Raw genomic sequence first — 1,089,608 nt, 5'->3', positions numbered from 1 at the left:
GAAGCGGGACAAGGATCCCGTGCAGTGTGGGTCTTACAGACCGATTTTGTTGCTAAATGTAGATGCCAAAGTGCTGGCGAAGATCTTAGCCACGAGGATTGTGTGGGTACGAGTCTGGGGGCGCTGGCAACGGCACCGCTGCCGCTCCCTCCAAGGAGGTATACCACGAGCCCGGTGGTGGTGGCTGCCCTCAACATTTGGGGGCAGTGGAGGCGGCATAGGGGGTAAGTTGGGGCCTCGGCGTGGACCCCATTACGGGGGAACCACCGGTTCGCCCCAGGGAGAACAGGTGGAGTGTTTTCGGGGTGGCACAGGGCAGGGATACGAAAGTTGGGGGACCTGTTTGTGGATGGGAAGTTCGCGAGCCTGGGTGAGCTGGAGGAGAAGTACGGGCTCCCCCCGGGGAACACCTTCAGGTACTTACAGGTAAGGGCATTTGCCAGACGGCAGGTGGTGGAATTCCCGCGGCTACTGCCACACACAGTACAGGACAGGGTGCTCTCGGGGGGGGGGGGGGGGGGGGGGGGGGGGGGGGGAAGAGTAGGGGAGATCTCGGAAACTTACCAGGTGATGCAGGAGGAGGAGGAGGCCTCGGTGGTGGAGGTGAAAGGTAAGTGGGAGGAGGAGTTGGGAGAGGAGATTGAGGAAGGAACGTGGCAGATGCCCTAGGGATGGTGAACTCTTCCTGATCGTGCGCGAGGCTCAGCCTCATACAGTTTAAGGTGCTGCACAGGGCACACATGACCGGGACAAGGATGTGCCGGTTTTTTGGGGGTGAGGACAGGTGTGTTAGGTGCTCAGGGAGCCCAGAAAATCACACCCATATGCTCTGGGCATGCCCAGTGCTGGAGGAATTTTGGAAAGGCGTAGCGAGGACGGTGTCGAGGGTGATAGGATCCAGGGTCAAACCGGGCTGGGGGCTCGCAATATTTGGGGTGGCAGAGGAGCTGGGAGTGCAGGAGGCGAAAGAGGCCGGTATTCTGGCCTTTGCATCTCTGATAGCCCGGCGAAGGATTCTTCTTCAGTGGAAAGATACGAGGCCCCCAAGCGTGGAATCCTGGATCAGCGATATGGCGGGGTTCATTAAATTGGAGAGGGTGAAATTCGCCTTGAGAGGGTCGGTACAAGGGTTCTTTAGGCGGGTGGCAACCGTTCTTAGACTTTCTGGCAGAACGGTAGACATTGGTCAATGGCAGCAGCAACTCGCGGGGGGGGGGGGTTTACTTTATTTTTGTTTCTGTTATTTACACTGGAGAGTCCAGGGGGGTAGGGCGGTGTATATACCAGTTGTGTTAAGTCGGGGTGTTAATGTTAGTTTATTATTTATGTACAGGGGGGAGGGGGTAGGGAGGGTTGCTTTTCTAGACCTTGTTTTGTACTTAACCCTGTTGGGTTCCTTTTTCATTTTGTTATTGATATTTTATGAAAACCTTAATAAAATTTATTTATTTTTTCAAAAACAACTTCACCTTCATAAAACTGTTTTGACTCTGCTTAATCATATTGTAACTTTCCAAAAGCTCTGTCACCATGTCCTCAATAATAGATGCCAGTATTTCCCCTACTACTGATGTCAAACTTATTGTTTTCTCTTTTTCACAGCTGGGTTATATTTGCTACCTTCCAATGCACAGTAAATGTTGTCGAAGTGCATCCAGTCTGCAGACTTCTCTCTTAAAAGCCTAGGTTGTTTGCTATCAGACCCAGGGGGTTTAATAGCTTTTAGTCCTGTTACTTGCTCCAGCATTTTATTTCACTGATATTAATGACTTTCAGTTCCTCACTCGTATTGGACAGTTGGTTCCCCACAATTTCAAGTATGTTTTTTATGTTTTCTATTGTAAAAAGAGGCACAAAATATTTGGTTAATGACTCTGCCATTTACTGATTCCACCCCACCTCCAATTTCAATCTTTCCTGTATGATTGAAGGAAAAACAATTCTCCCATCGGGAGACTAAGTCCCAACGCCAGAGTGAAAACCGGAGTGTTTCACTCTGGCATCGGAGGCCGTTCCCAGCCCCCTATTCTCCCACCCCCCAGGGGGCCAGGTGCGGCGCCTCGTCATTTACGCCGCCGGGCCTTGGTGCCGCATAAAAGCGGCGCCGCGTAAATGACGCCACTGGCGCCGCGTAAATGACGTCACCCGCACATGCGCGGGCTGGCCGGCGCCAGGTTGCCGTCCTCCCCGCAGCCGCCCCACAAGAAGATGGCGGATCGATCTTGCAGGACAGCGGAGGACCTCCTTCAGAGAGGCCGGCCCACTGATCGGTGGGCACTAATCACAGGCCAGACCCCTTTTGAGCCCCACCCCGGTGCAGGAACCCCCCTCGCCCCCCCACAGGCAGCCCCCCCCCAGCGTTCCCGCGCTGTTCCCGCCGGCAGTGACCAGGTGTGGATGGCACCGGCGGGAACCAGTCGTGTTGGGCAGGCCGCTCGGCCCATCCGAGCCGGAGAATCGCCGCTCGCCCATTACCAACGGCAAGCGGCAATTCTCCCAGCGGCCAGCCGTGATTCACGCCGCGCCGGTTTCGGGGGGTGGGAGAATCGCGTGCGGGTGTCGGGACGGCGTGGCGGGACTCGCGCGGCGCCCGGGCGATTCTCCCACCCGTTGTGGGGGGGGGGGGGAGAATTCCGCCCAGGGTTCAGGAGAACACCAAATGCAGTCTGGGACATGTGACTGATATGTATTCAGCCAATTGGAAAGCACCAGGGAACTGCTGTTGACCTCTGTGTCTTTTAATAAAAAATCAAATCATGGCACCTGTGACTTCAGTGAGCACAGCACTCACACAAGTACCAATATTAAATATTAACAAATAATTCTTCCAGGCATTCCAGGCTATATTACTGATCTGGCAAGATTTAAACCGTAAAATTTTATCTTCAATACTGGACAGATTTTTTTCACCTCTTAGGAAGAGATGTTGCCGACCAACTGAATCTTCAAACCTGCATTTTACGTAACACTCCACACTACAATGTTGGCTAGATACAGTTGCCATGGTTACAAAAGATCACCATGATGAAGCTCCCTTTTCCACATATTAATTCCAGAGATTTTAACAGGGAGGTAAAATAATATGCCAGGAAGCAAAGATGATTTATTTAATACAGTACACTTAAAATGGAGAAAACATATTTTAAAACTTCATGTGTGTGCCATTTAATTTCTTTGGACACCACATTAGCTAATTTTTTTTGCAGTACTATTTTATTTATTTCAGTTTGCCTAAATGTCGTATGATTTTCAAAGAAACCAAAAAAATCTATTATGGAAAAACATTTATGCATTAGTTAGCTAAGCTGATGTCATCTAAAGCAAAACCACAGAAAACAAAGCTGAATGTATAACTGTCAGCTACTAGTCCTTCATAATTAATGCTATTCAGAAAATGCAAAGATTGAAAAGACTACTGAACCATTTCTGAAAAGTTACTGTAATTGTAAAGCTTTTAAGCATGAAAAGATTGACATTTTCCATCCTCCTACTCAATTGAGCCACTGACATATAACATTTTAAATTCTTAGTCATCTTTGCATGGCTTAAATTAGTGCCTCCTCCCTGAAGGTTTTGCTTCCTCAATTTTGCTGGGCCTATGAGTATTGTTGTAAACAATGTTTTCTCCCACATCCATTTTTAATTATTTTTCCTGCCCATAGGCTAGAAATGCAGCGCTGGTATTTTGCTAAACCACTCAAATTTATTTTATTTTGTTTCTGGGTTTACTTCCAATATAAACGCTTAGGTACCAGGCAAGTAGCTGCATGTCAGGATGTACAGTAAAACTAAAATAAAGTACATTCTGTTCATTTCCTTCCAATATAAATTATGTTTGATTTGTGGCAGCTCTGACAATGTATGCCTTTCATTTAACTATGAATGGCGCATACCTACCTGCTATCAATGATATCAGAGGTTGCTGCAACAAAAACCTACACTTTTATAACACTTGTAAGGTACAGGAAGCCCCCAAAGCACTTTACAGGCCGATAATAGGAGGGATGAATTACTGAAGCATGATGAAAAATGTAGAGGGAGTGACAGAAGGCGAGGGTGGAAAAATATTCTGACAAAGTCATTAGGAGACTTGTGTAAAATGGTGATGTGAAAGGTTTGGGGAGGCAGTTTCAAAGTACAGCGCCTCGTTGGCTGAAAACTCTGCCACTAATTTTCAGATGAAAGGACAGCCCAGACAGAATGTGGTGGGGAAGAATTGGGCCAAGTTAGAGCGAAATGGAGTTAACCAGTCTTGGTGATAGAGTGGATGTGGGTTTGATGATCAGGATAAGGTTATGAATAATGTGAACACTTTTCCATCTAAAATACACTTTCCATACCATTTTCTGCTGTGTAATCTGGTTAGCTTGACTGACATGAAAAAGCATTACCAGCTCCTCATGCTCACCAAGGGTGGAATGATTTTGACTTACTGCAATCAGTGGTGTGGGAACAAGAGAACACACTACCCAAGTACCTCACTGCCCTGTGTGCCCATAAGACCAGTGCATATTTGGTTAAGCTCCAGAGAGGAATTGAAACAGCTTTTTGCTGTACATGGGGTTTATAAATAATGCACTGTACAAGAGAGTGCAAGAATCAAACATCACTGGAGGTAAACAGGATGAGGAATGTCTAAAGTAGGTGCTAACCAACCCAACCAATTACTGCCCTATCATGTCTACACTCAATCATCAGTAAAGTTATTGAAGTGGTCATCAACAGTGCTATTACTTAGCAATAACCTGCTCACTGACGCTCAGTTTGGGTTCTGCCAGAGTCACTCAGCTCCTGACCTCATTATAGCCTTGGTTCAAACATGGACAAAAGAGCTGAACTCCAGAGGTGAGGTGAGAGTAACTGCCCTTGACATCAAGAGAGCATTTGTTCGTGTATGGCATCAAGGAGCCCTGATAATACTTGAGTCAATAGGAATCAGGGGGAAAACACTCCACTGATTGGAGTCATACCTAGCACAAAGGAAGATGGTTGTGATTACTGGAGGTCAGTCATCCTCAGTCCCGGGACATCACTGCAGGTGTTCCTCAGGATGATGTCCTAGGCCTAACCATCTTCAGCTGCTTCATCAATGACCTTCCTTCCAACAGAAGGTCAGATATGGCAATGATGATTGCACGATGTTCAGCACCATTTGGGACTCCTCAGACACTGAAGCAGTCCACTTGCAAATACAGCAAGACCTGGGCAGCATCCAGGCTTGGGCTGACAAGTGGCAAGTAACATTCGCGCCACACAAGTACCATCTCCAATAAGAGAGAATCAAACCATCGCCCCTTGACATTCAATGGCATTACCATCACTGAATGCCCACTATCAACATCCTAGGGGTTACCATTGACCAGAAACGGAACTGGACACGCCATATTAATACTAGCTACAAGAGCAGGTCAGAGGCTAGGAATCCTGTTGTGAGTAGCTCAACTCCTGATTCCCCGAAGCCTCTCCACCATCTGCAAGGCACAAGTCAGGAGTGTGATGGAATAGTCCCCACTTGCCTGAATGAGTGCAGCTCCAACAACACTCAAGAAACTCAACACCATCCAGGCAGCCCACATGATTTGCACCCCTTCCACAAACATTCACTCCCTCCACCACTGACGCATAGTAGCAGAAGTGTGTACCGTCTACAAGATGCACTGCAGGAATTCACCAAGGCTCCTCAGGCAGCATCTTCCAAACCCATGACCACTAAATCTAGAAGGAGAAGGGCAGCATTTCACAGAAACACCAGCACCTGGACCTTCCCCTCCAAGTCACTCATCATACTGACTTGGAAATATATTGCCATTCTTTCACTGTCGCTAGGTCAAAATCCCAGAACATCCTCTCTAACAGCACTGTGGGTGTACCTACACCACATGGACTGCAACGGTTCAGGAAGGCAGCTCACCACCACCTTCTCAAGAGCAATTAGCAATGGGCAACAAACACTGGCCTGGCCAGCGAAGTCCATATCCCGCAAAAGAATGAATTTAAAGAAAAGGTGAGGAGAGGCAGTTAGAATGACATGTAACCAACTATGATCATGCTGTGGAAAGATCCTATTGATTTAACTTATGAGAGAAGAAAGAAGTTTTAAGCTGAGCATGAAAGTCAAAATGACTACAAGTTATGATTCATGTTGCTCTTGACTAAACTTTCAGATATGGTGCCAGGAATATCAATACCTATTTTGGAGTCTATTACTATTAATATTCTTCCATATAAATTATGCTTTTCACGAGAGAACAATCTTTCATCACCTTTTGCTCCATCAGCTAATCCTTTGGCTCACATGACAAACCACCCGCAGCACATAATGCTCACATTAGTTAATGCCTCACCCGACAAGTCTTCTTTTTCACTGGCTACTTCCTCCTGTGAGGGTATCTCTGTGCCAGTGGTTGCACAAGTAATATGACATGGTGTAGTTGGTGAGGAAGTGGCAGCAGCTGTGGCTTCCTATATGGCAGTACATTTTCCAGTAGTAGAATCAAGATGTTTGACGTCATGGTCAGATTCTTCCAATAATGTGAAATACACAAGAGTTTATTCAGCTGTGCACATAATATTCCCTTGAAGGAAGAGTGGCTAAGTGTAAGAGCATTTCACTACTTCAAGAAAGCACAGAAGGCAGAGACGACAGGCAGCATTTTTCAGCTTTTACTAAGCTTCTGTTGCCACTGTGAGCAAACTCGCCATTCTCCATATGTTTTCCTGCCTGCCTGCATACAATTTTCAATGCCTCCTCTTCACGTGCAATCTGGGTTTTCATTGATGTTGCTCCTACCTTGCTTCTTTTTCTGTAGTTTAGATCGTAGGCCACCTATCGGTAGCATAGTGGCTAGCACTGTTGCTTCACAGTGCCAGGGACCCGGGTTTGATTCCCGGCTTGGGTCACTGTTGGTGCGGAGTCTGCGCATTCTCCCCGTGTCTGCGTGGGTTTCCTCCGGGTGCTCTGTTAGGTGAATTGGACATTCTAAATTCTCCCTCAGTGTACCCGAACAGGTGCCGGAATGTGGCGACTAGGGGATTTCACAGTAACTTCATTGCAGTGTTAATGTAAGCCTACTGTGACAATAACAAAGATTATTATTATTATTTTCTGGGAAAAAGAGAAGGCAATATTCATATAGACTCTATAAGGAGCATTAATCCCCTTATGACTCCATGCATCCCATGAAGATGAAATACGGAGGTGACTTCAACAATGAGCCTTTGAATGCAGGGAGTGGCCATGGTAGTAAGCTATATGAGTTGCAGAGTAGTTTTGAGGAAGGAAGATGCTCGACAGGTTGCAGAAGTTTCCCTTTGCCGAACTGAATTTCTCTGGTGCCCAGATAGGGAGGTGGTGGCATGAAGATAATACCACCGGACTAGTTCAATCTCTGCCACATTAGCTGGTGGAATTTAAACTCAATTACAAAAATCTGGAATTGAAATCTCGGATAGTATTTTCTGGTCCCGCCATTCCCGTCCTGACGACCGTAGGATTGGAAAATCCAACCCCATGTCTCCGTAATGGTGACTTGAAACCACCAATTGTTGTCAAAACCCATCTGGTTCAATAATGTATTTTAGGGAAGGAAATCTGCCAGCCTTACCTGGTCTGGCCTACATGTGACCCCAGATCCACAGCAATGTCAAAATCTGGTTTAGCACAGGGCTAAATAGCTGGCTTTTAAAGCAGACAAGGCAGGCCAGCAGCGCGAGTTCAATTCCTGTACCAGCCTCCCCGAACAGGTGCCGGAATGTGGCGACTAGGGGCTTTTCACAGTAACTTAATTTGAAGCCTACTTGTGACAATAAGCGATTTTCATTTTCATTTCACGTCATTGACTTTTAACTGTCATCTGATATGACCTAGCAAGCCACTCAGTTCAAGGGGAATTGGAGATGGACAAACATGTTGGCTTTGCTAGTCAAACCCATAGCCAATGAAAGGATAAGGAAAACAAGATGCTGAGAATAAAACTGTATACGTATGTGAGCGAAATCTGCATGTTTACTGGTGTTGGTGCCTTGGCTTACCTTGGCCAAACCTCTTCCAGTGTGGCAGCTCTCAGGGTGGTGCAGATTCATTGGTTGAAGAGGGGCAGAAGAAACAGATAGCCAGTATTGCCATCTTATGGGCCTTCCTATTTCCAGTGTCCAGCAACTTGTCTCTTCTGGCAGATATCTTAGCCAGCAACATCACCCGAGAAACACCTAAAAATCTGGTGGCTTTTGCAGCTGCAGCCCTTCCAACATCTCCCCCTTCCCCACTCTGGATATCCCTGCATATGCTTCAGATAATGCTGATGTTCCTCTTCCTGATGATCAGAAAGTGCCAATTGGTTGAAGCCTTTTAAAGGCTGCATAAGTACTCAACTTCCTTTTTTTGTAGAACTGGTAAACCTATCAAAAATGATTCCCAGTGAAAGATCTTGCTTGTGTACCAGCTGGAGGATCAGTCAGCATGCAACTTCCTTGTAAATTATTCTTGCTGTCATTCTTGCTTCTATTATATGTGGCATTGTTAAACCAACAATTCTGGGATCCCTCAGGAATTACACATGTGAATAGGAACACAGGAATAGAATTAAGCCATGAAGGCCCTCTGGCCTGTTCCCACATTCAGTGATCATGGCTGATCTGCAACCTAATTCCGTAAATCCACAATTACCCCAATTCTCTTTTATAGAAATGCTGCAGTGCAGAAGGAAGCCATTTGGCCCATCGGATCTGCACCAGCCCTCTGAAAGAACAGTCTACTTAGGCCCACTCCCCCACCCTATCAACGTAACCCCACCTAACCTGCACATCTTTTGACTGTGGGAGGAAACCTGAGCACCCATAGAAAATCCACGCAGACATGGGGAGAATGTGCAGATGCCACACCGTCACCCAAGGCCGGAATTAAACCCAGGTCCTGGCGCTGTGAAGCAGCAGTGCTAACCACTGTGCCACCGAGTCGTCCTTAAAATCTTAATTTCATTGCCAAAAATCTATCAATCTCCGATTTAAAATGAATAACTGATTTAGCATCAAAGGCCAAATGCGGAATTGAGTTCCAAACTTCGACCACACTTTGCCTCAAGAGGTTTTCTATTTTCATGCCTGAAATGTTGAGCTCTAATTTTTAGGCTATGCCCCCTAGTTCCAGGCTTACCAACAGGTAGATGTAGTTTCTTTGTATCTTTCGTCTTATTTTGGTTCAAAAAAGTATCTTGAAAGCTTTGATCAAATCATTCTCAATAATCTAAATTCCAGAGAGGACAACCCTAATTTGCATAATCTCTCCTCATAGTTTAACACTTGGCATCCACAGTACAGCTTTTGCGATTCTAGTTGCTGATTTCTTCCAAAGTTCATGCACTGGCATTTAAGTTTTTGTGAACAAAATAAATTGTACTCTTCAATTGATTGAGACCTGGAAGCTACGAATAGCATAGAAGCTAAGGTTTATTATTACTTTATATGCAACTGGAAGAGCAGGACTAACTTAAATCTGTGTCGGCAATTCCCTGTCCAGGAAGTGACATCATTCAATAGGCGTCCCCAGAAATATTTTGGGTTTTATGTGCGCTGTTGATGTTTTGGTGACAGCTAAGTGTTCCTTCTCCTATTCACATTCACTGGAAGTTTTGGGTGGTCTGAGCTTTCTGAATCCTGTGCTTTGTTCGCTTACCTCTTGCGGCGGGCAGCACAGAACATTACATTTTGGAACTGTAATGTTCACTACAGAATGGTTACTTTTCCTGGAAATACAAGGGTAAATTCAGCAATCCTCTGCTCCAAGTAGTAATTTGCCATTGAAAATGAAGTGGGTCAGAGATAACACTGCAGGGGGCGCAGTGGTTAGCACTGCTGCCTCATGGCACCGAGGATCTGGGTTCGACCCCGGCCACGGGTCACTGTCCATGTGGAGTTTGCACATTCTTCCCATATCTGCGTGGGTCTCACCCACACAACCAAAAAAGATGAGCAGGATAGGTGAATTGGCCACGCTAAATTGCCCCTTAAGTGGGGAAAAAAAGAATTGGGTACTCTAAATTTATTTTCTAAGAAAGAGATAACACTGCAGTGATGATTCTTTGGCTTCCTTACTTGAGTCTGTGATACTTATGGAACAATTGCCAATAGTGAGAAATTTATTACATCCAAAAGAAACCTTAATTGCATTATTAAGTTGTGGATATTAAAACAAAGGGAGAATATTGTGCTAACAATTGATGTTTTCACAAGGGAGGAAACCTTAAATAACACAAAAGCTGCCAGCTGATACAGCTAATACTTTTTCTCTGAGCTTTTCACCCCTTTGTATGACTAACTTCACAGGCACAAGCAGCGACAAACTGTTGTACCAATGCTTAATTTGCATTATGACCACACACATATATCAAAACCTTACTGTTTGACAAACCTACAATGTGACAGCATAATTTTATATATTTATCTCCAAGAACCATTAGTCTTTTAAAGTGACACTGTCTTCATGAAAATGCACGTGGAGAACCTTTTATTTAATGAACTACATAATGATTTAAATCACAACAAAATGAATGCAAAAGGTCTTTTATCTCTTTGCGTTTGCCAACTAAAGAATGCTTGCCAAACAGCACCTCTATAAATAAGCTTACTTACACACACCCAGAGTCAGTTAGACCTTTCTGCTAATGAAATAGGGTTCATGCAAACCCAGATAGCTTTTGCTATGATTAATGACTGCTCTGCAAATAGATTTGCTGAAATGACTAATGGAAGAAAATGGAATTGGAAGGCAACAGATTTTTCTTCAGTAATAAACTCACTGCTTTGTAGCGGTACAGAACCCAGTGTGATGAATGTAGGAATTGTTAATATAGATTGTATTATATATACCTGTTGCAGTAATGTAATTAAAAGCTTGGGCTAAGGTATATATAATCTGTTGCAGTAATATAAACAAATCCTGGTTTAACATATAGTCAAGCGGTGTGACTGCAGAAGGTGCAATTAAGATGTCATAAAAGTGCCAGCCTGGCAGTGCCACCCAGGTACCCTGGCACTGCAAGGGTGGCACTGTCTAGGTGCCCAGGTGGAAGTGCCAAGGTGCAAGGCTGTCAGTGCCATGGTGTCCAACCTATTGTCAATTTATTTTCAAACAACAAATATTGTCCCCTTGTAATACAATACTGCAAATTCAGAAGTATGACTGAAATATGGTCTCACTATAGAAACATAAAAAATAGGAGCAGGAGAAGGCCATTCCACCCTTCGAGCCTGCTCTGCCATTCATTATGATCATGGCTGATCATCCAACTCACTGGCCTAATCCCGGTTGCCCCCATATCATTTGATCCCCTTCGCCCCGAGTGCTATATCTAACTGATTCTTGAAAACATGAAATGTTTTGGACTCAACTACTTCCCATGGTAACAAATACCATAGGCCGACCACTCGATAGGTGAAGAAATTTCTCCTGATCTCTTTCCTAAATGGTCGACCTGTATCCGCAGAATGTGACCCCTGGTTCTGGACATACGCATCATCGGGAACATCCTTCCGGCATCTACCCTGTCTAGCCCTGTTAGAATTTTATAACGTTCTATGAGATCCCTCCTCATTCTTCTGAACTCCAGCAAATACAGTCCTAACCGATTCAATCTCTCCTCATACGTCAGTCCTGCCATCCCAGGAATCAATTTTATAAGTCTTCACTGCACTTCCTCTAGAGCAAGAACATCCTTCCTCAGATAAGGGCAGCATGGTAGCACATCGGTTAGCACAGTTGCTTCACAGCTCCAGGGTCCCAGGTTCGATTCCCGGCTTGGGTCACTGCCTGTGCGGAGTCAGCACGTTCTCCCCATGTCTGCATGGGTTTCCTCCGGGTGCTCCGGTTTCCTCCCACAGTCAAAAGATGTGCAGGAGTGGCCATGCTAAATTGCCCTTCGTGTCCAAAAAGGTTAGGCAGGGTTACTGGGTTACAGCGATAGGGTGGAGGTGTGGGCTTAGGTAGGGTGCTCTTTCCAAGGGCCGGTGCAGATTCGATGGGCCTCATGGCCTCATTCTGCACTGCAAATTCTACGATATAAAGAGTTAAAACTGCGCACAATATTCCAGGTGTGGTCTCATCAAGGCCCTGTATAATTGCAGCAAGACATCCCTGCTCCTATACTTGAATCCTCTCGCTATGAAGGCCAACATAAAATTTACCTTCTTTAGTGCCTCCTGTGCCTGCATGTCTACCCTCAGTGACTGGTGTACGAATACACCCACTCCTAATTTATAGCCTGCCTTCTTGTTTTTGCTACCTTGCATTTATCCAAATTGTACTTCATCTGCCATTCACTTTCCCATTCACTCAACTTGTCTGAATCACACTAAAGAATCTCTGCATTTTCCTCACAGCTCACCCTCCCATCCAATTTGGTGTCATCTGCAAAGTTGGAGATATTACATTTTGCTCGCTCATCTATATCATTAATATATATTGGTTTTTTAAAAATAATATTTTATTAAGGTATTTGAACTTTTTTATAACAGTAACAAAAACAATGACATCAACATGGTAAAATAAACATTTCCCCCCCCTCCCCAGCCCAATCTTCACATATCTCAACCATACAACAACAATCCACCCGCACCCCCCTCCCCCCTTGGAATACTGCATCTGCTGACATTTTTCATTTTCCCCGGGAAAGTTGACGAACGGCGAACCCTAACATTGACCCTCTTAAGGCAAACTTTATTTTCTCAAGACTGAGAAACCCAGCCATGTCACTAACCCAGGTCTCTACACTCGGGGGCTTCGAGTCCCTCCACATTAATAAGACCCGTCTCCGGGCTACCAGGGAGGCAAAGGTCAGGACATCGGCCTCTTTTGTCCCCTGAACTCCCGGATCTTCCGAACTCCAAAAATCGCTACCTCCGGACTCGGCACCACCCGTGCTTTTAGCACCGTGGACATTGCCTTTCCAAAACCCTGCCAAAACCCTTCAAGCTTCGGGCATGCCCAAAACATGTGGACATGATTTGCTGGGCTTCCCACGCACCTCGCACACCTATCCTCTACCCCGAAAAACCTGCTCATCCTAGCCACTGTCATGTGTGCCCGGTGGACTACCTTAAATTGTATCAGGCTAAGCCTGGCGCACGATGAGGAGGTATTAACCCTGCTTAGGGCATCCGCCCATTGACCCGCCTCTATTTCTCCTCCTAGCTCGTCCTCCCACTTGCCCTTAAGCTCCTCCACCGGAGTTTCCCTCGCCTCCGAAAGCTCCTGGTAAATATCCAATACCCTCCCCTCCCCCACCCAGGTACTGGAAACTACTCTATCCTGTATCCCCTGTGGCAGCAGCAGAAAGGCCGGCACCTGTTTTCTCAGGAAGTCGCGCACCTGCAAATACCTAAAACCATTCCCTGGTGGCAATTCAAATTTATCCTCCAAAGCTTTCAAGCTGGGGAAGCTCCCGTCTATAAATAGATTCCCCATCCTTCCAATTCCTGCCCTCTGCCATCTCCAGAACACGCCATCTAGCCTACTCGGTACAAACCTGTGGTTGTTATAAATCGGGGTCCAAATCGATGCTCCCTCCACTCTCTTATATCTCCTCCACTGCCCCCAGATCCTTAGAGCCGCCACTCCCACCGGACTTGTGGAGTATCGGGCCGGCACGAACGGCAGAGGTGCCGTTACCAATGCTCCCAGATTGGTGTCTGTACATGACGCCGCCTCCATCCGCTCCCATGTCGATTTCCCCCCCCCCCCCAACTACCCACATCCTGATCATGGCTATATTAGCCGCCCACCAGTAATTGCAGAAGTTCGGCAGCTCCCTCCCTCCCCCTGACTGTGCTTCAGCAACACTTCACTCGTGGGGTTTTACTCGCCCACACAAAGCCCAAAATAATCTTATTCAGCCGCTTGAAAAAGGCCTTGGGGATGAAGATGGGGAGGCACGGAAAGACAAACAGAAATCTGGAGATGACCGTCATTTTCACGGTCTGTGCCCTCCCCGCCAGTGATAGTGGGAGCATGTCCCATCTCTTAAAGTCCCCTTCCATTTGTTAGGTTTAACGTGTGCAGTCCCTCCCATTTCCGGGCCACCTGGATTCCCAGAGATCGAAAGCTCTTCCCTACCATTCTAAGCGGCAGCTCTCCCAGTCTCTTCTCCTGCCCTCTTGCCTGAGATCGCAAACATCTCGCTTTTCCCCATGTTCAATTTATACCCTGAAAAATTGCCAAATTCCCCCAAGACTCGCATTACTTCCCCCATCCCCTCCAACGGGTCCGAAATGTATAAGAGCAGGTCATCTGCGTAGAGCGAGACCCGGTACCCCCCCCCCCCCCCCCCCCAAACCAGCCCTTTCCAGTTACTAGAGGCTCTTAACGCCATGGCCAATGGCTCTATGGCCAGAGCAAACAGTAACGCGGAGAGGGGGCACCCTTGCCTCGTCCCTCGGTGTAGTTCAAAATACCCCGACCTCAGCCGGTTCGTACGCACACTCGCTACTGGTGCCTGATAGAGCAACCGCACCCAGTCAATAAAGCCCTCACCAAACCCAAACCTTCCCAGCGCCTCCCACAGGTAATTCCATTCCACCCGATCAAAAGCCTTCTCCGCATCCATCGCTACCACCACCTCCGCCTCCTCTCCTTCTGAGGGCATCATAATAACATTTAACAGCCTTCGAACATTGGCCTTGAGTTGCCTGCCCTTAACAAATCCCATCTGGTCTTCCCCTATCACCCCCGGGACACAGTCCTCTGTCCTTGTGGCCAGTATCTTAGCCAGCAGTTTGGCGTCCACATTCAGTTGAGAAATCGACCTGTATGACCCGCATTGCTCCGGATCCTTCTCCCGTTCCAAGATCAATGAAATCGAGGCCTGCGACATTGTTGGGGGGAGGATTCCCTTCTCTCTTGCTTTGTTAAATGTCCTCACCAGCAGTGGGCTCAATATCTCTGAAAAATTCTTATAGAATTCCACCGGGTAGCCGTCAGGTCCCGAGGCCTTGCCCGACTGCAAGCCCTCCAGTCCCTTAATTATTTCCTCAATCTCAATTGGAGCTCCCAGCCCCTCCACCAGGTCCACCTCCACCCTCGGGAACCTCAACTGATCCAGCAATTGCCTCATCCCCTCCACCCCAGCCGGGGGTTTCGACTCATAATTTACTAGAAAAGTCCTTAAACACCTCGTTCACCCCCGCTGGGTCCAGGACAGTATTACCATCTCTACTCTTTACTTTACCTATCTCCCTGGCCACCTCTCTTTTCCTGAGCTGGTGCGCCAACATTCTGCTTGCCTTTTCCCCGTACTCATAGATCACCCCCCTTGCCTTCCTCAACTGTTCCACTGCTTTCCCTGCGGTCAATAGACCAAACTCCACCTGTAACCTCCGCCGCTCCCTCAGTAGCCCCGCGTCCGGGGCCTCCGAGTATCTCCTATGTCCTCCACTAATCTATCCCTCTCAGCCCATTCCACCTTTTCTCTGTGGGCCTGTATCGAGATTAATTCCCCTCTGACCACTGCCTTCAAAGCTTCCCAGACCGTCGCTGCAGAGACCTCCCCAGTATCATTTGTTTCCAGGTAGTTCTGGATGGACTTGTTAACCTGCCCACAGACCGCCTCGTCCGCTAGCAACCCCACATCCAGTCTCCACAGCGGGTGTTGCCCTCTCTCCACACTAACCCGTAGATCCACCCAGTGCGGGGAATGATCCGGCACTGTGATTGCCGAGTACTCAGTATCCACCACCTTCGGTATTAGCGCCCTGCTCAGAACAAAAAGGTCGATACGAGAGTATACCTTGTGGACATATGAAAAAAAGGAAAACTCCTTCATCCTCGGCCGTGCAAACCTCCATGGGTCTACTCCCCCCATCTGTTCCATAAAACCCTTCAATTCCTTTGCCGCAGCCGGCCTCCTCCCTGTCGTGGATTTTGACCGGTCCAATTCCGGATCAATGACTGTGTTGAAGTACCCTCCCATGATCAGGTTATGTGACTCTAAGTCTGGGATCTTACCTAACACCCGCCTCAAAAATTCCACGTCGTCCCAATTTGGGGCATATATGTTCACAAGTATCACCCGCACCCCCTCCAGCTTCCTACTCACCATTATGTACCTACCCCCCTTGTCTGACACGATTCTCCCTGCCTCGAATGCCACTCATTTGCTGATCAAGATCGCTACCCCCCTGGTCTTTGAGTCCAGCCCTGAGTGGAACACTTGGCTTCCTCAATCTCGTCCGGTCTGTAACCTTTAGGTGTCTCTCTTATAGCATTGCCACGTCCGCCTTCAGTTCCCTCAAATGTGTGAACACGCAAGCCCTCTTGACCGGCCCATTCAGTCCTCTCACGTTCCATGTGATCAGCCTGGACGGGGGGCGTCCAACCCCCCCCCCCCTTGCCGGCTAGCCATCACCCTTTTTTGGCCAGCCTCGAGCTTGCGCCTTCCGCTTCCTTGAGTCCTCAATGGGGCTGTCGCCGTTCCCGACTTCCCATTTGTCCCCTAGTGCAGTTCCTCCCCTGTCAGCAAAGCAGCTCCCCCCCCCCTCCTTTCCCCCCGAGTAACAACACTAAAAACCCAATGCCCCAAGTCAAGCTCCAGCTTAAAACCTGTCCACCCCCCACTGCGCTTCCTAGAGTCAGCTGACCCATGCTGTCTTGATAGCTCCCGCCCCTGGCACCAAGCAGTCTGTCTCCCTATTGTTCTCTCCTCTCTCCCCCACAAATGAATAAACATTTTAAAAGCATAACATTCCCCAGTAAACAAACAACAGGAAAAATAAACAGTGAAGAAACAATCACTTTAGAAAAATAGTCACCCAAAAAGCAGAACTAAATTCAAAGCCCATGCCCCCCTCTAACCAGGTCCCTGCAAGACAGATCAACCTTTAACCATCCACACAGCCCATTATTTCACATAGAGCTACTTAAATTTTTACAATCCAGCACCACAAATCGCTGCCACAGTACTTCTCCAAGGCTTAAGTGTCTTTTAATTCGCCTCCAACTTCTTTCCTTTAATAAAGGTTCATACTTCATCTGGCGTTTGAAAGTAGAAGTCCCGTTCCTCATGTGTGACCCACAGACGGGCTGGGTACAGCATCCCGAACTTCACCCCCTTCTTAAAGAGGGTCGTTTTTGCCCGATTGAACCCAGCCTCTTGGCCAAATCCGCTCCCAGGTCCTGATCAATGCGCAACTCACAGTTCTCCCACTTGCTGCTCCGTTCTTTCTTGGCCCACCGCAAAACGTGTTCCTTGTCCATGAAACGGTGAAAACGTACCAGCATGGCCCTCAGCGGCTCATTCGCTCAGGGCTTCCTCGTGAGGGCTCTGTGCGCTCTGTCCAATTCCAGGGGCCGAGGGAACGCCCCAGCCCCCATCAACGTCTCCAACATGTCCGTCACATAAGCCCTCGCATCCGAGCCCTCACTGCCATTCAGGGAGGCCAACAATTCTGAGATTCTGCCTCCTGGTCCTATTCTCCAGGTCCTCCAGCTTCTCCTGCATTCTTTTCTGGCGGTCATTCATCATCCCCACCTTGCTTTCCAGCACGGTTATATACTCCTCGTGCTCGGAAAACTTTTGTTCGACCTCCTGGATTGCTCTCCCGTGGGTTTTCATATTCTGAACCACTTGATCAATCGAAGCCTTAATCGGGTCCGGCGTGTCCTTCTTCAGCTTGGCAAAGCAATCCTCGAAAAACTTCACCAGCTGCTCCGTCGACCATTGTGCCATCTCCCCGCGGCCCTTGCCCTCCGCCATGCTGTCCCGTGTTACCAGCTCTGCTTGCGTCTCCCTTATGGGACTTTGTCGTCTCACATGGCCACTTCTGGTCCAATTCTCCATACACCGGAGGGGGATTTCTCCTTACTGTCTCACTCTTCACTGCTTTATCCCATGAAATCCAGAAACAAAACGGGGGAAAAAGGTCCAAAAGCCCGTTACAGACGGGAGCTATCAAATTTGCGACCTACCCCACCATGGCCGCCACCGGAAGTCCCCATTAACATACATTGTGAATAGCTGGGGTCCGAGCACCAATTCCTATGGTACCCCACTAGTTACTGCCTGCCAATTTGAAAAAGGCCCCTTAATTCCTACTCTTTGTTTCCTGTCTGCCAACCAGTTGTCTACCCATCTCAATACACTACCCCAAATCCCATGGGCTTTCATTTTACACACTAATCTCTTATGCGGGACTTTGTCAAAAGCCTTCTGAAAGTCCAAATAAACCACATCCACTGGCTCCCCCTCATCAACACTACTAGTTACATCCTCAAAGAATTTTAGCAGATTCGTCAAGCATGATTTCCCCTTCATAAATCCATGCTGAGTCTGTCTGATCCTGCCAGAATTTTCTTATTGCTCTGCTATAAAATCTTTGATAATGGATTCTAGAATTTTCCTCACTACTGACATCAGACAGACTGGAGCTGGATTCTCCCAAAATGGAACTATGTCCCCACGCCAGCGTAAAAACTCTGGCGTTTCACTCTCAAGATTCCTTGGAAAAAGATGAGCTGATTCACTGACCTGCAGGGGGCTAGTGTTAAGTAATCATAGATTCATAGAATTTACAGTGCAGGAGGCCATTCGGCCCATCGAGTCTGCACCGGCTCTTGGAAAGAGCAACCTACCCAAGGTCCACACCTCCACCCTAACCCAGCAACCCCACCCAACACTATGGGCAATTTTGGACACTAAGGGCAATTTAGCATGGTCAATCCACCTAACCTGCACATCTTTGGACTGTGGGAGGAAGCCGGAGCACCAGGAGGAAACCCACGCAGACACGGGGAGGATGTGCAGACTCCGCACAGACAGTGACCCAAGCCGGAATCGAACCTGGGACCCTGGAGATGTGAAGCAATTGTGCTATCCACAATGCTACCGTGCTGCCCAATTAGTTGTCTCATTTTTGTTATGTATCCAGTAGTTGACACTGATATGTAAAGAGTCTTCAGGTGGCCTTTGTGTCAGGTGATGTGAAGATAGAGGTTTGTTCAGAGTCTGTTAAAGTGAAATAAAGGTGTTTGGAAAAAGGAGCAGTACCTTTGACTCTTTATACAACAGCAGCTAAACGTCTAACAGCTAGCAGGGACCCAGAGTAGTTCACGCAGCTTTAGCTGCGGATCCGGGCCCCGCGCCTCCGGTTTTGAGTCGGCGCATGCGCAGGGCGGCGGCCTCCAGCGGCCGCGCTGAGCGCCATGGCAGACTCGGACCGCGGAGGCAGATGAAGAATGTAGACCCCCCGATCAGACAGGTGCCCGAAGATCCGACCGCCCAATCTGTCCCCCAGCCGCCCATAAGGTCCCCCACCCCCCCAGTGTCCGATCACCCCGCCCCCCCCACCAGAGTGGCCGCGGACTGAATCCGCAGCCGCCATGCGAGCTTCCTGAATGGCGATAGGTGGTAGAACCACGGCGTCGGGAACTCGGCCGGTCGGCAGCGGAGGATCGCTCGGCGATCCTCTGGCAATGGTCGCCCAGCCGCGCGGAGTCCTTGCGAACACGCTGATTCTCGGGTCCCGGAGAATCGCTGGACCGGCGCCGGGCCCAATTTCGGCGTGAAATTGGGTTCTCCACCCCTGCGCCGAATTCTGCGGAGAATCCGCCCACTGGTCTATAATTCCCTGTTTTCTCTCTACCTCCCTTTTTAAATCAAGGAGTTACATTAGCTACCCTCCAATATGCAGGAACTGTTCCAGCGTCTATAGAATGCTGGAAGATGGCCACCAATGCATCCACTATTTCTAGAGCCACTTCCTTAAGTACTCTGGAATGGAGTATGGATGTATTAGCCTTCAATCCCATCAACTTCCCCAACACCAGTTCTCTACTGATTTTGATCTCCTTCTGTTCCTCCCTCTCACTAAACCCTGCATTCCCCAACATTTCTGCTATCTGATTGGTGTCCTCAGCTGTGAAGGCAGAACCAAAGTATGTGTTTAGTTGCTCAGCCATTTCTTTGTCCCGCATTATACATTGCCCTGTTTGTGATTGTAATGGACCTACCTATATTTGGCTTCACCAATCTTTTTCTCTTCCCGTACCTATACAAACTTTTACAATCAGTTTTTGTGTTCCCTGTATGCTTACTCTATTTTCCCCTTCTTAATCAATCCCTTGGTCCTTTTTTGCTGAATTCTAAATTGCTCCCAATCCTCAGACCTGTGTTTGTCTTCATCAATTTGTATGCTCCTTCATTGGATCTAATACTATCTCTAATTTCCCTTGTAAGCCATGAATTGGCCACCTTTCCCGTTTTGTGCCTGATAGGAATAAACAATTGTTGCAGTTCCCCCATGCGCTCCTTGAATGTTTTCCATTGCCTATTGTCATGTGAGAGTACCTTTAAGAAATGGGTGTTTATTACTGCAGTGATGTCAGAGAGTGGGTGGAGCTGGGCTGTCTGTCAGCTTTTTACTTTTGTTTTAGGCTGTTTGCTGCAGGGTGTGTTTAGTTTAGTTTTCAGAGCTGGATAGCCACAGCCAGAAGGTGTACGAATCTCTCTCTGTAATCTAAAGACTGTAAATCGATCCTGGTGATTTAAAACTAATAACAGTAGTGACTTTAACCTGATGCGCTTCTGGTAAAAGATCTTTTTTTTCCATAGATTGTCATAGAATTTACAGTGCAGAAGGAGGCCATTCGGCCCATCGAGTCTGCACCGGCTCTTAGAAAGAGCACCCTACCCAAGGTCAACACCTCCACCCTATGCCCATAACCCAGTAACCCCACCAAACACTAAGGGCAATTTTGGACACTAAGGGCAATTTCTCATGGCCAATCCACCTAACCTGCACATCTTCGGACTGTGGGAGGAAACCGGAGCACCCGGAGGAAACCCACGCAGACACAGGGAGGATGTGCCGACTCCGCACAGACAGTGACCCAAGCCGGAATCGAACCTGGGACCCTGGAGCTGTGAAGCAATTGTGCGATCCACAATGCTACCGTGCTATGGATGTTAAAAGGACAGCTTAATGATTACTTAGTGTTGTATTCTTTGGGGGTTGTATTTGAATTGATGTTTGCTAAGATGTTCACTGTATGTTTTAAAAAGGTTAACTTGAGTTCATAGAATAATCATTGTTTTGTTTAAAAAAATACTTTTCCACTTCTGCTGATCCACACCTGTAGAGTGGGCCGTGTGCTCCCCATACCACAATCTATTAAAAGTTGTGGGTCAGGTGAACTCCATGATACACTTTGGGGTTCTCTAAACCTTGGCCCATAACACTATCCAATGTCATCCCTTTAAGTAAATTTTCCCAATCTATCATAGCCAACTTGTGCCTCATATCATCATAATTTCCTTTAAGATTCAGGACCCGAGTCTCAGAATCAACTGTTTCACTTTCCATCTTTATATTATAGTCACTCATCCCCAAGGCTAATTTGATTTGCAAAATCTGTACACAGATTAAAATCGCTCATAATTACAGATGTTCCTTTATAATATGCGTCTTTAATTTACTGTTTAATGCTATTCCCAACATCACCACTGCAGTTTGGTTTTTTTTATATGATACCCCTTGGTGTTTCTCAGCTCCACCCATACAGATTCCCATTGTCAGAGCTAATATGCTTCCTCACTATTGTGTTAATTTCCTCTTTAACCAGCACTGCCACTCCGCAGCCTTTTCCTTTTTGTCGGTCCTTCCTAAATACTGAATACACCTGGTCAGTCAGTTCCGATCTCTGGTCACCATGCAGCTATGTATCCGTAATTCCAATTATATCTTACCCGTTTACGACTATTTGCACTATTAGTTCATCCGCTTTATTGCGAATGTTCCGCATGTTATGACACAAAGCCTTTAAGCTTGTCTTTTTAACATTACTTGTTCGTCTCCCAATAATTTTCACTGTGGGCCTATTTGAATCTGGCCCTTTTTTCTCTGCCTATCACTTTTCTTATTCCTCTTACTGTCTTTTGTTTTTGTCCTTTCTTCCTCCTCCTCTGCCTTCAAGCATAGGTTCCCATCCCCCTACCATTTTAGTTTAAACACTACCCAACCACTCTAGTACTTTTGATAACGAGATACGAATTTCCTGGTGACCTACTACAGAATCCCACAACAGAGGCCCAGATCTTTTGATCTGTTGATCATCTGAATTTGGACATACGATCCAAAATATGTGTTGGGACCCTGTGGAAATCCCAATGCACTAACCTCTTTGGGAATTGACTATGATGGTTGAACTTCGGATGGGCAATTCCCCTGCTCCCAGGGGCCCTCCATGGAAGTCTCTGACTTTGGGGACAGTTCCGACTTACGTGAATAGTTACCCAGGAAATGTTCGACAAAATCATCCTGGTCTAATACCTGGGTAATTACAGAACTAATCCCCTAATTAATCACACTTATTCTCTCATCTTTCCTTGCACCTGCACCCACCCAATCCACTGACTACCCTCCGACCCATCGACCACACCCCCTTCGACCACTCCCATGAATGAACTAAAAAACATATTTGTTCTTTTAGCCTGTATTGCAAGCAAGTTATAGAAAGAATTCACAATGTTTTCTAGACAAAAGTTTGGAATTTGAAAGCTTATGGTATTGTCATACTGAAGCTTGCTTGCCTGTTGATGCAAATAATATCACGTGAAACCAACAACCCTGTTCATGTGACATCTGGAAGATCTAAGTTGTTTTGAGTTTCCATCTGTTTTGAACTGTACCAGGATTCAAGAAAATTACTTTGACATTTTTCTTAACATTTAATTGGAAGAAATATCTGCACATCCATCACTGAACATCAGACAAGGGGTCTGATAATTTAGTAAGAGTGGAGGAGTGGACAGTGGTGGTGGTGACGTAGTGCTGGATGTCATCACTGTTTATGTAAAAGTTAATGCTATGTTTTGGTTGATGTTGCTGAGGGACAGTACATGGATGATAATTAGATCCTTGGAAGTAACAGTTTGGCAATGGAAAGGGAAGCCATTGCATGTGATTATTTTGTTACATTTAGATAGATAAGAATGTAACCAGGTGTGTACAATCCCATCCAATTCCAATTGATGACGGTGGAGAATTGTTGGAGAAGAGTAATATAAACATGTCAAATGTGCAGACAGGTCAAGAAAGATGAAGAGGGATATTTTACTGCTTCCACAGCCACATAAAATGTCATTTATGAATTTGAAAATAACTATTTTGCCACTGTGGCAGGAGCAGAAACTTGTTGGAGGGATTCAAACTTGGACTTCCGGGAGAGATTGGCACAGATTTGGGAGATGTTCAATGACGGAGTTGACATGTCTTCAGTAAGAGTAACTGAAGTCATATCTGCATGTTCATGAAAGGAAAAAAGTGCCATGGCATTATTCTCCCAGGGTTCTGATCCTTTAGCCAACACCACTGAGCGCAGATTCACTGGCGCTTCGCTTTACCAGTGTTTGTAGGACCTTGCTGTCCATAAATTATTTGACACATTTAGAAACATGAGAACAGATTGCACAGCAAAGGTTAATTATTGTCTGTGTAGTAGCTTGTGACATCATGAGCGATGTGTTGGGTGTTCTGGATCCGTGCAACACATACAGGCCACCAACACTTAAAATAGTGTTTTATTTTATTAAGTTAGAAACTGTTGAACATACTTTCACTGTGGGTTAACACAATGTTAGATCAAACTAAAGACCTATGCCTGTCCGAACCAGTCTATGCACTCAGCACATGGTGAGGATCTGTGCTGTAAGCTGTAAGCTCTGTCCTTGTCGGAGGCTACATCCTGAATGAGCGGGAATTCTGATGCCCCAGAGTCTTTATAGTGAGTGTGCTCTAACTGGTGATTGGCTGTGGTGTTGTGTGTGTTGATTGGTCTTGCTGTGAGTCCATCAGTGTGTGTGTGTCTGCACCATGATATACTGGTGTATATTATGACATCCCCCCTTTTATAAAAGAATGTATGTGTGTGGCAATAAATAATGTATGGTGAGAATGTTCCTAACTACGTGTGGGGTGTGAAGACATATTTACAGGACTATGTACATGAGAACTAAACTATTTACATGGGAATGTGCCAGGTGCTGAGAAGCAGTATGCAACAAGAATAACGAGATCAACACTATATACAAACCAAGGAAACGATCAAACAAAGCAACAAAACAATTCAGAGAGTCTATAAGTCCGCAAAGTTCATAAATCAAGTCTCTGAGATGGGCAACAAATTCTGGTTGACCGCCTCAAGGGTGGGTCGAGAGCCGGCGGTTCAGGAGCGGGCTGGACTGCGTCAGAGTCAGGGGGAGGCAGAGTGACAGGGAGCTCTGCATAGTCCGTGGCAGGGTCAGCGGGACAGTGAAGGATCACGTGGAGAGCGTGGAACGAGATGAAGGGCACGTCGATTGCGGCGCAGAATAGAGCCATCCGGTAGACGAACCAGGAACGAGAGGGGGGCCACCTGCCGAAGGACAACAGCGGATGCAGACCAGCCACCATCCGGAAGATGGATGCGGACGTTGTCATCTGGAGCCAGAGCAGGGAGATCAGCTGCATGGGAGTCATGAGCCGCCTTGTGCTGTGCACGAGACAGCTGCATCCGGCGAAGTACTGGAACGTGGTCGAGGTCTGGGACATGGATGGACGGCACCGTCGTCCTCAGGGTCCGACCCATGAGTAACTGGGCTGGCAACAGGCCAGTGGATAGCGGGGCGGAGCGATAGGCCAGCAAGGCAAGGTATAAATCAGACCCAGCATCGGCAGCCTTGCATAGGAGCCGTTTGACTATATGTACTCACTTCTCCGCTTTGCCGTTGGATTGGGAGTACAGGGAACTGGATGTCACATGGGCAAAATTGTACCACCTGGCAAAGTTGGACCATTCCTGGCTGGTGAAGCAGGGGCCATTGTCCGACATAACCGTGAGCGGGATGCCGTGTCGAGCAAATGTTTCTTTACATGCACGAATGACGGCAGACGAGGTGATGTCGTGCAACCGTTATCACCTCCAGGTAATTCGAAAAGTAGTCCACGATCAGGACATAGTCTCTACCCAGCACGTGGAACAGGTCGATGCCCACCTTGGTCCATGGTGACGTGACCAACTCATGGGGTTGCAGGGTCTCACGTGGTTGGGCCAGCTGGAAGCGCTGACAAGTGGGGCAGTTGAGTACTGTGTTGGCTATGTCCTCATTAATGCCAGGCCAGTACACTGCCACTCAGGCCAGTCGGCGGCACTTTTCCACACCAAGGTGGCCCTCGTGTAGTTGTTCCAGGACAAGTTGGCGCATGCTATGAGGGATGACAATGCGGTCCAGTTTTAGAAGAACCCCGTCTACTACCGCCAGATCATCTCTGACATTATAGAATTGAGGGCATTGGCCCTTGAGCCACCCGTCCGTTAGGTGGCGCATGACACGCTGTAGCAAGGGGTCAGCTGCCGTCTCGCGGCGAATTTGGACGAGGCGTTCATCCGAGGCAGGTAGATTGGAGGCCGCGAATGCCACATGGGCGTCAACCTGGCAGACAAATCCCGCTGGGTCACATGGAGTGTTGACTGCCCTGGAGAGAGCATCAGCAATGATAAGGTCCTTGCCTGGGGTGTATACCAGCTGGAAGTCGTATCGCCGGAGCTTGAGAAGAATACGCTGGAGGCGAGGCGTCATATCGTTCAAGTCTTTCTGTATTATATTGACCAGCGGGCGATCGTCGGTCTCGACGGTGAATTGAGGAAGTCCATAGACATGATCATGAAACTTAACCACACCGGTCAGAAGGCCCAGGCACTCCTTTTCTATCTGCGCGTAGCGCTGCTCCGTGGGGGTCACCGCATGTGACGCATATGCAACAGGGGCCCATGATGAGACCTCATCACATTGAAGGAGCACTGCCCCAATGCCAGATTGACTGGCATCGGTCGAAATTTTGGTCTCCTTTGCTGGATCAAAGAAAGCTAAGATCGGGGCCATGGTCATTTTTGCCTTGAGTTCTCTCCATTCGCGCTCGTGGGCAGGGACCCATTGGAAGTCTGTCGTCTTCCTGACCAGGTTCCTGAGAGCCGTGGTATGAGAGGCGAGGTTAGGGATAAATTTCCCTAAAAAATTGTCCATGCCCAGAAATCGGAGGACCGCCTTCTTGTCCTCTGGTGTTTTCATAGCTGTGATGGCAGCTACCTTGTCCGCATCCAGCTGCACACCCAATTGGGAGATGTGGTTGTGGTAGTATGCATTAGGGGTCATGTGGGACTGTGAAGCCGTGATGTCATTGGCTGACAGATCCCGGGTCCTGATTGGCCGTTGACCTCTAGCTCCGCCCTGAAGGCGGAGGAGAAGAACCAGGAGTCCTCCCCCGCAGGCCAGTCTACAACTGAACTGCGGGGGAACAGTCACGCTTAATAAAGCCTCATCGACTTCACTCTATTCGTCTCTCGGAGTCTTTGTGCGCTACAATTTATTAAGCGTGACTAAAGGACTATGGAGCTCAGGATCATCCCGGAATGCCTGAGGATCAGCCCCCACGCAGTGAACGCAGCAGCAGCTTTCAAGCACTGGCAGACTTGTTTCGAGGCCTACCTCAGAACGGCCCCCGGCCGGGTCACCGAAGACCAAAAACTACAGGTCCTGCACTCGAGGTTAAGCACGGAGATTTTCTCTCTCATCGAAGACGCAGAGGATTTCCAGACGGCGTTCGCAGCACTAAAAAGTCGCTATGTTTGCCCAGTAAACCAGATCTACGCTCGCTATCAACTCGCAACGAGACGGCAAAGTCCCGGAGAATCGATAGATGAATTCTACGCCGCGCTACTAATTTTGGGACGGGCCTGCAGCTGCCTGCCGGTGAACGCAAATGAACACACGGACATGTTAATGCGCGATGCTTTTGTGGCAGGTATGAACTCCTCCCAAATCCGCCAAAGACTTTTAGAAAAAGAGTCGCTAGGACTCTCAGAGGCACGGGCCCTAGCAGCCTCCCTGGACGTGGCCGCGCGAAACGCCCGCGCCTACGGCCCCGACCGCGCGGCAGCCCATTGGGCTCCGTACGCACCCGTCGTGACAAACCCACCCCCCCCCCGGACACCCCACAGGCTTGCGCGGTTCAAACGCCAAGTCGCACCGGGGGAGCCCGCTGCTATTTCTGCGGCCAGGCGAAACACCCCCGGCAGCGCTGCCCGGCCCGCGCAGCGATCTGTAAGAGCTGCGGGGAAAAGGGCCATTTCGCGGCTGTGTGCCGGTCCCGGGAGGTCGCCGCTGTCCCAGGAGAACAGGGAACCCTGCACGCCTTTTACGCTCCCCAACCCCACCAGTGCCCCATGTACGACCCGCAGGCGCAACCACTTTGGGTCCCGACCACCGCTCTCCCCGGAGAAGAGGGTGTTCTGCGCGTCTCTAAAGCTCCCCAAACCCCCCCCCCCCCCCCCCGCCCCCCATGTATGAACCGCCGGCGCTACCACTTTGGGTCCCGGACACCGCTGTCCCCAGAGAAGAGGGAGTCCTGCGTGTTCCTAACGCTCCCCAACCCACCCAGCGCCCCATGTGCGACCCGCAGGCGCCGCCATTTTGGGTCCCGGCCACCACGAGGGGAGGAGGGGCGCCGCCATCTTGGACCACCCCAGACCTGTGCGACGCATGGGGGCGGCCATTTTGTCCACCCCCGCCGCCATCTTGTGACCCCCCAGCCATGTGCGATGCATGGGGGCAGCCATCTTGTTCAACCCGACGCCATCTTGGACGGCAACAACGGACCCCAGTGTCGACGGCTCCACGGGGTTCGAAGAAGACGCTCAACCATTACGACCACGTCTGGCTTCAATGACGCTGGACCTAGCACGGCCCCGGACGCTCCAGACGACGACGACAACGGTGCTGATAAACAGGCACGAGACACCATGCCTGGTCGACTCTGGGAGCACGGAGAGCTTTATCCACCCCGACACGGTAAGACGCTGTTCTTTGACCATCCGTCCCAGCGCACAAAAGATTTCCCTAGCTGCAGGATCCCACTCCGTACAGATCAAAGGCTTCTGCATAGTTACCCTAACGGTGCAAGGGAGGGAGTTCAAAAACTACAGGCTCTACGTCCTTCCCCAACTCTGCGCCCCCACATTACTGGGATTAGACTTCCAGTGCAATCTACAGAGCCTAACCTTCAAATTCGGCGGCCCAATACCCCCACTCACTATCTGCGGCCTCGCAACCCTCAAGGTTCAACCCCCATCCTTGTTTGCAAACCTCACCCCGGATTGCAAACCCGTCGCCACTAGGAGCAGACGGTACAGCGCCCAGGACCGGACCTTCATTCGGTCCGAAGTCCAGCGGCTACTGAAGGAAGGCATAATCCAGGCCAGCAATAGTCCCTGGAGAGCACAGGTGGTAGTAGTAAAGACAGGGGAGAAGCAAAGGATGGTCATAGACTATAGCCAGACCATCAACAGGTACACACAACGAGACGCGTACCCTCTCCCCCGCATATCCGACATGGTCAATCGGATTGCCCAATATAAGGTCTTCTCCACCGTGGACCTCAAGTCCGCCTACCATCAGCTCCCCATCCGCCCAAGTGACCGCAAGTACACAGCCTTCGAGGCAGACGGGCGATTATACCACTTACTAAGGGTCCCATTTGGCGTCACAAACGGGGTCTCGGTCTTCCAACGAGAGATGGACCGAATGGTTGATCAACACGGGTTGCGGGCCACGTTCCCGTATCTCGACAATGTAACCATCTGCGGCCACGATCAGCAGGACCACGACGCCAACCTCCAAAAATTCCTCCAGACCGCTAAAGCCTTGAACCTCACGTACAACGAGGACAAGTGCGTTTTTAGCACCAACCGGCTAGCCATCCTGGGCTACGTAGTGCGCAATGGGATAATAGGCCCCGACCCCGAACGTATGAGCCCCCTCATGGAATTTCCCCTCCCGCACTGCTCAAAAGCCCTAAAACGCTGCCTGGGGTTCTTTTCATACTACGCCCAGTGGGTCCCCCAGTATGCAGACAAGGCCCGCCCCCTAATACAGACCACGACCTTCCCTCTGTCGACAGAGGCTTGCCAGGCCTTCAGCCGCATCAAAGCGGATATCGCAAAGGCCACGATGCGCGCCATCGACGAGTCCCTCCCCTTCCAGGTCGAGAGCGACGCCTCCGACGTAGCTCTAGCGGCCACCCTTAACCAAGCGGGCAGACCCGTGGCCTTTTTCTCCCGAACCCTCCACGCCTCAGAAATCCGCCACTCCTCAGTGGAAAAGGAAGCCCAAGCCATAGTGGAAGCGGTGCGACATTGGAGGCATTACCTGGCTGGCAGGAGATTCACTCTCCTCACGGACCAACGGTCGGTAGCCTTCATGTTCGATAATGCACAGCGGGGCAAAATCAAAAACGACAAGATCTTAAGGTGGAGGATCGAGCTCTTCACCTTCAACTACGAGATCTTGTATCGTCCCGGAAAGCTGAACGAGCCGTCCGATGCTCTATCCCGCGGCACATGTGCCAACGCACAAATTAATCGCCTCCAAACCCTCCACGAGGACCTCTGCCACCCGGGGGTCACTCGGTTCTACCACTTTATTAAGTCCCGCAACCTCCCATACTCTTTGGAGGAGGTCCGTACAGTCACAAGGAACTGCCACATCTGCGCAGAGTGCAAACCGCATTTTTTCAGGCCGGATGGTGCGCACCTGATTAAGGCTTCCCGCCCCTTTGAACGCCTTAGTCTGGATTTCAAAGGACCCCTCCCCTCCACCGACCGCAACACATACTTCCTTAATGTGGTGGACGAGTACTCCCGCTTCCCATTCGCCATCCCCTGCCCTGACATGACCGCGGCCACAGTCATTAAAGCCCTGAACACCATATTCACACTGTTCGGTTGCCCCGCATACGTCCACAGCGACAGGGGGTCCTCCTTCATGAGTGACGAGCTGCACCAGTTCCTGCTCAGCAACGGTATAGCCTCGAGCAGGACGACCAGCTACAACCCCCGGGGGAACGGGCAAGTAGAGAGGGAGAACGGCACGGTCTGGAAGACCGTCCTACTGGCCCTACGGCCCAGGGACCTCCCAGTTTCACGGTGGCAGGAGGTCCTCCCGGACGCCCTCCACTCCATCCGGTCACTACTGTGTACTAGCACTAACCAAACGCCTCATGAGCGCCTCCTTGTCTTCCCCAGGAAGTCCTCCTCTGGAACGTCGCTGCCGACCTGGCTGGCAGCCCCAGGACCCATCTTGCTCAGAAAACATGTGCGGGCGCACAAGTCGGACCCGTTGGTCGAAAGGGTTCACCTCCTTCACGCGAACCCGCAGTACGCTTACGTGGAGTACCCCGACGGCCGACAGGACACGGTCTCCCTGCGAGATCTGGCGCCCGCCGGCAACACACACACTCCCCCGACACCAATCACCCCCTCCCTGCCACCGCCGCACCCCGCGACCGCCCCCTTCCCAGGAGGATCGGTCCTCCTCCCAGGCCCGACCAGGAGTGAAGCCCAAGCTGAAACCGTAAGGCTCCCGGAGACGACAACACCGGAACAAGCACCACCACCACCACCGGGGCCGAGGCGATCGACACGGACGACCAGACCGCCCGACCGACTCGTGGCGTCGATCTAACACTACAATATGTGGACTTTTAACGAGAACATTTTGTCTTTTTCTCCTGACGATTACTGTAAATAGTTCGAAACAAAAAACCTTGTACATACTATAATAACATGCGAAAGTTTTCCTCCCAGGACCAGCCTTGTAAACCCTTACCACCATGCGAAGCATCACCCCGCCGGGTTCATTTTTAACAAGGGGTGAATGTGGTAGTATGCATTAGGGGTCATGTGGGACTGTGAAGCCGTGATGTCATTGGCTGACAGATCCTGGGTCCTGGTTGGCCGTTGACCTCTAGCTCCGCTCTGAAGGCGGAGTATAAGAACCAGGAGTCCTCCCCCGCAGGCCAGTCTACTACTGAACTGCGGGGGAACAGTCACGCTTAATAAAGCCTCATCGACTTCACTCTATTCGTCTCTCGGAGTCTTTGTGCGCTACAGTGGTCCCCGAGGAACTTGAGTTCCGTCTGACCAAAAGAGCATTTGGCCCTGTTGAGGCGGAGGCCATGCTCATGTATACATCTGAATACGCGCTGGAGACGACTAACATGCTCCTGCGGGGTGGTGGACCAAATGATTATGTCATCGACATAGACGCGAACACCTTCAATGCCTTCCATCATTTGTTCCATAATCCTATGGAACACTTCTGATGCAGATATGATCCCGAATGGCATTCTGTTGTAACAATATCTGCCAAAGGGGGTATTAAATATGCAAAGTTTCCTGCTGGATTTGTCGAGCTGGATTTCCCAGAATCCTTTTGAGGCATCAAGTTTGGTGAAGAGCTTGGCGCGAGCCATCTCACATGTGAGCTCTTCGCACTTGGGAATTGGATAATGCTCCCTCATGATATTGCGATTTAGATCCTTGGGATCAATGCAAATTCTCAATTTGCCAGAAGGCTTTTTTACACATACCATGGAACTGACCCAGTTGGCTGGTTCCGTGACTTTGGAAATCACTCCTTGATTCTGGAGGTCCTGCCGCTGCTGCTTGAGGCGGTCCTTAAGGGGTGCTGGGACCCTGTGAGGTGCGTGCACCACAGGTGTGGCATTCGGTTTTAATAAAATCTTGTAGGTGTACGGGAGGGTGCCCATGCCCTCGAAGACTTTGCGGTCCTGGTTGATAATGGTGTTGAGCTGCGCCCTGAAGTCGGTGTCCTGAAAGGCAGATGCGTCAGCAGGAGAGAGAGAGTGAACTCTCTGAACTAGGTTCAACAGCTTGCAAGCCTGCGAGCCAAGCAGGGAAGCTTTCGAGGAGCCCACGATTTCAAAGGGAAGGATGGCTTTGTGTGACTTGTGCGTCCCTTCGAGCTGACACGAGCCGCTAGCAGCAATGGCATTGCCATTATAACCTAGTAGCTGGCAGGCTGATGGGAGGATGGCTGGTTTGACACAAAGGCTTTGGAGGTCAGACCGCGCAATGAGATTGGCGGAGGCACCAGTGTCCAGGCGGAATCGTATTGGGGACCGGTTGACCGTAAGGGTGGCACACCACTCATCGTCTGGATCAATGCTGTATACCGATAGAGGCTGGATTCTTTGCTTTGGGGACACCCTGTTTTTTGTCACGATAACGATTCGAAAGGGCGCCTTCGGGTCCTCGGTGTCAATATCGGGTAGTAGGTCCGCATCGGACTCGGTGACCGTGGGTTGAATGGCCCAGACATCCCTGCGATGCTGGCCGGAGCGATACGAATTGGCAGGCCAGGCTGATCTGCATAATGCAGCATAGTGGCCAAGTTTGCCACATCTCAGGCATTGTCGGGATTTGGCAGGACATTGTCGCTTTAAGTAGGCGGAGCCACAGCTGCCGCACGTTGTAGCGTCAGTACGTTCGCTGCGCCACCGCGCATGTGCGGTGCGGCCGTACGTGGTGCACCCCTGCGCAGTACGTTCGTCGACGTCGCTGTCCCCTCGTTCGGTGCCCACAAGCACGGGATTCCGTGAAAAGCACGCGAAATGGCCACCCTCATCCAGGCTGAGGCCCTGGAGTTGCTCGATTGCTTGGACCCGTTCTGCCTCGTGGGGACCTTGCCGCGCAGTTTCAGCCGCTTGGATGTGGGAATACCGACTAGTGGCGTGTTCATGTAGTACACAGATCTCGATTCGCCATCGCTAGGGTGAGGTGCTTTACCTTGAGGAGCTGCTGGCGTAGGAGGTCCGACTGAACACCGCAAACGATCTGGTCGCATATCATGGAGTCGGAGGTGGGCCCGTAATTACAGGACTGCGCAAGGATACGGAGGTGGGTGAGAAAGGACTGGAAAGGTTCATTCTTACCCTGCAAACGCTGTTGGAATACAGAGCACTCGAAACTTTCATTCACCTCTGTGTTGCAGTGAGTGTCAAACTTGAGGAGGACCGTCTTGAATTTTGATTTATCTTCATCAGCAAAGGTGAGAGAATTGAAAATGTGGATGGCATGTCCCCTGGCCGTGGATAGGAAGAGACCGATCTTCTTGGTGTCCGAGGCAGCTTCCCGGTCTGTGGCTTCCAGGTAGAGCTGGAAGCGTTGTTTGAATATCTTCCAGTTGGCCTCCAGGTTACCGGTGATGCGGAGCGGCAGCGGCGGGCGGACGCTGTCCATTTTGCAGGATGACGGAATGCTGGTGGAAGGCAGATCACTTGCAGGTAGGTCTAAGAAGTTCTAATATCCCTCAACTCCTGGTATCATGATGTGTTGGGTGCTCTGGATCCGTGGAACACATACAGGCCACCAACACTTAAAATAGTGCAACACTATTTTATTAAGTTAGAAACTGTTGAACATACTTTCACTGTGGGTTAACACAAAGTTAAATTAAACTAAAGACCTATGCCTGTCCGAACCAGTCTATGCACTCAGCACATGGTGAGGATCTGTGCTGTAAGCTGTAAGCTCTGTCCTTGTAGGAGGCTGCATCCCGAATGAGCGGGAACTCTGATGCCCCCTGTCTTTATAGTGAGTGTGCTCTAACTGGTGATTGGCTGCGGTGTTGTGTGTGTTGATTGGTCTTGCTGTGAGTCCATCAGTGTGTGTGTATCTGTACCATGATATACTGGTATATATTATGACAATTAGGATATGAAAGGTAATGTAAATTTGTTGAATCAGATGATTAAATTACATTTAAATCACAAAGGAATAAATTCATGGAGCAGCCAAGTGCAAGAAATGAATTAGATCTTGATGAACGAGTTATCTGGGTGGTACCTCCTAAATAGCCCATGGAATTGAGACAGTAGAAATACATTTGAACACCACTTAAGCATTTGCACTCATTATGTTCATGTGCCCAATTCATTTGAGGACACCAGGGATTATTGCAGGAGACCATCACTGAGGATGGTGGTAGACAATTTAATTGGCCAATTTACAGATGTGGCGAGCTCATTGGTATTTCAAGACATTGGCTTCCTGCATAACTAAGAAAGAAACGAACAACGAACACACAAACACACAATCTGCGTCGGTAGGGAAGAACCAGTATGGCTGAGACACAATGGTGGGCAACAGTGTTTCCCTGAATGTAGTATCAATCCGGTTGAAGGGAGTTACTGCTCAGAGAAGTTAGTCTTAGTCCACTAACAGGGAATGTAACATGTTTGATAATCTTCAATGCTACAACAATCATTGTAAAATATGTTGTGATTCACTGTGAACCACTACTTTGTTCTTTCATTTACTGTTGATAAAATAAATCCACCTGTTGACTAACATTTGTGAAGTCGTCCACTTTCTGACTCATTGTACATTGGGAATTACAGTATCCAATTAAAACTTTGTTTCACACTATTTTTTAGAGGAATAGCATTGGGCAGTAAAACAGTAAACACCTGATCATAAGAGGGATGGCGTCCACTGACAGGAGAGGCTAATGATGTTGAATCAAATTCAATTTAGATAAGTCTAAAACTTTGCCCCTTGTGAATAAATACCATCGATAGAATCAGGACTTAATTCAAACACATTTAAACCTTGAACAACAACTGCAGTATTGTAGCTTTTATTTAGGATTGGCATGTTAAAGTGAGAATACTTACATGTGTGGTCCAAGGGTTGCAACTCTGATCACAACTATCACCAACATGGCAATGGTTAAAACAAGAGAGGTAAATGACACCTAGAAAGAAAACAAAGTACAGAGGAAGTGGGTTTCCATTTGTTCAAATCTTCCGTCAAACTATTAAACGATTAAACATTTCATTAGCCAATCACCCAGAGGGGTGAAACAGGTCTAAAGCCTGAAATTTGTGAGCATGGTGTGGAGAAAAATAATGGCCGGGATTCTCCGTGTCTCCGCGCCACAATCGCGCTTGGCGCGGGGGCAGAGAATGGGGCAAAACTGACAGCATTGGATTGGATTTGTTTATTGTCACGTGTACCAAGGTACAGTGAAAAGTATTTTTCTGCGAGCAGCTCAACAGGTCATTAAGTACATGAGAAGAAAAGGGAATAAAAGAAAATACATAATAGGGCAACACAACATATACAATGTAACTACATAAGCACTGGCATTGGATGAAGCATACAGGGTGTAGGGTTAATGAGGTCAGTGCATAGGAGGGTCATTTAGGAGTCTGGTGACAGTGGGGAAGAAGCTGTTTTTGAGTCTGTTCGTGCATGATCTCAGACTTCTGTATCTCCTGCCCGATGGAAGAAGTTGGAAGAGTGAGGAAGCCGGGTGGGAGGGATCTTTGATTATACTGCCCGCTTTCCCCAGGCAGCGGGAGGTGTAGATGGAGTCAATGGATGGGAGGCAGGTTCGTGTGATGGACTGGGCGGTGTTCACGACTCTCTGAAGTTTCTTGCGGTCCTGGGCCGAGCAGTTGCCATACCAGGCTGTGATGCAGCCCGATAGGATGCTTTCTATGGTGCATCTGTAAAAGTTGGTAAGGGTTAATGTAGACATGCCGAATTTCCTTAGTTTCCTGAGGAAGTATAGGTGCTGTTGTGCTTTCTTGGTGGTAGCGTCGACGTGGGTGGACCAGGACAGATTTTTGGAGATGTGCACTGTGTCTTACAATCTGTCTTTGGAGACTGATTCATTTCAGTACACTAAGGTCAGAATTTCATGTTGCTCAGACGGGCGAGCACCTGGAAGTGCTTGAAGTCACGTGCACATTTTGACTTCAATGTTTTGGTTGGGGGGGCATGCACAAGAGTTGGAAGCACTCCCATCGACAATCAAGCAGGCCAACTGATGCACGATCAATTGCACAAAGACTAACGTTGGGTACAACTGTGGCTTTATTACAGTCAGATGTGTGGCCTCCTGCTGCAGCTGGCGAAATGGCAGGGCAATGGAGGTCATGCATATTTATACAGTTCTCCGTGGGCGGAGCCAGCTGGCAGGAGCTACCTGCGAACCTGTAGTGCAGGTCCTACCTTACATCTCCTATTACAGTGGATCATCACATTCACCCCCTGTTAAAACTGAGTCCGGCGGGGGTGACGTGAAACTATATACAATTAGTGCAATTATGTACAGTGGTAGGGAAAGAAAAGTCCATGTTGACGGTCTGGAGTCCGTCAAAGGTTCAGCCGGTCCGGTGCTTTCGTTGGGAGCGGCGTAACGGTGGCGGTGAAGTCGGTGCTGGCGGTGGTGGAGGTGGCACCGATGGCGGTGGTGGCGGTGCTGATGCTGGCCAGTCATTGGGGAACTCCGGGAGCGTGCTGAAGTCCTCTTCGTCCTCTTGTGTGGAAAAGGGGAGGGGGGGGTGGTCCGGTGGGGTCAATATTGGCGGCGTGGTGGGAGGTGGGGGGGGGGGCATTGGTGGGGAGGTGTGTTGGGGTGGAACCTGACGGTGTCAGGTCCCTGAGTGAGACAGTATCTTGGCGGCCGTCGGGGAACTCAACGTAGGCATATTGAGGGTTGGCGTGGAGCAGGTGAACCCTGTCCACCAAGGGGTCCGCCTTGTGGAGTTGGATGTGCCTACGGAGAAGGGCCGGTCCTGGAGCAGCGAGCCAAGTCAGGAGCGACACCCCGGATGTGGACTTCCTAGGGAAGGTAAATACATGTTCATGGGGTGTGTTATTAGTGACGGTGCGCAATAGTGACCGGATGGAGTGCAGAGCGTCAGGGAGGACCTCCTGCCAGCGAGAGGCTGGGAGGTTCCTGGACCGTAGGGCCAGCAGGACGGCCCTCCAAACCGTCCCATTCTCCCGTTCTACTTGCCCGTTTCCCCAGGGGTTGTAGCTGGTCGTCCTGCTGGAGGCTATACTCCTGCTGAGCAGGAACTGACGCAGCTCATCGCTCATGAATGAGGATCCCCTGTCACTGTGGAGGTAGGCGGGGAAACCGAACAGAGCGAAGATGGTGCTGAGGGCCTTGATGATGGTGGCATACGTCATATTGGGGCATGGGATGGCGAAGGGGAATCTGGAGTACTCATCGACTACACAGAGAATGTACCTGTTACGGTCGGTGGAGGGGAGGGGCCCTTTGAAATCCACGCTGAGGCGTTCAAAGGGGTGGGAAGCCTTCACCAGGCGCGCACAGTCCGGCCGGTAGAAGTGCGGCTTGCACTCCGCACAGATCTGGCAGTCCCTGGTGACTGTCCTTACCTCCTCGACGGAGTAGGGCAGATTGCGAGCTTTGACCAGATGGTACAATCGAGTGACCCCCGGGTGACAAAGGCTGTCGTGTAGGGCCCGGAGTTGGTCCACTTGTGCGCTGGCACATGTACCTCGGGAGAGGGCGTCCGGGGGCTCGTTGAGTTTGCCGGGGCGATACAGGATCTCGTAATTATAGGTGGAGAGCTCGATTCTCCACCGCAGGATTTTATAATTTTTGATCTTGCCCCGCTGTGTGTTAGAGGCGGAAGTTACTAAATTCTACGCCTTGAACCATGAGGGTGACTGTACAAAAGCCTCGGATCGGGACAGAGTGGGATCCGGAGGCTAGGGAGATCCTTTGATTGGCAGGGTGGACCGCGAGGGAGCAGCGCCTTACCGTATCTGGGTGAACGAAGCTTTTGGTGCTCCCGGAGTCCAGCAGGCACGAGGTCGCGTGGCCGTTGATTTTAACCGTCGTCGACACGGTGGCCAGGTTGTGCGGGCGAGATTGATCCAGCGTCATCGAAGCGAGCTGCGGGTAGCCATCGGATGCTTCGGGTGGCGAGCGTGTGCGGTTCCGATGTCAGGAGACCCTGTGGGGGACAAGATGGCGGCACCCATGGTGCGTACATTGCGGGGTCGGGACAAGATGGCGGCACCCATGGTGCGCACATTGCGGGGTCAGGACAAGATGGCGGCGCCCATGAGGTGCACGTGGCTGAAGGGGAACAAGATGGCGGCACCCATTGGTCGCACATGGACCCGGGAGGAGAAGATGGCGGCTCCCATTGTGCATCTGGCATGGGGGAGGGGGCGATAGCAGGCGTGATCGCAGCGACTGCACGGGCCTGGCACACAGCCGCGAAGTGGCCCTTCTTACTGCAGGCTTTACAAACTGCAGTGTGGGCCAGGCAGTGTTGGCGGGGGTGCTTCTGCTGACCGCAGACGTAGCAACGGGGACCCCCGGAGTGCGCGGATCAGCGTGTGGCGCAGGCGTATTGCAAAGGCAGGGCCCCGGCTGAGGAGGTCGTCGGCAGGGTCCAGGAGGGGTAGGAAGGAGTAGAAGGGTGGGAAGCGCGGCGGGAGAGGTACGATTGTACGTTACGGGATGCGACCGTCATGGAGAGATCCAAGGTTTTCGTCTCCGCCAGTTCGAGCGTGGCCCCTTCCAGCAATCGTTCTCGGATGCGGTCCGCCGCAATCCCCGTCACGAAGGCATCGCGCATGAGGAGATTTGCGTGTTCGGCGGCCCTAACGGCCTGACAGTCACAGTCCCGGACGAGTGGAATTAGGGCCCGCCAGAAGTCTTCGATGGACTCACCTGGTAGTTGCGAGCGGGTGGCAAGTACATGCCTGGCGAAGAGCGTGTTCGTCTTCTGCGCGTAGTGTTCTTTGAGGAATTCCATTGCTTTTGTGTAATTCGTGGTGTCTTGGATCAACGTGAACACGCTGGAGCTCAGTCTGGAGTACAGGACATTTATCTTCTGAGCCTCCGTTGGCGCGGGGTCCGCCGCATTGATGTAGGCCTCAAAACATGCCAGCCAGTGAGTAAAGTCTTTCCTGGTGTCGGGCGAGTGTGGATCCAGCTGCTGGCGATCGGGCTTAATTTGGATATCCATTCTGTGGAAAATCTGACTGTAATAAATTGATGCACGATCAATTGCACAAAGACTAACGTTGGGTACAACTGTGGCTTTATTACAGTCAGATGTGTGGCCTCCTGCTGCAGCTGGCGAAATGGCAGGGCACTGGAGGTCATGCATATTTATACAGTTCTCCGTGGGCGAAGCCAGCCGGCAGGAGCTACCGGCGAACCTGTAGTGCAGGTCCTACCTTACATCTCCAATTACAGTGGTTCACCACACTAACGTAGCCCATTAAGGGGTCAATTGAATTGCAATTTTATCTGGCCCATCTGCTTTCATGGTTATCGGGTGGGCCAATTGGCCAGGCAGCCTTTATGTTTCAGCTTCAACCTCAATCCCGGCGGGAAATATCCGGGCTGAAATGAAATTTAAAACGGTTTCTGGGGATGGAGGTTTGTGTTTAAATGTGCTGCCTAGACACTATTTGCATAGTTTTTTTTCATCACAATGTATTTTTCACAGGTCTGCAGCTCCCTGAGACAGCTCCGCAGTGGCTGTCACCCTGAGGGAGCACGTTAGAAGCACCGACTCTCTTCCTGCCCTGCGGGCAGCACTGAGTGTTTCCCAACGCACGTTTCACACTGGTTTCCCGTTTAGTGACCAGACAGCGTGAAATCACGTCCTGGGCCCAACTGCGCTTCCAGGCCTGCTGAGAGCATGAGCCCAATGGATGGAAAATTCAGACACATTGGGGCTGGATTCTTTGGTCCGCCAGCCACATTTTCCTGGGCAGCGCGCCCTCACTGGCAGCGGGAATGTTTCGGGAAATCTGCAGGCGTGGGTGTGCTGCTGACGCAACGGAGAATCCCGCCAGCGGAGAATCCAGCCCATGGTTTTTTCTGTGAGTTAATTGCAAGGTGAATCTAATTCAGGATCCTTGACTTGCCTGAAATAAATTATTTTATTTGAATAGTGGGTGGAATCTTCCCCTCAGTGTGCAGAGTGCTGGTTGAGACATGAAAACTGGCGTGCAGCTCTCCAGCTACACAGCAGTAGTTTCTCTTCATAACATCAACAGTGATCAGGTGAAATAGTCATTACAAGATGGCTGCACCCACATGGGAACGGAGCTCTCAATTCATCAAAAGGTCATAACATATAATACTGCATTGGTATCAGAAATTGAGGCTCCGGGTTTTCTTTTGATTAAATTACAGATTACTGTGATGAACAGATTGTTTACATCAAAATCCTTTGAACTTTAGCATTCAATAATTAATTAAGATTAAAAATATAGGCTTCCGGTTGCGGCTATGCTGAGCTAAGTCGCACGTTCGGCAGCTCCTGCCAGAAACGGACTTTTGGGCTCTTTTTAGGGGCCCCAGCGGCATTTGTTCGACGGTTCCCAGTGTGGGAAGGTGACGGTACGATTTCCCCGGCACTGTATGGATTGGACCAGGAGTGGAGCGGTGAAGAAAGTAATTCTGGTGCAGCGAAAAGTGCGAGGGAGGAAAGTCAAGATGGCGGCGGGTGGAGGCCAGGCAGTGTGGGCGCAGTGGTCGCAAGAGCAGCAGGAGTTTCTCAAGCGCTGCTTCACGGAATTGAAAGCAGAGCTGCTGGAGCCGACGAAGGTGTCGATCGACAAGCTGGTCGAGACCCAGAAGGCCCAAGGGGCGGCGATCCGAGAGGTGTGGCAGAAGGCCTCGGAGAATGAGGGCGAGATATTGGGCCTGGCGGTGAAGGTGGAGGCGCACGAGGCGCTGCATAAGAAATGGCAGGAGAAGTTCGAGGACATGGAGAATCGGTCGAGGCGGAAGAACTGGCGGATTCTGGGTCTCTCGGAGGGAGTGGAGGGGTTGGATGCTGGAGCATATGTGGTCACGATGCTGAACACATTGATGGGCGCGGGGGCCTTCCCGAGGCCCCTGGAGCTGGATGGGATCCACCGAGTACTGGCGAGGAGGCCCAAGTCTAACGAGCCGCCGCAGGCGGTATTGGTGCGGTTCCACCGCTTGGTGGACAGGGAGTGTGTCCTAAGATGGGCAAAAAAGGAGTGGAGCAGCAGGTGGGAGAATGCAGAGGTCCGTATATACCAGGACTGGAGCGCGGAGGTGGCCAAGAAGAGGGCTCGGTACAATCGGGCTAAGGCGGTTCTGCATCAGAAGGGGGTGAAATTCGGGATGTTGCAGCCGGCGCAACTGTGGGTCACGTTTAAGGACCGGCATCATTACTTTGAGATGCCAGAGGAGGTGTAGACCTTTATTCAGGCCGAAAAGATGGACACGGACTGAGGGTCGGTTGTGAAGGGAGGTCGCGGGGGGCTACTGTGGTTACTGTGCTTTGGGGGATGTTCTGTTCTGTATTGTTTCCTTGGGTGCTGGGTGGGGTAGGGTGAAATGGTTCGAAGTGGGGGTTTTGTGAGAGGGTGGGCGTCGGTGGTTGGAAGGACGGGGCGGAGAGGGCGGGGCCGGTCTGATGGAAGGCGCGGGCTTTTTCCCGCGCTAGGGAAGGAAGGGGGCAGGGCCAGGGGGGGAAGGGCGGTGTTGGAGAGGAGTGCCCGCTGATGGACAGGAGGGGGGTGGGGGGAGACTACCACATTGGGGGGTCTTTGGAGTGGCGGGAGTGGCCGGGGTCAGCAGGAGTCAGCTGACTTACGGAAGTGCTATGGGGGGAGCAACGCAGCTCCCTAGCTGGGAGGGGGGGTGGGGAGGGGGGGGGGGGGGGGGGGGGGGCGTTGGTGCTGCATTGGCCAAAGGTGAGCTGGAGCTCGGAGAGAGAGTCGAGGCGGGGGTCTGCCGCTGGGGGGAATGGAGAGTGCGGGAGGCACGGACACGTGGCTGGCCTAGAAAAGGGGATGACTAATCGGCAGGGGTGGGGGGGGGAGGAGGCAGGAAGCCCCCTGATCCGGCTGATAACTTGGAATGTGAGAGGCCTGAAAGGGCCGGTCAAGAGGGCCCGTGTGTTGGCCTGAATGGACTGAAGGCAGATGTGGTTATGCCCCTGGAGATGCATTTGAGGGTGGCAGACCAGGTTAGGCTGAGAAAGGGGTGGGTAGGGCAGGTTTTCCACTCGGGGTTGGACGCAAAGAATCGAGGGGTGGCGATTTTGGTGGGGAAGCGGGTGTTGTTTGAGGCGCTGAACATCGTGGCAGACAATGGAGGCCGGTACGTGATGGTGAGTGGTAAGCTGCAGGGGGTGCGGGTGGTATTAGTGAATGTATATGCCCCGAATTGGGACGATGCCGGATTTATGTGGCGCATGTTGGGCCGGATTCCGGACCTGGCGGCAGGGAGCTTGATAATGGGGGGGCACATTATCACGGTACTGGATCCAGCATTGGACCGCTCCAGGTCCAGGACGGGTAAGAGGCCGGCGGCGGCCAAGGTGCTGAGGGGGTTTATGGACCAGATGGGAGGAGTGGACCCATGGAGGTTTGTCAGGCCGGGGGCCAGGGAATTTTCTTTTTTTCCCCACATCCATAAAGCCTACTCCCGGATAGACTTCTTAGTTATGAGCAGGGCACTAATCCCGAGGATGGAGGACACGGAGTATTCGGCCATAGCCATCTCAGACCATGCCCCGCATTGGGTGGAGCTGGAGCTAGGGGAGGAGAGGGACCAGCGCCCTCTGTGGCGCCTGGATGTGGGCTTGCTGGTGGATGAGGTGAGCGGGCAGATCCGGGGGTGCATTGAAAGCTATCTAGAGGCTAACGATAATGGGGAGGTGCAGGTGGGGGTGGTCTGGGAGGCGCTGAAGGCGGTGATTAGGGGTGAGCTAATCTGCACGAGGGCCCACAAGGAGAAGAAGGAGAGGAGAGAAAGGGAGAGATTGGTGGGGGAGATTTTAAGGGTGGATAGGATGTATGCCGAGGTCCCCGAGGAGGGACTACTCAAGGAGCAACGAAGCCTCCAGGACGAGTTCGACCTGTTGACCACCAAGAAGGCAGAGGTGCAGTGGAGGAAAGCGAAAGGGGCGGTGTATGAGTACGGGAAGAAGGCTAGCTGGATGTTGACACACCAGCTTCGGAAGCAGGAGGCAGCGAGGGAGATTGGGGGAGTTAGGGGTAAAGTGGGGAACACGGTGCGGAGTGCAGTGGGAATAAATGGGGTATTTAGAGACTTTTATGAGGGGCTGTATAGGTCTGAGGCCCCGATGGAGGAAGGGGGGGATGCGTCGATTTTTGGATCGACTGAGGTTCCTGAGGGTGGAGGAGGAGCAGGTGGCTGGGCTTGGGGCACCGGTAGGACTGGAGGAGCTGACTAAGGGGCTGGGGAGTATGCAGGCAGGGAAGGCACCGGGGCCAGATGGGTTCCCGGTGGAATTTTACAGGAAGTATATGGACCTGCTGGGCCCTCTATTAGTGAGGACTTTCATTGAGGCGAGGGAGGGGGGGAGGGGGGGGGGGGAGGGGGGCGAGGGGGGGAGGGGGAGGGGGGGGCTACTCCCGACGATGTCCGGGGCGCTGATCTCGCTGATCTTGAAGCGGGACAAGGACCCATTACATTGACGGTCATATAGGCCAATCTCTCTCCTCAACGTGGACGCGAAGCTGTTAGCGAAGGTGTTGGCTACCAGAATTGAGGACTGTGTCCCGGGGGTGATTCACGAGGACCAGACGGGTTTTGTGAAGGGAAGGCAGCTGAATACCAATGTGCGGAGGCTCCTTAACGTAATCATGATGCCTGCAGTGGAGGGGGAAGCGGAGATAGTGGCGGCGATGGACGTGGAAAAGGCCTTCGATAGGGTGGAGTGCGGGTACCTTTAGGAAGTGTTGAGGAGGTTTGGATTCGGGGAGGGGTTCATTACTTGGGTTAAGCTACTTTACGATGCCCCGGTGGCGAGTGTGGCCACATTCGGAGGAGGACGGAATACTTTTGGCTGTACCGGGGGACGAGGCAGGGGTGCCCCCTATCCCCCTTGCTATTTGCATTGGCAATTGAGCCTTTGGCTATGGCTCTAAGGGAGTTCAGGAACTGGAGGGGGCTGGTCCGGGGGGGGGGGGGGGGGGGGGGGGGAGAGGAACACCGGGTATCGTTGTATGCCGATGACTTGTTACTGTATGTGGCGGACCCAGTGGGGGGGATGCCGGAGGTGATGCGGATCCTCAGGGAGTTTGGGGACTTTTCCGGGTAGAAGCTCAACATGGGGAAGCGTGAGCTCTTCGTGGCACAACCAGGGGACCAGGGAAGGGGGATAGACGAGCTTCCATTGAAGTGGGCGGTTAGGAGTTTTCGGTACCTGGGGATCCAGGTGGCCAGGAGCTGGGGGGCCCTACACCAGCTCAACTTGACGAGGCTGGTGGAGCAGATGGAGGAGGAGTTTAAAAGGTGGGGTATGCTGCCACTCTCCTTGGCAGGTAGGGTACAGACGGTGAAGGTGACGGTGCTCCCGAGGTTCCTTTTTATATTCCAGTGCCTCCCCATCCTGATCCCTAAGGCCTTTTTTAAGCGGGTCAGTAGGAGCATCATGGGATTCGTGTGGGCGAAAAAGACCCCGAGGGTGAGAAGGGTGTTTCTGGAGCGGAGTAGGGACAGAGGAGGGTTAACGTTACCTAATCTGTGTGGGTATTACTGGGCTGCCAATGTGGCGATGATATGCAAGTGGGTAATGGAGGGGGAGGGGGCGGCGTGGAAGAGGCTGGAGATGGCGTCCTGTGTGGGCACGAGTCTGGGGGTGCTGGTGACAGCACCGCTGCCGCTCCCGCCGACTAGGTACACCACGAGTCCGGTGGTGGCGGCAACTTTGAAAATTTGGGGCAGTGGAGGCGCCACAGGGGTGAGGTAGAGGCTTCGGTTTGGTCCCCGATCCGGGAGAACCATCGGTTCGTCCCGGGGAGAATGGATGGAGGGTTCCTGAGCTGGTGCAGGGCAGGAATTAGAAGGAATGGGGACCTGTTTTTAGATGGGACGTTTGCGAGCCTTGGGGCGCTGGAGGAAAAATTTGGGCTTCCCCGGAAATGCCTTCAGGTACATGCAGGTAAGGGCGTTTGTAAGACGGCAGGTGAGGGAGTTCCCGCTGCTTCCAGCACTCAGGATCCAGGATAGGGTGCTCTCGGGGGGGGTGGGTTGGAGAGGGCAGGGTCTCGGCGATCTACCAGGAGATGCAGGAGGAGGAGGAGACCTCGGTGGAGGAGCTAAAGGGTAAATGGGAGGAGGAGCTTGGGGAGGAGATAGACAAGGGTTCATGGGCGGACGCCCTGGGTAGGGTTAATTCTTCCTCCTCTTACGACAGGCTTAGCCTGATACAATTTAAGGTTCTTCACAGAGCGCATATGACAGGGGCGAGGCTGAGCAGGTTCTTTGGGGTGGAAGACAGGTGTGGGAGGTGCTCGGGGAGCCCAGAAAATCACACCCACATGTTCTGGGCTTGCCCGGCGCTGGATGGGTTCTGGAGCAGTATTGCGAGAATGGTGTCTAAGGTGGTGAACACCCGGGTTAAGCCGAGCTGTGGGTTAGCACTATTTGGGGTATCGGACGAGCCGGGATTGCAGGAGGCGAAAGAGGCCGGTATTCTGGCCTTTGCGTTGCTGGTAGCCCAGCGGAGGATTCTGCTACAGTGGAAGAATGCGAGGCCCCTGAGCGTGGAAGCCTGGATCAGCGACATGGCAGGGTTCATTAAATTGGAGAGGGTAAAATTTGCCTTGAGAGGGTCTGTGCAAGGGTTCTTCAGGCGGTGGCAACCGTTCCTAGACTTTCTAGCGGAGCGTTAGGGGGTGGTCAGCAGCAGCAGCAACACAGAGGGGGAGGGAAGGGGGGGTGGGAGGAGGGGGGGTTGCACTTTGTGTTTTCTACTGTGTTTATTATTGCTTAATGGGGGGGGTTTGTGTATTGGGGGAATTCGTGATGTAGTTGTAAGATGTTTATTTATGTGCTCTTTGTTTTTCTTTTTTCTGTAAGGGGGGGGTTTGTTGAAAATATGTAAAAATTTGAATAAAAATATTTCTTTAAAAAAAAGATTAAAAATATAATCACCTTTCCGAAGTTAACAATGTTGCGGCACAGGGACAATGGAAGTACAAGTAGAAAGGTTGTTAGCATAATTACAAAATGCCTCTCGGCTAATATGCTTTCAGGACCGACTGAAAAAGAAAAGATGAAATGTTAGAATTAAATTTTACAAGGGAGGTTCCAATATTAAGAACCAAAATATTGCACTAATTTACATATCCACATCCAATTGCCTCAGGTTTTGAACTGTGTGGAATATTGGTTTGGGGCGGCACGGTGGCACAGTGGTTAGCACTGCTGCCTCACAGCTCCAGGGGACCCAGGTTCGATTCCGACCTCGGGTGACTGTCTGTGTGGAGTTTGCACATTCTCCCCATGTCTGCGTGGGTTTCTTCCGGGTACTCCAGTTTCCTCCCACAGTCCAAAGGTGTTCAGTGGATTGGCCATGCTAAAATTGCTTCCTAGTGTCTAAGAGGCAAGTTACGGGGGATTAGGCTTAGGGTGCTCTTTTGCAGTGTCGATACAGACTCGATGGGCCAAATGGCCTCCTTTTGCACTGTAGCGGTTCTATGCTTCTATGATTCTTTAAAAAAAAAAATTTAGTGTACCCAATTCATTTTTTCCAATAAAGGGGCAATTTAGCATGACCAATCCACCTATCCTACTCACCTTTGGGTTGTGGGGGCAAAACCCACGCAAACATGTGGAGAATGTGCAAACTCCACACGAACAGTGACCCAGAGCCGGGATCGAACCTGGGACCTCAAGGCCGTGAGGCAGCAATGCTAACCACTGTGCCACCGTGCTGCCCTGATTCTATGATTCTAACACCAACTAACTGTTCCAACACCTGACTAGCTCACATTCCCAATATCTCCCGACAACCCCCGACCAACCAAAAGCCCCCTCAACACTCCCATAACCCTCAACTCTCTGACTATCTCCCCACCCCTCGACTATCCTCTCAACTCCAAATTACCTACCGACCACCACCCCACCGCCTACCCTCACCTGTCTGACCAACTCTATCCCTTCACCCACCCACCTGCCACCTTACCCTCTCACCCACTTACCGTACATATTTACCTTCTTTCATAGCTTGTCAAAGTAGCCTGGGGACATTTAAATTTACTGGAATATGATGATTAATGCTGTAAAAAGGGGGGTTGGATTGGTTCCCCCCAACCTTCCTACATTATGAAGAAGGACTCTGCACTCCATTTTTCTGAGAGTGGCCAGTTCAGAAATCTGAGCGACAAATGTGGTACTCCAGTGCAAGGTTAGGTAAACAAAAGTGGAGAGGCAATCCGACATTGATTGCCACTCCCAGAAGATGTGGCCCAATATTGTGGAGAAACGCAACTTTAACATACCATTCTTCAATACATGGACAGGCACAATGATTAACCTTTCTCCTAACCTGGAATCTTCAACTGTTTTGTAATGTTAAAGTCAAAGTGGTTAAAGAAACAATTTTCTAATCACTGTGACTAGTAATGCCACTCCCTTTGTCATGTGCAATCCTCCGGTCGAATTATTTGGGCTGGCCTAAAATGTCTTCTTAACCCCACTGTAAAGGTTTGGCAATTCTACTAATTTTGTGAATATGTAACTTTTGTGGAATTTATTCCTTCACCATTTTTAAGAAGTTCTTTTTGAATTTCTGTTGAACAATTAAAAGTCAAAGTAATTGGTGAACAGGAGTCATTTGTGAAGAAGCAACATTATTTTATTGTTTTATGACAAAGTTCCTTGAGCTGAAACAGCTGTATGTGTCTTCACGGCCCACAATATTTTGCTTAAAATCAGTTTAAAGGAATGGCTAAAGCAGTCTGAACGAAGAATGATACCTGTGTTTAAACAAACCATGTATTGCATTAATTCATCTGTGCCAGAGGGGAACCTTTATTTTCTGATATCTGGAAGGCTTAGATTTAAATATGTTGACAAGAGAATGTTGCTCTATTTATGGTTTCTCTGTATCTGGAAGGACATGTATATTTGTTTGTAATGGAATGTAAACCTTTAAGGAAATAGGTAATAGAGCCACATCTCAGTTTACAACCCATGAAATGGGAAAAAGGATGACTTGCTATTAGTCTACATGGTCCTAGTTACAAAGTGAGGTGACCCAAATGATTTGTATCCTATAGCCAATAGGAGAGATGAATTTGGAGCTTCTCCAAAAAAGAAGGAAGAAAGAAAGACTGAGGGCCACAGTTGAAGAAATAGTGACTTTGTTGGCACAGTGATACCATGGTTTCTGGGGTATCATAGAATATACAGTGCAGAAGGAGGCCATGCGGCCCATCGAGTCTGCACCGGCCCTTGGAAAGTGCACCCTACCTAAGCCCACATCTCTACCCTACCCCGTAACCCCACCAAACATTTTCAGGACACTAAGGGCAATTTAGCATGGCCAATCCACCTAACCTGCACATCTTTGGACTGTGGGAGGAAACCCGAGCACCCAGAGGAAACCCAAGCAGAAACGGGGAGAACGTGCAGACTCTGCACAGACAGAGCACCAAGCCGGGAATCGAATCTGCGACCCTGGATCTGTGAAGTAACTGCGCTAACCACTGTGCTACCGTGCCGCCCTAATTATTTTTTGCAAGAAGACAGAACAAGACTCTTCTGGACACAATTCAACATCACTTCCAAGACGGGGACAAAGAAGAGGGACGTCACATGTGCTGACAACACCAAGGGTTCCTAGGGATCTTGAGAGATGAGAAAATTCTATTGTCTTCTCTGCTTCTTGTTGAGTATGTGTAAAACCTTGTTGAATAAATTATACTTGATTCATAACTACCAGCTAGTTGTACCGTGTAGGTCAAATACAATTTATAATAATTTATAATCTTTATTAGTGCCACTTTATTAGGCTCAACACTGTAATGATGTTACTGTGAAAATTGGTGACATTAGTGTGAGAAATTATGAATTCGGAACTTTTTTAATTTTAAGGGTTTTATACCTCAAAACCCTGAACCTTACACCATCCCTAAGCTGTATTACTCTTGCAGCGCTTTTTAAAAAATGTTCATGAACCTAACTGCAATGTTTATAAACATCTAACTATGATTGACAGCTCCTGACCACATGAAAACCAGGGGCGAAATTCTCCGGAAACGGCGCAATGTCCGCCGACTGGCGCCCAAAATGGCGCAAATCAGACGGGCATCGTGCCGCCCCAAAGGTGCGGAATGCTCCACATCTTTGGGGGCCGAGCCCCAACCTTGAGGGGCTAGGTTGGCGCCGGACGAATTTCCGCCCCGCCAGCTGGCGGAAAAGGTCTTTGGTGCCCCGCCAGCTGGCGCGGAAATGACATCTCCGGGCGGCGCATGCGCGGGAGCATTAGCGGCCGCTGATGGCATTCCCGCGCATGCGCAGTGGAGGGAGTCTCTTCTGCCTCCGCCATGGTGGAGACCGTGGCGGAGGCGGAAGGGAAAGAGTGCCCCCACGGCACAGGCCCGCCCGCGGATCGGTGGGCCCCGATCGCGGGCCAGGCCACTGTGGGGGCACCCCCCGGGGCCAGATCGCCCCGCGGCCCCCCCAGGACCCCGGAGCCCGCCCGCGCCGCCTTGTCCCGCCGGTAAGGTAGGTGGTTTAATTTACGCCGGCGGGACAGGCATTTTAGCGGCGGGACTTTGGCCCATCCGGGCCGGAGAATCGCGCGGGGGGGCCCACCAACCGGCACGGCGCGATTCCCGCCCCCGCCGAATCTCCGGTGCCGGAGACTTCGGCAACCGGCGGGGGCGGGATTCACGCCAGCCCCCGGCGATTCTCCGACCCGGCGGGGGGGGTCAGAGAATCTCGCCCCAGTTAAGTGCTTCCTACTCAGAAAAAGAGGAAGTTCAAGCACTTAACTCCTGGATGTTTATAAATATTGTGATTAAGTTCAAAGGAGGCTACTTGGGATGCATCCAAACATGAAGGGAAATGAAAATAAACATTCAGGCATCTGGCTGCCTGGAAACTGTCAATTACAGTCTACTAAAAGCTATTTCTCTTTGAAGTGCATTAAGAAGTCTTACAACAACAGGTTAAAGTCCAAATTCTTTGAAGTGAATAGAGGCTTTGCAGACTTTAAAGGCGTGTGATGTGGTTTTGTCTTTCCATGAAGTAACAGTTGCTGCTTTCAACACTTATGTCTGAGGTAACAGGTGTAAGGGGCAGGTAAGTGAAAAGGCAGTGATTTTTTCAGTTTCTGCCTGGACTGCTCTTTGGCTACCAGGAAGTGGGGAATGATATGGTGGGCAGTCCCTTTTTAAATGGGGTTCTCAGATAAGGAGGGGTCTCTGATGGGGTGTCTGATGGGGGTCTCTTTGAGGGACCTGGTGGGGGTCTCTGATTGGGCTCTCTGTTGGGTGGGTTTGGTAAGGGGGCCTGATGGGGCGGCTGGGGCTACAGTGGGCAGGCTTTGCATTGTGAATGGGAGAGCGCCCTCTGATGGACTTTGCAGGGACCTACCTTAAATACGTACCCCCTTAGCCCACAGCGAATTCCATCGCAACAGTGTTTAGCACTGTTGTTTCACAGTGCCAGGGTCCCAGGTTTGATCCCCGGCTTGGGCCACTGTGCGGAGTCTGCACGTTCTCCCTGTGTTTGCATGGGTTCCCTCTGGATGCTCCGGTTTCCTCACACAAGTCCCGAAAGACATGCTGTTAGGTAATTTGGACATTGTGAATTCTCCCTCAATGGATTCCGTACAGGCGCCGAAATGTGGTGACCAGGGGATTTTCACAGTAACTTCATTGCAGTGTTAATGTAAGCTTACTTGTGACAATAAAGATTATTATAATATTATTATTAAGGCTTGCATCAATGCAAACCCGTGTGAATCCCAGCCGAGGGACCCGGGATCAATTCCAGCTTTGGGTGACTGTGTGGCGAATCCGTTGCCCAGCCTGTTAATAAGATGCAAATGGATCATTTTGAACCACTTGCATCCTCTCACTGGTGCACGGCACGAACCTCAACGCCGCTGCCAGCGGGGGAGCGGCGCAGCGCAAAAGGATAGGCTCCCGTGTTTTTTCCCAAAACGGGACTTTCCACCACATCGGGAACTCCACTACCAGTGCCACCCCATAGACTCTATTTATTTACTGCGTGTCCGAGCAAAAGCCTCCTGATATGTGCTGAACCTAAAAACTGTGTGTAAGAAAGCGTCCTCCAGGTTGTGTTGCAATAATTCTAGATTAAAATCTTTGAAGAGGTGGGTAGTTTGCATCTTTCAATTATAAATTGTAGCTAGATTTAGTAAGCAATTTAAGAGCTTTAAAGTTGTGGAAAGGGCAGTGTTATATTACAGGGGTGTGATATATACGCTACTCATTTGTCTTGCCGAGTTATACTTAACCTGATGATAAACAGTCAAAGTCTTCCAGTTGATGACAAAGCATTTATTGAGTAACAAAATAATATACTTGTGAGTTCTTTACTTTAACATTTTGACAAGTAGTAGAATTAAGTAAGATTGAATTAGATTAACAATGAATATAATACACTACACTCTGACCTGGTCACACTTCTATCTTCTAGCTACAACATACACGAAGAGAAGGAGAGAAGTGGAGAGAGCGGTGTTATAACCTGCCTGATTACTACTGGCTGGGGACTAATGGCAACTCTACAGTATGAGCTTCCCCAATAAGGGGGGGTGCGGGGGGGGGGGGGCGGGGGGGGGGGTGCGGAGAAATCATTAGCAGAATCACCTGCATAAATAGAGCTGGCCAGTATGGAACCAGCCAGAGAGGAGTGAGCAGTAGTGGAGTACTGCTGCTGCTGTATATATGTAATTGTAAATAAAGTTATTTCTTTCTATTCTACAAACGCGTGCTGGATTCTTCATGGCCCTCACAAAACTGGCGACGAGGGTTAAAGTGGATAGCTGTCTATGCTGCTGAAGCCACCTTCCTGGATTTTTGTTGGATACAGGTTGGAAGTTTCTTTTCTGTTGCACCATGCCTCTCTATGGACGTTTGGATGTCTTTGAAGCTGCGCTGGAAAGTTGGATCCAGTACGCACAACGGATGCATTACTATTTCCGAGCGAATAACATCAATGAAAACGAGTGCCAGGTGGTCATTTTGCTCACCACCTGTGGCCCACATACGTTTGGGTGATTAGGAGCATTACGTAGCCATCTGCGCTGGACACCAAGACGTTTGATGAACTTGTGACCTTGGTGGGGCAACATTTAACCCAACCACGCCAATGGTAGTCCAGCATTACAGGTTTAATATTGCAGAGAGGACCCCAGGAGAATCCCTTGCTGAGTTTCTATCCAGGCTGCGATGATGTGGGGATGCCGGCGTTGGACTGGGGTGAGCACAGTAAGAAGTCTTACAACACCAGGTTAAAGTCCAACAGGTTTGTTTCAAATCACGAGCTTTCAGAGCGCTGCTCCTTCCTCAGGTGAATGAAGAGGTAGTTTCCAGAAACATATATACAGACAAAGTCAAAGATGCAAGACAATGCTTTGAATGCAAGCATTTGCAGGTAATTAAGTCTTTACAGATCCAGCGATAGGGGTAATCCCAGGTTGAAGAGGTGTGAATTGTCTCAAGCCAGGACAGTTGGTAGGATTTCGCAAGCCCAGGCCAGATGGTGGGGGATGAATGTAATGGGACATGAATCCAAGGTCCCAGTTGAAACCGTAGTCATGTGTGCGGAACTTGGCTAGAAGTTTCTGCTCAGCGATTTTGCGTTGTCGCACGTCCTGAAGGCCGCCTTGGAGAACGCTTACCTGGAGATCAGAGGCTGAATGCCCTTGACTGCTGAAGTGTTCCCCGACTGGAAGGGAACATTCCTGCCTGGCGATTGTCGTGCGATGTCCGTTCATCCGTTGTCGCAGCATCTGCATGGTCTCGCCAATGTACCACGCATTGGGACATCCTTTCCTGCAGCTTATGAGGTAGACAACGTTGGCCGAGTCGCATGAGTATGTACCGCGTACCTGGTGGGTGGTGTTTTCACGTGTAATGGTGGTACCCATGTCGATGGTCTGACACGACTTGCAGAGATTGCCATGGCAGGGTTGTGTGGTGTCATGGTCGCTGTTCTGAAGGCTGGGTAGTTTGCTGCAAACAATGGTTTGTTTGAGGTTGCGCGGTTGTTTGAAGGCAAGTAGTGGGGGTGTGGGGATGACCTTGGCAAGATGGTCATCTTCATCGATGACGTTGCAGGCTACGATGGATTGCGGAGTACTGTGACTATGGTGAGACTTTGTTAGAAATATTACGCGACCGTTTGGTTTGCGGTATTAACAATGCAGTCACCCAGAGAAAGTTGTTAGCTGAGCCGACATTGACTTTTCAACAGGCCATTCAGATAGTATTGTACCGAGAGAGCGCAGAACGGGGAGTGCAGGAGCTACAGGGAATGGAGGTGCACGCCTTGGGGCGCAACCCCTTCCGTCGAATAGTGTTTCCCCGCACCCCTGCCATACCTTGGGTGGGGCGGTGTCTGGATCAACACCAGTGGCTGCCGAAGGATGAGGAGCCATGTCAGTGTTGGACTTGTGGGCGCCAACCCAGTTGTGGACGCCAGTCCTAGGGGAGCCAGAGGTGCCGTCGTTCCGACAGAAACTGGGGCCAGCCCAGGGGCCATACCTTCCATTTGGATGAACCTGTGGTGACTACTCCCGAGCAGTAGTCGGAGGACGATTGCCTGCAGCTGAATTGTGTGGCAGCTCCCCGTGTGGCCCCCATTAAGGTGACAGCACGGGTCAATGGTCACTCGCATGAGGTGGAGTTGGACACTGGTGCAGCGGTCTCCATGATTGCCCAGAAGACATTTGGCCACAGCAAGCAGGGTATGCGGACCCTTACATTAACTGATACACAGGCCAGGTTGGCCACCTATACGGGGGAACCATTGGACATTGCTGGAACTACGATGACCCCTGTTGTTTATGGACACTAGGAGGGGCGTTTCCCGCTTATCGTGGTGCGCGGCCACAGGCCCAGCACGTTGGGTCGGGACTGGTTGCACCATTTGCGGCTGCAGTGGCAGCACATCCGTCAATCGGGTTCTGGAGGGTTGACGGAGGTACTAGGCCAGTACCTAGATGTATTCCAGCCCGGTTTGGGGAAGATAAAAGAGGCTATAACCCGTATCCAGGTTGAACCAGGAGCCAGGCAACGTTATTTCCGAGCGGGCCCGGTGCCTTACACCTTGCTCGAAAAGGTAGAAGCAGAGCTCACTCATTTAGAGGCCTTGGATATTATCAGGCCTGTCCAATTCGCTGACTGGGCAGCGCCAATTGTATCTGTAATGAAGCCAAATGCCACGGTTCGCTTGTGCAGCGATTATAAACTTACAGTGAATACGGCTTCCCGGTTCGCCCGAAATCCAATGCCCCGCATAGAAGATCTCTACGCGAAGCTTGCAGGCGGACTCCGGCCATATGTAACTATTAAGACACACCGGGGCCTGTATGAGTATACACGGTTGCCCTTTGGAGTATCTTCTGCCTGCGCTATCTTTCAACGCGTCATGGAGGGCATCTTGAGAGGTTTACCACATGTCGCTGTTTACTTAGATGTCGTTTTGATTATGGGGACGTATGAGCAGGAAGATTTGGAAAATTTGGAGGCTGTCCTTAGATGCTTCTCAGAGGCTGGAGTCCGTTTACGTCATACAAAGTGCATCTTTCAATCGAAGGAAGTGGTCTACCGGGGTTAGCGGGTGGACCGCGATGGTTTGCACCCCATCGCAGAGAAAGAGCACGCAAGTCAACAGGCCCCCGCCTCGACTTACACTTCGCATCTTCGTTCTTTTCTCGGCCTCGTAAACTATTACGGAAAGTTCCTTCCCAATCTGGCAACTTCGCTGGCCCCGTAGCACCTTCTGTTGAAGAAGAATCACAGCTGGATTTGGGGTCAGCCGTAAGAAACCGCTTTCCGGCGGGTGAAACAGCAATTGTTGTTGGCTGGGTTACTAATCCACGATGATCCTGAAAAGCCTTTGCACATCACCTGTGATGCATCCCCATTTGGTATTGGGGCCGAGCTGTCCCACAAGATGGAGAACGAAGCCGAGCGGCTGATAGCTTTCGCCTCCCGCACATTGACTGCAGCGGAAAAGAAGTACGCGCAGATTGAGAAGGAGGGCCTGGCAGTGGTCTTTGCGGTGAATCGCTTCCACCAGTATGTTTATGTCCGCCACTTCACTATCGTGACTGGTCATAAGCCTCTGCTTGGACTTTTCCGAGAGGATAAGCCTACGGGTATTCTCTACAGCATAAACCAGGGACCCAGATAGCGAATGCCGATGCACTAAGCCGATTGCTTTTGTCGACCGGCCCCATGTTGATCCCCACGACCGGTGAGGTGGTTGCAACCCTAAATATTATGGACTCAGACGGATTGGATTGGATTTGTTTATTGTCACGTGTACCGAGTGATGCACAATCAATGACCACTAAAGCGAGGTTGTAGTCCAACTGAAGGCTTTAATAAGCTAGATGTTTCCCCCAGCAGCTCAGGTACAGAATGAAGGCTGCTAGGGCGACACGGGTTCTTATACCCCACCTAGCAGGGCGGAGCTATCATACATTCTAACCAATAGAAAGCATGCTGTTTCCACCAATGGTGCTTTAGCCTATCAGGTACCGTAATACCTATAATACCACATTCACCCCCTGTTAAAAAAGAATCCGGCGGGGGTGGTGGCCTGAAACTACAAAACATGGCAACGTGGTATAATTTGTTATGGAGGTACCGGAATACCTCAGTACAGTGTTTTGTAACTATTTACAATTCTGATAGCTATGTACATTTGATGGTTTACATTTACAGTTTACAATTAAAATGAAGCAATCAGTCGATCAGGGGCCCTGGTCATCCTCTATGATCGTCGGAGCTTTTGGTGGTGACTCCGGTGGAGGCTCGGGCGTCTGTGACTCCGGGAGCGTGGCTTTGATCTCCATGGCAGCTTCGGCACCCTTAGACGGCGCTGGTGGGGAAAACGGTTGACCTGGGAAGGGAGCGCCTGCGGGGGGCATCGGTGGGTGGGGGTGCCAAAACGGGGCCGGCGAAAGGACCGATCCTCCTGTAAGGTGCTGCGGTGGAGGGTAGGGTGGGACTGGTGGCTGGGATATGCGTGGGGTTCCGGCGGGCACCAGGTCCCGTAGGGAGACTGTATCTTGTCGGCCGTTGGGGTACGCCACGTAGGCGTACTGGGGGTTAGCATGGAACAGATGGGCCTACTCGACCAACGGGTCCGACTTGTGCACCTGCACGTGTTTTCGGAGCAGGATGGGTCCGGGTGCTGCCAGCCAGGTCAGGAGAGAGGTCCCAGAGGAGGACTTCCTAGAGAAGACAAAGGAGACGTTCATGGGGTGACTGATTGGTGGTTGTACAAAGCAGTGACCGGATGGAGTGGAGGGCATCCGGGAGGAATCCTTGCCAGCAGGAGACTGGGAGGTTCCTAGACCGTAGGGCCAGTAGGACGGTCTTCCAGACCGTTCCGTTCTCCCTCTCTACCTGTCCGTTACCCCGGGGGTTGTAACTGGTCGTCCTGCTCAAGGCGATGCCCTTGCTGAGCAGGAATTGACGCAGTTCATCGCTCATAAAGGAGGACCCCCTATCACTGTGTATGTAAGCGGGGAACCCGAACAGTGCAAAGATGCTATGGAGGGCCTTGATGACGGTGGTTGCGGTCATGTCCGGGCAGGGGATGGCGAATGGGAACCGTGAGTACTCGTCAATCACGTTCAGGAAGTACGTGTTGCGGTCGGTGGAGGGGAGGGGGCCTTTGAAGTCCATGCTGAGGCGTTCAAAGGGACGGGAAGCCTTTATCAGGTGCTCTTTCTGTGGTCGGTAGAAGTTCGGTTTGCACTCCGCGCAGATTTGGCAGTCCCTGGTGACTGTCCTGACCTCCTCGATGGAGTAGGGCAGGTTGCGGGTCTTGACAAAATGGAAAAAACGAGAGACCCCCGGGGAGCAGAGGTCCTCATGGAAGGCTCGGAGGCGGTCCACTTGTGCGGTGGCACATGTGCTGCGGGACAGGGCGTCAGGAGGCTCGTTTAGCTTCCTGGGACGATACAAGATCTCGTAGTTGTAGGTGGAGAGTTCGATCCTCCACCGCAAGATCTTGTCATTTTTTATCTTGCCCCGCTGTGCATTATCAAACATGAAAGCAACCGACCGTTGGTCCGTGAGGAGAGCGAATCTCCTGCCGGCCAGGTAATGCCTCCAATGTCGCACAGCTTCTACTATGGCCTGGGTCTCCTTTTCGACTGAGGAATGGCGAATTTCGGAAGCATGGAGGGTACGAGAGAAGAAGGCCACGGGTCTGCCCGTTTGGTTGAGGGCGGCTGCCAGAGCTACGTCGGACGCAGCGTTCTCGACCTGGAAGGCGAGGGACTCATCGATGGCGTGCATAGTGGCCTTTGTAATGTCTGCTTTAATGCGGCTGAAGGCCTGGCGGGCCCCTATCGACAGGGGAAAAGCTGAGGATTGGATAGGGGACGGGCCTTGTCCGCATAGTTGGGGACCCACTGGGCTTAGTAGCTAAAAAACCCGAGGCAATGTTTCAGGGCCTTGGACCAGTAAGGGAGGGGGAATTCCATAAGGGGGCGCATGCGTTCAGGGTCGGGGCCTATAACTCCATTTCGCACTACGTAGCCGAGGGTGGCTCGGCGGTCGGTGCTAAACACGCATTTATCCTTGTTGTATGTAAGGTTAAGGATTTTAGCGGTCTGGAGAAATTTTCGGAGGTTGGTGTCGTGGTCCTGCTGGTCATGGCCGCAGATGGTGACATTATCGAGGTACGGGAATGTTGCCCGTAAACCGTACCGGTCAACCATTCGGTCCATCTCGTGCTGGAAGACCCAGACCCCGTTGGTGACACCGAAGGGAACCCTTAAGAAGTGATGGAGCCGCCCATCTGCCTCGAAGGCAGTGTATTTGCGGTCACTAGTACGGATGGGGAGCTGGTGGTAGGCGTACTTGAGATTCGCCGTGGAGAAGACCTTATAATGCGCGATCCTGTTTACCAGGTTGGATATGCGGGGGAGAGGGTACGCGTCCAGCTGCGTAAACCTGTTGATGGTCTGACTGTAGTCGATGACCATCCTATGCTTCTCCCCGGTCTTTACCACCACTACTTGAGCTCTCCAGGGGCTGTTACTGGCTTTAATGACCCCTTCCCTCAGTAGCCTTTGGACCTCTGACCTAATAAAGATCTGGTCCTGGGCACTGTAGCGTCTGCTCCTGGTGGCGATGGGTTTCAATCCGGGGTGAGGTTCACAAACAGGGAAGGCGGGTCGACCTTAAGGGTCGCAAGGCCGCAGACAGTAAGGGGGGGTATAGGGCCGCCGAATTTGAAGGTCAGACTTTGAAGGTTACACTGGAAGTCTAAACCCAGGAGTGTAGCCACGCAGAGGTGGGGAAGGACGTAGAGATGGAAATTTTTGAACTCCCTTCCCTGGACTGTGAGGTTTGATACACAAAACCCCTTTATCTCCACTGAGTGGGAACCGGAAGCCAGGGAGATTTTTTTGATTAATGGGGTGAGCTCTCTCTTTTCTTTTTCTTTTATCCGCAAGTTATAGCTTCAGATTTTCGGCGGGAGCAGTGGCCAGGGGTCTGTCGGGAAGGTAAGTAGCTAGGAGAAATTTAACTCTTCGTGGGTTGGTAAGTATTGTGATTGGTAAGTAAAATCCTTATTCCTTTCACTTATTCATTATTTGATATGATATTTGTAATCAGTTAAGGTAAAGTGTAAAAATGGCAGGAGATCCCAGACCCGTGTTATGCTGCTCGTGCTCAATGTGGGAGTTCAGGGACGCGGCCGATGCCCCTGATTCCTTCATGTGCGGGAAGTGTGTCCAGCTGCAGCACCTGTTAGACTGCATGATGGCTCTGGAGCTGCGGATGGACTCACTTTGGAGCATCCACAATGCTGAGGAGGTTGTGGATAGCATGTTCAGTGAGTTGGTCACACCGCAGATTAGGATTGGTGAGGGAGACAGGGAATGGGTGACCAAAGGCAGAGAAAGAGCAGGATGACAGTGCAGGTGTCCCCTGCGGTATCTCCCTCCAAAACAGGTATACCGTTTTGAATACTGTTGGGGGAGATGACTCATCAGGGGAAGGCAGTAGTAGCCAGGCTCATGGCACAGTGGCTGGCTCTGCTGAAAAGAAGGGCGGGAAAAAGACTGGCAGGGCTATAGTCATAGGGATTCAATCGTAAGGGGAGTAGACAGGCATTTCTGTGGTCGAAAGCAAGGCTCCCGAATGGTATGTTGCCTCCCGGGTGCACGGGTCAGGGATGTCTCAGATCGGCTGCAGGACATACTGAAGGGGGAGGGTGAACAGCCAGTTGTCGTGGTGCATATAGGCACCAACGATATAGGTAAAAAACGGGATGAGGTCCGACAATCAGAATTTAGGGAGTTAGGAGATAAGTTAAAAAGTATGACCTCAAAGGTAGTAATGAAATGAAATGAAATGAAATGAAAATCACTTATTGTCACAAGTAGGCTTCAAATGAAGTTGCTGTGAAAAGCCCCTAGTCGCCACATTCCAGCGCCTGTTCGGGGAGGCTGTTACGGGAATTGAACCGTGCTGCTGGCTTGCCTTGATCTGCTTTCAAAGCCAGCTATTTAGCCCTGTGCTAAACAGCCCCAATCTCAGGATTGTTACCAGTGCCACGAGACAGTCAGAGTAGAAATTCAAGAATATTCAGAATGAATACGTGGCTTGAGAGATGGTGCAGGAGGGAGGGGTTCAGAATTTTGGGACATTGGAACCGGTTCTGGGGGCAGTGGGACCATTACAAATCGGATGGTCTACACCTGGGTAGGACTGGAACAAATGTCCTAGGGGGTGCTTTTGCTAACCAGATTAGGAAGTTAGAGGTCAGTAAAGAGGCAGCAACTAAAGCCAGTAAGGTACTAGATAATAAACTCAATGTGACTAAGGGGAAGAGTAGACAGGGAAGAGATGATGAACGCAAAGGGACAGGTGGTCTGAGGTGCATTTGTTTCAATGCGGGAAATGCAGCAGGTAAGGGCTTGAATTAGTACCTGGGAATATGATGTTATTGGTATTACGGAGACTTGATTGAGGGGAGGGCAAGACTGGCAATTAAATATCCCAGGGTATAGATGCTTCAGGAGGGTAGAGAGGGAGGTAAAAGGGGTGGAGGAGTTGCATTACTGGTCAGAGATGATATCACAGCTGTGATGAAGGAGGGCACGATGGAGGATTCGAGCACTGAGGCAATATGAGTAGAGCTAAGAAACAGGAAGGGTGCAGTAACATTGTTGGGACTTTACTACAGGCCTCCCAAAAGTGAGCATGAAGTAGAGGTACAAATATGTAGACAGATTATAGAAAAATGTAGGAGCAATAGGGTGGTCGTGATGGGAGATTTTAACTTCCCCAACATTGAATGGGATTCATGTAGTGTTGGAGGCGTAGATGGAGCAGAATTTGTAAGGAGCATCCAGGAGAGTTTTTTAGAGCAGTATGTAAATAGTCCAACTCGGGAAGGGACCATACTGGACCTGGTATTGGGGAATGATCCCGGCCAGGTGGTTGAAGTTTCAGTTGGTGATTACTTTGGGAATAGCGATCACAATTCCATAAGTTTTAGAATACTCATGGACAAAGACGAGAGTGGTCCGAAAGGAAGAGTGCTAAATTGGGGAAAGGCCAACTGTAACAAAATTCGGCAGGAGCTAGGGAATGTGGATTGGGAGCAGCTCTTTAAGGGTAAATCCACATTTGAAATGTGGGAGTATTTTAAGGAAAGGTTGATTCGAGTGCAGGACAGACATGTCCCTGTGAAAATGAGGGATAGAAATGGCAAGATTAGGGAACCATGGATGACGGGTGGAATTTTGAGACTAGCTAAGGTGAAAAAGGAAGCACACATAAGATCTAGGCAACTTAAATCTGATGATGTTTTGGAGGAATATCTGGAAAGTGGGACAAATCTCAAATGCCCAATAAAGAGGGCTAAAAGGGGTCATGAAATATCTTTGGCTAACAGGGCTAAGGAAAATCCCAAAGCCTTTTATTCGTATATCAGGAGCAAGAGGGTAACTAGAGAAAGGGTTGGCCCATTCAAAGACAAAAGAGGGAATTTATGCGTAGAGTCAGAGGAAATGGGTGAGATTCTTAATGAGTACTTTGGGTAGCACGGTAGCATTGTGGATAGCACAATTGCTTCACAGCTCCAGTTTCCCAGGTTCGGTTCCGGCTTGGGTCACTGTCTGTGCGGAGTCTGCACATTCTCCCCGTGTGTGCATGTGTTTCCTCCGGGTGCTCCGGTTTCGTCCCACAGTCCAAAGATGTGCAGGTTAGGTGGATTGGCCATGATAAATTGCCCTTAGTGTCCAAAATTGCCCTTAGTGTTGGGTGGGGTTACTGGGTTATGGGGATAGGGTGGAGGTGTTGACCTTGGGTGGGGTGCTCTTTCCAAGAGCCGGTGCAGACTCGATGGGCTGAATGGCCTCCTTCTGCACTGTAGATTCTATGATAATCTATGACTTTGCATCGGTATTCACCAAGGAGAGGGACATGACGGATTTTGAGGCTAAGGATGGATGTTTAAATACTCTAGGTCAAGTCGGCATAAGGAAGGCGGAAGTTTGGGTATTCTAAAAGGCATTAAGGTGGACAAGTCCCCAGGTCCGGATGGGATCTATTCCAGGTTTCTGAGGTAAGCGAGGGACGAAATAGCTGGGGCCTTAACAGATATCTTTGCAGCATCCTTGAGCACGGGTGAGGTCCCAGAGTTCTGGAGAATTGCTAAAGTTGTCCCTTTGTTTAAGAAGGGTAGCAGGGATAATCCAGGGAATTATAGACTTGTGAGCTTGACGTCAGTGGTAGGCAAACTGTTGGAGAAGATACTGAGGGATAGGATCTATTCACATTTGGAAGAAAATAGACTTATCAGTGATAGGCAGCATGGTTTTGTACAGGGAAGGTCTTGTCTTGCAAGCCTAATAGAATTCTTTGAGGAAGTGACAAAGTTAATTGATGAGGGAAGGGCTGTAGATGTCATATACATGGACTTCAGTAAGGCGTTTGATAAAGTTTCCCATGGCAGGTTGATGGAAAAAGTGAAGTCTTATGGAGTTCAGGGTGTACTAGATAGATCGATAAAGAACTGGTTGGGCAACAGGAGACAGAGAGTAGTGGTGGAAGGGAGTGTCTCAAAATGGAGTAAGGTGACTAGTGGTGTTCCACAGGGATCCATGCTCGGACCACTGTTGTTTGTGATATACATAAATGATCTGGATGAAGGTATAGATCGTCTGATGAGCAAGTTTGCAGATGATACTAAGATTGGTGGAGTTGCAGATAGTGAGGAGGACTGTCAGAGAATACAGCAAAATATAGATAGATTGGAGAGTTGGGCAGAGAAATGGCAGATGGAGTTCAATCCAGGCAAATGCGAGGTGATGCATTTTGGAAGATCTAATTCAAGAGCGGACTATACGGTCAATAGAAGAGTCCTGAGGAAAATTGATGTACAGAGAGATCTGGGAGTTCAGGTCCATTGTACCCTGAAGGTGGCAACGCAGGTCGATAGAGTGGTCAAGAAGGTATACAGCATGCTTGCCTTCATCGGACTGGGTATTGATTACAAGAGTCGGCAGGTCATGTTACAGTTGTATAGGACTTTGGTTAGGCCACATTTGGAATACTGCGTGCAGTTCTGGTCGCCACATTACCAGAAGGATGTGGATGCTTTAGAGAGGGTGCAGAGGAGGTTCACCAGGATGTTGCCTGGTATGGAGGGTGCTAGCTATGAAGAAAGGTTGAGTAGATTAGGATTGTTTTCGTTGGAAAGACGGACGTTGAGGGGGGACCTGATTGAGGTCTATAAAATTATGAGAGGTATGGACAGGGTGGAGAGCAACAAGCTTTTTCCAAGAGTGGGGGTGTCAATTACAAGGGGTCACGATTTCAAGGTGAGAGGGGGAAAGTTTAGGGAGATGTGCGTGGAAAGTGTTTTACGCAGAGGGTGGTGGGTGCCTGGAAAGCTTTGCCAGCGGAGGTGGTAGAGGCACGCACAATAGCATCATTTAAGATGCATCTAGACAGATATATGAACGGGCGGGGAACAGAGGGAAGTAGATCCTTGGAAAATAGGTGACAGGTTTAGATAAAGGATCTGGATCGGCGCAGGCTGGGAGGGCCGAATGGCCCATTCCTGTGCACTTGTTCATGAAGTGTGCCTTGGAGTTACAAACAAAGTTACACTTCTCACAAGCAGCTCGTACAGTTGCATCTCTACTTTGCCAGCATGGAAGGTTTCACATGCAATGCCACTCCATCACTCACCGCAATCTCAGTTTTGTGCCTCATCATTTCTTTGGCACCCCTGTTTAGACAAGGCTGAAAATTGTATTTGTTGTATTTCTGTTCGCAACCTTTGGAAATATTGAAACAATTTTTGTTTCCAACCCCGACCATTCCTCTTTAAGTGGTTATATTGTTTAAATATTGACTGCAGCCCAATGTTGATCATTCTTAAAAATTCTCACCCTCTTTCCTGGAAAGTTATGAGATTCAATCTGGGGAATCTCGCAAGGTTCCAAAATTGCCTCATTATTTCGAACCTTATTCTGCAAACCAATTATCTGGGAAGTGCATCCTAGCTGTGGCCATTTTTAATGGGAATCTCTTCACAATGAAGTCAGCATGCAATTGTTGAAGTTGTGAAATGGCGCCCCCTACACGATGGAAAAGACAGCACTACCAATTTGTTACTTTCACATGGCTCAGAATACAAGGTACACATATTGCTTTTGGCTTGGGGAGAAAACTATTCCAAACAGTCAAAACAAATTGAACCTTAAATTATGTTGAGATTCCACTGATTTCCCACTGTAACTCTGGTGAAACATTTGCAGGGTCCCTTTGCAAATCATTGGCTGCTTATGCCATTTTCATACGGATTTTAATGCAAGTCTTAGCAGGGGTTTTTTAATACAAGTTCATGGCATTTGTATGCAATTTTGGCAATAAACATAAGCAGATCTTTACCAAGTGAAAATTTATGTCTGACTCAGTCTGCAATATGCAAATCTGATTCAAAACTATTTTCATATCCTAGATGTATTACTGTAAAGGGAGTAACAAGTCTAGTACTGACTGGGAAGGTTGGACCTATACTCAGTGGAATTCAAAAGAGTGAGAGGTGATCTTATTGAATAGAAGATTCTGAGAAAAATTGACAAGTTAGATGTTGAGAGGATATTTCCCATTGTGTGGGAATTGAGAACGAATTGGCACAGCTTCAAAATAAGGGGTTTTCCATTTGGGAAAATGATCAGGAGGAATCACTACTCTCCTCAAGGTTGTTCGTCCCTTACTGGAGGGAGCATTTGAGGCTGGTTCACTGAATTCAGTTAGATAGACAATTGATCGACAAGGGAGTCAAGTGTTTATGAGGGTGGGGGTTGTGGGGAGCCGTGATCTTACTGAACACTGCAGCAGACTCAAGAAGGCAAATAACCTACTTCTGCGCTCATTTTTTATGTTCTCATTGAGCTAACAAGTCCCACGTTTAATGTCCAGTACGGCTGAGCAGCAGAAATGCTACAATGAGTTAAGGAGGGTATAAGAAAAAAAAATGCCTGCTGAAAATTGTACAAGAAACAGGATTAGACTCAGTTGCAGTAAAAGTTGCAAACATTTACCATCTTGACTGTGAAACCATTCCCCACTATTTCAGTTGTCTTTGAAAATTATTTAGTTCAATACAGTCTGTCTTCACTTACTTAACCTCCTTGAAGTCAGCCTGAACATTTCCCACAACTGGCCCATTGTTGGGATAAAAAGGTTCTTTATATATATAATTTATGTTTTCACAGGAGCATAAGAAATAGGAGCAGGAATGGGTCATTCAGCGCCTTGAGCCAGCTCTGCCATTCAACTAAGACCATAAGATCACAAGGTATAGGAACAGTAGGTCATTCGGCCCCTCCAGCCTGCTCTGCCATTCAATAAGATCATGGCTGATCCAACATTCTTCACATCCACTTTTCCCATAACCCTTGATTCCCTTACTGAGCACGATGGACCTATCTCAGCCTTAAATATACACAAGAACTCTTCCCCTACAGCTCTCTATGGCAAGGAGATCCAAAGGCTTACAACCCTCTGATAGAAGAAATTCTTCCTCATCTCAGTCGTAAATTGGCACCCCTTTATTCTGAGACGATGCCCTCTGGTCCTAGGCTCTCCCGTGAGGGGAAACATCCTCTCAGCATTTACACTGACAAGCCCCTTAATAATCCTCCATCTTTCAGTGAGATCACCTCTCATTCTTTGAAATTCCAATGCGTAGAGTCCCAAGCTGTTTAACCTTTGCTCATAACACAATCCATACTGGGGATCTTCCCAGAGAACCTTCTCTGAATCGCCTCCAATGAAAGAATGGCCGGACTTCTTCGGCCGTTCGCTGGCAGCGGGGTTCTTTGGTCCCACCAGCAGCGTACCCACTGCCCATGGGTTTCCTAACGACATGGGGTAACTTCAATGGGAATTCCCATTGACAGCGGCGGGAACACAGGAATCTGCCGCCAGCGAACGGCACGTCGACTCCCGCAACCGAGGAACACAAGACTGGGAGGCCGGAGATTCCCACCCAATATCATTCCTTAAATAAGGGGGCCCAAACTGTTCAGAGTACTCCAGTTGTAGTCTCACCAGTATCTTGTACCGTTGCAGCAAGGCTTCCTTACTCTTATACTCCAATCCCCTTAAAATAATGGCCAGAATTCCATTAGCCTCCCGATTACCTGCTGCACCAGTGTACTAGCTTTCGGGATTTTGTTTAGATTTAAGGAGCTGGATTCTCCACCGGTGTTTTACCGGCAGCCCGGGGGTTTCCCGACGGCGTGGGGCTGCCCCACAATGGGATGCCCCAATGACCAGCCAGCGTAACGGAGCAGCCCGCCGGTGAGGTGAAACAGAAATGTGGTGCGGCGGGGCAGAGAGTCCAGCCCAAGACCTTTGTTTCAGATTTAACTATATCACTTTCAAACTAAATATAAAATTGCATCATATTATGATCACTCTTTCTCAGAGGTTCTACCATCGAATTTACAGTGCAAAAGGAGGCCATTCGGCCCATCGAGTCTGTACAGGCTCTTTGAAAGAGCACCATACCCAAGCTCACACCTCCACCCTATCCCCATAACCCAGTAACCCGACCCAACACGAAGGGCAATTTTGGACACTAAGGGCAATTTAGCATGACCAATCCACCTAACCTGCACATCTTTGGGCTGACATCTTTGGGCTGTGGGAGGAAACCGGAGCACCCAGAGGAAACCCACGCACACACAGGGAGAACGTGCAGACTCTGCACAGACAGTGAACCAAGCCGGGAATCGAACCTGGGATCCTGGAGCTGTGAAGCAATTGTGCTAACCACCATGGTACCATGCTGCCCTTCATGACATGATCATGAAGATTCCTTCATGACATGATCATGAAGATTCCTTCATGACATGATCATTAATTAGCCCATGATTATTAATTAGCTCATTGCACACTACTAGGTCTAAAATTCTCAAGTTGATTCCTAAATTTACTGTACTAAGACTCCGACTTGCATGCATTCCAGGAATTCATCTTCCACATAGAACATACAGTGCAGAAGGAGGCCATTCGGCCCATCGGGTCTCACCGACCCACTTAAGCCCTCACTTCCACCCTATCCCCGTAACCCAATAACCCCATCTAACCTTTTTCTGGTCACTAAGGGCAACTTATCATGGCCACTCCACTTAACCTGCACTTCTTTGGACTGTGGGAGGAAACCGGAGCACCCAGAGGAAACCCACGCAGACACGGGGAGAACGTGCAGACTCCGTACAGACAGTGACCCAGCGGGGAATCGAACCTGGGACCCTGGTGCTGTGAAGCCATGCTGCCCTATCGTGGTTATTTTTCAGGGTTACCGAACCTATATATATTGAAGTCCCCCATGATTATCCTTTATATATACACTTCTAATTCCCTTATTTATACTGTTCCCGACATTACCACTACTGTTTTATGCCCTAGAAACAACTCCTACCAATGTTTGCTGCCCCTTGCTGTTTCTTAGCTCCACCCAAACTGATTCTACATCTTGATTATGCAATCTGTGACAGTGTCTTTTACTGATCTCATCCTTTATTAACAGTGCCAAATCCTACTTGTTTTTTGCCTATCCTTCTTTAACGTCGAAAACCTTTGCATATTCAGTTCCAGCCCTGGTCATCCTGCAGCCACTTGTCTGTAATGGCAATTAGATCATGGATGTTTATTTCTATTTGTGCTATTGATTCATCTCCCTTTTCCCTCATTTTTTGCGCATTCAGATAGAATGCCTTTAATTCTGTCTTTTTATTATTTATGCCACCCTCACCATATATGCTGGTCCACTCTTAGATTTGTACCCTCTGTCCCTTCCAGCCACACTCAGATAATCAAGCTTCTTTAATTTAGCACATCTTCCCTCACTTGATCCCTCCCTCCTCCCTGCACCACTATCAAACCTTCTTTACACCAGGATTGCCAACTCAAGCTGGACAAGTTCTAGGACGTGTTGCTTGCATTACATCGTGGAAAGCTGGCAGTGTGGCACAAGTGGGTTCTAAGGAGGTGCGAGAGGTAAACCCACTGAAGCCTCTAGCAAACTTACCAGACAAATTCTCACCAACTCTCATAATAGTTTTATTTTTTTAAAACAATCAGCGAGACTAAATTCACCTCTACAATTCATTTTGTTTACTTCTTTGAGTAACTCGGTGGAAGTAGACTGCAGCACTCGCTTATTTAAGTGCAGACTGCAGTGAACGCTCCTTTTACCTTTTCAAGATTTAGAATCAGCAGAAAAACAGGCAACAACATTCATGAGCACAGGATGTGCACACAGCATTACGCCTTGCAAGTTACAGCACTTCAGGTGCAGATCCAGATATGCCCAATACAGTATTGTGACCACAGGTGTCTACTTCCTGCTCTCATCACTACTTCTTGTAGAGTTGCATCTTGTTTGGTAGTTTGCTTGATATGAGCAAGGCGTTTGTCTGTCAGATTCAATGTCCCGACTGGGTGGACGGCTTCCAGATCATGTCTAGCTGCTGCCTCATGTTGAATCTAGAAGATGTCGCATTCTGCTCTAATGTCCTCAACTTTCTTCACAGGAAGTGCTCCTTGTGACAACACATCTACAATGAACATCTGTTTCCCTTGCTTGTATAACCAGATAATATCTTTGTAACCAACGTACCATTCTTTACAACCACTTTGGAGAAGATAGTAGGGGTTCGCAAAAAATGTTTTGAAAGGGCTGGTGGTCGTAACCTTGTCCCTCCCAAGAAGGTACTGAAGAGAATGTTCACAGGCAAAACATTAGCCAGGCACACATTCACAATCTGTGTTTAGTGTTGTTCAATTTGCATTAATTCCCTGGATGTAAATACGACTGGTTGTCAGAGTTACTCCCAGATCCATCTCGCTGATATTACATGACAAGGTGACTTCATCATTGACAGCTTATGATTCAGCACTGGTATTGTCTTCACTTGTTGTTTGATTTTAGTGAACGCTGTTTCTTGTCTGTTCCCTAATACCACAGCACCTCCTTGGCAGTGAGCTTGCAGAATAGTTCACACTCTGCTGACAAATTAGTCAAAAACTTAGCTAAATAGTTAATAATTCATTGTACTGTTTTTCTGTCTGTTGGTTGCTACATCACTGCTACAACTCTCATTTCATCAGGATTTGGGTGAATGGTTCATCGACTTTTGATTTTTAACTTTTGGTGAATGATTTAATTGCCAAAATACTTTTTCTATTGAATCATTCCTGTGAATGCATGACCTATGTATTTGACATCAGACAACTTCAGCAGCATTTTTTTCTTGTTCAGCTTCAGGTTCATCTGGGGAGCCCCCTCCTGTAGGCAAATTAGATTCAGATCATGGTACGCTATGGTTTCTTCCATTGTATCTCCACATCCATAGATTAGTAGATCATCCACTATGGCTTCCACTCCAGGAAGATCACTGACTATCTCATGTTGTCTGTGTTGATACTCTTCTAATGTCAAAAGGCATGCATAACATCTGTATCTCCCGAATGGTGTCCAGAATGTTATTAGAAAACTATTGCTTTCATCCAGATTCACTTACCATCCTGCTCAACTAGGGTAGTGAATATCTTTGCCTTGCAAGTTGCAGCAAAATTCCTTCAATGGTTGGCATGGGGCAACGAGATCGCTTCAGCCCTTTATTTAGTTCCTTTGGGCCCAAGCATACTCTCAGATTTCTAGGTTGTCTGACTGTGATGATATTGCTGAGCCAGTCTGTGGGAGTTGTCACTTTTTTGATTGCTCCCCTTTTTTCCAGCTCCTCTATCTTGTCTTATAAACTTGACTTCAGGGCAGCTGGAACTCATCTCGACAGATGCTGATTTGGTCTTACATTCTCACCTATTTCAAGGTGATATTCTGCTGTCCGACATCCCAACACTGTGAACACACCTTTGTACTCCTCTCGAGTCTGCTTTGGCGTCAATGGGTTTGTGTGCTGTGCTACATTGTGAATCGCTATTGGCATGTTCAGTGTTACCAGTCCAAGCTTTAGACTTAATTCAACTTAAATTCATGGCCATTCCATGATCTGAAACTCCAAATATTCCTTATTGCCATTCCCCAGTATGCGTATCCTGTCATCATTTAACTTCAACCTTAATTTCAAGGACTTTATTTTCAGATCGCCATTTTGAGCTATTTTACACAGGCATGATGCACCAATGTCTGATATTTCTTATTCACTTGATGTGCTCCTTTTAGGTTTATCATTGTAGCAGTTACAAACTATTTTACTCCTGTAGACTGGGTGCAACTAACCTGTTGTGTTGTGTATTGTTATTCATCAGTCAGGTTTGCCGATATCTCTCTACTGGCCATCGATATCAGCATGTTTTGCTTCTTTCTCGTCAAATCCTTTTATCCTTGCAGTTAAAACACTGCTTTCCGCATTTTGGACAATTATTTTCCTGTGCGCGATGTCCTCTGCAGTGTTTGTATCCTGCTCTTTGACTGTGATTGCTCAGCTCTTTTGCCTGGGTATCTCTCAGTATACATGCTCGAGCTGATGTTTCACAACATATGCATTTCAACACGTCGATTGCCTTCTTTCCTTTCACTTCAGTTTCTCATCTTTCACTAGATTTGCTCACGCCAAGCGGTCTCACATGCCTAAAACCAATCTACCTTTAATCAGATCATCTTTTAGCTTTCCAAATTCACATGCTTCTGCTAGCTGCATTACTGCTATCACACATCATTCAATGCTTTAATTTTCACTCTGAATTCTAGTGTTGAGTACATAATGTGTATATGTAATATTCACTCAGGGATCAAAATGGCATTCAACGCTTTCAAAATCTCTGTTGTCTTTTTTTTTGCTCATCTGTTAAATTTAGTGACATACACATTGTAGTTGTCCTTCTTCAGCAGTGTTAACAGTGTGGCTACTCTCATTAGTTCAGGGTTTTTTTGTCAACTCTGTTGCAATCTCAGTTTTGTTAAGTGGAAAAACTGGCAGCTTTGCCACACATCACTTTTCAATTGAAGTGGAAATATGATAGAAACTTTTACTGTAGCCATTTTGACCCACTCAGTAATTTACTTACAAGCTTTGTCTGTGTTTTCGCTGCCCTTTTTTATGTAGCCAGCAATTTCCCAGCAGCATGGACAAAAGAACTGAGGTAAAGTGAAAGTGACTGCCCTTGACATCAAGGCAGTATTTGACCGAATATGGCATTGGATTGGATTGGATTGGTTGATTGAACCCTCGGAAGGTGACGGGCCCGGAAGGGATCCCTGGTCGTGCACTCAGAGCCTGCGCGGACCAGCTGGCAGAGGTATTCGCGGACATCTTTAACCTGTCCCTACTCTGCTCCGAAGTCCCCACCTGCTTCAAGAAGACCACCATCATTCCGGTACCAAAGAAGAAGAGGCAACGTGCCTCAATGACTACCGTCCAGTGGCCCTGACTTCAGTCGTAATGAAGTGCTTCGAGAGGTTGATCATGAAGCGTAGCACCTCCATACTCCCAGAACGCCTTGATCCACTGCAATTCGCACACCGCTGCAACCGGTCCACATCAGACGCCATTTCCCTGGCTCTACACTCAACCCTAGAGCATCTCGAAAACAAGGATTCCTACATCAGACTCCTATTTATTGACTACAACTCCGCCTTCAACACCATAATCCCAGCCAAGCTCATATCAAAGCTCTAAAACCTAGGACTTGGCTCCCCATTCTGCAACTGGATCCTCGATTTTCTGACCAACAGACCACAATCAGTAAGAATGAACAATATCACCTCCTCCACAATAGTCCTCAACACCGGGGCCCCGCAAGGCTGCGTACTTAGCCCCTACTCTACTCCCTGTACACACACGACTGTGTGGCAAAACTTGGTCCCAACTCCATCTACAAGTTTGCTGACGATACGACCATAGTGGGCCGGATCTCGAATAACGACGAGTCAGAATACAGGCGGGAGATAGAGAACCTAGTGAAGTGGTGTAGCGACAACAATCTCTCCCTCAATGCCAGCAAAACTAAGGAGCTGGTCATTGACTTCAGGAAGCAAAGTACTGTGCACACCCCTGTCAGCATCAACGGGGCCGAGGTGAGGATGGTTAGCAATTCCTAGGGGTGCACATCTCCAAAAATTTGTCCTGGTCCACCCACATCGACGCTACCACCAAGAAAGCACAACAGCGCCTATACTTCCTCAGGAAACTAAGGAAATTTGGCATGTCCACATTAACCCTTACCAACTTTTACAGATGCACCATAGCAAGCATCTTATCGGGCTGCATCACAGCCTGGTATGGCAACTGCTCGGCCCAGGACCGCAAGAAAATTCAGAGAGTTGTGACACGAACTTGCCTCCCATCCATTGACTCCATCTACACCTCCCGCTGCCTGGGAAAGCAGGCAGCATAATCAAAGATCCCTCCCACCCGGCTTACTCACTCTTCCAACTTCTTCCATCGGCAGGAGATACAGAAGTCTGAGAACACGCACGAACAGACTTAAAAACAGCTTCTTCCCCACTGTCACCAGACTCCTAAATGACCCTCTTATGGACTGACCTCATTAACACTACACCCTGTATGCTTCATCCGATGCCAGTGCTTTTGTAGTTACAGTGTATATGTTGTGTTGCCCTATTATGTATTTTCTTTTATTCCCTTTTCTTCCCATGTACTTAATGATCTGTTTGAGCTGCTCGCAGAAAAATACTTTTCACTGTACCTCGGTACACGTGACAATAAACAAATCCAATATTGTCACCTGTACCGAGGTAAAAGAAAAGTATTTTTCTGTGAGCAGCTCAACAGATCATTAAGTACATGAAACGAAAAGAAAATAAAAAGAAAATACATAATAGGGCAACACAAGATACACAATGTAATTACATAAACACCAGCATTGAAATGAAATGAAAATCGCTTATTGTCACAAGTAGGCTTCAAATGAAGTTACTGTGAAAAGCCCCTCGGGGAGGCTGGTACGGGAATCGAACCGTGCTGCTGGCCTGCTATAAAAGCCAGCGATTTAGCCCAGTGCTAAATCAGCCCCTGAAGCATACAGGGGTGCAGTGTCAATCAGGTCAGTCAATCAGAAGGTCGTTTAGGAATCTGTTAACAGCAGGGAAGAAGCTGTTTTTGAGTGTGTTCAAGGAGTCCTAGCTAAACCGCAATCAATGGGAATCAGGGGGGAAACTCTCCACTGTTTGGTGTCATACCTGGCACAAAGGAAGATGGTTGTGGTGGTTGGAGGTCAATCATCTCAGCTCCAGGACATCACTGCAGGAGTTCCTCAAGGTAGTGTCCTCGGCCCAACCATCTTCAGCTGCTTCATCAATGCCCTCCCTTCCACCATAAGGTCAGAAGGGAGGATGTTTGCGGATGACTGCACAATATTCAGCACCATTCACGTCTTCTCAGATAATGAAGCAGTCCATGTCCAAATGCAGCAAGACCTGGACAATATCCAGGCTTGGACTGGCAAGTTACATTCGCGCCACATAAGTGCCAGGCAATGACCATCTCCTGCAAGAGAGGATCTAACCATTGCCCTTTACATTTAAAGGCATTACCATCGCCGAATCCCCCACAATCAATATCCTGGGGGTTGCCATTGATCAAAAACTGAACTGGACTAGCCACATTCATACTGTGGCTACCAGGGCAGGTCAAAGGCAAGGAATCCTACGGCGATTAACTCACCTGTTGACACCCAAAGTTTGTCCACCATCTACAAAGCATAAATTAGGAATACTCTCCATTTGCCTGGATGAGAGCAGTTCCAACAACACTCAAGAAGCTCAACACCATCCAAGACAAAGCAGCCTGCTTGATTGCTCCCCTTTCCACAAATACTCAAACTCTCCACCACTGACGAACAGTGGCAGCCGTGTGCACCACCTACAAGATTCACTACAGTAACTCACCAAGGTTCCTTAGACAGCATCTTCCAAACACATGACCACTACCATCTAGAAGGACGAGAGCAGCAGATATCTGGAAACCCCACCACCTGGAGGTTCCCCTCCAAGGCACTCACCATCCTGACTTGGAAATATTTTGCCATTCCTTCACTGTCGCTGGGGCAAAATCCTGGAACTTGCTCCCTAACAGCACAGTGGGTGTACCTACACTTCAAGGACAGCAGTGGTTCAAGAAGGCAACTCACCACCACCTTCTGAAGGGCAACTAGGGATGGGTAATAATTGCTGGCCTAACCAGCAACACCCATATCCCGTAAATGAATAAAAATAAGCCTGTGATTGTTTTTATTTTGTCATTTTTTCAGCAGCTGTCTTTTTTCACAGATTCATACTTTCATGTGTGTTTTTCTGTGCTGTGTCTCACTTGCAACGTTTGCCTGTTTTGCTCTGTTCTTTTTGGCAGCTTTTTCACAGATTTGAACCACCTGTATTCTCAGTCGCTTTTCTGTTCCTTTTCCAGGATTCAAAAGTATTTTTTTCTTCACTCTCTGACAACATTGTTTCATGTATTAGGACAGCAATCTTCTTTAGTGTGTACTAAGTGGAACAGGTAATATTGAGGAAGCAGGAGGGCTGCAGAAGGACTTGCACCGGCTAGATGAGTGGGCAAAGAATTGGCAGATGGAAGACAATGTCGAAAAGTGTGAGGTTATGCACTTTGGAAGGAGGAATATAGGCATAGACTATTTTCTAAATGGGAAAAAGCTTAGGAAATCAGAAGCACAAAGTGACTTAGGAGTCCTAGTTCAAGATTCTCAAGATTAAGGTGCAGGTTCATTCGGCAGTAAGAAAAGCAAATGCAATGTTAGCATTCATGTCGAGAGAGTTTGTTAAAAAAATATTTTTATTCTCCTCCTTTTTCACATTTTCTCCCAAATTTACACCCACCAACAATAAACAATAATCAGCAATAAATATGTCAATCCCCATATCAATAACAACGATCCCATCCTCCCACCAAACCCCAAACATTAGCCCGCATGTTTACATAAACCAATGACAAAAAGGAATCAGGAATCACCCATAGTCACCCTTAATCCACACAGCACCCCTCCCCCCAACCCTCCCACCCATCTCCCCCCAACTAATGTTCGATGTTATCCAGTTCTTGAAAGTACATAATGATTAACGCCCATGAATTGTAGAACCCCTCCGTCCTTCCCCTCAGTTCAAACTTAACCTTCTCAAGAGTCAAGAATTCCAACAGGTCCCCCCGCCACGCTAGGGCACAGGGTGGAGAGGCTGCTCTCCATCCCAACAGCATCCGCCTTCGGGCGATCAACGAGGCGAAGGCTACAACATCTGCCTCCGCACCCCTTTCCAACCCTGGCTGGTCCGACACCCCGAATATGGCCTCCCGGGGACCCAGGTACAGTTTCACGTGCACCACCTTGGAAATTACCCTAAAAACCTCTTTCCAGTAATCCTCTAGCTTTGGACAGGACCAAAACATATGAACCTGATTAACGATCCCCCCCCCCCCCCGCAACGCTCACACACATCTTCTACTCCTTCAAAGAATTGGCTCATCCTCGCCGTCGTGAGGTGTGCTCTGTGTACCACCTTCAGCTGTATCAGCCCCAACCTCGCGCACGAGGTTGAGGCATTTACTCTCCAGAGCACCTCACACCAGAACCCCTCCTCTATATCCTCTCCCAACTCTTCCTCCCACTTTGCTTTGATCCCTTCCAGTGGTGCCTTCTCCTCTTCCAAAATAGCCCCGTAAACTGCTGACACTACCCCCTTCTCCAGTCCCCCTGTCGTCAGCACTTCCTCCAGCAATGTGGAGGCCGGCTCCACCGGGACTCTCTGTATTTCCTTTCTGGCAAATTCTCGAACCTGCATGATTCTAAACACTTCCCCCGCTCCAGCCCATACTTCGCTTCCAGCTCCTTCAGTCCTGCAAACCGACCCCTAAGAAACAAATCTTTTAGCGTCTTAATCCCCTTCTCCTCCCATTTCCAAAAGTTTCCATGCCACCTCCCTGGCTCAAATCTGTGGTTCCCCCGAATTGGCATTTCCCTTGACCCTGCCCCCAACCCGAAGTGTTGGCGAAACTGCCTCCAAATTCTCAATGAAGCTATTATTACCGGACCCTGAGTATTTCCCCGGGGCTATCGGGAGCGGTGCTGTTGCTAGTGCTTTCAGTCCCGACCTCCTGCACAAACTCTCCTCCATTCTGACCCACTGGGAATCAGCCCCTCTGACCCAGCTCCGCACCTTCTTCACATTCGCCGCCCAGTAGTAGTACATCAGGTTCCGAAGTCCCAAACCCCCTGCCTGCCTTCCCCTCTGTAGCAGCACCTTTCTCACTCTGGCCACCTTCCCTCCCCATATGAACAAGGTAATCCTTCCCTCAATCTCTCTGAAATAAGCCTTCGGCAGGAGAATTGTTAGGCATTGAAAAATAAACATAAATCGCAGCAACACATTCATTTTAACCGCCTGTACCCGACCCGCCAGTGACAGAGGAAGTCCATCCCACCTTGCCAGATCAGCTTTCACTCTCCTCACCAAACTAGAGATGTTGTACCTGCGAAGCCCCCCCCCCACTCCCGGGCAACCTGCACCCCCAGGTACCTAAAGTGAGTCCCTGCCCTACGGAATGGCAGCCCCCCCCCCCGGCCGAGACCCCACAAAATACTCACTCTTGTCTAGATTCAGCTTGTACCCTGAGAAAGACCCAAATACTCGAAGCATCTCCAATATTCCCCCTATCGACACACTCGGTTCCGACACGTATAACAGCAAGTCATCGGCATATAAGGACACCCTATGCTCTATCCCCCTCGCACTATTCCTTTCCATGCTCCCGGACTTCTTAATGCGATGGCCAACGGCTCAATCGCAAGCGCAAATAGCAGGGGGGGGACATAGGACATCCCTGCTTCGTCCCACGGTGGAGAGAAAAGTATATCGAGCTGATGTTGTTTGTGCGGACACTCGCCCTCGGCTCCTTATATAGTAGCTTTACCCAGTTCACAAATCTTGGTCCAATCCCAAACCGCTCCAGCAATCAATTAGCACAGGGCTAAATCGCTGGCTTTGAAAGCAGACCAAGGCAGGCCAGCAGCACGGTTCAATTCCCGTAACAGCCTCCCCGAACAGGCGCCGGAATGTGGCGACTAGGGACTTTTCACAGTAACTTCATTGAAGCCTACTTGTGACAATAAGCGATTTTCATTCATTCATTTCCTTTCCACTGCCATCAAGTACCCCCATTCTACCCGGTCAAACGCCTTCTCAGCGTCCAATGCTACAACCACCTCTGTTTCCTTCCCCTCTGCCGGTGCCATAACGACGTTCAATACCCGTCTAATTTTCAAAAAGAGCTGCCTCCCTCTCACGAACCCCGTCTGATCTTCACCTTTCACCTTCGGGAGGCACTCCTCCAGCCTACCCGCCAGCACCTTCGCCAATACCTTTGCGTCCACATTCGGAAGTGATATGGGCCTATCGGACCCACACTCCGTCGGATCCTTATCTTTTTTTAGCAACAGTGAAATCGATGCCTGCCCCAAGGTTTGTGGCAACACCCCCTTCCCTATCGCCTCCTCAAACATCCCCACCATCAGGGGCGCCAACCTATCCTTAAATTTTTTATAATATTCCACCGGAAACCCATCCGGCCCCGCCACCTTCCCCGACTGCATCCTCCCAATTCCGTTATCTCCTGTTCCGCTATTCCATGTTGAGAGAGTTAGAATACAAGAGCAGGGATGTACTTCTGAGGCTGTATAAGGCTCCGGTCAGACCCCATTTGGAAAATTTTGACCAGTTTTGGGCCCCGTATCTAAGGAAGGATGTGCTGGCCTTGGATAGGGTCCAGAGGAGGTTCACAAGAAAGATCCCTGGAATGAAGAGCTTGTCATATTAGGAACGGTTGAAGACTCTGGGTCTGCACTCATTGGAGTGTAGAAGGTTGAGAGGGGATCTTAGTGAAACTTGCAGGATACTGAGAGGCCTGGGGCGAAATTCTCCGCAATCGGCGCGATGTCCGCCGACCGGCGCCAAAAACGGCGCAAATCAGTCCGGCATCGCGCCGCCCCAAGGAAAAAGGCCTTTGGTGCCCCGCCAGCTGGCGCGGCAATGACATTGCCGGGCGGCGCATGCGCGGGAGCGTCAGCGGCCGCTCACGGCATCCCCGCACATGCGCAGTGGAGGGAGTCTCTTCTGCCTCCGCCATGGTGGAGACCGTGGCAAAGGCGGAAGGAAAAGAGTGCCCCCACGGCACAGGCTCGCCCACGGATCAGTGGGCCCTGATCGCGGGCCAGGCCACTGTGGGGGCACCCCACGGGGCCAGATCGCCCTGCGCCCCGGACCCCGGAGCCCGCCCACGTCGCCTTGTCCCGCCGGTAAGAGAGGTGGTGTAATCCATGCCGGCGGGACAGGCATTCCAACAGCGGGACTTCGGCCCATCCGGGCCGGAGAATCGCCGGGGGGGGGGGGGGGGGGGGGGGCGCCAACCCCGGCAGGGGGTCGGAGAATCCCGCCCCAAATTACTGAGTGTCTTTAAGACAGAGATAGATAGGTTCTTGATTACTAAGGGGATCAGGGGTTATAGGCGAAGGCAGGAGAATGGGGATGAGAAACGTTTCAGCCATGATTGAATGGCAGAGCAGACTCGATGGGCTGAATGGCCTAATTCTGCTCGTTTGCTGCTGGATTCTCCATTGGTGGGATCCGCCGCTTTGCCAGCAGTGGACTCAGGCCCGCTGATTTTCCGATGGCATGGGTGTGCCAACAATGGGAAACCCCATTGGCCGGTGTCGAGCCAAAGGATCCCGCTGCCACCGGGGGCGTGCCTTACCAGAAAACACGTGCAGCGATACGGAGAATCCTGCCCACCGTGTTATGGAACATTTATTAAACTGGTCTTCAGACATATGTTTCCAGAGGCAGCCTCATGGCATAGTCATGTGACTACAGAATGCCAGAAATGTCAATCAAACGTGTTACATTTCAAAACCCAAACATACATTGTTGCTCTTCCACTATCTGGGGGCCCAAGGTACAGAATTAATACTGTGGCGGTCCCTTTTTTATTTCTGATCTCAATCCATGTGGCCTCATTTGATGTTTCATTTGGTATGTTATCCCTCCTCACAGCTGTAATTGATTATTTAATATATCCCCTTCTAACCTGCCTGAAAACGCTATATCCGGGGATGTTGGACAGCCATTTTTCCCCTCTTTAGGCCAAATTTCTGTTATTGTGAAGCTATCAGGTTGCCACGTGTCAACCTCGGCACTCAGCTCATCGGCTTCATTTGCTATGCTCCTTGCATTTACAAATATACTTTTTAACATTGCCAAATTCATGTGCTGTACACCTGTTAACCTGTGCTGGTTCTGTCTTTCAGGGTCACTCATGAATCTTCCACCTCCTGTTCCCTGCTCTGAAACCTAAATCCTCCTTACGTTTCCACCTCCCTGTGCATCTAATACACCCCCCCACCCCACCCCCCCTCTCCCCGCAACTGCACTAACAAATCTCCCTGCAAAGGTGTGCATCCCAGTCCTGTTCAGAACATGGAATCATAAAATCCCTACAGTGCAGAAGGAGGCCATTTGGCTCATCGGGTCTGCAGCGATTTACTTTGCCCTATAGCCGTAACTCCATAACCTAACCTGCACATCTCTGGACATGAAGGTGAAATTTATCATGGCCAATCCACCTAACCGGCAGATCTTTGGGCTGTGGGAGGAAACCGGAGCACCCGGAGGAAATACATGCAGACACAGGGAGAATGTTCAAATGCCACGCAGTCACCCGAGGCTGGAATTGAACCTGGGCCCTGGTGCTGTGAGGCAGCAGGGCTAACCACTATGCCACTGTGCCGCCCTGATGCAGACTGCCTGGCTTATACATGCCCCACCTTCTCCAGAACCAGTCGCAATGCGTCCGAAATCTGATGTCCTCCCACCTATGCCATATTTTCCACCCATATGTTCGATCGTTCAATTTTCCTATTTCTAGGTTCACTAGCACATGGGATTCTTGACATGACTGCTGTACAGGCTCTGCTTTTCAATCTCCTTCCTACTCCCTGTTCAACCTGCCCCTGAAGAATGTCCTGCAGCTGCTTCATGACACTATTGATCCTGACACCACGTAAGCAACATACTATCCTGCTGTCATGTCTACGGCCACAGAAACGCCTTTCTGTTTGCTCTAATGAATCCCCTACCATGACTCTTCTTCCTTCCTTCTTTCTCCCCTCCTGGACAGCAGAGCTGTCTGTGGTGCCACAAACTGGGCTCTGACTGCACTCCTTCACGGAACCAACATCCTCACCAGCATCCAAAATGGAAAACCGATTGGGGAGTGGCACCCTAGGGGACTCCTGTGCTATCTATCTTGTTCTCTAGGTGATTATCCATTCACGTTCTGCCTCGAGGTTCCGTTTCTATTAGGTACTGCAGTCTGTCTCTGGGTCCTTCTCTCTCTCTCTCTTTTTGATGCTGTTGCCTCTCTCTGGGTCCCCCACTCTCCCGCTCTTTTAGATGTGATGTGGAGATGCCGGCGTTGGACTTGGGTGGGCACAGTAAGAAGTCTTACAACACCAGGTTAAAGCCCAACCGGTTTATTTGGAATCACTAGCTTTCGGAGCACTGCTCCTTCCTCAGGTGAGTGTCAGATGCTATTATTCATTATTTTTGAATTAAGCTTTGTGTTGCACACACTGACAAGATCAGCATTCAAGAATCATTTGCACACTTTCTGTTCATTTCTAAACAGTAAACAAATAGCTTTCAGAATTGAACTATGGCTGTCAGTAATATTTACACTTGTCTCACTCTAAAATGTATTGATGGCGAAGCACATTAAAATTTTTTTTTAGAGTACCCAATTCATTTTTTCCGATTAAGGGGCAATTTAGCGTGACCAATCCACCTCCCCTGCACATCTTTGGGCTGTGGGGGTGAAACCCACACAAACACAGGGAGAATGTGCAAACTCCACACGGACAGTGACCCAGGGCCGGGATTGAACCTGGGACCTCGGCGCTGTGAAGCAGCAGTGCTAACCCCTGTGCCACCGTGCTGCCCAACAAAGCACATTTTACTTATACATACACAAACACACATTCTGAGTGCATTTACTTAAAATACAGCCGCACATTTTAAAACAGAAAATTATTTTTGGGTTTACATTTAACATAATCTTGAATTTATGATGAAATTAATCATTTGTTACCGTCCCAAAAAAGGATGTGCCGTGGTGGTAGATGGGCAGGTAAAAGAAAAGGGGTCTAAGCAGAGACTACTTATTTACCTACAGGAAGTAAGCACCCTGCATGCTGTCATGTACCTACCAATAGCTGGTTTCTAAGCAACACTGGTAACAGAGCTCAGTTTAGATTGTCTGTCTCTGTTTTTCTGACAGTACACATGATGAGAATGAGAAAAACAAGGTGAAAAATATCCAATATATTTAACATTATTCAAAGTCTGTTTTGTTCATGAGAAAGCAGTTATGAACTTATTTCTTGTTTGGGAAGAATGAAGGTGCCACCATTTTCATCACAATGACTTCATCACAACACTTGAAGTGCAAGTGTTCAATTAAGTTCATCCCTTAAGACGTCACTTCAGAATGAATCTGGTTCTTATGCTCAACGTTACTGTACCCCATGAAGCAACCAAGAAACAATCACTTACCTCCAGGAATTCTTTGGAACACTTTTGTTAATGTATCTCCCGATATTATGTTGCAGCTTACCATGGCTGAAAATTAAATGTGGCATTTTACAAAATGAATTAGTATTCATACAAGAACCGCAGCCAAGAACAAGACCTGTGTTGGCACATTTGAAAACTTAATTAATAAAAACCAACTCCCTTTTGAATTCTCAGTTAAACATCTTTATACATTATCCATATTATCCACTACTTTTCTCTATTTTGTACCTGTACACAACGTCAAATGCTTGTTTAGGAGTGGGTCAAGTCCAAATGTAATGCCAAACTAAATTAAAGCTTCCCCAAAAATTGAGCTTGGAAGCAATTTGAGAGGCTGAGAGTAAAAGAGACTGATTCAACAGAGTTGGCTAAATTCCCCACCACCAATATCCTGGAGAGCACCATTAACCAGGAAGTAAACTAGTCCCATTACACAAATACTGTGACTGGGTGTTCTACAATGAGTGACTCATCTTGTGACCTTCCCAAGCCTTTTCACCACCTGCATGGCACAAGTCACAAGTGTGGTAGAATATTTTCCACTTGTATGGATGATTGAAGCTCTAACAATGCTCAAGAAGCTCAACATCATCCAAGTCAAACCAGTTTACTTGATCAGCACCCCATCTATTACCTTAAACATTCACTTCATCCACCACCAGCACATGGTGGCTGCAAGTGTGTACCATCTGCAAGATGGAGTGCAACAACTCACCAAGAATTCTTCAATGGCACCTTTACCACCGAGAGGAACAAGGGCAGCAGGGACACAGAAGCATTCACTATCCCAGAGTGCGATGGATACAGGGACAGTGAGTAAATTTAAGGAGGAGTTAGACAGATTTTTAATTGGATATGGGTTGAAGGGTTATGGAGAACAGGCAGGACAGTGCAGTTGAGGCGAGGATTGGATCAGCCATGATCACATTGAAGGTGTTTAGGCCCGGGAGGCTGAATTGCCTACTCCTGCTCCTAGGTCATGTGTTCTAGGGAGGAGTTGCTCTGGCTGACTTTGCCATCCAGCTCTTGGTCTGTAGCATTTTAGGTAACAGATGAGGAACATTTCAGCCATGACAGAAGGGCGGAGCAGACGCGATAAGCCAAATGGCCTAATTCTGCTCCTACATCTTAAGAACTTATCATCTCTTCCAAGTTCCCTTCCAAGTCACTAATCCCAAATTGATTTGGGACCATATAGTCATTCCTTTGACATCGTTGGAACTCCCTACTTAAGCACTGGGAGAATATCTTCAGTAGGTGGGCTGCAGTGGTTTCTGAAGACAGCACCACCACCTACTAAAGGACAATTAGGGATGGATACTAAATGCTGGCCTTGCCCACATAATAACAGAAATGATATTAATAAAGGTTTTGTAGGTGACAATCATAACCAGCATCTGTTTGATATTATATTGCTTCTGAAGTAGTCGGGTTGGGATGTAGAAGACAGAAGGTAAGAATAAAGTGAATGTTCTAAAGTCTTCAGGATGAGAAAAGTGGCCTTCCCCAGGGATTAATGTGGGGGCTTTGTTCTTTACATTAATGATTGAGATGAAGTAATGGAGAGGGGCATATTTAAGTTTGTTGATAAGACAAAGCTAAAAACCTCAGTACACCAGGTGCGATCCTCCGGCCACGCGGCGCCGGAAAAGCAGCTCGCCGCAGCGCAGCGCAGCGTGGAAAACAAGGATACTCTGCTCCAGGAACCCGGATCGCAACACCTTACGAGATTCAACGCAATCTCGCGAAACATTGCAAGGGAAATCCCGGCCACAATGGTCAGGATCAGTTTTTGGCAAATTTGCATATTAGAGTGAGGCAGTAATACTTACTCTACTGTGCAGATTCCCAAGGTACCTGAGGCTTTGGGATTCAATCCCTTTGCCTCGGGTTCCTCAGGCGATCGCCGCCTGCGGGGTTGGTTGCTGAACGACAGGGGTGTGACCCTTTGCAGTCGTGGGGGTGAGGGGGGTGCGGGTTGGGGGGGTGTAGGGGTTGATACAGGAGGGAGGGGGAGTGAGGGAGGTGTGTGGGGGGGGGGTGTCCACACATGTGTCATGGGAATCTGCAACTAAGCAGGGTCTCACATGCTCGTCCGCCGCTGACCATCACCTCGGTGACCTCACTTTCCTCTGGGCTGCCAACCACGTCCAGTGCCCTCGTGTAGCGCACAATGACTTACGAGAGAGACGAGTAGAGATGAAGTCGATGAGGCTTTATTGAGCGAGACTTGTCCCCAGCAGTTCAGCAACAGAATGGAGCGGCGGGGAGAAGCCCGGGTTCTTATACTCCGCCTTCAGGGCGGAGCCAGGAGTCAACAGCCAACCGGGACCCGGGATCTGTCAGCCAATAGCATCACGGCTTCACAATCCCACATGACCCCTAATACATACTACCACATTCACCCCTTGTTAAAAATGAACCCGGCAGGGTGGTGGTTCGCATGGTGGTAGGGGTTTACAAGGCTGGTCCTGGGAGGAAAGATTTTGGGCATGTCATTACAGTTTTCGCCCTACACTGGGCTATGTACAAGGTTTGTGAAACGATTTACAATATTAGTAAGAGAAAATGTTTTTGTTACAGTCCAACAACATTCTTGGTGTCACGCCAATGCCACGAGTCGAGCGGGCGGTCTGGTCTTCCTCGTCGATCGCCTCAGCCCCGGTGGTGGTGCAGGTGCTTGTTCCGGCGTTGTCGTCTCCGGGAGCGTTTCGGTGTTTGTTCCTGTTTCACTCCTGGGCGGACACGGGAGGAGGACCGATCCTCCCGGGAAGAGGTGGTCGCGGGGTGCGCCGGTGGCAGGGAGGGGATGATCGGTGTCGGGGGGGTGCGTGTGTTGCCGGCGGGCGCCAGGTCTCGCAGGGAGACCGTGTCCTGTCGGCCGTCGGGGTACACCACTTAGCGTACTGCGGGTTCGCGTGGAGGAGGTGAACCCTCTCGACCAACGGGTCCGACTTGTGCGCCCACACATGTTTCCGGAGCAAGATGGGTCCTGGGGCCGCCAGCCAGGTCGGCAGTGACGTTCCGGAGGAGGACTTCCTGGGGAAGACAAGGAGGCGCTCATGAGGCGTTTGGTTAGTGGTGGTACACAGCAGCGACCGGATGGAGTGGAGAGCGTCAGGGAGGACCTCCTGCCACCGGGAAACTGGGAGATCCCTGGACCGTAGGGCCAGTAGGACGGTCTTCCAGACCGTGCCGTTCTCCCTCTCTACTTGCCCGTTCCCCCGGGGGTTGTAGCTGGTCGTCCTGCTCGAGGCTATCCCCTTGCTGAGCAGGAACTGGCGCAGCTCGTCACTCATGAAGGAGGACCCCCTGTCGCTATGGATATATGCGGGGCAACCGAACAGTGTGAATATGGTGCCAAGGGCTTTAATGACTGTGGCCGCTGTCATGTCGGGGCAGGGGATGGCGAAGGGGAAACGGGAGTACTCGTCCACCACGTTCAGGAAGTATGTGTTGCGGTCGGTGGAGGTGAGGGGCCCTTTGAAATCCAGACTGAGGCGTTCAAAGGGGCGGGAAGCCTTGATCAGGTGCGCTCTATCCGGGCTGAAAAAGTGCGGTTTGCACTCCGCGCAGATGTGGCAGTTCCTGGTGACTGTACGGACCTCCTCCACAGAGTAGGGGAGGTTGCGGGACTTTATAAAATGGTAGAACCGAGTGACCCCCGGGTGGCAGAGGTCCTCGTGGAGGGTTTGGAGAAGGTCTATTTGTGCGTTGGCACATGTGCCGCGGGATAGGGCATCGGACGGCTCGTTCAGCTTTCCGGGACGGTACAAGATCTCGTAGTTGAAGGTGGAGAGCTCGATCCTCCACCTTAAGATCTTGTCATTTTTACTTTTGCCCCGCTGTGCATTATCGAACATGAAGGCTACCGACCGTTGGTCGGTGAGGAGAGTGAATCTCCTGCCGGCCAGGTAATGCCTCCAATGTCGCACAGCTTCCACTATGGCTTGGGCTTCCTTTTCCACTGAGGAGTGGCGGATTTCTGAGGCGTGGAGGGTTCGGGAGAAAAAGGCCACGGGTCTGCCCGCTTGGTTAAGGGTGGCCGCCAGAGCTACGTCGGATGCGTCACTCTCGACCTGGAAGGGGAGGGACTCGATGGCACGCATCGTGGCCTGTGCGATATCCGCTTTGATGCGGCTGAAGGCCTGGCGAGCCTCTGTCGACAGGGGGAAGGTAGTGGTCTGTATTAGCGGGCGGGCCTTGTCTGCATACTGGGGGACCCACTGGGCGTAATATGAAAAGAACCCCAGGCAACGTTTCAGGGCTTTGGAGCAGTGGGGGAGGAGAAATTCCATGAGGGGGCGCATGCGTTCGGGGTCGGGGCCTATTATCCCATTGCGCACTACGTATCCCAGGATGGCCAACCGGTTTGTGCTAAAGACGCACTTTTCCTCATTGTATGTGAGTTCAAGGTGTTAGCGGTCTGGAGGAATTTTTGCAGGTTGGCGTCGTGGTCCTGCTGATCGTGGCCGCAGATGGTTACAGTATCGAGATACGGGAACGTGGCCTGCAACCCGTGCTGGTCAACCATTCGGTCCATCTCCCGTTGGAAGACGGAGACCCCGTTCGTGACACCAAATGGGACCCTTAGGAAGTGGTCTAGACGCCCGTCTGCCTCGAAGGCTGTGTACTTGCGGTCACCTAGGCGGATGGGGAGCTGGTGGTAGATGGACTTGAGGTCCACGGTGGAGAAAACCTTATACTGGGCAATCCGATTTACCATGTCGGATATGCGGGGGAGAGGGTACGCATCTAGCTGTGTGTACCTGTTGATGGTCTGGCTATAGTCTATGACCATCCTTTGCTTCTCCCCGGTCTTTACTACTACCACCTGGGCTCTCCAGGGACTATTGCTGGCCTGGATTATGCCTTCCTTCAGCAGCCGCTGGACTTCAGACCGAATAAATATCCGGTCCTGGGCGCTGTACCGTCTGCTACTAGTGGCGACGGGTTTGCAATCCGGGGTGAGGTTTGCAAACAAGGACGGCGGTTCAACCTTGAGAGTTGCGAGGCCGCAGATAGTGAGTGGGGGTATTGGGCCGCCGAATTGAAATGTTAGGCTCTGCAGGTTACACTGGAAATCTAATCCCAGTAATGTGGGCGCGCAGAGTTGGGGAAGGACGTAGAGCCTGTAGTTTTTAAACTCCCTCCCTTGCACCGTTAGGTTTGCGATGCAGAACCCTTTGATCTCTACGGAGTGGGATCCTGCAGCTAGGGAAATCTTTTGCGTGCTTGGATGGATGGTCAGAAAACAGCATCTTACCGTGTCGGGGTGGATGAAACTTTCGGTGCTCCCGGAGTCGATCAGGCATGGTGTCTCGTGTCCGTTGATCAGCACCGTTGTTGTCGTTGTCTGGAGCGTCCGGGGCCGCGATTGATCCAGCGTCACCGAAGCCAGTCGTGGTCGTAGTGTCTCGGCATCTTCTTCGGACCCCGTGGAGCCGTCGATGCTGGGGTCCTTTGTTGTCATCCGAGATGGCGGCGTCCATGAATCGCACGCGGCCGGGGGTGGACAAAATGGCCACCCCCATGAATCGCACGTGGCTGGTGAGTCACAAGATGGCGGCGCCCATCCCGCCCTCGTGGTGGCCGGGACCCAAAATGGCGGCGCCCGCGGGTCGCACATGTGGCGCTGGGGGGGTTGGGGAGCTTGTGGGATGCGCAGGGCTCGTTCTTCTCCGGGGATTGCGGCGACCCCCCAGGACCGGCACACAGCCGCGTAATGGCCCTTCTTGCCGCAGCTTTTGCAAATAGCTGCGCGGGCCGGGCAGCGCTGCCGGGGGTGTTTCGCTTGCCCGCAGAAATAGCAGCGGGCCCCCCCGGGATGATCTGGCGCTTTAACCGCGCAAGCCTGTGAGGGAAGGGGGGGGGTTGTCGCGACGGGGGTCCACGGAGCCCAAGGGGCTGCCGCGCGGTTGGGCCCGTAGGCGCGGGCGTTTTGCGAGGCCACATCTAGGGAAGCTGCAATGGCCCGTGCCTCTGAGAGTCCTAGCGACTCTTTTTCTGAAAGTCTTTGGCGGATTTGGGGAGAGTTCATACCTGCCACAAACGCATCGCGAATTAGCATGTCCGTGTGTTCAATCGCGTTCACCGGCGGGCAGCTGCAGCCCCGTCCCAAAATTAGCAGCGCGGCGTAGAATTCCTCTAACGATTCTCCGGGACTTTGCCGTCTCGTTGCGAGTTGGTATCGTGCGTAGACCTGGTACACGGGGCGAACGTAAATGCTCTTCAGTGCTGCGAGCGCTGTCGGGAAATCCTCTGTGTCTTCTATGAGAGGGTAAATTTCCAGGCTTGCCCTCGAATGCAGGACCTGCATTTTCTGGTCTTCTGTGATCCGGCCGGGGGCCGTTCGGAGGTAGCCTTCGAAACAAGCTTGCCAGTGTTTAAAAACTGCTGCTGAGTTCGCTGCGTGGGGGCTGATCCGCAGGCATTCCGGGGCGATCCGGAGCTCCATAGTCCTTTAAGCTCGCTCAATAAATTGTAGCGCACAATGACTTACGAGAGAGATGAGTAGAGATGAAGTCGATGAGGCTTTATTGAGCGAGACTTGTCCCCAGCAGTTCAGCAACAGAATGGAGCGGCGGGGAGAAGCCCGGGTTCTTATACTCCGCCTTCAGGGCGGAGCCAGGAGTCAACAGCCAACCAGGACCCGGGATCTGTCAACCAATAGCATCACGGCTTCACAGTCCCACATGACCCCTAATACATACTACCACACCTCGGCTCGGGCACAGTGAGGGGCTGCAGGTCTGGTGGTCCCCCTTCCTTCTTCTCCCGCTCCCAGCGGTTGTGTGCGGCCTTTGCCTGGGGGGCGGGGGAGGGAGGGAATACAGACAACGACACTGTTAGACGATCCGACGCATGCAGCCCTTGGGGTTGGGTAGATGATGGCCTCAGTGGCCAGGGCACCCGCCCATGGTGACTGGCATGGGTGCTGGCATGTGGGGCAGGAAGGGGATTCAGCTATCCTTGGGGAGGGAGGTGCCGGGTTACGGGCAGCATGGTAGCACAATGGTTAGCACAGTTGCTTCACAGCTTCAGGCTCCCAGGTTCGATTCCCGTCTTGGATCACTGTCTGTGCGGAGTCTACACGTTCTCCCCATGTCTGCGTGGGTTTCCTCCGGGTGCTCCGGTTTCCTCCCACAGTCCAACGATGTGCAAGTTAGGTGGATTATCTATGCTAAATTGCCCCTAGTGTCCAATAAACGGTAGGTGGGGTTATGGGGATAGGGTGGAGGTGTGGGCTTGGGGAGGGTGTTCTTTCCAAGGGCCGGTGCAAACTCGACTGGCAGAATGGCCTCCTTCTGCACTGTAAATGCTATGATAAAAAAAGGTTCTATGATGTGGGGTGGGGTTAGTGCTCGGGGCACAGCGCTGCCTACTCATCCCGGCCACCCTGAGGAGGTCGTGGAGTTTGTTCCTGCACTGGACGCCAGTCCGGACGACATTACCCACGGCGCTGACTGGCTCTGCCACCTACGCCCCAGCATGGCGAACGGCGGTGCCTGGCGGCCTTCCCCCCGGGCTGGGGTACAGGGTCATCCGCCACTCCTCCACGGCGCCCAGGAGGGTGTCCAGCTCAGCGTCCCTGAAGTGTTGCACTGCTCTCCTTCCATCCATCTTGTTGTCAGGGACGGTGTGTATGGGGGGAGAGGACCGCTTAAGTGCGGCTGCGGCGGGTGAACCTCATGTGTGGCAATCACAGACCCGGCAAATCCGACACCGTTTTTTAAAACATGTATTTTAGAACAAACATGTATCAAAACAGGTTACAGTGAATAAACGCCCCAGGAAACATATTTCCCAGCAATCAACTACACAGTCTGTACAGATTTTGCCCCTTTTTCTTCCTCCCTCCTCCCCACCCCACGACGAACAACACCTCAAACAAGGTCAGAAACATCCCCCAACTTTCCTCAAACCCCCATGAAGAGCCCCTTAACTCATCATTTATCTTCTCTAACCGTAGGAAGTCATACAGGTCACCCAACCATACCACTACCCCGGTGGCAATGCCAACCGGCATTCCAGCACAATTCGCCGCCATGCAATCAGAGAGCCGAAGGCCACGACATCGGTCGTCCTCCTCTCCGTGAGCTCTGTCTTCTCTGAAACCCCAAATATCACCACCAAAGGATACGGGTCCATCTCCTCCTCCACTATCCTGGCTAAGACTGCGAACACTCACACCCAGAATCTTCCCAATCTTTCGCAACCCCAAAACATGTGCACGTGATTCGCTGGCCCCCCGACCACACCTCTTACACTCGTCTGCTACACTCCGAAAGAACCCACTCACTCTCGCCTGAGTCATAAGCACCCTGTGCACCATTTTAAACTGTATCAGGCTCATCCTTGCACAAGAGGACGTCCCATTTACCTACGCAGTGCCTCACTCCTTACTCCCCAATTGATCTCCTCTCCCAACTCCGCTTCCCATTTCTGCTTGATCTTCACCACCCGCTCGCCTTCCTGCTCCCCCAGCCACTTGTATATATCTCCCATTCTTCCCTCCCTTTCCACATCCGGAAGCAGCAGTCGCTCCAGCAGCGTATATCCCGGCAACCTAGGGAACTCCCTCCAGACCTTTTGCGCTAAGTCGCTAACCTGCAGATACCTGAACTCACTAGCCCTCGGCAGCTCTACCCTCTCCCTTAGCTCCTCCAGACTGGGGAACCCTTCCTCCAAATACAAATCCCTCACCTTGACCAGCCCCACTTCCCTCCACCTCCTGTATACACTATCCATCCCACCCAGCTCAAACCCATGATTCCCGCACAGCGGCGTTAGCACCGACATCCCTTCCACCCTAAAATGACTCCTCAGCTGATTCCATATCTTCACCGTGGACTGCACCACTGGGCTCCCTGAATACCTACTCGGAGCCATTGGCAATGCTGCCGTCACCATAGCCCTCAAACTAGACCCCTTACAAGATTCCTCCTCCATCCTAACCCACTCTACCCCTTCTCCTTCCCACCACTGCCGCACCTTGTCCATATTCGCCGCCCAATAATAATGAAGCAAGTTCGGCAACGCCAATTCCCCCCTGCTGCCTCTGCCTTTGTAGCAGGGTCCTCCCCACCCTTGGCACCTTCCCTGCCCATACAAAGTCAGAAATGATCGTGCCCACTGTCATGATATCCACATCAGCATATCATGGTGCAATCACACACACACACTGATGGACAGGTAGTTGGACCAACCAACACACACACAACATCGCAGCCAATCACCAGTGAGAGCACACGCACTATAAAACAGGGAACACCACAGTTCCCGCTCATTCTACCAGGAGATAGCTCAGAGCACAGAGCTCACAGCGTGCCACTCAGACATAGACCATGTGCTGAGTGCCTCACTAAGATAGTGATAGGGCTGGGTCCACAGGTTAGCTGGTGAAGCATGTATCCAAGCCAGCAGTTAGTAATTGTCGTTGTTAAGACAATAAAACAGAGTTGTACCATCTACAGCCGTGTTGGATCATTTGTGCATCGGAACACCCAACACGACACCCACTTTCTGAAAAAAGGCCTTTAGTATAAAGATCGGGAGAGCTTGAAAGATAAACAAGTACCTAGGCAGAATATTCATTTTCACCACTTGGACCCTCCCTGCCAACGTTAAGTGCACTGTATCACACCTCTTAAGATCCTCCCTGGCCTCCTCCACCAGCTTCGTTCAGTTCCACTTATGGAGCCCTGTCCATTCCCTCGCTACCTGAATCCCCAATTACCTTAACCTATCCCTTGTTACCGTAAATGGCATCGTCCCTAAATTAGGCCGCTGTCCCAGTTCATTTACCAGGAAATCCTTGCTTTTCCCTACATTCAGCTTGTACCCTGAGAACCCTCCAAAGCTCCCCAGAAGGCCCATAATCCTTCCCATACTCTCCAACGGATCCGAAACATACAGCAAGAGGTCATCGGCATAGAGCGACACCCTGTGCTCCCTCTGTCCCCTCATAATCGCCCGCCGCTCTACCGACTCCCTGAGAGCCATTGCCAATGGCTCTATGGCCAGCACAAACAGCAGCGGTGACAGTGGGCACCCCTGCCTCGTACCCCTATGTAAGTCAAAGCTTCATAAGCTCATATTATTCGTCCTTACCCTCACCCTTGGTGCCACATACAGCAACTGCACCCATGCCATAAATCTCGGCCCAAACCCAAACCTTCCCAAAACCTCAAACAAGTACCGCCACTCCACCCGATCAAATGCCTTCGCCGCATCCATAGACACCACCACCCCCGGTATCAGAGCCCCTGGTGGATTCATCACCACTTTCAACAGCCGTCTTATACTATTCGCGAGCTACCGGTGCCGTTTTACGTGGAACCGGTTGCGTTCCATGTGACGATGATGCTGGCCCATTTAGAGTTGCTGAATCAGTGCAGCTTTTGTGCCATTTTTCCTGTCGTTACACACCACTGTTCTCACACCGGCGTCAGCACTTAGTGTCAAAATCAGAGAATCCACACCCATACCTATGCTATATTTCTGAAAGAATCATCCACATAGTCCCTCTACTCCTAAACTTTTCAAATATATCTTTAATGTTGCCCTTTTTTGAATATTTATCCACTCCCCTTTTAAAAGGGTCTGGCACATTGGGCTAAGCCAGCTGGCGTGTAATGCAGAACAATGCCAGCAGCGCGGGTTCAATTCCAGTTCCAGCCTCCCCAAACAGGTGCCGGAATGTGGCGACTAGGGGCTTTTCACAGTAACTTCATTGACGCCTACCTGTGACAATAAGCGATTATTATTATTAAAAGCTTCCAGGATTGCTTCAGGTACAGCACTGCACAGTCTAAATTTTGTTACTAATCAAAGTATTTTTTCCTCAGTTACTTTCTCAAAAGCTCTCCGAATTTTGAACACCTCTGTTTCAACTCTTAACTTTCTTTGCTGTAATGACTCAATATTTTATAATTAATGCAATGCAATTAATACTTTGATTTTTCGCCATTTTTGTTGAGAAAATTATTTATTTAATATTCCACAATCGACAGTCTTAGGAAATATATACAATGATTATCTTTACTGCCTTTGAAAGGAATTTAGTGGTTAAATGGTGTAGAAATTAAATTCTTACCAATGAAAGGATACAGAAACTGCAGGAATGAAAGGATCATATAACCTGCCATACCAAAAGCTTTGTTCATCAGAGATTGATAAGTGTTTGTTCCAGACAGGTTCCCTCCTTTGATCAACAGTATAACAGAATAATCTATGAACAGAATGGAACATTCATCACCTATTTAAAATATTTGTCACATTCAACTTTAATAGTTATCATTTATACATGGAATTTTTTAAAATATTAATACAGTGGCTAAGAATATAATATGTAGATTACCTGTTATATACGCAACCAGAAAAAGGAGCAACATTCCTAAAGGGAAACCAGCTTGTCTCATTGAGTAAGGTAGTCCTGACAACATATGCAAAATGTAGTGAGTTAATTTTGCATCAGGAAATGAATGCGTGTAAAAACTGTTCTTGAAAATAAAAATTATGTTTTAGTCTACATTTAAAAATAGCAAATTAAGTACTGACCATAATTCGTCTCACTGTGAACAATCCTTTCTTCTATTCTAAAATCCATTTTCCCTTAGCTGCTAATCACCCACTGTAACTGGTCTAAACATGTAAAATCGCCTTTCTCAGGAGTGTCATGGAATCACTACAGTGTAGAAGGATGCCATTCGGCCCATCGAGTCTGCACCGACTCTCTGACCTAGGGTCAGGCCCCCAGCCTATCCCCTTAACCCAGTAAGCCCACCTAACCTCTAGCCTTTTGGACACTAAGGGTCAATTGATCATGGCCAATCCACATAACCTGCACATCTTTGGACTCATCAATCTGTATTACTCCTAATATAATTTACATTCATGTTATTCGATGGAAAAATATTATTGTACAAACCAGTGAGTAATTGAGAAAGTTTAAGGTTTTGACCCACGTTGTCTCCCATACCAAATACCCCAATCTTTGCTGAGTTGCTTCTCAACTGGATCAGAGGTTGGGACAATCATCCTCAGTACCCTCAGATAGGAACACCACTACCTGCGAGTTGGACGCACCATCCCAACTTGGAACTATATCACCTTTCCTTCACTGTCGCTAGGTCAAAATCCTGGAACTCCCATCCTAACAGCACTGTGAGTTTTCCTACACCACATGGACTGCAGCGGCTCAAGAAGTCAGCTCACCACCACCTTCTCAAGAGCAATTAGGGATGGGCAATAAATGCTGGCCTGGCCAACAACGCCTGGACCCCATGAACATATTTTTAAAATAAAGGTTAGAAAGGGTAGAATTGGTTCCTGATTTATATTTAGCATTACATGCTGGAAAGCTGAGGAGTGCAGTTTCACTTTCATGGTCTGATTTCAAGCTGAATGAAAATAAGGCGGATTTTGTTAAGTGTGTCTGATTCACCCTGCCAGATCACCAACCAAATGGTGAACATACAAATCTACCCCATGTATCTGGATGTCGAGAGAGAGAATATTGTGTGCAGTTTTCTTATCTGAGGAAAGATGTTCTTGCTATGGAGGGAGTGCAGCGAAGGATTACCAGACTGATCCCTCGGAGGGCAAGATTGGCGTATGAGGAGAGGTTGAGTCAAAGAACAAAGAAAAGTACAGCACAGGAACAGGGCTTTTGGCCCTCCAAGCCTGCGCCGACCATGCTGTCCATCTAACCTAAAACCTTCGACACTTCCGAGGTCCGTATCCCTCTAATCTCATCCTATTTGTGTATTTGGCAAGACGCCCCTTAAATATCACTAACATACCTGCTTCCATATCTCCTCCAGCAGCGAGTTCCAGCCACCCACTACCCTCTGTGTAAAAGGCTTCTCTCACACATCTCCTCGAAACTTTGCCCCTCGCACCTTAAACCTGTGCCCCCTAGTAATTGACCTCTCCACCCTTGGTAAAAGCTTCTGACTATCCATTCTGCCCGTGCCCCTCATAATTTTGTTGACATCTATCAGGTCGTCCTTCAACCTCTGTCGTTTCAGTGAGAACAGCCCAAGCTTGTCCAACCTCTCCTCATAGCTAATGCCCTCTATACCAGGCAAACTCCTGGTAAATATCTTCTAAGTACCCTCTCCACATCTGTCTGGCAACCAGAATTGAACACTATATTCCAAGTGCGGCCTAACTGAGGTTCCAGAAAGCTGCAGCATGACTTGCCAATTTTTATACTCAGTGCCCAGACGATGAAGGCAAGCATGCCGTATATCTTCTTGACTACCTTCTCCACCTGCGTTGCCTCTTTCAGTGACCTGTGGACCTGTAGGCCCAGATCCCTCTGCCTGTCAATACTCTTCAGGGTTCTGCTATTTACTGTATATTTCTCACCTATATTAGACCTTCAAAATGCATTCCCTCACGTTTGTCTGGATAAAACTACATCTGCCATCTCTCAGCCCGAGTCTCCAACCGATCTATACCCTGCTGTATCCTCTGACAGTCCTCATCCACATTAATTCCACCAACCTTTGTCGCCCACAAACTTACGAATCAGACCAGGGACGGGATTCTCCCCTACCCAGCGGGATGGAGTGGCGTGAACCACTCCGGCGTCGGGCCGCCCCAAAGGTGCGGATTTCTCCGCATCTTTAGGGGCCAAGCCCTCACCTTGAGGGGTTAGCCCCGCACCGGAGTGGTTTCCTCTCCACCGGCTGGCGAGGAAGGCCTTTGGCGCCACGCCAGCCGGGGCCGAAAGGACTTTGCCGGGCAGCGGAGGTCCGCGCTTGCGCGGGAGCATCAGCGGCCGCTGACGTCATCCCCGCGCATGCGCAGGGGGGGTGTCTCTTACGCATCGGCCATCGCGGAGGCTGTGGCCGAGGCAGAGGGAAAAGAGTGCCCCCACGGCACAGGCCCGCCCGCGGATCGGTGGGCCCCGATCGCGGGCCAGGCCACCATGGGGGCACCCCCCGGGGCCCGATTGCCCCGCGTCCCCCCCAGGACCCGGAGCCCACGAGCGCCGTCAGTCCCGCCAATAAGGTAGGTGGTTTGATTCACGCCGGCGGGACTGGCATGACAGCAGCGGGACTTCGGCCCATCGCGGGCCGGAGAATCGCCGGGGGGGGGCCCGCCGACTGGCGCGGCGCGATTCCTGCCCCCGCCGAATTTTCGGTGCTGGAGAACTCGGCGGCTGGCAGGGGCGGGATTCACGCCGGCGGGGGGTCGTAGAATCCCGCCCCAGTTATATTTTCCTCCCAAACTGGAGGGGGACCGCCAGACCCGCGTCCCTGCACCGTGGCAGAGCAGAGGGCCCTGGATGTGGTCGATGCCCAGCTGGGTGGAGGTCAGCTGCAGGAAAGGAAGTGAGATCCCACTGAGTTGCAGTTCCCTGTGACATGTGTGTCAACCCCCTTCAACACCACCCTCGCCCTCACACTCATCCCCACACTATCCTCTTCCCCCCCCCCCCCCCCACCATCCTCTCCACCCCCCTCCCCACAGCACTCTCATCCTCCCCCCACACCACCCTCACCAACCCCCCACACCGCCCTCACCACCCCCGTCTAATCATGCATCTTGTCTTGTGTCTTTCAGGACCTGCTAGAGATAGGGCGGCTCGATCTGGTGTCGCCCGTCCCAGCAAGTGCCACAGCCAGAGCTTTGCAATGATGAGGAGAGCAGCTCGGATGGAAGCCCTTGACCTGAGACTCAGTACGCCCCGGAGCTCAATCCGATGTGGACACAGATTACCCATCACAGCTATCTCCAACACCCTCCACCGTTCCAGAGACACACATCTCGCTTGGGCACTTTAGTGAAGAGGCCCCTGGGACACTCTTGGGTGCTCACCACACAGTTGGTCTAGTACATCAGGTGGAGATAGGAACTCCCAAGGGAGCGGATGGGCGGTGTGCGTTCAGACCCCAAGAACTAGCAGCCGTCCAGATGGGTTTTGGGCTTCTGGAAAGGACAGTCCCATCAATTGTGGAGATGCAGTTGCAGAGCCAGGGACTACATGAGGGCTTGTCGGCGAGCATCCAGTACCTGTAGGTGCAGTTGGAGGAGTCCAACCATGTGCAGGAGCAGGGGGTGGTGCTGGCCATGCGTGCCACCCAGGCCAACACTTCATGGGTGGCGTCCACAGTGGAGGCATTGGGGGCGAGCGTTTAGGCTATGGATCAGCATGTCCAAGGCCTGGGGTATTTTGTGCAGACGTTGGCCGAATCACAGGACAGAGTTGCCTCCTCACAGACAGCCATGTGGTAAAGCCACCTGGTAATTGCAGCGGCACTTCTGAACATCACCCAGTCACATAAGACCATGGCTGGGAACATCGGCCCAGTTGTTAGCCGACAGGGGGCAGACACAGAGGGAGGTGGCCAAGTCGCAGAGGGAGATGGCATCGTCACTGGCTGATGTGACACAGACCCAGATGGTGGTGACATAAAAGAATGCAGATATGCTTCAGAAATGCTTCACCTCTTCTTACAAATGTGGCTGATGGAAGGGCTTGCATAAGCACCAGGATAAAGAGATAATAAGCACACATGCATGCATACACACACTGTTTAGTATTAATATAGTTAACGGGCCTTAACATTGACAACTTCAGGGCTGTGGGAGGTTATTGTCTAAATAATCGTAAGTTGTTAATCAAAGGGCAAGGACGAACAAAGGAAAATATAGATAACTGGCTGGTCTATAAATTAGCTCTATGTCAATAGAAAAACTGTGAAAATGTAATAAAGGGTAACATTGTGAATCATATATTTGTGTGGGTAAATCAGCAATGATTTACAAAGGAAATGCAGAACAGGTCTTCCAAGTTTCTATGAAGGGATGGGAAGGTTAATATTTTGGCTGAGATCCTTCGATTCTAATATTTCCAACATCTTATTGTAATTTGAGATATTTAAAATTTTGTGAAAACACATAATGCTTGACTAATTTAGTGAAAGTAACTGAAGAATTTACCGAGAGATCCTTAAATTCCAGCGGTTTGGGAAAGACTTTCACTGGGATGAGGGAGGGGGAAGGGGGTTTCCAATCTGTGCAAGGAGCACCAAGAATTCTCGGGATGGGAGGACAAAGCCAGATTTCATAGAATTTACAGTGCAGAAGGAGGCCATTCGGCCCATCGAGTCTGCACCGGCTCTTGGAAAGAGCACCCTACCCAAGCCCATACCACCCTATTCCCATAACCCAGTAACCCCACTCAACCAACACTAAGGGCAATTTTGGACACTAAGGGCAATTTAGCATGGCCAATCCACCTAACCTGCACATCTTTGGACTGTGGGAGGAAACCAGAGCACCCGGAGGAAACCCATGCACACACAGGGAGAACGTGCAGACTCCGCACAGACAGTGACCCAGCCGGGAATCGAACCTGCGACCCTGGAGCAGTGAAGCAATCGTGCTAACCACTATGCTACCGTGCTGCCCCACACCGCCCTGTAAAAGTCTCCCCTCCTCTATGTCAAGGAGATGATAGATCTGAGGTAGTTTCCAAACTAACTGGGTAAATGATGATGTTCTTTGTTCACATCAACCCAATCAAAGAACCTTTGGAGTGGATGTCAAAAAAGAACAGTTAGGGAAAGTTAGATAAGTCAACCAGACACAAGAGAACAAGCGGAGACTCAAAAAGAAATCATCTGTTAAACGAAATACTACCAGGATCATCGAAGCGAGATGGAAGCATTGAAGACTCCCAGCCAACTGCTCACAACTGGTAATGTAGATGCGAACCGGCGTGCTTTCAAGCAACAGTTCACTTTTTCTGTGCATCTCTTGGTCTCCAAGAAGCTTCGAACGAGAGAAAAATAGTGCTCCTAATGACAGTAGCCGGTCCCCAAGCATTTGATCTGTATACTACTTTTCAGTTTGCTTCGGAGGAAGATAAGAAGAGCTACTCAAACATAATCGAGCAATTCGATGCCTACTACCATCCGAAAAAAACGAAACTTTCGAGTGCTAGATGTTCAGGATGCGACTGCAGAAATCGGGCGAAACCTTTGACTGTTTTGTCATGGATATACATCTCAAATGCAATCCTGCAATTTTGCAGACCTCCATGATTCATTCATAAAAGACCAAATTGTATATGGTCTGCAATGTGATAAATTACGTGAGCAATTGCTGAGGGAAAATGATTTAAAACTAGCAGAGTCCATAAACAGTTGCAAGGCCAGTGCGATAGCACAAAAGCAGATCACTGAGATCCAGACCCTAAAAAGTCGCAGCAAAATCAGAAACAAAAGCAGATCACTGAGATCCAGACCCTAAAAAGTCGCAGCAAAATGGGGTGGCCACCTTAAAAAAACTTTGGAGCACGCCATTTTGTGCCGGAGGTGCAGCGGAATGCATGGTCCAAATAAAGTCTGCATTCGGCAAAACCTGTGCCAGAGGTGCAAGAAAAAAACATTTTGCCCAGCAATGCCTGTCGTTTGCAAGAACGCAGCAACCTAAGAGTATTAATGAGATAAGCAAGGCTAAAAAAAATGAGTGATTCATCAATTATGCAAAGCGCAGCCCTGAACAGGCAAGCTGAGTTTAATGATGAACCAATTGGCCCTGAAGATTCTGTCTTTGTGAGCATAATTAATGAAATTGCTGGATGACAAAAGCACTAAAAATTCAGAGTGTGAAAACAGCGGATGAGTGGACCAGACCGCTCAAAATAAACGAAACCATTGTAAATGTTTAGCTAAACTGCGGGGCTCGCGCAAACATACTCATAATTCAATCATCACGAACATCATTATTGGCTGCAGATACCTGCAAGCAGTTGCAACTGGTGATGCGTGTCTACAACGTGGTGTAACAACCATACTGTGTCACCATTGAGCAAATAAGAGAGATTTCCCCAAGCATTCCAGGGAATTGGAATGTTGCCATTCCAATACTAAATCCAGCTCAAGGATGATGCACGCCCAGTAATTCACCCACCTAGAAGAGTGCCTGCGCGACTGCAAGAGCACCTCAAGATCGAGCTTGACAAGATGCAGAGCCTAGGCATCATAGAGAAAGCGGAAGAGCCAACCAACTGGGTTAGCTCGATGGTCTGCGTGAAGAAGCGGAACGGAGAGTTGTGCATTTGCATAGATCCAAAGGATCTAAACCAAAACATTAGACAGGAACACTACCAGATCCCCAAAAGAGAGGATATTATCTGTGGGATGAAAAATGCCACAATCTTCAGCAAACCTTATGCTTCCAGGGGATTCTGGCAGCTGAGATTGGACAAGACAACACACGTTTGTATACCTTTAATACACGGTTCGGGTGGTACTGTTTTTTCAGAATACATCAATGGCTTTGTGCTCAGAAAAAACAGAATAGTTATTCCACAATCACTGCGGCACATGATCCTCATGCAGATGCATGAAGGGCACGCGGGGATCAAGAAATGCAAGAGGCAGGCCAGAGAATCAGTTTATTGGTCAGGGATCAATCAGTACATTCAACAAACAGTGGAACACTGTGAAATATGCCTAAGATATCAGAACCATCAACGCACGCAACCCATGACTGAAAGTGAGATAGTCAACAAACCATGGATGAAGATCAGGGTTGATCTCTTTTACCTAGATGGCATTGAATACATGCTGCTAGTTGATTACCACTCCAACTACCCAGAGGCAATTAAAGTACGCTGGCAGTTCCAGCGTGATCCGAGCTGCAAAAGAAGTCTTTTGCACGTCATGGCATACCGCATTGTTCTGAGCGACAAAGGTCCCTGCTTTGGGAGGGACAGTTGGGAGTGGCAAGATTGCGCCAGGAAATATGGGGCAGGATTCTCCGCCGGCGGGATGCTCCATTCTGCCGGCGCCCGGGGTTTCCCGACGGCATGGGGCTTCCCCACAATGGGAAATCCCATAGACCGGCCGGCGTAACGGAGCATCCCGCCGGCGTGGTGAGGCAGAAATGTGGCGGGGCGGAGCATACCACCCCCCGATTTCAAGCACATTACCTCCAGTCCGCCCTACCCTCAATCCAATGAGCAAACAGAAAAAGGGGTCCACATCACAAGGACTCTGCTCTAGAAGGCCATTGCTTCACACAGATGATCCACCAGGATTCGAAGACAGCCTGATAGACTCAATTTATGAACATTAACTGATGAACAGTCACATTTAGATGCATCCAGTTTTACATGGCCAAAATCAATGTATATGTATATAGTTTGAATGTACATGCCTGCGATTCAAAATCATTTTGAAAGGAAGGAGGATGTGATGATAGGTAGACTATCATCTGTACATAATATGAATAGTTCATCATCACTGTAAATTCTATGATCTGCATGTGCATTATAAGTTATATGTTTTATTATTTTAGTTCTACCATCCGACCAGCAGGTGGGGCGAGTATGGAGTCCCAGGACCCAGGGGGCACCATGAGCTCCTTCAGAAGGTGTTTGTCAGGAGTTGTTTGCAGTCGCAGATAGAAGTAGCTCTGCTGTATCTTAGTGTAAGTTAGGTAAGTTAGTGTAAGTTAGTGATAGACGTTATTCCCAACTGTATTCATCTTAGACATTTTAGTTATTCGTTAATGTGGTGTTAGTAATAAATATCTTTGTTTATAAAACAAAGTCTAATGTTCATTGTTCACATCAGCCCAATCAAAGAACATTACTAGCCCGACTGAACTTATTTCTTCTTAGCTTAACTCTATTTTTTCTGACTTTGTCCAATCTCTTCTCAACTAAATTTATGATTCTTCTGACGCCTTACATCATTTCAACAATTTCCAGTTTCCTGGTCCTAATCACGTCCTTTTCACTATGGGGCGTCCATTCCTTTACATATCCATTACCCAGCAGGACAACAGATGAACGGACATCGTGTGACAATCGCCAGGCAGGAATGTTCCCTTCCAGTCGGGGAACAATTCAGCAGTCAAGGTCATTCAGCCTCTGATCTCCAGGTAAGCATTCTCCAAGGCGGCCTTCAGGACGCGCGACAGCGCAGAATCGCCGATCAGAAACCTATAGCCAAGTTCCGCACACATGAGTATGGCCTCAACCGGGACCTTGGATTCATGTCGCATTACATTCACCCCCCACCATCTGGCCTGGGCTTGCTAAACTCTATCAACTGTCCTGGCTTGAGACAATTCACACCTCTTTAACCTGGGGTTACCCCTATCTCTGGATCTGTAAAGACTTAATTGCCTGCAAATGCTCGCATTCAAAGCATTGTCTTGCATCTTTGACTTTGTCTATAGACATGTTTCTGGAACCTACCTCTTCATTCACCTGAGGAAGGAGCAGTGCTCCGAAAGCTAGTGATTTGAAACAAACCTGTTGGAATTTAACCTGGTGTTGTAAGACTTCTTACCCAGCAGGATAGGCTGAGGAATCTTCACTTCTTCCTTAAATGGAGGTGCGAACAGTTCCCATTCACCAGCACTCTGCTCTGCCTGGCTGAACTGGTTCTGTATTATACCTTTGAGTTTACCGCAAAGAGAAAAGTATGGAGGTGCCTACACTCTGGATTCTACCATTTTTCTTTGTAAAATCTTTCAGAATTGGTGGCTTGCTTCGCCTGACATGTGTGCGTGAGAGTCTAGTGCAGAGAATCTTCTTTGCTCTCGACGCCATCGCCACCGATTTAGTCGACAATTATTTTTTTGTTCAGCATTTCCATTTTCTTGCCTCAATCCTCATCGGCAGTTTTCTCTTTCGTTATATCTTTGAGTTGGCCACAAAGAGAATAGGTATGGAGATGCCCACACTCTGGATTCTTACAAACACCATGAGAGGTTTGATTAGAGATGTTGTTCATACCATCTAAGATGGAGAACTGAAACCTGCGCAACACTCACAGCTGACATCACTACAGATCACGTGACACTTCACCAGCGGGTGTGCATTCTCTGATGCATAGCAGGTTCTCTCATTGAATAATTTCTTCTATAACTTGTCTCACTTCCTTCAAACAAAAGGGGTGGCTGTGGGTACCTGCATAGGCCCAAGCTATGCTTTTGTGAAGTACATGGACCATTCCCCCTTCCACAACTCTTTTTACAGAACATCGACGACTGTATCAGTACCACTTTCTTGTTCCTACATTTTCTGTTATTTCTCTTCCAATAGTCCCTCGAAGTAATGGGGATTCTTGTCACGAGCCTGCGCCAAAGCCTGCATGTGGAGTCTTTTAACATGTGTAGGTTGTTGCATTGCAGCTACCACATGGTTGACCAGGAAACTCACCCGCTCTTACCACTGGCCACAGGCATATAGAAAGGATTTATAGGTTGATTCAGAGGGGCAGAAGCTCTCTCGTGGAAGAAGGTGCAGGGTTGGGCTGAGTGGGGGCAGGGGTGGAGGGGGAAGGGCCCTGGTGTTATTTTTGTAGCTTGCAACATTGTAGAGGGAGGAATGTTGGTGTCTTCTCTGAAGTACAACAACAAAGAACAAAGAAATGTACAGCACAGGAACAGGCCCTTCGGCCCTCCAAGCCCGTGCCGACCATGCTGCCCGACTAAACTACAATCTTCTACACTTCCTGGGTCCGTATCCTTCTATTCCCATCCTATTCATATATTTGTCAAGATGCCCCTTAAATGTCCCTATCGTCCCTGCTTCCACTACCTCCTCCGGTAGCGAGTTCCAGGCACCCACTACCCTCTGCGTAAAAAACTTGCCTCGTACATCTACTCTAAACCTTGTCCCTCTCACCTTAAACCTGTGCCCCCTAGTAATTGACCCCTCTACCCTGGGGAAAAGCCTCTGACTATCCACTCTGTCTATGCCCCTCATAATTTTGTATACCTCTATCAGGTCTCCCCTCAACCTCCTTCGTTCCAGTGAGAACAAACCGAGTTTATTCAACCGCTCCTCATAGCTAATGCCCTCCATACCAGGCAACATTCTGGTAAATCTCTTCTGCACCCTCTCTAAAGCCTCCACATCCTTCTGGTAGTGTGGCGACCAGAATTGAACACTATACTCCAAGTGTGGCCTAACTAAGGTTCTATACAGCTGCAACATGACTTGCCAATTCTTATACTCAATGCCCCGGCCAATGAAGGCAAGCATGCCGTATGCCTTCTTGACTACCTTCTCCACCTGTGTTGCCCCTTTCAATGACCTGTGGACCTGTACTCCTAGAACTCTTTGACTTTCAATACTCTTGAGGGTTCTACCATTCACTGTATATTCCCTACCTGCATTAGACCTTCCAAAATGCATTACCTCACATTTGTCCGGATTAAACTCCATCTGCCATCTCTCCGCCCAAGTCTCCAGACAATCTAAATCCTGCTGTATCCTCCGACAGTCCTCATCGCTATCCGCAATTCCACCAACCTTTGTGTCGTCTGCAAACTTACTAATCAGACCAGTTACATTTTCCTCCAAATCATTTATATATACTACAAAGAGCAAAGGTCCCAGCACTGATCCCTGTGGAACACCACTGGTCACAGCCCTCCAATTAGAAAAGCATCCCTCCATTGCTACTCTCTGCCTTCTATGGCCTAGCCAGTTCTGTATCCACCTTGCCAGCTCATCCTTGATCCCGTGTGACTTCACCTTTTGTAATAGTCTACCATGAGGGACCTTGTCAAAGGCCTTACTGAAGTCCATATAGACAACATCTACTGCCCTACCTGCATCAATCATCTTAGTGACCTCCTCGAAAAACTCTATCAAGTTAGTGAGACACGACCTCCCCTTCACAAAACCGTGCTGCCTCTCACTAATACGTCCATTTGCTTCCAAATGGGAGTAGATCCTGTCTCGAAGAATTCTCTCCAGTAATTTCCCTACCACTGAAGTAAGGCTCACCGGCCTATAGTTCCCGGGATTATCCTTGCTACCCTTCTTAAACAGAGGAACAACATTGGCTATTCTCCAGTCCTCCGGGACATCCCCTGAAGACAGCGAGGATCCAAAGATTTCTGTCAAGGCCTCAGCAATTTCCTCTCCAGCCTCCTTCAGTATTCTGGGGTAGATCCCATCAGGCCCTGGGGACTTATCTACCTTAATATTTTTTAAGACACCCAACACCTCGTCTTTTTGGCTCACAATGTGACCCAGGCTATCTACACCCCCTTCTCCAGACTCAACATCTACCAATTCCTTCTCTTTGGTGAATACTGAGGCAAAGTATTCATTTAGTACCTCGCCCATTTCCTCTGGCTCCACACATAGATTCCCTTGCCTATCCTTCAGTGGGCCAACCCTTTCCCTGGCTACCCTCTTGCTTTTTATGTACGTGTAAAAAGCCTTGGGATTTTCCTTAACCCTATTTGCCAATGACTTTTCGTGACCCCTTCTAGCCCTCCTGACTCCTTGCTTAAGTTCCTTCCTACTTTCCTTATATTCCACGCAGGCTTCGTCTGTTCCCAGCCTTTTAGCCCTGACAAATGCCTCCTTTTTCTTTTTGACGAGGCCTACAATATCACTCGTCATCCAAGGTTCCCGAAAATTGCCGTATTTATCTTTCTTCCTCACAGGAACATGCCGGTCCTGTATTCCTTTCAACTGCCACTTGAAAGCCTCCCACATGTCAGATGTTGATTTGCCCTCAAACATCCGCCCCCAATCTATGTTCTTCAGTTCCTGCCTAATATTGTTATAATTAGCCTTCCCCCAATTTAGCACATTCATCCTCGGACCACTCTTATCCTTGTCCACCAGTACTTTAAAACTTACTGAATTGTGGTCACTGTTACCGAAATGCTCCCCTACTGAAACATCTACCACCTGGCCGAGCTCATTCCCCAATACCAGGTCCAGTACCGCCCCTTCCCTAGTTGGACTGTCTACATATTGTTTTATGAAGCCCTCCTGGATGCTCCTTACAAACTCCGCCCCGTCTAAGCCCCTGGCACTAAGTGAGTCCCAGTCAATATTGGGGAAGTTGAAGTCTCCCATCACCACAACCCTGTTGTTTTTACTCTTTTCCAAAATCTGTCTACCTATCTGCTCCTCTATCTCCCGCTGGCTGTTGGGAGGCCTGTAGTATACCCCCAACATTGTGACTGCACCCTTCTTATTCCTGATCTCTACCCATATAGCCTCACTGCCCTCTGAGGTGTCCTCTCGCAGTACCGCTGTGATATTCTCCCGAACAAGTAGCGCAACTCCGCCTCCCCTTTTACATCCCCCTCTATCCCGCCTGAAACATCTAAATCCTGGAACGTTTAGCTGCCAATCCTGCCCTTCCCTCAACCAGGTCTCTGTAATGGCAACAACATCATAGTTCCAAGTACTAATCCAAGCTCTAAGTTCATCTGCCTTACCCGTAATGCTCCTTGCATTAAAACATATGCACTTCAGGCCACCAGACCCGCTGTGTTCAGCAACTTCTCCCTGTCTGCTCTGCCTCAGAGCCACACTGTCCCTATTCCCTAGTTCTCCCTCAATGCTCTCACCTTCTGACCTATTGCTCCCGTGCCCACCCCCCTGCCATACTAGTTTAAACCCTCCCGTATGACACTAGCAAACCTCGCGGCCAGGATATTTATGCCTCTCCGGTTTAGATGCAACCCGTCCTTCTTATACAGGTCACACCTGCCCCGGAAGAGCTCCCAGTGGTCCAGATAATGGAAACCCTCCCTCCTACACCAGCTGTTTAGCCACGTGTTTAGCTGCTCTATCTTCCTATTTCTAGCCTCACTGGCACGTGGCACAGGGAGTAATCCCGAGATTACAACCCTCGAGGTCCTGTCTTTTAACTTTCTGCCTAGCTCCCTGAACTCCTGCTGCAGGACCTCATGCCCCTTCCTGCCTATGTCGTTAGTACCAATATGTACAACGACCTCTGCCTGTTTGTCCTCCCCCTTCAGGATGCCCTCTACCCGTTCGGAGACATCCTGGACCCTGGCACCAGGGAGGCAACATACCATCCTGGAGTCTCTTTCACGTCCACAGAAGCGCCTATCTGTGCCCCTGACTATAGAGTCCCCTATTACTATTACTCTTCTGCGCTTTGACCCTCCCTTCTGAACATCAGAGCCAGCCGTGGTGCCACTGCTCTGGCTGCTGCTGTTTTCCCCTGATAGGCTATCCCCCCCGACAGTATCCAAAGGGGTATATCTGTTTGAGAGGGGGATAACCACAGGGGATTCCTGCACTGACTGCCTGCCCTTTCTGGTGGTCACCCATTTCTCTGCCTGCACCTTGGGTGTGACCACATTTACATAACTGCGATCTATGACGCTTTCCGCCACCTGCATGCTCCTAAGTGCATCCAATTGCTGCTCCAACCGAACCATGCGGTCTGTGAGGAGCTCCAGTTGGGTGCACTTTCTGCAGATGAAGCCATCCGGGACGCTGGAAGCCTCCCGGACCTGCCACATCTCACAGTCAGAGCACAGCACCCCTCTAACTGACATTGCGTCAATTAATTAAAATTAAAATTAAAATTTGTCTTTTTTTAAAAAAAATATTTTAAAAAAAATTTCAAAGTTACTGTCACTATCTGTTTCCTAGCACTAGATTTCTAATAGAAATGCGATAGCTAACTAACTAAGTAGGGGAGGGTGTGATCCTTTTTAATGGATTCCATGGCAAGGGTTTGCATCTGAGAAGCAACATTTTCTTAAGTAACTACATAGAAAGATGTAGTTGTTGCTAATCTTTATTTTTTCTCCAACAGGTCAACCGATGGCACCTATAGCCTCTAGCCCTGAGGGACTGGCACTGACCCTGTGGAATCTCAGAGGGTACAACATCCTTGCATAGCACAAAGATAGGGGCATCTTAGTGGGTTAGCATGCGTCTTCTGAGAGGGAAGCACAAACTGATGCAAACATTTCACAATCTCTCGACCAGCTCACAGAGACTGAGAGATTCCAGATTCCTAACAATCAGAGGAGTATTGGAGGGCAGCTAGATGACAGGCCCCTGGTGTCAACCGAGCTGGAGGGACTGCCAACCCTAGAAATTATGTCTATGTGTCCCAGTGACCCTCCTCAGTGTGACAAAGGCCCTGGTAGTGGTAATGACATAGCAGAGGTCGGTTAGATGATAATCATGTTGACAGCAGTCTTCCACATTCTCAGGTGAAGCATTGGGGAATGGGAGACTCCAGCTGGGGGTATTTTGAACCCCCAGTGCCTGTTGCCCGACAGCTTCTGCTACAGGCTGGTCTGGCTCCTCTGGATCATCCACAGAATACCCCCCTGACCCATCATCAGAGGATGTGGCTTGATCAAGTAAATGCTCCTGGGCCAGCCAAATGCTCCTCTCTGGCACGGCATATTACATAGGGAGCAGCATAGCACGGTAATTAGTGAGACCTGAGCTGGGAAATATTGTAGAGTTATACCTGCAAGGTCCAGGCACCAGGACTGATACTGAGTAGACCATTGAATTCAAACTTACAGATATTTCAAATTAAGAATAAAGAAAAGACTTGAATTTACACAGCGCTTTTCATGTACTGGACATTTCAACACACCAATGAGGTGGGAGGCAGTGGCACACTGGTATTTTCACCAGTAATCCAGTGACCCAGGGAAATGCTCTGGGGATCTGGGTTCAAATCCCACCATGGCAGATATTGAAATTGGAACTTGATAGAAATCTTGAATTACAAATCCAATGATGAACATGAAACAATTGGTTTTTTTAAAATCTATTCACTAATGTGCCCTTTAGGCACATTAATAAGAAAATCTGCCATCCTTACCTGATTGACATGTTACTCCAGATTTACAGCAATGTGGTTAGCTCTTAAAAATTGGCTTAGCAAGCCACTTAGTTCAATGGCAATCAGGCATGGGCAGCTCGTGATACCCACATCCAATGAATTTAAAAATGTGTTCTAAAATTTTTTTTAAATAGCCAATTCTTTTGTTCCCCAATTTAAATAAGGGGCAATTTTAGCGTGGCTAATCCACCTACCCTGCGCATCTTTGGGTTGTGGAGGTGAGACCCACGCAGACAAGGGGAGAATGTGCAAACTCCACAAACAGTGACCCGGGGATGAACCCGGGTCCTCGGCATGGTGAGGCAGCAGTGCCAACCATTGTGCCACCATGTCGCCCTTTTAAAAAACCTTTCACGTCTGCTGTAGTGCATGGAAGTGGCAGCTGACATATGTTCAGTAAACTCTGACAAGCAGCCATGATTTTTTTGTCACGCTGTGGGATAAAGTTTGGCCCGGATACCAGGGATTATTCCCTGTTCTTCAAATAGTGCCACAGGACCCTGAATACCCACCTTAGCAGGCAGATTCGGCTTTGGGTTAGCATCTCATCTGTAAAAAAAAGAGCACCTTCAATGGTGCAGTGCTCCCTCAGGAGCAGGAATGTCAGCCTGAGAGTGGAAGTCCAGAGCCTTATGGTAGAGGTGAGAGCGTAACTCACTAAGCTGTGGCTGACACACCCAGCAACTTCAAATTTAAAAAAATGGATCGATAAAATTCCTTTAATTTGACTTATGAATTGGATTGTGGACAGCAGTCAATTTAGGTAACCTACTTAACAAAATTGCCTGCATTGCAAATTGGGAGAGCATTTTTGCCTGGCAAAAGAATGCTGAAGTGGGCACAAAGGACTGCTTGCAAATAAAGACTGAGAAAGCCTTTGATTACGCCAGAGAATTATGGCTGCATGCCAAGATTCGTTGATTCAGTTATTGTAGCTTTCCATTTTAGAGAGGAAACATTAGAAGGACGTTGTTGTTTCTTCAGAACAAATGTTAAATACTGCAGGTGCTGGAAGTCTGGAATAAAACCAAAAAAAAGGTGCAATCACTCTGCAGGTCAGGCAACATCCATTGCCCTACAACAGAACTCAAAATATTATGGCCTGTAACTTCTTAGCTCCAGGCAAAGTAACTGGGGGTGCCCCAAAGATGCACGGGCCACCTCTCCTGCTGACTACCTGACCATAAATTTACAGTGCAGAAGGAGGTCATTCGGCCCATCGAGTCTGCACCGGCTCTTGGAAAGAGCACCCTACCCAAGGTAGAAAGACTTTGGAAAGACCACCCTCTCACAAACTGACACCCACACTGACCACTTCACCCCTCCCACTGAGCATCTAATGCTCCCATTGACAACCTGATTCCCCACTCACCACCCAACCACCCCAAAGATACATTGACCACCCCTCTCCACAGACCACACAACCCTCCCACACCACAGACCACCCGTAACCACCTGACACGTTTAGACAGGCATCATGGTCGGAGAGCTGAAGGCCTGTTCCTATGCTATACTGTTCTTTGACACCCCTCCACTGACCACTTGACACTCCACCGGTCACCCGACACCCCCACTGACCACCGTCCCTGACCACCCAACACCCCCACTGACCACCGTCCCTGACCACCTGACACCCCCACTGACCACCCACCCTGACAACCTGACACCCCTACTGATCACCCACACCGACAACCTGGCACCCCCACTGACCACTGTCCCTGACCACCTGACACCCCCACTGACCACTGTCCCTGACCACCTGACACCCCCACTGACCACCGTCCGTGACAACGTGGCACCTCCACTGACCACCCACCCCGACAACCTGGCTCCCCACTAACCACTGTCCCTGACCACCTGACACCCCCACTAACCACTGTCCCTGACCACCTGACACCCGCACTGACGACCCACCCTGACAACCTGACACCCCTACTGATCACCCACACTGACAACCTGGCACCCCCACTGACTACCCACCCCGACAACCTGGCACCCCCATTGACCACCCACCCTGACAACCTGGCACCCTCACTGACCACCGTCCGTGACAACGTGGCACCTCCACTGACCACCCACCCTGACAACCTGGCACCCCCACTGACCACCCACCCTGACAACCTGGCACCCCCACTGACCACCAACCCTGACAACCTGGCACCCCCATTGACCACTGTCCCTGACCACCTGACACCCCCACTGACCACCGTCCCTGACCACCTGGCACCCTCACTGACCACCGTCCGTGACAACATGGCACCTCCACTGACCACCCACACTGACAACCTGGCACCCCCACTGACCACCAGCCCTGACAACCTGGCACCCCCACTGACCACCCACCCTGACAACCTGGCACCCCCACTAACCACTGTCCCTGACCACCTGACACCCCCACTGACCACCCACCCTGACAACCTGGCAACCCCACTGACCACCCACCCTGATATCCTGGCACCTCCACTGACCATTGTTCCTGACAACGTGACACCCCCACTGACCACCAGCCCTGACAACCTGACACCCCCACTGACCACCCACCCTGACAACCTGGCAACCCCACTGACCACCAGCCCTGACAACCTGGCACCCCCACTGACCACCCACCCTGACAACCTGGCATACCCACTGACCACTCACCCTGACAACCTGGGACCCCCATTGACCACCGTCCCTGACCACCTGGCACCCCCACTGACCACACACCCTGACAACCTGGCATACCCACTGACCACTCACCCTGACAACGTGACACCCCCACTGACCACCAGCCCTGACAACCTGGCACCCCCACTGACCACCAGCCCTGACAACCTGGCACCCCCACTGACCACCCACCCTGACAACCTGGCACCCCCACTGACCACTGTCCCTTACCACCTGACACCCCCACTGACCACCGTCCCTGACCACCTGACACCCCCACTGACCACCCAGCACCCCCACTAACCACTGTCCCTGACCACCTGACACCCCCACTGACCACCCAGCACCCCCACTAACCACTGTCCCTGACCACCTGACACCCGCACTGACGACCCACCCTGACAACGTGACACCCCCACTGACCACCGTCCCTGACCACCTGACACCCCCACTGACCACCCAGCACCCCCACTAACCACTGTCCCTGACCACCTGACACCCCCACTGACCACCCAGCACCCCCACTAACCACCGTCCCTGACCACCTGACACCCCCACTGACCACCCAGCACCCCCACTAACCACTGTCCCTGACCACCTGACACCCGCACTGACGACCCACCCTGACAACGTGACACCCCCACTGACCACCCACCCTGACAGCCTGACACCCCCACTGACCACCCACCCTGACAACCTGGCACCCCCACTGACCACCCACCCTGACAACCTGGCACCCCCACTGACCACCCACCCTGACACCCCACTGACCACCCACCCTGACAACCTGGCACCCCCACTGACCACCCACCCTGACAACCTGGCACCCCCACTGACCACCCACCCTGACAACCTGGCACCCCCACTGACCACCCACCCTGACACCCCACTGACCACCCACCCTGACAACCTGGCACCCCCACTGACCACCCACCCTGACAACTGGCACCCCCACTGACCACCGTCCCTGACAACCTGGCACCCCCACTGACCACCCACCCTGACAACCTGACACCCCCACTGACCACCGTCCCTGACCACCTGACACCCGCACTGACCACCCACCCTGACAAGCTGGCACCCCCACTGACCACCATCCCTGACCACCTGACACCCCCACTGACCACCGTTCCTGACAATGTGACACCCCCACTGACCACTGTCCCTGACCACCTGACACCCCCACTATCCACCCACCCTGACATCCTGGCAACCCCACTGACCACCCACCCTGACAACCTGGCACCCCCACTGACCACCGTCCCTGACACCCGCACTGACGACCCACCCTTACAACCTGGCACACCCACCCACCACCCACCCTGACAACCTGGCACCCCCACTGACCACCCACCCTGACAACCTGACACCCCCACTGACCACCCACCCTGACAACCTGGCACCCCCACTGACCACCCACCCTGACAACCTGACACCCCCACTGACCACCCACCCTGACAACCTGGCACCCCCACTGACCACCCACCCTGACAACCTGACACCCCCACTGACCACCCACCCTGACAACCTGGCACCCCCACTGACCACCCACCCTGACAACCTGACACCCCCACTAACCACCATCCCTGACCACCTGACACCCCCACTGACCACCCACCCTGACAACCTGGCACCCCCACTGACCATTGTTCCTGACAACGTGACACCCCCACTGACCACCCACCCTGACAACCTGGCACCCCCACTGACCACCGTCCCTGATCACCTGGCACCCCCACTGACCACCGTCCCTGACCACCTGACACCCCCACTGACCACCCTCCCTTATTAGATGGATAGATTTCTCGAGGAATTAAGGGCTATGGAGAGAGAGCGGGTAAATGGAGTTGAAATCAGCCATGATTGAATGGTGGAGTGGACTCGATGGGCCGAATGGCCTTACTTCCACTCCTATGTCTTATGGTCTTATGGTCTTATAGACATTGTATAAAGAGTCAAAGGTTCTGCTCCTTTTCACAAACACCTTTGTTTTGCTTTAACAGACTCTGCACAAAACTCTATCTTCACATCACCTGACACAAAGGCCACCTGAAGCCCCTTTACATATCAGTGTCAGTGTCATTATTGGATACTTAACATAAGTGAGACAACTAATTGGAATGTCTTTTAACCCATTACTGAACATCCCTGACCACCTGACACCCCACTGACCACCCTACCTCCACTCCCTACTGACCTGACTCCTGATTACCTAACACCTGCACTGACCACCCAACCCTCCTACTGACCACCTGACATCCCCACTGGCCATATGACCACCCTTGCACTTTCTCCCTGTGTCTACGTGGGTTTCCTCCGGTGCTCCGCTTTCCTTCCACAGTCCAAAGATGTGCAGGTTAGGTGGATTGGCCATGTAAAAATTGCCCCCGAGTGTCTAAAAGGGTAGGTGGGGTTACGGGGATAGGATGGAGGCATGGGCTTAAGTAGGGTAGTCTTTCCAAGGGCTGATGCAGAATCGATTGGCCAAATGGCTTTGTTCTGCACTGTAAATTATTCTCACTGACCATCTGACCCCATTGACATAATCCTCATTAGCTGACCCTTTCCAATCCCCCCTTCCCGAGTCCCCCCATTGACCAACTGTCCCTTCTCTACTGACCACCAGCTCCACCACCCCCCACCCCAAACTGATCGGCCCCAGCCACCCACCTGTGAAGTGATGTATCACTATTTTATTGGCAGGATTCCATAACAAGAACAAAGAACAAAGAAATGTACAGCACAGGAACAGGCTCTTCAGCCCTCCAAGCCCGTGCCGACCATGCTGCCCGACTAAACTACAATCTTCTACACTTCCTGGGTCCGTATCCCTCTATTCCCATCCTATTCATGTATTTGTCAAGATGCCCCTTAAATGTCACTATTGTCCCTGCTTCCACCACCTCCTCCAGTAGCGAGTTCCAGGCACCCACTACCCTCTGCGTAAAAAACTTGCCTCGTACATCTACTCTAAACCTTACCCCTCTCACCTTAAACCTATGCCCCCTAGTAATTGACCCCTCTACCCCGGGGAAAAGCCTCTGACTATCCACTCTGTCTATGCCCCTCATAATTTTGTAGACCTCTATCAGGTCACCCCTCAACCTCCTTCGTTCCAGTGAGAACAAACCGAGTTTATTCAACCGCTCCTCATAGCTAATGCCCTCCATACCAGGCAACATTCTGGTAAATCTCTTCTGCACCCTCTCTAAAGCCTCCACATCCTTCTGGTAGTGTGGCGACCAGAATTGAACACTATATTCCAAGTGTGGCCTAACTAAGGTTCTATACAGCTGCAACATGACTTGCCAATTCTTATACTCAATGCCCCGGCCAATGAAGGCAAGCATGCCGTATGCCTTCTTGACTACCTTCTCCACATGTGTTGCCCCTTTCAGTGACCTGTGGACCTGTACTCCTAGATCTCTTTGACTTTCAATACTCTTGAGGGTTCTACCATTCACTGTATATTCCCTACCTGCATTAGACCTTCCAAAATGCATTACCTCACATTTGTCCGGATTAAACTCCATCTGCCATCTCTCCGCCCAAGTCTCCAAACAATCTAAATCCTGCTGTATCCTCTGACAGTCCTCATCGCTATTCGCAATTCCACCAACCTTTGTGTCAGCTGCAAACTTACTAATCAGACTTACAAAAACAATAAACAGATCACTTCATGACATCAATCACATACTTTGTTTTTATTCCAATAGAACTCCTTGGAATTGCATTCGCCCTTGCATCAACCTGTACCAGGTGTTTTGTGAATATTTCATTGTATAAATTAGCCATCCAAATTAACACATTTCTTTACCAGGATTCTTTCCCACGATTTTAATTGTGAAATGCTGGCTTCCACAGCATAGAGTAACTGGGTCTCAGTTCCAAAATGTTCAAATGAACAGAAGTTCAATTCAGAGACAATTTTAGAAATTATGCAACATAGCATACATCAGTGAATGCCATTTTAAGACAGGTGGCTACTGGTCCTTCAGCCAGCACTGATTGGGTGCCAGTAAAAATGCCTGTGCAGATCCTGAAATGTGTTACTCATCCTCTTTCAAGGTTCTCGATCCTGGAATGTGCCAATGTCTTGCATCAATAGCTCTTCGATAATCATGAGGCAATTATCTAGACATGATTGATTTGTGGTTGTACAATTTTTTGGTTGCCAAATAAAACAAGAGAATTATTTCTTTGCATAGTTTCAGCTCTACACCGCGGTGTACAAAGGAACATCCCATCCTTGTGTATTCTATATTATCCAATAACCATTCCACCCAAGCAACGGTATAAAGCTCTAGATAAAGTGGTTACTTCTTGAGGATTGAAGGCCTGCATGTCACCTTTGGTAGCACGGCCCCTTTAAGGGTCAAACCCTTGCGGTCCACATGACCAGCTTGGGCCTATCATGCAAGAGCGGCAAACCCCCACCAATCAAAAATGTTCAGGGTCCTGGAAGCTGGGCCCCGGGCAGAATGGGCTCTGGAGCCAGAGAGCGAAGACCTGTTAAGTGACTCTGTGCCTGTATTTAGTTTACTGTTACTTGTTACCAAGTTCAGAATTTGAGGGGAAGGATGAAGCCTTCAAAACAAACAGAAAAATCAAATACGTCAACAGTATTATAAAAGAGTGAGTGAAAAATGTCCTTAATTGGGAAGCTTGACCCATTCAACCGGGGGCCGAAGACTGGAGCCAGTATATTAAGCGGTTCTGTTACTTCTCTACAGCGAACAAAATAATGGGAAGAGGTTAAACAGAAGGTTATTCTATTAACGGTTTGTGGGCCCCAGACCTACAACCTAATAAGGAATTTGATGTTCCCGGAGGCTCCTGACACAAGATCATTTGATCAGTTAGTGACGCTGGTTAGAGAGCATTTCAACCCCAGACCCTCAATCATACTACAGCAATACAACTTTAATTTGCCTCTCAGGGATCCAAGAGAGACAGTCTCCACCTTCATTGCCAGACTCCGCCAAATGGCCGAGCATTGAGAGTCCGGCACGGCACTCGGCGACATGCTGTGCAATTGTTTAGTATATGCCATTCCCAACATAAGTATGCAAAATAAGCTTCTGGCTGAAACTAACATTACCCTAAACAGGGCAATCGAAATTGCTCAGGTAACAGGAGTTACCGGTTACCAATAAGCCCTTGTTCCATTTTACTGGAAGTCTCCCCAGTATTGCCTTGAGCCACCACATCACCTTTGCCAAAATGGTCAACCTTCTTAAGGGCTTCATGGGCACTCTCCTCTCCCTTCTTTGGGCTTAGTGTTGCACAACAGAATCTTCTAATTAATGGTGAGCTTGCAAACACACCGATTCAGAATTTTTACCCTGAATGCATGTGGTATTATCAGGTATTACAGTACCCGAGAGGCTGAAGACCATTGGTTAAACCTAGGAGTTTACCATTGGCTGTTTGGTATGTAGCTCCGCCCTGACAGGCGGGTTATAAGAACCGGTGCCGTACCAGCAGCCCGCATTCTGTACCGAAGCTGCTGGGGAACAGTTCTAGTCTATTAAAGCCTTCAGTTATGTTACTACCTCGTCTTTAATCGTAATTGATCGTGCATCAATTTAATAGACTACACTTAAGCTGAAAGGATGGATCTCCGAATCAAGCCGGAGTGTCTACAACTCAGCCCCCACGTGGAGAACCCGGCGGCAATATTTAAGCACTGGCTGGCGTGCTTTAAAGGCTACATCGAGACGGCCGGAGGCACCCCTTCAGGAGAACAGAAACTGCATCTCCTGCTCTCAAGGGTAAGCCCTGGGATCTACACCCTCATCGAGGAGGCGGAGGACTTCGATGCTGCGATCGAACTGTTAAAAGGACATTATATCCGCCCTGTAAATCAGGTCTACGCACGTCACCTGCTTGTAACTAGACGGTAAAGCCCTGGGGAATCATTGGAGGAGTTCTACCGTGCGCTACTAGGGCTGGGCAGAAACTGTGGCTGCCCACAAGTTTCGGGGAGCGAGCACACGGAACTCCTGATCTGGGATGCCTACGTAGCAGGTATGAGCTCCTCAGAGATCCGCCAAAAACTCTTAGAAAAAGACACCCTGGGACTTAGAGAGGCACGGGCCCTGGCAGGGTCCATGGATGTTGCCTCCAGAAACGTGCAGTCCTATGCGCCCGACCGTGCGGCGGCCCCCTGGGCTGCGTGGCATCCCGCAGCGGCAGCCCCACAGACATTCCCCGGGTCCCCGCAGGACTGCGCTGTAAGACGGCCCGCTAACTCCGTCGGGCCCCGCTGTTTCTTCTGCGGGCAGGCGAAGCACCCCGCCAGCGCTGCCCGGCCCGCACCTCCACCTGCAAAGGGTGCGGCAAGAAGGGTCATTTTGTTGGGGTCTACAAGGCTCGAGTCCTGGAGTCTCCAGCGACTCCGGATCGCCGCGGCAACCTTCCCTTCGGGTCCCAGGCGGCCAGCACTCACCGCCACCCCCCTACCCGAGGGCCACGCGCGAACGACGGGCGTGGCCATCTTGCCTCTCGGACACCACGCTGGACGGATGGGCGCCGCCATTTTGTCCATCCCCGTCGCCATTTTGTCCATCCCCGACCACCATGTGCGACCCATGGGAGATGCCATCTTGGATGGGACCTCAGGCCCCCAGTGCGGCCGACTACACGCTGCCCGATCAAGACCCGCAACTACTTCATCTGGCCTTGGTGACTCTGGACCAAAAACGACCTTGGACACTCGCAACAGCAACGACGACGGTCTTCATCAACAGCCACGAGACGTCCTGCCTGATCGACTGTGGGAGCACGGAAAGCTTTCTACACCCCGACACGGTAAGGCGCTGTTCACTTGTTACCCACCCTGTAAACCAAAGAATCTCCCTGTCCTCCGGGTCACACTCGGTGGAGATAAAGGGGTTCTGCCTAGCAGACCTCACTGTCCAAGGCAGGAAATTCAACAAGTTCCGCCTTTATGTCCTGCCGCACCTCTGCGCGGCTACACTCCTGGGGTTGGACTTCCAATTTAACTTGCAAAGCCAGACCTTCAAATTCGGCGGCCCTATACCCCCCCTTACTGTCTGCGGCCTCGCGACCCTTAAGGTCGACCCGCCTTCCATGTTTGCGAACCTCACCCCGGATTGCAAACCCGTCGCCACCAGGAGCAGACGGTACAGTGCCCAGGACCGGACCTTCATCAGGTCAGAGGTCCAAAGGCTACTGAGGGAAGGGGTCATTGAAGCTAGCAAAAGTCCCTGGAGAGCTCAAGTTGTGGTGGTAAAGACTGGGGAGAAACATAGGATGGTCATTGACTACAGTCAGACCATCAACAGGTTAACGCAGCTGGATGCGTAACCTCTCCCCCGCCTATCCGACCTGGTAAACAGGATCGCGCAATACAAGGTCTTCTCCACGGTGGATCTCAAGTCCGCCTACCATCAGCTACTCCTCCGTACTAGTGACCGCAAATACACTGCCTTCGAAGCAGATGGGTGGCTCTATCAATTTTTAAGGTTCTCTTTGGTGTCACTAACGGGGTCTCGGTCTTCCAACGCGAGATGGAACGAGATGACTGGTACGGTTTACGCACAACGTTCCCGTATCTTGATAACGTCACCATCTGCGGCCATGACCAGCAGGACCACGACACCAACCTCCGAAAATTCCTCCAGACTGCGAAAATCCTTAACGTATAATAAGGATAAATGCGTGTTTAGCACCGACCGCCTAGCCATCCTCGGCTACGTAGTGCGAAATGGAGTTATAGGCCCCGACCCTGAACACATGCGCCCCCTTATGGAGTTCCCCCTCCCTCACTACCCCAAGGCCCTGAAGCGCTGCCTTGGGTTTTTCAGTTATTACGCCCAGTGGGTCCCTTACTACACAGACAAAGCCCGACCCCTAACCCAGTCCACAACCTTCCCCCTGTCGACGGAGGCCCGCCAGGCCTTCAGCCGCATCAAAGCAGACATTGCAAAGGCCACGATGTGCGCCATCGACGAGTCCCTCCCCTTCCAGGTCGAGAGCGATGCGTCCGACGTAGCTCTGGCCGCCACCCTCAACCAAGCGGGCAGACCCATGGCCTTCTTCTCCCGTACCCTCCATGCTTCCGAAATTCGCCATCCTCGGTCGAAAAGAGGCACAAGCCATAGTAGAAGCTATGCGACATTGGACACATTACCTGGCCGGCAGGAGATTCACTCTCCTCACGGACCAACGGTCGGTGGAGTTCACGTTCGATAATGCACAGCGGGGCAAGATAAAAAACGACAAGATCTTGCGGTGGAGGATAGAACTCTCCACCTACAACTACGAGATCTTGTATCGTCCCGGGAAGCTAAACGAGCCTCCTGACGCCCTGTCCGGCGGCACATGTGCCTCCGCACAAGTGGACCGCCTCCGAGCCCTCCACGAGGACCTCTGCCACCCGGGGGTCACTCGTTTCTTCCACTTCATTAAGACCCGCAACCTGCCCTACTCCATCGAGGAGGTCAGGACAGTCACCAGGGACTGCCAAATCTGTGCGGAGTGCAAACCACACTTCTACCGGCCAGAGAGGGTGCACCTGATAAAGGCTTCCCATCCCTTTGAACGCCTCAGCATGGACTTCAAAGGCCCCCTCCTCTCCACCGACCGCAACACATACTTCCTGAACGTGATTGACGAGTACTCCCGGTTCCCATTCGCCATCCCCTGCCCAGACATGACCACGACCACCGTCATCAAGGCCCTCCAGGGTATCTTTACATTGTTCGGTTTCCCCGCGTACATACACAGTGATAGGGGGTACTCCTTTATGAGCGACGAACTGCGTCAATTCCTGCTCAACGGGGGCACTGCCTCAAGTAGGACGACCAGTTGCAACCCCCGGGGAAATGGGCAGATAGAGAGGGAGAACGGAACGGTCTGGAAGACCGTTCTACTGGCCCTACGATCCAGGAATCTCCCAGTCTCCCGCTGGCAAGTAGTCCTCCCGGACCGGGCCCTCCACGCCATCCGGTCTCTGCTCTGTACAACTACCAACCAGACACCTCATGAACGTATCTTTGTCTTCCCCAGGTAGTCCTCCTCCGGGACCTCGCTCCCAACCTGGCTAACAACACCCAGAGCCATCCTGCTTCGGAAGCACGTGCGGGCGCACAAGTCGGACCCGTTGGTCGAGAGGGTCCACCTGCTGCACGCTAACCCCCAGTATGCCTACGTGGCATTCCCTGACGGCAGGCAAGATACGGTCTCCCTTCGGGACCTGGCGCGCACCGGAACCCCACGCGCACCCGAACCATTACTACCCCCCCCCCCCCCCCTCCACAGCACCTCACAGGGTCAGTCCTCCCGCCGCTCCTGCCTAGACCCTCCCACCCACCGACGCCCCCTACAGGCGCCCCCCTCTCGTGTCAACCGTTTGCCACACCAGCGCCGTCTAGGGGTGACGAAGCTGCCATGGAGGCCGAAGCCACGCTCCCGGAGTTGTAGCGCCCGGACCCCCACCAGAATCACCACCGAAGCCCAGACGATCCAGCAGGACGACCAGGCCACCCGACCGACTGATTGCTTCACTGTAACTGTAACTGTAAATGAACACCAAATGTATTTATCTTCCAAGCTTGTAAATATTCTCGACAGCCCTGTAAGGGGGTATCACAGTACCTCCATATCTGATCACACCATGTTAGAGGCAATTGTAACTACTGGCCACCACCCACACCGGACTTTTTTTTAACAGGCGGTGAATGTGGTATTATCAGGTATTACAGTATCAGAGAGGCTGAAGACCATTGGTTAAACCTAGGAGTTTACCATTGGCTGTTTGGTATGTAGCTCCGCCCTGACAGATGGGGTATAAGAACCAGTGCCGTCCCAGCAGCCCTCATTCTGTACCGAAGCTGCTGGGGAACAGTTCTAGTCTATTAAAGCCTTCAGTTATGTTACTACCTCGTCTTTAATCGTAATTGATCGTGCATCAATGCATCGATGCATCACACTGCCTTGCCTCATCTGGAGAAACTGGTTTTTGCAACAGGAGGAAAGAGACCTGCAACAGCACCATTAGGTGACTTAAAGAAATATCTGACAGTGTCCCACTTAAACACGACAAACTGTAGGACAATAGCCACATGTACAATTCAGAGACCTTCCAGTATTATCTTTCAGTTAATAGTCTCAGGGACCTTGCAACAAAACTTGGCAGCCTATTGGAATGTACAATCTCACTCAGCACCATTATACTTTGGGGAGACCCAATATAAAATTGCTTGTTTGCTGGAGAGGAGCTCCACCATTCAGTTAACTGTTGGACAACTCCCAGCAGCAGGCAGTGCCTGATGTCTGGGGGGAAATGCCCAAGATAATGAAACATGTGACAAGCTCGTAAAAGCTTTAACTCCCTGAACACCTTGTTAACGGTCTTTGCCATTTCCTGTGCCCTTGGCATGTCATAACGTATTTCATTGCCTATCCTAGCTGCACGGTAGCACAGTGGTAGTGACCTGAGTTCGATTCCTGGCTTGGGTGACTGTCTGTGCGGAGTCTGCACATTCACCCAATGTCTGCGTGGGTTTCCTCCGGGTGCTCTGGTTTCCTCCCACAAGTCCTGAAAGACATACCATTAGGTGAATTGGACATTCTGAATTCTCCCTCAGTGTATCCGAACAGGCGCCGGAGTGTGGCAACTAGGAGATTTTCACAGTAACTTCAATGCAGTGTTAATGTAAGCCGACTTGTGACAATAACAAAGATTATTATTATTACTGAAACCTTCATCCCGAGTTGTTTTGTCTGGGGTCAATTCTGAATTTCTATTTTGTATGGTTGTTATTTTTCACGTTAAAATTTGCACGAACGTTTCCTCTGAATATCTTGTCTGAACTTGCAAATCTGCATAATCACATTTACTAATCTTGACTTCCTGCATCCACACAAATACACATTGGAAGGGGACCGCGTATTCCCTATTAATGACATCAGGTTTTTTTTAAATATATTTTTTATTCTCCTTTTTCATATTTTCTCCCAAATTTACACCCACCAACAATAAACAATAATCAGTAACAAATATGTCAATCCCCATATCAATAACAACGATCCCATCCTCCCACCAAACCCCAAACATTAGCCCGCATGTTCACATAAACAAATGACAAAAAGGAATCAGGAATCACCCATAGTCACCATTAACACACACCGCGCCCCCCCCCCCCCCACCCCCGCCACCAATGTTCGATGTTATCCAGTTCTTGAAAGTGCATAATGAATAATGCCCATGAATTGTAGAACCCCTCCATCCTTCCACTCAGTTCAAACTTAGCCTTCTCAAGAGTCAAGAATTCCAACAGGTCCCCCCGCCACACCAGGGCACAGGGTGGAGAGGCTGCCCTCCATCCCATCAGGATCCGCCTTTGGGCGTTAAACGAGGCAAAGGCTACAACATCTGCCTCCGCACCCGTTACCAACCCCGGCTGGTCCGACACCCCGAATATGGCCACCCGGGGGCTCGGGTCCAGTTTCATGTGCACCACTTTAGAAATTACCCTAAAAACCTCCTTCCAGTAATCCTCCAGCTTTGGACAGGACCAAAACATATGAACGTGATTAGCAGCCTCCCCCCCCCCCCCCCCGCCCCCCCCCGCAACGTTGTTATTGACATCAGTTGACGCTCACTTGAGCCTGCACCAGCAATAAATGTAATGACCACATCAGCAATACATGTAATTGCAGCAGCAATAAAGACCACTGGGTAAACTGGAAAAATAACTAATTCAGAACTCTACTCATAATATCACGAGTATTACGGGCATGAGAACGAGTATTGTCGGCAACACACCCAGTATTACTGGCACACCAGTTTGGGTTAGCACCGTGGGCTAAACAGCTGGCTTGTAAAGCAGAGCAATGCCAGCAGCGCGGGTTCAATTCCCGTACCGGCCTCCCCGAACTGGCGTCGGAATGTGGCAACTAAGGGCTTTTCACAGTGACTTCATTGAAGCCTACTTGTGACAATAAGTGATTATTATTGTTATTATTCAACTGTTTTCCATTTCCCCATACAGAACTGGATCTAACTGATGCCAGTATTACTGGAACGTCCTTCGCCAAAGTAATGGAAGAGGTTTTTAACAATCTTAATTAGCACCAACAAATAACGTAGTCCTTGGAGCTCAGCTTAGTTTCCACCAAGTTCATGCAGCACCAGGTTTCATTAAGGTTTTGGTTCAAATGTTAACACAAGAGCCAAAATCTAGAGGTGAGGTTTGAAGGGCTGCAATTAACATCAAGGCACAATTCAACTCATGGTGACATGAAAGACCCCTAGCTGCTATCAGACTCCTAAACGACCCTCTTATGGACTGACCTGATTAATATTACACGCCTGTATGCTTCACCCGATGCCGGTGTCTATGTATTTACATTGTGGACCTTATGTTGCCCTATTATGTATTCTGTTTTTTATTTTCATGTACTAAATGATCTGTTTGAGATGCTTGCATAAATATACTTTTCACTGTAGCTCGGTACACGTGACAATAAACAAATACAATCCAAAAGAAGGCATTCAGCATGCTTGGTTTCATTGGCCAGAACATTGAATACAGGAGTACAATATGATATATTAGATGATACAAAGATCGGTAGAGGGACAGGTAGTATTGAGGAAGCAAGGGGGCTGCAGAAGGATTTGGACAAGCTAGGAGAGTGGGCAATGAAGTGGCAAATTAAATACAATGTGGAAAGATGTGAGATTATGCACTTTGGAAGGAGGAAATTAGGCAGAGACTATTTTCTAAATGGGAAATGCTTAGGAAATCAGAAGCACAAAGGGATTTGGGAGTCCTTGTTCATTATTCTCTTAAGGTTAACATGCAGGCTCAGTCGGCAGTTAAGAAGGCAAAAGCAATGTTAGCATTCATGTCAAGAGGGCTAGAATACAAGACCAGGGAGGTACTTCTGAGGCTGTATAAGGCTCTGGTCAGACCCCATTTGGAGTATTGTGAGCTGTTTTGGGCCCCGTATCTAAGGAAAGATATGTTGGCCTTGGAAAGGGTCCAGAGTAGGTTCACAAGAATGATCCCTGGAATGACGAACTTGTCGTATGAGGAACGGTTGAGGACTCTGGGTCTGTACTCGTTGGAGTTTAGAATGATGAGGGGGGATCTTATTGAAACTTACAGGATACTGTGAGGCCTGGATAGAGTGGATGTGGAGAGGATGTTTCCACTTGTACGAAAAACTAGAACCAGAGAACACCATCTCAGACTAAAGGGACAATCGTTTAAAACTCAGATGAGGAGGAATTTCTTCAGTCAGAGGGTGGTGAATCTGTGGAACTCTTTGCCGCAGAAGGCTGTAGAGGCCAAATCACTGATATCTTAAGACAGAGATAGATAGGTTTGATTAATAAGGGGATCAGGGGTTATGGGGAGAAGGCAGGAGAATGGGGATGAGAAACATATCAGCCATGATTGAATGGCGGAGCAGACTCAATGGGCTGAGTGGCTTAAATCTGTTCCTATGTCTTATGGTCTTATGGCGTAACACCAGGTTAAAGTCCATCAGGTTTGTTTCGAATCACTAGCTTTCAGAGCACTGCTCCTGCCTCAGGTGAATCCATATTCTAGAAAGAACATTATTAGACTAGAAAGAGTGCAGAAAAGATTTACTAGGATGCTACCGGGGCTTGATGGTTTGAATTATAAGTAGAGGCTGGATAGACTGGGACTTTTTTCCTTAGGATGTAGGAGGCTTTGGGATGATCTTATAGACGTCTATAAAAGAATGAGGAGCATAGATAAGGTAGATAGTCAACATCTTTTCCCAAAGGTAGGGGAATCTAAAACTAGAGGGCATAGGTTTAAGGTGAGAGGGGAGAGATACAAAAGGATCCAGAGGGGCAATTGTTTCACACAGAGAGTGGTCAGTGTCTGGAAAGAGCTGCCAGATGCAGTAGTAGAGGCAGGTACAATTTTGTCTTTTAAAAAGCATCAGACAGTTATATGGGTAAGGTGGGTATAGAGGGATATAGGCCAAATGTGGGCAATTGGGACAGCTTACTAGTAAGAGCTGGGCGCTGTGGACAAATTGGGCCGAAGGGCCTGTTTCCATGCTGTAAACATCTATGACTCTATGAAAGCAGTTGAGGATCAAGGAAAAACTTTCCACTGACTGGGCTCATACCTGATGCAAACTAAAATGGATGTTGTTGCTGGATACCAAACATCTTACCCTAAGTCATCACTGCAGGATTTCCTAATGACAGAATGTGAAACCCAACAATCTTCCGCTTCTTCAATGGTCTCCACTCCCGCATAAAGACAGTGGTGAAGCTGTTCACTGATGATTTCCACTCATAATTCATCAGGCACTGAAGCAGTCCATGCCCATCTGCAGCAAGACCTGGTGATTATCCAGACTTGTGCTGAAAGGTGAGAAGTAACACACATGCCACAGAACTGCTCTCCGAAAAGAGAACGCCTAACTACCCTTTGACATTTAATGGTATTACCACTATTGAATCCTCACCATAAGCAGCCTGGGTGTCACCATTGATTAGAAAATCAACTGGAAATGCTTGAGTTCACTTGGAATGCCCTTAAATGATTAAAATACACATTTCACTCTTTGATGTGGTTGATGTTTGTAAACATTGGGATGTCATCACTATCCATGAAGGGAGGCGAATGAATCAACACTACAGATGGTTTGTGAAAGCTGTCAATCACAGCTCACAGCTCATCACTAGAAAGTAATGAATGGCTTGCAGCTAATGGATTTGAGGGGTCTAGATCCAGCTCACAGCTTTTCACCTTCCAGCAATGGACAGGCGTTTTTTTTTACCTGGCCCTGTCTGGACAGCTCAAAGCTTCCAGGCAGGGGTCTCTTTTCTTGGGGGGTGGGGGGCGGGGGGAGTCTGTGGAGGGGTACCCTTTAGTCAGGGGGTCCCTTTTGTCATAGAGTCCATGTGGGGGTCCCTTTAGTCAGGATGTCCCTGTGGGGGCTTCTGGGAAGAGCGGTCTCCCTATTACAGAGATCCTGAGGGGGTCCCCATATTACAGGGGTCCGGGGGGGGGGGTGCATGGGAGGGCGTCTGGTAGTGGAGGGGTGGGCACGTCGCGCATTGTGGGCGGGGAAGGTGACCCTTGGATGGACTTTGGGGCATCTCCATTATGGAGTTCCCCCTTGGACCACCGTGAGATCCACCACAACAGGCTCACGAACGCTGGGAGCATTTGTGATTCCCAGTCCTGGGAAACCGAGATTCACTGAGGGTGGGAGAATACGACGCCGGGCCCGCTAAATGGGTCATTAAGACCCTTTTTCTTATTCATTTACGGTATGTTAGGCCAGCATTTATTGCCCATCGCTATTTGCCCTTCAGAACGTGGTGGTGAGTTGCCTCTTGAACTGCTGCAGTCCCTGAGTGTAGGTACACCCGCGGTGCTGTTAGGGAAGGTGTTCCAGGATGTTGCTCCAGTGACAATGAAGGAACAGCGACAGCCAGGGACCCGGGTTTGATTTCTGGCTTGGGTCACTGTCTGTGCGGAGTCTGCACATTCTCCCCATGTTTCCTCCGGACGCTCCGGTGTCCTCCCACAAGTCCTGAAAGACATGCTTGTTCGGTGAATTGGACATTCTGAATTCTCCCACAGTGTACCCAAACAGGCACCGCAGTGTGGCGACCTGGGGATTTTCACAGTGACTTCATTGAAGTATTAATGTAAGTCTACTTTTGACACTAATGAAGATTATTATTATTATATTTCCAAGTCAGGGTGGTGAGTGACTTGGAGGGGAACCTCCAGGTGGTGAGGTTCCCGGGTATTTGCTGCTCTTGTTCTTCTAGATGGCAGTGGTCGTGTGTTTGGAAGGTGTTGTCTAAGGAACCTTGGTGAGTTATTGCAGTGCATCTTGTAGATATTCCAGATGGCTGCCACTGTTAAACAGTGGTGGATTGTTTGAATGTTTGTGAAAGGGGGAGCAATTAAGCAGGCTGTTTTGTCCTGGATGGTGTTGAACGTCTTGAGTGTTGATGGAGCTCCACGCATCCTGACAAGTGGAGAGTATTCCATTACACTCTTGACTTGTGCCTTGTAGATGGTGGACAGGCTTTGGGGGGGTCAGGAGGGGAGTTACTCGCTGTAGGATTCCTAGCCTTTGACCTGTCCTGGTAGCCATGGTATTAATATGGCTAGTCCAGTTCAGTTTCTGATCAATGGTAACCCCCTAGGATATCAATTGTGGGGGATTCAGTGATGGTAATCCCATTGAATGTCAAGGGGCAGTGGTTAGAGTCTCTCTTGTAGAGATGGTCATTGCCTGGCACTTGTGTGGTGCAAACGTAACTTGCCACTTGTCAGCCCAAACCCTAATATTGACCAGGTCTTGCTGCATTTGGACATGGATCACAATTTTGTGATTCTCCTTACCCCAGCTGCTATTGGCCGACGGAGAATCCAGCCCCAAAGTTCCGCAGTCCTGCCACATCCAGTCGTGAATGGTGGTGGACAATTAAACAACTCACTGGATGAGGAGGTTCCACAAATATCCCCATCCTCAATTATGAAGGAGCCTAGCACATAAGTGCCAAAGACAAGGCCAAATAATTTGTCACAACGTCCAGCCAGAAGTGCCAAGTAGATGATCCGTCTCGGTCTCCGCCAGAGGTCCCCAGCATCACAGATGTCAATTTTCAGTCAATACGATTCACTCCACGTGATAGCAAGAAACAGCTGATGGCACTGGATACTACAAAGGCTATGGGTCCTGACAATATCCTGGCAATAGTACTGAAGACTTGTGCTCTAGAACTTGCCACGCCCTTGACCAAGGTGTTCCAGTACAGCTGCAGCACTGGCATTTCCCCAGCAATGTGGAAAACCGCCCAGGTGAGTACTGCACACAAGAAACAGGACAATCCAACCCAGCAAATTCCCATCCATTCCATCTACTCTCGATCATCAGTAAAGTGATGGAAAGGGCCATAAACAGCCCAATCAAGTGGCACTAAATAAGCAGTAACCTGCTCACTGATGCTCAGTTTGAGTTCAGCCTGGGTCACTGAGCTCCTGACCACATTACAGCACTGATTCAAACATGGAAAAAACAGCTGAACTTAAGGCGTGAGGTGAGAGTGACTTCCCTTGACATCAAGGTAGCATTTAAACAAATGTGGTTTCAAGGAGCCTTTGCAAACCTGGAGTCAGTGGGAATAAAAGGCAAAACCGTCACTGGCTGGAGTAAAACCTAGCATAGAGAAAATGGCTTTTGTTGCTGGAGTCCTAGGACATTACTGCAGTAGCTACTCAGATTAGTGTCCTAGGCCCAACCATCTTCAGTTGCTTCATCAATGATCTTCCTTCCATCATAAGGTCAGAAATAGGGATGTTCGCTGATGATTGCATAATGTTCAACTCCTCAGATACTGAAGCAGTCTGTGCCTATAGAGAACAAGACCTGGACACATTCAGGCTTGACACTTCCGGTGACAGTCATTGAGTGAGTCGCACATTTGGTGGCTCCCGCTCGAAGTGGATTTTTTTGGTCCTTCCCCACCCGATTTGAGTGGTGTTTGATGTCAACAGTTGCATGAGTACTGAAGGAATGTAATACTCCTCTGGTGGGACTGGTTTATAGCTTATCGGACGAGGTGTGCAGCAAGCAAGAGGCAGCAGTTTGACCGAGAGATTAATAGAGGTGTGACACAGGAGAAGATGGCAGAGAGTAGAGGGGCGGTGCTGCCTGTCAGTGGTCTACAGAGCAGCTGGTGGAATTTCTCAACAGCAAGTTTCAGCAGCAGAAGAAGGAGGCCTCAGGGGACCTGACTAAGGTGGTGAAGCCGCTTAGGGTGGCGATAGAGTGCATGGAGCAGAAGTACGAGACCCAAGGCCTGGCAATCCAAACGGTGGGGAAGCACAGGGATCGGTTGACCTCGCTGGAGGCAGAAATGGCGATGGTGACGAGCAGCCAAAAAAAGCTGAGTATAAGTTGGAGGATCTTGAAAACCGCTTGAGGTTTCCAAAGTCTCCAGATCATGGGGATGCCTGAGGGTGTTGAAGGAGCGCAGGCCGGCAATATATGACAAACATGTTGGAGAAGCTGATGGGGGAGGAGGCCTTTGACTGTCCTCTCGAGGTGGACCGAGTACACAGGGCACTGAGGAGGAGGCCGCAAGTGGGGGAACCGCCGAGGGTGATGGTGGTGGGACTGCATCATTTTCTCAATAAAGAGAAGATTATGACGTGGGCGAGGCAGACAACGAAGTGCACCTGGGAAGAGAACGAGCTGTGTATTTATCAGCACCTGTGAGCGGAGCTGGCCAGGCGGAGGGCCGGTTACAATCCGACCAAGGCTGCCCTCTACGAGAAGGGGGTGAGATTTGGAGTTCTGTACCCCACTCGTCTGTGGGTTATGCACCAAGAGTTGTATTTTGACTCATCGTAGGAGGCGAAGGACTTTATGAGAGACAATGAACTGGGAGGAGTACGAGGACATTGAACTTTGGAGTGGAGTTATGAATAGAATGTGGTCACACAGGGTGGGTGGATTGGCAAAGGTTACGGCAAGGGCAGTGGAGAGGGTGAATGTGTCTTTGGGTTTTTCGCATATGTTTGGGGTTTGGAGGCATGGGGGTTGAAGGGCAGATTGGTGGTGGGGGAGGGGACGAGGGGTAGTCAGAGGCCCCATGCGGGGGCCATCATGCAAGCTGGTAGAGCTAGTTAACGAGGGTGAAATGAGGGGTTGTCAGGAGGAAGGTGTGGGGGAGGAGGGAATGGGTTGGTTCTTTGTTTGGTTATGGGAAGGGGGGGGGGTGGGATGCTGATGTGGGTGTGGTTGGTGTTGTGTTTGGTCTTTTATACTTCATGAAGGAACTCACCAAACACTTCAACTTGTCCAAACCATAATCTTTTATCCAGTCTCGTGTGGTAAGATAGCAATCTGATACAGAGCATGTTATCAGGGGCTGTTTAGCACAGGGCTAAACGCTGGCTTTGAAAGCAGACCAAGGCAGGCCAGCAGCACGGGTCGATTCCCGTAACAACCTCCCCGAACAGGCGCCGGAATGTGGCGACTAGGGGCTTGTGGTGGTATGTATTAGGGGTAATAAGGTACACCATGAATGCCGAGGAGCTATTGGAGGACAGATGCTGGGTCACGATTGGATCTGCCGCCTACTGGGCTCCACCCAGATAGACGGGGTATAAGAACCCAGTTTACTCCCCGCAGCTGCATTCTGTGACTGAGCTGCTGGGGAACAAGTCTGAACAAGTCTGCTCAATAAAGCCTCGATTGAAGTTCTTTACGTCTCGCCTCGTGTGTGATCGATGGTGCTACAATTGATTGAGCAGACTTAAAAAGGAATATGGAGCTCCGGATCGCCCCGGAGTGCCTGCGAATCGGCCCCAAGCAGCTAACGCAACATCGGCGTTTAAACACTGGCTGGCGTGCTTTGAGGGATACCTCCGAACGGCCCCCGGCAGACCAACGGAAGACCAGAAGATGCAGGTCCTGCATTCCAGGGTGAGTCCCAAAATCTACGCACTCATCGAGGACGCGGAAGAATTCCCAGCGTAGATCAACTTGCTGAAGGAGATCTACATTAGGCCCAACAACCAGGTCTACGCACGCTACCAGCTCACGACAAGATGACAAATCCCCGGGGAATCGCTGGATGAATTCTTCAATGCGCTGACGATCCTGGGAAGAAACTGCGACTGCCCAGCTGTAACGCCGAATGAACACACTGAGCTCCTGATCAGAGACGCTTACGTAGCAGGTTTGGCATCATTGCAAATTCGCCAGAGACGTTTAGAGAAAGACTCTCTCGGACTCACAGAGGCACGGGCCCTTGCAGCCTCCCTCGACGTGGCCTCCCAAAACGCCCGCGCCTATGCCCCCAACCGCATTACAGCCCCTTGGGCTCCGAGGACCCCTGCCGCGACCGACCCCCCGGCAGCCCCCACCCCTCCGCAAGCGTGCGCGGCCAGAATCCCAGACCACCCAGGGGGGCTCCGCTGCTACTTTTGCGGGCAGCCGAAACACCCCCGCCAGCGCTGACCGGCCCGCTCGGCCACCTGTAAAAGCTGCGGCAAAAAGGGGCACTACACAGCGGTGTGCCAGTCCCGTGGGGTCGCCGCTATCTCCGGGGAAGAAAAGGGACCACGGGCTCAACCCCCCCAGCGACCCACGGGCGGCCAACGGGTGCCACCATTTTGGACCCCGGACACCACGAGGGGGAGACGGGCGCCGCCATCTTCCTACCCACGGGCCACGTGCGATCCATGGGAGCGGCCATTTTGTCCACCCCCGGCTGTGTGCGACCCATGGGAGCGGCCATTTTGTCCACCCCCGGCAGCGTGCGATCCATGGACACCGCCATATTGGCTGACAGGCAAGGACCCCAGCGTGGACGGCTCCACACTGCCTGAAGACAACGATCTGATGCACCAACCACGTTTGGCATCGGTGACACTCGACCAGTCACGGCCCCGGACGCTCCAGACGACAACGACAAAGGTGCTGGTGAATGGGCACGAGACGCCGTGTTTGATCGATTCGGGGTGCACGGAGAGTTTTATTCATCCGGACACGGTAAGACGCTGTTCCCTTGTAATTCGGCCAAGCACCCAAAAACATTTTCCTGGTGGCGGGGTCCCACTCCGTTGCAATCAAAGCGTTCTGCATCGCAAACCTAACGGTGCAGGGGAGTGAGTTCAAAAATTACCGGCTGTACGTCCTTCCCCACCTCTGCGCTCCCACCCTCCTGGGGTTGGACTTCCAATGCAACCTCCAGAGCTTAACATTTAAATTTGGCAGCCCTATACCTCCACTGACTATCTGCGGCCTCGCGACACTCAAGGTCGAACCGCCCTCCTTGTTTGCGAACCTCATCCCGGATTGCAAACCCGTCGCCACTAGGTACAGCACCCAGGATCGGACGTTTATCAGGTCCGAAGTCCAGCGGCTGCTGAAGGAAGGCATAATCCAGGCCAGCAAAAGTCCCTGGAGAGCTCAGGTGGTAGTTGTGAAGACAGGGGAGAAGCAGAGGATGGTCGTAGACTACAGTCAGACCATCAACAGGTACACGCAGCTAGATGTGTACCCTCTTCCCCGCATATCCAACATGGTCAATCGGATTGCACAGTACAAGGTCTTCTCCACCATGGACCTTAAGTCCGCCTACCACCAGCTCCCCATTCGCCCCGGTGACCGCAAGTACACTGCCTTTGAGGCAGACGGGCGGCTATACCACTTCTTAAGGGTTCCATTCAGCGTCACGAACGGAGTCTCGGTCTTCCAACGGGAGATGGACCGAATGGTTGACCAGCACGGTTTACGGGCCACGTTCCCGTACCTCGACAACGTTACCATCTGCGGCCATGACCAGCAGGACCACGACGCCAACCTCCGCAAATTCCTCCAGACCGCTAACGCCCTCAACCTCACTTACAACGAGGAAAAATGCGTGTTTAGCACTGACCGTCTAGCCATCTTGGGCTACGTAATGCGTAATGGAGTGATAGGCCCCGACCCCGAACGCATGCGCCCCCTCATGGAGTTCCCTCTCCCCCACTGTGCCAAAGCCCTGAAACGCTGCATGGGCTTCTTTTCTTATTACGCCCAGCGGGTTCCCCAGTACGCAGACAAGGCCCGCCCACTAATCCAGTCCACTACTTTTCCCCTGTCGACAGAGGCCCGCCAGGCCTTCAGCCGCATCAAAGCGGATATCGCATAGGCCATGATGCGCACCATCGCCGAGTCCCTCCCCTTCCAAGTCGAGAGCGACGCATCCGACGTAGCTCTGGCGACCTCTCTCAACCAAGCGGGCAGCACGGTAGCCTTGTGGATAGCACAATTGCTTCACAGCTCCAGGGTCCCAGGTTCGATTCTGGCTTGGGTCATTGTCTGTGCGGAGTCTGCACATCCTCCCCGTGTGTGCGTGGGTTTCCTCCGGGTGCTCCGGTTTCCTCCCACAGTCCAAAGATGTGCGGGTTAAGTGGATTGGCCATGATAAATTGCCCTCAGTGTCCAAAATTGCCCTTAGTGTTGGGTGGGGTTACTGGGTTATGGGGATAGGGTGGCGGTGTTGACCTTGGGTAGGGTGCTCTTTCCAAGAGCCGGTGCAGACTCGATGGGCTGAATGGCCTCCTTCTGCACTGTAAATTCTATGATTCTGACCCGTGGCCTTTTTCTCCCGGACCCTCCACGCTTCAGAAATTCGCCACTCCTCAGTAGAAAAGGAGGCCCAAGCCATAGTGGAAGCTGTGCGACATTGGAGGCATTACCTGGCCAGTAGGAGATTCACTCTCCTCACTGACCAACGGTCAGTAGCCTTCATGTTCGATAATGCACAGCGGGGCAAGATAAAGAACGACAAGATCTTGCGGTGGAGGATCGAACTTTCCACCTTCAATTATGAGATCTTGTACCGTCCCGGAAAGCTGAACGAGCCGTCCGATGCCCTATCTCGAGGCACATGTGCCAACGCACAAGTGGACCTTCTCCAAGCCCTCCACGAGGACCTCTGCCACCCAGGGGTCACTCGCTTCTACCACTTCATAAAGGCCCGCAACCTCCCGTACTCCGTTGAGGACGTCCGAACAGTCACCAGGAACTGCCAAATCTGCGCAGAATGCAAACTGCATTTTTTCAGGCCAGATAGAGCGCACCTGATAAAGGCTTCCCGTCCCTTTGAACGCCTCAGTCTGGATTTCAAAGGCCCCCTCCCCTCCACCGATCGCAACACGTACTTTCTTAACGTCGTTGACGAATATTCCCGTTTCCCCTTCGCCATCCCCTGCCCCGACATGACCGTGGCCATGGTCATTCAAGCCCTCTGCACCATCTTTACCCTGTTCGGTTTCCCTGCCTACATCCATAGCGATAGGGGGTCCTCCTTCATGAGTGACGAGCTGCGTCAATTCCTGCTCAGCAAGGGCATAGCCTCGAGCAGGACGAGGGACAGCTACAACCCCCGGGGGAACGGGGGAGGGAGAACGGAACGGTCTGGAAGACCTTCCTACTGGCCCTACGGTCTAGGAGTCTCCCAACTTCCCACTGGCAGGAAATCCTCCCGGATGCCCTTCATTCTATCCGGTCCCAGCTGTGCACCACCACGAACCAAACGCCTCACAAGCGCCTCCTGGTCTTCCCTAGGAAGTCCGCTTCTGGAACGTCACTTCCGACCTGGCTGACAGCCCCGGGACCCATCCTGCTCCGGAAACATGTGCGGGCGCACAAATCAGACCCACTGGTGGAAAAGGTACATCTACTCCACGCCAACCCGCAGTACGCCCACGTGGCATTCCCAGACGGCCGACAGGACACGGTCTCTCTGCGGGACCTGGCGCCCGCCGGAGCTCCCCACACCCCCCCCAACACCAATCACCACCCCCTCACTCCCGCCGGTGCACCCCACAGCCACCCCCTTCCCGGGGGGATCGGTTCTCCTCCCAGGCCCGCCCAGGAGTAAGGAAACAGAGAGGGACAGCGCGATGCTCCCAGAGTCGACCGGACCCGAGCCAGCACCACCACCACCACCACCCGGGCTGAGACAATTGGAGAGGGCGACCAGAGCACCATCTCGACTCATCAAGTCGACTTAAGATGTATATAATTCAGTGGCCCAGTAAAGCGGCATTGTTGTAAATAGTTAACGCTGCTAATCGGGTAAAATGTGAATAATTCAGTGGCCCAGTAAAAGCGGCATGATTGTATATAGTTCAATGGTTAAGGTACCGACCCTGTAAACCCCGACCACCATACCACCCACCACCCCGCCGGGTTCTTTTTTAACAAGGGGAGAATGTGGTGGTATGTATTAGGGGTAATACGGTACACCATGAATGCCGAGGAGCTATTGGAGGACAAATGCTGGGTCCCGATTGGATCTGCCACCTACTGGGCTCCACCCAGATAGGCGGGGTATAAGAACCCGGTTTACTCCCCGCAGCTGCATTCTGTGACTGAGCTGCTGGGGAACAAGTCTGCTCAATAAAGCCTCGATTGAAGTTCTCTACGTCTCGCCTCGTGTGTGATCGATGGTGCTACAGGGCTTTTCACAGTAACTTCATTTGAAGCCTACTTGTGACAATAAGCAATTTTCATTTTCATTTCATTTCATGGAGTCTGCTAACTTCTCCTCGGGATCTTGCACCTGGCACTGACCACTCTCATGTAAGTCTTATTACCCTCTCAATCCTCTTCTGAAGATGGCTGGCCGATGTGTCTCCTTTTATATCCGAGTTACAGGTCACATAACTTGTTTTCGAGACCGCATGATGTGTCTGTACCGCCACCTGCTGGTTGGAGGTCGGACACCATCCAACTATGATATAGCCCAGAGACATATCACCACAGTTAGGGAGGGATCACGGCAGATATCTTGGGGTGAGCCCGAAAGAGTGCGAGATGCGGGCCAGGGGGGGCTGGCTAAAGAAGGGTTATGGCTGATCAGCAGGGAAGGGGGGCAATGTGCCCCCCACCCCCCCGACCCAGTTGATTACATGAAACATGCAGGGGTTGACTGGGCCGGCTAAACAGTTGTGTGTTTTCGCTCACTGGAGGAGTTTGAAGGCGGATGTTGTGTTTCACCAGGAGAAACACCTGAAGCTGGGGGATCAGATGAGGCTGAGGAAGAGATGGGTGGAGCAGGTGTTCCATGTTACATTACGTGATTGCAATGCATCGTTACTCTATGCTTACTTCCAGAATGGTTTGGTGGTTGTAGTTTAATGAAACTATTAGTCTTCAATGTAAAGCAAATAACATTTAATGAATAACAAATATAAATACTAATGAGTTAATTCACTCTTCACAATCAGAGATAATGATAAAGTAAATCAGAAGAAGTATTAATTAAATTTAACTACACTTGCCAACTAAGCTACATCTAACACTCTGCTGCCTAGTCACTCCTGGTTCGAAGAGTTTATATATATGGATCTAGTGCTGCCATCCAGTGGTTTTCTAACACTATGATAACAGTTGTTAACCCTTTACATACCAACAGATATACAAATCACTACATTCCACTCGGGATTGGACATGAAGATCGGGGGGGGAGCTGCCGGTGCTGGTCAACAACAAGGTGGCCTTCGAGGTTGTAGCGGACCTGGGGGCAGATATGTGATGGTTAGTGGGGAGCTGGAGGGGACGTTTGTTGGCCTGCTGAATGTTTATGCCCCAAATTGGGATGACGTGGGCTTTTTTGAGGCCAGTGTTAGGGAAGATTCCAGACCTGGACACACACTGGCTGATTTTAACACATCCGGGATCCGAGGCTGGACCGGACGTGTCCCAGGTCGCTGAAAGTTTCGGCTGTGGCGAGGGAGTTGAGAGGGCTCATGGACTGTATAGAGAGGCTATTTGGAAGGCCGAGGGTGAAGACGGTTTCTTATTTTTCGCATGTGCAACGGGTGTAATCCTGGATTGACTTTTTGTTGTGGATAAGGCGCTGTTAGCGAGTGTGGCCGATTCGGAGTATTTGGCGATCGTGGTCTCTGGCCACTCTCCACACTGGGTGGGTTTTCAGGTGGCACAGGGGAGGCCCAGCGGCCGCAGTGGAGGTTGGATGTGGGATTGTTGGCGGATGAGGGGTGAGGAATGAGAGAGGCAAGGTTGTGGCAGACCCAGAATGGGGTATTTGAGGCCTTTTACAAAAAGTTGTTTGAGTCAGAGCCTTTGCCTGGGAGGAGGGTATGAGGCGATCCTTGGATGGGCTAGAGTTCCCGAAAGTGGAGGAGGAGAAGCTGCAGGGGTTGGGTGCCCTAATTGGGCTTAAGGAGGTGATGGACTGTGTAGGTTTGATGCAGGCGGGGAAAGCCCGGGGCCTGATAGGCTCCCAGCCAAATTCTATGAGATGTTTGGTGTGGAGCTGGGGCGCCTGCTTGTGGGGATGTACAATGAGTGAAGGGCAAGGGAGGTGCTTCTCCCCCATATTGTAGCAGGCGTTCATTTAGTTGATTTTAAAGATGGATAAGGAGCTGGAGCAGTGTGGGTCGTACCACCCATCGTGCTGTTAAATATGGATGCGAAGTTGCTCGAGAAGGTGTTAGTATCGCAGATAGAGGACTGTGTGCTGGGGATGATAGGAGAGGACCAGACGAGGTTTGTGAAGGGACAGCAGCTGTCGACAAATGTGTGTAGGCTTCTCAATAGTATCATGATACCCTCGGAGGGGCAGGAGGTAGAAGTGGTGGTGGCAATGGATGCAGAGAAGGCTTTCGATTGGGTGAGTGGGCATATATGTTGGAGATGCCGGGCCATTTTTGGTTGGGTCAGGGTTTCATGGATTGGGTTCGGCTGCTGTATAGGGCGTTGATGGCTCATTCTGGACAAACAGGACGTACTTCAGGTTGAAGCAGGGGATGAGATGGGGTACCCTCTCTCCCCGCTGCTTTTTGCTCTGGTGATAGAGCTATTGGTCATGGCACCCAGGACATTGAGTGGTTGGAGAGGGGAGGGGTTGAGCACAGAGTTTTGTATGCAGATGAACTTCTGCTATGTATCTCGGACCCGGTGGGGAGCTTTGATAGGGTTATGGAGATCCTGAAGGAATTTGGCCGTTTCTCGGGGTATAAATTGAACATGGGGAAAAGAGAGGTGTTCCCACTTAATGCCAGAGGGCTGGAGAGGGGCGACAGGAGTTGCCGTTCTGGATGGTGGGCATAAGCTTTCAGTATCTCGGGATACAGGTGGCATGGAGCTGGGCCCATCTACATAAATTGAATTTGGCACGACTGTGGAGGGTATGAAATCAGACTTTAAGAGGTGGGATGTGGGGCCATTGTTGTTGGCTCGGCAGGTGCAGACGGTTAAAATGACGGTGCTGCCCACGTTCCTGTTCGTGTTCCAGAACCTCCCCACCTTTGTTCCCAAGTCCCTTTTTAGGAAGGTGAATGAGATAACTTTCAAGGTTCGTGTGGGCGGGGAAAACTCCGCCGGGTGAGGAGAGAGCCTTTGGAGTGTGTGTGTGTGTGTGTGTGTGTGTGTGGTGGTGGGGGGGGGGGGGGGGGGGGGGGGAGCTGGCACTGCCGCGTTTTGCTGAATTATTAGGCTGTGAACATCGCAATGGCCAGGAAATGGGCAGTGGAAGAGGGGTCGGTTTGGGAGCGGATGGAAACAGTGTTGTGTAGCAGGACGAGTCTGAGGGCACTGTTGTTGGCGCCCTTCCCATTCTCGCCGGCCCAGTATTCCGTGAACCCGGCGGTGGTCTCAGCGTTGTGAGTCTGCAACCAATGCAGGCAACATTTCGGGTTGGAAGGTATGTCTCCCAGGGCACCGATATGCGATAATCGTAGGTTTGTGCCAGCGGGGCTGGATGAGAGGTTCTGGAGGTGGTGGCAGGTAGGGATAGAGTGCTTCAGGGACTTGTTTGTAGGGGATACGTTTACAGGTTGGAAAAGCTGTAGGAAATGTATGAGTTGTCTAAGGGAAATGGGTTCAGCTACCTGCAGGTGAGAGACTTTTGAGGAGAGAGGTGCCGTCCAGTGTTACTAGATAGGTTGTTGAAAATGATATTGGGGAGGGGAGAGTGGCAGACATTAGTGGAGAGCTGATGGAGAGGGAGGGTGCGGTGGAGGCGATCAGATGCAAAAGGGGGGAGGCATTGGGTGGGGAGGTGAGGGCCGGACTGTGGAAGGAAGCCCTGCGGATGGTGAACACATCCTCGCCATGTGCAAGGTTAAGCCTCATCCAATTTAAGGTGCTGCACAGGGCCCACATGACAGTTGCGAGGATGAACCGGTTCTTTGCAGGGGTGGAGGATAGGTGTGGAGGGTAGGATAGGAAGAAACTTTTCTCCTTGGTGGAGGGATCAATGACCAGGGGCCATAGATTTAAGGTAAGGGACAGGAGGTTCAGAGGGAATGTGAGGAAAAACTTTTTCACCCAGAGGATGGTGGGAGTCTGGAACTCACTGCCTGAAAGAGTGGCGGAGGCAGAGACCCTCATAACATTTAATAAGTATTTAGGTGTGCACTTGTGATGCCAAGGCACACAAGGCTATGGGCCAAGTGCTGAAAAATGGGTGGTTGTTTTTGACTCGCGTAGATGCAATGGGCCAAAGGCCTTTTCTGTGCTGTAAATCTCTTTGACTCTGACTCTATCACAAGACTTGCCGTGTAAAAACTAAAGCTTCCTCCTCATGCCTTTGGTTAATTTTTCCTCAGCTGTGGTGTCCAAAATTAAACACACACTGCTCCAACTGAGGCCTAGCTAGTTAAAAGCAAATTACTGCGGATGCTGGAATCTGAAACCAAAGAGAAAATGCTGGAAAGTCTCAGCAGGCCTGACAGCATCTGTAGGGAGAGAAAAGAACTAACGTTTCGAGTCCAGATGACCCTTTGTTAAAGCTAGAGGCCTAGCTAGTGTTTTATATAGGTTTACCATAACCTTCTTGCTTTTTTAATCTCTGCCTCTGTTGAGAAAGCCAAAGATCCCATCTGTTTAGTAAACAGCATTCTCAACTTGATCATCTACCTTCAAAGATCTGTGTACATACACCACCGGTTTCTAAGCTCCCTTTTTAAATTGCATAATTTAGTTAATATATTCTTCATTATTCTATATATATTCCTCATTATTAAAGAACAAAGAACAATACAGCACAGGAACAGGCCCTTCGGCCCTCCAAGCCTGTATGGATCATGATACCAACCTTGGCCAAAACCCTCTATACCCATCCTATCCATGTGTTTGTCAAGATAACCTTTTGAACGCCATTAATGTATCTGCTACCACAACCTCCCCTGGTAATGCGTTCCAGGCACTCACCACTCTCTGCGTAAAACTTTGCCCCATGGACCTTAAACGTATGCCCTCTGGTGAATGACCCCTGGCGAATGCCTAGCATCCAAATCACACCTTGATGTCTGGATCCTGTCCTTGAAAACTGCGGGAGGCAACATCACACACGTAGCAGCCAACATCTGGACACCGAACGGATGGGACACAGCTCCGGGGATATGTCCATGGCCACAGGGTGAGTGAGTGCCACAGGGAGGGGGAGATGCCTGGAGAGATGGGCCAAGGCTTCGGAGCTGGCCCACATTGCAGAAGAAAGTGACAGAGGCATTATATTAGTTGTATACAAAAGGTGTTTATTGTGTGTAAACAATTCCCCACACTCCCGATGGTGCTGATCCCCCTCCCCCACCTCTCACCCTCTACCTACCCATTCCCCCAGTGTCCCCAGTGATCCTTGAAGTGCCTGGCCCTCCTAGCTCTACCACTATGTTTCGGTGTGTCCCCAGGATGCACATCAGAGGTGGAGGCAGTCAGCTGTTTACCACGTCCCGTGGCATTTGATGCCCCTGTCGGGTGTCCTCTGGGGCCGGATAGCTGTGCCGTCCTGTCCAGTGTGCTGACTTTCAGATGCGACCTCGTCAGTGGGGGGAACTCGGGAGAGTTGGTGACCACCCTCGCCACTCATGGGGCGGGTTTGGGTCGGCACCCAGCACCCCCTTTTCCCGCTCGGTGCCCATGGGGCAGCAGGTTCGAGCCCCAGTTGCCCCTGCATCATCTGACTCTTCCAGCCCTGGCGGTTCCCCATGATCTGCACCATCTTGTCGGTGCCCTCGGCGATGCTCCTCAGCGCCTCAGCAATGCCCACCTGCGACTGGGACAAGCTCCACAGTGCCTTGGCCATTCCTATCTGAGACCGGGACATGCCCCGCAGAACCTCATCAAGTTGGGTGACAACCGCCAGCGAGGCAGACATTCTGTAGAGATCCTCAGCCATGACCGTCACCAACTGCGTGACGCTTAGGACACCTTCACTAATGGTGCCAATGTGGTGCACCGGGCTCGCCACTACCGTCGCCACCCTACCAGTGTTGGCCTCGGTGCCATGCATTGGTGGTGACATCTCCTGCGCCAGTAGCCTCTGGGACTCCTCCAAACAGCTATGGACCCGCTAGAGTGTCACTGACACTTCCCTCTGAGTGTTCCAGCTGCTCTCTAACGTCTCCATCAGTTCCAGGATGACCTCTTCCTCAGGCTCAGCGTCAAGCTGGGACCTCGCTGGGGGATCCTGCCTCCACCTGATGTACATCAGCAGCAGTGTTGTGCTCCCAGATTGTGCCCCAGAAGCCTGTCCACTAACATTTCCCACCGAGGTGCGTGTATCTGCACTGGTGCAGGGTGAGAATGACAGCTGTGACGGGTCGATCGTGCCTACCTCGGAGATCTCCTCTCAGGTGTTCTTCTGGGAGGCTGGAGAGGGAGTCACCTGAGATGGGCTGGCGCTATCTTCTGGAGGACCTGCGGGAGAATGGACATGTGGTCAGTGGGAGGGATGGGTCAGTCAGTGAGGCAATAACAACTCACATTTGACAGGTCCTTTTGCTGGGTCACACTGGTTCCTCACCTCTGCAGCATCCCCAGCCTCCACGTTGGTGACCACTCTATCCTCGGTCACCTGAGCCACCTCCAGGGCACGCTCCTCGAAGGTGGTGAGGATTCTTATATCCAGCACACCTCCGCCAGTCTGGGTCCTCTCCTGGCGATTGTGGGAGAGCTTTTCCAGAGGAGACGCAGAGAGGGCATCATTAGCCACACACCTAGTTCACAGTCGTGGGAACGGGGGGGAGCGGTGTGAAGGAAGTGTTGGGGGGTGGGGTTGAAGGGAGAGGGGGTTGCAAGTCGCATGGAACGTTTGGGGGTGGATGCTCGCATGGGGGCAGAAAGGTCTTGGTGGGGAGGGAGGGAGGGAGGCAGGGGTGGGGGGCTTGATTTCCACTCACTCGTGCTGCCCGGTGTAGGTCATTGACCTTTATCTGGCACTAGATGCCAGTCCTCCTGCTCACACTCCCAGCACTCACAGCCGCCACCTGGTCCCAGGCAGCACTGGCTGCACTATGGCTGACCCTCCAGGAAACAGGACATCCTTCATGGCCTCCACTGTGTCTAGCAGCCTCCCCAGATCTGCACCCCCGAATCTTGGGGCCGGTCTCCTGGGCGCCATTGTTGCGAGCTGGCTGGAGTTGGCTGAGCAAATGCTGCTTAAGTGCTGCTCAACCTTGTTAGCGGGGGGTTGGCGAGCGCGGTGCCGGCGAATTAGCTGGCGAGCCTTCATTTGCAGTGAGAAGCCCGTGAGGCCTCATCAAGTGGACCAATTGACGTTGAATAGCATTGCCGGCCTCGATGGGCTGAGTGCCAGGAAGCTCACAGCAATTCCCGGTCGCTACTACAGATAGAAATCATACTGGAGAATCACGCCCTTAGACACATCTTTGGGCCATGGGAAGTTTCTCACCAGTTTAGCCCATACTTAGAGTTTTTTTCAGCACCTGGAACCTGAACTCAGAGATCGGCCCACTATTCTGAAAGGGTGCCCTGATCTCTAAGTGAGCTTATGGGTCCCCTCCACTCCCACCCATGGGCAATGTCAACCCCCCCGCACGTGGGCATTACCATCCCCCCCCCCCCCCCCCCCCCCCAGTGAGGACACCTGATATGGGGTGCCTGGGAATCCCCCTTTTCAGGCACCCCCATGCCCCCTTACAGGCCCCACCCCTCACACCACCAACCTCCAAGAGGCCCCTCCTTACCTGGCATGCACTCCCCACCTTTCAAACCCCCCCCTCCACCCTCCATTCATGGGCCTTGCCCCCCTCTGGCCTGACCTCTGGCAATGCCACCCAGGCACCCTTGTACTGCCACCCTGGCACCCAAAAAGTGCTCCTACTGGCTTTGCAGTGCCAGTGTGGCAGTGCCAAGGCGTCCGCATTCCAAAGGGAGGGCCAGGGAGGTATCCTGCACTATCCCTGACGACCCAGGGGCCTCAGATAGCCCGGAAGACTCCCGGGTGTTATTCCGCCTGATCCACGTTTGTGTGAACCAGTACTGAACGGTGGCTAGCTGCAGCCTCCCTGGGGGGGCCGGTAGATATTGCATAAATGCGCCAAAGTAGGTTTAAACCCTACTTAGGCGCATGCCGTTTGGTCACGTACCTTTGGGGCATGCTTCAGATTGCGATGCCTCGCGGGACTTGGGTAGATCCAGTGAGGCGTGAAGGCTGCCAGGAAACCCGCGAGAGGCCTCTCCCGGGATCGACCGGCCGTGTTGTGCTCTTGCTCGAGGGTAATGTGGCTACAATATCATACCTACAATGTTTTAGCCTCAACTACTTTGTATAACGAATTCCACAGGCCAACCACTCTGTGGGTGAAGAAATTTCTCCTCATCTTAGTCATAAATGGTTTGCCCCATATCCTTAGACTGTGACCCCCTGGTTCTGGACTTCCCCACCATCGGCAATATCCTTCCTGCATTTAGTCCCTGACTAGTCCCGTTAGATTTTTCTAGGTTTCTATGAGATGTCCCTCATTCTTCGAAACTCCGGCAAATATAATCCTAACTGACTCAAACTCTCCTCATATGTCATTGTGTCATCTGCAAATTTGGAACTATGTATTTAGTTCCCTCATTTAAATGATTAATATTTATTGTGAATAGTTGGGGTCCTAGCACCATACCTGTGCTACCCACTAATCACTGCCTGCCACTTGAAAAAATATTTGTTAATTCCTACTCTTTGTTTCCTGTCTGCCAACCAGTTTCTATCCATCACAATACACTACCTTGAATCTCATGTGCTTTAATTTACACACTAATGTCTTAGGGGCTGGTTTAGCACAGTGGGCTAAAAAGCTGGCTTGTAATGTAGAATAAGGCAGCAGAGCAGGTTCAATTCCCGTACCGGCCTTCCCGAACAGGCGCCGGAATGTGGCGACTAGGGGCTTTTCACAGTAACTTAATTGAAGCCTACTTGTGATAATAAGTGATTATTATTATGTGGGACTTTGTTGAAAGCCTTCTGAAAGTCCAAATATACCACATCCACTGGCTCTTCCTTGTCAACTCTGCTGGTTACATCCCAGTTATATACAGCAGATTTGACAAGCTTGAAAATAAAAATGAAAATCGCTATTTTTATACTCTATTTTCCCCTTCTTAATCAATCACTTTGTCCTCCTTTGCTGAATTCTAAACTGTTCCCAAAAATCAGGTCTGCTGTTTCCTATTGGCCAATTTGCATGTCTCTTCCTTGGATCTAATACTACCTCTAGTTTCCCATGTAAGCCAAGGTTTTGCTACTTTTCATGTTTTATTTTTGTGCCAGACAGGAATGACCAATTGCTGCAGTTCACCCATGCACTTTTTGAATGTTTGCCATTGCGTATTCACTGTCACCCCTCAAGTAATGTTCGCCAATCCAACATAGCCAACTAGTGCCACATACCATTGTAGTTTCCTTTATTTAGATCCAGGATCCTCATCTCAGAATCAACTATGATAAAAAATTTATATCATATTATGGTCACTCATCCCCAAGGGGCCTTGCACAGTAGATTGCCAATTATCCCCTTCTCATTACATAATGCACAGTCTAGGATGGCCTGTTCTGTACTTGGTTCCTCAATTGGTCCAGAAATCCATCCCGTATACACTGCAGGAATTCCTCCTCTATGATATTGTTACTAATTTTAATTGCCCAATCTATATGCAAATTAAAGTCATCCATAATTACAGATTTTTCTTTATTGCATGTGTCTTTAATTTCCTGTTTAATTCCATTCCCAACATCACCACTACAGTTTGGGGGTCTGTATACAACACCCATGAATGATTTTGCCCTTGGTGTTTCTCAGCTCTACCCATACAGATTAACATCTTCAGAGCTAATATCCTTCCTCACTAATGCATTAATTTTCTCTTTAACCAGTAATGCCACCCCACCACCTTTCCCTTTTTGTCTGTCCCCCCTAAATATTGAATACTCCTGGATGTTCAATCCCCATCCCTGGTCACCCCGCAACCATGTCTCCGTAATCCTAACTATATCATATCTATTTACAGGGTTCATTCATGCACTCTATTGTGAATGCACGATGTGTTAAGACACAAAGCTGTAAGACTTGTCTTTTTTCACATTTCTTCTCCTGTTCCTGTTAATTTTCAATGTTGCCCAGATTGATTCTGACCCTTGATTTCTCTGCCTTTCACTTTTCTTATTCCCCTTTTCTTTGTGTCCATGTTTCCTCCTCCCCTGACTCTTTACATATGTTCCCATCCCCTTGCCATTTTAGTTTAAACCCTTCCCAACCACTCGAGCAAATATATATCAAATGTAACAATGGTCTTAATACTAACCCCGGGGGAACATCACTGCATGTTTCTTCACAGATGACGACTGGAAGGTGCCTGTGTGTGATTGTTTTTAATATGGGATATGAGGCGGTCGTTGGGCACGCTGACTACCACAGCGTCTCCGCTTGGGGGGACCTTGGTCCAATGGCAAAGTGGTAAGCAAGACAATTGGATCGGTTTTGAGACCTTAGAATGGTTTGGTGCATGATGACACAGTGTATTCTTAGCACCTGTCTGAAAAGCAATCCTTCGGCACAACTTTCTCTTTTCTGTCCTTTCATCGATTTTGTACCCATTCTAGTCACTGCTCCCTTATTCCCATGGGTTTTAATTTTGCTAACGAGTCTCTGACAAGCCTCTGCTGTCTACTGTTATTTCCACGCCTGCCTTCATTAGGGAACTTCTGGCAAAATTGCTGTCTCACTGAATAATAATTTGTCCTCGGATTTTAGATCTCTTCAAAGAATCACATAGCTTATCATTCTGCATCATCGCACCAATCACCTGAAACCTTTTCAACACTCACTTCAAAGCAGTTGGATCCTTCATAAAAACAAGGTATACATTATTGATTCTGGAATTTCCGAGACATTGTTTGCTGAACATCAAACTCTTGGTGGTCAATGACTGACCGTTTGGATGAATGGCTTTTAATGAATGTAGGACTAAAATAAATAGCAAGCGTGTTTACCAATGATCCCCGAGCCTATGATAGAGTTTATGAAATTGCAGCTGGCTGATGAAAGATTGCCTTTCTGCCCTTCTGTCGCCTTCTCGTTGAAAACCAACGATTTTTTATCGTCCGCATCGACCACCTACAAAAAAAAACCGACGCGCAAAATTCAATAACAACAAAAAAACTCTATTTAGTTCAATTTCCGCACACACCTTCTCACGTGTAATCAAACAGGCACACCACCAGAATTAACACTTACCACAACACTGGCATTTCAGGCGCTGTTCAATGCACTTTATATCTTATCCATTGCTTCACATTTCACTTGTTTCTGATCTGTGGTTTTACAGTTGCGAAAACATTCAATTCCTCCCGCACAGATTAAGTTTTTCCCCGTAAACTTTTATTTCAATGCAACACCACCGGTCCATCTCGCAGTACAACTTGGTGTCGGTTTATATCAGATGCAAATGTTGGGACTGTGTTGAAAATGACAATTTCCCCCTTACCTCGCTGTAGTTTTCCCGCATCTCTTGGTTTTCATCTCCCATGCTGTGTCCCTTCCTGAAGCACGGAAAAGGAATATCTTGTGGCGTTTTTTGTTTAGTTTTTAAGTGCTGTGTAACTGAAGAGACCAGACTGATGATCTGTGTTCCAGGCGTTTCACAGCCACCGGGAGGAAAGCCTTTTAAGGAAATCTAGCTCCTCCCCTATCCGCCCCCTCGACACGGACCCTGCCATCCGGGCTCAAGTGAGGGATACAATGTAATGTTTGCAATTTCATTTCTCCAAGAGAGGGAGCAGCAGCATTTTCCTCCTTCACAAATTAGCAACCGAAAATGATACTGCGGTTAAAAAAAAGTTTCTTCTAAACACAGAAGTTAACTCCACTGCGACGGCGGAACATTGACAAATACGTTAATCCCAACTCCCCTTCCCCCGCTAGGGAATTCTGATGGGAACATTGCCAGATTTTTCTATCCAAATCTACTTTCCAGTTGGTAGTGCTTGATGTGTCTATTTTGTTTTGAGTTAGACAGTTCCCAGCATCGGGATCCGTGTCGAAATTGTCAGTGCAGAAACGGAGTTCTATTTCTGGTCACGCCGTTGTTATTTCTTGTCGATTTCGGTGAGACGTGCAATCGACCTGTGGATTACGATGTGCTGGACAGCATTCAGTAATTGCATGCACAGCTCCGCGATTTAAAAACAGCGAAATATCGGCGATCTGTCAGTGAAATCCCCTTTTCACCGAGAGATCAGTTAGATTGAGTGAGAATTAGCCAGCGCCAGGTCCCTGAACCAAAGTGAACTCCCAACAGCCAGCATTCACATTCGATAGCAGATGCAATTACTTCCACTGTCTTTGATTAGAAATGTGCGCCAAGTGCTTATTTACTATTATTGGTCACAAAATAACAGGCACCCAGGATAAGACTGTGATGAACAATATTTTGCATTAAGCCTAGGGCAAAATGGTGTGCTCATCACATCTTGGCAAATGTGACCGGTTGTGGCAATGTTGGAAAGATGTCCAGAATTAATATAAAATGAAAAACAAAATGCTGGGACAAACCAGCAGGTCTGAAAGCATCTGCGAAGCGAGAAAGTTAACGTTTCGCGCGTCTCATATGACTCTTCACCAGAATCATCTGGTGCACTTTGCTTTTTTGCATTGCTGTTCCTGATGCTAACCCTTCACCGCTGATTCATCGCCCCATCTGCGCGCTGAGGCCCTTTTTTCGTGTGAAGTCTGGATCATGCAACCAGATGACGGTGAATTTGGGGATTGCTGTATAGGATTGTTTCCCAATTGATTTATATCTGAGATGCTGCGTCAAAAGCTAAATGGCATCATCTTTCATTCATTATGGACAAGGGACAGCTTTTTTGGTGAGCGTTTGCTTCGTTTTTACTTATGGTGCATGCATAATTCACGCCCTGAAACTTGTTTCACTCTCCACAGATGCTGCCAGGCCTGCTATATATTTCCAGCATTTTCTGAGTGCATGCATGATTGCTGTGGCTCCACGGATTAGCATTGGTTCCCCTGATGTCATGCCCCTTTGTTCCCCCAGGTATGCTGCAGATAATCGCCTTAAAATGAAACCTACATTTGAACTTGCAAGGAAATCGGTACTGATTTGATTATCCTATTGCCAGGGTTGTGCCTATTGAGACATTGGATTGGATTGGATTTGTTTATTGTCACGTGTACCGAGGTACAGTGAAAAGTATTTTTCTGGGAGCAGCTCAACAGATCATTAAGTACATGAGAAGAAAAGAGAATAAAAGAAAATACATAATAGGGCAACACAACATATACACTGTAACTACAAAAGCACTGGCATCGGATGAAGCATACAGGGTGTAGTGTTAATGAAATCAGTCCATAAGAGGGCCATTTAGGAGTCTGGTGACAGTGGGGAAGAGGCTGTTTTTGAGTCTGTTCGTGTGTGTCCTCAGACGTCTGTATCTCCTGCCCGATGGAAGAAGTTGGAAGAGTGAGTAAGCCGGGTGGGAGGGATCTTTGATTATACTGCCCGCTTTCCCCAGGCAGCGGGAGGTGTAGATGGAGTCAATGGATGGGAGGCAGGTTTGTGTGATGGACTGGGCGGTGTTCACGACTCTCTGAAGTTTCTTGCGGTCCTGGGCCGAGCAAATGCCATACCAGGCTGTGATGCAGCCCGATAGGATGCTTTCTATGGTGCATCTGTAAAAGTTGGTAATGCCAAATTTCCTTAGTTTCCTGAGGAAGTATAGGCGCTGTTGTGCTTTCTTGGTGATAGCGTCGACGTGGGTGGACCAGGACAGATTTTTGGAGATGTGCACCCCTAGGAATTTGAAACTGCTAACTGCATTGAGATTGTTTTCAGCTTGGGATCGGGATGGTAATATGGGTGCAGTCAGTGATCACTACAGCATCGAGGGAAATCTGTGGTTTTGTAGAATGGTGCCTTATCACATTTCTCACGGTGGCGCAGTGGTTAGCACTGCTGCCTTTCAGCTTCCAGGGACCCAGGTTCAATTCCAGCCTTCTCTGTGTGGAATTTGTACATTCTCCCTGTTTCTGAGTAGGTTTCCTCCGGGTGCGCTGGTTTCCTTCCACAGTCCAAAGATGTGCAGGTTAGGTGGGTTGGCCATGCCAAATTTCCCCTTAGTGTCAAAAGATGTGCAGGTTAGGTAGGGTTACGAGGACAGGACGGAGTAGCGGGTCTAGGTTGGTGCTGTTTCAGAGGGTCGGTGCAGACTTGAAGGCTGAATGGCCTCCTTCTGCACTGTAGGGATTCTCTGGATTGGTCACTGGCTAAAGAGCTGAACTTAATATCCCAGAGGAAGAACGTTTCCTCAATGCCTCTTAACAGAAATCTGTCTGACAGTGCAAATATCCCCACTTCTGTCCGAGAAAAAGCAAAATATATATTTTTTAAATGAAGACTACATGGGCTTTGATGGTTCTCTAAAGTGCCATGTGGAGGCATCATTTAGATTTAGATTTAGATTTATTGTCATGTGTGCCGAGTTACTGTGAGAAGTATTGTTCCGCATACAGTCCAGGCAGATCGTTCCATACATGAAAACCATGGGTAATACAATAAATACACAATAATAATAATAATCACTTATTGTCACAAGTAGGCTTCAATGAAGCTACTGTGAAAAGCCCCTAGTCGCCACATTCCAGCACCTGTTCGGGGAGGCCAGTACGCGAATTGAACCCGCGCTGCTGGCCTTGTTCTGCATTACAAACCAGCTGTTTAGCCCACTGTGCATTCTTGTCACATGTATTAGTATACAGTGAAAAGTATTGTTTCTTGCATGCTACATAGAGAACGCATACCATACATAGGGAAGGAAAGAGAGACTGCAGAATGTAATGTCACAGTCATAACTAGAGTGTAGAGAAAAGATCAACTTAATATGAGGTAGGCCCATTCAAACGTTTGATGGCAGAAGGGAAGAAGCTGTTCTTGAGTTGGTTGGTACGTGACCTCAAATTTTTGTACCTTTTTCCTGACGGAAGAAGGTGGAAGAGAGTATGTCCGGGGTGCGTGGGGTCCTTAATTATGCTGGTTGCCTTGCCGAGGCAGCGGGAATTATAGATAGACTCAATGGATGGGAGGCTGGTTTGCATGATGGACTGGGCTACATTCACGACCTTTTGTAGTTTCCTGCGGTCTTGGGCAGAGTAGGATCCATACCAAGCTGTGATACAACCAGAAAGAATGCTTTCAATGCTGCATCTGTAAAATCTGAGAGTTGTAGCTGACATGCCAAATTTCCTGAGTCTTCTGAGAAAGTAGAGTCGTTGGTGGGCTTTCTTAACTATAGTGTCGGCAAGGGGAGACCAGGACAGGTTGTTGGTGATCTGGATACCTAAAGACTTGAAGCTCTCGACCCTTTCTACTTCGTTCCCATTGATGTGAACAGGGGCATGTTCTCCTACGCTTCCTGAAGTTGATGACAATCTCCTTTGTTTTGTTGACATTGAGGGAGAGATTATTGTCGTCGCACCAGTTCGCCAGATTCTCTATCTCATTCTTGTACTCTGTCTCATCATTGTTTGAAATCCGACCCACTACGGTGGTGTCATCAGCAAATCTGAAAATCGAGTTGGAGGGGAATTTAGCCACACAGTCATCGGTGTATAAGGAGTATAGTAGGGGGCTGAGGACACAGCCTTATGGGATGTATTTAATGTGCTTGTAGATGCTGCGAGGCTGTTTCCTCCCAGGTGGAACATCTAGAAATGCAAAACATAGTCACCCAATAAGCGTTAAGCCACTTAGGATTGTGGATTGTGAATCTTTGGAATTCTCTGATAGAATCCCTACAGTGCAGAAGGAGGCCATTTGGCCCATTAAGACTACACCAGCCCTTGGAAAGAGAAGCCTACTTAAGCATAAGCCAACACCTGCATCTTAGGCCCGTAACCCAGCAACTCCACCTAACCTTTTTGGACATTAAGGGGCAATTTATCATGGCCAATCCACTTAATCTGCACATCTTTGGACTGTGGGAGGACACCGGAGCGCCCAGAGGATCCTAAAACCCTCGCACAGGACAGTGCCATTCTGCAGCATGTCTCTTCAAGGAACATTTTCACTCCCCTTGAAGTTCCAATGGGCTCTGTGGTTTCACTGTTGCGGTATGCCTGCTTTTAACCCATTGTACTTGCTTGTTTGCATTCAATTTCATGCCCCATTGACTTTCATGAGCCTCTGCGGTTCAGCCAGACCTGCTTCATAGGACCTATAGAGATTGTTTGTTCATATTGAATTTCACACCCCATTAACTCTGAAGAGCTTCCTCAATTGCACACCTGGGGTCTGGCTGAACTCTTGTTTTTTTTCCCATCTTTTTTTTCTCTCTCCATTATGACAGAGCTCTGTGGCGTGCTTGAAAGCTTCCTCAAATGTACACCTCGTACCCGCTGGGGCAGGGGGGTGCTCGAAGGCCACAGTAACCCTCGAGTGGTTGGGTGCATGCAGGGCAGTTCTCGGGCACTGCCCTCTGGCACCCTGTTAGTGCCAACCTGACAGTTCCAAGCGGCAGTGCCTGAAGGGGGCAGGTCCTTAAGGGGGCAGGGCCAATGGTGGGGCCTATAAGGAGAGCCATAAGGAGGGCCGGGCCGAAGAATTCCCGCGACCGGGCCACGCCGCCCCGACGCCGGCGCGCAATTCTCCACAGAGTGGAGAATCGGCGCCATTGGCGCCGGCGTGGTTGGCGCGGCGCCGGTTGCGGGCCGCTCTACGCGGCCCCCCCCCTCCGATTCTCCAGCCAGATGGGCCGGCCGTAAGAAAAAAATCAAGTGCCGCTAGCGCCGTTCTAACCTGCTCTGAGCCGGCGGGACCTCGGCGTGTAAGGGTCGGGTGGCGGCCTGTGGGGGAGGGAGGATGCTCAGACCCTGGGGGAGGCATCCGATGTGGCCTGACCCGCGATCAGCGGGCCGGCCTCTCTGGCTGGGGGCCTCCTTTCCTACGCGCCGGCCCCTGTTGCCCTGCGCCATGTTGCATCGGGGCCGGCGCGTTGAAGGAGACCACTGCACTCCAGCGCCGTGCTGGCCCCCTGAAGGGGCCAGAATTACTCCTGGCAGTGGCCCGTTCACGGCGTCGTAAAACGCGACAGCGGGATGGGAGAATCCCGCCCCTGGTGCCTGCAATACTTGGGGGGAGGAGTGGGAAGTGAGTGATTTATGCCAGGGATCCTTGGGGAAGGGGTGGGGAATGGGGTTGATACCAGCAATCATTGATGTGGGTCCAGATATCCATGGTGGAGGAGAGGGGGTCTTTTACCTTATTTTGAGATCGCGGGGTGCTGCCCCTCAGGATGTCGGCGCTAAACACCCCCATTCAAAAAAATGGCAAAGTATGGGAAGGTCTTGTCAGGCAACCTGCCTGTTTCTCTGGGAGAAATACGTCCGTTTTATGACGGAGCCTGACAATTTGTTTTTCTTTGGGAGAAATCCACCCAATGTGTTAGTTTAGATATTTAATCAATTTTACTCTTTTTAAAGACCAGGATCTGAAGGAAGCTGGTAAGGAAGATATTCCCCATTGCAGATAGGAGAGAGATGTTGTGGGAAGGGAGGAGGGGTATGGTTTAACCAAACCGGGAGAGTGGTCCAGTAATGTGACAGCAATCGGAGGACATGAGGTTTGGGAAACAGGAGCAGTGAAGTAGGATTATGTAGCAATATTGGGGAGGATCTGTCTTGGTTTCCAAAGTCTTGGAGGTAGGTTGCAGACTTTGGGAACAACACATTGGGAGAGTGAAAGTTGTGGCGGGTACTTGGAGTGGGGCTGTACTGATTCTAAGACATCGATGCAAATGTTGCTTGTGGTGTGAGAGAGTATTGAAGAGTTCCTGGGCAACATTTGGAGGCAGGTTGTGTGTTCCTGTTAGCCCAACGAGGCATATTTCCATTATCATTACTAGGCGGCAATGCCCACTGTATTGTGCACCAGTGGAACTGAATGGTACGTCTTGCATACAACCAAAGCTATACTGTATGCTTCCCCAATACAAAAAACCTGGCATTTGAAAATAAAATAAAAAGTAGCCCATTTTAAATTAAATTTCTGACGTTCAGTCAGCTGACCCTACAGATGTATTGATGTATTAAATGAATGAAGTGTGAAACTCATTCCTACCTAATTTGTTAGTTTGCTGAAATTAATGGGCTGGTAAATGTCTCGAGTATGTTAGTAGTTGCACAAAAAACCCCTCAAGATAGCTTCTTTGTAATGGGTATACTTTACTGCGGACATTAGTGCCCATTTACAGAATATTTGTTATCAGTTTAACCTTAACAGTGACACAATTTCTGGGCTTCTGCACAATGTTTTAAAAGCACAGGTTATGAAGAAACTCCGGTTACATAAAACTTTAATTGCATAAGATTCCTACCTTGCAGCAATTGGTGTCTTCACAACTTTATTTTGTTTTACTTTACATGTTATGAGAAAGCATTATGGAAAATTTCGCCATACTTTGGGATTCAAATAATGAAATTTTGGCATGAATACCGAGCTTGCTTCACAATACTTTAAATCATTGGATTCGAAGAATACACAGATTACAGAAATCTTGAAATGTGTAACACTCTTGCTTCACTGCAATTAGCGTGAAGAAAATGTTTTGAACTTTATCTTGTTCACCAAGTCCTGTATGGCCTGATGGAGGACAGGGTTTTATGCTGTGTGATACACAAGACTGAGAATTAGATAGTCATGGAATATTTCCTTTACATTTCATATCACAATGTTGCGTGTGTGGTAGCATTACTTTGGAATTCAAATATTTCAATTATGCTCACGTTTTTGAACATAGTGGGATATTAATTTTTAAGGAGAAGGAATCAGTGCCGGAAGAGAAGGGACTATGTTCAAATGTCAACCAAAATGGGGGTTAAAGGAGGAATGTTGGATGACCATGACTTTAGTGGGACTAGGATTGAAGAGGAAGAAGTCAGTCTTGTGGCTAAGATTAACTTCACGGGGTCATGGAGGAGTTGAGGGAGCAAGTGGAGATGTGAAAAGCATTAGACTTCAATCATTTTGCAAGCAAAAATTACAATATGTGCAATATTTCTTTTTCTCTCAAAGTTTCTTCAAAAGTCGTTTCTCTTTGCGATTAGAACATCAGGTTTTACCGTGAAAAGAATGTGACTCATCAATTGGATTTGCACAACTTTGCATGGTGACGTTAATCAGTCAGGTATTAGGGAAGTGTCGCTTACATGTCATTTTCCAAAGTATAAATTTCTACAAATCAGGCTTGAAATCAACATCTGACATGTGGGAGGCTTTCAAGTGTCAGTTGAAAGGAATTCAGGACCGGCATGTTCCTGTGTGGAAGAAGGATAAATACGGCAAATTTCGGGAACCTTAGATAACGAGAGATATTGTAGGCCTCGTCAAAAAGAAAAAGGAGGCATTTGTCAGGGCTAGAAGGCTGGGAACAGACGAAGCCTGTGTGGAATATAAGGAAAGTAGGAAGGAACTTAAGCAAGGAGTCAGGAGGGCGAGAAGGGGTCACGAAAAGTCATTGGCAAATAGGGTTAAGGAAAAGCCCAAGGCTTTTTACACATATATAAAAAGCAAGAGGGGAGCCAGGGAAAGAGTTGGCCCACTGAAGGATAGGCAAGGGAATCTATGTGTGGAGCCAGAGGAAATGGGTGAGGTACTAAATGAATACTTTGCATCAGTATTCACCAAAGAGAAGGAATTGGTGGGTGTTGAATCTGGAGAAGGGTGTGTAGGTAGCCTGGGTCACATTGAGATCCAAAAAGACGAGGTGTTGGGCGTCTTGAAAAATATTAAGGTAGATAAGTCCCCAGGGCCTGATGGGATCTACCCCAGAATACTGAAGGAGGCTAGAGAGAAAATTGCTGAGGCCTTGACAGAAATCTTTGGATCCTCACTGTCTTCAGGTGATGTCCTGGAGGACTGGAGAATAGCCAACGTTGTTCCTTTGTTTAAGAAGGGTAGCAAGGATAATCCAGGGAGCTAAAGGCCAGTGAGCCTTACATCAGTGGTAGGGAAATTACTGGAGAGAATTCTTCGAGACAGGATCTACTCCCATTTGGAAGCAAATGGACGTATTAGTGAGAGGCAGCATGGTTTTGTGAAGGGGAGGTCGTGTCTCACTAATGTGATAGAGTTTTTCGAAGAGGTCACAAAGATGATTGATGCAGGTAGGGCAGTGGATGTTGTCTATATGGACTTCAGTAAGGCCTTTGACAAGGACCTTCATGGTAGACTGGTACAAAAGGTGAAGTCACATGGGATCAGGGGTGAGTTGGCAAGGTGGGTACAGAAATGGCTAGGTCATAGAAGGCAGAGAGTAGCAATGGAAGGCTGCTTTTCTAATTGGAGGGCTGTGACTAGTGGTGTTCCGCAGGGATCAGTGCTGGGACCTTTGCTGTTCGTAGTATATATAAATGATTTGGAGGAAAATGTAACTGGTCTGATTAGTAAGTTTGCAGACGACACAAAGATTGGTGGAATTGCGGATAGCAATGAGGACTGTCAGAGGATACAGCAGGATTTAGATCATTTGGAGACTTGGGCGGAGAGATGGCAGATGGAGTTTAATCCGGACAAATGTGAGGTAATGTGAGGTAGGGAATATACAGTGAATGGTAGAACCCTCAAGTGTATTGAAAGTCAGAGAGATCTAGGTGTACAGGTCCACAGGTCACTGAAAGGGGCAACACAGGTGGAGAAGGTAGTCAAGAAGGCATACGGCATGCTTGCCTTCATTGGCCGGGGCATTGAGTATAAGAATTGGCAAGTCATGTTGCAGCTGTATAGAATCTTAGTTAGGCCACACTTGGAGTATAGTGTTCAATTCTGGTCGCCACACCACCAGAAGGATGTGGAGGCTTTAGAGAGGGTGCAGAAGAGATTTACCAGGATGTTGCCTGGTATGGAGGGCATTAGCTATGAGGAGCGGTTGAATAAACTCGGTTTGTTCTCACTGGAACGATGGAGGTTGAGGGGCGACCTGATAGAGGTCTACAAAATTATGAGGGGCATAAACAGAGTGGATAGTCAGAGGCTTTTCCCCAGGGTAGAGGGGTCAATTACTTGGGGGCATAGGTTTAAGGTGCGAGGGGCAAGATTTAGAGGAGATGTACGAGGCAAGTTTTTTTACACAGAGGGTAGTGGGTGCCTGGAACTCGCTACTGGAGGAGGTGGTGGAAGCAGGGACGATAGTGACATTTAAGGGGCATCTTGACAAATACATGAATAGGATGGGAATAGAGGGATACGGACCCAGGAAGTGTAGAAGATTGTAGTTTAGTCGGGCAGCATGGTCGGCACGGGCTTGGAGGGCCCAAGGGCCTGTTCCTGTGTTGTACTTTTTAAATCTTTGTTCTTTGTATGAAACTAATTGCACTTTTGCATTTTATTCTAAATTAATATAAAAGCACAGATTAAATGGAACAATAGTGTTGAATTCTCCACATTGAGCTAGATAGTGTGGCCCTTTGCTGCAGCAATGAGGACATGGATTTGCATTGGTCAACTTCAGCACATTTGATGTTAACTTCCCTACACCATAGTAAAAATACCGTGTAAAGCTTTTGAGCCAGCACGGCATGTGCTAACTGGTCTCGTTAATTCCTCAATTAAATTAAATGAATGGAACCAAGTCCCACAACATAATCTCCATGGTCTCTTAGTTCACCAAGTGTCTTATTAAAATGGCTGCTGGGAAGATTTTGGAATAGTTGATCATAAACTGCGCCACTTAGAATAGTGTTTCAGGATTTCCAAACCGAACTTTGTGCTGTTGCTGTTCTGGCTATTAAAGTACAATTCAGCACCACACTCCACCAAGTTTATTCCCGATTTGCTCGTTCACCTTGCTGATGTTCTTTCATTCAATACTCCTTTCGCGATAGCTCCGAAACTTGCCAGTGTCACTTTAAATCCTCCAGAATTGTATTGGAGTTGAATGGAATTAACGATAAATATTGCAACCTGGGAAGGAAATGATTGGTGCATTAAATAATCATATTTATTTTTGCTATTGAATATAGAACCCTAAAACGCAGAAGGAGATCATTCAGCCTAGAGTCTGCACTGACCCTCTGAAAGAGCACCCTGCCTAGGCCCACTCCTCCGGAAACTCGTAACCCCACTAAGCTTTGAGCACTAAGGGACAATTTTACCATGGCCAATCCACCTAACCTGCACATCTTTGGACTGTGGGAGGAAACCGGAGCACCCGGAGGAAACCCACGCAGACACAGAGAGAAAGTGGAAACTCCACACAGAATGTTACCCAAGGCCGGAATTGAACCAGGGTACCTGGTGCTGTGAGGCAAGCAGTGCTAACCACTGTGCCACCATGCCACCCACTGAACACTTTAATGTATTGGTTGTAAAAAAGTATCAGAGAAGGGACAACAGGCCATTAAAAAAAGGGTGTGAAGTGGGAGTTCAGGGCCATGTGATAAAACATCAAGGAAAATATCAAATCTGAGTTGGCAAGCTGACATGCTTGGCCTACATGGGTACCCTACTCATGGGTAGCTCAGGAAATATGTAATTCAACCAAACATGATTATTGGTCATGTCTGAAGAGGCCTTTTGACACTTCAGCAGGGAAGTCTTTATGGTGCTGTGTCATACACTGCGAGAGACCGAGTGAAGTGTATGTGTGCGCGCGCGTGCGCGTGAGAAACTGAGCGAGTGTGTGGGGGTGAGTGTGAGGTCCCAGGTTCGATCCCGACTCTGGGACACTGTGGAGTTTGCAAACACATTCTCCCTGTGTTTGCGTGGGTTTCGCCCCTAGAACCCCAAAGATGTGCAGGGTAGATGGATTGGCCACGCTAAATTGCCCCTTAATTGGACAAAAATAATTGGGTACGCTAAATTTATTTTTAATAAAAAGTGGGCTATGTGAGGCTGTGAGTGAGGGTGAGAGATTGTGCGAGAAACTGAGTGAGTGAGGGGGTGTATGTGAGACTAAGCAAATGTGTGGGGTGAATGCGACAGACTGAGTGTGTGGGCATGTGAGTGCGAGAGACACTGAGTGAATGTGCGGGGGAGGGGGGCGAAGTGTGTGACACTGAGTGAGTGTGTGGGGATGAGTGTGTAGGGATGGGAGTGCGAGAGACTGAGTGAGTGTGTGGGGGTGAGTGTGTAATAAATTCACGAAGGCAGAAGTCCCTTCACCAGAATTCCTTTTATTTACAAAACCAACAGCTGAACAACCAGGTGCATTCAGCTTGCTGTCTACAGTGGGAGTGCAGAATCTGACACTCCGTTATATACAGAGAAAGGGATTCCCTGATTGGGTCATTAATCAGGGAACTCTTATTCCAATTGGCCAATCTCAAAGGCCAAGCCTAGGTCATTACACCCCTCCCCCACAAAGTCCAAGGAGCCCCCGTGGTCCTAGCGACTCCTGCTTCATTCTGCACCAGGTCCGGATCCCCCACTTCGGCCTCCGACGTGGGGGAGGGGGGCTTTAATGGCTCGGCGCCCATCTTTTCCAATGAGAGTGACCGAAGGGCAGTTCACCCCCTTCCTCCGGGTGCCCAGGGGGACAACCACGGCGTCATCCATGGTGTCCATATCAGAGTCTGATATCCTAATCAGTGGTGCTGGAGGGGCGTGAATAGTTTGCCGATCCGGATCCTCCACTTCGGCCTCAGACGTAGGGCGGTTATAACGGTTAGGCACCCGTATTTTTCGATGAGGACGACCGAAGGGCAGTTTGCCCCCTTCCTCCGGCGGCAGGGGCAGTGGTGCTGGAGGGACATGAACAGTTTGCCGGGGAAGACTCTCCATGGTCCTCGGTATGCTGGTCTGAGTCAGCTCCAGGGGAGGAAACAAATCTGAGGCCTGCACCTGGTCCAGGTGCTTACGACATGTTCTCCCACACATATCTGATATGACACAGGTCCTGTCCTGGCCTTGACTGTTCCTGCTACCCATGTGGGGCCATTCGCATAATTTCTGACCCATACATTTTCACCCATGTTGAACTGCCTTTCTCGGCGAGTGTTGTCGTGGCCCCTGCATTGGGCCTCTTGGTGTTTTTCTACTCTTCCACCTAAATTTGGGAATAATAGGCTCAGCTGGTTCGGAGCCATCTGCCCATGGGTAGCTCCGCCAGTGCTATTCCCGTTGTGGCGTTGTCCTATAGTCAAATAGCCAGCGCGACAGTTTAATGTCTACTGATGCTGCTGACTGATTTTCAACCCGACCTTTAGGGTCTGGAAGGCTCTCTAGGCCAATCCATTTGATGCCGGATGGTATGGAGCTGACATTGTGCCGAATACCATTTGACTTCATGAATTTTGTGAACTCCTGGCTGGTGAAAACCGATCCATTGTCTGAAAGTAAAACCGACCCATTGTCTGAAACTAACACCTCCAGGATATCATGTGTTGCAAACGAGGTTTGAAGTTTTTTGATGGTTGCGGTTGCCGTTGTATTTGCAGAGTTCATTTTGGAGACATCCAGCAATTTGGAATGGCCGTCTATCACAAAAAACATTATCCCATGAACTCATAAACGGGCCTGCAAAATCGACATGAAGTCGCGACCATGGTTTACCCGGCCACTGCCATGGCTATAGCAGGGCGGCAGGTGGCACCTTCTGTCTTTGTTGGCATTCTTGACACCAACCTACCAATGCCACTATATTTGTGTCCAGGCCTGGCCACCAGTCATAGATCCTGGCCAGCATCTTCATTTGAGAGACTCCAGAGAGCCCATGATGTAGTTCAGCCAGTTTGGCTCGACTTGACTTGGAACAATTACTCAAGCTCCCCAGAGCAGCCTCCCGCCTTCCAGCGATTTGCTCTCTTCTGCTCCAGTAAGGGTGGCATTCCAGCTGGACCGGTCTTTCCATCTCCCCGGTTAGCACCATGAGTTTTATTTTTTATTAAAACCAGGTCCCGTTGTGTCCACAAACAAATGTTTTGTGCGGCCACTGGAAGATGTCCAGGAAATGTAGTGTCATCACTGTTTCTTCTATTCTGGGTATCAAATGCGGGGCGTCCGGTAATGGCAGCCTGCTTAGTGCTTTGCCACCCGGGTTCCCGGCCGATGCTCCAGTTGATATTGGTACGCTGTCAGTAGGGCCCAGCGTTGGATCCGGGCGGCACCGTTTTCTTCTTTCAGCAAGCCCAGCAATGGCTTGTGGTCTGTGATTATCGTGAATTTCTGCCCACACAAGTACTGGTGAAATTTCTTAACCGCGATGATCACAGCCAGTCCTTCTTTTTCAATTTGGGCCTACTTGTTGATAATGTCCTGGAAGCAAATGCTATTGGCTGTTCCTGTCCGTTTATCCCTGTGGGCCAGAACTGCACCAACGCCTTGTGGAGACACATCGCAAGCCAGCACCAACTCTATCCTGGGGTTGTAGTGTGTCAAGACGTTTTCTGAGGAGAGCTGTTGTTTGATCTTCTTGGAAGCCCTGTCTTGACAAGCGGACCAGTCCCAGGCTTGCCCCTTTTTTAGTAATTGGTGCAGGGGGTCCAGGATGGAAGCGCTGTTTTGTATGAACTTTCCGTAGTACGTCACCAGTCCTAAAAAAGATCTAAACTCCTGGATTGTGGTGGGGGCCGGAGCATCTTTGAAATGAAATGAATGAAATGAAAATCGCTTATTGCCACAAGTAGGCTTCAAATGAAGTTACTGTGAAAAGCCCCTAGTCGTCACATTCCAGCGCCTGTTCGGGGAGGCTGGTACGGGAGTTCAACCGTGCTGCTGGCCTGCCTTGGTCTGCTTTCAAAGCCAGCGATGTAGCCCTGTGCTAAACATCCCCTATACTCATCTTCACCCGATCTTCCAAAGGGTGTAGCCCTGACTTGTTAATCTTGTACCCCAGATGAGTTACTTGAGATGCTAGAAAAACACGGGAGGGATTCTCCGCCCCCCCCCCCCCCCCCCCCCCGTGCCGGGTCGGAGATTCGGCGGGGGCGGGAATCGCGCTGCGCCGGTCGGCGGGCCCCTCCTGCCGATTCTCCGGCCTGCGAAGGGCCGAAGTCCCGCTGCTTCTATGCCAGTCCCACCAGCGTAAATTGAACCAGGTGCCTTACCGGCGGGACCTGGTGGTGCGGGCGGGCTCCGGGGTCCCCGGGGGGGGGCGCTGGGCGATCTGGCCCCGGGGGGTGCCCACACGGTGGCCTGGCCTGCAATCGGGGCCCACCGATCTGCGGGCGGGCCTGTGCTGTGGGGGCACTCTTTTCCTACGCGCAGACCATCAGCCTCCGCCATAGCCGACGCGTAGGTAAACCCCCCTCCCTGCGAATGCGCGGGGATGACGTCAGCAGCCGCTGACGCTCCCGCACATGCATGGACACGCGCCGGCTGGCGGTGTCCCTTCGGTCCTGGCTGGGGTGGCGCCAATGGCCTTCCACGCCAGCCAGCGGGCGGCAACCACTCCGGGGTGGGCCTAGCCCCTAACGGTGCGGAGGATTCCGCATCTTTGGGGCGGCACGACGCCGGAGTGGTTCACGCCACTCCATCCTGCTGCGACACCCCGCCCCGCCGGGTAGGGAAGAATCCCGCCCCACATTTCTCCCTCTTTAGGCTCACGCCTGCTGCCGAAAACCTCCTTATGGTTTCTCCAGGTTTTGCAGGTTTGGCCTTTGTATTTCCCATAATGAGGACGTTGTGCAGGTAAATGGCAACCTGTGGTAACCCTTGTAATATATTCTCCATTGTCCTCTGGAATATCACACAGGCCGACGATACCCTGAAGGGTAATCAATCAATCTTGTATACTGAAAAAAGCCCTTCGGGGTGTTTATCGTTGAGACTTTTTGGGACTCTTCGTCCAGCTTCAGCTGTCGATATGCGTGGCTCATATCCAGCTTTGAGAAGAGGAGTCCTCCAGCCAGCTTTACATCCAAATCCTCAATCCGGGGAATTGGGTATTTCTCCAGTTGTGAGTAGCGATTAATTGTTTTGTTTGAAATCTCCACAAAGGTGGACCGAGCTGTCCGGCTTAAGGATAGACACTATGGATGCCGCCCATTCTGCAGACTGGACCGGTTTTATTATTCCTTCATGCTCCCATCTTTTGATTTCCGTATCGACTTTCTACCTTCACGCAAAGGGTATCGGTCGGGCCTTGTGGAATTTTGGGACTGCCTCCGGATCTATATGCAATGTCGCCTTTGCTCCCTATATTGTTCGAGCCCTTCTCAGGAAACCTCTGGGTATCTGCACAGGAGTTCGCTCAGGCGACCATTTTCCAGCTTGAAAATGTTTACCCAATCCAGCTGGATCTCTTTCAGCCAGTTTTGTCCCAATAAGCTTGGTCCCACACCTTTCACTGCCATTAAAGATAGATTAACCAGTAACTTTCTGTGATGATTGATTACTGCACCTTTAATGTAATGATCTCTTTAAGACCGGGTTTGAAATCCTAGGGGACTCCGCCTCCGGCTCCACACCCCAGGGAGCCCTATATAAGGTAATGTTCAGTGGGCAGTGAGCACACTTCTCGGTAGCTGCCTGGTTCTCTGCTAATTAAAGCCTTTGTATTACCAATCACCTCTCTCGAGTTGTAATTGAGGGTATCTCAATTTAATCAGCAGATTACTTCAAGATGGACAGCGGTCTAAAGCCGGAGAAACTCAATGTGGACGCTCGGTCACCGGAGGCCGCTGAAATTTTTAAATACTGGCTTCGGTGTTTTGAGGCCTACCTGAACTCCCCAGACTCTCCAGTCGACGGACCTCAAGCTGAGCTTACTACATGCCCGGGTGGGCCACAGACTCTCCTCCGCGATCGAAAAGGCCACCACATACGAGGCAGCGGTTGAAATCCTGGAGAAGCGCTTTGTTAATACAATAAACGAGGTACACGCCCGGCATTTGATCTCGACCTGCCGGCAGCGTTCCGGGGAAATGCTGCACAAGCAAGTGGAAAGACTCATCGCGCTCGCTAGCAACTGCGACGTTCGGCAGCTCCTGCCAGAAACGGACTTTTGGGCTCTTTTGAGGGGCCCCAGCGGCATTTGTTCGACGGTTCCCAGTGTGGGAAGGTGACAGTACGATTTCCCTGGCACTGTATGGATTGGACCAGGAGTGGAGCGGTGAAAAAATAAATTCTGGTGCAGCGAAAAGTGCGAGGGAGGAAAGCCAAGATGGCGGCGGATGGAGACCAGGCAGCATGGGCGCAAGAGCAGCAGGAGTTTCTTTTTAAAAAAAAATATATTTTATTCAACTTTTTCGGCCACACAAAACAGTACAAAGGTTTTTCCCCTTTTTACAACAGCAAAACAATATAAATAACCGTGACCGTATTTTTAACAAATAAATAAATAATATATAAACTAAATGGCAACTGCCATAACAAAAATAATAGCTCTCCCAAATAATAAAATCAGCAATTCAATATACATAACCAAGTACCAATATCTTTACAAAAACACCCCTGAGGACCCACCTGAGCCATGTCGTTTATCCAGGTCTCCACGCCCGGAGGCTTGGCTTCCTTCCACATAAGCAGTATCCTTCGCCGGGCTACTACGGACGCAAAGGCCAAAACATCAGCCTCTCTCGCCTCCTGCACTCCCGGCTCTTCTGCAACCCCGAATATAGCCAGCCCCCCAGCCTGGCTCGACCCGGACCCCCACCACCTTTGAAAGCACCTTCGCCACCCCCACCCAGAATCCCTGCAGTGCCGGGCATGACCAAAACATGGTGTGGTTTGCTGGGCTTCTCGAGCATCTCCCACACCTATCCTCTACCCCGAAAAATTTACTGAGCCTTGCTCCGGTCATATGTGCCCTGTGCAAAACCTTAAATTGTATCAGGCTAAGCCTGGCGCACGAGGACGAAGAGTTTACCCTACATAGGGCATCTGCCCACAGCCCCTCTTCAATCTCTTCCCCCAGCTCTTCCTCCCATTTTCCCTTCAGCTCATCCACAATGTTCTCCCCCTCGTCTCTCATTTCCCTGTATATATCTGACACCCTACCATCCCCCACCCATGTCCCTGAGATCACTCTATCCTGAATCTCCTGCATCGGGAGCTGCGGGAATTCCCTCACCTGTTGCCTCGCAAAAGCCCTCAGTTGCATGTATCGAAATTCATTCCCTTGGGGCAACCCATATTTTTCCGTCAGCGCTCCCAGACTCGCAAACGTCCCGTCCAAGAACAGATCCCTCAGTTGCATAATCCCAGCTCTCTGCCATGCTCCAAATCCCCCATCTATTCTCCCCGGGACAAACCTATGATTGTTTCTTATTGGGGACCGCACAGAGGCTCTCGTCATTCCCCTATGCCGTCTCCACTGCCCCCAAATTTTCAGTGTTGCCACCACCACTGGACTTGTGGTGTATTTCTTCGGGGAGAACGGCAGCGGTGCCGTCACCAGTGCTTGTAGGCTGGTTCCTTTGCAGGACGCCATCTCCAATCTCTTCCACGCCACTCACTCCCCTTCTCCCATCCACTTACACACCATTGAAACATTGGCGGCCCAATAGTACTCACTTAAGCTCGGTAGTGCCAGTCCCCCCCTCTCCCTGCTGTGCTGCAAGAACCCCTCCTCACTCTCGGGGTCTTCCCAGCCTACACAAAACTCATAACGCTTTTCTCGATCTTCTTGAAAAAAGCCTTCGTGACCATCACCGGGAGGCACTGAAACACAAAAAGGAATCTCGGGAGGACTACCATTTTGACCGCCTGCACCCTCCCCACCAGTGACAGGGGCACCATGTCCCATCTCTTAAAATCCTCCTCCATCTGTTCCATCAATCGTGTTAAATTAAGCCTCTGTAAGGTTCCCCAACTCCTGGCTATCTGGATCCCCAAGTACCGCAACTTCCCCCTTTCCCTGGCCTCATTAAAGGTTCTCGTCAAAAGCGGGGCCAATAGGTCGATATATTTCCTATAAAATTCCACCGGGAACCCATCCGGTCCCGGGGCCTTCCCCGCCTGCATGCTCCCAATCCCCTTTACCACCTCCTCCACATCAATCTGTGCTCCCAGTCCCGCCCTCTCCTGCTCCTCCACCTTCAGGAATTCCAGCTGATCCAGGAAATGCATCATTCCCTCCTTCCCTTCCGGGGCTGAGCCTTATGCAACCGCTCATAGAATGTCTTAAACACCCCATTCACTCTCTCCGCTCCCCGTTCCATCTCTCCCTCCTCATCCCTCACCCCACCTATCTCCCTCTTCCTCAATTGTTGGGTCAGTAACCGACTCACCTTCTCTCCATACTCATACTGCACTCCCTGTGCCCTCCTCCACTGTGCCTCTGCCTTACCCGTGGTCAGCAGGTCAAATTCCACATGTAACCTTTGTCTTTCCCTGTACAGTCCCTCCTCCGGTGCCTCTGCATATTGCCTGTCCACCCTCAGAAGTTCTCTCAGCAATCGCTCCCTTTCTTTACTCTCTTGCTTCCCTTTATGTGCCCTTATGGATATCAGTTCCCCTCTGACCACCGCCTTCAACGCCTCCCAGACCACTCCCACCTGAACCTCTCCATTGTCATTAAACTCCAAGTACCTTTCGATACACCCCCTCACCCTGAGACATATCCCCTCATCCGCCAACAGGCCCATATCCATTCTCCAGAGTGGGTGCTGTTCCTTTTCCTCTCCTACCTCCAGATCTACCCAGTGTGGAGCGTGGTCCGAGATGGCTATGGCCGTGTACTCCGTCCCTGTCACCTTCGGAATCAGTGCCCTTCCCAGGACAAAAAAGTCTATCCGTGAATATACCTTGTGAACATGGGAGAAGAATGAGAACTCCTTACTCCTAGGTCTGATAAATCTCCAAGGGTCTACTCCTCCCATCTGCTCCATGAAGTCCTTAAGCACCTTGGCCGCTGCCGGCCTCCTCCCGGTCCTGGACTTCAACCGGTCCAGCCCTGGATCAAGCACTGTATTGAAATCTCCCCCCATTACGAACTTTCCCGCCTCCAGGTCCGGGATACGCCCCAACATACGCCTCATGAAGTTTGCATCATCCCAGTTCGGGGCGTACACGTTCACCAGAACCACCGCCTCTCCTTGCAGTCTGCCACTCACCATCACGTATCTACCCCCACTGTCCGCCACTATGGTCTTTGCCTCAAACAGTACCCGTTTTCCCAATAAAATAGCCAACCCCCTATTCTTCGCATCCAAACCCGAATGAAACACCTGTCCCACCCATCCTTTACGTAGTCTGACCTGATCTGTCAATTTCAGGTGCGTCTCCTGCAACATAACCACATCTGCCTTTAATTTCTTGAGGTGTGCGAGTTCCCTTTTAATCGGCCCATTCAGCCCTCTCACGTTCCACGTGATCAACCGGGTTGGGGGGCTCTTTACCCCGCCCCCCTTGTCGACTAGCCATCCCCTTTTTTACCCCAGCTCCTCACCCGGTTCCCACGTACCTGTATATCCCACCGACGGTGCCCTCCCGCCTCGACCACCCCGCCCCATAACAGCTCCCCCTTCCCCTTAGCAGCAGCAACCCAGTTATCTCCCTTCCCCCCACCCCCCCCCCCCCTCCGCTAGATCCCCCTCTAGTGTAATTACACTCCCCATGCTGCTCCCAGAAGTCAGCGAACTCTGGCTGACCTCGGCTTCCCCGTTTGCCCTCGGCCTCTCACTGTGCGAGGCCCCCACCTTCCTGCGTCCCTGTTCCCGCCATAATTACCATAGCGCGGGAACGAGGCCCGCGTTTCCCACTCAGTCCCGCTTTCCTACCCACCGGCGCCCACAGTCCTCATACTCCGCCCCTCCCCTCCCCCAAACAAGGGGAAGAGAGAAAATTTACAGGATTAAAGAGTTAACAATTGAAAAATCATCCCCCCCCCCTCTTCCTCGTCCCACATAGTCACCCCACCACTTTGTCCCAGAAGCTCTTTCTCTCGCCAGACTATTCCAGCTTCTCGTCCACTATGAATGTCCACGCCTCTTCTGCCGTCTCAAAGTAGTGGTGCTTCCCTTGGTGTGTGACCCACAGTCTCGCCGGTTGCAGCATTCCAAATTTCACCTTCTTTTTGTGAAGCACCGCCTTAGCCCGATTGAAACTTGCCCTCCTTCTCGCCACCTCCGCACTCCAATCCTGGTATACGCGGATCACCACGTTCTCCCACCTGCAGCTCCGAGTTTTCTTCGCCCATCTTAGGACCATCTCTCTGTCATTATAGCGGTGAAACCTCACCACTATAGCTCGAGGTATTTCTCCTGCCCTTGGTCTTCGCGCCATAACTCGATAAGCTCCCTCCACCTCCAAAGGGCCCGTCGGGGCCTCCGATCCCATTAGCGAGTGAAGCATCGTGCTCACATATGCCCTGACGTCCGCTCCCTCTGCGCCCTCGGGAAGACCTAAGACTCTTAGATTCTTCCTCCTCGAATTATTCTCCAGGGCTTCCAACCTCTCCACACACCTCTTGTGCTGCGCCTCGTGCGTCTCTGTCTTCACCACCAGGCCCTGAATTTCATCTTCATTTTCAGCAGCCTTTGCCTTCACGACCCGAAGCTCCAGCTCCTGGGTCCTCTGCACCTCCTTTAGCCCTTCAATCGCCTGTAGCATCGGGGCCAACACCTCCTTCTTCAGCTCTTCCACACAGCGCCGCAGGAACTCTTGTTGCTCCGGGCCCCATATCGAACGGCCACCTTCCGACGCCATCTTGCTTCGAGCTTCCCTTCCTTGCCGCTGCTCCGAAGGATCCACTGCAATCCTGCTGCTATCCTCTCCTTTTTCCATCAGTATCCGGGGGGATTCCCTTCTATTTCACTGCACAGTGATTTTGGCCGTTTAAAATTGCCGTTGGGGCTCTTATCAAGACCCCAAAAGTCTCTTCCAGCGGGAGCTGCCAAAACGTGCGACTTAGCTGGTCATCACCACACCCGGAAGTGCAGTAGGAGTTTCTTAAGCGCTGCTTCATGGAATTGAAAGCAGAGCTGCTGGAGCCGATGAAGGCTTCGATTGACAAGCTGGTCGAGACCCAGAAGGCCCAAGGGACGGCAATCTGGGAGGTGCGGCAGAAGGCCTCGGAGAATGAGGATCAGATATTGGGCCTGGCGGTGAAGGTGGAGGCGCACGAGGCCCTGCATAAGAAATGGCAGGACATTGGAGAATCGGTCGAGGAGGAAGAATCTGCGGATTCTGGGTCTCCCGGAGGGAGTGGAGGGGTCGGATGCTGGAGCATATGTGGTCACGATGCTGAACACGTTGATGGGCGCGGGTGCCTTCCCGAGGCCCCTGGAGCTGGATGGGGCCCACTGAGTCCTGGCGAGGAGGACCAAGTCTTAACGAGCACCCGCGGGTGGTATTGGTGCGGTTCCACCGCTTGATGGACAGGGAGTGTGTCCTAAGATGGGCAAAAATGGAGTGGAGCAGCAGGTGGGAGAATGCAGAGGTCCGTATATACCAGGACTGGAGCGAAGAGGTGGTCAAGAAGAGGGCCGGGTACAATCGGGCTAAGGCGGTTCTGTATCGGAAGGGGCCGAAATTTGGGATGCTGCAGCCGGCGCGACTGTGGGTCACGTTTAAGGACCGGCACCATTACTTTGAGATGCCGGAGGAGGAGTGGACCTTTATTCAGGCTGAAAAGGTGGACACGGACTGAGGGTCGGTTGTGAGGGGAGGTCGCGGGGGGCTACTGTGGTTACTGTGCTTTGGGGAATGTTCTATTCTGTTCTGTATTGCTTCCTTGGGTGCAGAGTGGGGTAGGGTGAAATGGTTCGAAGTGGGGGTTTTGTGAGAGTGTGGGCGTCGGTGGTTGGAAGGACGGGGCCCCATTGGGGGGAGGGGAGATGGGAGGCCCGAGGTGGGGGAGCTGGGATTAGGCCGCAAAAAGGAGCTGCGCCAGAGAAAGCGGGGCCGGCCTGATGGAAAGCGCGGGCTGTTTCAAGCGCGAGGGAAGGAAGGGGGCAGGGCCGGGGGGGAAGGGCGGTGTTGGAGAGGAGCGCCCGCTGATGGACGGGGGGGTGTGGGGGGGGGGGGGGAAGACTACCACACTGGGGGGGTCGCTGGAGTGGCGGGAGTGGCCGGGCTCAGCAGGAGTCAGCTGACTTACGGGAGTGCTATGGGGGGAGCAACGCAGCTAGGGGGGGACCTAGCCTGGGGGGGGGGGGAACTGGGTTGCTGCTGCATTGACCAAAGGTGAGCTGGAGCTCAGAGAGAGAGTCCGGGCGGGGGTCTCCCGCTGGGGGGAATTGAGAGTGCGGGAGGGGCGGGCATGTGGCTGGTCTAGAAAAGGGGATGTCTGATCGGCAGGGGGCGGGAGCGGGAAGCCCCCTGATCCGGCTGATAACTTGGAATGTGAGAGGCCTAAATGGGCCGGTCAAGAGGGCCCGTGTTCGCGCACCTGAAGGGACTGAAGGCAGATGTGGTTATGCTCCAGGAAACGCATTTGAGGGTGGCAGATCAGGTTAGGCTGAGAAAGGGGTGGGTAGGGCAGGTTTCCCACTAGGGATTGGACGCAAAGAATCGAGGGGTGGCGATTTTGGTGGGGAAGCGGGTGTCGTTTGAGGCGCTGAACATCGTGGCAGATAATGGTGGTAGGTATGTGATGGTGAGCGGTAAGCTGCAGGGGGTGCGGGTGGTATCAGTGAATGTATATGCCCCGAATTGGGACGATGCCGGATTTATGCGCCGCATGCTGGGCCGGATTCCGGACCTGGAGGCAGGGAGCTTGATAATGGGGCGGGGGGGGACGACGACATTAACACGGTACTGGATCCAGCATTGGACCGCTCCAGATCCAGGACGGGTAGGATGCCGGCAGCGGCCAAGGTGCTGAGGGGGTTTATGGACCAGATGGGAGGGGTGGACCCATGGAGGTTTGTCAGGCCGGGGAATTTTCTTTTTTTTCCCACGTCCATAAAGCCTCCTCCCGGATAGACTTCTTCGTTTTGAGCAGGGCGCTAATTCCGAGGGTGGAGGGCACGGAGTATTCGGCCATAGCCATCTCAGACCATGCCCCGCATTGGGTGGAGCTAGAGCTAGGGGAGGAGAGGGACCAGCGCCCGCTGTGGTGCCTGGATGTGGTCTTGCTGGCGGATGAGGAGGTGAGCGGGCGGATCCAGGGGTGCATTGAAAGCTATCTAGAGGCTAACGATAATGGGGAGGTGCAGGTGGGGGTGGCCTGGGAGGCGCTGAAGGCGGTGATTAAGGGAGAGCTCATCTCCACTAGGGCCCACAAGGAGAAGAAGGAGAGGAGAGAAAGGGAGAGATTGGTGGGGGAGATTTTAAGGGTGGATAGGAGGTATGCAGAGGTCCCCGAAGAGGGACTACTCAAGGAGCGACGAAGCCTCCAGGCCGAGTTCGACCTGTTGACAACCAAGAAGGCAGAGGTGCAGTGGTGGAAAGCGCAAGTGGCGGTGTATGAGTACGGGGAGAAGGCTAGCCGGATGTTGGCACACCAGCTTCGGAAGCGGGAGGCAGCGAGGGAGGTTGGGGGAGTTAGGGATAAAGGTGGGAACACGGTGCGGAGTGCGGTGGGAATACATGGGGTATTTAGAGACTTCTATGAGGGGCTGTGTAGGTCTGAGCCCCCGACGGAGAAGGGGGGGGTGCGTCGATTTTTGGATCGATTGAGATTCCCGAGGGTGGAGGAAGAGCAGGTGGCTGGGCTTGGGGCACTGGTAGGGCTGGAGGAGCTGACTAAGGAGCTGGGGAGTATGCAGGTGGGGAAGGCACCGGGGCCAGATGGGTTCCCGGTGGAATTTTACCGGAAGTACATGGACCTGCTGGGCCCTCTATTAGTGAGGCCTTTCAATGAGGCGAGGGAGGGGGTGCCCTACCCCCGACGATGTCCAGGGCACTGATCTTGAAGCGGGACAAGGATCCATTACAGTGTGGGTCATATAGGCCAATCTCTCTCCTCAATGTGGACGCGAAGCTGTTAGCGAAGGTGTTGGCTACCAGAATTGAGGACTGTGTCCCGGGGGTGATTCACGAGGACCAGACGGGTTTTGTTAAGGGAAGGCAGCTGAATACCAATGTGCGGAGGCTCCTTAACGTAATCATGATGCCTACAGTGGAGGGGGAGGCGGAGATAGTGGCGCCGATGGACGCGGAGAAGGCCTTCGATGGGGTGTAGTGGCGGTACCTCTGAGAAGTGTTGAGGAGGTTTGGGTTCGGGGAGGGGTTCATTAGTTGGGTTAGGCTACTTTATGAAGCCCCGGTGGCAAGTGCGGCCACGAATCGGAGGAGGTCGGAATACTTTCGGCTGTACCGGGGGACGAGGCAGGGGTGCCCCCTATCCTCCTTGCTATTTGCATTGGCAATTGAGCCTTTGGCTATGGCACTAAGGGAATCCAGGAACTGGAGGGGGCTGGTCCCGGGGGGGGGGGGGGGGATGCCGGAGGTGATGCGAATCCTCAGGGAGTTTGGGGACTTTTCCGGGTATGAGCTCAACGTGGGGAAGAGTGAGCTCTTCGTGGTACACCCAGGTGACCAGGGAAGGGGGATAGACGAGCTTCCACTGAAGAGGGCGGAAAGGAGTTTTTGGTACCTGGGGATCCAGGTGACCAGGAGCTGGCGGGCCCTACACAAGCTCAACTTGACGAGGCTGGTGGAGCAGATGGAGGAGGAGTTCAAAAGGTGGGATATGCTGCCACTCTCCTTGGCGGGTAGGGTACAGTCGGTGAAGATGGCGGTGCTCCCGAGGTTCCTTTTTATATTCCAGTGCCTCCCCATCCTGATCCCTAAGGCCTTTTTTAAACTGGTCAGTAGGAGCATCATGGGATTCGTGTGGGCGAAAAAGACCCCGAGGGTGAGAAGGGTGTTTCTGGAGCGGAGTAGGGACAGAGGAGGGTTAGCATTACCTAATCTGTGTGGGTATTACTGGGCTGCCAATGTGGCGATGATATGCAAGTGGGTAATGGAGGGGGAGGGGGCGGCGTGGAAGAGGCTGGAGATGGCGTCCTGTGTATGCATGAGTCTGGGAGCGCTGGTGACAGCACAGCTGCCGCCTATTAGGTACATCACGAGTCTGGTGGTGACGGCGACTTTGAAAATTTGGGGGCAGTGGAGGCGCCACAGGGGTGAGGTAGAGGCTTCGGTTTGGTCCCCGATCCGGGAGAACCATCGGTTCGTCCCGGGGAGAATGGATGGAGGGTTCCTGAGCTGGTGCAGGGCAGGAATTAGAAGGATGGGGGACCTGTTTTTAGATGGGACGTTAGCGAGCCTTGGGGCGCTGGAGGAAAAATTCGGGCTTCCCCGGAAATGCCTTCAGGTACATGCAGGTAAGGGCGTTTGTAAGACGGCAGATGAGGGAGTACCCACTGCTTCCAGCACTCAGGATCCAGGATAGGGTGCTCTCGGGGGTGTGGGTTGGAGAGGGCAGAGTCTCGGCGATCTACCAGGAGGAGGAGGAGACCTCGGTGGAGGAGCTAAAGGGTAAATGGGAGGAGGAGCTTGGGGAGGAGATAGACGAGGGTACATGGGCGGACGCCCTGGTTAGGGTTAATTCTTCCTCCTCTTACGACAGGCTTAGCCTGATACAATTTAAGGTTCTTCACAGAGCGCGTATGAGAGGGGCGAGGCTGAGCAGGTTCTTTGAGGTGGAAGACAGGTGTGGGAGGTGCCCCGATGCTATTTTTGCGGCCAACAAAGACACCCCCGCCAACGCTGCCGGCCCGTGCTGCCCTTTGTAAGGCCTGCAGGAAGAAGGGCCACTACGCAGCGATGTGCCAGGCCCGCTCAGCGGCAGTGGTGTCCCCCCCCCCCCCCCCTGGTCACGGACAATGGGCGCCGCTATCCTCCCCTCCTCCCCAGGCCATGTGTGTTTCATGGGCACCGCCATCTTGCTCCACGCCCGCAACATGCGTTCCATGGGCGCCGCCATTTTGTGACCCCCAGGACCTCCGGGCGCCGCCACCTTGTCCACCCCGCAGCACATGGAGACCAACGGCGTTTCAGGACCCCGACTCAGCGGCCGCCTCACTACCCGACGATCAACCATGACTCGCATCCATGGTAATCGACCAGTCCAGACCTCACACTCTGACCAACGCATCCACCAGGTGAAAGCCAACGGGCACGTGACCTCCTGCCTACTGGACTCCGGGAGCACCGAGAGCTTTGTACATCCAAATACGGTATGGTGCTGCTCCCTTAAGGTACACCCTACCAATCAAAGTATCTCCCTGGACTCCGGATCCCATTGCGTAGCGATCCGGGGGTACTGCACGGTCACGCTCACAGTCCAAGGCGTAGAGTTCCACAGTTTTCTCCTCTATGTCCTCCATAACCTCTGCGCTGCACTTATCCTTGGCCTGGATTTTCAGTGCAACCTTCAGAGCCTGGCCCTTAAATTCGGCAGACCCTTACCACCCCTCACTATGTGCGGCCTCGCGACCCTAAAGGTTGATCCTCCTTCCCTCTGCCAATCTAACTCCAGATTGCAAACCCGTCGCCACCAGGAGCAGACGGTACAGCACCCAGGATAAGGCCTTCATCAGGTCCGAGGTCCAGCGGTTGCTTCAGGAGGGAGTCATCGAGGCCAGCAACAGCTCCCGGAGAGCTCAAGTGGTAGTGGTTAAGTCTGGGGAGAAAAACCGAATGATCTTGGACTACAGCCAGACCATCAACAGGTACACGCAGCTCGACGCGTACCCCTTCCCACGCATATCTGACATGGTTAACCAGATTGCCCAGTACCGGGTCTTCTCAACGGTGGACCTGAAATCCGCTTACCACCAGCTCCCCATCCGTAAATCGGACCAGCCATACATCGCCTTCGAGGCAGACGGCCAGCTATATCACTTCCTTAGGGTCCCCTTTGGCGTCACCAATGGAGTTTCGGTCTTCCAAAGGGAGATGGACCGAATGGTCGACCGGTACGGCTTGCGGGCCACGTTTCCGTACCTAGATAATGTGACCATCTGCGGCCATGATCAGCAGTACCACGACACCAACCTCGCTAAATTTCTCCGTACCGCCTCTCTCCTCAGCCTCATGTACAACAAGGAGAAGTGTGTGTTCCGTACAAACCGCTTAGCCATCCTCGGCTACGTGGTCCAGAATGGAGTTCTGGGGCCCAATCCCGACCGCATGTGCCCCCTCATGGAGCTTCCCCTCCCCCCCTACCCCAAGGCCCTCAAACGCTGCCTGGGGTTCTTCTCGTATTACGTTCAGTTGGTCCCAAACTATGCGGACAAGGCCCGCCCACTCATACAGTCCACTCATTTCCCCCTGACGGCAGAGGCCCAACAGGCCTTCGCCCGGATCAGAGCTGATATTGCCAAGGCCACAATGCACGCTGTAGATGAAACACTTCCTTTCCAAGTAGAAAGCGACGCATCGGACGTAGCCCTCGCCGCCACCCTCAACCAGGCAGGCAGGCCCGTGGCATTCTTTTCCCGCACCCTCCATGCCTCCGAAATTCGGCACTCATCCGTCAAAAAGGAGGCCCAGGCTATCGTTGAGGCTGTGCGACATTGGAGGCATTACCTGGCCGGCAGGAGATTCACTCTCCTCACTGACCAATGGTCGGTAGCCTTCATGTTCAACAACACACAGCGGGGCAAGATCAAAAATGACAAAATCTTGCGGTGGAGAATCGAGCTCTCCACCTATAACTACGAGATTAAGTATCGCCCTGGCAAACTCAACGAGCCCCCAGACGCCCTACCCCGAGGTACATGTGCCAGCGCACAGGTAGACAGACTCCGGACCCTGCACGACAGCCTTTGTCACCCAGGGGTCACTCGGTTGTACCACTTCCTTAAGGCACAAAATTTGCCCTACTCCGTCGAGGAAGTAAGGACGATCACCAAGGACTGCCAGGTCCGTGCGGAGTGCAAACTGCAATTCTACCGGCCAGACTGCGCGCACCTGGTGAAGGCCTCCCGCCCCTTTGAACGCCTCAGCGTGGATTTCAAAGGCCCCCTCCCCTCCTCCGACCGACACACGTATTTCCTCAGTGTGATCGATGAATACTCCAGTTTTCCCTTCGCCATCCCATGCCCCGACATGACGTCTGCCACCGTCATTAAAGCCCTTAATTCTATTTTCACTCAGGTCGGCTTCCCCGCCTACATCCACAGTGACAGGGGATCCTCATTCATGAGTGATGAACTACGCCAGTTCCTGCTCAGCAGGGGTATCGCCTCCAGCAGAACGACGAGCTACAACCCCCGGGGAAACGGACAGGTAGAAAGGGAGAATGGGACAGTATGGGGGGCCGTCAAGCTGGCCCTACGGTCCAGAAATCTCCCGGCCTCCCGCTGGCAAGAGGTCCTCCCTGATGCACTACATTCCATTCGCTCATTACTTTGCACTGCTACTAACAGTACACCGCATGAACGCCTTTTTGCCTTTCCCAGGAAGTCCACATCCGGGGTATCACTCCCAACTTGGCTCACAGCTCCGGGAACCGTGCTTCTCCGTAAACATGTGCGGCTCCACAAGGCGGACCCATTGGTGGAAAGGGTGCACCTGCTCCACGCAAACCCGCAGTACGCCTACGTGGCGTTCCCTGACGACCGCCAGGATACCGTCTCCCTCAGGGACCTGGCACCAACAGGTTCCACCCGCACACCACCCTCCCCTCCCCCACCGCCCCCATCACCCCCCCAGGACCGTCCGTCCTCCCCCTGCCCACCCGCGTTGATGAAGAGGATTTTGGCACGCTCCCGGAGTCAACTTCGACCACGACAGCACCTACATCGCCGGCTCCACTTCGTTGCTCCCAGAGGACGATCAAGGCGCCCGACCGGCTGTATCTCTGACCGGCCCACGGGATGACCAGAGACATTTTTTTTTCTCTGTTCTGTAAATATTAAAGATTGCGAATTGTATATAGTTATCCACCACCCCCGCCAGACTCAATTTTAACAGGGGGTGAATGTGGTAAACCACTGTGTTCCTATATTAAGGGTTGTAAGGTAGAACCTGCACTACAAGATCACCTGGGCCCCTGCATGCTAGCTCCACCCAGGAGCCGGGTTATAAATATGCGTGGCCTTCATCTAGCAGCCATTTTGTCAGCTGCTGTAGGAGGCCACACTTCAAATACTAATAAAGCCTCAGTTTGAATTCAACTTCGTCTCCAGCCAAATTGATCGTGCCTCAGCGGCCATCTTCAAAATCCGACACGTGCAACCAACGGCGATGGCCATTTTGTGACTCTGGGTGGCCATTTTGTGAGTCCAACTCAACTGAGGACTCAGACTACCCGCAACTGGGAGCGATCACACTCGATCAATCACGACCAAAGCACCTACGGAACTCCATGATGCAGGTCCAAATCAACGGCCACGACGCCCCCTGCCTTTTTGACTCCGGGTGCACGGAGAGCTTTATTCACCCAGAAACGGTAAGGCGCTGCTCCTTGCACACCTATCCCGCCTCCTAAACTATCGCCCTCACGTCCGGGTCCCACTCGGTCCAAATCACAGGATTTGCCCCGAACCTCGCGATCCAGGGTGGCGAATACACCCGTTCCAAACTTTATACCCTCCCTCACCTCTGCACCCCCCTGCTGTTCGGTCTGGACTTTCAGTGTCGCCACCGAAGCCTGACACTGAAGTTCGGCAGACCCCTGCCCCCACTCACAGTATGCAGCCTGGCAACACTCAAAGTTGCACCACCCCCCCTCTTCGCAAACCTCACCTCCGACTGTAAGCCCGTCGCCACCAGGAGTCGGCGGTACAGTGCCCAAGACATGACTTTCATTAAGTCAGAGGTTCAGCGGTTACTGAAAGAAGGGGTCATAGAGGCTAGCAACAGCCCCTGGAGAGCACAAGTATTGGTAGTCCAGTCTGGGGAAAAGAAACGAATGGTGGTGGACCATAGTCAGACTATAAACTGTTTCACGCAACTCGATGCATACCCCCTTCCCCGCATAGCAGAAATGGTTAACCAGATCGTCCAGTACCGGGTATTCTCCACGGTTGACCTAAAATCCACCTATCATCTGCTCCCTATCCACTCGGAGGACCGCCCCTACACGGCCTTCGAAGCAGCCGACCGGCTTTTTCACTTTCTCAGGGTCCCTTTTGACATCACAAATGGGGTCTCCGTTTTTCAAAGGGCGATGGACCAAATGGTGGACCAGTACTAGTTATGGGCTACATACCTGTACTTGGACAATGTCACCATCTGCGGCCATGACCAGCAGGACCACGACGCAAACCTGAAAAAGTTCCTCCAGACCGCCCGGGCCCTCAATCTGACCTGCAACAAAGGGAAGTGCGTTTTCCACACAACCTGACTAGCCATCCTCGGCTACATCGTGGAAAGCGGGGTCCTAGGCCCAGATCCCGACCGCATGCGCCCTTCCCCTTCCCCGTAGCCTCAAGGCACTCAAACGGTGCTTGGGGCTCTTTTCCTATTACGCCCAGTGGGTCCCCAGATATGTGGACAAAGCCCGACCACTCATTAAGACTACGGTTTTTCCCCTTACGACTGAGGCCGATATCATCAAGGCCGCCATGCACGCGGTGGACGAAACCATCCCCTTTGTTATTGGAAATATGGAAAGATGTGTCATTTGAAACATGGAAGTCTGGCAATATCTGGTCTGAGAGAAACATGATAGGATACAGGGAAAGATCCCACAAAGGGTTAACAGCAGCTGTCAGGCAAGGATTGTAAAATGCAGATATCCTTGGTCAAGCAGGCTTAGCAAACAAGACAAACAGGATTTTGAATGAAGCCAAAAACAATGGCTCACACCTTCATTGAAAGTAACTAACTTAGTAAGGAGCTGGAAAAGAATGGGTGAATTCAGTTGAATTTTGTGATAATTCGAAGTGTGAAAATTTGCTAATACCAGGTAAATTAAAGAAAACTGGAGGCTCTCAGTCTACGAGAAACATAATTCAAAGTCAAAATCAAAGTCAAAATTGAGCTGAGGACACAATTGGAAAATAAAACTATAGAAATGACAGGAATTAAAAGTAACATCTATTGAAACCAAAGCATTTTGAACACCACAAAGGACACAATGTAATCAGATCTATGAGATGAAGTCATGTCAAAATGAATACTTCGTTGGATTAGACTGTTTTAGATCAAAGTTCCTTTTTACAATCAAAGAAAATAAGAGTTACTTTACAATAACATCAAAAAACTTAATTATTAGAAATCAAATATAAACCGAGACCAGAGCAGGAAAGATTCAGAACCAGAATGAGAACCTGAGCTCAGAGGGAGAGAGAGAGAGAAGCAGAGAAGGAACAAGCAGCTAGACTCAGATTACAATCAGCTCGGCCATGGGAAATGGACAGGGCAGAGCAGCCGAGCTAAAATAGCTGATACATCTAAAGAAGACCAGACTTTAAAGAAGATTGATTGTCAAGTTGGGCCTGAAGGTCCCTTCAATCAACCAGAAGGATCCAGAAGCAAGATCTTTTTACTTTTCTGTAAAGACAGAGATTGCATCTTTTAAAAAGAGAGAAAAAAATATATAACAATAAAATAACTCAAAAGTTTTAACCTGAAACAGTGGTTATTAGTCTACTTTACTTACTTAGCAATGCGGGACCCAGGATCGATGCTACTAAGTGGTAAGTAGATGAAATCTTCGGTGAAGGTATGGGTTATACCGGGGGATAACTTGAAAATATAGTTTGACCTGAATAGCACCCACTGAAGCTTGCATCGGAGTCGGGGAGTGAGAATCCCTGATCACCATTTAGAATGTCGGCCCTTTTTGGTATAGGGGGACTTCTCAGAATAGTGGTGAGTTTTCAAAAACACCTTCCAGGTAGAAAGCAATGCATCAGATGTCGCCCTGGCTGTTGCCCTCAACCAGGCAGGCAGGCCAGTAGCCTTTTTCTCTCGAACCCTCACCGCCTCAGAAATTCGGCACTCTGCAGTCGAGAAGGAGGCACAAGCCATTGTGGAGGCCGTGCGGCACTGGAGGCAGTACCTAGCCGGTAGGAGGTTCGCCCTCATCACCGACCAGCGGTCGGTAGCCTTTTTGTTCGATAACGCACAACGGGGCAAAATAAAAAATGATACGAGGCGGAGGATCGAACTCTCCACCTACACGCACGATATTACATATCGTCCGGGGAAGCTGAACGAGTCCCCAGATGCCCTGTCCCGCGGCACGTGCGCCAACGTGCAGAAAGACCGTCTGCGGGCCATCCACGATGACCTCTGTCACCCGGGGGTCACCCGGCTTGCTCATTTCATCAAGTCTCGCAACCTACCTTACTACACCGAGGAGGTCAAGGCCATGACCAAGGCTTGCCAGATCGGTGCGGAGTGCAAACCGCGCTTCTACCGACCAGACAAGACTCGCCTGGTGAAAGCCTCTGGGCCCTTTGAGCGACTAAGTGTGAACTTCAAAGGGCCCCTCCCATCCACCAACCTCAACATCTATTTCCTCACTGTCATCGACGAATTCTCCCGCTTCCCATTCGTTGTCCCCTGCCCCGATATGACCGCGGCCACTGTAATCAAGCACTGCACAGCACCTTCACCTTGTTCGGTTTCCCTGCCTATACCCACAGCGACCGGGGTACATTGTTCATGAGCAATGAGCTGCGTCAGTATCTGCTCAACAAGGGCATCGCCTCGAGCAGAACAACCAGCCATAACCCGTGGGGAAACGGGCAGGTGGAGAGGGAGAACGCAACAGTTTGGTAGGCTGTCCTTCTAGCCCTATGGTCAAGAAGTCTCCCAAGCACCCGCTGGCAGGAGGTCCTACCCAATGCGCTACATTCCATTAGCTCGTTCCTCTGCACGGCCACAATCGAGACTCCTCACAATCGCTTGTTTGTCTCCCCCAGGAAGTCCACCTCAGGGGTCTCGCTTCCACGTTGGCTGACGACTCCGGGACCAGTTCTACTCTGGAGGCACGCGGGGAGCCATAAGACGGACCCTCTAGTCGAGAGGGTCCAACTATTACACGCAAACCCTCAATACGCCTACGTCAAGCACCTCAACGGAAGGCAAAACACAGTTTCCCTGCGAGACCTGGCACCCGCTGGCTCTCCCACTGATGCCCCCCCTCTACCGACGCTCCCCTCCCCACACCGGTTGCCGACACCGACAGCGCCCCCCCCCCCCAGCACCCCTCCCCCCCGCCAGCACCGGCACCAATCACCCTAGTCACCCCGGATACCGCACCTGCTCCAACACGGGCAAAGGCTCAGACCACCTTGCTCCCGGATATACCCCCACTGAAGACGACCGTGTCCGCCGCACCACCGCCGGAGCTGAGGAGGTCAACACGGACAATCAGACCACCCAAAAGACTGGACATGTAATTCCACTTCACCCCCGACGGACTGTGTTTTCTTTTAAAACGGGGTGAATGTGATGATTGATTACTGCACCTTTAATGTAATGATCTCTTTAAGACCGGGTTTGAAATCCTAGGGGACTCCGCCTCCGGCTCCACCCCCCAGGGAGCCATATATAAGGTAATGTTCAGTGGGCAGTGTGCAGTGAGCACACCTCTTGGTAGCTATCTGGTTCTCTGCTAATTAAAGCCTTTGTATTACCAATCATCTCTCTTGAGTTGTAATTGAGGGTATCTCACTCTCCATAAGCCACAGAGTGTTGTGCCCAACACTCTCAGTGGTTCCCCTGTGTATGTCCTCAGTTTTGCCAAGATCCTGGTTAGAGATAAGGGTTGGAGTCCAGTGCGAATTTTATTGAATACTGTTTCCCCCATCACTGATACGGCTGCTCCAGTGTCGACCTTATTTTTAATTTAATGGGGTTTGATTTAACCATCGTTACACAGTTTAGTTGTTCCTCGTCAGAGGTAGGTGGGGCTTCTAGGATGTGCATTCTCCTGTACCCCAGCCTACGTGCCCTTCTCCAAGATGTTGGTTTTGGGCTTCTATTTCTCCTCTCAGGCTCCGAACATTGGCAACAACTACAATATTTTACTGGGCGAAAGGCTGCATGGGCTGTTGTATGTCTGGTCCTAATTTTCCCTTGCTTGGGAGCGATTCTGTGAGTGGGCCTGTGTTTCTTAGTATCCGAGTCATTCCAGAGGGAGGCTATGCAGTTGCCTATCCCCCAGCGGCAGTCCCTTAACACAGTTTCACTGGTATGGGCGTCTACCTCCATCGGAGTACCCTGTAACTCAATGTGCTCTGCTCACCGCTTTTTCCAGGGCAAAGCCAGCTGCAATGCTTGTTTGCAATCCAGCTCAGCCTCTGCTCGCAGATGTTTTGTATTGCTGAATTATTTATTCCAAACACCAACCAGTCTCAGAGCATCTCATTTAGCATCAGGCCAAATTCGCAAGCCTCTGCTAATCACCTTAATCTTGTGAAAAAGTTTTTTTTTTTTCTTGTGAAAAAGTTAGTGGCTGACTCCCCAGTGTTTCGGATTGCTGAGTAAAACGGTTATCTTCGCAGGATCAGAGGTGGTTTAGGGTTATAGTACTCTTTTACTAAGTCCAGAAATTCCCAGAAAATTTTCCGTGTTCAGTGCCTCTGGAAAAGTGAGACTGCGCATAATGGCAAAAGCTGCCAGCCCACATGCGGTCAGCAGAATGATCCGTTGCTTTTCATCCGGAACAATATCGTTTGCTCTAAAAAAGTACTTCATCCGCTCAACATATTGGGCCCAGTCTTCCACTGCAGTGTCAAAAGAATCCAACTTCCCAAATAAAGGCACGTTGCCTGTCAGTGGCTTACCCTTAATATATGGCGGCTACTAATGAGCAGGTTCCTTCAGGTCGTTCCATTTTCCTCGTCACCACTGTAATACATCCACAGAGGCTGTAGTCTCTTCATCAGAATTCTTTTTATTTACAAAACTAATAGCCAAACAACCACGTGCATTCAGTCTGCTGTCTACACTGGGAGTGCAGAGGATCAGACACTCCCTGTTATACACAGAGAAAGGGATTCCCTGATTGGGCCACTAATCAGGGAACTCGTATTCTAATTAGCCAATCTCAAAGGCCAGGCCTACGTTATTACACCGTGAGACACAGTGAGTGTGTGGAGTGAGTGTGAGACACTGAGTGAGTGTGGGGGGTGCATATGAGACACTGAGTGAGTGTGTGGGGGTGAGTAGAAGACACTGAGTGAGTGTGTGGGGGTGAGTATGAGACACTGAGTGAGTGTGTGGGGGTGAGTATGAGACATTGAGTGAGTGTGTGGGGGTGAGTATGAGACACTGAGTGAGTGTGTGGGGGTGAGTGAGACACAGTGAGTGTGTGGGGGTGAGTAGGAGACACTGAGTGAGTGTGTGGGGGTGTGTGAGACACTGAGTGATTGTGTGTGGGGGTGAGTATGAGACACTGAGTGAGTGTGGGGGGGTGTGAGACACTGCGTGAGTGTGTGGGGGTGAGTATGATTCACTGAGTGAGTGTGGGGGGGGTGAGACACTGAGTGATTGTGTGTGGTGTGTGAGACACTGCGTGAGTGTGGGGGTGAGTATGAGACACTGAGTGAGTGTGGGGGGGTGTGAGACACTGAGTGAGTGTGTGGGGGTGAGTATGATTCACTGAATGAGTGTGGGGGGGTGAGACACTGAGTGATTGTGTGTGGTGTGTGTGAGACACTGCGTGAGTGTGTGGGTGACAGTGAGTGAGTGTGGGGGGGGTGAGACACTGCGTGAGTGTGTGGGGGGGGCTGTGGGGGGTGAGACACTGCGTGAGTGTGTGGGTGGGGTGAGATACTGAGTGAGTGTGGGGGGGGTGAGACGCTGAGTCAGTGTGTGGGGGGTGTGTGAGACACGGAGTGAGTGTGGGGGTGAGTATGAGACACTGAGTGAGTGTGGGGGTGATTATGAGACACTGAGTGAGTGTGGGGGTGTGTGAGACACTGAGTGAGTGTGTGGGGGTGGGTAGGAGACATGGAGTGAGTGTGTGGAGTTAGTGTGAGACAGTGAGTGAGTGTGCGGGAGTGAGTATGAGACACTGAGTGAGTGTGTGGGTGACAGTGGGTGAGTGTGTGGGGGGGTGAGTGAGTGGGTGGGGGGTGCCACACTGAGTGAGTGTGTGGGGGTGATTAGGAGACATTGAGTGAGTGTGGGGGGATGAGACACTGAGTGATTGTGTGGGGGTGTGAGACACTGCGTGAGTGTGTGGGGGTGATTATGAGACACTGAGTGAGTGTGGGGGGGTGAGACACTCAGTGTGTGGGGGGGGGTGTGAGACACTGAGTGAGTGTGTGGGGGTGAGCATGACACACTGAGTGAATGTGTGAGGGGGTGGTGAGACACTGAGTGAGTGTGTGGGGGGGGTGAGACACTGAGTGAGTGTGCGCGGGAGTGAATGTGTGCGGGGGGGTGTGAGACACGGAGTGAGTGTGTGTGGGTGAGTATGTGACACCGGGTGTGTGTGTGTTGGGGGGGGTGAGACACTGAGTGAGTGTGTGGGGGTATGTGAGACACTGAGTCGGTGTGTGAGACACGGAGTGAGTGTGGGGGTGAGTAGGAGACACTGAGTGAGTGTGTGGGGGGTGTGTGAGACACTGCGTGAGTGTGTGGGGGTGATTATGAGACACTGAGTGAGTGTGGGGTGGGTGAGACACTGAGTGAGTGTGTGGGGGGGGGTGAGACACTGCATGAGTGTGTGGGGGGGTGGGTGAGACACTGAGTGAGTGTGTGTGGGGTGAGTATGAGGCACTGAGTGAGTGTGGGGGTGAGTGTGAGACACGGAGTGAGTGTGCGGGGGTGGGGGGTGAGACACTGAGTGAGTGTGTGTGGGGTGAGTATGAGGCACTGAGTGAGTGTGGGGGTGAGTGTGAGACACTGAGTGAGTGTGGGGTGGGTGAGACACTGAGTGAGTGTGTGGGGGGGGTGAGACACTGCGTGAGTGTGTGGGGGGTGGGTGAGACACTGAGTGAGTGTGTGTGGGTTGAGTATGAGGCACTGAGTGAGTGTGGGGGTGAGTGTGAGACACGGAGTGAGTGTGCGGGGGTGGGGGGTGAGACACTGAGTGAGTGTGTGTGGGGTGTGTGAGACACGTAGTGAGTGTGTGAGGGGTGTGAGACACGGAGTGAGTGTCCGGGGATGGGCGGTGAGACACTGAGTGAGTGTGTGTGGGGTGGGGGGTGAGACACTGAGTGAGTGTGGGAGTGAGTGTGAGACACGGAGTGAATGTCCGGGGATGGGCGGTGAGACACTGAGTGAGTGTGTGTGGGGGTTGAGGCACTGAGTGAGTGTGTGGGGTGAGTGTGAGACACGGAGTGAGTGTGCGGGGGTGAGTGTGAGACACGGAGTGAGTGTGCGGGGGTGGGCGGTGAGACACTGAGTGAGTGTGTGAGGGGTGTGAGACACTGAGTGAGTGTGCGCGGGAGTGAGTGTGTGTGGGGTGTATGAGACACGGAGTGAGTGTGCGCGGGTGAGAGAGTGTGTGGGGGTGAGACACTGAGTGAGTGTGGGGGTGAGTATGAGACACTGAGTGAGTGTGTGGGGGTGTGTGGGGGTGTGTGGGTCCCACGTTCGATTCCGGCTTGGGTCACTGTCTGTGTGGAGTCTGCACATCCTCCTCGTGTGTGCGTGGGTTTCCTCCGGGTGCCCCGGTTTCCTCCCACAGTCCAAAGATGTGCAGGTTAGGTGGATTGGTCATGCTAAAATGCCCTTAGTGTCCAAAATTGCCCTTAGTGTTGGGTGGGGTTACTGGGTTATGGGGATAGGGTGGAGGTGTTGACCTTGGGTAGGGTGCTCTTTCCAAGAGCCGGTGCAGACTCGATGGGCCGAATGGCCTCCTTCTGCACTGTAAATTCTATGATCTGTGATCTGTGATCTGTGATCTGAGTGAGTGTATGTGGGGGTGAGTAGGAGACACTGATTGAGTGTGCGGAGTGAGTGTGAGACACTGAGTGAGTGTGGGGGGGTGTGAGACACGGAATGAGTGTGTCGAGGTTTGTGTGAGATACTGAGTGAGTGTGTGGAGTGAGTGTGAGACAGCGAGTGAGTGTGTGGGGGTTGTGTGAGACACTGAGTGAGTGTGTCGGGGGGTGAGACACTGAGTGGGTGTGTCGGGGGGTGAGACACTGAGTGAGTGTGTTGGGGGGTGAGACACTGAGTGAGTGTGTCGGGGGGTGAGACACTGAGTGAGTGTGTCGGGGGGTGAGACACTGAGTGAGTGTGTCGGGGGGTGAGACACTGAGTGAGTGTGCCGTGGGCGTGAGACACTGTGAGTGTGTGGCGGGGGGGTGCGACACTGAGTGAGTGTGTCGGGGTATGTGTGAGACACTGAGTGAGTGTGTCGGGGTTTGTGTGAGACACTGAGTGAGTGTGTCGGGGTTTGTGTGAGACACTGAGTGAGTGTGTGGGAGGTGTGAGTGTGTGAGGGTGAGTAGGAGACACTGAGTGAGTGTGTCGGGGTTTGTGTGAGACACTGAGTGAGTGTGTCGGGGTTTGTGTGAGACACTGAGTGAGTGTGTGCGGGGGGGTGAGACACTGAGTGAGTGTGTGCGGGTGGAGTGAGACACTGAGTGAGTGTGTCGGGGTTTGTATGAGACACTGAGTGAGTGTGTCGGGGGTGAGACACTGAGTGAGTGTGTCGGGGTATGTGTGAGACACTGAGTGAGTGTGTGGGAGGTGTGAGTGTGTGAGGGTGAGTAGGAGACACTGAGTGAGTGCGGGGGTGTGTGAGGCACTGAGTGAGTGTGTCGGGGTTTGTGTGAGACACTGAGTGAGTGTGTCGGGGTTTGTGTGAGACACTGAGTGAGTGTGTGCGGGGGGTGAGGCACTGAGTGAGTGTGTCGGGGTTTGTTGTGACACACTGAGTGATTGAGTTGGGGTTTGTGTGAGACACTGAGTGAGTGTGTCGGGGTTTGTGTGAGACACTGAGTGAGTGTGTGCGGGGGGGTGAGGCACTGAGTGAGTGTGTGCGGGGGGGGTGAGACACTGAGTGAGTGTGTCGGGGTTTGTATGAGACACTGAGTGAGTGTGTGCGGGGGGGGGTGAGACACTGAGTGAGTGTGCGGGGGGGTGAGACACTGAGTGTGTGTGTGGGAGGTGTGAGTGTGTGAGGGCGAGTAGGAGACACTGAGTGAGTGTGTCGGGGTTTGTTGTGACACACTGAGTGAGTGTGTCGGGGTTTGTGTGAGACACTGAGTGAGTGTGTCGGGGGGGGTGTGAGTCACTGAGTGAGTGTCTGCGGGGGGGGGTGAGACACTGAATGAATGTGTAAGGGGGGTGTGCGGGACTGAGTGTGTGGGGATAAGGGCGTGAGACTGTGTGAGAAACTGTGTGAGAGTGAGTGTGAGAGACTGAGTGAGTGTGTCGGGGTTTGTTGTGACACACTGAGTGATTGAGTTGGGGTTTGTGTGAGACACTGAGTGAGTGTGTCGGGGTTTGTGTGAGACACTGAGTGAGTGTGTCGGGGTTTGTATGAGACACTGAGTGAGTGTGTGCGGGGGGGGTGAGACACTGAGTTAGTGTGCGGGGGGGTGAGACACTGAGTGTGTGTGTGGGAGGTGTGAGTGTGTGAGGGCGAGTAGGAGACACTGAGTGAGTGCGGGGGTGTGTGAGACACTGAGTGAGTGTGTCGGGGTTTGTTGTGACACACTGAGTGAGTGTGTCGGGGGGGGTGTGAGTCACTGAGTGAGTGTCTGCGGGGGGGGGTGAGACACTGAATGAATGTGTAAGGGGGGTGTGCGGGACTGAGTGTGTGGGGATAAGGGCGTGAGACTGTGTGAGAAACTGTGTGAGAGTGAGTGTGAGAGACTGAGTGAGTGTGTATGGGTGAGAATGAGACTACGTGATGGAGTGGGATAAATGTGAGCCACTGAGTGAGTGTGTGAGGGGTTGTGAGAGACTGAGGAATACTGGCTGCGATTTTCCGAACCCAACAGTGGTGGATGTGATGGCGAGCAGAGGGGTTCGGAAAGTGTCAGAGAAAAAGTGGGAGGAACGATGCGGGAGGAGCTGAAAAAACAGTTCCTTGCTGGCATGAAATCATCATAGATTATCATAGAATTTACAGTGCAGAAGGAGGCCATTCGGCCCATCGAGTCAGCACCGGCTCTTGGAAAGAGCACCCTACCCAAGGTCAACACCTCCACCCTATCCCCATAACCCAGCAACCCCACCTAACACTAAGGGCAATTTTGGACACTAAGGGCAATTTATCATGGCCAATCCACCTAACCTGCACATCTTTGGACTGTGGGAGGAAACCGGAGCACCCGGAGGAAACCCACGCACACACGGGGAGGATGTGCAGACTCCGCACAGACAGTGACCCAAGCCGGAATCGAACCTGGAACCCTGGAGCTGTGAAGCAATTGTGCTATCCACAATGCTACCATGCTGCCCGTGTGGGAACGTGTGCTCCCGCCTACTTTGTTGGGTTCCCATCCCCACCAAATGCCCTCGTGGAGCCATTTTACATCCTGCAGGTGCTCAGACTGGAATTGACTGGAATTATCCGTGCCTCCTCAAGGATATCATGCCTGTCTGGAACACATCTGCATCCAGTAACCTGTGGGCCACCATGTGCAGCAGTGAGTGGGCGAAGCAAATCCATGTGGATTTTCACGCTGCAGGAACGTCCAGGATGTGGAGCTTCATGCCGTGAAATGGGCAAACCCAACTAGTGAATGCCTCCTTTAAACAATCATGAAACCAACGATATGAGATTTTAATGTGCCACTGAAATTAGGATTAAACTTGAAAAACAAAATAAGATAATGATCATTCATGGATGCGTGGCATCTGAGGGAGAGAGAGGAGGTGGGACATGTATCAGATCTGCAATAACGGTCCACTAGGTGAATGTACAGTTGGTGTGTGATCATGAGCTGCACATCATGCACGTCAGCACCCAATATCCAGAGGCCACAGACCGATGCAGATACCCGCTACAACAATGCCCATGCAGCGACCAGGGGGGTGATCGCGTGATGCATCAGCAGCCTGAAAATGCAGTTCAGGTGCCTGGACTGCTCTGGAGGTGCCCTCCAGTATAGCACTAGGAGAGACTCTCAAATCGTGGTGGCCTGCTGCGTCCTTCACAACATCGTGCGGCAGAGGGATGATGTGCTGAAGGAGGGAGATGAACGCCAGGCCTCATCCACAAGGAGGATGCAGAGGATGGCCTGGATGGGCATGGCAAGCACAGGAGGCTGCACAATGTGTGCGCTGCGGCCAGCGGGCACAGGATGTCTTAATCGCCTCCAGGTTCACTGACTAGGGGGGCCTGGCCAATGGCACAAACATCCCGTCCCACCCCCACACCACCCCTCACTACCCCTGCAACCCCCTCCGTGATACTTACCTATGGGTGTGGCCTCTGGGTTGGTAGTAACAGCGGGTCTGGTTCATGGGATGGAGGATGATGCCGACCCGCTCAGCAATGGGTTCAGGTGCTCCGCATCATTTGCCAACGTCAGACTCCTGTCCAGCATTCCACCATCTGCCTGGGTGATCCCTGCATGTGAGCTGGCCATTCCATCACATGGTACCATCGAATCATTGGGGTGTGGAGGTGGGGACGGGGTTGGGGGGTTGGGGCGATTGAGTGGGGTGGGTTACCGGGGTGATGTGCGGGGTCCGACCTGGGGGCCGTGGCTCCTGACCACCTCCACTGATGGCCGTATCCACTCCACCCCCACCGAGCACCCATTCTGCAGCCAGCCCAGCGGTCATGGAGCACAGGCTCTGGGCCCCTCTGGGACTGTGCCACATCACTCAGTGACTGTACCACCTCCCTCCGGGACAGGCTCAGGTCAGCCAGCACCCGGGCAATGCCGACGACGCTCTCAGCCATAACCCGTTGTGACTGGGCCAAGCTCTGGAGCTCCGCTGCAATGTCCAGGTGTCCCTGGCACATTGCTGACTGTGACAGGGCAGCCCTGTCCTGAGCCTCAGCTACTGCCCACACAATGTGACCCAAGCCTTGAACATCTAGGCCCATGCCCCATCTGACACCAAGACCACCACCGTGGATGCCATCCGTGGGGTAAAGGCCTGGGTGGCTGTCGGCACCGCCTCCTGCCCGAGGCCGATTTGGACAGTAGATAGTCCATGGGTGCGGGCCGCCCTCCGACCATATGCCGACTTGGGGGTTGCTACCTCCACCTGATGTACCGCTGCATGTGTGTGGTGCGGACCTGATAGTGCCACAGGAGCCTCTTCACTGACATGCCCAACCGAGGTGAGAGTCTTTGGGATGGTGGAGGGTGTTGGTGACAGCTGTGATGGGAAGTCAGATTTGTCCACAGACTGATGCTCTGGGCTTTCTCGGATTGGCGTTTGGGGGCTTGCGATACTATCCATTGCCTCCGCATTGCTGAATTCTGCTAGGGGTTGTGGACAGGGGCGGGGGTCACCAGAAGGGCCAACCAAAAGGGGTTCCACTCGATGACCGTTCAGCTGATATATGACCTGGCTGGGGGGTTGACTCCTGGGCGACAGGGGCTACCCACTACAGTTGTGGCTGATGATGCCGATCCGGAGGCCACAGACCGACGCGGAGAACCGCTACAACAACGCCCATGCCGTGACCAGGGGTGTGATCAAGAGGTGCTTCGGTCCCCTGAAGATGCGATTCAGTTGCCTGGACAGCTTAGGAGTGGCCCTCCAGTATGATGCTGGGAGGGTCGCCCACATTCTGCCAACCGGCTGAGTCCTCTTGAACACCGCGCAGCAGAGGGGCAATGTGCTGGAGGAGGAGGGTGAATACCAAGCTTCGGCCGACGAGGATGATGCAGGGCAGGGCGAGGATGGGCAGGACATGGGGCACAGGTAACATGACGTGTGCGTCAGGGCCAATGTGCACGGGGCACTCTGATCGCCTCCCAGTTCACCGACTGGGGGGCTGGGGGGTGGAGGGAGGGCCAGGGGCATGGACATGGCATCCCAACCCCACCCCCACATCACCCCCCTCACTCCCAAGCCACCCCTTGCCTGCAACCCCTCTGTGATACATACCTGCCACACTATGGGGTGTGGGCCCTGGGTTGGCAGTAACACCTGGTCTGGTCCATGGGATGGAGGATGATGTCAACCCGCTCTGAGATGAGCTCTGCTGCTCTGCATCGTACACCAACGTCTGACACCTGCCCATGTTAGCACTTTCCACTGTCCGCCTGGGTGATCCCTGCATCCGAGCTGGCCATTCCACCACTGCAATGTCCAGGTGGCTCTGGCACATGGCTGCCTGTGAGAGGGCAGCCCTGCCCTGAGCCTCGGTCACCGCCTGCACAGAATGCCCCATGCTGGACACGCTGAGCACTAGCCAAAACCGTCACCCTCCAATGCCTCCACCGCAGACGCCACCCGTGCGGTTTCGGCCTGGGTGGCACGCATGACCGGCACCACCCCCTGCTCCTGCACACGGATGGACTCCTCCACCTGCGCTGCAGGTGCTGGAAGCCGGCCATCATCCCCTCTAGTCCCTGGGTCTCTGACTGCACCTGCACCTGTGGGTGGGACTGGATGTTCCAGGAGCCTGGGACCCGCCTGGATGGCAGCTGGTTCCAGGGGATGGCCTGCCCTCTGATCGGCTGGCACCTCGGCTGCTCCTACCTCCACCTGCTGTACCGGGCCGACTGTTTGGTGCGCACCAGATAGTGTACCAGGAGCCTCTTCACTAATGTGCCCAACCAAGGTGATCGTCTCTGGGATGGTTGAAGGTGTAGGAGACAGCAGTGACAGATAGTCAGTGTCACCCTCTAACCCGAGCTCCGGAGTGTCCTGAGTCACAGGAGAGGGGTGGTGTTCGGGCTGCTCTTCCCATCAGTGCTCGGCTGTTCGGGGGCCACCGGCTCTGCCACTGGCTTGGAGCGGGGGGCTCTGGATGGACTCGCCCACCTCTGCTGGTCCTGCAAGACACAAGATGACACGCATGATTAGACAGCAGGCTGGGGGTGTGTGGGGATGGGGATGTGGGTGTGAGGGGGGGTGAGGCGTGTGGGGGTGGGAACGGGTTGAAGGGGGTGAGGGGTGAGAAGGGGGGTGAGGGGTTAAGTGAGAAGGGAGCATGGGTTGAGGGGGTGAGGAGTAAGGATGTCCACACATGTGTCATGGGGATCCGCAACTAAGCAATGTCTCACTTCCTCGCCCGCCGCCAAACTCCATCTCGGTGACAAACAAAACAAAGAACAAAGAAATGACAGCACAGGAACAGGCCCTTCGGCCCTCCAAGCCCGTGCCGACCATGCTGCCCGACTAAACTACAATTTTCTACACTTCCTGGGTCCGTATCCCTCTATTCCCATCCTATTCATATATTTGTCAAGATGCCCCTTAAATGTCCCTATCGTCCCTGCTTCTCCCACCTCCTCCGGTAGCGAGTTCCAGGCACCCACTACCCTCTGCGTAAAAAACTTGCCTCCATGACCTCCATTTCCTCCGGGCTGCCAACCACGTACAGTGCCCTCTCCTCGGGAATGGTGAGGGGCCGCAGGTCAGGTGGTTCCCCTCCGGTCTTCTCCCGCTCCCGAAGGTTTTGTGCGACCTTCTCCTGGGGGGTGCGAAACACAAACAAGAAACCGTTAAACGGTCTGACGCATGCAGCCCAGGGGTTGGGTAGGTGGTGGCCTCAGTGGCCAGGGCACCCAGCCATGGTGGCTGGCATGGGTGCTGGCATGTGGGGCAGGATGGGGGGGGTGGGGTGGGGTTGGTGCCTGGGTCACGGAGCAGCCGACTCACCCTGGCCACCCTAAGGAGGTCGTTATGTTTCTTTCGCCACTGCATGCCAGTCGAGGCGATGTTGCCCACGACGCTGACTGCCTCTGCCACCTACGCCCAGGCACGATGAACGGTGGAGCCTGGCGGCCTTCCTCCCGGGCCGGGGTACAGGACCATCCTTCTCTCCTCCACAGTGTCCATGAGGGTATCCAGCTCAGCGTCTCTGAACCGTGGCGCTGCTCTCCTTCCAGACATCTTGTTGGCTGGGACGGTGTGAGTGGGGGTAAGGACTGCTTAAGTGCGGCTGTGGCATGTGACCCTCATGTGCGCCAATCACGGACCCGGCAAATCCGGCACCGTTTTCCATGGAATTGATTGTGTTCCACGTGGCGATGGTGCTATCCTATTCAAAGTAGCTGAATCGGTGCAGCTGTTGCGCCGTTTTTTGTGTCGTAAAACGCCATGGTAACCACGCCGGCGTCGGCACTTAGTCTCCAAACCAGAGAATCCAGCCCTTGGCCTCGGAAATGGAGAATCCCACCCGAGATGTTTCACAAGTGGATTGACAAAACCGAGCAGGTGGAAGAAAAGATCCTGCTCCATTTTTCTCCGGAGAGGCAGGGCTTCTGAATTGGGAGAGCGTCTGGGTGAATTTATCTGCAGGAGAACCAATACAGGCCGTGCAGACAAAGTTCAGAATCTGCTAACTCTTCCCAGAAAAGCTGGATCAAAAGAGACGGTGGGAGGGGTCGATCTGCCAGTCACCAGCATACATTGTTACGACAGCCTGAGCTAGGGCACAGTCAATTGCAGCCCCACTAATCCCAGAGTCACAAAACAAGTAAATTAACCAATAATTCTTCTAAAAATACCCTTCCCTGCCCAATAATTGTTAGTCACCAGGTTTGTACGTTTAAGCGCAATTACTGTTTATTTATAATGGGAACTATAATGTAATATGCAGTAAATACAGTTGGTTAAATATTAAAAAGTACCTAACTCTGACTTTAACTTGCTTCCCCACCCTTTACACACACGCAAGGCAGACATACAGGTTGGAGTAGAAAAGGGGGAAAAACAGAAGTGAAAGAGAAAAGAGTCCTTGCTTCAGATGATGGTTCCTTGTCTGCTTTATTCACAGAACGTTTGTAGATTACAGTCTTTGCTTTGCAGCCTGTACTCACAAATTTCCTGGAGAGGCAGAGTCCTTATTTCATCAAACTTTGCTTTCAGTTTGTGATTCTTCTTCGGGCCTCTGTAGTTTAGAAAATGCAACACTCAAAGCCAGCAGGCTTTCTGGAGAAAGATAGTCGATCCAGTTTTCTGAGGAGAGTTAACAGATTCTCAACCTGTACAGCCTGTATTGGTTCTCCTGCAGATCAACTCACCCAGGCTCTCTCCCAATTCAGAAGCACTGCCTTTCTGGAGAAAAATGGATCAGGATATTTTCCGGGGCCGCCAAGGGTCAAACTGAAACCAAACTGTAAACCTCGGGACGCTGAACCATCCCACGGGGATAAAATCCAATCGCCACCCATGACCGGGCAGAGCACAGCCTTTTGGGCCAATTCATTGGCCACCAGTCAAATCAATCAAACCGAGTCCCAACCAATCTCTGTCATTGGTGCCGGTCAGTCTACAAATCCAGTTAAGTCAGTACAACCTTCCGGATTATTCTGTTTAAATTAAAGGCACAGGCCACTGCTTCCTTCTGCTTGAATTAAAGAAACAGGCTGCCTTAAAGACATATGTCCATAAATCACCCATGGATAAAATATATAATGGCAAAAATAAAAGAAAGGGGTAAATAAAGAAATAAACGGAATAAACAAGAAGGACTGTTACAACATGTAAATAGCGACCTACTGTCCGCAGGTGCGGTCATGGATAAATAACAGGTAGATGTGGAAGCCACGGATAGTTCCTTGGTGACTCCCGTAATAAAGGTGAGGGTGTGTGAAGAAAGCTATTTTGGAGATCATTTTTAATGATTGAGTAAGTAAATGCAGAATCAAGTAAGGGTAAGCTCAGCTTTTTGGAGGACGATTAGTTTTGTCAAATTTTATACAACAATGGACACCAGAAGCTGACATGAACCTTCCCCCTGAAGTTCATGTTGCTTTCTCCCTCTTCCATTTTGTATGTGGGTCTCTCTCCCTCCCCCAGTTTATATTTCTCTCTTTCTCCCCCCATTGAGTTTGTGAGTGTCTCTCTCCTCAGTTTGTGTTTTACTTTCTCTCTCCGCCAGTTCATATTTTTCTTTCTCTCTATTATCTTATTTGTATGTTGTAGGATGACTGACACCATTGCTGTAAACTACCTCTGTTGATAACAAACTTTCAGAACATGAACACACAGTTGCAAAGCATCTAGAGCCTTACCCAACCTTCTTTAACACAAACTATCTGACCTTCAACCCCAGGTCAGGTAACCCCATGTAGTAGAAAGTGTATAGTTGTGTATCCACGACTGGAATCCACTATCATAATCACCTATAATCATGATATCCAATCCCAGTTTGTGTTTTGTTTTCTCTGCCTCCCCCCCATTGTGTTTTTCTTTCTCCGGTAGTTTCCAGGAGATTTCTGTTGGCCCCAATGACGTCCTACCCAGAAACAGTAACAAATCAATGCTTTAGCTCAGTTGGCTGGACAGCTGGTTCGTGATGCAGATTGAGGCCAACAGCACAGGTTCAATTGAAAAAATGAAAATGAAATGAAAATCGCTTATTGTCACAAGTAGGCTTCAAATGAAGTTGCTGTGAAAAGCCCCTAGTCGCCACATTCCGGCACCTGTTCGGGGAGGCTGGTACGGGAATTGAACCGTGCTGCTGGCCTGCCTTGGTCTGCTTTAAAAGCCAGCGATTTAGCCCTGTGCTAAAAAGCATTGGCCAGAAATTAACCTCTCTTCAAATTATGCATGAATTAAATACTTATCGACTTACCACAAGAATTGTTACAATGTCTGCAGAATAAGTAATTGTTTACATAAGCTTTTCAGACCAGTGGGTGGCACTATTGTGAAAGTAATTCAGAATTCTCTTGGCCCTCTTTAAATTTGCAATATTTAGCAGTAGAAGCATATGTAGGTAAATAAATTAATTGAGCCAAAATAAAACTGTTAACCATATTACATAATTGTATACATAGTGAAACAGAGGTTCAGGAAACTGATAGGAGCAGATCATTGTACTAGGTTATGGCCTGAATTTTAAGGATGTGCCCAAAGGCAAAGGATTGAAAATCCACTCCTGGCCAAGATTGCATTGTTCACACGATATTACGCTGGCTAGCCACTTAAGGCCCACCCAATGACTAGTGGGGACCTGGCGAGCAGTTTGAAAATACAGGAGGCAGCTCCCTGAAGACTGCCAGGAGTTCTGTGGGAGGCTGAGGGAACTGTCTGCGATCATGATGATAAATTTCCTGTTGCCCAGCAATGGCTTCAGTATGGAAAGTGGGAGTGAATGTCCTATTGAGTGGGCAGTCTGCTCCCCATTTCTCCAGAGAGTGCCTGGGAGTGCTGGTGGAGGAGGCCAGTGCCAGCAGGCAAATTCTCATGCCCAGAGACAGCAAGAGAAGGTTGCCCCACTTGACCAAAAAGGCCTGGACAGAGGTCACGGCTCAGGTCAGTTGGCACGACGTGGTGCACTGCACATGGCTTCAGTTGCCACTAAATGGTCAATAGTCCTTTGCAGTTGGCAAGGGTAAGTTCAGAGATGTCATGGACCTCTGCGGAGAAGTGTGCCTGTACTCCGAACACAAGGGGGTAAGAGTGTTATGTGTCAACTGGAACTGAAGCCTATCCTGCCAACGCTTGGTCCCAGCACAGTGCAGGGTGAAGTTTGCCACTGCGGCACAGCCCACTAACAGGCCAGGGGGCAAGATGGAATGTACCTTCTGGGAGATGGAGCACAAATGAGGCTTTCTATTTGTCCCTGTCAGGAGAAGAGGAGCCATTATGTTGTGGAGTGCTGAATGACAGGTGGTGGAGTTCCAAATCTCTACGTTCTCACCATATATAAAAGCAACCCACTGGAGCTGGAGTACTACCAGCCAGCTCACTCCTCAGGTCGTGGTGAGGTGGGGATCTCAGATGAAGGTAAGAGTGCAGTTCACAGATACATGTGCGGTGGGTATTGGAAACATTGCGGGCTCCTCTCATCAAAAATTAAACTGTCGCAGCCAGAGTGCCCATTGAAGCTCCAATGCAGATGGTACCATGTAGCAGGTCTCCTCAGCCCACGTAGCATGCATAGTAGTTATGATGTTTGAATTTACTGATATTGTCTTCCTCCCATAGATGCACCATCTGCAGGAGCTGCCAGAGACACTGACGACCCTCGGTTAAGCTCTGAGGAAGATATTGCACCTGCATCAGCATCACACCGTCCCTCAGAACAGGCATCTGCACAGATACTCATATGTTGGTGGGCATTAGGTCATCGGCTCTGTGGGTAATGCACAGTGGTGAGGGCACTTCAAACTCAGTGAGAAGCCAGGAGGGGCAGAGAAGTCCTGGGCGCCGACAGTGGGAGCACTGCTGGAGACCAGGACCATGCTGAGTCCAGGGCAGAGGATGAGCTTCTGGCGTTGTCCATCAGGTGGCAGATGCTGGATGTCCAGCAGGATGCACGGGATGATCTGGCAGAGACCCCTGAGGGTCTCCATGCCACCGTTTCCATCATTGAGGAGTCTATGCGGAGCACCAGCACTGAATTGGAGAGAGAGGTGACTCTCATGGAGAGGCAACCTCAGGATCAGAAACAGGGGTTCCCGGGGTGGAGTTTGGACCAGCTGTGACCTGTGGAGGTCATTGCCAGTGTGAAAGGTGAATGAGGCACTTAGTCCATCAATGATGAACAGGGAGGTACAAACGTGTCAAGGTGCAGTAACTGCAGACATCAGTTGAAGGATCCTTGAACACAACAGGGTGTGCCGAGAGTTCATTATTTCAAAATATGTGTTACAGATGACTGATGTGTTGGGTGCTCTGGATCCGTGGAACACATACAGGCCACCAACACTTAAAATAGTACAACACTATTTTATTAAGTTAGAAACTGCTGAACAGACTTTCACTGTGGGTTAACACAATGTTAGATTAATCTAAAGACCTCTGCCTATCCTAACCAGTCTATGCACTCAGCACATGGTGAAGATCTGTGCTGTAAGTTGTAAGCTCTGTCCTTCTGAGAGGCTGCATCCCGAATGAACGGGAACTCTGATGCCCTCTGTCTATACAGTGAGTGTGCTCTAACTGGTGATTGGCTGCGGTGTTGTGTGTGTTGATTGGTCTTGCTATGTGTCCATCAGTGTGTGTGTCTGCACCATGATATACTGGTGTATATTATGACATCCCCCCTTTTATAAAAAAATGTATGTGTAGCAATAAATAATGTGTGGTGAGAATGTTCCTAACTACGTGTGGGGTGCGAACATGAGAACTAAGCTATTTACATGGGAAGGTGCCTAGTGCAGAGAAGCAGTATGCAACAAGAGTAACGAGATCAACACTATATACAAACCAGGGAAACGATCAAACAAAGCAACAAAACAATTCAGAGAGTCCATCAATTCGAAAAGTTCATAAATTTAGTACCTGAGGTGGGCGCCAAATTCTGGTTGACCGCCTCAAGGGTGGGTCGAGAGCCGCCGGTTCAGAAGCGGGCTGGACTGCGTCAAAGTCAGGGGGAGGCAGAGTGACAGGGAGCTCTGCATAGTCCGTGGCAGGGTCAGCAGGAGGGCAAGGCGACACTGGAGGATCACGTGGCGCGCGTGGAACGAGACGAAGGGCGCGTCGATTGCGACGCAGAATAGAGCCAACCTGCCGAAGGACAACAACGGTTGCAGACCAGCCAGCATCCGGAAGATGGACGCGGACGTTGTCATCTGTTGCCAGAACACGGAGATCAGCTGCATGGGAGTCATGAGCCGCCTTGTGCTGTGCACGAGACAGCTGCATCCGGCGAAGGACCAGGACGTGGTCAAGGTCTGGGACATGGATGGACGGCACCGTCGTCCTCAGGGTGCAACTCATGAGTAACTGGGCTGGCAACAGGCCAGTGGATAGCGGGGCGGAGTGATAGGCCAGCAAGGCAAGGTAGAAATCAGATCCAGCATCGGCAGCCTTGCATAGGAGCCGTTTGACGATATGTATTCCCTTCTCTGATTTGCCGTTGGGTTGGGGGTACAGGGGACTGGACGTCACATGGGCAAAATTGTACTGCCTGGCAAAGTTGGACCATTCTTGGCTGGCGAAGCAGGGGCCATTGTCCGACATAACCGTGAGCGGGATGCCGTGTTGAGCAAAGGTTTCTTTACATGCACAAATGATTGCAGGCGAGGTGAGGTCGTGCAACCGTATCACCTCCAGGTAATTCAAAAAGTAGTCCACGATCAGGACATAGTCTCTACCCAGCGCGTGGAAGAGGTCGATGCCCACCTTGGTCCATGGTGATGTGACCAACTCATGGGGCTGCAGGGTCTCACGTGGTTGGGTCGCCTGGAAGCGCTGAAAAGTGGGGCAGTTGAGTACTGTGTTGGCTATGTCGTCATTAATGCCGGGCCAGTACACTGCCTCTTGGGCCCGTCGGCAGCACCTTTCCACGCCACGGTGGCCCTCGTGTAGTTGTTCCAGGACAAGCTGGCGCATCCTATGCGGGATGACAATGCGGTCCAGTTTTAGAAGAACCCCGTCTACTACCGCCAGATTATCTCTGACATTATAGAACTGAGGGCATTGGCCCTTGAGCCACCCGTCCGTTAGGTGGCTCATGACACGCTGTAGCAAGGGGTCAGCTGCCATCTCGCGGCGAATTTGGACGAGGCGTTCATCTGAGGCAGGTAGATTGGAGGCCGCGAATGCCACATGGGCGTCAACCTGGCAGACAAATCCCGCTGGGTCACATGGAGTGTTGACTGCCCTGGAGAGAGCATCAGCAATGATGAGGTCCTTGCCTGGGGTGTATACCAGCTGGAAGTCGTATCGCCGGAGCTTGAGAAGAATACGCTGGAGGCGAGGCGTCACGTCGTTCAAGCCTTTCTGTATTATATTGACCAGCGGGCGATGGTCGGTCTCGACGGTGAATTGAGGAAGTCCGTAGACATAATCGTGGAACTTTACAACACTGGTCAGAAGGCCCAGGCACTCCTTTTCTATCTGCGCGTAGCACTGCTCCGTGGGGGTCATCGCACATGACGCATATGCAACAGGGGCCCATGATGAGGCCTCATCACGTTGAAGGAGCACTGCCCCAATGCCGGATTGACTGGACTTGGTCGAAATTTTGGTCTCCTTTGCTGGATCAAAGAAGGCTAAGACCGGGGCCGTGGTCAGTTTTGCCTTGAGTTCTTTCCATTCGCGCTCGTGGGCAGGGAGCCATTGGAAGTCTGTCGTCTTCCTGACCAGGTTCCTGAGACCCGTGGCATGAGAGGCGAGGTTAGGGATGAATTTCCCTAAAAAAATTACCATGCCCAGAAATCGGAGGACCGCCTTCTTGTCCTCTGGTGTTTTCATAGCTGTGATGGCAGCTACCTTGTCTGCATCCGGCTGCACACCCAATTGGGAGATGTGGTCCCCGAGGAACTTCTGTCTGACCAAAAGAGCATTTGGCCCTGTTGAGGCGGAGGCCATGCTCATGTATACGTCTGAATACGCGCTGGAGGCGACTAACATGCTCCTGCGGGGTGGTGGACCAAATGATTATGTCATCGACATAGACGCAAACACCTTCAATACCTTCCGTCTTTGTTCCATAATCCTATGGAACACTTCAGATGCAGAGGTGATCCCAAAAGGCATCCTGTTGTAACAATAGCTTCCAAAGGGGGTGTTAAATGTGCAGAGTTTCCTGCTGGATTTATCGAGCTGGATTTGCCAGAATCAAAGAACAAACAAAGAACAAAGAAAGGTACAGCACAGGAACAGGCCCTTCGGCCCTCCAAGCCCATGCCGACCATGCTGCCCGACTAAACTACAATCTTCTACAATTTCTGGGTCTGTATCCCTCTATTCCCATCCTATTCATGTATTTGTCAAGATGCCCCTTAAATTTCACTATCGTCCCTGCTTCCACCACCTCCTCCGGTAGCGAGTTCCAGGCACCCACTGCCCTCTGTGTAAAAAAACTTGCCTCGTACATCAACTCTAAACCTTGCCCCTCTCACCTTAAACCTATGCCCCCTAGTAATTGACCCCTCTATCCCGGGGAAAAGCCTCTGACTATCCCACTCTGTCTATGCCCCTCATAATTTTGTAGACCTTTTGAGGCATCGAGTTTGGTGAAGAGCTTGGCCCGAGCCATCTCACATGTGAGCTCTTCGCGCTTGGGAATTGGATAATACTCCCTCATGATATTGCGATTTAGATCATTGGGATCAATGCAAATTCTCAATTCGCCAGAAGGCTTTTTTACACATACCATGGAACTGACCCAGTCGGTCGGTTCCGTGACTTTGGAAATCACTCCTTGGTTCTGGAGGTCCTGCAGCTGCTGCTTGAGGCGGTCCTTAAGGGGTGCTGGGACGCTGTGAGGTGCGTGCACCCCAGGCATGGCATTCGGTTTTAATAAAATCTTGTAGGTGTACGGGAGCGTGCCCATGCCCTCGAAGACGTCGGGGTATTGGTTGATAATGGCGTCAAGCTGCGCCCTGAAGTCAGTGTCCTGAAAGGCAGATGCGTCAGCAGGCGAGAGAGAGTGAACTCTCTGAACTAGGTTCAACAGCTTGCATGCCTGCGCGCCAAGCAGGGAGGCTTTCGAGGAGCCCGTGATTTCAAAGGGAAGGATGGCTTTGCGTGACCTGTGCGTCACTTCAAGTTGGCATGAGCCACTGGCAGCAATGGCATTGCCATTATAATCTAATAGCTGGCAGGCTGATGGCAGGATGGCTGATTTGACACGAAGGCTTTGGAGGTCAGACCATGCAATGAGATTGGCGGAGGCACCAGTGTCCAGGCGAAATCGTATTTGGGACTGGTTGACCGTAAGGGTGGCACACCACTCATCGTCCGGATCGATGCTGTATACTGATAGAGGCTGGATTCTTTGCTTCGGGGACACCCTGTTTTTTGTAATGATACCGACTCGAAAGGGCGCCTTCGGGTCCTCGGTGTCAATATCGGGAAGTAGGTCCGAAACGGGCTCGGTGACCGTGGGTTGAATGGCCCGGACATTCCTGGGAGGCTGGCTGGAGCGACGAGAGTTGGCAGGCTGAGCTGATCTGCATAAAGCAGCATATTGGCCAAGTTTGCCACATTGCAGGCATCGCCGAGATTTGGCAGGACATTGCCGCTTTAAGTGGGAGGAGCCACAGTTGCCGCACGTTGTAGCGTCAGTACGTTCGCTGTGCCACCGCGCATGCACGGTGCGTTCGTCAACGTCGCCGTCCCCTCGTTCGGTGCGCACAAGGGCGGGAGTCCTCGGAAAGCGCAAGAAATGGCCTCCCTCATCCAGGCTGAGGCCCTGGAGTTGCTCGACTGCTTGGACCCGTTCTGCCTCGTGGGGACCTTGCCGCGCCGTTTCAGCCGCTTGGATGTGGGAATACAGACTAGTGGCATGTTCATGTAGCACGCAGGTCTCGATGGCAATCGCTAGGGTGAGTTGCTTTACCTTGAGGAGCTGCTGGCGTAGGGGGTCCGACTGAACACCGACAACGATCTGGTCGCATATCATGGAGTCGGAGGTGGGCCCGTAATTACAGGACTGCACAAGGATGTGGAGGTGGGTGAGAAAGGACTTGAAAGGTTTATCCTTACCCTGCAAACGCTGTTGGAATACACAGCGCTCTAACTGGTGATTGGCTGCGGTGTTGTGTGTGTTGATTGGTCTTGCTGTGTGTCCATCAGTGTGTGCATCTGCACCATGATGTACTGGTGTATATTATGACAATGACGACTTTGTATTTTCTTTTTCTGTTCATGTATACTAACATAACCATTTTCTTTACTCAAAGGCTGAGTTGGCTGGATGTTTTGAATAGGCGCCAGATGCTGCATAGGCTTGTAACTGTATGATGTTGTGCAGTGCTGGCATTTTGAGTTAGGTTATCACTTAATGATTGTTTGTAAAGGAGACATTGGCTTGAGGAAGCATTGAGGCCTTGGAAGTCTCACACATCAAAGCATCCCTAGTGGTTCTCACCCTCTGCGTCCATTGGCTCTGCGTCTGAACCATCACTGGATTTATTCTCTCTGACCTGTGGAGCTGCCTGCTTTCTTCAGCCTCCACTGGGTCCCTCAGGCAAATCCTGGTTGTGGAGGGTGTAGCATGGCATGACTATTAGGGAGACATGCTCTGGAGGGCAGTGCAATCCTCCTCCTAATCAGTCCAGGCATCTGAAATGCATCTTGAGCAGCCCAACGACTGTTGTGAAGGCATGACTGCTGTTGTCTATCTCCTCCGCCTCAGTTCTTGGGTGATGGAATGGGAACATTTCAAAGGATAGCCCTTGTCACCCAGGAGTCACCATCCATTACTGCAGGAGCCACAAATAGCCTTGGTATCTGTGAGTGCCACAAGATGTAAGCATTGTGTGAGTGCCTAGGGAAGGGGGCACAAACTTGGAGAATCTGTGTCCTGTGGTCACAGACGATCTGAACATTCATTAAGTGGAAATTCTTTCGGTTCACAAAAGCTCTTGGCTCACCTGCTGGCGACTTGATGGCCACGTGGGTGCAATCTATTACAGCCTGGATGCAGGGGAACCTAGTCATCGTTGCAAAGACTTGGGCTCTCTCCGCCAGGCTGTCCTTGTCTGTCCAATAGTGGATAAATCTGTGGTCATGTGTAAAGAGAGCATCAGTCAGTCTGGTTTGTTTAAAGGATAGGCTTGCTGACCAAAACGGCACAACAAATAAGAGCTTTATTGGAAAGGTGTTTACTCAACCAACTATTCGGATAGACTGCCCATTTGCCCGCGTATCAATACGTCACGTGATTGGACTCTTAAGCTAAATCACTGGCTTTGAAAGCAGACCAAGGCAGGCCAGCATCACGGTTCAATTCCCGTACCAGCCTCCCCGAACAGGCGCCGGAATGTGGCGACTAGGGGCTTTTCACAGTAACTTCATTTGAAGCCTACTTGTGACAATAAGCGATTTTCATTTCATTCATTTCCAACAAGGAAATAACATGAATATACAACTGTGGTAGCTCGAGACAATACACTGGCGACTTCCAGTAACAATAAGAGGGGTTTATTAACAGGAGGCAACAGCAACTATATACAGGCACAGAGCAATGTTGAATAGTTCTTAACTCTCAAAACTCTGGGGTCCACACTGTCTGGGCTCCTGCTTCCACGGCCCCACACTTTCTTTCTAATGATCGGGATTTGAGTGCTCCTGCACAATTGGTCCCAAGACGTTCACGTGGACCACAAAGCCCACCCCTTAAAGGAGCTGTGCTACCACATCCCTTAAGACCCTCTTTTTATTTTACAAAGCGAGTTATATATAAGCACTATATACAAGGTAAAGAGACATAAAAGTTCATCACAGAGTCAGTCTCTCCAGGGACCTTCAAGTCCTTGCAGACCTCCTTAGTCCCCCAATGGCTCCACCATTTTCAAGGTAGTCTTGTTGTCTGCAAAAGAAGGTTTAGTTGACTCCACCTCTCTGCGGGGTTGCTCACCTCGCCAGTTCCCCACCTGCACTGCTGACAGGATTGACCCTGAAATTCGTAGCTCCCTCCACTCTGGAACAGCCACAGGACTGTCGGCAGCACTAGTTGGACCCATTTGAACTGAAATGGGGGTTCCTGCCACCCAGCTTCTCACATGATTGATATGCTTCTGCACAGCCCTGCCATTGACATTGATCACATAGATTATCATAGAATTTACAGTGCAGAAGGAGGCCATTCGGCCCATCGAGTCTGCACTGGCTCTTAGAAAGAGCACCCTACCCAAGGTCAACACCTCCACCCTATCCCCATAACCCAGCAACCCCACCCAACACTAAGGGCAATTTTGGACACTAAGGGCAATTTATCATGGCCAATCCACCTAACCTGCACATCTTTGGACTGTGGGAGGAAACCGGAGCACCCGGAAGAAACCCACGCACACACGGGAAGGATGTGCAGACTCCGCACAGACAGTGACCCAAGCTGGAATCGAACATGGGACCCTGGAGCTGTGAAGCAATTGTGCTATCCACAATGCTACCGTGCTGCCCACATCTGATACAGGTCCTGATTGGAACACGATTTGACCAGTTAACCCGACTGGGCCTGAGGCGAAATTCACTATTGGAACCAGGTCACCCACCTGGAATGATCTGACACCCTGTTGTGAATGGTGATTTTTCTGGGAGGCCTGTTGTGCCTCCACCCTCCCCAAGTCCAAACAAGTTCTGAGGCTATGGCCCATAAGCAATTCAGCAGTGAACCCGGTGGTGGCATGGGGTGGGCTGGGGGGGTCATGTTGTAGGACAGGAATTTGGCCAGCCGATGACGCAACAGCTGGACCGATTGTTTCCTCACAGCACTTTTAAAAGTCTGTATGGCCCTGAACACCAGCTTGTTGGATGCAGGGTGATCTGGGGTATTTCTAGTATGCTGGATTCCATTTGTCTGAACGAAGTGTTGGAAATCGTCCCGAGTGAAAGGGGTGCCATTATCGGACACAAGGCTTCTGGTAGACCAGGTATGGCGAATATTTGGCGTAAAGTGTCCTTAGCTCACATCTCATGTAGGATATCCATTTGGAATGAGCATCTACCAATTCAAAATCTGAATTGTTGAAGACTAACGAATGAACAGTTTACCTTGTCGCCAATGTGGTGGCTGTTTGGCACAGGGCTAAATCGCTGGCTTTGAAAGCAGACCAAGGCAGGCCAGCAGCACGGTTCATTTCCCATACCAGCCTCTCCAAACAGGCACCGGAATGTGTCGACTAGGGGCTTTTCACAGCAACTTCATTTGAAACCTACTTGTGACAATAAGCGATTTTCATTTTCATTTCGTTCAAGATAATATACTGGAGACTTCCAGTAACCACTAAAAGGGGTTTATTAACAGTAGACATAGACAACCATATTCAGCACAGAGCAATGCTGAATAGGTCTTAACTCTCCAACTCCGGAGTCCACACTGCCCAGAGCCCAAACTTTCCCTTTATTGGTCAGTGTTCACCACTCCCCCCCCCCCCCCCCCCCCCACGCAATTGGTCTCAAGCCGGTCACCTGGACCACAAAGCATGCCCCCTTAAAGGGGTCTTCCTACTGCAACAATGGTTTGACACAATGAAGTGTGGCTGATTGCGAGACGTAGCACAGATCCCTCACCGGGTCCTGGAAAAGAATTCGTGAAGTATAAGTTGAGCGCCATGTGACTGTCAAAGCTACTGGCATGGGGCATCTGTCCATGCAGTTGGGAGCAATCTCCAGGCCAATCATGTGACAGATTTAGTCGCTGTTTCCCTGGTGAGGCAGAGCCTCCTGCGATACTGGGCCTCAGGCATATGGGGTCCCTGGGGCCCACCTCTGAGGTCCTCCAATGGCCTGGAAGACTCCCCAGTATTGAACGATGCCCGACTGCGGCCTCCCTGGGGAGGCCGGTAGATATGGGTAAGTAGGCTTTACATTTAAGGCCTACTTACGTGGATGTGACTTGGTCCTGCCCTTTGTGGGTGGGTTCCTGATCCCAACATCTCACGGGACTTGGGTAGTTCCTGCGAGGCATCATGGCTGTCAGGAAGCCCGCGGGAGGCTTCACCCGGGATCTACCGGCCATGTCGCACTCCCATTGGTGCACGACGTGGCCGGTAGATCGCGCCCAGGATTTTAAAAACAGCATGAGACTGTTATCCCATTTTTGAACCAGAAACCATTTCTTCTTTAAATGCTCCATTTATCACCACGATAAAACCTTGAGTTTCATTCAGAGAGTTTTCTCCAGAGATATATTAGACTCAGAAACGTAAGACAGCCTTTTGCCTAGGGCAGCCATGTCAATTGGAATTGATGAGTTTGCGAGCCTGAAGACTTTCAGTTGTGATATCAGCAACTGGGAATGATTCACTGTGAAGATTATTTGGCCCATTAGCCAACTTTGTCCCAACATGATCATGCCATTCATCATGACTTGATGAATAAGTTAGCACCAAATAAATGCTCTTTCCTGTATGACTCTAATCTCCATGAATAATAAAGCACATCATAAGTGCACATTCTATTTTATTACAACAATGTACAAAGGAACACAAGTCAAACTATTCTTACACTTTGTATCCACTGGATAGTTACATCTGTCCTTCTTTTGTTTATTGTTTTTCTTCTCCTTGGGGCCAGCATACATGGTTGGCTGCTCATGCTTGTTAACAGGGTCATTGGGACTGAGGGAGCCCGCCAATCATCCAATCATGATAGCTAGCTCCTGTCAGCCAGAGGACCACTGCTTACTACGCTTCTGGAGCATGTTTATTGGATAGCCTGCTGTTACCTCCAAGATTATAGTGCATGCTGCCCCAGGGGGAAAGGCTGGAACCTTGCCATGTGTTGCTACCCTGAATGATAGCAGTAAAGATCGTCTCTTTCTCCGAACGGCCAAGTTCCCAACGGCATGGGACTCTCATGGTCTCACCCATTGTGAACTTAGCATGGCTGCTGCGGACAGTCTGGCGCCGCCACAGTCGTTGGAGGGCCGATCCACGGGCGGGGGGGGGGGCTTCATTCAGGGCTGGAGGTACTTTGGGGGTGCGCGTGAGCAGCCAAAGGGGGGTACCATTTTTGTGGTCCAGGTCCACGGGCTGAGTCCGCCATGAATGATAGCAGTAGGTGGAAACCAGCCATCACCATTCTACTGAGCCCTTTGAACAGTGGGATGTCTGGTCTCATCGTAGCTGGTTCTGGAGGAGGTGAGACCAGTACAAGTGGATGGTCTGCACCTGGGCAGGACCGGAACCAATGTCCTAGGGGAGTGTTGACTAATGCAGTTTGGGAGGGTTTAAACTAATATGGCAGGGGAATGAGAACCGCTGCAGGAAGTCAGAGGGAAGTAAGGTGGGGACAGAACCAAAAGGCAGTAAAGGGAAAAGTGGAAGGCAGAGAAACCAAAGACAAAAATCCAAAGAGGCCACATTACATCATAATTGTGAAAAAAAAACAAGCCTGAAGGCTCTGTCTCGATGCGAGGAGCATTTGTAATAAGGTTGATGAATTAACTGCGCTGACAATCATTAACAGATATGATGTAATTGGGATCACTGAGTCCTGGGGCTGGATTCTCCGATCCCCGACGCCGAAATCGCGTTCGGTGAGGTGGCGAAGAATCCCTGATGACGTCAAAATCAGGGGCGGTGCCCCTTTCTCGATGAGCCGCCCCCTGAAAAGCGGCGTACTCTAGTACGCCTGAGGCCTGCCCCACAATGCTCTTTCCCCGAACGGCCGAGTTTCCGACGGCGTGGCACTCTCATGGTCTCACCCGTTGTGAACTTAGCATGGCGGCTGCGGACAGTCTGGTGCCGCCACAGTCGGGGGAGGGCCGATCCACGGGCAGGGGGGTGGCTTCATTCAGGGCTGGAGGTACTTTGGGGGTGCGCGCGAGCGGCCAAAGGGGGGGTACCATTTTTGCGGTCCGGGTCCACGGGCTGAGTCCGCCATGAAGCATGGCACAGCCGCTGCAGACCACCGCCGTGCGCATGCGCGGCCACAGACTCGCAATGCTCTGGGCCGTAATGGCAGCTAGAGCTGGAAACTCTACGCTCCCTCCCTGCTAGCACTCCCCGGGGCAGGGAATCGGTGGTCATTTTGCGCCAGTTTTTCTGACGTAAAACACCATCGTTTTCAGGTCGGCATGGGGACTTAGTCTCTCAAACGGAAAATCCAGCCCATGGCTCCAGTGTGACCAAGGATGGGAACTCAACATCAATATTCAGGAAAGATAGAAGGAAACGAAGGGAGATGGGGTATAGCGTTGCTGGTTAAAGAGGAGATTAATGCAATAGTGAGGAAGGACATTAGCCAGGATGATGTGGGATCTGTATGGGTGGAGCTGTGGAACACCAAATTGCAAAAAACGTAAGTGGGAATTGTGTACAGACCACCAAACAGTAGTTGTGAGGTTGGCGATGGCATCAAACAGGAAGTTAGAGATGCGTGCAATAAGGGTACAGCAATTATTATGGGTGGCTTCAATCTGCATATTGATTGGGCTAATCAAATGGTAGCAATGCGATGGAGGAGGATTTCCTGGAATGTATAAGGGATGGTTTTCTCAACCAATACTTCGAGGAACCAACTAAAGAACAGGCCATCGTAGGCTGGGTATTGTATAATGAGAGAGGATTAATTAGCAACATTGTGGTGAGAGATCCTTTAGGGAAGAGTGACCATAATATGGCAGAATAATTCATTAAGATGGAGAGTGACAGTTAAGTCTGAGGCTCGTGTCCTGAACTTAAAGAAAGCTAACTTTGATGGTATGAGATGTGCATTGGCTAGGATAAGCTGGCAAAGGGTAAGTAAGGGATTGATGGTGGAAAGGAAATGGCAGCCATTTAAAGAGCACATGGATGAACTTCAACAATTGTACATCCTTGTCTGGCGTAAGAGTAATACGGGGAAGGTGGCTCAACCATGGCTAACAAGGGAAATCAGGGAAAGTATTAAAGCCAAAGAGGAAGCATATAAATTGGCCAGAAAAAGCAGCAAGCCTGAGGACTGGGAGAAATTTAAAATAGAAAATAGAACACGAGAGTAATCTTGTAGAAAATATAAAAACTGACTACAAAAGCTACTGGTGAAAAAGACTGGTAAAGCCAAATGTAGGTCCCTTACAGCTAGAATCAGGTAAATTCATAATGGGCAACAAAGAGATGGTAGACCAGTTGAACAAATACTTTGGATCTGTATTCACTAAGGCGGACACAAGTAAACTTCCGGAAATACTAGCGACAGAGTGTCTACCATGAAGGTGGAACTGAAGAAAATCCTAATTTGTCAGGAAATTGTATTGGGGAAATTGATGGGATTAAAACCCGATAAGTCCCCGGGGCCTGATGCTCTGCATCCCAGAGTACTGAAAGAAGTGGCTCGAGAAATAGTGGACGCATTGGTGATCATTTTCCAGCATTCTATAGACTCCGGAATAGTTCCAATTGTTTGGAGGATAGTTAATGTCACCCCACTTTTTAAAGAAGGAGAGAGAGAGAAAACGGGGAATTATAGACTGGTTAGCCTGATGTCGGTGGTGGGGAAAATGCTGGAGTAAATTATGAAGGAAGAAATAACTGAGCATTTGGAAAGCGAGGACAGAATCGGTCCAAGTCAGCATGGATTCACTAAAGGGGTTTCATGCTTGTCAAATCTTCTGGAATTTTTTGAAGATGTGACCTGTAGAATGGATAAGGGTGAACCAGCGGATGTTGTGTATCTGGACTTTCAAAAGGCTTTTGACAAGTCCCACACTTGAGATTAGTGCGCAAAATTAAAGCTCATGGTATTGGGGGTAATGTATTGATGTGGATAGAAAATTGGTTGGCAGACAGGAAGCAGAGAGTGGTAGGCAGTGACTAGTGGGGTACCACAGGGTTCAGTGCTGGGACCCCAGTTGTTCACAATATACATTAATGATTTGGACAAAGGAATTGCATGCAATATCTCAAAATTTGCAGACGGCACTAAGCTGGGTGGCAACGTGTGCTGTGAGAATGATGCAAAGAGGCTGCAGGGTGACTTGGGCAGGCTGGCTGAGTGAGCAAGTACTTGGCAAATGAAATATAATGTGGGTAAATATGAGGTTATCCACTTTGGTGGAAAAAACAGGATAGCAGATTATTATCTGAATAGTGGCAATTTAGGAAAAGGGGAAGTGCAGTGAGACCTGGATGTTATGGTGGAACAGTCACTGAAGGTTGGCATGTATGTACAGCAGGCAGTGAGGAAAGCTAATGGCATGCTGGTCTTCATAACAAGAGGATTTTCTTTTTCTTTTTTTGTTATAAATTTAGAGTACCCAATTATTTTTTTCCAATTAAGGGGCAATTTAGTGTTTCCAACCCACCTAACCTGCACATCTTTTGGTTGGGGCTGAAACCCACACAAACACGGGAAAAATGACAGTGACCCAGGGCCGGGATTCAAACCTGGGTCCTCAGCGCCGCAGTTCCAGTGCTACCCACTACGCTACGTGCTACCCTATAACGAGAGGATTTAAGTATAGGAGTAGGGATGTCTTGGTGAAGCCATACCTTGGGTATTTTGTGCAGTTTCGGTCTCCTAGTTTGAGGAAGGACATTCTTGCTATTGAGGGTGTCCAGCGAAGGTTCACCAGACTAATTTCCGTGATGGCAGGACTGATATATGAAGAAAGACTGGGTCGACTGGGTTTATACTCACAGGAGTTTCGAAGAATGAGAGGGTATCTCATTGAAACATATAAAATCCTGATGGGACTGGACAGGCTAGATGTGGTAAAAGTGTTCCCGATTTTGGGGAACTAGGGGTCACAGCCTAAGAATAAGGGATAAACCATTCAAGATTGAGATGAGGAAGAACTTCTTCTCTCAGAGAGTTGTGAACCTGTGGAATTCTCTACCACAGAAAGCTGTTGGGGCCAGTTCATTAGATATGTGTGATGGACTTCCGGGTGCGGCGATGACCAGCTGAGTCGCACGTTTCGGCAGCTCCCGGTGAAACGGACTTTTGGGCTCTTGATAGGAGCCCCAACGGCAATTTTGACGGCTAAAAACACTGTGCGGTAAACCAGAAGGGAATCCCCCCTGGATACGGATGAAAAAAGGAGGAGAAAGTGGCCGGATTGCAGTGGATCCTTTAGAACAGCGGCAAGGAAGGCAAGCAAAAACCAAGATGGCGTCGGAAGGTGGCAGTTTAACATGGGGCCCTGAACAACAAGAGTTCTTGAAATGCTGTGTGGAAGAGCTCAAAAAGGAAATGAAGAAAGAGCTGTTGGCCCCGATACTACAGGCGATCGAAGGGCTAAAGGAGGAACAAAAGACCCAGGAGCGGGAGCTTCGGGTCGTGAAGGCAAAGGCAGCCGAGAATGAGGACGACATACAGGGCCTGGTGGTGAAGACGGAGATGCATGAGGCACATCAGAAACGATGTGTGGAAAGGTTGGAGGCACTGGAGAACAATGCAAGGAGGAACAACCTGAGGATTCTTGGTCTTCCTGAAGGTGTGGAGGGAGCGGATGTCGGGGCATATGTGAGCACGATGCTGCACTCGTTAATGGGCAAAGAAAACTCGGAGCAGTAAATGGGAGAACGCGGTGATCCGCGTTTATCAAGACTGGAGTGCAGAGGTGGCGAGAAGGAGGGCGAGCTTTAATCGGGCCAAGGCGGTGCTTCACAAAAAGATAAAATTTGGAATGCTGCAACCGGCAAGACTGTGGGTCACATATCGAGGAAGGCACCACTACTTTGAGACGGCGGATGAAGCGTGGACTTTTATTGTGGAAGAAAAACTGGAATGAGCGGGTTATTAAAAAGAACGTTTGAACAAAGTGGTGGGGCGAATGTGGGGGGCGAAGAGGGGGGTTAAAAAGGGGGGAAAGAGGAGTTTTATGTACTAATCCTGCGATGTGGTAACTTTTCTCTCTTCCACAGGTGGTGATGGGGGGAGGAGGGGAGGTGGAGGACATGGGGTGTTGGCCATTGGGGGCGGGGCCAAGGGAGAAGCGCGGGCTTGGTTCCCGCGCGATGATAATCATGGCGGGAATAGAGAAGCAGGAAGGAGGGGGGCGTCGCACGGTGCGAGCCGAGGTCATGGGGGGAAGCCGAGGTCGGCCAGAGTTTGCTGACTTCTGGGAGCAACATGGGGGGAGTAATTACGCTAGCGGGGGGTCTAGCAGGGGGGGTGGGAGGGGGGAATTACTGGGTTGCTGCTGCTGGGGAGAGGGGGGAGCTGGTATGGGAGGGGATGGGCGGGGGGGCACCGCCTGGGGGAGATACAGCTGCGTGGGAACCGGGTGAGGAGCTGGAAAAAGGGGATGGCTAATCGACAAGGGGGGGGGGGGGGAGGAAGCCCCCCAACCCGGCTGATCACGTGGAACGTGAGAGGGCTGAACGGGCCAATAAAGAGGGCACGGGTACTCGCACACCTTAAGAAACTTAAGGCAGATGTGGTTATGTTACAGGAAACGCACCTGAAACTGATAGACCAGGTTAGGCTACGCAAAGGATGGGTGGGGCAGGTGTTCCATTCGGGGCTAGATGCGAAAAACAGGGGGGTGGCTATATTAGTGGGGAAGCGGGTAATGTTCGAGGCAAAGACTATAGTGGCGGATAACGGGGGCAGATACGTGATGGTGAGTGGCAAACTACAGGGGGAGACGGGTGGTTTTGGTAAACGTATATGCCCCGAACTGGGATGATGCCAATTTTATGAGGCGGATGCTAGGACGCATTCCGGACCGAGAGATGGGAAAGCTGATAATGGGGGGAGATTTTAATACGGTGTTGGAACCAGGGCTGGATAGGTCGAAGTCCAGGACTGGAAGGAGGCCGGCAGCAGCCAAGGTACTTAAAGATTTTATGGAGCAGATGGGAGGTGTAGACCCGTGGAGATTTAGCAGACCTAGGAGTAAGGAGTTCTCGTTTTTCTCCTATGTCCATAAAGTCTACTCGCGAATAGACATTTTTGTGCTGGGAAGGGCGTTGATCCCGAAGGTGAGGGGAACGGAGTATACGGCTATAGCCATTTCGGATCACGCTCCACACTGGGTAGACTTGGAGATAGGGGAGGAAACAGGAGGGCGCCCACCCTGGAGAATGGACATGGGACTAATGGCAGATGAGGGTGTGTGTCTAAGGGTGAGGGGGTGCATTGAAAAGTACTTGGAACTCAATGATAATGGGGAGGTCCAGGTGGGAGTGGTCTGGGAGGCGCTGAAGGCGGTGGTTAGAGGGGAGCTGATATCAATAAGGGTACATAAAGGGAAGCAGGAGAGTAAGGAACGGGAGCGGTTGCTGCAAGAACTTTTGAGGGTGGACAGACAATATGCGGAAGCACCGGAGGAGGGACTGTACAGGGAAAGGCAAAGGCTACATGTAGAATTTGACTGGCTGACTACGGGCACTGCAAAGGCACAATGGAGGAAGGCACAGGGTGTACAGTACGAATATGGGGAGAAGGCAAGCAGGTTGCTGGCACACCAATTAAGGAAAAGGGGAGCAGCGAGGGAAATAGGGGGAGTGAGGGATGAGGAAGGAGAGATGGAGCGGGGAGCGGAGAGAGTGAATGGAGTGTTCAAGACATTTTATAAAAAATTATATGAAGCTCAACCCCCGGATGGGAGGGAGAGAATGATGGGCTTTTTGGATCGGCTGGAATTTCCCAAGGTGGAAGAGCAGGAAAGGGTGGGACTGGGAGCACAGATCGAGGTAGAAGAAGTGGTGAAAGGAATTAGGAGCATGCAGGCGGGAAAGGCCCCAGGACCGGATGGATTCCCAGTCGAATTCTATAGAAAATATGTGGACTTGCTCGCCCCGGTATTGACGAGGACCTTTAATGAGGCAAAGGAAAGGGGACAAATGCCCCCGACTATGTCTGAAGCAACGATATCGCTTCTCTTAAAGAAGGAAAAGGACCCACTACAATGCGGGTCCTATAGACCTATTTCCCTCCTAAATGTAGATGCCAAGATCCTGGTCAAGGTAATGGCAATGAGAATAGAGGAATGTGTCCCGGGGGTGGTCCACGAGGACCAAACTGGGTTTGTGAAGGGGAGACAGCTGAACACGAATATACGGAGGCTGTTAGGGGTAATGATGATGCCCCCACCAGAGGGGGAAACGGAGATAGTAGTGGCGATGGATGCCGAGAAAGCATTTGATAGAGTGGAGTGGGATTATTTGTGGGAGGTGTTGAGGAGATTTGGTTTTGGAGACGGGTATGTTAGATGGGTGCAGCTGTTGTATAGGGCCCCGATGGCGAGCGTGGTCACGAATGGACGGGGATCTGCATATTTTCGGCTCCATAGAGGGACAAGGCAGGGATGCCCTCTGTCCCCATTATTGTTTGCACTGGCGATTGAGCCCCTGGCGATAGCGTTGAGGGGTTCCAAGAAGTGGAGGGGAGTACTTAGAGGAGGAGAAGAACACCGGGTATCTTTGTATGCGGACGATTTGTTACTATATGTGGCAGACCCGGCGGAGGGGATGCCAGAAATAATGCGGATACTTGGGGAGTTTGGGGATTTTTCAGGGTATAAATTGAACATGGGGAAAAGTGAGTTGTTTGTGGTGCATCCAGGGGAGCAGAGTAGGGAAATAGAGGACCTACCGTTGAGGAAGGTAACAAGGGACTTTCGTTACCTGGGGATCCAGATAGCCAAGAATTGGGGCACATTGCATAGGTTACATTTAACGCGGTTGGTGGAACAAATGGAGGAGGATTTCAAGAGATGGGATATGGTACCCCTGTCACTGGCAGGGAGGGTGCAGGCGGTTAAGATGGTGGTCCTCCCGAGATTCCTCTTTGTGTTTCAGTGCCTCCCGGTGGTGATCACGAAGGCTTTTTTTAAAAGGATCGAAAAGAGCATCATGGGTTTTGTGTGGGCCGGGAAGACCCCGAGAGTGAGGAAGGGATTCTTACAGCGTAGCAGGGATAGGCAGGGGCTGGCACTACCGAGCCTAAGTGAGTATTATTGGGCCGCTAATATTTCAATGGTGAGTAAGTGGATGGAAGAGGAGGAGGGAGCGGCGTGGAAGAGATTAGAGAGGGCGTCCTGTAGGGGGACTAGCCTACAGGCTATGGTGACAGCCCCATTGCCGTTCTCACCGAGGAACTACACCACAAGCCCGGTGGTGGTGGCTACACTGAAGATTTGGGGACAGTGGAGACGGCATAGGGGAAAGACTGGAGCCTTGGGGGGGGGTCCCCGATAAGAAACAACCATAGGTTTGCCCCGGGGGGAATGGATGGGTGATATGGAATGTGGCAAAGAGCAGGAATAATGCAACTGAAAGATCTGTTTGTGGATGGGAAGTTCGCGAGTCTGGGAGCGCTGACCGAGAAATATGGGTTGCCCCAAGGGAATGCATTCAGGTATATGCAACTGAGGGCTTTTGCGAGGCAACAGATGAGGGAATTCCCGCAGCTCCCGACACAAGAGGTGCAGGACAGAGTGATCTCAAAGACATGGGTGGGGGATGGTAAGGTGTCAGATATATATAGGGAAATGAGGGACGAAGGGGAGACTATGGTAGATGAACTAAAAGGGAAATGGGAAGAAGAGCTGGGGGAGGAGATCGAGGAGGGGCTGTAGGCAGATGCCCTAAGCAGGGTAAACTCGTCGTCCTCGTGTGCGAGGCTAAGCCTGATTCAGTTTAAGGTATTACACAGGGCGCATATGACTGGAGCACGGCTCAGTAAATTTTTTGGGGTGGAGGATAGGTGTGCGAGGTGCTCGAGAAGCCCAGCGAATCATACCCATATGTTTTGGTCATGCCCGGCACTACAGGGGTTTTGGATGGGGGTGACAAAGGTGCTTTCAAAAGTAGTAGGTCCGGGTCGAACCAAGCTGGGGGTTGGCTATATTTGGGGTTGCACAAGAGCCGGGAGTGCAGGAGGCGAGAGAGGCCGATGTTTTGGCCTTTGCGTCCCTAGTAGCCCGGCGTAGGATATTGCTAATGTGGAAAGAAGCCAAGCCCCCGGGGGTGGAGACCTGGATAAATGACATGGCAGGGTTTATAAAGCTAGAGCGGATTAAGTTCGTCCTAAGGGGGTCGGCTCAAGGGTTCACCAGGCGGTGGCAACCGTTCGTCGAATACCTCGCAGAAAGATAGATGGAATGGAAAAAAGAAGGCAGCAGCAGCAGCAGCCCAGGATCGGGGGTGGGGGGGGGGGGGTGGGGGGGGGGAGGGAGGGGGGGGGGGAGGGGGGGTGGGGGGGGGAGGGGGGTGGGGGAGGAGGAACCAGAAGGACTCTCAGGGTTGTTAATATATACTGTATAATATGTATTGGTCGTTGCTACAGATAATTATATATTGGACTGTTAAATTAGAGTGTTACTTGTGATAAGGCAGTTGCCAATTAGGGCTAGTTTTCATTTTTGTTATTTATTATTTATTCATTTTCTGTTTATAAAATAGGTCATTGTTATTTGTGTTGTTATAATATTGTGTAAAGGATGCACAATGTACTGTGTTGGTTGACCAAAAATTTTCAATAAAATATTTTTTTAAAAAAAGATATGTGTGATGAATGATATATGTACACATATGTAACTTTAATGCGTAGACCCTCTTAAGACCGGGTTTGGAACCCTGGGGGACTCCGCCTCTGGCTCCGCCCCCAGGAAGCTGTATATAAGGTTGCGTTCAGTGGGCAGCGTGCAGTGAGCACACTTCTCGGCAGCTGTCTGGTTCTCTGGTAATTAAAGCCTTTGTATTATCGAACTCCTCTCCTGAGTCGTAATTGAGGGTATCTCAATTTAATTACCAGATTACATCAAGATGGACAGCAGTCTAAAGCCGGAGAAGCTCAATTTGGACGCTCGGTCGCCGGAAGCCACTGAAATGTTTAAATACTGGCTCCGGTGCTTTGAGGCCTATTTGAATTCCTCAGAGACTGAAGTTTACGGACCTCGCAAGCTGAGCTTACTACATGCCCGGGTGGGCCACCGACTATCCTCCGTGATCGAGAAAGCTACGACGTACGAAACGGCGGTCAAAATCCTACAGAAGCGCTTCGTAAAGCCGATAAACGAGGTACATGCCAGGCATTTGCTCTCGACCTGCCGCCAGCGTTCTGGGGAAACTCTTGATGAATACTTAGACAGACTCACCGCGCTCGCCAGGAACTGCGACCATAAAGAGGTGACGGCAGAAGTCCACATGAACTTACATATTCACAATGCTTTTGTATCCGGTATCCGATCCACGTACATCCAGCAGCAGCTCCTAGAAGACGGAGCGAAGGACCTCCAAGGCATGGTAACGCTCACCTCTTCCCTGCAACCGGCCCACCATAATCTCCGCACGTACTCCACGGACCTTGCGAACCCCTCTTGATCCCCTCCAGACTCGGCCACGCTTCACGCCTGCGCCGCGTGGTGACCCGCTCACACCGGGGCCCCCCAATGCTATTTCTGTGGGCAATGCCAGCACTCACGCCAGCGTTGCCCGGCCCGCTCCACTATCGGCGCCGAATGCGGAAAGAAGGGGCAGTTCACGAAGGTCTGCCTGGCTGGGCCCAAAGGCCAGAAACAAAAGTTTCATCGGGCCCAGAAATCGAACTCCCGGGACCACAGGCCCTGCAATGCGGCCTCGCGGCGGCCGGACACGCTACATCCGACGCGTTATCAGCCTTGTGCAAATCAAGGGGGCGGCCATCTTGGCAGCGGCCATCTTCAAAACTCAAAACGTGCGACCGACGGCGGCGGCCATTTTGCGAGTCCGATTCAACCGAGAACTCTGACTGCCCGCAATTAGGGGCGATCACCCTCGATCAATCTCGGCCGAAGCACCTGCGAAACTCAATGATGCAGGTCCAAATCAACGGCCGCGACACCCCCTGCCTTTTTGACTCCGGGAGCACGGAGAGTTTTATCCATCCTGACACGGTAAGACGCTGCTCCCTGCGCACCTATCCCGCCTCCCAAACTATCGCCCTCACATCTGGGTCTCATTCGGTCCAAATCATGGGGTATTGTGTTGCGAACCTCGTTATCCAAGGCGCCAAATACGCCCGTTTTAAACTTTATGTCCTCCCTCACCTCTGCGCCCCCCTGCTGCTCGGTCTGGACTTTCAGTGCAGCCACCGAAGCCTGACCCTGAAGTTCGGTGGACCCGTGCCCCCGCTCACGGTATGTAGCCTGGCGACACTCAAAGTTGCACCACCCCCCTCTTCGCGAACCTCACCCCCGACTGTAAGCCCGTCGCCACCAGGAGTTGGTGGTACAGTGCTCAAGACATGACTTTCATCAAGTCAGAGGTTCAGCAGCAACTAAAAGAAGGGGTCATAGAGGCTAGCAACAGCCCTTGGAGGGCACAAGTACTGGTAGTCCGCTCCAGAGAAAAACAACGTATGGTGGTATTCTATAGCCAGACCATAAACCGCTTTACGCAACTCGATGCGTCCCTACTTCCCCGCATAGCAGAAATGGTAAACCAAATCGGCCAGTATCGAGTATTCTCCACGATCGACCTAAAATCGGCCTATCATCAACTCCCTATCCGCCCAGAGGACCGCCCCTATACAGCCTTCGAAGCAGCCGGTCGGCTCTTCCACTTCCTCAGGGTCCCTTTCGGTGTCACAAACGGATTCTCCGTTTTCCAAAGGGCAATGGATCAAATGGTGGACCAGTACGGCTTACGGGCTCCATACCCGTACTTGGGCAACGTCACCATCTGCGGCCATGACCAGCAGGACCATGACGCAAACCTGAGGCAGTTCCTCCAGACCACCCGGGCCCTCAATCTGACATATAATAAAGAGAAATGCGTGTTCCACACACCCCGGCTAGCCATCCTCGGCTACGTCTTGGAAAATGGGGTCCGAGGGCCAGACCCCGACCGCATGCGCCCCCTTAAGGAACTTCCCCTCCCCGTAGCCTCAAGGCACTCAAACGGTGCCTGGGGCTCTTTTCCTATTATGCCCAGTGGGTCCCCAGATATGCGGACCAAGCCCGTCCACTCATTAAGACCACGGTTTTTCCCCTTACGGCTGAGGCTCAGTCGGCCTTCAGTCGTATCAAGGCCAATATCATCAAGGCCGCCATGCACGCGGTGGACAAAACCATTCCCTTCCAGGTAGACATCAGACGTCACCCTGGCTGCTACCCTCAACCAGGCGGGCAGACCTGTAGCGTTCTTCTCCCGAACTCTCACCACCTTGGAAATTCGACACTCTGCAGTCGAGAAGGAGTTACAAGCCATAGTGGAGGTCGTGCGGCACTGGAGGCACTACCTAGCCGGTAGGAGGTTCGCCCTCGTCACCGAACCAACGGTCGGTCGCCTTTGTTCGATAACGCACAACGGGGCAAAATAAAGAATGATACAATTTTGAGGTGGAGGATCGAACTCTCCACCTACACGTACGATATTACATATCGTCCGGGAAAGCTCAACAAGTCCCCAATGCCCTGTCCCATGGCATGTGCGCCAACGCGCAGAAAGACCGTTTGCAGGCCATCCACGATGACCTCTGCCACCCGGGGGTCACCCGGCTTGCCCATTTCATCAAGTCCCGCAACCTACCTTACTACACCGAGGAGGTCAAGGCCATGACCAACGCTTGCCAGATCTGTGCGGAGTGCAAATCGCACTTCTATCGACCAGACAAGGCTCGCCTGGTAAAGGCCTCTGGGTCCTTTCAGCGACAAAGCGTGGACTTCAAAGGGCCCCTCCCGTTCACCAACCGCAACAGTTATTTCCTCACTGACATCGATGAATTCTCCCGCTTCCCCTTCGCTGTCCCCTGCCCCGATATGACCTCGGCCTCCGTAATCAAGGCACTGCACAGCATCTTCACGCTGTTTGGTTTCCCCGCTTATATCCACAGCGATCGGGGTACATCGTTCATGAGCGATGAGCTGCGTCGATATCTGCTCAACAAGGGCATCGTCTCGAGCAGAACGACCAGCTATAACCCACGGGAAACTGGCAGGTGGAGAGGGAGAACGCGACAGTTTGGAAGGCTGTTCTTCTAGCCCTACGGTCAAGAAGTCTCCCAATCGCCCGCTGGCAGGAGGTCCTACCCGATGCCCTACCCTCCATTAGGTCGCTACTCTGTACGGCCACGAATGAGACCCCTCACAACCGTTTGTTTGTCTTCCCCAGGAAGTCCACCTCTGGGGTCTCGCTTCCACGTTGGCTGACGACTCCGGGGCCAGTTCTACTCCAGAGGCACGTGATGAGCCATAAGACAGATCCACTGGTCGAGAGCGTCCCACTACTACACGCAAACCCTCAATACACCTACGTCGAGCACCCTGACGGCAGGCAGGACACCGTTTCCCTGCGAGACCTGGGAGCCGCTGGCTCGCCCACCGACGCCCCCCCCTTCCACCGATGCTCCCCTCCCCGCACCGGCTGTCGATTCCGTCAGCACCCCCCCATAGCGCCCCCCCTCCCCCCAGCCGGCGCCGGCACCAATCACCCTAGTCACCCCGATAAACCCCCTACTCCAACGCGGGCAAAGGCTCAGACAACTGTGCTCCCGGATATGCCACCACCGAGGACGACCGTATCCATCGCACCACCGCCGGAGCTGAGAAGGTCGACACGGGCAATCAGGCCACCCAAAAGCCTGAACTTGGAATTCCACGTCACCCCCGACGGACTATGCGTTTTTTTTTTTAAACAGGGGGTGAATGATATCTGTATACGCATGTACTTTTAATGCGTAGAACCCTTCAAGACCGGGTTTGGAACCCTGGGGGACTCCGCCTCCGGCTCCACACCCAGGAAGCTGTATATAAGGTTACGTTCAGTAGGCAGTGTGCAGTGAGCACACTTCTCGGCAGCTGTCTGGTTCTCTGGTAATTAAAGCCTTTGTATTGTCGAACTCCTCTCCTGAGTCGTAATTGAGGGTATCTCAATATGTTCAAGAGGGAGCTGGACGTGGCCCTTGCGGCTAAAGTGATCAAGAGTTATGGTGAGAAAGCAGGAGTGGGATACTGAATATGCATGATCAGCCATGAAATGAAATGAAAAATGAAATGAAAATCGCTTATTGTCACAAGTGGGCTTCAAATGAAGTTACTGTGAAAAACCCCTAGTTGCCACATTCCGGCGCCTGTTCGGGGAGGCTGGTACGGGATCATATTGAATGGCGGTGCAGGCTCAAAGGCCCGAATGACCTACTCCTGCACCTATTTTCTATGTTTGTTTCTATCAGATCCTTGAAAACAGAGACGTTGCAGCATGTGCTGCAACCATTGTGGTTTACAGGTTATTCTGCAGACTCTGGCAATTCTTTCCCTATTGCTACCAGAGTTAGAGTGCCTGTGTAATTGGAAACATTGGGCTTGGCTGCTTCTGAGGTGGGTGCTGTCATGAATGAAAACTGTAGACTCCAAATATAACAGTTATCAGTTGAATTACATACTCAGAGTTTAACCTCAGAGTCTGTATGTAGATACAGCATTTCCTGAATACGCTTCACTCCATTTCCCATGATTCCGAAGCCGTCAGCCCTGCTGGGAGATTGCCTAGCCTTAGATTCATGCTGCTGATTTTTTTTTCATTTTCTTACAATGATTCATCGTCAAGCAGCCTCTTTATTATCAGTAAGTGTGGGCGTCACAGGCAAGGCCAACACTAATTGCCCTTGAGAAGGTGCTGCTGAGATGTGACAACTGTGTGGCTTGTTGGGTCATTTCCGAGAACAGTTAATAGTTAACCACAATAGGCTGTGTCTGGAGTCATGTGTCGGACATAAGGACATCGGTGAAACAGAATTTACAAAAATATAAAGAGGGAGGCAGCGTTTTGATTATTTTCTGTATCTCTCAATAACATTTTAACGATCTGCGTTGAAGTCTCTGGATACTTGTTCTTTTCATCATTTAGAAACTATCTTGTCCAACCTTTTTAGGTCCAAAGTGGATGACCTCACATTTTCCTACATTGAAATATATTTGCCCCAGTCTTGCCTATTCACTTAATCTATTAATATCTCTTTCTGATATTACACTTCTAAACTATACTGCTTACAAAAAATACCACCTAGCTTTGTGCCTTGGACAAATTTGGATGTATAGCTTCTATCCCACCATCTAAGTCATAAATAAATATGATGACTAGCCGAGGCTCTAACATAGATCCTGGTGGAGCACCACTCGTCACATCCTGCCAATTCAAGTATATACACGTTGGGCTCAATTTTCCCAAAATTACAGAGTATTAGATCAGGCAGGAAAATCTGCATGAAACTCGTTGGCTTGACAGACATCTTTTCAGGCCTGATTTAACAGCAATCTGCGCAATTTCAAAGTGCGGGTGAAGATCAGCGAGACCTAAATACGCCCGGCACACCGCAATTCTGAGATAGGTGTACGCCGATCCCAAAGTTAAATTTAAGGCCTCCCCACAGAGATCGGAACCTCCAACGTAGAGCAGAGTACCCCATGGACATCAGAACCCCCCCAGCGGATAAGGGGAATTCCCCCCAATTCCACACGCAGAAGGGAAGCCACCCCAATGGAAGAAGGAAATCCTCCCTACTAGAGCCCCCTACCAGAAGCCCTTGCATGTTCCTCCTTCATGGACCCCATTGGCTCTTCCCCCCAATTGCCCTTTTGTGCCAGGGTGCCTGGGGAATACCTAGCCCTGTCCCTCAATCCAGGGACTTGCAGGCATATCATGCCCCCTGGTGTGCTCATCCCGACTGGTTTTCGCTTATGAAAGCCAGTAGGGATTACAGTCGGTATGATATCATGTGCTGGGACGAGGGGGTGGATGTGCCATGGTCGGACACCACAGCATCAAGCTCTTTAATAATATATCAAAATATGTTAATGTATTACTCTGCAGAACCTGGGGCCAAGGTGGATGGTCAGTGGGGTGCGCAGCAAGGTGGCTGCCTTGAAGGCCGCGGCAATGGCAGTCCATGCCTGGACACCTCCTCAGTCCTGTGATGGTTCACCCCGGCCACTCGGCCCTGGCAGTGCAACCCCCAGCCCAGCCAGTCTGGCCAGTGTCCGGTCCGGCAGCCCACAGTCGCGCCTCTCAGTGTACTATTTCCTCTCGCTCCCTCATCAGCCACAACGGCGGTTTCATAATTTTTAAAAGCACAAGTGAACCGCACCATCGGGAATTCGGCCCATCGGAGGCAGAGAATCACGGAGGCCCCAGAAAATACCAGGTCAGGCCTGCTAATGATATGCAAGTGGTATTTACTGAACGTGCATTCTAGAATGCTTTGACGGTGCTGTCCAGGCGATGGAGAATTGCGATTTGGTGTCAATTCGGCGCCTGCTGCGAGATCGGCATCAAAACCGATTCTGTGCCAATCGCGTTTCCCGATTTCGGGGTCGGCAGATGGAGAATCCCGCCCCTCATATTTAAATGTATTTAGTTTTTGTTTCATTTTTACATCAATTATACATAAAAATGATTGAACTGTATATTTGTGCACATGAAAGCTTAAAAATATTCCCTCACCACAATATCTTTTGATATGATGGAGATTGATTTTTTTATATTCTTCATGTTTATTAACAAAGTTCCATTTTTAAAAAATTTTAGAGTACCCAATTATTATTTTTTTTCCACTTAAGGGGCAATTTAGCATGGCCAATATACCTAACCTGCACATCTTTGGGTTGTGGGGGTGAAACCCACGCAGACACGGGGAGAATGTGTAAACTCCACATGGACAGTGACCCAGGGCCAGGTTTCAAACCCGCGTCCTCAGCGCCGTAGTCCCAGTGCTAACCACTGCGCCTCGTGCCAGCCTATTAACAAAGTTCTATAATTATGTTATCTGCTTGCCACTTTTCTCTCACAATAATCTTCATCGAAGCATCATTATTCTTCCCATTGTAACCTTTATCGAAACACCTTTTATAATTTTCTCATTGATTTGTTGCATAAATATTTGCTTGCAATACAGATATTTTAAACCATTTGCTTGATTAAGTCTTCAGAAATTAATGAAAATGGGAGGGTGTTTTCCAACAATGGGGCATGATTGATGATTATGAAATTTATTTTTTTATTTTTCTGCACAGAAATCAGTCTTTAATGAAAATCAAGTGTTACAATATTAATTGTTATTTATGTCCCACTTTCTGTATGCTTCAGCGGCATTGATTGTGCTATTGGCATTTGTCCAGATTTAATAGTGGCAGTAAAATATTGATGGTGAGTATACTCATTACCACTCGGTCAGAGTTTCTACTCAGTGTTAATCATCAGCACTAATGCTTGCCGACAGAGATATTATGAGTCGATTTAACTGATAATTAAGGAGAGAATGATAGGTAAAATGCCTGTTTGCAATTTTCAGAGATAAATTGTGGCATTAGAATCTGAAGCTGTTAGTCCAATTTGGAACTTTCCTTTCTGTTTGCTGTTGAAGAGATGCCTCATTGAATTCTCTCATTCAGCAGGGGGAAGAGGAAGTCCTATGTTTGTAGCCCGTGGGAATTAGCCTTCTCTTACTGGCAGTAAATGCCTCGCAGCATTCTGGTTCACTCAAAAAAATCTTGGAAGTAGCTGCTGAAATTTCAGTTAGTTGTTGTGTTTCTGTCATTCCTGTTAAGTTGCAAGAGGGGCAATGGGCATAATTCTCCCATTTTGAGACTGAGTGCCATAGCAGAGGAAGGAATTTTTTCCACTGCGGCAGCCAGCCGGAGAATATATCAAATCTTCCAGCCTTGACCTCATTAATTATGCACGGGGTGATGTACGCCGTATTCAGTGGTGGGGAGGCCTAGATAATGTGTAGTCCGCCGCCGTTTCTGGGTGCCATATTGAAAAGGCGGCCAACATCATTAATGCAATATTGAAGAAAGAAGGTGCGCCACCTGAAAATGAAGATAGATTTTTGGGAGCACTCTGAAGTTGGAAGATGGGCCTCCTGAGGACGAAGATAGATCTGTAAGAACATTCTGAGGCTAAAGGGTGGAATCCCATGGGGACACCTAATCAGCATGATCCACCTGAAGATACACCCCCGACCCACTGCTGTTCCATAATCCAGGGTTGCGTGCGGCCTCCATCCTGAACTCCGCAGTCAACCCCAGGCATTGTTCGGATGAATCCCGACATCTGCAAGCCACGTTCTTCCAAACTGATTTCCCGCCAGAGTGTTTTCCTGCTGGTATCATGGAGAATCTGATGTGGGGGGTGGTCAGGCCTTCACCTGCATCCCATTAAAGGCATGCTAAATAAGGTTCATGTCGGCCTCTGGTAGGTTTTCTGAGCTGCTATAGTGGGCACCAATAGAAGTGCCCACAATAAGTTCATACCAGTGCAAAACCAATTTCTGGGCAGCTTGCCATATTCTACCCCCATGTAGGCCATCAAACCCACCAGTGGGGGCTTGGGAGAATTCTTTTTTTAAAAATGTTTATTAAGAATTTTTCAACAACAAAAATTTTCAACCATTCAAACCCCCCCCCCCCGTAACAAAAAAGAAAAGAAAAGTCGCACAGCAAGACATAAACATATCAATTCAACATAATACAGAACTATGTACATTGGGTTCCTCCCGCACAGATAAACCTTCTCATATGTTTATGTATTTTCTTACTCAAGTGCCCCTTGGAAAAAAAACCTTCCCCGCCCACCCTTCTTTCCCCCCCCCGAAAGAGACGTCCCCCCCTCCCCTCCCCCCCTGGGCTGCTGCTGCTGACCACCTCCTAACGCTCCACGAGATAGTCTAGGAACGGTTGCCACCGCCTGAAGAACCCCTGCACAGACCCTCTCAAGGCAAACTTTATCCTCTCCAGCTTGATGAACCCTGCCATGTCATTTATCCAGACATCCACACTGGGGGGCTTTGCGTCTTTCCACAATTACAAGATCCTCCACCGGGCTACCAGGGACGCAAAGGCCAGGATACCGGCCTCTTTCGCCTCCTGCACTCCCGGCTCGTCCGCCACTCCAAATAGTGCTAGCCCCCAGCTTGGCTTGACCTGGACTTTCACCACCTTAGATATAGTTCTTGCAACACCCCTCCAGAATCCATCCAGTGCCGGGCACGACCAGAACATATGGGCGTGGTTCGCCGGGCTTCCTGAGCACCTCCCACATCTATCCTCCACCCCAAAGAACCTACTCAGCCTCGCCCCTGTCATGTGCGCTCTGTATATAACCTTAAACTGTATCAGGCTGAGCCTGGCACACGAGGAAGAGGAATTGACCCTACTCAGGACATCAGCCCACAGACCCTCTTCAATCTCCTCCCCCAGCTCCTCCTCCCATTTGCCCTTCAGCTCCTCTACCAGAGCCTCCTCCTCTTCTTTCATCTCCTGGTATATCGCCGACACCTTGCCCTCTCCGACCCATACACCCGAAATCACCCTGTCCTGAATCCCCTGTGCCGGGAGCAACGGGAATTCCCTCACCTGTCACCTTACAAACGCCCTCACTTGCATGTACCTAAAAGCGTTTCCCGGGGGTAACCCAAACTTCTCCTCCAGCGCCCCGAGGCTCGCAAATGTCTCATCAATGAACAGGTCCCCCATTCTTCTAATCCCTGCCCGATGCCAGCTCCGAAACCCCCCGTCCATCCTTCCTGGGACAAACTGATGGTTCTCTCTGATCGGGGACCACACCAAGGCTCCCATCGCACCCTTGTGTCGTCTCCACTGCCCCCAGATCTTTAGTGTTGCCGCCACCACCGGACTCGTGGTGTACCTTGTCGGCGAGAGCGGCAGTGGTGCCGTCACCAGCGTCCCCAGGCTCGTTCCTTTGCAGGACGCCATCTCCAACCTCTTCCGTGCCGCCCCCTCTCCCTCCATCACCCATTTACGGATCATCGCCACACTGGCTGCCCAGTAGTAGCCACCCAGGTTCGGCCCTCCTCTATCTCTACTACGCTCCAGAAACCCCCTCCTTACCCTCGGGGTCTTAATCGCCACACAAAACCCATAATGCTCCTGCCTACCCTCTTAAAAAAGGCCTTGGTGATCACAATTGGAAGGCACTGGAACACAAAAATAAACCTCGGGAGGACCATCATTTTAATCAACTGTACTCTGCCCGCTAGCGAGAGTGGCAACATGTCCCAACGTTTGAAGTCCTCCTCCATCTGCTCCACCAGCCGCGTTAAATTAAGTTTATGCAGGGCCCCCCAACTCCTAGCTATTTGGATCCCCATGTACCGAAAGCTCCTTTCCGCCCTCCTCAACGGTAGATCGTCTATCCCTCTTCCCTGGTCCCCTGGATGCACCACGAAGAGCTCACTTTTCCCTACATTCCCTCTTATAGCCCGAGAAGTCCCCAAACTCCCTTGGGATCTGCATGACCTCCACCATCCCCTCCACTGGATCCGCCACATACAGCAACAGTTCATCTGCATACAGCGACACTCAATGCTCCTCTCCCCCTCCATTTCCTGGACTCCCTTAATGCCATGGCCAAAGGTTCAATTGCTAATGCAAACAACAGGGGGGACAGGGGGCACCCCTGCCTCGTCCCTCGATACAGCCAAAAATACTCCGACCTCCGCCGATTCGTAACCACACTCGCCACCGGGGCTCTATATAGGAGCTTAACCCAACTGATAAACCCCTCCCCAAACCCAAACCTCCGCAATACTTCCCAGAGATACTCCCACTCTACTCGGTCAAAAGCCTTCTCCGCGTCCATAGCTGCCACTATCTCCGCCTCTCCCTCCACCGATGGCATCATTATCACGTTTAGGAGCCTCCGCACATTGGTGTTTAGCTGCCTGCCCTTTACAAATCCCGTCTGGTCCTCGTGAATCACCCCCGGGACACAGTCCTCAATCCTCGTAGCCAGCACCTTTGCCAGCATCTTAGCATCCACGTTAAGGAGCGAAATCTGCCTATACGACCTACATTGCAGTGGGTCCTTATCCCGCTTCAGGATCAAAGAGATCATCGCCTCAGACATTGTCGGGGGCAGGGTTCCCCCCTCCCTTGCCTCATTGAAAGTCCTCACCAGCAACGGGGCTAACAAGTCTACGTACTTCCTATAGAACTCAACCGGGAACCCATCCGGTCCCGGGGCCTTCCCCGCCTGCATGCTCCCCAGTCCTTTAATCAGCTCCTCCAACCCAATTGGCGCCCCCAAACCAGCCACCTCCTGCTCCTCCACCCTCGGGAACCTCAGTTGGTCCAAGAATCGTCGAATCCCCTCTTCCCCCGCTGGGGGCTGGGATCTGTACAGCTCCTCATAGAAGGCCTTAAATACCTCATTTAATTTCACCGCACTCCGCACCATAGTTCCCCTTCCATCCTTGACTCCACCTATCTCCCTCGCTGCCATCCTCTTACGGAGCTGATGTGCCAGCATCAGGCTCGCCTTCTCCCCATATTTATACATCGCCCCCTGTGCCTTCCTCCACTGTGCCTCTGCCTTCCCTGTGGTCAACAGGTCGAACTCCGTCTGGAGACTTCGCCTCTCCCTGAGTGGTCCCTCTTCAGGGGCTTCTGCATATCTCCTGTCTACTCTTAAAATCTCCCCCACTAACCTCTCCCTTTCCCTACCCTCTCTCTTCTCCCTGTGAGCCCTGATGGAGATTAGCTCTCCCCTGACCACCGCCTTCCGCGCCTCCCAGACTACCCCCACCTGCACCTCCCCATTGTCGTTGACCTCCAAATACCTTTCAATGCACCCCCGCACCCTCCCGCACACCTCCTCATCTGCCAGCAGCCCCACATCCAAACGCCACAGCGGGCGCTGGTCCCTCTCCTCTCCCAGCTCCAGTTTCACCCAGTGCGGGGCGTGGTCTGAGATGGCTATGGCCAAATACTCCGTTCCCTGCACTTTCGGGATCTGCGCCCTGCTCAGAACAAAAAAATCTATCCGGGAGTAGGCTTTGTGTACATGGGAGAAAAAAGAAAATTCTCTGGCCAGAGGCCTGACAAATCTCCAGGGACCCACTCCCCCCATCTGGTCCATAAACCTCCTAAGCACCTTGGCCACAGCCGGCCTCTTTCCGGTCCTAGATCTGGAATGATCTAGTGCTGGGTCCAACACCGTGTTAAAATCCCCCCCAATTATCAAGCTTCCTGCCTCCAGGCCCGGAATGCGCCCCAACATACGCTTCATAAATCCAGCATCATCCCAGTTCGGGGCGTATAGATTTACCAATACCACCCACGTCCCCTGCAACCTACCGCTCACCATCACATATCGACCTCCATTGTCCACTACTGTGCTCTTGGCCTCAAACGACACCCTCTTCCCCACCAGTATTGCCACCCCTCTATTCTTCGCATCCAGACCCGAATGGAATACCTGTCCTGCCCATCCCTTTCTTAACCTGACCTGGTCTGCCACCTTCAGATATGTCTCCTGAAGCATGACCACGTCTGCCTTCAGTCCCTTTAAGTGCGCCACCACTCGGGCCCTCTTAACCGGCCCATTCAGGCCCCTCACATTCCACGTTATCAGCCGCGGATAGGGGGGCTCCCCCCCCCCCCCCCCCCACTCCCCCCCCCCCGCCAACTATCCATCTCCTGTTTTAGGCCAGTCCCGTGCCCGCGCCTCCCGCACCTTCCAGTCCCCCAGACGGGGAACCCCCGCCCCGACCACCTCTTCCGTTTTCAGTGCCCCCCCTCGGCCAGTGCAGCAGCAACCCTATTTCCCCCCCACTCTCCCCACTCCCCCCGCTAGATCCAAATCTAGCTCTTTTGCTCCCCCCATAACACTTCCGTAAGTCAGCTGACACCTGCTGACCCCGGCTTCCTCCGCCTTCCCCTTGACCCCCCCCATGTGGAAATCCCCCCTCCTCCTTGTGCTCCTCCATCCCCCCCCCCCCTGCCCTTCCCTAACGCGGGAAAAAGCCCGCGCTTAACTGAGCCAGCCCCGCCCCCTGTGGCGCAGCTCCTGTTGCGGCCTTATCCCAATTCCCCCATCCCCGGGCCTCCCCTCCCTCCAGCACCGGCGCCCACATTCCTCACAGTCTCCCCATCAAATCTCTTCCCCCATCCCCATCCATCGCCCCATCCGTGGAACATTCCTTACACACATTTAAAACCCTGTATACAATCGACATCCCCCCCACAACCACAGCCCCTCAGTTTGAGTCCAACTTTTCGGTTTGTATAAAGGTCCGATCCTCTTCAGGCGTTTCAAAGTAGTGGTGTCGATCCTGAAATGTGACCCACAATCGCGCTGACTGCAGCATTCCGAATCTCACCCCCTTCCTATGCAGCACCGCCTTGGTCCGATTAAAACCAACTCTCCTCTTTGCTACCTCTGCGCTCCAGTCCTGGTAGACTCGAATCACCACATTCTCCCATCTACTGCTCCGCTCCTTCTTGACCCACCTCAGGACACACTCTCTGTCCATGAAACAATGAAAATTCACCACTATCGCCCTTGGCGGTTCGTTGGCCTTGGGTCTCCTCGCCAGGACCCGGTGAGCCCCATCTAGCTCCAGGGGACTCGGAGAGACCTCCGTACCCATCAGCGAATGGAGCATCGTGCTCACAAACGCCCCAGCATCGGCCCCCTCCACCCCTTCAGGGAGACCCAGAATCCGAAGATTCGTCCTCCTCGACCTGTTCTCCAGGTCCTCGAATCTTTCGGCCCACCTCTTGTACAGCGCCTCGTGCACCTCCATCTTCACCGCCAGGCCCAAACTCTCGTCCTCGTTCTCGATGTTTTTTTCACTCACCTCTCGGATCTCTACCTCTTAGGCCTTCTGGGTCTCCTTCAGCCCCTCAATTGCCGTCAGCAGTGGCGCCAGCACCTCTTTTTAAGCTCCTCCACGCAGCGCCTGAGAAACTCCTGCTGGATCTCCGCCCTCCGCCATCTTGTTTTTTCTCCCTCGTTTCAGTCGCTGCTCCAGAGCCGCTTTTTTCCCCGCTCCACTTCTGGTCCCCTCCATACACTATGGAAGGGGGACCTTGCTCTCACCTTCCCACATGGGAATTGGTCGAAAAATTTCCGATGGGGCTCCTCTGGAGAGCCCAAAAGTCCGTTCTAGCGGGAGCCGCCGAAATGTGCGGCTTAGCTCCGCATCGCCGCAACCGGAAGTCCGGCTTGGGAGAATTCTACCAAACCTTTTCTGAATGCTAACTTCCATCAAAAAGAATAAATTATAGTACAGAATACTTGCTTTTTGGTACTACTGAGCTTAGTTCTCCCATCCTAAAATATGTTCACAGAAATTAATTAATTGTTTCTTCGGGCCATGTTAACCAAGAAAAACAATGCATAATTTTCTGTCAGTGGGGGCAGCGATATGGAGATGGACTTTTACACATGTCCTCCCGATCACCCAATGCAGCGTCCACAGCAAACATGTTTGTGCAGTTTTTCCACAGTGTCAGGGGTTCTATAAATAAAAGTGGCTCTTGATGTTAACTAAATGAAGTGCAAAACTTTGAAACATAGCAGTACTGACAGGATGGAACAGCAGAGTTTTCAGTCCACAGTATATGTAGCTGCCGTTACTTTGTGTAATTTCTTGCAGAAAGTGCAGGAGATGAAATTTGTACAACAACAATTTATATAGAGTGCGAGTCTCCCAAATGATGACTAAGTGCTCTCACCAGTGGGAAAATTGGAGTGATTCCCGTTGACACTAGGAGCGAACCTGACGTGCCATGCAATGGCACTTCAATTATCTTTACTAGGATCAGGGTTTTCATGCAATTCCATGACACATAGTAAATTTTTAAAAGAGGATCAGGGTTTTTGCTGGACCTGAGAGGGGCGCCCAATGGCAGAATGCTGCTGCAATCCCCCCTCCGTATCGCTTTAAAGGCTCCCCCAGACCCCCCTTCAACCTCTCCCTCAGTCCCCCCATCAGCCTCAACCCCAGTCTCTCCCTTGTCAGTACCAACCTGGTACATGGCACTCCGAATGGTGGCAAGGTGGTGAATACCCTCCATACACTTGCCCCAGGGTGCCGAGGAGGGTCCTGCATGGAAGCTGGGGGTCAGGGGGCTTGTGCGGTGATGGAGGGGCTCAGGTTGGGGGTCTTTCCTGGAATGAGGGTCGTTCAGCTGGTCTTCCCTTCTGCAGCCTTTAAATCGTTCAAACTGTCAACACATCAAAATTAAAGGTCTCCCCGCACCTACACTTATTAGGAAGTTCTTCAGAACAAAGAGTGTCTTTAAAAAAACTGCGGTTAGAAAAGCAGCTGCTCCTCAGAGTTAATGGACCCCTTTAGAGCTATATAAATAAACAATGGTAAATCTTCCTTTGATACTGCCTGGACCTGTCAATCAAAAGGTTTTTATAAGGGACTTCCGGGTGAGGCTATGCAGAGCTGGGTCGCATATTCGGTAGCTCCCGCTTGGAACGGACTTTTGGGCTCTTTTGCAGGGCCCCCACGGCATTTGTTTGACATTTCCCGGTGTGGCAAGAGGACTGCAACACTCCCCTGATGGTGTCCCCCAGGAGTGTTGTGTCTTTTGGCTGCCAGGCCCGGCAGAAGCAGTGGAAGATTTGGCTGCAACAGGATAAACAGGGCCCCTTCCAGCATGCAAGCCGGGGAAGGGCAAGCTTAAAGCTGCACACTGACCTGAGGACCTTTATCAAAAGTGAATTCTAACAGCAGAGGGAACAACTGTGAAAAGATCTCACCAGGGCCACTGAAGAAGCGGGAACGAGGCTTCCGGTGGCGGCCACGGAGGAGTAGGTCACGCATTCGGCAGCTCCCGTCTGGAGCCGACTCTCAGACCTTTTTCAGGAGTTTCCACGGACATTTGGGGCAGATTGGTGAAGCGAACACTGCCAAAAGGATTCCCTCTTGAGACTTTTGGGCTCTTTTCAGGGCCCCCAAGGGCAGTTTTTCGACCTTTCCCGATGTGGGAAGGAGTTAATAATAGTTCCCCGTCAGTATATGGCTTTAACTAGGAGCGGGGTGACAAAAAAGGTGGTGGTGGACCAGAAGAAGGGAGGGAAGAAGGACAAAATGGCGGCGGGCGGAGACCAGGCAGCGTGGAGGCAGTGGGCGGAGGAGCAATAGGAGGGTATCCAGCGCTGCCTCAGAGAGATTAAAAAGGACCTGCTAGAGCCGGTGAAGGCTTCTATTGATAAGCTGCTGGAGACACAGACGGCCCAGGGGGTGGCGATCCGAGAGGCTCAACAAAAGATCTCTGACAATGAGGACGAGATCTCAGTCCTGGCGGTAAAGGTAGAGGCGCACGAGGCGCTCCACAAGAAATGGCAGGAGCGGTTCGAGGAGATGGAGAATCGGTCGAGGCGGAAGAATCTGTGGATTCTGGGCCTCCCGGAGGGGCTGGAGGGGCCGGATGTGGGGGCCTATGTGGTCACCATGTTAAACTCGCTGATGGGAGCGGGGTCCTTCCAGGGGCCCCTGGAGCTGGAAGGGGCCCATAGAGTGTTGGTGAGGAGGCCTAAGGCTAACGAGCCTCCGCGGGTGGTGCTGGTGCGGTTCCATCGGTTTGTCGATCGGGAGTGTGTGCTCAGGTGGGCCAAGAAGGAAAGGAGCAGGTGGGAGGTTCGGATATATCAGGACTGGAGTGTGGAGGTGGCGAAGAGGAGGGCTGGGTACAATCGAGCGAAGGCGGTGCTGCACAGGAAGGGGGGTGAAGTTTGGCATGTTGCAGCCGGCGCGATTGTGGGTTACCTACAAGGACCGGCACCATTATTTTGTGTCTCCGGAGGAGGCGTGGGCCTTTGTTCAGGCCGAGAAGCTGGACACAGACTGAGGGTCGGGATGGGCGATTGGGGACTGCGGTGGATATGTTATGCCTATTTTTGGTTCGGGGGGGGGCCTTTGCATTGTTTTGGGTTTCATTTTCTCTGTGTTTTTCTCTTTCGGGTTGGGGAGGGTGGATGGGGCGGGTTGGGCACTGTTTTGGTTGGTGGCGGGGCCTGGTAGGTGGAGAGCGCGGGATTTTTTCCCCGCACCGAAGACTGGGGGGGGGGGGGTGGGACCGGGGCGGGGAAGCAAGGATTGTTTCCCGCGCTTAGAACGGAGGGGGAGAGCCTGTGAATGGGGAGCGGGAGAGGAGGGTGTGCCACACAATGGGAGGAGTCGAAGGGGAGGCGGGAGTGGCCGGGGTCAGCAGGAGTCAGCTGACTTGCGGAAGTGCAATGGGGGGAGTAAGCCAGCTAGGATGGGTCCTAGCCGGGGTGGGGGGGGGGGGGGTCGAGTTGCTGCTGCTAAGATCAAGGAGGAGCTGGAGCGAGTGGAGTGGGTCAAGACGGGGGTATGCCACTGTGGGGAACGGGCCAGGTGTGGGGTGCGGGCGCGTGGCTGGCCGAGGAGGGGTCATGGCTAGTCGGCGGGGGAGGGGGGTGGGTAGCCCCCTAATCCGGCTGATAACCTGGAATGTAAGGGGACTGAATGGGCCAGTTAAGCAGGCCCGCGTGTTCGCGCACCTGAAGGGGCTCAAGGCGGATGTGGTTATGCTCCAGCAGACACACCTGAAGGTGGCAGACCAGGTAAGACTAAGGAAAGGGTGGGTAGGTCAGGTGTTTCACTCGGGGCTAGATGCCAAAAATCGAGGGGTGGCGATCTTGGTGGGAAAGAAGGTGTTATTCGAGGCGTCGAGCATTGTGGCAGATAATGGCGGTAGGTACATAATGGTAAGTGGTAAGTGGTAAGTGCAGGGAGAGAGGGTGGTACTGGTCAATGTGTATGCTCCGAACTGGGACGATGCGGGTTTTATGCGGCGTATGTTGAGTCGGATCCCAGACTTGGAAGTTGGGGGCCTGATAATGGGGGGAGACTTTAACACGGTGTTGGATCCGGCACTGGATCGCTCCAGGTCTAGGACGGGTAGGAGGCCGGCGGCGGCTAGAGTGTTGAGGGGATTTATGGACCAAATGGGAGGGGTGGACCCTTGGAGATTTGCAAGGCCGGGGGCTAGGGAATTTTCATTCTTCTCACATGTCCATAAGGCTTATTCTCGAATCAACTTTTTCATTTTGAGTAGAGGATAGCGAGAGTAGAGGATACCGAGTATTCGGCAATAGCCATTTCGGACCACGCCCCGCATTGGGTGGACTTGGAGATGGGGGAGGAGAGGGACCAGCGCCCGCTGTGGTGCTTGGAGGTGGGGCTGTTGGCGGACAAGGAGGTGAGCGAGCGGATCTGAGGAAGTATAGAGAGGTACTTGGAGACCAACGACAAGGGGGAGGTCCGAGTGGGGATGGTATGGGAGGCACTGAAGGCGGTGGTGAGGGGAGAGCTGATCTCCATCAGGGCCCACAAGGAGCGGAGGGAGCGGGGGGAGAGGGAGAGGCTGGTGGGAGAGATGGTGAGGGTAGACAGGAGGTATGTGGAAGAACCTGAGGAAGGATTGTTGAGGAAGAGGCGCAGCCTCCAGGCCGAATTCGACCTGGTGACCACCAGGAAGGCGGAGGTGCAGTGGAGGAAGGCCCAGGGGGCGGTCTACGAGTATGGGGAAAAGGCAAGCCGAATGCTGGCACATCAGCTTCGGAAGCGGGACGCAGCTAGGGAGATCGGGGGAGTTAAGGACAGGGGAGGGAGCGTGGTGCGGAGTGGGGTTGGCATCAATGGGGTCTTCAGGGACTTCTACGAGGAATTATACCGATCCGAGCCCCCACGGGAGGAGGGAGGGATGGGCCGTTTCCTGGACCAATTGAGGTTTCCAAAGGTGGAAGAGGGACTGGTGGGGGGCCCCGATTGGGCTGGAGGAGCTGATCAAAGGGATAGGAAGCATGCAGGCGGGGAAGACACCGGGGCCGGACGGTTTCCCGGTCGAGTTCTATAAAAAATATATGGACCTGTTGGGCCCGCTGTTAGTTAGGACCTTTAATGAGGCAAGGGAGGGGGGCTTTACCCCCGACGATGTCCCGGGCACTGATCTCCTTGATCCTGAAGCGGGACAAGGATCCCCTGCAATGTGGGTCTTACAGACCGATTTCCTTTCCAAGGTGCTGGCGAAGGTCTTAGCCACGAGGATTGAGGATTGTGTGCTGCAGATCATCCATGAAGACCAGACGGGGTTTGTGAAGGGGAGATAGTTGAACGCGAATGTGCGGAGGCTTTTGAACGTTATCATGATGCCGGCGAGGGAGGGGGAGGCAAAGATAGTGGTGGCGATGGACGCTGAGAAAGCCTTCGATAGGGTAGAGTGGGGGTACCTGTGGGAGGTGCTGAAGAGGTTTGGGTTTGGGGAGCGGTTTGTCAGGTGGGTTAGGCTGTTGTACGAGGCCCCGATGGCGAGTGTGGCCACAAATAGGAGGAGGTCCGAGTACTTTCGGTTGCACCGAGGGACGAGACAGGGGTGTCCCCTGTCCCCATGCTCTTCGCACTGGCGATTGAACCCCTGGCTATGGCACTGAGAGAGTCGAGGAACTGGAGGGGGTTGGTGCGGGGTGGGGAGGAGCATAGGGTGTCGCTTTATGCGGACGACCTGCTGCTGTATGTGGCGGACCCGGTGGGAGGAATGCCAGAGGTAATGAGGATGCTTAGGGAATTCGGGGACTTTTCAGGGTACAAGCTCAATATGGGGAAGAGCGAGCTGTTCGTAGTTCAGCTAGGGGACCAGGAGAGGGGGATTGGCGAGCTCTTACTAAAAAGGGAGGAGAGGAGTTTCAGATATTTGGGGGTCCAGGTGGCCAGGGGCTGGGGGGCCCTGCATAGGCTTAACTTTACAAGGCTGGTGGAGCAAATGGAGGAGGAGTTCAAGAGGTGGGACGCGTTGCCGCTGTCCCTGGCGGGTAGGGTGCAGTCAATCAAAATGACGGTGCTCCCAAGGTTTTAGTTCCTGTTCCAGTGCCTCCCCGTGTTTATCCCGAAGGCTTTTTTCAGGCGGGTTAACAGGAGTATAATGGGGTTTGTGTGGGCGCGAGGGACTCCGAGGGTGAGAAGGGTGTTCCTGGAGCAGAGTAGAGATATGGGGGGGGCTGGCGCTGCCCAACCTCTGTGGGTACTACTGGGCCGCCAATGCGACAATGGTGCGCAAGTGGGTGATGGAGGGGGAGGGGGCTGCATGGAAGAGGCTGGAGACGGCGTCCTGTGTGGGTACGAGTCTGGGGGAGCTGGCAACGGCACCGCTGCCGCTCCCTCGAAGGAGGTATACCACGAGCCCGGTGGTGGTGGCGGCCCTCAACATTTGGGGGCAGTGGAGGCGGCATAGGGGGGAAGTTAGGGCCTCGGCGTGGACCCCATTACGGGGGAACCACCGGTTCGTCCCAGGAAGAACAGGTGGAGGGTTTTCGGGGGGGCACAGGGCAGGCTTACGAAAGTTGGGGGACCTGTTTGTGGACGGGAAGTTCGCGAGCTTGGGTGAGCTGGAGAAGTACGGGCTCCCCCCGGGGAACACCTTCAGGTACTTACAGGTAAGGGCGTTTGCCAGACGGCAGGTGGTGGAATTCCCACGGCTACTGCCACACACAGTACAGGACAGGGTGCTCTCGGGGGGGGTGGGTGGGAGTGGGGAAGATCTCGGAAACTTACCAGGTGATGCAGGAGGAGGAGGCCTCGGTGGTGGAGTTGAAAGGTAAGTGGGAGGAGGAGTTGGGAGAGGAGATCGAAGAGGGGACGTGGGCAGATGCCCTAGGGAGGGTGAACTCTTCCTCTTCATGCGCGAGGCTCAGCCTCATACAGTTTAAGGTGCTGCACAGAGCACACATGACCGGGACAAGGATGAGCAGGTTCTTTGGGGGTGAGGACAGGTGTGTTAGGTGCTCAGGGAGCCCAGCAAATCACACCCATATGTTCTGGGCATGCCCAGCGCTGGAGGAATTTTGGAAGGGCGTAGCGAGGACGGTGTCGAGGGTGGTAGGATCCAGGGTCAAACCGGGCTGGGGGCTCGCAATATTTGGGGTGGCAGAGGAGCCGGGAGTGCAGGAGGCGAAAGAGGCCGGAATTCTGGCCTTTGCGTCCCTGGTAGCCCGGCGAAGGATTCTCCTTCAGTGGAAAGATACGAGGCCCCCAAGCATGGAATCCTGGGTCAGCGATATGGCGGGGTTTATTAAATTGGAGAGGGTGAAATTCGCCTTGAGAGGGTCGGTACAAGGGTTCTTTAGGCGGTGGCAACCGCTCTTAGACTTTCTGGCAGAACGATAGACATTGGTCAATGGCAGCAGCAGCTTGGGGGGTGGGGGGGGGGGGTTACTTTATTTTTGTTTATGTTATTCACACTGGAAGGGTCTGAGGGGGTGTATACACCTGTTGTCTTAAGTCGGGGTGTTAATGTTAATTTATTATTTAGGTACGGGGGGGGGTTTGGGGGGTTGCTTTTTTAGATTGTGTTTTGTACTTAACCCTGTTGGGTTCTTTTTTCTTTCTCATTTTGTTATTGATATTTTATGAAAACCTTTAATAAAAATTATTTTTTTTAAAAGAAAGGCTTTTATAAAGCAATGGTCCATGAGATTGAATGTAAACAATGCAGTTCAAAGATTTTAGGCTTCTAGGCATGCATTCAGGCTTGTACAAGATAAAGGGCAATGACATTGACAGTGAAAATAAACATTTCAAAGGTTACCACCACATTGGGCGGCACGGTAGCACAGTGGTGAGTATTGTTGCTTTGCAGCACCAGGGACCAGGGTTCGATTCCCGGCTTGGATCACTGAACAGAGTCTGCACATTTTCCCTGTCCTCCGGGTTCTCTGGTTTCTTCCCACAAGTTCCGAAAGACGTGCTTGTTAGGTGAATTGGACATTCTGAATTCTCCCTCAATGTATGTACCTGAACAGGCACTGGAGTGTGTTAACTAGGGGGTTTTCACAGTACCTTCATTGCAGTGTTAATGTTAGCCTACTTGTGACACTAATATGAAATGAAAATGAAATGAAAATCGCTTATTGTCACAAGTAGGCTTCAAATGAAGTTACTGTGAAAAGCCCCTAGTCGCCACATTCCGGTGCCTGTTCGGGGAGACTGGTACGGGAATTGAACCCGCGCTGCTGACCTGCCTTGGTCTGCTTTAAAAGCCAGCTATTTAGCCCTGTGCTAAACCAGCCCCTAATAAAGATTATTATTATTATTATTAAAGGGAATACGTCTTCCTTCATCTCACAGATATTTGAACTTGGCATGCTGACAGACAGTTTAAAGAGTTTAAATCTGCAGATGGGAAGACTTTCACCTTATGCTCAGGAAACATTAATTTTTATAATTAATGCAATATTCTTCATGGTGGGGATTGCGAGGGATTCCGTTGCGAATCCCGCTATCGGGTAGCCCATTTGAGCAGGTGGCCCGATAGTGTGGTCACGCAGCTAGGCACCCTCGCCCACGGGTTTTTCTAGGCCACCCGCCCCCATTGTACAACTCCCAACCTGAACCACTGACCCACCGAAGACCCAAACAGAGACCTCCCCCATAAGAGAGACCCCTGCCTGGAAGTCCCCCTCCCATTACAGAATCCCTGCCTGGAAACTAGAGAGCAGTCCAGACAGAGACAGTGAAACAAAAATCATTGCTTTAAAACTCACCTGGCTCAGGGAGAGAAAGCAGCACCTGTTAATTCCTCGAAAGGCAAAGCCACATCAGCTTGGTTTTAACCCACTCAGATCTTTGATCTGCAAGGCTTTCATTCACATCAATGTGAAACTGATTTTGCTGGGCTGTGATTGACAGCTTGCACACAACCAGCCGGATGCAATACCTGCTGATTCACCCAGAGCCTTAATCACTCCTTCTGGATTGGATAGTAATTTAGTTGTACTTGCTTCAACCAAGTTTACTGCATAGAAGCCATCATGCCCGTTACAGGTTTTGGTACAGCTATCCACTCCCATGTTCCTTTCTCAAAGCAACTTGGTGAGGTCACTGGAGCCCTTCCTGCACAGCGTGACAGTTCATAAGGAGGGAATGATACATTTTCTGCGTCTGTCATCTTCTTCTATAAAGTTTAAACTCACACTGTTATGGGTGTTTCTCCTCTCAGTTCCAAAAGACCTCTTAATGTATTTCTTTTACAAGGTTTTCCATTAAAGCATCAACAAATATGAGAGTCCTTTCTGTTGCTCACTCCTTTCTCCCCATGTACTGCTTTAGTGCTGATGTACTCAGTTAGCTGGATGGCTGGTTTGTGATGAGGAGAAATGCCACCAGCGCGGGTTCAATTCCTGGACCGGTTGAGGTTAGCCATGAAGGCCCCACCTTCTTAACCTTGCCCCTCGCCTGAGGTGTGGTGACCCTCAGGTTAAATCACCACCAGTCAGCTCTCGCACAATAAGGGGAGAGCAGGTTATGGTCCTTGGGGATTATGGCAATTTTCATTTTCATATTCACGAGTAGCTCAGTTAGTAACACTCTTCCCTCTGAATCATTAGGTTGTGGGTTTAAATCCCATTCCAGTGCAGTACTGAGTGGGTGCTGCATTATTGGAAATGCCAGCTTTTTGGATGAGTTGTTAAACCAAGGCCATTGCTCTTGGCTTATCTCTGCTGGAAGAGAAGAAAATTGAGTGACACTTCAGTTTATCAAATCTAAAAAAGAATGCATGACTATTGTACATTAGTCAAGCATTTCAGCCACACATAACTATTGTGCATTATCCAGATCAGCCACACATGACCATTGAGTATTACAATCGGCGCCCGCTCGGCGACTGGAAATTCCCGCCCGATGTCAATAAATCTTTACTTGGTCCATTCCGTACATGGCAATCCTATGGCGGGCGTGTCCGAAAAATCCAACCCTTAGTTACACATTTCAGCCACACGTAATCATTGTGTGTTAGTTATCCACTTTAGTCATTGTGCATTAGTTACGTATTCAAGAGAGCGGTTACAAATCCAAGATAACGGTGGAGTGTGGAACTATGTTTTAAAATGGTTCCCAATAATTAAAATAATTCCCAATTATTCGATCCTAACCCACAGATCAAGCTAAACTACTGTTTGTGAGCATAACTATTTTATAAATTGCCCTGTGCTCCATTCAAGCATTTGCCTTTATGGTTGGAATTGCTCAGTTCAGTGGAAATAATTTTGGGCAATAATTTGACATCAATTAGTTCTGACATGACATGCGATCTAAAGATAATTGAAGTACTCAGAGTGAAGAATTATGATTAAGTCAGCAATTTCTTGAGAAAATAGTGAATAGGATAGAACAAAAATGTTCCGATTCAATAGCAATATATTTGTTGTTAATCTCGCCAGCAGGAACGGCTGTTCGCAGATCGGCTGCCATATTGAGCGGCAGTCCCAATCTTTCCCCTTCCCCCTTTCAGGCACCCCTCACTTTCTGCCCCCCCTCATTACCCACCATTGTCGAGACCCCTGGGAACCTACTTCGCTCACCCCCCACCAATTGGCAAGGCACCACAGCTCCTACCCCTGGCAGTGTCAGATTAGCACCTGGGCACCCTGGCACTGCTACCCAGGCACTGGAAGGGTGATACTACCAAGGTGTTCAGGTGGCACTGCCAGGGTGACAAGCCAAGGTGGCCAGCTGCCAGGGGGAGTGCCAGAGTACCACCCTGCCCTGGCACCAATCACCCAGTGGTCTCTAAAGCCCTGCGTGACCCCCAAGGTGCCATCACACCTGGCCCATGTTTGTGTGGACCAGTACTAAATGGTACCCTGGCAAGGTCTCACAGACGAGGCCATTGAGTCCCGGGTGCTGGGTGAATTCGGCGTCCGGGTATTTAAATGAGCTATTAGGCTCATTTAAATATGTAGATCTGGATCTCGCCCAGCCTGGTGTGGAGCCCGTTTTGGGACCAGATCTGCACCGGGCGCAGCGAGGTCACTGAATCGCACCCAGGGTATGAAGACAGAGGAGGGAGATTCTTCACCATGTCAAAGCATCAGCGTCCTCAGAATTCAGGATTTTGGGTGGGATTCTCCGTGAACTGGCGCGATGGCCCGAACACAGCGGCAAAAACGGCGCAATTGACTCCGGCATCAGACCCTCCGGAACGTCGCGAATTCCCTGGCCGGGAATGGGCTACCAGCGGCGTGATGCCATTCGCGATGGCGTCACCCATCACGGACGCGTGCGGCGTCACTGACGCTGTGTGGCGTCGCATCACTAAAGACACCCACCCCCCGGAGGACCCGGCAAAATGGCTGCCCGCTGCGCAGCACCGCGGTTCCAGGAGCGGGATATCGAGGCGCTCCTGGACCCAGTGGAGCAGAGGAGGGAGGCCCTGTACCCCGGACACGGCCGCAGGGTCGCCCCACGCCTCAGCCGGCGTCTGTGGAGGGAGGTGGCAGAGGCCGTCACCGCTGTGGCCGTGACAGCCAGGACAGGCGACCAGTGTCACAAGAAGGTCAATGACCTGGCCAGGGCAGCCAGGGTGAGTACCCCCACCCCACCCCTGATGCGCGGACAGCCCAAGGTGAAACCGACATGGCTGCACCCACCCATGCAGGCTGCAGAGGCAGGATGGGTTGTGAACCTCTGCCAACATACACACAACCGCTGGTCCGCATGTATGTGTCTGCCGAATACTGTTGCCCTTTATCCCTGCCACCCTCCCGCCCCCACAGGAGAAGCGCGCTCACAACAACCGGGAGCGTGAAAGGACTGGAGGGGGTCCCCACGAACTACGACCACTCACCATTCATGAGGAGAGGGCCCTGGACCTTGCAGGCGGACCCGAGGACCGGGAGGTTGCGGATGCAGAGGTCGGGGTTGCACCCCCCCACTGCCTGCCCCCCTTTTCCCCTTCCCCCATGTCCCCCCTTCCCCCATATCCCCTTCCCCATATCCCTCCTTCCCCCATATCCCCCCTTCCCACCTATCCCCCATCCCCCTTTCCCCTATCCCCCCCGATCCTCCCTTCCCCCATATCCCCCGTACCCCAATATCCCCCCTTCCCCCATATCTCTCCTTCCCCATATCACCCCTTCCCCCATATCACCCCTCCCATATCTCCCCTTCCACCCTTCCCCTATCCCCATCTGCGTGTCTAACCATGCATGCTGTATTGTGTATTGCAGGACCAAACGTCGACCCACCCGTTCCCGCGGATGCCGACCGCCCCCAGGACAATCCCGGCCCATCAGGCATACAACTAGTGCGAGTGCGCCGACGCCGGCGGGCCACACCCAGAGACGAGGAGGGCAGCCACAGCAACAGGCCCCTGTCGCAGCCGACTCAGACACTGACGCATGGGACACAAGCACCCAGGAGACCCACATACAGGACACACCCACCCAGGACACACCCACCCAGGACACCGACACCCAGGACACCGACACCCAGGACACTGACGCCCAGGACACTGACGCCCAGGACACTGACGCCCAGGACACCGACACCCAGGACACCGACGCCCAGGACACTGACGCCCAGGACACTGATGCCCAGTACACCGACACCCAGGACACTGACGCCCAGGACACTGACGCCCAGGACACTGACGCCCAAGACACTGACGCCCAGGACACTGATGCCCAGGACACCGACACCCAGGACACTGACGCCCAGGACACTGACGCCCAGGACACTGACGCCCAGGACACTGATGCCCAGGACACTGATGCCCAGGACACTGACGCCCAGGACACCGACACCCAGGACACCGACGCCCAGGACACTGACGCCCAGGACACTGATGCCCAGGACACCGACACCCAGGACACTGACACCCAGGACACCGACGCCCAGGACACTGACGCCCAGGACACTGACGCCCAGGACACTGACGCCCAGGACACCGACAGCCAGGACACTGACGCCCAGGACACTGACGCCCAGGACACTGACACACAGGACACTGACACACAGGACCCTAACACACAGCACCCTAACACACAGGACACTGACACACAGGACACTGACACACAGGACCCGAACACACAGGACATCAACGCCCAGGACACTGACGCCCAGGACACTGACACACAGGACACTGACACACAGGACCCTAACACACAGGACATCGATGCCCAGGACACTGACGCCCAGGACACTGACGCACAGGACACTGACACACAGGACACTGACGCCCAGGTCACTGACACACAGGACACTGACACACAGGACCCTAACACACAGGACATTGACGACCAGGACATTGATGCACACGACACCCACACACAGGAGACGGACGGACAGGAATCACCACTCCAGGGGACCCCGGACTTCAGGTCGGATGAGGAGCACGACAGTACGCCACTGTTATCTCCTACACCCTCCACCATCGCAGAAATGCTCACCTCGGTTGGGCACTTTAGCGATGAGGCATCTGGGACACGAACTGGCGCGCACAACACAGACGTCCCGGTACAGCAGGTGGAGGCAGGAGCAGCCGAGGGGTCGGGCGGTCGGAGGGCCGCCCAGACGGGTACGAGTTCCTGGAGTTACCACACTCGCCCATAGACCCGATGCAGTCACGGACCAAGGGAGATCGAAGGAGCTGACAGCCGGCTTACGGCAGCTGCAGACGCAGGTGGAGGAATCCACCCACGTGCAGGAGCAGGAAGTGGTGCCGGTCATGCCTGCCACCCAGTCTGACACCGCACGGGTGGCGTCCGCGGTGGAGGCAATGGGTGCGACGGTGTCAGATATGGGTCACAGTATGCAAGGTGTGGGGCTTTCCGTGCAGGCGGCATCCGTGGCTCAGGACATGACTGCCCTCTCACAGGCAGCCATGAGCCAGAGCCAGCAGCAGATCGCAGAGGCGCTCAACGCCGTTGCCCAGTCTCAGCAGACAATGGCCCAGTCACTGAGGGCACGGCGCCATTGCCCAGGTGCTGGCCGGCGTCGCCCAGACACAGACAGTGATGGCCAACTCCCTGAGCTCCATGTCTGCAAACTTGCAGACCCTTATTGATACCAGCGCGGGCCTCCAGGACTGGCAGCGCCCGGTGTCGGGGGGGCATCGGGTGCTCGGTCCGTTCGCATCCCCGACCCATGTAGAGGCCCGGGGGCCATCGGGCACCCCGAGGGAGGAGGAGGTGCTGGGGCCTGGTTCTGTGTTCCCCTGTAGGGGAGGTCCCGGAACACTGCAGCACCTCGGACTCACCCCCCTTCCGTCCCAGGTGCATCTGATGGACAACGGGCAGGACAGGCTGGCAGCTCGCCATCCCAGTCGCCCGAGCCGCAGCCTGGCCCATCTAGGCCGGGAAACGGCTGCCAAAGGGGTTCCTAGTCACAGGGCAGGAATCACAGGAGCCCACCTCCATCACTGCTGCACTGTCCGGGGAACCACCTAGACGTAGTCATAGGGCCTGTAAGGCCAAAAAATTAGACACTGAGTAAGTTGGCACGGGTGCAGGGCACAGATTAGTTATAGGTGCCAGGCCACGTGTATGAACTGTTTGTTATTAAAATCACTTTCACACCTACAGAAGCTGCCTTTGTGCTCAGTCCAATGCGTGCGGGGGAACGGGGGGGACGGGGGGAGGGGGGGACGGACGTGAGCGCCAGTGGGTGTGTGAGGGGTGATAGAATGTCGGCCTCAGATGAGTCTGCCCCCTTTACCCTGGGCCGCCCTCGCCATCCCCCCGAGCAGACACAGGACTGTGCGCTGCAGTGTCACGGCCGCATGCAGGGATGGTCCGGGTGGAGGGTGGTACTGTGGCCATGGGTCAGAGATTGTCCAACGATGTATAGCCCAGAGCTCATCGCAGGGCGGGTTGTCATCATCCTCCATGACCTCCAATGGACACGCTTCCACTGGTGACCGTGTGAGCCTGGCCCATTGTACCGCAGGTGGATGTGCAATGGAGGGGTGGTGTACTTGCGGGTGGGGTGCGGGTGGTTGGTGTTGGGTGGGCAGGGTCAGGGTGGTTGGTGTTGGGTGGGTGGGGTGAGGGTGGTTGGTGTTGGGTGGGTGGGGTGAGGGTGGTAGGCTGGTGCCGTAGTGTGCAGTCAATTGATGCACGATCAATTGCACAAAGACTAAAGTTGGGTACAACTGTGGCTTTATTACAGTCAGATGTGTGGCCTCCTGCTGCAGCTGGCGAAATGCCAGGGCACTGGAGGTCATTCATCTTTCTACAGTTCTCCGTGGCCAGAGCCAGCCAGCAGGAGCTACCGGCGAACCTGTAGTGCAGGTCCTACCTTACATCTCCTATTACAGTGGTTCACCACATTCACCCCCTGTTAAAATGAGTCTGGCGGGGGTGACGTGAAACTATATACAATTAGTGCAATTATGTACAGTGGTAGGGAAAGAAAAGTCCATGTTGACGGTCTGGAGTCCGTCAAATGTTCAGCCGGTCTGCTGCTTTGGTGCTTCGTTGGGAGCGGAGTAACGGTGGCGGTGAAGTCGGTGCTGGCGGTGGTGGAGGTGGCACAGATGGAGGTGGTGGTGGTGCTGATGCTGGCCAGTCATCGGGGAACTCCGGGAGCGTGCCGAAGTCCTCTTCGTCCTTTTGTGCGGAAAAAGGGAGGGGGGTGTTCTGGTGGGGTCAATATTAGCGGCGTGGTGGGAGGTGGGGGGGGGGCCGCATTGGTGGGGGTGTGTGTTGGGGTGGAACCTGACGCTGCCAGGTCCCTGAGTGAGACAGTATCTTGGCGGCGTCGGGGAACTCAACGGAGGCATATTTAGGGTCTGGAAGTTGCACTGGAAGTCCAGGCCCAACAGGAGTGCAGCGCAGAGATTAGGAAGGACATAGAGGCGGAAGTTATAAATTCTACGCCCTGGACCGTGAGGGTGACTGTACAAAAGCCTCGGATCGGGACGGAATGGGATCCGGAGGCTAGGGAGATCCTTTGATTGGCAGGGTGGACCGCGAGGGAGCAGCGCCTTACCGTATCTGGGTGAATGAAGCTTTCGGTGCTCCCGGAGTCCAGCAGGCACGAGGTCGCGTGGCCGCTGATTTTAACCGTCATCGACGCGGTGGCCAGGTTGTGCGGGCGAGATTGGTCCAGCGTCATCGAAGCAAGCTGCCGGTAGCCATCGGATGCTTCGGGTGGCGAGCGTGTGCGGTTCCGATGTCGGGATGTCCGGAGACCCTGTGGGGGACAAGGTGGCGGCGCCCATGGTGCGCACATTGCGGGGTCGGGACAAGATGGCGGCGCCCATGGTGTGCACATTGCGGGGTCGGGACAAGATGGCGGCGCCCATGGGGTGCACGTGGCCGAAGGGGGACAAGATGGCGGCTCCCATTGTGCGTCTGGCATGGGGGAGGGGGCGATAGCGGGCGCGATCGCAGCAACTGCGCGGGCCTGGCACACAGCCGCGAAGTGGGCCTTTTTTTACTGCAGGCTTTACAAACTGCAGTGCGGGCCGGGCAGTGTTGGCGGGGATGCTTCTGCTGACCGCAGAAGTAGCAGCGGGGACCCCCGGGGTGCGTGGATCGGCGTGTGGCACAGGCGTATTGGGAAGGTAGGGCCCTGGCTGAGGAGGTCGCGGCGGTGTCCAGGAGGGGTAGGAAGGAGTAGAAGGGTGGGCAGCGCGGTGGGAGGGGTACGATTGTACGCTACGGGATGTGACCGTCATGGAGAGCGCCAAGGTTTTCGTCTCTGCCAGTTCGAGCGTGGCCCCTTCCAGCAATCGTTCTCGGATGCGGTCCGACGCAATCCCCGTCACAAAGGCATCGCGCATGAGGAGATTCGCGTGTTCGGCGGCCGTGACGGCCTGACAGTCACAGTCCCAGACGAGTGGAATTAAGGCTCGCCAGAAGTCTTCGATGGACTCACCAGGTAGTTGCGAGCGGGTGGCAAGTACATGCCTGGCAAAGAGCGTGTTCGCCTTCTGGGCGTAGTGTTCTTTGAGGAGTTCCATTGCTGTTGTGTAAGTCGTGGCGTCTTGGATCAACGTGAACACGCTGGAGCTCAGTCTGGAGTACAGGACGTTTATCTTCTGAGCCTGTGTTGGCGCGGGGTCCGCCGCGTTGATGTAGGCCTAAAAACATGCTAGCCAGTGGCGTTGGGCGAGTGTGGATCCAACTGCTGGCGATCGGGCTTAATTCTGATATCCATTCTGTGGAAAATCTGACTGTAATAAATTGATGTACGATCAATTGCACAAAGACCAAGGTTGGGTACAACTGTAGCTTTATTACAGTCAGATGTGTGGCCTCCTGCTGCAGCTGGCGAAATGGCAGGGCACTGGAGGTCATGCATATTTATACAGTTCTCCGTGGGCGGAGCCAGCCGGCAGGAGCTACCGGCAAACCTGTAGTGCAGGTCCTACCTTATATCTCATATTACAGTGGTTCACCACACTGTGCCCATACTCGGCGATTCCCACGCCGTCCTAGTCCGTGAACCGGGTGGCTATCAGCCTGTCCCGTGACCGCTGGCCCAGCCGGTAACGGTGGGCAGCCTCCCGTCCATGTCCAGCCCATCCGTCCTGACCATTGCCCCCATCCTCCTCACCTGGGGAGGTCTGCGCCTCGTCTTGCTGCTCCTCCCCTTCCCCCTCCTCTGCCTGCAGCACATCGCCCCTCTGCTGGGCTATGTTGTGCAGGGTGCAGCAGACCACAATGATGCGGCCAACCTTATCTGACGGGTACTGGAGGGCCCCTCCAGAGCGGTCCAGGGACCTGAAGCGCATCTTCAGCAGTCCAAAGCACCTCTCTATCACACCCCTGGTCACTGCATGGGCATCGTTGTAGCGGTTCTCTGCGTCAGTCTGTGGCCTCCGTATAGGCGCCATCAGCCACGACCGCCACAGGTAACCCCTGTTGCCCAGCAACCAGCCCCTCAGCCGGGGATGCGTCCCTCGGACATGATGAGGTTGAAAGATTGCACCAATACGAATGAGTCATGTACACTGCCCGGGTACCGGGCGCAGACGTGCAGGATCCTCATGCGGTGGTCACAGACCACCTGCATGTTCATGGAATAGGTCCCCTTCCTATTCGTGAACATGGCCCTGTTATCTGCAGGTGGCCGCACGGCGACGTGCATCCCATCGATCGCCCCCTGGACCATGGCCATCCTGGCCACGACAGCGAGGCCCGCTGCCCGGGCATCCTGGCTGGCCCGGTGCACAGGGAAGCGGATGTAGCGGTCCGCAATGGCATATAGGGCGTCTGTCACTGCCCGGATGCACCGGTGCACCAACACCTGCGAAATGCTGGACAGGTCCCCATTCGGCGCCTGGAATGACCCTGTGGCATAGAAGTTCAGGGCCACCGTAACCTTGACGGCCACGGGGAGCGGGTGTGCCATCAGGTGGCAGATGTGTGCCATGTTTTCCCGGCTCATCCGGAATCTCCTCCTGCATGCCCGGTCCGTGAGGTCCTGATACGACGAGCGGGGCCGATACACACGGGGCCACATTGGGTGTCTCCGTCGCTGTGGCACCACCACCACCTCCTCCTCCTCCTCATTATCGTCCCGTCGTGCTGGCGGCCCTCCAGCCTGGGCAACTGCCACCTGCCTCCCTGCGGCACGCTCCTCTGCGGCAGCCTCCGCCACCTCCCTGGCACGCTCCTGCTCCAGCTCCCCAGGGCAACATGTAGAAGTGCGGCTTCCGCCATGGTGGCCAACATCGCTGGGTGATGACCAAACATAACGGCCTGCAGGGGTTGGGGGGTGGGGGTGGGTAGGATAGGCGACATGTCACCATTGTCCATACTCCACCCCCCCCCCCCCCCCCCCCACCTCAGCCAGGTGCCACGGGCTGCATGGTCACGACTGTTGCAAGCTGGCACATAGCCAGGCGGCCAACCCCCCCCCTCCCCAGCACGCACCCTCCCCGTCCCATCCCCTCTCCTCCCTGGCACGCACCATCACCACCCCCCCCCCCCTCTGCTCCCCGGCACGCACCCTCTCCAACACCCGTCCTCCCCTCCCCCACCCCCCTCCTCCCCGGCACTCACCCTCCCCAAACCCCCCCCCTCCTCCCCGGCATGCACCCTCCCCAAACACCCCCCTCTCCTCCCCGGCATGCACCCTCTCAATCACCCGCCCTCCCCTCCCCCCCCCCCCACTCCTTTCCGGCACGCACCCTCCCCAACCACCCCCTCTCCTCCCCGGCACGCACCCTCCCCAACTTCCCCCCCCTCCTCCCCGGCATGCACCCTCCCCAACCACACACCTCACCTCCCCCAGCCCCTCGCTCCCAGCCCCTCCCCCACAGCCCCTCCTCCCCTGCCCCCCCCCCCCACCCCCCGGTTCGCACACTCCAAAGGCTCCTGCGCCCCCCCCCCCACCACCACCTGCGGCCGTGCCATCACTTCTCCAGCAGCCGCCCCACGCCGACACCTACCTCCGCGCTGGCCGGCGTCAACCAGTACGACTGGTTGACACCGTTAAATAGGTGGTGTGCTTTACACCGGCGTGAGCCATGGTCACGTCGGCGGGACTTCGGCCCTTAGCCTCGGAGAATTGGGGCGGCCCCGGGCCTGTTGCGTAGCGCCGCTCCTCGACATTCTCCGAGGCGCGCGGCGCGATTCACGGCAACTAGATTTTGGGGAGACCGGAGAATATCACGGGGCGGCCGGGCGGGATTTACCACCCTCCCCCCTGACGATTCTCCGAACCCCGCCCATTGTGTTAGGTGCTGGAACATTGGGCGAGAGGGGGGTCGGAGAATCGCCGGGAGCTGGCGTGAATCCCGCCCCCGCCGGTTGCCGAAGTCTCCGGCACCGGATATTCGGCGGGGGCGGGAATCGCGCCGCGCCGGTTGGCGGGCCCCCCCGCTCGATTCTCCGGCGCCGCTAAAATGCCTGTCCCGCCGGCGTAAATTAAACCACCTACCTTACCGGCGGGACAAGGCGGCGCGGGCGGGCTCCGGGGTCCTGGGGGGGGCGCGGGGTGATCTGGCCCCGGGGGGTGCCCCCACGGTGGCCTGGCCCGCGATCGGGGCCCACCGATCCGCGGGCGGACCTGTGCCGTGGGGGCACTCTTTCCCTTCAGCCTCCGCCACGGTCTCCACCATGGCGGAGGCAGAAGAGACTCCCTCCACTGCGCATGCGTGGGAAGCTGTCAGCGGCCGCTGACGCTCCCGCGCATGCGCCGCCCGGAGATGTCATTTCCGCGCCAGCTGGCGGGCACCAAAGACCTTTTCCGCCAGCTGGCGAGGCGGAAATTCCTCCGGCGCCGGCCTAGCCCCTCAATGTTGGGGCTCGGCCCCCAAAGATGCGGAGCATTCCGCACCTTTGGGGCGGCGCGATGCCCGACTGATTTGCGCCGTTTTGGGCGCCAGTCGGCGGACATCGTGCCGATACCAGAGAATTTCGCCCAAGATCTGCATGCAGCTGGACCTGGTGGCTTCCAAGCTCTGCCAAAGTCAGGTGCAGGATCTTCCATTCGGCGATGCACAAACGCAGACAGGTATTTGCCAGGACCAGCGAACATGTCACTTTTACCTGTAATTATGCCACTCAGAATGATTGGGTGCTCGGACTTGCAACTCCAGCTGACTTCCCACACATGCAGTGCATCGCCAACAGCACACTCATGGAAATTAAAGCACCAACAGATCACCTTGGAGTATTCATTAACTGCAAAGGTGTTCACTCCATCAATGTACGGCCAGTGTGCGACCACAGACACGTCTTTATGGTGATGTGTGCAATGTAGATGCCGTTATCATTTTGTCATGCTGTAGTCCACCCTTCCACCATCTTTGCATCTGGAAACAGATTTACTGGCTGGTTGTTCAGAGACGCAAGATACTCCATTAAAATGTAGCTGAATACACCACTAAGTAACATAAGAATGAGGTCCATGATCACTACAATGAAAGTAAACCTGAGGAGGGAGGTGGGGGGGGGGGGGGGGGGGAAGGAGTCATCGGTCAAGCAATCAGAATGCTGAGATGTACTTTAGGTACCTGGGCAGACCATCAGTAAGCACTATCTACGATCACCGGAATAGCTGTGGTGTGCTGCCTGCTCGACAACATTGAGATTTGGCCCTGCAGAGTGCAAAGTCTCTTCAGAGAGTGTCGAGGAGATGGAAGCTGATGGGGGCAATGCATCATGAACAGTGTCCATTGCTGCACAGGATGATGATTATTGCAAGGTTGCCTATCTTACAACCTCCTGCAAAACCCACGTCTCACCTCCTTACTGCACCCCCTCCCCCCTCCCCTCACCCCACTACTAATGTAAAACAATCCTGAAAATAACCAAGTAACCCTTTCATATGGTCACTGTCAATTCAGGGGCTAGATACTCTGCCGGTAGTGGAGTTCCCGAGATTCGGCAGAGAACACACATCAGGAGAAAACGGGATCAGCGCCTTTTTCGATGCTTTGGCCCCCCAGACACATTTGCACTGGGCGGCACAGTGGCACAGTGATTAGCACTGCTGCCTCATAGCGCCGAGGACCCACGTTCGATCCCAGCCCAGGTCACTGTCTGTGTCTGTGTGGGTATCACCCCCACAACCCAACGATGTGCAGGGTAGGTGGATTGGCCACGCTAAATTGCTCCTTAATTGAAAAATTTAAAAAGAAGTTTTAAAAAAGACCCATATGCATCCTATTACAGGGCCAGGCTAATATTCTCCGGGCACTCATGATTCTCCGGTTCTCTGGGCCTAGAATCATTTGGGCGATAATTGGTGCTGGTCCGGACAAGCATGTATGTGGTGCGGTGGACCTCGCAGTTGGGCAAGGGGTAACTCTTTAAGGGAGTTGCCATCAGAGGGCCACGCAGGGGCTGGTTCAGCACACTGGGCTAAATCGCTGGCTTATAAAGCAGACCAAGGCAGGCCAGCGGCACGGTTCATTTCCCGTACCAGCCTCCCCGAACAGGCGCCGGAATGTGGCGACTAGGGATTTTCACAGTAACTTCATTTGAAGCCTACTTGTGACAATAAGCGCTTTTCATTTCATTCATTTTCATTCATTCACCCTCCCCCCCGCAATGCAAGACCTGCTCACCCCACCTCCACCAGAACCCCTTCACCACCCCCTACCAGACCCCCCGATCCAGCCCCCAGAGACCCCCTAAATAAAGTGACCCTCTAAATAAAGAGATCCCCCCACATGGCAGCATGAACCATGAAAATAATTTCAGACAATTTTCCCAGTTTCTTAAATGGAAGATCTGACAAGAGTGACATTGTGCAGAGGCAGACACCACTTCCATCTCTGGTTTGAGTTGCTTCTTCTGTGAGCCTCTCCATTGAGAAGAGCACAGTGCAACTCAAGGCTTGTATTGCAACAGTCTGAATATCCATTCATGTCAGAGCCTAGCACCGGCTATAATGTCTCAACTGAGAAGGCCTGCACAGAAAATAGCCCCGAAACAGACAACCATTCCAAGGCTGTATCAGGTTGCTACACATGCAAAATGTAGACTCCTCCACTGCTGTTGCTGTGTTGCAACTACTGCTAGATACATCACCTGATAACTGTCACATTCTATCATGCTCAAAAAGCTTCTTCTTTTGATTGTGGGCCTACAAGTCTCTGAGCCCCCTGCCTATACTACTGGAGGAGGCACTCATCTCCAGCGAGGGATCTCTGCTTCCTGAACTCTGGTGCTCAGTGATATTCACCACAGTTCTCCCTCATACAGTATTATGCTCGGGACAACAAATGCTTATATATTTCAGTATTTGAATAACTAGCTTCATCTAGATAGAGAAGCACGATAGCACAGTGGTTAGCACAGTTGTTTCACAACTCCAGGGCCCGAGGTTCGATTCCTGGCTTGGGTCACTGACTGTGTGGAGTCTGTATGTTCTTCTCGTGTCTGCGTGGGTTTCATCTGGGTCCTCTGGTTTCCTCCCACAGTTCAAAGATGTGCAGGCTAGGTGGATTGGCCATGATAAATTGCCCTTAGTGTCCAAAAAGGTTAGGTAGGGTTACTGGGTTGCGGGGATAGGGGGGGGAGGCGTAGGCTAAAGTAGGGTGCTCTTTCCAAGAGTCGGTGCAGACTCGATGGGCCGAATGGCCTCCTTCTGCACTGTAAATTCTGTGATTCTATGATCAGAATTGGCATTTTCTGTAACACTGTGAGAAACACTGCTCACTTAATAAAAGATTTACACTTAGTCAAATTCTGATGAAGTATTTATTATCGATCTTGCAAGAGCAGGTGCCTCCAGTAAGCAATAGCAGACACAAAGAATTCACACAGCATCACTTTGTTATATACGATCCATGAAAATACAATCCGTGGGAAATCATCCCTGAGAAACACATCCCACACACTATAGACAGGGCAGTTCCCTTATCAGTGATCCCTTATTTGGTCTCTCCCTTGCATAGTGAGTTCTATCCGCTCCTGGTACATCCTTGGACCGGCAGTTAAAGATAAGAATGAGGCCCTTTGCTTGCACCTGCTATCTCCCCCTTGCTTAGCAAGCTCTGTTATTGTTCATTCCGTTCTTCCCCGAAGGTCATTCTGGTACATCGTTATAATAATTCGCTCACTATAGCTTACTCAGAACTTGACATGTTAATTTTCCCATCATGCTTCATTGTTGACATCTTAATTGTGAACCAGAGTATATACATGTAAAAACAGAATGTTCATTTCTCACAACACTCACTGGGACAGAGGTAGACGATAAATGCTCAGTTTACACTTTACCATCTCTTGCAACTTATACGGCTGCAGCTCTATTGCCCTTGCCTGAAATGGGGTAACTTTGTGTATTGTGGCAGTTCCTGTTCAAATAGCCCGTCATTCTGTTAAGGGCCCTCTGTTCTTACACAGAGAGCTGCGACTCTCATAACTGACTGCAATATCATTAACCCCAACAGCATTAGCAATCCCTTTGTAAGGACTTTAAAAGAGCCCAACGAGTTTATATTCAGACCCTTGCTTCAGGCGTCAATGAATCAGACAAAAGCAAAGTATTCTGATGAAACACAGGGCTGAATTTTCCTAGAAATTGGCAAACACCAATAGCAGGCAGGAAAAGGGGCATTGAAGCTTTCCCTGCCATATGATCCCACACTTAGGAAAAAAACAGCAAGAGACGGGTCCCACAACATATTGCTGGTGGGGTAGCCTCTGATTTGCATGCGCCGGATCAGGGCACAATTTTTAAAGGCCGCCCCAGCGCAAAGGAGTCACCCTAGAACCTCCCCTGTCTCCACCTGGCATTGCTCCTGACACTGCCCCCTGGTACTAACTGGGCACTGCCCCATGGCACTGCACAGGTAAAGCTCCCTGGCATTTCCATGACAGGGGCAGTGGCACGGCAGTACCCGGGCAGTACATGGGCATAAACCTCTCCCAGAATGATGCACTAGCCTGATCACCATGTTCACCCTTGAGAGACCAGCGTTTCAGCCCTCATGCTGATGTTGATGACTATTCTGACAATGGGGATGATTCAGGCATAGGGACCTGGGGCGAGATTCTCCGGAAACGGCGCGATGTCCGCCGACTGGCGCCCAAAACGGCGCCAATCAGACGGGCATCGCGCCGCCCCAAAGGTGCGGAATGCTCCGCATCATTGGGGGCCGAGCCCCAACATTGAGGGGCTAGGCCGACGCCGGAGGAATTTCTGCCCCGCCAGCTGGCGGAAACGGCCTTTGTTGCCCCGCCAGCTGGCGCGGAAATGACATCTCCGGGCAGCGCATGCGCGGGAGCGTCAGCGGCCGCTGACAGTTTCCCACGCATGCGCAGTGGAGAGAGTCTCTTCCACCTCCGCCATGGTGGAGACCATGGCAGAGGCGGAAGGGAAAGAGTGCCCCCACGGCACAGGCCTGCCCGTGGATCGGTGGGCCCCGATCGCGGGCCAGGCCACCGTGGGGGCACCCCCCCGGGGTCAGATCGCCCCGCGCCCCCCCAGGACCCCGGAGCCCGCCCGCGCCGCCTTGTCCCGCCGGTAAGGTAGGTGATTTAATTTACGCTGGCGGGACAGGCAATTTATCGGTGGGACTTCGGCCCATCCGGGCCGGAGAATCGAGCGGGGGCCCGCCAACCGGCGCGGCGCGATTCCCGCACCCGCCGAATATCCGGCTCCGGAGACTTCGGCAACCGGCGGGGGCGGGATTCACGCCAGCCCCCGGCGATTCTCCGTCCCAACGGGGGGTCGGAGAATGTCACCCCAGATAATGATATGCTAATTGATTCAAATTGTGTTTCCAACATTGAACGACTGGAAACGTGCCCTCTCACTGATGGCGGGGGTGGGGGGGGGGGGGGGGAGAAAATTGTGTCATCTGTTAACATCGACACGAGATGCGATTTGGCTGCTCTCGCAAGATTTTCTGCTCCCATTGCCAAACCCTTTTGATGAGATTGGGAGCAGAAATTCCTGGCTACAGTAACCCTTTTGTTGAACACTGAGTGAGTGAGCAATGGAGTAATGTTCTCACCCAACCCTTTTGAGTTTGCATTTGCATGGGAGTGGGCTCATGACGATTAGTTTCCCCGTGTCTCCCAATGGTTGACTAGATCAACCATTCCCAACTGCCGGCCATATCTGAATAGAACATAGAACATAGAACATACAGTGCAGAAGGAGGCCTTTCGGCCCATCGAGTCTGCACTGACCCACCCAAGCCCTTACTTCCACCCTATCCCCGCAACCCAACAACCCCCCCCCCAACCCGCCTGGTCACCAAGGGCAATTCATCATGGCCAATCCACCCAACCGGTGAGCCTTACTTCAGTGGTAGGGAAATTACTGGAGACAATTCTTCGAGACAGGATCTACTCCCATTTGGAAGCAAATGGACGTATTAGTGAGAGGCAGCATGGTTTTGTAAAGGGGAGGTCGTGTCTCACTAACTTGATAGAGTTTTTCGAGGAGGTCACTAAGATGATTGATGCAGGTAGGGCAGTGGATGTTGTCTATATGGACTTCAGTAAGGCCTTTGACAAGGTCCCTCTTGGTAGACTAGTACAAAAGGTGAAGTCACACGGGATCAGGGGTGAGCTGGCAAGGTGGATACAGAACTGGCTAGGTCATAGAAGGCAGAGAGTAGCAATGGAAGGATGCTTTTCTAATTGGAGGGCTGTGACCAGTGGTGTTCCACAGAGATCAGTGCTGGGACCTTTGCTCTTTGTAGTATATATAAATGATTTGGAGGAAAATGTAACTGGTCTGATTATTAAGTTTGCAGACGACACAAAGGTTGGTGGAATTGCGGATAGCGATGAGGACTGTCAGAGAATACAGCAGGATTTAGATTGTTTGGAGACTTGGGCGGAGAGATGGCAGATGGAGTTTAATCCGGACAAAGGTAAGGTAATGCATTTTGGAAGGGCTAATGCAGGTAGGGAATATACAGTGAATGGTAGAACCCTCAAGAGTATTGAAAGTCAAAGAGATCTAGGAGTACAGGTCCACAGGTCATTGAAAGGGGCAACACAGGTGGAGAAGGTAGTCAAGAAGGCATACGGCATGCTTGCCTTCATTGGCCGGGGCATTGAGTATAAGAATTGGCAAGTCATGTTGCAGCTGTATAGAACCTTAGTTAGGCCACACTTGGAGTATAGTGTTCAATTCTGGTCGCCACACTACCAGAAGGATGTGGAGGCTTTAGAGAGGGTGCAGAAGAGATTTACCAGAACGTTGCCTGGTATGGAGGGCATTAGCTATGAGGAGCGGTTGAATAAACTCGGTTTGTTCTCACTGGAACGAAGGAGGTTGAGGGGAGACCTGATAGAGGTCGACAAAATTATGAGGGGCAAAGACAGAGTGGATAGTCAGAGGCTTTTCCCCAGGGTAGAGGGGTCAATTACTAGGGGGCATAGGTTTAAGGTGAGAGGGGCAAGGTTTAGAGTAGATGTACGAGGCAAGTTTTTTACGCAGAGGGTAGTGGGTGCCTGGAACTCGCTACCGGAGGAGGTGGTGGAAGCAGGGACGATAGTGACATTTAAGGGGCATCTTGACAAATACATGAATAGGATGGGAATAGAGGGATACGGACCCAGGAAGTGTAGAAGATTGTAGTTTAGTCGGGCAGCACGGTCGGCACGGGCTTGGAGTGCCGAAGGGCCTGTTCCTGCGCTGTACATTTCTTTGTTCTTTGTTGTTGTTCAACCCGCACCCCTGGACTGTGGGTGGAAACCGGAGCACCCGGAGGAAACCCACGCAGGCACGGGGAGAACGTGCAGTCTCCGCACAGACAGCAACCCAGTGGGGAATCGAACCTGGGACCCTGGCACTACGAAACCACAGCCCTTTTACTCGTGCTACCGTGCTGCCCCATGTTTCTTAATAATTTCCCTTCTGAGTATTTCCAGTCATCAACACTGCTTATGGTGTAGCACAACCCCTCTGCTCCCTCTTATGGCAAAAATACAAAATTGCTGCAAGTCATTAATCTCAATGAACTTCAACCACTTGTTTCTATCTGAGTTTAAGCAGTATTGAATATATCAGCTAATCATAACAGAGGGGCATACTTAAATTCCATCTGACGTCAACCTCTAATACAAAGGTGTAGTAATGCTTTAAATCAATGGGAGTCGCTTCAGGTAGTAGGTTCTGTCACTGTAATTTCACATCTGTAAAGAAATATTGTCTGCATAAAAACATCAAAGGTTGTAGGTGTAAATCTTTCTAGAATTTAAATATAATTGATCATATATATTTTTTCAATTTGTAACAAAGGATCCAATATTTGATTTGCCAGGCATCAGTAAACAAAAGTTGGCTCAGAGCATGAAATTAATAGTCAGTGGATGATTCTGTGACTGGAAGGCTGTTTGTAATCGGGTTCTGCTGGGCTCAGTACCTGGTTCCTCATTTTTTGTGGTATATATCAATGATTTGAACTTGAAAGTAGGGGGCATCATTTGAAAGTTTGCAGACTAAAGATAATGAAGAAGAAATCTGTACACTACAGGAAGATACCAATGAGAAATGTGGGAAAAATATTCGCAGACGGAGTTCAATCTGGAGAAGTGTGTGGTAATACATTTAGGGAAGGTTAACAAGGTAAGACAATATCCAAGTATACTGAGAAATATAGAGGGACAAAGGTTCTTTGATTTGATTTGATCTGATTTATTGTCACATGTACCGAAGTACAGTGAAAAGTATTTTTCTGCGGCCGAGGGAACGTACACAGTACGTACATAGTAGACAAAAAAAGAATAATCGCCAGACTACATTGACAAATGGTACATCGACAAACAGTGATTGGTTACAGTGCGGAACAAGGGGCCAAACAAAGCAAATACATGAGCAAGAGCAGCATAGGGCGTCATGAATAGTATTCTTACGGGGAAAGATCAGTCCGAGGGAGAGTCGTTGAGGAGTCAAGTAGCTGTGTGGAAGAAGCTGTTTCTATGTCTGGATGTGATTATCATAGAATCTATAGGGACAAAGGGTTTTTTGATTTGATTTGATTTGATTTATTATCATGTGCGGGTCTTCAGACTTTTGTATCTTCTGCCTGATGGAAGGATCTGGAAGAAGGCAAAGCCTGGGTGGGAGGGGTCTCTGACAAAACTGCTGCCTTCCTGAGGCAGCGGGAGGTGTAGACAAAATCAATGTGAGGATTGCAAGCTTGTGTGATGTGTTGGGCTGAGTTCACCATACTCTGCAGTTTCTTGCGATCTTGGGCTGAACAGATGCCATACCAAGCTGTGATGCAGCCGGACAGGATGCTGTCTATCGCACATCTGTAGAAGTTTGTGAGAGTCGATGCAGACTTGCCGAATTTCTTTTGCTTCCATAGGGAGTAGAGGCGTTGTTGGGCTTTCTTGACTGTTGCATCAATGTGAGTGGACCAGTGCACGCTCACAGATTCCCGAAGGTAACTTCACAGGTAATTGAAATGGTGAAGAAGGCATATGGAATCCGTGTCTTTAACAGCTGAGGCATAGGATAAGGAAATACTGTAACTGTAGAAAACACTACTTCAGCCACAGCTTGAAGGGACTTAGAACCTAGAGAGAGAACAGCTCTCTCAGCCAGAAGCAGAATGATGGAGTAATGGACAAAAACGCGAGTCCCATAACTAAAGGACAATTAGTTCTAGAAACCAGGGAATTAAGAGAATCTCCAGGAAGTTTGAAGTCAAAGGAACAAAGAGAAGCTGGAATTGGAGCAGGGCACTGTTCATTGAAGTTAAAGCCAGAACTGAAAAGTGCAGATTTGATTTGATTTATTATTGTCACATGTATTAGTATACAGTGAAAAGTATTGTTTCTTGCATGCTGTACAAACAATGCATACCGTACATAGGGAAGGAAGGAGAGACTGCAGAATATAATGTTACAGTTATAGCAAGGTGAAGAGAAAAGATCAACTTAATACGAGGTAGGTCCATTCAAAAGTCTGATGACAGTAGGGAAGAAGCTGTTCTTGAGTCGGTTGGTACATGACCTCAAACTTTGGTGTCTTTTTCCTGACAGAAGAAGGTGGAAGAGAGTATGTCTGGGGTGCGTGGGGTCCTTAATTATGCTGGCTGCCTTTCCGAGGCAGCGGGAATTGTAGACAGAGTCAATGGATGGGAGGCTGGTTTGCGTGATGGACTGGGCTACATCACGACCTTTTGTAGTTTCCTGCGGTCTTGGGCAGAGCAGGACCCATACCAGGCTGTAATACAACCAGAAAGAATGCTTTCTATGGTGCATCTGTAGAAGTTGGTGAGAGTCGTAGCTGACATGCCAAATTTCCGTAGTCTACTGGGAAAGTAGTCTTTGGTGGGCTTTCTTAACTATAGTGTCAGCATGGGGGGACCAGGACAGGTTGTTGGTGATCTGGACACCTAAAAACTTGAAGCTCTCGACCCTTTCTACTTCATTCCCATTGACGTAGACAGGGGCATGTTCTCCACTACGCTTCCTTAAGTCGATGACAATCTCCTTCGTTTTGTTGACATTGAGGGAGAGATTATTGTTGTTGCACCAGTTTACCCGATTCTCTATCTCATTCCTGTACTCTGTCTTGTCATTGTTTGAAATCCAACCCACTACTGTGGTGTCATCTGCAAATTTGAAAATCGAGTTGGAGGGGAATTTGGGCACACAGTCATAGGTGTACAATGAATATAGTAGGGGGCTGAGGACACAGCCTTGTGGGGCACCGGTGTTGAAGATGATCGTGGAGAAGATGTTGTTGCCTATTGTGGAAGGGAAGTTAATGAGTTACCAATTTAGAAGCATGCTTGGAATATTAACTATATTTTAACACTGCTCTTGAGCGAAAATAAGGAGGTCAGGGCAGCACGGTAGCATAGCGGTTAGCGCAATTGCTTCACAGCTCCAGGGTCCCAGGTTCGATTCCCGGCTGGGTCACTGTCTGTGCGGAGTCTGTACGTTCTCCCCGTGTGTGCGTGGGTTTCCTCCGGGTGCTCCGGTTTCCTCCCACAGTCCAAAGATGTGCAGGTTAGGTGGATTGGCCATGCTAAATTGCCCTTAGTGTCCAAAATTGCCCTTAGTGTTGGTTGAATGGGGTTACTGGGTTATGGGGATAGGGTTATGGGGATAGGGTGGTGTGGGCTTGGGTAGGGTGCTCTTTCCAAGAGCCGGTGCAGACTCGATGGGCCGAATGGCCTCCTTCTGCACTGTAAATTCTATGAAATCTATGAAGTAATGTAAACCAAATACTGCTTAGTATGTGGTACTGGCCTTATTATGATAATAAGTTGTTCTTCCGAAGGACAACAAAATGCGTACTCGAATTGTTTTTAAACCAAAGGCAAAACATTCATATTTCCTCTTGCGTATGTTCCCAAGCTTTATCTCTTCAAAGTTGTTTATTTCAACCTATAAATATAATGGTTTTTGACTGCATAAATCAGAGTGCAGTGCCTTGGCTTTGCAGCTGAAACACTCGCTCTCCACAAGTATATTTGTGTAAATAAGTTTCCTTAAATCAAACCTCGAGGAATTTGTCTTTATTATGATTTCCATGACACCTATCCTTACTGATTGTGGCCTGTGGGTTAGAAAGTTCAGGATCCAGTCGCAGAGGGAGGAGCCGAGGCCAAGGCCACGGAGTTTGGAGGTGAGTTTCGTAGGAATGATGGTGTTGAAGGCTGAGCTGTAGTCGATAAATAGGAGTCTGACATAGGTGTCTTTGTTATCTAGGTGTTCCAGGGTTGAGTGCAAGACCAGGGAGATGGCATCTGCTGTGGACCTGTTGCAGCGGTAGGCGAACTGGAGTGGGTCAAGACAATGCAGGAGGCTGGAGTTGATTCGTGCCATGACTAACCTTTCGTAGCACTTCATGATGATGGATGCCAGAGCCACTGGACGATAGTCATTAAGGCACGCTGCTAGGTTTCTTTTTGGTACAGGGATGATGGTTGTCTATGATATCCTCTTCTTATATGGACCCTCCTGCCTTTTGCAGGCTTCTCATGAGGTCTGTTGTTTGGTGGGGCAATCCCTCTTTTCTCACTTGATTAGCTTATTTGATTCTCCTCTTGGCCAGTTCACGCTGAGCATTGATGTTCAGGCCCTCCAGATAACACTCTTCCTTTGTTCCGGTAGGTGCAGTTTGTTGGAACAGTTAGTTCTGAAATGCATGCACGTCTAGCAAAGCACTTCTTATCTTGGTCTCTGTTGCCCTCGTCTAAGGCCTAGAATTTGTGAATCTATGGAATTCCTTGCCCAGTGAAGCAGTAGAGGCTCCTTCATTAAATGTTTTTAAGATAAAGATAGATAGTTTTTTGAAGTATAAAGGGATTAAGGGTTATGGTGTTCGGGCCGGAAAGTGGAGCTGAGTCCACAAAAGATCAGCCATGATCTCATTGAATGGTGGAGCAGGCTCGAGGGGCCAGATGGCCTACTCCTGCTCCGAGTTCTTATGTTCTTATGTTCTTAATTGACCACTCCAGCTCAGGCTGCCCCATTAGGCTGGGTTCATGGTTATAATGTTACAAATAAATAAGACCAAGTTTCTGTGACCACATTAGTTCAATCACTTGTTAACATCAGAAAAATCTAATCAATTCAACATTCAATCCCTTCCGAATGGCCCATTAGCACTTGTAGAATTGCAGTCCTTCTAAAATCCAATCAATTCCCATTAGACTATTAACTTACGCCATGAACAAGCTTAAAATAGTAGCATTGTGAAGTATGAAAAGTGAATAGTATGGTAACAGTCTTGGCTCTAGCCTACATGTTATCTATTACATGTAAAAGGAATTGCAGTAATTTTAATGGTCGTGCTGCTTTACTATTTGTTCATGTAGTAGATATTTAAACCTTTCCTTGGCTGTCACCTTGCCACGATGGAGAGGCTTGAACATTCTGTTGATCCCAAGAGCAATGCCGTGGGAGTCTTAAGCTCCTGACAGGGTCACCCATGCTGGTTAGGTCAGTGGGGAGGAACCAGACAAAGCACAGTCCAAAACAAATCCTCAATGGTGGATTAGCCCAAAGATACTTGTATGGTAGCAAAGGCTGCGATGGCAGATGATGCCACAGCAGTAGGGAGATCCCCAGTCATCGAGGTTCCCTTGCCACTGGAACTGGACCTACTTTCTGCCAAGGACCATGTGTCAGTTGATGTGCAATGTGCAAAGGTGTCCCACACCAAGTGTCTACCTAGACGAAAAGCCACAGAACCCATGAACTGTAACACAGAGTTTCCTAGGTGGACAGTCATACTTGTTAGCGAGTGATCACCGAAGAAGAAGAGATATTTAAAGGTACTTGTGCAGAGTGCCTGTGGCTTGTGATCAAGGGGTGAATCATTTATGGACATAAGATTGTATCATGCTGACATTATGTAATCAGGTGTCAGCTTGATTCAATAGCAGCACTCTTGCTTCTGAATCAGAAAGTCATAAACTTAATTCTTGCTGCAAGACTTGATGGTATAATCTAGTCTAACGCTTCATTTCAGTAGTTGAGAATACTGTCTTTTCATAGGTGCCGTTTTTCAGACTCGTCGTTAAACCCATTTACTCTGCTCATGTGGATACAGAATATCTCATACCACCATTTCAAAATATCAGGGCAGACATTTATGCCTCAATCAAACAAACAAATACTTACATTTACATTGTGCCTTTCATGACCATCAAAAGGCACCAAAACAGGAATGTAATATAATGACCAGATTTACATTTTCACACAGACTGGGGGGCAAGCAGAATAGTTTGTATCCCAAAAGCAACAAATTTCTTGAGTGTATTCAGAATAATTTTCTGAAACTAATATGTTCTTGGCGGAGTGATGTTGATGCTGGATCAGTTGTCCAGAGACCTGGAGCCATGCTCTGGGGACCCAGGTTTGAATCCCGCCATGGCAGATGGTGAAATTTGAATTCAGTAAAATAAATCTGGAATTAGAAGTCTAGAGGAGGCCATGAAACCATTGCTGATTGTCGTAAAAAACAATCTGGTTCACTAATGTCCTTTAGGGAAGGAAATCTGTTGTCCTTATCCGGCCTGGCCTACATGTGGTTGACTCTTAAATGCTCTCAGGGTTGGGCAATGAATGCTGGCCCATCCAACGATGTTCACTTTCCATGAATGAATAAACAAAACAAGAAAATAAGCCTCTTAGAGGTAATAATGAGTAGCGTACCTGAAGTAGTCAGTAATGCAACTGTAAAGGAACATTTTCTGAGAGAGACCACAGTATGATACAATTCAATATTAGATTTGAGAGGAACCGGGTGAGTCATGAACCAAGGTTTTACATTTCTGTAAGGCCAGCTTTAAACATATGAGGCAGAAAGTGACCTCAATTAGTTGGGCAGAGCTATTAACTGATGAAATTATGAAATGAACAGAAGGAGGTGTGCAAAAAAAGTATTAGGAGAATATAAGACCTGCACATGTGTAATGAAACAACCTTGAAAAACAAGGAAAGTGAAAGGGCATATAAAACTAACTGATAGGATTTATGTGAAGACAAAGAATGGTAGAGATATAGCGGATTGGGAGAAATATAAAGAACAGCAAAGGGAGTGGTAAGTGCTGTCAAAACGGGATATGAGAAAAAGCTTGTGAGGGATATCAAGGACAACACTAAAGTTTTGTATGAATATATTAAGAGAAAGAGGGTGGCTAAATGTAATATGGACTCCTTAATGACAGACAGAAGCATTGCTATAATTGAAAATCAAGAAATGGCATATAAATTATAAATCTGGATGGCATGGTGGCACAGTGGTCAGCACTGCTGCCTCACAGCGCCGGGGTCTCAGGTTCAATTCCGGCCTTGGGTGACTGTCTGTGTGGAGTTTGCAGTTCCTCCCCTGTGTGGGTTTCCTCCGGGTGCTCCAGCTTCCTCCCACACTCCAAAGATGTGCAGATTAGGTGGATTGGCCATGCTAAAATTGCCCCTTAGTGTCCAAAAGATATGCAGGTTAGGTGGGGTTAGGGCAAAGGGTGGGGGATTGGGCCCAGGTAGGGTGCTCATTCAGAGAGTTGGTGCAGACTTGGTGGGCCGAATGGCCTCCTTTCGCAGTGTAGGGATTCTATGGATTTATATGAATTAATCATTAGTTACATTGTTTCTGTCTTCTCAGTAGAGGATGAAGATAAAATACGATAGGTAAAACGAAAACAGCAAAAGAAATTCAAGGGGCAGCACTGCCTACAAACATGTTGATGAAGAAAACAATATTATTAAAGATAGACTAAGTTCCAGGACTCTGTGGTTTAAACCCCAGCCGATAAAAATAATGGGTGAGGAAATTGTTGACGCATTAATCTCCTTTCCAAAAACCCCTCATTTCAGGAATTGTTCTCTTCGAATGGAAAATTGCCAATGTCACTGCACTAATCAAAAAATGTAAGGCAGATAAACTCGGAAATTATAGATTGATTAATCTGATGTCTGTAGTGAGGAAGTTACTGGAATTTGTTGCAGAGGTCATAGTAACTGAACATTTTGACAAATATGAGCTGATAAGAGAAAATAACATGGAATTCAAAGGGGAAGTGATATGCAATGAATCTAGTCGAATGTTTGGGGAAGGTAACTAGCATTAGGTCGATTAGGCAGTACCTATGGGACTCATTTATATAGACTTCTAAAAAGCATTCAGCAAGGTTCTGCAGAATTACTGTCAACAGAAACAAGAGAATATGTTGAAATCAACCTATTGGCTTAGATTGGGAGTTGGGTTGGAGGGAAGAGATTTTATAAAGGTGTACAAGAATATGAGAGGTTTAGATAAGGTAGACAAAGAAAAGCGGTTCTCATTCACTGATAATGCGAGTACATGGGGATGCACATTTAAGAATTTGGGCAAAGGATGCAGTTGGAATATAAGAACCTTTTTATGATAGTAATGGGCTGTGACTCGTTGCCTATGATGGTAGTGATGATGGCCGATGATTTCAGAAGGTTGGTGCGAGGAAATAGAGGTAGCTTTAAGTGATCTATCTTTGTATTGTTTGATATTAGAAATAGGGTATAGATTTAAATGAGTTTAATTTAGTGTCTATGGAAGAAACGTTATGGAACTAAAACTCTAGTTACATTCATGTTCAACAAAGGTGTTTACATATATGAAAATGAAATGAAATGAATTAAAATCACTTATTGTCACAAGTAGGCTTCAAATGAAGTTACTGTGAAAAGCCCTTAGTCGCCACATTCCGGCGCCTGTTCGGGGAGGCTGGTACGGGAATTATCATAGAATTTACAGTGCAGAAGGAGGCCATTCGGCCCATCAAGTCTGCACCAGCTCTTGGAAAGAGCACCCTACCCAAGGTCAACACCTCCACCCTATCTCCATAACCCAGTAACCCCACCCAACACTAAGGGCAATTTTGGACACGAAGGGCAATTTATCATGGCCAATCCACCTAACCTGCTCATCTTAGGACTGTGGGAGGAAACCGGAGCACCCGGAGGAAACCCACGCACACACAGGGAGGATGTGCAGACTCCGCACAGACAGTGACCCAAGCCGGAATCGAATCTGGGACCCTGGAGCTGTGAAGCAATTGTGCTATCCACAATGCTACCGTGCTGCCCCGAATTGAATTGAACCATGCTGCTGGCCCGCCTTGGTCTGCTTTAAAAGCCAGTTCTTTAGCCCTGTGCTAACCAGTAAGGAAGGTTTTGATATCATTTTAAGCTGTGTCTCTATTGTGCTTAGAGGATTTATGGCATGGACGGTAAACAAGAGCTTGGAGAAAGATTGAGTTGCTGCTTAGCACCAGGGACCACATTTAGGGAAGGAACCTTGGGGTGAATTCTCCACTGGGGGGATTCTCCATTCCGCCAGCAGCACATCCCCGCCCGAGGATTCCCCAGTGGTGTGGGATGGCCACAATGGCAAATCCCAATGGCCGGCAGCAGGAATGGAGAATCCCGCTGCCAGCGACTGTGCACTATTGAGGAGCACACAACTTGGTAGGTGGAGAATTCACCCTCTGGTGTTTTTAGTTCAACTGAGCCCAATAGCAGAAGGAGCTTAGTATCTAGAGAGATCAGCTCTCTCAGCTCTGCTTGAAGCAGAACAATGGAGTAAAGGGCAAGAAAGCAAATCCAAGAAACTAAAGGACAGTTAGTTCCAGAAACTAGAGAATGAAGAGATGTTTCTGATGTGTTGGCTGTTCTGGATCACAAACAGGTCACCAACACTGGAAGTGGTGCAACTCTATTTTATTCTCAGGTTAACTATATTAACATACTTGAGCTGTGGGTAAATGCAATACCAGCTTTAACTGTTGATCCTTGCCTAGTCCTAACCAGGTGATGCACTGAGCACATGGTGAATGTCTGTGTTGCAGGCTGAGAGCTCTGTGCTCTGAGCTGGCTGCTACTAGAATGAGCGGGAACACTCCTGTCCCCTGTCTTTATAGTGCGTGTGCTCTCACTGGTGATTGGCTGCGGTGTTGTGTATGCTGATTGGTCCCACTGCATGTCCATCAGTGTGTGTGTGTGTGTCTGCACCATGATATACTGGTGTGTATTATGACATCCCCCCTTTTATATAAAGAACATGTGCCTGCGTGACAATAAATATTGTGTAGTGAATGTACCTCACTATGTGTGTGCGTGTTATTTACATGGCTATGTACATGAGGCTAATCTATTTACATGGGAAGGTGCCTGGTGCAGAGAAATAGGGTGTCATACCAACAATAAAATGAACATTATATACAAACTACTGGAACGATGAAACAGGATAACAGAACAGATCAAAGAGTCCAAAATTGTAAAACTCATAAGTCAAGTCTCTGAGGTGGGCGACAAATTCTGGTTGACCGCCTCAAGGGTGGGTCAGGAGCCACCGGCTGAGGAACGGGCTGGGCCACGGCAGATTGAGGAGGAGGCAGAGTATTCGGAATCTCCACATAGTCCAGGTTGGGAACAACAGGAGGGTGTGGCACCGGTGGACCATAAGACATAGGAGCGGAAGTAAGGCCATTCGGCCCATCGAGTCCACTCCACCATTCAATCATGGCTGATTTCAACTCCATTTACCCGCTCTCTCTCCATAGCCCTTAATTCCTCGAGAAATCAAGAATTTATCAACTTCTGTCTTAAAGACACTCAACGTCCCCGCCTCCACCGCCCTCTGTGGCAATGAATTCCACAGACCCACCACTCTCTGGCTGAAGAAATTTCTCCTCATCTCTGTTCTAAAGTGACTCCCTTTTATTCTAAGGCTGTGCCCCCGGGTCCTAGTCTCCCCTGCTAATGGAAACAACTTCCCTACGTCCACCCTATCTAAGCCATTCATTATCTTGTAAGTTTCTATTAGATCTCCCCTCAACCTCCTAAACTCCAATGAATATAATCCCAGGATCCTCAGACGTTCATCGTATGTTAGGCCTACCATTCCTGGGATCATCTGTGTGAATCTCTGCTGGACCCGCTCCAGTGCCAGTATGTCCTTCCTGAGGTTTGGAGGATCGCTTGGCGAGCGTGGAACGAGACGAAGGGCATGCCAATTGCGGCGCCGAATGGAACCGTCTGGCAGACGAACCAGGAACGAGTGGGGAGACACCTGCCTAAGAACCACAGCAGTTGCAGACCAGCCACCCTCTGGAAGATGGATGCGGACGTTGTCATCCGGCGCCAGAGCATGGAGATCAGTCGCCCGAGCGTCATGCGCCGCCTTGTGCTGTGCACGAGACTGTTGCATCCGCTGAAGGATCGGAACGTGGTCGAGGTCTGGGACGTGAATGGATGGCACTGTGGTCCTGAGGGTGCGACCCATGAGCAGCTGGGCTGGCAACAGGCCCATGGACAGTGGGGCCGAACGATAGGCCAGCAAGGCAAGGTAGAAGTCGGATCCTGCATCGGCACCCTTGCAGAGGAGTCATTTGACGATGTGGACGCCCTTTTCCGCTTTGCCATTGGATTGGGGGTGCAGGGGACTGGATGTCACATGCACAAAGTTGTACCTGCTGGCAAAGTTGGACAATTCCTGGCTCACGAAGCAGGGGCCATTGTCTGACATCACAGTGAGTGGGATGCCGTGACAAGCAAAGGTCTCCTTGCAGGCACGGATGACCGCCGATGATGTGATGTCGTGCAGGCGTGCGACCTCCGGGTAGTCTACAATCAGAACATAGTCCCTGCCGAACGCATGGAACAGGTCAACACCTACCTCAGACCAAGGGGACGTGACCAACTCATGGGGCTATAGGGTCTCACGTGGTTGGGCCGGCTGGAACCTCTGACAGGTAGGGCAGTTGAGCACTGTGTTGGCGATGTCCTCATTGATGCCGGGCCAGTACACAGCCTCTCGGGCCCTCCATCGGCACTTCTCCACGCCAAGATGGCCCTCGTGTAGCTGTTCCAAAACGAGCTGGCGCATGCTATGCGGGATCACGATGCGGTCCAGCTTCAGGAGGACACCACGACTACTGCCAGATTGTCTCTGATATTGTAGAACTGCGGGCATTGGCCCTTGAGCCACCCGTCCGTCATGTGGCGCATGACACGCTGTAGTAGGGGGTCAGCCGCAGTCTCGCAGTGAATGCGGATAAGGCGTTCATCCGTGGCCGGCAGATTGGAGGCCGTGAAGGCCACATGGGCGTCAACCTGGCAGACAAACCCCTCTGGGTCACAAGGGGTGTTGACTGCCCTGTTCGGCAGGGACTATGTTCTGATTGTAGACTACCCGGAGGTCGCACGCCTGCACGACATCACATCATCGGCGGTCATCCGTGCCTGCAAGGAGACCTTTGCTCGTCACGGCATCCCACTCACTGTGATGTCAGACAACAGCCCCTGCTTCGCGAGCCAGGAATTGTCCAACTTTGCCAGCAGGTACAACTTTGTGCATGTGACATCCAGTCCCCTGCACCCCCAATCCAATGGCAAAGCGGCTATGATCAGGTCCTTGCCCGGGGTGTATAGGAGCTGGAAATCGTACCGCCGGAGTTTAAGCAGAATGCGCTGGAGGTGAGACATCACATCATTCAGATCTTTTTGTATAATGTTGACCGGCGGGCGATGGTCGGTCTCGACAGTGAATTGGGGGAGGCCATACACGTAATCATGAAATTTGTCGACCCCAGTCAACAGGCCCAGGCACTCCTTTTCGATCTGCGCGTAGCAGATGGGGGTCATGGCACGTGACGCATATGCAACGGGGGCCCATGATGAGGCCTCATCGCATTGCAGGAGCACCGCCCCAATGCCGGATTGGCTGTCATCCGTTGAAATTTTTGTTTCCTTCGTGGGATAAAAAAATGCCAATACCGGGGCCGTGGTAAGCTTGGTCTTAATCTCCTCCCATTCGCGCTCGTGGGCGGGAAGCCATTGGAAGTCTGTCGTCTTCCTGACCAGGTTCCGGAGAGCTGTGGTATGGGAGGCGAGGTTGGGGATGAACTTCCTCAGGAAGTTGACCATGCCCAAAAATCGGAGGACCGCCTTCTTATCCGCTGGCTTCTGTATGGCCGTGATGGCTGCCACCTTGTCCGCATCCGGCCGCACACCCAACCGGGAGATGTGGTCCCCGAGGAACTTGAGTTCCGTCTGGCCGAAGGAACATTTTGCTCTGTTGAGGCGAAGGCCTTGGTCCCGTATTCGTTTGAAAACGCGTTGGAGGCGACTGATATGCTCCTGCAGGGTGGTGGACCAAATGATGATGTTGTCAACATAGACGCGCACACCCTCAATGCCCTCCATCATTAGCTCCATGATCCGGTGGAATACTTCTGATGCCGATATAATCCCAAACGGCATCCTGTTGTAGCAGTATCTGCCAAACGGGGTATTAAAAATACACAGCTTTCTGCTGGACCTGTTTAGTTGAATTTGCCAGAATCCTTTCGAGGCGTCAAGTTTGGTGAAGATGTTGGCCCGAGCCATCTCGCACGTGATCTCTTCGCGCTTGGGGATAGGGTATTGCTCCCTCATTATGTTGCGATTCAGATCCTTTGGGTCAATGCAGATCCGGAGCTCGCCGGAAGGCTTCTTTACGCACACCATGGAACTGACCCAGTCGGTTGGTTCCGTCATTCTGGAGAGCACTCCTTGGTCCTGGAGGTCCTGCAGCTGCTGCTTGAGGCGGTCCTTGAGGGGTGCTGGGACTCTGCGAGGTGCATGAACCACAGGCATGGCGTCTTGTTTGAGCAGGATTTTGTAAGTGTATGGAAGCGTATCCATGCCTTCAAAAACGTCGCGCTGCTGGTCGATGTTGGCATTGAGTTGTGCCCTGAAGTCCACATCCTGGGAGGCAGACGTGTCCTCTGGAGAGAGAGAATGTACTCGTTGAACGAGGTTTAAGAGTTTGCACGGCTGTGCGCCTAGCAGAGTGTCCTTCGAGGAGCCCACAATCTCGAAGGGAAGGATGGCTTTTCGCGAGTTGTGCGTCACTTCGAGTTGGCATGAACTGGTAGCAGGAATGACGTTGCCATTGTAGTCCACTAGTTGGCAGGTCGACGGAAGAATGGTTGGTTTAACCCCAAGGGTCTGAAAGTCTGACCACGCTAGGAGATTAGCGGAAGCACCAGTGTCCAGGCGGAATCGTATCTGGGATCGGTTGACCATCAGGGTGGCACACCACTCGTCGTCTGGATCAATGCTGTGCACCGACAGCGGCTGATGGTTTTGATTCGGGGACAGCCTGGTCTTTGTTATAACAGCGACTTGAAAAGGCTCCCTCGGGTCCTCGGTGTCACTGATCTGCGGGAAGTCGGAATCGGACCCGGGGAACGTGGGTTGAATTGCCCGAACGTTCCTGCGAGGCTGGCTGAAGCTATGCGAATTGGCAGGCTGAGCTACTCGACAGCAGGCAGCATAGTGGCCAAGTCTGCAACATCGTAGGCATTGTGGCGATTTTGCAGGACATTGCCGCTTTAAATGGGTGGAGCCACAGTTGCTGCACGTCGTGACGTCAGTACGCTCGTTGCGCCACCGCGCATGCGCATCTCGTTCCTCCACGTCACCGTCCCCTCGTTTGGCACGTACAAGCATGGGAGGCCGCGAAAAGCACGTGAAATGGCCGCCTTCATCCAGGCTGCAGCCTTGGAGGTGTTCAATTGTTTGGCCCCGTTACGCCTCGTGGGGACCTTGCCGCGCCGTTTCAGCCGCCTGCATGTGGGAGTACCGGCTGGTGGCATTTTCATGCAGGACACAGGTCTCGATGACAGTCGCTAGGGTGAGTTGCTTAATTTTGAGGAGCTGCTGACACAGGGGGTCCGACAGAACACCATATACGATCTGGTCACGTATCATGGAGTTGGAGTTGGGCCCGTAGCCACAGGACTGCGCAAGGATGCGGAGGTGTGTTAAAAAGGATTGGAAAGGCTCGGCCTTACCATGCAAGCGCTGCTGGAACAGGTGCTGACCTCTATGCTGAAGTGGGTATCGAATTTGAGGAGAACCGTCTTGTACTTTGTCTTGTCCTCGTTGTCTGCGAATGTGAGGGAGTAGAAGATGTGGATGGCGGGTTGCCCGGCCGTGGAGAGGAGCAGAGCGATCTTCCTGGTGTCCGAGGCATTCTCCCTGTCCGTGGCTTTAAAAATCTTCCAATTGACCCCGAGATTGCCGGCGATGCGGAGCGGCGGCGGGTTGATGTTCTCCATACTTCAGGATGCCGGAATACTGATTAGTTGCAGGTGGGTCTCAGAATTGCTAATATGCAACCACTTCTTGTACCATGATGTGCTGGGTGTTCTGGATCACAAACAGGTCACCAACACTGGAAGTGGTGCAACTCTATTTTATTATAAGGTTAACTATATTAACATACTTGAACTGTGGGTAAATGCAATACCAGCTTTAACTGTTGGCTCTTGCCTAGTCCTAACCAGGTGATGCACTCAGCACATGGTGAATGTCTGTGTTGCAGGCTGTGAGCTCTGTGCTCTGAGCTGGCTGCTACTAGAATGAGCGGGAACTCTCCTGTCCCTTGTCTTTATAGTGCGTGTGCTCTCACTGGTGATTGGCTGCGGTGTTGTGTATGCTGATTGGTCCCACTGCATGTCCATCAGTGTGTGTGTGTGTGGCTGCACCGTAATATACTGATGTATATTATGACAGTTTCCAGGAAGATTGAAGGAAAAAGGAAGACAGGAGCTGGAATTTGAGCAAGGTGTTGTTTGCTGAAGTTAAAGACGGAACTGGAAGGGGCAGACTGGGTGAAATTGGCGAGAGATAAAACAGACATTGAATGCAATCATAAGGTTGGTGACCTAATTCCAGTCTTTGGAGCAATATCATTCAGTTGGGAACTGAGTACCTGAGAGATTATGTGTGGAAGCTTGAATGCACGTTGCAATTTAAGAAAAAGGGCTGAAAAGAGAGTTGGAAATCCTGAAGGTGGATCCTTGCTGAAAACAGCTGAGGGAAAGCATTGTTTGTAAGAAGATTCTAAAGCGTATCTTTGGGAATAGTAGAGTTTGGAAACCCTCGTACGACACTATCTGGGAGGAATTTGAGTAGAAATCCACAGAAGTCCAATTGGGTAACATCCACCATTTGGTTTAAGAGTGGGGTGTTATCTGATCACAGTTAGCCTGTTGGGTTACAAGGGGCGGGATTCTCCGAAAACCGGCGTGATGGCCGGGACCCGGAGCCAAAAACGGCGCGGATCACTCCGGCATCGGGCCCCCCCCAAGCAGCGCAGTCTCCGGGCCCAAATGGGCTAGGAGCGGCATGACGCCATTTGCGACGTTGTCACCCTCCGTGGACACGCGGCGTCACAGCACAAAAGACGCACCCCCACCCACCCCGGAAGACCCGCTAAGATGGCCGCCCGCCGCGCAGCCCCGAGGTTCCAGGAGCGTAACTTTGAGGCGCTCCTGGACGCAGTAGAAGAGACGACGGAGGCCCTGTACCCCGGACACGGCCGCAGGGTCGCCCCACGCCTCAGCCGGCGCCTGTGGAGGAAGGTGGAAGAGGCCGTCAGTGCTGTGGCCCTGACACCATGGACAGGCACCGTGTGCCACAAGAAGGTGAACAACCTCGTCAGGGCAGCCAGGGTGAGAACCCCCCCCCACCCCCCGATGTGCGGCACACCCCCAGGTGCAACCAACCCTAACGCTAACCCAACCCTAACCGTAATGTGCTCCGCACCTCTGCCAATATATGCGCAACCACTGGCGTGCATTCATATACCTAACACTGTTGCCCTTTACCCCTGCCACCCACCTGGAGGGGGCCCATCAGAGGAGAGACCACTCACCGTTCATGAGGAAAGGGCCCTGGAACTGACAGGCGGACCTGAGGACCGAGAGGTTGCCGATGCAGAGATCGGGGGCCCACCAGCAAGTGAGCCACCCACGGCCCGTCCCCATTCCCCCATATTCCCCCTCCCCATATCCCCCCTCCCCAATATCCTCCCTCCGCCATATCCCCCATATCCCCCCTCCCCCGTATCCCCCCTCCCCCATATTCCGCCCTCCCCCATATCCTCCCTCCCCATATCCCCCTCCCCATATGCCCCCTCCCCCATATTAATCATATACCCACTCCCCCATATCCCCCCTCCCCCATATCCCCCTCCCCCATATCCCCCTCCCCATATGCCCCCTCCCCCATATCCCCCTCCCCATATTAACCAAATACCCACTCCCCCATATCACCCCTCCCCCTCCCCCATATCCCCCTCCCCCATATCCACCCTCCCCCATATCCCCCCTCCCCCATATCCCCCCTCCCTCATATTCCCCCTCCCATATCCCCCCTCCCCTATATCTCCCGATCACCGCCCGCATGTCTAACCATGCATGCTGTATTGTGTATTGCAGGACCAAACGTTGAGGCACCCATCCCGCGGATGCCGCAGGGCAGCCACGAGAGAGGGAAAGACCCGGCCCCATTGGCATGCGACGCCCGCAGGACGCCCCAGGGCGGCCACGAAAGAGGGAGAGACCCGGCCCCTCTGGCATGCGACGCCTGCAGGACGCCCCAGGGCGGCCACGGGAGAGGGAGAGACCCGGCCCCTCTGGCATGCGACGCCTGCAGGACGCCCCAGGGCGGCCACGGGAGAGGGAGAGACCCGGCCCCTCTGGCATGCGACGCCTGCAGGACGCCCCAGGGCGGCCACGGGAGAGGGAGAGACCCGGCCCCTCTGGCATGCGACGCCTGCAGGACGCCCCAGGGCGGCCACGGGAGAGGGAGAGACCCGGCCCCTCTGGCATGCGACGCCCGCAGGACGCCCCAGGGCGGCCACGAGAGAGGGAGAGACCCGGAGCAACAGGGAGATGGCGCCCCCGTCTTGTGCGGGTGCAGCGACGCTGGTGTGTGACGCCCAGCAATGAGGGGGGCAGCCACAGGCCCCCGTTGCAGACGAGCCAGGACAGCCCTACCCAGGACACCACTACCCAGGACACCCCTACCCAGGACACCACTACCCAGGACACCGCTACCCAGGACACCACTACCCAGGACACCACTACCCAGGACACCACTACCCAGGACACCACTACCCAGGCCACCACTACCCAGGACACCGCTACCCAGGACACCACTACCCAGGACACCACTACCCAGGACACCACTACCCAGGACACCACTACCCAGGCCACCACTACCCAGGACACCACTACCCAGGACACCCCTACCCAGGACACCACTACCCAGGACACCACTACCCAGGACACCACTACCCAGGACACCACTACCCAGGACACCACTACCCAGGACACCACTACCCAGGCCACCACTACCCAGGACACCACTACCCAGGACACCCCTACCCAGGCCACCACTACCCAGGACACCCCTACCCAGGACACCCCTACCCAGGACACCCCTACCCAGGACACCACTACCCAAGACACCCCTACCCAGGACACCACTACCCAGGACACCCCTACCCAGGCCACCACTACCCAGGACACCCCTACCCAGGACACCACTACCCAGGACACCACTACCCAGGACACCCCTACCCAGGACACCACTACCCAGGACACCCCTACCCAGGCCACCACTACCCAGGACACCCCTACCCAGGACACCCCTACCCAGGACACCACTACCCAGGACACCCCTACCCAGGCCACCACTACCCAGGACACCCCTACCCAGGACACCACTACCCAGGACACCCCTACCCAGGACACCCCTACCCAGGCCACCACTACCCAGGACACCCCTACCCAGGACACCACTACTCAGGACACCCCTACCCAGGACACCCCTACCCAGGCCACCCCTACCCAGGACAGTCCTACCCAGGACAGTCCTACCCAGTACACCCTACCCGGGACACACTGACCCAGGACACCCCTACCCAGGACAGCCCTACCCAGGACACCACTACCCAGGACACACTGACCCAGGACACCCCTACCCAGGACAGCCCTACCCAGGTCACCGACACACATGACACCAAAATACAGGACACTGACACACAGTTGACGGGTGGAGGCGAACCGTCACCCCAGAGTACCATGGACTCTGAGTCGGACGATGCTCACGACACAACGCCACTGCTGTCTCCAACACCGTCCACCATCGCAGAGACACTCACCTCGGTTGGGCACTTTAGTGATGAGGCGTCTGGTACACTCACTGGTGCGCACAACACAGCTGTCCCGGTACAGCAGGTGGAGGTAGGAGTAGAAGAGGGGCCGGGAGGTCGGAGGGCATCCTGGCGCAAGCGAACATCTTCCGCCCAGACGGGTCCCGGGTTCCTAGAGTTACCGCACCCACCCATAGACCCGTTGCAGCCACCAAACCTGGGACGAAGGAAGTGGATGACGGCAGGCTTGCAGCAGCTGCAGACGCAGGTGGAGGAGTGCGCCCGCGTCCAGGAGCTGGGAGTGGTGCCGGTCATGCGTGCCACCCAGGCCAAAACCGCACAGGTGGTGTCCGCGGTGGAGGCAATGGGTGCGACGGTGTCAGACATGGGGAGCAATATGCGAGGCCTGGGGCGTTTCGTGCAGGCGGCGTCTGTGGCCCAGGACATGGCTGCCCTCTCACAGGAAGCCTTGAGCCAGACCCAGTGGCAGATGGCAGAGGCGCTCAACGCTGTGGCCCTGTCTCAGCAGGCCATGGCGCAGTCCCAGCAGGCAGTGGCCCAGTCTCTGCAGGCCATGGCCCAGTTTCAGCAGGCCATCGCTGAGGGCACCGACGCCATTGCCCATGTGCTAGCCGGCATCGCACGGTCACAGACAGTGATGGGCAACTCCTTGAGCTCCATGGCTGCAAACCCGCAGACCCTTGTTGATACCAGCACGGGCCTCCAGGACTGGCAGCGCCAGGTGTCGGGGGGGTGTCGGATGGCTGGTCCGTTCGCACCCCTGACGAGTTTTAGGGGCTAGGGCACGTTTATGGACTGTTTGTTATTAAAATCACTTTCACACCTACAGAATAGGCCTTTGTGCTCTGTCCGAAGTGTGCGAAAGTGTCATGTACGTTGAGTGCCAATGTGTGTGTGAGGGGTGGTCTTACGTTGGCCCCAGGTGAGTGTGCCCCACCTCCCCCTGGGCCGCCCTCGCCATCCCCCCGGGCTGAGGACGGGACCGTGCGCTGCAGTATCACGGCCACATGCAGGGATCGTCCGGGTGGATGGTGGTACTGTGGCCATGGGTCAGACATCATCCAACGATGTGGAGCCAGGAGCTCATCGCAGGACGGGTCATCTTCACCCTCCATGGCCTGCAATAGGCACGCTTCCACCGGTGACCGTGTGAGCCCAGCCCGTCGTGCCGCAGGTGGATCTGCAATGGAGGGGTGGTGTGCATGCGGGTTGGGTGGGTGTGGTTGGTGAGCGGGTGAGGGTGTTGGTGCTGGGTGGGTGAGGGGGTGAGGGTGGTCGGATGTTGCCATGGTGTGCAGTATGTGGCCATACTCGCCGATTCCCACGTCCCTTAGTCAATGAACCGGGTGGCTATCAGCCTGTCCCGTGCCCGCTGGCACAGCCGGTTACGGTGGGCAGCCACCCGCCCATGTCCAGCCCGTCTGCCCTGACCACTGCCCCCATCCCCCTCATCTGGGGAGGACTGCGCCTCTTCCTGCTGCTCCTCCACTCCCCCCTCCTCTGCCTGCGGCACATTGCCCCTCTGCTGGGCTATGTTGTGCAGGACGCAGCAGACCACAATGATACGGCCGACCCTATCTGACGGACACTGGAGGGCGCCCCCAGAGAGGTCCAGGCACCTGAAACGCATTTTGAGCACGCCAAAGCACCTCTCTATCACACCCCTTGTCGCTGCATGGGCATCATTGTAGCTGTTCTCCACGTCACTCTTTGGCCTCCGTACAGGCGTCATCAGCCACGACCGCAATGGGTAACCCCTGTCGCCCAGCAACCATCCCCTCAGTCGGGGGTGGCGTTCCTCGAACATGCCGGGGATGTAAGACCGCGACAACACGTATGAGTCACGAACACTTCCTGGGTACCGGGCACAGACGTGCAGGATAATCATGTGGTGGTCGCAGACCACTTGGATGTTCATGGAATAGGTCCCCTTCCTATTGGTGAACACAGCCCTGTTATCTGCTGGTGGCCGCATGGCGACGTGCATCCCATCGATCGCGCCCTGGACCATGGGAAAACCGGCCATGGCACAGAAGCCCACAGCCCGGGCATCCTGGCTGGCCCGGTACCGCCACAGGGAAGCAGATGTAGCGGTCCGCAATGGCATATAGGGCGTCTGTCACTGCCCGGATGCACCGATGCTTGCGAGATGCCGGACAGGCGCCTGGAATGACCTCGTGGCATAAAGGTTCAGGGCCAGCGTAACATTGACAGACATCGGGAGAGGGTGTCCTCTCCCAGTGCCACGCGGTGCCAGGTCTGCCAGCAGGTGGCAGATGTGTGCCACGGTTTCCGGCTCAACCGGAGTCTCCTCCTGCATTCTCGGTCCGCGAGGTCCTGGTATGACGAACGGGGCCGGTACACACGGGGCCTCCTCCGGCGTCTCCATCGCCATGGCGCCACGACGTCCTCCTCCGTCTCCTCATTTCATTTCATTTCATGCTCCTTCTCCTCCTTGTGCTCCCCCTGTTCCTCTTCCTCCTCCTCGTCCTGTCGGGCGGGTGGCCCTCCAGCCTGGGTGGCTGCCGCCTGCCGCTCTGCGGCATGCTCCGCTGCGGCAGCCTGCGCCGCTTCTCTGGCACGCTCCTCCTCCTCCTCCAGGGCAACATGTAGAATAGCGGCTGCCGCCACGGTGGCCAACATCGCTGGCTGATCAGAAAACATGACTGCCTGCGGGGATCGGGGGCGCGGAACGACAACATGTCCTCATTGCCCGTATCCCCTTCCCCCCTCGCAGCCAGGTGCATGGGCTGCATGGGCGCGACTGTTGGAGGATGGCACCTGGCCATGCGGACGAACTCCCTTGCTCTCGCCCCCCTCCCCTGCACTCATCCCACCTCCACGGCACTCGCACTCACCTCCCCCCTCCCTGGCACTCGCTCTCACCCCCCCTCCCCGGCACTCTCCCCCCTCTCCCCGGCACTCGCACCACCCCCCCCTCCCCGGCACTCACTCTCACCCTCCCTCGCCGGCACTCTCCCCCCCCTCCCCGGCACCCTCCCCCCCTCCCCGGCACCCTCCCCCCTCCCTGGCACTCACTCTCACCCCCCCTCCCCGGCACTCACTCACACCCCCCCTCACCGGCACTCTCCCCCCCTCCCCGGCACTCTCCCCTCTCCCCGGCACTCTCCCCCCCTCCCCGGCACTCTCCCCCCTCCCCGGCACTCTCACCCCCTCCCCGGCACTCACACACAACCCCCCTCACCGGCACTCTCCCCCCCTCCCCGGCACTCTCACCCCTCCCCGGCACTCTCACCCCTCCCCGGCACTCTCCCCCCTCCCCGGCACTCTCACGCCCTCCCCGGGACTCTCTCCCCCTCCCCGGCACTCTCTCCCCCCCCCCCCCCCGGCACTCTCCTTCCCTCCCCGGCACTTCCCCCCCCCCTCCCCAACACTCCCCCCCCCTCCCCGGCACTCGCACTCTCCCCCCTCCCCGGCACTCGCACTCTCCCCCCCCTACCCGGCACTCCGCCCCCCTCCCCGACACTCCCCCACCACCCCTCCCCGACACTCCCCCACCCCCCCTCCCCGGAACTCACTCTCACCCCCCTCCCCGGCACTCCCCCCCCCACCTCCCCGGCACTCACTCTCACCTCCCCTCCCCGGCACTCCCCCCCCACCTCCCCGGCACTCACTCTCCCCCCCCTCCCTGGCACTCTCCCCCCTGCCCGGCATTCCAACCCCCCCCCACCCCGGCACTCGCACGAGCCCCCCTCCCCGGCACTCACTCTCACACCCCCTCCCCGACACTCTCCCCCCCGGCGCTCTCCCCCCCTCCCCGGCACTCTCCCCCCCTCCCCGGCACTCTCTCCCCCTCCCCGGCACTCGCACTCACCCCCACACCCCGGCAGTCTCTCCCCCTCCCCGACACTCTCCCCCCCTACCCGGCTCTCGCACTCAACCCCCCTTCCCGGCACTATCTCCCCCTCCCCAGCACTCACTCTCACACCCCCTCCCCGACACTCTCCCCCCCGGCGCTCTCCCCCCCTCCCCGGCACTCTCCCCCCCTCCCCGGCACTCTCTCCCCCTCCCCGGCACTCGCACTCACCCCCACACCCCGGCAGTCTCTCCCCCTCCCCAGCACTCGCACTCACACCCCCTCCCCGGCACTCACACCCCCTCCCCGGCACTCTACCCCCCTCCCCGGCACTCTCCCCCCCTCCCCGGCACTCTCTCCCCCTCGCCGGCACTCTCCCCCCCCCCCTCCCCGGCACTCGCACTCACCCCCCCCTCCTCGGCACTCTCTCCCCCTCCCCGGCACTCGCACTCACCCCCACTCCCCGGCACTCTCACCCCCATTCCCCGGCACTCTCTCTCACCCCCCCTCCCTGGCACTCTCTCTCACCCCCTCTCCCTGGCACTCTCCCCCCCTCCACGGCATTCGTACTCACACCCCCTCCCCGGCAATCTCCCCCCCTCCCCGACACTCTCCCCCCCTACCCGGCTCTCGCACTCAACCCCCCTTCCCGGCACTATCTCCCCCTCCCCAGCACTCGCACTCACACCCCCTCCCCGGCAATCTCCCCCCCTCCCCGGCTCTCGCTCTCAACCCCCCTTCCCGGCACTCTCTCCCCCTCCCCGGCACTCTCCTCCCCCCCTCCCCGGCACTCGCACTCACCCCCCCTCCCCGGCACTCTCCTCCCCCCTCCCCGGCACTCGCACTCACCCCCCCTCCCCGGCACTCGCACTCACCCCCCCTCCCCGGCACTCACCCCCCCCCCTCCCCGGCACTCGCACTCACCCCCCCTCCCCGGCACTCACCCCCCCTCCCCGGCACTCACTCCCCCTCCCCGGCGCTCGCACTCACCCCCCCTCCCCGGCACTCTCCCCCCTCCCCGGCACTCTCCCCCCCTCCCCTGCACTCACCCCCCCTCCCCGGCACTCTCCCCCCCTCCCCTGCACTCACCCCCCCTCCCTGGCACTCTCCCCCCTGCCCGGCATTCCAACCCCCCCCCCACCCCGGCACTCGCACGAGCCCCCCTCCCCGGCACTCACTCTCACACCCCCTCCCCGACACTCTCCCCCCCGGCGCTCTCCCCCCCTCCCCGGCACTCTCCCCCCCTCCCCGGCACTCTCTCCCCCTCCCCGGCACTCGCACTCACCCCCACACCCTGGCAGTCTCTCCCCCTCCCCAGCACTCGCACTCACACCCCCTCCCCGGCACTCACACCCCCTCCCCGGCACTCTCCCCCCCTCCCCGGCACTCTCCCCCCCTCCCCGGCACTCTCTCCCCCTCGCCGGCACTCTCCCCCCCCCCTCCCCGGCACTCGCACTCACCCCCCCCCTCCTCGGCACTCTCTCCCCCTCCCCGGCACTCGCACTCACCCCCACTCCCCGGCACTCTCACCCCCATTCCCCGGCACTCTCTCTCACCCCCCCTCCCTGGCACTCTCTCTCACCCCCTCTCCCTGGCACTCTCCCCCCCTCCACGGCATTCGCACTCACACCCCCTCCCCGGCAATCTCCCCCCCTCCCCGACACTCTCCCCCCCTACCCGGCTCTCGCACTCAACCCCCCTTCCCGGCACTATCTCCCCCTCCCCAGCACTCGCACTCACACCCCCTCCCCGGCAATCTCCCCCCCTCCCCGGCTCTCGCTCTCAACCCCCCTTCCCGGCACTCTCTCCCCCTCCCCGGCACTCTCCTCCCCCCCTCCCCGGCACTCGCACTCACCCCCCCTCCCCGGCACTCTCCTCCCCCCTCCCCGGCACTCGCACTCACCCCCCCTCCCCGGCACTCGCACTCACCCCCCCTCCCCGGCACTCACCCCCCCCTCCCCGGCACTCGCACTCACCCCCCCTCCCCGGCACTCACCCCCCCTCCCCGGCACTCTCCCCCCTCCCCGGCACTCTCCCCCCCTCCCCTGCACTCACCCCCCCTCCCCGGCACTCTCTCCCCCTCCCCGGCACTCGCACTCACCCCACTTCCCCGGCACTCTCCCCCCCTCCCCGGCACTCGCACTCATCCCCCCTCCCCGGCACTCACCCCCCCTCCCCGGCACTCTCTCTCCCTCCCCGGTACTCGCACTCACCCCCCCTCCCCGGCACTTTCCCCCCCTCCCCGGCACTCTCCCCCCTCCCCAGCTCTCGCTCTCAACCCCCCTCCCCGGCACTCTCTCCCCCTCCCCAGCACTCGCACTCACACACCCTCCGCGGCAATCGCCCCCCCTCCCCGGCACTCTCCCCCCCTCCCCGGCTCTCGCTCTCAACCCCCCTTCCCGGCACTCACTCCCCCTCCCCGGCACTCGCACTCACCTCCACTCCCCGGCACTCACCCCCCCTCCCCGGCACTCACCCCCCCCTCCCCGGCGCTCGCACTCACCCCCCCTCCCCGGCACTCTCCCCCCACCCCGGCACTCTCCCCCCCTCCCCTGCACTCACCCCCCCTCCCCGGCACTCTCCCCCCCTCCCCGGCACTCTCCCCCCCTCCCCAGCTCTCGCTCTCAACCCCCCTCCCCGGCACTCTCTCCCCCTCTCCAGCACTCGCACTCACACACCCTCCGCGGCAATCGCCCCCCCTCCCCGGCACTCTCCCCCCCTCCCCGGCTCTCGCTCTCAACCCCCCTTCCCGGCACTCACTCCCCCTCCCCGGCACTCGCACTCACCCCCACTCCCCGGCACTCACCCCCCCTCCCCGGCACTCACCCCCCCCTCCCCGGCGCTCGCACTCACCCCCCCTTCCCGGCACTCTCCCCCCACCCCGGCACTCTCCCCCCCTCCCCTGCACTCACCCCCCCTCCCCGGCACTCTCTCCCTCTCCCCGGCACTCGCACTCACCCCACTTCCCCGGCACTCTCCCCCCCCTCCCCGGCACTCGCACTCTCCCCCCCTCCCCGGTACTCGCACTCACCCCCCCTCCCCAGCACTCACTCCCCCTCCCCGGCACTCGCACTCACCCCCCCTCCCCGGCACTCAACCCCCCTCCCCGGCATTCACCCCCCCTCCCCGGCATTCAATCCCCCTCCCCGGCGCTCGCACTCACCCCCCCTCCCCGGCACTCTCCCCCCTCCCCGGCACTCTCCCCCCCTCCCCTGCACTCTCCCCCCCTCCCCTGCACTCACCCCCCCTCCCCGGCACTCTCTCCCCCTCCCCGGCACTCGCACTCACCCCCCTTCCCGGCACTCTCCCCCCCTCCCCGGCACTCGCACTCACCCCCCCTCCCCGACACTCACCCCCCCTCCCCGTCACTCGCACAGACCCCCCTCCCCGGCACTCTCTCTCCCTCCCCGGTACTCGCACTCACCCCCCCTCCCAGGCACTCTCCCCCCCCTCCCCGGCACTCTCCCCCCCTCCCTGGCAGTCTCTCCCCCTCCCCGGCACTCTCCCCCCCTCCCCAGCTCTCGCTCTCAACCCCCCTCCCCGGCACTCTCCCCCCTCCCCGGCACTCTCCCCCCCTCCCCAGCTCTCGCTCTCAACCCCCCTCCCCGGCACTCTCCCCCCCTCCCCGGCTCTCGCTCTCAACCCCCCTTCCCGGAACTCTCTCCCCCTCCCCGGCACTCGCACTCACCCCCCCTCCCCGGCACTCACCCCCCCTCCCCGGCACTCACTCCCCTTCCCCGGCACTCGCACTCACCCCCACTCCCCGGCACTCACCCCCCCTCCCCGGCACTCACCCCCCCTCCCCGGCGCTCGCACTCACCCCCCCTCCCCGGCACTCTCCCCCCCTCCCCGGCACTCTCCCTCCCTCCCCTGCACTCACCCCCCCTCCCCGGCACTCTCTCCCCCTCCCCGGCACTCGCACCCACCCCACTTCCCCGGCACTGTCCCCCCCCTCCCCGGCACTCGCACTCACCCCCCCTCCCCGGCACTCTCTCTCCCTCCCCGGTACTCGCACTCACCCCGCCTCCCCGGCACTCTCCCCCCCTACCCGGAACTCTCCCCTCCCTCCCTCGCACACTCCCCCCCCTCCCTGGCACACTCCCCCCCGGCACTCTTCCCCCCACCTCGGCACTCTGCCCCTTCCCTGGCACTCACTCTCCCCCCCCCCTCCCAGGCACTCACCCCCCTCCCCGGCACTCTCTCCCCCTCCGCGGCACTCGCACTGACCCCCACTCCCCGGCACTCTCTCCCCCTCCCCAGCACTCGCACTCACCCCACTTCCCCGGCACTCTCCCCCCCTCCCCGGCACTCTCTCCCCCTCCCCGGCACTCTCCCCCCCCGCCCTCCCCGGCACCCGTTCTCATCCACCCACCCCGGGACTCTCCCTCTCCCCCTCCCCGGCACTCGCACTCACACCCCCTCCCCGGCACTCTCCCCCCCTCCCCGGAACTCTCTCCCCCTCCCCAGCACTCGCACTCACCCCCCCTCCCCGGCACTCTGCCCCCCCTCCCCGTAACTCTCCCCCCTCCCCGGCACTCTTCTCCCCCTCCCCGGCACTCTCCCCCACTCCCTGGCACTCACCTTCCCTCACCGGCACTCTCTCCCCCTCCCCGGCACTCTCCCCCCCTCCCCGGCACTCACCTTCCCTCCACGGCACTCTCCCCCCCTCCCCGGCACTCTCCCCCCCCTCCCCGGCACTCACCTTCCCTCCCCGGCACTCTCTCCCCCTCCCCGGCACTCGCACTCACCCCCCCTCCCCGGCACTCTCTCCCCCTCCCCGGCACTCACCCCCCCTCCCCGGCACTCTCTCCCCCTCCCCGGCACTCACCCCCCATCCCCGGCACTCTCTCCCCCTCCCCGGCACTCGCACTCACCCCCCCTCCCCGGCACTCACCCCCCTCCCCGGCACTCACTCCCCCTCCCCGGCACTCGCACTCACCCCCCCTCCCCGGCACTCTCTCCCCCTCCACAGCACTCGCACTCACCCCCCCTCCCCGGCGCTCTCCCCCCCTCCCCGGCACTCTACCCCCTCTCCGGCACTCACCCCCCCTCCCCGGCACTCTCTAACCCCTCCCCGGCACTCTCCCCCCCTCCCCAGCACTCGCACTCACCCCCCCTCCCCGGCACTCTCTCCCACTCCCCGGCACTCGCACTCACCCCCCCTCCCCGGCACTCGCACGCACCCCCCCTCCCCGGCACTCATCCCCCCTCCCCGGCACTCTCTCCCCCTCCACCGCACTCGCATGCACCCCCCCTCCCCGGCACTCTCCCCCCCTCCCCGGCACTCAAACTCACCCCCCCTTCCTGGCACTCTACCCCCCTCCCCGGCACTCTACCCCCCTCCCTGGCACTCGCACTCTCTACCCCCTCCCCGGAACTCTCTCCCCCTCCCAGGCACTCTCTCCCCCCCTCCCCGGAACTCACTCTCACCCCCTCTCCCCAGCACTCTCCACCCCTCCCCGGCACTCGCACTCACCCCCCCTCCCCGGCATTCGCTCTCACCCCCCCTCCCCGGCACTCTCCCCCCCTCCCCAGCACTCGCACTCACCCCCCCTCCCCGGCACTCTCTCCCACTCCCCGGCACTCTCCCCCCCTCTCCGGCACTCGCTCTCACACCCCCTCTCTGGCACTCGCTCTCACACCCCCCTCCCCGGCACTCACTCTCACCCCCCCTCCCCGGCACTCACTCTCCCCCCCTCCCTGGCACTCTCCCCCCCTCCCCGGCACTCTCCCCCCCTCCCTGGCACTCTCCCCCCCTCCCCGGCACTCTCCCCCCCTCCCCGGCACTCACTCTCACCCCCCTCCCTGGCACTCGCTCTCACCCCCCCTCCCCGGCACTCACTCTTACCCCCCTCCCTGGCACTCGCTCCCACCCCCCCTCCCTGGCACTCACCCCCCCTCCCCGGCACTCACTCACACCCCCCCTCCCCGGCACTCTCCCTCCCTCCCTGGCACTCTCCCCCCATCCCCGGCATTCTCCCCCCCTCCCCGGCACTCACTCTCACCCCCCTCCCCGGCACTCACTCTCACCCCCCTCCCCGGCACTCACTCTCCCCCCCTCCCCGGCAGTCACCCCCCCTCCCCGGCACTCTCTAACCCCTCCCCGGCACTCTCTCCCCCTCCCCGGCACTCGCACTCACCCCCTCTCCCCAGCACTCTCTCCCCCTCCCCAGCACTCGCACTCACCCCCCCTCCCCAGCACTCGCACTCACCCCCCCTCCCCGGCACTCTCCCCCCCCTCCCCAGCACAAGCACTCACCCCCCCTCCCCGGCACTCTCTCCCCCTCCCCGGCACTCGCAGTCACCCCCCCTCCCCGGCACTCGCGAGCACCCCCCCTCCCCGGCACTCACTCACACCCCCCCTCCCCGGCACTCCCCCCCCCCTCCCTGGCACTCTCCCCCCATCCCCGGCGTTCTCCCCCCCTCCCCGGCACTCACTCTCACCCCCCTCCCCGGCACTCACTCTCACCCCCCTCCCCGGCACTCACTCTCACCCCCCTCCCCGGCACTCACTCTCCCCCCTCCCCGGCACATACCCCCCCTCCCCGGCACTCTCTCCCCCTCCCCGGCACTCGCACTCACCCCCCCCTCCCCGGCACGCGCACGCATCCCCCCTCCCGGCACTCACCCCCCCTCCCCGGCACTCTCCCCCCCCTCCCTGGCACTCACACTCACCCCCCCTCCCTGGCACTCTACACCCCTCCTCGGCACTCTCTCCCCCTCCCCGGCACTCGCACTCACCCCCCCCCTCCCCGGAACTCACTCTCACCCCCTCTCCCCAGCACTCTCCACCCCTCCCCAGCACTCGCACTCACCCCCCCCCTCCCCGGCATTCGCTCTCACCCCCCCTCCCCGGCACTCTCCCCCCCCCTCCCCGGCACTCTCCCCGGCACCATCCCCCCCTCCCCGGCACTCACCCCCCCTCCCCTGCACTCTCCCCCCTCCCCGGCACTCTCCTTCCCTCCCCGGCACTCACTCTCAACCCCCCCTCTCCAGCACTCTCCCCCTCTCCCCGGCACTCTTCCCCCCTCCCCGGCACTCACCCCCCTCCCCGGCACTCTCCCCCCCTCTCTGGCACTTACTCTCACTCCCCCTCCCCGGCACTCACTCTCACGCCCCCTCCCCGGCACTCACTCTCACCCCTCTCCCCGGCACTCACTCTCATGCCCCTACCCGGCACTCCCCCCCCTCCCTGGCACTCTCCCCCCCTCCCTGGCACTCTCCCCACCTCCCCGGCACTCTCCCCCCCTCCCCGGGACTCACTCTCTCCCCCCTCCCCGGCACTCACTCTCACCCCCCTCCCTGCACTCACTCACACCCCCATCCCTGGCACTCTCCACCTCCCCGGCACTCACTCTCACCCCTCCTCCGTGGCACTCTCCCCCCCTCCCCGGCACTCACTCACACCCCCCCTCCCCGGCACTCTCCCCCCCTCCCCGGCACTCACTCTCACCCCCCTCCCCGGCACTCACTCTCACCCCCCTCCCCGGCACACACTCTCCCCCCCTCCCCGGCACTCACCCCCCTCCCCGGCACTCTCTAACCCCTCCCCGGCACTCTCCCCCCATCCCCAGCACTCGCACTCTCCCCCCCTCCCCGGCACTCTCTCCCCCTCCCCGGCATTCTCTCCCCCTCCCCGGCACTCGCATGCACCCCCCCACCCCGGCACTCTCCCCCCCTCCCCGGCACTCACACTCACCCCCCCTCCCTGGCACTCTACCCCCCTCCCCGGCACTCTCCCCCCTCCCCGGAACTCTCTCCCCCTCTCCGGCACTCTCTCCCCCTCCCCGGAACTCACTCTCACCCCCCCCTCCCCGGCACTCACCCCCCCTCCCCGGCATTCGCTCTCACCCCCCCTCCCCGGCACTCTCCCCCCCTCCCCGGCACTCTCCCCGGCACTCACCCCCCTTCCCCTGCACTCTCCCCCTCTCCCCGGCACTCTCCCCCCCTCTCCGGCACTCGCTCTCACCCCCTCTGGCACTCGCTCTCACCCCCCCCTCCCCGGCACTCACTCTCACCCCCCCTCCCCGGCACTCACTCTGCCCCCCTCCCTGGAACTCTCCCCCCCTCCCCGGCACTCTCCCCCCCTCCCCGGCACTCACTCTCACCCCCCTCCCTGGCACTCGCTCTCACCCCCCCTCCCCGGCACTCACTCTCACCCCCCTCCCTGGCACTCGCTCTCACCCACCCTCCCTGGCACTCTCCCCCCCTCCCCGGCACTCACTCACACCCCCCCTCCCCGGCACTCTCCCTCCCTCCCTGGCAATCTCCCCCCATCCCCGGCATTCTCCCCCCCTCCCCGGCACTCACTCTCACGCCCCTCCCCGGCACTCACTCTCACCCCCCTCCCCGGCACTCACTCTCCCCCCCTCCCCGGCACTCACTCTCCCCCCCTCCCCGGCACTCACCCCCCTCCCCGGCACTCTCTAACCCCTCCCCGGCACTCTCCCCCCCTCCCCAGCACTCGCACTCTCCCCCCCTCCCCGGCACTCTCTCCCCCTCCCCGGCACTCGCACTCACCCCCCCTCCCCGGAACTCGCACGCACCCCCCCACCCCGGCACTCACCCCCCATCCCCGGCACTCTCTCCCCCTCCCCGGCACTCGCAGTCACCCCCCTTCCCCGGCACTCGCGCGCACCCCCCCACCCCGGCACTCACCCCCCCTCCCCGGCACTCTCCCCCCCCCCCCCCCCCGCACTCGCACTCACCCCCCCTCCCTGGCACTCTACAGCCCTCCCCGGCACTCTCTCCCCCTCCCCGCCACTCGCACTCACCCCCCCCTCCCCGGCACTCTCTCCCCCTCCCCGGAACTCACTCTCACCCCCTCTCCCCAGCACTCTCCACCCCTCCCCAGCAGTGGCACTCACCCCCCCCTCCCCGGCACTCACCCCCCCTCCCCGGCACTCACTCACACCCACCCTCCCCGGCACTCTCCCCCCTCCCTGGCACTCTACCCCCATCCCCGGCATTCTCCCCCCCTCCCCGGCACTCACTCTCACCCCCCTCCCTGGCACTCACTCTCACCCCCCTCCCCGGCACTCACTCTCCCCCCCTCCCCGGCACTCACCCCCCCTCCCCGGCACTCTCTAACCCCTCCCCGGCACTCTCTCCCCCTCCCCGGCACTCGCACTCACCCCCTCTTCCCAGCACTCTCTCCCCCTCCCCAGCACTACGCACTCACCCCCCCTCCCCGGCACTCTCCCCCCCCTCCCCAGCACTCGCACTCACCCCCCCCTCTCCGGCACTCTCTCCCCCTCCCCGGCACTCGCACTCACCCCCCCTCCCCGGCACTCGCACGCACCCCCCCTCCCCGGCACTCACCCCCCCTCCCCGGCACTCTCTCCCCCTCCCCGGCACTCGCTGTCACCCCCCCTCCCCGGCACTCGCACGCACCCCCCCTCCCTGGCACTCTACAGCCCTCCCCGGCACACTCTCCCCCTCCCCGGCACTCGCACTCACCCCCCCTCCCCGGCACTCTCTACCCCTCCCCGAAACTCACTCTCACCCTCTCCCCAGCACTCTCCACCCCTCCCCAGCACTCGCACTCACCCCCCCTCCCCGGCACTCACCCCCCCTCCCCGGCACTCACTCACACCCCCCCTCCCCGGCACTCTCCCCCCCTCCCTGGCACTCTCCCCCCATTCACGGCATTCTCCCCCCCTCCCCGGCACTCACTCTCACCCCCCTCCCTGGCACTCACTCTCACCCCCCTCCCCGGCACTCACTCTCCCCCCCTCCCCGGCACTCACCCCCCCTCCCCGGCACTCTCTAACCCCTCCCCGGCACTCTCTCCCCCTCCCCGGCACTCGCACTCACCCCCTCTCCCCAGCACTCTCTCCCCCTCCCCAGCACTACGCACTCACCCCCCCCCTCCCCGGCACTCTCCCCCCCTCCCCAGCACTCGCACTCACCCCCCCTCCCCGGCACTCTCTCCCCCTCCCCGGCACTCGCTGTCACCCCCCCTCCCCGGCACTCGCACGCACCCCCCCCTCCCCGGCACTCACCCCCCCTCCCCGGCACTCTCCCCCCCCCTCCCTGGCACTCACACTCACCCCCCCTCCCTGGCACTCTACACCCCTCCCCGGCACTCTCTCCCCCTCCCCGGCACTCGCACTCACCCCCCCCTCTCCGGCACTCTCTCCCCCTCCCCGGAACTCACTCTCACCCCCTCCCCCCAGCACTCTCCACCCCTCCCCAGCACTTGCTCTCACCCCCCCCCCTCCACGGCAATCACCCCCCCCCCTCCCCGGCATTCGCTCTCACCCCCCCTCCCCGGCACTCTCCCCCCCTCCCCGGCACTCTCCCCGGCACTCACCCCCCCTCCCCGGCACTCATCCCCCCTCCCCGGCACTCACCCCCCCTCCCCTGCACTCTCCCCCCTCCCCGGCACTCTCCTTCCCTCCCCGGCACTCACGCTCAACCCCCCCTCTCCAGCACTCTACCCCTCTCCCCGGCACCCCCACCCCCCCTCCCCGGCACTCACCCCCCCTCCCCGGCACTCTCCCCCCCTCTCTGGCACTCACTCTCACCCCCCCCTCCCCGGCACTCACTCTCACCCCCCCTCCCCGGCACTCACTCTCACCCCCCTCCCCGGCACTCACTCTCACCCCCCTACCCGGCACTCCCCCCCTCCCTGGCACTCTCCCCCCCTCCCCGGCACTCTCTCCCCCTCCCCGGCACTCGCACTCACCCCCTCTCCCCAGCACTCTCTCCCCCTCCCCAGCACTACGCACTCACCCCCCCCTCCCCGGCACTCTCCCCCCCCTCCCCAGCACTCGCACTCACCCCCCCTCCCCGGCACTCTCTCCCCCTCCCCGGCACTCGCTGTCACCCCCCCTCCCCGGCACTCGCACGCACCCCCCCTCCCCGGCACTCACCCCCCCTCCCCGGCACTCTCCCCCCCCCTCCCTGGCACTCACACTCACCCCCCCTCCCTGGCACTCTACACCCCTCCCCGGCACTCTCTCCCCCTCCCCGGCACTCACACTCACCCCCCCCTCTCCGGCACTCTCTCCCCCTCCCCGGAACTCACTCTCACCCCCTCTCCCCAGCACTCTCCACCCCTCCCCAGCACTTGCTCTCACCCCCCCCCCCTCCACGGCAATCACCCCCCCCCCCCTCCCCGGCATTCGCTCTCACCCCCCCTCCCCGGCACTCTCCCCCCCTCCCCGGCACTCTCCCCGGCACTCACCCCCCCTCCCCGGCACTCATCCCCCCTCCCCGGCACTCACCCCCCCTCCCCTGCACTCTCCCCCCTCCCCGGCACTCTCCTTCCCTCCCCGGCACTCACGCTCAACCCCCCCTCTCCAGCACTCTACCCCTCTCCCCGGCACCCCGCCCCCCCCTCCCCGGCACTCACCCCCCCCTCCCCGGCACTCTCCCCCCCTCTCTGGCACTCACTCTCACCCCCCCCTCCCCGGCACTCACTCTCACCCCCCCTCCCCGGCACTCACTCTCACCCCCCTCCCCGGCACTCACTCTCACCCCCCTACCCGGCACTCCCCCCCTCCCTGGCACTCTCCCCCCCTCCCCGGCACTCTCCCCCCCTCCCCGGCACTCACTCTCTCCCCCCTCCCCGGCACTCACTCTCACCTCCCTCCCTGCACTCACTCACACCCCCATCCCTGGCACTCTCCCCCTCCCCGGCACTCACTCTCACCCCCCCTCCGTGGCACTCTCCCCCCCTCACCGGCACTCACTCACACCCCCCCTCCCCGGCACTCTCCCCCCCTCCCCGGCACTCACTCTCACCCCCCTCCCCGGCACTCACTCTCACCCCCCTCCCCGGCACTCACTCTCCCCCCCTCCCCGGCACTTGCCCCCCCTCCCCGGCACTCTCTAACCCCTCCCCGGCACTCTCTCCCCCTCCCCGGCACTCGCACTCACCCCCTCTCCCCAGCACTCTCCCCCCCCTCCCCAGCACTCGCACTCACCCCCCCTCCCCGGCACTCTCTTCCCCTCCCCGGCACTCGCACTCACCCCCCCTCCCCGGCACTCGCACGCATCCCCCCTCCCCGGCACTCACCCCCCCTCCCCGGCATTCTCTCCCCCTCCCCGGCACTCGCATGCACCCCCCCTCCCCGGCACTCTCCCCCCCTCCCCGGCACTCACACTCACCCCCCCTCCCTGGCACTCTACCCCCCTCCCCGGCACTCTCCCCTCCTCCCCGGCACTCGCACTCTCTCCCCCCTCCCCGGAACTCTCTCCCCCTCCCCGGCACTCTCTCCCCCTCCCCGGAACTCACTCTCACAAGGATGCCTTGTTCATTGGCAGGGTGGCATATAGGTGGCTGGATTCTCCGTTTTCGGGACTATGTGGTCTTTTACGCCCGGAAGACTGGCGTCAAACGGCCACAGATTCACAGCCTTGCAGGGGGCTAGCAGGCAGCTGTCGTGGAGCTCGCAGCTCCAGCTGCCGATACGCCCCCCCGTACTTCCGGGTCAGAGGCGGCTGCCTCTGCGGAAATAGTGCCCCCGGTCGGCCGCTCATCTGACCTGGACCACCTGCACAAAAAAAACCAGTCCCGAATGAGGAACCCCTGCCCTCCGATCGGCCCACCCCCGACTGTGGCGGCCTCGGACTGAGTCCGCAGCTGCCACACGAGTTTCCCGAATGGCAGAACCACATTAGAAATACGCCGTCGGGAATTCGGCCGGTCAGGGACAGAGAATAGCGTGGCAGGCCTCAGGCAATGGCCTCAGGTGGTGGATACTCGGTGGAGTACGCCACTTTTCGGGGGGTGGAGAATCGTGGAACCAGCGTTGGGCCCGATTTTGGCGTTGGGGTGCGGAGAACCAGCCCAGGGTTTGTAGATATGGGTGCTGAAGAGATGGGGTTCTTGCACATAATTAGTGATAGATTAGATATCACACTGCAAGCTGGCACATAACAGTCACTTATGTTGGATTGGATATCACACTGCAAGCTGGCACATAACAGTCACTTATGTTGGATTGCTGTCACCACTAACTGAAATATGAAGATATGCACAGTGTTAACCTGAAACATTTCCTCATGTCAGTTAGAATTCATACCTTTCATATTACATAGGTCCTTAAGTGGCAGGGAGTCCTCAGAGGAGTGTGTGCAGTGAAGAAGCACTGTCACATCACTCACGTGCACCCTCCACAATGCAGATATAATATGGGTGCGTTCTCCAAGCTAGGTTGTCACAGGGTGAGGCGTCCATCACATGTGAGCTGGAGCAGATGCTGTAGACAAGGAAAGCAGTGGAGAGTTCCTGTCTAAAGTCCGCTCAACTGGACACAGAGGCTGCACATGAGGGGAGTCATCCATGAAGGGGACAGTTCTGAAGCAGCAACAGGAAATGTATTAGGTTTTGTCAGTATTTCCAGAAGCACTGCACACTTTTAGAAAAAGATGGCAGGAGTCCATTTCTGCCATGAGAGTCATGATGCCAATTCCCTGGAACAAGTGGCCAACTGCTTGGAGAATCAGATGCAGCAGGCAGCTGAGTACATGCTTATTCTTAACAATGATCTGCACACTCAGTCTGACAATTTAATTTTATTTATTCGTTCATGCGACATGGGTGTCACTGACTGGGCCAACATTTATTATCCACCCCTAATTGCCGTTGAGGGGGAAGTTAAGCGTAAACCACATTGCTGTAGGTCTGGAGTCACAAGTAGGCCAGACCAGATAAGGACAGCAGATTTCCTTCCCTAAACGACATTAGTGAACCAGATGGGTTTTTACAACAATCGCCAATGATTTCATGGTCATCATTAGACATATTTTCCATTCCAGATTTTTATTGAATTCAAATTTCACCATCTACAGTGGCGGGATTTGAACCTAGGTCGTCAGAGCATTACTCTGGATTACCCTCGATTACCACCTCCCCTTTAAACGTAATAGAATGGAGGAAAATTTCACCTTGGCCTCACTGAAGGACATCAAAATGCTCTCCTGCTCTTGGATACCATGGAAATGTGGGTGGGCCATGGGAGGAAAAACAGAGAAAGTGGACATAGAAGTGCCTTGTCCCAAGGCACTCACATTTCTCTTCCCCTAACCCCCTGCTTTCCCTGAGACAGAATCCCTAATACTGCCTCCTGCCCTGATGATCGCATATGCTCCTGCACAAGTGCAGGTGGTGTACGCTTTAATGGGGCCCCTCGTAACCTCCAAAATCAAAGGATTTCCACCATGTGCATCTCAGTTGTCAGAGCAGGGGAGTCAGTAATCTTCCTCTCTCTCTGCTGAAGCCACAGGAGTATCAGCATGTTGGAGCAATAGAAAGTGCGAGAAGAAGACTTCTTAATTGCACAATTGATTTAGGTATTTAGAATAATGTCAGTGTTGTTATGCATATGAATATTTTCCTGTATACATTGTTGGGTTGTTGTGGTGAACAGTGGTGGTCCTGACAGTGACAGGCAATGGATGAAATAATGACACATATTTCAAACCGATTACTTGAATATGCTGGGTTCCTTCTGACTCCTACATCTGCACAAGCATGTCAGAATTTGGGTCCAAGGTATTTCTGTAAGTGTGCCTTTAGGAAAACACTTTAAAACCCAGGGCTTACCTTATTACCTCTGCCACTGAATGTGGGTGAAGGTGATGTTTTCAACCCTTGTTAGTCCGTCTGTAAACAATACATTAAAAAAAAAGAATCACGAGGTTACATGAAAGCTTGGTACAGAGATAGGGTGTAGTCCAAGGAAGAACTAATTAGATTTTGGTGAAGATGCAGATCCTGGAATTTATAAAAGAGCCATTAAGATTGGGAATAAGAGTGGAATTACTTTTTTCAAGAGAGTTGTTTTGGAATGTTATGGATTGTCTCAGCTGCTTTGATGGAATTTGTCACAGCTGTCAAAATGTGTGCAGACTTTTCAGAGCAGGCTGTTGGATGTGGATTGCGCGGAAGACACCTCGTTCTAAATGAAAAAAAAAGTTTTATAGTTACAGAACGTCAGGCAGGAGAAAATCCCAAGGAAGAGTAATTGTAATAGCATTAAATTAACAGAATGTGGTGGGGGTCTGCGTTCTACTGAGTACCCGCTGTCACTTGTTATTTCATGTTTAAGAACTGTTCAATAGTATAATACTTTGAAAGGGTACTGTCAGCATCAAATGATGGGAATTTGCTGCTGCAACTCAGAAATGTTTTGATTCTGTTTATTTTCTGTTACTCCTTGTCTGGCTCAAAGTCAGGTAGCTTTTATTTTTCCACAGCTTCCCTTGGGCTTACCTATCTTTAGACCTAATGCCTCAAGGAGGATACAACGATTTTCTTTTAGAGTCGGAGGATTGGAAAAAGTGGGCGGGGTTATCCTTATTGAAACAAATATCGGAACTTGAGCTTGCGATGCTACTTTGGAGATTAATGGTGTAGGGGTGGGAAGGAGTGCCGGCGTATTAATGTAATTCCTTTGAAATTTATCTCGTTTTCACGACACCATCAAGATCACCAACAGCTGCCAGCATCAGGACCAGCACCGCCGCCACCATAACAAGCCAGCAGAGGAAGGCAGTGAAATCTGCTCCAAATGTCTCGGACGTACGACTTCTATGTCACTGGGACGTAACTCACCAATCCTCCCCCTATTCTTTGGACCAATAAGGGATTTTATGAAGCAGGTTCCAGACGAGTTGACATGGAGATCACACGCTGGTTTCCTTCACGACTGTTGGATGAGATGCGTGTAAAGCTTCAGAGGATCCCGCGTCATTGTTACCCAGGAATGAATGACCGGAAGCGACCAGGGTGTTAAAGAAGAGACTGGCATGAAATGCAATCGCTGAACAAATGAAATTGATAGTGCATCTTTCAGCTAAAGACGGCAGATTCACAAATTAAATAGGCAGATAGATTTTTTAAAAAGCAGATTGCAGACCAGAAGCTAACCTGCGACAGTACATTCCGCCGGGAAATACATTGTGAAGTATGGTGAGTCAATTGAAGGGGGGAACAGGGCAAATAAGGAAAATTCATTTTCTTTTATTGCTGATTAGGTCTGGGTGTGCGTGTGGTTTTTCGGAATTAGGTTGCTCAGCTACGGAGCAGGAAAACAATAATACAAGTTAGCACGAATACACGCAGTTTACGATGCAGTTAAAGCAGAAATGTATGTGGTCGAACAGTCAAAACAATCAGTACATTCGCCAGTGCTATATGTACTGGGTGTATTTTTCCCCCTTTAGAAATAGACTTTTCGAGAATGATTTGGATACGAGTTCAGAATACCGCCGTTTCCCTTGTGGACAGTATGAGTAACAGCACGGGTGGAAATTATATCTTATTTTGCAGATTACCGGGGGGAAATATGTATCTGCATCCCTTAAGTAATTGCTCAAGAGAAGCAGCATTGCAAGAACCCATAACCGCATGACAATTTTTTATATCTGTTAAGAATATTTAATTCATGTTAGATTTCCTTTGCATTTTGAATTCCTTCTCCTGGCGTTCCTCAATACTGTAGCGGAGACGTACATTGTGAAGTGGTTTGCATTTTAAAAGGACTTAATTAACTGATGGAACGATTGGCCTGCCAGTCATTTACACAACATCAAAAGTAAGCACATCGCATTTTATATTCTCTCCTTTTTTTTTGAAGTCAGGCAATAATTGGATTAAATTATTATTAAATCACTGCATGACAATAACCAGTTGCACAGCGTCGTATTATTAGGAAAGTGGAAATACGGGGAGCAAAAATTAGTATATTTTTTGAAAATTCAGTAATTGACATCAATAATTGGATGCAATACATGGGGTTTGCGTAGTTTATTTTAAACACCCCTTTGTTTTGTAAACTTGGACAACTTTTCAGCACAGCAGAAAGCAACAACGTATTTCAACACAGCAGAAAGAAGCAACAACGTATCTCGTCTTAAACAAGTTAAGATAAAGGATATCTACAGTTGACTGTTAACGTAACGGCGCAGCAGAACAGTGACTCATTTTGAATATTAAATTATACAATGTGCTGAATGGAATTGTAGCCAAACACGATAACATTTATGCACGTAGATTAACCATAGCGCGCTGTGCAGTGGATGGATTTTAACCGCTTGGCCCTGAAATAAACTAAGTGGTGATTTAAAAAATAATTAACAATCCCAATAGTTGAGAGAATGATCAACAAATGACATCACGCACACATACACACACACCACTAACGCATTTGGACCGTTTCCTCGCCAGATTGATGTACCTGAGGTTTTTTTTTTCCAAATTATCTCCCCTGTGTAATGACAGTCGGAAAATAGTCTGATTGTAAGTTATTGGGGACGAAAGCTTTGCCTGTGTGAGGGAGGGAAAAGGGGTGTGTGTTTTGTTTTGGGGGGAGGGGGGAGCTGCAGAGTCGATGCTGGAGGGAGCTGGGCGGGGATGTTGCAGGGAGACGCACCGACTGTGCGATTGAAATGGGGAGGCCATCAAACATGGCGACAGCTGCAGTCTGCTGCCCCCTTTCCTGAACAGCCGCCGCTGACCGACGCCTTGTTCCACGCGCGTTGCTTCGCAAACTGTAAGGGGGCGCAACTCAAGAAATAACAATTTATTTATGCAAATAGGATTTAATATTCGTGAAGGATATTATTGATGCTTCTCGTTGCTGACCCCGTGCCACCATCCTTGTTTCTCTCTTTTACCTTGGCGGGGCAGACGCTTCGTGCCAGGGCAGGGTAAACATATTTCCCACCAGTGTGGGTGAGCCAGGTTGGCAACTTCCAGCCATTTGCGTGTGTGCGCGCGCGCGTGTATTTAAAGCAGTGAAGCACCGTTGATGGCCGCTCGGATAGTCCCGAATGAGCTGCGTCCGTTGTCCATCATTTGAACGACAGTTGGCAAAATATTTTATAGGGAGGGGGAGGGGTCAGGGGTGGCACGCGCTTGATGTCAGGTTGCCCCCCTCCCCACTCCAGTGCTGCTGTCAGATTCAGTTGTCTCAAACATGGAAGACGTTTTCTCCTCCCCGCACAGTCTGTAGGTAATGGTTGAATTTTATTTGCTTGCTATTCGCCATATCTATGTATGGTTTCGTCGTCGGCGTGTGCCCCCCCCGCACCCCCGCTTTTCAGCAAAATACTCCAACCAATTCCCCAGGCCCCTGCGCCGTTTCAGAGGCAAAGGACGATTTGGACGAATTGACCCCAGTCATTCATGAAGCTCGACATTAATAACATTGGATGTGTATCTCAGTCGGCGTGGTCAGGGATCGAATAGATTAGGACGAGGGAACATGCTGTTTGAAGGAGTTTATATTGATATCTTCAGTTTGTATTACTATCCTCAGAGTGCGAGTCATTGCCGATTCCTTATAGGTACGTCGAACATTATAATATCCTTCGGAAGCAATTAATACGTCTTGCGAAACAAATAATGAATCGTTTTTGTTTTCTTAAAACAAGGCGGAGTGCAGTAATGCAAATGTATAAAGTTGGGATCAAATGCAACCGTGGCTTTCTCATTTTTAGGCCATTCAATCTCAGGTGGGATGCTGTGCGTTTTAACATTGTGTGTGTGGGGTGGATGGTGTTTGACCTCACCGTTTTTTTCCCCTCTGTTAAGCGAGCATGTGAAGTACCTTTTATTGAATGTCGAGACCATCACATTTTATATGCTATCGTCATCCACGATGAGAGATGCAGCGAGAAAATTCTGGCACCAACTGGCTCAGCTCTCATAACATGCAGACGCAGGCTTCAAACAAAACAATGTTAAATTTCAGTCTTTATTTTGGTGGGTTGGGGGGGGGGGGGGGGGGGGAGAGAGAGAGAGACGTGTTTCTGGTTTGGATCAACAGGCCACAGTACAGAATATCCACTTGTTAACTAATGTTCTTAATGAAGCTAAGAGACAGAAGAATGATTACAAAAATATTTGAATGTCATCAGATATTTATAAGACTGCAATTCCAGTGATGGCCCATTGAATAGTTAACAGATAATTGCACATCTGTTAGTTCCTTGAAGAGTGGGACAGATTTTTTTTTAAAAATGGACAGGTGCAGTTTCCTCTCTTCTGTCTTGGTTTTGTCAGTGCCATCCGAGTTAAACTGGAGAAACCAGCACAAAAGATTGGGAAATGTTAAACTTAAGTTAAGGTCACGCGTATATTAGTATTTCCACGATCTGTGTTGGTTTAAAATCATTTTGGCTGAAATTGGCCCCACCCACAAACCTGGCTACACCCTCAGATCGAAATAACGAGGGTGAGCTTCCACCAATTGTAGTCTTTTGAAGAGGCACTTCAAAATTGATTTATTTTAGGATTGAAGGAATCATCAGGAGGTATGTTTTGAAAAGCTTTACATATTTAAAAATATTGAATTTGTGAGGGAATTGACTAGTGCAACCGATTACACTGATAAATGATTCAGCATAGTTTTCTTTAAAGTTATTTTTAGCCATTTAAAACCAGATTAGTCACCGGGAAAGGACTTCAGACTCAGTAAAGTTGCTTTTTGAAACAAAATCAATTGTTTTAATAACAATATGCTAGTTGACCACTCTTACGTCAATGAATATTCTTTAATGCAGCAAAAAGATTATACTCTGTTTGACTGTATGGTTAATGGAGAAAAAAAAAATTGTGATTGTAACTAATTTTAGCAGAAACCTGAATAGTAGCCGATTCAAAAGAATTTCAAGTGCAATTTACACCCAGTTTTCTAAATGTGTCCAAAGCAGGAATTTATTCCCCATCTGACTAGTTGAAACAACAACGTTTACTGGGTCATAAGTCAGTGAATGATGTCTTCATAGCAAAGAAGTCTAAGAAGCAATTGCAAGTGTGGTGCTAAGTCAGTTAATTAAGTCGATAATTTGGGTGAAAATCATGGACCTCCCTTCCTAAAAGCATCGCATAGCCCACAGCAGTTCAAGAAGGCAGCTCACCATGACCTTCTCAAGGGCAATTAGGGATGGGCAATAAATACTAGCCTAGGCAGCGATGCCCAGACTCTGAATTTTTTTTAAAAAGGTACTTTTCTGAGTAAATTAGCACTGCACACTACTTACTCCATTTGGATATCTATGTGCGTTTTATTTGGAAAACAAATTACTTTTTACCTATTTCCAGCAAGAATGTTGTTTAGAAGGGGGTTGGGTGTGCAGTAAGAGGCCTGATGTTGATGAAGTTGTCACGCAACACTGCAACCTGCCGTAGTGTTCAAGGATAGTGAGAATGATGGAGGAAGTCAGACCAGTAAGTGTCATAGATAAGAATAGGGTGGGAATGTGAGTGCAGAGAATGTCAGGAAAAGAGGGATAGTACAAGAGAGGCCTGGGCAGTGTTCTCATTAAATATTTCCTGCAGAATAACATAACCTTGTATATTAAGACAGTTAAAATAATCCAGAAGAATTATGTCATTGCTTATAATGTTGCAACATAAAAAAAAATCAACAACAAATGCATTACATTTATTCAGGATAGGCAAAATATTCTTAAATAGTAAAACACTTGAAAATGTCCTGCAAAATGATCTGATCTTTCGTAATCTAAAATATATGCTTGGTTATGTTGATAACACATTTAAATTAAAGATATTTGTATACTTTAGAATTCGTACGTACAACATTAGTGAATTTCTTATATTTGTGTACATGTTTTTGTTACTTGTGGTATGAGAACCAATACAGTTTCCTCTTTAAAATTAATTGCTGCAGCCATTGAATTTGTTTGAATATATGAAAGACTCTTCACAGTCGGCCTTGAGAGATGCTCTGTTTGATTTGACTCCAGTGTGTAAGTTTCTAATGCACTTAATCTAAAAATGGATAAGCACTTGCCGATAAGATAGAAATCAGATACAATTTTGTGAAATTATAGCCAGTACTAACTAAACTTACCTTAATTGCAATAAAAAAGATGTTTCCCAAGGATATGGCTTCTTTAGTGTACTTGGGCTTAAAACTGGAAAGGGCAGATAACCATCAAGTGCTAAATTGACAAATATAAAACAAAACATTTCTAACTCCATGCAGTGCGAATATATGAAGGATTTTCATACATAATGGAATTAAACTCTGCAGTTCCTTTGGAGAGTTCCTTTGGCGAATGCCCAAATATAGGGTCCATATTGTTTTGTTACATTCAAATAATAAACACAGTTGATGTACGATTTTTGTCCTTTTAAGTGAACATTGATGCATTGCAGAAATATCTGTTCCAATTACAGGGAAAATACCTTGTGTCAAGGTAAAATGTATATGATAATTACATTTTCTTGATGAAGAGCATCCCCAGTTACACTTTTGCAATGCTAGTATTTAGTTTTAAAGATATAAACTAATTTCTAAGTAGAGAGTTTGGTGCATGAGCTTGTGATTATGTGTGCACATGGAGCAATATTTTTAATTTAAATATTGACACCCTGAATTAGTATTCAGGAAAGTATTTCTATGATGAAATACAATTCTATCTTATTTTGTGAAGAGCTTAAATTGGATGTAACATTGTGATGAGATAATATGCACATTGACCAGAAATATACATTTGTAACCTGTGTTATACATCTGGCCTACTTTGGCATTTGGCCATACAAGATTTAATCATAACCATGCTCACATGCAGTCATTCAGGTTGACGGTTTTGACACTTGACCACTATATAGTTCAGCAATATGAGAGAAGAAGTGCTTAATTATCAGAAAGTAACTAACAAAAATGTTGAACAGTTGGAGGTTTCTTTTTTTTTTGGTAACAGTATTTTTTGTAATTATAAATACATTCCAGTGGGGGAAAAAAGTATATGACTGAGAAATCTTAACTGAGAAATAAATTGTACTTTTTGTGTTTATGATATAAACTCTGTAGAACAGTTGGTGGCAATTTCAGTTTTCTTTTATAATATAAACTACTAATGGTGAATAGTTCCTTGACTTTCCCAGCTGAAGTGTTTTTTTTATTTGGCTAACTTAAAGATGCAATTACTCTTCAGTTAGTGGTTACAAAGGTCTAAAAGAGTCTGCAAGGGTACTGCAGGTGGTAATTGTGTCTGTGGAAAAAAATGTCTGTGGAAAAAAAATGTCTGGAGAAAAAATAAGAGTATCTTTGTAGGCAGTATACTAACCCTTGTTAAATTATTTTGCAATTGTTTTCTGTATTATATTAATCCCTGCAATTAAATAGTGTGGCCAGAGGTGGACTTTCAGTGAAACACACAGTACTGTCAGTGTGGGCGCCCCGACCAGTTAGGGGTGGGGGGGGGGGTGGGGCATAGGAAGAGGTGACTGTTGTGGTGGGAACACCCTGGGAACATCAACTGGAACTTTGGTAGCTCTAAATTTGCCGATAGGCTCAATCAGTAGCAATACAGAGCAACATCGGCTCTGATTGGTGGACTCCCCTTCAGAGAGGGAAAACAGTTTGCCAAATGGTGAGAGGTGGTGGAGACTTAGAGCAGTTCAGACACGGGTCGCCTGAATTTGTGTGAAGTTTCTGAACTTTATTTCAATAAAGATGCAAGCAGAAGTCAGATTTCTGACATTCAGTCTGGCGGGCAGCGTGAGCAAAAGTCAGGTTGCTAACCTAGCATCAGGTACAAGCCTGAAAAGTCTTCAGTGAGGTGAGGAGAAGGTGGTGCTGCTTGCCAACAGCAGCCGAGGAGCGCAGTGGGGTGACTTTCGACCTCCAGGCCAGGGCTGAGAAGGGTGAATGGGCAACCAACCAAAATGATAGCCAGGAGCACAGGCGATTGTCGAGGCTTGAGGCCTGGCCACTCGAGTGAGAGCCAAGAGGTGAGCAGAGCAGCGGTCCTGGGAGATGCGAAGAAGGCTAGGCAAGTGGCAGCATTGTGTTTTGGGGATTGGGGAGCAGTGGCCAGCAGGAGCAGGGCCGACTTGACCAGAGGCAGCCCAGGCAGAACTGAGATTGAGAGGGCCGGGCTGGGCAGCAACCGGACTAGACAATGAGGGTGATAGAGATTAGAGGCTAGGCCAGATAGCCAGAAGCGCACTGGGTCATCGAGGCTTGAGGCCTGGCCACCTGATCGAAAGGTGAGCAGAAGAGCAGTTGGGAGGTGCAAGAAGGCCAGTCTAGAGTCGTGTCTTGTGGAATCGGGGAGCAGCGGGAACAAGGCAACTCGACCAGAGGCCAGCCAGGCAGAGCTGAGTGTGAGCGGGCTGGGCAACAACCAACATCTTCCTTCTTCTTAACCTCGAGAGGACAGGACAGCCTTATGAACTTGTCTTGTGACAGTGCTTTAAAGCTGGATTTCTCTCAGAACTACCTGACTGACATTTGGCTTAAAGTTGCCTCGGAATGTCAGACCTGCCCCACAAGGCAATAAAGTTTCTGATGCTTTTTCCTCCAACCTACCTTTGCAAACTGGATTTTCAAGGCTTGTCGCATTGAAGTCCAAATATCGGAATAAACTTAACATTGAACCAGATCTCCGATTGAAACTCCTATCTGGAACCTGACATCCAGCGTTTGATGTCTGTGAAACAACATCAGCCTTCTCATTAAGGGGTAATAAGCATTATTTTTTCCACTGGTAGGCCTATTTCAGGTAATGTGCTATGACGAGTGCAATGTATTTGTGAGCGTGCATCATAAACTATTAGAAATAGCTGCTTTTTTAATAGACCTCTTGATAAGTTCATCTCCTGTCAGCAAAGGCTACGTAAAAAAATAATGTTTAAACTGGCTTGCGACATGGTCTGCAAAAGCTTTTGAAGATGATCAGTGGTCCCCATAAAATAATAGGCTGGGAACTACTGGTCTAAAAGGAAAAATACTTTTCATTTTCAAAATTATCTCGGATATTTTACATGAACTGAGGAATGCCAAAATATCAAGATGTTACGACACTTAAGAATTTAAATTTCCATGACTTAAGAAATAAGATCCTGCAAAAGTATTTGAGGTCTTACTGTAGAGGTATATTGATATTTAGTTGGTTAATTGCTGCATGCGATGCATGGTTTGAATATGCTTGCATATAACTATGCATTATACAATGTATACATTATTAACTAAATGGCTTGCAATTATACATTCAGGAAGCAGTATCTAATGTAGAATGTTACAGTCATGGGCTGCCAGGAGGTGCATCAATATCATTAAATTGGCAATGTTCTTCTGGTTTCGGGAATATACAGGTTTCACATGGTTAGGATTAGGATACAGCCCCTTTTAAATTTATTCTCACAAGGCTGCATTTATTGCCTGTTCCTGGAGGCAGTAGTAGTCTGCCCTTTCCTTGAAGTACTGCAGTTCTTCTGCTGATGTTGCTTTTATGATGGTGTTAGTCAGGAGTTCCAGAATGATATGTGTTATTTTTAAAGAGCAAAATTATGCAAAAACTATATTCTTAAAAATATGGTTCTGAAGTTTTTGTGTCTATCAGTGTAATCAAAATCTACATTGAGGGATGCAAGATTTATCCTCCAGTGTTTACACTTTGTATCAATATCAAGCATTCCTAGATTAGATATCTTCTTTTGGGTTATCTGCCTGAAGGCAGGTCCTTGACATTTATTCAATGAATCACATCTAAGTGTTGTGATTTAAAAAAAAAAAACTATGGGTAGGGTGAGGAGGCAGGCCCCGAGTCCCCAGAACAGGGATGAAACTCCGTGATGTTGCTGTTAGTCTAAACACAGGAAATAGGAGCAGGAGTAGCCTGTATGACCAGTCAAGCCTATTCCACCAGTCAGTCTGAACAAGGTTAATCTTGGCTTCAATTCCACTTTCTCACCCATTCCCTAGATCTCTTAATTCCTTGAGAGACCAAAAATCTGTCTATCTAAGTGTTAAATATTTTCAAAGATGGAGAATCCAGAATCCTCTTGGGTAGAGAACTCCAAAATTCATAACCATTTCAGTGAAGTAATTTCCCCTTATCTTAGTCTTAAATGATCAGTTCCTTATCCTGAGACTGGGTTTTGGATTCCCTGAGCAGTGGAAACAATGTCTCAGCACCTACCCTATCAGAAATATTTAGGCTTCAATGAGATCGCCACTCACTCTTCTAAACTCCACAGAATATAGGCCTAATTTACTCAGCCTTTCATCATAGGAAACTCCCCCATCCCAGGGCCCAATGTAGAGAACCTTTGCTGGACCGATTCCAATGAAAGTATAATCTGATCCACATGCTAGCCATCGTGCCAACTGACTTAATGGGCTCCCCAGATTAGATGTAGCATGAGTCAAATTCAGGGCAGGTACACAGCTTCAACAATGTATCTCAATACTGACCACAGAGATGCTCCCCTATGGATTTCTGAGCAGGCAGTTTTGTGATGTGCATTTCTGTCTAGATCAAGCATTCCAATTTCTGAGATGAATGTAGTATTGTAATTTTTATTTTATAATATGTATCAATGCTTGATATCTGACAGTTTATGAATAATTTTGGGGTTTCACGGGTCATTTAATTGATTAATTTGATTAATTGATTTATTGTCACATGTTCCGAAGTAGTGTGACAAGTATTTTTCTGCAGCCAAGGGAACGTACACAGTAGACAAAAAGAACATCGACAAATAGTGATTGGTTACAGTGTGGAACAAGGGCCAAACAAAGCCAATACATGAGCAAGAGCAGCATTGGGTGTCGTGAATAGTGTTCTTGCAGGGAACAGATCACTCCAAGGGAGAGTCGTTGAGGAGTGTAGTAGCTGTGGGGAAGAAGTTGTTCCTGTGTCTGGGTGTGCGGGTCTTCAGTCTTCAGTATCATCTGTCTGATAGAAGGGTCCGTAAGAGGGCAAAGACTGGGTGGGAGGGGTCTCTGACGATGCTGTTTGCCTTCCTGAGGCAGCGGGAGATGTAGACAGAATCAATGGGAGGGTGGCAAGCTTGTGCAATGCGATGGTTGAGTTCACCACACTGCAGTTTCTTGCGATCTTGGGCCGAGCAATTGCCATAGCAAGCTGTGATGCAGCGGGATAGGATGCTGTCTATCGCACATCTGTAGAAGTTTGTGAGAGTCTACGCAGACATGCCGAATTTCTTTAGCTTCCGTAGGAAGTAGAGATGTTGTTGGGCATTCTTGACTGTTGCATCAATGTGAGTGGACCAGGACAGACTGTTGGTGATGGTGACCCCCCAGGAACTTAAAGCTATCGCCCATCTGCACTTCGGAGCCATTGTGGACGGGTATGTATGTGTCATGCTACGCGTCCTGAAGCCGATGATCAGTTCCTTGGTCTTTCCAGCATTTAGAGAGAAGTTGTTTTCGGTACACCATGCAACCAAGTGATCTATCTCCCTTCTGTAGTCTGATTCATCGTTGTTTGAGATACGACCCACCAGTCGTATCATCCGCAAACTTATAGATCAAATTGGAATTTAATCTTTTCACACGGTCGTATGTGTACAGGGAATACTGAGTATACTGTGTACAGTAGAGGACTGAGCACACATCCTTGCGGAGCCACGGTGTTGAGGACTATTGTGGAGGATGTGCTGTTACCTATCCTGACAGATTGCAGTCTGTTGGTGAGGAAGTCCAGGATCCAGCTGCTCGGAGGGGGGGGGGGGGGGGGGTCAAGTCCAAGATTGCAGAGTTTGGTTATTAGTCTTGTTGGGATAATGGTGTTGAAGGGGGAGCTGTAGTCTATGAACAGCAGTCTGGCGTAGATGTCCTTGTTGTCGAGGTGTTTAAGTGTTGATTGTAGGGTGAGGGAGTTAGCATCTGCTGTGGACCGGTTGCAGCAATAGGCGAACTGCAATAGATCGAGACCTTCTTGGGAGGCTGGCATTGATCCGTCTCATGACTAACCACTCAAAGCATTTCATGATAACAGAGGTCAGGGCCACCGGTCGGTAGTCATTGAGGCACGCTACCTTGTTCTTCTTTGGTACTGGTAATATGGTGGGCTTCTTGAAGGAAGTGGGAACCTCGGAGCGGATAAGTGAGATGTTGAAGATGTCTGCGAATGCACTCGCCAGCTGGTCTGCGCAGGATCTGAGTGCTCGCCCAGGAACTCTGTCGGGGCCTGTCGCTTTCTGTGGGTTCACTTTCAAGAAGGCAGCTCTTAGTTTGAGGCTGTAATCGTGGGTATGGGTGCGTTCAGGGCTTTTGGGGCGGGTGGCACTGATGTATTGGCTGTCTGTTCAAAGCAGGCATAGAACTCGTTCAGTTTATCGGGGAGTGATCTTCCAGCCCCAGATATTCCACCTGGCCTTGCTTTATAGCCCTTAATCTCGTGTGAGCCCTGCCATAGACATCGTGGGTTTGTGTGGTGGCCTGGGACTCTAGTTTGATCTTTGGCATCCCTGATGGCTTTACGTACATCGTACATATAGGTCAGGATCATCAAACTTGAACGCTTCCGTCGGGACTTTAGCAGGGAGTGAACCTTTCGGTTAAGCCAGCATTTCCGATTGGGGAACACCCGTATTGTCTTCTTTGGTACACAGTCATCGACACACTGATTAAATCTGTAACTGTCGTTACGTACTCTTCCAGGCTAGCTACCGCAGCCCTGAATATGGACCAGTCCACAGACTTCAAGCAGTCGTGGAGGATATCCTCTGATGCCTGAAACCAGCACTGCACGGTTTCTTTGACCGGCTAAGCACGCTTTAGTTGCTGTTTGTAAACCACAAGTAGGAGTACCAACTTGTGGTTGGATTTGCCAAAGTGCGGTTGGTGAATGGAGCGGTCGGTACCTTTGATGCTCGTGTAGCAGTGGTCCAGGGTGTTTGCATCTCTGGTGGGGCAGGAGATACGCTGTTGGAGTTTAGGTAGACCCTCCTGATGTTGGCCTGGTTGAAGTCGCCAGCCACAATTGTCAGGGCTTCAGGGTGATTGTTTCTTGGTTGTTGATGCTGGAGTGTAGTCCGTCAAATGTTTTCTTCACTTCCGCCTGGGGTGGGATGTAGACTACTGTGATGAGTATAGAGGTGAATTCACGTGGGAGCTAGAAAGGACGACACTTCACCATCAGGTATTCTAGGTCAGGGGAGCAGTGGCAAGCTAGGAACACCACATCCGAGAACCAGGAGGTGTTTTAAAAAATATATATTTTTATTCAAATTTTTACATATTTTCAAAGAACACATAAATAAACATCTTACAACTACATCATGAATTCCCCCAATATACAAACCCCCATTAACCATAACCATAACCATAAGACATGGGAGCGGACGTAAGGCCATTCGGCTCTTCGAGTCCACTCCACCATTCAATCATGGCTGATTTCAACTCCATTTACCCGCTCTCTCTCCATAGCCCTTAATTCCTCGAGAAATCAAGAATTTATCAACTTCTGTCTTAAAGACACTCAACGTCCCGGCCTCCACCGCCCTCTGTGGCAATGAATTCCACAGACCCACCACTCTCTGGCTGAAGAAATTTCTCCTCATCTCTGTTCTAAAGTGACTCCCTTTTATTCTAAGGCTGTGCCCCCGGGTCCTAGTCTCCCCTGCTAATGGAAACAACTTCCCTACGTCCACCCTATCTAAGCCATTCATTATCTTGTAAGTTTCTATTAGATCTCCCCTCAACCTCCTAAACTCCAATGAATATAATCCCAGGATCCTCAGACGTTCATCGTATGTTAGGCCTACCATTCCTGGGATCATCCATGTGAATCTCTGCTGGACCCGCTCCAGTGCCAGTATGTCCTTCCTGAGGTGTGGAGCCCAAAATTGCTCACAGTATTCTAAATGGGGCCTAACTAATGCTTTATAAAGCTTCAGAAGTACATCCCTGCTTTTATATTCCAAGCCTCTTGAGAAGCAATAATAAACACAGGGGAAAACACAAAGTACCCCCCCCCCCCCCCCCCCCCCGGGTTGCTGCTGCTCCTGACCACCTCCTAACGCTCCGCTAGAAAGTCTAGGAACGGTTGCCACCGCCTGAAGAACCATTGCACAGACGCTCTCAAGGCAAATTTTACCCTCTCCAATTTAATGAATCCTGCCATGTCGCTGATCCAGGCTTCCACGCTTGGGGGCCTCGCATCTTTCCACTGTAGCAGAATTCTCCGGCATCCCCCGCACTGGGTCCGCCACATACAGTAACAGGTCATCGGCATACAACGATACCCGGTTCCCCCCCCCCCCCCCCCCCCCCCACCAGCCCCCTCCAGTTCCTGGACTCCCTTAGAGCCATAGCCAAAGGCTCAATTGCCAATGCAAATAGCAAGGGGGATAGGGGGCACACCTGCCTCGTCCCCAGGTACAGCTGAAAGTATTCCGACCTCCTCCGATTTGTGGCCACACTCTCCACCGGGGCTTCGTAAAGTAGCCTAACCCAACTAATGAACCCCTCCCCGAACCCAAACCTCCTCAACACTTCCCAAAGGTACCCCCACTCCACCCTATCGAAGGCCTTCTCCGCGTCCATCGCCACTATCTCCGCTTCCCCCTCCACTGCAGGCATCATGATTACGTTAAGGAGCCTCCGCACATTGGTATTCAGCTGCCTTCCCTTCACAAAACCCGTCTGGTCCTTGTGAATCACCCTCGGGACCCAGTCCTCAATTCTGGTAGCCAACACCTTCGCTAACAGCTTCGCATCCACGTTGAGGACCGAGATTGGCCTATACCACCCACACTGTAATGGGTCCTTGTCCTGCTTCAAGATCAGCGCCCCGGACATCGTCAGGGGTAGGGCCCCCCCCTCCCTCGCCTCATTGAAAGACCTCACTAATAGAGGGCCCAGCAGGTCCATGTACTTCTGGTAAAATTCCACCGGATACCCATCTGGCCCCGGTGCCTTCCCCGCCTGCATACTCCCCAGCTCCTTAGTCAGCCCTCCAGCCCTACCGGTGCCCCAAGCCCAGCCACCTGCTCCTCCACCCTCGGGAACCTCAGCCGATCCAAAAATCGACGCATCCCCCCCCTTCTCCGTCGGGGGCTCAGACCTATACAGCCCCTCATAAAAGTCTCTAAATATCCCATTTATTCCCACCACACTCCGCACCGTGTTCCCCCCTTTTATCCCTAACTTCCCCAATCTCCCTCGCTGCCTCCCGCTTCCGAAACTGGTGTGCCAACATCCGGCTAGCCTTCTCCCCGTACTCCTACACCGCCCCTTGCACTTTCCTCCACTGCACCTCTGCCTTCTTGGTGGTCAACAGGTCGAACTCGGCCTGGAGGCTTCGTCGCTCCTTGAGTGGTCCCTCCTTGGGGACCTCTGCATACCTCCGATCCACCCCTAAAATCTCCCCCACCAATCTCTCCCTTTCTCTCCTCTCCTTCCTCTCCTTGTGGGCCCTAGTGGAGATTAGCTCTCCCCTAATCACCGTCTTCAGCACCTCCCAGACCACCCCCACCTGCACCTCCCCATTATCGTTAGCCTCTAGATAGCTTTCAATGCACCTCTGGATCCGCCCGCTCACCTCCTCATCCACCAGCAAGCCCACATCCAGGCGCCACAGCGGGCGCTGGTCCCTCTCCTCCCCTACCTCCAGCTCCACCCAATGTGGGGCATGGTCTGAGATGGCTATGGCCGAATACTCCGTGTCCTCCACCCTTGGGATTAGTGCCCTCAGCACCTTGGCCGCCGCCGGCTTCGCATAAATCCGGCATCGTCCCAATTCGGGGCATATATATTCACTAATACCATCCGCACCCCCTGCAGCTTACCGCTCACCATCACATACCTACCTCCATTGTCTGCCACGATGTTCAGCGCCTCAAACGACACCCGCTTCCCCACCAAAATCGCCACCCCTCGATTCTTTGCGTCCAATCCCGAGTGGGAAACCTGCCCTACACACCCCTTTCTCAGCCTAACCTGATCTGCCACCCTCAAATGCGTCTCCTGGAGCATAACCACATCTGCCTTCAGTCCCTTCAGGTGCGCGAACACGGGCCCTCTTGACCGGCCCGTTCAGGCCTCTCGCATTCCAAGTTATCAGCCGGATCAGGGGGCTTCCCGCCCCCCCCCCCCCCTCCTTGCCGATTAGCCATCCCCTTTTATAGACCAGCCACGTGCCCGCGCCTCCTGCACTCTCCATTCCCCCCAGCGGCAGATCCCCGCCCCGACTCTCTCTCCGGGCTCCAGCTCCCCTTTGGCCAATGCAGCAGCAACCCAGTTCTCTCCCCCCCCCCCCCAAGCTAGGTCCACCTTAGCTGCTTTGCTCCCCCCATAGCACTCCCGTAAGTCAGCTGACTCCGGCCACTCCCGCCACTCCATCGACCCCCCACTGTGGTAGGATCCCCCTCCCCCTCCTGTCCATCAGCGGGCGCTCCTCTCCAACACCGCCCTTCCCCCCAGGCCCTGCCCCCTTCCTTCCCTAGCGCGGGAAAAACCCCGCGCATTCCATCAAACCGGGCCCGCCCTCTCTGGTGCAGCTCCCTTTTGCGGCCTAATCCCAGCTCCCCCACCTCGGGCTTCCCATCTCCCCCCGCGCCCCCCCCCCCCCCACCCAACGGGGCGGCGTCTTTCCAACCACCAACACCCACACTCTCTCAAAACCCCCACTTCAAACCATTTCACCCTACCCCCCAGCACCCAAGGAAACAATACAGAACAGAACTTCCCAAAGCATCCCCCAAAGCACAGTCACCACAGTAGCCCCCCCCCCCCCCCCGCGACATCCCCTCACAACTGACCCTCAGTCCGTGTCCAACTTTTCGGCCTGGATAAAGGTCCACGCCTCCTCCGGCATCTCAAAGTAATGGTGCCGGTCCTTAAACGTGACCCACAGTCGCGCCGGCTGCTGCGTCCCAAATTTCACCCCCTTCCGATGCAGAACCGCCTTAGCCTGATTGTACCCGGCCCTCTTCTTGGCCAACTCCGCGCTGCAGTCCTGGTATGTACGGACCTCTGCATTCTCCCACATATAACATAGAACATTACAGCGCAGTACAGACCCTTTGGCCCTCGATGTTGCACCGACCTGTGAAACCACTCTAAAGCCCATCTACACTATTCCTTTATCGTCCATATGTCTATCCAATGACCATTTGTATGCCCTTAGTGTTGGCGAGTCCACTACTGTTGCAGGCAGGGCATTCCACGCCCTGACTACTCTCTGAGTAAATTATCATAGAATTTACAGTGCAGAAGGAGGCCATTCGGCCCATCGAGTCTGCACCGGCTCTTGGAAAGAGCACCCTACCCAAGGTCAACACCTCCACCCTATACCCATAACCCAGTAACCCCACCCAACACTAAGGGCAACTTTGGACACTATGGGCAATTTATCATGGCCAATCCACCTAACCTGCACATCTTTGGACTGTGGGAGGAAACCGGAGCACCCGGAGGAAACCCACGCACACACGGGGAGGATGTGCAGACTCCGCACAGACAGTGACCCAAGCCGGAATCGAACCTGGGACCCTGGAGCTGTGAAGCAATTGTGCTATCCACAATGCTACCCTGCTGCCCTAAATAACCTACCTCTGTCATCTGTCTTATATCTATCTCCCCTCAATTTAAAGCTATGTCCCCTCGTGCTAGACATCACCATCCGAGGAAAAAGGCTCTCACTGTCCACCCTATCCAATCCTCTGATCATCTTGTATGCCTCAATTAAGTCACCTCTTAACCTTCTTCTCTCCAAAGAAAACAGCCTCAAGTCCCTCAGCCTTTCCTCATAAGATCTTCCCTCCATACTAGGCAACATTCTGGTAAATCTCCTCTGCACCCTTTCCAATGCTTCCACATCCGTCCTATAATGCGGCAACCAGAATTGCACGCAACACTCCAAATGCGGCCGCACCAGTTTTGTACAGCTGCAACATGACCTCATGGCTCCGAAACTCAATCCCTCTACCAATAAAAGCTAACACACCGTACGCCTTCTTAACAACCCTCTCAACCTGAGTGGCAACTTTCAGGGATCTATGTACATGGACACCGAGATATCTCTGCTCATCCACACTGCCAAGAATCTTACCATTAGCCCAGTACTCTGTCTTTCTGTTATTCCTTCCAAAATGAATCGCCTCACACTTTTCTGCATTAAACTCCATTTGCCACCTCTCAGCCCAGCGCTGCAGCTTATCTATGTCCCTCTGTAACTTGTAACATCCTTCCGCACTGTCCACAACTCCACCGCCTTTAGTGTCATCTGCAAATTTCCTCCCCCAACCTTCTACACCCTCCTCCAGGTCATTTATAAAAATGACAAACAGCAGTGGCCCCAAAACAGATACTTGTGGTACACCACTAGTAACTGGACTCCAGTCTGAACACTTCCCATCAACCACCACCCTTTGTCTTCTTCCAGCTAGCCAATTTCTGATCCAAACTGCTAAATCTCCCTGAATCCCATGTTTCCGTATTTTCTGCAGTAGCCTACCGTAGGGAACCTTATCAAACGCTTTACTGAAATCCATATACACCACATCAACTGCTTTACCCTCATTCACCTGTTTGGTCATCTTCTCAAAGAACTCAATAAGGTTTGTGAGGCACGACCTACCCTTCACAAAACCGTGTTGACTATGTCTAATCAAATTATTCCTTTCCAGATGATTATACACCCTATCTCTTATAAATCTTTCCAAGATTTTGCCCACAACAGAAGTAAGGCTCACTGGTCTATAATTACCGGGGTTGTCTCTACTCCCCTTCTTGAACAAGGGGACAACATTTGCTACCCTCTAGTCTTCTGGCACTATTCCTGTAGACAAAGATGACTTAAAGATCAAAGCCAAAGGTTCAGCAATCTCCTCCCTAGCTTCCCAGAGAATCCTAGGATAAATCCCATCCGGCCCAGGGGACTTATCTATTTTCACACTTTCCAGAATTGTTAACACCTCCTCCTTATGAACTTCAAGCCCTTCTATTCTAGTAGCCTGAATCTCAGTATTCTCCTCGACAACATTGTCTTTTTCCTGTGTGAATACTGACAAAAAATATTCATTTAGCACCTCTCCTATCTCCTCGGACTCCAAGCACAACTTCCCACTACTGTCCTTGACTGGCCCTACTCTTACCCTAGTCATTCTTTTATTCCTGACATATCTATAGAAAGCTTTAGGGTTATCCTTGATCCTACCTGCCAAAGACTTCTCGTCTCCCCTCCTGGCTCTTCTTAGCTCTCTCTTTAGGTCCTTCCTAGCTAACTTGTAACTCTCGAGTGCCCTAACTGAACCTTCATGTCTCATCTTTACATGAGCCTCCTTCTTCCTCTTGACAAGTGTTTCGACTGTCTTAGTAAACCACGGTTCCCTTGCTCGACCACTTCCTCCCTGCCTGACAGGTACATACTTATCAAGGACACGCAGTAGCTGTTCCTTGAACAAGCTCCACATTTCCATTGTGCCTATCCCCTGCAGTTTTCCTCTCCATCCGATGCATCCTAAGTCTTGCCTCATCGCATCATAATTGCCTTTCCCCCAGATATAACTCTTGCCCTGCGGCATATTCCTATCCCTTTCCATCACTAAAGTAAACGTAATCGAATTGTGGTCACTATCACCAAAGTGCTCACCTACCTCCAAATCTAACACCTTTCCTGGTTCATTACCCAGTACCAAATCCAATACGGCCTCGCCTCTCGTTGGCCTAACTGCATACTGTGTCAGGAAACCCTCCTGCACACATTGGACAAAACCTGACCCATCTAAAGTACTCGAACTATAGCGTTTCCAGTCAATATTTGGAAAGTTAAAGTCCTCCATAACAACTACCCTGTTGCTTTCGCTCCTATCCAGAATCATCTTTGCAATCCTTTCCTCTACATCTCTGGAACTTTTCGGAGGCCTATAGAAAACCCCTAACAGGGTGACCTCTCCTTTCCTGTTTCTGACCTCAACCCATACTACCTCAGTCGACGAGTCCTCATCAAACGTCCTTTCTGCAACCGTAATACTGTCCTTGACTAACAATGCCACCCCTCCCCCTCTTTTACCACCTTCCCTGAGCTTACTGAAATATCTAAACCCCGGCACCTGCAACAAGCATTCCTGTCCCTGCTCTATCCATGTCTCCGAAATGGCCACAACATCGAAGTCCCAGGTACAAACCCATGTAGCAAGTTCACCCACCTTATTCCGGATGCTCCTGGCATTAAAGAAGACACACTTTAAACCACCTTCCTGCCTGCCGGTACACGCCTGCAACTTTGAAACCTTACTCATGACCTCACTACTCTCAACCTCCTGTATACTGGATTCAGGTTCCCAAGCCCCTGCTGAACTAGTTTAAACCGTCCCGAAGAGCATTAGCAAATTACCCCCCCTCCAGGATATTGGTACCCCTCTGGTCCAGGTGTAGACCATCCCGCTTGTAGAGGTCCCACCGACCCCAGAATGAGCCCCAATTATCCAGAAATCTGAAACCCTCCCTCCTGTACCATCCTTGTAGCCACGTGTTCAACTCCTCTCTTTCCCTATTCCTCGTCTCGCTATCACGTGGCACTGGTAACAACCCAGAGATAATAACTCTGTCCTAGATCTAAGTTTCTACCCTAGGTCCCTGAATTCCTCCCTTACATCCCTATCACTTTTCCTACCTATGTCGTTGGTACCTATGTGGACCACGACTTGGGGCTGCTCCCCTTCCCCCTTAAGGATCCCGAAAACACGATCCGAGACATCACGCACCCTGGCACCTGGGAGGCAACACACCAACCGCGAGTCTCTCCCGTTCCCACAGAATCTCCTATCTATCCACCTAACTATGGAGTCTCCAATGACTAATGCTCTATTCCTCTCCCCCCTTTCCTTCTGAGCATCAGGGACAGACTCTGTGCCAGAGACCTGCACCCCATGGCTTATCCCTGGTAAGCCCCCCCCTCCAACAGTATCCAAAGCGATATACTTGTTACTAGGGGGAACGACCACAGGGGATCCCTGTACTGACTTCTTCCTCCCAGCCCCTCTCACCGTCACCCATCTATCTTTATTCTTTGGAGTAACTACATCCCTGAAGCTTCTATCTATGGCCACCTCTGCCTCCCGAATGATCCGAAGTTCATCCAGCTCCAGTTCCCTAACGCGGTTTCTGAGGAGTTGGAGATGGGTGCACTTCCCACAGATGAAATCAGGGACACAGTCGGCATCCCTCACCTCAAACATTCTGTAGGAGGAACATTGCACTACCTTCCCTGCCATCCCCTCTAGATAAAAAAAAGAAAAAGAAAGAAAGAGCTTACCTGTTATCACTCCCCTTCTCAGCAAGCACTCACTCAGCAACCTCTGCGCCCTGCACGATAACACCTGAGGGAAAAGAAAAGAAAAACTACTTGCCAGTCACCAGCCAATCCCTTACCTGCAGGCTGTGACGTCACGGTTCAACTTCTTTCTATTCCTACCTGACCTCGAGCCTTCCTCTTGATCTTTACAGCGGTTGTTTTTTTTTGGTTGGAGGAGGGGGTAGGGAGGGAAACACTGAAGAAGTGTTTCGGATTTAAGTGTCACTTGACAACAGCTCCTTCACAAACCACCTTTAAGTTAGGGTGACCACAACGGAGGTATGCAAATTTCCCTTGCAACAGCCAATCAGCTCTGCTCTACTGCCCTCTGCTGGATGCTTGTCTTCATTTGAACAGCTAGGGTCTCTAGCTCAGGTACACCTTCAAGTTAGGGTGACCACAACGGAGGTATGCAAATTTCCCTTGCAACAGCCAATCAGCAGCTCCGCTCTACTGCCCTCTGCTGGATCGCTCCTTTATTGCCCATCTTAGGCCACACTCCCTGTCCACCAAGTGGTAGAACCGCACCAATACCGCCTGCGGTGGCTCGTTAGACTTGGGCCTGCTCGCCAGGACTCGGTGGGTCCCATCCAGCTCTAGGGGCCTCGGGAAGGCACCCACGCACGTATGCCCCAGCATCCGACCCCTCCACTCCCTCTGGGAGACCCAGACTGCGCAGGTTCTTCCTCCTCGACCGATTCTCCATGTCCTCGAACTTCTCCTGCCATTTCTTATGCAGCTCCTCGTGCGCCTCTACCTTCACCGCCAGGCCCAATATCTCATCCTCATTCTCCGAAGCCTTCTGCCACACCTCCCGGATCGCCGCCCCTTGGGCCTTCTGGGTCTCGACCAGCTTGTTGATCGAAGCCTTCATCTGCTCCAGCAGCTCTGCTTTCAATTCCGTGAAGCAGCGCTTGAGAAACTCCTGCTGCTCTTGCGACTACTGCGCCCACGCTGCCTGGTCTACATCCGCCGCCATCTTGGTTTTCCTCCCTCACACTTTTCGCTGCACCAAAATTATTTTTTTCACCGCTCCACTCCTGGTCCAATCCATACAGTGCCGGGCAAATCGTACTGTCACCTTTCCACACTGGGAACCGTCGAACAAATGCCGCTGGGGCCCCTAAAAAGAGCCCAAAAGTCTGTTTCTGGCGGGAGCTGCTGAACGTGTGACTTAGCTCAGCATAGCCACAGCCAGAAGTCAACCAGGCGGTGTTGATGAGGAGGCAAATACTCCCACTCTTCGACTTGCCTGAGGCCATCGTGCGGTCCATCCGATGGATCGAGAAGCCGACGGGTTGGATGATACAGTGTGGTGTGACCAGAGTAAGCCATGTTGAAGCAGAGCACACAACACTATTTACTTCCATCGTATTGAACAGTATAAAAATCTTGGAGGGATCTAGTTATACCCATGCTGGTCTGTACAGCTGGTAGTATGAAAATTGAGAACACTTAACAGTGGGAAACCTTTTTGGAAAGGTGGAATTTTTTGTTCAAGTACAATTCATGAGAACATTGTAACTTTGTTTTCTTTTCTAGTCAATATTTCCGACTTGTGGGTTAATTAATTCAAAAGTTTTAACAGTATATTTAAATATTTGAATCTTTATTGTCACAAGTAGGCTTACATTAATACTGCAATGAAGTTACTGTGAAAAGCCCCTAGTCGCCACATTCCGGCGCCTGTTTGGGTACGCAGAGGGAGAATTCGGAATGTCCAATTTACCTAATAGCACGTCTTTTGGGACTTGTGGGAGGAAACTGGAGAGCTCGGAGGAAACCCACGCATGCACGGGGAGAACATGCAGACTCTGCATAGACAGTGACCCAAGCCGGGAATTGAACCTGGGACCCTGGCGCTGTGAAGCCATAGTGCTAACCACTATGCTACCGTGCTGCAGACTATATGGCATAATTGGTGATTTTCTTTTTGAAAATGTACTTTCTGCTTGCCAATATATAAGGTTGGCAGTACCTTGCTTCATTATTTTATTGACTTAATTATAGATTACATTTTATACCTCAGTGTCAAAATGGCAGAAATTGAGTACAAGAAAAAAGTCGCCAATTTGGAAAAGATAGTTCTGAATGTCAAATCTAAGCCAAAAAGTATAAGGCAAGAAAAATGTTTGATAAATGTTCTGGTATGTACTAAAATGTCGAATCATCATTTTTAACGATCTGATGTGTTCCATTGAGACCAAGTGCATTACACAATAATAATAAAATAATAAAAATATGGGTACAAGTGCTGTCTAAATAAATTACCAATTTTAAGAAAACTCTAACAGCAAGAAAACAAAATTGATAGAAGATAGGAAATTGTTTCCTGTTGCACTTTCATCTCCCTTCTGATGTCTTAGCCCTTGAAAATTTACCAATTGAAAGTTTGCGATTCAGACAGAAGATATTAATTGAAGTTCACCTTGTGGTGAAAGGTCCTTTAAGTGCGAATTATCGATGAGCTTGTGAATGACAGATAGAGGCACTATTCATAAAGATTACAATCTGTTAGGAACACAACTCAGGGGTGGATATGCCTAAGATTTTCTGGGACACAGAAAGACAAAGAAAAGTTATATAATGTGGTAACATAAATCTCTAAGTTATTTTATTCTGATTAAACTTAGAAAAATGAAGTGTCAGAATACATAATAACTATAAACTTTAATCACCATCATATATTGTATAAATAGGTAATAAGTGATGGTCATTCTAGTTTTAGCAATTCTATTTACTGCAGTACAAAATGAATTTAAGAGGAAGACCAAAGGGCAAAAAAGGTTCGTGGGAGTTGTGTACAGACCGCCAAACAGTAGTTGTGAGGTTGGGGATGGCTTCAAACAGAAAATTGGAGATGGTACAGCAGTTATTATGGGTGACTTAAATCTGCACATTGATTGTGCTAATCAAACTGGTAGCAATGCGATGGGGGAGGAGTTCCTGAAAAGTATAAAACCAACTAGAGAACAGGCCATCCTCTACTGGGTATTGTGTAATGAGAAGATTCATTAGCAATGTTGCGGTGCGAGATCCTTTTGGGAAGAATACGGTATAATTCGTCATTAAGTTCTGAACTTAAAAAAAGCCAACTTTGATGGTATGTGACGTGTATTGGCTAGGATAAGCTGGCGACGGATACTTAATGACGGTGGATAGGCAATGGCAGAAATTTAAAGAGCACATGGATGAACTTCAACAATTATACATCCTTGTCTGGCGTAAGAGTAAGACTGGGAAGGTGGCTCAACCATGGCTAACAAGAGAAATCTGGGATCGTGTTAAAGCCAAAGAGGAGGCATATAAATTGGCCAGAAAAAGCAGCAAGACTGAGGACTGGGAGAAGTTTAAAATTCAGCAGCAGAGGACAAAGGGTTTAATTCAGAAGGGCAAAATAGAATACAAAGGTAAGCTTGTAGAAACAGAAAAATTGACTGCACAAGTAACCACCATCACAGACTTCATCAGCAAGTCTGTTGAGGACTTGTACCAAAGAAGACAATCCGGGTGTTCCCCAATCGGAAACTGGCTCAACCAAAGTGTTTATTCCTTGCTGAAGTTCTGGATGGAGGCGTTCAAGTCTTACGACCCTGAACTACATAAGAAATCCAGGTATGACGTATGGAAAGCCATCAGGAACGCCAAAAGACAATACCGCATCAAACTAGAGTCCCAGGCCAACGACACAAACCCACGACGTCTACGGCAGGGCTTGAACACAGGTTACAAAGCAAGGACAGGCGGAATATCTGGGGCTGGAGCCACCGTCCCCGATGAACTGAACAAGTTCGATGCCCGCTTTGAACAGTCAGCCAATACATCAATGCCACCTGCCCCAACAGCCCTGAACACACTCATAACCACTATTACAGCCTCAGAAGTAAGAGTTGCCTTCTTGAAAGTGAACTGGCGGAAAGCGACAGGCCCCGACGGAGGCCCTGGGTGAGCACTCTGAGCCTCTGCAGCCCAGCTGGCGAGTGTATTCGCAGACATCTTCAACACCTCATTCCTCCGTTCCAAGGTCCCCACCTCCTTCAAGAAGACTACCATAGTACCAGTACCGAAGAAGTACAAGGTAGCCTGCTTCAATGACTACAGACCGGTGGACCTGACGTCTGTTATCGTGCAATGTTTTGAGCAGCTAGTCATGAGACAAATCAATGCCAGCCTCCCAAGACCGACTCGATCCATTGCAGTGCGCCTATCGCAACCAACGGTCCACAGCAGTTGCTATTTCCCTGGCTCTCCAATCAATACTCGAACAGCTCGAAAACAAGGACACCCACATGAGACTGCTGATCATAGACTGCAGCTCTACCTTCAACACCATTATCCCAACAAGGCTTATAACTCTGCAATCTTGGACTTGACCCCTTCCTGTTCAGCTGGATCCTTGACTTCCTCACCAACAGACCGTAATCTATCAGGATAGGTAACAGCACCTCCTCCACAATAGTCCTCAACACCGGGACCCCCCAAAGATGTGCGCTCAGTCCTCTACTGTACTCCCTATACACACGAATATGTGGCAAGATTTAACTCCAAATCAATCCATACATTTGCGGATGATACGACTGTGGTGGGTTGTATCTCAAACAACGACGAATCAGACTACAGAAGGGAGATAGATCATTTGGTTGCATGGTCTACTGAAAACAACCTCTCTCTAAATGTCGGAAAGACCAAGGAACTGATCATCGACTTCAGGAAGCGTAGCACAACACCCCCCCCCCCCCCCCCCCCCCCCCCCCCCCCCCACCACCACCGTCTGCATCAATGGCTCCTAAGTGGAGATGGTCAATAGCTTTACGTTCCTGGGTGTCATCATCACCAACAGTCTGTCCTGGTCCACTCACGTTGATGCAACAGTCAAGAAAGCCCAACACCATCTCAAACTTCCTACGGACGCTAACGAAATTCGGCACATCTGTATCAACTCACTCAAACTTCTGCAGATGTGCCATAGTGAGCATCCTATCCAGCTGCATCACAGCTTGGTATGGCAACTGCTCGGCCGAAGATTGCAAGAAACTGTAGTGTGGTGAACTCAGCCCAACGCATCACACAAGCTTGCCACCCTCACATTGATTCTGTATGCACCTCCCACTGCCTCAGGAAGGCAGACAGCATTATCAGAGATCCCTCCCACCCAAGCTTTGCCTTTTTCCAGACTACTTCCATCAGGCAGAACATACAGAAGTCTGAAGACCCACACACCCAGACATAGGAACAGCTTTTCCCCACAGCTACTAGACTCCTCAACGACTCCCCCTCAGACTGATCTGTTCCCTGTAAGAACACTATTCACGATGACCTATGCGGTTCTTGCTCATATATTTGTTTTGTTTGGCCCCATGTTCTGCATAATCACTGTTTGTCGACGTACCATTTGACAATGTACTCTTTTGATTATTCTTTTTTTGTCTACTGTGTACGTGGTGTGTACGTTCCCTTGGCCGCAGGAAATATTTTTCACTGTACTTCGGTACAAATGACAATAATTCAAATCAAATATAGATATGTCAAGAGAAGAAGACTGGTGAAGACAAATGTAGTTCCCTTACAGTTAGAATCGGGTGAATTCGTAATGGGCAACAAAGAGATGGCAGATCAGTTGAATAAGTACTTTGGATCTGTATTCACTAAGGAGGACACAAATAACCTTCTGGAAATAATAGGGGACAGAGGGTCTAGCATGAAGGAGGAACTGAAAGAAATACTTATTCGTCAGGAAATTGTATTGGAGAAGTTGATGGAATTAAAAGCTGATATGTCCTCAGGGCCTGATGCTCTGCATCCCAGAGTACTTCAGGAAGTGGCCCTAGAAATAGTGGACGCATTGATCATTTTCCAGCATTCTATGGACTTTGGAAGAGTACCAATGGATTGGCGGGTAGCTAATGGTGGGTAGCTAATGGTAGTTGAAGGAGGGTAGTTAAAAAAGGAGGGAGAGAGAAAACGGGGAATTTTAGACCGGTTAGCCTGGCATTGGTGGTGGGGAAAATGCTGGAGCCAATTTGGAAAGTGGGGACAGGATTGGTCCAAGCAAGCATGGATTCACTAAAGGGAAATCATGCTTGACAAATCTTCTGGAATCTTTGAGGATGTGACCTGTAGGGTGGACAAGGGTGAACCAGTGGATGTTGTGTATCTGGACTTTCAAAATGCTTTTGACCAGGTCCCACATGAGATTAGTGAGCAAAATTAGAGCTCATGGTATTGGGGATAATGTATTGATGTGGATAGAGAATTGGTTGTCAGACAGGAAGCAGAGAGTGGGATTAAATGGGTCCTTTTCAGAGTGGCAGGCAGTGACTAGTGGGGTACTGTAGGGTTCAGTGCTGAGACCCCAACTGTTAACAATGATTTGAACGAACGAATTGCATGCAATGTCTTCAAATTTGCAGACGACACTAAGCTGGGTGGCAGTGGGAAATGAAATGAAAATGAAATGAAAATCGCTTATTGTCACAAGTAGGCTTCAATGAAGTTTCTGTGAAAAGCCCCTAGTCGCCACATTCCGGCGCCTGTTCGGGGAGGCTGTTACGGGAATTGAACCGTGCTGCTGGCCTGCCTTGGTCTGCATTCAAAGCCAGCGGTTTAGTCCTGTGCTAAACAGCTCCAGTGTGTGATATGAGGAGGATGCAAAGAGGCTGCGGGGTGACTTGGACAGGCTGGCCGAGTGGGCAAATACTTGGCAAATGCAATATAATGTGGGTAAATATGAGGTTAATCACTGGTGGAAAAAACAGGAAGGCAGATTATTATCTGAATGGTGGCAGTTTAGGAAAAGAGGAAGTGCAACAAGATTGATATTTGTCATGCTGGAATAGTCGCTGAAGATTGGCATGCAGGTACAGTAGACGCTGAGGAAAGCAAATGGTTTGCTGTCTTTCATAGTGAAAGGATTTGAGTATAGGAGTAGGGATGTCTTGCTGCAGATATTCAGGGGGTGAGGTCACACCTTGAGTATTGTGTGCAGTTTTAGTCTCTTAGTTTGAGGAAAGACATTCTTGCTATTGGGGATGTTCAGCGAAGGTCCACCAGACTAATTCCCGGGATGGCAAAACTGACATATGAGGAAAGACTGGATCGACTGGGTTTGTACTCACTGGAGTTTAGAAGAATCAGAGGGAATCTCATGGAAACATACAAAATCCTGATGGGACTGGACAGGCTAGACACAGGAAGAATGCCCTCTATGTTTGGGACGTCCAGAACTCGGGGTCACACTCTAAGAATAAGGAGTAAGCCATTCAGGACTGAGGTGAGGAAGAACTTCTCTCAGAGAGTGTGAACTTGTGGAATTCTCTACCACAGAAAGTTGCTGGAGCCGGTTCGTTGGACATATTCAAGAGGGAGCTGGATGTGGCCCTTGCGGCTAAAGGGATCAAGGGGTATGGGGAGAAATCTGGAGTGAGGTACTGAATTTGCATGATCATATTGAATGGTGATGCAGACTCGAAGGGTCAAAGCCCTACTTCTGCATCTATTTTCGATGTTCCTAATGAACACTTTTTATCTTTAATGGTGATGCAACATTCAGCTCAAAATTCTTGTTACTTGATTGATATTTATTATGCCATTTGTGGGATTTGGGCATCAGCAAATCTGGTATTTACTTCCCATCCCTAATTGCAAGTGATGGTGGGTCAATCCATCTGGTTAAGGTGTTACCGCAATGCTGTTCAGTGGGGAATTTCAGAATTTTGATACAGCAGTGGTGAAGAAACAACAATGTCCAGGTCACGATGGTGTGCGAACTTGGCGGTGATGTTGTTCCAAGGCAACTGATGGATTTGTTCTTCTAGATTTGGAGTGTCAAGCGTATGGCATATGGATGGTTTCAGCCGAAGGTTCTGTTTCATCTGGTCCTTGTGTGCTGTGCTTAAGATCTCTGTGTGTCCTGAAATGGGATATAAATCTGGTATTTCATCTTACAGCCTGCGAGACCTGTGCTTTTAACCTTGCACTGTAGCATTGGTCCCCTTTACAGAATCACAGAATTGTTGCATCGCACCACCTTTCAGAATGAGCCTTTTACCGAATTCCGTTCTCCTGCCTTCTTCCCATAATCCTGAAGATTGTTTCTTTTCAAATAATTATCTAATTTCATCTTGAAAGCCTCAATTGAATCTGCCTCCATCACACTTTCAGGCAGTGCATTCCAGACCCTAATCACTCATTACATGAAAAAAAGTTTTCTCACATTGCTTTTGCTTCTTTTACCAATTACCTTAAATTTGTGTTCTCTGGTTTTCGATCTTTCTACCAATGGGAACAGTTTCTCCCGATCTACACTGTCCAGGCCCCTCATGATTTTGAAAAAAAAATTATTAACAGATCTCCTCTCAGCTTGCTTTTCTTTTTAGTCTGGGTTTCCCAAACTGGATTCCGTAAGAGACATCTGGGGGTTCTGTGTTATCTCTGACCATTGTAAATTTGAAAAATGCTGTCCCCCAGCTTGTCCAATTGACAGCAGTTTTCATCCTGGGCTAGTCAGCCTATCAGCAGCCAAAGCTCTAAGAAGCTAGACTCTGATTGGATGAGCTGGAACTAGCAGCAAAAGGAATATTTAAAGTCCCAGGGAAGGGCGAGAGTAGACAGTGATGCGAAGGCGAGTGGGCAGCTCAGTGGATGGTGGAGCGAAGGTGGCAGGAAGGGCAGTGACTACGGCGCAAGGGAGGCAGTGGGCAATGAGGTGGGAGGGAAAGTGGCCATGGAGCAAGGGAAGAAGCAGTCTTGGAGTGCATGGGAACGAGAGTATGAGATAGTTGTGTGTGAAAGAGAGAAAGGGGTGAGTGTGTGTGTGTGTGTGTGAGAGAGATGTGAGAAACAGGGAGGGAGACGGGTGTGGGAATGAGAGAGTGTTTTTGTATGTTTGTACCTATTGTGCAGTAACAATTTTTTGTGGTTTAACTCTTCAATATAATAGCCAGGATTCTCCCGAATCTGCGCGATGGCCCGACTGCGGCATAAAAAGCGGCGCGAAGCACTCTGGCGTCTGGCCGACCGGAAGTTGCGGAATTCTCTGCATGCGCAGACCAGCCGGCATATTCTAGCGCATGTGCTGGGGAGTGTCTTCTCCGTGCTGGCCATGGCGCAGCCCTATAGGGGCTGGAGCAGAAGGAAGGAGTGCCCCCATGGCACAGGCCCGCAGATCGGTGGGCCTCGATCGCGGATCAGGCCACCGTGGGGGCCGCCCTGGGGTCGGATCCCTCCCTCCCCCCCCGGACTGCACCTGCCAACTTACCTGCCCGGTCCCGCCATGTGGGGCCATGTCCAATCCACGCAGGCGTGACTGGTCAGAAACCGTCGGCCACCGGGGCCCGGAGAATTGCCGGGGGGGCCGCTGCCAATGGCCCCTGACCAGCGCGGTGTGATCCCCGCCCGCAAACCTGCGCCGGAGAATACGGCAGCCAGCGGCGGGGTGGGATTCACTCCGCCCCCCCGGGGATTCTCCGATTCGGCGGAGGGTTCGGCGAATCCCGCCCAATGTTTCTCAGGGGCTCGGTCAGTATTCTTGGGAGGTCAAAAGGTTTCCAGAACTGGAAAAGTTTGCAAAACCCTACTCTTAAGGAAAAGAGTCCCAACGTCTCCAGTTTATTTTCACATCTGAAGTTTCTCAACCTTGGAATAATTCTTGTAAACTTCTTCTGCACTCTCTCCAATGCCTTCATATCCTTCCTAAAGTTTGGTGCCCAGGTGTGGTGTTCCATGATGTTAGCCACTCCTCCCATAAAGTGACTGGAAATGGGACTGGCTGGTGAAGAGGAGAGTAGATTGAGCTGCAAGTGAACCAGAGACTAGAAGGCAGGAAATTAGTGGTGTGCAGTGAGGAGAGGAGGGTTTTTATGGGATAGGTGGGTGTCTGGGAGTCAGAGATCAAAACTAAGTAGGGTTAAGGAACCCGATTAAAACTGGGTAGGTTCGGGAATCTGAGATTGGAATGGGGTTGGGCTTTGGACATGAACGGTCAGGAGTCCGAGATTAGGACGAAGAGATGTTGAGTCAGGAGTCAGATGTTGGGACACAGGTGTAGCAGGGTGATGGAAAGAAGATGTAGGTGGTCAGGGGTCAGGGACTGGAATGGCTAGGGTCAGGAGCCAGAGATTGGAATGAGGAGGGGTGTAGATATCAGGAGCCAGAAATTGGAGTAGGGACATTCAGGAGCCAGACATTGGGATGGATGGGGGAAGGGGGGGGGGGGGGGGGGGGGCTAGTCAGTAGACTGAGAGACAAATTGGGAATCTGGAGATTGGGACATGGTGGGAGGAGAAGGCAGTATTAGGGATGGTGGGGTGAATGGAGCTCGAGAGTGAAATGGTGGGTCTGGGTGATTGGGGTATCAGTGGGTGGGGCATGGAGAAAGAGATGGAGTGGGGTGTACATGGGGCTACCAATTTGTTGAGAGATGTGAGCAGCAGTAGTGACAGCAACATGTTGGGTGTTGGGTGGGACTGATGCCTGGAGAAGAGCAACTAGTAAAGCGGTGAGTGGAACCTCAGGACCTAACTGCATCAATAAAGTTTGCTAATTTCACTGAAAGGCAAATGGGGAATTTGGGAACAGAGACCCAGGATTGTACTGTCTGAGGGAAAAAACAGAAACGCCAATAAATGAATGAGGGAGATGCAGCAGAGCGAAGTATGGGTTAGCAGTTACCCACTGTAATATTGTGGGTGCTGAAAAGATGCAGGATCCTTCTTTGCATATTTAAATTAATCTGACATTGATCTCAGGCAGCCATCAAGACCACCTAATACGTATCCAAGCCATGCAGAACTTCATGCTCAAACATTGGTATAAATTGTATTTGTTTTACAACCAAATAACTTTGAAATGTGGTCCAAGCCAATGGTCAGGCCTATCAGGCACGTTGAGTCTGACAATCCTGTATACGTGGTGGAGATCATGAATTTTAGAGATACTGCAAAGAAACCTTGGCATATTGCTGAGTGCATTCTGTAGATCATACACACTGCAGCCATCGTGCAATGATTGTGAAGGGAGTCGACCTTTAAACCATCGAATGATGTGCCAGTCAGTTGTACTGCTTTGTCTTGGATAATGTCAAGCTTTTTGAATATTGTTGGAACTGTCCAGGCAAATGGGGAGTGAGTATTTCATCACACTTCTGACTTGTGCCTTGTGATGATGGACAGGCTTTTAAGAATTTGTAAAAGAGAAACTCCAGAGAATACCCAGTCTCTGACTTGCTCTTGCAGCCACAGCATTTCTGTAGCTGATCCAGTTCAATTTCTGGTCAGAGGCAGTCCCCAACCTCAGTGTTGACGGTGGAGACTATAGATACCAATGATATTGAATGTCAGTGGGAGATGGTAATGCTCTTTTTATGAGAAATTGCCACTGCTTGACTTTGGATTTGGATTTGTTTATTGTCACGTGTACCGAGGTACAGTGAAAAGTATTTTTCAGCGAGCAGTTCAAACAGATCATTTAGTGTCACTTAGCCAATGCCTGGATATTATTGGGATCTTTCTGCATTTTGGCCTGGACTGCTTCATTATTTGAATAATTGCGAATGGCATTGAACACTGCAATCATCCGTGAACAACTCCATTTCTGGCCTCGTAATGGAGGGAAGATTATTAATGAAGCTGCTGAAGATCATTGAGATTTAAAACGTTGACCTGAAGAACTCCTGTTACAATGTTATGGAGCTGAGATGATTGACCTCCAGTGTTCACAACCATATTTCTGTTGGCTGCTACGACTCTTCCTAAATGTGAGTTTCCCCTTGATTCCCATTGTCTTTAGTTTTGTCAGGGTTCTTTGATATACTATTAGCTAAATTATGCCTGAATTACTCAAGTCATCTCTGGAATCAGCTCTTTTGTCCATATTTAGACCAAGGCCAATCAGCCATGATTGAATGGTGGAGTGGACTCGATGGGCCGAATGGCCTTACTTCCGCTCCTATGTCTTATGGTCTTATGGTATTATGATTCCAGACCAGATCCCAATAGTGACTAGGGTACTGGGCAGAAACCCCAATATTTTAGTTTATTTTGTAAGACTGTGGAAAGAATACTTTGCTCCAGGAGTAATTGCACAAAAAGATAGGGGTTTGGGAAAGAATACTTTGCTCCAGGAGTGATTGTACGAAAAGATAGGGGTTTGGTATTTTTAAAACAAAACTTTATTATTACCACACTATGAAACTCTTTAACATCACAGCCGAAAATAGCTTATAATTACCCATTAAACAATACTACTCAATACAGTAAATACAATACCCTTAATTACTATCTCTATTCCCAATTACTATCTCTATTCCCAATTAAACAACAATAAAGGAAAAAAAACATGCAGTCCTCAATACATCCCACATCTCAATGGCACAGAGGACTTGGGTTTGATCCAATACTTGCTTTCCAGAACAGATTTGGCTCCTCTTAGAACCCCTGCAGACTCTGGCTGGATGTCTTCAAAATGTTGTTTCAACTGGTTTGTTTCAGATTCCCCCATATGCTCAGACAGGTTTGCAATGCTTTAAATAGTATTAATCTTTTTTAACTATTCTACTGAGAGCAAAATACGTTACTTGTGTTCTAAAGGGTAGCCAGATTAGAAGTCAACTCAAAAATGTTCTCTGAATGTTTAAATGTCTTAGCTCCACTCAGCAATGACATCTCCCCAATTTGAAAACAATTTAGCTCCCCAGGCTGAAAACATATGGACTACCCCACCTAGCCAAAGAACAGTTCATTAGCCCAGACCTTTACTCTGGTCAATTTCACCTCTGGCTCCTAAAAGCTTTCTGGTTTTGCAAATTAAGCGTCTTTTCAAAACATGCCTGCTGCAGTCAAACACACTCTAAGCCCAGGCTTTTAACCCTTTAATTGCCAAATGTTTATAATCCAGTATATCTAAAATCCTCCATTTGTCAGGAATGAGGTCTGGAGCTCGCGGGTTTGAGGGGAACCGGATGAGTATCAGTGAGCAGATTATCGGTGAGTGTCACGTGGTAGCACTGTATTCATACAACTCCTTCCATCACTTAACTGAAGATTGGGAGCAGGCAGTTAGCCTCATTGGATTTGTCCTGTTTTTGTCGACAGGATATGCTTGGGCACCTTTCCACATTGGCAGCATTGTAGCTGAATTGGAGGCATGGATAGTTCTGGGGCTCTGATTTTTGGCAGTACAGCGAGGATAATGCCATGGGCCTTAACCTTTGCTGTGTCAAGTACATTGAACAATTTCTTAATGTTACACAGTAGTTCAGTTCCACAGCCAGAACCCATATTATCTGCTTTACGCTCCCTCTAACTCTGGCATCAGTCCTCCATTCTACTTTCTGCTGGTCATAAATATATGACTACCTTTTCCTCTATTTGATAGTTTTTTTGAGAAAACATTAAAAAAAAATTTTTTTTAAACAAATTTAGAGTATCCAATTCTTTTTCTCCCATTTAAGGGGCAATTTAGCATGGCCAATTCACCTCCCCTACACATCTTTTTGGATTGTGGGGGTGAGACCCACGCAAACATTGGGAGAATGTGCAACTCCATATGGACAGTGACCCAGAGCCGGGATCAAACCCAAGTCCTCGGCACTGTGATGCAGCAGTGCTAACCACTGCATCACCGAGCAGCCCGAGAAAGCAAATTTTAATAAAATGTTGTATCCTGCAACAGAATCAGTTCCTTGGCCACAGGGCAGCAGAGCTTGAGAAGGTTCATGTTCACCTGCTAGACTGTAACTGAGCCATACCTTCTTCATACTCCAGAAGGACCTGCCAACAGAGCGTCTGTTTGGCTTGCAGTGGCCTTGTACAGAGGTTTGGTTTGGAAATTAAATGAGTTTTGGTTCTTCACTGTTTTGGCATGGGTTGCACAGCCTTAATGCCACCTCTGATGTAATCAATAATGGAGAAGACCTATACAAGTTAGGCAGAAACCTGACCGTATGAGAGCACAGCCTGCCTGGACTGATCTGTGCTATGGTAGCTGTATACAGGAACTGATTTCGCTTTGGGTTCCTGACTGACTCCATTTTTATTTTTATTTTAAAAAATTTAAATTTAAAAAATAAATAAATTTAGAGTATCCAATTCATTTTTTTAATTTAAGGGGCAATTTAGCGTGGCCAATCCACCTGGCTTGCACATTTTTGGGTTGTGGGGGCGAAACCCACGGGGAGAATGTGCATACTCCACACGGACAGTGACCCAGAGCCGGGATCGAACCTGGGACCTCAGCGCTGTGAGGCCGTAGTGCTAACCCACTGCACCACCGTGCTGCCCTAGACTGATTCAAATTTAAGTGCCATCTAATTGCTTTGTTTGCATAGTTCTAATCCACCACTCCCTGCAAGGAGCACAAGCCATCTGCAGTGCACCACTAGTGGCTGTGCAAGTCAACACTGCCCTTCAAGTGAATATTATTATTCAGTTGCACAATGATACCCATGTACATGTTTAGTGTGGTCTGTCTTACTTTTAGAATTGTGAGCATTTCTCTGCTGTTTATACTAAATGATCCTGAATTGAAGGTGTAACGAATATGAAAGGTCTGTCCGTCAACTTTTGAAGCACTTGCATCAATGTCAGGAGCATCCTTTTTATGCATTTTCAGAGTTGGCTATCTTTACTTGTGTCGGGCCGATAGCAGTGCCAGTGAATGTTGTTGAAATACTTCTTGCATTGCAGTGCTTGAGGGCATCTCCACATGAGGTCTACTAAACAATGCGTTTTTGGAATCCCTCCCTTTTATTTGCCAGTTCCTACTTTCCTGAAGAGTTGAAATAAGCTGTGACTGTATCTTGAATTTGAGCCCTAAAACTTCCATCGCTGCAGTGGAAACATTTATGATCTATGCTACAGTTTTACCTTTGCCTACATAATTGAAACTACTATTGAAGATGTCACTGGTGTTTCCACATACTTTGTGTTGGATTTCACCAGACAATTAGTGTTTTGTTACTTCACTTCACAGGAGATAATAGTACATATCTGAGTGTTGGACTGGCCCACATAATTTCAATCATCTTCTCACACAGCGTGTAAGGAGGCGAATGACTCACAATATAACCCTGTTGCTGTGTCACTTTCTGTTTGCCTAGTAAGCCTGCATCTCTACATAATTCTGGAAGGGTACTCCTCCACCTGTCCTTGCATCATGACCACGACTTACCCTTCCTCACCAGAGCTTAGTGATTCACCCAATGATTCCACCTCCACATCACTATCAACTACTTACTTATTCAATGTGTACATCTGAGTTGGTGCCATTTCAAGTGAGGATTCTGCTTTGTGAGTGTTTCAAACTGGGATTTTCTGCCATAGCTAATCTGTGTTAACCGTGCTTGCCTTCCGTCTCTGCAGTCGCAGTTCTTCCATATTCCCCCTCTCAACACACTTACAGCATTTTGCTCACGGTGTTAGTGGTTTATGACCTGGTGACTCTACTTTCTGTCCTGTACTCCAGTCATCAATTGTATTCAACACAGCAGTAGTGACTTTTGAAATATGATGATTTGGCTCATGAAAAATACTTCATGCATCACGTCCTCTTTTTCATTGCGCAAGCAAAATACAATTTCCATAACACTACTATTTTGTTTGAGCAATCTTGTTATATTCGTGCTAATAATTTTGTATGTCAATACTGCATTGATTTTCATATATCTTTAAAACAGATTGGGGTACACCAGATCGTGGTGGATGATCAGCCATTGGGCAAACCCATTCAATTGCCCAGGGTTAAAATGGGGGCCATTGGGCAGCATGGTGGTGCAGTGGTTAGCACTGCTGCCTACGGCGCTGAGGACCCAGGTTCGAATGCTGGCCCTGGTTCACTGTCCATGTGGAGTTGCACATTCTCCCCGTGTCTGCGTGGGTTTCACCCCCACAACCCAAAAAATGTGCAGGTTAGTTGGAATGGCCACGCTAAAGTGCCCCTTAATTGGAAAAAAATAATTGGATACTCTGAATTTATTAAAACAAAATTGAGGCCATTGAGTATATTCAGACTGAGATTGATAGATTTTTGGGCGCCAAGTGAATTGGGGGTATGGGGATTGTGTGGGGAAGTGAAGTTGATGTAGAAGATCAGCCATGATCTTATTGAATGATTGCAATGCTGAATGGCTGCAGGCTTCACGAGCTGCATGACCAGCTGTTGTTCCCGTTTCTTGCGTTCGTATTTTTCAATTCTATATCCGCCCTGAACTGCAAATTTACGGTATGTCCATACTTTACTTTTGAGCTCTTTGAATGTTGCAACTTCATTAGGACCTCAAGCTGTGGAGAATGCATTTGACTCTTTCTGTGATACATTGACATATCTCCAGCTTGTTTTCTTTTTACATCTTTGGGGTTATCCTCTCACAAAACTCTGTTTCAAGACACTTTTAAAAGCTATTATCCTTGTGCATCCAGATTTGATTTCAAAAGTTGGTAATTATCACATCCCACAGAGCCATCCACAATAAACTAGTCCACAAATGGATCTACAGATTTTCGGTATTTATCTCCGCTAAGTAGCTTGCTTGCTGATTTGAGAAGCATTATAGGATCATTACTGTAAGTCTGTCATTATTAGCTACTATAGTGTGCTCGCTTCGGCAGCACATATACAAAAATTATTAGCTACTATATCCTCATTATCCTTAATAAATTCATTCATAAGATTCACATATTTCAGAGCTTCATGATCTCACAATATCCCTATCAGGTCATAAATTTGCTTTTTTCTGGCAGGCCAGATGTTCTTTTTTGGATTATAAATATTATTAATTTCTGCGTTGTCAGAAATTTTTGCTTTTATAGGAAATCTATTTCCTAGCTTGTCATCCTTGCCACTGAAGTAACCCCTTGAACAATAACCGAAGAGTTGCTACTTGTAATATGTTTAAAACTTGACATCCTTTTGCCTTACAGTCAGTGTGAAATCTGGTATATTTATCCAGTTACACTTTGCAAGTGGGGAACCTACCACAGGAGGGTGTGAGACCTCAACAACAAATGCGGTGCTGACTTAATCTCTACATCTCAACCTGGCACCAGGAAATTCAAATTCAGTCACCCTGTTTCCCACTCTTGCAGGTTCCATAAATTTCCTCCCATTGCCTTTGTTGAAGGTGAACTGGCATTTTTTTCTCTCCTAGTAGCACTTACTGTTTTTCAAAGCTCCTCCCAACAAACCCAGTCCACCAGAAGGAGAACTCAAAGATAAGTATTTATTTAGTGCTATTTACAAACGACAATTTTGTTAATTGTATATCAGTTGGGTGTTTAATTGTATTCACATTGTGGGCATTAATTGGGGACTCGCCTGTGCTCATGTATTGGAGCAAGCTGAAACTGCAGTTATTGGATTGAAGGTGCACAACATTGAAGGTGCACAACATGTGATATTTATCTCTGTTAGTAAACATTTGCAGTGGACCATACAAATTAGGAGCAGGAGTAGGCCATTCGGCCCCTCCAGCCTGTTCCGTCATTCAGTAAGATCGTGGCTGATCTGATTGAGGCCTCGGCTCTACTTTCTGCCTTCCCCGATAACCTTGGACCCTCTTGTTAGTCAGCAATCTATCCCTCACTCCCCTAAGAATATTCAATGACTTTGCCTCCGCAGCTCTACAAGAAAGAGCGTTCTAAAGACTTACGATCCTCTGAAAGAAAAACATTTCTCATCTCCGTCTTAAGTAACAGATCCATGATTTTTAAAATACGTTCCCTATTTCTCATCTCTTCCACAAGGGGATATATTCTTTCAGCATCCATCCTGACAAATTTCAATAACATCATGATCTCATCCTTTTTAACTCCAATGCATGCAGGCCCAGTCTGTCCAGCTTTGCTTCAAATGCATATATATCCTTTCTTCAATAAGGAGACCAAAACTGTGCACAGTGGGTCAGATATGGTCTCACAACGCTCTGTATAATGGCAGCAACACTTTCCTACTTTTATATTCCATTCCTCTTGTGATAAATGTCAACATTCCATTTGTCTTCCGAATCACTTCCTGTACCTGCATCCTAAACTTTTGTGATGCATGTAACAGGACACCCAGTTCTGTACCGCAAATTGTGCAATCTTTCTCCATTTAAATAATATGCTATTTTTCTATTTTTCCTGCTGAAGTGGACAAGTTCACATTTTCCACATTATACTCCATTTGCCAAATTTATGCCCACTCTCTTTTCTTTTGAAACATATTTTTAATCTCCATTTTCACATTTTCTTCAGAATTTACACCCCCACCAACAAACAGTAAACGGTAACAAATACAATGTTAATCCCCTTATCAACAACAGCGATCCCATCCTCCCACCACCCCAAACAACAGCCCACCTGACAATATAAGCATCAAGTAAAACAAACCCTCCCAAGGTGGGAAAAGAAAGGAAAAAAGGAATCCGGAATCGCCTATTGACATATACAGTCCACCCCCCTAATATTCAATGCCATCCAATCACCGAAAGAGTACCGTGAATGGCACCCATGAATTGTAGACACTCTTCACCCCCACCCCAGACTCCTCCCCTCCATTTCCTTTTGTAAACTCCTCCCCCCAACCTCGGTTCCTTCCCCCAACTTTTCACCCCGGCCCCCCGTCACTCCCGTTCACTGGCTGGCTTGAATCGGCCAGCGTGGAGGCCCCCGCCTGGGTCACCTTCCCCCTTGCCCGGTCCCAGGGAAACCAAGAAATCCCCTTTAGCATACAACCCCCGCATACACACCGAAGCCGCAAAGAACCATCATTGCAAATGAAAGTCCCATCTCTTCCCATGTCCAAATATATACAGGGTTGACTCATTTCGTACATACACCAACACGCAGTGAAAAAAATAAAGTTACATGAGGCTACATAGGTACACCACCGTTTCTCAATTCTGCCACTGTCCTTCTCCTTCGCAAACTCCTCCGCTGCTTCCGCCGTCCCAAAATAAAAGTCCTTGGATTTGTAGGTCACCCTCAACTTCGCTGGATATACTATTGATGCACTATCAATTACGACGAGACGAGAGTAGAGAGTAATCGAGGCTTTATTAAGCAGAGATGTGTTGCCTCTTGCAGCTGCTACCGGAATGGCAGCAGCTCGGTGAGCACACACATTTATACTCCGCCTACTGGGCGGAGCCATCAGGAGGGGATCTACCCCCGTACCTGTAGTACAGGAGCCTTACCGTATTACCTCTAATACACGTATTATACAAACAGTGGTGACTACCACATTCACCCCCTGTTTAAAAAAGGAGTCCAGCGGGGGGGGGGCTGGAAAAACTATTTACAGGTATGTGAGAATTTTTAAAGTGTACAGTTTGGTGGAAGTTTACAAATTTAGCCGGTCAGATGCCTTGATTCGCCGCTGTGAGCGCTGCAGTCCCGGTGGTGATGCAGACGCCGGCTTGGTCACCTGTGACTCCGGGAGCATGTAGTCCTCATCTTCATCTCCAGGTGGAACCAATGGGAGGACGGATCGTTCTTGGGCGGGGGCTGTAGTGAGGTGCGCTGGGGGGAGGATGGCTGGCGCCGGGGCAATCGGAAGTGGGGGTGGGGAACCAGCTTGTGCCAGGTCCCTGAGGGAGACTGTGTCTTGGCGGCCGTCGGGGTACGCCACGTAGGTGTACTGCGGGTTCGCATGCAGCAGCTGTACCCTTTCGACCAACGGGTCCGCCTTGTGAAGCCGCACGTGCATGCGGAGGAGGACGGGTCCTGGAGCTGCCAGCCACGTTGGGAGCGAAACCCCGGAGGTGGACTTCCTAGAGAAGGCATCATGGGGGGTTTTATTCGTCGCAGTGCAAAGTAGCGATCGGATGGAGTGGAGCGTGTCAGGGAGGACCTCCTGCCAGCGGGAGACCGGGAGATTTTTAGACCGTAGGGCCAGCAGGACGGCCTTCCAGACCGTCCCGTTCTCCCTCTCCACCTGCCCGTTTCCCCGGGGGTTGTATCTAGTCGTCCTGCTCTAGGCAATGCCTTTGCTGAGCAGGAACTGACGCAGCTCATCACTCATAGAGGAGGATCCCCGGTCGCTGTGGACGTAAGCGGGGAAACCAAACAGGGTGAAGATGCTATTGAGGGCTTTGATGACTGTGGCAGACATCATATTGGGGCATGGGATGGCGAAGGGGAATCTAGAGTATTCATCGACCACGTTCAGGAAGTACGTTTCGGTCGGAGAAGGGGAGGGGCCCTTTGAAGTCCATGCTGAGGCCGTTCAAAGGGACGGGAGGCCTTCACCAGGTGCGCACGGTCTGGCTGGTAGAAGTGCGGTTTGCACTCCGCGCAGACCTGGCAGTCTTTGGTGACCGCCCTGACTTCCGCAAAGGAGTATGGTAGGTTGCGGGCTTTTATGAAGTGAAAGAACCGGATGACCCCTGGGTGACAGAGACCATCGTGTAGGGCCCGGAGTCGGTCCACTTGTGCGCTGGCACATTTACCTCGGGATAAGGCATCGGGGGGCACGATTAGTTTACCGAGGCGATACAAAATCTCGTAATTGTAGGTGGAGGGCTCGATCCTCCACCTCAAGATCTTATCATATTTGAACTTGCCCCACTGTGTATTATTGAACATGAAGGCAACCGACCGTTGGTCAGCGGGGAGAGTGAATCTCCTGCCGGCCAGGTGATGCCTCCAATGCCGCACAGCTTCTACGATGGCTTGGGCCTCCTTTTCGACAGAGGATTGCCGAATTTCGGAGGCATGGAGGGTGCGGGAAAAGAATGCCATGGGTCTGCCTGCCTGGTTGAGGGTGGCGGCCAGATCGACGTCTGATGCATCGCTGTCGACCTGAAAGGGGAGGGTCTCGTCGACCGCGTACATCGCGGCTTTGGTGATGTCAGCCTTGATACGGTTGAAGGCCTGGTGGGCCTCAGCCGTCAGGGGGAAAACTGTGGAGTGGATGAGTGGGCGGGTCTTGTCCGCATAGTTAGGGACCCACTGGGCATAATAGGAGAAGAACCCCAGGCATTGTTTCAGGGCCTTGGGGCAGTGAGGGAGGGGGAGTTCCATGAGGGGGCGTTCGGGGTCGGGCCATAGAACTCCATTTAGCACAACACAGCCAAGGATGGCTAAGCGGTTGGTGCTGAAAACTCACTTCTCCTTGTTCAGTGAGGTTCAGGAGTTTGGCGGTGTGGAGAAATTTGAAAAGGTTAGCGTCGTGGTCCTGCTGGTCGTGGCCGCAGATGGTGACGTTATCTAGGTACGGGAAGGTGGCCCGCAGTACCGGTCAACCATTCGGTCCATCTCCCGTTGGAAAACCGAGACCCCATTTGTGACGCCGAAAGGAACCCTAAGGAAGTGGTAAAGGCGGCCGTCTGCTTCGAACGCATTGTATTGGCGGTCCGCCTTGCGGATGGGGAGCTGGTGGTAAGCAGATTGCAGGTCCACTGTAGAGAAGACCCGGTACTGTGCAATCTGATAGACCATATCAGATATGCGTGGGAGGGGGTACGCGTCGAACTGCGTGTACCGACTGATGGTCTGACTGTAGTCAACAACCATCCTGTGTTTCTCCCCAATCTTTACAACTACCACTTGGGCTCTCCAGGGGCTGTTGCTGGCCTCAATGATGCCTTCCCGCAGTACCGCTGGACCTCCGACCTAATGAAGGTTCTGTCCTGGGCACTGTACCGTCTGCTCCTTGTGGCGACTGGTTTGCAATCCGGGGTGAGGTTTGCAAACAGGGAAGGTGGGTCGACCTTAAGGGTCGTGAGGCCGCATACGGTGAGGGATGGTAGGGGTCCGCCGAATTTTAGAGTTAGACTTTGGAGGTTGCACTGTAAGTCCAGGCCGAGTAGCAAGGCAGCGCAGAGGTTGGGGAGGACGTAGAGCCGGAAGTTGCTGAACTCTACGCCCTGGACGGTGAGGGTGGCGATGCAGTACCACCCGGATTTCCACGGAGTGGGATCCGGAGGCCAGGGAGATTCTCTGGGTAACTGGGTGTACCACGAGGGAGCAGCGCCTTACCGTAGAGGGGTGGATAAAGCTCTCCGTGCTCCCCGAGTTGAGAAGGCAAGGTGTCTTGTGGCCATCGACTTTCACCGTCGTCGTCGCGGTTGTGAGGTTGTGCGGCAGGGACTGGTCGAGCGTGATGGAGGCGAGCTGCGGCTGGTGTTGGTGGGCCCCGAGCTGGTCGTCGGCGGTGGCGGGCGATGAGCGGCCAGATGAGGTGCCCGACGAGCAGGGGTCCTGAGGCGCCGTCCAAAATAGCACTGAAGATGGCGGCGCCCACGGGGCGCACATGGAGGGCGGCGTTAAAGATGGCGGCGCCCATGGGCCGCATGAGGTCTGATGGGGGAGAAGATGGCGGCACTCACGGGCTGCACATGGGCTGCGGGGATGAAAATGGCGGCACCCACGGGTCGCACGTGGGGGGTGCAGGAACAATGGGCCTGGATACAGCGGCGATCGACCGGGCCTGGCACACCGCAGCGAAATGTCCCTTCTTCTCACAGGTCTTGCAGATTGCACTCCGCGCCGGGCAGCGCTGCCAGGGGTGCTTTGTCTGCCCGCAGAAATAGCACATGGGGCCCCCCGGGGTTGGCTGGCTGCCGTGTGGCGCAGGCTTCGGGTTGGCTGGAGGCGGCCGCTGGTGGGGACCACGATGTCCATGAAGGGGGCGCCGTGCAGTCGGGGGCGTACGATTGTACATTACGGGAGGCTACCATTAGTGAGATCGCGAGTTGCTTGGACACCGCAAGGTCAAGCGTACCCCCTTCTAAGAGGCGCTGGCGGATATACGCCAACCCCATGCCCGTAACGAAAGCGTCCCTGATTAAGAGTTCAGTATGTTCAACGGCTGAAACTGCCTGGCAATCGCAGTTCCTCGCCAAGATGTGTAGGGCACGTCCCGAAATCGCCCAATGACTCACCGGGGAGTTGTTGCCGTGTGGACAGGAGGTGCCTGGCGCAGAGTTTGTTGATCGGCCGGATGTTGTTCCCTTTCAGAAACGCCATGGCCTCAGTGTAGTTGGCTGCATCCCGGATAAGGGGAAAAATATCGGAGCTCACCCGTGAGTACAGGATCTGGAGTTTGTGCTTCTGAGGGTTGTTCTGTCGCTGATCCGATGTAGGCTTCAAAGCAAGCTAGCCAATGGTTGAAGGCTGATGTGGCGTTGTCTGCTTGAGGGTGCAGCTGTAGGCGATCTGACTTGATGCGTAGTTCCATCACTGTAATATCTCTGCTTAATAAATTGATGCACTATCAATTACGACAAGACGAGAGTAGAGAATAATCGAGGCTTTATTAAGCAGAGATGTGTTGCCTCCTGCAGCTGCTACCGAAATGGCAGCAGCTCGGTGAGCACACACATTTATACTCTGCCTACTGGGTGGAGCCAGCAGGCAGGAATCTACCCCCGTACCTGTAGTACAGGAGCCTTACCGTATTACCTCTAATACACGTATTATACAAACAGTGGTGACTACCACAACTATGCCGCACCACACCTTGCTGATGTACAGTGCCTTCACCCGGCTGAATGCAGCCCGCCTCCTCGCCAGCTCCACTGTAAAGTTCTGGGATATACGTATGCCAGCTCCAGCCCACTGCACCTCCTGCTTCTGTTTTGCCCAGCACAGGACTTTCTCCTTCGCGCTATACCTACGGAAACAGAGTTACTACTCTTGGCAGCTCACTCACCTTATGTATAGGCCTCCACGACTGATGAGCCCGATCCAGTTCTTATTGGGAGGGATTGTCCCCCTCCCCCAATAGCTTCGCCAACGTTGTGGCAAAATACTCCGTCGGCCTCGGGCCTTCCACTCCTTCGGGCAGACCCACAATCCTCATTCTGTCGCCTGGATCTGTTTTCCAGGTCTTCCATTTTGGCTCGCAGACCCTTGTTGGTCTCTATCAGCCTCCGCAACTCCTTTCCCATCAAGGTGAGCTGATCACTGTCCTGCGATAATGCCTCTTCCACTTCCTTCAGTGTCTCACCTTGCTTCCGCACTTTCGCCACTGCGCTTGATACCGCCGCCCTCACCGGGCAATCGCCTCCTCCACCAGCACTTTCAATACCGCCCCCATCTCCTTCTTCATCGCTTCCATGTGTTTTGTGAACTGTTTTTCAAGTTCCACAGCCATCACCTTGGTCATTTTTTCTGCTGTGAGCGATGCAGCCTCCCCTGGTGCTCCAGCCTCCGCTTTCCTTGCAGTTCCTGCGCTGATTTTTTTCACTCCCTGGCTGACTTCCGTTAACCCCCTTTTTCACGGCCGTTTTTCTCCCAAACTTGGACATTTCTCCTCACTCTGCCTCCTTACAGCCTTTTTGACTGAAGGCAATGTTAAGGTCCAGGGACGCGTGTAGGGGCTGAACGGCCTCACTCTTCTGCCTTATGCCCACTCACTTAACCTGTCTATATCCCTTTGCAGACTGTCCTCTTCATGACTACGTTTCCTACCTACTTATGTGCAATCAACAAATTTAGCAACCGTACATTTGATCCCTTAATCTAAGTTGTAAGGGTATAAAGGCGAGGCTGTAGTACTACCATTCATGGCTGAATTCTAACAAAATATAAACTAAACCCTTATTTTCCTTTTGGAGCAGCTGGATGATGTCTTGGCGCTACTTAATTAAAATGGTCCAAGTGGGAGGAACAACTGTGGTAGCTAGTAATTAAATGGTTTCGTCGGGTTGGTCATGGCCAATGTTTCCTCTTGTAGTTTAAGGATCTGGCATAGAAAGGGTTAATGTGTGGGACTGTGTATGGGACTTCCCACAATGCAATGTAAAGGAATACATGGCCCAAGACTACAGAGATGTGTGTAGAAGCAAGCATGGAGACAGCTCCTAGCTTAGATCTTATATTGTGTGTATGTGTATAGTTATGTGTAGTTTCTAAATATCCACTGTTAAACTATGAAAGACTCAACCTCTTTAGGAAACCTACAGAACTACACACAACATCTTACAACATGGTGGCAGCTATTGGTAAAGCCCAGAGCCTCATAGAAGCTGGAGAAGAAATTTAAAACCTGTAATATTGAAGCACCAGAAGTGAAGGTACTGAAGGAAATCGTCACAAAAGCTCCAAAGCAGGACCAGAAGCAGAAACAAAACTTCATGTTGCAGCTGAAGACTCCATTAAATCCTGTTGAGGTCCAGCTTCAATACCCAAAGAGTGCAGTGTCATAAGACCTAGCAGGGGTGAGCTTAAAAAAGAAACAGTTCTTGGCCAGAATGACTTTTGAAAAGCTTTCTAAAAGTCAGGAAGGTTGATCTGGGGAGTCGCTGCTGAAAATATTAAAACATTGAAAGTGTGACTGCCATTATTGCGTGAGCCCACCAAAACCGTCAAATGCGTGGGACGCATCATGGAGTAGTGGCGTATGGCAAAGCCATCATGGATTTACTAACCGCATTTAAAGTTATAATTTTAAATGACCGTGGATCAAAGGTTTCCTTACCAGACCATTTTGAACTCATCTAAGACCAGTTCAAATATTGGACAAAGATATTTTTAGATGCATGATTACTTCGGCATTTAGTCAAAAAAGCAACTTAACAGGTTAACACATTGTTTTATAGATCCGATAGCCAACAATATAGTAGCTCGACAAGGTATCAACAAAACTACAGCAAAATTTGATGAAGTTATAAAATCATTTGACACATATTGTAATTTGAGCAGTAACAAGATCCTTTTAACGAACATATCCAACAGCCAAGAGAACCTGTTGACTCCTTCATTAATGAACTGCACAGAATGACTCAAGGCTGTGACTGCTGTAATCTGAAATCAGTGCTAATCAGGGACAGAATTGTTGCTGGAGTTGTGGATGAGGCTCTCCTCAGACTTGCATCAAACAAAGGAAAATTTAATCCGTGAAAGGCCATCCAAATGGTCAGGCATTCCAAAATCTGTTTATAGCACAGATACATTTTCAATCAGAGAATCATAGAATTTACAGTGCAGAAGGAGGATATTCGACCCATCGAGTCTGCTCCGGCCCTTGGAAAGAGCACCCTACTTAAGCCCACACCTCCACCTGTAACCCAGTAACACCACCTAACCTTTTTGGACACGAAAGGCAATTTAGCATAGCCAATCCAGCTAACCTGCACATCTTTGGACTGTGGGAGGAATCCCACGCAGACACAGGGAGAACGTGCAGACCCCGTACAGATAGTGACCCAAGCCGAGAATCAAACCTGGGACCCTGGAGCTGTGAAGCAACAGTGCTAACCACTGTGTTACCGTGCCCCCTGATCTCAGGATTACTACCAGTGCCACGTGCTAGTAAGAGTAGAAATAGCTGGCTATATCAGCTAAATATGTGGCTGAAGAGATGATGTGAGGGGGAGGGTTTCAGATTCCTGGGGCATTGGGACTGGTTCTGGGGAGGTGGGACCAGTACAAACTGGTCAGGTTACGCCTGGGCAGGACCGGGACTGATGTCCTTGAGAGAGTATTTGCGAGATTGGTTGGGGAGAGTTTAAAGTAATATGGCAGGGGGATGGGGACATATGCATGGAGTCAGAGGAGGAAATAAGGACAAAAACAAAAGACAGAAAGGGGAATAAGAAAAGTGATAGGCAGATAAAAGCCAGATTCAAACAGGGCCACAATGAAAAATATTGGGAGTGGGACGAGTAATGTTAAAAAAGACCAGCGGCAAAGCTTTGTGCCTTGACGCGCGGAGCATTCACAAGAAAGTGGATAAACTAATCGCACAAATAGACATGAACGGGTATGATTATAGACAGGATTATGGAGACATGGCTGCAGGGTGACCAGGGATGGGAACTGAATGTCCAAGTTACTTCGTATTTAGGAAAGACAGACAAAAAGGAAAAGGTGGTGGGGTTGCATTGCTGGTTAAGTAGGATATTGACACAATAGTGAGGGAGGATATTAGCTTTGACAATGCGGAATCTGTCTGGGTGGAGCTGAGAAACAGCAAGGGGCAAAAAACATTAGTAGGCGACATATATAGACCCCCGAACTGCAGTGATATTTTTGGGAATGGCATGAAACAGAAAATTAGGCGCATGTGAGAAAGGAGCAACAGTAATTATAGGTGATCTTAATCTGCATATAGATTGGGAAAATGAAATTGGCCACAGTACCATAGAGGAGGAACTCCTGGAGTATATGCGCTTTTCTGGATCAATATGTTGAGCCAACTAGAGGGCAGCACGGCAGGACAGTGGGTAGCACTGTTGCTTCACAGCACCAGGGTCCCAGGTTCGATTCCCGGCTTGGATCACTGTCTGTGTGCAGTTTGCACGTTCTCCCTGTGTCTGCGTGAGTTTCCTCCGGATGCTCCGGTTTTCTCCCACAACGTCCGAAAGACGTGCTGTTAGGTGAATTGGATATTCTGAATTCTCCCTCTGTGTATCCGAACAGGTGCCGGAATGTGGCGACGAGGGGCTTTTCACAATAACTTCATTGCAGTGTTAATGTAAGCCTACTTGTGACAATAAAGATTATTATTATTTATTACAGTAGCACGGCAGCACGGTAGCATTGTGGATAGCACAATTGCTTCACAGCTCCAGGGTCCCAGGTTCGATTCCCGGCTTGGGCCACTGCCTGTGCGGAGTCTGCACATTCTCCCCGTGTGTGCGTGGGTTTCCACCGGGAGCTCCGGTTTCCTCCCACAGTCCAAAGATGTGCGGGTTAGGTGGATTGGCCATGCTAAATTGCCCATAGAGTCCAAAATTGCCCTTAGTGTTGGGTGGGGTTACTGTGTTATGGGGACAGAGTGTGGATAGCGGATAGAGCACCCTTGGGTAGGGTACTCTTTCCAAGAGCCGGTGCAGACTCGATGGGCCGAATGGCCCCCTTCTGCACTGTAAATTGTATGTATGATTATTATTATTAGAGAACAGGCCATCCTAGATTGTGTACTGTGTAATGAGAACAAAATCATTGGCAATCTAATTGTGCGAGACTCCTTGGGGATGAGCGACCATAATATGGTAGACTGTTTAAACAAAATGGAGTGTAAAGACGTTGATTCTGAGACTAGGGTCCTGAATGTTAACAAAGGAAACTATGATAAAATGAGGCGTGAGTTGCCTATGATCGATTGGGGAATGTTACTTAAAGGGATGGCAGTGGATTAGGCAATGGCAAACATTCAAAGATTGCATGGAGGAACTGCAACAGTTGTTTATTCCTGTCTGGGGCGGGGGGGGTGGGGGGGTGGGGGGGGGGGGGGGGCGGGTGGGGGGGTGGGGGGGGGGGGGGCGGGTGGGGAGGGAGCTGTAAGGAGGATGCAGATAGATCCTTAGCTGTGATTTGGACAATTTGAGTGAGTGGCAAATGAATAACAGGTGCAGTATAATTTGATAAATGCGAGGTTATCCACTTTGGTAGCAAAAACAAGAAGGCAGACTATTATATGGATGGCCCTAAATTAGGAGAGGGGAACATGCAATGAGACCTGAGTACACTCGTACACCAGTCACTGAAGGAAAGCATGCAGGTGCATCAGGCGGTAAAGAAGGCAACTGGTATGCTGGTCTTCAGTGCGAGACGATTCGAGTACAGGAGCAGGGATGTCTTGCTGCAATTATATAGAGCTTTGGTGAGGCCGCACCTGGAATATTGTGTGCTGCTTTGGTCTCCTTATCTGAGGAGGGATGTTCTAGCTATAGAGGGAGTGCAGCGAAGGTTTACCAGACTGATTCCTGGAATGGCAGGACTGACGTATGAGGAGAGAGTGAATCAGCGGATTAGATAGGGTGGACAGTGAGAGCCTTTTTCCTCGGATGGTGATGGCTAGCACGAGGGGACATAGCTTTAAATTGAGGGGAGATAGATATAGGACAGATGTCAGAGGTAGGTTCTTTACTCAGAGAGTAGTAAGGGTGTGGAATTCCCAGCCTGCAACAGTAGTGGACTCGCCAACATTGAGGACATTTAAATGGTCATTGGATAAACATATGGATAATAAGGGAATAGTGTAGATGGGCTTTAGATTGGTTTCACAGGTCGGCGCAACATCGCGGGCCGAAGGGCCTGTACTGCGCTGTAATGTTCTCTGTTCTATGTATTTGCTGGAATTCAGATGAATGAGGGGGGATCTCATAGAAACCTACAAAATTCTAACGGGACTGGAAAGGGTAGATTCAGGAAGGATGTTCCCGATGGTGACGTGTCCAGAACCAGGGGGTACCATCTGAGGATACGGGGTAGACCATTTAGGGCAGAGATGAGAAGAAATGTCTTCACCCAGAGAGTGGTGAGCCTGTGGAATTCATTACCACAGGAAGTAGTTGAGTCCAAAACATTATCTGGTTTCAAGAAGCAGTTAGACATAGCACTTAGGACGAATGGGATCTAAGGATATGTGGGAAAGCGCGATTAGGCTAGTGAGTTGGGTGATCAGCCATGATCATAATGAATGGCAGAGCGGGCTTAAAGGGCGAATGGCCTCCTCCTGCTCCTATTTTTTTAATGTTTCTATGTAACAGACACACCACTCTATGGGACTGAGGAATCTGACTTGCGGTGTAGGCAGGTATTTGGAACCATTAAGGTAGGGTGACAAACAAATATTTGAAATCCTGTATGTTGTCTTTTTCTCTTCTGAGTAGAGATACCTGTGTTGCCCTGAAACTTCTTAAAATGGCAGAAGACATTTAAACAACATCTTTTGTCAATTACACACAAATGCAAGTTCCCGAGATCTCCAACAGAAAAAAATACTCTCGACATTGACTTCAGCTCTGAATTGCCTTCAGTCTTTGCCGTGCAGGTTTTCCATTTTCTTTACAAGTGATGAAAGCTCCTCTTTAATCAGACCAGCCAACCACTTAGGTGGTTACCACAATGCCCTGAGTGGAAATAGCCAAGAGATAAACCAACCAAGCGGGAAACAAACAAGCCGTGCATAACGAATATTCCCTTTAAAATACACACTTGTGTAACTGTGCTGCAATCTTAAAGGGACTATACAGTGTAACAACGAGGCATGCATGGCAGAGAAAAAAACTACAGCGAACATTGGACATGGCCTTGAACCAGAGGGCGGCCTCCCTTTGTCTCTCGCGGCCTCCCTTTGTCTTTCGCGGCCTCCCTTTCCCTCTCGCGGCCTCCCTTTCCCTCTCGCGGCCTCCCTTTCCCTCTCGCGGCCTCCCTTTCCCTCTCGCGGCCTCCCTTTCCCTCTCGCGGCCTCCCTTTCCCTCTCGCGGCCTCCCTTTCCCTCTCGCGGCCTCCCTTTCCCTCTCGCGGCCTCCCTTTCCCTCTCGCGGCCTCCCTTTCCCTCTCGCGGCCTCCCTTTCCCTCTCGCGGCCTCCCTTTCCCTCTCGCGGCCTCCCTTTCCCTCTCGCGGCCTCCCTTTGTCTCTCGCGGCCTCCCTTTGTCTCTCGCGGCCTCCCTTTGTCTCTCGCGGCCTCCCTTTGTCTCTCGCGGCCTCCCTTTGTCTCTCGCGGCCTCCCTTTGTCTCTCGCGGCCTCCCTTTGTCTCTCGCGGCCTCCCTTTGTCTCTCGCGGCCTCCCTTTGTCTCTCGCGGCCTCCCTTTGTCTCTCGCGGCCTCCCTTTGTCTCTCGCGGCCTCCCTTTCCCTCTCGCGGCCTCCCTTTCCCACTCGCGGCCTCCCTTTCCCTCTCGCGGCCTCCCTTTCCCTCTCGCGGCCTCCCTTTCCCTCTCGCGGCCTCCCTTTCCCTCTCGCGGCCTCCCTTTCCCTCTCGCGGCCTCCCTTTCCCTCTCGCGGCCTCCCTTTCCCTCTCGCGGCCTCCCTTTCCCTCTCGCGGCCTCCCTTTCCCTCTCGCGGCCTCCCTTTCCCTCTCGCGGCCTCCCTTTCCCTCTCGCGGCCTCCCTTTGTCACGCACGGCCTCCCTTTGTCACGCACGGCCTCCCTTTGTCTCTCGCGGCCTCCCTTTGTCTCTCGCGGCCTCCCTTTGTCTCTCGCGGCCTCCCTTTGTCTCTCGCGGCCTCCCTTTGTCTCTCGCGGCCTCCCTTTGTCTCTCGCGGCCTCCCTTTGTCTCTCGCGGCCTCCCTTTGTCTCTCGCGGCCTCCCTTTGTCTCTCGCGGCCTCCCTTTGTCTCTCGCGGCCTCCCTTTGTCTCTCGCGGCCTCCCTTTGTCTCTCGCGGCCTCCCTTTGTCTCTCGCGGCCTCCCTTTGTCTCTCGCGGCCTCCATTTGTCTCTCGCGGCCTCCCTCTGTCTCTCGCGGCCTCCCTCTGTCACGCGCGGCCTCCCTTTGTCACGCGCGGCCTCCCTTTCCCTCTCGCGGCCTCCCTTTGTCACTCGCGGCCTCCCTTTGCCTCTCGCGGCCTCCCTTTGCCTCTCGCGGCCTCCCTTTCCCTCTCGCGGCCTCCCTTTCCCTCTCGCGGCCTCCCTTTCCCTCTCGCGGCCTCCCTTTCCCTCTCGCGGCCTCCCTTTGTCTCTCGCGGCCTCCCTTTCCCTCTCGCGGCCTCCCTCTGTCACGCACGGCCTCCCTTTGTCACGCGCGGCCTCCCTTTGTCTCTCGCGGCCTCCCTTTGTCTCTCGCGGCCTCCCTTTGTCACTCGCGGCCTCCCTTTGTCTCTCGCGGCCTCCCTCTGTCTCTCGCGGCCCCCCTCTGCCTCTCGCGGCCCCCCTCTGCCTCCCGCGGCCCCCCTCTGCCTCCCGCGGCCTCCCTCTGCCTTTCGCGGCCTCCCTCTACCCTTCGCGGCCTCCCTCTGTCTCTCGCGGCCTCCCTCTGTCTCCCGCGGCCTCCCTCTGTCTCCCGCGGCCTCCCTCTGTCTCCCGCGGCCTCCCTCTGTCTCTCCCGGCCTCCCTCTGTCTCTCCCGGCCTCCCTCTGTCTCTCGCGGCCTCCCTCTGTCTCTCGCGGCCTCCCTCTGTCTCTCGCGGCCTCCCTCTGCCTCTCGCGGCCTCCCTCTGCCTCTCGCGGCCTCCCTCTGCCTCTCGCGGCCTCCCTCTGCCTCTCGCGGCCTCCCTCTGCCTCTCGCGGCCTCCCTCTGCCTCTCGCGGCCTCCCTCTGCCTTTCGCGGCCTCCCTCTGCCTTTCGCGGCCTCCCTCTGCCTTTCGCGGCCTCCCTCTGTCTCTCGCGTCCTCCCTCTGTCACTCGCGGCCTCCCTCTGTCACTCGCGGTCTCCCTCTGTCACTCGCGGCCTCCCTCTGCCTCTCGCGGCCTCCCTCTGCCTCTCGCGGCCTCCCACTGCCTCTCGCGGCCTCCCTCTGCCTCTCGCGGCCTCCCTCTGCCTCTCGCGGCCTCCCTCTGCCTCTCGCGGCCTCCCTCTGCCTCTCGCGGCCTCCCTCTGTCTCTCGCGGCCTCCCTCTGTCTCTCGCGGCCTCCCTCTGTCTCTCGCGGCCTCCCTCTGTCTCTCGCGGCCTCCCTCTGTCTCTCGCGGCCTCCCTCTGTCTCTCGCGGCCTCCCTCTGTCTCTCGCGGCCTCCCTCTGTCTCTCGCGGCCTCCCTCTGTCTCTCGCGGCCTCCCTCTGTCTCTCGCGGCCTCCCTCTGTCTCTCGCGGCCTCCCTCTGTCTCTCGCGGCCTCCCTCTGTCTCTCGCGGCCTCCCTCTGTCTCTCGCGGCCTCCCTCTGTCTCTCGCGGCCTCCCTCTGTCTCTCGCGGCCTCCCTCTGTCTCTCGCGGCCTCCCTCTGTCTCTCGCGGCCTCCCTCTGTCTCTCGCGGCCTCCCTCTGTCTCTCGCGGCCTCCCTCTGTCTCTCGCGGCCTCCCTCTGTCTCTCGCGGCCTCCCTCTGTCTCTCGCGGCCTCCCTCTGTCTCTCGCGGCCTCCCTCTGTCTCTCGCGGCCTCCCTTTGCATCTCGCGGCCTCCCTCTGTCTCTCTCTTTCGCGACCTCCCTCTGTCTCTCTCGCGACCTCCCTCTCTCTCACGACCTCCCTCTGTCTCTCTCTCTCTCTCGCGACCACCCTGTCTCTCTCTCGCGACCTCCCCCTGTCTCTCTCTCTCTCTCGCGACCTCCCTCTGTCGCTCTCTCTCCCTCGCGACCTCCCTCTGTCTCACTCGCGACCTCCCTCTGTCTCACTCGCGACCTCCCTCTGTCTCACTCGCGACCTCCCTCTGTCCCTCTCGCGACCTAACACGCGACCTCCCTCTGCCTCTCTCGCGACCTCCCTTTGTCTCTCTTGCGACCTCCCTCTGTCTCTCTCGCGACCTCCCTCTGTCTCTCTCGCGACCTCCCTCTGTCTCTCTCGCGACCTCCCTCTGTCTCTCTCTCTCTCTCGCGACCTCCCTCTGTCTGACTCGCGACCTCCCTCTGTCTCACTCGCGACCCCCCTCTGTCACTCTCGCGACCTAACACGCGACCTCCCTCTGTCTCTCTCGCGACCTCCCTCTGTCTCTCTCGCGACCTCCCTCTGTCTCTCTCGCAACCTCCCTCTGTCTCTGTCGCGACCTCCCTCTCTCTCTCGCGACCTCCATCTGTCTCTATCGCGACCTCCCTCTGTCTCTATCGCGACCTCCCTCTGTCTCTCTCGCGACCTCCCTCTGTCTCTCTCTCTCTCTCTCTCGCGACCTCCCTCTGTCTGACTCGCGACCTCCCTCTGTCTGACTCGCGACCTCCCTCTGTCTCACTCGCAACCTTCCTCTGTCTCACTCGCGACCTCCCTCTGTCCCTCTCGCGACCTAACACGCGACCTCCCTCTGTCTCTCTCGCGACCTCCCTCTGTCTCTCTCGCGACCTCCCTCTGTCTGTCTCGCAACCTCCCTCTGTCTCTGTCGCGACCTCCCTCTGTCTCTCTCGCGACCTCCCTCTGTCTCTCTCGCGACCTCCCTCTGTCTCTCTCGCGACCTCCCTCTGTCTCTCTCGCGACCTCCCTCTGTCTCTCTCGCGACCTCCCTCTGTCTCTCTCGCGACCTTCCTCTGTCTCTCTCGTGACCTCCCTCTGTCTCTCTCGCGACCTCCCTCTGTCTCTCTCTCTCTCTCTCGCGACCTCCCTCTGTCTGACTCGCGACCTCCCTCTGTCTCACTCGGGACCTCCCTCTGTCTCTCTCGCAACCTCCCTCTGTCTCTGTCGCGACCTCCCTCTGTCTCTCTCGCGACCTCCCTCTGTCTCTCTCGCGACCTCCCTCTGTCTCACTCGCGACCTCGCTCTGTCCCTCTCGCGACCTAACACGCGACCTCCCTCTGTCTCTCTCGCGACCACCCTCTGTCTCTCTCGCGACCTCCCTCTGTCTCTCTCGTGACCTCCCTCTGTCTCTCTCGCGACCCTCCTCTGTCTCTCTCGCGACCTCCCTCTGTCTCTCTCGCGACCTCCCTCTGTCTCTCTCGCGACCTCCCTCTGTCTCTCTCGCGACCTCCCTCTGTCTCACTCGCGACCTCCCTCTGTCTCACTCGCGACCTCCCTCTGTCTCTCTCGCGACCTCCCTCTGTCTCTCTCGCGACCTCCCTCTGTCTCTCTCGCGACCTCCCTCTGTCTCTCTCGCGACCTTCCTCTGTCTCTCGCGACCTCCCTCTGTCTCTCTCTCTCTCTCACGACCTCCCTCTGTCTGACTCGCGACCTCCCTCTGTCTCACTCGCGACCTCCCTCTGTCTCACTCGCGACCTCCCTCTGTCCCTCTCGCGACCTAACACGCGACCTCCCTCTGTCTCTCTCGCGACCTCCCTCTGTCTCTCTCGCATCCTCCCTCTGTCTCTGTCGCGACCTCCCTCTGTCTCTCTCGCATCCTCCCTCTGTCTCTGTCGCGACCTCCCTCTGTCTCTCTCGCAACCTTCCTCTGTCTCTCTCGCGACCTCCCTCTGTCTCTCTCGTGACCTCCCTCTGTCTCTCTCTCTCTCTCGCGACCTCCCTCTGTCTGACTCGCGACCTCCCTCTGTCTGACTCGCGACCTCCCTCTGTCACACTCGTGACCTCCCTCTGTCTCACTCGCGACCTCCCTCTGTCTCACTCGCGACCTCCCTCTGTCTCACTCGCGACCTCCCTCTGTCTCACTCGCGACCTCCCTCTGTCTCACTCGCGACCTCCCTCTGTCTCTCTCGCGACCTCCCTCTGTCTCTCTCGCGACCTCCCTCTGTCTCTCTCGCGACCTCCCTCTGTCTCTCTCGCGACCTCCCTGTCTCTCTCGCGACCTCCCTCTGTCTCTGTCGCGACCTCCCTCTGTCTCTCTCGCGACCTCCCTCTGTCTCACTCACGCCCTCCCTCTGTCCCTCTCGCGACCTAACACGCGACCTCCCTCTGTCTCTCTCGCGACCTCCCTCTGTCTCTCTCGCGACCTCCCTCTGCCTCTCTCGCGACCTCCCTCTGTCTCTCCCGCGACCTCCCTCTGTCTCTCTCGCGACCTCCCTCTGTCTCACTCGCGACCTCCCTCTGTCTCACTCGCGACCTCCCTCTGTCTCACTCGCGACCTCCCTCTGTCCCTCTCGCGACCTAATGCACGACCTCCCTCTGTCCCTCTCGCGACCTAATGAGCGACCTCCCGCTGTCTCTCTCGCGACCTCCCTCTGTCTCTCTCGTGACCTCCCTCTGCCCCTCTCGCGACTTCCCTCTGCCTGTCTCGCGACCCCCATCTGTCTCTCTCGTGACCTCCCTCTATCTCTCTCGTGTCCCCCCTCTGTCCCTCTCGCGACCCCGCTCTGTCCCTCTCACGACCCCCCTTTGTCCCTCTCGCGACCCCCCTTTGTCCCTCTCGCGACCCCCCTTTGTCCCTCTCGCGACCCCCCTTTGTCCCTCTCGCGACCCCCCTTTGTCCCTCTCGCGACCCCCCTTTGTCCCTCTCGCGACCCCCCTTTGTCCCTCTCGCGACCCCCCTTTGTCCCTCTCGCGACCCCCCTTTGTCCCTCTCGCGACCCCCCTTTGTCCCTCTCGCGACCCCCTTCTGTCTCTCGCGACCCCCTTCTGTCTCTCGCGACCCCCCTCTGTCTCACTCGTGACCTCCCTCTGTCTCACTCTCGACCTCCCTCTGTCTCACTCGCGACCTCCCTCTGTCTCACTCGCGACCTAACCCGCGACCTCCCTCTGTCCCTCTCACGACCTAACGCGCGACCTCCCTCTGTCTCTCTCGCGACCTCCCTCTGTCTCTCTCGCGACCTCCCTCTGTCTCTCTCGCGACCTCCCTCTGTCTCTCTCGCGACCTCCCTCTGTCTCTCTCGCGACCTCCCTCTGTCTCACTTGCGACCTTCCTCTGTCTCACTCGCGACCTCCCTCTGTCTTGTCATAATATGCACTCATGTTCATAATGAGATACAGACAGGCAGGAATGGACACACACAGGAATCAATCACCACACAGAATACAGAACAAACAATCACACGAGGCAGGAAGGCTCGGCCTCTTCGTACCGGTGATAGCTGTAGCAACAGTCCGGGTGCAATATACAGTCAGCACTTACTACACATGGCACAGGGCAAGTCTGGGCACGCCAGACCAGGGTTAGCAAGCTTAGTTTAATAGAGTGTCGACCCACAGCGAACTGTGTACATTACTCGGCAAGTTCAATAAAGCAGTGTTGAACCATCTACAGCGTTGAAAACCTGTTTTCAAGTGATACTGCATCGAGTTGCAGTCCGTGTTAATCCAACATCTATAACACATCATGGTACCAGGAAACTATTAACTCTAACGGACCTACCTCGAGTAAATCTGAAACGACCGGAAAGCAAGTAGCAAACAGCCAGCGGTATGGAAAAGATCCAGGCCCCTCCGCAGCTCCGGATCTCCGGCAACCTCGGCGCCAACTGGAGGGTCTTCAGACAGAAGTTCCTCCTACACCTTGCGGCATCCGACCTTGAGGAAGCATCAGATGCCAGGAAAATCGCGCTGCTCCTGTCGACGGCGGGGGATCACGCCATTCACATCTTTAACTCGCTCACGTTTGCCCAAGGAGAAGCTAAAGCAACGTTCCAGACCATTCTGCAAAAATTCGACAGCCACTGTGAAGTCAAGCTAAATGAGACCTTTGAACAGTACATCTTCCAACAGAGGCTTCAGGGTAAGGAGGAACCTTTTCACTCCTTTTTGACCCATCTCTGCATCTTAGCACACTGGGCTAAATCGCTGGCTTTTAAAGCAGACCAAGCAGGCCAGCAGCACGGTTCAATTCCCGCACTAGCCTCCCCGAACAGGCGCTGGAATGTGGCGACTTGGGGCTTTTCACAGTAACTTCATTGAAGCCTACTTGTGACAATAAGCAATTTTCATTTCATGTAACTATGACTCGTCTGCTGATTCCATGATCCGGGATCAGATCGTTTTCGGGGTCCATTCCGACTCCCTGTGGAGCAGCTCCTTAAAATCAAACGTATGACCCTCACGATCGCCATCGAAACACGCGTTGTCCATGAATATGCCAGAAATCGCTACTCCCACATCAAGGTGGCAGAAACGGCAAAACTAGCCTCCCACGAGGGAGGAAGTGTACAGGCCATCACTGGGCTGCAGGGCCTGAGCATTGAGGAGAGTGGCCGTTTCGCGGATTTCAGTGGCCGTTTAGCTGGCTTTCCACGGGGCCCCGCGCAGGAGCACTGCGACTGGGAGGACAATGCGGCCGAAAACCCTACTGCGCATGTGCGAACGTCGGTCGACCGCACTGCGCAGTAGGGTTTTCCGCACACGGAACGCACTGACGTCAGCATCATGTGCCAAAATTGTGGTTCCACCCATTTAAAGTGGCAATGCCCAGACAAAGGTAGGCAATGTCTACAGTGTGGAAAGCCAGTGCATTATGCGGCCTCATGCAGGTCCGCTCCACCGGTCAAAAGCCAGCGATCACAGCTGTAACGCAGACCTGTCCACTGCATACAGCAAGGCATGCAGGATTCCAATCCCGAAAGCCCAACGGACCCAAATGGTGACTGCCTCGAGTCTCCATATCAGGTGGGCATTATCACCACACGTGAGAATGTCTCCTCCACTCATGCAAAGCGCCTCTCAATCCGAAGTGTAAATCCTGGTGACGAATATCGCGCTGTCTTTAAAGTGAATCAGTGCAGAATCCAATTCAAACTGGACACTGGTGCGTCTGCAAACCTCATCTCGACAGCATCCGAGACCAACCCAGAATTCTTCTGCCAGCCTGCCAGCTAGTTGATTACAATGGCAATGCCATAACTGCTAGTGGGATCGTGTCATCTAGTTGTATCCCACAAGGCAATCACAGCGACGTTACGATTTGGGATTGCCAGGCCTGACGAGGCATCCCTGCTACCGTGGTGCCCGTGCATGTAAACTCCTTAATCTGGTACAGCGAATCCATGCCATGTCCTCTGCACCTCCGACTGCCTCATCTCATGTGAATCTACAGGCTGACATAGACGACATCCTCACGCAATATCCCGATGTGTTCGATGGGATGGGCACGCTCCCGTATCGCTACAAAATACTACTCAAGCCGGATGCCACCCCAGTCATTCATGCACCACACCAGGTGCCGGCTCCTTTAAAGGAGCGTTTAAAAGCGCAGCTGCAAGAGCTCCAAAGTCAGGGCATCATTTCAAGGGTCACGGAACCAACAGACTGGGTCAGCTCCATGGTCTGCGTGAAAAAGCCCTCAGGCGAAATACGAATCTGTATCGATCCCAAAGACCTCAATCGCGACATCATGAGGGAGCACTACCCGATCCCGAAGTGGGAAGAATTAACCTCTGAGATGGCACACACCAAATTCTTTACCAAGCTGGACGCCTCACATGGTTTCTGGCAGATACAACTGGACGACTCCAACAGGAAGCTCTGCACGTCTAACACTCCATTCGACAGGTACTGTTACAACCGCATGCCTTTCGGTATCATTTCAGCCTCCAAAGTATTTCACCGCATAATGGAGCAAATGATGGAAGGCATCGAGGGTGTGCGAGTCTATGTGGATGACGTGATAATCTGGTCCACGACCCCCGAGGAGCACATAGATTGGCTCAAACAGGTCTTTAAAAGGGTCCACGAGAATGGCCTCAAGCTAAACAGGACCAAATGCTCATTTAGTCTGTCATCAATCAAATTTCTGGGTGACCAAATATCCCAGCAGGGTGTGCAACCTGAAGTAATGGCAATCAATGCCATGAAGACCCCAGAGGACAAAAAGGCGGTACTACGCTTCCTGGAGATGGTGAATTTTCTGGGAAAATTCATTCCTAACATGGCATCCGACACCACAGCCCTCTGGCATCTAGTAAAAAAGACCACCGTATTCCAGTGGACACCAACACATCAAGTGGAGTGGATGGAGCTCAAGGCAAAGCTCACCGCGGCCCCAGTCCTGGCGTTCTTTGACCCAACCAAGGAAACAAAAATATCCACGGACACAAGCCAGGACGGTATTGGTGCGGTGCTCCTCCAGAAAGATGACTCCTCGTCCTGGGTTCCAATGGCATACGCATCCAGGGCCATGACTCCGACCGAGCAAAGGTACGCACAGATTGAAAAGGAGTGCCAGGGTCTCCTAACAGGAATCGTTAAATTCCACTATTACCTATACGGTCTGCCAAAGTTCACGGTGGAAACAGACCACAGACCCTTAGTCCACATCATCCAGGATGATTTAAATGACATGACGCCCCGGCTACAGCGCATTCTTCTGCAACTCCGCCGATATGATTTCGACGTCGTCTACACACCGGGCAAGGAGCTGATAATCACGGATGCCCTATCCAGATCCATCACCACGCCCTGCGAGCATGTAGACTTCATTCGCCAAATTGAGGCACAGGTGCAGATGTGCGCCAGCAATCTCCCGACCACTGATGAACATGTCGTCCAGATACGAGCAGAAACTGCCAAAGACCCTCTGCTGCAAAGGGTAATGCACCACCTCGCAAATGGGTGGTAGAGGGGCAATGCCTCCAGTTTTTTAATGTCAAGGATGATTTGACGATTGTTGAAGGGACCATTCTGAAACTGGATTGAATTGTTATCCCCCACAGCATGCAGGCCATGGTGCTCAAGCAGATCCATGAGGGTCACCTTGGAGTCGCGAAATGCTGATGCAAAGCTCGACAGGCAGTTTACTGGCCTGGGATCAGCCAGGACATCTCCAACATGGTCCTCAATTGCACCACATGCCAGAGATTCCAACCATCTCAGCCCAAGGAGATGCTCCAACAACATGAGCTCGCGACCTCTCCGTGGTCCAAAGTGGGAATAGACCTCTTTCACGCAAATGGGCATGACTATGTACTTCTGATCGATTTACTTTTCAAACTACCCAGAAGTTGTGAATTGTTGGACCTCACATCAAAATCAGTCATCAAGGCCTGCAAGGAGACATTTTCCAGGCACGGTATGCCACTCATAGTGATGAGCAACAACGGTCCATGTTTCCACAGCCAAGAGTGGTCCAACTTTGCACAATGTTACCACTTAAAACATGTCACATCCAGTCCCCATTACCCGCAGTCAAACGGGAAGGTGGAAAAAGGGGTCCACATTGTCAAGCAGCTACTCTGCAAGGCTGCAGACTCTGCATCTGATTTTAACCTTGCACTGTTGGCATACAGGGCAACCCCTCTGTCGACTGATCTGTCTCCAGCTCAACTACTCATGAATCGCAACTGCGGACAACTGTTCCAGCCATCCACGTTCCAGACCTTGATCACCTCCCGGTGCTAAGAAAAGTGCAGCGACTCAGGGACCAGCAGAAGATCACGTATGATGCTCATGCCACTGATTTGCCTGTGCTGGCTCCAGAAGATGTTGTTCGCATCACACTGCCTGAGGGAGGTTGGTCAGCCCCAGCTGTTGTTGTACGACAGACTGCCCCCAGATCTTTCGTTGTTTGCATTGCTGATGGCTCCATTCTCAGGCGCAAAGAAGGGCACTGCGCAAAGTTGCCTGCCCACCACCACCTGACGACACCCCTCCAAGACGCCTCCTTCGGACATTTCAAACAACGAGCCCGCCAATCTGGCAGTAATCCCGCCTGTCGAGACGCCAACGTCCCCCCCGCCACCTCTGAGGCGGTCGACAAGAATCCGTCACCCACCACAAAGACTGGACTTATATACTTTAACTGTGTAAATTTTGTTCACCTTGTTCTGTATATGCATGATAGACACCTTCCCATGTATATATGTTCACTCACCATTTTGCACATAGTCACACATGTAAATACAAGCATACAGCCACAAGCATCCAAAATTTATTTTAAAAGGGCAGATGTCATAATATGCACTCGTGTTCAGAATGAGATACAGACAGGCAGTAATGGACACACACAGGAACCAATCACTACACAGAATACAGAACAACCAATCACCAGGCAGGACATTACAGGGTGCATTACCAGTATAAAACAAACGAGGCAGGAAGGCTCGGCCTCTTCATACCGGTGATAGCTGTAGCAACAGTCAGGGTGCAATGTACAGTCAGGGTGCAATGTACAGTCAATGTACTACACATGGCACAGGGCAAGTCTGGGCAAGCCAGACCAAGGTTAGCAAGCATAGATTAATAGAGTGTCGACCCTAAGCGAACTGTGTACATTAGTCGCCAAGTTCAATAAAGCAGTGTTGAACCATCTTCAGCGTTGGAAGCCTGTTTTCAAGGGATACTGCAGCGAGTTGCAGTCCGTGTTAATCCAACAGAGATAACACATCATGTCTCTCTTGCGATTTTCCTCTGTCTCTCTTGTGACCTCACTTGCAACCTCCCTCTCTTGCGACCTCACACGTGACCTCCCTCTCTCTCTCTCGCGCGACCTTCTTCTGTCTCACTCGCAACCTCCCTCTGTCTCTCTCGCGACCTCCCTCTGTCTCTGTGGTAATCACCACTGATGTATATATTAGGAGATGTGTGGTAAGGCCCTGTACTACAGGTACGGGGGTAGTTCCTGCCTGCTGGCTCCGCCCAGTAGGCAGAGTATAAATATGTGCTCCCCGTACAGCAGCCATTTCGCCAGCTGCTGTAGGAGGCCACAGATCTTGGTATAATAAAGCCTCAGTTGTATTCAACTCTCGTCTTTGTGCAATTGATCGTGCATCAATTTATTACACTAAAGTTTTCAAAAGATGGACCTCCGCATCAAGCCGGATTGCCCGCAGCTGGATCCGCAATCAAGCAACTCCAAAAAGGACTTTGAGCATTGGCTAGCTTGTTTCGAAGCTTACATCCGGTCTGCACCAGACCCAGTTCCGGAAGCTCAGAAGATCCAGATCCTCTACTCACGCTGGGCTCCAACGTTTTTCCGCTTATCCAGGACGCGCCGACCTATGATGAAGCCATGGCGCTACTGAAAGAGAACTACGCCCAGCGGACGAACACGCTCTTCGCCAGACACACACACTCTAATCGTAGTCCACTCCCTGGTGAGTCCGTAGAAGATTTCTGGCGTGCTTTAATTCCCCTGGTCAGAGACTGTGACTGTCAGGCCGTCATGGCCACGGAACATTCGAACCTCCTCATGCAGGGCGCTTTCGCCACGGGGATAGGGTCAGACCACATCCGCCAGCGACTTTTAGAGGGGGCCACGCTTGACCTCGCGGAAACCAAAAAGCTGGCGCTATCGATGACAATCGGCTCGCGCAATATCCAGGCCTACACCCCGGCCGCGCGGCCCACTCCTCCTATGCATCTTGGACTTCTCAGACGGCAGCCCCACCGGGGACCCCACTCAGCCAATCCTATGCCTGTGCCACGTGCCAGCCAGCCAACCCCGGGGGCCCCAGATGTTACTTCTGTGGGCAGCAAAAACACCCCCGCCAACGCTGCCCGCCCCGTAGCGCTCTTTGCAAGGCCTGCGGCAAGAAGGGGCACTTCGCCGCGGTGTGCCAGGCCTGCTCAGTCGCCGCGATTGCCCCGAACCCCCCCCGCGTACGGACAGTGGGCCATCTTCCCCTCCTCAGACCACGTGTGGCCCATGGGCGCCGCCATCTTTTTCAACCCCCGCCACGTGCGGTCCGTGGGCACCGCCATCTTGTCCACCTCAGGATCTTCAGGCGCCGCCATCTTGTATCCCCCACGGCACATGGGCGCCACCATCGTACCAGGACCCGTGCCCCCCGGGCACGCCATTGTCCGACATCAGCGACGACCAGCCGCGACTCGCCTCGGTCACGATTGACCAGTCTCGCCCGCACAATCTAGCCACCGCCTCGACAAGCGTGAAGATCGATGGGCACGAGATCTCCTGTCTGCTGGACTCCGGGAGCACTGAAAGCTTCACCCATCCTGATACGATAAAGCGCTGCTCCCTCGCGGTACATCCCGCCAATCAGAGAATCTCCTTGGCCTCTGGGTCCCACTCCATGGCGATCAGGGGGTACTGTATAGCCACGCTCACGATCCAGGGCGTAGAATTCAGCGGCTTCCGCCTCTGCATCCGCCCCAACCTCTGCGCTGCCTTGTTACTCGGCCTGGACTTCCAGTGTAACCTCCAGAGCCTAACATTGAAATTCGGCGGGACCCTACCACCACTTCCTGTGTGCGGCCTCGTGACCCTAAAGGTCGACCCACCTTCCCTATTCGCAAACCTAACCCCGGATTGCAAACTCGTCGCCACCAGGAGCAGACGGTACAGCACCCAGGACAGGACCTTCATCAGGTCCGAGGTCGAGCGGCTGCTTCGGGAAGGCATCGTCGAGGCCAGCAACAGCCCCTGAAGATGCTCAAGCTGTAGTTGTGAAAACTGGAGAGAAACACCGAATGGTCGTGGACTGCAACCAGACCATCAATCGGTACACGCAGCTCGACGCGTATCCCCTCCCACGCATATCTGATATGGTCAATCAGATTGCACAGTACCGGGTCTTCTCAACTGTAGACCTAAAATCCGCCTACCACCAACTCCCCATCCGTAAGGCGGACCACCCATACAATGCCTTCGAGGCAGATGGCCGCCTCTACCAGTTTCTTAGGGTTCCTGTCAGTGTCACCAACGGGGTCTCGGTCTTCCAAAGGGAGATGGATCAAATGGTCGACCGGTACCGGCTGCGAGCCACTTTCCCGTACCTAGACAATGTCACCATCTGCGGCCACGATCAGCAGGACCATGATGCCAACCTTGCCAAATTTCTCCACACCGCCACTCTCCTAAACCTCCCCTATAACAAGGAGAAGTGCGTATTCAGCACGAACTGCTTAGCCATCCTTGGCTATGTGGTCCAGAACGGAGTTCTGGGGCCCGACTCCGACCGCATGCCCCCCCTCATGGAACTCCCCTTCCCCACTGCCCCAAGGCCCTCAAACGCTGCCTGGGGTTCTATTCTTACTACGCCCAGTGGGTCCCAAACTATGCGGACAAGGCCGCCTACTCATCCAGTCCACTCTTTTCCCCCTGACGGCCGAGGCTCAACAGGTCTTCAACCGTATTAGGGCCGACATCGCCAAGGCCGCGATGCACGCAGTTGACGAGACGTTACCCTTTCAAGTGGAGAGCGACGCATCAGACGTCGCTCTAGCCGTCACCTCAACCAGGCAGGCAGGCCCGTGGCATTCTTTTCACGAACCCTTCATGCCTCCGAAATGCGACACTCCTCTGTCGAAAAAGAGGCCCAGGCCATCGTTGAAGCTGTGCGGCATTGGAGGCATTACCTGGCCGTCAGGAGATTCACTCTCCTCACTGACCAACGGTCGGTAGCCTTTATGTTTCATAACACAGCGGGGCAAGATCAAAAACGATAAAATCTTGCGGTGGAGGATCGAGCTCTCCACCTACAGCTACGAGATTGTGTATCGCCCCAGTAAGCTCAACGAGCCCCCAGATGCCCTATCCCAAGGTACATGTGCCAGCGCACAGGTGGACCGTCTCCGGACTCTGCACGACAACCTTTGTCACCCGGGAGTCACACGGTTGTACCACTTCATCAAGGCCCACAATCTGCCCTACTCCGTCGAGGAAGTACGGGCAATCACCAGGGACTGGCAGGCCTGTGCGGAGTGCAAACCGCACTTCTATCAGCCGGACCGTGCGCGCCTGGTGAAGGCATCCCGCCCCTTTGAACGCCTCAGCGTGGATTTCAAAGGGCCCCTCCCGGCCTCCCGCTGGCAGGAGGTCCTCCCCGATGCACTGCACTCCATTCGGTCGCTACTATGCACTGCGACTAACGACACACCCCATGAATGTCTCTTCGCCTTCCCCAGGAAGTCCACATCAGGGGTGTTGCTCCCGACTTGGCTCGCAGCTCCAGGACCCGTACTCCTCCGTAAGCACGTACGACTCCACAAGGCGGATCCATTGGTTGAAAGGGTGCAGTTACTCCACGCTAACCCCCAGTATGCCTACGTAGCGTACCCCGACGGCCGCCAGGATACTGTCTTTCTCTGGGACCTGGCACCAGCAGGTTCCCCACACACACACACCCGGCCCGGCGCACCGGCAGCAACCCCCCCGGGACCATCAGTCCGCCCCCTGCCCAAGCCCGAGGACGAGGAGGATTTTGGCACCCTCCCGGAGTCACCAAGGACCAGACCGACACCGGAATCGCCACCACCACTGCGTCGCTCCCAACGTCAGATCAAGGCCCCGGACTGGCTAAACCTGCAATTGGTTTGGGACGGTTAAAGCACCATGTACTGGACTCTAAATTTTTTTTGCCTCTGTATATTAAAACTTGTTCTGTTTACAGTTCTCCGCCACCCCCGCCAGACTCAGTTTTAACATGGGGTGAATGTGGTAATCACCACTGTTGTGTATATTAGGAGATGTGTGGTAAGGCCCTGTACTACAGGTACGGGGGTAGTCCCTGCCTGCTGGCTCCACCCAGTAGGCGGAGTATAAATATGTGTGCTCCCCGTACCGCAGCCTTTTCGCCAGCTGCTGTAGGAGGCCACACATCTTAGTGCAATAAAGCCTCAGTTGTATTCAACTCTCGTCTTTGTGCAATTGATCGTGCATCAGTCTCTCTCTCTCTCTCTCTCTGTCTCTCTCTCGCGACCTCCCTCTGTCTCTCTCTCTCTCTCGTGACCTTCCTCTGTCTCCTCTCTCTCGTGACCTCCCTCTGTCTCTCTCTCTCTCGCAACCTCCCTCTGTCTCTCTCTCTCACCCTCTCGTGACCTCCCTCTGTCTCTCTCTCGCAACCTCCCTCTGTGTCTCTCTCGCAACCTCCCTGTCTCTCTCTCTCTCTCTCGCGACCACCCTCTGTCTCCCTCCCTCTGTCTCTCTCTTGCGACCTCCTTCTGTCTCTCTCTCTCTCTCACCCTCTCGTGACCTCCCACTGTCTCTCTCTCTCACCCTCTCGTGACCTCCCTCTGTCTCTCTCTCTCTCACAACCTCCCTCTGTGTCTCTCTCGCGACCTCCCTGTCTCTCTCTCTCTCTCGCGACCTCCCTCTCGCACTCTTGCCTACAGAATCTGATGTCTGTGTTGCACGCGCTGTCTCTTTTTGTTACCGCTCTTTCACGCTCTCTTACTCTCTTCTGCGCTCTCTTTCTCATGCTCACTTGCTCATGTTCTCCCGCATTCTCTCCCTCTCACACTCTCTCTCCCTCTCGCAGTCCTCTCGCCTATGGACTCCGATGTCTCGCACTCGCAGTCTCGCACGTGATGTCCTCTTTCAGGCTATTGCTCTCTTGCCCGCACGCTCTCCCTCCCTCGTGTTCTAGCGTGCCTGTCCCCCTCTCTGGCGCGCTGTGTCCCCCCTCTCTGGCGCGCTATGTCCCCCCTCTCTGGCGCGCTGTGTCCCCCCTCTCTGGCGCGCTGTGTCCCCCCTCTCTGGCGCGCTGTGTCCCCCCTCTCTGGCGCGCTATGTCCCCCCTCTCTGGCGCGCTGTGTACCCCCTCTCTGGCGCGCTGTGTCCCCCCGCTCTGGCGCGCTGTGTCCCCCCGCTCTGGCGTGCTGTGTCCCCCCTCTCTGGCGCGCTGTGTCCCCCCTCTCTGGCGCGCTGTGTCCCCCCTCTCTGGCGCGCTGTGTCCCCCCTCTCTGGCGCGCTGTGTCCCCCCTCTCTGGCGCGCTGTGTCCCCCCTCTCTGGCGCGCTATGTCCCCCCTCTCTGGCGCGCTGTGTACCCCCTCTCTGGCGCGCTGTGTCCCCCCGCTCTGGCGCGCTGTGTCCCCCCGCTCTGGCGTGCTGTGTCCCCCCTCTCTGGCGCGCTGTGTCCCCCCTCTCTGGCGCGCTGTGTCCCCCCTCTCTGGCGCGCTGTGTCCCCCATCTCTGGCGCGCTGTGTCCCCCCTCTCTGGCGCGCTGTGTCCCCCCTCTCTGGCGCGCTGTGTCCCCCCTCTCTGGCGCGCTGTGTCCCCCCTCTCTGGCGCGCTGTGTCCCCCCTCTCTGGCGCGCTGTGTCCCCCCTCTCTGGCGCGCTGTGTCCCCCCTCTCTGGCGCGCTGTGTCCCCCCTCTCTGGCGCGCTGTGTCCCCCCTCTCTGGCGCGCTGTGTCCCCCCTCTCTGGCGCGCTGTGTCCCCCCTCTCTGGCGCGCTGTGTCCCCCCTCTCTGGCGCGCTGTGTCCCCCCTCTCTGGCGCGCTGTGTCCCCCCTCTCTGGCGCGCTGTGTCCCCCCTCTCTGGCGCGCTGTGTCCCCCCTCTCTGGCGCGCTGTGTCCCCCCTCTCTGGCGCGCTGTGTCCCCCCTCTCTGGCGCGCTGTGTCCCCCCTCTCTGGCGCGCTGTGTCCCCCCTCTCTGGCGCGCTGTGTCCCCCTCTCTGGCGCGCTGTGTCCCCCCCTCTCTGGCGCGCTGTGTCCCCCCCTCTCTGGCGCGCTGTGTCCCCCCCTCTCTGGCGCGCTGTGTCCCCCCCTCTCTGGCGCGCTGTGTCCCCCCCTCTCTGGCGCGCTGTGTCCCCCCCTCTCTGGCGCGCTGTGTCCCCCCCTCTCTGGCGCGCTGTGTCCCCCCTCTCTGGCGCGCTGTGTCCCCCCTCTCTGGCGCGCTGTGTCCCCCCTCTCTGGCGCGCTGTGTCCCCCCTCTCTGGCGCGCTGTGTCCCCCCTCTCTGGCGCGCTCTGTCCCCCCTCTCTGACGCGCTGTGTCCCCCCTCTTTGACGCGCTCTGTCTCTCTTGTACTCTCCCTCACACACTCCATTAATATTTGGAAAACAGAATTTTCCATTCATAAAACCATGTTGATTTTGCTTCATTTGATTAGGATTTTCTAAATGATATACTAATTTCTGAAAAATAGTTTCCAGCATTTTCTCAGTGACAGGTGTTAGGCTAATTGGCCTATAATTTCCTGCTTTCTGTCTTCCTCCTCTCTTGAATAGAAGTATTGCAGTTGTGCTTTGTGAATTGGCTAAGAATTTTCCAGAATCTATGGGATTTTTGAAGATTACAATCGATACGTCCACTGTCTCGGCAATCACTGGGAATGTATTTTCCAGGCTACTTGGTCAGCCTTTAGTCCCATTAGTTTTCCTTGTAATTTTTCCTGGAGTAATTCTCTTGTATTCTTGCAATGCTTTCTGTGTCTCCTACTGTGAAAACAGGTAGAAAATAAAAGTCTTTGTCATTTCCTTGGTTTCCATTATTAATTCCCTAGTACTCATTCACAAAGGTAGAGGAGCCTAGAACGAGAGGGCAAAGGTTTAAGGTGAGAGGAGAGAGTTACAAAACAGACCAGAGGGGAAATTTCTTCACACACAGGGTGATGAACATCTGGAATGAGCTGGTAGAGGCGGGTACAATTTTTTCCTTTTAAAAAAAAAAGTTAGACAGTCACATGGGCAGGGTGGGTGTAGAGGGATGTGGGACTAGCTTAGTGATAGAAACTGGACCTGTTTCCATGCTGTAAACATCTATGACTCTATAAGGACGAACGTTCACTTTAACTACACGATTAGTTTTTATATAATTGTAAAAGATCTTGTAACCTGTTTCTATATTTATCTTGTTAGATTACTTTCATGTTCTAATTTCTCCCTCATTTTCTTTTGGTCGTTCTTCGCTGTTTTTTAAAAATGTTCTCAATCTTCTGGCCTACCATTAATCTTTACAGCCTTGTACCCCTTTCTTTCAATTTGATGCCATCGTTAACTTTCTTAATTGGTCACCGATTGTGCATCCTCCTTGTAGATTCTTGTTTTCTCAATGAAATTAAAATTGATTCAATTTTATGCATGTTATAACCCTCACGAGACCCACTGGGATGACCCAATTGATCTTCTCATGGGGCTTGTGGAATACGAGCTCCACAACTGAGGGGCAGAGGCCTAACAGCTGGGGCTCATGAGTCTAGTGCTTAAAAGCCAGCCGGATTGGTAACGGCATCATTGGTAGTCCCACCTGGAGACTTATGTGCGGTATCCGCATTGCAGCCTTTACTTTTGTTTACCTAACTAAGCCTTTGTTGCTTAACCTTCTAAGGACCCCTGAAGATATTAACTGGTGACATACCAGAGAGCCATTGTCCATCATTGGAACAATGATGACTCCAGTTTACGGGCAGCAATCAGTGCGCCTGTCACTGATAGTGGTTCAGGGGTCTGGACCCAGTCTGTTGGGCTGCGACTGGTTACAGAGACTCTGCCCAGACTGGCAGCAGATTTTTTGAATGGATACAGACGGATTGTACAAGGTCCTGGATAGTTTTCCAAGATGGATTGGGGAAAATAAAAGGAGTCATGGCCAAAATTTACCTGCATCCCGAAGCCCAACCCAAGTATTTTAGGGGACGCCCGATTCCATTTACCCTGTTGTTGAAGTGGACGGCGTGTTCATCCAGCTGGAAAACCTGGGGATTATTCGCTCAGTTCAGTTCGCGGAGTGGGCAGTTTAAGATTGTCCGCCTGAGCAGTTATTATAAAATGACCGTGAACAAGACCTCCTGATTGGACAGGCACCCAATCCTGTGCTTGGAGGACCTTTATGCGAATTTGGCTGGGGATTCATTCTTTCTACAAGTTGGACATAAGCCATGCTTACCTCTAGTTGGATGCAGTGTCCAGGAAATATGTGACTATCAGTATCCACAGGGAACTGTATGAATACGCCAGGCTTCCATTTGGAGTATCTTCTGCCTGCACTATCTTCCAACAGGTTATGGAGAGCATCCTTCAAGGGCTCCCATAGGTGGCAGTCTACTTGGACGACGTCTTAATTACCAGAGCCACTGAAAAGGAACACATAAATAATTTGGAAGAGGTCCTCCAACGTTTCTGTGAGGCAAATGTCTGCCTAAAAAGGGGCAAGTGCATCTTCCAGGCAAAAGAGGTCACATACTTGGGGTACCTGATAGACAAGAACAGTTTGCACATGATGGAGGAGAAGGTTTGAGCTATCAAGCATGTCCCATGCCAGAAAATACGACAGGGCTACGGTCATTCCGAGGGCTTGTAAACCATTACGTAAAATTCATTCCGAATCATATTGGCACCACATGCACTCCTAAAAAACATCAGAAATGGGCATGGAGGGGGCCTCAAGAAGTAACAACAATTGTCCTCTAGGCTGCTAACACATTAGGGTCTTTCCAGCCCACTCCTCCTCAATTGTGATGCCTCCCCATATGGCATTAGGGCACTGTTGTCCCATCGGATGGATGACGGGACAGAGAGGTCAATAGTCTATGTGTCTAAAACCTTGACACAGAGCTGGTACGCTCAGATTGAAAAGGGAGGAATGGCTGTGATCTTCGGTCAAAATGTTCCATTTATGGGCAGCACTTCGCAATCATCATGGATCATAAACCATTCCTTGACCTTTTTCAAAGAAGACAAGGCGATACCACTGATAGAGTCAGCCAGCATCCAGCGATGGGCACTATTGTTGGCGGCATGTGAGTATGCCTTCAGGTATCGCCCAGGCACGTAGATTGCGCGCAGATGCCCTGAGCTGACTCCCATTGCCGACATGTGCCCCCTTCCATGCTAATAGCGGACAAAGTTGTGTTGGCACTAGATTTTATGGACATCTTGCCAATCACAACCTCGCAAATTTGTGAGTCGATGCAAAAGGACTTTACATTGGCAAAGTTGTGCCACGTCGCCCTGCATAGGGGACGACAGGAAAAGCTGCCTGAAGAACTGCGTGTTTTCACAACTAAGCAACATGAACTTAGTGTTGAAGATGGCATTCTCCTGTGGGGAGCCCTTGTACTGGTCCCGAGGCAAGGCAGGAAAGCCATACTGCAAGACCTGCACAATGGGTGGTGCCTGTGGTGTCCAAAACGAAAATACTTGCCAGAAGTTGCGTGTGGTGGCCGGGAGGTGATGGTGACATCAAGAGGTTGGTAAAGTAGGTTGGTAAAGCAGCGTACGTCATGTCAAGAGCATCAAATGTTACCACCATCAGCCTCACTTCACCCCTGGGAGTGGCAAGGCCAGCGATGCGTGCGGTTACATGCCGATGTTGCTGGACCTTTCTTTAGGGTCAGTGTTCCTGCTACTCGTCGGCACCCACTCAAAATGGCTGGACATTTACCGGATGCCGGCTACCACTTCATGGATCACCATTGAGAAACTACGCCAGTCCTTTAGTCTCCATGGTACCACGGAGGTGCTCTTTACTGATATCGGCACCCCTTTCACACCCAGTTGATGTGCTTTCTGGCCTGAAGTTCATAGCACATCACAAGCGGTTTGAAGTGAAGACTGATGTTTTCTTGGATGGAGAGTTGAAGCAGCCTCCCTCTGGGCAGATTTACCTGCACTGCAGTGCTGACATCTGATCACCCTCTACTCGGGATGACTGTATGCTCATTTGTGGCCCAAAGAGACGCAGGAGCATCAATGACCACAAGGGAACATTAGTGAGTTCTCCTGGTCCTGTCATTTTCCTGAAAGATTTTAAAGAGGGGCATAATGAAACAAGCCACAAGGTCAGTTGAGACAATTTTGGTGTGTTTCCTGTTCATCTGTCTAGACTACACTGCATATAATGACTGGGGTAGCACCGACATAATTACTGATGGGCCGAAGACTACGAACCTGTCTAACCCTAACGTTTCCCAGCCTTTGTGACAAAGTGGAGAAGAAACAGGATCTCCAGAAAAAGTACCATGACCACCAGAAGAAGGACAAAGGGTTCAAGCCAGTGGACACTGTGTATGTCCAGAATCTTTGGGACGGTGCCCAATGGCACCGTCATCAGGGAGGAGCTGGCCAGAGTTGATTGGAAGGGGAGCCTAGCAGGGAGGACGGTGGAACAGCAATGGCAGGAGTTTTGAGGAGTTATTCAGGAGGCTCAACAGAAATTCAAGCCAAAGAAGAGGAAATATGCTAAGAGGAGGACGAGGTAACCATGGCTGACAAGGGAAGTCAGGGACAGCATAAGAAAAAACATGCAAGTGGCCTTTAACAACAAACAGAGGACAATTAAAAATGCAATAAGGGGAAAGAAGATGAAGTGAGTGTAAACTAGCTAGTAATATAAAAGAAGATTGGTAGAGATTTTTTTTCATATATAAAAGTTAAGAGAATTAACATTGCACCACTGGAAAATGAGGCTGGAGAAGTAGTAATGAGGAAGAAAGAAATGGCAGAGGAACTGAATAGGTACTTACAGAATACAGAGAGACCTGGATAGAGTGGGCGTGGAAAAGATGTTTGCATTAGTAGGAGAGACTAGAACCCGAGGGCACAACCTTAGACTGAAGGGATGATCCTTTAAAACTGGAGGAGAAATTTCTTAACCAGAGGGTGGTGAAACTGTGGAACTTGTTGTTGCAGAAGGCTGTGGAGGCCAAATCACTCAGTGTCTTTAAGACAAAGATAGATAGGTTCTTGATTATTAAGGGGATCAGGGGTTACGGGGAGAACGCAGGACAATGGGGATGAGAAACATATCAGCTATGATCGAATGGCGGAACATACTGGACGTCCCAATGGTCTAATCTAATGGTCTTATGGATACTGGGGACCGTAGTAGAGAAGACTGGACCAGTATCCTATACAGTCCAAATCAAGGAGCGGATGGTACGCAAACACGTGGACCATCCCAAAGGCAGGAAACCCGCACCAGAGTAGCCCTGCCAGATGAATCAACCCTTTGTCCCTCTTGCCCGTCATCTATGGGTCAGGGAGCAATACGCCCTAAGGGCCAGAATGTAGATATGCGCTAGTTGGAGGATTCTGGCATGGACATGGAGACAGAAGCATCCATAGTCTTGGATGACCGTTTGGCCAGGGAGAGTCCTCCGACAGGAGTCCCCCCCCCCCCCCCCCCCCCGTCCCCCCCCCCCCCCGGATCATTGACACGGAGGCATGCTGCCAGATGCGTTACACACACACACACCCCGACCCAGCCCCACAACCGCTGGAAACACAGCCGCGGGAAAAGCGGCAAAGGAGACCACCTCCACCTCTAACGACAGAGGGACCTTCTGAGGGGATGTATGTATTAATCCTCATGAGACCCATGGGTGTGATCCAATTGATCTCCCCATGTGGCCCTTGGAATACGAGCTCCCCCATTGAAGGGCGGAGGCCTAGTAGCTGCTGCTGATGAATCAGGTACTTAAAAGCCAGTATGGGTTGGGACCGGCCTGATAGGTAGTTCTGGCAGGGACTTACGTACTATATAATGCATTGTGACCTTTGGTTATTGTTCTTTAGCCTTCTCGGGACCTGAAGATATTATGACACATTTCCCTCTTAAGTACCTGCCTCTAGTGATCTACATTCTTACCTTTTAGCTTATTTACCCAGTCCACTCTGCGCAACTCTGTCTTCAAACCTTTGTTGTTGCTTTAATTTAAGTTTTAAGATATTAGTTTCAGATCCATATATTTCACCCAGAATCACAGAATTGTCACGATACAGAAGGAGGCCATTCAGCCCATCATATCTGCACTGGCTCTCCAAATGAGCATTATGATTTACTGCCATTTCCCTGCCTTTCCTTCATACAACTGCACGCTGATTGATTGTATTCAGATAATCATCTAATGCCCTTTTGAATACCTTGATTGAACCTGCCCCCATCACACTTCCAGGCATTCCAGCCACAAACTACTTATTGTGTAAAAATGTTTTTTTCAGCACCACGGTGGCATAGTGGATAGCACTGCGGCCTCACGGTGCCGAGGTCCCAGGTTCAATCCCGGCTCTGGGTCACTGTCCGTGTGGAGTTTGCACATTCTCCACGTGTTGTGTGGGTTTCGCCCCCACAACCCAAAGATGTGCAGGGTAGGTGGTTTGGCCACACTAAATTGCCCCTTAATTGGAAAAACTGAATTCCATACTCTAAATTTGTATTTTAAAAAAAAATGTTTTTTTACAAATTACTTTAAATCTGTGCTCTCATTTTTCATCTATTTAAATCTATGCTCTCATTTTTCATCTGTTATCTTTCTACCCGTAAACTGAATATGAAATTCCATTATGTTATGATTACTCTTGCCTAAAGGATCCTAACTATGAGATCATTAATTAATCCTGTGTCATTATTGGTCTACATAGCCTTTTCCATGGTTGTTTTCATGAAGTATTTTTCTGAGAAACTATCTCAAATGACATGAATTAATCCTCAAGATTATCATTGACAATTTCTCTTGTTTAATCTATATGAAGATTAAAACCATCCACTATTCCTGCAGTATCTTCTTTACAAACACCCTTAATTTATACTCTCCTTGGGCAGCATGGTGGCACAGTTAGCATAGCGCCAGGGACCCGGGTTCGATGCCGGCTCTGGGTCACTGTCTGTGTCACTATCTTTTGCACATTCTCCTCGTATCTGCATGTGTCTCACCCCCGCAACCCAAAGGTGTGCAGGGTAGGCTGTTTGGCCACGCTAAATTGCCCCTTAATTGGAAAAAAAAAATAAAATTATACTCTCTAAGTGTTACCATTGTTCAGTTGTTAAAAACTACTTCCACCAGTAACGTCTTATCTCTATCCAACTGATTCTACATCTTGATCTTCCAAGCCAAAATCATTTCACACTACTGTACTGCTGGTTGGCCTGGTGGCACAGTGGTTAGCACTGCTGCCTCACTGCGCCGAGGACCTGGGTTCGTTCCCGGCCCTGTCCGTGTCAAGTTGCATATTCTCCCCGTGTCTGTGTGGGTCTTACACCCACAACCCAAAGATGTGCAGGGTAGGTGGATTGGCCATGCTAAATTGCCCCTTAATTGGAAAAAAATGAATTGGGTACTAACAGCTTCATCACCTTTTTTTCCTTTCCTCCTATCTTTCTGAAATGTCAGATACCCTTTTAAGATTCAGTTCTCAACCAGGGCCACATTACAACCACATCTCTGGAAAGGCTATTATGCCATATTTTTAAATAATTTTTATTGTCACAAGTTGGTTTACATTAACACTGCAATGAATTTACTGTGAAAATCCCCTAGTCGCCACATTCCGGCACCTGTTCGGGTACACAGAGGGAGAATATCCAATTCACCCAACAGCACATCTTTCGGGACTTGTGGGAGGCACAGGGAGAACGTGCAGACTCCACACAGACAGTGACCCAAGCCGGGAATCGAACCTGGGACCCTGGAGATGTGAAGCGTGCTACTGTGCTACCCATATCCATTTATTTCTATTTGTGCTTTCAATTCAATTCATCCATCTCATGACTGCTGCATGTGTACAAATGAAGACCCATTGATTTAAAAAAAAAAAAAGTCTTATTCTGACCTGATGACAGTATGTTCTTTCCCTTTTTTGTCACACAATTGCTATCATTACCTGTATTGATACCCTGTCCTATTGCCTAGTCCTTTCTCATTAACTTTCTAAATCTCCCCTCACGTGAACCCTCACCATTATTTAGTTTAAAAGCCATGTTTACTTTTTTTGGTGTGGTTAATGTTGAGGCCTATGTTTCTGTTGATTTTAATGAGTAAGAGTTCTGATATGCACTTTATGTGAAATCTAAATCACTAGGTGTACAATTGAATCGTTTCTTCTTTTATGTAACCACACAACACAATTAGTACCTATGATAACATTTGATATTTCTAGCAATAAAATCAAATCTCTCCAATGCAGTCTGAAGACACAGTCTCAGAGTAATTGAACAATTAATGCCATCAGGGTAAATAATAGTGATTCTTCTGATGTGCCCGATATTCAGTCAAGTGCATGTCTTGGCTGCAGCTCCAAGCCCATCACTTCTATTTCCCCTTTTCTCTTTTTTCTCCTTTTCCCTTTACTACTCTCGCCACCATATCTCTTTCATTTGTCCAACCTCCGGTACTCTACCCTTACAAATACCAATTCATTAATACTTATGTTTCATCTTGTACTCTCTTGTATCATCCTGAGCTTGACTCACTCTTAAATAATCCTGCAACTTTCCTCTATATAAGAACATAAAAGGTAGAAGAGTAAACCATATGGTATCTCAAGCCTGCTCCACAAAACTGGAGAAATAGCATCCGCGAGGGCACCAACCATCTCGAGCATCATAGGATGGAGCACGCGGAGGCCAACCGTAAACAGCAGAAGGAGAGTGCAGAATCCAGAGCGCCCCACCCACCTTATCAAACACCACCTGCCAAACCTGTGACAGAGTCTGCGGACCCAGGATTGGACTATTCAGCCATCGCAGAACCCACCTCCCCGGAGTAGAAGCAGGTCATCCCAACAGTGAGGGACTGCCCAGTAAGAAGAAGGCTGATCTTCTGCCTCTACTCTATTTTCTCATCCACTCTTCGTTTCTCTTGATTTCCTGAGAGATCAAAAATCTATCAGTCTTGGCCTTAAATATTTTCAATGAATCATAGGTCTTTGGGTGAGAGAATTCCAAAGATTCGCAATCCTTTGAATGAAGAAATTTCTCCTGATCTTTGCCCTCAACGATTCTCCCCTTATCCTGAGACTATGCCCTTGTCCTAGATTCCTCCACCAGGAATTCAGAATCTTGCCTGTTTCAATGAAATAGACTCTCATTCACCTAAACCCCAGAGACTATAGGCTAAATTTGCTCAGCCCCTGATCATATGGCAACTCTCTCAATCCAGCAACCAATCTAGTGAACTTCACTGTACCGCCTCCAATGTAAGTGTATCTTTCCATATATCTGGAGATGAACTTCCCACCCTAAATTATCCAGATGTGGTCTCATCAAAGCCCTGTACTACTGTAGTAATGCTTGTTTGTTCATGTCCTCTGCATTAAATATTAACATGCTGTTGATAATTTTTGAAATACCTGCATGCTAACTTTGTGTTCCTTGTATGGTTATGCCCAAGTGCCTCTGAAAGTTGAAAAAAATGTTTCACTCCATTCTTAAAGTTACAAAGCCAATGAGCAGAGTGGACAGGGCAAGTCTTTAATCCATCTCATTGCTTGCTCCAAAAAGCAATTCAAATTTAATCCAATTCAAGGTCTTCACAAGAGAGACATACAAGATCCAAGCTGACAAGAAAAGGCATTGCATCTCATCTTGGGCTTGTTCTGATGCTTGATCTTAGGCAGGCAAGCCCCTCTGAACATCAACATTTATTTTCATCTCTTAAAAATCTTCTGCTTTTCTGTTGTTATTCCGAAGTGAATAATCTCAGACTATCCCACATTATACTCCATCCTGTCAGTTTATTACCCAGTCACTTAATCTGCCTATATCTCTTTGCAGCCTTTTTGTGCCCTCCTCACATCTTTCCCACCTAAATTTGCAACATTAGCAGATTTAGATGTATTGTTCTCTCATTCATTTTGTGTCATTAATATAGATTGTAAATAGCCGGGGCCCTATTGGTCCATGAGCCACTCCACTCGTCGCAGCCTGCCAAGTTGAAAATACCCCACTCTTTGATTCCTGTCTGTTAGTCATCATGGAATCATAGAATTTACAGTGCAGAAGGAGGCCATTCAGCCTAACGAGTCTGCAACGGCCCTTGGAAAGAGCACCCTACTTAAGACCATGCCTCCACCCTTTCCCCGTAACCCAGTAACCTCACCTAACCTTTTGGACACGAAGGGGCAATTTAGCATGGCTAATCCACCTAACCTGCACATCTTTGGACTGTGGGAGGAAACCGGCGCACCCGGAGGAAACCAATGCAGACACTGGGAGGAAGTACAAACTCCACTAAGACAGTACCCGAGCCCGGAATTGAACTTTGGTCCCTGGAGCTGAGGCAGCAGTGCTCACCACTGTGCCGCCATGCCACCCATTTGTTTGATGGTCCTTCAATTGAATCTGGAGGATGCGGCAAAGGCAATGCTGATGCTCTAGCCTCGATTGCAGTACAGTGGTGCATATCTGACGTGACTGCAATCCAGTGGAAGGACTTTAGGGAAATGTAGAGTACCATGAAGCATTGCCACAGCACACTGCACAAGAGCCAAACAGCAGTACAGGAACATGCACAGCACAGGATTCTCTCATCAGCAGTACAAGTGGTGCCATTAACAGTGTGAATACCAAGCTGCACAGTTTAGCATTGCTAGATTTGACAAACTGGTCAATTCTTTGGAAACAACAAGGAACCCAGACTTCATCCAGAGACATGTTACAGAATGCTCCAATGCAAACCGCTGGCCATTCAACTCGGGTACCCAGCACTATGGATATGACTAGAGAAGGAGCAAGCAATGCAGTTTCTCAAAGTGGTCATATATCTTTTCACTCTATTCACGCTTCTCAAATGAATGAGGATGTAGCCGAGAACAGGCAAGCGTTGACAGCGACTACAACATCAGACGCGTCTTAACTGTTATAGAGGCCTTGCTTAATCCATAATAATCTTTAATATATTTTATTTATTTAATAAATTTAGAGTACCCAATTATTATTTTTTTCCAATTCAGGGGCAATTTAGCATGACCAATCCACCTAACCTGCACATCTTTTGATTGTGTGAGTGAAACCCACGCAGACAGGGGAAGAATGTGCAAACTCCACACGGACAGTGACCCAGAGCCGGGATCAAACCTGGGACCTCGGCGCCGTGAGGCAGCAGCACTAACCACTGCGCCACCGTGCTGCCCAATAATCTTTATTATTGTCACAAATAGGCTTACATTAACACCGCAATGAAGTTAATGTGAAACTGCCCTAGTCGCCACATTCGGGCACCTGTTCGGGTAGACAGAGGGAGAATTCAGAATGTCCAATTCACCTAACAAGAACATCTTTCGGGACTTGTAGGAAGAAACGGGAGCATCCAGAGTGAACCCACGCAGACATGGGAGAACGTGCAGACTGCGTACAGACAGTGTCGAACCTGAGATCCTGGTGCTGTGAAGCAACAGTGCTAACCATTGTGCTACAGTGTACACTATTTCACCCTTTACAGATATATATAGATTTGTAAGGATAACACAAGTTACAAAATGTAACTTTTTCTGTCACCTTCGTATCCATGTTCGCTTTTTTTTATAAATTTAGAGTACCCAATTCATATTTTTTTCCAATTAAGGGGCAATTTAGCATGGCCAATCCACCTAGCCTGCACATCTTTGGGTTGTGCAGGTGAAACCCATGCAAACATGGGGAGAATGTGCAAACTCCACACAGACAGTGATCCAGAGCCGGGATCGAACTTGGGATCTCAGCGCCATGAGGCATCAGGGCTAACCCACTGTGCCACAGTGCTGCCCACTCCATGTTCATTTCTTTCGGAAAGAGTCCTCCCCGCCTTTCAACAGGTCCATCCAGCCTTCTCCCTCTATCTGAATCCATCCCTCTGGCCTCCTACCCGTTCATGATCTTTCATTGAGAACTGCCGGCGATTTCTCTGTCTCCAACCAGCCTCCTTGAGAGCTTGCTGCACATTGTTCTCTCAGAACTTGCTGCACATGTTCTCTCAGGTCCAATCCTCACTTTGTTATCAAACCAGCTGGAAAGGATGGAGCTGTTGTTTTCTGGTGTAAAAGAGCGTGAGAAAAAGCTAGGCTGAGATTGGTGCTGGGAGGATTAAAGAGCGAGAGAAAGAGTGAGACTGCACAGGGAGTGCCTGCTTTGGATGAGTGAGTGTTTTTGGAGTTGGGTGGACACAGGGAGTTAGATGAAACTGGGAGACAGTGAAACTGGAAAGACTAGTGCGGAGCTCGGTGTGGGCAGGATCGAAGCACAGTCGAGTTTCATAAACACCAAGGTCGGATTCCTGTCCTCAATGACTTTGCAGTCAGTGTCACAGTGAAACAATCGTCAGTATAAAAAGTGTTTTCTTTGCTTTGAGGGGAATACTTGGTATCGGTATTCACAAGGGAGAAGGACAATACTGATGTTGATGTCAGGGAGAGGTGTGTGAATCATACACAGAAGTTCAAGGCCATGTCCAATGTTCGCTATATTTTTTACCCTGCTGTGCATGGCGCGTTTGTTACACTGCATGGTCCCTTTTAAGATTGCAGCACAGTTACACATGCATGTATCTTAACGGGAAGATTGGTTTTGCACAGCTCGGTAGGCTCATCTCTTGGTTACCAAGCGTGGTAACCACCTAAGTGGTTGGCTGGTCTGATTAAAGAGGAGCTTCCATCACCTGCAAAGAAAATGGAAAAACCTACACTGCAAATTGTCTAACCGTGCCAATATATTACCCAACTCCAAGAACTTATTATTTTGTGTGGCACCTTATTGAATATCTTTTGAAAATGTAAGTACACACCTAATAGTTCCCTTTTATTTACCTATTACATCCTCAAAAGTCTCTGAACAAATTTGAAAAATATGATTTTTCCCTTTTCTAAAACCAGGTTGACTTTGTCTGATCATATTATTTTTTAAGTATATTGTTGGGACATCTTTATCGTTAGATGCCAGACTTTCCTGATGACTGATGTCAGTCTGACAGGCCTGTAGTTCCCTGTTTTCCCTTTACCTCCTTTTGTGTACATTTCCTAGCTTCCTATCAGCTGGCAGTACAATAGAATCTAAAGATTTTTGAAAAATCATATCAGCACTATCCATTACCTCTGCAGTGACCTATTTTCCAACCTTAAGATGCAAGCCATCTCTTGAGACATCCAGCAGACTGCCCAAATGAACATTCATTGCTATGTCCTATTGCGCAGCAACCCCAATTGCCCAATCGTACTCTCTCATTGACATTCTATCCCAACATCCATATGGAGAACTACATTGAATATATCGCACAAACAGGCTATTTGGCCCAACCAGTCCATGTCAATACTTATGTACCACTTGAGTCCCATCCTATTTTTCCTCAGCAAACTCTCTTATCAGAATAATCCTCTATTCCTTTCTCCCTTACTTGCTTATCTAGCCTCCAGTAAAATGCTTCTGGACTATCTGCCTCTAGTTTTGCTTTTTCCCACAAATGGAAGCACTTGTTTCTAATCTCTCAAAATCTTTCAAAATTTTACGGACCTCTTTGGTCATCCCTAAGCCTTGTATTTTCAAGAGAAAAAGTGACGCAGCCTGTTCAGCTTTTCCTGCTACCCATCACTTCACTTTCTGGTGTCGTCCTTGTAAATCTATAAATCTTTTTTGCACTCTCTCCAATGACTCTATATCCTTTTTATAATTTACTAATCAGAACTATACACAGCACCCCAAGTGTGTTATAACCAAGGTCGGATACATGTGTGGTGTAACTTTTCTTCTTTCCAATTGTATCTTTCTACAGCAGAAACAAATCTTCGAAACATAGAAAATAGAAGCAGGAGGAGGCCTTTCGGCTAATAATCAAGTTCAATACCCCGATCCTGCCTTTCCCGCTGACCCTTTAGCTCTAAGAGCTATATCTAATTCCTTCATGAAATTACACAATGTTTATCCTCAATTACTTTCTCTGGTAGTGAATTCCATAGAGTCACACTCTCGGTGTGAAGACATTTCTACTCACCTCAGTCCTAAAACTATGACTTTTCCTCAAACTATGACCCCTAGTTCTGGACTCCCATCCTTTCTGAATCCCCCCTGTCTAACCCTGTTAGAATTGTGTAAGTTTCTACGAGATCCCCTCTCACTCTTCTGAACTCCAATTAATATAATCCCAACCAAGGATGGTGCAGTGGTTAGCACTGCTGCCTCAGGGCGCTGAGGACCTGGGTTCGATCCCAGCCCTGGGTCACTGTCCGTGTAGAGTTTGCACATTCTCCCAGTGTTTGCAAGGGCCTCACCCCCACAACCCACAGATGTTCAGGGTAGGTGGGTTGGCCATGCTAAATTGCCACATAATTGGGGGAAAAAAAGGTCCTCTAAATTAAGAAAAATATATACAAAGTCCTAACCGACTTAGTCTCTCCTTATATGACAGTCCCTCCATCCCAGGAATCAGCCTGGTAAACCTTCACTGCACTGCTTCTATAGCAAGAACATCCTTCCTCGGATAAGGTTATCAAAACTGCACACAATACTCCAGGTGTGGCCTCACCAATGCTCTATAAAATTGCAGTAGTGCTTAGTTTGATTTATTCAACTGTATGGCTACTTTTCCATGATGTGTATTTATACTCCCAAGATTCATTTGCATCTCTACCCTGTTGAGGTTGCATTTTTCCAAGTAATCTGCTGAAGTCTTGCAGAATATTGACTCTCTCTCCCAAATTGTTGTCATCCTCAAATTAAGGCATGTTTGATTCCAAAGTCTAAATCATTGGTTCCAGCACTGATTCTTGTGAGATCCTGTTTTTTTTTTCCTTAACCTAACTCTGCTTTCTGTCTTGCAACCAGCTAGCTATCCATTCTACCACTTCTCCCCTGACCCTGCATTCTCTGATCTTATTCAACAATCTATTCTATGGCCCCTTATCAAAAACTGTTTGGAAATCCAGATAAGCTACATCACACTGCATCACTCCCATACTCTGTCTCTGCCACTAGCCAACCCCCCACCCCACCAAAGAATCCAATAAAGTCAGTCAAGCAAGTCCTTGCATTTTAAAACCACAATAACTATTCATTGTTATACTTATTTATTTTGGATGTTGACTTTGATCAAGAATAACATTACAGTTCCACAGAGGAATGATATTTAAAGATTGACACAATTGGGTATCGCCATATCGAGCTTCAGTGACTTGCTGAGACAGGTCTGGAGTATTGTGTACAGTTTTCTAATCTAAGGAAGGATAGATATAAGTGCAATGGGGGTTCACCAGAATAATTTATGAGATGGCAGGATTGTCTCAAGAGGAGAGATTGAGGAAACGGGGCGGGATTCTCCGACCCTCCACCGGGTCGGAGAATCTCCAGGGCTGGCGTGAATCCCGCCCCCGCCGGTTGCCGAATTCTCGGGCACTGGATATTCGGCGGGGGTGGGAATCGCGCCGCGCCGGTTGGCGGGCCACCCCCGGCGATTCTCCGGCCCGCAATGGGCCGAAGTCCCGCTGCTGGAATGCCTGTCCCGCCGGCGAGAATCAAACCACCTCTCTTACCGGCGGGACAAGGCGGCGCGGGCAGGCTCTGGGGTCCTGGGGGGGCGCGGGGCGATCTGGCCCTGGGGGGTGCCCCCACGGTGGCCTGGCCCGCGATCAGGGCCCACTGATCCGCGGTTGGGCCTGTGCCGTGGGGGCACTCTTTTCCTTCCGCCTTCGCCATGGTCTCCACTATGGCGGAGGCGGAAGAGACCCCCTCCACTGCGCATGCGCGGGGATGCCGTGAGCGGCCGCTGATGCTCCCGCGCATGCGCCGCACGGCAAAGTCATTTCCGTGCCAGCTGGCGGGGCACCAAAGGCCTTTCCCGCCAGCTGGCGGATGCGAAAATCAGTCCGGCGCGGGCCTAGCCCCTCCAGGTGAGGGCTCGGCCCCATAAGATGCGGAGAATTCCGCACCTTTGGGGCGGCGCGATGCCGGACTGATTCGAGCCGTTTTTGGCGCCAGTCGGCGGACATGGCGCCGATTGCGGAGAATCCCACCCCATGTCTCTATTTTCTAGAGTTTCAAAAAATTAGAGGTGATCGCACTGAAACTTGTGAATTTCTTCCAGCACGTGACAGGGTAAACGTAGATTGGATGTTTTCCTAGCTGGTGAGTCTAGAACCAGCGGGTACAGTCTCAGAATAAGAGGCAGGACATTTAGGACTAAGATGATGACAGAGGGGATTTACAATGAAACACACCGTGCCGAGGCACAGGGCCCCGACCAACGTGGGGTCAAATGCTGGCTGGTGCACCGGGCATCTAATCAGAGTCTGATTACTCTGCAATTGCTGAAAGGCTCTTGAGCCTATCAGCAGGAGACTGGTGAGTTTGAAAGAGTGAGAAAACCCTGGTCCGAATCGTACGAATGGTTAACTTGAGGTGCATAGTGGGAGGAAAAATAAGCGACCCAACGAGGAGGGAGAGGCAGAGGCTGCTGAGGTTTTACCGTTATTACAAAATGTGAGCAGATTTATGACTCGACGCAGGGCAGGCCAGCAACAATGATGCTCCAAAAGCCACCACGAGGTGAGGTCAGCTGCCGAGTCGAGCAGCAGGCAAGGCGAGCAGGTTGGAGATGGGAAATCAGTGTCATCCCCGGACCCGGTGTTTTGGGTCACAGGCATATGGCTTTCCTCCGTCTGTGGCCTCGTCGCTGGTTGGCACACCAGTGGAGGGGGTGGGCTCATGTTGTGGCATTGGCTGGGGACACCAGATGGACCTGCCCCATAACCACTAGTTCCAGCAAGACACAAAAAAGACTCATGATTAGACTGTGGGGCTGCTGGTGGTTTGCCGGTGGGGGGGGGGGGGGTGTGGAACTGCAACTAAGTGGGGTCTCACTTCCTCGCCCGCAGCCGACCTCCAGCCCAGCTACTTCCCTTTCCTCAGGACTGCAAACACTGTCCAGGGCCCGCCGCTGTGCCACGCTGAGGGTTTGCAGGTTCAGCGGTCCCCCGTCAGTTTTCTCCCGCTCCCGCGACAGTGTTCGACAGTCCTATACATGCAGCCCAGTGAATAGGTAGCTACTGGCTTCAGTAGCCAGGGAACCCGGCCATGGCAGCTGGTCGAGGTGCCAGCATGTGGTGCAGGGTGGGGGTTTGGCCGCCCTCTGGGTGGGGATGGGTGTCACAGATGTGTAGGGCGGGGTAATTGGTGCCAGGGGCACAGTGCTGCCTACTTAGGCTGCCCTGAGGTGGTCATGCAGTTTTTCGTTTGCACTGCAGACCGGTCCGGAAGGTGTTACTGGTGGCGCTTCAGCCTCTGCCATCTGCGCCCAGGCACGGCGAACGGCGGTGGCTGCCAGCTTCCTTCTGGGCTGGGGTACAGGGTGGCCCGCCTCTCCTCCACGGCATCCAGGAGGTGCTCCCGTATGGCATCCGTGAAACGTGGGGCTGCACGTCTTGCTGCCATCTTATTGGCTGGGATGGTGTGTGGGGAGTGAAGTGCGGCTGCAGCTTGTCAGCTTCCTGAGGGTCAATCGCGAATCCGATGCATCGCGCACTGTTTCTCATTAAAATCGATTGTGTTCCATATGGCGTTGGTGCTAGCCCCATGACAGTCGCTAAATCGGTCCAGGTGGGTGCCAGTTTTGCTGTCATGGAAGTCCACGAATCCTGCCCCGGAGTCAACACTTAGTCTCAGGAACAGAGAATCCAGCCCCATTGCTTTGAGGGAGACATGGAGTGACTGAAATCTTTTCCCTAATGAAACTTGCCCGCCCTGCTAACTTTCCACAACCTGCTCTGCTCAAACCACTGCAACAGTGGTGCAGCTCCTTATCTCTAAATCAGACCTCAGCTTGTCTCTCTACGTCTCTGGAAACTTCTTCTCCTTTGGGTGCTTCACCTTGTTTAACTTCATGCTGATTTAAAATTCTCATTCTCTACTGCCCACCCAAGTACCATGCCAGGATTTGCAGCAAAATATTGGCTGGGATTTTCAATTGGCCCATGGGAGTAAGAGCAGGAGTGGGTGTGCTTTGAAAATAATGCTCCTGGGTGGCATGTCTGTGTCCCCTGTGCCTCTTAGACATGGCAAAAGTTTCAGAGAAAGGGCTAAGTGTGGTGAAGTTGCGAAACCGCTTGCCTCTGATTCGTGGTCTGTTAGGCTTCTTGAGGAGTTTGCTAATGACCCAGGGAAGGCCAGAAAGCAATTTTCAATTTGTAAAGTACCAGATCCAGTCTAGTGCATTTTGGTGAATAGCTGTTGGGCTCAATGTACAGAGAAATTGAGTGATTTTTAAAAAATTCTGAAATATATTTGACACTTGGAAATTTTGCTTGGGGTTTGACTCATTACCTTTCAGTTGGATGTTTGATTATTTTTTTGTGCCTTGTGGCAATTGACTTTCTTCTGCAAGGTAGTGGCATGCCCCATCATGGCTACCGTCTGCCTTTACTGCTCATGTTTTTCAGGCAGCTCAGCTCAGATTCATTAATTGGACATGAAACTTGCCTCTGGCTCAATTTGCCTGAAATTTCAATTCCTCCAATCAAATTTTCACCCCTTCCACAGTACTAAAATAACCCTTATTAAAATAACAAATTGTATGACTGTCAGTATGATAAACCATCCCTCTTCATTCTTCTTTAAGTATCTGAAGCCTGAGACACAGTTGACCACATTATCCCCCAATGCTTATCCTCCATTATCCAGCTGGGAAGAACGGCCCTTGTCTGGTTCCATTCTTAAATATCTCATCATAGCCAGAGGATCATGTGCAAATTATTCTCTTCTACACCAATATCGCTGAAGCAATATCAAGGATCTATCTTTGGGTCCTTCCATTTCTCGTATACATGATACTCCTTGACAATATCATCTGAAAACACAACATCAAGTTACACATGCATGCTGACATCTCACCTACTCCTCTCATGCTCCCTTCACTGTCCCAAATTTGTCATACTCATTTCAGATATGCAGAACTGGATGAGTGAAAATTTCCTCTAAATATTGAGAAGATCAAAGCTTTGTCTGTGAAATTGGGCTCAGTGGAGCCTAGTAATTAAGTGCTAAGGGTGCTATTTGGGAAACAAAATTGTATAATTTGAATTAATTCAAGTGATAACCCAGGTCCCAGAACATCCAAAATAGCACCCAATGCATGCGTGCACTTCAGCTGTGAATTATACTGGATACCATCTTAATGAAAACATATGTGCACAGCTAATGCCTGCTAGAAGTAATTAGGCAGTTTCTGACATCAATCAACATGCAGCACTGATTTAACAGCTGTTCTGCCACCCTGGACAAGTACGTGGACAATTCCATCCCCACCTGTCCCGGAGTCACAACACAAGTGAATCAACCAATAATTCTTACAAAAAATCTCTGAAATCTTTGACCCTTGGCTGGCCAATAATTACAGTCACCAGGTTTGTCATTTGAAACAAAATTAACATTTATAACTAGAACGGGTATGAAATATACAGTAAACACAGCTGCTTAATGTCGAGCGAATACCTAATTCCCCTTTAACTGCTCCAACTTCTACCCACATTACAAGACAGACAAACACAGAAGGGGTGGAAGGTGGAAAAATAATGAAGGTTGAGGTGAAAAGATAAGAGTCCTTGCTTCAGATGATGAGTTCTTCAGTGTACTCTCTTCACAGTATAAGTGTGGATTAAAGTCTGTGGTCCATGGCGCATAACAATCTTCTTTGCAGCTCAGCAGTATATCTTACAGCTTTTCCAGGAGAGGCCTCTGGCTTCATATCAGCCTGTTCTAAGAGAAAGTTATCAGATTCTGGATTCAGCTTGCACAGCCAGTTCTGCATAGAGATGTGCTTCTCACAGTGGCCTTTTGGTGAGGATTAACTGGCTATTCCTGGAGTAACTTGGTTAGATTCCTCCATTCAGACTGCAGAATTGAAAGTGAAACCACATAGCATCTCATGCCTCTGAGAGACAATCCAGTGAAGTAATATCCAATCACCACCTGTTACTGGGCAGGGCCCAACCTGCCGGGCCCATTCATTGGCCACCAGCTGCATAAATCAAATCGAGTCATCACTGATCTCTTCTGCTTCTGCAATCCTCTACTTGAATTTACTTGAACAGGCCACATACAAGCTGCTTTGCCTTAAAGTCACAGGTCTACCAATCATGGTGGGGTAGCACAGTGGTTGGCACTGCTGCCTCACAGCGCCTGGGACCCGGGTTCAATTCTGGCCTTGGGACACTATGTGGGAACTTTAAACGTTCTCCCTGTGTCTGCGCGGGTTTCCTCCGGGTGTTCCAGTTTCCACCCACAGTCCAAAGATTTTTCAAAAATGATTTTAGAGTATTCAATTCTTTTTTTTCAATTAAGGGCCAATTTAGCGTGGCCACCTATCCTACGCATCTTTGGATTGTGGGGGTGAGACCAACGTAGACACGGGAGAATGCAAACTCCACAAGCACAATGGGCCGGGTTCGAACCCGGGTCCTCGGCGCCGTGAGGCAGCAGTGCTAACCACTGGACTACTGTGCCACCCCTCCACAGTCCAAATATGTACTCGGTACGTGGATTGGACATGATAAATTGCCTTTTGGTGTCCAGGGATGTGCAGGTTAGGTTATGGGGTCGCAGGGATCGGGGGGGCGGAAATGGGTGGAGTGTTCATTTGAAGGGTCAGTGCAGACTCGATGAGCCAAATAGTTGCCTTCTGCTCTGTCGTGATTCTGTAGGGATTCTATGATTCATCCATGGATCAAAAATGCATTGGCAAAACAAAAGAAAGGGCTAGTAAGAGAATGAATGGGTGCATCAATTGACATTTCCTTGAAATGTAGCATGGCTGGAGCAGGACAGGTTGTTTCAAGAGGAAGGAGAAGAAAGAGGAAGGGTGAATCAACCTAGAAAGCGCCGTTCTGCCATGGCTGCTTATGAAGAACTAATCTCTGAACAAATTCCCCATTTACCAAATGTCCCTCACCTTCCCTTTGCCACTGTCACACAATGCTGAAAGTCACCACAAAATAAACTTCCAAAGCAAATTTATAAATTAAACATTCAATATTGCATGCAAAAGTCAGTCACCCTTCTTACTTGTCTACCCTGTACCTTTGCGTATCCTGGTTCTCCTATGAAGTACTGACCCAAAGGCTGCAGAAAGGTTGGTGTGAGACTGTTGACTCCAGGATGTTCTTGGAGGATGACCTTGAACAACCTTTCGGCCTAAAAGGTTTAGTTGTTGACAGCACTACTTTTGCATGGGCTGCACTTTGCTGATGATTGAGTGTAGACTGATGGGGAGATAATTGGCTGGGTTGGATTTGCCCTCCTTTTTGTGTACATTAACTTTCTTGGATTCGTGTACAGTGATAACCATCTCTATATCAGCTTTTCACAGTTGTGTACCATTTAATTCATTCCATATTTCATTCCATCCTCCATATTCTTGCTCATTCACTTAAGTTCTATATCCCTTTGCAGCCCCATTACATCGTCCTCGCAGCTTGTTCACCCACCTAATTTTGTAGCATCAACAACTTGTATTCATTACACTCAATCCTGTCATTAAATTCATTGATTTAAATGGTAAATAGCTGAGGCCAAAGCTGTGAGGCTGACGCCGAAATAGCAAAACATGATCGAGTGGAGAATAGGTTCCGATGCCGAAATGGAGCCTGACGCCGGTTTCACGCCAAATCGAGATTCTCCAGTCCCCCAAAAACAACAAAATTGCTGCGCCCGCCGTGCGGCCTGAATGTACAGTAGGTATCTCATTCGCGCTCCTCCGCGATTCAGCGCCTGGGGTGGGCTGAATTCCCGACGGCGTGTTTCTAATGTGCTATAAAAATTGGTGAATCTGGCGTGCTGGCTGCCGCAGCAGAGAGAGTGTTGCTAACTTTTGGTTGGTTCACTTGGCTCTGTTTTACAACCTTTGCTCTCGAGTCGCCAGGTATCTTTATGATACCGCCACGAGGTTCAAGTTCGAGTAATAACCAATAACTCAATACACCGATTAGTAAGATTTAAATCAAAGCACATTTATTATACACAGTAATCGCTACTCATGCACAAATTCTACGCCTAAGCTACTTCTACGACTAACAGGCCTGTACTTAGCTTCGGACTGGCCACCAGGTCAGGGGAACAAATGGCCTTTCGTTCGGGTTCTGAGTCTGCGGGATTCGAAGTTGGTACGGATTGATAGCTAGGAGCGCCTATCTCGTAGCGAGCGTTGACTTAAGACTTACGATCTCTCGGCGGCCACTGAACCGGTCACGGTCAATGTTGGTTCGTGTTGCTGGCTGACCCGGTCAGGAAGAAGAGGGGCGATTTGAACTTGGGGCTTAACTTTATAGTCCACAGGGGCTTCCCGCCTTTCGGGGTGGACCCTGTACCTGGTTCTAGGTGATTGGACTTCGTTCCAATCGCTTGGTTCGATTTCTCCAATACTGGAGCGGTTCCCTGAGATATGGGCGGTCTTGACATGTCCGTTAACCTCTTTTGTGTTGGCGTCTGCTGGCGCCGGGGAGTCTGGCTTAGTTTTGTTTGTCCCAAATGTTGCTATTGTTCCCGGGGATTGCTCATTAGTATATAGATGGCTGCTACATTATTATGCTGATGGTCGCTGGTATCGATGCTGTCTGGGCTTTTGCAGAGTTAAATACACAGCAAACCGGCACCTGCTGGTTTCTGCCTGTGTTGGCTGAATTTCCCTTCAGCCTTTGCCGTTCGCCATTTTAAATCGGGACTTGGCCAATTCAGGTGGCTACACACCCTCCTTGTGATCATAAACGCGAAGCGTGAAGGATCACATAACTGTGTTGCTTTCCATTCTTCTATGGCTTCTACACTGACCATAACTATGCAAGAAAATTTTAACTGACAATCTGAGGGGCGCTATGTCAATCAGGGACATGCATTACAAAACAAGAAAATGGGAACCTCTAACTATCCTTAATAAACTACACTCACTCAAATATTTCATCACACTAACTTCCTAAACCAAACAAACAAAATCATAGCAGTTTTATACACATTTTCCTGGCTTGGCAGTCAAGCTCAGGATTGTACAATTGCTCATGAACATTTATTTATATGCAACAAAATGCAAATGAATGCTCTTTATTATAGATCGTGGGGGTCGGGGGTCTGGTTGTATGCGAAAATAGGGGATCTTATTCTACATACCGGGGTGCGAGCGCGGTAGGCTCTCCTCCATTTTCTCAGACGAATAGTCTACACGATGCAGCAGAGTATCGCCAATACCAATAGGTATTCTATCAAGTAGGACAGGGAGTACCAGGTTATAAACCTGTCACACCAAGATGGTGTGGTGTCGCTTGTGACTGGGCTCTGGGTACTGTGGGGATGTGAATCATTAACGGCTGGGGGAGGTGAGGTCAGGGGATTCGCGTTCGCGCGCAACCAAATGTCCATTATAACGTTGAGCCAAGCGGAAGATGTCCTCATGGTTCTTCTTCTTTCACTTTTCTCTTCCCTTCTCTTCTCTTCTCCGGACCTGGAGCTTCTGGAGTTCTGTGTGATCAAGCATAGCGTCTGTTACTACCTTGTGTTAATATCTCGTACGATAGCCTGTCTGTCCTTTAGTGCCAATTACTCCCTTTATAATTGGTCACTGTGTGACTCCCACATTGTTTTCCCCAAAAAACAGATTTCAGGACAAGACACACATACAGATAATGAACCAGTGCGAGCCGTCTCGCAGACTGTGCGGTTTACCATCCCAATGTTTCAGGATGTAAATAACAGAGGGTTGGCAACCTAAGGGTTACCTGAAACAAAACAAGTATTCTTTGAACAAAACTTTGCCGAAATGAGGTGCGTATGGGCCGCGACGGGTACGATGTGGATGGAGTCCCCGGGTAGGACGGCGACCAATGCTGTGTGTGCCCTACCCGAGCGTAGCTGACCAGAGGGGGGGTTCCCAGGCAGGGCGGGTCACAAGCCGTTTCTCCACTGCCTGAGCAACCGACAAGAACGGGCAAGAAATGTAGTCATCATGGGGGGTTGCCGTATTGGTTCCTTCCTCGAACCAGAAGAGCAATTACGAACGGGGGTCTGTGTTTCCGTCGACAGACGAGTTCTGCTGAACTGGCGTCTGGGACCATAACCAGTCTCTGCGGACAAACTAGTTCCTCTGATCTAGCGTCTGGCCAAACTAGTTTCTCTGACTGCCAGTGGGCGTCAGAAGGGTGGTGTCGTGGGGCCGTGGAAAAAATTTCCGGTCTGACATACAACATTTAACAGTACAAGTACAAACAACATAAAACATGCTGCAGGTTCCATCAGAATACAGGACATCGTCAATCACATTTGGACTGGGGTGTAACTAGCATATGGAGGGAGTGCAACGTGACCAAAGAAGAGAGGAAGGAGGAGTGAAACAAAAATGAAATGGCCTTGCTGAGGTAACGCTGCCATGAGAAGTGGTGGGTAAGCACTCACAGTTTGCATGGGGCAGCTGGTACCTTGTAGCTGCTGTGGATCGTATTCTCTTTCATATCTGGCGGCTAGTCTAGCTGGTGGGGGTCTCCTGCAATCTCGGGCGAAGTGTCCTGACTGCCCACAGTTGTAACATGACCCCTGGGGCACATAAGGTGGAGCAGGCTCTCTGGTGCATTGTTCCCTGTATGGTTCCCTGGGTGGGGGGGGGGGGGCGGGGCTGTTGGTGTCTTTGCTGGTTCGGGGGGCATTTGTGGGCTGATTCCGTTGCTGTTACAGGGGGGCTTGACATGCTCGTGCCTAATGTCCTAATTGTGGTTTCTGTGGGGGGGCTGTTCCTTCCTTCGTTTACCCATGCGGGGTTCTGGTGTGTTTTAACTGCCTGTATATCTGCGTCGGCCGGCTTTTCTTCGGGATTTTTAACTGCGGGTTTGCTTTGTACAGACTGCTCCCAGGCGCGGGACAATCTTTTTACTACCCATTTTTCGTTATGAGCCTCCTCCTGAGGGATCATAATTTGCGCAAGCTTTTGTCCTGTTTCTGTGGCATGGGAGATAAGGGTGCGGGTCCATTTGGCCATGTTGTCTGGGGACAAATGGGCGCGGTCTAAGTCTCCAAAAACTGCTGCAAAGTGGATCCACAGGCATCCAGCAAACGCTGTGGGGTGCTCAGTTTTCTTTTGCCTGCATTTATTGAGGCCATCTACGGGGTCACCCCGGTTATACCCGATCGCATCTAGGACTGCGGTATGCATTTCTACAAGGGTGCCTCCTCCTACATTCTGTGGGTCGGGAAGGGCTGCTGCTACTGAAGGGTCTAAACTTAAAACTGTGAGCTTTACATGCTCTCGCTCGTCCAGGCCGTACATGGTCGCCTGCTGCTTTACTCTGGCAAAGAAATGGTGGGGGTCTGAGGTGGGGAGGAACGGTGTGATTTTCTCGCACACGTCCCGTAATTGGGTCACTGTTAAGGGGGTGGTGTACAGAAATTCCGTATCGTCCGATATGGCTGTGCGGTGGATGGTGACTGGGTTCATTGGAGCCTGAACTATCTGCTCTGTGGGGGGTTGGGGCGCTTTTCTCTTTTGGGGCTTTCCCTGCGCACATGTTCCCTGAACATATCTCTGCGCTGTCTCATTCAACTCTTCCCAATCAGGGCCGCTTTCCTCATCTAATTTTGCTCCAAAGGTTTCCTGGAATCCTTTTTGGACTGAAAGCAGCGATTGCAGCTCTGCAATCTGCTTTCGGCACTTTGCTTGGTCTAGTGAACTTTGTCTTTGCTCCGTGGTGGCAGCATGGAGTGCTCTTAACGCTGCCTTCAGGTCACTACACTGCCTCTGCAATGTCTCTACCTGCTTTTCGGTTTCCTCTCGTACCAGGACTGCACGTTGCGTGTCCTGATAGGCCTTTTCATACTGGGACTGGAAGCTGCTTAAGTGCGCCAGACAAGACTGGTGAGCCCACTTGGCATCATCCACCTCTCCGTCTTTTGCTGCCAACTTCCTCCTCAACTCTAAGTTCTCTCTTTCTACCTCACTAACATCGACCTTACTCATTCAATGTATGCCTTCTACCTCTTTCCGGAGCGTCCTAACGACCTCCTCTGTGCCTCGCAACTGTGCCAAGCAGGACACGATTGCCATCGGCTTGCGAGCTTTCCCTAAGCTCTTCTTGTGAATCTCGCTCAGGTTCTCCCACCAAGTATGCCCTCTACACCCGGGACCTGTTTCCTCGTTGTTACAGAATTCGCTCCAAAGGGGCCATCCTTTCCCTTTGAGGTACTTCCTAATTTCTTCCTCCCATACGGGACATTGTCCTACTCTACTGCTGCTGGTCGCTGCGACCGCAAATTCCTCTGGGTTCATGAGGTGCTGCATTGCCTGCATTGCCATCTTTCTTGTCCGAATGCTTCTTTTAAATTTGGAACAGTGGAGCTAAGGCGGTGCTGTAAATACGGGTATGGCTTTCACTAATTTCCGAAGTACAAACTCCCGACAGTTTTGTCGCAACAAAAATCTACCAGTATTACCTTATCGTCCTGTTAGTTACGCATGCATACACACACTTCCGAATTATGAGGATTGGTCAGAACTGCTTGAACACTTGTGGTTTTCTGTTCCCAATTGGATCTCTAATTCAAATTTTATGGTTCTCCCGGAGTGGTTAAGCCGCTTCTAGTTCGGGTCCCGTCAGATGTCGCCAGTAATATGTTGCTAACTTTTGGTTGGTTCACTTGGCTCTGTTTTATAACCTTTGCTCTCGAGTCGTCAGGTATCTTATGATACCGCCACGAGCTTCAAGTTCGAGTAATGACCAATAACTCAATGCACCAATTAGTGAGATTTAAATCAAAGCACATTTATTATACACAGTAGTCGCTACTCATGCATAAATTTTACGTCTAAGCTACTTCTATGACTAAGAGGCCTGTACTTAGCTTCGGACTGGCCCACCAGGTCAGGGGAACAAATGGCCTTTCGTTCGGGTTCTGAGTCTGCGGGATTTGAAGTTGGTATGGATTGATAGCTAGGAGCGCCCATCTCGTAGCGAGTGTTGACTTAAGACTTACGATCGCTCGGCGGCCACTGGACTGGTCACGATCAATGTTGGTTCACGTTGCTGGGTGACCCGGTCAGGAAGAAGAGGGGCGATTTGAACTTGGGGCTTAACTTTATAGTCCCCAGGGGATTCCCGCCTTTCGGGGCGGACTCTGTACCTGGTTCCAGGTGATTGGACTTCGTTCCAATCGCTTGGTTCGATTTCTCCAATACTGGAGCGGTTCCTTGATCGATGGGCGGTCTTGACGTGTCCGTTAACCTCTTTTGTGTTGGCTTCTGCTGGCGCCGGGGAGTCTGGCTTAGTTTTGTTTGTCCGAAATGTTGCTATTGTTCCCGGGGATTGCTCATTAGTATGTAGATGGCTGCTACATTATTATGCTGATGGTCGCTGGTATCGATGCTGTCTGGGCTTTTGCAGAGTTAAATACACAGCAAACCGGCACCTGCTGGTTTTTGCCTGTGTTGGCTGAATTTCCCTTCAGCCTTTGCCGTTCACCATTTTAAAACGGGACTTGGCCAACTCGGGTGGCTACAAAAGGAGGTAGGAAGTGGCAAGGGTGACTGCGGGCTAGCAGCTCGGACATCAGCAATGCATTCTGCGGGGTGGGGTGGGCCTTGCCAGGGCCGGGGGAGGGGAGGGGAAGGGGTGGGGGGCAAGTCGAGCAGTAAGGGTGCCCCGCAACATGACAGGTGACCATGTTGCTGGCTAACCAACCCGGCCCCTGGGTGGGCGCAGTGAAAATGGCAGCATGGATGGGGCCCACCTCCACCCCCTGGCCACCCCACCCAACCCAACCGGCAGCCACCCATCCGGGGTAACACCAGCGGCAGCCCCCAGTGAGGGCAGTGCCATCCAATGGTACCACTGGCAGCAGGGATGGGCGCCAGAACCGGGGGCACCGTCGGGGTGGGGGGCATGAGTGGTTGGGGCGCATGTTGACAACCGGGGCCACCGTGTAGCCCATGGCACCTGGTTGGGCACGGGTGTATGTGCCATGATAACATTTTTGCCTTGCACCCCCTGCAGAAAATAATGGCTTTCAGTCTTCAACCTGTGATGCTGGCCGCCGTGGCGATGGCCACTGCCCTGCATGCAGCCCTGTGGCAACATGTGTGGGGGCAGCTCAGAGAGGCGGCGGGGGCTGCAGCAGAGGAGCAGCCTTCAGAGGGACAGGTGGCAGCCGCTCAGGCTGGGGGGCCGGCCGCCCAACAGGCCGAGGAGGAGGTGCCAAGGAGGTGCCGAATGAGGCCATGCGCGAACCACGACGGCGTGTCCTTTGAGGACCTTCCGGACCGGTCATGCAGAAGGAGACTGCGGTTGAGCAGCGAGACAGTGCGGCACACCTGGCACCGCATGGGTATAAGGGAGGACACCCGCTACTGGTGGCCGTTAAGGTGACGATCGCACTGAAATTTTACATGACGGGGTCCTTCCAGTGGGGACCTGAGTGGGGACCTGTCCAGGATATCGCAGGCATCGGTGCACAGGTGCATCCACGCCGTCACGGACGCCCTGTATGCCCAGGCGGAGCGGTGCATCCAGTACCCTGTGGACCGCACCCAGCAGGATGCCAGGGCAGTGGCGTTCGCTGCCATCGCCGGGAAATGGTCCAGGGCTCCATCGATGAGATGCATGTCGCCCTACGGCCACCAGCGGATAACAGGCCGCTGTTCACCAACACGAAGGGCTACCATTCGATGAACATTCAGGTGGTCTGTGACTATCAGATGCGAATCCTGAACGTCTACGCCTGATTCACGAGCAGTGTACATGACTCCTTCATCTTGGCTCACTCGGTGACCCTCGACATGATCGAGGGACACCCCCCACAGCTACGGGGCTGGCTGCTGGGTGACAGGGGTTACCCTTTGCGGCTATGGCTGAAGACGCCTGTACAGAGGTCAATGACTGACATGGAGACCCGCTAAAATGATGGCCATTGTGCGACCAGGGGTGTTGTCGAGAGGTGCTTTGGGGTCCGGAAGATGTGCTTCAGATGCCTGGACCGCTCTGGAGGGGCCCCCCAGTACGAGGCCAGGAGGGTCGTCTGCATTGTGGTGGTCTGCTGCGTCCTCCACAATAGAGCCCAGCAGAGGGGCGATGTGTTGGAGGACAATGAAGAGGAAGGGCAGGCCTCGTCAGATGAAGAGGTTGAGTGGGAGGGGGACAATGAGCAGGACATGGGGGCTGCCAAGGGACGGGAGGCCGCACAATGCTATCGTCAGGACCAGTGCGCACGCGATGCCCTCGTTTCACAGACTAGGAGGGGAGGGGGGGTCACTGGCTAGGGGAACGGACAACATCACACCACACCCTCTCACCTCCTTCACCACCAAACACCCTCACCTCCCGCACCACTGAACACCCTCACCTCCCAAACCACCCGCATGCACATCCACTCTTATATATACCTGCGGCCCTACGATCTGAGGGCACTGGGTTGACAGTGACAACGGGTCTTGTCTATGAGATGGAGGATGATGACAGCCCGCTCTGCGATGAGCTCCGTGCTCCACATCGTTTGACAATGTCTGACTCGTGCCCACGGTAGCACCTTCCACCTGGGTGATCCCTGCATGCGAGCTGGCTAGTCCATCACACGGTCCTGTCGAATTGCTAGGGACGGTTAGGGGGGGTGGGGGTGGGGGAGTGGGGGGGCTACACTGTCCACCCTTGAGCCTCACTCGTCCCACACCCCCCACTCCCATTGGCCAGCATTGACCACCAATGCAGGTTTGAACAATATGAACATGTGTTTATTGTGAACAACTATTGACAGCCTGTGCCCTAGCCGCAAGAACTAGACTGTGCCCTACACTCATGCCAACTTAACTGCGGTCTAACCTTCTGGTCTTACGGGCTCTAACACTATCCCTAGGAGGTTCCCCAGCTGTACAGCAGGAGTGGAGGCGGCCTGCTGCGACTCCTGCCCTGCGACGAGGGCCCCCCCGACACCTGAAGAATGGAAATCCCTTATTGTCACGAGTAGGCTTCAATGAAATTACTGTGAAAAGCCCATAGTCGCCACATTTCCGGCACCTGTTCGGGGAGGCTGGTACGGGAATTGAACCGTGCTGCTGGCCTGCCTTGGTCTGCTTTAAAAGCCAGCGATTTAGCCCAGTGAGCTAAACCAGCTCCTGGCTCTACAAGTCCTGGAGGCTCTCTCTGGTATCGACAAGGGTCTGAACGTTCGCGGCCATGGAGCACGGGGAGTGGCCCATCTCCGTCTGGGACTGCACCACATCACTATGCGACTGTGCCACCAGCCTGAGAGTCTGTGCCACATCAGCCAGTGATTGGGCCACATCCCTCTTGCACTGGGTCATCTCCCTCTGTGTCTGCGCCATGCCGGCCTACACCTGGGCATTGCCGCCGATCCTCTCAGCAATGGCCTGCTGTGACTGGGCCACTCTGAGTAACGCCGCTGCAATCTCCAGCTGGCTCTGGCACAATGTTGCCTGAGAGGGCAGCCCTGTCCTACAACAAAGAACAAAGAAAAGTATAGGGCTACACGGTCCACCCTTGAGCCTCACTCGTCCCACACACCCCACTCCCATTGGCCAGCACTGACCACCCCACCTTCACACCCATAAGACAGAGCACCAAGGCAGGTTTGAACAATATGAACATGTGTTTATTGTGAACAAATGTTGACAGCCTGTGCCCTAGCCGCTAGAACTAGACTGTGCCCTGCAACGTAACTGCAGTCTAATTTTCTGGTTTTATGGGCCCTAACACTATGCCTAGGTGGTTCCCCAGTTGTGGTCCTCTCTGGTATCGACAAGGGTCTGAACGTTCGCGGCCATGGAGCACAGGGAGTGGCCCATCTCTGTCTGGGATTGCACCACATCGCTCTGCGACTGTGCCACCAGCCTGAGAGTCTGTGCCACATCAGCCAGTGAGTGGGCCACATCCCTCTGGGGACTGGGTCATCTCCCTCTGTTTCTGCGCCTCGCCGGCCTGCACCTGGGCATTGCCGCCGATCCTCTCAGCAATGGCCTGTTGTGACTGGGCCACTCTGAGTAACGCCGCTGCAATCTCCAGCTGGCTCTGGCACAATGTTGCCTGAGAGGGCAGCCCTGTCCTACAACAAAGAACAAAGAAAAGTATAGGGCTACACGGTCCACCCTTGATCCTCACTCGTCCCACACACCCCACTCCCATTGGCCAGCACTGACCACCGATCCTCTCAGCAATGACCTGCTGTGACTGGGCCACTCTGAGGAACGCCGCTGCAATCTCCAGCTGGCTCTGGCACATGGTTGCCTGTGAGAGGGCAGCTCTGTCCTAGAACAAAGAACAAAGAAAATGACAGCACAGGAACAGGCCCTGCGGCCCTCCAAGCCCGTGCCGACCATGCTGCCCATCTAAACTAAAATCTTCTACACTTCCGGGGTCCGTATCCCTCTATTCCCATCCTATTCACGTATTTGTCAAGATGCCCTTTAAACGTCACTATCGTCCCTGCTTCCACCACCTCCGGCAGCGAGTTGCAGGCACCCACTACCCTCTGTGTAAAAAAACTTGTCTCGTACATCTCCTCTAAACCTTGCCCCTTGCACCTTAAACCTATTCCCCCTAGTAAGTGACCTATGCCCCCTAGTAATTGACCTATGCCCCCTAGTAATTGACCCCTCTACCCTGGGAAAAAGTCTCTGGCTATCCACCCTGTCTATGCCCCTCATAATTTTGTAGACCTCTATCAGGTCGCCCCTCAACCTCCGTCGTTCCAGTGAGAACAAACCGAGTTTATTCAACCAAACCAGGATGTCCTGGGCCTCGGCCCCCGCCTACACAGAATGCCCCAGGCTTTGCACATATCTGACACCGTCGCCCCCATTGCCTCCACTGGGGACGCCACCCGTGCGGTTTCGGCCTGGGTGGCACGCATGACCGGCACCACCCCCTGCTCCTACATGCGGATGAACTCTTTCACCTGCCCCTGCAGGTGCTGGAAGCCGGCCGACATCCCCTCCTGTAGTCCCTGGGTCTCTGACTGCACCTGTGGGTGGGACTGGATGTTCCAGGAGCCCAGGACCTGTCTGGGCGGCAGCTGGTTCCTGGAGCCGGACTGCCCTCCGACCGTCCGGCCCTTCGGCTGCTCCTTCCTCCGCCTGCTGTACCGGACCGAGTGTGGTGTGCACCAGGTTGTGTCCCAGGAACCTCTTCACTAATGTGCCAACCGAGGTGATAGTATCTGAGATGGTGGAGGGTGTTGGAGATAGCAGTGACGGAAAGTCAGTGTCCTCCTCTGACCCGAACTCCTGGGTCTTGGGCAGAGGGCTGATGCTCTCCCCATCGGTGCTCTACCGTCCGGGGGACACCGCCTCTGGCACTGGCTGGGGGTGGGGTGCCCCGGATGGGCTGGCCCCATCTCCAGCAGGTCCTGTAGATCACAAGGCGCCATGTATGGTTAGACAGCCGGACGGTGGTGAGAAGTGAGGGTGAGGTCGTGAGGGGTGAGGTGAGGGGGGTTGGGGGGTGGGGTGAGGTGTTGGAGGTGTAAGGGGTTTGGGGGGCACACGTGTCATGAGGATCAGCAACTAGGCAGGGGTTTCACTTCGTTACGTGCTGCCGACCTCCGCCTCGGCGACCTCCCTCTCCTCCGACCCGCCGACCATGTTCATTGCCCTCTACTTGGGCATGGTGAGGAGACGTAGGCCCAGTGGTTCACCTCTGGTCTTCTCCCGCTGTACGCGACCTTGTCTTGGGGGGGGGGGGGAACACAAACAATGACACTGTTAGATAGTCTGGCGCATGCAGCGCATGGGTTGGATAGCTGACGGCATCAGTGGCCGGGGCATTCGGCCATTGCGGCTAGCATAGATGCTGTCATTTGAGGAAGGGTGCGGGTCCGGCCGTCCCCGGGGGGGTGGCTGGGCCACCTGTGTGTGGGGGGTTAGTGCCAGGGGCACAGCGCTGCCTACTCAGCCTGGCCGCCCTGAGGAGGTCATGCAGTTTTTTTCTGCACTGGATGCCAGTCCGGCTTACTTCGTTGTCGGCGACTGTCACCTCTGCCCAGGGGTCCTCCTGAGGACCTTCTTCCCGGGCCAGGGTACAGGATCATCCGCTTCTCCTCCACGGCATCCAGGAGGGTCTCAAGCTCAGCGGCACAGAAGCGCGGCGCTGCTCTCCAGCCATGTTGGCTGCGACGGTGTGTTTGGTGGGGGGGAGAATCCCTTAAGTGCGGCTGCAGCTGTGCGGCAATCATGGAACTGGCGAATTTGCCGCCATTCCGTGAGCAAAGTGTGGCGTTTCCTGTGACGCCTGTGCTAGCCCCTTTGGAGTGGCTGAATACTTTTACCTGTCGCGCCGTTTTTGCTGTCGTGAAACTCCACAGTTTTCACGACGACGTCAGCACATAGTCTCAGAAACGGAGAATCCAGCCCCTGATTCTTGCAATACCGCATTAGCAATATCCTGCCAACCCAAACATTTGCTTTTTAAAAAATTCATTCATGGAATGTGGCCTTGCTGGCAATGGCAGCATTTATTGCCCATCACAAATTGCCCTTGAGAAGGTGGCGGTGAGCTGCCTTGAACCAGCTGTGGTGTAGGTACACTCACAGTGTTGTTAGGGAGGGTGTCCCCTTTATTCTATTATTCCTACTCTTTTCTGTTCATTAACCAATGCTTAATCCATGATAACCTGGGATTGGGGCTATATGAATCCCAATTTTATAGAATAACTCTTGTGGCAACTTAACAGATGTCTTTTGAAAATCCAAATGCACTACAACCACTGTTTATCCCTTATCTACCCTGCTGGTTACAGCCTCTGTGCAATTATATTATGATTTTCCAAGTATCTCACGCCCCAAAGAATAGATTCGAAGGAACTTCCGGTGTTAACCATGGAATAAGGGTCACATACAGGGCAGTTCCTACTTAAAGCCACAGAAAAGAGCTCTTTTTACCCAATGCTGGGTGGGACTTTGATGAAAAGACGTAGGTGAATGTTGGAGGCGTACGTTCCCTCGGGAGTGGTATATCTGCTGGTTACCAGACCTGGCAGAAAACAGTGAGAGATTTGGCTGGAAAGTTGGAGCACACTTGTGCTGCAGAAACAGCAACAGCTATTTTAGACATGCAGGCGGGGGAAGGGCTGATGCAAGCTGGAAGGCTTCAACTTAACTTGATGACCTTTATTCAAGCTGAATTCCAGCAGCAGAGGAAACAAATGCAGGAGGATCGCGCAAAGGCCATTGAAGAAGCGGTAGAACCCCTGAAGAGTTCTTTGAAACGAGTGGAGAACTGTCTGGAGGTGCAGGGGTAACAGATTCGGGAGATTGAAGGAGTGATCTCAGACCACAGCGATTATGTGGTGACTCTGGAGGCGGAGGTGGGCTTGTAGGAGACCTCGGTAAAACATTGAAGGCAAAGGTGGAGGAGCAGGAGAATGCCTGGAGAAGGCAGAACCTGCGAATAGTGGGCCTGCCTGACGGAGTGGATATGTCTAGAAGATGCTGGCGGAACTGGTGGAAGAATGGGTGCTAGATAAGGTGCCTGAAGTGGACTGAGCGCATTGGTCCCTGAGACAGAAGCCTAGATCTGGGGAGCCGCCGCGGGCGGAAATCGTGAGGCTACACAATTTTGAAGAGAAAGAGAAGATTCTGCGATAGGCCAGGGAGAAGCGTACCTGCGTCTGGGAGGGGAATAAGGTCCAAATTTATCAGGACATTGGAGCCGAATTGGCAAAGCGATGGGCAAGCTTCAACAAGGCCAAGGTGCTGTACCGGCGGCAGATAGGTTTTGGGGTGCTCTACCCGGCGAAATTATGGGTGTCGTTCGGAGGCCTGGAGTATTATTTTGAGACCCCAGAAGCGGCCGAAGACTTCATTAAGGAGCATAAACTGGGGGAGAACTGAGCGGACAACGCTTGGGAACTGGGATGTTGGCACTTTGTTATGGTTGGGAGCATATTTGAAGTGGAGGTAGGGATTGGGGAATGTTAATCTTTTTTTTGGGGGGTTGTGCTGCTTACTGTTGGGATTGTAAGGGGTGGAAAGTTTATGTGGGGATGGATATTCCCGTCCCGTCCCCCCCTCCTGTTTTCTGGGACTGTTTATGTTTAACATTTGTTTCTTTGCTTTTGGAGAAGGCTGCCTGGAGTTCAGGAGAAGTCTTTGTTTCGGTTGGGTAGGGTAAGGTCAACAGGGAGCCTTCCTCCTTGAGCTGAGGAGTGGGGGGGGGGGGGGGGAGTGGAGGTCATTGGTAAATGTCTTTAGGCAGGGGCTACTGCGTTAGCAGCTTATGCTGGTGAACAGAAGTGCGGTGGTGGGGGAGAAGGCCGAGAGGGGTGGCCGGGAGAAGGAGGGGGGGGGGGACTGTTGTTGCGATGTGGCAGGGGGTGAGAGATGACATGGCCATTGGCGGAGAAAGGGGCCATCTTGGATGGGCTAGGTATAGGTGGGAATTAAAGGGGCGGGAGTTAAGTGGGGAAAGTGGCAGACAGTAGAGGGGATTGGAAGCATAAATAAGCCTCCGGTAAGGCTGGTGACATGGAACATCCGGGGACTGAATGGGCTGGTTAAAAGGTTGCTGGTGTTCGCGCACCTCAGGAGCTTGAAAGCGGGGGTGGTCTTTCTGCAGTCTCTCCATGTGAAGGACCAGGGTAGGTTAAGGAAGGGGTGGGTTGGGCTGGGCAGGTTTTTCACTCAGGTTTTGATTCAAAATCAAGGACAGTGGTGATTTTAATGAGCAAAAAAATGGATTTGTGTTTGCAAAAGAGATGAGGGATCCGGTTCGGAGATATGCGATTGTGAGTGGGGTATTGGAAGGGGCACCGGTGGTGTTGGTACATGTGTATGCCCCAAATTGTGATGATATGGGTTTATGAGGGGGTTGAAGTCGGGGAAGGCGCCTGGGCCGGATGGGTACCCGGCGGAATTTTAGAAGGAATTTGCGACGGACCTGTGTCATGTGAGAGTACCTTTGAGAAATGGGTGTTTATAAATGGGTGTGTATATAAATAGCTGTAGTGAGAGTACCTTTAAGAAATGGGTGTTTATTACTGCAGTGATGTCAGAGAGTGGGTGGAGCTGGGCTGTCAGCTTTTTACTTTCGTTTTAGGTTGTTTGCTGCAGGGTGTGTTTTAGTTTCGTTTTCAGAGCTGGATAGCTGCAGTCACAGCCAGAAGGTGTATGAATCTCTCTCTGTAACCTAAAGACTATAAATCGATCCTGGTGATTTAAAACTAATAACACTAGTGATTTTAACCTGATGTGCTTCTGGTAAAAGGTGTCTTAAGTCTTATGGGTATTAAAAGGAAAGCTTAGTGTTACTTATTCTTTGGGGGTTGTATTTGAATTAATGCTTGTTAAGGTATTCACTATATGTTTCAAAAAGGGTAACTTGAGTTCATAGAATAAACATTATTTTGCTTTAAAAAAATGCTTTTCCATTTCTGCTGTATCACACCTGTAGAGTGGGCCGTGTGCTCCCCATACCACAATCTATTAAAAGTTGTGGGTCAGGTGAACTCCATGATACACTTTGGGGTTCTCTAAACCCTGGCCCGTAACAAATTGGGGGCTTGTCCGGGATAAAAGTCTATCTATTGGATTGGCTTTGTGAACTTAAAGACAGTGAGGGGTTGAGCATATTGTGGTTGCTTTTCAGGTGTGGTATTCTAGTTTAAGTGGGGACAATGGCTCAGAGGCTCAGACATTTTTGGAGGTGGAGACGGTCACACGTAGTACCTTACGGACAGAGACTAAAAGCAGACTGTTAGATTTGGCAAAAACATTGCAGTTAACATTACCTGACAAAATGCGAAAAGATGAGTTCATTATGGCGGTGGCTAAGCATTTAAAGTTGCCTGAGATACAGTTTGATTCATTGGAAACAGCAAAAATTCAGTTGCAAATTAAACAAATGGAACATGAGAGAGAATTAAAGCAGCTTGAATATGAAAGAGAGAGAGAGGAAAGAGAAAGAGAGAGAGAAGAAAAAGAAAGGGAAAGAAAAAGAGAGGAAAAAGAGAGAGAAGAAAGGAAAACAGAAAGAATAGCCCAAGCAGAGCAACAAGAAAGAGAAAGGGAGATACAGATCAGGGAAAAAGATAAAGAGAGAGAGTTTGAACTTCAGAAAATGGCCATGAAACATGACAGTTAGTTAAAATTGGCAGGCGTAAAGGGAAACATACAGTTGGATGATAGCGATGAGGATAGTGAGAAAGAGCGTCAAAGTCGAAGGCTTGATGGGAATCTAGTTAAATATGTCCAAGCATTGCCAAGGTTTGACGAGAAGGAAATGGAAGCCTTTTTCATTTCATTTGAGAAGGTAGCGAAACAAATGAAATGGCCACAGGACATGTGGGTATTACTGATTCAAACAAAGCTGGTAGCTAGGGCTAGTGAAGTGTATGCATCACTATCAGAGGAGGTATCTGAGTCGTATGAGAAGGTGAAAAAATCCATCTTAAGTGCATATGAATTAATGCCTGAAGCCTACAGACAAAGGTTTAGAAATTTAAGGAAAGAATTTGGTCAAACATACATAGAGTTTGAAAGGACCGAACAGAATAATTTTGATAGGTGGATAAGGGCTTTGAAAGTAGACCAAACGTATGAAGCTCTCAGAGAAATTATACTTCTGGAGGAGTTTAAAAATTCAATTCCTGTGTAGTGAGAACTCATGTGGAAGAGCAGAGGGTTAAAACTGCTAGGTTAGCAGCAGAAATGCCAGATGATTATGAATTAGTTCATAAATCAAAGCTTGATTTCCGACAATAGTTTCAGCCTGTCAGGGATAGAAATCTGGGGACATGAGAAATACTAAAGTGGTAAAGGTAAAGGTGATCTGATGGGAGATAATAAGGAGAGTGTACCTCAGATTAAAAAGAAATCCAGGAGGGTGGAAAAGAAATGAAAAGTTTCAAATGTTTTCACTGTAATAAACTAGGCCATGTAAAGTCACAATGTTGGTGGTTGAAGAAAAGCACTGGGAAGGCTGATGTGGTAGAACAGGATAAGACAGTGGGGTTTGTTAAAGTGGTGAAGGAAAGCCCAAGTGAAGCGAAGGAGATGCAAAAGATTGTACAGCCTGATCAAAAGATGATTGATAATAAGGTGCCAGATCTCTTTAAATAATTTACTTGTGTGGGTAAAGTTTACTCATGTGTATCAGGAGGAGCAGGTAAAGAAGTCACAATTTTAAGGGATACGGGAGCTAGTCAATCTTTCATGGTAAGAGATGAGGAGTTATGTAGTTTGGGAAGAATGTTGCCAGAAAAGTTGGTAATATGTGGAATTCAGGGTGAGAGGAGCAATGTTCTATTATATGAGGTAAGGTTGGAAAGTCCAGTGAAGTGTGGTGAAGTGGTAGGAGGAGTAATAGAGAAACTATCTTGTCCAGGAATACAGTTTATCTTGGGTAATGATATAGGTGGATCGCAGGTGGGAGTGATGCCTAATGTGGTTGATAAGCCAATGGAAAATCAGACAACTGAAGTGTTGAAGGACGAATATCCTGGGATTTTTCCGCATTGTGTATAACAAGGTTGCAAAGTCACAGGTTAAGACGAATGGAGAAAACACAGAGTGAAGATGAAGTTGAAGGGCAAATGTCAGAAACGATTTTTGATCAGATGGTTGAAAAAGAACAAGAACAGGTGGAGGATGAGGTGGATATTTTTAGTTCAGGAAAATTGGCGGGGTTGCAACAGAAAGATGTAGAAATTAAACGGATGTATCAGAAAGCATACAAGGAAGAGGAATCTGAGTGGAAAACAGTGTTATTACCGTAAAAGTGATGTCTTGATGAGAAAATGGAGACCTTTTCACATGCAGGCGGATGAAAAGTGGGCAGAAGTTCATCAAGTCATATTGCCGGTAGACTATAGAAAGGAGGTGTTGTGAGTAGCACATGAGGTACCAGTGGGAGGTCATTTGGGAATAAGGAAAACTCAAGCTAAAATCCAGAAACATTTTTATTGGCCTGGACTACGTAAAGATGTAGTTAAATTTTGCCAGTCATGTCACACACGTCAAGTAATAGGGAAATCTCAAGCAGTGATAAAATCAGCGCCCTTAATACCCATTCCAGCATTTGAGGAACCTTTTACAAGGGTCCTAATTGATTGTGTAGAACCGCTTCCTACAACAAAAAATGGGAATCAATGGGCGCGATTCTCCCAAAGGGAGAAAAAGTCCCAGCGTCGGAGTGAAAACCGGAGTGTTTCACTCCGTCGTCGGAGCCCACTCCCAGCCCCCTATCCTCCCGCCCCCGGGGGGCGGCTAGGCGTGGGGTCGCGTATTTTACACGCGCTGGGTACGCAGCGCCGCGTAAATGACGCGGCCAGCGTCGCGTAAATGAAGTCACCCGCGCATGCGCAGTTGCCGCCCTCCCCGAGGCCGCCCCGCAAGAAGATGGCGGATGGATCTTGCGGGGCGGCGGAGGAAAGGAGGTCCTCCTTTAGAGAGGTCGGCCCGCCGATCGGTGGGCCCCGATCGCGTGCCAGACCCTATCGGAGGCCCCCTCCGGTGAAGGGACCCCCCCCCCCCAACCCCACAGGCTGCCCCCCCCAGCGTTCCCGCCGGCAGTGACCTGGTGTGGATGGCGCCGGCGGGAACCTGTCGTGTTGGAACGGACGCTCATCCCATCCGGGCCGGAGAATAGCGGGGGAACGGGAGAATCGCCGTTGTGAGTGTCTCGGGTGATTCTCCGGCTGGCGTTGTGCAGAACTCGACGGGGCCATTCTCGCCTGTTGAGAGAATGGCGGGACGGCGCTGGACCGGCGTCACGCGATATACTGGCGCGGCCGGCGATTCTCCCAACCGCCGCGGCCTCGGAGAATCGTGCCGTATCTTTTGACTATAATGTTTGTGTTTACTAGGTTTCCAGAGGCGATCCCATTAGGTAATACAGCTAAAAAGATTGTGGAGGAGTTACTTAAATTCTTTACTAGATATGGACTACCCAGAGAAATACAATCGGATCAAGGATCAAATTTTACCTCAAGGTTATTCAACAAAGTTATGGATAGCTTAGGAATAAAACAATTTAAATCAACTGCGTACCATCCAGAATCGCAGGGAGCATTAGAAAGGTGGCATCAGACATTAAAGACAATGTTGAGGGCTTATTGTCATGATTATCCAGAGGATTGGGATAAAGGAATTCCATTCGTACTGTTTGCAGTTAAGGATGCACCTAATGAATCAACCAAATTCAGTCCTTTTGAACTAATTTTTGGTCATGAGGTAAGAGGACCACTTAAATTGATTAAGGAAAAATTGGTGAGTGAGAAATCGGAAATTACATTATTAGATTACGTGTCAAATTTTAGGGAACGATTAAATAGAGCAGGTGAATTGGCTAGACAACATTTGAAAGTTGCACAAAATGTGATGAAACGGGTAGCGGACAAGAAATCCAAAGTTTGTAGTTTTGCCAGTGGAGATAAAGTTTTAGTATTGTTACCAGTGGTAGGTGAACCTTTAAAAGCTAGGTTTTGTACAAGAAGTTCAAGAAAGGGTGATCTCGGGTGTATGGGTTGGCGAGGGCAAGGTGTCGGAAATACACCAGGAGTTGAAAGAAGAGGGGGAAGCGCTGGTAGAAGAGTTGAAGGATAAATGGAAGGAGGAGCTGGGGGAGGAGATCGAGGAAGGTCTGTGGGCTGATGCCCTAGGTAGGGTTAATTCCTCCTCGTGTGCCAGGCTCAGCCTGATACAATTTAAGGTGGTCCACAGAGCGCACTTGACGGGGGCGAGGTTGAGTTGGTTCTTTGGGGTAGAGGACAGATGTGGAAAGTGCTCAGGGAGCCCGGCGAACCATGTCCATATGTTTTGGTCATGCCCGGCACTGGAGGGGTTCTGGAGAGGAGTGGCGGGAGCAATATTTCAGGTGGTGAAAGTCCGGGTCAAGCCAAGCTGGGGGCTAGCAATATTTGGAGTAGTGGACGAACCGGGAGTGCAGGAGGCGAAAGAGGCTGGCATTCTGGCCTTTGCGTCCCTAGTAGCCCGGCGAAGGATCTTGCTAATGTGGAAGGAGGCGAAGCCCCCCAGCCTGGAGGCCTGGATAAATTATATGGCTGGGTTCATAAAGTTGGAGAGGATTAAGTTCGCCTCGAGAGGGTCTGCGCAGGGGCTCTACAGGCGGTGGCAACCGTTCCTAGACTATCTCACGGAGCGTTAGAGGAAGGTCGGCCAGCAGCAGCAGGATATCGCATGGGCAGGTTTGTGGAGATAACTTGGGAAGTGATAAAATGGCTATACATGATGTAGATGTGGGAAAGGCTGTTCCGATCAAACAACATCCATACAGACTTAACCCTTTAAAATTGGCACAGGTTAACAAAGAAATTGAGAGTATGCTTAAAAATGGCATAATTGAAGTGGGTTGCAGCCAACGGAGCTCACCCATAGTGATGGTACCTAAACCAGACGGTACCCAACGGTTGTGTGTGGACTTTCGAAAGGTTAATGCAGTTACAAGAATGGACTCTTATCCTATCCCACGTTTGGAGGATTGCATTCAGAAAATGGGACAATCCGCTTTTATTTCCAAACTGGATTTACTTAAAGGTTACTGGCAGGTACCTTTATCCGAAAGGGCGAAGGAGGTTTCTGCTTTTGTGGCTCCAGATGGGATACCAATTCAAAGTTATGCCATTTGGCATGAAAAACGGTTAACTAACAAAGTTGTTTCAGGATTCCCCAATTGTGCGGTATACATCGGCGATCTGGTAATTTTCAGCCAGACATGGAAAGAACATTTGAAACATCTGATGGAGTTATTTGATTGACTTCAGGAGGCGGGTTTGGTGATAAATCTAGCCAAAAGTGAATTTGGAAAAGCCCAAGTCACTTTCCTTGGCCATACAATCGGACATGGTCGAATGGTCACACGGGGTGTGAAACCAACATTTATTGAGGAGTTTCCGATACCCTCGACACGACGGGAAATAATGCGAATCCTTGGCATGAGTGGGTTTGATCGAACATTTGTGCAAAAGTTTTGTAGCATAAGTGCTCCACTGATGGACTTGTTGAAGAAAAGTAAAAAATTTCAATGGATGGCGGACTTTCAACAGGCATTTGATTGCCTGAAAGCTGTAATAACCAATGCTCCTGTGTTGGAGAATTGCAAGGGACTCTGTGATCAGATTGAACTAAAGTATCTGATTTTAAAGAGAAATGTCGAGGCAGAGAGAAATGAACGGATCATACAGAGACCTTCTTGTTCAAAGAACATAAGAACTAAGAGCAGGAGTAGGCCATCGGTCCCCTTGAGCCTGCTCCGCCATTCAATGAGATCATGGCTGATCTTTTGTGGACTCAGCTCCACTTTCCGGCCGGAACACCATAACCCTTAAACCCTTTATTCTTCAAAAAACTATCTATCTTTATCTTAAAAACATTTAATGAAGGATCCTCAACTGCTTCACTGGGCAAGGAATTCCATAGATTCACAACCCTTTGGGTGAAGAAGTTCCTCCTAAACTCAGTCCTAAATCTACTTCCCCTTATTTTGAAGCTGTGCCCCTCAGTTTTGCTTTCACCCGCCAGTGGAAACAACCTGCCCGCATCTGTCGTATCTATTCCCTTCATAATTCTTTATGTTTCTATAAGATCCCCCACATCCTTCTGAATTCCAACGAGTACAGTACCAGTCTACTCAACCTCTCCTCGTAATCCAACCCCTTCAGCTCTGGGATTAACCTAGTGAATCTGCTCTGCACACCCTCCAGCGCCAGTACGTCCTTTCTCAGGTAAGGAGACCAAAACTGAACACAATACTCCAGGTGTGGCCTCACTAACACCTTATACAATTGCAGCATAACCTCCCTAGTCTTAAACTCCATCCCTCTAGCAATGAAGGACAACATTCCATTCGCCTTCTTAATCACCTGTTGCACCTGTAAACCAACTTTTTGCGACTCATGCACTAGTACACCCAGGTCTCTGCACAGCAGCATGTTTTAATATTTTATCATTTAAATAATAATCCCTTTTGCTGTTATTCCTACCAAAATGGATAACCTCACATTTGTCAACATTATATTCCATCTGCCAGACCCTAGCCCATTCACTTAACCTATCCAAATCCCTCTGCAGACTTCCAGTATCCTCTGCACATTTTGCTTTACCACCTATCTTAGTATCATCTGCAAACTTGGACACATTGCCCTTGATCCCCAACTCCAAATCACCTATGTAAATTGTGAACAGTTGTGGGCCAGACACTGATCCCTGAGGGACACCACTAGCTACAGATTGCCAACCAGAGAAACACCCATTAATCCCCACTCTTTGCTTTCTATTAATGAACCAATCCTCTATCCATGCTACTACTTTACCCTTAATGCTATGCATCTTTATCTTATGCAGCCACCTTTTGTGTGGCTCCTTGTCAAAAGCTTTCTGGAAATCCAGATATACCACATCCATTGGCTCCCCGTTATCTACCCCACTGGTAATGTCCTCAAAAAATTCCACTAAATTAGTTAGGCACAACCTGCCCTTTGTGAACCCATGCTGCATCTGCCCAATGGGACAATTTCCATCCAGATGCCTCGCTATTTCTTCCTTGATGATAGATTGCAGCATCTTCCCTACTACTGAAGTTAAGCTCACTGACCTATAATTACCCGCTTTCTGCCTACCTCCTTTTTTAAACAGTGGTGTCACGTTTGCCAATTTCCAATCCGCCGGGACCACCCCAGAGTCTAGTGAATTTTGGTAAATTATCACTAGTGCATTTGCAATTTCCCTAGCCATCTCTTGTAGCACTCTGGGATGCATTCCATTGGGGCCAGGAGACTTGTCTACCTTTAGCCCCATTAGCTTGCCCATCACTACCTCCTTAGTGATAACAATCATCTGAAGGTCCTCACCTGTTATAGCCTCATTTCTATCAGTCCCTGGCATGTTATTTGTGTCTTCCACTGTGAAGACCGACCCAAAAAACCTGTTCAGTTCCTCAGCCATTTCCTCATCTCCCATTATTAAATCTCCCTTCTCATCCTCTAAAGGACCAATATTTACCTTAGCCACTCATTTTTGTTTTATATATATATATGTAGAAACTTTTACTATCTGTTTTTATATTCTGAGCAAGTTTACGGTCATAATCTATCTTACTCTTCTTTATAGCTTTTTTAGTAGCTTTCTGTTGCCCCCTAAAGCTTTCCCAGTCCTCTAGTCTCCCACTAATCTTTGCTAAAGAGACTGTCAATCGAGAAGGATTTCAGTTGGAGGAAGAAATACGGGAAAAAAATGGACTATATTATTATTACAGGTATTATTATACCTGTTTGCGTGTGTTTTTCGAAACAAAAAAATTATATTTACTGTGTGCATTTCTTAAAGGATAGTGAAAAGGTGAAAAATGAAACCATCTTGAAGTTTATGGTTTATTTTTTATTCTTGGGGGGAGGTGTCATGTGAGAGTACCTTTAAGAAATGGGTGTTTATAAATGGGTGTGTATATAAATATCTGTAGTGAGAGTACCTTTGAGAAATGGGTGTTTATTACTGCAGTGATGTCAGAGAGTGGGTGGAACTCGGCTGTCTGTCAGCTTTTTACTTTCATTTTAGGCTGTTTGCTGCAGGGTGTGTTTTAGTTTCGTCTTCAGAGCTGGCAATCTGCAGTCACAGCCAGAAGGTGTATGAATCTCTCTCTGTAACCTTAAGACTGTAAATTGATCCTGGTGATTTAAAACTAATAACAGTAGTGACTTTAACCTGATGTGCTTCTGGTAAAAGGTGTTTTAAGTCTTATGGGTGTTAAAAGGAAAGCTTAAAGGATTACTTAGTGTTGTATTCTTTGGGGGTTGTATTTGAATTAATGGTTGCTAAGATGTTCACTATGTTTTTAAAATGTTAACTTCAGTTTATAGAATAAACATTGTCTTGCTTTAAAAATATACTTTTCCATTTCTGCTGTACCACACCTATAGAGTAATCTATTAAAAGTTGTGGGTCAGGTGAACTCCATCATACACTTTGGGGTTCGCTAAACCCTGGCCCATAACATCTGGTATCACATCTGTTGGGGACGTTTAATGAAGCACTGGAGAAGGAGGAGTTGACGGAGACGATGACACAGGCAGTAATCACACTAATCCTGAAAAAGGGGTAGGACCCGGTGGAATGTGGGTCATATAAGCTCATATTGCTATTTAACACGGGTGTGAAAGTATTGGCCAAGTTGTTGGCGGGGAGGATGGAGGAGTGTGTCCCTGGGGTGGTGGCAGAAGATCAATCAAGCTTCGTGAAGGGCAGGCAGCTCGCAAATAATATAAGATGGCTGTTGAATGTGGTGATGAATCAGTCGGGGGCTCTGGTACCGGTGGTGGTGTCCATGGGCGGGGAGAAGGCATTTGATCGAGTGAAGTGACGGTACTTGTTCGAGGTTTTGGGAAGGTTTGGGTTTAGGCTGAGATTTGTGGCATGGGTACGGTTGCTGTATGTGGCACCAAGGGCGAGGGTGAGGACGAATGATATGAGTCCACGAAGCTTTGACTTATACAGGTGTATGAGGCAAGGGTGCCCGCTGTCACCACTACTGTTTGCGCTGGCCATAGAGCCATTGATGATGGCTCTCAGGGGGTCAGCAGAGTGGCGTGGGATTCTGAGGGGACAGGGGGCGCATCGGGTGTCGCTCTATGCCGACGACCTCTTGCTGCATGTTTCAGATCCGTTGGAGCGCATGGGAAGGATTATGGGCCTGCTGTGGAGGTTTGGAGAGTTCTCGGGGTACAAGTTGAGTGTCGGGAAAAGTGAGGTATTCCTGGTGAATGAGCTGGCACAGCGCGCTAATTTTGGGGGCTATCATTTACGGCGAGGGATAGGTTTAGGTATTTTGGGATTCAGGTAGCGAAGAAATAGACGGGGCTCCATAAGTGGAACTTAACGAAGCTGGTGGAGGAGGCTAGGGGGGATCATAAGAGGTGGGATACATTGCACTTTGGCGGGGAGGGTCCAAGTGGTGAAAATGAATATTCTGCCAAGGTCTTGTTTATCTTTCAAGCTCTCCCGATCTTTATACCAAAAGCCTTTTTTCGGAAAGTAGACACGATCATTTCTGACATTGTATGGACGGGGAAGGTGCCGAGGGTGGGGAGGACCCTGCTACAGAGGCAGAGGCAGCTGGGGGGGGGGGGGGGGTTGGCGTTGCCGAACTTGCATTATTATTATTGGGCTGCGAATGTGGACAAGGTCCGGCAGTGGTGGGAAGGAGAAGGGGTAGAGTGGGTTAGGATGGAGGAGGAATCTTGTAAAGGGTCTAGTTTGAGGGCTATGGTGATGGCAGCATTGCCAATGGCTCCGAGTAGGTATTCAGGGAACCGGGTGGTGCAGTCCACGGTGAAGATTTGGAATCAGTTGAGGCATTTTAGGGTGGAAGGGATGTCGGCTCTAACGCTGCTGTGCGAGAATCATGGGTTTGAGCCGGGGGGGGAATTGATAGTGCATACAGGAGGCGGAGGGATGTGGGACTGGTCAAAGTGAGGATCTGTATTTGGAGGAAGGGTTCACCAGTCTGGAGGAGCTAAGGGAGATGGTTGAGCTGTCGAGGGGCAGTGAGTTCAGGTATCTGCAGGTTAGGGATTTTGCATGAAAGGTCTGGAGGGGGTTCCCTAGGTTGCCGGGATACACTCTGCTGAAGTGACTGCTGCTTCCAGATGTGGAAGGGGAGGGAAGAATTGGGGATATATACAAGTGGCTGGGGGAGCAGGAAGGCGAGCGGGGGTGAAGATCGAGGAGAAATGGGAAGTGGAATTGGGAGGGGAGATCAATTGGGGAGTATGGAGTGATTTGATTTGATTTGATTTATTATTGTCACATGTATTAGTATACAGTGAATGTGTTGTTTCTTGCATGCTTTACAGACAACGTAAACCTGGCGGAAGGACTTCTGTGGCGAGCCGAGGAGATGACTAACCATATTTGCACACAGGCAAAGAGCCGCGGGGCACTGGGCTTGCCATCCCAGTGCTCGGCTGGGGGTGATTTGATTTGATTTATTATTTTAATTTGATTCGTCATTTGATTTATTATTTTGATTTGATTTATTATTATCACATGTATTAGTATACAGTGAAGAGTATTGTTTCTTGCATGCTCTACAGACAATGCATACCGTACATAGGGAAGGAAGGAGAGACTGCAGAATGTAATGTTGCAGTCATGGCTGGGGTGTAGAGAAAAGATCAACTTAATAAGTGGTAGGTCCATTCAAAATTCTGATGGCAATAGTGAAGAAGCTGTTCTTGAGTCGGTTGGTACGTGACCTCAAACTTTTGAATCTTTTTTCTGACGGAAGAAGGTGGAAGAGAGTATGTCCGGTGTACGTGGGGTCCTTAATTATGCTGGCTGCCTTTCCGAGGCAGCTGGAAATGTAGACCGAGTCAAGTGATGGGAGGCTGGTTTGTGTGATGGATTGGGCTACATTCACGACCTTTTGTAGTTTCCTGCGGTCTTGGGCAGAGCAGGATCCATACCAAGCTGTGCTACAACCAGAAAGAATGTTTTCTATGGTGCATCTGTAAAAGTTGGTGCGAGTCGTAGCTGACATGCCAAATTTCCTTGGTCTTCTGAGAAAATAAGAATCGTTGGTGGGCCTTCGTAACTATAGTGTCGGCATGGGGGGGCCAGGACAGGTTGTTGGTGATCTGTACGCCTGAAAACTTGAAGCTCTCGACCCTTTCTACTTTGTTCCCATTGACGTAGACGGGCATGTTCTCCACTACGCGTCCTGAAGTCAATGACAATCTCCTTAATTTTGTTGACATTGAGGGAGAGATTATTGTCGTTGCACTAGTTCACCAGATTCTCTATCTCATTCCTGTACTCTGTTTTGTCATTGTTTGAGGTCCGACCCACTACGGTGGTGTCATCAGCAAATTTGAAAATCGAGTTGGAGGTGAATTTGGCCACACAGTCATAGGTGTATAACGGGGTTAGAAGGGGGCTGAGATCACAGCCTTGTGGGGCAAAGGTGTTGGGGATGATCGTGGAGGAGGTGTTGTTGCCTATCCTTACTGATTGAGGCCTGTAGGTTAGAAAGTTCAGGATCCAGTCGCAGAGGGAGGAGCCGAGGCCCAGGCCACCGAGTTTCGAGATGTGTTTTGCAGGAATAATGGTGTTGAAGGCTGAGCTGTGGTCAATAATTAGGAGGCTGACATAGGTGTCTTTGTTATCTATGTGTTCCAAGGTTGAGTGCAGGGCCATAGAGATGGCGTCTGCTGTGGACCTGTTGCAGCGGTAGGCGAATTGTAGTGGATCAAGACAACTCAAAGTCACACGGGATCAGGGGTGAGCTGGCAAGATGGATACAGAACTGGCTAGGTCATAGAAGGCAGAGAGTAGCAATGGAAGGGTGCTTTTCTGTTTGGAGGGCTGTGACTAGTGGTGCTCCGCAGGGATCAGTGCTGGGACCTTTGCTGTTCATAGTATATATAAATGATTTGGAGGAAAATATAACTGGTCTGATTAGTAAGTTTGCAGATGACACAAAGGTTGGTGGAATTGCGGATAGCGATGAGGACTGTCAGAGGATAAAGCAGGTTTTTGATCAGTTGGAGACTTGGGCGGAGAGATGGCAAATGGTGTTTACTCCGGGCAGCACGGTAGCATTGTGGAAAGCACAATTGCTTCACAGCTCCAGGGTCCCAGGTTCAATTCCGGCTTGGATCACTGTCTGTGCGGAGTCTGCATCCTCCCCGTGTGTGCGTGGGGTTTCCTCCGGGTGCTCCGGTTTCCTCTCACAGTCCAAAGATGTGCAGGTTAGGTGGATTGGCCATGATAAATTGCCCTTAGTGTCCAAAATTGCCCTTAGTGTTGGGTGGGGTTACTGGGTTATGGGGATAGGGTGGAGGTGTTGACCTTGGGTAGGGTGCTCTTTCCAAGATCCGGTGCAGACTCGATGGGCTGAATGGCCTCCTTCTGCACTGTAAATTCTATGATAATCTATAAAATGTGAGGTAATGCATTTTGGAAGGTCTAATGCAGGTAGGGAATATACAGTGAATGGTAGAACCCTCAAGAGTATTGACAGTCAGAGAGATCTAGGTGTACAGGTCCACTGGTCACTGAAAGGGGCAACACAGGTGGAGAAGGTAGTCAAGAAAGCATACAGCATGCTTGCCTTCATTGGCCGGGGCATTGAGTATAAAAATTGGCAAGTCATGTTGCAGCTGTATAGAACCTTAGTTAGGCCACACTTGAAATATAGTGTTCAATTCTGGTCGCCACACTGCCAGAAGGATGTGGAGGCTTTAGAGAGGGTGCGGAAGAGATTTACCAGGACCTTGCCTGGTATGGAGGGCATTAGCTATGAGGAGCGGTTGAATAAACTCTGTTTGTTCTCACTGGAACGACGGAGGTTGAGGGGCAACCTGATAGTGGTCTACAAAATTATGAGGGGCATAGACAGAGTGGATAGTCAGATGCTTTTTCCCAGTGTAGAGGGGTCAATTACTAGGGGGCATAGGTTTAAGGTGCGAGGGGCAAGGTTTAGAGGAGATGTACGAGGCAAGTTTTTTTACACAGAGGGTAGTGGGTGCCTGGAATTCGCTGCCAGTGGAGGTGGTGGAAGCAGGGACGATAGTGACGTTTAAGGGACATCTTGACAAATACATGATTAGGATGGGAATAGAGGGATATGGACCCCGGAAGTGTAGAATATTTTAGTTTAGACGGGCAGCATGGTCGGCACAGGCTTGGGGGGCCGAAGGGCCTGTTCCTGTGCTGTACCTTTCTTTGTTCTTTGGAGGCTGGAGTTGATTCGTGCCGTGACTAACCTTTCGAAACACTTCATAATGATGGATGTCAGAGCCACTGGACGATAGTCATTAAGGCACGATGCTTGGCTTTTCTTTGGTCCAGGAATGATGGTCATCTTCTTGAAGCAGATTGGGACCTCAGATTGTTGTAAAGCGAGATTGGCTATCTCTGCGAATACCCTCGCCAGCTGATCCGCACAACACCGGAGTGCTCGTCCGGGTACCCCATCCTTGCTAATGGCTTTCCGTGGGTTGACCTTCAAGAAGGCTACTCTGACATGCAATGGTGATCTCAGATGCAAGTTCATCCGCGGCTTCTGGGGTGGAGGGCGTGCTCTCGCTGACCTCTTGCTCAAAGCGTGCATAGAATCCGTTGAGCTCCTCAGGGAGGGGTGCGTTGGAGCCGGCTATTGTACATGCCTTCATCTTGTAGCCCATTATGTCTTGCAGACCTTGCCGTAGACGGTGGGGTTCATGTGGCTAGCCTGGGTGGGCTGCCGTGGGGTGTAGGGGGGAGAACCGCATGTGGTTCCACCATGCCAACCCTGGATTGTGTGTATTAATTCTGGAGGCAACTCTTATCCCTGCCCGTCTAACCCACTGACCATCCATAACCCCCACCGACTGTCGAGACCTCTGGCCCTGCGGCTGAAGGCTATTGCTCATAGGGAATTGGCAGTCGTGGTTCAGTGAGCACTACGCACGATCCAAGTTGATTCCCGTAGGTGGCTTGGCCATATAGCATGTGGGAGTCATTGCCCAGCATTCCAATCAGACCGTGATGCCTGGCCACTGTACGGGACGCAATACTACACACGCAGCAGCCAACACCTGAACACCCAGAGGATGGGACACAGCTCTGGCGACGTGTGGGTGAGTGCCACAGAGAGGGTACAAGCGCCCTGTCCAGGTGAATTTATGAGTGGATGTTCGGGGCACAGGATCTGGGGCCCTGTGAGGGGAGCCGGTTGCAGCTGGGAATGTGTGGGCAGGGCATTCCAGATGGGGGGATCAATGGAGGAATGAAGGATCCTGGTTGGAACCCACTGCTGGCTGTCAGTCTAACCCATCTCCCAATGCCTTATAGATATTGTACACTCTGGCAAGGATTTTGGACCCAGCAGAACTTGCCCTAGTGGTGCTGCTGCTAGGCCTGGCGGCCAGATGCCGGAGATGGGGGCAGCAGCGTTAACAGATGCTTGAGGCAACAGACCATGTGTCGGACCCCGCCCCACATCCTGAGAACTTGGCCGCCCATCAGACCAGGGAGGGACCTAGATGAGGGGTCCCGAGAAGGCCCAGTTTGAACAGCTGACGTACTGCATGTGCTGCAAGAGGCTCTGCCTCAACAAGGAGATGGTGCGGCATCTGTGCCATGTCCTCGCACACTTGGTACCACATGGAGGAGGAGGACACCCGCTCCCAGTAGCCCTAAAGCTCACCGCAGCCCTGAGCATTTACGCCTTAAGATCATTCCAGGGCTCGAGAGGGGAGTTGTGTGGTATCTTGCAGGCCACAGCCCACAGATGCATCCGACAGGTCACGGATGCCGTGTTTGCCCGGGCGGAGAACTACATCAATCTTGATATGGACCATGCCCAGCAAGATGCCCGGGCAGCAGGTCATTCCTCCATCGTCGGGATGCCCCAGGTCCAGGGGATAGTGGATGGCATGCTTGAGAGTGCCCTATGTTAAATGAAAGGGGTTCCACTCCCTCAACGTAGAGTTCATGTGTGACCAGCAAATGAAGATCAAGTACGTGTATGGTCGTCCTTGGGCAGTCGGTCACTCCTGGCCTCTTCGAGGACCACCCCAGAATGAGCGGCTGGCTCTTGGGGGATAAGGGGTGCTTCCCAGATTGTGCAGTCGAAGCCTGACCAGTAACATTTTCCGCTGAGATGCGAGTATCTGCGCTAGTGGAAGGTTGGGATGACAGCAGTGTCTTCCTCGGAGCTCCCCTCCAAGGGGGTCTCGTGGGAGGCTGAAGAGGGGGCCACCCGGGATGGGCCGGCGCCATCTAAGGCAGTCACAATTCACGTTTGACAGGTTCTCCGTGTGGTACCCGGTGGTTCCTCACCTCTGCAGCGTCCGCCAACCTCAACGTGGGTGACCACCTTGTCCTCTGCTACCCCAGTCACCTCCAGGGTCCTCAACGAAGGTGAGGATTCTTAAGTCTGACCGTGGGGTTTTACCTGCCCACACAAATCCTGAAATCACTGCGTTCACCTTCCGAAAAATTGGGAGGCTCTGAAACACGAACAAGAACTTTGGGAAGACCATCATCTTTACCGTTTGAACCCTCCCCGATAATGACAACGGGAGCGCATCCCATCTCCTAAAGTCCCCCTTCATTTGCTCTACCAACCGAGTCAAATTTAACTTATGCAGCTGCTTCCACCCCCGCGTCACCTGAATACCCAAGTACTGAAAGCTCCCCCCCACAACCTTGAACAACATCGCCCCCAATCTCTTCTCCTGCCACCTTGCCTGGATCGGAAAGACGTTGCTCTTCCCTATGTTCAATTTATACCACGAAAACCGGCCAAATTCCTTAGATCCGCATAATCCCCCCAATACCTCCCAACGGGTCCGAAATGACAGCACAAATTATCCACATCAAGCTATAACGTATGCTCCACGCCCCTCCTCACCCCATACTATCCCCTGCCAGGCTCTCGACGCTCTCAACGCCACCGCCAGCGGCTCTATAGCCAAGGCAAAGAGCAATGGGGAGAGTGGACATCCATGCCTCGTCCCCCAAGGGCTGGTTTAGCACTGGGCTAAATTGCTGGCTTTCAAACCATTCCCGTACCAGCCTCCCTGAACAGGCGCCGCAATGTGGCGACTAGGGGTTTTTCACAGTAACTTCATTTGAAGCCTACTTGTGACAATATGCGATTTTCATTTCATTTCAATGCAGCCTAAAATAGTCTGAGCTTACCCAGTTTGTCCGCCAAGGGTGCTTGGATCTTGTATTGATTTAAAAAGTGTGATGAGCCTCAGGTTTTTCCCTCTCTGCTGTGCTCTGTTAATGAGAGGGAGGTGTAACTCGATTTCTCAGTAAGCTTCGGACTCGCAGCTTTGTTTATTTTTTTTTAGGTTTAATGAGTAAGCAATCTTGGTTTATCCTTTGCTGGCTGGTGAAATTCAGAAGTGGTATCTGTTACCGCTAATGGACAACATTAACACCTCCTTCCATGGTGCAGTGTCAAAAATGTTTTCTTTTTTTGTTGTGCTGTACAAGTGCAAGTTGAAGTTGCTTTAACAATAAAAATATTGGATTGGTTGCTTTGGGAAGATTAGTATTTTTTAAATTGCCAGTGATATAAACATCTACAAACCTAGTCAAGAGTTCAGCCCCAGACCATCTTAGTATGAAAAATAATGTGGGTAATGGAGGAGGAGAATTATGGACTGGGAAGGAATTGTTGCCATCAGCACAGACCTTTTGCCTGAGTGCCATCTGATAATTCTCTTCAGAGAGCACAAATGAGCTCCAGTATTTAACTGAATTGAGTAATTAGTATCAACAACAAATTTCTGAACAGATTTTCTTTTGAGTTTGAACAATGCACATGCTAATACACTAGATTATTCCAGGCTTCTCCAGTAATGCTTCATATTACTGAGACTCTATCTAAACTGGACAGTGGAAGAAACAGACTAGAGATAATTGATTCCTGAGATTATGATGTTCTGTGTAGCAGCTCTGTTCGCCAGTCATTTGGTTTAAGTACTGTACCACAGTTCGACATGCAGTAACAGTTTTTTTTTAGTATAAAGCCACCAGAAATATGGACACACTAAATAGTAAATAATCTTCTCACATTGTTGTGAACAAAACATATTCAGATTGTTTGTAGAAATCCTTGACAGTTCTGGAAAATGTAGATGGCAATGAAAGTAGCAGGAAAAGTATCTTAATTTATTCCAATCTGCAGAAATTATTCGGCATCAAACTTTAAAAGTAAACATTTAAGTGCAAATGTTATAGACCAGGGTTTAGAGAACCCCAAAGTGTATCATGGCGTTCACCTGACCCACAACTTTTAATAGATTGTGGTATGGTGAGCACACGACCCACTCTACAGGTGTGGTACAGCAGAAATGGAAAAGTATTTTTACAATGTTTATTCTATGAACTCAAGTTAACCTTTTTAAAACATACAGTGAACATCTTAGCAACCATTAATTCAAATACAACCCCCAAAGAATACAAAACTAAGTAATCTTTAAGCTTTCCTTTTAACATCCATAAGACTTTTTAAAAAAACCTTTAAACAGAAGTACATCAGGTTAAAGTCACTACTGAGTGCAGTTATTAGTTTTAAATCACCAAAAGATCGATTTACAGTTTTTAGATTACAGAGAGAGAGATTTATACCCCTTCTGGCTGTGACTGCAGCTATCCAGCTCTAAAAACGAAACTAAAACACACCCTGCAACAAACAGCCTAAAACAAAAGTAAAAAGCTGACAGACAGCCATGCTCCACCCACACTCTGACATCACTGATAAACACCCATTTCGTAAAGGTACATTTCTTAAACACCCATGTCTTAAAGGTACTCTCACATGACACCTACCCCCCCAAGAAAAAAAATAAACCATCAACTTCAAGATGGTTTCATTTTTCACCTTTTCACTATCCTTTAAGAAATGCACACAGTAAACATACTTTTTCGTTTCAAAAAACAACACACGCAAAAAGGTATAATAATATAGTCCATTTAGTTTTTTGTTCTTCTTCCTCCAACTAAAACTGCTTCCGTTCATCACATTCGTGACAAAGTATCGGCTATCACATTTTCTCGTCCGGCCACATGTACTATTTTAAAATGAAATGGCTGTGACAATAAACTCCAGCGAAACAGCCTTGCATTGCGATTCCGGAATCGCTCCAAAAATGTCAACGGATTATGATCCGTATATATAATGGTGTCAGACGGATTGCTGATCACATAAATGTGAAAATGTTGCAAAGCTAGCACCAAATTCAACGTCTCCTCAATCGTTGAATACTTTTTCTGGTGAGAATTCAATTTCTTTGAAAAATAACCAATAGGCCGCTCTAGCCCTTTGTCGTCGTCTTGTAGAAGCACTGCACCTACACCTACATCACTCGCATCAACCGCCACTTTGAATGGTTTCGTATAATTTGGGATAGCTAACACAGGAGCAGTGGTTAACACAGCCTTCAGGCCGTCAAATGCCTGTTGACACTCCGCTGTCCACTGGAATTTGTTACGCTTCTTGAGCAAGTCCGTCAGTGGAGCGACCACGCTGCTGAAATTCAGTACAGATTTCCGGTAAAATCCACTCGTACCAAGAAATCGCATTATTTCCAGTAGTGACGAGGGTATCGGAAACTCCCCAATAACTTTTTTGTTTTCACATCCCATGGGACCATTCGACCCTGTCCAATTGTATGGCCAAGGAAATTCTCTTTTGGCTAGGTTTATCACCAAACCTGCCTCCTGAAGTTGATCGAATAACTCCATCAGATGTTTCAAATGTTCTTTCCATGTCTGGCTGAAAATTACCAGATCGTTGATGTATCCCGCACAATTGGGTAATCCTGAAACAACTTTGTTAGTTAACCGTTGAAATGTGGCTGGGGTGTTTTTCATGCCAAATGGCATAACTTTGAATTGGTATATACCATCTGGAGTCACAAAAGCTGAAATCTCCTTCGCCCTTTCGGATAAAGGTACCTGCCCGTAACATTTAAGTAAATCCAGTTTGGAAATCAAAGCTGATTGTCCCACTTTCCCAATGCAATCCTCCAAACGTGGGATAGGATAAGAGTCTGTTCTTGTAACTGCATTAACCTTCTTATAGTCCACACACAACTGTTGGGTAGCGTCTGGCTTTGGTACCATCATTATGGGTGAGCTCCATTGGCTGCAACCCACTTCAATTATGCCATTTTTAAGCATACTCTCAATCTCTTAGTTGAACTGTGCCAATTTTAAAGGGTTAAGTCTGTATGGATGTCGTTTGATTGGAACAGCATTTCCCACATCTACATCATGTGTAGCCATTTTAGTACTTCCCAATTTATCGCCAACAACTTGCCCATGTGATATCAATAACTCTTTCAGGTCAGTCCGTTTTTCCTCTGGAAGGTAACTCAACAATTTATCCCAATATTTAAGAACATTCTCGTTTTCCAAGTTAATTTGAGGTATGTTAAATTCACAGCCATCTGGATTTGGTTCGACACTTTGAGTTAGGATCATTAAAACCTCCTTTTTCTCTCCTTCCCTTTCAAAGTGCCATTTAAACATATTCACATGACACACTCGGTGAGTTTTCCTCCTATCTGGCATTTTTACCACATAATTCACCTCACTTAATTTCCTTTCAAACTGGTAAGGTCCACAAAACCTTGCTTTTAAAGGTTCACCTCCCACTGGTAACAATACTAAAACTTTATCTCCACTGGCAAAACTACGAACTTTGGATTTCTTGTCCGCTACCCATTTCATCACATTTTGTGCAACTTCTAAATGTTCTCTAGCCAATTTGTCTGCTCTAATCAATCATTCCCTAAAATTTGACACATAATCCAATCATGTAATTTCCAATTTCTCAGTCAGGTTTTCCTTAATCAATTTAAGTGGTCCTCTTACCTCATGACCAAAAATTAGTTCAAAAGGACTAACTTTGGTTGACTCATTAGGTGTATTACTAATTGCAAACAGTACGAATGGAATTCCTTTATCCCAATACTCTGGATAATCTTGACAATAAGCCCTCAACATTGTCTTTAATGTCTGATGCCATCTTTCTAATGCTCTCTGCAATTCTGGATGGTACGCAGTTGATTGAAATTGTTTTATTCCTAAGATATCCATAACTTCTTTGAACAATCTTGCGGTAAAATTTGATCCTTGATCTGATTGTATTTCTGTGGGTAGTCCATATCTAGTAAAGAATTTAAGTAACTCCTCCACAATCTTTTTAGCTGTAATATTATGTACTGGAATGGCCTCTGGAAACCTAGTAGACACATCCCTTATAGTCAAAAGATATTGATTCCCACTTTTCGTTTTCGGAAGCGGTCCTACGCAATCAATTAGGACCCTTGTAAAAGGTTCCTGAAATGCTGGAATGGGTATTAAGGGCGCTGGTTTTATCACTGCTTGAGGTTTATCTATTACTTGACATGTGTGACATGATTGACAAAATTTAACTACATCTTTATGTAGTCCAGGCTAATAAAAATGTTTCTGGATTTTAGCTTGAGTTTTCCTTATTCCCAAATGACCTCCCACTGGTACCTCGTATGCAACTCGCAACACCTCCTTTTTATCCCCTACGGCAATACTACTTGATGAACTTCTGCCCACTTTTTATCCGCCTGCATATGTAAAGGTCTCCATTTTCTCATCAAGACATCACTTTTACGGTAATAACACTCTGGTATACACGCAGATTCCTCTTCCGTGTATGCTTTCTGATACATCCGGTTTATTTCTGCATCTCTCTGTTGTAACTCCGCCAATTTTCCTGAACGAAAAATATCCGCCTTATCCTCCACCTGTTCTTGTTCTTTTCAACCATCTGATCAAAAATCGTTTCTGATAATTGCACTTCAACTTCATCTTCACTCTTTGATTTCTCCTCTTGTGTTAACTTTGCGACCTTATTACTACACAATCCTGAAAAATCCCAGGATATCTGTCCTTCAACACTTCAGTTGTCTGATTTTGCACTGGCTTATCAACCACAGTAGGCATCACTCCCACCTGCGATCCAGCTATATCATTACCCAAGATAAACTATTCCTGGACAAGATAGTTTCCTATTACTCCTACTACTACTTCACCACTCTTCACTGGATTTTCCAACCTTACCTTATATCATGGAACACTACTCCTCTCACCCTGAATTCCACATATTACCACCTTTTCTGGCAACATTTTCCCAAACTACATAACTCCTCATCTCATACCATTAAAGATTGACTGGCTCCCGTATCTCTTAAAATTGTGACTTCTTTACCTACTCCTCCTGATACACATGAGTAAACTTTACCCACACAAGTAAATTCTTTAAAGAGATCTGGCACCTTTTTATCAATCACCTCTTGATCAGGCTGTACAATCTTTTGCACCTCCTTCACTTCACTTGGGCTTTCCTTTACCACTTTAACAAACCCCACTGTCCTATCCTGTTTTACCACATCAGCCTTCCCAGTGCTTTTGTTCAACCACCAACATTGTGACTTTACGTGGCCTACTTTATTACAGTGAAAACATTTGAAACTTTTCATTTTATTTCCACCCTCCTGGATTTCTTTTTTAATCTGAGGTACATTCTCCTTTTTATCTCCCATCAGATCACTTTTACCTTTACCACTTTAGTATCTCTCATGTCCCCAGTTTCTATCCCTCACAGGCTAAAACTGATGTCGGAAACCAAGCTTTGATTTATGAACTAATTCATAATCATCTGCCATTTCTGCTGCTAATCTCACAGTTTTAACCCTCTGCTCTTCTACATGAGTTCTCACTACATCAGGAATTGAATTTTTAAACTCCTCCAAAAGTATCATTTATCTGAGAGCTTCATACATTTGGTCTATTTTCAACGCCCTTATCCATCTATCAAAATTCCTCTGTTTGTGCCTTTCAAACTCCGTGTATTTTTGACCAAATTCATTCCTTAAATTTCTAAACCTTTTGTCTGTCGGCTTCAGGCACTCGTTCATATGCACATAAGATGGATTTTTTCACCTCCACATACGTCCCAGGTACCTCCGGTAGTGATGCAAACACTTCACCAGCCCTACCTATCAACTTTGTATGAATCAATAATACCCACATGTCCTGTGGCCATTTCATTTGTGTAGCCACCTTCTCAAATGAAATGAAAAAGGCTTCAATCTCCTTCTCATTAAACCTTGACAATGTTTGGACATAATTAAACAGATCCCCACCAAGCCTTCGACTTTGACGCTCTTTCTCACTATCCTCATCACTTTCATCCAACTGTATATTTCCTTTTACGTCTGCCAATTTTAACTGACTGTCATGTTTCATGGCCATTTTCTGAAGTTCAAACTCTCTCTCTTTATCTTTTTCCCTGATTTGAAACTCCCTTTCTCTTTCTTTTTGTTCTGCTAGGGCTATTCTTCCTTTTCTCCTTTTTTCTGGGGCTGGTTTAGCACACTGGGTTAAATCGCTGGCTTTTAAAGCAGACCAAGGGAGGCCAGCAGCACAGTTCAATTCCTGTACCAGCCTCCCCGAACAGGCACCGGAATGTGGCGACTAGGGGCTTTTCACAGTAACTTCATTTGAAGCCTACTTGTGACAATAATCGATTTTCATTTTTTTCATTTTTAATTTCTCCTTTTCTTTTTCCTCTCTCCTTTTCTTTTTCCTCCCTGTCTCTTTCTCTTTCTTTTCCCTCTCTTTCGTATTCAAGCTGCTTTAATTCTTTCTCATGTTCCATTTGTTTAATTTGTAGCTGAATTTTTTTGCCATTTCCAATGAGTTAAACTGTATCTCAGGCAACTTTAAATGCTTAGCCACCACCATAATGACCTCAGCTTTTCGCATTTTGTCAGGTAATGTTAACTGCAATATTTTTGCCAAATCTAACAGTCTGCTTTTAGTCTCCGTCCATAAGGTACTGCGTGTGACCGTTCCACCCTCTAAAACTTCTGAGCCTCTGAAAGAGCCATTGTCTACAACACACTCCCTACCTAAACTAAAATACCACACCTGAAAAGTGCCCACAATATGCTCACCCCTCACTGTCTTTAAGTTCACTAAGCCAATCCAATAGATAGACTTTTATCCCGGACGAGCCCCCAATTTGTTATTAAATGTCCCCAACAGATGTGACACCAGGTGTTATGGGCCAGGGTTAGAGAACCCCAAAGTCTATCATGGAGTTCACCTGACCCACAACTTTTATGGTGAGCACACGGCCCACTCTACAGGAGTGGTACAGCAGAAATGGAAAAATATTTTTGAAAACAAAACAATGTTTATTCTATGAACTCAAGTTAACCTTTTTAAAACATACAGTGAACATCTTAGCAACCATTAATTCAAATACAACCCCTAAAGAATACAACACTAATTAATCCTTAAGCTGTCCTTTTAACATCCATAAGGCTTAATAAAAATACCTTTAAACAGAAGCACATCATGTTAAAGTCACTACTGAGAGCAGTTATTAGTTTTCAATCACCAAAGGATCGATTTACAGTTTTTAGATTACAGAGAGAGAAAGACTAATACCCCTTCTGGCTGTGACTGCAGCTATCCAGCTCTGAAAATGAAACTAAAAAACACCCTGCAGCAAACAGCCTATAACGGAAGTAAAAAGCTGACAGACAGCCAAGCTCCACCCACACTCTGACATCACTGATAAACACCCATTTCTTAAAGGTACATTTCTTAAACACCCATTTCTTAAAGGTACTCTTACATGTCACAAGTCATAATTTAAAACAGACTCGTGGGTAGCAAGGTGGCACAGTGGTTAGCACTGATGCCTCACGGTGCTGAGGACCCGGGTTAGATCCTGGCCCCAGGTCACTGTCTCTGTGGAGTTTGCACATTCTCCCCGTGTCTGCGTGGGTTTCATCCCCACAACCCAAAGATGTGCAAGTTTGGTGAATTGGCCACGCTAAATTGCCCCTTAATTGGAAAAAATTAATTGGATACTCTAAATATATATATACATATATATATTTTTCTAAACTTGTATTGTTTTTGGAGAATTATTTCCTGAAGTATTACATTTGCAAATTTATTCAAAGTGATATACTTTATTCTGTGCAATGCTAGGCATTCTGTAAATAGAATTAACCTGGAAAGCATTTTCAAATAATAACTATTTTTATTTTTATATTTATTTTATTCTAGCACCTTCTTATGCAAGAGGCTAGAGGTTAATCTCCAAGGTGCACGATGAAAAGATGGCGCAGCCACTGCTTGCACCGCCAGGACCAGACAGCCTCCGCCTTTTTACCCGAGAATCTCTTGCAGCTATTGAGAGATGCATTGCAGAGGAAAAAGCCAAGAGACCCAAGGAACGTCATGTGGATGATGATGAAAATGGCCCCAAGCCAAATCGTGACTTGGAAGCCGGTAAATCACTCCCATTTATTTACGGTGACATACCTCCAGGGATGGTTTCTGAGCCAATGGAAGACCTGGATCCATTTTACAGCACACAAAAAGTGAGTGTTTGATCAGACATTCAACTTAGTGATCTGGTCAAGTTTTATTTCAGTAATATTACTGAGAGATGTATCATTTTGATTTGTTTTTTATCTTGATTTTTAAAATATCTACCTGCATCTAATATGATAGTCACTATTTATTATTAATTGTTTATTTTTGTTAATGTAAAATTATGCACAACTAGGCATACTTGTGTCTCTTCCAAGCCGTTGTATGTGGGAAACTGGATTATGCAGCTCCATGTTTTGCAAGTATAAACCATGCAGAAGTGATCTTTCTATTTTGTTCCTCATTGAGTTCTTACCGTTGTCTGTTGAAGATTTGGTTTTGCCAGGGAGGTAAGCCTGAGGTTGAATTTGTTCTGCTATTTGTGCTGGTAAGAGCATAACAACTGGGAGCAGGAGTAGACCATCGGGCCCTTCGAGCCTGCTCCGCCATTCAATGAGATCATGGCTGATCTTTTGTGGACTCAGCTCCACTTTCCCTCCCGAACACCATAACCCTTTATTCCTTTATTCTTCAAGAAACTATCTATCTTTATCTTGAAAACATTCAATGAAGGAGCCGCAACTGCTTCACTGGGCAGGGAATTCCATAGATTCACAATCCTTTGGGTGAAGACGTTCCTCCTGAGCTCAGTCCTAAATCTATTTCCCCTTATTTTGAGGCTATGCCCCCTACTTCTGCTTTCACCCGTCAGTGGAAACAACCGCCCCGCATCTATCCTACCTATTTCCTTCATAATTTTATATGTTTATATAAGATCCCCCCACATCCTTCTAAATCCCAATGAGTACATTCCCAATCTGCTCAACCTCTCCTCGTAATCCAACCCCCTCAACTCTGGGATTAACCGAGTGAATCTCCTCTGCACACCCTCCAGCGCCAGTACGTCCTTTCTAGGGTAAGGAGACCAAAACTGAACACTACTCCAGGAGTGGTCTCACTAACACCTTATACAGTTGCAGCATAACCTCCCTAGTCTTAAACTCCATCCCTCTAGCAATGAAGGACGAACTGCATTTGCCTTCTTAATCACCTGTTGCACCTGTAAACCAACTTTTTGTGACTCATGCAAAAGGTTGTGGGGCATCTATTAGTTTCTAGATAATATACAATGGGTTTTGAAAAATTTCACTCCTTGTGGCTTGTGCTTTTGATGTGCTTGAAGTATACTCTGACGTTAAAACAATAAGAAGTTTTACAACACCAGGTTAAAGCCCAACAGGTTTGTTTCGATGTCACTAGCTTTCGGAGCGCTGCTCCTTCTTCAGGTGAATGAAGAGGTATGTTCCAGAAACATATATATAGACAGATTCAAATATGCCAGACAATGCTTGGAATGCGAGCATTAGCAGGTGATTAAATCTTTACAGATCCAGAGATGGGGTAACCCCAGGTTAAAGAGGTGTGAATTGTGTCAAGCCAGGACAGTTGGTAGGATTCTAGTTGGTGACATTAAAAGGTTTGGGTGCCCAATGGAAGAGCTGCCTGTGAGCCCCATTCATCTATATATCCTGATAACTACCCTCTCTGGCATTATTTTTAACATCTTGATTTGTTTTAAGCTTTTCTGTGATACTTTATTTTTGCTGTTCTCTTTTTTCTGCTATTCTCTTTCAAAGTCACTTACTTTCCCCTCTTTTCCCTTGGTATTCCCCATTAGTAACCTGCCCTTTGTTTCTGTTACTCTCTGTCTTTCATTGAAAATTAAAACTGGGGAATTGTAAAATGTACTGTCAATTTGCTATTGCCATTTTCCTCCACTGACATGCTCTTTGAAACTCTCCCATAATTTCTCTGCTTTTCTACCTCACAGCATTCCTTCACCAGTCTCTCAAAAATTTCATTGATTGGACTTTCAGCTTCCTCACTTAATCTTTTTCACTCCATGCTTGATATCCCTGTCCACAAAGCATTTTGGAATATTTATTTTAAAAAAGGAACACTTTAGCATGCACATTGTATTTTAAGATTTTATAGAGATTCATCCAACCATTGATTGATTCATCTATACATCAGGTTTTAAGTTTGTTTTTTATGAACAATGTGGCATCGATACTTAGATGCAGGGACAGAATGTAATAAATCCATGTTTGCTGATAGAAGCAGGAGTAGGCTATTTGACCCTTCGAGCCTGCTTCGCCGTGGACAACACGGTGCCGCAATGGTTACCACTGCAGCTTCACAGCGCCAGGGTCCTGGGTTCAATTCCGGCCTCGGGTAAGTGTCTATGTGGAGTTTGCATGTTCTCCCCGTGTCTGCGTGGGTTTCCTCCGGGTGTTCCAGTTTCCTCCCTCAGTCCAAAGGTGCGCACGTTAGGTGGAATGACCATGCTAAATTGCCACTTACTGTCCAGGGATGTGTAGTTGGGGTTAATGGGTTTTTGGGATGGGGCAGGGAAGTGCGCTTGGATGGTGCTCTTTTGCAGGCTCAGTGCAGACTCAATGGGTTTGGTGGCCTCCTGTACTGTGGGGATTCTATGTTTATGATCATGGCTGATCATCCAGCTCAGTAACCTGTTGCTGCTACAGGTTTTGACCCCTTTGGTTCAAGACTTATATCTAACTCCTTGAAAACATACAGGGCAGGATTCTCCAGCCACGTCTGACTGGTGACCGGAGAATCCTGCCCGAGGTCAATGGGCTTCTCTATTGCCTGCGTCTCGCACGTGGTGTTTTTGCGGCGGGCGGGGCAGAAGAATCCAGCCCACAATGTTTTGGCCTCAACTGCTTTCTGTGATAGCAGATTCCACAGGATCACCACACTCTGGGTGAAGAAATTCCTATCCATCTCAGTCTTAAATGGTTTACCCCATATCCTTAAGACTGTGATCCCTGGTTCTGGACTCCCCGCCATCAGGAATATCCTTCTTGCATCCACCCTCTCTAGTCCTCTTTGAATTTTCGAGGTTTCTATGAGACGTTCGCCATGATGGTACTGATTGATGGAGCAGGCATGATGGGCTGTATGGTGCACAACTGCTTCTATTTTTTATGTTTTTAATCAATCCTAAATTATTGAAATATATCTGCTAAGTATTGAACTTATGTCCAGGTGAGGAATTGTTCAATGGCTTCCCTCGTTGCCCTCTCCTCATTTGACTTCTGCAATTTTCTTTGTTTGAAAACTATATACTTGCCAATTAAGTGAGTACTTAACTGTTTACATGTTGTGATCATGAAATAATAGGACAGGTTTTCTTGAGTTTCACAAAGAAAGAGGTTAGCTTTATTATACTTGAACCGATCCAAGTAAAATAATGAAGTATACATGCACACACTCTGGGTTCTCATGCACACACACATACAGATCACAGAGTGGGAAAGAAATAATTGGCTAAATTAGAATCCACAAAAAAGTAAAAGAGTATAGTCTGTAGCTTGGTGACAAAGTTTGCTTCAGGCTGTGTTCGGTGGTCTTGATGCTTCGATTTCAAGACGTAAATGACTGAGTTGGTTGTCCTGAAGGAGCTGGTGGTGTTGAGTTAGATTCTTTTCAGAAATCTTTTTCTTAAGAAGGGTGTGCTTGAATGATCACAATCCGTAAACAGGGCTTGAAGTACTGTGCTGCTGGACCCATGGACCTTCCTGTGTTATCAAGTTGGATCAGTGCTTCACCTGGGGTTGGGATGTACAGGGGTCTCCTTCCCCCTCCTGGTGCCACACATCAGTGTTTATCTGGACAGATAGTCCAACGAGGGAAGGGGCTGTACTGGACCTGGTATTGGGGAATGAGCCCGGCCAGGTGGTAGAAGTTTCAGTAGGGGAGCATTTCGGGAACAGTGATCACAATTCATTAAGTTTTAAAGTGCTGGTGGACAAGGATAAGAGTGGTCCTAGGGTGAATGTGCTAAATTGGGGGAAGGCTAATTATAACCATATTAGGCGGGAACTGAAGAACATTGATTGGGGCGGGTGTTTGCGGGTAAATCAATATCTGACATGTGGGAGGCTTTCAAATGTCAGTTGAAAGGAATTCAGGACCGGCATGTTCCTGTGAGGTAGAAGGATAAATATGGCAAATTATGGGAAACTTGGATAACGAGAGTTTATGGGCGAGGTACTAAATGAATACTTTGCATGAGTATTCACCAAAGAGAAGGAATTGGTGGATGTTCAGTCTTGAGAAGGGTGTGTAGATAGTCTGGGTCACATTGAGATCCAGAAAGACGTGGTGTTGGGCGTCTTGAAAAATATTAAGGTGGATAAGTGCCCAGGGGCTGATGGGATCTACCCCAGAATACTAAAGCAGGCAAGAGAGGAAATTGCTGAGGCCTTGACAGAAATCTTTGGATCCTTACTGTCTTCAGGTGATGTCCCGGAGGACTGGAGAATAGCCAATGTTGTTCCTTTGTTTAAGAAGGGTAGCAAGGATAATCCAGGGAACTACAGGCCGGTGAGCCTTACATCAGTGGTAGGGAAATTACTGGACAGAATTCTTCAAGACAGGATCTACTCCCATTTGGAAGCAAGTGGTCGTATGAGCGAGAGGCAGCACGGTTTTGTGAAGGGGAGGTCGTGTCTCACTAACTTGATAGAGCTTTTCGAGGAGGTCACAAAGATGATTGATGCAGGTAGGACAGTGGATGTTATCTATATGGACTTCAGTAAGGCCTTTGACAATGTCCCTCATGGCAGACTGGTACAAAATGTGAAGTCACATGGGATCAGAGGTGAACTGGCAAGATGGATACAGAACTGGCTAGGACATAGAAGGCAGAGAGTAGCAATGGAAGGGTGCTTTTCTGATTGGAGGACTGTGACCAGTGGTCTTCCGCAGAGATCAGTGCTGGGACCTTTGCTGTTTGTAATATATAGAAATGATTTGGAGGAAAATGTAACTGGTCTGATTAGTAAGTTTGCAGACGACACAAAGTTTAGTGGAATTGCGGATAGCGATGAGGACTGTCAGAGGATACAGCAGGATTTAGATCGTTTGGAGACTTGGGCGGCGTGATGACAGATGGAGTTTAATCCAGCCAAATGGGAGGTAATGAATTTTGGAAGGTGTAATACAGATAGGGAATATACAGTGAATGGTAGAACCCTCAATAGTATTGCCAGACAGAGAGACCTTGGTGTACAGGTCCACAGGTCACTGAAAGGGGCAACACAGTTGGAGAAGGTAGTCAAGAAGGCATACGGCATGCTTTCCTTCATTGGTCGGGGCATTGAGTATAAAACTGGCAAGTCATGTTGCAGCTGTATAGAACCTTAGTTAGGCTGCACTTCGAGTATAGTGTTCAATTCTAGTCGCCACACAACCAGAAGGATGTGGAGGCTTTAGAGAGGGTGCAGAAGAGATTTACCAGGATGTTGCCTGGTATGGAGGGAATTAGCTATAAGGAGAGGTTGAATGAACTTGGTTTGTTCTCACAGGAACAAAGGAGGTTGAGGGGTGACCTGATAGAGGTCTACAAAATTATGAGGGGCATAGACAGAGTGGATAGTCAGAGACTTTTCCCAGTGTAGAGGGGTTAATTACTTGGTGGCATAGCTTTAAGGTGCGAGGGCCAAGGTTTAGAGGAGATGTACGAGGCAGGTTTTTTACACAGAGGGTAGTGGATGCCTGGAACGTGCTGTCAAAGGAGGTGGTGGAAGCAGGGACGATAGTGACGTTTAAGGGGCATCTTGACAAATACATGAATAGGATGGGAAGAGAGGGATACGGACCCCGGATGTGCAGAAGATTTTAGTTTAGACGGGCAGCATGATCGGCGCAGGCTTGGACAGCCGAAGGGCCTGTTCCTGTGCTGTACGTTTCTTTGTTCTTTTTTCTTTGTTCTTCTCACTGTTTTTCTGGGACTCATGGAGTCACTGGGTGCCAGGCCACCGAAATGGATGCAAATGGATGCAAATGGATCATTAAGACCAATTTGCATTCGTTTACATGCTCCCACTGGCGCGAGGTCATGGACCTTGATACTGGTCGGAGCATCGAGATCGGGTTGCCACCCGGCGTTGATCTTGATTTTGCCCCGACGCCCGATTCTCCATTCTATCGCGGAACTTGATCTGGGTGTCCTATCCAAAATCTTGGTAACTCTGAGAGATTTTGTTAAACTCTCGTGCATTCAGAGTGATGCGTCTCCAGGGATGCACTGCCACAGTCGGAGCAGCAGCCTTGTCATCTATGCTTTCTGGCAGAGCCCTATTTCTGTACTGATCTGGTATGCCTAGACAAATCACATTTTCCTCATTAGTTCCGGCAGTCAGCTTGAAGGCGACCTGCCTTGTTACAATGGAATTACATCAACTTTCAGACATCAATCTTTGGGCTGGATTCTCCCGCCCTGCCTGCTGCAAGAATGCCATGGGTGAGCCGCGTACCACGGACGAGCTGCATACAATGGAGAACTCCATTGACCTTGGGCGGGATTCTCCGGTTGATGGGCAGATGCGGTCTATGAATCCCACCTCTACTCTCAGGACTTGCCTCTTCACCCTCAGGAAGTCCTTCTATGCTTCCAGCTTTTCCTTTCCTATTTCTGTTCTTCTTCCGTCCTCATCCTGCCTTCTATCGTTTCCAGGTTTTTGGGAGAGAATAAGGAATGGTTTCCCATGGTGGTGGTGGTTCCAGAGGGAGTGGGGGGGAGGGGAGGATTGCAGCCAAGCTCCTAATCATCAGCCATCATTGTTGCCAATTTAAAAACTTTTAGTTCCTCCATCTTTGTTATGGAAAGAGAAAGTGTGTTTTTGAACTCCTGGAGGAGGATCACCGCTCTGAGGCTTTCAAAGGTGGAATGTGTAATGATATGTCTATAGTCAGGTTAGTGAAGGGTTAATTATTACATCTCTGTGTAAATCAAACACTTGAGGGCGCTACCACTTCTCTGTAGTTAAGTCAGACCCTGAGGACATTCTGGGAGTAGCATAAGGAGAGAGCATGGTGACAGCATTAGAAGAGGGTTAGATTAGACAGAGTTAACACAAGGTTAGATCATAGTGTACTTAGTGACTATTTAGATTGTTGAGTACTGCGAGACAGCTTCAATATTACTTTATTATTAGCTGTAGCTCAGTAGAGTGTTCAAACTTCATTTAATTAATTAATAGTATTATAATAAATTAGATTTGTTTCAAGCTTTTGATTGGTGGATTCTTTGTCAACAACACATTGGATCATTCTGGAAGAAAAGACACAACATATTACCACCAAGGGTAATATCACAGACTGTACCTTATGCAGCCAGGATAGCATTTGATGAATGTTGGATAAGCGGGAATAAGCCTTTCCTGTTAATTTGCTTCGGAGTAGCCGGATCTAGCCCTCCAGTGGCTCCTTCAGCTGCTTTACAAGCTTTCCAAATCAAATGAAACATATTTCCACACCTCCATAATCAAACTTTGGTCGCAACTGGGATAATTTTACGATCTCAGCCCTGAGCTGGTGCCTTCATTGGATACTGTGGCAATTCCCAACTAAGCTTGAGCTTCCTTTATTCCCTTTCTTAAGGGAAAGCTCTCTGGAAAGCTCAATCTTTTTCCCTTCCCTATTTTGGAATTTTCTTTCCTCCTTTACCCTCTCTCTTGAATCTCTCTCCATTCTTGTCTCTCTATTTCTTCTCTTTTCTCTTCTCTCTCTCTTTCTCCTCCTTCCCCTTCTCATTTCTTGAAGTTCTACCTCTAGTCTCTATTATTCCAGCCATATCCTGGCTAATGCTAGACAGTCTGTTTCAGATTTCACGCCTGCCTCTGATTCTTCAAGTTCAGTTTTAGAATGGTTGGCCACAGCTTTTAGGACTTCCTAGTTTTTGGAAGGATATCTATCTCTAAATGCCAAGCTATTCTCCTTAACTCAATGGCTAGTCTTGTAAACTGTCCCAAGTTACCCTCAGATGTTCTCGGAGGGTGCTAGCTTCAAATGTAGATATTTTTAGTACTGCTAACCACAAGAAAACCTATATTTAAGTTACTTCTAGGGATAAATTTGGTTCCCCACTTCAAAATTTATGTTGTTCTATAGATTGGTCATGAATGCAGCCCCCAACTTCCGGCGGGGTAGGAGAGCAGTCGCGGGCAATGGAGCCCCGATAGTCGCGTCCCGTTCCCGGGGGAGAGACAAAAAAACAAAACGCGCAAACTGGCCGGACCCCCCCCCTCCCCGGTGCACTTTGTCCCAATCGCTTGGTTCGATTTCTCCAATACTGTGGCGGTTCCCTGATCGATGGGCGGTCTTGAGGTGCTCGTTCACCTCCTTTGTGTGTCCAAAATGTTACTTATTGTTCCCGGGGATTGCTCATCGGTATGCAGATGGCTGCTACATTGTTATGGTGATGGTCGCTGATATCTATGTTGTCTGGCCTTTGCAGAGGTAAATACACAGCAAACCTGCAGCGGCTGGTTTCTGTCTATGTTGGCTGACTTTCCCATCAGCCTTTGCCGTTCGCCATTTTAAATCGGGAGCTGGCCAATTTAGGTGGCTACATACCCTCCTTGTGATCCTAACGCGAAGCGTGAAGGATCACATAACTACGTTGCTTTCCATTCCCTGACCTGGGGAGCACTTCTTTCATGGCCTCTACACTGATCATAACTATGCAAAAGATTTTTAACTGACAATTCTAAGGGGCGCTATGTCAAACAGGGACATGCATTACAAAACAAAAAAATTGGGAACCTCTAACTATCCTTACTACACTACTCTCACTTAAACATTTCATCACTCTAACTTCTTCAACCATACAAACAAAATCATAGCAGTTTATACACTTTTTTCTGGCTTGGCAGTCAAGCTCAGGATCGTACAATTGTCCATGAACATTTCTTTACATTTCTTTATTTACAATCAAACTGCAAATGAATGCTCTTTATTACAGATTGCGGGGGTGGATGGTCTGGTCGTATCCGAAAATAGGGGATCTGATACTATATACCGGGGTGCGAGCGCGGTAGGCTCTCCTTCTCCATTTTGTTAGACACATAGTCTGCACGATGCAGCAGAGTATCGCCAATACCAGCAAGGATTCTATTACGTAGGACAGGGAGTATCAGGTTATAAACCTGGCACACCAAGATGGTGCAGTGTCGCTGGTGACTGGGCTCTAGGTACTGTGGGGAAGTGAAACATTAACGGCTGGGGGGCTTCAGGTCATGGGGTTCGTGCTCGCGCGCAACCAAATGTCCATTGTGATGATGAACCATGCGAAGAAAGTCCTCATGGCTGTTCGTCTTTCACTTCTCTTCTCTTCTCTTCTCTTCTCCAGTCCTGGAGCTTCTGGAGTTCTGTGGAATCAAGCAAAGTGTTTGTAACTATCTTGGTTTAACATCTCGTACGATTGTCTGTCCTTTAGTGCCAATTACTCCCTTAATAATTGGTCACTATGTGTGACTCCCTCATTTTTCTTTCCAAAAACCGAATTTTAGGACAAGACACACTTACAAATAATGAACCAGTGCGTGCGTCTCGCAGACTCTGCGATTTACCATCCAAATGTTTCAGGATGTAAATAGCATGTGGTTGGCAACCTAAGGGTTACCTGAAACAAAACAAAACTTTTTGAACTAAAATTTCGAAAATGAGGTGCGTATGGGCCGCGACGGGTAAGAGTTGGATGGAGTCCCTGGGTAGGACGGCGACCAATGCCGTGACTCCCCTACCCGAGCGTAGTTGACCAGAGGGGGTGTTCCCAGGCAGGGCGGATCCCAAGCCGTTCCTCCACTACCTGAGCAACCGACAAGAACGGGCAAGAAATGTAGTCATCGTTGGGGGGCTGCCGTAGTGGTGCCACGGCGAAAACAGCGCGGGAGCAGAGGGAGCCGGGACAGCGAAAACAGCGCCGGAGGAGAGAGCCGGGAGATTTTAAAAGCAAGGGAGGAGAGAGCCGGGACAGCGAAAACAGCACGGGAGCAGAGAGAGCTGGGACAGCGAAAACAGCGCCGGAGGAGAGAGCCGGGAGATTTAAAAAGCGCGTGAGGAGAGAGCCGGGACAGCGAAAACAGCGCGGGAGCAGAGAGAGCCGGGACAGTGAATACAGCGCTGGAGGAGAGAGCCGGGAGATTTAAAAAGCACGGGAGGAGAGAGCCGGGACAGCGAAAACAGCGCGGGAGCAGAGAGAGCCGGGACAGCGAAAACAGCGTCGGAGGAGAGAGCCGGGAGATTTAAAAGTGCGGGAGAAGAGAGCCAGGACAGCGAAAATAGCGCAGGAGCAGAGAGAGCCGGGACAGCGAAAACAGCGCCGGAGGAGACAGCCGGGAGATTTAAAAAGCGCGGGAGGAGAGAGCCGGGACAATGCTGGGAGAGGTGAGTGCACAAAAGGTGTGGCAGGAGTTCCTTTAGACACGGATGCTGATTGGAACAGAGTGCATCTGAGGTTAGGTGAGTGACTGAGTTCGGGTGAGTGGCTGTGTTTTTGTTGGTGTTCGGGTTTATCCTTGAGGTTCTATAAAGAAAATTTAAAAAAATAAAAATAATTAAATTAATTAACTAGTTGAATATGGCTGGACAGGTGATGTGCTGTTGCTGTATGATGATGGAACTGGTGGATCCCATTGAGACCGTCAGTGACCACATCTGCAGCAAGTGTTGGCTGCTCGAGGAACTTCGGCTCAGAATTGATGAGCTGGAGACCGAGCTGCACACACTGCGGCACATCAGGGAGGGGGAACATTACCTGGACGCTTTGTTTCAGGAGGCAGTCACACCCGGTAGAATAAGTTCTGTTAATTCGGACAGTGGTCAGGGACAGAGTGGTGTGACTGCAAGGGAGGCAGGTAGGGGGATCCTGAGTTTAGGAGTTGAGGAGCCTCAGCCCTTGACCTTGTCCAACAGGTATGAGGTACTTGCTCCCTGTGTGGATGAGGAAGAGGGCTGTAGGGAGGATGCGTTGACTGACCACTGCACCGTGGTACAGGAAGCCATTCAAGAGGGGGGAGCAAAAAGACAAGTGGTAGTTGTAGGGGATTCTATAATTAGGGGGATTGATGGCATCCTTTGTAAGCCAGATCGCGAGTCCCGCATGGTATGTTGCCTGCCCGGTGCAAGTGTGAGGGACATCTCTGATCGGCTTGAAAGTATTTTGGAGAGGGAGGGGGAGGATCCAGTTGTTGTGGTCCACGTTGGGACTAACAACATAGGTAAGACTAGGAAAGAGGACCTGTTTGGGGATTATCAAACACTAGGGACTAAATTAAAGAGCAGGTCCTCCAGGGTTATAATCTCTGGATTACTACCTGAGCCACGTGCCAATTGGCATAGGGTTGAGAAAATTAGAGAAGTTAACACGTGGCTAAAGGAGTGGTGCGGGAAAGAGGGATTCCATTTCATGGGGCATTGGCATCAGTACTGGGGCAGGAGGGACCTGTACCGTTGGGACGGTCTTCACCTGAACCATTCTGGGACCAGTGTTCTAGTGAATAGGATAAATAGGTTGGTCACAAGGACTTTAAACTAGCAAGTTGGGGGGAAGGGAAGTGTAAAGCTATGGACAGTATAATGGTTAATGGAGATCAAGGCAGCAGGTTACGTGACAGGTTATTATGTAGAGATATGGGTTCAAAGACAAGGAAAATTAGGAGAAAGGGTAAGAGGAAAAATAAATTGCGAAAAGTTACTGATCAAGGTGTTATGATTCATAACAAAGACATAAAAAACAGCATAAGTGTACTTTACCTGAATGCTCGTAGTATACGAAATAAGGGAAATGAGTTGATGGCGCAAATCATCGTGAATGACTATGATTTAGTGGCCATTACTGAAACATGGTTAAAAGATGGTCACGACTGGGAGTTAAATATCCAAGGGTATCAGACCATACGAAAGGATAGAATGGACGGTAAGGGCGGTGGTGTAGCTTTGTTGTTTAAGGATGGCATCCGGGCAATAGTAAGGGATGATATTGGTGCTATGGAGGACAAGGTTGAATCAATTTGGGTGGAAATCAGGAATAGTAAGGCGAAAAGGTCACTGATAGGAGTAGTCTATAGGCCACCAAATAGCAACAGGATGGTAGGGCAGGCAATAAGCAAAGAAATAACGGATGCATGTAGAAATAGTACAGCGGATTTCATGGGAGATTTTAATCTGCATATCGATTGGTTTAACCAGGTTGGTAAAGGCAGCCTTGAGGAGGAGTTTATAGAATGTGCCCGGGATAACTTCCTGGAACAGTATGTAATGGAACCTACAAGGGAACAAGCGGTCCTAGATCTGGTCCTGTGTAATGAAGCAGGATTGATTAATGATCTCATAGTTCGGGATCCTCTGGGAAGGAGCGACCACAATATGGTGGAATTTAAAACACAGTTGGAGAATAACAAGGTAAAATCAAACACTAGTGTTTTGTGCTTAAACAAAGGCGATTACAATGGGATGAGAGAAGAACTAGCTAAGGTAGACTGGGAGCAAAGACTTCATGGTGAAGCAGTTGAGGAACAGCGGAGAACCTTCCGAGCGATCTTTCACAGTGTTCAGAAAAGGTTCATACCGACAAAAAAGAAAGACGGTAGAAAGGGGAAAAATCGACCGTGGATATCTAAGGAGGTGAGAGAGAGTATCAAATTGAAGGAAAAAACATACAAAGTGGCAAAAATTAGTGGGAGACTAGAGGACTGGGAAGTCTTTAAGGGACAACAGAAAGCCACTAAAAAAGACATAAAGAAGAGTAAGGTAGACTATGAAAGTAAACTGGCTCAGAACATAAAAGCAGATAGTAAAAGCTTCTACAAATATATAAGACAAAAAAGAGTGGCTAAGGTAAATATTGGTCCTTTGGAAGATGAGAAGGTAGATTTAATAATAGGAGACGGGGAAATGGCTGAGGAGCTGAACAGGTTTTTTGGGTCAGTCTTCACAGTGGAGGACACAAATAACATGCCAGTGACTGATGGAAATAAGGATATGATAGCTGAGGACCTTGAGATGATTGTAATCACTAAGGAGGCAGTATTGGGCAAGCTAATGGGGCTAAAGGTAGACAAGTCTCCTGGCCCTGATGGGATGCATCCCAGAGTGTTAAAAGAGATGGCTAGGGAAATTGTAAACGCACTAGTGATAACTTATCAAAATTCACTAGACTCTGGGGTGGTCCCAGAGGATTGTAAAGTAGCAAACGTGACACCACTGTTTAAAAAAGGTCGGCAGAAAGCGGGTAATTATAGGCCGGTAAGCTTAACTTCGGTTGTAGGGAAAATGCTGGAATCTATCATTAAGGAGGAAATAGCGGGGCACCTGGAGGGAAATTGTCCCATTGGGCAGACGCAGCATGGGTTCACAAAAGGTAGGTCGTATATGACTAATTTAGTAGAATTTTTTGAGGCCGTTACCAGTGCAGTAGATAATGGGGAGCCAATGGATGTGGTATATCTGGATTTCCAGAAAGCTTTTGACAAGGTGCCACACAAAAGGTTGCTGCATAAACTAAAGATGCATGGCATTGAGGGTAAAGTGGTAGCATGGGTAGAGGATTGGTTAACTAACAGAAAGCAGAGAGTGGGGATAAATGGGTGTTTCTCTGGTTGGCAACCTGTAACTAGTGGGGTCCCTCAAGGATCAGTGTTGGGCCCGCAGTTGTTCACAATTTACATAGACGATTTGGAGTTGGGGACCAAGTGCAATGTGTCAAAGTTTGCAGACGACACTAAGATGAGGGGTAAAGCAAAAAGGGCAGAGGATACCGGAAGTCTGCAGAAGGATTTGGATAGGTTAGGTGAATGGGCTAGGGTCTGGCAGATGGAATTCAATGTTGCCAAGTGTGAGGCTATCCATTTTGGGAGGAATAACAGCAGAATGGATTATTATTTAAACGGTAAGATGTTAAAACATGCTGCTGTGCAGAGGGACCTGGGTGTGCTGGTGCACGAGTCGCAAAAGGTTGGTGTGCAGGTGCAACAGGTGATTAAGAAGGCTAATCGAGTTTTGTCTTTCATTGCTAGAGGGATGGAGTTCAAGACTAGTAAGGTTATGCTGCAATTGTATAGGGTGTTGGTGAGGCCGCATCTGGAGTATTGCGTTCAGTTTTGGTTTCCTTACCTGAGAAAGGACATATTGGCACTGGAGGGAGTGCAGAGGAGATTCACTAGGTTGATCCCAGAGTTGAGGGGGTTAGATTATAACAAGAGGTTGAGTAGACTGGGACTGTACTCATTGGAGTTTAGAAGAATGCGGGGGGATCTTATTGAGACATATAAAATTATGAAGGGAATAGATAGGATAGATGCGGGCAGGTTGTTTCCACTGGTCGGGGAAAGCAGAACTAGGGGGCATAGCCTCAAAATAAGGGGAGGTAGATTTAGGACGGAGTGTAGGAGGAACTTCTTCACCCAAAGGGTTGTGAATCTCTGGAATTCCTTGCCCAGTGAAACAGTTGAGGCTCCTTCTTTAAACGTTTTTAAGAAAAAGATAGATGCCTTTCTAAAGAACAAAGGGATTCGGGGATATGGTGTACGGGCCGGAGAGTGGAGCTGAGTCCACAAAGATCAGCCATGATCTCATTAAATGGCGGAGCAGGCTCGAGGGGCCAGATGGCCTACTCCTGTTACTAATTCTTATGTTCTTCCCTCGAACCAGAAGGGCAGTTACGAACGGGCGTGTGGTATCTGTCGACAGACGAGTTCCGCTGAACTGGCGTCTGGGACAGTAGCAAGTCTGTGTGGGCAAGTCCTCAGAGGTTTTTGCTGAAAAGGCGTGGGGCCGTGGAAAAAATAAATTTCCAGTCTGACATACAACATTTAACAAAACACTACAAACAACATCAAACATGCTGCAGGTTCCATCAGAAAGGACACCGTTTTCTCCCAAGCGGTTCCTTTTAAAACATCATCTGGACACCTCAGTTATCGGTTGCGAACAGGGTCGCAAAGGGGTTTTCGTTTTGGGAGTCAGACTCAAGGTCTTCATCTTCTCCCGCATGCCAAACTATTGAATGTATTAAGGTTGAAAGGGCTGCATGTTGTGATTTGGGGTCGCTCTCGTCGCTTCGGACGAGTCTGTATGAGTTGTCTCTGTGCCAATAGGTGGTGTCTAGTTGTGTGGGGACGGAATCGGGGTCGTCATGGTAGGTCGGTGGTCGGTGGTGGGGTTTGTTTAGGAAAGTGATCATGAAGGGATCACTCGAATCGTAGTCGGATTCGCTGGGTGTGGGTCCTGTTGCATGGGGATAGTAGGGAAGCGTGCTGTGGCTATCGTCCGAGCCACAGTCGCTGTCTCTGCTGCTGCACTCGGTGGCCATTCCGGGGTGGAGTGTAAATTTCGGGGGTGGAGTCGAGGTCGAGTCCGTGGCTGGGCTGGATGTGTTGGGGGATGGTAGGGTTATGTTGGCTGTGGGCGGGGTGTGGTGTGCTGCGTCGAGCATGATGTGGTGTGAGTGGTTAGACTGTGTTCCATATGTCTTCAGCTGGTTGATATGGAACCACGCAGTCTTTCCGTTGGGATACTTTATCTCGCTTACGGAAAGGCTTACTTTGTCCGCAATGGAGTACGGACCCGAGTACTTTGGTGACAGGAATGTGCTGGGGTTGTATACAGAGAGCATGACATGCTGTCCTACACTGTACTCAGTCGCATGCACTGTCTTGTCGAAGCAGGCCTTGTTCTGTTTCTTTCTTGTGCCCAATTTCACTGCGGCTGCTAGCTGAGCCGTTTTAACATTTTCCACTAATTGCTCTACTGCTTTCTCGCGTGTGAGGGCCGTCTCTTCGGGGCTGGTCAAGTCTAAACCTAATAAAAATTCTGTGCGTTTCATGGGGCGTCCGGTCATGAGGGTGTGTGGGGTGTAACCTGTGGAAGTTGAAATTGTATTACGAAAAAACATCAGTGCAAAAGAGAGGACTGAGTCCAAGTGGTGTTGTTTTGCTGGACCATTTTTCTGAGGGTGGATATTAGGGTCCGATTCATGCGCTCCACGATACCACTCGACTGTGGGTGGTTGCTATGTGGAATTTTTGGGTGATCCCAAATATCGTGAGGACGTTCTGCATGACACGTCCCGTAAAATGGGAACCTTGGTCGGATTCAATGCTGCGGGGGAGTCCCCATCTTGTAAAGATGTGGTGGGTCAAAATCTTGGCTATGGTTTTTGCAGTGTTTGTTCTGGCTGGGAATGCTTCCACCCATTTCGTAAACGTGTCTATCACCACGAGTACATATTTATAACCATTCCTGCAAGGGGATAATAAAATCAATCTGGAGGTTAGTCCAGGGGCCATTAACGGGTCAGCCTTTTTGGCATATCTGTCCGGATTATTCTGGGCACAGATAAGACAATTCTCGATGTAGTGATTAACATTGCCCTTTAAATTCGGACCAACAAACCTGCTTGAGGTGGGCAGTCGTGGGATCGCTTCCCTGATGTCCATGACCGTCATGGAATAAACAAATCAGTTGATTCCTGTCCTGTTCAGGAACAACATAAAGGGTGTCTTTTAACACCACACCGTCATGTGTGGTCAGTGCATTTTAAAATCTCTCATAGGGTGCTGGATCGTTTCCTTTTAAAAGCTCCCTGAGATTGCTGTCCTGCTTCTGGGCCTCCACTAGATCCTCGATCCTAGTCTGTGAGACCTGAACTGCATTCACTGGTGCGCTTTCGGGGGGTGTCCAAAAATATCCATGCCTGGAACCTGCTTTAGCCAGTGCTTCTGCTTTTACATTTCCAGGGGGGGGAGGAACGATGGTGACTTCGAACTTTGAATATCCCAAAAGTCCTGTTCTGTGCTCTCTCTAAAATGTGACGGAGCAATGGGGCTGAGGGTACGGTTTTTCCGTCTGCGGAAACAAATCCTCTTGCTTTCCACAGGGGCAGGAATTCCGTGAGGCTGTTGCAGACATAGAGGCTGTCCGAGTTTATGTTTGCTGGGCTGGGGAAGGAATCTGGGTGTTCCACTATATATGCGATGGCCGCAAGTTCTGCTGCCTGAGCGCCTAAGTGGCCTGGCAGTTTTAATGATATTTCCTCTAGGGCACGTCCCTGCGCGTTCTCAACATATATACCGCAACCTGTTATGCGCTTCCCATCCAAGACTGTGGAAGATCCATCCACATAGATCTTTATGGGCTCGGGCTCGCACGTGTCTGTGTGCTGGGGGCTCTGAGTTGAACTATCAATCTTTCTGGGGGGTGTTTTCGTGATAAAGGGGTCTGTGTTGTGTGGAGAGATAATTTCACATTCATGGGGGGTTCCGGGGTACTGTAAGTTGTCGGCTAAAAAGGTGTGCGTCTTTGTCCGTTTAACAGTGATGTCCCGTCCCTGCAAGAGAAGGGTCCATCTAGCTGCTCTAATCTGGCTTACTGTACTGTCCTTGAGTCGTCCGTCCAGTAAAAGTTGGGTGGGGGTGTGTGTGGTGAGAATTGTGATGGGGTTCAGTCCGGTAATGAACGAAAAATACTGAACTGCCCAAAATACTGCAAGCAGGTGCCTCTCACAGGCTGAAAATCCCTGCTCCACAGCATCTAAAATTCTGGAGGCGTAAGCTACGGGCCTTAACTGTTCGCGCCGTCCCTGGAGGAGCACAGCCGAAAGGGTGCGGTCTGTGGTTGCTACCACTATAGCGTAAGGGGAAAGCAGGTCTGGAACTTGTAGTGCGGGGGCTGCTATGAGTGCCTGTTTTAAAGAGTCCACAGCATCCGTATGCTGCGGAATCCATTCCCAGGGGGCTCCTTTCTTTAGGAGGTCTGAGAGGGGTACTGCCTTGCTGGCGAAACCGTCAATGTGGTTTCGGCAGTAGCCAACCAGTCCTAAGAACGACCGGAGGGCTGAAACGTTCTGGGGAAGGGGCAATTTAGCAATCGAGTCAATCCTTCTATGCTCGATCTCGCGTTTACCATGTGTGATAATTGTTCCCAAATATATCACCTGATCTTCCGAAATCTGGGCCTTTTTGGGGTTGACTTTACAACCAAAAACTGCCATCCAAAACTAAAGAATCGGGAATTGAGTCCCTGCTTGAGCATGGTCTCGGGACTTGTTGCTACTGTGGGGGCTGCTGCGGGGCTGATTTTGTTGAGTTCCCGGTAATCGATGGTCAGTCGCCATGATCCATTGGGCTTTCTCACTGGCCAAATCGGGGCATTATTAGTGGAGGCTACTGATCTAAGTACGCCGTGTACATGTTCCAGGAGTTCGGACAGAAGCTCAATGTGCTCTTGCTTGGTGTCTGTCTGCAGTAGTAGGTCGTCTACGTACTGAATCAGACATTCGGGGCAAGAGAATTTGGCTCAACCATTTGCCAGCTGTCGGTGGAAAATGGAGGGGGAGTTGTGGAATCCTTGTGGCAGGCATGTCCACGTGTACTGCTGATTTTTAAAGGTGAAGGCAAATTTGTACTGGCATTCCTTTGCCAGTGGAATGGACCAGAATCCATTACTGCCATCCAAAACTAAAGAATCGGGAATTGAGTCCCTGCTTGAGCATGGTCTCGGGACTTGTTGCTACTGTGGGGGCTGCTGCGGGGCTGATTTTGTTGAGTTCCCGGTAATCGATGGTCAGTCGCCATGATCCATTGGGCTTTCTCACTGGCCAAATCGGGGCATTATTAGTGGAGGCTACTGATCTAAGTACGCCCTGCTCTAATAAGCTTTCTATTGCCTTTGAGATTTCTCTCTCTGCCTCTTGGGGAAATCCGTAGTGTTTTGGGGGTCTAGGGCCAGGTCCTGTTATTTGTACAGAAACAGTCATCTGCCCACAGTCATGCTTATGGGTCGCGAATGCTGCCCTGTTCTTTTGCAGAACTGCCCTAACTAAGCGTGGTCAGGTTGAACCAAAATTCGCCTACTGCGCTAATTTTGTTCGCGTATTCTCCTATGTTGAGCGTTGCGGGGGCTCTTGCAGATTTTGCCATTTTCCAGGCGCACTGGTTGACTGGATCAAATGAAAGATTGTGGGAATTTGTGAAATCGATTCCCAGAATGTGTTCTGCTGTGTGGGGCAGGTCAACTAAAACTACAGGGTGCTTGATGGTGATGGTACCGATTTGAATGGGTACAGGGGCTGTGATGTGTCCCTGCTGTGAGTGGCCTGTAAAGCCGCTGAGGGTGATAGTGGCTGTAGTGAGCCACGTGTCTTTTTGAAACAGGGTGGAGGAATTTATTGTGGTGCGGGACCCTCCTGTGTCCCAGAGAAACTCGATGGGCTGTCCCCGAATTTTTGCTGCAACTACCGGTCGTCCGGACCTATCCCAAAGGGTGTCGCAGACCCAACTGGGGGAGCCCGAACACCGTCAGTCCGTTCCGGTCAGGTCCGTCTGATCTGAACGGGTGCTAACACTATGAATGGGCTCTGTCTTCTTCTTACTTAAGAGTGCCCGTCTGCTGGGCTCTCTGTGGCTTTCTAGGGGCATTGTACTCTCTTGCGAAGTGTCCCAACTATCCACAGTTGTAACACTCCTGTGACTTGGGTGGGGGGGCTGTTCTTTCCTTCATTCACCCATGCGGGGTTCTGGTGTGTGGTAACTGCCTGTATATCTGCGGCGGCCTGCTTTTCCTCGGAATTCTTGACTGCGGGTTTGCTTTGTATAGATTGCTCCCAAGCGCGGGACAATCTTTTCACTACCCACTTCTCGTTATGGGCCTCCTCTGAGGGATCATAACTCGTGCAAGCTTTCTGTCCTGTTTCTGTGGCATGGGAGATAAGGGTGCGGGTCCATTTGGCCATGTTGTCTGGGGACAAATGGGCGCAGTCTAGGTCTCCAAAGACTGCTGCAAAGTGGATCCACAGGCATCCAGCAAACGCTGTGGGGTGCTCGGTTTTCTTTTGCCTGCATTTGTTGAGGCCATCTACGGGGTCACCCCGGTTATACCCGATCGCATCCAGGATCGCGGTATGCATTTCTGCAAGGGTGCCTCCTCCTACATTCTGTGGGTCGGGAAGGGCTGCTGCTACTGAAGGATCTAAACTTAAAACTGTGAGCTTTACATGCTCTCGCTCATCCAGGCCGTACATGGTCGCCTGATGCTTTACTGTGGCAAAGAAATGGTGGGGGTCTGACGTGGGGAGGAACGGTGTGATCTTATCGCACGCGTCCCGTAATTGGGTCACTGTTAAGGGGGCGGTGTACAGAAATTCCGCATCGTCCGATGTGGCTGTGCGGTGGGTAGTGACTGGGTTCATTGGAGCCTGAACTATCTGCTGTGTGGGGGGTTGGGGCGCTTTCCTCTTTTGTGGCTTTCCCTGCGCACATGTTCCCTGAACATATCTCTGCGCTGTCTCGTTTAATTCTTCCCAATCAGGGCCGTCTTCCTGATCTAATTTTGCTCCAAAGGTTTCCTGGAATCCTTTCTGAACTGAAATCAGCGATTGCAGCTCTGCAATCTGCTTCCGCCACTTTGCGTGATCGAGCTTGCTTTGTCTTCGCTCTGTGATGGCAGCATGGAGTGCTCTTAACGCTGCCTTCAGGTCGCTGCACTGTCTCTGCAATGCTTCTACCTGCTTTTCTGTTTCTTCACGTACCGGGACTGCACGTTGCGTGTCCTGATAGGCCTTTTCATATTGAGACTGGAAGCTGCTTAAGTGCGGCAGACAAGACTGGTGTGCCCTTTTGGCATCCTGCACCTCTCCATCTTTTGCTGCCAACTTCCTTCTCAATTCTAAGTTCTCTCTTTCCACCTCACCAACATCAACCTTACTCATTCGATGTATGCCCTCTACCTCTTTCCGGAGCGTCCTAACGACCTCCTCTCTGCCTCGCAATTGTGCCAAGCAGGACACAATTGCCACCGGCTTGCAAGGTTTCCCTCAGCTCTTTTTGTGGATCTCGCTCAGGTTCTCCCACCAAGTATGTCCTATACTCCCGGGGCCTGATTCCTCGTTGTCACAGAATTCATTCCAAAGGGGCCATCCTTTCCCTTTGAGATATTTCCTGATCTCTTCCTCCCAAATGGGACATTGTCCCACTCTACTGCTGCTGGTCGCTGCGACCGCAAATTCCTCTGGGTTCATGAGGCATTGCAATGCCTGCATTGCCATCTTTCCTATCCGAATGCTGCTCTTCAAATTTGGGACAGGGGTATTAAGGCGGTGCTGTAAATACGGGTTCGGCTTTCGCTACTTTCCGATATACAAACTCCCAACAGTTTTTTCGCAACAAAAAATCTATCAGTTTACCTTATCGCCCTGTTAGTTACGCATGCATACACACACTTCCGAATTATGAGTATTGATCAGAACTGCTTGAACGCTTGTGGTTTTCTGTTCCCAATTGGATCTCTAATTCAAATTCTTGGGTTCTCCCGGAGTGGTTATGCCACTTCTAGATCGGGTCCTGTCAGGAGTCGCCAAATAATGTTGCTAACTTTCTCTTTGGTTCAATTGCTCTGTTTTATTACCTTTGCTCTAGAGTCGCCAGGTATCTTTATGATACCGCCACGAGGATCAAGTCCGAGTCATGAACAATAACCCAATACACCGATTAGTAAGATTCAAATCAAAGCATATTTATTATACACAGTAATCGCTACTCATGCACAAATTCTACGTCTAAGCTACTTCTACAACTAACAGGCCTATACTTAACTTCGGACTGGCCCACCAGGTCAGGGGAACAAATGGCCTTTCGTTCGGGTTCTGAGTCTGCGTGATTCGAAGTTGGTACAGATTGGTAGCTAGGAGCGCCTATCTCGTAGCAAGCGTTGAATTAAGACTTATCTTGTTCGGGGGTCACTGCACCGGTCACGGTCAATGTTGGTTCGTGTTGCTGGGTGACCTGGGCAGGACGCAGAGGTGAAGAGAGCGATTTGAACTTGGGGCTTAACTCTTATAATCCCCAGGGGCTTCCTGCCTTTCGGGGCGGACCCTGTACCTGGTCCCAAGTGATTGGACTTTGTCCCAATCGCTTGGTTCGATTTCTCCAATACTGGAGCAGTTCCCTGATCGATGGGCGGTCTTGAGGTGCTCGTACACCTCCTTTGTGTGTCCAAAATGTTACTTATTGTTCCCGGGGATTGCCCATCAGTATGCAGATGGCTGCTACATTGTTATGGTGATGGTCGCTGGTATCTATGTTGTTTGGCCTTTGCAGAGTTAAATACACAGCAAACCTGCAGCTGCTGGTTTCTGTCTATGTTGGCTGACTTTCCCATCAGCCTTTGCCGTTAGCCATTTTAAATCGGGAGCTGGCCAATTTAGTTGGCTACAACATACTAAGAAAGAGAGTACTTCTTCACAGCCCCCGCCGAAGCAAACAAGTTTGACGAGGAACACTGGCTGGAAAGCCGACAGCAAGGGTGGAAATAATGGGCCCCTGGCAAGGGGCAACAGCTTGCCAATGGGGTGGGGTGGGGGTGGGGGGCAACGGTAGCCCCCCCCCCCCCCCCCGCCCCGCCATGGCAAGCGCACCCTGAACAAAAAGCAAACCACTACCCGAGGGACCGCTTCAGGTGGGAGACCAGGCCCCAGCATGAGGGAATGAGAGTAGCGGAGAAGGGAGAGCAAGCGAGAAGAGTGCAGGGTAGGACGGGGCAAGAGCGGGCAAAAAACCTCAGAGGTCAGGCGAGCGAGAAGCGAGACAATAATCCCCGAGAGGGGGCCACCACACTAGCAGGAAAGCGAGCGGCGGAGTCATGCAACAAAGCAGGGCCGCAGCGCGTGCCCAACAGGGGGAGCGGTGCCAGGCAGGTGGGGTGGGGTGGGAGAACCACTCAACAGAGACGGGAGGTGGGGTGGGGGGGAACCACTCAACAGAGAAGGGAGGGGGGGTGGGGTGGGAGGAACCACTCAACAGAGACGGGAGAGCAAACGGGGATAGGAGCAGGGGAAAGAGGGACAAAAGAGAGGTATACGGGAAAGGGGAGAAAAAGGGGTGGAAAGGGAGGGACCGGGGGTGGGGACAGGGAAGGAGGGACAAACAAGGCTAGAAAGAGAATAACAATAGAGCTACAAAGTGCCACAACCAAAGGCTCGGAACAAGGAATCCCTGCAAGCAACCAGCCAGTACAGTCTCTGGGCGAAGGGATACTCCAGAGTTCAGCGGACTACCCACGTGGTGGATGCACAGTGGGCGGCCATGTCAGGGGCCCCTGGACAAAGGGAGACCCCAGAGCTCAGGAGCCCGACCGCAAAGAGAGAGCAGTGACAGCGGCCATCCTGGACGGCCCCCTAACAAAGGGAAACCCCGGAGGGCAGGGACGCGTTCACCAGGTAAATATGGTTAATCCCACAGGAGCAAGGGGACAGAAGCCCCCCCCCACCAGGATAGTCACCTGGAATGTAAGGGAACTCAACGGCCAGTGAAAAGATCCAGAGTCTTCACCCACCTAAGAAATATGAAAGCCGACATAGTCTTCCCCCAAGAGGCACACCTGAGAGAGCAGGACCGACTGCGGGTAAGAAAGAGCTGGGTGGGGCAGACCTACCATTCCTGCTATGGGACGAGGGCCACGGGGGTTGCAATACTGATCAGCAAGAAGATGATGTTTAGGGCGACGAAGCTGGTTACGGACCCAGGGGGACGGTACGTCATGGTCAGCGGGGCCCTGGATGGGGCACCGGTAGTACTAGTTAACGTGCCCAACTGGGACGACACGAGCTTCATCAAAAAGACCATGGCAGAAATCCCCGACACAGTGACGCACCGACTAATCGGGGGGGGTCTTCAACTGTGTACAGGACCCTACGACTGTCTGACAAAGCTCCAAAATGGGGAAAACATCAAGCATGACAAGGGAACTCGGTCACTTTATTGAACAGATGGAGTGGTGGACCCCTGGAGGTTCACCCACCCAGGGGAGAAGGGGTTCTCCTCCCAGTGCACAACGTATACACCAGAATTGACTTCTTTGTGGTGGGGAAAACGATGCTTCCAGGGATAGACAAAGTGGAATACTCCGCAATTGTGATATCCGACCACGCTCCACACTTAATGGACGTGAGGCTGGAGACGGGCAGGGCCCAACGGCGCACATGGCGGTTGGACGTTGCTCTACTAGTAGACAAGGCCTTCAGCGAAAAGATATCACAGGCCATAGCAGGGTACACGGAGAACAACCAAAACGGGGAGGTCTCACTCTCCACCTTCTGGGAAGTGCTAAAGGCCGTAGTAAAAGGGGAATTTATCGCTTTCAAAGCTCGAAGAGACAGGGCGGAAAGTGCGGCTAGGCAGCAGCTGGTCGACTCCATACTGGAAGTAGACCGTAAATACTCCGTGGCCCCGACCATAGAGCTCCTGGCGGAGAGGAAAGAGCTACAAAGGAACTTTGATCTGCTCTCCACCAGGAAAGCGGTGCACCAACTCCGCCAGGCACGTGGGACCCTATACGAACACGGAGACAAAGTCAGCCACCCGTTGGCACACCAGCTGAGAAAGCAGGCAGCCACCAGAGAAATTGCATACATCAGGGATACCAGAGGCACATTAGAAACAACCGGAAAAGATGGTAACAAAATCTTCAAGGCCTTCTACCAAGGGCTGTACACCTCAGAACCCCCAATGGGTGGAGTTTGGGATGAAACGGTTCCTTGATGGACTGGACAAACCAGTCGTGGGGGAGGACAGAAAACGGGGCCTGGAAGCACCACTAGCACTGGGAGAGATCATGGACAGCACTAGCTCCATGCAGGCGGGGAAGGCGGCGGGACCAGACGGGTTCCCGGCGGACTTCTACAAAAGATTTGCGACAGCACTGGCCTCACACCTGCGGGAGATGTTGACAGACTCGCTAGTGAGGGGCACACTGCCACCTACGCTAGCACAGGCCTTAATCTCGCTGATACATTAGAAGGATAAAGACCCAACGGAATGTGGGTCATACAGACTGTGACGGTTGAGGAGTATTTATCTAAGATCTGCCCTCGCCACGGCGGCACTCCCATCCCCAGCCAGCAGCCCAGTACTGGGTGATAGCCACCCTCCAGTCCTGGAACCAACTACGGCAGGAATTTGGCCTGACCAAAATGTCGGACAAAGCTCCCATCTGCAACAACCATAGGTTCACACCAGTGCTGACTGACACCACCTTTAAAAAGTGGGGACAGGACGGAGGGACACTGACAGTCAGGGACCTATACACGGACGGCAGGGTTGCAACAAAGGACGAACCAGCAGAGAAATTCCAGCTAGCCAGGGGGAACGAGCTAAGGTACCTGCAACTCAAAAACTTCCTACGAAAGGAGACAAGGACGTATCCACAACCGCCACAACAGACATTACTGGAAGAGTAACTGGACGCAAGCATCCTAGATAAAGGAAACTGTAGCGACATGTATGACCGACTGGTAGAAAGGACCGACACCGTACTGGACGCAACAAGAAGGAAATGGGAGGAGGACCTGTGGATTGAAAAAGGGTGGGGACTCTGGAGCGAAGCACTGCATAGGGTCAACTCCACCTCCACGTACGCAAGGCTCAACCTGACGCAACTAAACGTGGTACATAGAGCCCACTTAACAAGAACCCGTATGAGTAGGTTCTACCTGGAGGAGGAGGATAGATGTGAACGGTGCCAAAGAGGCCCGGCCAACCACGCCTATATGGTCTGGTCTTGCCCCAGACTTGCGGGGTACTGGGCAGTCTTCTTCGAGGCAATGTCCAAAGTGGTGGGGATGAGGGTGGAGCCATGCCTGAAAGTGGCAGTCTTCGGGGTTTCAGACCAGCCAGATCTATTCCTGGGGAGGAGGGCGGACGCCCTTGCCTTTGCCTCCTTGATCGCCCGCCGTAGAATCCTGTTCGGCTGGCGGTCAGCAGCACCACCCAAAGCTGCAGACTGGCTGTCCGACCTCTCAGAATCTCTCCAAATGGAGAAAATCAAATTCGCCATCCGAGGGTCAGACGACGGCTTCCACAGAACGTGGGATCCATTCACCCAATTGTTCCGGGACCTGTTTGTGGCCAACGAACAAGCAGGAGAATAGCCAGGTAGCCAAGAATCAGGGGAAAGTAGCCGAGGCGGGGGAGGGAGGTATAGACCGGGGTGGGGGGGATAGCAGCTAAACCTAAGAGAAAAGAAAGGCGAACCACAGGAGAAGGGGAGTGGGTGGAAGAGGGAGGAGAAGGAACAATAGAGAGGAACCAGTGAGGTGGGGGAGGAGGCAAGGGATTGACAGCCGGAAGAAGGGCATGGGAAACAATAACAAACTTGGCATCTACAGTAGCAGGGAGCAAGGAAAATACGGGTGAAAGACGGGACGAACGGCTGAAGCGGAGGTGAACGTGAGATGACAACGGCAGCGAAAACCGTCCGGGATAAGCAAACCACAACACCACCACCATTCGCGTATTGCCCTCTGTAATTGTTCTGCATTTGTTTCCCCGGCGCCCAAATGTATATGTACCTCCCCCAGTTCCCCCCCCCCCTCAACAAACAGATGCCTACTGTGTGCTAAAAACAATATTGCCAATTGTACAGAGCTGCTGTTGTTGAGCTCGCACATAATACTCTACCAGTTATTTTATTCTAACTTTTTGTTTGTTGTTTGTTTTGTTTTTTGTCCGTGTTCCCTTCTCTTCTATGTATATATATGTATATATATGTATTCTATTTTGTGTACATAACGGTAAATATACTTTATTCAAAACCCCAATAAAAAACATTTATTAAAAAAAATGAATGCAGCCCCAGATTACTGTTATGACCAGGTGAGGAGGGGTCGAATTTCTCCTTCTTTGCCCCCTCCTTGTTTGACCACAAAGGGTTTTTCGTTTGTAAAGGATATACTGGACAATTTAGTGAGTACTTTATGATGTCTGCACTATTACTATAAAATAACCAATCGGACACATTTTCTTGAGTTTTCTAAGGAACGGCATTGGCCGGGTTTCCGGCCAATTGTTGCCGCCGGCATCAAAACCGGCGAGAGCGACTCCGGCGTCAACGAGCCTCCAGGCCCAGGCATTCACCCCTTCCTAGAGGGCTAATATGGCGCCGGAGTGGTGTCCGCAGCTCCGGCGCTCGAAATCCAGCGTGCCATGGCCTGAGTGGGTTTGCGCATGCGCGCCACGGCCGGCACGGGTTCGTGCATGCGCGCCACAGCCGGCGCGGGTACGCGCATGCACGTGGGTTGCCGTCTCCGCGCCGGCCCCCGGGCAATATGGCGGAGCATATGATACATGATATGCTCCATGATACATAAAGGGGCCCGGCGCGGAGTACATAGGACCCCCCCCGCCCGAATTAGCCGGCTGGCCGATCGGTAGGCCCCGATCGCTGGCCTGGCCACCGTGGAGGCAACCCCCGGAGACGGATCCCCCGCCCTCCCACCAGGACGGACCCCGCAGCCAGAACTCCGAGGTCCCGCCGGTATATAAAATTATGAGGGGCACAGACAGAGTGGGTAGTCAGAGGCTTTTCCCCAGGGTAGAGGGGTCAATTACTAGGGGGCATAGGTTTAAGGTGAGAGGGGCAAGGTTTAGAGTAGATGTACGAGGCAAGTTTTTTACGCAGAGGGTAGTGGGTGCCTGGAACTCACTACCGGAGGAGGTAGTGGAAGCAGGGACGATAGGGACATTTAAGGGGCATCTTGACAAATATATGAATAGGATGGGAATAGAAGGATACGGACCCAGGAAGTGTAGAAGATTGTAGTTTAGTTGGGCAGCATGGTCGGCACGGGCTTGGAGGGCCGAAGGGCCTGTTCCTGTGCTGTACATTTCTTTGTTCTTTGTAGAACCATACGTAACCCACACCGGAACTCGGGGGGTGGGGGGTGATGGGGGGGGCGGGGGGTGGAATCGGCCCGTCGAGGTGCGGAGAATTGCCGGGCGGGGGGCGCTTTCGTGTGGCGTGATTCTGCCCCCCCCCCCCCCCCCCCCCCCCCGCCGATTCTCCGACCTGGGCATTCCTGGATAATCACAGACATAAACAGTGCTTGAAGCTTGCCAGGTGGTTGGAGTAAAAAGAAGGTGATATGGGGGGATCTCACTTGGATCTTCTCCAAAAGCTGTTTGTCGTCAGCTTTGCTGAGACAACAAATGTTTAAATCATACATCAGGTTGGCTTGGCATGTGACCCTCTACCTCCAACTGCCAGTGGTATATCAGGCTCCGCATCGCAAAGCATCCCCTCATTGCATCGCAAAATGGCACCCCACCCCTGGAATTTCTTGGTGATCCCTCCCTTCCCTCTGGTATGGAGGTGACCCCCCTCACCCCCACACAGGCTCCCTCGACCTTGGGCTCCATCCCCCAAGGTTCTACCCTAACTAAAGAGGAGGAGTGGACCGGTAGTGCATTGTGGACAGGGGGTGGGCGGCCCTCGGGTGGACTTTGAGGGCAACTCCCTTCAGGAGTTACCCCCTTGGCCCATCACGGAGACCACCACATCAGATACATGTTTGGTGATACCTGTAGTGATCAGTCCCCACGTGCTTACTGACCCAGAGGACTGGGGAATCGTGAGGGCCCAGAAAATCTCGTGCCGGACCTGCTAAGTGGATGTAAATGGATCATTAAGACCCATTAACAGCCTACCCCTGGCGCATGTGTGTGAAACTCCATCCTGCTGCAAATGCGAGACTTGAAGCGCCCAGCATGAACCTCAATTACAACTGGATGCCCGATTCTCCGGCGATTGTGATCCGCGTTGCTGGCGTCGTGATGCGGAGATTCCAGCCCATTGACTTTGATCAGTTTTGCAGACAGGCTGACTCCACTCCAATGAATTGGAATGTACGGAAATGAAAATTGGGATTAGACATTTTAGACAATGCTCAAGTCACATTAGTCTCCATCTTTTTCAAAAGTTTAAAAAAAAAAGTTATTTCAGGTTTCCAGCCAAAGGATTACAAATCATTGTTTGGGCATTAAGCACATCTTCATGGCATTAAAAAATGGTTTGAATACTTGGGTGTAGTTGCAGGTTATTTTCTGCAGGTAAGCAGTTTGGCTGTCGGGGAGATAAAATAATGTTTTGCATAGAGAGTATGTAGATGAATGCTGTCAGAATTTGCTTTTAACATAACGTTTACATTTTAAATGTTATATATGTAGAAGGTACCTTCTATGGTAACTTCTGTTTTATTCAATTCAAAATAAGTTGCCAAGCAGGATTTACAAATATGTGATCCTGAAATACGGGTGAGGTGGTGGCATAGTGGTATTGTCACTGGACTGGTAAACCAGAGACCCAGAGTAATGCTCAGGGCCCCAGGTTCAAATCCCACCACTGCAGATGGTGAAATTTGAATTCAATAAAAATCTGGAATTAAAAGTGTAATGATAACCATGAAACCATTGTCAATTGTCGTAAAAACCCATCTGGTTCACTAATGTCCTTTAGGGAAGGAAATCTGTCGTCCTTACCTGGTCTGGCATACATGTGACTCCAGACCCACACCAATGTGGTTGACTCTTAACTTCCTTCTCAAGGGCAATTAGGGATAAAAAATTACAAATATTTTAAAATATTTATATGCAACTTTTTCCTGATACTGTTGAGTGGGTTTTGCAAGAATTGTGTAAGATGCAAAATATGCTTCTGTACTGACATTCACTGTAATAATCAATATTTTTTTTCTTTACAGACCTTTATAGTATTGAACAGAGGGAAGGCAATCTTCCGATTTAGTGCCACACCTGCCTTGTACATTTTAAGTCCTTTCAATCCTTTAAGGAAAGTAGCTATTAAGATTTTGGTACATTCATATCCTTTATGTGGTATATTTTGAATATATATGAAGATCTTGCGTGTTATAAAACTACTGAATCCTGTTTCACATTACACATGCAATGAGTCAAAACTGTTATGATCCACACCTCATTAATGAGCATACAAATTGCACTAAATTGTGCATTAATCAGCACGGTAGCACATTGTTGCTTCATACTGCCAGGGTCCAAGGTTCGATTCCCGCTTGGGTCACTGTCTGTGCGGATTCTGCTTGTTCTACCTGTGTCTGCGTGGGTTACCCCCACATGCTCCGGTTTCCTCCCACAAGTCCCAAAAGATGTTCTTGTTAGGTGACTTGGACATTCTGAATTCTCCCTCTGTGTACCGGACAGGCACCGGAGTATGGCGGCTAGGGGCTTTCCACAGTAACCTCATTGCAGTGTTAATATAAGCCTACTTGTGACAATAATAATAAACATTATTATTATTAATAATAATAATTCCATTAATTCAATTATTCAGTCGTAGTTGCTTTTTTGTTTTAATTTGATTTATTATTGTCACATGTATTAGTATACAGTGAAAAGTGTTGTTTCTTGCATGCTATACTGACAACGCATACCGTACATAGGGAAGGAAGGAGAGACAGGAGAGACTACAGAATGTAATGTTACAGTCATAACTGGGATGTAGGGAAAAGATCAACTTAATACGAGGTAGGCCCATTAAAAAGTCTGATGGCAGTAGGGAAGAAGCTGTTCCTGAATCGGTTGGTACGTGACCTCAAACTTTTGTATCTTTTTTCTTTTTTAAAAAATAAATTTTGAGTACCCAATTCATTTTTTCCAATTAAGGGGCAATTTAGCGTGGCCAATCCATCTAGCATGCACATCTTTTGGGTTGTGGGGGCAAAACCCATGCAAACATTGGGAGAATGTACAAACTCCACATGGACAGTGACCCAGAGCCGGGATCGAACCTGGGACCTCGGCGCTGTGAGGGAACAGGGCTAACCCACTGCACCACTGTGCTGCCCTTGTACCTTTTTTCTGACGGAAGAAGGTGGAAGAGAGTATGTCCGGGGTGCGTGAGGTCCTTAATTATGCTGGTTGCCTTTCCAAGGCAGCGGGAATTATAGATAGAGTCAATGGATGGGAGGCTTGTTTGCGTGATGGACTGGGCTACATTCATGACCTTTTGTTTTTTCCTGCGGTCTTGGGCAGAGCAGGATGCATATCAAGCAGTGATACAACCAGAAAGAATGCTTTCAATGGTGCATCTGTAAAGGTTGGTGAGAGTCGTAACTGACATGCCAAATTTCCTTAGTCTTCTGAGAAAGTAGAGTCGTTGGTGGGCTTTCTTAACTATATTATCGGCATGGGGAGACTAAGACAGGTTGTTGGTAATCTGGACACCTAAAAACTTGAAGCTCTCGACCCTTTCTACTTCGTTCCCATTGACGCAGACAGGGGCATGTTCTCCTACGCTTTCTGAAGTTGATGACAATCTCCTTCGTTTTGTTGACATTGAGGGAGAGATTTCTGAGCCAAAAAGAATCTCAAATGCGTCAGAAAGAAATATGATCCAAGAAAAACAGTTCCTTTGGTCTGCGTTTTGTTTTCGTAGTGTAGCTGCACGCTTTTCCTGTGCAGCATTTATGAGTGCGCACTTTGAAAACAATGTATAAAAGTATTCCCCAAAAACAATACCTGTGAGGCTGTACTAGCAGTCATCCAAATGAATACAGCCAAAAGGGAGCCTCCCATTAGGCTATAAAATCTCAATGGTGCTACAGTAAGACTGCCACTGTAGCCCCAGGCATGCTAGGTGGACAGTTAAAGGGTCAGAAATATCACAAAGATCTGTCCATCAGCAGCCTTTTCAGCCTTGAAGGCTGTGGAAAGCTATAAAGTGAAGTAATTGGAGGATAGAATGGAGCAAGAGAAGACTACTACAATACCTTAAGCCTTGATGGGGAATATCAAGGCTTGTATCATTTTCCAGGCCTATCACCACATTCCCCATGGTACACTTGGATAGCATTTGCAGATGCTTATCATGTGCACCATTATGTTGTGAGTGTTATGTCTTTCTGTCCAAAGTCATGCTCTAGAGTGGAGTGTAGGGTAGTACATAATATTTTTTGTATGACTGAATTTAATTTTAATGTAAGACAGAGTTTTCATAACTTATAAAGAATACATTAACTATGCAGGTATTTGAACTTTGCTTTTGCCACCATTTCAACATAATGGGTAAGGAAGGGAATACAGGTTGGGCAGTGGAATAGTAGCAGAAAATCAAAATGAAAACAAGCCTAGCAGCATCTGTGGAGAGAGAAACTGTGTTAATTGGTCATAGCTTTGCTCCCGACTCGGAACAAAAGTGCACTGGATCTTCAGATTTTCATTCTGGGTGATGGGGAGGGGTGGGCAAGACATGGGGACGTGGGAAACAGTGCAGAATATCACCTGGGTGCTGAGTCGGGCTGGCTGAAAGGCCTGCATTGGTGCTCTGGGACTTCATCCCAGTTATAATAAAAGGAATAAAGTAAAATACAGCCCCTGAGCCCTCCCCTCATGCACTCTGTCACTTCCTACACATTCTCCATGCCATACCTGTGCCAACTAATGCCACCTTTTAAAAATGTTTGTTCATGGAATGTGGTAGCATTTATTACCCATCCGTAATTGCCCTTGAGAAGGTGGTGGTGCCCTCTTGAACTGCTGTAGCCGATGTTGTGTAGATGTTGTGTAGATACATCCATAGTGCTGTTTGGGAGGAAGTTCCAGGACTTCAACCCAGCGACAAGGAAGGAACAGCAATATGCTTCCAAGTCAGGATGGTGTGTGACTTGAAGGGGAACTTGCAGGTGGTGATGTTCCCATGCATCTTCTGCCTTTGTCCTTGTAGGTGGTAGCGGTCGAGGGTTTGAACGTGCTGTTGAACGAGTCTTGGCGATTTGCTGCAGTGCATCTTGTAGATGGTACACACTGCTGCTACTGTACATCGGTGGTGGAGGAAATGAATGTTTGTGAATGGGGTGCCAACCAAGCAGGCTGCCATATCCTGATGATGTTGAGCTTCTTGAGTGTTGTTGGAGCTGCACTCATTCAGGCAAATGGAGACTATTCCATCAAACGCCTGACTTGTGCCTTGTAGATGATCGACAGGCTTTGGGAGGTCAGGAGATTCGTTACTCGCCAGAGGATTTCTAGCCTCTTACCTGCTCTTGTAGCCAGAATGTTTATATGGTTAGTCCAGTTCAGCTTTTGGTCAGTGGTGGGCCCAGGATATTGATAGTGGTGATTCAGTGATTATATTGCCATTGAATGTTAAGGGGTGATCGGTTAGATTCTTCTTATTGGAAATGGTTATTTCCTGGCACTAGAAGAGCATTAATGTTACTTGCCACTTGTTACCCAGGCCTGATATTGTCCAGGTCTTGTTTAATTTAATTTAATTTTTAAAATGATTTTTCGGGACGTGGTTAGGCCAGCATTTATTGCCCATCCCTAGTTGCCCTTCAGAAGGTGGTGGTGAGTTGCCTTCTTGAACAGTTGCAGTCCTTCAGTGTTTGTATTTAGACGTAGATTAATTCAGTATCTGAGGAGTTGCGAATGGTGCTGAACATTGCAATCATCAACAAACATCTCCATTTATGACCTTATGATGGAAGGAAGGTCATTGCTGAAGCAGCTGAAGGTGGCTGAGCCTAGGACACTACCCTGAGGAACTCTTGCAGTGATGCCCTGGGACTGAGATGATTGATCTCTAGCAGTCTCAATCCTCCGGCCTTGTTACGCTCTCGGTTAAGCGAAACGGGGCCGGTGAATAGTGGGAGAGGCCAAAAACGAGATCCGCACCAGGCGCCAAACAGTTTGCGATGCAACCGACCCGCTCCCCTAGGGGAAATCGGGATCTTGCCATAGCGTGGTGAGAAACCAATTATCATCACTTAAGCCCTATTTCCATAAAATTAACGAGAGCCACCCTTTATCCAATGGCCTCCTGTCGTTCAGCGGCCTCCCCAGCAAGTGTTCATGCTAGCGCCGATTAGTACTACTTTTTAAAAACGTGAACCTGGCGGAAGCCGTTCTGTGGGGAGCCGAGGATGGGCGTAGTCATCTTTGCTCACAGGCAAAGAGCTGGGGGCGCTGGTCTTGCTATCCCAGGGCTCTACAGGAGGTGGTGGTTGGGGCTCTGGGGGGGGGCAACGTTTGCGGCACCATCATACCAACCCCTGGATCGTGTGTACCTGTTCCTGGGGCAACTCTTCTCCCTGCCTGTCTGCTCCACTGACCACCCATAACTCCCACCGACTGCCAAGATCTCTGGCCATGCAGCTGAAGGTTATAGCCTCCAGGGAATTGGCAATCGTGGTGAAGTGAGCACTTCACACATGCCAATTGGATTCCCATTGGTGGGCAGGCCATGTAGCATGTGGGAGTCATTGCTTAGCATCCCAATCACACTGTGATGCCTGGAAGGTGTACCTGAACACTGCGGGAGGCAACACCACACATGCCACACGGATGGGACACAGCTCTGGGAACATGTCAAAGGCCGGAGGGTGGGTGAGTGTCACGGGATAGGGGCCAACGCCCAGTCTGGTTGACGTTGTGAACGGGTGTCCGGGGTACAGGGTCTGGGGCCCGTGAGGGGTCCTGCTGCGGCCAGGAGTACGTGGGCCGAGCATTCCGGGTAGAGGGGTGGGGGGATCAGTGGGGGAATGCAGAATCCCGGGGTAGGAGCCACCACTCTATGTCAGTCTATCACCCTCTCCCAATGATTACAGATATCGTACAGATACCTCCTACCTATCCCGTCTCCCCCTCCTCCGGTGCCCTCAGTGATCCTCAATGTACCTGGCCGTCCTAGCTCTACCATTAGTTCTAGCTGTGTCCTGAGGATGACCATTTGAGGTGGAGGCAGCCAGCTGCTTACCTCGTCTCGTGGTCTTCGATGCCACTGGCTGGTGTCCTCTGGGGCCAGAGGGCCCCGGCTCAACTGTCGACATGCACAGCTGTGCCGCCGCTCTGTTCCGTGTGCTGAACCTGAGGTGCAGCCTTTCAGAAGCGTGAAACCCGAGGGAGCAGGTGCCACCGTCGCCTCCCCAAGGGACATGTCTGGGTTGGCACTCAGCACCCCTTCCTCCGGGTCGGTGCCCACAGGGACTTGGGGTCACCTTGGGATGGAAGGGCAGATGGTTCGAGTCCCGGCTGCCCCTGCATCATCTGTCTCTGCCTGACTTGGTGGCCCCCCAATGTCTGCACCATCCTGCCCTTGGCGATACTCCTCAGTTACTGGGACAAGCTCTGTAGCGCCTCAGCCATGCCCGCCTGCGACTGGGACAAGCTCCGCAGTGCCTCGGCCATTCCCATCTGAGAGCGGGACATGTCCCGCCAAACCTCATCAAGGTCAGTCTGGTACTGTGTGACATCCCCCTGTGAGGCAGACATTCTTTTTTTTAAAAAATGTTTTTATTCTCCATTTTCACATTTTCCTTCAAAATTTACACCCCACCCACAAACAGTAAACGGTAACAAATACAAAATCAATCCCCTTAACAGTACCAACGATCCCATCCTCCCACCACCCCAAACAACGGCCCACCTGTCAATATATGCATCCAATAAAACAAACCCTCCCACGGTGGCAACAAAAAAACAAAGAAAAAGAAAAAGAAGTCCGGGACCGCCCATGGTCACCATTGACCTATAGAGTCCACTCCCCCTCCCCCCCTTAGACTCAACACCCTCCAACCTCTGAAAGAGTACTGTACATGATCCCCAAGAGTTGTACCCCACCCCCAGTCTCCAACTCCTCCCGTCCACTGCCTCTTGTAAAACTCCTCCTCCCAACCTCTGTTCCTTCCCCCCAACTTTCCACCCCGGTTAGACAACACGGACCCTGTTCTGCCAGGCTCCGATGGCCGCAGCCCCTCCCCCCACCTCACTCCCGTTCACTGGCCGGCTTAAACCAGCCAGCGTGGAGACCCCCGCCCTGGTCCCTTTCCCCCTTGCCCGGCCCTAGGAAAGCCCAGAAATCCCCTTTTAGCACACAAACCCTGCATATCCACCTACACCCCAAAGCACCCTCATTTCGAGTGAAAGTCCCATCACTTCCCTTGCCCAAATATATACAACATTGGCTCCTTTAGCCCATACACCCGCATGCAGTGAAACAAAAAAGAAGAAAATACAGTCATGAGGTTACATCGGCACATGGCCATTTCTCAATATCTCAGTTCTGCCACAGTCCTTCTGCCTTCGCAAACTCCTCCGCTGCTTCCGCCGTTCCAAAATAAAAGTCCCTGAGCTTGTAAGTCACCCTCAGCTTCGCTGGATATACAATGCCACACTGCACCGTGCTAATATACAGTGCCCTCTTCACCCGGTTGAAGGCAGCCCGCCTCCTCGCCAGCTCCACCGTAAAGTCCTGGTATACACGTATACCAGCTCCAGCCCACTGCACCACCCGCTTCTGCTTGGCCCAGCTCAGGACCTTCTCCTTCACACTGTACCTACGGAAGCACAGAGTAACTACCCTTGGCGGCTCACTCGCCTTTGGTACAGGCCTCCACGACCGATGAGCCCGATCCAGTTCATATCGGGAGGGATCCTCGCCCTCTCCCAATAGTTTCGCCAGCATCGCGGCAAAATACTCAGTCGGCCTCGGTCCTTCAACTCCTTCGGGCAGCCCCACAATCCTCAAATTCTGTCACCTGGATCTGTTTTCCAGGTCTTCCATTTTTCCTCGCAGATCCTTGTTAATGTCCATCACCTTCCGTATCTCCTTCCCCAACGAGGCAAGTTGATCACCGTGCTGCAATAACATCTCCTCCACTTCGTTCAGTGCCTCCCCTTGCTCTCGCACCTCCGCCACTGCGCTCGCCACCGCCATCACCGGGGAAATTGCCTCCTCCACCAGCACACTCAAAACCTCCCTCATCTCCTTCCTCATTGTCTCCATGTATTTTGTAAACTGCCTTTCGAATTCCGCAGCCATCACCTTAGTTATTTCTTCAGCCGTAAGCAATGCGGCCTCCCCTGGTGCTCCAGCCTCCATTTTCCTTGGTGACCCCACGGTGACCTTTCCACTCCCTGACGGACCTTCAGCTGTTTTCCTTACGGACGTTCTTTTGCTCACCCTCAACATTTTTTTTCACTGTGCCTTCACTCTGCCGCCTCTGTGCCTTCTTCCTGCTTTTGCCACCTCCGTGGACCCTGGGAACGGGCTTAAAGCCCCGGAAATGCAGTTCCCGAACGGGAGCCCTGCATTGTGCGGCCGCCTCCCGCCCGCTGTCACCGGAAGTCGAGGCAGACATTCTGTCGAGACCATGGGCCATGGCCGTCACCGACTGAGTGCTGCCTCGGACACTTTCACTAATGCTGCTGACGTCGTGCACCAGGCTCTCCAGTGCGGTTGCCACACTAGCAGCATTGGCCTTGGTGCCACTCATTGACGGCGCCATCTCCTACGCCCATAGTCGCTGAGACTCCTCCAATCGTCTATGGATCTGGAGTGACACTGACATCTCCTTCTGAATGTCTCGTCGCTCCCTATCATCTCCATCAGCTCCAGGTAACCCTGTTCCAAAGGCTCAGCATCAAGCTGGGACTCAGTTGGGTCCAGGGGTCCACCAGCCCTCTGACTGCTGTTTCCTGCCTCCACCAGATGCATCATCAGCAGTGTGGCGCTCACCAGATTGTGCCCCAGAAGCCTGTCCAATGACATGTCCCACCGAGGTGTGTGTATCTGCGCTGGTGGAGGGTGGGGATGACAGCTGTGACGCCACTATAATGGTTGCACCCTCGGAACTTTCCTCCGCGGTGTTCTCCTCGGAGTCAGGAGAGGGTGCCGCCCGGGATGGGCTGGTGGAGAATGGACATGTGGTCAGTGGGAGGGCTGGGTCAGTCACTACTCACGTTTGACAGGTATTCCGGGTGGCGCCCAGTGGTCCCTCACCTCTGCGACATCTGCCAGCCTCCGCATGGGTGACCGCCCTGTCCTTGGGCACACCAATCACCTCCAGGGCCCGTTCCTCGAGGGAGGTGAGGATTCTCAAGTCCGACACCCCACCGCCAGTCTGGGCCTTCTCCTGCCGATTATGGGAGAGCTTTTCCTGAGGAGACAGAGAGGGCAACGTTAACCACACAGGTGGTTCACAATTGATGTTGGGGGACGGTGGGGGGGGGGGGGGGGGGGGTGGGGTGGGTGAAGAGAGGGTTGAAGGGATGAGTGGAGGGAGGGTTTAAGGGGAGGGCGGAGGAGGGAGGGGTTGTGGGGGCCGATGCGCCCTTGGGGGAGATGGGGGCATTCGTGTCTGCTCACCCTGGCTGCCCAGTGTAGGTCGTTGACCTTCCTGCACTGGAGGCCAGTCCTCCTGGTCACACTCCCCAAGCTGACTGCTGCCCCCACCTCGTCCTAGGCAGCACTGGCTGCTTTGTGGCTCACCTTCTGGTGCCCCCGGGGGAACAGGACATCCCTCCTGGCCTCCACCATGTCCAGGAGCCTCCCATGGTCAGCATACCCGAATCTTGGGGCTGGTCTCCTTGGTGCCATTGTTGCGAGCTGGCTATGGTTGGCTGAGCAAGTGCAGCTTAACTGCGGCTCGAAGTTGTTAGTGGGGGGCTGGCAAGCGTGGTGCCGGAGAATCAGCTGGTGAGCCGCCATTTGCTGCGAGAAGCCCGTGAGTCCTCATTAAGTGGACCAATTAACGTTAAATAACGTTGCCTGCCTCACTGGTATTATTCGGCATGGTAGCACAGTGGTTAGCACTGTTGTTTGAGGATCCCAGGTTTGATTCCCGCTTGGGTCATTGTCTGTGCGGAGTCTACACATTCTCCCCGTGTCTGCGTGGGTTTCCTCCGGGTGCTCCGGTTTCCCCCCACATGTCCCGAAAGACGTGCTGTTTGGTGAATTGGGCATTCTGAATTCTCGCTCAGTGTACCCGAACTGGCGCCGGAGGGTGACGACTAGGGGATATTCACAGTAACTTCATTGCAGTGTTAATGTAAGCCTACTTGTGACACTCATAAAGATGATTATTATTATGATGTCAAGGGCAGCCACTCTCACCTCACCTCTGGAGTTAAGCTCTTTTATCCATGTTTCAACCAGTGCTCTGATAAGGTCAGGAGCTGAATGGCCCTGGCAAAACCCAAACTGAGTGTCACTCAGCAGATTATTGCTAAGTAAGTGCCGTTGGATAGTAGGTTTTAAACCTACTTAGGTGAGCTTAACCGGGATCTAACGGCCTCCCTGGAACTAGTGGCCATCCCAGCTAGACCGCAGCCGAGCACCGTTCAGTACTGTCCACACTTAACGGAATGAACTTGAGAGTGGGTGGTCAGGAACAGGGCAGTGTGGCTCCCTGCCTATCCTGGAATGTGGGTACATTGGCACTGCCACCCTGGCACTGCCAAGATTCCCAGGTGGCACAGCCAAGCTGACAGGGTGCTGGTGCCAGGGTGGCACTGCCAAGGGTCACGGCCCAAGGGGGGCCATGAAATGAAATGAAATGAAAGTCGCTTATTGTCACATGTAGGCTTCAAATGAAGTTACTGTGAAAAGCCCCTAGTCGCCACATTCCAGCGCCTGTTCGGGGAGGCTGTTACGGGAATTGAACCATGCTGCTGGCCTGCTTTCAAAGCCAGCGATTTAGCCCTGTGCTAAACATGCCGATGAAAGGAGGGTGGAGAAGGGATTTGAAGTGTGGCATGGTGCAGGGCAGGTAAGTAGGGGTCTCTGGGATGCAGGGGGTGGCGGGTATGGGTCCTGGAAAAGGTGGGCCTTAAGAGGGCCCCCCCCCCAACAAGGGTGTGTCCTCACATGGGGGGGGTGCCAATGTGTGCTGGGGGGATTGCCCATGGGTGGGGGGTGTGGGGGATGGCAAGCTCACTTGACATTGGAGCACGCTTTCAAAATGGCGGCCCGATCACTGAGTTCAGCTTCCCAGTGCTGAACAAAATTCTAAGTGTGGGCTCAACCAGTGAGAAACCCCTCTGAGCCAAAAAAAGTGACTAAGTGTCGTTTGATAGGGGTGGGGAACTTGCCGACTCTGAAACTCCCTGCAAAATCTGCCACAAATTAACTTAGAATTTCTTCCGTTAAATTCCGCCCGTAGGATTCTCAGGGGGCTTCTACAGGGTAGATGCTGCAAGGTTATTTCCTTTGTGGGAAAATATAGGACCAGAGAGCATAATCTCAGAGTAAGGAGTACTATTTAAGACAGAAATGAGGAGGGATTTCTTCTCAGAGGGTAGTGAATCTGTGGAATTTCTTTTCTGCTGTAGAGGCTGGATCGTTAAATATGTTCAAGGCTTAGATAGACAGATTTTAATTAGTGAGGGAATAAAGTGTTATGGGGATAACACTGGTAAAGTGAAGTTGAGGATAATAATAGATCAGTCATGATCTGCTTGATTGGCAGAACAGACTCGATTGGGCCTTTTTCTGTCCTCTGTCTTATTGTCTTATAAGATCTTGAGGGGACTTGACAGAATGGATGCAGGAAGGATGTTTGATCTTGTAGGAGAAACTAGAACTAGGGGACACCAGTTAAGAATAAGATGTCCCCTTTTTAGGACAGAAACAAGGAGTAATTTTTCTCTCAGAGGGTTGTTAGTATGTGTAATTCTCTTCCCTGGAAAGTGGTGGAGTAATTAAATTTATTCAAGGCTGAGTTGGATAGATTTTTGATAGACTGGAGTGAAGGGTTACGGGAGACGGGGAGGAAAGTGGAGTTGAGACCACAACTAGATAAGCCATGAGCTTATTGAATGGCGGACCAGGCTCGAATAGCCTACTCCTGCACCTAAATCCGATGTTATTGTATGACGGTCTCTTTCATTTTTCAGGAAAGGGTTTTCAACTCACTACCTTTTATCAGAGCATGTCCATTTATAGATTACCCTTATAAAGAGCTGTCTGCTCTTCCAGACTCAGATTCTGTTCATGGACAGTGAACCTGGGGGTAACCCTTATTGCATTAAATTGGTAAGAAGGCGAACAAATCTAGTGGGATCTGCAGAAAGGAAAGTTTGGATCTATTGGTAAAAATCCTTTTGGTCACATTTTAATAGTTCTGAAATCTGTCATTCCAAAAAGGACCCATATCCCTTTAAGATACTTATTCTTCCTGATTTTATAAAAACTGTGACTGCAATTCAAAGGGCTCTCTTTTATGAATTACATTATATTTGCTTTCCTTGACTAAAGCTTACATTGTTCAGCATGCTTATCATGTGCACTATTATGACGAATTGTGTGTTTATGACCATGGATAATCCTCCAGACTGGGCGAAGAATGTAGAGTAAGTGCAGAATATTCCGTGTACTATTGAGTTTGCAATATCATTAATTTAAAATGAGAGAATTGCCCTAACAAAGAACACAGTTGGAGCGATTTTCCGGCCTCGCTGTAGAATGGCGAGAACATAGAACATAGAACAATACAGCACAATGGGCAGCACGGTAGCATTGTGGATAGCACAATTGCTTCACAGCTCCAGGGTCCCAGGTTCGATTCCGGCTTGGGTCACTGTCTGTGCGGAGTCTGCACATCCTCCCCGTGTGTGCGTGGGTTTCCTCCGGGTGCTCCGGTTTCCTCCCACAGTCCAAAGATGTGCAGGTTAGGTGGATTGGCCATGATAAATTGCCCTTAGTGTCCAAAATTGCCCTTAGTGTTGGGTAGGGTTACTGGGTTATGGGGATAGGGTGGAGGTGTTGACTTTGGGTAGGGTGCTCTTTCCAAGAGCCGGTGCAGACTCGATTAGCCGAATGGCCTCCTTCTGCACTGTAAATTCTATGAGTACAGGCCCTTCGGCCCTCGATGTTGCGCCGACCTGTGAAACCACTCTAAAGCCCATCTACACTATTCCCTTATCATCCAATGACCATTTAAATGCCCTTAATGTTGGCAAGTCCAATACTGTTGCAGGCAGGGCATTCTACACCCTTACTACTCTCTGAGTTAAGAACCTACCTCTGACATCTGTCCGATATCTATCTCCCCTCAATTTAAAGCTATGTCCCCTCGTGCTAGCCATCACCATCCGAGGAAAAAGGCTCTCACTGTCCACCCTATCTAATCCTCTGATCATCTTGTATGCCTCAATTAAATAACCTCTTAACCTTCTCTCTAACGAAAACAGCCTCAAGTCCCTCAGCCTTTCCTCATAAGATCTTCCCTCCATACCAGGCAACATCCTGGTAAATCTCCTCTGCACCCTTTCCAATACTTCCACATCCTTCCTATAATGCGGCGACCAGAGCTTCACGCAATACTCCAAATGCGGCCGCACCAGAGTTTTGTACAGCTGCAACATGACCTCATGGCTCCGAAACTCAATCCCTCTACCAGTAAAAGCTAACACACCGTATGCCTTCTTAATAACCCTATCAACCTGGGTGGCAACTTGCAGGGATCTGTGTCCATGGACAGCGAGATCTCTCTGCTCATTCACACTACCAAGAATCTTACCTTTAGCCCAGTACCCTCTCTTCCTGTTATTCCTTCCAAAATGAATCACCTCACACTTTTCTGCATTAAACTCCATTTGCCACCTCTCAGCCCAGCTCTGCAGCTTATCTATGTCCCTCTGTAACGTGCAACATCCTTCCGCACTATCCACAACTCCACCTGCTTTAGTGTCATCTGCAAATTTACTCACCAATCCTTCTATGCCCTCCTCCAGCTCATTTATAAAAATGACAAACAGCAGTGGCCCCAAAACAGATTCCTCTGGTACACCACTAGTAACTGAACTCCAGGCTGAACATTCCCCATCAACCACCACCCTCTGTCTTCTTACAGCTAGCCAATTTCTGATCCAAACTGCTAAATAACCCTGAATCCCATGCCTCTGTATTTTCTGCAACAGCCTACCATGAGGAACCTTATCAAACGCTTTACTGAAATCCATATATACCAGATCAACTGCTTTACCCTCGTCCACCTGTTTGGTCACCTTCTCAAAGAACTCAATAAGGTTTGTGAGGCACGACCTATCCTTCACAAAACCGTGTTGACTATGTCTAATCAAATGATTCCTTTCTGGATGATTATAAATCCTATCTCTTATAAACCTTTCCAAGACTTTGCCCACAACAGAAGTAAGGCTCACTGGTCTATACTTACCGGGGTTGTCTCTACTCCCCTTCTTGAACAAGGGGACAACATTTGCTATCCTCCAGTCTTCTGGCAGTATTCCTGTCGACAAAGATGACTTAAAGATCAAAGCCAAAGGCTCAGAAATCTCCTCCCTAGCTTCCCAGAGAATCCTAGGATAAATCCCATCCGGCCCAGGGGACTTATCTATTTTCACACTTTCCAGAATTGCTAACACCTCCTCCTTATGAACCTCAAGCCCTTCTAGTCTAGTAGCCTGTATCTCAGTATTCTCCTCCACAACATTGTCTTTTTCCTGTGTGAATACTGACAAAAAATATTCATTGAGCACCTCTCCTATCTCCTGGGACTCCACGCACAACTTCCCACTACTGTCCTTGATTGGCCCTACTCTTACCCGAGTCATTCTTTTATTCCTGACATACCTATAGAAACCTTTAGTGTTATCCTTGATCCTACCTGCCAAAGACTTCTCATATTCCCTCCTGGCTCTTCTTAGCTCTCTCTTTAGGTCGTTCCTAGCTAACTTGTAACTCTCGAGCGCCCTAACTGAACCTTCACATTCCATCTCGACAAAAGCCTCCTACTTCATCTTGACAAGTGATTCAACTACTTTAGTAATGCCCGGTTCCCTCGCTCGACCACTTCCTCCCTGCCTGACAGGTACATACTTATCAAAGACACGCAGTAGCTGTTCCTTGAACAAGCTCCACATTTCAATTGTGCCCATACCCATCCTATGCATCCTAAGTCTTGCCTCATCGCATCACAATTGCCTTTCCACCAGCTATAACTCTTGCCCTGTGGTATATACCTATCCCTTTTTATCGCTAAAGTAAACGTAACCAAATTGTGGTCACTATCACCAAAGTTCTCACCTACCTCCAAATCTAACACCTGTCCTGGTTCATTACCCAGTACCAAATCCAATATGGCCTCACCTCCTGTTGGCCTATCTACATTATGTGTCAGGAAACCCTCCTGCACACATTGGACAAAAACGGACCCATCTAAAGTACTCGAACCATAGCGTTTCCAGTCACTATTTGGAAAGTTAAAGTCCCCCATAACACCAACCCTGTTACTTTCACTCCTATCCAGAATCATCTTTGCAATCCATTCCTCTACATCTCTGGAACTTTTCAGAGGCCTATAGAAAACCCCCAACAGGGTGACCTCTCCTTTCCTGTTTCAAACCTCAGCCCATACTACCTCAGAAAACATCCTTTCTGCCGCCGTAATACTGTCCTTGACTAACAATGCCACCCCTCCCCCTCTTTTACCACCTTCCCTGAGCTTACTGAAATATCTAAACCCCGGAACCTGCAACAACCATTCCTGTCCCTGCTCTATCCATGTCTCCGAAATGGCCACAACATCGAAGTCCCAGGTACCAACCCATGCCGCAAGTTCACCCACCTTATTCCGGATGCTCCTGGCATTGAAGTAGGCACACTTTAAACCACCTTCCTGCACGGTACACTCCTGCAACCTTGAAACCTTACTCATGACCTCACTACTCTCAACCTCCTGTATAAGTAGCACAAGTGGATAGCACTGTGGCTTCACAGCGCCAGGGTCCCAGGTTTGATTCCCCGCTGGGTCACTGTGTGTGCGGAGTCTGCACATCCTCCCCGTGTCTGCGTGGGTTTCCTACGGGTGCTCCGGTTTCGTCCCACAGTCCAAAGACGTGCAGGTTAGGTGGATTGGCCATGATTGCCCTTCGTGTCCAAAAAGGTTAGGAAGGGTTATTGGGTTAGGGTGGAAGTGAGGACTTAAGTGGGTCGGTGCAGACTCGATGGGCTGAATGGCCTCCTTCTGCAGTGTATGTTCTATGAAATATACTGGAGCTGCAATTTAGGTTCCCTACCCCCTGCTGAATTAGTTTAAACCCTCCCGAAGAGCATTAGCAAATGTACCCCCCAGGATATTGGTACCCCTCTGGTCCAGGTGTAGACCATCCCGTTTGTAGAGGTCCCACTTACCCCAGAATTAGCCCCAATTATCCAGGTATCTGAAACCCTCCCTCCTGCACCATCCCTGTAGCCACGTGTTCAACTGCTCTCTCTCTCCCTATTCCTCGTCTCGCTAGCACGTGGCACGGGTAACAACCCAGAGATAATAACTCTGTTTGTTCTAGCTCTAAGTTTCCACCCTAGCACCCTGAATTCCTGCCTTACATCCCTATCCCTTTTCCTACTTATGTCGTTAGTGCCTATGTGGACCACGACTTGGGGCTGCTCCCCCTCCCCCTTAAGGATCCCGAAAACACGATCCAAGACATCACGGACCCTGGCACCTGGGAGGCAACACACCAATCGCGAGTCTCTCTCGTTCCCACAGAATCTCCTATCTATCCCCCTAACTATGGAGTCTCCAATGACTAATGCTCTACTCCTCTCCCCCTTCCCTTCTGAGCAACAGGGACAGACTCTGTGCCAAAGACCTGTACCCCATGGCTTACCTCTGGTAAGTCGTCCTCCCCACCATTATCCAAAGCGGGATACTTGTTACCAAGGGGAACGACCACAGGGGATCCCTGTACTGACTTCTTCCTCCCAGCGCCTCTCACCATCACCCATCTTACGAGGGTAAGAGTTGGGCCAGTCAAGGACAGTAGTGGGAAGTTGTGCTTGGAGCCCCAGGAGATAGGAGAGGTGCTAAATGAATATTTTTCGTCAGTATTCACACAGGAAAAAGACAATGTTGTCGAGGAGAATACTGAGATTCAGGCTACTAGACTAGAAGGGTTTGAGGTTCATAAGGAGGAGGTGTTCACAATTCTGGAAAAGGTGAAAATAGATAAGTCCCCTGGGCCGGATGGGATTTATCCTAGGATTCTCTGGGAAGCTAGGGAGGAGATTGCTGAGCCTTTGGCTTTGATCTTTAAGTCCTCTTTGTCAACAGGAAGAGTGCCAGAAGACTGGAGGATAGCAAATGTTGTCCCCTTGTTCAAGAAGGGGAGTAGAGACAACCCCGGTAATTATAGACCAGTGAGCCTTACTTCTGTTGTGGGCAAAATCTTGGAAAGGTTTATAAGAGATAGCGTGTATAATCATCTGGAAAGGAATAATTTGATTAGACATAGTCAACACGGTTTTGTGAAGGGTAGGTCGTGCCTCACAAACCTTATTGAGTTCTTTGAGAAGGTGACCAAACAGGTGGGTGAGGGTAAAGCAGTTGATGTGGTATATATGGATTTCAGTAAAGCGTTTGATAAGGTTCCTCATGGTAGGCTGTTGCAGAAAATACAGAGGCGTGGGATTCAGGGTGATTTAGCAGTTTGGATCAGAAATTGGCTAGCTGTAAGAAGACAGAGGGTGGTGGTTGATGGGGAATGTTCAGCCTGGAGTTCAGTTACTAGTGGTGTACCAGAGGAATCTGTTTTGGGGCCACTGCTGGTCCCCACAGTAGGCTACTGCAGAAAATACTGAAGCATGGGATTCAGGGAGATTTAGCAGTTTGGATCAGAAATTGGCTAGCTGGAAGAAGACAAAGGGTGGTGGTTGATGGGAAGTGTTCAGACTGGAGTCCAGTTACCAGTGGTGTACCACAAGGATCTCGTTTGGGGCCACTGCTGTTTATCATTTTTATAAATGACCTGGAGGAGGGCATAGAAGGATGGGTGAGTAAATTTGCAGATGACACTAAAGTCGGTGGAGTTGTGGACAGTGCGGAAGGATGTTACAAGTTACAGAGGGACATAGATAAGCTGCAGCACTGGGCTGAGAGGTGGCAAATGGAGTTTAATGCAGAAAAGTGTGAGGTGATTCATTTTGGAAGGAATAACAGGAAGAGAGAGTACTGGGCTAAAGGTAAGATTCTTGGCAGTGTGGATGAGCAGAGAGATCTCGGTGTCCATGTACATAGATCCCTGAAAGTTGCCACTCAGGTTGAGAGGGTTGTTAAGAAGGCGTACGGTGTGTTAGCTTTTATTGGTAGAGGGATTGAGTTTCGGAGCCATGAGGTCATGTTGCAGCTGTACAAAACTCTGGTGCGGCCGCATTTGGAGTATTGCGTGCAATTCTGGTCGCCGCATTATAGGAAGTATGTGGAAGCATTGGAAAACGTACAGAGGAGATTTACCAGAATGTTGCCTGGTATGGAGGGAAGATCTTATGAGGAAAGGCTGAGGGACTTGAGGCTGTTTTCGTTAGAGAGAAGAAGAGGTTAAGAGGTGACTTAATTGAGGCATACAAGATGATCGGAGGATTGGATAGGGTGGACAGTGAGAGCCTTTTTCCTTGGATGGTGATGGCTAGCACGAGGAGAGATAGATATAAGACAGATGTCAGAGGTAGGTTCTTTACTCAGAGAGTAGTAAGGGTGTGGAATGCCCTGCCTGCAACAGTAGTGGACTCGCCAACACTAAGGGTATTCAAATGGTCATTGGATAGACATATGGACGATAAGGGAATAGTGTAGATGGGCTTTAGAGTGGTTTCACAGGTCGGCGCAACATCGTGGGCCTAAGGGCCTGTACTGCGCTGTAATGTTCTATCTATCTTCATTCTTTGGAGTAACTACATCCCTGAATCTTCTATCTATGACCACCTCTGCCTTCCAAATGATCCAAAGTTCATCCAACTCTAGCTACAGTTCCCTAACACGGTTTCTGAGGAGCTGGACATGGGTGTACTTCCCACATGTGAAATCAGCAGGGACACTGATAGGCGTCCCTCACCTCAAATATTCTGCAGGAGGAACATTGCACTCCTTCCCTGCCATCCCCTCTAGATAAAACAAGAAAAAGAAAGGAAGAGCTTACCTGATATTCACTCAACCCCTTAGGGTAGAGGAGGTAGAAGTGTGGGGGACACTACAAGTGTAGTGTCTCAGGTTTGGCAACCGCCCAACTTATATACAGGTACTACAAACCTTCCCAGATATCCCCACGGCCGACTTCCGGTTTCCTGCAGCTCTGAAACAAAAAAAACTGAAGGCCACTTCTCCTGCAAGGCAGGAGATATGTATATCTGTATACATATGTACCTTTAATGCGTAGGCCCCTTTAAGACCGGGCTTGGAACCCTGGGGGACTCCGCCTCTGGCTCCGCCCCGAGGATGCTGTATATAAGGTTACGTTCAGTGGGCAGCGTGCAGTGAGCACACTTCTCGGCAGCTATCTGGTTTCCTGGTTATTAAAGCCTTTGTATTATCGAACTCCTCTCCTGAGTCATAATTGAGGGTATCTCAATTTAATAACCAGACTACATCATGATGGACAGCGGTCTAAAGCAGGAGAAGCTCAATTTGGACGCTCGGTCGCCGGAAGCCACTGAAAGTTTTAAATACAGGCTCCGGTGTTTTGAGGCCTATCTGAATTCCTCAGAGACTGAAGTTGACGGACCTTGCAAGCTGAGCTTACTACATGCCCGGGTGGGCCACCAACTATCCTCCGTGATCGAGAAAGCTACGACGTATGAAACGGCGGTCGAAATCCTACGGAAGCGCTTTGTAAAGCGGACAAAAGAGGTACACACCAGACATTTGATCTCGACCTGCCGCCAGTGCTCCGGGGAAACGCTAGATGAATACTTGGAAAGACTCACTGCACTCGCCAGGAACTGCGACCATAAAGAGGTGACGGCAGAAGTCCACATGAACTTACATATTCGTGATGCTTTTGTGTCCGGTATCCGATCCATGTACATCCGGCAGCGGCTCCTAGAAGATGGAGCGAAGGACCTCCAAGGCACGGTAACTCTCGCCTTTTCCCTGGAAGTGGCCCATCATAATCTCCGCACGTACTCTTGCGAACCCCTCTCTATCTCCTCCAGACTCAGCTACGCTTCAGGCCTGCGCCGCGCGGCGACCCGATCACACCGGGGGCCCCAATGTCATTTCTGAGGGCAAGGCCAGCACTCACACCAGCGTTGCCCGGCCCGCTCCGCTATCTGCGGCGAATGCGGAAAGAAGGGGCACTTCGCGAAGGTCTGCCTGGCTGGGCCCAAAGGCCAGAAATAAAAGTCTCATCGGGCCCAGAAATCGAACTCCCGGGACCACAGGCCCCGGAACGCGGCCGAGCGGCGGCCGGATACGCCTACTTCCGACGCGTCATCGGCCTCGTGCGAGTCATGGGGGCGGCCATCTTGGCGGCGGCCATCTTCAAAACTCAAAACGTGCGACCGACGGCGGCGGCCATTTTGCGAGTCCGATTCAACCGAGGACTCTGACTGCCCGCAACTAGGGGCGATCACCCTTGATCAATCTCGTCCGAAGCACCTGCGAAACTCAATGATGCAGGTTCAAATCAATGGCCGCGACACCCCCTGCCCTTTTGACTCAGGGAGCACGGAGAGTTTTATCCATCCAGACACGGTAAGACGCTGCTCCCTGAGCACCGATCCCGCTTCCCAAACTGTCGCCCTCGCATCTGGGTCTCATTCGGTCCATATCACGGGGTATTGTGTCGCGAACCTCGCTATCCAAGGCGCCAAATACGCCCGTTTTAAACTTTATGTCCTCCTCACCTGTGCGCCCCCCTGCTGCTCGGTCTGGACTTTCAGTGCAGCCACCGAAGCCTGACCCTTAAGTTCGGCGGACACCTGCCCCCGCTCACGGTATGTAGCCTGGTGACACTCGAAGTTGCACGACCCCCCCCTTTTCGTGAACCTCACCCCTGACTGTAAGCCCGTCGCCACCAGGAGTCGGCGGTACAGTGCCCAAGACAGACTTTCATCAAGTCAGAGGTTCAGCGGCTTCTAAAAGAAGGGGTCATAGAGGCTAGCAACAGCCATTGGAGGGCACAAGTACTGGTAGTCCGCTCCAGAGAAAAACCCGTATGGTGGTGGACTATAGCCACACCATAAACTGCTTTACGCAACTCGATGCGTACCCACTTCCCCACATAGCAGAAATGGTGAACCGAATCGCCCAGTATCGAGTATTCTCCACAGTCGACCTAAAATCCGCCTATCATCACCTCCCTATCCGCCCAGAGGACTGCCCCTATACGGCCTTCGAAGCAGCCGGTCGGCTCTTCCACTTCCTCGGGGTCCCTTTTGGTGTCACAAACGGAGCCTCCATTTCCAAAGGGCAATGGATCAAATGGTGGACCAGTACGGCTTACGGGCTCCATACCTGTACTTGGACAACGTCACCATCTGCGGCCATGACCAGCAGGACCATGACGCAAACCTGAGGAAGTTCCTCCAGACCGCCCAGGCCCTCAATCTGACATATAATAAAGAGAAATGCGTGTTCCACACAACCCGGCTACCCATCCTCGGCTACGTCGTGGAAAACGGGGTCCTAGGGCCAGACCCCGACCGCATGCGCCCCCTTAAGGAACTTCCCCTCCCCGTAGCCTCAAGGCACTCAAACGGTGCCTGGGGCTCTTTTCCTATTATACCCAGTGGGTCCCCAGATATGCGGACAAAGCTCATCCACTCATTAAGGCCACGGTTTTTCCCCTGACGGCTGAGGCTCAGTCGGCCTTCAGTCGTATCAAGGCCAATATCATCAAGGCCGCCCTGCGCGCGGTGGACGAAACCATTCCCTTCCAGGTAGAATGCGACGCATCAGATGTCGCCCTGGCTGCTACCCTCAACCAGGCGGGCAGACCGGTAGCGTTCTTCTCCCGAACCCTCACCGCCTCCGAAATTCGACACTCTGCAGTCGAGAAGGAGGCACAAGCCATAGTGGAGGCTGTGCGGCACTGGAGGCACTATCTAGCCGGTCGGAGGTTCGCCCTCGTCACCGACCAACGGTCGCTCGCCTTTATGTTCGATAATGCACAACGGGGCAAAATAAAGAATGATAAAATTCTGAGGTGGAGGATCGAACTCTCCACCTACACATATCGTCCGGGGAAGATCAACGAGTCCCCAGATGCCCTGTCCCGCGGCACGTGCGCCAACGTGCAGACAGACCGTCTGCGGGCCATCCACGATGACGTCTGCCACCCGGGGGTCACCCGGCTTGCCCATTTTGTCAAGTGCCGCAACGTACCTTACTCCACCGAGAAGGTCAAGGCCATGACCAAGGTTTGCCAGAACTGTGCGGATTGCAAACTGCACTTCTATCGACCAGACAAGGCTTGCCTAGTAAAGGCCTCTGGACCCTTTGAGCGACTAAGCGTGGACTTCAAAGGGCCCCAACCGCAACAGTTATTTCCTCACTGTCATCGATGAATTCTCCCGCTTCCCCTTCGCTGTCCCCTGCCCCGATATGACCTCGGCCTCCGTAATCAAGGCACTGCACAGCATCTTCACGCTGTTTGGTTTCCCCGCTTATATCCACAGCGACCGTGATACATCGTTCATGAGCGATGAGCTGCGTCAATATCTGCTCAACAAGGGCATTGCCTCAAGCAGAACGACCAGCTCTAACCCGCGGGGAAATGGGCAGGTGGAGAGGGAGAACGCAACAGTTTGGAAGGCTGTTTTTCTAGCCCTACGGTCAAGAGGTCTCCCAATCGCCCGCTGGCAGAGGTCCTACCTGATGCCCTATACTCCATTAGGTCGCTCCTCTGTACGGCCATGAACGAGACCCCTCACAACCGTTTGTCTTCCCCAGGAAGTCCACCTCTGGGGTCTCGCTTCCACGTTGGCTGACGACTCCGGGACCAGTTCTACTCCGGAGGCACGTGAGGAGCCATAAGACAGATCCACTGGTCGAGAGGGTCCAACTATTACACGCAAACCCTCAATACGCCTACGTCGAGCACCCCGATGGCAGGCAGGACACCGTTTCCCTGCGAGACCTGGCACCTGCTGGCTCGCCCACCGACGCCCCCCCCCCCCTTCCACCGACGCTCCCCACCCCGCACCGGCGGTCGACTCCGACAGCACCCCCCCAGCCGGGGCCGGCACCAATCACCCTAGTCACCCCGGATACGCCCCCTGCTCCAACGTGGGCAAAGGCTCAGACAACCGTGGTCCCGGATATACCACCACCGAGGACGACCATATCTGCCGCACCACCGCCGGAGCTGAGAAGGTCGACACGGGCAATCAGACCACCCAAAAGACTGAACTTGTAATTCCACTTCACCCCCGACGGACTATGCGTTTTTTTAAACAGGGGGTGAATGTGATGAATGATATCTGTATATATATGTACCTTTAATTCTTAGGCCCCTTTTCGACCGGGCTTGGAACTCTGGGGGACTCCGCCTCTAGCTCCGCCCCCAGGAAGCTGTATATAAGGTTACGTTCAGTAGGCAGCGTGCAGTGAGCACACTTCTTGGCAGCTGTCTGGTTTTCTGGTTATTAAAGCCTTTGTATTATCGAACTCCTCTCCTGTGTCGTAATTGAGGGTATCTCAGCAAGTTTTAAAGAGGGAAACGTACCTTCCTGACAGACCCTTGGCCACTGCTCCCGCCGAAAAACTGAAGCCAATTATCACCACTTCATCCCTATTTCCATAAATTAATGGGAGCCACTCCATATCCAACGGCCTCTCATGATTCATCGGCTTCCTCAGCACGTGGTTACGCTGGCGCCGATTAGTACTTATTTTTAAAAACGTAAACCTGATGGAAGGGCTTTTGCGGGGAGCCAAGGATAGCCATCTTTGCTCACAGGCAAAGAGCCCGGGGGTGCTGGGCTTGTCACCCCAGTGCTCTGTGGGGGCGCTGGGAGTGGGGAAACACCCTCTGCAACTGTGGGCTGCCATGGGAGTGTGGGGGGAAGAGGCTGGGTGGGGGCGGCAACTGCACGTGGATCCACCATGCCAACTCCTGTTGTGTGATCCCATTCCGGGAGCAACCCCTGTCCCTGCCTATCTTCCCCACCGACCACCCATAACCCCCACCGACTTCCAAAGCCTCAGTTTTTGCTAATAGGGAATTGGCAATCGTGGTTAAGTGAGCTCATCATACAACCCAAGTGGACTCCGGTGGGTTCACAGGCCATGTACCGTGCGGGCGTCATTGCCTAGCATCCCAATCAGACTGTGATGCCTGGGCACTGTGCCTAAACACTCCGGGGGGGGCAACACCACACAAGCAGCAGCCGAGATATGAACACCAGGGGATGGGCTCCTGCACTGCGGACACGTCCACGCCTGGAGGGTGGGTGAGTGCAACGGGGAGGGGACCAGCGCCCGGTCCAGGTGACGTTATGAGTGGGTGTCCAGAGTACATGGTCTGGGGTCCGATAAGGGGGGCCCACTGCGGCTGGATGTGCTTGGACAGGGCGGTTCGGCTGTGTTGGATGGGGGCATCAATGGGGAATGGAGAGTCCCAGGGTGGAAGCCACCGCTGTTTGTCAGTCTAACACCCTCGCCCAATTCCTTACAGATATTGAATGCTATGGAAGTGATTTAGGACCCAGCAGAATTTGCCCTAGTGGTGTTGTTGCAAGGCAGGATGATCAAACGCTGGAGATGGCGGCGGCAGCAGCAGTATCAGCAGATGCTCGAGGCGGCGGCCCATCCCTGAGGACCCTGCCGCCCATAAGGCCAGGGAGGGACCCAGAAAGGCAGTCCCTTGACAGTTCAGGGTGTACAGACATTGCTGGTTGTTTGAACCGATGAGGACAGCACGTGCGCAGGAAGCTCTGCCTCAGCAAGAAGATGGAGCGGCACCTGTGACATATCCTCGCAGACTTGGCACCACATGGAGGAGGGGGAGGGCACCCGTTCCCGGTCGCCGTCAAGATCACCGCAGCTCTGAACTTGTACACCTCGGGATCTATCCAGGGCTCGAGCGGGGAACTGTGTGGCATCTCGCAGACTACAGCCCACAGGTACATCGACAGGTCGTAGATACCCTGTTTGTCTGGGCAGAATACTACATCCACTTTGACATGGGCCAAGCCCAACAGGATGCCAGGGCAGCAGGATTCTCTGCCAATGCCAGGATGCACAGGTCCAGGAGATCATAGATGTTACGCATGTGTCCCTGCGCTCACCAGAGTATCTGGAAGTTCCCTAAGTTAACAGGAAGGGTTTCCACTCCCTGAACATACAGCTCGTGTACGACCACCACATGAAAATCATGCACATGTGTGCATGCTTCCCGGGCAATGCATGACAGCTACATCCTGGGCAATCGCTCATCCCTGGCCTCTTCGAGGACCACCCATGGATGGGTGGCTGGTTCTTGGGGTATAAGGGGTACCCACTGAGCACCTGGCTAGTGACACCAGTATGGAGACAGAAGCGGAGACCCGGTACAACGAAGCCCTTGTGGCCACCCAGGCTGTCATTGAGCGGTGCATCGGACTCCTCAAGATACGGTTCCGATGCCTCGGCCGCTGGTGATGCACTGCAGTACATCTCCGAGAGGTTCGCCTGCTTTGTGGTGGTCTGTTTTGTCCTCCACAACCTCTCACAACAGTGGGGCGACGAACTGGAGACAGAAGCGGAGACCCGGTACAACGAAGCCCTTGTGGCCACCCAGGCTGTCATTGAGCGGTGTATCGGACTCCTCAAGATACGGTTCCGATGCCTCGGCCGCTGGTGATGCACTGCAGTACATCTCCGAGAGGTTCGCCTGCTTTGTGGTGGTCTGTTTTGTCCTCCACAACCTCTCACAACAGTGGGGCGACGAACTGGAGGTTGGTGATGAGGAACATGTGGCCACGTGTAACACAATTCCCCACTCTCCCGATGGGGCTACCCAACCTCCACCCTCTTCCCCCCTTCCTCGGTGCCCTCAGTGATCCTTGATATGGTTGGCCTTCCTACCACTACCGCTACGTCCAGGTGTGTCCTCACGATGCACATCTAAGGTGGAGGCAGCCAGCTGCTTACCTCGTCCCGTGTTCTTCGATGTCCCTGGTGGGCATCCTCTGGGGTTGGAGGACTGCGGCGCACTTGGCAAAGGCACATGCACAGCCGTGCGCCCTGACTCGTGTGTTTGCTGTGAGATGCGGCCTCCTCAGAGGGGTGGAACAGGCTCTCCACTGAGGTCGCCACCCTAGCAGTGTTGGCCTCGGTGCCAAGCATTGCCGGCGACATCTCCTGCGCCTTCAGCCTCTTGGATTCCTCCAATCAGTTATGGACCTGCTGGAGTGTCGCTGACATCTCCCTGTAAATGTCCTGACCGCACCTTAAAGTCTCCATCATCTCCGGGTAACCCTGTACTAGAGGCTCAGCATCAGGTTGGGACCCGGCTTGGTCCTGGGATCCAGCAGACCTCTGACTGCTGTCTCGCCTGGGGGTTCCTGCCTCCACCTGATGTGCATCAGCAGCTGTGAGGTGCTCACCAGATTGTGTCCCAGACGCCTGACAGACATTTTCCACTGAGGTGCATGTATCTGCGCAGTTGGAGAGTGGGGATGATGGCTGTGACCCATCGATCGTGTCTTCCTCAGAGCTCCCGTCCAAGGTGGTCTCGTGGAAGGCTGGAGAGGGGGTCACCTGGGATGGGCCGGCGCCGTCAGCTGGAGGATCTGTGAATGGACATGTGGTCAGTGGGAGGGATGGAGCAGTCAGTCAGGTAATAACAACTTGCGTTTCATAGGTCCTCCAGATTGGACCCGGTGATTCCTCGCCTCTGCGGCCTCTACCAGCCTCCGCATTGGTGACTGCACTGTTCTCAGGCACCTCCGCCACCTCCAGGGCCCATTCCTCGAAGGTAGTCAGTATTCTTAAGTCCTGCACTCCTCCTGCCTGCCTTGGGCCCTTTCCCGATGGTTGTGCGAGAGTTTCTCCTGCGGAGACATAGAGAGAGCGTTTATAGCCACGTGCGTGTTTCACAGTGGCGGAAGAGGGTGTGTGAAGAAAGAGTTGAGTGAGGTTGAAGGGAGTGGGGGGTGAAGGGAGGGTTGTGGAACGCATGGAGACTTGGGGGAAATGGGGATGCTCGCTTGGGACAGAAAGGTCTCGGGTGGTGAGGGTGGGGTTGGGGGGGCGGTGCGGTGGTGTTCGTGTCTACTCACCCGTGCTACATCGTGTAGTTCGTTGACCTTTTTGTGGCACTGAAGGTCTGTCCTCCTGGTAATGCTTCCAGCCACTGCCACATTGTCGCAGGCAGCACTGGCTGCCCTGTGGCGCACCCTCCAGGACCCTCGGGAGAACAGGACATCACTCCCGGCCTCCACCACAGCTAGGAGCCTGGCAATGTCTGAATCGCCGAATCTTGGGGCTGGTCTTCTCGGCACCATGGTTGCGAGCTGGCTAGGGTTGGCAGTGCAAAAGTTGCTTAATTGCTGCTCGACCTTGTTAGCGGGGTGGCTGGCGAGCCTTCATTAGCGGCAAGAAGCCTGTGGGGTCTCGTTAAGTGAACCAATTAATGTTGAATAGCGTTGCCGGCTTCACTGGGCCGAGCACCGGGAAGCTCGCGGCAATTCCCGCTCGTTACCACACTTAGAAATATCTCTGGAGAATCACGGCCAGTATCTATCTATCTATTATTTGGAGATGCCGGCGTTGGATTGGGGTGAGCACAGTAAGAAGTTTTACAACACCAGGTTAAAGTTCACCAGGTTTGTTTCGAATCACTGGCTTTCGGAGCACTGCTCCTTCCTCAGGTGAATTGATTCACCTGAGGAAGGAGCAGTGCTCCGAAAGCCAGTGATTCGAAACAAACCTGTTGGACTTTAACCTGGTGTTGTAAGACTTCTTACTATCTATCTATTGTCCAATATATAACTTGGGTGAAATTAATTCCTTGTTTCCTAAGGAAATTAGATTTCAACCCATCTATATTGATAATATCTGTGGACACTTCTTTATCCATCCTGATCTTGACCTCCTCAAAAATCTCAGCCAAGTTTATAGTAGTCATGTTTCCGATCTTTTGATGGTTGCCTCACTTAAATCTTGGTTTAATTCTCTTTTCTTTCTCAAGCCAAATATCAAAGTTAATATTTTTATAAGATATCAATTTATCACCTGTTTGCTAACTAATTCTGGTTTGTTGCTCATCGCTGAATCTTCTATAGTTTGTTTTATTGTCGGAAACAGGCTTATTTTACAAGGGAAAGAACTTGATGATCGTCTTTCTCGTTCTCCTAACTTTGATTAGTACTCAAGTCTCTGAAATTATCCTGCAAAAGAAGAATTTTTGCTGCAGCATGTCATTTTCTTTAATGTAATAGAGCGGAAGAATATTTTTATATCTGGAATCAATGATGAGACCACAGCTTTTTTAGCCTGAGACTTTTTGAAGTTTCCCTTTTTAGTAATATTCGTCAATGAAATGGCTGAACAGTTTTTTATTGTTATAATCTCATTAGGTACACCTTCACTGGTATTTACACATTTGAATCGCTTACAAAAATTCTCGCAAGGGGCTTCTGTATAGATCGTTTCACTTTTCTTCGAGATCCATGGAACTGGCTGGATTTCAGTGTCATTCTTATGGCGTAAGTACAAACAAAAAAGTCAAATCTATTATTTTCCTTTGGGGCCATCCATTGCAGGCATAGCTGTAGAAAAATAGATTCAAATATAATGATGTGTAATGTGTTGATTTGATTGTGATAAACAGCCGGAGCATTTCCACCGAAGGTCCCGCTTGGTCAAGAAAATTTCAGATCAATTGCTTGTACTTTGTTTATATCCCCGATTAATTAATGAGTAAATATACATCATAGCACAAAATTGAGCCACTCTGACCAGGAAAGCCCCCTCGCTTTGATCCCCAGTTAGTGCGAAGTAACTCATTTCACCTGTGTTACAAAGGCATGCTGTAATTGTCTCCATTGTCTTTGGCAAGGGAGGGAAAGATATTTGACAATTGCGTGTTGGATGGGGTTGATGTTAACATTGCGGTGCCTGCATGTTTGAATAACCTAGCAATACTTAATGTCTAGGTTTACACACATAGATTAGCAATCTGTTTTGGGTACAAGAGGGCTACCAGCACTGTAGCCGAATTTACGTTATTATCTTCAAGACAACCAAGCAAAGGAGGAAAATAAAAATACAATTACTGTGACCAAAGTGAAAGACCAAGCATTATAGTTATATTAAAATGCGTTGAAAGCTGAAATAACTGTGATTTAATTCTACAGGTATGTAACAGAATTTGTAAACCTAGGCAATGTTTCAGCTCTTCGAACTTTCAGAGTGTTGAGAGCTTTGAAAACTATTTCTGTAATCCCAGGTAAGGAGTGATCGGTGTAAGATGCTAGCTGGCCCCATGTACCTCCAACTGTACCTTTGTGTCCTGTCATTGTGTTTGTGTGTGCCCTCCCCTATTACAGATATGTGACAGAATTTGTGGACCTGGGCAATGTCTCCGCGTTGAGAACATTCAGAGTTCTCCGAGCGTTGAAAACAATTTCAGTCATTCCAGGTGAGAGTTAGGTTAAACGCTAAGGCTGACCTATTTTTCTCTTGCAGTTCAAAATGAAACGCAAAAGCACAAATCTGAAAAAAGATAATAAATTTTAGGATGCCTTGCTTTTGAATGTTTATTTTGTTTGTGGATTCAGTTTCTTGCATGAGATTGTAATATCCAGCATGAGTGGTTTTCATCCTGTGATGGCCAGTGTTATGGGTCAGGATTTAGAGAACCCCAAAGTGTATCATGGAGTTCACCTGACCCACAACTTTTAATATATAGTGTTATGGGGAGCACACGGCCCACTCTAGAGGTGTGGTACAGCAGAAATGGAAAAGTATTTTTAAAAACAAAACAATGTTTATTCTATGAACTCAAGTTAACCATTTTAAAACAAATAGTGAATATCTTAGCAACCATTAATTCAAAGATAACCCCCAAAGAATACAACACTAAGTAATCCTTTAAGCTGTCCTTTTAACATCCAAAAGACTTAACAACCTTTAAACAGAAGCACATCAGAGTTTACATTCAATACTGAAAACATTTAAATTTCTGAATTCACCAAATGATCAAGAGATAGTCCTTCATGGCAGAGCTCAACAACACAGATGCTTTGGCTGACTTCAGCTGCAACACACTGAAAAACGAAACCAAAAAGACAGACACCCAAGCTTTTCTCAAAGTGAAACTAAAAAGCAGAACCAGAGCTCAGCTCCACCCACACTCTTGACATCACTGCAGTAACATGAGCAGCTAACCATTTCTTAAAGCGACATTCTCATGGCACCTCCCCCAAGAAAAAAAAACCCATCAACTTCAAGATGGTTTCATTTTTCACCTTTTCACTATCCTTTAAGAAATACACACAGTAAATATACTTTATCATTTCAAAAAAAAAACAACACACGCAAACAGGTATAATAATATAGACCATTCTTTTTTTCGTTCTTCTTCCTCCAACTGAAATTCTTCATGATTGATAGTCTCTTTGAACAAGAAGGTCGCTGCACGAGCCGTCCTTTTCTCTATGCCTCGGCATTTCTCTTTAAAGTCAGATACTTCAGTTCAATCTGATCACTGAGTCCCTTGCAATTCTCCAACACAGGAGCATTGGTTATCACAGCTTTCAGGCCGTCAAATGCCTGTTGATAGTCTGCTGTCCAGTGAAATTTTCGACGTTTCTTCAGCAAGTCCATCAGTGGAGCAATCACGCTACAAAACTTTTGCACAAATGTTCGATCAAATCCACTCATGCCAAGAAATCGCATTATTTCCCTTCATCTCGAGGGTATCGGAAACTCCTCAAGGAAAGTGACTTGGGCTTTTCCGAATTCACTTTTGGCTAGGTTATCACCAAACCCGCCTCCTGAAGTCGATCGAATAACTCCATCAGATGTTTTAACTGTTATTTCCATGTCTGGCTGAAAATTACCAGATCGTCGATGTATACCTCACAATTGGGTAATCCTGAAACGACTGTGTTAGTTAACCGTTGAAATGTGGCTGGGGCGTTTTTCATGCCAAATGACATAACTTTGAATTGGTATATACCATCTGGAGTCACAAAAGCTGAAATCTCCTTCCCCCTTTCAGAAAAAGGTACATGCCCGTAACCTTTAAGTAAATCCAATTTGGAAATAAAAGCGGACTGTCCCGCTTTCTCAATGCAATCCTCCAAACGTGGGATAGGATAAGAGTCCGTTCTTGTAACTGCATTAACCTTTCTATAGTCCACACACAACCGTTGGGTACCGTCTGGTTTTGGTACCATCGCTATGGGTGAGCTCCATTGGCTTCAATTATGCCATTTTTAAGGATACTTTCAATCTCTTTGTTAACCTGTGCCAATTTTAAAGGATTAAGTCTCTATGGATGTCGTTTGATTGGAACAGCATTTCCCACATCTACATCATGTCTAGCCATTTTAGTACTTCCCAATTTATCTCCACAAATTTGCCCATGTGATATCAATAACTCTTTCAGGTCAGTTCATTTTTCCTCTGGAAGGTAACTCAACAATTTATGCCAATTTTTAAGAACATCCTTATTTTCCAATTTAATTTCAGGTATGTCGAAATCACAGTCCTCTGGATTTGGTTCATCACTCTGAGTTAAAATCACTAAAACCTCCTTTTTCTCTCCTTCCCTTTCAAAGTACCTTTTAAGCATATTCACATGACACACTCGGTGATTATTCCTTCTATCTGGTGTATTTACCACATAATTCACCTCACTTAATTTCCTTTCAGTCTGATAAGGTCCACAAAACCTAGCTTTTAAAGGCTCACCTACCACTGGTAACAGCACTAAAACTTATTCTCCACTGGCAAAACTACGAACTTTGGATTTCTTGTCCGCAACCCATTTCATCACATTCTATGCAACTTTCAAATGTTGTCTAGCCAATTCACCTGCTCTATTTAATCGTTCCCTAAAATTTGACACATAATAAAATATTGTAATTTCCGATTTCTCACCCACCAATTTTTCCTTAATCAATTTAAGTTGTCCTCTTACCTCATGACCAAAAATTAGTTCAAAAGGATTAAATTTGGTTAACTCATTAGGTGCATCCCTAATTGCAAACAGTACGAATGGAATTCCTTTATCCCAATCCTCTGGATAATCTTGACAATAAGCCCTCAACATTGACTTTAATGTCTGATGCCACCTTTCTAACGCTCCTTGCGATTCTGGATGGTACGCAGCTGATTTAAATTGTTTTATTCCTAAGCTATCCATTACTTCTTTGAATAACCTCAAGGTAAAATTTGATCCTTGATCCGATTGTATTTCTGTGGGTAGTCCATATCTAGTAAAGAATTTAAGTAACTCCTCCACAATCTTTTTAGCTGTAATATTACGTACTGGAATGGCCTCTGGAAACCTAGTAGACACATCCATTATAGTCAAAAGATATTGATTCCCACTTTTTGTTTTAGGAAGCGGTCCTACGCAATCAATTAGGACCCTTGTTAAAGGTTCCTCAAATGCTGGAATGGGTATTAAGGGCGCTGGTTTTATCACTGCTTGAGGTTTCCCTCTCACTTGACATGTGTGACATGATTGACAACATTTAACTACATCTTTATGTAGTCCAGGCCAATAAAAATGTTTCTGGATTTTAGCATAGGTTTTCCTTATTCCCAAATGACCTCCCACTGGTAACTCATGTGCAACTCGCAACACCTTTCTATACCCTACTGGCAATACTACTTGATGAACTTCTGCCCACTTTTCATCCTTCTGCATATGTAGAGGTCTCCATTTCCTCATCAAGACATCACTTTTACGGTAATAACAGTCTGGTATACACGCAGATTCCTCTTCCGTGTATGCTTTCAGATACATCCGTTTTATTTCTATATCTTTTTGTTGTAACTCCGCCAATTTTCCTGAACTAACAATATCCGCCTCATCCTCCACCTGTTCTTATTCTTTTCCAACCATCTGATCAAAAATCGTTTCTGATAATTGCACTTCAACTTCATCTTCGCTCTTTGATTTCTCCTCTTGCTTTAACCTGTGACTTTGCGACCTTGTTACCACACAATCCCGAAAACTCCCAGGATATTCGTCCTTCAACACTTCAGTTGTCTGATTTTCCACTGGCTTATCAACCACAGTAGGCATCACTCCCACCTGCGATCCAGCTATATCATTACCCAAGATAAACTGTATTCCTGGCCAAGGTAGTTTCTCTATTACTCCTACTACCACTTCACCATTCTTCACTGGACTTTCCAACCTTACCTTATATAATGGAGCACTACTCCTCTCACCCTGAATTCCACATATTACCACCTTTTCTGGCAATATTCTTCCCAAACTACATAACTCCTCATCTCTTACCATTAAAGATTGACTAGCTCCCGTATCTCTTAAAATTGTGACTTCTCTCCTGATACAGATGAGTAAACTTTACCCACACAAGTAAATTCTTTAAAGAGATCTGGCACCTTCTTATCAATCACCTCTCGATCAGTCTGTACAATCTTTTGCATCTCCTTCGCTTCACTTGGGCTTTCCTTTACCACTTTAACAAACCCCACTGTCTTATCCTGTTGTACCACATCAGCCTTCCCAGTGCTTTTCTTCAACAACCAACACTGTGACTTTATATGGCCTAGTTTATTACAGTGAAAACATTTGAAACTTTTCATTTCTTTTCCACCCCCCTGGATTTCTTTTTTAATCTGAGATACACTCTCCTTATTATCTCCCATCAGATCATAGATTATCAAAGAATTTACAGTGCAGAAGGAGGCTATTCAGCCCATCGAGTCTGCACCGGCTCTTGGAAAGAGCACCCTACCCAAAGTCAACACCTCCACCCTATCCCCATAGCCCAGTAACCTCACCCAACACTAAGGGCAATTTTGGACACTAAGGGCAATTTATCATGGCCAATCCACCTAACCTGCACATCTTTGGACTGTGGGAGGAAACCGGAGCACCCGGAGGAAACCCACGCACACAGGGGGAGGATGTGGAGACTCCGCACAGACAGTGACCCAAGCCGGAATCGAACCTGGGACCCTGGAGCTGTGAAGCAATTGTGCTATCCACAATGCTACCGTGCTGCAGCTTACATTTACCACTTGAGTATTTCTCATGTCCCCAGTTTCTATCCCTCACAGGCTGAAACTGATGTCGGAACCCAAGCTTTGATTTATGAACTAATTCATAATCATCTGCCATTTCTGCTGCTAACTACACAGTTTTAACCATCTGCTCTTCCACATGAGTTCTCACTACATCAGGAATTGAATTTTTAAACTCCTCCAAAAGTATAATTTCTCTGAAAGCTTCATACGGTTGGTGTATTTTCAAAGCCCTTATCCACCTATCAAAATTACTCTGTTTGAGCCTTTCAAACTCCATGTATGTTTGACCAAATTCTTTCCTTAAATTTCTAAATCTTTGTCTGTCGGCTTCAGGCACTCGTTCATATGCACACAAGATGGATTTTTTCACCTCCACATACGTCCCAGATACCTCCTCCGGTAGTGGTGCAAACACTTCACTAGCCCTACCTACCAGATTTGTTTGAATCAGTAATACCCGCATGTCCTGTGGCCATTTCATTTGTTTAGCTACCTTCTCAAATGAAATGAAAAAGGCTTCTACCTCCTTCTCGTCAAACCTTGGCAATGCTTGGACATATTTAAATAGATCCCCACCAAGCCTTCGACTTTGTCGCTCTTTCTCACTATCCTCATCACTATCATCCAACTGTACGTTTCCCTTTACGTCTGCCAATTTTAACTGACTGTCATGTTTCATGGCCATTTTCTGAAGTTCAAACTCTCTCTCTTTATCTTTTTCCCTGATCTATATCTCCCTTTCTTTTTCTTTTTGTTCTGCTAAGGCTATTCTTTCTTTGTTTCTTTCTTCTCTCTCCTTTTCTTTTTCCCTCATTGCATATTCAAGCTGCTTTAATTCTTTTTCATGTTCAAGCAAGTTGCTTAATCTGCAACTGGATCTTTCCATTTCTAATGAGTCAGACTGTATCCTAGGCAACTTTAAATGCTTAGCCACTGCCATAATTATCTCATCTTTTTGCATTTTATCAGTTAATGTTAACTGCAATGTTTTTGCCAAATCTAACAGTCTGTTTTTAGTCTCTGTCCGTAAGGTACTGCGTGTGACCGTCTCCACCCCCAAAAACTTCTGAGCCTCTGAAAGAGCCATTGTCCACAACACACTCCCCACTTAAACTAAAATACCACACCTGAAAAGCAACCACAATATGCTCACCCCTCACTGTCTTTAAGTTCACTAAGCCAATCCAATAGATAGCCTTTGATCCGGGACGAGCCCCCAATTGTTATGGGTCAGGGTTTAGAGAACCCCAAAGTGTATCATGGAGTTCACCTGACCCACAACTTTTAATAGATTGTGGTATGGGGAGCACACGGCCCACTCTAGGGGTGTGGTACAGCAGAAATGGAAAAGTATTTTTAAAAACAAAACCATGTTTATTCTGTGAACTCAAGTTAACCTTTTAAAAACAAATAGTGAATATCTTAGCAACTATTAATTCAAAGATAACCCCCAAAGAATACAACACTAAGTAATCCTTTAAGCTTTCTTTTAACATCCAAAAGACTTAACAATCTTTAAACAGAAGCACATCTGGGTTTACATTCAATACTGAAAACATTTAAATTTCTGAATTCACCAAATGATCAAGAGATAGTCCTTCATGGCAGAAAGCTGCTTTGGCTGACTTCAGCTGCAACACACTGAAAAACAAAACCAAAAAGACAGACACCCAAGCTTTTCTCAAAGTGAAACTAAAAAGCAGAACCAGAGCTCAGCTCCACCCACACTCTGACATAACTGCACTAACATGAGCAGCGAACCATTTCTTAAAGCGACATTCTCATGACATCAGGTTTCCCTTCTCTATTCTGCAAATTACTCGATGCATTCTGAAAATGTTGTTTGTTGAAATTATGCACTTTTTCTATAAATCGGATCCCATGATGGTCAATACAAATTCAAAATCAAGACCAAAAAGATGATTACTGAATAATATGCAGATGTAGAGACGATGAAACAAGTATAGCATATCAACATGATGAACGCATGAAAGCTTCATCAATTTAAGGCATCCCTTTGTACTCCAAACCATTAAAATAATTATAGCACCTCCTAGCTATGTATGAGTGAGTAATTGAAGATAGTCATCTTGTGTTTCCATTTAAAGGTGATGACACGAGAATGAGACACATCTAATTTAGATTGGTCATTTTTAATGTTCCATTTAAGCTTTTCCACATGTTTCACCTATAATAATGTTATACACTTGGGGACAGATATTCAAAGCAATTTCTGAGTCCCAAACCTGCGCAATCACTGTGTCGTTTATGCATCGCTATATTGAAATGTAAAGGCCTTAATTGAGCCAGAGATGAGCTCAGCACCCAATTAGTGGCACCGAGCATTAGCAGGAGGTGGAAGCAGCCTGCAGAGTGCCAGTAGAAAAGGCAGATGGCAATCATGGTGGCGCCTGCCGCTACATTGCTGAAGAGAACAGGCTGCACCTCGGAGGGCCAGAAGTCTCACCACACCTTAAAGTGTGCATACAGCTTTATAAGACCAAAAGACATAGAAGCAGAATTAGGCCACTTGGCTCATCGAGTCTGCTCTGCCATTCAATCATGGTGATATTTTTCTCATCCCCATTCTCCTGCCTTCTCCCCATAACCCCATATCCCCTTATTAATCAAGAACCTATCTATCTATGCCTTAAAGACACTCCGTGATTTGGCCTCCACAGCCTTCTGCGGCAAAGAGTTCTACCGATTCACCACCCTCTGGCTGAAGAAATTCCTCCTCATCTCTGTTTTAAAAGATTGTCCCTTTAGTCTGAGATTCTGTCTTCTGCTTCTCGTTTTTCCTACAAGTGGAAACATCCTCTCCATGTCCACTCTATTCAGGCCTCGCAGTATCTTGTAAGTTTCAATAAGATAGAATCATAGAAGTTTACAGCATGGAAACAGGCCCTTCGGCCCAACCAGTCCATGCCGCCCAGTTTTTACCATTAAGCTCGTCCCAGTTGCCCGCACTTGGCCCATAACCCTCTATACCCATCTTACCCATGTAACTATCTAAATGCTTTTTAAAAAACACAATTGTACCCGCCTCTACTACTACCTCTGGCTGCACATTCCAGACACTCACTACCCTCTGAGTGAAGAAATTGCCCCTCTGGGCCCTTCTGAATCTCTCCCCTCTCACCTTAAACCTATGCCCTCTAGTTTTAGACTTCCCTACCTTTGGGAAAAGATGTTGACTATCTACCTTATCTATGCCCCTCATTATTTTATAGACCTCTATAAGATCACCCCTAAGCCTCCTACGCTCCAGGGAAAAAAGTCCCAGTCTATCCAGCCTCTCCTTATAACTCAAACCATCAAGTCCCGGTAACATCCTAGTAAATCTTTTCTGCACTTTTTCTAGTTTAATAATATCCTTTCTACAATAGGGTGACCAGAACTGCACACAGTATTCCAAGTGTGGCCGTACCAATGTTTTGTACAACTTCAACAAGACGTCCCAACTCCTGTATTCAATGTTCTGACCAATGAAACCAAGCATGCCGAATGCCTTCTTCACCACCCTGTCCACCTGCGACTCCACCTTCAAGGAGCTATGAACCTGTACTCCTAGATCTCTTTGTTCTATAACTCTCCCCAACGCCATACCATTAACTGAGTAGGTCCTGGCCTGATTTGATCTGCCAAAATGCATCACCTCACATTTATCTAAATTAAACTCCATCTGCATTCGTCGGCCCACTGGCCTAATTCATCAAGATCCCGTTGCAATCCTAGATAACCTTCTTCACTATCCACTGTGCCACCAATCTTGGTGTCATCTGCAAACTTACTAACCATGCCTCCTAAATTCTCATCCAAATCATTAATATAAATCACAAATAACAGTGGACCCAGCTCCGATCCCTGAGGCACACCACTGGTCACAGTCCTCCAGTTTGAAAAACAACCCTCTACAACCACCAAAAGTCTTCTGTCGTCCAGCCAATTTTGAATCCAATTGGCAACCTCACCCTGGATCCCGTGAGCTTTAACCTTCTGCAACAACCTACCATGCGGTACCTTGTCAAAGGCTTTGCTAAAGTCCATGTAGACAACGTCTACTGCACTGCCCTCATCTACCTTCTTGGTCACCCCCTCAAAAAACTCAATCAAATTTGTGAGACATGATTTTCCACGCACAAAGCCATGCTGACTGCCCCGAATCAGTCCTTGCCTCTCTAAATGCTTGTAGATCCTGTCTCTCAGAATACCTTCTAGCAACTTACCTACTACAGACGTTAGGCTCACCGGTCTGTAGTTCCCAGGCTTTTCCCTGCTGCCCTTCTTAAACAAGGGCGCAACATTCGCTACTCTCCAATCTTCAGGCACCTCACCTGTGGCTGCCGATGATTCAAATATCTCTGTTAGGGGACCCGCAATTTCCTCCCTAGCCTCCCACAACATCCTGGGATACATTTCATCAAGTCCCGGGGATTTATCTACTTTGATGCGCTTTAAGACTTCCAGCACCTCCTCCTCTGTAATATGCACACTTCTCAAGACATCACTATTTATTTCCCTTAGTTTCCTAACATCCATGCCTTTCTCCACCGTGAATACCGATGAGAAATATTCATTCAGGATCTCACCCAACTCTTGTGGCTCTGCACATAGATGTCCTTGTTGATCCTTAAGAGGCCCTACTCTGTCCCTAGTTACTCTTTTTCCCTTTATGTATCTGTAGAAGTTCTTTGGATTCTCCTTTGCATTATTTGCCAAAACAATTTCATGTCCCCTTTATGCCCTCCTGATTTCCCTCTTAACTCTATTTCGACAATCTCTATACTCTTCAAGGGATCCACTTGATCCCAGTTGTTTATGTACGTCATATGCCTCCTTCTTCTTTTTGACCAGAGTCTCAATATCTCGAGTCATCCAGGGTTCCCTACTTCTACCAGCCTTGCCCTTCACTCTAAAGGGAATGTGCTTACCCTAAACCCTGGTTAACACATTTTTAAAAGCCTCTCATTTACCAGCCGTCCCTTTGCCTACCAACAGTCTCCCCCAATCTACCTCTGAAAGTTCCTGTCTGATACCATCAAAATTGGCCTTGCCCCAATTAAGAATTTTAACTCTTGGGCCAGACCTATCATTCTCCATAGCTATCTTAAAACTAATGGAGTTATGGTCACTTGTCCCAAAGTGATCCCTCACTAACACTTCTGTCACTTGCCCTTCCTTATTTCCCAAGACGAGGTCAAGTTTTGCCCCCTCTCTAGTCGGTCCATCCACATACTGAATGAGAAATTCCTCCTGAATACACTCAACAAATTTCCCTCCATCCAAGCCCCTAATGCTATGGCTGTCCCAGTCAATGTTGGGAAAGTTAAAGTCCCCTACTATTACCACCCTATTTTTCTTGCAGCCATCTGTAATCTCCTTACATATTTGCTCCTCAATTTCCCGCTGACTATTTGGGGGCCTGTAGTACAGTCCTATCAAGGTGATCTCTCCCTTCTTATTTTTCAGTTCCACCCGTATAGACTCAGTGGGCGAACCCTCGGATGTATCCCCTCTATGTACTGCCGTGATGTTCTCCCCAATCAAAAACGCCACTCCCCCTCCTCTCTTACCTCCTGTTCTATCCTTTCTATAGCATCTGTACCCCGGAACATTGAGCTGCCAGTCCTGCCCCTCCCTTAGCCATGTTTCAGTCATAGCTATAATATCCCAGTCCCATGTGCCCATCCATGCCCTGAGTTCATCCGCTTTGCCCGTCAGGCCCCTTGCATTGACATAAATGCAGTTTAATGTAGACTTTCCTTGCTCTCTGCCCTGCTTTCTCTGGTCATGCTTTACACACTCTCCCTTCCTGCCTTTTGTTTCCGTCCCCACTGACTTCCTACAGCGGTTCCCATCCCCCTGCCACATTAGTTTAAACCCTCCCCAACTGCACTAGCAAACACACCCCTGAGAACATTGGTTCCGGTCCCACTCAGATGCAGACCGTCCGATTTGTACAGGTCCCACCTCCCCCAGAACCGGTTCCAATGTTCCAGGAATTTGAAACCCTCCCTCTTGCACCATCTCTCAAGCCACGTATTCATCCTAGCTATCCTGTCATTCCTACTCTGACTATCACGTGGCACTGGTAGCAATCCTGAGATTACTACCTTTGAGGTCCTACTTTTTAGTTTAACTCCTAACTCCCTAAATTCAGCTTGTAGGACCTCATCCCATTTTTTACCTATATCGTTGGTGCCTATATGCACCACGACAGCTGGCTGTTCACCCTCTCCCTCCAGAATGCCCTGCAGCCGCTCCGAGACATCCTTGACCCTTACACCAGGGAGGCCAACATACCAACCTGGATTCTCGTTTGCGTCCGCAGAAACACCTGTCTATTCCCCTTACAATTGAATCCCCTATCACTATAGCTCTGCCACTCTTTTTCCCGCCCTTCTGTGCAGCAGAGCAAGCCACGGTGCCATGAACCTGGCTGCTGCCACCTTCCCCAGGTGAGCCATCTCCCCCAACAGTTTCCAAAACGGTAAATCTGTTTTGGAGGGAGATGACCGCAGGGGATCCCTGCACTGCCTTCCTACTCTTCCTCTGTCTGTTGGTCACCCATTCCCTATCTGCCTCAGTAATTTTAATCTGCGGTGTGACCAACTCACTGAATGTGCTATCCACAACTTCCTCAGCATCGCGGATGCTCCAAAGTGAATCCATCCGCAGCTCCAGAGCCGTCAAGCGGTCTAACAGGAGCTGCAGTTGGACACACTTCTTGCAGATGAAGGAGTCAGGGACACCAGAAGGGTCCCTGACTTGCCACATCTCACAAGAGGAGCATGACACGGGTCTGAGCTCTCCTGCCATGACTTAAACCTGAAGTTAAATTTGAACTATACTATACAGCTAAGAGAAAGTCAAAGAGAGAAAAGAAAAATCACTTACCAGTCACAAGCCAATCACTTACCTGCTGGCTGTGATGTAATTGCTCCCGAGACTCCCTCACAGGTCTGCTTCTCTGCACCTCCTTAAGATGAGCACCAAATTCCCTTAACTAGTTAATTAATTTACTTAATTAATTGTTTGTTTTTTTTTGGAAACTCAACACCAAACTCCAAAAAACAGCCCTCACTCACCTCTTACCCGAACTCAGCCTTACCCAAACTCATCTACACTCTGTTTGCTTCCAGCACTCCATTTCTAAAGGCACTTCAGCCACACCTTTTGTATCCTTGCTGATTTACAGTCAGTCAATAGGCCTGCTCCCGGAACTGAACTCCTGAAACTAACGGCTGACCTGCAAGGTAAGGAACTTTTTAAACAGCACTTACCTCTCCCAGCAGCACTTGCTCCCTGTGGCCGCTCCCGGAACTGAACTCCCGAAACTAACAGCTGACCTGCAATGTAAGGAACTTTTTAAACAGCACTTACCTCTCCCAGCAGCACTTGCTCCCTGTGGCCGCTCCCGGAACTGAACTCCCGAAACTAACGGCTGACCTGCAAGGTAAGGAACTTTTTAAACAGCACTTACCTCTCCCAGCAGCAGTTGCTCCCTGTGGCCGCTCCCAGAACTGACCTCCCGAAACTAACGGCTGACCTGCAAGGTAAGGAACTTTTTAAACAGCACTTACCTCTCCCAGCAGCACTTGCTCCCTGTGCCCTCTCCCGGAACTGAACTCCCGAAACTAACGGCTGACCTGCAAGGTAAGGAACTTTTTAAACAGCACTTACCTCTCCCAGCAGCACTTGCTCCCTGTGGCCGCTCCCGGAACTGAACTCCCGAAACTAACGGCTGACCTGCAAGGTAAGGAACTTTTTAAACAGCACTTACCTCTCCCAGCAGCACTTGCTCCCTGTGGCCGCTCCCGGAACTGAACTCCCGAAACTAACGGCTGACCCCCTCATGCTTCTAAACTCCAACGAGTATAAACCCAGAGTCCTCAACCGTTCCTTATATGATGGTAACCTTAACAGAATCGTGAACAAGGACTCCCAAATCCCTTTGTGCTTCTGATTTCCTAAGCGTTTCCCCATTTAGAAAATAGTCTATGCCTAAATTCCTCATTCCAAAGTGCATAAGCTCACACTTTTCCACATTGTATTTCATCTGCCACTTCATTGCCGACTCTCCTAGCCTGTCCATATCCTTCTGCAGCCCCCTTGCTTCCTCAATACTATCTGTCCCTCTCCAGACCTTTGTATCATCTGTAAACTTAGCAACAGTACCTTCAGTTCCTTCTTCCAGATCATTAATGTATATTGTGAAAAGTTGTGGTCCCAGCACAGACCCCTGAAGCACACCACTAGTCACCGGCTGCCATCCTGAAAAAGACCCCTTTATCCCCCACTCTCTGCCTTCTGCCAGTCAGCCAATCCTCTATCCATGCCAGGTTCTTACCCTTAACACCATGGGCTCTTAACTTATTTAACAGTCTCCTATGCGGCACCTTGTCAAAGGCCTTCTGGAAATCTAAATAAATCACGTCCACTGGTTCTCCTTTGTCTAACCTCCTTGTTACCTCCTCAAAGACCTCTAACAGGTTTGTCAGACATGACCTCCCTTTGACAAAGCCGCGCTGACTCAGTCCTATTTTACCATGCACTTCCAAGTACTCCACAATCTTATCTTTATTAACGGACTCTAAAATCTTACCAATGAGGTGATGCACACGATCTTGCACAACATTCCCATGTTCTGAAAATGTTCACCTCACATTAAAAACCATTGAATGCTCCTCACATTCAATCCGACAGATGAGACTTTTTGGAATTACAGTTGATCCAGAGATGCCCTCCAGAAATACACCGTTTGAATTGTACCCAAATCCAACCCCATCTGCAATTTAAAATCCGAACTTTTTTGTCTCTGATCATTGTGTATATTTGAGTTCTTTACTGCTTTTTATTCTGAATCCATTCCTTGATGGACTTTTAGTGCTGTAGTGTTTGGAGTCTCAGACTATTGTTCCCGTTTGGCGTCTGTTGCTGTAATACTTAAAATCTTTTGCTACGAGAACATATGTCAAAATAAATCAAAAACGTATGGCAAGTTTAACACTTAAAACTCAAGTTGAGTGATGAAAAGTTACATCACAAATTTTAGGTTTGGTGAAAAGTCATTACAAAGGGCTTTTCATTTGGCCCCAATGTTCACTAAAAATACAATTTCAGAGTCTGGTGACATGAATGAATTCACAATGCAGAATACAAAAATAAAATAAGATTGCTCCAGAGAAACAGCCATCTCACAAAGAAATTGTACAGTTATGTTCTTTCCCATTCACAAATTGAAGCAATGTACATAAAGTTTCATTCAATTGCACAAACACAGGAGCTATCCATTTGTTATTCTAATATATCAGGTCATTCATTTGCTATCAGCTGAGTTTCAGCAAGCTCTCATCTCATCAACTAAGTTAATTCTGGCAATTTATCTTGCATGAGGTTGACTTGTACAATATGGGAAGAACTGATGATTCCTTAGTCATTAAATGCGTATCCTTATTGTCAAAAACACATAAGTCTTTATGTTTCTTTCAGGTCTCAAAACCATCGTGGGTGCGCTGATCCAGTCAGTGAAGAAGCTGTCCGATGTAATGATTCTGACTGTTTTTTGTTTGAGCGTGTTTGCACTAATAGGGCTACAACTGTTCATGGGAAACCTAAAACATAAATGCGTACAATGGCCACCACCTGACAGCTATTTTAGTGCAAGTAACAGCTCTTTAAACCTGAATGATACACTGGCGAATGAGACAGAATTCAACTATGATAACTACACCGAAGATAAACGTAAGCACCTAGTGTTCACATTACCCCATTTTTTGGGACATAATTGAGTCATGCACCAGTCCTATATTTGTTCCTAAGTTTGAAGTCAATGATGAATGAAGATTTGGGAAAAAATATTTTCCCAATGTACTGTATGAGAACAATAAAAATGACTGGAGAATAAGAGAGAAAAAAATCTGCATTACTTTATTCATCTTGACTATATTCTAAAAGCTGAACAAATAATGCTTCTGAAGGGACTCTCCATACAATGCCATGGTGCCAGTGCCTTGAGAAGACTACAGGTTGGACTTTATGTTTCTCCTCCGGTCATATTTTTGACAGGAAGGGGCATGTAAAATAGTGCAGGTGCCAACCCACCTTCCCACCCTCCCCTGAGGTCACCTCATAATATGGCAGATGGGCATGAGCCAAAATCAGCAGCACATCAGTAATATTTAAATGAACCAGTTGAGCTTGTTAGCAAGTCAGTTAATCCTGATAAATGCACTGTCCACACCATACTATGGGAGTGTCCAGCCCTTTTGTTTTTAAACATTGTTTGAAAAAAAACCTTTTTAAAGGGGGATACAATCTTTGGGAGGTAGCCTTGTGCATCAAGGGGCAGCCCGCCTAAGAAAGGGTACCCCCTCTCTTCCTACCTACCATCTCACCAAACCCCAGCACCCCCTCTCCCCTGCCACCCCCTCCCTAAACTGGCCGCATCCTGCCTACCTAAAATCTATTGGGCCATCTTCTTGTGACTGTTTGGAGTCCCGGCAGTGCCCACTATTACACTCTTGGAGCTGTCAGGATTTCTAGAGTTGGCAGCCAATCAAGTTGACCAGTACCTCCTGAGGGTGGATTATCCTCCCCAGCGAGGGACAGAAATCCCATTATCAGACAATTTGTCTTGCCTACAATGCATTAGGGCTGGTGTGGTAGGCAGCCCTCCATCACTCCAGTCACACATCGATCTTAGATTGCATTTCTGGAGTGCAGGTCCGAGTACATTCCCAATATCCCATTAGTGAGCTGCTGGGCTTAGCCCTCCATGACAGTTGCCACTCTCTTTATTGCAGGAAGCCACTCATTCTGCAGAATGGGTCATCACAGCACTTGTCGCCTGAATGGCCTTCTCTAATGTCTTTGACAGTGCACACAAAGCTCTCTGGATTCTTTTGCCATATCTTCACATACCTTGGCTGTACATCCAGCATCTGCCGCCTGATGGACAACCCCAGAGGCTCATTACCAGACTGGAGATCTTCTTGTGAAAAAGCTTCAGCCTCCATCTAGTGGAGGTGCCACAGTCCTGAGCCAGAGGTGCCTTTAAATGGGTGACTGTGATTGACTTTCAGCCCACGGCCTGCCTCCTCTGTCCCTGGTGTCCCCTGTCTCCTTGCCGATTGGGTGCGCTCTCTCTCTCTTCCCCCCCCCCCATATTGCTCGAGGTAGCTTCCCATCATGTGGATGCTAATTTTCCACAAGATGCATTATCATGCATCCCAGAAAGGCAGGGATGGGAGTTGGCAATCCACGTGCTTGTGGGTCAGAATCCCACCCATCGCTAAGCAATGTAAAATTCAGCCCTATTGAGTAATTACCATAGCATCAGTGAACCAAAGGACCATAATCCATGTAAGGCGTTCCATATCTTAATGGAAGGAGAAGTGGAGAGGAACAATTATTTTAAAATGGTCCCTCATTTTTGGTGTAGTCAGATTTCAGAAAAACTATTGAAGTACTTTTGAGAAATGATCTAGTACACTCATTTCAAGTTCTACAGCAGTAATACTTGGTCATAGCTTGTATCAGTCAAGTACATTTTACTGCTCAGTGACATAAAATTTAGAGAAATATATGGCTAACAGAGAAACATATGTCTTAACATCTGGAGAGAGAAACAGAGCATTGACAAAACTTCATCAACATGGAATATTAACTCTGTTACTATCTACTATCTACAGATACTGCCTGACCTGGTGCATATTCAGTTTTTATTTCTTATTTACAGATTCTGCAATATTTTGCTTTCGAAAAATATCTCTCTCTTTGCTTTTTTCTGCTGCTGTGTGAACTCAAAGATCTGTGTAGTTATGTTTATTTAATCTCCAATTTTATGCATGTATTTTTCTGCCCTCCTTTCCTGGAGGCATTGACATCTTTTGGGGATTTGGTTCCATAGAAGCCATCCACTTCCAATCCTCTGTGTAAATGGCAATTATTAACGCTCACCCTGAGTGCTGGCAGGTTGTGAGAACATTATAGCCAAGCCTTGCATGGTGGTTGCAGGCGTAACAAACCATGATTCCGTTTTGTAGTTGAAGCTCGTCTTCCCTTAACAGCCATGGTGCGGAGATGCCGGTGTTGGACTGGGGTGGGCACAGTAAGAAGTCCTGACAACACCAGGTTAAAGTCCAACAGCTTCACAACGCCAGGGACCCGGGTTCGATTCCCAGCTTGGGTCACTGTCTGTGTGGAGTCTGCATGCTCTCCCCGTTTCTGCATGGGTTTCCTCCGTGTGCTCCAGTTTCCTCCCACAAGTCCCAAAGACATGCTTGTTAGGTGAATTGGACATTCTGAATTCCCCCTCAGTGTACCCGAACAGGCGCCATGCGGCGGCTAGGGGATTTTGACAGTAACTTCATTGCAGAGTTAATATAAGCCTACTTGTGATACAAATAAAGATTATTATTATAATTCTGTCTGCATCCGCAGGACCTCAGAATTTTTATGGTTCAGAAGGAGATCATTTGGCCCAACCTGTCTGCACCGGCTTTCATAAATAGCAACTCATTTAGTTCCATTCTCCTGCCTTCTCCCTAAACCTTCTACTTTCTTTCTTTTCAAATAACAGTACAGTTCCACAAAAGAAGTATAATTCCCTTTCAAATGCTTCAACTAAACCTGCCTCCACCACACCCTTACGCAGAGCACTCCATACCCTGGCCACTCAATCTCAATGGTAAAAACCATTTTTTCTTGTATTACATTTGCTTCTTTTACTGATTGTTTTACATCAGTGCACCCTCGTGTACTCTAACTAGACCCTTCATGATTTTGAATACCGTTATCAAATTTCCCCCTACCCTTCTTTTCTCGAAGGAAAACAGTCCTAACTTTGTGAATCTATACTCATACCTGAAGTTCCTCAACCCTGCATTCATTCTCAGGAATCATTTTTGCACCCTCTCTAATGCCTTGGTGATATGCATAGTAATGTATATAGTTGGATATATAACCTCCGACCAGCAGGTAGGAACAGAGATCCACCATGTGACTCCAGAGATCGGGTAGTTGGTAGTAAGTCATATTAGAGGACAGTTGCATTAGACATAGCTCCAGAAGAATTCACTTATCATTACCGTTTGTATCATAGTTTCATTAGTTATCTTTCCACGTGCTCATTTTGTCAATAAACCATCTTACTAGCAAAGAATTAGGTATTCTGTGTGTATCTTTACCACGGCTACAACACAGAACATAACACGGAACCAGGTGTGTTGAACAATTAACGATAACTACGGAGAAGACGGGACGAAACAGATCAGAGAAAGAAAAAAAGAAAATTCTTCCACCTGCCTGGTGAACTACGGACAACTGGAACTCAACACATGGAACAATTGTGAAGTTAGAGATGGAAGATCTGAAGGCACCACACCAGTTTCAAGGCACTGGTAATGTAGACGAGAATTGGCATGTTTTTAAACTGCAATTCAAGCTCTAGGTTACAGCCCTTTGACTGCAGGCACAGCCTGACGTGAAGTGTATTGCGTTGCTGCTCACAGTAGCAGTTCCTCAAGCAATCAAAATTCATAATAGCTTTGTGTTCGACAGCGAAGCAGAAAGCAAGAGCTCCTACAAAGTAATACAATACCTTGATCACCATTGCTCCCTCCTCCCCCCGCAAAAATGAAACATTTGAGCGTTATATCTTTCGTACGCATACTCAGAAGGCTGACGAATTGTTCGATAGTTTTCTACCCAACTTGCGGGCGAAGGCGCAATCGTGCAATTTTAGTACTTCAAAGTCGTTGGTGATTTGCGAGTGTTCGGGATATCAATTGACAAGGTATGCGAGAGGCTATTAAGGGAAGATGAGCTCCGAAAGCTAGTGATTCGAAACAAACCTGTTGGACTTTAATCTGGTGTTGTCAGACTTCTTTCTGTGCCCACTCCTGTCCAATGCTGTCATCTCCACATCATGGCTGTTATGGGAAGATGAGCTTCAACTACAAAATGGAATCATGATTTGTCATGCCTGCGAGCTAGCTTCACAGCAGATTAGCGCGCTCAATCTGAAACATTTTTGGCACCAATGTGGAAGAAGACTACAGCATCATAACCATTGTGATGCAGTTGAAAAGAAACGTGGTCCCAGTGAAGGCGGACATTTTAAGTGATCGATCGGGTCCGCCATTTTATTCCAGTGATGCGGCAATCTGCCATGATTTGCCATGACAATATCCAGCATTTTGGAAGGTGTTTTCCAAGTGTGGCAGAGCAAATCACTTTGCAAGGCAATATTTTTCACGTCCAACAGTGGACTAAACAGAATCAATCAACGTGGTTGATGAGATGTGCATTGAAGATCGGGTTCATTGATCTGATTTCAACTGAGGACACGATGAGTTTGAATATGCAAAGTGAAGAAGTCTTACTTACCAGTTACAGTAATAGTTATGGTGATGCTGATACCATGGAAGACAGGTGGACAATTCCATTGATGCTGAATGGTATATTGATCAAATGCAAGCTCGACACGGGAGCAAAGGCCAACCTTATCAGTTTGTCAGATTTGAACGAGCTGCGAGTTAAACCAAAAGTCAATCAAACATGATGACTGAAAGGTGACAAAGGGAGTGAGATTGTGGCATTGGGAGCATGTGAGCTCGAGGCATGGGTACACAACAGAAGTCACATCATATCATTTACCACTGTGGTCATGGACCGCCAGGCTATCATAGAAGCGGAAGCGTGTGAGACACTTGAGCAGCTGTACATTCTAGACAGCACTGCGACAGAGGATGAATGCAAATGACAACGAGATGAAGAAAAGGAGGAGCCAAAAGGAATTCCAGAATTTTGGTTGACAGTTTCAAAAATGTGGATTTGCGCAGTGACATGGTACAGGAGCATGATGAGCCTATCTTAAAGCATTTACAAGATTTAAAGGTGAAATTTTCAGATCCTGGACAGCCAATGAGCTTTACTCTGAAGTTTTAAGTTTGAGCCAAATGAGTATTTCACAGATGAAGCAGTGACAAAAATATACAAGATGGAGTCGAAGCCTGATGAGTCAGATCTTTTCTTCTTTGATGGACCAGAAATTATAGGATGCACAGGATACCAGATCTGCTGAAAGAAAGACCATTAAAACAAAGTGGAAGCATAAGGGTCAGCGCACTGGTAGAACAGTCATGAAACCTGTACCAAATGATTATTTCTTCAATTTTATTAGCCCTTCTGCAGTTTCAGAGGATTGGGAACTGGATGAAGGTTCTGCAGCAAGACTCGCTGCTGACTTTGAAATTGGTCACTTCTTGTGGAACACACAATTCTACGAGCAGTGTTAAACTTCACAGGAGAAGCTATTGTAGACGATGATGATTACGATGAAGATGAAGATGATTACGATGAGGAAAGTGAAGAAGCGGATGATGAGCAAGAAGAGGAAGACCATGAATGTTTATTTAGTTAATTTGACATTAGTTAAGAGGTGATGACAAGAAGCATCCAATCTATGCAGGAGAAAGATGACTGAAAGCTCTAAGATGGAGTGCGCAGAGGTTGAAAGTGAGATTGCAACAGCAGATAAATTAGCTGGGAGCATATCAACTGCAAGCAGCCAACTGGCAACTGAAGAAATAATCCCCATTTTGGAGAAATTGCCTCCAGAGAAGTAGGATGAATTATCCTATGCCCACGGAACGTTTCCTGCAGTGGATTCCCAAGTACCTGAGGCTAGTCCGTCAAAAAGCCTGCAGCAAGAACAGGTGGATACATCTTCGTACAGTTCTCCAACAACAGACAAAGCACGTATTGTTTTATCAGATGAGATTGAGCCACTAATTGAGACTAAAACACCAAATGAAGAAGTATTACATAATGTTGAGGACATTGATCGAGCTAAGATAGTTTTCAGATCCTTCCTGAAGTCGCAAACTTACCTGCAACTTCGAAAGCTTCCAAAAGTATGCCGACACTAGATGCCTCACCAGTTGATGGGTACAACGTTCGAGCCATGGATCAATCAGAACTCCTCAATCCAGCAAAGGCTCCAGAAACAGCCATTATAGCAGAAGAGCCAAAATCAGCTATTAAAGCAGATGATCCACAAACAGCTATTACAGCAAAAGTCCCAGAAGCAGCTATTACAGCAAGGGATCCAGAAACAACTCATCCCTTGGCCGAGATCAGTGGTAAGAATGATGCTCTAGGTGCACAGGCTGATGTGATCCTGGACCGCACCAATTTCAAGGTTGATGCCACTAAAACTAAGAAGAAAAGGAGAAGGAAGCTGATTATAAAAAAAGAAGGAAGGGTAAGAGAAGAGTCAAGGATACTGTCTATCAGCTGGTTAGCAGCCGCGACAGTCAAGACATGAGCATCGGCAATAAGGCCAATGTACAAAAACACACACGGAGCAGGAAGCATCATTTCAAAACGCTGAAAGAGTCGGTGACTCAAAGACCAGCCAGAAAGCCGTTCTTTCAAAAAATGAAACAAGATCACGTATTTGGTCAATGCTCAGGAGGCCAACACGAAGATGTCATTAACCTGAAAGACTGAATGTATAATGAACACATTTGAAATTATTATGCATATCATGTTTTGCAGAGCACAGTTATATTTGTATATGTGACATGTATGAAATTCAGTAAGAAGTCTTACAACACCAGGTTAAAGTCCAACAGGTTTGTTTCGATGTCACTAGCTTTCGGAGCGCTGCTCCTTCCTCAGGTGAATGAAGAGGTATGTTCCAGAAACACATATATAGACAAATTCAAAGATGCCAAACAATGCTTGGAATGCGACCTTGGAGCGTAACAGCCATCTACAGACGTTGAAAGATGCCCTCGTACGAACGGGATATGGCACTCGACTCATCGATCGACAGTTCCAACGCGCCACAGCGAAAAACCGCACCGACCTCCTCAGAAGACAAACATGGGACACAACCGACAGAATACCCTTCGTCGTCCAGTACTTCCCCGGAGCGGAGAAACTACGTCATCTTCTTCACAGCATTCAACACGTCATTGATGACGATGAACATCTTGCCAAGGTCATCCCCACACCCCCACTACTTGCCTTCAAACAACCGCGCAACCTCAAACGAACCATTGTTTGCAGAAAACTACCCAGTCTTCAGAACAGTGACCTCGACACCACACAACCCTGCCATGGCAATCTCTGCAAGACGTGCCAGATCATCGACATGGATACCACTATTACACGTGAGAACACCACCCACCAGGTACGTGGTACATACTCGTGCGACTCGGCCAACGTTGTCTACCTCATACGCTGCAGGAAAGGATGTCCCGAAGCGTGGTACATTGGCGAGACCATGCAGACGCTGCGACAACGAATGAACGGACATCGCGCAACAATCACCAGGCAGGAATGTTCCCTTCCAGTCGGGGAACACTTCAGCAGTCAAGGGCATTCAGCCTCTGATCTCCGGGTAAGCGTTCTCCAAGGCGGCCTTCAGGACGCGCGACAACGCAGAATCGCCGAGCAGAAACTTATAGCCAAGTTCCGCACACATGAGTGCGGCCTCAACCGGGACCTGGGATTCATGTCGCACTACATTCATCCCCCACCATCTGGCCTGCGAAATCCTACCAACTGTCCTGGCTTGATGCAATTCACACCTCTTTAACCTGGGGTCACCCCATCTCTGGATCTGTAAAGATTTAATCACCTGCTAATGGTCGCATTCCAAGCATTGTTTGGCATCTTTGAATTTGTCTATATATGTGTTTCTGGAACATACCTCTTCATTCACCTGAGGAAGGAGCAGCGCTCCGAAAGCTAGTGACATCGAAACAAACCTGTTGGACTTTAACCTGGTGTTGTAAGACTTCGTACTGTGCTCACCCCAGTCCAACGCCGACATCTCCACATCATGGCTACCATCGACACCGCAAACTGCTGGCTCAAAGTGGAGAGGATCTCCAGGAAGATTGCGCATATAGACACTGACATTAAGTTTCTACAAAGATGCAAGAAAGCAGACAAGATCCCGAAAGGGCTACAGATCACAAACCCACTCAAGTCGACCTACAACACAGACTACGCTGAGAGACTCTGCCGTCGCACCTCTCTCACACTCCTCAACCACCTCGTCCGCCAGCTCTACAGCAGATGACGCAACCTGGAAACCAAGATAGAGGCCATATTCTCAACTTGCGCTCAGGACGCAGCAGACCAGCTGCGGAACACCGCCAAACAGATGAGACAACAATACTATGCCACCTATATGCACACCAAGAACAGAAAGCTTGAGAAACTTGGCATCACCACCGGCAGCAACCAAGCCACCCCCGGTGCCACAGTAGAAAACAATACAGGGAAATCTATTGTCAACTTGTCAGACTACACCCTTCAACCAGACGAAATCGAAGTCCTCAGCAGAGGGCTCAATTTCTGCACCACCACCAAAATGGACCCCATCAGTCTCGCGGCAGACACAGAGGAATTCATCAGGCGAATGAGGCTCCGGGAATTCTTCCACAGAACCCAAGAGGCCAACAGCGAACCCAAGCAGACTACCAATGAACCGGAACAGCAGACCGAGAGATCTGCGGTGTGGCAACCGAAGAGGAAAGAGTCGAATTGGACCCCTCCGGAAGGCCGCTGCCTTAGACTCGACATGTATGCTCAAGCCGTCAGGAGTCGCGTCAATGCCAGATTCATCAGTCGCATTCACAAGACAGCCCCGAACGTCACCCAAGCACAACGCAATGCCATCCGCGCTCTCAAGACCAACCGCAGCATCGTCATCAAACCAGCAGACAAAAGAGGGGCTACTGTCGTACTGAACAGAACGGACTACTGCAAAGAAGTATACCGACAACTGAACAACCAAGAACACTACAGACAGTTACCCGCAGATCCGACCAAGGAACACATCCGCCAACTTAACAGACTGATCAAGACCTTGGATCCAGATCTTCAGAGCACCCTACGTGCTCTCATCCCACGTACTCCCCGCATTGGAGATCTCTACTGCCTCCCGAAAATACATAAGGCCAACACACCAGGCCGCCCTATCGTTTCAGGCAATGGGACCTTGTGTGAGAACCTTTCTGGCTACATCGAGGGCATCTTGAAACCCATCGTACAAGGTACGCCCAGCTTCTGTCGCGACACGACGGACTTCCTACAGAAACTCAGCACCCATGGACCAGTTGAACCAGGAACATTCCTCGTCACAATGGACGTCTCGGCACTCTACACCAGCATCCCCCATGACGACGGCATTGCTGCAACAGCCTCAGTACTCAACACCGACAACTGCCAATCTCCAGACGCAATTCTGCAACTCATCCGCTTCATTCTGGATCACAACGTCTTCACCTTCGACAACAAGTTCTTCATCCAGACGCACGGAACAGCCATGGGGACCAAATTCGCACCCCAATACGCCAACATCTTCATGCACAAGTTTGAACAGGACCTACTCACCGCACAGGACCTTCAACCGACGTTATACACCAGATACATCGATGACATTTTTTTCCTTTGGACCCACGGCGAAGAATCACTGAAACGACTACACGATGACATTAATAAGTTCCATCCAACCATCAGACTCACCATGGACTACTCTCCAAAATCAGTTGCATTCTTGGACACATTTGTCTCCATCAAGGACGGTCACCTCAGCACTTCGCTTTACCGCAAACCCACGGATAACCTCATGATGCTCCACTTCTCCAGCTTCCACCCTAAACACATTAAAGAAGCCATCCCCTATGGACAAGCGCTCCGTATACACAGGATCTGCTCAGACGAGGAGGAGCGTAACAGCCATCTACAGACGTTGAAAGATGCCCTCCTACGAACGGGATATGGCACTCGACTCATCGATCGACAGTTCCAACGCGCCACAGCGAAAAACCGCACCGACCTCCTCAGAAGACAAACATGGGCCACAACCGACAGAATACCCTTCGTCGTCCAGTACTTCCCCGGAGCGGAGAAACTACGTCATCTTCTTCACAGCCTTCAACACGTCATTGATGACGATGAACATCTTGCCAAGGTCATCCCCACACCCCCACTACTTGCCTTCAAACAACCGCGCAACCTCAAACGAACCATTGTTTGCAGCAAACTACCCAGTCTTCAGAACAGTGACCTCGACACCACACAACCCTGTCATGGCAATCTCTGCAAGACGTGCCAGATCATCGACATGCATACCACTATTACACGTGAGAACACCACCCACCAGGTACGTGGTACATACTCGTGCGACTCGGCCAACGTTGTCTACCTCATACGCTGCAGGAAAGGATGTCCCGAAGCGTGGTACATTGGCGAGACCATGCAGGCGCTGCGACAACGAATGAACGGACATCGCGCAACAATCACCAGGCAGGAATGTTCCCTTCCAGTCGGGGAACACTTCAGCAGTCAAGGGCATTCAGCCTCTGATCTCCGGGTAAGCGTTCTCCAAGGCGGCCTTCAGGACGCGCGACAACGCAGAATCGCCGAGCAGAAACTTATAGCCAAGTTCCGCACACGTGAGTGCGGCCTCAACCGGGACCTGGGATTCATGTCGCATTACATTCATTCCCCACCATCTGGCCTGCGAAATCCTACCAACTGTCCTGGCTTGATGCAATTCACACCTCTTTAACCTGGGGCCACCCCATCTCTGGATCTGTAAAGATTTAATCACCTGCTAATGGTCGCATTCCAAGCATTGTTTGGCATCTTTGAATTTGTCTATATATGTGTTTCTGGAACATACCTCTTCATTCACCTGAGGAAGGAGCAGTGCTCCGAAAGCTAGTGACATCGAAACAAACCTGTTGGACTTTAACCTGGTGTTGTAAGACTTCTTACTGTGCTCACCCCAGTCCAACGCCGGCATCTCCACATCATGTATGAAATTGTTATGCATATCATGTTTCAAGGCACGGTTATATCTGCTAAATATTCACATTTCCAAATGAAGGGGGTGGGTGGGGGGGGGGGGTGAGAAGCATTTGCATAGTAATGTATATAGTTAGATATACACGACCTCCGACTAGCAAATGGGGACAGAGATACAGAGATCCACCATGTGACTCCAGAGATCGGGCAGTTGGTAGTAAGTCGTACTAGAGGACAGTCGCATTAGAAGTAGCTCCAGGAGAATTCACTTATCATTACCGCTTGTATCATAGTTACTTTAGTTTTCTTACCACCTGTTCATTTTGTCAATAAACTATCTTACTAGTAAAGAACTAGATGTTCTGTGTGCATCTTTACCCCGGCCACTATACAGAACATAACAATGCTTTCCTAAAGCGCAGCACCCAGAACTGAACGCAATACTCTAGCTGAAACTGACTGATACAAATTCAACATAACATCATAATATCTTTTATCAGTGTCACAAGTAGGCTTACATTAACACTGCAATGAAGTTACTCTGGAAATCCTCTAGTTGCCACACTCTGGCACCTGTTCAAATACGGGAGGATTCAGAATGTCCAATTCACCTAAGAAGCATGTCTTTCGGGACTTGTGGGAAACTGGAGGGCCCGGATATAACTCATGCAGACACGGGGAGAATGCGCAGACTCCACACAGACAGTGACCCAAGTCGGGAATCGAACCCGAGACCCTGGCGCTGGGAAGCAACAGTGCTAACCACTGTGCTACCGTGCCACACTCTTCCTTGCTCTTGTATTTTATGCTCCCTCAACTTGTCCTGCCACCTTCACTGATTTACTGAGAACACGCACAAAAAAAATTCGAAAACAGCTTCTTCCCCGCGGTTACCAGACTCCTAAATGACCCTCTTATGGACTGATCTGATTAATATTACACTCCTGTCTGCTTCACCCGATAGCAATGTCTATGTATTTACATTGTGTACCGTGTGTTGCCCTATTACGTATTTTCTTTTCATGTACTAAATGATCTGTTTGAACTGCATGAAGAAAAATACTTTTCACTGTACCTCGGTACATGTGACAATAAACCAATCCAAATTGTACATATAAACCCAGGTCTCTCAGCTCCTGCACCTCTTGAAAGTTGTACCCTTTATTTTATATTGTCTCTCCATGTTCTTCCTTTCAAAATGAATTATTTCACATTTCTCCACATTGAACTTCATATGCTATACTGTCCGCACATTGCACTAACTTGTCTACCTCCCTTTGAAGTAGCAGCTATCCTCCTCAAAGTTCCCAATGCTTTCAAGTTTTGTAACCTCAATAAACTTTGAAATTGTGCCCTGCTGTTCCAAGGTCTAGTTCATTGATATATTTCGGGAAAAGCAAGGGTCCCAACACTAATCGCTGGGGAACTCCACTACAATCCAATATCAATTTGGGTAATTCCAGCAAAGATTACTGGATAGTAAGAGTGGGAGTTCAGCCCAATTTACCTCATGACACACTCGGGCAACATAGCTGAGAGTAGTTAACTAATTACAGACTGAAGATTGAAACTGGAATGTTCCAGTCTACTGAAACATGGTTAAAGGATGGTCACGACTGGGAGTTAAATATCCAAGGGTATCAAACTATTTGGAAGGACAGAGTGGATGGTAAGGGAGGTGGTGTAGCTCTGTTATTTAAGGATGACACCCTGGCAGTAATGAGGGATGACATCGGTGCTATCGAGAATAAGTTGAATCCATTTGGGTGAAAATCAGGAATAGTAAGGCAAAAAAGGTAGTCAAGAGGCCACCAAATAGTAACATTATGGTGGAGCGGGCAATAAACAAAGAAATAACTGATGCATGTACAAATGGTACAGCAGTTATCATGGGGGATTTAAATCTACATGTCGATTAGTTTAACCAGGTCAGTCAAGGCAGCCTTAAGGAGCAGTTTATAGGATGTATCCACGATAGTTTCCTGGAATAGTATGTAATGGAACCTACGAGGGAACAAGCGATCCTAGATCTGGTCCTGTGTAATGAGACAGGATTGATTAATGATCTCATAGTTCGGGATCCTCTTGGAAGGAGCGACCACAATATGGTGGAATTTAAAATACAGTTGGAGAATGACAAGGTAAAATCAAAGACTAGTGTTTTGTGCTTAAACAAAGGCGATTACAATGGGATGAGAGAAGAACTAGCTAAGGTAGACTGGGAGCAAAGACTTCATGGTGAAGCAGTTGAGGAACAGTGGAGAACCTTCCGAGCGATCTTTCACAGTGTTCAGAAAAGGTTCATACCGACAAAAAAGAAAGACGGTAGAAAGGGGAAAAATCGACCGTGGATATCTAAGGAGGTGAGGGAGAGTATCAAATTGAAGGAAAAAACATACAAAGTGGCAAAATTTAGTGGGAGACTAGAGGACTGGGAAGTCTTTAGGGGACAACAGAAAGCGACTAAAAAAGCCATAACGAAGAGTAAGGTAGACTATGAAAGTAAACTGGCTCAGAACATAAAAGCAGATCCTCTCAGAAGGAGTGATCACAGTATGGTGGAATTTAAAATACAGATGGAGGGTGAGAAGGAAAAATAAAACACTAGTGTTTTGTGCTTAAACAAAGGAGATTGCAATGGAATGAGAGAAGAGCTGTCTAAGGTAGACTTGGAGCAAAGACTTTATGATGAAACAGTTGAGGAACAGTGGAGAACCTTCCAAGTGATTTTTCACAGTGCTCAGCAAACGTTTATACCAACAAGAAGGAAGGACTGTAGAAAGAGTGAAAATCGACTGTGGATATCTAAGGAAATACGGGAGAGTAGCAAATTGAAGGAAAAAGCAGACAAAGTGGCAAAGATTAATTGGAAACTAGAGGATTGGGAAATGTTTAGGGGGCAACAGAAAGCTACAAAAAAAGCTATAGAGAAGAATAAGGTAGATTGAGAGTAAACTTGCTCAGAATATAAAAGCAGAGTAAAAGTTTCTACAAATATATAAAACAAAAAAGAGTGGCTAAGGTAAATATTGGTCCTTTAGAGGATGAGAAGGGAGATTTAATAATGGGAGATGAGGAAATGGCTGAGGAACTGAACAGGTTTTTTGGGTTGGTCTTCACAGGGGAAGACACAAATAACATGCCAGTGACTGATGGAAATAAGGCTATGACAGGTGAGGACCTTGAGACGATTGTTATCACTAAGGAGATAGTGATGGGCAAGCTAATGGGACTAAAGGTAGACACGTCTCCTGGCCCTGATGGAATGCATTCCAGAGTGCTATAAAAGATGGCTAGGGAAATTGCAAATGCACTTGCAATAATTTACCAAAATTCACTAGACTCTGGGGTGGTCCTGGTTGATTGAAAAATAGCAAATGTGACACCACTGTTTAAAAAAGGAGGTAGGCAGAAAACGGGTAATTATAGGCCACTTACCTTAACTTCGGTCGGCGGAAAGATGCTGGAATCTATCATCAAGGAAGAAATAGCGAGGCATCTGGATGGAAATTGTCCCATTGGGCAGACGCAGCATGGGTTCAAAAAGTGCAGGTCGTGCCTAACTAATTTAGTAGAATTTTTTGAGGACATTACCAGTACGGTAGACAACGGGAGACAATGGATGTGGTATATCTGGATTTCCAGAAATCTTTTGACAAGATGCCACACAAAAGGTTGCTGCATAAGATAAAGATGCATGGCGTTAAGGGTAAAGTAGTAGAATGGATAGCGGATTGGTTAATTAATAGAAAGCAAATAGTGAGGATTAATGGTTGTTTCTCTGGTTGGCAATCAGTAGTTAGTGGTGTCACTCTGGGATCAGTGTTGGGCCCACAGTTGTTCACAATTTACATAGATAATTTGGAGTTGGGGACCAAGTGCAATGTGTCCAAGTTTGCAGACGACACAAAGATGAGTGGTAAAGCAGAAAGTGCAGGAAGTCAGCAGAGGGATTTGGAAAGTTTAAGTGAATGGGCTCGGTTCTGGCAAATGGAATACAATGTTGACAAATGTGAGGTTATCCATCTTGGTAGGAATAACAGCAAAAGGGATTATTATCTAAATGATTAAATATTAAAACATGCTGCTGTGCAGAGGGACCTGGGTGTCCTAGTGCATGAGTTGTAAAACGTTGGCTTTCAGGTGCAACAGGTGATTAAGAAGGCGAATGGAGGTTTGTCCTTCATTGCTAGAGGGATGGAGTTTAAGACTAGGGAGGTTATGCTGCAACTATATAAGTTGTTAGTGAGGCCACACTTGGTGTATTGTGTTCAGTTTTGGCCTCCTTACCTGAGAAAGGACGTACTGGCGCTGGAGGGTATGCAGAGGAGATTCACTAGGTTAATCCCAGAGTTGAAGGGGTTGGATTACGAGGAGAGGTTGAGTAGATTGGGACTGTACTCCCAATTTAGAAGAATGCGGGGGGATCTTATAGAAACATATAAAATTATGCAGGGAATAGATAGGATAGATACGGGGAGGTTGTTTCCACTGGCAGGTGAGAGCAGAATTAGGGGGCATAGCCTCAAAATAAGGGGAAGTAGATTTAGGACTGAGCTCAGGAGGAACCCAAAGGGTTGTGAATCTATGGAATTCCCTGCCCAGTGAAGCAATTGACGCTCATTCATTGAATGTTTTCAAGATAAAGATAGATAGTTTTTTGAAGAATAAAGGAATAAAAGGGTATGGTGTTCGGGCGGGAAAGTGGAGCTGAGTCCACAAAAGATCAGCCATGATCGCGTTGAATGGCAGAGCAGGCTCGAGGGGCCAGATGGCCTACTCCTGCTCCTAGTTCTTATGTGGTACAGTTACTGACTCGATAAGCTTACTAAGTTATCAGGCAAGATGTACATCACCACTTATAATGGTGATGTCTAAGGAAGTTCAATTTTTAATTCACTGCGACATAAATGTTGCAATATACAATTGATTATATTCATGAAATTTATTAAATTGAAAGTGAAACGCATGTCCTAGGTTTTGTAGGCAGATGCATTTTTAGGAGACTACCAAATAACCTTTGCTGCCATTTAATCAACAGAAAATCACTATTTCTTGGAAGAAGCCAAAGATGCACTACTTTGTGGTAATGGCTCAGATGCTGGGTAAGTTATTGTATTTAATCATTGTGCGTTTTGCTTGTTTTAGATTAGAATGCAAAAGTCAATTGTTATATTTGCAAATATTTATCGGAGAATAATGTATAATCCATTGGCTAGAGGTTTGCAATAACACTGAATTTAATGGATTCAAATGATGTCTTAGAATGAGAGCTTGCAAAAATCATCCAAATTCATTAATTGTATTATTTTTGGCAAATTTGAGTTTGCATTTAAGGTGCATTATTGTGTACAATAGTTATATTGTTTTGGCATTAATGGGTAGCTGTGTTGTGATAACATCAACAATAGCTCTGTGATTTTACATCCACCATGAAGATCTTCTACGATGTACGAGTTCTTGAGGAATGTCATGATGCACTAGCTTTTGTGACTAAAGATTCAGGCATATCACTTCATATGATAGGCAAACCAATGTATTTTTGTTGACATGCTGCTGTAACTAATATAACAAATTTAAAAGCTATTCAAATTTTAATTGTGCTATATATTATTTCATATTTTATTTTTTAGTCAGTGTCCTGAGGGATATATGTGTCTGAAAGCTGGAAGGAACCCGAATTATGGTTATACCAGCTTTGACACATTTAGTTGGGCATTCTTATCATTATTTCGGCTGATGACTCAGGACTTTTGGGAAAACCTTTACCAGCAGGTAAGCAGGATGTATCATGTATCGATGCAGTAGAATATTTACAATGCTACTCCGTAGTATAATGCGCAGATTTAATTTCTATAATTTATTTGCTATAATTAGAACAACATAATAGAATAAAAGCCTGCTATTGGCGGGCTACCACTAGAAACAACATGAGTTGTCCTTTCAGCCTCACACGACACATTTGTGGACCAAATGCACGACCAATCCAAGTATTTTCAACTAAATGTCTAGATAAGAAATAAATGCTTCTACAAGATGTGAAATAATCCAACAGTAACGTATTTAAGTATCCAATGTGCTTTCAATAACCTTGTAGAAAGTTAACCTGTTTAAAGTTGACCCTTTTAACATCAGTCAGTTAATGGGGATCTGCATTCTGGTTTAGCATTGTAAGATTCATTTGTGAGTCATTTCCCATCAGCCTGATGCAGAATTGCATGACCCGCTTAGTTCCATTTTGGAGCATCCGCTCCTGCTCCCTGACCCTTTCTCTTGCTGCTGACTCTCTGACTGACGGCTTCTCCCATTCGTGCTGTTGACCTTCCAACGTGTGGCTCCTGCTGCTCTATGACTCACGTTTTTGCCAATCCTTCCTCATGTCGAACATCCCGCTCCCTGACTCTCCCGCTCACTGCTTCCCTTACCTGAGCCAACCAGCCTTCCAGTTCAATGAAGGTTGTACCTCTGTCTGCTGCCCACATTTCCATAACTCCTTACTGCAATTGTGTCCCCAGGGTCCTAGAGTCGCTGCAGCTACTTTTATCCAGGTTCACATTTTGAAATATGCTAGTCTTATGCAAACCATCCTCCTTCTTTCAATGCTCAAGGCTTAGAACACCATGGAGTTATTTTTTTTTAAGTGACTTGAGTTGAAGACTTAAGTCGAAGCTGCTCCTTCTGATTCTCCTCCATCATCTCTCACTCACAGCTCAGGTTCAGGAGATGGAAGCGTTGAGTGGGAGCATTAGAAAAAATTCAATTATAACAGCCTGGCAGCTTGGCACTTCTGCATCATCAGAACCCACACTTCCACAACCCCATAACTCCGGTCTGCATATGGATCTGGAATTCATGAACAAGTTCAGGAGCGGGAAGCAGCCAGTGGGATGGTAAGAGATTGGGAGTTTCAGTGAGAAGGTGAGACCGGAAGTGGCAGAGGGTGCAAGTTTCAGTATCAGCTGTAAAAGGGTGGGTTAGAGAGCGGCAGAGACCACAAATTGGAGGGTGAACGAGAGGAAGGGCCCGCAGTGACCAGGAGGGTCAAAGAGTATGATGTGTGGCGAGCAGGAGGTTCAGGAAGCAGGGTCGCAGCAAGTGAGAGATAAAGTTACCATAGTTTATATCTTTTTGCATTAATTTTATTTTAAAAGTTATTTTGTTTACCAATGTAGGAATTTAGCAAAGTAAGGTATTTCAACTTACAGGGTATAATGTTTGAATAGCACAGATCTTCTGAGGAATGGCAATTATCATTGGATTTCCCTTGATTCAATGCTTCTCCACATTTCTTGCGGGTCTTCACGCCTGGCTTGTACAGAAATGCAGAGGGCAGCGTCCGCCAGTGAGCTCTGTCGCAGCAGAGTCGAGGGGAAGACACGACATGCTCCCTTTTTATGGCGGGTGAATTGATAGGTGGATGAGATTGCAGCTGGGTTTGGTAATAGGTTGGTGATGTGGCAGGTGTTAATGGGGTCGGGGGGGCAGGTGGTGGTTGGGGGAGGGGAGTCAAGTGGGGAGGTAGTCGATGGGTCACTGTAAATTCCGTTCTGGAATTACACAGGAGTTAGACGTTTTTATGTCTAACACTACCTAGGTGACTATCATAGATTATCATAGAATTTACAGTGCAGAAGGAGGCCATTCGGCCCATCAAGTCTGCACCGGCTCTTGGAAAGAGCACCCTACCCAAGGGCAACACTTCAACCCTATCCCAGTAACCCCACCCAACACTAAGGGCAATTTTGGACACTAAGGGCAATTTATCATGGCCAATCCACCTAATCTGCACATCTTTGGACTGTGGGAGGAAACCGGAGCACCCGGAGGAAACCCACGCACACACTGGGAGGATGTGCAGACTCTGCACAGACACTGACCCAAGCCAGAATCGAACCTGGGACCCTGGAGCTGTGAAGCAATTGTGCTATCCACAATGCTACCGTGCTGCCCTACGGACTATTCCGCTTTGTTGACCGAGACCCTGCTCGCTCGACTTAGACAAACACAAAAAACACACAAACTGTCTGCTGAAACTCTATTTTATTTGGGTATTACAATCTTCAATATCAATCAGGTAGAATATGATTCAGACTCACAGCTGATCTCTAGGTATTGCCTGCTCTCATGAAGGAGGCTGGCCAGGGTATGATTGCTCGTTTTGGATGTCTTCTTGTTTCTGAGCTCCAAGCTCAGGACTCCTTTCCCTCGATGGTTGCTCTTAGGTGGTCGCTGCCGATGTGCTATGATGTTCCTTCTTTTATCCAGGTCCTGCTAGTGCTGAGCCATGATACACATGCACACCTGGCCTGAGTTCTATTGTCTCATCAAGATTACACTCATTAATAGAGATAAACGGAATACTCCTGTTTTAGCCAGGGTGATTTAATCAAGTTACATTGTCTTCTGAAATACTCATGTCTGACCAACTATTAGCCAATTATCTAGTCTGATGGCCTCTTCGTTTATCGTTCTTCCTGCTGCACAGTTGATCTCTACTGTCTTAAAGTTAGTTACATATTCATAGCATGGTCTTTTTTTTCTAATTAAGAGGCAATTTAATGTGGCCAATCCACCTACCCTGTATATCTTTTGGGTTGTGGGGTTGAGACCCACGCAGACATGAGTGAATGTGCAAACCCAACACTGACAATGACCTGGGGCCAGGATCGAACCCGGGTCCTCGGTGCCATGAGGCAACAGTGCTAACCACTGTGCCACATAGCGTGATCTTTCGTCCTTTTGTGTTAACGTATTGAATACTGTAATTGGGTAATCATAAAGTTCCATTCAGCAATAATGAGCTTCTGTGCTGACTTGAATGGTCTGGCAAACAGCCAGTATCAGTTCTGGCCAGGCCCTTTTCGGCAGTTTCTGTTTTCGACCTAAATATCTTTTTCCCTCTTGTCAGTTTGTCCTTTATACCACAGGTAAGTAAATCAGAACTGTTCAATGTCTACTAAATGTAGTTCAGAGTTGCAAGCATTTGCACAAGGTCCTGGGAGGTAGGAGAATTGCCCACCAGAAGTTGAAACTTCCCATGCAATTCCCATCTAGTTCAGCGTGTCAGGACTTCTGCAGGGACTTCTTCTCCGGGTGTACTTCCGTTTTTGACGATACAGTGACTGGAATATTTGGGGCTTGTTTTCTGATGAAAAGGATTTAAAAGCATGTACCTGCAGTCTTTAGATATGTTTTAATTGGAAAATCTGATTTGCTTAAAATGGTTTCACCTTGAGTCACAATTTCAGAAGTGCAACTACAACTTTAAATAAGGACTTGCTGTGGAATAGTCAATGGATAGTTATGAAATAATAATGGGAATATTGGTCTCTGCCTTGACTGTTCATTGGGTGCAAAATGCACTTTGCTAGGGTCCAATTATAGGGGATTCAATATCCCCTGAAAATGAGCTGACGACCTGGCCATTCATGTGAAGCAGCCGTTAGACTTCCTGAAAATGTTCATCAGATCAACTACCAGGACTGCATTTGGCAAATGGCACTCAAATTCCCATTGTCTATTGTTGCTAACTTTTGGTTGGCTCTTAAATGTTGCCCATTGTATGTTTACTTGATTTGCTCTGTTTCTATAACCTTTGCTCTAGAGTCGCCAGGTATCTTTATGATACCGCCACGAGGTTCAAGTTCAAGTACTGATCAATAACTCAACGTACCAATTAGTAAGATTCAAGTCAAAACACATTTATTATACACAGTAAATCACTACTCATGCATAAACTCTACTTTCTAGATTATTCTCTATCACTAAAAGGCCTATACTTAGCTTCGGAATTGGCCCACCAGGTCAGGGGAACAAATGGCCTTTCGTTCGATCTGAGTCTGCAGGATTCAAAAGCTGGTATGGAGTGGTAGCTAGGAGCGCCTATCTCGTAGCGTGCGTTGACTGGAGACTTAATTGGTTGATGCGGCAGCTTAGACAGTTCACTCTCAAGGGTTGATTCGAGTTGCTGAGTGACCCTGCCAAGAAGGACGATTTGAACTTGGGGACTCTATTTTATAGTCCCCACGGGCTTCCCGCCCTTCGGGGCGGACCCCGTACCTGGTTCCAAGTGATTGGACTGCATTCCGATCACTGGGATCGATTTCTCCAATACTGGAGCGGTTCCCTGATCGCTGGGCGGTCCCTAAGTGTCCGTTGGCCTTCCTTTGCCTTGGCTCCTGCTGACACCGAGGAGTATTGCTTGGCCTTATTCACCATGGGCAGCACGGTAGCATTGTGGATAGCACAATTGCTTCACAGCTCCAGGGTCCCAGGTTCGATTCCGGCTTGGGTCACTGTCTGTGCGGAGTCTGCGCATTCTCCCCGTGTGTGTGTGGGTTTCGTCCGGGTGCTCCGGTTTCCTCCCACAGTCCAAAGATGTGCATGTTAGGTGGATTGGCCATGATAAATTGCCCTTAGTGTCCAAAATTGCCCTTAGTGTTGGGTGGGGTTACTGGGTTATGGGAATAGGGTGGAGGTGTTGACCTTGGGTAGGGTGCTCTTTCCAAGAGCCGATGCAGTCTCGATGGGCCGAATAGCCTCCTTCTGCACTGTTAATTCTATGATCTATGATCTTAAGTGTTTCAATTGTGCCTGGGAATCGCTCATTACTATGCAGATGGCTGCTGGTTTCAGTGCTGTCTGGTTTTTGCAAGTTCCAATACACAGGATTTCTGCACTTGCTCGTTTTTGCCTGTGTTGGCTGAATTTCCCTTTAGTCTTTGCATTTTTGTGTGTCAAAAATGTTACTTATTGTTCCCAGGGATTGCTCATCAGTATGCAGATAGCTGTTACTTTGTTATGCTGATGGTCGCTGGTATCGTTGTTGTCTGGTTTTTGCAGAGGTAAATACGCAGCAAACCTGCAGCTGCTGGTTTTTGTCTTGTTGGCTGACTTTCCCATCAGCCTTTGCCGTTCGCCATTTTAAATCGGGAGTTGGCCACTTTAGGTGGCTACACTTTCCCCTCTGCTCAGCAACTACTTTCCCCTCTGCTCAGCAACTACTTTCCCCTCTACTCAACAACTACTTTCCCCTCCGTTCAGCATCTACTTTCACCTCCGCTCGGCATCTACTTTCCCCTCTGCTCAGCAGCCACTTTTCCCTCTGCTCAGCAGCCACTTTTCCCTCTGCTCAGCAACTACTTTCCCCTCCGCACAGCAACTACTTTCCCCTCCGTACAGCAACTACTTTCCCCTCCGCACAGCAACTACGTTCCCCTCCGTTCAGCAACTACATTCCCCTCCGCTCTGCATCTACTTTCCCCTCCGCTCAGCATCTACCTTCCCCTCCGCTCAGCATCTACATTCCCCTCCACTCAGCAGCTACTTTCCCCTCCTCTCAGCAGCTGCTTTCCCCTCCACTCAGCATCTCTTTTCCCCTCCATTCAGCATCTATTTTCACCCGTCGTTTTGCATCCACTTTTCCCTCCGTTCAACATCTACTTTACCTCCGCTAGCATCTACTTTCCCCTCTGCTCAGCAACTACTTTTCCCTCTGCTCAGCAGCCACTTTTCCCTCTGCTCAGCAACTACTTTCCCCTCCGCACAGCAACTACTTTCCCCTCCGCACAGCAACTACTTTCCCCTCCGCACAGCAATTACTTTCCCCTCCGTTCAGCAACTACATTCCCCTCGCTCAGCATCTACTTTCCCCTCCGCTCAGCATCTACCTTCCCCTCCGCTCAGCATCTACATTCCCCTCCACTCAGCAGCTACTTTCCCCTCCTCTCAGCAGCTGCTTTCCCCTCCACTCAGCATCTCTTTTCCCCTCCATTCAGCATCTATTTTCACCCGTCGTTTTGCATCCACTTTTCCCTCCGTTCAACATCTACTTTACCTCCGCTAGCATCTACTTTCCCCTCTGCTCAGCAACTACTTTTCCCTCTGCTCAGCAGCCACTTTTCCCTCTGCTCAGCAACTACTTTCCCCTCCGCACAGCAACTACTTTCCCCTCCGCACAGCAACTACTTTCCCCTCCGCACAGCAATTACTTTCCCCTCCGTTCAGCAACTACATTCCCCTCGCTCAGCATCTACTTTCCCCTCCGCTCAGCATCTACCTTCCCCTCCGCTCAGCATCTACATTCCCCTCCACTCAGCAGCTACTTTCCCCTCCTCTCAGCAGCTGCTTTCCCCTCCACTCAGCATCTCTTTTCCCCTCCATTCAGCATCTATTTTCACCCGTCGTTTTGCATCCACTTTTCCCTCCGTTCAACATCTACTTTACATCCGCTAGCATCTACTTTCCCCTCTGCTCAGCAACTACTTTTCCCTCCATTCAGCATCTATTTTCCCCTCCGTTCAGCATCTACGTTTCCCTCCACTCAGAATCTACTTTCCCCTCCACTCAGCATCAACTTTCCCCTCCGCTCAGCATCAACTTTCCCCTCCGCTCAGCATCTACTTTCCCCTCCGCTCAGCAGCTACTTTCCCCTCCGCTCAGCAACTACTTTCTACTCGGCTCATCAACTGGTTTCCTCTCCGCTCAGCATCTACTTTCCCCTCCGCTCAGCATCTACTTTCTACTCGGCTCAGCAACTGCTTTCCTCTCCACTCAGCATCTACTTTCCTTAGCTCAGCATCTAATTTCACCTCCGCTCAGCAGCTACTTTCCCCCTAGCTCAGTAGCCACTTCGCATGTTCGACAGCCTCTTTGACACTTCCCCACACCCTGGAAACTCCCTCCCTTCCCAACATATTCATCATTACTGTCCGCCATATTTCCCAGCCTCAGGCTGAAGAAAGCTTTTCCTCCAATCAGAAACTGTTTTTTCGAACATCTGCTGATTAGCTCACATGTGATCCTAGCAACAGCAAATGTGCTGAACTTTGATTGGAAGAGGAATTATTTGAAGAATCTTCAAATTAAAACTTGCTGGCATTTTGAACATGGGTCGATAGGTCAGATGGAGAAGCCTGGCAGGCCAGGTGGTGGCTTGCGGGCCGCGCGTTGAACAAGCATGCTCTATACCATTGCTGCGGACATTACCTATTCCCACCCACTCACTCTATGTGTGTCCTTCCCTGACCTCGGACTTAGCTGCGGGTCCCCTCAGAGAACGTTATGTGCCACCTTATCTGGTATACTCAATATTTTATTAGATTGTTAGCAATTAATCAGACTTGGTGACTGTAATTTGTAATAAAATCTCGAAAAAGACCCGTAAAAGAATTGAACCAATCAAATTGTTTAAAATGTTTTTTCATACCCTTTTGCAAATTTTTTTTGCCACTTGCAGAAAGTGACATAGTTAAAACATATCTATTAAAATATTTGTCTCCAAATACCATCATTAACATTCTTACCCCAAAGTTCCCACGTTCTGGAAAAGTTTGGTTTTGACATTTATATTCTTCTGACACTATCATTGTGTCAGAAATATCATTTAAATGTGTTGAAATATTTGAGAATTGATTATTACAGTTAAAAAGTTATTAATTATTGAATGTTATATTGATAATTACTTATAAAGCTGATTTTCCTCTGTTTTTGTATCATTTACCTTGCACCCTTCTTAATTCTAGTTTTGTGATTAATAAATATATCGAATTTGTCAAAGTGGCTCACCTAAGAAAAACAAGGGAGAACCTAACATTTTGTTTTATCAGACCCTGAGAGCTGCTGGCAAAACATATATGATATTTTTTGTGCTGGTCATCTTCCTGGGATCTTTCTATTTGGTCAATTTGATTCTGGCTGTTGTTGCCATGGCCTATGACGAGCAAAACCAGGCTACATTAGAGGAAGCTGTGGAGAAAGAGGCAGAATTTCAGCTGATGCTTGAACAGCTTAAAAAACATCAAGAAGAAGCTCAGGTAGAATCTTCATAATTGCAATTCCATAACACGTACTAAAATTGCCAAATTGCATTATGATAACAATTATAGTAATCTGTATCTAACTCTCTTGTGGCTTTGATGGTTGAATAGCTAACAATAATATTTTTTAAATTAACATATGTTCAAAACCATTACAATCACTAATTGTGGGTCTCTCTCAGTCTATTTAATAAACATTGTACGTTCAGCATACATTTTTTTTAACTCCACACAAAAATCTGGCAATTTCTCCTCTCAACGAAGACTTGGAAACATAAAACATAGAACATAGAACTGTTCAGCACAGTACAGGCCCATCGGCCCACGATGTGCCGAAGTAGTCTGAAACTAAGATCAAATCAACCTACCCCCCAATCATTCTCGTGCACTCCATATGCCTATCCAATAACCGCTTGAAAGTTCCTGAAGTGTCCGACCCCACTACCATAGCTAGGATTGCGTTCCACGCCCCACCACTCTCTGAGTAAAGAACCTACCTCTGACATCACTCCTATGTCTTCCACCATGAACCTTATAGTTATGCCCCCTTGTAACAACTACATCCACCCGAGGAAAAGGTTGCTGAACGTTCATTCTATCTATCCCTCTCATCATCTTATACACCTCAATTAAGTCACCTCTCACCCTCCTTCGCTCCAATGAGTAAAGCATTTGCAAGTCGCAATGGAGTATGAGTGCAAAGGCTGGTTAGTTAGAAGGCTCACCTGAGCTCTCAGAGACAACAGACCAGCTCCCAACATCATTTAAAGACCCTTAAACCTTATCCCTCATCCCTCCATCCCCTATGTTGTCCTACATGTCTCCTCAGATTCCCCATGTTAACTCCACGCCCCCACATATCTTCCACTCAGCCAGTATCAATTATGTGAAATGCACAGAAGTAATGCAAAGCAATGGGGATTATTTTAAATACAGTTGGAAAAAGACGAAACCTGAGACAATTAAGAAAACCCATTTAACTCGCGCCATTCATACTGCAAAACAAAACTTTACCATTGCGGGAAACAAATGTTAAAACTTTAAGTGGCTATTAAGTTGTGTAAACAAACAACCATGCACTCTAAAATCACATCAAAGGCAGAGAATGTTTACAAACTCGTAAAACTGCCAGTCATTCCCCTGAACAACTGTCTCAACAGACCCAGAGCGGTTGGAACTCAGCCAAGCATTCACAATGGTCACAGCTATCAGTAGGCTAAAATCCACACTCCAAAGGCTGAAGGAGCAGGAGGTGTCCTCTGCATCTCAAAGCAGACTCCCAGTCAATCAATAAAGATGAGTGAGTGCTTGGACATTATTTTTTAACTTTTCAAAAGCAGTCAGAACTGGCTGTACATTTAAATCCCATTGTCAAACAAACAGGGGTGGTTTTCCAACACATTTTGCCATGTTTTGAAAGCATTATGGTATGTTTAAGGGAAAACTAGTACTTTAATGCATGCCAACATGTCCACAGTGGTGATTTATGCAAGGATCAAGTTAGCTTTGCAGGACAAAGCCCTGTGATGAATCAATGTATTAAAATACACCTACATTACAATACAGAATCTAATAAGTGACATTTGAAGGTGTGGAAATATTTTACACTTACCTTTCACAATGTTGCAAACACTTCAGCAGACTTCCCCCAGTGGTCACAAACTCTCCAAGAAGGAGCATGTTTTAGGGCTTCAAAGATTTGCACCTGCAGACAAAAACAGGGTGAAAAGAAAGAAACTTTTCCTGTGGTCCACCGCATTGGAATCCTGATCTCAGAAGAAGTGAGTCTGTGATTTGCAACCAAGGTCTTCACGATCTGCGAGAAAGCCACACAGAAATTATGGAGGATTGATCTGGCAGAGGAAATTTGTTTTTCCAGCAAAAAAAACATGGGCCGTGTTTCTCCGTCCTGCCGCACCCGTTTTCTGGTGCAGCGCACTGCCGCCAGCAACGGGATCCTCCGCCCCAGCAGCCGGCCAATGCGATTTTCCACTGTGGCAACTCTCACACCGTCGGGAAACCCGTGGGTGTGAGTGCGCTGCCGGCGAAGCGGAGGATCCCGCTGACAGAGAATCCCACCCATGGTGTTTTGAAATTTGATTCACACTTCCAATCGGAGATGGAAATTTAGTCCACGACCACTTTTGTACTCATGCAAGGAGTTTAAACCTGTTTTAGTCAGACAGCAGGAATGCTTGAAAAATGACTCAACTCAGTTTTCAGCCATCCTTAGGACACCAGAAGTTGGTTGCTGAAATTTTGCCATGTTGTGGCTGTTATGTGTTCATTTCTACCCCAATACATCGCGTTCTTTTTATTGGAAAATCCATAACCTCCATGCTTGAAATTTCCCTGCCCTATTACAGTTGAGTAGCTCAACAACCACCTCTTGATCATCTCCATGCCTTTCAAAATGGAAATAAAACTCCAATTTCATCAGATTGTTCCGATAAGACATTCAAAGAACAAAGAAATGTACAGCACAGGAACAGGCCCTTCAGCCCTCCAAGCCCGTGCCGACCATGCTGCCCGACTAAACTGCAATCTTTTACACTTCCTGGGTCCGTATCCCTCTATTCCCATCATATTCATGTATTTGTCAAGATGCCCCTTAAATGTCACTATCGTCCCTGCTTCCACCACCTCCTCCGGTAGCGAGTTCCAGGCACCCACTACCCTCTGTGTAAAAAAACTTGCCTCGTACATCTACTCTAAACCTTGCCCCTCTCATCTTAAACCTATGCCCCCTAGTAATTGACCCCTCTACCCTGGCGAAAAGCCTCTGACTATCCACTCTGTCCATGCCCCTCATAATTTTGTAGACCTCTATCAGGTCGCCCCTCAACCTCCGTCGTTCCAGTGAGAACAAACCGAGTTTATTCAAATGCTTCTCATAGCTAATGCCCTCCATACCAGGCAACATTCTGGTAAATCTCTTCTGCACCCTCTCTAAAGCCTCCACATCCTTCTGGTAGTGTGGCGACCAGAATTGAACACTATACTCCACGTGTGGCCTAACTAGGGTTCTATACAGCTGCAACATGACTTGCCAATTCTTATACTCAATGCCCCGGCCAATGAAGGCAAGCATGCCGTATGCCTTCTTGACTACCTTCTCCACCTGTGTTGCCCCTTTCAGTGACCTGTGGACCTGTACACCTAGATCTCTCTGACTTTCAATACTCTTGAGGGTTCTACCATTCACTGTATATTCCCTACCTGCATTAGACCTTCCAAAATGCATTACCTCACATTTGTCCGGATTAAACTCCATCTGCCATCTCTCTTCCCAAGTCTCCAAACAATCTAAATCCTGCTGTATCCTCTGACAGTCCTCATCGCTATCCGCAATTCCACTAATCTTTGTGTCGTCTGCAAACTGACTAATCAGACCAGTTATATTTTCCTCCAAATCATTTGTATATACTACAAACAGCAAAGGTCCCAGCACTGATCCCTGTGGAACACCACTGGTCACAGCCCTCCAATTAGAAAAGCATCCTTCCATTGCTACTCTCTGCCTTCTATGACCTAGCCAGTTCTGTATCCACCATGCCAGCTCACCCCTGATCCTGTGTGACTTCACCTTTTGTACTAGTCTACCATGAGGGACCTTGTCAAAGGCCTTACTGAAGTCCATATAGACAACATCCACTGCCCTACCTGCATCAATCATCTTTGTGACCTCCTCGAAAAACTCTATCAAGTTAGTGAGACACGACCTCCCTTTCACAAAACCATGCTGCCTCTCACTAATACGTCCATTTGTTTCCAAATTGGAGTAGATCCTGTCTCGAAGAATTCTCTCCAGTAATTTCCCTACCACTGACGTAAGGCTCACCGGCCTGTAGTTCCCTGGATTATCCTTGCTACCCTTCTTAAACAGAGGAACAACATTGGCTATTCTCCAGTCCTCCGGGACATCACCTGAAGACAGTGAGGATCCAAAGATTTCTGTCAAGGCCTCAGCAATTTCCTCTCCATCCTCCTTCAGTATTCTGGGGTAGATCCCATCAGGCCCTGGGGACTTATCTACCTTAATATTTTTTAAGACACCCAACACCTCGTCTTTTTGGATCTCAATGTGACCCAGGCTATCTACACCCCCTTCTCCAGACTCAACATCTACCAATTCCTTCTCTTTGGTGAATACTGATGCAAAGTATTCATTTAGTACCTCGCCCATTTCCTCTGGCTCCACAGATAGATTCCCTTGCCTATCCATCAGTGGGCCAACCCTTTCCCTGGCTACCCTCTTGCTTTTTATGTACGTGTAAAAAGCCTTGGGATTTTCCTTAACCCTATTTGCCAATGACGTTTCGTGACCCCTTCTAGCCCTCCTGACTCCTTGCTGAAGTTCCTTCCTACTTTCCTTATATTCCACACAGGTTTCATCTTGAACTTGCTTTCCATACATTTTAGTAGAGGTATTAATCTATCTTCTCCCTGATTCTTCTAATTAAGATACACTGATTGATTAGAAATAATTCAAATTTAGATCAATCTGATTGATTACTTTTTAATATGCCAATTTCCTGCGGCATATTATTAACTTTTTCAGTTTGTGTCTTTGCAATATTGGAAGAAAATTGGATCTCAAAATGTTGCGATGTTCTTTCCATTGGACAGGCTGCTGCAGCTGAGGCAGGGGATGGAAGTGGACGAATTGGACTTTGTGAAATGTCGCAGAGTTCCTCGGATACATCAAAGCTCAGTTCAAAGAGTGCCAAGGAGAGAAGGAACAGAAGGAAGAAAAGGAAACAAACCGAGCAAGAAGCCGAGGAAAAGGATAATGATGAAAAGATTCACAAATCGGAATCAGAGGATAATGGAAGAAGAGGGAATGGTTTTCGATTTTCCATTGATCGTAACTGTCTTTCTTATGAAAAGAGAAATTCCTCCCCACATCAGGTAAGAGAAATGAGTTCCAGAAATTATTTATGTCATTATCAATGATACTTCTCCCATATTTCAATAAGAAAGGTGATTACCTAAACTTCTGGCAGCCACTAGTCTGCAAATTATTTCAGTGACTTAAGTAGGGCAAATAGATTATGTTTTGAGGGGGCAGGGGGAGACTTTGGGGAATAGTGATTATATTATCATGAGGCTAACAGTAGTTATATAAAAGGATAAGGAAAAGTCAAATGTTATGAAACCAACCAGAGGAGAGTGGCCGAGGTGCGTTAAAATTAAAACTGGGAGATAAAACAGTAAATGAGCAATGTGAAACCTCCAAAGACTAGGTAGTTCTGATAACTGACAACGTGCATTTCCATAAGGAGAAAAGGAAGAAATATGAAGCTAGAGCTTCCTGGATTACTAAAGATATAAGGCTGGATTTTCATCTCTGTCGGGAATCACGAGGTGGGCTCTTTCCCAACATTGTGATCTGACATCTTACCCAACAGTACATACCGAAGCTATTTTCGTGTGGGGTGGCACGAGCTTCATCCAGAATGAAGCGGATGAGTTGCAGAATTGTCCTGTGCGGTGAGTAGGTCCTGTTCAAACTTGTGCATGAAGATGTTGGCGTATTGGGGTGCGAATTTGGTCCCCATGGCTGTTCCGTGCGTCTGGATGAAGAACTTGTTGTCGAAGGTGAAGACGTTGTGATCAATTCTGCAACTCATCCGCTTCATTCTGGATCACAACGTCTTCACCTTCGACAACAAGTTCTTCATCCAGGCACACGGAACAGCCATGGGGACCAAATTCGCACCCCAATACACCAACATCTTCATGCACAAGTTTGAACAGGACCTACTCACCGCACAGGACCTTCAACCGATGTTATACACCAGATACATCGATGACATTTTTTTCCTTTGGACCCACGGCGAAGAATCACTGAAACGACTACACGATGACATTAATAAGTTCCATCCAACCATCAGACTCACCATGGACTACTCTCCAAAATCAGTTGCATTCTTGGACACACTTGTCTCCATCAAGGACGGTCACCTCAGCACTTCGCTTTACCGCAAACCCACGGATAACCTCATGATGCTCCACTTCTCCAGCTTCCACCCTAAACACATTAAAGAAGCCATCCCCTATGGACAAGCGCTCCGTATACACAGGATCTGCTCAGACGAGGGGGAGCGTAACAGACATCTACAGACGTTGAAAGATGCCCTCCTACGAACGGGATATGGCACTCGACTCATCGATCGAAGTTCCAACGCGCCACAGCGAAAAACCGGACCGACCTCCTCAGAAGACAAACATGGGACACATCCGACAGAATACCCTTCGCCGTCCAGTACTTCCCCGGAGCGGAGAAACTACGTCATCTTCTTCACCGCCTTCAACACGTCATTGATGACGATGAACATCTTGCCAAGGTCATCCCCACACCCCCACTACTTGCCTTCAAACAACCGCGCAACCTCAAACGAACCATTGTTTGCAGCAAACTACCCAGTCTTCAGAACAGTGACCTCGACACCACACAACCCTGTCATGGCAATCTCTGCAAGACGTGCCAGATCATCGACATGGATACCACTATTACAAGTGAGAACACCACCCACCAGGTACGCGGTACATACTCGTGCGACTCGGCCAACGTTGTCTACCTCATACGCTGCAGGAAAGGATGTCCCGAAGTATGGTACATTGGCGAGACCATGCAGACGCTGCGACAACGAATGAACGGACATCGCGCAACAATCACCAGGCAGGAATGTTCCCTTCCAGTCAGGGAACACTTCAGCAGTCAAGGGCATTCAGCCTCTGATCTCCGGGTAAGCGTTCTCCAAGGCGGCCTTCAGGACCCGCGACAACGCAGAATCGCCGAGCAGAAACTTATCGCCAAGTTCCGCACACATGAGTGCGGCCTCAACCGGGACCTGGGATTCATGTCGCATTACATTCATCCCCCACCGTCTGGCCTGCGAAATCCTACCAACTGTCCTGGCTTGGTACAATTCACACCTCTTTAACCTGGGGTTACCCCATATCTGGATCTGTAAAGATTTAATCACCTGCTAATGCTCGCATTCCAAGCATTGTTTGGCGTCTTTGAATTTGTCTATATATGTGTTTCTGGAACAGACCTCTTCATTCACCTGAGGAAGGAGCAGCGCTCCGAAAGCTAGTGATATCGAAACAAACCTGTTGGACTTTAACCTGGTGTTGTAAGACTTCGTACAGTACAAATGAAGGCATGAAAATATGGCCCATAGTGATTAAAATGAATCCATAAAAGAAGGCTTGTGTTAGGTTCAAAATTTATTGGAGAACGAAGCTGAATACAAAGTAGTGAGAATTGAGAGGGAATCAAAAGTGTTTAAGAATAGATTAGGTGGCAACTTAAAGAAGAACACAAAAGCCTTTTTTAGACTTATGTATATTAAAAGGATTGTCTCAGGAATTTTGGCACTGATTAGGGACTAGAAGGGAGACAGGGCATGGGGGAGGGGGGCAGAGGGCATGGCTGAGGTATGCAATGGTACTTTGCATCTGTCAAAACTGAAAAAGAGAATGCTGCCAATCTCATTGTAAAGACGGAGGTAGTAGAGTAATTGGGTAAAGATAATGAGGAGATAGTTGAAAGGTTGTCAGTGCTCAAAGTAGTGCTTCTTAAATAATGCGGATGCATGTAAAGAATTCTTATCACAATGGCCAGGACCTCCCACCTGGTGGGATATTCTGGCCTCGCTGAAGTAAACTGCAGTTTAAATGGGGGAGACACACCGTGGGACCATAAAAATCCTGGCCAATGTGTCAGTCATCTTACTTCTGGCTGTATGAATTCAGAAGCCGAAATCAGCAGAACAGGCAAATAGGTTTGTATTCAGTCATCCCCAATCTATTAAAGTCACAAACTACACCATCATGACTTGCATTGATGCCACATTGCACTTTACTATAGTTACAAATTTGCTTTTTGGATCAAGGAATGGAATAGAAACAAATGTAAAGTTTTACCTTCCAGTAATATCAGTTGTAGACACTGAATGTTCTGGCTTCGAATATACCTGTGAAGCACCTCGAGAGAGAGACAATTATGTTAAAGGCTCTATATAAATACAGGTTGTTGTTGTAATACATTGCTGACGATATACAAAGATTCTTGTTTTAGATTTTAGGAGAATTGCAGTTTAAAAAAATAAATTTCAAAACAACCCTGAAATTACCCCAATACTTGTACCTATCCTTGATCTGTTGGGCCGAAAACTGTTGGAATAGTGCATCCTGTGTTGAGCAACATGCTGTGGACTCATTACAACACCCTTTTGTATGTTTGCATGAAATTGTGAATTGATAATGATGCAACAATGTCAGTGTTGTATCTGGCACCTCGTGAATGTTGTGTCTAATGGTCTATCTTTTTATCTGCTGAAGGTAAAGGATGGAGTATGGGTTCTCAATTAGGGCTCTGCAGCTCCCTAGATGCCTGCAGCCCCCTTTGGGATCCACCAAAAATACTGAATTGTACCTGCACTTCCATCATCCAAACAGCAATTTGCCCTCCACCTCTGATGCTGCCACCAGTAAAATCCAACTGTTCACCTCATTTATTTTTTGCTTTCTTTTGTGTTTTTCCTGATTGTGCATGTGCAATGGTAAGCACACCAGTGGCAGAGCTGTTGGATGTTTTCCTATTCTTGTTGTCTGTATGCACCATATGGTAGCATGTTAGTGTGCCAGAGCCAGACAGTAGCCTTTGAAGGAGCAGGTAAAGCAAGTGAGGGGGTATTTACCAGGGGTTGTGTTTACTTTTGGAACTGGGTGGCACCTTGATCTGCAGTGATTGTGGTGATTGGACTATGCTCAAGGCAGGGAATGATAGTTTTGAACGGATACAAGGCAATAATGGATGCCAGGTTTATCTGAGGTGAGGCGGACTGCAGCCCTCAATACTGTAGATGAAATGATGTCTAATCATCAGTGGCGTCCATAGAAAGTCACTTGTTTAACCAACATGAATGATTCACTCTTAATGCAGATCTCTTTAATTTCAGAATTTTCTAACTTTAAAAAAAAATATTTTTATTCTTCTCCTTTTTCACATTTTCTCCCAAATTTACACCCAACAATAAACAATGATCGGTAACGAATACAATGTCAATCCGCATATCAATAACAACAATCCCATCCTCCCACCAAACCCCCAAACATTAGCCCGCATGTTAACGTAAATAAATAACAAAAAGGAATCAGGAATCACCCATAGTCACCATTAGCACATTCAGTGACCGCCCCCACACCCCCCCGCCAATGTTCGATGTTATCCAATTCTTGAAAGTGCACAATGATTAATGCCCATGAAATGTGGAACCCCTCCATCCTTCCCCTCAGTTCAAACTTAACCTTCTTAAGAGTTAAGAATTGCAGCAGGTCCCCCCGCCACGCCAGAGCACAGGGTGGAGAGATTGATCTCCATCCCAACAGGATCCGCCTTCGGGCGATCAACGAAGCGAAGGCTACAACATCTGCCTCCGCCCGCGTTTCCAACCCCGGCTGGTCCGACACCCCGAATATGGCCACCCGAGGCCCCGGGTCCAGTTTCACGTGCACCACTTTAGAGATTACCCTAAAAACCACCTTCCAGTAATCCTCCAGCTTTGGACAGGACCTAAACATATGAACATGGTTTGTGCCCCCCCCCCCACAACGTTCACACACATCCTCTACCCCCTCAAAGAGCCGGCCCATCCTCGCCCTTGTGAGGTGTGCTCTATATACCACCTTCAGCTGTATCAGCCCCAACCTCGGATACGAAGCACCTCCTACCAGAATCACTCCTCCATACCCTCTCGCAACTCTTTCTCCCACTTTGGCTTGATCCCTTTCAGCGGTGCCTTCTCTTCTTCCAAAATAGCCCCGTAAAACGCCGACACTACCCCCTTCTCCAGTCCCCTTGTCCTCCAGCAATGTGGAAGCCGGCTCTACTGGGAAGCTCTGTATCTCCTTTCTGGCAAAGTCTCAAACCTGCAAGTATCTAAATATTTCCCCTTGCTCCAGCCCATACTTCGCTCCCAGTACCTTCAATCCCCCAAGAAACAAATCTTTTAGTGTTCTAATTCCTTTCTCATCCCATCTCCGAAAATTTCCATCCCACTTCCCTGGCTCAAATCTATGGTTCCCCCGAATCGGCATTTCCATTGACCCTGCCCCCAACCCGAAGTGCTGGTAAAACTGCCTCCAAATTCTCAACGAAGCTATTACTACCCATAATTGTCTAACTTTATGTCCCCCAACATGTTGATGTTGCTTTTGATTTGCATCTGTAAAGTTCCAATGTATAACCTTTCTTTGGAGGGATGAGCAAAGGAATTGTTGTGTTCTTCCACAAGCAATCAAAATGCAGCAGATGCTGGAAAGGTAAAATTGGAATTAGAAAAATTGAAAAGCATTGTGTCAGTAGAAAGAGAGATAGAGTTAACATTTCAGATCGCTGACTAATTCTGAAGAATGTCACTGACTTGAAATGAAAACCCTGTTTCTGGCTCCTTCCAGATGCTGCCTGCACAGCTAAACATTTCCAGCATTGAGATTGTTGCTCAACACCAGCAACAAGTTTTGCATGAAATTCGTTTTTTTTAGCGTGTGCAGCAATCACAAGCTAGGCAATAGCTTCCGCAGCAGCTGAACGGAGTTCTGCGAGTCCTCTGCTGAATTTTGTCAGGAGGCAGTCTTCAAGGATGTGAGTCATTGATTGAGGTGCAGCACAGCTGCAGTCCGGGGCTCCCTGTATGGCCTCACTTGTGCCGATTTGCTGCACAAAGACCGTGGCCAGTGTGGAAAAGTTGAGGAGCATCCAATGTTTGCAATTAGGTAAGTGAAACAAATGTAATAAATAAGTATATTTATTTGCATAGCTACATTTTATACAGAAACATTTGTACTTTGTTCGTTGGGGATGGGGTAGTGTCCATGAAATTATGGGCCTCAGATGTAAAAGGATTGAAAATTCTTGGGGTGGAGAAAGAAACAGAGCAGACAAGGGAGAAGAAAGTAGGCCAAATTAGATTCAAATTAAATACAGAAAATTGTTTGGCAATTTATGGAAAATTGACCAGTTAGTCCCACGCCACATGTAACTGCTTGGCTACTCTTGTTTGACAGTGTGTTATAAAGGGCAGACATAATCGGCTTACTTGATCTGCCAGCCATAAAAGGAATTGTTAGATATCTGTGTACATTTAAATTGTTCATACATTGAAAATTATCTAGCTGTAGATATCATCGGCACTGCTTCATCTTTGCCTTCAATTATTTTGTATAAACTCTTATTCAGATTAAAATGGTGGAGGACTGCTTCTTTGGCATAGGGAATACAGAAAACCTGTAAATAATTGCATAACCTATAATGACTTACACAGTTCAAAATTTAAGTGATACTGAGTGATAGATATTCTCATTCCTTTTCAGTCACTGTTAAGTATTCGTGGATCCATCTTTTCTCCAAGGCGCAATAGCAGAAGCAGCATCTTCAGTTTCAAAGGACGGACTAAAGATATAGGGTCAGAAAATGATTTTGCTGATGATGAACACAGCACTTTTGAAGACAATGAAAGCAGAAGGGGCTCACTCTTTATTCCACGGAGGCAGGGTGAGAGACGCAGCAGTAACATTAGTCAGACCAGTAGGTCCTCCAGGATACTACCAGTGCTTCCAGTGAATGGGAAGATGCACAGCACAGTGGACTGCAATGGAGTGGTTTCACTTGCCGGTGGACCTTCAACTCCAACGTCACCCATTGGACGACTTCTGCCAGAGGTGATAATAGATAAGCCAGCTACTGATGACAATGTAAGAAAGTTTTAAATAGATAGGTTAGGTGTGATGGCCATGTGGTACTGCAGTGATTACAGCATAGGATGCCATTGAAAAATGCATAGCTGATCGAGCAAATGATATTCAGTATTTTGTTTTGCAAGGTCAGAAAGTAATATTTAAAATGGTTTTATATCTTTAATGAAATATATTAAAAGTCTCATGCATAGCATTTCAGGTGTGTAGCAGCAAGATAGTTCAAAATTTTCTGATTGATTGACATAAAGTCAAACCAGGAATCAATCAAAATGATTTTCCCACTATTCACTATCATTTACTTCAATGTCTGTCACTGCATCCCTCACAATTTTTGCATACTCCTCCAATTCACTCTGAGTTATGCCATTGGGAAATCCACTGGCTTTGTACGGAAATAGTGGTATATTTGTCAATTCAAGCACTGAGAGCCTTTCTAGATCAAACCATCAATCAAATAAAAGTTGTGACTTTGGTTAAGTATTGACTGTTAATTCATCCTGAAGCCAGATGAAGTAGAAAACCAGACATCAATATTTACTACATTTATTGACATAATGCATCATTACAAATGCCTTCCATCCTCCGAGCCAACATCCAGTGTCTTCCATCTTCCGAGCCATCACCCAATGGCCCAGATCTCTCTCTTTATATATGCTCAAGATACTTGTTAATTAATGCCCTTCAGTTGTGTATCCTTGATTTTAATATCACAAACTTTCCATCAGCATTGTCAGTTTTAGAAGTATACAATCCTAGTTTCAAAATATAATTGTATTTTGCAGTTTCATCAGTGAGCAAACACTATATAACTACTAAAATGGCATTTTCTAAATAGATATTTTCTCTACTTCACATTTCAAAGACATAATAGAATATTGTTAAGTCGGTAAATGCTGACACCTAATTGTTCATTACAAATGGATCCGCACAAAATTCTCAGATCTCTCATTTAAAGGTGAATGATGTTATATAACAGCCTTGAATCATCTTATAATAGATTCATAAAACAATGGCTCAGAAAATGGCCCTCCTTTCATTGGACTCCCAAAGAACAAAGGCCCTTCAACCCTCCAAGCCTGTGCGGATCATGATGCCCTAACTATAAAAAAAACCTTCTGCCCTTACTCGACCCGTATCCCTCTTTTTCCTCCCTATTCATGTACCCATCCAGATGCCTCTTAAATGTTGCTAATGTGCCTGCTTCCACCACATCCTCTGGCAGTGCGTTCCAGGCACCCACCACTCTGCGTGAAAAGGTTACCCCACACATCTCCCTTAAACTTTCCCCCTCTCACCTTGAACCTGTCCTCCTTGTAATTGACTCTTCCACCCTTGTAAAAAGCCTCTGACTATACACCCTGTCTATGCCTCTCATAATTTTGTAGACCTCTATCAGGTATTCCCTCACCCTCAGTCTTTCCAGTGAAAGCGATCCTAGTTTATTCAACCTCTCCTCATAGCCAACCCTCGAGACCAGGCAACATACTGGTGAACCTTTGTTGCACACTCTCCAAAGCTTCCATGTCCTTCTGATACTGTGGTGACCAGATCTGCACGCAATATTCCAAAGAGGGCATAACCAAAGTTTTATATAGCTGCAACATGATTTCCCAACTCCTGTTCTCAGTGCCACGACTGATTAAGGCAAGCATGCCATATGCATCCATTTGGGGGGCACGGTAGCACAGTGGTAGCACAGTTGCTTCACAGCTTCAGGGTCCCAGGTTCGATTCCCGTCTTGGGTCACTGTCTGTGTGGAGTTTGCACTTTCTCCCCCTGTCTGCGTTGGTTTCCTCCGGGTGCTCCGGTTTCCTCCCACAATCCAAAGATGTGCAGGTCAGGTGGATTGGCCGTGCTAAATTGCCCTTAGTGTCCAAAAATGTTAGGTGGGGTCACAGGGTTCTGGGGATCCTTCCACCACTACTCTCTGTCTTCTATAACCAAGCCAGTTCTGTATCCATCTAGCCAGCCCACCCTGAATCCATTGTGATTTTAGTTTTTGTACCCCTCCTAGCTTCGGAAGAAGTCTGCCCAAATGACTGAACGATAGGTTGGGACTTGGTTACATCAGGTGTCACTTTGCCACTGGTAGAGTTAGGGCTTTTCTACACCAAAAATACTACTTTCCAGACTCTCTCAGGGATCCACTACGTTTTTCAGTGGACAATTGTTATATGTGACGAAGGATATTTCCATGCAAATCATGGAAATGGGACTAATTTGTGAACCTGCACTGTGATCCTGGCATTGACTACTGAAGGAAAATTGAAATTAATTCTAAAAATCATACTTGACATTAATTGCTCTACTGAAGATATGCTAAAAGTACTAATAACCTGTTTAGATAAGGGCTATTTAGATAAGATGCCCCACTGGCGGCGGGATTCTCTGGTCCCGCTGACAGCACATCCCGCCTGCAGATTTCCCGGCGGCATGGGGTAGCTTCAATGGGACATCCTACTGACAGCGGCAGGAGCAGAGAATCCCGCCACCAGTGAACAGCGTGCCGCCTCCCACTGCTGAGAAACATGTGGCTGGATGACTGGAGAATACCACTCAAGGGGCGGGATTCTCCGTCCCGCCAAACACATTTTCTGGTGCAGCACACCCCCGCTGGCAGCGGGACTCTCCGTCCCGCCAGCCGACCAATGGGATTTCCCATTATGGGCAGTCCCACGCCGTCGGGAAATCCCCAGGCATGGGTGCGTTACCGGTGCGACGGAGACTCCCGACAGCTGAGAATCAAGCCAAAGATATCTCATAGCTGGAAAGTATTAACAGCCATTTGTGCCTTGTAGTTGCATGTTATCTTAAAATGTACATAAACAAATACATAAATCCAAAATCAGTGAGAGACGCCATACTTGTTTGTAATTTATTTCACTATATGTTATATCTGATTTTATAAGTTTTCTTGTTTTATGGGCATATTTTCAAGGTATGCTATTGTTAATCTTTCTTTAATTCTCTGCAGTGGCACCAAGTATTCTTTGGCTGAGAAAGATCAGGTGACCTGCTCTTTGGTAAAACCATTCTTAGGCATACTACTTGGAAGGCAATATAGGAGAATCATATCTTGTGATTCCAACATAAGTTACCACCCCAAACTTGCATCTTTTCCACAGTGGCCTGCCACAAATTGTGAATTTAGAAATCTCTGAGGTGGCATTGCATTTTATATTGCATTTTACAGATCACTAAAACACTACACCACTACTCTGCCTTCACCCAGGTGTTATTTTGTATAATACTGGGTATAATTTCAGTGTGCCCAGATCCTGTAACTTAAAAAAGGCCAGCAAAATGTCAGGTAGTGGTAATAAATAATGTGTGACATTGCAAGCCCTGGACAGCAATGGCTATATGATGCATAAAACATAGAGGAAAATATTCTCTCTCCAGTTTTGTATGGATGGTTTGCTGATATGACTGTTAGAAAGCAGGAGGATAAAATACGTATATATTCTGTCTATTTGCAAAAGAAATACAATTAACATGATAAAACAATCAGCAAATAGGTACTGATCAGTCACATATTACTATTCAAAGAAAATAGGTAGCCAGCTGGCTTCCATTACTCGTGCTGCATTTAGGCTGTCTCTTCATGCTTTCAGATGCTACTAGATCCTAGGAATCAGTAGCAAAAATTTACAGTCTTAAGTCTGAATTTTCCCTCTGCTAACTGCCTAATGCCACTATTTAAATAAAAGTAGAAAATGCTGTTAAAGCTCCAGGTGAGGCAGCATCTGCGGAGTGGGAAACAAAGATACCGCTTCAGCTTAATGATCGTTGAATAGAAGTCATCAACCTGAAACGTTTGCTCTGTTTTTCTCTCTTCCCAGATGCTGTCCCACCTATTGAGTATTTCCAGTGCCTTCTCTTTTTATTTTGGATTCCCACCATCTTCAGTATTTTGTTTTTTGCCTATATTGAAACTTATATGGCTTTTGACATTGTCGTGGCCATATTTCTCACCAACACCAGCAGTTTGGAGAGAGAACGTGCACTCGTGTAATTAGTGTGCCAAGTTTTATATTTCAAATGTGCTCTTTAATAACGCTCATTAATTGTTATTGAATGGACATTTGCATGCTTACTTCATGTTTCATAACATTCCAGTTCTCTGCTGTAATTGTGCACACATCATGTGAAGAAATAAAGCAAGAAGACTAGCCTGTAACCGGTCTTATTAAGAAGTAGGAATCAGCCCTTCTATTGACGTCACTCTTTCAAATTGACAACCTCTTTCCCTCACCGAGTCTCTTACAGTGTTCGAGAGATAGGAAAATTAAGCCTGATGATATATCTCTTGTTTCTGCTGCTGAGAGGTTATCAATGATGCAGATAGTAACACTCATAAAAATCCAGTCCCGTATATTTTTATTAAATAATGCCGAATAGAACAAATGAAAGTGTAGTGCAGGAGAAACATTCCATAAATTTGCAAGTTATTTTTATAATTTTTGTTGTAATTTTACCACAGTTTTTCAGAAATAATTAAAGAGTGAACAGATATGAGATAAAACTGGATAATTGAGGTAAATGTCATTTGCAGGGTACTAACACAGAAACAGACCTTAAGAAGAGGCGAACAGGATCTCATCAGATTTCTATGGATTTCCTGGAAGATCCTATGCAAAGACAGAGAGCTTTAAGTGTGGCCAGTATTCTCACAAATACTATGGAAGGTTTGTCAAAATTTTCATTACATTTCAGCATCTCAGGTGATCTGTGTTTTAAAACAACAACCTACTTGAGACAAAAACAAATGAGGCAGATTTTTCTGTTCATGCAGTTTGACATACTGAATTGCTAGGGTGTTCAATGGAAAAGGATCGGGCGTGGAGGAGAGCATGTAGATGAAGGAACCCTGCTGATTTATTTCCTATTAAGTTAAATGGATGAAAAATCAGGTGAGCTCCTTTGCTGGCTAACGTTCTGATTTTCGTGCAGGTACTATGCCTACGGAGATCTAATATAACAAGACTCAGCCACGGAAACATATGCCCCAATAATGATCTTTTAGTGTAGCTATTTTCCGGTCAGTTCTGAAAACGTTTTGGGGTTTTTTAAATCTCCGTACTTCTATGTTTATATTTTAAGAGGATGTTAAACTGCAGTTGGAAAATTATATGAAATTGAGTTCCACTAAGTTAGCACTTGTTTCATATATTACCCTATTTTCTAAGGAGGGTAAGGTGGAATTCCTGGTGGCCAAACTCCATCTTAAATAAATAAGAACCTGAGTAATACATGCAAGTTAATGTGTGTAACATCACTGAGATGCCAATGTGATGCTTTGACCTACCCACTAATGCCACTTTCTTTGTTCTGTCCGCAAGCCATGAATCTCAGGAGGCATTTCAATTGCAATTTGAAGCGTTCCTCACCTGCCATATGTCATGATATCCACATCAGCATATCATGGTGCAATCACACACACACTGATGGACAGGTAGTTGGACCAACCAACACACACACAACATCGCAGCCAATCACCAGTGAGAGCATACGCACTATAAAACGGAGCACCACAGTTCCTGCTCATTCTACCAGGAGATAGCTCAGAGCTCACAGCGTGCCACTCAGACATAGACCATGTGCTGAGTGCCTCACCAAGATAGTGATAGGGCTAGCTGGTTAGCTGGTGAAGCACGAACCTCAACCAGCAGTTAGTAGTTGTTATTGTTTAAGACAATAAAACAGAGTTGTACCATCTACAGCCGTGTTGGATCATCTGTGCATCAGAACACCCAACACGACATGATACCAGTAGTGGAAGCTAACCAGCGACTGTGAGATCTATCTGCACCCTTTCAGAAATCCGCCATCCTGCTTCATGGAAAACATCAACCCGCCGCAGCCACTCCGAATCGCTGGAAATCTTGACGTCAACTGGAAACCGTTTAAACAGCGCTTCCAGCTCTTCCTAGAAACCACAAACAGGGAGAATGCATCGGACACCAGGAAGATTGCCCTCCTCCTCTCCACGGCGGGGCAACACGCCATCCACATCTACAACTCCCTGGCATTCGCGGAAGGCGAGGACAAGACAAAATACAAGACGGTGCTTCTAAAATTCGAGGAACACTTCAGCATGGAAGTCAATGAGAGCTTCGAGAGGTACCTCTTCCAGCAGCGCCTGCAGGGTAAGGATGAGCCTTTTCAATCTTACTTGACACACCTCCGTATCCTCGCGCAGTCCTGCGGCTATGAGGCCACCTCCGACTCCATGATACGGGATCAGATAGTTTTTGGGGTTATCTCGGACACCCTGCGCCAGCAGATCCACAAAATTAAGCGCCCCACCCTAGCGACTGCCATCGAGACCTGCGTCCTCCACGAGAACGCGACCAGCCGGTACTCCCAAATCCAGGTGGCCGAAGCGGCACGGCAGGGGTCCTACGAGGCGGAGCGGGTCCAGTCGATCGATTGAGGGCGGCCATTTTGCGCGCTTTCTGAGGCCTCCCGCGCTTGTACGCGCCAAAAGAGGGGATGTTGACGCAGAGGGACGTGATGCGCAGGCGCGCTCTACGCAGGACAGCACCACGCATGCGCGGTGGCGCAACGAATGCCATGACGTCACGATGTGCGGCAACTGTGGCTTCGCCCACTTAAAGCGGCAATGTCCGGCCAAAGCGCGACAATGCCTCCGCTGTGGCAGGATGGGCCACTACGCTGCCTGCTGTCGAGCAGCTCAACCTGCCAGCTCTCAGCAATTCCGCCAGCCTCACAGGGATGTGCGGGCTATTCAGCCCCCATACACTGAGTCATATCCTGACAACATGCAGATCAGTGATACCGAAGACAGGGAACCCTTCCGCGTTGCGGTAATCCACAAGAACCGGATGTACCCAAGTCGGAACCACCAGCTGCTGCCATTGCACAGCATTGATCCGGACGATGAGTGGTGTGCCACCCTAACGGTCAACCGATCACCGATCACATTTCGCTTGGACACTGGTGCCTCCGCCAATCTCCTTGCATGGTCAGCCTTCCAGACCTTGAAGGTTAAACCACCGATTCTGCCATCCCACTGTCAGTTGACTGTAATGGAAACGTCATCCCGGCCACGGGGTCCTGCCAGCTCGAGGTTACACACAACTCACATAAAGCCACATTGTCTTTTGAAATAGTTGGATCCTCGAAGGACTCGCTGTTAGGCGCACAGGCGTGCAAGATCCTCCACCTAGTGCAGCGGGTGCACACTCTGCCTCCAGAAGGCACGTCCGATTTCCCGGATGCAGACTTTAGGGCGCAGCTCCACTCACTTCTCGCGCACAACCAGGAGGTTTTCGAGGGCATGGGCACACTGCCCTACACGTACAGAATACGGCTCAAACCGGATGCCACCCCAGTCATTCACACACCTCGTAGAGTCCCAGCACCACTCAAGGACCGCCTCAAGCAGCAGCTACAGGATCTGCAGGACCAAGGAGTGCTTTCCCGGGTAACGGAGCCAACGCCATGGGTCAGCTCCATGGTGTGCGTCAAGAAGCCCTCCGGCGAGCTCCGGATCTGTATCGACCCAAAAGATTTGAATAATAACATTATGAGCGAACACTACCCCATACCCAAACGAGAAGAAATCACGAGCGAAATGGCTCGGGCAAAAATATTCACCAAGCTTGATGCCTCAAAGGGTTTTTGGCAGATTCAACTGGATCAGTCCAGCAGGAAGCTGTGCACTTTCAACACTCCATTTGGCAGATACTGTTACAATAGGATGCCGTTCGGCATCATCCCGGCCTCCGAGGTGTTCCATCGCATCATGGAACAGATGATGGAGGGCGTCGAAGGGGTACGCGTCTATGTAGACGACGTTATCATCTGGTCCACCACACCACAGGAGCACATCAGTCGTCTCCAGCGTGTCTTTGCACGGATACGAGATCAGGGCCTGCGCCTCAACCGAGCCAAGTGCTCTTTTGGCCAGACTGAGCTAAAGTTTTTGGGGGACCACATCCCCCGGTCAGGGGTGCGGCCGGATGCCGACAAAGTGGCAGCCATCGCAGCCATGCAGCAGCCGGCAGACAAGAAAGCAGTGCTGCCCTTTCTCGGGATGGTCAACTTCCTGGGGAAGTTTATTTCTAACCTTGCCTCACACACGACGGCTCTTTGCCACCTGGTCAAAAAGACAACGGAATTCCAGTGGCTGCCCGCACACCAGAGTGAATGGGAGGAGCACAAGTTCAAGCTCACACCTCCCAGTACTGGCGTTTTTCGATACCACATGGGCAACGAAGATCTCAACTGACGCCAGCCAGTCCGGCATTGGGGCGGTACTCCTGCAACGGGACGACACTGCATCATGGGCCCCGGTCGCCTATGCATCGCGGGCCATGACCCCCACAGAACAGTGCAATGCGCAGATTGAAAAGGAATGCCTAGGCTTGTTGACCGGCATCGACAAATGTCACGATTATGTGCATGGTCTTCCGCAGTTCACTGTGGAGACCGACCATCGCCCCCTGGTCGGCATCATTCAGAAGGACCTCAATGATATGACCCCTCGCCTCCAGCGCATTCTGCTCAAGCTCCGGAGGTACGACTTCCAACTTGTCTACATCCCGGGGAAAGACCTCATCATCGCGGATGTTCTGTCCAGGGCGGTTAACACACCACCCGAATCGGAGGGGTTAGTTTGTCAGGTCGATGCACAAGTAGCCTTCATATCGGCCAATCTGCCGGCCACTGACGCACGTCTGGCCCACATTCGCCGTGAGACTGCGGCTGACCCCCTTCTACAGCGTGTAATGCACCACATGGCGGAAGGGTGGCCCAAGGGGCAGTGCCCACAATGTTACAATGTCCGGGACGACTTGGCCGTCATTGATGGTGTCCTCTTGAAGTTGGACTGGATTGTGATCCCACACAGCATACACCTGCTTGTCCTTGAACAACTGCACGAAGGCCATCTCGGAGTTGAAAAGATCAGGCGGCGGGCCCGAGAGGCTGTGTACTGGCTGGGCATCAGCGACGTCATCGCCAACATGGTGCTCAACTGCCCCACCTGCCAAAGGTTTCAGCCGGCGCAACCCCCTGAGACACTTCAGCCCCACGAGTTGGTCACTTCCCCCTGGGCGAAGGTGGACGTGGACATCTTTCATGCGCTCGGCAAGGACTACATCATTCTGATTGACTACTTCTCAAATTATCCGGAGGTCATACGCCTGCACGACATGACATCATCAGCTGTCATCCGGGCATGCAAAGAAACCTTTGCTCGACATGGAATTCCGCTCACCGTCATGTCTGACAACGGGCCTTGCTTTGCGAGGCAAGAATGGTCTTCCTTTGCCACTTCATATAACTTCACGCACGTGACGTCCAGTCCCTTGCATCCCCAGTCGAATGGCAAGGCGGAAAAGGGCGTCCACATTGTGAAGCGGCTCCTCTGCAAGGCTGCTGATGCCGGATCTGACTTCTGTTTAGCCCTGCTGGCCTATCGCTCGGCCCCACTGTCCACGGGCCTCTCGCCAGCCCAGCTGTTGATGGGTCGCACCCTCAGGACCACTGTGCCGTCCATTCATGTTCCTGAACCCGACCATGCTCCAGTACTGCAAAGGATGCAACAACAGCGTGCTCAGCAGAAGGTGGTACATGATGCTCAGGCAACTGATCTTCCTGCCCTGGAGCCTGGAGACAACGTCTGCATACACCTACCGGAGGGTGGCTGGTCGGCAACCACCGAGGTTCTCCGCCGCGTGGCTCCCCGCTCGTTCCTGGTTCGCATGCCTGATGGCTCCATTCGCCGACGTAATCGGCGGGCCCTTCGTCTGGTTCCGTGCTCGCTACGAGATCATGCACCGGTGCCACGCCATCCTGTTGTCCCTGATGTCGACTTCGTTGAGCTTCCTGCCACTCTGCCTATTCTGCAGAGTGTGGTGAACTCAGCCCAACGCATCACAAAAGTTTGCCACCCACACATTGATTCTGGCTACACCTCACGCTGCCTCAGGTAGGCAGACAGCATTATCAGAGACGCCTCCCATCCAAGCTTTGTCTTCTTCCAGGCAGTCAACCCGAATTCGTCGCCCACCTGATAGACTTGACTTATGAGCCTGTTAGCATATTGGACTCACTGAATTGTTTTACAGTACTGTTAACTTGTTTCTTTCTTATCGTTCCAGAAGTTCTCTCTCTCGTCGTTTGCTGATTGCATTTGTTTGTTATTGGTACAACCTCGTTGCTCTGTTGCACCTGACACCTTCCTCTGTATATAGTTTAGCCTCATGTACATGTTGTCAATATTGCACACACATACTCAGATGCACTCAGTACACACTTCTATTTATTAGCATGTAGGCACATATCCTTGTGAAAAGGGGGGATGTCATGATATCCACATCAGCATATCATGGTGCAATCACACACACACTGATGGACAGGTAGTTGGACCAACCAACACACACACAACATCGCAGCCAATCACCAGTGAGAGCACACGCACTATAAAACAGGGAGCGCCACGGTTCCCGCTCATTCTACCAGGAGATAGCTCAGAGCACAGAGCTCACAGCATGCCACTCAGACATAGACCATGTGCTGAGTGCCTCACCAAGATAGTGATAGGGCTGGGTCCACAGGTTTGCTGGTGAAGCACGAACCTCAGCCAGCAGTTAGTAGTTGTTATTGTTTAAGACAATAAAACAGAGTTGTACCATCTACAGCCGTGTTGGATCATTTGTGCATCGGAACACCCAACACGACACTATATATTCTTACACTAGCTACTTTTTCCAGTTCCCTGACTTCAAGGCTGCTTGTAGGAATTCCACTCTGAAAGAGGAGGAAGGAGGAGGTTCAGGAAGACTTAGTTTCTTCAGGGAAGCAATGACCCCCACAGACCTCCCTAACTAAAGAAACCCCCCCACAGAGACCCCCTAAATAAATAAACCCCTGACAGAGACCCTCTAAATCAAGACCCCCCCCCCCCAACAGAGATCCTCTAAGTAAGAGGTTTATTTGATTTGATTCGATTTGATTTATTGTCATATGTACCGAAGTGCAGTGAAAAGTATTTTTCTGCGGCCAAGGGAATGTACACCGTATGTACATAGTAGACAAAAACAAAATAATCGACAGAGTACATTGGCAAATGTTACATCGACAAACAGTGATTGGTTACAGTGCGGAACAAGGGGTCAAACAAAGCAAATACATGAGCAAGAGCAGCATAGGACGTTGTAAATAGTATTCTTACAGGGAACAGATACGTCCGAGGGAGAGTTGTTGAGGAGTCTAGTAGCTGTGGGGAAAAAGTTGTTCCTATGTCTGGATGTGCGGGTCTTCAGACTTCTGTAGCTTTTGCCTGATGGAAGGGTCTGGAAGAAGGCAAAGCTTGGGTGGGAGGCGTCTCTGATAATGCTGTCTGCCTACCTGAGGCAGCGTGAGGTGTAGACAGAATCAAGATGTGATGATGCCGGACAGGATGCTCTCTATGGCACATCTGTGGAAGTTTGTGAGACATGCAGACATGCCGAATTTGTTTCGCTTCCATAGGAAATAGAGATGTTGGGCTTTCTTGACTATTGCATCAACGTGAGTGGACCAGGACAGACTGTTGGGGACCCCCAGGAACTTAAAGCTAGCGACCATCTCCACTTCGGAGCCATTGATGCAGACGGGGGTGTGTGTGTGCTACGCTTCCTGAAGTCGATGATCAGTTCCTTGGTCTTTCTGACATTTAGAGAGAGGTTGTTTTTGGTAAATCATGCAACCAAGTGATTTATCTCCCTTCTGTGGTCTGATTCGTCATTGTTTTAGATCCGCCCTACCACAGTTGTATCATCCGCAAACTTATAGATTGAGTTGGAGTTGCATCTTGCTACACAGTTCTGTGTGGGGATACAGTGGAGGACTGAGCACACATCCTTGCGCGGCCCCAGTGTTGAGGACTATTGTGGAGGAGGTGCTATTGCCTATCCTGACAGATTGTGGTCTGTTGGTGAGGAAGCCAAGGATCCATATGCACAGAGAGGGGTCAAGTCCATGATTGCAGCGTTTGTTTATATGTCTTGTTGGGATAATGGTGTTGAAGGCGGAGCTGTAGTCTATGAACAGCAGACTTAGGTAGGTGTCCTTGTTGTCGAGATGTTTGAGTGTTGATTGTAGAGCCAGGGAGATAGCATCTACTGTGGACCGGTTGTGGTGATAGGCGAATAGCAATACATCGAGACCGTCTGGGAGGCTGGCGTTGATCCGTCTCATGACTAGCTGCTCGAAGTATTTCATGATAACAAATGTCAGGGCCACCGGTCGGTAGTCGTTGAGGCAGTCTACCTTGTTTTTCTTTAGTACTGGTATTATGGTGGTCTTCTTGAAGGAGGTGGGGACCTCGGAGCGGAGGAGTGAGGTGTTGAAGAAGTCTGCGAATACACTCGCCAGCTGGTCTGCGCAGGCTCTGAGTGCTCGCCTAGGGACTCCGTTGGGGCCCGTCGATTTCCGCGGATTCACTTTCAAGAAGGCAGCTCTTGGGTCTGGCTGTGTCCAGGGCTGTTTATGTGAATTAACAGGCAAACTGTGGTTGAACATATCGCATGTCATGTGAGAGTGCCTTTAAGAATTGGATGTTTAAGCAATGTACCTTTAAGAAACGCAGTGATGTCAGAGTGTGGGTGGAGCTGGGCTTCAGCTCGGCCATTTTGAAGTTTTTAGTTTCAGTTTGAGGAGAAAGCTGGGAGTGTCTGTGTGTTTTGCTGAGAGCTGCAGGAAGAAAACACAGAACTGGTCTGTTGATGTCTGCAAATCCAAAGACTATAAATATATTGAATGTTACCTCATGTCTGTTTTTGAAGGTGACGTCTTTTGGATGTTTAAAAGAACAGTTTGAAGGATTATTTAGTGTTGTAGTATTTTCGGGGTTATCTTGGGGTGTTAAGAGATCCAATGTTTATTTAAAAGGTTAAGTTGAGTTCATGGAATAAACGTTGTTTTGTTTTAAAAACCACGTGTCCATAATTGTAATACCTCACCTGGGGTACAAGCCGTGTGCTTCAAAAGCAACAATCCATTAAAGGTGGGAGTTGGGTGAACTCCATGACACATTTTGGGGTTCTGAAAATACCTCTCCCATAACTCGCACTACATGTGAACCTCGACGTACTCAAGGTTTTTCATTCCAGTCTCAATCTCTGATCTTTGATTGTGCTAATAAATCTTCCTTAAAGGGCCACTCATCGGGCTCTTTAAGGAAGATCGAGTGATTTTTTTTTTCCCCTCTCCATTGCTTCCACCCACATCCAGCAATGGCCATTGCTGCTCGCAGCATATGACTATGTTATGGAGCACCGCTCTTGGACCAAGATTCCTCATGCCAATGCCGTTAAGCCGTCTGACCCTGCTGAACAGGCCACCTACAGCAGCGGCGGCCGGCGAGATCATTGCCGTTCTCCATTGTACGGACTCATTACCAGTCACAGTGTCCTGTATCCGCGGGTGGACTCAACCTGACCCTCAGCTATCCACATGCCACATGGTACAGTATGGGTCTCAGTAAGGGTCTTACTGCAGGATGTGAAGGCCTACACCACAAACATGCAGGAGCTGAGCACAGAGAATGGCATGAAAGAGAAAATGCTGGAAAATCTCAGCAGGTCTGGCAGCAGAATAGAGAATGACATGCTCCTTTGGATGACCAGCCTGGTGGTACCTGAACATGGACGCGGCATGCTCCTGATGGACACCCAGGCATGTCTAAGATGAAAACGTTGGCTCGAAGCTATGTCTGGTGGCCATGCGTTGATGCAGACTTTGAGCTGGTGGCGCAGCGCTGCATCCAGTGTCAGGCACAGCAGAGGTTCCCCTGCAGCCCCGCTCCACCCGTGGGAATGGCCAGGTCGCCCGTGGTCTCCATTTAGACTTTGAGGGCCCCTTTCAGGGGAGAACAGCCTGGACCATCATCGAGAAACTCTCACACATTTTCTGACGCACGGCATACGTGAGTGCTGGTATCAGACATTGGTACGCCGTTTCCGAGCGCAGAATTCCTGCTATTCGTGTCTGCCAACTGAATCCGCCACGTGAGGACCGCCCCTTACCACCCAGCTTCGAATGGTTTGGCCGAGCGGGCGGTTCAAATTTTAAGCTCGGAATGAAAAACAAGCATCGGGATCTTGGGAGACCAGCTTAGACAAGTTGTTATTCTGGTACCAGACTACCCCGCATGCTATGATGGGCATCGCGCCAGCCGAGATGTTGATGGGTCATCGCCTCTGCACCCTTTGAGTCTCGTCTTTCTGGATATTGGCAGGAAAATCTGCTGCACTCAGGACCAAACCGAGGAGGACTGAGGCTGCTACCGGCCACCCCAGGTGACGCAGTACACATCTGGAACTTCGGCAACAGATCCGCTTGGATCCCGGGCGTCATGTTGGCAAAAACGGGTCCAGTTTCTTACCAAGTATGGACACAGGGCTATGTGTCTAATCACCACGTGGACCATCGTGCCGGATACTCAACCATACCGGCCATTGATTCAGACATCCCTGCTCTGCTGTCTTCACCGTGGCCCCTGCCACCCCTGGCTTTGCCAGTTGTCGAGGATCCAGAGGTAATCTTTGAGGACACCAAGATGCAGGACAAAGAACCGCATAGCTCCGACTCGGAAACCGAGTTGGACATTCTGCCAACACCAGAGGCGCCCGTACCGGCAATGCCGCGCCCAGACACTCATTACATAAATGCCACTCCCCGGTCTGATGTATGCCTTCTGATGTCACAAGGTCTGCGTCTGAGTGCTGTCCACGGGCGAAAGGCCCGCACCCTTGGCCATGGATGAGGACGATGCTCCGGATTTAGGGGGAGGAGTGTTATAGAATATAGAACATAGAACGATACAGCGCAGTACAGGCCCTTCGGCCCACGATGTTGCACCGAAACAAAAGCCATCTAACCTACACTATGCCATTATCATCCATATGCTTATCCAATACACTTTTAAATGCCCTCAATGTTGGCGAGTTCACTACTGTTGCAGGTAGGGCATTCCACAGCCTCACCACTCTTTGCGTAAAGAACCTACCTCTGACCTCTGTCCTATATCTATTACCCCTCAGTTTAAAGCTATGTCCCCTCGTGCCAGCCATTTCCATCCGCGGGAGAAGGCTCTCACTGTCCACCCTATCTAACCCCCTGATCATTTTGTATGCCTCTATTAAGTCTCCTCTTAACCTTCTTCTCTCCAACGAAAACAACCTCAAGTCCATCAGCCTTTCCTCATAAGATTTTCCCTCCATACTAGGCAACATCCTGGTAAATCTCCTCTGCACCCGCTCCAAAGCCTCCACGTCCTTCCTATAATGCGGTGACCAGAACTGTACGCAATACTCCAAATGCGGCCGTACCAGAGTTTTGTACAGCTGCAACATGACCTCCTGACTCCGGAACTCAATCCCTCTACCAATAAAGGCCAACACTCCATAGGCCTTCTTCACAACCCTATCAACCTGGGTGGCAACTTTCAGGGATCTATGTACATGGCCACCTAGATCCCTCTGCTCATCCACACTTCCAAGAACTTTACCATTAGCCAAATATTCCGCATTCCTGTTATTCCTTCCAAAGTGAATCACCTCACACTTCTCTACATTAAACTCCATTTGCCACCTCTCAGCCCAGCTCTGCAGCTTATCTATGTCCCTCTGTAACCTGCTACATCCTTCCACACTGTCGACAACACCACCGACTTTAGTGTCGTCTGCAAATTTACTCACCCACCCTTCTGCGCCTTCCCCTAGGTCATTGATAAACATGACAAACAGCAACGGCCCCAGAACAGATCCTTGTGGTACGCCACTTGTAACTGAACTCCATTCTGAACATTTCCCATCAACCACCACCCTCTGTGTCTTATAACCCCAGTAGTGTTCCAGGATCATGACCATATGGTTTCCCATGACCTCCCTGGAATACGAACTTCCCCTTTAAGGTGGGTGTGACTTCCCCTTTAACGGGGTAGGGCTTTTCCTCGACAAGGAGATCCCCAGCTGAATAAAAACACCATCCTAAGTGCAGGTCGGGGAAGGAGACCTTTTAGGGGATTGGAGGTGTATTAGAATTGTATTGAAATAAACCTTGTTCGTAATTTCTACTATCGTCTTTGCTTTCTGCTTATCACGGATCCACCATTCCCCTTCAGTTGAACCAGAATGTTAAGGTGCTTGAGACATCTCTTTTCTAGGCCTTTGTTGCCACTTTCACCAGCTTCTCATTTGTGTTCAGAGATCATCAAGTGCAGTCTCTGAAAATGTATTTCCTAATTCATGTGGAATGATTATTTCTTAGTTTGTGCTTAGCATAGTAAGAGTAACCATGCACAGTTAAAAAGACTTCTCTTTCATGCTGCCTAACAGTTGCATCTGAGACATTTGACAAACTTATAAAATGGAGATAAACTATAATATTGACAGCCATCACTAGATGGATCACTGGCAACACCATATCACTCCAGGTTGTCATGTGGAGGAGATGGGTGAAAGTGTGAATAAAAGGATTATGCAGGAGGAGAAGAAGTAGGGAAGAAGAACAGTAGAATACCGATAGGTGGTTATAACTATCCAAAAATAGACTGTAATATGTTTTATGGAGCTGCGAGAACAAGAGCAAAAGTAAATCAATTTGAAGTATTAATTTTTAAATGTCCCCTTGGGATTTTCACTTGGCTTCAAGATGCTAAGTTCCTAATATTTGAATGAAAAGAGACATTGGTAAAAAATATGGTAAAAATGACGAACCATTCTAAAGTTATATATTAATCAATTTCCCCTAGATTCATATGTGAAATATGCCTGTGTGGCCTGGTTATTAACCAAATTGTAGGTTACATATATTCCTTAAGAACAGACCTGGGCATGAATGCAAGTCCAGCACATACTTTTAAATACAAAATATCAATATTTTAGGGCAAAGTATGGGAGCCAATGCATTAATATACCATATAACTTTCACAGTATAAATACATTGAAACTGCAAGGTTTAATTTACAACTTGCATGTTATAAATCTTGCCTGACTTGCATTTTGTTTTTTAACTATTGAAATGATCCATAAGATTCCTATGGACAGCAGAAATTTTGATACACCCAAGATCAAATTTATATATTGAAAAGATATACAATATAAAGGCTGTGGTTATGCGCCCATGTTAGCCATGAGCGCTAACAGCGACATGAGCACAAAATATCGCGAGACTCAAAAAACAAGAACTTTGCCAGCAAGATCTCGTTTTCTGATTTTCCCCACCTCTCGCCAGTGACATAACGAGGTTCCCACTCCAAAGGTCGGGAACCTAATTTCCAATAAATTATTATCTAATTAAAGGGTTCCCCCACCATAAGTTCCCCCCACGATACAAATTCCCAGCAAGGTTTAGAACTGCTTTTGCAAAACGTGAACCAGGCGACGGGAACCTGCCAGGGTGCACAGGTAAGTACAGCCACCAGTGGGAGGTGGGGCACGCACAGGCAGTACTTTGGCACTGCTCCCTGGGGTGGGAGGTGTCCCATCCATGGGGAGTGGTTGCCCTTGTCCGTGGGGGGTTTCTCTTCTGTATGTGGGAAGTGTTGCCCTTGTGCATGTGAGCTGCATTCCAGTATTCTCACCTCAGCCAGCACTCTGCAAATAACGGAAAATTCGACCTAGAGTTTGATGTTTCTACCATGCACTGTAGTCTTTAATTATTAAGCCTTTTGTCAAAATCAGAAAAGTTTGCTATGAATACAGTATGATGCAGATCATTGGCAAGCAAGGTTTAAGTTTTCCTGTCTGACGAACCATATAGTTATATCTGTTGAAAATGAAGGAAAGTGGATTATAACAAACTCTATCCAATACATCATCACTAGCCTAGATTGAAAAAATAATTTTTAAGGTGGAAACAATATCAAACTCGACTGTGATATTTCCACAGTCAGGTAGTTTCAGAACAGGTGGATATTTAGGATGCTGGAGAGTGGCTGTAACCTGTGAAAATATACACCAGTGTCAAACACTATCCACAGTACAAGTTAAATAAGAAATTGTAAATCGAAAGAAGTAAAATGGACTTGTTGGAAATTGTCAAAAAGCTATTTTAAATAGTTCAACAGCAAATGGGTTGGAAAGCATTATAATAAATACACCGTTCAGCAATTGTAATCCTCTTCATCCATAAAATACAAATATTGCCGAACAAGCTACGGATATTAAAAAAATATCCAAAGTGTTTTCCATGACAAAATGCATGCTGTGTTTACTTCATTGCATAATCCCTGATCAGGCAGGGAGCTCACAATGTGTGATTACCCCGCCATTCCTCCGATGTACGCAGCATGAAAATTTTGTGCTGTCCGCTCAGTGTTATGATTGCAATAGTTGAGTAGCAACACGACTTAGCACGTCCAAAACTCATGAGGTTCGCACCATTTAAGACTAGCCATCATTTAACCCCAACCTGCTCCTTTGGCTGCAGCAGGTGCTGAAACTGGCTGGCAAAGAGTGCCCGAGTAAAAAGAACACAATAATGACAAGGCATGGAGCATACTCCAAGGTTCTTAACACAACACTGGATGCCTTGGTTCAGGAGTTGGACAGGAGGAGAGATGACATTAACCATAGGGAACCAGGAGGCCCACCCCTCTGGGCTAATAAAACTGTCATCACTGGCAAGTGAAATTTAGTGTGGTGTGAAATTGAATGGAAGATTTGCATTTCAATAACTTCAGACAGACACTGCAAAGTCACTTAGAACTTAGAACATAGAACAGTACAGCACAGTACAGGCCCTTCAGCCCCGATGTTGTGCCGACCATTTATCCTAATCTAAGATCAACCTAACCTACACCCCTTCAATTTACTGCTGTCCATGTGTCTGTCCAAGAGTCGCTTAAATGTCCCTAATGACTCTGACTCCACCACTTCCGCTGGCAGTGCATTCCACGCACCCACCACTCTCTGTGTAAAGAACCTACCTCTGACATCTCCCGTCTACCTTTCTCCAATCACCTTAAAATTATGTCCCCTCGTGACAGCCATTTCCACCCTGGGGAAAAGTCTCTGGCTATCCACTCTATCCATGCCTCTCATCACCTTGTACACCTCTATCACGTCACCTCTCTTCCTTCTTCGCTCGAGTGAGAAAAGATAATCATTGTGGCCCATTCCAGCTGTAGTCCCAACGACTGGATACAGTACAGGAAGATGGTTAATAACCTCACAAGAGTGACCAAGGTCAGTGAATGCATTTTCAAATGCTATATTCTTTGAAGCGAATCACAAATGTCTCACACCATTTAATTGACCACCCCTCTTCATTCACCTACCAACAATGTCCATCAACCATTATAAATACTTGACATTTATAGCTTCATCATGGACTCACACACTTTGCATCACTGCAAGCCATGCACTACATCTTACAGCTTGCACACATTGTCATCTATTCTATCCAGACAGGCATAACACCTTGCCAGATTGCACCATAGTCACTGACATACTTGCCTCTCTCTTGTAGTATAAGCTTGCTGCAGCAGTGCTGAACCAATCAAAGATATGCTCTTAATGAATCCATCTTGTGATATCCCATTTCAACCCCATCCCACAGTCTTCTGATTTACAAACTGCACATGGTATAATGAGTTGGACTTTCCATTGCCCGATGCCACGATCGGTGTTCCCGATCAGATGAAGAATGGAGTTTCCCTTGAAAATCAGGTTTAGCACAGGTTTTGATGTGGTGAGGAACTGTCAATCACAGCAAGAGTGTTTATAAACATTGTGATTAGCATCAAAGCAGGGTACTGGAGTTGCATTCAAGTGTGAAGGGATAGATAGATAAACAATCCACCAAGCGTCTCTCTGGGCTAATAAAACTGTCATCACTGGCTAGTTAAATGTAGTGCTGTGTGAAATTGAATGGAAGATTTACATTTCAAAAACTGTCAGGGGATTTGGAGCCCTTTCAAGTGTACTTGGCTGTCGAGGAAAACTCTGACACTTATAATGGCTGCTGCTTTAAACATATTTGTCTAAGGCAGCAGATGTTGGGGAAGGGTAAGTGAAAATGCAGTGTTCTTCTACTGTATTGCCTTGACTGCTCTTCAGCTTTCAGACAAGGGTGACTGATGGGGGTCTCTGTTGGGGAGTCTCTGCTGGAGGATCTAATGGGGGTGACAGATGGGGGTCTGAAGGGTCACCTAATGAGTTGAGTACTCTTACGGGAGGTAGCCCGTGTTCCTGTAGTTGGGGGGGGGCGGGGAAGGATGCTCCTACTTGTCCGGGGGGAGTCAGGATTAGAATTGTTAGTGGGATGGGAGCCTGCTGCTGGACCTCGGGCTCGGGCCACCTGTTCAAAATGGGGCCCTATACCAGGATTCCAACAGAATTCGGCTAGCTCTCCACCTTGCATAGATCTGCATGGTAAAGGAGAGAGACATGCACCTGGGCCCCACTCCCAGCATCAGCGGAGACCAGTCCCGATTCTCCACTGGGAGGAGCCCTGAGGCTCCAGAAAAGAGAATCCTGGCCAACATGTACCTCTTACCATGCCTCACTGCGACCCTATCCCTGAACCTTTCTTCTTTCAGATGCAACAGAACTGCAACTTAGCCAAGCAGTGGTGAAGAAGTGGAAGGGGGAGAAGAGACTGATGTGGAAGAAATGGCAACTCTCGTCTTTATCCATGCAGGCACTAGCTCACATTCTGGTGCTGAACATACTTGAGAAGGCAATTTGGAGATGTGGAATGCCTTGCATGATGGCCTGCAGGCAGGACAGTGTAGCACAGATACCACCTCATCAAGAATGACACCAGCCAGCATAGAAGACACTCATCTGCCCAATGTGCTGAGCATGGCCATACATAAATTGCATTTTCACAGAATGGAATCCTATGTGGTTGCAGTATATCTTTTCATCTAGATGTGACACTGCAAAGACACGTGTCTGCAGTGACTTACTTCCTGTACCATGGATAAATCTGGCAAAACCATTGTGTATGTTCTACCTGCATCGGCTGACTATATACCACTGTGCCACACCACCTCCGGTGGTTCTGATCTGTCAGGGGGACAGGCCATACCCAGGGTTGGTGTTGGAGAAGTCTGGGCCAATGGCTGGATGCCCCACCACCACCTTCCCAAGAGCAATTAGAGGTGGTAAATAAATATTGATCTTGCCAACGATGCCAAAATCTCATGAATTAATTTTTTAAAAAGAGAAAGCAACAAACTCTTTTCACCTGGCATAAAGAACATCATCCAGCTCCCTTACCGAACAGTGTATGGCAAATTGGCAGATTTTCCAGATGTCACCTGCTTCAGCGTGAAAGGATTCTGAACCAAAGGAATCTAGGATTACAGCCACTGACAGTGCCATACTTACCTTGCTCTGAGGTTGCAGGTCTGCCTGCAGATTTCTGTGAGCACCTACTTCATAAAACTGAGTCGATGCACACATTATTCCTGGCTTGGGTTGAGGCAAGCAAAATGCTCCAGGAAAACCAGGGATGGATAATGTTTCCTGCTATAGGCCCTTTTGCCCCTCCGTCTCCTCGTTTCTCCAAAAATAACTTGTCCTTTCCTGTGCTGCCTCTGCTCAATCTCCCTCATGCTACAGACTAAGTGGAATGATAAATACAGCACCCGTGACTAAGAGCAAGTGGATGTTGGAAAGTTTAGTTCGAAAATACTGCCGTTAATTCATGTTGCACACTGACTGACATTAAGATCTGTCCCTGCACCCACATTAACAACCTACCCAAAATAGCATCCAGCATGGCCCAAACAGAAGTGTGTGCAAGTGTTTGGGCCCAAAACTGCATCTGCAATATCGAAAATACAGGCACTACTCGATTTAATTTGTGATGATTTACTGTTACTGCTCTTAAATGTAATGTAAAATCACTTGTTCATTTTAACAATCTTTTTATAACTGTATTTTGTTTGCATTTTGTAGAACTTGAAGAATCTCGGCAGAAATGTCCCCCATGCTGGTATAAATTTGCAAATACCTTCTTGATCTGGGACTGCCATCCACACTGGCTTAAAATAAAAGAAATTGTTCATTTAATTGTGATGGACCCATTTGTGGATCTCGCTATTACAATCTGTATTGTGCTGAACACTCTTTTTATGGCCATGGAACATTACCCAATGACAGAAAGATTTGAAAATGTGCTCACATATGGAAACTTGGTATGTGTTCTGCAAACAATATCTCCTAACCTATAGGGTGCCCTATAAGAAGGCCTGCTATTTTTTTTTAATTAAAGTTGTTTTGTTCAGGTGCATATTTATGTTTTTTTAACCAATTTAGGAAGGACAGACAGAAAGGGAAAGGTGGTGGAGTTGCATTGTTGATTAAAAAGATATTGATATAATATGGAGGAAAGATATTAACACAGATTATGTGAAATCTGTATGGGTTGAGTTAAAAAAAAACATCAAGGGACAAAATACATTGCTGGGGGTGGCGCACAGTCCACTAAACTGGTGTGTTAATGTTGTAAATAGCATTAGACAGGAAATCAAAGATGCATGTGATAAACGAACATCTGTGATTATGGTGACTTTGATCTGCATATAGATTGGGTGAGTCAAATTAGTCACAGTACAATAGAGGATGAATTTCTGGAGTGTATATGAGATTGTTTTCTGATGAGGAACCAACAAGGAAACAGGCCATCTTGGACTGGGTATTGTGCAATGAGAACGGATTAGTTGGCAGTCTAGTTGTGAGACAACCTTGGGGATGAGTGACCATAATATGATGGCATTGTTTATCAAGGTGGATAGTGAGGTAGTTGATTCTGAGACCAGGGTCCTCAATCTCAATAAAGGTAACTACGATGGTGCGGCACGACTGCCTCACAGAGTCAGAGACCCGGGTTTGATTCCGACCTTGGGTAACTGCCTGTGTGAAGTTTGCACATTCTTCCCGTGTCTGCATGGGTTTCCTCCGGGTGCTCCGGTTTCCTCCCACAGTCCAAAAATGTGCAGGTTTGGCTAAGCTAAATTACCTTTTAGTGTCCAAAAGGTTAGGTGGGGTTACGGGAATGGGCTGGGGGCGTGGGCATGCACCTAGGTAGGGTGCTCTTTCAGACGGTCGATGGACTCTTGATGGGCCGAATAGCCTCCTACAGCACTGGAGTGATTCTAATATGGTATGAGGCATGAGTTGATTATGATGTACTGGAAAACATTACTGAAAGTAAAGACAGCGGATCAGCAACGGCAGGCATTCAAGGAACGAATAGCTGAAATCCAAAGTTGTTTATTCCTATTTGGTGCAAGAGTGGAAAGGAAACTGGTCAAACTATGATTTACAAGGGAAATTACAGACATTATTCAATTCAAAGACGAAGCGTACAAATTGGCAAGAAAAATCATTAGACCTGAGGATTGAGAACAGTTTGAAATTAAGCAAAGGTGGACCAAGGGATTGATTAAGAAGGAGAAAATACAATATGAAAGTAAGCTAGCGGTAAACATAAAATCTAACTGTAAAAAGTATGTAAAGAGAAAAAGGTGGACCAAAACGAATGTAGGCACCTTATAGCTAGAAACAGGAGAATTCATAATGGGGAGCAAAGAAAAGGCTGAGGAACTAAATTCGTACTTTGCTTCTGTCTTCACGAAGGAAGACAAGAATAATGTACTGGAGATTCTGAGAAGCACAGGTTTTAGGGAGGAGCAGAAGGAAATCAGTATTAGTAGAGAAATGATTTCCGGGAAATTAATGGAATTGAATCGAATAAATCTTCGGGGCCAGATAATCTTCATCCCAGAGTACTTAAAGAAGTGGCCCGAGATATAGTAGATAATTGGTGGTCAATTTCAAAAATTCTTTGGACTCTGGAAGTGCCCTACAGATCGGAGAGTAGCTAATGTGAGATGGCTATTCAAAAAGGGAAGTAGAGAGAAAACAGGAAACTATAGACCAGTGATCTAGGGCGAAATTCTCCACAGCCGGCGTCTGTGGAGGGAAGTGGCAGAGGCCGTCACCGCTGTGGCCCTGACACCACGGACAGGCACCCAGTGCCACAAGAAGGTGAACGACCTCGTCAGAGCAGGCAGGGTGAGCCTCCCCCATATCCCCCCTCCCCCATATCCCCCCCTCCCCCATATCCCCCCTCCCCCATATACCCCCTCCCCCATATCCCCCCTCCCCCATATCCCCCCTCCCCATATCCCCCCTCCCCCATATCCCCCCTCCCCCATATCCCCCCTCCCCCATATCCCCCCTCCCCCATATCCCCCCTCCCCCATATCCCCCCTCCCCCATATCCCCCCTCCCCCATATCCCCCCTCCCCCATATCCTCCCCTCCCCCATATCCTCCCCTCCCCCTCCCCATATCCCCCCTCCCCCATATCCCCCCTCCCCCATATCCCCCCTCCCCCATATCCCCCCTCCCCCATATCCCCTTCCCCCATATCCCCCCTCCCCCATATCCCCCCCTCCCCCATATCCCCCCCTCCTCATATCCCCCCTCCCCCATATCCCCCCTCCCCCATATTCCCCCCTCCCCCATATTCCCCCCTCCCCCATAATGCCCCCTCCCCCATATCCCCAAGTGAATCCAGCCCTAACCTTAACCTCTGCAATGCACGCGCAACCGATGGCGTGCATTCATATACCTGCCTAACAGTGTTGCCTTTTACCCCTGCCACCACCCCCCCACCCCCCCCCCCCACAGGAGAAGCGCGCACACAACAATAGGGAGCATGTGAGGACTGGAGGAGGGCCCGCTGATGAGAGGCCACTGACCGTACACGAGGAAAGGGCCCTGGAACTGGCTGGCGGACCTGAGGACCGGGAGGTTGCTGATACAGAGGTCGGGGGCGTACTAGCGAGTGAGCCACCGACAGCCCGTCCCCATATCCCCCCTCCCCTATATCCCCCTCCCCCGTATCACCTGATCACTGCCTGATGTCTAACCATGCATGCTTCATTGTGTATCGCAGGACCAAACGTCCAGGCACCCATCCCCGCAGATGCAGACCGCCCCCAGGATGCCCCTCGGAGACCACAGGAGACGGAGAGACCCGCACCCTCCAGCATGCGACGCCCGCAGGATGCCCCTCGGAGACCACGGGAGACGGAGAGACCCGGACCCTCCAGCATGCGACGCCCGCAGAATGCCCCTCGGAGACCACGGGAGACGGAGAGACCCGCACCCTCCAGCATGCGACGCCCGCAGGATGCCCCTCGGAGACCACGGGAGACGGAGAGACCCGCACCCTCCAGCATGCGACGCCCGCAGGATGCCCCTCGCACACCACGGGAGACGGAGAGACCTGGAGCAACAGGGAGACGACACCCCCGTCACGTGCGGGAGCGACCACCCAGCGATGAGGGGGGCAGCCACAGGCCCCCGTCACATCCGAGCCAGGACACCACTACCCAGGACACCACTACCCAGGACACCACTACCCAGGACAGCACTACCCAGGACACCCCTACCCGGGACAGCACTACCTGGGACAGCACTACCCAGGAAGACGAAATACCGGACAGTGACTCAGAGTGGATGGGTGGAGACGAACCCCCACCCCAAAGTGCCATGGACTCAGAGTGGGACGAAGAGCACGACACAACGCCACTGCTGTCACCAACACCCTCCACCATCGCAGAAACACTCACCACGGTTGGGCACTTTAGTGATGAGGCGTCTGGTACACTCACTGGTGCGCACAACACAGCCGTCCCGGTACAGCAGGTGGAGGTAGGAGCAGCAGAGGGACCGGGCGGCCGGAGGGCAGCCCAGGCCAAGCGAACATCTGCCGCCCAGATGGATCCCGGGTTCCTGCAGTTACCACACCCACACATAGATCCGATGCAACCACCGACCCGGAGACGAGCGAAGAGGGTGACGGGCGGCTTGCGGCGGCTGCGGTCGCAGGTGGAGGAGTCCACCCGCGTCCAGGAGCTGGGAGTGTTGCCGGTCATGCGTGCCACCCAGGCTGACACCGCACGGGTGGCGTCCGCGGTGGAGGCAATGGTTGCGACGGTGTCAGACATGGGGAACGGTTTGCGAGGCCTGGGGCCTTCCGTGCAGGCGGCGTCTGTGGCCCAGGAAATGGCTGCCCTCTCACAGGAGGCCATGAGCTAGTGCCAGCGCCAGATGGCAGAGGCGCTCAACGCCATAGCCCAGTCTCTGCAGGCGATGGCCCAGTCTCAGCAGGCCATGGCCCAGTCTCTGCAGGCCATGGCCCAGTCTCAGCAGGCCATCGCTGAGGACAACGGCGCCAGTGGCCATGTGCGAGCCGGCGTCGCACTGTCACAGACAGGGTTTGCCAACACCCTGGGCTCCATGGCTGCAAACCTGCAGACCCCTGTCGATACCAGCACGGGCCTCCAGGACTGGCAGCGCCAGATGTCGGGGCGGCGTCGGATGGCCAGTCATTTCGCATCCCCCACCCATGTAGAGGCCTGGGGGCCATCGGGCACCCCGAGGGAGGAGGAGGTGGTGTGGTCCGTCCCGGCTCCCTCTGTAGGGGAGGTCCCGGTACACCGCGACACCTCGGACTCCCCCCCCCCCTTCCGTCCCAGGTGCATCGGGTGGGCAGCGGGCAGGACAGGCTGGCAGCTCGCCATCCCAGTCGCCCGGGCCGCAGCCTGGCCCATCTAGGCCAGGACGCCCCAGGAAACGGCCGCCAAAGGGATTCAGTGTCAGAGGGCAGGAATCACAGGAGTCCACCTCCAGTTCTGCTGTACCGTCTGGGGAACCACGTAGACGTAGTCAAAGGGCCCGTAAGGCCAAACAATTAGACACTGAGTAAGTTGGCACGGGTGCAGGGCACAGATGAGTTTTAGGGGCTAGGGCACGTGCATGAACTCCTTTGGTTATTAAAGTCAATGTTACACCTACTGAAGCTGCCTTTGTGCTCTGTCCAAAGTGTGCGGTGGTGTCATGTACGTTGAGCGCAAGTGTGTGTGTGAGGGGTGGTCTTACCTCAGCCCCAGGTGAGTCTGCCCCCTTCCCCCTGGGCCGCCATCAACATCCCCCGGGCAGAGGACGGGACCGTGCGCTGCAGTGTCACAGCCGCATGCAGGGATGGTCCGGGTGGATGGTGGTACTGTGGCCATGGGTCAGACATAGTCCAACGATGTAGAGCCAGAGCTCATCGCAGGGCGAGTTGTCATCATCCTCCATGGCCTGCGATAGACACGCGTCCACCCGCAACTGTGTGAGCCCAGCCAGTTGTGCCGCAGGTGGATCGGCAATTTTGGGTGGGGGGGGGGGGGGGGGGGGGGGGTGGGTGGGGTTGGGGAGGGGGGTGAGGGTGCTGGGTGCGTGGATGGGTGGGGGGTGGGGGTGGTTGGCTGTTGCCATGGTGTGCGGTCTGTGGCCATACTACCCGATTCCCACGCCCATCTAGTCAGTGAAGCGGGCGTCTATCAGTCTGTCCCGTGCCCGCTGGGCCAGCCGGTAACGGTGGACAGCCACCTGCCTGTGTCTACCCCGTCTGCCCTGACCATTGCCCCCATCCCCCTCATCTGGGGAGGACTGGGCCTCTTCCTGCTGCTCCTCCACTCCGCCCTCCTCTGCCTGCGGCACATCGCCCCTCTGCTGGGCTATGTTGTGCAGGACGCAGCACACCACAATGATGCGGCCGACCCTATCTGACCGATACTGGAGGGCGCCCCCAGAGAGGTCCAGGCACCTGAAACGCATCTTCAGCACGCCAAAGCACCTCTCGATCACTCCCCTTGTCGCTACATGGGCATCATTGTAGCGGTTCTCCGCCTCATTGCGTGGCCTCCGTATAGGCGTCATCAGCCACGATCGCAATGGGTAGCCCCTGTCGCCCAGCAACCAGCCCCTCAGCCGGGGATGGTGTCCCTCGTACATGCCGGGGATGGATGACCGCGACAACACGAATGAGTCGTGTACACTGCCTGGGTGACGGGCGCAGACGTGCAGGATCATCATGCGGTGGTCGCAGACCACCTGTACGTTCATCGAAAAGGTCCCCTTCCTATTAGTGAACACGGCCCTGTTATCTGCAGGTGGCCGCACGGCGACGTGCATCCCATCGATCGCGCCCTGGACCATGGGGAACCCGGCCACGGCAGAGAAGCCCACGGCCCGGGCATCTTGGCTGGCCCGGTCCACGGGGAAGCGGATGTAGCGGTGCGCCATGGCATATAGGGCATCTGTCACTGCCCGGATGCACCGGTGCACCGAAGTCTGCGATATGCCTGACAGGTCCCCACTTGGTGCCTGGAATGACCCCGTTGCATAAAAGTTCAGGGCCACCGTAACCTTGACGGACACGGGGAGAGGGTGTCCCCCGCCAGTGCCACGCGGTGACAGGTGTGCCAGCAGGTGGCAGATGTGTGCCACGGTTTCCCGGCGCATCCGGAGTCTCCTCCTGCATTCCCGGTCCGTGAGGTCCTGGTATGACTGCCGGGGCCGGTACACACGGGGCGCCCTCGGGTGCCTCCGTTGCCGTGGGGCCGCGACGTCCTCCTCGTCCTGTCGGTCAGGTGTCCCTCCAGCCTGGGCGGCTGCCGCCTGCCCCTCTGTGGCAGCCTGCGCCGCCTCTCTGGCACGCTCCTCCTCCTCCTCCTCCTCATCCAGGGCAACATAGACATGAGCGGCTGCCACCACGGCGGCCAACATCGCTGGATGATCTGAAAACATGATGGCCTGGTGGGGGGGAGGGGAACGACGACATGTCATCATTGCCCATATCCCCTCCTCCCCCCAGCCAGGTGGCATGGACCGCATGGGTCCAACTGTTGGAGGCTGGCACCTGGCCAGGTGGACCAACTCACTTGCCCTCCCATCCCCCTCCTCGGCACAGACCCCCCCCCCCCCAACCTCCACCCCAGCACGGACCCAACGCCCAACCTCCACCCCGGCACGGACCCCCCCCCCCCAACCTCCACCCCTGCACGGACCCCCCCCAACCTCCACCCCGGCACGGACCCCCCCCCCCCCAACCTCCACCCCGGCACGGACCCCCCCCAACCTCCACCCCGGCACGGACACCCCCCAACCTCCACCCCAGCACGGACCCCCCCCCAACCTCCACCCCGGCATGGACCCCCCCCCCAAACCTCCACCCCGGCACGGACCCCCCCCCCCAACCTCCACCTCGGCACGGACCCCCCCCCCCCAACCTCCACCCCAGCACGGACCCCCCCCCCCCCCCCAACCTCCACCCCGGCACGGACCCCCCCCCAACCTCCACCCCGGCACGGACCCCCCCCCCCCAACCTCCACCCCGGCACGGACCCCCTCCCGGCACTCCCCCGGAGCCCAGCCTACTCTAACCAACCCCCCCCGCCGCACACACACACACACAACCCGAGACACACCTCTCCTCACGCAATCAGACTGCGGCCACGCCATTTCCTGCCCAGAGCCAACCCCCCAGGCCGTCACTCACCTCCACGCTGGTCGGCGTGAGCCTGGAGCACCGGGTCACGCCGATGAAAAGGAGGTTTGATTCACGTCGACGTGAACGGTCATCACGTCGACGGGACTTCGGCCCATCCGGAAGGGAGAATATCGGCAGGCCGAAAATCGGCTGCCTTGCGCAGACCCGTGACATTCTCCGTGGCAGCGGCGCCATTAACACCCCGCCGACTTTTCTCCCTTCGGAGACTTCGGCGGGGGCGGGATTCACGGCGGCCAACGGCCATTCTCCGACCCTCTGGGGGGTCGGAGAATGACGCCCCTAATGCCGGTAGTAGGAAAGTTGCTAGAGTCCATTGTCAACGGATTCATTAGCACACCATTTGGAAAGCAGTGGTATAATTAGACAGTCAGCATGCATTTACAAAAGGGAAATCATGCTTAACTAATCTACTTGAATTATTTGAAGATGTAAGTAGTAGAGTTGACCAGGGAGAAGGCTTCCGACAAGGTCCCACATAGCAGATTAATATGTAAACTTAAAGCACATGGGATTGCGGTAGTGTCTTGAGATGGGTAGAAAGCTGGTTAGCAGACAGGAAGCAAAGAGTTGGAATAAATGGGTCTTTTTCTGATTGGCAGGCAGTGACGAGTGGGGTACCGCAGAGATCTGTGCTAGGACCCCAACTGTTCACATTATATATTAATGATTTGAATGAGGGAACTAAATTTGCAGATGATACAAAGTTGGTTGGGAGGTTGAGCTGTGAGGAGGATGCAGACACGCTTCACTGTGATTTGGACATGCTGTGTGAGTTGGCATATGCATGGCAGATGCATTATAATGTGGATAAATGTGAAGTTAACCACTTTGGTAGCAATAATAGGAAGGCAGCTTATTATTATTTGAAAGAGTGTAAATTGAGAGAGGTGGACTCAGCGAGACCTATGTGTCCCTATATATCAGTTGCTGAAAGTAAGTGCGCAGGTCCAGCAGGCAGTAAAAAGGCAAAAGACATGTTTCCTTCCATAACGAGAGGGTTTAAGTATAGGAATAGGGATGTTTAACAGCAATTGTTTGGGTGTTGATGAGGCCACACTTGGAGTATTGTGTGCAGTTTTGGCTTCCTTATCTGAGGAAGGATGTTCTTGTTATGGAGGGAGTGCAGCGCAGCTTTACCAGGCAGATTCCTCGAATGGTGCGACAGTCATATAAGGAAGACTAAATCAGTTAGGATTATATTGATTGGAGTTTTGAAAAGTGAGAAGGAATCTCATAGAAACTTTTAAAATTCTAACAGGATTAGATTCAGAAAGAATGTTCCCGATTGTGGAGGAGTCCAGAACTAGGGTTCATGGTTTGAGGATAAGGGGTAAACCTTTTAGGACTGACATGAGGAGAAATGTCTTCACCCAGAGAATGGTGAACCTGTGGAACTTTCGCCAATCCATATTTATGCTTACTATAGAATATAACAATGAAAAATGTTGATGGTTGTGAAACAAGATTCAAAAGCAAAGCAAAACAAGTGCCAATTAATTTCAGTGTTCACTTTTTGGTAATGTATGTGCAAAAGGCATTTTCTTTCACAATCAGATTCTTTAATAGAATCTTCAGTTTAAATTGAAAAAATCCATTCTTTTAGCAAAAATATTAATCTATTTATTTTAAATGGCATGTCTACATTAAAAGCACCATCGCAACACCCAGGTTTCCAAACAGTAAATAACAAAATGAGAAAAAGTAGAAGATACATTCAAAAATTGAAAGCATGATTGAATACCACAAAACCATTTTTCCATTAAAATTAGTAGACATTGGCTGCCTGGAACGTGAGGTGAATATGAATGTACTTATCCTACAGTTGTAAGGCCACTGTGATCCTCAAACAATTTCAGTCTCTCAATCAATTTAATATATTTACTGATCCTGTGAGAACCGGAAGCCAGAAATTACAGTGTATGCAATGTTTAGTCAAATGTGAGAAAAAAAGAGCAATAACCCACATATGTTCATTCAGGTATTTACTGGTATCTTTACCGGGGAAATGATTTTCAAAATTATAGCCCTGGATCCTTACTATTACTTCCAAGAAGGATGGAACATTTTTGATGGCATCATTGTGAGTCTCAGTCTAATGGAACTTGGTCTTTCTAATGTGGAAGGACTATCCGTGCTGCGATCTTTCCGATTGGTAATTATAATTTCTTTTTATGTAAACCTGTTTTTTTAAATAGAATTTACAGTGCAGAAGGAGGCCATTTGGCCCATTGGGTCTGCACCGGCTCTTTGAAAGAGCACCCTACCCAAGCCTACACCTCCACCCTATCCCCATAACCCAGTAACCCCGCCCAACACTAAGGGCAATTTAGCATGGCCAATCCACCTAACCTGCACATCTTTGGACTGTGGGAGGAAACCGGAGCACCCGGAGAAAACCCCCACACACACGGGAAGAACGTGCAGACTCCGCACAGACAGTGCCCCAAGTCGGGAATCGAACCTGGGACCCTGGAGCTGTGAAGCAATTGTGCTAACCACTATGCTACCGTGCTGCCCTTTTATAAGACTACATTTTGATGCTCCAATATTACAATTAGTTGAATTTACACTTTATTTGATTTATGTTTGTCCTTGGTGAATTGCATATAACATTTTAATTGATTTTCTTAAAAGAGATAGATGTGAGAACTTTAGAAGATAAAATGGTGGAACTATTGAGTAACGTATTAATATGCTGAATAATAATTTTTATCATGAACCATTGTTTTTCAGCTCAGAGTTTTTAAATTGGCAAAATCATGGCCAACACTGAACATGCTGATTAAAATTATTGGCAACTCAGTGGGTGCTTTGGGCAACTTGACTTTGGTGTTAGCCATCATTGTCTTCATCTTTGCTGTGGTGGGCATGCAACTCTTCGGTAAAAGCTACAAGGAGCATGTCTGTAAAATTGACAAGGACTGTAAACTGCCTCGCTGGCACATGAAAGACTTCTTTCATTCCTTTCTAATCGTGTTCCGTGTGTTGTGTGGAGAATGGATTGAGACAATGTGGGACTGCATGGAAGTAGCTGGTCCGTCTATGTGCCTCATCGTCTTTATGATGGTCATGGTAATTGGTAATCTTGTGGTAGGTAACAAAATATTTTTAAAGTTTTTATGGTTAGGATAGTAAGTGAAAAATAAAAATGACTTAAGTTGTCTACTACTAATAGTGCATTGTGTAAATTAGGATTTTAATAATTTGTAGCATTTGCTGTTTGAAGATTCTTTGTAAAATAATTTAAAAGTACATGCTGTTCCTAATAGTTGCTAAGGTTTGGGTAAAGAAGGTAGAAGAGAGCCCCTTGAATATATGTTCATTATTGTTCATAGGGCAAGTATTGCATGTATTACAAAGTACCTAAAATAATGAAAAGTAAAATACTGCAGAAGATGGAAATCTGGAAATAAAAAGAAAAGTAACTTTATGTTGCCTATTTTATGTATGAATGTACAGGATCTATTAAAAAGTGAATATGTTTATACTTTTTGATCTCCAGGTATTGAATTTATTTTTGGCTTTGTTACTGAGCTCGTTCAGTGCTGACAACCTTGCTGCTACAGATGATGACAGTGAAATGAATAATTTACAGATTGCTATGGGGAGGATACAGAGAGGCATTGATTATGTAAAAAGAAATGTGCGACAAGTTTTTCACACAGCCTTTATCAGGAGGAAAGTCACAGAAGACATCAAACCTCTTGATGACTTGCATAACAAGAAGGATGTATACATCACTGATCACACAACAGTTGAAATCACTAAGGAGGTTGACTATCATAAGGATGGAAATTGCACCACCAGTGGAATAAGCAGTAGTGTTGGGAAGTACAATGCAGACGAAAGTGACTACATGTCCTTTATTCACAATCCAAGTCTCACTGTTACTGTACCAATAGCTGCGGGAGAATCAGACTTTGAAAACGTAAACACGGAAGACTTTACCAGTGAATCAGACCTGGAAGGAAGCAAAGAGGTAAGAAGATATTTTGCTTTTCTGCTGCATTAAATAAATCAATTTGAATTACAGTTATATATTGTACGATCTTTCAAGTAAGGTAAGACTGTTAGAGTCAATATTTTCCGCATATATAAAGAATATATGAAAGTGACCCAGCCTAAAGTTATATAAATTACTTACTCTAGTATGTTTAATATTACAATTTGTTTTAAAATCCATGACAAAGTAAGAAAAGGCAATGCGATTTTGAGAAATATAGTTATATGTTTCCAAATATGCTTTAATTCGTTTAATTTAATTCTGAAAGAATTGCCAACAGTAAATGAGAAAATAGTTTTAATTCTATGTATTTCTAATACTGAGTCATGATAATATACAATTACAATAAACTAAAAGTAACATGCAAGTATAACCATACTTCTGTTTTCATCAGTTCTTTATAATGTTCAAAATCATATGTGATTAAGGATTGTGCAGAGAGTAAATACTTATATATTACAATACAAAAATTAGTGGGAGACTAGAGGACTGGGAAGTCTTTAGGGGACAACAGAAAGCTACTAAAAAAGCCATAAAGAAGAGTAAGGTAGACTATGAAAGTAAACTGGCTCAGAACATAAAAGCAGATAGTAAAAGCTTCTACAAATATATAAGACAAAAAAGAGTGGCTAAGGTAAATATTGGTCCTTTGGAAGATGAGAAGGGAGATTTAATAATAGGAGACGGGGAAATGGCTGAGGAGCTGAACAGGATTTTTGGGTCAGTCTTCACAGTGGAGGACACAAATAACATGCCAGTGACTGATGGAAATAAGGATATGATAGGTGAGGACCTTGAGATGATTGTAATCACTAAGGAGGCAGTATTGGGCGAGCTAATGGGGCTAAAGGTAGAGAAGTCTCCTGGCCCTGATGGGATGCATCCCAGAGTGTTAAAAGAGATGGCTAGGGAAATTGTAAACGCTCTAGTGATAATTTATCAAAATTCACTAGACTCTGGGTGGTCCCAGAGGATTGGAAAGTAGCAAACGTGACACCACTGTTTAAAAAAGGAGGTCGGCAGAAAGCGGGTAATTATAGGCCGGTAAGCTTAACTTCGGTTGTAGGGAAAATGCTGGAATCTATCATTAAGGAGGAAATAGCGGGGCACCTGGAGGGAAATTGTCCCATTGGGCAGACGCAGCATGGGTTCACAAAGGGTAGGTCGTGTCTGACTAATTTGGTAGAATTTTTTGAGGCCGTTACCAGTGCAGTAGATAACGGGGAGCCAATGGATGTGGTATACCTGGATTTCCAAAAAGCTTTTGACAAGGTGCCACACAAAAGGTTGCTGCATAAACTAAAGATGCATGGCATTGAGGGTAAAGTGGTAGCATGGGTAGAGGATTGATTAACTAACAGAAAGCAGAGAGTGGGGATAAATGGGTGTTTCTCTGGTTGGCAACCTGTAACTAGTGGGGTCCCTCAAGGATCAGTGTTGGACCCGCAGTTGTTCACAATTTACATAGACGATTTGGAGTTGGGGACCAAGTGCAATGTGTCAAAGTTTGCAGACGACACTAAGATGAGTGGTAAAGCAAAAAGGGCAGAGGATACCGTAAGTCTGCAGAAGGATTTGGATAGATTAGGTGAATGGGCTAGGGTCTGGCAGATGGAATTCAATGTTGCCAAGTGTGAGGCTATCCATTTTGGGAGGAATAACAGCAGAATGGATTATTATTTAAACGGTAAATGTTAAAACATGCTGCTGTGCATGGGACCTGGGTGTGCTGGTGGACGAGTCGCAAAAAGTTGGTGTGCAGGTGCAACAGGTGATTAAGAAGGCTAATCGAGTTTTGTCTTTCATTGCTAGAGGGATGGAGTTCAAGACTAGTGAGGTTATGCTGCAATTGTATAGGGTGTTGGTGAGGCCGCATCTGGAGTATTGTGTTCAGTTTTGGTCTCCTTACCTGAGAAAGGACATATTGGCACTGGAGGGAGTGCAGAGGAGATTCACTAGGTTGATCCCAGAGTTGAGGGGATTAGATTATGACGAGAGGTTGAGTAGACTGGGACTGTACTCATTGAAGTTTAGAAGGATGCGGGGGGATCTTATTGAGACATATAAAATTATGAAGGGAATAGATAGGATAGATGCGGGCAGGTTGTTTCCACTGGCTGGGGAAAGCAGGGGCATAGCCTCAAAATAAGGGGAGGTAATTTAGGACGGAGTGTAGGAGGAACTTCTTCACCCAAAGGGTTGTGAATCTCTGGAATTCCTTGCCCAGTGAAGCAGTTGAGGCTCCTTCTTTAAACGTTTTTAAGAAAAAGATAGATACCTTTCTAAAGAATAAAGGGATTCGGGGATATGGTGTACGGGCCGGAGAGTGGAGCTGAGTCCACAAAGATCAGCCATGATCTCATTAAATGGCGGAGCAGGCTCGAGGGGCCAGATGGCCTACTCCTGTTCCTAGTTCTTGTGTTCTTATGTACAGTGCTATCTTTATCTCAACATTGATTTACTTGACTTACCAATAAAAATCCTACAGGTGGTTTCTACATAAATTAGTGCATTGGTTTGTTCCTGAACCCTTTTCTCCTCAACTCCCACAACACTCAATAGCTTCTCCCAAGTCTGCTCTCATCAGACTCATGTCCTGTAAAACTAATTTATGGCTTCCTCAATCCCAGCCAGTCTTAAGTCTTAATCGCTCAACTATGTCGCTTTGACTCCGTGGTTACTGACATCATCAGCGGCTGATGATTCACAGGCATTGTTCCGCCGCACCTCACCCTAAACTGCTACTATTATTCCCTTCCTCAAAAGCACAACTTTTGTTTCAGTAGTGTCTCCAACTAAAACTCCAGTTCTATTTTTCCTTTCCCCTCAAAAGCTTTGTTACCTTCAGTCATTTCAGTCTAGTGTGAATCCTGTCCATAACAGTGAGGCTACCTGAGCCAAAATTGTTGATTACATTCTTTTAGGTTACCACTATGATAAGTTATCTCTCCTTGTTGTCCTCCACATCTCTGCAGCCTTCAATATGTTCAGCCACTCAGTTCTGCTGCACCATCTCTCCTGCATTATACTGTCCTCAGTATATCTCCTTCAACATAGCCATTTGCTGCATCCACGCAGATGTCCTTGGCTTCTTATTTGCATGCTGCTAATCAACTTGTAAACATGAAGACCGTTTCCTTGGGTAACTTGATGATCTTTTCGGTTGAGCTTCTAACTTCAGACCCTGCTGGTTGCTAAGGCCATTTGTTTCTGCTTGTCTAAGATCACACACTGGTTCCTCCATCTCACCTCCACTGTTATTGAAACTCATCCATTTCACTTCATCTCCTGACTCGGATTCTACAGCCTACCACTTATCATCTACCTTTCCTAGACTAAATTCAGTTTATTTATTGTCATTACTAACTGGAACTAGCATTCTGTTCTCAAGTGCATTCTATTCAAACATTTTAACCTCTTTTACAAAGTCTTCTTTGATAACATCTGCTCTGTCTCTATAATACCCTCAATCTTGCCGTATTATTTTGCACTTTCTATTCTTTCATCTCAGGCTTGTGAGTCCCATTATTCCTCTGCTGCACTTCAAGGTAAGAGCCTTCAGCAATAAAAACATTGGGATTCTCTTTCCTACACATCTCTGCCTTTTAACGTTTCCACTTTAAATACCTCAGCAGCTGAGTCATTTAATCAGACTTCCCAAAACTTTTTAAAGCTCTGGTAGTGTAATGGGAAACAGTGCAGTAATAATTACTCTACATACCAAATATTTTAAACTGTATATAGTTTTCAATCTTTCTGTTTCCTAGGTGTGCAGTTTGAATGTATTTTTCTCTTTTAATTAGAGTGGAAAATAGGCATAGTGTCAATTTCTGACTTTCAGAATTTCTGGAGTACACAAAATCAAATCCTGACCTACATATTGTACAATTGTAGATAGGTTGTTTCTCTTTCAATATTTGTGTGGAATGGTGTAGCATTAGAATGGAATACCCGATTATCAATACTTTAAGAAAATGCCAGCAGAACTTTTTCACAGGTTACAAGGTATGGTTATAAGCTGTTAGTTGTATTTCAACAGAGTCCCTTAGTACTATTCTCAACCAGAGAAATGGAAACAAGATGTAGCAATGTAACAGCACTGCTCAGAATGTTAGCAGAATACTGTTTTAAATATTTTAAGAGAATTATCATGTGGGTTTTCTTAAAAATATATATTACAGGTCAGTCGTTTGGATGATGCAAGGAAACTGGTCATGCATAAGAGTCCCCAGAACAAGCTATTGAATAATCCAAGCACAGGGGGCTTGATTCTCCATTATTGAGACTATGTCCCCACGCCGGTGTCAAAACGGTAGTGTTTTACTTCTGAAAATCCTGGATCAAAGGGACACGAATTCCCAGCCCTGCAGGGGCCTAGCAAGGACCCAGAGTAAATCTCGCAGCTTTTGCTGCAGATACTGGCCCCGCACCTCCGGGTCAGAGGCCACACACGGTGGCGGTCTCCAGCGGCTGCGCTGTGCTCCATCGTGGACTCGGACCGCGGAGCTAGACCCACAAAGAGACCCCCCGATCGGCTGCGCACCCGACCCTGAATCCCGGCACGAACATTCCTCAGCCTCCTATAAGGTCCCCCCTGGTCTCCGATCTGTCATGCGAGTATCCTGACCGGTTAGAGCACATTAGTTCCACGCAGTCCGGACTCGGCCGGTCGGGGGCGGAGGATGTCGGAGCGGGTTTCTGGAGGACCTTGCGTTTCAGCTCCCGCAGAATCTGTGACCTGGCGGCGGTCCCGATTGCGTGTGGGAACATGCATTCTCCGCCCCTGCGATTTTGGTGCGAGGGTGCGGAGAATCCAGCTCATTTGAACTTTTTGAATAGAAAAATAGGGATGAAGTATAAAATGGACTGATTATTCGCTATCAACTGTTTTTCACCTGACACAAATTAAAATTATCCCCATAGTTGGATTTCGGTTTATTGTCACATATACCCAGGCACAGTGAAAAGTATTGTTCTGCGTACAGTCCAGACAGATAATTTGATACATGAAAAAACATACGATAGATACATAATGTAAATACATAGACACCAACATCGGGTGAAGCATACATAGTGTAGTGCCACTCAGTAGAGAAAATGCGTGGAAAGATCAGTTCAGTCCTGAAGTAAAAAACTCACCACTATTCTTAGAATTCCCCCATACCAAAAAGGGTCAGTAAGACATTCTAAATGGTGAACAGGGATTCTCACTCCCTGACTCCTATGCAGACTTAGGTGGGTGCTATTCGGGTCAATCTATATTTTCAAGTTATCCCCCGGTATAACCCATATCTTCAGCGAAGATTTTATCTGCTTACCACTTAGTAGCATCGATCCTGGGTCCCACGTTGCTAAGTAAGTAAAGTAGACTTTGTAATAACCACTGTTTCAGGTTAAAACTTTAAGTTATTTTATTATATTTTTTCTTTGAAAAGATGAAATCACTGTTTTTACAGACAGGTAAAAAGATCTTTTCTTTGGATCCTTCTGGTCAGTTGTTAGACCTTCAGGTCTGCCTTGACAATCTTTCTTCTTTAGCTTTTGGTTTTCTCCTGATGGATTTGCTGTTCTGCTCGGTTTCTGTGTTCTATCCTTCCCATGGCCGAGGGCAGCTATGAGAGCTGACTCTGCTTGCTGTTACCGATTTAGGGTTTATATTGCCCTTCTAGCAGTTAATAAGTTTATCTGACATTATCGTAAAGTAACTTTATTTTGCTCTTGACTGTTCAGTGTACCTTTAATTTAAATTACTTCTAACACGACTACGTATTCATGTTGAGCATGACTTTAGTTCATCGAACACTGATTACATTTTTTCCCTTCTAATGTTCAAAAGTGCTTTGATCCGAGAGGGGTGTTACACGTGGTTCCTGTCACTTCTAAAGTTGCTTTATTACCAAATAGTGCCCTTAGCTTGTCAGAACTGTGACCCCGATTTGGTGTTAACTTGTGCTCTCGTGGACACGTCGTCTCCGGCTTTCCATATTCAACTGGTGTCAGCAGGATTTCACACCTAAACATTTGTCCAACTGAATCTAATCCAACTGAAGACCCTGGCAATTCTTTAATAACTGCTTACTAAAATAATGAACTTCAAAGAAGGTGCGAAATATTGTTTCTCTCCATGTAACTAAAAGTTCAATCTGCTTTAACTTGAAAGACATGCATCAGTTTTACAGCATGAGCTGTTACAAGCTGTTTTCTTAACGCCTGTTTGATAAAGGCTATCTGCACTTCAAAACTTCTTTTGCTGTTGCTATTAACCCTTCGTGGGATAGTTTGCTACATTTTCTCATTTACCCTCAGGTCAGGTTTTGCCAGACTTCCATGTTTCAAATGACATATTTTCCCATTTTTACTTTACAGTTCATAAGAGGGTCATTCAGAAGTCTGGTAACAGCAGGGAAGAAGCTGTTTTGAATCTGTTAGTGCGTGTTCTCAGACTTTTGTATCTCCTGCCTGATGAAAGAGGTTGGAAGAGAGAAGAACCCGATGGGAGGGATCTTTGATTATGCTGCCCACTTTCCCAAGGCCGCAAGAGGAGTATACAGTCATTGGTGGGAGGTGTGTTCGTATGATGAACTGGGCTGCGTTCACGACTCTCTGTAGTTTCTTATGATCTTGGGCCAAGCAGTTGCCATATCAGGCGGTGATGTAGCCAGATAAGATTCTTTCTATTTTGCATCTGTAAAAATTGATGAGTGAATTTGGACATGCCGAATTTCCTTAGTTTCCTGAGGCGCCGTTGTGCTTTCTTGGTCGTAGCATCGACGTGGCTGGACCAGGACAGACTATTGTTGGTGATGTGTGTATCTGTGAATTTGAAGCAGAAAACATCTCCACTTCGGCACCATTGAGGCAGACGGGTGTGTATGATACTTCGCTTCCTGAAGTCAATGACCAGCTCCTTAGTTTTGCTGACGTTGAGGGAGCAATTGTTGTCATTACACCACACCATTAGGGTCTCTATCTCCCTTCTGTAGTCTGACTCATTGTTGCTCAAGATCCGACCCACTCCAATCGCGTCAGCAGCAAACTTGTAGATGGAGTTGGAGACAAATTTTGCCACACAGTGGTGTGTGTAGGGAGTATAGTACGGTGTTTCAATTGGAACAACGTGAAACACAAACTCTTGCCCCTATACACACCCCACTTGCCTAAACTCAGACATCTGTAAGAACTTTGAATCCATAGAATCCCTACAGTGCAGTCAGAGGCCATTCGGTCCATCGATTCTGAACCAACCCTCCGAATGAACACCGTTCTACCTAGGCCCACTCCCCTGCTCTAACTCCGTTACCCCACCTAACCTGCACATCTCTGGAAGCAACAGTAATGAGTGCAAAATAGCTTCTCTGGTGTAATTGCTCTTAGATACTTATGCGATCATGTGCTATTTGTGTACTAAATAAAAATGTTAATTTTGTGCATACAATATGTTTTGTCACAACAATAGGTACACATTCTTGTGTTCTTAGGAACTTGTGGGCACTTGAATATATTAGACAAGAATAACCAGTCCAGAAGCAACAACAATCTCATGTATTATTAATAATTAATTGATTTGTTCAAATATATCCCTCTTGTAATATTTAGAACACCTACTAAATGCAACACCTGGCAATCATTGAGAATGTATTTTTACGTTGTTGGTGGGATGTGGAGAAAACTGTCAGAGCAGTATTTATTGATGATTCTGAGGAATTATGTCATCCACAGTGCGTTAGGGTGGCAAGTTTCATACCATAATGGACATTAGAGAATTAATTGGCTGCAATGACAATCCAGGAGCTTTGTTATAGCTACTTCTCTGGTGCTAGTCCACAAATTATTAGACTTATTGAATTCAATTCAATTCATAACTTGTTATGGTAGAACTTGAACTTACAATTGCTGAGTTACTAATCGAATACCATTACCACTAGCCTACTCTACCCAAATTAGAATATCTGAAAGTCACACCACACTAATACCATTTTTGATTTGAGCAGGCTGCCACATTTTCTGGACTTGTAAAATATCCTTTTCCCACAATTTCGCTCCAATCTTTACTCTTTATACTTTTACACAGAACAAAGAACAGCACAGAGACAGGCCCTTCGGCCCTCCAAGCCTGCGCCGATCATGATGCCTGTCTAAACTAAAACCTTCTGCATTTCTGGGGTCCGTATCCCTCTTCCCATCCTCTTCATGTACTCGTCAAGATGCGTCTTAAACACCGCTGTCCTATCTGCTTCCACCACCTACCCGGCAGCGGGTTCCAGGCAGTCACCACACTCCATGTAAAAAAAACTTGCCTCGCACATCTCCTCTAAACTTTCACCCTTGCACCGTAAGCCTATGTCCCCTAGTAATTGACTTTTCCACCCTGGAAAAAAGCGTCTGATTATCCACTCTGTCCATGCCACTCATAATTTTGTAATCTCTATTAGGTTTCCCCTCAACCTCCGTCGTTCCATTGAAAACAATTCAAGTTTATCCAACCTCTCCTTATAGCTAATACCCCCAGACCAGGCAACATCCTGGTAAACCTCTTCCGTACCCTCTCCAAAACATCCTTCTGGTAGTGTGGCGATCAGAATTGTAAGGTGCAGTTCTTTAAATCCAGCTCTTTTTAGCCATTGTAGAGGCAACTAGAAAGAAAGGGTTGTGTCCAATTCTGCAATAGAAGAGAAAATGGTCAGAGATTTCAAGGTCATGTATAAGCAGAGACATAAACTGATGGGCAAAATCAGACTAGACATAAATAAATATATTAAAAGATTAAAAGCAGTAATTGAAACTGCAGCATTTGAGGGAAGGACAGGAAGATGCAGAAATAAAGGAAACCAAAAGAGAGTCAGTTCCAAATAGTATGTGCTAATCTTGGTAGTGAATTAATTCTACGGCAGGTTGTCAATTAAATTAGAAGGGTGCACCAATTAATAAACCAATATTAGTAATTACCCAATCTTAAATATGGTAGAAAGATCTCATGGGTTTGCATCATATAGATTGATTTAAAAAAACACTCAGAGCAGTAAAAATTGGCTATTGAAATTATGCTTTCAATTTCAAAATCAAATTCAATTTTGAGCATGAGATTACTTTGGGAAGTGATGCAGAAAAAAGCGCAAGAATTTCACAAGAAACCTTAGTTCAAAGTGTTGTGGTTAGGCTGTATTTTGTATTTCTATCAGATCAGCTTGTACGTGTATATTTCATGAATATTTTACAAGTGATGCAGTTTAAACTTTGCGTTAACTTTAATGTTTGTTTTTCTTGAATAATTGCAACGCCTATTCAGACTTCAAAGCAGATTTAAGTGAATGCGGAGAACAGTAAATTAAAAGTAAGGAAATTATATTTTCTTGGTAGGTGTTAAATTGACAACATCACCCATACAGGGGTGTATACAGTTTATGTTGTCATGGATAGTCATTTGCCTAACACTGCAACATTTTGAGAAAATGATAGCGGGTTGCTGTAGAAACCCAGTAAGATTTAAATTTGATTTCACAAATGTTAACGCAAAGCAGCAGGTAAAAACAGGCAATGTCAGGACATCAGGTACTAACATGGATTCTGCTCTGTACTTGGCTTTGTCAGCTCTTGGACATTCATTTATCCTAAACTGAACAAATATGGATTATAGAAAAGGAACTGATGTTTGAGAGCAGCACCTGGTCCTTCTTGGTCTACTATCATTCAGAGGCATAGCACCCATAAACCATGTCTGTAATACTGGAGAGGTATGAGATTTAAAATTGAGGATGTGCGAAGACAGTAAGGCCTCTTGGAGAAGAGGAGAAAGCCCGTCAGAGGATTGGTTTGGGTCTTACGTATGCCGCCCCGATTGAGGTGTGGAGTACCAGCTCCAGAGATCCCCAGCCTGCTGCAGGGATGCCGCCCCTGTTGAGTTAGTGCCTTCCACATGTGGCAGGGGTCACTCCACTGGCAGCAAAATGGCGGTGAGGCAGCAAAATCGCTGAAACTGGGACCTTAATCATCTTAACTGGCTTCTTGCCTTCGTGGACCGATCTTGGAAATCCATGGCCCGATAACAGAGCCATGGACAGGACAGATTCCACCTTGCATTTCACTGAGATGTGGCTCCCCTCTATATTTCCAGCCCCTCCAGTTCCAACTCCGTCTCGACAGGGCTGGGAAAATCCAGCCCAATGTTTCCTGTATGAAAGGTGTGTAACTCGCAAGTTTCAATAAATGATTAAACCTTTTGCATGACATTATGGATAGATTTTCAAGGAGTCGGAAACCAGAATCGAGGATTTCCAGCTCCATTCCCAGGACATCCAATTTTTGTTAAAGCGTGATAAGGCTGCAGGCTGGTGCGGGATGTAAAGTCGCACCCTGCACTCCATTGCGAGGATAGACATCGCCTGGCTCTCTGAAATATTTGTGGAGTGGGACCAGCTTTTCACTGAGTTGTTGTTCACAGTTCTTCAGATGTGTCATGAATCAAATCCGGATGGCGGATCATTTTAAAAGACAAGTTCAAAAGGTCTTATCCATGACCCCCATACCAACCTTTGCCGCTCCATCCATTCCATTGGCCACTCATGACCCTATTCCAATCTATATCTCCTCCATCTAACCCAAATGGCCTCTCATAACCTCCATGTCAACCTCTGTACCTCGGCCCATCCTAAATGGCCCCTCATGCCCACCATAATAACATGTGAACCTCCATCCACCCCCCAATTTCCCCATATACCCTCTGTGCCAGCCTCTGGCACTTGAATGGTCATTTACCGAGTATATTCAGTATAGAACCAATTAACCCCATAGTAACTATGTCACATGCAAAAAATATTTTTTTAAATTATTCATTCATAACTTTCTTACAAAAACTCCTTTTACTACAGCTCTATAAAAGTGCCAATAAACCACCCCTTTAAAGTATCAATTGCAGAAACTATAAGCACTTGACAACTCTTTATCTTGTGTAAATAAACCGTGAGAAATTGGTCTAAGAAAGAAAGCTGTCAATCAAGCTATATTTTCCTCTGGGTGTCACTGTTACAACAGACTAATGGATGCCTGGACTCTTAGCCTTGCCTCATTATGCATTATTTGCTGATTTCTGTTTACTGTAACTGGGACAAAGTCCTAGAGTGTTAAGGCCAACTCCCCCTACCCACCTCCATGGTCATAATCCAGCCATTTCTGTGAGAAGATTGAAAATATTTATAGAAGACATATTGTGGCTTTTGGTCACTGTTACATACAGCTTATCTAGGAAAACTAAATACATAAATTTGAATTAAGTGCTCAAAATATCTGTCAAGTGTTAACAAAAAAACAAATACTATTAACACAAATAACATTATTTTTATAAAATGGTGCAGATACAATACATCTTACCATTGTTAGTGACAAACTCTTACATTTCTAGGAAAAAAAACATTTTAAAAAATAACTCTGTACACTTGGGTAAGAATTTCAGCTGAACTATTTTCTGATAAAACATAGAGCTTGTAACTTATTCCCATCTTCATGAAAGTTTGAAGCATCTTTTAAGTCCCTGTGGGTTAACCTGTGTGATATTACCATAGATATCTGAGCAATGGACTTAGCTGAGCACATTAGGAATGTTGCAATTGTAAAGATGTGTTTTGTGTTATTCATTTCTAGCCTGAGTGTTCTTCATTTTCTTTTTAATGACTAACAATAAAGTTCACAAAAGGTGTGTTCCCTTCTGCCGTCTATCTAGCCTAACATATCTGGTTATTATTACAGCTCTATACCAGAAGCAGACCAGTTTTCATTGAGAAGAGAATTGTAAGACCAATTTGTTGTACATGAAAACTAATGACTACTCATTGCTGTAAAATTTAAATGTAAAAATTAAACTATTGCTAAAGATTATTAATTCTCTTTATCCACCTAAATAACATGATTTTTTTTGTATTTTCTTTTTTCCTCTGATGATCCAGCGCTTTAAACATCAGATGACTTTAAGTTCAGCATTAGCTTCTTGCATTTTTTAATAAACTCTTGTTTCAGCTCACCCACTGTATACAATCCACAGCATATTTGATGCATTTCTACTTGCATTTCTACATATTTTAAAAATTGTTTTCTGTAGGAAAACAGTTGGGCAGCTGAATCAGAATCCCAAAGCTGGCAGAGGATTTCTAAGTTGATTCATTTGGCCAAAACTGAAGGCAAAAGTCTAGTGAAATTAACTTGTAGAATACTAATACGCTATTTGGCTCGTGCCAACTTAAACTGTATATTTTGCACTTTTGACATAGACAATGTAAGTGAACTAAAGGTACAGAATCATCTGATTTGATGGTGCAGAAAAATAAACTACAATGTTTTTCGTACATGGAGCTTCAGATTACCTATACTTAGTAGTACTTGATGGAATGATGCATGCAGTGCTGGTAATCTAAAGACATTGTGGTTCAGTGAGTTTTTGTCTGACCGAACATGAGTAAATGTGCACCTGACTGAGATCAAGGAAAGTTAGCACTTCCGAATCATTGTTTCATTAGAATTATTGTACCTGGGTCAGTGTCACTACCAGTTAAAAATGAATTACTGATCTGCTTTTTCTAAACATAATTTCTAACCGTCTTAACAGGAAGTCAAACTTCCACGAAAAGCATTTTGCAAAAATTGCTCTGAACAGGAATTTGGTTGTTACTGTTTTAATTGATTCAAAATTTTGGGCAAAGAAGTAAACAGATCTCAGTCACCAGCTTGAAATAGATTAACGATTAAGATATGAACGATACATTGCTTTTTTAAACAAAAACAAATCATATAGTGATTGACAGTTTAAAGAGCAGGCTTGAAATTATTGGTGTCACAATCCTTAAAAGATAAAATATCTTATTCTCTCTTTGTAAGAATTGTCAATTTCACCTGCAGTGTGTTACAATAAGTGCAATCAGAATGTAATTACGGAGAATCCCCCTTGAGTCACAATATATTTTAATAGGCGACTGAATTTGAGTACTTTCACGTTCTTCAGTTTTTGAGTTTGGTAAAATATTTAAGTCACTAAAATGTCCTTCCATTTAACAGAACATCATCAAAAATACTTATGGTCAAACATACTGATGTCTGGAAATACTTTGCTGTATTTTGCCTTTGCTGCCACATGTCACTGTGATTGGCAGCCAATACATGTTAACAAACGGGTTCAAAAAATTGTAAGTTAGGTGGATCTACCCTTCCTTATTCAGTCTCAGATTAAAATGCAGTTTTTGATAGAATGCACTGCTTTGAGCCCATTCAGACTGCTTTCTGCTATTATATTGTGGAATATTACAGCTATAACGCTTACTGAGGCTTTGGTTATGAAACTGAGAGACATTGGTAGGTACTATTGATGGAGACTGAAGAGTAAGAAGGCACAAAGTTATTATGGTTGACTAAGGTGCATGGCTAAGTTGGAACGGTTGCATTTGCAATGAAATTCCTTGTTGCAAATAGAGGATTCCTACCACAGTAATGAATGGAGGGAGGAATCTGCATGTGGATCAAACTTGTCTAACTTGCTTTTAAGTGGAGTGACTTATAATTTCTATAACAAAGCCTTAAAGGCCTTATTCCAGCGCAGTTGAGAAATCAAAATAGTGGCACTGTCTTTAATTTAATTTGGAGGAACTTATTTGTTGTAAAATAAAAATACATAGTTGTTAATTTTAATTGAGAATCAGGTAGAACTTTTAAAGAAACATGTTTTTAAATTTATATTATTAAATAATAACCTTTTGTGTATTTGCCTGCTTACATCATCTTTTTATTTAGTTTGTTAGGGTAGCCATGAATGCTGTAATAGTTGAATTTGTGCAAAATATCTTGTATCTCAGACTACACAAATGGAATGCCCAGCTAATAATCCTCATATTTCAGAGTAGTACCCAGACTTGTTCACATGTTGGCATACAGATAATTAGTTTGTGATGTTACAAAAGCTATAAAAGAATTTAATTGGCGGATTATTTTAACTTTGTACAAGAAAAACATCAGAGTCTGCAAATAGAGTTTACAGGAACATGCACTTTCTATAAAACTCCAGAGCAAGAATGTGTACCACTTTGATCCATGAGTGCTGCTGCCCTAGTTCATCCATTTTAGTAGCAAACAAAAGTTTTAAAATGTGCAACAATTTTCCTAAAGCTAATGTACTGATCTTCCTTTCTGATGCTCAGAAATTGCAGAAGCTTGGAATCCTTACAGACTGAATGGTAAAGTGTATTTTCATGTCAATGAAGATTACACCTGGAGTGTTGGATTAAATGTACATTTTTGATAAATATTTCATGCCTTCTTTAGAAGTGGCAAAAATATTATTTTGAATGTAATGGATATGTATATCAGTTTACTTTATGCATGTATACACATGCAATTTCATGGTAATAAAGGTTTACACCAGTCATTTCAACTTATATTCAGTATAATTGCGTAAAAGAAATCTCGGCAAAATCAAATCTACTGCTCAGAGGCTATTATTACCTGCTTGGCTGTTAGGTACTCAAGTGACCTATCCTGATAAATAGCATATATCTGGGCTTATTTGACAGAAACTGGCTGAAAGCAGCTCATCTGAAGGGAGCACAGTTGACAGGGATCCACCTGGAGAGGGGGAATTACCAGAAGAAATACCAGAAGAATCCATGGAGCCTGACGCATGCTTTACTGAAGGTATTTATTTGTGTTTCTGATAACAACTAAAGCTGTTCAAGTGCTCTGAAAAATATGCGGTCACATTCGGTTTTTAATTACTGTTTGCATCTGTGCCCATTGACAAAATGACCAAGGATATACACTGCAATGCCCTGCACATTTATTCTACTTTTAGCCAAAATCTGAAAGGATTTTTGTAAAAATTTGTGGTGTAGTATAATTATGTATCATGGTGACCAATAGTGAAGGTAACCACTGATACTAATAGAAGTTTCATATCAAAATTGTATCGTGCAGATTTCAATGATCTGTAACATATACAAAATCACAAGATTTAAAAAAATTAATTTATGGGCATCGCTGTATAGGCCAGCATTTATTGCCAATCCCGAGTTGCCCTTCAGAAGGTGGTGGTGAGTTGCCTTCTTAAATCTTTGCAGTGCCTAAGTTGTAGGTATACCTACAGTGCTGTTAGGGAGCAAATTCCAGGATTTTGACCCAGCGACAGTAAAGGAATGGTGATATATTTCCATGCCACGAAGGTAATGACTTGGAGGGAAACTTCTAGGTGGTGGTATTCCCAGGTATCTGCTGACCTTGTAAATCTAGATGGTGGTGGTTGTGGGTTTGGAAGGTGCTGTCTAAGGAACCTTGATGAGTTGCTGTAGTGCATCTTGTAGATGGTACACACAGCTGCTACTGCTCGTCGGTGGTGGAGGGATTGAATGTTTGTGGAAGGCGGACTAATCAGTGGGTTGCTTTGTCCTGGATGGTTTGGAGCGCCTTGAGTGTTGTTGGAGATGCACACATCCAGGCAAGTGGAGAATGTTCCATTACACTTTTGACTTGTGCCTTGTGGATATTATACAGGCTTTGGGGAATCAGGAGGTGAGTTACCCACCACAGGATTCCTAGCTTTTGACCTGCTCTGGTAGCCACAATATTTATATGGCTAGTCCAGTTCAGTTTCTGGTCAATGGTTTCCCCCCCCCCCCCACCCCCGGCAGGATGTTGATAGTGGAGGATTCAGCAACGGTAATGCTATTGAATGTCATGGGGTGATGGTTAGATCCTCTCTTGCTGCAGGTGGTCATTGCCTGGCACTTGTGTGGCGCGAATGTTACTTGCCACTTGTCAGCCCAAACTTGGATATTGTCCACGTCTTGTTGCATTTGGACATAGAATGCTTCAGTATCTGAGGAGTCACGAATAGTTCTGAACATTGTGCAGTCATCAATGAACATCCCCACTTCTGACCTTATGATGGAAGGAAGGCAGCTGAAAATGGATAGACCTAGGACACTACCTTGAGGAACTACTGTAGTGATGCCCTGTAGCTAAGATAATAGACCTCCAACCAGCACGGTCATCTTCCTTTATGCCAGATATGACTCCAACCAATGGAGGGTTTTCCACTGATTCCCATTGACTCCAGTTTTGCGAGAGTTCCCTGATGTCATACACTGTCAAATGCTGCCTTGATGTCAAGATTGGGCACTCTCACCTCACCTCTGGCATCAGCTCTTTTGTCCATATTTGAACCAAGGCTGTAATGAGGTCAGGAGCTGAGTGACCCTGGCATAACCCAAACTGAGCGTCTGTGAGCAGTTTATTGCTGAGTGGATGCCACTTGGTAGTGCTATTTATGATCCCATCCATCACTTTACTAATGATCGAGTATAAACTGATGGGGTGGTAATTGGTTGGATTGGATTTGTCATGTTTCTTATGTATCAGATGTACCTGGGCAATTTTTCATATTGTCGGGTAGATGCCAGTTATGAGAGAGAGCATGTACTAAGGCCCAAATCTACCAAAAGGAGGAAAAACACATCAACTGCCATTTGTAATGCCTTAGTGCGGTGGGAGCAAACCGTGCTAGTGAGAGAACTGTCCAGCAAGGGGGGGGCAGAGTGCCACAACTGTGGAAAAATGCTGACAACCTGTAAAAAGAGAAAGAAAATTTAAAGAGAGTCACGTAGAAGAAGTCGAAGAGCCACAAGCAAAGGTTGACCTTCCTGGTCAAGATAAATTACACTGAAAACAAGTATTGGACTATTAAACTCAAAAGTGGATGGATACCCCACAGAGTTTAAACTAGATTCAGGAGCAATGGTTTCTGGTTTTAGCTCAGACAGATTACATTGCAACCCTATCGGTCGAAGTACAACGCCCCAGTGGGACAACTTTAAAAGTCAGCAGTCAACTCATGACAAAGCTGAAATATAAAGACTGAGAAAGCCTGAAACCTCCCTGTCATTGAAAATCAGGAGTGTTCTCTGCTAAGCAGAGAGGCATGCCTAAAACTGAAATCAATCCATTCCTGATGAAAATTACAGCTGTATATTTAATATGAATTTCCAATTGACTTTTTACCAGTCTCCAAATTTTCCCGTCCTGTCTGCAACAATGCTCGCTGCTTTTGGCACCATAAAATCACCTCCCCATGTTGTTTAAAAGGCCTACCTCTGTCCTCTGCTTCTTTGCCCAGTGATTTTGTTCAATATTAGGCCCTCCAGCCCTCACAGCCCCATCACCATCCACCATCCATCCTTCATGTCCCATCAATGCCAGCTCATGCAACCCCAGGCCCCTCTGCTTACCCCTAATGATATCTCATAACCTCCATGCTAGCCCTTGTCCCACCATCCACCCTCAATGGCCCCTTGTATCCTCCATGCCAACTCATAACATTTCTGTGCAGAACCAATGAACCTCATTGTAAAAAAAGCCTGTGTGTGAAAGTTTAAAAGCAACCACTGAAAATATTTTTAAAAACTGTTGTTATTACAACCCTATGGAAGTGTCTAATAGCCAGACCTTTAAAGTGTGAACAGCATAAATATAGGCATTTATGTGCATCTGCTTCAACAAACTAATGTAGGTTTGGGCTATTATGCCTGGATTAAGTGCCATGAACCACAAGTCATTCACAAAGTCAGGCCAGCTTCTCAAAATTGCAGGAGGCTAAGACATGCCTGCCTCTGCAATGGAGCTTGCCAGAATAGAATGGCAGGGTGCATGCCCGCTACCCGCACCCTTCTCCTGAGGTATTGAAAATTGGGGATGCGAGGAATGGAGTGGGAATCCTGAAATCGGGTTCAGTCAGCGATTTTTAATGGTCTGTAGAGTCTCGCCAACTCCATGAAAATCCAGCCCATTAAGTTTGATCAGTAAAATGCAAAGTAATGTCATGACTCAAATATGCTGATACAATTTACAGCATCTGTTGGGGACCTGTGCACAAGCAAAATAACATTTTAAATTCAAGAGCCTGCCCAGGCGGCACGGTAGCACAGTGGTGGGGCAGAAAATAAATCAGGAGATAGAAACGACATGTGAAAAAGGCAATATTACAATAATCATGGGGGACTTCAATATGCAGGTAGACTGGGAAAGTCAGGTTGGTAATGGATCCCAAGAAAAGGAATTTGTGGAATGTCTAAGAGATGGGGTTTTTTTGGAGCAGCTTGTGACAGAGTCTACTAGGGAACAGGCAATTCTGGATTTGGTGATGTGTAATGAGGCAGACTTGATTAGGGAACTTAGGTGAAGGAACCCTTAGGGAGCAGTGACCACAATATGATAGAATTTACCCTGCAGTTTGAGAGGAAGAAGCTGCAATCAGATGTAACGGTATTACAATTAAACAAGGGTAACTACAAAGACATGAGGGAGGAGCTGGCCAGAGTTGGTTGGAAAAGGAGCCTAGCAGGGAAGTCAGTGGAACAGCAATGGCAGGGGGTTTTGGGGGTTATTAGGCAGGCACAACAGAAATTCATCCCAAGGAGGAAGAAACTTGCTAAGGTGAGGACAAGGTACCCATGGCTGACGAGGGATGTCAAGGACAGCATAAAAACTAAAGAAAAAGCATACAAAGTGGCGAGGATTAGTGGGAAGCCAGAGGATTGGGAAGCCTTTAAAAGCGAGCAGAGGACAACTAAAAAAGCAATAAAGGGGGAGAAGATGAAATATGAGTGCAGGCTAGCTAGTAATATAAAGGAAGATTGGAAGAGTTTTTTCCAATATGTAAAAGGTAAGAGAGAGGCAAAAATAGATATTGGACCACTGGAAAATGTGGCTAGAGAAGTAATAATAGGAAACAAAGAAATGGCAGACGAACTGAATAGTTACTTTGCATCAGTCTTCACGGTGGAAGGCACCAGTGGGATGCCAGAGCTCCAGGAGAACCAGGGGGCAGAGGTGAGTGCAGTGACCATTACTAAGGAGAAGGTTCTGGGGAAACTGAAAGGTCTGAAGGTGGATAAGTCACCTAGACCGGATGGACTACACCCCAGGGTCCTAAAAGAGATAGCTGAGGAAATTGTGGAGGCATTGGTGATGATCTTTCAGGAATCACTGGATGCAGGAAGGGTCCCAGAGGACTGGAAAGTGGCTAATGTAACACCACTGTTTAAGAAGGGAGGGAGGCAGAAGACTGGAAATTATAGGCCGGTTAGTCTGACTTCGGTCATTGGTCAGGTTTTTGAGTCTGTTATTAAAGATGAGATCGTGAAGTACTTGGAAGTGCATGGTACTGAGTCAGCACGGCTTTGTCAAAGGAAAATTGTGTCTGACAAATCTGTTAGACTTCTTTGAGGAGGTAACAAGGAAGATAGACAAAGGAGAACCAGTGGACGTGATTTATTTAGATTTCCAGAAGGCCTTTGGCAAGGTACCACATAGGAGACTGTTAAATAAGTTAAAAGACCATGGTGTTAAGGGTAAGATTCTGGCATGGATAGAGGATTGGCTGACTGGCAGAAGGCAGAGAGTGGGGATAAAGGGGTCTTTTTCAGGATGGCAGCCGGTGACTAGTGGTGTGCCTCAGGGGTCTGTGCTGGGACCACAACTTTTTACAATATATATTTAATGATCTGGAAGAAGGAACTGAAGGCACTGTTGCTAAGTTTGCAGATGATACAAAGATCGGTAGAGGGACTGGTAGTATTGAGGAAGCAAGGGGGCTGTAGAAGGATTTGGAATGGCTAGGAGAGTGGGCAATGAAGTGGCAAATGAAATACAATGTAGAAAAGTAAGGTTATGCACTTTGGAAGGAGGAATTTAGGCATAGACTATTTTCTAAATGGGGAAATGCTTAGGAAATCAGAAGCACAAAGGGACTTGGGAGTCCTTGTTCACGATTCTCTTAAGGTCAAAGTGCAGGTTCAGTTGGCAGTTAAGGCAAATATAATGTTAGCATTCATGTCAAGAGGGCTAGAATACAAGACCAGGGAGGAACTTCTGAGGTTGTATAAGGCTCTGGTCAGACCCCATTTGGAGTATTGTGAGCAGTTTTGGGCCCCGTATCTAAGGAAGGATGTGCTGGCCTTGGAAAGGGTCCAGAGGAGGTTCACAAGAATGATCCCTGGAATGAAGGACTTGTTGTATGAGGAACGGTTGAGGACTCTGGGTCTGTACTGGTTGGAGTTTAGAAGGATGAAGGGGGATCTTATTGAAACTTACAGGATACTGTGAGGCCTGGATAGAATGGACGTGGAGAGGATGTTTCCACTTGTAGGAAAAACTAGAACCAGAGGACAGCATCTCAGACTAAAAGGACGATCCTTTAAAACAGAGATGAGGAGGAATTTCTTAAGCCAGAGAGTGGTGAATCTGTGGAACTCTTTGCCGCAGACGGCTGTAGAGGTCAAATCACTTTAAGACCAAAATAGATAGGTTTTTGATTAATAAGGGGATCAGGGGTTATAGGGAGTAGGCAGGAGAATGGGGATGAGAAAATATCAGCCATGATTGAATGGCGGAGCAGACTCGATGGGCCGAGTGGTCTAATTCTGCTCCTATGTCTTATGGTCTTACGGTTAGCACAGTTGCTTCACAAAGAACAATACAGCATAGGAACAGACCCTTCGACCCTCCAAGCCTGCGCCGATCACGTGTCCTATTTGTATCTTTCTATACCCCGTCTATTCATGTGCCTATCCAGATAAGTCTTAAAGGTCACTAATGTATCTGCCTCAACCACCTCACTTGGCAGTGCATTCCAGGCTACTACCACCCTCTGTGTAAAAAAACTTTCCCTGCACATCTCCACTGAACCTTTCCCCCCCTCACCTTGAACTTGTGCCCCCTTGTAATTGTCATTTCCACCCTGGGAAAAAGCTTCCAACTGTTCACCCTATCTATACCTCTAATAGTTTTATAAACTTCTATCAGGTCGCCCCTCAGCCTCCGTCTCTCTCGGGAGAACAACCCCAGTTTATTCAATCTCTCCTCACAGCTAATACCCTCCATATCAGGCAACATCCTGGTAAACCTTTTTTATATTCTCTCCAAAGCCTCCACATCCTCTGGTAGTGTGGTGACCAGAATTGGACACAGTATTCCAAATGTGGCCTAACCAACGTTCTATATAACTGTAACATATTTTCGAGCTTTTATACTCGATACACCGTCCAATGAAGGCAAGCATGCCATATGCTTTCTTTACCACCATTTCCTCCTGTGCTGCCACTTTTAAGGATCTGTGGACCTGCACGCCAGATCTCCCTGTGCCTCTATGCTCCTGATGATGCTGCCATTTAGTTTGTAGCTACCACCTGAATTGGATCTACCAAAATGCATTTGTCCGGCTTAAATTTCATCTGCCATCTCTCTGCCCAATTTTGCGCCTATCTATATCCTGTTGTATTCTCTGACAATCTTCATCACTATCTTCAACTCCTACAATCTTAGTATAATCCGCAAACTTGCTAATCAGACCAGCAACATTTTCTTCCAAGTTATTTATATATATTGCAAAGAACAGAGGTCCCAGTACTGATTCACAGCGCCAGGGTCCCAGGTTCAATTCCCGGCTTGGGTCACTGTCTGTGCGGTGTCTGCACGTTCTCCCTGTGTCTGTGTGGGTTTCCTCCGGGTGCTCTGGTTTCCTCCCACATGTCCCGAAAGACATGCTGTTAGGTAATTTGGACATTCTGAATTCTCCCTCCGTGTACCCGAACAGGCGGTGAAATGTGGCAAGTAGGGGCTTTTCACAGTAACTTCACTGCAGTGTTAATGTAAGCCTACTTGTGACAATAAAAATTATTATTATTAAAACAAACTTCACTTTATGACATAAACACGTAAAAACATCACTGCAGCCTCACGGCGCTGAATCCCAGGTACAATCCTGGCTCTGGATCACTGTCCGTGTGGAGTTTGCCCCGTGTTTGCGTGAGTTTCACCCCCACAACCCAAAGAAGTGCAGGGTAGGTGGATTGGCCATATTAAATTGCCCCTCAATTGGAAAAACTTAATTGGGTACTCTAAATTTATTTTTAAAAAATAAACATGTAAAAACAGTACTCATAGGTTGCTTCTAAAAACATGGATTTGAGAGCCCAAATTTAAGATAAAAACATCTTTCATTTTATTTGTTAAAAACTGATCACCCAGACTGCACAGTCTTGAAAAGTATTGAATCTTTAGTATAAAAGCAGAAAAGGCTTGAAATGTTCAGCAGGCCTGACAGCAAATGTGGAGACAGAAAGCAGAATTAACAAGCGAAATGTATCCAACTTATTTGCTGGTCCAATGATGGGAACCCAAATTGCTGAGGCACTTTATCTGAGCCACGGAATTAGCATTCCACTTCCAGATCCCCCAACAAATCAGAAGAGCCATTGGATTTTAATCGAAGGGACCATGATGTGGTTTTGAATACCTCACCAGCACTTGTATCTTTGAGGCTGCAGCAAATTCAGGAATGGAAGGGAGCTTTGGGAAGATTGCTCCCCAGGTCTCTCATCCTGCTGCAGAATCTGAGAGGCTGTAATGAGGTGATCTTTCCAAGAATGTAAGTGGGCTATCTCTAACCAAAGAGGAGTGGATGGGGAAATGGCTGAGGAAGACGGTAGCAGAAATTTGGTTCCTTCAACCTGGAGATCAAGCAGATCAAAGACCTCATGAGGATGGGAATGGTGGGTGGGCTGAAAACTTTCAAGCCCCAACTACACACTGGAGCAGGAGCCTATCAGCAACAAACGTGGGGGTGGCCTGTGATTGGAAGAGCAGCCCCTTACAGCAATTCTCCATTTCACGGATCTGTATTGGACCTGTCTTAATGACATTTTGGATAATAATTCCGAAGGCCACATCCAGGCCATGGGTTGGAAAGCCTGGTATATAACAGTGGGCTAAGCAGCTGGCTTGTAATGCAGAACAAGGCCAGCAGCGCGGGTTCAATTTCTGAACTGGCCTCCCCGAATAAGCACCGGAATGTGGCAACTAGGGGCTTTTCACAGTAACTTCATTGAAGCCTACTTGTGACAAGTGATTATTATTATTATTTATTAGACCACAACAAGAATATTGTGTGCAAATTTGGTCCCCTTTCCTTCGGAAGGATATTATTGCCACAGAGGGGAGTGCAGCGAAGGTTCACCAGACCTGTTCCCAGGATGGCAGGACTATCCTACGAAGTGTTTGGGGAGACTGGTATTCTCTAGAGTTTCGAGGAATGAAAGATGATCTAATTGAAACCTACAAAACATTTAAATTAATAAACCGGGTAGATGCAGGCATGATGTTGGGGTGTCTAGAAGCACAGCACACAATTTCAAAATGAGGGGCAACCAAGGAACCAACTTAGGCCCAAGATGAGGGGAAATTCTTTTACTCAGGGTAGTGAATCTTTGGAATTGTCTACGAGAGATGGGTGTGGAAGCTCAGTCATTGAGTATGTTTAAAGCAGAGATTGACATATTTCTAAATACCAATGACATAAAAGAATGTGGAGAAAACGCATTGAAGTCGATGATCAGCCATGATCTTTTGAATGGCAGAGTAGGCCCGATGGGCTGAACTGCCTACTCCTGCTCCTACGTTCTTAGGTAAATTTTGAAAGCACCTCCATGTGCAGTCAAACAAATTACACATTTATGGGCCATCCAGTTTTGGCACTGCTCATTTTGTTAATTTGTCCCTGAATTCTTAACGACTGACAATTAAAAAATTTAGTAAATCTTTCGTGATTGTTACAGACTGAGGTCTGGACTTTTGCCAAGATGGAGAAAGTCTACGTCTTGGCGAAAATGGCAGACCAATCTGAAAGGTGGCACTTCCTATTTTCACTTGGTCAGGATTGGAGTGGGACCGGGGTTCATGCATTTGCAGTTTACAGAGACAGCTGGCCATTTCAATAATCAACTGCCTCTACTGAAGTGGAATTTTGGTAGGCCAGGAGTATGAAGCCCAACCTGTGCAGGCTAGACCAGGTAAGGGCTAGTCTGAACTTGGTGGATTCACAGGCAGCACGGTAGCATAGTGGTTAGCACAGTTGCTTTGCAGATCCAGGGTCCCAGGTTCGATTCCCGGCTTGGGTCACTGTCTGTGCGGAGTCTGCACATTCTCCCTAAGTCTGCGTGAGTTTCCTCCGGGTGCTCCGGTTTCCTCCCACAGTCCAAAGATGTGCGGGTTAGGTGGATTGGCCATGCTAAATTGCCCTTAGTGCCCAAAAATGTTAAGTGGGTTACTGGGTTACGGGGATAGAGTGGAGGTGTGGACTTGGGTGAGGTGCTGTTTCCAAGGGCCGGTGCAGACTCGATGGGCTGACTGGCCTCCTTCAGCACTGTAAATTCTACGATTCTATGATTTGGATAGCTGGAGTACACCTTTGAAGAGTACTCAAATGGATCTAGTCCTGGGACACCTTTGGTGGAGGTCTGGTGCCTTTTGAGGTAGGTCAGGTACCCGTTGAGGTAGGTATGGTGCCCTTTGGAATTATTAAAAGTTAGCATGAAAGTGCATGAACTCATTTCCTGACTTGAACTTCCTACCTCGGAAGCAAAAATCTAGCCCAGCATATGTCAAAGTGTCCAAGAACTATTTCTTGTTTCAGATAATTTCTGTGACATCAGTAGCCATTTATACTTGTTATATTCTTAAAAATCTGACTAAAACTGGTTAATTGTGGAAAAATATGTTGCCTGCTCATAACACTCACTGAAAGTGTGGTTCAAGTGTTTCTTACTGAAGAGTATATTCTTACTGAAAATTATTTTCAAACCATTTTCAAGTCTGTTCTGCAGCTTGTCACATTTGGACTTTTGATCAATGATTTAATAAGGATACGGGGAGTCCACACTGAGTAAAATAAAAAACAAAGTTTTATTTACACAAGCGATATGTACACTACCCAGTAGATCCCTATTGGTTCCTTTTCTCATACCTGGTACTTTACTGGCTGACCTTTTCTACATTGGTTAATTGAGATACCCTGTCCCTAGCTGGGGAGCTCGTGCTCTGCGAGGGGCACGGGGAAGACACGCATCTCCACCTGCAGGTTCCGTTCCGGATATTATATTCCTCTGCCCCTCACCCCGCCCCAAAGTCCCAAGACCTCCTCAACGAGCGATGTGGCAGACAAGGAGGAGCAGGTGGAGGACGTTTGAGTCTGGCTCTGGCAGGTCATCATGGAGCTGATGCGCAATCAGTTGCTGTATACCGTGCTAGAGAATGACATTATGGCAGATAATTGTCAGAAGGTGACTGAACTATGGAGTCGGTGTCTGAGAATTCAGAGGCCTGCATCTCCATTTCGAAGTCGGAAGACACAACGTTGGGCATGTCAACATCGAGAGAAACTTGAGTTGACACAGCAGGCTGGTCTGGCAGTGGAGCCAGAGGATCCAGGACATGTTTCTTTCGAGATACTTCACAAGGAATAAACTCCGTGAGTGAATGTGATCCAAGTGCCATCTCATTAGTTTCCCCTGGACCTGAACTTGGTAAGAGACTGGTCCCGTTTGATGGACGACAATCTGAGAGAGCCAGTGAGCACCATTGTTAAAGTTACGAACGAACACCGCGTCGTCGGGTGCGAAGCGTTGAAGAAGCTGTTGTCGAACTGGGCAGTGCCCTTGTCAGGGGCATTGAATTTTTCAGCAAGGTTACGTTTTTCATTCTGATAACTGTAAGAAACATTGAGGCCTGCTTTTTCCCTTCAGTCTCAATCACAACAAAAAGCTGTTCCTTTTGCTGTGTATAAACTACAATGTTCCATCGTAGTTGGATCAGAAAAATTCCAAATGCCCTAACACTGATGATCCCATCCTCGTTGCTATTTCAAGAATTTTGTCACGCGCAAACAATTTTGGAATACAAGCAGAAACACCCACATTTGATTCTGAACAGAACTGCCCGCCAAAACAGGAAGGCCCCTTGTATTTGTTTCTACACATAAAGGAAATAAATCAGGAACTCTACCTCTAACACCGTACTGGCAGGTTTCGAATTAGCAGTTCATTTTAATTAAATTGTCCTTTTACAAAAGCATAAACTTTAGACACGAACATCACATCCACAAAATATTTTGTTTATCTCTACATAGATAGTTATATTTGAACCTGCATTTGATACATATTTGATAATAAAATATTTGGTAGTAACAAATTTTATTGTTCATAAACCTCATTGGAAAGAAAGACATTTGATCATTTTGGCTGTAATTATAAAGATTATGATAGAACAGGAGGATGACATTGCTCTTGTATGTAATTCTCTGAGATAAGATGCTGTGCCTGTTCATATCATTATTTATATGTTTCAGTTGACCTACTTTTGCAGCGATGCAGAATGTGTCATTTTTCTTAGCGTCTAGAAATAACTTGAGGTGAATAACATTGCTGATTTTAAAATGCAATAGATAATTGTAAACTTAGAACTTGGAAAATATTGAAAATATTCATATGGGGAAATGTTTAATTAAATAATATAGCAAAGAAGCCACAGTGAAAATAATCAAGCAAACAGTCATTCATATACCTTGATGATAAAACAAATACTTCACAGAAATTCTTATGTATGTTTTAGCCTTCCAGTTAGTTGATAATATTTGTAATTGTATGTGCACACCTGTATTGGAATTAGCTGTCTGGTTTCAGTTCATCTGAGACAGTGAGTCAGCCATTCAGGGACAGACTGTTCAGGGAGACATTTTCTGCCCACGTTCCCTCAAGGGTTTTACAGCATTTTGTTCAACTGAATAACTGGAAAAGCCATCAGCTTCAGAATGAGGTGGCGCATATCATCCTTCAAGGGCTATAAATTAGCACCTACAGAAGCTGCACATGGGACTGCAAAAAGAAGACTGGATCACGAGTGGGAAGCAACTGAAAGCTGATTGTTGTACTTTTGTTGGGCTATTTATTTTTAAATGCAAAAATCAAGTTCATTAAAGTCACGAACTAGCCTTTTGTCATATTGTTTGATTTTTTTTGGCCATTATTTCTACAGAAAAGATTTTGAAAAATAGCTATTTTCAGTTGTTTCTCAAATAAAGTATACCAACACAGGATGTTTCATTCAAGTGTACTTTGATGAAAGCTGTTAATATTTTCGTGGACATTCTATTTCCTCCAAGGAATGCAAATCCATTGTAGATAATTAAAAAATACCTTTCATCTACAGTGTACTCGGATCTCCAGTCTGAATCTGTGTTAACAATAGGCTGAAAGCTTTCCTTTCTGCTTGTGAACAGGAGTTGCAGGTGTTTGGCCAGAAAAGGATATACGTTTCATTAGGATCTAAATGGAAAGCACAGAGGAAAATTGAAACTGTTAATTAAGAGTTTGTGGGCTGCAATATTCAATAAGACCAGAAATCGGATGGGGATCAGCATTTGGTGCTGTGTACTCATTTATATGATTGTTGTGTTCGGCTCGTGCCACAAAGGCTGCATGCCTGGACCGGGAGTACAAAATTGTAAAAAGGCCATCGCTTCTTAAAACTACTCTGAACTACTTAAAATTGTCCTGCACCTCTTAAAAAGAGAGATGCATTCTGGCTGGAGCAGATGCTGAAATTGGTTGCAGGAGATATGTAAGTCAAAAAAATTCTGAACTAAAGTACAGCATGGCAGAGAGCCATCTTCTACTCTATCTTGGGGCACTATGTATAAGCCTCTAGATACGAGGGAAAAGAATGTTTCCAGAAATACCCTCGATCTGATGGCAACCTTTCAGTGTGGCTACATGAGCTGTGATTAGACACTTGGTACACAGACATCATGTACTACTAGGTGCTGAGGTTCTGTCTGTTTCCGGTATTGTGATGGATGGGGTCTAGCCATGTTACTAGCAAATGCTACATTCAGTTGGATCATGCCATATCACCTGACCCTTGTGGGAAGGTTTGTGCACCCTTGACCAAGACTCCTTCAGGTAGTGGACCACATATAACATCCAGGAGGCCCTGCAGGAAAGGAGATTGTGGATCCTGTTAGATGGTTCCCTATACAGACTTGTTAAAGTCAATTTGGCAGAATCAAACCTCATCATTAGAACTTTCAAACAAGCTCAAAGTTACAGTTTAGTTGGTGGTGAGGAAGGCGTTCCCTGTCAGATCCTTCCTGCCATCTCAACACATGGTGGGGAAGAAATTGTTACACACCTTCTGAAATGAGCCACTGCAAAGCAAGTCTGGAAAGAGATGCAGCATTGTTTGTCAAGGGTCAGCCCAGGCAACTCCGTATGACTCAGTGCTATATGGGCAGTTCTCAGGGATATGCACCAAGACAAACGTCAACTGCTGCTGGAGAAACTGCAACATGGTGAAAGATGCTCTTTGGGCCATCGAAGACTTGCTGTTCTTCCAGTGCAAAGAGCTTTTTTGGGGAGGTGGTGGCGTAGTGGTATTGTCACTGGACTACTAAACTAGAGACCCAGAGTAATGCTCTGGCGACTCAGGTTCAAATCCCGCCACTGCAGATGGTGAAATTTGAATTCAATAAAACAAATCTGGAATTAAAAATCAATGATGACCATGAAACCATTGTCGATTGTCGTTAAAGCCCATCTGGTTCACTAGTGTCCTTTAGGGAAGGTAATCTGTCGTCCTTACCTGGTCTGGCCTACATGTGACTCCAGACCCACAGCAAGATTATTGACTCTTAACTGCCCCCTCAAAGGCAATTAGGGATGTGCAATAAAAGCTGGCACAGCCTGCAACACCCACAACCCATGAACGAATAAATGAGTGTTGCAGACAGGTGGATTCCAGGATCCAGGGCTATGTGCTGAGGGACATGTGAAAGCATGGGCAACTAGCGCAGAGACTCAATGGGGGAAAGGCCACTGTCGACCTCCCACCTTAGTATAGGGAGGAGATGCAACCCTTGTTAAACCTCTGGAGCTCTCTGTACCTGAGAATGATTGACATGAAGTTTGAATGCATGTTTTAAATTAACCTGTAATGGCAACTGTGTAGTGAGACATCTCATGCACCATATTGAAGTTGAATGAAGTTGATCTATATTCCACTTTCTGTAATGTCAAATTTAAACTGTTATGTAATGTACTTTTACCAATTTTATGAATCAAGTACATTTTGTGGGGAAAGAACAACTTGGCAGAGAATGGGCTCAAAGAATTTCTAACAGTACATTAGACGTTTTCACTTAGGTGCAGAGAAGAAGAGACGGGGGAATTGGGCAGCAGCAGACCCTCGAGACAAACTCTCAGAAGGCAGTGGGTACAAAAAGCTGTGACAATGGATGCCACGAGTTTAGCCCTGAATACCTTAATGCACTGCTATAGGAGGTGCAGAGACCACCACTTGGTGGTCAAAGTCATTAAATTGGTCAAAGTCATTAAATAGATAATCAAATGTCATATTCTACTAACTGCCACTAGCCTCACACTGCGCAATGCTGCAAATCTGCATCACTCACTTTGCAACAATTTCTGTGAATCACAAATCATACTTAGCATTCATAGAACATACAGTGCAGAAGGAGGCCATTCGGCCCATCGAGTCTGCACCGACCCACTTTAAGCCCTCACTTCCACCCTACCCCCGTAACCCAATAACTCCTACCCTTTTTGGGCACTAAGGGCAATTTAGCATGTCCAATCCACCTAACCTGCATATCTTTGGACTGTGGGACGAAACCGGAGCACCCGGAGGAAACTCACGCAGACACGGGGAGAACGTGCAGACTCCGCACAGACAGTGACCCAGTGGGAATCGAACCTGGGACCCTGATGCAGTGAAGCCCCAGTGCTAACCACTATGTTACTGTGTTGCCCGCACGAACATCATCTTACCCACTGTTGCAGGCTTTACATCAACAACTTGCAGTTCGCGCAGACTGCCAACTATTCAACCATGACAGCCATCTCACCACAAAACGTGGGACCATACTCTTTGGCACACTTCCCTCTTCCAAGGTAAGGTGGAACACATCTGATGGGGAACAGCAGCACCTAACCAGCAGGGGACAAATATGATGTCACCCTCCATGGGGAGACAGTGTTCCCATCATAGGAACAACCATGATTGAGGATGTGGCTGAAAACTTTGACGATGATGGTATTTTCAGGTGGTACAGAGCGCGAGCTAACAGAAATGTTTTGAATGTGGTAGCGAGTGGGAATTTCTGGGTACTTCCCGACGGTCGACGCGGTGAGACTGCTACTGGTATCTAATCCAATTAGGGCAAGTAATGATGCCCCACAAGCTTCATTTCGGAAAAACCTGTCCTGCCAGCTGCTTCGCCTGGTACGCGCCCGGCAGATCCCCGCTAACAAGGGGGAGCAGCACTTATACCGATCCCACAGAGCAAACCCCAGACAGCACGCAGCCATGCCAGTGCGCAGACCCGGTCCATGACTCGGTCATGCCACTCTTAGTCCTCGCAGGCAAAGTTGGCCCATAGCAGACGGGAGAGGGCCCAGATGGGCAATGGGATGCCGAACATTAGAATCCTCATCCCAAATGAGAAACGGGCATTGGAGATCGCAGGGTTGACCGAGGACCGAGCAATCACTGATGTCCAGCTTGCTCCGCAGAGGTTAGTATCCAGGTGCATTAGATGTGAGGTTATCCATTTTGGTAGGAATAACAGCAAAAGGGATTATTATTTAAATGCTAAAATATCAAAACATGCTGCTGTGCAGAGAGACCTGGGTGTGCTGGTGCATGATTCGCAAAAAGTTTGTTTACAGGTGCAACAGATGATTACAAAGGCAAATGGAGTTTTGTCCTTCATTGCTAGAGGGATGGAGTTTAAGACTAGGGAGGTTATGCTGCAACTATATACGTTGTTCATGAGGCCACACCTGGGGCGAAATTATCCGGAAACGGCGCGATGTCCGCCGACCGGCGCCCAAAATGGCGCCAATCAGACGGGCATCGCGCCGCCCCAAAGGTGCGGAATGCTCCGCATTTTTGGGGGCCGAGCCCCAACATTGAGGGGCTAGGCCGACGCTGGAGGAATTTCCGCCCCGCCAGCTGGCGGAAAAGGCCTTTGGTGCCCCGCCAGCTGGCGCGGAAATGACATCTCGGGGTGGCGCATGTGCGGGAGCGTCAGCGGCCGCTGACAGTTTCCCACACATGCACAGTGGAGGGAGTCTCTTCCGCCTCCGCCATGGTGGAGACCGTAGCGGAGGCGGAAGGGAAAGAGTGCCCCCACGGCACAGGCCCGCCCGCGGATCGGTGGGCCCCGATCGCGGGCCAGGCCACCGTGGGGGCACACCCCGGGGCCAGACCGCCCCGCGCCGCCTTGTCCCGCCGGTAAGGTAGGTGACTTAATTTACGCCGGCGGGACAGGCAATTTATCAGCGGGACTTCGGCCCATCCGGGCCGGAGAAGCGAGCGGGTGGGTCTGCCAACCGGCGCGGCGCGATTCCCGCCCCCGCCGAATCTCTGGTGCCGGAGACTTCGGCAACCGGCGGGGGCGGGATTCATGCCAGCCCCTGGCGATTCTCCGACCCGGTGGGGGGGTCGGAGAATGTCGCCCCTGGTGTATTGTGTTCAGTTTTGGCCTCCTTACCTGAGAAAGGACGTACTGGAGCTGGAGGGTGTGCAGAGGAGAGTCACTAGGTTAATCCCAGAGTTGAGGGGGTTGGATTGCAAGGAGAGGTTGAGTAGACTTGGACTGTACTTGTTGGAATTTAGACGTATGCGGGGGGGGGGGGGGGGGGGATTATATAAGTTTATATAAAAACATATAAAATTATATGGGGAATAGATTGGATAGATGCAGGGAGGTTGTTTCCACTGGCAGGTGAAAGCAAAACTAGGGGGCATAGCCTCAAAATAAGGCAAAGTAGATTTAGGACTGAGCTTAGGAGGAACTTCTTCACCCAAAGGGTTGTGAATCTATGGAATTCACTGCCCAGTGAAGCAGTTGAGGCTCCTTCATTGAACGTTTTCAAGATAACCTTTTGAAGAATAAAGGAATAAAGGGTTATGGTGTTCGGGTGGGAAAGTGGAGCTGAGTCCACAAAAGATCAGCCATGATCTCATTGAATGGCGGAGCGGGCTTGAAGGGCCATATGGCCTACTCCTGCTCCTAGTTCTTATGCTCATATGACCTGTCACACGTGTGTTGTTCATGCCAGAATTACAACCCTTCGCTTCCACTGACCACATTTCCATTCTCCTGCAGGACTTCCATCCAATGGCCCTGCCATCCAAGAGAATACCTCGGAGGAGAGTTCCGAGGATGCCACTGATGAGACATCACAAATATCATCCCCGCCCTCCACCATCGCAGTGACGCAGATCTCGGTTGGTGAAAGTAGTGTTGTAGGCTTCTGGAGCACAATCTGGTGAGCACCACACAGTTGCTGATGTACAGCAGGCATAGGCAGGAACGTCCGGGGGGACAGCAGTCAGAATCCTGCTGGGTCCCAGCCAGATGCTGAGCCTCAGGGGCCAGGTTATCCTGGAACTGATGCAGAATCTAGGATGTGGCCATGAGATTTAGAGGGGGATGTCAGCGACACTCCAGCGGATCCATAGTCGATTGAAGGAGTCATAAAGGCTGTGGGTGCAGGAGATGGCACCGGCAATGCGTGGCACCAAGGCCAACACTGTTAGGGTGGTGACCACAGTGGAGAGCCTGCAGCATGATGTCAGCAACATGAGTGGTTGTGTCCAAGGCATTGCTCAGTCAGTGGCGGCCATGGCTGAGGGCCACAACAGCATGTGTCAGTCGCTGGGGGATGTGTGCCTGACGCAGCTGGACCTTGCTGAGGTACTGCAGAGCATGTCCCAGTCTCGGATGGGCATTGCCGAGGCGCTCCGGTGCATGTCCCAGTCGCTGCGGAACATGTCCCAGACACAGCTGGACATTAGCGAGGCGATGCAGAGTGCAACCTGGTCACAGAGGGACATTGCTGAGGGCATCGACACCGTAGTATAGGCAATGGGAGCCACAGGTTCGGCAGGGCCACATGAAGCTCAATCGAACTGTTGAGGGCTGCCTTGACGGCCACTGGGAATGGGTATCCTCTCCCATGTGGTGTCAAGTCTGCAAGGACATGGCACAGGTGCCGCATGTCTCCTTATTGAGGCAGAGCCTCCTGTGACACAAGCTGTCCAACATATCTTCAAACGACCAGCGACACCTATACACCTTTGTCCGTCACCTGCTTCTCCCTCTGGGTCCTTCCCTTGCCTGATGGGCGGCCGGGTCCTCAGAGTGTGGGGCGGGCCCTTGCACATGAACTGCCGCCTGGAGCGTGTTGACGCTGCTGCCACCGCCTTCTGTGGTGTCTGGCGGCCTGGACTGCCAACGTCACTGAGGACAGCTGCTGCAGGGTCTACAATATCATCCAGACAGTGATATCTGTAAGGAATTGGAGAGGGTGAGAGAGACTGATAATCAGCTATGGCTTCCACACTGATACCCACAGATCCCCCAAGCCTCCCCCACACTTATCCTTCCCTTCTCTGAGGATGTCATCCAACGAGCCGGTTGTGCTGGAGGACCTGCCCTGCACACACATTCCCGACCACAGCAGTGGTCCATGGGCTCTGGACTCCAGACCCATGTCGGGAAGATAACTTGGAACAGATGCGTGGGGGCTGATCCGCAGGCATTCCGGGGCGATCCGGAGCTCCGTAGTCCTTTAAGCTCGCTTAATAAATTGTATTTATTAATACAAGCGACACCTATACACCTTTGTCCGTCACCTGCTTCTCCCTCTGGGTCCTTCCCTTGCCTGATGGGCGGCCGGGTCCTCAGAGTGTGGGGCGGGCCCTTGCACATGAACTGCCGCCTGGAGCGTGTGACCCGCGGGTGCCGCCATTTTGGGTCCCGGGCACCACGAGGGGAGGATGGGCGCCGCCATCTTGTGACCCCCAGCCACGTGCGATTCATGGGGGTGGCCATTTTGTCCACCCCCGACCACGTGCGATCCATGGGGGTGGCCATTTTGTCCACCCCCGGCCGCGTGCGATTCATGGACGCCGCCATCTTGGATGACAACAAAGGACCCCAGCATCGACGGCTCCACGGGGTCCGAAGAAGACGCTGCGACACTACTACCACGACTGGCTTCGGTGACTCTGGATCAATCACGGCCCCGGACGCTCCAGACGACGACAACAACGGTGCTGATCAACGGACACGAGACATCATGCCTGATCGACTCCGGGAGCACCGAAAGTTTCATTCACCCAGACACGGTAAGACGCTGTTTTCTGACCATCCATCCAAGTACGCAAAAGATTTCCCTAGCTGCAGGATCCCACTCCGTAGAGATCAAAGGGTTCTGCATCGCGAACCTAACGGTGCAAGGGAGGGAGTTTAAAAACTACAGGCTCTACGTCCTTCCCCAACTCTGCGCGCCCACATTACTGGGATTAGATTTCCAGTGTAACCTGCAGAGCCTAACATTTCAATTCGGCGGCCCAATACCCCCACTCACTATCTGCGGCCTCGCAACTCTCAAGGTTGAACCGCCGTCCTCGTTTGCAAACCTCACCCCGGATTGCAAACCCGTCGCCACTAGGAGCAGACGGTACAGCGCCCAGGACCGGATATTTATTCGGTCTGAAGTCCAGCGGTTGCTGAAGGAAGGCATAATCCAGGCCAGCAATAGTCCCTGGAGAGCCCAGGTGGTAGTAGTAAAGACCGGGGAGAAGCAAAGGATGGTCATAGACTATAGCCAGACCATCAACAGGTACACACAGCTAGATGCGTACCCTCTCCCCCGCATATCCGACATGGTAAATCGGATTGCCCAGTATAAAGTTTTCTCCACCGTGGACCTCAAGTCCGCCTACCACCAGCTCCCCATCCGCCCAGGTGACCGCAAGTACACAGCCTTCGAGGCAGACGGGCGTCTATACCACTTCCTCAGGGTCCCATTTGGTGTCACGAACGGGGTCTCGGTCTTCCAACGGGAGATGGACCGAATGGTTGACCAGCACGGGTTGCAGGCCACGTTCCCGTATCTCGACAACGTAACCATCTGCGGCCACGATCAGCAGGACCACGACGCCAACCTCCAAAAATTCCTCCAGACCGCTAACGCCCTGAACCTCACATACAACGAGGAAAAGTGCGTTTTTAGCACAAACCAGTTGGCCATCCTGGGATACGTAGTGCGCAATGGGATAATAGGCCCCGACCCCGAACGCATGCGCCCCCTTATGGAATTTCCCCTCCCCCACTGCTCCAAAGCACTGAAACGTTGCCTGGGGTTCTTTTCATATTACGCCCAGTGGGTCCCCCAGTATGCAGACAAGGCCCGCCCGCTAATACAGACCACTACATTCCCCCTGTCGACAGAGGCTCGCCAGGCCTTCAGCCGCATCAAAGCGGATATCGCAAAGGCCACGATGCGCGCCATCGACGAGTCCCTCCCCTTCCAGGTCGAGAGCGACGCATCCGACATAGCTCTGGCGGCCACCCTTAACCAAGCGGGCAGACCCGTGGCTTTTTTCTCCCGAACCCTCCACGCCTCAGAAATCCGCCACTCCTCAGTGGAAAAGGAAGCCCAAGCCATAGTGGTAGCTGTGCGACATTGGAGGCATTACCTGGCCGGCAGGAGATTCACTCTCCTCACCGACCAACGGTCGGTAGCCTTCATGTTCGATAATGCACAGCGGGGCAAAATTTAAAATGACAAGATCTTAAGGTGGAGGATCGAGCTCTCCACCTTCAACTACGAGATCTTGTACCGTCCCGGAAAGCTGAACGAGCCGTCCGATGCCCTATCCAGCGGCACGTGTGCCAAAGCACAAATAGACCGTCTCCAAGCCCTCCACGAGGACCTCTGCCACCCGGGGGTCACTCGGTTCTACCATTTCATAAAGTCCCGCAACCTCCACTACTCTGTGGAGGAGGTCCGTACAGTCACCAGGAACTGCCACATCTGCGCAGAGTGCAAACCGCACTTTTTCAGGCCGGATAGAGCGCACCTGATCAAGGCTTCCCGCCCCTTTGAACGCCTCAGTTTGGATTTCATAGGGCCCCTCCCCTCCACCAACCGCAACGCATACTTCCTGAACGTGGTGGACGAGTACTCTTGATTCCCCTTCGCCATCCCCTGCCCCGACATGACAGCGGCCACAGTCATTAAAGCCCTTGGCACCATATTCACACTGTTCGGTTGACCCGCATATATCCATAGCGACAGGGGGTCCTCCTTCATGAGTGACGAGCTGCGCCAGTTCCTGCTCAGCAAGGGCATAGCCTCGAGCAGGACGACCAGCTACAACCCCTGGGGGAACGGGCAAGTAGAGAGGGAGAACGGCACGGTATGGAAGACCGTCCTGCTGGCCCTACGGTCCAGGGATCTCCCAGTTTCCCGGTGGCAGGAGGTACTCCCGGATGCTCTCCACTCCATCCAGTCGCTGCTGTGTACCACCACTAACCAAACGCCTCATGAGCGCCTCCTTGTCTTCCTCCGGAACCTCACTGCCGACCTGGCTGGCGGCCCCAGGACCCATCTTGCTCCGGAAACATGTGCGGGCGCACAAATCGGACCCTTTGGTCGAGAGGGTTTACCTTCTCCACGCGAACCCGCAGTACGCCTACGTGGCGTATCCCGACGGCCGACAGGACACGGTCTCCCTGCGGGACCTGACGCCCGCCGGCAACACACACACCCCCCCGACACCGATCATCCCCTCCCTACCACCGGCGCACCCCGCGACCGCCCCCTTCCCGGGAGGATCGGTCTTCCTCCCGTGCCCGCCCAGGAGTGAAACAGGAACGAACACCGAAACGCTCCCGGAGACGACAATGCCTGAACAAGCACCTGCACCACCACCGGGGCTGAGGCGATCGACGAGGAAGACCAGACCGCCCGCTCGACTCGTGGCATCCGCGTGACACCAAGAATGTTGTTGGATTGTAACAAAAAAAATGTTTTTTCTCTTACTAATATTGTAAATAGTTTCACAAACTTTGTACATAGCCCAGTGTAGGGCTAAAACTGTAGTAACATGTCCGAAGTTTTCCTCCCAGGACCAGCCTTGTAAACCCCTCCCACCATGCGAACCACCACCCCGCCGGGTTCCTTTTTAACAAGGGGTGAATGTGGTGGTATGTATTAGGGGTCATGTGGGACTGTGAAGCCGTGATGCTATTGGCTGACAGATCCCGGGTCCTGGTTGGCTGCTGACTCCTGGCTCCGCCCTGAAGGCGGAGTATAAGAACCCGAGCTTCTCCCCGCCGCTTCATTCTGTTGCTGAACTGCTGGAGACAAGTCTCGCTTAATAAAGCCTCAATCGACTTCATCACTTCTCGTCTCTCTCGTAAGTCATTGTGCGCTACAATGCCCACATAACTTTTCTTCTGACATCCCACTTCATCTTCATATCGAAATCTCTTCATCTGCTTTTTCCTTTCAATTATTTTAAGAATTGCAACATAGCCAGGCAGAGTTAGAAGAGGAGGAGGTGGTAGAACATTAAATTGGTATTGAAAAAGGAACACTGTCATTCACTCTCAGACTCAGCCCTCAGCTCAGATACTGGAACAGTGCATACTTTGGAGGACAGTAGAGGTTAGCACTGCTGCCTCATGGTGCCGAGGACCCATGTTCGATCCTAGCCCCAGATCACTGCCCATGTGGAGTTTGCGCATTCTCCCCGTATTTGCGTGGGTCTTACCCCCCCCCCCCCCAACAACCCAAAGATATGCAGGCTAAATTGCCCCCAAATTGGAAAAAAATGTAAAAATATTTTGGAGGACTGCTTAGGGGCGGGATCCATATATAGTGAGATACAGAGTGAGAATGGCCTGCATTAGAACTCGGGCTGGGATTCTCTGAAAACGCGGCTAAGTGTCGACGCCGGCGTAAACACCGGAGTGTTTCACGCCAGCGTCAACGGGCCCCATGGCCCAGCGATTCTGTTGCCCGGGGGGCCAGCACGGCGCTGGAGTGCCCAGCTGGCCGTGGGTTGGCGCATGCGCGCAGCGGCTGCTTGCAAGGCAGTGCCGCGCAACATGGCACAGCCACACAGTGGGCCGGCGCCAAAGAAGCTAGGCTCCCCCCGGATCGAGTGCGCCCGCCGCTTGGTGGCCCCAATCGCGGGCCTGGCCATCGTGGAGGCCCCCCCGGAGTCTGGTCCCCGCGCCTCTGCCACCAGGACAGCCACCGTGGCCGCGGGTCCGAGCTCCCGCCGGGTGGAACCATGTTAGAACCATGCCGGCGGAAACTCGGCCGGTCGATCGCGGAGATTCGCCGTGGGGGCCTCTTTCTTCGACCCCCGACCGGCGCCGCGTCGACTGCGGCTGGTGGCAATTCTCCGGTCGCCGGAGAATCGCAGCCCGCCGTCGGACCGGCGTCGTGGGCCGTCTCAGCGTCATCTCCGATTCTCCGAGCCGTCGCAGGCTCAATTCTAATGCAGAGCTTTGAGGTGCAGAGGGATTTTGATGTCCTCTTGCATAAATCACAAAGAGCTAGTATATAGGTACAGCAAGTAAAGCTAATTGAATGTTATTGTTGTTACGACACCCTGTGCCCGACCCGGAGTTGCAACATGATTGAAAATAACTTTTATTTTTAAAGTACCCGGGGTCTTTGACTGCTCAATAACTACAGTCATCAGGTTTGTAAATTTAAGCACAATTTTTTTAAATTTTTAACAGTAACTCTAATGACTTGGGGAACAAATGCAACTGGTCATCTACTATCTAATCTCTAACCCCCCTTTTAACTCGCCCCACCTTCTGCACACACACACAAACAAACACAGAAGGGAAAGAGGGATATAAAATAATGATGACAGTAAAAGGCTAGGAGTCCTTGTTTCAGATGGACGTCTTCCAGTTATTTCTTTAGTCTAGACTGCCAGGTGGATGGTTTCTTTTCTTTCAGTTTGTAATTGTTTTCACTGTAGACTCTCAGCAATAGTAGGCAGCCAGCAATTGAGCGAGAGAAGATAACTTCCTCTTTCAGGGTCTAGAAGTTTCTGCCTTCAGACAGAGGCAGCAGAGCAGAGAGAGAGTTGCTTCCACCTTGAGGGCTCAGTGACTTCTGGGTTCTCTCCGAAAAACTCCATCTGACAGGAACCAATTGCCGTTGGTTGCCAGGCAGAATAGTATCCCTGGCAAAACCATTGGCCACCAGCCAACCAATCAAAACAAACACCTCTCTCTTGGATGTCACAATATCTGGGTTCTTCTGCCCAAAATACAAAACTTTGTAATACACGTTTTGACACTTGGAGTTCCTTACTTTCTCTACTCAACTTTAAAGTATGTCTCCATTAACGATTCATGGACCAAAATTAATAGATAATATAATAGAAATAGGAAGTAAGGGAACCAACAGGAAGGGTCCTTACATTATTTATTGTGAGGGGAATTGGTTGCAAAAGTTGGGAGGTTATGCTCCAGGTGTACAGGGCATTTATCAGGCCACATTTGGAGTATTGTGCACAGTATTGGTCTCCTTATTTAAAGAAATACATAAATGTGTTAGAAGCAGTTCAAAGAAGGTTTAGTAGACTAATAGCTGGAATAGAGGAAGGTTGGACAGGTTGAATTTGTATCCGCTAGAATTTAGAAGAGTAAGAAATGACTTGATCGTAATCTTTATGGTCCAGAGAGGTATTGACAGGTTGGATGTGAAGAGTATGTTTCCTCTTGTCAGAGAATCTAGAACGAGGGGGTCAGTGTTTAAAAAAAAGGATCGCTCCTACAAAACGGAAATGAGAAGAAATATTTTATCTGAGGAGCATGAGTCTCTGGAATTCTCTTCTTCAAAAGACAATGGAAACAGAATCTTTGAATATTTTTAAGGCAGAGCTAGATAGATTCTTGATTAACAAGGGGGGTGAAAGGTTTTCGGTTGAGATTGTAATCAGATCGGTCATGATTTTATTGAATGGCGGAGAAGACACGAGGGGCCAAGTGGCCTATTGCTCCTAATTTGTATGTTCGTATGTATGTTCAATCACTAGCACACTGAAAAGCTGTTTAAATGTCCCAGCTTTTCAGTGTATTAGTGAACAAAAAGTACTACAGCTGGTGCCATAAAAATGGACGTGCCTTGTCTTTCCCCGATGATCCAGTGCTGCGAAGAAGCTGTTGGATTTCAGGTACATTCCTTATTTCTGAGGGTGTCGAGATCAGAAGTCTCTGCGAGAAATGCAGAACTCTAGTAAGTTGTAGAAAAGAAGGAAAAGAGTGGCAATCTGATGGTGCTTGCCACTCCTTGGAAGATTCAGGTCTATTTCTATGTTGCCTAAGTATTGTGCATTTGAGCCATGAGGTTAGCAGCCCTTGTTGCTCAGAAGCCACCCTCTGGTTTTTCACTGTGGCTTAATGCAGATGGTACGGTGGGCTGGCATGGAATAAAGGCATCATAACTGCTGTCTAAATAGTGGGCATTAGCCTGCATGATGCACTGAGATAGTCACACACCAGCTAGTCATTGAATAGGTGGAATCCCTACTGGATGTTGTACCCCTCAGAATTTACACACAGCAGTTGCAAAGCAACATATGTGCAATCTGCAGCCTGGAGCAACCTGCAATTTGGACAAAGTGATATGCTCATTCTGCCTGTTTGTCTCTTGACAAAAGGGGCACTCTTTATAACAGTCTCTATAACCCATCAAAACATTTCTACAAACTCAGTAACAAGCAAAAGGGGTCAATCAACAATGAATCTGAATGTAGTTGATGACCCTTTGAAATAGCACTGGTTGGAGGTCCTCCCTAAGGTTCTTTATCAGCAGTTCTGCAAGGTTGAGAGAGGTCTTGAATAAGAACATACAGGTCAAAAATGACACTGCAGGTGTTAAATCAGCATTACATGTTGTCTGACATCAAGATATTTAGACTCTGCATATTCCTGGGCCATTCTCCCTGTTGTTGCTCTAACGTCCATACCAAAAGGCTGCCCAGCATGGGCAGTGCCAGAAGTGTGCACTCATGCCTCAGGTGATACTTTGCATCCGAAACGGCACCAAATATATGGGGACTATGGAGCTATACTATCTTTCAAACAAAGTAAAATTATTTAACTGCGCAGTGAACTGCAGACAAGTTGTAATGATTGAGCTAATTGAGTTTGGCAAAGCTGTTGTTATGCATGCTCACTTGCTGTGGAATGAAACAGCTTAATGATTCATATATTATTTTGTCTTTCCATGTGGTTTCTCAGCCTGTATTCTGAGAGATTGAAGAAGCAGTTATGAGAAAGGTACATGAGAATGGAGGCCATTCATCCCATCGGGTTCATGTCAGCTCTATGTAGAAAAATTCATTCAGCCACATTCCCCTGTTCTATCCTCATAGACTTGCAAGTTTATTTCTTTCAAGTGTCCCATCCAATTTCCATTTTAAATCATCATCTCAGTTCCTACTCGGGGTAGCACTGTGGTTAGCACAGTTGCTTCACAGCGCCAGGGTTCCAGATTTGATTCCCGGCTTGGGTCAGTGTCTGTGCGGAGCCTGCACGTTCTCCCCGTGTCTGCGTTGGTTTCCTCCAGGTGCTCCGGTTTCCTCCCACAGTCCAAAGATGTGCAGGTTAGGTGGATTTGCCATGATAAATTGACCTATGTGTCCAAAAAAGGTTAGGTAGGGTGACTGGGTTACGAGGATGGGGTGGAGGTGTGGCTTAAGTAGGGTGCTCTTTCCAAGGGCTGTTGCAGACTCGATGGGCCAAATGGCCTCCTTCTGCACTGTAAATTCTATGATTCTATTTTTTTTTCATAAATTAAGAGTATCCAATTTTTTTTTTTTTTTTACAATTAAGGGGCAATTTAGCGTGGCCAACCCACCTACCCTGCACATCTTTGGGTTGTGGGGATGGAACCCACACAGACATGTGGAGAATGTAATTCTATGATTCTATGATACACCCCTTCTATGTAATGAGCTCCAGTTCATTCGCACTCACTACAATTTATTACGCTCTGAGATCAGATCCCAACAGTGGCTAGGAGACCAGACTGAAACCCCAATATTTTATTTCGTAAGACTGCGGACAGAATACTTCGTTCCAAGAGTGATTGCACAAATAAATAGGGATATGGTATTTTAAAACATAAATATATTATTATTAAACTATTAAACTTTTTAAAATCACACCCAAAAGTAGCTTATAATTACCCTTTAAACACTACTACTCAACACCATAAATACAGTACTCTAAATTACTATCTCTATTCCCATTTAAACAACAAGAAAGGGAAAAAACATACAGCTCCCAATCCATCCCACATCCCGAATGGCACAGATTTATACTTGCTTTCCAGAGCAGATTTTGCTCCTGTTAAACCCCTGCAGACTTTGGCTGGATGTCTTCAAAAAGCTGTTTCAACTGGTTTGTTTCAGCTTTTCCCTTGTCCTTAGGCAAGCATTGCTTTAAATATTATTACTCTTTTTTTAACTATCCTATTGTGAGAGCAAAATAATTTATTTGTTGTCTAAAGGGGTAGCCAGATTAGAACTCAACTCAAAAAACTTCCTCAAAATGTCTGAATACCTCACCTGCCCAGGCTGAAAACATTTTAACTGCCCAGGGTCTCCCCCTCGTCAAACAACATTGCATTTAAGGTTCCGAAAGCTAGTGACATCGAAACAAACCTGTTGGACTTTAACCTGGTGTTGTAAGACTTCGTACTGTGCTCACCCCAGTCCAACGCCGGCATCTCCACAACATTGCATTAGCACAGGCTGTTTTTACTCTGGTCAATTTCACCTCTGGTTCTTAAAAGCTTTCTGATCTTGAAAAACAAGATTATTTTTAAGACATGACTACTGCAGTCAAACACACTCTAAACCTAAACTCTAGGAACAGCTTCTTCCCCACAGCTACTAGACTCCTCAATGACTCTCCCTCGGACTGATCTGTTCCCTGTAAGAACACTATTCACGATGCCTTATGCTTCTCTTGCTCATGTATTTGCTTTGTTTGGCCCCTTGTTCCGCACTGTAACCCATCACTTTGTCAATGTACCATTTGTCAATGTACTCTGCCAATTATTCTTTTTTGTCTACTATGTACGTACTGTGTACGTTCCCTTGGCCGCAGAAAAATACTTTTCACTGTACTACGGTACATGTGACAAATCAAATCAAACCCAAGGCTTTCAACTCTCAAATTGCCAAATATCTACAGTCCAAAATCCCACATTCATCACAAATAAAGTTTTTCCACACATCCCCGCTATATATCTTGCCCAAAGGTATAAAACTCTGCCTCCAGTACTTGCACTATCAGCAAATGGGAACGGCTTTTCTTTGACTACCTTATCTAAGCCTGTTTAATCTGATAAAGCTTTATCAAATCTCCCCATAATCTTCTTTGCTCCAAGGAAAACAACCCCAAGGCCATGGAAAGATTTGATAAAATGGCATGAATTTTAAAATTAATATCTTGTTACACTCTGAGCCAATCTAAGACAGTGAACACAGGGGTGGAAGGGGAATGGGACTTGGTGTGAGTTACAACATGGGTAACAGGGTTTTGAAGACGTCCACTGAGGGTGAAATGTGGGAGACCAGCCAGCAGTGTGTTGGCATGGCTGAGTCTAGAGGTAACTACGACATAATTGAGGACTTCAACAGCAGATGAGTTGAGATGGAGTGAAGTCCGGTGATGTTAGCTCGGTGGAAATGGGTAATCTTAGTCATGGCATGAGTGTGAAACCAGAAGCTTATCTTGTGATCAGATGAAACACCAAGGTTACAAACAGACTGTCCTTAATCTCAGATTGTTTCCAGAAAAGGGATGATGTCAGTAGCTAGGTAATAGAGTTTGGAGCTGAACTTAAAGACAATGGATGGAATATTACGGCTACAACACAGCGGGAGTAATACAATTCGGTGAGCCGTTCAAAACTTGCATTGACTTCAAAAACAGAATATCTCACGAGTGGGAGAGGCAGTAAAATTCCACCCAATGGTTTCAGTCTTCACAATATTTAATTGAATGAAACATGTGCTCAACATAACATCCCTGCTTTTGAACTCAATACCTCTATTTATGAAGCCCAAGATCACTTATGCTTTGCTAACTAATCTCGCAACATACCTTGCCACCTTCAAAGATCTATAGAAACACAGAAAATAAGAACAGGAGGAGGCCTTTCAGCCCTTCATGTCTGCTCCGCCATTGATTATGATCATGGCTGATCATTCAACTCAATAGCCTAACCCCGCCTTCCCCCTCCCACATATCCTTTGATCCACTTTGTCCCAATTATCTAACTACTTCTTGAAAACATAAAATGTTTTGGCCTCAACTACTTTCTGTGGTAATGAATTCCACAGGCCGACCACTCTCTGGGTGAAAAAGTTTCTCCTCATCTCTGTCCTCAATGGGCTACCAGTATCATCAGACTGTGACCCATGGTCTGGACCCCTGGCCATCAGGAGCATCATTCCTGCATCTAGCCTTTGTTAGACGTTTAGCTGCTGTTGTATAAAGGTTCTGCTCCTTTTCCACAAACATCTTTATTTTACTTTAACAGACTCTACACAAAACGCTACCATCACATCACCTGACCCAAAGGCCACCTGAAGCCCCTTTACATATCAGTGTCAATTATTGGATACTTAACATAAATGAGACAACTAATTGGAATGTCTCTTCACCCATTACTTAACAGTCTCCCCTTCCTTGGAGAAAAAAAAATTATTAGGTGAAACCAAAATTACAAGAAACTCAAAAACACACACAATTTCCCACCTTTTTTTTTCATTTTTGGAAGAAGAAAAAAACAGTCACAGAAACAGGCGCCATTAACAATATCCAAAAGTTTCTGTGAACTAGCCCCTCTTTTTGTAAAAGTCTGACAATTGATAGCTACTGTCAACCCATTTAATTTTTGCTATTTCCCCTCTGTCCAACATCTGCTTCAAACTTGCGATGTCTATCCTTAACCTTTTTTCATTGACACTTTTTATAGAGTGCACATTTTCCCTCAGGGATTTATTGTCAATGTGACATTCAATAGGTATATTACCCAAATCCCCTAATCCCAAAATTTCTGTCAATATCTGAGATATATTAACGGCCATATCCACCGCCTCGACAAGGCTTAACGTCTCAGCAGCCAAAGTGCTTTTGACCACTCTCCTTATTTTCTTTGTTTCCCACACAAGCGGGCAACATTTACCATTCCATTGTTCCCCAATCGGAAAATTATAAAACCTCCTGCGCTTGAAACCCCATCACATAAATTTGCATCGGACGCATCACTATAAACTATGAGTTTCAAGTTCCTACGGTCATAAAACCGGGAACATCAAAACACACTCCTGCATTTTTAGTTTGGCCAATGCTTTATTTGCTCATATTATGTCTTCCACTTTGGGATCATTCATTTTTGTACTCAACTCTAAGACATCAAAACTCACTCCGGTCTCGTCTAACTACCTAACCAATTCAGTTGCCCAATTAAACTTCACAGTTGCTCTTTTTCCATCTTTGAAACCATTGCGTCTTTTTGTGAAACCCGGTCACGACTAATTGCTATTGGGCTGATGCTTTCCAAATAAGATTGCTGACGTAAAGTTGCCTCTAACTTAGTCTGTCCGATTTCCAGTCCAATATATTTTAATGAAGCCTGACTTCCAACCGTGAATTCTTTCCTCAAACCAGAGATTACAAAAGCTTTGAAATCACTAGTCCCACCCCACAAAAAATCATCGACATGCATCATAAAGATGCCAGAAAGATTTCCTTTATAGTGACAGTAAAACATTGCCGGATCTGCTTTCAACTGGCAACAGCCTAATTTTAACAAAACTGATCTTACCGAATAATACCAGACTTTAGACGCATCATTTAATCCATATACACATTTGTTCAACTTCCAGAGTACCCCTTCTGTGTTAGCTGCCTCTTTAGGAGGATGGAGAAAAATATTTATCTGGAGCTGATGCCCCTGCAAAAAGGCAGCTTTTATATCTATAGATTTGCATTCCCATGCCTTTGTGGCTAATAGAGCCAAGAAGATCTTTAAAATAACCTTTCCTTCCGTAGGTGAATCTACCCTTAAATCCTGATCTTCTAAATTTTATTCAAAACCCCTTGCCACAAGCCTGGCCTTTGCCTTATAAGTTCCATTCGGATGAACCTTTTCCGTGCAAATCCATCTGTGGGATAGAGCTCTTTGTTCCCTATCCGGTACTTCCGTGTATACCCCAAATTCACTCCAACTATGCAGTTCTTGCTGTTAGGCATCTTTGATAACTTTTTTATCTAATTTATTGGAAGCCACCAAAATCTCACGTGCATGTGGGCTTCTACTCCTATTAGTATTCGTAGTCTTACTCATGTTCCGAAACCTTGACAAACTATGTCCCCTCTCCCACCTGTTATCTCGTTCTGCACTGCTACTGCTTGATCCTTCCCTTCTGCTGTGGGATGTCCTTTCAATCGTTCTCGACCTTTTCCTGCGGACCTGTTCACTATCCAATGTACTATCTGAACTGGCACTGCGTTTCTGTGCCCTCCATTCTTGAACTTCGTGTTCCCAATCCATTGTTTTGACTCCCTCCTCTGAATGCTGTACATTCAACCAATGTTTATACTTTTCAGTGGTCTTCTCTGCTCTACTAATAACAGTTGCATCCTTCCATTGACTAGATCCTTCAGGCAAGTATGTTACTTTTGTACCAACTTTTGGCAGTTGTCCTTTCGGAAAAATGGCCTGTTCTAATTCATCAGAAGTGTGTTCCTCTACAGAAACCCTGTCTATATCAGTTAATTGGTCCTCATAGTTCTGTAACACGTGCGTACCAGATGACCCTGGTTCCTCGTCATGTCTGTCTGCCCTGTCTAAATTTGAAAGCTTGTAATCTGTACCCATTATCCTTGATGAATGTACCCTGACAGTTTGATTGCCATGTTGCAAAATAATTGTTTTGCCATCTATGCCTATTATCTACCTTGGGCCTTTCCATTCATTAAAATTGTCTCTCTTATAGTATACTGTGTCTTCTTGCTGAAAAACGGTATTTGATGACCGTACGTTATGTCTTAAAGCTCTGCGAATTCTTTCAGAGACCTCTGCTTCCAAAAAAAGCTTTTCTACTGCTATGTAATGCATTTAAATGCTCAGCAAAGGCAGACCTTATTGTCCCTTCCCAAGCTGGAGGTGGTCATCCAAAATGGATGGAATTTTAGGATTTCTACCAAACACTAATTGATAGGGACTATAGCCCCCAACCATCTGTAATGAATTCTTTGCATGTACCACCCATGCTAAAACTGAATTTAGCTTGCAATTCGGTCGATCTGCCAAAATTTTTCGGAGCATGTCATCGATTACAGCATGGTTTCTTTCACACACACCATTACTAAATAGGCTTTCCGCAGCCATATTCATAACTGTGCTATTCACGTTTTCACACATCCCTAAACTCATCATTATCAAATTCTTTCCCACTGTCCGTAAGGAATTTTGCCGGTGGACCCATTCCTGTCCCTATCCATTTTTCCACGATTTGATCCAGAATTACTCTCTTTTCTTTACTTCGTACAATCGTTGATTGACAAAATCTGGTTGCTAAATCTACAAAATGCTAAATAAATATATTATTGGCTTTATCCCAGATCTTAAGGCCCATGTCCACAATGTTGTTAAAATCCCTGGCCAAAGGTAGGGTCACTATCGGTCTTGCTGGTGTCTTTCTGTACTTCCTACAAACTTCATAGTGATCACTAACCTGTTCTATCAGTTTAGTATAGTCTTCATCCCTTACCCCTGCATCCTTTAATAAATTTCTCAGCCTCCGAGGAGACGGATGCGCAAATTGCCTATGCAGTTTTTATACAACAAGCTTTTTATCAGCTAAAGTCCCATTTTGAACTGCCATTAACACATCCTGAACAACTGTACTTGAAGTATTATTTGTCAGTAATGAATACAATAGTGTCCCGACTGTGTAAATTGTAAGTCCACCGTCTTTCCAAAGACTGTTGCCTTATCCTGTTCCATATCCAGTTTCATGTGTGCTTTCTTCATCGACGGTCTGCCCAGAAGCAAAGGTATCTCACTTGATACAACATTCGTGCTAATAAAATGATTCACTCCGGCAATATTGCAAGGGATCACCACTCTTTTCAACGACTTCAGAGTATTATCATCCCCAAACCTGAAACTTGTGGAACTTTCAAATTCCTTAACCTTGTTACAATTTTCAGCATTTAAGGAGTCCAGATAACATTTTAACCAGTCAATTCCACACACAGTAGATGTGCAGCCACTGTCCAATACAGCACAATTGAAGGATTCTGCAACCAACACCCTCATTACAGGCGTAAAACTGCTTGTTAATAGGACCATGCCTTCTTTCTGGTCACTATCTTTTTCCTCTTCTGACTCATCCGTGTCATGTGTCGCTTCAAACACTATTGTAATGTGTTGGACAGTTGAAAGCATAATGGTATTGAGAGTCACATCGAAAACATCGATTTATCATGCCCCGTGCATTTCTGGGGTTCATCTTCCTATTGTAGTTCTAACTGGGTTTCTGTCTTCATAGTTTCCGGGTCCCGATCTCCTTCTATAGTCTTGGAACCTGTTTGTAGCCGTACGATTTCACCATCCTGTTAGTAGTGTATCTTCCATATTCTGCTTTATTGCAGACTGACCTATTTGGGTCATCAGAGCCATCGGAATCGAATGTTTCCCCAGAAACTTTTTTTAATGCTTCTGTCATCTGACCGAATAAGGTATCCTTATCCGCAAACTGAACTCCTGTCAAAACCAGGAGCCTATCCATGTTGCTCACTCTAGCACAGTCAAGTAATTTAAAAGCCAACACAGACTGTGGAAATTCCAGATTGTGTTTCTGCAGCCTTTTATATAGTCTGCCAAATTCCATTATATAGTCTTCAATGGAGAAATCCTCTATTTTTGGGAACCTATCAAAATCCGACCATGCTTCATACACACTTAACAAGTCATCCATTTTCTAAATCTTATCCATATAACATAATAGAGTCTCCAGACCTTCTTCTGAGTCTAACTCTTCCAATTCCAGCTCAGAAAACACTTTGCTTTGGACTTTACTGTCAAACGTTAGAGAAAGAGCCAATGCCAAAACGTGTTTTCTCTTTCCCAAGGCCACATAGTCCACATAACTATTGGACTCCTCCATTGGTCGAAAAATCCCCCTTCAAAAAATAAGGGGGGATAGTCCTAGCCAGCCATCTTTATCCTAGGTTCAGCCATATATCCTTTTTTTCTCACTCCTTGGTTTGGTATGGAAAAGTTGTATCTTTCAACCCTTCACATTTGCACAGCAACCATTCTCTGCTACCATTTGTTAGACATTTAGCTGCTGCTGTATAGTCAACAGTTCTGCTCCTTTTCCACAAACACCTTTATTTTACTTTAACAGACTCTGCACAAAACTCTTATCGTCTCATCACCTGAACCAAAGGCCACCTGAAGCCCCTTACATATCAGTGTCAATTATTGGATACTTAACATAAATGAGACAACTAATTGGAATGTCTCTTAACCCATTAATTAACACCCTTTCTAGTCCTGTTAGAATTTTAACGGTTTCTATGAGATCCCCCCTCATTCTTCTGAACTCCAGCAAATACAATCCTAATCAACTTAATCTCTCCTCATACGTCCATCCTGCCATCCCAGGAATCAGTCTGGTTAACCTTCACTGCACTATCTCTAGAGCAAGAAAATCCTTTATCAGATAAGGATTTCTAAACTGCATGCACTATTCCAGGTTTAGCCTCACCAAGGCCCTATATAATCTGCAGCAAAACATCCCTGCTCCTGTATTCGAATCCTCTCGCTATGAAGACTAAGATACCATTTGCCTTTATCGCCTGCTGGACCTTCATGCTTACCTTCAGCGACTAGTGTACAAGTTGCATATTCCTCTCTCTGCATGTGCGACAATTCAGATAATAGCCTGCCTTCCCATTTTTGCTCGCAATTTGGATAACCTTGCATTTATGCAAATAGTACTGCATTTATCATTAATTTGTCCACTCACTCAACTTATCCAAATCACACTGAAGGATAGAATCATAGAATTTACAGTGCTGAAGGAGGCAATTCGGCACATCAAGTCTACACCGGCTCTTGGAAAGAGCACCGCACTTAAGCCCACGTCTCCACCCTATCTCCGTAGCCCAGTAACCACGTTAACCTTTTTGGACACTAAGGGCAATTTATCATGACCAATCCACCTAACTTGCACATCTTTAGACTGTGGGAGGAAACCGGAGCACCCGGAGGAAACCCACACAGCCACGGGCGAACGTACAGACTCCGCACAGACAGTGATCCAAGCAGGGAATCGAACCTGAGAACCTGGAGCTGTGAGGCAACTGTGCTAACCACTGTGCTACCGTACTGCCAGAGAATCTCTCTGCATTCTTTTCACAGCTCACCCTTGCACCCAACTTTGTGTCATCTGCCCATATACACATGAACCCCTGGTTTCTCTTTCCCTCTACATGTTTTAGAACTGTTTTGTTTATACTGTTTATACTGCTCTTCCTATCCCTTCTGCTAAAATACATTACCGCACGCTTTTCTGTGTTATATATTCTATCTGCCACTTCTTTACCTATTTTACGAACCTACTTGGATCAGATCACAACAGGATACTATTCTATCATTGGTTGCATTATTGTACAGCAAGAACTGGAAAGGAATGGTTTTGGTGGAACCAACCTGAACATTAGAGAGATTTAAATAGCACTATTGACAATTCCTTCTAATACGTTGTTGATAATTGGGCATAGGTGGATTGGATAGTAATTGGCCCATCTGGATTTCTCCTGCCTTTTGTGGCCAGGACAAAGTGGGGAATTTTAGCTCTGAAGTACTTATCTTAAGTACACATCCAAAATATTGTTGGAGCCTATTTACTTTGTTTTCTCCAATACTCTCAGTAATTACTTGTTGCAATATGGAATTAATTTATTTGACTGAATGCTGGTACCTGTGATGCTTGGACTTTAGATGAAACCCAGGAAGGATCAGCCATTTGTCATTTCTGGCTGAAGATAGTTGAGATCACTTTAGTCTTGCATTTTTTCACTCGTATGCTGGGCTTCACTGTCATCCAGGATGGGCATGCTCTCAGAGCCTCCCCCTCCTGTTAGTTGCTTAACTGTTTATTAGCATTCATAATTGCATGTGTCATGCAAGGTTCCTTCCTTTATTTTGTTCCCATTTTTAAAATGTGATTTTATTATTTTCGTCCATGGGCGCACAATCAGGATGTGCCTTTAAGCAGAAGACTCCAGGTTGAAGCAGCCTGCATGTCAGGATATTGTGTTCCCAGGTTTTGCTTTTAGCCAGACTCCTCGGCACCAAGTGGATCTTAGGAACCAAAATATGGAGGGAGTCAAATCGATTGGTTAACTGGCAACTGGTGGGTTGGCCAGGTACAGTGTTCTGCCTGAAAACGATCAGTGATTGGTTCCTGCATGATGCTTTCTGAAAGAACTGAGCAGAAGTGTTTAGATCTTGTAGTGAAAGGAGCGCTTTCTCTCTTTCCTCCTTGCTGAAGTGAAATAACTGCTTCATTTTTCTGGAAGCACTGGGTGCCCAGCATACCCTTTGCTATGAACCAGGAATTACTTTGAATCTGCAGAGACGATAGACAACCTTGAGAAAGAAAACCATTCTAGAAAGAGGAAGTATCAAAACGAAAGCTGAACTGCAGAAAGACACAAAACCGGAAATGAACCCAGTGCATCAAAGATCTTTATCCTTTTCTTTTTATTAATATTTTCTTGTCCTGTCCACCACCATTTCCCCTCGGGTGTGTCTGTGTCTATGTAGAGTGTGGGGGTAATTAGGATGGGGAAGTTGGGAAAGGGATATTAGATAGTTACATTTTGCTTGTTTAATTACAATACTGTACATAAAAGAAGGATACTTGTGTTAAAGTTACAAACCAAGTGACTAGTTTATTAGGATCAACCAAGGACCTCGAGTATTTTAAATAAAATCTAATTTCACCTGTGTTGTGACTTGGGTCAATTGTTGCTGGAATTGACTGCGCACTAGCCCAGGGTGTCATTGCAGGCAGGACTACAGAGCTTTGACCTGATGCTGGTTGCAGGATTGGTTAGCTCTGTGTATAAAATGCTGCTCTTGCTGTTTAACAAGCATTTGTTTCTATGTTGCAGCTTTACCACGTTGGCACCTTATTTTCAGGGACATCTGATTCTGTCCTCAGCAAACCAGAAGTTTGTTGTCTGACTTGATGGTGATGGAGGAGTGAGGGGTATGCTGGCCCATGACATTTCAAATTGTTATGGAATACAATTCTGCTGCTACTGCATATGGTGCCTTGTGGATTTTCAGCTTTGAGCTACTAAATATGTTCTTAGTTTATTCCACTTAGCAGAGTAAACATTGCCATACAACAAAATGGAAAATGTCCTTAATTTGAAATCCGACTTTGTCTCTTGTGGAGACAAGTGGCCCTCCACCCATCGATGGCAGAATACTGCAAATGCATCATCTTCACATTCCTGTCAAATTTATAATTGAAATTTGATAGATTTCATTTTTAGATATGATGAAGACATTGATTAGGGTAACAGCATATTTTCAGATTTCATCTTAGAATCATAAAAAGGCTACAGCACTGAAATATTGGATTGGATTTGTTTATTGTCACGTGTACCGAGGTACAGTGAAAAGTATTTTTCTGCGTGCAGCTCAAACAGATCATTTAGTACGTGAAAAGAAAAGAAAATACGAAAGAGGTCACTTGGCCCATTGTGTCTGCCCCAGCCAAGAAACGAGCCACCCATCCTAATCCTACTTTCCAGCATTTGCTCTATAGCTCTGCACATTGTGGCATTTGAGGTGCATGCCCAGACATCTGTTAAATTAGGTTGAGAATTTCTGCCTCTACTATCCTTTCGAGGAGTAAGAACATGCTGCAAGCAAGACTGTGTTTTTCTTAAGCCACATGAATAGCTGGAAAGCCATCAGTGTGAAAGAATCTGCATTCAAAAACAATCAGGCCCTGAAATTATGTTAATGGATGGTAGTATACAAACACTTGATATACCCAACTAAAATTTGCCTCCCCATTATTTTAGGAAAAATTTGATCAATATGTGCTAAACAGGTTAATGTCTCCTCAAAAATACCAGTGTGACATTTCTCATGGACGCGTTCCTATCCTGGTGTCCCAAATGGAAATTTTAAGTCTTGTGTGCTTTGCTGACCAGAACATAAACAGCCAGGAATCGGCTAAATATAATAAGTCCCATGTATCAAATTCATGCAGTACAAGAATGGGAGAAGAATGAAAGGATTTTATCTCAGACAGGTTCAACATTTAAAAAAATATTTGCAACAAGGTTCTAGTTACATTTTATCAAAGTTGTGACATTAGGCAGTTGTGTATCTGCGATGAAATAATGTGAGTGATGAGTAAACCTACATGCTGCCAATATGAAAAACCAAATCAAGAATTCATGAGTCAGTGCAAAACTGCTAATGTGTATTTATTGTATTCACTTTGCAAGTGATGATACATTTGATTCATTTCTACACAAAATGGGTTGTACCATTGGAATGAATTTGGTTCATTTAACATTTTATTTTGGAATAACTCCCACATTCAAAATGACTTGTTGGAGCAAGTCCATTGATAAGTGTAGAAGACATGGGAAAGCATTTAAATTGAATGGTAAAGATCCACACTTGCAGTATTTTATTAACCTGTGATTCCTTATTTGTGTAGCAATGAATGAAGGCAGATCTGGGGCATGATCAAAAGGCTTCGTGTGACGCAATGAGGCCATTAAATTTCACGAGAGTCCTCTCACAAGATTTGCGACACTGAACACCTCGCTAGATCCAACGAGGTCTCAAGGGGCGTCGCGATCTGAATCTTTTCCTCGCTGGGCGAGATCCAGATTTACATCTTTAGGTGAACCATTAGACTCATTTAGATATGTTGCCACCCGATTCTCTTGAGGCCCGCTTGGGAGACCTTGCCATGGCGGCGTTTAGCACAGGTCTGCGCAAACATGGACTAGGCATAATGGCACCCGGGGGGGCTCCCAGGCCATCAGACGCGCCTGGGCACTGGTAGAGTGCTTGTATGCACTGCCAGGTTGGCAGTGCCCGGGTTCCTGGTTGCCTGTGCCAAGAATCGGCCCGGGGATGCCCTGCTCTTAAGAGGTGGTATGGGGGGGGGGGGGGGGTTCGAGCACCCCCCAAGAGGTAAGTTGGGGCATAGAAGGGGTCCAGACATCGCGGTGGGGAGTCCGAGGGGCAGATCGAGAAATCGGGGTGTCTTTTTAAAATGGAACCACGATCTCTTCCTACACTGACGAGCTGAGCTGGGGAAGTGTGGTAACTGTGGCCTTGGAGGGAGGGTTCCTTGCCAAAGCTAAAACAAAAGTGTCCTATTTGATAACGGAGTCGTTCTCAGTGCTCCAGAAACACCCCGCTCTATGCGTCCAAAACGGAACTCTGTCTTTTGGCGGTAAATCACACCCCAGGTGCTGGATTCCCCAGCGGTGGATGTTCCGTTTTGCCAGCAGCCCGGGGGTTTCTCAATGGCATGGGGGTGCCTCACAATGGGAAACCCCATTGACCAGCCAACGTAACGGAGCATCCCGGCGGTGGGGTGAAACAGAAATGTGACTGGGACGGAAAATCCAGACTCTGATATTTGTCCATTACAGGCTTTTTAAAGAACAGTGTAAGTTATAAATGTGAAAAATTGAAAGCAATATTCTATTCATTAAAGTTAAGAACAAGAAAATAAGGGAAACTGAATTTTATCTATGCACAATGCATAGAAATAAAAATATTTCTTCAATAAAACAAAATATTGTAGATGGTGGAAATTTGAAATAGGAACAGAAAATTCTGAAAAGACTCCACAGATCTGGCAGCAACTGTGGAGATGGCAACCCATCAGTGTTTCAGGTCAATAACCTTTCACCAGATCGAGAAAAAGTCTGAGATTTAACAGTTTAGAGGAAAGTAGAGGCAGAGAAAAAGGAGGGGGAAAGAACAAAAGGGAAGGTCTTAGGGAAGGATTGAAGGCAAAAGTGACTAAATAACAAAGAGATGATTGTGCAAAGAATACATGTGTTGTAATCAGTCAATGCATAAAGAAAATATTAATCCAATTATGTGAATGGCAACTGCAGAACCATTACCCATACCACCTCAAGAAGAAAATAAGGATGATGGTTATAATTTGAAGATGTTGAACTCAGTATTGAGGTTGAAAGGTTGTAATGTTCCTTTTTGATAAATAGAGCTTCACTGTAACTAGGATGCTGAGGGCAGAGTGATCATCGTCTGAAAGGGATGGAAAATTCACGTGACAAGTGATCGGAAACTCAGGATTGCACTCTTGGATTAAGAGAAGGCTTTTGTGAAATGCTATTTTAGTAGGCTTGGCATGGGCATTAATTCCTACCCTATTTTCAGGATGTGTGCAAAAATTCCCATACTGCTACGTCAACATAAAAGAGGGCAAGGGCAAATCATGGTGGAACCTCCGAAAGACCTGCTACAAAATAGTGGAACATAATTGGTTTGAAACATTCATTATTTTCATGATTCTTCTCAGCAGTGGTGCCCTGGTGAGTAGGATTTTACATTTACATATAACTATTTTTTACACAATATACAATTCCAAGTGTTCAAATTATAATTGCATAAATAAAGTTGTAAGTGTTATAAATTTAAATATTCTGTTCTATTGTTTCTTTCTGACAGAGAAAGAGACATTAAAGTTAAAGAAATGAAAGAACCTATAAATTTAATAGAAACATAGAAAATAGGAGCAAGAGGGAGACCATTCGGCCCTTTGAGCCTGCTCCGCCATTCATGGCTAATCATCCAACTCAATAGCCTAATTCTATTGAGGATTATATCTTTTGACCCCCTTCACCCTAAGTGCTATATCTAATTGCTTCTTGAAAACATACAGGGCTGGATTCTCCGCTGTCGGGATTTTCCGTTATGCCGACAGCGCACCCGCGTCCAGGGATTTCCCGATGACGTGGGGCTATCCACAATGGGAAACCCCAATGGCCGGATGGCGGAACAGAGAATCCCACTGCCGGCGGTGGCGTGCTGCACCAATTTTCTGGTGTGGCGGGACGGAGAATCCCACCCACAATATTTTGGTCTCAACTACTTCCTGTGGTAACAAATGCCACAGGTAGGTCTACCACTCTCTGGGTGAAGACATTTCTTTTCATCTCTGTCCTAAATGGTCTACCCTGTATCCTCAAGGTTGTGACCCCTGGTTCTGGACACGCCCACCATCGGGAACACCCTTTTTGCATCTACCCTATCTAGTCCTTTTAGAATTTTATAGGCTTCTATGAGATCCCCCCTCATTCTTCTGAACTTCAGCGAATACAATCTTAACCGATTCAATCTCTCCTCTTACGTCAGTCTCGCCATCTCAGGAATCAGTCTGGTAAAGCTTTGCTGCACTCCCTCTCGAGCAAGAACATCCTTCCTGAGATAAGGAGATCAAAACCACACACAATATTCCAGGTGTGGCCTCACCAAGGCCCTGTAAAATTGCAACAAGCATCCCATCCCTGCTCCTGTACTCGAATCCCCTCGCCATGAAGGCCAGCATACCATTTGCCTTCTTTATCGCCTGCTGTACCTGCATGCTTACCTTTAGTGACTGGTTTACGAGGACACCCAGGTGTCGCTGCACATTCCCATCTCCTAATTGATGGTCATTCAGATAATAGTCTGCCTACCCATTTTTGCTACCAAAGTGGATAACCTCGCATTTCTCCAAATTATACTGCATCTGCCATTTATTTGCCCACTCACTCAACTTGTCCAAATCACACTGAAGAATCTCTGTATCCTCCTCATAGCTCACCCTCCCACCAGGTGTCATCTGCAAATTTGGAGATGTTACATTTTGTTACTTCATCTAAATCATTAATATGTATTGTGAATAACTGAGGTCCTAGTACCGATCCCTGCAGTACCCCACTAGTCACTGCCTGCCAATTTGAAAAAGACTAATTAATTTCTATTCATTGTCTCCTGTCTGCCAACTAGTTTTCTATCCATCTCAATACATAACCCTAATTGTATGCGCTTTAATTTTACACACTAATCTCTTATGTGGGACTTTGCCATAAATCCATGCTGACTCTGTCCGATCCTGCCACTATTTTTTAAGTACTCTGCTATAAAATCTTTGATAATGCATTCTAGAATTTTCCTCACTACTGACGTCAGGCATACTGGTTTATAATTCCCTTTTTTCTCGCCACCTCCCTTTTTAAATAGTGGAGTTACATTAGCTATCCTCCAATCTGCAGGAACTGTTCCAAAGTTTATAGAATCCTGGAAGATGACCACTAATGCATCCATTATTTCTAGAGCCCCACTTCCTGGGGTACTCTGGGATGCAGATTATCAGGGCTTGGGGATTTCTCAGCCTTCAGTCCCATCAATTTCCCCAATACCATTTCTCTACTAATATTGATCTCCTTCAGTTCCTCCCTCTCACTAAATCCTGCGTTCCCCAACATTTCTGGTATCTGATTTGTGTCCTCATTTGTGAAGACAGAACAAAGTACACGTTTAGTTGCTGAGCCATTTCTTTGTCCCCTATTATACATTCCCCTGTTTCTGACTGAAGATATTTGTCTTCACCAATCATTAATGATATAATAATAATAATAATCGCTTATTGTCACAAGTAGGCTTCAATGAACCTGTGTTGGCCTATTTATCTTGTGTTGCCCTATTATGTATTTTCTTTTATTCCCTTTTCTTCCCATGTACTGAATGATCTGTTGAGCTGCTCGCAGAAAAACACTTTTCGCTGTACCTCGGTACACGTGACAATAAACAAATCCAATCCAATCCACGTTACTGTGAAAAGCCCCTAGTCGTTGGAACGGGAATTAAACCCGCGCTGCTGGTCTTGTTCTGCATTACAAGCCAGCTGTCTTGGCCCGCTGTGCTAAACCAGCCCTTCATTTTCCCTTCACGTACATATAGAAACTTTTACAGTCAGTTTTTGTTCTCTGCAAGTTTACTGTCATAGAATTTCATAGAATTTACAGTGCAGAAGGAGGCCATTCGGCCCATCGAGTCTGCACCGGCCCTTACAAAGAGCATCCCACTCAAGCCCACATATTTACCCTAACTCCGTAACCCAATACCCACCACTTAACCTTTATGGACACTAAGGGCAATTTAGCATGGCCAATCCACCTATCCCGCACATCTTTGGACAGTGTGAGGAAACCGGAGCATCCAGATGAAACCCACGCAGACATGGGGAGAATGTGCAAACTCCGCACAGACAGTGACCCAAGCCGGGAATCGAACCTGGGACCCTGGAGCTGTGAAGCAACTGTGCTAACCACTATGCTACCGTGCTGCCTCTATGCTACCATGCTGCCATATGCTATCGTACTCTTGTTTTCCCCTAATCAGTCTCTTGGTCCTTCTTTGCTGAATTTTAAACTGCTCCCAATCCTCAGACCTGTTGCTTTTCTTGGCCAATTTGTATGCTTCTTCCATGACTCTAATACTATCTCTAATTTCCCTTGTCCACCATGAATTGACCACCTTTCCCATTATACTTTGGTGCCTGACAGGAATAAACAATTCTTGCAGTTCCTCCATGCCCTCTTGAATGTTTGCCAATGCCTATCCACTGTCATCCCTTTATGTAATGTTTCCCAATCTATCATAGCCAACTTGTGCGTCATACAATTGTAGTTTCCTTTACTAACATTCAGGACCCTAGTCTCAGAATCAACCATTTCACTCTCCACCTTGATGAAAAATGTTATCATATTATGGTCACTCATTCCCAAGGGATTGGCAATGATTCCGTTCTCATTACACAATACCCAGTCTAGGATGACCTGCTCTCTAGTTGGTTCCTCAACATATTGATCCAGAAAACCTTCCTATATACACTCTAGGAATTCCTCCTCAAGGTATATATGCACAAAGTACAGAACTATAAATGCTTCTTCAACCAAAATAAAAATATTGTGGATGGTGGAAACCTGAAATAAAAACAAGAAAATACTGGCAACACTCAGCAAATCTGACAGAATCTTTGGAGAGGGAAACTGAGCCCATGGGCTATAGTTTCCCAGCCCCTTGGTAGCAGGCCTGGAGGTGGGGATGATAGACAGGGAAAACAGTAGGGAGTGCATTGGGACAGCTCCTCGACACATTCCGGCTGCTGGGGAATTTTCCCAGGGGAGGCTGAGAAGAAGATCAACTGCCCACTCCATGGAGCTGGGAAGCCAACTGCTGTTAAAGTTTCAATTAGAGGCAATTTTGTAGAAAGCCAAATTTTTGAATCCAGCAGAGCAACCACTCATAATGTGAGGGAGCCATCAGTTCATTGGAGGAGTCCTCCCTGCAGCATGCCAAAGGACCATCAGAAATGGTTGCTCCATGCCCCAAAGAGGGCGCTGCATTTATGAAAGGCAGCATATGTAGCCAGGAACAATCCAGTGTATGGGTTTCCTCTCCACCTTGATTGACCTACAGACCTAAATCCTGGTTATTTTGCCACTCCTGTCCAGTGTCCATATTGAGGCACCCTCTTAGTTCCCAACCAACATCAGCATTGCTCATGTTTCCCTCTAATTGGACCGGCAGCATAAAGCTTCCAGCCACCATCCTTAATTGGATGACAAACGCGGAAGCAGCCAATTTGGAAGCAGCTTTCTGGAAAATTGCTTTACTTGTCTCACTGCTGGCAAGCTTGGTTCTCTCATTTGCTTCTGAAGTTGGGGTTCCAAAGTCTCAACTGGAAGAAGTTAGAGATTTACCAGTTTAGAAGGAAGAAAATGCCTTGAGAAAAGGCAAGAGGGAGAATATAACATAAGGGAATGTCTGTAACAGGGTTGAAGGCAGGAATAATTAAATGACCAAAAGGATGATGGTGCAAGGCAAAAGTGGGCTTGTAATAGGAATGCAAATAAATAAATATTGTGTCTAGCGGAACCATTACCAGTATCCGTTCTCCAAGAAATTACAATGAAACATTCCTCACCTCGATGGCTTGATGGCCATTCAACCCATCCAACCTGATTGAAATTACAACCTAATTCAGATAGCGTAAAGCCATTTGCTACACTATAGAACTAGAATCACAATCGGCTTATATTTATAGAACTCCAAGATCAACTCTGCTAATCTACAACAAAGAAAAACTAGCAGTAACTGAAGAGAAGCATGGTCTTGACTAGCTCGACCTGCAAACGTTTGGAGCTTGTGGGTTCAAAGGAAACAGTCGAAAAAGAGATGAGAAAGCTAATAAGCAAGCTCAAATGATCGTTTTGTATAATATCAACGCTTTTACCTGTTGTTTCATTTTTAGGCCTTTGAAGATATTTACGTTGAGCAAAGGCGGACCATTAAGACAATGCTCGAATTTGCCGATAAAATATTCACCTACATTTTCATTCTGGAAATGCTGCTGAAGTGGGTGGCTTACGGTTTTGTGAAGTATTTCACTAATGCTTGGTGTTGGCTGGACTTCCTCATTGTTGATGTATGTATTCTGGATTCCCTGTTTTGTCATTTGCATTCTATATTATGAGGTGACGAAACCAGATATTTGGCACTTAATGGTGTATAACTCAGGATAACTGTATAAAATAAATAATTCTCAGTGATGCAATCATGACTGTTCTGAAATTCGAGAGATTTGTTGAAAAGTAGGAAGAAGTTATAGCATAGTAGGGAGCTCCTTTCCATGTTCCAGTTTACCTCACAGTATTTGATGCTGACAATGGCCTCAAAAGTGGAAAAATAATCCATGCACTGTTATTGGCAGTGATATCTCCCCCCACCCCCGTTTTGATAAGTGAAAAATCAACTTCAACAAAATAAATTCTTTATTTATCCTGAAAGTGGTATGAGAACATTAGTTCCTCAATTCAAAGATTTTTTTTGTTGGGCATTCTATATAGACCTAGAATTTACAGTGCAGAAGGAGGCCATTTGGCCCATCGAGTCTGCACCGGCTCTTGGAAAGAGCACCCTACCTAAGCCCACACCTCCACCCTATCCCCATAACCCAGTAACCCCACCCAACACTAAGGGCAATTTTTGGACACTAAGGGCAATTTAGCATAGCCTAACCTAACCTTTGGACTTTGAATATAAACATTAATTTTAATTCAAAAGAAATATCTTATTTCAAATGTTCTTATTTGTGATATATTTTTGAAAATATATCCTTCTAATTTAGATTGTGTTTATGATGTAATGTGAAATTTCAAGCAATTTATTTTTTTACTGTTGGTGTACTTCTAAGAAGCAGAAAAATATCTGGGTTGGAAGAGAGTTAAATCTTACAGGGATTGTCTAATTTCAGACAATCAAATACTCCACAGAACACTGTGCTCCAGTTATTATTTGAATCATGATGCCACTTTATAATTTCTCTGAATCAAGGGGTGCAATTCTCTGGCCTAGTTTCGTTCGAGCGAGAACGCAACAAGGCCGGTGAATAGCGGGAGAGGCCAGAAACAAGAACCGTGCCAGTGCGGCTGAAGGCTGTTGCTAATGGGAATTGGCTAATTGTGGTTAGGTGAACACTTCACACATCCCACGTGGATCCCCGTGGGTGGGCGGTCCATGTAGCACATGGGGCCCATTGCCTAGCATCCCAATCACACCTTGATGCATGGACACTGTGCTTGAACACTGCAGGAGGCAGCACCACAGACCCAGCGGCCAACTTTCGATAATCCAGGGGATGAGCCCCAGCCTTGGGCCCATGCCCGTAGCCAAATGTGCTTGGGCAGGGTGCGCGCGGGGGGCATGTCTCTGGGGGATAGAGCATAGGATTGGTGGTCGGCCCGCATCATGGAACAAAGAGCCAAAGGCGTCATACTGGTTGTGGTGAGGGTATTTTAATGTTCCTTGTACAAGTGTACACCACTGCCCCACTCTCCCGATAGTGCCACACCACTATCTCCGCCCCCTCCCCCAATGCACACTCCACTCCTTCCCTCCCACCCTCCAGTGCCCTAGGTGAATTGGATATTCTAAATTCTCCATCTGTGCACCCGAACAGGCTCCGGAATGTGGCGACTAGCGATTTTTCATGGTAACTTCATTGCACTGTATATGTAAGCCTACTTGTGACAATAAAGATTATTATTCTTATTATCAGTGATCTTCCACGTGCTCTATCACTATGTTTGCACTAAGTGCTGAATTTGGGTGCATTTGAGTGCTATCATGAGAGTTTGGTGACTGAGGGATAATAAGGGTTCATTTTTATCTAAAGTCTAGTCTTTCTTTTATTTAGTTAATTAACTTAAAAATTGCTGTTTGGTTTAGAAGAAGGTGAATTTTCAATCAGCTTTAAACAAAGGTTCTACTTGTAGCTACTTGCAGCTGGAGCTTGTTAATTAGTTAATTGGATTAGGCCAGTTTTCAGAGGCTAGATTCACAGTATAAAGGTGAGCCAGCTACAGTGCAGACTTTGTTTGCACTGAGTGCTGAATTTGGGTGCATTTGAGTGCTATAGTGAGAGTTTGGTGACTGAGGGAGCAAGGTGCTCCTTTCATTTCATTTCCTACATTTCCTCAAAGAGCGTGAAGTGAGCCGGGGGTTTACAGAGAGTGCAGCTGACTGGGAGCAGAGTCGGAGGGCGGAGTTCCAGTTGGTCCACAGGGCAGCTATCTTCTGTAAGGTAAGAGGGGATGGAGGCTAGGGCAGTTGCATGCTCCTCCTGTAGGATGTGGGTGGTGAGGGATACCACCGGTGTCCCCGCTGACTATACCTGTGGGAAGTGCACCCAACTCCAGCTCCTCAGAGACCATGTTAGGGAACTGGAGCTGGATGAACTTCGGATCATCCGGGAGGCAGAGGGGATAATAGAGAAGAGTTACAGGGAGGTAGCCACATCCAAGGTACAGGACAAGAGTAGCTGAGTTACAGTCAGGGGAAAGAAAACGAACGGGCAGACGGTGCAGGGATCCCTCGTGGCCGTTCCCCTTCAAAACACGTATACCGTTCTGGATGCTGTTGGGGCGGGTGACCTACTGGGGGAAGGCCCTAGCGGCCAGGTCTCCCGCACTGAGTCTGGCTCTGGGGCTCAGAAGGGAAGGGGGGAGAATGGAAAAGCAATAGTGATAGGAGACTCAATGGTTAGGGGAATAGATAGGAGATTCTGTGGTCGCGAGCGAGACTCCCGGAAGGTATGTTGCCTCCCGGGTGCCAGTGCCAGGGATCATAGAATTTTTATGATAGAATTTACAGTGCAGAAGGAGGCCATTCGGCCCATCGAGTCTGCACCGGCTCTTGGAAAGAGCACCCTACCCAAGGTCAACACCTCCACCCTATCCCCAGAACCCAGTAACCCCACCCAACACTAAGGGTAATTTTGGACACTAAGGGCAATTTATCATGGCCAATCCACCTAACCTGCACATCTTTGGACTGTGGGAGGAAACCGGAGCAGCCGGAGGAAACCCACGCACACACTGGGAGGATGTGCAGACTCCGCACAGACAGTGACCCAAGCCGGAATCGAACATGGGACCCTGGAGCTGTGTCTCGGATCGTGTTTTCAGGGTCCTTAAGGGGGAGGGGGAGCAGCCAGAAGTCGTGGTGCACATTGGTACAACGACGTAGGTAGGAAAAGGGGTGTGGATGTAATCAACAAGTTTAGGGAGTTAGGCTGGAAGTTAAAAGCCAGGACAGGCAGTTGTCATCTCTGGTTTGTTGCCGGTGCCACGTGATAGCGAGGCTAGGAATAGGGAGAGAGTGCAGTTGAACACGTGGCTGCAGGATTGGTGTAGGAGGGAGGGCTTCAGGTATTTGGATAATTGGAGTGCATTCTGGGGAAGGTGGGACCTGTACAAGCAGGACGGGTTGCATCCGAACCAGAGGGGCACCAATACCCTGGGAGGGAGGTTTTCTAGTACTCTTCGGGAGGGTTTAAACTAATTTGGGAGGAGACTGGGAACCAGATTTGTAGTCCAGCAACTAAGGTAGCCAATGTTCAGGACGTCAAAGCGTGTAGTGAGGCTGTGGGGAAGGTAACACTGACAAAGGAGAGTACTTGCAGGCACGGAGATGGGTTGAAGTGTGTATACTTCAACGCAAGAAGCATCAGGAATAAGGTGGGTGAACTTAAGGCATGGATCGGTACTTGGGACTACGATGTGGTGGCCATCACGGAAACTTGGATAGAAGAGGGGCAGAAATGGTTGTTGGAGGTTCCTGGTTATAGATGTTTCAATAAGATTAGGGAGGGTGGTAAAAGAGATGGGGGGGGGGGGTTACATTGTTAATTAGAGATAGTATAACAGCTGCAGAAAGGCAGTTCAAGGAGGATCTGCCTACTGAGGTAGTATGGGTTGAAGTCAGAAATAGGAAAGGAGCAGTCACCTTGTTGGGAGTTTTCTATAGGCCCCCCAATAGCAGAAGAAATGTGGAGGAACAGATTGGGAAACAGATTTTGGAAAGGTGCATAAGTCACAGGGTAGTAGTCATGGGTGACTTCAACTTCCTAAATATTGAGTGGAAACTCTTTAGATCAAATAGTTTGGATAGGGTGGTGTTTGTGCAGTGTGTCCAGGAAGCTTTTCTAACACAGTATGTAGATTGTCCGACCAGAGGGGAGGCCATATTGGATTTGGTACTTGATAATGAACCAGGGCAAGTGATAGATTTGTTAGTGGGGGAGCATTTTGGAAATAGTGACCACAATTCTGTGGCTTTCACTTTAGTAATGGAGAGGCATAGGTGCGTGCAACAGGGCAAGGTTTACAATTGGGGGAAGGGGAAATACGATGCTGTCAGACAAGAACTGAAGTGCATAAGTTGGGAACATAGGCTGTCAGGGAAGGACAGGGAAATGTGAAACTTGTTCAAGGAACAGATACTACGTGTCCTTGATATGTATGTCCCTGTCAGGCAGGGAAGAGATGGTCGAGTGAGGGAACCATGGTTGACAAGAGAGGTTGAATGTCTTGTTAAGAGGAAGAAGGATACTTATGTAAGGCTGAGGAAACAAGATTCCGACAGGGCGCTGGAGGGATACAAGATAGCCAGGAGGGAACTGAAGAAAGGGATTAGGAGAGCTAAGAGAGGACATGAAAAATCTTTGGCGGGTAGGATCAAGGAAAACCCCAAGGCCTTTTACACATATGTGAGAAATATGAGAATGACTAAAGCGAGGGTAGGTCCGATCAAGGACAGTAGCGGGAGATTGTGTATTGAGTCTGAAGAGATAGGAGAGGTCTTGAACGAGTACTTTTCTTCAGTATTTACGAATGAGAGGGGCCATATTGTTGGAGAGGACAGTGTGAAACAGACTGGTAAGCTCGAGGAGATACTTGTTAGGAAGGAAGATGTGTTGGGCATTTTGAAAATCTTGAGGATAGACAAGTCCCCCGGGCCTGACGGGCTATATCCAAGGATTCTATGGGAAGCAAGAGATGAAATTGCAGAGCCGTTGGCAATGATCTTTTTGTCCTCACTGTCAACAGGGGTGGTACCAGGGGATTGGAGAGTGGCGAATGTGGTGCCTCTGTTCAAAAAAGGAAATAGGGATAACCCTGGGAATTACAGGCCAGTTAGTCTTACTTCGGTGGCAGGCAAAGTAATGGAAAGGGTACTGAGGGACAGGATTTGTATCTGGAAAGACACTGCTTGATTAGGGATAGTCAGCACGGATTTGTGAGGGGTAGGTCTTGCCTCACAAGTCTTATTGAATTCTTTGAGGAGGTGACCAAGCACGTGGATGAAGGTAAAGCAGTGGATGTAGTGTACATGGATTTTAGTAAGGCATTTGACAAGATTCCCCATGGTAGGCTTATGCAGAAAGTAAGGAGGCATGGGATAGTGGGACATTTAGCCAGTTGGATAACGAACTGGCTAACCGATAGAAGTCAGAGAGTGGTGGTGGATGGCAAATATTCAGCCTGGAGCCCAGTTACCAGTGGTGTACTGTCGGGATCAGTTCTGGGTCCTCTGCTGTTTGTGATTTTCATTAATGACTTGGATGAGGGAGTTGAAGGGTGGGCCAGTAAATTTGCAGACGATATGAAGATTGGTGGAGTTGTGGATAGTGAGGAGGGCTGTTGTTGGCGGCAAAGAGACATAGATAAGATGCAGAGCTGGGCTGAGAAGTGGCAGATGGAGTTTAACCCTGAAAAGTGTGAGTTTGTCCATTTTGGAAGGACAAATATGAATGTGGAATACAGGGTTAACGGTAGGGTTCTTGGCAGTGTGGAGGAGCAGAGAGATCTTGGGGTCTATGTTCATAGATCTTTGAAAGTTGCCACTCAAGTGGATAGAGCTGTGAATAAGGCCTATGGTGTGCCAGCGTTCATTAGCAGAAGGATTGAATTTAAGAGCCGTGAGGTGATGATGCAGCTGTACAAAACCTTGGTAAGGCCATATTTGTAGTACTGTGTACAGTTCTGGTCGCCTCATTTTAGGAAGGATGTGGAAGCTTTGGAAAAGGTGCAAAGGAGATTTACCAGGATGTTGCCTGGAATGGAGAGTAGGTCTTACGAGGAAAGGTTGAGGGCGCTAGGCCTTTTCTCATTAGAACGAAGAAGGATGAGGGGCGACTTGATGAAGGTTTATGAGATGATCGGGGAATAGAAAGAGTAGACAGAGACTTTTTCCCCGGGTGGAACAAACCATTACAAGGGGACAAAATTTAAGGTGAATGGTGGAAGATATAGGGGGGAATGTCAGAGGTAGGTTCTTTACCCAGAGAGTAGTGGGGGCATGGAATGCACTGCCTGTGGAAGTAGTTGAGTCGGAAACATTAGGAATCTTCAAGCGGCTATTGGATAGGCACATGGATTAAGGTAGAATGATGGGGTGTAGATTAATTTGTTCTTAATCTAGGACAAAAGTTCGGCATAAGATCGTGGGCCGAAGGGCCTGTTCTGTACTGTATTTTTCTATGTTCTACGTCTAGGTGTATCCCCAGGTGGCGCATCTGAGGTGGTGGCAGCCAGCTGCTTACCACGTCCCATGGCCTTCGATGCCCCTAGTGTGCGTCCTCTGGGGGCCGGATGGCCCCTGCGCACTTGACGGCGGCACCTGTTCCGGGTGCTGGCTGCGAGACGTGGCCTCATCACAGGGGTGGAACTTTGGGAGAGCTGGTGGCCACTGTCGCCGCCCCATGGGACGGGTCTGGGTTGGCACTCTGCGCCTCCTCCTCCCGGTCGGTACCCATAGGGCTCTGGGGTTCACCTTGGAGTGGAGGGGCAGCTGGTTCGAATCCCGGCTGCCACTGCATCATCTGACTCTGCCAGCCCTGGTGGTTCACCAATGTCTGCACCATGATGCCGATGACCTCGAAGATGCTCCTCAGTGATTGAGCCATACTCTGCAGCGCCTCAGCAAAGCCCACCTGTGACTGGTACAAGCTCCCCTGCGCCTCCGCCATTCCCATCTGAGAGTAGGATATGTCCTGCTGCGCCTCATCAATGTCTGCCTGGTAGTGAGTTCCCCCCCCCCCCCCCCCCAGCAAGTCGGACATTCTGCCAAGGCACTCAGCCATAAGACCAAAAGACATAGGAGCAGAATTAGGCCACTCGGCCCATCGAGTCTGCTCCGCCATTCAATCATAGCTGATATGTTTCTCATCCCCATTCTTCTGCCTGCTCCCCATAACCCCTGATCCCCTTATCAATCAAGAATCCATCTATCTCTGTCTTAAAGACACTCAGTGATTTGGCCTCCACAGCCTTCTGCAGCAAAGAGTTCCACAGATTCACCACTCTGTGGCTGAAGAAATTCCACCTCATCTCATCTCTGTTTTAAAGGATTGTCCCTTTAGTCTGAGATTGTGTCCTCTGCTTCCAGTATTTCCTACAAGTGTAAACATCCTCTCCACGTCCACTCTATCCAGGCCACGCAGTATCCTGTAAGTTTCAATAAGATCCCCCTCATCCTTCTAAACTCCAATGAGTACAGACCCAGAGTCCTCAATTGTTCCTCATATGACAAGTTCTTCATTCCAGGGATCATTCTTGTGAACTTCCTCTGGACCCTTTCCAAGGCCAGCACATCCTTCCTTAGATACGGGGCCCAAAACTGCTCACAATACTCCAAATGGGGTCTGACCAGAGCTTTATACAGCCTCAGAAGTACCTCCCTGGTCTTGTATTCTAGCCCTTTTGACATGAATGCATTTGCCTTCTTAACTGCCAATTGAGCCTGTACGTTAACCTTACGAGAATCGTGAACAAGGACTCCCAAGTCCCTTTGCGCTTCTGATTTCCTAAGCATTTCCCCATTTAGAAAATAGTCTATACCTAAATTTCTCCTTCCAAAGTGCATAACCTCACTTTTCCACTTTGTATTTCATTTGCCACTTCATTGCCTACTCTCCTAACTTGTCCAAATCCTTCTCCAGCCCCCTTGCTTCCTCAATACTACCTGTCCCTCTACAGATCTTTGTATCATCTGCAAACTTAGCAACAGTGCCTTCAGTTCCTTCTTCCAGATCATTAATGTGTATTGTAAAAAGTTGTGGTCCCAGCACAGACCCCTGAGGCATACCACTAATCACTGGCTTCCATCCTGAAAAAGACACCTTTATTCCTACTCACTGCCTTCTGCCAGTCAGCCAATCCCCTATCCATTCTGGGATCTTACCCTTAACACCATGTGCTCTTAACTTATTTAACGGTCTCCTATGTGGCACCTTGTGAAAGGCCTTCTGGAAATCTAAATAAATCACGTCCACTGGTTCTCCTTTGTCTAACTTCCTTGTTACCTCTTCAAAGAACTCTAACAGAGCTGTCAAACATGACCTCCCTTTGACAAAGCCGTGCTGACTCAGTCCTATTTTACCATGCACTTCCAAGTACTTCGCGATCTCATCTTTAATAACAGACTCTAAAATCTTACCAATGGCCAAAGTCAGGCTAACCGGCCTATAATTTCCCGTCTTCTGCCTTCTTAAACAGCGGTGTTACATTAGCCACTTCCCAGTCCTCTGGGATCCTTCCTGCCTTCAGTGATTCCTGAAAGATCACCACCAATGCCTCCACAATTTCCTCTGCTATCTCTTTTAGGATCCTGGGGTGTAGATCATCTGGTCCAGGTGACTTATCCACCTTCAGACCTTTCAGTTACCCCAGAACCTTCTCCTTAGTGATGGCCACTGCACTCACCTCTGCCCCTTGATTCTCCTGGAGCTCTGGCATCCCACTGGTGTCTTCCACCCTGAAGACTGATGCAAAGTAACGATCAGTTTGTCTGCCATTTCTTTGTTTCCTATTATTACTTCTCCAGCCATGTTTTCCAGTGGGCCAATGTCTATTTTTGCCTCTCTCTTACCTTTTATATATTGAAAGAAACTCTTCCTATCTTCTTTTATATTACTAGCTAACTTGCACTCATATTTCATCTTCTCTCTCCTTATTGTTTTTTTAGCTGTCCTCTGCTCGCTTTTAAAGGATTCCCAATCCTCTGGCTTCCAACTAATCCTTACCACGTTGTATGCTTCTTCTTTTGCTTTTATGCTGTGCTTGACGTCCCTCATCAACCATGGATGACTTGTCCTGCCCTTAACATGTTACCTCCTCCTTGAGCTGAATTTCTGCTGTCTCCCGAATAACCCCCCAAAACTCCTGGCATTGCTGTTCCACTGTCTTCCTTTTTCAATCAACTCTGGTCAGCTCCTCCCTCATGTCTTTGTAGTTACCCTTATTTAATTGTAATACCGTTACATCTGCCTCCAGCTTCTCCCCCTCAATCTGCAGGGTAAATTCTATCACTGCTCCCTAAGGGTTCCTTCACCTTAAGGTCCCCAATCCCACTGCCTCATTACACATCACCAAATCTAAAATTGCCTGTTCCCTCGTGGGCTCTTAACACAAGATGCTCTAAAAAAACATCTCTCAAACATTCCACAAATTTCTTTTCTTGGGATTCACTACCAACTTGATTTTCCCAGTCCACCTACATATTGAAGTCGCCCATGATTATTGTGATATTGCCTTTTTTACATGCTTTCTCTGTCTCCTGATTTATTTTCTGCCCTCCATCCCGACTACTGCTAGGGGGCCTGTGCATAATTTCCATCAGGGTCTTTTTACCTTTGCGATTCCTCAATTCTACCCACAGAGATTCTGGGCGGGATTCTGCGACCCCGCGCCGGGTCTTATATGACTGTGACAGCCTGTATGCAACCTATGACATGGTTGATCACACCATGCTGCCCAGAGTCTCGCCACTGTCATTCAGCTGGGTATGACTGGGACAGCATGGTGGCACAGTTAGCACTGTTACCTCACAGTTCCAGGGACCCAGGTTCAATTCCGGCCTTGGGTGACTGTCTGTATGGAGTTTGCACATTCTCACCTGTCTGCGTGGGTTTCCTCCGGATGCTCCAGTTTCCTCCCACAGTCTAAAGATGTGCAGGTTAGGTGGTTTGGCCATGATAAATTGCCCCTTTGTGTCCAGGGATGTGCATGTTAGGTGTGGTTACAGGATGTAGGGGTAGGGCGGGAGCCTGGTTAATGTGCTCTTTTGAGGTTGGTGCTGGCTCAATGGGCCAAATGGCAACTTCTGCACTGTAGGGGTTCTATGATTTTATAATTCTATGATTGCTCTCATGGTTCCTTTCATATGTACCTAATCATAGCCACAGAATCAATTGCACTGGCTTCTGTTCCTGTTCCTGCACCATTTCCTCTGGTGTCCCCCAAGGTTCTATTTTGAGGCCCCTCCTGGCACTCATTTACATGTATCTCGGCTATAAGCTCTGAAGAAGAGCTTTCCCAGCATTTTCTGTTTTTATTCCTGAAAACTGTTTGTTTTGACATGTATACAGATGAAACCCAGATCTACATCACCATCACTTCTCTCAACTCCTCCACTGTTGCTAAATTATCAGACTGCCTATCCAACATCCAATACTGGATGAGCAGAGGTTTCCTGCAGTTAAATACCAGGAAGAGCATTGTCCTTGATCCCCACGACAAACTGCATTCCCAGGCCACTGACACCATCCTTACCCATGACAACTGCCTGAGGCTGAACTGGACTGTATGCAATCTCGATTGTAATATTTGACCCCAAGACTACATAACTAAGACCATCTACTTCTACCTCCAACATATCACCCAACTCTGTTCCTGCCTCAGCACATCTGCTGCTGAAACCCTCATTCATACATACCTTTGGTACCACTAGACTTTACAATTCCAATGCATACCTGACCAGCCTCCCACATTCTTCCTTTCATTAGCTTGAAATCATCCAAAGTTGTGCTGCCTGTGCCTTTACTCTGCTGTCTGTGTCCTTACTCCCACCAGATCCCATCTACCCCTCATCCCTGTGCTCACTGACCAACATTTCAATTTTAAAATTCTCATCCTTGTTTTCCAACCTCTCCATGGTCTTGTCCCTCGCTAGATCTATAATTTCCTCCCACCTAAAACCCTCCACAATATCTGCATTCATCTGATTCTGGCCTCTTGATCTCCGATTTTAATGAACCAACTATTGGTGCCCATGTTTTCAGCTGCCTAGGTATATCGATATAATTTGTTGTTGTAAGAACAAAAATTACCCATGCAGCTGATGTAGATGAATTAGTTTTGAATCTTCCTGAAAAGCATATGGCAAATGCCAGATCATACTGTTTTACAAACTACGTTAACCTTTTGGATTTTTTTATTTTTCCTTTTTTCTATGTAGGTCTCTTTAGTGAGCCTTGTAGCTAATGCCATGGGCTACTCGGAGCTAGGTGCTATTAAGTCCCTGAGGACACTAAGAGCTTTGAGACCTCTAAGAGCCTTATCACGATTTGAAGGCATGAGGGTAAGATGGAAAAAAAACCTCAAGTTTTACATGTGTGTAAGATGCATTTATATCCAAGACAAGTAAATTAAATAGAGGAACTTGCAACACTATCCTAATAAGAAGCTTCATTATAATATGTCAACACATGGCCACAAACTATCCAGGGCGGTATGGTAGCACAGTGGTTAGCACTGTTGCTTCATCGTGCCAGGGTCCCTGGTTCGATTCCCGGCTTGGGTCACTGACCATGCGGAGTCTGCACGTTCTCCCCGTGTCTGCGTGGGTTTCCTCCGGATGCTCCAGTTTCCTCCCACAAGTCCCGAAAGACGTGCTGTTAGGTCATTTGGACATTCTGAATTCTCCCTCAGTGCTCCCGAACAGGCGCCGGAGTGTGGCGACTAAGGGATTTTCACAGTCACTTCATTGCTGTGCTAATGTAAGCCTACTTGTGATACTAATAAAGACTCTTCAGTATCTTGATATGTAAAATGCACTTGTACTCTATTGAACTTTTAAGTTACCTGATTTTTTAAATTAAACTGCCCCAGAGGATATCCGGATTCAAAGTTATTTGAAATGATACTTGTATAATGACAAAAGGAAGACTGAGCAAAGTTTAATTTAGAAGAAACCAATAACCGGAATTTACCGGTCGTTGCAATTCACTTTTTCCGCTGCAGCGCATCCCTATAAGTGGGTTTCATGGCAGCATGGGGTGGTTACAATGGGAAATCATATTGACAAATAGCAGGAAGATAGAATCCTGCTGCCAGCGGGTGCCGCTGCCAAGAAACAGCGTGGCTGAGGAAGCTGAGAATCCAGTCGAATAATATAGTTAAATTATAAAATGTACATATTAACCTATCATCTGTTTACTTATTTATGATTTTTTTGAAGAATTAACTTGTTATTTTTCACAAAGAAATGTATTTTTAGGCATTGTTTTGTTGCACAACACCCTGAGAATTATAAAAAATGAAATCTGTTCAATTTCTAGTACTAGGCGGCATGGTGGCACAGCGGTTAGCACTGCTGCCTCATAGCACCAGGGACCTGGGTTCAATTCTTGCCTTGGGTCACTGTCTGTGGAGTTTGCACCTTTTACCATGTCTACGTGGGTTTCCTCCGGGTGCTCCGTTTCCTCCCACAGTCCAAAGATGTGCAGGTTAGGTGGATTGGCCATGCTATATTGCCCCTTAGTGTCCAGGGATGTACAGGTCAGGTGAGTTATGGGGATAAGGTGGGGGATCAAGGTAGTGAGCTCTTTCACAGAGTCGGTGCAGACTTGATAAGCTGAATAACCTAGTTTTTGGTGCAATTAGAAATGTGTATTTTTAAAAAATAAATTTAGAGTACCCAATTATTTCTCTTTCCCAATTAAGGGGCAATTTAGTGTGGCCAATCCATCTAACCTGCACATCTTTGGATTGTGGGGGTGAAACCCACGCAGACACAGGGCGAATGTGCAAACTCCACACGGGCAGTGACCCAGGGCCGGGATTCAAACCCGCATCCTCAGCGGTGTAGCCCCAGTGCTAACTGCTGCGCCACCGTGCCACCCCCAGAAATGTGTACTTCAACCAAGAGAAACCTCAATTGGTGGTCAGCTTTATGAATATAATAGCACTTGGAAGAGTTTTTAGAAAGAAACTTAAACTGAATACTGCAGGTTAAACTTCACAAATTCATGCTTCTAGCATTAAGTTGTTGCTTGCTGGTAGTGGACATCGGATATCATCCTCAAAGAATGTATCAGAAAATTGAGTGCAGAGGTAGACAAGACCTTCTGGGTTTTAATGGACAAACATTTTGCATTCAAGTTCCTGATATGTGTCTCTCGGCAACATGGTTTCATGTAGATAGTGCCAAATTTGTGAAATTGTTTCAGTATCATTGTTCTGTAAGGCTGCCAAGATGATAATCATTCGTTTCACATCTACCAAAACTAAGAGCTATCATTGCTTGATTTTACTTTCCAGTTTCACAGTATTTTGATTTTGATGTCTGTATTTTACATATAATTTTGCAAATTCTTTCTTTGCAGTAATCAAATTCTGTGACATCATCGACCCACCACAAGGTTTTTGCTTTATTTTGCTTTTTTCAATACATTTGGTCAAATAATTTTCTGTAATTGCTTTATATTATTTCTATATCCATATTTGTGCTCATTTTGTCTGTTTTGCTCCATGATATATTGAATTTTCATTGCACAATTAGTTTTATTTCAGCTGCATGTATAAATGACAAGTTACAGAAAGTACTTTTAATGAAAATCATGTTTTCTATTTATATTCCAAGCAGCTTTTCTCATTCTGACATTTATAAGTTCTCTAACATGTTTTTCCTCAAATGTTAATGATAGGTGGTGGTCAATGCACTTCTTGGAGCAATTCCTTCCATCATGAATGTGCTGCTTGTCTGCCTGATATTCTGGCTCATTTTCAGTATAATGGGTGTGAATCTTTTCGCTGGAAGGTACTACCACTGTATCAACATAACTGATGGAAAGAGATTCCCCATCAGCATTATTGACAATATAACTGATTGTCTTCAGCTTAATGAAACGGCGCGATGGAAAAACGTAAAGATCAACTTTGACAATGTTGGAGCTGGCTACCTTGCTTTACTACAAGTGGTGAGTTAACTGCTACTTTACATTTTTTTTAAAGAATAAACAAGGCCTGAGAAGAACTAGTGTTGCAATTTTAGGTTGAAATGAAAAGATTGGCTAGAACTAGGAATACATTGTTGAGCTAGAGCTGCAAAATGTTTTATGGCCTCCAGACCAAATTCAAGCCTGTTGTGTTTCTCGCTCGGCATTTCTGATGCTTTCAATTCCATTTCACCTGAGGAAGGAGCTGCGCTCGGAAAGCTAGTGATTCGAAAAAACCTGTTGGACTTTAACCTGGTGTTGTAAGACTTCTTACTGTGCCCACCCCAGTCCAACACCGGCATCTCCACATCATGGCTTCCATTCAGAAAGACATTTAAATACATTGGGTACATTGCTGCAATAGAAATCTCCAAATACCTTTATAGCGGTGCGCACAACTTCCTCCTGAATTTGGGTTCTGAGCCTTCTGCTGTTGTAACTGTACCTCCCTACAGATTGATGACAACATGAGGCCGCATAAACAGAATGACTTGCCACTGCCACCACTATCCAACCCACAAATGCTGGGCTCCCTAACTCTCTGCTTCCAGCTAAGACAGAATTGACCAAATTGTAAGCTGAAGTTGTATACAATTTTATTTTGATGAAAAATCTTCAATATTGAACTTTTAAAAAAGTTAATTAAATGTTACTTTTGAATTATTTTAATGTTTTAATCAGCTTTTTCATTCGGTACTGCTAGTTTTCCTTCTCAAAGCTGCTGTGTTCTGAATTATTGACTTGGCTCACATAATTGTTGGTAGAAAATGAGACGCCACCTTCATGCATTAATACTTCCATCATATTTCAATTTAATAAGTATTCTGTCTTTGTCAGTCATGTGGTTCTAGTTTAAAAAAAAGGGCTAGAATTTTACGCACCTCCTACAAGGGGGTTGGGACCACTCCTCATGATGAGACTGGCAAGTATACATTAGCGGTCTGATGGCAGGCTCTGGGGAGTAGGGGAATCCTGTGCAGCACAGAAGTCTCCCCAGTGGAAAGGTCAGCCCATGCTTGATCAGCACCCCTTGCTACATCTTCCCCCCCACCTCCTCCACCAATCTGATCACCATCCGCCCCTCAATGGCATCTGCCTGACTGACATCAGCAAGCACATCACACCATCCGTTTCTCTGACCTCCATCACTGCTCCTGATCACAGTGTAGCGCACAAAGACTCCGAGAGACGAATAGAGTGAAGTCGATGAGGCTTTATTAAGCGTGACTGTTCCCCCGCAGTTCAGTAGTAGACTGCCTGCGGGGGAGGACTCCTGGTTCTTATACTCCGCCTTCAGGGCGGAGCTAGGGGTCAACGGCCAACCAGGACCCGGGATATGTCAGCCAATGACATCACGGCTTCACAGTCCCACATGACCTCTAATGCATACTACCACATTCACCCCTTGTTAAAAATGAACCCGGCGGGGTGATGCTTCGCATGGTGGTAAGGGTTTACAAGGCTGGTCCTGGGAGGAAAACTTTCGCATGTTATTACAGTATGTACAAGGTTTTTTTTTTTGTTTCGAACTATTTACAGTAATCGTCAGGAGAAAAAGACAAAATGTTCTCGTTAAAAGTCCACATATTGTAGTGTTAGATCGACGCCACGAGTCGGTCGGGCGATCTGGTCGTCCGTGTCGATCGCCTCGGCCCCGGTGGTGGTGGTGGTGCTTGTTCCGGTGTTGTCGTCTCCGGGAGCCTTACGGTTTCAGCTTGGGCTTCACTCCTGGTCGGGCCTGGGAGGAGGACCGATCCTCCTGGGAAGGGGGCGGTAGCGGGGTGCGGCGGTGGCAGGAAGGGGGTGATTGGTGTCGGGGGGGGTGTGTGTGTTGCCGGCGGGCGCCAGATCTCGCAGGGAGACCGTGTCCTGTCGGCCGTCGGGGTACTCCACGTAAGCGTACTGCGGGTTCGCGTGAAGGAGGTGAACCCTTTCGACCAACGGGTCCGACTTGTGCGCCCGCACATGTTTTCGGAGCAAGATGGGTCCTGGGGCCGCCAGCTAGGACGGCAGCGACGTTCCAGAGGAAGACTTCCTGGGGAAGACAAGGAGGCGCTCATGAGGCATTTAGTTAGTGCTAGTACACAGTAGTGACCGGATGGAGTGGAGGGCGTCCGGGAGGACCTCCTGCCACCGTGAAACTGGGAGGTCCCTGGACCGTAGGGCCAGTAGGACGGTCTTCCAGACCGTGCCGTTCTCCCTCTCTACTTGCCCGTTCCCCCGGGGGTTGTAGCTGGTCGTCCTGCTCGAGGCTATACCGTTGCTGAGCAGGAACTGGCGCAGCTCGTCACTCATGAAGGAGGACCCCCTGTCGCTGTGGACGTATGCGGGGCAACCGAACAGTGTGAATATGGTGTTCAGGGCTTTAATGACTGTGGCCGCGGTCATGTCAGGGCAGGGGATGGCGAATGGGAAGCGGGAGTACTCGTCCACCACATTAAGGAAGTATATGTTGCGGTCGGTGGAGGGGAGGGGTCCTTTGAAATCCAGACTAAGGCGTTCAAAGGGGCGGGAAGCCTTAATCAGGTGCGCACCATCCGGCCTGAAAAAATGCGGTTTGCACTCTGCGCAGATGTGGCAGTTCCTTGTGACTGTACGGACCTCCTCCAAAGAGTATGGGAGGTTGCGGGACTTAATAAAGTGGTAGAACCAAGTGACCCCCGGGTGGCAGAGGTCCTCGTGGAGGGTTTGGAGGCGGTTAATTTGTGCGTTGGCACATGTGCCGCGGGATAGGGCATCGGACGGCTCATTCAGCTTTCCGGGACGATACAAGATCTCGTAGTTGAAGGTGGAGAGCTCGATCCTCCACCTTAAGATCTTGTCGTTTTTGATTTTGCCCCGCTGTGCATTATCGAACATGAAGGCTACCGACCGTTGGTCCGTGAGGAGAGTGAATCTCCTGCCAGCCAGGTAATGCCTCCAATGTCGCGCCGCTTCCACTATGGCTTGGGCTTCCTTTTCCACTGAGGAGTGGCGGATTTCTGAGGCGTGGAGGGTTCGGGAGAAAAAGGCCACGGGTCTGCCCGCTTGGTTAAGGGTGGCCGCTAGAGCTACGTCGGAGGCGTCGCTCTCGACCTGGAAGGGGAGGGACTCGTCGATGGCGCGCATCGTGGCCTTTGCGATATCCGCTTTGATGCGGCTGAAGGCCTGGCAAGCCTCTGTCGACAGAGGGAAGGTCGTGGTCTGTATTGGGGGCGGGCCTTGGCTGCATACTGGGGGACCCACTGGGCGTAGTATGAAAAGAACCCCAGGCAGCGTTTTAGGGCTTTTGAGTAGTGCGGGAGGGGAAATTCCATGAGGGCGCGCATACGTTCGGGGTCGGGGCCTATTATCCCATTGCGCACTACGTAGCCCAGGATGGCTAGCTGGTTTGTGCTAAAAACGCACTTGTCCTCGTTGTACGTGAGGTTCAAGGCTTTAGCGGTCTGGAGGAATTTTTGGAGGTTGGCGTCGTGGTCCTGCTGATCGTGGCCGCAGATGGTTACATTGTCGAGATACGGGAACGTGGCCCGTAACCCGTGTTGATCAACCATTCGGTCCATCTCTCGTTGGAAGACCGAGACCCCGTTTGTGACGCCAAATGGGACCCTTAGGAAATGGTATAATCGCCCGTCTGCCTCGAAGGCTGTGTACTTGCGGTCACTTGGGCGGATGGGGAGCTGATGTTAGGCGGACTTGAGGTCCACGGTGGAGAAGACCTTATATTGGGCAATCCGATTGACCATGTCGGATATGCGGGGGAGAGGGTACGCGTCTAGTTGTGTGTACCTGTTGATGGTCTGGCTATAGTCTATGACCATCCTTTGCTTCTCCCCTGTCTTTACTACTACCACCTGTGCTCTCCAGGGACTATTGCTGGCCTGGATTATGCCTTCCTTCAGTAGCCGCTGGACTTCGGACCGAATGAAGGTCCGGTCCTGGGCGCTGTACCGTCTGCTCCTAGTGGCGACGGGTTTGCAATCCGGGGTGAGGTTTGCAAACAAGGATGGGGGTTGAACCTTGAGGGTTGCGAGGCCGCAGATAGTGAGTGGGGGTAATGGGCCGCCGAATTTGAAGGTTAGGCTCTGTAGATTGCACTGGAAGTCTAATCCCAGTAATGTGGGGGCGCAGAGTTGGGGAAGGACGTAGAGCCTGTAGTTTTTGAACTCCCTCCCTTGCACCGTTAGGGTAACTATGCAGAAGCCTTTGATCTGTACGGAGTGGGATCCTGCAGCTAGGGAAATCTTTTGTGCGCTGTGACGGATGGTCAAAGAACAGCGTCTTACCGTGTCGGGGTGGATAAAGCTCTCCGTGCTCCCGGAGTCGACCAGGCATGGTGTCTCGTGCCCGTTTATCAGCACCGTTGTCGTCGTCGTCTGGAGCGTCCGGGGCCGTGCTTGGTCCAGCGTCATTGAAGCCAGACGTGGTTGGAATGGTTGAGCGTCTTCTTCGAACCCCGTGGAGCCGTCGACACTGGGGTCCGTTGTTGCCGTCCAAGATGGCGTCGGGGGTGAACAAGATGGCTGCCCCCATGCATCGCACATGGCTGGGGGGTCACAAGATGGCGGCGGGGGTGGACAAAATGGCCGCCCCCATGCGTCGCACAGGTCTGGGGTGGTCCAAGATGGCGGCGCCCCTCCTCCCCTCGTGGTGGCCGAGACCCAAAATGGCGGCGCCTGCGGGTCGCACATGGGGCGCTGGGGGGATTGGGGAGCGTTAGGAACACGCAGGACTCCCTCTTCTCTGGGGACAGCGGTGGCCGGGACCCAAAGTGGTAGCGCCGGCCGGTCATACATGGGGCGCGGGGGGGGGGGGGGGGGGGTTGGGGAGCGTAAAAGGTGTGCAGGGCTCCCTGCTCTCCGGGGTGAGCGGTGGTCGGGACCCAAAGCGGTTGCACCTGCGGGTCGTACATGGGGCGCTGGGGGGGGTTGGGGAGCGTAAACGGCGTGCAGGGCTCCCTGTTCTCCTGGGACAGCGGCGACCTCCCGGGACCGACACACAGCCGGGAAATGGCCCTTTTTCCCGCAGCTCTTACAGATCGCTGCGCGGGCCGGACAGCGCTGCCGGGGGTGTTTCGCTTGGCCGCAGAAATAGCAGCGGGCCCCCCCGGGATGATCTGGCGTCTTAACCGCGCAAGCCTGTGAGGGAGTGGGGGGGGGTTTGTCGCGACGGGGGTCCACGGAGCCCAAGGGGCTGCCATGCGGTCGGGGCCGTAGGCGCGGGTGTTTCGCGCGGCCACGTCTAGGGAGGCTGCTAGGACCCGTGCCTCTGAGAGTCCTAGCGGCTCTTTTTCTAAAAGTCTTTGGCGGATTTGGGAGGAGTTCATACCTGCCACAAAAGCATCGCGCATTAACATGTCCGTGTGTTCATTTGCGTTCACCGGCGGGCAGCTGCAGGCCCGTCCCAAAATTAGTAGCACGGCGTAGAATTCATCTATCGATTCTCCGGGACTTTGCCGTCTCGTTGCGAGTTGATAGCGAGCGTTGATCTGGTTTACTGGGCGAACATAGAGACTTTTTAGTGCTGCGAACGCCGTCTGGAAATCCTCTGCGTCTTCGATGAGGGAGTAAATCTCCGTGCTTAACCTCGAGTGCAGGACCTGTAGTTTTTGGTCTTCTGTGACCCGGCCGGGGGCCGTTCTGAGATAGGCCTCAAAACAAGTCTGCCAGTGCTTGAAAGCTGCTGCTGCGTTCACTGCGTGGGGGCTGATTCTCAGGCATTCCGGGATGATCCTGAGCTCCATAGTCCTTTAGTCACGCTTAATAAATTGTAGCGCACAAAGACTCCGAGAGACGAATAGAGTGAAGTCGATGAGGCTTTATTAAGCGTGACTGTTCCCCCGCAGTTCAGTAGTAGACTGGCCTGCGGGGGAGGACTCCTGGTACTTATACTCCACCTTCAGGGCGGAGCTAGAGGTCAACGTCCAACCAGGACCCGGGATCTGTCAGCCAATGACATCACGGCTTCACAGTCCCACATGACCCCAAATCATACTACCACACACAGGTAGGCAGAATGCGGAGTTGAGGCCACAATCAGATCAACCACTCCTCCTAATTCAAGTTAGTATAGCCGGGGAATGGCTGCAGTCCCAGCAATGGACACCACTTAAAATGATGCTGCAGGGACTGAAGAGCCTCCAGCAATCTGGTTGTCATGAGAGTTCTCCACCCTGCCTCAGTGGGTTTGAAGCTCCGACCTCAGGCAACTAATTGCCTGAAAATTGTAAAGCCCGAGCTGGGCTTCCAGGATGGGCGGAGGCAGGCTCAGTCCTAACTTTCCAGTGGTGGGTGGGCCCACTGCCTCTGCGTGATGTCCCAGCCTACAAATTTAGAAAGCAATTCTATTCATGAAACTTAAACTAAATCATTTGTAGGGCAGGGGTTTCTGGCCCTGACACTGGCGGGCATCATCATTAAAGGTCAACGGTTCGCCAAATTTTCCTGTCCCACCCAAGATGATTCCCACTGGTGCTGGGGCCAGAAAATCCCAGCTATAGTTTTTTTCAGAAACAAGATTATTTGCCATAATCTTTGTTGGAACTATAGTTCATTTCACTTTGTATCTATAAACAATTTTGATGGTACAATCCGCTTTTCACTGTCATGACAATGTAGTGCTCAAAGCATGTTAGTTAAAACCTATTTAACTTTGTGTTGGTGGTATTGCCAAGTTTTATGCTGCCTCTTTTAAAGGAACATGGCATAACTGAAAGAAGAGATGGAGAATTTGTCTATTGTCTTAATCAATAGTCACCTTGCGGCCAGCACCACAAAACTCAAATATCTGGGGCGAAATTCTCCGTTATCGGCGGAAAGTCCGCCGATTGGCGCAAAAAACGGCGCAAATCCGACTTGCGTCACGTCGGAAAAATGGGTCGATAGTCTCCGGCCCGAAATGGGCTAGCAGCGACGTAACGGGATCCGCACTTGCGCAGTGGTTCACGCCGTGCAGCGTCATACGCGCCGCACGGCGTGACGGTTCATAAGGCCGCGCTGCTCCCCCCCCACCCGACCGCAACACCCGACCGCAACACCCGACTGGATGGCTGGCGCCGCTCAGCCCCGAGGTTCGAGTCACGCGATGTGGAGGCGCTCCTGGACGCGGTGGAGCAGAGGAGGGACTCCCTGTATCCCGGGCACGGCCGCAGAGTTGCCCCACGCCACAGCCGGCGTCTGTGGAGGGAAGTGGCAGAGGCCGTCACCGCTGTGGCCCTGACACCACGGACAGGCACCCAGTGCCACAAGAAGGTGAACGACCTCGTCAGAGCAGGCAGGGTGAGCCTCCCCATATCCCCCCCTCCCCCATATCCCCCCCTCCCCCATATCCCCCCCTCCCCCATATCCCCCCTCCCCCATATCCCCCCCTCCCCCATATCCCCCCCTCCCCCATATCCCCCCTCCCCCATATCCCCCCCTCCACCATATCCCCCCTCCCCCATATCCCCAAGTGAATCCAGCCCTAACCTTAACCTCTGCAATGCACACGCAACCGATGGCGTGCATTCATATACCTGCCTAACAGTGTTGCCTTTTACCCCTGCCACTGCCCCCGCCCCCCCCCCCCCCCCCCCCCCCCCACAGGAGAAGCGCGCACACAACAATAGGGAGCATGTGAGGACTGGAGGAGGCCCCGCTGATGAGAGGCCACTGACCGAACACCAGGAAAGGGCCCTGGAACTGGCTGGTGGACCGGAGGACCGGGAGGTTGCTGATGCAGAGGTCGGGGGCGTAGTAGCAAGTGAGCCACCGACAGCCCGTCCCCATATCCCCCCTCCCCTATATCCCCCTCCCCCGTATCACCTGATCACTGCCTGATGTCTAACCATGCATGCTTCATTGTGTATCGCAGAACCAAACGTCCAGGCACCCATCCCCGCTGATACAGACCGCCCGCAGGATGCCCCTCGGAGGCCACGGGAGATGGAGAGACCCGGACCCTCCGGCATGCAACGCCCGCAGGATGCCCCTCGGAGACCACGGGAGACGGAGAGACCCGCACCCTCCTGCATGCGACGCCCGCAGGATGCCCCTCGCACACCACGGGAGACGGAGAGACCTGGAGCAACAGGGAGACGACACCCCCGTCACGTGCGGGAGCGACTACCCAGCGATGAGGGGGGCAGCCACAGGCCCCCGTCACATCCGAGCCAGGACACCACTACCCAGGACACCACTACCCAGGTCTCCACTACCCAGGACACCACTACCCAGGACACCACCACCCGGGACACCCCTACCCGGGACACCCCTACCCGGGACAGCACTACCCGGGACAGCACTACCCAGGAAGACGAAATACCGGACAGTGACTCAGAGTGGATGGGTGGAGACGAACCCCCACCCCAAAGCGCCATGGACTCAGAGTGGGACGAAGAGCACGGCACAACGCCACTGCTGTCACCAACACCCTCCACCATCGCAGAAACACTCACCTCGGTTGGGCACTTTAGTGATGAGGCGTCTGGTACACTCACTGGTGCGCACAACACAGCCGTCCCGGTACAGCAGGTGGAGGTAGGAGCCGCAGAGGGGCCGGGCGGTCGGAGGGGGGCCCAGCCCAAGCGAACATCTGCCGCCCAGATGGATCCCGGGTTCCTGCAGTTACCACACCCACACATAGATCCGATGCAACCACCGACCCGGAGACGAGCGAAGAGGGTGACGGCCGGCTTGCGGCGGCTGAGGTCGCAGGTGGAGGAGTCCACCCGCGTCCAGGAGCTGGGAGTGGTGCCGGTCATGCGTGCCACCCAGGCCGACACCGCACGGGTGGTGTCCGCGGTGGAGGCAATGGGTGCGACGGTGTCAGACATGGGGAACGGTTTGCGAGGCCTGGGGCTTTCCGTGCAGGCGGCGTCTGTGGCCCAGGAAATGGCTGCCCTCTCACAGGAGGCCATGAGCCAGTGCCAGCGCCAGATGGCAGAGGCGCTCAACGCCATAGCCCAGTCTCAGCAGGCCATGGCCCAGTCTCTGCAGGCCATGGCCCAGTCTCTGCAGGCCATCGCTGAGGGCATCGGCGCCAGTGGCCATGTGCGAGCCGGCGTTGCACTGTCACAGACAGAGTTTGCCAACCCCCTGGGCTCCATGGCTGCAAACCTGCAGACCCCTGTCGATACCAGCACGGGCCTCCAGGACTGGCAGCGCCAGATGTCGGGGGGGCGTCGGATGGCCAGTCCGTTCGCATCCCCCACCCATGTAGAGGCCTGGGGGCCATCGGGCACCCCGAGGGAGGAGGAGGTGGTGTGGTCCGTCCCGGCTCCCTCTGTAGGGGAGGTCCCGGTACACCGCGACACCTCGGACCCCCCCACCCCCCTTCCGTCCCAGGTGCATCGGGTGGGCAGCGGGCAGGACAGGCTGGCAGCTCGCCATCCCAGTCGCCCGGCCGCAGCCTGGCCCATCTAGGCCAGGACTCCCCAGGAAACGGCCGCCAAAGGGATCCAGTGTCAGAGGGCAGGAATCACAGGAGTCCACCTCCAGTTCTGCTGTACCGTCTGGGGAACCACGTAGACGTAGTCAAAGGGCCCGTAAGGCCAAACAATTAGACATTGAGTAAGTTGGCACGGTTGCAGGGCACAGATGAGTTTTAGGGGCTAGGGCACATGCATGAACTCCTTTGGTTATTAAAGTCAATGTTACACCTACAGAAGCTGCCTTTGTGCTCTGTCCAAAGTGTGCGGGGGTGTCATGTACGTTGAGCGCAAGTGTGTGTGTGAGGGGTGGTCTTACTTCAGCCCCAGGTGAGTCTGCCCCCTTCCCCCTGGGCCGCCATCAACATCCCCCGGGCAGAGGACGGGACCGTGCGCTGCAGTGTCACAGCCGCATGCAGGGATGGTCCGGGTGGATGGTGGTACTGTGGCCATGGGTCAGACATAGTCCAACGATGTAGAGCCAGGAGCTCACCGCAGGGCGGGTTGTCATCATCCTCCATGGCCTGCGATAGACACGCGTCCACCCGCAACTGTGTGAGCCCGGCCCGTTGTGCCGCAGGTGGATCGGCAATGGGGGGGGGGGTGGTGTGCATGCGGGTGGGGTGGGTGGGGTTGGGGAGGGGGGTGAGGGTGCTGGGCGGGTGGATGGGTGGGGGGTGTGGGTGGTCGGCTGTTGCCATGGTGTGCGGTCTGTGGCCATACTACTCGATTCCCACGCCCACCTAGTCAGTGAAGCGGGCGTCTATCAGTCTGTCCCGTGCCCGCTGGGCCAGCCGGTAACGGTGGACAGCCACCCGCCTGTGTCCACCCCGTCTGCCCTGACCATTACCCCCATCCCCCTCATCTGGGGAGGACTGCGCCTCTTCCTGCTGCTCCTCCACTCCGCCCTCCTCTGCCTGCGGCACATCGCCCCTCTGTTGGGCTATGTTGTGCAGGACGCAGCACACCACAATGATGCGGCCGACCCTATCTGACCGATACTGGAGGGCGCCCCCAGAGAGAGGTCCAGGCACCTGAAACGCATCTTCAGCACGCCAAAGCACCTCTCTATCACTCCCCTTGTCGCTACATGGGCATCATTGTAGCGGTTTTCCGCCTCATTGCGTGGCCTCCGTATAGGCGTCATTAGCCACGATCGCAATGGGTAGCCCCTGTCGCCGAGCAACCAGCCCCTCAGCCGGGGATGGCATCCCTCGTACATGCCGGGGATGGATGACCGCGACAACACGAATGAGTCGTGTACACTGCCTGGGTGACGGGCGCAGACGTGCAGGATCATCATGCGGTGGTCGCAGACCACCTGTACTTTCATCGAATAGGTCCCCTTCCTATTAGTGAACACGGCCCTGTTATCTGCAGGTGGCCGCACGGCGACGTGCATCCCATCGATCGCGCCCTGGACCATGGGGAACCCGGCCACGGCAGAGAAGCCCACGGCCCCGGCATCTTGGCTGGCCCGGTCCACGGGGAAGCGGATGTAGCGGTGCGCCATGGCATATAGGGCATCTGTCACTGCCCGGAGGCACCGGTGCACCGATGTCTGCGATATGCCGGACAGGTCCCCACTCGGTGCCTGGAATGACCCCGTTGCATAAAAGTTCAGGGCCACCGTAACCTTGACGGACACGGGGAGAGGGTGTCCCCCGCCAGTGCCACGCGGTGACAGGTGTGCCAGCAGGTGGCAGATGTGTGCCACGGTTTCCCGGCTCATCCGGAGTCTCCTCCTGCATTCCCGGTCCGTGAGGTCCTGGTATGACTGCCTGGGCCGGTACACACGGGGCGCCCTCGGGTGCCTCCGTTGCCGTGGGGCCGCGACGTCCTCCTCCCCCTCCTCGTCCTGTCGGTCGGGTGTCCCTCCAGCCTGCCCCTCTGCAGCAGCCTGCGCCGCCTCTCTGGCACGCTCCTCCTCCTCCTCCTCATCCAGGGCAACATAGACATGAGCGGCTGCCGCCACGGCGGCCAACATCGCTGGATGATCTGAAAACATGACGGCCTGGTGGGGGGAGGGGAACGACGACATGTCATCATTGCCCATATCCCCTCCTCCCCCCAGCCAGGTGGCATGGACCGCATGGGTCCAACTGTTGGAGGCTGGCACCTGGCCAGGTGGATCAACTCACTTGCCCTCCCATCCCCCCCCCAACCTCCACCCCGGCATGGACCCCCCCCCCCCCCCCCCCCCAACCTCCACCCCGGCACGGACACCCCAACCTCCACCCCGGCACGGACCCCCCAACCTCCACCCCGGCACGGATCCCCCTCCTCCACCCCGGCACGGACCCCACCCCATCCCCCTCCCCGGCACGGACCCCCCCATCCCCCTCCCCGGCACGGACCCCCCCCCCTCAACCTCCACCCCGGCACGGACACCCCCCAACCTCCACCCCGGCACGGACCCCCCCCCCCCCAACCTCCACCCCGGCACGGATCCCCCCCCAACCTCCACCCCGGCACGGACCCCCCCCCCCCCCAACCTCCACCTCAGCACGGACCCCCCCCCCCCAACCTCCACCCCGGCACGGACCCCCCCCCAACCTCCACCCCGGCACGGACCCCCCATCCCCCTCCTCCTTCGGCAACCGGCGGGGGCGGGATTCACGGCGGCCAACGGCCATTCTCCGACCCTCTGGGGGCATTTGTAGCTGCAGTTCCGCCTACTAGACCAGTGACTTCACTCCAAATGTACTTCATTAGCTCATGAAAAGCTGTATATTTGATTGTTTCTTTCTTTTGAAACAAATAAGCACTCCTACATGTGGGGAATTAGCAGAATGTCCAACCCGTTACTAGCCAAATCAAACACTACAACATATTAGGAGCATAGAAAGTCAGTGAGATCTGGACGTGCAGGTCCACAGATCTTTGAAAGTGGCAGTACAAGTGGACAAGGTTGTCAAGAAAGCATACGGAATGGAATGCTTGCCTTCATTGGATGGGGCGTTGAGTATAAAAACTGGCAAGTCATGCTACAGTTGTACAGAACCTTGGTAAGGCCGCACTTGGAATATAGCGTGCAATTCTGGTCACCATACTACCAGAAGGATGTGGAGGCTTTGGAGAGGGTGGAGAAGAGGTTTACCAGGATGTTGCCTGGTCTGGAGGGTGTTAGCTATGCGGAGGGGCTGAATAGACTCTGGCTGTTTTCATTAGAAAGACGGAGATTGAAGGGTGACCTGATAGAAGTCAACAACATTGTGAGGGGCCTGGATAGTGTGGATGGGCAGGCACTCTTTCCTGGGATCGAGCGGTCAGTCACCAGGGGGCATAGGTTTAAGGTCCGTGGGGCAAAGTTTTTAAGAGGAGATGTGCGAGGCAGGTTTTTTCCGCAGAGGGTGGTGAGTGACTGGAACGTGTTGTCAGGGGGAGTTGTGGAAGCAGATACATTAACGGCGTTCAAAAGACATCTTGACAAATACATAGGTAGGATGGGTATAGAGGGATACGGCACAAGGAAGTGCTGAGGGTTTTGGCCAAAGGTGGTATGACCGGTACAGGCTTGGTGGAGTGAAGGGCCTGTTCCTGTGCTGTATTGTTCTTTGTACAACTAGAACCTATTGTACTCGAGCAATAGCTGGAAACGTCTAATAATAATCTTTATTATTGTCACAAGTAGGCTTACATTAACACTACAATGAAGTTACTGTGAAAATTCCCCATATAGATTTGGAGTTTTTTTAAAAAGTCTGTATTTTCTGTATGCACCTTTTGAATTTTTTTAAAACCTTACTTGGGTGGCATGGTGACACAGTGGTTAGCACTGCTGCCTCACAGCACCAGGGACTCGGGTTCAATTCCGGCCTTGGATGATTGTCTGTCTGTGTGGAGTTTGCACATTTTCCCCGTGTCTCTGTGGGTTTTCTCTGGGTGGTCTGGTTTCCTCCCACAGTCCAAAGATGTGCAGGCTAGGTGGATTGACCATGCTAAATTGCCCCTTAGTGTCCAAAGATGTGCAGGTTAGGTGGATTGACAATGCTATGTTGCCCCTTAGTGTCCAAAGCTGTGCAGGCTTGGTGGGGTTATGGGGATAGGGTGGGGGAGTGGGCCTAGAGCAGGTGCTTTTTCAGAGGATCGGTGCGGACGCAATGGGCCAAATGGCCTCCTTCTGCACTGCAGAGATTCTTTGGATTTATGACAATGTACATTCAAATATCTAGTTTTTTTTATTGGTTTACCTGTGTCAGGCTATAGTGCAATTTTACCTCCTGGTTGTAGAATCTGACATTCCGGTTGAACAATCGTTTAAATATGATTATTAAAAATATTTTAAGTTGCCTCTTTTTTCCTCTAACTAGTAGGTCCAATATCAAATCTAAGGATTTTGCAAAGTTAAAAAAAAATTCAAATAACGTGAGTACATTTATCCAATGAGCTAACTTTAGTGTCTTCTAATATTTCCATTAAAGTTTCACGAAAAACCTGGCATTAAATATGATATTTTTATTCAGAACTTGTGACTCTGACCTCAATTTGAATTGTGCAATCTGAGCATGTGTAGCGCATCCTTCAGGAAGCTTTTGGAGGAGCAAACCTGCAGAAAATCACAAAGATGAGTATAATGTGGGTATATTGGAGGACTTTGATTGCCCAGATATTGATTGGGATAATGTGAGAGTGAAGGGTGAGGAATTTCTAAAATGTGTTCACCAGTGTATTTCCGGTCTAACTAAGAAGCACTCGTGGCTGGATCTGGTGTTGGGGAATCAGAAAGGCCAAGTGGGACAAGTGTCTATGGAAGAACACTTGGGTAAGAGTGATTATTGCATCATAGATTTAGATTGGAAATGGGAAAAACATGGAAGAATGTAAAGTAGACCTTCCAAATTGGAAGAGGGCAAACTTCAATGGGATGAAAGGAATCTAAGCAGAGTAATATGAAAGCAAAGTTTGAGGAAAATTGCAAGGAAACAATGGATGATCTTGAAAGAGAAGGAGAGAGGAGGACCAGGAATCAGATGACAGTACCTGAAAGAGTAGGAAAGAGGAGGACCAGGAGACAGACAGCAGCATGTAAAAGAGCGGGATAGAGGAGAACCAGGAGACAGACAGCAGCTTCTAAAAGAGTGTGAGAGAGGAGAACCAGGAGACAGACAACAGCACCTAAACGAGTGGGATTGAAGAGGAACCAGAGATCGACAGCAGTATCTAAAAGAGCAGGAGAGAGGAGAACCAGGAGACGGGCAGCATCACCTAAAAGAGCAGGAGAGAGGAGAACCAGGAGACAGACAGCAGCACCTAAAAGAGAAGGAGAGGAGAACCCAGAGACAGACAGCAGCATCTAAAAGAGCAGAAGAGAGGAGAACCCAGAGATAGATAGCAACACCTAAAAGAGCGGGAGAGATGAGAACCAGGAGATATACAACAGCACCTAAAAGAGCAGGAGAGAGGAGGACCAGGAGACAGACAGCAGCATCTAAAAGAGCGGGAGAGAGGAGAACCAGGAGACAGGCAACAGCACCTAAAAGAGTGGGAGAGAGGAGGACGAGGAGACAGACAGCAACACCTAAAAGAGCGGGATGGAGGAGGACCTGGAAACAGACAGCAGCACCTAAAGAGCGGAGAGAGGAGGACCAGGAGACAGACAGCAGCATCTAAAGAGCAGGAGAGAGGAGGACCAGGAGACAGACAGCAGCATTTAAACAGTGGGAAAGAGGAGGACACCGAGAGAAGCAGCAGCATTCAAAAGAGCTACCTGAGCTAAAGGGTGGACCAACCTCATTCTGAGAAAAGCCAAAGGGAGCGATCCACCGGAAAAATTTCCAAGTGTCGTAGCAAGCGGGAATTGCAGTGTGTTTCCCGGTGCTTGGCCCGACAAGCCCGGCAACACTATTGAACGTTAATTGCTTCACTTAACAAGGCCTCACAGGCTTCCCGCCCCGGATGCTGGCTCGGCAGCTGATTCGCCGTGACCACACTCGCCAGCCCCCGCTAACAAGTTCGAGCAGCACTTAGGCTGCATTTGCTCAACCATCCCCAGCCAGCTTGCAACAATGACGCCGAGGTGATCGGCCCCAAAATTCAGGGATGCTGACCTGGGGAGGCTCCTGGACGCAGAGGAGGCCAGGAGCGATGTTGTGTTGCCCAAGGGTCCCAGAGGGTGAGCCACAAGGCAACCAGTGCTGCCTGGGACGAGGTAGGCAGCTGGCTGCCTCCACCTCTGATATGCATTCTGAGGACATAGCTGGATGTAGTGGTAGAGCTAGGACGGCAAAGCACATCGAGGATCACTGAGGGCACCGGGAGATGGGGATGGGCTAGGTAGGGGGGTGAAGGGTGGGGGGGACGGGAAGGAATGCACCATCAGGAGAGTGAGGCATGTATTGAACAATAAACATCCTTGTGCACAACCAGTAGGAAGCTCTGTCACTTTCTTCCACAATGCATTGCCACATGCAGGTATTAGGTGTGAACGAGCACTCAGCAGACAGGCAGGGGTCAATGGCATAGATTGAGGAGCATCAGCTCTCTGCAGGTTATCATCACCCCCCTGCCTTCGACGGTGACCCGCAGATTGCCGACAGAGTCCAAGCACCCCGGAGTGATGTAACACATACCCTGGGGTTGTGGGAAATGGTGGTGGCGGATGGGTAAGAATGTGACGATGGACCAGGCCACATCCTAGGTGAATCGGGACAGTATGAGGGCCTCCCTGGTCCTCAGCACTTGCTGGGCCCTCACCGCCGCTGCCTGTCCTGCAGCCTCCGGCTGGGCCTCAGGTTCCTCCCCTGCCTCGTCCTCTAGCCCCTGCTGATCCAGCGCCTCCTAATCATTCTCGTCCCCCTCCTCCTCCGAGGTGGCCACATGTTCCTCGTCACCAACCTCTAGCTTGTCGCCCCGCTGCTGTGTAAGGTTGTGGAGGACACAGCAGACCACAACAAAGTGGGCGACCCTCCGGGTGGTGTACTGGAGTGCTCCTCTGCAGCGGTCGAGGCACGGAACCACATCTTGAGGAGTCTGATGCACCGCTCAATGTCAGTCCGGGTGGCTGCATGGCCCTCGTTATAGCGGGTCTCCGCTTCCGTCTCCGGCCTCCGTACTGGTGTCATTAGCCAGGTCCTCAGCGAATATCCCTTATCCCTCAAGAGCCAGCCAGCCATCCTGGGGTGCTCCTCGAAGAGGGCAGGGATGATCGACTGCCCCAGGATGTAGCTGTTGTGCAAATAGGGTCAAGGAAAATCCCAAAGCTTTTTACACAGACATAAAAAGCAAGAGGGTAGCCAGGGAAAGGGTTGGCCCACTGAAGGATAGGCAAGGGAATCTATGTGTGGAGCCAGAGGAAATGGGCAAGGTACTAAATGAATACTTTGCATCAGTATTCACCAAAGAGAAGGAATTGGTAGATGTTGAGTCTGGAGAAGAGTGTGTAGATAGCCTGGGTCACATTGAGATCCAAAAAGACGAGGTGTTGGGTGTCTTAAAAAATATTAAGGTAGATAAGTCCCCAGGGCCGGATGGAATCTACCCCAGAATACTGAAGGAGGGTGGAGAGGAAATTGCTGAGGCCTTGACAGAAATCTTTGGATCCTCACTGTCTTCAGGTGATGTCCCGGAGGACTGGAGAATAGCCAATGTCGTTCCTCTGTTTAAGAAGGGTAGCAAGGATAATCCAGGGAACTACAGGCCGGTGAGCCTTACTTCAGTGGTAGGGAAATTACTGGACAGGATCTACTCCCATTTGGAAGCAAATGGACGTATTAGTGAGAGGCAGCATGGTTATGTGAAGGGGAGGTCATGTCTCACTAACTTGATAGAGTTTTTCGAGGAGGTCACAAAGATGATTGATGCAGGTAGGGCAGTGGATGTTGTCTATATGGGCTTCAGTAAGGCCTTTGACAAGGTTCCTCATGGTAGACTAGTACAAAAGGTGAAGTCACATGGGATCAGGGGTGAGCTGGCAAGGTGGATACAGAACTGGCTAGGTCATCGAAGGCAGAGAGTAGCAATGGAAGGATGCTTTTCTAATTGGAGGGCTGTGACCAGTGGTTTTCCACGGGGATCAGTGCTGGGACCTTTGCTGTTTGTAGTATATATAAATGATTTGGAGGAAAATGTAACTGGTCTGATTAGTAAGTTTGAAGACGGCACAAAGGTTAGTGGAATTGCGGATAGCGATGAGGACTGTCAGAGGATACAGCAGGATTTAGATTGTTTGGAGACTTGGGCGGAGAGATGGCAGATGGAGTTTAATCCGGACAAATGTGAGGTAATGCATTTTGGAAGGTCTAATGCAGGTAGGGAATTTTCAGTGAATGGTAGAACCCTCAAGAGCATTGAAAGTCAGAGAGATCTAGGTGTACAGGTCCAGCGTCACTCAAAGGGGCAACACAGGTGGAGAAGGTAGTCAAGAAGGCATACGGCCTTCATTGGCCGGGGCATTGAGTATAAGAATTGGCAAGTCATGTTGCAGCTGTATAGAACCTTAGTTAGGCCACACTTGGAGTATAGTGTTCAATTCTGGTCGCCACACTACCAGAAGGATGTGGAGGCTTTAGAGAGGGTGCAGAAGAGATTTACCAGAATGTTGCCTGGTCTGGAGGGCATTAGCTATGAGGAGCAGTTGAATAAACTCGGTTTGTTCTCACTGGAACGACGGAGGTTGAGGGGCGACCTGATAGAGGTCTACAAAATTATGAGGGGCATAGACAGAGTGGATAGTCAGAGGCTTTTCCCCAGGGTAGAGGGGTCAATTACTAGGGGGCATAGGTTTAAGGTGAGAGGGGCAAGGTTTAGAGTAGATGTACGAGGCAAGTTTTTTACACAGAGGGTAGTGGGTGCCTGGAACTCGCTGCCGGAGGTGGTGGTGGAAGCAGGGACGGTAGTGACATTTAAGGGGCATCTTGACAAATACATGAATAGGATGGGAATAGAGGGATACGGACCCAGGAAATGTGGAAGATTGTAGTTTAGTCGGGCAGCATGGTCGGCACGGGCTTGGAGGGCCGAAGGGCCTGTTCCTGTGCTGTACATTTCTTTGTTCTTTGTATTCCCCATGAAGCGGCCGCACATGTGCATTATCTGGTGGTTGCACACGAGCTGTATGTTGAGGGAGTGGAACCGCTTTCAGTTAACATACGGCAGGTAGCCCGGTGCGTGCAAGGGAATGCGCTTGGCATCTATGATTCCCTGGACCTGAGGCTGGACGATTGCACCCAAAGTGTGCTATCGCGGGAAAATAGGTAGTTGATTGGTTTGACTATTTTTCTAATTAATCTTTCAAAACTCAGGCAATTTTAGTAATTGTAGAGTTTTATTCATAATAGTAAGGAAGACCAAGGGTACCGACTCTGCATGGGTTTGCTCCGGGTGCTCCAGTTTCCCCCCACAAGCACTGAAAGACGTGCTTGTTGGGTGAATTGGACATTCTGTATTCTCCCTCCGAAAGAAGTTGAACTGTGACGTCACAGCCTGCAGGTAAGGGACTGGCTGGTGACTGGTAAGTAGTTTTTATTTTATTTTCCCTCTGATGTTATCGTGTGGGGCGCAGTGAGTGAGTGCTTTCTGAGAAGGGGCGTGAATAACAGGTAAGCTCTTTGTTTCTTTTTCTTTTTTTATCTCGAGGGGATGGCAGGGAAGGTAGTGCAATGTTCCTCCTGCAGAATGTTTGAGGTGAGGGACGCCGTCAGTGTCCCTGCTGATTTCATCTGTGGGAAGTGCACCCATCTCCAGCTCCTCATAAACCGCGTTAGGGAACTGGTGCTGGAGCTGGATAAACTTCGGATCATTCGGGAGGCAGAGGTGGTCATAGATAGAAGCTTCAGGGATGTAGTTACTCCGAAGAATAAAGATGGTTGGGTGACGGTGAGAGGGGCTAGGAGGAAGCAGTCAGTACAGGGATCCCCTGTGGTTATTCCCCTTAGTAACAAGTATACCGCTTTGGATACTGTTGAGCGGGGGGACTTACCAGGGGTAAGCCATGGGGTACAGGTATCTGGCACAGAGTCTGTCCCTGTTGCTCAGAAGAGAAGGGGGGAGAGGAGTAGAGCATTAGTCATTGGAGACTCCATAGTTAGGGGGATAGATAGGAGATTTTGTGGGAAGGAGAGAGACTCGCGGTTGGTGTGTTGCCTCCCAGGTGCCAGGGTGCGTGATGTCTCGGATCGTGTTTTCGGGATCCTTAAGGGGGAGGGAGAGCAGCCCAAAGTCGTGGATACATAGGTACCAATGACATAGGTAGGAAAAGGGATAGGGATGTAAGGCAGGAATTCAGGGAGCTAGGGTAGAAACTTAGATCTAGGACAAACAGAGTTATTATCTCTGGGTTGTTACCCATGCCACGTGATAGCGAAACGAGGAATAGAGAGAGAGAGGAGTTGAACACGTGGCTACAGGGATGGTGCAGGAGGGAGGGTTTCAGATTTCTGGATAATTGGGGCTCATTCTGGGGTTGGTGGGACCTCTACAAATGGGATGGTCTACACCTGGACCAGAGGGGTACCAATATCCTGGGGGGGGGGGGAAATTTGCTAATGCTCTTCGGGAGGGTTTAAACGAGTTCAGCAGGGGCTTGGGAACCTGAATTGTAGCTCCAGTATACAGGAGGTTGAGAGTAGTGAGGTCATGCGTAAGGTTTCAAAGTTGCAGGAGTGTACCGGCACGCAGGAAGGTGGTTTAAATTGTGTCTTCTTCAATGCCAGGAGCATTCGGAATAAGGTGGGTGAACTTGCGGCATGGGTTGGTACCTGGGACTTCGATGTTGTGGCCATTTCGGAGACATGGATAGAGCAGGGACAGGAATGGTTGTTGCAGGTGCCGGGGTTTAGATATTTCAGTAAGCTCAGGGAAGGTGGTAAAAGAGGGAGAGAGGTGGCATTGTTAGCCAAGGACAGTATTACGGTGGCAGAAAGGATGTTTGATGAGGACTCGTCTACTGAGGTAGTATGGGCTGAGGTCAGAAACAGGAAAAGAGAGGTCACCCTGTTAGGGGTTTTCTATAGAACTCCGAAAAGTTCCAGAGATGTAGAGGAAAGGATTGCAAAGATGATTCTGGATAGGAGCGAAAGCAACAGGGTAGTTGTTATGGGGGACTTTAACTTTCCAAATATTGACTGGAAACGCTATAGTTCGAGTACTTTAGATGGGTCTGTTTCTGTCCAATGTGTGCAGGAGGGTTTCCTGACACAGTATGTAGATAGGCCAACGAGAGGGGAGGCCATATTGGATTTGGTACTGGGTAATGAATCAAGACAGGTGTTAGATTTGGAGGTAGGTGAGCACTTTGGTGATAGTGACCACAATTGGATTAAGTTTACTTTAGTGATAGAAAGGGATAGGTATATACCGCAGGGCAAGGGTTATATCTGGGGGAAAGGCAATTATGATGCGATGAGGCAAGACTTAGGATGGAGAGGAAAACTGCAGGGGATAGGCACAATGGAAATGTGGAGCTTGTTCAAGGAACAGATACTGCGTGTCCTTGATACGTATGTACCTGTCAGGCAGGGAGCAAGTGGTCGAGCAAGGGAACCGTGGTTTACTAAAGCAGTCGAAACACTTGTCAAGAGGAAGAAGGCTTATGTAAAGATGAGACATGAAGGTACAGTTAGGGCGTTTGAGAGTTACAAGTTAGCTAGGAAAGGACCTAAAGAGAGAGCTAAGAAGAGCCAGGAGGGGACATGAGAAGTCTTTGGCAGGTAGGATCAAGGATAACCCTAAAGCTTTCTATAGATATGTCAGGAATAAACAAATGACTAGGGTAAGAGTAGGGCCAGTTAAGGACAGTAATGGGAAGTTGTGCTTGGAGTCCGAGGAGATAGAAGAGGTGCTAAATGAATATTTTTCTTCAGTATTCACACAGGAAAAAGACAATGTTGTCGAGGAGAATACTGAGATTCAGGCTACTAGACTAGAAGGGCTTGAGGTTCATGAGAAGGAGGTGCTAGCAATTCTGGAAAGTGTGAAAATAGATAAGTCCCCTGGGCCGGATGGGATTTATCCTAGGATTCTCTGGGAAGCTAGGGAGGAGATGGCTGAGCCTTTGGCTTTGATCTTTAAATCATCTTTGTCTAAAGGAATAGTGCCAGAAGACTGGAGGATAGCAAATGTTGTCCCCTTGTTCAAGAAGGGGAGTAGAGACAACCCTGGTAACTATAGACCAGTGAGCCTTACTTCTGTTGTGGGCAAAATCTTGGAAAGGTTTATAAGAGATAGGATGTATAATCATCTGGAAAGGAATAATTTGATTAGAGATAGTTAACACGGTTTTGTGAAGGGTAGGTCGTGCCTCACAAACCTTATTGAGTTCTTTGAGAAGGTGACCAAACAGGTGGATGAGGGTAAAGCAGTTGATGTGGTGTATATGGATTTCAGTAAAGCGTTTGATAAGGTTCCCCACGGTAGGCTACTGCAGAAAATACGGAGACATGGGATTCAGGGTGATTTATCAGTTTGGATCAGAAATTGGCTAGCTAGAAGAAGACAAAGGGTGGTGGTTGATGGGAAATGTTCAGACTGGAGTCCAGTTACTAGTGGTGTACCACAAGGATCTGTTTTGGGGCCACTGCTGTTTGTCATTTTTATAAATGACCTGGAGGAGACTGTAGAAGGATGGGTGAGTACATTTGCAGATGACACTAATGTCGGTGGGGGTGTGGACATTGCGGAAGGATGTTACAGAGGGACATAGATAAGCTGCAGCGCTGGGCTGAGAGGTGGCAAATGGAGTTTAATGCAGAAAAGTGTGAGGTGATTCATTTTGGAAGGAATAACAGGAAGACAGAGTACTGGGCTAATGGTAAGATTCTTGGCAGTGTGAATGAGCAGAGAGATCTCGGTGTCCATGTACATAGATCCCTGAAAGTTGCCACCCAAGTTGAGAGGGTTGTTAAGAAGGCGTACGGTGTGTTAGCTTTTACTGGTAGAGGGATTGAGTTTCAGAGCCATGAGGTCATGTTGCAGCTGTACAAAACTCTGGTGCGGCCGCATTTGGAGTATTGCGTGCAATTCTGGTCGCCGCATTATAGGAAGATTATGGAAGCATTGGAAAGGGTGCAGAGGAGATTTACCAGAATGTTGCCTGGTATGGAGGGAAGATCTTATGAGGAAAGGCTGAGGGACTTGAGGCTGTTTTCGTTAGAGAGAAGAAGGTTAAGAGGTGACTTAATTGAGGCATACAAGATGATCAGAGGGTTGGATAGGGTGGACAGTGAGAGCCTTTTTCCTTGGATGGTGATGTCTAGCACGAGGGACATAGCTTTAAATTGAGGGGAGATAGATATAGGACAGATGTCCTGTAGGACAGGGCAGCACGGTAGCATTGTGAATAGCACAATTGCTTCACAGCTCCAGGGTCCCAGGTTCGATTCCGGCTTGGGTCACTGTCTGTGCGGAGTGTGCACGTTCTCCCCGTGTGTGCGTGGGTTTCCTCCGGGTGCTCCGGTTTCCTCCCACAGTCCAAAGATGTGCAGGTTAGGTGGATTGGCCGTGATAAATTGTCCTTAGTGTCCAAAATTGCCCTTAGTGTTGGGTGGGGTTACTGGGTTATGGGGATAGGGTGGAGGTGTTGACCTTGGGTTGGGTGCTCTTTCCAAGAGCCGGTGCAGACTCGATGGGCCGAATGGCCTCCTTCTGCACTGTAAATTCTATGATGTCAGAGGTAGGTTCTTTACTCAGAGAGTAGTAAGGGTGTGGAATGCCCTGCCTGCAACAGTAGTGGACTCGCCAACACTAAGGGCATTCAAATGGTCATTGGATCGACATATGGACGATAAGGGAATAGTGTAGATGGGCTTTAGAGTGGTTTCACAGGTCGGCGCAACATCGAGGGCCGAAGGGCCTGTACTGCGCTGTAATGTTCTATGTTCTTTATGTACCCAAACAGGCGCCTGAGTGTGGCGACTGGGGGATTTTCACAGTAACTTCATTGCAATGTTAATGTAAGCCTACTTGTGACACTAATAAAGAGTATTATTATAATAAAGCTTTTTAAATTGGCTGGTGAATATTTCCTACTTGTCTTAACTCGGGAAGTTCAGTTGGGGTAGTAGAACATTTATGAAAATAATAATATAAGCACAGGCAGGATTTAATTAAAATGTAGGGCACAAATATAACCAAAAAAATTCTATGTGTGGTTTTGGATGCCCTGCTTTCATCAGCACTATGCCCAGCAGAAATGAGTCCTCGCAGATCGGGACGCAGTTTTGTCTCGCCGCCCCGACCTCCTCCGACCATTTCCTCCCCCCCCCCACCCTGGTGAGACCCCCCAGAAACACATTCCCACCCCTCTCCCACCTGGTTCGGCCCCCCTCCCAACCTGATCTGTGGCTCCTGGGCACCCTGGCATTGCCACCCTCGCACCCTTGCAGTGCTCCTGCCAGCCTTGCAGGGCTGGGAATTAAATGTTCAAAGGTATTTGATCTTTAGAAAGGATCGGCGAAAAGGAGGTGGGGTAGTGCTGTTAACAAAGGATGAGATCAGTACATTCATGAGAGCGGGTCTTGATCAGAAGATCAAGATGTTGAATCAGTTTGACTGGAGCTAAGAAACAGGAAGGTGAGAGCTGTTTATAGGCCAGCAAAAAGTAGTGGCAGTATAGGACTTGGCATAAATCAGGAGATTACAGGTGCATGTACCACGGATAATACAGTAGTCATGGGATCTTCAATCTACATAAAGACCCAGTAAGCCAAATTAGCACTAATGCTCTGGAGGAATGTATGCGAGATGGAACGTGTACAAGATGGTTTCCACGAACAATATGTTGAGGAATGAACTAGAGAGTAGGCTATTTTAGATCCAGTATTGGGCAATGGGAAAAGGATTTTTAATAATCTTGTAAAGGAGCCTCGAAAAAGGAGTTACCATCATGTGGTAGAATTATTCATCAAGTTCAAAGTGATGCAATTCAGTCCAAAAATGGGGTCTTAATTCTAAACAGAGGAAAACTATGAAAGTTTGAGGGGGAAATTGGCTGTGTTAGTTTGTGAAACTACAATAAAAGCTATGACTGTTGACGGGAAATGGCTAGCATTTAAAGCGTTAATACATGATTTGCAAAAATGTACATTATTTTGAGGCACAGAAACCCAGCAGGAAAGGTGATCCAACCATGGCTAACAAGATAAGTTAAAAAAATGCATTAGATCAAGGGACGATACTTTTAAAGTTGCCACAAAATAGTAAACCTGAGTCCTGGACCGCCTTAAAATTCAGCAAAGTAGAACCAAGAAACTGATAAAGAAAGAGTAAATAGAATACGAAAGTAAACTAGCAGGAAAAATAAAGACAGAGACTGCAATAGCTTCTGTAGGTATGTAAAAAGAAAATGATTGACAAACGAAAATCTGGGTCAAAGACAGGCAGAGACAGGATAATTTATAACATGATAAAAGGATATAACCGAGAAACTAAACAAATACGTTGGGCGGAATTCTCCCATGCCCCTGTCAGTATGTCCAATGGCGAGCGGGGAGGGAGAATTCAGCAGGTCCCTGAAGATCCTTTTTATGCCGATGTGAATTTCCACAGCATCTTTTGCCGGAGCCCACCTTGGTGGCTCGGGTGCCCTTTAAAGATGGTGCCTCGATCCCTGTGGAGCTGGTTGCCCGCTCTATCAGACACTGCCCCACAAGAGTGACAGCGTAAACCACGCACACATTTTTTTTTCTTTAAAGAGACTCAAAATCTGGAGATTAAACTGGACAGCGCAATGGAGGGTTACATGCCAGTTTTCAGTCTGAGCTGGACACTTGGCCAAATTCTGGTAAGGTTCCTCCCAGAATGTCAGTTTCATGAGACAAACCGGCAGGTAGCTCTCTAACTGCACAGCTGTGTTTTCACTCCAGATTCACTGGCACTCCGTGCACACAGAATCTGGGGCTGTGGTTGACCGACTCTGCCCCCCCCCCCCCCCCCCGCCAAACCACCCCCATCACTGGCACTGTCCACCCTCCTCATCAGTGGCCTACGCCCTCCCTCCAAATCACTGGCATCACCCACCCTCCACAGCACTGGCACCATGCCCCTCCTAGTCACTGGCACCGCCCCACCCCCTTCATCACTGGCACCCTTCATCAAGCATCGAGGAGAGCCCACCTCCACCCCAGTGCAGGCACCACCCATCCACCTCACAACCCCCCCCCCCACACACACACATAAGGGGCTTACCAGAGAGCCTGCCTTTGGCACTGGCACAGAATCAGAATCACAAGAGTCCCTGCAGTCCATTGAACTTGCACCGACACAAGAAACACACCTGACCTACCCACCTAATCCCATTTGCCAACTCTTGACCCATAGCCTTGAATACTATGGCGTGCCAAGTGCTCATCCAGGTACTTTTTAAAGAATGTGAGGACACAGATTTTGGGTTTTGTGCAAGAGATAAAGGGGGGAAGTGAAAAAGAACTTGTTCATGCAGTGAGTGGTAATGACCTGGAACTTGATGCCTATGAGGATAGTGGAACTGGAGATGATCAATGATTGCAAAAAGAATTTGAATGAGTACTTGGCAGAAATAAACTTGAAGGGCTACACGGACAGAACGGGGGAATGGGACTGATTTGAGTACTCTACAGAGAGCTGACATGGATTTGAAGGGTTGAATAGCTTCCGGGTTGACTCCAATCTCAAAATTGTAATACTGAAGCCAAGTATAGTTGTCAGAATGCTTTGGGAACAATATCTAAAAGACCCTGCAGTTCCTGGCTAGCTGCAGACCACTCTATGCACAATATGTTGTCACAAGTTTCACAGAATCTGTTACGTTAATTGTATTCAGTAGAATATTACAATAACCAACGAAGGCCGTGAATCAATCTGGTCACTCTCAATTTCAGTTTGACCTCTCTTGGATGTTGACCGACATCTATCTTATTTCTTCATGTTGTGTTGTGCATCTAGCTACTACAAGTTGTTGCTTAGTAACCCTTGCCGCAGTTAGCTCTGTGCATGGTCAATAATATCCTTTAATTCTGATTGGCCCAAACACCATATGATCAGTCCCTGATTGGTTAAATGGTGCATGATAAATGTTTGATTGGTCTCTTAAGGGTTATGGTCATCTACATATATAATTTCCTGTTGTCGCCTGACTGGCCAGCTACGGTGTCAAGTTTTTGTGGTAACCTCTTTTTCCTGATATTTATTTAAATTTTAGATCTTTCTTAGAGGATAATGGGGGCTTTAGGATAGTTTTGATGTAAATCTTAATCCATTTTAAATATACCATGAGAGATAGTAGCAAATAATTGTTACTTTGTAGAGAGACATATAAGCCAAGTATTAGCTTGGCTTATTCTCACCTCTATATTACAAGGTTGAACCACATAGGCTGGGATTCCTTGTGCATGTGGGAGGGGAGGAGGGTTTCCCTGCATGGGTTGGAGGGGGGATTTCCCTGTGTTGGTTGGAGGGGGGATTTCCCTGTGTGTATGGGTGGGGTCCTTGTTTTAATTTTTGTTGCTGGAGATCAGGGCACCCTTTTTAGATTGGATGTAGATTTATTGTCATGTGTACCGAAGTACAATGAAAAGAATTGTTCTGCGTACAGTCCAGGCAGATCGTTCCATGCATGAAAAAAGACATAGGACATACGATGATTACACAATGTAAATACGTAGACACCGGATGAAGCGTACAGCGTATAGTGCGACAACAGTAGAGAGCTCTTTAAAGCTCTTGGAAAGTAATATTGCCGGTGGGTGACTGCATGGGACACATCTCCAGAATTTTTTTTTCTAAGTGTTAGAAAATATGGTGAAAAAAGTTGACTGTGCAACTGACATGCTGCATATCGCTTTTCTTGCCTGAGCCAGCATTTAGAAAAAGAACTGGAAAGTTTCACCCATAGTCTGGATAAATGCATCACTACGGTTCTTAAATAGTGCTGCATTGTCAGAGGTGTTTCCTTTTGGATGAAATGTTACATTGGTGTCCCAGCTAACTGTTCAGACGGACACAAAGAATCCCATGCTTGTCAGGCATCCTTCCAGTGTTCCAGTGTCCTCGTCCCTCAACTAACACACACTCACACACACACACACACACACACACACACACACCCCTCCCCACGTGCAGTACCGAGTGGCAGGCTTTCTCACATTGGAAGGGGACAGGCAAAGATAAACAGACTACGGTGACAAGCACACCCTCCTCACTGATACCTGTAAGTAAATAACTAACTTTTTTAATGCATTATTTATAAACACTCCTTTCATACAACGCTTTCATAGAATCCCTACAGTGCAGAAGGAGGCCATTCGGCCCATCGAATCAGTACCGACCCTTCAAATGAGCACTCCACTCTTGCTAAGATATATATATATATATGGAAGAGAAGGGCACACACAAACATACCAAATAAATAAGTAATGTTAAATTTAAAATAAAATAAAGTAACTGGTAAGGTATTATGAACAGCTCAACAGCAGCAACTCTGTACAATTGCTAATATTATTTACAACACATAAGTAGGCAACTGTTTGAACAAAGAACAAAGAACAAAGAAATGTACAGCACAGGAACAGGCCCTTCGGCCCTCCAAGCCCGTGCCGACCATACTGCCCGACTAAACTACAATCTTCTACACTTCCTGGGTCCGTATCCTTCTATTCCCATCCTATTCATATATTTGTCAAGATGCCCCTTAAATGTCCCTATCGTCCCTGCCTCCACTACCTCCTCCGGTAGTGAGTTCCAGGCACCCACTACCCTCTGCGTAAAAAACTTGCCTCGTACATCTACTCTAAACTTTGCCCCTCTCACCTTAAACCTATGCCCCCTAGTAATTGACCCCTCTACCCTGGGGAAAAGCCTCTGACTATCCACTCTGTCTATGCCCCTCATAATTTTGTATACCTCTATCAGGTCGCCCCTCAACCTCCTTCGTTCCAGTGAGAACAAACCGAGTTTATTCAATCGCTCCTCATAGCTTATGCCCTCCATACCAGGCAACATTCTGGTAAATCTCTTCTGCACCCTCTCTAAAGCCTCCACATCCTTCTGGTAGTGTGGCGACCAGAATTGAACACTATACTCCAAGTGTGGCCTAACTAAGGTTCTATACAGCTGCAACATGACTTGCCAATTCTTATACTCAATGCCCCGGCCAATGAAGGCAAGCATGCCGTATGCCTTCTTGACTACCTTCTCCACCTGTGTAGCCCCTTTCAGTGATCTGTGGACCTGTACTCCTAGATCTCTTTGACTTTCAATACTCTTGAGGGTTCTACCATTCACTGTATATTCCCTACCTGCATTAGCCCTTCCAAAATGCATTACCTCACATTTGTCCAGGTTAAACTCCATCTGCCATCTCTCCGCCCAAGTCTCCAGACAATCTAAATCCTGCTGTATCCTCAGACAGTCCTCATCGCTATCCGCAATTCCACCAACCTTTGTGTCGTCTGCAAACTTACTAATCAGACCAGTTACATTTTCCTCCAAATCATTTATATATACTACAAAGAGCAAAGGTCCCAGCACTGATCCCTGTGGAACACCACTGGTCACAGCCCTCCAATTAGAAAAGCATCCCTCCATTGCTACCCTCTGCCTTCTATGGCCTAGCCAGTTCTGTATCCACCTTGCCAGTTCACCCCTGATCCCGTGTGACTTCACCTTTTGTACTAGTCTACCATGAGGGACCTTGTCAAAGGCCTTACTGAAGTCCATATAGACAACATCTACTGCCCTACCTGCATCAATCATCTTAGTGACCTCCTCGAAAAACTCTATCAAGTTAGTGAGACACGACCTCCCCTTCACAAAACCGTGCTGCCTCTCACTAATACGTCCATTTGCTTCCAAATGGGAGTAGATCCTGTCTCGAAGAATTCTCTCCAGTAATTTCCCTACCACTGAAGTAAGGCTCACCGGCCTGTAGTTCCCGGGATTATCCCTGCCACCCTTCTTAAACAGAGGAACAACATTGGCTATTCTCCAGTCCTCCGGGACATCCCCTGAAGACAGCGAGGATCCAAAGATTTCTGTCAAGGCCTCAGCAATTTCCTCTCCAGCCTCCTTCAGTATTCTGGGGTAGATCCCATCCGGCCCTGGGGACTTATCTACCTTAATATTTTTTAAGACACCCAACACCTCGTCTTTTTGGATCACAATGTGACCCAGGCTATCTACACCCCTGACCCAGGCTATCTACACCCTGTGTTTGTGTGTGTGTGTGTGGGGGGGCGGGGGGCGGGGAGAGACTGGGGAGGTAGATATACATTTGTGTTGGTGTTGTCACTTGCTTCTCCTTGACGGGTTTCGCTGCCGTTGTCGTCTCGCGCTCACCTCCGCTTCAGCCGTTCGTCACGTCTTTCGCCTGGATTCTCCTTGCTCTCTGTTCCTGTAGATGCCAAGTTTGTTATCGTCCCCCCACCCCTCCCCCACCTGTGGTTCGCCTTTCTTTCCTCTTAGGTTTAGCTGTCCCCCACCCCCTCTTCCGGTCTATCTCTCCCTCTCATGCCTTGGCTACTTTCTCCTGATTCTTGGCTACCTGGCTATTCTTCTGCTTGTTTGTTGGCCACAAACAGGTCCCGGAACAATTGGGTAAATGGCTCCCACGTTCTGTGGAAGCCGTCGTCTGACCCTCGGATGGCGAATTTGATTTTCTCCATTTGGAGAGATTCTGAGAGGTTGGACAGCCAGTCTGCAGCTTTGGGTGGTGCTGCTGACCGCCAGCCGAACAGGATTCTACGGCGGGCGATCAGGGAGGCAAAGGCAAGGGTGTCCGCCCTCCTCCCCAGGAATAGATCTGGCTGGTTTGATACCCCGAAGACCGCCACTTTCGGGCATGGCTCCACCCTCATCCCCACCACTTTGGCCATTGCCTCGAAGAAGGTTGTTCAGTACCCCGCAAGTCTGGGGCAAGACCAGAACATGTGGGCATGGTTGGCTGGGCCTCCTTGGCACCGTTCACCTCCACCCCCGGGAAGAACCTACTCATACGGGTTCTTGTTAAGTGGGCTCTATGTACCACTTTTAGTTGCGCAGGCTGAGCCTTGCGCCCGTGGAGATGGAGTTGACCCTATGCAGTGCATCACTCCAGAGTCCCCACCCTATTTCAATCCCCAGGTCCTCCTCCCATTTCTTTCTTGTTACGTCCAGTATGGTGTCGGCCCCTTCTACCAGTCGGTCATACATGTCGCTACAGTTTCCTTTATCTAGGATGCTTGCGTCCAGTAACTCTTCCAGTAATGTCTGTCGTGGCGGTTGTGGGTACGTCCTTGTCTCCTTTTGTAGGAAGTTTTTGAGTTGCAGATACCTTAGCTCGTCCCCCTGATTAGCTGGAATTTCTCTGTCAGTTCGTCCAGTGTTGCGATCCTGCCGTCCGTGTATAGGTCCCAGACTGTCAGTGTCCCTCCGTCCTGTCCCCACTTTCTGAAGGTGGCGTCAGTCAGAGCTGGTGTGAACCTATGGTTGTTGCAGATGGGAGCTTTGTCCGACATTTTGGTCAGGCCAAATTGCTGCCGTAGTTGGTTCCAGGACTGGAGAGTGGCTATAACCCCCGTGCTGCTGGAGAGTTTTTTGGGTGGGGATGGGAGTGCCGCCGTGGCGAGGGCCCGGGAGGGAGGTCCCCATGCAGGAGGCCTCTTCCGCGTGCACCTACTCAGCTTCTGGCTCCTTGATCCATTCCCCCCCCCCCATGCGAACGCCATGATTAGTTTGTCTAATGCTTTGAAAAAGGCCTTGGGGATGTACATCGGAATGGATCTAAATAGGAAGAGGTATCTGGGCAGTACGTTCATTTTGATCGTCTAGACTCTCCCCGCGAGGGAGAGTGGGAGTGTGTTCCATCTTTGCAGGTTCTTTTTTACTTCCTCTGTCAGACTGGTGAGATTCCATTTGTGGATCCCTTTCCAGTCATGGGCTATTTGGATCCCCAGGTAGCGGAGATCTCGCTTTTGCTCATGTTGAGTTTGTAGCCCGAGTTGGCGCCAAACCCTTTCAGGAGCGCGATGATTCAGTCCATGCTGCTTTGTGGGTCAGAAATGTAGAGGAGCAGGTCATCTGCATAGAGTGAGACTCTGTGCTCTCTGCTGCCCATTCGGATCCCCCTCCAGCTTTTTGCTGCTCTGAGCGCAATTGCTAGTGGCTCGATCGCTAGAGCGAACAGCAGTGGAGACAGTGGGCATCCTTGTCTGGTGCCCCTGTGCAGCTGGAAGTATCGGGAGTTGGTGTTGTTGGTCCGTACGCTCATATGGGAGCGTTGTATAGGAGTTTTACCCAGGGGGTGAACCCTGTTCCAAGCCCAAAACACTCCAGTACCTCTATGAGGTATTTCCATTTGACCCTGAAGGCCTTTTCTGCGTCTAGGGAGATGATCACCTCTAGTATTCTCTCCCTGGAGGGGGTCATTATCACATCCAGCAGGCGCCTGATGTTCGAGCTTAGCTGTGTAGTTTGACAAAGCCCGTCTGGTCCTCTGTGAGCACCTCTGGTACGCAGTCTTCTAGCCTTTTGGCCAGTGTTTTGCCATCTGCATTCAGCAGTGAGATGGGTCTGTATGACCCACATTCCGTTGGGTCTTTATCTTTCTTAGGTATCAGCGAGATTGAGGCCTGTGCTAGCGTGTGTGACAGTGTGCCCCTCACTAGCGAGTCTGTGAACATCTCCCGAAGGCGCGGGGCCAGTGCTGTCGCAAATTTTTTGCAGAAGTCCGCCGGGAAACTATCTGGTCCCGGGCCTTCCCCGCCTGCATGGAGCTAATGCTGTCCATGATCTCTCCCAGTTCTAGTGGTGCTTCCAGGCCCCGTTTTCTGTCCTCCCCCACGACTGGTATGCCCAGTCCATCAAGGAACCGTTTCATCCTGGACTCCCCCATTGGGGGCTCTGAGGTGTACAGCCCTTGATAGAAGGCCTTGAAGGTTTTGTTGATCGTTTCTGGTTCTAACAAACAAAGAACAAAGAAATGTACAGCACAGGAACAGGCCCTTCGGCCCTCCAAGCCCGTGCCGACCATACTGCCCGACTAAACTACAATCTTCAACACTTCCTGGGTCCGTATCCTTCTATTCCCATCCTATTCATATATTTGTCAAGATGCCCCTTAAATGTCCCTATCGTCCCTGCTTCCACTACCTCCTCCGGTAGCGAGTTCCAGGTACCCACTACCCTCTGCGTAAAAAACTTGCCTCGTACATCTACTCTAAACCTTGCCCCTCTCACCTTAAACCTATGCCCCCTAGTAATTGACCCCTCTACCCTGGGGAAAAGCCTCTGACTATCCACTCTGTCTATGCCCCTCATAATTTTGTATACCTCTATCAGGTCGCCCCTCAACCTCCTTCGTTCCAGTGAGAACAAACCGAGTTTATTCAACCGCTCCTCATAGCTTATGCCCTCCATACCAGGCAACATTCTGGTAAATCTCTTCTGCACCCTCTCTAAAGCCTCCACATCCTTCTGGTAGTGTGGCGACCAGAATTGAACACTATACTCCAAGTGTGGCCTAACTAAGGTTCTATACAGCTGCAACATGACTTGCCAATTCTTATACTCAATGCCCCGGCCAATGAAGGCAAGCATGCCGTATGCCTTCTTGACTACCTTCTCCACCTGTGTTGCCCCTTTCAATGACCTGTGGACCTGTACTCCTAGATCTCTTTGACTTTCAATACTCTTGAGGGTTCTACCATTCACTGTATATTCCCTACCTGCATTAGACCTTCCAAAATGCATTACCTCACATTTGTCCGGATTAAACTCCATCTGCCATCTCTCCGCCCAAGTCTCCAGACAATCTAAATCCTGCTGTATCCTCAGACAGTCCTCATCGCTATCCGCAATTCCACCAACCTTTGTGTCGTCTGCAAACTTACTAATCAGACCAGTTACATTTTCCTCCAAATCATTTATATATACTACAAAGAGCAAAGGTCCCAGCACTGATCCCTGTGGAACACCACTGGTCACAGCCCTCCAATTAGAAAAGCATCCCTCCATTGCTACCCTCTGCCTTCTATGGCCTAGCCAGTTCTGTATCCACCTTGCCAGTTCACCCCTGATCCCGTGTGACTTCACCTTTTGTACTAGTCTACCATGAGGGACCTTGTCAAAGGCCTTACTGAAGTCCATATAGACAACATCTACTGCCCTACCTCTACTGCCCCTCATAATTGCCCTACTGCCTCTGTGTAGCGCACAATGACTTACGAGAGAGACGAATAGAGATGAAGTCAATGAGGTTTTATTAAGCGTGACTTGTTCCCCGCAGTTCAGCAACAGACTGGAGCGGCGGGGAGAAGCCCGGGTTCTTATACTCCGCCTTCAGGGCGGAGCTAGGGGTCAACAGCTGACCAGGACCCGGGATCTGTCAGCCAATAGCATTACGGCTTCACAGTCCCACATGACCCCTAATGCATACTACCACATTCACCCCTTGTTAAAAATGAACCCGGCGGGGTGGTGCTTCGCATGGTGGTAGGGGTTTACAAGGCTGGTCCTGGGAGGAAAAAAAATTTTTGGCATGTCATTTCAATGCCCTACACTTTGCCCTACACTGGGCTATGTACAGGGTTTGTGAACTATTTACAATATTCGTAAGTAGAAAAGAACATTCTCGTTACAGTCCAACAACATTCTTGTGTTACACCGATGCCACGAGTCGAGCGGGCGGTCTGGTCTTCCTTGTCGATCGCCTCAACCCCGGTGGTGGTGCAGGTGCTTGTTCCCACGTTGTCTCCGGGAGCTTTTCGGTGTCTGCTTCTGTTTCACTCCTGGTCGGACATGGGAGGAGGACCGATCCTCCCGGGAAGGGGGCGGTCGCGGGGTGCGCCGGTGGCAGGGAGGGGGTGATCGGTGTCGGGGGGGGTGTGCGTGTTGCCGGCGGGCGCCAGGTCTCGCAGGGAGACCGTGTCCTGTCGGCCGTCGGGGTACGCCACATAGGCGTACTGCGGGTTCGCGTGGAGGAGATGAACCCTCTCGACCAATGGGTCCGACTTGTGCGCCCGCACATGTTTCCGGAGCAAGTTGGGTCCTGGGGCCGCCAGCCAGGTCGGCAGCGACGTTCCGGAGGAGGACTTCCTGGGGAAGACAAGGAGGCGCTCATGAGGCGTTTGGTTAGCGGTGGTACACAGCAGCGACCAGATGGAGTGGAGAGCGTCCGGGAGGACCTCCTGCCACCGTGAAACTGGGAGATCCCTGGACCGTAGGGCCAGTAGGACGGTCTTCCAGACCGTGCCGTTCTCCCGCACTACTTGCCCGTTCCCCCGGGGGTTGTAGCTGGTCGTCCTGCTCGAGGCTATACCCTTGCTGAGCAGGAACTGGCGCAGCTCGTCACTCATGAAGGACCCCCTGTCGCTATGGATATATGCGGGGCAACCGAACAGTGTGAATATGGTGCTAAGGGCTTTAATAACTGTAGCCGCTGTCATGTCGGGGCAGGGGATGGCGAAAGGGAAACGGGAGTACTCGTCCACCACGTTCAGGAAGTATGTGTTGCGGTCGGTGGAGGGGAGGGGCCCTTTGAAATCCAGACTGAGGCGTTCAAAGGGACGGGAAGCCTTGATCAGGTGCGCTCTATCCGGCCTGAAAAAATGCGGTTTGCACTCAGCGCAGATGTGGCAGTTCCTGGTGACTGTACGGACCTCCTCCACAGAGTAGGGGAGGTTGCGGGACTTTATAAAATGGTAGAACCGAGTGACCCCCGGGTGGCAGAGGTCCTCGTGGAGGGCTTGGAGACGGTCTATTTGTGGGTTGGCACATGTGCCGCGGGATAGGGCATCGGACGGCTCGTTCAGCTTTCCGGGACGGTACAAGATCTCGTAGTTGAAGGCGGAGAGCTCGATCCTCCACCTTAAGATCTTGTCATTTTTAATTTTTCCCTGCTGTGCATTATTGAACATGAAAGCTACCGACCGTTGGTCAGTGAGGAGAGTGAATCTCCTGCCGGCCAGGTAATGCCTCCAATGTCGCACAGCTTCCACTATGGCTTGGGCTTCCTTTTCCACTGAGGAGTGGCGGATTTCTGAGGCGTGGAGGGTTCGGGAGAAGAAGGCCAAGGGTCTGCCCGCTTGGTTAAGGGTGGCCGATAGAGCTACATCGGAGGCGTCGCTCTCGACCTGGAAGGGGAGGGACTCGTCGATGGCGCACATCGTGGCCTTTGCGATATCCGCTTTGATGCGGCTGAAGGCCTGGCGAGCCTCTGTCGACAGGGTGAAGGTAGTAGTCTGTATTAGTGGGCGGGCCTTGTCTGCATACTGGGGCACCCACTGGGCGTAATATGAAAAGAACCCCAGGCAGCGTTTCAGGGCTTTGGAGCAGTGGGGGAGGGGAAATTCCATGAGGGGGCGCATGCGTTCGGGGTCGGGGCCTATTATCCCATTGCGCACTACGTATCCCAGGATGGCCAGCCGGCTTGTGCTAAACACGCACTTGTCCTCGTTGTATGTGAGGTTCAAGGCGTTAGCGGTCTGGAGGAATTTTTGGAGGTTGGCGTCGTGGTTCTGCTGATCGTGGCCGCAGATGGTTACGTTGTCGAGATACGGGAACGTGGCCTGCAACCCGTGTTGATCAACCATTCGGTCCATCTCCCGTTGGAAGACCGAGACCCCGTTTGTGACGCCAAATGGGACCCTTAGGAAGTGGTATCGTCGCCCGTCTGCCTCGAAGGCTGTGTACTTGCGGTCACTTGGGCGGATGGGGAGCTGGTGGTAGGCGGACTTGAGGTCCACGGTGGAGAAGACCTTATATTGGGCAATCCGATTTACCATGTCGGATATGCGGGGGAGAGGGTACGCATCTAGCTGTGTGTACCTGTTGATGGTCTGGCTATAGTCTATGACCATCCTTTGCTTCTCCCCGGTCTTTACTACTACCACCTGTGCTCTCCAGGGACTATTGCTGGCCTGGATTATGCCTTCCTTCAGCAACCGCTGGACTTCGGACCGAATAAATGTCCGGTCCTGGGTGCTGTATCGTCTGCTCCTAGTGGCGACGGGTTTGCAATCCGGGGTGAGGTTTGCAAACAAGGATGGCGGTTCAACCTTGAGAGTTGCGAGGCCGCAGATAGTGAGTGGGGGTATTGGGCCGCCAAATTGAAACGTTAGGCTCTGCAGGTTGCACTGGAAATCTAATCCCAGTAATGTGGGCGCGCAGAGTTTGGGAAGGACGTAGAGCCTGTAGTTTTTAAACTCCCTCCCTTGCACCGTTAGGGTCACTATGCAGAACCCTTTGATCTCTACGGAGTGGGATCCTGCAGCTAGGGAAACCTTTTGCGTACTGGGACGGATGGTCAAAAAACAGCGTCTTACCGTGTCGGGGTGGATGAAGCTTTCGGTGCTCCCGGAGTCGATCAGGCATGGTGTCTCGTGTCCGTTGATCAGCACCGTTGTTGTCGTCGTCTGGAGCGTCCGGGGCCATGCTTGATCCAGCGTCACCGAGGCCAGATGTGGTCGTAGTGTCTCAGCGTCTTCTTCGGACCCCGTGGAGCCGTCGATGCTGGGGTCCTTTGTTGTCATCCAAGATGGCGGCGTCCATGAATCGCATGCGGCCGGGGGTGGACAAAATGGCCGCCCCCACGGATCGCACGTGGTCGGGGGTGGACAAAATGGCCGCCCCCATGCATCGCACATGGCTGGGGGGTCACAAGATGGAGGCGCCCATCCTCCCCTCGTGGTGGCCGGGACCCAAAATGGCGGCGCCCGCGGGTCGCACATGGGGCGCTGGGGGGGGGTTGGGGAGTGTTTGGGATGCGCTGTGAGGGGACAGCGGCGGCCCCCCGAGACCGGCACACAGCCGCGAAATGGCCCTTTTTGCCGCAGCTCTTGCAAATCGCTGCGCGGGCCGGGCAGCGCTGCCGGGGGTGTTTCGCCTGCCCGCAGAAATAGCAGCGGGCCCCCCCGGGATGATCTGGCGTCTTAACCGCGCAAGCCTGTGAGGGAGTGGCGGGGGGTTTGTCGCGACGGGGGTCCACGGAGCCCAAGGGGCTGCCGTGCGGTCGGGGCCGTAGGCGCGGGCGTTTTGCGAGGCCACATCTAGGGAAGCTGCAATGGCCCGTGCCTCTGAGAGTCCTAGCGACTCTTTTTCTGAAAGTCTTTGGCGGATTTGGGTAGAGTTCATACCTGCCACAAACGCATCGCGAATTAACATGTCCGTGTGTTCAGTCGCGTTTACCGGCGGGCAGCTGCAGCCCCGTCCCAAAATTAGCAGCGCGGCGTAGAACTCCTCTAGCAATTCTCCGGGACTTTGCTGTCTCGTTGCGAGCTGGTAGCGTGCGTAGACCTGGTTCACTGGGCGAACGTAGACGCTCTTTAGTGCTGCGAGCGCCGTCGGGAAATCCTCTGCGTCTTCTATGAGAGGGTAAATTTCCGGGCTTACCCTTGAGTGCAGGACCTGTAGTTTCTGGTCTTCTGTGATCCATCCGGGGGCCGTTCGGAGGTAGCCTTCAAAACAAGCCTGCCAGTGTTTAAAAACTGCTGCTGAGTTCACTGCGTGGGGGCTGATCCGCAGGCAATCCGGGGCGATCCTGAGCTCCATAGTCCTTTAAGCACGCTTAATAAATTGTAGCGCACAATGACTTACGAGAGAGACGAATAGAGATGAAGTCGATGAGGCTTTATTAAGCGTGACTTGTTCCCCGCAGTTCAGCAACAGACTGGAGCGGCGGGGAGAAGCCCGGGTTCTTATACTCCGCCTTCAGGGCGGAGCTAGGGGTCAACAGCCAACCAGGACCCAGGATCTGTCAGCCAATAGCATCACGGCTTCTCAGTCCCACATGACCCCTAATGCATACAACCACACTCTGGTATCCCTGATTTGTGCAATTTCTCTGGTGGCTGCCTGCTTTCTCAGCTGGTGTGTCAACAGGCGGCTGGCTTTGTCTCTGTTCGTATAGGGTCGCACGTGCTTGGCGGAGTTGGAGCACTGCTTTCCTGGTGGAGAGCAGATCAAAGTTCCTTTGTAGCTCTTTCCTCTCCACCAGGAGCTCTACGGTCGAGGCCTCGGAGTATTTACGGTCTACCTCCAGCATGGAGTCGACCAGCTGCTGCCTAGCCGCCCTTTCCTCCCTATCTCTTTGCGCTTTGAAAGCGATGATTTCCCCTCTTAGTACGGCCTTTAGCGCTTCCCAGAACGTGGAGGGTGAGACCTCCCCTTTGCAACCCCATAACCTAACCAGCACATCCCTGGGCACTATGGGGCAACTTAGCATAGCCAATCCACGTACCCCGTACATTTTTAGATTGTGGGAGGAAACCGGAGCACCCGGAAAAAACCCACGCAGACACAGGGAGAACATACAAACTCCACACAGACTGTGACCCAAGGTCGGAATTGAACCTGGTTCCCTGGCGCTGGGAGACAGCAGTGCTAACCACTGTGCCGCCCCATATTAATGAATATTATATGATTTTGGTATATGATTTAGATTGGATGTCTGTTAAAACTAACCTATTTGAAAAGGGTTTTTCAACCAAAATGGTTTAAATAGGGATACGGTTAGGTGCTTGAATACATTTATGGAAGATTTTTAATTAGTGTAACAAAATTAGAAACATTGTTGTAGATAGTTTATGATTTCACGACTTCTAGCACACTTCTTAAAGTCATCACTATAAAATTGGCACCTAGTTTTCCTTGCATGTTAGCCAGGCACAAACAATAAATGTGCATTAAGTGTGTGCATTTTCTGCACTAATATTAGTGGACCATTACTCGTTTTTGTCCTTTTCCTAACATTTTCCAGGAGTGAATATTTCAAATGCACATATGTCTGCAGTTTTTGCCCATTAAGCAACAATTAACATGGACTTTGCAAATTTATTCCAGAGTTATTTAATTCCGGGGCAGCACGGTGACGCAGTGGGTTAACCCTGCGGCCTCACAGCGCCGAGGTCCCAGGTTCGATCCCGGCTCTGGGTCACTGTCCATGTGGAGTTTGCACATTCTCCCCGTGTTTGCGTGGGTTTCGACCCCACAACCCAAAGATGTGCAAGCCTAGGTGGATTGGCCACGATAAATTGCCCCTTAATTGGAAAAAATGAATTGGGTAGTCTAAAATTTTAAACAAAAAAGTTATTTAATTCCCACACCGCATTAATTTCTTACGTAAAGCTGATCTTAAAACCTCAGAGGGAGCGAATAGAGTTCCAATGATGAGTAGACAGGAATCATTGCCAAAAGGACAATTCTTTCAGTGAATGCTACAGCATGGATATCAAATCAAATCTGTCAATGCTGCTGGATACTTTGAAGGGGGAGAAACAGCAACAGAAGGCAACCACAAAGATGTGAGTTTCAAGGCTACAGGAGTTGGATTTGGTGGACTTATTACTATTTGATGCATTGTTAATACTACCACCACCATCACATGACACATTGTGTAGGAGGACGGATCTCAATAGCATTGTGATCTCAGAACTGTTTTTGCTCCCAGAATCAGTCATGCAATCATTGAGCACCATTCCGTCAGAAGTCTTTGTGGAAATTAAAATGGCCATTCCACTCAAGTATGTTAATAGATGTTATTAGGCAGAAACAGGGGTCATTGTTCAGGTCAGCTAGTATGCAGTACACCACTGCATCATTGAAGTTGTATAATGGAATACAGAGTAAAATATCAAAATTTGCATCTGATGTCAAATTTGGACATGAGGATGATACTGTTTAACTTTTTTTAATGTATTTTATTCCAAACTTATTAAAAAAGTTACAAAACAGAAACAATTCGGAGAGCAAACTTCCCAACATACAACTACACAGTTTGTATAAAATGTTCCCCTTTTTCACCACCTGCGACGAACAACTCCTCAAATACAGCCATGAACATCCGCCACCTCGCCTCGAAGCCCTCCGCTGAACCTCTTAATTCGTATTTGATCTTTTCCAACCGAAGGAAGTCATAAGTCATCAAGCCAAGCCGCAACACCCAGTGGGGTTGCCGATCGCCATTCCAGTAAGATTCTTCACCTGCAATCAGAGAGGCAAAGGCCACAACATCGGCCTTCCTTCCCTTCATCAGCTCCGGCTTCTCCGATATCCCAAATAGCGCCACCCAACGGTCTGGCTCAACCTCCTCCCTCACTATCTTCGTTAGCATCGCAAACACGCCCGCCCAGAATCACTCCAACTTTTTGCAGCCCCAGACCTGGGGCAGGATTCTCTGACCCTCTGCCGGGTTGTAGAATCGCCGGGCGGCGGTGCGAATTCCACCCCGACGCTGGCTGCTGTATTCTCTGGCGCCGTTTTATGGGCGGGGGTGGGATTCATGCTACGCCGGTCGGGGGCCGTTGGCAGCGGCACCCCCGGCAATTCTCCGGGCCCCGATCAGCCGAGCGGCCGTCCGTTTTTGGCCAGCCCCGCCTGCGTGAATCACTCACCTCTGACACCAGCGGGACCTGGCAGGTAAATCGGCGGGAGGGTCCTTGGGGGTGCGCGGGGGAATCCGACCCCGGGGGAGGGCCCCCATTGTGGCCTGGCCCGCGATCAGGGCCCACCGATCTGCGGGCGGGCCCGTTCCGTGGGAGCACTTCATTCTACCGCGCCGTCCCTGTCGGGCTCCGCCATGGCTGGTGCGGAGAAGAGAACCCCCCGCGGATGCGGCAAAATACGCCGGCCGGTCTGTGCATGCGCAGTACCACGCTGGCAGTTCCGTGCATGCGCGAGATCACGCCGGGCCTTCGGCGCATGCACGAACTCGCGCAGTCCCTTCGGTGCTGGCTGGAACGGTGGCAACCCCTCCGCCGTCCACCTAGCCCCCGAAAGTGCGGAGAATTTCTGCACTTTCGGGGGCTGTTGACGCCGGAGTGGTTGGCGTCGTTTCTCCCGCCGGCGTGGGACTTAGTCCCCCAGAAGGGAGAATCCCGCCGCATATGTGCGTGACTTACTGGACCCGCCCACACTTCTCGCACTTGTCTGCCACCCCCTGGAAGAATCCACTCATTCTTGCCCGAGTCATATGTACCTTGTGTGACATTTGAACTGCATCAGGCTCATCCTTGCGCATGAGGAGGTCGCACTTGCCCTTCGTAGCACCTCACTCCATACTTCTTTCCACTTCCTGTACATACCGTCTATCCGCCTTAACTCGAATCTGTGATTTTCACACAGCGGCGCCAACACCGACATCCCTTCTATCCTGAAGTGCTTCCTCAGCTGGTTCCAAACCTTTACTGTCTGTACCACAGAGCTCTCCACGTATTTCCTTGGCGCCATTGACAATGCCGTCATCACCATAGCCCTCAGGCTGGACCGCCTACAGGATTCTTCCTCCAGCCTCACCCATTCTGCCCCCTCTCCTTCCCACCACCACTTCACCTTCCCCACGTTTGCTGCCCAGTAATAGTGCAGCAGGTTCGGCAACGCCAACCCTCTCTTTTGCCTCTGTCTCTGTAGCAGGGTCCTCTTAACCCTTGGCACTTTCCCCTACCTACACAAAGTCTGAATAATCATATTGAGTTTTTGGAAGAAGGCCTTCGGTACAAAGTTTGGAAATGTCTGGAATATGAACAGGAACCTCGGCAAAAGGTTCACCTTCACCACTTGGACCCTCCCTGTCAGAGTCAGATGCAGAGTGTCTCAACTCTTCAGATCCTCCCTAACCTCCTCCACCAGCTTTGTTAGATTCCATTTATGTAGCATCGCCCATTCTCTCGATCCCTGAATCCCCAGTTGTCTCTGGCCACCTTGAATGGCAGCCATCTAGGTTGACTCGCCGACCCAGCTCGTTCTCCGGGAACACCTCACTTTTCCCTATGTTTAGTTTATATCCCGAGAACACCCTGAACTTTCCCAACCGCCCATGATCCTCCCCATGCTCTCCAGCGGATCTGCTACAAACAATAGCAGGTCGACCACATATAGCGACACCCAATGTTCCCTACACACCCTTGTAATCCCTTGCCACTCTGTCGACCCCCTAAGAGCCATTACCAGAGGCTCTGTACAACAGCTGCGACAGCAGGCACCCCTGCCTTGTTCCCCTGTGCCGTTCAAAGTTTGGTGAACCCATATCGGTGGTCAGAACACTCGCCACCGGTGCCACGTATAACAGGCACACCCATGCCACGAACTTTGGCCCAACCCCGAACCACCCAGGATCTCAAACTGGTGTCGCCACTCCACCCGATCGAATGCCATCTCCGCGTCCTTGGAAACCACTACCTCCGGTACCTGAACTCCCGACAGAGTCACGATCACGATTCACAGCCTCCTTTATATTACTAGAGAGGTGCCTGCCCTTTACGAAGCCTGTCTGATCCTCCACAACCACCCCCCCAGACACAACATTCCATCCTCCCCGCCATCAGCTTGGCCAGCACGTTCACACCCGTATTTAACAGCAATTTGAGCCTACACGACCCACACTCCAACGGTCTTTCCTTTTTTTTGTTATCAATTTGATCGTTGCCTGTGACATCGCCTCCGGCAGCTCCCCCTTCTCCAATGCCTCATTAAACGCCCCCAAGAAATATGGTGCCAAGTCCATTACAAACTCCTTGTAAATTTCCGCCATCAGGCCTCAGGGTCTTCACTGACTTCTTACCCCTAATGCTGTCCAATATCTCCCTCAGCCCCAAGGGCTCCTTTAGCACCTGTCTCTTCTCTCCAACTGTGGAAACTCAAGTGCGTCCAAAAACCACCCCATGTTCCCCTCTTCAACCCCCGGTCCACCCTGTACAACTCCTCATAATAATCCCTAAACGCCTCATTTATCTTCCCCGGCTCCAACACCACCTCCCCTGCCTCAGTCCATAACCTCAATATTTTCCTGGACACGGCTGCCTCTGTAGCTGATGCACTAACAATTGACTCACCTTCTCGCCGTATTCATACTGCAATCCCCTTGCCCTGCGCAGCTGTCCTACCGCCCTTCCCGTCATCAACCTATCAAATTGCCCCTGCAATGTTTTACTCCTTGCCAATTCCTCTGTGGTGGGTGCCCTCGAGTACTCCCTATCTACCTCAACTATCTTGTTCATTAACTGCTCATACCTCATACTCCTCCCTCCTTTCCCTATCCTCATGTGCCTTCAACGAGATAATCTCCCCTTGGACCACTGCTTTTAGTGCTTCCCAAAGCGTGGCCACTGACTCCTCCCCGTTTTGGTTCAATTCTACATAATCTTTAATCACAGCCCGCACTTTATCACAAAACCCTCTGTCTGCCAACAACCCCGAATCGAGCCTCCACCCCGTCTTCTGCTCCTGTCCCGATCGAAGCCGAAACTCCAGCCAATGGGGCGCATGGCCCGAGATTACGATCCCCACGTACTCTGCCCCCTCCACCCCAACCAAAATCTCCCGGCTCACCACAAAAAGTTGATTCTTGAATACACCCTAAAAACATGTGAGAAAAAGGAATATTCCCTTCCCTCTGGGTTCTTAAAGCGCTACGGGTCTACCATACCCATCTTTTCCATAAGCCCGCCCAGCTCCTTTGCCATTCGTATCCTACCTATTGACCCACGGCTCGATCAACCTCCCCTCAGCTCTAGGACACAATTGAAATCTCCTCCCATAATCAACTGGTGCGTGGCCAAGTCTGGGATTGCTGCTCGCAACCCGCTCATAATACATACGTCGTTCCAATTCGGTGCATACACATTCACCAATAGCACCGGCGTCTCCTCCAATACCCTACTCACCATCACATATTTCCCACCCAGGTCCCTCACTTTCTTCACGCTCGCAAACCGTGTTTTCTTGCTCATCAGAATGACCACCCCCCGCGACTTTGAATCAAACCCCGAGTGGAATACCTGACCCACCCATCCCTTCACGCGGAGGTGCGACTCCTGCAGAAAGACCACCTCCGCTTTTAAACTCCTGAGGTGCGCAAAGACCTGAGATCTTTTCTCTGGTCCATTGAGCCCTCCATTCCCCTCTACACCCACCATCTTCCCCTTTTGGTTCTACCCCCCATTGATTTCGCCCTGTACCTGGCCGTTCCAAGATGGCCCCTTTCTCCGCCGCTGACCATGCTTCTTCAACCTCAACGCGTCACATCCCCCTCCCCCATGGCCACCTCTCTTGGCCTTCTCCCCCACCTCATTTCTGTTCATTAGCGTTACCTGCCAGCATGGCAACTCCTGCCCAAAGGCTCCTCCGACTGACTCCACACTCCTCTCCCCACCCTCACCTCTTTGTTCTACGAAGAAGGCTCCCCGCGGACCTCCCCCTTCCCCCACCCAAACAAAGACACATCTCGAACTACAGGTCACCTCCCCCAAAGACAGACAAAAAGAAAAACACAGCAACAGGCAACAGGAGCGTCTCCTTACAAACTTTTCAACCCTGCTACCCTTTGTCGACCCAACAGAAAAAAGAAAAACCCTCCACATCGGAGGAAACAAAAAAAGCCCTCCTTCCCTCCAACCTCTACTCTACTCGTATTTTCCATTATTTCAGAGTGCCAGTACCTCTATCTCCCAGAATTGTTCAGTTCTCCTGCAGTTTAAGCTCCTTGACAAAGTCATTGGCCACTTCTGGGATCTCACAATAAAATTCCCGGCCCTCATAAGTCAGCCATAGCTTCGCCGGATAGAGCACCCAAAACCTGATCTGCCACTGATATAACATCACCTTGGCCCTGTTGAACCCCCATGCCATTTTGCTAATTCAGCTCCAACGTCCTGGTATATTCGGACCTTGTTCCCCTCCCATTCACAGTTCCGCTTCTCCCTGGCCCACTGCAGGATCTTATCTTCACGAGCTTTTGAAGTCTTACGATCACTGCCTGCAGCGGCTCCTCGGCTCTTGGCGTCTGCCTCAGAGACCTGTGCACTCTGTACACCTCAGAGGCCTTGTCCAGCACCCGCACTGCTACTAGCCCTGCCAGCATTCTTGAAATGTGTCCCCAGGCACTCGCACCTTCCACTCCTTCAGGCAGGCCGGAGATTCTGCCTTCTCGACCTGTTTTCCTGCTCCTCCACCTTTGCTCTCAGCGTCTTACAATGGTCTCCTAAGAGCTCCACCTCTGCCTCCAGTGCCACCACTCTTTAGCTGTGCTCCAACTCCACCCTCTCCATTGAGCCCTTCAGCGGTGCCACAGCCCCTTCGATAGCCTTTGATCGATCCTCCTGCATCTCCTTCCTCTGTTGATTGAACTCTTCCTTGATGAAGGCCATCAAATGTTCCATCTGTGGCTTTCAAGTTTGCACTGATCCTTCCCCCTCCATCATCTTTCCAATAGCTGCTGTGCTACAGGTCTCTTCCAACTCCTTGGCCAGTTCTTTCACCTTCTGCCAGGTTTGGTAGCCAGCAAACATACAACTCCCTGGGGGATCTTCTCCTCCAACATTCATCTACACTTTTCCATCGAAGTTACACCTGATTTCAGGTAAAAAGATCTATTTTCTACGCCTTCAAGCAGGTGCGACCACTCACACCATGGTCGTCACTGGAAGTCCCCATGCTGATTAACTTTTCCTCGGAGCAAAGGAGATTGAGGAGAGATTCGATAAAAGTGTACGAGGTTATGAATGGCTTAGATAAGGTAGACAGGGAAAAGCTGTTCCTTTGGCTGATGGTACAAGGAAAAGGGTTTACAGATTGAAGATTTGTGGAAAGAGATGCTGGCAAGGTTGGGAGGAAGTGGTAGTGCTCTGGACCATACTGTCTCAGTGACTAGTGAGTGTGGAGACAAACAATTATTTCAAAGGGAAATTGGATGGGAATTTGAGGGAAATAAACTTGAAAGCTCTTTTGATAGAGCGGGTCAATGGGGGAGGTCTTATGGTGCAGTGGTATGACTTGATGACACACATAATATGGCCAAACATGCTGATTATTAACCTGTAAATCCTTCTGATACACATGGTGGCAGATGGTAAGAGCAGGAGAGTTTCCTGGTCAGCCGTAATTCGGAAGGCAACAGCAAACCACAACATTACTTTGCCAAGCATAATCATGGAGCAATAGCAAAAGCTCAGCTGTAAATAGTTGCGCCATCTATCAAGAGACAATTTTGCAGGCTACAAGTAAACACTTCTGAAAGGGGATATCCTGAGATGAGGCCCCTTAAAACTGAATAGCTAGGATAACACTAGAAGAGTTCTACATAAGTTAGTTTATTAAGGATTGAGATTAATCAGAGAAAATATACCCAGTAATTATTATTAACCATTAAACATGTATTTTTCAGACATAGCTAATGCTTATTTCAGTAATAAGCATTCAAACCCTTGCTACAAGCAGTGGCCACAATGCATGATGGGATTTAAACAAGCTACATTGCCCATGTTTTTGAGACAAATAGGACTAGACAGAAGTAGTGTGGTCAGCAATAACACAGTCAGCTCGGTAAACAATTCTTATCAGTGTCCCCAATATCCTGTCTTAGACAATCCATGGTATAAAGAGTAACCAACTTTGGCACCCTACCCCCAGATGAACAATGAAGTAGGCAGGCCACTTAAGATGGGAATGTCAGAAAAACAACTTTATAATGGACACAGTATCCTAGTAAATAACAGGTGGCAGGATGGGGTTAAATTATGAGCTGATCACAATAATCATTTTGCTTACAGTAAATTTCACTGGTCAATATAAAATTGACAGCTCCAAGGATTGGATCAAGTCCAACTCGGGTGGGTTATTGTTTTTTGGAAAACTGTATAATTGGTGTGTTTGTACAAGTGTCAGGCAGAGTGATTTTGGCATTTATCCAAATCACTCTCCCACGTGCATGGACCAGGCTTGAGAAAAGAAAGCTGTCTTAACCGGAGTTGATGTGTCTGCAGATCTGTGTGTTCAGCTGAGCTGTAACTAAGAGGGAGGAATCCCACTTAAAAGCTAGCTCAGTACTCAGGCCTTGGAAACGCTCCTACAACTTCTATTCACATTTTTGCCGCATGCAGTTTCTGACACCTTAGACCACAAGACCATAAGACATAGGAGCAGAATTAGGCCACTCGGCCCATCGTGTCTGCTCCGCCATTCAATCATGGCTGATATTTTTCTCATCCCCATTCTCCTGCCTTCTCCCCATAACCCCTGATCCCCTTATTAATCACCTTAGCAACAGAAAAGTTTACTCCTCTTTCAGGCAGCAAATAACCACTGGTAAAACACATAATGGTTTTGGGGAGTACTTAACATGCTCAAACTTTAAATGAATCAGGATTTCCCCAATTGTTGAAAAGAAAAACAAATGTACAGTTGTTTTCAAAGAGACATTAAATACCTGTTCAAAACATGACTGATAATTTGTGAATCTCTCGATTCCACAGGAAAGAGCCTACAATGATTCACATTTGCAAAACAGAAAACAATTCACTGGACTATTGCCCTCCAAACCAAATTTGTAGCATTGGACCATGAGTGATTCAGCACAGAAATGCTGAGCATCTTGATAGAATACATACACCATGTTGCATATTGCAAAATATTGCCATTGGTAGAGGTGTGCACACCCTTTCCAAAGGAAAACTTGCAAAACGTAGCCAAAGGAAAGGAATGTGTACGGAGGGAAGGAAAGAGGGGACAGGACAAAGGGTGATGGGGTGGGGATGGCTCCATTAGTCCACTGCAGTGCACCCTCGTAAAGATCAGTGAACACTGATCTTTCTATAATCAGAAGAACGGAAGATGAACGTCGTACATACATTTTAATTAACATTTCAGAGAATGCTTTGCGCACAAGACAAAATATTTCTTATTCTTCCCGTTGTTATAAACAAACAATTTTAAAAGACTGAAAATTAATGGTGTTCAATATTGCTTTTATTAATTAAGAGTGTGTAGGTTAACAACACTTAATGTCGTGCTCGCTTCGGCAGCACATAAACTAAAATTGGAACGATATAGAGAAGATTAGCATGGCGCCTGTGCAAGGGTGACATGCAAATTCGTGAAGCGTTCCATATTTTACCTTTTCTAAACATTTCACCTTCTCAAAAAAAAACAACACTTAATGTATTTTGTATGAAATTCCTTTGGTCATTATTTCAATGGAGACTTTAACTCACTTACTGTAAATGAATTAACACGTCTGTTAAAATAACATGCATAATAAGATCCTACAAATGCATTTCTCTATTAATGTGAACAATATTAAAAAGGCCTGTATGTACAATATATTTATTGTGATTAATTGTAGTGTTATTCCCTTGTAATTTATCAACAAGTTTCCACCTTTCTTTTCGTGGAGTTCTCAAAACTGTTGAAAGACATAATTATGGAAAATTCTCGAGAGATCTTTGGGAACCCAAAATCAACCATGGCTCAGTAGGTAGCAATTTCTTCTCTGAGTCACATGTTCAAGTTCCACTTCAGAACTTGGGCATAAAAATCAAGGCTTACACTCCAATTCAGTACTAAGGGACTGCTGCACTGTTGGAGGTGGCATTTTTCAGATGAGACATTAAACTAAGGACGCATCTACCCACTTTGGTAGATATCCCATGATCCTATTTATGAGACAAGCAGGGTAATGATCCCTGGTTTCCTGGTCAATATCTAACCTTTAATCAAGATCACAAAATAAATATTGTCTAGTCATTATCATATTGCTATTTTGGGAATGTTGCTGTATATTGCCTGGAAAAACCTGGAATAGTAACTAACACAGGAGGTGAATTTCCCTTTCCCCCCAAATAACTTCAGAAAGGTAATAGTCAGATAAGTATATTTAGCACACCAGTGGGGATGATATAGTGTGCTTTATTTTCTATGTTATGAAGAGCATTTCAAAATGGGTTAAAATTGTACTGTAAACATTCTGTCATTCATTCACTACATGTAAAGAACATTAACTTGATGGGTTGCAACACGCCTCAGTTTAAAAGTGTGTGTATCACTTTGACTTCTGCAAGATTGAAGAAACACACAAGAGGGACACGTGTGGGATCAATGTGACCAGTTTAGATAACAAATCCATGGGTATCTTAATATATATATCCATTGGACAGTAATCGGCAACTATGGATGGGCAACAAAAATGCTATCGTAGCCAGCGGCGCCCATGTTCTATGAAAGAATAAAAAGTAACGGTAACCCTTGAGGGTAAGTCATCTCCACAGAGGGATGCCCTTAGTGGTTCTAAGCGAAGTAAAGGTCCAAAATTTGTATATTGGACTCATAGAGATGGATTCTTACATGTGCTATATTTTAATTTTGAACATTACGTATGTTCCAGTTAATTGAGGTTATAATCCGAGTGAAAAGTTTTTCCTTTGAGCAGCACATATTAGCTATTTTGGTACAGGTTGCACCCAATTTCTGGAATGTACTTCTGACAGGCAAGATTTCCCTAGTCATAATGGTAATTACATATGTTTATGTATTATTGATACATATCAAATAGGCAGGTGAAAGGTACCGAGGGAGATAGAAAATGTGTGACCAAAAGACAGAGCAAGAGTAGGAAGGCAGTGCAGGTGTCCCCTGCGGTCATCTCCCTGCAAAACAGATATACCGCTTTGGATACTGTTGAGGGGGATGGCTCACCAGGGGAAGGCAGCAGCAGCCAGGTTCATGGCACCGTGGCTGGCTCTGCTGCGCAGCTGGGCAGGGAGAAGAATGGCAAGGCGATAGTGATAGGGAAGTCGATTGAAAGGGGAATAGACAGGCGGTTCTGCGGATGCAATCGAGACTCCAGGATGGTATGTTGCCTCCCTGGTGCAATGGTCAAGGATGTCTCGGAGCGGCTGCAGGACATTCTGGGGGGGGAGGGTGAACAGCCAGCTGTCGTGGTGCACACAGGCACCAACGATATAGGTAAAAAACGGGACAAGGTCCTACAAGCTGAAATCAGGGAGTTAGGAGTTAAACTAAAAAGTAGGACCTCAAAGGTAGTAATCTCAGGATTGCTACCAGTGCCACGAGCTAGTCAGAGTAGGAATGTCAGGATAGATAGGATGAATGCGTGGCTCGAGAGATGGTGGAAGAGGGAGGGACTCATATTCCTGGGGCATTGGAACCTGTTCTGGGGGAGGGGGGCCCAGTACAAACCGGACGGTCTGCACCTGGGCAGGACTGGAACCGATGTCCTGGGGGGGGGGGGGGGTTTGCTAGAGCTGTTGGGGAGGGTTTAAACTAATGTGGCAGGGGAATGGGAACCAATGCAGGAAGTTGGAAGGTAGTAAAACAGGGACAGAAACAAACGGCAGTAAGGGGGAAAGTGTAAGGCAGAGAAACCATAATCAAAAATCAAAAAGGGCGACAGTACAAGGTACAGTGACTGAGGGGAGCTCAGTGAATAGGACCAGTAATACTAAGGGATAAAACGGGAAGTAAAAAAATGAATGGTAAGCGACGCAGCAGGTTGTTACATGAAGATATGGGTTCAACAACAAGGAATATTAGGAGAAAAGTTAAGAGGAAATATAACTTAGGAGAGGTTACTGATCGAGGTGTTAAGATTCAGAACAGAGGTAAAAAAGCCAACATAAGTGTACTTTACCTGAATGCTCGTCGTATTCGGAATAAGGTAAATGAGTTGATGCCGCAAATCATCGTGAATGACTATGATTTAGTGGCCATTACTGAAACATGGTTAAATGATGGTCACGACTGGGAGTTAAATATCCAAGGGTATCAAACTATTCGGAAGGAAAGAGTGGATGGTAAGGAAGGTGGTGTAGCTCTGTTATTTAAGGATGACATCCGGGCAATAGTAAGGGATGACATTGGTGCAATGGAGGATAAGGTTGAATCCATTTGGGTGGAAATCAGGGATAGTAAGGCGAAAAAGTCATTGATAGGAGTAGTCTATAGGCCACCAAATAGTAACATTATGGTGGGGCAGGCAATAAACAAAGAAATAAGATGCATGTAGAAATGATACAGCAGTTCTCCTGGGGGATTTTAATTTACATAGAACATAGAACAATACAGCGCAGTACAGGCCCTTCGGCCCACGATGTTGCACCGAAACAAAAGCCATCTAACCTACACTATGCCATTATCATCCATATGTTTATCCAATAAACTTTTAAATGCCCTCAATGTTGGCGAGTTCACTACTGTAGCAGGTAGGACATTCCACGGCCTCACTACTCTTTGCGTAAAGAACCTACCTCTGACCTCTGTCCTATATCTATTACCCCTCAGTTTAAAGTTATGTCCCCTCGTGCCAGCCATTTCCATCCGCGGGAGAAGGCTCTCACTGTCCACCCTATCTAACCCCCTGATCATTTTGTATGCCTCTATTAAGTCTCCTCTTAACCTTCTTCTCTCCAACGAAAACAACTTCAAGTCCATCAGCCTTTCCTCATAAGATTTTCCCTCCATACCAGGCAACATTATGGTAAATCTCCTCTGCACCCACTCCAAAGCCTCCACGTCGTTCCTGTAATGCGGTGACCAGAACTGTACGCAATACTCCAAATGCGGCCGTACCAGAGTTCTGTACAGCTGCAACATGACCTCCTGACTCCGGAACTCAATCCCTCTACCAATAAAGGCCAACACTCCATAGGCCTTCTTCACAACCCTATCAACCTGGGTGGCAACTTTCAGGGATCTATGTACATGGACACCTAGATCCCTCTGCTCATCCACACTTTCAAGAACTTTACCATTAGCCAAATATTCCGCATTCCTGTTATTCCTTCCAAAGTGAATCACCTCACACTTCTCGACATTAAACTCCATTTGCCACCTCTCAGCCCAGCTCTGCAGCTTATCTATATCCCTCTGTAACCTGCTACATCCTTCCACACTATCGACAACACCACCGACTTTAGTATCGTCTGCAAATTTACTCACCCACCCTTCTGCGCCTTCCTCTAGGTCATTGATAAAAATGACAAACAGCAACGGCCCCAGAACAGATCCCTGTGGTACTCCACTTGTGACTGTACTCCATTCTGAACATTTCCCATCAACCACCACCCTCTGTCTTCTTTCAGCTAGCCAATTTCTGATCCACATCTCTAAATCACCCTCAATCCCCAGCCTCCGTATTTTCTGCAATAACCTACCGTGGGGAACCTTATCAAACGCTTTGCTGAAATCCATATACACCACATCAACTGCTCTACCCTCATCTACCTGTTCAGTCACCTTCTCAAAGAACTCAATAAGGTTTGTGAGGCATGACCTACCCTTCACAAAGCCATGCTGACTATCCCTGATCATATTATTCCTATCTAGATGATTATAAATCTTGTCTCTTATAATCCCCTCCAAGACTTTACCCACTACAGATGTGAGGCTCACCGGTCTATAGTTGCCGGGGTTGTCTCTGCTCCCCTTTTTGAACAAAGGGACCACATTTGCTGTCCTCCAGTCCTCTGGCACTATTCCTGTAGCCAATGATGACATAAAAATCAAAGCCAAAGGTCCAGCAAACTCTTCCCTGGCCTCCCAGAGAATCCTAGGATAAATCCCATCAGGTCCCGGGGACTTATCTATTTTCAGCCTGTCCAGAATTGCCAACACCTCTTCCCTACGTACCTCAATGCCATCTATTCTATTAGCCTGGGTCTCAGCATTCTCCTCCACAACATTATCTTTTTCCTGAGTGAATACTGACGAAAAATATTCATTTAGTATCTCGCCTATCTCTTCAGACTCCACACACAATTTCCCATCCCTGTCCTTGACTGGTCCTACTCTTTCCCTAGTCATTTGCTTATTCCTGACATACCTATAGAAAGCTTTTGGGTTTTCCTTGATCCTTCCTGCCAAATACTTCTCATGTCCCCTCCTTGCTCGTCTTAGCTCTCTCTTTAGATCCTTCCTCGCTACCTTGTAACTATCCATCGCCCCAACTGAAACTTCACACCTCATCTTCACATAGGCCTCCTTCTTCCTCTTAACAAGAGATTCCACTTCCTTGGTAAACCACGGTTCCCTCGCTCGACGCCTTCCTCCCTGCCAGACCGGTACATACTTATCAAGAACACGCAGTAGCTGATCCTTGAACAAGCCCCACTTATCCAGTGTGCCCAACACTTGCAGCCTACTTCACCACCTTATCCGCCCCCCAAGTCACGTCTAATGGCATCATAATTGCCCTTCCCCCAGCTATAACTCTTGCCCTGCGGTGTATACTTATCCCTTTCCATCATTAACGTAAACGTCACCGAATTGTGGTCACTGTCCCCAAAGTGCTCTCCTACCTCCAAATCCAACACCTGGCCTGGTTCATTACCCAAAACCAAATCCAACGTGGCCTCGCCTCTTGTTGGCCTGTCAACATATTGTTTCAGGAAACCCTCCTGCACACACTGTACAAAAAACGACCCATCTATTGTACTCGAACTATATCTTTTCCAGTCAATATTTGGAAAGTTAAAGTCTCCCATAATAACTACCCTGTTACTTTCGCTCTTATCCAGAATCATCTTCGCCATCCTTTCCTCTACATCCCTAGAACTATTAGGAGGCCTATAAAAAACTCCCAACAGGGTGACCTCTCCTTTCCTGTTTCTAACTTCAGCCCATACTACCTCGGAAGAAGAGTCCCCATCTAGCATCCTCTCCGCCACCGTAATACTGCTCTTGACTAGCAGCACCACACCTCCCCCTCTTTTGCCTCCTTCTCTGAGCTTACTAAAACACCTAAACCCCAGAACCTGCAACATCCATTCCTGTCCCTGCTCTATCCATGTCTCCGAAATGGCCACAACATCGAAGTCCCAGGTACCAACCCATGCTGCCAGTTCCCCTACCTTGTTTCGTATACTCCTGGCATTGAAGTAGACACACTTCAAACCACCTACCTGAACACTGGCCCCCTCCTGCGACGTCAAATCTGTGCTCCTGACCTCTATACTCTCATTCTCCCTTACCCTAAAACTACAATCCAGGTTCCCATGCCCCTGCTGCATTAGTTTAAACCCCCCCCAAAGAGCACTAACAAATCTCCCCCCCAGGATATTTGTGCCCCTCAGGTTCAGATGTAGACCATCCTGTCTGTAGAGGTCCCACCTTCCCCAGAAAGAGCCCCAGTTATCCAGAAATCTGAATCCCTCCCGCCTGCACCATCCCTGTAGCCACGTGTTTAAATGCTCTCTCTCCCTATTCCTCATCTCACTATCACGTGGCACGGGCAACAACCCAGAGATAACAACTCTGTTTGTTCTAGTTCTGAGCTTCCATCCTAGCTCCGTGAAAGCCTGCCTGACATCCTTGTCCCCTTTCCTACCTATGTCGTTAGTGCCAATGTGGACCATGACTTGGGGCTGCTCCCCCTCTCCCCTAAGGACCCGGAAAACACGATCCGAGACATCACGTACCCTTGCACCTGGGAGGCAACATACCAAACGTGAGTCTCTCACGCTCCCACAAAATCTCCTATCTGTGCCCCTGACTATCGAGTCCCCAATTACTAATGCTCTGCTCCTCTCCCCCCTTCCCTTCTGAGCAACAGGGACAGACTCCGTGCCAGAGGCCCGTACCCCATGGCTTACCCCTGGTAAGTCGTCCCCCCCACAAGTATCCAAAGCGGTATACTTGTTTCTCAGGGGAACGACCGCAGGGGATCCCTGCACTGACTGCTTTTTCCCAGTCCCTCTTACAGTTACCCACCTATCTCCAATCTTTGGTGTAACTAATTCCCTGAAGCTGCTATCTATGACCCCTTCTGCCTCCCGAATGATCCGAAGTTCTTCCAACTCCAGCTCCAGTTCCCTAACTCGGTCTTGGAGGAGCTGGAGATGGCAGCACTTCCTGCAGGTAAAATCAGCAGGGACACTAACTGCATCCCTCACCTCAAACATCCTGCAGGAGGAACATTGCACTCCCTTCCCTGCCATTCCTCTAACTTTCTACCAAGATCTGGCTAACAACTAAATTAAATTTTTTATAAAAAATAATAATAATTTAATAAAATATGGTACTTACCTCAGACCAATGGGTTTTATTATTAGGTTAGAGGAGGAGGGCGGGTGGGAGACACTACACGTGTAGTGTCTCGTGTTTCCTCTCCACCAGAATTTATTGGTGAGGGTCTTCCCAGACGTCCGCGGGTCGACTTCCTGTTCCCGCCTAAAACACTAATTAAAAAAAAAAAAAAAAATCCTCAGCTCCTGCTGAAATTGACTAACCAGCCAGCTCCACTTCTGCCGAAATCGACTGGCCTGCCCCTGCAAAGACAAGTGCTTTTAAAGGACAGACTTACCTCCCAGCAGCCACTTCCGCACTGCTCCCGCTGAAACTGACTCACCAGCTGTTCTCCCGCCGAAATCGACTGGCCTGCCCCTGCAAAGACAAGTGCTTTTAAAGGACAGACTTACCTCCCAGCAGCCACTTCCGCACTGCTCCTGCTGAAACTGACTCACCAGCTGTTCTCACGCCGAAATCGACTGGCCTGCCCCTGCAAAGACAAGTGCTTTTAAAGGACAGACTTACCTCCCAGCAGCCACTTCCGCACTGCTCCCGCTGAAACTGACTCACCAGCTGTTCTCCCGCCGAAATCGACATGTTGATTGGTTTAACCAGGTCAGTCAAGGCAGCCTTGAGGAGGAGTTTATGGAATGTATCCACGATAGTTTCCTTGAACAGTATGTAATGGAACCTACAAGGGAACAAGCGGTCCTAGATCTGGTCCTGTGTAATGAGACAGGATTGATTCATGATCTCATAGTTAGGGATCCTCTCGGAAGGAGCGCTCACAATATGGTGGAATTTAAAATACAGATGATGGGTGAGAATGTAAAATCAAATACTAGTGTTTTGATTTAAACAAAGGAGATTACAATGGGATGAGAGAAGAACTAGCTAATGTAGAGTGGGAGCAAAGACTTTATGGTGAAACAGTTGAGGAACAGTGAAGAAACTTCCAAGCGATTTTTCACAATGCTCAGCAAAGGTTTATACCAACAAAAAGGAAGGACGGTAGAAAGAGGGAAAATCGACCGTGGATATCTAAGGAAATAAGGGAGAGTATCAAATTGAAGGGAAAAGCATACAAAGTGGCAAAGATTGGTGGGAGACTAGAGGACTGGGAAATCTTTAGGGGGCAACAGAAAGCTACTAAAAAAGCTATAAAGAAGAGTAAGATAGATTATGAGAGTAAACTTGCTCAGAATATAAAAACAGATAGTAAAAGTTTCTACAAATATATAAAACAAAAAAGAGTGGCTAAGGTAAATATTGGTCCTTTAGAGGATGAGAAGGGAGATTTAATAATGGGAGGTGAGGAAATGGCTGAAAGGACTGCAGAGGGATTTGGATAGGCTAAGTGAATGGGCTAGGGTCAGGCAGATGGAATACAATGTTGACAAATGTGAGGTTATCCATTTTGGTAGGAATAACAGCAAAAGGGATTATTATTTAAATGATAAAATATTAAAACATGATGCTGTGCAGAGAGACCTGGGAGCGCTAGTGCATGAGTCGCAAAAAGTTAGTTTACAGGTATAACAGGTGATTAAGAAGGCAAATGGAATTTTGTCCTTCATTGCTAGAGGGATGGAGTTTAAGACTAGGGAGGTTATGCTGCAAATGTATAAGGTGTTAATGTGGCCACACCTGGAGTATTGTGTTCAGTTTTGGTCTCCTTACTTGAGAAAGGACGTACTGGCACTGGATGGTGTGCAGAGGAGATTCACTAGGTTAATCCCAGAGCTGAAGGGGTTGGATTACGAGGAGAGGTTGAGTAGACTGGGACTGTACTCGTTGGAATTTAGAAGGATGAGGGGGGATCTTATAGAAACATATAAAATTATGAAGGGAATAGGTAGGATAGATGCAGGCAGGTTGTTTCCACTGGCGGGTGAAAGCAGAACTAGGGGGCATAGCCTCAAAATAAGGGGAAGTAGATTTAGGACTCAGTTTAGGAGGAGGTTCTTCACCAAAAGGGTGGTGAATCTATGGAATTCCTTGCCCAGTGAAGCAGTAGAGGCTCCTTCATTACATGTTTTTAAGATAAAGATAGATAGTTTTTTGAAGAATAAAGGGATTAAGGGTTATGGTGTTCGGGCTGGAAAGTGGAGCTGAGTCCACAAATGATCAGCCATGATCTCATTGAATGGCGGAGCAGGCTCGAGGGGCCAGATGGCCTACTCCTGCTCCTAGTTCTTATGTTCTTATTTACATTGTGGTGCGTTCAGAAAATGACAGCTACATTGGCGTTTACTGAGCAAGTCATTTTATTTTACATTTACCAGCTATCCTTTCAAATGAATCCAAGATACTGTGTATCAGTTTGACCTTTCAGAGACAGAAATGTAAATTGTGATACACCAAATGATTTAACTGTGTGACCTCCATATTGTGCCTCTGACGAACTTAAAGATTATCTGAATTTAGTTTGAGTCTTTATATTGCAGTTATCTCGGTCTAATTTTTTACAAAACTGTTATTTGGTGGCAGTGTTTACTGAGCAGAACAAATTAATTATGCTAGATTGCCTTCAGTCCTTAGGATCTTAACCTTAGGCTGAATGATTTAGAGAACTGCGAAGAATTCAGTAGTGTGGCTAATCATCAAGTGACTTGGCATGCTGCACTGCTTAGTTCCCTGAGGAAGCATGTCTGGATGGTTCCTGAATATTTGTGCAGAGATAAGGCAGTCAGCTTTAACTGTAAAAGATCAGAGATGGTTTTCAAGATAAGCTGGCAGATAAATCAAGAAATCAACCTCTCTAATTTTTAGGATGGCCTTTTCATTAGCTTTTAAGGTCTTGTAAATTCATAGATTTCCAATTGATTACAGTCTTTGGGGGAGGGGGGGGGGGTGCTCGAGCAGCACACCATCTGGAGAAGTACAGAATTAGTGACAACAACTTCTCGATTTCTGCATTTAATTCCGCATGTGCAGAAGTTTCTGTCAGATCCAGAAGAGTACTCATGACGAACGCCAAGATTTTTCCTGCCATTACTACCACAAAATCTGAACCAGGGAGGGGGATTGTGTACACCTTTTTACTTTAATTAGGTGTCCTAAATTAGCAGAAACTCATGAAAAACTTCAATTATATATTTAAAATGTCAATATTTTGATCTGTGTCGCTATTAAGAATCTACACAGCGTGTAGTACATGTGAATAGTACTGTTAGAAAATCTGACAGTATGGTCTATCTCCTTTTCTGATTCCACCATGGTTCAGCATGAGCAAAGTAAAAGGGGTTGATGTATTCCAATTACTTGATAATCCAGCAGTTTAAAAGTAGAAGCAAAGATAACGGGCGGGATTTTCTCAGCCCAGGCCGGGCCGGAGAATCGCCGGGACGGGCACAAATCGCGTGACGCCATCCTGACGCCGGTCCGCCGATTCTCCGGAGAGCGGAGAATGGGCGCCGGTCAGTGGGCCGCTCTACCCCCCCCCCTCCCTGGCTATTCTCGGCCCAAGATGGGCCGAGCGGCCATACAAAAAAAAACGAGTCCCGCCGGTGCCATCCTAACCTGGTCTTACTCGGCAGGACTTCGGTATGAATGGATGCGGGGGCGGCCTGGTGGGGGGAAGGGGAGGTCCGACCCCGGAGGGGGGGGGTCCGACCCCGGGGGGGAGGCCTCCGCTGTGGCCTTGCCCACGATCGGGGCCTACCGATCGGCGGGCCGGCCTCTCTGGCTAGGGGCCTCTTTTGTTCCGCGCCGGCCCCTGTAGCCCTATGCCATGTTGCGTCGGGGCCAGCATGGATAAGGGAGCCACCGCGCATGCGCAGCAATTGCGCCGTTCCCACTGCGCATGCGCAGACCCATGGCGCCCAACTGGAGCAGTGTGGGTCACTCCACTGCCGTGCTAGCACCCTGTAGGGGTCAGAATCGCTGCTCCTGAGGCCATGTTGACGCCGTCGAGAAACGCGACGGCGTTTACGACGGCGTCAATACGTAGCCTCAGGATCAGAGAATCCCGCCCAACCTAAAATAAGATTAGCACTGGAGAAAGAACTTACTTTCATACTTGCTGTATTACTGCGTACACTATGAAAAAAAACTTTGTGGTCTGCAGTTCATACAACAGGTATTTTGAAGGTTGCAAGAGCAGATTGTTTTAAATTTTAATGGAAATATTAGAAATGCTAATGTGCATTAAGGTAACAGTTTTTCTTGCTACAGTTTCATAGTTTCAAATTAAGTGATGCTGCCTTTTTTGTGTTATTTATTTAGGCAACATTTAAAGGATGGACGGATATCATGTACGCAGCTGTTGATTCAAGAGCTGTAAGTATGCATTAGCCAATTCAACCTCTCAGTACTTGTTTACAAGTTTCAATATATAGCATCAAAAACTGGTTATTTAAGTTAATTTCACTTATTCTTGAAATTACATTTGACTGTGGAGTTGTATGTTGATAGATGACCACATTCACCAGATTATAGTTGTTCCCAAGGAATGGAAACTAATTTCAAGTGTATTAATCATTAATTTCAAAGGTTGGTGATTGTTGTGTATATTTTACTACACAACACATAAGAATTGCCATATGGATTTGAATTCTTTTTTTAAAATTTAGAGTACCCAATTTTTTTTTCCAATTAAGGGGCAATTTAGCGTGGCCAATCCACCTAGCCTGCATATCTTTCGGGTTGTGGGTGTGAGACCCACCCAGACACGGGGAGAATGTGCAAACTCCACACGGACAGTGACCCAGGGCCAGGATCGAACCGTGCCGCCCAGTGGATTTGGATTCATAAGTCTAAGACATGGGTGGCACGGTGGCCAGTGGTTAGCATTGCTCACTCACAGCGCCGAGGACCCGGGTCACTGTCCGTGTGGAGTTTGCACATTCTCCCTGTGTCTGTGTGGGTTTTGCCGCCACAACACAAAGATGTGCAAGGTAGATTGGAAAATTTTTTAAAAAGGTCTAAGCCATGTTACAAATGATGTATTTTGTTTTAATGAACATTTTGACTACCTTAAAAAAGCTAATATATGATGTTGCTTTAAATATTAGTACAACCTATCAAAAAGGATTTGAAAATATCAGAGATTGCTTGAAATTTGCTATACCACTAAGTTTTTGAGGCAGATTCCTGCTTGCAGAAAATGGCATAGAGCAGTGTTAGATTCCAATTAACTAGAGAACAGAGGTCACAGTTCCATGCAATAACAGATTTTTTCACCTAAGATAATTAATAATGCAATTAATCACAGAACCTGAACTGTATATAAGATCTAAACGGGCAAGCCCACTTAACAGCTTGCCGTAGAACCATGGCCCAGCAGAAGTAAGTAAATTCCGGAAAGGGGAAGGGAAGAAATGGAAAGAAATTACCATATGAATATATGAATTATCATGGTGAACAAGTTTCACGTGCAAATGATGTAGATGTCACAGTAATATTGTTATTTTAATTCTCCTTCTGCAATTATTAACACCCATTTTCAGGCACAGGGGGCACGATTCATGACCTTCCCACACCCGTTCATGGTGAGGAAGGAATTATGTAAAGTTTGGCTGCCGTCCGATGTGAATTATTTCAGCATGCAACCCAGCACGGCTCACTCTGCAGGCTGAATGTACTCTCAACTGGGAGCCTAACAGCATGTGAGGCTAGCCATTTGCCAACTAGCTCTTAAAAGGGGTCTGCTCCTCTTAATGAAAATCTGAACTGAATAAAAGGAGGCTGCTGTTGACCGCCAGTGGTGCAACTGGTGAGATAGGAAATGGAACACCAGGGCAGAGAGAGGGCTGTGTGGTTCAAAGCTGTAGAGCTGGAGGCCTTTGTTCTGGTGGTCAACAAGAGGAGAGGTGCCATATTTCTATAGAGGCCCTCAAAGAACATCTTTCAGAAAGAATGGAAGCAGGTGGCCAGGGAAGTGACCTCACAGAGGCTGGTTCCAAGCTTCTGACAGCAATGTCAGGATGAAGTGTTCAAGGTCAGTGAGTGCACCTTCTAAAGACATCCAGTCTCATCAGACCACCAACCTCTCACACTGTTCAATGCATCCATAATCCCATCATTCATCCAGTTGCAGTCCCTGGCACTTGGGACTGACATTCAGATAGTTCACCACATTACATTTGACTGTGGAGTTGTATGTTGATGAAGGACCACATTCACCAGATGATAGCTGTTCCCAAGGAATGGGAACTAATTTCAAGTATACTAATCACTAATTTAAAAGGTTGGTGATTGCTGCGTATATTTTAATACACAACACAAGAATTGCCACGTGGATTTGGATTCACACCCCCACCTCTGGCTGCCTGCACATAACTCATTATTGAGCTCTGGTAGGCATATCAGCCAAAGACAATGGGACATGATCTCTGACATTCTGCCCTGTCTTGTACAGCACAAGGTTGCCCACAATGTAAGAGTCCAAAGCACACCTTCATTCCCTGAGCCCAATGAAGGAGATGTTTCTGTGCATCATAGTGTTGGTTGCAACAGACCCTGTAGCATTTAGTGTTGCTGAGAGGATTCAGGACGATGCTATCATGTCCTTCTACCCTTTATTAACACCTACCTCACCCTCATTCTGCTTTCTGGCAAGCCATTTGTGATATCTCTTGTTTTCCCCATCTAATCTTACTCACTCCAACCTTCCCCTTCTGATTTGCCCATATAGAAACTATGGTAAACTCCAAGGCAGCATTTGCAGACTCAGACATGTTACAGCATCTGGTGGCTGTTGGCTCAGCTTCCACTGTGGCATAGGCATAAGTCATCCAACATTTCAGTGTTGGGGGCAGCACGGTGGCACAGTGGTTAGCACTGCAGCCTCACGGCGCTGACGACCCAGGTTCAAATCCCGGCCCTGGGTCACTGTCTGTGTGGAGTTTGCACATTCTCCCCGTGTTTGCGTGGGTTTCACCCCCACAACACAACCCAAAGATGTGCAGAATCGGTGGATTGACCACGCTAAATTGCCCCTTAATTGGAAAAAAATAATTGGGTACTCTAAAATTTAAAAAAAAAACATTTCAGTGTTACAGTGAAACTCAGATGGAGGTCTTGAGATTCATACTTGCTGCCATGAAGATTCAGTTTACTTTAAAGGTGGCTGCAGATCTCACTGCTCAGAGGATCTGCAGGCTCTCATGGCAGTTCAGCAATCTGTCCTCCCAATAGATTACCATGATTGGTCAGGAGTGGCGGTGGCACCATTCCGTATTCATGTTCCCACCCATGATACTCAGTTGATACCCTTGCTGTTGCCTCTCAGCCAGCCAACCTAGACTTCTACCACTTATATCAAAATGATGCAATTCAAAGTTGGGCCCACAAGGCCTAGTGTTGCTCGAGGATGTCCTTCAAGGCACTCCGCAGTGTCCGCCAGTGAAATTCAGCAGCATACTGAATAGGGGGCGATGTCCTAGAGCTGTTGGGGAGAGTTTAAACTAATGTGGCAGGGGGATGGAAACCGATGCAGGAAGTTGGAAGGTAGTAAAACAAGGACAGAAACAAAAGGCAGTAAGGGGGAAAGTGTAAGGCAGAGAAGCCATAGTCAAAAATCGAAAAGGGAGACAGTACAAGGTACAGTGACTGAGGGGAGCTCAGTGAATAGGACCAGGAATACTAAAAGGAATAAAACGGGAAGTGAAAACATTAATGGTAAGCGACGCAGCAGGTTGTTACATGAAGATATGGGTTCAACGACAAGGAAAATTAGGAGAAAAAGTTAAGAGGAAATATAACTTAGGAGAGGTTACTGATCGAGGTGTTAAGATTCAGAACAGAGGTAAAAAAGCCAACATAAGTGTAGTTTACCTGAATGCTCGTAGTATTCGGAATAAGGTAAATGAGTTGATGGCGCAAATCATCGTGAATGACTATGATTTAGTGGCCATTACTGAAACATGGTTAAAGGATGGTCACGACTGGGAGTTAAATATCTGAGGGTATCAAACTATTCTGAAGGACAGAGTGGATGGTAAGGGAGGTGGTGTAGCTCTGTTATTTAAGGATGATATCCGGGCAACAGTAAGGGATGACATCGGTGCTATGGAGGATAAGGTTGTATCCATTTGGGTGGAAATCAGGAATAGTAAGGCGAAAAAGTCACTGATAGGAGTAGTCTATAGGCCACCAAATAGTAACATTATGGTGGGGCAGGCAATAAACAAAGAAATAAGATGCATGTAGAAATGATACAGCAGTTATCATGGGGGATTTTAATCTACATGTCGATTGGTTTAACCAGGTCGGTCAAGGTAGCATTGAGGAGGAGTTTATAGAATGTATCCGCGATAGTTTCCTAGAACAGATGTAATGGAACCTACGAGGGAACAAGCGGTCCTAGATCTGGTCCTGTGTAATGAGACAGGATTGATTCAGGATCTCATAGTTAGGGATCCTCTCGGAAGGAGCGATCACAATATGGTGGAATTTAAAATACAGATGGAGAGTGAGAAGGTAAAATCAAGCACTAGTGTTTTGTGCTTAAACAAAGGAGATTACAATGGGATGAGAGAAGAACTAGCTAAGGTAGACTGGGAGCAAAGACTTTATGGTGAAACAGTTGAGGAACAATGGAGAACCTTCCAAGCGATTTTTCACAGTGCTCAGCAAAGGTTTATACCAACAAAAAGGAAGGACAGTAGAAAGAGGGAAAATCGACCGTGGATATCTAAGGAAATAAGGGAGAGTATCAAATTGAAGGAAAAAGCATACAAAGTAGCAAAGATCAGTGGGAGACTAGAGGACTGGGAAATCTTTAGGGGGTAACAGAAAGCTACTAAAAAAGCTATAAAGAAGACTAAGATAGATTATGAGAGTAAATGTGCTCAGAATATAAAAACAGATAGTAAAAGTTTCTACAAATATATAAAACAAAAAAGAGTGGCTAAGGTAAATATTGGTCCTTTAGAGGATGAGAAGGGAGATTTAATAATGGGAGATGAGGAAATGGCTGAGGAACTGAACAGGTTTTTTGGGTCGGTCTTCACAGTGGAAGACACAAATAACATGCCAGTGACTGATGGAAATGAGGCTATAACAGGTGAGGACCTTGAGAGGATTGTTATCACCAAGGAGGTAGTGATGGGCAAGCTAATGGGGTAAAGGTAGACAAGTCTCCTGGCCCCGATGGACTGCATCCCAGAGTGCTAAAAGAGATGGCTAGGGAAATTGCAAATGCACGAGTGATAATTTACCAAACTTCACTAGACTCTGGGGTGGTCCCGGCGGATTGGAAATTAGCAAACATGACACTGTTTAAAAAAGGAGGTAGGCAGAAAGCGGGTAATTATAGGCCAGTGAGCTTAACTTTGGTAGTAGGGAAGATGCTGGAATCTATCATCAAGGAAGAAATAGCGTGGCATCTGGATGGAAATTGTCCCATTGGGCAGACGCAGCATGGGTTCATAAAGGGCAGGTCATGCCTAACTAATTTAGTGGAATTTTTTGAGGACATTACCAGTGCGGTAGATAACGGGGAGCCAATGGATGTGGTATATCTGGATTTCCAGAAAGCCTTTGACAAGGTGCCACACAAAAGGTTGCTGCATAAGATAAAGATGCATGGCATTAAGGGTAAAGTAGTAGCATGGATAGAGGATTGGTTAATTAATAGAAAGCAAAGAGTGGGGATTAATGGGTGTTTCTCTGGTTGGCAATCAGTAGCTCGTGGTGTCCCTCAGGGATCAGTGTTGGGCCCACAACTGTTCACAATTTACATAGATGACTTGGAGTTGGGGACCAAGGGTAATGTGTCCAAGTTTGCAGACGACACTAAGATAAGTGGTAAAGCAAAAAGTGCAGAGGATACTGGAAGTCTACAGAGGGATTTGGATAGGCTAAGTGAATGGGCTAGGGTCTGGCAGATGGAATCCAATGTTGACAAATGTGAGGTTATCCATTTTGGTAGGAATAACAGCAAAAGGGATTATTATTTAAATGATAAAATATTAAAACATGCTGCTGTGCAGAGAGACCTGGGTGTGCTAGTGCATGAGTCGCAAAAAGTTGGTTTACAGGTGCAACAGATGATTAAGAAGGCAAATGGAATTTTGTCCTTCATTGCTAGAGGGATGGAGTTTAAGACTAGGGAGGTTATGCTGCAATTGTATAAGGTGTTAGTGAGGCCACACCTGGAGTATTGTGTTCAGTTTTGGTCTCCTTACTTAAGAAAGGACGTACTGGCACTGGAGGGTGTGCAGAGGAGATTCACTAGGTTAATCCCAGAGCTGAAGGGGTTGGATTACGAGGAGAGGTTGAGTAGACTGGGACTGTACTCGTTGGAATTTAGAAGGATGAGGGGGGATCTTATAGAAACATATAAAATTATGAAGGGAATAGATAGGATAGATGCGGGCAGGTTGTTTCCACTGGCGGGTGAAAGCAGAACTAGGGGGCATAGCCTCAAAATAAGGGGAAGTAGGTTTAGGACTGAGTTTAGGAGGAACCTCTTAACCCAAAGGGTTGTGAATCTATGGAATTCCTTGCCCAGTGAAGCAGTAGAGGCTCCTTCATTAAATGTTTTTAAGTTAAAGATAGATAGTGTTTTGAAGAATAAAGGGATTAAGGGTTATGGTGTTCGGGCCGGAAAGTGGAGCTGAGTCCACAAAAGATCAGCCATAATCTCATTGAATGGTGGAGCAAGCTCGAGGGGCCAGATGGCCTTCTCCTGCTTCTAGTTCTTATGTTCTTGTACCACCAGACTTGCGGCAGCACTAAGTAGGGGCACTGGAATGGCAAAGGAACCAGCAAGACGGGCTCTAAGGGAAAAGATAAGGATGATTAGTTCAATTCTGTTCAATAAGTGAATATCTTTTTGAAAAGAGTATTGCTGGTGGCTTTTATTGAAGGATCCTGGCCAAGGAGTGCTGTAATGGGGCATCCCAGATGGATGATGAGGTGGAGGAATATTGGAGCCATAGTGATAAATAAAAGTTGTCCCAGAGAAAACAGAGTTGAGCAGCCACTCTCAAGCAGACTCTCTGGAACAAAACTGTTCCAAATGCCCCCTTCTAGCTCCTCCTCTTCCTGAGCTGGTGACTTAAATATGCAAAAATGCAAATGCACCAGATTCTCCCAAGGCGTGGGATTGAACGCCCATGCCTGGGAAACCTCGTCATGGTGCCTTTTAGCACTGGTCCACACAAACATGGACCAGGCATAAAGGCACCAGCAAGGCTCCCAGGATGCTTGGGTGGCACTGACAAGATGACAGGCCAGCAGTGCCAAGGTGTCCAGGTGCCAGATTGGCACTGCCAGAGATCGGGCCGAGGTGCCCTGCCCTTATGAGATGGATTGAGGGGGAGCTCGAGGACCCCTTAACAGCTAAGTTGGGGGGTTCCGGAGGCAGTGGTGGGGGGGGTCCAGAGATCGGTGCAGCATTTTCGGCTGGCAAGGTAGCACAGTGGTTAGCATGTTGCTTCACCGCGCCAGGGTTCGATTCCCGGCTTGGATCACTGTGCGGAGTCTGCACGTTCCCTCTGTGTCTGCGTGGGTTTCTTCTGGGTGCTCCGGTTTCCTCCCACAAGTCCCGAAAGACGTGCTTGTTAGGTGAATTGGACATTCTGAATTCTCCCTCCTTTTGCCCGAACAAGCGCTGTAGTGTGACGCCTGTTCGGGTACACTGAGGAAAAATTCATTGTGACACTAATAAAGATTATTATTGTTATTAAACATTGTGCCTTGCTCCTGCACTAACGAGCTGAGCAGGAAGCGAGGCAAATGCGGCCTCGGCAGGGCATTGCTCGCTGCAAATGCTGAGAAACACCCTGCTAAAGACGCCCAAAACGGGACTCTTTTTTTCCCCCATTAAGTTGTCCCCAATAAGTGCAATATTCAATTTGATCAGTATATTGAAGTGATCAGACGAAGGGCCACAGTATGCTGGCAGACCTTTTATGTGTGCTGTTGTGGGCATAAACTACACTATTCCTGATCCTGCAGTTTTGCCGAACAAATGATTTGCATCTTTAAGGCATTAGTCATGAAGTGCAGAGAAACAAAAAAATACCTTTTTGTTGTCATGTTACCCTTATGGGCAACACCTTTAGATATGAACTTACTGTCACCAGCAGAAATTAAGTTCAGCAGGCAGCTCTCAGAAATACAGGATAAACTTATTAAAAAACAAAGGATAATGATGTGGCATGCAACCAATTTTTAGATGCAGAACTGCCTGGTCTGCACATAGAACAAAAGATTTGGGTCATACATCCCATCCAGGAGACCTGGTCACCTGCAGAAGTGTGCAATGAGCCTAGATCCTATGAGGTCACAATACTGAATAGGATGATGTTAAGGAGGAACAGAAGCTAGCTAAAAGAATTGTAAACCTATCATAGCATACACTCCAGTTACATCGAAAACACATCCAACTACACTCAAAGTGTAGTTGTGGAAAACCACCAGAAAAGAATCAGCACTCCAGTAATACACAGGATGCCAAAGCACCTACACATTAAGAACATCAAAGTGATAAGACTAGATCTCAGGAACATTCTAAGATTGAAAGGAAGGGTAAGCCAAGAATAGGTTGTACAGACTCTTCAACAGAAATCTATCTTGTGTAAATAGTGAACCACCCTATTGTGCACGTATTTTGACTCCTAATATATGTAATGTTATTTTGGAAAAGCAATGGGATGTTGTGATATCACTTTAAGGGAATATATAAATGAGCAAGGAATCAGGACGTGAAGCAGCATGTGACCAGCAGCTCGCAGTATGTGTAAGTCTTGCAACTGTACTGCCCGTATGAGTAATGGTTGCTGGATACACATAGTGGGCGGGATTCTCCGAAGCCGCACCTGCTGGGAGAATCGGTGGTCGCGCCATTGTTTCACACGACGCCGGTCCGACGCCGGCACGCGATTCTCCGAGGTGCGGAGAATCGTCGTCAGCGCGTTTTGCACGGCGCCGGTCGCTATCCGCGGCCGGGCCGCCGAGTCTCCGGCCCGGATGGGCTGAGCGGCCGCGTGTAAATGGCCTAGTCCCGCCGGCGTCGTCCACACCTGGTCACTGCCGGCGGGTACTCGTCGCGAAGGCTTGGGGGGGGCGGCCTGTGGAGGGGGTCGGTGGGGGGCTCCGTTCCTGGGGGTGGCCTCTGATGGGGTCTGGCCCGCGATCGGTGCTCACCGATCGACGGGCCGGCCTCTTCTTCTCCCCCCCCCTCTCCCCCCCCCGGACCTACTTCCTTGAGCGACCGGCCCCAGGATCCCGCCGCCATGTTGGTGAGGGGCCGGAGCACTCTGCGAGGCTACCGCGCATGCGTCAGTTGGCACTGGCGCCACTGCGCATGTCATCGTTGGCGCTGGCGCAACCGCGCATGCGCAGATCCCGCGGCGCCGGGATCTGCGCCTGGAATGTCGTGAACCACTGCAGCGCTGTGCAGGGGGCCAGAATTCGACGTGCGAGTGGCCTGTTCACACCGTCGTAAAACGCGACGGCATTTGCGACGGCGTGGACACTCTGCTTCCATTTCGGAGAATCCCGCCCAGTAGATCTGTCTGTCATCTTGTACTGTATATTTCAATAAACCAAACCTACATATAGTTTACAAGTCCTGGTGTGCATTTGGTGAGTTTGTAGAAAGAAGACATTGAAACACAACAGATGGTCTTTGGATTCTGTGTCAACATGATATTAAAATGTTGCTGGATGATTTATCATTTCTTCTGGAGGCAGCAGGTGTGGGGTTGATTCCAAAAGCATTACCTGTGGCATGTGAATTGTCAAACATCATTTAGGGTGCGAGTTTGCAGGCTGGATGATGAGAGATTTAGAGACTGTGTACAGTCACTGGTCCTGCTTCTTCAGCATCTCTCTTCTGTTCAGTGGTCTGACAAAAGCAGTTTCTTAAACAGAAAAAAGGGGGTTAGTTGGCTCATCACATGATCCCTTATCACCAAGTGACCAGTTACTCAAATGTGGTCATAGTGTAATGAGATGTGCATATTTTTAATTTTATGTATGTATTCTGTGTGTACTTTTGGTAAAGCATTTTGGGGGTTATTCGGTAAGATCTTTTTTAACTATTTACCTTTTATCTTGTGTTTTATCTTTTCTTTTAATTCTTTGAATTTTAAAAGTTATCACTGGAGTTCTGTGCTTTTGCTTTCAGTGCTATGCCTCCTTGTTGCTCCAATAAAATAAAAAACAGATTACAATCAGCTGAGACAGATTTCAATCTGAGATCTAGCTTCCTCTGCATTAACATCAGCTGCAGTCATAACAATAGCAAGTTCATTCCAGGTCCAATTCGATCATTATTAGATTATGTTTGACAAGTTATTTACTCATCCAGAGTCATTGCCTAAGCATCGCCTGATGCTTGTTTCCCATCCAGTTGAACACACAGGTGATTGGATGTTTTCTGAATGGGCCACACCCCTCCAAGGTGATTGTCTCTGATGGGTTTTACTAGACAAGCTGAATGCATTTTAATGGCTTCAAAATTTGTAATGTACAATGATGCAAATGTTCTGCCACCTTAGTTGTTGTTGCTCACAACTTGTTAAAGAAAAATGAACTTCATATCTAAATCTCAACCAGTGATTTTCCCCCAAGAAATATACAAGGCATGACTTTATAACACCATGAAATATCAAATTCATTGAAAATGTATCACAGGACTCTATACAGTAACCTAAGCCAGGATGTCCCACCCTCGCTGTGGCTGGTTTTCCTGCAGCAGATGTGGCAAGGCATTGGCCACTGGCGGGATCTTACAGCCCCACCAAAATCTACATGCCTTTGCATGGCTCTCCTGTCCTGCCTCTGGGGAACCCAGCACAGGGACTGGAAAATCCCACAAGTGGGAAGGGCCAGAAAGTCCTTCCCTTAGTGTTTATTTAGGGTCTGGTTTAGCACAGTGGGCCAAACAGCTGGCTTGTAATGCAGAACAAGGCCAGCAGCGCCGGTTCAATTCCCGTACCAGCCTCCCCAAACAGGCGCCGGAATGTGGCGACGAGGGGCTTTTCACGGTAACTTCATTGAAGCCTACTTGTGATAATAAGCGATTATTACTATTATTTGATTTTAATGATGTTTGTACCCCTACATTCTGATGCACTTAAATGCTTACCTTTTTGGGTACCAGTCAATAAGGGATACTGGTAGAGATATTTGACACATTTGTATGAAACCTGTTAAACCTATTAATTTAATAGAAATGTTGACATAAAATTTCAGATGATACTGTTAAAATTTTGTGAAGTAGAATCAGATATCGTAATTCCCTGCACATACAATTTGTATTACCAAAGTCATCATGTTCTTCGAGATTCTAGAGGTGAATGTTGGATTCCTGACTTGCTTACCATAGGAAATACTTCTCTCAAGAGTTTCCTGAAGAGTGCTCTATCTAGAGTTTAGGGTTTGATTAATACTCTAAAAATCACAGGTGTGTCACAGTGGTTAGCACTACTGCTTCACAGTGCCAGGGACCCGGGTTCAATTCTGGTCTCGAGTGTCTGTCTGTGTGGAGTTTGCACTTTCTTCCCATGTCTGCGTGGGTTTCTTCCGGGTGCTCCGGTTTCCGACCACAGTCCAAAGACGTGGAGGTTAGGTGGATTGACCATGCTAAATTGCCCCTTTATATCCAAAAGATTAGAAGGGGCTTTGAGTTGGGGTGAGGGGCGTGGGACTAAGTGGGGTGCTATTTTCAAGTGGCAGACTCGATGGGCTGAGTGGCCTCCTTCCTCACTGTAAGGATTATATGATTCTGTCAAAGACTTGCTCTGCTCCACCAATACCCTCGCCAAAATGTTCAAAACGGGCCATCATTGTGCATCCATTCAGCTAAATCAATGCTGAGGTGAATTTCTTGGATTTACGCCAGTTTTCCTGCTGCCACCTGACTGAAAGATATTGGCGCAGGCCATAATGGCATGTCATTTAAAAGAAGCAGAGTGAGAAATAAACTGGTTTACGTCTGATTTCAGGCCCAAATTAGTCAGTGTACGTACGGGGGTGGGGAGTGGTGATAGCAACAGAGTGGGTGTAAATGGTGCTGGCTTGCAGCAGTCTTTAGTAGTTTTGTGGATATGTTAAAACAAGACAACTTATTTTTATATCGGCGACCTCCAGCATTCATGTGTGAATGGCAGTACTTTGTTCCATTCTTCAGAGTCATGAACACAGCCCAGTCCATCATACGAACTTGCCTCCCATCCATTGACTCTATCTACACCTCCCGCTGCCTGGGGAAAGCAAGCAGCATAACCAAAAGAGCCCACCCACCCATAAGACCATAAGACAAAGGATCAGAATTAGGCCACTCGGCCCATCGAGTCTGCTCCGCCATTCAATTATAGCTGATATTTTTCTCAGCCCCATTCTCCAACCTTCTCTGCATAACCCCTGATCCCCTTATTTATCAAAAACCTATCTATCTCTGTCTCAAAGACACTCAGTGATTTGGCCTCCACAGCCTTCTGCGGAAAAGAGTTCCACATATTCACCACCCTCTGGCTGAAGAAATTCCTCCTCATCTCTGTTTTAACGGATTGTCCCTTTAATCTGAGATTGTGTCATCTGCTTCTAGTTTTTCCGACAAGTGGAAACATCCTCTCCACGTCCACTCTATCCAGACCATGCAGTATCCTGTAAGTTTCAGTAAGATCCCCCTTCAATCCTTCTAAACTCCAACGAGCACAGACCCAGAGTCCTCAACCATTCCTCATACGACAAGCTCTTCATTCCAGGGATCATTCTTGTGAACCACTTCGGGACCCTTTCCAAGGCCAGCACATCCTTAGATAAGGGGCCCAAAACTGCTCAAAGTACCCCAAATGGGGTCTGACCAGTGCTCTATACAGCCTCAGAAGTACATCCCTGGTCTTGTATTCTAACTCTCTTGACATGAATGCTAACATTGCATTTGCCTTCCTAACTGCCGACTGAAACTGCACGTTAACCTTAAGAGAATCATGAACAAGTACTCCCAAGTCCTTTTGTGCTTCTGATTTCCTAAGTATCTTCCCATTTGGAAAATAGTCTATGCCTCCATTTCTCCTTCCAAAGTGCATAACCTCACACTTTTCCACATTGTATTCCATTACCACTTCTTTGCCCACTCTCCTAGCCTGTCCAAGGCCTTCTGCAGCCCGCCTGCTTCCTCAATACTATCTGCCCCTCTACAGATCTTTGTATCATCTGCAAACTTTAGCAACAGTGCCTTCAGTTCCTTCCTCCAGTTCATTAATGTATATTGTGAAAAGTTGTGGTCCCAGCACAGACCCCTGAGGTACACCACTTGTCACAGGCTGCCATCCTGAAAAATACCCCTTTATCCACACTCTCTGCCTTCTGCCAGTCAGCCAATCCTCTATCCATGCCAGGTTCTTACCCTTAACACCATGGGCTCTTAACTTATTTAACAGTCTCCTATGCGACACCTTGTCAAAGACCTTCTGGAAATCTAAATAAATCATGTCCACTGGTTCTCCTTTATCTAACTTCCTTGTTACTTTCTCAAAGAACTGTAATAGTTTTGTCAGACATGACCACCCCTTGACGAAGCCGTGCTGACTCAGTCCTATTTTATCATGCACTTCCAAGTACTCGGCGATCTCATCTTTAATAATGGACTCTAAAATCTTACCAATGACCAAAGTCAGGCTAACCGGCACATCTTCTGCCTCCCTCCCTTCTTAAATAGGGGTGTTTTATTGGCCACTTTCCAGTCCTCTAGGACCCTTCCAGCCTCCAGTGATTCCTGAAAGATCATCACCAATGCCTCCTCCATCTCCTGAGCTATTTCTTTTACAACCTAGGGTATAGTCCATCCGGTCCAGGTGATTTATCCACCTTCAGACCTTTCAGTTTCCCCAGAACCTTCTCCTTAGTAATGGTCACTGCACTCACCTCTGCCCCCTGGTTTTCCTGGAGCTCTGGCATCCCACTGGTGTCTTCCACTGTGAAGACTGATGCAAAGTAACTATTTAGTTCATCTGCCATTTCTTTGTTTCCTATTATTACTTCTCCAGCCATATTTTCCAGTAGTCCAATGTCTATTTTTGCCTCTCTCTTACCTTTCATATATTGAAAAAAACTCTTCCTATCTTCCTTTATATTACAAGCTAGCTTGCACTGATACGCCATCTTCTCCCCCCTTATTACTTTTTTAGTTGTCCTCCGCTCGCTTTTAAAGGTTTCCCAATCCTCTGGGCTCCCACTAATGCTCGCCACTTTGTATGCTTTTTCTTTAGCTTGTATGCTGTACTTGACTTCCCTCGCTAGCCACGGATGCCTTGTCCTCCCCATAGCATGTTTCCTCCTCCCTTATTTAATTGTAATATACTTACATCTGATTGCAGCTTCTCCCTCTCAAACTGCAGGGTAAATTCTATCATATCGTGGTCACTGCTCCCTAAGGGTTCCTTCACCTTAAGTTCCCTAATCCAGTCATAATGATTACACATCACCAAATCCAGAATTGCCTGTTCCCTAGTAGGCTCTGTCACAAGCTGCTCCAAAAAACCATCTCTTTGACATTCCACAAATTCCTTTTCTTGGGATCCACCACCAACCTGATTTTCCCAGTCCACCTGAATATTGAAGTCCCCCATGATTATTGTAATATTGCCATTTTTACCTGCCTTTTCTATCTCCTGATTTATTTTCTGTCCCACATCCTGACTACTGCTAGAGGGCCTGTACACAACTCCCATCAGGGTCTTTTTACCTTTGCGATTCCTCAACTCTACCCACAGAGACACTATTCCTTCTGATCCTATGTCATTCCTTGCTATCGATTTAACTTCATTCCTTACTAACAATGCAATCCTGCCCTCTTTGCCCATCTGCCTGCCCTTTCGATAGGACACATATGCTTGGATATTTAGATCCCAGCCCTGATCCCCTTGCAGCCACATCTCTGTGATGCCCACAACATCGTACCGGCCAATTTCAATGTACGCAACAAGCTGATTTACCTTGTTCCATATACTGCGCGCATTTAGGTACAACATCCTCAATCCTGCATTGACCACCTCCCTTTTCACACGTCACCTGTTTTTGCTCTGCCTGAGGGTGATGTTGTTCCTTTATTTTGGTTCTCTATTTCTCCTTCAGTTATTACCTTCCAAGCTCACATTCTGGTTCCTGCCCCCCTGCCATACTAGTTTAAATCCTCCCAAGTGAATCTAGCAAACCTCCCAGCCAGGATATCAGTGCCCCTCCAGTTCAGATGCACCCGGCTTACTCATTCTTCCAACTTCTTCAATCGGGCAGGAGATACAAAAGTCTGAGAACACGCACAAACAGATTCAACAACAACTTCTTCCCCACTGTTACCAGACTCTTAAACGACCATCTTATGGACTGACCTGATTAATACTACACTCCTGTATGTTTCACCCGAAGCCGGTGTCTATGTATTTACATTGTGGACCTTGTGATGCCCTATTATGTATTTTCTTTTATTTTCTTTTATTTTCATGTACTAAATGATCTGTTTGAGCTGCTCGCAGAAAAATACTTTTTACTGTACCTTGGTACACATGACAATAAATAAATCCAATCCAATCTCTTTATGTGCTACTATCAGAACACTTCTTAGCCTTTTTTAAAAATATATTTTATTGAAATTTTTTTTCCCAAACAACAATTTTTCCCTCTTACAAAACAAACGCAACAGTAACAATACAGAAATTTTTAATACACAAGTAACAAAACCCCATTATCTATTAACCTAAACTAAACTAACCCCCCTCCCCCCTCCCCCGGGTTGCTGCTGCTGGTCATCTGTCTTCCCTCTAACGTTCCCCTAGGTAGTCGAGAAATGGCTGCCACCGCCTGGTGAACCCTTGAGCCGATCCTCTCAGGGCAAACTTTATCTGTTCCAGTTTAATGAACCCCGCCATATCATTTACCCAGGCCTCCAGTCCGGGGGGTTTCGCCTCCTTCCACATGAGTAGGATCCTGCGCCGGGCTACTAGGGACGCAAAGGCCACAACGTCGGCCTCTTTCGCCTCCTGCACTCCCGGCTCTTCCGCAACTCCAAATAGAGCTAACCCCCAGCCTGGTTTGACCCGGGCCTTCACCACCTGCGAAATCACTCCCATCACTCCCTTCCAGTGCCAGGCACGCCCAAAACATATGTGCGTGGTTTGCCGGGCTCCCGCCACACCTCCCACATTTGTCCTCCACTCCAAAGAACCTGCTCAATCTTGCTCCCGTTATGTGTGCTCTATGTAGCACCTTAAATTGAATCAGGCTAAGCCTGGCGCATGAGGAAGAGGAATTTATCCTGCTTAGGGCATCAGCCCACATACCCTCCTCTATCTCCTCCCCTAATTCTTCTTCCCACTTTCCTTTTAGTTCGCCCACCGACTCCTCCCCCTCTTCCCTCATCTCTCGATAAATCTCTGACACCTTGCCCTCTCCGACCCACGCCCCTGAAAGCACCCTGTCCTGTATCCCCTGTGTCGGGAGCAACGGAAATTCCCTCACCTGTTGTCTAGTAAACGCCCTCACCTGCATATATCTCAAGAAATTTCCCCGGGGCAACTTATACTTTTCCTCCAATGCTCCCAAGCTCGCAAAAGTCCCATCTATAAATAAATCTCCCACCCTCCTAATTCCCAACTGGTACCAGCTCTGAAATCCTCCATCCATTCTTCCTGGGGCGAACCTATGGTTGTTCCTGATAGGGGACCCCACCAGGGCTCCCCGCACCCCTCTCTGTCGCCTCCACTGTCCCCAGATATTCAGTGTTGCCGCCACCACTGGGATCGTGGTAAACTTTTTAGGTGAGAACGGTAGCGGCGCCGTCACCAGCGCCTCTAAACTCGTCCCTTTACAGGACTTTCTCTCCAGTCTTTTCCACGCCGCTCCCTCACCCTCCATCATCCATCTACGTATCATTGCCACATTGGCGACCCAATAGTAATCGCCCAAGTTCGGTCGTGCCAATCCTCCTCTGTCCCTACTACGCTGAAGAAACCCCCTCCTTACTCTCGGAACTTTCCCTGCCCACACGAAGCTCGTGATGCTCCTGTCTATTTTATTAAAGAAGGTCTTGGTGATTAATATAGGGAGATATTGAAATACAAATAAGAACCTCGGGAGGACCATCATCTTAATTGCTTGCACCCTGCCCGCCAGCGATAGAGGCTGCATGTCCCACCTCTTGAAGTCCTCCTCCATTTGTTCTACCAGCCGTGTCAGATTAAGTCTGTGCAAGGTTCCCCAGCTCCTAGCGATCTGAATCCCCAGGTATCGGAAGTTTTTTCCACTTTCCTTCGCGGCAAGCCTTCAATCTCTCTACTCTGGTCCCCTGGATGTATCACAAATAATTCACTCTTCCCCATGTTTAGCCTATACCCCGAGAATTCCCCGAACCCCCTCAAAATTCACATAACCTCTATCATCCCCCCCGCTGGGTCCGACACGTATAACAATAGGTCATCCGCGTATAACGAGACTCGGTGTTCTTCTCCCCCTCTAATCACCCCTCTCCATTTCCTGGAGTCTCTCAATGCCATGGCCAGAGGTTCAATTGCCAACCCGAACAACAATGGAGACAGCGGGCATCCCTGTCTTGTTCCCCTATATAGTCGGAAATACTCCGATCTATGTCGACCTGTAACTACGCTTGCTGTTGGAGCCCCATAAAGAAGTCTAACCCAGCTAATAAACCCGTTCCCAAACCCAAACCTCCTTAACACTTCCCATAAATACTCCCACTCCACCCTATCAAATGCCTTCTCTGCGTCCATTGCTGCCACTATCTCTGCTTCCCCCTCCACTGGGGGCATCATTATCACCCCTAATAGTCGTCGCACATTAACATTCAGTTGTCTCCCTTTTACAAACCCTGTCTGGTCTTCGTGCACCACCCCCGGGACACAGTCCTCTATCCTCGATGCCAGTACCTTTGCCAGCAATTTGGCATCCACGTTCAATAGTGAAATAGGTCTATAGGACCCGCACTGCAACGGATCTTTGTCCCTCTTCAAAATTAGCGATATCGTCGCCTCCGACATCGGCGGGGGTAGAGTCCCCCCTTCCCTGGCCTCATTGAACGTCCTCGCCATCAATGGGGCCAACAAGTCCACATATTTTCTGTAATATTCCACCGGGAACCCGTCTGGCCCCGGGGCCTTCCCTGCTTGCATGCTTCCCAGTCCTTTAATAACCTCGTCCACCTCAATCGGTGCCCCCAGGCCTACCACCTCCTGCTCCTCCACTTTCGGGAACCTCAATTGGTCCAGGAACTGCCGCATCCCCTCCTCTCCCTCTGGGGGTTGAGACCTATACAGTTCCTCATAGAAGGTCTTGAACACCTCATTTATCTTTCCTGCCCTTCGCACCGTGTCTCCCCTTTTGTCTCTAATTCCTCCTATCCCCCTCGCTGCTGCCCTCTTTCGCAATTGATGAGCCAACAGGCGACTAGCCTTTTCCCCATATTCATACCTCCTCCCCTGTGCCTTCCTCCACAGTACCTCCGCCTTTCTGGTGGTCAGAAGGTCAAACTCCGTCTGGAGTCGTCTCCTCTCCCTGTACAATTCCTTCTCCGGGGTCTCTGCAAATTCCCTATCCACCCTTAAAATCTCCCCCAGTAATCTTTCCCTTTCCTTTGCCTCTGTTTTCCTTTTGTGGGCCCCAATAGAGATCAGCTCTCCTCTGACCACCGCTTTTAGTGCTTCCCAAACCACTCCCACAGGGACCTCGCCGTCGTCATTGACCTCCAGGTATCTCTCAATACACCCCCGCACTCTTGCACACACTCCCTCATCCGCCATCAGTCCCACATCTAATCGCCAGAGTGTTTTCTGCTCCCTGTCCTCTCCTAATTCCAGATCCACCCAATGTGGGGCATGATCCGAAACCGCTATGGCTGAGTACTCAGCTTCTTCCACCCTAGAGATCAACGACCTTCCCAAAACAAAAAAATCTATCCGGGAGTACACTTTATGGACATGGGAGAAGAAGGAAAACTCCCTAGCCCTAGGTCTAAGAAATCGCCATGGATCCACTCCCCCCATTTGGTCCATAAACCCCTTAAGTACCTTGGCCGCTGCTGGCCTTTTTCCGGTCCATGAGCTGGATCTATCTAGCCCCGGGTCCAGCACTGTATTAAAGTCCCCTCCTAAAATCAAGTTTCCTACCTCCAGGTCCGGTATACGCCCCAGCATCCGTCTCATAAATCCCGCATCGTCCCAATTTGGGGCATACACATTAACCAACACGACCTCCATTCCCTCCAGCCTACCACTCACCATTACATATCTACCTCCGCTATCTGCTACGATGTTCTTTGCTTCAAATGCTCCCTGTTTCCCTACCAAAATGGCCACCCCTCTGTTCTTTGCGTCCAGTCCTGAGTGGAACACCTGTCCCACCCATCCTTTCCTTCGCCTAACTTGGTTGCCACCTTTAGGTGCGTCTCTTGGAGCATAACCACATCTGCCCTTAGTCCTTTCAAATGCGCGAGCACTCGGGCCCTTTTTATCGGTCCGTTCAGGCCTCTCACGTTCCACGTGATCAGCCTCACTAGGGGGCTACCTGCCCCCCCTCCCGTGTCGACTAGCCATTACCTTCTCTAGGCCAGTCCCATATCCCGCCTCCGCGCTCCCGCTCGCTCCCCCAGCGTCGCACACCATCCCCGCCCACCCACTCTTTAGCCATTTCCTTTTGTATTTCCGCAGCAGCAACCCAGTTGTCCCCCCCCCCCCCGCTAGATCCCTATCTAGCATGATTGCTCCCCCCATATCACTTCCGTAAGTCAGCTGACTTCAACTGACCCCGGCTACTCCTGCTCACTCTTCGACCCCCCCGTGTGGGGGAACTCCCATCCGCCTTGCGCCTGTCTTCCCACCTTATTCTTTCTGGCGCGGGATCATCCCTTTACCTGACCCGCCTCTTATGGCGCAGCTCCCTTTCCCCTCCCCCTCCCCTTCCCCATTCTCCGACTATGTCCCGTCTTTCCCCCCTCACCGGCGCCCACATTTCCCCAATGTCTCCCCCCTTCCCAGTTTACTTCTCAATTAACTTCAATCATAACATTAACAAAATCAATAACAATAACATTTCCTGCAGCATCAGTCCCTCAGTTCCGATCCAATTTCTCTTCTTTGATGAAGGACCATGCTTCCTCTGCCGTCTCGAAATAATGGTGTCTCTCCTGATACGTGACCCATAGTCTTGCCGGCTGCAGCATCCCAAACTTCACCTTCCTTTTATGCAACACCTCTTTGGCTCGGTTGAAGCTCGCCCTCCTTCTCGCCACCTCCGCACTCCAATCCTGGTATATCCGTACCACACCATTCTCCCGTCTGCTACTTCGCACCTTTTTAGCCCATCTCAGGACCTCTTCTCTGACCTTAAGGCGGTAAAATCGCACGATTATCGCCCTCGGTGGTTCTCCCGCTTTTGGTCTTCTCGACGGAATCCGATTTGCCCACTCCACCTCCATGGGGCCCGTAGGGGCCTCAGCACCCATCAGTGAGCTCAGCATCGTACTTGCGTACGCTCCACAGTCCACTCCTTCCACACCCTCAGGGAGACCCAGTATCCGAAGGTTCTTCCTTCGCGCTCCGTTTTCTAGGGCCTCGATCCTTTCAGTACACTTTTTATGAAGTGCCTCGTGCGTCTGAGTCTTAACCGCCAGGCCCAGGATCTCGTCTTCAATATCTGTCACCTTCTGCTCCACCACGCGGAGCTCTGTCTCCTGGGTCTTTAATGTCTCCTTGAGCCCCTCAATTGCCTGTAGCATCGGGGTCAGCACCTCCCTCTTCAGCAGCGCCACGCACCGTCTCACGATTTCATCCTGCTCAGGCCCCCATGTCGCCTGCGCTTTCTCCGCCGCCATCTTGTACTTCTCTCCCTCTGACCTTTTGGTCGACGATTCCTCGGGCTGCAGCCGCCGCCGCCGGTTTTTTCCTCCTTCGTTTGTGGGGGACTCCCTTCTCACACACCCCACACCGGGTTGGGTCTTCAAAAAATTCCCCGTTGGGGCTCTTAAAAGAGCCCGAAGGTCCGTCGGAGCTGGAGCCGCCGAAACGTGCAGCTAGCTCGGCATCACCGCAACCGGAAGTCAGAACACTTCTTAGCCTTAATCACCCCATTTACATTCCTTTTATCTTCTGTCCTCGACATGTTTGTCTATCTCCAGCTCTATCCAACCCTATCCAGCTCCATCCCCCCAACTACAGTTTAAATCTGATCCCATTTCTAGTTCTCTCTAGCTTTGATAAAGAGTCATCCAGACTCTAAACGTTTGCCCCCTTTTCTCTCCACAGATGCTATCAGACCTGCTGAGATTGTCCAGTATTTTCTGTTTTGTTTCAGATTCCAGCATCTGCAGTAATTTGCTTTTATCCTATCATTTAGATCCAACCTATTTACTTGTAACTCAAACACACCATAACCCCTCATTATAAATGCATGAATTGGCACTTTTACCCTTTTATCTCAGTTGTCACAGACAAGCTGTGCAATGGCGGCGCAGTGACACAGTGGTTAGCACTTCTGCCTCACAGCGCCAGTGACCTGAGTTTAATTCCAGCCTTGGCTGACTAGAATTTGCACATTCTCCCCATGTCTGCATGGGTTTCCTCCGAATGCACCAGTTTCCTCCCTCAGTCCAAAAATGTGAAGGTTAGGTGGATTGACCATGCTAAATTGCCAATTAGTGTCCAAAGATCGGGTGGGGATCCGGGCATTCGGGTGTGGGCCTAGGTGGGGTGCTCATTTGGAGGATCAGTGCAGACTCGATGAGCCGAATGGCCTTCTGCACAATACAAATTCTCTGATTTTCTATTAACCAACCCCCCACAGTTTAATTAATCATGGACACACACCGCTTTCTTCACAGAATGCCACCATAACCCCAAAAATATATTTTAAAATCCATCATCGCATTATTGAAACACATCAAATTATTAGAGGACTTTACATGGTAGCTGCTGAGAGGCTTTTCTCCTGGCTGATGAGATGGAATTTAGGGTGGAAGGTGGTGTCACAGTCTCTGGATAATGGGCCGACCGTTCAGGAATAAAATTGAGAAATTTCAGAGAGCTGTGTATCTTTGCAATTCTCACCCCTGAGGCCTGTGAATGCTTAATCATTGTATATATTTAAGACAAAGATCAATAGGCTTTTGGACACATGACCTTTGGAGATTGTAGGGAAAATAGAGTTGACACAAAAGTTCAACAGTTATCTTATTGAATTCTGAAGCAGGTTCAAGGTGTGAATTAGCCTAATCTCCTATTTCTTGCATTCTTATGTTCTAATATTAGTTTGCTTAACTAGTTAATTGATGTAAACCATTGACCACATCAATTCCGAGATTCCTAATTCACTATTACACTCTCTGCGACATTTTCACATGACTTCTGTTATGTAAGACATTTCAGAGTATGTTGGCATTGGTAAGACTGGAGCATGAAATGGAGGCTAATAGGGCTAAAAGGGGTCATGAAAAGTCATTGGCCAGCACGATTAAGGACAATTGCAAGGATTTTTATACATATGTAAAGAGCAAGAGGGTAGCTAGGGAGAGAGTTGGCCCACTCAAGGACAGGGGGGGAATATTTGCGTGGACCAGAGGAAATAGACGAGGAATTAAATAAGTACTTTGCGGAAGTATTCACCAAAGAGAAGGACTTAGTGGATGATGAGTCTGGGGAAGGGTGTGTAGATATTTTTGGTCATGTTGAGATCAAAAAGAAGGAGGTTTTGGGGACTTGAAAAACATTACGGTAGACAAGTCCCCAGGGCCTGATGGGATATACGCCAAAATACTGAGAGAGGCAAGGGAGGAAATTGCTGGGGCCTTGAGAGAAATCTTTGTATCCTCACTGGCTACAGGGGAAGTCCCAGATGATTGGAGAATATCCAATGTTGTTTCTTTGCTTAAGAAGGATAGTGTTATGGGTCAGGGTTTAGAGAATCCCAAAGTGTATCATGGAATTCACCTGACCCACAACTTTTAACAGATTGTGATATGGGGAGCACACATCTCACTCTACAGGTATGGTTCAGCCGAAATGGACCAGTTTTTTAAAAAACTAAACAATGTTTATTCTATGAACTCAAGTTAACCTTTTTAAAACAAACAGTGAATATCTTAGCAACCATTAATTCAAAGATAACCCCCAAAGAATACAACACTAAGTAATCCTTTAAGCTGCCCTTATAACATCCAAAAGACTTAACAAACCTTTAAACAGGAGCACATTAGGTTCACATTCACTATTGAGAACATTTATAATTCTGAATTCACCAAATGATCCAGAGATAGTCTTTGGATGGCAGAGATCAACAGGACAGCTCTTTGTTTAACTTCAGCTGCAGCTCACTGGAAAACCCAGACACACCCAAGCTTTTTCTCAAAATGAAACTAAAAAGCAGAACCAGAGCTCAACTCCACCCACACTCTGACATCACTGCAGTAACATGAGCAGCTAACTATTTCTTAAAGCAACATTCTTATCTTGCCTCCCCCCAGAAAAAAAAATAAACCATAAATTTCAAGATGGCTTCATTTTTCACCTTTTCACCATCCTTTAAGAAATGCACACAGTAAATATATTTTATCGTTGCAAAAAACAACACACGCAAACAGGTATAATAATAGTCCATTTTTTTTTTTTGTTCTTCTTCCTCCAACTGAAATCCTTCTGTTCATCACATTCGTGACAAAGCATCGGCTATCACGTTTTCCCGTCCTGCCACATGTACTATTTTTAAATGAAATGGTTGTAACAATAAACTCCAGTGCAACAGCCTTGCATTGCGATTCCGGAATCGCTCCAAAAACATCAACGGATTATGATCAGTATATATAATGGTGCAATGGTCACATCAATGTGAAAATGTTGCAAAGCCAGCACCAAACGCAAAGTCTCCTTCTCAATCTTGAATACTTCTGGTGAGAATTCAATTTCTTTGAAAAATAACCAATAGGCCGCTCTAGCCCTTCATCGTCGTCTTGTAGAAGCACCTACACCTACATCACTCGCATCAACAGCCACTTTGAATGGTTTGGTATAATTTGGGATGGCTAACACAGGAGCAGTGGTTAACACAGCCTTCAAGCCGTCAAATGCCTGTTGGCACTCCGCTGTACACTGGAATTTGCTACGCTTCTTGAGCAAGTCCGTCAGTGGAGCGACCACACTGCTAGAATTTGGTACAAATTTCCGGTAAAATCCACTCATACCAAGAAATCGCATTATTTCCCGTCGTGTCGAGGGTATCGGAAACTCCCCAATAACTTTTGTTTTCTCATCCCATGGGACCAATCAACCCTGCCTGATTGTATGGCCAAGGAAAGTGACTTGGGCTTTTCCAAATTCACTTTTGGCTAGGTTTATCACCAAACCCACCTCCTGAAGTCGATCGAATAACTCCATCGGATGTTTTAAATGGTCTTTCCATGTCTGGCTGAAAATTACCAGATCGTCGATGTATACCGCACAATTGGGTAATCCTGAAATGACTGTGTTTGTTAACCGTTGAAATGTGGCTGGGGCGTTTTTCATCCCAAATGGCTTAACTTTGAATTGGTATATACCATCTGGAGCCACAAAAGCTGAAATCTCCATCACCCTTTCGGATAAAGGTACCTGCCAGTAACCTTTAAGTAAATCCAATTTGGAAATAGAAGCGGACTGTCCCACTTTCTCAATGCAATCCTCCAAACGTGGGATAGGATAAGAGTCCATTCTTGTAACTGCATTAACCTTTCTATAGTCAACACACAACCGTTGGGTACCGTCTGGTTTAGGTACCATCACTATGGGTGAGCTCCATTGGCTGCAACCCACTTCAATTATGCCATTTTTAAGCATACTCTCAATCTCTTTGTTAACCTGTGCCAATTTTAAAGAATTACGTCTATATGGATGTTATTTGATTGGAACAGTATTTCCCACATCTACATCATGTATAGCCATTTTAGTACTTCCCAATTTATCTCCACAAACTTGCCCATGTGATAACAATAACTCTTTCAGGTCAGTTCGTTTTTCCTCTGGAAGATAACTCAACAATTTATCCCAATTTTTAAGAACATCCTCATTTTCCAATTTAATTTGAGGTATGTCAAATTCACAGTCATCTGGATTTGGTTCGTCACTTTAAGTTAGAATCATTAAAACCTCCTTTTTCTCTCCTTCCCTTTCAAAGTACCTTTTAAGCATATTCACATGACACACTCGGTGAGTCTTCCTTCTATCTGGTGTTTTTACCACTTAATTCACCTCACTTAATTTCCTTTCAATCTGATAAGGTCCACAAAACCTAGCTTTTAAAGGCTCACCTACCACTGGTAACAACACTAAAACTTTATCTCCACTCGTAAAACTACGAACTTTGGATTTCTTGTCCGCCACCCGTTTCATCACATTTTGTGCAACTTTCAAAATGTTGTCCAGCCAATTCACCTGCTCTATTTAATCATTTCCTGAAATTTGACACGTAACCCAATAATGTAATTTCCGATTTCTCACCCACCAATTTTTCCTTAATCAATTTAAGTGGTCCTCTTACCTCATGACAAAAATTAGTTCAAAAGGACTCAATTTGGTTGACTCATTAGGTGCATCCCTAATTGCAAACAGTACGAATGGAATTCCTTTATCCCAATCCTCTGGATAATCGTGACAATAAGCCCTCAACATTGGCTTTAATGTCTGATGCCACCTTTCTAACGCTCCCTGCGATTCTGGATGGTACGCAGTTGATTTAAATTGTTTTATTCCTAAGCTATCCATAACTTCTTTGAATAACTTTGAGGTAAAATTTGATCCTTGATCTGATTGTATATCTGTGGGTAGTCCATATCTAGTAAAGAATTTAAGTAACTCCTCCACAATCTTTTTAGCTGTAATATTACGTACTGGAATGGCCTCTGGAAACCTAGTAGACACATCCATTATAGTCAAAAGATATTGATTCCCACTTTTTGTTTTAGGAAGCGGTCCTACGCAATCAATTGCGACCCTTGTTAAAGGTTCCTCAGATGCTGGAATGGGTATTAAGGGCGCTGGTTTTATCACTGCTTGAGGTTTCCCTATCACTTGACATGTGTGACATGATTGACAAAATTTAACTACACCTTTATGTAGTCCAGGCCAATAAAAATGTTTCTGGATTTTAGCTTGAGTTTTCCTTATCCCCAAGTGACCTCCCACTGGTACCTCATGTGCAACTCGCAACACCTCCTTTCTATATCCTACCGGCAATACTACTTGATGAACTTCTGCCCACTTTTCATCCGCCTGCATATGTAAAGGTCTCCATTTTCTCATCAAGACATCACTTTTACGGTAATAACACTCTGGTATACATTCAGATTCCTCTTCCATATATGCTTTCTGATACATCCGTTTTATTTTTATATCTTTCTGGTGTAACTCTGCCAATTTTCCTGAACTAAAAATATCCGCCTCATCCTCCACCTGTTCTTGTTCTTTTTCAACAACTGATCAAAAATCATTTCTGATAATTGCACTTCAACTTCATCTTCACTCTTTGATTTCTCCTCTCGTCTTAACCTGTGACTTTGCAACCTTGTTACTACACAATCCGGAAAAATCCAGGATATTTGTCCTTAAACACTTCAGTTGTCTGATTTTCCACTGGCTTATCAACCACAGTAGGCATCATTCCCACTGCGATCCAGCTATATGATTACCCAAGATAAACTGTATTCCTGGACAAGATAGTTTCTCTATTACTCCTACTACCACTTCACTATTCTTCACTGGACTTTCCAACTTTACCTTATATAAGGGAACACTACTCCTCTCACCCTGAATTCCACATATTACCACCTTTTCTGGCAATATTCTTCCCAAACTACGTAACTCCTCATCTCTTACCATTAAAGATTGACTAACTCCCGTATCTCTTAAAATTGTGACTTCTTTACCTGCTCCTTCTGATACACATGAGTAAACTTTACCCACGCAAGTAAATTATTTATAGAGATCTGGCACCTTCTTATCAATCACCTCTTTATCAGGTTGTACAATCTTTTGCACCTCCTTCGCTTCACTTGGGCTTTCCTTTACCACTTTAACAAACCCCACTGTCTTATCCTGTTTTACCACATCAGTCTTCCCAGTACTTTTCCTCCACCACCAACACTGTGACTTTACATGGCCTAGTTTATTACAGTGAAAACATTTGAAACTTTTCCTGTCTCTTCCACCCTCCTGGATTTCTTTTATAATCTGTGGTACACTCTCATTATCTCCCATCAGATCACCTTTGCCTTTACCACTTGAGTATTTGTCTTTTCCCCAGTTTCTGTCCCTCACAGGCTGAAACTGATGTCAGAAACAAAGTTTTGATTTATGAACTAATTCATAATCATCTGCCATTTCTGTAGCTAATCTCACAATTTTAACCCTCTGCTCTTCCACATGAGTTCTCACTACATCAGGAATTGACTTTTTAAACTCCCCCAAAAGTACAATTCCTCTGAGAGCTTCATACATTTGGTCTATTTTCAAAGCCCTTATCCACCTATCAAAATTACACTGTTTGATCTTTTCAAACTCCATGTATGTTTGACCAGGTTCTTTCTTTAAATTTCTAAACCTTTGGCTGTAGGCTTCAGGCACTAGTTCATATGCACCAAAGATGGATTTTTTTCACCTCCTCATACGTCCCAGATACCTCCTCTGATAGTGATGCAAACACTTCACTAGCTCTGCCTACCAGCTTTGTTTGAATCAGTAATACCCACATGTCAGGTAGCCATTTCATTTGTTCAGCTACCTTCTCAAATGAAATGAAAAAGGCTTGTACCTCCTTCGCATCAAACCTTGGCAATGCTTGGACATATTTAAATAGATCCCCACCAAGCCTTCAACTATGACGCTCTCTCTTTGTCCTCATCACTATCCTCCAACTGTACGTTTCCCTTTACATCCGCCAATTTTAACTGTCATGTTTCATGGCCATTTTTTGAAGTTCAGACTCTCTTTTTTTTCCTTGCCTCCCTTTCTCTTTTCCCCGATCTGTACCTCCCTTTCTCTTTTATTTTTGTTCTGCTAAGGCCATTCTTTCTTTTCTCCTTTCTTCTCTCTTCCTTTGTTTTTCCTCTCTATCTCTTTCTCTCTCTTTTTCTTTTTCCTCTCTATCTCTTTCTCTTTTTCTCTTTCCCCTCTATCATATTCAAGCTGCTTTAATTCTTTTTCATGTTCAAGTTGCTCAATCTGCAACTGAATCTTTGCCATTTCCAATGCGTCAGACTGTATTTCATGCAATTTTAAATGCTCAGCTACCGCAGTAAGTACCTCGTCTTTTCGCATGCTGTCAGGTAACGTTAACTGCAATGTTTTTGCCAAATCTAAAAGCCTTTTTTTAGTCTCTGTTTGTAAGGTACTGCGTGTGACCATACCCACCCCAAAAAACTTCCGAGCCTCTGAAAGAGCCATTGTCCACAACACACTCCCTATTTAAAGTGAAATGCCACAACTGAAAAGCAACCACAAATATGCTCACCCCTCACTGTCTTTAAGTTCAATAAGCCAATCCAATAGATAGACTTTTATCCCTCTCGAGCCCCCAATTTGTTATGGGCCAGGGTTTAGAGAACCCAAAGTGTATCATGGAGTTCACCTGACCCATAACTTTGAATAGATTTTGGTTGTAGGGAGCTCAAGGGCCCATTTTACAGGTGTGGTGCAACAGAGAGCTAAAAGTATTTTTAAACAAAAAACAATTTTTTTCAATGAATCTCATTAACATTTTAAAAAAAAAAAATGTTTATTCAAAGTTTTTCCAACAAAAATTTTCAACCAATTAACCCCCCCCCCCCGTAACAGAAAAGAAAAAGAGAACAGAACAGAACATAAACATATCAATCAAACATAATACAGAACTTATACAATGGGTTTCTCCCGCACATATTAACCCTCCCATATGCTTTTTAATTTTTTTTTACAAGTACCCCTAGGAAAACCCCCTCCCCAGTCCGCCCAAATAACTCCCCCCCCCCCCCCCCCCCGAAAGAGACACCCCCCCCCCTCCCTGGGTTGCTGCTGCTGCTGACCGACCTCATTCTAACCCTCCGCGAGATAGTCTAGGAACGGTTGCCACCGCCTGAAGAACCCCTGCGCAGACCCTCTCAAGGCAAACTTTATCCTCTCCAGCTTAATGAATCCTGCCATGTCATTTATCCAGGCTTCCACACTGGGGGGCTTCACGTCCTTCCACCTGAGCAAGATCCTCCGCCGAGCTACCAGGGACGCAAAGGCCAGAATACCGGCCTCTTCCACCTCCTGCACTCCTGGCTCGTCCGCCACCTCAAATAATGCCAGCCCCCAACTTGGCTTGACCAGGACTTTCACCACCTTGGACATAGTCTTCGCGAAACCCCTCCAGAACCCATCCAGTGCCGGGCACGACCAGAACATGTGGGCGTGATTCGCCGGGCTTCCCGAGCACCTCCCGCATCTGTCCTCCATCCCAAAGAACCTACTCAGTCTCGCCCCTGTCATATGCGCTATGTGAATAACCTTAAACTGTATCAGGCTGAGCCTGGCACATGAGGAAGAGGAATTAACCCTACTCAGGGCATCAGCCCACAGACCCTCTTCAATCTCCTCCCCCAACTCCTCCTCCCACTTGCCCTTCAGCTCCTCTACCGAAGCCTCCTCCTCTTCTTTCATCTCCTGCTATATCGCCGAAACCTTGCCTTCTCCGATCCATACACCCGAAATCACCCTGTCCTGAATCCCCTGTGCCGGGAGCAGCGGGAATTCCCTCACCTGCCGCCTCACAAACGCCCTCACTTGCAGATACCTGAACGCATTTCCCGGGGGTAACCCAAACTTCTCCTCCAGCGCCCCTAAGCTCACAAACGTTCCGTCCTTCTGATCGCTGCCCGATGCCAGCTCCGAAACCCCCATCCATCCTTCCTGGGACGAACCGATGGTTCTCCCGGATCGGGGACCACACCGAAGCTCCCATCTCACCCCTATGTCGTCTCCACTGCCCCCAGATCTTTAGCGTTGCCGCCACCACCGGACTCGTGGTGTACCTTGTCGGCGAGAGCGGCAGCGGTGCTGTCACCAGCGCCTTTAGGCTCGTTCCTTTGCAGGACGCCATCTCCAACCTCTTCCATGCCGCCCCCTCTCCCTCTATTACCCACTTACGGATCATCGCCACGTTGGCTGCCCAATAATAGCCACCCAGATTCGGCAACGCTTCAAAAAGGCCTTGGTAATCATAATAGGAAGGCACTGGAACACAAAAAGAAACCTCGGGAGGACCATCATTTTAATCGACTGTACCCTGCCCGCTAGCGAGAGTGGCAACACATCCTATCTTTTGAAGTCTTCCTCCACCTGCTCCACCAACCGCGTCAAATTAAGTTTATGCAGGGCCCCCCAGCTCCTAGCTACCTGGATCCCCAAGTACCGAAAGCTCCTTTCCGCCCTCCTCAACGGTAGGCCGTCTATCCCTCTTCCCAGGTCCCCTGGATGCACCACAAAGAGCTCACTTTTCCCTACATTGAGCTTATAGCCCGAGAAGTCCCCAAACTCCCTTAGGATCTGCATGACCTTCACCATCCCCTCCACTGGATCTGCCACATACAGCAACAGGCCGTCCGCATACAGCGACACCCGATGCTCTTCTCTCCCCTCGAACCACCCCCCTCCATTTCCTGGACTCCCTTAATGCCATGGCCAAAGGCTCAATTGCTAATGCAGACAACAGGGGGGACAGGGGGCACCCCTGCCCCGTCCCTCGATGCAGCCGAAAATAATCCGACCTCCGCCGATTCGTAGCCACACTCTCCACCGGGGCTCTATAAAGGTGCTTAACCCAACTGATAAACCCCTCCCAAACCCAAACCTCCGCAACACTTCCCAGAGATACTCCCACTCCACCCGGTCAAAGGCCTTCTCCGTGTCCATAGCTGCCACTATCTCCGCCTCTCCCTCCACCGATGGCATCATAACCACGTTTAGGAGCCTCCGCACTTTGGTGTTTAGCTGCCTGCCCTTTACAAATCCCGTCTGGTCCTCATGAATCACAATCCTCAATTCTCGTAGCCAGCACGTTTGCCAGCAACTTAGCATCCACATTGAGGAGCGAAATCGGCCTATACGACCCACATTGCAGTGGGTCCTTGTCCCGTTTCAGGATCAGAGAAATCAGCGCCCCGGACATTGTCGGGGGCAGGGTCCCCCCCCCTCCCTTGCCTCATTGAAAGTCCTCACTAGCAACGGGGCTAACAGGTCCGCATACTTCCTGTAAAACTCAACCGGGAACCCATCTGGCCCCGGGGCCTTCCCCGCCTGCATGCTCCCCAGTCCTTTAACCAACTCCTCCAACCCAATTGGCGCCCCCAAACCAGCCACCTCCTGCTCCTCCACCCTCGGGAACCTCAGTTGATCTAGAAATCGTCGCATCCCCTCTTCCCCCGCTGTGGGCTGAGATCTGTACAGACTCAAAAACAGCTTCTTCCCCACTGTCACCAGACTCCGAAATGACCCTCTTATGGACTGGTTTCATTAACACTACACCCTGTATGCTTCATCCGATGCCAGTGCTTATGTAGTTACATTGTATATGTTGTGTTGCCCTATTATGTATTTTCTTTTATTCCCTTTTCTTCTCATGTACTTAATGATCTGTTGAGCTGCTCGCAGAAAAATACTTTTCACTGTACCTCGGTATACGTGACAATAAACAAATCCAATCCAATCCTCATAAAAGTCCTTAAATGCCTCATTTACTTTCACCTTGACGCCACCTATCTCCCTCTCTGCCATCCTCTCACGGAGCTGATGTGCCAGCATCCGGCTCGCCTTCTCCCCATACTCGTACGTCGCCCCCTGTGCTTTCCTCCACTGTGCCTCTGCCTTCCCTGTGGTCAACAGGTCGAATTCCGTCTGGAGACTTCGCCGCTCCCTAAGTAGCCCCTCCTCGGGGGCCTCTGCATATCTCCTGTCCACCCTTAGGATCTCCCCCACTAACCTCTCCCTTTCCCTGCCCTCTCTCTTCTCCCTGTGAGCCCTGATGGAGATTAACTCTCCCCTCACCACCGCCTTCAGCGCCTCCCATACTACCCCCACCTGCACCTCCCCGTTGTCGTTGGCTTCCAAATACCTTTCAATGCACCCCCGCACCCTCCCGCACACCACCTCATCCGCCAGTAATCCCACATCCAAACGCCACAGCGGGCGTTGGTCCCTCTCCTCTCCTAACTCCAGCTCCACCCAGTGCAGGGCGTGGTCTGAGATGGCTATGGCCGAGTACTCCGTTCCCTCCACTTTCGGGATCAGCTCCCTACTCAAAACAAAAAAATCAATCCGGGAGTAGGCTCTGTGTACGTGAGAAAAAAAAGAAAATTCCCTGGCCAAGTGCCTAGCAAATCTCCACGGATCTACTCCCTCCATCTGGTCCATGAACCCCCTAAGCACCTTGGCCGCAGCCGGCCTCTTCCCCGTCTTTGATCTGGAGCGATCTAATGCTAGTTCCAACACCGTGTTGAAATCCCCCCCCATTATCAAGCTTCCTGCCTTCAGATCCGGAATCCGCCCCAACATGCGCTTCATAAATCCAGCATCATCCCAGTTCGGGCCATATACGTTTACCAATACCACCCACGCCCCCTGTAACTTACCGCTCACCATCACGTATCGACCTCCATTGTCCACTACAACATTCTTGGCCTCAAACGACACCCGCTTCTCCACCAGTATTGCCACCCCTCTGTTCTTTGCATCCAGCCCCGAATGGAATACCTGTCCTACCCATCCCTTTCTTAACCTGACCTGGTCTGCCACCTTCAAATGTGTCTCCTGAAGCATGACCACGTCTGCCTTCAGTCCCTTTAAGTGCGCAAATACTCGGGCCCTCTTAACCGGCCCATTCAGACCCCTCACATTCCATGTTATCAGCCGGATTGGAGGGCTCCCCCCCCCCCCCCCCCCCCCCCCCCCCTGCCGACTAGCCATCTCCTTTTTTAGGCCATTCCCATGCCCGCGTCTCCCGCACTCTCCAGTCCCCCAGACGGGGGACCCCCATCCCGACCACCTCTTCTGTTTCCAGTTCCCCATCGGCCAATGCAGCAGCAACCCTATTTCCCCCCCTCCCACCGCTAGATCCGTATCTAGCTCTTTTGCTCCCCCCATAACACTCCCGTAAGTCAGCTGAATCCTGCTGACCCCGGCCTCCCCCGCCGTCCCCCGTGTGGGAATCCCCCCTCCCCCTCCTCCCCAGCAATCAGTGTGCGCTCCTCCACCCCCCCCCCCCCCGTCCTTCTCTAGCGCGGGAAAAAGCCCGCGCTTTCCTGAGACGGCCCCGCCCCCTTCGCCGCCACTCCTGTTGCGGCCTTATCCCAATTCCCCCATCCCTGGGCCTCCCCTCCCTCCAGCACCGGCGCCCACACTCTCTCTCAGTCTCCCCATCAGATCTCTTCCCCCATCCCCATCCATCACCCAACCCGTGGAACATTCCCTACGCATAGTTAAAACCCTGTATACAACCGACATCACCCCCACAACCACAAACCCTCAGTTTGAGTACAACTTTTCAGTTTGTATAAAGGTCCAAGCCTCCTCAGGCGTTTTGAAGTAGTGGTGTCGATCCTTAAATGTGACCCACAATCGCGCTGGCTGCAGCATTCCGAACCTCACCCCCTTCCGATGGAGCACCGCCTTGGCCCGATTAAAACCAGCTCTTTTCTTTGCCACCTCCGCACTCCAGTCCTGATAGATTTGAATCTCCGTATTCTCCCACCTGCTCTTTCTTGGCCCATCTCAAGACACACTCTCTATCCACGAAACGGTGAAACCTCACCACTACCGCCCTTGGCGGCTCGTTGGCCTTGGGTCTCCTCGCCAGGACCCGATGAACCCCATCTAGCTCCAGGGGACTCGGAGAGGCATCCGTCCCCATCAGCGAGTTGAGCATCATGCTCACATATGCCCTGGCATCGGCCCCCTCCACTCCTTCAGGGAGACCCAGAATCCGAAGATTCTTCCTCCTCTACCTGTTCTCCAGGTCCTCAAATCTTTCCGCCCACCTCTTGTGCAGTGCCTCGTGTGCCTCCATCTTCACCGCCAGGCCCAAGATCTCATCCTTGTTCTCTGAGGCTTTTTCCCGCACCTCCTGGATCGTCGGCCCTTGAGCCTTCTGGGTCTCCACTAACCCCTCGATCGCCATCAGCATTGGCGCCAGCACCTCTTTCTTCAGCTCCTCAAAGCAGCGCCTGAGAAACTCCTGCTGCTCCTGCACCCATGCCACTTGATCTCCACCCGCTGCCAGCTTGTTTTTTCTCCCTCGCAGTTTTCTCTACTCCAAAAACGCTTTTTTGACCGCTCCACTCCTGGTCCAATCCATATACTATGGAGGGGAGACCTTGCTCACCTTCCCACACTGGAAGTCATCGAAAAAATTGCCGTTGGGGCTCCTCTGGAGAGCCCAAAAGTCCGTTTTAGCGGGAGCCGCCGAATGTGCGGCTTAGCTCCACATAGCCACAACCGGAAGTCCCATTAACATTTTTAAACACACACAGTAAACATATTAGCAACCATCAACTAAAATACTCCCCCCAAAGAATACAATACTCTATAAGTAACCCTTAATCTTTCCTTACAACATCCATAAGACAAATACCCTATTAAACACCGAGATCAGGTTTAAATTGCCTACTGAGAGCAGTTATCACTTTGAAATCATCCAAATGAACACTCTTGAACTTGTAGATATATCCATGCACATCTGCTGGCTTTCACTGCAGCCCTTTACTCTCAAAACGAAACTAAAACTCGCAAACACACATCAGCTTTTGTTCAAAGTAAAAGCAGACAGACAGCTCCGCTCCACCCACACTCTGACATCACTAAAGCTATTTGACAAACACCCATTTCTTAAAGGTACACCCACTACAGTGATTTGTTAAACACCCATTCTTTAAAGGTACTCTCACAGGACAAGAGTATTGAACTCAAAGACCTTTGAGTGCATCACAGAGACACAAGACTGCCTGATATACAATGTGCATCTGATATAGACTGCCTGATACACAATGTACATCCAGGAAGATAGTCCAGGTAGTGAACAACGTTTTTCTATGGATAAATATATTACAAAGTCTTTTGTGTGATACTTTATCAAGCTTATTTTGACAGTCCACTTATACAATATCAACCACACCATCCTTATCAAACAACTCTGTAACTTCGTCAAAAGACTCAAATCAAGTTGGTAAAATTTGCTTTCAACAAATCCATGCTGATTTTTATTTATTAACCTATATTTTTCCAAATGTAGGGTTAGATGTGATTGGTGTGTTAAAGCCCTGAAAAGTGATATTGAGTCACAATCCCAATATGATCATACCCACGAATACAAAAACAAAATACTGCAGATGCCGGAAGTCTCAAATTAGAAAGGAAAATGGTGGAGATACTCAGCATCTGTTCTGATGAAGGATCATTAATCTGAAATGTTGGGCAGAATCCTCCCAAGCCCCCATGGCGGGCATGATGGCAGAGTGGGCAGCACAGTAGCATAGTGGATAGCACTATTGATTCACAGCTCCAGGGTCCCAGGTTCAATTCCCGGCTTGGATCACTGTCTGTGCAGTCTGCACATTCTCCCCAGTGGGTCTCTGTGTGGGTTTCCTCCGGGTGCTCCGGTTTCCCACAAGTCCCGAAATTCGTGCTGTTAGATCATTTGGACATTCTGAATTCTCCCTTTGTGTGCCAGAATGTGGCGACCAGGGGCTTTTCACAGTAACTTCATTGCAGTGTTAATGTAAGCCTACTTGTGACAATAAAGATTATATTAAAAACAAAATATGGCAGGAGGCCCAGAAATTGGTTTTACGCTAGCGTGAATTTACAGTAGGATCTTCCACTTGTGCACACCATGGCAGTTCGGAAAACCCATTAGAAGCCAGGATGAATCTCATTTGTACCCTGTTAATGGGATGCAGGTGAAAGCCTGATTTTCCCCCCACAGCACATTCTCCATGATGCTGGTGGGAAAACATATCGTCGTGAAATATATTTGGATCAAGGTGGCGTGCAGATGTCAGGATTCATCTGAACAATGCCTGAGGCTGAGGCGGAGTTCAGACTGCCCGCAACCTTGGACCCGGAACACCACAGCAGTGGGCCGGAGAAGCATCTGCAGGTGGACCTTTCAGATTTGGGTTGCGATTTAATGAAAACATTTTGAAGTGTTTTGGGCTGAATTGGCGGGATGTTTCTTGATGGGTGCGTTGGCGAGATCACAGCCTGTATTTATTTAACGCCATTTAGTTCCAAAAATGAGCCCTCATGAACGTCTCACCATTGGCAAGATCACAGCCTGTATTTAACGCCATTTAGTTCCAAAAAATGAGCCCTCATGAACGTCTCACCATTATTGGCTGTCTCACCGTCTGATTCAACAGACTCATGCCTCAGCGTCTCGCCACTAAAAAGGGGAAGCTGCTTTTAAATGCTCCCTCACCACTCACTCCCAGTCAATACACAAACATGGCAGGCACAGACCTGCTCCTCGCTTTGTGGTGCTGATCTGGACAGGCTTCTCAACGCTGTGAATGAGAGACAAGGCATCCAGTTCCCTCGAGGGAATCGGAGGGCCAGCAGCAGGGTCATCAATACCACCTGGGAGACAGTGGCAGTGGCTGTCACTGCGGGCAGGAGGACCCACGTCCAATGTCGAAGAAGACCAATGGCTTCCACTGAGCTGCAAACAATGCATCCTTGTGAAATGCTGCACAAGTCCCACCTCGAGCCTTGGAATTAACCCGTTGCATAAAGGTTCAGGGCTGCGGCGATCTTCACAGCCACCAGGAGTGGGTGTCCTCCACTGAGTGCCGCACTGTCTCCTTGTTGAGACAGAGTCTCCTGCAGCACATGCGCTCCATCATCTCTAAAAACCAACAATGCCAGTACACTTTTGGCCGGCGCTGGGGTCCCCTTCTCGTGTCCTCCTTGGCCTGATGGGCGGCCAGTGCTGAAACCCAGCCCTTGAGTGTTTGATTGTTTGCTGCTGCCTCTATGATGCTGATGCTTCTGGAGTTCAGGCAAACTTCAAGATTCAAGGTTTCATTGAAACGCGATACAATAATCATCGTCTGAGACATGGCACGTGTACCCACGAGAAGTCACTTGAGTAATATTGGCAAAATGGTCAACATTAACAAAAATTTGAAAATCAACTACGTAACATTCCACATATCACACTAACCATTAATGAACAAGGAAATGTCACTTCCATATTGGTACCAATACAAAGCCATATCAGCTAATTTTCACAAAACTAACAAGCACATGGGGTGGGATCCTCCGTCCCGCTGCACCTGTTTACTGCTGTGACATGCCCCCACCTGCAGCGGGATTCTCCGCCCCACCAGCCAGCCAGTGGGGTTTCCCATTGTGAGCACCCCCACGCCGTCGGGAAATCCGCAAGTGTGAGTGTACTGCCGGCGAAACAGAAGATCCTGCCGACTGAGGATCCAGCCCACAGTATCACACCCACAGGTTCCTCAACAGAAATGGAGGATAAACCTGAGAATATACTATCATGTCCAGAACTTTGTCATAGAAATCAGTTCATCAATGTGTCACTTTTTTTTTAACAAACAATTTTTAATGAGGTATTTTTGGCATAACTAACAACCACAGTACAAAAACAATAGAGTACAAAGAACAGTAATCAAAAAGCAACCGTCGACATCCGTCCCTCCAAGGCCCGCCTATTTAACCCCCTACTCTATACTACCCTAACCGTCCCTCACCCCCCGCTGACGATTAATTCTCCGCAAAGAAGTCAATGAATGGTTGCCATCTCCAGGCGAACCCTGACACAGACCCTCTCAAGTCGAACTTGATCTTTTCCAGGCCGAGAAAGCTCGCCATGTCGGTTAACCAGGCTTCTGACTTCGGAGGCCTAGACTCCCTCCAAGCTAGTAATATCCATCGCCGGGCTACCAAGGAGGAAAAGGCCAGAACATCTGCCTCTCTCTCCTCCTGAACACCCGGGTCTTCCAACACCCCAAAGATCTCTACCGCTGGACTCATTTCCACCCTTGTCTTCAATACCCTGGACATGACATCCGCGAACCCCTGCCAATATCCCCTCATTTTTGGGTATGCTCTCCCCCACCCATCCCCTAGACACTATCCTATCTTGAATCCCACTTCATGTCAGGAGTGGGAAGGATGATACCCGCCTGCGCAGAAAGACCTGCACCTGAAGATATCTAAAATCATTCCCTGCTGCCAACCCAAACTTCTCCTCCAGCGCCCTCAAGCTGGGGAAGCTCCCTTCCAGAAACAGGTCCCCCACCTTCTCAATTCCCACCCTTTGCCATACCTGAAATCCCCCATCTGGGTTCCTTGAAGCGAACCGATGGTTGTCACATATTGGGGACCAAACCGATGCACCCACTGCACCAACGTACCTCCTCCACTGACCCCAGATCCTCAGGGCTGCCACCACCACGGGACTGGTAGAATATCTCGCCGGCAGGAAAGGCAACGGTGCCGTTATCAGCGCCCCCAAGCTGGTGCCCCTGCATGAGGCTGCCTCTATCCGCTCCCAAACCGCCCCCGTCCCCACCACCCACTTCCTTATCATCGCAATATTGGCCGCCCAGTCATAATTACTAAAATTTGGCAGGGCCAGCCCCCCCTCCCCCCGATTCCTCTCGAGCATCACTTTTTTCACCCGTGGGGACTTACCCGCCCAAACAAAGCCCAAAATAATTTTTTTGATCCTCTTAAAAAAGCACCGCGGGATGAAAATTGGGAGGCATTGGAACACAAATAAAAATCTCGGCAATATCGTCATCTTAGCCGACTGCACTCTCCCCGCCAGTGACAGCGGGAGCGCATCCCATCTCCAAAACTCGCCCCTCATCTGCTCAACCAGCCGGGACAAGTTCAACTTGTGTAACCGGCCCCAGTCGCGCGCCACTTGTATCCCCAGATATCTAAAATTGTCTCCCACTGACCTGAACGGTAACTCCCCAGCTGGCCCTCCTGACCTCTTGCCTGGACTACAAACATCTCACTCTTCATCATATTCAATTTGTATCCCAAAAACCGGCCGGTTTCCCCCAGAATCGCCATAATCTCCCTCATCCCTGCCCCTGGATCTGCTACATATAGGAGTAAATCATCCGCATACAGCGATACCCTATGCTCCTCCCCCCCCCCCCCCCAACCAGCCCTTAGAATCTCTCAGAGCAATTGCCAGCGGCTCAGTGGCTAACGTAAACAGCAGTGGGGCGAGGGGGCATCCCTGTCTTGTCTACCGGTGCAGCCTAAGATAGTCCAAGGTCGTCTTATTCGTCCTTACACTGGCTTCCGGGGCCTGGTACAACAGCCTGACCCAGTCGATAAAGCCCCTACCAAACCCAAACCATCCCAGCACCTACCATAGATAGTCCCACTCTACCCGGTGAAACGCCTTCTCCGCGTCCATGGCCACAATTACCTCAACTTCCCTTCTCTCCGGGGGCATCATAATCATATTAAGCAGCCTTCTTATATTGGCTACCAACTGCCTACCCTTGACAAATCCGGTTTGGTCCTCCATAATTACCTCCGGCACACAATCTTCAATCCTGGAGGCCAACACCTTGGCCAGTAACTTAGCGTCCACATTAAGCAATGAGATCAGCCTATAGGACCCACATAGCTCCAGATTCTTGTCCCGCTTCAATATTAACGAGATGGTGGCCTGTGACATCATCGGGGGCAGCACCCCTCTATCCCTCGCCTCGTTAAAAATCTTAACCAGCAACGGCCCTAATATCCCTGAAAATTTTCTTGTAAAATTCCACCGGGAACCCATCTGGCCCCGGAGCTTTACCGACTGCATCGCCTTCAAAACCTCAGATATTTCTTCGGCCCTAATCGGAGCCCCCAACTCGCCCACAGCTCTCCACCCACCCTTGGGAAAGTCAACCCGTCCAGAAAGCGTTTCATCTCCTCGGGGCCCCGCGGGGGGTTCCGAGCGATAGAGTCCGCTATAAACATCCCAAAACGCCCTATTTAGCCCAGCCGAGTCCCGTACCAGGTTCCCATCTCCGTCGACCACCTTATCAATTCCCCTGGCCGCCTCCCTCTTCCTCAACTGCTGTACCAGCATTCTGCTAGCCTCTCCATATTCACACAGCATCCCCCTCGTCTTTCCAAACTGCTCCACTGCCTTGCCCGTGGACAGTACCCCAAACTCAGCCTGCAGCCTCCGCCGCTCCCTTAACAGTCCCGCCCCTGTATTCACCTCATACCTCCTGTCCACCCATAGGATCTCCTTGATCAGTCGGTTCGTCTCTGCCCTGTCTGTCCTGTCCCTATGAGCTTGGATTGAAATCAACTCCCCTTTCACCACTGCCTTCAGCGCCTCCCAGACCACCGCTGCTGAGACTTCACCTGTGTCGTTGACCTGCAGGTAGTCCTGCATGCACTTCCCTACTCTCGCGCACACCGCCTCATCCGCCAACAAGCCCACGTCCAATCGCCACTGCGGACGCTGGAAGCTCTCCTCACTGGCCTGCAGTTCCACCCAGTGTGGGGCATGGTCCGAAATAGTGATGACTGAGTACCCCGTGTCCACCACCCCAGCCAGCAGATCACTACTCAAAATGAAAAAATCGATCCAGGAATACACTTTATGTACATGTGAGTAGAAAGAAAACTCCCTAGCCGTCGGCTGCCTAAACCTCCATGGGCTAATCCCCCTCATCTGCTCCATGAACCCTATCAGCTCCTTTGCCATCGCTGGCACCCTCCCCGTTTTCGAGCACGACCGGTCCAGGCCGGGGTCGATAACCGTATTAAAATCCCCTCCCATCACCAGCTTGTGCGAGTCCAGATCCGGTATCTTCCCCAGCACCCTCTTGATGAATTCAACATCGTCCCAGTTTGGCGCATAGACATTAACCAATACCACCTTCCTCCCCTCCAACTTACCGCTCACCATAACATAACGGCGCCCCCTGTCCGAAACTCGACTGCCAGCCTGGAATTGCACCCGCTTATTAATTAAAATTGCCACCCCTCTCATCTTGGTATCCAGCCCCGAATGGAAGACCTGACTGACCCAACCCTTCCTCAGCCTAACTTGATCCGCCACTCTCAGGTGTGTCTCCTGCAACATCACCACGTCCGCCTTCAGAGCCCTCAGGTGCACAAACACACGGGCCCTCTTGACCGGCCCATTCAGCCCTCTAACGTTCCAGGTGATCAGCCTGCTTGGGGGGCGCAACGCCCCCTCCCCCCCCGCCAGTCAGCCATCCCCCTTTTCTGGGCCCGCCCCCCACCCATGCGCCGCCATCTGTCCGCCTCCAGGTAGCCCTCACCCCCACCTCCTCTCCGTCCCTGAACTCAGGTCCCTCCCTCATCAGCAGAGTAACTGCCCCCCCCCTCCCCAATCCCCTCCAGCAACATCACCCTATAACCCAACCCCTGCCCCGTATTGAACCAATACACACCCACCACTGTGCTTCCGTGGACTAGTTCACCCAGCTAGCCTGGTGACCCTTGCTTCTGGCATCACAAAATCTCCCACCTATTGTTGCCTACTCCCCTCCCCCCGCCCATCGAAACCACTTCCCGCATCAAACCAAAACCGAACAATCTCCTAATTACCATAGGAGATAGCCCAAGAGAGACAGAGACCCCTCCACAAGAAAACCCCTCAATAATACAATTTAAAGTAATTTTTTTTAAATTTTAAAGCCCCCACCAACCATCCCCATCAAAACACCGAAAAACCCAACAAAAAACGAATATCTTTTACTCCCCCATCTTCACCCAAACTTCAAAGACAAAAAAAAAGGCAACAATCAAGCCATGTATACATCGTTCAAAAAAAAGAGAAACATACCGCCGCTTAAGTCCAAAAAGTTCTCAGTTCTGCGCCAGACCTTTCTTGGCAAAATCCATCGCCTCTTCGGGCAATTCGAAGTAATGGTGCTGGTCCTCATGAGTGACCCAGAGGCGCGCCGGGTAGAGGAACCCGAACTTCACTTTCTTTTTGAACAGGATCTCCTTCACTTGCCTGAAGCCTGCCCTCCTTCTGGCCATCTCCAAACTCAGGTCCTGGTAGATGCACAATATGTTATTGTCCCACTTGAAGCTCCTGGTACGTTTGGCCCACTGGAGGACACACTCTCTATCCAAAAATCTTGTGGCACTGAACCGCCATCGCCCTGTACGCCCTGTCCACCTCCAACGGTCGGGGAAATGCCCCCTCCCCCAGAAGCTTCCGGAACATATTTACCGCAAAAGTGCCAGCATCAGCCCCTTCAGGGAGACCGACAATTCTTAAGTTCTGTCGGCGCGCGCTGTTCTCCAGCTCTTCCACCTTTTCTAACAGCCTTTTCTAATGATCCTTCAGCATCCCCACCTCCAGCTCCACCACCGTTTGGTGCTCCTCCTGGTCCGCCAGTGCTTTCTCCAACTTCTGGATCCTGGGCATCCAGCCTACGTTCCATTCGATCGACCGACTCCTTTATTGGGTCGAGACAATCTCGTTTCTGTCTGGCGAAGCCCTCTTAGATGACCTGCATCAGCTCCTCCACCGATGGATGGGCCGTTGCAGCAGGGGTCCAAACCTCGGCCATGTTAACTTCAGCAGCCACTTCTACTCAGCCCTTGCTTATCTTTCTATTTCTTCCCTTATGATCCCTGAGGGTTCTCCGTTCCATGCACCACTGTGTGGATCCAGTGCTTAAATGCCCACAATTTCAAACTCAGAACTCAAAGCCACGAAAAAGTCGGGAAAGTGGACCAAAAGCCCGGCCAAAGCGGGAGCCACCAAGTATGTGACTTACTCCCTCATAGCCGCCACCGAAAGTTCCATCAATGCGTCACTTGTCGGTTGTGCCATTCTCCTTCCCTGATCCGAAGCTGTGCAGGCCCTTCCAAATGGCGCAATCTCATCAGGACCAAATCCTGGCGTCTACATATTCCACTGGCGCTTAAAGTGCAGTTGAACATCCTTGATTGCCAGCATTTTTAATCCGCCGTGACATGCCAGTTATATGCACGAGCAACAAAATCATCAGTAATCTGCAATAGCATTTCTTCAACATCTTCATCAGGGTGCTCATTTGGATCAATGTCACCAGATCCCACAGCACCTTCTTGCTTCAAACCTGATTGCCTTTTGGATTCATAGATCCCCTGAACCCAGTATTCCAGGTTCCAGGTATCTTCGAAAAAATGTCCTTTCAGACTTCAAAAGGAAGGAAACAGCAGCAGCAGCCTCCAGGCATTGGCAGTAAACACAACCTGCAGCACCACTTGAGAATATTTTGTTTATTAAACGGTCAACAGTACCTGTATAGAAGAGATAAAACCCAACTAGATTACAATCCAGTTTTAAAACCAACAATTAATAAACAAGGAAAAGACACCATGCCAAACACACAAGTAACCTTTTGTTTCAGAATATCAGCACAAACAAAACGACAACAGTTCATGTATGCAAAGAAAACAAAACTCACCATATCACCCCTTGCAGGCCCTGAACAAATGGAGAATCCTTGCCATTCGGTCATTTTACATATCAGTCTCTGTCCATGGGCCTTATACAGCCTAATTTCATCAGAACAAAAGCTCGGTATCCACATGTTCCACTCGCATTCATGGTGCAGTAAAACAGCCTTGATGTCCAGCATGTTCGACTCGCAGTGATGTGCTAGTCAACGTACAGCACTAACTTAGGCTAAGGACATGGCTAGTTCTGGAGCACATGCCTTCAGCACTACTGCTGGGATGTTGTCAGGACCCATAGCTTTTGCTGTATCCAGTGGCCTCAGCCACTTTGTTTATTTCACATGGAGCGAATACAGTGGCAGCCTGGTAGCTATGTGATGTGCAGAATGAAGGATTAAAATTATCTTAGAGAGTTGTATCATCAGACCATAAGACATAGGAGCAGAATTAGGCCACTTGGCCCATTGAGTCTGCTCCGCCATTCAATCATGGCTGATATTTTTCTCATCCCCATTCTCCTGCCTTCTCCCCATAACCCCTGATCCCCTTATTAATCAAGAACCTATCTATGTCTTAAAGACACTCAGTGAATTGGCCTTCACAGCCTTCTGCGGCCAAGAGTCCTCAAACATTCCTCATACGACAAGTTCTTCATTCCAGGGATCATTCTTGTGAATCTCCTCTGGACCCTTTCCAAGGCCAGCACATCCTTCCTTAGATATGGAGCACAAAACTGCTCACAATACTCCAAATGGGGTCTGACCAGAGCCTTATACAGCCTCAGAAGTAGATCTCTGGTCTTGTATTCTAGTCCTCTTGCCATGAATGCTAACATTGCATTTGCCTTCTCAACTGCCTTCTCAGCTGAGACTGAACCTGCACATTAAAGAGAATAGTGAACAAGGACTCCCAAGTTCCTTTGTGCTTTTGCTTTTCAAAGCACTTCCCCATTTAGAAAATATTCTATGCCTAAATTCCTCCTTCCAAAGTGCATAACCTCACACTTTTCCACATTGTATTTCATTTGCCACTGTTGCTCTTATTAGCCTTAGTTTTATTAGCTCTAATTCTGTCACCTTTGCTCACGAGTCGCCAGGTATCTTTCTGATACCGCCACGTGGTTCAAGCTCTAGTTATGATTAATAAGACAGCACACCGCTTAGTAAGAGTAAAATCAACGGTCATTTATTATATACAGCAATAAATACTTATACAATAATCCTACTTTCTAGACTACTACCTACCACTACTGGCCAATACTTAACTTTTGGGAATGGCCTACCAGGTCAGGGAAACGAATGGCTTATCGAATTGGGTCTGGCCTGCGGGATTCAAAGGCTGATACAGGTCGATGGCTAGGTGTCTCTATCGGGTAGCGATCGCTGGAGTCAAACTTACGGTTTCTGGTCGATGGTTCTTGCGAAGGTTGCGAGCAGGAGAAGAAGGGAGAGAACGGTCGATCTGAACTTGGCCCCTATCTTTATAGTTCCCGGGGGCTTCCCGCCTCTCGGGGCGGACCTTGACCCTGGTCCCAAGTGATTGGACTTGTTCCCAATTACTGGGCTCGATATGCTCCAATAATGGGGCGATTCCTTGATCGGGGGGTGGTCGTTCACCTTTCTTTGTCTCGGCCACTGCTGGCGCCGCGAGGTCTGGATTGGCATTCAACTGCTAATATGTTGCAATTGTTCCCGGGGATCGCCGATTAAACTGCAGATGTCTGGGTTGATGTGCTGCTAATGGTCGCAGGTATCGATCTGGGCCGACTTCCCCAGAGCCGAATACGCTGTTCTGTCTGCAGCTGTCCATTTGTGCCCTGTTGGCTGCTTTTCCCACCAGCCTTTTCAGTTCGCCATTTTACATCGGGTTTTGGCCAAATTAATCGGGAATCAGCCATTTTAGGTGGCTACACCACTTCATTGCCCACTCTCCTAGCTTGTCCAAGTCCTTCTGGAGCCACCTTGCTTTCTCAATACTACCTGTCCCTCTACAGATCTTCGTATCATCTGCAAACTTCCCAAGAGGTTTTGTCCTGCTGCATTTTTCCACTGCAACCCTTGACCTTTTTTTCCATATATGTTTTGCAAGAGATAAATAGTACTGTAGTTGATGAGCTCAAGCTATTTTCCACTGGTGTTTTTGCCTCAAGAGTGTAATGTGTTTGCCAGAGTAAGATAAAAGCCATAAGCAGGCAAAGATCTGGGGCGTCATTCTCCGCCAGCGGGAGTCTCATTTTTGCCGGCGCCCGGGGGTTTCCCGACGGCGTGGGGCTGCCCCACAATGGGAAACCCCATTGACCGGCCGGTGTTACGGAGACTCCCGCCGGCCGGTCGGGGCAGAAATGTGGCGGGGCGGGTAGGAGAATTTCGCCCCAGGCATGTAGCCAGCTGAATTTGTGCTGTGTATAAATGTTACTGTAAATACTTTTCTGAAGAGACTCCAGAGTTTGAATCTCTCCCTTGACTGATTGTAAATAAGAACTGCTGACTTCAACCATTTCTGGACTCCAAGTGGCATTTTTCCCACAACACTGCCGATTTGATTATCCAAAGTTTTTAATGTGCTGGGAGGCACCTCTGCCTTGAGGTGTCCTCTCTCACACTGACTTACAATTGCAGGCTGCAGCTCTCTCTGTGCTATTAGCCTCCTATTGGGCCCCCACCTTCAGGAAAGCACCAACCATCCTTAATTGGATGTAAAGTGTGTACCCTGGCTATTAATTCACTATTGCTACAAAAATCAGATTGGATGACTGCTTACAATATGATGTAGTGTTGTGACCAGAGGTTGTTGTGACACCAGGGGCAAAATTCTCTGTAATCGGCGCGATGTCCGCCGACTGGCGCCAAAAACGGCGCAAATGAGTCTGGCATCACGCCGCCCCAAAGATGCGGAATCCTCCGCATCTTGGGGTGCCGAGCCCTAACCTTGAGGGGCTAGGCCCGCGCCGCACTGATTTCCGCCCCGCCAGCTGGCGGGTAAGGCCTTTGGTGCCCCGCCAGCTGGCGCGGAAATGACATTGCCGGGCGGCGCATGCGCAGCAGCGTTAGCGGCCGCTCACGGCAACCCCGCGCATGCGCAGTGGAGGGGGTCTCTTCCGCCTCCCACATGGTGGAGACCATGGTGAAGGCGGAAGGAAAAGAGTGCCCCCACGGGACAGGCCCGCCCGCAGATCGGTGGGCCCCGATCACGGGCCAGGCTACCGTGGAGGCACCCCCCGGGGCCAGATCGCCCCGCACCCCCCCCCCCCCCCCCCCCCCAGGACCCCGGAGCCCGCCCGTGCCACCTTGTCCCACCGGTAAGAGAGATGGTTTAATCCGCGCCGGCGGGACAGGCATTCCAGCAGCGGGACTTCGGCCCATCCCGGCCGGAGAATCGATGGGGGGGGGCCCGCCAACCGGCGCGGCGCGATTCCCGCCCCCGCCGTATCTCCGGTGCCGGAGAATTCGGCAACCGGCGGGGGCGGGATTCACGCCAACCCCCGGCGATTCTCCGACCCAGTGGGGGGTCGGAGAATATTGCCCCAGGAGCGGGATTCTCCGACCCCCCGCTGGGTTGGAGAATCGCCGGGGGGCGGCGTGAATCCCGCCCCCGCCGGCTGCCAAATTCTCCGGCGCTGGGGACCTTGCGGGGACGGGAATCGCGCCGCGCCGGTCGGGGGCCGTTGGTAGCGGCCCCCCCCCGGCGATTCTCTGGCCCGCGATGGGCCAAGTGGCCGCCCGTTTTCGGCCGGTCCCGCCAGAGTAAATTAGAGTAGGTACTTACCGGCGGGACCTGGCTGCGCGGGCGGAGGGGCGGGGGGATCTGGCCCCGGGAGGTGCCCCCACGGTGGCCTGGCCCACGATCAGGGCCCACCGATCCGCGGGCGGGCCTGTGCCGTGGGGGCACTCTATTCCTCCGCGTCGGCTCGTGTAAAAGTCCACGATGGCCGACACGGAGATGAACCTCACTGCACATGCGCTGGAATGATGCCAGCACCCGCTCATGCGCCAACTCGCGGCGGAGGCCCTTCGCCGCCGGTTGGCCTGGCGCCAAGCCCCTTCCCCGCCGGCCAGCGGGGCGCAAACTAGTCTGCTGCGGGCCTAGCCCCTGAAGGTGTGTACGATTCCGCACCTTCGGGGTAGCCCAACTCTGGAGTGGCTCACGCCACTCCTCGGCGCCGGGACTGCCCGTCCCGCCGGGTAGGGGAGAATCCCACCCCAGATTCCTGACCCCCAAAATGAAAATTCAGCCCCTTGAATTTGTTGCTCCTAGTTCACCAAAATCTCAGATTTTAAATTCTCATTTCTGCAACTTTCATCTTCCTTATAAGTGTCTTGAGAACTCAGCATTTCCCCAATTCTAGCCTCTTGAGCTTGCAGACTTACGTTCCACTATCGGCAACCTTCAACTGTAGAGGGCCTAAGCTTTGAGTTCCCTCTTGAATATCAATGTCTAACTCATTGACCAGATGTTTGGCCATCTATCCGACATTATCTATCTCGTTATTAGTTCGTTATTGTGTGATTATGCCATATAAATTCAAGATGTTTTTGTAAAGCCATCAGCCAAATCTTAAGTACAAAGGGAACTGAGGCTTTCATACGAGTGACCATATTTGACATTACAAGGATTGGAAATACTATTAAAATCCAAAACAAAATGCCAAATCTTAAGAGGACCATATTTATCTGTTTGAAACGTCTTGTTTCAAATCAATTTGGCTAGGGGAGTGGTGGATCAATGGGATTTCCTCTGAATGCAATTAACCAACACAAACAAATGCAAAGCAAAGCTACCTGGTTGAACAGAGCCAACTGACGCAGAAACACCAGTGCATTAAGGTCATGAAGAAAAAGGGCACAGAATTAAGATGGGTTCCTAAGGTTGAAATAGCATGCCATAGGTATAACAAAGGTATCAGAATAGCAAATCGTTTTTTAAAAATTAAATTATGTAAGAGAAGTGAAGGATAACGATAAAAAGTTTTGTATTTGTATTAAAGGAAAAAAATTGTGAGATTAAGTGAAGGGGGTAGTGGTGAGGGCATAATAATTGATGCTACAGAAATGGCAATCTAACTGAAATGTTTCAACTTGTAGTAGCGAGTGGGAAATGTCAGGTGTTTAACGAGAGCCAACCCGGCGAGGCCATCACCAATATCTAACGTTAATTAGGGCACTTAATTATGCTCCAGCCGGCTGATTCACTGGGACCACACCTGGCAGCTCCCCGCTAACATTGGGGAGCAGCACTTAAACTGATCCCGCAAAGCAAACCTCAAACAGCATGCAGCCATGCTGACCAGCTCCACGATTCAGGGATGCCGACCTGGACAGACTGATGGACGCAGTCGAGCCCGGGCAGGTTACGGGATACCCTGGAAGGTCAGCCACAGGGCAGCCAGTGCCGTCTAGGAGGCAGTGACAGCAACCATCAGCTCAAGGAGTGTCACCAGGAGCGCCACCCAGTACCACAACAAGCTCAACAACCTCCACTGGGCCGCACGGGCGAGTTGGCAGCAATCGTCTGGCACCAGTCCCATTTGCTATGCCCAGAGGACCCCCGTCCCACATACGACTCTGTGCCTGGCGCTGCCCACCCCACTCAGCACAATACCATGATGTGCCCCAGCACACACCGACATCCACCTGCACACCCCACCCATGCCCAGCAATGGTGCACCCATTTGTCCTCCGCCATGCCTCCCACCCACAGTGAAGTAAGCGTGTGGCTCACAATGCCCCCTCTGTGTCTCCACGGGAGAAGTTGGCACACAATAGATGGGAGAGTGGCCCAGACTGGTGGCTGAGTACCGGACCTCCGGGTCCTCACCCCCTATGAGGACAGATCGGTCACCGATTTCGAGATTCGCCTACACCAGAGATGAGTGCCCCCATCCAGATGATTTGTCACATGTTCATGTCAGACATAATGATCCTTCCCTCCGACTGATCACATGCCCATTCTCCTGCAGGATCTCCATCTGATGGTGCTGGTGAGCACTGCACAGTTGCAGATGCACATCAGGCAGAGACAGGAAAGTCCTGGGAGACAGCACATGGATGTCTGATGGATCCCAGGACCTAGCTGACTCCCAGGCAGATGTTGAGCATTCTGACCAGGCTATCCTGAAGCTGATGCAGTCGATAGGGTGCAGCCGTAAGATTCAAAGTGGGATGTCAGCGACACTCCAGCAGGTCCGTAGCCATTTGAGAAGTCCCAAAGGCTACGGGTGCAGGAGATTGTGCTGGAAATACGTGGCACCGAGACCAACACTGCTAAGGTGGCGATCACAGTGGAGAGCCTGGAGCACGACATTAGCAGCATTAGTGGTGGTGGTCAAGGCATAGCTCAGTCAGTGACCGCCGTAACTGAGCGCCTCGACAGCATGTCTGAGTCACTGGGGGATGTGTCCCTGACTCATGTGGACCCTTCCGAGGCGGTACGGAGCATGTCCCAGCCTCAGGAGGGTATTGCCGCGGCGCTGCGGAGCATGTCCCGGTTGCTGGGGGGCGTGTCCCAATCTCAGGTGGACCTTGTCGGGCACTGCGGAGCATATCCCAGTCTCACTGAGGCTGAGGCGCTCCAGCATGTCCCGGTAGATGCACAGATGCACATTGAGGAGGCCTGCAGAGCACGGCCCACTCACAGGGGCGTCAGTGATGGCGTCAACACCATGGTGCAGACAATGGGGAGCTGCCAGGGCTGGCAGAGTCAAATGAAGTATGGGCATTCGGAGCTCAACCCACCTGCCCTTCCGTCTGAGGTGACCCCCAGGACCCTACGTGCAGCGGAGTGCTGGAGGCTGACCTGGAGCCTCCCTACGGGGTGATGACGACAGTCACCAGCTCTCCCCAGTCCACCCCCCTGACAACGGTGTGTCACGATGTCAGACCCTCCGGGAGGTGTACTGCTGTGTCCACATGGGCCTAGTTATGTTGGGTCTCCTCATCAGTCTCCGGCCTCCGTATTGGCGTCATTAGCCAGGTCCTCAGTGGATACCCCTTAACCCCCAAGAGCTATCCGGTCACTCTGGGGTGTCCGTCAGAGATGCCAGGGTTCTCCAACAGCCCCTGGATGTAGCTTCGTGCACACTGTTTGGGAAGCATGCACACAGGTGCATGATCTTGAGATGGTGGTCGCACATAAGTTGGACATTCAGGGAGTGGAACCCCTTCCTGTTGATGAAGAGCACTCCGAGATCACCCGGTGCGCGCAAGGCGACATGCATGCCATCTATTACCCCCTAGACCTGGGGCATCCCAGCGATGGCGGAGAATCCATCTACCTGGGCATCTTGATGAACTTGGTCCAGGTCAAAATTTACATAGTTAACTGCCGGACGAACAGGATGTCCATGACTTCACGGATGCACTTGTGGGCTGTTAGTTGGGAAATACTGCACAAATCTGCTGCTCAAGCCCTGGAATGATCCTGAGGTGTAAAAGTTCAGGACTGTGGTTACCTTGATGGCCAGTTCAGGGTTGCGGTGACCTTGACGGGCACTGGGCGATGGTATCCTCCTCCACATGGACGGCACAAGGGCCCCACCATCCCCTTGTTGAGGCGGAGCTTACTGCGACATATGCTGTCCATCATCTGTTCGAATGATTAGGAACGTCTTGAGCCGTTGTTGTTGACCTCCCCCTCTGGATCCCTTCCTGGCCTGATGGGCAGCCGGGTCCTCGGTGTGGGGGCGGGATCATGCACATGGGCCGCTGCCTCGAGACTCTTGTCAATGCTGCTGATGCTGCCTCCTCCGGCGTCTGGCCATCTGGCCTGCCAACGCCACGGCAAGGGAAGCTTTCGCATTGTCACCCCGGTACCCTTGGATTCCCCAAACGTCCTCCACCCTCACATCTTCTGCCATCCCTCAAGGTACCATCCACATGCACCACCAACTGCAGCAGTGGCCCCTGGGCACCGGACCCCAGATCCTGTACCCCAGACATCCACTGGAAACGTGACCCGGACCAGATGCTAGTTCCCTCCCCAGTTCACACACACGCAACCTTGGTCGCAGGGATGTCCCCAATGCTGAAGCCCAGCTCTTGGATGTTTTAATGTTGACTGCTGCCCCTGTGGTGTTAATGCCTCTAGAGCTCAGAACAAGTGTCCAGGCCTCACAGCCTGATTGGGATGCTGGGCAGTAAAAAAAACACCTGCGTCATGGCACTATACCCATGGGGATCAACTTGGGAGCTCTGAGGCGCTCACATTACTAGAATTGTCAATTCCCCATTAGCAACAGCCTTCAGCTGTGCGGCTGGTGGCCACCATGGTTAGTGGGAGTTACAGTGACCTACACCATAGGTGGTGAAGAAGGCATTCAGCATGCAAGGTTTTATTGGTCAGAATATTAAATACAGGTGTTGGGACATCTTGTTGAAGTTGTACAAGACATTAGTAAGACCACACATGGAATACTGTGTTCAGTTCTAGTCACCCTATTATAGGAAGGATACTATTGAACTAGAAAGTGTGCAGAAGAGATTTACGAGGATGCTACCAGGACTTGAAGGTCTGAGTTATAAGGAGAGGCTGGTTAGGCTGGGACTTTTTTCCCTGGAGCGTAGAAGGATTAGGGGTGATCTTACAGAGGTCTATAAAATAATGAGGAGCATAGATGAGATAGATTGTCAACATCTTTTTCCAAAGGTAGAGGAGTCTAGAACTAGAGGGCATAGGTTTAAGGTGAGAGGGGAGAGATACAAAAGAGACCAGAGGGGAATTTTTTTCACATAGAGGGTGGTGAGCATCTGGAATGAGCGGCGGGTACAATTTTTTCCTTTAAAAAAACAGTTAGACAGTTACATGGGCAGGGTGGGTATAGAGGGATATGAGCCAAATGCGGACAAGTGATAGAAACTGGGCGGCATGGACAAGCTGGGCCGAAGGGCCTGTTTCCATGCAGTATACGTCTATGACTCTATATAATTGCGGAAGGGGCTCTGTCACGGGGGTGTTCGGTGGGACAGACAGGCTGGAGCTGTGCCCATCATGGGTATACACGGTGGCATGGTGGACGTGTGGGCTCTGGGCCTCTCAAACCTCCACCACCCCACGGCCCTGGGGGAGTCCCCCCAACGGAGGCAACCCCTCCCCCCCACAAACACTGGGGCAGCAGTCCCAGTGCCCTCGGGCTGACTGCCCAATTTCGAAAATGGCTACTCGCCTTCCCAAATCCCCACAACAGCAATTGCACTAGCTTCATGCTTTTAAATAGGTGCACTGAACGGTGTCTGCGTAACCACTCACTGGGGAAGCAGTTAGATCACTGAAGTCCATTTGATAGGGGGTCCTTCCCATTAATCGGTTGGAGATTGGCCTTAATTGGTGATTATTGGTTTCTCGCCATGCGAGATCTGGAGTGGGCCGGTTAGATTGGAAACCTATCAACCCCTGTCGTGGTTCCTGATTCCGGGCTCACCCATTATCTAACCGGACCACTCGTTTACCCGCCCAACGGGACACAGCTGGTAGATTGCGTCCGATATGTTTTGTGCCTCAGTTTTTACCAAGGAGACAATGGGTAATTGATCTGGAAATTGAATTGGACCATAATGTCCAAAGTGCTGTGAAAAGAAAAATTGTGGCACAATCCTGGAGAGTGACAAATGTGGTTCCCTTCTTCAAAACAGCATTGTTGGTAAGCTACCGAAGACATCAATTTACTAATCAGGACTATCATAATCAGCATGGATTTCCAAAAGGCAGGTTGGACTCGACCACCATACAGAATTATTTTAAGAAATAACAGAAAGGATAGATCAAGAGGTGGTATAGTTTAAGTTTTTCATAAAAAGTACATTTTATTAAGTTCCACACCCAAGGCTCTTACGGAAAAGCGAACAACAAATTGAATCAAGAAGAATGTGTCCATCTGGATAGAGTGGTTGTCCTAAAAACAGATGATTCCTGTTATTCAAATGAAATTTGTACCATGATTCTATGCTTCTAAGGGTTCTGAATTTAGCTGGTGTAGACAATTTGCCACCTGAATGTTCTGTGTGCTGATTAAAAACATGAATGTCAAATTAATACAGAACAAAATGTATACAGCAATTATTCTCCATATTTTATAGTTCTTTGCCCTAAATTATGTCTTTCTTTAGGTGAAGGAACAACCGGACTATGAATGCAATCTGTACATGTATTTTTACTTCGTTATTTTCATCATCTTTGGATCTTTCTTCACCTTAAATTTGTTTATTGGTGTGATTATTGACAACTTCAATCAACAGAAGAAAAAGATAAGTATTTTGCCCTATGAGAAAATTAATACAACTAATATGGTCATAGAGTAGTGTACTGACTGCCTTAATTCTTGTAAAATGCCAGTAGAATTACAGTTTTGTGCATATTTCCCTCGAAGTCAGATCTGCCGTTTTTCCTTGGACAAAAACACTATGGCAAGTATTTTACTTGGGAAAAAAACTATCATTACACCATGGACAGGATTTCTCTCCAGACCTAAGGACTTGGAGAAAGACTTGCAGTTCTGGGGAACAATCACTGATCTATGATTTCCCCCAAATTGGCCAACTAAGGACTAGAGGGCAGGCTTGTCCTCCAATTAAGGTAGGCGGATAGACTCTCTAAGCTGGGAGAAGACCTCCAGGTTGAAAACAAGTGCCCCATTGCAACTTTCTGGTCCTGGAAGGGCAATGGGTCTACATTGAGTTAGCCACCAGATATGAGCAGAGAGAGAGGGAACATTATGTCCAGGGATGACACTGAATGAACAAAGTCTTTTGTAAGGCTGAGTGGTGCCAAGAGAAGCATTTTGGCCCCTCTTCAGCCCGTCCAAGAAATAATTGAAAGTTTCCTGGTCTGTTTCGTGCTTGGTACAAATGGGAAGAACGGCCACTTGTAACCTGTATCTTACAGTTGATGTAGGATGTGATTTGCATATTTAAGTAACCGAATGTCTATTTGACATGAATAGGTTGCTTGGTCATTTGCACACCAGTTGAAAATTGCATTAGGTAGAGTTTGGGCTTATATAGAATGATTGAGTGCTCCCCCCCTCCCCCACCCCCACCTCCCAATACCTAATTTGTAATCGCTGAGGCCAGGATTGCCACCATAAATCTATAGCTCTGTTATCTCTGTTCCATCATTTGTGACATATTTTGTTTTATGATTCTTCATTCTATATTATTAACCTCTGTTTTATTTTCCAAATCACGGGCGTCATTCTCCGCCGGCGGGAGTCTCCATTTTGCCGGCGCCCGGGGGTTTCCCGACGGCGTGGGGCTGCCCCACAATGGGAAACCCCATTGACCGGCCGGTGTTACGGAGACTCCCGCCAGCCGGTCGGGGCAGAAATGTGGCGGGGCGGGTAGGAGAATTTCGCCCCACGTTTGGTGCGGGGCTGCGGAGAATAACCTTTCACGCAGAAATCGGGCCCGGCGCCGGTATGGCGATTCTCCGGGACCCGAGAAACGGCGTGATCGCAGAGTTCTGCGCATGGCTGGGGCGCCATTGCCAGAGGCCCACCCAGCGATCATCCACTCCCAGCCGGGCAAGTTCCCGGCAGTGTGGTTCTAACCACCTATCGCCGTTTGGAAACCTCGCCAGGCGGCTGCCGACTCAGTCCGCGGCCACGCTGGAGGGGGGCAGGCGGATCGGCCACCGGGGGGGGGGGGTGCCTTATGGGCGACCAGGGGACAGATCGGGCCGGTCAGATGCAAGGGCGTGCAGCTGATCGGGGGGACCTCCGCAGTACGAGTCTGCCATGGCGCTCAGCGCGACCCTGGAGGCCTCCGCCGTACGCATGCGTGGACTCGAAATCGGAAGTGCGGGGGCCGGTATCTGCATCGAAAGCTGCGTGAAGTACTCCAGGTCCCTGCCAGCCCCCTGAAGGTGAGTGAATTAGCTGTTTTTTTGAGCAGACGCCGGAGTGAAACGCCAGCGTCTTTACGCCGGCATAGGGACATGGTCCCATTTTGGGAGAATCCAGCCCATGTTTCTGATTCCTTCACTGTGCATCTGATTCTGTCTTGCATTTTCTTCATATGACTCTGGCTCTCGACTTTTGGACCCAATTTTATTTAGATAATTTTGTTATGGATAGGAGGAGGGTTATTTTAAACAGCCCCTGATTTCTCCTCTCACTAACCATCCATAAACAGAAAAGTGTTTTTCGTTTTATTGATTTTCTCCTTTATAAGTGGTGGCATAGTTTCCCCAAACCTTGGGTGGGATTCTCTGTTGCCTGACGCCAATATCAGAATTGGCGATCGGGTGTAGAATCCCTTCCGACACCCGATGCTCCTTCCCCTTTGGGACGAGTTCCTGACCGCACGGTTGACGTGTGGTCTGAGCGGTCGGGAACCTGACATGGCAGCCGCAGACTGTGTCCAGCAGCGCCACAGTCGGCCATGAGCCGTGCTGCTGGCCAGGGGTAGAGGGGCTTCTGCTAGGGCTGGGGGGATTGGTGGGGGGTGGTGAAGGGTTGTCCTGTGGGGCCGTATTTGGCAGGTCGGTCCGCGCACGGCTGGTGCCATGTTGTACGGCACAACCTCTGCAGGTCGTCGCCGTGCGCTTGCGCTTCCATTCTCTGGCCGTTGTAGCGCGGGAGCCGGGAGTTTTACCTGGCGCCGCTGCTAGCCCCTCACCAGTCCCGGAATTGGCGAGGGTTCGGTGCCGATATTGGTGAAATAAAACGCCACAGTTCCTACACCAGCGTCAACACTTAGCCGCAGAATCGGAGAATCCAGCCCCTTAAATTTGGGTTTCAACACTCCATGAATAATTTTCATGGAAACATACATAGAAAATAGAAGGAGGAGGAGGCTATGCGGCCCTTCGAGCCTGCTCCGCCATTCATTATGATCATGGCTGATCGTCGAGTTCAATACCCTGATCCCTTTAGCCCCAAGAGCCAGATCTAATTCCTTCTTGAAATTACACAATGCTTTCCCCTCAGCTACATTTTGTGGTAGTGAATTCCACAGATTCACCACTCTCTGGCTGAAGAAATTGGCGTCTCCTCAGTCCTAAAAGGTTCACCTCTTATCCTCAAACTATGACCCCTAGTTCTGGACTCCCCCACCACCCGGGAACATTCTTTCCGAATCTACCCTGCCTAATCCTGTTAGAATTTTATAAGTTTCCATGAGATTCCCTCTAACTCTTCCAAACTCCAATGAATATTATCCTAACTGACTTAATCTCTCCTCATATGACAGTCCCTCCTCCCAGGAATCAGCCTGGTAAACCTTCTCTGCACTCCCTCCATAGCGAGAACATCCTTTCTCAGAAAAGGACTCCAAAACTGCACACAATATTCCAGGTGTGGTTCCACCAATGCCCTATACCATTATAGCAAAACATCCGAGTACAGGAGCAGGGATTTGTTGTTGCTATTATACAGGGCTATGGTGAGGTCACACCTAGAATTTTGTGTGCAGTTTTGGTCTCCTTTTCTGAGGAAGGATGTTCTTGCTCTCGAGGGAGTGCAGCGAAGGTTTACCAGACTGATTTCAGGGATGGCGGGACTGTCATATGAGGAGAGATTGACTAGGTTAGGATTGTTCTCGCATGAGTTCAGAAGAATGAGGGGGGATCTCATAGAGACTTATAAAATGTTAACGGGACTAGATAGGGTAGATGCAGGGAAGATGTTCCCAATGGTGGATGTGTCCAGAACCAGGGGTCACAGTCTGAGGATTCAGGGGAAAGCATTCAGACAGAGATGAGGAGACATGTTTTCCCCAAAGAGAGGTGAGCCTGTGGAATTCATTACCACAGGAAGTAGTTGATGCTAAAACATTGAATGGATTCAAGAGGCGGCTAGATATAACACTTGGGGCAAATGGAATCAAAGGTTATGGGGAGAAAGCAGGATTAGGCTATTGAGTTGGATGATCAGCCATGATCGTGATAAATGGTGGACCAGGCTCAAAGGGCCAAAAGGCCTCCTCCTGCTCCTATCTTCTATGTATCCCTATTCCTATACTCAAATCCTCTCGCTATGAAGGCCAACATACCATTTGCCTTTTTTACTGCCTGCTGTACCTACGCGCTTACTTTCAGCAGCTGATGCACAAGGTCTCGCTGAGTATCCACCTCTCTCAATTTACACCCATTCAAATAATAATCTGTCCTCCTATTTTTGCTACCAATGTGGATAACCTCACATTTAACAACGTTATACTGCATGTTATATTTGCATAGCAAACTCAAGGTAAGATAACATAAAAGGGGTTGGTTTATCTGCACGTTCTCCTAGTGTCTATGTGGATTTCCTCTCGGTGCTCCAGTTTCCTCCCACAGTCCAAAGATGTGCAGGTTAGGTGGATTGGCCATGCTAAATTGCCTTTAGTGTCCAAAAAGGTTAGGTGGGATTACTGAGTTATGGGGATAGGGTGGAGGTGTGGGCTTGGGTAAGGTGCAGATTTGATGGGCCAAATGGCCCCCTTCTGCACTGTAAATTCTATGATCTATCACTTCACACACTCAAAACACTGAGAGGGATTTTGTAAGATCCTCCCATTTGCATTCATACAATACAAAGAAGGATAAGGGAGAGGAAGGACATTTAGGTCCAGACCACAATAGAATACAATTTAGGTTTTTAAGTGAGTCCAGAATCTAGAATCAAAAGTCTAATGGAACATTTCTTCAGAGGGGAGGTTGACTATTGCAGAGTGATCCATCTTTTCAGAAACAAGACTTCCACTGGGGGAGAAGGCACATAGAGTTGAGTTCTTCTTGAAGATACAAGTTCCAATGTTCCAGTAGTTTGCAGTTTTGATGAGGGCTGTGGTAAACCACTGTATTATCTTGTACTGTTGTATTGTTACATGCCTGGGCTTGTCCCTGTTGGCTCCGAACCACTGTAGTATATAATCTGTGTATTGTGGTAAACTGCCACTGTATTATATGTAATGTGGTAAACCCCTGCCTGCTGGCTCTGCCTCCCCCCGGGCTCGGTATAAAGGTGGCTAGTCTCCGCCGCTGCCTCAGTTCGGGATCTGAGGCCAGGAAGTTTTCTGTTTAGTTTATTAAAGCCTCAGTTACGTTCACTACTCGTTTTGTGTTCATTGATGGCACATCAAGGGCCAGAGTTCTTTCTTCTGCAACCTGATTCATGATAAGATGGTAGATATCACAGGTTGCTTGCCTGGAACTACTGTTTCTTTTGGAGGTGACTACTTATAACTTCCAACAGCTTGTTAATTATAGGAATTCAGACAACTCTTGGTCATCTGACAGTAATTTTGGTTTATTAAAGGAGGCCCCTGGCCATTTGCACCAGATTACAGACTATGAGTTGCAAACAGCTGCCTTTGTTCATAGCTGGCTGTGGCAGACATCTTGTCTGTGAGACCATTGTGTTGGCTTGGCTGGAATGTTCATGCAATGCAAAGGGTGTTAAATTCCAAGAGGTGTGAGGTGTTAGCCTTTGTTCATTTTCAAACTGCTCAGAAACTTCCAGAAGCTAGCATGTGATTAGCTGGAGTCATCTTTCATTCCAGCCATTGTCCATTTTGGAAAAACAGAGAAAAAAATTATTTGATAAAGTAGTCTGGCTGACTGAGATAACATATATATTCTGTCCCGTCTCAACTTGGAGAATTTTGATTCCTTGTTGTTTTCTAATTTTCTGTGAACTAAGTTTCATTTATTATTGGACCAAAATGTTTTTTCTCCATTCTGTTTATCTGATTCACTGCTATTTGAATTGTACTCTTTGTTCTGTGTGGCTTATTCTCTGTTCACTTTTTCCCATCCTGTTTACCTGATCTACTCTTCTCTCTTCTATTTTCATGTTTTATTTAGTTTTTTTCTCCTGTCTTTCCAATTCTGTGTTCTTTGTGGCCGAACAACAGTGACTGATTGCAGAATTAAGGGCAGTAACAGCAGGGAGAAGAGCTATTGACGAGGGTAGCAACCACGAATGATTCAAACACTATGAAGCTGCCAGAACCATTACATTGAAAATTATGGTATACTGAATGAGGCCCACTTCACTCACAAGAGTATGTTTTTTTGATTGGCTCCCAAATACTGCATTATAACAAGGGTCTACTGCATGTTTTTCTATTCCAGCTGAAGAATCAATATTTTTGTAATTTTACGGAGAAATGGTACAAAACTTAAATTGCAGGCCCATGAAAAATCAGAGATCATTTCTTAATTCAAAGGTTCAAAATTCTGCTGACATTTTAGACAGTTAGCAGGGTAGGGATGGAGCTATTTATATACTGAAAGCATATAAATCGTGCTTTTAGAATTCCAGCCGAGGTTCCCACCTTGTGGTCTCGCTAGAAAGTCAGTGAAGCTCCCTACTTCTGCAGGACAGGTAACCATGTGAAGACCAAGCTAATGGTTGAAGTTACAAAAGAAAGGAAATTACCTGCAGGGAATGGTGAGGCAAAATTCCAAACATAATTGGCATTGACTACATTTTGTCTGAACATCTTTGAAGTCTTGGAATATATGCCTCCTCGCTACAGGCATTGGATGTCCTGGATCTAAAAGTGACAAGCTGAGTTGAATTTGCATTTATCCAGTAATGTGCCAGACACACACCCTAACTATGCCTGCACATGTTTTTTTTCATCATCTACCCACCACCCAATCACAACAAAGGGAAAAAAACTTAGCTGATCTAGATTCCATCCCAAATTTAACTCGCCTTAGTTTATTGTGGGCCCCAAAATTACGCCATTATTTTTTTTGCATTAAACTGAATCTTTTTTTCTTTGGCGCAAATCATCAAATTTTTACAGTGCTGAAGGGGCCCATTGTGTCTGCACCAGCTTTCCAAATGAGCATCATGACATAGTATTGCCCCCCTCCCCCGACCTTTTCCCCATACCCCATGCACAATGTTTCTATTCAAGTAATCATCTAATTCTCTTTTGAATGCCTTGATTGAAGCTGTCTCCACCACACTTCCAGCCCCAGATCACCTGTTGTGTGGAGAAAACAAATAAATTCTCCCCTCACATTTGCTTCTGTTGCAAATCATGTTAAATCTGTGCCCTCTCGTTCTGGATCCATTTACGAGCAGGAACAGTTTTTTCCTTTCTACTCCCTCCAGCCCCCTCACGATTTCGAACATCTCTATCACATCTCCTCTTAGCCTTCTTTTCTCCCAGGAGAACAGTCCCAACCTCTCCGATCTATCCTCAAACCTGAAGTTTTTCATCCCTGGAACCATTCTTGTCAACCTCTTCTACGCTCTCTCCAAAGCGTTCACATTCTTCTTATAGTGTGGTGCCCAGAACTGTTTATTTTCCAGCTGAGATATAACTAGTGTCTTGTATAAGTTCAGCATTACTTCCTTGCTCTTGTACTCTATGCTCCATTTAACAAAGCCCGGAATACCAAATGCTTTGTTTACTGGTCTCTCCACCTGTCCTGCCACCATCAATGATCTATGCACATATACACCCAGGTCCCTCTGCTTCTGTACTCCCTTAAGAATTTTACCCTTTGTTTTATATTGGCGAGATTCTCTGGTCCCCCAGATACGTGTTTATCGGCGACAAATCGCTGGTGGCGGGATTCTATACCTCCACCACTTGTCAATGGGATTTCCCTTTGTAGCCACCCACGCTGCCGCGAAACCTGCTTGCAGGAATGCGCTGCAGGCGGAAAAGTGAATCGCAACAACCGGAGAACTCTGGTCATTGGCTCTCCATGTTCCTCCTGCCAGAATGAATCACCTCATATTTCTCAATATTGTACTTCACCTGCCACCTATCTGCCCACTCCACCAACTTGTCTATGTCTTTTTGAAGTACTATACTGTCCTCTTCAGAGTTTACAATACTTATATGTTTTGTGTCATCTGCAAACTTTGAATTGTCCCCTGCACACCAAGATCTGGTTCCTTAACATATATTAGAAAAAGCAAGGGTCCCAATACCAACCCCTGGGGCACACCACACCAATCCTTCCTTGCGGCTGGCTAATCATATCCAAATTTATTTAAACCCATTAAAATTAGGTTCTCACCCTTCGTGGGCATGTACCTCGTGACGACACAAGTGAGGTGTGCGAAAAATTGGGAAACGTAAACTCTCAGTTTGAAAAATCGCCCTCTATATCTCAGATATAGTGGCAGATCAAACTTGTGGGTATTTATTGCAGATATTAAAAAATGGTGGTTGTAACTATGGGTGAAATAAAGAGAACTAGGGGTCTTAATAGACTTGATACTAAGTCAATAAAAGTGGCAATCAGAAAGACAGATAGATCTCACATGCATGATAACATTCTCACCAGAGATATAAATTATGGGATGAACATTGCAGACTTACTGGAATTGAACTGTCATGGATTTCTGGAAAATAGCAGTACTCTATCCATCAATTCATATCAAATTATAAAGCCTTTTAGTACGTGTGCATTTCTGTCCTTTGTACTTCAAAAGTTAGTCACACTCCAAATGTTGCATACTGACTAATGCAAAATACTGTACAATATTTTTTTTAAAGAGCAGAAAATGAAATTTGTTTCTATTGCCCTAATTCAAGGAGAACTCTTTGTTATATGCCAGAAAAAATATTATTGGGATCCTGGATTTTGAATATCTTTTAACTTCTCAAATTGAAATGGAAATTGCAGTCATATACAAGCTTGTGGTAAACTACTGTTGTACTTGTATTAGAGGATGTATGGTAGAACCTGCACTACAGGTTCGCCTGTGGCCCCTGCCTGCTGGCTTCGCCCAGGAGGTGGGGTATAAATATGCGTGTCCTCCAGCTCGCAGCCATTTCGCCAGCTGCTTTGGGAGGCCACACATCTCATACCAATAAAGCCTCAGTTTGGATTCCACTTTCGTCTTTAGTCAAATTGATCATGCCTCAATTTATTGGTATCAGTTTCGAAGGATGGACCTCCGTATTAAACCAGATCGCCTGCAGCTGGATCCGGACTCAAGCGATGCCAGAAAGGACTTCCAGCACTGGCTAGCTTGCTTTGAAGCGTATATCAACGCGGCGCCGACCCCTGTTCCGGAGGCTCAGAAGATCCAGATCTTATATTCCAGGCTGAGCTCCAAAGTCTTCCCGCTGATCCAGGATGCGGCAAACTACGCCGAAGCCATGACTCGACTCAAGGACAATTACGAGCAAAAGACAAACACGCTCTTCGCCAGGCACGTGCTCGCAACCCGTTCTCAACTATCGGGTGAGTCCATAGAAGACTTCTGGAGGGCCCTAATCCCACTACTGTGACTGCCAGGACGTTACAGCTACGGAACACTCAGATCTCCTTATGAGGGACGCCTTTGTGACTGGAATTGGGTCAGATATCATAGGTCAGCGGCTCGCAGAGACTAAAAAGCTAGCGCTCTCCAAGACGGTCGCCCTGCGCAACGTTCAGTCCTACGCCCCCAACAGCACGGCCCACCCCTCCTACGCTTCATGGACCTCAAAGGCAGCCGCCCCAGAGGGGGCACTGCCCACCCAATACGCCTACGCTATACGCCAGCCAGCAAACCCCAGGGCGCCCCGATGCTACTTTTGCGGCCAGCAAAAGCACCCCCGCCAACGCTGCCCGGCCTGCGCTGCCCTTTGTAAAGCATGCTGGAAGAAGGGCCACTTCGCCGCAGTGTGCCAGGCCCGCTCAGTGGCCGCAATCGCGCCCCCCCCCACCCCCAGTCACGGACAATGGTCGCCGCCATCTCCTCCTCCCCCCCAGACCATGTGGGATCAGTGGGCGCCGCCATCTTCCCCTCAGTGCACCACGTGCGTTTCATGGGTGCCGCCATCTTCCTCCACCCCCGCAACTTGCGTTCCATGGGCGCCACCATTTTGTAACCCCCAATATCTCCGGGCGCCGCTATCTTGTCTACCCCTCAGCACATGGACACCACCAGCGTTCCAAGATCGGAACTCAATGGCCGCCCCATTACCCGATGACCAACCAAGGCTCGCCTCCGTGTCACTCGACCAGACCCGCCACCTGACCAACGCATCCACCAGCGTGAAATTCGACGGCCATGTGACTTCTTGCCTGCTGGACTCCGGGAGCACCGAGAGCTTTATACACCCGGATACAGTAAGGTGCATCTCCCTCACGATACACCCCGCCAATCAAAAAATCTCCCTGGCCTCCGGATCCCATTGCGTAGCGATCCGGGGGTACTGTACGGTCATGCTCACGGCCCAGGGCGTAGAATTCCACGGTTTCCGCCTCTACGTTCTCCCGAACCTCTGCGCTGCACTTATCCTCGGCCTGGATTTCCAGTGCAACCTCCAGAGCCTAACCATTAAATTCGGCGGACCATTACCACCCTTTACTGTGTGCGGTCTCGCGACCCTAAAGGTCGACCCACCTTCCCTGTTTGCTATTCTAACTCCAGATTGCAAACCCGCCACCACCAGGAGCAGACAGTACAGCACGCAGGATAAGACCTTCATCAGGTCCGAAGTCCAGCGGTTGCTTCGGGAAGGCATCATCGAGGACAGCAACAGCCCCTGGAGAGCTCAAGTGGTAGTAGTTAAATCTGGGGAGAAACACCGAATGGTCGTGGACTACAGTCAGACCATCAACAGGTACACGCAGCTCGACGTGTACCCCCTCCCACGCATATCTGACATGGTTAACCAGATTGCACAGTACCGGGTCTTCTCAACGGTGGACCTGACATCCGCCTACCACCAGCTCCCCATCCGTAAATTGGACCGTCCACACACCGCGGACGGAAAAGGCTTATTAAAGTTAAAGTTTTAGGTCCTTGACACAATTTTTAAGTACCAATGGGCATGGTATTGGATGTAGAGTGGCCTAATCAATGAAGACTGCTCTCCGATATCACAAAGAAGATCCATAACCCACAATAATCTTCTTGCTCACCACAGGCTGTTCAGTGATCCTTCACTATGAATGCAACACTTCACTCCAGCTTTTGACTTTTGTTTCGGTTCTACAGTTGGACCATCAGGTGGTTTCTCCACCCCTAGTTAGAGCCATTGGGCAAGGCAGTGTGATCTTTCAGCCCACTGCCTACCTACCATGTGCTCTATATGAAAATCAGCTTTGTTATTTTGGGCTTCAATCAAGGCCGTAACCTGGGGACCAAGTGGGAGAACTGAGCTCTTATTTTCTGGGATGGAGACTAGTTGAGCATTCATCCCGGAGGCAGCCTCCGAATTGGCCACCAAAATAGCATATCATCTAAGTTACTGAGCCACATGGTGATGAGGGAGATTAAAATTTATTTAATTTATTTACAGTACAAAAGAAGAAAAACAGTGTTTAAAAGATCATATAATACTCAATTTTAATCGAAAATTAATTTAATTTAAATTAGTTATATAATTCAAGTTTAATTTTTAAAAATCTGCACTTAATATTAGTTCCTCAATCTTGAAGAATTTATTTTGGCTACCAGCTTTTGGGGTTTGGCTCAATCAAGACAAGTTGAATCTTGGATTAATCACCAGGAATTAACACTGTGAGAGTTGTGATACTTACAAAATTATTAGTTCAAACATGCTGAGCAATAAGGTTTGTTATATTAAATTATATAATTATAGTATTCAATTATGTTATGTTAATATACATTCTATTTTAAGTTATGTGAAGGGAAAATCAAACATTTTTCATTTCAAATATAATTTTAAAAAGCTCATATAGTTTCTGAATATATTATAAAGGTAAATAATCATGTGACTGACGAACTACTTTATATGTAATGATATAAGTTCCATAGTTTATCAATACAGTTCTTATAATCTCACATTTATTGAGATAAAGGTAAATTTATTGAGATAAAGGTAAAGGGTGTATGTCATTAAAAAAATCTTCTTGAATGTTGCAAAATTGACAAATTTTTTAATGTATGGTTATAACCAGTCTGCTTTTGTCACTTTACTTTGGAGGTCAAGATATTTTCATGACTGAAGAACAAAAGAAATATTACAATGCTATGAAAAAACTTGGCTCCAAGAAACCACAGAAACCAATACCCAGGCCCTTGGTAAGACCTGTTAATTTAAAATAGCACAAGGATTAGACCAGTAAAGAAAATTGGATTGTTATGCTTACAGAGTGTAGAGTTCACATTAAGGACACATCGAAGAGCAGAAGGGCATTAAGGATGGGGCTGCTGTGGTGGTTATCCATGGGATGGATTTTTGCACTTATTCCACTAAAGCAAAGTTGCAAACTTTCATGGCTTTAGTTCATTAAAGTAGTTAGTGTGTTAACAGCATTCCTCTTTTAAATAGAGATTATGTACAGTTGAGGATACAGAGTTAGAAAATGAATAAATGTGGGGGGAAATTATGAAGCCAGCAAGCAGAACTGCTTTTATTCTTTTGCTCTTGATTCCTAGATGGGTGTTAAACTGGCAGACAATAGAAAATCAAACTTGCATTTTGTTGCCTCTTTTAAGCTTTTCCTTCCTTTCTGTCCTCCACAAAGCAGGTGAAATTCACAGCAATATTCTTTTAAAATCTGCTGTTTCCTGTTAATGCCTGTTAATACTTTATGAATGAGCTTTCATGGAAAGATGCAATAGTTATTCACTGAGGTAAAGGACCAGACTTAAGGGGCGTCATTTTCCGACCCCCCGCCGGGTCGGAGAATGGCCATTGGCCGCCGTGAATCCCGCCCCCGCCGAAGTCTCCGGTACCGGAGATTGGGCGGGGGCGGGAATCGGGCCGCGCCGGTTGGCGGGACCCCCCCGCTCAATTCTCCGGCCCGGATGGGCCGAAGTCCCGCCCAGAAATTGCCTGTCCCGCCGGCGTAAATCAAAGCTGGTATTTACCGGCGGGACCAGGCGGCATGGGCTGGCTACGGGGTCCTGGGGGTGGCGGGGGGCGATCTGACCCCGGGGGGTGCCCCCACGGTGGCCTGGCCCGCGATCGGGGCCCACCGATCCCCGGGCGGGCCTGTGCCGTGGGAGCACTCTTTCCCTTCCGCCTCCGCCACGGCGGAGGCGGAAGAGACTCTCCCCACTGCGCATGCGCGGGAAACTGTCGGCGGCCGCTGACGCTCCCGCGCATGCGCCGGATTTCCGTGCCAGCTGGCGGGGCAACAAATGCCATTTCCGCCATCTGGCGGGGCAACAAACGCCATTTCCGCCAGCTGGCAGGGCGGAAATCCCTCCGGCGTCGGCCTAGCCCCTCAATGTTGGGGCTCGGCCCCCAAAGATGCGGAGCATTCCGCACCTTTGGGCCAGCGCGATGCCCGTCTGATTGGTGACGTTTTTGGCGCCAGTCGGCAGACATCACGCCGTTGGGGGAGAATTTCGCCCAAGGTATCTGCCTAGCTTGAGTTACTTCAGAAATGGAGCAACTCAACTCTTATCTTTTTGAATATACTTTGTATGCAATATTTTATTTATATTACTAGACCAATGTTACCATTGGCTGGAAGGAGCCTGTCTGGCTATGCAGTCTCTGCCAGGGATGTTCAACATAGCAATTACCAGCAAATGTTCAACCTGCACTGATCACCAATCAACTAAGCAGTTATGGGTTTTGCATATGCTGTTGAACAGTAAGCTGTTGGAAATGCAATACAGCTATCCCCAGTACTCCTGGGGCTGGATTCTTCCGCCCCGCCTGCCGCAAGAATGCCACGGGCTAGAGGCGGACAATGGAGAACTCCATTGACCTCGGGTAGGATTCTGTGGTCGCCGGGCAAACGTGGCCGGAGAATCCCGTTCCTAAAATGTTCTGAAAAATGGCATGCTAAATGGTTTCCCGCCTGCGCTGAACTGAAAGCAATTTCAGGGTGCGGCGGTCAAGTCCTCAGATGGGAAGTACACCGTTGCCTCAATTAAGGCCTGTAAGTGGCCACTTAATTGCCATTTAATTGCCACTTAAGGCTTCGCCCCTTCCCACACCACTCTCACTTCCCCACCTTTCTCACTCACCTACCTCTCTTGCTCCCTCACCTTTCCCACTCCCCTGCCCCCCTTCCATTACCCCACCTCTCTTGCTCCCCACTGCCCCAGCTCTCCCACTCACCCCACTTCTCCCGCTTTTCCCATTCCGCCCACCTCTCCCATTCCCCATTTCTCTCGCTTCCCACCTATCTCACTCCCTCACCGCTCCTGTTCCCTGCCTCTCTCGATTCCCAGCTTTCCCACTCCCCCACCTCTCCTGCTCCCTCACCCCTCCCGCTGCCTCATCATTCCTGCACCCTCACCTCTCCCATTCCCTCACCTCACGAGCTCCCAGCATCTCTTGCTTCCCTACCGCTCATATTCCCTCGCCTCTCCTATTTTTCCACCTCTTCCCCAGCTCTCCCATTTCTTCACCACTCTCATTTCTCCACCTCTCCCACTACCACGCCTCTCCTGCATCCTAGCTCTCCTATTTCCCTCACCTCTTTTGTTCCCCCACTTCTCTCGCTTCCCCACCTCTCACTTCCCCACCTCTCTCACTTCCCCACCTCTCTCACTTCCCCACTTCTCTCGCTTCCCCACCTCTCTCACTTCCCCACCTCTGTCACATCCCCACCTCTCTCGTTTCTCCACATTCTCACTTCCCCACACTCTCTCGCTTCTCCACCTTTCTCGCTTCCCCATCTCTCTCGTTTCTCCACCTCTCTCATTTCCCCACCTCTCTCACACACCCCTCTCTTGCTTCCCCACCACTCGCTTCCCCACATTCTCACTTCCCCACCTTTCTCACTTCCCCACCTCTCTCACTTCCCCACCCCTCTCATTTCCCCACCACTCTCACTTCCCCACCCCTCTCATTTCCCCACCACTCTCGCTTCCTCACACTCTCTCGCTTCCCTACCTCTCTCGCTTCCCCACCTCTCTTGCTTCCCCACCTCTCTCGTTTCCCCACCTCTCTCGCTTCCCCACCTCTCTCGCTTCCCCACCTCCCTCGCTTCCCCACCTCTCTCGCTTCCCCACCACTCGCTTCCCCACCACTCGCTTCCCCACATTCTCGCTTCCCCACATTCTCACTTCCCCACCTTTCTCACTTCCCCACCTTTCTCACTTCCCCACCTCTCTCACTTCCCCACCCCTCTCATTTCCCCACCACTCTCACTTCCCCACCCCTCTCATTTCCCCACCACTCTCGCTTCCCCACACTCTCTCGCTTCCCCACCTCTCTCGCTTCCCCACCTCTCTCACTTCCCCACCTCCCTCGCTTCCCCACCTCTCTCGCTTCCCCACCTCTCTCCCTTCCCCATCACTCTCGCCTCCCCACCACACTCTCACTTCCTCACCTCTCTCGTTTTCCACCACGCTCTCTTCTCCACCTCTCTCTCTCCCCGGCCTTTCTCGCTCCGCTGCCTCTCCCGCTCCCGCCTCTCCCATTCCCTAACCTCTCCCTGCCTCTCTCATTCTCTCGCCTTTCTAACTTCCCTACCTCTCCAATTCCCCAGCCAATCCCACACCCCACGTCTTGCATTCCACCATTTCTCCCGCTGCCCCATCTCCCCTGCTCTCCCCACCTCACCCACTCCCCCACCTTTCCTATTCCCCCACCTCTCCTGCCCCCCACCTCTCCCTCTCCCCCACCGTTCCTGCTCCCTCACCTTTCCTGCTCCCGACCTCTCCCGCTGCCCCATTCTCCCGCTGCCCCATTCTCCCGCTGCCCCATTCTCCCGCTGCCCCATTCTCCCGCTGCCCCATTCTCCCGCTGCCCCATTCTCCCGCTGCCCCATTCTCCCGCTGCCCCATTCTCCCGCTGCCCCATTCTCCCGCTGCCCCATTCTCCCGCTGCCCCATTCTCCCGCTGCCCCATTCTCCCGCTGCCCCATTCTCCCGCTGCCCCATTCTCCCGCTGCCCCATTCTCCCGCTGCCCCATTCTCCCGCTGCCCCATTCTCCCGCTGCCCCATTCTCCCGCTGCCCCATTCTCCCGCTGCCCCATTCTCCCGCTGCCCCATTCTCCCGCTGCCTCAATCTCCCGCTGCCCCAATCTCCCGCTGCCCCAATCTCCCGCTGCCCAATCTCCCGCTGCCCCAATCTCCCGCTGCCCCAATCTCCCGCTGCCCCAATCTCCCGCTGCCCCAATCTCCCGCTGCCCCAATCTCCCGCTGCCCTAATCTCCCGCTGCCCTAATCTCCCGCTGCCCTAATCTCCCGCTGCCCTAATCTCCCGCTGCCCCAATCTCCCGCTGCCCCAATCTCCCGCTGCCCCAATCTCCCGCTGCCCCATTCTCCCGCTGCCCCATTCTCCCGCTGCCCCATTCTCCCGCTGCCCAATTCTCCCGCTCCACCACCTCTCCCGCTCCACCACCTCTCCCGCTCCCCCATTTCTCCCGCTCCCTCACCTGTCCCCCTCCCTCACCTGTCCCCCTCCCTCACCTGTCCCCCTCCCTCACCTGTCCCCCTCCCTCACCTGTCCCCCTCCCTCACCTCTCCCATTCCCCCACCTCTCCTGCATCTCCCATCCACTGCCTCTGTGATGCACGATCAATTGTACAAAGACTCAGGTTGGATACAGCTGTGGCTTTATTGCAGTAAGATGTGTGGCCTCCCACAGCAGCTGGCGAAATGGCTGCTGAATAGAGGACACACATATTTATACTCCTCCTACTGGGCGGAGCCAGCAGGCAGGGGCTACAGGCAAACCTGTAATACAGGTCCTACCTTACATCACCTAATACAGGTGTAACAGTGGTTTACCACACTCTGCAGCTCCCCGCCTCTCCAGTTTCCCTAGCCTCTGCCATTCCGCCGCCTCTCCCGTTCCCCCGGCTCTACCATTCCTCCTGCCTCTCTCGTTCCTCCATATCTAGCACCCGTTTTCTGCCTCTCTCCACTTCTACCACTCCCTGTCTCCACCGCTCCCATTCGCTTGCCTATCCTTTTACACCACCACGCCTACTCCCCGCCTCTCATTTCCCCGTGTATCCCATTGCCCCATCTCCCATTCCATGTATCTCCCACAGCCCCATCCTTGCCATTCGCATATTCGCACTTCTTTGGTTCCCCCCACCTCTCTCACTCCTCCGCTTCTCCTGCTCTCCTTACCCCCCTCCCCCCCTCCTGATCCTCCACTCATTCTGTTTGTTCTGTGGGATTGTTTGATGTCTTAATAATGAGATTTGAGACTTGTATATTCAAATATGAATGAAATGAATGAAAATCGCTTATTGTCACAAGTAGGCTTCAAATGAAGTTACTGTGAAAAGCCCCTAGTCGCCACATTCCGGCGCCTGTTCGGGGAGGCTGGTACAGGAACACAGGTACGGGGATATGAACACTTTATAATTAACCCAGAACAATTCACAGATCCCAGTTCATGTAAAGCATGGAGCTGCTGTCTTCATGCAAATTCATGCAAGATTGATTTCTGAGTCTGTTACCATGTGACTCTATATAACATACCATGGGCAGCGCTGTTCCCCTGTCCCATGTTATGTTTGTAAAGTAAGAAACTTTAGAGGAATCTACAGCACATGGTTTTATTCATTCATATATAATCTCCGAAGCAAATCTAAGTGATGACATAATTTCTTTAGACTTTCCTTTATCGTTTTGTAAAGTCATTTTCTATTAAATATTATCCAAACCCAAATCAGCTCACTACTTTTTTATTTTTTAAAGTTTTTTTTGCTTGTATTAGTAAGTACATATTCTGGAGCAATAATTGATCTGTACAACATGGTGCCACTGTTTAACAGTAATACTCAGTATTTATGTTTGCACAATATAAGTACATAATATAGGGCGGCACGGTGGTGCAGTGGTTAACACTGCTGCCTCACGGAGCGGGTCACTGTCTGTGTGGAGTTTGCACAGTCTCTCCATGTCTGCGTGGGTCTCACCCCCACAACCCAAAGATGTGCGGGGTAGGTGAATTGGCCATGCCAAATCGCCCCTTAATTGGGGGGAAAGAAAGTTAATAATATTAGATTCTATATATTGAAAGATATGTTATATTCTTTCAGGTGATATTGAGAATAATTTATTTGTTACTATTTACCTTATTTTCTAGAACAAGATCCAAGGAATGGTGTTTGATTTTGTAACCCAGCAAGTCTTTGATATCACCATCATGATTCTCATCTGCCTTAACATGGTCACCATGATGGTGGAGACAGATGATCAAAGTATCAAGATGGATAACGTCTTACATTGGGTCAACATGGTTTTCATTGTCCTTTTCACAAGCGAGTGTGTCCTTAAACTGATTGCACTCCGCTATTATTACTTTACAATAGGCTGGAATACTTTTGACTTTGTGGTGGTCATTCTTTCAATTGTAGGTAAGAAAGTTATTGGGTTAAGTGAATACACAAAATAATGATACTTTCCAGTTTTTCTGTCATTGGAATTGAATGTACTGTTCTGATATTTGATTAATGCCAACGATTGAAGTTTATGAAAAATGATGTCACGCCAGTGTTATTTAACAAAACTTAATGAAAGTTCAAAAATGCTTTACATTTTACAAAACTAATACAAAAATTTAAGTAATTGACTTTGTCAGGAAATATTGTATGCAATGATTATTGTAAGATAGAAAGCATTTGAAACGTTAACGCAACATTTTTACTTAAGTGCAAAATTGAAATCAGTAGCAATTAATTATAATAGTGGAGGCAGTGATATTTTGTGAGTGACCTGTTTCATTTACTTAAAGAACCTAGGGGTGAATTTTCTGGTCTCGCCCACTGCAGGAATTGTCGTGGGCAGAATGGACAATTTGACAGACCATTGGAAGGTCCATTGACCCCGGGCAGGAATTTCTGGTCTTAGGGCGGGCGGGAGGAGAAAAATCCCACCCACTATTTATCAAATCATGTCACATTTTTAGTTCATGAAAAGAAATTGAAAATAGACAGCATTTAGTTAAAACCATTTTAATCATAGAATCATAGAATTTACAGTGCAGAAGGAGGCCATTCGGCCCATCGAGTCTGCACCGGATCTTACAAAGAGCACCCTACTCAAGCCCATGTCTCTACCCTATCCCCATAACCCAGTAACCCTCACTTAATCTTTTTGGATACTAAGGGCAATTTAGCATGGCCAATCCACCTAACCCGCACATCTTTGGACTGTGGGAGGAAACTGGAGCACCCGGAGGAAACCCAGGCAGACACGGATCCGCACAGATAGTGACCCAAGCTGGGTGTCGAGCCTGGGTCCCTGGAGCTGTGAAGCAACTGTGCTAACCATTATGCTACCATGCTGCCCCTTAGTTTAAAAACTAAGTTTTTGTATAAATACTTTAAGGATGCATTGAAATTTTGCCCAAGGCGGTAACATATCTTGATTTTAAATTGATTAAAAATGCTTTGCACTTGGGGTTTGTGACATTTGCTCAATCCTTCATTGTGTTATCATTTTGAAACATATTCCAGATTACGAATAATCCTAGAAGTATGCAAAACTGTGGTTAATGCATACTTTCTTTTTCTTTTTTAGGCATGTTCCTTGCTGAAATCATTGAAAAATACTTTGTGTCACCAACATTATTCAGAGTTATCCGACTTGCCAGAATTGGTCGCATCCTGCGTTTAATCAAGGGTGCTAAGGGAATCCGTACACTGCTGTTTGCATTGATGATGTCTCTTCCTGCTTTGTTCAACATTGGTCTGTTGCTCTTCTTAGTCATGTTCATTTATGCCATTTTTGGGATGTCTAATTTTGCTTATGTGAGGAAAGAGTCTGGCATTGATGATATGTTCAACTTTGAAACATTTGGGAACAGCATGATATGCTTGTTTCAGATCACCACATCTGCTGGCTGGGATGGCTTACTGGCTCCAATTCTAAACAGTGGGCCACCAGACTGTAACCCAACGAAAGATAATCCAGGCAGCCCTATCAAAGGAGATTGTGGTAACCCACCAGTTGCAATTTTATTCTTTGTCAGTTACATCATAATATCTTTCTTGATTGTCATAAATATGTACATTGCTATTATTTTGGAAAATTTTAGTGTTGCTACTGAGGAAAGTGCTGAACCATTGAGTGAGGATGACTTTGAGATGTTTTATGAAGTTTGGGAAAAATTTGATTCAGATGCAACTCAATTTATGGAGTATGGTAGATTGCATGATTTTGCAGATGCCTTGGAACCACCTCTTCGTGTTGCAAAACCCAACAGAATACAACTTATAGCTATGGACCTGCCCATGGTTAGTGGAGATAGAATTCACTGTCTTGATATATTGTTTGCATTTACAAAGCGTGTGCTGGGTGAGGGTGGAGAAATGGATGCTCTTCGACAACAGATGGAAGAACGCTTTATGGCATCCAATCCATCCAAGATATCCTATGAGCCAATTACAACCACTCTACGGCGTAAACAGGAACATGTTTCTGCAACTATAATTCAGAGAGCTTTCAGACGATATCTGATTAGGCGAACATTAAAACAAGCCTCTTTCATGTTCAAAGAAAAAGGTAAAACAAGTGAGCTTTTACCTGGCAAAGAAGAAATGGTAATCGATAAGTTTAATGAAATCTCCACTACAGACAAAACTGATATGACTCCTTCTACCACATCACCACCGTCCTATGACAGTGTAACAAAACCAGAGAAAGCCAGAGAGGAGAAAGAAAAAGAAGATAGGGGCAAAGATGTAAGGGCATATAAAAAGTAAAATGCAAACAAATAAAACAAAATCTACTTGTATGACATTGTTTACAGCCTTTTAAGTGTGACCCAACTGTACGAACAAGATTCCATTTGGACATCTATGCCAAACTGACAATACATTATGAGGTCAGTGCCTAAAAAAGGCAGCGATTCTTATCAGGAGACTGTGACTCTGTACAGCAGGGGGAGTCAGCAACCTAGACAGGAGGTTACTGTTTCCACTACCAGTTGACACTGCTGAAGAGGAGTCAAAATGGCTACTAAGACTGTAGGGACGAGACAAAGGGACCAGAAAATTTTACATGTATGTGTGTCATTAAGTGTGCAACAATAGTATCTTTTATCCCTGTATTTTGCATTCCAATTGCCACGATTCCACGGTTTATACCAGGCCCATAACAATTCACGTTATTTTATAATTCATGTATATGTGACTATTTTTCTAAATGGGGATGGGCTTTATGTTTTTTTTGGGAGGGGGTTTTAAGCACTACTTTTAAGGTAAGGTGATCACCCCAAAAGTTTAGAAAAATGCGTTTAACATGTACAAAATGTTTTGCATGGAAGCATGCTGAACTCATTCATTGTGAATGAGGAATCATTAACTCACAAATCAAACAAGATATTTTTAATCTATTTAGTGTTTCAGGGTGGCCCTGGTGTCCAAGGTGCTTTACTAAATGTGTTGTGTTATATTTGAACAGTTCTAATATGTGCCTGTTAGTTATTTATGACCCCTAAACTGAGAGTTGATGGGTATTTTTATGTGGAACATTACAAACAACTCTCAGCAGCTGCAATTTTAGTGTATGTTCTGGAGACACAATCACTATTTGTTCCTTTTATGCTGCCATGGGTGGATATACATAAAGAAACCCAGAGGGATCTGCCCAACAAAACTGAATTGACCAAAATTGAATTTTACAGACATTACTCTGCTTTATCCTGCAGTATTGTTTAGCCATCTTCAGCTCTCAACAAGATTGACATTATACATGACAAATAAATCCCTCCGTTGTGTAAATAGTTGCTTCACACTGTGGTGCATGCTTGAGCAAAAATGTAACCAAGGCATAGCATTCATTGCATCAAAAATGCACCACATTAAGTCTAGTTTGCAAGCTTTGCCAGGTAATATGATGTGTTCTGTATCATTATACATAGTTTGGATACTGTCACTGGTGCATGTTTATATTGCCTTTGCTGCTGTACACTGTTCCTTCCACTGTCCAGAAGTGTTTGAAAAATGGGAAGTCATAAGCCAGTGGTAAACTGAGAAATTGCTCAATAAGACCTCACTCCTCCTAGTTTGCAGCTAACTAAGACGCTTTTTTCATTTGAATTTCCTGATTAATATGGATACTGTATGCTGTAAGATCAGACTACATGATATGTTGCGAATTGCTTGAAATGCTCAAAATATGTGGTTGAATTTTCTAAGAAAAGATATAAATACTGTAAAAAATCATTTTATTTTACTTTTCAGCATTTGTACATATTAAAAGCTGAGAATTACTTCAGGTCGGTACTACAGACACTTTTTTTTACGTTGATCCATTGCACTTTTTCATCAATGAACTTCCCAAAAAGAGAAAAAAAGGACAGCCAGTTTTAGTTTACCTTTTAATAAATGCACACGTTTTTAGTGCAACAATATTTAATTTGTGCAAAATTTGGGACCATGATTCACTTCCTTCTGCAAAGTGATATCTAGAGAAAAAACATGAGAGAGAAACATTATTTAAATCTCAAGCACTGCCTGCATTGAGGGTATCAAAGAAATCCTTATTGCTACAACAACCCTTAATCCTTTATGGTGTCCATTTATACGGGCATTTCTGTCTTGTGAAACGATTCATGCTGCACTAGAACTGTTTGAAGTGGAAAATGGATCCACAGGTTTTCTTTTCACAAGAACAAAGTCGATCTTCTTTAATCACACCCGGGTTATTTTGTGTTTTCTTACACAAAGAGGAGTTAGATGTAAAGTCCTTTTATTAAACCTATTTGACTTGTAGTGTATTAGTGAACTGCATGTAGGATAATGCTAATATTACCGTCAATAATGGTAAGACTACATTACAGAAACAAGCTAACAGAATAAATAATTTTTTTTATTGTATGTAATGACTCTGACTCTGCGTGAATTTTTTTCGTCTCAGTATTGCAGTTGTCTACTGTTTGGATATAAAATTGTCAAAATTTCTGCCATGTGTTCTTTATTTTAGGTTACGTTTACTTTATTTTTTGGGAGACAATGTGCTTATTTGTAAAGTCCTCCATGTGCAAAGCTTTTCTGGCCATTAGGTGATCGAGCCTTTCCCCAGTACAGCCTTCTTTGGTGCCACAACTCAATTACTTACGTTTTTAGTGCTGTATGTACAAATAGCCCATTTATTTGTACCAAGTTTTGCAGTTAACACTTCACATTTGAAGTGTTCGAATTCATCAGTGAGGTGTCTAGAATATGTTAGAAAGTGGTAGTTTTAAGATGACTTTATATACAATGCACAAGTTGATATTCCTTTTGGATTATTCATTATCAGGCAAAGGATTTGTAAATATCTGGCCAGGATTCTCCGAGCCCACGCCGTGTCGGAGAATTGTCAGTGACAGGGGAAATTCCCGCCACGCCGTTCCGGCGCCGGGCACGCGATTCTCCGGAGATTCGTCGCGCCCGCGCGGTTGACATGGCGCCGGTCAGGGGCCACTGAAAGATGCCCCCGCGACGATGCTCCGCGGTCGATCGGCCGAATTTCCGCCGGGTTCCACCAAGTCCCGCCGGCGTGATTCCAACCTGATACCACCCAGCGGGAGCTCGGACCTGCAGTTCTGGTGGGGGTGGCGGGGGGGGGATCAGACTCCAGGGGGGCCTCCATGGCGTCCAGGTCCGCGATCGGGGGCAACCGATCGGCGGCCGCCCGCGATCTGGAGAGGGCCTACCTCCTTCCGCGCAGGCCCACTGTAGGGCTCCGCCATGTTGCGCGGCGCCGGCGTGGAAACAGCCACCACGTGTACGCGCCGATGGGGAGATGGCCACTACGCGCATGCACCGGCGTGGAGACGGCACCACGTGCATGCGCTGGCATGGAGACGGCTATCACACGCATGTGCGGACCCTCAGGGGGCCAGCACAGCGCCGGAGTACTCCGCTCTGGTCCAGCGCAATACTGGCCCCCTGAGGGCCGCTGAATCGCTGGGCCCGGAGGCCCGTGCACCACTCCGGTGTTTACGCCGGCGTAAACACTTGGCCAGGATTTCGGAGAATCACAGGTATTTACCTATAAATAATCGGAGATCGGACCTACAACCAAAGATGTAGATCGGGACCTTGTGAAAGTCCTGACATGCGTACCAATGTTTTAATTACCTGGGAAGATTAAACTTCCGATTGGCAATCCCCCTGCTCTCCAAGACGATGTGTAAATATCTCCAACCTTGAGTTAGAATCAAAGACTTTGGACAGTTCCATGATACTTATCTGGATACTTACCCAGGAAGTGTTAAGACACATTAAAGTTGGTCTAACATCTGGATAACTAAACAATTCACCTCCCAGTCAGCCCAACTGACCTCCTTACTATCCCCACCACTGCACCGCTCCTACCAATCCGATCACCCGTCGACCCACACCTCCCAAACTCAATCACCTGAATGCAGTCCTAACCAATATTCTCCCCAAACCTGACAACACCGGCCCTGACCTGGCTGACCTTTCCAACCATCTGACTAACCCCTAACCTGACAACCCCACTGACTAACAGGCTACCCGTCCAATTTGACTACACTCTTTCCACCCACCTTGCCTGACTATCACCTCCTCCAACCTGACCACATTTTTGACTCGCATGGTAGCACAGTGGTTAGCACTGTTGCTTCACGGTGCCAGGGACCCGGGTCCGATTCCCAGGTTCTCCCCATGTCTGCGTGGGTTTCCTCCAGCCGCTCTGATTTCCTTCCACAGTCCAAAGATGTGCGGGTTAGGTGGATTGGTAATGCTAAATTACCCTGTAGTGTCCAAACGTTAGGCTGGGTTGCGGGGATAGGGTGAAGGTATGGGCTTAGGTGTTCTTACAGGGGCCAGTGTAGACTCGATGGGCTGAATGGCCCCCTGCACTGTAAATTCTGATTCTATGATCCTCCGAACACCCCGAATCACATCCCACAACCACCCATCTAACCCCCAACAACCCCAACAATCTGACGTCCCAGTTACCCTCCCGACCTGACTAACATCCCAACCCAACTACCACCAAGCAACCTACCCACTGACCTCACAATTGCCCACTTACTCATCTCACACTTACCTACCTCACGCACTTTACCCACCAACCCCGCTACCCACCTATCCATGATCCACATCCTCCTACCCACTTACCTCACCCACATTCTCCTACCCACCTACCCATTCACTCATTCACTAACATTCAAACTTGATGTTTAAACTTGCCATATGGCAGCAAGTGCCATACAAGGAGGTGTCCCCTGCCTTTCCCTGACTCCAGTCCATTCCGGCAGAGTTCCCGAATGATTGCTGCTCTGTATATTTTTTTCAAAGCCAGGTTCGGACGACCTTAGAAGAAATGCGCAGCAGCATTGAATCGGGAGAATTTACAAACATAGCAGCAATACGAGGATCAATGCCACTGCTCAGAAGGTGCAGGCCAAGATTGCTAGTGATCGGATTGATGTGTCTTAGCAGCAGCAGCAGTTATGGGACAGTTTGAGTGGAGGCCCAACGTAGTCCGCACCAAGGAGAGGGTTCCAAGATACAACAATATATTGAGCTGAGTGCTGAGACCTCAAAGGGAGGCTGGATCCCAAGACCCTGCCAAAGTGATTGGTGGGGTAGTTCCTGGGATCTGCAATGATTGGAAAGAGGAAGTCTTTCTTCTGAAAGCACGGGATGCAGCCCTTAGATCAGGGAACTCGGAAAGAGAGGCCTTGGAATCTAAACTATTAGTGGCATAGCTAGTGTCTGGAAACATGGAAAGGGCAATAATAGGAATGTGGATACAACAACGTCAAATATTCTAATGACCATCTGGTGTTGGCTAAGGTAAGACATGAGCCCCCGTGCAGATCCTGAAATAATGTCAGAAGCATTACTCACCTCCACGCTGTCTGTGCTTGCATAGTATAAATGTAGGAATGACACAGATAATAGGCGTGATCTGACCAAATTGCAACAGAATCCGATGTTGGGTGTGTTTAGCTGGGGTGTTTCCCGGTGCTCTCAGCGCTGAGAAAGACCACACCATCGAACAGGATTCTGTTGCAATCCGGGGCCTCAGCGGGAATGCCCAGCCGAGGCTGCACTTCGTCCCGTTTCCTGCACTGAGGAGCTCTGCTCACCAGAACTCAGTGCAGGAGGATATCGGGACGCCATTTTTAAATGTCCAAAATATCAGATAATATAACATATACCCGATTCCTCACAAAGCCCCATACATCAGATAATATAATCTATCCAATTCCTTACAACTTTTTCACATTACTCTTTCACCACACCACTATTCTTTCTGCCACTTCTTGAGATCAAGGGTGATAATATTGGAGAAAAATTTGGTGCAGAATCTGAAGAAATTATAACCCAGGAATATCTGCAGATGTGTAGGTGAAGTTCAATTAATGGCCTTGATAATCAGTGGGAACCATCAGAGCCTTACATATGTGTGAGGGAGAGGTTCCTCAAATGCCTGGCCTACGTACTGGGAAAGATAGAAATATTGCAGAAGAACTAGAATCAGGTTGCTAATAGTATTAATCATTTACAGTGCTTTGAATAACTACGGTCTTTCGTCATGCTGGTTCATTGTACACCTATCATATCTAGTCATTTCCTCTGAATCACAATCTAAGAAAACATTGTCCATAGATGACTAATCTTTAAACTCCTTCAGTACAGAAAGAAAGGTCTGCTGGCGTTGCAGCTCCAGAATGTTCATTTTGGCATCTGCTACAACAACTTTGTCAATGACTGCATTATTGAATCACCTTCCTAGATATACCCCTCAAGATTATATAAATAGTGAAACAGAGGGAATATCACATGTGGTGGCAATCCTCTGTCTTGCAAGATGATGGCTTTCACCATGATGGTCAACTCTGTATTAACATTTCCTGGTGTGGCTCAGGAGCCCCACTCTGTCATGGCATTTGCTGTAGAGGGAGACTGAGATGAATAGGTGCACAATTTGCTGGCTCTAGTTTTCTCTGTGTCCTCTTCTCAGCCAAATGTCATGATAGGAAGATATTAGGAACTTGGGTTCAGAAATGGGTTCCAAGATGTAGCAGGCAATTTAGGAGTTAAACATACTGTGAGAAAAAACTGCAGCAGAGTCAGAGGATGCACCCACAGCCTGAGTTACCTTGTCCCATTCAGAATTAACCCTGTTAGTGGAAATACACAGATGCCCTGGTTCAGCAAGGATGGTCCACTCAAGATTCATTGTCACTAGGGACAAGCTTGTTTGACCAGTTATTATCCCACCACAGAGTCTGAAGATCTACTTGTCCATCAATGGATGTTTAGTTGCATATGAATGGCATAGCTCTTTTGTAGAAATGGGAGTGAGAAATCAGACAGCCAAGATAATGATAATGGATTCAAGTCTGGCCACCTCAGGGAGAATCTTTTTTGAGGGGGTGGGTGGAGCTCAGAGTGAGAAAGAATGTTGTTCTGAACTGTTACAGGGAGAAGGCTGTGGAAATCGACCAGAGAGAGATCAGAAAATTGCCACCGAGGCAGGCTTTGGAAAAGGGTTCTGAAGAAATTCCCTAACAGAAGAAAAATTGCTTCATAAATGCAAGTATTGCCTTGGTCTGTCTGTGTCAGCGGCATGGTTATTTAAAGTGGTGTTTCATGAAAACTAGTGTGTTAAGGTTAAGGAACTGCATGTATTCTCTTCGCGTTAGAGCTGAAGTAAAAGTTTAAATATTGTTTTCTTTCATTGCAATAAAGTTTATTTATAAATTAACCACGCCCTATTTCTTATATTATCACTCCTGGAACGAATTGATCTTTCCATACCACAGTTTCTTTGCCACTGGTGGGAGCTGCCATGTGTCCATAACACAGCTGAGATTTTTTTTTCCTACTCACCTCTGCCAATGGCAGTCAGCCTTGAGAGGTCAGAGATGTCAGCAAATATCTCCACATTGTTTGTGTCAATGTCTGCCATCACCTTGCTTGCAGGTGTAGCTGAGGTATGATGCCCAGGAGGTCATGATCAGTTGTCAGCTCACCATACAAGAGGTCTTTGGGTATACAGCCACCATCTGTCTAATGAAATTAAAACAGAAAATTCAGCACATCTGGCAGAATCTGTGGAGGGAGAAGCACAGTTGACGTTTCAAGTCCAATATGAATTCTTCAGAGTTACAGACTTGAAACATTGGGCGGGATTCTCCCCTACCCGGCGGGGCGGGCACCTCTGGCAGGACGGGGTGGCGTGAACCACTCCGGCATCGGGCCGCCCCAAAGGTGCGGAATCCTCCACACCTTCAGGGGCTAGGCCGACCCCGGTGTGGTTTGCGCCACGCCGGCCGGCGGGAAAGGGGCTTGGCGCCACGCCGACCGGTGCCGAAGGGCCTCCGCCGGCCGGCGTGAGTTGGCGCATGTGCGGGAGCGCCAGCGTGTGCTGGCGTCATCCCCGCGCATGTGCAGAGGGCTTCGTTTCCACACCAGCCATGGCGGACCAGTACAAACTCCGTTGCAGAAGGATAGAGTGCCCCCACGGCACAGGCCCGCCCGCAGATCGGTGGGCCCCGATCGCGGGCCAGGCCACCGTCTCCCGGTGCCAGATCCCCCCCCAAGAACCCCGAAGGCCGCCCGCGCCGCCAGGTCCCGCCGGTATGGACCTACTCCAAGTTATGCCAGTGGGACTGGCAAAAGATGGGCGGGACGTCGGCCCATTGCGGGCCGGTGAATTCGGGCAGCCCCGGCATCCATTGAGTCGCGCCGGACCCCACCATTTTCTGAGGCGGGCGGCGCGACTCACGCCAGGCCGATTTTTGGGGGGACGGAGAATTAGGAGGACGGCACGGGTGGGATTCATGCCGACCCCCGACGATTCTCCGACCCGGCGGGGGGTCGGAGAATCCCGCCCATTGACTCTGTTTCTCTCCACAGATGCTGACAGACCTGCTGAGATTTTCGTGTTTTTATTTCAGATATCCAGTATCCACATTATTTTGCTTTTATTATTCTCCATCCGATGAACATGGCTGTGCCAGTGCAGATGTTGGCTTAGCAATAATTGTATGCTGATGGAATTTGCATGTTCCAGGACCTCTGAGTTTGTGACCTTTTCCTAAGAGTTGTTGAGGATACATCCCAGACAGCAAAGTTGGAAACTGTTCAGCCAGGTCTCACCACAGAAGAGGTGTGCACCGACGAAGGAGGCTTGGTAGATTCAAAGTTTGGTGTTCTCAGTCAGATTGCTGTTGTTCCCCATGCTCTTACTCTAATATAACAGCTCCAACTTCTGCGATCAGTATGTTGGTTTCAGCATTAAGTTACAGATTACTGGTGATTGTGGAGCCGTGATTGTGAAGCTGTCAACAACCTCCAGGCTCACATTGTCAATGTTGATAGATGGTGTTATGGCAACATGCTGAACCATGACATTTGTGTTCCTGAACTGACGGGCATGAGTCTATCCATTTGCCACTGAAGGTGCTTCTCCGATTTTAAATGCTAGTGAGGCATCGTCAACGTAGACCAGCGCTCTGATAAGGACTTGGTATACCTTTCTCAGGCGAGCAAATATGAACAGCTTTCATCAGTTTTGATATGTAAGTAGCTACTCTCTTGAGATGACCAGAAGGCATATGTCCAACTCGCGATATGCCTAGTATGTTTTTTTAATTCATTCAATGGATTTGGGATTCACTGGCTAAGTCAGCAATTGCCTTTGCTAATTGCCCTTGAGACGGTGCTGGTGAGCAGGAAAGATGGATGTCATCTATTCCTAAACATGAATCTTTTCAGCAAATCCTGCAATTAAGCTGGTACCAAACATTAGTTCACTGTCTGTGCGCAATCTGCATGTTTTCTCGTGTCTGTGTGGGTTTCCTCCGGGCGCTGCGGTTCCCTCTCACAAGTCCTGAAAGACGAGCTTGTTAGGTGAATTGGACATACTGATTTCTCCCTCAGTGTACCCGAACAGGTGCCGGAGTGTGGCGACTAGGAGATTTTCACGGTAGCTTCATTGCAGTGTTAATGTAAGCCTACTTGTGACACTAATAAAGGTTATTATTACTTTTGTGTTCTTTAAGACTCGAATGGGGAGGTTGAAACGGGTCCCTCCTTTTGTGTAGGCCAAGGTCTCCATACATTTTTCCCAGGCTTGCACCCTGGAGAGCAAAGTTCAATTTTGCTTCACAGTGCTGACACAACATAGGCGATAGCAGTTACGATTGATAAACTCTGTTTGATTGGCATAACGAATGGGTGCTATGGGTTTCTCTGATGTTTGTTTTTATTTGTTCATGGGACTGGGAGTCACTGGCTAGGCCAGCATTTATTGCCCATCCCTAATTGTCCTTGAGAGGGCAGTTTAAAGTCAACCACATTGGTGGGAGGGACCATCATGGCCCACTGGTTAGCCACTGCCCTCCTCAAATTGGGCAGCTCTGACTAGTAAGGTGGGCTCACTAGTATCTTTTAAAATAAAATTTGAACATCCAGTTAATAGCTGAATGGAAGATTCGACTTCCGGTGGGGGAAGAGAGCGATCGTGGGCAGCAGAGCTCCTGAGGGGGAAACAGTCGCATCCCGTTTCCCAGGGAGAACTTTCACCGAAGCGTGGAAACCGGCCTGACTAGGCCCCCACCCCCACCTGGCAAGAGAACACGAGAAGAGAGGAGCGGTGGCCCGGAGCAAAGTCATGGACTGATTGCTCAGGAGTGGAGCGAGCGATGAAGAGGCCCCCCCCCGGCCCGACCACGGTGACCACGAGGCGAGCGGCAAAACAAAGGAGGACGCCCGGCCCGACCCTACCAACCCGGTGAGAGAGAGAAGGCAAAAGAAAAGGAGACTAAAGAGGCTCCAGCCGGTCCGCGAAATCGCGGTCTTTTTAAGGGTTTCTTTTTAAATTGAACGTCCCCGAAGTCGGCCCTGCCCCCCTCGCCCTGCCTGATGCACTATCAATTACGACGAGACGAGAGTAGAATGTAATCGAGGCTTTATTACACAGAGATGTGTGGCCTCCTACAGCAGCTGACAAAATGGCTGCTGTACGGAGAGCACACATATTTATACTCCGCCTACTGGGCGGAGCCAGCAGGCAGGGATCTACCCCCGTACCTGTAGTACAGGGGGGTTACCGTGAAACCCATATATATACAGTATAATACATCAGTGGTGACTACCACACTGCCCAAGCGTAAAATCTTTTGGGGGTTTTTTTGGGAAGGGGGAGAAAACAAAATCTTTGGGTCTTTTCTTTTTCAAAGAAAAAAGATTTTTTAAAGTTTTAAAGGGGAAAAAAGAAAAAAAATTCCAGAAGGGAGCCAAAGTAGAGGGAGAAGGCACCAGGAGCAGACAGGGCCAGGGGCAAACCCACTCAGACGAGATGACTGGCGCATGAAGCGGCGGAACGGAAGTTTCGCCGCAACAAAAAGTACAGGGTGAATGGGAGCAGTTTCCCCCTGTGCCAGGGAGGAACTGGAAGGTGTCCTTTGCGAAGGCGCTGAGGGAACACCAGCAGGAAATCAAGGCGGAGGTTAGAGCAGACATGGAGGCAGCAGTGGCCAAGACCCTGGCGGAGATACAGCTCGCCCTGGGCAGAGCAGAGAAGAAACTGGAAGCCCAAGAGGTGACCATTAAGGAGCTGGAAAAGGCCGCGACCGACAAGATCGACCAGATCACGGCCCTGGAGAAGGAGGTGGCGAGACTGGTCACAATGCAGGGGAGCCTGAAGGGCAGAATGGACGATCAGGAGAACCGTTCGAGAAGGCAAAATGTAAGGATAGTGGGCCTACCAGATGGGATTGAGGGTAGAAACCCCACGGCCTACGTGGCCAAGACGCTGGGCAACTTAGTGGAGAGGAAAACTTTCCCCAACCCACCAGAAATGGACGGACCGCATGGGGAGAGCAGTGGCCATCTTGGACGGCCCCCGAACAAAGGGAAACCCTGGAGTGCAGGGGCGCGTACAAAAGGTAAGTATGGTTAATCTCACAGGAATGGGGGGGACAGAAGCCCCCACCAGTATAGTCACCTGGAACGTAAGGGGATTCAACGGCCCAGTGAAAAGATCCAGAGTCCTCACCCACCTAAGAAACATGAAAGCCGACATAGCCTTCCTCCAAGAGACACACCTGAGAGAACAGGACCGACTGCGGGTAAGAAAGGGCTGGGTGGGACAGACCTACTATACCAGCTATGGGACGAGAACCAGGGGGTGGCAATACTGATCAGCACATGGATGACCTTTAGGGCGACAAAGACGGTTATGAACCCAGGGGGACGGTACGTCATGGTCAGTGAGGCCCTGGACGGGGCACCTGGTGCCTTCTCCCTCTACTTTGGCTCCCTTCTGGAATTTTTTGCTCTTTTTTCCCCTTTAAAACTTTTAGTTAACGTGTACCCGGCCAACTGGGACGACACGAGCTTCATCAAGAAGACCATGGCAGAAATCCCTGACAGAGCGACGCACCAACTAATCGGGGGGTGGGGGTCTTCAACTGTGTACAGGACCCAACGACTGACAGATCAAACCCCAAAACCGGGAAAACCTCAAACATGGCAAAGGAACTCGGTCGCTTTATGGAACAGATGGGAGCGGTGGATCCCTGGAGGTTCACCCACCCAGGGGAGAAGGAGTTCTCCTTCTTTTCCCCAGTACACAATGTATACACCAGAATTGACTTCTCTGTGGCAAGGAAAACAGTGCTTCCGGGGCTGGACAAAGCGGAATATTCTGCAATTGTGATATCCGACAACTCTCCACATTACATGGACGTGAGGCTGGAGATGGGCAGGGCCCAACGCCCCACATGGAGGTTGGACAATGCCCTACTAGCAGACAAGGCCTTCAATGAAAATATATCGCAGACCATAGCAGGGTACATGGAGAACAACAAAAACGGGGAGGTCTCACCTTCCACATTCAGAGAAGTGCAAAAGAGGAGAGATTATCGCTTTCAAAGCGTGAAGAGATAGGGAGGAAAGGGCGGCTAAGGCAGCAGCTGGTCGACTCCATACTGGAGGTAGATCGTAAATACTCCGAGGCCCCGACCGTAGAGCTCCTGGCGGCGAGGAAAGAGCTACAAAGGAACTTCGATCTGCTCTCCACGAGGAAAGCAGAGCCCCAACTCCGCCAGGCACAGGGGACCCTGTATGAACACGGTGACAAAGCGAGCCGCCTGTTGGCACACCAGCTGAGAAAGCAGGCAGCCACCAGAGAAATTGCACAAATCAGGGATACCAGAGGCACATTAGAAACAGAACCAGAAAAGATCAACAAAACCTTCAAGGCCTTTTACCAAGGGCTGTACACCTCAGAGCCCCAATGGGGGAGTCCGGGATGAAACGGTTCCGTGATGGACTGGACATGCCAGTCGTGGGGAAGGGCATAAAATGAGGCCTGGAAGCACCACTAGCACTGGGAGAGATCATGGACAGTATTAGCTCCATGCAGGCGGGGAAGGTGCCGGGACCAGACGGATTCTCGGCGGACTTCTACAAAACATTTATGACAGTACTGGCCCCGCACCTGCGGGGGATGTTCACAGACTCGCTGGCTAAGGGCACACTGCCACCCACGCTAGCACAGGCCTCAATCTCGCTGATACCTAAGAGAGATAAAGACCCAACGGAATGTGGGTCATACAGACTCATCTCACTGCTAAACGCAGATGCCAAAATACTGGCCAGAATCCTAGCCAAAAAGCTAAAATACTGCCTACCAGAGGACCGGACGGGCTTTGTCAAAGGTAGACAGCTAACCTCGAACATCAGGTGCCTGCTGAATGTGATAATGACCCCGTCCGGAGAGAGAACACCAGAGGTGATCGTCTCCCTAGATGCAGAAAAGGCCTTTGACAGGGTCGAATGGAAATACCTCATAGAGGTACTGGAGCGGTTCGGGCTTGGAACAGGATTCACCTCCTGGGTAAAGCTCCTATACAACGCTCCCATGGCGAGCGTACGGACAAACAACACCAACTCCCGAAACTTCCAGCTGCACAGGGGCACCAGACAAGGATACCCACTGTCCCCACTGCTGTTCGCTCGAGCGATCGAACCATTAGCAATAGCGCTCAGAGCAGCAAAAAGCTGGAGGGGGATCTGAAGGGGAGGCAGAGAACACAGAGTCTCACTCTATGCAGATGACCTGCTTCTCTACATGTTGGACCCACAAAGCAGCATGGACGGAATCATTGCGCTCCTGAAAGAGCTTGTTGCCTTCTCGGGCTACAAAGTCAACATGAGCAAAAGCAAGATCTTCCTGGTACACCCACAGGTAGGGGGGCAACTCTAATGGAACTGCCGCTTAAACAAGCCCGACACAAATTCCGCTACCTGGGTATCCAAATAGCCCATGACTGGAAAGGGATCCACAAATGGAACCTCACCAGCCTGATAGGGGAAGCAAAAAGGACGTGCAAAGATGGAACACACTCCCACTCTCCCTCGCGGGGAAAGGCCAGACGATCAAAATAAACGTACTGCCCAGGTACCTCTTCCTACTTAGATCTATCCCGATCTACATCCCCAAGGCCTTTTTCAAAGCACTAGACAAACTAATCGTGATGTTCGTATTGGGGGGGGCGGGGGGGGGAAGAATGTTAGGATCCCAAAGAAGGTCCTACAAAAAACAAAATCAAGGGGGGGGAGGCTAGCCCTCCCAAACCTATAATTCTACCACTGGGCGGCGACGGCCGAGCGATTAAGGGGCTGGATCAAGGAGCCAGAAGCCAAGTGGGTGCACAAGGAGAAGGCCTCCTGCAAGGGGACCTCCTTCCGGGCCCTCACCACGGTGGCACTCCTATCCCCACCCAAAAAACACTCCAGCAGCCCAGTGGTGATAGCCACTCTCCAGTCCTGGAACCAACGGCAGCAACAATTTGGCCTAAGCAAAATGTCAGACAAAGCCCCCATTTGCAACAACCACAGGTTCACACCAGCGCTGACTGATGCCACCTTTAAAAAGTGGGGACAGGACGGAGGGACACTGACAGTCAGGGACCTATATACGGACGGCAGGATCGCAACACTGGATGAACTGACGGAGAAATTCCAGCTAGCCAGGGGCAACTCAAAACCTTCCTATGAAAGGAGACAAGGACGTACCCACAACCACCACGACAGACACTACTGGAAGAGTTACTTGGCGCAAACATCCTTGATAAAGGAAACTGTAGTGACATGTATGAACGATTGGTAGAAAGGGCCGACACCGTACTGGACGCAACAAGAAAGAAATGGGAGGAAGACCTGGGGATTTAAATAGGGTGGGGACTCTGGAGCGAAGCACTGCATAGGGTCAACTCCACCTCCACGTATGCAGGCTCAACCTGACGCAGCTAAAAGTGGTACAGAGAGCCCACTTAACAAGAACTCGAATGAGTAGGTTCTTCCCAGAGGTGGATGACAGATGTGAACGGTGCCAAAGTGGCCTGGCCAACCACGCCCACATGTTCTGGTCTTGCCCCAGACTTGATGGGTACTGGACAGCCTTCTTCGAGGCAATGTCCAAGGTGGTGGAGGTGAGGGTGGAGCCCTGCCCGAAAGTGGCGGTCTTCGGGGTATCAGACCAGCCAGATCTATTCCTGGGGAGGAGGGCAGACACCCTTGCCTTTGCCTCCCTGATCGCCCGCCGTAGAACCTGTTCGGCTGGCGGTCAGCAGCACCACCCAAAGCTGCAGACTGGCTGTCCGACCTCTCAGAATCTCTCCAAATGGAGAAAATCAAATTCGCCATCCGAGGGTCAGACGACGGCTTCCACAGAACGTGGGAGCCATTCACCCATCTGTTCTGGGACCTGTTTGTGTCCAACGAACAAGCAGAAGAATAGCCAAGTAGCCAAGAATCAAGGGAAAGTAGCCAAGGCATGAGAGGGAGGGAAAGACCTGGGGGGGAGGGGGGGGCAGCTAAACTTAAGAGAAAAGAAAGGTGAACCACAGGGGAAGGGGGGGGGGGCAGAATGGGGGGGAAGAGGGAAGAAGAAGGAGACAGGGAACAATAGAGGGGAACCGGAGAGGGGGGAGGTGAGGGAATGAAAGCCAGAAGGAGAGCACGGGAAACAACAAACTCGGCAAATACAGTAACAGAGAGCAAGAAAATACAGGAGAAAGACTGGACGAACGGCCAAAGTGTGGAGGTGAAGGCGCAACAACAACGGCAGCAAAAACCGTCCGGGAGAAGCAAGTAACAACACCAACACCAGATCCATTCTCGTATTGCCCTCTCTGTATTGGACATAACCAATGTAATTGTTTCTCCAGCACCCAAATGTATATATACCTCCCCAGTTTTCCCCCCGCCACACAAACATGTGTCTACTTATTTGTTAAATTTAATATTGGTAACTGTACAGAGTTGCTGTTTTTGAGCTGGTGTACAATATCCTACCAGTTTTTTTCATAGTATATTTACAGTTATGTACACAGATTAAAATATATATGTTCAAAAACCCAATAAAAAAAAATTATTTAAAAAATAGCTGAATGGAAGACACAGCAAGATTTCACCTTTTAAGATACTGTAACAAAAGACTAAAAATATCCTTGGCCACTGTCTTCATATACAACTTAGACTTTAAACCACAGAATGGACTACACCCCCACCCCCCTTAGTTTTGGCAAAACCTTAAAAACACACTTCACAGGAATTGTTACTTTGTCCTCTAGTTTACATTCAATTCTCCCAAAATCAGTCTAATATGATTCTTAGATCCAAAGGGTTTACCTCTGTTCTTTTCCTTTCTAACCCTAGAACTGTCCTTCACAGTGAAAGTATTACAGGAGATCCTCCCTGCAGCACAAGCCAGGCAAACCTTCCAGCTTGGTTTTCACACTGTCATGATATTCAGATAAACATCATGGTGCAAACATACATACACACTGATGGACAGATCAACGGACCAATCAATACACACACATCACAGGCAAGAGCATACACACTATAAAACGGGGAACACGACACTTCCCGCTCATTCCAGCAGGAGACAGCTCAGGGCACAGAGCTCACAGCAAGCCACTCAGACATTCACCATGTGCTGAGTGCTTCTCCAAGATAGTGTTAGGGCTAGGTCCACAGGTTAGAGGGTAATGAACAAACCACAGTAACCAGTTTACAGATGTTGTTATTGTTAGTAATAAAACTGAGTTGTACCATCCGCAACCGTGTTGGTTCGTCTGTGTAGCAGAGTACCCAACACGACACACACCTCACACATTTTAAACTTCCACCTGCATTCCAGGAGTGTGGTGAACCAGAGAGACGTTCAGCCTTGAGCTGCTTCCCCTCTCCCAAACCTCGACAGAATAACTCACTTGTCTGTGACATTAAGTGACATTTTAGGAAAGCCTGTAAGACAGTCTTTGCAATAGGTTCCCGTACACTCTTCCCTCTGGCAACATGAATTGCATGGGTCCGGATCCAGGCATAAATACTGATTAGCTATTCTTTCAACAACAACTCTGTCAGATCCTGGAATTAAATGATCAGTACTCTTTCCAACCTGACAATTTTAATATTACTGTCAGGCAGGCTTCAGAACAGCTCACAACGCCCATCACTTTACCATAGAAAGGCACAGTCCCAAAACATAACCCGATAAACCTCATAATTGCAACACCTGTTGCCCTTTGATTGCAAATACCTGGGGCGGGATTCTCCGCAATCGGCGCGATGTCCGCCGATAGGCACCAAAAACGGCACAAATTAGTCCGGCATCGCGCCGCCCCAAAGGTAAAGGGAAAAGGGAAAGGCCTTTGGTGCCACGCCAGCTGGCGCGGAAATGACTTTGTCGTGCGGCGCATGCGCGGGTGCATCAGCGGGCGCTCACGGCATCCCCGCGCATGCGCAGTGGAGGGGGTCTCTTCCGCCTCCGCCATAGTGGAGACCATGGCGAAGGCGGAAGGAAAAGAGTGCCCCCACGGCACAGGCCCGCCCGCGGATCGGTGGGCCCCGATCGCGGGCCAGGCCACCGTGGGGGCACCCCCCAGGGCCAGATCGCCCCGCGCCTCCCCCCCCAGGACCCCGGAGCCTGCCCGCGCCGCCTTGTCCCGCTGGTAAGAGAGGTGGTTTGATTCTCGCCGGCGGGACAGGCATTCCAGCAGCGGGACTTCGGCCCATCGCAGGCCGGAGAATCGCTGGGGGGGGGGCCACCAACCTGCGTGGCGAGATTCCTACCCCCGCCGAATATCCGGTGCCGGAGAATTCGGCAACCGGCGGGGGCGGGATTCACGCCAGCCCCCGGCGATTCTCCGACCGGTGGGGGGTCGGAGAATCCTGCCAAAGTGAGAGAGTGACCTGCCATATCTAGGTTGCTGCCCGGACACCTTGATGGGCCTGGTCCAGTTCAAAGATACACTTGTGGGCTGTTCCTTGGGATAATTCACACAAGTCCCCGCTTGAGCCCTGGAATGAATTTGAGGCATAAAAGTTCAGGGCTGTGGTGACCTTGACTGCCACCTGGGAGCAGGTATCCTCCACATGGTGCCAAGTCCACAAGGATATGGCACAGGTGCCGCACCGCCCCTTTGTTGAGGCGGAGCCTCCTGCGGCACATGTTGTCCAGCACCTCCTCAAATATCCACTGATGCCTGTACACATTGGGCTGTCGCCGGCCTCCTCCTCTAGGTCCCTCCCTCGCCTGATGGGTGGCCATGCCCTCAGGGTGTGGTCGGGACCCTGCACATGGGCTGCCGCCTGGAGTCTCTGTCGAGGCTGTGCCGCCATACTCCGGCATCTGTTCGGGTACACAGAGGGAGAATTCAGTCCAAATTACCTAACAGCCGTCTTTCGGGACTTGTGGGAGGAAATTGGAGCAACTGGAGGAAACCCACGCAGACACAGGGAGAACGTGCAGGATCCGCACAGACAGTGACCCAAGCCGGGAATCAAACCTGGAACCTATCATAATATCCACGCATGTACATAATGAAGTGCAGACAGGCAGTGATTGACACACAGGATAACCAGTAAGCACACAGAACAGTGCAGCCAATCACCAGACATGACACCACCACTATAAAGCCAGAGGGCACTAGGTTTCCCGTCCTCTCTGGACCCAGCCACTGAGACAGTCAGAGTCCACGAGCTAGCACAGTGCAAACACCATGAGGTAGCTAGTAAGTCTGGTCTGGCTAGTACAAGGTCTCCAGTCAGTTCAGTATAGTGTTGACCCACAGTTAAATATGTATGTTAGTTCTATCATTCAATAAAACCGTGTTGGATCTTCTACAGTGTTAGAGGTCTGTTTCTCGCATCAAGTGCAGTCCACACCGAACCGACCTGCCGAACACATCATGGTACCACGGAGTGATACTGAAAATTGACGGACGTACCTCGAGTGAATCAGCATTGACCCGCAGGCAGCCATCCGGTGACATGGAGCGCACTATTTCTCTCACCGCGGGGGACCACGCCATCCACATCTACAACTCCCTCACGTTCGCTGACGGCGAAGACAAAACAAAATTCAAAACAGTCCTGCTGAAGTTTGACAGCCACTGCGTCATTGAGGTGAATGAGAGCTTTGAACGGTACGTTTTCCAGCAGAGGCTGCAGGGTAAGGATGAACCTTTCAGTCCTTCGTCACCCATCTCCGCATCCTAGCGCAGTCATGTAGCTATGACTCGATGGCTGATTCCATGATCCGGGATCAGGTCGTTTTCGGGGTCCACCGCGACTCCCTTCGGCAGCAGCTCCTGAAAGTCAAACAGTTGACCCTCTCTGTCGCTATCGAGGCGTGCGTTGTCCATGAGCATGCTAAGAATCGTTACTCCCACATCAGGGCGGCAGAAACTGCAAAGCTGGCCTCCCACGAGGCGGAACGGGTGCAGGCCATTGCACAAATGCAGGGCCTGAGCATCGAGGAGAATGGCCGCTTTGCGCTCTTTTCCCAGGTCCCTGCGCATGCGCGCCACAACCGAGTGGACGACGAGCCCGACAACCCGACTGTGCAGGTGCGTACGTTGACCGACGGCACTGCGCATGCGCGATGGCGCACGGAACGCGCTGACGTCGGCGTCATGACGTGTCCGAATTGTGGCTCTGCCCACTTAAAGCGGCAATGTCCGGCAAAAGGACGCCGGTGTCTACAGTGTGGCAAGCTTGGCCACCAAGCAGCCCTTTGCAGATCTGCTCCACCGCTCAGCAGCCAGTGATCCCAGCTGCGGTGCAGAAGTGTCCGCTCAATACAACAAGGCATGCCAGATTCCGATCCCGACAGCCCAACGGGCCCTGATGCTGAGTGCCTCAAGTCCCCATACTGGGTGGGCATCATAACTACACATGCGCTGCCTTCCACCACACTTACACAATGCCTCTCGATCCTCAGTGTGGATCCCGACGATGAGTGGTCTGCTGTCCTCACAGTGAACAAGGCCCACATCCGGTTCAGGCTGGACACCGGCGCATTGGCGAACCTCATCTCGAAATCCGACCTCAACACCATCCGCGCCAAACCAAGCATTCTTCCACCGGCCTGCCAGCTCCTTGACTACAATGGCAACGCAATAGCTGCCAGTGGCTCGTGTCAACTGGGGGTATCCAATAAGGCGATCAAGGCGACGCTGCGGTTTGAAATCGTCGGGCTTGACAGAGCATCTCTGCTCGGTGCTCGAGCCTGCAAGCTCCTGAACCTTGTTCAGCGCGTCCACACCATGTCATCATCACCGGCAACTGCCTCGCCCGATGGAAACTTGAAAGCCGACATAGATGACATCATCACGCAATACCACAGTGTGTTCGACGGAATGGGCACGCTCCCATACCGATACAAAATCCTGCTCAAGCCGAACGCCACCCCTGTAATTCATGCACCTCGCCGGGTGCCGGCGCCCCTCAAGGATCATCTGAAGAAGCAATTACAGGACCTCCAAGACCAGGGCATCATATCAAAGGTTACAGAGCCCACAGACTGGGTCAGCTCCATGGTCTGCGTCAAGAAGGCGTCAGGGGAGCTTCGCATTTGCATTGACCCTAAGGATCTAAACCGAAACATCATGAGAGAGCATTATCCGATACCAAAACGTGAAGAGTTGACCAGTGAGATGGCTCATGCCAAATTCTTTACTAAGCTCGACGCCTCCAAGGGTTTTTGGCAAATACTTTTTTTAATAAATGTTTTATTAAAGTTTTTCCAATGAGCGTTTTTACATAACAAAAATAGAAATTCGGATAATAATAAGAAATAGCCCAAAGCTTACAATGAAACTACTTACACAACAGAATTTTTTTTTTTTAAACAGCACAAGGTGGGTTTTGTCCCCATGCCCAACTCACATTATATAACAGTATATTCAGACATCACCCTGTCGTGGATCCTACCCGGGGGCAGCAACGGAAATGTCCCCACCTGTTTTCTAAGAAAGTCCCGAACCTGAAGGTACCTGAACGCATTCCCCGGGGATAGGCCGAACTTCTCCTCCAGCGCCTGCATGCTGGGGAAAGTCCCGTCTATAAACAGGTCCCCCATCCTCCTAATACCTGCCCTATACCAGCCTTGGTATCCCCCATCCAACCTACCCGGAGCAAATCTGTGGTTATTCCGTATCGGGGTCCACACCGAGGCCCCCTCCTCTCCCCTGTGTCTCCTCCACTGCCCCCAGATCCTCAGTGCCGCCGTCACCACCGGACTAATGGTGTATCGCGCCGGCGAGAACGGCAGCGGAGCCGTAACAAATGCCCCTAGACTGGTGCCTCTACAAGACGACGCCTCTAACTGCCCCCACGCCTCCCCCTCCTCCATCATCCTTTCCTGATCATGGCCACATTGGCCGCCCAGTAATAACTGCAGAAGTTCGGCGGAGCCAGTACCCCCCCCCCCCCGGCTACGCTCCAAGAATACCCTTTTGACTTGCAAGGTTTTTTTCGCCCACAACACAAAGATGTGCAGGGTAGGATAATGGGCCATGCTAAATTGCCCCTTAATTGGAAAAAAAATAATTGAGTACTCTAAATGTATTTAAAAAAATAAGTTGCACAGGGGAAGAATGAATGATTTGTAGCTATTTTTGAACAACAATGTGAGATTAGGTATTTTGCATCAGTTTGTCATTTTAATGTGCATTTCTGTAGGTAATCCTCTCTCGCTTTGGATCTTTTTCCTTCTGATAGTCTGTCATGTCAGATATTGTTTTCCAGTTTTCTCCATGTTCTTCATACGTGAAATCATCACAATAGTATAATTGCTGCAAGTTTATTAACAAAAAGCATGATTTTGAACAAGCTTGATTTGGTACAGAGAAAGAGAGAATTTGAACATGAAGGGACACATTTAATTGTAAACATTGATTATACTGTGTAGGCTGTCCTCAACCTTGTAGCATTAGACTCATTATGAGTGGCACTTACAAAGCTTATAAATTGGCAACCAATTTTGACTTTACAATGTCGGTTTCAACTTTATGATGCAGCACCAGGACATTCATACATACACATTGATGTTCTGCGCCATCCACCCTTCTGACTGGACAGTTCAAACCGTCTTTATTAGGTTGGAAACTAGTGTTTTCTTCTGTTCAATTTTTTGGCATAACCATTGCGATTTTAATGCATTTATATGCTTATGTTGTATTTAATATGTGCTCAGACTCGTGGAAATTGAAGGTTAAACAGGAAACCAACAGTGAACGATAGCTTCCTCATTTCCCCACCCTAACTGAGAAACTTGTGTTAAGGGGTGCAGGCATCAACAGCTGCCTCGGTGACTTGGCAGGGCAAATGTTCAGAGCATTTAACACCGCCGGGTGCCCCTTGAGTGATTTCAAGTCTTGGTGCAGGAATCAATCCCCCATTTATAACATTGTACTTACGGGAAAATCTGTTCCGACTTACAACATTGCGACTTGGTTTTCAGAAATCACATTGTGCCATAAGTCCCAGGACTGCCTGTACTCTCTCTCTATCCCTCCCTCCTTCTCTCCATTAATGGGAAGGTGAAATTTTATCAGCTGAAATTGGGATTAATCAATGATAAGCAGATATGATCCAAGAGCATTCAACAGAAAATTTGGACATTATTTTAAAATTGAGTAATACAATAGATTAGCAGAATATCTGTCTTCCTGCTGTAGAAACATTTTTTTCCCATCAAGCACAGGAGCCCAATGGTTTGGCTACTTTGGAACCCAAGATGATGTACATACCATTGTTCGAGATGTAATCCTATCAGCAGATATTAAAACTCTTGTAAACATCTGTTTCAGAAAAATCACCCAAGCCACTCTTGAAGATACATTTTTCACTTCAATACCTATTGCCATTTCCATATTTTTAATTCTCCTATGCTATTAGTAGTAGCAGAAGGATTTGTTTCATTCCTGTTTATAAATGTCATATTAAATAAAGTCCAAGAGGAATACTTTCTGGTTGAAGTATTCCCAGTCCCATCTCTTACTGAAAATAGATAGTTCTTAACAGCTGGGTTTAAGAACAATATTTTCATGGCAGGTTAATGTGGAAATAAAATCCCAACACACTTTCCCATGGGAAGAAAAACAAATCTTGAGCAGTTGCGGGTAGGTTTGATGGGATGATAAAAGCATATGTTAACTGTAAGGACTGAGGTAACATATTGAAAGTATTTAGGGAGCGATGTCCAGAAGATAGGCCCAATAAGCTAAATTCTCTGCCATCAATGATGATAAGTGGCCAGGATGGGAGCGTTAAATAGCCTGGAGTTAAGGCTGGATGGCATTCCAAAGGTACGGAGGGCGGGGGGGGGGGGGGGGGGGGGGGGGTTAGATGGTGGCTGGTGGAGGGCAGCGGCTTGTAAAATAAGGTAAGCATTTTAAACTTGATTTTCAGAATTGGAGAATTCTGGATTAGCTATGTGTGGCAAAACCATAAATATGTTCTCGATAAATGTAGTTATAGTTTCCCTATGCATAGTTTACAAAAAACATCTCAATGCATTTACAATTAATTACTCATTTTTCATTTTATCCACACTACAACTGGCTTCCACCAATCAGAAACTGGAGTACCGTAGAAAATTAAAGTTATGGATTGTCTATATATTCCACCCACAAAGATCAAATGAAGCGCTGGATTCTCCGCTTTGCCACGCCGGAAGCAAGAATCACGATCGGCGGAGAATCATACAATACTGAAAAAATATCTGTTTTGTGCCCAGCGCCAATTCCTACACCATGCTCCAGTTCTATGCCGGTGGCGATATTGAGGTTTTAGCCTGTGCAGGCGGATCCACGCCAAACCGTCATTTGCGTTGTAAGGGTCCTTCCTGTTTATTTCCCCTTTTATTTTTCCGTTACTATTTTTGATCCATGGATGATTAATGGACATGTATCTTTAAGTCAAGCAGCAGAATTCATAATAATCTTTATTATTATCACAAGTAGGCTTACACTGCAATGAAGTTACTGTGAAAATTCCCTAGTTGCCACATTCTTTTAAAAAAAAAATATATTTATTAAAGTTTTTTAACACAATTTTTCTCCCTTACAAACAATAACCCCCCCACCGTAACAAAAGAAACCCAGGAAATCGCACAGAGCAAGATATATACATGGCAAAATGATATATTTACACAGCTTTGTACACTGGCTCTCTCCCGCACGTGCCAGTTTCCCCAACCCTTCATGTTATCTCTTGCTCATCCACCCTCCCAGGAAGTCCCCCCTTTCCCCCCCCTTCCCCCCCCCTCCCAGGACGTCCCCACCACCCCCCCCCCCCCCCCACCCCCCAAGGTTGCTGCTACTGCTGACCGACCTTCCTCTAACGCTCCGCGATATAGTCTAGGAACGGTTGCCACCGCCTGTAGAACCCCTGCGCAGACCCTCTCAAGGCGAACTTTATGAACCCAGCCATATCATTTATCCAGGCCTCCAGGCTGGGGGGCTTCACCTCCTTCCACATTAGCAAGATCCTTCGCCGGGATACTAGGGACGCAAAGGCCAGAATGCCGGCCTCTTTCGCCTCCTGCACTCCCGGTTCATCCACTACTCCAAATATTGCTAGCCCCCAGCTTGGCTTGACCCGGACTTTCACCACCTGAGATATTGCTCCCGCCACTCCTCTCCAGAACCCCTCCAGTGCCGGGCATGACCAAAACATATGGACATGGTTCGCCGGGCTCCCTGCGCACCTTACACATCTGTCCTCTACCCCAAAGAACCTACTCAACCTCGCCCCCATCAAGTGCGCACTGTGGACCACCTTAAATTGTATCAGGCTGAGCCTGGCACACGAGGAGGAGAAATTAACCCTACCTAGGGCATCAGCCCACAGACCTTCCTCGATCTCCTCCCCCAGCTCCTCCTCCCATTTACCCTTCAACTCTTCTACCAGCGCTTCCCCCTCTTCTTTCAACTCCTGGTGTATTTCCGACACCTTGCCCGCCCCGACCCATGCACCCGAGATCACCCTATCTTGAACTTCTTGTGCCGGGAGCAACGGGAATTCCCTCACCTGTCGCCTCACAAAAGCCCTCACCTGCATATATCTAAAGGCATTTCCCGTGGGTAACTCAAACTTCTCCTCCAGTGCCCCTAGGCTCGCAAACATCCCGTCGATGAACAGGTCCCCCATTCTTCCAATCCCCGCTCGATGCCAGCTCTGGAACCCCCCCGTCCATCTTCCCGGGACAAACCGGTGGTTACCCCTGATCGGGGACCACACCGATGCTCCCATTGCACCCCTGTGCCGTCTCCACTGGCCCCAGATCCTTAGCGTTGCCGACACCACCAGGCTCTTGGTATACTTTGTCGGCGAGAGCGGCAGCGGTGCAGTCACCAACGCCCCCAGGCTCGTTCCTTTACAGGACGCCATCTCCATCCTCTTCCATGCCGCACCCTCTCCCTCCATAACCCACTTGCGGATCATCGCCACATTTGCTGCCCAGTAGTAGCTCCCCAGGTTTGGCAGCGCCAACCCTCCTCGGTCCCTACTGCGTTCCAGGAACCCTCTCCTTACTCTCACGGTCTTATTCGCCCACACAAACCCCATAATACTCCTGCCTACTCTCTTTAAAAAAGGCCTTAGTGATCACGATGGGAAGGCACTGAAACACAAACAGAAACCTCGGAAGGACCACCATTTTGACCGACTGCACTCTACCCGCCAGCGAGAACGGTAACATGTCCTATCTTTTGAAATCCTCCTCCATTTGCTCCATCAACCTCGTCAGATTCAGTTTATGTAGGGTCCCCCAACTCCTGGCTATCTGGATCCCCAGATACCGAAAGCTCCCCTCCGCCCTCCTCAGCGGTAGGTCCCCTATCCCTCTTTCTTGGTCCCCCGCCTGTAATACAAAGAGCTCACTCTTCCCTACATTGAGCTTATAGTCCGAAAACTCCCCAAACTCCCTTAGAGTCTGCATGACCTCCACCATCCCCTCCATTGCATCCGCCACGTACAGCAACAGGTCATCCGCATATAGCGACACCCGATGCTCTTCTCCCCCTCGGACCATCCTTCTCCATTTATTAGACTCCCTCAGTGACATGGCCAATGGTTCATTCGCCAATGCGAACAACAGGGGGGACAGGGGGCACCCCTGACTCGTCCCTCGGTACAGTCGAAAGTACTCCGACCTCCGCCGGTTCGTCACTACACTCGCCATCGGGGCTCTGTAAAGGAGCTTAACCCAATTGATAAACCCTACCCCGAACCCAAACCTACGCAGCACCTCCCAGAGGTACTCCCACTCTACTCGGTCAAAGGCCTTCTCCGCGTCCATAGCTGCCACTATCTCCGCCTCTCCCTCCTCCGTTGGCATCATTATCACGTTTAAGAGCCGCCGCACATTGGTGTTTAGTTGCCTGCCCTTTACAAATCCCGTCTGGTCCTTGTGGATAACCCCCGGGACACAGTCCTCGATCCTCGTGGCCAGCACTTTTGCCAGCAACTTTACATCCACATTGAGGAGCGAGATCGGCCTGTGCAATCCACATTGCAGTGGGTCCTTGTCCCGCTTTAGGATCAAAGAAATTGTCGCTTCCGACATTGTCGGTGGCAGGGCCCCCTCCTCTCTTGCCTCATTAAAGGTCCTCACCAGTAGTGGGGCCAACAGGTCTGCGTACTTCCTGTAGAACTCCACCGGGAATCCGTCCGGTCCCGGGGCCTTCCCCGCCTGCATGCTCCCCAAACACTTGCTCAGCTCCTCCAACCCAATTGGTGCCCCCAAACCAGCCACCTCTTGCTCCTCCACCCTTGGGAATCTCAGCTGATCTAGGAATAGTCTCATCCCCTCTTCCCCCGCTGGGGGCTGGGATATGTGCAGCTCTTCATAAAAGGCCTTGAATACCTCGTTTATTTTCGTCGCACTCCGAACCGTGGTTCCCCTTCCATCTTTGACTCCCCCTATTACCCTCACTGCCATCCTCTTACGGAGCTGGTGTGCCAGCATCCGACTAGCCTTTTCCCCATACTCGTAGGTCGCCCCCTGCGCTTTCCTCCACTGTGCCTCCGCCTTCCCTATGGTTAACAGGTCTGGAGCCGTCGTCTTTCCCCAAGTAATCTTTCCTCCGGGGCCTCTGCGTATCTCCTGTCCACTCTCAAAATCTCCCCCACTAACCTCTCCCTTTCCATACCCTCTGTCTTCTCCCTATGAGCCCGAATGGAAATTAGCTCTCCCCTGATCACCACCTTCAACGCCTCCCATACCACCCCCACCCGCACTTCCCCGTTGTCATTGGCCTCCAAGTACCTTTCGATACACCCCCTCACCTTCCCACACACCACCTCATCCGCCAGCAGTCCCACATCCAGCCGCCACAACGGGCGTTGGTCCCTCTCCTCTCCCAGCTCCAGTTCCACCCAGTGCGGGGCATGGTCCGAAACGACTATAGCCGAATACTCCGTCCCCTCCACCCTCGGGATGAGCGCCCTACCCAGAACAAAGAAATCTATCCGGGAGTAGGCTTTGTGTACATGGGCTAGTTGCCACATTCTGGCGCCTGTTCGGGTACGCGGAGGGAGAATTCAGAATGTCCAAATTACCTAACAGCACGTCTTTCGGGACTTGTGGGAGGAAACCGGAGCACCCGGAGGAAACCCACGCAGACACGGGGAGAATGTGCAGACTCCGCACAGACAGTGACCCAAGCCGGGAATTCGGAAATTACCAGAGGGAATACTAGTTTTTGCTGGTTTGAACAGGAAGTTTCAGACTTGCTGGCACCAGAGAGAGAGTTGGGGTGGGTTTGATTAATTGGCTAGTGGCCACTAAATGCACCCAAAAGGCCATACTCTGCCTGGTAATGGGTGGTGATTGGATCCTATCCCAGTGGAATGCTTTTAAGTGTCCCTAGGAATTTCAGTATGCCTCCTGGCACCTTTAGTAAAGATCCTGCTCTCTTCCCTCGTGTTTCTATAGAAAGGCTGTATTCCTGGGGTTGCAGAGAATCTGAGTGAGCGAATCTACAGGAAATCACTTACAGGCTGCAGATAAAAGCAAGGCCTTCTCACTCTCCGGAAAAGCTGTTGGTGCTGTATTTCTGAAACTACAGAGACTGGAATGAACCTGCAATAAAACCATGAACTGGAATAAAGTGCTGGAAACACCCAGCTGAAGCAAAGTCACTTTTTTTCATTTACTTATGTATTTTTAAAATCCCTTTCTTCGCCTCTGTGTTTGCCTGTCTTCTGTGTGTGTGCGGGTGGGGGGGGGGGGGGGGGGGGAGCAAGTTAAAGCGGGGAACTAGGCATTAGATAATAGCTTTTTAAATGTATTTCAAACATATTCAAAAGTACAAAGACGTAAATCAAAAACCATTATCAACACCCCGCAGTTCACAGTTGTGAAACATTTTCTCCTGTTCACCCCCCCCCCCCCCCCCACCCCCCGGCGGCAAACAATTCCTCAAACATTCTCATGAATATTCCACACTCAAAGCCCTCCGCTAATCCCCTCAACTCAAACTTGATCTTTCCCAGCCGGAGGAAATCCCCCAGCCAGGCTGCCACACCCGGTGGCATTGCCGATCACCAATCCAACAGAATCCTTCACCGGGTAATAAGAGAGGCAAAGGCCACAACATCGCCCTTCCTCCCCTGCATCAGCTCCGGCATTTCCAATACCCCAAAAATTGGGTCCGGCTTGACCTCTACCACCACACTCTTCGATAGCGTCCTGAACACCCCTCCCAGTATCTCACTAACTTCTCGCAGCCCCAGAACATATGTGTGTTATTCACTGGTCCTCGCCCACACTTGTCACACTCATTTGCCTCCCCCTAGAAGTACCCACTCATCCTCGCCCGAGTCATATGCACCCAATACACCACACCTTAAATTGAATCAAACTCATCCTCACACATGAGGAGGTCAAATTTACCTTACGCATCGCCTCACTCCACACTCCCCATCCTATCACCCCCCGCACCCCCCCAGCTCCTCCTCCCATTTATTCTTAATCCTCACGACCTGCGCTCCCCCGTGCTCCCCCAGCCACCAATATATATCACCAATCCTGCCCTCCCCTTCCACATGCAGCAGCAGCAACTGCTCCAACAGGGTAAACTCCGGCAGCTTGGGAAACCCTCTCCATTCTTTCCACGCAAAGTCCCTCATTCGCATATACCTGAACTCACTACCTGTCGGCAACTCCACCCTCTCACGCAGCTCTTCCAGACCAGCAAGCCTCTCCTCCAGGTATAGATCCCTCGCCTTCACCAGCCCCGCCTCCCTCCACTTCCAATACATGCCAGCCGTCTCCCCGGCTTAAACCTGTGGCTTCCACACAGCAGTGTCAGCACCGATATCCCCTCCATCCTGAAGTGCTACCCCACTCTAATCATGGGCTGTACCACTGGGCTCACCGTGTACCTCCCCGGCGCCAGCAGAAGCGATGCTGTCACCATGGCCCTCAGGCTGTATCCACTATATAGACTCTTCCTCCATCCGAACCCGCTCTAACTCCTCTCCTTCTCACCTCCATCTCACCTTCTCCACCCAGTAGTAATGCAGCAGGTTTGGTAGCTCAGCCCCCCCTTTCTGCTTCGCCCTCTTTATCCTAGGTACCTTCCCCGCCCCTATAAACACTGAAATTACTGTGTTCAGAGAGACCTTCAGGCTGGAGATCGGGAGGGTCTGGAATACAAACAGGAACCTGGGCAGAATGTTCATTTTAACCACCTGGACTCTCCGCCAGTGTCAGGTGCAGCGTATCCCAGCTCCGAAAATCCCACCTCCTAAAATCCCCCATAACCTCCTCCACCAATGTTGTCAGGTTCCACCTGTTCATCGTCGACTACTCCCCCGTCACCTTGACCCCCAGATGCCTGAACCTGTCCCTGGCTATCCTAAATGGCAATGCCCCCAGATTGGCTCCCGACCAGCCTCATTCACCGGAAACACCTTACTTACGGAACACTCTTTCCGACATTCAACTTTTTAAAAATTCATTCATGGTACGTGGGCATTGCAGGTTATGCCAGCATTTATTGCCCATCCCTAATTTCCCTTTGAGGGGCAGTTAAGAGTCAACCCACTCCTGTGGGTCAGGAGTCACATGTAGGCCAGAGCAGGTAAGGAGGGCAGATTTCCTTCCCTAAAGGACATTAGTGAACCAGATGGATTTTTGCGACAATCAACAATGGTTTCATGGTCATCACTAGATTTTATAATTATTGAATTCAAATTTCACCATCTGCAGTGGCGGTATTTGAACCTGGCACCCCAGAGCTGTACACTGCGTCTCTGGATTGCAAGTCCATTGACAATACTACTATGCCACCACCTTCCCACTTATAACCCAAGAAGTCCCCGAACCACTTTCTAATGTGTCCATAATTCTCCCCATAATCTCCAATGGGTCTGCAGCCAACAGCAGCAGGTCATCTGCGTATAGCAACACCTTGTGTTCCCTACTCCCCCTCATAATACCCTGCCACTCTACTGACCCCCTAAGGGCCATCACCAAGGGCTCTAACATCAGCGCGAACAACAGCGGCGACAGCGGACATCCCTGCCTTGTTCCCCTGTGCAACCCGAAACTCCGTGAACTCATCTCATTCGTCTGTACCTCACCACCGGGGCCACATACAACACACGCACACACATCACAAACTATGGGCCAAACCCACGTCTTCCCAGAATCTCAAACAGGTACCTCCACTCCACCCAGTCAAAAGCCTTCTCTGTGTCCATAAAGACCACCACCTCCAATAAACGCCTCTTTGGGGTCATGATTACATTTAGTAGCCTCCTGATGTTACTGGAAAGCTGCCTGACCTTCACAAAACCCATTTGGTCCTCCGTGACCACCGCAAGATTTCATCCTTCCATCCTCCCCGCCACTAACTTGGTCAACATTTTCACAACCATGTTTAGCAGTGAAATGGGCCTATGTGACCCACATTCCAATAGGTCCTTCCTCTTCTTCAGGATTAGCGTGATCGATGCTTGGGTCAGTGTCTCTGGTAGCTTCCCTTTCTCCAGCACCTCGCTAAACATTCCCAGCAAATGTGGTGCAAACTCTGTCGCAAACTGTTTATAGAACTCCACCGGGTAATCGTCCGGTCCGGAGCCTTCCCTGACTTCATCCCCTTTATACTGTCCATCACCTCTCTCAGCCCTAGCGGCTTCTCCAGTGCCTGCCTCCTATCCTCATCCAGCCTTGGGGATTCCAGCTCATCCAAAAACTGCCCCATATCCCCTTCCTCACCACCCGGATCGGCCCTATATAACTTCTCATAATACTTACTGAACACCTCGTTAATCTTCTCTGGCTCCGACACTACCTCCCCTTCCCTGCCTGCACCTTCAGAATTTCCCTGGACATGGCCTGCCTCCATAGCTGATGGTCCAGCATGCGGCTCACCTTCTCTCCATATTCATACTTCACCCCCCTCGCTGCCCCTCCGTAGCTGCCCAATGCCTTCCCAGTCATCAGCCTGTCAAACTGCCCCTGTAACCTTTCTCTCCGCCAATCCCTCCTTGGAGGGGGCACACAAACACTTCCTGTCCACCTCGACTATCTCGTCCAGCAACCGCCCACACTCCTCACTCCTCCTCCTGTTTCTGTGCAGCTTGAATGAGAAAACCTCCCCCTGAACGATCACCGTCAATGCCTCCCAAAACATGGCCGCCGAGACCTCCCCGCTCTGGTTCAACTCCACACAATCTCTGATCACCGATCTCACCTTCTCACAGAACCCCTTGACCGGCAAAAGCCCCAAATGCAACCTCCATCCCGACCTCTGCCCTGACTTGAGCTAAGCCTAATCTCCAACCAATGCAGCACATGGTCTGAGATCACAATTCCCGGGTCACTGTCAGTGTGGAGTTTGCACATTCTGCCCGTGTCTGCGCGGGTCTCACCCCCACAACCCAAAAGGATGTGCAGGGTAGATGGATTGGCCATGCTAAATTGACTCTTACTTGGAAAAACTGAATTAAAAAAGACTTACGGCTTGACCTATCCACGCTCGGATCCAGTACGCAGTTAAAATCACCCCCCATAATCAAGTGATGCGTGTCTATGTCCAGAATCGTTCCCAGCAATCCCATCACAAACCCCACGTTGTCCCAATTTGGTGCATAAACATTCACTAGCGCCATCAGCATCCCCGCCAACAGCCCCGCGCACTATCACATATCTGCCACCCGGGACCCGCACTTCCTTGGCCCCTACAAACCTTGTTAAACCTGGCATGCCTCTTCGCCAGCCCTGTTCCGATATCTTGATAGATTCGGACCCTGTTTCCCTCCCATTTGCAGTTCCACTTCTCCCTAGCCCATCGCAGGATCTTTCCCTTCTCCACAAACTTATGGAGCATCACAATCTACGCCCGTGGTGGCTCCCATGCTCTCAGCTTCTGCCTTAGGAACTTATGCGTCCTATTCACCTCCGGGGCTTTGTCCAGCACCCCGTCCATCACCAGCCCCGCCAGAATCCTTGAGATGTATCTCGTAACACTTGTACCTTCCACACCCTCAGGCAGGCCAACGATATGCAGGTTCTGCCTTCTGGACCTGTTCTGCTCCTCTACGTTTGCCCTTAGCGACTTGCAAAGTTCCCCCAGGAGCCCCATCGGGCCCCCTCCATTGCCACCACCCGATCACTGTGATCGGACATCATCTTCTCCATCTCCCAGGTCTGCCTCCAGATATTTCTCAATTCTCTCCATCCATCCTTTCAAGAGTGCGACTGCTCCCTCGATGGCCTTCGACCAATCCGCATGCATCTCATTTCGCTGCTGGTGGACCTCCTCTCCAATAAGCGCCATCAACTGCTCCATCTGGGGATTTCCAACTTGCGAGAACCCCCCCTGCCATCTATTCAATTGTTACTGCACCACAGGTCTCCTCCAGTTCCTTTGCCAGGTCTTTAACCTTTTCCTGCTGGGTCTGGTAGCCAACAGACATGCCACTCATGGGGAGAACGTATCCTCCACACCTTCAGCTACGCTTTCCCGTCAAAATTGCCCCACTTTCGGGTAAAAAGAGCTCAAACCAATGCGTTCGAGCTGGAGGTGCCCTGTGTGGGATCACTCACTCCATGGCCACCACCGGAAGTTAACCAGTTATATTTGCTGCGGATTTCATTGTAATTCTTGTGATAAATAAACCGTAATTGTGTTTACCTTCACATGTTTACTTGGTGACTGTAGCGCACAAAGACTCCAAGAGATGAATAGAGTGAAGTCGATGAGGCTTTATTAAGCATGACTGTTCCCCCGCAGTTCAGTAGTAGACTGCCTGCGGGGGAGGACTCCTGGTACTTATACTCCGCCTTCAGGGCAGAGCTAGAGGTCAACATCCAACCAGGACCCGGGATCTGACAGCCAATGACATCACGGCTTCACAGTCCCACATGACCCCTAATGCATACTACCACATTCACCCCTTGTTAAAAATGAACCCGGCGGGGTGATGCTTCGCATGGTGGTAAGGGTTTACAAGGCTGGTCCTGGGAGGAAAACTTTCGCATGTTATTACAGTATGTACAAGGTTTTTTTTTGTTTCGAACTATTTCCAGTAATCGTCAGGAAAAAAAAGACAAAATGTTCTCGTTAAAAGTCCACATATTGTAGTGTTAGATCGACGCCACGAGTCGGTCGGGTGGTCTGGTCGTCCGTGTCGATCGCCTCGGCCCCGGTGGTGGTGGTGGTGCTTGTTCCGGTGTTGTCGTCTCCGGGAGCCTTACGGTTTCAGCTTGGGCTTCACTCCTGGTCGAGCCTGGGAGGAGGGCCGATCCTCCTGGGAAGGGGGCGGTCGCGGGGTGCGGCGGTGGCAGGAAGGGGGTGATTGGTGTCGGGGGGTGTGTGTGTTGCCAGCGGGCGCCAGATCTTGCAGGGAGACCGTGTCCTGTCGGCCGTCGGGGTACTCCACGTAAGCGTACTGCGGGTTCGCGTGGAGGAGGTGAACCCTTTCGACCAACGGGTCCGACTTGTGCGCCCGCGCATGTTTTCGGAGCAAGATGGGTCCTGGGGCCGCCAGCCAGGTCGGCAGCGACGTTCCAGAGGAGGACTTCCTGGGGAAGACAAGGAGGCGCTCATGAGGCGTTTGGTTAGTGCTAGTACACAGTAGTGACCGGATGGACTGGAGGGCGTCCGGGAGGACCTCCTGCCACCGTGAAACTGGGAGGTCCCTGGACCGTAGGGCCAGTAGGACGGTCTTCCAGACCGTGCCGTTCTCCCTCTCTACTTGCCCGTTCCCCCGGCGGTTGTAGCTGGTCGTCCTGCTCGAGGCTATACCGTTGCTGAGCAGGAACTGGCGCAGCTCGTCACTCATGAAGGAGGACCCCCTGTCGCTGTGGACGTATGCAGGGCAACCGAACAGTGTGAATATGGTGTTCTAGGCTTTAATGACTGTGGCCGCGGTCATGTCAGGGCAGGGGATGGCGAATGGGAAGCGGGAGTACTCGTCCACCACATTAAGGAAGTATGTGTTGTGGTCGGTGGAGGGGAGGGGTCCTTTGAAATCCAGACTAAGGCGTTCAAAGGGATGGGAAGCCTTAATCAGGTGCGCACCATCCGGCCTGAAAAAATGCGGTTTGCACTCTGCGCAGATGTGGCAGTTCCTTGTGACTGTACGGACCTCCTCTAAAGAGTATGGGAGGTTGCGGGACTTAATAAAGTGGTAGAACCGAGTGACCCCCGGGTGGCAGAGGTCCTCGTGGAGGGTTTGGAGGCGGTTAATTTGTGCGTTGGCACATGTGCCGCAGGATAGGGCATCGGACGGCTCGTTCAGCTTTCCGGGACGATACAAGATCTCGTAGTTGAAGGTGGAGAGCTCGATCCTCCACCTTAACATCTTGTCGTTTTTGATTTTGCCCCGCTGTGAATTATCGAACATGAAGGCTACCGACCGTTGGTCGGTGAGGAGAGTGAATCTCCTGCCGGCCAGGTGATGCCTCCAGTGTCGCACCGCTTCCACTATGGCTTGGGCTTCCTTTTCCACTGAGGAGTGGCGGATTTCTGAAGCGTGGAGGGTTCGGGAGAAAAAGGCCACGGGTCTGCCCGCTTGGTTAAGGGTGGCCGCTAGAGCTACGTCGGAGGCGTCGCTCTCGACCTGGAAGGGGAGGGACTCGTCGATGGCGCGCATCGTGGCCTTTGCGATATCCGCTTTGATGCGGCTGAAGGCCTGGCAAGCCTCTGTCGACAGAGGGAAGGTCGTGGTCTGTATTAGGGGGCGGGCCTTGTCTGCATACTGGGGGACCCACTGGGCGTAGTATGAAAAGAACCCCAGGCAGCGTTTTAGGGCTTTTGAGCAGTGCGGGAGGGGAAATTCCATGAGGGCGCGCATACGTTCGGGGTCGGGGCCTATTATCCCATTGCGCACTACGTAGCCCAGGATGGCTAGCCGGTTTGTGCTAAAAACGCACTTGTCCTCGTTGTACGTGAGGTTCAAGGCTTTAGCGGTCTGGAGGAATTTTTGGAGGTTGGCGTCATGGTCCTGCTGATCGTGGCCGCAGATGGTTACATTGTCGAGATACGGGAACGTGGCCCGTAAACCGTGTTGATCAACCATTCGGTCCATCTCTCGTTGGAAGACCGAGACCCCGTTTGTGACGCCAAATGGGACCCTTAGGAAATGGTATAATCGCCCGTCTGCCTCGAAGGCTGTGTACTTGCGGTCACTTGGGCGGATGGGGAGCTGATGGTAGGCGGACTTGAGGGCCACGGTGGAGAAGACCTTATATTGGGCAATCCGATTGACCATGTCGGATATGCGGGGGAGAGGGTACGCGTCTAGTTGTGTGTACCTGTTGATGGTCTGGCTATAGTCTATGACCATCCTTTGCTTCTCCCCTGTCTTCACTACTACCACCTGTTCTCTCCAGGGACTATTGCTGGCCTGGATTAGGCCTTCCTTTAGTAGCCGCTGGACTTCGGACCGAATGAAGGTCCGGTTCTGGGCGCTGTACCGTCTGCTCCTAGTGGCGACGGGTTTGCAATCCGGGGTGAGGTTTGCAAACAAGGATGGGGGTTGCACCTTGAGGGTTGCGAGGCCGCAGATAGTGAGTGGGGGTATTGGGCCGCCGAATTTGAAGGTTAGGCTCTGTAGATTGCACTGGAAGTCGAATCCCAGTAATGTGGGGGCGCAGAGTTGGGGAAGGACGTAGAGCCTGTAGTTTTTGAACTCCCTCCCTTGCACCGTTAGGGTAACTATGCAGAAGCCTTTGATCTGTACGGAGTGGGATCCTGCAGCTAGGGAAATCTTTTGTGCGCTGGGACGGATGGTCAAAGAACAGCGTCTCGGGGTGGATAAAGCTCTCCGTGCTCCCGGAGTCGACCAGGCATGGGTCTCGTGCCCGTTTATCAGCACCGTTGTCGTCGTCGTCTGGAGCGTCCGGGGCCGTGCTTGGTCCAGCGTCATTGAAGCCAGACGTGGTTGTAATGGTTGAGCGTCTTCTTCGAACCCCGTGGAGCCGTCGATACTGGGGTCCGTTGTTGCCGTCCAAGATGGCGTCGGGGGTGAACAAGATGGCTGCCCCCATGCATCGCACATGGCTGGGGGGTCACAAGATGGCGGCGGGGGTGGACAAAATGGCCGCCCCCATGCGTCGCACAGGTTTGGGGTGGTCCAAGATGGCGGCGCCCTTCCTCCCTCGTGGTGGCCGGGACCCAAAATGGCGGCGCCTGTGGGTCGCACATGGGGCGCTGGGGGGGTTGGGGAGCGTTAGGAACACGCAGGACTCCCTCGTCTCTGGGGACAGCGGTGGCCGGGACCCAAAGTGGTAGCGCCGGCGGGTCATACATGGGGCGCGGGGGGGTGGGTTGGGGAGCGTAAACGGCGTGCAGGGCTCCCTGTTCTCCGGGGAGAGCGGTGGTCGGGACCCAGAGTGGTCGTGCCGGCGGGTCATACATGGGGCGCTGGGGGGGTTGGGGAGCGTAAACGGCGTGCAGGGCTCCCTGTTCTCCCGGGACAGCGGCGACCTCGCGGGACCGGCACACAGCCGCCTGGCCGCAGAAATAGCAGCGGGCTCCCCCGGTGCTACTTGGCGTTTGAACCGCGCAAGCCTGTGGGGTGTCCGTGGGGGGGGGGGGGTGGGTTTGTCGCGACGGGTGCGTACGGAGCCCAATGGGCTGCCGCGCGGTCAGGGCCGTAGGGGCGGGTATTTCGCGCGGCCACGTCTAGGGAGGCTGCTAGGGCCCGTGCCTCTGAGAGTCCTAGCGACTCTTTTTCTAGAAGTCTTTGGCGGATTTGGGAGGAGTTCATACCTGCCACAAAAGCATCGCGCATTAACATGTCCGTGTGTTCATTTGCGTTCACCTCATCGAAGATGCAGAGGATTTCCAGACGGTGTTCGCAGCACTAAAAAGTCTCTATGTTCGCCCAGTAAACCAGATCTACGCTCGCTATCAACTCGCAACGAGACGGCAAAGTCCCGGAGAATCGATACATGAATTCTACGCCGCGCTACTAATTTTGGGACGGGCCTGCAGCTGCCCGGGCAGCTGCAGGCCCGTCCCAAAATTAGTAGGGCGGCGTAGAATTCATGTATCGATTCTCCGGGACTTTGCCGTCTCGTTGCGAGTTGATAGCGAGCGTAGATCTGGTTTACTGGGCGAACATAGAGACTTTTTAGTGCTGCGAACACCGTCTGGAAATCCTCTGCATCTTCGATGAGGGAGAAAATCTCCGTGCTTAACCTCGAGTGCAGGACCTGTAGTTTTTGGTCTTCTGTGACCCGGCCGGTGGCCGTTCTGAGGTAGGCCTCGAAACAAGTCTGCCAGTGCTTGAAAGCTACTACTGAACTGCGGGGGAACAGTCACGCTTAATAAATTGTAGCGCACAAAGACTCCGAGAGACGAATAGAGTGAAGTCGATGAGGCTTTATTAAGCGTGACTGTTCCCCCGCAGTTCAGTAGTAGACTGCCTGCGGGGGAGGACTCCTGGTGCTTATACTCCGCCTTCAGGGCGGAGCTAGAGGTCAACGTCCAACCAGGACCCGGGATCTGTCAGCCAATGACATCACGGCTTCACAGTCCCACATGACCCCTAATGCATACTACCACAGTGACTGTAATTATTCGGCATCAGAGGGCCAAAGATTTCTGGTATTTTTCTAAGAATTATTGGTTAATTCACTTGTGTTGACTCTGAGACAGTGGGGCTGGAATTGACTGCGCATTAGCTCAGGTTGTTGTAACAACATGGATTTTAATATCATTAATGGCTTAGACACAGTATTCTCCACTCCCCGCGATGCCCCGCCCCTCTTAGGTAGAAATCATGTGGCCGCAAATTAGTATTTACAAGCGGGGCCTGGATGTCATGGCTGCGGAGGGGGAGCCTGAAAAACTCTGGAAAGCCTTAAAAACCTGTTGGGCTTGCTGGGAGGTGAATGCCTGGGCTGGGGACAGTAGCAGGGAATGACTTGGTGCCAGGTCCATGGACTCGGATTGCCCTCCTCAGTATTGGGGTGGCCTCGCTCAGACCAGCATTGCTGCAGTACGTGTTTTAAATACACCCCTCTGGTACTACTTCCAGGCTCCTAGTTGCTCACACTGCTGAGTCCTGGTTGAGTCCTTTGAATACTCAGAGGGTCTCTGGCCATCCGGGAGCCCACCCAAGCCACCCCTCATACACCAATTGTTTAATCAAGGGAACGGGTATGGCCAAACGCATTCCGGGCCCACCAGGTGTTGGCACTCCTCAGAAGCACTGCCCCACTTCCAGAGAAAGCAGGGAATTGGCTGAGTTCAACCCAACCAAAGGACACTTGCACCATGACTTTTGGAATCCTCCCTGGTTTTGTGCCCTCTCAGGGTAGAGGCCTCACCAGTGACCCCGACCCCTCAGGATCACCAGCTGTCTTCTCCTGGTGAGGCCGGTGGTCATGGCTGCCTCTGTCACCACCTCCCAGGTGCTGTTCAGGAGGGCAGGCTTGAGTCTATGGCCAACCCTGGGTAAGAGGCATCCCTTACTCTCCTCACTGTCGGGGAGCTGTGGGTTCACCTCAAATGCCCGAACCCTGGGGGATGGGGGTCTTCTCTGAGTCATTGTCGTGCCTACTGTAAGTGTATGGTAAGTGGAGCCTGTGAGTGTGTGGTAAGCGGAGCGCTTAAAAACATCTCCAGCTATCAGGCTCTTTGGGGTTACTTCTGGCTCCAGTGGTTGCAATGCCCACTGGTCAGGAATTGCTCTCACTTTGTGTCGGCAGGAAGATGGGCCATTTGCATGCCCTGACACGCTTACCGAACAGCACCTTCAACGGAAGTGCAAATTGCACGTTATTCCGTCCCAGCGCAAACACTTTGTGGTAGTCACCACTAGTTGTATTACATGTATTACGGCACTGCCCGTATAGTAGAGGTACATGGGTAAATCCCTGCTTGCTGGCTCCGCGACTGGCGACCTGCAACGGCTGTGGGAAGAAGGGACACTTTGCTTCCGTTTGCCATGCTCGGTCGGTCGCCGTTGTTTCCAGGCCCGGCGTTCCTACACCCCCCACATGCGACCCATGGGTGCCGCCATTTTTCCCTTCGCAAACCACGTGCGGCCCGTGGGTGCCGCCATCTTTGATGTTGCCCGTCATGTGCGCCCCATGGGCGCCGCCATCCACGGTGTCATTTTGGATGCGTCTCAGGACCTCTGCTCGTCTGGCCATTCATCGCCTGCCGCTACCTCCACCACCGCTGACCAGCCTGGGACCTCCCAGCATCTGCCGCAGCTCGCCTCTATCACCCTGGATCAGCCCCAGTCCTGCAAACTCTCGACCGCGACGGCGACGGTGAAGGTCGATGGGCACGAGACGACCTGCCTTTTTGACCACGGGAGCACAGAGAGCTACATCCACCCCACTACGGTAAGGCTCCCTCCCGGTACACCCTGTCACCCAGAAAATCTCCCTGGCCTCCGGATCCCATTCCGTGGAAGTCCGGGGGTACTGCATCGCGACCCTCACTGTACAGGGCGTAGAGTTCAGCAACATCCGGCTCTACGTCCTCCCCCACCTCTGCGCTGCTCTGTTACTCGGTCTGGACTTTCAGTGCCATCTCCAAAGCCTAACCTTAAAATTCGGCAGACCCCTACCCCCCCTTACCATATGCGGCCTCACAACCCTTAAGGTCGATCCACCTTCCCTGTTTGCGAACCTCACCCCGGATTGCAAACCCGTCGCCACCAGGAGCAGACGGGACAGTGCCCAGGACAGGACCTTCATCAGGTCGGAGATCCAACGGCTTCTGTGGGAACGGGTCATCGAGGCCAGCAACACCCCCTGGAGAGCCCAAGTAGTGGTAGTAAAGACTGGGGAGAAGCACAGGATGGTCATTGACTACAGTCAGAACATCAATCGGTACACGCAGCTCGTCGCGTACCCCCTCCCACGCATATCTGACATGGTCAATCAGATTGTGCAGTATTGCGTCTTTTCCACAGTGGACCTGAAGTCCGCCTACCACCAGCTCCCCATCTGCCCGGAGGACCGCCAATACACTGCGTTCGAAGCAGATGACCGCCTCTATCACTTCCTTAGGGTTCCCTTCGGCGTCACTAATGGGGTCTCGGTCTTCCAGCAAGAGATGGACCGAATGGTTGACCGGTATGGACTGCGGGCCACCTTCCTGTACCTAGATAATGTCACCATTCGCGGCCACGACCAGCAGGACCACGACGCTAACCTCCAAAGATTCCTCCAGACCGCCTTAATCTCACATACATTAAGGAGAAATGCGTGTTCCGCACCAATCGCTTAGCCATCCTTGGCTACGTAGTGGAAAATGGAGTCCTAGGGCCTGACCCCGACCACATGCACCCCCTCATTGAACTCCCACTCCCCCACTGCCCCAAGGCCCTGAAACGATGCCTGGGGTTTTTCTCCTACTATGCCCAGTGGGTCCCTAATTATGTGGACAAGGCCCGCCCACTCATTCAGTCCACAGTTTTTCACCTGACGGCTGAGGCCCACCACGCCTTCAACCGTATCAAGGCAAACATCGGCAAGGCCATGATGCACGCGGTCGACGAGTCCCTCCCCTTCCAGGTGGAGAGCGGTGCATCGGACGTAGCTCTGGCCGCCACCCTCAATCAGGCAGGCAGGCCCGTGGCCTTCTTGCCTCTGAAATTCGGCACTCCTCTGTCGAAAAGGAGGCCAAAGCCATTGTGGAAGCTGTGCGACATTGGAGGCATTACTTGGCCAGCAGGAGATTCACTCTCCTCACTGACCAACGGTCGGTTGCCTTTATGTTTAATAATACACAGCGGGGCAAGATCAAAAATTACAAGATCTTGAGGTGGAGGATCGAGCTCTCTACCTATAACTATGAGATCTTGTATCGCCTGCGGAAGGTCAATGAGCCCCCTGATGCCCTATCCCGCGGTACATGTGCCAGCGCACAGGTGGACCGACTCCGGGCTCTCCACTATGACCTCTGCCATCTGGGGGTCACCCGGTTCTTCCCTTTCACCAAGGCCCGCAACCTGCCCTACTCCATTGAGGTCAGGACCGTCCCCAGAGACTGCCAGGTCTGCGCAGAGTGCAAGCCGCACTTTTACCGACCAGATCGAGCGCACCTGGTGAAGGCCTCCCGCCCCTTTGAGCGCCTCAGCATGGACTTCAAAGGGCCCCTCCCCTCCACCGACCGCAACACGTACATTCTGAACGTGATTGATGAGTACTCCCGGTTCCCTTTCGCCATCCCATGCCCCGATATGACTTCTGCCACGGTAATTAAAGCCCTCCACAGCATCTTCACTCTGTTTGGTTACCCCACCTACATCCACAGCGATCGGGGATCCTCTTTTATGAGCGATGAGCTGCGTCAGTTCCTGCTCAGCAAGGGCATCGCCTCAAGCAGGACGACCAGCTACATCCCCCGGGGAAATGAGCAGGTCTAGAGGGAGAACGGGGGGGGGTCTGGAAGGCCGTCCTGCTGGCCCTGTGGTCTAAAAATCCACTCAGGGGTGACGAAGACGAGGACCACACGCTCCCGGAGTCACAGGTGACCAAGTCGGCGCCCACATCACCACCAGGACTGAGGCGATCGCAGAGGAGGGTCAAGGCCCCCGACAGACTTAACTTGTAATGTTTTCCCCCACCCCCGCCGGACTCTTATTTTAATAGTGGATGAATGTGGTAGTCACCACTAGTGGTATTACATGTATTACGGCACTGCACATATAATAGAGGTACATGGGTAAATCCCTGCCTGCTGGCTCCGCCCAGTAGGCGGTGTATAAATGTGTGTGCTCGCCGGTGCTGCAGCCATTCTGGTTCCAGCTACAGGAGGCACATCATCTTTGCTCAATAAAGCCTCGATTATTCCACTGCTCTCATCTTTGTGGTAATTGATAGCGCATCACACTTTGGGCTGGATTCTCTGTCCTGGGAAGATCGAAGTGCATTTGGAATGCACTTGCCTCTCTGATGTAGTTGATGTTGGATTGGATTTGTTTATTGTCACGTGTACCAAGGTACAGTGAAAAGTATTTTTCTGCGAGCAGCTCAACAGATCATTAAGTACCTGAAAAGAAAAGGAAATAAAAGAAAATACATAATAGGGCAACTAAAGGTATACACTGTAACTACATAAGCACCGGCATCAGATGAATCATACAGGGTGTAGTGTTAATGAGGTCAGTCCATAAAAGGGTCGTTTAGGAGTCTGGTATCAGTGGGGAAGAAGCTGTTTTTGAGTCTGTTCGTGCGTGTTCTCAGACTTCTGCATCTCCTGCCCAATGGAAGAAGTTCGAAGAGTGAGTAAGCCGGTTGGGAGGGGTCTTTGATTATGCTGCCTGCTTTCGCCAGGCAGCGGGAGGTGTAGATGGAGTCAATGGATGGGAGGCAGGTTCGTGTGATGGACTGCGCTGTGTTCATGACTATCTGAAGTTTCTTGCGGTCCTGGGCTGAGCAGTTGCCATACCAGGCTGTGATGCAGCGATAGGATGCTTTCTATGGTGCATCTGTAAAAGTTGGTAAGGATTAATGTGGACATGCCAAATTTCCTTACTTTCCTGAGGAAGTACAGGCGCTGTTGTGGACCAGGGCAGATTTTTGGAGATGTGTACCCCTAGGAATTTGAAACTGCTAATCATCTCCACCTCGGCCCAGTTGATGCCGACAGGGATGTGTACAGTACTTTGCTTCCTGAAGTCAATGATCAGCTCTTTAGTTTTGCTGGCATTGAGGGAGAGATGTTGTCGCTGCACCACTCCGCTAGGTTCTCTATCTCCCGCCTGTATTCTGACTCGTCATTATTCGAGATCCAGCCCACTATGTTTGGATCGCCACCAAACTTGTAGGTGGAGTTGGAACCAAGTTTTGCCACGCAGTCGTGTGTGTACAGGGAGTATAGTGGGGGGCTAAGTACGCAGCCTTGCGGGGCCCCGGTATTGAGGACTATTGTGGTGGAGGTGTTGTTGTTTATTCTTACTGATTGTGGTCTGTGGGTCAGAAAGTCGAGGATCCAGTTGCAGAGTGAGGAGCCAAGTCCTAGTTTTTGGAGCTTCGATATGAGCTTGGCTGGGATTATGGTGTTGAAGGCGGAGCTGTAGTCAATAAATAGGAGCCTGATGTAGGAGTCCTTGTTTTGAGATGCTCTAGATGTGGACCGGTTGCGGCAATATGCGATTTGCAGTGGATCAAGGCGTTCCTGGAGTATGGAGGTGATGTGCTCCATGATCAACCTCTCGAAGCACTTCATTACGACTTGTCATAATATTCAGGTAAACATCATGGTACAAACATACATACATACTGATGGACAGATCAACGGACTAATCAACACACACACAACACCACAGCCAATCACAGGCAAGAGCATACACACGACAAAACAGGGAACACGACACTTCCCGGGCATTCCAGCAGGAGGCAGCTCAGGGCACAGAGCTCACAGCAAGCCACTCAGATATCCACCATGTGCTGAGTGCCACTCCAATATAGTATTAGGAATAGGTCCACAGATTCTAGGGTTATGATCGAACCTCAGTCACCAGTTTACCACTGTAAATAAATGTTAGTAATAAAACTGAGTTGTACCATTCGCAACCGTGTTGGTTCGTCTGTGTAGCAGAGTACCCAATACATCACAACTGAAGTCAGGGCCACCGGACGGTAGTCATTGAGGCACGTTGCCTGGGTCTTCTTTGGCACCGGTGTGATGGTGGTCCTCTTGAAGCAGTTGGGGACCTCGGAGTGGAGTAGGGACAGGTTAAACATGTCCGCAGATACATCTGCCAGCTGGTCCGCGCAGGCTCTGAGTGCACGGCCAGGGATCCCGTCCGGGCCCGTCGCCTTCTGAGGGTTCACTTTCAAGAAGGCCGATCTGACTTCGGAAGCAGTGATGGTGGGTATGGGTGAATTATGGGCTGATGGGGCAACTCAACAGCGGATTGTTGGTTTCCTGCTCGAACCGAGCAGAGAATGCATTGAGTTCATCGGGGAGGAGTGCGCTGCTGCCGGAGATACTGTTCGGCTTTGCTTTGTAGCCCATTTGTTGTTTAGGCCTTGCCACAACCGATGAGAGTCTGTCTGTGACTCTAGCTTGGTTTGATATTCTCTCTTGGCATCTCAGATGACTTTGTGGAGGTCGTACCTGGATTTCTTGTCTAGGTCAGGGTCGTCTGACTTGAACGCCTCAGACCTATCCTTCAGTAGGGAGTCAATCTCGCGATTGAGCCATGGTTTACGGTTGAAGAACGCACGTACTGCTTTCTTTGGAGTGCAGTCGTCCACACATTTGCTGATGAAGTCTGTGATGGTGGTGGCATACTCATTTAAGTTGGTCGCTGAGTTCTTAAATATGGACCAGTCCACTGTCTCTAAGCAGTCACATAGGAGCTCTTCTGTTTCCTTGGACCAGCACTGCACAACCTTCTCAGCTGGATTCTCCCGCTTGAGTTTCTTCTTGGATGCCTGGAGAAGGAGCACTGCCTTATGGTCTGATTGTAAACATTGTGCAATGTTTGTAAACATTGGAGTTTCACCAGTTATCCATGAAGGGAGATGAATGAATCAAGGTTGCTGCTGGTTTGCAGAAGCTGTCAATCACAGCCCACTACTAGAAAGGAATGAATGGCTTGCAGCTACTGGATCTGCTGGGTTGAAACACAGGTCACAGCTGTACTCCTTCGAGGAATGGACTCATGGAACCTCCAGGTAAGTGTTGCAGCTGTAATGTAATTCATTTCACTTCCCCTGTCTGGACTGCTCTCTAGCGTCTAGACCGGGGTCTCCTTTTGGGGGGAGTCTGTGGTGGGGTTCCCTATGGGGGTCCCTCTTGTTAGGGTGTCACTGTGGGGGGGTCCCTCTAGTTAGGGAGTCCCTTTCGGGTTCCCTCAAGTTAGGGAGTCCCTGTGGGGGGGTTCCTTTAGTTGGAGACTCTTGTGTTGGGGGTCCGTTGAGTTAAGGAGTCTCGGGGTGGTGGGGAGGGTGTTCTCACTAGTTAGGGAATCCTTGGGGGGTGGGGGGGGACAGACAGGTTGGGTCCCTGGGGGGCAGGGAGTGTAGTGGGTGATGCTTTGTGGGTGGCTGCAGGGGGGGGGGGGGGGGGGGGGGGTGCGGGGGGGGGCAGGTGACCGGACACGGGACTTCACCATCAGCCTGCCTGCTTGAAATGGCATAAATCTGCATGGCAAGATCACGGAATTGCTTTCTGATTTGCACTCCCAGGGGGAGGTGGTTTCGTAGTCATATCGTCACTGGACTAGCAATCCAGAGATCCAGGGTAATAATTCTCTGGGGTTCTCATGGTGGTCAAGTACCACCATGGCAGATGGTGAAATTTGGATTCAATAGAAATCAGGAATTAAAAGTCTAATAGAACATAGATCAGTACAGCACAGTACAGGCCCTTCGACCCACGATGTTGTGCCGACCATTTATCCTAATCTAAGATCAACCTAACCTACACCCCATTACTTAATGATCTGTTCGCAGAAAAATACTTTTCACTGTACATCGGTACACGTGACAATAAACAAAATCCAAATCCAAATCCAAATCCTTCCATTTACTGCTGTCCATGTGCCGATCCAAGAGTCGCTTAAATGTCCCTAATGACTTTGATTCCACCACCTCTGCTGGCAGTGCATTCCACGCACCCACCACTCTCTGTGTAAAGAACCTACCTCTGACATCTCCCCCATACCTTCTTCCAATCACCTTAAAATTATGTCCCCTCGTGACAGCCATTTCCGCCCTGGAGAAAAGTCTCTGGCTATCCACTCTTTCCATGCCTCTCATCACCTTGTACACCTCGATCATGTCACCTCTCTTCCTTCTTCGCTCCAGTGAGAAAAGCCCTAGCTCCCTCAATCTTTCTTCATAAGACATGTCCTCCAGTCCAGGCAGTATCCTGGTAAATCTCCTCTGCACCCTCCCTAAAGCATCCACATCCTTCCTATAATGAGGCGGCCAGAACTGGACACAATATTCCAAGTGTGGTCTAACCAGGGTTTTATAAAGCTGCAGCAAAACCTCACGGCTCTTAAACTCAATCCCCCTGCTAATGAAAGCTAACACACCATACACCTTCTTAACAACCCTATCAACCTGGGTGGCAACTTTGAGGGATCTATGTACGGGGACCCAAAGATCCCTCTGTTCCTCCACACTTCAAAGAATTCTGCCTTTAACCCTGTATTCAGCATTCAAATTCGACTTTCCAAAATGAATCACTTCACATTTATCTAGGTTGAACTCCAACTGCCACAGTCTGTATCCTGTCAATGTCCTGTTGTAACCTGCAACAGCCCTCGGCACTATCTATAACTCCACCAACCTTCGAGTCATCGGCAAACTTACTTTCTCACCCTTGCACTCCCTCATCCAAGTCATTTATAAAAACCACAAAAAGCAGAGATCCCAGAACAGATCCCAGTGGGACACCACTGATCACTGACCTCCAGTCGGAATACTTTCCATCCACTATACTCGCTGTCTTCTTTCCGCCAGCCAATTCTGTATCCAGACAGCCAAATTTCCCTGTATCCCATGCCCCCAAACTTCCTGAATGAGCCTACCATGGGGAACCTTATTAAATGCCTTATTGAAATCCATATACACCACATCCACTGCCTGACCTTCAACAATGTGTCTCGTCACATCCTCAAAGAATTCAATGAGGCTTGTGAGGCATGACCTGTCCCTCACAAAGCCATGCCGATTATCTTTAATCAAACTATAGTTTTCTAAATAATCATAAATCCTATCTCTCAGAATCCTTTCCAATATTTTGCTCACCACAGACAGACGAAGTCTAATTCCCAGAAATTTCCCTATTCCCTTTCTTGAACAGGGAAACAATATTCGCCTCCCTCCAATCATCCGGTACTACTCCAGTGGAGAGTGAGGACGCAAAGATCATCACCAACGGTGCAGCAATCTCCTCCCTCGCTTTCCATACTAACCTTGGGTATATCCCGTCTGACCCAGGGGACTTATCTACCCTGATGCTTTTCAAAATTTCCAGCACATCCTCCTTCTTAATATCAACCTGTTTGAGTCTATTAACCTGGTTCACACTATCAAGGTCCCTCTCTCCAGCAAAATATTCATTTAGGCCCTACTCTCACTCTGATCATCCTCTTATTTCTCACATAAACGTAGAACGCCTTGGGGTTTTCCCTAATCCTTCCCACTAGGGCTTTTTCATGCCCTCTTCTAACACTCCTAAGACCATTTTTTGAGTTCCTTCCTGGCTACCTTATAACCCTCTAGAGCCGAGTCAGATCCTTGCTTCCTCAACCTTATGTAAGCTTCCTTCTTCCTCTTGACTAGAAGCTCCACTTCTTTGTCATCCAAGGCTCCTTCACCTTACCATTCCTTCCTCGTCTCGATGGGACAAAACTATCCAGCACTCGCGGCAAGTGCTCCTTAAACAACCCCCACATTACTGTTGTGCATTTCCCTGAGAACAAGTGTTCCCAATTTATGCTCCTCAGCTCTATCCTGATGCTTGATTTTTGACCATGAGCCCATTGCCGATTGTCTTAAATAAAACAGCTGGTTCACTAATGTCCTTCAGAGAAGGAAATCTGCCATCCTTACCCGGTCTGGCTGTGGTACTGATAACACGCTGAGGATATACATATAGGCCAGGAACAGAAACTATCTCCTGAGGCCCTGGCTAGAATCGATACTGACCACCTGCAAAAGCACTCAAGTCAAGGCATAAACATGTTACTGCTATATGGACTTTATGATTTCCCACTCCAGAGAACAAGACCATGCTATGAATATGTAACAAACATCCAGACACAGGTGACTAACTTTGCAGTAGGACAAAGAACAGACAAAAGAAGCCATCGAATTCCAGAATGAGCTGATGAAAAAAAATGAAAATGAAAATCGCTTATTGTCACAAGTAGGCTTCAAATGAAGTTACTGTGAAAAGCCCCTCGCGCCACATTCCGGCGCCTGTTCGGGGAGGCCGGTATAGGAAGGTTGGTCAGACGAGGCTGTTTCAGAGGACAATGGATCTTGATTGAATCACCCTGGATAAAGAGGAGTATCCTATCTTTCCCATTCATGAGTTCAGGTCTGGATGGGACAATGGCCAGTTGCGGGCATAGACCTATGACTCAATCCTAGCAGACCAGCATAAAGAAAGGAACATCGAACAGATCTTCAGCGAAAACCTGGGAGTCAGGCATAACCATCGCAAGAAGAAAGGACCCTGGATTTCAAACCCAGAGAAGACAACCACATCTAGTGATCTTAGCCTGCCAGCCTCCTTCGCTGAGGGCGGGTAAAACCCAAAGCTCAGCTGTGACTCTGAGTTACAGTTTCTTGAGTAAGAGAATTATGAATAAAATTGCGTTAAACCGTGAACCTGTTTTGTCCTTTGTTCATCTTGCAATAAGGACACCTGGGTAAAACGTTTGAGTATATATAATAATTGCTTATTCTCATAAGTATGCTTCAATGAAGTTACTGTGAAAAGCCCCTAGTCGCCACATTCCGGCACCTGTTCGGGGAGGCCGGTACGGGAATTGAACCCGCACTGCTGGCCTTGTTCTGCATTACAAGCCAGCTGTTTAGCCCACTGTTCTCAACCAGTAAGTAAACTGGTCGAATGTATCTGAGGTTTTACAGGTACAACATGGCCTACATGTGACTCCAGACCCACACAGCGATACGGTTGACTCTTAACTGCCCGCCCCTCCCCACTGAAATGGCCTAGCCATTCAGTTCAAGGGCATTTAGGGATGGGCAACAGATGCAGGCCCAGCCAGCGACTCCCACATCCCAAGAAATAATTTTTAAAAATTAAATCTGTTGCAATTCTCCTCTGGCGGGAGAACATACCTGCCAAACGGAGAATTCGGCCGAGGTCTTCCCTCTAAACACAACGGTACTAGATGTTTTAGAAATGCCGGTGGGGCTTTGACATTTAATTAAAAACCCCTAAAACCAGTGAAGTATTTTATAATTCAAGGAGTCAGATTTCAGAGATAGGGCCCACTTATGCACACAATAGAATGCTCGAAGCACTTGCTGACAGTCCAGAAAATGTGTAACATGGTGGAGAGTAGTATCATCCTCGGCACAATGCTGGTCAGCTGGCACAAATTTCTTATCGGGATTGATTTGCACAATTCAGCATGATTTTAACATTCTATTCTACCAGGTGTTAAGCATTTCTCTGTCACATAACTTGACACCTGCGATCAAAAGGGCGAATGAAGCAAACAGTCTGATCAGCAGATTGTGGCCAACGTTCCCTGTAGCTATCACGGTTGGATGATCGGCCTTGATCATAATGAATGGTGGAGCCAGCTCGAAGGGCCCAAAGGCCTCCTCCTGCTCTTATTTTTGCTATCTGCCGTGAGATGCAAATGATTACTTGGACATAACAATCCTTTCCGATTTCTCCTGATTGCTTCGATCCCCAGTGCTCTTGTTTTGCAGTTTGAATACAGTTTTAAAGTCTGTAATTGGCAGAGGTTTTCAAACATTTGTTTAAAGATATTTTTTGGGGGGGGGGATTAAATTTAATGAACTTTCATAAAATGAGAGATGAAATGAAATGAAAAGAAAATCGCTTATTGTCACAAGTAGGCTTCAAATGAAGTTACTGTGAAAAGCCGCTAGTCGCCACATTCCGGCGCCTGTTCAGGGAGGCTGTTACGGGAATCGAACCGTGCTGCTGGCCTGCCTTGGTCTGCTTTCAAAGCCAGCGATTTAGCCCTACCCTGATTACATTGTCACAAGAATACCACAAAGCTGTGACAGCAGTTTGTTGTTGAATGCAGGGCTAAAATTAGAAGTGAGGGTTAGCTAAAAATAACAAATATAAAAGAGGAGTAATCCAGCACTAAATCCACATAATCTAAAACTACAAATCTTAAGTTAATGGACATTTCAGTTTTAAACATTGCATGGTTATATTAGTCAGTCAACTGATAGAATAAGCATGAATTAGTAATCCTGGTGGATTTAAAACAGCTCTTGCCGATTTAACCCTTTTGGGACCTCAGCAACAAGTGGAAAATGAGTCTACTTTCAGTATCCACTGTGGGATATCTATCTTTAAATACATTATTAAAATGTTACTGCAATGCTCAAAGGAGTATCCATCTCAGTCACTAAGAATTTGCTGATTATTATCTGGGATAATTCTTCCCTGTAACTGTAACTGGAAGCATTTATTGATCAGACTATCGAGTAACTTGATACTTATTCATATGCACAACGTGAATTTTGTCGTTGCAATGCTGGTAAGTCTGTCCAGCGTTTACCATCATTACAACTATGAAGCTGACAGTAACTTCTGATATTCGTACATGCATACGGGGCAGATAGAGTACTGCAGCGTGGGGCCTCGGCCATTGGGGGGAGGCCCCATACTGAGGTGGCTGTGTGGGTCCCCAAAAGTCCACCTCTGCTGCAAAGCCTTTGGCAAGGTGAGGAGGACACGCTGGCCAACAGCCGTCGAGAGGAACAGTGACTCTCGATCTCTAGGTCAGAGTGAGGAGGGCGGGCGGCCGGGCAACTAACCAAAAAGAACAGATAGCCAGTCAGGAGCGCACGCAGTTGTCGAGGCCCGGCCACCCATAGAACATACAGTGCAGAAGGAGGCCATTCGGCCCATCGAGTCTGCAACGACCCACTTAATCCCTCACTTCCACCCTATCCCCATAACCCAATAACCCCTCCTAACCTTTTTGGTCACTAATGGCAATTTATCATGGTCAATCCACCTAACCAGCATGTCTTTGGACTGTGGGTGGGAGAAAACCGGAGCACCCGGAGGAAACCCACGCAGACACGGGGAGAACGTGCAGACTCCGCACAGTGACCCAGTGGGGAATCGAACCTGGGACCCTGGCGCTGTGAAGCCACAGTGTTATCCACTTGTGCTACCGTGCTGCCCAAGCAAGAGCCGAGAAGTGAGTAGAGTAACAGTCAGGAAGTGCAAAGATAGCTAGGCAAGCGTTGGCATCATGTCTCAGGGAATCGGGGAACAGTGGCCATCGGGAGGAGGGGGGTGGGGGTGAATCGACCATAGCCAGAGGCCAGCCAGGCAGAGAATGAGCAGGCTGGCCTGGGCTGGGCAGCAACAAGGCTGGGCAACGAGGGCATGATTTAGAGTTTCTGTGCCTTGCATTGTGTGAGCTGAAGGTGGGCGGCGTCAGGGGGCATTGATGTCATTGGGAGTGGGGCTCAAAGTCATTGGTGGTGGGCAGCTATGTCACAAGGGGATGGGGCATAACATGCGACCCCTGCAAAGAGGGACAGCATGGCGCCGCTAAAAGTGTAGGTCCGCCTCTGGATGCACAGGTAAAAGTGGAAATTCAGAAGTTAAGTCATTTATTAGTACTGTTTTAAAAACCCTTGAAAAAGTTAGATCTTGTTGACTGAGGTGGAACTGGGATTCTAATGGTCTATAAGTTCACAAACACTGCCAAAGAACCTCTCTGGTTTGAGAAACTAATTACATATTTATGGATGTCACATTTCTCATTTAGATTTTAAAAATCTGATAATTTTAAAATAATAAAATTATATATTGGTCACCTTAATGCCATGTGTATGCCCAAATCTTTATTTTGCTATTTGTAAAGTAATTGAGAAGTAAAAGATAATCACTTGGTTTTACTTCCCGTTTCGCAGTTCATGATCGTTCTTTGATGTGTTTGGCTGCCAAGCCTGCTTCATGTCATCACGTTTTCTTGGCACTGGAGATCCCCTTCAGCTGATGGATAGAGTGACTCTCGATCTCTAGGTCAGAGTGAGGAGGGCGGCCGGCCGGGCAACTAACCAAAAAGAACAGATAGCCAGTCAGGAGCGCACGCAGTCGTCGAGGCCCGGCCACCCGTAGAACATACAGTGCAGAAGGAGGCCATTCGGCCCATCGAGTCTGCAACGACCCACTTAATCCCTCACTTCCACCCTATCCCCGTAACCCAATAACCCCTCCTAACCTTTTTGGTCACTAATGGCAATTTATCATGGTCAATCCACCTAACCAGCATGTCTTTGGACTATGCCACAGAGATCACCAGACTTTGTGGACAACTTGCTTCAAGGACAATGAAACTTCACCACTGATTACAAAATCCAGGCCATTTTTATCTGATTGAATCTAGCTTCGAAACTACACATCTGAACATACAACATCTCACAAAGGGGTTCTGAGTCTTGTATGATTGAACATTTAAGTGTTTCTTGATAACACATAACATTGTACATATAGATACAGGGCTTAACCCAAGGTATGAGCTAACTCCATGCTTGCTTCTACACTGGTCTCTCTATTCAGTACCCAACTGAGCTACGTCCTGTGTCTGTTTACATTACATTGTGGGTGGTGCTGCTTCCCCATCACACATTAACCCTTGTTGTGCCAGATACCCATACACTACAAGGACAGCACTTATTAAAGACCTTGTGGGATAAATTTCCATTGAATGTTCAATTGTTTTCAAGGCAGAACATAGTTGTCCAGATGTAAATGTGCACTTGATGGTGTTGTTGCCTGTTTGCAATGTCAAACATGTGTTTGGTGCAATGAGAAAGCTGTGGTGTTAATGAAGTAAAGCACCATTTATGAGTTACTGAAGGGCACATTGTCATATGAGAGTACCTTTAAGAAATGGATGTTAAAGCAATGTACCTTTAAGAAATGGAGCTGATCATATTACTGAAGTGATGTCAGAGGGTGGAGGGAGCTGAGCTCACTTCTGCTTTTCTGAGTTTCAGTTTGAGAAGGCAGCTGGGAGTGTCTGTGTGTTTTGCTGAGAGCTGCAGGAAGAAACACAGAGATTGATGTCTGCAATCCAAAGAGTATACATATATTGAATATAACCTAATGTGTTATTATTTTTGAAGGTTTGAAGTCTTTTGGATGTTTAAAGGAACAGCTTGAAGGATTAATTAGTGTTGTAGTCTTTTGGGGTTATATTTGAAGTAATGGGTGTTAAGATATTCAATGTTTGTTTTTAAAAGGTTAACTTGAGTTCATAGAATAAACATTGTTTTGTTTTAAAAACCATTTGTCCATAATTGCTGTATCACACCTGGAGAGTACGCCGTGTGCTTCCCACACCACAATCGATTAAAAGTTGTGGGTCAGTTGAACTCCATGAAACACTTTGGTGTTCTGTAAACCCGGACCCCTAACAACATCGAATTAAACCTACTGCATTTTTGTATTGCAATTATAATTGGGACATAAACATATCCAAATTGTTCCTGGATATGTGGCACAAAGGCAGCTAATGGTAATTCAGTAAATGTAAATCAGTTCTGACAAAATGTCATCCAGACTTGAAGTGTTATCTCTGTTCTCTCTCCACAGATGCTGTCAGACCTGCTGAGATGGTCCAGTGTTTTCTATTTTTGTGTTGTCAATGGTAATTAACCTCAGTATGCAAAGGCAAGTTTATTAATCTCTAGAGTTTATTCAGTGGGGTTAACTCTCATCCCAGGATCCCCGAAGCTTGTTTCCCGATGGGATGGAGAATTGACAAATCGGGATCAGTGCGTAAACCAATCGCAATGTTCTGGCCCCCCACTGGCAGCGGGATCATGATTCACGCCCGTGAGCCGGTGGGAGGGTGTAAATGAATGCAAATGTGTCTTAATGATCCATTTGCATCCATTTAGCAGGCCCGGCACCCTCATTTCCACCTCTCCGTGATTCTCCGGTCCCTAGAGCCGGGAATCATGTGGGTGAGGATTACAACAGATCTCAACAATTTGGGCCTGTCGTGGTGGGCCAAGGGGGTAACACCTACATAAGAACATAAGAACTAGGAGCAGGAGTAGGCCACCTGGGCCCTCGAGCCTGCTCCGTCATTCAATGAGATCATGGCTGATCTTTTGTGGACTCAGTTCCACTTTCCCACACGAACACCATAACCCTTAATCCCTTTATTCTTCAAAAAACTATCTATCTTTATTTTGAAAACATTTAATGAAGGAGCCTCAACTGCTTCTCTGGGCAGGGAATTCCATAGATTCACAACCATTTGGATGAAGAATTTCCTCCTGAGCTCAGTGCTAAATCTACTTCCCCTTATTTTGAGGCTATGCCCGTAAGGGAGTTGCCCCCAAAGTCTACCCAAGGGCTGTTTTCCCCCACCCACCCCTCCTCTGCCAGATACCCTCCCAGGACCCACTGAATAGGAAGATTCCCCAGGGACCCCACAATTAGGGTTTCCCTATTCATGGAATTCCTGGGGGTGGGGGCGGTCTCCCTTCTCCCTATTCATGGAGTCTTGGGGGGTCTCCCTATTCATTGGGCTCTGGGAGGGGGGGAACTCCTATAAAGGGGGTCCCGGGTTGGGGGGGTTCAGGTCACCCTTTTACTAGGGGGATGGGGTAGCATCTCGGCAATAGGGGGGTGGCAGCTGCTTTATGGTAAGGGTGGTGGTAGCCAGCATGGTGGATGGTGCCACAGTGGTTAGCACAGTTGCTTCACAGCTCTAGTGTCCCAGGTTCGATTCCCAGCTTGGGTCAGTGTCTGTGCGGAGTCTGCACATTCTCCCCGTGTGTGCGTGCGTTTCCTCCGGCTGCTCCGGTTTCCTCCCACAGTCCAAAGGTGTGCAGGTTAGGTGGATTGGCCATGATAAATTGCCCTTAGTGTCCAAAAAGGTTAGGTGGGGTTACTGGCTTATGGTGAAAGGGTGGGGGCATGGGCTTAAGTAGGGCACTCATGGGGCAGCACAGTGGCGCAGTGGTTAGCACTGCTGACTCACGGCGTCGAGGTCTCAGGTTCGATCCCAGCTCTGGGTCACTGTCCGTGTGGAGTTTGCACATTCTCCCCATGTTTGCGTGGGTTTCGCCCCCACAACACAAAGATGTGCAGGGTAGGTGGATTGGCCATGCTAAATTGCCCCTGAATTGGAAAAAATGAATTGGGCATTCTAAATTTAAAAAAAAGTAGGGTGCTGTTTCCAAGAGCCGGTGCAGACCCGAGGGGCTGAATGGCCTCCTTCTGCACTGTAAATTCTATGATCCTTTGATCCCGGTGTTGGAATCTATTCTCCGCCCAATCGTCGATCACGATTTTGGCTACCGAGAATCCCGCCCATGATCTGTAATAATTCCCATCTTCCACTGGCATAAGGCTTTCACATTGAACAGCATCCCACATAACTCTGATTCTGACTCTGGAAACCCTCCACGCCAGGCTCATCCAACAAATGACTTGTTAGCCCCTTCAAATGTGTGACCCCAAGCGTTGGCAATGAAAGACATGGTAGCCTTTTGAATTCGACAAATCCACAGCAGTAACTATTTTATATTGTCATGTGAGAGTACCCTTTAAGAAATGGGTGTTTAAGAAATGTACCTTTAGGAAATGGAGCTGCTCATGTTACTGGAGTGATGTCAGAGTGTGGGTGGAGCTGAGCTCTACTTCTGTTTTTTAGTTTCAGTTTGAGAGAGCTTGGGTATGTCTGTGTTTTTCAGGGAGCTGCATCTGAAGTCTGCCATCCAAAGACTATCTTAATCATTTGGTGAATTCAGAATTATAAATGATTTCAGTATTGAATGTAAACCCTGATGTGCTCCTGTTTGGAGGTTTGTTAAGTTTTTGGATGTTAAAAGAACATCATACAGATTATTTAGTGTTGTATTCTTTGTGGGGTGCATTTGATTTACTGGTTGCGAAGATATTCACTGTTTGTTTTAAAAATGTTAACTTGAGTTCATAGAACAAACATTGTTTTGTTTTAAAAAACCACTGGTCCATTTTCTGCTGTACCATACCTATCGAGTAAGACGTGTGCTCCCCATACCAGAATCTATTAAAAGTTGTGGGTCAGGTGAACTCCATGATACACTTTGGGATTCTCTAAACCCTGACCCCTAACAATTGGGGGCTCGAGGCGGATAAAAGTCTATCTATTGGATTGGCTTAGTGAACTTAAAGACAGTGAGGGGTGAGCATATTGTGGTTGCTTTTCAGGTGTGGTATTTTAGTTTAAGTGGGGAGTGTGTTGTGGACAATGGCTCTTTCAGAGGCTCAGAGGTTTTTGGGGGTGGAGACAGTCACATGCAGTACCTTACGGACAGAGACTAAAAGCAGACTGTTAGATTTGGCAAAAACATTGCAGTTAACATTATCTGACAAAATGCAAAAAGATTAGGTATTTATGGCGGTGGCTAAGCATTTAAAGTTGCCTGAGGTACAGTCTGACTCATTAGAAATGGCAAAGATCCAGTTGCAGATTAAGCAACTTGAACATGAAAAAGAATTAAAGCAGCGTGAATATGAAAGAGATAGAGAGGAAAAAGAAGGAGAGAGAGAGGAAAACGAAAAGGAGAGAGAAGAAAGGAGAAAAGAAAGAATAGCCCTAGCAGAACAAAAAGAAAGAGAAAGGGAGATACAGATCAGGGAAAAAGATAAAGAGAGAGAGTTTGAACTTCAGAAAAAGGCCATGAAACATGACAGTCAGTTAAAATTGGCAGACGTAAAGGGAAACGTACAGTTGGATGATAGTGATGAGGATAGTGAGAAAGAGCGTCAAAGTCGAAGGCTTGGGACTTCCGGTTGCGGCGATGACCAGCTAAGCCGCACGTTTCGGCGGCCCCAGCTCGAACGGACCTTCGGGCTCTTTTAAGAGCCCCAACGGGGAATTTTTTCGGGACAAAACCCGGTGTGGGGTGAGACAACAGGGAGTTCCCCCCCAGCGGAAAAGAAAAATATCGGCGGTGACGGCCAGATCTCGAAGAATCCTCGAGGGCAGTGGCAGGAGGAAGAAAGGATCAAGATGGCGGCGGAGGGAGCCCAGGCGACATGGGGACTGGACCAGGATGAATTCTTAAGACGGTGTGTGGAGCTGCTAAAAAAGGAGGTGCTGGCCCCGATGCTACAGGCAATTGAGGGGCTTAAGGAGACACAAAAGGCCCAAGAGATAGAGCTCCGTGTGGTGGAGCAGAAGGTGACTGACAATGAGGACGAGATCCTGGGCCTAGAGGTCAAAATGCAGACGCACGAGGCGCTCCATAAGAAGTGCACTGAAAGGATTGAAGTCCTAGAAAACAAATCACGGAGAAAGAACCTCCGGATCCTGGGTGTCCCCGAGGGAGTGGAAGGAGCTGACGGCGGGGCTTACGTGAGCACGATGCTACGCTCGCTAATGGGAGCTGAGGCCCCCTCAGGCCCCTTGGAAGTGGAAGGGGCCCATCGGGTCCCTGCGAGGAGACCAAAGGCTGGAGAACCACCTAGGGCGATGATTGTGCGATTTCACCGCCTTAATGACAGAGAGGTGGTTCTGAGATGGGCCAAGAAGGTACGAAGTAGTAGATGGGAGAATGCGGTGATACGAGTGTATCAGGATTGGAGTGCGGAGGTGGCGAGAAGGAGGGCGAGCTTCAATTGAGCCAAGGAGGTGCTGCACAAGAAGAAAGTGAAGTTCGGGATGTTGCAGCCGGCGCGACTGTGGGTCACGCACCAGGAGAGGCATTACTATTTCGAAACGGCGGAAGAAGCATGGACCTTCATTAAAAACGAGAAACTGGATCAGAACTGAGGGACCGATGTTGGAGGGGAAACGGCAATGCTGATGTATATAGAGATGTAAATTGGGGAGGGGGGACATTGAGAAATGTGGGCGCCGGTGGGGGGGAAGAAGAGACACAGGCGGGGGATGGGGAATGGGAGTGGGGCGGTAGGAGGAGCTGCGCCATGAGGGGCGGGATGGCTCTAGAGAACGCGGGGTTTCTTTTTCTCATTCCCGCGTCAGAAAGATGATGGCGGGAAGATAGGCGCAAGGTGGATGGGAGTTCCACACACGGGGGGGTCAAGGAGAGAGCGGGAGAAGCCGGGGTCAGTTGAAGTCAGCTGACTTTCGGAAGCAATATGGGAGGAGTAAACATGCTAGATGGGGGTCTAGCGGGGGGTGGGGGGGGGGAGGGGGGGGAGGGAGGGGGTGATAACTGGGTTGCTGCTGCGGAGATCGAAAGGGAACTGGTAAAAGAAAAGATGATTGGGGCGGGAATGCGCCGCCTGGGGGACGGGTGGGTGCGCGGAACCGGGACGTGGGACTGGCCCAGAGAGGGTGATGGCTAGTCGACAGGGGAGGGGGGCGGGCAGCCCCCCAGTCCGGCTGATCACGTGGAACGTGAAAGGCCTAAATGGGCCGATTAAGAGGGCCCGAGTGTTCGCGCACTTAAAAGGACTGAAGGCAGACGTGGCCATGCTCCCAGAGACGCACCTGAAGGTGGCGGACCAGGTTAGGTTAAGGAAAGGATGGGTGGGACAGGTGTTTCACTCAGGGCTGGATGCAAAGAATAGAGGGGTGGCCATATTGGTGGGGAAACGGGTGTCATTCGAGGCTAGGAACATTGTAGCGGACAGCGGTGGCAGATATGTGATGGTGAGTGGCAGACTGCAGGGAATGGAGGTTGTGTTGGTTAATGTATATGCCCCGAATTGGGATGATGCGGGATTTATGAAGCAGATGCTGGGACGTATCCCGGACCTGGAGGTAGGAAACCTGGTAATGGGGGGGGACTTCAACACTGTGCTGGACCCAGGGTTAGATAGATCTAGATCTAGGACCGGAAGAAGGCCGGCAGCGGCCAAGGTGCTTAGGGGGTTTATGGACAAAATGCGGGGAGTGGATCCGTGGCGATTTATTAGGCCGCTGGCCAAAGAGTTCTCCTTTTTCTCCCATGTCCATAATGTATACTCCCGGATAGATTTCTTCGTTTTGGGAAGGTCACTGATTTCGAGGGTGGAAGAAACTGAGTACTCAGTATAGCTGTTTCAGACCATGCCCCACACTGGGTGGGTGGATCTGGAACTAGGAGAGGAGAGAGAACAGCGTCCACTCTGGCGACTGGATGTGGGATTATTGGCGGATGAGGGAGTCTGTGGAAGAGTGCGCGGATGTATCAAAAGGTACCTGGAGGCCAACGACGATGGGGAGGTCCGAGTGGGGGTAGTATGGGAAGCACTGAAGGCGGTGGTCAGGGGAGAGTTGATCACCATCAGGGCTGACAAGGGGAAAACAGAGGCCAAAGAAAGGGAAAGATTACTGGGGGAGATTCTGAGGGTAGATAAAAAATATGCGGAGGCCCCGGATGAAGGACTATACAGGGAGAGGCGACGACTCCAGACGGAGTTCGACCTGCTGACCACAGGGAGGGCAGAGGCAAAGTGGAGGAAGGCACAGGGGATGAGATATGAATATGGGGAAAAGGCGAGTCGCCTGTTGACCCACCAGCTTCGAAAGAGGACAGCGGCGAGGGAGATAGGGGGAGTTAGGGATGAAACGGGAGCCACGGTGCGGAGAACAGGGAAGATAAAGGAGGTGTTTAAGACCTTTTACGAGAGGTTATATAGGTCCCAACCCCCGGAGGGAAAAGAGGGGATGCAGCAGTTTCTGGAGCAACTAAGGTTCCCGAAGGTGGAGGAGCAGAAGGTGGAGGGCCTGGGGGCGCCAATTGGGGTGGACGACCATGCAGGCAGGGAAGGCCCCGGGACCAGATGGGTTCCTGGTGGAATTCTATAGAAAATATGTGGACTTGTTGGCCCTGCTGCTGGTAAGAACCTTTAACGCGGCCAGAGAAGGGGGGACCCTACCCCCGACAATGTCGGAGGCGGCGATATCACTAATCCTGAAGCGAGATAAAGACCCGCTGCAATGCGGGTCTTATAGGCCTATCTCGCTCCTGAATGTGGACGCCAAGTTGCTGGCAAAGGTGCTGGCAACGAGGATAGAGGATTGTGTCCCGGGGGTGGTGCACGAAGACCAGACAGGGTTCGTAAAGGGGAGACAATTGAATGTCAATGTGCAACGGCTATTGGGGGTGATAATGATGCCCCCAGCAGAGGGGGAGGCAGAGATAGTGGCGGCAATGGATGCAGAGAAGGCATTTGATAGGGTAGAGTGGGAGTATCTATGGGAGGTGCTGAGGAGGTTTGGGTTCGGGGAGGGATTTGTCAGCTGGGTTAAACTCCTCGATGGGGCCCCAATGGCAAATGTAGTCACAAATCGGCAAAGGTCGGAGTATTTTCGACTACACAGGGGAACAAGACAGGGATGCCCACTGTCCCCATTACTGTTCGCGCTGGCAATTGAACCACTGGCCATAGCGCTGAGGGAATCCAGGAAATGGAGGGGGGTGCTTAGAGGGGGAGAGGAACACCGAGTGTCACTCTACGCGGATGACCTACTGCTGTATGTGGCGGATCCAGTGGGGGGGATGACAGAGGTCATGCAGATATTGAGGGAGTTTGGAGATTTCTCGGGATATAGGCTTAACATGGGAAAGAGTGAGCTTTTCGTGATACACCCTGGGGACCAGAATAGAGGGATAGATGGCCTGCCGCTAAGGAGAGTGAAAAGAACTTCCGATACCTGCGGATTCAGATAGCCAGGAGCTGAGGAACCTTACACAGACTCAATCTGACTCGGCTGGTGGAACAAATGGAAGAGGATTTCAAAAGGTGGGACATGGAGCCGCTGTCACTGGCGGGCAGAGTGCAGGCTATTAAGATGATGGTCCTCCCGAGGTTCCTATTTGTGTTCCAATATCTCCCTATATTGATCACTAAGGCCTTTTTCAAAAAAATAGATAGGAGCATTATGAGCTTCGTGTGGGCAGGGAAGGCCCCGAGTGGAAGGAGGGGGTTCCTACAACGTAGCAGAGACAGAGGGGGATTGGCGTTGCCGAATTTGGGCGACTACTATTGGGCCGCCAACGTGATCCGTAAATGGATGATAGAGGGAGAGGGAGCGGCGTGGAAAAGGCTGGAGATGGTGTCCTGCAAAGGAACAAGCTTAAAAGCACTGGTGACGGCGCCATTACCGCTCTCCCCGAAAAGGTTTACCACAAACCCAGTGGTGGCGGCAACATTAAGTATCTGGGGGCAATGGAGGCGACAGAGGGGCGTGCCGGGAGCCTCGGTGTGGTCCCCGATCAGGAACAACCATAGGTTTGCCCCAGGGAGGCTGGACGGAGGGTTCCAGAGCTGGCACCGGGCAGGAATCAGGAGAGTGGGAGACTTATTTATAGATGGGACGTTTGTGAGTTTGAGAGCGCTAGAGGAAAAGTAGGAGCTGCCTCCGAGGAATATCTTTAGGTATATGCAAGTGAGAGCGTTCACGAGACAACTGGCGAGGGAATTTCCGCTGCTCCCGACACAAGGGATCCAGGACAGGGTGCATTTGGGGGTGTGGGTCGGGGAGGGCAAAGTGTCCGAGATATACCGGGAGATGAGAGAAGAGGGGGAGGAGCTGGTAGACAAACTGAAGGGAAAATGGGAAGAAGAGCTCGGGGAGGAGATTGAGGAGGGTTTGTGGGCTGATGCCATAAGTACGGTAAATTCCTCTTCCTCGTGTGCCAGGCTTAGCCTGATCCAATTTAAGGTGCTACATAGAGCACACATAACGGGAGCGAGGTTGAGCAGGTTCTTCGGAGTGGAGGACAAGTGCGGGAGTTGCGGGGGAAGCCCGGCGAACCACACACATATGTTTTGGTCGTGTCCGGCACTGGAGGGGTATTGGAGGAGAGTGGCGGGAGTGATCTCGAAGGTGGTGAAGGTCCGGGTCAAGCCAAGCTGGGGGTTAGCTATATTTGGGGTAGCGGATGAGCCGGGAGTGCAGGAGGCGAGAGAGGCCGATGTTGTGGCCTTTGCGTCCCTAGTAGCCCGGCGTAGGATTTTACTCATGTGGAAGGAAGCGAAACCCCCTGGCGTGGAGGCCTGGATAAATGATATGGCGGGGTTCATAAAACTGGAGCGGATGAAGTTTGCGCCGAGAGGATCAGCTCAAGGGTTCACCAGGCAGTGGCAACCGTTCCTCGACTATCAAGCGGAATGTTAGGGGGAAGATAGATAGCCAGCAGCAGCAGCCCGGGGGGTGGGGGGGAGGGGGAGGGGGGAGGGAGGGGGGGAAGGTGGGGGAGGGAGGGGGGGAAGGGGGGGTAAATTGTTTGTGTTCTAGATGGGGCGAGGGGGTGGGGGAGCATTACTTTGTGTTATTTGGTTAGTTTACTATATTATTTAAACAATGTTATATATCAGCTATCACGTTACCATTTTTGTTGATTTGTAAGCGGAAAAATTGTGTTTGAAAACTTTAATAAAATATATATATTTTTTTAAAAGTCAAAGGCTTGGTGGGGATCTATTTAAATATGTCCAAGCATTGCCAAGGTTTGACGAGAAGGAGGTAGAAGCTTTTTTCATTTCATTTGAGAAGGTAGCTAAACAAATGAAATGGCCACCGGACATGTGGGTATTACTGATTCAAACAAAGCTGGTAGGTAGAGCAGTGAACTCTTTGCATCACTACCAGAGGAGGTATCTGGGATGTATGAGGAGGTGAAAAAATCCATCTTAGGTGCATATGATCTAGTGCCTGAAGCCTACAGACAAAGGTTTAGAAATTTCAGGAAAGAATTTGGTCACACATACATGGAGTTGGAAAGGATCAAACAGCGTAATTTTGATAGGTGGATAAGGGCTTTGAAAATAGACCAAACGTATGAAGCTCTCAGAGAAATTATAATTTTGGAGGAGTTTAAAAATTCAATTCCTCATGTAGTGAGAACTCATGTGGAAGAGCAGAGGTTAAAACTGCGAGATTAGCAGCAGAAATGGCAGATGATTATGAATTAGTTCATAAATCAAAGCTTGGTTTCCGACATCAGTTTCAGCCTGTGAGGGATAGAAACTGGGGACATGAGAAATACTCAAGTGGTAAAGGTAAAGGTGATCTGATGGGAGATAGTAAGGAGAGTGTCCCTCAGATTTAAAAAGAAATCCAGGAGGGTGGAAAAGAAATGAAAAGTTTCAAATGTTTTCACTGTAATAAAGGAGGCCATGTAAAGTCACAGTGTTGGTGGTTGAAGAAAAGCACTGGGAAGGCTGATGTGATAAAACAGGAAAGACAGTGGGGTTTGTTAAAGTGGTAAAAGAAAGCCAAATGAATCGAAGGAGGTGCAAAAGATTGTACAGTCTGATTAAGAGGTGATAAGAAGGTGCCAGATCTCTTTAAAGAATTTACTTGTGTGGGTAAAGTTTACTCATGTGTATCAGGAGGAGCAGGTAAAGAACTCACAATCTTAAGAGATACGGGAGCTGGTCAATCTTTAATGGTAAGAGATGAGGAGTTATGTAGTTTGGGAAGAATGTTGCCAGAAAAGGTGGTAATATGTGGAATTCAGGGTGAGAGGAGTAGCGTTCCATTATATAAGGTAAGGTTGGAAAGTCCAGTGAAGAGTGGTGAAGTGGTAGTAGGAGTAATAGAGAAACTATCTTGTCCAGGAAAACAGTTTATCTTGGGTGATGATATAGCTGGATCGCAAGTGGGAGTGATGCCTACTGTGGTTGATAAGCCAGTGGAAAATCAGACAACTGAAGTGTTGAAGGCCGAATATTCAGGGATTTTTCCGGATTGTGTAGTAACAAGGTTGCAAAGTCACAGGTTAAGGCAAGAGGAGAAATCAAAGAGTGAAGATGAAGTTGAAGTGCAATTATCAGAAACGATTTTTGATCAGATGATTGAAAAAGAACAAGAATAGCTGGAGGATGAGGCAGATATTTTTAGTTCAGGAAAATTGGCGGAGTTACAACAAAAAGATACAGAAATAAAACGGATATATCAGAAAGCATACACGGACGAGGAATCTGCCTGTACACCAGAGTGTTATTACCGTAAAAGTGATGCCTTGATGAGAAAATGGAGACCTTTACATATGTGGAGTGGTGTAGTGACAACAATCTCTCCCTCAATGCCAGCAAAACTAAAGAGCTGGTAATTGACTTCAGGAAGCAAAGTACTGTACACACCCCTGTCAGGATCAATGGGGCCGAGGTGGAGATGGTTAGCAGTTTCAAATTCCTAGGGGTGTACATCTCCAAAAATCTGTCCTGGTCCACCCACGTCGACGCTACCACCAAGAAAGCACAACAGCGCCTCTACTTCCTCAGGAAACTAAGGAAATTCGGCATGTCGACATTGACCCTTACCAACTTTTACAGATGCACCATAGAAAGCATCCTATCGGGCTGCATCACAGCCTGGTAAGGTAACTGCTCGGCCCAGGACCGCAAGAAACTTCAGAGAGTCGTGAACACCGCCCAGTCCATCACACGAACCTGCCTCCCATCCATTGACTCCATCTACATCTCCCGCTGCCTGGGGAAAGCGGGCAGCATAATCAAAGATCCCTCCCACCCGGCTTACTCGCTCTTCCAACTTCTTCCATTGGGCAGGAGATACAGAAGTCTGAGAACACGCACGAACAGACTCAAAAAACAGCTTCTTCCCCACTGTCACCAGACTCCTAAATGACCCTCTAATGGACTGACCTCATTAACATACACCCCTGTATGCTTCATCCGATGCCAGTGCTTTTGTAGTTACATTGTATATGTTGTGTTGCCTGATTATGTATTTTCTTTTATTCCCTTTTCTTCTCATGTACTTAATGATCTGTTGAGCTGCTCGCAGAAAAATACTTTTCACTGTACCTCGGTACACGTGACAATAAACAAATCCAATCCAATCCAATCCAATGCAGGCGGATGAAAAGAAGGCAGAAGTTCATCAAGTAGTATTGCCGGTAGAGTATAGAAAGGAGGTGTTACGAGTTGCACATGAGGTACCAGTGGGAGGTCGTTTGGGAATAAGGAAAACTCAAGCTAAAATCCAAATCCAAATCCATTCATCAGCCACAGCATGCACCTGAGGAGAGATAAAATGCTGCATGTTCCACCACCATGTCCTTAACTGAACAAGCCATTGGCATCTTAAAGATGCATTTCCGATAGTTGGACCAGTCAGCTGGCGTTCTCCAATACTCACAGCAGTGTCCTGCATCATTGTTGCCTGCTGTGCCCTGTGCAGCCTTGCATTGTAAAGGATGGATTCAGATAAGCCATTGCATGGGCACAACGCAGTCGGTGTGCCCGTAGCTATACGATTTCAAAGGTTTAAGGCAAAGAAAAGGTTGAAGTTTTCTTCAGGTTTTGATGCAAGGAGCATAACCAAACCTTCATTCTCAGCTGCAATGGCAGCTGCAACATATCATGAAAAGCCATCAATCTCACAATGATGACACAAGCAGCATAAGCCATCTTCATCTCCTTGGAACACACAGCAGCCTTGCGAACATATGGCCACTGTGGAATGAGATCAGCACTGCACCAGTGAACCTCCTTAAGCAACTACTCATAGTGCAGTCCTTTCAACCATGGTGTCAACAAGTCAGTGGACATGGCAGCCTTGCACGTGGCTGAAACCCCATGGTACAGATGAATGCACTGTATGAAAGTAGCTTTGAAAGGTGGCACTAACAGGGAAAACATTTGTCAATGATTGTCTCTTGGCCATCTCAAAAAGGAGCAACATTCGGACAGCACCATCTCTCCAAAGGCCTGCTCCCATGAATGAATAACGCAAAGGTCTCAACTATCTACTGAGCACCAATATGCATTAGGACATCAGGATGCAGTGATCTGTTACTCAACAGTATGCATCCAATACTATGAGTTATTGTCCTCACAGAGAATGGCCCGGCAGGACCATAGGTTGACTACTTATTGTCATGGGCCAGGGTTTAGAGAACCCCAAAGTGTATCATGGAGTGCACCTGACCCACAACTTTTAATAGATTGTGGTATGGGGAGCACATGGCCCACTCTACAGGTGTGGTACAGCAGAAATGGAAAAGTATTTTTTAAAGCAAAACAATGTTTATTCTATGAACTCAAGTTAACCTTTTTAAAACATACAGTGAACATCTTAGCAACCATCAATTCAAATACAACCCCCAAAGAATACAACACTAAGTAATTCTTAATAACTTCCCAAACAACATCCAGAAAACAAAAGAAACACCTTTTAACAGAAGCACATTAGGTTTACACTCACTAGTGAGAACATTTATAATTCTGAATTCACCAAATGATCACGAGATAGTCTTGTTCATGGCAGAGAGATCAACAGTACACCTGCTTGGTCTGGCTTCAGCTCCAACACTGAAAACGAAAGTAAAACACACCCTGCAGCAAACAGCCTAAAACGAAAGTAAAAAGCTGACAGACAACCCAGCTCCACCCACACTCTGACATCACTGATACACACCCATTTCTTAAAGGTACATTTCTTAAACACCCATTTCTTAAAGGTACTCTAACATGACATTATAAACACATAGCTGTGCATTTGTCAGAGAGCTGCCAAGTTTACCTTCTACATGGCCTTCATATTTAGGAGAGATGTTGCCCAGTTGGTATTAACACAGCAGTCAATGACAACTTAATCCCTTCATACATCTTGCTGAGCACATAGTAGATGTGGCAGAGCATCACTTCCATAGCACTGCAGCCCTCAACACTGTCCATCCCCTGTCTATCTCCCCAAATTCAATAAGTGCTCACTAATGGAATGAATTCCATGTTGAGTTAAGTACTGTGCTTTTACAGAAAGATTCTGTAAAGTGCCACTGGGCAACTGTTCCGGAGCAAAGTAAGATCCTCACAGGATGAGCGCACACTTCTAACATCACAAACTAATTCCCCTCTTGCACATATTACAAATATCACCGAGTGGAGCCTGCTTCAATCATTAAGCACCATGATGGGGAGAGTGCGAACTTTGAAAGGAATAACTTTCAGCCGTAAACAGGGAGTTGAAAACCTGCTGCAAGGAGGCATTAAAGGCTCAGGTGAATAATACTTTTCCAAAAACTCACTGTCATAAAATAAATTCATTTGCAAAGTACACTTGTGAGAAAACTCTAATGTTGATCCTGACAAATCTACAAACTACAGACTTCAGTGCGACTAACCTTGATGAACAATTCTCATGAGGCCAAATAATGTCTGCCTGAGATTCAGGGGTCAAAGTTATATTTTCTAGCCCTGATTTTAACATATGAAGTGCCTTTGATCATGTTGCAGATGTGGAAATAAAGATAATTACTGTGATGAGATTATAAGACCATAAGACCTTAAGACATAAGAGCAGAATTAGGCCATTCAGCCCATCGAGTCTGCTCCGCCATTCAATCATGGCTGGTATGTTCCTCATCCCCATTCTCCTGCCTTCTTTCCATAACCCCTGAGAGTTGCTAGAACTAAGGATCCAGATATATTTTAGGGGCGTTAATTTTGGACCCTTGAATGAGCACCAGGCCTTGCACCACATCGACTGGCCATTTGGTATCTGAGATTTGGAGAGGGATAAATTCAAAATATATTTACAATAGTGAAGAGTATATACCGTGAATTGACACCTGTGACACTATTGTGCATTCAAAAATTCTTAATTTTTCTAACTCTACCACTACATCTAGGTGTAGCTCTGATATCCACAGCAGAGGTGGAGGCAGCCTGCTGACTCTGTTGTCTGAGATGATTTTGGCTGGTGTCCTGTGGTGGCCTGAGGACTGGAGGGCTTCAGCTAGCTAAGAGTCTCCAGCTTTGGGCAGGCTGATGTGCTGGAGTTGAAGGGATCACTGGCAGAGGAGAATTGGAACAGTAACCGTTGGGTGCCGAGGGCCCCTCCCTGACTCCTTGAGGAAAAAGCACACTTGGCAGGAAGTCATGGTGGCCCATCCTACTCTCGCCTAGCCACTGCTGGAAAACACCCATGGCTAGAGCGAAGATGTGAAGGTCAGAGCGCAAATTCAGCAGACACTGCTGGACCTGGGTCTCCAAGGCGGCCACCAGCCTTCCTAAGAAGACTTTGATGCACTCACATGCTGGAGCAAGGTTATAAGACAAAATGTGAATGGACTCCTCCTTCCTTTATTCCAGTCTGGTGACAGCCTCTGACAACTTTATTTGATGTTCCCCTGCCTGTCTCTGAACCGCCAACATTTCTCTCAGGACCAATTCCATAGGCTCATTATCAGACACAGTCTCAGCAGGGAACAGGTCTCCAGCAATCCTTAGCAGCACATCAGATCATTCATCCTTTTCCTACACTGCAAGGAGATCCCTTTCTGATGACCACGGGCACTGACCACCCCGGTGACCTCCTCCCAGGCCAAAGTGGTCAGAAACGAGGACCTCATGCTTCCATCTTGTCTTTCCTGAACAGAATGGAGGAGAATCCCCAGGGAGGTCTCGCTGAACCATGGAATGGAGGGTTTGGTACTTGTGGGCAACATTGCGACCCAGAATGAAATAACATACCAGCCTGCAGTGAGTGAATGTCTGCTCAGGTGGCATTTAGATCTGGCACCAGGGCATTCAACCCCACAAGGTAACAACGCGGCAGACAAATCCCTGCCCACTCTGCCATGTGATTCACTGACCTTCCTCCCTGATGCATAATTCATCAGCTGAAAAGCAGGAGATCACACAGATTAATCTGACCCACCGCCCAGTGGGAATCACACCAATCTTCCCACCTGCCACCACACTGGTCTCCAGAATGGAAAATTCTACCCTCAATCTTTGCTCCTGCCTCAACGCTACTCATCTATTCCCTATCTATGTGCAAGTCCGGTTACAAAAATAAATTGCTCATTCTAAAATTGATGAACATTGTAGAATTTCTCAAGATGTTTATGCCAGATACAGGATGAATCATCTGCCCACACAGCGCAGGCTGAGAATATGGAATGCACTGCAGTATTCAGGAAAGGCAGACTGCAGCATGTTAGTAGCTCTCAAGAGAATAGCCATTATTTACAGCAGAGCTTTAGTGGTACTGCACAATAAGATTGCTCTTCCTGCTTCACCAATGCAGGCACTGGGAGATGTTATTTATAGCATGAATAATTTAGACAAGAGACGAAGTCAGCCATATTCTCAAAGAATTAAATCTGAAAACAAACCTGACAATGCAAGCAGTTTGTACATCAGTGCAACATGCCACTGTATAAATCCACCTTTTCATAATTAACACTGGCAGGCACCGTTTTTGAACAGATGAACCATCTGATTTTTTTTTAGCTGTGTGCTGTTCAGCAGTCACACATGCATTTATATCTGCGTGGGAGTGAGTGGTAATTGATTCAGCAAAAAAATTATGCTATCAATAATTTGTTCAGATCATTAATCCACTTGAGAAATAGCAAATACAAATGTAATGCCCCAAATACATTCATGTCATGTGGGTAAACTGTCAATGAGCTTTGTTGCCTGAACTAACTGAATAAATAGTGTTGCCCGATTGCTCAGTTTACCAAATATTTCTTATCAAAAGGTGTTTGTAAACTTTTCTATGTGAGGTCCTCTTTTGAAGAATTTCATTTCAGTGCCTCTGTAACAGAAATAAATATGGGAATAAAGGGAAGAAATTCATTCCTAAAATTATTTCACCGTGGAAATGCAATATTTACTGCGACTTTTATAATGACTTAAGCCTTTAAATTAAGCTGAATGACACAAGTGTTTGAAAACAGAATGTATTCAGGCCTTCACTGAGAAACAAGAATTCCTGACAAATGAAAACATTATCTCAAAGAATATTTTTGCAAACTGAGCCTGCCAGAAATTTAGCGCGTACGTGATTAAATGTGACCATAAGCATAATAGATGGTTATGTAAAAACTGGCTTCCTCTTTATACTTGCACGGACCTTTCCAGGAGCATTAGCAAATGGGAAAAAGAATGTTTCAGGCCCCATTACCCTGAGAGATAGTTGATTTATTAGCTAGGCCACAGTATAGCACTTGTCACCTCAGCACAATATGAATAGATTGGGCAGTAAGCAAAATGTTTTTGCAGGCTTCCGTTTTACAATAAGACTTTCGATATAAACATGTATTTTAATTAGGCAGCTAAAGATTGAACATCGAGTCAAGCATGTCCTTGCAGCACTGAGGAGGTACCCAGGAATTATTTTTATCTTACATTTTACAGGCTGCTGTTAGGGAGGTTAGGTACTGTGCATGTGTTATTTCAGATGTAGCAATAAAAGAGATAGATATCAGGTGAGAGACAAAAAACAAAATCAAAGGAGGTTTTTCCTGGTACAAAGCTTGTTTAAGCTTAGAAGAATCTTAGAATTCATACAGTGCAGAAGGAGGCCATTCGGCTCATCGATTCTGCACTGACCCTCTGAAAGAGCACCTTACCTAGGTCCACTCCTCCACCCTATCCCCGAAACCTCATAATCCCACCTAACCTGCACAACTTTGAACACTAAGGGGCAATTCTAGCACGGCCAATCGACCAAACCTGCACATCTTTGGACTGTGGGAGGAACCAGGAGCACCCGGAGGAAACCGACACAGACAAGAGGAGAAACTGCAAACTCCACACAGTCACCCAAGGTCGGAATTTAACCCGGGTCCCTGGTGCTTTGCACCACCACTCTACTACCATGCTGCCTTGTTGGTTTAAGTTTGTGTCTTAAGTATGTAAAACTGGCCGAGTGCATAAATATGAGAATATTCTTGGATTGAAACTGTACGCACACAAGCGGTTTATTAAGACTATACAGAAGAACTGGTTTATTAAGAATAAATAAGATCAGTTACAGAATAGATATGTATCTCCTGAGTAGAGTGTTTCAACCTCTCTCCCTAGAGTCTAAAGCATGACTACTAATGTCACTGAATCATCACGGTCTACATTATTCATTAGCATAGCTATACTAAGAAAGGATAACAGGACACTTACTCCTGAACCCTGGCTTCCAGCAAAATATGTCATCAGTTCATGGACCCCTTTTATCATTAAGATTGAAACCATTCATTCTGCTGCCTTGGTCACACCTTACCCTCCCTTAGTCTACCAAACAAAATCTTTCCCAAGGTTCTTCCCTGTACTAGCCCTAAACATGAGCCTTTCTCTAGTTTCTCTCCCATCTTCCATTATGCTCTCTATGAGTTATCTTGTCCGTATGATCGACCTCATGTTCTCTTTGCCTGATTCCCACTAACCCGCCAACTACCCAACCCCCTGTATGGACCCTATGCTAGCTGATATGGCAAATAGTTCTCTTTACATGAGGGCATGGAGGTATTATGGGGGATCTGAGGAGGCTTGGGGGCATTGGGTGGGTGGAGGAGAGGGGCCATGGTGTGGGTGGGTAAAGGGGTCTGGGGTGGCATGGAAGTGGTAAGGGGATCTAAGGGGGTTTGGGGGTTGCATGGGGTGGGTGAGGGTGAGAAGCATAAGGTGCTGGCAATGAGGATCTGGAGGGGAATGGGTGGCATTGAGGGTGGGTAGGAGGGTAAGGGATTGAGGGATAATGTATAGCGAGCCTTTAAGCAATTCTGGGAGCTGAGCTGCTTTGTTGGAGAACCAAGGCAGACCATCTAATTGGCCTGCATCCGCACCCATGCTCCTCACAAACTCCATTGCAGCTTGAAGACATTGCAAATTACCAAAATCCTCCGCAAAGTCAAGCGTGGGCCAGGTGTGCATTTCAGAAGGCATAGAGTGTGCAAAATGCGTCATTTTTATATAGTTACAGTTCCTAACCCAAAAACCCACCACCAGTGTGAATAAATTCATACTTCAAAACAAATGACCTAATTAACTGTTAACACCTCCTTAAAGGGATACTGCATCTGAAACAAAAACTACAAAATATACTTATTAAATTAACGTTCCTGGGACTAATGATGCACTCCAGCCCCTGTAGTGCCCATTGATTGTGGAAGGCCTCAAACGTATTGAGGCCGCATGCTCCCTCTCTCGTGTCAGTTGAGTGAAAACATAGCCGCGGAAGATTGGCAGGCAGTTGGGTTGATCAAGCTCTTCAACCACCCGCTGCCTTGACCAGGTCCAGGAGCAGGCTAAAAAGTATATCCTCCATTCTATTCACCACCACCCTGCCCCCCGCATTGGGTAGCCAAAGATCGGGAGAATAGGGCCATGGGGCAAAGAAAATTTGAGATGTTGCTCTCCCCCTCTCCCCACTGCCCATTTAATTATTCTTTAGAGTGCCAAAATGAACAAAATTAATTAACAAAACACCCCTTAAAGGGCCACTGTACCAAAATAAACTTAAACAGAAACTTCATAAATTTAATTCTAATGTAATCATGGGTGGAAGTTATGTACTCCAGTAGCATCTCTCCTGTTTCCTCCCACTAGTCCCGAAAGATATGCTTGTTAGATGACTTGGACATTCTGAATTCTCTCTCAGTGTATCCGAAGAGGCGCCGGAGTATGGCGACTCGGGGATTTTCACAGTGACTTCATTGCAGTGTTAATATAAGCCTACTTGTGACAATAATAAAAATGATTATTATTATTATGGAAGTACCAATGTGATAGATAGGACTAGGAAAGAGGTTCTGCTCAGAGAGTATAAACAGTTAGGGGCTAAACTAAAAAGCAGAACCTCAAAGGAAATAATCTCTGGATTATTACCTGAGCCATAATCAAACAAACTCGGCAACTCAACAGACTGATCAAGACCTTGGATCCAGACCTTCAGAGCACCCTATGTGCTCTCATCCCACGTACTCCTCGCGTTGGAGATCCCTACTGCCTCCCGAAAGTACAAAGTCCAATAATAATAATCACTTATTGTCATAAGTAGGCTTCAATGAAGTTACTGTGAAAAGCCCGTAGTCGCCACATTCTGGCGCCTGTTCGGGGAGGCCGGTACGGGAATTGAACCCGCACGACTAGCCTTGTTCTGCATTACAAGCCAGCTGTTTAACCCAATGTGCTAAACCAGCCCCTAACACACCAGGCTGTCCTATCGTATCAGGCAATGGGACCCTTTTCAAGAACTTTTCTGGCTATGTCGAGGGCATCTTAAAAACCCATCGTACAAGGAACGCCCAGCTTCTGTCGTGATACGACGGACTTCTTACAGAAACTCAGCACCCATGGACCAGTTGAACCAGAAACATTCCTCATCACAATGGACATCTCGGCACTCTCCACCAGCATCCCCCATGCCGATGGCATTGCTGCAACAGCCTCAGTACTCAACACCAACAACTGCCAATCTCCAGACGCAATTCTACAACTCATCCGCTTCATCTTGGATCACAACGTCTTCACCTTCGACAACAAGTTCTTCATCCAGACACACGGAACACCACATTCGCACCTCAATACGCCAACATCTTCATGCACAAGTTTGAACAAGGCCTCCTCACCGCACAGGACCTTCAACCGACGTTATACACCAGGTACATCGATGACATTTCTTTCCTTCGGACCCATGGAGGAGAATCCGTGAAGCAACTACACAATGACATTAATAGGTTCCATCCCACCATCAGACTCACTATGGACTACTCTCCAAAATCAGTTGCATTCTTGGACACACTCATCTCCATCAAGCACTTCGTTTTACCGCAAGCCCACGGATAACCTCACGATGCTCCACTTTTCCACCTTCCACCCTATTCATAATTAAAGAAGCCATCCCTTGTGGACAGGCACTCCATATACACAGGACCTGCTCAGATGAGGAGGAGCATAACAGACTCCTACAGACGCTGAAAAATGCCCTTGTACGAACGGGATATGGTGCTCAACTCATCGATCGACAGTTCCAACGCGCCACAGCAACAAAACGCACCAACCTCCTCAGAAGACAAACACGGGACACAACCGTCGGAGTACCTTTTGTCGTCCAGTACTTCCCCGGCGTGGAAAAACTACGACATCTTCTTCACAGCCGTCAACACGGCATTGATGAAGACAACATCTTGCCAAGGCCATCCCCACTACTTGCCTTCAAACAACCACGCAACCTCAAACAGACCATTGTTTGCAGCAAACTACCCAGTCTTCAGAACAGCGATCATGACACCACACAACCCTGCCATGTCAATCTCTGCAAGACGTGCCAGATCATCGATATGGGTACCCCATTATACATGAGAACACTACCCACCAGGTACGCAGTACATTCTCGTGCGACTCGTCCAACGTTGTCTACCTCATACGCTGCAGGAAAGGATGTCCCCAGGCATGGTACATTGGCGAGACTATGCAGGCGCTGCGACAACGGGTGAATGGACATCGCGCGACAATCGCCAGGCAGGAATGTTCCCTTCCAGTCGGGGAAGACTTCAGCAGTTAAGGGTATTCAGCCTCTGATCTTCGGGTAAGTGATCTCCAAGGCAGCCTTCAGGATGCGCGACAACACAGAATCGCCAAGCAGAAACTTATAGCCAAGTTCCACACACCTCAACCGGGACCTTGGATTCATGTCGCATTACATTCACCACCCACCACTTGGCCTGGCTTGCGAAATCCTACCAACTGGCTTGAGACAATTCCAAGTCTGGTGACTGTAATTATTGGGCAGCAAAGGGTTGAAGGCTTTGGGTATTTTATTAAAAATTATTGGTTAATTCAATTGTGTTGGGATTCCATGTCAAGGGAGGCTGGAATTGACTGCACACTAGCCCAGGGTGGCATAACATGAGTTATATAACTAGGCAATAGAGAGAGCTTTAAACTAAATAGTTTGTGGGGAGTAGTACTGGTAAGGGCTCAAATGAGGTAAGATGTGATGAACTAAAGGGAGAAGACAAGAGAGCAAAATAGCAACAGGGGTAATGATAATTACAACATAGCCAAAGGGATGGATGCAAAGCTATGAATGCATAAGCAGATAAGGCTAGAGGTTAGAAAAGTAAGAAAAATATCAAACTAAAGGTACTGGGCGGGATTTTCCATCCCAGAAAACCCAGAATGTGTTCCCTGATGGGATGGAGTCGCGAGCGTTGGAGGAAAATCAGGATTGGCGCTGTGCTCCAATGTCGCCCCCCCCCCACCCTGTTGGTGGCGTGAACAAGGGCCTGGATTCTCCGCAGCCCCGTGAAATTGGGTTTGGATTGGGGCAGAGAATCAACTTTCACGCTGAACTCGGGCCCGGCGCCGGTCCGGCGATTCTCCAGGACCCGAGACTCGGGGGCCATTGCCAGAGGCCCACTCAGCGATCCTCCGCTCCCAGCCGGCTGAATTCCTGATGGCACGGTTCTAACCACCTGTTGCCGTTCGGGAACCTCGCGTCGTGGCTGCAGACTCAGTCCGCGGCTGCCCTGGTGGGGGCGGGGGGGATCGGGCACCGGGGGGGGCCTTATGGGTGGCCGGGGCACAGATTGGGCCAATCGGATGCAAGGGCGTGCTGCCTACATTTCGGTGCTGCCTCCACGGTCCGAGTCCGCCATGGCGCCGTGACTGCTGGAGGCCGCCACCGTGCTCATGCGCAGATTCGAAACCAGAGGTGCGGGGGCTCGTATCCGCAGCTACAGCTGCGTGAATCACTACGGGTCCCTGCCAGCCACCTGAAGATGAGTGAATTAACTTTTTTTTTTGAGGAAACTCCAGAGTGAAACGCCAGCGTTTCTACGCCGGTGTGGGGACACAGTCCCATTTTGGGAGAATCCAGCCCACGGTCTATGTTGCGCACCTCCGGAGGTACGTAAGTGAATGCAAATGGGTCTTAATGACCAATTTGCACCTGTTTAGTGGGCCCAGTGCCCCATTCTCCGGCATGGTGTGAGCACTGAACTGCTTACCAGTTTACGACTGCAAGGGGATCATAAAACCTGTGTAATTCAGCTCCGGCGAGAGAACAAATCTCCCAAACAGAGAATCCAGCCCACTATATCTGAATGTAGGTAGCATGCATAATGAAACGGATGAATTACCAGCTCAAATAGCAATATGTGTAATATGCTAGCCATTGCAGTGACATGGCTGGAAGATGACAAGGCTGGGACATGAATATGCAAGAATATATGACATTTCAGATGGACAGGAAGCTGGGGAAAGATGTTGGGGTAGCTGTAAGGGCTGACCTGAGTTTTAAAGATCACGGGCGGGATTCTCTGACCCCCCCCGCCGGGCCGGAGAATCGCCGGGGGCGGGGTAGCGTGAATCCCACCCCGCCATCCTGGTGCTGGCTGACGGATTCTCCGGCGCCGGTTTTTCGGCGGGGGCGACAATTGTGCCGCGCCGTTCAGGGGCCGTTGGTAGCAGCCCCTCCTGCCAATTCTCCGGCCTGCAATGGTCCAATGGTCCGAGTGGCTGGCCGTTTTCAGCAGGTCCCACCGGCGTAAAATACACCAGGTCCATACCGGCGGGACCTGGCTCTGCGGGCGGCCCCCGGAGTCCACGGGGAGGAGGGGGGGGTGGGGAATGGCCCCGGGTGGGGGGGGGCCCCACAGTGGCCTGGCCTGTGATCAGGGCCCACCGATCCACGGGCGGGCCTGTGCCATGGGGGCACTCTTTCCCTCCAAGCCAGCTGGTGTAACGGTCCGCCATGGCCGGCGCGGAGAAGAACCCCCTGCGTGTGCGCTGGAATGATGCCCGCACACGCTGGCGCTCCCGTGCATGCGCCAACTCACGCCGGCCGGCAAAGGCCCTTCGGCGCTGGTTGGCGAGGCGCCAAGCCCTTCGGCACCCGCTGGCGCGGCGCCAACCCCGCCGGCGCCGGCCTAGCCCCTGAAGGGGCGGAGGATTCCGCACCTTCCGGACAGCCCGACACCGGGGTGGTTCACGCCACTACTTGGCGCCATTACGGCCCACCCCGCCGGGCAGGGGAGAATCCCACCCCACGTTGTTGAAGCAGTTTTGGCAGAGGTAAGAAATAAGAAAGGTAAGAAATCTCCTGTGGAAGTAAGTTATAGGTCCTCTAATAGTAACTATGCTGTAGGATGGGGTACATGGGAAAAAATAATGGGGGCTTGTGATAAAGGGGCAACGATAATCATGGGTGATTTTAATCTACATACAGATTGGTCAAATCAGATTGGCAAAGGTGACCTGCACGGTGACACAGTGGTTTGCACCGTTGCCTCACAACTACAGTCCCGGGTTCAATTCCGGCCTCGGGTGACTGGCTGTGCGGAGTTTGCACTTTCTCCCCGTATCTGCATGGGTTCCCTCTGGGTGCTCCAGTTTCCTCCCACAGTCCAAAGATGTGCAGGTTAAGTGGATTAGCCATGCTAAATTGCCCCTTAGCATCCAAAAGGTTAGGTGGGGTTACTACGTTGCAGGGATGGGGTGGAGGCGTGGGATAAGTGGGGTGCTCTTTCCAAGGGCCGGTGCAGACTCGATGGGCCGATTGGCCTCCTTCTGCACTGTAGATTCTATGATTCTGTGATCCCACAGAGGTTGGAAGAGGTTTGGACATATTCATAAAATGTGCCACCTTACCAAAGGCACTCCTGCAATCTCTGATCGTGCAAGCTAATTAAGCTCAATTTGCACTTCAGCAAAGGACTGGATGTCCTTTGGCCGATGATCCATGCCAAATAAAGAAAGCACATTAGAGACTTTCATTGATGATCCACCAGATATACAGCAGTTGTGCTTCCTTAACAATTGCCTGCATTTTCCATTCTCACAAAACTCTCTGTTAATGTTCAAACCAAATAACTGAAAGCCAATGACTCCTGCAATTGCACCTTCTCAAGAAAGTCTTCCTCTTTACTCTCAGCTCTGACTCTATTCCACTGTTATGACTGTACACAGTTTGAGGTTGCCCCCTGAAAGGGCCTCGTGGCCCAGTCCCAGGCTCTTCCCCATACTGTCTCACACCCCTCCCATGCAGATTATTTTCCAATTTCAATATTAACCTGCACAATCATTTTGAGGTTTCAAAGTGATGGTGCAGGTTCAGTTTCAACCCTCCCCCTGTCAGAGTGCAGGTCCCTCCAATCTCCCATGAAGCTCACAATATGCAGGCAGACCTCCCTCCGGTTATTCTCCAGCCTCCCCCAGTAACCCTAGATCCCATTGTAATTATGATGGAGCTTAAACTACGCCGCCCCCCCCCCCCCCCTCCCCCCCACAGCTCCTCGAACACTGTTGATTTCCCCAAGCCTCATGTGGACCTCATTCCTCTCCATCTCAAGGCTGTGAGCATTGTACCCACCCTCCCCCCCCCACCCCCCCCCTACTCCACCATCGGCACGAGCCCAGGAGAGCTTTGAACGCCCTCCACCCCCATTTTCTTTATCAGCTTTTCCCCATTTATAGGCTGGAGACTTCTCTCCTAACCATGACCATCCCACCTGCAGCCTAGTACCAGCCAGCCAACCTCATCACCACTGACTGTAAGACAATGAACATGTCCAGTGCACCAAGCTGTGCCTTAACGCAGTTGAGTCTACAGGCCTTGCCTCTCCCTTGGATGGGGCTACAACATGTGTGCCATGCATAGCCCTATAGCATAGCCTGCAAAAGCTCAGGACTGCCTTTAATCTTTCACCCTGACTATCCGGTTCACAAAGCTCAACACTGCCTTTAATCTCTCACTCTGATCTTTTAGCCCCAGACCAGTGACTGTGTCTGTGTCTTTCAATGAGCTCTTCTGTTCCTTCAAGACAAATCACAACAGTCTTCCACCTCATCCCACCACCCACCTTCATGAGTCTCTGTGAAACCCATCCCTCATGTGGAATACTAATACAACCTCCACCCACCCCCTTGTATTCCAGACTCGGAATGCATCCATTCCCATTCATACTGTTCAATTCCCATTCACCCTGTCTGCATTCTGGTCTTCCATGTCAGGCTCCAGCTTCCCCACCTCTGGTCTCCCCTCTGCCTATCATCGTTTCTCACCTTGGAACGCTTCCAAACCTCATTGTCTCCCAAATGGGAGCCATCCTCTCTATTTCTGAGTGCAGTCCACCCTGAGACTCACATCGCGCACTGAGTGGCCTGCTGGAAGAGATAAAGTCAACACCCTCAGCGGTGTGGCATCTCACTGGTATTGGTGAGACACCGGGGCAGCACTGGTACAGATAAGGGTTTGCATATTACACTCATCTCAAAGTCACTGGCAAAGTGAGGGTGGACATCTGTATGTCACTTACATCTGATTGTGATTTAGAGTGGTCTGGTTTCCACTAGTGACCCTGGGCTATATGCCCAATTTCGAAGATGGCTACTCATCTCTCTGATTCCTTCAGCAGCCATTGCGCTAGCTTTACATTTTTAAATAGGTATGCTAAAGGGAGCCCGTGTGACCGCTCGCTGAGGGACTGATTAAATCATGGGAGGCCGTTAGATATGGAGTCTGTCCCGTTAACGATATAGAGATTGGGCTCAATTGATGTTAACTGGCACCTCACGACGTCTAGGCAGGATCTGGAACCCACCAAAGGGAGCAGGCTGGTTAGATCGGAAACTGATTGCGCGTCAAGCGGATCCTGATTTCGGCCTCTGTCGCGATCTAACCAGCTCACACGGATCCGCGCTGGGCTCAATGTGGCTGTTAGATCGTGCTCAAGATCAAATAAAAGGATTTGTTTATTTCGCACACACAAAACACCATATATCTGTCTTTGGCCCATATCCCTTAATATCTTTGCTTAATAAAAAACATCTATCTCAGATTTAAAATGAACAACTGATCTAGGTTCAGCTGCTGTTTGTGGGAGAGAGTTCAACACCTCTACCACCATTTGAGTGAAGAGGTTCCTCCTAACATTTCTCCTGAATGGTTTCGACTCAGCCCCTAATTTTAGAATCTCCAACCAGTGGAAATAGTTTATCTTTATCTAGCCTGTCTTTCCCAGCTAATGTCTTGAAGACTTCGATCAGATCACCTCTTAATCGTCTAAGTTCGAACAAAAACAGGTCTAATTTGAGTAATCTCTCTATTACAAGGTCTGGAAAGGAATCCACACCGAGCCGAACAGGTTGAATCAAAAAGAAAAAGGTTGAATGCAAAAGAACAAGAGTACAGAACAGTTACGCTACTATAGGAACCAGCTCACAGTTCATGGCCCTCTGGTTTTATACAAGATGGAGAAGGGGGCGCTCCACCCCGCCTCTGGGAATATCAATCCCTGAGTCTCATAAGTGTCCCATGACCTGCGTAAGATTCCACTGGTGTCCTATTACCTGCTTAACCCCCAGATTATGACACTCTCTTCATAACTTAACCCCTGTAATCCAGGTATCATTTTTGAAAACCTACATTGAACTCCGTCAAAGGTCACTATATCCTTCCTAAGTTGTGGTACCCAAAACTTCTCATGGTATCCAAGTGGGGTCTAACCAGGGTTTTATACAGCTGCAGCATAACCCCTGCATCTTTATATTTGAGTCCTCTAGTTATAAAAGCTGGCATTCCATTAGCCTTTTTGATTACTTTTTTGCACAGTTGCCCCTAATAGTAGTGGAGGGCCAGGGACTAAGTTCAATGGTCAGGATTGACTTCCCCAAATTAAATTAAATTGGCTAGAAATATTCCAAATTAACGAAGGAGGTCTTCATGCTGTCTTAATATGAGGGGATTTTCCAAAATGGATTAGGCAAGAAACAGGGTCTAAAAACATAGATTTACGTGGTAACAGAGGTCACACCCAAGTTTTTCAAAGCTCAACCCGTCACCTATGCCTTAAATGAGAAGGCTGAGTGTGAACATTAATAAACCTTCCTTTGTTAATCGACCTGGTGGTCGCCCATCTGTCAGCATATTACAATCATCACCTTTAAATACAGTTTAATTAAGTAAATGTTTGATAATAGATAACAGCTAAGGCTGTAATTCAATTATGTTATAAAATGTAGGTATACCTTTGGAGTGGCTTCTGGACATCAGAACTCCAATTTGATTTTCATTGAAGTAAATGTTTGTCTTTTTGAGAATTTTATTTGTTTCTGGGTTGCGGGTCCAGTAAATAAAATGGATGTAATGAAATTATATTGATCTTGTGACTGAAGTCTACAATATCATGAGAGTAAAGTTATAGTATTTTTCCAGCAAATCTGTTTAATCAAATTCACATTTGCTATTATTTTATTAGTGGGAAATGTACTCGAAGTGGCTTTTTAGGAAATTTCATGGATTTAATATGCAAATGTTTATGGTAGTCACATTCAGACATGTTAATTGAGTTTTACAGAGTAACTGCAGGAAGTCATGTAATTGAATCAACACATAAATAATTTCAGCAGCATCCATCCAAATGGGGACCATAAAATAGATCAATTCCAGTGATTTCAAACTGTTCAGTATCTAGGAGCAATAATGGTTCCAATATTTTTCTGTATTATTGTAATACATTAACCACACAGGCAACCCCTCAGGTTAATAGCATAAAATGTGAAATGTAGCATCTTCTTGAAGTGTGAAAAGAGCAAAACAAATAGAACAAATATATCACAGTATTATTTGAATCTATTTTTTACTGTTTTGAAGAAGAAATCTGTTTAGCATATTTTAATAACAGATTATGTATGGTCATTGAGTAATATAATAAAAAGAAACATGATTTGTATAATTTCTGATTTAAATTTATTGGTAACATAAATTACTTGTTTATCACAGCGAAAACAGCGCGGGAGCAGAGAGAGCCGGGACAGTGAAAACAGCGCCGGCGGAGAGAGCCGGGAGATTTAAAAAGCGCGGGAGGAGAGAGCAAGGACAGCGAAAACAGCACGGGAGCAGAGAGAGCCGGGACAGCGAAAACGGCGCCGGAGAAGAGAGCCTGGAGATTTAAAAAGCGCGGGAGGAGAGAGCCGGGACAGCGAAATCAGCGCCTGAGGAGAGAGACGGGAGATTTAAAAAGTGCGAGAGGAGAGAGCCGGGACAGCGAAAACAGCGCCGGAGGAGAGAGCTGGGAGATTTAAAAAGCGCGGCCGGAGAGAGCCGGGACAGCGAAAATCAGCGCGGGAGCAGAGAGAGAGCCGGGACAGCGAAATAGCGCCGGAGGAGAGAGCCGGGTGATTTAAAAAGCGCGGGAGGAGAGAGCCGGGACAGCGAAAACAGTGCCGGAGGAGAGAGCCGGGAGATTTAAAAAGCGCGGGAGGAGAGAGCCGGGACAGCGAAAACAGCGCGGGAGCAGAGAGAGCCGGGACAGCGAAAACAGCGCCGGAGGAGAGAGCCGGGAGATTTTAAAAGCGCGGGAGGAGAGAGCCGGGACAGCGAAAACAGCGCCGGAGGAGAGAGCCGGGAGATTTTAAAAGCGCGGGAGGAGAGAGCCGGGACAGCGAAAACAGCGCGGGAGCTAAGATAGCCGGGACAGCGAAAACAGCGCGGGAGCAGAGGGAGCCGGGACAGCGAAAACAGCGCTGGAGGAGAGAGCCGGGAGATTTAAAAAGCGCGGGAGGAGAGAGCCGGGACAGCGAAACCAGCGCGGGAGCAGAGAGAGACGGGACAGCGAAAACAGCGCCGGAGGAGAGAGCCGGGAGATTTAAAAAGCGCGGGAGGAGAGAGCCGGGACAGCGAAAACAGCGCGGGAGCAGAGATTCGGGACAACGAAAACAGCGCCGGAGGAGAGAGCCGGGAGATTTTAAAAGCGCGGGAGGAGAGAACGGGGACAGCAAAAACAGCGCGGGAGCAGAGAGAGCCGGGGCAGTGAAAACAGCGCCGGAGGAGAGAGCCGGGAGATTGAAATAGCGCGGGAGGAGAGAGCCGGGACAGCGAAACCAGTGCGGGAGCAGAGAGAGACGGGACAGCGAAAACAGCGCGGGAGGAGTGAACCGGGACAGCGAAAGCAGCGCCGGAGCAGAGAGAGTCGGGAGAGCGAAAACAGCGCCGGGGGAGAGAGCCGGGAGATTTACAAAGGCTGGAGGAGAGAGCCGGGATAGCGAAAACAGCACGGGAGCAGAGAGAGCTGGGACAGCGAAAACAGCGCCGGAGGAGAGAGCCGTGAGATTTAAAAATCGCAGGAGGAGAGAGCCGGGACAGCGAAAACAGCGCGGGAGCAGAGAGAGTCGGGACAGCGAAAACAGCGCCAGAGGAGAGAGCCGGGAGATTTAGAAAGCGCGGGCGGAGAGAGCCGTGACAGCGAAAACAGCGCCGGAGGAGAGAGCCAGGAGATTTAAAAAGCGCGGGAGGAGAGAGCCGGGACAGCGAAACCAGCGCGGGAGCAGAGAGAGACGGGACAGCGAAAACAGCGCCGGAGGAGAGAGCCGGGAGATTTAGAAAGCGCGGGAGGACAGAGCCGGGACAGCGAAAACAGCGCGGGAGCAGAGGGAGCCGGGACAGCGAAAACAGTGCCGGAGGAGAGAGCCGGGAGATTTAAAAAGCGCGGGAGGACAGAGCCGGGACAGCGAAAACAGCGCGGGAGCAGAGAGAGTCGGGACAGCGAAAACAGCGCCAGAGGAGAGAGCCGGGAGATTTAGAAAGCGCGGGCGGAGAGAGCCGTGACAGCGAAAACAGCGCCGGAGGAGAGAGCCGGGAGATTTAAAAAGCGCGGGAGGAGAGAGCCGTGACAGCGAAAACAGCGCCGGAGGAGAGAGCCGGGAGATTTAAAAAGCGCGGGAGGAGAGAGCCGGGACAGCGAAACCAGCGCGGGAGCAGAGAGAGACGGGACAGCGAAAACAGCGCCGGAGGAGAGAGCCGGGAGATTTAGAAAGCGCGGGCGGAGAGAGCCGTGACAGCGAAACCAGCGCGGGAGCAGAGAGAGACGGGACAGCGAAAACAGCGCCGGAGGAGAGAGCCGGGAGATTTAAAAAGCGCGGGAGGAGAGAGCCGTGACAGCGAAAACAGCGCGGGAGCAGAGAGAGTCGGGACAACGAAAACAGCGCCGGAGGAGAGAGCCGGGAGATTTTAAAAGCGCGGGAGGAGAGAGCGGGGACAGCAAAAACAGCGCGGGAGCAGAGAGAGCCGGGGCAGCGAAAACAGCGCCAGAGGAGAGAGCCGTGAGATTTAAAAATCGCAGGAGGAGAGAGCCGGGACAGCGAAAACAGCGTGGGAGCAGAGGGAGCCGGGACAGCGAAAACAGCGCCGGAGGAGAGAGCAGGGAGATTTAAAAAGCGCGGGAGGACAGAGCCGGGACAGCGAAAACAGCGCGGGAGCAGAGAGAGTCGGGACAGCGAAAACAGCGCCAGAGGAGAGAGCCGGGAGATTTAGAAAGCGCGGGCGGAGAGAGCCGTGACAGCGAAAACAGCGCCGGAGGAGAGAGCCGGGAGATTTAAAAAGCGCGGGAGGAGAGAGCCGGGACAGCGAAACCAGCGCGGGAGCAGAGAGAGACGGGACAGCGAAAACAGCGCCGGAGGAGAGAGCCGGGAGATTTAGAAAGCGCGGGAGGACAGAGCCGGGACAGCGAAAACAGCGCCGGAGGAGAGAGCCGGGACAGCGAAAACAGCGCGGGAGCAGAGAGAGTCGGGACAACGAAAACAGCGCCGGAGGAGAGAGCCGGGAGATTTTAAAAGCGCGGGAGGAGAGAGCGGGGACAGCAAAAACAGCGCGGGAGCAGAGAGAGCCGGGGCAGCGAAAACAGCGCCGGAGGAGAGAGCCGGGAGATTGAAATAGCGCGGGAGGAGAGAGCCGGGACAGCGAAACCAGTGCGGGAGCAGAGAGAGACGGGACAGCGAAAACAGCGCGGGAGGAGTGAGCCGGGACAGCGAAAGCAGCGCCGGAGCAGAGAGAGTCGGGAGAGCGAAAACAGCGCCGGGGAGAGAGCCGGGAGATTTAAAAACGCTGGAGGAGAGAGCAGGGACAGCGAAAACAGCGCGGGAGCAGAGAGAGCCGGGACAGCAAAAACAGCGCCGGAGGAGAGAGCCGGGAGATTTAAAAAGCGCGGGAGGAGAGAGCCGGGACAGCGAAAACAGCGCCGGAGGAGAGAGCCGGGAGATTTTAAAACGCGAGAGGAGAGAGCCGGACAGCGAAAACAGCGCGGGAGCAGAGAGAGCCGGGACAGCGAAAACAGCGCCGGAGGAGAGAGCCGGGACAGCGAAAACAGCGCCGGAGGTGAGAGCCGGGAGATTTAAAAATCGTGGGAGCGTGGGAGGACAGAGCCGGGACAGCGAAAACAGCGCGGGAGCAGAGAGAGTCGGGACAGCGAAAACAGCGCGGGAGGAGAGAGCCGGGAGATTTAAAAGCGCGGGAGGAGAGAGCCGGGACAGCAAAAACAGCGCCGGAGGAGAGAGCCGGGAGATTTAAAAAGCGCGGGAGGAGAGAGCCGGGACAGCGAAAACAGCGCGGGAGCTAAGATAGCCGGGACAGCGAAAACAGCGCCGGAGGAGAGAGCCGGGAGATTTAAAAAGCATGGGAGGAGAGAGCCGGGACAGTGCTGGGAGAGGTGAGTGCACAAAAGGTGTGGCAGGAGTGCCTTTAGTCACGGGAGTGCTGATTGGAACAGGGTGCATCTGAGTTTAGGTGAGTGACTGTGTTCGGGTGAGTGGCTGTGTTTTTGTTGGTGTTCGGGTTTATCCTTGAGGTTCTATCAAGAAAATTTTTAAAAATAAATATTTAAATTAATTAACTAGTTGAATATGGCTGGACAGGTGATGTGCTGTTGCTGTATGATGATGGAACTGGTGGATCCCATTGAGACCGTCAGTGACCATATCTGCAGCAAGTGTTGGCTGCTCGAGGAACCCCGGCTCAGAATTGATGAGCTGGAGACCGAGCTGCACACACTGCGGCACATCAGGGAGGGGGAACATTACCTGGACGCTTTGTTTCAGGAGGCAGTCACACCCGGTAGAATAAGTTCTGTTAATTCGGACAGTGGTCAGGAACAGAGTGGTGTGACTGCAAGGGCAGGTAGGGGGATCCTGAGTTTAGGAGTTGAGGAGCCTCAGCCCTTGACCTTGTCCAACAGGTATGAGGTACTTGCTCCCTGTGTGGATGAGGAAGAGGGCTGTAGGGAGGATGCGTTGACTGACCACTGCACCGTGGTACAGGAAGCCATTCAAGAGGGGGGAGCAAAAAGACAAGTGGTAGTTGTAGGGGATTCTATAATTAGGGGGATTGATGGCATCCTTTGTAAGCCAGATCGAGAGTCCCGCATGGTATGTTGCCTGCCTGGTGCCAGGGTGAGGGACATCTCTGATCGGCTTGAAAGGATTTTGGAGAGGGAGGGGGAGGATCCAGTTGTTGTGGTTCACGTTGGGACTAACAACATAGGTAAGACTAGGAAAGAGGACCTGTTTGGGGATTATCAAACACTAGGGACTAAATTAAAGAGCAGGTCCTCCAGGGTTATAATCTCTGGATTACTACCCGAGCCACGTGCCAATTGGCATAGGGTTGAGAAAATTAGAGAAGTTAACACGTGGCTAAAGGAGTGGTGCGGGAAAGAGGGATTCCATTTCATGGGGCATTGGCATCAGTACTGGTGCAGGAGGGACCTGTACCGTTGGGACAGTCTTCACCTGAACCATTCTGGGACCAGTGTTCTAGCGAATAGGATAAATAGGTTGGTCACAAGGACTTTAAACTAGCAAGTTGGGGGGAAGGGAAGGGTAATGCTATGGACAGTATAATGGTTAATGGAGATCAAGGCAGCAGGTTACGTGACAGGTTATTATGTAGAGATATAGGTTCAAAGACAAGGAAAATTAGGAGAAAGGGTAAGAGGAAAAATAAATTGCGAAAAGTTACTGATCAAGGTGTTAGGATTCATAACAAAGACATAAAAAACAGCATAAGTGTACTTTACCTGAATGCTCGTAGTATACGAAATAAGGTAAATGAGTTGATGGCGCAAATCATCGTGAATGACTATGATTTAGTGGCCATTACTGAAACATGGTTAAAAGATGGTCACGACTGGGAGTTAAATATCCAAGGGTATCAGACCATACGAAAGGATAGAATGGATGGTAAGGGCGGTGGTGTAGCTTTGTTGTTTAAGGATGGCATCCGGGCAATAGTAAGGGATGATATTGGTGCTATGGAGGACAAGGTTGAATCAATTTGGGTGGAAATCAGGAATAGTAAGGCGAAAAGGTCACTGATAGGAGTAGTCTATAGGCCACCAAATAGCAACAGGATGGTAGGGCAGGCAATAAGCAAAGAAATAACGGATGCATGTAGAAATGGTACAGCGGTTATCATGGGAGATTTTAATCTGCATGTCGATTGGTTTAACCAGGTTGGTAAAGGCAGTCTTGAGGAGGAGTTTATAGAATGTGCCCGGGATAATTTCCTGGAACAGTATGTAATGGAACCTACAAGAGAACAAGGGTCCTAGATCTGGTCCTGTGTAATGAGGCAGGATTGATTAATGATCTCATAGTTCGGGATCCTCTTGGAAGGAGGCGCTGCATGAGGCCTCATGTGCACTGGCACCGCCTGTCATTCAAGGACCTGCCAGACCAGGCATGCCGAACATTCCAGCTGAGTAGGAAGACAGTGCACATGGGGACCTTCTAGAATCTCACAGAGCTTGGTGCACAGGTGCATCTGCGCTGTTTCAGAGGCCCTGTATGCCCAGTCGGTACAATACATCCAATCAAATGTGGTCCAAGCCCACCAGGATGTCCGGGCAGCGGGGTTCGCTGCCATTGCCAAGATGCCACGGGTCCAAGGGTGACTGATGGGATGCGTGTCGCCCTACGGGCACATGTAGATGACAGGCTGCTCTACGCAAATCGAAAGGGGTTCCACTCGATGATCGTTCAGCTGATATGTGACCATCAGATGCGCATCATGCGCCCAATACCCAGGCAGTGTGCATGACACCTTCATCGTGGCACACTCGACGATTCTCGGCCTCCTCTAGGTGCACCCCCGGCCGGGGATTGACTCCTGGCGACAGGGGTGATATGCTGTGGTCATGGCTCATGATGCCGATCCGGAAGCCACAGACTGACTCCGAGACCCACTACCAATGCCCAAGCAGCGGCCAGTGGCGTGATCGAGTGGTGCTTCGGCCTCCTGAAGATGCTGTTCAGGTGCTTGGACTGCTCTGGAGCAGCCCGCCAGTATGACCTGGAAGAGTCACCCACATTGTGGCAGCCTTCTGCATCCTCCACAACATCGCGCAGCAGAAGGATGATGTGCCGGAGGTGGAGGATGAACGCCAGTCCTCGTCCGACGAGGAGAATGTGGGGGAGGGGGAGGATGGACAGGACAGGGGGCCCAGGCAGACATGGGAGCCTGCACAACGTGTGCGCTATGGCCAACGCACATGAGATTCTGTGGTCAACTCCAGGTTCACTGACTAGGGGGGTACTGGCCAGGGGCATGGACACCGTAATCCACCCCCCTCTCCACTCCCGCCTGCAACCCCCTCCATGATACATACCTATTGCACTACAGTGTGCGGACCCTGGGTTGGCAGTAAAGCGGGTCTGGTCCATGGGATTGAGGATGATGACAACCCACTCTGCGATGAGCTCTAGTGCTCTGCATCTTTTGACAACATCTGACTCCTACCCATGGTAGCACTTCCCACTGTCCACCTGGGTGATCCCTGCATGTGAGCTGGCCATTCCATCACACAGTGCCATCGAATTCCTGGAGTGGCAGAGGTGGAGGCGGCGTGGGGAGGGTGGTTGTGGGACACCAGAGCGGTGAACGCAGTCTGAACTGCGGTCCCCCGGGCCAAGCCCACCCAGAACCTCTGTCAATTCCCCCCCCCCCCCCCCCCACCCACGCCCCCTCTCTGGCCAGACCAGACCAACACACCCCTCACATTCTTCTGACAGAACAGCGAGGCAGGTTGCAACATTGTGCACAGCTGTTTAATGTGAACAAATATATACAGATCCGTGCCCTGTTCCAGTGCTAGTTTTACAGGTGTCTACCTTTCTGGCCTTTTGGGCCCAAATGGCATGTCTAGGTGGATCCTCAGACAGTACATCAGGAGTGGAGGCAGCCTACTGTGATTCCCACCCTGTGACCTTTGCCCCCTTTGGCGCTTGTCTTCTGGAGCGACCGGGGCAGGATGGGCCCGGCTGCTATTTGGGTGTCCCAGATGGTGTGGTGCCGCCCTGTTCTGCTCGCTGCCCATCAGGTGTGCCAGGGACAGGAGGGGGGTGTCCCAGTTGCTGCGGTGTTCCGCACCTCCACTGCGGGAGTTAATGGCATGGGCCCCATCACCTCCTCCCCACCGGGATGCTCCATGGGGCAGGGGTGCGAGCAGGGCTAACCCCTGAGGCATCTGGTGCTGCCAGTGCTGGAGGCCCTCTCTGGTCTCGGCCAGAATCTGCATGCTCGCGGCCATGGAGCACAGAGAATGGACCATCTCTGTCTGGGACTGTGCCGCATCATGCTGCGACTGTGCCACCACCTTCTGGGTCTGTGCCACGTCAGCCAGTGCCTGGGCAATGCCGCTGACGCTCTCAGCCATGGCCCGCTGTGACTGAACCACACTCAATGTCTAGGTGGCTACGGCACATGGCTGCTTGTGAGAGGGAAGCCCTGTCCTGGGCCTCGGCCACCACCTGCACAGAGTGCCCCAGGCCTTGGACATACTGATGCCACCTGTGCAGGTTGGCCCGGTTCACACGCATGGCCAGCACCACCTTCTGCTCCTGCACGCGGTTGGACTCCTCCACCTGCGCCTGCAGGTACTGGATGCTCGCCGACAACTCCTCATGTAGCCCCAGGCTCTGTGACTGCATTGTCACCATCGATGGGACTGTCGGTTCCAGAGGCCCGAAACCAGTCCGGATGGCAATTAGTCCTTGGGGTCGGCCTGCCCTCCGGCCGTCCATCCCCTTGGGGGTTCCTACCTCCACCTGATGTTGCAGAGCAGTTGTGTGCTTCGCACCAGCTAGTGCCCCATCCGAGGTGAGTGTCTCTGGGATAGTGGACAGTGTTGGAGACAGCTGTGACGGAAAATCTGTGTCATCCCCGGACTCGAGCTGCGGGTGTCCTGGGTCTTGGGTATATGGCTCCATTCCCTGTTGGTATCCTCATCGCTGCTCGACACCCGGGGCTCTGGCTGAGCGTGAGGGCGGAGACATCAGAAGCATCTGCCCCATCAAGAGCAGGTCAGGAAAGGCACAAGATGCATGATTAGACCGCGAGCCGGTGGGGAGTGAAAGTGGTGGGAGAGGATGGTCTGGAGGTGGTGTGAGGGTAGTGCGGTGTGAGGGTGGTGTGTGGTTGAGGGTAGTGCGGTGTGAGGGTGGTGTGGGGTTGAGGGTAGTGCGGTGTGAGGGTGGTGTGGGGTTGAGGGTAGTGCGGTTTGAGGGTGGTGTGGGGTTGAGGGTAGTGCGGTGTGAGGTTGGTGTGTAGTTGAGGGTAGTGCGGTGTGAGGGTGGTGTGGGGTTGAGGGTAGTGCGGTGTGAGGGTGGTGTGGGGTTGAGGGTAGTGCGGTGTGAGGGTGGTGTGGGGTTGAGGGTAGTGCGGTGTGAGGGTGGTGTGGGGTTGAGGGTAGTGCGGTGTGAGGGTGGTGTGGGGTTGAGGGTAGTGAGGTGTGAGGGTGGTGTGTGGTTGAGGGTAGTGAGGTGTGAGGGTGGTGTTGGGTTGAGGGTAGTGCGGTGTGAGGGTGGTGTGGGGTTGAGGGTAGTGCGGTGTGAGGGTGGTGTGTAGTTGAGGGTAGTGCGGTGTGAGGGTGGTGTGTAGTTGAGGGTAGTGCGGTGTGAGGGTGGTGTGTGGTTGAGGGTAGTGCGGTGTGAGGGTGGTGTGTGGTTGAGGGTAGTGCGATGTGAGGGTGGTGTGGGGTTGAGTGTAGTGCAGTGTGAGGGTGGTGTGGGGTTGAGGGTAGTGCGGTGTGAGGGTGGTGTGGGATTGAGGGTAGTGCGGTGTGAGGGTGGTGTGTAGTTGAGGGTAGTGAGGTGTGAGGGTGGTGTTGGGTTGAGGGTAGTGCGGTGTGAGGGTGGCGTGTAGTTGAGGGTAGTGCGGTGTGAGGGTGGTGTGTGGTTGAGGGTAGTGCGGTGTGAGGGTGGTGTGGGGTTGAGGGTAGTGAGGTGTGAGGGTGGTGTGGGGTTGAGGGTAGTGCGGTGTGAGGGTGGTGTGGGGTTGAGGGTAGTGTGGTGTGAGGGTGGTGTGTGGTTGAGGGTAGTACGGTGTGAGGGTGGTGTGGGGTTGAGGGTAGTGCGGTGTGAGGGTGGTGTGGGGTTGAGGGTAGTGAGGTGTGAGGGTGGTGTGGGGTTGAGGGTAGTGCGGTATGAGGGTGGTGTGGGGTTGAGGGTAGTGCGGTGTGAGGGTGGTGTGGGGTTGAGGGTAGTGAGGTGTGAGGGTGGTGTGGGGTTGAGGGTAGTGCGGTGTGAGGGTGGTGTGGGGTTGAGGGTAGTGCGGTGTGAGGGTGGTGTGTAGTTGAGGGTAGTGCGGTGTGAGGGTGGTGTGTAGTTGAGGGTAGTGCGGTGTGAGGGTGGTGTGTGGTTGAGGGTAGTGCGGTGTGAGGGTGGTGTGGGGTTGAGTGTAGTGCAGTGTGAGGGTGGTGTGGGGTTGAGGGTAGTGCGGTGTGAGGGTGGTGTGGGATTGAGGGTAGTGCAGTGTGAGGGTGGTGTGGGGTTGAGGGTAGTGCGGTGTGAGGGTGGTGTGGGATTGAGGGTAGTGCGGTGTGAGGGTGGTGTGTAGTTGAGGGTAGTGCGGTGTGAGCGTGGTGTGTAGTTGAGGGTAGTGCGGTGTGAGGGTGGTGTGTAGTTGAGGGTAGTGAGGTGTGAGGGTGGTGTTGGGTTGAGGGTAGTGCGGTGTGAGGGTGGCGTGTAGTTGAGGGTAGTGCGGTGTGAGGGTGGTGTGTGGTTGAGGGTAGTGCGGTGTGAGGGTGGTGTGGGGTTGAGGGTAGTGAGGTGTGAGGGTGGTGTGGGGTTGAGGGTAGTGCGGTGTGAGGGTGGTGTGGGGTTGAGGGTAGTGTGGTGTGAGGGTGGTGTGTGGTTGAGGGTAGTACGGTGTGAGGGTGGTGTGGGGTTGAGGGTAGTGCGGTGTGAGGGTGGTGTGGGGTTGAGGGTAGTGAGGTGTGAGGGTGGTGTGGGGTTGAGGGTAGTGCGGTGTGAGGGTGGTGTGGGGTTGAGGGTAGTGCGGTGTGAGGGTGGTGTGGGGTTGAGGGTAGTGAGGTGTGAGGGTGGTGTGGGGTTGAGGGTAGTGCGGTGTGAGGGTGGCGTGGGGTTGAGGGTAGTGCGGTGTGAGGGTGGTGTGGGGTTGAGGGTAGTGCGGTGTGAGGATGGTGTGGGGTTGAGGGTAGTGCGGTGTGAGGGTGGTGTGGGGTTGAGGGTAGTGCGGTGTGAGGATGGTGTTGGGTTGATGGTAGTGCGGTGTGAGGGTGGTGTGGGGTTGAGGGTAGTGCGGTGTGAGGGTGGTGTGTGGTTGAGGGTAGTGCGGTGTGAGGGTGGTGTGGGGTTGAGGGTAGTGCGGTGTGAGGGTGGTGTGGTGTTGAGGGTAGTGCGGTTTGAGGGTGGTGTGTGTTTGAGGGTAGTGCAGTGTGAGGGTGGTGTGTGGTTGAGGCCAGTGCGGTGTGAGGGTGGTGTGGGGTTGAGGGTAGTGCGATGTGAGGGTGGTGTGGGGTTGAGTGTAGTGCAGTGTGAGGGTGGTGTGGGGTTGAGGGTAGTGCGGTGTGAGGGTGGTGTGGGATTGAGGGTAGTGCGGTGTGAGGGTGGTGTGTAGTTGAGGGTAGTGCGGTGTGAGGGTGGTGTGTAGTTGAGGGTAGTGAGGTGTGAGGGTGGTGTTGGGTTGAGGGTAGTGCGGTGTGAGGGTGGCGTGTAGTTGAGGGTAGTGCAGTGTGAGGGTGGTGTGTGGTTGAGGGTAGTGCGGTGTGAGGGTGGTGTGGGGTTGAGGGTAGTGAGGTGTGAGGGTGGTGTGGGGTTGAGGGTAGTGCGGTGTGAGGGTGGTGTGGGGTTGAGGGTAGTGTGGTGTGAGGGTGGTGTGTGGTTGAGGGTAGTACGGTGTGAGGGTGGTGTGGGGTTGAGGGTAGTGCGGTGTGAGGGTGGTGTGGGGTTGAGGGTAGTGAGGTGTGAGGGTGGTGTGGGGTTGAGGGTAGTGCGGTGTGAGGGTGGTGTGGGGTTGAGGGTAGTGTGGTGTGAGGGTGGTGTGGGGTTGAGGGTAGTGAGGTGTGAGGGTGGTGTGGGGTTGAGGGTAGTGCGGTGTGAGGGTGGTGTGGGGTTGAGGGTAGTGCGGTGTGAGGGTGGTGTGGGGTTGAGGGTAGTGCGGTGTGAGGATGGTGTGGGGTTGAGGGTAGTGCGGTGTGAGGGTGGTGTGGGGTTGAGGGTAGTGCGGTGTGAGGATGGTGTGGGGTTGAGGGTAGTGCGGTGTGAGGGTGGTGTGGGGTTGAGGGTAGTGCGGTGTGAGGGTGGTGTGGGGTTGAGGGTAGTGAGGTGTGAGGGTGGTGTGTGGTTGAGGGTAGTGAGGTGTGAGGGTGGTGTTGGGTTGAGGGTAGTGCGGTGTGAGGGTGGTGTGGGGTTGAGGGTAGTGCGGTGTGAGGGTGGTGTGTAGTTGAGGGTAGTGCGGTGTGAGGGTGGTGTGTAGTTGAGGGTAGTGCGGTGTGAGGGTGGTGTGTGGTTGAGGGTAGTGCGGTGTGAGGGTGGTGTGTGGTTGAGGGTAGTGCGATGTGAGGGTGGTGTGGGGTTGAGTGTAGTGCAGTGTGAGGGTGGTGTGGGGTTGAGGGTAGTGCGGTGTGAGGGTGGTGTGGGATTGAGGGTAGTGCGGTGTGAGGGTGGTGTGTAGTTGAGGGTAGTGCTGTGTGAGGGTGGTGTGTAGTTGAGGGTAGTGAGGTGTGAGGGTGGTGTTGGGTTGAGGGTAGTGCGGTGTGAGGGTGGCGTGTAGTTGAGTGTAGTGCGGTGTGAGGGTGGTGCGTGGTTGAGGGTAGTGCGGTGTGAGGGTGGTGTGGGGTTGAGGGTAGTGAGGTGTGAGGGTGGTGTGGGGTTGAGGGTAGTGCGGTGTGAGGGTGGTGTGGGGTTGAGGGTAGTGTGGTGTGAGGGTGGTGTGTGGTTGAGGGTAGTACGGTGTGAGGGTGGTGTGGGGTTGAGGGTAGTGCGGTGTGAGGGTGGTGTGGGGTTGAGGGTAGTGAGGTGTGAGGGTGGTGTGGGGTTGAGGGTAGTGCGGTGTGAGGGTGGTGTGGGGTTGAGGGTAGTGCGGTGTGAGGGTGGTGTGGGGTTGAGGGTAGTGAGGTGTGAGGGTGGTGTGGGGTTGAGGGTAGTGCGGTGTGAGGGTGGTGTGGGGTTGAGGGTAGTGCGGTGTGAGGGTGGTGTGGGGTTGAGGGTAGTGCGGTGTGAGGATGGTGTGGGGTTGAGGGTAGTGCGGTGTGAGGGTGGTGTGGGGTTGAGGGTAGTGCGGTGTGAGGATGGTGTTGGGTTGATGGTAGTGCGGTGTGAGGGTGGTGTGGGGTTGAGGGTAGTGCGGTGTGAGGGTGGTGTGTGGTTGAGGGTAGTGCGGTGTGAGGGTGGTGTGGGGTTGAGGGTAGTGCGGTGTGAGGGTGGTGTGGTGTTGAGGGTAGTGCGGTTTGAGGGTGGTGTGTGTTTGAGGGTAGTGCAGTGTGAGGGTGGTGTGTGGTTGAGGCCAGTGCGGTGTGAGGGTGGTGTGGGTTTGAGGGTAGTGCGATGTGAGGGTGGTGTGGGGTTGAGTGTAGTGCAGTGTGAGGGTGGTGTGGGGTTGAGGGTAGTGCGGTGTGAGGGTGGTGTGGGGTTGAGGGTAGTGCAGTGTGAGGGTGGTGTGGGGTTGAGGGTAGTGCGGTGTGAGGGTGGTGTGGGGTTGAGGGTAGTGCGGTGTGAGGGTGGTGTGGGGTTGAGGGTAGTGCGGTGTGAGGGTGGTGTGGGATTGAGGGTAGTGAGGTGTGAGGGTGGTGTGGGGTTGAGGGTAGTGTGGTGTGAGGATGGTGTGGGGTTGAGGGTAGTGCGGTGTGAGGGTGGTGTGTGGTTGAGGGTAGTGCGGTGTGAGGGTGGTGTGGGGTTGAGGGTAGTGTGGTGTGAGGGTGGTGTGGGGTTGAGGGTAGTGCGGCGTGAGGATGGTGTGGGGTTGAGGGTAGTGCGGTGTGAGGGTGGTGTGGGGTTGAGGGTAGTGCGGTGTGAGGGTGGTGTTGGGTTGAGGGTAGTGCGGTGTGAGGGTGGTGTGGGGTTGAGGGTAGTGCGGTGTGAGGGTGGTGTGGGGTTGAGGGTAGTGCCGTGTGAGGGTGGTGTGGGGTTGAGGGTAGTGTGGTGTGAGGGTGGTGTGGGGTTGAGGGTAGTGCGATGTGAGGGTGGTGTGGGGTTGAGGGTAGTGTGGTGTGCGGGTAGTGTGGGGTTGAGGGTGGTGTGGGCATGGTGTTAGGGGAGGTTGAATGTGTCACAGGGAACCGCAACTCAGCGGGATCTCACTTCCTCACCCGAGGCTGATCTCCATCCCAGCAACTTTCCTTTTCTTGGGCCTGCCAACCACATTCAGGGCCCGCTACTCTGCACGGTGAAGGGCCACAGGTCCGGCGGTCCCCCTCCAGTCTTTGCCTGCTCCCGGCGAGTTAGACAGTCCGACATATGCAGTCCAGGGGTGGGTAGCTGGTGGCTTCATTGGCCAGGACACCCTGCCATGACCAGCGGTATGGGTGCCAACATGTGGTGCAGGGTGGAGATTCAGCCGGGCTCCTGGTGGAGGCAGGTAGGGTTGTGGGTGTGTGGGACGCTGGTTGGTGCCAGGGGCACAGCGCTGCCTACTCACCCTGGCTGCCCTGAGGAGGTTATGCAGTTTCTCCGGCACTGTTGGCCAGTCCGGATGGTGTTGCTAGTGGCGCTTATTGACTCTGCCACTTTCACTCAGGCACGGCGAACGGTAGCGACTGGCAGCCTCCTTTGTGGGCTTGGGTACACGGTCGCCTGCCTCTCCTCTACGCCGTCCAGGAGAGTCTCAAGCTCGTCGGCCGTGAATTTCGGTGCCGCTCTCCTTGCTACCATCTTGTTGGCTGGGATGGTGTATGTGGGGAGTGCGGTGTGTATTTGCGACTGCTGGTTGTCAGCCTCCTGAGTATTAATCACGAACCCGGTGAATCCAACACCGTTTCTCACTGAATCGATTGCGTTCCACATGGTGCCGGTGTTAGCCTCTCAATTGTCGCAAATCGGTCTCGGTGCGGCACCAGTTTTATTGTTGTGGAAGTCCACGAATCCTGACCCGGCGTCAACACTTAGTCTCAGGAACGGAGATTTCCACCGAATATATAGCAATTTCCTACATTCATCTAATTGGAGTAGGTCAGGTGCATTTTGGTTAAGGTAGGTATAAATATGTGTAAAAAGTGCCTAAACTGATTATTGTCAATCTCATTGGAACTGTCCATAAACCTGTCAAAATGAATTGTCATAACCATCAGAAGCACCTGTTAAAGGGATCTGTCAAAGCGACTATCAAGCTTTAAAGGCATTTAAAAGTCCTGCCCTTTAAACCTTTGAAAAACGTCTGGAGTGTTTAAAAAAATGATTGCTTGCGATTTCACTCTGTCTGTCAACATAAACCTGAGGATTTCTATTACGAGAATAGTGCCACATGACTGATTTCACAACCATCTCTTATCGCAACAGGGAATCTGTCATTTTACAGTTTGATTGACAGCTCCGGTGATTATAAACTCTTTGATGTGAAACTATAAATTCCATTGCTTGTTGTTATAATGATTGTGCTCGTGAATGAAATGTTTGTTGCTGCAGCGGCTTTATTGAGTTGAAGGAATGTAAATGTAGTAAATGTGAATTTTATGAATGAGAGTGTTGTTTTCAATTTTATGATGACTGCGGTTGACACTTCAAACTTTAGTTTACAGAACTTAATTTTATCTCATCTCTACATGGATGCTGAGGTTTTCCCACGGTGAATACTAGGGTAATTGAAATGGTAGGTGTAAGGTAGGTGTGGGCATGAGTTGCCACTAAGTTGGCGTAGGGGCTTCAAGGGCCATGGGAGTTAGATGGGAGGAATAAGGAGTTGCCGTGCAACATAGGTTGGCGTAGATGTGGTGGGGAGTGTGTGGGGGTGAGGGGTTAGATGTTTTGCATTTTATTCTTTAAAAATAATTTTGGACACAGTGACGGAGCCCGCAGACTTTCCTTCCACCCAGTCTGCCTCTGCTCCTCTTCGCGAGTTGTCTGCCCCGACTACTAATCCAACCCAGGCATGACCAAAATCCTACATCTGGGCAGCCAGTATTTTTTATTGCTAACCTTATTTTGCATATATTTATTGATTGGCAGCTATAACTTGAGAAAATATTACAAACATGTATTCTTGCCACATTAATATAACTGGTGTAATAATTTAGATCCAGTGTAACAAATAAGCAACTGAACTTACACAATCAAAAATAGGTAACTTTGGGCTTGATTTTCAAATGCCTGTGGGGACAAAGTCAGGTGTGGGTGCACTTTGACAACAATGCTCCTGGATGGCATGTCAGTTTTCCGACACCTCCAGAATATCTGGCTATTTGCAAAGCAACGAGTGGGTGTGGAGGTTGCAGAGGGAGCAGGCAACATGCTCGCTTCCAATTAACAGCCTATTAAGCTCCTTGAAGAGCTTGTTGATGGGCTGGGAAGAATCAGAAGGAGATTTTCAAAGTGAAGACTTTCGCGGTACAGTAGCACAATGGTTAGCACCGTTGCTTCACAGCTACAGGGTCCCAGGTTCAATTCCCGGCCTTACCTGAGTGGAGTCTGCACGTTCTCTCCGTGTCTGTGTGGGTGTAATCCACGTGCTCCCACAGTCCAAAGATGTGCAGGTTAGGTGGATTGGCCATGCGAAATTGCCCTTAGTGTCCAAAAAGGTTAGATTGGGTTACTGGGTTATGGGATAGGTTGGAGCTGTGGGCTTAAGCAGGGTGCTCCGGTGCAGACTCGATGGGCAAAATGGCCTCCTTTTGCACTGTAAAAAAAAAAATTCTATGAAAAGCAAATGGTCTGGTGTACGCAAGTGCTCAGCTGTGGGGAGCAATACAGGAGTCATATGTGAAAAGACTGATGAAGAAATGTAAAGGGAAAATAGGGGGATTCATACAGAGGGGTCAAGTTCCATCTACTTGGCCATTTAGCCACTTGTATGCACAATGACCTGTCTGGCTCTCTGATCTCCTGCCTGCTCCATTCTGCAAGCCAATGGCAAACCTACCATGGTCACTGCCTGCCACTGAGCACGGAAATCTAAAGGTGATTCCTACCTCTATAAAGCACCTGGCGCCACTAACTGGGCATCAAACTCAACTCCAGCACAATTAGTGACTTTTCATTTCAAATAGCATTGCCTCAGTGATGTCAGACACTGCGTGGAATCGGAACATGGAAATGATCTGGACACTGGGTTCTTGACTGCAGATTGAAAATCCAGCCGTTGGATTCTATATTTAACAGAAAAGCTGTATCAATAGATTGGATTTAGTCAATTAAGAGGAAGGTTGAGTCCTGTTCATGAAACAATTAGTTAAAATCTGGCAGACCAAGGACTGCAATCTAATTTCTTGGACTCCACCCAAATACTAATGTGTGACAAACACTGAGTGCTGTACTATTGCATCACTGTGATGTTCGGTTGCCAGGGAGCTTCAGTTGCTATCTTTACTTATTATATTTCTTATTTAATCAAGCACAATGCAGCTTGCTGCAAATTAACACAGTAAGTATAATTCTATCTTTTCGTGGAAGCTGTGATCTAGCCCACAACATTGCTAATAAAGCACTTAATGATTCATTTCTAGTGATTGATTTTGTAAATATTTAATGAATCTAAATGGTTTGATGCAGTGTACACAGAACTGAGATACAGTACTTTTATATCAGTGGCTATAAAAATATTTGAAGGCTTCTATATATTCCTATTACAGAATAATAACCCAGACCAAGATAGCAACATGCAAAGTAATGGAGGATCTATTATTATAGTAATTAGGAGAAGGATGTTGTGCGTGATTATGGATTCTTCAATGCTGGAAGAATTTTGTGCTGTAATAGGAAATTGAATCCTAGACATTCATCTATTCAGATTGATAGCAGAGTGGATGGTTAAGAACTGGTGAGCTATTGCCAGCTATTCATCCTGAGGCGCAACAGGGGCTGTCAGAAAGCAATGAAGAAATGAAACGGTCTGTATTCTTCATGAATTATTTATAACCCTACACATACATCCTTTCATGTTCCTGACTTTTGCTTGACTTCATGTTTTTCATCAAGGAAAATATAATTAATTTTTCTTCACAATAATTCAACATTTGCACTTTATGTAATTTATAATTCAGACAATTGAGGGTTGCTAAGACATAATTATTTTTAAAAATATACCAGAAGAAGTTGATTGTTGATCACCCAAATATATATGGATTGAGCTAACAAGTATGACCAAGTGTGAATATTGCTTTTTTACTGTAACAAAAACAGAAATGCTGGAAGCAGGTCAGGCAGCATCTGTGGAGAATGAAACAGGGTTAACATTTCAGGTTGATGACCTTTCATCAGAAGTGCTATCCAGTTACAAATTGGAATATATTATTGTGCACTATTGTGCAATCCTTTTCATGTATTCGCACGACAATTGAAAATTAATATTTAACCTCAAATTTAATAACAAAGGTACATTTTCTGTCTTTACAATTGGTGCATGGCAATAGTAGGTAAGTCGCTAATTATATCTTTCTTCATATAATATCATTTGGGAGAAAAAAAAATTTTAAACAAAAATACCCCATGTACCTATTTGAACCTTGACTTACTGAGGCTTTTTTTTGTGTCCTTCAGATTCAGGAAGGACGCAGTTGATGGGAAGTCCAGACAAGTTTATATCCAGGCTTAATTTAAATTCAATCAGTGAGTTGCCAGTTCCAATCATGTTAATGAACAACTCATCGACTGGGATGTAGGGAAATTCAATGGGGCCACTTCAGACAGTCTCCTTAAAAGGGAAGTGATTATTTTGATGGTAGGTAGTAACTTTCTGGAGAAACTTGCAGCTTGACCCTATCCAGTGCCCCCAGGTTCTCTGAATCAGTGACAGGTGTGCTCAAAGTGGAAGTCAGCAGCAGGAAGAAGGTTGTCTCCCTCATCAGTGGGTTACAGGCACCCAGACAAATTTCTCATCAGCCATGGAGAGACGTGGCAGAGTAAGTAAATGCCACAACTGTTGCTCCTAAGACCTAGATGCCGTGCTGGGGAAAAAAATTCTAATTGACTCATGAGGACTCTCAGACTTCTCATTTCTCTTATCCTTTGAACTGCCACCCACTATCCCCAGGCATTATCAATCCTTCCTTCCCCACTTTGCACCTCCTCTAATCAAAGAGAAACACTTGTTCCTCCTTATGATTGTGCTCGCACCTTCTTGATCTGCTATTACCATCAGAAATATGTTACCCTTTTGACCACACTGATGTCAATTTGCCCTTTTCTCTTCCTATTTAACATAGGAACATATGAATTAGGTGCAGAAGTAGTCCATTCGGACTCTTAAGCATGCTCCATCATTCAATACGCTCATGGCTTCTGTTAGGATCCCTAATGAGAATCCAACTATTTGCAACTTGTTAAATGGTGAGGAAATGTTACTGCACCACAGAAGTGAGAACACTGACCCCATAGGTATTTTTTATGTTAAAACAAACCACATTATCAACAGAGAAATAGCTTTACAGTTAACAGTTACAACAGTTCTTAAGTGAAATAAGAAAAATCCTGAACTTACTTCCTAAGCCTGTCACTATTTTTTCCGATTAAGCAAACCAATGTAGTTCAAATACCACTCATGAATGAAGCTAACAATCAAGTTTCTACTTGTTTTTTCTGAGCAGAATCTTTGGAGAGAGAACCTTTCAGGATAAAAACTGAAACACCTCTGTTCAGATTAAAATCCTTGGGAAGAATTAACTTTTTCAGACAGACCTGGTTCCTCCCCCTCAATTAATCATCAGTACTCAAATCACAAGATGTTCTTCTGTCTCTTCTCACAAGATGCCCCATAACCTGTTTCGCCAGGACTAATCACAGTAGCCCTAATAAGTTATCTATACCTCCGCTGCTCTTTTAATGTAAGCAATATTCTATTAGCAGAACACTTCACGTGCAAATTCAATGATTATCTCACTTTTATGATCCCTTAATCACAGCTTTAGCAGACATACTGTCTGAATGCATGTTAACCCAAGTTTTAATAACATTACTGCATAAATATAAAACATAAAATATGACAATTTCTTACATTCATCACACTTCATTGACAGTGACCTTAACTCCACTTTCCTGCCTTACCCTATAACCCTTGACTTCTTTGTCAATCAAAGATCTGTCGAGCTCAGCCTCCATTGCTTTCCGGAATAGAGAATTCCCTCTTAACTCTCCACGCACATGTTCCTACTTTTAGCATGACAAACTATTTATGCACTGCTACTCATCTTGCTACCCTTGCCATTATGTGCCCACCCAAACCCCTCTCCATTTTTTCCCAATCCATTAGGACTTTGGGCCCACAAATGCTTAACCACCACTGAAATAAGCACAGTCATTTGCTCCCACCCTCCCAAGCACCAGCACAGCAACTGTGCCCCAGGCAGGGTTTGGGCTTAATATCTTCTGCCTTGGATAGTCTCGGAGACAGAATAAGTACAATCTTCAGTTGCATATTTGAAGCTCCTACAGTCTACTTCTGGAGATCAATGGGAGTGTTTTTCAGAACGTTGATGGCTGGGCAATTGACCAATGGGAATGGAACATTGTGTCACCTGTGATAGCACCTCTGAACCCTGCCAATCTCCTCAACCAATGTCCAAGATGAGACTGCAAACAGGGGTGGACTAGCTTTCCCAAAATAACAATAGATTCTGCTGAATCTTATGGAAAATGAGAGGCTACCAATATAATACAGCTTTAGTGGAACCATTTGAACAAGAGATGTTCCCCCATCCCGTCCAAGAACTAACGGACGAGATTCTGATCCTGCGCAGACCAACTGGCGGGAGTGTTCGCAGACATCTGCTACCTCTCCATACTCCATTCCGAGGTTCCCACCTGCTTCAAGAAGACCATCATCATACCAGTGCCAAAGATGAACTAGGCAACGCGCCTCAATGACTACCTTCCGATGGCCTTGACATCTGTCATTATGAAGTGCTTCGATAGGTTGGTCCTGAGACACATTAACTCAATACTTGCAGAATGCCTTGATCCACTGCAATTCGCATACCACCACAACCTGTCCACAGCAAACACTATCTCCCTGGCCCTACACTCATCCCAAGAGCATCTCGACAACATGGACTCTTATTCATTGACTACAGCTCTGCCTTCAACACCATAATCCCAGCCAAGCTCATATTCAAACTCCAAAACCTGGGACTTGGCTCCTCCCTCGACTTCCTGACCCACAGACCACTATCAGTAAGGATAAACAATGACACCTCCTCCTCGCTAATCCTCTATATCAGGACCCCACAAGGCTGCGTACTTAGCCCCTTACTCCCTATACACACACGACTGTGTGGCAAAATGTGGCTCCAACTTCATCTCCAAATTTGCTGATGACACGACCATAGTGGGTCGGATCTCAAACAATGATGAGTCAGAGTACAGAAGGAAGATAGAGAACCTAGTGGCATGTTGCAAAGACACAAATCTTTCCCTCAATGTCAGAAAAACTGTGGAGCTGGTCATTGGCTTCAGGAAGCGAAGTGTCTGTATCAATGGTGCCAAGGTGGAGATGGAGATGGCTTCAAATTCCTCGGTGTACACATCATCAACAATCTGTCCTGGTGCACCCAGCTACGACCAACAAAGCACAATAGCACCAATACTTCCTCAGGAAATAAAGGAAATTCGGCAAGTCCATATTGACTCTTAACAATTTTTACAGATGCACCATAGAAAGCTAACTGGCTGCATCACAGCCTGGTATGGCAATTGCTCAACCCAAGACTGTAAGAAACGATAGAGTCGTAAACACAGCCCAGTCTCATGCAAACCCACCTCCCATCCGTTGACTCTATCTACACCTCCCACTGCCTTGGAGAAAGCGGGCAGCATAATCAAAGACCCCTCCCACCTGGGTTATTCTCTCTTCCAACCTCTTCCATTGGGCAGAAGATACAAAATTCTGAGAACACGCACTGACAGATTGAAAAACAGCTTCTTCCCCACTGTTACCAGACTCATGAATGACCGTCTTATGGACTGAACTGATCTTTCTACGCATCTTCTCTACTGTGCAGCACTACACTCCTGCATGCTTCACCCGATGCCCATGTCAATGTATTTACATTGTGTATTTATGTTCTATGTTTTTTTTTCGTGCATGGAACGATCTGCCTGGACTGTACACAGAACAATATTTTTCACTGTACCTCGGTACACGTGACAATAAATCTGAATCTAAATCTAAATCTGTCTGGCCTCGATTGTAACATCGTCCCTGTGGAGGTGAATGCCTGGGGTCCCTTCGGGGCTGATCTCTGCTTCTAGGAGTGGGAGGAGCATGTAGGGGTGGATACCCGCTGTAGTTACCATCCCTATTCCTGCCCCTCCCCTCGTTACATCACACCGGACCAGGGGTCGAGTTAGGCGGCACAGTACCACAGTGGTTAGCACTGTTGCTTCACAGCTCCAAGGTCCCAGGTTCGATTCCCGGCTTGGGTCACTGTCTGTGTGGAGTCTGCACGTTCTCCCCGTGTCTGCGTGAGTTTCCTCCGGGTGCTCCGGTTTCCTCCCACAGTCCAAAGATATGCGGGTTAGGTTGATTGGCCATCTAAATTGCCCTTAGTGTCCAAAAAGGTTACATGGGATTACTGGGTTATGGGTAGAGGTGTGGGCTTGGGTAGGGTGCTCTTTCCAAGGGCTGTTGCCAACTCCATGGGCCGAATGGCTTCCATCTGCACTGTAAATTCTATGAGTTGGTTCGGAAGGGGTTCATTTTCCCCGCCCTCGTGGGTTTGGGCTTATCTAGCTCCTGTACATTCTTCTCCCAGACGGATCATCCTCCGGATCACCCATGCCTAGATGTGTGTGCCATTGGCTGGGTCAAAATTCTCACATGCCTTACAACTCCCTTTGGTAGCATGAAAGACTAGCGTTCAGATCCAATTGACCGGTTCTGCTTATTTAACTCACTTGGCCTGACCGTCCAAAAACCGCTGTAAATTGAATCCACAAGTGACTGGCGTATGCCGTCAGGTGTTCCCCTTTCTTTTGTCTGTACTTATTCAGGCCGTCCGCTGGGTCTCCTCTATCATAACCTATAGCAATCAAAATTGCAGCCTTCATTTCCTCTAATGTCCCCACACCTACATTTTGGGGATTGGGCAGGGCGGAGTGCATTGCTGGGCTCAAGTGTTAGTTTTGCCTCCTCTACATCATCTAACCCAGAAAAACCCTCTGTTGGTGTGTATTCTCGAAGAATGCATTTGGTTCTCCTGTTGGCCCAAACACCTCAACCATCTTGCCGATTTCTTCTGTTGTACAGAGTACATATGTAATGTTACCATTCTGGCCGTCTTTCTGGCCAGTGGTGAGCAGATTGATAAGGGTGGGGGAATTTTCTGGAGGTGTCGACGATTCTATTGTCTGTAACAGGGGTGGGGGGGTCCCCATCCAATGTCAGAGTCAACATATTTGCAGACCTCCTCCGATATCTCTTCCCAATCTGGCCCTGGGTCATTATCTTTTTATAGACAATTGTGATTTTAATTTTCAAATCACCACAGGCACTTTGAATGGTCTGCCACGTGGGCTCTATTCTCTTTCCCTGCCTGCTGCAGGACCTTTACTGGAGACTGTAGATTGCTACATTTCTCTTTTAATTCTTCTGCTGTCAGCCATGCCGAGGTACTGGGGGGAGAAGCTGACTTCTACCCCAACAGGACCTCCCTGCGAGCAATCAATGAGGTGAAGGCTAAGACATCTGATCCTGCTCCCATCTGCAACTCCGGCAGGTCCGACACCCCGAATATGATCTCTAGGGGCCCCGGCTCCAACTTCATCTGCAGAACCTCAGACATGATGTTGAAAAACGACCCCAGTATTTCTCCAACTTCGGGCAGGACCAGAACATATGGACATGGTTGTCTGGGCCCCTCCCGTATCGCTTGAACTATACTTCACCCCCTCAAACAATCAGCTCATCCTGGCCTTGGTTAAGTACACCCTGTACACCACTTTCAGTTGAATCAACCCCAGCCTCGCACATGAGTTTGAGCCATTGACCTTCACAGCACTTAGCACCATAATCCTTCTTCCACCCCATCCAGCTCTTACTCCCACTTGGCGTTAATTCCTTCCATAGACTCTTTATCCTCCTCCATTATCTTACTATAAATCGCTGAGACGACCCCATTCGCCAACCCCCCTATCTACAGCACCTCCTCCAACAACATGAAGGACAGTGCCACCGGGAAACTAATGAAAGCCTTTCTTCTGAAATTCAGCGCCTGCATATACCTAAAGCCTTCCTTACGCTGCAGCCCATACTTCAACCCCAAATCCTCCAAACTTGCAAATCTCCTCTCCAGAAGCAGATCCTTCATGTCTTTGACCCCTTCCTCCTGCCATCCCCGGAACCGCGCATCCATCCTCCCTGGCTTAAACCCATGATTTCCTCTAATCGGCATCACCCTTGACCCTGTCCTCAACTTGAAGTGCTGCCGAAATTGTTCCCAGATCCTCAGTGTGGCTACCACTACAGGATTGCCCGAACATTTCCCCGGCGCAAGCGACAAAGGTGCCATTGCCAGCGCCCGCAGGCCCGACCCCTTCCAGGACCCCACCTCCATCCGCACCCACAAACTTCCATCTCCTTCCTCCAGCCCCGCACGTTCTCCGCATTTGCTGTCCAGTAATATTGCAACAAATTCGGAAGAGACAAGTCCCCCGACTGCAGCTTCTTTGGAGCACCGCATTCCTTATCCACAACCTTCCCTTGCCCACACAAAGGACGAGACAAGCCTAGCCATCCCTCGAAAAATGCCTTAGGCAGAAAGACTGGTAGATACTGGAACAAAAACTGAAACCGTGGCAAATTATTCATCTTGATTGCCTGCACCCTGCCAGCCAATGACAACGGGAGACTATCCCACCTTCCCAAATCCTCCTTCCCTCACAGGCTCGTGAAATTTAGCTTATGGAGTTGCTCCCAGGCTGCGCTACCTGCACCCCCAAGGACCAAATGTAAGTTCTTGCTACCCTAATTGGCAACCCTTCCACTCCCACCCCTACACCACCATCAGCAGCGCCAACGTGTCCTTAAACATTTTATAAAACTCTAAGGGGGACCCATGCGGCCATGGTGCCTTAACTGACTGCCTCTTCCCCATCACTCTCTCTGGAAAGGCTGCTGTGAATGCTGCATTTCTGAACTTGAATGAACCTGAATGAATGAATCAACAGAGGTGACCAGCTTCAAACAGAGGCTTTAACCTGCAAACTTTCTATGAAGGAAGGTGCGATGAAAAACCATCATCTGAAACAAAGACTCTTTTTTTCCCTATTGCTTATGATTTTTCCTCTTTCCGCCCCACTGTGTTTGTCTGTCTTGTGTATGTGTGTAGAGAGTGGAGGCAAGTTAAAGTGAGAATTAGGTATGAGTTCAGGTTTTATAAACATTGGGTCGCAATCCACAGGTTGGTCGTGGGCGGGTGTCTGATGGGTCGTGTAACGATTGGCCATGGTGTTCGCAATCACAGGAGAAGTGCCCAACAGCCGCGACCGGCTTTTAAAAATGCCATCCGCGACTGGCTTTTAGGTTGAGAATGCTGGCCGCCCCACGCTTGTGTGCCCCAGGCGGATCCGGCAGTGCGCAGGCCCGGAGCACAGCGGGGCAGACTGCCTCCTCCTGACATCAGCACGCTGTCCCAAGACAAAATGTATTCTTAAAGCAGCATAGTCTTCCCACCAGCAGTGGCGGCACAGAGCAGGTCACATGCCTGGCATGTACATTGACATTACGCGGTCCTTGATTTGGGCGCAAAATCATGGAGGACAGACTGCCAGCAAACAAGCAACAGTACTGTTTGAAGAACTTGCTGAAGAGAGCTTCACAGGAGAGTCCACAGCAGGACAAAACAGTGCTGGTGTCAGCTTCAGGGCCTCTGCTGAACAGCTCATTAAGGAGAAGCTGAAATCGGACTTGTGGTGACGGGATGTGCGGAGTAGGACCATAACACCATAAGACATAGGAGCAGAATTAGGCCACTCGGCCCTTCGAGTCCGCTCCACCATTCTATCATGGTTGATATTTTTCTCATCCCCATTCTCCTGCCTTCTCCCTATAACCTTTGATCCCCTTATTAATCAAAAACCTATCTATCTCTGTCTTAAAGACACTCAGTGATTTGGCCTCCACTGCCTTCTGTGGCAAAGAACTCCACAGATTCACCATCCTCTGGCTGAAAAAAATCCTCCTCATCTCTGTTTTAAAGAATCGTACCTTTAGTCTGAGATTGTGTACTCTGCTTCTAGTTTTTCCTACAAGTGGAAACATCCTCTCCATGTCCACTCTATCCAGGCCTTGCAGTATCCTGCAAGTTTCAATAAGATCTTACTCATGCTTCTAAACTCCAACGAGTACCGACTGAGAGTTCTTAATCATTCCTCATATGACAAGCTGTTCATTCCAGGGATCATTCTTGTGAACATCCTCTGGACCTTTTCCAAGGCCAGCACATCTTTCCTTAGATACGGGGCCCAAAAATGCTCACAATACTCCAAATGGGGTCTGATCAGAGCCTTATCTCGCCTCAGAAGTACATCCCTGGTCTTGTATTCCAGCACTCTTGACATAAATGCGAACATTGCATTTGCCTTCCTAATTGCCGACTAAATCTGCACGTTAACCTTAAGAGAATTGTGAACAAGGACTCCCAAGACCCTTTGTGCTTCTGATTTCCTAAGCATTTCCCCATTTAGAAAATAGTCTATGCCTCCATTTCTCCTTACAAAGTATTCCACATTGTATTCCATCTCCCACTTCTTTGCCCACTCTTCTAGCCTGTCCAAGTCTTTCTGCAGCCCACCTGCTTTCTCAATAATACCTGTCCCTCTACAGATCTTTGTATCATCTGCAAACTTAGCAATTGTTCCTTCAGTTCCTTCTTCCAGATCATTATTGTATATTGTGAAACGTGGTCCCAGCACAGACCCCCAAGGCACACCACTCGTCACCGGCTACCATCCTGAAAATGACCCCTTTGTCCCCACTCTGCCTTCTGCCAGTCAGCCAATCCTCTATCCATGCCAGGATCTTACCCTGAACACCATGGGTTCTTAACTTATTTAACAGTCTCCTATGTGGCACATTGTCAAAGGCCTTCTGAAAATCTAAATAAGTCACGTCTACTGGTTCTCCTTTGTCTAACTTCCTTGTTATTTCCTCAAAGAACTCGAACAGATTTGTCAGATATGACCTTCCCTTGACAAAGCCGTGCTGACTCAGTCTTATTTTATTATGCACTTCTAAGTACTCCGCGATTTCATCTTTAACAATGGACTCTTAAATCTTACCAATGACTGAAGTCAGGCTAAGCGGACTATCATTTCCCATCTTCTGCCTCACTCCCTTCCTAAACAGCGGTGTTACATTAGCCGCTTTCCAGTCCTCTGGGACCCTTCCTGCCTCCTGTGATTCCTGAAAGATCACCACCAAGGCCTCCACAATCTCCTCAGCTATCTTTTTTAGCAACCCTGGTGTGTAGTCCATCCGGTCCAGGTGATTTATCCACCTTCTGAGCTTTCAGTTTCCTCAGAACCTTCTCCTTAGTAATGGTCACTGCACTCACCTCTGCTCCCTGGTTCTCGGGAGCTCTGACATCCCACTGGTGTCTTCCACCGCGAAGACTGATGCAAAGTAATTGTTCAGTTCGTCTGCCATTTCTTTGTTTCCCATTATTACTTCTCCAGCCACGTTTTCGGCCAGCTTGCGAGACTAGGGATGAACATTCCCATGAAATTAACTACTCAAAGCATGTGCATAATCGTCTTTTTGTCTTCGGGTTTTGCATATCCCCAATGGCCTTCACTTTGTCCAGGTCTGGTCGAAAACCTTTTCTTGAGATGATGTCACCCAAGAACTTCAATCTGTGTATTCCGAACTGGCATTTTTCCCGACTAAATATGAGACCGTAGCATTGAAACCTATCAAACACCTGTCTGAGCCTGTTAATGTGCTGTTCTGTGGTGCTGGGCCAGTTGATGATATCGTCTACATAGACTCTCACACCTAGAATCCCCTCTATGACCGTCTCCATGGCTTGGTGGAATATTTCTGAGGCCGAGAAAATACCAAACGGACGGTGAATAAAGCAGTATTGCCCAAAAGGCATATTAAACATACAGGGCTTGAGCTGCCAAAAGCCTTTGAATGCATCCAGCTTTATGAATGGCGTTACATCTGCCATTTCCACCGTAATCTGTTCCCTCTTGGGGATCTGGTACTGCTCTCTCGTTATGTTGGCATTCAGGTCCTTCGGATCAAAGCATATCCAAAGATCTCCATTGATCTTTCGTACACAGACGATTGAACTGACCCAGTCCGTCGGCTGTGTGACCTTGGAGATCACATTCTGGTTCTGCATGCGCTCAAGCTCAGCTTTAAGCCACTCTCGTAATGGAGCCGGCACTTGCCGTGGTGCATGTATTACTGGCTTAGCTTCCTTCTTCAATTTTATCGAATAGATGAACAGTATGCTGCCCATCCCTGAAAAAACATGATCATACTTGTCCAAGAGTTGATCTATGTCCTCCTAGAGCACTTCCGGCACACTGTCAGCCATGTAAATGCGCTTCACCAGGTTCAGCTTCTCACAAGCATCAACTCCAATCAATGAAGATTTCTTAGCCTCTACCACCTCAAAGTCGGTGGGTTTCTCTATTTTCCCATTCCTCACAATGAGACAGCATGACCCCTTTGTAGCTATCATGTTACCATTGTAATCTGTGAGCTTTCGGCGGACTGCTTTAGCAGAGGCTTTCAGATTGCTTGCTTTAAAGATCGGAACATGATAATATTTGCATGTGCTCCTGTGTCAATCTTGAATGGGACCAATTCACCATTTATTTTATGTGATACAGTCCACTCATTATTATCTTTCAGAGTGTGTTTATTGGTCTCTCTTCTCAATCTTAGTAATGGCATCTATCATGAAGGTGTCGGACAGTGAATAAGGTGAGCAATTCTCTCTATCTTCTGTGATTTTGGATTTTTTTTCTCAACAATTTGCACCCTTTGGATCCTTCTGCCATCCCGATAATGCTGTTTAAATTTGGTTACATGAACAGTTACTGATAAACGGCACTGTGCTGCAAAGTGATTCAGTCCACCACACTTGGAACAATGTTTTCCTCGTCGGACAATTGTTTTTGCTGTGGGAAGGTCCACAGTGTCATCACGCTCGTGACATCACAATCAAAATAGCCACCAGCCGTAGTATGCCGTTTTCTTTGCTGCGACACTGCAATAATGGCGTCAACCACGTTTATTGATTTTGCGCTCTTTTCCTTAGCCACAAATTCGGATTATGCGGCCAGCTCGCTGGCCTTACACATATTTATAGCGTATTCAATTGACAATACCAGTTTTCTGAATTTTTTCAAGCGCACCCGTTCTCCGTTTATTCTAAGCACAACTTTATCTCACAGCATAGACTTGGAGCCTGAGGCAAAATTAGCGGACTGCTGTGTGATTTCTGAATCTACAAACTCTCCTCTGAACTGCAGCCGTTTGTTTAACATGTAGCACTCATAGAATTTTTTCACAATCGGACATCTCAGTAACACAATGCTGTATTTACTTTTGTCCACATCTGTATTGAATTTGAATGAACTGAATAAGTCTCATGCTTGCGGTCCAGCCAAATTTAGTAGGAGAGCTATCTTATGTTGGACTGATGCATTTTCTAGCGCAGAGGCTGAAATAAAGACTTCAAACTGTTGCTTAAAGGAATCCCAGTTCTTGCAGAGTTTACCATGTGTCTTGAAGTGGTCAGGCTTCTTGAGACCTTCCATCTTTTGATCAGTCTTTACTGTAGATTGTTTCTGCGATATAGATTCTGGATTGCTTTCTTCAAACTCCAGTGCTATTCTACACTAATATAATTACTGTTTCTTTCAAGGAATAGGCTCCTGGTATCATGTGGTGTTCTTTGTGTTGCTTATTTAGGATGGTTGGCGTAGTGTTCCACAAAGACCACAGTATAGCTTTTACTTAAACAAAGCTATGATTTTATTTACACTACTAAACTGGGTTTTGAAACTTAGTCCTTTTAGAATTCATAGATCATAGAATTTACAGTGCAGAACAAGGCATTCGACCCATCGAGTCTGCACCGGCCCTCGGAAAGAGCATCCTACTTTAGTCCACACCTCCACCGTACCCCCATAATCCTGTATCCCCACCTAACCTTTTTCGGACACTAAGGGCAATTTACCATGACCGATCCACCTAACCTGCACATCTTTGGACTGTGGCAGGGAACCAGAGCTCCCGGAGAAAACCCTCGCAGACAGGGGGAGAATCTGGGACCCTGGAACTGTGAAACAACAGTGCTAACAGTGCTAACCACTGCAGTACCATGATCAACATCTAACTACACTCATCTACTGCTACAATCACTAACTGGTATGAACTATAATCTAACCTTCTCACACTAACTGATCTTATGACCTTCACTGGCTGTCTCCTGCATACACTTCTCCCCTAAGGTCGAGCATCACTGCTTTATATAGTAGTATTTGCAGTTCCCTTTGGTGGCAATTCATGGTATTAACCCTTGTAATGCTGATGGTTATGACAATACCACACTGTCAACCCTTAAAAAGCCTGACTGGTCCTCTGCAACTACCTCCGCTACGCAGTTCTCCAGTCGCCTGGCTAGGATTTTGAGCCAGTATTTTTGCGTCTACATTGAGCAGCGAAATGGATTTGTAGGATCCGCATTCTGTTAGGTCTTTGTCCTTTTTGGGTATAAGTGAGATTAAGGCTTGTGCTAGCGTAGGAGAAAGAGTGCCCTTCGTCAGCGACTCCGTGAACATCTCCCACAAGTGCGGGGCAAGTGCCATTGCACTTTTTTTTAGAAGTGCTCCAGGAATCCGTCAGGTCCTGGCACCTTCCCCCTTGCATGGATCTGATCCTCTCCGTGACTTCTCCCAGTTCTAGTGATGCTTCCAGCCCCTGTTTCCTATCTTCCCCCACGACTGGCATGTCCTGACCATAGAGGAACTGCTTCATCCCCAAGACTCCTTCGGGGGGTTCAGAGGTGTACAGCCTCCGGTAGAAGGCCTTGAATGCATCATTGACCTTTTCCAGCTCCAATATTAATTTACTTTGCTGTCCCTAATTGTGGCTGCCGCCTTCTCAGCTGGTTAGCCAGCAGGCGGTTGGCTTTGTCTTCATGCTCGTGCAGGATCCCCCGTGCCTGGCGGAGTTGGTGCACTGCTTGCCTCATAGAGAGTAGGTCAAAATCCATTTGTAGCTTCTTCTTCTCCGCCATAGGTCCATTGCCCCATCTGCTATGGGAACAGATGAAGCCTATGTGGAATATAAGGAAAGTAGGAAGGAACTTCAGCAAGGAGTCAGGAGGGCTAAAAGGGGTCACGAAAAGTCATTGGCCAACAGGGTTAAGGAAAATCCCAAGGCTTTTTACACGTACATAAAAAGCAAGAGGGTAGCCAGGGAAAGGGTTGGCCCACTGAAGGATAGGCAAGGGAATCTATGTGTGGAGCCAGAGGAAATGGGCGAGGTACTAAATGAATACTTTGCATCAGTATTCACCAAATAGAAGGAATTGGTGGATATTGAGTCTGGAGAAGGGTGTGTAGATAGGCTGGGTCACATTGAGATCCAAAAAGACGAGGTGTTGGGCGTCTTGAAAAATATTAAGGTAGGTAAGTCCCCAAGGTCTGATGGGATCTACCCCAATACTGAAGGAGGCTGGAGAGGAAATTGCTGAGGCCTTGACAGAAATCTTCGGATTCTCACTGTCTTCAGGTGATGTCCCGGAGGACTGGAGAATAGCCAATGTTGTTCCTTTGTTTAAGAAGGGTAGCAAGGATAATCCAGGGAACTACAGACCGGTGAGCCTTACGGCAGTGGTAGGGAGATTACTTGAGAGAATTCTTCGAGTCAGGATCTACTCCCATTTGGAAGCAAATGGGCGTATTAGCGAGAGGCAGCATGGGTTTGAGAAGGGGAGGTCGTGTCTCATTAAATTGCTAGAGTTTTTCGAAGAGGTCACACAGGTGATTGATGCAGGCAGGGCAGTGGATGTTGTCTATATGGACTTCAGTAAGGCCTTTGACAATGTCCCTCATGGCAGACTGGTACAAAAGGTGAAGTCACATGGGATCAGGGGTGAGCTGGCAAGATGGATACAGAACTGTCTAGGTCATAGAAGACAGAGAGTAGCAACGGAAGGGTGCTTTTCTGATTGGAGGGCTGTGACTAGTGGTGTTACGCAGGGATCAGTGCTGGGACCTTTGCTGTTCGTAGTATATATAAATGATTTGGAGGAACATGTAACTGGTCTGATTAGTAAGTTTGCAGACGACACAAAGGTTGGTGGAATTGCGGATAGCGATGAGGACTGTCAGAGGATACAGCAGGATTTAGATCGTTTGGAGACTTGGGCGGAGAGATGGCAGGCGGAGTTTAATCCGGACAAATGTGAGGTAATGCATTTTGGAAGGTCTAATGCAGGTAGGGAATATACAGTGAATGGTAGAACCCTCAAAAGTATTGACAGCCAGAGAGATCTAGTGTACAGGTCCACAGGTCACTGAAAGAGGCAACACAGGTGGAGAAGGTAGTCAAAAAGGCATACGGCATGCTTGCCTTCATTGGCCGGGGCATTGAGTATAAGAATTGGCAAGTCATGTTGCAGCTGTACAGAACCTTAGTTAGGCCACACTTGGAGTATAGTGTTCAATTCTGGTCGCCACACTACCAGAAGGATGTGGAGGCTTTAGAGAGGGTGCAGAAGAGATTTACCAGGATGTTGCCTGGTATGGAGGGAATTAGCCATGAGGAGCAGTTGAATAAACTTGGTTTGTTCTCACTGGAACGATGGAGGTTGAGGAGCGACCTGATAGAGGTCTACAAAATTATGAGGGGCATAGACAAAGTGGATAGTCGGTGGCTTTTTCCCAGGGTACAGGGGTCAATTACTAGGGGGCATAGGTTTAAGGTGCGAGGGGCAAGGTTTAGAGAGGATGTACGAGGCAAGTTTTTTACACAGAGGGTAGTGGGTGCCTGGAACTCGCTGCCGGAGGAGGTGGTGGAAGCAGGGATGATAGTGACATTTAAGGGGCATCTTGACAAATACATGAATAGGATGGGATTAGAGGGATACGGACCCAGGAAGTGTAGAGGATTTTAGTTTAGATGGGCAGCATGGTCGGCACAGGCTTGGAGGGCCGAAGGGCCTGTTCCTGTGCTGTACTTTTCTTTGTTCTTTGTTCTTTTTTCTTGCTCCATGAATATGCCGTGCTCCCTAGCCATATTAGAGATCCTCCCTGTTTTGGGTTCAACCTGTCTGTCCGTGAGTTCTGTACACAGTTAAAGTCTTCCCCCATGATAAGTCGTGTGTGTCAATGTCGAGGATTTCCACCATGATCTTCTTTATACATTCCGTGTCATCCCAGTTGGGAGCGTGTCGTCCTCTTATTTAAAAATTTTTTTAGAGTCCTACCCAGTCAACTTTGAGGAAGTATCAAGGAAGATAGACAAAGGAGAACCAGTGGACGTGACTTATTTAGATTTCCAGAAGGCCTTTGACAAGATGCCGCCTAGGAGACTGTTAAATAAGTAAAGAGCCCAAGGTGTTAAGGGTAAGATCCTGGCATGGATAGAGGAGAGTATTGTGAGCAGTTTTGGGCCCCGTATCTAAGGAAGGATGTGCTGGCCTTGGAAAGGGTCCAGAGGAGGTTCACAAGAATGATCCCTGGAATGAACAGCCTGTCATATGAGGAACGGCTGAGGACTCTGGGTCTGTACTCATTGAAGTTTAGAAGGATGAGGAGGGATCTTATTGAAACTTACAGGATACTGCGAGACCTAGATAGAGTGGATGTGGAGAGGATGTTTCCACTTGTCGGAAAAATTAGAAGCAGAGGACAAAATCTCAGACTAAAGGTCTTATTACAAAATATACTGTATTGTATGATAATAAGATACTGAGAGTTACTACTTAGTTATTTAGACAAAAATATGCCTGCAAGGTCAGAGGTTAAGAAAATATCACAACCAGTGTAATAATATTTTCTTTCACAAAGAAAGGGGGAAGTGGTATTATCATAACTATCAGCATTATAAGGGTTAATGTAGTACCATACACATGGGCTTTGCATCCTAATTTGCATTGGCACAATTAATAAAGCCATACCTCAAGAAATCATCTTTATACTGCTTTGTTCTCGATTTCAGCTTCTTTAAGAGTTTTTCTTTTTATGCAAAACAAAGATGAAAGTGTCTTTCCCAGTATCCGGCCATGCAGGTCCTCGCAGTGCACCGACCCCCCAGGTTGTCAGGATCTAATAGATCCTCTATTAGCAATTGTTGAGGCGCCCATGGGTATGTCTTTATTTCCCTACGTAGGAAGTTTTTAATTTGCATGTATCTTAATTTGTTCCCCCTCAGTAAGTTGCAACTTCTTTGTCCTTTGTCAGTGGTCAGGGCCTGGAGGGTTGCCCCCATGCAGGAGCCCTACTCCCTTCCTGCCCATTCAGCCTCCGGTTCCTTTATCCCTTTCGTTACTCTTTCTGCTGTTGCTGCCCAGTGTTAATATTGCAGGTTTGGGAGGGACAGTCCCCCATGCTTCTCATTCTTTGCAGGACTTTTTGGGGGATGCTTGGGTTCTTTTCTCTCCCCCCTCCCTCCCACACACACATACACCATGATCAATTTGTCTACTGAGTTGAAGAAGGCCCCGGGGTTGTAGATCAGAATGGATCTGAATACGAAGAGGAACCTGGGCAGTGCGTTTATCTTGATGGTCTGCACCCTCCCCACTAGGGAGAATGGGAGTGTGTCCCACCTCTGCAGGTCCTTTTTAACTTCCTCCACTAGGCTGGTCAGGTTCCACTTATGGATCCGTGTCCAGTCATGGATGATTTTGATCTCCAGGTAGCGGAACTTGTTTTGGGCCTGTTAAATGGCAATCCCTCCAGCTCTGCCTCTCTCCCTTATGGGTTTACTGGGAAGATCTCACTTTTGCTCAGGTTGAGATTGGAGCCTGAGAAGGCTCCAATCTCTTTCAAGAGCACCATGATTCTCTCCATGCTGCTTTGTGTGTCTGCAACATGGAGGATTGTAGTGATATCATGGTTGTGTTGTAATTCACCGACTGACCACTAGGAGTCTCACTAGTATATAAGTGAATGTTAAAGTCAGCTGACCCCCTCAGACTAGCTGGAGGAAGTAAAAGAGAGAGGCTGCTTGTGCATGATTTTACTGTTCTTTCACATATAGTTTATAGTTTACCCACATTTAATGGCAAATGGAAGTTTAAAACCCTCAAAACTTCAAAGGCAGCACGGTAGCATTGTGGATAGCACAATTGCTTCACAGATCCAGGGTGCCAGGTTCAATTCCGGCTTGGGTCACTGTCTGTGCAGAGTCTGCACATCCTCCCCGTGTATGCGTGGGTTTTCTCCGTGTGCTCCGTTTTCCTCCCACAGTCCAAAGATGTGCAGGTAAGGTGCATGATCAATTGCCCTTAAGTGTCCAAAATTGCCCTTAGTGTTGGGTGGGGTTACTGGGTTATGGGGATAGGGTGGAGTTGTTGACCTTGGGTAGGATGCTCTTTCCAAGAGCTGGTGCAGACTCGACGGGCCGAATGGCCTCCTTCTGCACTGTAAATTCTATGATAATCTATGAAGACTAAGTATGGTGAGTTTGAGGACAAACCTCTTGACTTTTTTCAAAGGATGCAGCGAGAAATTAACTGGTCAGCTGAAGTCCTTAGCAGAAATGTAACATTGAATATCGAAGCAGGTGAGATTGTGAGGACCAAGCAGACTCACCTGTCGCATTAAAGGTAAGCAAAAATGGTGTGTCGTGAGGTTCGGGTGGTGTGGGTCGCAAAGGTCGGCGGGCATATGTCATGAAGGTCAGCCAGCGTGGTCGCAAAGGTCAGTTGGCATGCGTCAAGAAGGTTGGCCATCATGGGTCGCGAAGGCCAGTTGCATGGGTCCCAAAGGTCGGCCGGCTGGTAAAAGTGAATCCCGGGGGAAAAAAGTTTGAAAAACACTGTATTAGCTCATAATTAACTTGTATTTGTTACAGGTTTTATTATTGTTCTTGTTATAAATAAATGGTAATTGTGTTTACATTTACAAACCTGGTGACTGTAATTATTGGGCAGCTAAGTGGGTATTTTTCCAAAGAATTATTGATTAATTCACTTGTGTTGTAACTCCGGGACAAATGGGGCTAGAATTGACCATACACTAGCCCAGGGTGTTGTAACAAGAAGCCCGTCTGCTCAGCTCAGTGAAAGAGCATGAGGAGAGCGGCAGGGACACAGTAAAAGAGCGCGAGGAGAGCGGTGGGGACACAGTGAAAGAGTGCAAGGAGAGCGTCGGAGACACAGGACAAAAGAGCCCGAGGAGAGCGGCGGGAACACAGGATAAAAGAGCACGAGGAGAGCGGCGGGGACACAGGATAAGAGAGCGGTGGGGACACATGATAAAAGAGCGCGAGGAGAGCGGCAGGGACACAGGATAAAAGAGCGCGAGGGGAGTGGCGGATACACAGAGTAAAAGAGCACGAGGTGAGTGGCGGGGACGCAGGATAAAAGAGCGTGAGGAGAACGGCGGGGACACAGCGGCCTTCAGATTTGCGGCGGGAGCAGTGGCCAGGGGTCTGTCGGGAAGATAAGTTTACCTCTTTAAAAACTTTAAAAACTTTAAAAACTTACCTTGAAGAGCGACATCACAGCAAAGCAGTGACCTGATTGGCTGGTAAAGAAAGTGCTCCAATTAGCGAAGCTGGGAGAAATTTAACTCTTTGTGTGTTGGTAAGTATTGTGATTGGTAAGTAAAATCTTTATTCCTTTCACTTATTCATTATTTGATATTATATTTGTAATCAGTTAAGGTAATGTGTAAAAATGGCAGGAGATCCCAGACCTGTGTTATGCTCCTCGTGCTCAATGTGGGAGTTCAGGGATGCGGCTGATGCCCCTGACTCCTTCATGTGCGGGAAGTGTGTCCAGCTGCAGCTCCTGTTAGACCGCATGATGGCTCTGGAGCTGCGGATGGACTCACTTTGGAGCATCCGCGATGTTGAGGAGGTCGTGGATAGCATGTTCAGTGAGTTGGTCACACCGCAGATTAGGATTGGTGAGGGAGACAGGGAATGGGTGAGCAAAAGGCAGAGAAAGAGCAGGAAGGCAGTCCAGGTGTCCCCTGCGGCCATCTCCCTCCAAAACAGGTATACCATTTTGAATACTGTTGGGGGAGATGACTCACCAGGGGAGGCAGTAGTAGCCAGGCTCATGGCACCGTGGCTGGTTCTGCTGCACAGAAGGGCGGTAAAAAGACTGGCAGGGCTATAGTCATAGGGGATTCAATCATAAGGGGAGTAGACAGGCGTTTCTGTGGTCGAAAATGAGACTCCAGAATGGTATATTGCCTCCCGGGTGCACGGGTCAGGGGTGTCTCAGATCGGCTGCAGGACATACTGAAGGGGGAGGGTGAACAGCCAGTTGTCGTGGTGCATATAGGCACCAACAATATAGGTAAAAATTGGGATGAGGTCCTACAATCAGAATTTAGGGAGTTAGGAGTTAAGTTAAAAAGCAGGACCTCAAAGGTAGTAATCTCAGGATTGCTACCAGTGCCACGAGACAGTCAGAGTAAAAATTGAAGAATAGTCAGAATTAATACATGACTTGAGAGATGGTGCAGGAGGGAGGGGTTCAGATTTTTGGGACATTGGAACCGGTTCTGGGGGCGGTGGGACAATTACAAATCGGATGGCCTACACCTGGGCAGGACTGGAACCAATGTCCGAGGGGGTGCTTTTGCTAACATTATTGGGGAGGTTTTAAACTAAGGTGGCAGGGGGATGGGAACCAGATTAGGAAGTTAGAGGTCAGTAAAGAGGCAGCAACTAAAGCCAGTAAGGTACTAGATAATAAACTCAATGTGACTAAGGGGAAGAGTAGACAGGGAAGAGATGATGAACGCAAAGGGACAGGTGGTCTGAGGTGCATTTGTTTTAATGCGAGAAGTGGAGCTGGTAAGGCAGATGAATTTAGGGCTTGGATTAGTACCTGGGAATATGATGTTCTTGGTATTACTGAGACTTGGTTGAGGGAAGGGCAAGACTGGCAACTAAATATCCCAGGGTATAGATGCTCCAGCAGGGATAGAGAGGGAGGTAAAAGGGGTGGAGGAGTTGCATTACTGGTCAGAGATGATATCACAGCTGTGATTAAGGAGGGCACGATGGAGGGTTTGAGCATTGAGGCAATATCGGTAGAGCTAAGAAATAGGAAGGGTGCATTAACATTGTTGGGACTTTACTACAGGCCTCCCAAAAGCGAGCGTGAAGTAGAGGTACAAATATGTAGACAGATTATAGAAATATGTAGGAGCAATAGGGTGGTCGTGATGGGAGATTTTAACTTCCCCAACATTGAATGGGACTCATGTAGTGTTGGAGGCATAGATGGAGCAGAATTTGTAAGGAGCATCCAGGAGAGTTTTTTTAGAGCAGTATGTAAATAGTCCAACTCGGTAAGGGGCCATACTGGACCTGGTATTGGGGAATGATCCCGGCCAGGTGGTTGAAGTTTCAGTTGGTGATTACTTTGGGAATAGCGATCACAATTCTGTAAGTTTTAGAATACTCATGGACAAAGACGAGAGTGGTCCTAAAGGAAGAGTGCTAAATTGGGGAAAGGCCAAGTATAACAAAATTCGACAGGAGCTAGGGAATGTGGATTGGGAGCAGCTGTTTAAGGGTAAATCCACATTTGAAATGAGGGAGTCTTTTAAGGAAAGGTTGATTAGAGTGCAGGACAGACATGTCCCTGTGAAAATGAGGGATAGAAATGGCAAGATTAGGGAACCATGGATGACGGGTGGAATTGTGAGATTAGCTAAGATGAAAAAGGAAGCATACATAAGATCTAGGCGACTTAAAACTGATGAAGCTTTGGAGGAATATCGGAAAGTAGGACAAATCTCAAACGCGCAATAAAGAGGGCTAAAAGGGGTCATGAAATATTTTTGGCTAACAGGGTTAAGGAAAATCCCAAAGCCTTTTATTCGTATATAAGGAGCAAGAGGGTAACTAGAGAAAGGATTGGCCCACTCAAAGACAAAAGAGGGAATTTATGCGTGGAGTCAGAGGAAATGGGTGAGATTCTTAATGAGTACTTTGCATCGGTATTCACCAAGGAGAGGGACATGACGGATGTTGAGGCTAGGGACAGATCCTCTAGGTCAAGTCGGCATAAGGAAGGGGGAAGTTTTGGGTATTCTAAAAGGCATTAAGGTGGACAAGTCCCCAGGCCCGGATGGGATCTATCGCAGGTTACTGAGGGAAGCGAGGGACGAAATAGCTGGGGCCTTAACAGATATCTTTGCAGCATCCTTGAGCACGGGTGAAGTCCTGGAGGACTGGAGAATTGCTAATGTTGTCCCTTTGTTTAAGAAGGGTAGCAGGGATAATGCAGGGAATTATAGACCTGTGAGCTTGACGTCAGTGGTAGCAAACTGTTGGAGAAAATACTGAGGGATAGGATCTATTCACATTTGGAAGAAAATAGACTTATCAGTGATAGGCAGCATGGTTTTGTGCAGGGAAATTCATATCTTACAAAACTAATAGAATTCTTTTAGGAAGTGACAAAGTTGATGAGGGAAGGGCTGTAGATGTCATATACATGGACTTCAGTAAGGCGTTTGATAAAGTTTCCCATGGCAGGTTGATGGAAAAAGTGAAGTCGTATGGGGTTCAGGGTGTACTAGCTAGATGGATAAAGAACTGGCTGGGCAACAGGTGACAGAGAGTAGTGGTGGAAGGGAGTGTCTCAAAATGGAGTAAGGTGACTAGTGGTGTTCCACAGGGATCCATGCTCGGACCACTGTTGTTTGTGATATACATAAATGAACTGGACGAAGGTATAGGTGGTCTGATTAGCAAGTTTGCAGATGATACTAAGATTGGTGGAGTTGCAGATAGCGAGGAGGACTGTCAGAGAATACAGCAAAATACAGATAGATTGGAGAGATGGGCAGAGAAATGGCAGATGGAGTTCAATCCAGGCAAATGCGAGGTGATGCATTTTGGAAGATCTAATTCAAGAGCGGACTATACGGTCAATGGAAGAGTCCTGGGGAAAATTGATGTACAGAGAGATCTGGGAGTTCAGGTCCATTGTACCCTGTAGGTGGCAACGCTGGTCGATAGAATGGTCAAGAAGGCATACAGCATGCTTGCCTTCATCGGACGGGGTATTGAGTACAAGAGTCGGCAGGTCATGTTACAGTTGTATAGGAATTTGGTTAGGCCACATTTGGAATACTGCGTGCATTTCTGGTCGTCACATTACCAGAAGGATGTGGATGCTTTAGAGAGGGTGCAGAGGAAGTTCACCAGGATGTTGCCTGGTATGGAGGGTGCTAGCTATGAAGAAGACTTGAGTAGATTAGGATTGTTTTCATTGGAAAGATGGAGGTTGAGGGGGGACCTGATTGAGGTCTACAAAATTATGAGAGGTATGGACAGGGTGGATAGCAACAAGCTTTTTCCAAGAGTGGGGGTGTCAATTACAAGGGGTCACGATTTCAAGGTGAGAGGGGGAAAGTTTAAGGAAGATATGCGTGGAAAGTTTTTTACGCAGAGGGTGGTGGGTGCCTGGAACGCTTTGACAGCGGAGGTGGTAGAGGCGGGCACGATAGCATAATTCAAGATGCATCTAGACAGATGAACGGGCGGTGTACAGAGGGAAGAAGATCCTTGGAAAAAAGGCGACAGGTTTAGATAAAGGATCTGGATCGGTGCAGGCTGGGAGGGCCGAAGGGCCTGTTCCTGTGCTGTAATTTTCTTTGTTCTTTGTTCTAACTCTTTATGGGCGCAGACCCATCAATTTTTCTCTTTGGATCCGATATCGGGGTCTTACACCATTCTACCATTTGGGCCATTTCTTGCTTAAGTATCTCCTGGGGGTTTCTTCTCATTCAGCATGGCTTGCCATTTCTAATTCTCTCTTTTTCCCTAGGGTTCGTCATGGGTGTATGGAAATCAACCAGGGCAGGTATCTAGCTTTCTCTAAATTCTCTCCCACAGAATTTACCCAACTCCCTTGACTATCCTAGTTCTGACTATGTAGTTTGTTCACCTTGTGTTACAGCCACCTGCTGGTTTATGGCCCAATTTACTGGTCGGTTGCCTGTACTCTCATCCACCCACTTGAATTCTAGCCTTCACATGGGGCGATTGTCCTCTTAATTCAGGATCAGGCTGGATGTTGGAGAATACAAGGTTGGAGGGTTCAAATTCAGAGCAACTAGGTCACTTCTCAACGAAGAACACCCAGAGGGATGCCAACAATATGTAGATGTCAGGACTTACATAAACAATGCCTGGGGCTACCTCCAGCATTCAGGGCAGAGGCCGCTGGCAACTCAGGACTCTGGATCACCACAGTAGTGGGTGGGTGGAGCATTTACAGGTAGACCTTGCAGATTCAGTGTCCTGGAAGAGGGGGGAGGGGTGGGGGGGGGGGGGGTGGGGGGGTCCATCTTCCAGCCACAGAATGTCCCTGCAGATTCATCAAATTCTCAGGTGGTCCATCTTCCAGTCTTGGTGCTTCCGGAGATCTATCTTCATTTTCAGGAGGTCCACCTTCTTTCTTCAATAGTGGGTCATTGATATTGGGTGTCTTTTCAATATGGCACACGGACACGATCAGGGACTACACGCCATTAGGCCTGCCCTGCAACAAAATATGGTGCAAAACACCAAGTCGCCTAATTAATTAGGTCAGGGCCAGATGATTTGACATGTTTTCCCGCCGGCCTCCGATGTGGGAAATACTCCACGTTTCCACTCCGCCACGGAACTTAATTCCCAGATTAAAGAAATCCAGCCTCTGACGATAGAGTCCTCTACTTTTATGTGATATCTCCATTTATTTTGGAGACTTTTAAAACACAAAATGTATTTTTAAAAACTTTTTTGACTATTATTTTCTCTTAACTCATTCTTTCTTTCCCTCTTTTTATTTATCTTTCAGTATCTGATTTAGCATACACTTCCTTCCCAGCTGTTAATTTCACACTCTTCAATCTAATTCCTCAGGAAACTAAGGAAATTCGTCATGTCCACATTAACGCTTACCAACCTTTACAGATGCACCATAGAAAGCATCCTATTGGGCTGCATCACAGCCTAGCATGGCAACTGCTCGGCCCAGGACCGCAAGAAACTTCAGAGAGTCGTGAACACCACCAGTCCATCACACAAACCTGCCTCCCATCCATTGACTCCATCTACACCTCCCACTGCCTGGGGAAAGCGGGCAGCATAATCAAAGATCCCTCCCACCCGGCTTACTCACTCTTCCAACTTCTTCTATCGGGCAGGAGATACAGAAGTCTGAGAACACGCACGAACAGACTCAAAAACAGCTTCTTCCCCACTGTCACCAGACTCCTAAATGACCCTCTTATGGACTGACCTCATTAACAATACACCCTGTATGCTTCATCCGATGCCAGTGCTTATGTAGTTACATTGTATATGTTGTGTTGCCCTATTATGTATTTTCTTTTATTCCCTTTTCTTCTCATGTACTTAATGATCTGTTGAGCTGCTCGCAGAAAAATACTTTTCACTGTACCTCGGTACACGTGATAATAAACAAATCCAATCCAATCCAATTGGTTAAAGAGATGCCCAGTTCCTTGCCATGTTTCACTTGTTATGACATCATCAGCTCACACTTACAGCATTCCAGTATGCAAGGCCATATCTAAGGTGGCCTTCCACACCAAGTGATTGGCCATAATACTTGTGTATCCAAAAGGAGTGAATATTGCAGTTTCAAGAAGTCAATTCTTGCCGTATGCTGCCATATGGCATTAGCACCCATCTGAAATGGGCAAGGCTAGCAGACTACATATGCCACAGGCCTATAGGTTAATTAATAGATGGAAATAAAGACATATTGCCTGATTTGGACCTGTATGTGACTCCTTTGTGAACAAAGAACTGATGATCTAATGTACAAATGAGTGATCTTGCCTATCGATGTGCTTCATTGACTTTGAAAGTCAACAACGTTAACACCTGGGCTCTGTGAAGTGATTTAAAGGTCTTAATTCTTCCAACGTGCATCAATCAGATTGGTCAATTGGACTGAGGAAATTAGGGGTATTTGAAGTAGTTTTTTAATTTCATTCCTCAATTTTAATTCTTAGTGTAGTACTAGAAGCTTTAGTCATTCTTAAAGCAGTTTTGTTTACCAAAAGGTTCTGTGTTAAGTATATGTGGTGTTTCCTAAAATTGGAGAGTGCACTTCTGACAGAAAGAAAAGATACACGTGGCACTTAATCACATTTAAGTTGAGTTACTTCAATAAATCTGGAATTAAAATATTTGCATGAATAGTAGTGGCATGAAGTACTGGGTTGTTGTCAAAACCTATCTGATTCAATAACGTCCTTTAGGGAAGAAAATGTCAGGTATTTTTCCAGTCTGGCCGATATGTGACGACAGCCCCATGGTAATGTGCTTAACTCGTAACTACTCTCTGAAATGGCCTGGCAAGCCACTTGTTTCCTTCAAAACCGCTACAACAGACTGCAGCAGTTCAAGAAGGTAGGTCATCACCATCTTCTCAAGGGATGATGGACAATAAATACTGGCTTTATGCCACACATTCTGTGAATGAATAAGAAAAAAAGATATACAAGTTTCTTTGAAACCAAGAAAAGTGTGATTTAAGCCAGCTAATTCAGGTATGCTGATGAGCATGGAAGGCAAATGTACCCAGGAACAGAGAATCCAGGAAGCATGGATGCCAATGGATGTTTGTCACGTTGAGAGATCAACATGATGATGCCACTTTCCCAGAGGAAGGTGAGCTAATGAGTTAATCCATATCAAATCAAAGTTCTAGAAACAATTGTTAACTACACACACATTAGAATGGATGGCGAAATGCATGAATCCCTATGTAGCTAGGATTTTGATTCAGCTGATTTTTCAGGTGCAATAATATAAGCTGCAATAATATAACATCAACAGTGCCCTTGAAAGAATGTGGGCACTTGGTATGGCTGTCCTAACAGCAACAACCTGGCCAAAGCAACTGTTATGTTCTATGTTGTGAGCATAGTACAGATGCACACACAACATCTGGTTCTTTGACTAGTAAGATAGTTTGATTAACAAGATGAACACATGGAAAGATAACTAACGAACTATGAATCAAACGGTAACAAAATAAATGAATTCAGTGAATTCTCCTGGAGCTACTTCTAGTCAACTTCCTCTTATACAACTTACTACCAACTGCCGGATATCTTGCGTTACATGGTAAATATCTATCGCCACCTGCTGGTTGGAGGTTGTATCGATACTATATACATAATAATATAATAATCACAAGTAGGCTTCAATTAAGTTACTGTGAAAAGCTACATTCCGGCGTCTGTTCAGGGAGGCCGGTACGGGAATTGAACCCGCTGGCCTTGTCCTGCATTACAAGCCAGCTGTTTAGCCCACTGTACTACATTAATAGATAACCATATACAAACCTGTGCACAGGCATATCATCACAGCAACAACCTCTTTTTTGAGGCCTGTGAATTGTGCTTGGAATAAACAGCTTACTTATCTGTCTGAAGAGCACAAATTAAGGCCTGAGGGTTGAATTCAGGGCAATAAATTATCTTACCTGACTTCCTCTACTCAGCTCTTTGAAAAAAGAATCATTCATGGCTTGCATGTCGAGGGAGGCAGCTGATAATTTGAAATTTTGGTAGGAAGCAAAATTGGCTTTTGGCTCCCCCTGGTGGAATCTGCATGATCTAATTCTGGATCGGCATTTTATTGCAGAAAATAAAAAATGGAAAATATTTAACAATGGTAATCAATAACTTGAGAAAATATCAATTAAATAATCATATTTCTATTGTATATTAAAATATTTATTTTAAAATGCATAGGCCATCTGTTTGAATTTTAATGTAAAACTATAAAATTTGGGTAAAACTAGGTCAATTTTCTGTGTTAATGCAGTGCGAGATACTTGATTTCAATGGAGAGAACATTGTGGACAGGGTGCTTAAGGTGGATAAGATACCAGTGCTGCTCGATGGTGCAGGGGGTTAGCAATGCGGCCTCACGGCGCGAGATCCCAGGTTCGATCCCAGCTCGAGATCCCAGGTTCGATCCCGACTCTGGGTCACTGTCCGTGTGGAGTTTGCACATTCTCCCCGTGTTTGCATGGGTTTCGCCCCCACAACCCAAAAATGTGCAGGGTAGGTTGATTGGCCACGCTAAAATTGCCCCTTAATTGGAAAAAATGAATTGAATACTCTGCTGTCACTGTATGCTCAGAAAAAATAGGCCAATTAAATTCTTAAATTTAAAAAAGATAAAAGTAAAACTGTAGATCTTCTAAGGCTTTGTTTGCAGACTTGAGGCATTGCTTCTGATGCTTATCACCATTCTAAAGTAGCCTAAACATGACTGCAATTTGCCAACCATTCTACAACAGTGAAGTCACTGAAGTATTATGGTGACTGGGTAAAAATCTAATCGATTACTCTTGCAGGAAGGTTAAGGCTTCACAGATATAGTTTTAATGCTAACCAGCAAATGTCGTGTTATTAACCCTGGGGTAACATGGACTGCAACTGGATGCAGTTGTACTGTAAAGTTGTTGTCGATTGATCTCTACTACTTAAACAACCATTTGCGGAGACAGGACATCTCAAAACAGTTCTGTGTCACAGCACGAGCACTCTCGCAGCCTGGGTCGATGAGCTGAGTGGGCGGACAATTTATCCGTCCTCTGCAAACTTGTTTTTCCAACCAAGTGTTTCTTATATGTAAATAGTATGTGGGGGAATAGCAACCGAAGGGTTGCCGGGAAGGACAAAAGTAGTGGCAAAGAGCATTCTTTAAACCACAAGACTCGAAAAAAAACCCAGGAAAAGAGTTTTGAAACCAAGTAGTCAAAGAACAAAGAACAAAGAAATGTACAGCACAGGAACAGGCCCTTCGGCCCTCCAAGCCCGTGCCGACCATACTGCCCGACTAAACTACAATCTTCTACACTTCCTGGGTCCGTATCCTTCTATTCCCATCCTATTCATATATTTGTCAAGATGCCCCTTAAATGTCCCTATCGTCCCTGCCTCCACTACCACCTCCGGTAGTGAGTTCCAGGCACCCACTACCCTCTGTGTAAAAAACTTGCCTCGTACATCTACTCTAAACTTTGCCCCTCTCACCTTAAACCTATGCCCCCTAGTAATTGACCCCTCTACCCTGGGGAAAAGCCTCTGACTATCCACTCTGTCTATGCCCCTCATAATTTTGTATACCTCTATCAGGTCGCCCCTCAACCTCCTTCGTTCCAGTGAGAACAAACCGAGTTTATTCAATCGCTCCTCATAGCTTATGCCCTCCATACCAGGCAACATTCTGGTAAATCTCTTCTGCACCCTCTCTAAAGCCTCCACATCCTTCTGGTAGTGTGGCGACCAGAATTGAACACTATACTCCAAGTGTGGCCTAACTAAGGTTCTATACAGCTGCAACATGACTTGCCAATTCTTATACTCAATGCCCCGGCCAATGAAGGCAAGCATGCCGTATGCCTTCTTGACTACCTTCTCCACCTGTGTAGCCCCTTTCAGTGATCTGTGGAATGGGGTGGTGCGTATGATCCGCGGCAGGGCAAGAATGGGTGGAATCCCCGGGTAGGGCGGTGATCAGTGCCGTTGCTCCACTACCTGAGTGACCTTCCAAGAGCGGTGCGAATTTGTAACTATATGGGTTGCAGACAAACTTGTTTCACTAACTGCCATGTGGCATCAGAATAGTAATTATGACTGCATCAAGAAATTTGGTGTGAGACCGAAAGAAGAAACTGTATCAAGAAATTCAGTGAGATCGACACGAGTAGTTGCACAAATAAACAAACATTCAACATTTAAAAATAACAAATGAAAGAAAAAAACGGGCAGGCTCCATCAGGGTATAAGACACCGTAAATCTCCATCGGTTCCTGACTTTCATCATCTGGACACCTCAAGATTCTATTTCAAAAAGACTTGCAAAGGGGTTACCATGGTGGGAGTCAGACTCATGGCTGTCACCATCTCCCGGGTGCCAAACACTTTCATGGAGTTTGCGTGCTAACGCGGCATGTGCCCAAGTGGGGTCCATTTCGTCATTTCTCGTCAGAATTGTCACTGTGCCAGTGCTTCATGGTCCATAGGGAGGTTGTCAGGGGGGGTGTCGTTATCGTCGGGTGGCAGGTCAGGTTCCGGATTGGGCAGATAAATTGTTTGAAAGGGGCTGAGTGTATCGTCGTCGGCGTGTTTGGGCCTGTAGTGACTGGGGCCTGGTTCGAGGGATCTTTGTTCGGGTCTCTCAGGGGCTTTGGTAGTGCTGTCGCTGTCACTGTCGCTAGCAGCCGAATCAAGCGTCAGGGTGAAATTTGATTCTGGGGGCGTGGGCAAGGTCTTGTCTGTGGACGTGCTGCTGCTGCTGGGGAGGGGGAACTCGGGTTGTCAGTGGGTGGGTCCTCATTGTCTGCCATCGCCAATGAGAGGTGGTGCAAGTGGCTGCACTGCGTTCCATAAACCTTGAGCTGATTTACATGGAACCATCCTGATTTTCCGTTTGGAAATGTGATTTTATTAGCCAAGGGGCTTGCCTTGTCTGAAATTGCATAGGATCCTGAAAATGTAGGGGAGAGGAACGAACTAGGGTTGTACAAGGTGATCATTACCTGCTGTCCGACTGTATACTCCGTCGGGTGTACTATTTTGTCAAAGCAGGCCTTACTCTGCTTTCGTTTAGCGCCTAGTCGAACAGCTGCAGCGAGCTATGCTGCTTTAATATTCTCTACTATGAGCTGGACTGCTTTCTCATGGGTCAGGGCGGTGACTGCAGGGCTGAATAAGTATTCGGTACCCTTCATGGGTCATCCGGTCATGAGGGTATGGGGGGTATATCCTGTAGTGCTCGACACTGTGTTCCTGATAAACATCAGTGCGAATGGGAGTACAGTGTCCCATGTTGTGTTGTGCTGCTGCACCATTTTCCGAAGGGTGGCTTTTAGCATACAAGTCATGCGCTCCAAAATGCCGCTGGACTGCGGGTGATAGGCAATAACTCAGTTAATTCCAAATATAAAATTTTTCATGACCCTTCCCGTAAAGTGGGAACCTTGGTCCGATTCAATACTACGGGCGAGTCCCCATCTTGTAAAAATATGTTCTGTTAAGACCTTTGCGGTGGCGTTGGCTGTGTTTGTTCTCAATGGGAATGTTTCGACCCATTTCGTAAATGTGTCTATCACCACGAACACATACTTGTATCCATTTCTGCAGGGGGGGGAAGGGACAAATATAATCTAATTGGAGGTTTGTCCACGGGCCATTTACAGGGCGGGTGTGTCAGAGCTGGGCTTTTCTCACTTACCTATCGGGGTTGTTTTGAGCACAAATTAAACAATTTTCAACGTAGTGGAACACGTCGGTTTTCAACTCGGGCCACCAGCAGAGGGGTCTGAGGTGGGCAAGGGTGGATTCAATCCCTTGATGTCCATGTCCGTCATGGAACTTACAGATTATCTCGTTCCTGTCTTGGGTGGGGACTACATAAACTCTATCTTTTAAAACGATTCCCTCATGGACCGTCAAAGAATTTCTAAACTTTTCATAGGGAGCTAGGAAGTTTCCTTTTAAAATCTCCTTTAATGATTCGTCTTTTTTTTGTGCCTGGGCTAGGTCTTGGATGTTGGTCTGTGAGACCTGAACTGCGTGTACTGGGGCACTCTCTGGGGGTTGCGAAAAGTGGTCATGTCGTGAGCCTGCCTTCGCTATGGCGTCAGCTTTCACATTACTGGGTGGGGAGGAGTGAAGGTGACTTCTTACTTTGATGATGCCGTATTCTCTGCCTTTAGCTGTCTGGAGGATATGGTTGAGTAGTGGGGCTGAGGGTAGATGTTTTCCGTCCGCGGAAATAAATCCTCTCGATTCCCACAGGGGTAGGAATTTTGTTAGGCTATTGCAGACGTATAAACTGTCTGAATATATGTCTCCAGGGGTCGGGAATGAATCGGGGTGCTGGACAATGTAAGCAATGGCCGCTAGCTTGGCTGCCTGAGAACCTAAGTGTCCAGGCAACTTTAAAGATATCTCTTCTAAAGCGCGTCCCTGCATGTCCTCTACATAAATGCCACAGCCTGTTATCCTTTCTCCCTCAAGGACTGTGGAGGATCCGTCTACATAAATTCTCAGGGCTTTGTCTGTGGGCTGGGGTCCGGTGCTTGTCTTTCTTGGTACTGACTTTGGAACAAAGGGTCCTGTGGTGTGTTTTGAGGCTATGATCTCGCACTCATGTTGGGTCCCTGAATAATGCAAGTTATCGGCCAGGAACATGTGTGTTTTGGTCTGTTTGACCATGATGTCGCGTTCCTGTAGGAGTAGGGTCCATCGCGCTGCTCGAATTTGGCTTACTGTGCCATCCTTTGTCTGCCGTCCAATAAAAGCTGTGTCGGGGTGTGCTCGGTCAAAATGGTGACTGGGTTGAGTCCGGTTATGTACGAGAAGTACTGTACCACCCAGAAAACTGCTAATAGGTGCCTCTCGCAGGCTGAAAATCCTTGTTCGGCCGGATCTAAGACTCGTGAGGCATAGGCTACCGGTCCCAGACGATCGTGCCTTTCCTGCAGGAGTATGGCCAAAAGGGTGCGATCTATGGTCGCTACCTCAATCGCATACGGGGAGTGGGGATCGGGGGCTTGCAAAGTGGGGGCTGTGCTCAGGGCACGTTTCAATGCATCCACGGCATCCGTGTGCTGTGGAAGCCATTTCCAAGGTGCCAGTTTCTTTAGTAAGTCAGAGAGTGGGGCTGCCTTTGTGGCGAATCCATCGATATGGTTCCGACAATAGCCAACCAGTCCTAAAAATGACTGGAGGGCTGTAACGTTTTGGGGCAAGGGCAAATTTACAATGGAATCAATCCGTTTGAGTTCTATTTCACGCTTCCCATGCGGGATGACCGTACCTAAATAAGTGACCTTTTCCTGAAGAATTTGGGCTTTCATGGGGTTAATTTTGCATCCAATCATTGTAAGGAGTTCCAATAATTCTGAAAGAAGCGAGATGTGCTCTTCCTTGGTGTCAGTCTGTAGGAGCAAGTCGTCCACATACTGAACAAGGCACTCAGGGAGGGAAAATTTAGATAAGCCGTTTACCAATTGTCTGTGGAAAATGGAGGGGGAGTTGTGGAAGCCTTGTGGAAGGCATGTCCACGTGTACTGCTGCCCCTGGAAGGTGAACGCAAATTTATCCTGGCATGTTTTGTCCAGTGGTATGGACCAAAAGACATTACTGATGTCTAATACCGAAAAACATTTCGACTGGAGTCCCTGTCTCAACATGGTCTCGGGACTCGTGGCAACGGTGCGGGCTGCTAGGGGAGTCACTTTGTTCAATTCTCTGTAGTCGATGGTCGGTCTCCATGATCCATCGATTTTTCTTACAGGCCAAACGGGGCATTATTTGTTGATGCAACGGGTCGAATCATGCCTTGCGTCAATAAGCTTTGAATTATCTTGGCTATCTCTCCCTCGGCTTGCTGGGGGAAGCCGTACTGTTTCTTGTGCTTGGGATCAGGACCTGTAATGTTTACAACACCTGGGATTTTACCGCAGTCATGCTTGTGCCGGGCAAATGCTGTCTTATGTCTTTTCAAGACCTCCCTAACTGCTTTGTCTGTGGTAATGGTTTGTGGATCAAACCAGTACTCTCCTACTGAGCTGATTCTATGGGCATAAACTCCTACTGTGAGCATGGCGGGGGCTCGTGCTGCTCTATCCATTTTCCAGGTGCATCGGTTAACTGGGTCGAATGAGAGGTTGTGTGTATTCATGAAATCGATACCTAGAATGTGTTCTGCTGCCTGGGGCAAGTCTACTAAAACAACCAAATGTTTTGTCCTAATATTATCGAGCTGTGTGATGTGTCCCTGCTGGAGGTGACCTGAAAAGCCACTAAGGGTAATGGTATCCGTAGTGGGCCAAATCTCTTCTTGGAACATGATGGAGGAGTTTAACGTGGTTCGGGACCCTCCTGTGTCCCAAAGGAACTCTACGGGGTGTCCCCGGACTGTGTCTGTGACTACCGGTCTTCCGGACTTATCCCAAAGGGTATCGCAGACCCAAGTTGGGGAGCCCGAACACCGTCAGTCAGTGCCACTTGTGGTCGAATTATCTGGTCGGGTGCTAACGCTGTCAATGGGTCGTGTATTATTTCTGATGGGGGAGTGTTTGGGTGCTGATTCCTTTGCTGCTTCGGGGGGGCTTAATATCCTTTCTGTCCGCAGTTATAGCATTCCTGTGTCTTGGGGTGCTGCGCTGTACCTCTGCCTTCATTTACCCATGCGGGGTCTTGGTGAGCCTTTACTGGGTTCATGGTGGCATCTACTCTCTCATGTTCTGTATTTTTCTGTACCGACTGTTCCCAAGCTCTGGACAATCATTTAAGAACCCACACTTCATTGTGCGCTGGGTCTGAGGGGTCATAATTGGCGCAAGCCTTCTGTCCTGCCTCTGTGGCGTGGGATACTAACGTACAGGTCCATTTGGCTGTATTGTCTGCTGATAAATGGGCTGGGGCTAACTCACTGAATACCGCAGTGAAATGGGTTCAAAGGCGTCCAGCAAACGCTGTTGGATGCTCTCCCTTTTTCTGCCTGCACCGGTTGAGTCCGTCTGCCGGATATCCTCTGTTATATCCTATGGCGTCTAAAATGGCCGGTTTCATTTCCTGGAGGCTACCTCCTCCTACATTTTGTGGGTCGGGAAGGGCTGAACTAACTGAGGGGTGTAAGCACATAATTATGAGCTTAACCTGCTCCGGCTCGTCTAAACCATACATCAGGGTTTGTTGTTTTACTAATTCGAAAAAGTGATGTGGGTCCGATGTGGGGTGGAAAGTATCTATCTTCTCTTGTGCATCTCGTAACTGGGTGATCGATAATGGGGTGGTGTACACAAAATCGGGTTGGTCTTCTGTGGTAACCCTGCGCTGTGTGGTAATGGGGTTCATTGGGTTGGGTGCTGCCTGTGCAGTTGGTGGTGCGGGTGCTTTTCTTTTCGGGGCCTATGGGGCTCTATTTTGATTCTCGGTCTCGCTTACGTACCGTTGGGCTGTTTCACTGAGTTCCTGCCAATCGGGGCCGTCTTCCTGGTCTAGCTGTGGGCCAAAGGTGTCTCTCAACCCATTTTGAACTGATAGCAGATATTGCATCCTTGCAATTTGCTGCCTGCATTTGGCATGGTCCACCGAACTCTGTCTCTGTTCCGTGGTGGAACTGTGGAGGGCTCGGAAGGTTGCTTTTAAATCATTGTATTGTTTCTTTAAGATCGGTACCTGATTCTCTGTCGCTTCTCTTACCAGTATAGCACGCTGTGTGTCCTGGTAGGCCTTATCATATTGGATTTGGAAGCTACTAAGGTGGTTGGGACAGGATTGATGTGCCCTCTTGACACCATCCATTTCCTTGTCCTTCGCTGCTAACTGCTCCTGGAGCTGTATATTTAATTCCATGCACTCACTTAAATCTCCCTCTCTACTTTTCTTTTTCTCCTCTAGCTGCTTGTGGAGCATCTTCACGACCTCCTCTGTGCCTCGCAATTGTGCCAGACAGGACACTATTGCCATTGGCTTACGAACCTTAGTCAAACTCTTTTTATGGATCTCGGTCAGGCTGTCCCACCAAGTCTGTCCTATGCTGCCAGGATCTGTCTCTTCATTCGCGCAAAACTCAGACCATAGGGGCCATCCTTTCCCCTTTAGGTACTTCCTGATCTCTTCTTCCCATACGGGACACTGTTCTGATCTATTGGTCGCTGCGACTCAGGCTCTTGTGGATGCATAAGGCGTTCCATTGCCTTCATGGCCATCCCTACGAATACTCTTCTCTTACCGGGAATTTGGAACAAGGGGGAATAAAGCGGTGGTGCAAACACGTGTACGGCTTAAGCTATTTTTCGGTTTACGCTACCCCGAAAGTTTCACGCAACAAAATCTATCGAGTTTATGACTCATAGAATTTACAGTGCAGAAGGAGGCCATTCGGCCCATCGAGTCTGCACCGGCTCTTGGAAAGAGCACCCCACCCAAGGTCAACACCTCCACCCCATCCCCATAACCCAGCAACCCCACCCAACACTATGGGCAATTTTGGACACTAAGGGCAATTTATCATGGCCAATCCACCTAACCTGCACATCTTTGGATTGTGGGAGGAAACCGGAGCACCCGGAGAAAACCCACGCACACACGGGGAGGATGTGCAGACTCCACACAGACAGTGACTCAAGCCGGAATCGAACCTGGGACCCTGGAACTGTGAAGCTATTATGCTATCCACAATGCTACCATGCTGCCCCTATCTTATATACCTTTGTTAGTACACTTGCAAATTACACACTTCCGAATTCTGGAGGTTTGATCGACACTGGTTTCGCTTGTGGTTTCTTTACTTTGCCAATTTGGATTCTAATTCAAATGCTTTTCTGGATTCTCTCGGAGTGACACGGTCATTTCTGGGTCGGGTCCCGTCAGATGTCGCTAATAACTGTTGTCGATTGATCTCTCCTACTTGGTCTTTTCTGTGGCTCTGTTCCAATTAGGGCAATCAGTGGATTTGCCTTCTTTCTATATTATCTATGTCCGAATGCTTAGAGTCGGCAGGTATCGAATGATACCACCACAAGTTTCAACTGGCTATCGATCAAAGAGCCAAACACCAGTTAGTTAGTTCAAGGTCAAGGATACTTTATTTACATACAATCAGTCATGTAACATAAACACTACTAGTTAGCTACACCTATTACTAAGACAACCTGTACATAACTTCGGGCACCCGGCTTAGGTCAGGAAACAGTGGCCTCTGTTCAATTCTGGATCTCTTGGGTTCGAAGTGGTAACTGCTGCTCAGCTGGGCTCATCCGTCTGGTAGCGAGCGTTGAACTCGAACTTGCTTCTGGTGTTGCTGCAGTTGGCGATGGCCGTGACCGGGGTACCAAGGCCAAAAGAGAGTGAAAATATGGCGAACTCTTCTTCTTATACTCAGGGGGTTTTCGCGCTCTTTTGGGCGGTCCTTTGATTTGGGCCTTACTAATTGGGTGATCCCTGATCACTCCGTTCGATTCCTTAGCCAATAAGTGGGCGGGGATTTGGATGGCTGGGCGGTCCCATGCGGTCATTGACCCCGTCGTTTGCGTTTCCCTTGGACAGGGAGTGGTGCCGAAATGTCTGAGACTGTCCCGGTTGCTGGAGTACCAGTCCTTTGTGTTGGGGGAGATGGGCCATATTCTGCTAATCGGCCTGATTAATATGCTACCATGTTTCGACGCTGTCTGGACTTTGCTGACAAATATGCATTTCAGGTTCTGAGCCGGCCTGACTCTTGGCTTGTCCAATTTACCCATCAGTCTTTGCAAGTTGCTCTGTACCTAGTTGCAAGTGGCCATCCCATATGGCTACAAAGTAGACACCAAACTCAGACGTTAGTTCAATACACTTTATTGAACTTCTGGAGCAGTGCACACAGCTTGCTGTGGGTTGACACTCTACTAATCTAAGTGTGCTAACTATAACTAACTAGTTCAGACTAGCTCTGAGCCATGTGTCGAAGGTGCTGACTGATATATACACCCTGACTGTCACTACAGTTGTCACCAGTGGAAAGAGACAGAGTGTTGATGCCTCATGTGTTTTAGAGTGGGAAACCCCCCTCTAGTGTTCTGCCTGGTGATTGGTTGTGTTTTGTCCAGTGTGTTGATTCGCTGTACTGGGTGTCTGTCACTGTCTGTCTGTACCTCATTATATGCATGTATGCAGATCATGACATCCCCCCTTTTTAAAAAAAAAATTTGTCGGTTGCTTAGAGCATATGCGACTGTATGTACATGTATAACTATTTACATTAAATGGCGAGTGAATGAATATGTACATGAAAGGTGTCTAGCGTGCAGATACAGAACAATATTTACAAGATAAATGTCGATAAGTCCAATCTTTGGGGCTGGCGTCGGATCCTTGTTGACCGCTTGAGAGGTGGAGGTGGGGATGACGGCGCCTTGACAGGCGGCATTGCTGCCAGGGTGGTGGCCTTGTGGTGCGAGGTATCCGGAGGAGGCATAACAACATCTGAAAAGGTGAGATTTGGTGGTGGGCAGGCAAGTTTGCGTAATGCCCTTCTGTTGCGCTTGACAATGGAGCCATCAGCCATATGAACCACGAACGATCTGGGAGCAGCCTGTCGAACAACAGCAGCTGGAGCTGACCAGCCTCCATCAGGTAGCTTGATCCGACCAGCATCTTCCGGAGATAGCACAGGCAAATCGGTAGCATGAGCATCGTACATCAGCTTTTGCCGGTTCCTGAGTTGCTGCACCTTTTGCAGCACTGGGAGGTGATCCAGGTCTGGTAAGTGCATGGCCGGAACAGTCGTCTGCAGGTCTCTATTCATGAGGAGTTGTGCCGGAGACATACCGGTGGACAGGGGGGTTGACCTATATGCCAACAGGCAAGGTTGAAGTCAGAAGCAGAGTCCGCAGCCTTGCAGAGCAGTTGCTTCACTATATGGACCCCTTTCTCGACCTTCCCCTTGGACTGCGGGTAGTGTGGGCTTGAGGTGATGTGGTTGAATTGGTACGACTTGGCGAAATTGGACCACTCTTGGCTGTGGAAGCAGGGACCATTATTACCCAGGACAGTGGGTGGAATACCATGCCTGGCAAATGTCTCCTTGCAGGCCTTGATGACTGTCCTTGATGTGAGGTCTGACAGCTTCACAACTTCCGGGTAACTTGAGAAGTAATCTATGTTGAGCACATAGTCACGCCCATTGGCGCGGAAAAGGTCGATTCCCACCTTGTACCACGGAGAGGTCACGATCTCGTGTTGCTGGAGTGTTTCTTTTGTTTGAGCAGGCTGGAAACGCTGGCAGGTCGCACAATTGAGGACCATGTTGGATATGTCCTGGTTGATTCCAGGCCAATAGACAGCCTGCCGGGTCCTGCGCCTACACTTTTCGACACCTTGGTGTCCCTCGTGGATTTGTTTGAGCACTAAGCTCTGCAGGCTGCGAGGAATAATGATACGATCTAGCTTGAGGAGGATCCCCTCGACGACTGTCAGGTTGTTCTTGACATTAAAGAACTGAGGGCATTGCCCTTTTTGCCAACCATTTACGAGGTGGTGCATTACACGCTGCAGAAGAGGGTCCTCGGCAGTCTCTTCTCGAATGTCGATCACTCTTTCATCTGAGGCCGGGAGGTTGCTGGCACACAGCTGCACCTGTGCCTCAATCTGGTGGATGAAGTCAACCTGTTCACAGGGCGAGGTGATGGAGCGGGACAGGGCATCTGCAATTATTAGCTCCTTGCCTGGTGTGTATATTAACTCAAAATCGTACCTGCGGAGTCGAAGGAGAAGCCTGGCCGTCATGTCATTCAAGTCCTGATGAATGATATGGACCAAGGGTCTGTGGTCAGTCTCCACTGTGAAGGTTGGTAGACCGTAGACGTAGTCATGGAACTTTACAATGCCGGTTAGGAGGCCCAGGCACTCTTTTTCTATTTGGGCGTACCTCTGTTCAGTAGGAGTTATGGCCCTTGACGCATAAGCCACTGGAGCCCAGGACGAGGAGTCATCCTTCTGGAGGAGCACCGCACCAATGTCGTCCTGGCTTGCGTCCGTGGAGGTTTTTGTCTCCCTTTCCGGGACAAAAAACGCTAGTACCAGAGAAGTGGTGAGCTTTGCCTTTAGCTCGAGCCACTCTGCTTGATGTGTGGGTAGCCACTGGAACGCAGTGGACGTCTTCACCAGATGCCTGAGAGCCGTGGTGTGTGATGCCAGATTGGGAACGAACTTTCCCAAGAAGTCTACCATTGTGAGGAAGCGTAGTGCTGCCTTTTTGTCTTCCGGGGTCTTCATGGCGTTAATGGCCTTGACTTTGTCCGAATCTGGTTGCACACCCTGCTGGGATATCTGGTCGCTCAAGAACTTGATGGATGACATGCCAAAGGAGCACTTGGCCTTGTTCAACTTGAGGCCGTTTGCATGGACACATCGAAAGACTTGTTTGAGACGAGATATGTGTTCCTCGGGGGTCGTGGACCATATGATTACATCATCTACGTAGACACCCACATCCTCAATGCCCTCCATCATCTGCTCCATGATCCTGTGGAAGATTTCAGAGGCTGAAACAATGGCGAACGGCATTCGGTTATAACAGTACCTTCCGAAAGGTGTATTGAACGTGCAGAGCTTCCTGCTGGACTCGTCCAGTTGTATCTGCCAGAAACCACGTGATGCATCTAGCTTCATGAAGAATTTGGCATGTGCCATCTCACTGGTCAGTTCTTCCCGCTTCGGGATTGGGTAGTGTTCCCGCATTATGTTCTGGTTAAGATCTTTGGGATCTATGCATATCCGCAACTCTCCTGAGGGCTTCTTCACACAGACCATCGAGCTGACCCAGTCGTCGGTTCCGTCACTTTCGAGGTTATGCCCTGGTCTTGGAGCTCCTGCAGCTGCGCCTTTAAACGTTCCTTCAGAGGAGCCGGCGCCCGGCGTGGTGCGTGGATTATAGGCGTGGCATCAGGCCTGAGTAAGATCTTGTAGCAGTGTGGCAGAGTACCCATTCCACTAAACACATCCGGGTATTGCTCCAGGATGTCATCAATGTCAGCCTGAAGATCCACATTGGAAGAGGACATGGCATGGACTCGCTGTACGAGGTTGAATAGCTTGCATGCATGGGCACCAAGCAGGGATGCCTTGTCAGGCTTGACGATTTCGAATCGCAGTGTGGCATTGATGGTCTTGTTAGAGACAAATAGATGACAAGATCCTAATGCAGTTATGGAATTGCCATTATAATCAAGGAGCTGGCAGAAGAATTTTAGGTTGCTTTTTAATGTGGTCAAAATCAGCTTGAGAGATGAGATTGGCTGAAGCACCAGTTTCCAGCTTGAACTGGATGCTGCATTGGTTAACGTGTATGACAGCACGCCATTCGTCCGCAGAATCCACATTGAGGATAGATAGGCGTCTTGCTGAATTTGAGGAGGCATATTCACATGTAGTGATGATGCCCACACGACAGGAGGACTCCAGACAGTCGTCCTCTGGATCTGTAGTGCTACTGGGATCAGAATCCAGTAGACCTTGCTGTACACATCGAACGCATTTGAGTTGGAATTGGGATCGCTGGCCCTTGACCGGTGGTGCAGACCTGCACAAGGCTGCATAATGTCCAGGCTTCTCACAATTTAAACATCGCCTGCCTTTTGCAGGGCATTGCCACTTTAAGTGGGCGGTGCCGCAGTTCGGGCATGTCATGACTTTGACGTCGTTACACTCCGTGCGTCATCGCACGTGCGCAGTGCGATCAGCCGACGTTCACACCTGCACAGTTTGGTCTTTGGCTGCTTCGTTCTCCCATTCGTGGTGCTCATGCGTGGGACCCTGGGAAAAGCGTGCAAAATGGCCGCCTTCATCGATACTGAGGCGCCGCATCCGGGCGATGGCCTGTACACACTCTGCATCGTGGGAGGCAAGTTGTTCCTGTTCTGCCGATTTGAAACAGGAGTACTGACTTCTCGCCTGTTCATGCACTTTACACGTCTCGATTGCGACTGGCAGGGTCATGTTTTTAATTTTGAGGAGCTGCTCCCGCAAAGAGTTGGAGTGGACCCCAAACACGATCTGATCCCTGATGATGGAATCAGCAGTGTCACCATAGTTGCAGGACTGCGCTAATATACGGAGATGAGTTATAAAGGATTGGAAAGGTTCATCCTTACCCTGAAGGCATTGCTAGAATATATAGCACTCAAAGGTCTCGTTTGTTTCGACTTCACAGTGACTGTCGAATTTAGCTAAAACGGTCTTGAATTTGGTCTTGTCCTCTCCATCGGCAAAAATTTGGATGGCTTGGTCCCCCGCAGTTGTAGGAGCAGTGTGATTTTTCTGGCATCGGACGCATCCTCGAGGCCCGAGGCCTCAATGTTAAGAAGGAATCTCTGCTTGAAGACCCGCCAGTTGGCGCTGAGATTGCCGGAGATCTGTTGCTGTGGAGGGGCCTAGATCTTCTGCATGCCACTGGAAGGCACTCGCTGGTCGTCACTGAATTACTCGCGGTAAATCACTTAGATAAAGTAGACTACTGGTACCATGTCGTGTTATTCATCCTTGGGTAACACGGACCGCAACTGGATGCAGTTGTACTGTAAAGTAGACACCAAACTTAGACATTAGTTCAATATGTGTTATTGAACTTCTGGAGCAGTGCACACAGCTTGCTGTGGGTTGACATTCTACTAATCTAAGTGTGCTAACTATAACTAACTAGACCAGACTAGCTCTGAGCCACGTGTAGAAGGTGCTGACTGATATATACACCCTGACTGTCACTACAGTTGTCACCAGTGGAAAGAGGCGGAGTGCTGATGCCTCGTGTGTTTTATAGTGGGAAACCCCCTCTAGTGTTCTGCCTGGTGATTGGTTGTGTTCTGTCCTGTGTGTTGATTGGCTGTACTGGGTGTCTGTCATTGCCTGTCTGTATCTCATTATATGCATGAGTGCATATCATGACACCAAACAACCTTCAAACCTTGCTTAAGAAACAAATCCTCCAAAGCCTCGTATTCTCAATTGCTTTTCTTATATTTTTGTACAATGTCCCACGTACAATGTTTCCTGTATTTGCTTGAGATCCAAATACTTAATTTATTTTCATTCATTCCCTGGATCGAGGCCAGCATTCACTATTCACCCCTAGTTGCCCTTGAGAATTTATCTTCTTAGCTGGATGATGCACTATCAATTACCACAAAGACGAGAGTAGTGGGATAATCAAGGCTTTATTGAGCAAAGATGTTGTGCCTCCTGTAGCTGGAACCAGAATGGCTGCAGCACCGGCGAGCACACACATTTATACGCCGCCTACTGGGCGGAGCCAGCAGGCAGGGATTTACCCATGTACCTCTACTATACGGGCAGTGCCGCAATACATGTAATATAACTAGTGGTGACTACCACATTAGATTTAAAGAGAAAGGTATAAAGGGCTGAATTTTGTGCTCGTAGTGGGAATCCCACCAACACACCGCCTTGCTTTGGTGCCTGCAGCACTTGGAACCTCATCTTGTTACATCAGCCAATTGGCTGCAGCCTGGGTGGCCATTCCTATTAAGGACGGCCACCTGCCCCACTGGCGGCTCAGCAGCCTCACTGGGTGCGGTGGCCATTGCTGAGGCTGCACCCGCAAGAGTCTCCAGCTTGGATGTGGGCTTTCACAGCCAGATAAGTGATGTCGTGGGGTCAGTTGCAGGCCCTGGTGAGATGTGTCTGGGTAGGGTCTCGTGGGGACAAGCAGTGGTCATTGTTGCCAGATGGGGCCCCTCTGTGGTCCAAAGGGTGCCTGGATAGGCGGGCAACCCTGCCTGGCAGTCTCCCCATGTAATCAAGGGTTCCCCATTGCTGGCTAAATGCAAGAGGGGAACTTTAATTGGCCACTGCAATGTCTCAATTGGGTTCTGGGTAGGATGGACTCCCAGCTTATCGCTCAAGGGCTGATAAAATCCAGCCCCTTGTCTCTCTGTAAACACGTACGCACTGTTTTAATTACATTACTATTAATTTTTAACCTTCATTTGTTTTTTAGGTGACCTTTGCTAGACTATGTCAATCTGCTACAGTGTTAATCTTTTTAATACTGCATGTTCTGTTAGCCTTAAATACATTGGAGGAAATGTCACTATGTTAGACTTATATTAATGAAGAATCATTGAATGGTTAGAACACAGAAGATGGATAATCAGTCTATAAAGTCCATGTAGACTTGCTGAAAGAGTAATTCAGCTAGTCCCACTCCCCTGCCTTTCCCTGTAACCCTGCAATTTCTTCCATCTTCAGATGCCTGTCCAATTCTCTTTTGAAACCCGCAACTAAAACTGCCTTCTCCACCCTGTCAGGCAGTGCATTCCAGGTGGTAACTGTTTGTCACATTAAACAAAGCTTTCTCGTGTAGCCTTTGGTTTGTGCCAGGTTCAGGGATGTCACTCAATGGCAGCAGACCATTGAAAGGGGAGGGTGAACAGTCAGTGGTCGTGGTTCACATTGGTGCCAATGACATAGGTACAGAGAGGGATGAGGCCCTGCAATAGGAATTTAAGGAACTAGGTAGCAGATTGCAAAGCAGGAACTCAAAGATTGTAATCTCTGGATTACTCCCGATGCCAACCCGCTCGTATAGGAATATGGGGATAGAGGAGATCAATGCATGGCTGGAAGATGGCACAGGAAGGAGGGCTTTTAGTTTCCTGGATCACTGTGTCAGTTTCTGGGGAAGGTGAGGCCTGTAGAAGTTGAACGGGTTGCACCTGAACCAGAACAAGATCAGCATCCATTTGGGGACATTTTCTAGTGCTGTTGGTGTGGGTGGTGGGGTAAGTAAACTAATTTGCCAGGGGGATGGGTCATAGTGTGGAAGTACAGTAGGGGGCGAAGCACAGTCAAATACAGAAGAAAAACCAAGTCAGTCTGGAAGGCAGAGCAAAGAGAATCAAGTTAAGTAAGGTACAAGGGAATATGGCAAGGCTGGATGGCACATGTTTCAATGCAAGGAGTCTCATGGGTAAGGCAGATGAATTGAGGGTATGGATTAATACATGGGAGAATTATATTATTGCTATCACAGAGACATGGCTGAGGGCAGGAATGGCAGCTCAATGTTCTGGGGTATAGAATCTTCAGGTGAGTCAGTGGTGGGTGGGGGGGAGGGGTGTAAAAGTGGAGGTGGTGTTGCATTATTGATCAAAGAGTCAATTACTGCAGTGAGGGGGGGGATGATATTTTAGCATGCTTCTCAATTGAGTCCTGCAAGAGATGGAGATGGTACTGGACCTAACTTTGGAGAATGAAGCTGGGCAGGTAGTATAAGTGTTAGTGGGGGAGCGTTTCAGTAATAGTGACCATAACTTGGTAAGATTTACGGTAGTTATGGGAAAGGAGGAAGATGGATCGGAAATAAGGGTTCTGAATTGGGGGAAGGTTGATTTTTATGGTCAGATAGGATCTGGCCAAAGTGGTATGAGAGCAATTACTTGTAGGAAAGTCCACAAGTAGAAAAAGTCAGAGTCATTCAAAAAGGGATTAGAGAAATTGCAGGGTCAACATTTTTCTGAAAAGGTAAAGGGTGAGACCAACAAGTCCAGAAAATCCTGGATACCAAGGGATAGGCAAGTTTGAACAAGGAGAAAAGGGAGGTTTATGGCAGGTTGACTTGAAAATATAGGGCCGCTCCTTCACTGTTGCTGGGGCAACATCCTGGAACTCCCTCCCTAATAGCACAGTGGATGTACCTACCCCTCAAGGTACTGTAGTGGTTCAAGAAGACAACTCATCACCTTCTGAAGGGCAACTATCAATAAATGCTGGCCTAACCAGCATCCTGAAAATGAATTTTAAAAAAGATGCAGGGGGCTCAAAACTGTGGACCCTAGAGGAGTATAGACAGATAGAAACATAGAAAATAGGAGCAGGAGGAGGCCATTCAGCCATTCATGGCTAATCATCCAACTCAATAGTCTGATCCTGCATTCTCCCATATTGTTTGATCCCCTTTGCCCCAAGTGCTATATCTAACTGCTTCTTGAAAACATTGGCCCATAACATCCTGCTTGTGACAGGAAGCCATGGGCCGCCGATTTGCACACTTACCTGCGCACCAATGTTGCATCCAACCTTCCTTTCTTTTCGGCAGCCTGAGACCTCCAGCGCCCAGGTCTGCGCAGGCTCCAGTGAGGCGCAGGAGGAATACAGCCCCGCGCCTTGATGCGTGGCCAGCTTGGGAACGGCCATTGAGGACAGGCATTTAAACAGCAGATTTAGGTAGAAAATAAATGGCAACTATTTTAACATGTGTTTTTTTTCAAATAAATATAGAGTACCCAATTATTTTTTTCAAAGAAAGGGATAATTTAGCCTGGCCAATCCACCTACTCTGCACATCCTTGCGTTGTGGGGGTGAGACCCACACTGTTTTATATGTGTTTTAAAGGTATGTAGACATTTTTTTGGAAGCTTTTTTGCACTTTCTTTTAAACAGTCATTAATATTGTTGTTGATTCTTTTTGGGCGGCACGGTAGCACAGTGGCTAGCACAATTGCTTCATAGCTCCAGGGTCCTGGGTTTGATTCCTGGCTTGGGTCACTGTCTGTGTGGAGTCTGCACGTTCTTCCCGTGTCTGCATGGGTTTCCTCCGGGTGCTCCGGTTTCCTCCCACAGGTCCCCAAAGACGTGCTTGTTAGGTAATTTGGACATTCTGAATTCTCTCTCCGTGTACCCGAACGGTGCCGGAGTGTGGTGACTAGGGGATTTTCACAGTAACTTCACTGCAGTGTTAATGTAAACCTCCTTGTGACATTAATAAAGATTATTATTATTTAAGTAATTTTTAATTTTATTTTTTAAGCTTAAAGGTGATTATTTCTAAGTGAACATGGGTTTAGTAATTTGTTTTAAATCTTCGAAGCGATTTAAATCTGAACTATATTATTATAAAATTTTATGTGTGGCATGCTTCAGAATGTTTGTATTTTTTAGTTTAGATTATGGTCAAAAGGTTTTGAAAGCACCCCAGGGCTTTTTGCTGTCTCTGTAACATCTGATTTTTAAACAAAATAAATGTTTTATTAAAGCTTTTCCAACCAACGTTTTTACATAACAAAGATAGAAGTACAAATAATAATAAGAATAAAAATATACAAGAATTATTAAACAGAACAAGGTGGGTGTTGTCTTCATATAAAACTTACATTATATCAACAGTTCCCCCCCCCCCACCTGAGCACCACCCCCCCCCCCCCCCCCCCCCCCCGCCCCCCAGGATGCTGCTGCTGACAATTACTGCTCCCTTAGAAAGTCAAGGAAAGGTTGCCACCGCCGGGAGAACCCCATCAAGGACCCTCTCAAGGCGAACTTTATTCGTTCCAGGCTTAGGAACCCCGCCATATCGCTAACCCAGGTCTCCACACTCGGGGGTTTCGAGTCCCTCCATTTTAACAAGATCTGTCTCCGGGCTACCAGGGAGGCAAAGGCCAGTACCTCGCCCTCTTTCGCTTCCGACTCCCGGATCCTCCGACACCCCAAATATCGCTACTGTTGGACTCGCCTTCACCCGCATGTCCAAAATCCTGGACATCACCCTCGCAAACCCCTGCCAGAATTGTTTAAGCGCCGGGCATGCCCAAAACATATGGGCATGGTTCGCCGGACTCCCTGCACATCTCGGGCATCTGTCCTCCACCCCAAAAAGCCTACTCATTCTTGCTGCAGTTATATGCACCCGATGCACCACCTTAAACTGAATTAAGCTGAACCTGGCACATGATGAGGAGGAGTTCACCCTGCCCAGGGCATCGGCCCACAGGCCCTCATCCAGCTCCTCACCCAGCTCCTCCTCCCACTTGCCCTTCAACTCCTCCACTGAGGCTTCCTCCACCTCCTGCAGCTCCTGATATATGTCCGACACCTTCCCCTCCCCTACCCAGATGCCAGACATCACCCTGTCCTGGATCCTACCCGGGGGCAGCAACGGAAATGTCCCCACCTGTTTTCTAAGAAAGTCCCGAACCTGGAGGTACCTGAACGCATTCCCCGGGGGTAGGCCGAACTTCTCCTCCAGCGGCTGCATGCTGGGGAAAGTCCCGTCTATAAACAGGTCCCCCATCCTCCTAATACCTGCCCCATACCCCATCCATCCTACATGGAGCAAATCTATGGTTATTCCGTATCGGGGTCCACACAGAGGCCACCTTCTCCTGCCTGTGTCTCCTCCACTGCCCCCAAATCCTCAGTGCCGTTGTCACCACCGGACTTGTGGTGTATCGCACCGGTGAGAACGGCAGCGGAGCCGTGACTAGTGCCCCTAGGCTGGTGCCTTTGCATGACGCCGCCTCCAGCCACCCCCATGCTGCCCCCTCCTCCATCATCCACTTCCTAATCATGGCCACATTGGCCGCCTAATAGCTGCAGAAGTTCGGCAGAGCCAGCCCCCCCACCCCCCGCCCCCCCCCCCCCCCCCCCCGCCCCGCCACCACCACGGCTACGCTCCAAGAATGCCCTTTTAACTCACGGGGTTTTATTCGCCCACACAAATCCCGTAACAATCCTATTCACCTGCTTAAAAAAGGACTTGGGGATGAAAATGGGGAGGCACTGAAAGACGAAGAGGAACCTGGGGAGAACCGTCATCTTCACAGTCTGCACCCGCCCCGCCAGGGAAAGGGGGAGCATATCCCACCTTTTAAACTCTCCCTCCATCTGTTCCACGAGCTGGGTTAAGTTGAGCCTGTGCAGGGCATCCCAGTTCCTGGCCACTTGTATCCCCAAGTACCGAAAGCTCCTCTCCACTATCTTGAGCTCCCTCAGTCTCTCCTCCTGGCCCCTCGCGTGGACCACGAGCAGCTCACTCTTCCCCACCTTCAATTTATACCCCGAGAAGCTCCCGAAGTCCCTCAGGATCCGCATGACCTCCCCCATCCCCTCTAGCGGGTCCGAAATGTACAACAACAGGTCATCCGCGTAGAGGGAGACCCGGTGTTCCTCCCCCCACCCCCACCCCCCGCACCAGCCCCCTCCAATCCCTTGAGGTCCAGAGCGAAATGGCCAACAGCTCACTTGCCAGGGCAAATAGCAACGGGGACAGGGGACAACCCTGTCTCATCCCTCGGTGCAGCCTGAAATACTCCAACCTTAGCCGGTTTGTGGACACACTCGATACCGGGGCCTGATACAGCAGCTTGACCCACCCTTTGAATCCCTCCCCCAATCCAAACCTGCCTAACGCCTCCCACAAATACTCCTACTCCACCCTGTCAAAGGCCTTCTCCGCGTCCATTGCAGCCACCACTTCCGCATCCCCCCCCCCCTCCGAGGGCATCATGATAATATTCAGGAGCCTCCTCACATTCGTGTTCAGCTGCCTGCCCTTAACAAAACCCGTCTGGTCCTCCCCAATCACTCCGGGGACACAGTCCTCTATTCTGGTGGCCAGAATTTTTGCCAACAGTTTGGCGTCTACGTTCAGGAGCGATATCGGCCTGTAGGACCCACGCTGCAGCGGATCCTTCTCCTTCTTCAAGATAAGCGAAATCAATGCCTGCGACATCGTCGGGGGGAGGGCCCCTCTCTCCTTTGCCTCATTGAAGGTTCTTAGCAGGAGCGGGCGCAGTAGCTCCGAGAACTGCTTATAAAATTCTACAGGGAAGCCGTCCGGACCCGGGGCCTTGCCCGACTGCATGCTTGCCAGCCCCCTGACTACCTCCTGCAATTTAATTGGGGCCCCCAATCTCTCCACCCGCTCCACTTCCACCCTCGGGAACCTCAGCCGGTCCATAAACTGCCTCATCTCGTCCCCCTTCCCAGGGGGTTCCGATTCGTAAAACTTCCCGTAGAACTCCCTGAAGACTTAATTGACCCTCTCTGGACTCAGCACCATGTTGCCCTCCTTATCTCGCACTCCCCCAATCTCTCTAGCCACCTCCCTCTTGCGCAGCTGGTGCGCCAGCATCCTACTCGCCTCTCCCCATACTCGTAGACTGCCCCTTTCACTTTCCTTAACTGCGCCTCCGCCTTCCTCGTGGTCAACAAGTCGAACTCCGCCTGAAGTTTCCGGCGTTCGTTCAGCAGCCCCGCCTCTGGGGCCTCCGCGTATCTCCTGTCTACCCGGAGTATCTCTCCCACCAGCCTCTCCCTCTCCGCCCTCTCCTTCTTCTCTCTGTGGGACCTGATGGAACTCTCCCCTAACGACTGCCTTCAAAGCCTCCCACACCATTGCCACTGTTACCTCTCCTGTGTCATTCGCTCCCACATAATTCGCAATAGTCCTCCTTATCCGCCCACACACCTCCTCATCCGCCAGCAGCCCCACATCCAGTCACCAGAGAGGGCGCTGACCCCGCTCTGCCCCCAGCTGCAGGTCCACCCAGTGCGGGCATGGTCCGAGACCACAATGGCCGAGTATTCAACCCCCTCCACCCTCGGGATCAGTGCCCTACTCAACACAAAGAAGCCTATCCGCGAATAGACTTTATGGACAGGGGAGAAAAAGGAGGACTCCTTCACCCTTGGCCGCGCAAACCTCCAGGGGTCCACACACCCCATCTGGCCCATGAACTCCCACAGGGCCCTGGCCGCCGCCGGCCTCTTTCCCGACCTGGACTTGGAACGGTCCAAAATCGGGTCCAAGACCGTATTAAAGTCCCCTCCCATAATCAGGTTACTTGACTCCAAGTCCGGGATCCTACCCAACATGCGCCTCATGATGTCCACATCGTCCCAGTTTGGGGCATACACATTCACTATCACCACCCGGGCCCCCTGCAGCTTGCCACTCACCATTATGTACCTGCCCCCCCTTGTCCGCCACGATGCTCCCCGCCTCAAATGCCACTCGTTTACTAACCAAAATTGCCACCCCTCTGGTCTTTGAGTCTAACCCCGAGTGAAACACCTGTCCCACCCATCCTTTCCTTAGCCTCGTCTGGTCCGCGAGCTTTCAGTGCGTCTCTTGCAACATGGCCACGTCCGCCTTCAACCCCTTTAAATGCAAGAACACGTGGGACCTCTTGACCGGCCCATTCAGGCCCCTCACGTTCCACGTGATCAGCCTGGTCGGGGGGGATGGCCACCCCCCCATCCTGACGACTAACCATCTCCCTTTTTCGGCCAGCCACGTGCCCCCGCCTCCCAATTCCAGCCCTCCCATCGGTGGCCCCCCAGCCCGACTCTCCATCCATTCCCCTCACCTGGCTCCCCTTCAGTCAGCACAGCAGCACCCCTTCCCACCCCCAACCCCCCCCCCTCCTGCCAAACATCCGCTTAGCTCTGATTTCCCCCCCACTGTGCTTCCGTGAGTCAGCTCACCCATGCTGACCCCAGCCGCTCCCGCCTCTATATGCCAACCCTAAACTTGTTGCCTCCTTCGGGCCACCCAAACCCCCCTCCCCCGCAGGGTAGAGGGGCAAGCGCCAACCGGGGCCTTCCCGTGCGCCGGACAGCCCGTCCCGGGCGTTTCCCGCCCCCTAGCACCGAACACCTGGAAAACAAAACAAACAACAAAACCACCAATCAAACTGGAGCAGACAAGCAAATAACCTTATGCTTTACCTGCCATCTTACCCCGGTCCACCCCCACCCGCACATTTCACCCCCATACAACTGTCCCTTAGTTCAGGTCCAGCTTCTCGTGTCTGATGAACGACCACGCCTCATCCGGCGTATCAAAGTAATGGTGCCTGTCCTGGTATGTTATCCAGAGTCTCGCCGGATGAAGGAGCACAAACATCACCCCTTTGCTGTGGAGGACTGCCTTAGCCCGGTTGAACCCCGCACGCCTCCTCGCCAACTCAGCTCCCAAGTTCTGGTAGATGCGGATCTCACCATTCTCCCACTTACTGCTCCGCTCTTTCTTCGCCCACCGCAGGACTCGCTCCCGGTCTGTCAAACGATGAAACCGTATCACCATCGCCCTCAGTGGCTCGTTCACCCTTGCCTTTCTGGCGAGAACCCTGTGCGCCCCATCCAGCTCCAAGGGCCACGGGAAGGCTCCCGCACCCATCAGCGTACCCAACATCGTGGTCACGTACGTGTTCGCGACCGCCCCCTCCGCTCCTTCGGGAAGGCCCAGGATCCGCAGATTATGGCTCCGAGACCTGTACTCAAGGTCAACTAGCCTCTCTTCCCATCTCTTATGTAGCGCCTCGTGCGCCTCCACCTTCACCGCCAGGCCCAGGATCTCGTCCTCATTCTCCGCCACCTTCCTCCTCACCTCCTTGATCTCGTTCTCCTGCGCCTTCTGGACCACCACAATCTTCTCCATGGAGGCCATCATCTCCCTTTTAAGCTCCATAAAGCAGCTTTTTAAGAATTCATGTTGTTCTTTGGCCCACTGGGCCCACACCTCCCGATCTTCTCCGGCCGCCATTTTGTCTTCCCGCACCTTCTCTACCTTTTTCCCCACGTTTGCGCATCTGCCAGTCCCACTCCTAGTTCTCTCCATGCAGCACCGGGGGGAACCTCGCCGGCGTCCATTCCCACACCGGTCTCAGCCTCCAAATGCCGCTGCCGTCCCGTTCAGCGGCCCGAAATACCAACCTCGGCGGGAGCTGCCGTGAACGCGCGACCTAGCAGGTCATGGCCACCACCGGAAGTCACATCTGATTTTTTTTTGATAGTGCAGAAGAAAACCATTCAGCTCATAAAGTCTGCACTGACACTCTGAGAGAGTACCCTACCGAGGCCCATACCCCATCCTATCTCCATAACGCACATAACCTTTGGACGCTAAGGGGCAATTTAGCATGGCTAATCCACTTATCCTGCACATCTTTGATCTGTGGGAGGAAACCGAAGCACCCAGAGGAAACGCCGGTGGCACAATGGCACAATGGTTAGCACTGCTGTCTCACAGCACCAGAGATCTGGTTCAATTCCAGCCTTGGGTGACTGTCATTGTAGAGTTTGCACTTTCTCCCCGTGTCTGCGTGGGTTTCCGCTGGGTGCTCTGGAGGGCAAATAATGGAAAATCCCCAAGGTATTTTATATGCATATTAAGGGCAAAAATAGGGTCCATTTTGGAAAACTGACAAATTATGTATGCAACTGGAAGATATAAGTGGGATTGTAAATTTTTTTTGCATCTGTATGTCAGGGAGACTGTGACATAATTGAACAAATTAACATTGGGAGGGAGACATTAGTGTTTTTAGCAGGGTAAAAGTGGATAAATCCCCAGGCCCAGATGAGATGTATTTCAATCTGCTGTATGAGGCAAGGGAGGAGATTGCAGGGGCTCCACCACAAATTTTCAAATCTTCTCTGGCCACAGGAGGGCTGCCAGAGGACTGGAGGACATTTAATGTGGTACCCTTATTCAAGAAGGGAAGTAGGGATAGATCACAAGTCAGTGTGTCTAATATCTGTGGTAGTGAAATTATTAGAAAAAATTCTGAGGGACAGAATTCATCTCCACTTGGAGAGGCTAGGATTAATCAAGGATAGCCAGCATGGCTTTGTCAAGGAGAGATCATGCTTAACAAATTTGATTGAATTTTCCGAGGAGGTGACTAGGTGTGTAGATGAGAGCAGTGCAGTTGATGTAGTCTGCATGAACTTCAGTGAGTCTTTTGACAAGGTCCTGCATGGGAAACCGATCAAAAAAGGTAACAGTCCATGTGATCCATGGCATTTTGTCAAATTGGATCCAAAATTGGCTTAGTGGCAGGAGGCAAAGACTGATGGTTGAACGTTGTCTTTGTGATTGAAAGCCTATATTTAGTGGTGTACCACATGGATCGATACTGGGTCCCTTGCTGTTTGTAGTATACACTAATGATCTAGTCGTGAAAGTAGGAGGTATGATCTAGTAGGAGGCAGACGACATGAGAATTGGTGGTGTGGTAACTAGCGAGGAGGAAAGCCTTAAAGATTACAGGATGATATAGACAGGCTGGTCAGGTGGGCAGAAAAGTGGGAAATGGAATTTAACTCCAAAAAGTATGAGGTGGTGCATTTTGGGAGGACTATCAAGGTAAGGAGATACACAATGAACAGTAGGGACCTTGGGGGGCATGTTCATAGGTCCCTGAAGGCAGCAAGACAGGTATGAGGCATGGAGTATAATAGAGGGGAGGTTATGATGGTACTGTATAGAACACATATTTGGCCACAACTAGAGTTCTGTGTGCTGTTCTGGTCGCCACACTAAAGGAAAGATGTGATTGCACTGGAGAGGGTGTAGAAGGGATTCATCAGGATGTTGCCTGAGCTGGAGCTTTTTAGCTAAGAAGAAAGGCGGGTTAGGCTGGGGTTGTTTCCTTAGAGCATTGCAGGCTGAGGAGGGACCTCATTGAGGTGTACAAAATTGAGGGACATAGATAGGGTAGATAGGAAGGAACTTTTCCCCTTAGTAGAGAGGTCAATAACCAGTGGGCATAGATTTAAGGTAAGGGGCAGGATGTTCTGAGGAAACATTTTTTCACCCAGAGGGTGGTGGGAATATGGAACTATTGTCTGAAAGGGTGGGAGACGAGATCCCTCACAACATTTAAGATGCGCTTAGATGAGGACTTGAAACGTCATTGCATACAGAAAAAGTGCTGGAAAATGGGATTCGGATAGGAGTTTGATGGCCATCAAAGGCATTTTTCTGTGCTGTATAACATCTTATATTGTGGCCTGCAGGTTGACTCCTCCATCAACGGGATGTTTCTATATACTCTGCATAGGCCTCTCCTCTCATGATGAAATATCTCTCAACCTTAATTTTTCTATGATGTGGAGATGCCGGTGTTGGACTGGGGTGGGCACAGTAAGAAGTCTTCCAACAACACGTTAAGGTCCAACAGGCTGTTTGGAATCACTAGCTTTTGGAGCGCAGCTCCTTCATCAGGGAGATTTTTCTAACTGTGGTGAGCCACGAATGGCTGTTGTATATATTATTGTATTTACTCACTATTACTGTTGTTGTGTTGATGTTGTTGTTGGCTCCGCCTGTGGCTCCGCCTGTGGCTCCGCCCCTCTGAGAAGGTATATAACCCATCGATCTGGGAGAGCCTCTCAGTGCGGGAGGAGCTACTGGTGGGAACATTCTAGCTGATTAAAACCACAGTTCTTGTTAACTACCGTTTCGACTGGATTGATTGGTATCAATTTAATCAGCTAGATTTTTTTTACGATGGAAGCCGTTTTAAAACCAGAACGCCTCGAACTTGACCCTCAGGCACCGGAGGCTACGGCAATATTTAAGCATTGGCTCAATTGCTTTGAGTCCTACCTCAACTCCTTCGCCACCGAGGTCTCTCCGGAAATTAAACAGCGTCTCCTCAACACCCGGGTGAGCCACAGGATTTTCCAATTCATCAGAGACGCGGCCTCATACACAGAGGCAGTGGAGCTGCTCAAACGACAGTTTGTGAGGCTGGTGAACGAGGTACTCGCTCGACACCTCCTGACCACGCTGTGTCAGCGCCAGGGTGAGTCACTGGCTGAATACCTACGTGAATTGAGAGTACTCGTCCGCAGTTGTAACTGCAGGACTGTCACAGCGGTCGAGCACGTGGAGCTGATGGTCCGGGACACCTATGTGGCAGGTGTTCGGTCCAGCTACATCCAGCAGCGGCTTCTAGAAAAGGGGGCCCTCGACCTCGAGGAGACTATGAAGCTGGCTACCTCGCTGGAAGTGGCCTTCCAGAGCCTGAATGTCTTCCCATCCGACCACGCGGCATCCACGGGGACGTCGGAGGCGCAGCCATCACCCGACCCAGGCGTGCCTCATTCCTGCGCCGTGTGGCAGCCATCCAGCTCCGGAGGATCATGCTGTTACTTCTGCGGTCAGGGCCAGCACCCCAGGGAGCGTTGCCCGGCTCGCAACTCCACGTGTGACAAATGTGGCAAGAAGGGGCACTACTCGAAGATATGCCTAGCTAAGCCTAAAAATCTAAATGAAAAACCAAAAGCCTGTCAAGCCCGGTCTGAGACTCACAGACCCCGCAGCGTGGCATCGTGCCTGCCCGGAGCACCCTCTGCTGACGCGTCACTCGCCGCGTGCGACCCGTGGGGGCAGCCACCTTGGCCGTCGTCGTCGGCTCCGGTTGACCATCTCCGCTATGCAGTCATCAACGTCGAACACCACATGCGATCCATGGGGGCCGCCATTTTGTCCGCCTTCGTCGACGCCACCATTTTGCGACCAGCACGACACTCATCGCCATCAACTCAGCTCCATTCAACTTGACCAGTCCTGGCCTTGCCATCTTCAAAGCTCGATGATGACCATCAGCCTCAACAGGCAGGAGTCGTCCTGCCTCTTCGACTCCGGGAGCACGGATAGCTTTGTCCACCCGGACATGGTAAGGTGCTGTTCCCTCCGGGTCCTCCCCGTCTCACAAGTCATATCCCTAGCTTCCGGATCACACTCCGTGCAGATCAAGGGGTACTGCACCGCCAAACTGGCAATACAGGGCATCGAATACGCCAATTTCAAACTCTACGTCCTCCCCCATCTCTGCGTCCCTCTCCTACTGGGTTTAGACTTTCAGTGCAAAGTCTAACCCTGAAGTTCGGGGGACCTCTGCCCCCTCTCACCGTCTTTAGCCTCGCGACCCTGGAGGTCGCCCCTCCCCCGCTCTTCGAGAACCTCACCCCAGGCTATAAGTCCGTCGCCACCCAGAGCAGACGGTACAGTGCTCATGACAAGGCCTTCATCAGGTCAGAGGTCCAGCGACTCCTGAGGGAAGGGATCATTGAGGCCAGTTATAGCCCCTGGAGAGCACAAGTGGTGGTCGTCAGGACCGAGGAGAAACACCGGATGGTCATCGACTACAGTCAGAAGATCAACTGGTACACACAGCTCGATGCGTACCCCGTCCTGTGCATATCTGACACGATCAATCAGATTGTGCAGTCGCGAGTCTTCTCTACGGTGGACTTGGAAGTCCGTGTACCACCAGCTCCCTATCTGGCGGGAGGACCGCCAATACACTGCCTTTGACCGGGCCGGGGAAAAGAATCAGATGGTTGTGGACTACAGCCAGACCATTAACCGGTTCACGCAACTGGATGCGTACTCCCTCCCCACTCCTCGGCCACTGTTCGGTTTCCCTGCGAACGTCCACAGCGACCGGGGCACATCATTCATGAGCGATGAGCTTTGTCAGTACCTGCTCAGCAAAGGCATCGCCTCGAGCAGGACTATGAGCTATAACCCGCAGAGAAACGGGCAGATGGAGAGGGAGAACGCGACGGTATGGAAGGCCGTCCTTCTGGCCCTCCGGTCTAGATGTCTCCCGATCCCCTGCTGGCAGGAGGTCCTCCCCGAAGCCCTCCACTCCATTATATCACTCCTCTGCACAGATGGCCGTCTCTTCCATTTCCGCAGGGTCCCCTTCGGCATCACCAATGGGGTTTCAGTCTTCCAATGAACAATGGACCGGATGGTCGACCAGTGCAGGCTGCGGGCCACGTTCCCATACTTGGATAATGTTACCATCTGCAGCCATGACCTGCAGGACCACGATGCCAACCTTCAAAAATTCCTCCGCACCGCCCGACTCCTTAATTTGACACATAATAAGGAGAAATGCGTTTTCCGCACAACCCGCGAGCCATCCTTGGCTATGTCATGGAAAATGGAGTCCTAGGGCCTGATCCCGAATGCATGCGCCCCCTCCTGCAACCCCCCCTCCCCCACTGCCCCAAAGCTCACCCACTCATTAAGTCCACCACTTTCCCCCTGACGGCTGAGGCCCGCCTGGCCTTAAAGCGCATCAAATCCGAAATTGCCAAGGCCACGATGCACGCCGTGGACAGATCCATCCCGTTCCAGGTGGAAAGCAATGCGTCTGAATTTGCCCTGGCAGCCACGCTTAACCAGGCAGGGAGGCCTGTCGCCTTTTTTTCCCGTACCCTCCATGCCTCCGAAATTCGACACTCCTCTGTTGAAAAGGAGGCGCAAGCCATTGTGGAAGCTGTGCGGGACTGGAGGCATTACCTGGCTGGCAGGAGATTCATTCTCCTCACAGACCAACAGTCGGTTGCCTTCATGTTCAACAACACACAGCGGGGCAAAATTAAGAATGACAAGATTTTGCGGTGGAGGATCGAGCTCTCCACCTATAACTACAACATCTTGTCTCGCTCTGGGAAGCTCAATGAGCCCCCAGATGCCCTATCCCGTGGCACCTGGGGCAACGCGCAGGGAGACCGGTTACGGGCTATCCGCAATTACCTCTGTCACCTGGGGGTCACCCGGCTTCTTCACTTTGTCAAGGCCCGCAACCTGCCCTACTCCACAGAGGAGGTCAGGGCCATGACCAGGGACTGTTAAGTCTGTGCGGAGTGCAAGCCGCACTTCTATCGGCCAGACAAGGCCCACCTGGTGAAGGCCTCCCGCCCTTTTGAACGCCTCAGTATGGATTTCAAAGGGCCCCTCCCCTCCACTGATCGTAACGTGTACTTTCTCAACGTTGTTGATGAGAACTCACGTTTTCCTTTCACCATCCCATGCCCTGACATGACCTCTGCCACAGTCATCAAGGCCCTGTGTAGAATCTTCACCCTGTTCGGTTTTCCACTTATATTCACAGTGATCGGGGATCCTCATTCATGAGCGATGAGCTGCGTCAGTACCTGCTCAGTAAGGGCATCGCCTCGAGCAGGACAACCAGCTACAACCCCAGAGGAAACGGGCAGCTGGAGAGGTAGAATACTACGGTCTGGAAGGCCGTCCTTGTGGCCCTACGGTCTAGAAATCTCCCAGTCGCCCGCTGGCAGGAGGTGCTCCCTGATGCGCTCCAATCCATCCGGTCACTGTTGGGTACTGCCACTAACGAGACCCCCTCACGACCGTCTATTTGTCTTTCCCAGGACGTCGATCTCCGGGGTCTCGCTTCCTACGTGGCTCACGACTCCTGGGCACCGCTCCTCCGGAAGCACGTGAGGAGCCATAAGGCCGACTCCTTGGTCGAGAGGGTTCACCTCCTCCATGCGAACCCTCAGTACGCATGCACCGCGACGGGTGGCAGAATAGTCTCCCTCAGGGACCTGGTCCCCATGGGTACCCTTGCGCCCACCATCACCTCGCCGCTTCCTTCTACCTCCCATCTTCCCCATCAACTGGTACCCCTTCGCCCACCATCACCTCGCCGCTTCCTTTGACCTCAACATCTTCCCCATCAACTGGTACCCCTTCGCCCACCATCACCTCGCCGCTTCCTTCTACCTCCCCATCTACCCCATCAACTGGTACCCCTTCGCCACCATCACCTCACCGCTTCCTTCTACCTCCCCATCTACCCCATCAACTCATCCGGGGTCCTTTAGCACCGCCCCTGCGCCGTCACCCTGTCCGGGACCCTGTTGTGAGGACGGCGCGCTCCCGGAGTCAAAGGTCCCGGCGCCAGCACCTACATTGCGACGGTCACAGCGGACAATACACCCTCCTGTGAGACTGAACCTGTGAGTCTACTTCACCCCTCCGGACCTTTCTTTAACAGGGGGTGAATGTGGTGAGCCACGTATGGCTGTTGTACTGTTGCTGTTGTTGTGTTAATGTTGTTGTTGGCTCCGCCTGTGGCTCCGCCCCTCTGAGAAGGTATATAACCCATCGATCCGGGACAGCCTCTCAGTGCGGGAGGAGCTACTGGTGGGAACATTCTAGATGATTAAAACCACAGTTCTTGTTAACCACCGTTTCGACTGGTGTGGTGAATGTAATCACCTAATGCATGAGCTGTCTGTATAATGCTGTGACCTATGACCTGGAAGTGATGATACGGTCTACTTTCAGGTACTGTACTGGAACCCCGGTGGGCTCCGCCTCTGGCTCCGCCCTCACTGGGGCCATATATAGACCTGTGGGTGGCACTCATTTGTACAGCCGACTCTGGCAGGCGAGTTCATGGATAATAAAACCTAATGTTCACTTGTTCTCACGGTCTCACAGTGAATTGATGGTATAACAATTTATTTTCCATCGACAGCACCATGGAAGCTGCTCTAAAGCCAGATAAGCTTGAACTCGACGCGTGCGTGTCAGAGGCCAAGGAGATCTTCGAACATTGGCTTTGCTGCTTCGAGGCCTATCTCGACTCACCCACAACGCCTCCCACTGAAACCCTCAAGCTGCGACTCCTCCACGCTCGGGTGAGCCATCGCATCTCCGTGATGATAGAGAAAGCTGCCACGTATGAGGCAGCGGTCGCAACCCTCAAGGCACATTTCGTGAAGTCCATAAACGAGGTGTTCGCCCGACATCTTCTCACTACTTGCCGTCAACGCGCCGGGGATTCGCTGGCCGAATACCTGGAAACCCTGACCCTACTCGCGAGGAACTGCAGCTATCGGGATGTGACGGCGGAGGAACACATGAACCTATAGATCCGGGACACTTACGTGGCTGGGGTCCGATCGAACTACATCAGGCAACGCCTGCTGGAAAACTGGACCTCTGACCTGCGGGACACGGTAAAGCTAGCTATCTCGTTAGAGGTGGCCTACCAAAGCCTCAGTGCGTTTCCCGCGGACCCGGCGAACCCCTCGTGGACACCATTGTCGCGGCCCCCATCGGACCCGACTACGTCACAGGTCTGTGCCGCGCAGCTGCCAGTCCAGCCCGGGGAACCGCAGTGCTACTTCTGCGGCCAGGGTCAACACCCCCGGCAGCGTTGTCCAGCTGGCACAGCGACGTGCAGCGACTGTGGTGAAAAAAGGACACTTCACCAGAGTCTGTCTGGGCCGACCTGAAGCCCAGAAATCGAAAACTCACCAGGCCTGACCTATGGACTTGCAGGCCCGCAGACCCCGCAATGTGGCTGCGTGCCTGCCCGGAACGCCCCCACGTGTGACACGTGGGGGCCGCCATCTTGGCTGCCGGCTCCAACACCAGCCGACACGTGCGACTCGTGAGGGCCACTATCTTGGCCTTCGGCTCCGGCACCGACCGACACGTGCGACCGATGGGGGCGGCCATCTTGATTGCCATCTTAGACCCAGCCCGACACGTGCAACTCATGGGGGCCGCCATTTTGTGACCCCGATACCGCCGACCACGCTGGCTACCCGCAGCTTGGCGTAGTTACCTCGACCAGCCGCAGCCAAAGCACCTGAAAAACTCAATGATGGTCGTCCGGGTCAACGGGCACAAGACCCCCTATCTTTTCGACTCCGGGAGCACGGAGAGCTTCGTCCACCCTGACACGGTAAGGCGCTGCTCCCTCCACATCTACCCCGCATCCCAAACAATCTCCCTCACCTCCGGTTCCCATTCGGTTCAGATCTAGGGGTACTGTATCGCTAATCTCGTGATGCAGGGCGCAGAGTACACTCGTTTTAAGCTGTACGTCCTCCCTCACCTCTGTGCCCCCCTACTGCTTGGATTAGACTTCCAATGCAGTCACTGAAGCCTGACCCTACAGTTTGGCGGACCCTTGTACCCCCTCACGGTATGCAGTCTCGCGACCCTCAAGGTCTCCCCCCCCCCTTCGCTCTTTGCGAACCTCGCTCCCGACTGTAAGCCCATCGCCACCAGGAGCAGGTGGTACAGTTCCCAAGACATGACTTTTATCAAGTTGGAGGTCCAGCGACTGTTGAATGAAGGGATCATCAAGGCCAGCAACAGCCCCTGGAGAGCACAAGTGGTGGTCGTCCGGACCGGGGAAAAGAATCGGATGGTTGTGGACTACAGCCAGACCATTAACCGGTTCACACAACTGGATGCGTACTCCCTCCCCAGCATAGCGGAGATGGTCAACCAGATCGCACAGTACCGTGTGTTCTCAACGGTCGATCTGAAGTCGGCCTACCACCAGCTCCCAATCCGCCCGGAAGAGCGCCACGACACTGCCTTTGAAGCAGCTGGCCAGCTCTTCCACTTCCTCAGGGTCCCCTTCGGCGTCATTAACGGGGTCTCGGTCTTTCAAAGAACGATGGACCAAATGGTGGACCAGTACGGTTTGCGGGCTACATACCCGTACTTGAACAATGTTACCATCTGCGGCCATGATCAGCAGGACCATGACACCAACCTTCAGAGGTTCCTCCAGGCCGCCCAATCCCTCAACCTCACATATAACAAAGAGAAGTGCATTTTCCGCAGACTGGCCATCCTCGGCTACATTGTGGAGAACCGAATATTAGGGCCCGACCCCGACCGTATGCGCCCCCTCATGGTACTTCCCCCTCCCCACAGCCTCATGGCCCTCAAACGATGCTTGGGGCTGTTCTCCTACTACGCCCAGTGGGTCCCCAACTATGTGGACAAAGCCCGCCCACTTATTCAAACCACCACTTTTCCCCTGACGGCTGAGGCACGCTCGGCCTTCAGCCGCATCAAGGCCGACATCACCAAGGCCGCAATGCACGCGGTGGACGAGTCCGTCCCCTTTCAGGTAGAGAGCGATGCGTCAGACGTCGCACTGGCCGCCACACTCAACAAGGAGGGCAGGCCAGTAGCATTCTTCTCTAGAACCATCCACGCTTCCGAAATCCGACACTCCTCGGTTGAGAAGGAAGCACAAGCCATAGTGGAAGCCATGCGGCACTGGAGGCACTACCTAGCCGGTAGGAGGTTCACCCTCGTCACTGACCAGCGGTCGATCGCCTTCATGTTTGACAACGCACAACGGGGCAAAATAAAAAATGACAAAATCTTGAGGTGGAGGATCGAACTCTCCACCTACAATTACGATATCAAGTATCGTCCTGGGACGCTCAATGAGCCCCCAGATGCCCTGTCCCGTGGCACATGTGCCAGCGCGCAAGGTGACCGACTTCGGGCTATCCACGATGACCTCTGTCACCCGGGGGTCACCCGGCTTACCCACTTTATTAAGGCCCGCAATCTGCCCTTCTCCGCCGAGGAGGTCAAGGCCATGACCAGGGACTGCCAGGTCTGCGCGGAGTGCAAACCGCACTTCTACTGGCCACCATCACCTCACCGTGCCCGCTGCATCGCCAGAGCTGAGGAGGTCTCAAAGAACGATCCGGCCTCCAGAAAGACTCAATATTTAATGACCCCCACTGGACTTGATTTTTTTAACAGGGGGTGAATGTTTAACAGCAGGTTATGCATGAGCTGTCTGTATAATGCTGTGACCTATGACCCGGAAGTGATGATACGGTCTACTTCCAGCTGCACTGGAACCCCGGTGGGCTCCGCTTCTGGCTCCGCCCTCACCGGGGCCATATATAGACCGGCCACCTGTGGGTGGCACTCATTTGTACAGCTGACTCTGGCAGGCGAGTTCATGGATAATAAAGCCTAATGTTCACTCGTTCTCACAGTGAATTGACGGTATAACAACTGGATTGATTGGCACCACTAACAGCCCCAGATTCCACAATCTATCCATGCAACTGAAGTCTCTCATCCCTGGAACCATTCTAACAATAATTTTCTCTGCCAACGAAAGCTTTCACATGGTTCAAGTCATGCCCAGAATTGATGCAATACTCCAGTTGAGGCTGAACCAGTTTTAGAAAGAATCATCATACACTGCTTGTTTTGGCACTCTCCCGTGTCTTTTAAACAGTTTCTTGACAAATTAAATTTGTGAAAAAAACAAAGGGAGATTGTCCTCGGGTTTTGTTTGAAGAACAGTGATTTGCTGTGAACACGTATGTGACAGTGAGCTGCTGTGCTGCCTCACCCGCTGCATTGCAAACGCCAGACAGGAGCTGTCGATCGGCTGGCGGTTGGGGCTCGATTGTTGCTGCCTGTGTTTGGTAACCAGGCGACGGGCGGAGATGGCGGAGCAGGACTCGGCCTCGCTGGTGAGGAAGGGGCACTGAGGGTGGACAGAGACCGGGAGGCGGACCGGATTTGCGGGCTGCGCTCCTCCTGGCACATTGCAGCGGCTCAGAGCCCGGCGCCGCATCTCTTTGTCAGAGACCATCCCGCACCCTCGCCCCCCGGCCCCCACGGTTACCCCCCCCCCCCGCCAACCACACCCCCTCGTCAAACCCCCCCCCCCGGTCAAACCCCCCCCCCCCCCGTCAACCCCCCTGCCAACACCCCCCCCCCCCGTCAATACCCCCCCCCCCCCGTCAACCCCCCCCCCCCCCGTCTACCCCCCCTGTCAACACCCCCTCGTCAAACCCCCCCCCGGTCAAACCCCCCCCCCCCCGGTCAACCCCCCCCCCCCCCCGTCAACACCCCCCCCCCCCGTCAACACCCCCCCCCCCGTCAACCCCCCCCCCCGTCAACCCCCCCTGTCAACACCCCCCCCCGTCAATACCCCCCCCCCCCGTCAACCCCCCCTGTCAACACCCCCCCCCCGTCAACACCCCCCCCCCCCGCCAACCACACCCCCTCGTCAACCCCCCCCCCCGGTCAACCCCCCCCGGTCAACCCCACCCCCGTCAACACCCTCCCCCCCCCCGTCAACACCCTCCCCCCCCCGTCAATACCCCCCCCCCCCGTCTACCCCCCCCCGTCAACAACCCCCCCCCCCCGTCAACACCCCCCCCCGTCAACACCCCCGCCGTCAACCCCCCCTGTCGACCCCCCCCCCGTCGACCCCCACCTCCGTCGACCCCCCCCCCGTCGACACCCCCCCCGTTGACACCCCCCCCCGTTGACACATCCCCCGTCGACCCCACCCCGTCGACCCCACCCCGTCGACCCCCCCCCCGTCGACCCCACCCCCCCGTCGACCGCCCCCCCGTCGACCCCCCCCCGTCGACCCCCCCCGTCGACCCCCCCCCGGCGACCCCCCCCGTCGACCCCCCCCCCGTCGACCCCCCCGTCGACCCACCCCCCCGTCGACCCCCCCCCGTCGACACCCCCCCCCCCCGTCGACACCCCCCCCCCCCGTCGACACCCCCCCCCGTCGACACCCCCCCCGTCGACCCCCCCCCCCGTCGACCCCCCCCCGTCGATTCCCCCCCCCGTCGACCCCCCTACCCGTCGACCCCCCCCCCGTCGACCCCCCCCCGTCGACCCCCCCCGTCGACCCCACCCGGCGACCCCCCCCGTTGACACATCCCCCGTCGACCCCCCCCCGTCGACCCCCGCCCCGTGGACCCCCGCCCGTCGACCCCCCCGTCGACCCCCCCCTTCGACCCCACCCCGTCGACCCCCCCCGTCGACCCCCCCGTCGACCCCCCCCCCGTCGACCCCCCCCCGTCGACCCCCCCCCCGTCGACCCCCCCCCGTCGACCCCCCCCCCGTCGAACCCCCCCCCGTCGACCCCCCCCGTCGACCCCCCCCCCCCGTCGACCCCCCCCCGTCGACCCCCCCCGTCGACCCCCCCCGTCGACCCCCCCCCGTCGACCCCCCCCGTCGACCCCCCCCCGTCGACCCCCCCCCGTCGACCCCCCCCCCCCGTCGACCCCCCCCCGTCGACCCCCCCCGTCGACCCCCCCCCGTCGACCCCCCCGTCGACCCCCCCCGTCGACCCCCCCCCGTCGACCCCCCCCGTCGACCCCCCCCGGTCGACCCCCCCGGTCGACCCCCCCCGGTCGACCCCCCCCCGGTCGACCCCCCCGTCGACCCCCCCCGTCGACCCCCCCCGTCAACCCTCCCCGTCAACCCTCCCCCGTCAACCCTCCCCCGTCAACCCTCCCCCGTCAACCCTCCCCGTCAACCCTCCCCCCGTCAACCCTCCCCCCGTCAACCCCCCCCCCGTCAACCCCCACCGTCAACCCCCCCGTCAACCCCCCCCTCAACCCCCCCTCAACCCCCCTCCCCCCACTCAACCCCCCCCACTCAACCCCCCCCACTCAACCCCCCCCACTCACCCCCCCACTCAACCCCCCCCACTCAACCCCCCCACTCAACCACCCCCACTCAACCCCCCCCACTCAACCCCCCCACTCAACCCCCCCCCACTCAACCCCCCCCCACTCAACCCCCCCCCACTCAACCCCCCCCACTCAACCCCCCCCCACTCAACCCCCCCCCACTCAACCCCCCCACTCAACCCCCCCCACTCAACCCCCCCCCACTCAACCCCCCCCCACTCAACCCACCCCCCACTCAACCCCCCCCACTCAACCCCCCCCACTCACCCCCCCCCCACTCAACCCCACCCCCCACTCAACCCCCCCACTCAACCCTCCCCACTCAACCCCCCCGTCCAAACCCCCCCCCTCCAAACTCCCCGAACCCCGTCCAACACCCCTCCCCCCCCCCCCGTCCAACACCCCTCCCCCGTCCAACACCCCTCCCCCCCCGTCCAACACCCCTCCCCCGTCCAACACCCCTCCCCCCGTCCAACACCCTCCCCCCGTCCAACACCCCTCCCCCCCCCCCCGTCCAACACCCCCCCCGTCCAACACCCCTCCCCCCGTCCAACACCCCTCCCCCCGTCCAACACCCCTCCCCGTCCAACACCCCTCCTCCCCGTCCAACACCCCTCCCCCCCGTCCAACACCCCTCTGCCCCCCCCGTCCAACACCCCTCTCCCCCCCCCGTCCAACACCCCTCTTCCCCCCCCGTCCAACACCCCTCCCCCCCCCCGTCCAACACCCCTCTCCCCCCCCCGTCCAACACCCCTCTCCCCCCCCCGTCCAACACCCCTCTCCCCCCCCCCTCGTCCAACACCCCTCCCCCCCCCCCCTCGTCCAACACCCTCCCCCCCCCCGTCCAACACCCCCCCTGCCCCCGTCCAACACCCCTCCCCTGTCCAACACCCCTCCCCCCCCCGTCCAACACCCCTCCCCCCCCCCGTCCAACACCCCTCCCCCCACCCCCTATCCAACACCCCTCTTCCCCCCCCCCCGTCCAACACCCCTCTCCCCCCATCCAACACCCCTCTCCCCCCCCCATCCAACACCCCTCCCCCCCCCATCGAACACCCCTTCCCCCCCATCCAACACCCCTCCCCCCCCATCCAACACCCCTCTTCCCCCCCCATCCAACACCCTCTTCCCCCCCGTCCAACACCCCCCCCCCCCGTCCGACACCCCCCCCAACACCCCCCCCGTCCAACACCCCCCGTCCAGCACCCCCCCTTCCAACAACCCCCCCCCCCCCAATCCAACACCCCCCCCCCCATCCAACACCCCCCCCCCCCGTCCAACACCCCCCCCCCCCCGTCCAACACCCCCCCCCGTCCAACACCAACCCCCCCGTCCGTCCAACACCCCCCCCGTCCAACACCCCCCCCGTCCAACACCCCCCCCCGTCCAACAACCCCCCCGTCCAACACCCCCCACCCCCGTCCAACACCCCCCCGTCCAACACCCCCCCGTCCAACACCCCCCGTCCAACACCCCCCCCGTCCAACACCCCCCCCGTCCAACACCCCCCGTCCAACACCCCCCGTCCAACACCCCCTCCGTCCAACACCCCCTCCGTCCAACACCCCCCCCGTCCAACACCCCCCCCGTCCAACACCCCCCCCCGTCCAGACCCCCCCCTCCAAGACCCCCCCCCGTCCAAGACCCCCCCCCGTCCAAGACCCCCCCCCGTCCAAGCACCCCCCCCGTCCAACACCCCCCCCCGTCCAACACCCCCCCCCCGTCCAACACCCCCCCCCGTCCAACACCCCCCCCCCGTCCAACACCCCCCCCCCGTCAACCCCCCCCCGTCCAACCCCCCCCCCGTCCAACACCCCCCCGTCCAACACCCCCCCCCCGTCCAACACCCCCCCCCGTCCAACACCCCCCACCCCCCCCGTCCAACACCCCCCCCCCCCGTCCAACACCCCTCCCCCCGTCCAACACCCCCCGTCCGTCAACACCCCCCCCGTTCAAACGCCCCCCCGTCCAACACCCCTCCCCCCCCCCCGTACAACACCCCTCCCCGTCCAACACCCCTCCCCGTCCAACATCCCCCCCCCCGTCCAACATCCCTCCTCCCCACCCCGTCCAACACCCCCCCCCGTCCAACACCCCTCTCCTTCCCCCCCCCCGTCCAACACCCCTCCGTGTCCAACACCCCTCCCCCTCCCCCCGTCGAACACCCCTCCCCCTCCCCCCCGTCCAACACCCCTCCCCCCCCCGTCCAACACCACTCTTCGCCCCCCGTCCCCCGTTCAACCACCCTCCCCCCCCCCTCCCCCCGTCAAACCACCCTCCACCCCCCCCCCGTCAACCACCCTCCCCCCCCCGTCCAACCCCCTCCCCCCCCCCCCGTCAACCCCCACCCTCCACCCCCCCCGTCCAACCACCCTCCCCCCCCCCCCCGTCCAACCACCCTCCCCCCCCCGTCCAACAACCCTCCCCCCCCCCCCGTCCAACCACCCCCCCACCCCCCGTCCAACCACCCTCCCCCCCCCGTCCAACCACCCTCCCCCCCCCCCCCCCGTCCAACACCCCCCCCGTCCAGCACCCACCCCCGTCCAACAACCCACCCCCCCCCCGTTCAACAACCCCCACGTCCAACAGCCCCCCCCGTCCAGCACCCCCCCCCCCCCGTCCAGCACCCCCCCCCCCCTGTCCAGCACCCCCCCCCGTCCAGCACCCCCCCCCCCTGTCCAGCACCCCCCCCCCCGGTCCAACACACCCCCCCCCGTCCAACACCCCCCCGTCCAACGCCCCCCCCCGTCCAACACCCCTCCCCCCCGTCCAACACCCCTCCCCCCCGCCCAACACCCCTCCCCCCGCCCAACAACCCCTCCCCCCCGTCCAACACCCCCCCCCCCCCCGTCCAACGCCCCCCCCCCCCGTCCAACACCCCTCCCCCCGTCCAACACCCCTCCCCCGTCCAGCACCCCTCCCCCGTCCAACACCTCTCCCCGTCCAACACACCTCCCCCCGTCCAACATCCCTCCCCCCCCCCCCATTCCAACACCCCTCCCCGTCCAACACCCCTCTCCTCCCCCCCCGTCCAACACCCTCCGTGTCCAACACCCCTCCCCTCCCCCCGTCCAACACCCCTCCCCCGTCCAACACCCCTCCCCCCCGTCCAACACCACTCTTCCCCCCCCCGTCCCCCGTCCAACCACCCTCCCCCCCCCCCCTCCCCCGTCCAACCCCCCCCCCCCTGTTCAACCACCCTCCCCCCCCCCGGTCCAAACACCCTCCCCCCCTCCCCCCGTCCAACCACCCTCCCCCCCCCCCCGTCCAACCCCCCCCCCTCGAACCACCCTCCCCCCCCCCGTCCAACACCCCTCCCCCCCCATCCAACACCCTCTTCCCCCCCCCGTCCAACACCCCTCTCCCCCCCCATCCAACACCCCTCTCCCCCCCCCATCCAACACCCCTCTCCCCCCTTCCAACACCCCTCTCCCCCCCCATCCAACACCCCTCCCCCCCCATCCAACACCCCCCCCCTGTCCAACACCCCCCGCCTAACACCCCCCCGTCCAACACCCCCCCCCGTCCAACACCCCCCCCCGTCCAACACCCCCCCCGTCCAGCACCCCCCTTCCAACACCCCCCCCCCCATCCAACACCCCCCCCCCCGTCCAACACCACCCCCCGTCCAACACCCCCCCCCCGTCCAACACCCCCCCCCGTCCAACACCCCCCCCGTCCGTCCAACACCCCCCCCCGTCCGTCCAACACCCCCCACTGTCCAACACCCCCCCCCACTGTCCAACACCCCCCCCCACTGTCCAACACCCCCCCCCACTGTCCAACACCCCCCCCCACTGTCCCAACACCCCCCCACTGTCCAACACCCCCCCCCGTCCAACACCCCCCCCCCGTCCAACACCCCCCCCCCGTCCAACACCCCCCCCCGTCCAACACCCGCCCCCGTCCAACACCCCCCCCCGGTCCAACACCCCCCCCCCGGTCCAACACCCCCCCCCCGTCCAACACCCCCCCCCCCCCGTCCAACAGCCCCCCCCGTCCAACAGCCCCCCCCGTCCAACACCCCCCCCCCGTCCAACACCCCCCCCGTCCAACACCCCCCCCCGTCCAACACCCCCCCCCCCGTCCAACACCCCCCCCCCGTCCAACACCCACAACTCCCCCGTCCAACACCCCCCCCCCGTCCAACACCCCCCCCCCCGTCCAACACCCCCCCCCCCCGTCCAACACCCCCCCCCCCGTGCAACACCCCCCCCCCCGTGCAACACCCCCCCCCCGTGCAACACCCCCCCCCCCGTGCAACACCCCCCCCCCCCCGTGCAACACCCCCCCCCCCCGTGCAACACCCCCCCCCCCCGTGCAACACCCCCCCCCCGTGCAACACCCCCCCCCCGTGCAACACCCCCCCCCGTGCAACACCCCCCCCCCATCCAACACCCCCCCCCGTCCAACACCCCCCCCCGTCCAACCCCCCCCCCGTCCAACACTCCCCCCCCCCCCCCACCCCGGGTCACCAAGGTCCGATGGCATAGCAACTGAAGCTGGCATTTCATTTCCTGACACCCACCCTTGTGACAGCTCTTCCGTGCCATTGTGGCGACCTGTCATTGTTTTTTGTTCTGACTAGTCTGGCCCTAGTTAACTGTCAGTCATTGTTGTGATGTGGGGGTAAGATGGACCCTGTTAACCAGTCCAGTTCTGAGTAATGCACATTTAAATCTGTCGGTGAGCTTTCAGGAGCTAGTCTGCGATTTTCATGGTAATGCATGGGAACTACCGTGGATCTGGAATGGGCCAAGTCAAAGGTGAAGACAATGCGACTGGGTGCTTGCCATAGCCAAGTCATTCAGTGAAATGGGCTCATAACAGGACACCTGGCTTAGAGGGGAATTCATCCATTCGCACACAGGTGCTGGGTGAGCAGAGTTAGCAGAATAAGTGGTCTCTGGGCACTTGGTCAGTTGACCCTCCATGGATTGTGGAGCATTAAGTTACAAGAAGCATTGAGAGTGCAAATATGACCACAAGCAAGGCAACAAAGCAACGTACTTGGAGATTAGGGTAAATAGTGATGCAGATCAATATCCTCTTGAGCAGGTGCAGAACCCCAGACGTGAGCAAGACAGAGGAGAGAAACAAAGGCCCAGAATGCAACAAAGGCCACACTTAGCATTGACTGCCAAAGAAGGTACCTGGAAATGTCAGAGAGACTCTGCCTGTCTAGATGGGTGGTACCTGAGATTTCTGTCCTCATTGAGGAAGACCTCAGACCACTTTGCACTTCTTTCCATTCCTTTCCCGTAGCCTTTAAAGTCACTGTGGCCTTCTCCGCCTCTGGCTCTTTCCAAGGATCAGAACTTTGTGGCATCTTTCAAATGGCAGCACACAATTGCATCTCGCATGTCACTGACGCTCTATTTATGAAAGCAGGATAAGAAACAAAATATCAAATTGATGGGATCTTGCAGATGCAGGGTACAGTGCAATTTACCTCCATCACTGAATTCCCAGGCATGCAGAGCATCATGGATTGCACCCAAGTGGCCACCAAGGTGCCAAGTGAGATTCATGAGCAAGAAGCGTTCAGCTGGTATATGACAACACAAGGTTATTATGCATCTCTGGGCTTGCTATCCTGGTGCTTACCTTCACGCTCCTTGGTCCAGGATGCTGCTACTCTTCATGCCATCAACCGTACTCACTGGATGGCTTCTAGGAGAGATGGAACATCCCTTGAATTGCTGGCTACTCACACTTTATGTAACCCTGAGAGAGAAGCAGTGGCGCCACCACTGAGGCAATTTGAAAATCCAATTCCAATGCCTGGACTGTTTGTGAGGTACACTGCAGTACACTCTTGTGTGGATCTTGGATTTTGATTTATTGTCATGTGTACCAAGGTTCAGTAAAAAGTATTCTGTGTACAGTCCAGGTAGATCGTTCCATACATGAAAAACGTAGGACATACGGTAAATGCACAATGTAAATACATAGACATCGGATAAAGCATATAGAGTGTAGTGCTATAACAGTAGAGAAGATGCGTAGCGAGATCAATTCAGTCCATAAGAGGGTCATTCAGGTGTCTGGTAACAGCAGGGAAGAAGCTGTTTTTGAATCTGTTGGTGTGTGTTCTCAGACTTTGGTATCTTCTGCCAGATGGAAGAGGTTGTAAGAGAGAATAACCTGGGTGGGAGGGGTCTTTGATTATGCTGCCTGCTTTCCCAAGGCAGCGGGAGGTATAGACAGAGTCAGTGGATGGGAGGTGGGTTCGCTTGATGAACTGGGCTGTGTTCACGACTCTGTCGTTTCTTCCGGTCTTGTGCATTGTGGTGGCAAGCTCTCAACATGGACGTTGAAGAGGGTGAGACCCTGAAACAACACAGTTCAGAGGAGGAGGAAGATGCAGAGCAACTGGTGCCCACATTATGCAGGGAGAACACAAGAAGTCGGAGCAGGAGTAGACCATAAGGCCCCTCAAGCTTGCTCCGCTATTCAACATGACCATGGCTGATCTTGGGCTTCTTCAATTTTCCTGCCCATTCCTCATATTCCTTGATTCCCTCAGACTAAAATCTGCCTATCCCAGCCTTAAATGCATTCAGTAATGGAGGATTCATAAGCCTCTGAGGTCGAGATTATAAACTACAACCCTTTCCCCTGAATGGGATTGATAAAGTAAATGTAGACCAAATGTTCCCCCTTGTGGGAAATCTAGAACAAGAGGTCATGGATATAAGTTGAGAGGCGATAGATTTAAAACAGGTGAGGAGGAATTACTTCTCACAGAGGATAATGAATTTATGGAACTCGCTGCTCCATAGTGCTGTGGAATCTGAGTCATTAAATGGTTTCAAGAAAGAGAAAGATATATTTTTTGATACAAAAATGGGTTAAAGTGATATGGGCAACAGGTGGGGAGGTGGGTTTGAGACCGTGAAGAGATCAGTCATGATCTGATTGAATGGCAGAGCAGGCTCGAACGGCTGAATTGCCTACTACTGCTCCTAAGTCGTATGTTCCTTTGAGTTAAGTAATTTCTCCTCCTCTCAGTCCTAAATGATTGGCCCCTTATCCTGAGTCTGTGCCCTCTTGGAGGTTGGCTGGGCTTGCGACTCAAAGCTGTCATCAGGATGGATTGCACATCTGATCAAGACATGTTTCACCTGAGCGCTAGACTCATCCATTAAGACTGCATGCTCTTGCAAACTTCGCTCTGATTGTGAGAACAGATCCATTGGACAGAATTTTGAATAGTTCCATTCTTACTGAAAGCATATAGTCTTTGTGTCTCCATTCAAAAACCATCACTTCCTTTCACCCCTTCTTCCCTCTTTTGCATTTTTGTTGGTAGGAATGGAAGACCCTAAGCTTGGGAACATGGCTCAATATTTCCAGTGTAATTAAGTTTGAACAATTTGCAAAAAACAAATGAAAGCCATCAAGGTGAACCACTTAGTGCTATTAACAAAGTGGTAACCTTTGCTTTCGGCTACTTTTACACTGCTCTCTGGTCTTGGATGAGGTGGAGTCAACCTGTTAATGTCACTGTTTGTGACTAACATTCCTGTGGTGGTCATCATCTTCCAGAGGCTGCTGGAAATAGTTCCTACATGTACTCCCAGTGCTACAGTTGTGAGATTGACCACTCTCAGTTCAGGAACGCATGCATTCAAAACCCACAGCCATGAGAACACGTATGCTGCCACAGGCTGCAAGTGCCATCATCAAGCAGGACATTGGCTTTTTAAAAGTGAAGCTTAGATTCCTCGGTCAATCTGGGGAAATCCTGCAATATCCAACTTCATTGTCTGATGAGCATTTGCACAACCTGATGTTCCAGAGGGGAGTAATGGCGGAACTAGATCTACCCATCATTAAATTCATGACTTTATGATCAGATGCTTCACGTGAGAAGAGCTGCAAGTGGGCTTGAACTAAGAGTTCTCTCCCAAAGGCTTGTCATTGGAGACCGTGAGCATCTCTCTACCAGTCAATGCTATATATCAAGATATTCTGTCAACACAGGCACTTACGAAACCTTCAGTTTAAAACACCATCTATTTGGTTCCACATCTGACTACTGTCAACTTTTGCATAAGAATAAATACACATGAAATGAAATGAAAATCGCTTATTGTCACGAGGAGGCTTCAATGAAGTTACTGTGCAAAGCCCCTAGTCGCCACATTCCGGCGCCTGTTCGGGAAGGCTGGTACGGGAATTGAACCGTGCTGCTGGCCTGCCTTGGTCTGCTTTAAAAGCCAGCGATTTAGCCCAGTGAGCTAAACCAGCCCCCACATTCTTATACATTGAATAGACTGGCCTTGTTCTATGGTGAGGAAATGTGTGGAGATGTGCGGTGCCCCACCTTGGTCATGCATTGCACCAAATGAGTCCATGCTATGGACGCCCTTCATCCACATGGCGCTAAGATCCATGGGACTCCCTCTGAGGAGTGCAAATCTCAATCAAGGACACCAAGCATTCACGTGCAAGAGATCTAGAGCCAGTCATGGTATGGATGGAAGCTTCTATTATTTGAAGATGGGACTTCACCACTTCTGCTGGAAACTCTTCAGATGTTCAAACCTTTGACACTGATGAGGCAACAACGGCTTTATTGATGGCACCTGAAACTTGCTGTCTGCATGAAACAGACTCACAGAGCCTCTCCCCATTCCTCCAAGACGAATTGGCCACAGCTGATTCAGTTACCTCCTCAACAGCTGTGCAATGCTCACCAGAATGTGCCAACTGCTCTTCACATGCAAAAAAGCCTACCAGCCTACCAATGTGAGTGTATCTGCACTGGTGGAGGGTGTGTTGGAATAGAAGGACATAGAGCCTTGAGATGGTGTTGCAATCTTGAGTTTTCAATGTGGTAGGAACCCTGATCTGTCCCTGACCTGCTGTACCTTGCAGAGAGACCTGTGTAAGTGAAACAGCTGCTCTTTCAACAAACACTAATGCTGCCCCTTGATAGGGAGCTTCCAATGGCATTAAAGGCCCATGCAGGTGCCACAGGTCACAAATGGTCGAGGGAATGTTGGACACAGCTAGCACTATATTCACTTTCCATTGCTTCGACACCTACTCATCCTCAGCAACAAGCTGTTGTGCCTGACCATTCTGCCACCTCCAGCCCTGGACTCTTTCCCCCCCCCCCCCTTTCTGGTGGAAATATGAACTCTCTTTTTTCTCACCTCCCAGGGAGATGTCACTGAATTGTGGAGGGACCCTTCCTCATTCTGACCGCATTCCTCTACTGTTGACCTCCTTGCTTCAGTCTTCAAGCTGCCTGATGTACTTGTACCTATAAAAATGGCAGCACTACTAGGACCTGTTTGCCACTGTTAATTTGCTGGTTCCTATACCTGTTCGCCCTGTCTGAGAAAATCTCATAAGAACCCACCTGCCCACACATTGCTGACCTGCATTTTTGCCTGACATCTGACTGTCTGCCCAATCGATAAAATTCAGGCCTAAATTCATGTAGTATAGACTGAATATCTGGGTACGATGCTACCCATTTGGTCACAGCTGAGGTGTGCTATTTAGAAACATTTAACTTTCGCTGCTCACATTCGCACACTCCCTTTCCCTCCCTTGAAACTCCGCTTGTTGCAATTTTCTTCAATCTCAACAATTGTTCCCATGGTGCAGGCTGACAACCTCCTGATGCTCAAGGAGCTATTCCCACATGGTGGCTGGTTGCTGATATATGTCTGTTTCAATGAAGCAGATGGCTGCCATATGCAGATAAAATCTGAGAGCCAGAAACTATCTAGGCCTCAGGTTGGCAAGATTGAAGAGCTGTTTGGTTGCGCGCCTAGGAACATGGAGCAGAAGTAGGCCATTTGACACATTGAGTCTGCTCTGCCATTCTATTGGATCGCGTTTAATGTTCTCCCTGAATGCCACTTTCCTGTGCTATCCCCATATTCTTTGATGCCATTCGTATCCAGAAATCTATCACTTTCTGGCTTGAACATGCTCAAAGAATGAGCTTCCACAGTCCTCAGGCTAGAGAATTCCAAAGATTCACCACCCTTTGAGTGAAGAAATTCTTCCTTAGTTCAGTCTTAAATGGCTTTACTCTTATTCTTTTAAAAAAATTTATTTTACTACAAACATGTATCAAAACAGGTTACAACAAATAAACACCCTAGAAAACATACTTCCCAACAATCAACCATACAGTCTGTACAGATTCCTCCCCCACCCCCCTACGACGAACAGCGCCTCAAACACGGTCACAAACATTCCCCACCTTTTCTCAAACCCCCCTGCTGAGCCCCTTAACTCATGCTTTACCTTCTCTAACTGCAAGAAGTCGTACAGGTCACCCAACCATGCCACTACCCTCAGTGGCGATGCCGACCACCACTCGAGCAAAATTCGCTGCCTTGCAATCAGAGAGGCGAAGGCGACAACATCGGCATTCCTCCTCTCCATCAGCTCAGACTTCTCTGAAACCCCAAATATCGCCGCCAACGGATCCGGGTCCACCTCCTCCACTACCCTGGCTAAGACCGCGAACTCTCCTGCCCAGAATCTTCCCAATTTTTCACAACCTCAAAACATGTGCGCTGTTTTCGCTGGCCCCCGCCCACACCTCTCACACTCATCTGCTACTCCCTGAAAGAACACACTAATTCTCGCCCGAGTCATATGCCCCCTGTGCACCACCTTAAACTGTATCAGACTCATCGTTGCATAAGAGGAGGTCCTGTTTACCCTTTGCAGTGCCTCACTCCATACTCCCCATTTATTCTCCTCCCAACTCCGCTTCCCATTTCTCAATGATCTTCACCACCTGCTCAACTCCCTGCTTTCCCAGCCACTTGTATAAATCTCCAATTTTTCCCTCCCCTTCTGCATCCGGAAGCAGCAGTCGCTCCAGCATAGTGTACCCCGGCAACCTAGGGAACCTCCTCCAGACCTTTCGCGCAAAGTACTTAACCTGCAGGTACCTGAACTCACTCCCCTTTGGCAGCTCTACCCTCTCCCTTAGCTCCTCCAGACTTGGCTTCCTCCAAAACAGATCCCTCACCTTGACCAGCCCCACTTCCCTCCACCTCCTGACTTCCTGCAGTACGGCTATAATATTCTCCTTAACCAGTAATGCTACTCCCCCACCTCATTTAATGAAGAGCGCATCTCCAGAAGAAGAGAATCTAACGATAACCCTTGATATTCAACAGCTGAATTCCTCCGTGTTAACATCCTGGCCGTTTTCATTAACCGGAAACTAAACTGAGCTAGCCAAAAAAATACTGTCACTATAAGACCAGGTCAAAGGCTAGGAGTCCTGCACAAGAAGCTCACCCCTGACTCCCCAAAGCTTGTCCACCATCTTCAAGGCAGAGGTCAGGAGTGTGATGAAATTCTCTCCACTTGTCCGGATGAGTGCATCTCAACAACACTCTGGAGGTTTGACACCTCTCACGGCAAAGCAGCCACTTGATTGACACACCATCGACAAACATTCACCCCCTCCACCACTGACACCCTGTGGCAGTGTGTACCATCTACAAGATGCACTGCAAATATTCACCAAGCTTCCAAACCCATGGCGATTACCATCTCGGATAAGGGCAACAGACACGTGGCACCACCCCTGCAAGTTCACCTCCAATTTACTCACCATCCTAACTTGTAAATATATTGCTGTTCCTTCACTGTCAATGGGTCAAAATTCTGGAACTCCCTCCCTAATAGCACTATGGGTGTACCTGCACCATGTGGATCTCAGCAGTTCAAGAAGGCAGCTTACCACCGCCTTCAGGGCAATTTTGAGAAATAAATGCTGGCCCACGCAGGGACTTTCACATTCCATGAGTGTATATTAAAAAAACTTCCTTTGATTTAATTCAAGCATTAGATTTTTTTGTCAGCCACCTTGTCTTGTTGGGTCTTTGCATCTTTGAGGAATGTACATAAGAACATAAGAACTAGGAGCAGGAGTAGGCCATCTGGCCCCTCGAGCCTGCTCCGCCATTCAATGAGATTATGGCTGATCTTTTGTGGACTCAGCTCCACTTTCCGGCCCGAACACCATAACCCTTAATCCCTTTATTCTTCAAAAAACTATCTATCTTTATCTTAAAAACATTTAATGAAGGAGCCTCTACTGCTTCACTGGGCAAGGAATTCCATAGATTCACAACCCTTTGGGTGAAGAAGTTCCTCCTAAACTCAGTCCTAAATCGACTTCCCCTTATTTTGAGGCTATGCCCCCTAGTTCTGCTTTCACCCGCCAGTGGAAACAACCTGCCCGCATCGATCCTATCTATTCCCTTCATAATCTTATGTTTCTATAAGATCCCCCCTCATCCTTCTAAATTCCAACGAGTACAGTCCCAGTCTACTCAACCTCTCCTCGTAATCCAACCCCTTCAGCTCTGGGATTAACCTAGTGAATCTCCTCTGCACACCCTCCAGTGCCAGTATGTCCTTTCTCAAGTAAGGAGACCAAAACTGAACACAATACTCCAGGTGTGGCCTCACTAACACCATATACCATGCATCTTTATCTTATGCAACAACCTTTTGTGTGGCACCTTGTCAAAGGCTTTCTGGAAATCCAGATATACCACATTCATTGGCTCCCCGTTATCTACCGCACTGTTAATGTCCTCAAAAAATTCCACTAAATTAGTTAGGCACGACCTGCCCTTTATGAACCCATGCTGCGTCTGTCCAATGGGACAATTTCCATCCAGATGCCTCGCTATTTCTTCCTTGATGATAGATTCCAGCATCTTCCCTACTACCGAAGTTAAGCTCACTGGCCTATAATTACCCACTTTCTGCCTACCTCCTTTTTTAAACAGTGGTGTCACGTTTGCTAATTTCCAATCCGCCGGGACCACCCCAGAGTCTAGTGAATTTTGGTAAATTATCACTAGTGCATTTGCAATTTCCCTAGCCATCTCTTTTAGCACTCTGGGATGCATTCCATCAGGGCCAGGAGACCTGTCTACCTTTAGCCCCATTAGCTTGCCCATCGCTACCTCCTTGGTGATATCAATCCTCTCAAGGTCCTCACCTGTCATAGCCTCATTTCCATCAGTCACTGGCATGTTATTTGTGTCTTCCACTGTGAAGACCGACCCAAAAAACCTGTTCAGTTCCTCAGCCATTTCCTCATCTCCCATTATTAAATCTCCCTTCCCATCCTCTAAAGGACCAATATTTACCTTAGCCACTCTTTTTTGTTTTATGTATTTGTAGAAACTTTTACTATCTGTTTTTATATTCTGAGCAAGTTTACTCTCATAATCTATCTTACTCTTCTTTATAGCTTTTTTAGTAGCTTGTATGTATATGTATGTATATGTATGTATACAAAAAAATGTATATTTTTAATAATCTTTATTATTGTCACAAGTAGGCCTACATTAACCATTATGTTATCGTGCTGCCCTTTATTTATTGTACACCATATATTACATCTTTAAATACTCAGTAATGCCTGTCCATTTTTTCAAATGTATTTTCCCAATCCATCATCGCCAACTTGCCCCTCATGCCTTCATAGTATCCTTTGTTCAGATTTAACACCTTCGTTTCAGAATGAACTATATCACTCTAAACTTTAATCTAAGATTCTGGTTATGTTATGATCACTATTTCGTAAAGGCTTTTATACAGCAAGATTATTAATTTATCCCTTCCCATTACATAATACTAAATCTACAATAATCCAATCCCCAGTTGGCTTTCCAATATACTGCTCCAGAAACCCATCTCTGACACAAGCCCAGGAATTCATCCTCCACAGCTTTAGCATTAATTACATTTACACAGCGTTGAAGTCGAAGTCACTCATAATTACTGTGTTACTCATGTTACCTGCAGCTCTAATTTCCTGATTTATACTATGCCCAATTTACCACTACAGATAGGTGGCAAAGAAACAACTCCCACCAATGTTTGCGGCCCCTTGCTGATTCTACATCTTGATTTTTCAGTGTAAGATCCTCTCTCTCGAATGTAAAGATGCGTTTCTCATTACCAGGGGCTGGTTTGGCACAGGGCTAAATCGCTGGCTTTGAAAGCAGACCAAGGCAGGCCAGCAGCACGGTTCAATTCCCATACCAGCCTCTCCAAACAGGCACCGGAATGTGGCGACTAGGGGCTTTTCACAGTACCTTCATTTGAAGCCTACTTGTGACAATAAGCGATTTTTAGTGTTCAATTGTGGTCGCCACACTACCAGAAGGATGTGGAGGCTTTAGAGAGGGTGCAGAAGAGATTTACCAGAATGTTGCCTGGTATGGAGGGCATTAGCTATGAGGAGCGGTTGAATAAACTCGGTTTGTTCTCACTGGAACGAAGGAGGTTGAGGGGAGACCTGATAGAGGTATACAAAATTATGAGGGGCATAGACAGAGTGGATAGTCAGAGGCTTTTCCCCAGGGTAGAGGGGTCAATTACTAGGGGGCATAGGTTTAAGGTGAGAGGGGCAAGGTTTAGAGTAGATGTACGAGGCAAGTTTTTTACGCAGAGGGTAGTGGGTGCCTGGAACTCGCTACCGGAGGAGGTGGTGGAAGCAGGGACGATAGTGACATTTAAGGGGCATTTTGACAAATACATGAATAGGATGGGAATAGAGTGATACGGACCCAGGAAGTGTAGAAGATTGTAGTTTAGTCGGGCAGCATGGTCGGCACGGGCTTGGAGGGCCGAAGGGCCTGTTCCTGTGCTGTACATTTCTTTGTTCTTTGTTCTTTTGTTCAGTGCTCCTTTTCCTTTTTGCCTATCTTTCTTAAATGATGACTACCTTGAATATGCAGTTCCAAGTCATGGTTGCCCTGTAATCACATCTCTGCAATGGCAATCAAATCACACCCATTTACCTCTATTTCTACCTTCAAATCATCTTGTTGCGAATGCTTCAGGCATTCATATCGATTGCGCTTAACTTTGTCTTTAACATTATTCCGTATTCTGATCCAATTTGCTGTTTGCACTTGCTGCGCCTGCCTTCTAATTTTGCCTACTACTTTTCTACTTCTGGTTACCAGTTTTGCTTCCCTCCAATCTGAGCTCCTTCTCTGCTTCCTATCATCCTGCCAACGTAGTTTCAACCCTCGCCAACAGCATTATCAAATCTCCCTGTGAGGATATTAGTCCCGGACCTACTAAGGTACAGCCCACCAATCTTGTGCAGGCCCCAGGTGCCCTGGAATCCGTCCCAATGCCTCAGAAATTGGATGTCCTCCCTTCTCCACCAATTCTCCAGCCACATGTTTACCAATTCTCCAGTCACATGTTCAATCACTCAATCCTCCTATTCCTTTGCTCACTAGCTTGTGGCACTGGGAGAAAGTGTTGTTGAAATTGTATAGGGTGTTGGTGAGACCGCACCTGGAGTGTTGTGCCCAGTTTTGGTCCCCTTATTTGAGGAAGAATGTGGAGGCAGTTCAGAGGAGATTCACCAGATTGATTCCTCGGGTTGAAAGAATTGGTGTATGAGGATGGATTAAACAGTTTGGGCTTATAGTTGCTGGAGTTTAGAAGAATGAGTTTAGAAAAATAAAACAGATCTGATCAAGATATCTAAATTACTAAAAGGAATTGATAAAATAAATGTAGACCAACTGCTCCCCATTGTGGGTCAATCTGGAACGAGAGGGCACAGATATAGGTTGAGATGCAGTACAATTTACACAGATGATCTGGAGTTGGGGATCAAGTGTAATGTGCCAAAGTTCGCAGATGACAAAATGAGTGGTAGAGCCAAGTGTGCAGAGGACACTGAAGGTATGCAGAGGGACTGCGATAATTTAAGTGAATGGGCAAGGGTCTGGCAGATGGAGTTCAATCTTGGTAAATGTGAGGTCATCCATTTTGGTAGGAATAACAGCAAAATGGGCTGTTATTTAAATAGTTAAAATTGCAGCTTGCTGCTGTGCAGAGGGATCTGGGTGTCCTTCAGCATGAATCACAAAAAGTCGATTTGCAGGTGCAGCAAGTAATTAAGAAGGCAAATTGAATTTTGTCCTTCATTGCTAGAGGGATGGAGTTTAAAAGCAGGGAGGTTATGTTGTAGCTGTATAGGGTACTGGTGAGGCCACACCTAGGGTACTGTGTAAAAGCAAATTACTGCGGATGCTGGAATCTGAAACGAAAGAGAAAATGCTGGAAAATCTCAGCAGGTCTGGTAGCATCTGTAGGGAGAGAAAAGAGCTAACATTTCGAGTCCAATGACTCTTTGTCAAAGCTAACAAGACAAAGTGGGAAATATTTATACTGTGGAGTGAGAATGAAAGATGAGTCATAGCCACAGAAACCCAGGGAAACCGGGTGCTAATGGCCACAGAAACCAAGGTGAAAGAGTGCTAATGGCAGTCCCCAGAGAGGCCAAACAGCAGAGAAACTAACATCAGAGGGTGAACTGTGATAGATGTAGATGTGGGGGGACGGGAAGGGGGAAGCAAAGAGGAGAAAGGGGAAGGAAAGGTTGATAAGATGGGGAGGTAAATCTATATTAAGAAAGACAAGAAAGAAAGAAATGGTGAAAGACAGTTAAAATGAAATGGGATGAAAACAAATGGGTCGAGGTGGGGTAGAGCTCATCATCTGAAGTTGTTGAATTCGATGTTGAGACCGGAAGGCTGTAGCGTGCCTAACAGGAAGATGAGATGTTGGTCCTCCAGTTTGCGTTGAGCTTCACTGGAACATTGCAGCAGGCCAAGGACAGACATGTGGGCATGGGAGCAGGGTCTTTTGTTAAAATGGGACGGTCAGGGTCTTGAATGCACACAGACTGCACAAAAGACCCTGCTCCCATGCCCACATGTCTGTCCTTGGCCTGCTGCAATGTTCCAGTGAAGCTCAACGCAAACTGGAGGAACAATACCTCATCTTCCGGTTAGGCACGCTACAGCCTTCCGGTCTCAGCATCGAATTCAACAACTTCAGATGATGAGCTCTACCCCACCTCGACCCATTTGATTTCATCCCATTTCATTTTAACTGTCTTTTACCATTTCTTTCTTGTCTTTCTTATATATTTAACCCCCTCCCATTTTATCAACCTTTCTTTACCCTTTCTCCTCTTTGCTTCCCCCTCCACCCACATCTACATCTATCACAGTTCACCCTCTGATGTTAGTTTCTCTGCTGTTTGGCCTTTCACATCTTTTGTTTTCTCTGGGGACTGCCATTAACACTCTTTCCTCTTGCTTTCTGTGGCTATTAGCACCCGGTTTCCCTGGGTTTCTGTGGCTTTGACTCATCTTTCATTCTCACTCCACAGTATAAATATTTCCCACTTTCTCTGTCCTGTTAGCTTTGACAAAGAGTCATTGGACTCGAAACGTTAGCTCTTTTCTCTCCCTACAGATGTTGCCTGACCTGCTGAGATTTTCCATCATTTTCTATTTCGTTCCTCGAGTACTGTGTACAGTTTTGGTCTCCTGACTTGAGAAAGGAAGTACTGGACTGGAGGGTGTGCATAGGAGATTCACTAGGTTGATTCCAGAGTTGAGAGCATTAGCTTATGAGGAGAGACTAAGTAAACTGGGACTATACTTATTGGAATTTAGAGAAATGAGGGGGGGGATCTTATAGAAACATAAGATTATGAAGAGAATACATAGGATAGAAGCAAGGAGGTTGTTTCCACTGGTGTGAAAGTAGAACTAGGTGGCATAGCCTCAAAATAAGGGGGAGCAGATTTAGGACTGAGTTGAGGAGGGACTTCTTCACCCAAAGGGTCGTGAATCAGGGGAATTCCCTGCCCAGTGAAGCAGTTCAGGCTACCTCGTTAAATGTTTTTAAGACAAAGGTAGATAGGTTTTTGAACACAAAAGGAATAAAATGTTGCGGTGAGCGGGTGGGTAGCTGGAGCTGAGTTCACAAAAAGATCAGCCATGATTAGGCAAGAGCCACCTTTCGTCCGACCGGTCAGCTCGCTGCCGCCACCAGAACTGTTTTGCTCTTCCATTGGTATTCTTGCAAAGGGTCCTCATGAGGGAAAGCCGAAAAGCTTGGACTTGTCTCTTTTTTCAGTAATCTGAAAGAAGTTGGAGGTATACATGGATGAGTTTTTCACTCGAGGATAAGAACAACTGATTGGTGTTAGAGGATGCGATTTTAACTGAAAATGAAATGAAATTAAAATCGCTTATTGTCACAAGTAGGCTTCAATGAAGTTACTGTGAAAAGTCCCTGGTTGCCACATTCCAGCGCCTGTTCGGGGAGGCTGTTACGGGAATTGAACCGTGCTGCTGGCCTGCCTTGGTCTGCTTTCAAAGCCAGCGATTTAGCCCTGTGCTAAACAGCCCCTGTTATTCAAAACCCACTCACTTACACACAGTTACAATCGGGGCCAGTATGTCCATTTGTGTTGCTTATGTGCATCTCTTAATACGTTGGTGCAGAACATTATTAGTGAGGTCTGGGAATTGGGACAGCATTTGTCTTCCTGATATGCAAATAGCGGGTAGTGCGAAGAGCAATCAAATGGAAGAAAATTATCATATAAAAAGAAGGGCAAGTTGCAGAGCTAGTACTTTAGAGTAGACTAGTACTGAAAGAACAATTCAATGTACTTTAATCTTTTTATTTTGCAGGCTCTAATAAACTATTACTGCGAAAAAAAATATTTTAATCATATCCAGATTGCAGCAGATGAGGGTCTCAAAAAATATGGCAACGATGCTGTGTTCCTCTTTTTTCATGCTTATGGGATCCTTATGGAAGGTAATAAGTGCAATAAAAATTATTAATACATTTTCATAATATTCAAACATGAGCCAATAACAAAACTTATTCAGAATTCAAAATTGTTGCCTTTTGCTCATACAGATCGTATTCAAGAAGCTATCCGTGAGCTTGAGGCTGTTAGAGAAAAGCAGGATGTGTCACTGTGTTCTATAATGGCTCTGATCTATGCTCATAAAAAAAGTTTAGCTCCAGGTGAGTACATATAGCATACATTATTTGGCAGTGAAGGTATGGCACCACTTGTGAGTTTATAAAAAATCTCATAAAAGATGAAGTAGGACTCTGTATTTCAAATATGTTTAATTAATTTAGACTGGGGAAGATGGTAGCGTAGTGGTAATGTCACTGGACTAGTAATGCAGATTAATACTCTTGCTTCATGGCTTCAAATCCCATCACGGCAGCTGGTGGAATTTAAATTCAGTTAATCTGTAATTGAAAGTTAGTCTCAGTAATGATGACCATTGCTGATTGTCGTTAGGAAAAAAACATCTGACTCTCTTAGGGAAGGAAATCTGCCATCCTTACCTGGTCTGGCCTACATGTGACTCCTAACCCACAGCAATGTGGTTGACTCTTAACTGCCCTCTGAAATAGCCTAGTGAGCCACTCAATTCATGCCAGTGACAATGCCCACAACCCATGAATGAATAAGATTTTTACAAATAATGTTACAACCTACAGCCTATATATACGTGTCTCCCGTCTGATTTCTATTTGTTTTGTTGCCTTATATCTGTTTGAAACCCTGGAGTCTGTGTTTTCATTTTGTGACAATCTTGTGACACTTTATGTCAGCATCATGATAAATACACGCTTACAACATCCTTGAGTAAGCATTGAAGCTACATGTTAACATAACATGGTTTAGCACACAGGGCTAAATCGCTGGCTTTGAAAGCAGACCAAGTCAGGCCAGCAGCACGGTTCGATTCCCATACCAGCCTCCCCGAACAGGCGCTGAAATGTGGCGACTAGGGGCTTTTCACAGTAACTTCATTTGAAGCCTACTTGTGACAATAAGCGATTTTAATTAATTTAATTTAACAGTTGAACCGTATAATAATCAGAAGTAATAATCTTAACTGAAATCTCCTCTATATTACAGATGTTGTAGACAGTTATAGTCCCATGACTGCTGCTGCAGCCGAGATCAGCTATTTCAGCGCAAACTTGGGAACGGTCTATGACCTTCCTACTATGTATGATTTGGCTGCTCACTGGGTATTTTACTCAACCACTCGGGCAACAAAACTTGACATGGAAATAAAATTTTGTTTCAGTAGGCAGACATTTTAGTCAAAAGATTCAAACAATATTTTCATTAAATAAAAACTAAGTAGATCAAATAAATAAGCACAAAAATATTCAGTTTAGTTACTGAAATCCTGAAGTCATTTTTTTTTGTTGCAAAAGATCGTGATGCGATTCAAGAACTTGATAACAAACTAAAAGAGGACCGGAAAACTGCAGGACAGATGGCATTGTATTTTGCGGGCCTCTTCCTTTGGCATATTGGGCGACATGAAAAAGCTCGTGAATACGTTGATAGAATGATTAAACTTTCTAATGGAGCAAGAAAGGTTAGTATAATTTTTATAGATAATGTATGGAAAAATTGATTAAAAAATCACTAAAGGGAGAATTTGTAGAAATGGATTACCCATATTGCCACTAACTAAGAATTTTAAAGTATCTAAAAAATAAGAACGAATAATGACTGCCTGAGAAACGCCAGTGAATGAAGATATCTACTTTCGAAACACAGGTTTATGAAAATCCAATAAAATATAATTGCACTTTCAGTTGTACATAATTTGTCTCACTTAAGAGTAAGATAGATTATGAGAGTAAACTTGCTCAGAATATAAAAACAGATAGTAAAAGTTTCTACAAATATATAAAACAAAAAAGAGTGGCTAAGGTAAATATTGGTCCTTTAGAGGATGAGAAGGGAGAATTAATAATGGGAGATGAGGAAATGGCTGAGGAACTGAACAGGTTTTTTGGGTCGGTCTTCACAGTGGAAGGCACAAATAACATGCCAGTGACTGATGGAAATGAGGCTATGACGGGTGAGGACCTTGAGATGATTGTTATCACTAAGGAGGTAGTGATGGGCAAGCTAATGGGGCTAAAGGTAGATAAGTCTCCTGGCCCTGATGGAATGCATCCCAGAGTGCTAAAAGAGATGGCTAGGGAAATTGCAAATGCATTAGTGATAATTTACCAAAATGCACTAGACTCTGGCGTGGTCCCGGCGGATTGGAAATTAGCAAACGTGACCACTGTTTAAAAAAGGAGGTAGGCAGAAAGCGGGTAATTATAGGCCAGTTAGCTTAACTTCGGTAGTAGGGAAGATGCTGGAATCTTATCATCAAGGAAGAAATAGGAGGCATCTGGATGGAAATTGTCCCATTGGGCAGACGCAGCATGGATTCATAAAGGGCAGGTCGTGCCTAATTAATTTAGTGGAATTTTTTGAGGACATTACCAATGCGGTAGATAACGGGGATCCAATGGATGTGGTATATCTGGATTTCCAGAAAGCTTTTGACAAGGTGCCACACAAAAGGTTGCTGCATAAGATAAAGATGCATGGCATTAAGGGTAAAGTAGTAGCATGGATAGAGGATTGGTTAATTAATAGAAAGCAAAGAGTGGGGATTAATGGGTGTTTCTCTGTTTGGCAATCAGTAGCTAGTGGTGTCCCTCGTGGATCAGTGTTGGGCCCACAATTGCTCACAATTTACATAGATGATTTGGAGTAAGGGACCAAGGGCAAAGTGCCCAAATTTGCAGACGACACTAAGATGAGTGGTAAAGCAAAAAGTGCAGAGGATACCGGAAGTTTGCAGAGGGATTTGGATAGGTTAAGTGAATGGGCTGGGGTCTGGTAGATGGAATACAATGTTGACAAATGTGAGGTTATCCATTTTGGTAGGAATAACAGCAAAAGGGATTATTATTTAAATGATAAAATATTAAAACATGCTGTTGTGCAGAGAGACCTGGGTGTGCTAGTGCATGAGTCACAAAAAGTTGGTTTACAGGTGCAACAGGTGATTAAGAAGGCAAATGGAGTTTTGCCTCATCTAGCTTCATTGCTAGAGAGATCGAGTTTAAGACTATGGAAGTTATGCTGCAATTGTTTAAGGTGTTAGTGAGGCCACACCTGGAGTATTGTTTTCAGTTTTGGTCTCCTTACCTGAGAAAGGATGTACCGGAGCTGGAGGGTGTGTAGAGGAGATTCACTAGGTTAATCCCAGAGCTGAAGGGGTTGGATTACGAGGAGAGGTTGAGTAGACTGGGACTGTACTCGTTGGAATTTAGAAGGATGCGGGGGGATCTTATAGAAACATATAAAATTATGAAGGGAATAGATAGGATAGATGCGGGCAGGTTGTTTCCACTGGCGGCTGAAAGCAGAACTAGGGGGCATAGCCTCAAAATAAGGGGAAGTAGATTTAGGACTGAGTTTAGGAGGAACCTCTTTAACCAAAGGGTTGTGAATCTATGGAATTCCTTGCCCAGTGAAGCAGTTGAGGCTCCTTCATTAAATGTTTCAAGGTAAAGATAGGTAGTTTTTTGAAGAATAAAGGGATTAAGGGTTATGGTGTTCGGGCTGAAAAGTGGAGCTGAGTCCACAAAAGATCAGCCATGATCTCATTGAATGGCAGAGCAGGCTTGAGGGGCCAGATGGCCTACTCCTGCTCCTAGTTCTTATGTTCTTATGATGTAAAATTGTCATTGTCAAGTTACCCTTTCAGTGAGTACATTCCAGTATATAGAAATATCGGGCAGGGTATCCTGTGGGCTTCAGGACCCTCCCAAAAGTTTTAAATGACGATCAGAATCCTGCACTCTGGAGAATAACCACCTGGCTGTGATTTTCCTTGAATTGGCGGAATTATAGCCGGAGTGTGGGCTTGCCGTTCACGTAAAGAGCTGGAGAATATGTGTTGGGAGAGTGGAGATAGTAGTGAAGGGTTGTGCTTTTGAAGCTGGAAAGCCAATAGGAGTCTCTCCAATACTGTGTTACGACACCCTGGGTTAGTGCACAGTCAATTCCAGCTCCACTTGAGCCAGATTCGCAACACAAGTGAATTAACCAATAATTCTTGGAAAATATCTGAAGTCTTTGGCCCTTGGCTGCCCAAGAATTACAGTCGCCAAGTTTGTAAATGTAAATACAATTACTTTTTAGTAATAGCAAGTACTATCATGAAATATGCAGCAAATACAACTAGTTAACTATTGTTTAATTCCTAATTCCCCACTTTAACTTGCCCTCATCATACATATATATACACACACACACTATTTGGACAAACACAGGGGGAAGGATAGAGGTAAATATCATAAATATAAGAAAAAAGAGTCTTTGTTTCAGATGGTTGTTTCTTGCACCTATCGCCTCTTCAAACTTTGCTTTCAGTTCAAGGTTTTGACTGTAGACTCATTCATGTCTCTGTAGTTTCAGAAAATATGCACTCAAAGCCTTTATGGAGAGAGAGAGAGAGAGCAGGTCCTTGTCTCTGTTTCAGCCTGTAATGGTTTCCCAGTAGATTAATTCAGGAATCGTCAGTGCCAGAAGTACAGCAGTTATACAGCTTTCCTGGAGAAAATGTAGAGGAGAGAGAGTGAGCAGGTCCTTGTCTCTGTTTGTCTAGGATTCAACTGCTCCCTGTGGTCTCTGAGAATCATCCCACTGGGGTAGGAGCCTATCACCACCTGTTACCGGGCAGAGCACAGCCTTTTGGCCAATTAATTGGCCACTAGCCAATCCATCAAACCGAGTCCCACCCCATCTCTCTCTCAAAATGTCTGAGGTCTCCAGTTCAAACTAGCAGAGTGTTCTCTCCCATAACTTCTGAATTCTTCACTCCTCTCTGTGGCAATATTTTTGCCCATGGATAACAAAGATTTCAGTTTAAAAATTCAATAGAATTTTGGAGTATTTACTCAGTATTTGTTTAAGTTAAATTTAGTGCTTTGGTTAAGCAAATGTTTTAACCGAGAGTCAGATATCAGTGCAAGGTACCCCATGCTATTTCCTTTCTAAAGTGCAGAACGTTTTTTGTTATCAAAACATAAAATGTTTTCCAATTATTTAATTATTTGGTCTGTAATAATTACCAGAATGAATAGAATTAAGCTGCCAAATGCCATTTATAAATATAATAATTTCAGTGTGATTGTTCAATGCTTCCTGTTTCTATTTAGATTTAGTTGCGGAATGAAGGATTAAATAGTCCACAGTGCAAACATTTTCAAGTGGCTATTTTTGTCCTCATTTAATAAACCCATGATCCCAGTATAAATTGTACTGCTAGTGAGATTCAAAGGATTCAACTTACAAAGCCATTCTATGGTAGAAATGGTCTCATAATTTGCCTTTTTGTCCTCTGGTATTAACTACCGTTTTTCATTTAAAGAAACTGAATCATTGGTGTGTTGCTCATTGTGATTCAGAAGATATGCTGGAGGTCTCAACTTATCTTTAACTGAATTATCTGTTTAAATAAATCAAACAGTAACCAACCATTACAAATCAAAGCACTGCAGATGCTGGAAATCTGAAATAAAAACAGAAAATGTGACACAGCAGGTCTGGCTGCAACTTTGGAGACAGAAATAAAGTTAATGTTCCAGATTTATGACCTATCATCAGAGTTCTGACGAAGGATCGATGACCTTAATTGCCACGTCATTAGTTCTTTAAACATAGTACCTAACAAACTTTGTGTCAAAATGCCAAAATGTTTGCACACCAGTCAACAGGGAGACTAAACTGATGCCTATGAACTTTTACTTTGATTTGAAAATGTAATCAAAATGTGTAGTGACTCACGATCTGTGGCATATATATCAGTGTGAAGTGTACTGTCATTCCAGGGCCTGATTTTGAAAGGATGGATTGACCTAACCAGTGGGAGAGATGCATATGCTAAGAAGGCCATCAAATATTTTGATGAAGGAATCCAAGATGGAAATGATGTATTTGCTATGATGGGGAAGGTAAGTTTAATTTTTTTTTTGAACTGCAAGAATAAAGGGGATGAAATTGGTCTTCGGTGGTAGCAGAAAATGATGGAAAAATTAGCTGAAGATCAATTATACATCAAAATTATTTAATAGCTTGAATATTTCCTTTTCATGTAATGTCCATTATTGGTAGAAAATAATTCACTTTAGAAGATAATGGGTCAGCTGAATCAATTCCTTGACTTGTAAATACTATCTGTTCTACCCTACCCCAGTCCTCCACCCTTCCCTCCTTCCAAACCAATCAGAGGTCAAATGTTACGAAATAAAACAGAAAATGCTGGATAAACTCAGCAGGTCTGGCAGCAGTTGTGGAGAATCATAGAATCCCTACAGTGCACAAGGAGGCCAAATTAATGGAAGAAAAGTTGACTGTCCTGTCTTCCCTGCCTGATTTTCCTGTTTATTAAATCTAGGCAATGCTATTTGTGCCAACTGACAAAGTGGGAAGAAGGTATGACAGTAGTAGGCCACATATCAACCAATATATATTCTCTAACCTGGAAATGAACTGACTCATTTGCAGCAGTTTTTAGTCTTCTAAGTAATTGAGTTTTATGTAACCTCTTTATGTAGTTTGAATTACAAATTCAAAGATTTCCTTTTGCTGGGTGTGTGAAATGAAATCCTAAACCAGTTGTTTATAAATGCATTTACGGAGACTTCTGGTGGCGATCGCGAACGGAGCAGCCGCAGCAAAGAAGCTCCCACAGATCCACAAAATCACGGCTTTTTTCGGGGGTTTTCCAGGTGGTTTTTAAGAAAAATTAAAGTCCCGCGAAGTCCTGGCCCTGCCCAGGCGACAAAGCTCCGTCCACAGAGCTGAAGAGACAAAAAAAGAGGAGAGACTGGTCCCGGTGTGCTGTACGTGGAGGAGGAGTGGGGATCGCAACAAGAAACTGCCAGAAAGTCGGAGCACGGAGAGAATAAGACAAAAACAAAATATTTTTTTTTTATTCAATCTTTTTTTTTCCTCTCCAGAAAATTTAAAAAACTTTAAAAAAAAACTTTCTAAAAAAAAAAAATTCCTTTTTATTAAAAAAAATCGTTTTAAAAGGAGAAAAAAACCCCAAGGGTTTTTCTTTGGGGGGAAAATAAAAGAATGTATTTTTCGCACCAAAACCCAGGAAAAAAAGAGAAAGGCACATAACAGAAATATGCCTGCAAATAATAATTTGGGGGGACGGCGTGATGTAAGAAGGAGAAGCAGCGAAGGCGAAGGAAAAAAGCAGGAGCTGCGGCCGCACAGGCAGACGACCCCACGGGCCGAGGCGGAGGTTCAGGCGAACCAGGAAGCGGAAAAGCTGGCGAGCCGAGTAGCGGAGCAGGAACAGGACGCGGCGACCATCTCCCCCCCCCCGCACAGTGGGAGGAATGGAGAAACGTGCTGAAAACGGAAATAAACGCCATAAAGGAGGAGATAAAAATGGAGATAAACGCCATGAGGAAGGCACTCAGGGCGGAGCTCCACACAATGATGAAGGAGATGCAGGCGGAGACAACGGTCAAAATGCAGCGAACCATCGATGGCCTGGAAAGGAGAACACGATTCAGGAGTTGGAGAGGGCCGCCTCAGACCAGAGCGACAGGATGGTAACTCAGGAAACCGAGGTGAAAATGCTGGTAACGACCCAGGGGAGCCGAAGAGGGAAAGTGGAGGACCAGGAAAATAGACCCAGACTGCGGGCGGGAGGGGGGGGGGGGGGGGGGGGCGACTTCAACTGTGTACAGAACCCACTAACCGACCGATCATCTGAATACTTCCAGCTGCAGAGAGGAACAAGACAGGGCTGCCCCCTGTCCCCACTCTAGTTCGCGCTAGCGATCGAACCCCTGGTGATAGCCCTGCGGGATGCGAAAAGCTGGAAGGGAATCCGGAGAGGAGACAGAGAGCACAGAGTCTCACTCTATGCAGATGACCTGCTCCTCTATGTCTCGAAGCCACAGGAGGGACTGAAGGCAGTACTGCAAATACTGCAAGAGTTTGGAACCTTCTCGGGCTACAAACTTAACCTGGGCAAAAGCGAGGTATTCCCAGTGAACCCAAACGGGGGAGGGAGAGAGCTGGAGGGGCTCCCGTTCAAAACAGCCCAGAACAGATTCCGCTACCTGGGGATCCAGATAGCCAGAGACTGGACACAGATCCACAAGTGGAACCTGACCAGCCTGGTGGAGGAAGTAAGAAGAGACCTTCAAAGGTGGGGCTCACTCCCACTCTCTCTGGCGGGGAGAGTGCAGACGATCAAGATGAACGTACTGCCAAGGTTCCTCTTCCTGTTTAGGGGGGGTCGGGGTGTAGGGAGGGGGGCGGGGGGGACAACGGGGAAGGGGAAGGAACCATAGACCGATCCAGAGGGCAACAAAATGCACGTAGGGTCAGTTAAATGAAGGACAAACTAAACCTCTCTGTATAATAAAGGAAATTAGCGCGGGCGAGAAAAATGTGATGTGTGTGTATATATACACAACTGTTTATAATAAATATGGGAAATGCCAATAAAAAGATTTTTTTTAAAATAAATAAATAAATGCTTTTACAACTTCACTGTACTTCAGGGAAAATATTCAGGCAATATTATACCAGAGAATTTGATGAAAGATGCTCTTCATTCCAATGATCTTATCCACCCAAGTTTTTTACGCAATTAGTTTATTTGATATTGTATTTGCTCAATTCTCCATTTTAGTTCCTGAATATTCTTTCTTCTTAATAATAGGCACAATATCTTGAGATGCGTCAGAACTATTCTGGAGCTTTGGAAATGGTAAATCAGATAATAGTTCATTTTCCTGGCTTTTGGCCAGCTTTTGTGAAGAAGATAGAACTCCAACTAGCCCTGCAGGATTGGGAACAGACAATTGAGACAGTACACAGGTAAAGAAGCCAACTTAATATGAAAGCAACCTTGTTGCATCTTGTCAATGAGTGAGTGATTATGTCAGGCCAGAAGGTAGTGTTGGTCTGGCATATTGCACAGCTTACTTACAATAAAGAAGACATTTTAATCTGCATTTACATTGAAGTAGATAATCTCCAATCAGTATGGAGTGTAATCATATTAGTTCTGTGCACACATCTATTGCAAGTTTTTAAAGTTATAACAATAGTGCTGTTTTCTAACATTAAGAATGCAACTTTACATAGTGTCCAGAGAGTCCAATGGATGTGGATTCATACAGGGTTAAAGTCATAATCCACCTGATTAATGCTCAGATGGCTTTCTGGAAAGATGACCATGAAATGGGTGGCATAGCACCATTTAATGTGCTCTGGAATCAGAATAAAATTGGGACATAGCTCCAGAAATATACTTTCACTAACCAAGCACACACAAAGACTGCAAAGGAAAAAATGGCTATATGACTGCAATCTTATTGAGTATGTTTGCTTGAATGCAGTCTATAATTATTACTTGGGTAACAGAACCATATTAAAATTATAAAATAAATCTACTGTCATAGAAGTGTTTCCATTTTTAATTACCAGCTTTAATTTCTAAGGAAACTTGTTGATTATCACTCCCCGCTTATTAATTCACGGATTAGTACTCCCCAGTGTCGAATGGTACTCAGAGGAAGCACCAAGGGAAGGAAGTGAGGAAACGGGTTGTGCTTTGGCTGGAGAACTTCAATGTTTATCACATGTGGCTCCCTGTCACAATTTGAAATCTTATAGCATCGCCATCCTTCATTAAAACATCGGGCTACCTGAATGCTGAGTAGAAAAAGCAGCAAATTACAGACCACAATGAACAGGTGAAAACTCTGCAATCTTATCACACCCAGTTTAAATCAATGATTGGCAATTAATAAGGAGAACTAACTGCGCACCCGCAATCGTAGCAGAGCCCAATGCGTGAGTTTTAAGTATTTTAAAACATATTCAGCTCAAAAATATCGAGGGGGCAGTCTCATTCAAGTCCCTGCTCTTATACATATCAGTGTCCAGCTTGTCTGGTTTATGTTATGTGACATAAGGAATGGCTGAGTGCATTGGATGCACATTGACCCTGACAATATACTGGTTGTAATGCTGTAGACCTGTGTGCAGGAACTAGGAGCCTCTTCAACTAAGCTACTCCCGTGCAGCTGTGACACTGGCATCTATATTACAATGTACAAAATTGCCCAATAACTGGGAAAGTGATGGATAATGCTACCAACATCAAGCAACTCTAACTCCTAAATAATACGCTCACAGATACTATAACCATTCCGCTCCAGATGCCAGCACAGCCTTGATTCAGACAGACAATTACTGAATATCAGAGGAGAGTCGTTGCCTTTGTTAAGGCAGCATTTGCTTCAGAAAAACACAAAGGAGCCCTAACAAAACTGAACTCAATGGGAGTCTCTTAAGATGAAGAACCCTCCAGTGGCGGAATCCTACCACAAATGAAGGAAGATGCTCATGGTTTTTTTTCTATAAATTTAGAGTACCCAATTATTTTTTCCCAGTTAAGGGCCAATTTAGCGTGGCCCTGCTCATCTTTTTTTGGGTTCAAGGGACCCACGCAGACAGGGGGAGAATGTGTAAACACCACACACACTGATCTGGGGCCGGGATCGAACCTGGGTCCTCGGCACTGTGAGGCAACAGTGCTACCCACTGCGCCACCATGCCGCCTAGGTGCTCATGGTTATTGGAGGCTAATCACTGCAGCTTTGGGATATCTCTACAGCAGTACCTTACTGGCAGTGTCCTCAATCCCTTCATCTTCCGTTGCTGCAACAATAACCTGGTCTGTATAGGATCAGAAGTGCGGTTCTTGCTGGTGATACTGCAGTGTTCATCACCATCCTGCAATGCACTCCACATCCCAACAGTAAAAAAAAAATCAATCAGAAGACACAATTTTGTTGCACTTTATTTTAGGTGATCGAACAGATGCATGTGTTGTGAATATAACTTAATTATCTGATGAAAATGTTCCCAACATATTTACACTTCCCTACTACAAGAAAATAAAATGTGATAACATAACTACATTTCCTTAAATGCTAAAACAAATTAAACTATAAATTTTTCAAAAGCAAAGCTTAGTACCATTACAGTTTCTCAATAAATAGAATGCATTTAATTTATCTGGTATAATTTAGAGATTAAGAGTCCCTTCATTTGAATGTCATTTAGTACAGTAATTTAAAATTTATTCTAAATCTGTCACAGACTCTTACTGAAAGACAGTCATAATTTTGAAGGTCTAAGGATGCTGGCTCTCCATTCTCTAAGCAGAGAGGGAAATATTAAGGAGGTAAGGAAAAAGTTATAATGAAACACCAGCTAACAAGTGACCTATAATTTATAATGTCAATCCTCATCAGTCTCAACCTCTGGTCAGTAATGCAACTGGTAAAGTTTTCTTAAATCTGTTCATGGGTGTTAATTGTGACAACAGCCAAAGCCAATGGTCTCTTATTTCTGCCTCCTTCAACAAATCATTCAGGAGATACTAAGATCTGTGCCATATAAAATCATGTGCTAGTTCATAAAGTTGCTCTCGTACTGTAACGGAATTAAAATCTACTGCAGCAATTTTTGAATGAAATGCATTTCAGGAGATCATTTCAGATGTGAGAGATGTTCTTGATGCTCTGTCAGGATTAAGAATTATAATAATCTTTATTAGTGTCACACGTAGGCTTGCATTAACACTGCAATGAAGTTACTGTGAAAAGCCCCTGGTTGCCATACTCCGGCGCCTGTTCGGGTACACTGAGGGAGAATTCAATGTCCAAATAACCTTCCAGCACGTCTTTCGGGACTTGTGGGAAGAAACCGGAGCACCCGGAGGAAACCCATGCAGACACGGGGAGAACATGCAGACTCACTCAGACAGTGATCCAAGCCGGGAATCAAACCTGGGACCCTGGCGCTGTGAAGCAACAGTGCTAACCACTGTGCTAATGTGCATCTTCAACTCAAAATCAGTTTCAACACAACTTCCCATAATATCATTTGCATTTAGGACCTAGAAAAGATCCGATTTTACATGTTTTTTTTGTGTGTGAGGAGAGCAAAAATAATTGAAACAACTTCTAACAAATATATTTAAGTTGCACAAGTAATAATGCATAGGTAAAGATTTGTTAAGGTGTACCATTCAAAGTGTGTGAAGTGGAATTCATGTTAGTTCTCAATATCTTTCTAGGCTGGCACTAGACTTGGTGATCTGATCAGTGTACTGGACCGTTTTGAACCACATAATCCTGACCTCTTTTATAAAATGGCATTGGCTTTCAGTAGGATGGTAAGTTTGTTAATATTTTGAAACAAAAATATTTTCCCCGGTAGCTTAGGTAATTTGAATCATTGAGTAACTGAGCTATAACAATTATGCAGAGTCCAAGTTTGTTGCTCGACTGTGCTGAGTCAGTTAGTTGCTGTCAAAGTGGAAGTAAGAGTTCATCAACTCTCCACTGGAACCTTGGGTTAGAGAATGGGATGTTGGCCAATGTTCTTACTCCTGGAAATGTGTGTGAATATTGGGTGTTGCAAAGTTCAGGCTTCATGATTTAGATAGTTTAATTATAATGTTGACAACCAGATGTAGATATTGGCCCCTTCAGGTTATTGACTGGAGAAAGCCTGCTATTGGTGGAACCATATTCCTGCAAGTAGTCAATGACAAAGGAAATTGGGTAAAACTGTCATGGGATGGTGGGGGTGAAATAAAATGGGACAACAATTTTATTTTTATAGATTTTAACCTCTTTATTCTGTCCTTGCATCATCATCTTTTTAAATTAGGTATTTGCTAATTATATTTCCACTGTCTGTCTTGATTATTCAGTTTTACTAAAAACATTATATGTTATGTTCTAAGTATCACAAAAGTACAACAGATGCTGAAAATCTGAAATAGAACCTGACTAAATCAGGCATACCACAGGGATCTGGGCTGGGTCCCCTATTAGTCGTCATTTATATTAATGACTTAGATGAATGACTTTTTGGGGGGTAGGATCAGTAAGTTTGCGGATGACAGGAGGGCTTCTTAAAACAATATGTAGACAGTCCAACTAGGGAAGGGGCTGTACTGGACCTGGCATTGGGGAATGAGCCTGGCCAGGTGGTAGAACTTTCAGTAGGGGAGCATTTCGGAAACAGTGACCACAATTCAGTAGGTTTTAAAGTGTTGGTGGACAAGGATAAGAGTGGTCCTAGGGTGAATGTGCTAAATTGGGGGAAGGCTAATTATAACAATATTAGGCAGGAACTGAAGAACCTAGATTGGGGGCGGATGTTTGAGGGTAAATCAACATCTGACATGTGGGAGGCTTTCAAGTGTCAGTTGAAAGGAATTCAGTACCGGCATGTTCCTGTGAGGAAGAAGGATAAATACGGCAATTTTCGGGAACCTTGGATAACGAGAGATATTGTAGGCCTCGTCAAAAACAAAAAGGAGAACGAGAGATATTGTAGGCCTCGTCAGTATTCACTCAGGAAAAAGATAATGTTGTGGAGGAGAATGCTGAGCCCCAGGCTAATAGAATAGATGGCATTGAGGTACGTAGGGAAGAGGTGTTGGCAATTCTGGACAGGCTTAAAATAGATAAGTCCCCGGAACCTGATGGGATTTATCCTAGGATTCTCTGGGAGGCCAGGGAAGAGATTGCTGGACCTTTGGCTTTGATTTTTATGTCATCATTGGCTACAGGAATAGTGCCAGAGGACTGGAGGACAGCAAATGTGGTCCCTTTATTCAAAAAGGGGAGCAGAGACAACCCCGGCAACTATAGACCGGTGAGCCTCACGTCTGTAGTGGGTAAAGTCTTGGAGGGGATTATAAGAGACAAGATTTATAATCATCTGGATAGGAATAATATGATCAGGGATAGTCAGCATGGCTTTGTGAAGGGTAGGTCATGCCTCACAAACCTTATTGAGTTCTTTGAGAAGGTGACTGAACAGGTAGATGAGGGTAGAGCAGTTGATGTGGTGTATATGGATTTCAGCAAAGCGTTTGATAAGGTTCCCCACGGTAGGCTATTGCAGAAAATACGGAGGCTGGGGATTGAGGGTGATTTAGAGATGTGGATCAGAAATTGGCTAGCTGAAAGAAGACAGAGGGTGGTGGTTGATGGGAAATGTTCAGAATGGAGTACAGTCACAAGTGGAGTACCACAAGGATCTGTTCTGGGGCCGTTGCTGTTTGTCATTTTTATCAATGACCTAGAGGAAGGCGCAGAAGGGTGGGTGAGTAAATTTGCAGACGATACTAAAGTCGGTGGTGTTGTCGATAGTGTGGAAGGATGTAGCAGGGATATAGATAAGCTGCAGAGCTGGGCTGAGAGGTGGCAAATGGAGTTTAATGTAGAGAAGTGTGAGGTGATTCACTTTGGAAGGAATAACAGGAATGCGGAATATTTGGCTAATGGTAAAGTTCTTGGAAGTGTGGATGAGCAGAGGGATCTAGGTGTCCATGTACATAGATCCCTGAAAGTTGCCACCCAGGTTGATAGGGTTGTGAAGAAGGCCTATGGAGTGTTGGCCTTTATTGGTAGAGGGATTGAGTTCCGGAGTCGGGAGGTCATGTTGCAGCTGTACAGAACTCTGGTACGGCCGCATTTGGAGTATTGCGTACAGTTCTGGTCACCGCATTATAGGAGGGACGTGGAGGCTTTGGAGCGGGTGCAGAGGAGATTTACCAGGATGTTGCCTGGTATGGAGGGAAAATCTTATGAGGAAAGGCTGATGGACTTGAGGTTGTTTTCGTTGGAGAGAAGAAGGTTAAGAGGAGACTTAATAGAGGCATACAAAATGATCAGGGGGTTGGATAGGGTGGACAGTGAGAGCCTTCTCCCGCGGATGGAAATGGCTGGCACGAGGGGACATAACTTTAAACTGAGGGGTAATAGATATAGGACAGAGGTCAGAGGTAGGTTCTTTACGCAAAGAGTAGTGAGGCCGTGGAATGCCCTACCTGCTACAGTAGTGAACTCGCCAACATTGAGGGCATTTAAAAGTTTATTGGATAAACATATAGATGATAATGGCACAGTGTAGGTTAGATGGCTTTTGTTTCGGTGCAACATCGTGGGCCGAAGGGCCTGTACTGCGCTGTATTGTTCTATGTTCTACGTTCTAAGGAGGCATTTATCAGGGCTAAAAGGCTGGGAACAGACAAAGCCTGTGTGGAATGTAAGGAAAGTAGGAAGGAACTTAAGCAAGGAGTCAGGAGGGCTAAAAGGGGTCACAAAAACCCATTGGCAAATAGGGTTAAGGAAAATCACAAGGCTTTTTACACGTCCATAAAAAGCAAGAGGGTAGCCAGGGAAAGGGTTGGCCCACTGAAGGATAGGCAAGGGAATCTATGTGTGGAGCCAGAGGAAATGGGTGAGGTACTAAATGAATACTTTGCATCAGTATTCACCAAAGAGAAGGAATTGGTAGATGTTGAGTCTGGAGAAGGGTGTGTAGATAGCCTGGGTCATATTGAGATCCAAAAAGACGAGGTGTTGGGCGTCTTGAAAAATATTAAGGTAGATAAGTCCCCAGGGCCTGATGGGATCTACCCCAGAATACTGAAGGAGGCTAGAGAGGAAATTGCTGAGGCCTTGACAGAAATCTTTGTATCCTCACTGTCTTCAGGTGATGTCCCGGAGGACTGGAGAATAGCCAATGTTGTTCCTCGGTTTAAGAAGGGTAGCAAGGATAATCCAGGGAACTACAGGCCGGTGAGCCTTGCGTCAGTGGTAGGGAAATTACTGGAGAGAATTCTTCGAGACAGGATCTACTCCCATTTGGAAGCAAATGGACGTATTAGTGAGAGGCAGCATGGTTTTGTGAAGGGGAGGTCGTGTCTCACTAACTTGATAAGAGTTTTTCGAAGAGGTCAGAAAAATGATTGATGCAGGTAGGGCAGTGAATGTTGTCTGTATGGACTTCACTAAGGCCTTTGACAAGGTCCCTCATGATAGACTAGTACAAAAGGTGAAGTCACACGGGATCAGGGGTGAGCTGGCAAGGTGGATACAGGACTGGCTAGGACATAGAAGGCAGAGAGTAGTAATGGAAGGATGCTTTTCTAATTGGAGGGCTGTGACTAGTAGTGTTCCGCAGGGATCAGTGCTGGGACCTTTGCTGTTTGTAGTATATATAAATGATTTGGAGGAAAATGTAACTGGTCTGATTAGTAAGTTTGCAGACGACACAAAGGTTGGTGGAATTGTGGATAGCGATGAGGACTGTCAGAGGATACAGCAGGATTTAGATTGTTTGGAGACTTGGGCGGAGAGATGGCAGATGGAGTTTAATCCGGACAAATGTGAGGTAATGCATTTTGGAAGGGCTAATGCAGGTAGGGAATATACAGTGAATGGTAGAACCCTCAAGAGTATTGAAAGTCAGAGAGATCTAGGTGTACAGGTCCACAGGTCACTGAAAGGGGCAACACAGGTGGAGAAGGTAGTCAAGAAGGCATACGGCATGCTTGCCTTCATTGGCCGGGGCATTGAGTATAAGAATTGGCAAGTCATGTTGCAGCTGTATAGAACCTTAGTTCGGCCAGAGTTGGAGTATAGTGTTCAATTCTGGTCGCCACACTACCAGAAGGATGTCGAGGCTTTAGAGAGGGTGCAGAAGAGATTTACCAGAATGTTGCCTGGTATGGAGGGCATTAGCTATGAGGAGCGGTTGAATAAACTCGGTTTGTTCTCACTGGATCGACGGAGGTTGAGGGGCGACCTGATAGGGGTCTACAAAATTATGAAGGGCATAGACAAAGTGGATAGTCAGAGGCTTTTCCCCAGGGTAGGGGGGTCAATTACTAGGGGGCATAGATTTAAGGTGCGAGGGCCAAGGTTTAGAGTAGATGTACGAGGCAAGTTTTTTTACACAGAGGGTGCCTGGAACTCGCTACTGGAGGAGGTGGTGGAAGCAGGGACGATAGTGACATTTAAGGGGCATCTTGACAAATACATGAATAGGATGGGAATAGAGTGATACGGACCCAGGAAGTGTAGAAGATTGTAGTTTAGTCGGGCAGCATGGTCGGCACGGACTTGGAGGGCCGAAGGGCCTGCTCCTGTGCTGTACTTTTCTTTGTTCTTTGACACAAAATGGTTAACATTGAGACTGAGAGTCTTGGGTTGGAATTTAACCTTGAAACGTGTGAGGTGTTACACTTTGGAAGGAGCAATTTGACAAGGAAATACTCAATGAATGGTACCACACTGGGAAGTCTTTAGGAACAAAGAGACTTTGGCATGTTTGTAAATAGATCTCTGAAGGCAGAAGGGCAGGTTAATAGCCATTTACCAGCCTAGGTGGTGAAAAAGGCATGTGGTACACTTGCCTTTATCAATAAAGGCATAGATTACAAAAACAAGGAAGTCACATTGGAGTTATATAGAACATTGGTGAGGCCACAGCTGGAGTACTGTGTGCAGTTCTGGTCGCCACATTATAGCAAGGATGTGATTGCACTGGAGCAGGTGCAGAGGCGTTTCACCAGTATGTTGCCTCGGATGGAGCATTTAAGTTATGGATAGGCTTGGGTTATTTTCACTAGAGCAGAGAAGACTGAGGGGCGACCTGATCTAGGTATACAAGATTATGAGGGGCATGTACAAGATTATGAGGGGCATGGACAGGGTGGTTCTTTGTTCTAAGGAGAACAGCTGTTCCCCTTAGAACAAAGAACAATACAGCACAGGAACAGGCCCTTCGGCCCTCCAAGCCTGTACCGGTCATGATACAAACCTTTGCCAAAACCCTCAGCACTTCCTTGTGCCGTATCCCTCTATACCCATCCTATCCATATGTTTGTCAAGATGCCTTTTGAACGCCGTTAATATATCTGCTTCCACAACCTCTCCTGGCAATGCGTTCTAGGCACTCACCACCCTCTGCGTAAACAATCTGCCTCATACATCTCTAAACTTTGCCCCACGGACCTTAAACCTATGCTCCCTGGTGACTGACCCCTCCACCCTGGATTTGAGGTGTGGCAAACAATTTGAAAGCATGGAGATATTTGTTTGATCTAGATGGCTAATGAAGAACTGTGTGTTTTCAGCACTTTTATGACAATTGAATGCTATCTATCTAATTAACCTTGGACCCATCATATGTTATTTACTGTATTGGTAAAAGCATGTTGGTCCAGAAAATCCTGAATGCAACTCATCTCCAGTATGTCAGGTTGCACCAGCTGGTGGCCTGCATTGATGACCATGTTGGAATATGCATTGGGAAGTTATATAAATGCAGGTACCCAAGCTGTTATTGCAGCATTGACATTAATCACATGCCCTGGATGGTTGCAAAATGCATCCTTATGTCCAGACTGTGTCCCTGGACACCAAAGATATGTTGGCCTCAACAAGACCAAAATCTTGGGAGCTCTGACTGTGGAACTTCTGTCACTTGTAAAGTCCTATGAGAGTTTCCAGCACAAGCTGGAATCTAGCATATGCACTCCCATCAGATTCATGGTGGTGGCACAAGAATGCCAAAAGGGCCGAGGAAGTACATGGTTGCCAAAATAGTATAGAACTTTACCTTCAAATGTATGGAACTTCAATGACTGAAATATTTGTATTATAATTTGCTCATTCGTGTAAACTATCATGTATGTTAACACAGTGTGGACGGAATCAGATTGTCCTTCAGCAGACCTATACCTTGGTTGAAAGAGCATTCAACATATCTTCGCGTAACGCAGAGTTTGCAAATGAGCTCGGCTATCAGATGGTATTACAAGGAAAAGTAAAAGAAGCTGTTAGATGGTACAAAACTGCCATGTCACTGGATGAATCTAGTGTCCCTGCATTAACTGGTATGACTTTTTATTTATATATTTCAAGGAAATTCTTTATCAGTTGCTTTTGTGGCGTGCAATGATTGTTAGTAACCTTGGCTTCTCTGATGTAATAGTGGCTATGCAACTTGTTCCCCTCAGGCTCCAAGAGATTTCAAAATCCATGCCTCCCTGGCAGTGGGGCTACAATTCTGCATTGTTATCCCTAACATGGATTCTAACCCAACTTTCTAACTTTCTTGCAAATAATTTGCAGTGTTTTTTATTCTCGGCTCTCAATGGCTTGCTTTCTTATTCCTTTTTCAGCTGAGTAACTTCTAATCCCCAAACTGACTTTCATGGTGAGGGTTACCATGATAATTTCTCCCTCTAGCCAAAGCTGGGAAAATCTTCTCATCTTGTTTAACTTCTTATGAACTTGGTCTCTTCAATTTCAGCATGAGCTCCCACCCACATTCTGCATGGTGAACAATATAATCTGGCTGCCTGTATCTCTCTGCATTATCTCCTCTCTCTCAGATTCTTGTAAACTGACCTGTTTCTTTCAAGTTTAGTGATATCTTAGAAATGCCTGTAAACCAATACTACAATGGCTTGTTATGGACTTTTCCACTCTCAAAGCTAATCTCTCTGGCAACATGAATCACATAGGCCATATGTCCAGGTAGAAATGCTAATTAGCTATCCTCTAGACAACCCAACATCGTTCTATCTTGAAATTAAATAGTCAGTGTAAAATTTAGCCATTGACAAAACTTGTCTTTCCAAACACTTCCCTTTGAGCCTTGGAAACTAATAGCTCACCCACTGTCAATGCAGGTGCCCCTGCCATTATCTACAGGTGTGAAATTCTTGCACTTTCTTCCCAGTAAAATAATTTGGGCCACCCTTAACCTTTATCAACCAAGCTATCCAGGCTTATTGTCAGGGAGGGTTCAGAGTAGCCTAAATTAAAGGGACAGTCCTGAAACATAACAATCTTATAAACCTTGTATTTGTACCACTGCCTCCATTGACACTCCCCAAACAATATCGCAGATATTTTTGCCCCCTGATAGACTCATTGCTCAGTTACTAAGATTACACTTCCTTTCAGTATATTGACCCATGTACACATGGTTGTGCAATTGCCAAATACAACTTTCAACATCTGAAGAAACATTGCAACTACTATCACAAACAAGGCAGGAAGAGTGCAGACTTCGAAGATCAAAGGCACAATTCCCAGTGTCATATCGGTAGACTCTCAGCACCAGCCAAGTGTACAACCCTGAACCAAAACAGAAAATACTAGAAAACCTTAGCATGTCTGACAACATCTGTGAAGAGAGAACAGAGCTTAGAATATAAGAGCAGGGAGGTTATAATGGAACTGTATAAAATGCTTATTAGGCCACAGCCAGAGTACTGTGTACTGTTCTGGTCACCACCCTATAGGAAGGATGTGATTGCACTAGAAAGGGTGCAGAGAAGATTCACCAGGATGTTGCCTGGGCTGGAGTGGTTCAGCTATCAAGAAAGGCTCTGGTTATTTTCCTTGTAGCAGAGAAGATTGAGGGCAAACCTCTTTGAGGTTTGCAAAATTATGAGGGACATAGGTAGGGTAGAAAGGAAGAAACTTTTCCCTTAGTAGAGAGTTAAATAATCAGGGGGTTTAAATTTAAGGTAAGGAGCAGGAGATATGAGGACAATCCTGATCACAATACCAGTGCCCAAGATGGAATTTATTTAGCCAGTGATTACTTCCACAGGGGACCTTTTGGAGACTGAGATTTAATGATTAATATGTATAAATTATATGATTAAATCTTTTTTTCAGTCCGCACTAAATACAAATGAGGGGCCAGAGGATTGGAAATCTGTGAATGTTGTACCATTATTTAAATAGGGTGCGAGGGATCGGCTGGAAAATTATAGGCCGGGATGTCTGGACCTCTGGAGGCTGTCGGTTCAGAGAAACAGAAAGCTAAGTCAGCTGAGAAAAGGGTCCAGCGAAAACAGAGGCTGAGAATCCGGCACATTCTTAGCTCATTGCTTTCATCTACAAGTGTAGCAGAGACTGCCGTGTCATAATGGAGCACCAGAGCCGCACATTTAATGCAGAGTTGACCACCAAAGCACACACACCATGATATGCCAGACTGAAGGCAGCTAGGTTGATTACTCCATGAACTACAAACTATTTAGAATGGCTTGATCAGCATCCTCACTCTCCCAGAATGGCTTCAATCCAATCCTAAAAAAAATTCCAAGATGGCGCCGGAGCGAGGCGACTTCTTGCAAGCTGTGCCCAGCATACCCTCTAATTCTACCTTTTACTCTCATTCTATGCTTCTAAAACTTTATTCTAACTGTTTTAAACTCTCTAACAATGTGCTAATTCAGTTAAAAAGATACAAAAGTTTGAGGTCACGTACCAACCAACTCAGGAACAGCTTCTTCCCTACTGCCATCAGACTTTTGAATGGACCTGCCTCGTATCAAGAACAAAGAACAATATAGCACAAGAACAGGCCCTTCAGCCCTCCAAGTGCCGACCATGGTACCTGCCTAAACTAAAACCGTCTGCATTTCGAGTCGGTCTCCTTACATTCCCACCCTATTCATATATTTGTCTAGATGTGCCTTAAATGCCACTATCATACCTGCTCCCACCACCTCCCCAGGCAGCACGTTCCATATATTTACCACCCTCAGTGTGAAAAACTTGCCTCGCACATCTGTTCTAAACTTTTCTCCATGGACTTTAAACCTATGTCCCCTAGTACTGGACTCTCTTACCCTAGGAAAGAGTCTTTTCTTAAGTTGATCTTTTGTCTACAGTTATGACTGTAACATTACATTCTGTAGTCTCTCCTTCCTTCCCTATGAATGGTATGTGTTTTCTGTATAGCATGCAAGAAACAACACTTTTCACTGTATACTCATACATGTGACATTAATAAATCAAATCAAATCATCTCATTCGTCATATTTTCAGACCTCTAACCCTTTCTGTCTTAATCTTTACCTTCTTAGCGTATGCTGTGTACATCCTCTCTGTAAAGTGTTTTAGTGCATTCTGTTTTTATGGAATACTATAGAATACAAATTACTGTTGTTGAATTAATGCAGATATATTGAGAATATGGCCCAAAATTCTCTGTCCAATGGATATATAATTGCATAGAAAGCATATTTTATGAATAGTAAATTAATTTTGTCCTTTATAACTCAAGGTATTATAAGATGCCAACTAATTGAGGGACAACTGGAAGATGCAGAGCAACAATTGGAATTTCTTAATGAAATCCAACAGTCTATTGGAAAATCTGGGGTAATTATATCTTTGTTCTTGCCATTAATTTCAATTGTATTTGACGTCTTGAATCTGGCCAACCCTTTTTTATATACCAATATTCTTACTACCCTACTTGTAGCTGCAAAGACGTTCCAATGACACATCATGCCCAAGCAGAATGGTAACCATCTCAGGCTATATGTATATTTATTTGTTTCCACATCTCCAAGTCAACCAATTGTCCATTTTTTTTCATAACCCATTTAGTGCAAATATTATGGCTTGAAAACTGGAATACTTCACATATTTATCATTTTGAAGATTACAGTAATATTTCAGCCACATCTATAGAAAGAATAATATTCAATTATTAATACCAGAAATAAATAGATAATTAAATGCTCACCTTTTTCGCATACCCTCGCTAGATATAGGCGAGGCTCCAGAAGTCTGCAAAGATTGTACCTTTATTTGAAAAGGGTACGAGGGGTAGACCAGAAAATTATAGGCCGATCAGTCTGACTTCGCTGGTGGGCAAAGTATTGGGATCAAATCTCCCAAAAAATGACCAAGTGTCATGTTTGGCGAGGTCTTTCCCCTTGGCTTTTTGGGCAAGACCCAGACCTATATTCATCCACATGTAGTCATTTTTGGGAAGCTTCTCACCAGTCAAGCCCACGCTTGGAAATGTTTTTAGCAGTGGGGAAGTAAACTCCCTGGCCAGACTTGTTCCTCAGAAATCATTTTGAAAGTGTGCCCTGATCTCTAAATGAGCACACCCACCTCCCATGGACAATGCAACCTCCCCCCCCCCCCCCCTTCCCTCCAAAGAGAGCACACCCTGTTATGGGGCCTCTGAGGGCACCCCCACCTTTAGGGCCCCCTCCTGTCAGTTTCCCCCCCCCCCCCCCTTTCAGGATCTGCTCCCCCCAACCTTCATTACCCCACCTTCAGTCCCCTTTCATGGGCATGATCCCCTTCAGACCCAACCCTTGGCAATGCCATCACAGTGCTAGCTTGGCACTGCCAGGATATCAGGTTAGCACTGCCATGGTGACCTGGTGCCAAGAGGACAGCCAGGGCACTGTCCCTGTCAACCGGGGGTCTCCACAAGTGGAGTGGCCATCACACCTGATCTCCGCTTAGAATCATAGAATCATAGAAGTTTACAGCATGGAAACAGGCCCTTCGGCCCAACCAGTCCATGCCGCCCAGTTTTTACCATTAAGCTAGTCCCAGTTGCCCGCACTTGGCCCATAACCCTCTATACCCATCTTACCCATGTAACCATCTAAATGCTTTTTGAAAGACACAATTGTACCCGCTTCTACTACTACCTCTGGCAGCCCATTCCAGACACTCACTACCCTCTGAGTGAAGAAATTGCCCCTCTGGGCCCTTCTGAATCTCTCCCCTCTCACCTTAAACCTATGCCCTCTAGTTTTAGACTCCCCTACCTTTGGGAAAAGATGTTGACTATCTACCTTATCTATGCCCCTCATTATTTTATAGACCTCTATAAGATCACCCCTAAGCCTCCTACGCTCCAGGGAAAAAAGTCCCAGTCTATCCAGCCTCTCCTTATAACTCAAACCATCAAGTCCCGGCAACATCCTAGTAAATCTTTTCTGCACTCTTTCTAGTTTAATAATATCCTTTCTATAATAGGGTGACCAGAACTGCACACAGTATTCCAAGTGTGGCCGTACCAATGTCTTGTACAACTTCAACAAGACGTCCCAACTCCTATATTCAATGTTCTGACCAATGAAACCAAGCATGCCGAATGCCTTCTTCACCACCCTGTCCACCTGCGACTCCACCTTCAAGGAGCTATGAACCTGTACTCCTAGATCTCTTTGTTCTATAACTCTCCCCAACGCCATACCATTAACTGAGTAGGTCCTGGCCTGATTCGATCTGCCAAAATGCATCACCTCACATTTATCTAAATTAAACTCCATCTGCCATTCGTCGGCCCACTGGCCTAATTGATCAAGATCCCGTTGCAATCCTAGACAACCTTCTTCACTATCCACTGTGCCACCAATCTTGGTGTCATCTGCAAACTTACTAACCATGCCTCCTAAATTCTCATCCAAATCATTAATATAAATCACAAATAACAGTGGACCCAGCACCGATCCCTGAGGCACACCACTGGTCACAGGCCTCCAGTTTGAAAAACAACCCTCTACACCCACCCTCTGCCTTCTGTTGTCCAGCCAATTTTGAATCCAATTGGCAACCTCACCCTGGATCCCGTGAGCTTTAACCTTCTGCAACAACCTACCATGCGGTACCTTGTCAAAGGCTTTGCTAAAGTCCATGTAGACAACGTCTACTGCACTGCCCTCATCTACCTTCTTGGTCACTCCCTCAAAAAACTCAATCAAATTTGTGAGACATGATTTTCCACGCACAAAGCCATGCTGACTGCCCCGAATCAGTCCTTGCCTCTCTAAATGCTGGTAGATCCTGTCTCTCAGAATACCTTCTAGCAACTTACCTACTACAGACGTTAGGCTCACCGGTCTGTAGTTCCCAGGCTTTTCCCTGCTGCCCTTCTTAAACAAGGGCACAACATTCGCCACTCTCCAATCTTCAGGCACCTCACCTGTGGCTGCCGATGATTCAAATATCTCTGTTAGGGGACCCGCAATTTCCTCCCTAGCCTCCCACAACATCCTGGGATACATTTCATCAGGTCCCGGGGATTTATCTACCTTGATGCGCTTTAAGACTTCCAGTACCTCCTCCTCTGTAATATGCACACTTCTCAAGACATCACTATTTATTTCCCTTCGTTTCCTAACCTCCATGCCTTTCTCCACCGTGAATACCGATGAGAAATATTCATTCAGGATCTCACCCAACTCTTGTGGCTCTGCACATAGATGCCCTTGTTGATCCTTAAGAGGCCCTACTCTGTCCCTAGTTACTCTTTTCCCCTTTATGTATCTGTAGAATCTCTTTGGATTCTCCCTTGCATTATTTGCCAAAGCAATTTCATGTCCCCTTTTTGCCCTCCTGATTTCCCTCTTAACTCTATTTCGACAATCTCTATACTCTTCAAGGGATCTACTTGATCCCAGTTGCTTATGTACGTCATATGCCTCCTTCTTCTTTTTGACCAGAGTCTCAATATCTCGAGTCATCCAGGGTTCCCTACTTCTACCAGCCTTGCCCTTCACTCTAAAGGGAATGTGCTTACCCTGCACCCTGGTTAACACATTTTTAAAAGCCTCCCATTTACAAGCCGTCCCTTTGTCTGCCAATAGTCTCCCCCAATCTACCTCTGCAAGTTCCTGTCTGATACCATCAAAATTGGCCTTGCCCCAATTAAGAATTTTAACTCTTGGGCCAGACCTATCATTCTCCATAGCTATCTTAAAACTAATGGAATTATGGTCACTTGTCCCAAAGTGATCCCTCACTAGCACTTCTATCACTTGCCCTTCCTTATTTCCCAAGACGAGATCAAGTTTTGCCCCCTCTCTAGTCGGTCCATCCACATACTGAATGAGAAATTCCTCCTGAATACACTCAACAAATTTCCCTCCATCCAAGCCCCTAATGCTATGGCTGTCCCAGTCAATGTTGGGAAAGTTAAAGTCCCCTACTACTACCACCCTATTATTCTTGCAGCTATCTGTAATCTCCTTACATATTTGCTCCTCAATTTCCCGCTGACTATTTGGGGGCCTGTAGTACAGTCCTACCAAGGTGATCTCTCCCTTCTTATTTTTCAGTTCCACCCATATAGACTCAGTGGGCGAACCCTCGGATATATCCCCTCTAAGTACTGCCGTGATGTTCTCCCTAATCAAAAACGCCACTCCCCCTCCTCTCTTACCTCCTGTTCTATCCTTTCTATAGCATCTGTACCCCGGAACATTGAGCTGCCAGTCCTGCCCCTCCCTTAGCCATGTTTCAGTCATAGCTATAATATCCCAGTCCCATGTGCCCGTCCATGCCCTGAGTTCATCCGCTTTGCCCGTCAGGCCCCTTGCATTGAAATAAATGCAGTTTAATGTAGACCGTCCTTGCTCTCTGCCCTGCTTTCTCTGGTCATGCTTTACACACTCTCCCTTCCTGCCTTTTGTTTCTGTCCCCACTGACTTCCTACATCGGTTCCCATCCCCCTGGCACATTAGTTTAAACCCTCCCCAACTGCACTAGCAAACACCCCCCCGAGAACATTGGTTCCGGTCCCACCCAGATGCAGACCGTCCGATTTGTACAGGTCCCACCTCCCCCAGAATCGGTCCCAATGTCCCAGGAATTTGAAACCCTCCCTCTTGCACCATCTCTCAAGCCACGTATTCATCCTAGCTATCCTGTCATTCCTACTCTGACTATCACGTGGCACTGGTAGCAATCCTGAGATTACTACCTTTGAGGTCCTACTTTTTAGTTTAACTCCTAACTCCCTAAATTCAGCTTGTAGGACCTCATCCCGTTTTTTACCTATATCGTTGGTGCCTATATGCACCACGACAGCTGGCTGTTCACCCTCCCCCTCCAGAATGCCCTGCAGCCGCTCCGAGACATCCTTGACCCTTGCACCAGGGAGGCAACATACCAACCTGGATTCTCGTTTGCTTGTGGAAACCAGTACTCATTGGCGCCCAGGTGAAGACTCACCAGTGTGGCGGTGACATCTGGGAGCCTAATGGCTCATTTATATATGATTATCTGGATCACGCCCAATGATGGCGTGATCCAGATTGCGCTGTGTGTCGGGTGACTCGTGCTGCTTTGCGCCCAGCACAAAGCCCGTTTTGGGCTTCTCTTGCGATGATCCTGGTGCAGTGGGATTGGTGCCAGGTGCAATGGAGTAGAAAAATCGCACTCAGGATAAACTGTCACTTAGAAAGGCACAGATTGATCAGGGACAGCCAGTTTGTTTTTTGTAAGGGGAAGATCATGTCTTATTAACGTAATCGACATTTTGTGGAAGTAATAGGAAGGATTGATGAGGATAGTGCAGTGGATGTTATCTACATGGAACTTAGTAAGGTTTTTGACAAGGCCCGAAATGGCAGACTGGTCAGAAAATTGAAATTCCATGGCACACAGAGAAAGTGGCGAACTTGGTGCAAAATTGGCTCAGCAACAGGAAACAAAGAGTAATGGTTGATGGAGGATTTTGCAAGTGGAAAGCAGTTTCCAGTGACATTCCACAGGGTTCAGTGTTGGGGCACTAGCTGTTTGTTGTATGTATTAATGATTTGGACATAAATGGGAAAATTTGCAGATGACGCATAGATTAGCCGTGCAGTTGATAGTGAAGAGGTAGCTGTTGTTTCCAGAATTATACTAACGGTTTGGTTGAGTGGATGCAAAAGTGGCAAATGGAATTCAATTTAGATAAGTGTGAGATGATCCTTTCTCTGACGACGCTCCGGGCCCACGTCCTTCTGATCGAGGCTTAGCCTGTGAAAAAAAAATATTTTTTGGGGGGGCGATGTGGCAGCACAGTGGTTAGCACTGTTGCTTCACAGCGCCAGGAACCCGGTGTCGATCCCCGCCTTGGGTCACTGTCTGTGCGGAGTCTGCACGTTCTCCCCGTGTCTGCGTGGGTTTCCTCCGGGTGCTCCGGTTTCCTCCCACAAGTCCCGAAAGAAGTGCTGTAAGATGAATTGGACATTCTGAATTCTCCTTCGAACAGGCGCCATAGTGTGGCGACTAGGGGATTTTCATAGTAACTTAATTGCAGTGTTAATGTAAGCCTACTTGTGACACTAATAAATATTATTATTATTTGGGGATGGAAAACAAAGCAAGAAAATACTCGATAAACAGGAGGATATTGTGTGGGGTAGAGGAAGTGAGAGATCTTGGAGTGCATGTCCACAGGTCCCTGAAGGTGGCAGGACAGGTGGATAAGGTGGCAAAGAAAGCATATGGAATGCTTTCCTTGGACGAATACAAAAGCAGGGATGTAATGCTGGAGCTGTATAAAATACTGGGTAGGCCACAGCTGGAATTCTGTGTGCAGTTCTAGTCACCACATTATGGGAAGGACATAATTGTTCCTGAAAGAGTACAGAGGACATTTACAAGAATGTTGCCAGGACATGAAAATTGCAGCTGTGAGGAAAGATTCTATAGGCGAGGGTTATTTTCCTTAGAACAGAGGAGGCTGAAAGGTACCTGAATTGAGGTGTATAAAATTATGAGGGGCTTGGATAAGGTTGTCAGGAAAGACCTGTTTGCCCCTAGTGCTGGTCAATTACTAGGAGACATAGATTTAATGTGACTGGTAGAAGGATTAAAAGGGACAAGAGTAAAAACCTTCATACCCAGGAGGTGGTGGGTGTTTGTAATTCACCACCCGAATTGGTGGTTGATGCAAAAACGCTCAACTCATTTAAAAGGTACTTGGATCTGCACCCGAAGTGCTGTAACTTGCAAGGCTACAAACCAGGTGCTGGAAAGTGGGATTAAAATAAGCAGCTGGTTCCTTTTTTTGTCTCTCTTGGCCAGATATGATAAAGACACGATGGGTGTCTTTCTGTGCTGTAGTTTTTCTATGATTCCATGGTTTTCCTAGCAAATATTTAGGGCTTTGGTGAGACCACAGGAATTCAGGATTATTGAACTTTGCGTGACAGCTGATGTAGCTTTGTGGATCTCTCAAAACCTGAACTGCTGAATTAACCGTAAATGTGTACTGCATACAAGTTAGACAGCCAAAAGCTCTACTGTCCTGATCGAATTGACTTGCTCAATCAGCATGGACAAATCAGCACAACTTGCCAGCTGGAGGCCTCCTTATCTGCATGTGCAGTTAAAACAGAGAATTCAAATCTATCATGGTACAGAGAACCACGGTGATTGATGACACAAATCCCTGAAACCTAAATCTGTTGATTTAACTGCAAATACAGATGATAAATTAATTAACGGCAAATTCCAACCACAAACCTACCCCAGTTGCCGTTGCTTTAGTTGGAATATCTCTTGAAGAGTATCTCTTAAAAGAAACTGTGAACTTTTAATGCTAATAGGTTCCAAATAATGCTACTTATGCAGTTCTGTGTTCAGCGGAAGCTAAAGCAAAAAACACTACAACAAACCTGCGAATTTCTGTATTTGCTGATGGCTGCAATTTTTGCTGAAAATTGCATAAAAACATCCAAAAACATTTCATGATGACAAAGTGTTTGGAAAGGTGACCATAGGTACCATCTAAGAGACTGATTGTATGGAAGCTTTTGAAGATGAGGCAAGAGGTTGTATATTGAAAGAATGGATGGAGACAGTTCAGAGTGGGACCAAGAAAAGCCGACCTGGAAGAATGGAGATATATGAAAGGGTCAGAGTCAAAGGAGCAGTGTAAGTCTTGGCGGAAGTAAAAATGCTCATTTGTGAACAGACCTGAACAGTAACTGATAAAGTGCATTAACTATAGTCGGGCCGGAAAAATTACAAAAAAAAATCATCTCCTATTTCGCCACATGTTGGAATGTACAAGTAATTAGGGAAATCGTTCACATTTTGACATTTTATTTAGAAGATAAATAGCACGGTAGGACAGTGGTTAGCACAGTTGCTTCACAGCTCCAGGGTCCCAGGTTTGATTCCCGGCTTGGGTCACTGTCTGTGCGGAGTCTGCACGTTCTCCCCATGCCTGCATATGTTTCTTCTGGGTGCTCCGGTTTCCTCCCACAGTCCAAAGATGTGCAGGTTAGGTCGATTGGCTAAGCTAAAATTGCCCCTAGTGTCCAAAAACGATTTAGTGTGGGGTTACGGGGATGGGGTGGAGGTATGGGCTTAGGGAGGGTGCTCTTTCCATGGGCCGTGCAGACTCGATGGGCTGAATGGCCTCCTTCTGCACTGTAAATTCTCTGATTCTATGACAATCTATGACAAGCTCTGTCTCCAAAACAACACAGAACCTATTGAAATGGCAATCATTTCAGAGGTTGTTGGAAATTCACACTAGGAAAAGTCTCAAAATTTCATACATAATTATTTTGACGTGAGTCACTTATGCTATGAAATTATTATTTAACCATACAGTGAGATGTGCAAGATGCAGTTCCACTAATGAATAGTCAGCCACTTTGGTTTTTAAAGAATTAATAAAATATACTTTCAGCTTCTAAACACTTAACATCAGCCTTATTGCGCAACTAAATTGTATTGGATGTTCGTTTAAAAATGCTGACAGGTAAGATTGGCTTTAAGACAATCATACAAATCTGATATATAAGCTACTCTGCAGAATTAATAAGATAGTATAATTAGTGAAAGTGATTTCCTCTTAAATTTCTGAAAGTCCCATTGCCAGTGATTTTTATTAAGCTAACTTCCAATAGCTTATTTTATTAAGCTAACTTCCAATAGCTTATTATATTAAGAACTGTTATTCTAATGTAGAATTTGATTCCATTGGTTATTAACCACAATATCTTCTGCAAGTTTCACCTGTTACTCAACTAATAATAATCTTTATTATTGTCACAAGTCGGCTTACATCAACACTGCAATGAAGTAACTGTGAAAATCCCCTAGTCACCACACTATGGCACCTGCTCGGGTACATTCTGTCCAAATAAACTTGGACATCTTTCAAGACTGGTGGGAGGAAACCGGAGCACCCGGAAGAAACCCACGCAGACACAGGGAGAACGTGCAGGCTCCACACAGACAGTGACCCAAGCCGGGAATTGAACTTGGGACCCTGGCGCTGAGAAGCATCAATGCTAACTGTGGTGTTGGGTGTTCTAACACACAGAAGAGCCAACACAGTTGCATATGGTACAACACTTGTTTATTTAAACTTGCTATTTACAACTTGGTCTTTGCACTCTGCACGTGGGGGGCTCCCTGCTTGTGGTGTTTCAACAGCTCTTTCATGCTTCCTTCTCCCCAGACCTACTGACCTCCAGGTGTCGTGCTCGTGCTTTTTATGTGGTTGGTGTTCTTGTCTGTGATTGGTTGTGGTGTTGTGTACTCTGATTTGCCTGTTAGTGTGTCCATCATGATGTGTGTGTTTGAATATCATGACATCCCCCCTTTTTACAAAGATATGTGCCTACGTGGTAATAAATATGATCGTGACGTGAGTGCATCTAAGAGTGTGTGTGTGTCGTGTGCAGCATGTGTCTATGACGGAACTATGTACATGGGGCGATGTCGAGTGCGTCACATGAATCCAGTTGTACCATAACATAACAGAAATGCGAACGAGAGAAGAAGAAAAAAAATTTTGAACAGTTGTCCAGTCAGACGACATCTGGAACGATAAACAACAACAGGTTATCATGTAAAATTGTCCAACTTATTAAACATATGAACTGTATTATAAGTCCATTCTAATGGGTTTGCGACGAATTCGGGTTGACCGCCTTAAGGGTGGATCAAGAACCACCGGCTGCTGTGCAGGCATGGCCATGGGTGGCGATGGAAAGGGCGTGATGTGCGGCAGCTCCACAAAGTCATCCTCGGAAGCCTGTTGAGGATCTGGCGTGTTGTGTGGCTGTGAACGTGGAAGTCGGCGAAGGGCGCGCCGATTGCGGCGACGCACGGAACCATCCGGCATGCGAACCAGGAACGAGCGGGGAGCCACTTGTCGGAGGACTTCGGCCGGTGCTGACCAGCCACCATACGGTTGATGGACGCGTACTTTGTCTCCGGAGGACAGGGGGGGCAGGTCCGTCGCTCGTGTGTCGTACCGACCTTTCTGGCGATCACGCTGCAGTTGCATGTCCCGAAGAACCGCCTCATGGTCTGTTGTCGGTGCCAGGACGGAAGGTACCGTCGTCCTGAGGGAGCGACCCATTAGTAGCTGCGCTGGCGAGAGGCCCGTGGATAACGGGGCCGATCGATAGGCCAGCAAGGCAAGGTTAAAGTCCGATCCGGCATCAGCCGCCTTGCACAGGAGCCGCTTTGCGATGTGGACACCCTTTTCAGCCTTCCCGTTCGATTGTGGATGCAGAGGGCTGGATGTCACATGAGTGAAACCATATGCTGCGGCAAAGGACGACCATTCACGGCTGGCAAAACAAGGTCCATTGTCTGACATGACAGTCCTTGGAATGCCATGGCGAGCAAACGTTTCCTTGCAGGCCCCAATGACTGCGGACGACGTCAGATCATGGAGAGGCATGACTTCCGGGTAGTTTGAGAAGTAGTCTATAATAACAATGTAATCTCTGCCGAGCGCGTGAAATAGGTCAACACCCACCTTCGCCCAGGGGGACGTCACCATCTCGTGTGGTAGAAGTGTTTCCGGAGGTTGCGCCGGCTGAAACCTCTGACAGGTTGTGCAGTTGAGCACCATGTTGGCTATGTCTTCATTAATACCCGGCCAATATACCGCCGCCCGGGCCCTTCGTCTGCATTTTTCGACACCCAAGTGGCCTTCGTGTAGTTGACGAAGAATCATCTGGCGCACACTGTGTGGAATGACGATCCTATGCGATTTCATAAGGACCCCGTCTATATTGGTGAGATCATCTCGCACATTGTAAAACTGGGGGCACTGCCCTTTTAGCCACCCTTCCGTCATGTGGCGCATCACTCGCTGCAGCAGAGGGTCAGTCGCCGTCTCTGCGCGTATGTGGGCCAGACAAGGATCATCAGCTGGCATATTTGCTGCTGTCAGAGTCACGTGTGCCTCAATTTGACGCACGAACCCCTCCGCATCTGGTGGTGTGCTCACTGCTCGGGAAAGAGTGTCCGCCACTATGAGTTCCTTCCCCGGAGTGTAGATCAGTTCAAAATCGTACCTCCTGAGTTTGAGTAAGATGCGCTGGAGGCGAGGAGTCATGTCGTTCAGGTCTTTGTTAATGATGTTGACCAGGGGGCGGTGGTCAGTTTCGACCGTGAATCGTGGCAGGCCATACACATAGTCGTGGAACTTGTCCAGTCCAGTTAACAAGCCCAGGCATTCTTTTTCGATTTGCGCGTAGCGCTGTTCGGTAGGGGTCATGGCTCGTGAGGCATACGCAACCGGGGCCCATGATGACGTGCTGTCTTTTTGCAGGAGTACCGCTCCAATACCAGATTGGCTGGCGTCTGTTGAGATCTTTGTAGGGCGAGTCGCGTCAAAGAAGGCCAGCACTGGTGCCGTGACCAGTTTGTGCTTGAGCTCCTCCCATTCCTGCTGATGCGACTGGTGCCAGTTGAATTCCGTCGATTTTTTTACGAGATGGCGCATGTTTGTTGTATGAGAAGCCAGGTTGGGAATGAACTTCCCAAGGAAGTTGACCATGCCCAGGAATCTTAAGACAGCCTTCTTGTCAGCCGGTCGTGGCATGGCTGTGATGGCGCTAACCTTGTCTGCATCGGGACGGACCCCGGACCTTGAGATGTGGTCCCCGAGGAATTTCAGCTCCGTCTGGCCGAAAGCACACTTCGCACGGTTGAGACGCAGGCCATTTTGCCGTATGCGGGTGAAGACACGTCGAAGACGATGCATGTGTTCCTGCGGAGTGGTGGACCAAATGATGATATCGTCCACATATACACGTACCCCTTCGATGCCTTCCATCATCTGCTCCATAATGCGGTGGAATACTTCAGATGCCGAAATGATGCCGAATGGCATCCGGTTGTAGCAGAATCTGCCAAAAGGGGTGTTGAATGTGCATAGTCTTCGGCTGGCCGGGTCCAGTTGGATCTGCCAGAATCCTTTGGACGCATCCAATTTAGTGAATATGTTGGCTCGCGCCATCTCGCTGGTGAGGTCTTCTCGTTTTGGGATGGGATAGTGTTCCCGCATGATGTTGTTGTTCAGATCTTTTGGATCTATACATATACGGAGCTCGCCAGAGGGCTTCTTTACACAGACCATGGAGCTGACCCATGGCGTGGGCTCCGTGACCTTGGATAGGACCCCTTGGTCCTGAAGAATCTGCAGTTGTGCCTTGAGGCGGTCTTTGAGAGGCGCAGGAACCCTGCGAGGTGCGTGAACGACAGGGATGGCGTCCGGTCTGAGTCGAATCTTGTACGTGTGTGGCAATGTCCCCATGCCTTCAAAAACCTCCTGGTTGTGAGCGAGGAGGGAATGGAGATTCGCGTGGAACTCAGCATCCGGGAAGTCGGATATCTCATCTGGAGAGAGAGACATGATGCGCTGTACCAGGTGAAGGACCTTACACGCTTGTGCGCCCAGTAACGAGTCCTTTGATGAGCCCACAACTTCGAAGGGGAGTGTGGCCGTGTACCTCTTGTGAGTCACCTGTAGCTGGCAAGATCCTACGGACGGGATAACGTTCCCGTTATAGTCAACCATCTTAAGCCGGGATGGTGTGATGAGTGGTTTGACCTTCATGGCCTGGACTGCAGAGTAAGCAATCAGGTTGGCGGATGCGCCGGTGTCCAGACGGAAGGCGACGCGCGATCGGTTGACCGTCAGGGTGGCACACCACTCATCGTCTGGATTGATGGCATTGACCTTATTGACATCAATGACGGCAACTCTGAAGTCATCCTGGTCATCTGCATCACTTAACTGGAAGTCTTGATGCGTGGGCTGGACGGTCCTGACTCGTGTGCGAGGTTGTCGAGGATGCGCCGGATCCATGGGTTGAGCCGCACGACAGCGGGCTGCGTAGTGGCCTATCATGGCACATCTGTTGCACTGTTGGTATTTTGCAGGACATTGCCCTTTTAAGTGTAGACCTCCACACTTGCTGCACGTCATGACGTCACGGCGTTCGTTGCGCCACTGCGCATGCGCAGTGCGATCTTGCGGTGGGCGCGCCTGCGCAGTGCGTCCCTCGTTGTGGCCGTTATTCTTGGCGCGCACCTGCGCGGGAGACCGCGAAAAGCGCGGGAAGCGGCCGCTGTCGTCCGGGCCGTGGGGCGGGAAGAAATCGACGGCCTGGATGCGTTCAACGTCGTGGGCGGCCTGGCTTGCCGATTCGACGGCTGGGGACCCCCTCCGTGCCAACTCGGACGCCTGAAATCGGGCAAAACGGCAGGTCGCATTTTCATGGAGGACACAGGCTTCCACAGCAGACGCTAAGGTGAGGCTCTTTATTTTAAGAAGCTGCTGGCGTAGGCCACTGGAGGCAACGCCAAAAACAATCTGGTCCCTGATCATGGACTCTGTGGTGGTGCCGTAACCGCAGGACTGCGCTAGAATCCGGAGGTGCGTCAAAAAGGGTTGAAAAAGCTCCTCCTTACCTTGCAGGCGTTGCTGAAAGATGTATCTTTCGAAAGTTTCGTTTACTTCAGTTTGAAAGTGCTGGTCCATTTTGAGGATGACCGTGTCATATTTGGCCTGGTTTTCGCCTTCCTCGAACACCAGTGAATTAAAGACATCATTTGGGTGGGGGCCTGCGTAGAAGAGGAGCATTGCAATCTTCGAATCATCCGAGACATTCTGTTTTTCGGTGGCACGGATGTACAGGTCAAATCGCTGCCTGTAGAGCTTCCAGTTGGTGCCTAGGTTCCCCGTGACTTGCATCGGCTGCGGTTTGCCGGTGTGGTCCATGTCCAGAATGGCAGGTTGGTAGGCAGGTATCGATCCACTCCTGTACCATGTGGTGTTGGGTGTTCTAACACACAGAAGAGCCAACACAGTTGCATATGGTACAACACTTGTTTATTTAAACTTGCTATTTACAACTTGGTCTTTGCACTCTGCACGTGGGGGGCTCCCTGCTTGTGGTGTTTCAACAGCTCTTTCATGCTTCCTTCTCCCCAGACCTACTGACCTCCAGGTGTCGTGCTCGTGCTTTTTATGTGGTTGGTGTTCTTGTCTGTGATTGGTTGTGGTGTTGTGTACTCTGATTTGCCTGTTAGTGTGTCCATCATGATGTGTGTGTTTGAATATCATGACACTAACCACTGTGCTACCATGCCACAAAAATGTTATATTCTAAACTTCGCTAATTTCTATTGGGTTAGAGATAATGCTGCAGCCAAAAGTGTTCTTTTGTAGCAAATGAAAACAGCGGTTAAAAGATATAGTTCAAATTATATCTATTCCAATTATTTCTAGAAAGCAAGGGCAAAAACTTGAGGGGAGTATTAGGGGTCTCGGCTGCTGGCTGAAGACCATGCAAAATCCCTGAAGTGCCTCTTTTCTAGGAGGCCTGCTGCATCTTCTCCACTCAGTGGTAGGCTTTCCTCAAGATCAAGGATCCTGGGGATGGAATTCTCACCCACCAAGAGCTGCTGATTGTGCTATTCAGCAGCCCCCACCCCCTTGCCTTCCTGCTACCGGGTCCCTCGATCAGACACTTGAGTGCCTTTGATGGACGGGTTTTCCATCTGGGAGCCTGAAAGCAAACCAACTAAGGTTTGGTTGCTGTTCTCCCTGCATGGGAAGCACCCCACTCGGCACTGGGTGAATATATTAAGTGAGCATTAACTGCAAGGGCCACAAATGGGGGCATGGCAGGAAGGCTGCCCAGGAGCCTTCTGCCATGGACATAGGGTGCGATTCTCCCAAAAGAGAACAAAGTTCCTTAGCGAGCGCGCTTAGCCCCGTGGTCTCCGGCACTTGAATAAGGGGCCTGAATGGGGAGCACGCGGCCAAGGCCACACATAGTTCTGTTTTGTGTAGTGGGGAGCTCCGCTCGCCGGAACTCCCCATTGTAGCAAGAGATCGAGACGCCATTTAAAAATAGCGTCCCGATCACCGATACCCAGAAACAAGTCCCCATCCTACTACCGTCCCCAGTTCGACCTGTCATTTCCATCTTGCCCTTTCTAGCAGTCATCCGTAGATATCCCTGCAGTTCCCATTCTCCACAGGGGCAGCACGGTAGCATTGCGGATAGCACAATTGCTTCACAGCTCCAGGGTCCCAGGTTCGATTCCGGCTTGGGTCACTGTCTGTGCGGAGTCTGCACATTCTCCTTGTGTGCGTGGGTTTCCTCCGGGTGCTCCGGTTTCCTCCCACAGTCCAAAGATGTGCAGGTTAGGTGGATTGGCCATGATAAATTGCCCTTAGTGTCCAAAATTGCCCTTAGTGTTGGGTGGGGTTACTGGGTTATGGGGATAGGGTGGAGGTGTTGACCTTGGGTAGGGTGCTCTTTCCAAGAGCCGGTGCAGACTCGATGGGCCGAATGACCTCCTTCTGCACTGTAAATTCTATGAAATCTATACTGTCACGTCCAGCAGTTCCTCCAACATAAAGAATGCTAAAGATCTTTTGAGTGAAGAAATTTCCAATCATCACAGTTTTAAATGGCTGACCCTGTATTCTAATATTCTGACTATTAATTCTAGATTCCTCATTCAGGAAATAAACATCCTTCCAGCATTTTACCCTTAAGAATTTTCGATGTGTCCATTACATCACCTCTCATTTTTCTATATTTTAGGAAATAGAGCCCTCGCCTAAAATATGAGAATTATTTTGGGGGGTGGGGGGGGAGCAGAGAGAGAGGACCTGGGGAAGAAGAAACAGAGGACTGAGTTCATGGTGTGACGATGTTGAACTCAGTAGTAAGCCCAGAAGACTGTAAAGTGTCTAATTGGCAGATAAAGTGCTGCTTTTCCAGTTTGCGTTGGGCTTGATTGGAGCATTGTAGTGTATCCCTTTGCAGCCTCTTTACATCCTCCTCCTAGCTTATTTTTCCACCAAACTTTATATCGTCAGAAAACTTGGATACATTACTCTTGATCCCCTCATGTCAGTAATTGGTATAAATTACAAATAGCTGGGGCCCAAGCACTGATCCATGAGGTATCCTGGTAGTTCAACCTGAAAATGATGGATTAATTCCTACTTGCTGTTCTCTGTTGATTAACTAATCCCGCAAGCTCTAATTTTGTATAATAGCCTCTTGTGTTGTATCTTACCAAATGCTTTTTGAAAACCCAAATACACTGCATACAAGTGTTCCCCCTCTCTTCCCCCTCATCTACATTCCTAGTTAACAACCTCAAAAAACTCTTTGCAAATATGATTTTCCTTTTAGAAATCTATGTTAATACTGCCTAATCATATTCTGACCCTACGATTGTTATCATGTATTATCATGTTTCTGCTACTCGATCCACCATTTTTCCTGTTACTTATATCAGGCTAACTGACTTACAGTTCCCTGTTTTCCTTTTCCTTACTTTCTTCAATAGTTTAGACTCTACAGAATTCTGGAAGATCCACTGTTTCTGTAGCTAATTTTTTTTTTTTAAACTGTATGTAGAGATTTGTCGATTTTGAAGTTCCATTAATTTCTTCATTGCTATTTCTTTACCAATAATATCAGTAAGTTGCTCAATAATCAGCCTCAAATTTTCACCCCTCAAATGGATGTTTTACTTATTGGTACTGGGTGCAAGGAATCAAGCAGGCGATAAGCCTTGTGTTGTGACCCCACATGGTGAACAACAAAGATAGCGACCACGTACGCCAGACTGATGGTTTACTTTTATGCTTGCCATATAAGCCGACCTCTGTTTTTGGCGGGATGTTCTGAGGCTTCAACGGTTGATTTATATGACGACATCCACGGTGTCTCTGACTGCAGATTCTGGTAAGTGTGCAACCTAGCATTCCCTAGATGGTCTTTCTCATTCTTGATAAAACTGCAGGGGAATCCAATGTTGCACTGCTGCAACTATTGCAGGGCAGGTGTTGGTGGGGAGAGGCTGCACAACAGTAATTGGCACAAAGGTGTTTCGCTATACAAACGAACCAACACGGTTGTAGATGGTACAACTCTGTTTTATTATTCTTGATAACATCTACTGTATACTTCTGGCTGTGGTTCGTACTTTACCAGTTAACCTGTGGACCCAGCCCTTGCACTATCTTAGAGAGGCACTCAGCACATGGTGTATGTCTGAGTGGCACGCTGTGAGCTCTGTGCTCTGAGCTATCTCCTGCTGGAATCAGCGGGAACTGTGGTGTTCCCCGTTTTATAGTGCGTGTGTTCTCACTGGTGATTGGCTGTGATGTTGCGTGTGTGTTGATTGGTCCGTTGATCAGTCCATCAGTGTGTGTGTGTGTTTGCACCATAATATGTTTATATGAATATCATGACAAAAGGAACACTTCAAATAAACTTTAATTTGCTCAGTCTTGCTCAGAGAACTCCATGTAAGGCACACACAAAAGACAGGAATTGTGTCCTGTCTAAATTACAACATATTCAAATTAAGTTGGTGTTTGAGGCAGGAGCATCTTGCACCCATTAAATTCCCACTGGAAATATGTATGGTGTACAGAAATGTGTGCAAATCATGCATGCTGGATTGCCATCATTTTTTAAATCAACAACAGTCACTTTGCATCTGAAAGTTAAGCATTATTAATCAGAATACCTCATGCCTAAGAAGGATAGATTGTTCAAACAGAAAAAGAAAAAGGAAATTAAATCACTTTTAACATTTCTTTTGCAGGAACTGTCTTTCTTGCGTGCAGTTTTGGCAGTAAAGAAACACAAAGGGCAGGATGAAGTAATTCATTTGCTAAATGATGCTGTTGATACTCATTTCTCCACATTGCAAGGCCTGCCCCTCGGAGTTCACTACTACGAAAAATTAAATCCTGACTTTCTGTTAGAAATTATTCGTGAATATCTTGCCTTCTGTCCTACACAGGTAAAGCTTCAATGGTAAATTAATATTTACAGAAATATATTAGGAAATATAAGAAATGCCTGTTTTGTAAGACTGCATTGTTGGATCTAAAACTTAGAGCAGTAAGATTACCAGTGTAGGGTTTTCTTTACTGTAATTTCAAGAATGGTTAAATAATTAATGTATTGGCCTAAATGTTGCAATCGTAATGATGCCAAAGCTGCCAACGTTCACTGTCACTTCTCCTTTGAAACTGACAATGACTTCTAGAGTCATGCATTTAAAGTTATACATGGAAATCTCAAAGTTGTTGTCAGTGATTTATTCTTTCCCATGCTGTTGATTCCCCCAAAGTGCAATTAAGTAGGAATCACTGAATTGACTTAGGCTGTTGGTTCCATTTCAAAAACCCAAAACTAACTTTATACTTGCGAAATGCCAAATTTCTCCATTATGGTAAAATAAATCAGATTTTTTGCGATGTGTTTCATTTAAAGTTTATTTTTATGTCTCATTCATGATTTCATTCTTGGTAAAATGTTATTAATGGTGCAGGATATCAGTGCATTTTACTTCCTGGTTTGCTGTACTCACTGTGTGAATACTTCAGTATGATTGGTTGCTTATCTTTCATGATTACATCACTGTTGCTCGATGTCTGGCGATCCTCTTTACTTGACACCAGATTCAAACTGATGTTGGCAAAGGGGAAATCCAGGCCTCCAAGATTGCTAGATAAGTCAGCGGTGAGCGCCATCGCTGAACTGTAAACCACAAAGTCTTGTCCAATATGTTTTTTACTGGTGGAAGCCACTGTTATTCATGCTTGTTTTTGAAATAAGCATTTCCAATTGCTTGAAAATTGATAAGAAACTAATGGAAATATTATTTACAATGGAGAGTATGGCTGTTGGAAACTGGTATGAGAGGGTACTGGTACAATGGGATGAGAGAAGAACTAGCTAAGGTAGACTGGGAGCAAAGACTTCATGGTGAAGCAGTTGAGGAACAGCGGAGAACCTTCCGAGCGATCTTTCACAGTGTTCAGAAAAGGTTCATACCGACAAAAAAGAAAGACGGTAGAAAGGGGAAAAATCGACCGTGGATATCTAAGGAGGAGAGGGAGTGTATCAAATTGAAGGAAAAAACATACAAAGTGGCAAAAATTAGTGGGAGACTAGAGGACTGGGAAGTCTAGGGGACAACAGAAAGCTAATAAAAAAGCCATAAAGAAGAGTAAGGTAGACTATGAAAGTAAACTGGCTCAGAACATAAAAGCAGATAGTAAAAGCTTCTACAAATATATAAGACAAAAAAGAGTGGCTAAGGTAAATATTGGTCCTTTGGAAGATGAGAAGGGAGATTTAATAATAGGAGATGGGGAAATGGCTGAGGAGCTGAACAGGTTTTTTGGGTCAGTCTTCACAGTGGAGGACACAAATAACATGCCAGTGACTGATGGAAATAAGGATATGATAGGTGAGGACCTTGAGATGATTGTAATCACTAAGGAGGCAGTATTGGGCAAGCTAATGGGGCTAAAGGTAGACAAGTCTCCTGTCCCTGATGGGATGCATCCCAGAGTGTTAAAAGAGATGGCTAGGGAAATTGTAAACGCACTAGTGATAATTTATCAAAATTCACTAGACTCTGGGGTGGTCCCAGAGGATTGGAAAGTAGCAAACGTGACACCACTGTTTAAAAAAGGAGGTCGGCAGAAAGCGGGTAATTATAGGCCGGTAAACTTAACTTCGGTTGTAGGGAAAGTGCTGGAATCTATCATTAAGGAGGAAATAGCGGGGCACCTGGAGGGAAATTGTCCCATTGGGCGGATGCAGCATGGGTTCACATAGGGTAGGTCGTGTCTGACTAATTTGGTAGAATTTTTTGAGGACGTTACCAGTGCAGTAGATAACGGGGAGCCAATGGATGTGGTATATATAATCTGGATTTCCAGAAAGCTTTTGACAAGGTGCCACACAAAAGGTTGCTGCATAAACTAAAGATGCATGGCATTGAGGGTAAAGTGGTAGCATGGGTAGAGGATTGGTTAACTAACAGAAAGCAGAGAGTGGGGATAAATGGGTGTTTCTCTGGTTGGCAACCTGTAACTAGTGGGGTCCCTCAAGGATCAGTGTTGGGTCTGCAGTTGTTCACAATTTACATAGACGATTTGGAGTTGGGGACCAAGTGCAATGTGTCAATGTGCAATGTGATTAAGAACGCTAATCGAGTTTTGTCTTTCATTGCTAGAGGGATGAAGTTCAAGACTAGTGAGGTTATGCTGCAATTGTATAGGGTGTTGGTGAGGCCACATCTGGAGTATTGTGTTCAGTTTTGGTCTCCTTACCTGAGAAAGGACATATTGGCACTGGAGGGAGTGCAGAGGAGATTCACCAGGTTGATCCCAGAGTTGAGGGGATTAGATTATGACGAGAGGTTGAGTAGACTGGGACTGTACTCATTGGAGTTTAGAAGGATGCGGGGGGATCTTATTGAGACATATAAAATTATGAAGGGAATAGATAGGATAGATGCTGGCAGGTTGTTTCCACTGGCTGGGGAAAACAGGGGCATAGCCTCAAAATAAGGGGAGGTAGATTTAGGACGGAGTGTAGGAGGAACTTCTTCACCCAAAGGGTTGTGAATCTCTGGAATTCCTTGCCCATTGAAGCAGTTGAGGCTCCTTCTTTAAACGTTTTTAAGAAAAAGATAGATGCCTTTCTAAAGAATAAAGGGATTCGGGGATATGGTGTACGGGCCGGAGAGTGGAGCTGAGTCCACAAAGATCAGCCATGATCTCATTAAATGGCGGAGCAGGCTCGAGGGGCCAGATGGCCTACTCCTGTTCCTAGTTCTTATGTCAAAGTTTGCAGACGACACTAAGATGAGTGGTAAAGCAAAAAGTGCAGAGGATACCGGAAGTCTGCAGAAGGATTTGGATAGATTAGGTGAATGGGCTGGGGTCTGGCAGATGGAATTCAATGTTGCCAAGTGTGAGGCTATCCATTTTGGGAGGAATAACAGCAGAATGGATTATTATTTAAACGGTAAGATGTTAAAACATGCTGCTGTGCAGAGGGACCTGGGTGTGCTGGTGCACGAGTCGCAAAAGGTCGGTGTGCAGGTGCAACAGGTGATTAAGAAGGCTAATCGAGTTTTGTCTTTCATTGCTAGAGGGATGGAGTTCAAGACTAGTGAGGTTATGCTGCAATTGTATAGGGTGTTGGTGAGGCCGCATCTGGAGTATTGTGTTCAGTTTTGGTCTCCTTTCCTGAGAAAGGACATATTGGCACTGGAGGGAGTGCAGAGGAGATTTACTAGGTTGATCCCAGAGTTGAGGGGATTAGATTATGACGAGAGGTTGAGTAGACTGGGACTGTACTCATTGGAGTTTAGAAGGATGCGGGGGGATCTTATTGAGACATATAAAATTATGAAGGGAATAGAGAGGATAGATGCGGGCAGGTTGTTTCCACTGGTCGGGGAAAGCGGAACTAGGGGGCATAGCCTCAAAATAAGGGGAGGTAGATTTAGGACGGAGTGTAGGAGGAACTTCTTCACCCAAAGGGTTGTGAATCTCTGGAATTCCTTGCCCAGTGAAGCAGTTGAGGCTCCTTCTTTAAACGTTTTTAAGAAAAAGATAGATGCCTTTCTAAAGAATAAAGGGATTCGGGGATATGGGGCGACATTCTCCGACCCCCCGCCGGGTCGGAGAATCGCCGGGGGCTGGCGTGAATCCCGGCCCCGCCAGTTGCCGAAGTCTCCGGCACCGGATATTCGGCGGGGGCGGGAATCGCGCCGCGCCGGTTGGCGGCCCCCCGCTCGATTCTCCGGCCTGGATGGGCCGAAGTCCCGCCGATAAATTGCCTGCCCGCCGGCGCAAATTAAATCACCTACCTTACCGACGGGACAAGGCGGCGTGGGCGGGGTCCTGGGGGGGCGCGGGGCGATCTGACCCCGGGGGGTGCCCCCACGGTGGCCTGGCCCGCGATCGGGGCCCACCGATCCACGGGCGGGCCTGTGCCGTGGGGGCACTCTTTCCCTTCCGCCTCCGCCACAGTCTCCACCATGGCAGAGGTGGAAGAGACTCCCTCCACTGCGCATGCGTGGGAAACTGTCAGCGGCCGCTGACTCTCCCGCGCATGCGCCACCCGGAGATGTCATTTCCGCGCCAGCTGGCGGGGCATCAAAGGCCGTTTCCGCCAGCTGGCGGGGCGGAAATTCCTCCGGCGTCGGCCTAGCCCCTCAATGTTGGGGCTCGGCCCCCAAAGATGCGGAGCATTCCGCACCTTTGGGGCGGAGCGATGCCCGTCTGATTGGCGCCATTTTGGGTGCCAGTCGGCGGACATCGCGCCGTTTCCGGAGAATTTCGCCCATGGTGTACGGGCCGGAGAGTGGAGCTGAGTCCACAAAGATCAGCCATGATCTCATTAAATGGTGCAGCAGGCTCGACGGGCCAGATGGCCTACTCCTGTTCCTAGTTCTTATGTTCTTATGTATGACTTTAAGTTGGTGCCAGCAAATTGAGATGCCGTCTGTGTTGACCGGCAACTCTGCTAATGATTTATTCAGATTAGAAATAAAATATCCTTTCGATAAATGGAGTCAGAGAAAGGTAAAATTACTGAACTGTTAAACTTTTTATTAAGCGTTATCTATAACTCAATGTAATTTATGAGTAACTCACGGATAATTTAGGAACACTTGAGCCAAGTATATTTTTATCTGTTATGCAGCATATGTGCCCATGAAATTACGTCTAAAACATAGTTCTAGGGAGAAACTACTGTCCATTCAGTCACTTTATTTTAGCGGAGTTATCACTCTGTGTTATGATATTTAAACAGAAAGATGAATACACAGTTTCTATTGCAGATTAACCTGGAACAGATGCTTTCAAAATCAACCTTTTTATTTCTCATACCAATTTCTACAGACCCTAAAAATTCAAAACTTTAACTTTTCTATTTAAGCCTCAAATCAGAACAAATAATTCAAAAATGCTAAATATCAACATAATAAGGTTAAAATATTATTTTGATTACTGCTAACATATTAAATTCTAAACTAAACTTGTAAACGTGCACTGAAGTAATGCAACATAAAAATCCATCGGAATTTAGTTCCCAAGCAAGTACCGGGTTTTTGTAAAACAAAAATAAAATACTATGAATATTGGAAATCTGAAAAAAAGCAAAAAATACTGGTAATATTCAGCAGGTCTTTAAAAAGATAGAATCTGCATATTTTGAAAATGTCTCAAAAATTTAAGTACTTAAACGTTGCATTTGTTTTGTACATTTTATTGAGAAATATTGGAATTAGTATACACACTTTTTCTAGACACGACAATCTCATTTATTTTCAGCCTGGAGCTCCTGGTCAGCCTCTATCTCCATTACTGAAACATTGTGCTTCAGTACTGGATACTATTGTGAAGACAGTACCAGGACTACTGGAAGCTGCCTTTCTAATGGCCAGAGTTAAATACTTAGCAGGTATTTATATTGTCACGTCACTTAAAAATGTATGGGCATTATTTATATTACAACAGAACTTTGTATGTTTTTTTTGTTCTATGTATCCTCTTCATTGTGCGATCAATCATGTTTTGCAAAATCATGAAGTTGCAAGGTCCTATATTTTTAAATCTATGTAAATAATACACAGGGTTGATAGGATAGTCAGATACAGAGACATAGATATCTTGCAGTTTGATATGAATATCTGCATATTCACATGCAATAGGTGTTACTGTTTCTTGTATCTGGAATTAAAAATGACCAGAAAAAAATGTTCCCCACAAATTAAAACATTTTGGCATTAAATGGCATGTAAATGGGTCGTAATCTTTCAGAAATAATCATGACAAAAGACAAATTTGATTATTGCCCCAAAACGTCACGTTGGCAAAGCATTTTGTCTTGCACTCATCAGGACAATTCACAAGAACACCAAGTGTAAAGGAAACAACAATTTATCTGCATGGGAAGAGAGTGTTGAGTGGTTGGCAAGTGGACTCTGATTGATAAAGGTATTCTATGGAGTATGCACCAGTTAACTGATTACTTGACAGTTAACTGCCAAGCTTTGTTTAAATCCAAACTAGGCAACACGTGTCTTTTTTCAGTAATATTCAAGTTCTGTAATGCCAAATGATTATTTGTACAAGTCAAATTCTGGAATTGCTTGGAAAGTAGTCGTACCTAGTTAAGAATTAAGTACTGAATGTGTGACAGCATTATCTGGATCAAAACTTTCACTTTTTTTGCTTTTTCTCATTTAAAAGGTGATGTTGATGCTGCCCAAAGCAATCTACAGCATTGCTTAGAACAGAATCCTTCATATGCAGATGCCCACCTCCTGATGGCTCAGGTTTACCTGTCTCAAGAAAATTTTAAACTCTGCTCACATTCTCTGGAACTGTGTTTGAGTTATAATTTTGAGGTAAATTTAACAAATGTTTACTAAATAACGCTTGGACTGTTTTTGAGTTGAAATAGTACTGGTACAGATTTTTAAATTTAATTTGTAGTTCTCAATCCAATCTCTTTATTCCTAAAACAGTACAAGCATATTAAAATTAATTTAGACTCTATTTCTGTATTTTATTGCATATTTACTAAGTTCTGTGACCTAGAGCTTCTATTCATCCAATATGACAGTTTAACCCCATCATGGCAGGGCCATTGACCTCCACAGGGCTGTATCCCTGATCCAAGATGATTTTTTAGCTTGAGAGTCATTTGATTTTTCTAGACAGGCTCTCCATTCTAAATGTGTAATCTGCTGGAAGGAATGTGCTGTACAAACTTCAGAGGCCTGCTTTAGTGATGTGTGATCATACTGATTAAAGTTAGGGGGAAGGTAAAATAATAAATTTGGTTTGAAATGCAGCGCCTAAGCCTATGCGACTGATTGCATTGGATGCTTGCTATTTAAATTTAAAGAGCCATTCTGCTGCTAGCTAAGTCTGCATAATGGGTGGCAGGAATGTTATCCTCCAATGAGGGCGAGCGTGCAGGTGTGTGGAGGCCGGGATTATTGCTCCCGGCTAGCATGCTGGTTTGCCAGCACCATCCTGCAGCCAGGCCATTTTCTGGGAGATGGAAAGGCAGAGGATAGCAATGCTACTTCCTACCAACAATCAGCAGGTAGCCATTTAACAGCTACTAAAGGCCAATTAATTCCAATTGTCAAAGGCCAACTAGAGTTTTCCATTTGGGCTCTTAAGTGCCCCGAGGCATGGTGAGTAGGCTAGCTGCCTTCCAGTATCAGACTGTGGGAGGGAGCAATGTTGCAGGTGACATTTGGGGCCTTCCCCACTTACTTGACCCTTTCTCCCTCCATAGTGGTGACGTGGCTATGAATCTTTTATTTAAAAAATTTTTAAAGTTGGAGAGAGGGTGCTTTCGTCTGGAGGCACCCCCCACTCTCTTTTACCTGAAAAGGCAGCCTGCAGCTTTTCTTGTGCTAGCAGGCCTCATATTGGCTCTTTAGCTTCAAGATCCCACCTGCTGTCCTGAATTGGTTGACAAGCCTACTCTCTGGCCACTATTAGGCGATTATCATTGCTGGATGACTGTCTCCCACACTGAGATGTTGTTATCCTCATTTGACCCTGATGTTGAGGTCCTGTCCCAAAATCCTGCCCAGTGTTCATCTTTTTTAGACAACTGTTATAGAAAGTTTTAATGGATTTATTTTCACATGTTATGTGACAGGAGAATTCCCACTTTTTGAACCACCCTCCATGAGGCACTGTTTTTTAAAAATAAATTTAGAGAATAATTTATTTCCAATTAAGGGTTAATTTAGCATGGCCAATCCACCTACCCCGCACATCTTTTGGGTTGTGGGGGCGATTTCCCACTCAAAAACGGGGAGAATGTGCAAACTCTACATGGACAGTGACCCAGAGCCGGGATCGAACCTGGGACCTCGGCGCCGTGAGACATCAGTACTAACCACTGCGCCACCGTGCTGCCCTCCATGAGGCACTGTTGTCCAATCTCTGTTTCTTTTTGTGAATTTGTGCACAATCGTTCCTTTCTCCAGTCAGTGACATGTTGCATCATAAACTTACTCACCTGAATTAAGAAAGCCTTCCAAACTCCGGTGAAAAACCTGACTTTCTTATCTCTGTCTTAATAACTGTAATACTACAACTTTGTTATTGCTTTCAGTTTTTGTTTTAATTATATATTTTTAGAATGTAATTGCAACAGTTTCAGACAGGATAAGACTTTTGGTCCTTTTAGCCCACCACTGTCATTAATACTGACAAAGTTACATTTGTTCCATTGCCCTAAGAAGATAGTGCTGCACCTTCCTTCTTAGACTGCTGCAGTTCTTATGGAAATATAGACCAAAATAACGTTAGGTTGGCAGTACCATGGTTCTGAACGAGTGATGATTTTGAAGTCACAATAGTTCGCAACTTAGAGAAAAACTTGTGGCTGATGGTTTTCCTTCAATATTGCTGCATTTGTCCTTTTTGATGATGAGGATCCTAGCCCTGTGAGGTGCTGTTAAAGCAATCTTGGAGAGTTACTGCTGTGCATCCTTATAATTCAGGCTTGTACAACAGGTGGCTCACCAAGTGCCTCTATTTGGCCCCAAGGGCCAGTTTTCAAATTGTTGGTCAGTCACATAAATTGTAGCTGCTCCTCCAACCACAGGCCGATCCTCTTCCATGTTTGCTGCTAATAGGCTCACTAGTGAGCCTGGGGGAGGAAGCAGGTGTCATATCATGTAGAATCATATAATTTACAGTGCCGAAGGAGGTTATTCGGCCCATCAAGTCTGTACCGGCCCCTGGTAAGCACCCTGCTTAAGCCCACACCTCCACCCTATCCCTGTAGCCCAGCAACCCCACCCAACCATTTTGGACACTAAGGGCAAGAGAATGGTCAATCCATCTAACCACATCTTTGGACTGCAGGAGGAAACCGGAGCACCCGGAGGAAACCCACACAGTCACAGGGAGAACGTGCAGACTCCGCACAGACAGTGATCCAAGTCGAGAATCGAACTTGGGACCCTGGAGCTGTGAAGCAATAATGATAACCACTGTGCTACCGTGCCGCCCCGTGTCATTGCTAAAGCACCCCTCATCAGCATCCTGGGAGTTACTATTGACCAGAACTTAACTTAACCAGCCATATAGATACTGTAGTTACAAGAACAGGTCATAAACGTGGAACTCTGTGACAAATAACTCACTTCTTGACACTCCAGAGGCTGTTCACCATCTACAAGGTGCAAGTAAGGAATATGATCGGATACTGTCCACATGCCTGGATAAATGCACCTCTGACGATACTCAAGAAGCTCAACATCATCCAGGAAAGAACCGTCAACTTGATCATAATGCCTTAATGATTCAGACACCTTAAATTCGCTCCCTCCCACACCAAGCTGCTTTGCAGCAACTCGCAGTGCTCTTTTGACAGCACCTGCAGCCTTTACCACCTAAAGAATAAGGGCAGCAAGTTGCCGTCCCAGTCACACAACATCCTGATTTGGAATTCTATCGCTGTTCCTTCACCATTGCTAAATCAAAATCCTGAGACACCTTCCCTAACAGCACTGTGGATGTACCTCCACCACATGGATTACTACAGGTCACAGGGACAGCTTGCCACAGGCAATTAGGGATGGGCAATAAATGCTGGCCTTACCGGCAATGCTCATATCATATGAACGAATAAATAAAGGTCCTTTGAAATGCTTTTTTTCATTAGGAACACATGTTGCACAGTCTGACCTTTAGCAGGAGAATAATAAGCTGAAAACTGGGAAGGCTCGATTCTGTTCCTCTTATTTTAATTATTTCCCAATTTCAGGTTCGTGAACATCCCCTCTATCATTTGATTAGAGCCCAAACTCAGAAGAAAATGGGTGATGTGCAGGAAGCCATTAAGACCTTGAAGATAGCTGCAGGTTTACCTGCAATGAGGAAAACTGGAAGTGCATCGAAATCAAGAAGCAAAAAAATGGAATTTAATGCAACTGATCGTGTTTCAGTTTTTCTGGAGCTAGCAGATGCTCACCGTATGAATGGCGAACAGGTAATGCAAGAAGTTATGTTTCATCCCTTTCATTCATGCGGTTACTATCTCCAGACTTAACTATTCCACAACACTCCTGTCTGATCTCTCATATTCTACCATTACTGATGCTGGCAGTGTCTTAACTTGCACCAATTTCAGTTCCCCTATCAATCCTGTACTCCCTGACCTACATTGGCTCCCAGTCAAGCAACCTCCTGTAAGACACTCTTTAAAACATACCGCTTCGATCAAGCTTTCGGTCATCTGGTTTAATATCTTCTTATGGGTTCAATGTCATAGTGACCTGCCTTGATGTGTTTCATTATGTTAAAGGTTCTATAAGCTGTTGTAGGACATTCATTTTCGCAATACTGGTGATCTATAAATGCATGTCTTATAATGCAAATATTATTTGGATTTCACCTATTTATAATTTCTGCTTTGGTAAAATTAGTCTCCTGGATGCTAGAATATTGATAAAATTAACCTTTGTTATTAATCAAAAATTGTACTTAAGTATTGGTTGATAGCTTTGCATTTACATAAAACTGCATTCTCTATAGATTGTAATGAGATTCCACATCTTGTGCATGAAATGTAATTTGCATGCAGTTGTTTCACTAGCAACCTGTGAAATATATGATGATTTTCTCATAACACTAGAAAAACTGTTGTTTTTCTGTAGCATGAAGCTGCCAAAGTGATGCAAGATGCCATCAATGAATTCTCAGGTACCCCTGAAGAGTTACGTGTTACAATTGCCAATGCAGACCTTGCTGTTGTACGTGGGGATATAGAGTTGGCACTCGGTATGCTTCGAAATGTCACACCTGAGCAACCTTATTTTATTCAAGCAAAAGAGAAGATGGCTGCCATATACCTAAACCAGAGGAAAGATAAGCAGTTATATGCAAGCTGCTACAGGTGAAAGGTTTTTCCTTCAGAGCATGCAACATTTTCCTTATTTGTCTGTAATAAATTAAAAGTGAAAAATTGCTTCAACTTTCTTTTGGTAGTTCGTTTGTAAGTATAACTGAGGGTGATGTTAATTGCACTGAGGTCAACTAGTTACGTGACAGCCCCACTGCAGTTTCCCTTACTGGCAGTTAAAGGTTGGAAGTAGTAATACTTCTCACTAAGCAGAAAAATAACGCCAAGCTAACTAAATCCCCTTACAAAGATCACTCAAGGCGCTACCAACTTTGCTCTCTTCACACATATCAGGGAAGTCTTATGACTAACCCGCCCAGTGTGCGGGGAAATCAGCCATTGAATAACATTAAAAAAACAGAAAATGCTGGTTAAACTCAGCAGATCTGGCATTATCTGTGGAGAGAGAAACAGAGTAGACGTTTCGAGTCTGACTTCAGAACTGAAGAGGTATAGAAATGTAATGAATTATATATTTGGAGAAGGGGCAGAGAAGGTGAGGCAGAATAGAAGGTCAGGGATAGATCAGAGCTAAGGAGAGATTAACAAATTAACAAAGGTGTCATGGATACACGGCAAAGGGAGTATTTATGGTGACATTGAGGACTAAAGAAGTGCTCATAATGGTATAAAGGTAAGATAGCAGAATGCATTCATAGGAGAACAATGGTCAGTGCTCAGTGAAAGCAGAACTGAAAAACAAGTAACAGATGGCCCTGTGAGGGTGGCAGAGCTGGGGGGTGGTCGGTGTTTGCACTGGGACAAACCAAGGAAACAAAAAGGGTGTTCAAGAAGGAGGGGAACGTTTACAGTGTAATGTTGTTCTACTCAATCTTGAGTGGGCTGTAATGTGCCTAATCAGGAGATGATGTGCTGTTCCTCTACTTTGCATTTGGCTTCACAGTGAGGAGGGAGGAGTCAAAGGGGCAGATGTTGCACCTTCTGCGATTGCATGGTAAGGTGCTGTGATGAAGGGGATAAACGTTGGGGTGATGGAGGAGTGGACCAGGATGCCACAGACGGAATGGTATCTGGCGTGCCAATGGGAAGGGGGTGAATGAAAGATGTGTTTAGTGGTGGCATCATGCTGTAGTTAGGCGGAAATGGAGGATGATGAAATTTAAATATGAACGCTGGTGGGGTGAAAAGTGAGGGCAAGAGGGACCCTGTCATGATTCTGGGAATAAGGGGAAGGGGTGAGGGCAAAGATGTGGGCCATGGGTCAGACATGGTTGAGTGCTCTGTCAACTACAGTTGGGGGGCGGGTGGGTGGGGCAAAACACTGTTGAGCAAAAAGACAAACTTGTCAGAAACGCTGTTTTGAAAGGTAGCATCATTGAACAGATGAGGCAGGAGATACTGGGGGATTGGGATGGAGTCCTTTACAGGGAGCATGGTGTGAGGAACTGTAGTCGAGGTAAATCTGGGAGTCGGGTTTGTAATGAATATAGGTGATCAGCCAGAAACGGAGACAGAAAAGTATTGGTGGTCAGCCAGAAACGGAGACAGAAAAGTAAAGGAAAGGAAGGGAAGAATCAGAGTTGGACCATGTGAAGGTCAGAGAAGGGTGGAACTTGGAAGGAAAATCAATAAATTTTTCCAGGCATGAAGTCCCACCGATACAGTCATTATATTCATCGTTGCAACAAAGAAATAGTTGTGGAAGAGGGCTTAGACTGTGAACTTTCCCTCCATCTTGACCTTCCCTTGTTACTTGTTTCCTTGGTTTGCAAACACCCCCTTCACCCATCCTCACAGGGCCATCTGTCACTTGTTTTTCAGTTTTGCTTTCACCGAGCACTGACCTTTGTTCTCCTATTAACACATTCGACTATCTTACCTTTATGCTACTATTAACACTTCTTTAGCCCTTAATGACACCATTAACACTCCCTTTGTCTCGTGTCCGTGACATCTTAGTTGATCGCTCCTTAGCTCCGATCTATCTCTGACCTTCTATTCTGCCCCAGTGTCTGCACCCAGCTGTCCAACTATATACTTCATTAGATTTCTAATCTTCAGTTCTGAAGAAGTCATACGAAATGTTAACGCGGTTTCTCTCGCCACAGATGCTGCCAGACCTACTGAGTTCATCCAGCATTTTCCCTTTTTATTTCAGATTTCCATCATCCACAGTATTTTGCTTTCATTGAATACCATCGTTCTTTCACCCCATTCAGAGAAAAATGTTACTCCATTCTCTTCCCTCCCACATATTTCCTCTTTCCTTCTCTCTCCCTCTCTAGATTTGTACCTGGCTCCCCAGTTGTGTCCCAGCTTCTAACCCAACTTGATTTGAATATCACATTGTCCCTTGTGCAATGTCATGACAATTTGTCTAATACTCAAAAATTTCATCTGAGCAACACAGTATCATTACCTTATTGGTGCATTTACATGAAATAACGATGAAGGTAAATTAAGTTTCACAGAATCTGATGGAACTATATAATTTAAGTATGATTTTATTCTTTGTTTGCAGAGACTTGGTTGACAAACTTCCTGGACCTCACACCTATCTTTTGTTAGGTGATGCGTACATGAATATTCAAGAGGTGAAATATGTCTTATTATTACAACTAAATTTCTGTTAGTGTTGCCCATGTTCAGTTGATGACTATAAGTGTTATTTTCAGCAGATGGCACTGTCATGTGTGCGGGTGTGTTTATTCAGTGTCAACTTTCCATTTTAAGTTCCTATGACAACATTGATAATGGAAGCTGATTATCTAAATTTGTCAAGCAATAATTAATTCTCCCCCTGTCTCCCACCCCACCCCTCTCCGCCCCCACAACTACCAGCACCATAGGTCATGTTGTAGTGTCTTTTTAGTCTCCAATGTTCAAATCACAAGAGATGGGGCGGGATTCTCCCCTACCCGGCGGGGAGGGCGGTCCCGGCACTGAGGAGTGGCGTGAATCACTCCGGCGTCGGTCTGCCCGGAAGGTGCAAAATCCTCCGCACCTTCAGGGTCTAGGCCAGCGCTGGAGTGGTTTGTGCCGTGCCGGCTGGCGCGGAAGGGGCTTAGCGCCACGCCAACCGGCGCCGGAGGACCTCCTACGGCCGGCGCGAGTTGGCACATGCGTGGGAGCGCCAGTGTGTGCTGGTGTCATCCCAGTGCAAGGGCAGGTGGGGTTCATCTCCGCGCTGGCCATCGCGGACTGTTACACCGTCCGGCACGGAGGAATAGAGTGCCCCCACGGCACAGGCCTGCCCGTGGATAAGTGGGCTACGATCGCGGGCCAGGCCACCATGAAGGCACCCCCCGGGGCCAGATTCCCCCCGCGTCCCCCGAGGATCCCAGAGCCAGGTCCCGCCGGGAAATACCTGTCGTAACATATGCCGGCGGCACCGGACGAAAACGGGCGGCCACTCGGCCCATTGCGGGCCGGAGAATCGCCGGGGGGGGGCTGCTGCCAACGGCCCCTGACCGGCGCAGTGCGATTCCCGCCCCGCCAAATCCCCGGTGCCGGAGAATTCGGCAGCCGGCGATGGCGGGCAGCACGGTAGCACTGTGGATAGCACAACTGCTTCACAGCTCCAGGGTCCCAGGTTCGATTCCGGCTTGGGTCACTGTCTGTGCGGAGTCTGCACATGCTCCCCGTGTGTGCGTGGGTTTCCTCCGGGTGCTCCGGTTTCCTCCCACAGTCCAAAGATGTGCAGGTTAGGTGGATTGGCCATGATAAATTGCCCTTAGTGTCCAAAATTGCCCTTCGTGTTGGGTGGGGTTACTGGGTTGTGGGGATAGGGTGGAGGTGTTGACCTTGGGTAGGGTGCTCTTTCCAAGAGCCGGTGCAGACTCGATGGGCCGAATGGCCTCCTTCTGCACTGTAAATTCTATGATTCACGCCGCCTCCCCGGAGATTCTCAGAGAATCCCGCCCAAGGACTCGTGATTGTCATTTTTTCTTAATTTTTGTGCCCTGCCTTCTATTGTATGGAGATATTTGCAGTTCCACAGAGTACATGCATGAGAGGTTAAGTACTCCTAGAAGAGTTTATATTAAAGTTAACTAAATGTGTGCAGGATTTGAGGGTCGGCTAATGTATCTACCAATCTATCCAAGTGGATAATCTAGCACACATGCAACATAGTTTAATTTAACATTTTATTATACATTTAATTGTGTTTTAATAGATTATGCTGTGAAACTGACACTTTCTATTCCATTGCAGCCTGAAAAAGCCATTGATGTATATGAACAAGCTCTGAAGAAAAATCCAAGAGATGGAACTTTGGCTAGCAAGATTGGAAAAGCTCTCATTAAAACACACAATTACACAAAGGTCAGTTATAAGACGTTTTTCTGTATTAGACCAGAAGCTGCCCAATTGAATTCATATTGTGAACTATGATGTTTATTGTTATTCTGTTCTTAAACAATAGTTAATGTAAATTGTATGGAATAGTAAATTACCTCCTGATCAAATTCTTCTTCAATGAATGTTCATTTATTGACTGCTGTTTACAGTAATGTGGGAATCAGATTATTATAAATTAGTTTTTAAAAGACAAATAATTATCTGATCTCTCCAAACGATTCAGAAGTTAAAATTATTCTATGATGTATCAAGCCATAAAGGTAACAGAATAATTCAGGTTTGAGTCCTCCAGGACAGTCCTGAGGGAGTGCTGCACTGCAGAGGTGCTATCCTTTGGATGAGATGTTAATCCGAGACCCCATCTACAGCCTTGGGTGGATGTAAAAAATCCCATGGCACCATTTGAAAGAAGAACAGCATTTATCACTATTCCTGACCATAGGGGCTTTTCACAGTAACTTCATTGCAGTGTTAATGTAAGCCTACTTGTGCCAATAAAGATTATTATCATTAGTATTAACTATCCTATAATGTACATCACAAATATAGATTATCTGGTCATTATCACTTTGCTGTTTGTAGGAATTTGCTGTGCATAAGTTAGTTGCCTCATTTCCTACATAAAACCACAGAAAAGGTACAGCACAGAAGTAGGCCATTCGGCCACCTTGTCCATGCCAGCCCGAGGACGCCCAGGTGGCCCTTTCTAATCCTACCGTCCTGCACCTGTTCCATAGCCCTGTAGCTTCCAGCACTTAAAATGCAGATCCAGGTACTTTTGAAAAGAGTTTAATGTCTCTGCCTCCACCACCAACTAGGGTGGCAAATTCCAAACTCCCATTGCACCCTTTGAGCAAAATAAGTTCTTCCTCGTGTCCCCTCTACACCTTCTGCCACTTATCTTGAATCATGTCCCCTGATTCTAGAATTCTCCACCAAAGGAAACAATTTTATCCTGTCCACTCGATCTCTTCCCCCTCATAATTTTGTACACCTCAGTTAAGTCATCCAGCCTTCTTTGTTCCAAGGAAAAATAACCCCAAACTATCCAATCTATCCTCATAGCTGCACTTTCCCCAGAGCAATTGTGTCCTTCCTGTAATGTAGTGACCAGAATTGCACACGGTACTCCAATTATGACCTCACCAGCGCTTTATACAATTCCAACATTACATCCTTACTTTTACTCTGCCAATGAAGAAGAGCATTACAACAGTGAATGCATTTCAAAAGTACTACATTGGGTGTAAAGATGTCTGGTGGTCATGAAAAGTACTACATAAATGCATGTCTTTTTTTCTTATTTTCTTAATTTTTCCTCAAAAGGCAATTAATTATTATGAAGCTGCAGTGAAGACTGGTCAGCAGAATTTCCTTCGTTATGACTTAGCTGAGCTCCTGCTTAAGCTTCGACAGTATGAGAAGGCAGAAAAGGTGGTACTGCAGTCATTAGAACATGATTATGGTATGATTTACTTTATAAGGGGGTGAATTGGTTCACTTTTATTATTCAAATTTAGTAACAAAATTAAATCATTTAACTATATCTAACTTTATAAGTCATATATAAAAAATTACTTTTATTATGTTGCAAAAATATCCTCTTAAGTTTACACAGGAAGGGAGTGGCAGGACAACCACATTATATTGTACCTACAATATTTGCCTTTTTTATGTTTTAGTTGCTTTAGATTTAGAATTTAAAGATTGAGTTGTTTTTAAATATCATGAAAATACAATTGAAAATTAGGAACATTCATCAATTCCCCTTTTTATTTGATTTTCGACTTGGGAGTATAGCATAGTATATTGGCTACATGCTACAGAATCTGTCCCACCTTTAACTGAAGGTGAAAATCATTCGGTTTCTGTAACAGGAAGTCAATTTGTAATACAGATTTATTTTTATTATACCCAGGTGGCAAATTGAAAGGCTGTCCCATAATTTAGTTAAAATGCTGAATTCACAAATAGTTCATTTATTAGGCTGTAATAACTGTTAAGTGAATAATGAACCTGTTTCATTCATGAAATCCTTTTCATCATTTATTGCTGGATGACACAAAAGTAGAAACTTTCAAGATAGGCAGTTGTCCTGCGAACAGGTTAAATAGATAGTGAAATAGAAGCGGATGAAGGAAAATGTGATAAATGATGGGCTCAGTTCTCCAGCCTCGCTATGCTATCGCTCAAGTGAAACGAGACCAGTGAATAGCGGGTGAGGCAGAAAATGAGAACCGTGCTAGGCGCCAAACAGTTTGTGATGCAACCGACCCACTCCCATAGGCAAAATTGAGATCTCGCCGTAGGGTGGCGAGAAACCAGTTATCACCACTTAAGCCCGATTTCCATATAATTAACTCGAGACGCTCCGTATCCAACGGCCTCCCAACAGCCAGTGGCCTCTCCAGCAAGTGGTCCTGCTGGTACTGCTTTTGACAAATGTGAACCCGGAGAATGGCTTCTGTGGGGAGCCGCGGAGGTGAGTACCCATCTTTGCTCACAGGCAAATGATGCCCGTGCATAGTCTGGCTCTGCCATGATATCCCCTGGTCTACACCATTGCACGATGCCCTCGGCGATGCTCCTCAGTGATTGGGCCATGCCCTACAGTGCCTCGGCAATGGCCACTTATGACTTGGACAAGCTCTGCCGCCCCTCGACCATTCCCATCTGTGAGCGGGACATTTCCCACAGAACCTCATCAAGGTCAGCCTGGCACTGGGTGACATCCCCCAGAGAGGCAGACATACTGCTGACACCCTCTGCCATGGCCATCACCAACTGCACGACACCTTGGACACCTTCACTAATGGTGCTGACGTCTTGCACTCCACAAGTCTCTCCACAGCAGTCGCCATCCTAGCAGTGTTGGCATCCATGCCACGCATTGCTGGTGATATCTCCTGCGGCCATAGCCGCTGGAACTCCTCCAAGTGGCTATGGATCTGCTGGAGTGACTCTGACATTTCCCACTGAATGTCCCGGCCGCACCTTAACGTCTCCAGGATGACCTCTTCCACAGGTTCAGCATCAGTCTGGGACCCAGCAGACCACCGACTGCTGTCTCGCCTGGTGGTTCCTGCCTTCACCTGATGTACATCAGCAGCAGTGTGGTCCTCACCAGATTGTGCCCCCAGAAGCCTGTCCACTAATGTCCCACCGAGGTGCATGTATCTGCGCTGGTGGAGGATGGGGGTAACAGCTATAATATGGCTAGTATGGTGGCATCCTCGGAGCTCTTCTCTGAGTGGTCTCATGCCAGACTGGAGAGGGTGCCAGCTGGAATGGGCCGGTGCCGTTGGCTGAAAGACCTGCGGGAGAATGTGAGAGGGATGGGTCAGTCAGGAAGGCTATAACAACGTTTGACAGGTCCTCGGGGGCCAGGTGGTTCCTCACCTCTGCGGCATCCGTCAGCCTCTGCATTGATGAACGCCCTGTCCTTGGCCACACCGGTCATCTCCAGGGCAGGCTCTTCGAAGGTGGTTAGGATACTGATATCTGGCACACCAAGTGCAGCTTAGGTGCTGCTCGATCTTTTTAGCGTGGTCCCGGCGAATCAGCTGGCGAGCCTTCGTTTGCGGCGAGGAGCCTGTGAAGCTTCGTTAAGTGGAGCAATTAACGTTGAATAGCATTGCCGGCCTCGCTGGGCCAAGTGCCGGGAGGCTCGCGGCAATTTCCGCTCGCTACAACATCTAGAAATCTTTCCGGAGAATTGCGTCCAATGTTGAGTAAAATTTACAAAACAGAAATTACTTGTTTTTATTCATTTATGGGATTTGGGCATCGCCGGTTAAGTCATCATTCATTGCCCATTCCTAGTTGCCCTTCCAAAGATGGTAGTGAGCTGCCTTCTTGAACCACTGCAGTTCCTGAGGTATAGATACACCCACAGTGCTGTTAGGCAGGGTGTTCCAGGATTTTGACCCAGCGACAGTGAAGGAACGGCAATATATTCCAAGTCAGGATGGTGGGTAACGTCCAGGTGGTGGGGTTCCCAGGTATCTGCTGCTGTTGCCCTTGTAGATGGTAGTGGTTTGGGGTTTGGAAGATTTGTTTGTGTGATTAATAAGAGAACAAAATTTATTTTTATATCATATTTTGGATCTTCAATCTTTTACAGTGAGTGACCTTCAAGCTTTAATGCAAGATGCACGATATCTGATGCTTCTTGCAAAAATGTACAGTAAGAAGGAGAAGACTGATGATGCCATCCTAGCATTGCAGAGGGTGAATAGACTTTATTTTGTTTATTATTTGTCTGCATATTGATAGGTAATTTAATTTTTTTTAAGTTTAAAATCTTCAAATAATGCCTGCAAGGTCAATGGCCAGAATTCTCTGGCTGTTCGCTGGTCGCGTGATTCTCTGGTCCCCCGTCAGCGCACCCCTGCCTGCAAGTTTCGTAGCAGCACAGGGGCTTCAATGGGAATTCCCTGACAGTGTCCGGAGCAGAGAAACTCACAGACTGCGAACGGCGCCCTACCCCCGCCGCTGAGAAGCAGGCGAATGGGAGGCTGGAGAATCCTGCCCAATATGTATGGTGAAATGAATGCCCTAATCATGTTTCTTTAATAGCATTATCTTCCTTTGCTCAAATTAGAATGCATTACTAGAGTGCATAAAATCTTTGTACAAAAATAAAAATATGGCAAAATTACTTTTTTGTGTCCATATTTTCTGGCTTTTTCATATTATAGTGCTATAGATATCATAGACTCATACAGCACAGAAGCACGCCACTCAACCCACTCTGCCGGTTTTGAGGAGAACCTATCTATTTGTCTCACTTCCCTACACTTTTGAAATATGTAGCACACACACTTTTGAAAGTTACTGCTGACCCTGCTTTCTCCAATCCTTCAGGCATTGCATTCCAGATCACCATGACTCAATGCAGAAAGTAATTTCTCCTCAACTGCCCTCCGGTCTATTTAAATCTTAAATTTAGTTCCTCCAGGGCCGATCCAGCAGCCACAGAGTACAGTTTTTCTTTCTTTTTAACAAAATGCTAAATGATTTTGAACAACCCTATCAAATCTGTCAAATACTTTTTAAGCATACTGGATATGACAGATGTATAATTTAATCAAGGTAAGAATAACAAAAATTGATTCAAGCTATTGAGGTTTAAATTTGAATCTAGGACCTATTCGGGTTAGTTTTTATTTCCTCATGTTGTGGTACATGGTCAGTGTTCCTTTACTTCCTGTTCAAGCAGGAATCTCTCCATTTATTTTATAAATATAATTCAAGTCTGAATTTATGCTGCCTGGTAGCATTCATTCATAACAGCTTAACATCTAAAGTAACCTAAGGCTTTAATCATGTACTCTATTTATCATTTTCTGGGAGCAAAGTAAAGCTTTTGGATATTCAATGCTCTAATTATCTTCATGAGTTTAAAATATCTTTATCTTCTGCCTTTTTATTATTTCATTTGTTTTTCTTCAGTGTCTTCATCTGTTGATTTTAAAACTTAGTGCTCTTGTTGAACTCAGTCCAGTGCATCGGTTTTTGAAATAAAGCAGTAAAAAATAGGAATTATTCCATATAGCTTTCCTTTCCCAAATTCCAAACCCTTGAATAGTTTCCAAGTCTCCTGTGTGGTGCTTTGTCAAAGTCTTTGAACGTAGACTACATCCACTGTGTTTCCCATCCCCAATTTATCGTACGTGTCACCTTCTCAAGGAACTTGTTCATGATTGTCAAACACAAAATCTTCCTTTCTGAAATATGTATTCTCAACTAATTATTTTCTCTTCGAAAGCTGTTAAATTGCTTGTTCTTTATTCCCCTTGTTTCTCTTTGTAAAAAAATGCTTGGCCACTCTCTAGTCTTCTGGCACACATCATTGCGTACACAATCTTGAAATCTAATTTCTGGGACCTCGACTATGACTTTTCCAATTTCCCTCAAGATTATTCGATGTATACCCATCAGACCCTGTTGTTATCTTCTCTTAGCTTAAATAAATTGTTAATTAAATCTCTCATGTCACTTTTGACTAATTCATAATCTACTGCCTCTCTATTGTCATTCTGATTTGCAGAAACTAATATCTCTGCTAATTTCCAATTAGTTAGACATAGTACAGTGTTCCAGACCATGTTAACCCATTCCCCTTGGTTGTTTAAATACATCATAAACTAATCTGCAACCAGATTCCCTGCATGGGATCGAATAGGTATTTCTCATATCCATATATTTTTAGTCGGAATTCTTAGCTATTCTGAATCTCTGTAGAATCTTGAAATTTTCTTTGGTGTCCCTCTGATATTTTTTGATCCTCCAGTTCTATTGCTTGTCATGTAAGTTAGAGTACATGTTCCTTTATTTGGTTATATAAATGTTGGATGAACTAAAGAGTTCACATTTATTAATCATAGGATCCCTACAATGCCAAAGTTGGCCATTCGGCCAATCGAGTCTGCACCGGCCCTTGGAAAGAGCACGCTACCTAGGCCCACACCCAAACCCTATCCCTAGCCAAGTCTCAACTTTTGGACACCAAGGGGCATTTTAAGACAGCCAATTCACTTAACCTGCACATCTTTGGACTGTGGAAGGAAACCGGAGCACCCGGAGGAAATCCACACTAGCACGGGGGGGGGGGGGGGGGGGGGGGGGGGGAGTGCAAACTCCACACAGACAGCCACCCAAGGCCGGAATTGAACCCGGATACCTCGCACTTTGAGGCAGCAGTGCTGACCACTGTGCCAGTGTGCTGCCCCTAAGAAAAGCATGTCATTATTATTTGAAGTTACTTATTACATTTGCTTGATTTGTTCTGTTTGACAGCACGCTTGATAGAATGCTTTTGGAAAAATGGGGACAGCATAAATTCTGCTTCAAATTGCAATTATTTGTCAATGTAATGCTCAAATGAATCCTTGTTTTCAGCAAGCTAAAGTTTAAAGTAATTTGTTGGTCTTTGTGTAAAAAAAAAAACAGTCTATCATTGTACCTCATATTAGCGGTTTAATAAGTCATGTGCTGAAGGGGAAATCATGCTTGACAAATCTGTTGGAATTCTTGGAAGATGTAACTAGTACAGTTGACAAAAGGAAGCCAGTCGAAAGGGAATATTTGGACTTTCAGAAGGCGCTTGACAAAGTCCCGCATAAGAGATTATTGTGCAAGATTAAAGCGCAGGGGATTGAGGGAAGTGTATTGAGGTGGATAGAAAACTGGTTGGCAGAGATGAAACAAAGAGTAGGAATTAATGAGTCCTTTTCAGATTGGCAGGCAGTAACTATTGGGGTGCCACAGGGATCGGTGCTGGGACACCAGCTATTCACAATATATAGTAATGATTTGGATGAGGGAACAAAATGATCATCTCAAAGTTTGCAGATGATACCAAGTTGGGTGGGAGGATGAACTGTGACGAGAATGCAGGGATCCTACTGCATGATCTGAACATAGAACATTACAGCGCAGTACAGGCCCTTCGGCCCTCGATGTTGCGCCGACCTGTGAAACCACTCTAAAGCCCATCTACACTATTCCCTTATCGTCCATATGTCTATCCAATGACCATTTGAATGCCCTTAGCGTTGGCGAGTCCACGACTGTTGCAGGCAGGGCATTCCACTCCCTTACTACTCTCTGAGTAAAGAACCTACCTCTGACATCTGTCTTATATCTATCTCCCCTCAATTTAAAGCTATGTCCCCTCGTGCTAGACATCACCATCCAAGGAAAAAGGCTCTCACTGTCCACCCTATCCAATCCTCTGATCATCTTGTATGCCTCAATTAAGTCACCTCTTAACCTTCTTCTCTCTAACGGAAACAGCCTCAAGTCCCTCAGCCTTTCCTCATAAGATCTTCCCTCCATACCAGGCAACATTCTGGTAAATCTCCTCTGCATCCTTTCCAATGCTTCCACATCCTTCCTATAATGCGGCGACCAGAAATGCACGCAATACTCCAAATGCGGCCGCACCAGAGTTTTGTACAGCTGCAACATGACCTCATGGCTCCGAAACTCAATCCCTCTACCAATAAAAGCTAACACACCGTACGCCTTCTTAACAACCCTCTCAACCTGAGTGGCAACTTTCAGGGATCAATGTACATGGACACCGAGATATCTCTGCTCATCCACACTGCCAAGAATCTTACCATTAGCCCAGTACTCTGTCTTCCTGTTATTCCTTCCAAAATGAATCACCTCACACTTTTCTGCATTAAACTCCATTTGCTACCTCTCAGCCCAGCGCTGCAGCTTATCTATGTCCCTCTGTAACTTGTAACATCCTTCCGCACTGTCCACAACTCCACCGACTTTAGTGTCATCTGCAAATTTACTCACCCATCCTTCTACGCCCTCCTCCAGGTCATTTATAAAAATGACAAACAGCAGTGGCCCCAAAACAGATCCTTGTGGTACACCACTAGTAACTGGACTCCAGTCTGAACACTTCCCATCAACCACCACCCTTTGTCTTCTTCCAGCTAGCCAATTTCTGATCCAAATCTCCCTGAATCCCATGCTTCCGTATTTTCTGCAGTAGCCTACTGTGGGGAAACTTATCAAACGCTTTACTGAAATCCATATACACCACATCAATTGCTTTACCCTCATCCACCTGTTTGGTCACCTTCTCAAAAAACTCAATAAGGTTTGTGAGGCACGACCTACCCGTCACAAAACCATGTTGACTGTCTCAAATCAAATTATTCCTTTCCAGATGATTATACACCCTATCTCTTATAAACCTTTCCATGATGTTGCCCACAACAGAAGTAAGGCTCACTGGTCTATAGCTACCGGGGTTGTCTCTACTTCCCTTCTTGAACAAGGGGACAACATTTGCTATCCTCCAGTCTTCTGGCACTATTCCTGTAGACAAAGACGACTTAAAGATCAAAGTCAAAGGCTCAGCAATCTCCTCCCTAGCTTCCCAGAGAATCCTAGGATAAATCCCATCCGACCCAGGGGACTTATCTATTTTCACACTTTCCAGAATTGTTAACACCTCCTCATTATGAACCTCAAGCCCTTCTAGTTTAGTAGCCTGAATCTCAGTATTCTCCTCGACAACATTGTCTTTTTCCTGCGTGAATACTGACGAAAAATATTCATTTAGCACCTCTCCTATCTCCTCGGACTCCAAGCACAACTTCCCAATACTGTCCTTGACTGGCCCTACTCTTACCCTAGTCATTCTTTTATCCCTGACATATCTATAGAAAGCTTTAGGGTTATCCTTGATCCTACCTGCCAAAGACTTCTCATGTCCCCTCCTGGCTCTTCTTAGCTCTCTCTTTTGGTCCTTCCTAGCTAACTTGTAACTCTCGAGCGCCCTAACTGAACCTTCATGTCTCATCTTTACATAAGCCTCCTTCTTCCTCTTGACAAGTGTTTCGACTGCCTTAGAGAGAAGAAGGTTAAGAGGTGACTTAATTGAGGCGTACAACAGGTTGGCAACAACAGGTTGGGCAAGTGGGCAAATCCATGGCAGATGTGGTACAATTTGGATAAGTGTGAGGTTATTCACTTTGGAAGCAAAAACAAGAAGGCAGATTAGTATTTGAATGGTGTAAATTGGAAGAAGGCAGTGTGCAGTGGGACCTGGATGTCCTTGTGCACCAGTCGCTAAAGGTAAGCTTGCAGGTGCAGCAGGGGCGAAAGAAGGCTCTTGGTATGTTAGCCTTCATTGCACAAGGTTTCAAGTAGAGGAGCAGGGAAGTCCTATAACACCAAGTTAAAGTCCAACAGGTTTGTTTCGAATCACTAGCTTTTGGAGCGCAACTCCTTCCTCAGCTTCCTCCGAAAGCTAGTGATTCCAAACAAACCTGTTGGACTTTAATCTGGTATTGTAAGACTTCTTACTGTGCCCACCCCAGTCCAACGCCAGCATCTCCACATCATGGCAATTATACAAGGCCTTGGTGAGGCCACACCTGGAATATTGTATGCAGTTTTGGTCTCCTTTTCTGAGGAAGGATGTTCTTGCTCTCGTGGGATTCCAGGGATGGCGGGACTCTCGTATGAGGAGAGATAGACTAGGTAAGATTGTTCTTGCTGGAGTTCAAAAGAATGAGATGGGATCTCATAGAGACTTATAAAATTCTAACAGGACAAGGCAGGGTAGATGTAGGAAAGATGGTTCCTGATGGTGGGTGTGCCCAAAACCAGGGGTCACAGTCTGAGGATTCAGGGTAACCATTTCGGACAGAGATGAAGAGACATTTCTTCACCGAAAGAGTGGTGAGCCTATAGAATTCATTGCCGGACTTCCGGTTGTGGCGATGACCAGCTAAGCCGCACGTTTCGGCGGCTCCAGCGGACCTTCGGGCTCTTTTAAGAGCCCCAACGGGAAAATTTCTTTTTGACGAAACCCGGTGTGGGGTGAAGCAATGGGGAGTCCCCCCCCCCCCCCCCCCCCCCCCCCCCCCCCCCCAGTGGTAAAGAAAAAGATCGGCGGCGGCGGCCAGATCTCGGAGAATCCTCGAGGGCAGCGGCAGAGGAAAGAAAGGAACAAGATGGCGTCGGAGGGAGCCCAGGCGACATGGGGGACCGGACCAGGTGTGTGTAGCTGCTAAAAAAGGAGGTGCTGGCCCCGATGCTACAGGCAATCGAGGGGCTTAAAGAGACACAAAAGGCCCAGGAGATAGAGCTCCGTGTGGTGGAGCAGAAGGTAACGGACAACGAGGATGAGATCCTGGGCCTAGCGGTCAAAATGCAGACACACGAGGCGCTCCATAAGAAGTGCATCGAAAGAATTGAAGTCCTGGAAAATAGATCAAGGAGAAAGAACCTCCTGATCCTGGGTCTCCCCGAGGGAGTGGAAGGAACTGACGGCGGGGCTTATGTGAGCACGATGCTACGCTCGCTAATGGGAGCTGAGGCCCCCTCGGGCCCCTTGGATGTGGAACGGGCCCACCGGGTCCCTGCGAGGAGACCAAAGGCTGGAGAACCACCTCGGGCGATGATCGTGCGATTTCACCGCCTCAATGACAGAGAGGTGGTTCTGAGATGGGCCAAGAAGGTACGAAATAGCAGATGGGAGAATGCGGTGGTATGAGTGTATCAGGATTGGAATGCGGAGGTGGCGAGAAGGAGGGCGAGTTTCAATCGAGCCAAGGAGGTGCTGCATAAGAAGAAAGTGAAGTTCGGGATGTTGCAGCCGGCGCGATTATGGGTCACGCACCAGGATAGACATTACTATTTTGAAACGTCGGAAGAAGCATGGACCTTCATTCAAAAAGAGAAACTGGACCAGAACTGAGGGACTGATGTTGGAGGGGAAACGACAATGCTGATGTATAGAGGTGTAAATTGGGGAGGGGGGACACTGAGAAATGTGGGCGCCGGTGGGGGGGAAAAAGAGACACAGGCGGGAGATGGGGAATGGGAACGGGGCGGTAGGTTCTAGAAAGCGCGGGGTTTCTTTTTCTTTTCCCGCGCCAGAGAGATGATGGCGGGAAGATAGGCGCAAGGAGGATGGAAGTTCCTCACACGGGGGGTCAAGGAGAGAGCGGGAGAAGCCGGGGTCAGTTGAGGTCAGCTGACTTTCGGAAGCAATATGGGGGGAGTAACCATGCTAGATGGGGATCGTGCGGGGGGGGGGGGGGGGGGGGGGGACGGGACAACAACTGGGTTGCTGCTGCTGTGATCGAAAGGGAGCTGGTAAGAGAAAAGGTGGTCGAGGCGGGAATGCGCCACCTGGGGGACGGGTGGGTGCGCGGAACCGGGACGTGGGACTGGCCCACGGAGGGTGATGGCTAGTCGACAGGGATGGGGGGCGGGCAGCCCTCCAGTCCGGCTGATCACGTGGAACGTGAGAGGCCTAAATGGGCTGATTAAGAGGGCCCGAGTGTTCGCGCACTTAAAAGGACTGAAGGCAGACGTGGCCATGCTTCAAGAGACGCATCTGAAGGTGGCGGACCAGGTTAGGTTAAGGAAAGGATGGGTGGGACAGGTGTTCCACTCAAGGCTGGACGCAAAGAATAGAGGGGTGGCCATATTGGTGGGGAAGGGGGTGCCGTTCGAGGCTAGGAACATTGTAGCGGACAGCGGGGGCAGATATGTGATGGTGAGTGGCAGACTGCAGGGAATGGAGGTCGTGCTGGTCAACGTATATGCCCCGAACTGGGATGATGCGGGATTTATGAAGCGGATGCTGGGACGCATCCCGGACCTGGAGGTAGGAAACCTGGTAATGGGGGGGGACTTCAACACCGTGCTAGACCCAGGGTTAGATAGATCTAGATCCAGGACCGGAAGAAGGCCGGCAGCGGCCAAGGTGCTTAGGGGGTTTATGGACCAAATGGGGGGAGTGGATCCGTGGAGATTTGCTAGACCGCTGGCCAAAGAGTTCTCCTTTTTCTCCCATGTCCATAATGTATACTCCCGGATAGATTTCTTCGTTTTGGGAAGGTCACTGATTTCGAGGGTGGAAGGAACGGCGTACTCGGCCATAGCTGTTTCAGACCATGCCCCACATTGGGTGGATCTGGAACTAGGAGAGCAGAGGGAACAGCGTCCACTCTGGCGACTGGATGTGGGATTATTGGCGGATGAGGGAGTCTGTGGAAGAGTGCGCGGATGTATCGAAAGGTAGCTGGAGGCCAATGATGAGGGGGAGGTCCGAGTGGGGGTAGTATGGGAAGCGCTGAAGGCGGTGGTCAGGAGAGAGTTGATCTCCATCAGGCTTCACAAGGGGAAAACAAAGGCCAAAGAGAGGGAAAGATTACTGGGGAAGATTTTGAGTGTGGATAAAAAATATGTGGAGGCCCCGGACGAAGGACTATATAGGGAGAGGCGAAGACTCCAGACGGAGTTTGACCTGCTGACCACAGGGAAGGCAGAGGCACAGTGGAGGAAGGCACAGGGGATGAGATATGAATATGGGGAAAAGGCGAGTCGCCTGTTGGCCCACCAGCTTCGTAAGAGGACAGCGGCGAGGGTTATAGGGGGAGTTAGGGATGAAACGGGAACCACGGTGCAGAGAGCAGGGAAGGTAAATGAGGTATTCAAGACCTTTTATGAGAGGTTATCTAGGTCCCAACCCCCGGAGGGAAAAGAGGGGATGCAGCAGTTTCTGGACCAACTAAGGTTCCCGAGGGTGGAGGAGCAGGAGGTGGCAGGCCTGGGGGCGCCAATTGGGGTGGACGAGGTGACCAAAGGGCTGGGGAACATGCAGGCAGGGATGGCCCCGGGACCTGACGGGTTCCCAGTGGAATTTTACAGGAAAAACATGGACTTGTTGGCCCCGCTGCTGGTAAGAACCTTTAGCAAGGCCAGAGAAGGGGGGACCCTACCCCCGACAATGTCGGAGGCGATCCTGAAGCGAGATAAAGACCCGCTGCAATGCGGGTCTTATAGGCCTATCTCGCTCCTGAATGTGGACGCCAAGTTGTTGGCAAAAGTGCTGACTATGAGGATAGAGGATTGTGTCCCGGGGGTGGTGCACGAAGATCAGACCGGGTTCGCAAAGGGGAGACAATTGAATGTCAACGTGCGACGGCTATTGGGGGTAATAATGATGCCCCCAGCAGAGGGGGAGGCAGAGATAGTGGCGGCAATGGATGCAGAGAAGGCATTTGATAGGGTAGAGTGGGAGTATCTATGGGAGGTGCTGAGGAGGTTCGGGGAGGGGTTTGTCAGCTGGGTTAGACTTCTCTATGGGGCCCCAATGGCAAGTGTAGTGACAAATCGGCAAAGGTCGGAGTATTTTCGACTACACAGGGGAACAAGACAGGGATGCCCGCTGTCCCCATTACTGTTCGCGCTGGCAATTGAACCACTGGCCATAGTGCTGAGAGGCTCCAGGAAATGGAGAGGGGTGCTTAGAGGGGGAGAGGAACACCGAGTGTCACTCTATGCGGATGACCTCCTGCTGTATGTGGCGGAGCCAGTGGGGGGGATGACAGAGGTTATGCAGATATTGAGGGAGTTTGGAGATTTCTCGGGATATAGGCTTAACATGGGAAAGAGTGAGCTTTTCGTGATACACCCTGGGGACCAGAGTAGAGGGATAGATGGCCTGCCGCTAAGGAGAGTGGAAAGAAACTTCCGATACCTGGGGATTCAGATAGCCAGGAGCTGGGGAACCTTACACAGACTCAATCTGACTCGGCTGGTGGAGCAAATGGAAGAGGATTTCAAAAGGTGGGATATGCAGCCGCTGTCACTGGTGGGCAGAGTGCAGGCGATTAAGATGATGGTCCTCCCGAGGTTCCTATTTGTGTTTCAATGTCTCCCTATATTGATCACTAAGGCCTTTTTCAAAAAAATAGATAGGAGCATCATGAGCTTCGTGTGGGCAGGGAAGGCCCACAGGAGGGAGGGAGGGAGTTCCTGCAACGTAGCAGGGACAGAGGGGGACTGGCGTTGCCGAATTTGGGCGACTATTACTGGGCCGCCAATGTGGTGATGATCCGTAAGTGGATGATAGAGGGAGAGGGAGCGGCGTGGAAGAGGCTGGAGATGGCGTCCTGTAAAGGAACAAGCTTAAAAGCGCTGGTGACGGCGCCACTACCGCTCTACCCGAAAAGGTTTACTACAAACCCAGTGGTGGCGGCAACATTACGTATCTGGGGGCAATGGAGGCGATATGGGGTGTGCTGGGAGCCTCGGTGTGGTCCCCGATCAGGAACAACCATAGGTTTTGCCCCAGGGAGGTTGGACGGAGGGTTCCAGAGCTGGCACCGGGCAGGAATTAGGAGAGTGGGAGACTTATTTATAGATGGGACGTTTGCGAGCTTGGGAGCGCTAGAGGAAATGTATGAGCTGCCTCCGGGGAATATCTTTAGGTATATGCAGGTGAGGGCGTTCACGAGACAACAGGTGAGGGAATTTCCGCTGCTCCCGACACAGGGGATCCAGGATAGAGTGCTTTCGGGGGGGTGGGTCGGAGAGGGCAAAGTGTCCGAAATATACCGGGAGATGAGAGAAGAGGGGGAGGAGCTGGTAGAGGAACTGAAAGGAAAATGGGAAGCAGAGCTCGGGGAGGAGATTGAGGAGGATTTGTGGGCTGATGCCCTAAGTAGGGTAAATTCCTCTTCCTCGTGTGCCAGGCTTAGCCTGGTCCAATTTAAGGTGCTACATAGAGCGCACGTAACGGGAGCGAGGTTGAGCAGGTTCTTCGGAGTGGAGGACAAGTGCGGGAGGTGCGGGGGAAGCCCGGCGAACCACACACATGTTTTGGTCATGTCCGGCATTGGAGGGGAGTGGCGGGAGTGATCTCGAAGGTGGTGAAGGTCCGGGTCAAGCCAAGCTAGGGGTTAGCTATATTTGGGGTAGCGGATGAGCCGGGAGTGCAGGAGGTGAAAGAGGCCGATATTGTGGCCTTTGCGTAGTAGCCCGACGTAGGATTTTCCTCATGTGGAAGGAAGCGAAACCCCCCCGGCGTGGAGGCCTGGATAAATGATATGGCAGGGTTCATAAAACTGGAGCGGATGAAGTTTGCGCTGAGAGGATCGGCTCAGGGGTTCACCAGGCGGTGGCAACCGTTCCTCGACTATCGAGCGGAACGTTAGGGGGAAAATAGATAGCCAGCAGCAGCAGCCCGGGGGGGGGGGTAAATTGTTTGTGTTCTAGATGGGTTGAAGGGGCGGGGGGAGCACTATTTTGTTAGTTCACTATTTTATTTAAACAATGTTATCTATCAGTTATCACGTTACCGTTTTTGTTGATTTGTAAGGGGGAAAAATTGTGTTTGAAAACTTTAATAAAATATATATTTTTTAAAAAAGAATTCATTACCACATGAAGTAGTTGATGCGAAAACATTGAATGTATTCAAGAGGCGGCTAGATATAGAACTTGGGGCGAATGGGATCAAAGGATATGAGGAGAAAGCAGGATTAGGCTATTGAGTCGGATGATCAGCCATGATCGTGATAAATGGCAGAGCAGGTTCGAAGGGCGAAAAGGCCTCCTGCTCCTATCTTCTATGTATCTATGAACAATTAAAATATGAATATTTTTGTGAGAATTTTATACGTCAGGGGTACATTACCAATTTTATTTTCTGGCATTTTAAAGCCTGACGACTTCCACTCATTTTTTTTCTTCTTGCCATCTTCTGAACAGGCACGGGAGGTCCAAGCTCAGGTGTTAAAACGAGTTCAACTGGAGCAGACTGATTCAGTCCCTACTCAGAAACAACTTGCAGCAGAGATTTGTGCTATAATAGCAAAGCATGCCACAGATCAGCGAGACTATGAAAAAGCAATTAAGTTCTACAAAGAGGCACTTGTCTATTATGAGAATGATCATAAGGTTAGTTATGCAATTGCTAAGTTATTGTATGTGGTGACTTCAAAGGATTCTGAACTGTGTCTTCATTTCACAAGGGAAGAGTGTATGTTTGGATAGATATCCTGGAATGTGAAAATTGTGATATTGGATTCAGCTTTCAGAGAAATTTATAAGGCTCGAAAAAAGTTGTTAAATATTCTACCTGATAATACTAAAATGAAGTACTACAAAGTAGTTTTGAATATACAAGATGAACTATGCCTGTGAAAGCATTCCATTTTTGTTTACTCCACACAAAGTGAAATCGGATCAGCAAATGCTGGATAAATACAGAAGATCTGGCAGCATTTGTGGAGAGAAAAATCAGAACTAATGTTTCAAGTTTGTATGACTGCTTCAGAGCCGAAGAGAGGGAGAAATGTGATGGATTTTATTCTGTTAGAGAGGGGGCAGAGCAGGTGGAGCAAAATAGAAAATCAGTGGTAGATGTGAACTAGGAGAGATTGCACAAAGATGTTGAAGGCACAAGATAACTAAAGTGTTAATGGCATAGGACATAGAACATACAGTGCAGAAGGAGGCCATTTGGCCCATCGAGCCTGCACCGACTCACTTAAGCCCTCACTTCCACCCTATCCCCCTTACCCAATAACCCCTCCTAACCTTTTTGGACACTAAGGGCAATTTCGCGTGGCCAATCCACCTAACCTGCACATCTTTGGACTGTGGGAGGAAACCGGAGCACCCGGAGGAAACCCATGCAGACACAGGGAGAACGTGCAGACTCCGCACAGACAGTGACCCAAGCGGGAATCGAACCTGGGACCTGGTGCTGTGAAGCCACAGTGCTAACCACTATGCTACTGTGCTGCTCTACTATGCTACCATGCTGCCCTAGCTCTGCTACCGTGCTGCCCTGACTATGCTACCATGTTGCCTTGAAAGGCAGTGTTAAAAACTATGGAAGATGCTGATAGTGGCATAAAGGTAAGATAGCATGTGTTAATAGGAGAACAAAGGTCAGTGCTCAGAGAAGACAAAATTGTTAAACTCATTGTTGAGTCCAAAGGGCTGCAACATGCCGCATCAGAAGATGAGGTGTTGTTCCTCCAGTTTGTAATGGACTTCACCAGAACATTGCAGGAGGCCAAGGAAGGATAGTTGGACATAAGTGCAATATGGTGAGTTGAAATGGCAAGCGACAGGTAGGTTGGGGTCATGCTTGCAGACTGAGCAAAAAGTGTTCCACAAAGCAGTCAACTAGTCTGCACTTAGTCTCACCAATGTAGAGGAGACAGTAGACCAAATTGACCACTGCTTCACCTAGAAGGAGTGTTTGGGATGTGGGCAGTAGTACCATCCCGGACCAGACCCCAACATTTTCTAGGGTACCGGACATGAACCCTAATCACTTTTTAAATTTTTTTTAATTTGTGAAACTTCGCTCCAGGAATGATTCCATGCATCAATACAGATATGGCATAATAAAACAAACTTTATTAACATAGTGTTAAATTACCTTTTAACAGCACAGAAATATAGCTTACAATTACCAGTTAAACAATGGTTAACAATAAAATGAAACACTTTAACTCTTAACTGCTACCTCCTTTATTTACAATTAGGCAAAACCCATCATAAGTCAAAAAACACTTCAAAATAAAGTTAACAAACAAAGGATTATTTCCATTCTCTGGATAAAAAATGCCTTTAAAAGGCTGCTTGGAAAGAGAGAGAGAGAAATTCTGTAAGATTGATACTGAATCTCTTGACAGCATTCTGCAGAAACTGTAGCTCAGCTCACAACATCCAGAGAGCTGACTCAACTGCCTGCAGGAGACCTGGTACAGACCTGGCTCCTCGCATTAATTATATTATCCCCATTCCACTCTAATCCCATGATCTACATGATTAAATTTAAACACAATGGGCTGGATTCTCCCAAAATGAGACTATGTCCCCACGCCAGTGTAAAAACATTGGTGTTTTACTCTGAAAATTCCTGGAAAAAAGTGGAGCCGATTCACTGACCTGCAGGGGGCTAGCAGGGACCCAGAGTAGTTCACGCAGCTTTAGCTGCGGATACGGGCCCCGCACTTCCAATTTTGAGTTTGCGCATGTGCATGGCGGCGGCCTCTAACAGCCTGGCCGAGCGCCATGGCGGACTCAGACCGCAGAGGCAGATGTAGAAATTGGAGCACTCCGATCGGCCGCGTGTCCAAAGATCTGACCGCGCCGATCTGACCCCGGCCACCTATAAGGCCCCCCCCCCCATGTCCGAACCCTCCGCCCCACACCAGGGCGACCGCGGACTGAGTCCGCAGCCACCACGCGAGCACCCCAACCGCCGATGGATGGTTGGAACCACGCCGTCGGAGGGCAGCACAGTGTCGCAGTGGGTTAGCCCTGCTGCCTCACGCCGCCGAGGTCCCAGGTTCGATCCCGGCTCTGGGTCACTGTCCGTGTGGAGTTTGCACATTCTCCCCATGTTTGCGTAGGTTTTGCCCCCACAACCCAAAGATGTGCAGGCTAGGTGGATTGGCCACGCTAAATTGCCCCTTCATTGGAAAAAATGAATTTGGTACTCTAAATTTATTTTTAAAAACAACCACGCTGTCGGGAGAGGAGGATCGCTAGGCGGGCCTTTGGCAATGGGCCCCAGCCGCGCGGAGTACTCCCCGATCACACCACCGTGGTCCTGGAGAATCGCCGACCGCTGCCAGGCCCGGTTCCGGCGTGAAATTGGATTCTCCGCCCCCGCGCCAAACGCGATTTCGGCATGGAGCTGCGGAGAATCCAGCTGAATGTCTGCAATTATCCACTTCCTAGAAATCATAATGAAAATCCATTAGGTTTTCTTTGTGAACATAAGTATGCTTTGAAATAAGAATGATCTCACTTTTACGACATCTTAATTTCACATTCTGCAGCCTCAGTGTCTGTCTTTCTTATAAATCAAGATATTTACAAATATATTACTGCAACAAGTATATACACACCCTAACCCAGGCTTTTAAAACCATTACAGCATCAGAAATATTATGCAATATGTACATCAATTATTACGTTCATCACAGCAGTGAGGAGGGAGGAGGTAAAGCGGCAGGTGTTGCACCTTCCTCAATTGCATAGGAAGGTACCATGGTAAGGGGATTAGGGTCTGGAGTGGACCAGACTATCACGTTGAAGGGAAAGGGCGTGTTGAGGGGGAAGTATATTTTGTGGTGGCATCATGCTGGAGTTGGTGGGAGAAAGTACTTTCTCCGAATTTAACCCCCGCGCCTCCCCCACTGGACCATCTGTCACTTATTCTTTAGTTTTGCTTTCACTGACCACTAACCTTTGTTATCCTATTAACACATGCTGCTATCTTATCTTTATGCAACTATCAGTACCTTCTGTAGTCCTTAACTCTGCCATTAATACTTTGTTTGCCTTGTGCCCTGAACACCTTTGTGCAATCTCTTCTCGCTCACACCTATCATTGACGTATTTTGCTCCATCTGCTCCACTCCCTTTCTTACAGTATAAAGCCATCACAATGCCCCTCTCTTTAGCTCTGAAGAAGTCATACAGACTCAATTTTTAAAAATATATAATTTACGGGATGTGGGTGTGTCTGGCTAGTTGCCCATCCCTAGTTGCCCTTCAGAATGTTAACTCTGTTTCTCTCTACACAGATGTTGCCAGACTTGCTGAGATTTTCCAGCATTTTCTGTTTTTATTTCAGATTTCCAGCATCCACTGTATTTTGCTTTTATCATAAAGTGAAAAATATCTTCCTCCATTGTTGTAAGCTTTTGTATTTTGAACCATTTGATTGGCTGGCAACTCTCTTAAGGCGGGATTTCCTCCCGAGATAAAGGTGGCAGTCTCAACTTAAAACAGTTAATGCTGGGCAACCGTCGAGATCGTGGACGGGGTGGGGTGGGAGGGAGGCAAGAACCAAAGTGCCCCGTAAAATTAAACCCAACGCACCTCCCAATTAAAAAAGGATAAATGATCGATAACTAGCTGTAAATAACTGCTGCCTATATTAAAGTCCAACACTGGCATCTCCACATGTATTAAAGTTGGAATGGGAGACTGACTGAAAGGAGTATTGTACAGGAAATCATTTTCTCCACAACTCTTATGTAGCTGTAGGTGTGGGAATTAACACCAGAATTTCGGGGAACCTGTCGATAATCTCAGCATCTCCAAAGTGAAGAAGTTGATAATTTGAGAATATAGGCTCTTTCAGCTCACAGGGGAATCTGAAAAGCAGAGCACCTGCTGTCTGAAGTTAAATCCTTCCTATCTGATATTGTTAACAAAAACTGTCAAAAGATAGACAGCAACTTTCAAAGTAATGTTTTTCCAAAAATTTGTAGTTTGGTATACAGCTAAATTTCCAAATGCCACATCATTTTCTAATTATCATGGCACAATGCAACAAATTATTAGCATTATTGCGATATATATATATATGAAGATATATATGTATATATAAATTAAATGTCACTGATATTTATCAGTCTACCTGTCTAATACAATCCGTGATGGTGATCGAACACCATTATCTTGAATTATAGGCCTTGGAATATTCTTCTATATCAGAAAAACAATGTTATAGAAGAACCATTCCCCCACCCACCCAAATGAGTCGGAGGTCTTCCATAATTGTGGAATAATGTATAATTATCCACCAGTGTTATGTCATGATCTATCCTTATTGTTTTCTGTGGCAGGTGATGCTAGAACTTGCGCAGTTGTATCTTGCCCAGGATGATATTGATGCCTGTCAACATCAATGTGCAGTTCTGCTGAAAAGTGACCAAGATAATGATGCAGCTACCATGGTTAGTAGAAATAAAACCAAAACATATTAAGTAATTGAGACATTACTGCTGTTACTGGTAACTTACTTTATAAATTTCAGAAGTTTGTCACTCAGTTATGCAATGAAAACTCGATTGTTAATTTATATTTGTTGTCATGCATTTTGTGTGCCAAGGGTTACCTTGCGGGACTCCCCTTTCATTTGAGTTAATGGAACAGGATTGAGAAAGGAATGTCCTGTATGTGAGATGGTACCAACTCTGGCTGCTTATGCTTAAGGCATTGTAAAAACTCTGGAGATGTTATCCTGATTAGAATATTCAATAAGGGCACCAACAAAACCTAACCCCTTTGATTTAACTCCTTATCAAAAAATAATCTGGGGTTTACTATCTAGATAATGCAAAGGAATTATGAAGACAAAATTTAGTTCACCAAGCAATCGTACATCAATCAGTTCAGATTATATTAGTGTTCCCTTTTACCAAATACCCATCTAAAATGCACAAGCTACAAAATGAACAAATTCACCCTTTCTAAATGATTACTTTGTGTCTGTCTTCACTGAGGAAAATACAATAAATTTCCAATAATTAGATATTCAAGAGACTAGGGAAAATGAGGCATTGACAGAAATTAGTACTCATAAAAAAATTATTGGAGAAATGAATGGGACTGATGGTTGATAAGACCCCAGGACCTGATATTATACCTCCCAGAGTGTTGAAAGAGATAGCTATGGAGATAGTGGATATATTGGTGGTCATCTTCCAAAATCCTATAGATTCTGTAATGGTTTCTGCAGATTGGAAGGTAGAAATGTCACTCCACTATTTAAGAAGGGAGGGAGAGCGAAAACAGGGAGCTACTGACCTACTAACCTTGCATCAGTAATGGGAAAAATGCTAGAATCTATCCGAAAGGATTAGATAAATGGACACTTGGATAATAATCTGGGCATAGTCAACATGGATTCCTGAATGGGAAATTATGTTTGATGAACCTGTTGGAGTTTTTTGAGGATCTTACCAACAGCATTGATAAAGGGACACAGATACTTTGATTTCCAGACAGCTTTTAATATGGTCCCTTGCAGGAGGTTGGTTAGCAAAATTCAAGTACCTTGGGATATGAGATAATATGGATTAAGGATTAGTTAACGTGCTGAAACCAGAGTAGAAATAAATGGGGTATTTTTGGCAGGTTGTGATTAGCCTGGTATCACAAGGATCAGTGCTTGGTGTTAAGTAATGGGTTAAGAGACATTGCAATTAGTTGTCTCATTTATGTTAAGTATCCATTAATTGACACTGATATGTAAAGGGGCTTCAGGTGGCCTCTGTCAGGTGATGTATAGTGAGAGTTTTGTGCAAAGGCTGTTGGAAGGAAATAAATGTGTGTTTGTGAAAAAGAAACAGAACTTTAGACTCTTCATATCACAGCAACTAAAACGTCTAACAATTGGTAGCAGAGGATGGTTGCTGTGTAAATGTGAAGGATTGAAAGACACAACTTTCCAGATCAAACCCAGGAGTGAGTGAGAAAAGAAAAAAAAAAAGGGATATATGGCTGAACCGAGGATAAAGATGGCTGGATATGACTATCCTCCCTTATTTTCTGAAAGGGAATCGTACGACCAAGGGAGAAGTGCAGTAGTTATGTGGACTGAGGTAACTGCTTTGGGAAAGAGAAAACAAGGTATGGCATTGGCTCTTTCTCTACCATATGGCAGTAAAATCCGAAGCAAAGTGCTTTCTGAGCTGGAATTGGAAGAGTTAGACTCAGAAGAAGGTCTGGAGACTTTATTACATTATATGGATAAGATTTATAAGAAAGATGACTTGTTAAGTGCGTATGAAGCATGGTCGGATTTTGATAAGTTCCGGAAAATGGAGGATATCTCCATGGAAGACTATATAATGGAATTTGGCAGACTATATAAAAGACTGCAGAAACACAACCTGGAATTTCCACAGTCTGTGTTGGCCTTTAAATTACTTGACTGTGCTAGAGTGAGCAACATGGATAGGCTCCTGGTTTTGACAGGAGTTCAGTTTACTGATAAGGATACCTTATTCGAATAGATGACAAAAGCTTTACAAAAGTTTCATTTGATTCCGATGGCTCTGATGACCCAAATAGGTCAGCCTGCAATAAGGCAGAATATGGAAGATACACTACTAACAGGATGGCGAAATCGTATGGCTACGAACAGGGCTCAAGAAGACAAGGAAATTATGAAGACAGAAACCCAGTTAGAACCTACAATAGGAAGATGAACCCCAGAAATGCATGATAAATCGATGTTTTCGATGTGACTCAATACCATTGTGCTTTCAACTGTCCAACTCATTATGATAGTGTTTGAAGCGACACATGACACGGAAGAGTCAGAAGAGGAAAAAGATAGTGACCAGAAAGACAGTAACCAGAAAGAAGGCGTTGTCCTATTGACAAGCAGTTTTACGCCGGTAATGAGGGTGTTGGTTGCAGAATCCTTCAACTGTGCTGTATTGGACAGTGGCTGCACATCTACTGTGTGTGGAATTGACTGGTTAAAATGTTACTTGGACTCTTTGAATGCTGAAAATCGTAACAAGGTTAAGGAATTTGAAAGTTCCACCAGTTTCAGGTTTGGGGATGATAATACTCTGAAGTCGTTGAAAAGAGTGGTGATCCCTTGCAATATTGCCGGAGTGAATCATTTCATTAGCACGGATGTTGTATCAAGTGAGATACCTTTGCTTCTGAGCAGACCGTCGATGAAGAAAGCACACATGAAACTGGATATGGAACAGGATAAGGCAACAATTTTTGGAAAGACGGTGGACTTACAATTTGCACAGTCGGGACACTATTGTATTCCATTACTGAGTGGTTAAGGATGTGTTAATGGCAGTTGAAAATAGGATTTTAGCTGATAAAAAGCTTGTGGTATTAAAACTGCATAGGCAATTTGCACATCCGTCTCCTCGGAGGCTGAAAAATGTATTAAAGGATGCAGGGGTAAAGGATGACAACTATACTAAACTGATAGAACAGGTTAGTGACCGCTGTGAAGTTTGTAGGAAGTACAGAAGGACATGAGCACGACCGATAGTAACCCTACGTTTGGCCAGGGATTTTAACAACATTGTGGCCATGGACCTTAAGATCTGGGATAAAGCAAATAATATATTTATTTTGCATTTTGTAGATTTAGCAACCAGATTTAGTCAATCAACGATTGTACGAAGTAAAGAAAAGAGATTAATTCTGGATCAAATCGTAGAAAAATGGATAGGGACAGGAATGGGTGCACTGGCAAAATTCCTTACGGACAATGGGGGAGAATTTGCTAATGATGAGTTTTGGGATATGTGTGAAAACATGAATATCAGAGTTATGAATACGGCTGCAGAAAGCCCATTTAGTAATGGTGTCTGTGAAAGAAATCATGCTGTCATCGATGACATGCTTCTGACAATTTTGGCAGATCGACCAAATTGTAGGCTAAATTCAGCTTTAGCATGGGCAGTACATGCAAAGAATTCATTGCAGATGGTTGGGGGCTATAGTCCTTATCAATTAATGTTTGGTAGAAATCCTAAAATTCCGTCCATTTTGGATGACCAGCCTCCAGCTTGGGAGGGGACTACAATTAGCTCTGATTTTGCTGAACATTTAAATGCATTACATCGCAGTAGACAAGCTTTTTTTGGAAGCAGAAGTCTCTGAAAGAATTCGCAGAGCTTTAAGACATGGCGTACGTCCATCAGATGCCGTTTTTCAGCAAGGAGGCATGGTATACTATAAGAGAGACAATTCTAATGAATGGAAAGGCTCAGGGAAGATCATAGGCATAGATGGCAAAACAATTATTTTGCAACATGGTAATCAAACTGTTAGGGTACATTCATCAAGGATAATGGGTACAGATTAAAAATTTTCAAACTTAGACAGAGCAGACAGACATGACTAGGAACCAGAGTCATCTGGTACGCATGTGTTACAGAACTTTGAGGACCAATTAACTGATATAGACAGGGTTTCTGTGGAGGAACACAACACTTCTGATGAATTAGAACAGGCCATTTTTCTGAAAGGGCAACTGCCAAAAGTTGGGACGAAAGTGACATACTTGCCTGAAGGGTCTAGTCAATGGAAGGATGCAACTGTTATTAGTAGAGCAGGGAAGGCCACTGGAAAGTATAAACATTGGTTGAATGTACAGCATTCAGGGGGAGGAGTCAAGACAATGGATTGGGAAAACGAAGTTCAAAAATGGAGGGCACAGAAACGCAGTACCAGTTCAGATAGTACATCGGATAGTGAACAGATCCGCAGGAAAAGGTCGAGAACTATTGAAAGGACATCCCATAGCAGAAGGGAAAGATCAAGCAGTAGCAGTACAGAACGAGATACCAGGCGGGAGAGGGGACGTAGTTTATCAAGATCTCGGAACATGAGTAAGACTACGAATACTAATAGGAGTAGAAGCCCACATGCACGTGAGATTTTTGTGGTTTCAATTAAATTAGATGAAAAAGAAGCTAAACAGCAAGAACTGCAGAGTTGGAATGAATTTGGGGTATACACGGAAGTACCAGATAGGGGACAAAGAGCTCTATCCCACAGATGGATTTGCACGGAAAAGGTTCTTCCGGATGGGACTTATAAGGCAAAGGCCAGGCTTGTGGCAAGGGGATTTGAAGAAAACTTAGAAGATCAGAATTTAAGGGTAGATTTACCTACAGCAGGAAAGGTTATTTTAAAGATCATCTTGGCTCTATTAGCCACAAAGGCATGGGAATGCAAATCTATAGATATAAAAGCTGCCTTTTTGCAGGGGCATCAGCTCCAGAGAGACATTTTTCTCCGTCCTCCTAAAGAAGCAGCTAACGCAGAAGGGGTACTCTGGAAGTTGAACAAATGTGTATATGGATTAAATGATGCATCGAGAGTCTGGTATTTTTCGGTAAGGTCAGTTTTGTTAAAGTTAGGCTGTTGCCAGTTGAAAGCAGATCCTGCAATGTTTTACTGGCACTATAAAGGAAATCTTTCTTGCATTTTTATGATGCATGTCAATGATTTTTTGTGGGGTGGGACTAGTGATTTTGAAGCTATTGTAATCTCTGGTTTGAGGAAAGAATTCAGGATTGGAAGTCAGGCTTCCGGTGCATTTAAATATATTGGACTGGAAATTGGACAGACTAAGTTAGGGGCCACTTTACGTCAGCAATCTTATTTGGAAAGCATCAGCCCAATAGCAATTAGTCGTGGCCGAGTTTTACAAAAAGACGCAATGGTTTCAAAGATAGAAAAAGAGCAACTGCGAAGTTTAATTGGGCAACTGAACTGGTTAAGTAGACCGACTAGACCGGACATGAGTTTTGATGTTTTAGAGTTGAGCACAAAAATGAATGATCCCAAAGTGGAAGACATAATAAGAGCAAATAAAGCGTTGGCCAAACTAAAAATGCAGGAGTATGTTTCGAAGTTCCCGGTTTTACATGGCCTTAGGCACTTGAAACTCATAGTTTATAGTGATGCGTCCTACGCAAATTTATGTGATGGGGTTTCAAGCGCAGGAGGTTTTATAATTTTCCTTTTGGGGAACAATGGTAAATGTTGCCCGCTTGTGTAGGAAACAAAGAAAATGAGGAGAGTGGTAAAAAGCACTTTGGCTGCTGAGACGTTAAGCCTTGTAGAGGTGGTGGATATGGCCTTTTATATAAGTATGATATTGACAAAAATTTTGGTATTAGGGGATTTGGGTAATATACTGTCACATTGATAATAAATCCCTGTGGGAAAATGTGCACTCTACAAAAAGTGTCAATGAAAAGAGGTTATGGATAGACATCGCAAGTTTGAAGCAGATGTTGGACAGAGGAGAAATAACAAAAATTAAATGGGTCGACAGGAGCTATCAACTGTCAGACTGTTTTATAAAAAGAGGGGCGAGTTCACAGAAACTTTTGGATATTGTTAATGAAGGGCGCTTGTTTCTGTGACTTTTTTTCTTTCTCGTCCAAACAAAAAGGGGGGGAAATCATGTGTGTTTTTGAGTTTCTTGAAATTTTGTTTTCACCTAATTTTTTTTTTTCTCCAAGGAAGGGGAGACTGTTAAGTAATGGGTTAAGAGACATTGCAATTAGTTGTCTCATTTATGTTAAATATCCATTAATTGACACTGATATGTAAAGGGGCTTCAGGTGGCCTCTGTCAGGTGATGTATAGTGAGAGTTTTGTGCAAAGGCTGTTGGAAGGAAATAAATGTGTGTTTGTGAAAAAGGAACAGAACTTTAGACTCTTCATATCACAGCAACTAAAATGTCTAACACTTTGGTCCCAGCTGTTCATAATATAAATCAATGATTTGGATGTGGGGACAAATGTAATACTTTCAAGTTCGCGAAGGACACAAAGCTAGGAGGGAATGTTTGTGACAAGGAAGTTGCAAAGCAGCTTCAAGGGGATTTGGACAGACTTAGTGAGTAGGCAAAAACATGGCAGATGGAATATAATGTGGGACATTGAGGTTATCCATTTTGGTGGGAGGAACAAATGTGCAGAGTATTTCTTAAATGGTAAGAGATTAGAAAGTGTAGATGTAGAATCATAGAATCGCTACACCGCAGGAGAAGGCCCACCATGTCTGCACCGGCCCTCCGAAAGAGCACCGACCCAGGCCCACTCCCTTGCCCTATCCCCGGAACCCCACCTAACCTTTGGATACTAAGGGGCAATTTAGCATGGCCAATCCACCTGACCTGCACACCTTTTGGACTGGGAGGTAACCGGAGCACCTGGTGGAAGCACATGCAGACTCGAGGAGAATGTGGAAACTCCACACAGTCACCTGAGGAAAATTGAACCTAGGTCCCTGGTGCTGGAGGCAGCAGTGCTAACCGCTGAGCCACATGCTGCCCAAAGGGACAGTGAAAGAGACCTGGGTATCCTCATATTAAGTCACTCAAAACAAAGCTGGGGGCTAGCAATATTTGGAGTAATGGACAAACCGGGAGTGCAGGAGGCGAAAGAGCCTGGCATTCTGGCCTTTGCGTCCCTAGTAGTCCGGCGAAGGATCCTGCTAATGTGGAAGGAGGCGAAGCCCCCCCAGCCTGGAGGCCTGGATAAATGATATGGCTGGGTTCATAAAGTTGGAGAGGATTAAGTTCGCCTTGAGAGGGTCTGCGCAGGGGTTCTACAGGCGGTGGCAACCGTTCCTAGACTATCTCGCGGAGCGTTAGAGGAAGGTCGGTCAGCAGCAGCAGCAACCTTGGGGGGGGGGGGGGGGGGGGGAGAGGTGGAGGGGACGTCCTGGGAGGGGAGGAGGGGGGGAAAGGGGGGACTGCCTGGGAGGGTGGATGAGCAAGAGATAACATGAAGGGTTGGGGGAACTGGCACGTACGGGCGAGGGCCAGTGTACAAAGCTGTGTAAATATATCATTTTGCCATGTATATATCGTGCCCTGCGCAATTTCTCGTTTTTTTTTTTTGTTACGAGGGGGGGTCGGTTATTGTTTGTAAGGGAAAAAAATTGTGTTAAAAATCTTTAATAAATATATATATTTTTTTTAAAAGTCACTCAAAATTAATATGCAAGTACACAAGCAATCAGGAAGCCTAATGGCATGTTAGCCTTTATCGTAAGAAGATTTGAGTACAGGAGTAGCAAATTCTTGCTTCAATTGTAAAGAACCTAGATTAGACTGCACTTGGGTGTACTTTGGACAGTTTTACCTTAGGAAAGGTATTAATGCCATAGAGGGAGTACAACAAAGGTTCACCAGACTTGTTCCCAGGATCATAGAGCTGTCCTATGAAGAGATATTTGGCAAACTGGGCCTGCATTCTCTAAAGTTTCGAAGATCTCATTCAAACCTGCAAAATAATTGACAGGGTAGATGCAGGTAAGATGTTTCCCCTGGTTGGGGAGTCTAGACCAGGGGGCACAACTTCAAAATAAATGGGAAGCCACTTAGGACTGAGATGAAGAGAAGGTTATTTTATCTGTGTGGAATCTGCACGTTCTCCCCGTGTCTGCGTGGGTTTCCTCCAGGTGCTCCGGTTTCCTCCCACAGTCCAAAGATGTGCAGGTTAGGTGGATTGGCCATGCTAAATTGCCCTTAGTGTCCAAAAAGGGTAGGAGACGCGATTGGGTTACGGGGATAGAGTGGAAGTCAGGGCTTAAGTGAGTCGGTGCAGACTCAATGGGCCGAATGGCCTCCTTCTGCACTGTATGTATGTGCTATGTTCTTGTGAATCTTTGAAATTCTCTACCCCAGGGAGCTGTGGAAGCTCAGTCATTATGTATATTTAAAGCAGAGATCGACATATTTCTAAATACCAATGACAAAGGGACATGGAGATCATGTGAGAAAAAAGCATTTAAGTGGATGATCAACTATGATTGAATTGAATGGCGGAGCAGACACGATAGGCTGAATGGCCTACTTCTGCTCCTGTGTTCTTGCCAATTGTGAAAGAAGTCAGGCAACAAAGCTATGAGCTAATGATCATTTGTTAATCATTTGAGTTATGATGAAATCGAGATGCAATTTCCAAATTTCCAGGCATCTATTTGTATGTATTAGATTAGAAATTTAAGCAAGAATACAGGAAACTGAAGATTGAGGACTTGAGTCTCAAAAGCATGATCTTACTATTGTAAAGAAACATGCTGAATTGTCTGACCAATTTTAGCAATACCTGCATTAGAAGAATTTAGCCCTCAGAAGTGTTATTTACCTTAAATAGCACTGTTGGCAACCTTAATAACCTCTAAAACAATGTAGCAACATCACTTAGATATGCCAGCCCACCCATTAATTCTTAGCTCCACAGTTCTTTGCTAAGGTTCGCTAGATTGGCCCCTGGAATGAGAAGGTTGTCCTATGATGAGAGGCTATGTAAATGCGTCTGATATTCTCTGGAGTTTAGAAGAATAAGAAGCAATCTGATCGAAACCTTCAAGATTCTGAGGTGGGTTAATAGGGTACATGCTGAGAGATTGGTTCCATTGGTCAGAGAGTCTAAAACACAGGGGCACAGTCTCAGGATAAGGAGCTAATCATTTAAGACTGAGGAGAAATTGCTTCACTCAAAGGTTGTGAATCTTTGGAATTCTCTACCAAGGGTTGTAGTTGCTCCATAGTTGAATATATTAAGGCTGGGATGGACAGACTTTTGGGGTCTCAGAGAATTAAGGAGTGAACAGGAAAATGGAGTTGAAACCCAAGATCAGCTGTAAATGTATTGAATGGTCGAGCAGGTCCAATGGCCATATGGTCTACTGCTACTCTTATGTCTGGTGCATTTGTGCCACACCAATCGAGATAGGCTGAACATCTTTGTCTCCTGAATAAACTGCTTGTAAGCCCACTTGTGACAATAATAAAGATTATTATTATGTTTGAGATAATCTGATAAGGGAATGTATGGTTTGTATAAGCATTCATTGTTTAATTAGCTTTAGCTCTCTCCTTTCTAACAATAAATCTGATCAATTTTGGGGATGTTTCAGGACAATTCTGGGGACGTTACTCCTACAGCATTGTGTGTGTGTGCTTGTGTGTACCTGTTGGTAATTTCAGAGCACTGTTTTACAGGTTGAAGTTCAGGAAGGAAGCAGTTACAGAACTGTGCCACTTGTTTTATGGTAACTTCCATTAAAGGTTTGGCAGTGCTAGTGCCAGCAAGACCACACCTCTCAATTTCTTTGCTTCTAGTTATTTAACCAAAGGATATTAACGAGTCGTTAGTTAGGCTTTTCATGGATGCTAGCCAATAGGCTATTGAATTCAGTTTCACTATTGGCTATGATGGAATTTGAACTTCTGTTCTCAGGCTTGCTAATCCAGTATCATAACTACTGCATTAGTGTGATGTTTTTATGGTTGCAAGAGAGAAAGCTGGGGAAGTTACAAGGCTGTAATGGTACGAACAGAGTTTGGGGCGGGTCTTCAACTGCACCTTCTCCAACTCTGTTAATTCTCTTGTTTTCAATAATGTCCAATATAGGTTCCTTAGAACTCTGTAGTTTCTGCCCCTGCGTCCCCACCCCCAGCTTGGGCTTCTCCTTGTTTATTGTGTGCCATCTTAACACACGCATAGAGCATAATCTTAAATTAGAGAGAATATACAGGAACAAAGATGTGCAAAACCTGCAGTGTCCTGGTGTGTCAGTAAACAAAGGTTAGTCTTACGACTAGGCAATGTTAGAAGGAATTGTTACATGGAGCTTTTTTTTTTAATGATAGTGTGACAACACTTTGTGATGGAAGCTGGAACTTAAATTTTTGTCACACTGAAGTATGACTATGCATGATTAACACTGGAACAATAAGATTATAAATAATTTTGACGTGGGATCAGTAGAAGGACAACTTCCTGTCAAACTTCCTATCTTGCCAGATTTATTCAGGTTTGCCATCATCTTGAACATTTGGACCCATGTCCTTTTGGATTCACTTTTTTGGTTATCCCCTGATAGCATAGCTGCACCAGATGTTTCTATGGAGCTTTCCTTCATTGCAAAAGAGAACAGACCTCTTTCTCCTCCAAGGAGCTCCAGTGAAACATCATTATAGCTACTGGTAAATGGTCAAGAAAATGCCATTGTGCAAACATTTGGCAGCTTAAACACTTCCAGTTGAGAAAGCTGTGATATTAAATACCTCCTGGATCCATTTAAATGAACCTTTGCTGTTGACCTATGAGTGGTTCTTTAGCCAAAGAGAAAACCCGGAAAATCTCAGCAGGTCTGGCAGCATCTAGGGAGAGAAAAGAGCTCACGTTTCGAGTCCAGGTGACCCTTTGTCAAAGCTTTGACAAAGGGTCATCTGGACTCGAAACATTAGCTCTTTTCTCTCCCTACAGATGCTGCCAGACCTGCAGAGATTTTCCAGCAAGTTCTCTTTGGTTTCAGATTCCAGCATCCACAGTAATTTGCTTTAATCCAGTGGTTCTTTAGGCTACCCACACTGTGAATAAGAGCTCACAGAATACAATTGTGCAAATCCTAAGCATCATGAGTTGATATCATGCTGAAGTAATATTGGAAATCAATCACAGCAATCATTTATCTTTAAAAAAAATAGTGTGGGAACAGACTTTTGAGACACCCTGAATTAGCTATGTTTAGAGGTCAGTTACGTGGTGAACGTCTCTCTACCTGTGTTTTCGATGCTTATGGCCCCTGATTGCTTCTCAGTTGTGTGACAAGTGTGAACCTGGAATATATTTTGCAGTGCAGAATTAAGACAATTCTTAGAAATTTCTCCTGCACAATATGAAAATATATAGAGAGCCACATATAAGATGATGTCAGACGTCAAAACCATCTTGGTGTCCTTGGGATAATCTGGGTTTACACCTGGTAGAAGGCAGAGGATCCCTGCATTCAGAGATCATGCCCCGCAATGGCTTGTAGCCAGACTATTCTCCTGAAATAAATCTAAACTTTGTTATATTGGAAAAGATTGTTGGCAAATATATTTTGTCATTTTTAAAAAACAAATCTTGGCCACTGTAATTTTGGTACGTTCTGTGTAATATTTAGTCCATTTAGAGTTATTTTAATGTGTTGTTATAGATGATGGCTGATCTGATGTTCAGAAAGCAGGATTACGACCAAGCTGTATTTCACTTCCAACAACTGCTAGAACGCAAACCAGGTAAACTTGACTTTTTGTTACTTTAGATTGATAACATTTTGTAAACAGGCAAATTCTTGGATCAGTATCCCAAAGTTTGTCATTATTTAGCTGTTCTGCAAACAGAGGTATAAAAAATATAATTTTTCTGACCAGCTAACATGTAAGTTTGACCATGAAGATTTGGATAAGGAGCACCTTATTTGAAGAAGCTCTGCTTCTATCATTTCAAATATGTGCTATATAACTTTTTAAAAATATTTTATTGAAAGTTTTTGGCCAACCATCACAGTACATTGTGTATCCTTTACACAGTAATATAACAATATAAATAACAATGGCCAGTTTTATAAACAAGAAATAAATAATATATAAACAAAAACAATACTAAATGGCAACTGCCTTGTCCCAGATAAATATTCTCCAAAAATATGTTTTAACAGTCCAATATACAATTATCTATAACAACAACCTATACATATTATACTTATATATTAACATCCCTGAGAATCCCTCTGGTTCCACCCCCCCCCCCCCCCCCCCCCCCCCGCCCCAACCCCCTGGGCTGCTGCTGCTGTCTTCTTCTTTTCCATTCCCTCTATCTTTCTGTGAGGTATTCGACGAACGGTTGCCACCGCCTGGTGAACCCTTGAGCCGATCCCCTTAGGACGAACTTAATCCGTTCCAGCTTTATAAACCCTGCCATGTCATTTATCCAGGTCTCCACACCCGGGGGCTTGGCTTCCTTCCACATCAACAGTATCCTGCGCCGGGCTACTAGGGACGCAAAGGCCAAAACATCGGCCTCTCTCGCCTCCTGCACTCCCGGCTCTTCTGCAACCCCATATATAGCCAACCCCCAGCTTGGTTCGACCTGGACCCCCACTACCTTCGAAAGCACCTTTGTCACCCCCACCCAAAACCCCTGTAGTGCCGGACATGACCAGAACATGTGGGTGTGATTCGCTGGGCTTTTCGAGCATCTCGCACACCTATCCTCTACTCCAAAAAATTTGCTAAGCCGTGTTCCAGTCATATGCGCCCTGTATAACACCTTAAATTGTATCAGGCTTAGCCTGGCACACGAGGACGATGAGTTTACCCTACTTAGGGCATCAGCCCACAGCCCCTCCTCAATCTCCTCCCCCAGCTCTTCTTCCCATTTCCCTTTCAGCTCGTCTACCATAATCTCCCCCTCTTCTCTCATCTCCCTATATATGTCTGACACCTTACCGTCCCCCACCCATGTCTTTGAGATCACTCTGTCCTGCACCTCCTGCGTCGGGAGCTGCGGGAATTCCTTCACCTGTTGCCCCGTAAAAGCCCTCAGTTGCATATACCGGAATGCATTCCCTTGGGGCAACCCATATTTTTCGGTCAGCGCTCCCAGACTTGCAAACGTCCCATCTACAAACAGATCTCTCAATTGTGTTACTCCTGCTCTTTGCCATGTTCCAAATCCCCCATCCATTCTCCCCGGAGCAAACCTATGATTATTTCTTATCGGGGACCACACCGAGGCTCCCGTCTTTCCCCTATGCCGTCTCCATTGCCCCCAAATTTTCAGAGTAGCCACCACCACCGGGCTTGTGGTGTATTTCTTCGGTGAGAACGGCAACGGCGCCGTCACCATGGCTTGTAGGCAAGTCCCCCTACAGGACGCCTTCTCCAATCTCTTCCACGCTGCTCCCTCCTCTTCTCCCATCCACTTACATACCATTGAGATGTTGGCGGCCCAGTAGTACTCACTCAGGTTCGGTAGCGCCAGCCCCCCCCCTATCTCTACTACGCTGCAAAAATCCCTTCCTCACTCTCGGGGTCTTCCCGGCCCACACAAAGCTCATGATACTCTTCTCAATCCTTTTGAAAAAAGCCATCGTGATCACCACCGGGAGGCACTGAAACACAAAGAGGAATCTCGGGAGGACCACCATTTTAACCGCTTGTACCCTCCCTGCCATTGACAGGGATACCATGTCCCACCTCTTGAAGTCCTCCTCCATCTGTTCCACCAACCGCGTTAAGTTTAACCTATGCAATGTACCCAAATTCTTGGCTATCTGGATCCCCAAGTAGCGAAAGTCCCTTGTTACCTTCCTCAGCGGTAAGTCCTCTATTTCTCTGCTCTGCTCCCCTGGATGCACCACAAACAGCTCACTTTTCCCCATGTTCAGCTTATATCCTGAAAATTCTCCAAACTCCCCAAGTGTCCGCATTATCTCTGGCATCCCCTCCGCCGGGTCCGCCACATATACTAATAAATCGTCCGCGTAAAGAGATACCCGGCGTTCCTCTCCTCCCCTGAGTACTCCCCTCCACTTCCTGGAACCCCTCAATGCTATTGCCAGGGGCTCAATCGCCAGTGCAAACAATAATGGGGACAGAGGACATCCCTGCCTCGTCCCTCTATGGAGCCGAAAATACGCAGACCCCCATCCATTCGTGACCACGCTCGCCATCGGGGCCCGAGACAGCAGCTGTACCCATCTAATATACTCATCTCCAAAGCCAAATCTCCTCAACACCTCCCACAAATAATCCCACTCCACTCTATCAAATGCTTTCTCGGCATCCATCGCCACCACTATCTCCGCTTCCCCCTCTGGTGGAGGCATCATCATTACCCCTAGCAGCCTCCGTATATTCGTATTCAGCTGTCTCCTCTTCACAAACCCAGTTTGGTCCTCATGGACTACCCCCGGGACACAATCCTCTATCCTCATTGCCATTACCTTGGCCAGAATCTTAGCGCCTACATTTAGGAGGGAAATAGGTCTATAGGACCCGCATTGCAGCGGGTCTTTTTCCTTCTTTAGGAGGAGCGATATCGTTGCCTCTGACATAGTCGGGGGCAGCTATCCCCTTTCCTTCGCCTCATTAAAGGTTCTCATCAGTATCGGGGCAAGCAAGTCCACATATTTCCTATAAAATTCGACTGTGTATCCATCCGGTCCCGGAGCCTTCCCCGCCTGCATACTCCTAATTCCTTTCACTACTTCCTCTATCTCGATCTGTGCTCCCAGTCCCACCCTCTCCTGCTCCTCCACCTTAGGAAATTCCAGCCGGTCCAGGAAGCACATCATTCTCTCCTTCCCATCCGGGGGCTGAGCTTCGTATAATCTTTTATAGAATGCCTTGAACACTCCATTCACTCTCTCCGCTCCCCGCTCTATCTCTCCTTCCTCATCCCTCACTCCCCCTATTTCCCTCGCTGCTCCCCTTTTCCTCAATTGATGGGCCAGCAACCTGCTCGCCTTCTCCCCATACTCATACTGTACACCCTGTGCCTTCCTCCACTGTGCTTCTGCAGTACCCGTTGTCAGCAAGTCAAATTCTACGTGTAACCTTTGCCTTTCCCTGTACAGTCCCTCCTCCGGTGCCTCCGCATATTGCCTGTCCACCCTCAGAAGTTCTTGCAGCAACCGCTCCCGTTCCCTACTCTCCTGCTTTCCTTTATGTGCCCTTATTGATATCAGCTCCCCTCTAACCACTGCCTTCAGCGCCTCCGAGACCACTCCCACCTGGACCGCCCCGTTATCATTGAGTTCCAAGTATTTTTCAATGCACCTCCTCACCCTTAGACACACCCCTTCATCTGCCATTAGTCCCATGTCCATTCTCCAGGTTGGACGCCCTTCTGTTTCCTCCCCTATCTCCAAGTCTACCCATTGTGGAGCGTGATCCAAAATGGCTATAGCCGTATACTCCGTCCCCCTCACCTTCGGGATCAACGCCCTTCCCAAAACAAAAAAGTCTATTCGCGAATAAACTTTGTGGACATAGGAGAAAAACGAAAACTCCTTACTCCTAGGTCTACTAAATCTCCACGGGTCTACTCCTCCCATCTGCTCCATAAAATCTTTAAGCACCTTGGCTGCAGCCGGCCTCCTTCCAGTCCTGGATCTCGACCTGTCCAGCCCTGGCTCCAGCACCGTATTAAAATCTCCCCCCATTACCAACTTTCCCACCTCTAGGTCCGGGATGCGTCCTAGCATGCGCCTCATAAAATTGGCATCATCCCAGTTCGGGGCATATACGTTTACCAAGACCACCGCCTCCCCCTGTAATCTGCCACTCACCATCACGTATCTGCCCCCGCTATCCGCCACTATGGTCTTTGCCTCAAACATAACCCGCTTCCCCACTAGTATAGCCACCCCCCTGTTTTTCGCATCTAGCCCCGAATGAAACACCTGCCCCACCCATCCTTTGCGTAGTCTAACCTGGTCTATACGTTTCAAGTGTGTCTCTTGTAACATAACCACGTCCGCCTTAAGTTTCTTAAGGTGTGCAAGTACCCGTGCCCTCTTTATCGGCCCGTTCAGCCCTCTCACATTCCACGTGATCAACCGGGTTGGGGGGCTTTTTACCCCCCCCCCCCCTTGTCGATTAGCAATCCCCTTTTTCCAGCTCCTCACCCGGTTCCCACGCAGCTGTGTCCCCCACAGGCGGTGCCCCCCCGCCCACCCCACCCCATTCCGGCTCCCCCCTCTCCCCAGCAGCAGCAACCCAGTAACTCCCCCCAACCACCCCCCCCCCCCCCGCTAGATCCCCCACTAGCGTAGTTACACCCCCCATGTTGCTCCCAGAAGTCAGCAAACTCTGGCCGACCTCGGCTTCCCCCCGTGACCTCGGCTCGCACCGTGCGACGCCCCCTCCTTCTTGCTTCCCTATTCCCGCCATGATTATCATAGCGCGGGAACAACGCCCGCGCTTCCCTTTTGGCCCCGCCCCCCATGGCCAACGCCCCATCTCCTCCACCTCCCTTCCTCCCTCCACCACCACCTGTGGAAGAGAGAAAAGTTACCGCATCGCAGGATTAGTAACGTAAAACTCATCTTTTCCCCCCCTTTTTCCCCCCTCTTCGCCCCCCATACTCGCCCCACCACTTTGTTTCAAACGTTCTTTTTTAATAACCCGCTTATTCCAGTTTTTCTTCCACAATAAAAGTCCACGCCTCATCCGCCGTCTCAAAGTAGTGGTGCCTCCCTTGATATGTGACCCACAGTCTTGCCGGTTGCAGCATTCCAAATTTTATCATCTTTTTGTGAAGCACCGCCTTGGCCCGATTAAAGCTCGCCCTCCTTCTCGCCACCTCCGCACTCCAGTCTTGATATACGCGGATCACCGCGTTCTCCCACCTACTGCTCCGAGTTTTCTTTGCCCATCTAAGGACCTTAAAACGGAGGAATCTCACCACTATGGCTCTAGAAATTTCTCCTGCTCTCGGTCCTCGCGCCATCACTCGGTATGCTCCCTCCAGCGGACCCGCCGGGGCCTCCGCTCCCATTAACGAGTGCAGCATCGTGCTCACATATGCCCCGACGTCTGCTCCTTCTGCACCTTCAGGAAGACCAAGAATCCTTAAATTATTCCTCCTCGTGTTATTCTCCAGCACCTCCAGTCTTTCCACACATCGTTTATGATGTGCCTCGTGCATCTCCGTCTTCACCACCAGGCCCTGTATATCGTCCTCGTTCTCGGCAGCCTTTGCCTTCATGACCCGAAGCTCCCGCTCCTGGGTCTTTTGCTCATCCTTTAGCCCTTCGATCGCCTGTAATATCGGGGCCAACAGCTCCTTCTTCATTTCCTTTTTAAGTTCTTCCACGCAACATTTCAAAAACTCTTGTTGTTCAGGGCCCCATGTTAAACTGCCACCTTCCGTCGCCATCTTGGTTCTTGCTTGCCTTCCTTGCCGCTGCTCCAAAGGATCCACTGCAATCTGGCCACTTCCCTCTCCTTTTTCAATCCGTTTCCAGGGGGGATTCCCTTCTGGTTTACCGCACAGTGCTTCTAGCCGTTAAAATTGCCGTTGGGGCTCTTATTAAGAGCCCAAAAGTCCGTTCCACCGGGAGCTGCCGAAACGTACGACTTAGCTGGTCATCGCCGCACCCGGAATTTGTGCTATATAACTTAATAATTTGGGTCTGCCGTTGATGTTTAATCTGGTATAATGGAGTCTGCTGTTCCATTAAATGTTTTCAATACCATCTTCTTGCTTTTATCTAATGGATTAGTAGCAGGTTTGGGAATATAACAATGAGAATCCCTTCTGTTATGGATGGTGTCTTAGACAAGGGCACTCATTTGACCTCTGGTAAGGTGGATCAAGTTAACACAAGGCAAGACAACACTTGATTTGTTAGATGGCCATAGAAACCTTTAGGACGATTGATAAACCTTTGGTACAGCTACTATAATTCCACAAAAATAAAGAACACGTATGTTAGACTATTGCAGGGATCTCTTTACATAATGTAAAATCACAAATTTTCCCTGTCTAGGTTGTCCACTTGCAGCCTCTTGCTACCTGACTGATTGACATTCTAGTACCTGTGCCCCGAGCATTACAAGCTATTCTCCTTAATCAAGCAAGTTTGATATAAATAGAGTTCTTTATATTTTCCAGAATAACATAACATTTCAAATAAATTGGCCATTGTTTGAATCAACTTAGCATCCTGCTTTTTGAATATCTCTTGTTTGATGGGGCTATCGATTTTGGACAGTTGTTGCTCAGAATACATTTGAAAATCACTAATGTCCAAGCCTTTTGAGTGAGAAATAGCCAATAAATCTCAAACTGTGATAGCATTGATACAGTTTTTTTTTGTTTAGATAATTTTATGACATTATCACGTTTGATCGATTTGTTGAGGCGAGCTGGAAAACTGGAAGAAGTTCCCAGATTCCTTGACATGGCTGAAAAACACACTTCAAGACCAGCTTCTGAACCTGGTTTTAATTATTGCAAAGGATTGTACCTCTGGTGAGTGGTCTTCTAATTATGACAATTACAAAAATATAATTAAGTCCTATGAACAAATACACTACTACATGTTTATAACATTAAGACCAGGAGAGTCCAAATTTTATCTGGACAGTGCTGAGTTAAGGAAGCAGTATGACCTTCATTTTTGTGAGTGGAGGATAAAAAGAGTGCTCATTTACATACCAGTGAGCACAGTAAATATTTGGGATTTGGTTATGATTGCCTCCCTAGTAAAAGAGGAAAACATAGGAATAAAAGCATAATTGTAGGTCTGTTATTGTGGAACAACCTCCAGGATTATTTCATTTCAACTTTCTGTAGTGAAGGAGCAAGTGGAGGTGGTGTTTGTGTGTGTGTGATGGGGGGGGGGGGGGGGATCAGTGCAGATTGGCAGGTGGGAGGTTGGGGGGGCGGGGGGGGGGGCAGATTTCCAATTCCCTATGTGTGGAAAATTGTTTCCTGCTTTTCTATCAAATAGCCGAGCAATATTTTTAAGATTATAGCTCCTTCTTCTAGATTTCCCCACTGAAGGAGGTAGTTTCTCTGGGCAGGCTTTTCAGATATTGATGGGGGGGTGGCAGCAGATGGGTGTGACAATTAGCGCTGCTGCCTGTCGTGCTGGTTTGATATCACTTTTGTGATTGCTAACGATGATGTCAGAAGGAAGGAAGGCTGAAAGCTGCCAGATTTGAGTATTCGATCAGTTGACCTTGCTAATGACCTTGTTGTCAGTCTGTCAAAGCAGCCAGTTTGGAATTTTTGTGTTTGGTGCATGGGTTATGTGATGGACCAGAAACGGTTCAGGTGGACCGAGGGGGCAACACAGCAGAGAGCCATTCATGGTTGATTCACGCAATTGGTCAAGTCCATAAAGGGATGAATGGCTAAGAGGTGCATGATGGTGCCATCAGATGAGCAGAGTTAGCGGAACTGACGGTCTGTGTACTCAGTCAGCTGAGAGTGTTGTGGGGCCAGAAGGGGGTGGGTTTGTAACCATTGTGAGTCCAGCTGACTGCAAGAAGGCAATAACAAGGCATTGGATTAAGGTAGCCGGAGATAGGGTTCAGTAGCATGAGTTCACCATCCACTGGAGCAGATACAAAGCCCCAGGCATGAGCAGAGGAATGAGGGATAGGGACGAAACAGAGGTCAGATTCTCAACATTGTCTACACCCCTGAAGATGAAGCTATTTGGACAAGTCAGAGGATTAGTACTGCAGGTGACTGCACCCATCTGGGTGGATGGTCACTGAGATTTGTGCCTCCCTTGGGGAAGACCTCAGACCTCTAAGTACAGGTAGCCATGCCCTGTCAGACACTGTGGTCTTGAACACCTTCACCGCTGGCTCACTCCAGTGATCGACAGTGGACCTTGATGATGTCTCATAATTGCCAATTCATTACATCTCGTAAGTCATTGATGTTCTATTTGTGGAACCAGGAAAGTACATAAGTTTTTTAAAAAACATTTTTATTAATGTTTTCACAAAATATCAACAACAAAATGTAAAAGGAACCCAATAGAATTAAACACAAAACAAAACAACCCAGTGCCCCCCTCCCCCCTATACATAAATAATAAATTAACACCCACCGAAACACAGCAAACATAGCAAATATATACATCCCCTCAGATCCCCCAGTATAGACAAACAAAAATAATATAGAACCCAACCCCCCCTCACTCCCCCAGGTTGCTGCTGCTGCTGACCATTGTAGACCGTTCTGCCAGGAAGTCTAAGAACGGTTGCCACCGCCTGAAAAACCCTTGCACCGATCCCCTTAAGGCAAATTTCACCCTCTCCAATTTAATAAACACCGCCATATCGTTGATCCAGGATTCCACGCTTGGGGGCCTCGCATCCTTCCACTGAAGAAGAATCCTTCGCCGGGCTACCAGGGACGCAAAGGCCAGAATACCGGCCTCTTTCGCCTCCTGCACTCCCGGCTCCTCTGCAACCCCAAATATTGCGAGCCCCTCGCCAGGTCTGACCTTCGATCCTACCACCCTCAACACCGTCCTCGCTATGCCCTTCCAAAATTCCTCCAGCGCTGGACATGCCCAGAACATATGAGTGTGGTTTGCTGGGCTCCCTGAGCACCTAACACACCTGTCCTCACCCCCAAAAAACCGGCTCATCCTTGTCCCAGTCATGTTTGCCCTGTGCAGCACCTTAAACTGTATGAGGCTGAGCCTCGCGCACGAAGAGGAAGAGTTCACTCTCCCTAGGGCATCTGCCCACGTCCCCTCCTCGATCTCCTCCCCAACTCCTCCCACTTACCTTTCAACTCCACCACCGAGGCCTCCTCCCCCTCCTGCATCACCTGGTAGGTTTCAGAGATCTTCCCCAGTCCAACCCACCCCCCCGAGAGCACCCTGTCTTGTACTGTGCGTGGCGGCAGCCATGGGAATTCCACCACTTGCCGCCTGGCAAACGCCTTTACCTGTAGATACCTAAAGATGTTTCCCGGGGGAAGCCCGTACCTCTCCTCCAACTCACCCAGGCTCGCGAACTTCCCATCCACAAACAGGTCCCCCAACTTTCATATCCCTGCCCTGTACCACCCCGAAAACCCTCCATTTATTCGGTGGAAAGTACATAAGTTTTGTAACACAAGTACCGAAGATGTGATACTTGCTATGATGTAAATTCTCTAGGTACACTGGGGAACCAAATGATGCACTCCGACACTTCAATAAGGCTCGCAAGGACAGTGACTGGGGGCAAAATGCAATTTATAACATGATCGAGATCTGCATGAATCCAGATAATGATACTGTAGGAGGTGAAGTATTTGAGAACCTGGATGGAGATGTGCGGTGAGAGCATATTGCTACTAAATATTTGTCTTGTGTATTGACGTGATAGGGATTAATCTAAATTTTTATTTCCTCTAAATTGCCTATTCAATTTTACTTTATCATCACTTTTAATTCTTTATAATCTGTCAATTTTTGTATCAAATTTATTGTTTTATCATGGTTACTCCTGTCCTAAGACAAACCTTCAACAAAATTAATTAAACTTTTCCCAGTTCAGGTTAGGCTTGTGGGAAAAAATATAGTAATTTTACTCAGTTTTCTCTTGCACTGTCTATTTTCTTTTTGCTGCATGGGATTTAGAGTGCCAAGCCACTGGTAGCTTGTCTGCTGGCAGGTTACTGGCCTACCAGTGTAATTTATCAGGATTCACTATGTTTGGATACTTTGCACAATTTTTGTAATTACATGTAAAACTATCTTATATTTGTATCTGAATTCAGTATAATTTAGCAATAGGAAAGTCTAATACTTTGCCTGTACTGGTCAAATAAGAAACTGTGGGTGTTTTTTTCAACATGTTTCTTTTGTCGATAGAAACTCAACTGAAAAGCAAGAGTCCGAGCAGTTGGCTGTGATGACAGCAGAGAAACTCCTGAAAGAGCTAAAACCTCAGACTATTCAAGGCCATGTTCAGTTACGCATAATGGAAAGCTGCTGCCTCATGGCAACAAAGCATAAAACAAATGTGGAACGTGCTCTGGGTGTATTCACTGAAATAGCAACAGCTGAGGTTAGCCTTCTGTAAATCACAAGATAATTTGCATGGGAAAGGCTTTTCGGCTCAACTGAATTCATTATTTTGAAATGATTTCAGGGTTTTTGCCTCTGTTACTGTCCTGAATGTCTATTCTGTGTATTGTGTATGAAGTACTTCACTCTTAAACTTAATTTACATGGCTCAAATCATCAACGTGCAACATTGAGGGGGATTTTCACTGAAGAAAATTAGTGGGTTAAAGTCAGCAAAATCTGCCTCTTGCCCCAAACCCACCTTTAACTGAAGCAGAAATGTGTGTGGGCCCACTTCCATTTTAATATATGATAATGAGCTTGCATCTTCATTGTCAGTCAGGTTTTGACCTTTTACTGCTAGTGGCCAGGCCTGAGTTGTGGAGAGTAGGAACAGAAAATGCTGGAGAATCTAGGGCAGTATCTGTGAAGAGAAACAGAATGAATGTTTCAGGCCGATGAACTTTCATCAGAAACGTTCTGGCTCGGGTGCCGGGTCATGCCGGACACCTGCATGGCGGTTGCGGTGTGAAATTTTGTGCTTGCCCACCTCCATTCCTATCTCTTTTCAGCTCAGCTGAATTCATTGTTTTTGAAATTATTTCAGGGGTGGCACGGTAGCATAGTGGTTAACACTGTTGCTTCAGAGCGCCAAGGACCCAGATTCGATTCCCAGCTTAGTCACTGTGTGGAGTCTGCACATTCTCCCCGTGGCTGCGTGGATTTCCTCCTGATGCTCCGGTTTCCTCCCACAAGTCCCAAAAGATGTGCTTGTTAGGTGAATTGGACATTCTGAATTCTCCCTCCGTGTGCCCGAACAGGTGCTGGAGTGTGGTGACTAGGGGATTTTTGCAGTAACTTCATTGCAGCGTTAATGTGACACTAATAAAGATTATATTATATATTATCATCATCAAATTGTTTAATGTGAACACCAAGCCCCAGGGTATCATACTCAATGCTTACCTCTACCCTTACATAGGTACAAGGATAAAATAACTTCCACCAAGCAGTAGATACTTTATGGGTAAAACTAAGGAAAAGATTTAAGGCCATAGTGGGGGTTTAATGGGCCTCTTGTTAGCAGCTGGGAAGTGGTGGAATGTAGAAATGTGGAGTGGTCCTGCAAATAGCAATTCTTAATTTGGCATCTGAGATTGATACGTTTTTGTTAACCAAAGCTCATAGGAACATAGGAACAGAAATAAGCCATTCAGCTCCTTGAGCCTGTCCTGCCATTCAATGAGATCATTGCTGATCTGTCACCTAACTCCATATATCTGCCTTTGGCCCATAAACCCTAATATCGTTGCTAAGCAACAAAAACCTATCTATCTCAGATTTAAAATTGACAACTGTTCTAGCTTCAATTGCTGTTCGTGGGAGAGAGTTCTAAACCTCTACCACCATTTAAGTGAAGAGGTTCTTCCTAACATCTCTCCTGAATGTCTGGCCCTAATTTTTAGATCATGCCTCCTAGTTTTAGAATCTCCAATAAGAGAAAATAATTTATCTTTATCTACCCTGTCTTTTCCTGTTAATATTTAAAGACTTCGATCAAATCACCCCTTAACCTTCTAGATTTTAGCGGAAACAGGCCTAATTTGTGTCATTTCTTGTGGTAACATAACCCCTGTAATCCAGGAATCATTTATGTAAACCGACGTTGAACTCCGTCCATGGCCACTATATCCTTCCTATGGTGTAGTGCCCAAAACTGCTCACAGTACTCCAAGTGGGGTTTAACCACGGTTTTGTTTAGCTGCAGCATAGCTTCTGTGACTTTATACTCCAATCCTCTAGATATACAAGCCAGCATTCCATTAGCTTTTTTGATTATTTTATGCACTTGTTCGTGGCATTTTAAGGATCTATGTACCTGAACCCCTAAGTCTCTTTGCTCTTCCACTGTACTTAACCTCTTCCCATTTAGAAAGCTATCCTTTTTTGGACCAAGATGGATAACCTCACATTTGCTCTTGAAGCATACAGGGCAAAGACAGGTATATGGAGGTCACGGGTCCCACATCAGCCAGGATCTCATTGAATGATGGAATAGACTCGAGGTTAAATGGTTTATTCCTGTTCTTGTGTTCCTTCCCGTTATTATCCACCTTTCAGACAATTTCTTTATACTTTCATGATTACCTTGATTTCCTCAAAGCTTTGAGCTTAAATAATACCTTTTATATAAAACTTTGTAAAATGCTTTTTGGAAGACTATCTCATAGGTTATTCTGCAGTGTAATTGGGTTGTCATTTTCTCAGGATTTTGATCCAGCAGGACTTTCTTTTTCTGAATCTACGTTCACTATTTATTTGATGCATTTCTCCCACTCTTAAAGATTGTAGTAACTTGCACTTGAAAGCCCACAGCCATCTGCCTTAAGTTTTTTTGAATTCTCTGGAAAATATTTTCCAATGTCCAAGGAAGCAAATTCTGCAATATAATACTGAGTAAATAAAAATGTAGAAAATTGAACTCATTTGCAGATTCATCACGATCCAACTTCATTTATCTGGGTGCTTTCAATCCTATGTAAGTCTGCAGAAAATTATTATAAAGGCATCTGTAGGAGAACTGCAATGTATTGTATGAATTAGTAACATGGTACACCTATTCTTTGTATTATTGCAGAAGGACCACATTCCTGCACTCTTTGGAATGGCCACAGCTTACATGATTTTAAAACAGACACCCCGAGCAAGAAATCAGCTAAAACGCATTGCAAAATTAAACTGGAATGCAATTGATGCAGAGGAGTTAGAAAAGAGTTGGTTGCTTCTAGCTGATGTTTACATTCAGTCCGGAAAATTTGATATGGCAGTTGAATTACTTAAACGCTGTCTAAGGCACAATAAGGTAAAAAAAAGTTAATGATCTTGTATTGTGATCTACTTCAAAATTGATAATGGACTTCGACATGCATTACAGTTTGTGTTTACAGTACTTTTTAAAAACACAATGCAGTGAAATGTAGTTTGTGTGAGATGAACATAACTGGCAGAACTGAAAAACAGCACTGGTGGAAATCTTTGTCTTTACTGCATGAATAAGAATCTGGCAGTGTCTGTTCTAGAAACCGCCTGAAATCAGTGGAACCGCCTGAAATCAGTGGAACCAATGAAAATCAGCCAGGCTCATAACAGGCTAACAATCCACTCCGTCTACTTCACCACTCATGTGGTGAGTATGCTGTTACGGACAGAAAAATGGTATGGGATAATTTCCCAACTCTCCACCAAGTGCAACACACTGTACTTTGAGAAGGAGTATTTTAACCCCTTGAATGATGTGACTTTTAAATAAGTTCTGATAAGTTTAAATCAAAAGAAAGGATAAATGTTTATTTTACACAATACCAAAAATGTAATAGCAACAGGCACCCAATCCTCATCCGCACACACACAAGATGATTTCTAAAGATGCACCATGCTCATTTACTTAGTGTCAAAAAAACAAGGTTACGTCTATAAATGGTAGTTGAAACATTGCAGGCCTGGTCGGTTCATGCTCTTCCTTATGTCTCTGAATCTATTAACAAATGTTTGTTTTCTTAGTCCTGTTGCAAGGCTTATGAATATATGGGATACATTATGGAGAAAGAACAATCTTATAAGGATGCAGCCATTAATTATGAAATGGCTTGGAAGTATTGCAACCAGACAAATCCAACAATAGGTAATATCAACATTTTTGGTACATGCCATGAACAGATATTATCATAAATTCTTAAATGTAAAGATGTGCAATACCTACTGGCTCAGAAAATTGATAACACTTTTCACTTTACAGGGTACAAGCTGGCTTTTAACTATTTGAAGGCAAAACGATATGTTGATGCTATTGACATTTGTCATAAGGTAATATTTTTAAATTCAATCTTAGACCTTGCTTTCAGAATATTAGTCAAACCAGTTACAATCAAGCAGTAGTCGTAATTCCTGTAGCCCTGCACCCCCTTATCTAACTTATTCTTAAATGTTGACATGTTCTCTGCTTCAATCAAGTTTTAGTGGTGAATTCCATAACGTCTCAACTCTATACAACACACACACACATTTATCCTGCTTTCTGTCCTAATCTCTCATACCTATGTCCTCCTAGATGTGTCAATCACATCTGTTGCTACGTACCATGTCCCATTCCTTCGTAAACACCTCTTATCAAATCACCCGATGATCTGTACAAAAGCAAAATACTGCAGATGCTGTAAATCTGAAATACAGCAGAAGATGCTGGAAATATTCTGCAAATCTGGCAGCATCTGTGGATAGAGCAACAGGGTTAATGTTTCAGGTTGCTGATCTATCCTCAGAATTGAGACAAATACATGACACTGAATTCCATATGTCACATCTTGCTCATTCTAGTCGTATTAATGTCTCCTTGCAGCCTCCTTTGGTCCTTGATGATTTACTGTGCCTCCTACTGTAATATTGGCTACAAATTTTGACACCACTCCTTCCAGTTCCAAATATCCAAGTCATTATAAACAGTGAACAGAAACCCGATGGGACCACCTACATACTTTCAAACAATCTGAGAAATTGTTCTTAACGTTAAATGCCTGTTTCTTTCCTGTAACCAATTTTTAATCCAGTTTGCTGCCCATACAATAATTTCATACTCCTTAACCTTCTCAAATGTGTAGCACCTTGTTGAAAGTTTTCTGTAATTATATATGTACCACATCACCATCTATTTCACCTCAAAGAGCTCTCAGATTTCTCGAACATGTTCTGCGTTTCAGAAATCCATGTTGTCTGCCTCCAGTTATTTTCAGCGTATCTGGCTAGTCATTTCCAATTTTAAAAATGATCAACTTAAAAAAAAAAAAATTAGAGTACCCAATTATGTTTTTTCCAATTGAGGGGCAATTTAGTGTGGCCAATCCATCTACCTGCACATCTTTGGGTAGTAGGGGTGAGACCCTCACAGTCACGGGAGACTGTGCAAACTTCACACTGACAGTGACCCGGGGCCGGGAGCGAACCTGGGTCCTCAGCGCCGTGAGGCATCAGTGCTAACCACTGTGCGGCCATGCTGCCCAAAAATGATAAGCTACTAGCCTGTGATTACCGGGGTTACCTCTGCTGCCTTTTTGTAATTAGTTATTACATTGGCCACTGATGAGTACCTTTTCCCTATTCCTAAAGATGAGATTCATGAATGTGATTGCCAATCTAGAAATCTAAGGTTCATTACCAATTCTTTTCTACCGTCAATATAGTGTAAAATAATTCAGACTTAAACATGGTTATTGTTCTTTATCATTAATTTGTATAGAACATCTGTTGTTATAAATACCTGATCAGATTAGTTCTTAACGGTATTATTATAACATAGAAACTTATCAAACTTGTATTGAATTAAATTTCATACATTGCAGCACCACATTAAGTAGTAAACCCCTATATTATACTTTCTTCAAAACCATTTACTCTGAAAGCAATAAAGTCATTCAGTGTTTGTAAAGCATTAAGACTTTGGAGAGATGTGACATGATCCTGTACAAATGCAAGTCTTTTCCTCTCATTGCTTAGGTTAGTAATACTGAAAGCTAAATAGATTAAGGTTTGAATTTCTTACAATCACAGTTGTAATAAAACAAAGGAAAAAACAATTTATGGTAGAATGAGATTTCTGTTTGCTATCAAATGGAATATGACAGCTGGAAATCGAGACTGTGAACTGGGCAACTAGATTTTAAATATCAGTGCTATTTTATCGATCAGTCTTTGTAGAAGGTGGCAGGAGGTTCTTACTGTTATGACCAGGATGGGAGGAGTACGCAGTTGTGCTAGCCCCACTACTCCACAGGTTGTGCCATTAGTTCAACGGTTTAATTTACTCATCAAAATAGCCTAATGTTTACCTTCACTACTGATACCGAGAATAAAGCAGACTTTAACCAGGCTTCTTTCAATAAAGCCAGAATGATTGATTTTATTATAAAACAAACCCCTTTAACAAGTTGTAAAGACTCGTTAACAGATAATTGTATTCTATCTCTTCTTAAAACGTCCCCAGCATACACATAGAGGGACACACATAGACAAACAAAGGACATGCAAGTAGTCACTGCAGAGATGGGTGGTTAGAAACTTTATAAGAAAAGGATAAAGTTTGTACGATTCAACAGCATTGATCTGGAGCTATCTTGTGTGATGATCCCAGTAGATGTCTGGAGGTTCTCAGCAACAGGGCTTTGGCGTGGAGGAATACATAGAGCAGGATCAATTCTTTTTGTCTCAGCTTTGCAGGTGTCCAAATGCAGACAAGGTACATAAGACCATAAGACATAGGAGTGGAAGTAAGGCCATTCGGCCCATCGAGTCCACTCCACCATTCAATCATGGCTGATTTCAACTCCATTTACCCGCTCTCTCTCCATAGCCCTTAATTCCTCGAGAAATCAAGAATTTATCAACTTCTGTCTTAAAGACACTCAACGTCCCGGCCTCCACTGCCCTCTGTGGCAATGAATTCCACAGACCCACCACTCTCTGGCTGAAGAAATTTCTCCTCATCTCTGTTCTAAAGTGACTCCCTTTTATTCTAAGGCTGTGCCCCCGGGTCCTAGTCTCCCCTGTTAATGGAAACAACTTCCCTACATCCACCCTATCTAAGCCATTCATTATCTTGTAAGTTTCTATTAGATCTCCCCTCAACCTCCTAAACTCCAGTGAATATAATCCCAGGATCCTCAGACGTTCATCGTATGTTAGGCCTACCATTCCTGGGATCATCCATGTGAATCTCCGCTGGACCCGCTCCAGTGCCAGCATGTCCTTCCTGAGGTGTGGGGCCCAAAATTGCTCACAGTATTTTAAATGGGGCCTAACTAATGCTTTATAAAGCTTCAGCAGTACATCCCTGCTTTTATATTCCAAGCCTCTTGAGATGAATGACAACATTGCATTTGCTTTCTTAATTACGGACTCAACCTGCAAGTTTACCTTTAGAGAATCCTGGACTAGGACTCCCAAGTCCCTTTGCACTTCAGCATTATGAATTTTGTCACCGTTTAGAAAATAGTCCACGCCTCTATTCTTTTTTCCAAAGTGCAAGACCTCGCACTTGCCCACGTTGAATTTCATCAGCCATTTCTTGGACCACTCTCCTAAACTGTCTAAATCTTTCTGAAGCCTCCCCACCTCCTCCATACTACCTGCCCCTCCACCTATCTTCGTATCATCGGCAAACTTAGCCAGAATGCCCTCAGTCCCGTCATCTAGATCGTTAATATATAAAGAGAACAGCTGTGGCCCCAACACTGAACCTTGCGGGACACCACTCGTCACCGGTTGCCATTCCGAAAAAGAACCTTTTATCCCAACTCTCTGCCTTCTGCCTGACAGCCAATCGTCAATCCATGTTAGTACCTTGCCTTGAATACCATGGGCCCTTATTTTACTCAGCAGTCTCCTGTGAGGCACCTTATCAAAGGCGTTTTGGAAGTCAAGATAGATAACATCCATTGGCTCACCTTGGTCTAACCTATTTGTTATCTCTTCAAAGAACTCTAACAGGTTTGTCAGGCACGACCTCCCCTTACTAAATCCATGCTGACTTGTCCTAATCCGACCCTGCACTTCCAAGAATTTAGAAATCTCATCCTTAACAATGGATTCTAGAATCTTGCCAACAACCGAGGTTAGGCTAATTGGCCTATAATTTTCCATCTTTTTCCTTGTTCCCTTCTTGAACAGGGGGATTACAACAGCGATTTTCCAATCCTCTGGCACTTTCCCCGACTCCATTGACTGTTGAAACATCATCACCAACGCCTCCACTATTTCTTCAGCTATCTCCTTTAGAACTCTAGGATGTAGCCCATCTGGGCCCGGAGATTTATCAATTTTTAGACCTCTTAGTTTCTCTAGCACTTTCTCCTTTGTGATGGCTACCATATTCAACTCTGTCCCCTGACTCTCCGGAATTGTTGGGATATTACTCATGTCTTCTACTGTGAAGACTGACGCAAAGTACTTATTCAGTTCCTCGGCTATTTCCTTGTCTCCCATCACAAAATTACCAGCGTCATTTTGGAGCGGCCCAATGTCAACTTTTGCCTCCCGTTTGTTTTTAATGTATTTAAAGAAACTTTTACTGTCATTCCTAATGTTACTGGCTAGCCTACCTTCAAATTTGATCCTCTCTTTCCTTATCTCTCTCTTTGTTATCCTCGGTTTGTTTTTGTAGCCTTTCCAATCTTCTGAGTTCCCACTACTCTTTGCCACATTGTAGGCTTTCTCTTTTGCTTTGATGCATTCCCTAACTTCCTTTGTCAGTCATGGCTGCCTAATCCCCCCTCTGATAACCTTTCTTTTCTTTGGGATGAATCATAGAATCATAGACGTTTACAGCATGGAAACAGGCCCTTCGGCCCAACCAGTCCATGCCGCCCAGTTTTTACCATTAAGCTAGTCCCAGTTGCCCGCACTTGGCCCATAACCCTCTATACCCATCTTACCCATGTAACTATCTAAATGTTTTTTAAAAGACACAATTGTACCCGCCTCTACTACTACCTCTGGCAGCCCATTCCAGACACTCACTACCCTCTGAGTGAAGAAATTGCCCCTCTGGGCCCTTCTGAATCTCTCCCCTCTCACCTTAAACCTATGCCCTCTAGTTTTAGACTCCCCTACCTTTGGGAAAAGATGTTGACTATCTACCTTATCTATGCCCCTCATTATTTTATAGACCTCTATAAGATCACCCCTAAGCCTCCTACGCTCCAAGGAAAAAAGTCCCAGTCTATCCAGCCTCTCCTTATAACTCAAACCATCAAGTCCCGGCAACATCCTAGTAAATCTTTTCTGCACTCTTTCCAGTTTAATAATATCCTTTCTATAATAGGGTGACCAGAACTGCACACAGTATTCCAAGTGTGGCCGTACCAATGTCTTGTACAACTTCAACAAGACGTCCCAACTCCTGTATTCAATGTTCTGACCAATGAAACCAAGCATGCCGAATGCCTTCTTCACCACCCTGTCCACCTGCGACTCCACCTTCAAGGAGCTATGAACCTGTACTCCTAGATCTATAACTCTCCCCAACGCCATACCAATGTTGGGGAAGTTAAAATCTCCCATCACGACCACCCTATTGCTCCTACATTGTTCCATAATCTGTCTACATATTTGTACCTCTACTTCACGCTCGCTTTTTGGAGGTCTGTAGTAAAGTCCCAACAATGTTAGTGCACCCTTCCTATTTCTTAGCTCTACCCATATTGCCTCAGTGCTTGAATCTTGCATCGTGTCCTCCTTAATCATAGCTGTGATATCATCTCTGACCAGTAATGCAACTCCTCCACCCCTTTTACCTCCCTCTCCATCCCTCCTGAAGCATCTATACCCCGGGATATTTAGTTGCCAGTCTTGCCCTTCCCTCAACCAAGTTGAAATGAACCTCTGTACTGTGTCCTCAATTACTCCCAGAAACTCCTGCCATTGCTGTTCTACTGTCTTTCCCACTAGGCTCTGCTCCCAGTCGATTTTCGTCAGTTGCTCCCTCATGCCCCTGTAGTTACCTTTATTTAACTGTAACACCTTTACATCTGATTCTACCTTCTTTCTTTCAAATTGGAGATTGAATTCGACCATATTATGATCACTGCCTCCTAAGTGCTCCCTTACTTTAAAATCTTTAATCAAGTCTGGCTCATTACATAACACTAAGTCCAGAATGGCCTGTTCCCTCGTGGGCTCCATCACAAGCTGGTCCAAAAAGCCATCCTGTAAACATTCAATGAATTCCCTTTCCTTGGGTCCACTTGCAGTATTATTTACCCAGTCCACCTGCGTATTAAAGTCCCCCATGATCACTGTGACCTTGCCTTTCTGACATGCACTTTCTGTTTTGTGGTGCATCTTGTGCCTCTGGTCCTGACCACTGTTAGGAGGCCTGTACATAACTCCCATTATGTTTTTTTTGCCTTTGTGGTTCCTCAACTCTACCCACACAGACTCCGCATCATCCGACCCCATGTCGTTTAGTGCTATTGATTTAATTTCATTCCTAATTAACAAGGCAACCCCGCCCCCTCTGCCCACCTCTCTGTCTTTTCGATAGGTTGTGAATCCCTGGATGTTTAAATGCCAGTCCTGAACCCCCTGCAACCATGTCTCTGTGATGCCTACCACATCATACCTGCCAGTCACAATCTGGGCCACAAGCTCATCTACCTTGTTCCGTACACTGCGCGCATTTAAATATAGCACCTTTAATTCTCTATTGACCATCGCTTTTTGTTTTCTTAGTGTGGTGGACCTTGGTTTACTGAGCCTTTCCATACACTGTGTCATATTTTGTGGGATGGGGACTATTGTAACCTCTCCTGAGTTCTGTCTTTTCGTGCTTTTTTGTATTCCTAAGCAGCTACGCGTCCCACTGATTACTTCACCTCTTGGTTCCCTGACTTTCCCTTCCCCCCCAATCTTTAGTTTAAAGTCCTATTGACCACCCTATTTACGCTTTTCATAGAACATAGAACAATACAGCGCAGTACAGGCCCTTCGGCCCACGATGTTGCACCGAAACAAAAGCCATCTAACCTACACTATGCCATTATCATCCATATGTTTATCCAATAAACTTTTAAATGCCCTCAATGTTGGCGAGTTCACTACTGTAGCAGGTAGGGCATTCCACGGCCTCACTACTCTTTGCGTAAAGAACCTACCTCTGACCTCTGTCCTATATCTATTACCCCTCAGTTTAAAGTTATGTCCCCTCGTGCCAGCCATATCCATCCGTGGGAGAAGGCTCTCACTGTCCACCCTATCCAACCCCCTGATCATTTTGTATGCCTCTATTAAGTCTCCTCTTAACCTTCTTCTCTCCAACGAAAACAACCTCAAGTCCATCAGCCTTTCCTCATAAGATTTTCCCTCCATACCAGGCAACATCCTGATAAATCTCCTCTGCACCCGCTCCAAAGCCTCCACGTCCTTCCTATAATGCGGTGACCAGAACTGAACGCAATACTCCAAATGCGGCCGTACCAGAGTTCTGTACAGCTGCAACATGACCTCCCGACTCCGGAACTCAATCCCTCTACCAATGAAGGCCAACACTCCATAGGCCTTCTTCACAACCCTATCAACCTGGGTGGCAACTTTCAGGGATCTATGTACATGGACACCTAGATCCCTCTGCTCATCCACACTTTCAAGAACTTTACCATTAGCCAAATATTCCGCATTCCTGTTATTCCTTCCAAAGTGAATCACCTCACACTTCTCTACATTAAACTCCATTTGCCACCTCTCAGCCCAGCTCTGCAGCTTATCTATATCCCTCTGTAACCTGCTACATCCTTCCACACTATCGACAACACCACCGACTTTAGTATCGTCTGCAAATTTACTCACCCACCCTTCTACGCCTTCCTCTAGGTCATTGATAAAAATGACAAACAGCAACGGCCCCAGAACAGATCCTTGTGGTACTCCACTTGTGACTGTACTCCATTCTAAACATTTCCCTTCAACCACCACCCTCTGTCTTCTTTCAGCTAGCCAATTTCTGATCCACATCTCTAAATCACCCTCAATCCCCATGAGGCATGACCTACCCTTCACAAAGCCATGCTGACTATCCCTGATCATATTATTCCTATCTAGATGATTATAAATCTTGTCTCTTATAATCCCCTCCAAGACTTTACCCACTACAGACGTGAGGCTCACCGGTCTATAGTTGCCGGGGTTGTCTCTGCTCCCCTTTTTGAACAAAGGGACCACATTTGCTGTCCTCCAGTCCTCTGGCACTATTCCTGTAGCCAATGATGACATAAAAATCAAAGCCAAAGGTCCAGCAATCTCTTCCCCGGCCTCCCAGAGAATCCTAGGATAAATCCCATCAGGTCCCGGGGACTTATCTATTTTCAGCCTGTCCAGAATTGCCAACACCTCTTCCCTACGTACCTCAATGCCATCTATTCTATTAGCCTGGGGCTCAGCATTCTCCTCCACAACATTATCTTTTTCCTGAGTGAATACTGACGAAAAATATTCATTTAGTATCTCGCCTATCTCTTCAGACTCCACACACAATTTCCCATCCCTGTCCTTGACTGGTCCTACTCTTTCCCTAGTCATTCGCTTATTCCTGACATACCTATAGAAAGCTTTTGGGTTTTCCTTGATCCTTCCTGCCAAATACTTCTCATGTCCCCTCCTTGCTCGGCTTAGCTCTCTCTTTAGATCCTTCCTCGCTACCTTGTAACTATCCATCGCCCCAACCGAAACTTCACACTTCATCTTCACATAGGCCTCCTTCTTCCTCTTAACAAGAGATTCCACTTCCTTGGTAAACCACGGTTCCCTCGCTCGACGCCTTCCTCCCTGTCTGACCGGTACATACTTATCAAGAACACGCAGTAGCTGATCCTTGAACAAGCCCCACTTATCTAGTGTGCCCAACACTTGCAGCCTACTTCTCCACCTTATCCCCCCCAAGCCACGTCTAATGGCATCATAATTGCCCTTCCCCCAGCTATAACTCTTGCCCTGCGGTGTATACTTATCCCTTTCCATCATTAACGTAAACGTCACCGAATTGTGGTCACTGTCCCCAAAGTGCTCTCCGACCTCCAAATCCAACACCTGGCCTGGTTCATTACCCAAAACCAAATCCAACGTGGCCTCGCCTCTTGTTGGCCTGTCAACATATTGTTTCAGGAAACCCTCCTGCACACACTGTACAAAAAACGACCCATCTATTGTACTCTAACTGTATCTTTTCCAGTCAATATTTGGAAAGTTAAAGTCTCCCATAATAACTACCCTGTTACTTTCGCTCATATCCAGAATCATCTTCGCCATCCTTTCCTCTACATCCCTAGAACTATTAGGAGGCCTATAAAAAAACTCCCAACAGGGTGACCCCTCCTTTCCTGTTTCTAACTTCAGCCCATACTACCTCGGAAGAAGAGTCCCCATCTAGCATCCTCTCCGCCACCGTAATACTGCTCTTGACTAGCAGCGCCACACCTCCCCCTCTTTTGCCTCCTTCTCTGAGCTTACTAAAACACCTAAACCCCGGAACCTGCAACATCCATTCCCTGCTCTATCCATGTCTCCGAAATGGCCACAACATCGAAGTCCCAGGTACCAACCCATGCTGCCAGTTCCCCTACCTTGTTTCGTATACTCCTGGCATTGAAGTAGACACACTTCAAACCACCTACCTGAACACTGGCCCCCTCCTGCGACGTCAAATCTGTGCTCCTGACCTCTATACTCTCATTCTCCCTTACCCTAAAACTACAATCCAGGTTCCCATGCCCCTGCTGCATTAGTTTAAACCCCCCCAAAGAGCACTAACAAATCTCCCCCCCAGGATATTTGTGCCCCTCAGGTTCAGATGTAGACCATCCTGTCTGTAGAGGACCCACCTTCCCCAGAAAGAGCCCCAGTTATCCAAAAATCTGAATCCCTCCCGCCTGCACCATCCCTGTAGCCACGTGTTTAAATGCTCTCTCTCCCTATTCCTCATCTCACTATCACGTGGCACGGGCAACAACCCAGAGATAACAACTCTGTTTGTTCTAGTTCTGAGCTTCCATCCTAGCTCCCTGAAAGCCTGCCTGACATCCTTGTCCCCTTTCCTACCTATGTCGTTAGTGCCAATGTGGACCACGACTTGGGGCTGCTCCCCCTCCCCCTAAGGACCCGGAAAACACGATCCAAGACATCACGTACCCTTGCACCTGGGAGGCAACATACCAAACGTGAGTCTCTCACGCTCCCACAAAATCTCCTATCTGTGCCCCTGACTATAGAGTCCCCAATTACTAATGCTCTGCTCCTCTCCCCCCTTCCCTTCTGAGCAACAGGGACAGACTCCGTGCCAGAGGCCCGAACCCCATGGCTTACCCCTGGTAAGTCGTCCCCCCCACAAGTATCCAAAGCGGTATACTTGTTTCTCAGGGGAACGACCGCAGGGGATCCCTGCACTGACTGCTTTTTCCCAGTCCCTCTTACAGTTACCCACCTATCTCCAATCTTTGGTGTAACTAATTCCCTGAAGCTGTTATCTATGACCCCTTCTGCCTCCCGAATGATCCGAAGTTCTTCCAACTCCAGCTCCAGTTCCCTAACTCGGTCTTGGAGGAGCTGGAGATGGCAGCACTTCCTGCAGGTAAAATCAGCAGGGACACTAACTGCATCCCTCACCTCAAACATCCTGCAGGAGGAACATTGCACTCCCTTCCCTGCCATCCCTCTAACTTTCTACCAAGATCTGGCTAACAACTAAATTAAATTTTTATAAAAAATAATAATAATATAATAAAATATGGTACTTACCTCAGACCAATGGGTTTTATTATTAGGTTAGAGGAGGAGGGCGGGTGGGAGACACTACACGTGTAGTGTCTCGGGTTTCCTCTCCACTAGAATTTATTGGTGAGGGTCTTCCCAGATGTCCGCGGGTCGACTTCCTGATCCCGCCTAAAAAACTAATTTTAAAAAAAAAAGAAAAATTCTCAGCTCCTGCTGAAATTGACTAACCAGCCAGCTCCACTCCCGCAGAAATCGACTGGCCTGCCCCTGCAAAGACAAGTGCTTTTAAAGGTTGACTTACCTCCCAGCAACCTCCTTCCGCAATGCTCCCGCTGAAACTGACTCACCAGCTGTTCTCACGCCGAAATCGACTGGCCTGCCCCTGCAAAGACAAGTGCTTTTAAAGGTTGACTTACCTCCCAGCAACCTCCTTCCGCAATGCTCCCGCTGAAACTGACTCACCAGCTGTTCTCACGCCGAAATCGACTGGCCTGCCCCTGCAAAGACAAGTGCTTTTAAAGGTTGACTTACCTCCCAGCAACCTCCTTCCGCAATGCTCCCGCTGAAACTGACTCACCAGCTGTTCTCACGCCGAAATCGACTGGCCTGCCCCTGCAAAGACAAGTGCTTTTAAAGGTTGACTTACCTCCCAGCAACCTCCTTCCGCAATGCTCCCGCTGAAACTGACTCACCAGCTGTTCTCACGCCGAAATCGACTGGCCTGCCCCTGCAAAGACAAGTGCTTTTAAAGTTTGACTTACCTCCCAGCAACCTCCTTCCGCAGTGCTCCCGCTGAAACTGACTCACCAGCTGTTCTCATGCCGAAATCGACTGGCCTGCCCCTGCAAAGACAAGTGCTTTTAAAGGTTGACTTACCTCCCAGCAACCTCCTTCCGCAATGCTCCCGCTGAAACTGACTCACCAGCTGTTCTCACGCCGAAATCGACTGGCCTGCCCCTGCAAAGACAAGTGCTTTTAAAGGTTGACTTACCTCCCAGCAACCTCCTTCCGCAATGCTCCCGCTGAAACTGACTCACCAGCTGTTCTCACGCCGAAATCGACTGGCCTGCCCCTGCAAAGACAAGTGCTTTTAAAGGTTGACTTACCTCCCAGCAACCTCCTTCCGCAATGCTCCCGCTGAAACTGACTCACCAGCTGTTCTCACGCCGAAATCGACTGGCCTGCCCCTGCAAAGACAAGTGCTTTTAAAGTTTGACTTACCTCCCAGCAACCTCCTTCCGCAGTGCTCCCGCTGAAACTGACTCACCAGCTGTTCTCATGCCGAAATCGACTGGCCTGCCCCTGCAAAGACAAGTGCTTTTAAAGGTTGACTTACCTCCCAGCAACCTCCTTCCGCAATGCTCCCGCTGAAACTGACTCACCAGCTGTTCTCACGCCGAAATCGACTGGCCTGCCCCTGCAAAGGCAAGTGCTTTTAAAGGTTGACTTACCTCCCAGCAACCTCCTTCCGCAATGCTCCCGCTGAAACTGACTCACCAGCTGTTCTCACGCCGAAATCGACTGGCCTGCCCCTGCAAAGACAAGTGCTTTTAAAGGTTGACTTACCTCCCAGCAACCTCCTTCCGCAATGCTCCCGCTGAAACTGACTCACCAGCTGTTCTCACGCCGAAATCGACTGGCCTGCCCCTGCAAAGACAAGTGCTTTTAAAGTTTGACTTACCTCCCAGCAACCTCCTTCCGCAGTGCTCCCGCTGAAACTGACTCACCAGCTGTTCTCATGCCGAAATCGACTGGCCTGCCCCTGCAAAGACATGTGCTTTTAAAGGTTGACTTACCTCCCAGCAACCTCCTTCCGCAGTGCTCCCGCTGAAACTGACTCACCAGCTGTTCTCATGCCGAAATCGACTGGCCTGCCCCTGCAAAGACAAGTGCTTTTAAAGGTTGACTTACCTCCCAGCAACCTCCTTCCGCAATGCCCCCGCTGAAACTGACTCACCAGCTGTTCTCACGCCGAAATCGACTCCAATATCCTTTTCGCCAGAACACTGGTCCCAGCTCGGTTCAGGTGGAGACCATCCCAACGGTATACGTCCCCCCTGTCCCAAAACTGATGCCAGTGTCCCATGAAAAGGAACCCCTCATTCCCACACCACTCTTTCAGCCACGTGTTAACTTCCCTTATTCTTGCCTCCCTATGCCAATCTGCACGTGGCTCGGGCAGTAATCCGGAGATTATGACCCTTGAGGACCTGTTTTTTTAATTTGAATCCTAGCTCTTTATAATCTCTAAACAGGTCCTCTTTCCTAGACTTGCCTATGTTGTTGGTACCGACATGGACCACAACAACTGGATCCTCCCCCTCCCTCTCCAGTATCCTTTCAAGCCGGTCAGAGATGTCCCGCACCCTAGCACCGGGCAGGCAACATACCATGCGGGACTCTTTATCGTGCTCACAAAGGATACTATCTATCCCCCGATAATAGAATCCCCTACAACTACAACTTGCCTATTTACTCCCTCCCCTTGAATGGCCTGCTGAACCATGGTGCCTTGGTCAGCTGACTTATCCTTCCTGCAACCCTGTTCGCCATCCACACAGGGAGCAAGTGCCTCATACCTGTTGGACAGAGTCAAGGGCTGAGGTTCCTGACTGCTGGTTCCCTTTACCTGCCTGACTTGCAGTCACACCCTGCTGTCCCTGGCCACTAGCAGGATTTAAACTACTTACTCTGACAGGTGTGACTGCCTCCTGAAACACAGTGTCCAGGTAAGTCTCCCCCTCCCGGATGTGCCTCAGTGTTTGAAGCTCAGACTCCAGCTCATCAACTCTGAGCCGGAGCTCTTTGAGCAGCCAACACTTACTGCAGATGTGGTCGCTGCAGCTCGCAATGGGATCTGCCAACTCCCACATCAAGCAGCTCAAGCACATCACCTGACCAGCCATCACTAATTAATTAATTAGTTTAATTTAAGTTTATGGTGGGGGCAGCTTCAGCCAATCAGACACTACCCTGCACTTTTAACTGAAAAACAGCACAATTAGCTTAACTACTTACCTTTCCTGGTTACCTTACTGCACCAAACTAGCAAATTCTCACTGTCTGTATCTCTCTCACTCCGGCTGTGTCTCCTTGACCTGCGCAATGCTAATAATATAATATAATAATGCTAATAATAATATAATATGGCTCAGACTATAGGTTGCTAACCACACATTGAATTTCAGATAAGGCGGAGAGAGAATCAGTTCTGATAGCTTTCCTTCTCAGTTTAGCCCCACCAAAATAACAACAGGTTCAAAACTTAGTTTGTCTCAGTCATGTGACTTCCAGTAAGTCACTAGGCTTTGTCTTTTTTCCATTTTTTCCCCCATCAGTTAAAATTATTACAGTTTGAAACAAGCAAATACCTCCAAGTTTTGTGACAATCGACAATGATTTCATGGTCATCATTGGACTTTTAACTCCAGATTGCTATTGAATTCAAATCTCACCATCTCATAGTGAGTTTCGAACCAAAGTCCCCAGAGCATGGTCTGGATGAGTAATCTAGAGACCAAGGATAATGATCTGAGGACCTGGGTTCAAATCCCACCACAACAGGTCATGAAAGTTAAACTCAAAGGTCTAAGACCATGCAAACATTGTTGATTATCGTAAAACCCATCTGGTTCACTAATGTCCTTTTGTCATGTGAGAGTACCTTTAAGAAATGGGTGTTTATAAATGGGTGTGTATATAAATATCTGTAGTGAGAGTACCTTTAAGAAATGGGTGTTTACTACTGCAGTGATGTCAGAGTGGGTGCAGCTGGGCTGTCTATCAGCTTTTTACTTTTGTTTTAGGCTGTTTGCTGCAGGGTGTGTTTTAGTTTCGTTTTCAGTGTTGGAGCTGAAGCCAGACCAAGCAGGTGTACTGCTGTTCTCTCTGCCATCAAAAGACTATCTCTTGATCATTTGGTGAATTCAGAATTATAAATGTTCTCAGTAGTGAATGTAAACCTAATGTGCTTCTGTTGAAAGGTGTTTCTTCTGTCTTCTGGATGTTGTTTGGGAAGTTATTAAGCATTATTTAGTGTTGTATTCTTTGGCGGTTGTATTTGAATTAATGGTTGCTGAGATGTTCACTATGTTTTAAAAAGGTTAACTTGAGTTCATAGAATAAACATTGTTTTGCTTTAAAAAATACTTTTACATTTCTGCTGTACCACACCTGTAGAGTGGACCGTGTGCTCCCCATAGCACAATCTATTAAAAGTTGTGGGTCAGGTGAACTCCATGATACACTTTGGGGTTCTCTAAACCCTGGCCCATGACACTTTAGAGCAGGAAATATGCCATGCTTACCTGGCCTACATGTGACCACTGCAATGTGGTTGACTCTTAACTTCCCTACTCAGTTGTATTCAACCGCTACAAAACACAAAAAAGAAATGAAACCGGACAGCCCACCCGGCATCGACCCAGGCACTGGAAACGACAACGGCAAAACCAGACCTGTTGACTCTGCAAAGTTCTCCTTACTAACATCTGGGGGTTTGTGTCAATGCTGGGAGAACTGTCTCACAGACTAGTCAAGCAACAGCCTGACATAATCATACCTTACAGACAATGTGCCAGATATTATTATCTCCGTTCCTGGGTATGTCCTATCTCACCAACAAGACAGACCCAACAGAGGTGGCGGCACAGTGGTATACAGTTGGGAGGAGGTCGTCCTGGGAGCCCTCAGCATCGCCCCTGGCCTCATGAATTCTCATGGTTACAGGTTAAATATGGGCAAGAACAGCTCCTGCTGATTACCACTTACCGGCCACCATCAGCTGATGAATCATTACTCCTCCATATTGAACATCATTTAGAGTAAGCACTGAGTGCGGCAAGGGCGCAGAATATACTCTGGGTGGGGGGATGGGGGACTTCAATGTCCATCACCAAGAGTGACTCAGTAGTACCACCACAGATCGAGCTGGCCGGGTTCAAAAGGACATAGCTGCTAGACTAGGACTGCAGCAGGTCGTGTGGGAACCAACAAGAGGGAAAAACATACTTGACCTGATCCTCACTAACCTGCCTGTTACAGATGCATCTGTCTGTGACAGTATCGGTAGAAGTGACCACTGCACAGTCCTTGTGGAGACGAAGACACGTCTTCACATTGAGGATACACTCCATATTGTGTGGCACTACCACCATGCTAAATGGGATAGAGTTCGAACAGATCTCGCAACTCAAGACTGGGCATCTATGAGGTGCTGTGGGCTATCGGCAGCAGCAGAATTGTATTCCACCACAATCTGCAACCACATGGCCAGGCATATCCCCCACTCTACCATTACTACCAAGCCAGGGGATCAACCTTGGTTCAATGAAGAGTGCAGGAGAGCCTGCCACGAGCAACACCAGGCATACCTAAAAATTAGGTGTCAACCTGATGAAGCTACAACAATGGACTACTTGTGTGCCAAACAGCATAAGCAGAAAGTAATAGACAGAGTGAAGCGATTCCACAACAAACGCTTCAGATCTGAGCTCTGGAGTACTGCCACATCCAGTCGTAAATGGTGGTGGACAATTAAACAACTCACTGGAGGAGGAGGTTCCATAAATATCTCCATCCTTAATGCTGGAGGAGCCAAGCTCATCTGTGCAAAAGACGAGGCCGAAGCATTTGTAACAATCTCCAGTCAGAAGTGCCGGGTGGATGACCCATTCCGGTGGTCTTCAACCAGTACGATTCACTCCAAGTGATATTAAGAAAAGGCACTGGGGTCAATGTGTCTGGGTGATGGTGGGGGGGGTCTCGGTACCCGGGTAATGGTGCGGGGGTCTTGGTGCCGGGAGGGAGGTGTCTTGGTGCCGGGGGGGGGGGGGGGGTCTCTGTGCCGGGGGGGTGTCTCTGTGCCGGGGAAGGGTCTCTGTGCCCGGGTGGGCGTCTGTGCCGGAAAGGGGGTCAGTGCCTGGGGGTGGGGTCTCTGTGCCAGGAGGGGGGGTCTGTGTGCCGGGGGGGGGGGGTCTTTGTGCCGGGGGGAGGGGTCGCTGTGCCGGGGGGGGGGTGACTCGGTGCCGGGGGGGGGGGGGTGTCTCGGTGCCGGGGGGGGGGGGCGGTGTCTCGGTGGTGGGGGGGGGGGCGGTAGTGTCTCATCTGCTGGGTGCAATGTGAAGGGGGCGAAATAAATGCCGGGGGGTGTGTGCCAGGCAGTGTCTGGCAGCACCAAATACATCAACTTGTGTTTAGAACACGAGCTAATGGCGGTAATTGTGAAGCTTTGGCGCAGGTATTACCGCTCCTTCCCCACACTCACTGGGAAATGTGTTAACGTTCAGTTCCCGGCATTTGCAGCATTAAAACGTTATTAGTGCGAGAGGGAAGAGCGGGGCCTTTATGATACAGCGGCAGGTACCGCGTCCTACAGAGGAGGGAGAGAGAGAGTGGGGGGGGAGGGAGAGAGGGGGAAGGGGGAGGGAGAGAGGGGGAGGGAGAGAGGGGGGAGGGAGAGAGGGGGAAGGGGGAGGGAGAGAGGGGGAAGGGGGAGGGAGATAGGGGAAAGGGGGAGGGAGAGAGGGGGGAGGGAGATAGGGGGAAGGGGGAGGGAGAGAGGGGGAAGGGAGAGGGGGAAGGGGGAGGGAGAGAGGGGGGAGGGAGAGAGGGGGAAGGGGGAGGGAGAGAGGGGGAAGGGGGAGGGAGATAGGGGAAAGGGGGAGGGAGAGAGGGGGGAGGGAGAGAGGGGGAAGGGAGAGGGGGAAGGGGGAGGGAGAGAGTGGGAAGGGGGAGGGAGAGAGGGGGAAGGGGGAGGGAGAGAGGGGGAAGGGGGAGGGAGAGAGGGGGAGGGAGAGAGGGGGAGGGAGAGAGGGGGAGGGAGAGAGGGGGAGGGAGAGGGGGAGGGAGAGAGGGAGGGGGAAGGGGGGAGGGAGGGAAGGGGGGAGAGAGAGGGGGAAGGGGGGAGAGAGAGGGGGAAGGGGGGAGAGAGAGGGGGAAGGGGGGACGGAGAGAGGGAAGGGGGGACGGAGAGAGGGAAGGGGGGACGGAGAGAGGGAAGGGGGGACGGAGAGAGGGAAGGGGGGACGGAGAGAGGGAAGGGGGGACGGAGAGAGGGAAGGGGGGACGGAGAGCGTGGGAAGGGGGGAGGGAGAGCGTGGGAAGGGGGGAGGGAGAGCGGGAATGGGGGGAAGGAGAGAGAGGGAAGGGGGGAGGGAGAGGGGGAATGGGGGGGAGGGAGAGAGAGGGAAGGGGGGAGGGAAGGGGGGGAGGGAGGGAGAAAAAAAAAGGCACTGGATATTGAAAGGGTTTTGGGCCCTGACAATATTCCAGCAATAGTACTGAAGACTTGTGCTCCAGAACGTGTCGCACTACTAGCCAAGCTGTTCCATAAAGTGACAACACTGGCACCTACCCGGCAATGTGGAAAATTGCAGGTGCTTCCTGTCCAGAAGAAATAGGACAAATTCAACCAGCCAATTACCGCTCTTTCAGTCTACTCTCCAATATGATGGAAGGAGTCATCAACAGGGCTATCAAGTGACACTCAGCAATAACCTGCTCATGGACGCTCAGTTTGGGTTCCGCCAGGGTCACTCGGCTCCTGATCTCTTTACAGCCTTGGTTCAAACATGGACAAAAGAGCTGAATGCCAGAGGTGAGGGGAGAGTGACTGCCCTTGACATCAAGGCAGCATTTGACTGAGAAAGCATTAAGGCATCCTAACAAAACTGGAGTCAGTGGGAATAAGGGGGGAAATTCTCGGCTGGTTGGAGTCATACCTGGCACAAAGGAAGATGGTTGTGATGGTTGGAGGTCAATCATCTCAGCTCCAGGACATCACTGTAGGAGTTCTTCAGGGTAGTGTCCTAGGCCCGACCATCATCAGCCTGCTTCCTCAATGACCTCCCTTCCATCATAAGGTCAGAAATGGGGATGTTCGCAGATGACTGCACAATGTTTAGCACCATTTGTGACTCCTCAGATAATGAAACAGTCCATGTCCAAATGCAGCAAGATCTGGACAATATCCAGGATTGGGCTGACAAGTGGTAAGTTACATTTGCACTGCACATGTGCGAGGCAATGACCATCTCCTGCAAGAGAGGATCTAACCATCACCCTTGACATTCAATGGCATTACCATCGATGAATCCCCCACAATCAACATCCTGGGCGTTACCATTGATCAGAAACTGAACTGGACTAGCCATATTAATACTGTGGCAACCAGAATAGGTCAATGGCAAGTAATCCTAGAATCCTAGAATACCATTACAGTCCCTGAGGTGTAGGTACACCCACAGTGCTGTTAGGGAGGGAATTCCAGGATTTTGACCTAGCGGTAGTGAATTTGGGGCCTGAAGAGGTGAGCAAGGAGGACTGATTGATTGAAACACATCAGGAGTTCCCCAGTATGTAGTATATTAATGGGGCTTGAAGAACAGTGAACAGCACATGTCAATGGTTGGGAAGAAGTAGGAACTCTTTGGAGCAGTGCTGGGAATTAAAAATAAACACAGTAGGTCACATTGTATTCTGTTGAGTGAGACTACAAACTTAAATAAAAATTGCAACTGCAAAAAAAGTTATGCATCAAGAAGGAAAAAAATTAAAATTTTAGACAAATTTCAAAAATTACCTGACTTGGTAATAGGCAAAATTAATTTGTAGGGTAAGTGGATGACTCTTTAGTGTTACAAGTGTAGGAGGAGTAAATAGGAAATTAGTGTTGCTAATTGAAAATAATGGTTACAAATGCTATATTTAGTTACATTCCATAATGAAACCAGTAGCAAGCATTATACTGTTGCATATTGAGTGTAGCTGTTCTCCAATACTTTCGAAGTGTTATCAAGTCACGACAACTAGAAGTCACAAGATTCAGTAATTTTAATATTGTGTAAATACTGACAATATTCAAACTGGTAAGGTGTCTTGTTTTCCTTTTGCAGGTATTAGGAGCACATCCCAATTATCCAAAAATGAGGAAAGATATTCTTGATAAAGCTCGAGCAGCTCTGCGCTCTTAATGTCATATGATGCTAGCTTTTTGCTTTAGAAGATTTTTGAAGATATATATATATATAAATAGTTTTGAGATGCCAATCTTACATTATGTACAGTAAGTTCTAATGTATAATTAGTTAGATGTGATTTTTGTGCAATTTATGTACAAAATACTGTAATAGTGTTTCATTGTTTTTACAGTAATGTTATTTTTAAATTACGAGTACTGTACATATAAAATTGTACATGTATAATCTTCTTTAATTTTCTGCCATAACTTCCCTAGTACTGTCAATGATGTAATGCAAAATCATTCATTTTAGATGATTCCCTCAAGCCTGAGAATTTGCAGTCCCACTTGACCATGTGTTTTTAAGTACACATTAGAAATTTTGAGTACAAATAATTTGAGATGAATGTGGTGTTGGTGTTCGTTGTCTTAGCTTTTGGGGAAAGAGTCGGTCTATTCTGAATGACTTAAACTAAAAAGTGATCTGTCTGTATGTAATGAATCACTGTATCTGTGAAGGCATTTTAAAGACGAGAAGGGAAGCTAAAATGGATGTTTTATATTTCTATGAAGCTGTAAAACTTTGACTTTTTTTCCCCAGTACATGCAACTTAGTTAAATTAGTTGCTCAGAACAGTCTAAAGATTGTCACGTAGTTTCCACTTTAAAAATAGTGCTAGATTTTTTTTAAGCTTTCACTTTTCTATCTCATTTGTTTGCATTCTTGTTCAGGATTTTTTATAGTATTACATGTTCAGGATTTTTTATAGTATTACACATTAGTTGATAAATATCTGAATTTAGTGGACTAAAAAGAATTTCAGTAATTAATCTGTTCTACTTGTGTGGTTGTTTCCTTAAAAGAAAGAAGAAATACTGCAATCTCAATAACTACCTTATTTCAGAGCAAATATCAATAAAAAGGCAATGTTGATTTATTTTCTATATGAATTTAAATTTTTTGTTATGTTACACAATACAATATCACTGTTTCGAGGCGTAGGCTAATTCTGTGGGACAGGGGTTTAAATCTCACCATGGGAGCTGAAAGCTAGTCACATTATTGAAGTATCCATGAAACTGGTGTTGACTGTCATAAAAAGTCACCTGGGTCAGTAATGTTGTTTTGGGAAGGAAATCTGCCATCTTTACCTGCCCGCGTTATCATCTTTGACCTTGTCCATGTAGGCCCCCTACAGACAGAAACAGGGGAATGCATAATAAGGGACAATTGTATACATACTTTGGTTCTGTCTTAACAAAAGAGGACACAAATCAGATACCAGAAATGTTGGAGAATGAATGAAATGAAAATGAAAATCGCTTATTGTCACAAGTAGGCTGCAATGAAGTTACTGTGAAAAGCCCCTAGTCGCCGCATTCCGGCGCCTGTTCGGGGAGGCTGGTACTGGAATTGAACCGTGCTGCTGGCCAGCCTTGGTCTGCTTTAAAAGCCAGCTATTTAGCTCAGTGTGCTAAGAGAGATCAACATTAGTAGAGAAATGATGCTGGGAAAATTGATGGGACAGAAGGCGGATAAATCCCCAGGGCCTGAGAATCTGCATCCCAGAGTGCTTAAGGAGGTGGCTCAGGAAATAGTGGATGCATTGCTGGTCATCCTCCGGCATTCAATAGACTCTGGAACTGTCCCTGCATATTGGCGGGTAGCTCATGTCACTCCAATATTCAAAAAGGGGGGTAGAGAGAAAGCAGGGAATTATAGACCAGTGAGCCTAACATCGGTAGTGGGGAAAATTCTTGAATCCATTATCAAGATCTTTATGGCGGAACATTTAGAAAGCAGTGGCAGGATCAGTCCGAGTCAGCATGGATTTATGAAGTGGAAATCAAGCTTGACAAATCTGTTGGAATTCTTCGAAGATGTAATCAGTACAGTTGACAAGGGGGAGATAGTCGATGTGGTATATTTGGACTTTCAGAAGGCGTTTGACAAAGTCCCGCATAAGAGATTATTGTGCAAAATTAAAGCACATGGGATTGGGGGAAATGTATTGAGGTGGATAGAAAACTGGTTGGCAGAGAGGAAACAAAGAGTAGGAATTAATGGGTCCTTTTCAAATTGGCAGGCAGTAACTAGTGGGGTTCCACAGGGATCGGTGCTGGGACCCCAGCTATTCACAATATATATTAATGATTTGGATGAGGGAACAAAATGTAACATCTCAAAGTTTGCAGATGATACCAAGTTGGGTGGGAGGGTGAACTGTGACGAGGATGCAGGGATCCTACAGGATGAGCGAGTGGGCAAATCAATGGCAGATGCAGTATAATTTGGATAAGTGTGAGGTTATTCACTTTGGAAGCAAAAACAGGAAGGCAGATTACTCCCTGAATGGTTGTAACTTGGGAGAGGGTAGTGGGCATCGGGACCTGGTGTCCTTGTGCACCAGTCACTGAAGGTAAGCATGCAGGTGCAGCAGGCGGTAAAGAAGGCTAATGGCATGTTGGCCTTCATTGCGAGAGGTTTCGAGTACATAAGCAGGAATGTGTTGCTGCAATTATACAGGCCTTGGTGAGGTCACACCTAGAATATTGTGTGCAGTTTTGGTCTCCTTTTCTGAGGAAGGATGTTCTTGCTCTCGAGGGAGTGCAGCGAAGGTTTACCAGATTGATTCCAGGGATGGCGGGACTGTCATATGAGGAGAGATTGACAAGGTTAGGAATGTTCTCGCTGGAGTTCAGAAGAATGAGTGGAGATCTCATACAGACTTATAAAATTCTAACAGGACTAGACAGTAGATGCAGGGAAGAGGTGTGTCAAGAACCAGGGGTCACAGTCTGAGGATTCAGGGTAAACCATTTCGGACAGAGATGAGGAGACATTTCTTCACCCAACGAGTGGTGAGCCTGTGGAATTCATTACCACAGTGTTATGGGCGAGGCATTTTCAGAACCCCAAAATGTATCATGGAGTTCAACCAACCTCTCCCTTTAATGGATTTGTTGCTTTTCCGAGCACGTGGCTTTTTCCCTAGGTGTGGGATTACAATTATGGACACGTGGGTTTTTAAACACAAAACAGTTTATTCCATGAACTCAACATCTTAAATAAACATTGAATCTCTTAACACCCCTTACTTCAAAGATAACTCAGAAAATATTGCCACAGTAAATACCTCCTTAAAATGTTCCTTCAAACTTCCAAGAGACTTAACACCTTTAAACAGTATCTCATCAGGTTAAAGGATATATATTTTTTCTGTTTTATGGCAGAGATATATTAGATTGGGTGACTTCAGCTCCAGCACCTTGCTTTCTTCATGCAGCTCTCTGGAAACCCATAGACATACCCACGCTGCTTTCTCAAACCTGATTTTCTCCCTTCAAGTAGATGACAGAACTTCTCAAGCTGCTGTCTCAAACTGGCTTTCTACTTTTAAACTGCTCTCAGCAAAACCAGCCAGGCACTTTTCCAAACTGAAACTTCAAAACTAAACTGCAAAATGGCTGAACTGAGCTGAGCTCCACCCACTCTATGGCATCACTGTTTTCTTAAAGGTACATTGCTTAAACATCCAGTTCTTAAAGGCACTCTCGCATGACAACAGGAAGTAGTTGATGCTAAAACATTGAATATATTCAAGAAGCGGCTAGATATAGCACTTGGGGAGAATGGGATCAAAGGCTATGGGGAGAAAGCAGGATTAGGCTATTGAGTTGGATGATCAGCCATGATCGTGATAAATGGCGGAGCAGGCCCGAAGGGCCAAAAGGCCTCTACAGCTCCTATCTCCTATGTGTCTACAACAGGAGTGTCAGATGTGCTAACATCATATTAATATTAATCTCTGAATTGACTTAGGTTACTCGTACAATCTGAGCTGGGTGCATATCCCAGCAACCTCTGCATGACACCAATTCCCAACGAATGATTTAGAACTGACCTACTATCATATGACGGTACTTTCATAGAAGAATCTTGGAATCTCTACAAGGCAAAAGGAGATCATTCAGCCCATTGACTGCACCAACCCTTGGAAAACACACCCTAACTAGGCCCACGCCCCACCATATACTGGTAATACAACCTGACCTTTGGGACATGAAGGGCGATTTAGCATGGCCAATTCATCTAACCACATCCTGTGGGAGTAAACCAGAGGAAACACAAACACAGGGAGAACATGCAACTGCACAGACAGTCATCCAAGTCTAGAATTGAACGCAGGTCCCTGGCACTGCGAGGCAGAAGTGCTAACCACTGTTCCAACGTGCCTTCCCATTTTCCATTGTTTGGAAAGATGTGCATCTCTTACTGTTGAAAACTTAGAAAGATGATGACTGGGCAGGGTAGTTCTTACCAGCCTCTCAAATATCAACGTTGCACACATTTTCAAAGCAGTAGTTTGGAGGTGGATTGCAACATTAATATCTTGCATTGCCTGCCTATACTTTAAAATTAATGATTTGATGGTATGAATTGTGTGTTCAACCATACCATTTGACATTGGATAAAGTGGCGATAATGCCACGTAATTGACTCCCCAGCTAGCACACGTCTTGAAATAGTCTGCCAGCATATGACAGCTTGTTATTGGAGATAATTTCTTGCACGCCAAATAAGCTGAACAGAGCATTGATCATATCCCCAATCACAGCATTGTCTTGTGTGACTGCTTAATGATTGGAAATGTGAAGAAATTCGTAACCAGAAAAATATCTTAAATGTGCGATCAATCAATGCCGATCTTCACCCCTGGATGTGGAGGTATTTCATGCAAAATCAATGGTTCTGTTGATTAGGGTGATTATGTCTCACAGGATGTCACCACTTTCTCAACATCACTGCTGATTCCTGGCTAGTAAACTGTCTCTCTGGTATGATATCTGGTACGTTCAGTCCATAAATACCCTGGATGTAATTGGGTTAGAATATCAGAATATAGGACATCGGGTCTCAGGACTTCTTTCCCTTTAAAAACAACCCACCTCGGTACAGCCAAAAACAGCGTAGACATTCAGTTAATACCTGTGTGATGTCAGGCCAACTTCCACAATCTCCTTCCACAGCAACAATAGGGTATCTTGTTTCTTAATTGCTCGCATTTGTGGAATCCAAAACACACAAGATCGATCTTCTTCAATACATCTTTAATTTCAGCTTTCACAGCATATGCATGCAAATCTAGCGAGATAACTGTGTCTTTATTCAGATTAGGCACCCTGATCAGGGTATGTGAAGAAGGCGCTTGATGAATGTACACCGCTATAAATAACAATGAAACAGAATACCCGGAGGCCTTGTTCACCGTGGCCGAGAATTTCAACCAGGCCAATCTCGAGCGTAATTCAAAATTCCACCAACACATCTCCTGTCGCATCATCCTTGACAACTGCTACACAAAAATCAAGGCACCTACTGATCCATCCCCCGACCTTACTTTGGAAAATTGGACCACAAGACGATACTCCTCCTCTCAGCATATAATCAGAAACTTAAGTGGGAGAATCCGGTTAAGAAGGTCATGCAATGCTGGTCCGAGGCAACGGAAGAGCTCCTACCCGACTGCTTGAAATCAGTGGACTGGTCCATATTCAAGAACTCAGCGGCAAATCTAAACGAGTATGCCACCACTGTCACAGATTCATCAGTAGGTGTGCAGAAGATTGGGTGCCAAAGAAAGTAGTACGTGCGTTCCCCAACCAGAAACCATGGTTTAACCGGGAGATTCACGCCCTATTGAAGGCCAGGTCTGAGATGTTCAAGACAGGTGACCAAATTACCTGACCTATACACAAAATGTAGCTACGACCTCTGCAAAGTCATCAGGGAAGCCTGAATTATTGTCTCATGTACCGAAGTAAGGTGCAAAGTATTTTTCTGCGGCCAGGAGAACGTACACAGTACCTACACAGACAAAAATAATAATCGGCAAAGTACATCGATAAATAGTGATTGATTACAGTGCGGCACAAGGGCCAAACAAAGCAAATACATGAACAAGAGCAGCGTCAGGCATCGTGAATAATGTTCTTACAGCGAACTGATCAGACCGAGGGAGAGTCGTTGAGGAGTCTAGTAGCTGTGGGGAAGAAGCTGTTCCTCTGTCTGGATGTGCGGGTCTTCAGACTTCTGTATCTTCTGCCTGATGGAAGGGTCTGGAACAAGGCAAAGCAGGGGGTGTAGGCAGGAGGTGTAGGCAGAATCAATGGAAGGGTGGCAAACTTGTGTGATGTGTTGGGCTGAGTTCACCACACTGCAGTTTCTTGCGATCTTGGGCCGAGCAGTTGCCATGCCAAGCTGTGATGCAGCTAGATAAGATGCTCTCTATGGCACATCTGTAGACGTTTGTGAGAGTCGATACAGACATGCCGAATTCGTTTAGCTTCTGTAGGAAGTAGAGACGTTGTTGGGCTTTCTTGACTGTTGCATCAACTTGAGTGGACCAGGACAGATTGTTGGTGATGGTGACCCCGAGGAACGTAAAGCTATCGACCATCTCCACTTCGGAATCATTGATGTAGATGGGGAGGGAGGTGGGGGGGGTTGTATCGTGCTACGCTTCCTGAAGATGATAATCAGTTCCTTGGTTTTGCCGACATTTGGAGAGGTTTTTGGTACACCATGCAACCAAGTGATCTATCTCCCTTCTGTAGTCTGATTCATCGTTGTTTGAGATACAACCCACCACAGTCGTATCATCCACAAAGTGATAGATCGAATTGGAGTGAAAGCTTGCCACACAGTTGTGTGTGTATAGGGAGTACAGTAGAGGACTGAGCACACATCATTGCGGGGTCCCGGTGTTGAGGACTATTGTGGAGGAGGTACTGTTACCTATCCTGACAGATTGCGGTCTGTTGGTGAGGTAGTCAAGGATCCAGCTGCACAGGGACAATACCAGACTAAGCTAGAGTACAGGTTAATGGCATGGACTCCCGTCAGTTGTAGCAAGTCTTAAACAATATAATAGGCTGCAAAGCAAGTTGAGGTGAATCTCTGGCAACAGAGCATCCCTCCCGATGAATTAAATGCCTTCTATGCACTTTTTGAGCAGGAAACCAACAAACCGGTGTCAACGATCCCAATAGCCGAGACACACCCATACCGACCATCATAGCCTCCGAAGTCAGATCAACCTTCTTGAAAATGAAGCCTCCGAAGTCAGATCAGCCTTCTTGAAAGTGAACCCTCGGAAAGCAATAGGTCATGATGAAGCCCCTATTCGTGCACTCAGGTCATGCGTGCAGCAACTGGTGGGTGTTTTTGCAGCCATCTTCAACCTCAGCTTGATTACACAGTCGATGATCCCTTCCATCATTTTACTGGTGACTGAGAGCAGAATGATGGGGTGATAATTGGTTGGGTTGGAATTGTCCTGCTTTTTATGTATAGGGCATACCGATGAAATTTTCCACATTGCCGGATAGATGCCAGTGTTGTAGCTGTACTGGAACATCTTGCTTGGCAATGCAGGAAATTCGGGTGCACCAATCTTCAGTAGTATTGACGATATTTTGTCAGAGCCCATAGCCTTTAAAATATCCGGTGCCTTCAGCTGTTCCTTGATATTACGTGGAGTGAATTGACTTAGCTGAAGACTGGCACTTCAGGCTGAGGATTGTTGCAAATGTTTCAGCCTTATCTTTTGCACTGATATGGTGGGCTCCTCCATCATTAAGGATGGGGATATTTGTGGAGCCTCCTCCTACAGTGAGTTGTTTAATTGTCCACCACCGGGTGATTCATGACTGGATGTGGCAGGACTGCAGAGCTCAGATCTGATCTGCTGGTTATGGAATTGCTTAGCTCTGTCATTGGCTGCTTATACTATTTGACACACAAGTAGTCCTGTGTTGTAGCTTCACCAGGTTGATATCTCATTTTTCGGTATATCTGGTGCCGCTTCTGGTACGCCTTCCTGCACTCTTAATAGAATCATAGAATTTCTACAGTGCAGAAGAAGGCCATTTGGCCCATCGAGTCTGCACCGACCCTCCGAAAATGCACCCTACCTGGGCCCATTCACCTGCCCTATCCTCATCCCCTTTGGACATTAAGGGGCAATTTACTATGGCCAATCGACCTAACCTGCACATTTTTGGACTGTGGGAGGAAACCATAGCACCCGGAGGAAACTCACGTAGGCATGGGGAGAAAATGTAAACTCTAAACAGACAGTTACCTAAGATTGGAATTGAATCTGGGTCCCTGGAGCTGTGAGGCAACAGTGCTAACCATTGTGCCACTGTGCCACTCGATTGAAGCACTCTTGATTGAACCAGGGTTGATACCCTGTCTTGGTGGTAATGGTAGAGTAGGGGTTATTCCAGGCATGGTTGAGTACACTTCTGCTGCTGCTGGTGGCCCACAGCCCCTCATGGCTCCCCTGTTTTGAGCTGCTAGATCTGTTCGAAATCTCTCCCATTCAGCATGATGATAGTGCCACACAAACACGCCGGCGGATATCTTCAAACGGAAGACGCGATTTTGTCTGCGTAACGACTATGCGGTGGTCACTGCTACTGATACTGTCATGAAGAGATGCATCTGCGGGAGGCAGTTTAGTGAGGATGGGATCAAGTATGTTTTTCCCATTGTTTGTTCCCTCCTATCTGCCGCAGATCCAATCTGGCAGCTATGTCCTTTCGCACCTGGTCAGCTCAGTTGGTGGTGGTACAACTGAGCCACTCTTGGTGATGGGCATTGAAATCCAACTCCCAGACATTCTGCACCCTGGCACCCACTAGTGCTTCCTCCAAGTGGTGTTCAATATGGAGGAGTACTGATTCATTAGCTGAGGGAGGACGGTACATGGTAATCATCGGGAGGTTTTCTTGCCCTGGTTTGATCTGATACCTTGAGATATCATGGGATCCAGAGTCGATGTTCAGGACTCCCAGAGCAACTCCCTCCCAACTGTACACCACTGTGCCACAACTTCTGCTGGATCTGTCCTGTTGGTGGGGCAGGACATACCCAGGGATGGTGATGATGGTGTCTCGGACATTATCTGTAAGGTATAATTCTGTGAGTATGACAGTGTCAGGCCATTGATTTACTCATCTGTGAGACAGCTCTCCTAATTTTGGTGCTCACCCCCAGATGCTGTTCAGGAGATCTTTGCATGGTCAACATGGCTGAGTTTGCTGCTGTTGTTTTGGGTGCCTATGTCAATGCCAGGTGGTCTGTCCAAATTGTGGGAGGGTGAGGGAAGCCTTGAGCTGGAAGGTCTAAGGTTTCCTTATTGGGTTCAGAGGAGAAGTCCAGGTTGTCCTTTGGGGAAGCCATGTGGTTTCCCTCTGTAGTTCTCTGGTTGGAATTTGTTTCAGATTTTGATTATGTCATATTAAGAAGGACTGTGCTACTTTTCAGTGAGTGTTCCTCTTGACTGTTCAGCGGAATATGTATGGTCAGAACCCCTGGGAAGATAGTGATGCAGCTAAGGCCCACAAGCAACCTCAATTGTCCACCCGCCAGGATTCTGCTGTGTGATCAGGGTTAAGATTAGTCAAAATAATTTTTTGTTGAATTCAAATGTTTGTTTTTATAGGGGTTAAATACTTGAGGGGATTTAAGTGCATTGACTGGGCTTTCATGAATGATTGTTTTTATATAGTGAAGTCTATAATATATGTTTAGAACCTTATTTTGTTTCATCTCAATATGGTTGCTAAGGTCTGTCCATTGTGGATATTGGTTGAGTTGGCATGGAGGGTGTTAAGGCTAAAACAAGTTGGTGGGGCTATGAGTGGGCACGAATAGGTTTAGGGACTAGAAACAACCTTGGATATGTGGGGAACAGAGGATGGGTTGGCATGAGTTGGCACTATGTTGACATAGAGAGTGTAAGGGGCATGAGGTGTGTAGGGTCATGGGTTCACCTTTGCAACATATCTCCCCACCTTCAAAGGTCTCCTGTAAACCTATTTCCATAATCTTCCATCACGTCCCTTAATTTTTGTTCAGTCTCCATTTCCTGGCCCCACACAACTCCCTCCCAGCATCATAAACTATCCTGTGTGAATGACATACTATAACTGCAAGTTTCATTATTCTCATTGCTATGTAGGGACTTTCATTTTCTGGTAAAATTATTCCAATGCAATTTAAGCTGCATTTAAATGGCCACTGTAATGTGAACAGAAAACTACAGTAGCAGTCATCACTTTTTTGGTAGCATGGTTGATGTTAACATTTCCAAGGTCTTCTGCAAGAATGTGAAATTTATAAAGATACAATTCTGACAAGGTGCGAGAGAACAAAGCACCTTGTGCATGTTTACATTCATCAACTTTTACAGATGCACCATAGAAAGCATCCTATCTGTATCATAGTCTGGTATGGCAACCACCCATCCCAAGACCGTAAGAAACTTCAGAGAGTCGTGAACACAGCCCTGTCCATCACACAAACCCGCCTCTCATCCATTGACTCTGTCTGCACCTCTCACTGCCTTGGGAATGCGGGCAGCATAATCAATGAGCCCTCCCACCCGGATTATACTCTCTTCCAACTTCTTCCATCGGGCAGGAGATACAAACGTTTGAGAGCATGCACCAAAAGGTTCAAAAACAGCTTCTTCCCTGTTGTCACCAGACTCCTGAATGACCCTCTTATGGACGGAACTGATCTCTTCACACATTCTCTCTACTGAGTAGTACTACACTCCGTATGTTCACCTGATGCCTGTGCCGATGTATTTACATTGTGTATTTATGCATGTCCTGTTGCCATGTAAAATGATCACCTGCAAAGGACCATGGGAATTGTGGTCAATTTGGGACACAGACAGGTACACAGTCTCTGTGTATTGCGCAAAGAAACCAGACTTGGATGAAACTTGTATCCATTAAGAGTCGATCACCGTTTCCCCCAGGCCAATAGAGTTTGAATCAAGGAGTTACAACAGTAGCAGACTACCCAGCGCCACCCCCCATTATTTGGAAAGGCCCGCCCAGCTATCGAGGTATCTGTCCCCTAATTGGCTGAGATCGATGAGGGTAATTGAAAACCCTCTCGATCCATTGGACCCGGAGTAAGGACCACCCAAAAGTGCACGAAGGATAAAAAGCCCTGCACCCTTGAGATCGATCTCTTTTGGGACCGGCCTGTGTGCGACCAACTGCAGCAGAACAACCAAGTTCAAGGACCCGCGACCATTCCTGAAGGACGAGCCCAACTGAGACGAGCCCAACGACTTTCATACCGACCACGTGGACCCGGATAAAGGCCTTATCTCGCACAGTGCCGGTCACTCAAAGTTAAGTAAAGGTCATCTTAGTTTTTAGGTGTAGTTTAGTATGGAGCCGCGTGTGTTATTGCATAGAGATACAAGTCTTGTGTTATTAATAAACTGCGTTGTTGAGCTAACATATTGGTTGTGTGGTCATTTGGTCGATCTCAGAAACAGCTTGTGGTTCACCCCAAAGTAAAGAAGGCAACATTTATTGGCGACTCTAGCGGGACCTCAATTAGAAGTGGCTTTGTTACTCCGAGGGATCCCACAACTTTGGATTAAATTGGGAAAGAGAACGCACCACAAGAGTAAGTTTCATATCGACCAAATAACCAATTTTTGGAAGTGTGCACTAACCGCATGCGTAACTAACAGGGAAGGGTAAGGTAAACTCGTCAGACTAGCAATCCGAGGTTACAGTAGTTGATAAATCAGAGCAGTGCCCCATATGAGAGGATGTGTTGAGAAAGTATTTAAAGGGGAAAGGATGGCCCCTTTGGTCGAATTTTTGTGCAAACACCGAGACAGGTCCAGGAAAGATTGGACAGACTTGGTGGGAGAATCTTTGTGAGATATATAAGAAAAAAAGCAGCATAGTTTAGAAAGCCAATGGCAATAGTGTGCTGCTTGGCACAGTTGCTGGGCACCAAGGAGGTCGTCGAGACGCTCCGCAGACAGTTAGCAGAGAAGGAAGAAGAGAATGAGGGAAACAGTAAAGAAAGTGAGAACATTATTGAGGAACTCCGGGAGAAGATGGCCACTAAAGACAGGGAAATCGCCGATGTTAAACAGCCCACCAGTCTTGCATAGTACACCTTAGCAGCTTTCAGACCCAGTACGACAAGGCCTATCAAGATACACAGCGCACAGTCTTGATAAGAGAGGAGACTGAACACGAGGTCACCCAGCTAACAAAGAAATGCACCGATTTACAGGCAGCTTTAAGAGCGCTCCACCAGTCCACTAAAGAACAAAGACAGAGTACCGTTGACCACGTTAAATGCCAGTGGAAGATAGATAATATCTCCAGTCGTTACTTTCAGTTCAGAATGGTTTTATGTGTGCCTTCAGGACAGACGAGACAGATGAGGAAGAGATGGCAGACTGGGAAGAGTTAACTGAAAGCGCGCAAATATATGTTAAAGGAACAGAAAATCAAAAGCAGACGCCACACATCCCAAAAAGAAAGGCACCGGCAGCACCATCTGCACAGGTCGCACCAACCCTCACAGCTGCCCCGACACCCATGAATCCGGTCACCACGGAAAGAAGGATAAGGGATAAGGCAGGTCAGATATCACCTACACCACCCCACTTTCGGTAACTCAGTTGAGGGCCGCTTGCAGTAAAATTACTCCATTTCAGCCCACAGCAGACCCGCATAGCTTCTTCGAGGAGGTGCGACAACAAAAGGTCATGTACGGATTAGATGAGAGGGAGGAAGTTAAATTGATGTTAATGAGCCTCAGCCAGTCGGTAAGGTCAGCTTTGCCAGACCCTCAAAACGTAGGAGGAGGAACCCTAGAGGAAATGAAGGCCGCAATATTAGACGCTATCGGATACAACAAAGGGGATCCGGTAGAGGGTTTGAACAAATGTAGGCAAAAGAAAGGGGAACATCTGACCGCCTTTGCCGGTCACCTCTGGATACATTTCAAGGCAGTATATGGAAACTTAGACCGCTCTCACCTCGATGAGGAAGATACCACTAAATGGTCCCGTACATTAGTTTCACATGCCACTGATGCAGGCAAAAGGGCTTGCGCGAATTATGACCCAGCAGATATCACGCATAATGAGATTTGCGTACTTAGACGCCTATCCAGGGCATGGGAACAGTCACTTCAGGATCAGATGGACCAGAACACAGTAGAAGTCACAATGTACCCAGTCAGAACTAACCAGGAACCCGCATGGATAAATGAGGGCAGAAGAGAGGAACATTTCCCCTGAGAACAGTACCCCAGAGCATAAGCCCCAGCTTGTGGACAAGTAGGACATTTTGCCCGCGATTGCAGACAAAATCGCCCACACCACCAATGACCCCAACAGCCCAATCCCCCACCCAGAAACAATAGGCCCGACCATGATCGGCAGCCGCGACAGCTAGAAGGCAACGCTCGCCCCATGTATAACGTAAACGCCTGTTCAGGCAACCTCGCTTATAACTCCTCTGATTGACGGTCACCAGAGTCTCCAACATGGGTCTGTGACACGCGATGGGATAACGTAGGAAGACCGGTAGTTACTGGCACAGTCCGGGGACAAGCAGTTGATTTTCTTTGGGTCACAGGAGAATCCCGAACCACACTAAACTCTGCAAACCTATTCCAAAAAACACCCTGGCCAACCACAGATACCATTACACTCAGTGGATTCACAGGCCACATGCAAGAGGCCCCTATATCTGTCCAAATTGGAAACGTAAACACTACCCACCCCTTTGTTCTAGTAGACCTACCCCCGACTGCGGAACACATCCTAGGCATAGACTTCATGAACTCGCATAACTTCTCCTTTGACCCCATAAACAAGTGTGTCTGGTGAATGTCCACGACAACTAGAGCCCCCGCCACGCTCTCAGTGGGAGATTGCGAAAACAGGATTTGCTCAGTAGGGGACTATTGGTTTAAACCTTCGGCAATTAGCACAGACGATACCATTAGGTGGGTAATAGCCACACTCAAAGGTGCGTTTGCCCAACACATGCACGAATGCAGGCACATTCCAGGTATGATTATGATCTCAGGTCCCGACCCCAAACCACAGAAAGAGTATGGATTTCCACAGCAGGCTGAGGGAGAAATTTTAAAGGTAATTAATAGTCTGTTAAAACAAGGAGTGATTTGACCCATAGCTTCCACTAATAATGCCCCGATTTGGCCCGTAAAGAAACCAGACGGTTAATGGCGACTCACCATTGACTACCGCGAACAAAACAAAGTTACCCCTTTAACAGCACCCACCATTGCCACGAGTCCCGCGACCATGCTTAAGGAGGGAGTGCAAGCAAAGTTTTTCACCGTGCTTGATATCAGCAATGGTTTTTGGTCCATTCCCCTAGATCGAGCTTGCCAGTATAAATTCGCATTCACTTTTCAAGGACAACAGTACACGTGGACATGTCTCCCCCAAGGCTTCCATAATTCCCCCTCCATTTTCCACAGACAGCTAGCTGCTGGTCTTTCCAAATTCTCCCGCCCGGAATGCCTAATTCAGTATGTAGACGACCTGCTCCTGCAACCGGCACCAGGGAAGAGCATGTGGCTCTATTGGCCGAATTACTAACCCTGCTCCAGTCCATCGGATGTAAGGACCAAAAAGGCACAGATATTGAGGGAA

At 48.9% G+C, this 1,089,608-nt stretch overlaps 3 protein-coding genes, 2 long non-coding RNA genes and 1 other non-coding gene across 15 annotated transcripts in view; 4 read left to right on the top strand and 2 right to left on the bottom strand.

The window, feature by feature from the left end:
• slc38a11 (solute carrier family 38 member 11) overlaps positions 1-145,629 on the bottom strand; it is a 239,926-nt gene extending 94,297 nt beyond the window's left edge. For 2 of the 3 annotated variants that reach the window (XM_072474017.1, XM_072474034.1), the window contains exons 1-7: positions 145,469-145,629; positions 144,975-145,098; positions 92,224-92,298; positions 91,960-92,094; positions 80,841-80,906; positions 45,621-45,727; positions 34,549-34,628 (exon numbers count right to left, since the gene is read on the bottom strand). In XM_072474017.1, coding sequence (XP_072330118.1) covers positions 34,549-34,628; positions 45,621-45,727; positions 80,841-80,906; positions 91,960-92,094; positions 92,224-92,298; positions 144,975-145,098; positions 145,469-145,510 — 629 coding nt within the window. In that variant the 5' untranslated portion in view covers positions 145,511-145,629. The remainder of the gene's footprint in view (positions 1-34,548; positions 34,629-45,620; positions 45,728-80,840; positions 80,907-91,959; positions 92,095-92,223; positions 92,299-144,974; positions 145,099-145,468) is intronic. The other variant, XM_072474024.1, reaches the window with a different exon arrangement.
• Positions 145,630-152,216: 6,587 nt separating this feature from the next.
• LOC140389665 (uncharacterized) lies at positions 152,217-294,055 on the bottom strand. Its single transcript, XR_011934444.1, has 3 exons — positions 293,899-294,055; positions 292,888-292,947; positions 152,217-155,953 (listed from the first exon to the last, which is right to left on the bottom strand). It is a non-coding gene; the product is annotated as an uncharacterized lncRNA (long non-coding RNA).
• On the top strand, positions 294,050-774,295 carry scn1laa (sodium channel, voltage-gated, type I-like, alpha). 8 transcript variants are annotated; one of them, XM_072473978.1, is made up of 27 exons: positions 294,050-294,255; positions 422,357-422,673; positions 452,061-452,181; positions 463,380-463,467; positions 479,417-479,545; positions 480,197-480,288; positions 494,574-494,825; positions 510,964-511,027; positions 511,556-511,697; positions 519,530-519,736; positions 524,369-524,650; positions 531,128-531,508; positions 536,067-536,199; positions 553,444-553,682; positions 562,880-563,053; positions 563,635-563,991; positions 564,404-564,880; positions 579,448-579,568; positions 620,185-620,339; positions 625,109-625,282; positions 636,436-636,558; positions 638,906-639,178; positions 698,481-698,534; positions 751,777-751,914; positions 763,509-763,613; positions 769,553-769,823; positions 770,989-774,295. In XM_072473978.1, exons 2-27 carry the CDS (start codon positions 422,410-422,412, stop codon positions 772,170-772,172), a joined length of 6,000 nt encoding a protein of 1,999 aa, XP_072330079.1. In that variant the 5' UTR covers positions 294,050-294,255; positions 422,357-422,409; the 3' UTR covers positions 772,173-774,295. The 8 variants fall into 8 exon arrangements, with proteins under 8 accessions (XP_072330079.1, XP_072330097.1, XP_072330088.1 ...); XM_072473996.1 differs by having other exon boundaries at positions 294,051-294,255; positions 531,128-531,475; XM_072473987.1 differs by lacking the exon at positions 480,197-480,288 and adding an exon at positions 480,389-480,480 and having other exon boundaries at positions 294,052-294,255; positions 531,128-531,475.
• Positions 687,241-687,347, top strand: LOC140408126 (U6 spliceosomal RNA). Its single transcript, XR_011940043.1, has one exon. It is a non-coding gene; the product is annotated as a U6 spliceosomal RNA (small nuclear RNA).
• Positions 774,296-870,143: 95,848 nt separating the features above from the next.
• Positions 870,144-874,933, top strand: LOC140389632 (uncharacterized). Its single transcript, XR_011934435.1, has 3 exons — positions 870,144-870,233; positions 870,600-870,699; positions 871,349-874,933. It is a non-coding gene; the product is annotated as an uncharacterized lncRNA (long non-coding RNA).
• Positions 874,934-932,706: 57,773 nt separating this feature from the next.
• Positions 932,707-1,076,003, top strand: ttc21b (tetratricopeptide repeat domain 21B). The gene is made up of 29 exons (XM_072473910.1): positions 932,707-933,203; positions 953,726-953,855; positions 953,961-954,071; positions 955,296-955,462; positions 959,778-959,900; positions 962,645-962,802; positions 965,098-965,182; positions 966,080-966,178; positions 972,520-972,712; positions 975,913-976,010; positions 993,300-993,500; positions 998,851-998,980; positions 999,772-999,929; positions 1,003,331-1,003,555; positions 1,004,223-1,004,461; positions 1,006,950-1,007,022; positions 1,008,644-1,008,754; positions 1,010,117-1,010,255; positions 1,012,914-1,013,020; positions 1,024,844-1,025,032; positions 1,029,742-1,029,852; positions 1,041,414-1,041,495; positions 1,048,093-1,048,243; positions 1,050,906-1,051,067; positions 1,051,605-1,051,800; positions 1,054,438-1,054,662; positions 1,055,361-1,055,481; positions 1,055,596-1,055,663; positions 1,075,001-1,076,003. The coding sequence occupies exons 1-29, from the start codon at positions 933,177-933,179 to the stop codon at positions 1,075,076-1,075,078; spliced, it is 3,957 nt and encodes a 1,318-aa protein (XP_072330011.1). The 5' UTR covers positions 932,707-933,176; the 3' UTR covers positions 1,075,079-1,076,003.
• The last annotated feature ends 13,605 nt before the right edge of the window (positions 1,076,004-1,089,608 follow it).

Source organism: Scyliorhinus torazame, chromosome 2 (genome assembly GCF_047496885.1).
Source record: "Scyliorhinus torazame isolate Kashiwa2021f chromosome 2, sScyTor2.1, whole genome shotgun sequence".
Classification (NCBI taxonomy): domain Eukaryota; kingdom Metazoa; phylum Chordata; class Chondrichthyes; order Carcharhiniformes; family Scyliorhinidae; genus Scyliorhinus; species Scyliorhinus torazame.
The sequence above is the reverse complement of the archived record's forward strand: the minus strand, read 5'-3'. Positions and strand labels throughout refer to the sequence as shown.

Excerpts from the sequence above, each read along its gene's own strand:
- scn1laa (XM_072473978.1), top strand. The coding sequence starts at position 422,410 with ATGGCGCAGCCACTGCTTGCACCGCCAGGACCAGACAGCCTCCGCCTT. Across the intron at positions 452,182-463,379 it reads TAAGATTTTGGTACATTCAT|TGTTCAGCATGCTTATCATG; the intron begins ATCCTTTATGTG and ends TAAAGCTTACAT. Across the intron at positions 479,546-480,196 it reads TTCAGTGTCATTCTTATGGC|GTATGTAACAGAATTTGTAA; the intron begins GTAAGTACAAAC and ends TTAATTCTACAG.
- ttc21b (XM_072473910.1), top strand. The coding sequence starts at position 933,177 with ATGGCGGAGCAGGACTCGGCCTCGCTG. Across the intron at positions 954,072-955,295 it reads TAAAAAAAGTTTAGCTCCAG|ATCGTGATGCGATTCAAGAA; the intron begins GTGAGTACATAT and ends TTGTTGCAAAAG. Across the intron at positions 1,055,664-1,075,000 it reads CTATTGACATTTGTCATAAG|GTATTAGGAGCACATCCCAA; the intron begins GTAATATTTTTA and ends TTCCTTTTGCAG.